Source organism: Macrosteles quadrilineatus, unplaced genomic scaffold (genome assembly GCF_028750875.1).
Source record: "Macrosteles quadrilineatus isolate MER2022 unplaced genomic scaffold, UCM_ALF_1.0 Scaffold_2__2_contigs__length_208266976, whole genome shotgun sequence".
NCBI classification, from domain to species: domain Eukaryota; kingdom Metazoa; phylum Arthropoda; class Insecta; order Hemiptera; family Cicadellidae; genus Macrosteles; species Macrosteles quadrilineatus.
This window is the reverse complement of record NW_026542595.1, coordinates 20,333,153-21,486,585: the sequence shown is the minus strand read 5'-3', so window position 1 is coordinate 21,486,585 and position 1,153,433 is coordinate 20,333,153. Positions and strand designations below refer to the sequence as shown.

Genomic DNA, 1,153,433 nt, shown 5'->3' with positions numbered 1-1,153,433 from the left:
TTTTGCCAAACCAACTGTTATTATCCACCTGGTTTATTTCATATACTATCCTATTATACATTGAACTTTTAACCAAAAATTCTTTTAGCCATTGCTGTCGATAAAGTATTTATCAAATTACTACGTGGTTAACTGAAATCGATCAAATAGTTAAAAATAACTATATATTATCTCCTGTAGTTTGGTAGAGAGATGAAGTGGTATACGAGGCGAGACAACACAAGGGAACAGTCTGCAATCAACTGTGCTGCTATCAATATACAGTACAATACTGGCTGATTACACTTACATATCATTATACAGATCAATATCACCTCTATATCATAACATCCCAAGTTCTTGTATGTAGATATACAATGTATATACTTTGCACGAAGAGGCAAATTGAAATTAACTTTAGTAAATGCCAATAAAGTATAATTATGACGACAGAGTTGATTTTGAAAAGCATAGTTTAAGATGAGCTGAACATCTGTTTATCTAGATGCAATCCATACGTTTTATCAGACCAATTTATTTCATAAAGTAATTTATGTCATAACTCCATCCTTCTTAATTTAAAATTTAAGACTATAGACTCCTATTAAATGAATTTTTTTTTGTTTTGGTAAAGAATATTTGTTACAGACGATATAGAATGTGACAGTTTATATTGAGAAAACTGACTGATATTGAGTTTCTGTTGGTTTAAGAGGTAGAAACTCTTTTATAAATTTAGTACTTGAGTAGTTAAGTCTTGGCAGGTATTATTAAAACTTCAGTTACGTGACCGTTCTTTTTAATCATCTATTACCATTTCGTGTTCTTATGTCAACTTCAGTTGTCAAATTCAGATGTTGTGGTGGGTTGAGAAATAGCCCTCCATGCAGAAGTTAAATACTAGTTGACGTTATCGTGTGACCTGTTTCTGTATGTCTCATCGCATGAAAATCATATTGATAATACGATTGTTCAACGGAAATACAGTATCAACTAGGTTGGTATACTACTCATTGATTGTTTACATATTATAAGTGATTTGGAAATGATTTTTGTTTGAAATGTTTAACGTAAAAAAAATTATGTTTATTGATTGTTCCTAATTTACAAAAAAAATTGCCTCCCTGATAAACAAAATGATGTAATTAGACCAAATATAAAACCTTCAGATCGTAGCCATTATATTTATTGGTCGCGAAATGGTTACTTTTGTCAACGATGGTTCAAAATCTCATGAGATAAATAGAAACGAAGCTGCCTACATATTTTATATATTCTCAACTTATGTTTGAGTATTGCAGAAGTATAAAATAATGAAAATGACAAAAATGATCATCTTCATGGATTACAAGATTACTAGATAAGAAACATAAAATTATATTGTCATCCTAGTCTCATCTTACTTTTCTGTAGTGTAGCATTAAACACAAAGTTTATCTACAGGATCACCCAGTATAACAGGTAGACTTTAGGTCACTTTATTTACTTGGGAATGCAAAGGTCAATCCAATATAATTATTAAATTCAAACCTATAAATATAGTAAATATAGTAAACATTTATTTTTTATTCTTTCACTCATTAAAATAAATTGTACCTTTTTCGTTCACATGTTCGTGTTCGTGTTCGTGTCCATGACCATGTTCGTGTATGAATGTATAATTTGTGTATTGACGACCTTTTGATGAAGCGATTTGACAATCCTGCACGCCCTAAGATGACTTGGTGAAGATTCGGAACTAGTTGCGTCATAGCAACAACATTTTTTTATTACAAGAAGCGGGTATTCACACCAATTTTCATAAATTATAATTTTAAGCGTTTGAAATTCATTAGATATACCTATTTTAAACAAGTGAGTAAAGTTTTAATTTTATCCTAGTATATATTTACTAGGTGTAGGCCTACAATGCAGTTGTCTGTTTGAAATATTGAGCGGAGCTAGCATTATAATCTAATGCAACGTCTGATTAACGTAACTGGAATGTATACTCACATTCCACATATATATATATATATACTATGTCAATTCTAAATCCAGTTCTCGTAAATGAGATCTTTACTTGCAGTATACAAAGTCAATTATCTGGTTCACATAAATGAGAAAGCTTTCTTGCAGTATCCGCTCAATATTATATTTGGTTCAAATAAATAAAAGTCTACTTGCAGTATCATAAGTCAATGGATTACTTGGTTCAAATAAATGGAATGGGTGTTTGGAGCATCCAAAGTCAATAATAAATTAGCCTAATTCCGGCAACCTTAATTAGTTATTCATCTTGTAGTAAACTATTATGCTCAACGGTATAAATCAGACTGTTCTTCCCTTTTGTTCTGTATTTGTATTGTGCTAGTTTAGATGATTCGTTGATTAACGTATGCTACGACTCTATTGTTTACCTTTTTATTTTTATCTTGCAAATAATGTCTTACTGCCCACAAGGTCCTTGTTAAATTTCTAAACATTTCAACTCACGGAGTGATAAGTCCTTTAGTCTGATGTGTACCATTTCATATTTATACCTTCCCATAGTTGGTTACTATGATTGTGTTAAATATCATGTGGATAGCTTCAGCCGTTCAGGAGGAGGAGTATATGGGAATCAAAAGCAGGAGTGTAGTATAAGAGCATCGCTCGGTTTGCTCGTTCCTTTCAATAAGACTCGTATAAAATAATCGCCATGTTAAAATATAAATCCATTTATTGATTAATGTCATATAAAATTACAATTTTAAAAGCAAATTTTTTGGTAAATTATAATGAGTGTCTTTAAACAATTTAATTTGTTCTATGGGGCATGTTAACCAAATTTCACTATTTGAATATCAATAATTACTCTTGTTTGATAGACAAAACTATCGAAACTATGTTAAGATATTGTATTTTTACTTTATCTTGAAAGAAACTGGTTGAAAGTGTCTATGGACGTCAATGGGCTGGAGTGTATCACATGTGGGATACAGAAAGACCTCTTCAGCTCACAACATCAAAGCGTGGTTTCAAAAGCACTTCACCCTCACTTTTGTTTTACCGACTTTACACTAGACGTCACGTTTAGATGCACGGGTCTTGTTGCTTGCACATTTACTGAGCTTTAATCTTTTTTATTTCGTCTTTTTAGTATCACATGAGTTGGAATTCTACTATTACTAAATTCTACGTTGTTTATAGTGAGTCCCTTTAACAAATGAGGTTTATTTAAACACCTTGTCAGAACTGTTTTTAGGGGATATTTACCGATATATTTACTAACTAAAAGTCTGTTTTTGTTCCAAGCTAGTAAAATTTCATGTCCAAATAAAATCTTACTAAATTTGCACTCTTAAGGTTGAAGGTTATATCAATAATATGTGACTGTTTTTATTTCAATATGTTGGATATTACATTTCACTCAAATATCAAGCATTGTGTTATGATATAAAGAATTATAATAATTAATAATTATGCTTGTCAGTGAACAACTTTTTTCAGCGAATTTTTGTCTCAATTTTAAACACTTTCATTTTCCATATAAGAGAGTTTTTTTACTTCTTTTGATGATCGAAAGGGACAAGGTTGATCCCTTCATAATTAGGTATAGACTGTAGATCACATGATACGAAAATCCAGTGTACAATAACTACTAACCAGAGAGAGGCTATTAAGCAATGCATCTGTGACGAGATTGAATTCGCATTAATTTCAAAATACAGATAAAGGCCAACTTCTTTCGTAAACGCCACCTAAACATCAGCTAGGTAAAAATGTTAGAAATAATAATACGGAAGCTCGCACAAATCTCTCTCTCTTTTATAAAAAAAAATATTTAAATTCTAATTTATTATTAAATAAAATACTATAGTCATATAGTTAAACTATAACTTTAACACCTAACTCTTTCAACTGGGATATTTTGAGAGTATGTTTCACGTATGGTACACATTGCTCTCCGAATATATCTTAACAATGCATCCATTCGGCCAAACGCGCACAATGCGCTGTTTAACAGTGAGGCGTATCGTCGGCGTCAGCACAAAGAAACACGCCGTTGCTTTGTGCGTGCGATGTTTGAATGCGGTTCCATGGAAAGCGGTGTGGCATTGCGGTGTGTGAGGGCTCTATACTGCCACACCCTCCCCCCACCCACCCCCACACAACTCATAACACTGACATTGTTGTCAGCCAGACAAGACTGTTCAACCTTCTAACCTCATTATAACATATTGTCAGATGCCCTTACCCTCCTTTGTTCCGTTTAACATCGTCATTTTTGAAAATTGTATCAGCCGACATTTTTAATGGTATTTAGAGATCATAATTCAATAAGCAACTTTTTGGGGGAAACGCAGCTATGATTTGGTCGCTCATTTAGGTTTGACGTTTTGCAAAATGTGGCATTGTGAAATTTTATCGTACAAGCATGTTTTGAGTCAGTTATGGTCAATCTTTGTTCATCACATTCATGTACTGTGTATATCATTGAGAATATATTAAGTGTCAGAATCCAACAACAAGGCTCTCATAAAATTAACCTTCATGCTTACGAAAAGGGCTTTCTTCTCATTGCCTTGAAAGTTATGACAGGAAAACGTCTGTTTACGCACCACTCAACTGATTTGAGGTTTTTCATTGCACCTGCATGGATTAGACTTGTTTCCTCATAACCATTAACATAAGACTGTGGATTCACTCCTAAATTTTTAATCATTTACTAAAATGTCAACTATGTATAGGGTGTCCATAAAAACATTTATTTTTTATTTATTTATTTCATATAAACAGTATTACGATTTAAAATACAGTAGAGGAATATATGTTAAAAGTAATAGATCAAGCAAATTATAGTGGTACAGTAGTACAATGATTAGTGTTTCAGGTTTTTTCCATTATTCTGTAGTTTTAGTAGTGGTTGTTTTTTTAAAAACTTATATCAAATACGAACGATTTAAACTTCAGTAACAAAAATCTAAAAGTACCTAAAAAACATTTCTTTTTAATCTTATATTTCAGCACTTACAGCCGGTTAATTGAAAATTTCTCAGGTTACCGTGGAAAAATTTAACAACCCCACCGCAGCAAATCTGCAGACTAAAGAAATTCCAATTTACCTGATTTTGTTTTCACTCAAATAGTTGTTATAAGTTGTTATTTTTTTGTAACATTAATATAACTTTTTTACATGCCTAATTTAACATTGACAAATTCGAGCAAATTATAACCAGAAACACCCAAAATAAAACATTTGATTTAATCTCCAAGAAAACTACGTAACAATTTGAAATTACATTTTTTTACTGCTCTTCGTTACTATTTGGAGTACAAGAATCCTTCAATATACTAAATTATTTTGTTTTTAATCTATAAAAAATGGGCTGGAAATAAATAAATAGTAAAGTTGTATGACTTGAGGGTCAAAATGGGAAAACCCATCTTTGATCCCGTAAACCCCCCCCCCCCCCCATTAAAACACATTACGATCATAATCTAATTATGCTGGTTTCGCGAACTCCTTCGATTAGCATTAGCTCCTCACATTAGTATGTGAATTTTGAACAGATGGTGTTTTTGGCCTCTGTGGTGATAACAAAAAAGTAAACCGGTCCCAGTTCTAGGTCTTACCATGAGACTTGCATCAAAACCTTATTCGTTATATGGGGAATCCACTAAAAGGCACAATTCCAATGTGCGTTTTGTAGTAACATGGGGTAGTATGAGCAACACTTACCCCAGCAGTCATTCCTCTTCCCCCATACGTCGATCCCAAGAGGGGTTGTATGATTTATGCTGCTTACAGAGCTGTCTATGCCATTCCTCCACTCAGGAAATATTCATGCAAGTATCTTTCTGAGAAAACTACAACATGAATGCTAAATTATTAATTGAATTTGATAAATAAATTAAAATAACTTTCAATATTAAGCTTGGCTGAAAATAAAATATATTGGGCACTGAAAGATTCACTAACTCTTCCGAATCATATTTTAGAGTTTTACTAATCATTAAATGTAATTCATAAAATTGAATTTTGATCCTGATTCTATGATTGCAACATAAGCTCTATTTAATCACTAAAACTAAATTACCTAGGTCCTATTTAATAAGCCAATAAATAAACGCGAACTTAAATAACAACATTCTCAACTTCATCTTAATTAAGTTTTTGGTGGAGAGGGCCATTTCCAAAATGGTATATAAAGATTTGTTAAAATGGTTAGATAATATGTTTTATGTCCTATTATTTTTTATTCATTTTTGTATTTAAAGCAGAGGATTTTGTATTTTAGTATTTTGTATTTTTGTATTTTTGGTGTATTTTGTAAAAAAAAATTGAAAAGTTAATTTTATTTAGTAACTAGCTGTACCCGCAGGCTTTGCCCCGTTTAACTTCATCAGTATTCACATGGCTCAATCACGTCCTGGTTGAAGTTCGTTCGCTACGCTCACTCACCTTTAGGTTGGAGCTCGTTTGCTGCGCTCACTTGCCCTCAGGTTAGCTCGTGCGCTACGCTAACTCACCTCCAGGTTGAAGTTCGTTCGCTAAGCTCACTCAACTTTTGGTTGCAAATTAGCTGTTGTCATAAATTTAGAAAAAAAATATTAGTGCTGCACCCTGTTGGTAATCCTTGTACCTTTAATGCTATTGAACATCATAGAACAGAACCAACTTGTTTAATTGAAACAGCTGTTAAGATCCATTATCTATTATATTATTAAAGTGATACAATAAAATTTTATGTAAACGGCTAAGGCCATTTACCAAATAAAAATCTATTATCTATTATATTATTAAAGTGATACAATCAAATTTTATGTAAACGGCTAATATAAGGCCATTTACCAAATAAAAATATAGGCATATGGCACATCAAAATGAAGCTTGGAGTGTGTAGATTTGCCGAGAAAGTATTGATATGGACGAATTTCCTAAGGGCTCTGCCCCACAGGCTGATTTCCAAAGGGCTACGCCTGGCATGCTTCCAAAGATTAAATGATTTAATTCAATTTAGTTAATGAAACAGCTGGTCAGTACAATGAAGTGGTGTTTGTTTATTTACTCGAAAAATTTGTTTGTGATGCTTGATGTAGTTTTAGGAGGGTTATGTTTGGTTTTAAAGAAAGGTTGTATACGTTTTGTAAAGTATTGCTCAAAGTTTCAATTTGTAATTTATATAGTAAGCTACATGTAAAAAGGCTTGACCAAAATTGAAGGGTTATGGTCAAACATGTCATTAATGAAACATCAATATAAAGCAATTGATGCTATTGCTACACTAAGGTATGTTGTCATATTCTTTTGGATCTATATTAACATTAAAAGTAGGTGTTTGAAAGTAAGTAGGTTAACACTTTATATCAGTTTATATTTTCAAACTAAATCATAGAGTTGTTGTATTTTAAAACACGCATCAGCACTACTTCAATAGCTCTCTAGATCACTTTCTCCCCGTTGCAAAGCACGGGTATAGCAGCTTGTTCCTTTTAAATATGAAAAATCTTAAGGTTAACATTGGAAACTCCAGAGCCACTGGGGCGGAGCCCGAAAGCCCGATCAGAATAAAAACTACTTAGTTTTCCTATTTATTGCCGACAGAATCGGTGTACCGAATTTCAGCCTCCTAGGTAAAGGTAAGTGGGAGAATTAGTGATGAGTGAGTGAGTCAGTAAGTCAGTCAAGGCTTTGCCTTTTATATATTTAGATTGAAAAAAAAAACTGTTTATTTTTACACAAAAAATAATAAAACATTATTTAGAACTTTTGACTCAAAAACATACTTTTTATCAAAATTGAAAGCTACAGTCTTTCTTAAGATAACCTTAACTGTCCTTTACCATTTATTTACCTACTGGTACATGTGCTAAGTACTGTTACGGTTAAGGAATGGACGAACTAGTATTGACTGAGGTGACAAGATCTTGAACCACCAGTGGCTTATCACTGATCTACGGTGTTTGGTTATGAAAAATAAAAATATATTATATTCGAGCTGTGCTGTGGGCCCGTCCTACGCACAGGGAAAACTTGTAATCATTTTTCTCACTTATTACACATACCTAAGGTATGTGTACATTATTACACATCCAAAGATTTTACAATAAATAGACAACTTCGTCGATGTGACAAGCTTTAAATTACTTTACTAGGAATTGTCTAATACAAAACCTGGTATCGAAGGATATTCATTAATTCCATGGTCAATGAAACCTTTAGACGCATTAAACCTTCAAAAGTTGTTCTTCTTTTCTTGTCTAACACCTGCATATTTTAATTTCAACTAACTTCGAAAATGTCTTTCATTACTTGGTCTTCCATGCATTCTTAAATATTTCAGTCACATACATATTCTCTAAACGGTTATTTGGTATTTTATAAAATGACAAATGTAGAAAACATAGGAGAAATGTGTCAAAGATCGCACAAAACAGCGTTTTTCAACGTCCATTAATTTATTTCCAAAGTAGTTAGGCCATGTTTTAATAGCTAATGACAGTTTTGTCAACCCAATGAATACAAGGAAATAATTTGAATCTTAGTGGTGACTCTAGTTTTCTTGGAGGAGGCTGCATTAATTGACATTTTGAGTGTCTCGAGAAAAAGAGACATAAATAACTGACATAAGATTCGTTTAGATTTTTTGAATTATTATTAACTATGAAACGTATAAACTCAATGCAATCTAATGTTATCTATATAGATTGGTATTTAACAAGTGTAAAACCCCTGGAATCCACTCTTTTTGTAGACATGTTCACGATATTTTGGAAGGGATATACTGTTTTGGACATAATGGTACATAAACTTCATTAGGTTCAAGCTTAAACATGTAGAGCTCTGCTTTAACTAAGCCACTATAATATACTGTATTATGATTTGGTCATTATAATTCACCAACAATACAAACAGCATCCCTGTACATTCGGGAAGAATACATTGGGAAGAATTCGGGAAGAACGTAATATTAAACAAAACCGATGATGTTTCTCCCCCTCATTGTAACTAAAGTGAAAAGGCGGGAGCGAGGGGTGACTGGGGGCGGGAAACCACAAACAGTTTAAGGCATTTCAGAGTTCTCAAACGACTATAACCCTCACTATAATCACACAATTTGTTTTTTATTTTTATTTTAATAAATCTCCTAAAATACATGTTATACCCTGAAAATAATATTGTAACCGTTTAAAACTAATCATTCTTATAATATAGCATAGTTTGAAAGAGATAATAAATTATCCTTTTTTATTACATTTTATTGTTTATACTTTTGTCACAGCGTAAAAACTGCATCGTGCTTAAAATGGTCCAAAATAAGTAATTATCGGCATTCTTCTTCTGAAATTAGAATACGGAGAGTTTCGTTTTTAAAGATTATCGTTAAAGGCAAAATTCAAACAATGGATTACTTATTAATTTATCCTATCAATTCGATTCTTTATAAACATGCTATAAGCATTGAATACAAATGTATTATTTAAAGAACACAAGCAAATGCAACTAAACAATTAATTAGCTAAGAATATATAATATTGAAATTGAACCGATAAGAAAAAATAAAGCCGGTTATGAACAGCCAAAAGGTTTTGTTAGATTTTTTTCCCTAAATAAATTCTCTTTTTTAGAAAGCTTGAAACTATTTTACAATTATTTAATTTTAAATATACGAAATTAGTTCCATCTTCTTACAAGTTTATCTTTTTTATTAGCTTTTCATTTTAGGATAACATTTTAGCGGCGAGCTATACCTATTTTTTTTCGAAAGCTACAAAATGAAGGAAGGATGATTTTTTACCTCATATGCCCAAATATATTTTTTACCGTTAAATATGTAAAGGTAATTTTTAGTGCAACAACTTTACAAGAGTGCCGTTGGAAAATCGCGAGTTTTGACCATACGGGGAAGTTGAATTGGCAGCGCAAATGGTGAAATAGCTTTGCATCATGTGCTTGAATATCCTTTTCATTGCTGATGACCGATAAATTAGAAAATAGCGCCCCGTGGTGGCGGCAATTGACTATTGAAGGATCAATCAGCCTAACGACTCGTTTACATTTCCCCAGGGGGAGGTTCGTAATGGTCTGGCTCCAACGTTGCTGTATCATATAGAGTTAAAGTTGGCATAAAAGCTTGAATGTTGTAAACTGTATATGAATGGCCTAGCACAACCAGTAATGTAAGTTTTTTGCGGGTTATATCTGAAAATTTACCGTCCTTGAAAGACCGATATACGTAAATTTACAATCGTTAGTAGATGACAGCTCATATAAGTTCTTTTATTAGATTTTTTTATGCTTTAATGTGGTATAAGAACAAATAAAAAAGTTAGTGTAAAAGAAATATCAACAACTAAAACTATGTTTTTATCTTGTTTAGTGAAACAGGCTGTCTCAAAACTGAAAGCCAGTTAACGTAAATTATATTTTTTGCCATAGCCTGTCAACATTTAATGCTATTTATAATCTTAATTAAAATGTAACATTTCATTATGACTTAATATAAGTAATGGTATATTTTCCCTAGGAATACTTAACAAGTAATATTTGCTACGTCAATAATGAGGCAAAGCTATCAAGTTAGAATGCTAAGGTTTGACGGTGTATCGTCTTCCACCCCCGTAAATGGTTGACAATTAATTTATAGTTTACTTTATAAATCTGAGAATTTTCATTAGTCTACTTTCTTTAAACACATTGCCATGTTATATTGAAGGCTCTCGGTTTTGGCTTGTCCCAAGTATATACATAAAATTAAAATAGACCTGACTGTTCAATATGTTTGGGAACAATATGCAAGTTCTTATACCATTTTAATTGACAAAAAATTGTGTTTAGGTAAATAGAGACATTTATTTTTGCCCAGGGATAAAGAAATAATAGTTTTTTTCAGGGAAGAAACAGTATGTGCAGCAAAGTCAGTGGTTAAAATGTAGGAAGTATTTTACAATTTGTACCAATCACCTCGGTTATTACAAAAAAACATGTTAAATAAATCAATCAATAGTAGTGCCTATTTTATCTAAGCTAATAGCTAAACAGATACTAAAGCAATAAGGATAAAAGGTTATATTGGCTGATTTAGGAGAGATTTTGCTCTACATGCATTTTATTATTTATACCGAGTGATATAATTTAATGTAGCAGAAGTGGCAGAGCTGGACGATCACCAGATATAGGTCCATTACGTTTACTCTACTATGTCACCAGTATAGCTCAGGCAACATTGAACTGAACATTCTTGGACTGTATCATTGAGTTTAAGATACTTGATGAGTTTTTCTATACTTTAGTTTTTTAGGCAAAGTATTAAAAAATAAAAACATTCACCAATTTTCTACTGTAACTGAGTCTCATAACGTCCTGACAAGTCGTTATTTCTGGCTTGTCAAATTAGCTGGACACCTAAATTAAGCTCAAGTTTTTATTGGGTGTATTTAATTCAAAATTTTGTTTAGAAAAAATTGCGATCAAAGTGTTAACATGATTGAAGATTCAATCACATTTAAGGTTTGATGATAAGTTTAGTAAAGTACAACAGGATCCCCCTTGCCGCTCTTACACAGATTGTATCAATATGCCCCTCACTTTGGCAAACAATGGCTTAAGAAACCGAGCGTTGCAATGTGCTAAACCCATCTCCTACTGAAGGAAGTAGAACTCGTTTCATTAACATTTCAGTTTTATGTTAACTTACAAATATAGTAACAGAAATAAACGTGATGTATGTTCTGTTTTCGGAAATTTTGAATAAACAAATTTAATCTGAAAGTATTTTTTAAACTATATTTCAACAATGAGTTGTTAAATTTTCATAAGTAACAGTTGTTTTTTTTTACTCAAGTTGATTACTCTAATTTCGTAATAAAATCCACTTTTCATGTACCCTTATATGACTTAGATATCTTTTTATCTAGCGTTAAGATTTTTTAATACTCGTAAAAAACGTGTTATACTGTATTATGAGATTGCCATTATGCTTACCTATTCATTAGGTCTATAATATTGCATTGGTGAATGTTTTTATTTTTTAATACTTTGCCTAAAAAACTAATCAAATTTTTGTGGCAATAATTAATTAAGTAACAATTTTTCAAGCACAATCTGATTAAACCATTACAATATCGAGGTGAAACCTAAAAGAATACACACAGAATAGTTTTAGTTAAATTGAAAAAAAAAATTCAAATAAGAAAATAAACCGTTGTACAGGATACAACAGCTTACATATAACAAACTACTTCCTAGCACGCTACTTGGTCAACAATTTATTGAATCGTAATTCTTGATGAGTCTATCAGCTGATACAAAAATTGTAATGCTGTGTGTAATATAAGGCCACGGAATCCTATACTATTCTTCTAAATAGCTAGTACTAAAAACAATGTCAAAACAAACAATACCAATATAAACAGCTAGTTAGATTTAATTTATACAAACATCTCCAGTTTATGTCACAAAACTCTGATGAGTAATCAATCCTGACACATCGTATATCAGAAGGGCGGAACATCAAAGATTATGGAGTAACGAGGAACGGGGAGAGTGGTCGGCCGCTTCCCGACCGGTAACAATGTTGAGTCTTTGACACCATTCCCTGCGGTTATACCACCATACCACGAGCAACACTAGTGTGTACACTGAGATACACTGTTTGTTGCTTGCTTCTAGTCGCTTGGTACGTCTTTTTTGTATCAGTGAGGAGTTTGAAGAATGCGAATGGCCAAACAGCGTGATATACTTGAGCAATTTAAATTGTACCAAAAATTTGTTAACATTTTAGTTTATGTCAAAAAATTGAACAGTTAATCTGATTTGATAATATTTTACAGTGTCATTGTTAGGGGTTTTCGCAAATACTGTATTTTTTCTATTTTTTGTGTGTGATGTATGGTCAATTTTGGACTTTGGATGGCAGTAAAAACCAAACTCACGCCCGCTTAAGTTGCAACTTCTCTGTTAGAATAATGCATTGTGCACTAAAAATCGGGTGATAGACAAACCAAATGTATAGGGTGTTGTAAACCTTAGATACCGCATAAACTAGTTTTATAGGCTCTAAAGGACGGAGAATACGTTATCTCAATGTGGGCGATGATGACTGCATAGGTCGGATAACACCAATTTGGTGTACAGAAAAATGAGACTTGATTCTCCTTCAAAGTAAGGTATTTAAACCTTGGCCTATCTTGGGAAATATGTTAGCCCTTGCAGTATTTTATTTTTTACAAAGGTGTCCATTAAAATTTTTTAAGATAACACGGGTTTTTTAGGATAACTCTGGATACCCCATATAAACCTTTCAATTGTTATTAGTGAATGTATATTAATATTCTTCTGCTTGCCATCCCTTACCACCTATATATTATGCGTCCCAAAATATTATTTGGAGACGATAACTTAAAAACTGGTCCACATCACCTCCAAAATACCTTATTTGGGGCTGTGGGTACTAAGTTAATTAATCTCTTATGACAGTGAGCTAAAATTAATTTCGTGTACAAGTAAACCTAATTTTACAGGGTGCTCACTCCTCTTTAAAAAGTTTTCTGAAGAAACCAACATATCAACATACTCTCTAATATATTTAGTGAACCGATGACACTTTTGTTTTTCAGTAATCAATAATAATTAATGATTTGTACATATAGACAACAATAACTAAATTTAACAGGTCATTCAAACTATTAAAATAAATTATATGCAATAAAGATTTGATATATAAAGCCTAATGCCTAGAGGTTGGAGGGGTTTGTTGTAGAAGCCTTAAAAGTAAGTGCCACGAGTTATTTATCCTAAAATTAATGATTGCATGAAGCCTGTGTTCCCAGGCGATTTATTAGCCACTAAGGGCGTCATTAATCATAAAACTCTAATTTAATGTTTTCAGAGGTTAAATACTCTCTTAATACCGTAGACTACTGTTAACCATTTGTAAACCATTAATTCTTTTAATGATTTAAAACATGAAATATTATAATGCCTACTGTGCTTAAATCTTTTATGAAGACTCTTGATATACTGTAAATTATATTTACAAACATTTGAACACGTTTATCTTTCGTTATTAGCTACAATAGTCATTTGTGTGGACAGTTTGCACTCGCGTTACACATTATATTTTTCCTACAGTCAACCGACAAAGTGGGCTTCCTGCACTGATTATAGTACAGAAAGTTGCTACTTCAGGGGTTGTCAAAAACTTCAGGGGCTGATAGTACTAATCAAAACCAAACAAAATAGTTTACATAAACATAGGTCGAAAAAATTATGTTTAGCCACTAGCCACCATTTTGTTTTATTTGTACAAAACAATTTATACTTCAAGAATTAATACGGAACCCCACTACGGAAACCATACTTTGTACATACATTTATTCTGTAAAGAGGCAATAATAAAAAAAAAACATTCTTATGTAATTTTCTTTTAATCTAACGAAATGGAGGCAATTTAATTTTTTTTTAACTTAAATTACTAAAATAAAGCTGTTTTTATGAAAGAATGTCAGGAAAGAATGTCATGCAACTTTTATTTAGCATTTTTAATTCCCCATAAAACGATATCAAGTAAAAAAAAAACACCAATAAAAATAGCTAAAATATCATGATTTTTTATTGTAAAATTAGGCAAACCTGACTAGCTTAGATTTATTCTACCCCATTTTACAACTAAAAATCACAATATCTCAGCTATTTTGTATTCGTTCTTTTTGAGCTTGGTATCGTTTGATAGGGAATTAAAAATGCCTAATAAATGTATATCTGACTTTTTTCATAAAATCAGCCATATTTTAGTAGTTTAAGTTAAAAAAAAGATTAAATGGCCACCATTTTGTTGATTTAAAAGAAAATTAAATAATAGTTTTTTTTTATTGTCTTTTGACACAATTCATGTATGTGCAAGGTTTGGTTTCCGTAGCTTAAATAATTCTGGAGATATAGACTGTTTTGTAAAAAATACAAAATGGTGGCTAGCGGCTAAACGAATCTTTTTCGACTATGTTTAAATGCATTTTTTTTATTAATTAGTACTCAGTCCCTGAGGTTTGTTACACCCCTTTATGGACACCCTGTATGTTTTCCTTTAAAATATTTCAAAACAATGTTAGGAATTACTGTGACTATAAATTTCGTTCAGTAAATAATAACAGTAAATACACAAATAGAATAACACATAAATTTATAGGGTATGGTGCTAAGGTTCATCATATCCAAAATGGCAAATTTAAACATTAAACACAGTTTGAATTTCTTAAAATATATGTTTTCATGTACGTTAACTTATATGTGAAAATATTTGAAAGTAATATTTTTAATTATTCCGCTCATGATGACAGGTTATATGTTGATGTACATTTTCGATTGAAATCAGTTACCTTCTTTTAAGAAAGTTGTTTGTATGTGGATTATAAATGAACTATAAAATATATATGTTTTGAAATGTTGTAGACACTCTCCGTCTAGGCATATAATCCACACAAATAATACAACGCGTATCATGCAAACAAGTAGTAATCTGTTTTACCAACTATAAACGAATGTAAATGTATTTATTTCATAGGGAATAACTGCTGTAAGAAACGTTTTGAAATTGTTTTGATATGAAAAATGATTATATCGGTGTTGTAATAATAAAACGGTGTGTCATGACTGTAATAGAAATATGAAGAAAACAAGACTATGGCGAAGGAATAAACTGCTTGTTGCTTGCAATAAAGTTACCAGGAGTGCCCAGAGCGTGCGGGGAAGTCGTTTCTTACAAATAAGCTATTGTTATGTAAAGCGTATAATGCTAGGCTCCTTCAATAATGGCTGAAAATCACACTACTTCCTTATAAGAATAAATCCTTTTATAAAGAGAACTTGTTTGCATCCCCCTTTCTCATTTTATTTAATTTTATCTCACTTTTGTACTTTTGTCATTACGCCGAACTGGAAACAAAGTTGAATCAAAACCTTGTGTTGTAAAATAATGCCATTCTGTTACTTATTTATAATAACATTGCTTTGATTATTTTGGTTCTCTCATCGTGTTATAGTTCTCATCAATAGAGTTGAATCAGTCTTCATAAATATTATGCAATCTAGTTCATTTGGTAGCCTATTAGTAACCCGAGTAAGATGACGTAAGTAAGAAACGTAAGTGACCTTCACTTTTCTAACATGGAGGCTGCTGCTTCGGTCCCAAGCGCGATAATTTCTGGACCTAGACGCCTTTTTTGTCGAGCTAGCATCAATGATGTTATCTAACAAAAGGTCACGAAATAGGTTTCACTAAAAAAAGTAAAAAATTACCATGAGCGTAAAGAACATGAACACAAAATGAGTTGGAAGCCATTTGATTCAAAAACTTTGAGTAGCAGAGATAGGATAGGTTTAGGAAATCATAGAACACTAGACGAGGAGGTAACTCTGAAATTTCGAAAGATTTTTCGATCAAGAATCTGTTTTGGAAGTTGGATAGGCATTAACCCGCTGTTTGACGGTGTGATGTTTGAACGGGATGCTAGATGAAGGGTGTTCTGCCACCTCTCACCCCCCTGTCATTGTTATCAAGCCGAGAGGGGCAGCCACCCCTATCCTCATTATAGTCTAATCTTTGATGTTCCCGCCCTCTTGATTTGGCAAGTTTTAGGGTTGATTCGACATTAAAGTTTATATAATCCACGCCTTCATTTATATTACATGCCAGAGTTGACCATCGACTTGCATATTCAGAAAACATTTTAAGCTTGAGTAAGCGAACACTAAAATAAAGATTAGCTCCTATACTGTATTCATTCTTTACTCGTTGTGCATTGAGATAGTGCAATACCTTAAACTTGGCTTGATTTATTCACTTCTTGTCGAGGGACGTTAAAGGTCAAAATTACCAGCCACTTAAATAATAGAAGTTGAAAACAGCTATGACAAATACAGGGTGTTGAACTAGTCTTAACACACCAAAAAATAAATTAAACTGCAAAAGGAAAAGTACAACTTCAACATATCATTTGTAATCTAGTGTAACACATTAAACACATCGCGACTCTTTCTACACTCAATTCTAGTCATACTTGGCATAAAATAGCTGCTTTCGTATGGTCACCATTTCAAAGTAAAGTATTAAAGAACTAGCAGAGTACCCGTTCTTCGTACGGGGTTGGCATATCAGTTTAAAATGCTTATTGCAGTTATACTCAAGCTTTGCGTTTGCAATGGGGGAGGACAAAGTTTGATAAAATTTGCTTCTCTAAATTGACGGTATACTTTGGTATTACACATCTACCATAGCCATAATGTTCTACCTCTTCACCTAAACAATAAAGAAAAATAAATTATTAAAAAATCGCAAATGAAATCATTATACATGATATAAAAAACATAAACATAGCTGTAAACAATCCTACTTTGACAGTTCTCATTGCGTATAACTGTTTTTTGTTGCTGCTTAGTTCAAATTAGCTGTTTTCATGAATGCAAAAAAAATATAGTGCTGCACCCTGTAGGTAAATCTTATTACTTTTTAATGCTTTTGTATACCATAGAACCAACTTTTTTAGTTGTAACAGCTGACTAAATTCTTTAACTCCCTTTAAATATGAATACTCATAAGGTTAACATTGTGAACTACAGAGCCACTGGGGCGGAGCCCGAAAGGATTTTTGAGATAAAAAATATGCCTATATGTTAATCGGGAATGTGAACTATCATCAAGCCAAATTTCACCCCAATCCGTCCAGTAGTTTATGCGTGATTGAACTTCAAACAAACAAACAAACACACAAACTTTCACATTTATAATATTAGTAAGATTAAAGATCAAGCTTAAAAACTTTAATGGTAAGGTGGACAGCAATTCGTCATTGGAATCTCAACCTAGTTAAACCACTAAAACTAAAAAAATATAATAAAAGCAATAATTGATTAAGAACAGCTGATTTATATATAGTTTTACAGTAACTCATTTTTAACACATTGCATTGTTGTTGGAAAAATTATTGTTGAATCTCTTTGGACAGACGTAGTAACTAATCATACTTTAAATAACTGGAGTTAAGGTTTAGGTTTTAGTATATTTTAGCCAAGAATAAAAAAAAAACAATCTGACCTTGCAGCTTTATTCGGCTTAAGAGCAACCTTATGGCAATAAGAGTTTAGATAACAGTGAAGTAAAACTTTAAACATTCACATCAACTTCTGCACAGCCTAAAACAAAACATGCTCGTATCTGCAATGGATGGTTTTAATTTTTATTTAAATTCATTTTTTAAGTGTTTTAGGCAGCCATTATGTATAGGTTGGTCGTAAAAGATTTTCAAACCTACTAAACGTTTTCTTTTAAAGAGACCTTTAAAATGAGGGGTCACAGTATGGGTCTTTACATTTGACAATTTTGAATTAACTCACTTTGTAGTTAAACAAATTCATTTGTCCATATGTAGCATTATGCTTAACCAAGGTTTTCGTTCGCCAAAATAATTGCTATGTTCACTTAAATTTTAGTGGCATATATAATATAGTCACATTTACCATACTAAAACAACCTATACAATTTTGAGGAATAACAACTTGTAAGTGGCCGCAACTGATAGTCACCGCAAATATAGTATAAGATAACTTTTATTAAATATAAATTGTGTGTTCTATTCCTTGGGCACCCCTCCCCCAAATTCTAACAAGTAATACTTATTTGTGCAGATATTCAAACATAACGTTAAACGTTCTGTTTGTCACGTTTCCGCAATCTATTTGTTGCGTTTACAAATAAACCACATTTGTGAGGCAATTTATGGACCCTTACAAGATCCGTTTTCTTTCTTTCAAACACACGAATGTAAATAATTACCCATGTTACATTCTCTTGATTCGTCACAGACTGAAATTGTGATCACTTTGGAATTCCAAGGGCAAGGGAACATCAATATAAATCAGATTCCACAAGGGTGAATCGAGGATGGAGCACAAGGGTAAGTCTGTACATCAGGGGGATGGTGGTGGTGGGGGATGGGGTGTAATACGAGGGGGGAGGATGTAGCAGCCGTGACACTATTAATATCTAACGCATACTAATTAGGCTCATGCATAAACATTGGACATTGGCTGATAACTAACTGAGAATCGGCTGGCAATTACCCTACCATGTTTTACTGGCAGATTCTAATACTTATACAAAGTGCAAATACAAAAATGTGGTTGATGATGTAATACAATTCTTTAAGATATGCGAATACGACTTACCTTTAGTTCTATGTTTTCATTTTAAGAATCTTTATAGAGATTATTAATAGAGATATGGGTTAACACAATAATATTTCATACATATAATATTGTAATCAAGAGTACGTAATATATGTATTTTATGACTGCTTACGCATTGCACACAAATATACTTCAGACAAGAGACCTAAAAACACGGAAGGCAACCAAGACATAAATCTTTATCAGGTTATTCAATTTCAGGATGTCAGTCCCTTGAGCACCGTTTGTCCTCTTTTGGCTCCACAAAGTAGAGTCTAAATAGCCTACCTTACGTGGTAAAATAAATGAAATTATACATATCAAACACAAGATAGTTGCTCATATGAGATTAATTAGTTTCATTAATTTAATATATACTAAAATATACTCATTGAAATAGTTAATCATAAAGTAATTGTTTGTATAAAAATATAGAACGTACAAATAGGCCCAGTCAAATCAATTTCAAAAATGATTTTAAAACTCTTGTGAGTTTTAAACCATTAACTAATTCAATATAGTTAGTTTTTACAATTTCTAGACACCTTTTGGATTACATTATACCTTTGTGTTGCAAATAACAGTCAATGCAATTTTGCATTATGTTGGCTTATTATATAGCTATGAGATGAAATAAGGATGATGTTACAGAAAATAAATTACATCCAAGCGGCACAACAGGGCTGACATCAGAGAATTGAATAGTCCGATCACGATTTATGGTCGGGATTTCTCTTACTTCAGTATAAATATTACATATTTCAACTCACAGGTTGTTGTGTATATTTCTGTCTTATATTGCTTGGAGTATGATATTTATAGAATACTTAACGTTATAATGTTTTTAACATGGTATAATCCATCAGTGAAACAAAAATTGTACTTCAATTCATCCGGGCGAAACATGAATTAATTAAACTTACTTATGGATGACGCATCATGTTGTATAATTGAGATAATAAAAATAACAATAAAAAGGTTTTTTTTTCAGATTATGTGATTATAAACCAAAATAGCTTAAAATCATTCTAGATAACGAGTTATCTTTGTGTAGTGAAATTCGTATATTTACATAAATACATTTATAAAATAGTTCATCAAGTAGACTTTAGAAAAACACGTATTAATTATTATACATATTATTAAAAATCAACACGTTTTAGTTTTGTTTTTATATGTTTTGGAAATGTGGACTTGTGTTTTAATCATGCTATGTGTTTTTAGTTTTTTAAGTTAAGAATGTTTAACATATGTATTTATACTTTTTTATGTTACATTTGTACGTCAGTTTTTATAAACTATTATGTAGGTCACATCTTGAAACTCATATGAGAGTGAAATACGTTATTTGATAAATAAGTCTCAATCACGTTGTTTGTCTCCTCTAACTAAAAGCGTTCTCGTGTAAACTTCGTTTTGGGATTTCTACTTCAAATTTTATCATTATGATTTGAGTGCTTAATATGGTTTGCAAATACTTTACTACAAAATATTTCATTTTTAATATTTATGTAACTATTTTCTACAGTTTTAAACATCATATGGGTTTGAAGTAAATTAAATCAAGTAGTCTGCATATAGATTATGTTAACAATTTCAAACTCTTTTCACAATTTTGAATTAAAACAAGTTTCTTTTTTTGTGGGCGAATTTTAAAATTTTTATAAGAAGGGGACGTAATGCATTCAAATAAGAATGGATTATGGGTGTTGGACGAGTGTTATATGTTTGATTAGTTGTCACTGACTTTCATCCTTAGTGACCATTATTTATACAAATACCAATTGTAAATTACAACCTTTTCCAGTACTGAACTGTCAAAAAACTTATATCATTATAACGACTTTACTCATTGTTTAATTTATTGGCCACCGTATCAAACGTTCATCCCTGAAGATATTTGCTATTTTCGTGCATTTCCTTTAGCTGCAGCATGGAATGTCCCCTCGGTGTGCCACGTGTTGTCGTTCTCTACTACGTGAACGTGAGGGAGACACAGAGTAAACACTACGGCAGTCCTCAACGTACATCAAAGACACAACGTACTTCACACGCGTGTAGGGATCAACTTCAAGCCTGTCATGCAGTACTGAGGAATCCAAAACAACATAAGGCCCATATATATTCGTTATATGCAACATTATTTCAATAAGTTCGTGTTGACGTTACTATTTCAATTTTGTTTGAATGCTCACCTGTAAAATTGTTTAGTCAAAACCTCTTAAGTTCTTCTTCCTTTGCAACATTGCTCTTTTACATATAATGCATGTAATACTACTGGAGAAACCTTATACCAGCTTAGTTGACCTGCAGCAATACCTACGAGAAAGGATTTCGAAAATTAATCTAGAAAATGCATCGATGTTAGTAAAGCTGAACTGTTTATTTTAGTAATAAATTATCACTTTTCCTGTATTCTAATCACAACGCAACTCTTTCATTATATCATAATTTAGGCCTACTCGGAAAATTGAGTTTTTCCAGAAATAGTTGTTATATTTTTATTGTAATCAATATTAAATTTTATATAACATACCAAAAACTATTATACTTTTCTAAGTTAATTTAGTTGAGTTTTCTATCTTTATTTTTCATATCCCACTTAATAAATATCTTCTATGAATTGGGCAAATCATCCAGTTTTGAATGCAGTTAAGATAAAGGAATAATGAAGTCGACCATTGAAATTTTCAGCTTTGACGTCGAATCTAAATTTAATAAAGATGTTACTCTAGATCAATCAGGGTGCTATCTAGATTACTCAGGGAAATGTAATCTTTGGCGTTCAGAACTAACTTTCCATTGACATATTTACCTATTTAACTTATAGGTTTTTTACTAATTCATTTGTACTATGTTTATATGTTTTTATTAACAATTTACCTTAACCTAACTAAACTTACCAAATACCTTATTTTCATTAACAATGGCCAGTAAAAATATCCATAAACCATATCTTGGATTCCATTATCTTGATCTTCATAACACTTTGATACAAGCCTTTTTTGCCACGGGAGTAAGATTCTGTTTTGTGTCTGCGTGGGTGGTCGGCAGCGGTGGAGCAAGCCAGCACCCTTTGACCCGGCTTATCAGTGCCGATAAGCCTGAGTATTCTGGATTTCCTGGACAGTCTAGTGGACACGGTGAGACAGTGAGCAGGTTGGTGTACTTTGCTGGATGTACGAGGTATTCAGCAGCGACAAGTGGTCAGGGAGTATGTTTAATCTATGGTGGTACATTTGTGCTACTGTGTCGAGATCTGGAGTTGGATTGTAACCACCAGTGGTAATTGTCATCAATTTTATCATTTCGGTAGAGGAATCATTTACAATATAATTAATTATATCAGGGAATATTTATTCACCGATTTTATTTTAAGAGGAATAAGTGTAGCCGTGCTGGTATTATCCTGGTACTATAGCCAGTATTTGCAAGTGTCAGGAATAATACGCAAGTTTATTCCTGACGTTTCTGGGAGTTTTAAAACGAGTTAATTATTATACTAATTGCTCTGAGGCCTGAAAAAAAATAGGTACAGAATTTAGAGTAAGTAGTTATTAAGTGGATGTGGCCAGTAGGCTAGTTGTTGACTTTGATTGGACGACCAAATAGAAAACCAGCTAGTACTTGGAAAGTATTTGATTCATCACCCTACCACGAGTTGTGCGATAAAATTATCAACAGTAAAACTAGTTGAAATTTAGTTTTAGCTTGGTTGGAGTTGCTTGGACCAACTACTAGGTGTTCTATACTTATATACTGTTCCTATACTTTAATTCTTATTTTAAATTATAGCGATTTAGTGAACTGCTGTTTGATTGTTTGTTTGGGCATAAATATTTTACATTGTTATTTTAGTGGCCGAGTAGACTGTGTCTGGTGATAACGTGCGTTGACGGTATTATTGGCATGCAATCGTGTCCCTCAAATTGTTGTTTTATCGTGTCAGTAGTTTATAGTGTGAACATGCAATGGCCATGTTAGTTGGGAAATTACAGTTTTGACCCAGTGTATAAAGTGTGTATAGTTGCAAGAGGCAGTGGTTATCTATGGTCAGTTGGTTATAGTGTGAACATACAATGGCCATGTTAGTTGGGAAATTACAGTTTTGACCCAGTGTATAAAGTTTGTATAGTTGCAAGAGGCAGTGGTTATCTATGGTCAGTTGGTTATAGTGTGAACATACAATGGCCATGTTAGTTGGGAAATTACAGTTTTGACCCAGTGTATAAAGTTTGTATAGTTGCAAGAGGCAGTGGTTATCTATGGTCAGTTGGTTATAGTGTGAACATACAATGGCCATGTTAGTTGGGAAATTACAGTTTTGACCCAGTGTATAAAGTTTGTATAGTCGCAAGAGGCAGTGGTTATCTATGGTCATCCGACTGGCTGCTCGCCAACTCTGCTTCCAACTTTGCCACTTCTGCTACATTAGATAAAATATTAGCTGCTGCTGGATTAATGAACCACTAAACATTGGATTACACGGTTACCCCAAGCAAACTATCATCGTCTTATCATATTGAATGTTAAATCATATTATCGAGGTTCTTATGGAAAAATGGATGGTTGGAATAAATGGAAACTGAGACCGTCGGGGTATATTTTACGCTTTCCTGATTACTAGCGCTTAAATCCCGTTAGGTCACGTATCTATTAATGGTAATATGAAGTTAAAGAGAACCAGTATAAGTTAGAAGTCTAGTAGTAGACGTTATATCGTTATTTTATCATTAGATTAGATAATTTTTAATTACTCGGTTTAGTTTACAAGTATACTGCTGCTGATAATCTAATTGTGGAATAGAGTGTCACCACATTAATAATTCGGAATCACTGCATTCTACAATTATATATTCGTTTTAGTTTTATACTGTCAGCATATTTTATACGAATCCTAACATTTTGGATATCACTTGTTCTACCCATGCTTTACAGCCGGGTTTCTTTACAGAGAAAACAGAACCAATATATAAGCAGTTGAAAAACTTTGAAAAGGTTTGAATGAAAAACTAATATAAGTTACAGAGTGTTCAAAAAAGGTGGGACATAATTTATTTTGTGATTTTTGGGGTTGAAATAAAGAGAAAATCAAGAATAACAATTTTTCCTAAATCGTTTCGTTAACCAGATATCCGCCATTTTTTATTTTTTTCATAATCATTTTTATCATTGATTTTTTTTTACCGATCTTTATGAAACTTGGTATGTATGTTAAGGTTGAAGAGACCCATGTTAGAAAAAAAACTCAACTTGATTCAACAAAATATTTCAAAATGGCGGCCATTTTAATTTTTTAACTTAAATTACTCATAAATGACTGATTTTATGAAATATGTCAAGAACACTTTTATTTAAATTTTTTTAATTACTAACAAACGATACTAAGTTAAAAAAGGTCAAATAAAAAATAGCTGAAATATTACGATTTTTAGTTGTAAAATGAGGTAGAATAAGGCTAAGAAAGTCAGGTTTGCCCCATTTTACAACTTAAAATCGTAATATTTCAACTATTTCTTACTCAGTATTGTTTAACTTGGTATCGTTTGACAAGTAATTTAACAGTACTAAATAAAAGTGTTCTTGACATGTTTCCTATCTCTACCTTAACATGCATAACAAGTTTTATAAAGATCGGTTAAAACAATTAAAGATAAAAATATTTATGTTAAAAATAGAAAATGGCGGATATCTGGTTAACAAAGTGATTTTGGGAAAAAAATATTCTTGATTTTCTCTTTATTTTTGACCAAGGTATTAGTACGTAAATTGTGTCCCCTCCTTTTTTGAACACCCTGTATTATAATACATCGTACAAACATAAACACGTATCGTGCATCTTTCAACTTTGTATTTTTCCGTACATATTAGGCAAGTGCCGTGCTTGCAACGTATCCAGCAAAGCAAGAGTTTGCACGGTTACAGTACTAGAAGGGAACTGTACTGATACAACTTCGTGGAAAACACTATCGCCCGACCCACGTCATCGATGCCATGGGCCAAGATGTATGGAGTAAACGTTTAATTCCATACATCTTGGCCATGGACTAGTACTTCATCAAGATTACATGCTTCTGACCAAGCAAAAAGTAACTTATAGATCGTGAAACAAACAAACTAAACAAAAAATAATAACCAAGAATAGAAAGGGTCTATGTTACAGACGTTTATAAATAACAACTATTTTTTACATTAGAAAATATTTTTACTAGTGTCCCATCACAATGTGGTGAGGTGAACCTATGTTTTGCAATTATATTGATTTTGTCGAGCTATCGACGACTTTAAGCTTAATATGTGTTCGCATTACTTCACAAAACCTATGTGTGGTCTCTAGTGTACTTTACTATGTTTGTTAGACTTTATATGTAACAATTGCCATCATTGTGCTTAACTTTAAAATTTTCTCATTAAAAAATGTTGGTCAGTTTAAATTAAGAATAATACACTTTGTAAAATTATTACTCAAAATAGTGAATGAGGCTACATAGTGAAGAACCTTCTCATCCCGTTCTTCATTTTTCATATAGATTTGTCGTATTATGATGCATTACATTTATAAACACAATTCAATATTTTAATCCTCTATAGAAATATTTTCAACATCTAACTACATCTTGACAAATGAGAAAATCTTGGGATATGCTGATGTGTAATTTTAGGGTGCAAAGTCTACATTTTTAAATTACATTGGGAAAGTAATTTTAAGCTTGGCGGAGCAAAGTAACAGATTAAAGGGTCAAAGTGTCACATGGAAGGGCTGCGGTGACGAAGGGGTGGCTGATGTTATCAGCTGATACTGCTAATACCACAGTAACGATCAGGTCATGAATAAACATGAACTAACGCAACGCGTGCGAGTTGTGACAGACAGGTAAAAAAGGTAAACTTCAGCATGAAACTTCAGAAAGGTCGTTCATTGTTACGTCCATCTTAAATGCTGCTGTAGGGTGTAGACATAAAAATTTGGAAACCAGTTTGGAATCGTTTAGATTATCGTATACGTTACCTATCTAAAATAATGATTTAAAACTTAAATGTGTACGTTTTGTCTGAACATATAATCTAAGATCCTAATAAAGAGGCCTAAAGAATTTTACTTCTATACTATATCCAACCGACAAAGTTTTCTTCAGTGATCCTTCTTATTAATGCAAACAATGTCAAAAGTTTATTTCCGTGGGCAATGCAGAGGGTTTCTTTTATTAGTAGTGTGATTGATTCAGCATTCTCCAACTACAATCTGGCCATCTGTTTGCGTGAGGACATTTTTCCGCCTTCACAAAAAAAAAAAAAAAAACACTCTTGTGCATTTATGTGAGAAGTAGACGATCAAAAATAACTGACAACTAAGAAACATACCAAGTAAGCTTAGGTTATGCTATGCAGAGTGTCAACAAATTAAAACAAACCGTTTGTATTATTTCATATATTCGGATATGACGGAAGATTTCAAGCCTGCAGTATGAATTACCTTTATTTATTACATATTCATCCTTGACAGACTAAATCTTTCACGTCACGGCCTATGATATGTTTATTGCAAATAACCTATAATGTAGCATGTCATAAATTGGCCATATTGACAACTAATTATGCTAAATAATAAAAGCTTCGGAATATTATCCTAACACAAATGCAATTGGAGCAGTTCTATATGAATGGATAAATTTGAAATCGTAGCAAACTTAAGAATTTCGGTAGCAATTGCAACATCTTTTAAATAAATTAAAATAAAAAGAATAACTAATGGTTTCGAAACTATATTAATTTCAAGCCAGTCACGATGTGTCACTGGACAATCAGATTGTCGTTTGTTGCATGTGTTTCGTTATTATTCCAATTTAGGCAGTCACGCCATTATTGTATTTCACCTTACATAATAACTCCATTTAACTTTTGCAGTCTTTTTGATGAAAAAGTAATTGTTTTCCAGTAATTTTAATTGATTGATAATGGTGATTGTAATTGCCCACTATAGTAGCTTGAAATCATTTATTGTTCCCCTACAGTAATTGCTATTCAGGAAACGGTATTACTTCTTTAATTACGATTATCAAATGATGTACCATTGTAAGCCTAGATGAATGGGCAAACTGAATAGACCAGGGTGACCATTTTTAACGACAATTTGTTAGGGTTTCTTTTAAACTTAAGGCTTAAAGCATATTACATTATGGAGTTGATACATGATTACATACTATGACATTAATCCAGAAGAGCCAGACATATTTAAGACATGTTAAATCCATAGAGACTTGACTATATACTCTATAGACTCTATGACAACTGTAAACATGATTTTATTAAAATGTATATATATAAATACTGCTATGATTCTGTAGAAGAATACCGTTCGGAAAGAAATTCATATTTTCAGGGTGGACAACCAAAGCTGTGAACAATCGATGAGACGTTTGGACAAGTTGGCTTCTGTCCAGCAACAATTTACAACCTACCACTTCTGGACGGTATTTTATATCATTTTACTTCCCAACACTTTTGTCATAAAAGTTAAATATTAATCATTTTCTGTCGAATAAGTAGGTTAATCATTCTGTTTTCCAGCCAACATTTAAATTAAAGGGTTATTTTATTCGTTTTGTGATAATTAGTAAGAGGATACAAATTCAAATAGATGAAGACACCATTGCTAAGCAAAGAACAAAAACCATTTGGCATAACCTCAAATGTGGTGTTTACTATTGCAGCAATAAGCTGGACCATTAAATCTGTGCATAAGGCTTAGTACATAGTCTAAAGGGAAATGTTGTCTCTTATTGTACGCTCAAAACCGTTTACACCTTCATGTAAACTCAAGAGAATCATTACTTATAAATACTAACGCTTTATAAATTTATATGTATAATAATGAAATATTTTGATTTCAAATTAAAGTCTTAATCAGCAAGGTGTCCAAAAACTGTTGATTATAAACAGTATTGGTTAAGACCTAATATTTAGGTTATATAGTACACCAATCGAGAAGGTTAGTCAAAATCGATCTGTTTGGATGAAAAAGAACCATGTTCGTGTCATACACACGTATAAACCTCAACTGATTATTAGAATTGTCCGACGATACTAAATACATTATCAATGTAAAAGCTCCTTTGTAAATGTTTAGTTTCAAAAGATCGATCGTAAAATGTGTTAGGTAGAGTTTAAAGGATACAAAAATAGGAGCACCAATTTTAAGTCATTTTGTAAAACTACTAACAATCCTTTTGTTAATTTAAGGTGAAAGGTATGAAAGATGCGTATATAAATTCTCGTTACCTAAAGTGCTTGATAGTGACAAGCATAATGTTTTTATGAATATAGAATAACATGAGATATGATCAGTGGATGTTTGGAGTGTATGATGTTAAAAGAATCTTCAACATGATGATGGCATGCAGTGTTTATAACCAGAGTATATAAGCATGCATTGGGGGTAGAAAAGTGTAGTGCGAGGGTTTGATGTTGTGGACAATATGCTGTGTTCGGACGACAGAGAGTATAAACACGTTGTGTACAGGGAACTGAGACAGCTGGTGGGAGCCTTTGATGTTGAGGATCGTGTCAAGTGTTTGACATTATCGAGCTCTCTTTATCCCTTGATTGTCTATCGTGAGTTTTTGAGTATACAGAGGGAAAAAACACCTACGTACGGTTATTTTTCATATCTGAGTTTATGCAATTTCAGAACTAAGATTGTAAATATAAAAAAAAATACTACAATTATCTCAGTTAAACCATTGATACTAAGCATTTCAGCTGAAGGTCATTTATACGATACAAAATCTAGACGATATGTTTAACAACATTGGACAATTTAATGAAGTTTTTAACACCAAACTAATCAGAAGTGACAAAGTTCTCAACAGACTTGGCAGTAAACCAGAAGTCATTGATTACATGTTAACTTTATCAAAACTCAACATTTTTCCTCGAAGTTTTCTTCCAAAGTTCTATAACTTTATTACATATCTTGTTAAAACTACCGGGTGAAAATCATTATTGTAATGTTTGTAACGTAGCATTATGAAGTAAAAACCTTTAATTGGTCCTAATAATAAATAATCGATATATTATAAATCTTTGCTTAGTACATAACATTTAATTAGAGGTTCAAGTTAAAAGCTTATTAGTAAAACGGGGATTTACACTTAAGGATTATGGTTTCCAAACAATCACAAAACAATTTAACGAATTTGGATATACCAGAGGTGCTAGTACACAATGTGTTTCAGTTAATAACCGAGGCTAACCTTTTTTATGTACTTACTAGCAAAAATAACATTTAGTAGCTACTCCTGATGTTTGGTCCTCTCAAATGTATATTAATTTCTAGACCAATTCTAAGAGAATAGTTTTGCTATATATTTCAAATTAGAACCACTCAATACGACCTAGTTGATCCTCGTTGGGCGAGTAAAGCAGACATATCACGTGATCTTATTGACGAATCGGAGACATGCGATATTGGAGCTGTATAAACACGTGAACTGAAAACTTCTCTTCGTTTATTTTGTAACTGAAACTAATATAATATCCATTTTGACTGTTCCATAGAACTTTTTATACCTATATGCTTTCGTTGAAGGCCCCTTGTATTTCACAGCAGACTGTTAGCACTATTGCAGTATACTTAATATGGGCTAGCTTACATCTTACATCTTCAAACCTTGCTGCATTCCTCTTATGAGCTTTAACTTGATGTAAAACTGTATCTCAAGATTATAGTGAGTTCGAAATAGTATAATTATACAGTGTGATTGTTAATTTGTTACGTAACTGTGTAATGTAAATTTTACCATCATTATACTCTATATAAAGTAATAAGACTTAGTATAACAATAGTAGCCATAATTAAACTATTTTTAAGCTTTTATTACTTTCTATGCCTTAAGGAGGTCCATGAGGAGTCAGGCAAAATTCTTAAATTGCAGCATAGGTTGATTTATGGTATCAAAGGCCCAAGTTAGTATAACACGTTTCTGCAAACCCGAACTCAAACTGACAACCGAATCAAAAATTGCAGCCGTTGAAATATTTCTTGAATCTGCAGTTTTTTTGTGAATTGCTTCCGACTTCTAGGCAGACGTCTCACAGAGGAGGGGCACATAATAGCTTTACAAATTCAATAAATCTTTGAACAGCTGTAATCATAATAATAATAATTCTGCTTAATATAATTCTTACTCGGTTGTGGGTTTGCGGCAATCTATTCCACTAAGATATTGAATTTTATATCAAACTCGACCTGTGCTGTTGTTAAGGAATTTTGTCTGACACCTCGTGAACCACCCTCCCTTAAGGGATAAAAAAAGTTATAAAAGCTTAAAAGAGGACCCATTTATGGCTATTATTGATATACCAAGTCTCATTACTTCATCTATAATACAAACAATATTTGAAAGTACAAAATATACGTAAACTAACACTTGTAATAATATTTTTACTTTTAGGCTATACTTTTTACTTACAAGACGGTAAATACTATAACAGAATGGTAAGTGGTGATTGATTTCGATTGGACACTCCAATCATCATCAGACCCACTTACGATCATCGATCCCCACTTACCATCCTTTATACAGAATTTATATAAAGTCCCGCACTGGCTTAATATGTTCTGAACGAAAAAAGATCAATCAGTTAGATTAAATACATCAACAAAAAACCTAAAAATCTACTTTTTAAGGAACCCTAAGTTTTCTGCCATATCATGGGGACGTCCCGCAAGGAGTCAAAAGGAAATTTTTAAAAGAAAGGTTGATATGTACATCGAGCTAAAGACGTTTATTAGCAGAATATTATACCACAAATTTTAACTGAAACGGACAACCGAGTAAGAAATGACAGCAGTTCAAAGATTCATTGAATTTGCAATGCTACCTCCTCAGGGGGGCAGCCGCTAGGAATCGGAAGTTAATCGTAAACGTAATCATAAAACGACATGAACCTCAAATTAAAAGTCTTTATTAGTAGATTACAATTCCGCAAATTCTAGCTCAAAAGAACAACTGTGTAAAAATTGGCAGCCGTTTAAAGATTCAAAATGTCAGATTCAAGAAATCTTTGAACAGCTACCATATTTGGCTTTGTTGTCCGTATGAGTTAAATTTGCAGCATTGTATACTGCTTTTAAAGCCCTTTAGTTCGATGTACATATCAACCTATGCTCCAATTTAAGGTTTCCTTCTTACTCCTTGCGGGACGTCCCCGTAATATGGCAGAAAACTGACAGTTCCTTCAACAATTTTATTTTTAGGTGTGGTGTTGATGTACCAAATCTAATTGATTTATCTCTGGTCGTTTATAAAATATTAAGCCTATGTGGGACCTTATATACGCCATGGTATTTACCGCATTGTGAGTAAAAAGTATAAGTGTAAACATAGTTTTACATGTCTTATTTGAAGCATTTTGATGTATTTTCAAGTAATTTCATAACACCTACGATGCTGATGAAGGAGTTATTTTAAAATATATTTCGGGATTTTAAATCACATCGCAATACTTATTACATGGCAAATTAATATGACGTTTGTGATAATTTAAATAGTTGAAAATTATGTTCCTTTTAAATTCATGCTTTTGTTACTAAACACAATAAGAATATGATTTACATTATATTATTTATGGTGAAATTAGTTTTATAAGGCCTTAATTCCATAAGAAAATTAAGGTAGTTAGGTTCCTTTTGTAACCATTTAAATCTTAAGTCTTTTGGACGGACCTGTAAAGTGAACATGATCACCATGGAAGGGCACCGCCTGTCAAGAACTTTTGAAAGTGTTAAACTTTCAGATTGAAGGCCGTCAGTTGGATCTCGAAGTAAGATTATTTGAATCCGTCCCAAAGGCTAAATAGCTTTGCAACAAAGTTTAGTCACGGTGATTAACGAAATTGCTCTAAACGATTGCAGTGTAGTCGGAAGACGAGAAGAAAACCTTCTAGTTAACCCTTTATAACAGGAAGCTAGTTCAATCCTACCCCCTTCTATTGTTTTGTTGTGTAAGCTAATTAAAACAATATGTTTTATGTTAAAGGTAATGAACCAATTGGTGAGATTAATACTGAGGTCAATATATTGATTAAATTAATTAATAGGCTATTTTAAGTTTGGTTCTGTTTCTTTTATTTACTGTTTATATGATGCGTTTAAAGGATACATGTACATATATCTTAGACACTATTATGACAATCATGTTCAGCATTTAATTTACCTTCATTTGCGTATTCAACCACAAGAACAAATCATAGGTTTTCAGTGAGACGTCATTCTGGGCTATGTTTAATCGTCTGGCAAATTTGTGGGTTAATTGTTTTATTCTATCACACAGCCTGTAGTTATATTCGGAGTGTAATACATCTTCATACGAAGCTTTTCTTGGCAAATAAAACAAACATCAAAGAGACTCGAAGATAAGGATCTCTGAATGCTGAGAGAAAAGACACGTGCTAATGGCAAGACGAAAACTAATTGCTAAGGTCTTCTCTTGGCCCTTAACCTTCAGAGCAGTTTTTATCACCGTGCTTTCAAAAAATGTGTTTTCAAACTAATCTACAACAACTGTAATGTTGTGTATGAGGAGTTAACATTAAAATCGTAGGCCTATATATGGATTCGTTCTTTGACATAAAAATCCTTTTGGTAAATATTTTAATGAGGACTTCCTAGTAGAAAATATATCGTATTAAAATGCACATTTTCTTTCTAAAACTATAAAACAAATGAGCGTGTAATTTTTCCAATTTGAATTATAGCTTGCAATTGAAATCATAGTTCATGAATTTTCAAACAAAACATCAAATTATCAATTTACGTATACTAATAGGCTTACTTTATCCTTTGTAAACACATTGCGTAGGCTACATTTTATTTCCCTGGAATATTCAAAGTCCATTATTATTATTATTATTATTATTATTATTATTATTATTATTATTAATTAATAATAATAATGGATACTTGAGTGTGATACTCGCTCTCACTCAAGTATCAACTACTAGCGATAAACTAATTGTATATGTATACGAGAAGCTCACACTTAATCAGGTGGAGAAATGTTCAATTTTAACTGAGCTGATTTACGACAGAAACCCAGTTTTAATGTTAATTAACAGCATCCATTTTAAGTAGCATCGTTCTTTTGCATTTTAACCAATTCTATAGTTAGTTCTGACGTTGCAAAGAATGAATAATATATATAAGCTCCTGTATATTTTTGGGCGTCCTATATTAATCAAAATATGAAAAGTCAATTTTCGTCATACTGCAGCAAATCAGCTATTTTAAACATGTGTTGTGGGTCTGGAGTGTTTTTTTTTACTTCCTAGAGAGTAAAAAGCCTTTTCTGTCAATAGGTAGTAAACGCCAGCTCTATAAAGCTTGCAAACTCGGTTGTAAACTTCGATTGTAAGTAATAGCTGTATAGACATTATGTATCGATTGATTCAAACTGTTGTAGCTAATTGTTGGCAGTGGTTCGTCATTGATAGATTTACCGTAGTCGTAATGGATGAAATTATTGAACCACCTACTAAACAGCTGCTTATTTGCATTAGCTAAATTGAAAAAAATTTGGAAGTTATTTTGATTGGTTGTCATTAAAACTATTTTTGTTCGTAACTTAGTCTGCTTAAATAGTTGTGCAATATAAGAATGAAACGAGGTGTGCTGAAAATTCCAAAACAATTCCATTAGTGTTCTTGACAAACTATTATCATGTTATCTTATTTAAAAAAAATAATATAATCTTCTAACTAAAATGTATTTCAGAAGATATTGCTTTTGCATAAAATAACATAATATAATTTGTCGCTTAAAAACGCTGTAGAATATGGTATACTTAAACTTTGCCTTCCACAAAAGTATTTCGTAAAAACCTAAGTTCAATAATTATATTTATTCATATTTGATATTCATATATTATATATTCATACATATTTGATCTTTGGTAGTATCTAGTCTTCAAAAAAGAACATCTAAGAAGTTATGCTTGATGTAAGAGAGATGATTTATGACTTTCAACGATATTATGGGACATGTTTGAATAACTTGAAGCACAGGGCTGAAATCTCTGTTTGTGATTTGACCTTTCCAATAATAGGCTAGAGGAAGAAGCGGATGATTGCAATCTGTTCCGAATGTGTGGGCAAAGTTCCAACCTTGGTACCAGCTTCAGACATAACAGCTTATCATATTCGTTCTTTATACTTATTATGTCTTTCGGGGTGGTTGCTGAAAATATTCATTACGTATATAATTTCTAACGATGAACAAAGACAATGTTTCAGGACGTAAGATTAGGCTATTTATTAATTGAAACTGGTAAAAGCAAATGATTTCTTACATTTTCTTTCTATGCACATTGGCAATTATTTTATGTCATATCCTATTTATTTATTTAGGTGTATAAATACTTTTTACGATAATAAGTACAAAAATACACTTGAGTCGACAGTATAAATTTATTTATTTCTAAAATATACATATTATCACAAACATAATTATATATTTTATGTACAACAAGCTGACCTAACGCCTCGAGGCTGGTAATTTTGGCATAAGATATAAGTGTAAACAGTATATTACAAAGCTTAATAAACGATGGTAATAATGATAACTGTCCATTTTAAATCCAAATACATACAGTAATTAAGTTATATTATTTATAAAAGTATAAATTTACACAGCATCCGAGAAATGTCCGATATCATTTGTGAAAGAGCCAGTCTAGTCCGGAGACTTTCCGGACTGTGGTTTGCAAGAACACTTGAACTAATTCGGTAAGTGGGGCCAGACTGTTGGTAATGATGTCTCAGTGGTAGTGATGTAGTTGTAGCGAACATAGAAGAGACGACCACAAGACGACCGCAGCGACTCGTATTGGCGATGACCCGCTGTCTGTGAACAGAACTGACGTCACTGCGTGAACCCACAAACTATTCTTACATTCATCTCAGCTGCATGTACACAAGTTTTTAGATACAATCAAACTGTAGTGTATAGATGGGTGCCAATTTACGTAAACAAACATATATTAGAATAATAGCTATTGAAAAAAGTAAGATAGAAATTTTTTATGGATGTTTCAGTAATAAAAATACAAATATCTAACGTACTATCCGTAAACAAATTTTACATTGACTTATTTGGCTCAATGATTATAAGCAAAATAAGATATTTGCTAAACAAACGGAGTTTAATTAGGGTCCATAAATTGACTTCAATTTAAAATCATAAGGAACCTTTACATGGTTTTAAAATCATTTCATTCTCATTAAAGTTTCAAAGGACTGTGGATTACTTGAAGAGTATAATAATGTGGAGAAGCTGTGCAGATAAAGTATACATTAGAACTTAGGTGTATACTTAGATTGTAGGCTACGGAGGATTAAATCATAATGTATACTATTTAATTTGTCATCGTACCTTGCCTATTAAACCGTTATTGATGGATCCAATTTCATCCCGTTTTTATAAATCACATTTTCGCAAACACTGACGGATATCTTTTTTTTTTGTAAGACAGCACAATTGACTTTTTGAAATTGTATTGAGGGTATCTATCAAACATAAATAGTTATTGTAAATGTTTGGTTGAAGCGATTAGTTTAGTTTTATAATAAGGTTTGTTTATATGTCGTCTTTGCAAAGCAAATGCAACTTAGATTCAAATACAAAGCTAATAAATTGAACTTTTTTCTTAAATAGACATTTTAAATAAGATATTATCCGTTACGTGCCTGTCAGAGATTATAAACATTTTCCTTATCATATATTTGACAGTATGAGCGTACCATGGAATAAACAGGTCGATATGGGTTTGTTTAAGTAGCAAAATTACGAGGTTTCTTAAGATTCTTGAGAGTGTATTTACAGCGTGCACAAAGAAAACAACAATTGGAACTAAAAGCTAATGGGAGCAGGGAATGGCTGTAAGAGCTTAACTAAGGGGAAGTGGAAATCCCTACCTTCCTCTCCAATCCAAGGGAGAGCCCGTCCTGAAATAATAACACAAGTAAAGATATGTCCTACCTCAGTGAAAAACTTTACTTCTGGTGTTTTATATAAAAACATATCATTTCACCGTCTAACCACTGTTATATAATTTTCATGTGTAGAATCTAAAGATATTTTAGACTATGAGAATGCGTATGTATATTATTATTTTCGCGTATCTTGGTGATATTAATGTTTGATAAACAATTAACCATGCTGGTCCACATTCCAACATGATTTCATGACTTAAGTGAATATTCTACCTAACTTAAATCAATCTTGAAACAACTATAAATTGCAATCAATGAAGTGATTGGTTTTATAAAGAAATGGCTAGACATTTAATGTGCTTTCCAAGCGGTTCTTACCTGTCAAATATATAAACCCATAGAAATATAAGGTGCTACAAATAGAGGCATGATATAACTTTCAGTAGTCTTGATTAATTAAATCCGTATAACTGTGTTGAATCGTAAACAAATCATTTTCTTATTCAAAGTTCTCTAAAACTCAATACATTTAGTTCAAACCTTTATCATAGAAACAGCATATGTAATTCCTATGTTCGTATCATGTGTTGGTCACCATAATTATTTTGATATTTAATATTACTGTCTTTTCTGCTCTATGTACAGTATCACGTTAATAGATTGTGTATGGCTCACTACAAGGTCTACTAAGCAAATGTTTCCTATGGAGCTCACCCGGGTAGTAATGCAGAGTCTTCTGTCTGCGGTAGGAGGTGGAGGGTATCCAGAGCTCGCAGTTCACTACGAGTGATCCTCTCAACTCGGAGTCAGAGAGGAGCACAGAGGCGACCACGTCGTACGACTCCTCTCTAGGCAGAGTCCGCACCGACACTCCCTCCATCTCTTCACTACAACACGTACGTCGTACATGATGATTGTGCACATGATAAGAGAGTTGGAAAGCACTGGATGTAATTTCAATATTTAAGTCCAGGTAAACTAAAACTAGGTTAAGCAATTGCATTACATACCCTTTAGAACCATGTAGTTCAATTGCTTAGAATTAGCACTATATATGATATTCGGTACTCACAGAGACTTGAGGTCAGTGCCCTTGTGTATAGTCATCCTTGGCTCCGGGTAGAGTCCGAGGGCTCGACATGTGATGTTGACATTGTGAAGGTCATGCTTGCTGTGACCAAGGTCAACCTTTCTCTCGGGAGCTACACATAAATATTCCTTTTACCATGGATTAATATTAACAAAACTTCTTCCCTTCATTTTCTAAATGGGTACTAGAAATAACTGTGTATGACATGAAGAACGATTTTTGTTGTAAGATTGAGAAAGATTTCAGTGTCAGGGGTAATGACTGTTATTGACTGTTGAGTTCGTAATCCAAACTGACAAATCCCAACTAACTGCCTTAACTAGCTGTGAAGTCCAAAATAGCTGCCTTAAGAATACCTTGGTTACACTATGTTCTATTAAGACTTAAAGTTCACATAAAAACTACTTTTTCTTATTATAATTTACTTATCCTTAATCTGTTTTTTATCCTTTTGGGTTACAAATAATTTTTGTTACAATATTTAAATTCTGGAAGGGATTCAAAGGAATATGACAGTTTTGGCCAATTTCTGACAATTATCCACACATGATAACGAGTTACGGAAGTTATCAACGTTTTTACACGTTGTAAAGGAAATTATTCTCAGGAACATTTTCAATTAATAAAACATGGGGATATTGACCTTTTAGTAATTTACCTAGTTTTGGCTTGGAACATGGATTATAATCTTTTATCTTGATTTCCATGAAGTCACGATGACGTATTTTTGTTATGAAAAATTGTACTATTTCCAATTAGTACAATTGGTCCAATTAGTAGTACCTACACATCAGGACGTGTAAACATTTTTCCATACTTCAATTCAAAAAGTTACCTTGTTGTTTAGTAAACAATTTAACGGCCACAAATACGCAATCTTACTTACAACTAATAGTAATGGATTTCACAAAGTTGAACAGTACAGCTCAGACGAACTTAAGTTAAATGATTGTTCAACAACCCTTTAAGTATTTCAATAAAAGTATTCATTAAAAGTTTTAAACAGTTGAAAATCCCCAAAGTTTAGATTGAAGCCTGAGGATTTGAGAAGACGATTTAGTTTATTCTTAAAAATGGGATAACAGATCAGAAGCTTCCGACAAGGAAATTCTTTCACATTTTATAGTCATTTATTTCAGAAACAAGAATTCATTGTAAAAATATTTAGAAATATCTTTTTCATGCATGGTTCAAAAACTTGTAATACCTATGTAAAAGTCAATACAACTAAATAGCGCAGATTATATTAAACTTATTCTTACCATAGACGATCATCTTCTTTATCATGAAGTCCTCGTCCGTGAAGGTAGATACCGAACACTTGTACTCCCCAGACAGCTCAGTGGTGGGGTTGTTGATGTAGAGAGCTCTGTGCATGGTGTACGGGTGTCTACTCGCCCTAAAGCCAACGTTAAGTTACAACGTCTTGAATTTTTGGGTTTTTTGGATCGTTTCATGACGAATAGATAAAAATATGACTTAACCAGAAAACCCTTGATTTGAATTTTAAATTATATGCTCAAAGACATGTATTTTCATTATATATAAATTACAATTAATTAAGTATAGAAACTTACTTGTAATCGAGTTTGAGGCGGCCCTTGAGCACGCCCAGGTCCTGAGGCCTCTGTCCTGGGATCCACTGGTACACGGGAGCTGGCGAGTTGTTCCAGAACCACTTGACGACCAGACCAGACTCTGGGCCCAGCTCGGACTGTCGCAGAGTGTACTCGCAGTCCAGGATGGCTCCGTCCGACCCGTTACGGACCTCTTCTGGCACTCGGAGTGCCGTGATCTGGACTGCGGCCACATCTGTAACATATCATGTTTTGGTAACATTTTAATCTTACAAAAGTATACCATGATTACTGGCTTATCAGGCTCTTATTGAAGGGGTGGCATTTGCTCGACAAGTTTCTTGATACGAAAGCCGGCTTTGTCGTCAAATTACTTGCTCAGCAATCCAGTTGACAAGTTTTTAAATTACAGTAAACTGGCTTGATGACTAAATAACATGCGTTCAACTAGTAGGCACCCTTTATTTTATGGTTATGACTATTAAAAACAGTTTTTTTTTTCGGAATAAGTCTTAAATATATACATTAAAATCTTATATACACTTTAAGGTCTTCCTTCTTTTATATTCACCTTAAAATACGTTTTTCAAAAGTATTAATAAAGCAACATATTTATTTTTGCATATAAAGACCAACCCCAAAGTCCAAAACTAACCACAACCTTTTGTGTAAGAGGCTTTTAGCTACAAAACCCCTAGTGCATAAGAAGGAATCAGAATTAGGCAAAATAAAAACATAAAAGTACTTTTTGGTCGTGTGTGGATTCTGTAACCCCCTACCTAACAGTTGATCATGGAACTACTACAGATATTATGTATATCAAACGACATTGGCCTACGTAGTATTGATCGCAAGAGGAACTTTATTTCCGATTGCTATTATTACTACCACGTAACTAGATATCTGTTTCCTGATGTAATAAACAGCTCGGTAAATTTTATCCTTCTGAAAGGTACATCCACATTTATATTCTACTTTGTTACCAGCTTTCATAATTTTTTTGTAAACAAAAACACAGATATTTATAAAAATACATAAACTATTTTGTATACACCATGAAATGTATTTCTCAGATTTAAGCTTATTATAAATAAAGCTCAAGGTGCATGGTGGGAGTTACATAGCTCCACTACAGTTTTGGGAATATTGGGTGGTTAAACAACTCCAACCATTTCTTTTGCTAGATAATGTGACACGGCTTTATTATTACTGGAAAAACATTAATACTGTGACGTGACTCATAACGATCTCAAACAAATTCTTTACGTTTCTCTATAGGTATCCATATATAAAATCAATATTCCTATTAAGCAATTGGTAAACCTCGTAGGAATACCTCCTCGTCCTTGTACGATTGACTAAATCCTGAACAATTGTGTCTCTTTACTTTTTAGCTTAATGTTTCTAAAGAAAACACAAGAAACAAAATACTACTTCTACTTTGCCTCGCGAGAGGAGGGGGTATGATTTATTTAGCCTGTTTCCCACCCCAACCACTTTTAAACACTGTATCAGATAACCGCAGAAACTTTACACTTTTAGGGTTCAGTTCAAACAACATCTGCTTCTCTTTGGCTATTACCAGGAGGAATTGTTTATTTTGTTCTTAGCCCTCATAATTTAGATTTTAATATAAAATATAAATTGGTGAGTTTGAGGGACCATAGTAAATTGGTTTCCTGTCTGTTTTTAAAGGGGCTATCATTAACTTTAGGGATTTCATCTTTGATCAATTAATGGTAATTCGGCATTTTGGTGACTTATTTATTCACATGAAAAAGGTAAGAAAATACAATTATTTGATGTAAACCTTTTAATTAAAATGCAAAAATGTTTCACACTATAAAAGCCAATCTATGACATAATAAACCCATCAATCATTTTAGCCTCTGGATTGCTTATATATTAATTGATATTATAAGGCCTTACCTTAGCAATCCTGTTTTTTGATCCGAAATTAATTTCGGGCCCGAAGGTCCATCATCAGTCGGGATCTAGTAGACCAAATTTTCTAAAATAGAATCCACCCGTTGGGTTTCGTAGAAAGTTTCGCAACATTTAAGACAATACAAGTCATAGTCAATGCGAAAAGAGTAAAACAATTAGGGTTAAAAACCATGGTTTTAGCGAATTTAAGTAGCTATTACGGTAGGTCTCATGGTAAGACTTAGGCCCGGGACCGATTTACTTTTTCATTTTAATGTCCCCAGAGGCCAAAAACACCATTCGTTCAAATTTTTATATATGTATATATATATATATATATATATATATATATATATATATATATATAGATTTATATATATATATATGTGTGTCCGTGAACACGATAACTTGAGTAATTTTTATCCGTTTTTGATGAAATTTGGTTTGTAGGTGTAAGGCGGGATAAACTTGAATGAGTTCGCGATCCAGCATGATCGGACCATGGGAACAGGGTTTTATGGGGGGTTTTATGGGGTAAAAATTGGTTTTTCTCACTTCTTACCCTCAAAACACAAAATTTCCCAATTTTTCTCCAAACCTTCTTAAAGAGCTTAAAAAAACAAACAATTCAGTATATCAAAGTGTTTTTGGACGATTATTGGTTACGGAGAAAACTAAAAAAATGATAAATTTAAAATTCCCATGTTATTCTTATGGAGAATATTGTAAAATGTTGTAGTTTGCTTGTTTATGGATATATTTTGATCAAACTTGGCAAATTTATTTATTTTATAGTAAGCTATCAATATTTTACTAAAAACACACTACTTTATTAGTTTCCTTGTAGCAGCAAACCTAGGTACTCGTTAAACCTAATGTTATTTAAATACAGTAGATCAATTGAAAATCTATTCGGCCAAATGGAAATTCGCTTAGACGGCAGGTTTGCTGCGGCGGGGGTATTTATAATGTCAGATAACCTCACTTTGGTTAGAGAACCTGTTGCTGGCAACTGTCAAAATCAACAGGATTGTACTTGTTGTAGGTTATGTTGACTACGGATTGAAAAGATTCTGGTCTTAATTGGATCGAAGTGGACAGGTGTATGATTGATTATTTATTTTCAGCAATGTGTCAAAAATTATGTTTGCTGAAAAATTGCGTTGGTCATTGAGGATTTCAGATGGGAGGATTTCTTAAATGTTGTGAAACTTTCTACGAAACCCAACGGGTGGATTCTATTTTAGAAAATTTGGTCTACTAGATCCCGACTGATGATGGACCTTCGGGCCCGAAATTAATTTCGGATCAAAAAACAGGATTGCTAAGGTAAGGCCTTATAATATCAATTAATAATAAACACACTGTACAATTTGCATGGTTATATCTATTACATTGAACTGTAACATTAATATTATTACTATGAACTATATTACTTATGTGTCATCCATATTATAATTCTGAACTACCTTCACATTATTTGGTGAGGATTTAATAATAAATTTAATATTTTTGAACACTTTATTTAACTCAGTTACACTTATTAGTGTTGCAAATTATAAGACAAACTAGTAAAGCTTAAGTGAGGGTAAGAGACAATAAACGAACATAAGTTAGAGAATGTGTAATTTCACTAGACCCGGGGCATCATTAAAAGCCGAAAACGTAGAGAAAGTTTGAAACTGTAATCACTGAGCAGTGAGCAGCCCGCGGTTGTCCGGAACACTTTTGTCCTTTAATCGCCCACTGACAAATGTTCCTCTAGATAACTGTTTGTACCTGTATCAAACCAGTATACGAATCAATTGTTGTTAAATGGTTTGAAAATGTAAAAAAAGTATAGTAAAACTGACCATTTGTTCAATATTGTTGTGTATTACATAATTAGAGTTGTGTTTTAGGTTATTAGAATCCTCAGTAATCATGTCCGTGATTTCACTCTTTTTTAATGGAAACAAGAGTTCATGTTTGATGTTAAGGCCAACCTCAAAAGTTCTTAAATAGTAAATGTTTCTCAAATAATGTAATAGCCTAGGCATTAACCAAACAAAAATAGTTAATGTCTTTACAATATATATTATTACACTCGACTTTAACCAAAGGCCTTTGCAGAGAAAATATTATTTATCGTAAAAATTAAGTAAAACACTCTTCTCAGGTCATGGTTAAAGGTTATCTGTAAATCTGTCTTTTATTATATCTTTTTTTTTGTCCTTATGCATGCATGACACTTGATGTCGTGGTTATCAGTGTTGTGCTTGTAATAGGTATAAGTTAGTAATTATAATACTACGTATTACTTAAGTTCTTGTTCAAATATGTACTCTGGGAACTTTCCTGTTAAAGGGAACATTCATTATTATCGACATTTTTTTCGATATATCGATACTTTGTTTTTCATTTACGATCCATAGGCTATCACCTCTGTTTCATTATCTTTAAACGAATTTAAATTACAAATTGACAACTGATTTTATTTAGGCAAAAATAATATAGGTGCCTATTTGGAATAAGAAATTAAACTGTTATAAACTAACGAAACATGTTGTACCATTTCAAAATTCCATAACAGAAAATGCATATGGGGAATAATCAAACGGAATTTTGATATATTACAGCGATTTTGGTTGGCTAGGTTATTTAATTTAACAGTATCATTTAAATAAAATATTTTTTTAATTGTTTTTTGATACTGAGAATATTTATTTATCGTGGTTATCAGCGGATATTATTTAATTTGTTGGTATTGGATCGAAATATAATACATCGATATATCGAAAAACAATCATCAATAATAATGAATGTTCCCTATTCAGGAAAGTACCGTATTCAGTACCAACAAGATTATTGTCCATTTGTTTTTTGTACAATCATCAGATAAAAGATTAAAATATCCAGTTACACAAAAAAAAAACATTTTAAACTATATCATTCAACTGAGCATCGCATAAAAAAAAAAAACATTTCATTGCATATGAAATAAGTATACTACGATGTCTGTGTAAACGGTGTGCTGTGAAAGATTCTTCGGTATAACAGTTCACAAAATGTTCGGGAAAACATTTAAATAAACCTGGCGGTTGTCAGAACATCATTTGATCACCAAAAGCTGAGCCAAATGGGTTTAAGAGTACATCCAGTCAGATGGGCCGAAATAAGAAATTATGGCATGTCCAATGGTTACCACGGTTAAAAACATGGTTTCTTATTGTTGAAGATTAAAATAGAATATAAAAACATCTATCACATTAAATTGGTTATGGAAATGTAGGCTGGTTAGTGGTTATTGTTAAAACAATTTTTAAATGTATTTTTTACCATTACAGTGGTATTTCTTGGACAGTGTGTGGAAGGAGGGGACGGCGGGGTCGCTCGGACTGTTATAACAGCAGCGTCGGGTGACGTTATCTCAAGACTTAACAGACCGGAAATATTTGCCATCAGGATATCGCTCCAACAATTCGGTCAAGAAATGATGTTATTTCTTCTTTCTCTCATTTCCTCATTTTTATCTTTTCACTAGTATGTTTTATAACCAATCATTTCTGAGTGTGATCTTTGGCTATCAACCTTTAATAAGAAATAAACCATTGGAAACGTGCATGCTGTTTGTTTGTTTGTTAATTTCAATTCTAAGTAATGAATGGATTAATACTTTCGTAAAACTGTGATGAAAACCCGATTAATTATAACTGATTCATATCTTTACTTTACTTTTTTATTTTGTGAACATATTTTAAAGGTGATTTAGTAGCTGTAGCTACACACCGGCTAAAAATTTATGCTTACTTATTTTATGTAATATCTAATTATCTAAATAAAATTTCGTAAATTGTTTACGTCCAGAGCCCGAAAACATCCATTAAATTGGTCTGCGGGTGTTTTTGGAATCCGTAACACAGAGCACAGAAAACGTACTACTATCACAGAGGAAACAGCGTTCTGCTGTGGTTTGCTTCGGTCAGTACATACACATCACTCCCGTAGTGCATTTCTAGGTCTACTACTTTTATCATCATGACGCGATGTTCCCCAACTTAGGCATTGTAGGGCCATGTGTGTAGTAAGTTAACCAAGTCATACAGTGATTGACAGTCAGGTAGAGAACAGACTAATATTAATCAGATTGGTTTAGGATTAGGCTACCCTAACGTGAAAGTTAGTCTGTTACCTAACCTAATCCTATCTAGCAAAATCTAAACTTAAATTAGGCTGTCTGGTGTTATTCTACTCAGCACCCACAATACGGTATTCAGTTCCTCCCCTCATTTGAGACATTTGATACCTTTTGACAGTCGACATACAAACGAAAACCTAATGATATAGTTAACCGATTTTAAACATATCAGCTTATGCGCTGTAGAAAAAACTACACCGGCTCGATTACTATTTCAGTATTTATTTTTTCCTTTGTATTTTTTAATTTGGGTCAAATTTTATACAGGTCTGTAAAATTGGCAACGGTGGTAAGAAGTTTTCTAGAGACAGAATAAGAGACAGCGGGAGGGAAAACATTATTACTAGCCGAGTCACCCTAACGTGGGGGGCGGGTGATTTACTTAGACCGCAGTCGTTCCCCCCCCCCCCCCCCCACCATCCTGACACAGTGTATCGGGTAACATGGGCTGGCATGGCTGGCAAATACTTACAATTCCTTATACACTACCCTATGTGCTTCATTTGCTGTTTTTACAATTTCAGAGTATTTTGTTTCTCTTAAAATTACATCACTTTGTAAGAAGCCAAAGTGCAGTGTCACATTTCCAGGTTATGTAAGTGGTTTGTTGGTATGACCAATGTTAAAATAATTATTATAAGTAAAAATTGTTATCTTGATTTGACCAAAGACTATCAATTGTTTTGATCTGAATAAAGTTTTGCCTATGACATTATGTCACTAACCCCGTATAGGTCATTTAGACAACCATGCCAATGTTCATCTTACTTAATCGGTTAAACTCATTCATTAACAGTGCGCATCACCTACAGATTAAAGTGGTTCAATAGGTTTTATACTATTACTTTGGCTGTTTTACTTTTAGAATATGTGCATTATTTAGTTGTTACTTGTATTGAGCTACGTGGTCTCGCCAATGTTATAGACTTTGGTAAACATACTGTTAAATTTATAATATAACCTTATTTGTATAATTGTTAACATCAATTTCTTTAGTAAACAAAGATATAAATATTTACCATAAGAACAAAGTATACGTCCAAATAAAAAAATACATTGCAGGAGTTGGATGGTTGAATGGCGTTAGATTCATTAGGGCCTGTAAAGACACAGCAGACTTACCCAACTGTAATTACAAATCTCCCCAGGCGTCCATTGGCACGCTCTGTTTTGTTCCTTCAAATCGCTTTCTGCCATTTGAACAATAACCCTTTAGTCTTTAGCTTTATACAAATCCTCAGCAATACCGAGTGTTTCAAACAGCAATAGACTTGATTGTTTCCTATTCCGATAAAGGACGTTGAAACCAATAATTCTTAAACTTTAGATATAAAAATATTTAGTTCCATTGTTAGTAGAGTAATAATTATTAATTATTATTATGGGGGTTTGAACCCCCATTACAAAATTATGGAAAAAACAAATTTGTATGCTCCCTAATACAAATAGTTTACCATACCAATGTGACATATTTATTTAAAGAAGTACAGACAACATAGTATTTGGTTCACTAGTGCCAGTTTGGTAACAAGAGTTTTATTTTTCTTTTTGAAATCCACCGAAAAAGGATAAGTAATTAAAATGTTTCTTCAGGGCGAACGTTTAAAAGTGTATTAACCTAAAACAATTATTTGCACCCTCAGGCGAGGAAACCACGTTGAGTGACTTTCCCAGCAAAATCTATCCCACGTTTTAACGCTCAGCTTCGTGTAGTGTATGAAAAAAATATAATGAATAAATGATTTCTAAAAACTAATGGTTTTGGGAGGATTTATCCCCCCAAATTTATATTTTTGTTTTTTTGTATTTATTGTACTATATCTATTTTTTTATTTAGTTGAAGGTAAAATCTATGGAAATTGTTTATTTTCCATGAATATTAACGTAACCTTTAAGTATAAATCGTCATAAGGACCAAGGAAACAACATAAAGATAAGATAGTATGTATCTCTGTCTATTAAAACCAAGGTATTCAAAGCTAATAACACATCAACATATTTTTAAACTTACTCGACATAATTGGCTGATGTATGTTCTAAAATCTACAAGGTAGTATTAAAATCGGAAACCTAGTGGAACTAGTCAATAAGGGGTCACGTTCCACTTCTGAGAACGTTATATAATCATTAAAACTAACAATACCCAAGGGATATCTGTGGGACTGAAGTTAATATTTTGGTGTTAGTTTTAGTTCAGAAGAACAGTATTAGCGAAAACCTCATAGAAACGTTCCTCGAAGGTTCAGACACTCCATTTCCATCATAAAGAATTGGGACGTCATCAGCATGCATACTTGTCTTATTTTAAACATCCAAAGGCAGATTTCATCTTCTGTATATTTAATATGTCAGCATGATTAGCCTAATTGATTTGAAGCGGTCACGCTACCGATCACCTCGTCCAAGGTGTCGTTGGATAGGTCGTAGCACAAACATTTTTTTTTAATAAGGCTAATACCTCGGGTATCTACCCAGTAGCCTTTAAAGTTCCCATGCTGTCCTTATGGAGAAAACATTTGTTTACTTAATGATCAGATGACAAATTTGTCATCATTTAATTTTTTAAATTGTATTGAATAGTATAATTTGTACAGATCTAATAATGACTTTGTTAAAAATACATGGCGTCCACCTTCAACCAGGACAAACTTCGGAAAATGGTTCTATTGGTCAAAATAAAAAGGAAATTAAGGACCAATCTTTTTTCACAATCGCTTCGCTAACCAGATATACGTAATTTTATCGTTTTCACATAGACACTTTTATCTTTGCAATGTTAACTACTATATGCAATATTAACTGATCGTTATGTAACTTGGTATGTATGTTAAGATAAAAGAGGCCCATGTTAGAAAAAAAACCTTACCTTAATCCAGTTAGTTCAAAATCTTAAAATGCAGATTTAAAAAAAAAATGACTGATTAGATGAAAAAATACTCTTTTATTTAGCAGTTTATAAAGTCCAATTAAACGAAACCAAGTTTTAAACGTTCAGATTAAAGATTCCTAAAATATCATGATTTTTTGTTTTACAACTAGGCACCCCTGACTAACTTAGTCTTATTCTACATAATTTTACAATATAACATTTTGATCTCAACTATTTTTACTCGATCTGTTTTAATTTCCTGTCGTTTGATATGTCATTTAGAATGCAAAATAAAAGTTTTTCTTGAAATGTTGTCATAATACTATCCATATATTGTAATTTAATAAAAATGTCCACCATTTTAAGATTTTAAATTGGACAATGTTATTTTTTTCTGACATGGGTTTCTTCATTCCTAACATACACCAAGTTGAATTACAATCGGTAGGAACAATAGAGAAATAAATATGTTTATGTAAATAATACATAAAATATTTGGTTTTACATTACCTTCTATCCGTTCCAAAAGTAACCTTCATCAACGTGTTACATGTTCCGGCAAGCTGCCATTGTCAAACACTTAATTACAGAAATATTTAAATACAATGAATTTCAATAAATAATACAAAATGGCGGATATGTGGTTAAGGAAGTAATTTTTGAAAGAGTGATTCTTAATATTTTCAATTCATTTTGACCCATAAAACCATTTTCCGGAATTTGTTCTGGTTAAAGCTAGACATCCTGTATATGCTTCAATTGAATTTGAGCTGGGTTTTCCTAGGCGCGGTAGCGGAGAGCGGAAAAAATTTACATGGAGTTCCACTCCGCTTCTAGGAAAACATTAACATTAAATTACCTAAGACAAGTGGAGTCCGCTCTCCGCGTTCCTCTCTCCGCTCTCCGTTTCCGCACCTAGGAAAACCCGGCTTTACTCGAAATTGAGCAATATTTTATATATTAATAATTTTGAACTATAATATCTACTTTTAAGAAAATAGGACCAAAGCAAAGCCATGTGGGAGCCACACATCAACTGCATGTAGAACCACTTGTCCGTCTTGTTTCTCCTAGGCGAGAACTGAAAACTTTTGTTAGGCAGCGTTTTGTCACTAACACAGTTCCTTACTTTGATCAATTCGTATGGCCCAAGGATGAATATTGACTTCCAAATCACGAAGAAAATAATTGACTATGCCATAAATGGTAGCAATAGTTCTGAAACCACTCTACAAATCAAGTGCAAATTTTAATTAAATGAACACAATTACATGTAAAGGAATTCGCTAAGGTGCTTGATGGCTATGTATGATATTGAGTATCTCTGAGTTGAGACGGTGTGAATGAAAAATTAGGTACGTCCATATTGGCTGATTGTTTCTAATATCAATACCAATATGTATATATGATTTTTCAATTGTTATTCTTTGCATGATGAAAGGGTACAAGTTGTTTATGTACTAATTTATTGGGCATTAATTCACTTTAATTTAAGAATATCATTAATGTAGGTACATTAAATTTTAGATCATTCATTTAATAATTACTTAGGCTTAAATAGCTTTCCATCTTATTGGAGTGTAATTAATATCTTCACTTTGTACTTCAAACTTCTATTGTAGGTTATTAGATAAAATCCTGTTTGATCTACCAAACACGGAAACACCTTAATGAGTTAATGTTTAAAGCTCGCTTGGGTTTGGATTTAATAAAGATCCTACAGGTGCTGGTTTGTAATTAAAAGTCTTCCTGACTGGTTCTTAAAGGAGGAATTAATGTGAAACAATTATGTCTGAGTCGCTGCGGCTTAGAGGTAAGTTTATTGCCTCCTGTCGTAGACTCGTTTCTCAGCTGAGTTTCAAAATTAATACTTTTTCCTTAAATGACTGTGTTGCTTTTGGATGTGTCCAACGTACAATACAAGACTCATAATTAAAATGAACAAAGCAAGATTAGAACTAACGCATATTCCAGACCTCTTACACTTAAATCAATATATTTTTGCACCTAATTTCAATCCAGACAAAGTATAAAATCGATTGCTTACTGTAATATCCTAAAAATTATCTTTTCTCTCCTTGACGAAAATTTGGCGAAGTATCAGGTCAGTATCAGGACCCCGGCACACGGTAAGTCGTTGCATTAGTGATATCTATCATGCGGTATGTTGTAAAATGAGCTTGTCCACTGTCTGGTCAGTAGCAGGACCCCAGCACATGGTAAGTCGTTGCATTAGTGATATCTATCATGTAGTATGTTGTAAAATGAGCTTGTCCACTGTCTGGTCAGTAGCAGGACCCCAGCACACGGTAAGTCGTTGCATTAGTGATATCTATCATGTAGTATGTTGTAAAATGAGCTTGTCCACTGTCTGGTCAGTAGCAGGACCCCAGCACACGGTAAGTCGTCGCATTAGTGATATCTATCATGTAGTATGTTGTAAAATGAGCTTGTTCACTGTCTGGTCAGTAGCAGGATCCCAGCACGCGGTAAAACGTTGCATTAGTGATATCTATCATATAGTATGTTGGAAAATGGGCTTGTATACTGTCTGGTCAGTATCAGGACCCCAGCACACGGTAAGTCGTTGCATTAGTGATATCTATCATGTAGTATGTTGTAAAATGAGCTTGTATACTGTCTGGTCAGTAGCAGGACCCCAGCACACGGTAAGTCGTTGCATTAGTGATATATATCATGTAGTATGTTGTAAAATGAGCTTGTATACTGTCTGGTCATAAGCAGGACCACAGCACACGGTAAGTCGTTGCATTAGTGATATATATCATACAGTATGTTGTAAAATGAGCTTGTATACTGTCTGGTCAGTAGCAGGATCCCAGCACGCGGTAAAACGTTGCATTAGTGATATCTATCATATAGTATGTTGGAAAATGAGCTTGTATACTGTCTGGTTAGTAGCAGGGTCCCAGCAGACGGTAAGTCGTTGCATTGGTGATATCTATCATGTAGTATGTTGTAAAATGAGCTTGTATACTGTCTGGTCAGTAGCAGGACCCCAGCAATGGTAAGTCGTTGCATTAGTGATGTCTATCATGCAGAATGTTGTAAAATGAGCTTGTATACTGTCCAGTCAGTATCAGGACCCCAGCAACGGTAAGTCGTTGCATTAGTGATATCTATCATGCGGTATGTTGTAAAATGAGCTTGTATACTGTCCAGTCAGTATCAGGACCCCAGCAACGGTAAGTCGTTGCATTAGTGATATCTATCATGCGGTATGTTGTAAAATGAGCTTGTATACTGTCCGGTCAGTATCAGGACCCCAGCAACGGTAAGTCGTTGCATTAGTGATATCTATCATGCGGTATGTTGTAAAATGAGCTTGTATACTGTCCAGTCAGTATCAGGACCCCAGCAACGGTAAGTCGTTGCATTAGTGATATCTATCATGCGGTATGTTGTAAAATGAGCTTGTATACTGTCTGGTCAGTAGCAGGACCCCAGCAATGGTAAGTCGTTGCATTAGTGATGTCTATCATGCAGTATGTTGTAAAATGAGCTTGTATACTGTCCAGTCAGTATCAGGACCCCAGCAACGGTAAGTCGTTGCATTAGTGATATCTATCATGCGGTATGTTGTAAAATGAGCTTGTATACTGTCCAGTCAGTATCAAGACCCCAGCAACGGTAAGTCGTTGCATTAGTGATATCTATCATGCGGTATGTTGTAAAATGAGCTTGTATACTGTCCGGTCAGTATCAGGACCCCAGCAACGGTAAGTCGTTGCATTAGTGATATCTATCATGTAGTATGTTGTAAAATGAGCTTGTATACTGTCCGGTCAGTATCAGGACCCCAGCACATGGTAAGTCGTTGCATTAGTGATATCTATCATGCGGTATGTTGTAAAATGAGCTTGTATACTGTCCGGTCAGTATCAGGACCCCAGCAACGGTAAGTCGTTGCATTAGTGATATCTATCATGTAGTATGTTGTAAAATGAGCTTGTATACTGTCCGGTCAGTATCAGGACCCCAGCAACGGTAAGTCGTTGCATTAGTGATGTACGCCAGGTCACGTGGTTTGATCGTTACACTTTCTGACCTGGAAACATTGGCTCCTCTGAAACACTAGTTGCACTGCTGGCAGAATTAAAAGTAGTTCGTCACCTAATCCCGTTATTTTACAACTGTTTTATTAGTGTTGTGTATGCTTACAAAATTATTGTTTAGTGGTATTTTTATTAGTTTAGTCATAACCTTATCTTGATACAATCACAGATAATAGACCATACAATAGATTTAACAGTTTCTTTCTACTTTCTGTAAGGGTAAACCATCTAATTTCATTTCCACTCGAAGGAAGTTACACATGTCTTTAGAAGTAATCAAACATATTTTACCATATCAAGAATATCGGGGTCTAAATTTTACAGGTAGTTTTTAAATAACAAGACCAACGCCTGTATTTTAAAGATGGTCCAGTTAATATGCAATTTTAAAAACTATCTTGGAAATATTTTGATATTGCATTGTGTGTGCAGCTTATGGGAATATAATCTATCGCAATATGTCGCATTAAATTTGTGCCCTATAATACTATCGTCTTAGAAAACAAGCATACTAAGGCCCCTATTAGCCGTGAGCAACATGTGGCGCAGCTAGCGGCGCCGCCGGCGGAGCCGCCGGTGGCCCACAGTGTTTTGGAACCTGGAGACTAGTCGCGCGACACATTCGTAGCTCGCTCAAACAACGAAATTCACCACAACATTCTCGTGTCAAACATGTTCGTTGAGTGACTGCATCCACAATTTGCACGTCACTATTACCACTAGACATTGTTTATCTAAACTAAAGACAACTAAAAACGCTAATGACACAAAAAGGAAAGAATACACTGTTAAAAAGGTCACTGGTAAACAAAAGTGAACCGAAGTCACTAATGAATATAACAGCAATATGGCGAGGCACGTCTCAATCGACTCAAACCACGATGTAGACTGTGTGACAGGCTCCGTTTTCACGTTTATAACGCATGCGAGCGCAGTCAGTGGCGTCGCATGTTGCCCACGGCTAATAGGCTCCATATACTGCAATGCCCCCCGACTGCCTGGACACTAAAACAGTCGCGACGCATGTTGCCGGGCAAAATCACTCCCGGCAACACCTCGGGCAGCTTTTTCGGCGGCGCCGCTAGCTGCGCCACATGTTGCTCACGGCTAATAGGCACCATTTGACTCCATGCCCCTCTACACGTCCGACACCGGCGGCGCCGCTAGCTGCGCCACATGTTGCTCACGGCTAATAGGGTCCTAAGCTAATTTCAATGAGTGGAGTTAAACTACAATGATTCCATAAACAAATAAAATTGTACATGGGTAGGTTATGCATTTCACTAGGTTGGCTGATATAGGGAAAGTAAAAAGTGATTTTTTTCAAATGTTAATATTGATTATTATAGGATGAAAGGAATGAACTAGCTAAATGAGATAATTTTCAACTGTTTTTTGATCCTCCATAAGAACATCATGAACATATTACATTTATAACTTTTGGAATTTTCTCCTTAACCGTTAGGCATACAACAATGTTTTAATATAAATTTTTTTTCGCTCCACAAAATAGTGTGGAAATAAATAGAAAAATGAAAAATGTTATGTTTTAGGGTCAAAAAAGGAAAAACCAAAGTTTACCCCATAACCCCAACCCCCTCTCCCGATAACAGACTAATGTACTTCCACTTGTCTATGGAAATATTTTTATTGAATTTAGTTAATGTTTTATTTCATACAAATCTATCGACTTGCAATTATTGAATATACACAGTTTTTTACCTTCCCTGTACTAATTACTAACCAAGTTCTAAGCAAACCTAAGTACTAATTAAAATGAGTGTCATTCAAATAGGAAATAAATCTGACAATTTTAAGGGAATATTTTAGTGGAAATCTAGCCAATTAAATTGGAATTTGCTTAGTTAGCAGGTTTGCTGTGGTGGGGGTATTTCATAAAAAAATCTAAATAATTCGTCTATAAAGACATTTTAAGTACCGTATTTACCTTATTCCAAACGTAAGTATTATGTTGTGAAGAAATACATTATGTTTGGAATTAAGGAAACACTTAATATAGACGAAATTACGGAAATGTAAATATTAACTAAACATGTAGAATTGCTATTAAATAAAAAATAAGAGAGATATTCAAAATTTATACCAATGGATGAACTGCATTGAAAGAGATATAAATGTTTTGTGATTAGGTCATTTAAGTACATTAGTACACCTCAAGGAAACTTTAACAAGTTTACTGTCTTACTATTCACAACGTCACTAAATAAATCCTGAAATATTCTGTAATGCCATTACATGGTAAAAACCTTTTTACTATTGTATAAATAAATCGTAACTTTTTATTTTGAATAAATAAACCAGTGATGAACAAAGGTTAGCCACCATTTAATTTGTCAGATACGCTACTTTTAATAGGCTAGGAAGAAATAATGTCATTATTATTGAACCTCAGGAGGTAGTGAACCAACCAGTAAATAATATCGTGAAAATTAAACACGTTGAAAATATTAATCATAATCAATTATTGCAAGATGTTTTACAGTTTGTGTTAAGTAGCTTTAGTTATATTACGAGGCTATAAATGTGAACCTAGTCTGCATATGTCCGATCTCATGACAGGCTATCGCTACGATGTCGTATCACTGCGATTAAGTAAAGGAAAATAATTTGTTAAACAAGAGGAAAACTGAGGTACAAAATAAATGTACGCAAAGTTATGCAAAGAAACTCTGCAACATACAGTGTTGTAGTGACCACGCACGAGCGCGTTTTTCAAAAAAGCAGGCTGTTTCAGTAAAACAAGATATTGTAATGGAGACATAAATCTCGTGCGCCACATAGCTTACATGTCACTACAGTATTATGCAAACGTACATAACAACGACACCGCGTCCTCACGCCACGGACGGACGTATAAGACATGTAAACATATTCAGCAACTCTAACTGTGTTCTTATCTCGCACATTAACTCAGTTTGTATGTCTCTGTATTCGTTGCGAAACACACGCCGTCTGCTTTTATGACAACATTACAAACAGTGTTTTACTTTAACTGTATAAGTAGGTATACTTGTGTCCAGACACTGTTTGAATTTAATTTATCTACTACTTTATACATTATTGTTTGTATTTGTATTTTAATTGTGATAGTTTTTGTTGCATTCTGTCGTTTTAACATAGTTTATCGTAGTAAGATTATTGTAAGAAGGTAATATTTGTAAAATATACACAATCTTAAAGGATTACACTTACAGACTATGCTCTTATTTAATTAAAATTTAAGTTTAAGTACATATGATGAAAAGCTTTAGGTTTACAGATCTGCAGCTTTAAGAAACTCGTGAACTACGATAACGGGTGCATTAATATTTTATGAAAATGAGTTTTCAGCTAAAATTACTCAGTGTTTGTAACCATGCTATATTTGATATTGAGGTTACTACTGCATTGAAGTATCCTTTTATATTAAATATGTCAAAATCCCTACGAATTTTCATTAATATTAAATTAATAGTGTTCAATAGTAAACTGTATAAACGGATATATTCCAACAGTTACTTTAACATGTATAAATACATGTTTGTTTTCCAGGAATACGCTTAGTGATAAACTAGAAATAAAATACAGATAGAACTACTAAACATTTTGTAAAAATAGAGAAACTTCGTCTCCTTCGCTATTGTATTAATATTTTTAATTTATCTTAAACAGTACTAAATAAATATAAAATTAACTACATCAATTACACGTAAATATGCTAAGTCAGTTGAAGGTTATTCCCAAAATTATTCGACGCAAATGTTATCCAGGTATGACTTTATAGCATGTTATGTCACTGTACATAACGGCAATAAAGTAACTAATGTGAATGATTATATATTGATTCTTAGATACAGTATAGGCTTTGTTAACTTACAACACATATTCACAACGACATGAGTTACTGTGTCTACCTAGTGATTGACATTAGTACTCACATTGCGTAGTCAGTGCTAGAGAGAGAGCGAGTGTGAGTGTGTGAGAGACAGAGAGTTGCATGTCACAGGCTGGGTCGTGAACACATGACACGCTCACTGTGGTGGAGGTTGGCGATGACACCCTGTATACCGCTCATGGCACGAGCCACAGTCACACTGCCACTGACTGACAGAAGCGCTGCCACCCCTTCTCAACCCCACATTACCACCCACCACCACCACCCACCACTGGGGGAATATCGCATATTGGCGGTTAATTTACCACGTGCTCAACCTACAACTGTATCACATCTCCATTTTTCACTTTAAGTAATCGCAGCGTGTGGTAATTTTCTTAAACATCGATTTTTTTTATAAGAAAAGGTACTGAAAAGATGATTATTTGAAACCTAATCAAGCATACATTTTACTGTAAAAGCTACCGAGAAGTAAACAATACATAATAGAATCAAGTATTGTAAATTATCCCTGCCGCAGCAAACCTGTGGACTCAGCGAATTTCCATTAGCCTGATTGAAGTTTCACTTAAATAAAGAACACAATCTGACGTGTGTGAATCTTTGCATTATTGGTATGAAAACTACCTTCACAGCAGATATCAATATATCTAAGTAGATATTAAGTATTCCTCAATCCTTCCAGTTTCAGAATATGGAACAATCCAATTGGTCCATGGGGCTCTTACCACGTTGTTTATTGGTGTTATGGTCTAGATATTGTTTCTGTATATGACACATGACAACTGGGTATCACAACAAACTTTTCAAAATAAAATCAGTAACCTTCAAATATTAAATAATACTACATACAATATTTAAAAAATGAACTAACTTTGGTGTGATATTAATAACGATACTATTAATTCTTAGCTATGAGGGGCTCCAGAAAAAATGTAATAAAATGTAAAAGTGCGACAATGACCATGTGCACTTTGAGTGAATCTACGCCGGTAGCACTTTTTTTGTAAGGGATGTAGCAGTTAGCATTTGTACACATCCCCAAACCCTCCAAGTAAATTTAAGATAATTTTGTTAAACCAATATCCTCTAAAATGACAAATCCACTGCTAAACCCCGCCCCTACCTAGCGGCGCGCGCACTGTAGCGCCCTCTGTTCAAGCTTCTAATTATTACGCCTTTTACACTTCATCCCCATCATTACCACAGCTCGATCAAAGTACGCCCTGCGTGTAATTATATAGGTTGCCAACGCCGTCGGCTCGAAACAGTTGCCAGATTACATAATTATCCTACTTTTAAACCTGTCCACGTACTTCTCGGTCATTGTTTATTTTGTCAGATTAATTTTTTAGCTGCCATATGTTAGTAGGCACAGTGTTTGAAGAGTTAAGATTATTTTAATAGTTATTTCTATGTGGTTAGTGTATTCGTTCTATTGACAACGAATATTTTAATCACTTACTTAATTCAATGGGAGCAAACCTTTATGTGACTAGCTATAAATAGTGGGTGAGGTGGTCAGGTGTGTAAATTGAGAAACAATTTAGTGTAAACCAACGAATTTATTGCATTGATTGTGCGCACAAAATAAATTACAGGTGACAAAACTAAATTAGTGACTAGGCTAATTTAATATAATAATAATTTAATCTAATGGGATCATACTTGTGCGTTAACAAGGTCATTTCTAATTGTATTAATGTACAGTAGTTGTATTACAAGGTAAGATTTTCGCCTCTTTAGCTTTACCCCGCTCTTTACAATTTTGTTTAAAACGTCCATGTCGTCTTATATCTACTTATAGGTGTATTTTTCATACAAAAATGATACTTTATGGAAAAGTAAGAGCAACGATTCCAGTGTAACTACATGATTATATACTTAAAGTTCCAAAACAAAATAACTAAAGATTTACATGTACGTCTCGATTTCATTTGTAATACAACACCCATCTCTTTGTTTATCGAGCAATACAACATTCAAATAACGACATCGTCGAAATTGCAGCCATATAAGAAAACTCCCTAACACTGGGTTAATACATGCTTTCGTCGTTCTCAACAATAAAAATATATATTAGATCTCTTACAAAGCGCCACAATTCAATTTAGGGTTATTGGCTATAAAAGGGGATGTCAGCTAAATTGGGTTACATTGAGCTTTCACCCATAGCAACCCCCCCGCCCCCCAACCATGTCAAAACTAGCGCGGCATCATACCACGTTTGTAATTTTTTCTGATAGAACTAAAATAAAAAAAAATTAATTTTTGATTCAAATTTTTACTTTTAATTAATGTGGAGTTGATGAATCCAATATTGTTAAGAAAGTATAAAATACGTATAGGTTTTGTAAAGACAGAGATAAAGAAAATATAGACCAAATAACACGTTATACGTACAAGAATACTACTAGAAGGAATATACTAGAAAGATATGGTTTGTCACAGAGGTGCAAGTACATAACATAGCTCTCTGATTCTGTACCAGTGATTAACTAATCTGTTGAACTTTGCATTAAGGTTCATTTTCCAAGTTATGTCGCAATATACTTTTCCTACAGTCACCTGACAAAGTGGGCTTCCTTGCACAGATATATGAAGTTACGTACCGTGCCGTGTTGCGTCCTGTATAATTGTACCCTAATTATAAAAAATGTATTAATAAATTATAAATTTTTAGCATAAAATATCGTGGTTTGTCTGGTTTTGAGCACCACAAAACCATTTATAGTAAGCCCACCGAATCTGATAATTACAAAGTTAATGCATAATGTTCAGCAGTTACACAATAGAACCAGCCATTGAGTCATGTGACCAAACAATGACGTCACTGATGGCTGGTCACATGCACATACGAAACAATGACTTCACTTACACCTCGTTACAGCCCGTTGTTCCAGCTGATGACGTCGGCTGCTTCCACCCGTTGAATTAAATTAATCTTGTAATTAAAATCCACATAAATATTAAATCTTCAATTGAATTATTATTCTAAACTTATATGCATGGATTGGTTGATTAATTTCGCTACAATAGCCTACTTAAAAATAGGATTGGGTGTTATGTGCCCTTATTTAAGCTATTGTTTTAAATCAAATAAAACATTGAAAGTGGTAATTGGTGGTTAGTTTAACAGCTAATCAATCTGTTAATCTTAATATGTTTGTCAAGTGAAAGCTCTATTACTTTATTTGTTTATTTTCCTTTGTTAGAGAAAGAATTTCAAGTAAGTCGAAATTGGAATTTTAACATTCGATAAAATTCAAATCAAATCAAATCAAAGCTTAATTTTCCAAAAGCAAAGAAAAAGTTTTGTAGTGTATACTCACCTATAAGGTAAGCCAATGGGTCCAAAATCATATACTTAACCATTAAATGAATGACTAAAACAAATTATATAAAATAATAAATAAAGAGATCTATAAGTAAATAATTATATTATATCGGACTGTATTGTATTGTTTGACTCAGAGTCCAGCACATCAACCGAAGATTGTGCATGCCGCACTTGCCAATAACTAGATAAACCTATAGAAGTGTCCTTGAGCAGGGCCAGGATTTTGCCCAATCTTACCATGAGGTTCATAAACTGGCTGTTTTTCAAACAGGACCCTTCTCCTATCCAAGTCTGTCACAATCCAGAATAATGGTTGTCATTGATTATTACCTGAGTGTGAGAGTGTTTCATGAAATGGTCATGTCCAGTGATGAGGGCAAGTACCTGCTTGACCTGCCATCTGGTCTGTGGTAAATAGTTATCCAACAATTTTTTAAACCTATTTACAATACCCCTGTATTTACATTAGCATAACAAAATTGAATAATATCTTAGTATTGTGTGGTTAGTTTGAGCTGCATTAACATGCTGTATTTATATTTTTACTGCACCTATTGTACAAGAAGATTGAGAAGGATGGAGCGTCGGAGGGAAGGAGCGGAAAGTCTGATTGTAGCCGGAACCGGAAACTAGCATCCGCATCAGTCAGCGGCGCATCTCACAACCTTCGGAAACATGTTCTGTTGTATATATTTATTTTATTTATTTATGCACTCGAACAAATTGCATATCGTAAAATATTACCTATGCTGCTTACAGAATTTATTAAAGCTTTTGAATAAGGTATCATTGTTTACAAATTACTTATTTTTCATTTTAGTTCATTTCTCATTTGAGTTCTCAAAATGTATTATATATGTTACAGCATAAACACGATTTTTAATTATTACGTTATATAGGAAAGGGTCTAATAATTCCATTTAAGCTAAGTGGTATCATGTATGAATTCTGAAAAAAAACCTTGCCTAAATAACAAACACTGTACAAAATTAGCTTAAAAATCTATATATTAATTTGAAACTGTTTTTCTTTGTGACAGCTAATTTGAGAGAACGGCTGGGCGTAGAAACTCGGTAGAGGTGTCTAATGAAAGGTCTTGGACTGTAGATGAGCCATCAAAAGAGAAACATGGTAAATTCCCTTGGGGCTCTGCCCCAGTGGCCTTTCAATTCCCATCCCATGTTATTCTTACGGAGGAAAACGGGGTTTTTGTCACAGCTAATTTGAGAGAACGGCTGGGCGTAGAAACTTGGTAGAGGTCTCTAAAGAAAGGTCTTGGTCTGTAGTTGAGCCATCAAAAGAGGAACGAAGTAAATCCCTTGGGGCTCTACCCCAGAAGCCTTTAAAGTTGCCTCTTCAGATTTGTTTACATTACGACCATATGCATAATTCTACACTACTTTTTAATGAAACAGCTGTTAATATTTAAATTGTGATTTATTGAATTTGTCAAAATGAAGTACAGTATTTGCAATGGGTTTTTCTGATTTTAAAATGGATTTCCTTCTGCATCTTGTCATGTTTTGCAAAATAATGTTATATTACCAAATCAGTGGAAAATCCTAATATCACAGTAACTCTTAAAATTATTTATTTTGGAGTTAACTTATATCTATTGTATGGGTTGGTTTCTGCCTTTTTTACCACTTCTTGGAGATTGTACGTAGGTGATATTTGTTGGCATATTGCATCTGTAGACGAAACTTGGGTTGGTGTAATTATTACAATGGAAAAGAGCGAGAAATCCGGGACAATTTGATTTAGGCTAAAAATAAAACTGAATTAACACTGTTCTACATTTCTTGAGCAATCATTGAAATAACCGATTTGCAAACAATGGAAACATAGAAAAAGTCATAGAATACAACCAAGTAGAAGAAATAGAAACAATTTTTTTTTCATTTATAATCGTTATACGTCATAGACAACCTAATGCGGCTATGAGAGGGGAAAATTTGTAGAAAACACTAAAAAACAAGATCATCTTTTTGAAAAAAGATAAGATATTTACAAAAGATTTTGATTATTTCCAACTGTTGTGTACATCGTGAGTATTTCCATAATCTTTGAGTCGCCTGTAATGCTTCGCAATTGCTCGAATTCGAGCAACAGGTACACTAGTGTATTAAATGGAATCCAAAATCCGTTTACAAACCTACATTACGCTTATCTAAGGTTATTCGTTTCAATCTCGTGTGCCTATTACTTCTTTTAAGAGGAATTCTGCCGCGCTTTGTTGTAATGTTTTTTGTTCTTTTTAGCGGTTCTAAGCCACTCAAACAAAGAGATAGTAGAATAACATATACTAATAGTAGTCTAAAAGAACACCTCATTTCCTTACATTAAAGAAAGGTTTTTTATGGAGAAATTTGTGGATACTGCAAAAACATATATTTCTTGTTTCGTAAAATATCTCTTTAAACTTGCCAAAAAAATAAATCGAAGTACATTGTCAATATTGTTATAATAGGATGAAGGACATAAATCTTGCTAAGATGGCTTTTCCCGACACCTGTCGCTTCAGACTATCAATCATCAAAAGGTGAGATTCTCAAGTGATCTTCTTTCAAGGTAGGCTAGAAGACATTTTATAACAACTTATATAGTCAGTGATAACTTACTATAAAAAATAAACCTTATACGGTATTTTTTAACTAATGAATTTTTGATAATAACATAAACATAGTAAAATTTGAAGATAAAGGGTATAAAAGTTAGGCGTATATCTATAAATACTGTAAAGTAAACTGTTATCTTGTATCAACCTATAGCTTTTAACATTGATATTCTAAGTTGTTAACACGTATTTCATGTATATATTACAGGTCTCAACTTTATCAAAACTGTTAGTGAAATAATATCAGTACGAAGAAGATTAAATTAATGGTTCCATTGTGAATTCAATTGAAAGGTATACTTTATGAATCTTGAGATCCAACATATAAATTTTAGGAAAATATTTCACCTGTTATACGGAGTCAGCCTATCAACATGAAAGTGTATAGGGCTAAACCGTTTCAACATTTACCCAGAGTTTATACATGTGAAACATCATCCATTTAATTTGAATTAATGTCTTTCCAATAACTAAGCCGTGCAGTGCTTTAAAACAAAATGTTGAAGCGGTTAGTTATTTTCTCATTATAGTTCAGTATACTGTAGTAGTCACGCACGGTGTTCTTATAATACACATACTTCACGTAGGCAAACACTGTTAAGTTTCCGAACCACTTGCTCACCCCTCAGCTATGGCCCATACTACTTTAGGGTCCAGATAATGGTGGGTCTATTTAACGGCTGAGTGGTCTTATCAAAACATCATATATCTCTTATGTCGCCAAGGGAGCGACCCGAAGATTAGACATTCCGCGATCAACTTAGGGATCATTAAATCCCCACAGTCGTAATAGCAAAAGTTTTACTTAGAAGATCAATCAGTACTTACTGGGAGAGTGAACCGCATGTGTAATCAAATTTTATTAGTAGTAATAAGCTAGGATTGCTATCAAGTTAATTGAAGAAATTATTGTCAATAGTTTACACTAAGCGATGGTGGATCGCTTTCTGGGCCCTATTGCATAAAACTACAATTTTACAATTTTACAAGTTTACAGGCAAATTTCTGAAGAATTCTTCAGAAATTGTAATTACAGGTGTTGCAAGGACTACAAGTTACAGACTTGTAACAACTACTCAAAAACCCAAATTTACAGGCATTTTTTTACAATTTTACAGGTGTGTAAACTTGTATTTGCAATAAAGTTATTACAATTTTACATATACCTGTAAAAATGTAAGAATTTTTTACCTAGCTTCTTTGGCCTGTAAACCTTTGTTGCTATTGTACAAGTTATTCTTTTTTAAGACAAAGATGTGGAATAGTGATGATTCTTTTGATCCACAACGTCGAAGAAGGAACTTCAAACTGGAATTTAAAACTAAACAACTACATGTTGTAGATAACATAGTCAAATAAGGAATATATAATTGATGATCACTAAATTAATTAGTTAACTATTGATTAACATTAATTTAATAGACAATCTACTAACTATAAATGCCCCCACCGCAGCAACCCTGCCAACTTAGCAAATTTCCATTTGTCTGAATTGATTTTTAATTAACCTAAATCTATTTAAATAACATTAGGCTTAACGAGTACGTAGGTTTGCTGCTACAAGGCAACTAATAGTGTATTTTCAGTAAAATAATAATAGCTTAGTATAAAATAAATAAATTTGCAAAGTTTGATCAAAATATATCAATAACCAAGCAAACTACAACATTTTACAATATTCTCCATAAGAATAACATGGGAGTCAGACAAATTTAAAGTTTTTTTTTAACTTTCTCCGTTACCAATAACCGTACAAAAATACTTTGATTTACTAAATTATTTGTTTTTTAAACTCTTTAAAAAGGTCTGAAGAGAAATTGGGAAATTTTGTGTTTTGAGGGTCAAAAATTAGAAAATTATTTTTTACCCCATAAACCCCCCCCCCGCCGTAAAACCCCGTTCCCTTGGCCCGATCATGCTGGTTCACGAACTCGTACGAATAAACGTAGATTACACGTTTGTACCAAATTTCATCAAAATCAAATCATTTTTGCTCGAGTAATCGCGCTAACGGACACACACAAACACACAAATATATATGAATTTGGTCGGATGGTGTTTTTGGCGTCAAATCGAAAAAGTAAATCGTTCCCGGGTCTAGGTCTTACCATAAGACCTACGGTAATAGCTTATTCCCTATATGGGAAATTCGAAGACGTATCAGCTGTTAACATTTTTTGTACTTGTTCTTACAAGTATACAAATTATTCTAGCAACACCTGTAACTGATAAATTGTAATTACAGGGACCTGTAAACTGTAAATATGTAAACTTGTACTTGTAGTTTTATGCAATAGGCCCCTGGAGGCCTGTTTGTATATGATCAATGAAAACATATGTGATAATTTCTAAAATTGTCTTTTGTTTAAGCGCATCTCGTTTTTTATGTCAGTTCAAATTTTGAATAAATAATTAATTGTAATACTTGTATCAAATTATTTAAACGATTAACATTGGAAAATAGGAAAGTATACGATTTATTGACACGTAAAGATTCTTGGGAGAATTCTTTAACGCCATAAGTTTTTGCACTCACCGATAGGGTCTTTATCACCATGCAACATGATTTAAAAACGATTGCTTCAGCCGTCTAGAAGGATTTGATGTATGGTTAAATACACAATAGTCAACGTATAAGAGCCCCTCTACCCCCCTCTATTCAATAATGGTGAGGTATATTCCTATAGAACAAATACAACATCTGATGGTATTAATCAGTTAAAACGCTCGTCATATTAAAAGAATTAGATTGAGACCTTGTGTTTAAATGGCACTTAATTTCTAAACTTTTTCCGATAAGTGCTCGAGGGAGCTGGGGTTATTAAATGTTGATCAGTTAATTATTCCAATACGATTTCTCTTGGGAATTTTTAGTTTGGCATTACTGAGAATACTTTTATTTCTATTAACTGAACAATGGAATTTGTTAATTGAACAGCAAACATATCACCATAATATTTTGCCTCAATACGTGGATGACAAATTCAGTAGTTAATGCAACTATAATAAACAGAAAGAAAGGCTAGTGCAAACTAATACCTGAAGATGGATTTTGTGATTTGTAAAAAGGATTGTTATCCCAATGCATAAATCAGTACCAAATAGCCTACTTCACGGATATAGAAAGTTTTGACCGGCAAAATATTCAAATAAATAGTTATTTTTTATATGAGTATGAACAATATTACCCTAGGCCAATCAAATATTGGGGCTGCAAAGCTTATATTTCCACTAGCAGAGTACCCGTCCTTCGTAGGGGGTTGGCGTATAAGTATAAAATCCTTATTGCAGTTCTATTCGTGCTTTGCGTTTGCAATGGGAGAGGACACGGTTTAAGAGAATTTGGTTCTTTAAATTTTACTGGATGCTATTTTAGCACATCTACCATAGCCATATGTTCTACCACTGCACCTAGCACCTAAACAATAAAAAAGTGAAATTCTTATTTTTCACAGCTTTTTGTTGTTAGTTGGTTGAAATTAGATGACATGAATGCAAACAAAATTGTTAGTGCTGCACCTTGTTGGCAAACCTTATAACTTTTCAATGCTATTTAATATCATAGAACCAACTTGTGTAGTTGAAACAGCTGCTGACAAAGTTATTTTAATCATTTTAGATACGAATACTCATAAGGTTAACATGGGAAATTCCAGAGCCACTGGGGCGGAGCCCGAAGGGATTTTTGAGTTAAGAATGCGTCTATATGTTAATCGGAATGTGAGCTAACATTACGCCGAATTTCAGCCCAATCCGACCAGTATTTTTCGCGTTTCCTTGTCACAAACATCCATCCATACATCCAAACTTTTTCATTTATAATATACGTAGGACTTAACTAACACATTTGTTGAGGTCCAATATTTACTAACACGCATTTATAGATTTAAGTAGTCATACTTGGAAGTGGAAATACTTATCACACCTTAAATAGCTTTACTTTTAAATTTGTTTTATAATAATTTTCTGTTGATTTGTAGCAACATAAACAAATATTTAGTAATGGTAAATGCAAAATCTGTTGGATATTTTAAATTTAAATACTGCAACAACACTTATTATCTTCGCTTTCCTTTATTTATATAAGAAAAGAATTTCCTTAATTGTTCAGTTTAGGCAAAAAGGTAGTAAAAAAGGATAGTTTTTTATGTCTACTTGGGACCGTAGTGCTGATAGACATACTCACTTGGCTACTATGGTACAATTTTTTTTTTGTGTTTTAGTCCACGCTTCATCCTATATTTACACCTTCGCTTTCAAGTGTAACCCACTACTGTCCATATAAGTGTTGCATGCTACAGATGTAAGCCGCCCCTAGGAGTGAAGTAACCTGCCGCTGCATATCGTTACATCTACCCCGCCCAGTAAATATATAGTCATTACTGCCACACTGATAAATAAACAATCTCACTCGTTGACTTGGTGCTTAAACGCTATAATAAAGACTTGCTCATGAAAAGTAACAGTGAAATTCTTAGCTAAGTATTTGGTCAAATGTTGTGCATAATTTTATTCCCCATATATTTGCATAAAACATTACAATAACATTACTTTTGTTTTGTTTCTAAATAAATCATCTTACCTACATATAAAAACTTAATACGAGTAGGTTATTTTCAATAGCTTCACTAAACCATGAACAAAAGCTATATAGTTTTAATCCAAAAAATATTGTCACCATGTGATATTGTAAAGACAATAATTTGCGGCTATTCATTCAGCTGGGTTAAATATTATTGTTAGAAATAGTTTGTATTTGATAATCGTCGTATTCGGGCTATAAAGAAAACACCTTGTTAAGCAGCATTTGTTTAACTATACACATTGGGTATTTATTCATTTTACTTTTGAGAAAACATTCCAGATCTACCTACATCAAAGAATGTCTTAATCTGTTACGTTCTAAACGCGTTAGGCAATTTATGAATTCAAGCATATTGTGCATCTTTTGATGTATATTTCCTAATAACATTTTACAATACATAATCATAATAATTACAAAACACTTTGGTCAATGTGATATTTGCTTTTAACAAAAAATCATTGAAGCTTATAAAAGAGTTATATCGGGTCTTAATTCATAGGAAAAAATAGTTTCTTGTGGAAGGATTGTGACTTATGAAAATCTAGAGAACGCTCTACTCATGAAAATTTCAAATACATTATGTCAAATATAATTACCACAGTAAATACAATTAATTCAAATACATAAAACCAAATACACAATACTAATAAAGACATATCTAATACAACAATAGTCAAATACACAGTACAAATATTGAAAGGCTTTTGACAAACTAATTACAATAAACAGATAATAAAGGTGCAATTTATCGAAACGTTCTCCTTTAGGATCTTTCAAACGTTATAATTATTAATTTGATTAAATTGTTCACCGCAGACCGATAGCATTCATCAGCTGAACATAAAGGGTACTTAGAATAAATAGTAATTAAAACATAGACAGACAATTTATAGACTAAATGCCTGTCATTTAATAGTTACCTTATTTATGAACATCCATTCAATAGAGTGTATGCTATGTATTTAGAATTTGTTAATTTAGTTAATAGGTATTACTGTACATTGAATGCATATTATATTTCAAATTTCCACAGGATAAAATATTTTTGATTAAAATTTAGCCGTGTTCATATTTATATCACATTTAATATAACAATTTTAAGAAATCATTCTGTCTGTGTTATAAATCTTAAAAGGTTAGTTATCTTTGTATGATCAGAGATAAATAGTAGACTTAAAGGTCAATCTAAAATTTAAGGTAAGTTCGAAACACTCTTTAATCAGTAGTAAAATGTATAGTAAAATAAGGTTAATTAATTCTATTGTTTCAGTTAAATGAACTCGTGCTTGTATCACTAAAACAGGGCGTCACTCTCTTTGGGTGTGCCTTATCACTATCAGAGCGTCAGTTCTGCGTCAACAAGAATTGGGTGTTCCAGTTTTAATTAAAAACACAACACTTTGTTTAAAGACGTTCCGTTACGAAAACAAGGGTAAAAATGTATATGGTTCATAAAAAACATTTAAGGCACACTTTAATGCAATTTCTGCACAAAATGTGCACAGAAGGCGCATACACAGAATTACACTTTTTTTAGTTTTCGTTTAACTTTTTGTTTAGTCTGGTAATGAAGACCTTTAAAAAGCTATATTATAAAAAAAATCCATTCATTCTGTAAATTTCTTGATATCATTATAAAAAGAATACGAGTATGTTTAAACGCACTGAATCATTAGATAACTATTAGAAAAATCCTAAAGTAAAGTGATGCTCGCTCTACGTTTAACAACAGTCCTGTCATAAGAGACATACACGCCATCTGGTGATATGACAGCTTGCTTTATACCGTTGAGTATCACATACTGATATTGATGTATTGATGAATTATGCCATAGTTCATTCTAATTTAGCTTATGGAATCCGTATATATGGAGCAACTACATCAAAAAACTTAAAACGGATTTTATCGTAACAGAAAAGGGCAATTAGGGCAATGTTTAATTTGAAAAGGAAAGTTTCGGTAAAACATATTTTTACCGATCTTGGAATACTAAATGTTTATGGACTATATATCTTGAAAACTATTATTTATGCGAAAAATATTACAAAAACTCAGGTATCAAACACAATTAGTCATAATTATAACACTCGTTCTCAATCTCAAATTGATGGACACAATCTAGAATTTTATAAAAAGAAAACGAAATTCACAGGAAATAAATTTATGTCCCATCTTCCAAAAACACTTCTAACTGAAAATGATACAACAAAATTTAAAAATTGTCTGAAACAGTATTTGATTAAAACTGCCCCTTAATTCTTGAAGAGTTTTGGGAGAACAAATAAAATAAATATTATGTCTTATTTTTAGTTCAATGTAAAACATTTTATTTTGTAAGATCTGGCTCTATTCCTGAACAATTGTACTTAAATGAATAAAGGATATTTTGATTTGATTGATTTGATTTCATTTGAACCTGCATCCTTTCACACTGCATACAATAACAAAATAATTACTACTCGTTTATCTCATGTAATGGTAACAAATGTATAGTTTAGAAGTTTTTGTTTGTAGAAATAACAAGAATTTTTAACATTTAATCATAAGATATGAATTGATAAAATAATAGTAATCAATGGAAAACTGGTATTTTTTTATGTTGTAGTGTTAAAAGTTGCATATATATCACATCTGATTACCAAATCTATGTATCGACTATTTTTTGCTGATACTATGGTCTTATTCTAATTTTTATTAAGTAATGATCTATGAATATTCTAATAGAGGTAAACATTAAACAATAACCATGAAACTGCTCAAGGAAAGCACACTTTTATTATACTCAACAGAGTTTAATCATAATGTTAAGGAGATAAGCAATGAAAAAAATCCTTGATCAGTTTAAATATATAATACACACGGCCTCTTTTTGCCTGAATTTGTACATACATGGACAAAAAGGCTTATTTGTGGAACGTATATTTATTTATTTATTCAAACGGGAAACCCATTACATTGATACATTACAAAAAAAGTAGCAATAATAATCAAGGCAAGATGTGATACTACAAATAATCAACAACAGCAACAACGTATTAATACAATAAGTCTAAATTCTACAGCAAAAAATGTGTGCATTGAACATGTAACAATATGACATAACCATAACCATTTATCAAACAATTAACAACAAATAAATATTTTCAGATTGACAACAAAAATAAATAATTTTTTTAACGTAGAGGGCAAAGCAAGGGTTTGGAAAGTTTTCTTTAAAAAAATTAACCGTGCAAATGACTTTGATAAACACTAATAACATAAATTTTGTCCCTAAAATATATAAAATTATTTGACATTATTTTCCTTCGTTATTATATCAATTAAATCTTGAAATATATTAACTGCTATTTTCAACAAACATATTAATCAATTAAAGGGTGTACTAGCAATTATGGCATTTTAGTGCTATACATACAGATGTAGTGACGTCAGCGGAAGTGACTGGAGAACCGCAACAAGCAGCTGATTGATGTGGACGTCAGTTTCCGGCGCCGTCCTGCAATCAGCTGTTCAACCCCTCTACTGCATAACTTTGCTCTCTAATGAAATTACAGAAGACTGTATACACTTCTTAATGAGAGACAATGTTTTAACATCGGTATTGTGAGTGGCCAAGTAATCAGGACAGTTTTACGGACATGTAAATAAATGAATGTTAGCAAATGCTTATAACGAAAAACCATCTACCTATACCGGGTGTCCAAAACCACCCGTACACCCCTTTCAAAACGATGGAAACCATTTCTTACAAACAAAAAATAATAGAGAACTAGCTATATTGGGCACGGTCTACCAAATGGTGATAATTTCAAATCCAAAATCACACCGGAAGTGGCTTTTTCAGACCGGAAGTTGACTTTTTTAAATGTAAACTACCAATTTTGATTACAGAATTGGATTCTACGTAGAAAAAAACATAACTTTTGTCTAAAACATTTTTTGAAAAAAACTTGTTTTCTACCTCTAATGCCAAATTAAAGTCAATAATTTTTGGTCATTCATCTGTCAAAGTTACTCGAAACAATAATAGAGAAAAATACCCCCGCCGCAGCAAACCTGCCGACTAAGCGAATTTCCATTTGTCTGAATTGATTTTCAGTTAAATATATTTTAATAACATTAGGTTTAACGAGTACCTAGGTTTGCTGCTACAAGGAAACTAATAAAGTATGTTTTTAAGTAAAATATTGATAGCTTAGTACAAAATAAATAAATTTGCCAAGTTTGATCAAAATATATTCATAAACAAGCAAACTACAACATTTGACAATATTCTCCATAAGAATAACATGGGAATTTTAAATTTACAATTTTTTTAATTTTCTCCGTTACTAATAATCGAACAAAAATACTTTTATATACTAAATTATTTGTTTTTTTAAGCTCTTTAAAAAGGTCTAAAGAGAAATTGGGAAATTTTGTGTTTTGAGGGTCAAAAGTGAGAAAAACCAATTTTTACCCCATAAAACCCCCCGTAAAGCCCCGTTCCCATGGTCCGATCGTGCTGGTTCGCGAACTCATTCAAGTTTATCCCGCTTTACACCTTTAAACCAAATTTCATCAAAATCGGACAAAAATTACTCAAGTTATCGCGTTCACGGACGTATATATATATATATATATATATATATATAAGTCTATATATATATATATATATAAGTCTATATATATATATATATATATATACATATATAAAAATTTGAACGAATAGTGTTTTTGGCCTCTGGGGACATCAAAATGAAAAAGTAAATCGGTCCCGGGTCTAGGTCTTACCGTGCCACCTACGGTAATAGCTACTTCCCTATAGGGAAATTCGCTAAAAAAACAAATAACAAAGATTACATAAAGACATGTGATAAATAGAATCAGTCAGGCTGTTCATTGTGAACACCTTAGCAAATAACAGCTGGTCGACACATTGCTTAGTTATATTTAATTTTAAAATAAATTATTTGTTTTTACATTTAAGAGGTCAAATGTAAAAATAATTTATAAAAAAAATTAAACTTACCAATGTGTAGACCAGCTGTTACTTAATTGCTAAGGTGTTTAAAATAAACAGCTGATTCTATTCATCATATGTCTTTATGTAATCTTTGTTATTTGTTTTTTCTCTATTATTGTTTCAAGTAATTTTGACAGATGAATGACCAAAAATTATTGACTTTAATGGCGGATTAGATGTAGAAAACAAGTTTTTTCAAAAAATGTTTTAGACAAAAGTTAAGTATTTTTCAACGTAGAATCCGATTCTGTAATCAAAATTGGTAGTTTACTTTAAAAAAGTCAACTTCCGGTCTGAAAAAGCCACTTCCGGTGTGATTTTGGATTTGAAATTATCACCATTTGGTAGACCGTACCCAATTTAGCTAGTTCTGTATTATTTTTTGTTTTTAAGAAAAGGTTTCCATCGTTTTGAAAGGGGTGTACGGGTGGTTTTGGACACCCGGTATATTACCATGGACAAAAAGAACTAAACATAGACTGTCAGCCGTGCTGCTGTTTCCATGGTTACCATAGGTTCCGGTGCATGCCACTGGGAACGCCGTGTAATTACGCAGCGTTTCCGCCGTAACTACATGGCGCTCCCAGCGGCGTGCGCCAGAACCTATGGTAACCATGGAAACAGCAGCACGGCTGACGGTATATATTTAATTATTTTTGTCTATGATAATACACAAACATAAATACAACACATCTATACACCTATCGCACAATAGAACAATGTGTTGCACCTATTTTAATCCAAACATATAATAGATTAGTGCAGTAGCGAATTGCTAAATACTGTACAAAAGAAACGGACATTCCTATGAATACTATTGATCATTGTATATATTAATACACTTTGGGTGTATTACTAAGCAATGGGATGGTTGCGACTGTAAAAAAAACGCAATGTCTTTTACAGAAAAACAGTATGCACTTAATATTGAACTAAATGTCTCAAGGAAAAGCTAAGGACGTTTGTAGTTTTCGACGATGCGCCTCCGGAATGGGGACATTGTTTGACGATCGGTCCTTTGCCGAATACTTGAGTATGATAATGATAGTATGGTTTTATATAATTCTTTTTATTAAATGTTTTAGATAAGATTTTATAGTATTATTTTTATTTAAGAAAACTAAATGTGATTTATATTTTCTACATTCCAAACAAATTTACACCAACTTGCAATGCAATGCTCGGTCCCCTGGTACTGTACTATTATATTATTTGCTTATAAATATTATATTAGGCTATAGGAATAAACGGTTTTAAATAAGTGATTCCTTCTCTAAAAATTAGTAAAAAGAATTTGAATGCTGATTTATTGCTGTAAAAGATCAGTACATAATCTTCTGGTTATATAAATAAAACATACATTGAATAAATAACACTTCGATTATATTTTTTTATATTCGTATATTGTTTATGACATTCAAACCACATAGAATTAAAACCCTAATTAATTACATTATTCATGTTAGGTTTATGTTCCATATACATTTTTCTGAGTTATTTATTCTATTCCCAGGCTGTTTGCTATTTTTAATATGATCAAACTACAAATATATTACGCTGAAAGTTCAAACAATTTCAGAAAATTTATTCTTAGCAACACTAGTAGTACCTACTGTAAGTTTCTGCTATTAACTATTTACATTGGTAGTTGACGACAATATTACTTGACTGTAATGTGATCGCGTACAGAAAGCTTACGTTAGGCAGATCAGCTGCAGTGACATTATGTCATGATGGATGACGTCATTGACAGTTGACAAGCAAAGCCAAACACAGTTTTGATTGTAATGCTAACCAGGGAAAACAGTACACCAAGGACATTGTGAGTTTCAACTGAAGTGATGTTACATTAGTAATTACGTGAATGATAGGTGAGTGCAAATACACACTTGATTGTAATTTAATTCGGAAAGGAATGCTGGAAGGAGTGTGATGGCTTGAGGTGCAGTTACATTAAACTACTTATGGCGTCATTTAAGGTTGACCAACAGAACCAACCAGGGGTTTGACTTTAATTCAGGGTGTAGAATAACAGACAGGCTATATGATGTATTTCAGTTTTAATGCTATACAGGGTGTTTCCAAATTGTGTGGTATGGGTCTAAAGAGCCTAGATTTCTTTTTGTCGATCTGTTTGTTTATTTTAAGAATTATGATATATCTTGGGTATTTATCAAGATATGGGCCCTGAATTTCAAAATTGGTATACATGTGTATTGCAGTAGGTAAAAATAGTTTACATAGTTTCGTTCTATTATCTCAAGCCGTTTCAATATGGCGGACATTTAAAACTTTTAGTGCCAAATTTCATGAACACCGTAAATATTAAGAAATTCGTTCTTCGAATCAAAAAGATTGAGAATATAAATCAAAATCAAATAAGACCTTGTTTGTTAAAATCGGATGACAAACAACTTACCAAGTTAGCAGTTTATTTCTAAATTCAGTTATGCAATTTAATATGACTACCATAACTGCTCTGTAAAATAATAAATAAAAACAATATGGAAATCCTATTAAATTGATTATCCGAATGTAGAAAAAAAACTGATAACTCGGTTTATTATCATCTGATTTTAACAATCAAGGTCTCATTTGATTTGGATTTACATTCTCTTTCTTTTTGATCCTGAGAAACATATTCTTAATATTTACGGTGTTAATAGTTACGGAAACTTTATCAGTTTTTTTTTTTACCTACTAAAATACACATTTATACCAATTTTGAAATTTCTATCTCGAAAAATGCCGAAAAGATATAAAATAAATTTTTAAATTCACAACAAGACCGACGAACTGGAATCTACGCATTTTAGACCCATACCTCGTAGCATTTTATGTTTGTCTTAGCCCAAGGAACAGGTCCAGAATATATATCTAGACAATTTAGAAACACCCTGTATAGGAGAATACTGATGATTACGATATTATCCACTACTGATACCTTTCAACGCAGATAAGCAAAGTGATGCAGTGAACGGAGACCAATCATAGGCCTGCGTAGGCGTTTCCGGCACCACCCTACTAAAAGATGTTCAAATATAGGCCTTTTCTCTTACAGTTCATTAACATGGTATTATATGGAATCCTGACAAGCTACATCCCTAACTTTCAGGTAATGTTTAGTTAAATAATTGTACTTTTATAACTGTGTTCTTGCAAAAAGGACCGTTATCATAATCATCAATTTGTTTTAGAGGTAGGTCTATTTCAGATTTAAGTCAACTTAAAACAAATTTTCTTAAATATGACAGAAGATAGATTTCTGAACGTAAAATAACGTAAAACTCTCACATACACCACTATTTGGATGACAAAAAGATAACTACTAACCTATTATTTAGTGCCTGGGCAAGGGGCACCAACCAAAAATTGTAACACTTATTTAAGACATTTAAATTCTTATTTTAGACATTACATGTTAAACTGAACTCATTTCATAGCTCATCGTGTCCCGCCTGGCCAAGCTGTAGAAATTACTTTGCACCAAACCCATTTGAGATCTTTGAATGAAGTCAAAACAATGAAACTAAAGTAGCAATATTTACCTGAGCTCCAATGATAAAGTTCTTGTATGGATCTTGTGGGGTCTAGTTGGCTTTTATGTCTGTTAACCAATTAAATATGGCTATGTTCCTCATTGCGACAAACTCGACTAGAGTCCGGCCTGTATCAATATTTTCCATTTTTGTAGGCTACACTTACGATGTTATAAAAATGGTAATAACAATATCATCACAAATAGTTACTGAAGCAATAGTTTATTTCGTTACTAGCCTGGTAAGTGGTGTTTTACCGTACGCCTCGTGCGGGATTTTCGTGTGAGTACGAGCTTACCGGGCGAGTAACGTACGATACTTTACTTCATAATACAAAGATTAATTAGTACATTTTATACGCATAACACAATTTATTTAGGACTTAACATAGATTATAATAGTTTTATATTACAAAAAATAAAATAAGCAGTTAGTTGTTTATTTCATCAGCTCAGTAAAAAGTGTTTACCGTCCAGTATAACACATAGACCCCGTAAGAGCGTCAGCGCTTCAAAGTCTGCTAAGTTCTTATAATATTGTATTATTATTTTTTATTTGTATGGTTTGATTAACATAGCCTACTAGCAGCTTTGTAACTTACAAGGTATTTTTTGTAATGGGGCATTATTTGAAGTGTCCAGAAACGTAATTCAGTAAAATGTTTGTGTAAAATAATTTGCGTTATATTCATTACGAAACCAACCATCCTTTTTGCGCCACCCTGTACAAATAATACAAATATAGGAAAAAATATCAAACATTCAAAAGGTCAACACTTGAAGTGTATATATGGTAAATAAACTGTAAACTATTAACTTATGAATACACATAGTTTAAGAAATAAAACTGTTTTTGAACTTTCACCTTTCGTATAAAGATGTGGATATCATGTCAACATTCGTAACATTGAGGTAACTGATCATTGGCAGTTTTAATCTGTAATTTTTAGTGTTTGTAGTAATTTTATGTTATCTAATTCAACGAGTTTTCACACCAAAACTGATATCTTTTACAGATCTTTTTTGGTTCCTGCCACTAATTACGAGTTGGCAATATAAAGTATAAACTATGAAGCTAAAACAATTATCATTTTATATGCTACAAGTTTTTTTTTTATAAACCAATCAATTACTTTCGTTACATTTATAAACTCTTAAAAACTTAATAGTAAAAAATGTATCCCTTATAATTTTAAGGAAAGTATTGTGATTATAATTTTATAACATCGTAAGTGTACAACAAAGGCCAGATATTGATACAGGCCGGACTCTAATCAAGTTTGTCGCCATGAGGAACATTGTCACATATTGGATTGGTTAACAGTACATAAAAACCAACTGGACCTCACAAAATCGTTACACGGACTTTATTATTGGAACTCACCCCATCTTGTAAATCCTGCTATTTGACTTTCATTAGTAACTGCATTCAAATATCTCAAATAAGTATGGTCATATAAACACATTATTTCAAACAAGTGAATTTAAAACTGTGACACTTCTAAAACTTAGGATGGCAGATTATGACAACGACTCTTTTTACAAGAACGCAATTATACAAGTAAAATTATTTAGCCTACCAAAAAAAAATACTCAACAGCTAAGCATATAGCTTGTTAGGATACCATATACTAATGAAATACCATTTTAATGAACTGTGAGAAAAGGCCTATTTGAACATTTTACAGTACAGAGGTGCCGGAAAGTGGTCTCCTCATAATCAACGCCGTTTGTTGCAGCCCTATGATTGGTCTCCGTTTACAGCATCACTTTGCTTGACTGCGCTGAAAGGTATCGGCAGTGGATACTATCGTAATCATCAGTATTCTCCTACATAACAATTCAATTGAAATACATCATTTAGCCTATCTGTTATTCCATACCCTGACAACATTTAAGTAAAATCTTTAATAGAACAACTCAGACATAATATATGAAACATAAAACTTAACATAAATAAAGTAATTTAGTTTGTTAGTTTTGTTATGTTCAATGTTCGTTATATTTAAATAACCAGATGTTTTGATATTTACAGTGATTAATCAGTTTTCCAAGTTATTTTTGAAAATTTTTGGTGATGCAATCACTTAGTTAGGCAATGTTATTCTTATAGCCAAAAAAGCAAATAATATAACTTTTATAAATAATATAACGGTACCAGCGGACCGTGTTATAACACATCTCAAGTGTGTTAATATAGAAAATGTTCATTAGTGTATTCAAAGGAATCCTTTTCTTTTGTACTGTATTTAGTAATATGCTAATAAACTGTATATTTGTTAAAAGTATGTCAATTTATTAATCTAGCTATTTGTTGATATTGCATATTATGACACAGCACAGGCCGTGCGTGGTGTCGTTGCTTGTCTATGACTCTGATAAGGCAGCCACCCCGCCCTGGTATGAAATGTAGACATTAAATTACTACACGACCCTCGAGAAAAGGTGGGAGCTTATAACACACATTATTCCATAAATAAATAAACATAATGATAACACAACCAACTACAACACTGATACGAAAACATGTCGATATGATCTATTACATACGTAGGCCTAATGATGACAGTGAGAAATTATCATAAGTTAAATTTTAAATTAGTTAAATTTGCTGCAAGTTAAAATTAGAATTGAATTTAAATTGGTCAAGAGATAATGACTATAGATAAAAATAAATGTAGTTTAACAAAAAGTTTGGTAGGATTGCTTTTACATTTTATCCTATTGTAGTAGCTTACAAGTAAGTCGATACATGAGGATATTTACCTTGGCATTAATAAGCAATTATAAGCCAGCTTGTTTATAGTTTACTCAGATCAATCGTGCATGAATGCATTTCCCCAACTACTGCAAACTAGGCCTGTACAGTTACATTTGATTGGTTAAAAAAAACTACCAAATTGACTTTGCCAAAGATTGTTACGAATTTATAGCACCCTAAAAATCTTATAGCATTATCAAAATTATCCCCAAAGGCATTTTATTTATTTTTTATTGTATGGGAAATGCACCTGAATTTCATTTTTACTAAGAAATGTAACGCAAAGACTTTGTTGTAGCTTTTTCTTATCTTAATATCATGTTAATTTTATAAAGACTGTTGCATTATTTATAAATCAAGTAAATAACTACGAGTGCGAGTAATTTAATCACAGGTTATCGACGAAATGAGTGAAATGTGATCAATAATTTGAGGCAAGCCATAACAAGACTTACGATATTAGGCAAATGCTTGATTTTAAAACTAAATACTAATGATACTGACCATATACATATTAGATAATGTTTATAATTGTATTTAATTATTAGACAATTTATTAAATCAATCAAAGTAATGTCAAATTAGAGCAGCATTTATTGTACTTTATTACATGAACCATGTTAAATTCGTTTTATTATTTCATATACAGTAGCTTAGAACTTTAACAATGCTATTCGAACTCATTGACTTTTAATATTCGTGTTAGTATTTATGTTTTATATGTCAAAGCTAAATGTATGTAATATACCTATATAATTAATTATCAACCTTATAACTTTATAAAGTTCAAACTTTGGCTATCTTTTAGTATCTGATTAGAGACTCTAGTTGCCTTTACCGTTGTATTTTAATTAAAATTAAAGCTCTTTTTTCTAAACAAATCACACAATGCTAAGCTGTTGATCCTACAGAGATATTAGAATTAGCATATAAATTGCTGTAAACTCGGCGAAATGCCCCATCATCGTTTAAACCACGATTTTACTTTGCAACTATTGATAAAATATATTTTACATTACTCACAAAGCAAATGGAACAATAAAGCGGGTATGTAAGGGTGCATTACGTTTAAGGAATAAAAAGTTAAAAACTAATTAACTTACGATAGCAGATACTATAAATTTAATTGGTAGCTTAACTTCTCACTAAAATATTTACTTAACGTATATATAGATCTACCAAAAAATGTTTGATAAAAAATTTTCTGAATTAATTTGAAAGTTTGTGTAGTATTTTAAGTAAACGTTTTTCAAATATAATTTTAGCAGGGGATTTTAACATAAATGTGTTAAATAAAGATAGAACATACAAAGATTTTGTTAATATCTTAAAGATATATAATTTGTCATACTGGGTAAATTTTCCAACAAGGATAGATGTAAATTTAAATTCACAGAGTGCTATTGATAACATTATAAGTAATATAGAGAATAGAGATTGTATAATTACAGGTATTGTAACTTGTATTTCGGACCATGATGCTCAACTCTTTGAAGTTTCATGCTCAAACAAAAACAGTAAAAAATAACAAAAAAACTAATAAGGAAATTTTCAACAAATAATTATGATTTTTTTGAGAAAGAGTTATTGACAGAAACTTGGTTAGAAGTCTGTCAGGCGCCTGTAGGTAAGAAATATGATGTTTTTTTATAATATATTTAATCACAATGTTAATGTATTTTTCCCTAAAACTTTAACAGCGATAAATTGTTTAAAAAAAAGTAATTGGATTACTGAAGAAATAATATGCAAAAAAGGCAGATTAAATAATTAGAAATTTTATTTAGATTAAATAAGAATGAAAGTCTTAAGGTAACCTTTAAAAAGTTGAAAGCAGAACTAAAGCAATGCATTGACAAGGAAAAAAAAATTGTTGATAGAAAAGTAAATAATGCAAAGAATAAAGCAAAACAAACTTGGAAATTAATGAACTCAGAGGTAAACAACAAAAAGATTTCAAAATGTAACATTAATATTTTGAGAGATGGTATATTTATTACTGACCCTCTCCAGGTCAGTAATAGTTTCAATGATTTCTTTGTGTCTGTGGTTGATAATTCTGTTCTTGTGTGGTGAATTCTCAGCATTTAATTTCCATTAATAAATTCAAATTCAAGCAAATTGATGAGAAAGATCTTGAAAAATTAATATTATCTTTTGAAAACAAATATTCTACCGGCTATTATGATGTTTCAATTATTACTGTTAAAAAAGTTCTTCCTGCTATTTTAAAACCTTTTCTACATATGGTAAATTCTTCTCTCATTTCAGGCGTTTTTCCCAATAGACTCAAAATAGCCAAAATTATTCCAGTTTACAAAAAAGGGGAACCAAACGATGTTTCCTGTTACCGACCAATTTCACTTCTCCCAGTTTTTTTCAAAAATCTTAGAAAAAGTTGTTTTTATACAATTGATGGATTTTTTTAAATGAAAATAACTTAATGGATTCAGAACAACATGGATTTCAAGCAGGCAAATCGACAGTCACTGTAGTTATTGAATTTATTGAAAGTATAATAAATGCAGTGGATAAAGAAGAAAAAGTAATTGGCATTTTTCTTGATTTAACAAGGGCATTTGATAGTGTATCGCATGAAAATCTTATCGACACTTTATCAAAATTAGGTATTCATGACAAAGAATTAAATTGGTTTAGATCCTACCTCTTTCTTAGGCAACAATATGTTGAGATAGAACATTATAAATCAGATTTCTCAAGTAAATATAATTATATCCAAAATTTAATTCACAGATGCAGACGGTCCGCCATGGAGTTCCGCAGGGGTCGGTGTTGGGGCCCCTCTTGTTCCTAATATCATAGATAAAAGGTACTCCTTTTATCTATGCTAATATACTTGAGGGGTCTGCCGGACTTGATGCCTGTGGGCGGGGCGGCCTGTATGCATGCTGATGATACTAATATTACCATTCGTGGAAATTCAAAAGAAAGTATTGAAGCATCATCATTGGTCAGTCTCTCCATCATAAAAAAATTCTTAGATAGCAAAAACCTTCTTTTAAATCCTGAAAAATCTAATTTTGTATCATTTTCTACAAAACAAAACAAAAACAAATTAAATCCAGACATAATCATAGAGGATTATAAATTACAGCAGGTAGAACATACACAATTTCTTGGTTTAATAATTGATAAAAATCTAACCTGGGACAAACATGTTGATCATGTTATCAAAAAAATGTCTTCAGGAGTATCTGCTTTAAGACAAATGAATAAAGTTTGCAGCTTAAAAACATTAATATTAATATATTATGCCTTAGTTCATTCTAATTTAGCTTATGGAATCAGTATATATGGAGCAACTACATCATAAAACTTAAAACGGATTTTATCGTACGAGAAAAGGGCAATTAGGGCAAAGTTTAATTTGAAAAGGAAAGTTTCGGTAAAAACATATTTTTACCGATCTTGGAATACTAACTGTTCATGGACTATATATCTTGGAAACTATTATTTATGGGAAAAATATTACAAAAACTCAGGTATCAAACAAAATTAGTCATAATTATAACACTCGTTCTCAATCTCAAATTGATAGACACAATCTAGAGTTTTATAAAAAGAAAACGAAATTCACAGGAAATAAATTTATGTCCCATCTTCCAAAAACACTTCTAACTAAAAATGATACAAAAAAGTTTAAAAATCGTCTGAAATAGTATTTGATTAAAATTTCCCCTTATTCTCTTGAAGAGTTTTGGGAGAACAAGTAAAATAAATATTCTGTCTTTAATTTTAGTTCAATGTAAAACATTTTATTTTGTAAGATCTGACTCTATTCCTGTACAATTGTACTTAAATGAATAAAGGATATTTTGATTGATTGATTGATAACATTTAAGAGATTCAAGAGATTTTTTGTACCATTAAGTAATAAATACAATAGGTAACGTCAAAAACTATTCTAAAATAAACAAACCAATGCATATAAATAATGAAAAGTTCATCATTACAAATCATGCTGAATATTGAATCTTCACAGCAAACAAAACAGCAAACCATGCAGTTATGACAAAAACAAAATAAAATAAAAATTGTGACACATACCTGAGTATAAAAATAAAATTATAAATTAAAAACAATGGCCAGCCTTCAGAGCATTATACAATTTGATAGGTTCATAAAAAGGATTCGTTTCGAGCCAATCTTTTACAATTTTTGTAAATTTTGACTTCCGCTATGACCGAACACTTTCCGGGAGAGCATTGTAAAACTTTTTGCCTGTAACAGGAAAACAGTTATTAGTTTTACTCAATCTATTGCTACTTAAATGTACATTGTTTATATTTCTTGTGAAATATGAGTGGACATCCTTTGTTACAAACCAGATCTTCTTCCATGTCCTTAATAGCTAACAAAGATTGATAAATATAGACATTTACAACAGTCATAATGCGAAGTTCAGTGAACAAATGCCTACAATGCTCCAGATAGTGAACCTGACATATTACTCGGATAGCATTTTTTTATGGATCAGTACTTTCTGAGCATGCGGGTAGTGACCCCACAGGAGCGTGCCATATACAATATGGGACTGGAAAAAAGAAAAGAAAGCCAATCTCAGAAAGTTAAAAGGTAGTTCAAAGGTCAACTTCCTCAAAAGATATACAAACATCCCCACACACAAACTCTACAAACTCTACTTAATTTTACACAAAGTGCATCTATGTGGTCATCCCACGCAAGCTCCGAATCCAGGGTGAAACCCAGCAGTCTTACAGACTCATCACTGGAAACATTTTTATTAAGGCTAAACATGATTTCTTGAAAACAATACTTAGGATTAAGCTAAATTAAATATGAGTTTTTTGTTGTTCAAAACAGGATAAAAATGTGTCCAGTATTTTGTTTCGCTAGTGGTCCTTGCTAAATTATCCACTTATCTTACTCAGTAATAAAGCTAGACGATGCATCTCGTAGTGCGTAAACACTCATATAAAAAAAAAAAAAAACAACAACAACTGAAAGCTATTTTAGGCGTTAGACTAAAAGAGCTCATAATATTAGTGTTCATTACAGACGATTGACGACAACCTTTTACTTCACCTTTAACTCATCCTTCTCTGTATGTATTGTTATCCCAATATATGTCATCGTCAAGGCTGTGGTTGCTTGTGATTGACGTGCATCGATGAAGTCATCACTCATGTGACGTCACTACAACTCACGTCTTCACCTTCCTGTAAGTGGTAAGGTCCCGTTTATCATTATTGTTAAGTGTAAAAAGCCAGTTAAGATTACGAATTTGTTCAAAGTGCTTTTGATCATAGCAATATAAAGTAAGCAAAACATTAATATAAAAGAAGATGTTTACCTTTTACTGTAATATTAGGTTAAGTTATGGTTGGTACTATTTGATTTATTTTCCCGTAACCAAATAACTTGCTTTTTATTCAACATACAATGCTCGTCAACTATATTGAAAGGAAGTATTTTATCCTACAATCTATTTAAAGTCTGAAAACAAATTACGATCTTGCCTTAAACTTTATAACTAATTCTAAACATATCTATAACTTATTATCTTTTTTCCTGCAGGAGACGGTAATCAAAACGGTCATATTTTAAAATTATCTAAAAGTAGACTCATAAGCTTTTGCATATAAGATATAACGTTATGTTCCGTTCTTATCTTAACAACTCTGTTAAGCTTTGAGTTAAAACTTTGGTTGCCACAAGGTGTTTTCCTTAAACAATGTTTAACTTTCCTCACAATATCTATCAATCTCACTAGATTTTACGACTTATATTGTCTTGCTAATTATGCAGCTTTAAAAGGCACAGATTATAAGTTATAAAAACATTTAGTTCTGTCGTATTAGAATGCGTAACAGTCATACCTACATGTCCAGAATCGAAGATTAAAGACAATTAGCTGATCGATGATAACCGTTATTTTCAGAGTAGTACCTGTTTTATTTGTAAAAGTTGACTATTTTCCAATTGACTATTACCAATGGATTCGCAATATTAACTGTTTCCTTTTTTTCTGATTGACAACAATTAAGATTTTGTTATGACTAATAAGTTCACTAATATTTATGGCGTGTTTATCACGCATTTGAACAACTCAGGTTAATCAATGCTAAGACTAATCAGTATAATAAATTCGAATTCGCTGGTTCAGCAAGTTTAACTTGTTGTTAACAAGAAATAAGATCATGTATGTATATTATACTATCTCAATTTAGATAATACCCAATTGTAGTGGGTTTATAAAAAATAAGTGTAGTAAACAGTGAAATTGTTTTACTGAATTGTGTTTGGAGAGTAAAAACAAAACATAAATTTGAGTTAATAAACATAATATGGACGGGCAACTAGGTACAATTAGGAATTGTGAGCTAACGAAGGTTGAGCAGCTCTCCAATCGCACTGATTAGTGTACATCAGTCCACAGAGCACCACAGGGTGTTGACTACTCAAGCTGCTACATGTTGTAACGTCTCTCGGTGAACTTGATGTTTCAAGAGTCAACATCACACGATGGTCGATTAAGATGCTCTCCTATCACAATGATTCGTGTACACCACATACAAGAATATCACATTTGCCTTTTAAATGTATGCACCATTCTTAGAGAAAGCATCAAATGTACTCTAGAAAATATAGAATTTTATTTATTTGGCATGTCTATAACCCATCGATCTCTCGATGCTCTAACTCTACATTCAGGGGGAAATGTGACATTTTTGTTGTTATAAAGGAAGATTTATTTGTTTGAGTATTATTTTGGGCAAAGTAGCCATTCTTTAGTTGTAACAACCTGAAGGGAAAATCCGTTAATGTGTAAGACATAGAAGACAATAGAGACCAAAGCTACGCAGGACAAAGGTCAAGACAGGATACAATACGTGAGATAAGAGCGACCAGTCTTCAGCAGTCCACAGGTGAGGCACGATCATAGCTCGTTCGTTTCTGCCCACATTTATTATAAGTTTTGCCGTTTTTGCCTTAAGCATAGTTCACGGATTAAATATATGTTTTATTAATTTATCAAGTTACAAAATTTTTCATGAACTAAGATATATTTTCTCGCTTTTTCAGTTACAGATTTAGGCTTAAGACTAAACTGTTTCACTTTTAGCTCACACTAAAGGAATAAACAATCAACAAAATGCCATACCATCCACGTAACAAACAAGTAATATAAAATACCTCAATCTCTAGGTAATTCTAGAGGCGTCTAATGGTAACCGGTTTTTACACCTACGGTAGTATTTTCAGAGGGAAAATTTAAAATTCTTCACTACTTGTAGAATATTTTCATAATGTTTTAAAATGCTTAACACACACAAACAAACAAAGAAAAACTAAAAACTTCAAAGTCTTATAGCTCATTATCACGGCACAGTTGTTTAATTTTTATAGGCATTTCTGTAATCAATTGTTTTTTAAAGCTCGCAAATAAATCCATATCAATCTCATTACAATATGTAATTGTAGCATCTTTACTGTAATAATTATTTTCGAATCTCCAACGCTTGATAAGCTTATCCAAAATTTAGCGAGGTAAGCCTTGATATAATTGGGGTCCTTTTTGGTTTGCTAAACACGATTGTTTGACCTAAAATATGCTTACTGATGAGTGAATATGTATGATTGTTGACCTAACTTTATACTTTGTGTACCATATAAAAACTGCATTAACTATATACAAATTAAACCAATTAAAGCCCAACACTGATATGTATGGATAAAGGTTTTGTGAGACTTGTATACCGTTTATAATAAGATTTTGAAATTGTAAGACAGGCTAGTCGTTATCTATAGGTACTGTCTTTATACATAGCATTTCGATGTAGCTCTTGGCTAAATGGTCAATCATCACTTAGCCTGGGTCAGACTAACGGCTAGATTACTTATAGTTTCTCAAAAAATATATTTTAAGAATAATTTCATTGAAAGGATATTTTGGAAACTAAAACACTACAGGAATCATGATTTCTTCAATTAATACAAATAGGCTACTGAGCTTTTGGAATCATTGCAATAAGTTAGCAATTAATATCTCCAAAAAAATCTGCCATAATCTCTTTATCACAAAACCAGACATGCTTCAACTTTCACCCTTGCAATTCAAAAAGTAACACTCACAGAAAGAAATATTTTTTTCTTAAAGGAGCTGTGTACTTCAACCATCTTCTACAGATCCTCATGCAAAAGACCATTGAACTATCTTTGAAAAAAGGAACTTAACAGACTACTGCTGGAAAGACCCTTTACACAAAAGAAAGAACAAAGAAGTACAAACAAACATGACTTAAACATATGATCCGGTTTTGAACAGTGTAACCAACGGACCGACTGAAAATATCCTTTGACACTTTAAAGGCCTCTCGTCCACTATACGATTTCTGTCGTACGGCACTGTGTCGTACGGTATTCTTATCGTATACTCTATTAAAATCTAAATGGATTATATTGTCTGAATAAGAGATTGTGCAAAGGACAATATTATGAAAGGAACATTTACGCTTTTATAGAAAGGTTCTGAAATACTAAACTGATATTAATAACGTTTGTTTCTTACTACTATAATAAGTAAAACCTATTTTTTTTATTCCCTTTGTAATTTTTAACTAGCAATTCTTTTTTAGTCAGATACGGTGTATTTAAATTAACTACTATTATTCACTACCTATTACTTTCAACGGAATTATTCAACTCTAAGCAATTCATTGTGCCAGTTAAAAGATCGAGTAGTGAGGTTTGGGTTAAGATTTATGTGATTTATTTGAAAAACAAGATGAGAGAGTGCGCTAAGCCCCGGTATAAGATATCACAAGCAATATATTGGCTCTTGTGACGTGTAATCTGAACGTCTTCTCCTGCATTACCGCTAATTGTGAAACAGAAACCTATGTGTTATCACCTTGCATAGGATTTACATACGTTACTCAGATATTACATTGGAACTACTAGTGACATGTTGGTTTGCAGCGTTACTACAAGATCTCACCTTGTAGTAACGAAGCATGTTATATGTTTTGCATCTTTGTTTGTAAACCACCAGCGAAGACAATCTCATACCTTGTTGGCATTTGAAAAAACTCATGTCTTATCGTAATCAATCTCAAAATCAATAGTAGTAATCACCTCGCAAAGTTAAAACCATTATTCCATAAAGTGCTAGTCTCAATGTTTAAGACCAAAGCAATTAATATTCCCTCCTCATTGGTCTTAATTATGACATTTAAATACCCTTGAACGTCTGAGGTTCAATACTGAAAACATGAATATGACTAAACAAACATTTAACTGAAACTTTTTAAATACGCAGAAAAACTTCATTATATATATTTTATGCCCAAAACGAGGTAATCTTAACTTATTCTTCTGCTATCTTCCGCTACGTCATTAGGTTTCCTCATACAAATCATACGTTGAGTAGTCATTTTCCTAAAGGTCTCATTTAAATAAATTACTTCTTGATACACGATGTAGGAGAAGAAAAATAGTCATAGTGAATTTATGCATTATAGAGAATATTTTCTTTACAAACTTATATATAATTTTCTGTTTCTTACATACCAAGTCCGTTTAGATATCTAGGTCACAAACTAATCAGTATGCTATAAAAATCTTCCGCTGTACCTTAGATTATAGATTAGATGAAACTGAACCAGTTCCAAACACAGTACACTTGACGGTGCTGACTTCTTGTCTCAGGGGAAATCTATACTTTACATTCGCTCAAGATCTCTTCTTGCATAGGTCACGGACATATTTTGGGGAAAAATTACTATGGAAGCCAGTCAAGGAAGTTCTCTTTGGGTTGTTCTTGATTAACATAATATAATGTAGGATTGAGAATTAAAGATGAAAAACTCAATTGTATTAACTTCAAATGGAAGAACAATGCAGAAGAGTTTATAAACTTGTGAATTAAGGGTTGTGGGGTTTTAAGGACATATTGAGAAAAAACAAGAACTAAGGTGCCTTAGTGTACAAAGATCTAAAAGGTCATGCCTGAAAGGGGCCAGTAGTGAATGCTATATAAATTTATGTATCAAGTTTGAGACACATGTTGTGTCATGACAAATAACACTTCTTGCTTTCTCTCGTGTACATGACCGTGCAATATCGCGGTCCTAGGGGCATACAGCCGTGTACTCGGTGAATAATTATATTATAATGGGAATATATGGCAATTTGAAACATAGTCAGTTTGTGTTGCAACTGTACATAAAGCACCTATTGTTTTCATTTTATATCTAAAGAGTGTACTAGTTTGTTTTTATTTCGATCGGCTACAGAATGCAATTATGGAAAATTATTCAAAATTTAATATTCATAAGAAATGTAATTAATGTAAAAATAATGTCACAAATATTATTTCTTTTTAAACATATTGCAACTTAGAATAATGGCTTATTTTTAACAATGAAGCTATGACAGGAACCAATTCATTAACTTACTGATATTTTGAAGCTTTAACTGAAAATATTTCGACTGATTTCGTCACAACATTTCGTATTTATTCATAAAATAATATAATTTAATTTGCTGTAAGCTACTGTCTTCTGCTTAAATAAAAGCCTCAATTACGATCCATGAGTAGTAATAATGGTGCACTATAGATATGTTATATGAAATATCAAACGATCGTCGTAATACGATTGTTAATAGGTATTGAAAAGGTTTGGTTTGGGCATTTATAATAATAACTCACAAGTGTACTATCAAAACTTGTCGCAACAAGACAAATGACTTAGCAGAGAAACTTGACTTAGATAGGAACAGATTTGTCTTACGAATGACCATGCTTAGGGGACAAATCACTTTCTTTGACCACTGTGGTATCCCTAAGATAATTTCTAACAACGGTCCACATTTATAAACAGATGAAGAATATCTTTCTTTGGTTCATTTGGCTAAAATGGACCTACAAAATATTAAATAAGTGCCATATTTAAAACTAATTGATACCATGTCAGTAGAAACAACGTAGGATAACAACATTTTGCTTATTTTGTTTTATTTTCCTTTATTTAGAAAGTAATATTTTGCTTGAGTATTGATTCGTATACCATGAGTAAATGTATAAAATATACCTTTCAACATAATTAAGCTTCCATCAAGTTTAGCACACGTTATAACGTTGATGTCAGACTGGATGTTAGGGCTAATACAGTTTTAAGGACCGCAATCCAGTACCCTTGTTCTACAGCATTAGACTTGACACTTGAGGGTCTCGTCATAGTAGTATGTAGTTCCAGGCACCTCTATTTCCAAGAAGGGACATATCCCGGATGAGCCATGTGACCGTGGGGACTTTACAATCAATATGAAGCAGTGTTAGATGTTATTTAAATAGTTGTTGTATTAAATTTTATAAAACCGGGTGTCCTGTAAGTACAAAGAACCCAGGAATACGTTAGTTGGGCTAAAATAAAACAAAACTCACGAATAAAACTTTTTCCAAAAATGACTCGTTGCCAAGATATCCGCAATTTTTGTTTGTTTGATATTTTTGCTCCAAAATTATTTTTAGGTGTATGAATTTATGGAATTTGGTATACGCTTTTACAAATTCAAAACCTATTTTTCAAATAACAAAAAAATATATTTGTTTCCAAATTACGACCACTTAATTTTTATAACTTAAATTAGTAAAATGCGGCTGATTCTATGAAACATTTCAGTAACACTTTTTTTAGATTTTTCAAACTTTCCTATCAAACATCAAATTTAAAGATATTGAGTAATAAATAGCTGAGAGATCTTAATTATCGTTGTACAGAAGGCACGCAAAATAAGGCAAAAGAAGGCTATAAAATAAGGTGAATTCTCAACTATTTATTATTCTTTTTTATTACTTGGTGTTGCTATATAGGGAATTGAAAATGCTAAATAAAAGTGTTTTGACACTTTTGTATAAAACCATCCCTCTTCTATTCATTTACGTTATAAAAACAAAAATGGCCGCTATTTCAAAACCAACATTATCTATTGTATTTTCTATTTATTATTATTCCTGGAATAGATTATCACTCGATGAAAGGGTATTTAACAAGTTTCATAAAGATACCTTTTTGAGAAATAAATAAAAAAAAAAAATAGTGGATCTAACTAACAAAGCATAAAAAAATTCTGTCTATGATTTTAGATTTATTTTACCCTATAAACCTATCTCTGAATTGTTTTTACATACTTAAGTTACGCCGTCAGTAATTAAGCTGTCTGTACAACTAATCTTTGATTGTGGCTAACAATATTACAAAACTAAGATGTGTGATTAGCGGCTTATGCAAGTTTGGCCTCAGAGAGTAGAGCAATATGTTAACAAGTTGCGCTCCAGGGACTGAAAGTTGTCCAGAAACTTGCGGTGCTCTCATTACTTTTGTGTCAACAACTTTTCATTGGAATTTACGTCCCGCTCTTACTTTGAAGTTTTAGTTGATTTCAGTTACTGAAAACTTTGTTCTTTATGCACAGTTATCTAACTTCAAGGTCTTTGAGGACACGTATTTAATTGTAATATCTAAGTTGAAAGTGGACATGTTTACAGACGACAGTTAAATTTACGAACCTGTTTAAGTTACTATAATGTCAGCAGAATTCTAAATGGATTTAAAGAATTATATATGTTATGTATTATATACGTAAAGGAATACGATTATATATTACAATTTTTGCTGTGACTAAAAATATGATTAATTGCAAAAATACGTGTACTTATAATACAATCTTTTATATTTTAATTACTTTTGTTGAATCCGTATTGTATATATAGTTAACAAACACAAAGATACAGCCATCTTTTTGCTAAGAAAACGACAATTGTAATAACTTAATACTAATTATAACAATTTTAATCATAATAATTTTTTGTATTAACTCAATTTATGGAAGAACTGTGCAGAAGAATTTCAAAACTTGTGAGTTTAGGGTTGTGGGTTTCTAAGGACATATTGAAAACGAAACTAACTAAGAACTAAGGTCCCTTAGTGTACAAAGATCTAAAAAGTCATCCCTGAAACAATTATACGCGGCTCGTGCGTTTAAACATTGCTCTCGTGTGCAGCAATGTATATATACTGTATATGCTGCTAGAACAAAAAAGTGACGTTTAGCGTACTATTTAGAGAATAAAAAACTAGTGGAATATATATATAATTTATATTAACAAGATATAGAAATATTCTTTTATTTGAGTTGAAATTTGATATTTGTAGTTCATTTGTTATTTGTTATTTATTTTTGTTTTTAAATATTTCTTGTTGGTATGAATGATGTGTTGTTTGTTGATTTTTTTTGTTTTACTATATATAGTATACGTAACTGAAAAATGTACACAATTTTTCGTCATACATTTTTAATGAAGCCTAATAACCTGTAAATATTCATAAGTCTTTAAACTTCCAATTTAATATATGTCCCACTAAATTTAATATATTTTTTTAGTTAAAAGTAAAAAAGAGAATGGGTCTCGTATTTTTGTTACACAATGAATATCATAGCAAACAATAAATACAATTTAATAAAGTTAAAGCACCAGGACGTCCAAATTCCAAATTGGATCAAATGTTTCAGTAACCACTTGAGAATGCCATATATGGCGAAACATATGTAGTGGACTTCAAACACTATATTTGAACTGCAAGACGAGGTATGTAATAGTTTAGTCTTACTACGTAGTTCAGGGGCTACGAAATGGAATTGAATAATAATACCTTTTTCGTAAGAGACTTTATTATTCCTATATTTTTAATAGAAGGGACAGATATTAATAATTCCAATAATAGACGGCACTGATAATTCAGTTGTCTATGATAACTTATAAATGTTGCAAACAAAAGAATATTTCCGGTGGTTGTAAATTTTGATACTGAGATGTGATTGGGTTTTTACTTTTAAAAGATTCAAGAGTGTTTTTCCTTATACCGCGTTTTTATCACTATCTTACGTATAAATGTTAACTTCAACCCTTCAACCCAAACATTATTAATTGACTAGTTTTGGTTATATATCTTATTTTATTGCGAACCAAATATATTTTTAATAAAACACTACTACGTCAAATAATGTTGGAAATACATAACTACAATGATCAGTATTATTTAAAGTATATTTTATAGAACAGATTTTTGAAACAATTATTTGATAAAGTGATTTTACGAAACATCTACAGACGTTTATATAATATATTTTGTTTATATAAACGATAAAAAGAAAAGGTATTTATAGTAGTTGTACTTTTTATATGATTAAAGACAGCAAATCGTAACCAATGACAAAGAGTTGAATAGGTCACTTTGATACAATCGTTCTTATCGAATGAAACTCGTTAGTGCCATTCCGTGCATTAAACTATTTTAATACCGTACAGTTTGTTTCAACTGTAGTAAAATTAAATTACTCGTAAATCTGTTTACAGTTTTCCATTTGTTCTAACTTGATTGGTTTGGCTGCCTTGGAGTTGACGCCTCCACTTTCTTGTTGGAGAATATTGTTTGGTATAAATGGCAGAGTATCTTTGTTCCAATGAATACATGTTTTATTATTATAGCTCTATTGTAATCTTGAATTATTAAGGCAATTTATCTTATTAAATTGTTTTACAAATCAAAATCATCAATGAAAAAATTTTTTTGAGGATTTTAAAAAGTGTTATGACACTGTTGAAAAATAAATGGACAATGGACTTTTACTCCTAAGAAACGAAATTTTTGTTTAAAAATTTTAGTTTTACAGACTTTATATTTAAATTGTAAATGTTTTCTTCTTAAATGTACAATTTTTTAGCGGAAACGAAATGGGAATTTTTCGCTAAACCATGTACAGTCCAACAAAAATATGTTGATTTTAGTCACAATGAGACAAAGAATGTCAATTTAAGTAGCTTATCAGCTGAGCTTCCACGTTATGTGTCTGTTAGGCTTAACTACAACAAGCAATAGGCCTATTTTCATGTCCCGTAGTTGAATTTTTACTATCTTCTTCAGTACATTGGAATGTATTGTACCGCAGCTATAAGGAAGGTACTATGTAATTTATTAATCAGACCTATTTAAACAATTCTTGATTAACTCACAAAGAATTAGGCCTATTTGTTAGATATGAACATTATGTTGAACAGTTGAATATAATATTAAAAACAAAAACTCATTACCTGATTTCTTTTACGTTGTAGAATATAAATAATTTATTTAATTTGTGCAAATTTTTTTTAATTTCTTCACTAATATTTGGGCAAAAATACGCAAAGAGGTGGCGAATGTTCAGTATAACGCCAACTTACAGTTTTTGCAGTGTATGAGCCTCATCGGCCCATTCCAGTTTAGGGTGAAATGGGAAGCTATGATATACAATAGTTGTATACTGAAAAACATTCAATAGTCAATACAAAGGGGGTCTGTGCCCCATGTAGAAAATGTAATCAGACGTTTATTTGTCTTAAATTCCTCTTAAAACTATTCCTTACCCATGTATCATTTATAAATATAATATAAAAAACACGAAATCTTGTTTTCAATTAGATAAAAACATATTAAAAACAAATTTGCTATCCTCCTGAAATACGATTGACCATCTCATTAGCTACTCGGAGACTCACACGCTTGTAAGAATAAAGGAAATACGTGTTTAACTATAGAAACAATACAAAAGTTTGAGTAGGCAGTGTGCTTCGCAGATAAACCATTTAACCCATTTGAAAAGTACAAGGTGTAGATAAAAATGTTTCTGTTATAGTCAGAAATATTCTTCCATTAAAAAGCCAAATTTGGTATGCAGGCGCATTATAAGGAAAAATATAAAGATTAAATTACATAAAATTAAATTAAATTAAATAAAAAGATTGTCGCCTTGTGGTCCAAAGTTTGTCCTACTGGATTATGCACATATATGGCCAGTTCCGAGGATAACCCGCAATCGTGTCATGGTGTTAGCATTGACTATATATACCTGGTGTTATTCTGAGAGCTAGAGCACATGTTTAACTAACCAAAAATGATGCTACCAAAATGTTTATTAAATTACTCTAAAGTTAAAGAATGTCAAGAGTACCCTTGATATTTATTATTACCCGCAAGATAATAATCCATTGGCAATTTATAAACCATAATTCAAGACATTCTATAATTAAATATAACTTTTCCTACAGTCACCCGACAAAGTTGGCTTCCTTGTACTGTTTATAGTACAGAAAGCTGCTAATTGCTGCATATTTATACTTTGCCGTACGGTTTATACTTTGCCGTACGGTTTATACTTTGCCGCACATCAGGATTCCAACGAAACAACACAAAACAGCGTGGTTCTATTATGCACGTAATCCGTGTACGCTTGGAAATAGGTTGGCAACACTTAAAGATAATAATACTATGAGCAGCTGATTGACTTTTATAACTACGATTTAACCTGTCATTTCGTGTTTATAGTTAAGGCATTTCTGAACTTTCTGGACTTTTCATTTAAACGGTTTTTAAACATTCCTACGATCTTAATAAACAAGAAAATACCTTTAAAGCATTTTTTTAGGCGCGGAAACCACTTCAAATTACAAAAACATACGGAACTATATTCTCAAAACGCGGAACACATTTCTTGCCAAGTAAAAATAGCGGAGTGATACAGACCGCGGGTACTACTTTCTCTAGGACACCTATTTGTGTTGCCAGCTGAACCTAAAAACGTGTTGTATAGTGTTTGAAAGACTAATTATTTATATGCTTTATAGTGACTGTAGAAAAAATATAATGTGTAACACGAGTGAAAAAGGCCTTTGCTGCACTCGAGATCATTCCATTTGCTCTCGTGTGCAGCAAAGTGCCACTTTCACCACTAGTTACACAAATAACTATTTCATGACGACTATGAATGAACTAAATATTAAGTTAACAGTATGTTGTTGGCGGTACTATGACTACAGCTGCAAAGCTACATTTACGCTCGCATGTGGTTCGTCAAACCGTGCCCAGCCTTGCCGCGGGAGTTTATCAAATGACGCCTTTGGGACTGCGAGTCTCATACAACTACAAACATCCCATTACGCTAGCTTTAGCTAACATCTATTGAGACTTACGCGTTTCTTCGTTGTCATGGTTCCTTGACTGGAATACAGTTTACTTTTCGTCGTCCATTATATTTGCATTTAGTTTTGATTCATATATCACATCAATAACTGTTACCTCATAGAAAGCTCATAGGCAATGCCACAGCTGGATTCGTGCCCACAAAATCCTATTTAAATTAAGTTTTTCGTGTTCCTATACTAATTTAACTGTATTATACATCCATCCCTTAACAAATAACACTATGAATATACAAAAGAACCCTGCTTTATTCATTAATCCCAACACATACCTGATTTGATTTATATTTTCCTAAGTGTAATAATCGACGTTGACGTATGGATTTAGTAAATTCAAACCAAACTTTGAATAAAGGTCAGGAAATGATAGCGTTCGCAACGAATGACGTCGTTAAAGAGAACAATGTTTTCTGAGGGCGTCAGAAGATTAAGTTCGTTTCTTTTAGTATAGTTATAGTAATGTCTTATACTGTAAATGTAAATGAAATAACAGATGACAGATAATGACAGATGACAATCCATACAAAAGTGGTTACCAGTCTTATTCATAATAAGTTCAGATAATAATGGAACACAATAATGTGTGGTATTATTTTGTCACGTTTTAGCACCAACATATAACAACCATTACTTAAACCACTTTATTTAACCAATATCGTAACTACTTTCCTAAATTGCATCTAGAGAGTTGCGTTTGTGTATTGTTCATTACTTTGTCTGTGTTACATGGAAAATGAATAAAACCACTTTTGTTAATGAACCATACCTCACTAATGTGTAATGTATGTAATATACGTGTAACATTTATTTAATAATATTTCAATTAACTAAAGTTGGGTTAGTAGCTTGAAGTATTGTATTTTGTTGTGATAAATATTACCTACTTTGTATATTTGAGTAAAACAAAAAAAAAACTTTGGGCGAAGGCCCATGAAACTTCTTTAATTTTTACAGTCTAACTCATTTATAACTATGTACTTACGTTACAATATTGAAGACATTTTCAATTTAATCTTAAATTATTCCTGCTTTATCCTCATTATTATATACTGTTCTCTCCCCATTGATATGTGATTTATCACCGAATTCACGAACGGTGTTGTTTATCAACTTTGTTTAACCGTATCCTCTGGTGTGTAAATAGGTTTCACCAAAAACAATTTGTCCTCTTACTTGTAGTTTTGCTTGATTTCTAGAAAGATATATAAATATGTATTTAAATAAAAATATCCCTAACATGTTAAATGAGCCACGTAATCGGTCAGTCTAAGATAATAGTTTTTGGTATTACACGTGAATCGACGTACATGCAAACATGGCTAATTTATAATCTAGACTGAAAAAAATGTTTATAATGATTGAAATAAATCATTAACAATTAATTCAAGTTAAAAACTCAAATCATCTTTTAACACAGTTCTCTTCTTGTGATCCAATCAGAACAGGATCGATGTTTATTGGATGCACTACAACAATCCAGTCATGTGTTTATGACGTCATGATTGTTGTGTGACGCTGTTCCCGTAAACTTTATCTGTCATTGCTATGGTGTTATTGGTTTGTCATAAATGTATAGTTGTCCTACATTTTAGTTAAGTGCGGCAAAACTAACTAAATGTTCATTACATTTCCAGCATAGCTTAAAATCAAATATCATTGAATATGATATTTGATCCTTCTATTTTAATAACACACTCTAATTTCACATAATAGTAATATAGTTTTTTGTTTGGGGTCGTTTGTGGTTGTAATTATTTAAAATTGGCTTATTCCATCGTGTTAGAATTTAACGTAATAGAGTTTTGCAGTTTGATATTTGCATTTATATATTTATTGAAACAAAATGAAGGCCAAGCCAACTTTATGAAGTCAATAAGAGTTATTTAACTTTTATTTTATATCCCAACGGCATAGCCACTTTAATGAGAGAGTTTGTACAGTAGATGCAATGAATATTATACTAAGGTCTCAAAGTCTGTATGTTTATACAAAACAAACATTACAATCAACATATTTTAATTAAATAAGCTAGGGATTGACGCTTTTCACGAAAGGGGTAAACTTAATTTTATCTACGAGTTATTTTATTTCTCATAGAAAAATACCAATCTCTTAACACACACACACATTTATTGTGTTTATGTACAATTTTAAATTACTGTTAGGGTACTTGATTAATAGCTAAATTTATCTTATGATGTTTAAAATATTTACAATCGTTAAGCCGTTCCACTTATTTAAATTGGCCACTTTTTAAGTATTGTATGGATTTAAATATCTTATATAAATTAAATATTTAGAAAATACATTATTATTAAACTTGTGAATTAAGCATAACATTTTATATAGACTTGGCTTTTTAATTTTTTTTAAATACTGTACGCAAATACCAAACAAAGCCACAAAAGAGCCTACAGAGAGACTCAATTGTCCCCTACGCCCTAAAGTGGGCTTTGGGGAAATCACCTGCTTTACTAAAGTTTCTTTTCATTTAGGAAACTATGAACGTCTGTTGGTAAAATCTTACTATATACTAAACTCAAAGCTCATTCTTTTTAGTTACCACCAATGTACTTAGTGACGATACTTTTTACCCCTCTGTATTAGGAATATCTCTGTTTACAGTTTGCAGCCACAAACGTAAAGATTGGTATTTTACTGAATAGAAATCATGTAAAGGCCAGTACAGTATATCCAAATGCATTAGTTTTCACTTTTTTGTATACAGGGTGATTGATATAAGTGTGCCAGCCGATTTATTCGAAAACTATAAGAGATATCAAAAAAAGTTAAATGGTAAGTGCCTTGGATTTTTTATTTAAAAAATTATAGCCAAGTCCAAAAAATTATTTTAGCCACCATTTTTCCGATATGGCCGCCAACTTTTATTTTTCTTATAGAACACCCTATATTTTATAATGTATTCTGGTAGAAAAAGTAATTTTATGACGATTTTATTCTTGTCATTTTTTTAATAAACCTAACCGTTTCAAAGATAATAATGGTTAAAGTTTTGAAATTTCTGCCTGAGAAAGAGTTTCGATAAAGGCCTAAGCAAGCATACCAGCTGTTTGGTTCGAAAACCATTCAAAATTTCACAACTTAAACCATTATTATCTTTGAAACGGTTAGGTTTATTAAAAAAATGACACGAATAAAATCGTTTTAAAATTACTTTTTCTACCAGAATACATCATAAAATACAGGGTGTTCCATAAGAAAAATCAAAGTTGGTGGCCATATTGGAAAAATGGCGGCTAAAATATTTTTTTTGACTTTGACAACAATTTTTTAAATAAAAAATCCAAGGCACTTACCGTTTAACTTTTTTTGATATCTCTTATAGTTTTCGAATAAAACGGCTGGCACACTTATATCAATCACCCTGTATAGTGATATATCTTCTAGAAATATTTGATCGTGAGTATTATTTCTTTCGTAATTACACTTTTTGAAACAATAATCTACAGCTTCGATTACAAATTTGCTTTCAATTTATATCTATGGTGAGGGAACTTAGACAAATTGTTTCGGGTACTTTGGTTGGACATCTTCAACTTACATATTGGACCTCATAGAACCAACGATGATTAGGTGAAACTGCTGTCAAGGTTCTTTAATTCCTTTTAAATATCAAAAGCCTTAAGGTAAACATAGGAAATTCCAGAGCCACTGGGGACGAACCCGAAAGGATGTTTGAAATAAAATAGGCTTATATGTCAATTGGGAATATCAGCTATTATCATGCCTAATTCCAGTCAAATCCGACCAGTAGTTAGTGCGTGATTGAGCCCCAAACAAATAAACAAACTGACAATTAAACAAACACAGTATCTTTTATATTTTTAATCTATCTATACTATTATAAAGAAGAGGTGGTGTCTGTGTGTGTGTTTGTATGAGCTAATCTCAAAAACTACTGGTCGGATCAGGCTGAAATTTGGCATGATGATAGCTCACATTCCCGATTAACATATAGGCATATTTTTATCCCAAAAAATCCTTCGGGGCTCCGCCCCAGTGGCTCTGGAGTTTCCCATGTTAACCTTATGAGAAATGGAATTAATGAATCTTAACAGCTGTTTCAATTAAACAAGTTGGTTCTGTTCTATGATGTTCAATAGCATTAAAAGTTACAAGGATTACCAACAGGGTTCAGCACTAGCACTATTATTTCTTTTACATTTATGACAACAGCAAAAGGTGAGTGAGCGTAGCGAACGAACTTCAACCTGGAGGCGAGTGAGCGTAGCGAACGAACTTCAACCTGGAGGCGAGTGAGCGTAGCGAACGAGCTAACCTGAAGGAAAGTGAGCGCAGCGAACGAGCTAACCTGAAGGAAAGTGAGCGCAGCGAACGAGCTCCAACCTAAAGGTGAGTGAGCGTAGCGAACGAACTTCAAAAAGAACCGAAATTTCTTAAACCATGTCCTCACTCATAACTGCTATAAGCATTTGATACTTATATGCCAACCCCGTACGAAGGACGGGTACTCTGCTAGTATTATAAATAAATATGTTATATATAGTATGATTATAATATTTTAATATTAAGATAATGTTGATAAAAACAACCAACATACATGTGATCCAGGCAAAACTGATGGTGTTAATGGATTCGCTAAAATAATCCAATAATAAGATGTTTTTGGCGTCATGGTTTTCCTAGATGTCATCACTTCGGCCATGCTATACCAGATATTACTATACCGCATATCGTTTTACTGTTTATCAATTCAACCATATTGTACCAGTTACCTGCAATTTCAAAGTAACGTGGACAAAAATTATGCAATGTTTCACACTTGTAAAATGTTGTGCTACGTTCTATAAATCAGGAATAAATTGTTCACATGTGTATTTCAAATAGAAACTTGTCATTTCGGTTTGGAATGAGAGGTAAAATATAAATTAGTGCGTGGAAAACTGTTTTCTTAGTGCGAACGACAAACTGATAATACAATTGAAAACTCGTGATAAACTAAGGTAAAACTGCAGTCCCTATCCCACTCATGTTAAAATAGCAGTTTTTAGGTACACATAACTTGTACGAATATTAACCTATCAACTTGAAATGTTTGTACTAAGTTTTATTCATTATTACAAACTATAAAAAGAAGTAAACTTTTTTTTAACTTTACATTTTTTTTTAATTTTATAAAATATTTTGTAATTTTTTAACATAAAATAATTTGTTATTATAAGGTTTTTGGTTGTCATGGAAACTTATTCCTATTATTATTCCTAATGATATGAGGGACACACACACACCAATTTTTATTGAAACTGTTATAATATTGAGGAAGAAAAGTGTACCTGACTAAAAAAGCTCGACCTTCGGAAAACTACAATAATACCCCCTTCAATTAGGACCTTGGGCATGCTAAAGTAAGAGTTAATAATAGTCGCTGTTAAACTTAAATATAGTTTTTCCTTCCATATATCTATCTCCGTGTTCTACAAAACTAAATAATAAAAAATGTTTAGAAAATTTAAATATGTGAACCCTCTGGATTAGTAGTATTATCTTGGCTTGATAAAATAAGCTAAAAAAGGTAAAAGAAGTCGCTGTACATTTAGAAATATTTTTTTCTCCCTAATAGCAATTCAATATGACAGTATATTAACTACTATTTCCATTGATCTAGTGTTTAGAAAAGTCTGTTCTACAAAAATAAATAGGTGGTAAAATTATTTGTTTTTTTATTCAATATTTGGCTGCTCTTTACCGGATAATCACAAGGGATAACAGAAGTAATTCTTCAAGAACATAACCTTGATCTTGAACAAGTAATTTTAATTTTGTTATGGAGCTTTACTATGACCTTTTGCTTTTATTTGTACAGTCAAATATTTGTAATTGGCGAATATAATATTCCTACTTTTACTGATGCCTGTTATTCTGTACGTGAGTATTTTTGCGTAGAAATTAAAAGTATCGTTCATGACTTGTACAAATATATAATGTTTACACTTGTTCCAATTACTCCCGTCCTCGGCTCGCCTCCTGTGTGGACATCATAGATATATAACAACACGTGTTTTGTTATTAGCGAATTTCCCTATAGGGAAGTAGCTATTACCGTAGGTCTCATGGTAAGACTTAGGCCCGGGACCGATTTACTTTTTCATTTTAATGTCCCCAGAGGCCAAAAACACCATTCTTTCAAATTTTTATATATGTATATATATATATATATAGGTATATATATAGATTTATATATATATATATGTGTCCGTGAACACGATAACTTGAGTAATTTTTATCCGATTTTGACGAAATTTGGTTTGAAGGTGTAAGGCGGGATAAACTTGAATGAGTTCGCGATCCAGCATGATCGGACCATGGGAACAGGGTTTTATGGGGGGTTTTATGGGGTAAAAATTGGTTTTACTCACTTTTTACCCTCAAAACACAAAATTTCCCAATTTTTCTCTAAACCTTCTTAAAGAGCTTAAAAAAACAAACAATTCAGTATATCAAAGTGTTTTTGTACGGTTATTGGTTACGGAGAAAACTAAAAAAATTGTAAATTTAAAATTCCCATGTTATTCTTATGGAGAATATTGTAAAATGTTGTAGTTTGCTTGTTTATGGATATATATTTGATCAAACTTGGCAAATTTATTTATTTTATAGTAAGCTATCAATATTTTACTAAAAACACACTACTTTATTAGTTTCCTTGTAGCAGCAAACCTAGGTACTCGTTAAACCTAATGTTATTTAAATAGATCAATTGAAAATCAATTCGGCCAAATGGAAATTCGCTTAGACGGCAGGTTTGCTGCGGCGGGGGTATTATATATCTATGGTGGACATACATCTCACATGCTCGCCTTCACTTCGAATGTGAAATTTGGAGTTCCTGTCTGCGGCTTTGCCTTATGGAACTTGTGCATCCACTGGAAAATACAACTTTCAGCATTGTTAATGAAATATACTATTTGTGTATGTTATAAAACTTACTAAAAGGTTAGTTCTTACAGTTATTCCCGTTGTTCCAACCAAACAAGACTTTTATTTCTAAGCAGGGCGTCACTCTCTCCTCTGGGTGTACCTTATTACAACGTTGTGTCAACAATGTATTTTAAGTAAATTTTTAATTAAAATCACAATGTCAGATTAATTTTGTTTTGTGGCAAACAAAAAGGCTGTATACTTACAAACCTTCTGAGAGGAGGCTACATTAGGTATCCTGTAACCAATGAACAATTTAAGAATGTGCGTAGTACGGCAGTACACATCTATACTGTAAAAATGCTATTATTGGATCTTAAATTAAATTAATTGGATTTTAAGTGTTACTTTGACTGGCTGGGTAGCTGAGTGATTATAGTGCTCGCCTAGCTATCAAAAGGTCGCCGGTTCGATCCTGAGAAAAGTTCGTAGCTTTTTGATGGTTCGAAACTGGACCCAGCTGTTCCTGATCATTGGGATTTAAATAAATGATCCTGACTAATGAAACCGCTGATCTTAGTCAGTAACAAAGCTACACAGGTCATCACACACCATTCTACACTCATCCTTCACTCATATTTGGGTTAAAATACGCACCTAGGTAGCGTCCCCATCTCAATAATTGATTGATTGATTGATTTAATAGCGGGTTTTATATGCAACATGTTTTAGTAATACATTAATATTACATTGATTTAGGTTTAAATAGGTAACTAAAACTAGAAAAAGTTAAGTATGAAAATTCAATCCATTTTAAAACTTCTTGATAAATCATTATCAACAGCAAACGGTTTAGTGCGCTGAATCATGCTATGATAAGAAAATATCTGGATCTGACCAGCTCTATATCAGCAGTCCTGTCATAAGTGACATACATGCCACCTGATGACACGCCAGTTTGCGTTATACTGATATTGATGTTACTTTTTAGCTTTTAGAATGCAGACATTTAAAAAATATATTTTTTTCATATGTAAAAACTGTGTCAGAATATTTTTTAAAGGTGAAAGGAACCATTCTATTCTTTCTAAGAAATGTGGAAATAAATAATTATATGAATACGAATCAATTAACACTGCTGGAATTTAAAGCAGATTTACAAACTGTGTTTCCACATCTTGATCAAAATAAAAAGTAATAAAACTGTCATTTATCTATTAATCTAAAAACGCATTAAACTACGCAAGGAAATCTTATATTTATAACTTATCGTAATAATCTTGTATGGTGTAGTAAATAGATTACTAAAAAGAATATATCGTGTATCTATAAATCTCGCCTACTATTAATACATTGATGGACCTTTTGACCTTGAACTTACCTATACACTGGCCACAGAGGCATGCTCTTGACGCATTTAGCAAGGTTAGATCGGAATATAACCGAATTTGGACCATTCCCTTATAAAAAATGTAAAATATGCCAATGAGGGTTTTAAATCCAAAATACATAAATAATTGAAAAGTAAGATATCATCGAGTTCAGAATTATAGTTAGCTCTAATGTTAGATATTGTGTAGCAGCCCCAGAACGCAAACCCAATACATACCTAACAGTCTTAATGACGTAACAATCATTGAGTCACCAAAACTACACAACACGATGCAGGGCTGTTTAACTCTTAGAAAACAATCAATTATTTAATATCTTCTCTTAATTGATGCCAGGGAGACTCAGTATCAATTAAATATGACAGTATATTAACTTCTATTTCCATTGTTTGGATGTCCTATAGTATATTTTAATAAACACGTTTGGTTATCCGATTTAATTTTAATTTTATAGTACTAAAATGACTCATAGAGATATTGTGTAGTGACGTCAGTGGAAGTGACTGACGAGCAGCTGATTGATGAGAACGTCAGTTTCCGGTGCCATCCTGCAATCAGCTGTTCAACCAATCTACTGCCGGGCATTGGTCTCTAATAATATTAACATAGACACACTATCAATTTAAATAGATCAGTTAGCTTACCTGACCAGAAGTGGTTAAATTGTACCAGTGTTTGGGTAGCTAAGAATACTGAATTGTTATCACTAATAACAATTAAACAATAATCCCTAGATTTGTATTTTTTGCATTTGATCAGTCCAAAATTGGACACAAAGGTCGTTGAGAGCTTCAAATAAATATAATATTTTTACACACCCGATGTCTTGTTTGTGTGATTATAATATCAGTGAACTAATTGTATCCTATTGTTTCTATCACCCAAGGATTAATTAAATACAGTACATTTTGTGTGTTCTGAAAATTATCTATATAATTAATACGCGAACACGAAGTTTGTCGGCTGAACTCCCCCGCCATTTCTTAACCGATTTTATCCATTGACGTCTCATTGGAAAGAGCATGTCGCGAAGATTTGCAAACTGACCTTACTTTTTTGAAAAAGTCCCTTGGGCTCTGCCCCAGTGGCTTTAAAATTCCAATATTATTCTTATGAAGAACATAATTGTTTACATTCTGATCAGCTGTACAATTTAATTGCTGTTATTTATTTTTTAATTCAGCGATATTGGGTGCATTTACTGATTTTGTTGGAATTAAATATTTACTATTTTAATTTACATTCGTCCATATTACAAAGTAAAAAATCGAGAAAGCCAGGGCAATTTGATACATTTTACCAAAAAAGAAAAATGAATTGACAGGGTACTGTAATTCTTGAGCAATCATTGAAAGAACTGATTTGTTAACCATGGAAACATAGGCAAGTAATAGAACACCACCAAGTAGAAGAAATAGAGATAAAAAAAAAAAATACGATCGTTATCATCATATGTAATGAAGAACACCTACAATATGACGATTCTCACATACAATGAACAAGGATGTTAGCCAAAGTGCTACTATTTTATAGGAAACACGGACTTAACTTTATGGTGATTGGCAAAGGAAACCCCTCTGAGGTCGAATTAAACTGGTACGGCAGGCAAGGACATTAAATATATGTTTTCATAGAAGTTAAGTGATGTTAAAATAACATGACTACATCCAAGAAACCTTAATAAAACTTTCATTGAAGGATTCACATTATTATGCACATTCAAGAGAAACAAAAATCCATCTGAACAACATTAGGCCTTTCGATTCTACATTTTTCAGGTAAATAAAACTTACGTTATAACAGTAACTAGTCCAAATAATGCCAATTGAAGCAAACACAATTGTGACAGAGAGGTTATGCAGAAAATTAGGCAGTTCTTAAGTAATGTAAACAAAATTTTATCGCTATAAAAATGACTGAAAGGTAAACGTACTGGCGACAATGGGTAGTACCATGCTGACTACATTATCATTGACGAAGATCAACATGGACAACCTAATGCGGCTATAAGTGGAAAACATTTGTAGAATACACTAAAAACCAAATCAGCTTATGAAAAATTATAAAATTTTTACAAGAAATGTTTATTATATGCAACTGCACCTGCAACTGTGAATCTGTATTTTTGTACGTAATCTATGAGTTGAGTCTTTTATACTCATCGGAAATTATGAATTTTATTCGTTTTTAGATAAGATACTTGTTTTTAAATAACTACTTTACTTCTTTGCAATTGCTCGATTTCGAGCAACATGTACACTACCTAGTTATTATTATCATATGTTTTGTTAAAAAATGTTTTCTAGCATTAAATGTATTATTTTGTTCTTAATAAAACATAATGGCAATGAGGAAAAGCTGGTTAACATATTAGTAAACACATGACCCCATTTATAGCTAATTAAATTAATATTCGGGGGCATTTCAAAGGGAATATTTTGTATTACAAAATAATGACAGAAATTGGTGTTTATGAAAATCAAATTATGTACATTTAATCATGATTATGTCCATCACGATTTAAAACATAATTCCTTTGCATACTACCATGTTATTTATGTTACGAATTACACGCAGATGTTATAGGTACTAAATTTAGATCATACATTGTAGGGGAGGGGGTGGAGAAGGAAATTGAGAGATTGATACTTGGGGGATATTGGTGGAGTTTGGGAATTATGGAGGGAATAATTGAGTAATGCTATATCTGGACCAAACTTCAGTTATGCTTGCTGAATCTGCTACCAATAATTATAGAGAGACTTCTAGGAACCAGAGGGACGGAGATCTTTTACCCAGATCAGGCACTTGCCTAGCCAGCTTTGAAATAGACTAATTTAACTAACTACATAAAACCTTCTAAACACTAAGAACTGATCATGGTGAATTGGTTGCTAATACTGCTGAGTGAATGATTTTTTCTGGAGTTTGTCATCTCAATTGGCCATAATACCTGTATCTTGATCTAGATAGTAATCAGCAGATATCTCAAGTCACTTTTTTGTAGTATTTTTTTACAAAAATTAACTAACCCCTGGCCAATTATGATTTTTAGCTTGTAATAAAGTAAAGCCATACATCACGTAACGTTGCTTAAGCTCATGTTTTCTAAATCCTGGGAGTGTCTTTGACACAAATATATTGGGTACAACAACAGTCAAGTGTATATTTACGTCGTCATTAGTGATATTAATTCAGCTGATATTCTCAATCTCCTTTGTGTACTTTTCCCTGGTTTCCATTAAAGTCAAATCTGTGGTTGGCTTTGCTTGTCAACTGTCAACGACGTAATTCATTATGACGTAATACCACTACAGCTGATCTGTCCAACATGCTGTGAGTATTCTGTTAGCCATGAAGTTGCCTATTTGCATGGATCAATATTATTCGTCTAAAACATTTTGTCGTCATCAGCGCACTCCATTTCTAACATTAATAATTCTAGAAATCCAGACAATAAATATTTTCTGTAAATGGTAAAACTACATTTAAACATTCATATTACAGTATATACCATTGCTCAGTAGCTCAGTATTACATTGTAACGTCTAATTTCCACTTCAGTTTGGCTTAATATTAAGACTGATCATCTTAATCAATCAATTATTTCGGGAAGGAAGCGCGCGCCGGCCTGGCCGATAATATGGAAACATAGAAGTAACACAGATTGCCTAGCTTGCATTGAAGGTGCCCGGAAATGTCTAAAAGGACCCTAGTTAGCTCTTGAACCAAGTCAGTTGAAGCACTAGGCTGCCGTGCCTGCTCATTCAGGCATAGAGTACAAGGGTCGAAATCTAAGCTGACTCACTCACAGAGACCAGGACAACGTTAGAAGGAAGTGTTTGGACATCTTTGCTGCTGAAGACCCTCTGCTCTATTTTGAGGATTAATTGCATTTTGTGAAGAGGTAAGGCAGATGAAATAATTAAAAGTTTTACCAGCACCATTTTGTTTTTGGGAGAAAATCAATTTTAATTAGCTAAATAAATACATTTGAATATTTTAATGTTAACAAAATGTTAACTTTTTGAATATTCCTGCTTAGTCCCAGATAACATTTGTTTTAATTAAGTATTTTTGTATTTATATTAATAATTGTTTACAATTTCGTAAGCCTAGTTTCACACAGCTGTTTTAATATGTAAAGTGATGATTATTTAACCTCTGTAAAATTGTCTCAAAGGTTCTTTGCATGTAGACATCAGTTTTATTCTTGCAAGGAAAATATGTGCTCAACAATTTTCAAAATGTTTTTTGTATTAATTTTCCCTGATACTGATTGAGATTTGGTGTAAAATTGTGTTTTAATGGTAAAATAATTTTTATTGTGTAAATTTGTTGGTTAATTAGATTCTTTAAAAGCTATAGTGAATAAAATAACTTTTTGCTTTTATAAAATAATTTTAAGTATGCTAAAATATTTTAATTTGATTCTCAAATGATTTGTCCACGGTTTAACAGTATATTTTGACCTTAAACAAACAGTATAGTATACCTTATTGCATTTCTTTTATCAGTTAAATATACTAGATATTTATTTACACTTGTAAAATGTATCTAACTGTATCAAGACTGTGTTTTAATTATTTAATCTTAATGTTGTCCCTATGTTGAGTAATTTGTTTAATCTGTTTTATTAATACTGTACCCAGGTAATTGCTTTATTTTTATACATGCCATTATCAACTGCCAATTTAATTTGAACTGGAATTAGTGTAAAAGTTAAGGGGTTATGTATGAGCGTATTATGTTCAAGATAATTAACTGTCTCATGTCTTAGGTCTTGTTATCAATCATGATTATTTTTGTATAGCAATTCTTTTAATAATGAACAAGTCATAACTGTTATCCTGGAATAATTAGATCATTTTCAATCATTTAAATTTTAACTAGTTTTCTCAACCGAAATTAGTAATTAACTGGCTGTTAGGAGATTATAAATTAATTTTTAATATTTGCTGATTGTTTAAATGTTGTGGTATATTATGTTATCAACAGACCGAGTAATTACAGTACATAACTGTGCGTTGACGATTTCGTGAAACCTTTGCTTAGAGGCCATACTATTTATGATGAGTTTTGTAGGGTTTTATCCCTGGGCCTTCCAGACACTACATATCACCTCACTGCATATCTGAGTCTACTACATTACTACCTGGCTACTACTTCACCCTGGTGTTGTGATCTCAGCCAACCTGTACTTAAGGACTACGGACCTACCGACAAGCCTTCAACCCATAAGTCCCTATATTGTACATTACCTCATTTTTGGGAATTATAGACTTGTATGTATTCTTTGCTATTCAGTGTGGCTCTAGAGGACTTGGATTGAACTCTGAGAACATTGGTGTGTGATTGAGTCAGTGCTACTGAACCATCGACTCCATCGTCATAATATTATTTTCATGCTTTAGTATTCATCTCTGTTTATCGTATGTGTGTATATATTTCAGGGTAAATCTGTATTATTATCGTTCTAAGTTCTTTTGGTGGCCACCAGTTACTGATTTTTGATATTTGATATTGCTATACATATATATATATATATATATATATATATATATATATATATATATATATATATACTTGTTTAGAATAAAAGAACTATATCGCCATAGATTGTAATTGTTTGCATTACCCACACCAATTTTGAGACAAAAGAAGTTAATTGCTATATTTTGCTCAGCTTATCATTAAATTTATCAGATCAGTAAGAGTAATACTATTAATTTGCACTTTATGAATTTCTGATCTTTACATTAAAATGCATAAAGTAAACTCATTACCTCATAAATTGCTCAGATTTCTTGATTTATACTGCACAGTAGCTTAACTTATAAATATTTTCTCTTAGTGATCTTTTGTCTGTCTTTTATTTTAATATAAATTTGTTGTTGTTGTGTCATATTTAGACAAGGTATTAATGATTGTTGATCTGTACTTGGGTTCAGGCAGGAATTAAAAAATTAAAAATAACTTTCAAATACCATCTGCCTTACAAGTGAGGTACCACGGTTTGGGAGGAACAGGTCCCTTGTTGCTGTTTTCATTAATGAGATCCTGATAACAAGGTGGCGCCCTGAAGTCGGACATTTAAGCCAATCTCCAGTGAAGGTAGATTGGAACTAAGAAATTGTGAATTTTAGTCAGACCATAGTTAAGACCCACCCCCTTCTCCACTGAAATTAGCCTGGGAATCTAAGTAACGGAATTTGGAACGTTGTTACAACAACCACGGCCGCCTTCAACTCGGTGTCTGTGAATACATCCTAAGTAGTAAGCATTAGTAATCAAATGATCAATGGTATTAATTGGGCTCTTCTCTTTTGTACTGTATTTTGTAATTTGCTAGCTTACTGTAGATGGTTTATCATAACCAAATGTCATTAGTCTTTCTTTATTTGCATTTATGTTGTTATGTTAATTGGTACCCATCATAGCAACCCATAAGGCCAATGTTAAAAATTTTAGATTAGTTTAAGTTCATACAGACATTACCAAATCGAAATTTGTTTGTGTACAAACATGCTCACTGTTTGTCTACATAAAAAGTTAATACCATTAACTATAAACCAACGAAGACATGTATATTGTTGATTGTATGGGAGATTGAACTGAATTTAATCTATTTTGAGAGATGTAACGCAAAGATTTAATTGTAGAATTTCCAATCTTAATATCTTCTAGCAAGTATAAAACAACCATGTATAATGTACATCCATACAATTTGTAAATACTATAAAATAAACTATAAATTAAGGAACCTGCGATTAGACCTACAGATGGGAGTCGTTTCAACCAAGGTTGGTGAAGACTTAACAACAACTTATTGAGGGAAAATTATGCTAACAACAATTGAGGAAAACTACAACTTTTACCTGGAAAATGAGGTAGTGCTAAACTGTTAAACTAATAAACTGATGATACTGTATTAGTTTATGTTGATTTATAAAATCAAATTTAAGAAATTTTACATTACAGTTTGGCCCGATTTTTAAGGTCTCTTTTAGAGGGAACATGTGAGAGTGTTTTATATGTGATATAAATTTAATAGCCTGTGACTTAAAACTTAAGGATTTTTTACTCAACGCTTTGATTAATAACACGACTACTACTATTTCTGTTTAAAATTGTTGAAAGCTTTACGTGTATGTACTAACTTTGTCACCGTAATATTTTAGTTGAATTTGAAGCTTTTAAAGTAAATTTCCGAGGCTAAGCTGTTGATCCCACAGTGTTATTAGCATTAGCATATAAATTGATGTAAACCTCAGCGAAATGCCCGATCATCACTTACACCACGGTTATACTGTGAAACTATTATTGGTAAAATATATGTTACATAACTCACAAAGGTGCTGGAACCCAGAAGTGTTTTTGTAAATGATAAATACTTTTAAAGTATACAATTTACTAATTATTTAATTTACAATACAGTTGTAAGTATGAATTCCATTGGTTTAAGCCATATTTTTATGTATTTTAAGCTCATTCTAAAATACATAAAATCCTAAAATGTACAACAGACTTCTCTATAATGGATTTGAATCTTATATAATATGAATTAACATTAGTGAATGGATATAACATAACTTGGATAAAGTTTCTACTGGCCAATTACAAAGTCATACTAAGTAGTAGAGATTTACATCGAAATAATATGGACACTTTTGACACATTAAAACACAATTTCAACCCTTAGCAAATTTCTTAGCTGTTGCCATAACTGAGAATACAGTAAATTTAATTAAGAACTTAAATAAACAGTACTCGATTTTTTGCACAACCAATAGCAAATTGGCTGTCATTTTCCTCCTCGTAAGCTAATTGGCAAAATTCGGAATAAGAAGAAATGTTTATATTAATTTTCGTTGGCCATTGATAAGTTGCACCCGAGTAAGTTGTGTAGTTATAGAAAGAATCATTACTATAAGTAGGTAAGTACAATTGTAGAACAAAGATTTTCTTTTTGTATAACTCTAGGTTAATCAAAACTATAGAAATGGAAACTATTAATTTGAAACATAACAGTGGAATTAGCATGTACTAACTATAAAATTGCTGTACTAATAATACAAAAAAGCTATGAGATTGAATACTGAATACCATTTAAAACGAGATCCAAATAAACTTGTTCAGCGGTCTTTTCAATAATGGTCCTGGCTGGATAGTCAGCTTATTCTAGTCAGTAAGAAATCTACACAATGCGTCTCTTAAACACTCTAACTGAAGGGCATATTACAAAACGAGTCCACAATAGAAACGAGACAATATTGCTGTTCCTTATAGACATTAAAAAAAACATTTCTACTGAACATTTAACTCAACCTGCTGTGTATGTATTGTTGTACCCAATATACACGTCATCGTCAAAGCTGTGGCTGCTTGTGATTGACGAGCATCGATGACGTCATCACTCATGAGACGCAAATCCAACACGTCTTCACCTTCCTCTGAGTCGTGGTGGTGTAAAAAAAAAAATAAGTTTGTGAATATGTCCTGTACGATTTGATCATTGTAATGTGGGCATTTTAAGGTACACAAATAAAATAAAGAAAAATGTGTACCTTACTTTCTCATTACAGGGTGAGTAATGGCTTTGGTCCTAGTTTATTTTCCAAATTATTTTCTTATAAACACACGGCTTGCTTTTCTTACTCTTTTGGGTACTGTATTTAAATTGAATTGTCAACAATTTAATTACTAAAAACTTCTTTACCTTTGGTAAAAGAAAATGGTTTTTGATCATTCGATATTAGATTCAGCTGTACTTGATACCGTTTGGTTATCGTTTTGATGACCATTGTTAACCTCCCCACTATTTCCTAACAATATAACTCACAGACGTATTAAATTAAGAATTTACGGTTTATTTTTCTTTTCTGTCAACCATAATGTTTGAAAATATCCAATGCTCCTTAACGGCCGAGTAATTAGCTATGTACACACTACTGTTGTTACTGCATAGTGATGTGTGTGTGTGTGTGTGTGTGTGTGCGACTTGACTTGTCAAAGCCAAACATTGACTCAAGAGGTCAAGGGTAATCAACGATACCCAATCAGCTGATTGCCTCATATGTTTCATGAGCAATCAAAGGAGAAAATCTAATTAAATCGATCTAAGAAAAGCGTTTGTTTCTTAAATTTAAATAAAAACAATTTATTAAAATTTTAAATTAAGTTTTATTTACAAATTACTTATGGTAAAGATAAATTAATTTTATTTTATTAAATACTTTTAAATGATATATTAACCCCCTTATTTTATAGCTATTGTTTGTGTTATCACATCGCGGAAAGCATTTTAAGTACTACGTTACTGCAAATACAAACCTGTAATATGTAATCCCCCGTAACTGTACAAATATACAGTATGAACCTATTCCTACTTCACACAAAAAAACATACGAACAAAGGAATTATTTTTCTCATTATCATTGTCTTAAGACTTAAAACCTTTTTACATATTTAGAAGGATTATTAGTATATATTCACCTGTAGTAGACGTTACAAAACCACAATATAATAAATATATCTAAAAGTAGAAGTTTATTTTCAACAAGGCTTGACAATAAGCTAATCATTGACACACTGTTAATTTTTTGCTTAATCTTATTATTTTATTTGTAAAAGTGGACTGTATGTCACCTGACTAAAGGATGTGTAATATTAATTTTTTGTTCTTTTTCCAGATTTCCAGTAAATCACAATTTTACTGGGTCTACCCAGCTTCGAATGCCAAACCGTCATATTATCGTTGGTGTGCTTATCACGTCTTTGAACAATTTAGCTCTGTGTTGCACTAATTAGTCTGATGAACACTATTAAGCTGGGTACGTACAGTTTACTTTACTTTGTTTTTTGTTACTGTGCTCGTTGAGAATTGTTTGAGGGAAAACCAATATGTATATACTACTATCTCAATTGATGAGGGTTTATAAAGTTGCAAAATATAGTAGACTGTTAGTTTGTTTTGCTGAAATATATTTTATGTTGGCTAGTCAGCACTTCTGTTAAATAAGAAACTACGATGGTCACTCAACTAGGTACAAGGCTCCTCTGTGTGCTAAAAATAAATTCAAAAACAAATGGCATAACACAACACAAACTTTTATAGCCTATATTCAATAGTACCAAATGTCAAACGTAAAATTTTTACTCAAAATAAAATTATAACTACAAGAAACATTGCTAGACAAGAGATATAAATCTTGCTTACAATGTAGATCCTTCAAATTTAGTAATTTGGGAAACAGATTTCCTGAAATGAGGTAAGCAATAACTCGCAACCAATCAATAGTGTCCTTTACAATTTTTTTGTTTACAGAGGGCCAGGCTTACAAGTCACCATGGGATTGCATCGCAGCTAGAACAGCTTATTGTGCACCCTCGTTCACAGGTCCTCATTCTCCGTCAAATCCCAGGTCCTTGGTGAACCGTGAGAACCTTTTGACTATGGTAACCTGTTCTTCCCTTTGATCTCCCGTCAATAGGCAGAGGGATCTCATATGCAGATCTTTTAGAGCTGGGTACATAAATATACCTTCACAGCTTTCACATGGTCTCTGGCTGGGGCAAGCCGTAGCGAGATTTCCCTGAAAGGGCTCCTGAACTTGCTTGACCAGCCAATCCTTTGTGGCTGCGTCAGCACAGCCTCCACCTTCCTTCCTGGAGGCTTCATTAGAGTTAGCTTTGGGGGTACCACCCTTGCCCTGCTTTTACCCAGCATCCTAGTTCCGGGAGGAACTGGATTTGCAGGGAGCAGAGTTAGGGTGCTTGGCAGCCCACACCAGCCTCCTCTCACTTCTGGATAGCACCTTTTCGCCTTTGGCTAAAGCATCCGCTATCCTCCATCTTAGCAACTCGCCCCTGGAAAGTCGTTTTTCGATCCTTTCCGGTCTCTGCGAGCTTGTCTTCATCGTCATATTTCAGTAGACCTTCCTCCTCCATTTGGGTCAGATTGTCTACATTGTTCTCTCGAATACCGGGTATCTAATTCCACCTCCCCAGTGACCCGATTAGAGAGGTAAGGGGTGCGTACGACTAGGTTACCCCTGGTTCCCAGAAGGCTCCGTTAAGACACTGAATATTAGGCCCACAGTGCCACAAGACTCTTGGCTCGGATCGCATTACACCTTAGTCTAGGGCCCCCCTCACTTGGTTCTGTAGGTGGACCAACACCCAGTGGCAGAAGGTAGCTCTCCGCAGCTAACAAGTGAGAGTTGGGGTTAGGTTGTGGCCAATCTACAGAACCAACCCCGCATGCGAGGTTTGGCTGGAACTGCGCGAAACTTTCTTCCACTCACTAAACCCCCATACCTTCAGTGTCCTTTACCAATGATCTCTGCATTTAAAACTACTCGATGAAAATATATCATTAGTTAAGTACTCCTGAAGCTCCGCCAGGAGAGGGTGCGTATCGAAGACCCTAAAGTGTGAATTTTTATTCTATTAACTATAATATCGTCACTCTGTAGTTTAAAAGCTTTGTCCTTCTTTCAGGTATTTTGATAGAGCTTTCTAATTCGGGAAATGTGTTTTTAACGCACTATAAAGACGACTATCAGACGCATACTAGAATGAAAGACCTTTTTGTCAAGCTTTCCCAAAAATACCGATTTTTGATAAACCCCGCTCCTATGTATGGGTGTACATGGACCAGCGTATATGTATACCATGTATATGTATGGTGTACATGGGTGTGCACATGGACCAGGGTGTAATCCTCTTAATCACGGTCAGTGGACCTGTCAGTTCTAGGTTGGTGTCGAACGCTTCCGCATCATACCGTGCATAGCCAAACTGTTCGCGGCAAATTGTTAGCTCTATCACCGTCGCTGTCAAAACGTATCGTTTGTAGGTTAAATTTAAATTTAATTTAACTGTCATAACCTAACCAAATTAACCAAACTTGCTGATAATGAAAAATCAAATGAACGTTTACTAATCAAAAAAATTGTTCTGATCATAAATAAAATTACAATTACCTAAAATTCAATTTTATAATTTTTTAATTCAAAAATGTAACCATCATAACCTAACCAAACCAACCAAATTCGCTGATAATAAAAAAATCTAATAAAGGTTAACTAATAAAAAATAGTTCTGATAAAATTATTATTTCTAACATAAAAGTTAACGCCTCCGGTGGGCTTCAGAATTCTCGATTCCCCACCCCTCCTACGGTGACCACTACCCTCAGGCTATAAATCAGGGAATTGACCCAAACAAAGATCTGGGCCGTTGTCCCTCTACCCCTATGTACACATATTTCAATTAAAGGATTGTTTTTATCACATTTGTGATATAGAATATAAATAAGCTGTTACATTTGGTTTATATTTAGTTGTTAAATGTTCACCTTAGTTAACCTTGTGTACGTTTTCACTGTGAAACATGTATTAGTTTTGATTCTTTAACACATCTTATTGATACAATACATAAGATATCTTCATCTAAATAAATAATAAGTAGGATTGAGCTTTGCCTCTATGATTGAGTTGTAACTATTTCTTTAGAGTATATTCTAACAACCGCATTATTCTATTCAGTATTCTCGCCCCGTAGCGAAGCACGAGCAGGGCAACAAGCGAATATAAAATACACTATACCATACTAACTGTCAGTAACAGATGGTCACCAACTAAGACGCCTAAAGTTGTTTTATGATTCAGCGTAATTTTGTAATATAAAATCAATTTGATGAACTTACAATTATTATCTCTTGATCTAAAAGAGACCAATGCACATCACTAATTTACAAAATTCTAGTTCCTTTTGTCACGCAATGATCACTACGGTTATTCAAATACGTAATTGAATAGTTTACTCAGCCACAATTTGTTTCATAATGAAAAAAAAAAAACTAAAGTAAGCCTAGTTATTTTAATAAATTGAGATTATCATAACTGTGCATTACCACTATTCATGTTTCTCAATTATGTAACAAAGTGTATTGACCACAGAGTATCACAGTTGTCTTTACTTGTAATGTGTGTTGACTACTCGACTTGGTGCATGCTCCATCATCTCTCTGTGAGCTTGATGTTCCAAGAGTAAACATCACACTATGTTTAATGTTGTATCCCACACCACAGAGCATTACAATTTCCTTAATTGGTACATTCCTAACCATCTATATGTGTGGTGCATGCAGTAAACATGTCGTGTAGGTGGATGTTGAGGAACTCCCTCTCTAATCACACTGATTAGCTTACCGAACACTAAAGAGAATCACAGCAACGCCATTACATACATGCACCATTCTTAGAGAACGCATGAACTATGATCTAGATTATGCAGAACCTTTCCCCTGAACCCAGAAAAGCTGTTTTCGACGTGATGTGTGTTTATGTATGAGTGTCTGTATCTGTACAGAGCTACAGACCACACCTATGGTCTGGTTTTTATGAAATTTGGTATGCTGATTTTTCAATGGTAATCCATGGAATATCCAGGCAATTTTTAATTGTTTTTATATTTTAGTTTTAATGGAGTTTTTCCATATAAAAGCAATAAAATAAGAAACGCCTACTGTGAAATCAGGTGATTTTGTGATAAAGCGTGAGGGAATTGTCATTTCTACTCTGGAGTGGAAATGCACTATTTTGCGTACTGTTTACAGATTTGGCAATGTAATAATATCCATGCAGTGGTAGGAAAAATATATTATAGTTCACCGACTACCCATGATAAAGGGTGTTAACTATATAATGGGATAAAGTATGTGTCAGAATGCTGATACAGTTTATACCAATACTGTCATGAGAAAAGCATAATCATTATTCTACACGAGAGCTGGGTTCAATTTAAAATTTATGGTTATTACTATTCTCCCCCCATCTTTTGGTCTTAATAATTAAGTTTTAATAGCTTTTAACTCCTGAGGTTTGATATTGAAAAGTTAAATGTTGTAGAATTTTTAATTAATTATTCCAGACATAACCTATTTTTAATGCGTACACAACTTTCGTTTAATCTTTTTCACTAAAATATAAAAACTTAACTTTCTATCTTTAGTACCGTCCCTAAAGTTTCTCATAGAAATCATGCATTGAGCTATCTTTCACGTCTTATTTCAATTTATTACTTCTTAAAGCAATCTTCAAACTATAATAAAACGGTAAAGCAAAATAATTATAGTAAAATATACTTTATTAGTGAGTCGGTGGCTCAGTCGGTAGCGTCGCGGACTTCGGTCCCAAGGCAGCGATGTCGTGGGTTCGGATCCTGGTCACTGCCGATAACATTTTATCAGTACAGTTCACCTTTGTACTGTACCGGCTCACTCCTTGCTTTGCTGTTAACGATCCACGCACGGGCGCTTAGTCTATGTGGACGGGCAAATGCAAGGTTAAAAGGAAAAAAAAAAAAAAAAAAAAAAAAAAAAAAAAAAAAAAAACTTTATAGGCCTAGAGGGAATATTCTAGTTTCCAAAACCTGTTTATTGTTTCTTTTTTTGTACTTTACGTTTTCTAAGGCCTGTTTTAAATCGGGAGGACAAAGTTTATCAGTATGGTTGAAACGTCTAAATCTGTACCTTAGATTTCAAAACTCGTTGAATCCGAAGCAGTTGCAAACACAATACACTTGATGGCACTGACTTCTTATCTCGGGGGAAATCTACATTTTTACCTTTGTTCAAAATCTCTCAGTGCATAGGTCATAAAAGATGTTTTCAAACAATATGGAACAAAAAATAAATGTAGCCAAAGAAACTTCCCGTATCGGCTGTTTTGCCTAACAAATACTATTTAGAATTTAAATTTTAACGTAAAAAATATAATTTTATTAACGTTATCACAAATAACTATCCAGAAGACTGTAGGAACTTGCGTACCTATTTAGTGTTTCGATATTTTATAATAGACATATCGGTAACAACTAGAACCCTTAAAGAGCCTCACCGAGCTGCTCCCTGGGGCCAAAGATGAATGCTACACAAATTTATGTATCAAGTTTAAGACACATGTTGTGTCATGACAAATAACACTTCTTGCTTCCTCTCGTGTACATGACCATGCAATATCACAGTCCTAGGGGCATACAACTGTCCTACAGAATATAAAGATTACTATAAGCCGGTTTACTGTTTACCATTTGTCCCCTAAATTGATTGCCTCGGAGTTGCCTTCGCTTCGGCGTTCTCGTCTGAGATTATTGTACGGAAAGTGTTGTTGTTACAACGAATACATTTGATTAATTATAGCTCCATTTTTAACCTAAGAATACGATACAAGTTAGCTTTATTAATTTTTTTATGAAACACAAAACGGCAATGAATATAATTGTTTTTTGAATTATAAAAAACGGTTATGATCCTGTAGGAAAATAAATATACAATGGTCTTTGATTTTTAAAAAAGAAGATAAGTGAGTCCAAGGTCCCCAAGATTTTTTATTACGTAGAAATTTTAAATTTAAAGTCAACATTTTTAACATTGGCCTTATGGGTTGCCAAGTACCGTACCCATGTTGGTTGGACAAAATAACAAGGGAAAAGTAAACAATATACTTGTAACATCTGTTTACAACAAGCCGTCCACAGTATACTAGCAAATTACAAAATACAGTACAAACAAAGGGGGACATCAGTTGTTACTATTGAACAAAGATTTACACTGAAGATTACACGATATTAGGGTACAATGGAAATAAAGTATACTGAGCTATGGCTCGGTCCACAGGTAATGTAATTTAAAGTATTATATATTCCGACAAAGTTTGTGTCATTATATATGTGTGATTTTACAATTATTCTCCAGAACCTTTGATGGGTTTAAGATCTACGAATTCATACGACTAACGGATCTAATTCCAAGCTGCAGTATGCAATCCCTCCAATATTGTTGGCCAGACTGAGCATCGATGTTGCTCAACCGAGCAAGTAATTGACGTAAGTTTCCTCACAGTAGGCAGGTTAGCACAGCTATTCGCTTATTAATGTAATTAGGTTAGCTACTTATTGCTTTGTAACAATACATTGGTTTGGAAAATAAAGTATCCAGTGACGTATTAACATTTAAACAGTTAATTGAAATGTGTTCGTCCCTTGACAAGTATTTTATTATTGCAACTCTTATTGTCAGCTAACTGAAATTTGCGTACAGAACTGCGGTGAATGTGCAAACTTTAAATGTGAGCGTGGTCCTTCTTAGTTCAGGACAGGATGGAAAGTGTTCTAAGGTTGTGCACATATACAATTTTGATAGTCAATTCAACTTGTGCTTCCCCCCTGTTAAAATATGAAATCCAATATTTATTAATTTAAATAAATCCCATTGAGAGCATTATTTTTTCTTTATTCATATCAAAGACCTTTAAAAAATCTAAAATATTACAAAATTACTTCAATTTAGTATTTATTTTTATTGCAATAAATATAACTGACCCTTCTTAAAATATGTTGGATACGATTTACTTAGATTCCTGAGCACTCGACAGCCCAGGAGTAAGAATATTCTGTTCTTCTCACTTCTTTTCAAGTAAATAAACTGGTATATAATTTTAGTACGTCCAATGTAATTGGTAATAAGCCATTGAACTCATTCTAAAAGTATAAGCTGTTGAACACAATGTTTCTACTTTAGTATAAAATATTATTGGATTTAAGATGAAAGCTTTATATGAGACAACAAGTTTAATATGATGTATATTGCATATTTGCTGTGGATATTGTTGAGTCAGGACAATCTATTAGGCTTTGTATGCAGGATGGAATTCCACTGAAAAAGATTAAATCATGCGTACATACTTCGTAATTCATTCAATATATTGCCAGGAGAGAAGGTGTCCCGGGAGATAGTTGTACACTTAGTCTAGCAGTAATAGTTATCAATATCTCAAAATCATTCATGATTGTACAATAAACTACACTATGTTCAACATCTTTTAAAATAAACTAGGGATTGACATCCTTTTCTGTTCATGAAAGAGGAGCCCCATATTTATTCGTAAGTTTTTTTTATTTGGCATTAAAACATTATTCATTTAAAAGCAACTGCTTCAGTTTTTAAATAAGAGCTAGGCTACTTTATTAATTTTCAATTAATTGTGTCGTATAATATTTTAATGCTTAAGTTCATTTACCCGTTCGATTTTTTCAGATTAGCCATTTTTAAGCACAGTAAGAATTTAAAAATAGTGCAGTAATAAACTCACTGTTAAGACAAACACGTGATTGTTTACCGTTGAAAACTTTAGTTTTGCATTATGTAATAAATTTCAATTTTAATAGATTTTGTTAAGGTTTAGATACTGTAATGTACACAAAACAACAAAAATAAAGCAGCAAAGTAAGCCTACAGAGAGACTCAATTGTCCTCCACCCTAAAGTGGGCTTTGGGGAAATCACCTTCCCTACTAAAGACTCTTTTCATTTAGGAAAATATGAATGTCTGTTGGTGAAATCTAAATTGTACACTAAATTCAAAGCTTACACTAAATTATATCTTTAAGTTACCAAAAATGTAGGTACTTAGTGACAATACTTTTTACCCGGATGTACTATTAATCTCTCTGAATACAGTAGGCTACCACAAGCTTAAGTTATTATTTTGGGAATATTAGTACTGTATTGTTAAGGGATAATGTAAAAGCCAGTATATCAGCAAATAGTTTGATTCCATTACTTTATAATTCTTATTTATTAGCCTTACATTTTACAATGATAACTGACAATAATGATTACAAATTTGTTTTAAATTAACAATATTCATAATTGTATAAACGAAAATCGAATTTCAAATTGTTTTATCATGGTAAAATATAATAAGCTATAACCATGTTATACATTTAGAAATGTTAAAATAGTATGAAATAGCTACATCGCCTACAGTAACATAATCTCCTAATGGGCCACCTAAACTCGTAAATCATGTTTACACAAAGAGCTTTAAAATAGTATTTACTTCTAAAAACATGAGAAACAAGAAATAAGCCAAGGAAATAATCCGTAAAATAATGCATGCACCCCGTGGAAAAAAACTGATTCACTTTTGACTGCAAAATCATAAACATCGTAGCTTAACCAAAACGTTAAGATAAAATTCAAAACAGGATTATATCAGCCATCACTATACTGTATGCCCATATAAACAACCAACATACATGTGATCCAATCGAAACAGGTAATGTTGATAGTAATGGATGCACTGCAATAATCCAATCATATGTTTATGACGTCATGGTTTTCATATACGTCAATACTGTATACAATTTATCTGTATCATTTCAACAATCGACCAGTTACCTGTATTGTCAAAGCAACGTGAACAATTATTTTGCGATAAATCACATTATTTGTAAAATGTCTTGCTTCGTTTATTACCTACATATCTATAACAACAAGTTCACACGTGCATTCTAATTTAAGTTCTTTTGTTATAGATATGCATTGTATTGTATTAACCAATACATGAGTATTAAACCAAATAGTATTTACCAATAGAATAAAAAATTTGTATTAGAAAGCTTACTACTGTTTACTTTTAAATTACAAACAAACCGATAAAAAAACCAACTAAATGATGACGCAATAAAAAATTTGAATTAAACTGTTAAACGGCATAACCCGAGTAACACAAAAAGAAAATGTACAGCAATTTCAGAGGAGAAGTAAAAATTCTCGAAATTTGTTGGATTGTTTAGTACCTTCGATAAATTGAATAAGCGCCTCTATCATTCCAGAAGGATTTATTTAATATTGTCATTTTAACAGGAATAAAACAAAACCTACTTTATAAAAAAATTACCAAACTACTATTTGAGTTTATCCATTCGTTGAACTATCATTGTATTGGTTAACTATACCACTCCGATCATATCCTACTCATCCATTCAATGCTGTTTAAATTATGTTTAGTTTTCGCTATTTTTCAAGCCTTGGTTTCTAAATGCAAGAAAAAGTGTATTGAATTTTTGTGGTCTACGTCTTATTGTATTGTTTTATTTTAATTTTAGCATCTCCTCCACGTCACTCTTTCCTTAGAAATTTCATTTGTATCTCTGTTTTTAAATATCTACTTCCTCGGATAAACTTCTTAGTTCAAGTTCCTTACGTTTTTTTTCTGCAAAATTGTAATTTTGTCAAACATTCCCTTTTTTGGCATGAAGGTATTTGATTTCCAGGTTAGTAATTTGGATTATGGAGAATTTGTCCTATTTTTTTTAAGTATAAAGAGAATGGTTCTTGCTTGTAAAAGTCATTCCGAACAGTAAAAGTACAATTCCAATACGACATTTAACAAGACAGCCCAATTGTAACCAACAGGTAAGCACTCTTCGGGGAAATCACCTCTTGTACTAGCTATTTCATTTTTTCGCAAAAACACTGCCATTAATAAAAGTATTGCAGTTTGTTAAACATACATTCCCTCATTAATCTGTATAAATTATATGGTAAAATGTGTGTACCGGTAACGTATTTTGAGGAAGTATTTGTTTTTCTAATGATTTTTAATACTTATTTCACACTTTTACCAGTACTACATCTGAACCTCCTTTAGTTGGACTGTTTCTCATAGTTTAAATGGTTTAACGTTGATATAGAATTGACTAACGTTTTGGCTATCACGATTTTACAATAATTTCTGAAAGAATCTCTTGGCGATATCAGTTATTTTACAGGAATATATTCATAAAGTATGGAGATACAGGTTAGCCAAGGAGAGTAGGTGTGAGTCATATGTCCAATGTTTGTTGTGTCACGCCACGTGTTGTATTGCCTCTCTCAGGTTGTTGAGACAACGCGGCGCATACAATGAAGGGCACATGTCAACACATAGACACGGGCCTGCTGCTGCTCATATCGTGACGAACCTAATTTGTTTGGCCTTTTTAATTATACAAATTCTTAATTTATTACTCACATACTAGCTATGGATGACAATATGCTAATAATCTAAAATAAACAGATTGGGCATGATATTCTCAGCAAAGTTAAGAATGAGGTTATTTTGCATGGGCATAAAAAAGATATGTTCATGGACCCATCAAATGCCTCGGTATTCTTTCATTATTTCTTACTGCAACACTAAAGACAAGTTAAATGACAGTGTAATCTTACAAAGTCAACGCCATCCCAGCTCATAAAAACTATCATACTAATAGTATAAATGTGAAAGTTGTTTGTTTGTATGTTTGCTTGTTAATGTGTTTGTTTGTTTGAAGTTCAATCAACAATTCAACAATTAACTACTGGTCAGATTGGGCTGGAATTCGGTTTGGTGATTGCTCACATTCCCGATGAGCATTTAGACATACTCTTATCTCTAAAATCCTTTTGGGCTCCAACCCAGTAGCTCTGGAGTTCCCATGTTAGCCTTATTAGGAGTATTTATATTTAAAAGTAATTAACGAATTTTTTTAGCTGTTTCAACTACATAAGTTGGTTCTATGATATTAAATAGCATTAACAAAATTTAAGTTTTACCAACAGGATGAAGCACTATCATTTTTTTACATTTATGACAACAGCTAATTTGAACCAACTAGAAACAAAAAGCTGTGATATACATCGATAACTTTACTTTTTTCGATTGTTTAGGTGCAGTGGTAGAACATTGTGACTATGGTAGATATGCTACATTATAGAATAAAAGAACCGTAAATAAAAGAACCGAATTTTCTTAAACCGTGCTCTCACATTGCAAACGCAAAGCCAAGTATAACTGCAATAAGCATTTTATACTTACACGCCAACCCCGTACGAAGGACGGGTACTCTGCTAGTTAAGTATAATTTAAGAAACGCGTAGATAGCGTAGAAACATGAACTAGCCTTCACGTAATGAGATGTTTGTAAGTTGTGTGACTCTCGGTCCCAGAGGCATCATTTGGTACAAACTTGTGGCACGACGTGGAAAAACAAGGTTATTGAGCTTAAAATACATTTTAAGCATGCTCTTAGGGCAAATTAGATATACTAAAACAAAATGCACTTAATGAAGAACCTAAACCAGTTTATTTAATGGGAACAGGTCTGAATTCAAATAAATTAAAATGTAATGATTAATGCCAGTCAATCTACAAAGTACGCAGAAGCAGGTATGTCACAATTGATACGAATAGAATAAGAATACTTATTGTCATTAAACGTTATAAGTTGTCATTAGTCGTTAAACGTTAACGCCATTAAGTTGCCAAAGCTGTAACAAAATATAACTGGAGGAGTCATAAAATTATCACTGCCAACTTTATTTAACACAAATTAAACTAAGCCTTTAATTAAATCAACAATATAACTAGAATAATTTATTCAGTAGTGTTATAAATCGGAAGATTATTATTTATTTTATATTAAAACCGAATATATTTAGTTCATATTATAAAGTCAAGAAGTGGACATTTGGTTTTAAACATGTAGACTACATAATACAATAGCAAGAGGAAGCGCTCGGTAGAGACAATGAAGACGACCCTTGTACTTTGCCCTACGCTTCTGGAAAGGCCTAGAACGATCGGAGCTTCAGTCGAGTACGAGACACAGGTAAGCATGGACTCGCGTTTCTGCCTGTAGTTATAACCCGTAATTTGTAGAGTTTTAAGTTAACTGCTTAGGTACATTCTGGTTAAGTAACGTTTTAATAAGTAGATTACTCCAAACAAAAGTAGCCTTCAAATATTCGTATAACGTTTGAAATTCCGATAAGGAAAGAAAAAGTATTCCATATTTTGGGTCTATATTCGATAGTATTTACAATTTGATTAGCTAAATTTGTATTTAGCTTTCTTTAGGCTAAATATGAATTGATTGTTATTAGTGAATACAGTACCGTAATTCGTTAAACACAAAACCGGAACCAAGGAAGTTATCCTGGAAGCAGATAGAACCTCTCTAATTCCGGAACAGCGTAATATATTGTTTCTGACGATAATTTATACTAAATGAACGAGCTATAATAGTTACGTTACGTTTGTTTAACCAAATCCTGAACGCTAATTAAGCCAAAAACAGTGAACAGTGAATTTAAAAATGTAAACATATGTCATGTTATATACCATTTTAAAGGCATTAGGAAAGCGGGGCTATATCGTACACATGAGGGAGATTCGTAGTAACATAGCAAAATACGAAGTAAAAGTAATGTAAACACAAGCAATATATAATTTTATTATTTGGCTACTGATTGTATATAAAGATTTTGGAACTATTGCATGTTTTACATGTAAAGATTGGTCATTAAAAACAAGTTAACTTGTACAAAATAGCCCCGGGGGTGGGGCTATTCCATACAGTAGAAGGGGTTATACCGTGCAGTTCAAATATCATTTGTTTAGGTTAGTAATATAATAGTAATGCAACAAATTATTGTACAAACACTCTTTATTAGTGCATACAGATTGTAGATAAGAAACAGTGTATTACAATTTAAACATTTTACAAGAAATTACATTTCAAAAATCAACCTTCATGAAAAACATGAAGTTTATGAAAAAAGTTATAAAATTTCATCCCAAAATTAAAGTAAAGCAGAAAAAGTCCACAAACGAAGTTCTCTGTAGACTCCACAGCAATGCAAGCTGAATGGACCCTGAACATGAGCACTGAGCAGCACCAGAGTACCAGAGCTGTACGGTTTAGCCCCAATCTGTACCTCGTGGGAATTTATAAACATGAACTCAAATTCTATCACTTAACCAATCATTGCTAATAACCAAAAGAGAGCTTAGGAGATGTAGTTTATTATGATCTCACAGTTAATAAACTACGATAAAAAGCTACTTCACTAACTTGTTATTTAGTACTGGTCGAAAATTTGAAGCAAGTGAGTATAAACATGTTTTTTACTGAAACATTGAAACTAGCACACATAGCAAAACGATGCAGATACTGTAAACTTGCACTTTCTTCTGCTAGATAGCAGCACTTGTCAGAATCACCTAGCTTGAATTCTAGGCCAAAAAATGGGTGTACGGTTTAGCCCCGCTCTCCCCTAATAGACAAACCTTTTGGTGAAAACAGAAATAAAGTTTCAAAATTGCGGCAGTATTTTGTGAGGAATCAATATGTTTTAAATACTCTGTGTTTCCTATACCAATGCACTTATCTGTTCTTCGGTTGAATTTTCTTACTCGTTATGAAATTAGCTTTACTGTGATATGCTATGTAACGGTTTTTGAAATAAAAAAAAACTGATTTTTGAAAAATAGCAAATGCCCATTTTTTCAAAATTTTCCAATAGTAACATATGTCAAGTGGCACATCATTTTATTGATATTTTAATTCTTATCAACTTTGTATTTTAAACTTACTTTGTATCTCTTTCAGTTTTTGTGTAAATAACAAAAAAAACCTAATTTTCCTTTATCAAATGCATGTTGTTAGGGTTTAAAACTAATGGGCCCTACTTCATTTATTGTGAATATGACATATGTTTACAATTAAAAATTCTGAGAATCGAACTAGGCCTAGTGACCCTCAGTTTTTGGCACACCCAGTATAGGAAAAAATATTTAAAATATTTTTATGTTACTCGGGGTCAATTTGTAGTGGGAAATAATTTTATTTCATCTTTGTACGTTACGCCGTTATTCCGTAATCAATTTAAGACACCTTACGTGGGACACCCTGTATGTTTATAGATCGCCAAAATAAACACTTTAAATCCAAATTGTGTCGTTCTTTTTAATTTTTTTGTGGTAAAAATATTTAGGCAAACTGTAATATAGACACATTCTTTTATACATCAATAATGAGATTGCAGTTGTAGGTATCAATAATATAATTTCCTATAGTAAGCGGGCGGTATACTGTGAGGAACATAACCTTAATTGTCGCATTATTACTTGTAATGTCATTATTATTACTTGCTCGGTTATGCAGCATTCAATGCTCAAGTTAGCCAACAATATCGGGGAGATTGAATAGTGATATTACTGATTTAAATGGAAAAACATTATTTTCAATTAATTATACACCCGACTTAGCACAAACGTTATCAAAATATTAGTCCTTTAAAAGTGTAAAGTTCCCAATTTAATAACATTAATTGTCTTAATTTATTAATTTAGAATGTTTGATTAAGCTGGTGGCAAACAGCTGTTTTCTGGACTAAATCCTTGCTTGGGAAGATCGTTAAAACAGTGTAGTGTGGTCATTTTCAAACGACGTTTTTGTTTTACATGTTAAATAGGTTAATATTTTTGACTGATATTAGCATGGGTATACAAATTACCACAAATCAAGCATAAATCTGTATCTGTATTATGCATCAACGTTTTAGTTATCATCGACATGTAGGCTTGTCGTAAGACGCGCGGCCTCAGCTTCGGCTCGACAGATAAGCTACTTACTAGGACATTCGTCGTCTTATCGTGACTAGAGTATGATAAATGTTGGATTGAATGTAAGTCGTTGAAATATCGACATTTTCAAATATATTTTTTGATAAAAACTGAGCAATAAAACATGAGCATTCGAAATGTCTGCGAATGCCGCTACAAAATTAGTGTGTTTCAAGACAAATTCAATCACAGTTCTCATAGTTTAAAAAATAAACTGGAGGATCCATCCTGCTCCGCAGCATTGAAATACATATGTAATATCCAAAAAATAACCAAATTTATGATTTGATTATTATGATTGAATAATACAGTAACTTGACCTTAACTGATTCAAAAAATAAATAGCTCAAATTAAACCCTTTAATTTACTGATTATTTTGAGTCTAAAACGTATAAAAAACATAAACAATGCTGAAGCTATTGAGTTTTATTCATAGAAAAACCTTATGAAAAAATGTGCTTGTTCACCTTGCGTTTGCTTGAAACTCGTCCGATTAAAATAAATTAATAGGTTAAATTAAAGTCGGTATTTCACTCAAGGTTCTTGGAAAAAAATTTACAGGATTATGTAATTATAACTGGTGAAATGCGTCTTAAATTAAAGTAAGAATTCAAAAATGAGTCATATTATGTTTTTTGGCCAAGTAATACATTAGGTAAATATATGTCGATGATGCTTTATATGAAATCTGTGCGTGCATACCTTCAATTTGAGACGTCAATCATGAAAATCGGTCGGGAAGAAGAGCCAAACGAATTCGGAAAAGAAAAACCAATTTTTTTAAATATATAGGATTAAAAATGAATACTTATAAGCTAAATGAACTATTTTTAATGTTGTACTATTTAACATATTAAATACCAAAGTTCCATATTGAATAGTCTATACTAACAATAAACAAACATGAACCAATCACAACAAGTAGCCTTAATGGTAATTTTGTCTGGGTAACAGTCATGTTGATTGAAGTCATGAGTTTATGACATCAAGGTTGTTACCTGTGGTCCAGTTGCTGTTACCCTACATCCGTTATTGCTTTTCAGTTTACCATTATTTTATCATTTGACTTTGTCACCTAGTTTATAGGATAAACTTCAGTTGGTAACATTGTAGTTCTTGTTGTTACGATTTCATTACAACTTTATCGCACATTGGTAGTTTATGAAAAGACTGTATTTTATAACTATTTCAACAATGGATTTTCAAAAACAGCAATTTACCAAGACAGTTTGAATTTAGACACAATTCTGCAAATTCACTGCTACTCCCTTTTTTATAGCAAACCTCAACACGAAACTGCATAGGGAAACTCTGTACATACATTACTTACAACTCTGCACGCCGCTGGGGATGGTTATTTTTCAGCAAAGAAGGAACCTGGACACTGGCCCTGAAGGCGTAAAGGCGGTGACACACTATCGATCTTTTCCCCGAACAAGACCCCGAACCGAGCAGGGAGAAGGGAGAAGGGAGGTAAAAATCTGCAAATTGTCAATCCGAACATTTCCCCGAACAAGACCAAGACCAGACAAGATCTACCGAGCGCGGTAAAAGGGAGTTTATAGAGAGATGGAGAGCGTGTGTGAGTGAGAGCGCGTAGGCGGTAATAATAAAACAGTAATAAAACATGAGATAACATGTTACAGAATGCTAGTTTTGATTGCCTTTAAAAATGTTTATGTTTATATTAATTTTGAAAGAATTAAAGTATAACATCAATTACTTAATTCAAGTTAAACATCATTGGTATCATTGATTTAACGGTTTCAACTTGTAAAATACATTTTCAACCTTGACCAAACACACAACATAAATGTCCATAATATATAACGGCAAAATATTACCCAACATTTATTTATTTTAGCAATTAAAGAGTTTAACTGCCATATTAAATTAGAACTATCAACGCTAGCGCAGGCGGCCGCTCGGTGCGGCGCTCGCGACGATGTACAGCATAGCCCGACGATGTACGGGGCAAAAATATACCATGACACACTATCGTACATCACTCCGTACATCGGACCGATCTTTTCTTTGATCTTTCGCCAAAAAACCGCCTCCGGAGCGCTCGTCTCCCTGCTCGGCCTGATGTCTGGTTCGCCGTCTGGATCGGTGTACGGACCCGTGACACACTATCGAACATGCTCCCTTCGACCTCCCTTCAACCTTCTCCCTGCTCGGTTCGGGGTCTTGTTCGGGGAAATGATCGATAGTGTGTCACCGTCTTAATAGGCCAGCCACTGACTAGTTTAACTTTAAACAATGTAATTGGCGTTCCCATTATTTTTTCAAATTATTATCACGATAACTTAAAAAACCCCTGGTTTGTTACTTTTAAGGAGTTAACGGGGTTTTCAAATACAATGAAATTGTTGATAAAAATACACCAGACCAAAGGTTCAATGAATACAAACCAATAGAGGGATCATTCTACTTACTTTACATTATTTGGTATACATCTTATCAATGTGTTAATGAAAACTTTTAACAAATTAATCGTTTATATTTTAAAGTATAAAATGAAATTCCCCATTCAAAGCAACTAAGGGAAAGTGTATTATAAATGTACTAAACATTTACTTCAATTGTAAATATTATGCTGAGATAACTTTAATCTTAGCCTAGTATAATTAGAAACGAGTTAACTGCTAATAGTACCACAATTTAGCCTTCATCGCAACCTCTTATACTAGGCGTAGTGAATTGTTCGTTCCATGGACATTCGACGCCAACACGCTACTCGACCTACGACCAAGGGTGAGCACTAGACATTAATAGCCTCTCCTTAATTAATTATTCACATAAACCCTCCATTTGTATAAACTCTTTGTGTCCTCCTTTTCAATTTAATTTGTTGATTTGTGTAATTCGTGTTAGTTTTACATTCGTATTTTGTATTTAATTCTCTTTCGGTCATTCGAGTTTTTATTGTATTATTTATTAATAATTAATTTTTAATTCACAAATTTGGACATTTTACAATTACCTACCTTTATGCTCAACAAAATACTAAGGCATTTTTCCACCAAATTTGTCAAAATTGGCATTTTTCCAAAGTATTGTCCTAGTGGATTATGTACATTTCGGCGCGAGCGCCATCGTCGGATCCGTATAAATTAACTAAACTTCCCTGAAGAGGTGCGTAAAACGTTCACAATAGAATTTACAAATTTACAATAGAATTTGAAGAAAACGAAAAACTCAATTTCTAAGACCTAACACTAACAAAAATAAAAGATAAGACTGTATTCAGCATATACAGGAAACCTACAGCCGCTGATACCACCATTCATGAAACTTCCCATCACACCTTCCAACACAAGATAGCAGCATACAATAGTTTCATTCATAGTATGCTCACCGTCCCCCTAAACCCCGATGATTATAAAAAAGAGATAAACATAATTAAATACATCGCCGTCTCAAATGGATACAACCCTATATTGATCGATAATTTGATCAATAAACAAATAATAAAGAAAAAAGCCATTACTTGCACTGATAATAATAAAGAGCGAATGGAGTATGTATCAGTTAAATTTGGAACCAACCTCTCCCATACATTGAAAACCCAGATGAAAAATCATGGCAAAATTGTAGCCTTCAAAACATCTAACTAACAAACTCCAAAATCTCCTTTCCGTAAAAAAAAACAGGAGTTTATAAAATAACCTGTAATGACTGAGATAAGTTTTACATTGGCCAAACTGGAAGGCCCTTTGTAAAGAGGTTTAAAGAACATCTTCCAAAGAAAACCATCGTTCAAAAATCAAATTTCGCCGACCATTTGGTAGCCAGTAACCATAGTTATACCTCAGAGTATTACTCTGAGGTTATACTGACAAACAAATTACTGATAACACTGATATTACTGATAACAACAAATTTGCAGCCTTTCCATATTTGCCAAAAAGACCGAACAATGACGGCATTGGAACAGTTCGAAATTTACAGAGCGTCTAAAATTGAAACAAACAATCTGTTAAACGACAAAAACACCCTGCAATCCAACATTCTTTTTGAAACCTAATACAAATAAATAATAGCCGAAATAATGCTGCACTACAAAGGTCAGATCACGACCAACTACCGTCTTCAGTCGAGTCTCGACACACGTCTGGCGCGCCTCCATATCCTGCCCGTGCACGCGTAGCAAAAGTTAAAAACTATGTTAATTAACGCTCGACCGGTTTTTATGTGTGTTTTGTGTAGTGAACTTTTTACGCACCTCTTCAGGGAAGTTTAGTTCATAGTTCTTACACGGATCCAACTATGGCGCTCGCACCGAAATGTACATAATCCCTAGCACAATACTTTGGACCACAAGGCGACAAGCAAGTATTTTAACCTTTTATTTATTTTTCATAGAAAAGGCCCTGAATTAGAAGATCTTATCGAACTCCTTCTACACTGCGGAGCCCATTTGAGCTTTTATATCGAAGATACTTCTGACTATTCAGTAATTGTTGTGGATCATAATGAAATAGTTAATTTTAAAGCTCCTACATTTACAAAAGAATATTTAGAAACACGTTTGAGAGAAGCAAAACTATCGCAAATTTCAAATACAAAGTACAGACAAGCTACAACGAGCCATATAGCACGTGATGTTGACTGCATGAAAGTGGTTTTCTTCCGTCAGAGTCCTTGGGAAGATTTACTGTCGGAGGCCGATAAAACTTGTTTTGCTACAAACTTCAGTAAAAAAGGGACAGGAGAAGTTTTAAACCCACTAGATTCCTCTAGATGTATTAGTAATCCTATTCCACCAGCGGATTTAAGTCAACCTAGCACTGCTCCTAAATCAAGCAAGGCTAAAAAACCTCTTCACTTAACGAACAGGGCCACAACTTTAAACCGGTTGTCACACTTTCGGATGAGCACACCTCGCATTCTGATTCATAAGAACAAGATGAATAAATGCAAGTAGATGAAGATGATGAAAAAGAAAAATCATTCAAAAAGATATCTAACTTGTAGGACAAACAGGTCAAAAGAATATGAAGATAGACAAAACGATGGTAAAACTTACAATTCTGTAGCAGCGGAAGATAAGAGGAGGGAGGAAAAGGGAAGTAGTGGAGAAATAGTTGGAAACTCAACGAAGAACTTTACCTAAATCAAGCAAGGCTCTTCACTTAACAAAAAGATCAAATAGTACAAAAGAAGATGAAGATGAAACTTACAGTTCCGTAGCAGCGGAAGATGAGAGGAAGGAGGAAAGCGAAATAAAAAAGAAAAAGTTGGAAAGTTCTTTTAACTATGATTGTGACAAGAGCGATACAAAAAAACCAGCCAAGGATGCTACACACAACACTCAAGGATGCTATATTCATACAATGAACAAGCAAATATATTAAAATATATCACTGTTAATAGTGAACACTCAAGAACAAAAGACCGGGAATTATGGACTACAATGGAAAGACGAAAAATTTGCCCGAGACAAAAAATAGAACATGGCAGAGTATGAAAGAACATTTTATAAAGAAAATTATTACAAATTAAGAAGCATTTGACTTTTTAACCGAAAGTGATAAATCTAAATTGAGAAACTCTTTTTACTGAAGCAAAAAAATCATAATAATAGCAAAACAGTGTATTGTAACTTCTTAACAGAAAGTGATCGATGTAAATTGAGAAACTCTTTTTAATGAATCAAGAAAATCTTCATAATGACAAAACAGGGTATTGTGACTTTTTAACAGAAAGTGATAAATCTAAATTAAATTGAGATACTCTTCTTACTGAGCACGGACATCTTAATAATGACAAAACAGTGTATTGTGTTGTACAAAATTCTTAAATAATAATTTTTACTGAATTTACTACCAAAGCAATACATAATTTTCCATAAACATAAAAAAAATGGTCCGTTCGAAGCCGCATTATTTCAGATTCCCAGTCCGCTGGTTAAATAGTCCAAGTATAGTTTTGTAAATCAATCGTTGTAATCAATCATTTTTTTATCGTTCTAGTAAGTTGTCCACCATTTTTTAGTTCAGTTTAGGTTTCAGGTGATTTTTTGTTGCTAGGCAAAGCCACTGCTTTTTCGACCTTCGTTGCCGTGTTTTGGTGTTAACTGCCGGTAGAGTGGGTAGAGTTTTCAGCGCAGTTTTCAGTTTTCAATATTTGCCGCGCTGCAATCAGTCGTCATTGCAGACGATCACCTTGTGTTTATATTTTTTGCCAACCTCGCATAATCTATAACTGTTGTTTCAATTGTTATCATAGCTGTTAATAAGATGATTTAGCCTTTAGTATGTTACATACTAGTTAAAATATTAGAATCTAGTAAAGATTCATAAACTATGTCTATGATTATAGAAATATAAAAAAATATTTTTAAAGCGTTGCTGTATAAACTCATGCTCTGCTTTCGATTTTTAAAGTGTCTTCCCATACAGCACATATTATTCCCAGAACGATCTCAGAATGTTCTGAATGTGCTCTGATTGTGCTGGCACTGAGTGGCACATTCATAATATTCTCAGATTGTTCTATGTATTTTTACAGTGAATATTCCTTTTGGAAAGTCCTGTTAGAATTTTCTCAGAATATTCTAATTTAGAATATTTTGTACTACTTAGTTGAGGATATTCTAGGAATAGTCTGAGAATATTCTACAGAAACTACATCAGCGCTTATTCCGGGCAACTCATGAACTAAAGAAGCCATTTTGATTTTGTTTTTTGTTTAGTGCCAGTATCAGGGTCAGGTCAATACATTTTGTGTTTGTTGTTGTTTTGTAATGGATGGACGCCATTTGTTTACGTGCATCAAGATTCAAGTTACAGTTCCTAAATTGTTGGTTGTATAATGTTAAAACAGCAAGACAATGAATTATGGTAAGTAAAACAATAAGCAATAACTTATCTGTTATTATGCTATTGTATTACATTTACTTAGTTAGTAGCTCATAACTTTTATTGCTTTATCATCAGTTAGGACTACCGACATTTCCCATAAACATTGCAAAAGGTTGAATCTTATAATTATATAAGAACTTTGTCCAGGCTGTGTGGTAAAAGCCACGTACAAATTAAAACCCTTGGGTGAGTTGTTTAAAGGCCTAATTTTTTGGGTTGATACATTTAAACCTATAACACACATAGTAAACACACATTGATACATAGTAAACCATTATTTGTATGGAAAAAGTATATGCCGTAGGCTAAATATGGTCCTTAAGCCAATGAAATGTGTAGGCTAACTTACTAACATAAGTCTAAAATAACTTAGGCCTTGGCTAGGCTTTGCATTACCCTTGCGTCGGGCAAGGCTAGGTTCCACTATTGATAGACAGGCCTACGCTATATTAGCCTACTAGGTTACTATATTGTATTAGGTCTATAATTCTTTGGTAGTTTCCTGTTGAAGGGAACATTCATTACTATTGATGATTTCTTTTCGAGATAAGTTAAGCCTATATTTTTGTATTACTTCACGATCCGTTCGTATTTCTTCTGTTATCTTCAAACGCATTTAAATTACCTACAAATTTAGAAGTAGCCTAACCTTATTAAGGCAAACATTTAATAGCCTATAATTTACTGGATTAAAAAATCAAACTAAGCTGAGCTAACCTATAACATAACTAACCAAACATGCTGTGTAGGCTACGTTACCGTTTCAAAATTTCGTTTAATAACAGTAAAGGCATGGGGAATAGGTTGTCAAACGGAATTTTAAAACGTTAAAGCAAGTTTTGTTGGTTTAGAACAGTTTCAATTCAATAAGTTAATACGTAGGCTAATATTTGTTTAATTGTTTGTTGATAGGCTACCTACCGAACAATATTTATTTATACTTATCGAAGTTGTCTGCTGATATGTTTTAATTTGTTATTAGGCTATCAATATGAAGGACAGAAAAATATAATTTTGATATTCGAAAAGATATTATCGATAATATGAATTTTCTATTTAACAAAAAAATACCCATTCTTTACATTATACTTAGCCTTTATAAAGGCTACTCTACACACACATAGGCTTTAATAGCCTAACTTAAGTTATGAATGTTGTAACCTTTTGAAAGAGGCATTTCCTTGCGCTTTTGGAATAGTCAGAAAATTAAAACACATTTTGTTTAATTTAACCCTCCGAATGTTAAGCGTCGTAAAAGCGACTCATAACACACCCACCGTGGTGTTATGCAACGCTTTTGCGACTCACAAACACTGTTTACGGCGACGGCTCTGGGACTGACTGAATCGGATTGAACTTGATCGAGTTAGGTATAGTATATTTTTTCAGCAGATTCAGAGCTTTCTCCTGATGTCTGTTTCTATACGCTTTTCATTTTAGTTCCGAAAATATTGTAGCAGAGAGCTGACGTGCTTATTTGTAAACAGCTTGGTTAACCTCGCACCGATGACTGATGTGTTTTATTACGTTTATCTTTGTTTTAGTGTTAAAAATCAAAAGTAGTGATATACGTGGTGCATTTTAAGAAGATTTAAGTGATTTTGAAGGTCTGGTTGATGATCCTGGAGAAGTAAGTAGTGTATTGATGTAAATTATCAGCCAGATTCCTAGCTATGGTTAGGCTATGCATTCTTAGCTAAACGCTATGTACCGAAATCTGTTTTTTGCCCATAACCTATTTATTTGCAAACCTTCTTCCTTATACTATTATGTTTTTGGAATCCTCATAAAATTCTGAACAAAATGGCTATTAAAATATTTGTAGACCTATAAATTATACCAATTTATTGAGCGCAAACATAATTTTTTTCATTTATTTTATAATTTTTGAGAAATGTTAACCCCACAAAAATTTTTGAAATTTTTTTGTAATTTTTAATATGTTACATTGAAGCCCATAATTTTCCAAACAAAATTATATATAAAACAGTATAGGTACTTTACATTGTTTGATTGTTTTTAAGTTTCTAAGATACATTTTGATAAAACCCTGCAATGCGCAATAAATGGGCGAACATTAAGACCAAAACTAGAGACACTTGGATGGTTAAATGGCAATTTGTTTGAAATTATTTAGAGTAACATGCCCATGAGAAACAAGCTAGGCTATTTGAAACTCCCACGACAGTAAAATACACGTTAAGTTTAAAAACGATTAGTAAATTTGTAGTGCCCAAAAACTGTTGTGCCTTTACTTTTAAGAACAAACTCCACTTAGTGATGTAAAAATAATTATACGGGTTGTTATGGTCATGTTATTGTAAAGATCAAAATAAAATAACTAGGCCTACAATTTTTTCTTTAGTTGTTGTAATTTTTATGAAACAATACATTTACAGTCTTCATTTTATGCTAGAATGTTCGACTATAAACAATGTAGGCCATTAAGAACTATAGTAAAGTCCGTTAGAGAACCTGCAATCATTATTGGGTGAAATATCAGTTCGTTATACAATGTTTATACAAATCGTAGGCCCTACTTGATATTATTCCCTGCGATGATATGAATACCGATTTTTGTTTTGAGTACGGTAGGTATTAAAGGTATCGTGACATGAATAAGTATTTAAAGCCATAGGGTCTTTTCAAGTAGACTTTCACACTGTGGCGGTTAAACAAGGTTAGTTCAGTTTGGTTTAGTTTAAGTTAATGAAAACCAGGTAACACCTAAATAAATACAAATTGTTCTAATAGCATCATCATTGGGTAGGATTAGCGTTGTACAGTTTTGTATCAAAACTGAATGTCAAAAGCGCCAAATTATACCTAGTTGTGTCTTTTTCATGAGTAACTTAGCTTATAGAAAAAGCTACAAATTTTGTAAATGGTACCTTGTTAGTCTATAAACCATAGGCCTACCACTTTCAAAAGAACATGCGCAGAACCATGGCTGTCTCACGCTCGTAGGGGTGAAGGGTAATGGTGGGGAAGGGCCTGGAGCAGTGGTGGGGATAAGTCGTTGGGGCGAGGTGTCTTGGGTGAGGTTCATAATGTCCAAATTTCACAAACTCCAACGTCTAAAATATTAAATAAACAGTGTGTTTCATAACCTCCAAACTTCATAAACTCCAAAACTATAACTTTCAAATAAGCACAGTTTCACAATGTCCAAATTTCACAAACTCCAACTTTTAAATATCAAATAAACAGAGCGGTTCATAACCTCCAAGTTTCATAAGCTCCAACGGTACAGTCTCTGCCATAAGTCAATCGAATTGGCGGGATACTGAGGCGGACGGGCCGAATGAACCTCTCTGTTTTACACAAACATACATTCACTCAACCTGCTCTGCTACACTTATTTGTTAACATACAAATTTCAAATTGATATATTATTTTTCTGGAAAAACCAGTGCTCATTACTATGTAGCTAGTTTTTACCTTAACATAGTTTTTATAATTTATTTAGGCAAATTAAAACAGATGATTGTTTTTTAACACCATAAAAAACATGAAAAATGTAGTAAGCGAGGAACTTTTTTATTTTTTGGTCAGGAAAAAAATTCCTGCGGCAAAGTTTTAGATCAAAGTATGAATTTTATTTTTTATTTGAAGCTTTTTTTGATACGGAGCCTGCTTGTATCATTTTTAAGCGATTAAAAATAGGCATAAAATCGCTTGGCGCGGCATTGGCGCTAGGAGTTTGGCCGGCTCAGCATCAGTTTACGGGATATAGAAACTGAGTTTCTAGCATTTAATTATCATTATATTACATCAAATATGTCATTACATTACGAAGAATGGTAACTTAATTTACAGGCGTATGTTTGTGCATTTTAATGCTTACCGGTAGTCTATAGTTAACAAAATTCTTTGATATAAATGCTTCCCCGATTGTAATTTCGGAAATTGTCTTCGTGAAATATGAAAAGGCATATAAAGATGTGGAGATAATTTAAGTTCTTGGTAAAACCCACTGAATTAGCGACCTGGCCCAGTTATTATTTCTACTTTTTATCTCCTTTCGTTAAGGTAAACTAAATTAGTGTAAATGCATCCCTTTGACTAAACTTTACCCTAGATTTGGTTCTGGTCAAAATAATATAAACAAAAATAGAAACTACTCTTTTTGTAAGTTTATGTGGTGGAATTCCTGCTAAAAGTGCGATTGACTTTACATTCTATCGAAATAGGCCTATTTAAAACGTTCAGCGGGTTCATAGTTGAGACCATGGTTGAGACCACATACCTATTTATTTGCTTCTTCATCCTCTTTAGCCATTTATTAGTTAGATAGTATTACATGTTATATTCAATGGATATATTATGATTTTTTTTTAAAACATTTAACGAGTTTATATTCATCTATATTTGAAAAAGCTAATCAACGGCTCTCGTCTAACATTTTTGCCACTGCAGTGCATGGTTAGGGTTTGATTACCCATTTGTCGAAACCAATCACGAAATTACGTTTCTCCAGCATTGACAAGCATATAAAGAAAAGGAAACTACCTCAAAATAGTACTGTTATAGGTTTTCCCTGTACTTTATTCATACTATGCATGCTAGTCTATATGATGTTAACCCCTTTTCCTTTGAGAAACAGAATGTACCTAGTTAAAACCTTCTCCAAACAAAATTAATAAATCCCGCTCACTGAAACTTGTCATAGTAATTGCTTTAGTGAAAAAATATATTGTCTCTACGAACTTTTTTAGTTTAATTCTCAGGTTAGTTCCAGAGTAGCCGTTGAGGTCATTCCACTTTAAACAAAATATTGATTAAACTCTAAAGTAAGCGTCAAATGTTTACAGAAACGTTTAGAATATATCATCTCATTATAATGTTTTTGAAATAAAACCAAAGCAGGAGTTTTCCATCTTGAATCGTTAATTATTTAGTCAACGAGGTTATTTCATGTTAAACGTTAAAAATACACAAATTTGAAAAGTTTCACAGTAAAATAATTTACTTCAACATTCTATAACCCTAAAAAGTCTTAATTAATATAGGTAACCTTAACCCTGGTTTTATATAGTATACAGTATGTTGCAGAATTGACTGGCAAATGGAGTAATCCAAATGTCATTTTTCATTTTGTTAAAATTTTATTTGGCGTTTTCTGGTACGGTATCTTGGTTTTGTTGTTAAAGTTAGTGATGGTAAAATGCCTAATTGAGTTCGCAGTTTACATGCCAATTTTGCAGTTTTTTTTTTAAGTCAGTAAAAGATAAATTAATTTTTATTTTGTCCTTAGGTAATTAAACATTAGTCCATACGGCACGCGTACGATTGTAGTTTCTTTCTACACGTTGCAAAATGCTAAATTGCCCTACCTGTTTAAGCAATCTACAGAAACATTGTTTGTAAAAAATTAAAAAATACAGGCTATTTTATGCATTAAACTATTGGCTACAACTTAGCCACAGGCAGAACCTCTCTGACCAAAACAAAAAATAGGCCTATATATTTTTTTGCAAAGTATGGTGTATCCTCTTGACTGCAACGCCAGCAAGGCCGTGGTGCGAAGTTTTTGCTGGACTGTACTTTTTCTTATCCATCCTAAACCCCTAATCAATTCGAGCTAACATATAGTCACGAACAAGGGGATTTTAAAATTATAAACAATCCAAATATCGGAACATTCTTAAAGTTTTGTAGTCGCTGCTTCAACCTATAATACTATATAATACTAATCACCTAAAATATTTTTCCAAACTGCATTTTTATGCTTTTTATTTGTTTGTGTATTTTATGTTTTGTGTGTTATTTATGTAACTACGTTGAATATTTAAAAAAATGAGCAAACTGCGTATTATCTTAGCGATTCTTAAAAAATGTCATAGCAGTATAAAAAGTTGAATGGAACCGTAAAACCCTAGGCTAAATTACTACATTCAATGAAAGTTTATTTGTAGCAAAGTAACAAACACGCGCGCACTACTAACACCAGACGACTGACACTACTTGAAGACCGGACCAAGTAAGTGCGTTTGGCGCGCAAATAGCATACGGGTACCGGTTATTGACAGTGCTGGGGATATGTGTGAGTGAGGAGCAATACACAAATGGTTTCACAAATTGCCCTGGCCAACCCCTTCACCTATAACCCAACCAGATTTGGTCGCGCATAGGATCTTTGGCTACTGCCACCGGTATTGCAGCAGTTAGGATTGATAAACAAAATAGTATACTTACGATAAACAAGCTTAATTATAATAGAAGTAAAAAAAGATAAAATATTTTCTTTCGAAACATGTGTATAATGGTGGTGGTATACAGTATAAGCCGGGGGGTTTGTACTGTACCGGCTCACTCCTTGCTTTGCTGTATACGATCCACGAACGGGTGGTTAGTCTATGTGTGCAAATGCAAGGTTAAAAGAGGCCGTCAACCCTTAAAAAAAATAATAAAAAGTAACATACTTTAAAAAAAAAATTCAGGAAGAATTTTTCACCTCCTATATTTTCAAGAGGGTGTTGTACCTACACCACTGTGGTAAAGTATGAAATGTATTTAAGAATGTTGTTTGTAAAATTTTGCTAAACAACAATTTATACAATTTGTTTTAGTAGGGTGATCCTTAATCCGAGTAGTTTTTGCGTGGACTAAATAAGGATCGATATACGGTTTACTGTTAGTTTTTTATATGTCAAAGAGTCGTTTTCACCAAAACTGTTACTGTTAACACGCATAGATTTTTTACTAAACTCTGTACTACATTAACATTTCACTTCATGACGGTTACCCCTATTGTAATAAAAATACTGAACGGCCTAATCCACTGTCACCTTTCGTATGTTGTATAATACCGATAATACATGTAATACATGGGATGGAATACATGGGATGGATTGGGCCGTTTAGTATTTTTATTACAATAGGGGTAACCGTCATGAAGTGAAATGTTAATGTAGTACAGAGTTTAGTAAAAAATCTATGCGTGTTAACAGTAACAGTTTTGGTGAAAACGACTCTTTGACATATAAAAAACTAACAGTAAACCGTATATCGATCCTTATTTAGTCCACGCAAAAACTACTCGGATTAAGGATCACCCTAATAAAACAAAGGTTCTACTTACAATTTTATCATTTGTAATCGTTAGTGGTTATTGAAGAATATATTTCCCTCGGAAAAACATAATAGGCCCTATGTTACACCGAGTAGTAACTATGTTACATATACTTTTTATACATCGAGTTAAAAGTCGTCTAAAACCCGAAAGGTAAATCACAGAATAAATATATATTCACAGTAGGCCTATAAATAACTTGACGTTAATGATTAGTGTTACGTAACCATTAAACATAGATTATCCACTAGTACATGTATACATATTGTCATTTCTTGTGTAATTTTAAAACAGATTCTAAGCAATGCGTTCACCTACGATGAAACTTAGCAGCATTTAATTATTGCAATGGTTCTACGCATCATCGACTGTTTTTACTTATCCTAAAATCGACGCACGGCTCGAGTAAATACGGAGTGAGGAACTGCTACCAGTGCTACCCGGCCTCGAACGCCGGAAGTGGCGCGGAGGGGGGACGGTCGGTAGTGATATCACTGAATCTAAATATCAAGTAGCATTATCCCTCCGTACATCGTTATATATAAACATCGAAAAATAAACAATTCGATTTTAAGGAGTTTATTAACAATCTGTTTTCAATTAGCCAATTTGATATCTTGTCTAAATCTTTTCTTATTTTTAGTTTCAGCGACCTTTTATTGAAAGCTGAGCACACAAGAGCTGTGTCATCAGCATAGGCAAATATTTTTGAACATAAATCAAGCTCCAGCAAGTCGTTTATATATATCAAAAAATAATGTGGCCCAAAACCACTCCTTGAGGGTTGTCAAATTGCAAATCAAGCACTTCACTCAAAACATTATAATCAATCACGAGAAAATTTACAAAATGAATTTAATTTATTGTACCGTAAACACCCTTGTTTGTATAATTGTTCTTGCAGTTGTATTGAAGTAGTAGAATATGTTAAATATCTAGGATTGTTTGTTGATCATCATTTAAAGTGGGAGCAGCATGTAAAACAACTTTCAATTAAATTAAGGAAAATAAATTATGCTTTATATCACTTAAGAGACAACATTAGGAGTGAGCATTTAAAAAAGGTATACATCTCCTGGTTTGAAAGTGTGATGAGATATGGAATAGTACATTATGGGGGTACTTATCCTACCATATTACAACCTGTCATCACGAACCAAAGACATGCACTGAGGGCTGTTTTTGGATTTAAAAAATATGATAGAGTAAGTTATCTTTTTGAACATGAAGAGCTTTTAACCTTCAATCAATTGCACGTATACTGTTTGATTATGTTTGTTTTTTAATATCCGTACATGTTTAAAATGAAACCTGTCAATAGAATATCTCGATCAGCACAATATTACTTGTTAGCAGAAAGCTTTTTTAAAAAGGAAACTAGTAGGCATCAGTTTTGTTGTCTTGGTCCAAAATTTTTTAATGCGTTTGTAAAAATGTTCGGTAATGAAGTTTATAATGATAAAAGGTCTGTGATAAAGTCAAAAGCTTTGTTGTTTTCTATCAATCATAATATAGCATAACTAATCTGTAACTTATATTTAGCTTTGTTTTAGATAAATAACTATTTATATTTGCATGTAGAATTTATTGTCTTTCTAAAAACCGTGTTCTTATTAAATTATTCTAATTTGTCTAAGTGTTATTTATATGATTAAAACTGTTGCAATAGGAAATGTCTACTCACTGTTCTGTTAAAGTGACAAAGAAGGAAAAATGAGCTTTTTTCTGCCAGAAACAAGAAAATGAAATGTATTAATAAAAATATGTTTTTCATCCCGCGCGTGCTTTGCATGTCACAAGGGATTATGTATTTAATAAAAATATTGCATTAATTAAAATTGTTTGAATTGAATTGAATTGAATATATACATATATAAAAATTTTAACGAATGGTGTTTTTGGCCTCTGGGGACATCAAAATGAAAGAGTAAATCCATCCCGGGTCTAGGTCTTACCATGCCACCTACAGTAATAGCTTATTTCCCTATAAGGAAATTCGCTAAAAATGACACCAAAAGTGATTGAAGCAAAAATTATCAGTGGTAAGTTTAAAGGAGAAATAGTCATAATCCAAAGAATAATGATGATTTCATCCGAATTACCCTCTGAATTTAAGAAACTAAAATTTCCTTTTTGTCTTGCTTTCGCAATAACCATTTTAAGACACCAGGGCAATCCCTGACTGTCGTCGGTTTAAATTTAGAAAATGCATGCTTTCACACGGACAGCTGTACACATATATATACAAATATAACAATTTTAACGAATTGTGTTTTTGGCCTCTGGGGACATCAAAATCAAAAAGTAAATCGGTCCCGGGCCTAGGTCTTACCATGCCACCTACAGCTACTGTACTTTCTTATAGGGAAATTTGCTAAATAGAATCTAAAAACTATAAAAGTTACCTATCTAATAACTTGTTGAATTATTTACATTGAACACTATTTTTAAATAGAATACGCAATAATCGTTACAACAACAACAACTTCATACCTTAATATTTTATACGACAGTCAAAGACTCCACTGTTTGTGATTACGCATTTTTATTGGTAAATAAAATATATACAATGCTTAGCTCTCCACTGAAAAGGCAAATCAAAATATAAATTATCACCTTGTCAAAACTTTAACATTATTGAACTAGCCACATTAAGTTGCAAAGAGAAACGAGACTGCAATCTAGTAAAAAAGTGTAAATACTCGAGTATGAGCTTTTATTGAAACGTGACCAGTATACCTACAATATGATGATTAAGTTAAATCCTACTTATAAAAATGTATTTCTGCGTTTATGTATGTTAGTTCCTACCTTTTTATGTAGTTTAAACTCATCCTTTCAGTGGGTAGAATGAATAAAGTACAAGGTTTTCGGCACTTTTTTAACAAAGGGCTATTTTTACACATAACAAAAAAACAACTGATGTAATCATTATGAAATTTTAACAGCTATTAGAAAATATACTTATAAAACATATTTATATGTTTTAAAATTTGTCATCGGTAAAAAAATCTCTTACGATATTTGTAATGTAATAATTGGCTTTTTAATTGAGAGACGGAACAGTTAAGAAACTCAGCTGAAAGCTTGAATTAAAGGTATTAAAAATTTTAAAATGTAAATTTGATTTGCACATTGTGTGCTAACACATTATTTGAGTCACAGAGCTGAGTGTTCTTCAATCATAAAATGCACGTATAATCAGTAGTTGAGCGCTGGCGAACGGTGCCTGCTACTGTGGCAACCACTGTAGAGACTTCTGGCTCAGACTGTACCGTTGGAGGTTATGAAATTTGGACATTATGAACCGCACTGTTTATTTGGTATCTTAACGTTGGAGTTTGTGAAATTTGGACATTGTGAAACAGTGATTACTTGAATGTTATAGATTTGGAGCTTATGAAAATTGGAGGTTATGAACCGCTCTGTTTATTTAATATTTTAAGCGTTGGAGTTTGTGAAATTTGGAGTTTATGAAACGCTCCCGGTGTCTTTCCCCACCACTCTGACTCTCCTGCTGTCCTGCATGCACGGCTTAAACAGGTGCGTGGTTTTTTTCTAAGTGGTAAGCCTATAAACTAAAATAACTTAAACGCCGTAATGGTCTGTAAAAGATTGGCGGATGGCCCTCTTTTTAAAAAGACCTATAGGCCTACAGATTAATAAGCAGGCCTATTTATTTATAGAAACTGAAAATATGATAAGCTAAGTAAAATTGATTTTCCCTACTGCATAATAGTGGACATTATTACCATTTTTAAAATCCATGATAAGTTACAGTAGACTCCCTCTTATTTAACACGTACTTTTTAACTGGACATCGGTTAAACCAGACAACACTTGGTGGAAATTACATCTCTTTAAACGGGTAGTTTTTTATCAGCACATCGGTTTAACCGGACTAGATTGGCAGGAATTGGGAGGTAAGCGTTACTGAAACGACTGTTCTTGTGATAATAAAGATATGAGAACAGTGATTATGTGCCTAAATACAATGCTCTGCTACATTTTAATCAAATACTGTATGTATTTAAACGGTCCTTTTAACGAGTTTTGGGACTTCGGTTTAACCAGAAAAACCATTATCCGGACTGACCTCGGTCACGAGAGTCTGGATAAGAGGGAGTCTACTGTACTGTATATTTTACTATGTTATAGTGACACAAATATAAAAAACAGCCAAAACTTCATGCAATAACTCCATAGTACCACATACAATATGTTTACTAGTGTGAAATACGCTGTAGGCTTCACAAATGTGTTACCCAAGTTTATTAAATTAAAGCTAAAACACAGTTTTTGGTTACAGAGTCATTGATTGAGGTGCTGGTGAACTGATTGAAGACAAATGTTTTGCTATTAGTGTGAGGTGTGATAGTACGGACTGTTGTGATAAGTAGTTATAAAACACGGGTTCTGGCACAAAAGGGTTCCAAACAATGCTAGGTATGACATACCCAACAATGCTACCTATGACATACCTACCATGTTAGACATACCTAGCATGGTAGACATATGGAGCGGTGTACACCGCGCGAAGGACACCATGTAGTGTAACTCGGGAATGACTACACTACATAGTGTAACAATGCTAGGTGTGACGTACCCAACAATGCTAGGTGTGACATACCCAACAATGCTACGTATGACATACCTAGCATGATAGACATATGGAGCGGTGTACACCGCGGGAAGGACACCATGTAGTGTAACTCGGGAATGACACCATGTACTTTTGTCAAAAATGACACGGGTTCTGGCACAAAATCAATAATCAATAATCATTAATTGATAATCGATAATCAATCAATAATCTTTAATTGATAATCGATAATCAATCAATAATCTTTAATTGATAATCGATAATCAATCAATAATCTTTAATTGATAATCGATAATCAATCAATAATCTTTAATTGATAATCGATAATCAATCAATAGTTTTTTATATGATGAGCAAGTTTTGCTCAAAGAAATACCTTACCGTTATGTATGACATGTCTACTATAGTAAACCTATATGCAACATATGTCATATCAAACATGTTATATCACAGTATGCTTTGCTCCATCAATATGGACGTGAGTGCGAGAGAAATAATAAATATCTCAATGAAAAAGATATTTCAAAAAAATCGCAAGAAAATAGATCTACGCAAAATATTGTTAATTAGAATTGTTCTTGACCAAGCTAGAAAAACATTCTGTATCGAACAGTTTGGATGTATGATTTAAAGTGTAGTTTTAGTTTAGCACACAATACTGTGTGGTTAACAACATGATTCGGTTAAACATACCAAGACACGTTTTGCATTGGGACTCGAGCGAAGATGTTTATGTGTGTAGGAGTAGTATTTCAAGTGATACATTTATTTTACTGTTTCAATATATGGGCTGGTACGTGTATCAATATAAACATTATACAGGTGTAAGTCCTAATTTTACGTATGCGAATAAAATGATCAAAGATTTCATAGAAAACTTGGAAAAAATTCATTCGCCTACACCATTACTTCAAGGTTAAATCATTTAATCCCTATTGCGCAATCCTCTTAATTAATCCTGTCCGGTGATTAATTAATCTAGTATGACACAGCTTATACGAATAATCATTCATTACACAGCCGATCACCAACCTGTGCACATCTCAAGAATTCAGGTGGGTCTTTTAGTTTTATCATGGATTTTTTACTTAGTAAAACATTTGCAATTGATGATGAATTTAAAGTAGTGGTCAGTAGTTGGCAATTAAATTCATCAATATTTTTAGTAAATAAAGCCGATAAATTTGCCTATTTAGACGTTGATAAGTGGACAGAACTTAAAAAGAGCCTAAGCGATATAGATGATGAAGTTAATAAACGTGTTAACAGTCCATATCCCACGTTAGATTTATCAACAGGAAAAACATTGATTATTACTAATAATTTTAAAGCTGTTATCACTAACTGGAAATCAAATACCACCATATTCATGGTTAATAATAATGGAAAATACCATTCCGCTTTTATGACTGTAGATCATTGGAAGGAATTTAAGGAACTAGTTGAAGATATAGATACAGAGTTTAGGAAACGTTTTAACCATCAGTTACCCGTGGTTTGAACATAGACTTTTTCCAGATGTCTTACATACTTGACTTCCAAGGATTTAAAAATGTTCACAATGAGTTTGTGGTCAAGGAACTGGCAATCCTATCAACAGACGGTCAATTTTATCCCACGTTAGATTTATCAACAGGAAAAACATTGATTATTACTAATAATTTTAAAGCTGTTATCACTAACTGGAAATCAAATACCACCATATTCATGGTTAATAATAATGGAAAATACCATTCCGCTTTTATGACTGTAGATCATTGGAAGGAATTTAAGGAACTAGTTGAAGATATAGATACAGAGTTTAGGAAACGTTTTAACCATCAGTTACCCGTGGTTTGAACATAGACTTTTTCCAGATGTCTTACATACTTGACTTCCAAGGATTTAAAAATGTTCACAATGAGTTTGTGGTCAAGGAACTGGCAATCCTATCAACAGACGGTCAATTTTACGAGTTGCAACTGTTTCAACCACCGTGTGACTTTAACGAGCTACCTCAACACCTGCAGAAACAAGTGATGTGGCTTGAGAAACAATATCATGGACTTTATTGGGGTTCTGGTTGTAAGAATTATAGTAGCTTGAAAGATGTTCTTAGGGGTATAACTATAGATGGTGATATGTATGTAAAGGGGAGGGACAAACAAAAATTTATTTCAAAACTTCTTGAAGAATCTAGGGTTAATGTAGTGAATCTAGAAGACATGGGTTGTCCCAACTTGAACATACTAAAACAACAAAGTAATCTAAAAGTAATGAAACCTTGTTCGTTCAATCACAATGCCAAACATTGTGCATATGTTAACGTGCATGTGTTATTAGATTGGTGGAAATCAGAACAGGTATTTAAAAAAAGGTTTGAGCAAGTAAATCAAGCTATTGAGCAGTGTTTTTACAAAAATTACAGTCTCATGGACGAAACTTTGATGAACCACCTACCAAAATCATTTGTTGTCAATTACATTGACGATGTTGATGCAATTTTTGATAAATTGCCAGAATCCTTGAGAAACGATAAAGACATATTAAACAATCTGAAATGTTTGGATCACTATTTTTGCATGTCTGGCAACTTCAATCCTAAACGGAAGGATTGTTACTTTTGTAAATGTAAAATTGATTGATACCATAATTGTTTTTTGTTTTGTGCAGGAATATGTCCTCATCTTCAGAGACAAACAGTGAAACTCCTTGCTGTAATGTATTTAACTTTACAAAAAAAGATTTACTAAGATCAGGGTTTTATCAAACCAAATTGTTCGATAGTGTTTTGTGTTGCGGTTGTGGTTGGCAATCAAGCAACACAAAACTAACCTTAAAACATATTAATTTTCTCCATAAAATTCAGAATCCTAATTGTAAAATGAGTAAACAGATAGATTTTGATGTAAACAATTTTGTTAAATACGTTATGTATGTAAAAGAGATCAAACAGATGTTGAGGGACACATTTGTTAATTGGCCCAAGGTCAAACCATCTGTTGACGAGCTAATTGAATCAGGGTTTTACTATGTAGGGGAACATGATGCCACGACTTGCATGTCGTGTGGTTTAACACTTGATGATTGGAATGATTCGGATGTGCCGAATGTTGAACATGAAAAAGGAAATCCTAATTGTGAACTTTTAAACATTTTAATAAATTATTGATTGTTATCTAAGTTTTTGTTATCCTTAAATAATCCTTATTCCTTTCACGATGAGCAAGACAAGAGCACTTATTGCTAGTGAGCTCCACAAACAGGGGCGTGTAAATTATCCAAGAAGGTATGTTGAGCTTAAAGGTGTTTCTGATTTATATCAAGCAGATTTGGTGGAAATGATTCCTTATTCAAAAGTGAATAAAGGATTCAAATATATAATGACTGTGATTAATTGCTTCACTAAGTTTGCAATTGCAGTTCCTTTGAAATCAAAAACTGCAGATGAGATTTTGAAAAATCTTGAACCAATATTGAAATCGTTTCCAATGAAACATCTTCAGACAGACCAGGGTAAGGAATGGTTTAATTATAAGGTAAAAGCTCTGTTCAATAAATTCAATATCAATCATTATTTTACATTTTCAATTAAAAAAGCTTCAATTATTGAAAGGTTTAACCGCACGTTAAAAAATAAAATGTGGAGGTTATTTAGCTTACAAGGTAACTACAAATGGTTGGATCTCCTCCCAACACTTACTAACAATTACAACAACACAGTACATAGGACAACCGGGCTAAAGCCTGTTGATGTTAATGAGTCAAATGAAAAACAAGTTTTATTAAAAATTATTAACGATCGGAAAAAATATAGACTTAAAGAGAAATACCAAGTAGGTGATCGTGTAAGAATCAGCAGGTTGCCTAAGGAGTTCACTAAAGGCTATCTGCCTAGGTGGAGTAATGAAATATTTACAGTATACAGAGTACAGCCAACAAATCCGGTGACTTATTTATTGCAAGACACAAACGGGGAAGTGTTGAAAGGTGGGTTTTACCAACAAGAGTTGAGCAAAACAAAAGTCAATGACACTTATTTAATAGAGAGGGTAATTAGGAAAGTGGGAATAAGTTGTTGGTCCGTTGGTTGGGTTTTGATAAATCACATGATAGTTGGATCGATAAAAATCAGTTAGTATGAAATTCCTCAAACAAAATTCTAAATTGACAATTGTGAATTTAGACAAAATATTTAATAGTTCAAAAAAAGTGAAAAACAAACACAGCGATTTATTGCCAGATTCAATTCGATGTGTTATATGCGGTCCATCTGGCTGTGGTAAAACAAATTTGCTATTGAATCTTTTGTTTTCTCCAAGAGGATTATATTTTGAAAATATTTATATATTTTCTAAATCTCTATACCAAGATAAATACAAATTTCTTGGTTGTGTTCTAGAGAATGTAGCGGAAATAGGTTATTACCCTTTTTCAGACAATGATCAAATACCGTTTCCTAACGATATTAAGAATAATTCCGTTGTGATTTTTGATGACGTAGCCTGTGAATCACAGAGTAATATAAAAAACTACTTTTCAATGGGACGTCACAAGCATTTAGATGTGTTTTACATATGTCAAACATACAGTTTCGTTCCGAAACAACTTGTTAGGGACAATACAAATTTTTTAATTGTTTTCAAACAAGACGAACGAAATTTGTTTCACATATATAAGGATCATGTTGCATCTGACATGAGCTTTGAAAAATTTAAAGACATGTGCAAAAGAGTATGGGAACAGGGAAGGAGTAAGTTTATTGTTATTGACAAGGAAAGAGATGTGAATAGAGGTCGCTATCGGTTAGGTTTCGATGTTTTCATATCTTTGTAGATGGTGGGAGACATCCGGTTATTAAACGTATTAATTATCTGTGTGAGCTCATTTGACTATCGTACTTCCTGCGATAAACATGGACAACGTCAAAGGTGACTGGCTTGACACAGAAAGTAAGGAAGACATCATTCGACAAATCAGTGAACTACGTAAAAATATCAAGAAAAAACATAGAGCGTTAAAACGAGACATAGTCGAAGGTGAAGAGTTATTAGAAAAGACTTTCAAACCCATAGCGGATCCGCTAAAGAAATTAGTTGAAGAAACAAGTATAGCCAATGATGAGTTTGTTGAAAATATTGAAAATAAACGAAAGAGGAAGTTAACGGATAGTCCAATTACTGGAGAATTGTCTACTCCAATTAAACGTAAGATACTCAACCCACCTCAAGGTGTTAAAAGGAAGAAAAAAGTAAATTTACGTCAACAACTCAGCTACAACAGCAATTCCGATAGTGATGATGGTTTGAATATTGAAAATCAGAGCAATAAGAGGTTGACCGTTCCAATAGAAGTGGAAAACGTAGAAATGACGGAATCTCAAGCCGAAGAGATAACTCCTGATGTCGAGATTTTTGAGTCACAACCGACTGGTGAAGAACTATTGAGAACTCCTGAAGGAAGAAATCTGTCTAAGCTCTACATCAATCGTCATTTTACGGGAAAGTTGGCAAAGGAATATTTCTCAAAATTAATAAGCAGTCTCAAGAGTGTTGATCACAATTATGGAGTGACGGTTCAAGGAAATGATTGGAAAATTGGTGATAAACAATTGGAAGTTGACCATGATGATTTAATTATCGGTGATAAACGGTACACTGGAACTAGAGGACTTTACGAATTAATATTTATGAACAACCCCGATGAATATATTTACAGTGAAGAGGATCTTGATAACTATGCAAAAATCATATTCGATACTAATGTGTATCGAGTAAATTTCTCACCAACGGGTAAGATCAGATCAAATAGAGGCCGTAAGTATAAGAATATTATATCTCAAATATTGGTTAAAGGACCGCCGCAAGACGCCATGGATACATATACAGATCAACTGTCGATTAACAATCCAACTGGAAGCGGTATTTTGCTCACCGATGCCAAGCCGAATATTATCTACTATGACGACCCCAATGAAATCGTGAACAGACTTAGAGTGTTGATGGGATCAAAAGAAGCCGGTCACACAGGACACGAAAATGAAATCAACGCAATTTTAGAAGAGTTAAAAGAAATGGAATCTCAATTGTTGTAAGTCAAATAAAATAAAATAAATTTGTACATGTTTGTTATTTCATTCCTTAACCCCATAGTGTAAACATGCCTAAATATACTCATTATACAAAAAAAAACTGACTTAATTTATTCACCTTCTTTACATTATTTTCTTTACAATTCCCGAAAGGGGTGAATACTGAATCAATGCATCATAAATTATTAAACAATAAGCTGTGGTGTTTTCTGGGAAGGCTGTAGAGGTTTGCAATTCGAGTCTGACGTCCAGTGTACCAGTCTTCAAAGTGTCAACTTGCTTTGAACAATCGATTACAAACATTGGTGATTTATCAATGAATGTCTTTTTATCCAGACAGGGTTGGTCATCGCTCCCAACGTAGTAAGATGATTGGAATCTTGAATAAAAATCATACAACAAAGCCTGATTTCCATTGAGATTATCATAGGGATAGTATTTACTATTTAAATACAATTTAACATTGTCTAAAGCACATAAATCAAAGTGTGAAGCATTTTTAGCATTTTGATCCTTTCGTCCTGTTTGAAACGCCACAATAACATATCTCGGCTTTTCTATCATGCTAGACGTTTTTACAGTCCAAGTTTGAAATTTAGTCGTTGGGAGCGATGGATATTCATGTAATTGCCACCTTCTGAATGGAACTTGTAAATAATTGTCTGAATCAGTCATCTTTAATAGTGACAATCTCAATTCATCTTCAACTCTGATATATGGCATCTTCCAAATTAGTTTTTCAATTACAACTTTACAATCATGAATGGCAGCGCTAGCTTGGAATATTGCGTTTTTGTCTGTTGACGAGCGCAGCAAGACAAGTTCTTGTTTTACGTTTAAAAGAATCTTTGTGTAGTCTTCTGCAAAACCTAATAATAATTTAAGTGGAACACAAAATGAAAACTTTGACTTGTCCTCTTGGTTATCAAGACTTGTGATGTTCCAACCAGCGTTCTTCATCCAGTTGGCGTCTTCAGGACGAGACGTAAGTATGTTTTTTATGGTTGACGTTATACCTAGATTTTTTACACGATCAATTTCAGTACCACATAATTCGTATCTTATTTCTTCGAATAAAAATGCCGCGGCGTTATTTACCAATTCCGTTGTTGTGTCTTCGCCGTTATTTGATTTTACTACTTTACCCTCGATCAGGAGAAAACTCTTACAAGGCAATGTGTACACGTCTGTCTGATGAACCGGTATCCTAATTTCATCTCCATTGAAATAGGAATTTGAATTGTAAGGATTATGAGAATGCCACTCGTAATCGGTAATAGATTCGTCAAAATTGACTTCCCTTTTGATATCTAATATACCACTCATTGTTACACTTTTTTATTAAAAACTGGTAGGGAGCTTAAAAATATCCTATTTCTCAATGTTAACGGTTTGACCACTCGTCTCTGACTAATGCCACTTTCTTTCAATGGCAAACTTTTATTAGTAGGTTTGTAATTTGCACAATGAAATACAATACCCATTATTTACGTCTTAAATACACTCTTATATTTATTCGTTCTCCTCTAAAATTAATTAATTCTCCGTTCTGGTCTTCCAGTCTTATATAAAATTCGTCTAATGTATTTTGTTTGGTTATTGGGAGGTAATGAACAGTCGTGGGTTTCTCAATAATCTTGAACCCTGGACCAACGTCCGGATAAAATTCGTGCAAAACGTGGCCTTCTGCACCGTCTCTGTAAGATCCTTTTACTATGTTACAAGTGACTCGTATGATATCCACTTTGTTAATGGTTGCTTGATTCGGTGACACGTGAAATTTATTTGCAGCCAATTTCTCATTCTTGAAACCTAGAAGTTCTCTAATAGTGTTTTCACGTGTAAAGTCTATTTCTTCTGAACATTTTAGTTCACTCTTCAACGTATTATTATTGGCTGTTAATTTAAAATTGGTGTTAGGACTTTTAGTTTTCAATTCGTTTACTATATAATTGTTAATATCTTCGATTTCGTACGATCCTGTTGGTATGGTTAACTTAATATCGTTACCAAAATAAATATCACTGTTCACACCTTCCTCAATGTTTGGTATTGAGTTGTAAGTCATTAAATCCAATAAACCCATTTCCCACTCGGACGAAGGGCTCAAGTCTAAAGGAGGAAACAGTGTACACTTCAATGAAGATTTGTCGCCCGTAAGACATATCATTTTCGAGTGTTAAGAAAATCCAAACACAAATGACCGCAATTTACACTGTTACCTTTTTGTTTGGGGAAATAATTGTATTTCACAATGACTTGATATGGTGATGTATTGAAATAATGTATCAGTTCGTTTGGTGGTCTAAGATTGCCGTAACTATCGAAGTATTCGATTAGGGACTTGACTTTTGAATAACACACCCAATGAGTTCCCACACCTAATATACTGTCCAAGTTTACAATACCGGTCTCGACATCGTTTACAAAGCTTGGCAACAAATCTCTCATGAATACTCCTCTGAAATTTGGAATTTTCAATTGTTTTACTATTTTAAAAATCTCAGCTGCTGTCAAAGGTTTGCGTGGTAAATTGTCTATTATTTCTGACGAGTACATTGTTTTTTTTTATGTCCAGACCCTTGTTTGTATGGCCTCAAGTACAACCCGGATCCCTGATTGTATGGTCTCAAATATAATCCCTTGCCTTTCTTGTTTTGAGACTTGGGTTTTTTACTTACTCGTCGTACCGATTGTTTTTTCTTTGTGCTCAATTTATTTCGGATAGGGGCTTTCCTCTTCCCTCTCTTTTTACACACGCAACCTCCTCCACCCAACTTTGATTTCGCTTTCATAATATTGCTAATAGCCCAAGCTGTTGCTTTTTCCCCAATACTTGAATCACTCGCTTTAACTCTTTCCCAAGCTTTGTCTGCTAAAATCCTATCTGCCACCGCTCTACTTTTGGTATCTTTGCTCTTTGCGTAAGCTATATCGTGTTCTTTGCAATAAGAGTCTAATTTATTAATTCCCGGATCACCACGGGCCAGTCTCTCCCTCAAATGTGTCCCAGGTCCACAGTAGGAGTAAGAAGAATTAATACCTGTCGGCACGTGTAGTTCAAATGGTAATAAATCGACGGTCTTGTTAATGACAGTACCCGCTGCATTAGCTAGCGTACCAATTAATCCCGAACCTCTCTGTCGACTGAGTGAGCTATTTTGAGACCGTGTCATTTATGTTTGTTGCTCACTCAATCTATTCGTCACACTCAATAGACTTTCTGTTAACACTTTGAGAGCAGCGTTTGTCTGTTCTCTCGAAGAGCTTAACTCCGTCTGAAGACTCGACAAACTGTTGTCTATTTTACTAAACTTTGAGTTCAGCGCTGATACAGCAGCGTCTAATTCCTTTCTTATAATAACATCTTGAGTATTTATACTTGGATTCACACTTACAAGTCTCTTTTTACCTTTAAAACTAATATAATTCTTTTCCACATCGATAGCTTCTAAAAGCTTGGTTATATCTCTTAGAGACTTTATCTTTTCTTTTAAATCGAGTTTAAGTTTATTTAATCGCTCTTCAAAATAAACTAAAGTCACAACATCTTGCGAATCAGATGGATTGGCGACATTACACAATTTTTTATTTTCTAAATCAAAATTCTGTTTGTCTTCAGTTAATTTAAATCCAATCCCTGTTGGTCCTTGGAGTAATTTCGCTTTGACACCGCCCACTATTAACTGGGAGCGTCCAAATTTATCAATAGGCATGTTTACACTATGGGGTTAAGGAATGAAATAACAAACATGTACAAATTTATTTTATTTTATTTGACTTACAACAATTGAGATTCCATTTCTTTTAACTCTTCTAAAATTGCGTTGATTTCATTTTCGTGTCCTGTGTGACCGGCTTCTTTTGATCCCATCAACACTCTAAGTCTGTTCACGATTTCATTGGGGTCGTCATAGTAGATAATATTCGGCTTGGCATCGGTGAGCAAAATACCGCTTCCAGTTGGATTGTTAATCGACAGTTGATCTGTATATGTATCCATGGCGTCTTGCGGCGGTCCTTTAACCAATATTTGAGATATAATATTCTTATACTTACGGCCTCTATTTGATCTGATCTTACCCGTTGGTGAGAAATTTACTCGATACACATTAGTATCGAATATGATTTTTGCATAGTTATCAAGATCCTCTTCACTGTAAATATATTCATCGGGGTTGTTCATAAATATTAATTCGTAAAGTCCTCTAGTTCCAGTGTACCGTTTATCACCGATAATTAAATCATCATGGTCAACTTCCAATTGTTTATCACCAATTTTCCAATCATTTCCTTGAACCGTCACTCCATAATTGTGATCAACACTCTTGAGACTGCTTATTAATTTTGAGAAATATTCCTTTGCCAACTTTCCCGTAAAATGACGATTGATGTAGAGCTTAGACAGATTTCTTCCTTCAGGAGTTCTCAATAGTTCTTCACCAGTCGGTTGTGACTCAAAAATCTCGACATCAGGAGTTATCTCTTCGGCTTGAGATTCCGTCATTTCTACGTTTTCCACTTCTATTGGAACGGTCAACCTCTTATTGCTCTGATTTTCAATATTCAAACCATCATCACTATCGGAATTGCTGTTGTAGCTGAGTTGTTGACGTAAATTTACTTTTTTCTTCCTTTTAACACCTTGAGGTGGGTTGAGTATCTTACGTTTAATTGGAGTAGACAATTCTCCAGTAATTGGACTATCCGTTAACTTCCTCTTTCGTTTATTTTCAATATTTTCAACAAACTCATCATTGGCTATACTTGTTTCTTCAACTAATTTCTTTAGCGGATCCGCTATGGGTTTGAAAGTCTTTTCTAATAACTCTTCACCTTCGACTATGTCTCGTTTTAACGCTCTATGTTTTTTCTTGATATTTTTACGTAGTTCACTGATTTGTCGAATGATGTCTTCCTTACTTTCTGTGTCAAGCCAGTCACCTTTGACGTTGTCCATGTTTATCGCAGGAAGTACGATAGTCAAATGAGCTCACACAGATAATTAATACGTTTAATAACCGGATGTCTCCCACCATCTACAAAGATATGAAAACATCGAAACCTAACCGATAGCGACCTCTATTCACATCTCTTTCCTTGTCAATAACAATAAACTTACTCCTTCCCTGTTCCCATACTCTTTTGCACATGTCTTTAAATTTTTCAAAGCTCATGTCAGATGCAACATGATCCTTATATATGTGAAACAAATTTCGTTCGTCTTGTTTGAAAACAATTAAAAAATTTGTATTGTCCCTAACAAGTTGTTTCGGAACGAAACTGTATGTTTGACATATGTAAAACACATCTAAATGCTTGTGACGTCCCATTGAAAAGTAGTTTTTTATATTACTCTGTGATTCACAGGCTACGTCATCAAAAATCACAACGGAATTATTCTTAATATCGTTAGGAAACGGTATTTGATCATTGTCTGAAAAAGGGTAATAACCTATTTCCGCTACATTCTCTAGAACACAACCAAGAAATTTGTATTTATCTTGGTATAGAGATTTAGAAAATATATAAATATTTTCAAAATATAATCCTCTTGGAGAAAACAAAAGATTCAATAGCAAATTTGTTTTACCACAGCCAGATGGACCGCATATAACACATCGAATTGAATCTGGCAATAAATCGCTGTGTTTGTTTTTCACTTTTTTTGAACTATTAAATATTTTGTCTAAATTCACAATTGTCAATTTAGAATTTTGTTTGAGGAATTTCATACTAACTGATTTTTATCGATCCAACTATCATGTGATTTATCAAAACCCAACCAACGGACCAACAACTTATTCCCACTTTTCCTAATTACCCTCTCTATTAAATAAGTGTCATTGACTTTTGTTTTGCTCAACTCTTGTTGGTAAAACCCACCTTTCAACACTTCCCCGTTTGTGTCTTGCAATAAATAAGTCACCGGATTTGTTGGCTGTACTCTGTATACTGTAAATATTTCATTACTCCACCTAGGCAGATAGCCTTTAGTGAACTCCTTAGGCAACCTGCTGATTCTTACACGATCACCTACTTGGTATTTCTCTTTAAGTCTATATTTTTTCCGATCGTTAATAATTTTTAATAAAACTTGTTTTTCATTTGACTCATTAACATCAACAGGCTTTAGCCCGGTTGTCCTATGTACTGTGTTGTTGTAATTGTTAGTAAGTGTTGGGAGGAGATCCAACCATTTGTAGTTACCTTGTAAGCTAAATAACCTCCACATTTTATTTTTTAACGTGCGGTTAAACCTTTCAATAATTGAAGCTTTTTTAATTGAAAATGTAAAATAATGATTGATATTGAATTTATTGAACAGAGCTTTTACCTTATAATTAAACCATTCCTTACCCTGGTCTGTCTGAAGATGTTTCATTGGAAACGATTTCAATATTGGTTCAAGATTTTTCAAAATCTCATCTGCAGTTTTTGATTTCAAAGGAACTGCAATTGCAAACTTAGTGAAGCAATTAATCACAGTCATTATATATTTGAATCCTTTATTCACTTTTGAATAAGGAATCATTTCCACCAAATCTGCTTGATATAAATCAGAAACACCTTTAAGCTCAACATACCTTCTTGGATAATTTACACGCCCCTGTTTGTGGAGCTCACTAGCAATAAGTGCTCTTGTCTTGCTCATCGTGAAAGGAATAAGGATTATTTAAGGATAACAAAAACTTAGATAACAATCAATAATTTATTAAAATGTTTAAAAGTTCACAATTAGGATTTCCTTTTTCATGTTCAACATTCGGCACATCCGAATCATTCCAATCATCAAGTGTTAAACCACACGACATGCAAGTCGTGGCATCATGTTCCCCTACATAGTAAAACCCTGATTCAATTAGCTCGTCAACAGATGGTTTGACCTTGGGCCAATTAACAAATGTGTCCCTCAACATCTGTTTGATCTCTTTTACATACATAACGTATTTAACAAAATTGTTTACATCAAAATCTATCTGTTTACTCATTTTACAATTAGGATTCTGAATTTTATGGAGAAAATTAATATGTTTTAAGGTTAGTTTTGTGTTGCTTGATTGCCAACCACAACCGCAACACAAAACACTATCGAACAATTTGGTTTGATAAAACCCTGATCTTAGTAAATCTTTTTTTGTAAAGTTAAATACATTACAGCAAGGAGTTTCACTGTTTGTCTCTGAAGATGAGGACATATTCCTGCACAAAACAAAAAACAATTATGGTATCAATCAATTTTACATTTACAAAAGTAACAATCCTTCCGTTTAGGATTGAAGTTGCCAGACATGCAAAAATAGTGATCCAAACATTTCAGATTGTTTAATATGTCTTTATCGTTTCTCAAGGATTCTGGCAATTTATCAAAAATTGCATCAACATCGTCAATGTAATTGACAACAAATGATTTTGGTAGGTGGTTCATCAAAGTTTCGTCCATGAGACTGTAATTTTTGTAAAAACACTGCTCAATAGCTTGATTTACTTGCTCAAACCTTTTTTTAAATACCTGTTCTGATTTCCACCAATCTAATAACACATGCACGTTAACATATGCACAATGTTTGGCATTGTGATTGAACGAACAAGGTTTCATTACTTTTAGATTACTTTGTTGTTTTAGTATGTTCAAGTTGGGACAACCCATGTCTTCTAGATTCACTACATTAACCCTAGATTCTTCAAGAAGTTTTGAAATAAATTTTTGTTTGTCCCTCCCCTTTACATACATATCACCATCTATAGTTATACCCCTAAGAACATCTTTCAAGCTACTATAATTCTTACAACCAGAACCCCAATAAAGTCCATGATATTGTTTCTCAAGCCACATCACTTGTTTCTGCAGGTGTTGAGGTAGCTCGTTAAAGTCACACGGTGGTTGAAACAGTTGCAACTCGTAAAATTGACCGTCTGTTGATAGGATTGCCAGTTCCTTGACCACAAACTCATTGTGAACATTTTTAAATCCTTGGAAGTCAAGTATGTAAGACATCTGGAAAAAGTCTATGTTCAAACCACGGGTAACTGATGGTTAAAACGTTTCCTAAACTCTGTATCTATATCTTCAACTAGTTCCTTAAATTCCTTCCAATGATCTACAGTCATAAAAGCGGAATGGTATTTTCCATTATTATTAACCATGAATATGGTGGTATTTGATTTCCAGTTAGTGATAACAGCTTTAAAATTATTAGTAATAATCAATGTTTTTCCTGTTGATAAATCTAACGTGGGATATGGACTGTTAACACGTTTATTAACTTCATCATCTATATCGCTTAGGCTCTTTTTAAGTTCTGTCCACTTATCAACGTCTAAATAGGCAAATTTATCGGCTTTATTTACTAAAAATATTGATGAATTTAATTGCCAACTACTGACCACTACTTTAAATTCATCATCAATTGCAAATGTTTTACTAAGTAAAAAATCCATGATAAAACTAAAAGACCCACCTGAATTCTTGAGATGTGCACAGGTTGGTGATCGGCTGTGTAATGAATGATTATTCGTATAAGCTGTGTCATACTAGATTAATTAATCACCGGACAGGATTAATTAAGAGGATTGCGCAATAGGGATTAAATGATTTAACCTTGAAGTAATGGTGTAGGCGAATGAATTTTTTCCAAGTTTTCTATGAAATCTTTGATCATTTTATTCGCATACGTAAAATTAGGACTTACACCTGTATAATGTTTATATTGATACACGTACCAGCCCATATATTGAAACAGTAAAATAAATGTATCACTTGAAATACTACTCCTACACACATAAACATCTTCGCTCGAGTCCCAATGCAAAACGTGTCTTGGTATGTTTAACCGAATCATGTTGTTAACCACACAGTATTGTGTGCTAAACTAAAACTACACTTTAAATCGTACATCCAAACTGTTCGATACAGAATGTTTTTCTAGCTTGGTCAAGAACAATTCTAATTAACAATATTATTTATTATTTCTCTCGCACTCACGTCCATATTGATGGAGCAAAGCATACTGTGATATAACATGTTTGATATGACATATGTTGCATATAGGTTTACTATAGTAGACATGTCATACATAACGGTAAGGTATTTCTTTGAGCAAAACTTGCTCATCATATAAAAAACTATTGATTGATTATCGATTATCAATTAAAGATTATTGATTGATTATCGATTATCAATTAAAGATTATTGATTGATTATCGATTATCAATTAAAGATTATTGATTGATTATCGATTATCAATTAAAGATTATTGATTGATTATCGATTATCAATTAATGATTATTGATTATTGATTTTGTGCCAGAACCCGTGTCATTTTTGACAAAAGTACATGGTGTCATTCCCGAGTTACACTACATGGTGTCCTTCTCGCGGTGTACACCACTCCATATGTCTACCATGCTAGACATGTCATACCTAGCATTGTTGGCTATGTCACACCTAGCATTGTTGGGTACGTCACACCTAGCATTGTTACACTATGTAGTGTAGTCATTCCCGAGTTACACTACATGGTGTCCTTCCCGCGGTATACACCGCTCCTTATGTCTACCATGCTAGGCATGACATAGGTAGCATTGTTGGGTATGTCATACCTAGCATTGTTTGGAACCCTTTTGTGCCAGAACCCGTGTTTTATAACTACTGTGATAAATTACCACTGTTTATGATTTACTTTATATGTTTTAAAATAAATGTTCTACATAAACTACTAAAATTGAATGATCATTTACGATGCCTTTATTGCCAGCTGTAATAATTTTTTTTACACTTTGAATTGTTTTTTTTTTTACTTTGTTTCTGAGCATACAAGTTCTGATTTAGTCAATATTTGCATAATCCCAATGGGTAATCACTTGCACTTTCAAAAATATAAAATAGTAAACACAACAGCTTTTTATAGACCATTGTTATTATTTATTGGTGTTTTTGTATTGCAATCATTAAGTTGCATGCGTAGTTGCAGATGCAGACCTAAAAATTCTAGACCTACATAATAGATTATTCAAACAAAGGAGGTTGAAGTAATGTAAACAATTCCTAAAACTCAAATTTTTAATTTGGAAAGTTTAATTTGATACCAAATATTAACTGTTGACCTTATTTCCAATATTTTCTTTGGATGATATTCAATTTAATTTATGCTGTCAATTTATATTATAATTGCAATGATTCTGCTTAACTCAAATTCCAGGGTATTGACTGCAATCAACATCTGCCAACATCAAATTCGAGAAAATATAAAAATTTGTTAACTCACTTGTATACACTGTAGGCTACAACATGAAAAATAATAGGATTTCCTGAAATTTTCCAAAATGTTTTTGATCATTCTCAAAATCTCAGGCAACTTCCTTGAATATACCTCCTCAGTTCAGTCAACAAAAAAACTCTAAGAAAATGTTTATGTAGAAATCTGGAGAACTCAGAATATTCTGGAAAAGTACTCTGAAATATTCATAGTATATTCTGAACATCCTTAGAAACTCCTTGGAACATTCATAGAATGTTGAACAAGAACATTCTAGGAATATTCACAAATAGCACAAAAGGAATATTCTAGGACTATTCTGAATGTTCTGGGAATATTCTGAGAACATTCGACAGAATGTTCTTGGAACGTTCACAAATTAGCCGAAAGGAATATTCCTGTATTATTCTAGAATGTTCTTAGAATGTTTGCAAGGTCTGACATAGAATATTCTCTCATGGTCCTGAGAATGTTCTAGGTTTATTCCAGATTATTCGTGGTATATTCTCAATATCCTGAGTGAATATTCATGAAACCTTCTAAGATTATTCGTGTGCTGTGTGGGTTAATATGAAAATAATGTTATTGACATATTTTCATGGAAACAGTAAGAAAACTACAATGTATAAATGGTTTTGTATGAATTTGGAGGCTACTTTAAATAAATTCGAACTGCTTAACATTTGTTAGATTAACTTTACATAACTTGCATATCACATTGTTTTTTTATACGTATGTTTAGGTGAATTTATTTATCGTGTTTTGCTAAACCTATGTTTAAATTAAACTAAATAATATAATCGTATCTATAACTAAATCGTACGTCGATTTTTGTGTTCTAAAATTTGTCGTATATATTTAACTATATTTAATTATAAAATGGTAATACAAAATACTCTTATTTTATCTTAACATTGCTTTCAGTTCACATTTACTTTATTTGATATTATTATTATTCGTGTTTTGTCACACCACTGATTAAATTAATTAGATTAATTTAAATTAAACCAAGGAAAATATCATAAAACTAAGCAGGAGAGTGTTCTTTTGTTTCTAAAACCAATGAAATATCTGTTACTACGTTTACTTAATGGTAAGTGTGAAAATGTAAAGGCAATGGACGATGGAACTGATTAAAAGAACTGGTTTCTATATTAAGTTGTTAGTTGTTATTTTTATAGAGTAGAATACGAGATACAATGAAACATATACTGTATTTGCTATTACATTTTTTTCCTTGATGCTTTGATAATCATAATAGTTTTGTCTGCTGTCTTTAATGCTAAATTATTTGTTTACATTTTGTTATGATATAGTTTCTTTAATATTTCAAGAGACTATTGACAAGGCACAACAATATTTCTAAAGTCTATAACAGCTGACTTAGTTTTTTTTTTATTGTGAGTGAAAAAACTAAGGATGCAAAGATTTGTGATTTAAAAAATTAAGAAGAGTGGAATGAAAAAAATTTATTTAATTTTAATGTATTTTTGCCGTCTGAAATATAAAATGTCAAAAATAAAGACAAAATATATGTAGTTAAGGGAGATGAAGGTAAATCATGTATGTGAAAGATTTATTCCAGGATTTGGTCAGTTTTTTTCTCATATCAGCCTCCACAAGATTTAAAATTTATTAAAACCAAAATGGCGTGGTATCCACTACTTACCAGATTTAAAAGTCATAACTCAAACGTTTCTTTTAAGGTCATAAAAGATGAGTTTTGTTTCTAAAAGCGTTGGCGGATGTGTAACTATGCAACAGATGTAAAGAATAAAATTTTTCTATTTTGTATCCTCTTCCCGTTGCAAAGCACTGGTACAAAAGCTAGTAAACAAATAAATCAATAAAAATAAGGAAATAAGATATTATTGTTTTGGTTTTAATTTAAATTTTTGATATTTTTACACACATTATTCTCTCTTATTCTTATAATTTATTACCTTATAGTAAAAAAAACCTGTTAAGTTAGTTAGTCTTAAGAAATCAATAGGAATTTCAATTTTAGATTTTTATTTTTCATACTACATTTTGAAATTGACTTGTTTACCTAGATTTATGTAAACCGTGTTAGATTAGTCTTTCGTTTACATATATTTTAAGAAGTTAAAAATGTTAACACAAGGTGATCGTCTGCAGTGCCGGCTGATTGCAGCGCGGCGAATATTGAAAACTGAAAACTGCGCTGAAAACTCTACCCACTCTACCGGCAGTTAACACCAAAACACGGCAACGAAGGTCGAAAAAGCAGTGGCTTTGCTTAGCAACAAAGAATCACCTGAAACCTGAACTGAGCTATTAAAAGGTGGACAACTTACTAGAACGATGAAAAAATGATTGATTACAACGATCGATTTACAAAACTACACTTGGACTATTTAACCAGTGGACTGGGAATCTAAAATAATCCGGCTTCAAACGGACCATTTTTTTTTAGATGTTTATGGAAAACTATGAATTGCTTTAGTAGAAAATTCAGTAAAACATATTATTTAAGAAATTTTTACAGCACAATACACTGTTTTGTCATTATTAAGATGTCCGTGCTCAGTAAGAAGAGTTTCTCAATTTAATTTAGATTTATCACGTTCTGTTAAAAAGTCCCAATACACTGTTATGTCATTATGAAGATTTTCTTGCTTCAGTTAAAAGAGTTTCTCAATTTAGATTGACCACTTTCTGTTAAGAAGTCACAATACACTGTTTTGTCATTATGAAGATTTTCTTGCTTCAGTATAAAAGATTTTCTCAATTTAGATTTATCAATTTCGATGGAAAAGTCAAATGGTTCTAAATTTGTAATCATTTTCTTTATAAAATGTTCTTTCACACTCTGCCATGGGCAAAATTTTCGTCTTTCCATTGTAGTCCATAACTCCCGGCCTTTTGTTCTTGCCTATTCATTAGTAACAGTGATATATTTTAATATATTTGCTTGTTCACTGTATGAAAAAAGCATCCTTGAGTGTTTAGCATCCTTGGATGGTTTTTGTGTATCACTCTTGTCACAATCATAGTTAAAAGCCCATCCCAACTTTTCTTTTTTATTTCTCTTTCTTCCTTCCTCTCATCTTCCGCTGCTACGGAACTAGAAGTTTCATCTTCATCTTCTTTTGTACTATTTGACCAGTTTGTCTTGAAAGTTGGATCTCTTTTAGGATTATTTACTTTTTCATCGTCTTGATCTACTTGCATTGTTTTATCTTGTTCTGATAAATCGGAATGCGAAGTGTGCTCATCCGAAAGTGTGACAACCGGTTTAAGGTTGTGGCTCTATTTGTTAAGTGAAGAGGCTTTTTAGCCTTGCTTGATTTAGGAGCAGTGCTAGGTTGACTTGGATCCGCTGGTGGAATAGGATTACTAGAGGAATCTAAACTTCTCCTGTCCTGTTTTTACTGAAGTTCGTAGCAAAACGAGTTTTATCGGCCTCATACAGTAAATCTCCCCAAGAACTCCGACGGAAGAAAACCACTGCCATGCAGTCAACATCACGTGCTATATGGCTCGTTGTAGCTTGTCTGTACTTTGTATTTGAAATTTGCGATAGTTTTGCTTCTTTCAAACGTTCTTTCATCTTTATCTTCTTTTGTACTATTTGACCGGTTTGTCTTGAAAGTTAGATCTCTTTTAGAATGATTTAATTTTTCATCGTCTTGATCTACTTGCATTGTTTCATCTTGTTCTGATAAATCGGAATGCGAAGTGTGTTCATCCGAAAGTGTGACAACCGGTTTAAAATAATGGCTTTGTTTGTTAAGTGAAGAGGGTTTTTTTAGCCTTGCTTGATTTAGGTACAGTTCTTTGTTGAGTTTTCAAACTTTTTCTCTTTTACTTCCCTTTCCTCCTTCCTCTCATCTTCCGCTGCTACGGAACTGGTAGTTTCATCTTCATCTTCTTTTGTACTATTTGACCTGTTTGTCTTACAAGTTAGATCTTTTTTAGAATGATTTCCTTTTTCATCGTCTTGATCTACTTGCATTGTTTTATCTTGTTCTGATAAATCCGAATGCGATGTGTGCTCATCCGAAAGTGTGACAACCGGTTTAAAATAGTGGCTTTGTTTGTTAAGTGAAGAGGTTTTTTAGCCTTGCTTGATTTAGGTACAGTTCTTCTATGAGTTTCCAACTTTTTCTCTTTTACTTTCCTTTTCTCCCTCCTCTCATCTTCCGCTACTACGGAACTGGAAGTTTCATCTTCATCTTCTTTTGTACTATTTGACCTGTTTGTCTTACAAGTTAGATCTGTTTTAGAATGATTTCCTTTTTCATCGTCTTGATCTACTTGCATTGTTTCATCTTGTTCTGTTAAATCGGAATGCGAAGTGTGCTCATTCGAAAGTGTGACAACCGGTTTAAAAGAGTGGCTTTGTTTGTTAAGTGAAGAGGTTTTTTTTAACTAAAGATGCAAAGATTTGTGATTTAAAAAATGAAGAAGCGTGAAATAAAAAAATTTTCATTTAATTTTAATAATAGGTATTTTTGCAACCTGAAATATAAAATGTCAAGAATAAAGAAAAAAGATATGTAGTTAAGGGAGATTAAGGTAAAACATGTATGTGATAGATTTATTCGAGGATTTGGTCAGTTTTTTCTCATATCAGCCTCCAAAAGATTTAAAATTAATCAAAACAAAAATGGCGTGGTATCCACTACTTACCAGATTTAAAAGTCATAACCTAAACGTTTCTTTTAAGGTCATAAAAGATGAGTTTTGTTTCTAAAAGCGTTGGCGGATGTGTAACTATGCAACAGATGTAAAGAATAAAATTTTTCTATTTTGTATCCTCTTCCCGTTGCAAAGCACTGGTACAACAGCTAGTAAATAAATAAATCAATAAAAATAAGGAAATAAGATATTATTATTGTTTTGGTTTTAATTTCAACTTTTGATATTTTGTAACGCATTATTCTCTTTTATTCTTATAATTTATTACCTTATAGTTAAAAAAAAAAACTGTTAAGTTAATTAGTTTTAAGAAGTCAATAGGAATTTCAATTTTAGATTTTTATTTTTCATACTACATTTTGAAATTGATTTGTTTACCTAGATTTATGTAAACCGTGTTAGATTAGTCTTTCGTTTACATATATTTTAAGAAGTTAAAAATGTAAACACAAGGTGATCGTCTGCAGTGCCGGCTGATTGCAGCGCGGCGAATATTGAAAACTGAAAACTGCGCTGAAAACTCTACCCACTCTACCGGCAGTTAACACCAAAACACGGCAACGAAGGTCGAAAAAGCAGTGGCTTTGCTTAGCAACAAAGAATCACCTGAAACCTGAACTGAGCTATTAAAAGGTGGACAACTTACTAGAACGATGAAAAAATGATTGATTACAACGATCGATTTACAAAACTACCCTTGCACTATTTAACCAGCGGACTGGGAATCTAAAATAATCCGGCTTCGAACGGACCAATTTTTTATGTTTATGGAAAATTAAATATTGCTTTGGTAGTAAATTCAGTAAAAATTATTATTTAAGAATTTTGTACAACACAATACACTGTTTTGTCATTATTAAGATGTCCGTGCTCAGTAAGAAGAGTTTCTCAATTTAATTTAGATTTATCACTTTCTGTTAAAAGTCCCAATACACTGTTATGTCATTATGAAGATTGTCTTGCTTCAGTTATAAGAGTTTCTCAATTTAGATTGATCACTTTCTGTTAAGAAGTCACAATACACTGTTTTGTCATTATGAAGATTTTCTTGCTTCAGTAAAAAGATTTTCTCAATTTAGATTGATCACTTTCTGTTAAGAAGTCACAATGCACTGTTTTATCATTAACATGATTTTCTTGCTTTAGTAAAAAGAGTTTCTCAATTAATTTAGATTTATCAATTTCGGCTGTAAAGTCAAATGGTTCTAAATTTGTAATCATTTTCTTTATAACATGTTCTTTCACACTCTGCCATGTTCTATTTGGGAAAATCTTTCGTCTTTCCATTGTAGTCCATAACTCCCGGCCTTTTGTTCTTGCCTATTCATTAGTAACAGTGATATATTTTAATATATTTGCTTGTTCACTGTATGAATAAAGCATTCTTGAGTGTTTAGCATCCTTGGATGGTTTTTGTGTATCACTCTTGTCACAATCATAGTTAAAAGCCCATCCCAACTTTTCTTTTTTATTTCTCTTTCTTCCTTCCTCTCATCTTCCGCTGCTACGGAACTAGAAGTTTCATCTTCATCTTCTTTTGTACTATTTGACCGGTTTGTCTTGAAAGTTGGATCTCTTTTAGGATTATTTACTTTTTCATCGTCTTGATCTACTTGCATTGTTTTATCTTGTTCTGATAAATCGGAATGCGAAGTGTGCTCATCCGAAAGTGTGACAACCGGTTTAAGGTTGTGGCTCTATTTGTTAAGTGAAGAAGCTTTTTAGCCTTGCTTGATTTAGGAGCAGTGCTAGGTTGACTTGGATCCGCTGGTGGAATAGGATTACTAGAGGAATCTAGTGGGTTTAAAACTTCTCCTGTCCTGTTTTTACTGAAGGTCGTAGCAAAACGAGTTTTATCGGCCTCATACAGTAAATCTCTTCAAGAACTCCGACGGAAGAAAACCACTGCCATGCAGTCAACATCACGTGCTATATGGCTCGTTGTAGCTTGTCTGTACTTTGTATTTGAAATTTGCGATAGTTTTGCTTCTTTCAAACGTTCTTTCATCTTCATATTCTTTTGTACTATTTGACCGGTTTGTCTTGAAAGTTGGATCTCTTTTAGGATTATTTACTTTTTCATCGTCTTGATCTACTTGCATTGTTTTATCTTGTTCTGATAAATCGGAATGCGAAGTGTGCTCATCCGAAAGTGTGACAACCGGTTTAAGGTTGTGGCTCTATTTGTTAAGTGAAGAGGCTTTCTACAACGTGTTTCTAAATATTGTATTGTAATTGCAGGAGCTTTAAAATTAACAATTTCATTATGATCCACAATCTGAATAATCAGAAGTATCTTCGATAGTAAAGCTCAAATGGGCTCCCCTGTGTAGAAGGAGTTCGATAAGATCTTCTAATTCAGGGCCTTATTTATGCTCTAACGACAGTACAAAATGCAGGCAGTGGAGATTGTCAGGACAGGTTAACAAATTTTTTTTTGTGAAAATGCCTTTATATTTTTTTGAGCATCGAGGTAGGTTAAATGTCGGAATTTATGAATGAAAAATCAATTATTAATTAATTAATACAATAAAAAACTCGAAGGATCGAAAGAGAATGAAATACAAAATACGACTATAAACACGAATTACACAAATCAACAAATTAAATTATTGAAAAGGACACAAAGGGTTTATACAAATGGAGGGTTTATGTAATTAAGGAGAGGCTACCCATTCACTTATGATTTTTTTTTTACCCGCCTAGGCCAAAACAAACGAATTTGTTGTGGCTAGTTTCATTCATTTCTGATTTAATTTTTTTTCAGGCAACATTTACTATTTATATGCAAGATATTATTATTTTCTTATTCAAAATTAAATGTAGATTCAAAATATATAAATATTTCCCAAAAAAATATAACTATAATTTTGTATTATACCATATAAAAATAAAATAAAAAAATTAAAAAATTAAAAAAAACTTTTTTATTGGTAATTTTTAGCTACATAGGGCTCATATATGTTTTGGAACTAGTCTATAATACTGTATGACACTTATAAAAACTCACCAAATGTCAAGCAAAGTTCATTTTGGTGTGGTATGCCTTGAAACACTCTGGCATGTGAAGTGCGACAAGGCAGAGCTCACACTCCCATCGGCTGTCACTGCGCTTTCCCTGGGCACTACACACCTTACATCTTCTTGAAGGTGTTTGTTTGACTTCATTTGGAGGAATAGGCCTAGGAAAATGTCCCCAAGTTGCTGCCTGGAGCCTCAGAGGTGTTTCTGAGTTGGATGATCGTCCTCTTCGATTGTACGGTGGCAGTTGTCGCGACTCAAACATTTGCTTGACAAACCTCTCCTTGAACTCACTGAACCCCAATTTTTTTCTGGTTAATTTTTTGAACACTACATAAGAGTTAAAAAGGCCAATGTCCATTATGTAAAAGAAGATCTTCTTGTATCCCTTAGCATACCTCCTCATACTAGGAAACGACGCTAATTGCTGATCCTCGCGGTCAATTCCACCCATTGAACGATTATAGTAGATCACTGGTTCTGGCTTTGTTATAATTTCTTGGGTAACTCTGTCTTTCTTGCCAGTTGATCTTTTGTCAGCTTTTTGATGAAAGGTAGACAAAATGCAAACTTGCTTCTTGTCCTGCCACCTTACTGCTAACATATTGTGGCTATAGGCTGTCTCGTAGTCGCCCAACTTAAGTTTACCCTCTTTGAAGCTCTCTGGCATGTTTGATCTCCACCAGTTAGCTGTTCCAATTACATTGAAACCTATTTGCTTAAGTCTATAGAAGAGAAGAGGTGAGGAGTACCAATTATCAATTGTCAGAGTATGTCCTTTTCCTGCCAAATCTTTTGTCATTTCAACGACTATCGCCTCACTCGTTAACAGCTTTTCCTCCTGTGTAGAATCCCCACTTCCTTCTTCAACCGGTACATTTTCTTTGACTTCAGCTCCAGTATAGATCTTAAATTTAGAACAATAACCACTTCCAGATTCACAACACTTGTAAAACTTTATGCCAAATCTGGCTCTCTTCTTGGGATTAAATTGGACATAGCCCAACCTCCCTCGGAACTTCATAAGACTCTCATCGACAGCTATGTTTTCATCAGGTATGTACAGATGGGAAAACTTCCTGTTCATGTACTCAATAACGTACCTTAACTTCCACAGTTTATCATTCACAGGTTTCCTATTATTGTCTGTAAGGTGGAAAAATGTGGACAGTAGCAAAAAACGGCGGAATGGCATCACTTTACGAAAAAAAGGGGTCTCAGTTACAGCATTAGGCGACCAGTATGATTGTATGGTTTTTTTTTTTACAAGCGACATAAGGACACACAGTGTATAAAAACAAGCCATCTCATCTGCAGTTGTGTCAAACCATTCTGAGTATATAGTTTTTCCTACCCCGCCTGCTTCGTTCTTTTTCTTAATTGTTTCTTTGGCATAATTATTAGTCTCTGTTGCAACATGTTGCCAAAAGTCATTATCAAGAAACGCATTGAAAACATCTAATTCAGAGGGAGCTGAGCCTAAACTTCTAGCCAAACTTGCTCTAACACCAGGACAACCAGTAAAAGGGATTTTATTTATTATATTACTTTCTATGGTACTGGTCCACTGCCAACCCTCCTTTTTCTTCTTTTTTGGTGGAGCTGTATCGTTACTAGTTTGAGTTTTGGACCTTTTAGTAGGCTTAGATGGTTGTGAAATAGCTTTTTTTCCTATAGGCCTACCTCTTCCTCTAGACCTGCCCCTAACAGGTTTACTTTTAGGCCTAGGGTCAGGAAAGCTAGGGTCGTCAGCTTCCTCACTCGGTGTAGGTGAGAGGGCAGGCACGATTGAAGATGCAAGCTGGTCAAATAATTCAGGCCTAATAGGCAAATCTAAATCAGATTGGACATTTGGAGGGGTCATAGGCCTATGCCTGCCACTATCTATATCATTTATAGGCCTAGAGTCAGGGAAACCAGGGTCGTCAGCTTCCTCACTCGGTGTAGGCGAGAGAGAAGGCGCGCTCATACTACCGCGGTATAACCGATCAAGAAACTGGACTGATTTAGGCAATTCTTCATCACGTGATGGAGAAGATACATGCTGATCAAATATTTCAGGCCTACTAGACAAATCTGAATTATATTGGACAGTAAGGGCATCTGGAGGGGTCATAGGCCTAGCATAGCTGCAAGAAGGCTGTTCAAGCAACAACTGGTCACTTTCTAATGGCCTAGGCCTAACACAATTAGTATTATGTTCTGGGGAAACTGTGGTCTCATAATCAATAGGCGTATTAGACTTATTACTCACTTGAATTCTGCTCCCTTCCAAATCATCATCATCACTCCAACCACTCTCCTCAAACAAGTCACAATCACTGTCACTGTCACAATCCCCTATAAGTTTTATGATGTCACTTTCATCTAACTCTTTTCCACATTCATCCACGAATACCAAGTTATTTTGAAGACTCATCGTATTATACAAAAGCTTTTCAATTGAATAATATAGTAAAACAAGATACTGTAGCTCAATCTTTATCACGACGAAGTGAAACACGACATGATAGGCCTAATAACTCAGTCATTATAACGACGAAAAAGTAAAATACTGATAAAAACTTACACTAAGTAAATTCTATAACTTATTTTATAAGATAACTACACTTTTCAATAAAATAATAAAGTAAAACAAGGCTCTAACACAATGTTTACATCGTCGAAGTAAACACAACAACGTATCAGCTGTGAAACCAGAGTAGACGTCGTCAGCTGCTAAGTTGCACCATTTCAACTTCAGTTTTTTTGCCGATTGGACTGGACTGAGATGACGAAAATATAACCAAAAGAAAGCCTGGAAATCATAGAACAAGAAGCATATGCGATCTATTGGATTTCTGGGGAACTAACTCGGCACAAACAGGTTTTAATAGCGGACGGCGATTCGCCGTCGCTTCACACAATGGCTAACGGGAGCGCGACGGCGGATCGCCGTCGTTGTAAGCGAAGGGGTTAATGTCTAGTGCTCACCCTTGGTTGTAGGTCGAGTAGCGTGTTGGCGTCGAATGTCTATGGAACGAACAATTCACTACGCCTAGTATAAAAGGTTGCGATGAAGGCTAAATGACGCTACGAGAGCTTCAATTAATGAAGTTTAACAAATGAAAGTGGTCAAGGTACCGAGACCAATCAGAGGGCTGCCACAAGCGGCGTTGATTGATGTGGAGACCAGTGTCCGGCACCTCCGTACCATCAGAAGTCCACGCTCTTACTTGTCTACAAGTCGTTAAAACTATATTTAACGAATTGTCTTGGATTAAATTCAGCAGACGACATACATGTAGTATTCATGTAATATTCGCATGTCAGTTAGCTGAGGATTACAGAAGTAGTGCTTGAGTTCATCCAACCATGTAGCCGCTTAAGCAGCGAGACGCCGTATTTACATGTTTGGGAAGTTTATCCAAGTTTCATGTCATGAATTATGCTTTCAAAACTGATAATGACGTTAAAAATAAATACCCAATGTCAAGTCCTAATAATGTAACAATATTTCACTAAATACATGTTTAGAAATTTTAAAATTGTAATTGGATGAAAATGGTTTTGGTATAGGTAAAAAGTTCAAGAAGTAAACTTAATTTAACCACTAGTATATTTAAGATTTTTGGAGCTGGTTGAGATTAACAGTAAAACAAGTCTAAAACTGATGTACACAGTAATAACTGATGTAGGAAAGTTTTTTATAACATAAAACCAGCGAAACCATAAACATCTCAAAAATAATAATTTACACGAGATTAAAGTTATCTAAGCATAATATTTACTATTGAAGTAAATGTTTAGTACATTTTATAATACACTTTCGTTGCTTTGAATTATGAATTTCATTCCTTACTTTAAAGTATAAACGATTAATTTGTTAAAAGTTTTCATTAACACATTGATAAGATGTATACCAAATAATGTAAAGTAAGTAGAATGATCCCTCTATTGGTTTGTATTCATTGAACCTTTGGTCTCGTGTATTTTTATCAACAATTTCATTGTATTTGAAAACCTCGTTAACTCCTTAAAAGTAACCCACCAGGGGTTTTTACGTTATCGTGATAATCATTTGAACAAATAATGGGAACGCCATGTACATTGATTAATGATAAACTAGTCAGTGGCTGGCCTATTACGCCTTCAGGGCCAGTGTCCACAAAGTTCCTTCTTTGCTGAAAAATAACCATCCCCAGTGGCGTGCAGAGTTGTAAGTAATGTATGTACAGAGTTTCCCTATGCAGTTTAGTGTTTTACTGTATCTCACGTTTTATATCCTCAATTAATCGTAATAGATAAAATTATGTAATTTAAACTACCTTTTATTGTGATGGTTACAGAAATTAATCTAATGTTAAAAAGTCAAGATTGATAATTTAACGTTAAATTTTAAATTACTTACTTATTTTCTACTCCCCCAGAGTGTAACAGGTTGAAGGACAAACAAAAAACACAACAGACTCATTCATACTAATATTCACTCTCTCTTTCTCTTTAGTTGCTTGCCCTGACGTACGCTCAAAAATTACTCAGCAATCCAAATTAATTAACGTTAGGTTTGTTTATCATTCTGCAATAGTGCAGAATTGTGTCCAAATTCAAAACTGTCTTGGTAAATTGCTGTTTTTGAAAATCCATAGTTGAAATAGTTATAAAATAGAATATTTTCATAAATTACCAATGTGCGATACAGTTGTAATCAAATCGTAACAAAAAGAACTACAATGTTATTAACTGAAATTTATCTTATAAACTAGGTAACAAAGTCAGTTAATTAAATGATAAAATAATAGTAAACTGAAAAGCAATAACGGATGTAGGGTAACAGCAACTGGACCACAGGTTGATGTCAACAACCTTGATGTCATAAACTCATAACGTCAATCAACATGATTGTTACCCAGACAAATTGCCATTAAGGCTACTTGTTGTGATTGGTTCATGTTTGTTTATTGTTGGTATAGACTATTCAATATGGAACTTTGGTATTTAATATGATAAATAGTATAACATTAAAAATAATTCTTTTAGCTTATAAGTATTTATTTTCAATCTTATTTATTTAAAAAATTGGTTTTTCTTTTCCGAGTTCGTTTGGCTCTTCAACCCGACCGATTTATATGATTGAGTTCTTAAATTGAAGGTTTGCTCGTACAGATTTGCCATCAAGCATCGGAATACAATTATCTATAGTCTCACTCGGTTTATACGTAAACGAAATTTGCTCTCCATGTATTTCTTATTGGAGTTAAATTTTGTTTCTCTTTGCCGAGTTCGTTTGGCTCTTCTACCGGACAGATTTTCATGATTGAGGTCTCAAATTGAAGGTATGCACGCACAGATTTGACGTCAAGTACCGGCATATATTTATCTACAATCCCACTTGTGTTATACGTAAACTAAATTTGCTCCCCATGTATTTCTTATGGGAGTTAAATTTTGCTTCTCTTTTCCGAGTTCGTTTGAATCTTCTACCAGGCCGATTTTCACTATTGACGTCTTAAACTGAAGGTATGCACGCACAGATTTCATATCAAGCATCTGCAAACAGCCGTTCTTGGATGAAGAATAGCTTGTAGCATCATAAGAGACATCGACTTAACTATTTCTCGTCATATATTTTGGTCAGATTCTGTAACAGTTTTGCATTGGCTGAAATCCGACCTTAGACAATTCAAACAGTATGTTTCGTATAGAATTGGAGAAATTCAAGATTTGTCTAAACCTGAAGAATAGAGATGGGTTTCATCAAAAAAGAATCCGGCAGATGTTGCAACTGGAAGGAACAAAAAGTTTACATCAGCCATGCATTCTGAATGGATCCACGGACCCTCATTTCTAATGCGAGAATCGAGTGACTGGCCAATACAACCGTCCACACTACAAGTCAAGGAAAATGAAGAAACAAAGAAGAAATTTGTCGGAGTTGGGAACAGTGATGAAAACCCTCCTCTTCTGACTGTTGAAAACCTTTCTTCTTGGGAAAAAGTGTCACGTGTGTTAGCATGGGTACACAGATTTATTAGCACGCTAAGGTCCAATACTACCGCCACCACCAAAAAGAAACTGAAAACAGTCAACGTAGATTTTGGAAATATACCAGAACTTCAACCAGAGGAAATTCAAACAGCTGAACAGAACTTGTTGTCAATGTCTCAAAAGGCAAGCTTCAATGAAAAAAAATTTACTGCTGAAGAACAAACCGCTACCAAAGTGCAGTAGAATGTTATCTTTAAATCCCTTTATTGATCAGACTCTAATAAGAATGTCTAGTAGAATAAATAGTTCAGCAGAAATAATCGAAGAACAAAAGCATCCTATAGGAATAATTAATTTTAATTTATATGAACATAAAATGATTTGCATGTAGATATGAATCTGCTGCATAGGCCTCTTCACTAGCATCGACAAAAATATGGAGTTCAACTTCTTTAATTGTTTTGACGTCAAAATAGCATCTAGGTATGGTGAGGCTCTGCAGACATTTTACTTCTTGTAGCCAGTCTTGCCATTTTTACTAAGTTCTATTGAAAGAACCTCGTCCCACGTTATGTTTGTTCGCCAAATGTCTTGAACAAGCATTCTCCCTTTTATGGCTACAACTAACCTCAATGGATTGAAAATGGACATAGCTCCTCTTAAAACTTCACGTTTGGTCGGATACCTTGTTTCAACTAACTGTACCTTTTCGGCGTTCATGTGAAATGAAAAGTGGTCAGTTTCAGCATCCCACCACATTCCGAGGAGACGTTCTGTAGGTGGACGACTTTCAGGTTGCAGCTGTTTTGTAGAGTTTGCCTTCAAATCTTCCGATATTTCAAGTAAAATTTCTTTTGAATTTGACTACCAGTTACAGATTTTAAAACCTCCGGCTTTGTGAATTTCTGTTATCTGGTTATCTGTTGTATTCTAATTCTAGCTTCTTCTTCTGTATCAGTAGAGTCTAGTAGATCGTCCATGTATTCACTTGAGAGGATCGCTTTACTTGCTTCTAGGTAAATATGTAGAAACCTCTTGGTGTTGCTGTTTATTACATACAAGTCAGTACTCAGAGAACACGTTGATCCAAATATCATTGCTTCCATGATATAGGGATCTGGTTTGTTGTTTGGATCTTCTCTCCATAGAAACCTTTGCGAATCAACATATTCTTTTCTGACACGCACTTGATGAAACATTTCTTGTATGTCACCTGCGATTGCACATTTTCTTAATCTGAATTTGAGAAGTACTGTTGGCAGAGGGTTCAAAAAGTCAGGACCACTAAGCAAACCATCATAGAATGATACACCATTATTTGCTTTAGCAGCTGCGTCAAATACTAACCTCAGGTTGTCAGGTTTGTTTGTCAGGCTTATATCATTGAAAAAAAAAAAAAAAAAAAAAAAAAAAAACTGACGTCAAACCTTTTGACATTAATCGTCTCTTATTTTTTTACATTTGGTTTACATTACACTGACTATTAGCTTAATCACATAGGTTTCTTGTTCCCAGCTGTCTCATGCAAATACAGGACACGTTATAATTTGTACTACTAATTACAGTTTCATTTGAGTACCGGTAATTAAACCTTTTGGTTAAGTTTTATTTTCATAAAATGATTCATCTCCTCGTCAATTTTGAGACCACCTTTTCGTTTGGTTATAACTTTTTTTGGTACCAAGATATGAGCTATGTACAGAATGGATAAAAGTTTAAAGATAAAAAATTTTAAACTGGGTCACTGAATTTACTAGGAAAACTCAATTGTTTGGATTTATTGATATAACTTTTTTAGCTTACTGCAAACAGAGTGTGTTTTCCTAGGGAGAGGATATTTCGTCTTTCATTGTTCTCCATGGAACATTTCGTTTTTATGTTAGCAGGGGAGATCTTAGCTGAGCAAAACAAATCAAGTTTTATTGGTCAATTAAGTTTCAAAGGCAACACACTAAGTTTCACATAAAGTGAGAATAATTAGCGATTACAAGCTGCCTTATTAAAGATATCTAACGATTACAACATTACCTAAACATCATAACAATGTTTATGTTAATTTATAAAAGAAAAAGAAATATATTTTAACTATAAATTATAAAAATTATATGCTGGTGATTTGTGATATACTTGATATCCGTTATCGTTAGTTAAGTTCCGTCGAAATACAATATTTAGTATGATAAAGTGTTAGATAACTGTAAAGAGATTTTGCAACGCTAAATGCAAAAATATTATTTAACCCTTAACTTTCGTAGGACCTTTAAGCCTTAATTGTAAGAATCTCTTAATTAACTCTGATTGTTAGATCAATGCTTAGTTATTGTACTAATTTGATTATAACTAATAAAATATAATCAGAAAACCTAATGTGCTGAGCAATAATTTTTATTTCCTATTTCCTTTTGCTTAAGTCAAATAGTAATCTTACCTGTAAATTTATTTTCAAAATAGCTTTTATTGAATGAATTAACAAATAAATTTCCATCAAACCACATTTAAAATAATTGTATAGATAGAAATATTTCTTACAACTACAGCTCAGGCTCGATCAAAAGTATGTATTGTGCAATCTTCTCTATTTTCATCCCACGCTGTAAATAAAAAAGCATGCCATTGGCATTTCTTCCATTTGTTCAGCTTTTCTGTTTGTATGTTGTATTTATTTCGTCAGCAACATGGTAAAAATTAAGGACCGTGTAAATCGTTTTTTTAATTTTAAATTAATTTGTTGTACTTATTTTTTGTGTATTTTAATTTATAAAGGGATTCTGCACTTCTACAGGCAAATATATTTCCAACAGTATGCGTAGACTTTCCCTGCGATGCACAGGAGCTGAAATTTTTTTTCGATGAACCTGCTGGTCTATTAATTAAGTTGTATTCCATTTTTGACCCAATTAACATAAATATTATATAAATACGAATAGAACCTGCACATAAAAGACCGATAACTTTTCTTTCGGTACAACCTGCCTGTAATTTGGTCCAGTAGTATGGTCCGGATAGTTTTCATAAGTTTTGCAAAAGTTGTATATAAGATACTTTAAAACCTGAATTGACTAGCTTAATTTGGTAAACTATTTAGGAGTTTTATTAGGCCTACTAATATTGTCAATAGGCCTATAGATCATTTGTAAAAATATTGTCTTCATTTTTATGTTTAAAATTTTATTTATACATTTGTATCCTACCAGACAGTTATGCTAGTTATTTTACTGGGTTATCACCTTCCTTGTAAATAAATGTTTGTCAGAAACACACTTTATTATTTATACCTGTCAGAAACCAATTCATATGTACCTAATTGTTCACAACATTTGTTTAAAATAAGTGAAACGGTATAAGGAAATGTTGTTCAAATAAAGATCCAAAGCTTCACCAAGTGAGTTGAATAAAACGTCACTGCAGTAACTGTGAACACGTGAGCCCTAGAGCTGTCAGTTACTAACTCTGTTGTGAGTTTAATTGTGCGCTGCAAGTTTACCTGTAAGTTTGGCTGTGTTTCCGGGTGATGTCGCTAGAGTTTAGGTAAGTATCTGTATAAGCCTAAAGGGAGCAGCAAAAACAAACAATAGTTATAACTGATCAAACCTTTTTAAAAGCACTCCATTAGCCTCTTTATTGCTTATAGGCTTCACGATTGAAAGAGTAAGAAAAACGATTCTCTTCTTAATATAATTAATTTGAAAGTATTTTCAAGAATGATTAAGGTACTTTTAAATTGATCGACTATTGAATTCTTCGAACTTTTAAAATATACATACATATATAAATATATTGAAAACAACAAAGAACCTCAAGTGTACAATTAAAGAGCCTCGCCAAGCTGATCTCTTGGACCAAAGATGAATGCTACGCAAATTTATGTATCAAGTTTGAGACACATGTGTCGACAAATAACACTTCTTGCTTCCTCTCGTGTACATGACCGTGCAATATCACAGTCCTAGGGGCATACAGCCGCACTCCTCGGAGCCTACATACTAGTAATATCATGTAAATACATTACGCGTTTTATTTATAACGGTTACGAAGCTTAATTATTGCAACACACATGTTACGGCTCGTCGTCATTCAATTAATTTTCCTGTCAAATTATAAAACAGCATTATTATTTATTCATTCTGATATGTAAAATAAAACTACTGTCAATTAATTACCGCTGTCAATAACGAAGCATAAAAACGATAAAGTAACAATGCATTGCAACATATCAGTACAAATTCACAATACTTGGCGTAACAAAACAAATGAGTTAGCTGAGAAACTTGGCTGTAAGACAGAAACTGATTTGTCTTACAAACAGCTACCCTCGGAGGACAAATCACTTTCTTTGACCAATGTGGTATCCAGAGGGCGATTCCTAAATAACTGCCCACATCAGTCAAACTTCAAGTATAACTTTGCTTGGTTCAATTACCTACAACTGACTTACCTAATAAATGTGACCTTTTAAGACGTATAAATTATCGTGAGTTTAAAAATACCCCCGTCGCAGCAAACCTGCATACTAAGCGAATTTCCATTTACCCGGCTTGATTTCTTCTAAAATATTCCCTATAACTTTTCAGATTTATTTCCTATTTAAATAACATTAATTTTAGTGAGTAGGTTTGCTGCTACGGGGAAGATGTTGAGGTGTGTTTTTTCAATTGAAATATTGATAGCTTAGTATGAAATAAAGCAAATTGCCAAATTTGATTAAAATATATCCATAAACAAGCAAACTAAAACAGTTTATTTATTCTCCATAAGACTAACATGGGAATTTTAAATTTACAATTTTTTTAATTTTCTCCGTAGTCAATGAACATTCAAAAACACTTCAATATACTAAATTATTTGTTTTTTTAAGCTCTTCAAAATGGTCTAGAGAGAAATTTAGAAATTTAAAGTTTTTAGGGTCAAAAATGAGGAATTTGAACGGATGGTGTTTTTGGCCTCTGGGGACCTCAAAACGAAAAAGTAAATCGGTCCCGGGTCTAGGTATTACCATGAGACCTACGGTAATAGCTTATTCCCTATATGGGAAATTCGCTAATCCTAAATTGTTTAGAAATAAAATCTTTTACTTTAAGGTTGATAAGCTTAGAAAGTAATGTCAAGTTACAAAACTACTTTTGTATAACCAAGCAAACCGTTCATATAAATTTCCAAGTAAAAAACCTCTATCAACACATTGTATACGTTATAACTTTGATGCCAGCCTAGAGGTTAGTGTCTATACAGTTATTAATGACAGTAATGCAGAACCCTTGTACTATAGCTTGAGACTTGACACTTGAGGGTGTCATCATACAGCTCGGTAATTGCCACTTCGCCAGTGTAGAGGCAAACTTTGGTGATAACAGTTATAGCCTTATAACACAAGTGATCGGCAAATTAGAGCTCATATAACACTATACTACGGCGTATACCAATATTTTGTTTGTTTTAATTAGGTTGGTATTATTATCTATAGTAAAATTACCAGCACATAGATTAATAGTTGTATATCTTATTCTCCCTGAAAAATGTTTTTTAATTAAGTAAAAGTACGTGGGGACCGATCTTTGCACGCGTAAATCCATTAGTATACTCTGAGAGCAGTCTTGGGTCAATGTAATTTATCTACATCTTCTTTTGTACCCTATTTGACCTGTTAGACTAGTAATATCGTAGATTACTTGTTTATCTAAGCAACAGTAATGGTTCTTATGTACCGTACTACGTGTTTATGTTTTTTTTAGCTAACACACTTATTGGACAAATTTTAAAATAAATCCACTAATATACATTTGATAAACACAAAAATATATATAATAGGCCGTAATTTCTTTTTGTAAGCAAAGGAGTTGCCTTTTTTCTTGGAAAAGTCAAATTATGAAGGTCGTAACTAGTTTGCAACACCGCAGTTTCTCAAATGTTTACTCTACCTCTTACTGATTAGAGATATTTAAGTCTGGTCAGTATTGCTGGATTCCGTACATATAATGTATAGCTTGAAGTGCAGTGCTTAGCATACTAATCTTCAAGCCTAGATACACGGATCGATTCTCGCCAGAAGCAATGTATATTTTTTTCTGAGGATATTATTAAAACATTTGTCAGAGTTTGAGATATGTCCAGTTTTATTTAGTGATCACAGCTTTATTTTGTACATTTAATTTTGTTTTTATTTTATAATCATACTAGTGGCCTGTAGGGGCCATAGCCCTTAATTTAGACTACAATAAAAAAAACTATAGGAAAAAGACAAATACTTGAAATATGTTAACTTATTTTCCAGCGTTCTTCTGAAGGCAGGTTGTAAACCACCTTGTGGATTTCTTTCATAGTCAGGCCTGACATGACGTTCTCTTTCAGCATTTCTTGTGTCAGATTTATTCCCGGATACTCTTCCACGTCTTGCAGGTTTTTCCAATATTGAAGATTAATTCATTTAAACACTGGTACTTAATGTTTTTCCTTGTGAATCAGCTTTCACCTCAAATAATAGACATTTTAGCTTTGACGATTGGGGAACAGTTTCTCCATTCGATTATGTTCAGCAATGTAACCATGTAGCAATGTAACTTGTAATGGGGACACAGAGCAGTGTTAGATTGTATAAGATAGTCTGCACTATAACGTAGTAAAAATATAAAGTACTTAAACTGTTTATGAACTTTATCTTTGATTGTAGCAAACAATATGACAAAACAAGGATGTGTGATTAGGAATTAATGCAAGTTTGGCCTCGGAGAGTAGAGCAATATGTTAACAAGTTGCGCTCCAGGGACTGAAAGTTGTCCAGAAACTTGCGGTGCTCTCATTACTTTCGCGTCAACTACTTTTCATTGAAAATTATGTACTTTTCTTACTCTTATGCTTTAGTTAATTTACCTAACCAAATACTTTGTTCTTCGTGAACAGATGTTTAGCTTCAAAAGCTCTTGGAAACATGTCCTATGAAGACTAATTTTAGTATTTTTAAAATTAAAACTAAAGTAAGAAGGACATTTTGACTAACAAGAGTTTATTTCACGAATCTATGTTGATACAATTCTTGTAAAGTTAACTGCAGAGCTGGCTTATAGTTTATTAATTTGTAGTTTTCGCTATACAACGTGGTAGTGATGACTGAGTAGGACCTTGACAACATTTCAAAACAAAGATTACATTATTTTTCCATTGAAAATGTAAACTGACTATATCCAAAAATTCCGAATTCGATTGATTGTAGAACTATCAGAGTTATTATATATCTACTTTTGTTTCTACGGAGTACTATTTTTTCAGTACACCTTTAATTTTATTATGATTTATGTTGTGTCACATCATCAGATGTCGCCAATCTTTTTTTATTTTTCCCCAAACCTCTAGTTGTTTCTGTTTCTCAATTCGCAATGTAATATGATCAATCACATAACGTTACTGCAGTACATGGGTTAAAATTCATGTAAGCTTACCTTGCCGATTGTATTACATAGTGTGTGTTTCTTGTCAACTATCAAATAAGTCATAAATTATTTACTATGTTAAATCACTTCAGCTCCTTTCTTCACTTTTCTCTGGTTGTCGTATTTGTCAAACATAATGACGACATTCATTCGGACATAATGCCACTACAGCTGATCTGTCTACATGCTGTGAGCATTCTGTAAGCGATAAGGTTGCATTTAAATATGCGTTTATCGTAAACTATCTTAGTAAAATTATTAAGTAGGTTATTCATTCTCACTACCTGTGAAAACTAACTTTTCTGAAACTATAAAAACTAGTTTTGATCATATATATTTATAGCCATTGTAGTTATCTGCAATAACTTTATTCATTATAGTTATTTTTTAAATTGCATTTGATGACACAATACTGGTCATGCGTGTTGTTGTCGTTGCTTGTCTATGACTCTGATAAGGCAGCCACCCCGCCCTGGTATGAAATGTAGACATTAAATTACTACACGACCCTCGAGTTTATAACTCGATGGGAGTTTATAACTCGCATTTACTAAATGAATTAATATAATTACAATGATGATTTGACCAACTATAACATTGGCACTAAAACATGTCTATTTCATATTTTCTATTATATTCCATGCGTAATAAAGACAGTGACAGATGAAGATACAATCTTCAGACAATCAGTCGTAGTAAGTGATTGTGTTGCAAGTTCAAATCAGTATTGAATTGAACATGGTCAATATATAAAGCATGTAGAGAAAAATAAATATATTGTTTAGCAAACATTTAATTTTTGTAGGATTACTTTGACTGGTGTATAGCTTATAAGTGAGTAATTATGTGGGCATATTTACATAGATGTTAATGAGCAATTATACGCCACCTTGTTTATAGTCTACACAGAGAAATGTGGCATGAATGTATTTGTACAGCCAAACTACTGTAAATTTGTTCTGAAACTGCATTGTCAAATGTGTTACCTTAACCAAAACAACAAGTTTGTTAATAATGTTACCAACCTGTAAAAAAATTAATAGCATTAGCTATAAGCCACCAAAAGTATTACATCTGGGAGATAAACCTCAACTTTATTATTGTTTAAAAATGTAATAAAAAGATTTTTTCTTAGCTTTTTTCCTATTTAAATAGGTTTGCACGAATAATAAATGAACAAGGGTACCCCTTCGTGAATTGTGCGTTTTAATAGTGTTTAAAATTCGTTGTTTGCATTACTGAGAATACAGTTTAGATAATTGAGGAATTATATTGACAGTTTTTTTCATTTCATATTCAACTAGAAAAAAATTTGCTTCCCTTCAATAACTTCTCATAAATTAATCGGCCATAGATTAGTTAAAAGGTTATATGTTAATTAATAAGCTTTGTCATCCGATGATAAGTTTCGCCTGAATAAAATTTGTATTGTTACGAAGGGTCATGATTATAACTCGTTCCTATATTAATATTAATTATATTAATGTATTAATAAAATCTGTATGTTAATAGACGAGCATGATTCCTTAAAAACTTTTTTCACAGCTCGTATGCATCGCAGGGAAACTCTACGAATACTGATATTTTCCTGTAGATGTCCAGATTGCCTTTATAAATTAAAATATGCTTAAAAATAAGCACAACAAATGAATTTAAAATATGTATAAAAATAACATGGGCCTTATGGGTTTCCATGCTGTTTACGAAATACTAATGTAATATGAACAGAAAATCTAAGCAAATGGTAGAATTACAATCTCGTGTTTTTTGTTTTTTTTCAGCCTGGGGGAAAATAGTTTGTAGTCTGTACGTCTGTACATTACATATTTATGGTCGCGTTTTAGACCACTGGACGACCTCTAGTAAGTATAATTGTACAAACAAGATTTTCCATTTAAGTAAATAATTTATGTTTATCAAAGCTATAACACACGTATACGTATATTTTATATGGTACATTATTGGAGGCTTATGTGCTAACTATAGGATTGCCGTACCCATAAAATTGTGCAAAGCTATGAGCTTTTTGATTGTTTAAATATCCCAATGTTATTGATCACTAGTATTTTCGATATTGGTCCTGAAAAATAATCAGCTCATCTTAGTCAGTAACAAGGCCACACAACGGATCTCTCAAGAACAAAAAATAAACGGTATTTTACGCTTAAGACTAAAATAACCCATCATATCAATGATCCTTATAGATGTCAATGATAACATTATTAATTTACTCTTACCTGCTGTGTGTGTATTGTTGTACCTACCCAATGTACACGTCACCGTCAAGGCTGTGGCTCCTTGTGATTGACGAGAATCGATGACGTCATCACTCATGAGACGACATAGCAACACGTCTTCACCTTCCTGTGAGTGTTATGACTAGCATTCAACATTATCGTTAGGTCTTTGGTATTAAAATAGATAAAAGTTAAGTTCACTTTTATGTCGTATCTGTTTCTAAACTCATCTACAGCAAATTAAATGTTCTTTTAACGAATATGAACTTCGCAACCCATAGTTCATAGACATTTATTTGAAACATTGCTGTAGGTTTCATACAATCAATAATAAACAGAACACTGTTAATTAATTCATCTATCATTAGGTTGGGTACGATTAATCTATATTCCGACTTGCCTTTCATACATTTTTTTTGTTATTGAAATTTACTTAAAAACGACATTCAACAACATAAAATATTCAATCACCACAATTTTACATTTCATATCGAGAAAAACATATCTGTCTTGAGTTTACAGAGTGTACAGTCTTATGGAAAGAATTTTATAACACATTAGATTGTAGCTTAACGTAACAAAATTCTACGAGAATATATTTCAGTTAGTCTCATACTATGTTTGTGGATTCACATCGTTCCGGTGACTCCCAAACAGAATATGGTCAATAGTCTTTGTTGTAATATTTATAAATGTTTAAAACATTTATAAGGGTTTAAGTCGAGCATTTCATAAAAAAGTAAATTGTTGTAAGAAAAGATTCCACAAACACAAACGTTATTAATTGTAGTGACCTATTGAGAAAAGTTTTTTTTTCGTTTAATATGGATTTTCATTTTCCTAATTTTAACATATTTCTCAAAATGTGAGATTAAGAAAGATTTGTATTCAGATTAGTACATTATAGTACCTTAAAACTAAGGTATTACTTATTTTCAGCTCTTAAAATATTTAAAAAAAAGTGATTATCTGTGACAATCCTTATCAGGCTTGGAGTGGAAATTCTACTTCACCAGAATTTCTACCAAGCAATTAATATCAAATCTATTGAAATTATTATAATATGTAATCATATGAATAGTTAAATAAATATTTATACATCCGTGTCTTTCCGTTTCCAGCACTTCTAGATTTTAATCAGAAGATTAATAGTACAAAATAAACAGTATCAGCTGTCTGACACATACTTTCTCCCATTGTCATCGTCAATATGCGTGATTCGATCAACTCGATATCACGGACGATCAGTTATTATAACATATCAGAAATGACAAAAATAAATGTGAACAAAACCCCATCTTCTTTATTTCATTCCAACATCAAAAAACAACTAAACTATTTACTTGTTTTTAACCAAAAACAATTTAAAAACATCTGACTGTTAATTTATCTATATAAGAAAACAGTCTTTTGGCAAACAAATAAGAATATTATATTGAGGTGTTTTCTGTATCAATGATTAATCATCGTACGTCAAGCTTGTCAACAACCTTTATCATGGGTAAGTGGTGGGAGTAACTATGATATGTTATTGAAAAAAATCACAAAAGTTGCAATAACCTTTGAACCGTAATTGTTACAGCAATGGGGGTTGCACTATTTTGTTTGGAATTATAAGGACCGTAATACATGAATTTTAATCAAAACCAGCTTTTTGCGAAAATCTGATTTATTTCTTATTTTATGGGAGTTTTTATAGGAAAATAACATTTCAGAATAATTTTAGGACAGTAATTTTTACAGAAATTGGGTTTTTACTATATTTTCAGAATGTGAAGGACTATAACATACTTTTTTTTTTCAAAATCGTTTGGGCCATTTTTCCCTGCTTTTGTAAAAATAAAAAACACACCTGTAGATACTATGGATTTGTACATAAATACCAAATTTCATCTAAATCGGACTACAGGTGTGGTCTGTAGCTCTTTACACATACACACACAGACATCACTACAAAAACCACTTTTTTGGGTTCAGTGGGACCCAAACAGATATAGGCTATCCACTTAAAACTCAAACTTGAAAATTTTGATGAAAACAATAGCCTACTTTCTCTTTATACGATGGTATAGGGGGAGAAACTAAAAGTTCAATAGGGACTTGGAAAGCATCATAATTAATTAAATCAATTCATGCTCATTATTACTTTAATTTAGGGGTAAAAAATATAAATCGTTACCAAAACGGCTTGATTCCTATTCTAAAAACATGTATTCGTTATCTGTAAATTTATTCCTTCTGAGTGGGTTACTTTGATAGAGATTACACAGCATTATTACATAAACTCTTAAGAAACTCAGAGTGAAAAATCAGGTAATAATAAAGCTGAAATAGAAATATTTGTATTTGCAACCTTTTGAATTCGCCTTTTTTACACTAAACATTTCGGCAACTTCAAAAGTAAGTTTGTATAAGGATTTTTTATTCAAATGATAAACATAGAAACTGACTTTTACAGCCTCTATAATTACATACACGACGACCACCATCACTCAGTTCTGTTCTGATGATGTGATGTCGGCGGTCGCCTCGTTATCAATTGTTGAGAGCTCTTCACACACCAGGCAGGGGATGCACCCTTTCTAAAGTCCTTAAGCGCACATTTTAAATCTTGATTGAATGCCATAGCTCTTGAATACCCATTGCACTTTTGTCATTTACATTTTGAAAGAGATATCTTGTTACAACTGAAATAAAAATCAAACACGTATTTTCACCATGAGGTATTTGAAGGACGTTATTAGAAAGTAAAATTACTCTTGTACATAACTCTGAATGTTAATTGGAAAGTAAACTGCCTATCAAATATTTTTTAATTTAACAAACCCCTTTTGATTAAAATGTTTAGTGTCTTAATTACCGGTAGGCTTTGATAACATAGAAATCAATTTTAAAATGTGTACAATTACTCCCGAAAAAGTAATTTAACCTTAATCTGCGTATTGTATTTGGTAGAATTAAAAAAGAGATTAGGTTTATAATCCCTTTACATACTTTATTAGAGAACCATATCACAGACTGCAATAAATCCCGGTATAAGATATCACAAGCAATATATTGGCTCTTGTGACGTGTAATCTGAACGTCTACACTTGCATTACCGCTAATTGTGAAACAGAAACATATGTGTTATCACCTTGCATAGGATTTACATACGTTACTCAGTTGGTCTTACTATAATGTAACTACTTGTGACATTTGTTAGTTGGCTACGCTGTTTCCTGGTGAGATAATACAAATATTTGTCGTGCATTAGAATAACAATTTAGACGGTCTCAGACCCAGATATTTGTATTGCAAATTAAAATAGAATCGTCCCAATCGGTATACAATCAATCATAGTAATAGAGTAGGCGTTGAATAAGTTTTGAAATTCAGTTACACCCAATTCCTTTAAGTATTTGAAATTACGGATACATGGTATTCAATTATTTAATTTAAAATTACTTTAGATCATGGTCCTGGGCTAATACATTCGCGCTACTCAGTGGTTATATATTATAGAGTGAACACAAGACATGTGTGACATTTCTTATGCACTATTTTCTATAGTGCCAAATTAATAACAAAACAATATTTTACAAAAGTAGCCACAGATACAAAAATAAGTACAACGTCTATTACAACGGAAGGAAATTATTTAACAAATTACCAACTAATACTCAAAACTTAAAATTAAAAGAATAAAAAAAAGTTAAAACAAATCCTTACTGAAGATCTGATCTATTCTTTTGAAAACTTTAATGAAAAATGCATAAACATTTTTAAATGAATTTATAAAGAGTTTAATTTAACACTAAACCTAAGTTAAAAACTAATTAATTGTACTACCGATACAATGTCAAGACAATAAAGTATTTATTATTATTATTTATTATTTTGACATGTTTTGTCACAATATTTCGTAACTATTTAGAAAATTAAAATAAGTTATCGGTTGTAAGCTGACGTCCATACTTAATAATGGTTTTCGTATTAAGCATCCCCTTACGACAGCTGTATAAATGTGTTAGGTATATACTTTTTTATTTTTATGGAATACAGTAAACAATATAAAACGAATTGAAATTACTGGAGACGATTACAATTGATGATAGGCAATTGTGTACACGTGTAATATTTTAATGGTATGTGTAGTGTTCAATGGTAATGTGTAGTGACTGGCAAGGGCATTTTGATAATAAATTAGAAGAATATGATCAAAACTTGTCGCAACAAGACAAATGAGTTAGCTGTGAAACTTGACTGTAAGATAGAAACAGATTTATCTTACAAATGACCATGCTTAGGGGACAATTCAATTTCTTTGACCACTGTGGTATCCGTGGGATGATTTCTAACAACGGTCCACCCCTACCAACAGATAAAGAATTTCTTGGTTTGGTTCAATTGGCCAAAATTTTCCGCCAACCATCGTCACGTTTTGAAATTATCGACATCGTGTTTAATGGCAGCCAAACAACGTAGAATGACAATATTTATCTTGTTTTGTTTTGTTTCTTGTTTAATATTTAGAATTTAGTATTGCACTAAAGTCTTGATTTATGTGGCACAAGTTAAAGTATAATAAACAGATTAATGTAATGAAGCATCCATCAACACACTGTGTACGTTATAACGTTGATGTCAGCCTGGAGGTTAGTGTCTATACAGTTATTAATGACAGTAATGCAGAACCCTTGTACTATAGCATGAGACTTGACACTTGGGGGTGTCATCATACAGCTCGGTAATTGCCACTTCGCCAGTGTAGAGACAAACTTTGGTGATAACAGTTAGAGCCTTATAACACAAATGATCGGTAAATTGGAGATAAACAACCCCATTTTACTGTAAACAACCATGTCTTATTAGTTTTAGTTTGGACTGCATTTATCTTACTCCGAATTTACCGGAACATAGGCATATAGTGCATAAATATACAGGGTGGTAAAAAAGTCCCTGGACAGTTAAATATTTTACAAAATAATGCAGATAGAGCTACAATACTTGGTACAAAGTTACAGGGCATAGAACTCTATTTTAACACATATTCAGTGATCCAATAACTCTTCAGGGGGACGGCCCACAAGGAGTCAGAAGAAAATCTTAAATGGAAGCATAGGTCAGTATGCACGTCAAATTAAAGGCCTTTTTTAGTAGAATACAATGCCGAAAACCGCACTTCAAAAGGTTGATCCTGGGCAAAATGGCAGATGTTCAAAGATTTCTTGAATCCGCCATTTTGAATCTTTGAACGACTGCCATTTTTTACTCAGGCATTCTTTTGAGCTTGAATTTACGACATCGTAATCTACTAGTGAAGACCTTTAATTTGATGTGCATATCGACCTATGCTTACGTTAACAATTTTCTTCCGATTCTTAGGGCTGTGCCCCCTGAGGAGTAAGCGTATAATAGCAATGTAAATTAAATGAATCTTTGAACAACTATCATTTTGCGCAGGATCAACTTTTTGAAGTGCGGTTTACGGCATTGTATTCTACAAAAAAATACCTTTAATTTGATGTGCATATTGACCTATGCTTCCGTTTAAGATTTTCTTCCGACTCCTTATGGGCCGTCCCCCTGAAGAGTTATTGGATCACTGAATATGTGTTAAAATAGAGTTTTATGCCTTGTAACTTTGTACCAAGTATTGTAGCTCTATCTGCATTATTTTTTAAAATATTTAACTGTCCTGGGACTTTTTTACCACCCTGTATATGAGTACATTATAAACAATACTTTAAATAAATACCATAGGAAAAGGTAAATACAATAAAACCAATATATAAAAAAATTACAGACTTAAACAATTGGAAATGAATTAGTTTGTTCACTGGTAGATACCTAATATAATTTTTGGAAGAATCAGCACTCATCAAAAACAGTTGCAATATGTGGCTTAGACGATTTTGGGATAGTATACCTTTGTATACATACCTTAGCAGTGTATTAGTTATTACTCAGTCGAATCAATTTCATTATAACGTTATTATTTATGATTATTATAATTTCGATCGGTAATTGCAAGATATGGGCATTGGCCAGGGACACTTCCATTGTAATAAACAGTAATACTTAAACGCAGTAAGTCGTAATCAACTCAAACGTAGGAGGTTGGGCTCCGCGCAATTCTCATATTTGTAAATAATGACATCAGATCAACAATGTGACTGTGGCAACCCCACAATCCGTAGGAAGCAGTGTTAACTTGTATTGGAGAATCTAAACCGTTACGTGGTAAAGATATACCATAATTCATCTGTCTATGAAACTAATCTTCTGTTGTAGCAACATACAGTGTTACAAAACTAGGATATATGATTAGCAACTTAATCAAGTTTGGCCTCGGGGAGTGCAATATGTCTACGAATGAAGCTCCAGGGACTGAAAGTTGTCCAGAAACTTGCGGTGCTCTCATTACTTCTATGTCAACAACTTTTCATTGGAATTAACGTCCTGTTCTTACTTTAAAGCTTTAGTAGAATTTGGTGACTTAACTTTCTGTTCTTAATTCGCAGTTTTTTTTTGTTCAAGTCCTTTGAAGTTGCATTCTTTAAGGATCTATTTGAGTATTGCCAAGGTTGAAGGTAGAAATTTTAACTGACAACAGTTTAGTTTCCATATATATATATTGTTAATAAAGTAAGTACATAAAGTAAACGAAAATCTATTATGATTGCAAAAAGCCCTTCCAATCAATCTTTGTGTGTTGAATGGAAATATTACTTGTTATTTAAGTACGTTTAGTGCTAATATAGTCTCTAGTATTTCAATTACTTTGGTTGGGTCTTTAATTCTAAGAACCTAATCACATTTGCGATTAAAAATTTACCAAACTATTTACCCAAATTTGTCAATGTAACCTAGTGAAACACTCTAGGCGTTGTATCTCTCTTTGAAATTCCTCTTTAGTGGTTGGTATAAATAAGCAATAAAGTAGAATAACTATATTTTTGTAATTTTGGAGGTAAATATTGAATAGGTGTGTTAAAAGAAAGTCCCGGGACGGCTTATTATTCTTTTACCAACATAGATAAGGTGGTACAGTTTTGTATCTAGATATTTATCATAAAAACCTGCCTTTTTAAGCAATTATCAATTTTCCTCTCCTCCAGGGGAACGGCCCTAGGAGTAAGATTAAAGTCTTGCACATCAAATTAAAAGTCTTCACTAGTAAAATACAATACCGCTAATTTGAACTCAAACGGACAACCGAGTCAAAAATGACAGCTATTTAAAGATGCATTGCATTTGCATTGCTATTACAAGCTACCTCCTCAGGGAGGCGCCCGCTAAACGTCGGAAGAAAATCATAAACGTATGCATAGGTTGATATGCACATCAAATTAAAGGTCTTAGTTAGTATAATACAATGCCACAAATTTGAGCTCAAAATAACAACTGAGTAAAATATAGCAGCCGTTCAAAGATTAAACTAAGGTGTGATTGTGTTTCATATTTTTCATTACTTTGATCACAAAAAAATCAGTGTATTTTTTCTTTATAGCTTATAAATGCTGACTTTATCTGTTTTATGTTCCTTTACCCATTATTAATTAAGAAGATGTGATTGTAATATATCTCAACCTATTGAGAACTAAATAAAAAACCTAATTAAAACATTTTGAAATATATAATTGCAATGATGAAGTAAAGTAAAATATTTTTACGTCAGACGATGGGAACAAGTAGTAATTAATAAGTCATTTTATAAATCTATGTATGGCTACCTAGACATCTTCTATCACAGACGATAAACGGAAAATGTCTTTATAGTTGTCCTCTATGTCTTATTGAAGACAAAATCGGGTACTAGTGTCAAAATGATAAACATAGTCACTAAATGTTTGATGTATTTCGTTGATATAATTGTTCTTATAGAATGGAATAAAACTCGTTAATAACATTCCATACATGAACCTACTTTAGTCTTCATACAGTTTGTTTCAACTATAAAAAATTTAATTACTCATAAACCCGTTTATAGTTTTACATTTGTTCCTACTTGATTGGCTTGACTGCCTTGATGTTGACGCCTCCACCTTCTTGTCGGAGGATGATTGTTATAAATATCAATTCAAATCAATTTTTGTTGTAAAATGGAGATACATAAATTGAAAACATTGTTGTTCCAGTCAATACATTTTGCTCATTATAACTATATTGTTAAATTGAAAACCTTATGAGATTTGTCTTCTTTTGTATTGTTTCACAAATCACAAAACAGCAAAAAAACTATTGTTTTTTTATTCTGTATTATAAATAATTGGTCATAACCCTGTTGTAAAATAAATAGACAATTGACTTTTACTAAAAAAAATTAAATTGTTGTTCAAAATGCTGTGTCTTAGAGATTTTGTATTAAATTGAATTCTAAATATTCTTCTATCCAGATGTATTTATTAATTATATGCCGAATTGAAAAGGAAACTGTTTTCTGTAAGCCATTTTCTCACAATCCTACAGTATTATTATATTGAAGTCACGATAAGACGACGAATGTCCATAAGTAGCTTTACGACTGAGCTGCCACTACGCTGTGCGTCTGTTAGGCTTACTACAACAAGCAATAGGCATATTTTCTTGTCCTATAGTCGACTTTTAACTACCGTCTTTAGTACATTGGAAAGTCTTATTTTGCAGCTATAAGGAAGGTTCTTTGAAATTTTTTGTGTTCAGACCTATTTTAAAAACACTTAATTACTTTTACAGAGAATTAGTTGTTGGATTTGAAAAACATTTTTCATTCGTTTAATCTATGAAATGAAATAATGAAATGAAATGATGAAATGATATGATATTTATTCGTCTATAGACATTATACAGTGTGTAAATTTAGTATTGAAACAAATCTGTATTTTTAAAACCGAAATAGATAGAAATATTCTGTTTGTGGCAATAATTGTTAACAAAGGTTCCGCTGTTTTTTACATTAAAAATATTTTTAACACCCCTAACAGGGTAGTGGGTAGGGGGTGACTCATTTTTTTAAATATCAACCCCTATTGAGTGACCCCTCATTTTGAAGGGTTTATCAAGAGAAACACAATGAGGCAAACCCGAGGTGAATATCTCACCCCTAGCCAAAATGGCAGGCATTCCAAAATTCTATTTACTGTATGTGAAAAAGCACCAATTTCACAAATAATGGAAAGAAATCTGTATTTTTAAAATAGAAATAGATAGAAATATTCTGTTTGTGGAATTGATTGTTAACATAGTCTCCGCAATTTTTTACATCAACAATATTTTTACAACCCCTTTAACAGGGTAAGGGGTGGGGGCGACTTATTTTTTAAAATAACAACCCCTATTGAGTGACCCCTCAATTTGAAGTGTTTGTTAAAAGAAAAACAATGACGCAAATCCGAGGTAGATATTTCACCCCTAGCCTAAACGGCGGGTATTCCAAAATATAATTTTTGTAAAAAAGCACCCATTTTGGAATATCTGCCATTTTGGATAGGGGTGAGATATAAACCTCGGATTTGCGTCATTGCTTTTCTTTTGTCAAACCCTTCAAAATGAGGGGTCACTCAATAGGGGTTGTTATTGTAAAAAATAAGTCACCCCCACCCCTTACCCTGTTAGGGGGGTTAAAAAATATTTGTGATGTAAAAAATTGCGGAACCTTTGTTAAAAATTATTGCCACAAACAGAATATTACGATTTAATTCGGTTATAAAAATATAGATTTGTTTCAATACTTAATTTACACACTGTATAAATGCATGATACACAGTCAAATTATATAACTACATGCTGGTAGAGGTACAAGTCAAGTTCAGGCAACTAATAGTAATAGTAAACAATTAGTGTACAAGGATACCTAAACTTACACGTCATCATGCAAATAAATAATTGTACAAAAGCATATAAGCATAGACAGGCTGAAAATACATGCAAGGCTGGATTTAGACAATCATATGTGGTTATGTCATTGGTTGTAAAGCAAAAAAAAATCATCAATCTTATACAGGGGGTTTCTGACAAGCTATCCATAAATTGCATTCTTAAAACTATTGTAAGGGAGTTGAATTATTCTTGGCGATAGTTTATTCCACAACTTTCTACCCGTAATAATATGGATTCTTTTAATCTTTTCCAGTCTTGTAAAAGGAATGTCAAGGTTTTCTCTTTTCCTAGTGTCAAAGCAATGAAAATCACCCCTTAGAGCAAAGGTTTCATGCAACTTAAAACTAGATAACAACACATTATAAATATAAAGGTTTATCACAGTCAAAGCATTAAAGTTAATAAATAATGGTTTACAATGTCCATTTTGCTCTTTGTTGAATATAGTTCTGATATTCTCTTTTTGGGCTACAAGAACATCATTGATGGGGTAACTATTTCCCCAAAGGATTATCCCGTAGCTTAGAATTGACTGGACAAGTGCAAAATAAACATTTTTGAGATGATTTAGAGGCAGAAGGTTCCTTAATTTTCTAAATAAAAAAGTAAGCCTACTTAGTCTTGTGCATATATGTTGTACCTGGGAGTTCCAAGTTAGTTGGTGATCAACAATTACTCCAAGAATCTTGACATTTGAATTGTTTTTGAAAGTTTTCTCCTTTTGAGGTGTAGGCCGCAAGCTAAATAGCATAGACTGTGTATTGTCTTCGTTGACAAGGAATTTATTTGCTGCAAACCATTCAGAGAACAAACTTAGGCTACTTTCCACTGCAGCTACAAGCTGCGTTACATCTGCACCCTTACTTAGAATGGTGGTATCGTATGCATACAAATATGCATCACAGTTGAGGCTGAAGGGCAGGTCATTGATGGCAATGAGAAACAGGAGAGGACCCAATACTGAGCCCTGAGGCTACAGTTAGTCCACAGTTAGTGGATAGGACAGAGAACCACACAACAACACAATCAAAGACCTTGCTTGGGTCAATAAAAGTGGCCCAAGCAGCCTCTCGACTTTCAAAACAATTGAATACTGTGCGGACCATGACATTGATGGCCCCCGTAGTAGAGCGTCCAGCCCTGAAACCAAATTTTTGTTCGTTGAACAGAGCATGATACTCAAAAACATTTCTCGCCTGGTTATAGATCACATGTTCGGCTACCTTAGCCAAAGTAGGTACCAGACTGATAGGCCGATAGCTCTGAGGACTAGCTTTTTTTGAAAATCGGACAGATCTCTGACAATTTTAAAAATTCAGGAAAGTGTCCTTCCTGAAGACAGGCATTTATGCATACTGTGAGAGGGAAAACAACACAGTAGGAGTTCTCTTTGATGAGCCAGTTAGTAATATCATAAATATCTTTTGTATTTAAATTTTTCATTTTCCTAATTACCGATAGGACTTCATCACATGTTATATAACTTAACCTGAATGATGCATTTGTTTGAGGAGCATTCTTTAGAAAAACATCAAAAGAATTATTTACACTACTTATCTCAGATCTAATACTAACTACAGAGTCAATAAAACCTTTGTTTATATCATTGGGATGCAAGGGAATGTCAACTTTTTTTGTACTACTACCAGAGTTTTATTTTACAATTTTCCAAGCAGTTTTGCATTTGTTTTGCGAGTTCTCTATTATCTTGGCATTGTGTTTTAGCTTGACATCATTGATTGCTTTTCTATAGAAATTCTTAGAATTTTGATATTCCAACTTAAGGGTAGGACAATTATTACTAGACTTAAGGTTAAGGTATTTAAGATGAAGTTGTTCCTTGAGCCTGAGTAAATTATCATCAAACCAGCTATGTTTAAGTGTGTTCTTGTTATTCTGAGGCTTAGATCTAATCAGTGGAAAACACAAAGCAAACTCATGCATAAAAGAGTCAAAAAAGTGTTGAAAAATTTTACTTGGTTAGAGTGTTCCAGAGGGTAGTCAATTGTCCAATCAGTGTTGAGCATTTTTGATTTGAAAAGTGTGAGATTGTGTTCAGAGAAAGGCCTTATAAAGGCCTTCTAGTCTGTATTTACAGGCTCAAGGTTTTTACAAACAATTGCAAACAGAGCGAGTCCATCATGGTCCGAAAAGTGACAAGGAACAACATAGGTGGAGAGGTTGTCGCTGCCACAGTTTGTGAACACGTTGTCAAGGCAGGCGTTATATATTGTTGGTTCGTCGTTGTGTTGATACAGGTTATGTTGTACAGTTATAGGTTCAGGAGTCTGATGACCGGGGTACTTGGCTTGGTAACGTCGAACTGAACATTAACATCACCACCAATTATTATAATTTTGTAATTGGGCTGTTTTTAGATAAGGTGGAGGATTTTTACAGGTTTTCAAGAAATAGCCATACACTGCTATCTGGTGTGCGGTATATAGAGATAAGAATAAGCTTGTGCTTACTTATAACTACAGCACACGCTTCAATAGACTTTTCAATGCAAATGTCTGAAAGGTTAATTTCACAGCACTGAAATTCACTTTTGGAACAAATTAGAGTTCCACCTCTGCTAGAGCTATCACGGGCAAATTTACTGACTAGATTGTAGCCCTTAAGGGTGCAGAAGTCTTCATTTGTTTTAGATATCCAATGTTCAGAGAAATCATAGTCATGTTGCAGTGACATATCTTCTAACAAAGTTTGTTTATCACCATAACCTTGAATATTTAGAATCAGGAATCTTAGCACAAGCCTATTTTTGAAAAAGTCTTTATTAATGTTCGATATGATATTGAGTTCTAGGCCTAGGTCATGATCATTACCTAGGTTGTGGCAGGGAGACTGAGGCGCTCTTCGTTTAAAGAATTGCTAGTCTCATTCACAGACCTTGAGTCAATATAAGTCCTTCTTTTGCGTTGAACATAGTTAGATATGAGAGTACCTGCAGGCCAAAAATCACTCACTAACACTTTCTCAGCATCCACGGGATACAGACCGACTTTAAAAGACTTGTAGGACGTGTAACGTGTGGGTAGTTCTTCACAGTCAGCATTATGTATATTACTGTCCATTAAGTAGGTTTTGAGATCATCACAGCACACACCAGGAGACAGTCTTGAAACAAAAATCCATGTCTTCCTCTTAACGACTTTGAGGTTAAAAGAACCGCCCATTCCCTTGGTTCCGATGATAGGTTTATCTGGTTGAGACTGACCTCGAACTCTGGGCCTATAATTTTGATTCGGCCTGTAAAGCTCTGAAATGTCCGCATATGAGGGGCCATTTCCTCGAGATTCAAAAAAAAATTCATTGGTGTTAGAAAAAATGGGAGTAGGCCTAAGCCTAGGTTTGCTGATGGCAGTTGATCTATTCTCAGGGTTACTATTGTTAAATGTGTTACCAGTTATCTGACTAGTAGTTGGCTGAGGTAGGCTGGCTTTAGTAGGCTGTTTGTTTGCAATCATCGAAGTAGAAAAGGGTTTGTTGTTGTTAACTAGTTGATGATTAGAATGGCTAACCTCGAAATCACTGTTGACGCTTGACAGCTTGACAGACTCTTCTAACGCAGTTTGGGTAACGTTTGGCGACGAATTTAGTACGGCAGATTCAGAGGTACCAACCAACTTGTCCAAAGATTCGATGGTTTTCATCTCGTCAAAATTCGTGGTTACATCCGTAGTCACGGTGTTCTAAAATAAGGTTAATATTAGACTTGGTTTTGATACCATGATTCACTAGAACATTTAGTTTGTTTTTCATGCTCACTTGAGTTGAAGTTAGAGATGATATCATGACTTTGATATCCCGCAGCTCTGTTTCAAGCAAAACCTTTAAATCACGGTGATTATCGTTTTTCTGAACTTCAGATTGCACACGTAGATCACAGTCGGCACAATACCATCTAACTTTCTCAGAGAGTCGGCTTATTTGTTCGTAGTCTTTTTTATTAATGTGTACACATTTTGAATGGAACCAAAAACTACAATACCCATCAGATTTTAAAGCACAGTCATTGTCTTAAACTTTAGTTTTACAAATACCACAATCAGAGTTCACTTGGTCACCCACCATGTTGCAGACGCTCTATAGTATAATATGAGTAACGTTTGCGTACAATGATTTAAAAAACGGCCCCTATGATTTCCTCCAATTTGTAAGAAGTATCTTAGTTTTAGGCTAAAACAATATCCCTTCCAGCCTCTGTTCTGTAAATTTAGTTTTTCGTTAAAAACTTAAAATGAAATTTAAATATTTTAAACATTAGTCTTATGAATTGTAATATATGCTTGTAACAAATCATCCACAGTACAGAACGTGTTTCTTATTTAACTGAAAATTTATAAATTCTAAATCGAGATTCTCATTAAAAAAAGTACAATCTTACGTTTATCATGCTAGAACATTTTTAGTTCGTTTTTAGATATCTAATATTGTACGATTAATACATCTACATTTCCGGAATAGCAAGATGCGATCACTCCAATATTGTTGGCCTGACTGAGAATTGCATGATGCTTAGCCTAGCAAGTAATTGGCGTTAGGTTCCACAGTAGGTAGGCTAGCGGAGGTATTCGCTTATTAATATCATTAAACTGTATAGTCCTTTGCTACTCTTCAATAATGTAGAAAATAAGGTAGGCTATTCAGTTTTTTATTAAATAGAAAAAAATCTTGTATAAGGTATTAGGTGCCACATATTTGCATTTGCATTAGTACCCTTTTAGTACATTAGTATAGGACTTGTATTGTATAGGACTTGTAGAACAGAGACATTTCATAACGTAGGATAAAAGATAGTTCAATAGATAACTAATTTGTTACTATAAGCAGAGCTATGTTGAAAGTTGACTTTATAAAAAAAAAAAATTTTAATCAGAATCCTCAGCATACCGACAATTCACAAACAAAACACCTGTAAATTTTCAGTGTTAAAATATGAGCTTCGGTTCATTTTAGTTTAAAAAAAAGATGGACAGTTATTTATAAACTTTGATAGTCAATACAAGGAGTGTCCGTACAGCTGTAAAAATATAATCAGAGGTTTAATTTTCTTTTATCCACCTAAACACTACTTAATAGACAATGTATCGTTTTTAGCTAAAAAAATACACCAAAATCCAGTTCTCATTTGGATTTTGAAACATATTTTTTTCTCTTTGATATGAGTTTGGCCAACTCATTAGTTTCTTGGAGACTTAACGCCCTTTAAAGACAGAAGATAATTTAGTGTTTAAAATGTTCTAGTCAAAGAATCTATGGAATAGTTTGGGTAGGTTCTGTGTGCTTTGCAATAAGCTATCTGACAAAAAAGGGTACTTTCCTGTTAAAGGGAACATTCATTATTATCGATCATTTTTTCTCGATATATCGATATTTTTGTTTTCCTTTACGATACATTGCAAATTAACAGCTGATCTTAAGGCTTAAATATAGTCTATTGAAACTGTTCTAAGCTAACCTAATATAACCAACCCAACTTGCTGTACCATTTAAAAAATCCGTTTGATAACAGAATACCCCCGCCGCAGCAAACCTGCCGACTAAGCGAATTTCCATTTGTCTGAATTGATTTTCAGTTAAATATATATTTTAATAACATTAGGTTTAACGAGTACCTAGGTTTGCTGCTACAAGGAAACTAATAAAGTGTGTTTTTGAGTAAAATATTGATAGCTTATTACAAAATAAATAAATTTGCCAAGTTTGATCAAAATATATCCATAAACAAGCAAACTACAACATTTGACAATATTCTCCATAAGAATAACATGAGAATTTTAAATTTACAATTTTTTTTAATTTTCTCCGTTACTAATAATCGAACAAAAATACTTTTATATACTAAATTATTTGTTTTTTTAAGCTCTTTAAAAAAGTCTAAAGAAAAATCAGGAAATTTTGTGTTTTGAGGGTCAAAAGTGAGAAAAACCAATTTTTACCCCATAAAACCCCCCGTAAAGCCCCAATCCCATGGTCCGATCGTGCTGGTTCGCGAACTCATTCAAGTTTATCCCGCTTTACACCTTTAAACCAAATTTCATCAAAATCGGACAAAAATTACTCAAGTTATCGCGTTCACGGACGTATATATATATATATATATAAATACATATATAAAAATTTGAACGAATAGTGTTTTTGGCCTCTGGAGACATCAAAATGAAAAAGTAAATCGGTCCCGGGTCTAGGTCTTACCGTGCCACCTACGGTAATAGCTACTTCCCTATAGGGAAATTCGCTAAAAGGCGATTGGAGAATATTAAACGGAGTTTTTAAACGTTCAGCAAGTTTGGTTAGTTTTGTTAGGTTGGTTTAGAACAGTTTCATTTTAATATTTTTTTAAATTATTGATTGTTGATTCTGAATAATATTTATTTATCGTAGTTTGTCAGCTGATACGTTTCAATTTGTTAATATCGATATAATATGTTACTCGATTAGAAAAGTTCAGGATCAATATGTTTTCGCTAAGGTCTGAAAGATTATTTTATTTAAGTTGAAAGCCGGATTTAATATAAAAAGCCAAATTCAGTATGCCGTAAATTGCTTATTTTATGTTCTAAATAAGAAGTTCATTAACCTAAGCAACTTGGTATTAAGGGTGTAATCCAATAGTGCATACAGAAGTGAAATCATCTTGTACATAGTAATAATATATTTAAGTTAAAACCGGTAGTGGAAGTACCCCTAGATGCTGATAAAATCAATCGATTTCGTAGCCATGTGATTTCCTGGTCCGTTTCAACATACGGTTTACGGTTGTTGGCGTAATATTTGTAACCACATTCTTTAACCGTTAACCTGTTTTGCTCGTGTGACTTCCTACCTAAGCGATAGTTTTTATTTGATTTTATTTCCATATTTTAGTGAGTGAGGTTGTTTGAGACATTGCCATCTTTATTCTAAACTACATAAATGCTGTACATTATAGCAGTATTGGTATTACCTCATTTTATTTTAAATCCTACTTCGTCCCTGAATTTTAAAATCATCACTAAAAGTTAAATAATAATAATAATATAAAAAAATTTACATTAAAATTAATGATTTTTTATGTTATAAGGTATTGTACGTTTTTATGGGGGTCACAAATTATGACATTTTCTAGGCTTTCCAAATATAACAAATGTAACAAGGCGGGTGATTTTCTACTGCAGAATCTGAAGTGGAAATGTTGCCTCTAAACATACGAGAAAAATTGCAGAGGCCAGCTCTTATGATAAACCAAACTCTAGATATGGTGTGAGCCTGAGGGCTTAGGCTACCTGTTGATCTGAAAATACTGAATCAACATGTTTGATATATTTTTAATTACTCTAAAGTACGAGAATAGTTATATGGATAATAGTTTGTTTTTTATAGGATTCATTGATAGCACCCTTAATGCTGTCTTACAAATGTAATTTAAGATACATTAATATGAAAATTCATACAAAAGCTGTTGTTAATCTGTTTGATAATGAGTTAAGATAATTATGGAACATAAATAATTCAATCAAAGGTGTACTAAGTTGTCATGTTGTTATCACCAGCATGCAACAACCTTAACTAAATCACTTCATCCAACTAGTACTCTGACTAATTCATTTGCTGCAGCGATAGAGATTGTATCAAAGAATTATTGATTACTTTCTTGTCTTTGTGTTTAATGAATCATACCTCACTATTGTCATACGAACAGGCAGTATTATTTATTAAATAATACTATCTTGAACTTAATCTGGGTTAGATGCCCGAAGTACCACATTTTCAGTTATGAATATTACTTGCTTTGTATTTTTGAGTAAAAAAATAATGGGTGTTAACTATAAAATATTTATAAGTATTGCTAAAACTATTTAACTTTTATAATAGTAAAATATCTTATAACATGGACCTACGTAAAATGATTTAATAAATGTTCAATTCATTATTAAAATATTCCTATTTTAACTATTCTGCATGATTTTATACTGTTCTCACTTTCTCTTCCATCCATCACTTACTAGGCTACCAACCACAAATAGTGTTTGTTTATAATCAATTTTACTCAGCTGTAACTTGTAGTGGGTGTAGTACAATTATACTTAATAAACATAATTTCTTTGATATTTTAAGTTTCGCTGAATACCCAGAAATATTTAAATGTATTGATATAAACGTGACCCTTGAAACCTGTCGGATTTTATATTTTTGTTGTATACATGTATGGCAAACATGGGTTATTTATAGTTAGGACTGAGAAAAATGTATCTAGTTCAAAACTTAATAAGTCCTTTTAACACGGATGTGTTTGTACGATCCAATCACAACAGGTGATGTTGATGTTTATTGGATGCACTACAACAATCCAGTCATGTGTTTATGACGTCATGATTGTTGTGTGATTCTGTCCCTGTTACTCTATACCTCTTATTGCTTTGTTGCCAATGCATCATCGGTCAAAAATATTGGTTAAGCTTGATAAAGCCAATTATATATTTATGTCCTTTTAAGCATTGTTTGAAAATAAACATAACATAATGAGATATTTGAGCCTCCTTTGCAAATATAAAAATCAAAATCATCATCAACTCCTCCAAAAATGTTTTATAATAAAAATAGTAACCCAGAATATATGTTTTTCATTTGATTAATTCGCGGTCGTTAATATTAATTATTTGTATAGGGACTAGTTAATCGTGGTATGATTAAAATGTGTTGCAGTTTGTTATACAAATAACTATCTTTAACTAAACAAAAAAGAAGATCAAGCCAAGTTTGTAAATAAAATATTTTGCAGATACTGTACTCTATTTACTGAACTCACCTAGGCTACTTTATTTATGGTAAATTATATGTTTTTTTGTTTGAAATTTTCTAAGGTTATATTGCTTCAGTTAAAACTTTTTTCAAGTACAGTAAAGGTTTTAATATATTTGAAATAATTTACGTATTTAGTAAAAGGCTTGATTTTTTACTGTTGAAAACTAAACTTTTTTAATTCAGAAATACACGTAATATAGAATTTGCATTGTTAAGTTGGAAAATCAGTGAACATAAACCTCAAACAAATAATATGGGAAAGTAAGCCTACAGAGAGACTAAACCGTCCTCCACCCTAGAATGGGTCTCCGGAGAAATCACCTGTTTTACTAAAGACTCTTTTCATTTTGGTAAATACGAATGACCGTCAGCGGAATCTAACTTTAACGCTAAAATCTATACGTTTAATCTTTTTAGTTAGCAAAATTTTTCTTGATAAGGATACTTTTTCCATTTTGTGTAAATAATGTGTAAAAATAAAGAATTTGTAAATGACTACCACAAACTGAACTTTTTTTCTTATGTCAAAATTGGTAGGCCAATTGTACTGTATAGGGATCATGTAAAAAGCTATAAGCTCTTAAAAATTTTTCCATTATTTGCAAATTGATATTTTCATGTTGTTTTTTTAACACGACATTATTTTTCCTCTTAGTAGGAATTGCTCTTTGTACATAGAGTTTACAGTTATGATTAATTTTGGCTTTCAATTCATATTCGTAAAAATCTGTAAAAACTTATGTTCTATTTAGGTATGTTATGAACTAAAAGTAAAACACTCATACCATTCATTATTTAGAAACACTATGCCTACTCTTAAATAATCTCTAAGTGGAATGCCTGAACCATTAGCGTGTTTGACGCAGTAAGTAATAAAGCATAAAGAATATAAAAATAGAATGATCACAGCTTAAATATTAAACTAAAATAAAATACCACCATGAAAATATGCTGTAGTGTGATGCATTTATTCTGTGTATGAAATGGGTGATTTACATTTGATTGTAGTGATGTACTATAAACATTCTAGCCTAAAAACCCTCAAAACGTAGGTTTCAATCAGCCATGACAACATATCCATTATGAACAACCAACATAGCCGTGATCCAATCAAAACAGGTATTGTTCATAATAATAGATGCACTTCAATAATAAAATCGTTTATGACGTCATGGGTTTTTTTATAATACAGCACTTAGGTCCAACTATATCGGTTATTGCTTTACGTTATATCATCTGTCGGTTGTCATTTCAACAATCGTACTGGTTACATGTATTGTATTATCAAAGCCACGATGACATTCGTTATGCGAAATGTTACATATGTAAACTGTTGTGTGACATTCAAATAAGAAATAAAATCAAAACTACAAAGTTCACATGTGTATTTCTGTTTTTATTTACTTAAGCTGGCTTTGAATATGCAAAAAATGTGCGTTGGTACAACTATTAAAGTGCGTTTGAAAAAAAAAACAACAAATCGATGATTTAATTGAAAAATCGTTATTCTTATAGTAATAACCTCTTGTACCAGCTATTTCATATTTAACTCTTAAAAATAAGAGTTATTCTGTTAATTGTAAAAATATGTAACCACCATGTTTGCTGATCATGATGTTGTGAGGAGGTGTGAGTCACATGTCCAATGTTTGCTGTGTCACTCCACGTGTTGTATTGCCTCTCTCAGGTTGACGAGACAACGCGGCGCATACAATGAAGGGGACATGTCAACACATAGACTCGGGCCTGCTGCTGCTCATATCGTGACGAACCTAATTTGTTTTACTTGCGGAGTTTTAATTTTACCTCATAAATTCTGTAAGGTAAACTCTGTGCAAATATTAGTCAGTAAGCAAGTTGACTACAACATTATGTTTATGAGAAAAAAAAATGGTTGAGAGAATTAATGTTATTACAGATGTCTCAGCTTGCTAGGTTCCTTAATTTATTAAATCTATATACTACAACTAAAATAACACTTTACGCTGCAAAAAAAAAAATGGGATGAGTAATTTCAATGTAATTTCAAAAGATTATCAGCAACTTCATCAAGAAAGGGATCTATTCAGTTGTTTATTAAACTATTAAGTAGCCAACATAAATTGATAAAAATCTTAAAATTTCAACTTCACAAGGAATAGTAGTTCTCATCACTAGGAGTGAAAGTGGGATTTTAGTTCGCAATCGTGCTTTACAAACGAGGCACAGCCGAGCTTGGAAATACGATTAAGTCATGGTCACAGTATCAATAATCAAATTTCTTAAGTAGGCGGGATACAGTAACGGGAACAGGACGTAAATGACTCGCTCAGTTAAGCAACATATGATGCTCAAGTTAGCTGCCAATATCGGAGATATTGAATACTACTATTATTAAAGGCAAATCTTAGTTGTCACTCATATTACTTATAACACCTTCCAGAAATAAGTACAGTATCACAATCGAACGTGTCTATTAACGAAAACGAAAAATTTAAATATACCTTAAATGAGTATACTTGAGTATACATGAGTATACTCTTAAATCCAAGGTGTAAAACAACAACTTGAACATGTATTTAAAATTCAGAACCAATAATGCAGTATTACTGTACAATGTTATAACGCTCCTGAATTGTTTTGTAACTGCCTCAACCAAAAGTGTTCTTGGGCAATTCGTTTCAAACAAATAGTCAATATTGCAAGTAAGTTAAAAACATAAATCGTATGTGTTATTCATTCTTAATTTGATATCTTGTTAAAAAATTAGCTGATTTGTACATAACAGTGCAGATTACCACAAAAATTACTACATGGATCTAAAACAAAGCTGAATAGGTAATATCATTGACTGTTATACCATTTATGGTTTATATTGTCAATAGTAAGTTATTATATATCAACATTTTCGTGATCGTCAACAACGCAAGCCAACAGACGCGCGGCCTCGGCTACGGCTCGACTGATAAGCTACTTAACACGGACATTCGTCGTCTTATCGTGACTAGAGTATGATAAATGTTGGATTGAATGTAAGTCGTTGAAATATTGACATTTTCAAATATATTTCTGGATAAAAAATGAGCAATAAAACACAAGTATTTTAGGTTTCTGTAAGTGGAGTTTTAGAAACCATAGTATTTATTACGGTAGTTTTCTGTGTAATTTGAAATTATAAATAAATATAAATAACGTTCCATTAGGTATATTTTATTTACAAACAAGAATAATAATTGTGAGTGTAAGCCTTCTTATTTATTGCTTCGTTCTCTGCCTACTATTCTGAGTCAAGACATCAGGATGACCATTGAACGAATCAAAGCTGTAAACCATAGTGATAAGTAGCTTTATTCTAATTTTGTTAAAAGTTAACAAATCTGATTTGGTAATAGATGAACCTATTTTTGTTATATGGTTCAAAATTGATAAAAATTTAAATGATAAAAAACGCACATGTGTTCAGATTTAAGTACAGCGGTCATGTTCGACGGTTTATATCCATATTGGTATTAAGAGCAAATGGATATTTTTGGGATAAATAAATTAACGAGGCTCATATTAGATTCATTAGTACTTAATCATGAAATACACAACTCACAGTTTGTTGTGTACAAACAATAAACAAACATATGATCCAATCACGTCGTGGTAAATGGGTAACAATGTAATGATGAGTTTATGACGTCATGGTTCAGTTATGTGGTCCAGCTGTTGTCACACTACATCCGTTATTGCTTTCCAGTTTATCATTATTCCATCATTTAATCAACGTGGCTAGTTACCTAGTAAATAAGTTACGTTTAAACTATATAACTTCTTAATCAGCATATTAAGTGTTATTAATTTTACGGAGAGTATATAAAAATATGACTAAAAACATACATTTTCACAGTTTTATACCATTATAGGCCTGCCATCTTTTATACATCTTTACCTTCTTGTTTAAAACAGTATTATGTGTAAATATATGTTTTAAGAGATATTGTTATGTACTCTCCGATTAAATTAGAAAACATTATAGTTTAGTTATTATAATTAGGTGACGACTTTATAGTATATCATTATTGTACAGGGTGTCCCGGAACTCTCTACCAATATTTTAGGGCATTGCTCCTGGGTAAGAAACATACCTAAATATCATATTTAAATTGTCCGGAAGTCCTTAGTTACTCACACAGCCGCCATTTCGTTTTTTTAGTTATTATTTTTTTTTTCTAAAGAATGGTTAATATATGAAATTGAAACTTTGCACAAACATTTATGACAACTAGACAAAGCTACAAAAAAATTATGAAGATTTTTCAAATTCATAAAACAAAATGGCGGTCATTTAAAATTTTTATAAAATCAACGGTGTTTGAGCTATTTAAGAAACAAAATTTTAAATGGCCGCCATTTTGTTTTATGAATATGAAAAATCGTCATAATTTTTTTGTAGCTTTGTCTAGTTGTCATAAATGTTTGTGCAAAGTTTCCATTTTGTATGTTCAACCATTCCTTACAAAAAATTAATAACTGAAAAAACAAAATGGCGGCTGTGTGAGTAACTAAGGACTTCCGGACAATTTAAATATGATATTTAGGTATGTTTCTTACCCAGGAGCAATACCCTAAAATATTGGTAGAGAGTTCCGGGACACCCTGTATATCTAGAGACTTTTTTTAAGATTTATTTTAGAACTATTTAAATTGTATGTTATTAAAACAACAAGTTACCGTGACAGTTTAGAGTGTAACAGACTTCTGCACTTTAACGTATTCTTTTACGTAACCCGATGACAAACTGACTGAAACAAATTAAAACTATGGAGAACCACTAAAGAGAATCGCATACAAAGTAATGTTTGAGCAATACATCAGGACATGCAATTTAAAAGAACAAGCGAAAATGACAGCACAATTGCTGTCTGTCCATTAACCTGTTAAATCTATTCCCTCTACTCTAGTGGAGTATTATGTATTATATATTTACCTAAAATCTGGTAAATCTGGCTTAGGTCAAAATTTAAACACGCTATTAAAACGCATTTACTTTATCTAATTACAATTATCAATTACAATAAAAACTTAGTTTGATTTGCTTAAGTTTATAAAAAAAATAATTAAATTTATAAAATATAAAATGCAATAAAACCCAGTTCTGCGTAGTGCACAGCTAGTTTACTACTCATAACGCGGCTTGGGATGTTTATTTTTCACCAAAGGAGGGTTAATATCTCGTAATAGGCCTGTCACTGACTGCCTCACGAGTGTCTGCACATGGCGTTCTCATTATCTTTTTACATCATTTTTACTACAATGTTTGAAAACCCTGGTGTGCTGTTTTAAAAATGAAACATTATTTTCATTATTTGTCAAGTATAAACAAATTTATGACAACGATTTATCAACCCAAAGGATCGAATAACACCTAGCAAAATTGATCTTGTTATTTCCTTTTTTTAATTGTTTTATAATGCTGTATATTAACATTGGAAATGTATTAAATTCAATAAAAGCTTATACAGTATTGTATAAAATAAAATTCCGTTGTCAAAGCAACTACAGACTATGTGCATTTCCATGTGAAACATTTAACACTAGCAGAGTACCCGTCCTTCGTACGGGATTGGCGTAGGCCTATACAGTATGTATGAAATGCTTATTGCAGTTATACTCGTGCTTTGAGTTTGCAATATGGGAGGACAGTGTTTGAGAAAATCTGGTTATTTGAACTTACGGTATGCTATAGTATAACCCATAGCCATAAATAGCATATCGTAAATTTACAGAACCAAATTTTATCAAACTGTGTCCTACCCCATTGCAAACTAAAAACTCGAGTATAACTGCAATAAGCATTTTATACTTATCTGCTAACCCCGTACTCTGCTAGTTATTTATAAATCAAAGACATAAGCATAACCAAGTTAATAATCCTACTGTGTCAGTTCCCATTGTATTACAGCTTGTTGTTGCTGCTTCGTTCAAATTAGCTGTTGTCATGAATGCACATCAAATAATAGGACTGCACCCTGTTGGCAAGCCGTATAACTTTTGTATTGAATATTATAGAGCAAACTTGTGTAGTTGACACAACTGGCAATATTCATTTTCATTTCATTTTAAATATGAATACTGCTAAGGTTAACATGTGAATGTCCAGAGCCACGGGGGTGGAGCCCGAAAGGCTCTTTGAGATAAGCGTATGTAAGTCCAACAAAGTTTTAGCTCAATCCTACTAGTAGTTATTGCGTGATTGAACTGAAAACAAACAAGCACACACACACACACACACACACACACACACACACACACACACTTTCACATGTATAATATTAGTATAATATGATTTACTCCTACATGTACATCGCGATATTAAGTAAATGTTGTAAAAATGTGTAAACAAGTTCGCGAACCAGCATGATTGGACAATGGGAACAGCATTGTATGGGGATTAATGGAACACTTAATGTAAACACTTTAATCGAAACCTTTTTTGATCTAACATTAAGTTTACTACTGAAAGTAGCACTTAAAAAATCATATCTCCGTATCATATGTTCCACCGTTTACGATTTACGTGCTTTTGCAAGTTCTCTCTTTTTAATAAGTTTATAATATATTTTCTCTTAATAGTTTTATAGGGCGAGTTAATCGCCCTTACTTACTTTTACATCCCACCTATTGCACTGTTGCCTCCGAGTTGTAAAAATTAATTAAATAACTCAACTTTCGAGAAAAACACAACCATCGTGTTATAAAGCGAAACAATAACGTGACTAGCAGAGTTTTTCCCCAACCTTCTCCCCTCCTAGCAGTTTTTTCTGTAAATAAATTTAAAAGTTTAACTTTTTAACACATCACCGACATTTTATTAGCATTTAAATTGCATCAAATGAGGCTCAACATTGGTTATACGTTGTTTATTACACTTTGAAACGCTACCTTCGGCTCCCTAAATACGATGAAAGTTATAGCTAACTCATAATTATCCAAAATTATACTTAAAACAAAATATCTAAATACAACATTAATAACTTTTGAATATTTTGGGAAAACTTTGAACTCAAACGTATTTTAATAGTTGTGTGAATCAATGTAAGTTATAAAAACATAAAAGATTATTTGTAACTTCATTAGGTGTGGTATTCACTAGTTTTAACCTCTTAGTCATATTAATATAAGCAACCGTAGAAGAACGTCATAAAAATAGTAATAAACAAAGACGATATAGTCCTACGAACATGACAATGGTTACTAGAATCATTAAATGTCATTAGTCTCTTCATATTTTATGAAAAATGTTAAGGTACATTGCAACAAAACTTCTAAGAGCTTAAATACACGTTCAGTTTTACAGTTCGGCCAACAAATGGATAAGCTATATCGTACTTTGTTTAAGTTTTAATCTCAATTACTAGCAAAAAAAATGCAAACTACTATATTTAAATATTCATCTAACTGTGTTTGTAAATGGTTAATGTAACTTGTGAAATCCATCAATCACCAATCAAAATTATCAATTGGTGCTTGACAAACTTTTCTTCTGAATTTTCCTAAAATAAGATGATCGCAAACTTGAGCTCTTGAACGTACAACTAAAATCAATCTATTTCAGTCTTGATATCTTTAAATATCCTAAAACAAACATTCATATTAATTTACAGGCTTAATTTATGACGTGAAAGTTTGAGAAACTTGCTAAGCTAGTAAATACGAGTGGCAGGTTGAGTCGCTATAGTATTGTAGTTTATAGTTTATATACAACTAAGGTCGCTACGCGGTGGAATGAACACAAGATAGCCATCGAGCATGCGCATATTACATAGGGTAAACTACTTATAAGTCGTATAATAAATAGTTGGTTGAGGGAGTACATGGCTGTGTGTATGCGATGCGATATTAAGTAAATGTTGTAAAAATGTGTAAACAAGTTCGCGAAGCAGCATGATTGGACAATGGAAACAGCATTGTATGGGGTATAAATTGGATTTTCAAATTTTAGACCCCCAAAACATAAATTTTTAATTCTCTTTTAAACTATTAAGTAGATCTTAAAAAACCTATGATTCAATATACTGAAGCGTTGTTGTATGCCTAACGGTTACAGAGAAAATACAAAAAGATTTAAATGCAAAATCCTCATGTTATTCTTATGGAGAACTAGCTGTAACCCGCGGGCTTTGCCCCGTTTAACTTCTTAATTTTCAATATTATCTCGTTCGCATGGCTCAATCACGTCCTGGTTGAAGTTCCTTCGCTACGCTCACTCACCTTTGGGTTGGAGCTCGTTCGCTGCGCTCACTTGCCTTCAGGTTAGCTCGTTCGCTACGCTAACTCGCCTCCAGGTTGAAGTTCGTTCGCTACGCTCACTCACCTTTTGGTTGCAAATTAGCTGTTGTCATAAATGTAAAAGAAATAATAGTGCTGCACCCTGTTGGTAATCCTTGTAACTTTAATGCTATTGAACATCATAGAACAGAACCAACTTGTGTAATTGAAACAGCTGTTAAGATTCAATAATTCCATTTCTCATAAGGATCACATGGGAAACTCCAGAGCCACAGGGGCGGAGCCCAAAAGGATTTTTGAAATAAGAATATGCTTATATGTTAATCGGGAATGTGAGCTATCATCATGCCAAATTTCAGCCCAATCCGACCAGTATTTTTCGCGTTCACTTGTCACAAACATACATCCAAACTTTCTCATTTATAATAATAGTAGGATGAATAAACAGTTGTTGTTTGCTTGTTTATTTTAATAGAATTTAAGCTATCAACATGTTAATGGCATCAAACCTAAGTGCTCATTACAATTAATTAAGGTTATTTAAATAGGAAATACATCTGACAACTTTAAAGGGATTCTTTAGTGGAAATCTTGCCAGGGTAATGGAGAATCACCTAGTCTACAGGTTTACTGCGATGGGGGTATTTCAACTATAGAAGTATCTGTGGAGTTAATTGTTTATTATATATTTATTGTTCCAGATATTCATCGTTCACATAGATACAATGGATGTGCTGATTAATTTATATGTGTTAGTTGATGTGTTGATCAGTTGATGAGACGTCGTTAAATGTTACGCCGGTCAAGGTATGTGTTGGAATTGTGAGTCACATAACTCTCATTTAATAAAGTAACTCTCACTTGGCTGTTCTAGAGAGGTTGAACGGTGTAAGAGACATAAGGCTCTATATAAAGATATTAATAAACAAAAATAAATAATGAACAAAAATATAACTAAAAAATCCAAAGTATATACAAAGGGCGCAACTCTAAAGAGGAACTTAGAAAAACAATTATCAACAATAGCTAAGAAGATATACGTACAAGGTTAAGTTACACAGAAAAAAGTAGAAACTTCAAAGATTGAGTTGATTAGAAAATATAAGACTTGATTTTCTACATCTTTATAAATTTAGATGTATTTTTTACATACTAAACTGTACTGTTACAATGGTCCTTTGAAACACATGTACTCCGAACTTCCTCTCATCGCAGCCCGTGGTCTTCTCTCCTCATTTCTTTCCCAGGTCCTCTAAATCCAAAACTCGTCACCCCTCTATCTTCATCATTAGACCTTCTCATTGGCTGATTACTGATAGGGTGTGTGGCTTATAGCCGTTTTTAGGAAGCCAGCTCTACCGGTCATCGACTAGCTCACGTCAGCTGGGAAAAGTGTTTTAAAAATGTATGCTCATGGTACTGCTGATCTCTGTTCACACCAACTGGTCGACTAAGTGTAATAATAACAGGGTGTCAGCGTAGATGAGCACCGTAGGTGGGGAAGTCAAAACCCTTTCTTAAGCAACTCACATACAAATTTCAATATAAACACAGACTCATATACTCACACATTTTTGGAAACCACTTTTTAGTGAAAAGGGACCCAAAACTAATACATCCAACCCCAAGCCAAATGCGAAAATGTTGACGAAAACAATACTTTCTCAATAGGTTAAACCATAGACAAAAAGAATTAAATATACCGCGTCAGCTGTGCTGCGGTTACCATAGGTTCTGGCGCACACCACTGGGAGCGCCATGTAGTTTCGGCGTACGTGCTACGTAACTACACGGCGCTGCCAGCTGTGTGTGTTAGAACCTATGGTAACCATGGTAACCACAGCATGGCTGACAGTCTATATTTAATTCTTTTTGTCAATGGTAAAACATTATAGGATTTCTTTAATTTGTAAAGAAATAGCTTTGGGCGAGAAATGTATGCTTTGTCCATTTCATTAGAGTTAAAATGTAACTAACTGTAATCATAATAAGTTATTACTATTGTCTATTATTAGGTGTTTGCTAACAGTGTGTACCCTAAAAGCCGTAAATATTTTTATGGATACGACCTGAATCGTAACGTTTATAAAATAATGCAGGTAAAAACGTTTCTAAACCATCATAAGTAAAATATTACCCCCTATTTTCGTTCAAGTAGCAGTAAAATTTTAAGATATAATTCTTTTTGTTAACAGTGTGATTTGATGTTTAAAAGGTTGGCTAAGAAATCAGAGATTCGTCACAACAAAGGTAATATGAGAAAAGCTTCGGTAATATTTAGGTCAGATATTACTGCAACATAAAACATGATCGTGATTGTCTAGTGAACATTGATGTAGGTAGATTACTATGATTGCATTTGCACCGGATTGTTTGATGGTTTACACGCTATTGTTCTAAACTTTCAATCATTTCCAACAATTAGGCACCATTTCAATATTCAATGGCTTATCATCAGGAAGCTGTATATTTCATCGGTTGTGTGTCTATTTACAAGTTTAACGTCGCCATGTACTCGCACATGGTTTATCCTGAGCTAGTTAGTGATTTTATGAAGTTACTATTAAAAGGCACAGAAGTTGTAGACATATATACTATTTTACACATCTGATTTTTTTTGTATGAGTTTTACTCGATCACAAAAAAAAATAGTAAACCTACTGGGCTTAGATTCTACAGAAATTGAAGTAAATACCATAAATAGCTAAGGTCCATCAATAACCACTTTAATACTAACTGGCGACTCAGTCCCATTGGCTTTCAAAGTTCCTAGGCTGGGCTTTAAAAAGTATTACAAAAAATATTGATATGGCAGGATCGAAAAAAAAACTCACAATGTTTACATTTCATTAGGTATTATAAAGAAAACAAGCAGATCATATTTCATATTTCAATAATTATCCTTTTTCATAATTGGTTTACATCTTATTCAGGTTAAATGCATTTAATTTCACCATGTAACACAGCAGACAACAAATTTAATTACTCATAGCATTTTGCGCAAGCATGTTTTAGATTTATTTATTCACAAATGCGATGTATACAGTATATGAAGTATATATACAAACCATTGGACTCACAATGATGTAATGATTTTTTTCTGCCAAACCAACCTCAAGAAATATAAAATGTTTTGAATATTTTTTTAATACGGTGAATAAGTATGCGGTTAATAGGTATGCGACTTTATGGTTTTCCCAAACGTTTGTAAACCCTTATTACCTATGTAGGCCTAGATAACAATTCCAAACCGGTATCCCGTACAGCTTATGTAAGTAGGTTGTTAGGACAGCAGTTTTATTAATAACTGCTATAATAATTCAATAATAATTCAACTCATATTAAATTAACCATTTTGTAATGTAAAAATACAGTTTCAAATTCTTCCATGTTAATCTTCTACCAAAATCAATTTTATTTATTCTAGTGACCATTTTGTGCATCTTTAAAAATTAGGGTTTCTTAAAACCATTCCAATGTGTTACAACGTACAATGGTCGAACATATTTTAGTGGTACTAAATTAACTAATAAATTTCATTAAAATGGGCGTCATTCTCTTTGGGTGTGCCTTATCACCATCAGGGTGTCGTCAGTCTTTTGTCAACACAGTATTTTATGTTGAGTTTTAATTAGAACCACAATGTTCACCAAAGATGGGTTTGTGCTAAAATATTATGCTGGAATGGTTTTTTTTTAATAAAAAAATACACTGTGTTACGAAACCCTCTAATAAAATACGAAATACGTTCAATAAATAGTGTTTATATATGTTCAGTGTGTATTGACAGTTTCTTATTTAACTCTAAGCTTAAGCTCTCATTTACTTCAAGCAAAAAGATAGTATTTTTTGAATTTCTTTTTATGGAGATGATCTCATAATTCATAATGTTGACATGTAAAATTATATACATTCTGTAAACATCTTTGTAGTATTATTATTGACTAAAATGTGATAATGATGAAATATCTAAATTAATACCTTGTTTACCTATATCAGCAGTCCTGTCATAAGTGACATACACGCCACCTGATGACACGCCAGCTTGCGTTATACTGATATTGATGTAACTTTTTACCCGTTCGAAGGCATGGAACTGCAGTATCGTAGTTACTCGTACAGTACGTCTATAAGTTATTCTATAAATAATGGGTTAAAAAAAATTTTTTACTATTCAAAATATGACAATCAACACTTGTACTTTTTATAGTTAACAATACATAACAAACGTTGATATATTTATGTTGAGAGTCACACAAATAAATATTTAATAGCCTACCAATAGTCAATAGTTCAGAGGCGAACTAGTAAATGTACATTATAGGCCATTCACATGCATTTTTTTATTTAGAGTTAAAAAAAGTTTACATGTTTACAAAAGTTAAACAGATACCAAGCGATCCAAAATCACTACAGAACAAAAACGAATTTCTTCGTTTACTACAATGCGATTATTATATCGAATTGTCCACGTTACTCATTCTAATTTAAGACGTAACATTATGTATGTATAACGTCATTAGTCAGGCGAACAGAATGTAATTATGTGTAAACGCTGCATTGTGGCCTGATTGAGGCTACGTAATTGTTCAACTTCACGTCACAGATACAGTCTTATTGTACACAGGAAGTAAATTAACCGAATACATTATACTCAACCAACTTTACAGCATAGTTTTTTTTTTTTTTTACTTTACAACACTAGTAACGGACCAATGAGGTTCAAGGATTAAGAAAAAAAAAATTAAATTGTGATACTTCTAACGTCAACTTAACAGCCGTTTTAAACCCATTTTAATTGGTGGTTAGTACAATCTGACTTTGCATTATATCAGTGGCAATGAGAGGTTATAAACGAAAACATAACTTCACTTATAATAAAAGTTATGAGTAGTGATTGTTAGTAATTAAAACACGGTTGTGTAATAATTAGTCTTTACGTCATCGTTGCGTAAACTACTATTTCAGAATATCAATTAAACTATTTTGGCATAAACAAATCTCAGCACTGTCAAAGCATTGTTGATCCGTCAATTTTCTATAATCTCAATATTATGATAGGGCACAGTGCTAGACCTGGTAGAACGCTTATTGAAGGGTCTTATATCTGAGGTTAGAAGCATCTTTGATTCTTGCTTGGCTTATTGTATGCGTTCCCGTCACACCTAAAGGTTGAATGTTTGGAGAGATTTCGTTTAACAAGAGGTAAGAATATATAAAATTAAATTAAGTGTAGCAAAATATGGTTCACAATATTCAGTTTAAGGTCTACACTTTGTGTACCTTTTTGTGGCACCCAAAACCGTTTTGACAGATGGAGAGTTACCGCATAACGTTGGCCTAATTTCGTACCAAAAGTGGGTGGCAAAAACACTAGATACTATTTCCTAATCAAATCAAAACTACAGTAGTTTGATCAAAGTTTGTAAAATTTCAAAATTGTCAACAGAAAAATTACTGTAGCTAGTAATACCTACAATTAAGCTACAATAGCTAGAATGAGCTCAATGTATGGAAAGAGCTATGAACCAGTAGCCTTCAAGTTACCATGTTAACCTTATGGAGTAATGATATGGACTCATGGAAAAACATTAATGAACATGGTCAGCTGCCGAAAAGTTATAAAATATTTTACAATAGCCTAAATATTGTTTTAAAAGAGCTTTTATTAACAGACCGAGTACTGAGTAAGAACATTATTATTTGATAAGTCGAATTCAATAAATAAATCTAAATCTATTGTAAGGGATATCAATCTTTATTGGTCTCGAATTAACTCCTGTACTTAGCAATCGCTCAATTTCGATTAACGGGTATACTAGTTAGTGGTTAAAGTAGTTTTTTTGGAAGTAATATTTTAGGGTCATTTAGAACCACAAACAGGAAGATCAAGATAGCCATTTGAGAACGGAATCGTCTTTCCATAACATTATTACTTCCTGTCAGAGCCCAAGCGTTGTACTATTGGAGATAGTATAGATGTATTAGTTTATAACCATCATAATACATAGAACTAGGATTACTTACATTTACTAGATTGTTGATCATTATTGATGTCCATTAAGAAAGTTGGAAAGGTACATTAACGCAACTTATTATTTGCGGTATTATTAAACAATTATATGCAATTTTATAAGAAATATTTTGCAGAACACAATGGTTTTATTTTACTTTTCAAATTCATCCGTAAAATTGAAATGAAGTTAAAAAAAATATGATTTTTCACCGATAAAAAAATAACAAAGTGGAGGATAGATTGCCACCATTTTGGGCTCTTTTTCAGCGACTTTTTAAGAGCTGGGACAGTGCAACGCCTTCACTGTCGCGGTCTTCATGGAGGTGACCTAAACCCACATTAATTTCTTCTTCTCCTTTTAGGACAGAGGGTTTCCCACACAACTACAGAATAGGTGGTGCCTCAACCATGACTAAATATTTTAGGAACCTCCCTGAAGAAAGGTCGCAGGTTGCTATGGCAGTCGGTGCTTCGCTGGAGCAGCAACTACATCCAAGAAGCGTTCCTGCGTTTCAAAAGTATCTAGCGTCACTTTTATTATCTCCTCCTTGTCACGGAGTGGAATTTCGATCCTACTCTTTGCGTCAAACTCCCTGTCGCAAAAGCACCATCTCTGATTTCTCCAGCCACCACATCGTTGGTGTAATTGATTTCTCCGGCATTCCTTCACCAGACTTAATGGGGGAGGGGGAGGGATTTGCCCCCATCACTAACGTGGGGAACCAACGATGGATATTTTGACGTTGGAGGGGGTGACCTATATACTGTACACGCACTTTTCTTTGAAATGCCTTCTGTCTGATTGCCAAGAAAGCTCTCCGTGCTTCCTGAAATATTGAATTTCAGGTGTTCATGCACTCAAATTTTTGAGCGCATCGTGCGGCAAGGGTCGCTCACGGAATAACCATGAACGAGTGTCCGCAGGGACAACCCCCGTTACCCAGTTCCCCCAGTTCCGTAAACTACCCTAAGGTGAATATCAGTGTTAAATGAGAAAGATGAGAATTTTGTTACTGACTGAAATCAGTTCGTTCTTTAGTAAGGGTTTATTAAAAGCCCAATGATCAACATACAGTGGAATCCAAATGTTTTGACATATTTTTTAAGTACTTGCATACTTGGTAGAATAAATAAATCAACTAGATAAAATAAGTCGATTTTTATACGTAAAATGTTAACGAAGGTTTGGTAAACCAAAATATATCTATTTAAACATTTTGTACACACTTCGAGACTTAATTTAATTCCTGTTAGGTACTGGGAAGTTTAATAATAAACAAAAGCTTATAGTGTTACAAAAATTGGCAAATAATGTTGTTCAACTAAAGATCCAGAGCTTCGCCGAGTGAGTTAAATAAAACGTCACTGCAGTAACTTTGAACACGTGAGCCCTAGAGCTGTCAGTTACTAACTCTGTTGTGAGTTTAATTGTGCACTGCAAGTTTACCTGTAAGTTTGGCTGTGTTTCCGGGCGATGTCGCTAGGAGTTTAGGTAAGTATCTGTATAAGCCTAATGGGAGTGGCTAAAATAATTTTAAGTGATTATAACACTAATTAGCATTTTATTACAAACTATTTTTTTTAGTATATAAAGTTCGTTTAACTTCGTCTTAATTGGGAAAATTTAAGTAAATATATATTTTCCCCTACAGGATCACTGACATGAGAGTAGTGGTGAACCCAGAAAGATACCCACTTTAGACACGTTTTTCCCATGTTATTCTTATGGGGATTATTTTTGGCCACCAAATCTAAAATCCTGATCTTTGCCCAAATATCCCTATAAAATTGTCAAACCTTATTTCTTAGTTATTCCCCATAAATATATTCGATATTAAGCAAAAATAAAAATAAACTAATTATTTCATTTATTGACCCATGCATGTGTATATGTATAGTAGTGTAAAAACGCTATTCACTGGAGGATCAGGACGAGCAACCCCCAATTGTACCATAGCACCCCACCATGTGTACAGTTTATTGTGTATCTGTTTTGGTTTAAATATATATATTTCTATGTAATAACACTATTCAATGAACCAGGAGCACGTGCACCCCACCAACTGTCCCATAGTATAGTAGTGTAAAAACGCTATTCACTGCATGAGCAGGTGCAACCCCCAATTGTACCATAGAACCCCACCATGTGTACACGATATTTTACTCGATTGTTTTGGTTTTAATATATATATTTGATGGAGCAGGAGCAACACCGTGTTGAATTTCAATAATCAGGTTGTCGCCGCCGTTTTATTTGAGGTGCGGCATTTTTGGGCCAACTCCCCCCCCCTCCCTCCTCACCACTCACCCCCTCACCACTACCCCATGCACAATTGCTAGTACATCTACCATTCCCCTTTCCAGTTGATATATTATATTTCTATTTCAAAATCATGTATGTGCGTGGTTTGCACATGAACTCGGCTCATGGCGTGGGTGTGCTCCCTTGGACATCCTTAGTGGAAATCCATGAGTTCTGGCTACTTGGGAACCCAAGCCATTTGACATACAATAAATCACCTTTTCTCCTAATTACCTTTTCTACTAAATACATGTATTTATACTTGGTCTTTAACAACTCCTCTGTATAGAAGCCTCCTCTGATTATATTACCATTTTCATCTTTCAAGATATAAGTCACAGGCTTTGTATTCTTTACTTCTGCTATTGTAAATAGTTCCCCTGTCCAATTCGGAGTATAACCTTTACTAAAAACATGTTTATACTTGGAAGTTCTCACGCTATCACCTACCTTATATCTTGGCTTTTTAACTTGCACTACTTTAGAAGTCTTTTCATGCAACCTCTCATGCACATATTTACTATTCTTAATATTCACTTGGTTAGGCTTCATACCTATAGATCTATGCACTTTATTATTATATTTTCGAATTAACTTTGGAAGTAAATCCAACCATTTATAACTCCCCTTAGCACTAAATTCTCTATATAACCAATTCTTTAAAGTTCTCTGAAACCTCTCCACAATTGCAGCCTTAGTTGTAGAAAATGTGTGATAGTGATTAATATTTAATTTTTTCATAAGTTTGCTAAAATATTGATTAAAAAATTCTTTTCCATTGTCGGATTGAATGTTTTTAACCCCCTTTGGTAGAATGGTTTTAATGGCTTCTGTAACCACCAACCCTGTATTATTCTTTAGTGGAGCAGCATAAGCTTTTTTAGAAAATGTATCTATTAAAGTTAAAATATATTTATTGCCAGAATTCTCTCTAGCATAGTTTTGCATATCAATTAAATCTATTTGTATGGTTTCGTTTATACCCAATACTTTAAAAGACCTTCTAATGAAATTCTTTCTTGCAGGCTTATGAAGTTCGTATGCAATTTCATTCATTTTTTATAACATCATCCTTTCCTGTAACTCTAAATACATCACCATTAGCCCCAATCAATAGATTATCTTCCATTCTTTTAAATACATAGTTTTCTGGTATATATGGTCTATTATCTATATACTTAAATCCGCTCAAAGATGTGGGGTCAGCAACTAATAAATCAGGATTATATTCCATCAAATTAAAATTTTTCTCTCCATGTACAAATTTCGATCCATCGTAATGCATAGCTTGTGACATTAGACAAATATCATCCAAATGTTCCCCTTCTGGTAGATTTCTTATGAATTGATTTTTGGCATCCCAACGATGTAGTTTTTTATTATAAGTTATAGTCTGTTCTTTTGCAACACAGTCAGTGTCATCAATGGCTGGTTTAACACGTACTAACCTTTTATTATTAAAATTCCAATAGCCTACTTCCATTTTTGGAACTTGTGAAACATTCACAGCATCTTTACTATCTGTACCGTCTATCAAATTGCTAAGTTTCTGTTTCTTAGCATTCCAAACACCATTCTCTGATTCTAAAAATTCATAATTATTATCATCTTGTACAAATTTACCATCTTCTTTTCGTATTAAAGTCTGTTGTAAAGTGGGCACATCATTTAAACTTTCACCCTTTTCTACATTAGTAATTTTCCGTTTCTTAGCATTCCAAACACCATTCTCTGATTCTAAAAATTCATAATTTTTATTGTCTTGTACAAATGTACCACCATCTGTTCGTATTAAAGTCTGTTGTAAAGTGGGCACATCATCTAAACTTTCACCCTTTTCCACATTAGTAATTTTCTGTTTTTTAGCATTCCAATTTTTATTCTTAGATTCTAAAAACTCATATTTAGTTTTACCTTGTAAAAAGACATCACCTTTTCTAGTTAATGTCTGTCCCAAAGTTGATACATCATCTACAAACTCCCCATCTTTAACATTACCAATTTTACGGTTTAAACAATTCCAACTATCATCTTGTAAATTTAAAGTAGGTTCACTACTAACCCTGGGTTCTGCAGGCTTATTATATGGATTATATAAACGATAAAATTTATCTATAAACATATTTTTATTTAATAAATAATTCCACTTTCTCTCAATTCCTCAATAATGGAATCTATTTCATTATCCACTCCTGAGTTACCGGCTTGGCGACTTAGCCAAAGAAGTCTTAACCTATCTACAAGCTCATTAGGATCATCCCAATAAATATAGTCTATTTTATTACCAGTCACTTGTCTCAAACCTTCACCAACAGATTTAAATAGAGGTTTAATTATATTAAGATATTTAGTATGTCTATTACTTGAAATTGGTGCACCATCTTTGTAACTCTTTAAATGTCCATTTGTAGCTTCCAAAATCTCTTTATATTTTGCAAATCAGCCTGGGTATAGTTCTCAGGTTCTTTTAACGTTAACAATTCCCATAAACCTTTTGTCCCCTTGTAGGTTTTATTTGCAACTGTAACATCATCATTGGCAATATCAACTTCCTTATTTCCAATAAAAAATGTATTTGCTTCTCGTCTAATACCATATGTAGTGTCTGTCATACTACTTTTACTGAGGTAATTTCCTAATTAGTCTGATGCTAAAAGACCAAAATCTAATTTCTGTGGGGTGGATGGTTGTAATGGTTGTAATCTTGGTATCATTGATATTCTAGATGGAGTCATTGGGAGTATCTCCATTTGAGGCCTTTCTATTTTACCAATAGATGCGATTTTTTTTAATTCTTGTAATGGCTCTATTAATGGTTGGAATGTTTGGAACCTCTCTTCAGCCTCTAGAAACTTGCCACGTTTTAAAGCTCTATATTTTTCTCGTATTTGATTTGCAGAGTCAACCAATTCTTGTTGAATGTTTTTCATCTTTTATTTACATTTTATTTATCTCATTTGACAAAGGATTGTACTCAAACACTTTATCATGTATTATCAAACAATATGCAGATGTATTTGCTGGTACATTTTCTGCAGTTTCAATCTCTAATTTAATATCAACAATTCCTTCCTTCACTGTTTCGTTCTGTCTAGAACAGTCTATTACGATTAGTGGATATTTCTTCATAAACTCGGCCCTACTAATCATAGGATCTGGGATAGTATTATAGTAAGTCTCTCTAAACCTCATAAACATCTCATAAGCTTTAGAGACATCTCCATTTTCAAAGTCGAGATTTAAATCACTGTAAGGATAATATTCAGAGTTTAGAAATACTTTGAGATTTTTTAATTTACAGTGATCAAATTCATCAGTTCTTTTTCGTGCCCTATTATCCCTAGCTGTTTGGAAACCAAATATAATATACCTAGGCTTCTCCAAACTTGAAGACGTCTTTACTGACCATGTATGTCTTGTGGTATTAGGATATGATGGAAGTTCATGCAGCTCTAAACTTCTAAATGCAATTTGCAAATTTTTATTTTGCAATAACATCTTTTGTAATTGTAACTTCTCCCCATCTGATGGTATCACATGTGGCATCACCCATTGAATTGAGATAAGTGTAATTTTAGGAATCATATCAGCAGTGCCACTGGCTGGAGCACTAGCGGTTGTTAATATACAATTCAAATCATTTTTGGATCTTTTTAACACCAATTCTTGTTTGACATTTACTAATACCTTATTAAAATCCTCAAATACACCCATTAACAACTCTAATGGTAAACATGTACTAAACTTGCCACCTTTATGGAACTCTTTTAAATTTGTGTCAGAATCAAATGCTACATTTGTCAATTTAGTAGTTTTATTGTAAGAGCTCAATATTTTCATAAGACTAGAAATTCCTGGGTTTCTTACAATGTCTATTTCTTTACCTGCAACTTCATATCTAATTTCATCAAATAAGAACGCAAATGCATTATTTATAAAATGACCTTTATCATGATTTTCAATTTCTCCCTTAATATAAAGATAACTCCTACATGGGAGAGTTAGCAAATCTTGATTATTAATACATATTCGAATTTCATCAGAATTATTTATTGCTAAAGTGTTGTGGGGAACATAGGAGTGATTGGTAATTTTAACCACACTATCGTCGAATTGGGATTTCCCTGTAACGTCTAGAAAATCTTCCATTTTTATTAATAGAAAATTTTAACTTTAGTCCTATTGACTTTAGGAACCTAGCATTTTGTACACTTATGGATAAATTCTTATAAATTCTCATATCTTTTTTATATGACAAGTAATTGTAGTTTCTTCTCCGTTAAAGTCAATTGCCTTGTCATGCTGATCGTCAAATGTAATACTGACAACATCTAAACTTCTCTTATTTACAGGAAAATATATAATATTTCTTGGAACTTCAATAATTTTGTAGCCAGGAGGAGCTTCTGGATAAAAGCTATGTATGGTGTGTGATTTGTTGCCATTTAAATAGGACCCGTTTGCAATATTACATTTTACTCTAATCACATTTACATTATTAATGTTTATTTTATTTGTAGATTCAAACTGAACACCAGGAGTAGAAACACCTTTAAATCCCAATAAAACAGACCCTAAACATGGTTTTGTAAAATCAAACACGTGGCTAGAAAGTAGTGTAGCTTTCATAGTTTTATTATTAGCTGTAAGGAAAAAGTCTGGGACTTGCTTTTGAATTTCCTTTGCAAGCTCAACCACCTCATATAATCCTTCAGAAATTTCTATTGTAACTGGAGAATTGTGGTCATAATAGAAAACATCATCACCTTCACTAATGGTTAATTTTTTGCCTTTAAGTTGATTTAATTTTGGAATAAGGCCTTTGAATAAAAGTTTGGATTTAGTATTAATTAATGCTTCTCCATTTTTATCTATTATAACTTTAAGTTTGCCATTTAATAACTGGTTTAAATCATCAACTGAGATATCTCCTTTTGGTAATGTTATTTTCTCTACTTTGTAATATGTTAAAGTATTTAGAGGTTTTTTCACATTAAATATAGAATTATAACTTTGAAAATCTACTAATCCAATTACATAATCATCATTTAATTCTATGGGAGGAAAGAACACTGACTTTAGCTCTGGCTCTGTACCCGAAAATGTTATGGTAAATGAATCCATTTTTATAAAGAAATATTTTTTATGAATGATAAACATAAAATTCCACAAATAGAACTATTTAAATCTTGTATTTGATCGGTTGTATAGAATATTTTATATCCCTCAAAATATTTAATTACTTCTTTTGGAGGTTGGATTCCAAATGGGTCAAAATAAATTACAATATCTTTATTTTTACGATATGCTGTCCAATGTGTGCCAGATGAACTGTCTAAATTAACTATTCCGCACTCTTTTACTCTTGGTGTTAGATTTTTTAGCTCGCTTTTTAGGTACACCCCTCTGAAGTGAGGCACGTCTTTTGCAGCCTCTAACAGCTGGTAGTTGTCCATCTTTTTTATTAAATTTTAATCCCATTCCCATTTTTGCTTGAGCCTTCATCAAATTTGTCACGGCATAAGCAGCAGCTTTTTCAGCAAGACTTGCATCATTGGCCGTAACTCTAGTCCAAGCTAAGTCTGCTAATCTCATGTCTGCTTTGTTCCGAGCAGTGGTATCGGGATTATTCATGTAGAATATGTCATGCTCTTTACAATAAGAGTCTAGTTTATTTTTTGGAGGTACATTTTTAGCTAGATTTTCACGTATATTCGTTCCAGGTCCACAGTATCGATATGATGGTATGTGAAGTGGGAATGGAAGGTTATTTATAAGAGTATTCAATAACCCTCGACCCCTGTATGGCTTTAGGAATAAACCTTTGCCCTTTTTACATGTTTTCTTATTAACATTTTTTACCATTTTTATTATATAAAAAATGTCTTTTATTCAACAAAAACACAAATTTAAAATAGTACATACTAAGGAAAATATACCAAAGAAGTTGGGTCTATTTCCTACCAATATTCGATGTGTTATTTGCGGTCCAAGTGGAAGTGGGAAGACGGTTGTAATTTATAACTTAATTGTAAGAAAGGAAGGATTAAAATTTACAAACTTATATTTAATATCCAAATCGTTAGAACAAGAAAAATATAAAAAAATAATTTAAATATTTAGTTTGTGTGATGAAGTGAAATTACACACGTTTACTGACTGTGAAATCACACCAAATGATGTAAAAGCACAGTCAGTTGTTGTATCTGATGACATAAATAGTCCAAATATTACACAATTTTTCTCAATGGGTCGACATAAAAATATTAACTGTTTTTACTTGTGTCAATCTTACAGCAAAGTACACAAACATTTACGTGATAATGTAAATTTCCTGATATTATTTAAACAAGATGATTTAAATTTAAAACATGTATATCACAATCATGTTGGTAATGACTTTTCATTTGACCAATTTAAAAATCTCTGCCACCAATGTTGGGATAAAACTAAATATGGCTTTTTCGTAATAGACAAAGAAAGGTCAAAGAATAATGGCAAATATAGATTTATGTTTGACCAATTCTATCAAGAGGATGGTAAGGGTAAATAAATGAAAGATTTTTTTTAACATTTGCATTTATTATATATCTACACATTTTGAACATCGATTTTATAATGACCAAACGCGAGAGTATTGATGCCATCTTCTAGAATAAACCTCTTGTCATCGTCAAAGGATAGTACTTTTTTTATTCATGGTTAAGGTTTGAAGATGATGATTTATAGATTTAATTCTTGTCACATTCTCATAGTAATCTTGCCCAGTTGCAAGGCAGTTCAAATAATGTTGATGTGTGAGGAGATGTTTAACAGTGGCACCATCAGCTCCTTTAGCTTTCTTCACCTCTAAAGCTTGCTTGTCTTCTTCATATAACCATTTTAGAGGAATGTAAGAATATAACTTTGGTCTTAAACCACAATATTCATACATAATATGACCACCTTATTCATCTTTAAACTTTCCAGTGACTTTTTTATTTTTATCAGAGTATAAGAAATGGTCTTTACTATATCCAGAGGTATCAAAATAGTATAAGTCACATTCTATTTCCTTGTAAAAGTCCTCTGTAACTATAGCATACATTAATGAATCTGTATCTGTCATTAGAAATCTTTTATTCTTAAATTTTGACATATAATTATAGTGGAAATCATACATTATTACTTTACTGATATCCAAAATGGTCATTCCTAAATATATTGGTTTATTAAACTTTACAACTAATTTATTTAAATGTATAGCATGTAAATTGTTATCAAACTTTTTGCTACAGTCAAACCTTGGATTAGTGACATATTTTGTTAATAGTGACTCATCCTTGAGATATATATCACGAAACTTGCGTTGATTCATGATTGTTCGACCAAAGAGACTATTATTTAACAATTTATAAAAGTCTTTTTCGAAATCAGTTTTAGCACATTTGCGTTTTTCAATATTAAAATTAATATAGGGCGCAAGCCATTTAGACTGTCTAAATTTTAAAATTCTATGGTATTTTGTAACAATCAAACCCAATTCCTCATATTTTTGTAATGCTTTATAATGTAAAATATATTTAGTTTTGTCATTTAAATTTGGTATTAATTTGCCATTCATTTTCTCTGGTGCTAATGGATAGTCATTATGTAAATCATGTAAGCTTTTATCATATTTTAAATCAACTTCTAAAATGTATCCAAACTCATCATTTTGATTATATTTGTAGTCTATCTCATTCGACCAACAAAATCCATCCATAGGTAGCGGCTCGCACATCGCTGTTGAGTATAGCGAGTTACAATCTAAATATATTAAATAGACACTCTCTTGATTGGGATCATAGTGTTCACCCATATATCTATTATTTGCTTTAGCGTAACGTGTAGAAATCATACTGACTCCTCCTCGAATCGCACTTTCTATGAACAAATGCATGTCAATATCTTTGAATAATTGTAATTTTATTCCTGTCATTCTAAGACAGGCCTCCCATGTAAGTCCAGGAAGTGAATACATGTGTACAGGGTCTAGTTTGTAATCTTTTAAACACAGGTCTCTAAATGTCTCAAACACATCAGCCAGTAGCAATACATCTGTTTTAAGATATAAATCATGATATTCTTGTAAATTATTTATATTAAAATGGGTCCATACATTTTTAGCATGTTCATATTCATTGGGAGAGATATGTTCTTTAGTTATAGAACTGTAAAATGTTTCAATTGGGGGTAAAGACTCTTCAAACTTATCTGGTCCCGTCATATATTCATAGGGATATACACCTTTACGTTGTAGTAGTGGATTTTGTATGAATCTAAATGTGTTCAAATTGGAAGCCAATTTATATAATGGAAGGGACAGAAAGTTGTATGAATCTAAAAATACTAAATCATCTACAGAGAATGATATATATTTTTCCATATCTTTAGCTATACAATTTAATTTACGTTTATTAAACTTTCCCAAGTGTTGCATTATTATGTGACCATCATAATTTTTCAAGTTATGGAAGAATACTGGTATTTTCTTTGTTACTTTATAATTTAAATTACAATCATTGTGGGCAGCTCCACGGTATTGGCCAGAGGAATGGCAATGATCTCTCACCCTATCAAAATATAGGGGCTTTTCACAAATATGACAATGTGTTGAGTTTTGGAAAGATACCTCTTGCTCAGGGGTCATTTGAAGAGGAATATATATTGCCATTTGATTTTTAATATAATCATAAGTCTGAAATAATCTTTCAAAAAACACATCCATAACATTTGTGCCACTGTACAACTCTTCAGAAATAATTTTTGAATCTTTTACTACGACAAATGCAAATCCCGATGGAATATGTATATTAGAGTTTATAAAGCATTCAAAATCTGCATAAATTACATATGGGGCTTTAAGTTGATATTTATAATTTTTAAATTGTAATGTATCTTGTTTAGACATTTCCACTCGTTGAGCATCAAAGTTTTTACAATATGTTGTGTGACGTTCTAATATATCATTAGTGTAAAAATGTTGCAAACACAACTTGCAAAAATACTTCTTATTGTTATCTTTTGTAGACCGTAGCATTAACCTATCAAAATCACGAATTAAACAGTAATGTGATTTACGACCTTCTTGTAATAATAATAAATCTATATGAGTATTACTAGTATTTAGTTTAGTTGTTCTTAATGGATGTATAAATTTATCATATTCAACCCCAAATACATTAACACTTATATTATTCTGTGTTTCAAATTTATCTATATCAGATATTTTTACCGGATATTTTATATTTGCCATATTTAACTGACTTTCATAGGGTACATAATTAGAAATCCTTTCAGCATGTTCATTAGAGTTCCTTGGATGTAAAGCTGCTAAAATCGACCAAAGAAAGCATTTATTATCATAATTCTTTATATTTAAAACAGCATGTTTTGATTGAATACTTTTTGGTGTGGGGATATATGACTTTGGAGTTAGGGGTTTATACTTGTAAACGTGCAACTGAAAATATTTAGTATGGTCATATATCCATCCACTGCCTTGGGCTTGATATTTGTGTATGGAAGCATCAATCTTTAAAAGTGCATTTTCAATTTGAGGCTTTAAATCTCTCTTCTCAATAATTAAGATAGTAAGGCTTCTAAAATCCGCAATACATTCTTTTTCATTAACTAATTTACCATTTTGATCTATTGAATATTTTATAAATTTGATTCTCCTAACTAAAGTCCATTTTATCGGCAGAGGACAAGACTTGAGATTATTTTCAAGTTCAGCTCTAATTGATTCACCCACAAATTTAATCATTGTATATGGACACTTGTTGCAAGAATTGACATGTCTTCTAAAATGTCCAACAATATTTTTCTTACAAAAACTACAACTCTTGTGACTTTGTAATATATGTGATTTTAGAGCAATGTTACTATCACAGATTAAATTACAAACTTTACATACATTCATTTGATGAATTACCTTGTAGTGACGAATCATATTACTTTTGGTGGAGAGCGACACGGAGCAGTGTTGACAGGTGGGCCTCATTTTTATATATAACAAAAAAAATTTGTGTCACTTCTATTTATAGACTTTTCGAAAATTTCAAAATTTTGGAAATTTTAAAAATTTTCAGCTAGAAATTAAAAATTTGTAAAAATTACTTCAACAGATCCAAGACTAGCAAGGAGCAAGCCCAAGTGAGTGACGTTTTCACCACGTCACCACTAGAGGCAAGAAACAACCATGGGTCGGGAGCATGCCCGCGACCGGGAGCGCGCCGGCGCCATGAGCCGAGTTCGTGTGCAAACCACGCACATACATGATTTTGAAATAGAAATATAATATATCAACTGGAAAGGGGAATGGTAGATGTACTAGCAATTGTGCATGGGGTAGTGGTGAGGGGGTGAGTGGTGAGGAGGGAGGGGGGGGGGAGTTGGCCCAAAAATGCCGCACCTCAAATAAAACGGCGGCGACAACCTGATTATTGAAATTCAACACGGTGTTGCTCCTGCTCCATCAAATATATATTAAAACCAAAACAATCGAGTAAAATATCGTGTACACATGGTGGGGTTCTATGGTACAATTGGGGGTTGCACCTGCTCATGCAGTGAATAGCGTTTTTACACTACTATACTATGGGACAGTTGGAGGGGTGCACGTGCTCCTGGTTCATTGAATAGTGTTATTACATAGAAATATATATATTTAAACCAAAACAGATACACAATAAACTGTACACATGGTGGGGTGCTATGGTACAATTGGGGGTTGCTCGTCCTGATCCTCCAGTGAATAGCGTTTTTACACTACTATACATATACACATGCATGGGTCAATAAATGAAATAATTAGTTTATTTTTATTTTTGCTTAATATCGAATATATTTATGGGGAATAACTAAGAAATAAGGTTTGACAATTTTATAGGGATATTTGGGCAAAGATCAGGATTTTAGATTTGGTGGCCAAAAATAATCCCCATAAGAATAACATGGGAAAAACGTGTCTAAAGTGGGGTATCTTTCTGGGTTCACCACTACTCATGAGTGACTCAGTCAGACGTAAGTTGTTACAACGAAGGCTCGTTAAGACTAACCAACAGTTAAACGAAATTTACGCTGAACATTCTGTAAAACGCATTGAACTTAAGTTATCAACGGAAAAGGACACTCGGATGAGCAGTGGGATGAATGTGACTGTTAAAAATGTTGATTATTTAATCACAAAATATTTTGCACTAATTATTGAATTAAATGTCTCAAGGAAACTCCATGGAAGTTTAATTGTGTTCGACGTTGTGCCACCGGCGTGGGCGCGTTATTCCGAGATCCCAGTGACTAACACGTCTCAACAATGCTGGTCAACATGTGAAATATTGAGTTTATTGTTAAGGTTCATTGTAGAAATTCAATACACATTGCTTGTACATATGAAAATGTGTGTTAGGAAAATTAACAATGAAGTGGGATCGTTCACCGAATCAAAATCTGCTTTACAACTTAATTAAACGTAGCAAAACTGAAAATTAAAGTAAAATACAGGTAAAACCAATCAGTTATATTTTTGTTATATGTTCACTACGGTTCCAAATAATTGATTTTTTGGAATTATCTTGTTTGTTTTGTAATACTTATGTTACTTATGTTTCAGTTTGAGGACTAATGTCTTGACACTCGTGTAAACCATAACATGGTCATAACCTATAAAGGCATAAAATTAAGGTTTTAACCTTTTTTGTTTCGCGAACCCTAAAATTTAACCTTTGAAACTATTATCCATTCTAAAACCGCATCTTAGAGTATTCAGAGTGTAAGTGCAGTTTTTATTATTTATTTTACCCTTACGGAACATTTGAATATATTTCAGAGTAGATTTATTTGTGGAATTCGTTGACTTTAAAAAACAACATTTTCCGTTAATGTTTAATGTCCACAAAACTGTTTGGGGCAACAGGATTCTCTTTATTGTTGTACATTGTTTTCAAACGCAGATTTTTATTTTATTTTGGTATTTTATTTGATGTTTCAGTATGCGTGTTTATTTGTAAAGGGTTTAATGACTTCAGATGACAATATTGTGAACAAAATATTGTATATAAACAGCACCAATACTTGAGCATGATAAACTGTTATTAAAATATTCGTTTTATTACATATTTTATAATTAGTTATATCCTTGATATGTTGGCCTATGTTTTATTAATCTCTCAAACAAATTTAACACCACGAGCAATGCTTGGTTCCCTGGCACTATATATTATATCGTAATTCATCGAACTTAAAACCGGAAGGGAAGTTCTGCCGGGATGCTGATACCAACATTCGATTTCCGTAACCACGTGATACTCATTGTGTGTAATAGTATTTTGACTACATAGGCTTAATACATAAAGTAACATGTTCTATGATAATAGTTATACTGTTGCTTTCAATCGATCAATTGTTTGAGATGGGGACACTTCTATGTGCGTATATTTACCCAAATATGAGGGAAAGATGAGTGTGGGAAGAATGGTGCGATCTTGTAGTCTTGTTAGTGTTTAGGGCCTATTTTAAGATTAGGTCTGTTACGGATCAACATAATATTGCTTTAGATGTACCATCTTCTCTAAATTTACTTTTAAAATGAAGCTAACATTATTGAATGCAACCATCTTAACAAAAGATGATTTTCCTTTAAGAGGCTTTCTTAGCAACCTCCTTACAATTTCCATTTAAAAATTTACCTTAAAAATGTCATATAGTTTCCACGGTTAAAGGTGTCTCCTAATAATAAATATTCATACTTAGCTTTCAACAATTGTAGAGTGGAAATGAAAACCGGGTTAAGTGCCAAAAACATCTTTTTGAGTTATTGCAAAAAATATCAATAAAACCATTACTGTTAATTTTTTATACCAGATTATTTACAGTAGCTACAACAAAAGACGAGTAATCATAATTTGTTGAAACAACTCTTTTTAAAAGTCACTAATAGAATTTATAAATTTATAAAGTTACACATTTGAGACAAGGGGTATGTCCATAATCATAGTGGTGAAAAGCGAGTACCTATACTTCAAAACCATAAAACGGGGTATGTGCAGAGTTAGTAAACATAAAAGATTCTAAATATTTTAACATTTCAGACGGGTAAAATATAAATTAAACAAAATAATATTGAAATCAAGTTTTATTAACATAAAACATCATAAAACCCGTAAAAAAATATGAAAGGGTAAACGACAGATGTGTTGGTTTTAGGTATAAAAATTTAACAGTTAACTCTCTGTAACAGTTTTTAAATATTCTTCCTTCAGAAATGGTATCATATTCTTAAGTTCATATTTCTTCTCTTTTTTTCATTTTGTTTATAGCATTCAAGGACTGTGGTAGGTGTTTCAGAGCCTCTAGCTGCACATTTTCTTTAAAACTTTTTTTTTTACATGGCTCCAATGCACTGAATGTTTTTTTTAGGACGTCTCTTCTTAGGATTAACTTCTACTAACTCTGTATCACCCATTTTAAGTATAAAGTCACGTTTACACCTCTACCAAAACTGCCGGAACATTGCATAGCCTCAAAATGGGTTGTAAAGACGCTTGGCACATAGCCCGGTTTTCATTTCCTCAGCTGATGAAGTTGACCCATGCGCATTCTAGTGGCCACTGTTTAAACGTCTTGGAGCTATTGTTTTGCAGATAACCCGCTTTTTAACGTGGGTATTGGGCTTGGCAGATAGCACACATTATGACACTTGACTCATTTTTTTATTTTTTGGCACTTAGCCCGGTTTTCATTTCCACTCTACAATTAATCTCATTTTAATATTTGTAATCAGATACTTTAAAGTGTAACAGATAGCAATCATTAAATATGAGTTATTACATATTTTAGACCATATTTGAAGTGCGGGATTTATCATTTCCTAAAGAGAAAGCTCACTAAATCAATCCTTATCCGAACAATAATACATTACCATAATTCTATCTACCCTTGATATTTGATTTTGTACACGTTTAAAAAAGAGTAAAACAGCAGCTATAAATTACAATTATTGTTGAAAGCGTTTCATAATCAAATTAAATATTTCTAAATCTTGGAAATCACTAGGGAACCACGATAACGTCATGCTTCTCATACTCTCTATTTTTAACACGGTTCTGTTATTGTTGGTAAGTGGCAAGATAATCAATCTCTTGTTAACATGAAGAATTTGAGCTTGTTATCGGAAGATGCAGTAACACATTAAGTTTAACTCATCGCGCCGCGATAGAAGTGCTAGCTAACGTTTATTGAGATTTGCTCATTTCTACAATACAACAATATGGTTTTTGGACTAAGATGTCTAAGATATCAACACTACACGGCCCTGGTCATTTTAATGTTGGCAGTTACCTCTAACTTTAACTAACTTTTACCTCGATAAACATTTTTATTACGGAATAAGTAAATTTAAGCTCTAAACCCCCAAATGTCAGTATGAATGTAGCTTTGGATCATTGTCTTATATTGGTGATAAATCAATTGTCTAGACTTTATATCAATTAATTCTAGTAAATTAATATTTCTTTGGTTACTAATCATTAAAAAACTGCTTTACAACTGATAGTGAAGTAAATTTAACCCTTACTTTGAATAAAGATCAGGAAATGAGCGAGTTCTTAACTAACGACAGCATTGAAGGGGAAGATGTTTCCTGAGGTCGTTACAACTTTCAATTCATTTCCGTCTGGATCGTGTTGTCTTATAAATGTAAATTGTATTACTTGCAGATCGGCCATTGAAATTTTATGCTAGCAGGGGTTGCAAGTTATAATGTGTATAATATTGCTAGGTGTATAGTGAAAAAACGCATGTTATGCAACACAAACTACAGTATGCATAGTGACCGGGTTTGTTATTGCTAGTCTTATCCGATAAAAACTTAAATTGCAAACTACAGTTAGGTTGCTTTCACTGTTGGACAACTTAATGTTAAATTATATAGTTTAAGTCAATTAAGAATGTAATTAAATGGTTTAAAAACTGTTATTTATATTCAAATTTGCTGCCAAATAACATATTTAAATAGCCATTTGCATATCTCAATATGTACGAGTATGTTGAAACACTTCTTTCTGGAACTATATTTTATTATAATTAGTTTTAAACTGGTTTATTTATTAAGAACAGAGAACTGTTGTGGACAGTTAGAAGAAAACGATGAATCAGTTTAAAACATAGTCCTCTTTAAAAGGGTGAACAACAAAGATTAACTAATATGAAGCAAATGAAAACCAATGATAAAATATTAAACAGAGCAATTGGAGTAGTGACATTTAATTTAAGACACGAAGACAAATATCTAAGATTTGTCGCTTGCATGGCATAGTTTAAAATGGGTTTCCCCTCAATAGAAGTAATTCATTGAATCCCAGTATAAATATAATTTAATTAAAAAACAGATTATTGAAACAGACATTGCATGATGTCCGTCTCTGTGTGTGTGTGTATGTGTGTGTGTGTTACTCAATTACGTAAAAGCTACATAACCGATTGGTCTTAAATTTTACAAAAATATAGCTGCCATACCAAGGATTAATTTAGGACTAATCCCCTTAGATACTGACCCAGGGCTTTGCTCCTTTGGCCTTTAAAGTTCTGAGATGAGGATTTTAAATGTAAATACAGATTTATTTCCATGGGTGCAATGGGAATACTCAAAATGTTTACATTCTGCGATGACATTTTAATATAAACTAGCATAAATGTCATATGTACATCAATTCACAACAGCTGGTTAAAAATTAAATAGGTGTATAATATTCTGTACAACCATGTGTCAGGTTTTTATCCTTATATTTTGATGGGTTATCGATTATTGATTATAGGAAATAATTAAGACATACACCTTAAAAAGTAAAAAGTTTTTTTTTCGAAACAAAAGAGATGATTGTATATTTTTGCCAATTCAAGATAAGTAATGTTCACACCACTTGCTTTTTAATTTAATGGGCTTCCTCTCAACTTAACATGCTTTTGACATAAACATTGTTTAAATTTCCTAAAATTTAGTAGTTATAAGCTGATATACAAATATTTAAACTAAACAAACAACAATTAAAAAAAAAACTGTGTGCACTTGCCTTTGGTATCTGTAAATAGAAGGCCTAAGGTGTAACTGTTTTTCACCAACCCCGAACGAAGGTCAGGTACCCTGCTAGAATTGATATATAACAAAATAACAATTATTGGAAAGTAACGTGCATTATGGGTATGCGGTTGCTTGGATGCTTAATTGGTTATTACTATCTTTTTTTCTTGTGGGTACAATAAAATACCACTAACATGGTATATTATTCTATATTTTTAATTATTTAATATCTAACTTACTTGCTATATTCTTTTCTACTTTTAATTTTTTTGCTGGTCTATCCAGTTTGAGCTTTCGTATAATCTTCTGTTTTCTTATTTAATAGCTTGCCTGTTTAAAATGACTTTTACTGAGAAAATAGGTTTATAGGATCTTCTATTATTGCTTGTGTCCAAAACATTTGCTCGCATTAGTTAGTTTATAGTTGTTGTATTTACTGCGTTTACTGTATAATAATTATGTAAGCAATAGTCCCGAAATACCTGAACCGGCCAATATGGTAAGTTTTTCTCTCTTACTTTTCGTCGTCATTACTAATCGTATTGAAATGTTAGTTCTTATTACATGGCGCCATTTATAAATACAGCATAATAAGATTAATAATTTGTATAATATTCTGGAAGCATTTAACAACTGTGTGGAAAGAAAATGTTTGTTAGTCGTGAAAATCGTCCAGAACAACGGTGAAACTCAAAGTTTCAATACGACATTTAACAAGACAGCCCAATTGCAACCAACAGGTAAGCACTCTTCGGGGAAATCACCTTTTGTACTAGCTATTTCATTTTTGTATTTCTCACAAACTTGAAATAGTCAAGCTGCATTTTTTTGCTTGCAATAATCAAGATCAATATCACTATATTGTATACTGGTATACAAAAACACTTCCATGTACTAAGCTGTTTGTTTTTTAAAATTTACAAAATATATTCGAAAGAAATTAAAAATTTGTATGTTTCAGCGGTCAAAAAAGGAAAAGTCAATTTTTACCCCAACCTCCATGCCTTTCCCATTGTGCGATAATTTTAGTTCTCATTCGCATAGGTTTACTTGCTTGTACCGGTACTAAATTTCATAAAAATCATATAATTTTTCTCCATTTATCGTGCTAACGGTCATTTACCACTGAGACAAGACATTTACTACAATCCGATATAGATATGAATTTTAACGGGTGGTCTTTTGGTGCCTGGGGATATCAACACGAAAAAGTAAATCGGTTCCGGGTCGAGGTATTACCATAAGTCCTACAGTAAAAGTAGCTCATTTCCTGTATGGAAAATTCGCTAAAAGAGTTATATTTATTCTTAACTATTCAAAAACAAGTAAGTTCGGCCAATCTTTTTAATTTACAACTTTAACCTTGTATGTAGATACTAAGAGTGGCGAGTCACGAGTCACAGTATTTCCTGGGTCACTCCACGTGTTGTATTGCCTCTCTCAGGTTGACGAGACAACGCGGCGCATACAATGAAGGGGACATAGACACGGGCCTGCTGCTGCTCATATCGTGACGAACCTAATTTGTTTTACTTACGGAGTTTTAATCATACCAAGGATAATATGCAAATAATAATCAGTAAGCAGTTCAGTCACGACATGGGTCAAGGAGAAAAGGAAGAGTCGTTGAATATCAGATAATAAATACTAGTACAAATTCCTTAGCTGTGCAGGTGTCTTAATTTATAATACTTATTTTTTCACAAAATAAATTATAGTTTTATTAAACAGAATTTTGGTGACGCCACGCCGTTGACACATCTTTCACACGCTGGCGGTCCTGGGCTGAGGTGGCCGTGAGGATGAGTGAGAGGAGGGCGTCATGTTCATTTTGAACCCCTAGCTGATAACGGTAAGGAGCGTGTCTAGTAAGATATCATGGGTGTCATGAGTGACTGGCGTATGGGTGGTGAGGATTTTCAACAGGGTTGGTTGGTAGAGGGGAAAATTGGCCTCCATAAATAAAAAAAGATAAACGTGTAAAAGTAGGACGTGTAAAAGTTAATCAGGACATGGTAGCAAAATCAAGGAAATTTGCGAGTCATTATCCACTCAATAACCCTAGTATTGACAACTCCCAGACTGTTATTTATGAATCACCCTCTCGATAACACAGTGGTCAAAGAAAGTGATATTTATTCATTATTTTGCCTCAGAGTCGGGATCTATAGCCGGCCGGCACATGTACCTGTATAAATGTAATGAATTATGTGTTAGTGTTATGTGTTTTTAATGTTTAACAATTTTGACGAATCTGCAAGATGAATTGATAAATGTATCCACGGACCTGAAGATAAAACTTAAAAGCTCTGAACTGCGCATCGTCCTTTAGTGATGAATTCAAAACTGTTTTGACTGTATAAGGTACGTAACCTAGAATGTGATATATCCTCTGAGCATATCCGTTTGTAAGACAAATCAGTTTCTGTAGCCAAGTACCAGAGCTAACTCATGTGTTTTGTTGCGATAAGCATTGATATTAAATTTTGCAATCGATATTGTCAATACTATATTAAACAAAAATTACAGAATATTGGATAATATTATTTTAGATTCATACAAGATTTTATAAATTAATATGTAATAATAATAAACATAGAATTGTGTAATAAATAAAAGATAAGTTACATTGACTTAAGCCAATAAAGAAAAAAAGTAAAACAACGTATGAACGTAACAAGAAAATTAAATACGAAACAAGAAATGCAAGAAATAATGTGATCTCTTAATGGAACTAAAAAAAAAACTAAGGTTTGAATTCTATTCAAAAAGTTTCAGTCAATGTCTTGAATAATTAATTTGTGGTTCCATTATAATCAACTTTTCAGTATCAAACCTCAGAAGTTCAAAGCTATTGAAACTTCATAATTAAGACCGAAGATGGGGGAATATTAATTACCTTAGTCTCAAAAATGAAACCAGCACTCACGTGGAATAATGATTATTACGTGGCGAGGAAGTTACAAGGCTTAAAAACTGTTTGAGTGTCATTTTAGGTAGTTTCTTAAAGTGTTTTTTTTTTTTCATAACTCTTTTATTAGATTTGTATAAAACGAAAAAAATCCCCCCACCGCAGGAAAATTGTAGACTGAGAAGATTTGATGTTTACCTTATTGGATTTCATTTAATTTCGAATTAATAAATTATGAATAATGTGTAGGGTTATATAAATTTAACCTCTTTTAATTTATCAAAACCTTTAGTTTTATAATCATAAATATAAGTATTTTTACACCAATCTTTAAATTTAATAATTTCAATACCACATTAGGTTTTGTTTTTTAGATGTTTCTTTCAGTTATGTAGTTTGTTATGGTTTGTAGATTATAAATAATTATTACAGAGACATTTTATTAATTTACTACTTTGATTCCATTCATAAGGAGCAAATCGTTATTCATAAAAAAACAATTGTTACCGAGAAAATGTAAAATGTTATATGTTATTTCCTAACAAGTTGAAAATGTCAATAGTATTTTTTCAATGAAATAAAAAGTCAAAAAAATGCCATTCAGTTTAAAAGATAAATAATATCCATATATAAATCTTAAAGTGCCCATGGACTTTTGAGAAAACTAAAAGTCACACCCCCATAAACCACATACTTAATATGTTCCTCATGACGAGAAACCAAGGTTATCCATTCTTTAATAAATTGTCCTTTAAGGTCGTAATTCCTTTTTAAAGGGAACTTTCCATATTAGTCAAAAATACCTCAGTTGTACTTATTTGTTTGTTATTATTTAAATTTATTATCTTATTATAATAGACGTGATTATTTGTTTGTATTACTGTATTCTGTTTTATTTATTTCAGCTTAACTTAACCAATCAATAGTTTTATTAATAGGTACTTATGAAGTCGAACGGGTTTGAAGCATGTGGGTAACAGCTAGGTTTTAAATCAAATCAACTGTCCACCTTTTAGTGGTTGATTAAGTGGTTATTTTTTTAGTGGTTACTTTTTAAGTATTTTTCCTAAACCTTTATCAAGTAAATTGATGTAATTTATAATTAGAATATATTTAATGTATGTTTTCTAGTTGTTTTAAACCAAAATACGATAAATTGAGACTATTATATTTTTGTTTGGAACAAAATATATGGTATATCTATTTAGATGACAGAATACTAAAAACATTTGTGGAATTGAAAATAACTTTCTTTAAAAACTGCTTTGATTTATAACTATTATTTACCTAACACCAATTAGGTTTTTATTTTTATTTATTGTTTTCTTATATGCAAACATTGCGGTAAGAAACAGACTGCCTGGTAGTTCCATTGGTAAAAGCATACAATTTGTTTAATCTAATGACATTGCATCAAACCAACAAATGTCACAAAGTAATTCCATTGTAATAAAGACAGTTGTGTAACGTATGTAAATTATATGCAAAGTGGTAATTTGTTGGTTTCTGTTTCACAATTAGCGGTAATGCAGGTGTAGACGTTCAGATTACACGTCATTGGGACCAATATATTGCTTGTGATATCTTATACCGGCGGCTTAGCGCACTCTCTCATCTTGTTCTCTAATACATTATACTGAAACCCAATCTCATTTGATTTTAGAAGGGTAACTGTACAGCTGGTATCCGACGGTAAATGGTTAAAGAGTTGTTTAACCATTGAAATATTGATTTTAACTTGAAGCAATATCAAAAGCAATGTATAAAATAGTCATAAACTCTCGCTGCCAAAGGTGATGATAATGATGAGACTAAAATTTTTAAAATATGTTATACCAATTACTGATAAAATAGCAATAGCAACAATGTCAGTTTTTTCCTACCTAAACACCTAACCTAAAATAACACATACTTGTAGTCGGTTTAAAACACTTTATTTAAAGGATATCTTTGTATTAGACGTATTCCATTTGTAGGACAGCGTCTCTGACAAAATGTAAATGAGAAAGTGCAATGAAATGCAATTATATTTAATCGAGTTTTTTAATGTGCGCTTAAGGACTTTGAAAGGGCGCATCCCCTGACTGGTGTGTAAAGAGCTCTCACCAATTATTGATAACGAGGCGACCACTGGCTTCACATCATCAGAACAGAACTGTGATGGTGGTGTCGTGCCTTCTATTAAAAAAACGTGAACAGTAATTTCCCCTATTTAACTTTTTGTTTATGAAAATAGTTAAAGCCTACCTCAATGAAATAAATGGAATCCAAAGTCTAAAGCCATTTAGTCAGATTTTAATCTTTCCAAAAATAGGAAAGTTAAGAGACTAAACAAAATTTTTAAATTTGAGAAACCTTTTCTATATCCGGGATTGATATTCCAATATTTTTAAAAGTTTTTTAACACGTGCAGTTAAATTAAAAGTTGTCTACGCACTAAGGGATTAAAAATAACACTTTGGTCCATAATAAATTATGGAACAATCCTATGCTCTAATACGAGCTATGTCTGTTTGTCTGTCTGTCTGCCTGTAATATATATCTTGAAATCCAGCGGATGGATTTTGACTAAATTTTGGAATTAGGGACTTTTAGTTCTAAAAACGTGGTTGGTGACAGCCACTACCAGAGGAAAATTCGTATTTATAGACAGCTCATTTGAAAATAAAAAATTTAACATTGGTATATGGGTTGCCAAGTAGCTATGTTATTTGAACAAAATACTGTAACAAGGAAAAAGTACCTAAACAAAATAATTTTAACATGTGTTTATAACAAGCCATCCACAGTACACTAGCAAATTACAAAATACAGTACACAAAAATCCTCAGGTGTAACTATTGAGTTAAGATTGCACTGAAGATTATTCGATATAGGGGAAAACAGTGTCGATCAAATACCGGTTAGTTTACTTAGCTATATTCCCGAAGTACTGAGGCATTCCAACTATACTAATTACATCTGGGGATTTGAATTGGCATAAAACTATTACCATATGCTAAATCTCAATGAAAAAAAACAGACATAATAGGTAATCTCAATTTCTTCAGAAGTGGCCTAGTAAAGAAAAAGTGAAAAATATTTGTCACAAGCCATTTTGAAAATAATATGAGCGTAAAACCAAACAAAAGGTTTCAATTACTAAAGGGGAGAAAAATTCTGTGCTAGTAGCACTTGGGCAATATCATGAAATTGTGTTATTATTTTTTGTTTAATTGCATTTTTTACATTACAAAGTTGTTATTATTTCAGTGATCAAATGTCTATAGTTGTTAATACTGAAGAAATGTTTTCGTAAACTATGAAATGTCTGTTTATGATATTGTTTTAACGATTGATTTTTTTTAAAGTTATTTTAATAACAGATGTGATAAAGCAACTCGAATATTATTTTTATATATTTCTACTAAATAACTATCTTGATTTGAATTTAGTGAGAGACGATGTAAAGTGTTCTTCTTTTTCGCGTGTCTCACGAAAGACTATTTTGGTATGGTGTATATTTTATATCGTTGTCAAAAACATCAATTAATAATTGTACCTTGTCGTATTATGGCGAGTATACAAATCCAGTGCTCGCTGTAGATTTTGCTAGTTTTGCATGCCGACAGCTCACCTGTTACATATTATCAAATTTTTCACTTATTTCTTGTCAGGCGTTGCCCTTCCTCCTGTTGTCACGATGATTTAAATCAATAACTGTATCAAGAAAGGGATACTCCCTTGGCAATGGACCAGTGAGAATCCTAACTTGAATACCTTTGGTCCAATTTTGACAACAAATCGGCATGAGCGTGTAACGAGTTTATCTATTACTGTAAAAAAAGGCGATACTCATTAACTGCTTCACTTAAAAATTTGCTTACACTCAATTCACACACGAAGCTTGACATTGACAGTGTCTGAGCGGAACTTTAGTTTGCTTACGTATATAGTTTGACCAAATGTATCTATTCCATACTAAACTACTAACGTTTTTGCAACAAAGTTAAGTACTCGTTAAAACTAATTTTATCAAAATAATGAATAAATGTAATAACAGTTTTTAAGGTAATATTTGAATGACAATCCAATCAGGCAAATAAAAAAAATGTATGGTTTGCTTGCTTGTTGAGAAGGGGTTTTATATGTGTTAAAATCAATATTTCATATAACTGAGTAACAAACATACTTTTTTTAGAAAGACGGCCGTGTTTTTCGAGTAGCTTAATCTGTAACTCATCAGAAATGCAAATTGTTGCAAGGAATCAGCCATTAGCCTGACCCAGACTAAGTGATGATTGACCATTTCGCCGAGAGCTGCATCAATCTATATGCTAATCGTAATACCTCAGGATCAATCGTTTAGCACCAATAATAAATTTGTTTCGGTTATAAAACCGTTTAACTGTAGACAACAACCAGATTGTTTTATGTTTCAAGAATTATTCATTATTATAAAGTTAAATTCATCCGGCTTAATATCTGAAAAGGCTCTAACAGTTTATACTCGATTTCCTTCTTTTATGACGTTAATATACAAAGAAATGACACCACCAGTTGATATATGTTTAAAATACTGTTCAATAGGTTGTTGGACTAATAATAAATTACAAAACGTAATAGAAAAAATGGCATTGTTAATATCGCAAAACAGTCGGATTAAATATCGACCAGTCAATAAAACGAATTTCATTTTTTTATTTGGTTTTCTTTTCATGTGTCATTAACGTCATCTTATAAAAGTAATTGCGTCCAAATAAGTTAGAGTATCATAGCTGAAAAGAAGAAAATATGACCTTTCACTTATTTTATCCCTAATTTGTTCATCAAATATAATGTTAAGTAAACATTCAGACATTATTCGCTCGACGGTAAGCACATGTCAGAGTAAACAATGTTAAGCAAACCAAAGGATACCAATTAGAGCAAGGCTTACCTAGCCAAATACTCGATAAGCGTATCAATCACTAGAGATTAGTACATAATAGATCATTATGATGCAAACTCGATTTTCACATATTGCTATAAACTACATATTTATAAGCTTTGGTAAATATTGGTCACTCAAAGACACTGAACTACCAAAAAGCCAAACTGACATCTACATTTATCAGAGATAAATTAATAACCATCACCATCGTAAAAAAAGTTACATTTTGCTGAGAAAAAAAATCGAAAGCTTTAGGTAACTAACTGTTAGTTCGAGGACTAATGCAAGGTACTCTCTTCGTCGATTGTGCATTTTATGGGATCGGTGCATATGTCAAGACATGTTGACTCTTGAAACATCAAGTACACAGAGAGACGTTACAACATGTAGCAGCGAGTAGTCAACACACATTACAAGTTCAGGCAACTGTGATACTCTGTGGTGTTGTGTACAGTAATCAGTGTGATTGGAGAGCTGCTAAACATCAACCATCGTGTGATGTTTACTCTTGAAACATCAAGTACACAGAAGACGTTACAACATGTAGCAGCTTGAGTAGTCAACACACATTACAAGTTCAGGCAACTGTGATACTCTGTGGTGTTGTGTACAGTAATCAGTGTGATTGGAGAGCTGCTCAACATAAACCATCGTGTGATGTTTACTCTTGAAGCATCAAGTACACAGAGAGACGTTGCAAAATGTAGCAGCTTGAGTAGTCAACACACACTACAAGTTCAGACAACTGTGATACTCTGTAGTGTTATGTACAGTAATCAGTGTGATTGGAGAGCTGCTCAACATCAACCATCGTGTGATGTTTACTCTTGAAGCATCAAGTACACAGAGAGACGGTACAACATGTACCAGCTTGAGTAGTCAACACACATTACAAGTTCAGGCAACTGTGATACTCTGTAGTGTTATGTACAGTAATCAGTGTGATTGGAGAGCTGCTCAACATCAACCATCGTGTGATGTTGACTCTTGAAGCATCAAGTACACAGAGAGACGTTACAACATGTAGCAGCTTGAGTAGTCAACACACACTACAAGTTTATGCAACTGTGATACTCTGTAGTGTTATGTACAGTAATCAGTGTGATTGGAGAGCTGCTCAACATCGACCATCGTGTGATGTTGACTCTTGAAACATCAAGTACACAGAGAGATGTTACAGCATGTAGCAGCTTGAGTAGTCAACACACATTACAAGTTTAGGCAACTGTGATACTCTGTAGTGTTTTGTACAGTAATCAGTGTGATTGGAGAGCTGTTAAACATCGACCATCGTGTGATGTTTACTCTTGAAACATCAAGTACACAGAGAGACGGTACAACATGTACCAGCTTGAGTAGTCAACACACATTACAAGTTCAGGCAACTGTGATACTCTGTAGTGTTATGTACAGTAATCAGTGTGATTGGAGAGCTGCTCAACATCGACCATCGTGTGATGTTGACTCTTGAAGCATCAAGTACACAGAGAGACGTTACAACATGTAGCAGCTTGAGTAGTCAACACACACTACAAGTTTATGCAACTGTGATACTCTGTAGTGTTATGTACAGTAATCAGTGTGATTGGAGAGCTGCTCAACATCGACCATCGTGTGATGTTGACTCTTGAAACATCAAGTACACAGAGAGATGTTACAGCATGTAGCAGCTTGAGTAGTCAACACACATTACAAGTTTAGGCAACTGTGATACTCTGTAGTGTTTTGTACAGTAATCAGTGTGATTGGAGAGCTGTTAAACATCGACCATCGTGTGATGTTTACTCTTGAAACATCAAGTACACAGAGAGATGTTACAGCATGTAGCAGCTTGAGTAGTCAATACACACTACAAGTTCAGGCAACTGTGATACTCTGTGGTGTTGTGTACAGTAATCAGTGTGATTGGAGAACTGCTCAACATCGACCATCGTGTGATGTTTACTCTTGAAACATCAAGTACACAGAGAGACGTTACAACATGTAGTCACTAACAAACTACAAGATCGTGCCACTCATCTTACTCCATTCATACTTGGCTTAAAATAGGCTACCTACTTCGTATGATCACCATCTAAATAAAAAGTATTATTACAAGTGTTATTTGACGTATTTTTTTGACTTCCAGGTAAATACTAGCCGCACGGGTTTAGGCACCTCAACCCCATTGTACAGTTTAAAACACAAGCTAATCAATAAATAACAAAAAGGCGATGTTACAAAATCTATATTATTCATCTATAAGACTTAGTTTATTCAATTTCAGAACATCTTTGAATATAAATTCTAACAAAAAGTCAACATTAAATAATAGCATTGTAAGAAAGAAAGCTTTTAATAAATTATAATCTTAAACTGTAACCAAAACTTAGTTGAAGGGCAAGCACAGAGTCTCCATTACGCCAATGAAGTGTACAATCACGTAGTAAGCAACCCAAACAACGGCAATATGGCAGTTCAATGATTTCTGAATCACAGCAAACTTGTGATTATTAGCACTTGAGAAAAGATAAACAGAAAATATAGGTTTTTACTTAGTAGTAATGGGCCAAAGATATTTCCACATTTACGATCAAAACAATATCATGATTATCATGAAACGAAATAGTAAATCAGTGGTAATAATTGTTGGTTTATTGTTTCTTTCACGCTAAATTTAGAAACTTAAAGGCAATATAGAAGATAAGCCTTTAAATTTGTCGACCCTGATGAAAATTAAGACGAAAGTTAAGTGAGGAAAATACCTTGTGGCAACCAAACTTTAACCGAAGCATACAGGAGTTGTTAAGATAAGAAAGAAGCAACACAAATTCTTATTTTTAAAACTTTAACTTATAGATACGCTATATCTATAGTCGTTTTGGGGAATATCACCTTCAGGCAAAAGATAGTAAGTATTATTAGACATTTATGGTAATAAAGTATAAGGTTTTATACACGTATGGTATTCTTTTTTAGAACCTCACATGGTGTGTAGCCTAAGTCTAGTTTATAAGGTGGTAATGTACAACTATAACTGATGGAATATTTATGGGGAGATAAGTAGTTTCGTTTAAGCATAGAATAAATAAACACCATCTATATTTATATTACTTCATCTATGGTTTAAGTTTTGACAAATAGTTTTTTACAATTTACTTGGATAATGTAATCAACATGCGTGATGGCATATACAACAACGTAATGTGATAAAATATATTATAACTAACTTTATAAAACATTATTCATACAGTTATTAGCCATTGTTTTTGAGTGAAGAAATTTGTATATGGATGGCACACATATTCATTGAATTAAACCTTTGCATTAGCTGCAATGTATGAAGCCCGTTTTAGCTACGAAATTAAAGATTACTATGCTGATATTGTATCAAGAATATTACAACATGTCATTAGATATATCTTCACCATTATTTTGATAAATTAAGATTGTGTGTGGGTCAAAAACTCTTTGTTTGTTACATACACTATTTATAACTACTAAGAACCTATACTTATACTGCTATACTTATACTGTAAATAAAGCTATTAATAAACATCTCCAGTCAAATGCATTGTTTGTAAATCAATTAACTTAGAAATTCTCCTTTGATTGTTCATTCAAGAAGAAGCAAGGCAATCAACTGATTGGACATCGTTGATTACTCTTGGCCTTAAAGTCAATGTTTAGCTTTGCCAAGTCAGTCACACACATCAGTATAGTGTAGCAACGCGTGCACACTGCCCAATACTTATTAGTGTGCCATCTGGGGACATAGGGTACATTAATATTATATTTGAAAGATTCGTAAACAAATTTTGAGCTGCTCTTTTAATTTAAATTGGTACATTGTACCAAAAAACGAGGCGCTGTAAAAAATATAATGAAGAGTTTAAAAAGCATAGCGACACCCGTTAAGTGTTGGAGGAAAAGAGAGCAATTATTTACAAGTGAACAAATGTGTAATTACTTTTCATAGAGTTTTCATGTTGAAAGCAAACAAACGTAGTGAAAAGCCGACACTCTATTGGCAGGAGTTTGAAGGGTTCTTAACAGTTTATGATGAAGCAAAGTTTATCATTAGAGTAACATTTGAAAACAAGATTGAATGGGCCAATTTGCCAGAATTTCCCTTCTTTGGTACGAAGTCCTCTGCACAAATATGACCCTTCATACATTAACTTGTTTAATTCCATTCATAGTACTGTTTAAACACAATGTTTCAACGGTCCCAAGGCCCTTGAGAAACCACAGTATTTTTGAAACCTTTGTTCTTAACTCAGTAATAAAGATTGGAATACTAACCGTATGTTTTATGCGCTTTAAGGGGCTTACATGTTTCAAAAATTATGAACCAAGTAGATTGAAAATAGATCTGATGTAGAAAAAAAATCAAAAGAGTTATCAAAAAGGATATATCTCTAAATTGCTGACCAAGGCTGTTTTATCTCTACTAAAATTTTTGAGGAGTTAAATTATATTATAAGTGGCAAGTTACTTAAGTACGGCTTGTAAATACACGTGTCTCACCGAGGAATAAGGATGTAGGGAAGAAATTTTTACAATCTGTTGTTCTGCTGATTCAGAAAAATAAGAATAAAAACTAAACTCAGGATCTTTAACTCAAACGTTAAGTCTGTCCTCCTTTTTGGCTGTGAGACATGGAATGAGACAAACACGAGCACACGCAAACTGCAGACTTGGGTTAATAAATGTTTACGAACCATTCTCAGGGTGTGGTGGCCTGAAGTCATCTCTAATGAAGATTTGTGGGCTAGAACCAACCAGGAGCATATTGCTATTCAAATAAATAGGAGAAAATGTAGATGTATTGGGCAAACTCATCGGCAACCACAAGATACAGTAGCGAGACAAGCCCTGGAATGGAACCCACAGGGAAATAGAAGAAGAGGGAGACCAAGAACCACGTGGAGGCGGACTTTGGAGAAGGAGTTAAATAGTCAGGGCATGACATGGGCTAGGCAAAGGAGCTGGCCAACCAAAGGGACCGCTGGAGAGTGTTCGTCGAGGCCCTATGCTCCCCCTAGGAGCGCAAGGAAATAAGTCAATTTCTGCTGATTATAAAGAATTGAAGGCATGTGATTGTAATAAATGTTTGATATTAAATGTGGCTTGCATCTTAAACATACTTGAACTTTGTTATACCGAAGTAAGCTCTTCTCTGATGGAATTCGAAATGAAAATAACATATTGGTGCTTTGAAAATAATAGCATGCAGTCCTTAGTTTTCCAAACCATTCCATGTTAATTACATTGATCACCTTTGTGGAACATATATAAAATCCAATGTATGTTGGTTTGTATGTTTGTCCTTTATGGACTCCGAAACCGCTCGACAGATTGTAATGAAACTTTCAGGCATTATTAAGCATTATTCAATGATGGTTTGTGTAAAGTTTGGTGCAGATCCGTCAAAAGGGCTCCGCCCCAGTGGCTCTGGAGTTTCCCATGTTAACCTTATGAGTACTCATCTATATATATAAAATCCAATGTATGTTTGTATGTTTGTATATTTGTATGTTTGTATATTTGTATGTTTGTCCTTTATGGACTCCGAAACCGCTCGACAGATTGTAATGAAACTTTCAGGCATTATTAAGCATTATTCAAGGATGGTTTGTGTGAAGTTTGGTGCAGACCCGTCAAAAGCGCTCCGCCCAAGTGGCTCTGGAGTTTCCCATTATATTTAAATGGAATTAAAGAATCTTAACAGCTGGTTCAACTAAACTATCTGATTCTGTGATGTTCAATAGCATTAAAAAGTTAATAGGTTTACCAACAGGGTGCAGCACTATATATTTTTTTTAATTAATGATAACAGCTAACTTGCAACCAAAAGGTGAGTGAGCGTAGCGAACGAACTTCAACCTGGAGGCGAGTTAGCGTAGCGAACGAGCTAACCTGAAGGCAAGTGAGCGCAGCGAACGAGCTCCAACCTAAAGGTGAGTGAGCGTAGCGAACGAATTTCAACAGCTAATTAGCAACCAAATGGTGAGTGAGCGTAGCGAACGAACTTTAACCAGGACATGATTGAGCCATGCGAACGAACTCATCTTGAAAATGAATGAGCATTTGACATAAATCCACACTAGGACAGGACGACGTCTGTCGGGCCAGCTAGTATTTAATGGAATTAAAGAAAATTAACAGCTGGTTTAACTAAGCAATTTGATTCTGTGATGTTCAATGGCATTAAAAGTTAATAAGTTTACCAACAGGGTGCAGCACAATTAAATTTTTTAAATTTATGACAACAGCTAATTTGCAACCAAAAGGTGAGTGAGCGTAGCGAACGAACTTCAACCTGAAGGCAAGTGAGCACAGCGAACGAGCTCCAACCTAAAGGTGAGTGAGCGTAGCGAACGAATTTCAACCAGGATCTTGTTGATAAATATAAATTATAATGTGTAATCAAAACGATGCATTTATGGTCACCATATTTTCAATTGGTTCGTATTTTATATGTGAGATATAATATTATGTAGAAATCAGAAGCGAGTAAATGTTATTTCACCAGTGACAAAGCGATAATGAAGAATGCTTGCCATAATATTCTTAGGAAGATGAAGGCATGAAACGTAGTGCAAGGGTGCCCTTTTGTGTACATCGTAGTATTACACTTCAAGTGACCTCTTAAATGTACTTGAATGTAATTGAAAGAAACCTATAAAAATCACTTATGTGACGACGCTAAATGACACATTGCACCCTCTTATGTATATCGCAGCATTAATTCTGTAACCTCTTAAGTGTTTGTAAGGTTTATACCGACTAATGGTTGACGGACACCAATGTCATGTGGCATACTCTTTTCCATATCGTAGAATAAATTATGTAACCTATTAGGTGTTGGTCAGGCTTATAAAGGGTTGCGAATGACGAGAACCAAAGGCACCATTATTAATTTGACGTAATTACTGTAAATTCAATGTTTTAAAACCTTACCTATATAGTTGTTTTTAAATCTGGGATACAAGTAACAGCACGGGGAAAATATTATTAACAGTAGCCTAGGGGGTTACTGAGTTACTTACTTCCTAATTCTTCTACCTAATTAATTGAACACTTTCGAGTCTGAGAATAATAACATCATTCCCAAAATCACGATAAGCTTTAAAATAACCTCGAACCATTAACGGACAACTACAATCTGTGATCCAATATCCCATGGAATATTTCGTAGCTAATATTGTTTTTAGTTATAATAATTTTTAAGAAACGTGATAACGAAGAAACTGTTTAGAAAAGACACTTTGGTTTTAATGCTGCTTCATCAACTACATAAAAGCTTTTGTCCTTGGCCAACTTTACTTCTTTAGTAAACACGTATAATGAACACTTTTTTTGCATAAGCTGTAATAGACGGGTCTTTTAACTTCATTGAAGTGACCTAGAAATAGCTTTTTTCCTCTCTTTACAATTAAAAATTATAAATTTAAAACTAAATATACAAATATTTAACATATACCCCTACCATGTAGCCAATTAGGTAGTATACTTCAATTTAGGATGAATCTAATTCAAGCTGGTAGTAGAAGTGAGATAAATTAAAAGACAAAGTAGGCCAAAGATACATTTATTTTGTGGATGTATCTTTGGCCTACTTTGTCTTTTAATTTATCTCACTTCTACTACCAGCTTGAATTAGATTCATCCTAAATTGAAGTATACTACCTAATTGGCTACATGGTAGGGGTATACAAGTGCGCAACTCTGCTAATGAATCATTTAAAATTAGAAGCTGGTAAAAGTGAGAAATACATAGGCCTACATGATTATTGAGGATTATGCTTATGTTAGAAGAATTACAGCAAACAAGTAGAGGCTGAAAAATTTCAACATGTCAAAATACAATTTAAATTATCTAAACAAAGAAGAACTTCTGTACGAGATAAGAATAAGAGGGGAAGAAACTAGTGATGGGGACGTAGATTCCTTAAGAAAAATATTAAGAACTTGTATTAACCTAGATACCAATTTGGGAAATTTAAAAGGTTCATACACTTTATCTGGGGAAATAACTATAATTGGGGAAAAGTGTGAACAAATTGATTCTCTAATTGAACAGTGTAGGGAAAATGTGACTAAACTCAAAATAGCTAAAATCAAGGCAAAACTAGTGCATGTACAAAACCGGACTACTAATCTATTACAATGTAAGCTTGAACCAGATAAGAAAGTTAGTTTAGACAAATGAAATCAGCAAATCTTAAATAGTTTTGAGCAATTTAAAACAATGCATACCTTCTCAGACCAGGAGATGGGGGATTTTGAAGAGGAGCTGAATAACTCTATAGTTGAGCATGAAATAATTGGGGACAAATTAAATCAGTCTAAATCTGTAGTTCCACCAACTGAAAACTTCACTTCATCAACACCTCAAAAAGTAGAAATGGATTGTTTTCAACAAAATGTTCCGGGTCAAGTCATAAATAATCAACCAAACTCATGTACAGTTGTAAATAGTAGCCTAAGTCCTAGTAGCCTTTTTACAAAGTTGTCAAACCCATTGGAAATTTATTTAAAAAATTTTCCTGTGTGTAATGGTTTAGAAACAAACACATTGTTGCAGTTTTTGAGAAACCTAGTTACTGTCCGAAATGAAACTTCTTTATCTGAGCAAGATTTGTATGAGATTCTACCAATTTATTCTACAGCACCATTAGTGAATAAAATATTAGAATTCAAGAGGGAATCAAAATCAATTGATTTGTTGCATGCTAATATAATCACCACATTTTTGCCAATCACCTTAAGGGAAAAGCTGAAAGAAGATTTAATTTTTCGACCTCAAAAACACCTTGAACCTTTGTCTATATATGTGCATGAAATAAAAATAAACCACCAGGTATTAAAGTGTGATTTAACTGAGAGTCAACTTGTTAGTTTTATTAAGAATGGAATACATCCTGATTTGCGCAACAAACTAATATTTGAGAAGAACCCTGAAACATTTTTAGACTTAGATCATCTTTGTATAAGTTTAAATAATGTAACATACAATGATTACCTCAGAAATCAAGGTTTTCCAGTTAGTAGTAGTAGTGTTAGCAAACCTTATCTATCAACCGATGATAAGCCTAGGATGGATAAACCTAACCCAGGAGTTCAACGACCTAAAAGTCACTACTCAAATCGTAACAATGAGAGGCCTGTTTGTTTCAAATGTCAAAGAGTAGGTCATATTGCTCGTAATTGTTACAGACCAGATCCAAAAAACTAGTTAAGCCAGGAAAAACACGTAGCCTAGACTACAAATCTGTTTTTCCGGACGGCAAGAAAGAATTCGGAAATAATAAACCTGTATATAGTTCTCATAGTCCCAATTTTAAGTCTGAACTGAGAAGAGTTGTTAGGATTTTAATAAAATAAATTCACCTGGATTAAAGAAAGTAAGAGCTAAAACTGTAACACATTTACCCTGTATTTCTGTGAATTTAGGAAACAAATTAAGTGTGGGAGCTTTGTTAGACACTGGAGCTAGTCAAAACTTTATAAGCTTGGATTTATACAACAGATTATTGGGAAATAAATTAACCATGAGTGAAAATACTTGGCAGGGAACCATAGTAGCTGCAAACAATGAACCTTTGAACATAAATAAGCAATGTGAAATTTTGATTACGATAAAATCATTTACCTGGAAACAAACATTTTTAGTGGTTGAGTTCAAATATTTTGACATGATTTTAGGATACCCTTTTATGTGTGCAAGCAAGTTAAACCTAAATATGGATCAACAAATGGGTTATTTTACATTTAAACCTGAAGATGAAATTAAGTTAATTCCAAGTACTAACCTGAGTGAATTAAGCTTAAGTAGTATTAAAGTAGGAGATGTTGAAATGTGTGAAGAAGCTGAGAAGTTAATTAAGAATTTTCCTACGGTATTTACAGATAAGATAGGATCAGCACTTGATTTGTAAATTGAGCTTAAAGTGACGGATGATAAACCTGTTAGTATCCGCCCTTATTTTTTAAGTCCACCCAAAGTAGAGAAGATGAAAGCTATAATTGATGACTGGATAAAACAAGATGTCGCGGAAGTTTCCACTCGTCCGTATAGCGCCCCAGCATTTTTAACTCAAGATGACAGACTTGTAATTAACTACTCTGAACTCAATAAGAAGTTAATCAATGTAGATTACCCGCTAGGAGATATGCAGAATATGTATCAGCATCTAAAAGGAGCTAGATATTTTACAGTCATAGATTTAAACAAAGCATTTTTACAATGTCCAATCGCTTTAAAATCCAGAGATTTAACATCATTTAGTACAATTTTTGGTAAATTCCGTATGAAGAGAATTCCATTTGGATTGAAAATAGGCAGTAGTGTACTATCACATTATTTGGACAAAATATTTAATGACATCAAATTTCAGTATATGATTAACTTTTGTGACGATATAGTTGTATATAGCCCTGATAAGAGAAACCATATTGAGCATGTTACAGAAGTGATTAAGAGATTAGCAAAACATGGACTTACAGTAAATCCACAAAAAGTCAAATTCTTTTGTAAGGAAATAAGTTTTTTAGGACATATTATTAAACAAGATAGCATCACAATAGATCCCGAGCGAACTAACTCATTAATGAAATTTCCTGCTCCAAAAACTGTGAGGCAAGTGCGAAGGGTTTATAGGAATGTGTGGTTATTGGTCTCGATATATTCCAAAGTATGCTGAGATATGTTTACCTCTGTTTGCGCTGAAAAAGAAAGGTGTAAAATTTAAGTGGAATGAGGAGTGTCAAAATGCATTTGAAACCTTAAAGAGTAAGATAGCAAATCCGCCTATACTACAAATGGCCGATTTTTCTAAAGAATTTGAATTGCATACCGACGCAAGCGACCTAGCAGCTGCTGGTGTTTTATTGCAAAGAAATGAGGAGGGGAATTTAATGCCTATTGCTTACTATTCGAAGAAATTCACACCTACTGAGATGCGTTATAGCACTTACGAAAAGGAAGCTTACAGTGTAATATTGTGTGTAGAGAAATGGCATCAATTCTTAGAAGTAAGAAGTTTTAAATTGGTTACTGATTGTCAAGGTCTTAGTTTCATGCTCAAATCTCGAAAAAGCCGTGGAAGATTGTCTAGATGGTTTGAAAGGTTGTTTAGTCTTCCATTCACAGTTGAACATGTAAAAGGTTCGGAGAATATAATAGCTGATGCGTTATCACGTATGTTTAGTGGAGAGAAAGAGAGTGAGACGGAAATTCACGAAACAAATCTGTTAAGCAATATCAACAATGAAGTCTATTTTTGTAATGTGTTAAATGAAATACCATTGGATCTTAAGGACATTAAAGTACATCAAGAGAGCGATGAAGAGTGTAAGAAAATCATTGAAAGCATCAAGAATAAGACTAATAATGAAAATTATACCCTGAAAAATGAAGTTTTATTGTTTAAAAAGAAGATTTATTTGCCCAAGAAACTGTTTAGTGTAATATTCGCATTCTATCACAACTCATTAATTGGTGGTCATATGGGAATTTTTAGGACTCAAAGTAAAGTAAATGAAAGTTTTCACCATCCTGAATTAAATGAATTCGTAAAAGGTAAAGTCCGTGAATGTAAGATCTGTCTGATGTCTAAGTCGGAACAACGTAAGTTTGAAGGTCGACTGATATCTGTTCCTGTAACTCAAGCTCTAAACACAGTGTTTATTGACCTAGCTGGACCATTTCCTCGATCAAATAAACTCAATCAGTACATTTTAATTGTGGTCGATGCATTTACCCGTTTTGTATGGTTGTACCCTCTGAAGGATTGCAAGACAAAATTCATCATAGAAAAATTGAAGATAATTTTTGATAGTTTCTCAGTACCCCGAATACTTGTGTCTGATAATGCCAGTTATTTTACATCCAAGGAATTTAAGAAATTCATGTTCAATAACTATGTGGAACACAGAAAGCTAGCTGCGTACAGAGCAAACGGAAATTTGTCGGAACGATATTTGAGGGAGACTAATAATGCTTTACGGAGTTTTTATGGTAATCAACATGATAAATGGGATTCAAATCTGGGACTGATTGCCACAAGTTTGAATACTGCTGTAAATAGTTCGACTAAATCAACTGCTTTTGGTTTAATGTTTGCCCATCCTTGTAACAATGCACTGACAAACTTATGGAATGTTAATGACATTATTTCGGAGAAGTTAACTCCTGATCAAAGGAGGGAAAATTTGGAAAACGCCATTAATAACGTCAGAAGAAGCATTGCCAGAAATCAAAGAAGGGAGAGATATAGCTATCCTCGGAGAAACCATCCATTTAAGTTGAATATGGAAGTATACATCAAGACACATTATTTAAGTAATGCAGCGAATAAATTCAGCAAGAAGTTAGCACCTAGATACGTTGGACCTTACGTAATACGCTATTTTCTGAGTGATTCAACAGTACTAGTACAAAATCCTAGCAAGTTAGAAGACGTGAAGAAAATTCATATAATTGATTTAAAGAAGAGTTAAGTAGTGAAGAGGACCAAAAGTAACCAATGTATTGATGGAAGAGGAAATATGAAAAATGGAATTAAATGGAAGATTACGGAAGACTGAAGCTAAATTGGTCTTTATGAAATGTCTGTAAAGTAGAAGTTAGATTTGTTTAGTTGAAATATTAATTAGTTAAGGGATTTTAGCAAGCTAAGAGGGAATTTGAAATTTTGTAAATTAGTACTGTGGGAGTTATTTTAGGTTCTTAAGAATTTTTCAAAGTTTTAAAGTGTTTTTAGTAAGAGAGTGTATAAATGTGTATGTATTGGTGAATGTGTGAGTATTTGTGGCAGCAAAAGGTAGTATGAATCTGTATGAATCTAAAATGGAGTCTGAACGTAGCGTATGAGTGGGATTTTTACTAAATGGACGCACAAGAACATTTTGATTAATTTTGCACTTGTAAACAGGGAAAATAACACAGAACACAAAACACTTCACACGAAACACACGAGGGAACATAAAAACAGGGAATATAACACACTGGGATAAATAAATTAAGGGAAAACTAAAGAAAAACACAGCACATGCAAACGACATAACTAAACTAAACTGGAGAAGGAGAAGTGAAAGTTTGTTTGTCTGGAGTTGATGTTGGGAGGGGTCAGTGAACTGTGAGCGGATGTGAAGAGTTCAAATGAGAATTAAATAGGCTTGTTTAAGATCGCTTAAGTAATTGGGGGTTTTAAAGAAAGGTTTTATTTTAAGGTATAATTTTTGTAAATAGGATTGATAATATTTGAATTGTCATAGGAAAATGAAATGGTTCAAAATGAAAAATTGTGTAAATAGAAGTTGTTGTTTTGAGTAGAAGGTTCTATAAGGTGCTGTAAACATGTGGAGGCTATTTGAACTAGGAGTTAGTGGTTGTAGAATTTGTTGATAGGTAGCGCTAGTTGAAATGTCAAACGGAGATAGGGTTTTATGATTTGTTTTGAAAGGTTTGTTTATGTTCTTTTGTAGAGTTGTTGTTTTAAAAGGAAATGTAAATATTAATTTTGAGAAAGAGTGTATAATTTTGTTTATGTAATTTCAAGTTAAGGAGGGGAAATTCTGTACCGATGGTAGTTAGTTTTTATTTGAAATAACAAAACAAAATCAATATTATTTAATCATTGGCTAGAAAGATTAAGAAAGAGTGACCAGCAGTTTAGAAGTTTTAGTTTTGTAGGGTTGGTAGTGGTTAGTGATAACCAGGTTCAACTTTGTCAGTTTTAAGTTCACTGGAAATATGGTCATCTAAGTTGTGGTTGCTGTAGAAAATTGTAAGTAGTTTTAATATTGTTTAGTAATAAGATTTTAGCTGATTTATTGTATATAGCTTTGTAGAAATCACTTTTGGAAAAAGATGAAAAGGAATGAATAGTTTTCAAATCAATTTTAATGCATTTCACAAGAAAAGAAAACAAGTAAAGTTTATACAGACCTGTCGAGTTTTGTTCTAGGAGAAGCACATTTTCACAAGGAGTTGTAAGGATCTTAAATCCACTTTAAATTATTAGAATTTGTAGAGAATAGTTTTTATTGGGTTTGTGTGATGTTTTCAGACAGAAATCAACCACATTGATATTGAGATTGACTTCTTGTTCATCTTCTTAGGATTGGTCCAGTAGCTTTTGCACCACTTCTAGTTTGCATGGTATCTGCTAGTGCCTGTTCTGACCATTAAACCAGTGTCTCTGTTTAAAGTAAGATCTTTCCACTATTTTATTATTTAGTATAATTTTTGGAAGTAACAACTGCATATTTAATTTCATTTGGAAAGTGTATTTTGAGAAATTTGACGTCCATAAAATAAATGTATCTTTGGCCTACTTTGTCTTTTAATTTATCTCACTTCTACTACCAGCTTAAATTAGATTCATCCTAAATTAAAGTATACTACCTAATTGGCTACAAGGTAGGGGTATAAACATGAACATACAATTACTTCTCGATAAACGTTGTTTGTTTTGTCCTTCCTGCACTTCCTAGGACGCTTGGCAATTTACATTAAAATATATATAAGGTTACATTACTTTAATCGCCAAGTGATCCATGTAAGTCAAAAAAATAGGGATACGCGCGTTTCGACGTCAAAGCGTCATTGTCAAATAATACAAAAACTTTCTAAACCATATGGTCACGTCACAGTCTTTCCGACACAAACAAAAAACACATTACCGGTACAAAAATACTTTTAAAAGTAGGCCTACTAACAAATTCGTGGTAAACGCGACAGGTCTGCTCGCATGCCGAGACTCGACAATGAGTCAATGAGACAATGAGTATAAATGGCCTTATGGGTTGCCATTACTGTAGCAAAATAACGATGTAAATTAAAAAAAAAACAAACAAAGAATCCTACCATATGTTTAAAATCAAGCCAATGGACTTGTTTATAATAGATTTTCCCTTATAATAATTAGGAATAAAATGACAACACACGTATGGTTTCTAAAGTCCATAGTAGAAGGAAGATTATGTTTACAACAAATAATAAACATAGCAAACACATGACATACAACATCATACATGACAGCTGTACTTAAGACCAAGAAGGCAAAAAGGAACAAGTTGCAAACTCCAACAAATGCTACCACCTAAACACAGTCCAAAGGATAAACATTCGGATGATGACCAATGATCAAATATAGAGAAATTTCATTACGCGCCATTTGGAAACTACCTCTGATCAAAGAGGTAAAGTATTTTACAGATGTTATTTATGTAATCTGAATTAGTTTATAACAAATATTATTTATCTTATAACATGAAGTAAAAATGAAGTGAAAAGACAAGAAGAAACCCACTGAAGCAATAATATTATAAGTGCATGAACTGCTTCAATGTAAATGGTCTTTAAACTGTATTGAAGCATGTAAATAAAAAAAAATAAAAAAAAAAATAAAAAAACATTAAAAAAATATAAAAAACAACGACGTGAATCAGCAGTTTTAAATAACTAGGTATTTTCAAATCAATAATTTGAAATAAATAATATGATAATATGAACATGCGGACATGTGGTCGTATTATTTCCTTTAAACAGTTTACTTATCCTATTATGTATGTAAAATTTAAACCTTATTTACTGCTTGTTGCGTGTGGAAACGTTTGAGTGTGCCAATGTCGACTAAATATAAATTAACCACATGTGTTTGATAGTAAAGATATAATATTGATCTTATGTAAATGAGCTTTAACAAACAATTTTAATAAGCTGTTTTAACTAAGAAAGCATATGTTTAAATTAATGCTTAAGTAAGTTGGCTATTATCGACAAAACACGTGGTCTACCACTGAGTTTAAACAACGCGTGCTATACTTCCTAACCTATTGTAAAAATTGGTTACCTGTGTTGGAAAATATTTTATTTAAGTAAGATACCAGAAACCGTAGATTATTTAGATATATTATAATACTACGAAAGTTTAAATGCAATCTGAAGAGTATTACGCGAAATAAAATAACAAGATTAGTATTACTGATTGCACTTTTATTCGGCAAAGCATAGCTTAACTGTGATCGACAATATTCACACCAGATGTGCTCCTCCATCAAGATGAAACATTTCCAACAACAATCAGAACACTATCCGTCTAATTCCTCACTTAGCTGTTCAGATGTGGCTATTGAAAACGTTCATTTTACGTAAAAAATAGTAGCTTGAAACCTTTTATCACTATCATATTGCCTCATTTATGACTTGTTTAAATTATGAGCTACGTTTATGAATACGTTTATAATTCGAGTGCGTTTATCATGCACATCTTTCACTATTCCTTTCAAAATTCATTGGTGTAGGCCCGGAACTGTTTCTCTTTTGATCTTTTAATTTTTATTTAAATAATAAATAGAACATGGCGCAGTCGAATGAAGAACCCGTATCCCTAAACATTAAGCCTCCTGAAGCCTTTTCCTTCAACCCTCAGGACTGGAAGACATGGAAGACTCGTTTTGAGAGGTATTATTCCCTTAGTAATTTAGCTCTACATTCTGGAAAGCATCAGATTGACATGCTTATCTACTGTATGGGGGAAAAGGGAGAGGACATAAATTCATTCAGTTTAAATGACAATGACAAATCTAATTTCAAAGCTGTTATACAGAAGTTTGACGATCATTTCCTTCCTAAAAAGAACTTAATTTTTGAACGGGCTAGGTTTCTAAAACTTACACAAGGTTCCATGCCGATTGAGAACTTTATCACAGACCTTCACAATCATGCAAAAAACTGTGATTGGGGTCAAATTGAAGAGGAGATGATTCTCATGGTTTTGATTATTGGTATGCGGGACGAAACACTAAGTGATCGTCTTCAACTTGAACCCGAATTAAAACTAAACACAGCTATAAACACTATCCGTAGATCTGAAGACCTATCAAGACAGAAACAAACTCTTAACTTGACTGACATAGCATTAATAAATAAAAATACTCAACATTTAATTAAGACAAACATTATTCCAAATAAATCAAACAATGATCAAAATTTTAAGCGGATTAATGACAATAAAAGCCTGTCCCATGTCGAAAAGAGATGTTTTTGGTGTGGTTCGACAGTTTTACACAAAAGATTCAACTGTCCAGCTAAACAATACAAATGTGGGTTTTGTAAAAAAGTTGGTCATTTTCCAAATGTTTGCAAATCAAACAAAGTCAGTCAAATTGAATATGATGATACTGACCTTGAAACACCCATTGAAAATGTTTGCTCGCAGTACATAGACCCTCAAACATTCATTGGCATTGTAGGAAAAAACTTGCGTGATGATCCATGGTCTGTAGTGTTAAATATGAATGACAGTGATGATGTTCTTTTCAAAATTGATACAGGAGCAGACGTAACGATTTTGTCTTCCGACATTAAACTGAATAAGAAAATCAGGCTCACTCCCACATCCAAAACATTTAGTGGCGCAAATGGTCAAGCTCTGTCAATTTTAGGAACTGCTACTGTAAAATTATCACATAATCACAAAACATGTTATGAGACTATATATGTTTCTAAGGGCACTTCCCAGCCACTTCTAGGTAAACCTGCAATAACAAGTTTGCAGTTACTTATTCGAATCAACGAAATACAGCCATCCAGTAATGACTGGTATGACAGACACCCCAAACTGTTTGAAGGCTTAGGTTCCATTGATGTCAAATACAAAGTAGAACTGAAAAATAACGCCAATCCATTTGCAATCAACACGCCTCGTCGGATTCCTCTTCCTCTTTGGGAATCTACTAAAGAAGAGCTTGAAAGAATGGTGTCAATGGGGGTGATCGCTGAGGTACACCATGCCACAGACTGGTGCTCTCCAATGGTTGTTGTGCCAAAGAAGGACTCTAACAAAGTTCGCATTTGTGTAGATCTTACTAAATTAAACAGATGCGTCAAACGTATTGCTTAGAGGAGAACGTCTCATAATCCCGACAACTCTTACACAAGAAATGTTGACAAGAATACATACAGGCCACCTAGGCATAACGAAATGTCGACTTAGAGCCAACAATAGTATGTGGTGGCCAGGAATGTCACTTGATATTGAGAAATTTGTTAATGATTGTCCCAAATGTACTGAACATAGAACACAACATCATGAACCCCTTTTGCCCAGTGAGCTTCCATCTCGTCCTTGGGAAAAGGCAGCGATTGATCTCTTTAAACTTGAAGGAACATGGTTCGTAGTAATCACTGACTGTTTTTCACGTTATTTTGAAATAGCTACATTAAAGAACCTGTCAACTGCTGAAATAATCGAAAAATGCAAATCTGTATTCTGCCGTCACGGTATACCAATTGAGCTACGATCTGATTGTGGTACACAGTTTGCTACCAGATACACTGGTCTTGAAAACTCTGAATTCAAAAAGTTTGCTCAAAGCTATAACTTTAAACTTGTGACAAGCAGTCCAAGCTACCACCAAAGTAACGGTGCAGCTGAAGCTGCAGTCAAAATAGCGAAGAGTGTACTAAAGAAAAACAAAGACGACCCATATTTAGCCCTCCTAACCTACCGCAATACACCTCTATCCACAAGTGGATACAGTCCTGCTCAGCTAATATACAACAGATCACTGCGAGATAACCTGCCTGTTTTACCTACTAGGTGGCGTTCGCAGATGCATCCACAAAATTGAGCGGAGTCATCAAGGGTTCATATTATATTAAACCTAGAAATGTGTTATTTTTATAACACATTATAAATACAAAATTAAAATAACATAGGGCCCTACTTGATGAAATCCATAACTACGGAAATAATAGTATACCAACATTGAATAACAAGATCTAATTATATTCATTTTAAGTTTTGACTCTTGATATGTGATATTTATTTGACTTGCTTGTGTAATTAGACCTTGCATCTTTTAGTTTTAGTTGTGAACACAAAGTGATTATTTATTATTATATATTATTTATTTATTGTAGAAATTTTGAGAGTTTTGTAGAAGCATGATGTTGATTGTTATTGAATTTGCCTTGTGATTATTATGACGATTCCAAATGCATGTATTTGTCTAAAGGAAAATAAATATTCTTATTCTTATTCTTATTGTTTTTGTCATACTGCAGTAAAAACAGTCGTCATTGATGCATGCGTTGCGGGTCTAAAGTAGCATTTTTACTCTGTAAGGAATAAAATTCGTTCGTCATCGTCGCTTTTGTCAACTTAGTTGTAAATTTATATTGTAAACTATTGAATACGTATCGAAATATGTAACGATTCGTGCTTCATAATCATTTTAACCAGTCTCATCCCATAGCATTTTAGCATTGCAGATACATTAATCCATTCCCACACTCAACACTCCGCAATGCCCACCTTTACTACTTCCTTTACCACCCCCTACGTCGTGGACCTGTTTCCCTCTCTTCCCATAGCATTTTAGGATTGCAGATACATTAATGTAATTGCCAAATACAGTTCCCACACTCTGCACTGCTAGCCTTACTACTTCCTTCACCATTTCCTACGTCATAGACCTGTTTCCTTTCCTTCTCATAGCATTTTAAGTATTAGATACATTTATCTAACTGCCCAACGGTTCAATCAATCTGCACTGCCAGCCTTTACTACTTCCTTCACCAATTCCTACGTCGTGGGGCCTGTTTCCTTCCCTTCTCATAGTATTTTAGGATTGAAGATACATTATTCTAAATGCCACAGACGGTTCTCAAAATATGTTCATACTTTATTACTACCTAAGCCACTTCCTACATCGTGGACCTGTTTTCATCACTTTCCATAGCATTTTAGTATTTTAGAAAAGTTAATCAAATTGCCACAAATATTGCCCACACTCCGCACTGCTAGCCTTTACTACTTCTTTCTCCGTTTTCTATGTCGTGGGAATGCTTCCATCCCTTCTCATAGCATTTTATCATTGCAGATACATTAATCTAACTGCTACAAACGGTTTCCAGTTCCCAAACTCCACACTGCTCACCTTACTACTTCCTTCACCTCTTCTTACGTCGCAGACCTGTTTCCCTCTCTTCCCATAGAATTTTAAGATTGCAGATACCTTAATCTAATCGTCATAAACAGTTCCCACACTCCGAAAAAATCGCCATTACTACTTCCTTCATCTCTTCCTACGTCACGGACCTGCTTACCTCCCTTCCCTTAGCATTATTGGATTGCAAATACCTTAATCTATTGGTCATAAACAGATCCCACACTCCGGACAACTCGCATGTACTACTTCCTTCACCACTTCCTAAGTCACGGACCTGTTTACCTCCCTTCCCTTAGCATTATTGGATTGAAAATACCTTAATCTATTGGTCATAAACAGATCCAACACTCTGGAAAACTCACCTTTACTACTTCCTTCACCCCTTCCTACGTCACGGACCTGATTCCCTCCCATTCCATAGGATTTAAGGATTGCAGAGACCTTAATCAAATCGTCATAAACAGTTCCCACACTCCGGACAGCTCGCCTTGACTACTTCCTTCACCACTTCGTACATCGCAGACCTATTTTCCTCCCTTTCCATAGCATTTTAGGATTGTAGATACCTTAATCTAATAGTCATAAACAGTTTCCACACTCCGGACAGCTCACCTTTACTATTTCCTTCACCACTTCCTACGTCGTGGACCTGTTTTCCTCCCTTTCCATAGCATTTTAGGATTGCAAATACCTTAATCTAATGATCATAAACAGATCCCATACCCCGAACAGCTCGCCTTTACTACTTCCTTCACCACTTCCTACGTCGCGGACCTGTTTCCCTCACTTCCCATAGAATTTAAGGATTGCAGATACTTTAATATAATCGTCATAAACAGTTCCCACACTCCGAACAGCTCGCCTTGACTACTTCCTTCACCACTTCGTACTTCGCAGACCTATTTTCCTCCCTATCCATAGCATTTTAGGATTGTAGATACCTTAATCTACCTAGTCATAAACAGTTTCCACACTCCGGACAGCTCACCTTGACTACTTCCTTCACCACTTCCTACGTCGCGGACCCATTTCCCTCCCTTCCCATAGAATTTGAGGAATGCAGATACCTACCTAAATCTATTCGTCTTAAACAGTTTCCACACTCCAGACTGCTCACCTTTACTATTTCCTTCACCACTTCCTACGTCACGGACCTCAAGCTAGTGTCGTCATTTGATTATATTTATGATCCATACTACCGTTTCTGTCCTAATATCTGTGGAATAATGCTATCAGCTATTTTTTTATCTACTGCATTCAAAAGTCAACAGCTGATCATATGTCTTTGTTTATGTGTCAAATACTGCTTCCATAAGGATTACATTGAAACTTTGAGACCCAGTGGGGCGGATTCCTGAGAGACTTTTTTAACGCCATATAGATGTTGGCACTCACCGGTATGGTCTTTATCACCATGCAAAATTTGAAAACAATTGAATCAGCCGTCTAGGAGGAGTTTGCGTATTACGAAATGCATAAAAGTCGACGTATAAGAGCTTCACTCGCTTCGCTCGCTCCGCTCAAAAAAACTTGAAATCAAACCCGATCTCTCTCAACTAAAGGAAAAAGAAGATACTTACAAAGCATCTTACAAGAGAAACTACGATAGGCGCTACGCTACAAAAGAACTTCCATCGCTGCCTGTAGGTAAAAAAGTATGGATCCAAGACCTAAAAAGAGATAGTATTATTATCAGCTTAGGACAAGAGCCAAGGTCATTCTGGGTTAAGACAGGAAACACTACGTTGAAAAGGAATCGACACCACCTTTTGCCTTACAAAGGTAATACAACCAAACCGAACAATCCTATTCCTTTATCCATCAAAGATACAACGTCAGATCCTCTGCCATTTACTACTGTTACTCAAAACAACTCTTCCCTATCAAATACTGCTGAAAGAACAACTACTACACCATCTAGATTAACTCAAGATAAAAGTAAACCTTTTTCACGATCAACTACTCCCAATCAAGAAGCTGCAATAAAACAATCATCAAGAGGCAGAATTATAAGACCTACGAAACGTTTTCCTGACTAAACTCTGAAAAGAAACTCAAAGGGAAAGATGTTTAACCTCTATGCTTATTTAACTAATATTTAACCATATGATTTTATTTACTTTTCTTTAATAATATTGTCTGGTATTAGTGTCTTGATTAAAACAGTTTTCTTTTGATCTTTTAATTTTTATTTAAATAAGAAATAGAACAGTTTCATATAGTAATAGGTTTCACATTACCTTCTTCTTAACTAATTCCAAAATTTGTTTTACCCCTTCCTATACCCCTTCCTATACTTGTAGTGTCACACCCACTGAAAGCATGTACCATTAGAGTGTAGTTACTAGTTACTAGTTACTAATAGTTGGCATACTGCTGCTGAATACGAGAAGAGGTAAACATATTTTTCTGAAATTGTCCAATTTTTTTAACATCAAAATCGTTTTTTCATCTTCAGCCAAGGCAATCATGATATCTAAAACATCGACATCTTGAGTCACAATAGTTGGTACGCATCCCTGAGACTTTTCCATTGCTGCTTGGACAATCATTACATCTGCGTCCCCAGTAGCTTGTCTTACTTTATGATTATTAGTTCCAAGATGAATTTTCAGCATCTCAATTAACTGCTTTTTGTTTTTAGAGTTAGCTAAGAAGTTATCTTGAGTGCTGTAAACTGAGGATTTCTTATCTATTTGAAATTCAGGACAGATATTCTTGTACCGACGATGCTGCTCACATGTCCAAGTACTTCCCTGGTCGTCGTAACCATAAAATACAACCGTACTTGATGTGTTTGTTTTTTGATAATGGTTTTGCAAGAACTTAACATACAAGTTGAAAACATCAGTATTTGTATGACAAGTGTTTTGCACCACTTTACAGCATGTAACAAGTAACCACCATCAATGATGACAGGCAGAGACTATATTACACAGAGTATTAAAGATATGTGTTTGTATTTTGCATTGATGAAAGCCCTTCTAGGGAAAGATTGACAGTTATTTTCAATAATCTTGTTCCTAATTTTATTAACTTATGAATAAATGTTTAAAGATCGTAAAAAGGTAATAGTATAGGTGGTGTAGTAATAGTATAGTGTTGAACACCCTGTATGGAGTGGTTTAATACACTTAAAACTAGTCCAGGGGAATCGTTTTAAAATAACGAAAACCATCGAAAACCATACCTCACTCGACCTTAAACGTAAAAACAAAATTATTTAGAAATCACCCCCGACCACAATTTATTTTGAGCCGACTCTTTCTAAGTCCTCGGAAATTATGTCTGTTATTCGTTTTAAATTAACGCCTGTGATACTTTGCTATTACTAGAATTCGAGCAACAGGTACACTAGTAGTTATTAAAAGAGGACTGTTAAAAATTGTAAAAAAAATTTCATTTGCTGAGTAGAGGCTAGCCTACGCCTGCTAGTATAACAAACAAATTTGCTATGGACAAAAAATAGGCATGACCCCCCTTTCTTGTAAGAAAAATTTAAGTTTGAAAAACTATTAGTATTTAAAACTATATGATTCTAATTACTTAGTGAACCTTTGCGAAGTTGTTGATTTAAAATGTTTCAATCCCTAAGCTTTAACCATGACTAGGCCACCAATTTAGTTTTAACAATTCGATTAGGACTTTAAAGCAACCTTGATTACTTAAACTGATGTGTAACTTAAAAGAAGCTACAATACATAGCAAAATATGTAGCATTATTGGCATGAAATAGGAGGTTGCAGTACCCACTTTTACATGGGGATCTAATAAACGCGAGCAAACACTTTGATTGCGCTAACATTTAAGTGTAATGTAAGAAAATTATTATTCTAAAAGATATTGGTTTTAAAGCATTTTAAAAGGGTTAGCATCAAACCCCTTATATTTAATTTAATGAATACATTCCCAAACTAGTATTATTCTATATAGGCAGGGTACAAAACGTTTCCACAGATGATTTTTTTCTGATTCATAGTAGGTCTGACTCATGTATGCTTTTTTAATCGTGCATTATATAAGTAAGTACCTATATCTTTTTGGGTCATGATTTTTTTTCTCGATAAATGTGAAGTTCTGGGATGTGGTTGCCGTTATTGTTGTGAATGGTGATAATACAATTCTTGAAAATGTTTAAACTGTTAGTGAGTTTTGATTTTGTTTTGTGTATTTATCATTCTTATTATTTTTTTTTTTTTTGGTTTTACAATATTTAGGAGGTTGAAGCATTTAATTCATAAACGTGGTGGTGGAAATGATATATCGATTCCAAGTTAAAGTTTGTACTTTTTATGTGAAGAGGACGAACTATTATTATAAGTACTATTTTTTGTAATAATATATTCAATGATAATTCATATATCTGGGAAATAGTATAAATGTTATAGTAGGATATAAATACTATGCACGCTAAATCTTGATGGTGAAAGTTGGGTCCTAGAGCAACCACTGCCCTTTTTTTTATGTAAGAAATGGTATTCCTAAAATAAAAAAATGCATATAATAAAACAGTATTACCTGAAGGAATATTACCTTGAGCGGATGGCCGTGGCTTGGCGGGGTGGCGTGTGATAGGCCTAGATGCAGCAGAGGGTGTATGTGTGTGTGACTGTATGTTAAGGGAGATGAATAGATTTATGCTATTTTATTACTAGCTATGTTACAAACTTTATTGTATTTTTTGTTATTATTTTAATGTTATTATTAGTTTTTTATAGGTTAACTGTTCAATAAAGAAGCATTTTCATTTCATTTCATTTCATTTTCAGTATTGTTTACTTTGAAATAGCTTTTTTCATTTTCTACTAATCTTTAACCCACGATATATTTTTAAGAAAGCTTTAAAATAGAGTTTCAACGTTTATCTCTACCCACATATTGGGTGAAAAATAAAATAACAAACACAATTTTGTAATTCGAATAAATCAACCACAAAACATTCTTCACTTCACTATGAAATCGTCTTTTCATCAGAATCTAACATTTTAACGGTATATTAGGTTAAAGTTATCAACAGAAATATGGACAGGTCAAAATGCATAAGAAATGTGAATTAATAATGGATACCACAGGCAAATTGTCGTGCCTTTTATCAACAGAATTGGTGAATCATATTATTTATCAAAAAAGAATATCCTGATTTTATTAAGATTGTCTAAATTGCCTTTTAGCGAATTTCCCTATAGGGAAGTAGCTATTACCGTAGGTCTCGTGGTAAGACCTAGGCCCGGGACCGATTTACTTTTTCATTTTGATGTCCCCAGAGGCCAAAAGCACCATTCGTTTAAATTTGAATATATGTCCATCTGCACGATAACTTGAGTAATTTTTGTCCGATTTTGATAAAATTTTGTTTTAAGGAGTAAGGCGGGATAAACGTGAATGGGTTCGCAAACCAGCATTATCGGACTATGGAAACGGGGTTTAATGGGGGGTTTTGTGGGGTAAAAATGGGATTTTCTCATTTTTTACCTTTAAAACACAAAATTTACCAATTTTTCTCCAGACTTTTTCAAAGAGCTTAAAAAACAAATAATTTAGTATATTAAAGTGTTTTTTTACGGTGATTGGTTACAGTGAAAATTCCAAAAATGTTTACTTTAAAATTCCCATGTTATTCTTATGGAGAATATTATAACATGTTGTAGGTGGCTTGTTTATGGATATATTTTGATCAAACTTGACCGAATTATTTATTTCTTACTAAGCTATTTATGTTTTCATAAAAAAACACACTTTATTAGTTTCCCTGTAGCAGCTAACCTAGGTACTCGTTAAACATAAATGTTAATTTAATAGATTAATTGAAAATCAATCCAGGGAAATGGAAATTCGCTAAGTCGGCAGGTTTGCTGCAGCGAGGGTATTTGTAATTATAATGGCAACCGATAAACTTTGTTTGCTACCTTTAAGCTTTACTATGTATGATAAAATAAATGGGTTTCAATTACAATAAATATTAAATGGTACCATTAAATGAAGTGAAGCAAAGTGGTCAAGTTATCAAGACCAATCATAGGGCTGCAACAAGTGGTGAGGATTAATGTGGAGACTAGTTTCCGGCCCCGCTGTACCATCAGATGTTGAACTCTTCTATTACTTCTCTGCAGATAGTTTAAAGATGAATTCCATCCTAACAAACTGAATAAATATCTTTAATTGAATCATAATCATCTTTAATTAAACCCTATAAAAATATATCTGCAACAAACTTTTCTTTTAAAAATAATATGCTGAAAATAGGCAATTCCTTGACTTGAGCCGAAGTTATTGGAGTTCTGACTGCAATCACCTATACTCTGCTATCATTGTAACGAAACAAGTCTCTTATCTGTGCTGTTATTTATCACCAAATAAAGAAATTCTTAATGAGATTGAGAATAAGAAGTGTTGTATTGTGCATTTATTTTAAATTGTTCTCCTGCAGTTCATTATATTAAGAAAAGATAATCGTTATATCATTATTGAGGGACAATAATTGCTAAGAGGAGCTACATTTGAGAAACCCTTAAACTTATTTGAGCTAAATGTAAATGTTTACTTTAGACTAAAATAACTATATTTATGTGTAAATACATCAAGCTATGGTCCAATATTGAATATTACTTTGCTTACTAATGTGAGGAGGCTGAATGAGGTAAAATATAATGATAGTAGAATAGCAGGATTTACAAGATGGGGTGAGTTCCAATAATAAAGTCCGTGTAACGATCTTGTGAGGTCCAGTTGGTTTTTATGTATTGTTAACCAATCCAATATGTGACAATGTTCCTCATGGCGACTAACTTGATTAGAGTCTGGCCTGTATCAATACAGTCTGGCCTTTGTTGTACACTTACGATTGTAAAATAGTTTAATTTAAACGTCATTTACAAACTTAAAGTTATAATATAACAATATAGAAATACTACAGTTATAATATTATTCTTCAATGCTTTTTGAAACCCTTACAGTCATTATAAGAACAATTTATCCCAAAATAAAATCAGTTATTATATGATTGGTAGACAAGGATATATATGTTTTTCATATTTTACAATTAATTATAGTTATATGTTTATATACAGTATAACGAATTTAATCTAGTATATTTCTTTAATACGTGTTTGATAAAATCTCGAACCAGTATCACCAGTCTTAAACTGTTGAAACATGTGTTAAGATTTTTATTAAAATTTTATGAAATTGACGCCTCAATTCAGACATAATAAGAGTGTCCTATACCCTCTGCAATGCGCATTGAGCTTATGAACTTTCTCATAAAGACTAGGAACCAACGCAAAGTTACGGAACGTCAGTAGTGTAGTCGTAATGAGGTCATTGTAGTCATTTTGAGCAATGCATTTTGAAACATTTGTAAAATAAACGTCTCTTTAGTTTTAACAATTTTTTTTCTACAAATGGTCGATTTCAAAGGGTGTAAGAACTATGCTTCGGAATTTATAGTAGCCTAACTCTTAGTGTCGATGGATGATATTCTGTCTACAAATCGTAAGTATCAATCAAGACACTTTCTTGAGTCTGTCAATCAAGTCCTGGAGCCTAGACGTTCTAACTCATAAAACAATAAAAACTACAAAGACAATTTGTAATCGCACAGGTAAATAACACAGGAAAACTAACGAAATTAACATTTCTCTTATGGTGGACAAATCCAAGATGGCCGTTGGCTTCCATGGACTCCCTTGGAAAACAATTCAAAACTCCAAATAAAATTTCTAACCCCACAGTGTCCTAGAAATTTAAATTATGATCACTTTCATGTCGGAATAAATATTTTTCAATGATAATTAACTCTTCAGCGGATGTTTATTATCCAATATTGTAGCTAGCCTCTAAGGACTCTTAACTAACTGTTGTGTTACAATTTTAACAGGTTTCATGTTCAAATCCCCAAGCTGTATGATTTCATCCCACGCTCCATCCTCTATTTGCTTCCTTGCTTACAAGTGTACAAGTGTAACCCACAGTGTAGTGTTCATATAAATGTTGCATGCTACAGATGTAAGCCGCCCCTAGTAGTGTAGTAACCTGTCACTGCATATCGTTACATCTACCCCGCCCAGTAAATATATAGTCATTACTGCCACACTGATAATTAAACAATCTCACTCGTTGACTTTGTTCTAAAACGCCATACTAAAGACGCTAATATAAATGAACAATTCGTTTCTTTACTTGATCATAAATCTAACTTATTCCATTGATTGTCCTGTTTTGCTCTTTTAATATTGCAAGTGACAAGAATATTGCTAGTCCTCCGACAAATTTATAAGCCAAGCTTGGGCTTTCCTTTGGCAATGCAAACCAAACTGTGATCAGATATACATCCAAAACGACAAACCGATCAGGTTTAAACATTTGACATTTTATAATAAAAATCAGCAGATGATTATCATGATTACAGGTAACATTTCTCCTTTTTTGTTTTTGAACTGATTGAGGAGTTTTTGAAAGGTTGCCTATGATAAAACACTTTTTATGTGGTATTTCAACACTGAGAAGAACACAAACATGAGTTGAATTTTCCTCATACTTTACTTAATAATATTATTTCTTAATGATTAAATACAGTTAGTAGTTTATTAATGGATCAAATAAAAAAATAGCTGTTTTTTTCTAGACCAACAGACAAATAAAGCAGGATTTGTTTTTCAGTCGTACACTTTTCCTACCAACATAAACACGAAATGTACCTTGGAGAACAATGAATAGTCGTAACACTCTCCGTCTAACACACTTTCGCTGAAAAAGATTTTATTTTATGAAATTAAAACTATTATAATAATAATCCGGCCGCAGCAAGCCTGCAGACTAAGCAAAATTAAATTTTCCTGATTTGTCCACTTAGATACATAAAATTGCATTAGGTTTATCTAGTACCTAGATTTGTTGCTACAGGGAGCGTAAAAAAGCGTGTTTTCGGTAAAATAATAATAGGTTGGTATAAAATAAATAAATTTGCCAAGTTTGATCGAAACATATCCATAAACAAGCAAACTAAAACAGTTTACTTATTCTCCATAAGAATAACACGAGATTTATAAATTTCTTTTTTTTTTGTTATCTGTAACCAATAACCGTGCGATAACAAACACTTCAATATACTAAATAAAACAGGTGTATTGACTTATACAAGATGAATAGTTAGAACTAGCAAAACATATTACACTAAGGTAATCAAATATTTAAATTTTATCTACAATATTTATACATGTTATTAGTCTGCCTCGCTGTTTCCAAAGGTATGTATATAATCAGGTATGAAAGTTAAGCAGTGAAGATATCTGTCTCTTAGCAACAAATGGGTGATTATTTGAATGCAAAGTTCGTTACTGTACCGTACTTTTAATTTGGCCGTGCATGTCTCGTAGTGTGTGATGCACAAAGATAAAAAAAACACCACAGAGTTAGTGTCCATATGCAATATACTGTATGAGCTTAAATGGTCTGAAGATTCCAACACATTCCACAGCGTTGTATTACAAACAATTAACTGTTCTGTAAATCTGCACCATTGTCGGCAAAACATTACTGAATAAATCCACAAACAAAGACAAGGAATGAAAAGATTTACAACCTGGGATGAGTTCCAATACTAAAGCCTGAGTAACAACATTGGGAGGTCCAGTTGGTGTTTATGTCCCATGAACTGAGATCCAATATGTGGCAATGTACCTCAGCTTCGGACTTGGTTATAGTCTGGCCTAAAGTAATATTGGCCAATGAAGACTCTACACTATATAATACTAACCAATCATTATTTCTGTTAAATTATGTAGTGCACTGTCACTTCAAATAGGCCTGCGTGTGTAATGAAAGTTATTTTTGCACAAACTATGTTTAACTATTAAAAAAAAAACTTAATCTAATTTTGTGGTTAGTTTAAGAAAAGTTTGTTTATATCGGAATATTATATGTAAGCCAGAGTAAAAAGCACAGAATGTAACACAAACTGTTCGTAAAAGCATTCTAATATTAGATGTGTAAAGGGCATTTGAATCCATCCAAATTCAGGCTTACACTATGTCAGTATATTGGCATGTAATCACGTTCTTTTAGCCAGGCTGATGACAACATACATGATAAGAGTACGACCTACAGTTAGTATGGATACCACAGACAATTTTCAATATAAACTACATTTTATTGCGGTAAACAAAGAAATATGGGATTTAATCGTGGTGATATTAAACCACGCTCCATTTTAGCAAATTAGGTCCAGGTCCAGGTCTTGTTGAATAGGGAATAAGCTATTACCGTAGTACTCATGGTAAGACTTGGACCCAGGACCGATTTACTTTCGAACGAGTTTATAAACCAGCATTATCAGACTATGGGAACGGGGGATTTTGGGGGGTTTATTGGGTAAAAATAGGGTTTTCCCATTTATCAACCTGAAAACACAAAATTTCACAATTTCTTTCCTAACCATTTAGTAGAACTTAAAAAAACAAATAATTTATTATAGTGAAGCGTTATTATGCGCTTAATTGTTACGGTTAAAATTCCAAAAACATTTAAATTTCAATTTCCGTGTTATTCTTATGGAGAATAAGTCAACTGTTGCAATTTGCTTGTTTATGAACATATTTTGAGTCAATTTGGAAAATAGATTCATTTCTTACTAAACTACAATATTAACATTTTACAACAAAAACACTTATTTTGACATCCATGTTGCAGCAAACCTAAGTACTCGTCAAACTAATTATATTTAAATAGGGAATACATTTGATATTTTTAAGGAGACATTTTAGTGTAAATCCAATCAGGCAAATGGAAATTCACTAAGTCTGAAGGTTTGCTGTGGTGGGGGTATTTTTATAATTTACCTATATTGTATCCATAACCAATAATTTGTTATCTTTACGTTCTACCACTGTATGTATTTGATTTTAAAAGCCCAACTTTATGTTGATGAATGGAATGATGTTTATTAGCGTTCCCTTTTATCTACGATGTGTAAAAAAAATGCCTCGAGGACCTAAATAAGTACAATTTAGTGCAAAAGACATACGAAAACTATGATATTTAATTTTTTACAGAGTATAAAAATTCAGAAATTAGTTGTAATTGTTTGTATACATACAAACGTAATTTGGTTTTATGGGTATGTTTGTTACGTTATTTCATTGTAATAATTTATGTGCAACTATTTCACAAACACAACTCTTAATAACTTATGGGCATTTACCTTAAAGTCTAAACGGGAATAAAGAAAACAAAGAATACCCAGTGCAATTCTAATATGCTTATTTTTACTCGTAATATACTTATTCTCACTTCTTATTGCGCTTACCTGTGTAAACGCTGGCATTTAAATCATATCATATATATATCACAAATAATAATTTTAAACTCAGTGTTTTAAATTAAGCTAGTTGATTTAACATTGGAAGTAGTTGGAAATGCAGCTTCTTTTATTGAGAACCAGCAGAGTACCCGTCCTTTGTACGGGGTTGGCATATAAGTATAAAAGGCTTAATGCAGTTATAAACGATCTTTGCGTTTGCAATGTGAGAAGACACGATTTGAAAAAATTTGCTTCCTAAAATTTACGGTGTGCTATAGAATTACAAAAGTATTACACATATACCATAGCCATTATGTTCTACCACTTCACCTACACAATGGAAAAAAGATAGATTATTAAAAATTCGCAAAATATCACAAATTATTCATGAAATAACAAAAACAAACTGTAAAAACTGTAAACAATCCTACTTTGACAGTTCTCATTGCGTATCACAGTTTTTTGTTGCTGCTTAGTTCAAATTAGCTATGTTTATAAATAATGAAAAAAATAATAGTGTTGCACCCTGTTGGTAAATCTTATAACTTTTTAATGCTTTTGCGTATCATAGAACAAACTCTTTTAGTTGAAACAGATGGCTAAGTTTCTTTAATTTCCTTTATATATGAATACTCATAAGGTTATCATGGGAAACTGCAGAGCCACTGGGGCGGAGCCCGAAAGGATTTTTGAAATAAGAATATGCCTATATGTTAGTCGGGAATGTAAGCTATCATCATGCTAAATTTCAGCCCAATCCGACCAGTATTTTTTGCGTTTACTTGTCACAAACATACATACATCCATACATCCATACGTCCAAACTTTCTTATTTATAATACAGGGTGGGGCAGAGTGGACTCCCTGATTTGATCGGTTAACTGTATAAAAACCATACAAGATTATTACAAAAGCTTTTTATTTCTGAAATCTAAATACAATGCCATTTATTTTTCATTAAGTTTTAAAAATGATATCGTCCAGGTGAATACCTTGACGAGCAATGCACATATTCAGCCGTTCAATGAAGTTTTCAAAAACTCTACGCAGCATATCTGGCATTATTCCAGTGATAACATCAACAATTGCTTCCTTAAGGGCTTCCAAGGTCCTTGGTCGAACTTTGTAAACCTTTAGTTGCAGATTCGGTCACCCGTACACTTGTAATCCATTTCCTTAAGATTTTAGCATCGGGAACACTATCATGACAATTCAAACCAAACCTTCTACGAAATGCACGCTGGGTCGCCACCACAATATCCTTATTTTTAAAGAACGTTTTGACTACAAAACCACGATGCTCGCCAGTTTATGGCATGGTGACTACTAACAATGGCGTCTTTCCCCCCACCACATGAAACCTCTCCCACTCCGCTAACTCGCGCGCACGCTCTTCAGTGACTGATTGAAACTAGGGAGTCCTCTCTGCCCCACCCTGTACTAGCTGGCCCGACAGACGTCGTCCTGTCCTAATGTGGTTTTATGTCAAATGCTCGTTCATTTTAAGATTAGCTTGTTCGCATGGCTCAATTACGTCTTGGTTGAAGTTCGTTCGCTACGCTCACTCACCTTTAGGTTGGAGCTCGTTCGCTGCGCTCACTTGCCTTCAGGTTAGCTCGTTCGCTACGCTAACTCACCTTCTGGTTGCAAATTAGCTGTTGTCATAAATTGAAAAAAATAATAGTGCTGCACCCCGTTGGTAAACCTATTAACTTTTTAATGCTATTGAACATCATAGAATTAAATTCTTTAGTTGAACCAGCTGTTAAGAATCTTTAATTCCATTTAAATATGAGTACTCATAAGGTTAACATGGGAAACTCCAGAGCCACTGGGGTGGAGCCTTTTTGACGGATCTTCACCAAACTTCACACAAACCATCCTTGAATAATGCTTAATAATACCTGAAAGTTTCATTACAATCTGTCGAGCGGTTTCGGAGTCCATAAAGGACAAACAAACATTCATACATACAAACATACATACATTAGATTTTATATATATAGATTAGAAGGATTATGTTTCTTTTTTAATATATCAGAGAAGAAATCAGGAAGTAGAAGAGTTCAACAGCTGATTGCAGGACGGCACCGGAAAATGAAAATGACGTCCACAACAATCAGCTGCTAAGTGTGGCTCTCCAGTCACTTCCGTTGACGTCACTTTTTCTGTATTTCATTTAAGTTTTATATGAAAATCTAACATTTTATTAATGGAATAAAAATAATGAATATTGGTGGTAAGCAATATGCTTTTATTGAGGAAACAGCTTGAATATTATAAGGCAATAATTGATACTAGTGTCCCTGTTGCTCGAATTCGAGCAATTGCTAAGTATTACAGGCGATATTTTAAAACCAATAACATTCATAATTTCTGTTGACTTTAACATACTCGACCCAACGATTATGGAAATAATCAAGATGTACATGACAGATGGATATAATCAACATTTTATGCAATCATTTTTCAAAAGCTGATAATAATCTTGTTTTTTAGTGTTTTCTATAAGACATTGTTTTCTACAAATAGCCTTACTCATAGCCGAATTAGGTTGTCCATAATAACAATAATAAATTTTAAAAAGACTTAATATAAACTAAAAATTATTTCTATTTCTTCTCCTAGTTTGTGTTCTATGACTTTCCTAAATGGTTCCATGAAATCGGCTCTTTCAATGATTAGTAAGAAATAAAGCACAGTGTTAATTCAGTTTTCTTTTTAGTACATCAATTTATCCAGGCTCTCTCGCTTTTTCCATTGTAATATTTACACCAACCCAAATTCAAATAGCAAATATTTCATTTCAACCAAGTCAGTAAATGTTTGTAGCAAACTGTTAAATTAGCAAACTTATTGACTTCTTCTTCTCACTTTTAATTTCTGACAACAGCTGGAGTTTCATAACAATTTTTGTTTCCCATGTTAATCTTATGGAGAAATACGAAACTTTAAAGGGCCCCAGGGCCTCACTCTCTCATTATTTCCCTAAAAAGAAAGTTTCCTTCAACTTCACGTTACGCTCTTTCCAATGACACCGAAAACATGTCAATCGGTTCTGTAGTTTCGGAGGAGTAATTGTCACAAAAACCTGCTTGCGTATTAAATAAGTATAGATTCCACAATGTAAGGAAATCGGGTGCGAAGAGAAGAAAGAAGAACATCACAGCTTTGTGGCAAAGATCAGCATTTTTTCAACTAGGATAATTATTACGTTTGATAATTAATGACAACTTGGTACAGTTTCTTGCCATGGAACAATGGCGACCTCTTGATTTACTAGAATCTGTTAATGGTTAACTTCACAGCCACGAGTCAGTTAAATACACAAAAAGTTGCATCATAATACATAACTGGTTGGTGGCAGTGCTTGCCTTAAAATTATAAGGTTGTTGAATTAATTCTTGAAGTCAGTAGGTTGTTTTAATGGTTCGTGAATAATCTGCTTTCTACACTACAGATTCGAATGCTAACAGTGCAATTTGGTTAGTATTCAAGTGGGTATTTAGTTCAAAATTTTTTTTCTTCAAAAAATTTTAATTATTTTAGTTATTACTTTTAAAAACAAAATAAAATATTGTGTATGTGTAAGACATGAGCCATACGAGTAGATACAATAATGTATTTGCTTGCGTTGTAACGTAGAAACAAGTAACGTCAATATCAGTATAACGCGAGCTGGCGTGTCATCAGATGGTGTGTGTCACTTATGACAGGACCTCTGATATACGTATAGAAGGTATCAATTTGTAGTCATTACATAACCGTAAATATCAATAAAATTGTGATTAATGCATCTATTTATAGAATGCATACTTCAAACGTTTAACTACATTGAGTTCCTTATTATCTTGACTCCACCAAAAATAACACAGCAGCAATTAATCCTAAAAGCGTGTTTTATAAGCCCTCCAAGTAATTAAGATATTAAACTCAAAATAAGATAATGAATCCGTATATAAACTGGTCTTTAATTATTAACAAAATAGATGTCTATTATACGTAATTTAATTACTTTGAGCGTTAGCTCTGCAATCCTAATGCAGTAGTCAAACTTATATATTAAACATATACATTTACAGCATAAAACTATAAACGTTGTGGATTTTAATTAAAATTTAACATAAAATACTTTGTTGCCACAACACTGACGGTCTGACGATGATAAGGCACACCCAAAGAGACGCTCTGTTTTGAGATAAAATGAGTTTATTTAGTTGAAACAACAGCATTAATTAACTGTTGACTAATTAAAATTATGGAAAGGAATAATTTATTATCAGAAATTACCTTTTAATAATAGTTCTATGAATCAACAAGTATAATTAAACTTAATATTAGACTATTACGTATACAAACAAAAATATGAATGTAAATTGATTCCTCCCTTTGCAAAATGGGTAGTTAAAATAAGATTGATACTAAAGCATATTAACTTCATTGGGACATCCTTCATTCATTCCAAAAGCTATACTAGAATTATGTTTATAATTAGGATAATTATGAAAAGGGGCTTGTATGAATGTTTTTTTTTTTATCTCTTCAATAACTATTTATTCTAAGCCATCTTCATGTTTTAGCTTATGAATGGCGTTTATACAATTGCGTTTAACAATTGATTCCAATGAATGATCATAACATTTTGAAATAACTCTATAGAGATTATTTTTTTTTCATTATAATAGCACTTGATTACTGCTTGTTCATTACAGTTAGTTTGACAAAGACCTTATTACAAGATAGAATATAATCCATTGATAATTAATTGCTTCCTATCTCTTTGAAAGAAGTGAATTTACCGTATTAACTATGTTCGAAGTAACGATTTGAAGCTCAATTTAACTTAAATGTTACAAATAATTTTAGCGTCTTGCGTTTATAACTGATAAGTGTCATTACTTGCTAAACATGTCATAGGAAGTTAATTCTATATTATTCTTTAACATTATTATTATTGTTATTTTTATATATAAAAGAATGAAATAAAATCAAATAATTATAGCAACGAGTGAAAAGATTGCAAGCAGCTTATATAAACAAGTAACAGATGCTTAAATTAAATATTGAAAACCATTTCATTCTCCAAGTTAAATAAGGTCTTGATCGTTCTATAAAATAACGACCCAACGTAAGAGTTACTGGAACAAGACTTTGTAGGAACTCTTTCAACCGTAACTTCGTTGCATTGGAAAATTAAATGCATCAAAAAGTAATTCCAAGAACAATTTAATTTTACTGGTCTATTATAGAGAGCTAAAACTGGAACTCGTATAAACCGTCCAGTGTCGAGCAGCTGCGTTGTCGTTGCTTGCAAGTTGCTCGATTGGTCTCGGTGTTATTGGAACTTTGTCTGTAAAATAATGAGCTTTAAGTCCTGTTTGGGCTGAAAGTTTTTTTTATAGCATCGATTTAAACTCTTCTACTGCAAGAAAGATTTTGTAGCAAACACGTATGTTTTAAAATAATTTATCTTAATTTATTTTCATAATGTTGCATCCAGCGTTTATGTTAGACAAGAGTTTGAATAAATACGACTCATCATTTATGATAGTTTAAATTTATTGAATAGTCATTATGAGGCAAAGCATAATTTTATAAACACCTCATTAGATAGTTTCCAAACCCGTTTTAGTTTTCATAATACTAAAATGTTTTCTTTGGCCAAGATAATGGCTTCTTTTTCAATAGACTGTTAAGAAATGCGTTACAATGTCGTAACCTCGTTGTTTTAATCATTATAGAAATGGTTGTATACACATATTACTGATCATAAATCGTAATAATGAAATGTTTACCTTTTAATTGATTCGGTTGAGCCAAACGTTAACGAGCCATTGTGTTAACCATAAAACAATCCAGTCTTAACTTCTATCGAATTAATCTTTATTGATCACTGACAATCTGACAACGTTCGTACTGGCCCTTACCATTTGATAGCATTTTAATTAGGTACTTAAAACAAACATGTAGTTTCCCCCAGTAATAAGTGCATGTCGGTTAGCTGAGGATTACATATGTAGCGATTGTGTTCAGCCAACCATGAAGTCACTCAACCAGCTATTATACGACTTGTTATTAGTTTCCCACATGTTAGATGGCTTTCGATTACATAAGATGCGAATGTGATCATCCAACCATGTAACCGCTCAACCAGTGAGAAGGCTTAGCAAGTTTTTCCAAGGCTCATGTTATGAATCGTGCCATTGACATAGGTTTACCAATTCCAAAGTATTTCCTTTACTGGTCCAAATTACTCTTATACGCTAAAAACGGAATGTATAACACAGTTTATATATATATATATATATATATATATATATATATATATATATATATATATATATATTACATTATGGTTCATATAAAAGACAACTGTGTAAACCCCGAAATATATGCGGGTTTTTAAAATTAAATATTATTAGGTAGGCATATATTATGTCATGTATCGAGAAAAACGTCAATATGTTCCTCTGCTGCAATTTGAGACAAGGAATAATACTTCGCATATAAACACTATCCTACCTTCGAATTTACTCTACAGTCAAATGTTTATACAGACAGGTATGGGTGAAAGTTTTCAAGTATCACATTACAAGATCTGCGAGTTAACAAAACTAATCATTAAGACTTGGGCTAGGAGTGTATTGCCATCAATCATAAACCTGCCCAATGATTAATTACTTGTTTTTGCACCTGAATAAGCTTAGAATTTTCTTTATTACTAGTAATTGATGATATATTTTTTGTTAGTTGTGTGGCAAGGCTTGTGGGATCACTTGGTTGTTATTTAAAGTATTAAAAATGGGATAATAGATAAAATAACTAAATATGTTTGTACTTTTTATGCATCTTTAACAAATAGGAAGTAAGATCCAACGATTTCACCAGCCAAGGACCGATTGATCTCAGTAAAAATGAAGAACAGAAGACTTGCAACAAATATAGTCCAGTGCAATTAGACAAAAAATGACCTTGACCCGGACAAAATTGATAACAGGCTGAAAATTGGTGGAAACGTTCAGAACAATGTCCTGAGTGGCCCACACAAAGTCCCAAGAAATCCCAGTTGGGGAACGGCCGCCATCTTGAAAAAACTGCCGCCATCTTGGAAATTTAGATTTTTTTGCTGTATCTTTTGAAGTAATAGTCCGAAAGGCATTATTTATGTCTCAAATTAAGCGTTTTGAACTCATGTATGAGTGTAGTATATAATTAAAGAGTTTAATACGTTCTAAGCATAAATATTATTTATATTAACCTAAAAATATATCCATAAAATGATATAAATTTACAAAATGAAGCTTTTTTTCTTTCGCTCTTAATGGACTTGTTAAAGCCATTAACCCTTTTGGCATTTCATGCAATTCACTATGTTTAGTCTTTGGAATTGGTTAAATAAGGGGTGAATAAAAAGTCAAGACCCCCCCCTCAAATATTTTTCTAAGTAAGTATACAGAAATATCCTTTTGGTGGTGTTGCAATCTTAGTAGGAAGTTTCATTTGATGATTTTACAATTTTTGAGTGTCCCCCAAAAAGAGGGAATTTTAAGGGCAACTCAAAAGTTTTAAAGTAAATCGTATTCAAGTGACACCTCATCTTGAAGTGTTTACAAAAACTTAAAGAATGGTAAAAACCAGAGTTCCCTATATCTTCTCTATCCAAAATGGTAGCCCGTCAAAAGTTTAATGACGATAGTGTTACATTAATTTTTCTGTGTAGTAAAAAGTAATTCCCCCCCCCCCTTTAATTTGTTCCTAAGTAAATATTATAGAGTAATCCTTTTGGTGGTGATGCAACCTTAGCAGGAAGTTTCATTTTATGATTTTAAAATCTTTGAGTATTCTCCTCTGTCCAAAATGGTAGCCAATATTACAATTACGAACCAATATTACCATTGATTTTCCATAACGTTTGACGGGCTACCATTTTTTGATAAAGATGAAATAGCAAACTCTGGTTTTCACCATTCATAAAGTTATTGTAAACTCATTAAAATGAGATGTCATTTGAAGGGGGTTTACGTTTAAAATTTTTGAGTTGCCCCCAAAATCCCCCCTTTTTGGGGAACATTTAAAAATTTCAAATTCATAAAATGAAACTCCCTGCTAAGATTGGACGACCACCGAAAAGGACATCTCTGTATATTCACTTAGAAAGTATTAGAGAAGGGGGGTATTGACTTTTTATTCACCTAAATGCTGTAATTTGTTATTTATTTATTCCAACGGCAAGATCACCAATTTACAATGTGGATTCAAGAAGCCTAAAACTAACTTAAATCTATGGCAGGAGCAGAGCAACATCGGTAACAGGAAATTATAATCTTGACTAGGAAAGCATCAATTTAACAATGAAGTACAAAATAAATTATGAAAAAGCAATTAATAATTTCGTTTGTTCCGGTCTTAAAATAGAATCATCTAGATATAGTTGCTATAATTGATTACCATTATATTTTAATATTGCATATAAACTTATAATGTAACTACTCGCTGTTTAATGTTATGTCGGTAATGTCATCTTCGTTGTAACTATCGCGGTTGGCACATCCGTGTCCAGTGCAGTATCCATGCATCGTGGTGCATTTAAGACCATAAGGGTAGTTGTACTGTATCCATGAATCCATTCCAACCTGGACTTGGTTTGTCACTCAGTTGGTAGTTAATGAGCCATAGGGTGTCAGCAAGACAAGCATCTACAACCATTTTTGGTTCGGAAAGGGCTGTACTGACATCTCCCAATACTACTAAAGATGGCCCAGGCTTAGGCGGACGTTGGTAAGGTGTCACTGACTGAAAGCTATGAGATAGAAGGACACATTTTGTTTTGGGATTGTAGATCGTGGTACAGGAGCACTTGACACATTTCGGCTGGTGTTATGCACTCAATGTCACCCATGGCGTGAAGAGAACCATGTCCATCAAGTGTTTTAAACGTTGTAATCCGCGTTGTCGAAAACATAATGAACGTTCATCTATTGAAGGTGAGACATTATCAGCTATCGAAGTCTCATAATTGACCTTCTTGTATGTCGAGGAAACTCCGAGCTACGATAGAATGTCTAACAGTAAGTACGAGCCATACCGTTTGTGAAGGCCGAGCAGCAGGGGCGATATGAAAGATCGTGGTCGAGCTGCAGCAATAATTGCATGAGCTGTATTAGTTGTCTCCTCTTTAAAGCTTCATCATAGTTAAATGGATATTATATTTATATTTAACCAATTCCAAAGACTAAGCATTGTGGGGTGCAAGAAATGTCAATAGGGTTAATAGCTTAACAAATCCATTACAAGAAAAGAGAAAAAGCTTAATTTGTATATATTTTGTATATTTATATCAATTATTTTAGATGAGGACGCCACTATGTGCGTATTTTAACAAAATATGAGTGAAGGATGAGTGGCGCGATCTTGTAGTCTCGTTAGTGACTAAGGACGACATGTTCCTTAGACACAAATGTTAATTAATAGCCCATACAGCTAATGGCAACTAAGGGACCTACAGTTTATAGTGGAATCCGAACCACATTTTTTCCTTGTAATTAACGAATTGATCTAATTATCAGGATAGTACTGCGGATAGTCATAGTACTCACTTGTGCGGACGTTAATCCACACCAGGGAGCATCGCGTCCACCTTGCATGCCTATAAATATCCACAATTCGTATAAAAGGGGGGGCATAACCGTATCTATATCGTTATTATAGATATTTTTTAGCTTAATATAATTAAAATATATGCTTAGAACATAATAAACTTTTAAACTATATATTACCCTCATACATGAGCCCAAAACGTTTAATTTGAGACATAAATAAGGTCTTTCGGACAATTACTTCAAAAGATACAGCAAGAAATCTAAATTTCCAAAATGGCGGCAGTTTTTTCAAAATGGCGGCCGTTCCCCAACTGGGATTTCTTGGGACTTTGTGTGGGCCACTCAGGACATTGTTTTGAACATTTCCACCAATTTTCAGCCTGTTATCAATTTTGTCCGGGTCATAACCTAATTGCACTGGACTAATAAAGAAGAAACTGGAATCGTTGTGAAACAGACAAAAGTAACGCCATCGTAATCCTCGGAAAATAAGAATATCTAAGAAAGAGTGAAGATTTTTTCAAATAAAATAACTTCAAATAGCTAATCAAGCATCCGACGCAGAGGTACCAAAAAGAGCTGTCGATGTTGTGAGAGATGCGCCAGAGTGATTACCGGAGAATGTCGGCAAAAGGTGAACATCCTAAATTCCAAAGCGCCAGTGAAGAAATGTATCCCGATAGTACACAAGAAGAATTAGACCCAACTTTAATGTGCTCCTATCTACAATGTTTTGAAAGTTTTAGCAAGTAAGCTCATCAATGATTTAGAATTAGAATATACAGGGTGTCCCGTAACTCTCTGGACACGTATATCGTTATTGCTTCGGTAATAGTAAAGACAAACGCATTTTACCATAGGAACATGGGTCTGTGGTGCCTAGTTTCCGCCTGTCTGTATTTGTTGTTTTTGCAAAACTATTAATAAATACTAAATGGTTTGAAATACAGCGTTGAGATTTCGCAAAAATGTTTATCTTATTAAGACCTATTTTCGAAATCGATCACCGATTACCAACTGTTATATATATTCACCGGCTTGTGAGTCAACAGTTTAAGTGTAAATATATTATTACAAGTAAGTGTTATTAGATGTATGTAATTTAATAACACGAACGATGTTGATCAAGAAGTTATTCAAAACAATGTAGTAGCCGAGGGACGTTAAAGCAAAGAAGATCAATTTTTACAAACCACCCAACTACTAAATTCCCATACGAACACATTAAACAAACGTATGAACCAATCACAACAGGAAATGGACATGTTGAATGAGTAATAATCCGATGATGAGTTTATGACTTTATGGTTGTTTTATGTAACCTACCATTTGTTAAACTACTTCCGTTATTTCTTTCATATAACTATCAATACATAATTAAATGAATATGTTTCAAAGCTAGGTAGCGTTTCAAATTCATGTATACGCCATCGTATGTCACTACTAGTATAACAATTATTTAGGAGTAGTGGAGTAGATTGTTTCAAAATTCATTTATGCAAAGGCGATTTACCTTGTCAGTTTTAAATGTAGACTAAATGCTGCACATTTACTGCTGCTCCCTGTTTAAAGAACGGACCTCAATGATTAACTAACGGAACAAATGAAGCCACTAGATAAACTATTAAACAGAACAGCAATCAGCCCACAGAGTAATATTCGAGCAATGCATCAGGAAGTGCAATTTAAGAGACAGAGTGAAAATGACCACAATTTGTTGTTTTTGTTGACTGTCCTCCAACCTGTTGAAATAAATCTTTTTCCCCTCAAGGGAAAATATATTTTACTTTTCTTATTCACAATATACTTTAACATTATGAACGCTTTTTTATTCGTGAATTAATACGTTTGGTTTATACTAAATAATTAATCAGTTAATATTAACAAGTTTCATTAACTATAGCTCTTTTATTTTTTAAGTGTTTTGTTAAATATGCAAAGTACGATCATGCTGATAAATGAATAAGGATTCTTCGTAAAAAAATTTTCCCCATTGTAAAATGTGTTAAAAGTTCACTTAAATTCTGACATATCAAAATGTTATACATGTTTTTTATTCGATTCAACCATAATATTTTAATTATTTACTAACAACCTAATTAATAATAATAAATGTATGAAGCCTAAACAAGACAGTGCATGATTAGTTAAATGGTTGTTTTATTTAATTTGTTAAAAATGTATGAATAAAGTACAACAAGATTTAGTTATTTTATCTAATATGCCGTATTTTCCTTTTTTAATAACAATCAAACGATCCTGCAAGTCACACAACTAACAAAAATACCCCCGCCGCAGCAAACCTGCAGACTAAGCGAATTTCAACTTGTCTGATTACATTTTTACTCAAATATTTCCATAAATAAGACATATTTATTCCCTATTTAAATAGCATTAGATTTAACAAGTGCTTAGGTTTGCTGCTACGGGGAAAATAAAAAGTGTTTTTGACCATACGTCAATAGTATAGGATGAAATAAATAAATTTGTCAAATTTTATCGATATATATCCATAAACAAGTAAACTACAACAATTTTCATTTTCTCCATAAGAATAACATGGGAATTTTAAATTACACTATTTTTGAATTTTCTCCGTGACTGTTAGACATACAACAGTGCTTCAATATACAAAATTATTTCTTTATATATACTTTTAGGGTATATATAAGTGTACCTATATATTTACTTCTTCTATACTTCTTCTAGCAAGTTACCTATTGTAACACTTTAGGTGAATCACTTTAGGTGTAGTATAAGTTATACATATATAATATTTTGAACGGATGGTGTTTTGGCCTCTCGGGCATCAAAATAAAAAAGTAAATCGGTCCCGGGCCTAGGTCTTACCATGAGACCTAAGGTAATAGATACTTCCCTATAGGGAAATTCGCTAAAAGAGTATAAAATGCAGTAAAATATTTATTATAACACCCCATAAGTACAATAGCTTAGTAATCACGCAATTGTGTATACATTAACGTTGTTTCTTGTCAAAAATTGTGCTCCTCTAAATGTTTTAATTGATTTAACCCAAACTCCTGATTACGATACATTTATTAATTACAAAAGCTGAAATAAATAAACAAATACTTTATTGTCTTGACAGTATACATTGTATCGACAGTACAATTCATTAATTTTTAACTTAGGTTTGATATTTAAATTAAACTATTTATAATTTCATTTTAATTTTAATGAATTTCCCAATAAAGTCTTTAATAGAATAAATCGGACCTTCAGAAAGGATTTTTTTAATTTTTTTTTGTATTCATTTAATTTTTAATTTTTAATATTAGTTGGTAATTTGTTAGCTTAGTTAAATTTTTTTTGCCTTCACAATAATTTCAAATGAAGATTGTTAAAGACTGGAAGACCTTTTCCTCACTGAGCAATAGAAGTAGATATTCCGGATTTTCGTAGTAAGGTTTTTAATTAAGGATGATAAAAATTATATATTGAAATAGTTGAATCTATCAGTAAAGAGTTTTTGCTGCCTCACTCTTGATCAAAGTTATAACCAGTTTGGAATGTATTTGTAGGGGTAATTAATATTCCCGCAGCTCACTGCTTAATTATGAAGTTTTGCTAAGTTTCAAATTGTGAGATTTGAGGCTTGTGAAAAGTTGGACATAATACAACCACTAATTACTTATTCAGGGCGCGACGGTAACCGAACCCTTCAGAATAAGATTAACCTTTTATAATTCAAGCTGGAACATTAAGACACAGGAATAATATTGCTACTAAAACGTAACTTCAAACGCACCATTTGGTAGTATTTTCATTACTCAATACAAACATGTAGTTTTCCCTGTAATATGCGCATTGTGCATGTCAGTTAGCTGAGAATTACATTAGTAGATAAAACCTTTGGGAACGTTTTGTCATATTTATGCATTGGTTTGACCGTTGATATAAATAAATAAATAAGTAGCGATTGTGTTCAGCCAACCATGCAGTCACTCAACCCAACTATTATACGACTTGTAAGTAGTTTCCTCATTTACTATGTGCATGTCAGTTAGCTCAGGATACATATGTAGCGACTGTGTTCAACCAACCATGCAGTCACTCAACCCAACTATTATACCACTTGTAAGTAGTTTCCTCATTTACTATGTGCATGTCAGTTAGCTCAGGATACATATGTAGCGACTGTGTTCAACCAACCATGCAGTCACTCAACCCAACTATTATACCACTTGTAAGTAGTTTCCTCATTTACTATGTGCATGTCAGTTAGCTCAGGATACATATGTAGCGACTGTGTTCAACCAACCATGCAGTCACTCAACCCAACTATTATACCACTTGTAAGTAGTTTCCTCATTTACTATGTGCATGTCAGTGAGCTCAGGATTACATATGTAGCGATTGTGTTCAACCAACCATGCAGTCACTCAACCCAACTATTATACGACTTGTAAGTAGTTTCCTCATTTACTATGTGCATGTCAGTTAGCTCAGGATACATATGTAGCGATTGTGTTCAACCAACCATGCAGTCACTCAACCCAACTATTATACCACTTGTAAGTAGTTTCCTCATTTACTGTGTGCATGTCAGTGAGCTCAGGATTACATATGTAGCGATTGTGTTCAACCAACCATGCAGTCACTCAACAAACTATTATACCACTTGTAAGTAGTTTCCTCATTTACTATGTGCATGTCAGTGAGCTCAGGATTACATATGTAGCGATTGTGTTCAGCCAACCATGCAGTCACTCAACCCAACTATTATACCACTTGTAAGTAGTTTCCTCATTTACTGTGTGCATGTCAGTGAGCTCAGGATTACATATGTAGCGATTGTGTTCAACCAACCATGCAGTCACTCAACCCAACTATTATACCACTTGTAAGTAGTTTCCTCATTTACTGTGTGCATGTCAGTGAGCTCAGGATTACATATGTAGCGATTGTGTTCAACCAACCATGCAGTCACTCAACCAACTATTATACCACTTGTAAGTAGTTTCCTCATTTACTATGTGCATGTCAGTGAGCTCAGGATTACATATGTAGCGATTGTGTTCAACCAACCATGCAGTCACTCAACCAACTATTATACCACTTGTAAGTAGTTTCCTCATTTACTATGTGCATGTCAGTGAGCTCAGGATTACATATGTAGCGATTGTGTTCAACCAACCACGCAGTCACTCAACCCAACTATTATACCACTTGTAAGTAGTTTCCTCATTTACTGTGTGCATGTCAGTGAGCTCAGGATTACATATGAAGCGATTGTGTTCAACCAACCATGCAGTCACTCAACCGCACTATTATACCACTTGTAAGTAGTTTCCTCATTTACTACGTGCATGTCAGTGAGCTCAGGATTACATATGTAGCGATTGTGTTCAACCAACCATGCAGTCACTCAACCCAACTATTATACAACTTGTAAGTAGTTTCCTCATTTACTATGTACATGTCAGTGAGCTCAGGATTACATATGTAGCGATTGGGTTCAGCCAACCATGCAGTCACTTAACCCAACTATTATACCACTTGTAAGTAGTTTCCTCATTTACTATGTGCATGTCAGTGAGCTCAGGATTACATATGTAGCGATTGTGTTCAACCAACCATGCAGTCACTCAACCCAACTATTATACCACTTGTAAGTAGTTTCCTCATTTACTATGTGCATGTCAGTGAGCTCAGGATTACATATGTAGCGATTGTGTTCAACCAACCATGCAGTCACTCAACCAACTATTATACGACTTGTAAATAGTTTCCTCATTTACTATGTGCATGTCAGTTAGCTCAGGATTACATATGTAGCGATTGTGTTCAACCAACCATGCAGTCACTCAACCCAACTATTATACGACTTGTAAGTAGTTTCTTCATTTACTATGTGCATGTCAGTGAGCTCAGGATTACATATGTAGCGATTGTGTTCAACCAACCATGCAGTCACTCAACCCAACTATTATACCACTTGTAAGTAGTTTCCTCATTTACTATGTGCATGTCAGTGAGCTCAGGATTACATATGTAGCGATTGTGTTCAACCAACCATGCAGTCACTCAACCCAACTATTATACGACTTGTAAGTAGTTTCCTCATTTACTATGTGCATGTCAGTTAGCTCAGGATACATATGTAGCGATTGTGTTCAGCCAACCATGCAGTCACTCAACCAACTATTATACGACTTGTAAATAGTTTCCTGGTTCCTCATGTACTATGCGCATGTCAGTCCAACAGATCCGCCATTTTGAAATGTGATAAATTATTTTAAATATGAATGTGGTGTTGTGACTTAAAGAGTAATCATTTTGAATCACTTTTTTATGCTGAACTTAATACCGCAATCATTTTTGTTATCAAGCTTTCATGATGATATATTACAATTATTTTATTTAAAATGTCAGTATTTCAAAAACAAAATATGAAAATGAAAAACAAATACATTAAGTCGTATTTACGTACTTGGTACCCATTGGCATTATAGTATGCGCAGTGTATTGGTGTTGTTTGAGTGAATTTGGAGCATTACAAAATACAGTGATTTTCCTCAAAACATTATACTGTCAACAATTAAAATGTTGAAGTTCTAATTTATACATGTCTGAAAAACATTTAATATATTTGTAAAACACGTTTATCAAACATTAATGACTTAAAACTCATTTGAGAAAGAAGATTATTTCAGCAAAGGAGGGTCCTGGTGGCATAATAGGCCTGTCACTGACTGGTTCATGAGTAAACCCTGCACATGGCGTGCTCATTATCTTTTTACGTTATACTTTCTACATTAACCGTCAATCCTGGTGTGTTACTTTTAGAAATTTTTATATTGTTTTTCAAACCTTTTTGAATATGTAAACCTTTATAACATGTAATGAATTGGTGTTCAATAACGGTGGTTTGCATGACCCGATCTTGCTGGTTCGCAAAGTCATTCAGGTGTATCCAGATCTATAAGTGCATGCCAAATTTCATCAAAATTGGACCAAAATTACTCATGATATTGTGTCTATGGTCACATACAGGATGTTTGGTAGTCAGTGCCAATAATTATTTTAAGGCACTGTTATGCCAGCGATATGCGATAAAAGTACGTTATTTGGATTTGTTTATCCCACTCCTCCTTCCGAAAAAAGCCATTTTAGTTTCAAAAGGTATGAACATTGCCAAATTAAATATCATTTTTCAGCTTTTTGTCCATATGTTCTCAATGGTTTTTAGAATCTGCGTTTAATATTGTATCAGCAAAGGTAGAAAAGGTACCAGCAGATAGGTACCTAGTAGGCAGGTAGGGTAGGTGGGGTACAGTTGAAGCTTAGTAGAAAATGGTGTTTTATAATGTTTAGTACCAGAAATGTATAGTAAAAACCGCCCCCCGTAAAACCCCTTTCCCATGGCCCGATCATGCTGGTTCGCAAACTCTTTCAAGTTTACCCCACTTTACGCCTTTAAACCAAATTTAATCAAAACCGGACAAAAATTCCACAAGTTATCGCGTTTACAGACGTTTGTAGTTTTTGGCCTATGGAGACATGAAAATGAAAAATTAAATTGGCCCCTGGCCCATGTCTTACCGTGCCGCCTACGCTAATAACTACTTCCATATAGAGAAATGCGCTAATAAGTTCCGCGTGAGGTTTTATTTCGATTAAAAGTTATCCTTTGATTGGGAATAATCAGTTCAAACTCACGAACGTTTTTAACTAATAAAATCTTAACCAGTTCAGGATATGTAGTATTGTTACTTTTGTAACTCTTAAGCAAAAATTAAGTAGAAAATGTTTTTTTTTACTGGTCTTACATACAAACATCACAACTCCCGCTTGTAAAGGAGTAAACACAAGTAAAAGATAGCAACAATTAAATTAATAGTAAAACACATTAGATAGCAGTAATTAAAAGAGATATTTAACTTTTCCAGATATCGAAGTGAGTAATTAGAGACTAGGTTTATGGTTAATGGTAAACAATACACCCCTAGCTAGCTCAAGTCTTAATTATAAAGTTGAATTAACTTGCAGCTCCAGAAATGTGATACTTAATTGAAAACTTTCACCCTAACATGGCTGTATGAACATTTACCCGACTGTAAAGTGAATTGTGGAGGGGAGTGTTTATTTGCTATATATTATTTCACGTCCCAAAATACAACCAAGGAAGATTTTAAAATATTCTCTAAAACGTATTCTACCACTACTGCAATTTTTTTAAATCACGAGCCGTCCATAAACCTTCGGGGTTCCTCAAAGTTAATTTTTGCTTATTTCATGGATATTAAAATATTTAGGCTACTTTTAAACTCAGTAAGGCTTATTATTTTTTATGAGGCTTTAAAGAGAAAATGTGAATATAAACGTATTTTAGGAAGACTAACAAGGAATATACTCTGTGACGTACTTTCGGAATGGAACGGATTTTCAGCTTGCACACTTGTCCTTGATAGCAAAGTCGTAGCTGGTTTTTTTATTCAAAGGGTCGATGTTTAAAAGGGTTTGGAATTGGCTCAGAATATTGGCAATGAATCACAAGATTCCCAAATAAATGGCCCTAACTCATCACAGATAAAGGATAAGCTTGGATTGCTGGGTTTACTCAACATGGGGGACGGGTTGCTCGGATTGCTCTAGCACTTAGGGCAGATTGCTCAGATTGTTTATTAGGTAAGTTATTGACATTATTAATTTATTTGTTGACGTTATTATAATTCTTATATTGTAAATTGAAGATCACCCCCGTCTAGCAATAGGGACGGATTGCTCTGATTTCTCTAGCAGTAGGGACGGGTTGCTTGGATTTCTCTAGCACTTAGGGCAGATTGCTCAGATTGCTCTAGCAATAGGGACGGATTGCTCTGATTTCTCTAGCAGTAGGGACGGGTTGCTCGGATTTCTCTAGCAATAGGAACGGATTGCTTGGATTTCTCTTGCACTATGGACAGATTGTTCGGATTTCTCTAGCAAAAGGAACGGATTGCTTGGATTGCTCTAGCAATAGGGATGGATTGCTCGGATTTCTCTAGCAATGGGAACGGATTGCTCTAGCAACAGGGACAGATTGCTCATATTTCTCTAGCAATAGGAATGGATTGCTTGGATTGCTCGGATTTCTCTAGCAATGGGGACGGGTTGCTCGGATTTTCCTAGCAATATTAGCTCCGAGGATGTTTCCTTGTCGACTGCCCGGGAGCGACTGAGAGTGAGGTCCCGAGCTGCCGTGGTTTTATGCGAAAATCTGGTCCACCTGGAGGGGGAAAGTCGCGCATACGCAGAAGTGCTTTTTTTGTTCAGTTGCAACCCAGCTGCCATGGAGAGTTGATCTGTTCCTAAGTTAACATAGAAACAAATGGTGATTGAAATTGAGGTTATGTTCGGCGGATAGGGTCAGGAACTGGCATAATGGTATCGAAGGTGTCGGGTGGCGGAAGGACATGTGGAGCGGCGGAAGGTGACTGGGGGTGGCGGAAAGGAGTCGTGAGGTAAGGAGATGGGCGGAGGTCGTGGCGGAAGGATAGTTAGGGCAGCGGAAGGCGATGTGAGGCGGCGGAAGTTGACTGGGGGGCGGCGGAAACGAGACGTAAGGTAAGGAGATGGGCGGAGGTCGTGGCGGAAGGAGAGGTAGGGCAGCGGAAGGCGATGTGGGGTGGCGGAAGTTGACTGTAAGGGTGGCGGAAAGGAGAGGTAAGGGTATGGGCGGAGGTCACGGCGGAAGGACAGTTAGGGTAGCGGAAGACGATGTGGGGTGGCGGAAGTTGACTGTAAGGGTGGCGGAAAGGAGACATAAGGTAAGGAGATGGGCGGAGGTCGTGGCGGAAGGAGAGGTAGGGTTGCGGAAGGCAATATGGGGTGGCGGAAGTTGACTGGGGGCGGCGGAAAGAAGACGTAAGGTAAGGGGATGGGCGGAGGTCGTGGCGGAAGGACAGTTAGGGTAGCGGAAGACGATTTGTGGCGGCGAAGGACAGTTAGGGTAGCGGAAGACGATGTGTGGCGGCGAAGGACAGTTAGGGTAGCGGAAGACGATGTGGGGCGGCGGAAGTTGACTGGGGGTGGCGGAAATGAGTCTTAAGGTAAGGAGATGAGGAAAAAGGTGTCTTGAAAAATTGGCTCGTTACACTCACCACTTTCTTCACGAAAATCAAATAAAACAATTTTAGAACAACTTAAATGATTAATTTGTCAAACAAAAACATATTTTCTCTTAACAAAACCAAAAACTTATAAAAAATTCTGGTTGAACAAGAGAATAACAAACATAAAATCACAACCTTGAGTAGTTAGGGCCGGCACTTTGGGTGTAACATGGGCTCTTATGGGGAATAGATTTACAGCTTTACCTAATGTAAATAAACTGCTATTTTTGTTCCTGAGTAAATTTTAATTTAATAACCGTATATTGACACTGTACTGTATAATATGTGTAACTGTATAAATCATAATATAGCTTTTAATGTTTATGTCTTTTAATTAATGTATACAATATTAATATAACCTCTAGAGTAGTCAGGCCAGCGATTGGGCCAAAATTTGACCTTGAGATGATTTAGGTGTAGATAGAGTACTCTCAGCTGATCAACCGGATGTAACCTAACCACAGCTGATTAGCTGCAGTAGGTGTTTATATTAAATAAATTATTAAATTATGGATAAAAAGTGTTGGCTTGACCGAGGATCGAACTCGGTTCTTTTAATTGGTTGTCGGGATCGTTACCATTCAGCTACAACAGTAGTTATGGGTATAAGTTTTTTTAGCCGTAAATGATATTTTATACATATATAGGGTGTGTATTGGAGGTTTGATTTTAATATGGTTTAGAGGTTTAATTTTAACCAATTATTTAGAGGTTCATGGGTTCAATCTTAACCTATCATTTGGAGGTCTATGGGTTCAATCCTAACGCTGGATGTAATCTAACCACAGCTGTTTATTTCAGCTGATTAGCTGATCACGTGATGTCACCTGGTCTAGAGGTTCACGGGTTTAATCCTAACATATTATTGGAGGTTCACGGGTTCGACTCTAATCTAACAAAAAAACATGTCATTTCTGGTTATCGGGTTTAATCCTAATATAGTCAAGGGTCTATGGGTTTGATCCTAACCTATCACTTCTGGTAAGGTTCATGGGTTCAACTCTACCTAATGAGAAAACATGTTATTAGAGGTTCATGGGTTCAATTCTAACCTATCATTTGTAGGTCTATGGGTTTGAATCTAACCTATGTTAGAGGTTCACGGGTTCAACTCTAACCAACCACAAAACATGTTATTTCTGGTTATCGGGTTTAATCCTATCCCAGTAGGATTTGTAAAAAAAAACACTTAATTTTATATAGTGTATAATGCTTAAGCGGAACTTTACCGTTGATCATAAAAGACTATTATACTAAATGTGTAGTAGCATTGGAGGATGGCATGCTGTAGTGTATAATTAATATAAAACAGCTGAAAGAAGGCTTAACTTTACCATTAAAGATCACTAAATATTATATGTTAAATGAGTTACTTAAGGTTGGGTTGTTTTTTTTGTATTGGAGGTTTATGGTTTAATCCTTTTAAATAAAAACATTTTATTTTATTTTATATTATATTACATATATATGCTATAGTCTATAATAAATGTGAAACAAATGTTAATTCATTTATCCAGTGCTAAAAACAGCTGAAAGAGGGCTTAAGTGGAACTTTACCATAAAGTATAAAAAATGGCCTTTGTAAAGGCCACCAAATGTTGGATGAAAAGTTTATATTTCATAGATGTTATGTACTCTTGGGATGATGGGAGGTTTGAATTTATGTTTCTTTTTAATGGTTGGTTGTGTATGAAGCTGTGGATGAGTCAGAGGTTCATGGGTTCGATCCTTACTAATCACCAAACTTGTCATTTCCGGTTGGGGTGTTTTCTTTTGTTGGTATGGTGCTGTATTATAGTTAACCGCTTGTATATGAACTTATGGCCCTAGAGGTTCACAGGTTCATTCCTTACCAATCACCAAACGTTTTATTTTTGGTTTGGGTGTTTTTTGTATGGTGTTGTGTTGTAGTGGGAGTAGTGTGAGTTCTTGATTCTAGAGGTTTGAGGGTATAATTCTTACCAATCACTGACTGTTGTGTTAGAGTAATATTTTCAGTTTTAGAATTTTGTTGTTCTGTAGTTAAATGTGTGACTATAAAACCCTGAGGTTATAGGTTTGAATCCTAACAGCTGCTAATGGTTTTATATTTGTCACTCTGAGTTTTAGTATGTGGGAGTAGTTAACTGTTTGAATGTGATCCCAGGTGTTTGCGGGTTTGAAACTGTTGAGCATTAAATTTGCTGGTTGGGGTTAGCGCTGTAGGTTTATGGGTTTAATTTTAACCTGATTGAGCTCAATTCTAACACATTTGAGTTCAATTTTAACCTAATTGAGTTCAATTCTAACACATTTGAGTTTAATTCTAACACGTTTGAGTTTAATTCTTACATGTTTGAGTTCAATTATAACCCATTTCAGTTTAATTCTAACACAATTGAGTTCAATTCTAACACGTTTGAGTTTAATTCTAACACATTTGAGCTTAATTCTAACCCAACTGAGTTTAATTCTAACATGTTTGAGTTCAATTCTAACACATTTGAGTTCAATTCTGTTCAACCCAACTGTTTATACCTGGTATTTTCTGTGTAATTTGTTCCGCTAAACTGTGATATAACCTTAACTTTGGACCTTAGTTATGTATACAGTCTAAAACAAGTCTTTTTTTTGGAGTTAACTTAGTGTTGACGAAGTTTTATTTAGTGTTTATTTTTATTGATGTGTTGAATAACAAGAAATAAATCGGGTAGTTTATCAAGTTTATAGTAATGAATGTAACTGATTTCAATGACTTACCTGTATCTTTGGTACTTGAAACCGGTATAGTATTACACATCTACCGCGTTGTATTAAGCTTGTACTATATTGTACCTATTACATTGTACTACACTAGTACTGTACTGTATTACACTTGTATTGTACTGTATTATACTTGTACTATACTGTATTACACTTGTACTGCAATGTATTATACTTGTACTGTTTTAATATGTCATTATTTTTATAGAGATGTATATCTGACAGCTAATACTGATATGTGTTGACTTTATCACCACCGATTGCGGTTTCTGGTGTGAATTTCTATTGACAACTACTTTTTATGGATCAACAAACACATTTATGCAACACCTCAAGTGTTTATTGTATACCTTGTTGCTACCTGCATTAAAACATGTTCTAATCATTGTGTATTGATAGTTTTTGTTTAGCTAACCACATTATATCAAGGTTTTGTTAACTGTTTAAATTTACTGTCTATGTCTTTTTTTGTTGTAACTGTAAACATGTTTTTGTAACTACCTGATGAGTGTTATCTGTGTATTTCTATTTACTATGTTTCTTCATCTTGTCATATCCTAACAATGGAGAGCTTAGAATGTATGCTGACTTAAGTTTCTGATTCTAATGTACTGATAATAGATCTATGTTTAGATTTTTCAGCATACAACCTCTAATGTATCCTTTTTATACTGATGTGTGTATTATTTCTGGTTAATAGTGTATACATATAGTCATTTCTGTATGGTGCTAATGATTATTTTCTATGGATACAGTCTACAGTCCTGATTATATATTGTCAATGTCTAAGCTTAATTGTCTAGATGAATGCTATAGTCAAAGGATAGAGTATAGATGAGAATTAGTTAATATGGTTGTTTAAATTTATAGTAAAAAGGTTATATACCTACCAGGGATTATAGAGGAACAATTTAATTGTACTGCTTATTTTAATGAGTTTGTCTTTTATTGTAATTAGTTTTATAACAATGAAAACTAATAACTTTATTGACAACATAGAACACCTATGATAAGGATAAATAAATATCAGAGGAGAAAAACCAAAAAAGTTGTTGTATACTTAATAACAAAACATGTATTTAAATATACTTTACTTGAAGGAGCAGAGGAGAAGGAGGATGAAAAATAGGAGGGGCAGGAGGAGAAAGAAGAGGATGAGAGGAAGAAGGAAGGAGGAGGAGAGAAGGAGGAGGAGTATGTTACCTAAATATATAATCAAACTATAGCTGTAACCTTTTTAATTTAATTTCAACTGTATGTAACTGTCTAATCTTAAAAGAGCTTAGATGACCCAAATTTCCACACCACGGTAAGCCTTTAGGCTTGGCCGTACGGGTCTTGGCGCGTTTTTGATTTAAGTGAGTTTCCCTGGAGGCCTATTCTCACTATTATGGTAGTAGTTATTCTATAACAGATTTACTATCAACAATATTTTATGTTAACCTGTTTATCTTTAAAATGATATTTCATTCTTGTTGTCTTTATTTTAAAATTTATGAAGCTGATTATAGGGTGTATTGTTTATTTTAGTTTATGATTTATTAGGAATGAAGGAATATTGTTATTAGATTAGGGTCCTGAAGGAAAGGGGTTAGGGTTGGTTGACATGGAGGGTAACACAACATGGTTTTATGGTTTTTTAGGCCAACCCCCAGTCTTTAGACCAAAAGCCTGATGGCAAACATACTCATGGAGGGTAACACAACATGGTTTTATGGTTTTTTAGGCCAACCCCTAGTATGTTGAGTACACACACACACACACACACATTCACACAAGTACAAGGAGTAGCACAGGTTTTTTCCAATCTGAACGCCTCAATGTACAAACACATTCACACAAGTACAAGGAGTAGCACAGGTTCTTTTTAATCTGAACGCCTCAATGTACATACACACATACACACAGGGAATGGACCCATAATCTGTTTATGTATTATTATATATTTATTGTCCTAATTTACTTTAATTTGATATATATTTCAACATTTTAATTGGTAGCTATTGTCTGGAGAAAAAGTTGGAGGAATTTTTTATCTTAATAGAAGGATTATACTCATTTTTAGGTTAAACGAATTAGGGTTTTATGTATCAACAATACCTGCTTGGTATGGAAATGGTTGTCACTTCAATTTTTAAAACACCAGTCATTGATTCTATTTTGGCAAATATACTGTCAAAGTAATTAGAGAATGATGTAGGTGTAAGTGTTGTGATAGGAATAAATGGTATATTACCAGATGTGTCTTTATATGTTAATAACAACCCAATAGAAGAACATGAGGGAAGTATGTCTTCTGTAATTGTTTCTATAATGTACTCTGAAAAAGTTGTAGGCCAGTCCAGCACATCTATTGAATCAGTAAGAAAAAACTGAAACTCTGAAGTTTTAATACCAAACCTCTTGTTTTCAATTATATCTTTTTTAGACAGAAATCTGAGAAATACAGCCATTACAAGTTAGGAGAGCACAAGTGATATGTCTGTTCTCGTTGACTGTTAATGGTAAAGTGATTAAAAACATACCATGACATCCACCTATATAAGGGTTAATGCTTCTGTCTTTTGTACCCATAGGGTAGAGTGTCATGATCTCCTTCGTACTTTCTCTTTGGACCAGTTACCTTAAACTGTTTAACCTCCTCTGTTGTTACAATATCTCTATATTTTGTTCGTCTAATTCTGTGCTCATCAATTTCAATGATTTTAGAAGCTTCGCCTAAAACCATTTCTTTTAGTTTCTCGAAATTCAAGATTTTTGATGTTTTAATATTGAGAGTAAGCCCATTGATTTTACAAACCGGGATAAATTTCTATTGATTTGTCGACCAGACAAGGTACGCGTATGTTTTAGGCCCACCAGAGACAAGCTCAGTAATGTATGAACCAGGTCCATACTCTACCAATTCATCGGTCATTTCGCCGAGGTAATCTCCTGTAGGCACCCTATACAACCCTTCGCGGTAGTAATATATAATACTATCTGTATCCCAATATAGTACTTGATCTCCTAAGGCATCAAGGTGTTCATACAACTTTAGTCTAGCGTGAGCAGTAGTGAAGGCTGCCATAACTACATTTACAGTTCTTAAAGACTCACTAGCCTCTTCAATATTTTGCCAATTTACTAGCACAACATCTTGGTTAATAGCCTGAAAGTATTTTAACTTACCCTCAGGATTGGTTAACAGTCGAAAGAACTCTTTAGAATCTCGGATGATTGATGTTTTCATCATATTTTCCCTTTGCCCAAATTTACCCCAAAAACTGTTTAGCATCAATTTTGCTACTGATCTTAAGCCCCCATTTTTAACAATATGCTCCTTTGTCATTTCTATACCTTCACGCTCAAGAAATTTTGCAATGTACTGTTTCTTATCCTCATCTGTTTTACACCACCCAGGGTATCCAGATGCCTCCTGTTTTAGTTTTAAAAATTTATCAATAAACTCAGTGAATAGCCCTCCTTTTTCATATGTGGCTACCTCATACTCCCACAGCTCATACATATCCTGTATAATGTAGCCTTTCTCTACAGCCTTCCTAATCTCATCCATTGTCCATGTCCCAACCAATGCTCTATCTTCACTCTCATGAAAACAATCCCCCTGGTACATCATTTCCCCACATGTTCTGCATAGAACAAACATCAATTTATCATGAACACGTGTCGGTAAAACTGGATGATACAAGTTGAAAGGAGGTAAGATCTTGCATTTTAACAGTCCATCTACTTCCATACCTCTCTTTCTACATTCCTTATTACCGACATATATAGATGGATGACCTATAGGATATTTACAGTATTTATTTACAAAAGGATATAGTGAACATACATCGACGTATTGTATGGTTTCTCCCGGACCACATTTGTAGTAGGTTTTCGCGTTTCCTGTCCTACCTCCAAAGAATGCGTCTCTAGGATTTAATGGAAGTGTACTTAAAATTGGCAATTTGTCTAGATGGTTAAGTTTTTGATCCTTTTTCATCTTATGGAATTCACATTCCCACATCTGTACCACATCTCCGAGCTTTTCAATTTTAGCTTTGGTTCTCTCGTAACGGAGATGAAGTGAATCAGAAGGGTCCTCTTTTAATGGGGTATCACGATTATAGGGGAAGCATTTAGGGCACCCGTGCCAGTAACATCCATGGAACTCGTATATGTTTATACCATCGAAACCGTCTACTTTCATTCCCTTTATAACAACCTCTTTACTACGTCCAGCATGATTAATTGTCACCCCACGTCTTTCCTCTTCCCAGGTAAGCCACTGTAGTGCAACAGCTGATTGGGTAGAAGACCGGTAACCATTTTTAGGGATTAGACCAATTGTATTTGGTTTTAGAAAGTTACGGCGAAAGGCTAGATTGCAAGCGCTAGCAATTGTTACTGACTCAAGAAATGGATCAACATTACATTGTTCAAGTAGTAACGATCTAAATTTGATACACGCTTGAGCTAAAATGTCAACGTCTGACATACAATATTCTAATAATTCCTTTTTAAAATTAAATTCATACTTGTTTGCAATCTGCTCACTATACCATTTGTCAAAGTCGTTGTGGGATTTCTCAAACATGGATTCTGGGCAATAGTACTTTTTATCAGGCATAGGGCCTACATAGTTTTGATTTGCCACTGTATTGAACAAATGTGGGAAGTAACCTTTCTTCTTTTCAGGTGGTAAGTCAAAAGCTTTCGGTAAGGCAGATAAGGACATGGGGAAGTAGCTAAGTGAGTCAATAAATCTAACGTTAGCCACCTCCATCAAAATAATTTTAGTTCCTCTTGGGATGATGTTTGGTGTGAATTTTGTTTCTTCGAGGATATACCTAAGTATAAACTGAAAGTCAAACCCTTGTCCGTTGTGTGCAATTACACAGACGTTTTTAAACTGTTTCCTCACTGACATGACATAGTTCATGAACTGTCTAACAGGATTGCTATCAAATATTTTATAACGTTCCGAACAAGATTCACATTCACCCCCATTGATGCATTTGAAACAAAACTGTTGAGAAACACATAAATTCACTTTATGTAACTTAGTCTCGGGATCTGAGGGTAGGGACTCATCTTGGCGTGTTTCCAGATCAAAGAAAATAAATAGGTAGTCACGGTCTTTTGGGCTTTTTTTGTCTAACTGAATGTAGCATTTTCATAAATGCTAATCATTTAGGATCTTTAAATGTACCACAAGGGTGACAATATACCTCTCCACACACATGAGCCGATTTACGTTTAGTTGGGAATATCATTTTTTCACACCCTCGGCAGAACTTAATTGTTTTACAAATTTGTCTTTGGTGGGTAATAAAACACCGTTCATTTTTGAAAAATCTGTTACAATAGCGGCAAGATATACCGCCATCTTCCTCTACACAAGGAGGTGAGAAGGTGTGACAAGATGGACAGATGTTCGAGCAGCGGTGCTCACCTTTATGATCATAGGGTATGTGACATGCGTCACAAAAGTAACTGCAGGCAAAAGCGGCTGTTAAGTTTGTAATTACATTATAATGGTTATCATGGTACAATAAGTTGATTTTAAACTTTGCTTCACTATTACCGCCAGAGAAATATACATTCCGGCCTTTGCTATCGTAATTATACACAGTTATTTTATATTTCTTTAAGTGTGCCTGGAACTTTTCAAGTTCAGGGATACCTGCTCCCTCTTCAGGCATTTCAACTCTTGCTTTAGCTATAAGTTTCTTAGCCCTAATTGTCTGACGCAAGCACTCGTCTTTACGAATTCCAACAATCTGAGGATCCATTTTTACATATGCTTTACCTACTACTATTGCTCTAGCTAGACATAAGTTGTCAGTGTTATTTATAACTACTATCCCCTTTCTTGCTTTACATTCTTCATTAAATGAATTATACATTCCCGGACGCACTCTACCCTTGCCTACAGGAACATTAACTCTAGAAACACCTACTGTAAACGTATCACTACTAGTAATTGATTCTGAGTTACTTTGAATGATACCTCCAAAAATAGCCCATAATGAATCAGCTGTAACCTCGGAGGCTAGTTGTGGAACAACATACCCAGGTTCTTTAGATTTCAAATTAATAGAGGTAAGAGTAAACCCTAAGTAGTCAGTTGGTGAACAATCGTGTTTAGATTGTTCTACTATTTGCTCAAGGCCCTTGCGTATCCACTCTAATTCAGATACACCTTCCGGAGGTTCAGTAAATTTAAAGGTAGTTTTCCACCCATAAAGCCTAAACTTTGGCACAAATGTTCTGTTTTCGTCGATAAAAGTAATGGGGCCGGAAAATTTATGAGAACCTTTTTGGCAAACTCCGTCACAGGACTCCATAATACAAATGTCTAAGGATAAGTTAAGAGCTCAAAACACGTCTAACCCCCGCAAAGACAGATGATAGTCTAAAGTAGCTGGTTTATTCACGCTATATATATACGGTACTGTAAGCGACGGTGCTGCCTCCAGTGGCAAAACATCAAACTACAACGCCACTCAAACTAGCGACTCTAGTGGTAATAATGGTGACAACACCACCATTGTTTGATTTTATTATTTTAGTTTGTTACCAGTTGGTACATTTAAAGATCCTAAATGATTAGCATTTATGAAAATGCTACATTCAGTTAGACAAAAAAAGCCCAAAAGACCGTGACTACCTATTTATTTTCTTTGATCTGGAAACACGCCAAGATGAGTCCCTACCCTCAGATCCCGAGACTAAGTTACATAAAGTGAATTTATGTGTTTCTCAACAGTTTTGTTTCAAATGCATCAATGGGGGTGAATGTGAATCTTGTTCGGAACGTTATAAAATATTTGATAGCAATCCTGTTAGACAGTTCATGAACTATGTCATGTCAGTGAGGAAACAGTTTAAAAACGTCTGTGTAATTGCACACAACGGACAAGGGTTTGACTTTCAGTTTATACTTAGGTATATCCTCGAAGAAACAAAATTCACACCAAACATCATCCCAAGAGGAACTAAAATTATTTTGATGGAGGTGGCTAACGTTAGATTTATTGACTCACTTAGCTACTTCCCCATGTCCTTATCTGCCTTACCGAAAGCTTTTGACTTACCACCTGAAAAGAAGAAAGGTTACTTCCCACATTTGTTCAATACAGTGGCAAATCAAAACTATGTAGGCCCTATGCCTGATAAAAAGTACTATTGCCCAGAATCCATGTTTGAGAAATCCCACAACGACTTTGACAAATGGTATAGTGAGCAGATTGCAAACAAGTATGAATTTAATTTTAAAAAGGAATTATTAGAATATTGTATGTCAGACGTTGACATTTTAGCTCAAGCGTGTATCAAATTTAGATCTTTACTACTTGAACAATGTAATGTTGATCCATTTCTTGAGTCAGTAACAATTGCTAGCGCTTGCAATCTAGCCTTTCGCCGTAACTTTCTAAAACCAAATACAATTGGTCTAATCCCTAAAAATGGTTACCGGTCTTCTACCCAATCAGCTGTTGCACTACAGTGGCTTACCTGGGAAGAGGAAAGACGTGGGGTGACAATTAATCATGCTGGACGTAGTAAAGAGGTTGTTATAAAGGGAATGAAAGTAGACGGTTTCGATGGTATAAACATATACGAGTTCCATGGATGTTACTGGCACGGGTGCCCTAAATGCTTCCCCTATAATCGTGATACCCCATTAAAAGAGGACCCTTCTGATTCACTTCATCTCCGTTACGAGAGAACCAAAGCTAAAATTGAAAAGCTCGGAGATGTGGTACAGATGTGGGAATGTGAATTCCATAAGATGAAAAAGGATCAAAAACTTAACCATCTAGACAAATTGCCAATTTTAAGTACACTTCCATTAAATCCTAGAGACGCATTCTTTGGAGGTAGGACAGGAAACGCGAAAACCTACTACAAATGTGGTCCGGGAGAAACCATACAATACGTCGATGTATGTTCACTATATCCTTTTGTAAATAAATACTGTAAATATCCTATAGGTCATCCATCTATATATGTCGGTAATAAGGAATGTAGAAAGAGAGGTATGGAAGTAGATGGACTGTTAAAATGCAAGATCTTACCTCCTTTCAACTTGTATCATCCAGTTTTACCAACACGTGTTCATGATAAATTGATGTTTGTTCTATGCAGAACATGTACCAGGGGGATTGTTTTCATGAGAGTGAAGATAGAGCATTGGTTGGGACATGGACAATGGATGAGATTAGGAAGGCTGTAGAGAAAGGCTACATTATACAGGATATGTATGAGCTGTGGGAGTATGAGGTAGCCACATATGAAAAAGGAGGGCTATTCACTGAGTTTATTGATAAATTTTTAAAACTAAAACAGGAGGCATCTGGATACCCTGGGTGGTGTAAAACAGATGAGGATAAGAAACAGTACATTGCAAAATTTCTTGAGCGTGAAGGTATAGAAATGACAAAGGAGCATATTGTTAAAAATGGGGGCTTAAGATCAGTAGCAAAATTGATGCTAAACAGTTTTTGGGGTAAATTTGGGCAAAGGGAAAATATGATGAAAACATCAATCATCCGAGATTCTAAAGAGTTCTTTCGACTGTTAACCAATCCTGAGGGTAAGTTAAAATACTTTCAGGCTATTAACCAAGATGTTGTGCTAGTAAATTGGCAAAATATTGAAGAGGCTAGTGAGTCTTTAAGAACTGTAAATGTAGTTATGGCAGCCTTCACTACTGCTCACGCTAGACTAAAGTTGTATGAACACCTTGATGCCTTAGGAGATCAAGTACTATATTGGGATACAGATAGTATTATATATTACTACCGCGAAGGGTTGTATAGGGTGCCTACAGGAGATTACCTCGGCGAAATGACCGATGAATTGGTAGAGTATGGACCTGGTTCATACATTACTGAGCTTGTCTCTGGTGGGCCTAAAACATACGCGTACCTTGTCTGGTCGACAAATCAATAGAAATTTATCCCGGTTTGTAAAATCAAAGGGCTTACTCTCAATATTAAAACATCAAAAATCTTGAATTTCGAGAAACTAAAAGAAATGGTTTTAGGCGAAGCTTCTAAAATCATTGAAATTGATGAGCACAGAATTAGACGAACAAAATATAGAGATATTGTAACAACAGAGGAGGTTAAACAGTTTAAGGTAACTGGTCCAAAGAGAAAGTACGAAGGAGATCATGACACTCTACCCTATGGGTACAAAAGACAGAAGCATTAACCCTTATATAGGTGGATGTCATGGTATGTTTTTAATCACTTTACCATTAACAGTCAACGAGAACAAACATATCACTTGTGCTCTCCTAACTTGTAATGGCTGTATTTCTCAGATTTCTGTCTAAAAAAGATATAATTGAAAACAAGAGGTTTGGTATTAAAACTTCAGAGTTTCAGTTTTTTCTTACTGATTCAATAGATGTGCTGGACTGGCCTACAACTTTTTCAGAGTACATTATAGAAACAATTACAGAAGACATACTTCCCTCATGTTCTTCTATTGGGTTGTTATTAACATATAAAGACACATCTGGTAATATACCATTTATTCCTATCACAACACTTACACCTACATCATTCTCTAATTACTTTGACAGTATATTTGCCAAAATAGAATCAATGACTGGTGTTTTAAAAATTGAAGTGACAACCATTTCCATACCAAGCAGGTATTGTTGATACATAAAACCCTAATTCGTTTAACCTAAAAATGAGTATAATCCTTCTATTAAGATAAAAAATTCCTCCAACTTTTTCTCCAGACAATAGCTACCAATTAAAATGTTGAAATATATATCAAATTAAAGTAAATTAGGACAATAAATATATAATAATACATAAACAGATTATGGGTCCATTCCCTGTGTGTATGTGTGTATGTACATTGAGGCGTTCAGATTAAAAAGAACCTGTGCTACTCCTTGTACTTGTGTGAATGTGTTTGTACATTGAGGCGTTCAGATTGGAAAAAACCTGTGCTACTCCTTGTACTTGTGTGAATGTGTGTGTGTGTGTGTGTGTACTCAACATACTAGGGGTTGGCCTAAAAAACCATAAAACCATGTTGTGTTACCCTCCATGAGTATGTTTGCCATCAGGCTTTTGGTCTAAAGACTGGGGGTTGGCCTAAAAAACCATAAAACCATGTTGTGTTACCCTCCATGTCAACCAACCCTAACCCCTTTCCTTCAGGACCCTAATCTAATAACAATATTCCTTCATTCCTAATAAATCATAAACTAAAATAAACAATACACCCTATAATCAGCTTCATAAATTTTAAAATAAAGACAACAAGAATGAAATATCATTTTAAAGATAAACAGGTTAACATAAAATATTGTTGATAGTAAATCTGTTATAGAATAACTACTACCATAATAGTGAGAATAGGCCTCCAGGGAAACTCACTTAAATCAAAAACGCGCCAAGACCCGTACGGCCAAGCCTAAAGGCTTACCGTGGTGTGGAAATTTGGGTCATCTAAGCTCTTTTAAGATTAGACAGTTACATACAGTTGAAATTAAATTAAAAAGGTTACAGCTATAGTTTGATTATATATTTAGGTAACATACTCCTCCTCCTTCTCTCCTCCTCCTTCCTTCTTCCTCTCATCCTCTTCTTTCTCCTCCTGCCCCTCCTATTTTTCATCCTCCTTCTCCTCTGCTCCTTCAAGTAAAGTATATTTAAATACATGTTTTGTTATTAAGTATACAACAACTTTTTTGGTTTTTCTCCTCTGATATTTATTTATCCTTATCATAGGTGTTCTATGTTGTCAATAAAGTTATTAGTTTTCATTGTTATAAAACTAATTACAATAAAAGACAAACTCATTAAAATAAGCAGTACAATTAAATTGTTCCTCTATAATCCCTGGTAGGTATATAACCTTTTTACTATAAATTTAAACAACCATATTAACTAATTCTCATCTATACTCTATCCTTTGACTATAGCATTCATCTAGACAATTAAGCTTAGACATTGACAATATATAATCAGGACTGTAGACTGTATCCATAGAAAATAATCATTAGCACCATACAGAAATGACTATATGTATACACTATTAACCAGAAATAATACACACATCAGTATAAAAAGGATACATTAGAGGTTGTATGCTGAAAAATCTAAACATAGATCTATTATCAGTACATTAGAATCAGAAACTTAAGTCAGCATACATTCTAAGCTCTCCATTGTTAGGATATGACAAGATGAAGAAACATAGTAAATAGAAATACACAGATAACACTCATCAGGTAGTTACAAAAACATGTTTACAGTTACAACAAAAAAAGACATAGACAGTAAATTTAAACAGTTAACAAAACCTTGATATAATGTGGTTAGCTAAACAAAAACTATCAATACACAATGATTAGAACATGTTTTAATGCAGGTAGCAACAAGGTATACAATAAACACTTGAGGTGTTGCATAAATGTGTTTGTTGATCCATAAAAAGTAGTTGTCAATAGAAATTCACACCAGAAACCGCAATCGGTGGTGATAAAGTCAACACATATCAGTATTAGCTGTCAGATATACATCTCTATAAAAATAATGACATATTAAAACAGTACAAGTATAATACATTGCAGTACAAGTGTAATACAGTATAGTACAAGTATAATACAGTACAATACAAGTGTAATACAGTACAGTACTAGTGTAGTACAATGTAATAGGTACAATATAGTACAAGCTTAATACAACGCGGTAGATGTGTAATACTATACCGGTTTCAAGTACCAAAGATACAGGTAAGTCATTGAAATCAGTTACATTCATTACTATAAACTTGATAAACTACCCGATTTATTTCTTGTTATTCAACACATCAATAAAAATAAACACTAAATAAAACTTCGTCAACACTAAGTTAACTCCAAAAAAAAGACTTGTTTTAGACTGTATACATAACTAAGGTCCAAAGTTAAGGTTATATCACAGTTTAGCGGAACAAATTACACAGAAAATACCAGGTATAAACAGTTGGGTTGAACAGAATTGAACTCAAATGTGTTAGAATTGAACTCAAACATGTTAGAATTAAACTCAGTTGGGTTAGAATTAAGCTCAAATGTGTTAGAATTAAACTCAAACGTGTTAGAATTGAACTCAATTGTGTTAGAATTAAACTGAAATGGGTTATAATTGAACTCAAACATGTAAGAATTAAACTCATACGTGTTAGAATTAAACTCAAATGTGTTAGAATTGAACTCAATTAGGTTAAAATTGAACTCAAATGTGTTAGAATTGAGCTCAATCAGGTTAAAATTAAACCCATAAACCTACAGCGCTAACCCCAACCAGCAAATTTAATGCTCAACAGTTTCAAACCCGCAAACACCTGGGATCACATTCAAACAGTTAACTACTCCCACATACTAAAACTCAGAGTGACAAATATAAAACCATTAGCAGCTGTTAGGATTCAAACCTATAACCTCAGGGTTTTATAGTCACACATTTAACTACAGAACAACAAAATTCTAAAACTGAAAATATTACTCTAACACAACAGTCAGTGATTGGTAAGAATTATACCCTCAAACCTCTAGAATCAAGAACTCACACTACTCCCACTACAACACAACACCATACAAAAAACACCCAAACCAAAAATAAAACGTTTGGTGATTGGTAAGGAATGAACCTGTGAACCTCTAGGGCCATAAGTTCATATACAAGCGGTTAACTATAATACAGCACCATACCAACAAAAGAAAACACCCCAACCGGAAATGACAAGTTTGGTGATTAGTAAGGATCGAACCCATGAACCTCTGACTCATCCACAGCTTCATACACAACCAACCATTAAAAAGAAACATAAATTCAAACCTCCCATCATCCCAAGAGTACATAACATCTATGAAATATAAACTTTTCATCCAACATTTGGTGGCCTTTACAAAGGCCATTTTTTATACTTTATGGTAAAGTTCCACTTAAGCCCTCTTTCAGCTGTTTTTAGCACTGGATAAATGAATTAACATTTGTTTCACATTTATTATAGACTATAGCATATATATGTAATATAATATAAAATAAAATAAAATGTTTTTATTTAAAAGGATTAAACCATGAACCTCCAATACAAAAAAAACAACCCAACCTTAAGTAACTCATTTAACATATAATATTTAGTGATCTTTAATGGTAAAGTTAAGCCTTCTTTCAGCTGTTTTATATTAATTATACACTACAGCATGCCATCCTCCAATGCTACTACACATTTAGTATAATAGTCTTTTATGATCAACGGTAAAGTTCCGCTTAAGCATTATACACTATATAAAATTAAGTGTTTTTTTTTACAAATCCTACTGGGATAGGATTAAACCCGATAACCAGAAATAACATGTTTTGTGGTTGGTTAGAGTTGAACCCGTGAACCTCTAACATAGGTTAGATTCAAACCCATAGACCTACAAATGATAGGTTAGAATTGAACCCATGAACCTCTAATAACATGTTTTCTCATTAGGTAGAGTTGAACCCATGAACCTTACCAGAAGTGATAGGTTAGGATCAAACCCATAGACCCTTGACTATATTAGGATTAAACCCGATAACCAGAAATGACATGTTTTTTTGTTAGATTAGAGTCGAACCCGTGAACCTCCAATAATATGTTAGGATTAAACCCGTGAACCTCTAGACCAGGTGACATCACGTGATCAGCTAATCAGCTGAAATAAACAGCTGTGGTTAGATTACATCCAGCGTTAGGATTGAACCCATAGACCTCCAAATGATAGGTTAAGATTGAACCCATGAACCTCTAAATAATTGGTTAAAATTAAACCTCTAAACCATATTAAAATCAAACCTCCAATACACACCCTATATATGTATAAAATATCATTTACGGCTAAAAAAACTTATACCCATAACTACTGTTGTAGCTGAATGGTAACGATCCCGACAACCAATTAAAAGAACCGAGTTCGATCCTCGGTCAAGCCAACACTTTTTATCCATAATTTAATAATTTATTTAATATAAACACCTACTGCAGCTAATCAGCTGTGGTTAGGTTACATCCGGTTGATCAGCTGAGAGTACTCTATCTACACCTAAATCATCTCAAGGTCAAATTTTGGCCCAATCGCTGGCCTGACTACTCTAGAGGTTATATTAATATTGTATACATTAATTAAAAGACATAAACATTAAAAGCTATATTATGATTTATACAGTTACACATATTATACAGTACAGTGTCAATATACGGTTATTAAATTAAAATTTACTCAGGAACAAAAATAGCAGTTTATTTACATTAGGTAAAGCTGTAAATCTATTCCCCATAAGAGCCCATGTTACACCCAAAGTGCCGGCCCTAACTACTACCTTGTATTACATTGATCACAATAATAACTTTCAACTTTAAAAAATCCTACATCTAAATACCGATACAAATACATTTTGGTTTTTTACAAAAGCAAAACTTTAGACTTTTCTTAACTAAACAGGATTTTTTGTATAAAACTAAATACTAATTTTTTTTGTATATCACAATACCTCTATCACTTTGGCTTAGCGAAAACAAAATTAGAAAAAATCATATCACAGACTTTTCATTTACACAACAAGGAACCTTTAAGAAAACCCTAATACTACGAGTACTCTATAACAATTCAGTCTTTTCGTTTAATAAGTCTTAGAAAATCCATTTGCGGTCATTTAAACGTCAATTCACTTCTGTAGGGACTGTAGGGACTTCTGGGGCAGTCGAAATCGGGGTTCCTAACGAGAGCTTGAATCTTCCTTTTATTTTTTCTGATGAATTTCCCGTTGACAAAAACTCTCTGCCTGAGGGTTCGGCCTCTCTTACGGTGTTGCTGGCGTGTGTTCCCGGTTGCGGACCCAATGTCTTTTCTTGAAACTACCATGTTGGTAGTTCCAGGTTTTGGTCTTTCCAAGAAGACTAGGGGATTTTCTGGTTCCTCAGGCGTTGATTTCCCCACACAGAGGGGGCCATCTGAAGCTGCCGGGGCGCTGTCACATCTGACGGTAGGGGAAATGTGGGGCGAACATATTCCCATCCGTGACACCATTTCGGAGACCGAGGACAGTCTTGAGGGTGGTTGGGGAAAGAGGCCTTCATCAATTTCTTCGTCCCCCAGAAACTCGTTCATTTCTTCCATTAGGAGGTCGGTTGATGCGGCGATTTCTGATACAGGACTTAAAACAATTTCCAAAAACCGGGTAGCGTCCAACGTCTCGACGGTTGCTTCCTCAACCAAAAACATTCCCTCTCGGTTGCTGCCTACCATTGGAGACTTCTGGATACTAGGTCTTTCGGATGCCTAAATGACCAGCTGTAGGTGCGTCATGAGTTTCTCTTAACACTGAAAATCTATCCTTCCTTGGGATACAAGGTTTCCATAGGGTGGCGGGATCACAAAGCTTTCCTTTGCGTGCAATTCTTTTGAAGATGTTATCGTCCTGAATACGATAGTTTTCAAGCTGTGCTTTCCCAATTTTTTCCGACAGTGCGTCATACCACTTATCCACTATATTGCCGGAGAGCTCTACGGGTTGGACGAAGGCTCAATAATCCCATCCTCCAGCATCTGATCGACTTCAGTTTTCATTATTCCTTGCATCGTGGAGTTACGTGGATAATATCTTTGCTTATTAACAGGATGTCGGGTTTTCAACCTAATTTCATGTTGGACAATTTTAGTTTGACCCGGGACGCTATCAAACTTTGAGAGTTCTTCGTCCAAAAAAGCTTTCAAGATGTCTTCTTCGGTGTTGGTAAGAGTGCTTATTTCTGCCAGGATTGGTTGGACTGGTTGTATGTTTTGGGTTCGATTTACCATAGGTAGGTTGACTGGTTGACTGATATCAGGTCCACTTGGAGGGGAAAATTCGCGCATGCGCAGAAGTACTTTTTTCCCAGCTGCCATGGAGTGCTGATCTGTTCCTAAGTTAACATAGAAACAAATGGTGATTTATATTGAGGTTATGTTCGGCGGATAGGATCAGGAACTGGCATAATGGTATCGATGGTGTCGGGCGGCGGAAGGACATGTGGAGCGGCGGAAGGTGACTGGGGGTGGCGGAAAAAGTCATGAGGAAAGGAGATGGGTGAAGGTCGTGGCGGAAGGATGGGTGTAGGCTTTCTGGCCATACGATAATCCTATTAGTGACGCTCGGCTGACCTGTCAGCGCTACCCGTCCCTGCGTTGGGGTTGAAGATGAATAAGCGTAGGACAGTGGAGGGGGTGAGACGCCAATGTAGGGGAAGTCAGTGCGAGTTGGAGAGAGTGAATGTGATGTAGGGTGAAGAGAAGGAAAGAGGTAAAAATTCAGCCATAAGGATCGAACTGATCAACAACTCACCCCATTACATTGTGATCCAATGGTGTTTATAATTTTTTATGTGTTCATTGGCTTCATTCGCCTATTAGGCGGCCTGATGATTGGAGTGTTCAATCTAAATCAATAACCACTTGCCTCCATTTATGTAGGCAAATAGTACCTAACATCCACTGTAAAAGGAAAAAAAGAACTGTTGCGGAGGACCTTTGCGGTAATATTTATTTACCGTATTGTGAGTTAACAGTATATTGTGTAAATAGCCTAAATGTATCAATAGTGTTTTAGACCTCTCAGTACATACATTCTGTGCTTTAAGTAAACTGTTGATTCTTTATGAACAAATTATTACTAATATAATGGTTAAATTATGGTCAAATTTGAAAAAAGAAGTATTTTATTCATAAAAAAGCCAAATATTTTATTATTTAATACGAACTTTTGTTTAAATGGTTACGTTTGTAAATCTTATAAAACAACTAACATAATATATATATTGAAGTGTTTTTGTAGGGTTATTAGTGAAGATTTGTAAATTTAAAATTGCTATTTTATTTGTATGGAGAATAATACAGTAGACTCATAGTTGGCTTGCCTTGATGATGGTTGTTAATTGATAGTTTAATTAATATTGGCAAATTTGTTACATTTATACTAAACAATTAATATTTCACAAAAAATCTATACATTAATTTGAAACTGTTTTTCTTTGTGACAGCTATTTTGAGAGAACCGCTGGGCGTAGAAACCCGGTAGAGGTGTCTAAAGAAAGGTCCTGGTCTGTAGATGAGCCATCAAAAGAGAAACATGGAGAATTCCCTCGGGGCTCTGCCCCAGTGGCCTTTAAATTCCCATCCCATGTTATTCTTATGGAGGAAAACGAGGTTTTTGTCACAGCTAATTTGAGAACACGGCTGGGCGTAGAAACTTGGTATGGGTGTCTAAAGAAAGGTATTAGTCTGTAGGTGAGCCCTCAAAAGAGAAACGATGTAAATTTCCTTGGGGCTCTGCCCCAGAGGCCTTTAAAGTTCACTCTGCAATTTTGTTTACATTTCAACCATATGGATAATTTTACACTACTTTTAATGAACCACCTGTTAATATTAAAATTGTATTCAAAGGTCTACTGAAACTGTCAAAATTAAATGTTTACATTACTATTTATGATTTTAAATGGATTCTCCACTGCATGGCAAGTTTTTTATAGCTTCAACAAAATGATGAATTTATGATACGTTTGAAATGTTTTGTTCAAAAATCAATGCTTTATTGCTCTTAGAAAATTTTAAATTATGAAATAAGTGTGACTTATAAATTTCAAAGGAACATATAACTATTCCTTATCGGGTTAGCTTATACATATTGTAAGGTTTGCACTTGCCTTTTTTTCCTAATTTCAATCACCATTTATTTTTAAATTCAAGAAAGAACGCCTGAGATTTATTTATTGGTATAACAGTTTTTGATAATCGGGTTGAAAATTGTATCATAGATGAGTACGATGAGGATGAGAGCTGTGATCAAGTTTTGGAATAGACTAACTACTGAGTCTATGGTTTTGATAAAGTAGATGAACTATGTCAATTTAGGTATAAAAAAAATGTGTACACAGTTTTTACTTTGATGTACACATGTAGCTAGGTTGAACAACGCATCTAAACCTCACTACATACAAAACATTCGGAAACACGACAGTGTCATCACATCTCATCGCATTTGCATAATGTGTTACCAATGCTGGACTAGGTTATGGATTTAGTTCCGCAAATGTTCAAGATTTGTGATAAAATTTCTTACAATTATGGTTCATTCGTATCCACGAAATACATGCACAGCTTTATGTGATCTATATGGCCAAGGCAAAACTACCCCATAAGCTAATGAACTATCAAGTAAGAACTGGATAATTAAATACATAGGTCGATGTGGCAAGAGAAGGATTTAAAATTGCTGAGATCGAAGTAAGAATGTTACTGCTTTCTGGAGAATCAGATATTTTTATAAAAAAAAAGTGATGAAGATTTACTTATAAATCCGGATACAATCTGAATGATTTTCCTAAAGCAGACTGAATTAATGGTCAGTAATAAATATTGACTCTTTCCGTAACATGATAGACTAATTATATGAACTCATTCTCCCATATAGTGAAAGTGGCTTTGGTATGAAACAAACTCATGAAGAAACAATTATAAGACTCCTAAAAAACCTTTTAGGCAACCTAAAGCCGATAAAAAGAAAGGTAAGAAATATTGTGTTAAACGAATTCATCAATCACGTTTTTTAGGGAACACAATCGTCATACTTATTATTGCTTATCGTCCCTTCATATAACTAAGATTTTAATGACTTCACTCTATCCAACGCAGTTAGCTGAATTTACATAAAACCTTAAGATTAACCGTCGATTTCGACGGGGTTTCACTAGTACCTTATTACCTTCAAGACAAACGCAATAACATATAAAGATAGAAAACCTGATAAAAAATAACACTGGTATGACTGTTTTTGTGTCGCGTAGTATATATTTAGTTCTTATGATTCTATCATATTGGTTTGTTGGTCACATAGTTGCAGACAAGTACTTATACCACACGCACTATCATAGTTTTTTAGACACAGACCACAAAAATGCCATATCTCGGTCATTTTTAATTGGATTTTCTACGTCGATGTGTCATTACGTTTGTGTCATAATTTACAGTAAAAAGCATTCTTGTGTTTATTTTAAGATTTACTGGTATAACGTTACTACTGTTAAAAATGTTTAAATGGCTGCCATATTAAATTTTAAATTTATAAATTGTAATATATTCTTGCAAAACTAATTAAACTAGCATTAAAATTTATTTACAATTTAAAATTTTAAGTAACATGGATATAAAAAAACCAAAATGGTGGCTCTGTGTGTAACCATTGATTTACAGGTGCTTTAAATGTGATACTGTATTTATACATTCGTTATTAACACAGAAATTATATTCTAAACGGTTGGTACAGAGTTACTTAACCCCTTATAGTTCGACAGAATTGTTATAACAAACTCACTACTAGATCATAAATGACCAGAAATATATTTTCATCAACATCATTAGGAGTACTGGTTAGATGACGTATTTTCTCGTCACACAATTGGTATTTGGAATGTGATGTTTGCAGTAAAGATTTGAATAAAACTTGTTCAATATCGTACAAAACTGTGATTTTATTATTTTGTATAAACAAATCTTTCAATAAGTCTTAATTTACGACTCAACGAAATAAACTATGACCAATGGTTGTATCACCAGCGTTGCCTTAGTTTTTGTGTTAAAGATGTTCGCTTATGAGGCTACCACGTAAAATCAAAACAATTGTTAGGTTGCAATTGAGGTCAATCACACTCTCGCAGTTACTTCCCTGCAAAGTGACCCGAGTGACCCTACGTAAGGAATATCTAAGAAATAGCAAATTAAATCCTTGTACGCTAATCACTTATATTTCCTTTACCTTTCCTAGTACTAAACACTGATTCCCTTCATTGCATTATTTGTTAACGGAAGTCCATTCAAATTCTTGCGTCGAATTGTTGTAATGTCAACCCTATCCTTCTGGGAACGTCAGACGTCCGGTGTCGCTGGAGGCAACAAACTCCATCTTCTGTCTCGCTCAACCCCCACTCTAGCGCTTGCTACCCCTCAACTGCCAGGAAAGGCCATAAATCAGGCGATTAACTTCAACAATACCCGGGTAGGATTATGGGACGACCTCCGTCTCCCCGGAAGGATAGTTAGGGCAGTGGAAGGCGATGTGGGGTGGCGGAAGTTGACTGGGGGCGGCGGAAAGGAGACCTAAGGTAAGGGGATGGGCGGAGATCGTGGCGGAAGGATAGTTAGGGTAGCGGAAGGCGATGTGGGGTGGCGGAAGTTGACTGGGGGCGGTGGAAATGAGTCGTAAGGTAAGGAGATGAGGAAAAAACTGCTATGAAAAATTGGCTCGTTACAACTCTAACAGCTTTTTGGGTAAAAACAAAGTAAAAAAGTAAAAACCGTATAAGGAAGATAAACAATACCCCCACCACACCAAACCTGCAGACTAAGCGTATTTCCATTTGTCTGGCTGGATTTTTTTTACTAAAATATTCTCTTTTTATTGTCAGATTTATTTCCTATTTAAATAGCATATTTTGTTTGTAATAAGTACTTAGGTTTGCAGCTAAAGGGAAGGTAATGAGGTCTGTTTTTTTATTGAAATGTTGATAGCTTAGTTAAAATATCTTCGTAACCATTAGGCGTACAACAACGATTTGATACACTAAATTATTTCTTTTTTAATCTCTACAAAATGGTTTGGGAAGAAATTCTGAAATTTAATGTTCTTAGGGTCAAAAATGGGAAAATCCCATTGTTACCCCTTTAGGCCCTCTTCCCATAATCCGATCAAGCTGGTTCGCAAACTCGTTCAAATAAATGTGGATTTACTCGTAGGTCTTACCATATGAGACCTACGGTAATAGCTTATTCTTCTTATAGGAGATTTGCTAAAAAAATTAAAAGTTGGCCTATTTCGATCTTTTATGTAATAAAACATACGTCTCCCAAAAGATGAAGCCTCGTTTTAATTTCCTGGGTAATTTTTAGCAATATTTCACATTCGAACATTATACAGAACTACCATGAACTAAATAAATACATTCGCTCATTAATTACACTACATGCCTAGTATTACCAAACTGGTAATCGTCATCTCCAAACAAATCACATAAACAATGGAACATAGCCGAGGATATAACATAAACTAACTTTTATACTAGTATTTCCTGTTAAGTGTAAACATTTTATTTCATTTCTTGTCAATATCAACATTTTGAAACTTCATAGAAGAAACAACAACACTTATGAACGTGTTATTTCCTAAACACATTTATAGGCCTATTTATTTGTGATTTTATTGTTATTGTATTTACAGATAAATTTTCGCTCCAAACAACTTTTCAAACAAACACTATTGTAAATAATTACATTTACACATAAATAAATAAATTAGGTTTTTATTATCAAGCGTTCATCAACGTACAAATTGTTTTCCATGACAACTTTTGTGAAATTAGGTAAATACACTAAATCAATACAAGAATCTATACATAAAATAAAAATTCGAAGTATCTATACAGTTTAGGTAAACATTTCTTTTACACGTTATTTTCTTAAGCCCATTATAACTGTACTCTTTTTATAAATGTATCAAACCCAATTCAAAATATTGATACATTACAATTCACATCCAAGGAACAGTCAACAAGCAGAAAGACGGTTGTATAAATTCTTATAATAAATTTCTCAGTTAGATTCTTTTACTATTTCAAGTTATTGACAAAAATTAGTTTTTTATGTTACAACTGGCCAACGAATTTGATTAATAAAGCAATAACCAACCTATTTCAGGATTGATATTTATAATTTTGATCTTGTTAGATAACATCATTAAAGTTTGAGTGGTTGGATGAACACAAATCCCTCTTATGTAATCCTCAGCTAACTGACTGACGTGCAAATTATTTGGCGAACTACAGAAAAATAGCTCTGAGGTTGATGGTCTCACGTGAATGGCTATAACTATAGCCTTTCTGATCATTTTTATTTGAACTGATACAACAGAGTGTTGCTTTATCCATAGAACATCTCAACACATAGAGCTAAGTTATTAGATCAAAATAATTTACCAAATTATAACAGATCAATCAAAAATCCTTCTATTTTATTAGATTAAAAATGAACACCTAAAGCCTACAATTAGTGTTTCATGTGATTCAGATCCATCGTTAAATCAACTTACAAAGCTCCCGTACGTAAAAAAAAAAAACTAAAATGAAATACCATACCATAAATAAATGTTGCTTACCAGGGTTTTATATTTCCAGTGCTAAATTATTAAGTTATTCGTTCAAGTCCCAATTTTAGTTGCAATATTATTCCTCCGTCGAACGTTCCCGCTCGAGTTATGAAAGGTTAATCTTATTCTGGAGGGTTCGGTTACCGTCGCCTCCTGAATAATTAATTAGTGGTTGTATTATGTCCAACTTTTTCACAAGTATCAAATCTCACAAGTTGAAACTTATTGAAACTTCATAATTAAGAAGCGAGCAGCGAGAATATTAATTACCTCTACCTTTACAAAAACATTCCAAACTGGCAAACTGGTTCAAACTTTTATGAAGCGGGGGACCACAGTAACTTGAACGGATTAATTTAACTATGTTAAACATATTGAGACTGAAGTGTAAAGGGAATTTAAACTCTTCACAAATAACTAGGATTGCTTTCATAGCAGTAAAAGTCAGTTTTTGAGCGGAGCGATCGTGATTCATGGATTTTAATAAAGCAATAAATAACAAAATTATTATAGATATAATACAAAATATACAACTATTTCATAAATTTAACTTATCAGTTTCGCTCGGAACTGTCAACGTCTATCACAAGTTTCATGTGTAAAAATGTGAACCTACATACATATCCTTTGTATTGGTATTATGCCTGTGTTTGCTTGCTAATGTCATCTGGTGAATCCACAGTTCTGGTTGAACCCGTCCTTGAACCTAAAACAATCGACATTTTTCAATCTTGGCCAGATTTTGCAATTCAGGCAGAAATAATCTCTGCATGGATCCATATGATCAGCAGATGAAACTTTTTAAAGACTCACCTGCTTTAAAAGAATTGCACAAATAGTTGGATTATGAGGGTTTTTTTTGTACATTTAACATAGTTAAGAAAAGCATGGGTTTGAAGCAAGTGTTTTACATTCAACTATCTCAAAACGTTGCCAGAAGTAGTTGTTCGTGCGTTTCGGGCATTTATTCCTCGTCTTCATTTTCTATAAATATCAGGTAGATTTTGAGAATGCATTCAGAAATTTTCCTTAATATGGCACTCTTGTGCGAATTAGGTATTATCTTGTAAAACGAAAACGCAAAAAAATACTTAATCCTTCTTGGGCAATTATATACCTCAAGTCGTTGCCAACACAACAATCAATACAACAAATGTGTTGCAAACACGATGATATCATAAAAATTATTTCAAAGTATGTTTCCAATTGCGACTTAAACGTAAATTTAAGACTTTCTATGTATTATTTGATCAGTGGTCATCTAAATTTTTCCTTTGTACTGTGCTTAGGTCGTGGCTTGATTTGAACATATTCTATGATTCTTATTTTTTTTACATTTACGTCGTTATTTTGTAACCATCATGGAAACCCATAAGGCTAATGTTAAAATTTAAAAACTTTGAGTTACTTTTAAATTACAAAGGCATCATCAAAAATTGAAATTGGTTTCGTCTAAACCTTCCAAACATTTTTCAAAGCAACCTTAGCAAGTTTGGCTAAAATATGTTCAGCCGTTACTGAGTAATGTGTTAGAAAGTTTGTATTGAAGTCGATCCCAAAGAGCTTCGCTTCGCTCCGTTCAATTATTACATTTACAAAACAACATTAAATAAATGTCCACATTCATGGAAGAATGCCGTAAAAAATAATTTTTCTGTCAACAGAGTGTGAAAATCAGATAGCCTGTAAATGTTCTAAAATGGAAACCAAGCTATAATATACTGATTGATGAATTTATGACCAGAGTAGTTAGGAGAAACACAAATTGATGTAAGTGTAGGCTAAATGAGCTTCCTAATTTTTACCCAGATAAATTGTTCAAACACATATTACGCTAGAAGGTCTATAATGATCTAAAACTAGACGTGATTCTGGCAAAAGTACAAGCTTTCAGCATTTAACACTAAATAATGTTGAACTAAACACGACCCAAAAATACAATATAATTACTTAGGGTCGAGGTAGTTTAATTTTTTTATCTTAGCGTTTAAAACGTGCTTAGTGCAATTCAGGAGCATTCAAACGTGAATAATAGTTTTAATAATATAATAAAACTGCATATTTTTACATAATTATAGTAAATATTTACTAAAAGTGAATACAATGTGCGTTAGGCTGGCTACATATTGTAATTTCGTAATTGCTATGGAACTGTTCATTATGTAGCCTAATTTAAGGAGCTTTATTTATAAAGCGCAAAATAGAGATGACGTAGAGCAGTCTCCTTATTCTACTCTGTGATACAATCCTTTACATTTTAGAAGTTGTGCTCAGCTGTTAAATGATCATTCTATTTTGTTCACGTCGTATTGCGTTGTAAAACTATTTATCCATGAAACAGGAGATGTATTTAAACAAGGGTAGTGGCATAAAAGCTACGGTGAAATTCAGGTAAAATGTTACTGTGACATAAAGCAGTGATCGAGATTGCTCGTGTAAACATCAATGTGGATCATTTTGATTGCAGATGCGTCGTACTGTTTTATGGTTAACACGTCACTGTTCTAAACGTTAAGGTTTTACCGTTTCCATTAATTTGTCAGTATTTCAATGTCCAATGATTTAGGCCTATCATCAGCCACATTATGCGTACTCAGCCGGTTCCATGACGACTTATAAAAGTTAACCGTCAGTATGTCCGACACTATGCTCGTCAATTATGTACTTATATTGGTACGAGCAAGCTTAAAACATGTTAAATCACGTTCATGTGCGTCATCAGTATATTTGCAGTTATATAAATATAATGTATACACTTATATAATGTGTTTTAATTCACAATATATATGATTCAATTTATTTAATTAAAGATATATTAGCACTCCGTATACATAATCTTGTTCATGTTTATGTTTTTAGCCATATATAAAAGTATAACATATCATTAGCAGTGAATGTGTTAAGTACGTCACATCGTCTTTCAACATGACAACACAGTTCCTTCACAGGAATTAAACTCCACGCAGGTTTGCGATATTAGAATGACCCTATCTAATTGATTGCCCAACAAATTAATGGGCACGGGATTATGGAAATACATCGTATAAACTTTTATGTGTTCTAGTGTTCATAACCCCCTTCTTATAGGAAATAGTTAATGACCATTCTATTTTGTTCACGTCGTATTGCGTTGTAAAACTATTTATCCATGAAACAGGAGATGTATTTAAATAAGGGTAGTGGCATAAAAGCTACGGTGAAATTCAAGTAAAATGTTACTGTGACATAAAGCAGTGTATTATCTTTGTATGTGTATGTGTATTATCTTTAAGTGTTGCCAGCCTATTTCCAAGCGTACACGGATTACGTGCATAATAGAACCACGCTGTTTTGTGTTGTTTCGTTGGAATCCTGATGTGCGTCAAAGTATAAACCATACGACAAAGTATAAACCGTACGGCAAAGTATAAATATGCAGCAATTAGCAGCTTTATGTACTATAAACAGTACAAGGAAGCCAACTTTGTCGGGTGACTGTAGGAAAAAGTATCTAAGCATAGGTTGCATGCACATAAAAAAAGAAGCAATTAAAGGTCTTTACTAGTAAAACACAAGAAGGCCGCAAATTTGAACTCAAACGGACTACGGAGTCAAAAAGATATTTTTTATGATAAATATCTAGATACAAAACAGTTGTACCACCGTATCTATGTTGGTTACAAAAATATTATGCCGTTTCGGGACTTTTGGAACGCCGATAGTTGAGTTGACTAATTCGTTCACAAATCTCTGCTTTATTATAAAACAGGTTTAAGATTTTATAGTTATACCCAGTTTGAAGAATTTATTAAATCAATTTACAGCTTGTTATTGTTGGTTGCTGCAAATTGATTTTTTTTTCTTGATGTTTTTGTCCAGTAATCACTAATGCACTATCGCCTATTTGAGTCATCTTCGTCGTAGATAATCGAAAGATGAACATCAGTTAGGTAAAATGCGAAACGGCCAACAGTTTCTACTGAACAACAACAACAAGAACAATAATGCAAATATCAAATGTAACAAGGTAACTTAATTAATTAAACACGTTTTATCGAGGTGTAACACGGGATTCAGCTGTCCCTGATCATCATGGCTTTAAATAAATTACTTTTCCTACAGTTACCTAACAATGTACATGTTCTCTCACTGATTTGAGAAAGCAAAGTGGCCAATTCGCTCATCAGTGAGACAATGTTAACATTGTCTCACTCGAATTACTTTGTCTCACTCCAGATTTGCAACGTGAAGGCACGAAATAGTGAGCGCGTAACATGCAGGCAACGTCGTATGCGCGCGAAATACGTTGGCAGCACTGGCTGTAAATCAGCTGGTCAGCTGTTGTACTGTTGTATTTGTCACTTCACATTAAATGTTATATTAAAAGTTCACTTCTGTGTAAAAATAGGTTATGTTTCTTCACAAATTTATTTGTTTTATGGTAACTGTAGGAAAAGTATAATGTGCAACTCGAGTTCAAAGTACAATTGCCTCACTCGAGAAACCATTCCTCACTCGCCTACGGCTCGTGAGTAAGGATTTCTCTCGAGTGAGTCAATTGCTCACTTTTCTCACTAGTTGCACAAATAACTATTAACTGATGAAACAGCTGATCTTAGCCAGTAACAATGTTACACAGATCATCTCACACCATTCTACACTCATCCTTCACTCTTAATTGAAAATTATGATAAAAAAAACCTTCCAAACAGGACTTAAAGTTCCTTATTTTACAGACACAGTTCCAATAACACCGAGACCAATCGAGCAACTTGCAAGCAACGACAACGCAGCTGCTCGACACTGTTTTATAGGAGTTCCAGTTTTAGCTCTCTATAATAGACCAGTAAAATTGAACTGTTCTTGGAATTACTTTTTGATGCATTTAATTTTCCAACGCAAAGGAAAGGTTTGAATGAGTTTCCCGAGTCTTCTTGTTGCAGTAACTCTCCTGCATTTTCATCAATAACCAAAATTTAATTTTTTTTCCACCGCAGCAAACCTCTAGACTAGGCGAATTTCCATTTGCCTCATTTGATTTTCACTCAAATATTTCCTTAAAATGTAAGCCTCATATAAAATTTAAAAAATTAATAAATTAGGTTAAATGGAATAATTAGGTTTGCCGCTACAGGGATGGTAAAAAAGTGCGTTTTTATTAAAATGTCAAAAGAATAGTATGAAAAGAAAAATTCCCCTGCCGCAGCAAAAGTGCAGACAAAAGCGAATTTCTATTTATTTGCCTAATTGGATTTTCACTTAAATCTATTTAAATAACATAGGTTTATGAAAATCTATAGGTTTATACTACAGGGAGGTAACAAAGTGTGTTTTTTTGTGTAAAATATTAATAGCCTATTATACAATTAATAAACTTGCCAAGTTTGATCAAAATGTATTAATAAACAAGCAAACTACCACAGTATACTTTTTCTCAATTATATACCTCAAGTCGTTGCCAACACAACAATCAATACAACAAATGTGTTGCAAACACGATGATATCATAAAAATTATTTCAAAGTATGTTTCCAATTGCGACTTAAACGTAAATTTAAGACTTTCTATGTATTATTTGATCAGTGGTCATCTAAATTTTTCCTTTGTACTGTGCTTAGGTCGTGGCTTGATTTGAACATATTCTATGATTCTTATTTTTTTTACATTTACGTCGTTATTTTGTAACCATCATGGAAACCCATAAGGCTAATGTTAAAATTTAAAAACTTTGAGTTACTTTTAAATTACAAAGGCATCATCAAAAATTGAAATTGGTTTCGTCTAAACCTTCCAAACATTTTTCAAAGCAACCTTAGCAAGTTTGGCTAAAATATGTTCAGCCGTTACTGAGTAATGTGTTAGAAAGTTTGTATTGAAGTCGATCCCAAAGAGCTTCGCTTCGCTCCGTTCAATTATTACGTTTACAAAACAACATTAAATAAATGTCCACATTCATGGAAGAATGCCGTAAAAAATAATTTTTCTGTCAACAGAGTGTGAAAATCAGATAGCCTGTAAATGTTCTAAAATGGAAACCAAGCTATAATATACTGATTGATGAATTTATGACCAGAGTAGTTAGGAGAAACACAAATTGATGTAAGTGTAGGCTAAATGAGCTTCCTAATTTTTACCCAGATAAATTGTTCAAACACATATTACGCTAGAAGGTCTATAATGATCTAAAACTAGACGTGATTCTGGCAAAAGTACAAGCTTTCAGCATTTAACACTAAATAATGTTGAACTAAACACGACCCAAAAATACAATATAATTACTTAGGGTCGAGGTAGTTTAATTTTTTTATCTTAGCGTTTAAAACGTGCTTAGTGCAATTCAGGAGCATTCAAACGTGAATAATAGTTTTAATAATATAATAAAACTGCATATTTTTACATAATTATAGTAAATATTTACTAAAAGTGAATACAATGTGCGTTAGGCTGGCTACATATTGTAATTTCGTAATTGCTATGGAACTGTTCATTATGTAGCCTAATTTAAGGAGCTTTATTTATAAAGCGCAAAATAGAGATGACGTAGAGCAGTCTCCTTATTCTACTCTGTGATACAATCCTTTACATTTTAGAAGTTGTGCTCAGCTGTTAAATGATCATTCTATTTTGTTCACGTCGTATTGCGTTGTAAAACTATTTATCCATGAAACAGGAGATGTATTTAAACAAGGGTAGTGGCATAAAAGCTACGGTGAAATTCAGGTAAAATGTTACTGTGACATAAAGCAGTGATCGAGATTGCTCGTGTAAACATCAATGTGGATCATTTTGATTGCAGATGCGTCGTACTGTTTTATGGTTAACACGTCACTGTTCTAAACGTTAAGGTTTTACCGTTTCCATTAATTTGTCAGTATTTCAATGTCCAATGATTTAGGCCTATTATCAGCCACATTATGCGTACTCAGCCGGTTCCATGACGACTTATAAAAGTTAACCGTCAGTATGTCCGACACTATGCTCGTCAATTATGTACTTATATTGGTACGAGCAAGCTTAAAACATGTTAAATCACGTTCATGTGCGTCATCAGTATATTTGCAGTTATATAAATATAATGTATACACTTATATAATGTGTTTTAATTCACAATATATATGATTCAATTTATTTAATTAAAGATATATTAGCACTCCGTATACATAATCTTGTTCATGTTTATGTTTTTTAGCCATATATAAAAGTATAACATATCATTAGCAGTGAATGTGTTAAGTACGTCACATCGTCTTTCAACATGACAACACAGTTCCTTCACAGGAATTAAACTCCACGCAGGTTTGCGATATTAGAATGACCCTATCTAATTGATTGCCCAACAAATTAATGGGCACGGGATTATGGAAATACATCGTATAAACTTTTATGTGTTCTAGTGTTCATAACCCCCTTCTTATAGGAAATAGTTAATGACCATTCTATTTTGTTCACGTCGTATTGCGTTGTAAAACTATTTATCCATGAAACAGGAGATGTATTTAAATAAGGGTAGTGGCATAAAAGCTACGGTGAAATTCAAGTAAAATGTTACTGTGACATAAAGCAGTGTATTATCTTTGTATGTGTATGTGTATTATCTTTAAGTGTTGCCAGCCTATTTCCAAGCGTACACGGATTACGTGCATAATAGAACCACGCTGTTTTGTGTTGTTTCGTTGGAATCCTGATGTGCGTCAAAGTATAAACCATACGACAAAGTATAAACCGTACGGCAAAGTATAAATATGCAGCAATTAGCAGCTTTATGTACTATAAACAGTACAAGGAAGCCAACTTTGTCGGGTGACTGTAGGAAAAAGTATCTAAGCATAGGTTGCATGCACATAAAAAAAGAAGCAATTAAAGGTCTTTACTAGTAAAACACAAGAAGGCCGCAAATTTGAACTCAAACGGACTACGGAGTCAAAAAGATATTTTTTATGATAAATATCTAGATACAAAACAGTTGTACCACCGTATCTATGTTGGTTACAAAAATATTATGCCGTTTCGGGACTTTTGGAACGCCGATAGTTGAGTTGACTAATTCGTTCACAAATCTCTGCTTTATTATAAAACAGGTTTAAGATTTTATAGTTATACCCAGTTTGAAGAATTTATTAAATCAATTTACAGCTTGTTATTGTTGGTTGCTGCAAATTGATTTTTTTTTCTTGATGTTTTTGTCCAGTAATCACTAATGCACTATCGCCTATTTGAGTCATCTTCGTCGTAGATAATCGAAAGATGAACATCAGTTAGGTAAAATGCGAAACGGCCAACAGTTTCTACTGAACAACAACAACAAGAACAATAATGCAAATATCAAATGTAACAAGGTAACTTAATTAATTAAACACGTTTTATCGAGGTGTAACACGGGATTCAGCTGTCCCTGATCATCATGGCTTTAAATAAATTACTTTTCCTACAGTTACCTAACAATGTACATGTTCTCTCACTGATTTGAGAAAGCAAAGTGGCCAATTCGCTCATCAGTGAGACAATGTTAACATTGTCTCACTCGAATTACTTTGTCTCACTCCAGATTTGCAACGTGAAGGCACGAAATAGTGAGCGCGTAACATGCAGGCAACGTCGTATGCGCGCGAAATACGTTGGCAGCACTGGCTGTAAATCAGCTGGTCAGCTGTTGTACTGTTGTATTTGTCACTTCACATTAAATGTTATATTAAAAGTTCACTTCTGTGTAAAAATAGGTTATGTTTCTTCACAAATTTATTTGTTTTATGGTAACTGTAGGAAAAGTATAATGTGCAACTCGAGTTCAAAGTACAATTGCCTCACTCGAGAAACCATTCCTCACTCGCCTACGGCTCGTGAGTAAGGATTTCTCTCGAGTGAGTCAATTGCTCACTTTTCTCACTAGTTGCACAAATAACTATTAACTGATGAAACAGCTGATCTTAGCCAGTAACAATGTTACACAGATCATCTCACACCATTCTACACTCATCCTTCACTCTTAATTGAAAATTATGATAAAAAACCTTCCAAACAGGACTTAAAGTTCCTTATTTTACAGACACAGTTCCAATAACACCGAGACCAATCGAGCAACTTGCAAGCAACGACAACGCAGCTGCTCGACACTGTTTTATAGGAGTTCCAGTTTTAGCTCTCTATAATAGACCAGTAAAATTGAACTGTTCTTGGAATTACTTTTTGATGCATTTAATTTTCCAACGCAAAGGAAAGGTTTGAATGAGTTTCCCGAGTCTTCTTGTTGCAGTAACTCTCCTGCATTTTCATCAATAACCAAAATTTAATTTTTTTCCACCGCAGCAAACCTCTAGACTAGGCGAATTTCCATTTGCCTCATTTGATTTTCACTCAAATATTTCCTTAAAATGTAAGCCTCATATAAAATTTAAAAAATTAATAAATTAGGTTAAATGGAATAATTAGGTTTGCCGCTACAGGGATGGTAAAAAAGTGCGTTTTTATTAAAATGTCAAAAGAATAGTATGAAAAGAAAAATTCCCCTGCCGCAGCAAAAGTGCAGACAAAAGCGAATTTCTATTTATTTGCCTAATTGGATTTTCACTTAAATCTATTTAAATAACATAGGTTTATGAAAATCTATAGGTTTATACTACAGGGAGGTAACAAAGTGTGTTTTTTGTGTAAAATATTAATAGCCTATTATACAATTAATAAACTTGCCAAGTTTGATCAAAATGTATTAATAAACAAGCAAACTACCACAGTATACTTTTTCTCTATAAGAATAAGATGAGAATTATAAATTAATTTTTTTTCTCCAAATACTGTACAAAACACTTCAATTTGCTAAATTATTTAGTTTTTAACCTCTTCAAAATAGTTGAGGGGGATAATTTGAAAATTGTAAGTTTTCAGGGTTCCCAACCTGTTCCCAACGTCAGATCATGCTGGTTCACAAACTCAGTTATCGCGTTCACAGACACACACATACACGGGTCTCTGCCGAATACTCGCAAACACCAAATTGTGGCGTCTTTCAAACTGCGGCCACCAGTGGATGAAGGAAAGTGGCAAAACCTTGCGTACATCGAGCAAAACTTTGCGTTGTAGTGTAGTGCTTGAGCAGTGTGTTTGCCCCTCCCTCCCCCTTAATTCTCGCGTGTGCTGCAACGAAGTATATACTTCGAAGGCTGATAGTAATGATGAACAAAATGCAAGTCCTGTACATAGAAGCTTTTGTAAATGTAAGAAATCCAACTGCTAGTTCTAAGGAGAATTGTGTAGGATTAACAGATGTTTGTGATGAGGGAGAAGTTGTAAAAAAACTTTGACGGTTATGTAACTTCTAGAAGTAGAGTAGTCATGAATCCTAAATGTTTGACTTTTAGTCCAAAGAAGTCAAAGTATTTTTCATTGTTTTGTTCTATTCTAAATGAGGGACATGTTATATACAGGGTGTTTCAGAATCCGTGTCGGATATTTTGTGGTAGTGTTCCTGGGTAAGAAACAAATCTAAATATCATATTTAAATTGACCGAAGTCCTTAGTTACTCACACAGCCGCCATTTTGTTTTTTTTATTAGTTGTTTTCTAAAAAATGGTAAGAGATGCGAAATTGAAACTTTGCAAAAACACTTATGATGACTAGACAAAGCTAAAAAAAATTATGAACATGTTTTAAATTCATGAAAAAATGGCGGCCATTAAAATTTTGTTTCTTAAATTACTCAAAAACCGCTGAGTTTACACAAAGTTTACAAGGCTAACATTTTTAAGATAATTTAATTACAAATCGATTGACACCTTAATCTTTAAGATTGGATGAATATTAACTGGGTTATAGCAGCTTTAGTAATATGTGACCGTTGGAGGTTAGATGTATTGCATGCCGAGGCATGCGGCCTAAGTCTGCCATAACAATGCAACAGTCTCTGTCCGCTTTGAAAGTTATTTTTAAACGATTTTAGATTATTTTAAACAACAATAAAATACTATATAACCCCAAAATGTGTCTTTTTTATTAATTATCAATCATTGGGATGGCTTAAAATTCACACTAAACACCCAAACTTTTTAAATCAGCTATGGTGAAATTCAACGTACTTGTTTACAAACTAATCAGCTGATTTTATTTTGTCTGAAGATGTTATTGTTTATTCAATGTAGTCAGTACCTCTAACCTTATACTGTACAGTGAGAGTAAACTTTAAAAGTAAGTGTAAAAAGTTAGAGGAACTGACTACATTTACTACAGCCCGAGTCTGGCACTACTGAGAGGACTTTAAGCCTCTCAGTTTGTAATAAATTTTAGAACAAAATTCCAGGATACTGTAACAAAGCCCACCTTCACTACCCTTCATTCATATTTAGGTTAAAATATAAATCTAGATGGCGCCCATCTCAAATGAATATGATTGCCTATGAGTAAGAGGATGTGCATGGCTCAATTATTCTTAAACCCGATATGCACTATGAACTGTAGGTCACTTAGTTGCCAGTAGCTGCATGGGCTATTAATTAACAGCTGTGTCTAAGGAATATTTCGGCCTTAAGTCACTAACAAGACTACAAGATCGCGCCACTCATCCTACAATCATCTCCATTCATACTTGGCAAAATACCTACTTTGTGTATGGTCGCCATTTCATAGAAAAGTAGTGGTATTAGAGTTTAGAAGATGCTTTGGACGATTTTAGATTATAACACTCCTACTTATGAATACCAAAAGATAAAGCCACATGGCCTATTAAATTATATTTGTATGATCATGTCATGTTTATATCTTCTTTAGCTTTAACAATGATTTCACGTTACTTACTTTTATTATAGGCCTAATAATTTAACTAAATTATAAGATTTAATAAGCTAGATATAAGATTTTACAATAATTAACTGTTTCTTGATTAAATCATTTATAATAAAAAAAAGAATACCATCTTCTAGGTATAGGTATCTATATATATATAAAAGGCAAAGCCCTCACTGACTGACTGACTCGCTCACTCATCACTAATTCTCCCACTTCCCACTTACCTAGGAGGCTGAAATTTGGTACACTGATTCTTTAGGCATTAAATAGGAAAACTAAGTAGTTTTTATTCTGATCGGACTCTCGGGCTCCACCCCAGTGGCTCTGGAGTTTCCCATGTTAACCTAATGAGTACTCATATTTAAATGGAATTAATGAATATGAGAATTAATATAATAATTAATATTCATGATGAATATGGATATGAATATTTGTTTGATATGAATCATAACAGCTGTTTCAATTAAACAAGTTGGTTCTGTTCTATGATGTTCAATAGCATTTAAGTTACAAGGATTACCAACAGAGTGCAGCACTATTATTTTTTTTATATTTGACAACAGCTAATTTGAAACCAAAAGGTGAGTGAGCGTAGCGAACGAACTTCAACCCGGAGGCGAGGTAGCGTAGCGAACGAGCTAACCTGAAGGCAAGTGAGCGCAGCGAACGAGCTCCAACCTAAAGGTGAGTGAGCGTAGCGAACGAACTTCAACCAGGACGTGATTGAGCCATGCGAACGAGCTCACATATGAAGTTAAACGGGGCAAAGCCCGCGGGTACAGCTAGTAGGTATATATATATATATATACGAAGATTCATAGGAAGCTACATAGTCCAAGATTTTACCTGCCGCAATAGTGTGTTTAGTGTTTTTATCGGCTGATTATTAAATTTTGGTTATTGTTGTCGTCTGATTCAATTTACATTTTCATTTTCAAGTTGTCTAATCATTTCTTGTTGAAAGGTTATAGAAGAAATTTAACAACTCCTATTTACCGTGCGTGATCCATTTTTTTATCATGCTGATAATGTAAGCTGCTAAAGAGGCTATTACAAAGATAAACATAAGTAGGTGTATTCAATAGTTGTACTAGGATAAGTATTTATATTCTTCCTTCAGTAAACATGATATCACCTGAGATAAGTTAGCTTTAGGTTATTAGTGGGTTAAAATGTGTAAGTTAACTAATATAGGATCATTTTCTTTTAGTGCTAGCTACACTATTTATTGTCACTTATAATGATGGCTTAGTTTGTCATAATTTTTTTACTGGAAGTGTTTGAGTTAACTTAGCCTAGCAGTAAGGTCTGATTGATGGCTAAGTGAAATATCAAGCAGAACAGAGTGGCTGGTGCTGTAAAATCTTAGGGGGAAATCTCTATACTCTACTAACTTTAAAGCCATATATTTTTATCAAATAAGTTAATTCCATTCACCATAAAAGCAATGTGATGTTGGCCAATACTTAGTTTTTGGGCAAAACTTTGATATCAGACTTCATTCTGAACAATAAACAACTGAACAATCAATTTGACTGATAACCAAACTCTTGGCCGAGAACCAAAATCCAAACTTTCTACTTAAGCTAGGTCTGAAGCCTTTTGATTGTAACACAGTAATGGATATTCATTTATACAAATAAGTAATACCGTACCGTATACAAGTGTTTAACTTAATTTTAAGTCTTATAGTACAATGAAGTTGGATATTAAAGTTTTGGCATAAGTTAGGCCTACCGGTAGTTTTGTTGTGCACTTTCTGTACTAAAACTTGTCCCTGAATTAAAACAGCAAAGAAGGGTAAGCCTAGGGTAAACAAAGCAATGTGATGGCAAGACCTCCCGGACGACAAAACCTAACAAAATATTGACATCACAGTCGCCACCCCTCTCTCTGAGTGATCCAATGGTTTGCTTCCTTACCAGACATCAGAACTTTTGAATTTGAAAAATTGGAAAACCTTGTTAAACTTATGTACCGTAACTTAAAGTTATTAGCCTAGCCTTGTCGACTGCCATTTTTCAAATCAAATCATTTGTTTACTTCCCTGTTCCCTCCCACTAAATTAGCAATATATTTTTAATCAGATTTGTACAAAAGGTATGTCATAGACGTAAACTTAGGCCTACATTTCCGATTTGAAATAACTTATATTGATTCCGATTAAAATAACTTATTAAATTATTAAAACCTAGTGTTGTACCAGTACACAATGTGTTAAAGGGCTTAAACTAATTTCAATTCAAGCTGCCTCTAACTAAGTTATTCTTAATTAAAAATATATTATTGTGAAAGTTTGTGAGTTACAGTAGACTCCCTCTTATCCGGACTCCTCGGGACCGAGGCCAGTCCGGATAACGGGTTTTCCAGTTAAACAGACATCCCCAAAAGCTTGTTAAAACGGGCTGCACTTTACTTGACGTCCTACACTCATTCGAATGAAAATATCGATCGATATATCGATTAATCGATTGCTTCATTCGATATATCGTTTGGTTAGTTAGGTAAGGTTAACCTAACCTAACTAACCAAACGATATATCGAATGAAAAGGTTAACCTAACCTAACTAACCAAACGATATATCGAATGAAAGAATCAAATGAAAATATCGAATCGAAAAAACCAATCGAATGAGTGTAGGACGTCAAGTAAAGTGAAGCCTTAAAACGGACCGTTTACTGTGATATTCAAATTAAATTTAGGAGGGCATTGTATTTAGTCACGTGATCACTGGTCTCAAATCTTTCCCACGAGAAAAGTTGTTTCAGTACCACCCACTTTCTACCGATCTAGTCCGGTTAAACCGATGTGCTTATAAAAATTGTCCGGTTAAAGAAATGTAATTTCCGCCGAGTGTAGTCCGGTTAAACAGATGTCTGGTTAAAAGGTGTCCGGATAAGAGGGAGTCTACTGTAGTAAGTATGAAATCACGTATAAACTAACTTGTATGGTAAATTAGAAATTATATAAAATATAGGCTAGCCTATTGCTAATTTAGTGGGAATTAACTAAGTAGCCTACAACATAAGACTTGCAGGTGAAAAGGCTGAGACCTTTTAGCTAGTAGGCTACTGAAGTTGAAGCGACTCGGTGGTCAGCCTTTAAATAAACATTTTGGTAGGTTTTGTCGTATGGAGGACAAGCTGTCGGCTGGACTAGGGGTGTTGCCAGGACGACTCTCCCCACTCCTCTAAGAGTGGGAGGTGGGGGCTGTGACGTCAAATTTCGGTGGATTTTGTCGTCCGAAGGCCTTGGCACGTTCCCAACAAAACTAAAAATACCTATCACTATTGGTATCATCTTACCTGTAAGTTAGAGGGTAAATGTTTGTAAATTACCAAGCTGCTTTAAACTGAGTGGTTATAGTGCTTCCCTAAGGTTGCTGGTTCGATCCTGAGAAAGTCCAAGTCTTTTTAATGGTCTACCAACTGGACCCTGAGCTGTCTTTGATGTTAGGCTTTCAGTAAATAATCCAAAAAAATAAATAGGCCTTAACTAGTTTATTGGTTAAGTGAATTTAAATATTTTATCATCTATTATTAATATGCATTTTTTTTAGGTAAAATGACTCTCCCACGGCTACAAACAAGTTGCCAATCTCAAGAAGATGATCAAATAGAACCTTTGGACCTCAGAGTGCAGAAGAGCAATACCTTGACTGCATCTCCTCTTTTTCACAACAAGCCTCGTTGTAGGTTTCATCATGAACCTCTGGATCTGAGAGTCAAGAAACATGAAGTCCACTTACAAGCAAAGAGTTCTGGAACTGAACATTCTGACCCTGCAATAGACATACAGAGTAGACAGTTTGTACCGTTTTGTGAAGTGGCTTGTGATCACCTATTAGAAGAAACCCCCTCAGAAGATCTAATTCCCCGAAATGAAATTGTTACACGCAAACATTTGTCACACAAATTTAACATTCCAGATGTGCATAATACAACAACATTTCATGGCAGTAACAATGAAGATGTTTCTGTTAATATCAAAGACTTCAGTACATTTGAAGGCTCAAGTGTGTTACAATCGAGAGAGACTGAAATAAAAACTCAGAGAGGAACCCAATCTTTAGAAAAATCAATTATTTGCTTTCCTGAAACCCAAACTGAAAATGGCCCACTTTTCTTGAACAGTGACATTTTATTAGATAATACTTCAAAATCTGTTTATAATATTTTGATTGGCGATGATGTACGTAACCAACAACAAAGTACCGGTAGGCCTGACAGTAATACAGGTTATGAAGACAAAATTGAAATTATCACATTCAGTGAAGAATGTCTGGATCAAGGTAAATAGCTGACCTTTACAGTGTATATTTGTTTATCGTCTATGGTAATGTTCTTGGTCGCCTGCTTACCAATGCAATAGGTTAAAACCATTATCAGCACCACATAAAAAATGTGGTTCATGCAAAACAATTTTACTTTGTTCAAACCAGAGTAGATTTAGGTACATCAGGGCTATTAAAAAATAATGGTGCAAAACTAAACGGTTGGTGTTGGTAAGTCTGTTTCCCTGATTTCAAATTGGTGATTGTTACACCAAATGGAAATGGCATGTTTATGAGTTTTTTTTTTACAAGGATATGTTTTGTCTCAGTTGCTTAGTTGAATAACACAAAGACTGTCAACAAAATCAAAGTATATGAACAAGAATTGAACATTTTTAAATACAGTATATTAGATTAAACCTTTCTTCCAGTGTTCTTGAATAAAATGCTTTATGTGTCGCCCTGTGTATTTCGCCAGCTTGTGTGGCATCTTCAGAGGGTCCTCTTAAACTACCTACCAACTATCTTCTCATCACTAACGCTTTAGTCTATATATTTTCAAAAATATGTACACACATCTACATCGCGTCACTGCAATTGCAGTCAGGTTGGGCAAACAACGAGATGACGGACACGCAGTGGAGTGATAAGATTTAAAATATTAGGAAAAATAAGGCTTTTTAAAACAGTTTTGATTTTTAGGTATTGAGTTACTTTAAAATATGCTAGACTGCAAAACTGTGGTTTCTTCTTTTCTAGATCAGTCCATAAATTTTAAACAGAAGGAACCAAAAAATCCAAATGAGGGTTTCATTCAACGCGCAAGATGTTTTGAAGCTGCTCCAAAGCTACGCAGGTGCAGAGAATGCAGTTTGTCACTGAACAACGCTACCAAGGGATCACAACCGCGTTCTGAAAATGTTCTATGTAGATTTGAAGCTTTTCGGAAACTAAGGTAAATAATTTTAGTTCGATATTTTCTATTGACCTATTGTGTCTATCCCATGCTAAATTCATTTGATTACTAACATAAAGGTATAAATGTTGTAAGACCAAGACATATAAAATAACTAAAAAATAAAAATGGAGTTACGTATAATTAGTTGTAGATAAGTTCTAAAATAATTATAATTATTGTTGATTCGTGATTCAGCAATGTGCTTCATGTATGTCTGAACTTAATAATCAATAGCTCAAACAAAAGCTTGTAATCAATAGCTCAAACAAAAGCTTGTATTTCACTGAAGGTTCATTGACCAAAACATTTAGGATTAGAACTGGTGAAATACCGTACATCTTTAATTGAAGATACAAAAGAATTAAATTTATGTCTTTTGGTTGAGTAATAATAGAGCAGATAAATGAATGATGATGCTTGATGGCAAATCTGTTAGTGCATACCTTTCAAGATTATAAAAATCGGTCACGGTAGAAGAGCTAAATGAATTGGAAAAGGAAAACCAAATTTAACTCCTATAAGAAATGTACAGGAAGGAAGTTGCTTTTGTGCATAACTCAAAATATACGTCAGATAAACAAATGCCGATGCTTGATGTCAAATCTGTGCGTGCATACCTACAATTTAATTTGGAGATAGCCACTGGCTTTAGATTTTAACAATGTTCAATAACGTGAACATTGTTAAAATCTTAAGCCAGTGGCGTAAAAAGGCTCCCAGGGCCCGCAATACAAAGAGCCTGAGAGCCTTTTGAAACCTGAGAGCCTGTGAGTTGAGTTGGTATTAATATTATTTGTGAACATTTGTTGTTTATTATTGAATAACAACAAATAATTCTCATTCTTCTCATAACATGGGCTTTGTTAAATTAAATAAAACTAATTTCTTTATCCAACTTTTATTGTTTTTAGCGAATTTCCCTATAGGGAAGTAGCTATTACCGTAGGTGGCACGGTAAGACCTAGACCCGGGACCGATTTACTTTTTCATTTTGATATCGCCAGAGGCCAAAAACACCATTCGTTCAAATTTTTATATATGTATATATATATAGACATATATATATATATATATATATATACGTCCATGAACGCGATAACTTGAGTAATTTTTGTCCGATTTTGATGAAATTTGGTTTAAAGGTGTAAAGCGGGATAAACTTGAATGAGTTCGCGAACCAGCATAATCGGACCATGGCAACGGGGCTTTACGGGGGGTTTTATGGGGTAAAAATTGGTTTTTCTCACTTTTGACCCTCAAAACACAAAATTTCCCAATTTCTCTTTAGACCTTTTTAAAGAGCTTAAAAAAAAAACAATTGATTTAGTATATAAAAGTATTTTTGTTCGGTTAATAGTAACGGAGAAAATTTAAAAAATTGTAAATTAAAAATTCCCATGTTATTCTTATGGAGAAAATTGTCAAATGTTGTAGTTTACTTGTTTATGGATATATTTTGTATTTTGATCAAATTTATTTATTTTGTACTAAGCTATCAATATTTTACAAAAAAACACACTTTATTAGTTTCCTTTTAGCAGCAAACCTAGGTACTCGTTAAACCTAATGTTATCAAAATATATTTAATTGAAAATCAAGTAAGACAAATGGAAATTCGCTTAGTCGGCAGGTTTGCTGCGGCGGGGTTATTATTCGGTTATGGGCTACAGAAAATATTAAAAGAATGGATTTAAGAGTGAATGTTGAAAAACTAAGTAATTCTCAATCATGGAGAAGGTGGAAACGCCAGATGGAATTAGTTTTGAGACATCATGGAATTAGTGATCTGATTACTGGTGAAAGGACAAGGCCTGAAGAAACAGAGGAGCAGAAGCTTAAGGATTTTAAGAAAGGTGACACCTTAGCTCAGGTACTTATTGTAAATGCTCTAGACGATTCACATGTAGAATTAATGGCTACTTGTGATAGTGCACATGAAATGTGGCAGAAGCTGTTGAGCATATATGAACAATCATCAATTCAGAGACTAGATAGAACAATGGGACAGTTCTTTACATCTATTATAACTGATGGAGAGAAGATTTGATCAAATATATCTTAAGATTGCAGTTAAACTTCATAGAAGTGAATGATGAACTTAACATGCATAAAGCTTCAGAACTGCCAGAACTTGTGTTGATGTCAAGGATTATGAGTACACTACCTAAAGAATTCTTTGAGTTCAAGAGTGTGTGGGAAAGCATACCAGTGAAAGACAGAAGTGTTGATTTGCTAATAGAGAGAATTCGTCTGATTGAGTCCAGGCTACCTAGGTTCTGATAATGGACAAGCCTTACAGGTTAGTAGAAATAACACAAGTCCATTCTCAGAAGGCAAAAGACATTCTGTAAAGAAGGAAATAAAGTGTTTTATTTGTAAGGGACCACACTATGCTAGTCATTGACCAAAGAAATCAGGAAAATAAGACAAAAAAAGACAGAGCCTAGAAAAGGTAACAGTGGTCCATTCTTGTGTTTTGTAGCAAAGGAGCACAGGAAAAAACAGCTTTATTGCAGACTCTGGAGCATCGCAGCATACGTGTTTCCGGAGGGACTTCTTTCACACATATCAGAGGTTTACTTCACCAATTAATGTCACTGTGGGAAATTGTGATGATATTGAGGCAGTTGGAGAGGGAAGTATTCGAGTAAGTGTGAATATTGGTAAGAACCGATACATCACAACTTTAGAGAATGTATGGTAGCCTACGTTCCCAAGCTAGGAAGGAACCTGATGTCAGTCAGCACAACAGTAAAGAAAGGATTTAGTTTCAAAGTAACTAAAGAAAAATGTGTCTTCATGAAGAATAACGTTGCACAGCTGTATGGACATTGTGTAAATGGACTCTATAAAGTTGAAATGGATGTTCTGTTGCCGCATGCAGAAGCTAAAACAGCGTATAGTAGTAAACTGAAAACTGTCCAAGAGTGGCATGAATCTCTGGCTCTCATCAAAATAAGACACATGTGTTAAAAACTCTTAAAAGCAGGGGAATACATGTCAAGGAAGAAGATGAATTTTGTGAAGGTTGCGTACTAGGCAAGCAACACAGAGCTACATACCATTCTCGAACTGTAAAGCCAACAATTGCAGGAGAAATAGTAAGTGGAGATCTCTGTGGTCCTATGGAAAACATTTCTCTAGGAGGAAGTCGCTACTGGCTGGTTTACAAAGACTACTTTACTAAATTTAGAAGAGTATTTTTCATCAAAAATAAGACGGAGGTTACAGACTGTATTGAGACATACTTGAATGAATGTCAAACTGCTGGACATGTGGTAAAAACGTTTATGAGTGATGGTGGGACTGAGTTTAATAATTTTGCAGTGAAGAAATTGCTCGCTAAACAAGGCATCACTATGAGAACTGTTATGCCTTATACACCAGAAGAAAATGGTTCTATTGAACGGGAAATGTTACACTGATGTAGACGTCGCAGATGATGAAAACAGCAGAAAGTCACGTTCAGGATGTCTATGTTTGTTTGCTGGCGGAGCCATTAGTTGGTTTTCAAAGAAACAAAATTGTATTTCATTATCAACTACTGAAGCGGAATATGTTGCTGCTAGTGAAGCTGCTATTCAAGTAATATGGCTTAACGTTGTGCTAGGGCGATTTATGCCAAACTATTCCGCCTAGATCGCAGCACTAGTACTGGCAGCGCTCAACTCTCCCCCTCCGCCGTCTGTTCCCCTCAACATCCCCTCCCCACCACGCCGAACCATCTAATGAATACAAAAACCTAACGCGCAGATAGCTGCTGCTATTGTTTGCGTTATCTCCTTATCTGAATTCTGAGATGTCTTGTCTTCTTGTGTCGCCTTACTAACGCTAGTCGCTGGTATCCCGGGCTCAGGTCATGGGCTGGGGGAAGTCTGTGATTCATCTTCAACTTAATTAATTGTAACATAAAATAATAATTCAAATTACAACCTTAGTATTAACATAAGAATATATGCACAATATAATGTGTCTTACATTCACAATGATTTTTAAAACCTGTTAGAATATCAGTATGATGTATTTTGTGTAATGTAGGCAAATTTAACATTATATTTATAGTCAAAATATTTTTATGTACGATTTTATAATTTGGTATAAGTGTACTGTATAAAAAAACCAACCACATGCCTCATTAGGAGGCACCTTCAAAATTATTTTGCCATACTACATTAAACTGTAAGATCCTTTTGCAACTACGAAAATAAAAATAAAGTCAAAATAGAAGTAAAATAGCACATAAGGATTATTACAAATTTAATTTTCATTGTAATACGTACTGTACTCTATTTGGGGCTTGATTGAAACACACACACACAAAAATAAGTAACATTTAAATATAATAAAGGTACTGTAAATAAGTGAGAAAACACAAACTGTGAATGCTTTGATTTGTCTATAACTGTACAATTTCTTTATTTATTTAGCTATAGTGAACCAAGTGTTGGAACCGTGTTTAGTTTCAAACGTTTCGGTCTCTCAATTTCGAGGTCGTGGTCTGTGTCTTGAACAACTTTTTTCCCTCTTTTAGGTCGGTTTTTCAATCGTTGCTGGGCCTCAATGATGGAGGGGGGATTCCTTATCCTCAAATTTCTTATGAGGCGACTGTCGATGATTTCCGGCAAAATGCATTCGTGGTAGAACTGTACTAATTTAGGTAGTACTTTTGCCCAGAATTCCTCATCAATAACAATCCTCTCAACAAACAACTCTCCTTTTCTGGTGAAAACTACGAAGTCACACCACTTTCTTTTGGCAATGTTCAACTGACCTTGAATTTGAAAATAGTAGTCGTGACTTTTTTTTAGTCGAAGCTTTCCGCTGACAAGTTCAAGACATGTGGTTTTGTTGTTTTGCAAGTGGTCTTCGATAGAAGTGTCCTTAATTGAATATAGACATTTGACTTCTATCAGGCCGTCGCTTTCCACTAATCCATCTGGGCTAGCCCCTAAAAATGGGTAAGTTTCATCTATGAATAGGCCACACCGGTCGACCTTTAGTCCAGTTCTTCCTTCATACATTTGAACAACTCGCTCTTCATTGTCTCGGCCTGTAACAATGGGTAAATCTTAGGGATTTGACTAGTAGCATTATCGGTCATCGTCAACATTATACAATTTTTTGGTTTTTATCATTAATATGAGTAATATTAGTATGTATCAGTGATTGAATATACTTGGCATATAACGTACTGACATACAATTTTAATATCATGCCATAATTTATTTCTTTGTCGTCTTATGGTATGTCTATGTATATACAAATAAACTTACTTAGTTTTTGAAAACTCGTTAAAGCTAAAAGTTCTATAGTATTGCTTGAATTTATAAATATTATAAATTTGTTGTTATCTTTAAATTTAAATATGGAATATGTGATTATTTGTAAGATAATATTTCTGTTTGTGTAAAAGTAGAGAATGGACAATGGAATGGATTTGCAATGGAAGTGGAATGGTGTAATGTTGGTTATTTGTTGAACATTGTTTTGTAATTGTTATTTATTAGTTATACAGGAGATGCTACGGAATTAATGTATTCATACCGTATGCGACAGCGTCAGTATTTAGTTGTCTTTGTATGAGGATCGATTTAACCATGTTGTGGCAATCTGTATGGGGTTTCCTTTTTGCCACAGATCCAAACCGGGAAGCTGTGAGCCGGTTTATCCTCTTCTCTCTCCAAAGCGGATTTGTGTGTTGGCCTATGGTGGAGCGCTCAATTGAATTATTTCCAGAATGAACATCTTTCCGAAGTTCGTCAAGGAAGGTTGAGCATTTTGAGACCATCTCACACTCCTCGATGTCGGGGTTTACAGCCAAAGGTCCATACTCGCTGTCATACTCACCACCACCTGAAGCAACAACCGGAATATTATGTCAGAAGGAGAACCCCTAAAGTTTCTTCTGACAAACATTGTTTAAAATATCAGGGAACAATTTTAAATTCACTTTTATTTCCTCCTACTACAAAAAACCACACTACTGCAAAAATTACGGGTCAAACTTTATTGTAACTTGTGGGCTTTCCCCATTAAAAATCATAAAATAAAAATAAAATCGTATGTTTGATTAGAAGTTTAAGTGATTTTTATTCATGTTTAGTATTTTTTCGTAGTTACAGTCCTAGCTATAATAGTACTACCCCAATTGCTGTGACAATTAGAGTTCTATATTTATTGCAGCTTTTGTGGTTTTAACGAAAAATATACCATAAATTCTCCCACCGCTTTCCCATCATAAGGGGTTTTAGCAAGGCAATGGGAGAAAGTATTTGTCAGATTGCTGATATAGTTTTAATGTACAAATATACCGTAAGTGTGTGTGTATAATCACACCTAAAGACTTTATCATGTACAAACAATGATATTAGTACCTTATAAGAAAATAACTTTGTGCTTTTTATCAACATACCTTGACGGCGTTTTCGTTTAGGTGGGTTTTTTTCCAGGTACAAGCGTCTCCTATAGTTTCTCTTTTCTCTCATCAGTATTTTCCTCTTGAAGTAAGAACCTGGACTTCTAGATGAAAACTTCCTCCAGGGACTAAGGTGCCAGCTCGGCCCTGAAGAGTGTGCCAAGGCTGCACCCATACATCTCCGCTGGTAGGAACCACCTGTGGTTAGATTCAGTCTTTTGCCCCCAGTAAACTTTGCAACATACCCCATATACCGCTCGGCAAGATTGGTGGTTTCATTGAAAACAAGACTTTGACATTTGCTCGCAACATTCCCAATGACGGTCCTTAATTTGTTTAGAAAATCACGATCTAGTTGCATTATTACATTTTCTTCCCCTGATTCCTTTCTTACGCAAAATTCTTCACATCGTTCATGGTTTCCAAACACATGGTCCAGTGAGTTTGTGATGGCCTGTCTAAGTTTTGGCACATTTGTCGTACTTGTACTGGATCCGCATGTTTTTATTGCGGTCCTGACCCCTTTTACAATCCGCTCAAGTCTTGTAATGGATTCGTTTGGAGCCGGCTTGCTTAGAAGTTGCCGAGATTGTAGAGGGTACTGCGTATTTTCGGCTACCTTGTGCAAATTGTCACTCAAAGCTCGTGTGACATGATTCGCGCATTCAATTTTTTGCACAAATCTTCCGTATTGGCATCCTTCTTGAATTCGAGCAAAAACGCTAGAATCACCGTCTCCAATGTAGTACTTGTATATGAGACCGTAGTCCTCTTCACTTCTCTTGAAACCTTCAACGATGACGCTGCTCTCCATACCCGTACTAGGACCGGTATAGTTTTTGTAACAGATATGATCTTGCCTCTTTTTCCTGGAGTTACTACATGTGAAGCAAAATTTGTTCTTTACTCCTAGGAACAGTATCTTTTTTGTTTCAGCCCCAATGATTATGCCCTGTAATGTAAGCATTCGATAATTATACATGTACAATATACAGTAGCAGTAAAAACTGGCGTGACCTGGGCAAAAAACAAGGCATATTAAAATGTTAAAAGTGTACGTTTTCAATTACCACGTTATTCTTATGTGGAATAAATTAAAAATTCTGTAATGTGAAAGTAGCATTATTAAATCAGAAACAACATTATAAAACAAAAAGTAATCTCCTTAAAAATGAACACAAACAGCCTTAAAGAATTTTTAACCAAAGAATTACTTATATTGCGACAGCAAAACCACCTTCAATGTAAACAAATGGCAAATCAATGAAATGGTGGCTTCTGCCGTGACCGGAAGGGTTGTGACAAATACGTACAACAACTGACCAGCTGATTTACAGCCAGTGCTGCAAACATATTTCGCGCGCATACGACCTTGTCTGCATGTTACGCGATCACTATTTCGTGCCTTCAAGTTGCAAATCTGGAGTGAGACAATGTTAACATGAACTTTTTTTACTTTCGTGATGGAAAATGTCCGCAATAAACCTTTGAACAACATTAACTCACCATCACCAACAATGAACTTCAAACAAAGAATAGACACATACTTTCTCCCATAAGCTAGTAAACAACCTTTATCATGGGTAAGCGGTGGGAGTAGCTATGGTATTCTATAGGGATGGAATTTCTACCATTTTGTTCAGAATTTAAAGGACTATAACATAGCAATGTTTTTATTGAAATCGTTCGGGTCGTTTAAAAAAAAAACGATTTTCCGTTTTTTATGGGGTTTTATGGGAAAATCACAATTAAAAATAAAACTTTTGAAAACAAATCACCAAAAAATTACTCAAAATGGACATATACACTCAAAACCCAAACTCGAAAATGTTTAGGAAAACAATACTTTCTCCATATACTATGTATAGGGGGATAGAATATAAAAGTAAACAACACGGTATCGAACTTAAATGGAAAGTTAAATTACAGAGTTAAATTTTAGCTTACCACTCCACTTTTAGAGCTCATTCCATGGCCATAGGATCGTTTTGCCCATCCTCCATCTCCAATCACTGTGATATACGGCTTGCCTTGAAATATATTACCCTTTTCCAGTGCGATCTTTTTTTCTTCCTCAGCATTGCGTTGCATTTTGTGAACCAGAATAGTCTCCCACGCCTGCAATAATTCATTCCCTTATAGATGAACTCATAACATACTCAAAAGATACTTAGTACTATATAGAGTTTTGCTGCAGTATGACGGAATAATGTTTAGATTCCGGCAAATGATAATTGCTTTAGGCTATCTGTAATATGAGTTTAGTACAAACTTATAGCTAGTATACTTACATCTCCAACCTTTTTTTCGTGGTGTATATATTTTTCCTGTGACATTACAGGAACGTCCAAAAGGCTGAAAAGTTCCTCTAATTGAGCGAAGCCGATTCCAATAGACATTGCTCCCCATACCAAAGCATCATTGACGTTCTGTTTTTCATCAACAGGCAATGAGGTAACTACATAGGTCTTTTCACAGTTGTCACAGTAAAAACTCCAGGTGCAGAACAATCCACTTCTAATTTCCTTTTTCAGTTCATACTTCCCCATTGTACATTTCATAGGGTGGGAAGCGATAACTTGTAGTTGCCGAAAAATGTGGCCAACATCAACCATTCTCCTACCGCTCATTACATTTTCCCTTAGTTTTTTCAATTCTTCCGACGAATAAGGCTCCACAATGAGGGGTTGTAGTAGACTTGACGGATCATCTTTGCTGCAGTCTGGTTCCGGGTCTGATTCAATATCATGTTCTAAGATATCTTCATTGTAATTCAAAATTGGTTGATTATCTTCAGTCCTATAGAACAATAAATTCAATTACTAGTTTATAATCTGTGTTCAAAAACACTAATACAAAGCTACTGATATAGCCTCTTTTTAATATCCCCTATTATTATTCTGACACTTTTACGCTTTTTATTATATTTAATTTATTTTTCATATTGTTAATAGCCTAATTGAAATATATGTTATAATTAGTTAATATACAGTATAGAATAATTAATTTTATACACCAATTTTATAGGTACGAATATTCTATGCCAATTACACATTTCAACGAAACATAGACAATAAAAGTTGTTGTGTTGCACCACAGTAATAATTATAAGTGTCATGATATTTAGTAAAAATAATATTTCCTAGAAAAAAATATTCTGGATTCACCCCCAGTTTTTCGACAGCGAAGGCTAGTGAATAAGCAATCAATTAGTGGTAACGTTAGTCAATTGTTGTACAAGTGCTAACCAGGTACGCCAGCCGCAACAGGCGGGCTTTTTGTCCATTGTTGTATTTAGTGCAAAATAGTATATTACGTTACTAGTCCCGAAAATAAGTGTTTGCCGGACGAGTGTGGTCGTTCCCGTGCGAGACAAAGTCGAGTACGGGATTACCATACGAGTCCGGTACACACATTTTGGACGAGTTACGTACGACAGTTTACGCCATACTACTTATTACGTACAAATCCTTATTTATTTCCACCAACTAAAGGACAAAAAATCACTAATCATAACCTCTGAGAGAGGTTTTTGTTTATAACCACTAATTGCCACGCAAATGCAGTGTAATCAGCTGATTGGTGTCCGGTAAAACTCATTGCAGAACAGTATTACGCAATGAAACCCCATTTGAATAAGCTGGCGGGAAACAGCTGTTTTCTGGACTAAATCCTTGCGTGGGAAGTTCGTCAAAATAATGTAGTGTGGCGTAAATAATGTTGTGTGGCGTAAAAGTTATTGTTGTACATTTATTTGTAAATAAAAGCACTTTTTCATGTCATTTCATTTCATTTGTTTCAATCAATTAGTGAGTAAACATATTTGCAGTGAGTGCGAATAAAAAACTGTATAATTCCCTATTATACAAAGGCAAATATTTATAATTATAGATTAAATAGACATAAATTATATGAAATTGGATCATACCTGGTCTCAAGGAGCAATCTGTCAAAAATGTCATCATTGGTGTCTTCTTGGATCGTAGTTGTGGCTTCTGTCTCTGCTACGGAGGTTGCAGTAGGCATGGAATTTCTAATATTAGCTAAATATCTCCTTGCACCTATTGAGCGTTTGTTTCGTTTATGTGGCCTCGGCTTTCTAGGCATTATTCTGGGTATACGGATAAAAAACGAGCTGTCCTAAGTAAAATAACTTACACAGTGTTACAGAGCTATAGAACTAAAGACACAGTGAAAAAAGATTATGGTGTGTACCGCACGTGCCACTTGTGTGTGACAGTCACTCGTCACTCGTCACTGAGATGATGGAAAAGCGCGCGAAAACAAAAAGCAACATCTGCACTGCAGGTGTATGGTGGTGGTAGTGGGGGAATTCCGAGCGCGGACTGCGTAGCGGGTTAGTATCCCAAAAATACAGGGGTTAACTCTATTCACATGTACCACAATTTAAGAAAAGCCGTTAATAATAAAAAAAAGATTTTTTGGGAACATTTTATAGAAGTTGTTTAAAAGAGATTGACGTGTTTATATTTTTCCTAAAGCAAATAGAGCTCAGATAAAAAATGTTTTTCAAAACCAAAATATATTTTTTTTTACAATATGAAATTTGTACTATGCTCATGACTTTAAGCATATCTAACAGCGTAAGAAACATTTAACATATTTACAAAATACGAAACAATGATCCAGTAATTCCGGTCCGAAGTTCGCTATTTTTAACATCTAAAAACCACTAAAAACTGGTCAAAAATTTTTTTTTTAATTTTTTTCCCGTTTATTATTACACTTAAAGTAATATCTGACTTAATTTCAGTATCAAAACAAAAATTGTAAAAGCCAAAGCACAACCTTAAAGGCTTGTTAGAAGAAATCAGCAGTTCATCGATAGAAGCAACCATGTACATTGACAATGCTGGTGCAGTACAATTACCACACAATCCTTCAACGCATGGAAGAACGAAACACATCAGTTTTCAATTCCACTTTGTTAGAGAGCACTTCAACAAAGGATGTTACAAAATGGACATGTACCTGGAAGACTTCAGTTGGCAGACTTGACGAAGAGTTTACCTTCTAGTCGACTGAAGGAACTTTTGAACCTCTCAGGTTTGAGGGCAAATAAAAAAAAAATTTTAAACCTGAGAGCCTGTGAGTTGAGTTGGGATTAATATTTTTTAAGAACATGTGTTGTTTATTATTGAATAACAACAAATAATTCTCATTCTTCTCATAACATGGGCTTTGTTAAATAAAATAAAACTAATTTCTTTATCCAACTTTTATTGTTTTTATTTCTTACCTAACAATCCAATTTATTTTGGATGATAAATAATAAAAAATACAAAAATAAAAACCTATGTCTCCACTAATAAATAAATTGGATCGTAATGTAAGCCGTAGATTTAAACAACTTTAATTTAAGTCCAAAATTATGAAAATCAGTCGTGTAGAAGAGCCAAACCGACTCGGAAAAGAATACCCAATAATTTTTAATACTTTAGGGCCTATATATACCTATATATATTTGAGAAATCTTCACCATCAATCCCTAAAAAAGGAGAGTTGGTGGATTGTGCCTCGAGCAAAACATTTTTTAAATTTTAGAATTGTTGGTCAGTTTGAGCTACACCTGAAATTACCCCACAAGCTACTGATATAGCCCAGAGTCAACTGTTTGATGACCACTGTTCTCATTCTGGCTTACTTGTAGTGCATACCACTACCAGCCAATCCTTCACAAAAGTTGTGAGGTGTCACTCACCACTCCAAAGTATAAGACTCCACTGCACATATTTGCTGCTAACTTCTGATTGGTATTAATAACTTTGTCCTCTTATTAAAGAGTTTAAAGATTAAAGAATTGAGTTGTGTGTGGCAACAAAAACTTCCAAAATGCTTAGCCTACTTGACAAAATGTTGTTGTTTGGGTATTGTTATTTCTATGCACTAACACGGCAAATGAGCTAGCTATAAGAGAGTATATTTATCCTACAAGTGTCCTGTAATTTTTCTTCTCTAATACATAACTAACACACCTAAAGATGGAAACTATGTTTCATTTATTTTAGGTACTCCGCCAAGGGTTTCTTGTCTACAGCGGGGTTCTTGGACCCTCACTCAGACCCAACTCAGGATGACCTCGCACTGTGGCAGCCCTTGTTAAACAAACCATACCCTCAACTGGACATGAAAAGTGCCAAATACATTCTAGATAATGTAGGCAGCCAGTTCTTGGACTTGTGCAAACAAGAAAAGGAGGCTGTCTCTTTACATATGTCACAAGGTATTAAAAACACTATTTTTCCTACAGTTACCTAACAATGTACATGTTCTCTCACTGATTTGAGAAAGCAAAGTGGCCAGTTCGCTCATCAGTGAGACAATGTTAACATTGTCTCACTCTAATTACTTTGTCTCACTCCAGATTTGCAACGTGAAGGCACGAAATAGTGAGCGCGTAACATCCAGGCAACGTCGTATGCGCGCGAAATACGTTGGCAGCACTGGCTGTAAATCAGCTGGTCAGCTGTTGTACTGTTGTATTTGTCACTTCACATTAAATGTTATATTAAAAGTTCACTTCTGTGTAAAAATAGGTTATGTTTCTTCACAAATTTATTTGTTTTATGGTAACTGTAGGAAAAGTATAATGTGCAACTCGAGTTCAAAGTACAATTGCCTCACTTGAGAAACCATTCCTCACTCGCCTACGGCTCGTGAGTAAGGATTTCTCTCGAGTAAGTCAATTGCTCACTTTTCTTACTAGTTGCACAAATAACCATTGTCATGCTGCAGCAAAAGTGTCTGTTTTCAGTTCAGTAGAACTCTAATCCCGGATCCACTGGGACCGGCCCCATTTAGATGATGAAAAATCTATATAGACAATAGACAAACCCTTTATTCCTTCAACAATAAACACATATTTTAGTGGACATTGTCTAACTTAAATAACAATTTGGGAAAAACCTGTGACTGCAGCAGTGTCCGGCGGGAGTTAAAAAATCTTCTTGCTCCTGCGCTCGTGAAGATGCAGCGATATGAACTCTATGTCGTGCCGTGCGTGTGTACATATAATATGTACTGTAAATAACTTCTCCCTGAAGATGCCACACACTGTGGCGAAATATATTGGAGGAAACTTTTAAAATCCTGCAAGAACAAAGGCAAAATCTTGTTTTAAAGGGATAAATGTATATTTAAAAACACTGTTGTGGTTACAAATTAAAAAAAAAATAGGGTAAATTAGAGATTTATAAAACACCTAAACAAACATTCTAAAGACTAATTCTTGAGCTTCTATTTTATCTCTAAGCAAATTGTGTATCCCCGATCATGTTTAAATATGTAGTTTTGAGTGGTGCATACATTCCTCTATCCCTTTAGCAGATGAAACATGATGTGACTCAGCCTCTTCTGTGGTAAAATACAGCCCCTGGAGACTACATACTGGTCAATTCTAAGTAGCTCTTAGTGTACAGTTAGTTCCTACCAGGGACGTAACTAGGCTATTCAGTACCCGGGGTAAACACCTATTTTGGCGCCCCCCGCCCCCCTTCAATTGGACTGAAACCAATTCCTTACAAATCTTCTTAAAAAATGTGTGGTCTGTCCATCGGTACAATACATTAATACTACAGTATTTAGATCTTAAAATGCTTAACCTCAAGTTCAATGTACTAAGGCCTAGATATGTGGTAAATAATTTAATACAGTACGGTACGTATTTTCAAAGACAAATAGTTTATTTGAAAACGAAATCATTCACGAAAATAATATTGCTAGTAACACGCAAAGAAACTGCACCGCAACCACATTTTGTGTCCTGAACCACTGATTACAAATAGAATGAAGTATTTTTTATTTATTTGTTAATTACATGCATGGCAAATGCCATTTTACAAGAGAGTGGTTTTTACATTGATTGTCAACTGACATTGAGTATGAACTGTTGTCAACTACACTAGTGCACAACATACGCAGTTAGTCAAGGTCAGACGTGTTGTATATCGATGGGTCAGACCAGCGAGCGTCGATGTGTTAGTGTTGTGTTTGTAGTATGTGTGTGTGTGTGGTGACTGGTGTGAGGGATGGTGTGCGGAGGTGGTTGCCGGGAGGGGGTTGAAAGTGTTCTGACACCGCGCCGGCGTCATCCTAGTGACTCATCGACGACAGACAGACAACGCAGTAGGCTCATCCTCATACTCGCTCCGTACAAGTTCATACGGATCGTTAACATTATTCATAAACAGTATAATAACAGTCAGATAGCATTCATCATTTCACTTTGTACTTCTTAGACTTAAAAATATAATATAATGATTTTTTGGTATTTATTCCGTATAGGTGCCTCCAAACGAATTTTTAATTTTGATATCTTACTTTATAGTTTTTTACCTCCTGAATCCAAATATAGCCTACCATTATTTTTCACCGCTGATGAATATTTCTCAAGATATCGCCGTAAAAACATACAACATTACAATAAACAAGGTAGTGATTACAATAACATTTCAAGTGATTCTGTAGTCAATAATGTTTTCTATAATAGGAATTTCGTCACATTATGAAGATCTAGATGGACTGGTGGACTAATTACATGTAGTTCTTATTTAAAGGCATGTCAGGGTGGTAGGTCGTGCTGTATGTGAATTGGTGACTGCGTTAAGTGTTTTGAAGTTAGGTTAGATTAGGAAGGTAAAGTTAAGGTTATAATGTATCAAGTTGTTAGTTTATGTTGCCTGCAGTAATTCGTAATTTGAAGTGTTTTTTTCTGGATTTTAATTTTACAAAAACAGTCTGCAGGCGACATAAACTAACAACTTGATACATTATAACCTAAACTTTAACTTACCTACCTAATCTAACCTACCTTCAAAGGACTTAATGCAGTCACCAAATTCACATAAAGCACGACCTATCACCCTGACATGCCTTTTCTGACATCAAAAGGAGTTTGCTTATATTCTAGAGGTTTGGTTAGGTTAGGTTATGTTAGAATAGCACCATTTTATTATGTAATTTCTAAACGGCGAAATATAGGCCTAAATCATTAATAATGATAAAATACTGGTAACAATAATACATTACTAGATGACCCGTGCTGCTCCGCAGCATTGAAATTAATAATAAAAAAATAAAATACTAAACTTAATAAGGGCGGTACAACTTTAATTAAACTCTTATAGGGCTGCTGGATTAATTTCGCCTTATGACCAAATTAAAGTATAACACATTCCATATAACACAGAGAAAATCGTCCCGATGTATTTTTTTCCGTTTTGAAAATCAATTAATCCAGAACAATATCCACACTTCCTAAAAGCACCTACAGAGAAAGCACGTACATTTGTTAACTCATATGTAACACAGCGTGAATGAGGCTTTATTAAGAATGTTTTATTAACAACAATATTTCTTGTAAAATAGACATCTCTGTCGGTAGAATTGCATGTACGCATATTCTCAGGAGTAGTTCCCTCCATCTGGTAATCTTTATTAATATTACGACTTTTATAATACTTCCTTCCAAACAATGTTTGCTGTTCGTCCACCTTTTGATTTAGTTTCTACTTTTACAGTATCGAAACATTTCCCTCTCGATAAGGCGACGTACAACTGACCGTGAGTAAATACTGGTTCAGGCAAGTACACACCAACTCGATCAATCGTTTGGCCCTGCGCCTTGTTGATGGTCATGCAGAACGCAACCTTTATGGGGAATTGTCTTCGTTTGAAAGAAAATGGTACTGTAGAATCTGATGGAGAGAGATCAATGCGGGGTAATAGTGCACGTTGTCCAATATTTGTGCCAGTTATGATTTCTAAGTCTAAACTGTTTTCATACATTTTCTTGACAATAAGTCTTGTTCCGTTTAGAAGACCTGCTGTGTAGTTTAAATTTCTTAATAACATCACAATGGCACCTTCCTTTAAGACTAATTTGTGAGAAGGCAAACCAGTCATCTCAAGGCTGTTGAGGAATTCAATAGGGAATTGCAATAGTTCACTGTCATCATCTGTAATTAGTTTATTCACACTTATATATGTTTTGCTTGAGCCTGGGATGAGGTCTAAAACTCTTTTATTGATTTCCTCACAATGCTCATTCTTTGGTGCTAAAATGGCACATTTTGATAAGTACGATGAGTCCATAGGCGTTTGTAGGTTTTTTCCATAAATTTCTGAAACTATGTCTGAATCAGAGATAAGTGGTGGGGGTAAGTCCACAGATTTGTCATCAATTGTTGGGTATTCCCCATTGCCAATTTCGAGCAAAAAGTTAGCAAAATCTAACTCATTAGTTTTAGCCCTCATATTTTTTGTTAATTTAAAAATTTTGAATAGTGGCCATAGGTATGAAAACTTAATTGAATTCTGAACAGTAGAGGCTCTAGATGAATGAGGCACAACCGGCAACACTTGCCGGAAATCTCCACCTAAGATAATGATTTTCCCACCAAATGGCACATCGTTATCCATTATATCTTTCAGTAGCCGATTGACACACATTAGAGCATATTTGTTGGCCATAGGTGCTTCATCCCAAATTATTAATTTTGCAGAACGAATGATAGAAGCCTCTTTACTGTTGACTTTTAAGCCGGAGACAGAATGTTCATTCAAATTCAGTGGTAATTTAAATCGGCTATGAACTGTGCGGCCAAAGGGAAGTAACATAGCAGCAATCCCAGTCCATGCAACGGATATGATTGGCATTCCAATATTAATGCAGCTCTGGATTAAGCATTTATATACAAATGTTTTTCCGGTGCCACCAGGTCCATCTATGAAGTATGCCTTAACACTTGCAGACTCATCATTGTTTAGAAGTAATTTTAGAATTTCATCAATCACAACACGTTGTTCTTCATTTGATGAAGCGATCATTTTCGCTAGTTCATCATGTTGGATTTCATCTATAGTTTCCTCTATACATGTATTTTGAGGCAATTCATCAATAGATGGTAAATCAAATGACTTCAGAGAGAAACCATGTAATTTTAACGTTTCTGAAGTATCTTTCAGAGCTAATTGGTAAGCTACTTCGGTCGGGTATGATCTAAGGAAATCTTCAGACATTGAGTCCTTAAAGAGATTCCACAAATTCAGAACATTTGATGGACACTGAAATATACAGATGTAGGCAAACAACTGTCGAAGCTGGTATGGTATTTGAAAAGAAGAGGCCTCTTGTAAGGCTCGCTGCCATTCCATATCATCCAATATTAATCCTCGTGCTGTTGCTGCTGCCTTAAATGTAGGATGTGTGAAATTTTCATACGTTTTCAAATCTTCAAAACTGGTAGCACCAATTACATGTAGTAATAATATACGTAAATGATATCGCTCGGAATCCGCAGGTGAAACATTATACATTCGGCCAATCGTTCTAGAATAGTGTTTACGTTTATGCCATTCATTTTTCTTCCATACATAGTGAACTGGTGTTTCGGGATATACATAAGGACTTCTAGTTGAAGGATTTCTGTTCAACTTGAACCATGCTACTAATTGGGTAGTTTTTAACTGTGCTTGGATTAAACCTTCCTCCGGGGCATCGTTTCTGAAGTAAACATTCTGAGAATCAGGTAAATGGACTGGCAATCTAACCACAGTGTGAGATTGATCGTGCATGCAATATGCAAACATTCTCCAAGCAGCTTCACTTGGTCCAACATATCGAGCATTCAGGAATAAATTAATTTCATCGTGATCAAGTACATCGTTTTCCCTTGCTACCTCTATATTGCAACAATCGTGACCTTTATATACATACTTATGGATGTACTTTATAGATCGTACACTGGAGCAGATCTCTACATTAATATGTGCACGGAAATATAGAAGAAGAAATGGATTGTATGGTACAATGAACTGATTTGTAACATTTACATCGTCTCCAGTTGCACGTTTAGTTATGGTTCTCCCATTATTTCTAAGCTTGTAAATCGGATAGCCATTAACATTATCTTGCGTTTCCTCAATAAAGGATTTAGGGAAATCTTTTTTGCATTTTCCATCCTTCATACATACACAGGAAGGATTTAATATACCACACGGCCCATGCACCATGTGCTTACTAACTAAGTCATACAAATCTTGGTTTATGGGATCGGGAATTTCGGCCGAAACAACTTTGTCAATGTCCTCTGGACCCCTAAACTTACAATCATCATCTAACGTTAGAAGCAAATGAACATGGGGCAATCCACGCTTTTGGAACTCCACTGTATACAAAAATGCTTTTATTGCTCCAAATATCCCAACTGTACACAGTAGACGTATTAGTTCCTGAACCTTAGTATGAAATACCCTTACAACAATGTCTGGTCTGTTATTTGGCGTCTCCCAAGTATGAATACTCCCTGTTATTTCAGGCCATGCCGGATTGCAGGTAAATGTTATGAATAGGTCAGGTTTCCCAAACTTCCTGACTAATGCCATAGCGTCTTGATAATTCTGCATCATATTCCTGGGGCTACCAATAAAGGACGATGGCAAAACTACGATCCGACCTACTCTTAACTTATCCTGTTCAGCCCTTATACGTAAAGCATCGGACAAACCAACATAAGTGTCTACACGTAATTTTGTTTGTTCTCTTCGAATGTATTTTAGTCTATCTCCTTCAATACGACAATAATAGTCTACAAAAAGCTGTTGAGTAAGTTTTCCAGCGCTTACTATAGGATTAAAGTTTCCAGCACAACCATTTCCCCTAACTGAAATTCTGTATAGAATATACTCTCGCATGGTAACAGTTTTCCGTATTTTTGTTTCACGCGTTCCTTCAATAGGCAAATTTATATGCCAACCAGTTTCACCGCAGGGCCAAATTAAAGTATAACACATGGGGTCACAGTGCATACTATCATAATTGATTTTCTTTAAACCTCCTTCCTTTTCATACACTGTAATATGTCTATGTGAAGGTGGCGCACCATCCTCCGTCTCGAAAACAGCCGCAATTTCAGAGGCAGCTGGGTCATTGTAACGACGCTGATCTGCAAATGGCTCATGATAGAACCTCATAACAAAATTAAGAGGAACACGGTTCTCATTCTGTGCATGAAGTTTTTCCTCTTCTACTTTCTGGTGCATGGTTTTGTAAGATCGAACATAGGGGTTACATTTGTCTAACAAATTACTTAAATCATTTAGTGTATTTTTGTCTAAATTTAGGTTAGCATTGTGAGAAATCCTAATTTCATTAGATTTGGCGAAGTCAAGAATATATAACTGGCCCTAAGAAGCACTTTGTGAATCCTTGGGATATAAAGGCGAAATTAAGTGGTGGACCATGCCATGGATTCTGAAGGTATAAGGACCATAACTCGGAGGTAGGTCTACATTAGCACCAAAAGAAACAAACGACATTGCATTATTGTACTGCCTTAAATTTTCTCGGAAGTTTTTGGATTTTTCATCATTTCCAGTATATAGTTTTTTTATCTCCTCAGGAATTTTATTGGGTGGTAACTTAATTTTCCCATCATAGCAACACAAGGAAAAGATCCCCGATGTATTTTTTTCCGCTTTAAAATACAATGCAGAGCAATGTCTACACACTTCCTGAAGGCTCCCTACAGAGAAAGCACGTACATTTGGGATCTCTTCAGAAACGGCACATCGTGAAGACGGCTTTAAGAATGGTTTTTCAACGACAGTCTTTCTAGTAACATCGTCATCCCTCTCACGCCTCCCCGTTAAAGTTGAATTGCTCGTAGGCCTACGCTTCTTTGCAGGAACTGTGACCTCAATCTGATCCCCTTTATAATGGGATTGGGAAGGTATAACATTTTTGTCAGTACACCCAAGACTGTGCATTGGTGTTACGCATGAAGAACTGTCACTTTTATGTTTAAGGACGCTATAGTGTCCATCATCTAAATTACCTGTGAAGAGTAGGTTGTGAATTATACTACCAGAACCAAATTCAAGTATTGATTTAGTATGTTCAATGTGCACCTTAAATTTACACTCGTGAAATAATTCACCAGCACTGTTAAGTTCAACATGCCCTGCTTTTGTCCATTGGCGGACATCACAGTTTCGTAATCACTAACGTTCTTAATATAATGTCCATAAGAAGTGTCCCCAACTATGAAATATCTATATAAATTCCACTTTCTTATTACATCATCAACAATAACTGATCTTATTTCAGAGTGTCTATTTTCACTACCATGCAAACAGTAAGATATAGCACGAAATAAACAGTTTCCGTCACCAACAATAGGAATCATATCAAAAGTAGGAAAATTAGTCTTAAAAGAATTATTACTCACGGTAAGTTGCCCTATCTTTGATGAAGTAGCGTTGTGTGACATCGGTACTACATTAGACTCATTTGGAATCTTGTCTAAAAAGGCACAGCTTGAAGACGGCTTTAAGAATGGTTTTTCAACTAAAGTCTTTCTTGTAAAATTGACACCTCTCTCACGCCTTCCTGTTAAAGTCGAATTGCGCCTTCGCTTCTTTGCATGAACTGTGACCTCAATCTGATCAGCTTTACTATGGGATTGGGAAGGTACATTAGACTCATTTGGAATCTTGTCTGAAAAGGTACAGCTTGAAGACATCTTTAAGAATGGTTTTTCAACTAAAGTCTTTCTTGTGAAATTGACACCTCTCTCACGCCTTCCTGTTAAAGTCGAATTGCGCCTACGCTTCTTTGCAGGAACTGTGACCACAATCTGATCAGCTTTACTATGGGATTGGGAAGGTACATTAGACTCATTTGTAATTTTGTCTGAAAAGGCACTGATTGAAGACGTCTTCAAGAATGGTTTTTCAACTAAAGTCTTTCTTGTGAAATTGACACCTCTCTCACGCCTCCCTGTTAAAGTCGAATTGCGCCTACGCTTCTTTGCAGGAACTGTGACCACAATCTGATCCCCTTTATTATGGTATTGGGAAGGTATAACATTTTTATCAGTACACCCAAGACTGTGCATTGGTGTTACGCAAGAAGAACTGTCACTTTTATGTTCAAGGACGCTGTAGTGCCCATCATCTAAATTACTCATCGTAGATACAAATAAATTTGAGTAAACACACAAAAAGCAATAACTGGAAAAAAATAATATAACGAACAATAATAATCGACTCATTTACGTAATTCGCAGTTTCATCATAAATGCCACAGATAAAATCGTAAACGTGTTAGTAAACAAAACGAAAATGCATTTAAAATGTAAACACCTTATCGGTATTAAATAAATATTCAATCATATGTTCGAAAGACAGATGTAAATATTTTTTGAAGGAATCACAAATTTTGTCTAAGATAAGATATTGGAAAATGTTTTGAAACTAAAGTTCAGAGTCAGCTCAACTCAACATACCCTCCGCCCGAATAAAAGTATATAGCCCGATATTATACCGATAGCCCAAATAAAAGTAGATTATTTAGACAAAAACAAAACAAAAAACTAAACGAAACGAAAAAACGAAAGTTGATATCTATACTCAATTCTAATTACGTTATCCTATTTATTTTCATATAAGAACCTTCGGTAAAATTCCGGCATCATTTGTGTAATTAATTATGATTATTAAGATTGGCATAGTGCTGAATCACAAACAAACCAAATGGTTCCAAAATAGAATTACCTCAACAGTACCTGTTGATTTCGGCGGGTTTAACCTTGTATTTTTATTTTTTTTTTGTATTTTGTATATTGTATCTTAAACCGATGCTAGTTGTGAAATCTGGACATGCATAACTTCAATTTGAAAATTCAACCATGAAAATTGGTCGAGTAGAAGAGCCAAACGAACTGGGAAATGAAAAACTAAATTTAACTACCAATAGAGCAAATTTATTTTACGTATAATTGGGGGTTTGGACTGTAGCTACATATATTCCAATGCTTGATGGGACATCTGTGCGTACATACCCTCAATTTGAGACCTCAATCTTGAAAATCGGTCGGTTAGAAGAGCCAAACGAACTCGGAAAAGAGAAACAAAATTTAACTTCTATAAGAAATACATGGAGAGGAAATTTTTTTTACGTATAAACCAAGTGGGGTTATAGATAAATATTTGCCGATGCTTGATGGAAAATCTGTGCGTGCATACCTTCAATTCGAGACCTCAATCATGAAAATCGGTCGGGTAGATGAGCCAAACGAACTCGGCAAAGAGAAACAAAATTTAACTCCCATAAGAAATACATGGGGAGCAAACTTCGTTTACGTAGAAATCGCGTGGAATTATAGATACATTGATGCCAATGCTTGATGGCAAATCTGTACGTGCATACCTTCAATTAGAGACCTCAATAATGAAAATCGGTCGGGTAGAAGAGCCAAACGAACTCGGCAAAGAAACCCCAAATTTAACTCCCATAAGAAATACATGGGGAACAAATTTCGTTTACGTATAATCCGCGTGGGATTATAGATACATTTATGCCGATGCTTGATGGCAAATCTGTGCGTGCATAACTTCAATTTGAGACCTCAATCATGAAAATCGGTCGGGTAGAAGAGCCAATCGAACTCGGCAAAGATAAACCAAATTTAACACCCATAAGAATAACATGGGGAGCAAATTTCTTTTACGTATAAGCCGAGTAGGATTATAGATAACTATATTCCGATGCTTGATGGCAAATCTGTGCGTGCATACCTTCAATTTGAGACCTCAATCATGAAAATCGGTCGGGTAGAAGAGCCAATCGAACTCGGCAAAGATAAACCAAATTTAAATCCCATAAGAATAACATGGGGAGCAAATTTCTTTTACTTATAAGCCGAGTAGGATTATAGATAAATATACCCCGATGCTTGATGGCAAATCTGTGCGTGCATACCTTCAATTTGAGACCTCAATCATGAAAATCGGTCGGGTAGAAGAGCCAATCGAACTCGGCAAAGATAAACCAAATTTAACACCCATAAGAATAACATGGGGAGCAAATTTCTTTTACGTATAAGCCGAGTAGGATTATAGATAACTATATTCCGATGCTTGATGGCAAATCTGTGCGTGCATACCTTCAATTTGAGACCTCAATCATGAAAATCGGTCGGGTAGAAGAGCCAATCGAACTCGGCAAAGATAAACCAAATTTAACTCCCATAAGAATAACATGGGGAGCAAACTTCTTTTACGTATAAGCCGAGTAGGATTATAGATAAATATATGCCGATGCTTGATGGCAAATCTGAGCGTGCATACCTTCAATTTGAGACCTCAATCATGAAAATCGGTCGGGTAGAAGAGCCAAACGAACTCGGAAAAGAAAAACCAATTTTTTTTAATATATAAGATTAACTTAGTGGTCTTAGAAAGTGAAAAGTGTAACTTAATCAGGTGATTTTCATATTGCAGAATCAGAGTTAGCTAATTAAAGTTGTCCCTTCCATTTGCTTGACTATGATTGAAAACAATCAGCTGTTGGCTTACTTAACCCATAGTTCATTCCACTTGTAAATGTCATCCATCCTACCTTGTTTATTGTAATGTTGTATATTAATACGGCGATATCTTGAGAAATTATCATCAGCTGTGAAAAATAATGGTATATTTGGATTCAGGAGGTAAAAAACTATAAAGTAAGATATCAAAATTAAAAATTTGTTTGGAGGCACCTATACGGAATAATTACCGATTTTTTTTGCAACACAAGACAGATTAAAAATATTTCAACAATTTTTGTTTGAAAAAATCTGTGCCCGTGTTGGCGCCCCTAACAACTGGCGCCCGGGGCTCATGCCCCGCGTGCCCCCCCCCCCCCTAGTTACGTCCCTGGTTCCTACTCTTCTTGTGAGTGAAATGTTTGTGTATTATCACAGTTATTAATCCCTGGAACTGATTTGAATTGTCACTCTTCATTGCAGAGAAAGTAGTGGCATGGAAAAGACCTATATCTGGTTGCAGAGAAATGTGTGATGTGTGCAATACAACCTTGTTCAACTTCCACTGGACCTGTAAATCATGTGGATTTTCTGTGTGCATTGACTGCTACAAGGTAATCCATCTCTTTTAACTTTTTTTGTAACAAGAAAACTCTCAAATTTAAAAATGTCCTAATTCAATATCAAAGTTTTCAGTAAAGGTTAGTTAAACAAAATTTTTTGTATCCACCCATTTTCAACAATGGGTAGTGAACGTGTGGGAACCCACAGCTATTTTCAATAAACCTATACATTAATAAAAACATGCAAGTAATTTTTCAGGCATTGGTGATATTTACACACTAGAAAATTTACAACAACCCTGTTGCTTATTGGATTTTGTAAAACTTGGATAAAGCTTTTTCTAAAAATACCTCTAAAAATCTTGGTGTTTGAAAGATTGGAAAGATTTATGTTAAAATCCTTGAATTAAGCTATTTAATTTTTTTAATGGTGTAAAAACCAATAAAGTGGCAAAATGTATTGAACAAACATTTTTTAGCAAATTTAAGTTATAATCAGTCAAACAAATCTAATAATTAATTAACAAACAATAATTGATTCATTTCAAGGCAAGAAAAGGCGTCACATCTGACTGGATGAAAGTCGAAAGACCTTGGTTGATTTGTGTCAATAAAAAACCTCACGACCAGGATAAGCTCATGTTAACACAAATAATTCCATCAGATGCTTTGAGAGATCTCAAGGAAAAAGTTCAAAAGATTATGCCATGTTTGGAGTTTTCTTCAGACATTTCTGATCAGCCATCATCCAATGCCAAGATGTCAAGGGATTACCAACATGCTGACCTTGAGGTATTCACCTTACATTACATCTTACATAAAATACAATAAAACCTTAATGTAATTCCGTTTGCTATGATTGTGTGCCTTAATAGATCTCCTACTAATACCTACTTATATTCTTTGCCAATCAACTGTGTGAATAAACTAGTCAGAAATTTGTTGTGTATTTCAAGACCATGGGTGATAAACACACACCCATCAACCTATTAACCCACTGGCATACGGACCCTGTTGCTAATGCGCTCTGGCATTTCTAGATGGAACTGTTCTGTCCTGGGACATTGCTACCAGTTCAACCTTATTCCGAGGGAGCCCAGCACTTAATGGGACAATATTTTTTCTGTCTATCTGCAATAGTTATTCTGTGTATTTTTAGTTTCATTGGTTGCCTAACCTGGTTTGAGGTTATGTTTTGCATCAAAATGCCGCAACTGTCTTGTTTACCATTGAGTGAAACAGACTGATGAATAGATAATTGTGAATTAATTGTCTTCCAATCTTTTTGAGGAGGAAGATAATAATAAAAAAAATAAATACAAAAGAGGTTTGATAATAATGCCCTAGTGCCTACAAGCTCTGAAAAACCTAATACAAAACTGCCTATATAACTGTATCTAATATACAGATCTAAAGCAATATTTTAATTTTCACACATCAAATTACTTAGTGTAAGGCAAGTTTTTGTGAGTTAGTGGCTCAGATGGATGTGCCTTTAAATCCAAGGCAGCAAAATCGTGGCTTTGGGTCTTGCTGCCATTAACATTTATCAGTCAATTCAATTCACTTTATTTATTCAATACAACACAATGACAAAAGGGCATTATAACACTACATAAGCCTTATAAAATGCTTGTCCGTAGCATTTCTTGATTTCACTTAAATGTCTTTTACATGCATCTCGTTGAGTCAGCCATAATTTAATAGTTTTCTCTTCCTTAACAGTAACAAAGCTTGAACCAACAAATTTTACAACTAAATAACATGAGTAGAGTTCGTGCGTTTCTTCGTGAAGCCTGGGTGTGAGGCACCCCCAGGCCCACTTGGCTGTAGTGGCAAGTGGGGAGCCGAGTGCAAGAGGGGAAGTTGACGTCGTCATCCTATTCTGATACTAGTCTGACTAAAGACATTTTTCGGAGTTCGTATCGCGGTGCGGAGGCGGTTCAGGTTGCTCGCACGACAGTTGTGTGATGAGTATTTTCAACAAATATCTAATTTTTTACCTAATTAAGAGGAATGAGTGAAAATTTAAAAACGTACGTTTTCAGGAAAAGCACTTTGCAAATTTTTTCCCCCTTTTTTCAAAATTTTTATTATTATTTTTATTTCATTAACATTTTAAGTTTCATAAAATGTCCATGGTAACGCAATAGCTTTGGTAGTTTTCTTTTTAAAGAGCATCTTTAGTAGAAAAACACAAAATCCTGTCACGACCATAACGGACGTTTAAATGAATATTAAAAATAGTTAATATTATTTTTATAACTATGTTTTACTATAAACTAATTTACTTTTATGACCATTATACAATAAAATGGTCACTGAGCTTTTGGTATATTTGGTCTTTCTAGAAAAAAATTTAAAAAACTCAAAAAATAGAAAAAAGCCAATAAAATCTTTTTAAGTTTGTATAATTCAGAAAAAACTTACCTGAGACCCGAAAAATCGTTATGTATGTATAGAGGTGTGCTTCTTTTGTGTATAAAACACTGAAATATGACGATATTTTAATTTTTGAAATTTTTATGATAGAAATCATAAACGTGATGGTCAGGGACAAGCGGTACGGTCGTGAATTGTCTGGAAAAATCTAAATCTTTCCAAACAATCCTTCAATTATACTGTTAGTTATAATAAAACTATGTGTTTCAATATAAGTTTTTTCAATATAAGTGTTTCAAGTTATTGTCACGACCAAACACATTATAATCCATAAGGCTGGATTGGTCGTGAAAAAAACCGCGATGGTCGTGAAACTTTGGTCGTGAAATTACGTGTTATTTGGCTCTGTTCTGGCGGTAGCCCTGCACCTCATGTTCGAGGATACAAAGTGGACTTCTAGGTTGATCTAGCAATTGAAATATCTTATAAACAAAAATTAACACCATGTCTACTTCATCGAATGACTACGTACGGTCATGGACACACCAAAATTACAAAAAACACAATCTTTCCTTTATTAATCTTGTAATTCCTCCTTTAAACTCAAAACGACCGGCACTACAATCCTGACGTACACCCCGAACTAGTCTCTAAAACCAACTGACTCCATCGACGCCAGGCTTGCCACTGTCGTGCTCCAAAGTTGAAAATTTTTCCCAAATGGTCATGACGCCAAATCGAGGGACAGACTTATTTTGTCACGGTAGTCAGTCTGCAATGACAATAAAATTATAATATGCTCCTTTTTTGTATGTTTAATAACCATTGATCACATAAAAATATGGCTTTATATATTTCGGCATGAATAATTAGTCTAAAAACAGCGTGAAAGTTGGAAAATGTACCCTAGGGACACGTCATGGTCGTGAATTTAGAGACTTTAAAAATACGAAAAAAATACCTAGAACCTATTTAAAACTAAATAAATGTGTGTAACATGTTGCCGCCGTCCCAAAAAATATTAAAACACATAATAATAAACTACAAATCCAGTATCTACGAAGTAAAAGGCCAGGGACATGAAAACGTACAATTTTAAATTTTCACTCGAATATGAAAATGTTTATGAACGGAGGACAGCATATTTTATAAAATTCTCTATATTAAAATTTAGAGTAGGCTATTTTTTTTTAATACTCCAAAATGTACTGGTTAATGAGCCAGAGATTTTTCGTGGGCAAAAGCAAGTACAAATAATGCATTAGTATTATACGGAACTATGGCTTAAACGAAAATAAAAAAAAAATTGTATTTTCATACCACTATAAACTTAAAAATAAACCAAATAAGTTTTAAGATAATCGAACTGGCATCCCGAATGTTTTTGAAAAAGAGTGTATCTGCGATGTTGCTCGGACAGGTTGAGAGTGCAGACTGATTTTCGGCGTACCCCCACCCCTACAAAACCGGTTCAGAGCCACTCTAACCACCGACCCCCAGGCTTCACCAAGAAACGCACGAGCTTTATAAGTATAAACATATATAAAATTGAAACATAAAAATAGTTGGGCAAAGAAAAACAGGAACAAAATCGATATAAGTAATACTGTAATATTTTACCTAAAACTACTTAACTTAACATGACTATAACAAGTTTTAAAATTTAATATCAACAGTAACAAGTAATTAGAATCAACAGTAACAAGCTCATTCTTGTACCGATGTCGCACACCTCTTCATACATTCCATGCCCAGGCAAAAGGTCTATGTGGACAGGCTTGTGCAAGGTTAAAAGATACTGCCAACCTCTTTTGAGACTATAATAAATTATGTGATATATTTATTTGTTATTGTTACCAAACGGAGCGAGCTGGTCTAGTGGTGTGAGTGCGGGGCTTCGGTCCCTATGAGGTCCCGGGTTCAAATCCCGCCAAGTCACCAATGGATTTTTTTCTCAGTGGTATTGCCACAACCCCTAGGTCTAGCCTTAAGTAATGTGGAAAAACAATCCTGGGCTCGTGCCTAGCCTCCTAGGAGAAAAAAATTGTTAATAAAAGGCCAATTCTGGCTCCAGTTTTAAAATCTTTTTGTGTATGCAATGAAAGTTTTATACTGTCAGAATGACAACCTAATACAGCATCTTAACTACCATGTAGCAACAAAAATATTTTAACAACTTATTACAATGTGTCTTTCATTATTAGATAGCCTACTTTAATTATTAACTAACTCACATACTGGTATTTATTTCAAAGGCTTCCACAACCAATACAGAAGACTATTTAGGAACATTTTATGAGAGCTTAAGAAAGAAACTACGCATAACACATCTTGATAATCCATCTCCTGAAGTAGTTTCTTGCAATAGTGAAGTGAAAGAAGTGAAGCAATTGGACCCAGCTCTGCCGAGAGTAATGACCCACACAGTGAGCAGCTTGATGTATCCTGATAGTCCTCACACCTGGTTGTGTCAGGGCAGTTTACTCCTGCTGACGGATCCCAGTGCTGATACCAACTATCCCATCTTCCAGGTAACCATCAATGTATAAGGGATCATCACAACACACTAATCCGACACTCATCTTTCATTCACATGTGGTTTTAAATGTGCCTAGTATTTTTCTATCTGAATAAATAGCCATCACTGAGTGTGACTGTACTATTTTATCTCTTAAATCTAATAAGACTTTCTTCAAAGGTAATTTGTAAAGAGAGACATTACTTTTAGAAATGAGTTAACTAGATAAATCCGTAGAGCTACAACTAAAACCTAATAAAACCCTCTAGTTCACCTCTTTTGTTGCCAATTCGTTTCTTTGAGTTTTCATAAGCGAATTAGCCTTTTTTCATTTCCTTTCAGATTAATATATTTAATAAATTGTTATTAACTCTCCCTTCATTAAATAAATTGATTGATTCACAACCTGAGCGGTAAATTAACAAACCTATGAGTAATGAATTAGCGTTTTTCTTGTTTTAAGCCATATTTACACCAAACCAGTTAACCTGTCTGCCTATTGGCCTTGTGTAAACATGATTTAATTTATATGTTACTGTATAAATAATTGAGCGGAGCGAGCGAAGCGAGCGAAGCGAGCGAAGCTCTTTGGGATCAACTTCAATGCAAACAATATAACACCATCACTCAATAACGGCTGAACACATTTCAGCCAAACTTAACAAGACTACTTAGACTAATAATGAGATGGTTTGTAAACAAACAAATTTCAATTAGATAATGCTAATGCAATTTAAAACGAACTTAAATTTTTAAATTTTTAACATTAGGCTTATGGGACTAAAGTAGCTATGACAGTTTTTTTGTTTACAAGAAAAATGTAAACAAGAGAATCATAAGGTATTTCTGAACTTTCTATACTTTTCTTTTAAACGTTTTTAAACCATTCCTATGATTTTAATAAACAAGAAAATGCCATTATAACATTTTTTTAAGGCGTGGAATTCACTGAAAATCGAGAAAATATACGGAACTACTTTCTCAATGCGCGGAGCATAAACAAGGAGCGGAGGGATACGGACCAGTGACTACTTTCTTGGGAACCTATTTGTGTTGCCAGCTGATTAGAAACAGCCAATGTTAGAAATCAGGATTTAATAAGCGATATATCGAACCACATCGAAATCGGTATTTAATCCGATAATACATCACAGATTATATTATGTTGAATTACATCGACGGTGCAGTAAGTTATTACACTTATTAATAAAACGCAGATTGAACACTGATCTAATTTAGGCATGTGGGGAAGGTAGGTCGGGGTTTATGAGTACTCGTGACTACATTAAATGTTTTGAAGTAAGGTTAGATTAGGAAGGTAAAGTGTAGGTTATAGGTAGGTGATCGAGTTGTTTATTTGTGTTGCACCATATAATTTTAATCTTTTGGAATAGTTGGTTAAATGGGGAAACGATTTCAAAAATGTTTGCATATGGTCTTAACAAAAGAACATTTGGATTTGGACCTTTGCCCATAGCAAAACTAACATATAATTTATGAAATGTGAAAAGTTGTAGTCTACATCATTAAATACTATTCTGTAATATTAATAATTGTTCGGCAAATCCTCATTTTAATGGCTCGGCTGAAATGGAATCTGCATTTTGTGAAACAGTAATTTGGTAACAATTCAGTAATTTCAAATGTTGATAACAGTAGCCTATCCTATATAAATACTGTTATTTGATTGCCAAGCCACGGACTATACATACGTCCAGTTATAACCGTAATAAGTAAATAATTAATTACCTGGACTTATAGAAGTACACTTTTAACCACGGTTATCTTTGACTATCAATACAACTAGACATTCCATCCCCATGTTAAATTTATAGCCAGCTTTTTCATCAAAATCTTCTGTATCCAATGGTCAATGGTTTTATTAAGGCCAGTATTAAAATGCCGTCTCTAAATCGTCCCAATAATGGTGGAAGACCTACATTCCAGTTACATTACAATCATATCAAGAATACTTGGTATTAACAATCATAAATTATTTTCAGCAAAGAAAGCTGATTTTAACCGATTGCAAGGGTTGAAATGAAGACCAATGTTTATGTTGCACAGTTGAATTTAAATGTCAAATTTTCCCTCCTGATGTTATACTTTAATACTCACGTGTTTTTTAAATAGTTACTGTTTTTTATACTTAAATACTTTAAACCGATTGTAAGGGTGAAAAATGAACACCAATGTTTTTGTTGTAGGCTAAAGTTGAATTTGAATGTTAAATTTCCTTTCTCTTTTTTATACTTTAATGCCCTTTTTGGATGTTAATATCAGATTCCAACTACCGTAATATTTTCCTGGTCAAAACTACCAATGCACTTCTGGAAGAGGTGTCTGAATAACAAGATGTAGTAAAAACAAATTTGAATTATTACAATTATAATCAATAAAACAAGCATTAATACATCTATTGACTTTTTTACATTTAGTTACTTATACAAATATCAAATCACGTTTGTTCCGCTCAACTGGCTTTCACCTCTCTGAAAGCAACCCTAGTAAATATAAATACTTGTCAGGATCAATGGAGGCGAGGACAGCCTGTGTTGGTGAGTGGTTTGTTGAAGTATCTCAATGAAGATCTGTGGAAACCAGACTCATTCATAAAAGATTTTGGAAGTAAGAAGAACGACTTAGTGAATTGCTTAACAGGTCAAGTAATACCTGGCCAGTACATGAGCAAGTTTTGGGAAGGTTTTCAAGAAGTAAATAAAATGCTTAAAGACGACCAAGGCGAAGCAATGCTATTGAAGCTGAAAGACTGGCCTCCTGGAGAAGATTTTGCAGAAATGTTGCCATCAAGGTATTGAATAATTGATCTGTACTTAATATTTATTTTGCTAAGTTGTCTTGTTAAACCAACATCCAATCAAATGTTATTCTCCCATCTTAAAATAGAGTTGAGTTAATAATTAAACAGTGGTTGGGTGGGTGTTAGATTATTAAGGGTCAGATTATTAATTTCACACAAGCTACTGATGCTCTAAAGATTTTTTTAGTTAGAAAAATACCCTATGTGATATCGAAGAAAACTGTAGTAAAATTATATTCATTTTTGTTGTTTTGCTACAGGATTGAGTGAAAGGGATTTATGTACCAGTTCTTCTTCGGCTGCAAAAGTAACTCATGTTCTATGGGTGGACTCAGCATTTTAAAAGGGGGCGGCTACTTTCAAATAATTTCATTTGGGGTACTTAAGATAACCGGGGATAGTTTGAGCGTTATAACTGGAAAATGCATTTTAAGGCAATCTCGAGACTCACCATCATGTAAAATTCTTACCTCACAAAGCCTACTTCTTAATTTATTATCTACATTATTTATATATATACATATATATATATATATATATATATCACCCCAAAGGGATCCGCCTATATCATGCACATACTAACACGTTTTTGGCCTGAAAAATTTACAGAGAAATCAATCCACAGGACATTGTTTTAATCTTGTAAATGTTACATATAATGCTCAGGCACATTTTACCCATGAAAACTTGGAAGACACACAGATATAAACTTGTACTTAAATTTACAAGTGAACTCCAGTGACTGGAAACGGTCCTCAAGGAGGGGCTGGGTGTGATGGAAAATGTGTATGGAAATCAAGGTAACTGGGTGAGTTACATCTGAAATTGAAGAGAATGGGGTACGTTAACTACTTCTAAAACTTTATATTACTACACAGTAAAACACCTCATTTCAATATCAATATTGGAACCAGAGCCTTTTCAAGTAATCAAAAGCTCGGTTTGTTAAACTTTTTTTAGTAGGCTACGTAATGACGTGTTATGAATAGCTGGGTGGTTTTTGTGCTCACCCTCAAATTTTAAGTTTGATCTTGAGCGGGTTTGATTCTGGCCTTGGATGCCATTGGACATTGTGCTATCAATCAATTAGCAAAAGCCTACGGTGGCTCAAATACAAGTGCTATTCAGAAAGTAGATTGTGTTTATGTCTGTATTCCCAAAGGGGCGAGGCTAGCACGGCCATCTTGGTGTCAATTCGTTAAACAGCTCAGTCGGCATCTAGTGGTGCTAGTGAGAGGGTGCTGCTGTACTCCATTGAGTGACTGTGATAGTTTAAAATGTCTGTGTGGATGGAAAATGCAGCAAACTGTGAAGTTTGTGGAGGAATAAGGTTTCTGACTGCAAAAATACTGTAAACCAATAGAAATCTATCGGCAACTGTGTGAAGGGTATGGGGAAAACATAACCACTGAGGGTGGAATGCGTCATTGGGTCTTACAATTTTTTAAATGGCCAAACTAATAATCATGAAGAAGAGCGAAGTGGAAGACCCAACATAGTGACTGCAGAAAGTGTCGAAAAAGTCAATGCCGAAGTCCATAAAATTTGAAAAATCACAATAACGGTATTCTCTATGGGTTTTCCACAAATTTGGCGAAATTTGTTGCACGTGATCATTATGGAAAAGCTTGATTACCACAAGTTTTGTGCAAAATGGGTACCAAAAATCTTGACAGAGAGACATAAAATAATATGTGAATGGCTGCAGCACTAACGTTTCTGGACACTTACGATAAAGATGGTGACTTACTTCTTGATTGCATCGTTACTGGTTCAACAAAACATGGTTCAAACATGTGAACTGCGAGACAAAATTGCAGTCAATGCAGTGGGGGCACACAAATTCCCCCCAACCCAAGAAAAGCATGCAAATGATGTGGGCAAGGAAGGTGATGGCGACTGTTTTTTTGGATAGGGAATGTGTTATTTTGTGAACTTCCTAGAATGAGGCACAACAATAAACTCTCAAAGGTATTGCCAAACTCTGCAAAACCTTAGAAGAGCGATACAAAACAAGCGCAGGGGAAAGCTAAACTCAAAGATCCTGCTGATTCACGACAACTCCCGGCCTCTTGGCAAATGTCACTCGCGAAGTTTTTGAATCTTTTAAGTGGCATTTTTTCCTCATCCGCTGTACAGCTACATCCTTTCACTTACTCCCAGCTATTAAGTGGCTTGGTTATGTAGCGTTTTGATGACGAGAGAGGGGGAGGGTGTTTTCAAGATCATCAGGTAGTGCACTAACAAATATTTTTCCAAATTACCAAAACTATAAAACTATTAAAAAAAACAGCATTTTTGATGGAAATATTTTAAATGCCAGTTTCCATTTTTTATTTTTTTTTTTTTTTTGTCAGGAACTGATTCTAGTTCTAAAACCCCTGACCAACTCCTAACTCTGATCTTCCAGTTGTAGAGGACATGAGAGAATGGATTTCGGTCACACTGGGTTGAATGCGATGGCAAATATGATAAATTTGAATATTGTACTATTAATAAATTACCTTAATGTAAATTTTGTAAACCGTTAAAAGACATTAGAAAACAAGAGAAGTGTTAAGTATACAATTGCTAATTTTTTAAAATATGTTTATTGTAAATGTTGGTCTGTTTTATTGATGAGTGAAAATTTAAGTACGTTTTCAGGAAGAGCACTTTGCAAATTTTTTTCCCCTTTTATCAAAACTTTTATTATTTTTTTATTTTATTAACATTTGAAGTTTCATAAAATGTCCATGGTAACGCAATATCTTTGGTAGTTTTTTTTTAAAGAGCATCTTTAGTGGAAAAACACAAAATCCTGTCACGACCATAACGGACGTTTAAATTAATATTAAAAATGGTTAATATTATTTTTATAACTATGTTTTGCTATAAACTAATTTACTTTTATGACCATTATACAATAAAAAGGTCACTGAGCTTTTGGTATATTTGGTCTTTCTAGAAAAAAAGAAAAAAACTCAAAAAATTGAAAAAAAGCCAATAAAATCTGTTTAAGTTTGTATAACTCCGAAAAAACTTACCAGAGACCCGAAAAATCGTTATGTTTGTATAGAGGTGTGTTTCTTTTGTGTATAAAACATTGAAATATGACGATATTTTAATTTTTGAATTTTTTTTTTAGAAATCATAAACGTGATGGTCAGGGACAAGCGGTACGGTCGTGAATTGTCTGGAATAATCTAAATCTTTCTAAACAATCCTTCAATTATACTGTTAGATATAATAAAATTATGTGTTTCAATTGAACTAAACTGTTCAATTTACAATTATATTAAAGTTATTGTCACGACCAAACACACTATAATCCATAAGGCTGGATTGGTCGTGAAAAAAACCGCGATGGTCGTGAAACTTTGGTCGTGAAATTACGTGTTATTTGGCTCTGTTCTGGTGGTAGCCCTGCACCTCATGTTCGAGGATAGAAAGTGGACTTCTAGGTTAATCTAGCAATTGAAATATCTTATAAACAAAAAATAACACCATGTCTACTTCATCGAATGACTACGTACGGTCATGGACACACCAAAATTACAAAAAACACAATCTTTCCTTTATTAATCTTGTAATTCCTCCTTTAAACTCAAAACGACCGGCACTACAATCCTGACGTACACCCCGAACTAGTCTCTAAAACCAACTGACTCCATCGACGCCAGGCTTGCCACTGTCGTGCTCCAAAGTTGAAAATTTTTCCCAAATGGTCGTGACGCCAAATCGAGGGACAGACTTATTTTGTCATGGTAGTCAGTTTGCAATGACAATAAAATTATAATATGCTCCTTTTTTGTAAGTTTAATAACCATTGATGACGTAAAAATATGGCTTTATATATTTCGGCATGAATAATTAGTCTAAAAACAGCGTGAAAGTTGGAAAATGTACCCTAGGCACACGTCATGGTCGTGAATTTCGAGACTTTAAAAATACGAAAAAAATACCTAGAACCTATTTAAAACCAAATAAATGTGTGTAACATGTTGCCCCCGTCCCAAAAAATAATAAAACACATAATAATAAACTACAAATCCAGTATCTACGAAGTAAAAGGCCAGGGACATGAAAACGTACGTTTTTAAATTTTCACTCTGATAAGATTACTTCAAAATAATTAAAAACATTTTTTTTTACTTTAGGAAAAATGTTTACCTAGATTTTATACAAGAACAAGAAAAGAAGCAAAAAAGTAGTGAATGCTACATTTACTGCCATTACAAATATAACTTGCCTTTGCTACAGTTTAACAAAAGTAGCAATGCTACATTTACTGCTACTACCCAACACTGCAAGGCAATGTGCCAAGATGAAGCTTTGATCATACTGCAGCTGGGCAATCTACCAGGAAGACCAATGAAACCATGAAAGAACAATCATTGACTATGTGATTCAAACTTCATTCACATCACAGATATAAGACAGATTGTCTGTGATTCTCCATTTTAACATCCAGTAGTAACATCAATCTACCTCATAGCAAAATCACTAGCATAATAGTGGTGTTATCTTTGAACTTTATGAGTAGAATAGAAACATTGTGACTTGTGGTGCTCGTTACTTGCACATTGCTTTTCCAATGTCCATAATAATGAATCTGTAAGAAGTTTGTTGCATTATTGTTGGATCTTACTTAATATTTCAAGAGTGATTTTTAATTATAAGATCAAATAAGAACCAATTTATTAATAACTAACAATTTCTCAAATGAGAGGTGAATGGGTGTAATATAAATTTTTTACGTAATTTAGGTTTGAAGACTTGATGGCAGCACTTCCAGTTGGAGAATACACCAAACGCACAGGACAGTTGAACCTACCTGCCAGACTGCCAAAATATTTTGCAAGACCAGATTTAGGACCAAAGATGTACATAGCATATGGATCTGCTATACATCCCACTAAAGGAACTACAAACCTTCATCTAGATATATCTGACGCAGTTAACGTCATGGTATACGTTGGAATCCCAAAAGACATCAATAGAGATAAATTCATCAAAGGTAAGGTAACATTTTTATAGTTTTCTGTAAAAAAATGATATTGCTTTCTGGTTCAATGTTACACATATAATTTATTCTCTAAGTAAAAATAAAACTATCATACACAAACTAATATGTTTACATCATTGTATTCAAAAGATTTATTTAATAATAGCATTGTTATTGAGTTTATTTTTGCATTTAGAGGCATATCAAGCCATAGATGAGGCTTGTGTGGAGGTGCAGATGAGACGAAGAGTGAGAGTAGAAATGCCTGGTGCTATATGGCACATCTACTCAGCAAGAGATGCAAACAAGATACGCCACCTACTGTCTAGAGTGGCTAAAGAGCGCAAGATCAAGCTGGGTCGTCACCAGGACCCCATACATGACCAGAACTGGTACCTGGACGCAGACCTTCGTGACAGGCTGTACAGAGAGTACCAAGTGAAGGGCTACGCCATCGTGCAGTGCCTGGGCGATGCTGTCTTTATCCCAGCGGGAGCCCCACATCAGGTGCATTGTTTTATTGAGTTTCTTAGAGGAATATCCTTAAAAATAATTTCTAAAAATAGTTTTTAACAATTACAATACATAGACACACTTTAAAATCTTTATTTTCAAAATATTATAGTAAAATGACGATAAAAAAATATTCAAAAAGAATTATGGTAAGATACCTAGACTTTATCTGAAAGCAAGTAACAGATTTCGACTTTGAGGGAAATTTCTCAAAAAAAAATGAGCGCCTACAAAGGTGGGTATTAATTCACTACGTTCTGTAAGGTTTTAAACAGTTTGTAGCGACACATAAATATGTTTTAAGATTTTCCTCTGACCCCTAGAACAAGATAACTTAGCTCCCACCTTAGAAATTTCTTGCAAGTGCTTAAGTTACAGTTTATACGGAAAAAGGTTTTTTCTAACATTGTTTTGAACAAGTGAAGGATGTATTTAAATATTGAAAATAAAGGTCAATTCCTCATTCCTAAAACAGAAAATGATTCTGTGTTTGAAGTTTTTATTTTATAATTCCTTCAAGGATTTTTAGTAACTTGATTTTTCAACAGTACATTTCTCTGTGTGTTTTGGTTGTTTTTGTGATTTTTCAACTTTGGCTGGGTTTGTGTACTGATCTTATATTTTAGGACTTTAGGTAAGTTACTTAGTAGATTCCAAATCACAAAATGTTGTTAAACAACTTTTTTTGCAAATATGTGATGGTGATGGAACTTGTCTGCAAAAAACTCTTTAATCGATGGTGGTTCCAAGGGTGAGGTGTATAGGTGTTAATCTCCCCTCCCTCCATTGGATCCTGGAAAAATCAATTTAAACATATATTTCTTCTTAAAAACATAGGTGATGGAGGTTTTTGGACACAGTTTTAGAAACATAAAAATGACTTTAGAAAGCCATCAAACGGCTTTTAAAATATCAAGCCGCAGGCGAGTGTGGAAAGTTCCTTGACTGCTGCCACAGAAAACGTACTATTATACCCAGAATGCCAACCGCATGGTAAAAAGCATTAAGCGGTTTGAGAGAGCTTTGCCTGTCAATCCGTAGGCAGCGCCACCAGCGTTGCAATGCTATTGCATGGCAACGCTGGTGGCGCTGCCTACGGATTGACAGGCAAAGCTCTCTCAAACCGCTTAATGCTTTTTACCATGCGGTTGGCATTCTGGGTTATAGTAGTACGTTTTCTGTGCTGCTGCAAAGGCACTTTGCACTTGCATTACACATTATATTTTTCCTACAGTTACTAAAAACAAATAATTAGTTTTTCAAACCCTATGCAACACATTTTAGGTCAGGTTAAATCCAAACATTAAACAAAATGGGAAATGCTGCATCAGTTGATCATAGTCAATGTATCTTTAAGTGTTGCTAATTTATTTTCAAGCCTACACATATTACTTGCCAAGTAAAAGTACACTATTTTATGTTTTTGGATGAAATACTGGAGTGCAGCAAAAAATAAGTGCGGCAAAAAACAAATAACTATGATAGTGGTTTAAATACCTTATTCTTGCAATCCAATTGTTGTCTTCACAACTAGTTTCAACCTGCTAGGAGGTCATCATCAGGTGAGTACAAGGATGATATTACTTCATATGAAGGTCGTCAGTAGCAGTTTTATCACATTCACACAAACACACGACGAATAAACACATAGTGCGCACACATATACGGCCGATAAAAACATTAAACTCGACAAGCGGACCCGTGTTGATAATGCGGAAGTTGCGTCTAGACTGTAGGGTAAACAGCTGGTCAAGCATCACGCGCATTTTCTTATCGCTCGTCGGTTCCATTCCCATTGTCTCTGCCCTCCCCTTCCCTCTCCAGTATTTCTATTGCAGTGTTGTATATGACGTTTGAATTAAAATAAAGTTGGTCGTTTAAAACATTATCCATGTCTGATTTGACGGCTCTATATATCTCGAATTCTTCCAGGGTGTTAATTTTAAACTTGTCCTGTGACGTATGTAAAATTTTTATGTTTTCATTAATGCTGCTGTAATTATGCTGATGAGTAATTAAATGTTCGGCAAAGGTTGAAGTTTGTTTTGAGGTGGTCTTCTTTGGTACGTGCTCCTTAAAGCGTTTGGAGAAAGAGCGGGAAGTTTGGCCTATGTAATACTTACTACAATCTGAACAGTTGATTTTGTAAACACCACTTTTTTCATATTTAAGTTTAGTTGTATTTGGTCTTTCTTTCAGAAGTGGTCCCAGATTGTTTTTTGTTCTAAAGGATACTGTTATGTTATTTTTCCCCATTAATGATTTGAATTTATTACTAAGACATGAATTATAGTCAGCTGATAAGAACTTTTTATTTTGGTTCACTCTTTCTGTTTTGTTTTGGTGTTTCAAAATTAATTTATCTATTAACGTGGTCGTGTATCCATTGGAGACGGCAATGTGTTTTATGATGTTTATCTCTTCGTTGTAATCGTCCGTGCTCATTGGAATTGATAACAATCTATTTACAAAACAATGATATGCGGCTAATTTCTGTGAAAATGGATGGTGTGAGTCTGAATGTATTGTTTGGTCGGAGCAGGTGGGTTTTCGGTAGATTTTAAACTGTAAGCTGTCATTATGTTTTGATATGGTAAGGTCCAGAAAATTAATGGAATTATTTTTCTCCTCTTCTAATGTGAACTTAATATTATTGTGAATATGGCATAAATAAGCATTTAGAAGGGATAGCTGTCTGTTGTTACCATTGAACAGGACAATGGTATCGTCTTCATATCGATAGTAGAAAATTATTTTGTTCTTATATCGGTTGGAGTCAGTAAACAAGTGCTGGTTCTCGATGTGGTTTAAGAATACTTCAGAAAGAATGCTGGAGAGGGGGGAGCCCATGGCTAGGCCGTCATTTTGTAAGTAGAACTTATCTTGAAACTGGAAGTAGTTTTGTTTTAATATCGTATTTAACAGTGAAATTAATTCATTGATGGCGTTGGGTGACAATTTGGAATTTTTTTGAAGGTTTTGTTCAAGAATCTGCACGGTTTCTTTGACGGGTACATTCGTGTATAAATTAACAATATCAAAAGATGCCAACTTATAATTTCCGCTAATTTGTTGATTTTTTATTTTTTCAACGAGTTCAATACTGTTCTTAACACTGTGATTATTTTCCAGCACAATTTCTTTCCTTATAATTTTATCTAATCTCTTAGCTACTTTATATGCTGGAGAAGGCATGAAATTTACTAAAGGTCGAATTGGGACATCTGGTTTGTGAATTTTCGGAAGGCCCCTGAGGACCGGTGCTGAGGAAGAATTCGAGATATATAGAGCCGTCAAATCAGACATGGATAATGTTTTAAACGACCAACTTTATTTTAATTCAAACGTCATATACAACACTGCAATAGAAATACTGGAGAGGGAAGGGGAGGGCAGAGACAATGGGAATGGAACCGACGAGCGATAAGAAAATGCGCGTGATGCTTGACCAGCTGTTTACCCTACAGTCTAGACGCAACTTCCGCATTATCAACACGGGTCCGCTTGTCGAGTTTAATGTTTTTATCGGCCGTATATGTGTGCGCACTATGTGTTTATTCGTCGTGTGTTTGTGTGAATGTGATAAAACTGCTACTGACGACCTTCATATGAAGTAATATCATCCTTGTACTCACCTGATGATGACCTCCTAGCAGGTTGAAACTAGTTGTGAAGACAACAATTGGATTGCAAGAATAAGGTATTTAAACCACTATCATAGTTATTATTCGCAATCCGGAGGCTACTCACACAACAATGAAAAAAAAAAACAAATGACCGCGGCAAAATTAAGTAAATGCAGCAATTACCGTAGCTACTTTGCGTCCTATAATCAGTATATGGAAACCCACTTTGTCAGGTAACTGTTGGAAATAGTTATTTGTGTAACTAGTGGGTGAAGTGGTACTTTGCTGCACACAAGAGAAATGTATACGCACAAGCCGTAGGCAAGTGTGGAAAGTTTCTCGAGTGCAACAAAGGCAGTTTGCACTCGTGTTACGCATTATATTTTCTCCACAGTTACTTTAAATTATATAAATAATTAGTCTTTCAAACACTGAACGCCTAGTTTTTAGGTTAGGCTAAATCCAAACATTGAACACAATGGGAAATGCTGCACCAGCTGATCATGGCGTTGTAATATCTTTAAGTGTAAACACCTATTTCCAAGCGTACACGGATTACGTGCTTTATAAAAGCACGCTGTTTTGTGTTGTTTGGTTGGAATAATGGTATGCGACAAAGTAATTAATTAAGTAAATGCAGCAATTAGGAGCTTTCTGTACAATAATCTGTGCAAGGAAGCCCACTTTGTTGGGTGACTATAGGAAAACTAAATTTGTCTATTGTTTACAGGTTCAGAACCTGCTTAATTGTGTAAAAGTGGCTGAAGATTTTGTCTCCCCAGAGAATGTGTCACAGTGCTTACACCTAACCCAAGAGTTCAGAATACTCTCAGATTTGCATACAAACCATGAAGACAAACTTCAAATCAAAAATATAATATACCATTCTGTGAAGGATGCTATATCAGTGTTGTCTCATTTTCCCATGTCAAGTTAGATGAATTTCTAATAGCAGAACTTATAATTTTAAAATGTAAATATTTTAAGAAAGAAAACATTATTAAATCACATTTAGTAGAAATTCAGATTTGTAATTTTTAATTAAAAGTAGGTATTTACCTTCGTCTACAGCTCAATCTGTTGTAACTTGAGTTACGGCCGTTTCGGCATTATAATGCCATCGTCAGACGTTGAACATTCAGCTGAAGTAGCGTCGTCATAGTGTAAATATGACATCGAGCTATGAAAACCAAGCTCGAAGGTAAATACCTACTTTTAATTAATATCACAGCTCAGGGGCTAAAAATGGATTTTAATTGTAATTTTTATATGAAGCTTGGTTCTTCTGTTTATATTGATGATGAGCTTAATCTTCCAAAAAATGTCATTTCACTCAAATTGGGGTCGGTGAACACGAAACATAAAACACCGATGGACATTGTGCAAAAATTTATAACTGGCCAGTACAGGACACTTAATACACCGCACGGGTGGATGCGTTGTCATGACTGAGGTGTCCTCGCTCCTTTCCCATATTTTAGTAATGGTAAGCTTTTTCCATCACCTTCCCCTAATGTTTTCAAACTAAGAATCAACAAATTTATCTTCAATCTTGATATAGTAGAGGCTGACTATCATCACAGCTAGTGATGTAAAATTCCCAGGAATTGAAAATCCAAGAAATCTTCTCAAAATTCTTAAATTCCCAGGATATTTTAGACTAACTAGCAAGGTAGGTTTAAAAACTGTGACTAAATAAGTAAGAGCCGTAATTATATAGTCAAACCGTGCACAAAAACTGAAATATATTACAAAAATGTTATTGAAATAAATAAATGGAAATTTATAATTTTTTAAGCTAAATTGTTCAAACCAATATGTCACTTTGTAAGTTGTCTGATTTAACAAAACACAAACACTCTTATATGTTCAAAAAGTATTTAATACATACATCAGAAAAATAACCTAGTAAATACCCTGGAAAAAATGTTATTTGAACAAATTTGTTGATTTAACATATTAAATTAAGACTACATATTGAAAACAAAAAGGTTTGATGGTAAATATTTATATGACATATTTGCTTTCCGTATTATTTATTTAAGTTTCCTGGTCATTGTCACTCTCTTATGTCCATTACATTTAATTCTTTCATTCTTCTCTTCTTCTACGTCACCAAATAAAATAAGATCGTCTTCATTGTTACTTGCTGTTGACTTGATCTCAGCCTCATCACTTAACTTTTCTTCGATCTCAAGGATATCTTCATTTTCTTCCTGTACTCCTGTTTCCTCTGAGTTGCCTTCTGCTTACTTACTTGTCCTATTCTCTCTTGGAGGTTGAGCATTCATGAGCTTCCAGTTGTGAGAAAGAATTGTGAGTTTTGCTGCTTGCTCAGATGAAAGTCGGTCTCTTTTCTTGGAATGCATCCAAGGAAATGTACTACATGTACGCTCTGTGGCAGCCTAAGTTACTACTGATGCCCCTAATATTCTTATGGCTACAGCTACCAAGTCGCAGGTACCTCTCAACCCCCTCCACCACCGTGACAGAGGCTTGATAATTTTATCCTCATTTTCGATCCTACGAACGAGTCTACTGCAGTTGGTTAGTCATTAGTAGTTGGTAGCTAATGTGTTAACACCTTCCCTACCGACCGTCACACTCCCCTGTAAACTGAGGGATGAGTATAGTTGGTAGCCTATGTGTTAATATCCCTTTTGTTTGTTAAAACTGTAATGTAGGCTACTCTAGCATGCAATGTTGATAGTTGTAGGCCTAACTCCTTAACACTAACACTAATACCGAAACACCGGTCTGACAGGCCCACGGGAATTTTCAAAAACGCATGTTGGCAACACTGTTTACTTGGTAGATTCCATTCCCCCAATACCTTCCCCCCTTTTCCTCCCCTACCTATTGATCATTTGTTCATTTTGCATGGGTGCCGTGACCTTGACAGGTCGTCTGTTCATAACATGTCCGTCTCAGAAGCCCAGCGTTGGTGTATTTTAAAGCGGGGTCTCACAGACCGAGGGTTTCGGTTTGTGTGTTTCTAAGCGGAGTCCATTATTTTTCAAATGGGGTCTCACAGACCGGTGGTTTCGGTTAACGTCAGCCAAGGTGGGGTTTCGGTATTAGTGTTAACAATACCAAGTTGTTAAGCTGGAAAACATAAAGAAGCAGGGAATTTTAAAATGTGGATTGTTATAAATATGTTAGGCCAAAGGATGTTTTAAAACATGAGTTCTAAACAAAGTGCTTCATATATAAATACCTCAAGTTTTTTAATTTTTTTTTATATAGTTTAAGAATTTAAATACATTCAGATCCATAAATTCTAACCTTTTTTATACAGGAAATCAATGCATGGAGTGACAACTATTAGATAAAAAATGTATGAATTTACTTAGGTAACATAGTTTTAAGGTTTTCTAACTGTCAGTATATGTTAAAACGTTCAAAATTTTAAAATGTTCATAAGTTCCCAATATTTGGGAATTTTTCCAGTCCTGGGCTTAAGTCCCGGCAATATTCCCATTTTAGAAGTTCCCTAAATTGTTGTTTTGAAGTTCCCACTGGGAATGTCCCCGACTCACATCATGGTGTACCCACATCACTAATCACAGCTGATTATCTGTGCGTTTGACCCGACCCTCGCCCCTTCCATCCTGGGCCTGCATGAATCCAGTAGATAGTCCCCACCTGATCAAAACTGTATTTTGTTTAACTTTTCTTATTTTAAACCCTAGTGAAAATTTCATCTATAGGCCTTTTGTTGGTTTTTTATTTTTTATTACAAGTTGCAGTTTTGCTCGATTTCGAGCAACAGCTAGGTTATCTAGTATTACTTAAATACTAAAATACTATTTACACTGTGGCAATGGCTAAAAAAAGGCTCGTTGCCTAGTTCTTCGAGGCTGTAAAGAGGCCTATTAACCAGCTTTCTCTTTAAAATCATGAAAAATCAGGGCCGTCTTAAAATCATCTAAGTCCAGATTGCGCACATGAACCGGCAAGGAATTAAACAGCCTTAACGCCGACCGAGGATAACTCTTCAGTGAGCGTGCTAATTAAACGGCATCTCGGCAGATCAACATCACAAGCTTGGCGGGTATGGTGGCTATGTACATTGTCTCTGACTACAAAATGGTGAATGTTTACCTTCAGCAGGGTTAAGATGTTAAGGACATACTGGCTGTAGACAGCCAACACACCCAACTCCAGGAAGATAGGCCGACAGTGTGCTTTGTAGCCAGAAGATGTTATTATTCTCATCGCCCTCTTTTGTAGTAGGAGTAATTCCTGTGTCGATGGAGAATGACCCCACAGAAACAGGCCATACGTGAGGTGACTGTGAAACAGTGCGTGGTACACCGCTAGCAAATACGGTCTGGTAATGGTGGTCCTAAGCCTCCTTAAAAGGTGAAGAACACTTGAGAGCTTCAATATGGTGGTGCCAACTTAGCTTAGAATCCATCCAGAACCCAAGCAGCTTCACGCTGTTGTCCTCAATGCCGATCTTCTAGGAACACATAAGGGTCTGAGTCTTCTCCTCGTTGATCTTGAGTTTGTTGGCTATAAACCAGTCCTTGGCCAGCCTTAGGGAGTTGTTTGCCTCCTCCAGCAGCGGATTGATGTTCTTACCCTTTGTGACTAAGGTGGCATCATCTGCAAACAGGAGGGCGTGACTGGTAGTAGCAAGGTCATTGATCATGATTGTGAAAAGGAGAGGGCCCAGAACCAATCCCTGCGGAACTCCATGGGGAAGAGAGCCCATAGTAGATGAAGCTCCGATGATTGTCACTATTTGTTTGCGGTTACCAAGGTAGTCCACAAGAGAGCCGAAAACTGCACCGCCAATTCCGTATTTTCTCAGCTTGGCCAGAAGAATGTCATTTGACACAACGTCAAAAGCCTTGCTGAGGTCACAAAGGCTGACGTGGACCGATTCATTTTCCTCGACAGTGGCGGCGGAACCAGGGGGTCAGGGGGGTCAGTTGACCCCCCTGAAATTTTAGGAAGGGTCAGGGGGGTCAATGGTCAGGGGTTCATATAAAAAATTTAAAGATATAAAGCATTCCGTACTGTATACGTTTATTTTTTCGGCCCAAGAAGAAAAGTATAAGTAGGCCTAATAACAGTTACTGAAGATAAGTACAAAGACAAACGTTCCACGATGACGCAGAAGAGATTGAACCATCTTGCCATCTTATCCGTCCATAGGGACATTACTAAATCTATTGATGATAAGCACATTGCAAGAATGTTTGTCAATAGAGTTGAAAGTCGCTGTGCGGTTTTCGGGAATTTCAAAGATTGGAGTTCAAGTTAGGGCCTACTGAAGTTTCATCAGCAGAAGTTTAAAAATCTAGTAAACTTGTAGTAGGCTAATATCTTGAGATTCTCGTGTGGGGTTTTACTTATTTTAGCAATAATTCATCAAAAAGGTTTTGTATTTCTTAGTAATTTTATGTTGTGCCAATACAATGTTTGTCATGTTTTTTGTGTAAACCATTTTTTATCCCCAGTGGACACACTTACTTGGTTATACCCTACCGTCTTACTTTTGTGATTAACTATAATCAAGCAGCCAATTTTAATTTAACTTATTATTAATTCAGTTTTGAGGGGGAGGGGCAGAGCTTGCCGAAATTACGCGAACACATAAATCCCTAGGGCCTAGAGCTTGTTTACTCTTCTCTGTCGTCTGCAGCAACTCATTGCTGACAGCTTTAGTAAAATCTGGGCACCAGTACTTCATTTTATGTTTGTTTGAGATGTATGTGTATTATTTATTAATGTTTTTACAATGAACAGAGTAGCGTCTTTGTTAAATTGTAAATTTTCTTTGTTACTGCTTAAAGAAAAATGTTCTTCAGGTAGCCTAAAAACACGTTTTAAGGCTTTTATTTTTCAACATTTTCCCGGGGGGGGACCCCCGGACCCCCCTTGGCCCCTGGGGGGTATTCCATACCCCCCAGACCCCCCGGATGTGGACCTCCACCATAGGTTTCTGACCCCCTAACAAAAATTTGCTTCCGCCGCCCCTGTTCCTCGAAGGCCTGGGATATGGTGTCGACCAGGCTTAGGAGTAAGGAGGTGGTAGATCGACCGCTACGAAAACCGTGTTGTGAGTCCACCAGTAGGACATTCTTTTCAAAATATGAGAGGAGTTGCTTCTTCATCACCTTAGAAAAAATAGGGAGGATAGAGATGGGGCGGAAATTTTCCATGAGTGCAGGGTTCCCTTTCTTGAAAATGGGCACAGTCCGGGCCTTTTTTAAAGAGTCCGGAAAAGATCCATAAGCCAGGCACAAGTTGACCAGATGCGTGAGAGGAACGGCCACAAGATCTGCAACAGCCCTGAGAACGTGCAGAAAGGCCATAGACATCTTGGCTCTTAGAGTCTTTAAAATTCTTAATAGTTTGAGAGATCTCTCTTACACTCGCAGTATTACAGCAGGTATATGAATGGACGGAGGAGAAGTCCGGCATAGAATCCAGAGCGTCCGTCTGCAACACAGGTAGATCAGAGATGATGCTTCTAGCCACACTTGTAAAATACACATTAAACTCATCAGGGGATGCTAGGATTTTAGGCCCTGGACCTGGTGCTCTTTCCTCATTGATTATGTCCCACGCAGCTTTACATGGGTTAGGGGCACTAAGGATGAATTCAGCATTGAACGATTTCTTGGCCACATTTACTCTAACCCTATAATTCCTGTTGATCTGCAAATAAAGAGAATAGAGCTGCCCTTTCCTACACATATCATTGGAACCCAGGACTTAAACAAAAGACATATAATTTCTGATCCTCCTCAATTATTCAGTTGTGTACCAACAATTTGCTGATTCGTTAGGCCTTGAACCAGGGCCGTCAGGACAGACCTTACGCTTGAGGTTAGTACCCCTAACCCATAAAGTCACTTACCCACGACGCGTCGCTGATCCCAGGGCGGCTTCGCGCATTAAGCTCCCCCAAACCCTCACGACGCCCTAGTGTACCAACCTGAAACTTTCCCTAACCTAAACACCCTTCATAAATTCCACCGCCTCAAAAAGCTCTCCAAACCACCCGCCATAGAGCCCAGCGTCGCCAACGAGGACAGGCGGTCCAGTCCAGACATGCCGGGTCGAGGAGAAGAGGCGACGACGCCACCTAACCTCAAAACCGGTAAGTTTTGCCACAGCCCCTTTGCAACGATGCAGAAACCAAGAGCTATGTGGACCCGACGATGGCTGGACGAGGACGACAACTATAACGCAAAACTCCCCTACTGTGCATGCGCGGCCTGGAGCGCATAAATACGGAGCCACTACAGCCCACTGTCAGCCTAGCTGGAGCAGCCGAACTGGACACATCGACCAGAGCAGTCCACGGGTTTGTAAGTATTCTACGAGTTGCCCGTCCTGCTAGAGCAATCCAAGCACGACACCCGTCCTGCAAAAGCAATCCAAACGCAACCCCGTCCTGGGGCCCATTTCATAATAAGCTACAAGTTATAAGTTACAACTTGTAACTTGTAATTTCCATTAGATTTGCATTGGGTAATCAGCTGATTTACTAATAATATTAGTTTGTACTGTATTATGAAATGGGCCCCTGATAGAGCAAAATCAGAGCACGATACCCGTCCTGCTAGAGCAATCCAAGCACGACACCCGTCATGATAGAGCAATCCGAGCACGACACCCGTCATGATAGAGCAATCCGAGCACGACACCCGTCATGATAGAGCAATCCGAGCACGACACCCGTCCTGCTAGAGCAATCCAAGTACGACACCCATCCTGCTAGAGCAATTCAAGCACGACCCAGAGTCCTGTTAGAGAAATCCGAGCACGACCCCGTCCTGCTGGAGTAATCCATAGAATTAGATATACCGATATCCTGCTAGTGAAAACCCAGCATTCCCGGTGGCTTTGATGGGTGTGGCCCTATTGTAGACGACTCGAAACACTGTCTAGTATCTTAGGCACCGTTCGAACCATTCGTTTCTGACCCCTGGAACAAAACCCAGCAACGACTGAGCGGATCCTGGCATCAAGTGATTAAAACTATACGACTTACTCTGAAGTACATTATATCTTCAGTTAAAGGCTGCCGTGGATCTGTACTATTTTTGTTCCAAATGTTAAGGGCCATAACAACATACTAATTTTAATCAAAACCGGCCTTTTTTCTAAAATCCAATTATTCGACTTTTAGCAGTAGTGGACTAAATTGAACTCAGCTGACCCGACGGCACAATTTGTTTTTCAGGATTAATTTTGCCAACAGTGTCATTTAGAGGCTTCCGATTGACTATAACGAAGGTTTATTAATTGAAAAATTATTTTTTCCTACAGTTACCCAACAATGTACATGTTCTCTCACTGATTTGAGAAAGCAAAGTTGCCGATTCGCTCATCAGTGAGACAATGTTAACATTGTCTCACTCTAATTACTTTGTCTCACTCCAGATTTGCAACGAGAAGGCACGAAATAGTGAGCGCGTAACATGCAGGCAACGTTGTATGCGCGCGAAATACGTTGGCAGCACTGGCTGTAAATCAGCTGGTCAGCTGTTGTACTGTTGTATTTGTCACTTCACATTAAATGTTATATTAAAAGTTCACTTCTGTGTAAAAATAGGTTATGTTTCTTCACCATTTTATTTGTTTTATGGTAACTGTAGGAAAAGTATAATGTGCAACTCGAGTTCAAAGTACAATTGCCTCACTCGAGAAACCATTCCTCACTCGCCTACGGCTCGTGAGTAAGGATTTCTCTTGAGTGAGTCAATTGCTCACTTTTCTCACTAGTTGCACAAATAACTATTGTTCATAGAATAAAATTATAAATGCTTCAAATTCAATTTTATATTTTTTATTATGAAATTAAACCGTCATAGCCTAACCATCGACATATAAAACTAACTGGATCGGCTGCTAGGCTCCGCGACCCGAGCCAATGACCGGGGTTGCGTTTTAGATTTTGCAGGCGTCATGTGGGATTAAGCGTCTCGCTGCGCCACATCTTAGCATTGTCGCGGCCAGGACGATGCACTTTATACAGCCCTTTACTCTCTACTAAAACGATGTAGGGCATTTTAATAATCAATTTTCATGAACTTTTTACAAGTAATAAAAGTGTAAAAGTAACGCTGTGAGTAACCGAGTTCGGGTACCACAATTAATAAATATTAACTGACGGCGGATATTTCACACTGAGGTTTCTGATCAAATATAATTTAAATTCCGATTTTAATTTTTTTGATGATGGAATAAAAGTAATAAAATAGTACAATTAAGAAACCTTTATGACTTGGTTCTTTCTTCACTTACTAACGAAACCAATTATGTTTCAATGTTACAATACAAAATAGTTCATGTTAAAATGGGGTTTATCAGTTTCTCGTAAAATACAAAATATTCGGGGGTAAGGTATTAGTAAGAACAAGGATAGATTATATAAGAAACATTTTATTTAGGAAACTTTGTAAAACAAAGAAACAAATTTAGCCTAAACATTGCTAAAAAGAATAAGCTTATTTAACTTCTGCCGCATACCAAGCTTTGACAGAGAAGCTTCTGCTGTTTTACGCTTAGAAATGCTGTGGCATATAATTTTGTAAAACATAATACCAATTAATTTGATTAATTTCATGTCATGGCTTTCCTCGCCAAATTCATTATTACCTTTATGATTAAGAAAAACGTTACCAGCAAAGGTTCTACATGCTAATGAAATATTTTTTGAGGCATCAACTTTTGCCAATCCTTGGAATATGCAACAATTTGATTGTACATGAACTTAACAATTTTTAGTACATCTGGGCAAGCCCTGATTAATTTTCCTTTTGATAGAAAATCAGTAAAATTAGTGCAAGGGCTTGGATTTGAATCGCCAGTTACTAAAAGATTACTACATTCTTCACATTTCAGTTTAGGATCCAACTTTCGAATAACATAACCACAAATATAATATAGTACATTATCTTTATAGTAAGACGACTTTTCTATGCCTTCTAAATGTATGACATACATTCTATATCATCAGCATCATCGGCTTCATCACTATGTCCAACTACTTGGGATAATTCGTTGAAGCTCATTACAGAACTTTGTTGATTGAAGTCAAATGATAAGCAATTGCCTTTATCAGATGGCTGGACACTATTGCGAAACTTAAGTTTTCTCAAAGCCCACTGGAACTGTTTCACATTTGGATTATTGTTATTTCCTCCTCGAGATCTTATACAGGAAAATAACAATTCCAGGTGGCCTTGAGAAAACTTGTACGTTAATATGTACTTAAATTCATGCTCCTCTAATAAACTTTTTATCAAAATATTTATCGTGTGGATGTTGGTGATGAAGCCGAGAGCAAACGGTTTCCTGGCATGATTAATAATAGGAAATTTTTCAATTTTCAAACAGGTAAAATAGTTCAAAGATTTCTGTAGCATACCATTTATATACTCTAAATTGTCCTTCCGTATCGGTGCTTTGACATTTTTCCCAAATGGATCCCTGCTGTTAAAAAAATCAAACAATTGATCAATAATCCTCAAAAACTCAATTGTTGCCTCACAACCTATGAAATCAGGATGGTCATTCCTTAGTAAAAATTCTAGCGCGTCGGTAACGCTTGAACTTAAAGTCTGTGCAGCAAGTTTGACATTCATTTTCCTATTTCTGAAAAATATAATGCAATGAAAACAGCTATTATAAATACGAATTTACAGTTAAATATTGATATTCATAGCCGTTACAGTATTCAAATTTTACCAAAGAAGTAGACATTTTGTAGACGTAGACTGAGGGAGGTTTATTGTAACACGCACATGCGCCCAAGGTCAGGTGTAGACAACATGGTTTCGCGCGCTATATCCCACATGCTGCCTTCAATTTGCCCATGCGGCAACCCCGATACACACCTGTATTGGCTCGGAAAGCTCTACACGAGCCTTACGGCCTGCGCGCAATCCAGTTAGTTTTATATGTCGATGAGCCTAACCAAACCAACCAAACGTGCTGACAATGAAAAAGTCTAATGAAGGTTTATTAATCGAAAAAAATAGTTCTGTTCATAAAATAAAATTATAAATGCCTCAAATCCTATTTTATAATTTTTTATTCTAAAATTTAAACCTAACCAAACTAACCAGACTTGCTAATAATGAAAAATCAAATGAAGGTTTAACCAAAAAAAATATTTCTGTTCATAAAATAAAACTATAAATGGGTCAAATTCAATATCATAATAAAATTCAACCATCATAACCTAACCAAACCAACCAAACTTGTTGATAGTGAAAAAACCCAATACAAAAAAATAGTGCTATGGATGGGATTCGAACCCGGGTCCTTCGAAACATCAGCCCAGCACTACAACCACTACACCACCGAGGCCGTTAAGCACGAGTCACACTAGGCTGGCATCAGCGGCGAATTGAAAGAAGTCGCGACTGTCAGCTTAATGTGACCACAAAATTCGCAGCTGACACTGAGCTGACTCAGCCTGGATTGGTGAACCGGTGATGCTGGTGCCAGCTGCTGATCACCAGCGGCTGGCGAACAGCCTAGTGTGACCCGTGCTTTAGCAACAACCGTATCGTTGCGGTAATGATGTTCCCTCAGCCAATCAGAAGCCTCAAAATAATACTGTAGGCAACACTAATCCTGAAATAAAAATTCAGCGACCCGACGCTCGAGACTTGAGTGACCGAAGTGACTCAACGACAACGAACGATGGATTGGGAATGGATTGATTTTTGATTCGCCGCCGCTTCCCTCCCCGCTTGGCGCTATGTTTTTGTTTATTAGGTTAGGTTATGTTATGGTTGTGGAGTAAGTTTGTTTTGTTTTGCATTTTCTGTTTCTGAATGAAATTATGATCAAGAAAGTTTACTAATTACTAATGATCGTAAGAAGTCGGTAGTGATCGAATTTTATATTCGTAGCCTACCTCTTCCCTAGCTGTATACAACCATACAACAGTTAGTAGGCTTAACAAACTTAAATAAATAGTCCTTGTGCATAACTTAAACTTGACTTGCCTACTTTAGCTTGTTTGTTTTGATATTAGGTGGCTTGTTCAGTGAGAAAAATGAATTCAGCAAGCAAAGTAAGTATTAGGCTACACATAGCAAAATAATTATTTATAGGCAATAAAAGCCTCCGGTTTCCCAAGTCACCTCATTTGTTGGAGAACATATTAAGACTTTAATGTTAGGTAGTAAATAGGTCTAGGCCTATCTGCATAAAGTTGGATAACAAAGTTTCACCCAGGGTATAAGTTAGTACTACACAGTATTTTATGACATAGGCTATAGATAGTCCTAGGAGAAGTTAACTGGGCTATGCTAATATCGATTGAAACTAAGTAATCGAATTGAAAATATTGATTATTAATCAATATTTTTAAATATAGCCTACTTAGGGTACCGGTATCTATAATTATATACGTAGGTGAAACTGTCATAACCTAACCTAACTAACCAGACTTAGCCTAGGCCTAGGCTACTAGAGACATCGAGATTTTTTTGGCCTAGGTAGCAGTGTTTCTACACGACCAAAAAAATAATCCTGCTAACTGTGTTGAGAAATCCCGTTTAGGCCTCTAAACTTAATCCCGCTTTTGAATTATGAAAAATCCAGTACCTACCGGTAGTTCAAGTTGACCAGTTGGAGTAGCCTAGGCCTATTTTTCTCTAAAATGAAGTAGAACAATATTAAAATAGGCCTAACTTAGTCGTTATAGCCAAAAATCCTGTATCATCCCACATTCTGTTTTAATCCTGCTCATTGTCTAACAGCGCCGTTTTCGGGATAATAATCTTGGAAACACTGCTAGGTAACTTAGGCTAAGTTAGGCCCAATAACTTATTTAAAACAGCCAATTTTTGACTCGGTTGTCTGTTTGTGTTCAAATTTGTGGCATTGTAGGCCCATTCTAATAAAAAGAACCTTTTCTTATTTAGGCCTTACCTAGGCTAAGATTTTCTTCTGGCTCCTCCTGGCGGGCCGTACCCCTGAGGAAGTAGCGGATCACTGAATAATGTGTTAAATAATTGTTTATGTGCAAGGTTTTGTAGCTATATTTTAAATATTAAAAAAATATTCGACAGACCCGGGCCCTTTTGGATACTCTGTAAGTTACATATGGCAGATCTAGGCCCCCTAATGTCACAATACCCTATAAAACATTTAAAGTGCTGGAATAAAACATTGATTCTCGATTCTCACCACTATTCTTTCCACACCTCCTCTCACCCCAGCATCAGCAACTTGGCTTAAGTAAAGCTGTGTGATCAGTGTCAACATCATTAGGAGGCGCCATGATAAAAGACATTAAGTTAGTCAGAATACTGGAATTAACACTGTATCCGGTCCTTGTTACATTTTCAAGAAATCCTTGCCATCCTGGAAATCCTTTCACATTCCACTAGGCTACTTAAGTTACCTAGTATCCACACAACATCACGTCATGCGGAGGGAGAGTGTACAAGCGTGAATACGAATTAAGGTCTGGCCTAAACCTGGGATCATTTGAAAGTCTACCACTAAAGTTTTTAGTTATTATACAGCTCAGGGGCTAAAACATGGATTTTAATGAAAGTCTGTCAGCTTCACTAGTGAAATTCCTTTTTTCTCAGTCAACTGGAAATGCCTTAGTCGTGTTTCTTTAGGGAACCGATCTTTGGCATTTACAATGCAGTCTGGTGGTGTCACACATTTAATTCCTGCAATGTTTTGGAACGTGCTGCATCCATAATTGTAGGCCTATTCACATTATTAAAGTCACAGTTATTACATGTGAACTATAAAAAAACCCAGTTTTAAATTCAGATTCCCTGGAGCCATTAACTTACCACCAGCACAATGACAGCATGGCATGAAGAGCATAGTCCCAAGTTTATTTTAATAACAAGTTTATAAAAGCGTGTCATCTACTGTATATTCTGATGATGGAGCTTATGTCTAACATGATTGGAGAAATGAAAGATTTCGGCTCCACAAGGGATATGGGGTAAAAGTTGGTTTTTCTCATTTTTGGCCCCCAAAACATAAAATTTCCCAATTTCTCTCAAAAACATTTTAAAAAGCGTAAAAATAAAATCTCGGGTTATTTAGTATCCAGGCTATTGAGGCGTTTTTTACAATTATTGGCTAGGGAGAAAATTAAAAAAATTGCAGGCCTAAATTTAAAATTCCCACATTCTTATAGAGAATAAGTAGGCCTAAACTGTTGTAGTTTGCTTGTTTATGTAGGCCTATACTGTATCTTATGATCAAGGTTTGCTGTAGCGGCGGGGTATTTATTGTTGTTTAATATACCGTACTAAGTTATATATGCTGTAAATATTTTTTCCACTAGACCCAAGGAGTTTTTTTTTTGTGTCTGGCTACCTTTTGTATGCCAATTAAGATTAATTAGAATAAGTTAGAAATTTTCACTTAAAAACAGGAGTAGATCCCCCTCCAGAAACGTTGTGTAGTACATATTAAACACAAGAAACGTCGGAAAAGTCTAATATTATTAACATTTAAAAACCAACTTCATGATGAATTTTAAAAACTGTGTAGTATATAGAACTCATTCTACGCCTGATCAGTACTACAGTAAAATTGGTTGTGGTGTAAATAAAGGGAAACAAAAACTACTGCTACTTTAACACTTGTCACCAAAACAGTGGTTCTACCACTGTCATAACACAATACAATACAGTAGTGCTTTGGTTGAGTTGAGATATAATTTTGGCTGGAGCTGGAAAATCTATACTATTATAAAAAAGAGGTGGTTGCTGTATGTGTGTATGGGAAAAGTAAACTCGAAAAATACTGGTCGGATTGGGCTGAAATTTGGCATGATGATAGCCCACATTCCCGATTAACATATAGGCATATTCTTATTTCAAAAATCCTTTCGGGCTCCGCCCCAGTGGCTCTGGAATTTCCCATGTTAACCTTATGAGAAATGGAATTATTGAATCTTAACAGCTGTTTCAATTAAACAAGTTGGTTCTGTTCTATGATGTTCAATAGCATTAAAGTTACAAGGATTACCAACAGGGTGCAGCACTATTATTTCTTTTACATTTATGACAACAGCTAATTTGCAACCAAAAGGTGAGTGAGCGTAGCGAACGAACTTCAACCTGGAGGCGAGTTAGCGTAGCGAACGAGCTAACCTGAAGGCAAGTGAGCGCAGCGAACGAGCTCCAACCTAAAGGTGAGTGAGCGTAGCGAACGAGCTCCAACCTAAAGGTGAGTGAGCGTAGCGAACAAACTTCAACCAGGACGTGATTGAGCCATGAAAGCCGTGATAATCTTGAAAATTAAGAAGTTAAACGGGGCAAAGCCCGCGGGTTACAGCTAGTAAGTTAATATGGGTAGGGTAGGCCTTACTCATTATAAATACTCTTTCAAGTTCTGTAACTGAGAAGGATTTTAATAAATCTACTTTTGTTGTAAGTAAAATAGCTTAAATTTCAATTTTTTTTAAATACTCAATTCATACAGGTTGGTGAGATATTTACTGCAGCAGGGACTGCTTTCAACAAACTTGGGGAGTTGACTCTTCAGTTGCACCCCACAGCGGACTCTCCTGCAGGGTAAGATAGTGATGGGTTACCCCTCTGTTACCTAAGTTAAGTAATTTACTTAGGCCTAATTTATTATAAGCCACACAGATGTTAATCCTGATTCACCAAATGAAACGCAAAAGACATTAGGTTTAGTTTGCATTAGGTTTAGTTTGACATGGTGCGTTAATAATATAATAGGTTACGGGCGTTCTAGTTAAATTAACTGTTGAAACGATTCACTTCTAATGTGCATGTAAATAGTTAAACTTATATCTTTATTTTAGAAAGCATGAATTCAAAAACGTACGGTATTTGTTAACTTTAGACAACATAACAATAAGGTTATTTTATTTTATAAAACCGTCCCTTATAACTCAAGGCTTTAGACAATTGTACTCGTAGTGACAGGTTTTGAATTTGTATCACATTAATAATCTCAGTAATCCTACATATTCCTGATTTAGAATGCACACTATTCAGGACATCTTAGAAGAATAAAGCTGGTCGCTTTGACGTCAATTAGTTTTAACCAAATACAGCATTTTCCAAGTTTTCTTTAGAAACAGTTTTCCAGTGTACAATTTGTTTTATGTCTCTTCTTCAGTAAAGTTTGTATTTGATTACCTACTCGTGTTCCATTTCCTGAGCAGAGAAACCAATTTCTTTAATAATAATAATACCAAATAAAAATGTAAACGGAAGTGGTAATAAATAAGCAATAAAATTAAATGAGAAAACTACTTAAAAACTAAACAATCCAAAAATTATTCTGAACTGAACTAAAGCCATAGACAAAAATAGTTAAATATAGACCGTCAGCCATGCTGCGGTTACCATAGGTTCTGGCGCACACCGCTGGGAGCGCCATGTAGCTACGGCGTAAGTTATGCGCTACGTAACTACACGGCGCTCCCAGTGGTGTGCGTCTGAACCTATGGTAACCGTGGTAACTGTAGCTTGGCTGACAGTCTATATTAAATTATTTTTGTCTATGCTAAAGCTTAACAATCAGTCAATAATTAAAGATTTCGATATTGGACAAACCGATATCATCCTTGCTGGCACTAGGAAAATGTCCTCACCAAACTGAGTCTGCCAGCTGTTCTGCCATCTGCCTGCGCAAGCGCACAAGCATCTTTTGCTACTGCACATATTTTGGTTTAGTTTTTCACTCACAAAACAAATTATAGTTTCTTTATTGATGGAGTTTAAACACTTTTCTGAAATTATTTACCAGCTTACATAGTGTGTCAGCTGCTAGACATTTAAAAATTGGAAAATTTGTGTAAAAAATGTGTGAATAGTTATTCATGAGTCAAAGCATGACTATCATAATTGGGAAGGCTTCTTATTTATTAGAGGATTTTTGGAATATACAGTAAATGTTTTTTACTCTCAGGCCTTTTTACAATAAATATTGTTATTATTTTCTAATTAATTTTTTTTATTGGGAGTTCCTACAATAGATTTTGTGTAAATTCCAAGTTTCTTTTTTTAAATAAATGTTATAAAAGTTAAAAATTTGGGAGTTAAAACCCCCTATTTTTATGACCACATAGTGAAGGTATAGTTAACGCAATTAACGCCGTTCTGCAGTAGCCTATTGTTTAAAAGAATTACAGTTAAACTAATAAAATGTCACCTGTAGTGAACATGTAAAAAATTGTAAGCTCTTTGTTTTACTTGTTTGCAATCAGTAAATGGTCTGAAGAAGAGATAGAAATGCTGAGGCAAGCAGTAAAAAGATTTGGAGATGACCTTAATCAGATCAGTGAACACATCAAAGGCAGGACTGTGTAAGTGTGTTTCCATGTTTAAATGTAGATCTTACTTTCCATAACTTATCCAACTCCTACGTTTTTAAATTTTTATACAAGCCATAATAAAATAGGCGAGCCTACTATATTAATGTTAAGAAGGGCTGCAGTCAATACCTCAGAACTTAGATATCTAGCACTCTTGTTCTCCAGACTTTTCACCAGCCATAGGTCCAGAGCAAATATTCTCCCATTAACTACAGTGTTGACTTGTTTTTAGTGAATTTCGCTATAGGGAAGAAGCTTTTACTGTAGGCGACAAAGAAAGACCTAGACCCGGGACTGATTTACCTTTTCATCTTGATGTCCCCAGAGACCAAACACAAAATTTGTTCAAAATGTTTATATATGTAAATATATATAAATATTATATGTGTGTGTGTCCGTCAACACATTAACTTTAGTCATTTTGTTCCGATTTTCATGAATTTTGGGTCGAAGTTGTAGGTCAGGATAGACTTGAATGAGATCGTGAACCAGCATGATCCGACCATGGGAACAGCAGAGTTTTATGGGATAAAAATTGGGTTTTCCCATCTTTGACCTTCAAAAACATAACATTTTCCAACTTCTTTTTAATCCATTCTGAAGAGCTTAAAAACAAATGATTTAGTATAGGTATTGAAAATATTTTGTACGGTTATTAAAATTAATCACAGAAAATTTCAAAAAATGGTAAATTTAAATTTCCCATGTTATTCTTATGGAAATAAGGTAAACTGTTGTATTTTGCTTGTTTATGGATATATTTGGGTTCAATTTGGCAAAATTTATTTATTTTCCCCTATACTATTAACATTTGGTAAAAAAAATCATTTTACCTTCCCCATTGCGGCAAACCTAAGTACCCGTTAAAAGTTTTGAAATAAGTAGGCCTATGTCTTGTTTTTAAAAATATTTTAGTTTGAATCCAATTAGACAAATTGAAATTAACTTTTTCTGCAGGTTTTCTGTGGCTGGGGTATTTTATTTGTATGCCTAGAGGTGTTCATTGAATCTTACTTAAAATTTCTATATATTAGTCCAATAATAGTTGTCACAATCAACGCACTTAATTTTGTATTTTTTTTAGGTAACTATCAAATAATTTTATATTTAGACAGTTCTTAACTCAGTTCTTAAAATTTATAACCTATTTCATATGTAGCCCTATGAACTCTTAAATGAGTTTGCAAACCAGCATGATCAGGTTTTGAGGTTTTTCAAAAATTGTTTTTTAGCGAATTTCCCTATAGGGAAGTAGCTATTACCGTAGGTCTCATGGTAAGACCTAGGCCCGGGACCGATTTACTTATTAATTTTGATGTCCCCAGAGGCCAAAAACACCAATCGTTCAAATTTTTATATATCTATATATATATATATATATATATATGTGTCCATCCGCACGATAACTTGAGTAATTTTTGTCCGATTTTGATAAAATTTGGTATGAAGGTGTAAGGCGGGATAAACTTGAACCAGTTCGCGAACCAGCATGATCGGACTATGGGAACAGGGGTTTACGGGGGGTTTTATGGGGTAAAAATAGGTTTTTCCCATTTTTGACTCAAAAAACATAAAATTTAGCAATTTCTTTCCAAACCATTTTGTAGAGCTTAAAAAAAACAAATAATTTAGTATATTGAAGCGTTATTATACGCCTAATGGTTACGGAGAAAATAAAAAAAAAATTTAAATTTAAAATTCCCATAAGTAAACTGTTGTAGTTTGCTTGTTTATGAACATATTTTGATAAAATTTGGAAAATGTTTTTATTTTTTTACTAACTATTAACATTTTACAAAAAAAAAAAAGTTTTACCCTCCCTGATGCAGCAATCCTAAGTACTTGTTAAACTAATTCTATTTAAATAGGAAATAAATGTTTTTTAAGTAGACATTTTAGTGTAAATCCAATCAGGCAAATGGAAATTCGCTTAGTCTGCAGGTTTGCTGCGGCGGGGGTATTTTCATAGATTAAACATACTCCCTTAGGTATTTTGTTTACCGCGCATCTAAATATTCTCCTCTGCCATATCAAAGTTCATCTTGTCATTTTCTAAATTTACCTTACATTCCTCAATCATCAGATGTTTAATAAATCATGATTCTGGAAAAGAATCTGCATATTTTAGTTAGCAAACAGGTTATCATCTCATTCAACACTAATTTCTGCCTTTTAGTGTGCACGTTGGTGTATTGGTGTCATCAAAATTTAATCTTTTTACGCTTGATGATTACAGGTCTCAGATCAGGACCACACTTAAAAAGAAGGCATTTGAGGATGCAGGGTTGCCAGTGCGACAGATTCAACTTTCTCAGCCTCAGTCCCAGTCACAGCAAGGCATGCTGACCAAGACAGCCCAGGAGGTAACTAAAATTAGGTGGATAATGTGTAAATATTACAGTCTTGACCAACTAAGTGCAACGTGGGGCGAAAGAGTGCTAGGTTAAAGAGAGGTCCCAAAGTAAAACTACATGATATAATACATTTTCATTTTATTTCTCATGTAGGCTTTAGACTTTATTCACAATACCATAACATTAAATACATAAATTTAATGCCCAAGGCTTGTTGAGTACGGGATTTCATAGGATCTTAATCTTTACAGTTTTACCTAGAAGTCCAGACTACCTGGTTACCGAGTGCCTTGCTGTATCCTTAATTACCTGTGACATTGCCAAGTGTTATTGCTACGAAGGATTAATTTTAAAACTGATATTGATAAATGATGTTAGCTGTATATGTGAAAGACATAAAGAAGTAGAGTAATTGTTTATTTTAATTTGACATTATTTGGAAAATAATTGCAAACCCAGTGATCATTACACTATACTAAAGCTCACGTGACAATATGACAATATCCCAATCCCAGGCATTTTAATCTTATTACTAGCTGACCTGGCAGACAGAATTGTGTGCAATCTGGATACAGGGGCAAATCTTGCAAGTGCAAAAGGGAGGTGAGAGAATTAAATAGCTGCAGTTTGATCCTAGGAATCAGTATTTACTTGCCAGACGATGAGCCCCGATAGTGTTAAATCCCGATTATGACCATGATGTCATGATGACTGATGAGTCCCGACTACCTCACACTCGACACATTCCTTTAACATGCATACACACCCTTTAATCAAGCCTGACAACATATCAAGATTTCTCATAAACATAACAATGCTTTTTTTCTTAAGCTTGAGTAGGCCTATATGAAGTTGTAGACCGCTAACAGAGTGGATGTTTCAAAATTCGGTAGGATAACTATTTTTCCCAGTGTTGTTTTCTGTAAGTACCTTATCGCTTTTTAAATTTGATTTTTGTTGGCACTAGCCGGGAATAATGTTCATGATTGCGCTACAGTATTAATTAAGTAGGCCTATCATTCTTGATTTTTTAACACCAAATGGCGCGGTCCTTGCTCTTAAGGATTGCATACACGTTCTCATAAATATTAGCAACAGGATTGTCCGAAACATTTAGATTTTGTGGTATCTCAATTACATTGTATCCACCAGTTTTCTTTCTTTAAATCATAATGGATGATAATTAAGTATGTGGCGATTCTCGATACCACCTATTCTTGGACATTGGTATCAGTATCAAGAATTGATTGTGATAAGTCAATTTCAATAGCCTACTAATACTCGAAACCTCTGCAAAGATTGTGTAAAAAAAAATACGCTTTTGCCGCGACCGCAGATGTCGATGATGACGTTCCCGTGACGGCGAAAGAAGATGATAATGTCAACGTCACTGCAGGAGATGACAACGCTTATGCTGCCATCGCAGAAAAAATTTAGCTTCAGCTGGTCTATATAGATAGATTCTTTACTTCAATATCAAAAAGAAAAGTCAATGGTAAAAGTAAAGCAAGTTATAGTTACGCTTGCTTAAAGGTACACTTAGTGTGTCTAGTAGTAGAGCTCCACAGAGAAGAAGGAATGGTTGTAAAAGTGTGAAATCCAGATAAATAGTCAATAGTCAAAATTTTATTATTCTTTGTGTTATTTATAAACACAAGTTGGTATTGTTTGATAAACTCTGATCCATACAATGTGTGGTGTGACTCAGGTAACTCTCAACATGCTGAACGCTCCAGAACATGAGGTAGACGTGGAGGGCCTTCATGAAGCTGTCAAGGTAGAGTTTGACGGAGCCATGGAAGAGGTGACATCGTAGCAGTGATCTTGGCTGTGAACACTACGAGTGATATACCATATGAATAAATGGACTGTTTATAAGGCAAAAAGGATTAGGACATATGTTTTCTAAACTTTTCAAATCTGAAAAACATTACCTTAAATGTACCTAAAATTAAATGTAAGCCCTACCTTTAACTTTACTTTTATATTTATTTAGTTTTTTTTTATATTTAAGGTTAAATAAAGAAAACAAACACAGCATGGAAATTGTAGTATTAAAAGTAAAACTTAAATCAATTTAATAATGTTTATTTAATTGTTGTAGTTTATAATTATTGAACAATATTAAATATTGAACATGTCACATGTCACATGTAATGCATGTTTATTTATTTTTAAAGTCTACTGTTGTACTGCATTATTGTTAAGGCAGGTTTTTAACAATTTTTTTAAAACCTTAATGTTCAGTTAAACGTTACAAATTATCAGAAATATATTATACCTGTAAGAGAAAAAGCCTTTTTGTAATTATACTCATTGGTTTTGTAGTTATTTAAATTCTGGTACCCTCTCTAAACAAGTAAAATATGTTTGTAATTACTTCACCTTTGTATGAATAAAATGAATGGATATGTAGTATTTTTCTTAAAGCTTTTTTCACCCTTCAAAATTGCAAGATGAGCTGTTTTAGGGTATTTTATTAGTATAAAATTACATGACACCTGCACATTTTCAATAATTAATCTAAAAATACTTTTTTAACCAACTCCTAACTGATATAGTTGTAATTTTTATTGACCTGACAATATGTATTTATACAACCAATCTCTGTTTTCACAATCTCTAAAAAATACCTTCAGGCTGTAAATACAGCATTAATTGCTATTTGCTAATTAACTAAAACTCAATAGCAATAGCCGAACAAAGTATAAAATGTATTTTATTTATGTCAACAATAATCTGTTAACTTCAGCATAATATATTATTAATTTTATGAAAAGTAAATAAAATTACATCTAATAACACTTGAAACATATATTTACATTTATTACTGTTTTAACAAGTTAAAAGATGGTATTGGTGATCGATTTTGATTCTCCACTTATCAGCCTCGTCAGCCGAATCACCTATTCTGTCACCACTTTATTTGCTTCAACTGGCCTTGAGTCGTAGTAAAAACTCTCTTTGTTACTCTCCCTATAGCAGCAAACCTAGGTACTCAGGAAACCTAATATTATTGAAATTTATTTAATTGAAAATCAAATCAGAGTAATGGAAACTCACTTAGTCTGCAGGTTTGCTGTGGTGGGGGTATTTTGCCTATTCTATGAAATGCAGGGACGACATCACAACCTGTGATTGCAAGGAAAATTAATAGGTTGCTGCAGATCTCTGGAGGGAGTTAAGAACAATACACTGAAACATTTGTATTATTTGAGTTATTAGCGGCAACCATTTTGAAACGACTTGATCCAAACTCGACCATTGACAACCTGGGCTGATATAATGTATTCAAGTACTTGTATGCCAAATTTCATTAGAATCGGTTCACATATTTGGGCGTTAAAACCAATTTATGGCAACCCAGCATCCCCTTACAGCTGCCATCTTGATGACGTCATTACGGATGACTGAGGTCCTTAAAAATTGGGGTCTGAGCGGTTTTAAATTCTTCGGCTCATATATTATCACAACCCCAAGTTATATGCTCCCCGCCAGAACTGAAATATTTTCCTGCTACTCATCCCCACTATTAAGGAAATAAGTGAAAAATCCAATCAAGCAAATGGTAATTCTCTTAGTCTGCAGACCAGGTGCGGCGGGAAGTTGAGTTAACACATCAGTTTGAGCCTAGTTGGCACCTACAAGCCAGGGAGTGGCGTGGAGGATAGGTGAGGCACCTGTTGATGATATTGACTTGCCACTTTCCTAGGCAACCTGCCACAACACAACACATTACACTAGAGGATGTTCCTACTACACCCCACCCCCACACCTACAACTGTGCATTTATATGTGAGGTAAGTGACTCTATCTACAAGAATTATTATTATCAGGGTTCAAGCAGAATTGACATGGTTTAAGGGTTTATTATCTCATCTAAATATACCACCTTTTATACAACATTTTTATATTAACTGAAACAAGCAGTAATCTACCTACTGATTTCCTGTAGCTCAGTTTTAATTTCATTAGACTAGACCACTAGACCATTGTACCTCCAGGGGTTATTTTTTTCATTTTTCGAAATATTGATTTATTTTAAAATGCGATTTACCCATAATACCCAATAAAATAACGGAAAATAGAATTTTCTCAAAAACTGCTCAAATGATTTAACTGGAAAAAGTATGTGTCAATTTGCTTTATATTTTTTAATAATAATGTACTAAAACCATGATTACCATTGCTGAAAATATTAATGCACAAGGTAATTTTTTTTTCTTGGATCTTATCTTCTTGTAAAATTGCATGTTTTTGCATTATAACAATATTTTAGTTAAGTACAAGTGAAGTAACCAGTAATCATTGATCATTTATAAAAAAATAATGAGGCTTGGTTTATCAAACTCTAAAAAATCGATATTTAAACTTAAATGCTGCTGCTAGTCAAATATTATTTTTTTAATTACTATATTGAGCGAAGCGAGGAAAGCTCTTATACAACACTCCTGCTTTTGTTTTACAAGTACAGTACTCCTGAACGGTTGAAGTAATCTTCATGAAATTTAGCACAGTCATAGTGACCAATCATGGGAAGGTATAAATCTGAAATGGTACAAATCAGACCACAAAGCTTTTCGCTAGATGAATTTAAACTTTTAGAAATTTAACATGGGCCTTATGGGTTAATTGGTCGCCATGACATTATTTGCAAGATAACAATAAAAGGTAAACAACAGTTGCAACATGTTAGACAACGAATCATCTAAAATAGCACATTACAATTTACAAATACCGAACAGAGAAAAAGGGAAGAACAATCGGATTAATATCATTGGGCATAATTTACAATTAAATTAATAAACCAATAACTAGGGTCGCAGGAATTAGGCTGATGCACCATTGACTTTAAATACTCCATATAGGTAGCCATTCCATTTATGTAAACCAAATATAGACCTGCCATTGGGTTTGGCTACTGCAAGTAGACTTTCCATTTACGTGAATAGACTATCAGACTTTGAATAGGTACTACTGTAATAGGAATTACATTAATGTGAACCAAAGATACCATTGAGTTTGGATACTGCAACTGCAAGTAAACATTACATTAACGTGAACCAGAGGTACCACTGACTTTGGATACTGCGAGTTATATAATTAAGCTTATTGCAGGATTCTGGATTAATAAAGTAGTTCCTCTCAATGATGCAAGCAGACAACAGCATTGTACACTTACTGTTATTGTGTACTAATGTATGAATAGTAAGTGCCAAAGTGATATTTTGATAAATCTCACAAAACAAAATTATGGACATTGTTGAACTTTTAAGTGACAACATAGCAATGAGAATAACACATCTGTCGATATTTATTTAATGTACCTAAAACATGTAACGGTAATCAGTTTGTAAATTGGTGCACTGACAGTGATTCACTTATTGAAGACAATAAATGATACAAAAGAATCATAATTTGAGATTGTCAATGTTGACAATGGTCAGTGGTCCGGTGGCCTGTTGATCGATTGACACAACATGACATCTATTTACTTATTCAAGATTAGCTTCCTGGCCCTATATTCAGACTACCAGACTTTCAAATAGCATTTAACTACCTAAATGCTCACCCGTTTTGTAATTTTTAGCTGCTTTCCATCTCTTTATTTAATACGTGAAGGCAATTTCTTGTAAACACTAATCCATTTAAAATCGACGGATTCAACTGATGTGTGAATACGAAATGCTTCTTATATAGACTTTTAAGTAAAAAGTACTCAGACTTTGCCCAACTGCCACTTTGGCCTTCAAAGTTGAAGTACATTCCGTATGGAGAAAGCTTTTGTTTACTTATACAGACAGATTATTATTAATCGCATACGGTATAACCTACTAAAAGCAGCTGTTAACGTTAAAACACATGATAACGTAGAGTTTTTATATGTTGTTGGCTGTGTAAATAAATAAATAAAAATGCCTTTATTTATCAAGCGTTTCTCAGAACAACTACTGCTTCTCAGAACAACTTTAATCAATAACAATATTAAACTAACAACAAATAAATGATGTGAATGAGAAAACCTAATGAGGTAAGATAGAATGACGACATCATCAGCCTTATATACAATTAGCTGTTTTTGTGAACGAAACCCCCTTATTTCTTGATTAATTTTAACATTTATACAGTATAAAGAATTTTCCTCAGTTTTGTAGTATTATATATAATAAGGTTTCTCCACAGTAATACAGTACTATACAGTAAGTTTCTCCAAAAGGCACGAGTAGCCCTTAATGTTTGCTTTTGAGCATAAGATCGTAAGATCGACATGAGGAATCTTTAAACTACCACTGCTTTTAATAGTAAAACATATCAAACAGAAGAAGAGATGTTAAAAAGTTGAATAGAAATAGACTATTCATTGGAGACAAGGAATACACCGCGAACACATAAATATCTGAAATGCAAAATTAATATTTATGAAACTATACGATGAAACTACTAGAGAATGAGACACTACAAAGTTTGGGTTTGACAAAGGTACTTGAGGTAAAACCTTAAGCCCAAGCTTCCAAAATAGTGGGAGAAGTTCTAAGTAAAGATCCTAGAGATTCAACAACAAAAAATCTCTATGGTTTTACCATTACGGTTTTACTGACGGGAACAGGGACAAAAGGTGGTATAACTTACCGCTTGTTGATATAGAGAGTTTTCAAGTGGTGAAAGAGTAGACCCGACAGTTGCAATGGTCGCAGTAAGTTACTTAAAACATTTTTGATATTACAGTATATAATATGATTCTGTTAATGAGTGAAAGTTTAAAAACGTACGTTTTCAGGAAAAGCACTTTTAAAATTTTTTGTTCCGTTTTTTGAAACTTTTTTTATTTTTTTTTTATTTCATTGACATTTGAAGTTTTATTAAATGTCCATGGTAACGCAATATCTTTGGTGATTTTTTATTAATAGAGCATCTTTGATGGAAAAACACGAAATTTTGTCACGACCATCACGGACATAAAACTGAATAAACTATGTTTTGCTATAAATTAATTTACTTTTATGACCATTATACAATAAACAGCTCACTAAGCTTTTGGTATATTTGGTCTTTCTAGAAAAAAAAAAAAAAAATAAAAAAATTGAAAAAAGCCAATAAAATCTTTAAGTTTGTATAACTCCGAAAAAAACTAACCTGAGACCCGAAAAATCTTTATGTTTTTATCTAGAGGTGTGCTTCTTTTGTGTATAAAACATTTAAATATGATGATATTTTAATTTTTTAAATTTTTATGATAGAAATCATCAACGTGATGGTCAGGGACAAGCGGTACGGTCGTGAATTGTCTGGAATAATCTAAATCTTTCTAAACAATCTCTCAGTTATACTGTTAGTTATAATAAAAATATGTGTTTCAATTGAACTAAACTGTTCAATTTACAATGATATTTAAGTTATTGTCACGACCAAACACAGTATAATCCATAAGGCTGGATTGGTCGTGAAAAAACCCGCGATGGTCGTGAAACTTTTGTCGTGACATTACGTATTATTTGGCTCTGCTCTGGCGGTAGCCTTGCACCTCATGTTCGAGGATACAAAGTGGACTTCTAGGTTAATGTAGCAATTGAAATATCATATCAACAAAAATTAAAACCAAGTCTACTTCATCAAATGACTACGTACGGTCATGGACACACCAGAATTACAAAAAACACAAACTTGCCTTTATTAACCTTCTAACTACTTCTTTCAACACAAAACAACCGGCACAACAAACTTGACGTACACCTCGAACTAGTATCTAAAACGATCTGACGCAATCGACGCCAGGCTTGCCACTGTCGTGCTCCAAAGTTGCAAATTTTTTCCAAATGGTCGTGACGCCAAATCGAGGGACAGACTTATTTTGTCATGGTAGACAGTTTGCAATGACAATAAAACTATAATATGCTCCTTTTTTGTAAGTTTAATAACTATTGATGACATAAAAATATGGCTTTATATATTTCGGCATGAATAATTAGTCTAAAAACAGCGTGAAAGTTGGAAAATGTACCCTAGGGACACGTCATGGTCGTGAATTTCGAGACTTTAAAAATACGAAAAAAATACCTAGAACCTATTTAAAACCAAATAAATGTGTATAACATGTTGCCCCCGTCCCAAAAAATATTAAAACACATAATAATAAACTACAAATCCAGTATCTACAAAGTAAAAGGCCAGGGACATGAAAACGTACGTTTTTAAATTTTCACTCTAATCTGTTTAGGCATCAAGTAGTTGAATTGTTTTTTTTTAGAGTTGGAGAGGATACTGGTATTTAAATATATATTAGTTAATTACCGTTAGATTATTAATGTTATTATAATAGACTATTATATGATTAATTAATCTTCCCCCTTAAATTGCTGCAAATAAGTTAAAGAATATTAATATAAAAAAATATTTGCAATATTATAATTATGTTGTAAAAGCTAGATCCAGAGAATGAAAGTCGTGTAAACTCAACTATGGACCATCGTTGGTCCAACAAAAGTATCTTTTGTTGGTTCAACGGAGTGAAAAACGGTTGGACAACGGTTGGCTTGATGTATGTAACCCAGCAATGCATATTAATGTATTTAATTAACAATGAATTATTTATTTAGTTGCATTATTTATTTATTTATTAAATAAATAAATAAATAAATGAACCAATGTTGGTCCACAGTTAATATTGGTTGGCCTAACTACGAGATGCACGGTTGGACAACGGTTGGTTGGTTGTGGAAGCTCCAACCAACCATCGACCAACTGTCCCACAATTGGCCAACGTTGGCCCAACCATCTGTGCTACATGGGTTGTAACTGTTCAAAGATTCAAAATTGCAAATTCTTACCTAATCTTTGAACGGCTACCATGTTGAGTGGGATATCCGTTTGAGTTCCGAGTGGGGCATTGTATTTGACTAACAAAGACCTTTGATTTGGTGTGCGTATCAACCTCTTACATTTAAGATTTTCTTCTGACTCCTAGCGGTCCGTCCCCTGAAGTGGTAGCGTATCACTGAATAAAAGTTAAATGATTTTCTTTTTGCTCGTATCCACGCCAGTGAAATTTTTGTAATGAAGTAAACAAAAAAATGCATTACAAACCCTGTTATGGATTGTTTGAGAATTTAATTAGTTACGTAATTTAATTAGTGGACTGTATTGTATTATGACGTTTGAATAAATTGAGCAGTAAAATGACACATCTGAAACTTGAAAGAAAATAATTAATGAAGTCTTATCTAATAGTAAAATTGAAGTATCACTCACGACCGATCCTTTCTTCTCTGTACGAAGCGTGGTCGGCGGCCTGGAGTGTGGAGTGTAGAATTCTCAGGGGCCCCTTGGTCCAGCGAAGATCATCCTGCCGTAGTGGGGTTGTGGATAACGTCGTTCACGGACACAAAGAGAATCCCGGAGGCGAGACACGATAATTATTTGAATTCAAAACCGATCACGGTATTAAGAAAGTTCAAGGCACTAACTGGTGCGTGATAAGCGGTAGCGGGCGGGAATGTAGATTGACATTGACATGAAGAAGAGATAAGAGGAAAAAGGAGTAGGTAATGCTACGTCACTGGCAGGATTGCCAACTAGGAAAAGAGGAATGACAAAAATGAGTCTGTTTTTATGTATGTACTAGTGTACATGTTGCTCGAATTCGAGCAATTGAAAAGTAATACAGGATTTGCAAACCAATAACAATCATACTTAGCTATCAACATTTCAACAAAAACACACCTACCTGCCCTGTAGCAGCAAACATAAGTACTCATATTAAAATTAACTTAATGTTATTTAAGTAGGAAAAATGACCATTTTAAGGGAATAATTAATCTTTGTATTAATTAAGCCAGGTAAATGGAAATTCGCTTAGTCTGAAGGTTTGCTGCGGATACATAATAACAGCAAAGATTGAAGAATCTGAATTAGGTATTACTTATATCCATGAATTTATCTAACAATTATTTCCTGTAAAATATTACTACAGCAGTTCAAAAATATCGAAACAATCTCGATCAACAAATAATGTTGAAAGAATTCCATACTAATGACATTAACATATAGTTTGACAGTTCCATTTAATCAATGTTAAATGTTTACATTCGGGCATAGACAAAAATTATTCGGGTGAGTGACATATTTGATTAATGTTTATGATCCCTACCGTTCCTGTTCTAATAATCATGCAGTATTTAATATGTTTGAACCAGCTGTGTGGAATTGTGAAATCAAAATTAATTTGACAGTTAGTCCTGCTTGTTTACATGTTTTAATTTTGTGGGTTTGTTCTTTGTTACCATGGATACCATCAATAAATATTTCGATCTTAATTTCTCACAACAGCTGGAGTTCCATAACAAATTTTGTTTCCCATGTTAATCTTATGGATAAATATGAAACTTTTAAAGGCCCAAGGGCCTCACTCTCTAATTATTTCCTTAAAAAGAAAGTTTCCTGCACAACTTCACGTTACGCTCTTTCCAATGACACCAAAAACATGTCAATTGGTTCAGTAGTTTCGGAGGAGTAATTGTCACAAAAATCCTGCTTGCGTATTAAATAAGTATAGATGCCAAAATGGGCTGAACTTTAATTAAACTTGATTTTGTCCTTTTTATTTATTATTTACACAACAAACCCATTAAATGTTTTGTAGATGTGCCAGGAATCAAACCCGTCTCTCCCGCACCGAAGTCCAAGACGCTAAACCTCTAGGTTATCAACACACCCAAATGTTTTAAATGGTGAAAATGCCCAGTAACTTTGTGCCAAGTTTTGTAGCGCTTTCTGTATTATTTTTCAAAATATTCAACTGTTCCGCTACTTTTTTCTACCTGTATCATAGATACTTCATCTATGCCTGTATATATAAATTTCAGTTGCATTACTATTACAGTGATACAACCAGGCTTATAAGTGGGTTTTTTTAGGGTTCAGTTTTAACCAATGACTAAAGCCGGGTTTTCTTAGACGCGGAAGAGGAGGGCGGAGAGCGGAAAAGCGATTAACACATGGTATTCCACTCCGCTTCTAGGAAAACATTAACATTAAATTACCTAAGACAAGAGGAGTCCGCTCTCCGCATTTCTCTCTCCGCGCTCCGCATCCGCGTCTAGGAAAACCCAGTTTCGTCACAAACGTCTCATTTACCAAGCTCGTTATCTTAAAAGTCTCTGGAAGTGTTACCAGTAAACTGCTGACCTGTGTTTCAGATGGAGAGGACCTCACTCCTATATCACCACAACGGCACTCCTCAGGTAGTCAACATAGAGTCCTCTTCTCCAGTGGCTGAGGCTGTTATCATCATCATCTGCTACCTGTTTGGTGTGGGATACAACCTTATCATCATCATCACAATTCTCCACACACACAGTCTCAGGACTTGCTCCTTCTACATCATGTTGTTACAAGTGTGCATCTCGTGCTTGCTAGACTGTCTAACCACAGAGAGCATCGCTTTCTCATTCCTCCTCAGTGAAGCTCCTTCATGTAGCTTTTCCGCAATTGTCTTCCACTTGTTCCTCTTAGTTCATTCCTCCAGTATTGGCCTTGTAGTGCTAGATAGGACTTTATCACTAAAGATACAACCATTGCCTGGCAAGGCTGCTCTTGGGGGCATTCTTGTGTCATCAGTATTCAGCTTTGTTTTTGTTTCTCCTTCATTATGGATGGCTGAAGTTCACTATTTTCCAAACAGGTACCAACTTATTACAGTCAATTTTTGTCAAAACAAACTTATAAACCAATTAATTAGTGTTTACCCAAGTTCAGCTCCTCAATTGTTGGAATAGTTTTGTGGGTGGAAATATCCATTTTAGGTCACCCTGAAACTAAAAAAGTGGTTTTTGAATTGATTTGTATGTGTGTTGATGTGTACTACCAATGAGTACAAACTTTATAAGAAGCAAAAGACTTATGGGGAATAATTGTCAGACTGGATTTTCCGCCGAAATGAGCTTTGTGCAGCCGCCACTAGGTAAGCGCTAGCATTTTACCTCTCTCTGTCTACGCCAATCATCTGTCTCACTTAAACAGCTGTGGGGTCCCGATAGCAGCACCTTTCCTACCGAGCGGAAGCCACAGGAACTTGCCAAAATTCAAAAATCTCAGGTTGAATTGTTAACATGGGCATTTTGTTTCTTATAAGGTTTATTCATTGGTACTACCATATCGAGTAACCAATACAATTCTTATCCCATTGTAAATTTTGAAGCTCGTTTTTCATGTCTAGTTTAATGTCCAGTGACACTATGATCGTTAGTGTCAACAAAATTTAGTTTCTATTATTTTTAGGGTTAATTTAATGATTTGTGCTTTACTGTTTGGTTATATAACTTGGGAAGGAGTTATTGTTTATGATTAGATTGTTTATTTGGTTAAACGAGGTTTTTAATGACTGAAATAACAAGAAACATATTGTAAACAAAACTCGACCTCTACAGTGCACCAGAGACCGAACTAACAATAAATGGCTTCAGCTGATCCATAAGGATGAGGGGGTATGTTCAAGGCCCCACTAGAAACACAGGCCATGCAGCAGCGTGGGCAGCGCAACACTACGTCACAGTTATTCTTGTGGGGCCTTGGTATGTTTTATTTTGGTACTTTAGAGCTTCAAACTCCGCTTGTGGTCCAATTTTGACGAAATTTGATATGAGTGAACTATTTTATGGCATCTCAGGTGGGTTTAAATTTTTTTTTTTTAATTTTATTTTTTACTTTCTGAAACTAGTATAATTATGGATAAAGTATTATTTTGTCAAAACTTTTGAGTTTGAGTTTTTGGTGTATCCGTTTTGGGCCCCCCTGAACCCAAAAAAGTTGTTTTCGAAGTGATGTCTGTGATGTGTGTCCATGTGTGTAAGTGCACAGCTACAGATCACACCTGTGGTCCGATTTTGATAAATTTTTTATGTATGTACAAATCCATGGTATCTCTGGGTTTTTTTCATTTTTGGAAATTTTGATAATTTTCTTATAAAATAACAAAAAAAACTATTAAAAAAACGGCTAGACTAGTTTTGATAAAAATTGTGTACGTTATAGTAATTTTAACTCTAAACAAAATGACAATTGCTGTTAAAATTACGATTAAAAAGTTTTTGCAAGTTTTGTTATTTTTCTCATAAAAGTCATAGTTACTCCCATCATCGCTGAAAGATAAGAGTTGTTAGCAAGATAATGTGAAAAAGTATGATGTCAAATTCAAATTGCTGTACTGTTTATTATGTTCAAGTTTGCTGTGATTTCTAATTTATCTTACTGTACTTAAAGCAATCTATAATGCAAATAGGTAAAAAACTAAATGACATCTATGACAAAGTAGCAGTGGTAATTTATAATGGCAGTTACAGTAGTTATAAGAGTTTATTTAATTGTATTTAGTTTTTTTCTTTTTTCAGAAACGCATGCAGTGCTGTCAAAACTAACATGTGGTTTTCAATGCTGTCCCTCATAGGGTTCATACTACTATGGGGACTGATGGTGATATGTGTAGTAGAACTTGTGTCTCATCTCAAGAAACATCTCAACCAAAGAAACCAGCTAGACATTCTCTCAGTCTTCCCATCGTCTAGCAATGAAATTTTGAATAACGTATCTACAGTAGTATACTGCACCAAGGACAAAACGACATGCATGGTTTTGTTTCTTTACAGTGTTTTACTACTGCCATTGACAATTTCATTCAGCACAACACTACTTTTGACACCAATGTTTGAACCTAATCCTTGGATCGATCCGAGATCTCAAAGTAATAAAACTCGTTCAGCAATGACCAATTCATTGGAGCCACTATTTGTTTATTCTCGTTATATGTACAACGCTTTGGTACCTATAATAGTGCTTTCCTCTGACAGAGAAGTTAGGATCCAAAGTAATCAGATTTTTTGTTCTAAAAGAAATGTAATCTCAAGCTTTGATCAAGGCATTATCAGTAATCAAACGATGGCTCAGGAGACACAGTCGGAACCAGTATCTTTGTGTAGCTTGAAAACACCTGTTTTGTTTGCAACCTCAAGAGGTATTCATTTGAGAAGTCAATATGTTCAAAACAGATTGAGGGAAAGTGTGAGTGATTCAAAGTCTAGAGTAAGGCTGGTCAGAACATTCTGTGACGTGACAATCAACTCTACCGTGGGCGTGGAGGAGAGAGAGGCAGGCAGCTCCTGCTACAATGAGAGCCGTCCAAGAGACAGGAGATGTGTCAGATTCTCCTCGCAGGTGGACGCCATCTCTGCACCTGACAGTATATTGTCTGGCTACACCAGAACACTCACAACACCACTATATGTAAAAGGACACGACCAGTGTACAGACCCGGGGAACACATACACCAAAATGTAATCAGGATATTGTTCATAAACTCATGTATTGTCGAAATTGTACCCTTTTATACTGCGAGTTTTAGTAAAAAGTTGAACTTACCTACCATGTAGTTTTCATATAGTTGTTACATTCTCTCCAGATCACTTTTTAGGATGGTCTTATTCAAAAAGTAAAAATGCATCATCATGAAAACTACCATGGACTATTGATACTAGTACTATTACTATACCTATCCTCATATTAAAGTTGTCCTGTATTAAAGTTGCTATAGTTAATGAATCAATATAGTTGAAGTTAAGCACTGACTGTGTCAGAGTGTGCTGATGATGTTAATTTACTAATTTCTGTCAAATATGTTAACTTTTCAAACAAGTCAAAACTAGCAGAAAATAGAATTTGAGACACTGTAGTATACTCTTCTACTAAAATAGCCTAATCTGGATGGGGCGTTGACTTCAGTATCTAAAAGTTTAATGGATAAAAACTATTAAAACTCACAGGCTTGGAAATATATAATTTTGTATGAAACCTAAAGTTTGGCATAGCTTCTGGTACCGTATTGAAAATGTACTCTAATTGGAGTTGTTTTCCAAGTTTATAGTAGAGGTTGGTATCTTATGAATTCAGAGATACTATGGTTACCGCTAGAACTAATGAAGAACTAACAATTGTTATATAGATGTAAGCATCTTTCTTCATCAGAAAACTGTGCCCGCTGGAAATTCCTTAGGTGTCATGTTGGCGTAACAACGTTTAATGCCTTTAACTTTTTTATTTTTGTAGAACTATAAAACAACAACATTGGAGAACTATCGAGAACTAACAATTAGATGTTAGCTTTTTTCACCAGAAAATGGTGCCCGCTATAAACCGGAAGCATGAAGTTAGCGTACCCGTTTATTATTGGCTTCATGAGGTTAGCCTCCGAATCACTTTAGTTAATCAATAGATGGTTTAAATACCGCAACTGTCAGGTGATCCTTGGAGTACTTATAACCCCCTGAGGGCTGAAACTGCAGTAATGTAATACTACTCCAAGGATCACCTGACAATTAAAAATAAGGTATTCAAGCCATTTGTTATACTAGCAACAGTGCCCAACCACAACGGTCTCTAGTAAAATAATGGTTATGAAATCCATACACCACTTTACTCACTAATATTAATGGTACAGTTTAAGCACATAACATTAGAATCACACACTTAACAATTAACACACTTTAAATACAAATGCAAATTGTTAACAACAACATTTAATCAAGGATAAATTAATTAGATAACAATAAGCTGTTGAATTATTAACACATGTTTCGTATGATTAGATTGTGCATACTGGTAAACCAATTATTACCATCTATAAAAATAATTGGTTTTTCTTTTCTGAGTTGGGTTAGCTCTTCTATCCGAGCAATTTTCATAATTTTAGCCTTAAACTAAAGGTATGGACATACCACAGATTTGCCATCAAGCATCGGCATTCATTTGACGTATATTTCGAGTTATGCACAAACTGCCTCACTGTACATTTCTTACGGGAGTTAAATTTTTTTTTTTTTTAGTTCATTGTTTCACAGGCGGACGATGGTTTACAGGAGGGCTCTTATACCCACCCGATTTTTATAATTTTGGTCTTAAAATAAAGATATGCAAGCACATATTTGTCATCAAGCATCATCATTAATTTATCTAATGTATTACTCGACGAAAGAATTTTTTTCACTTCAATTAAAGATGTATTCCAGCAGTTCTAAAATACATTATACATTTATTTGGTCTAAAAACCTTAAGTGAAATACCAGCTTTCATTTGAGCTAATGATTATTAAGATCAGACTACCTAAAGCACACTGCTGAATCACGAATCAACAATAATTACAATCGTTTTTAGTAGGTACCTATCTGCAATCAATGATATGTAACTAAATTTTTATTTAAGTTATTTTACATGTCTTGGTCTTAAAACACTTCAAAGGCTTTCACTTGAAATATTGATAGTTTAAATCAGTTAAGTTCAAGATACTGTATCGCTCAATCAGAAAATGAAAATTTGATTATATCTTGGATATGGAATTTAGTTTTAGATATATTTACTTAATTCTAATTACGATATTCTATTTGTTTTGACCTAACAACCTTCATTGAAATACCAGCTTCCATTTCATTAAAGCACGCAGCTAAATCACGACCAACACAAATTATTGTTCAAAAAATGGAGTATTTATAATCGATTTATAGCCAAACGATCTTGCTTGCAACCTCAACAGTACTTTCATAATTATTTGAAAATCTTCACAAATTAGGCTATCCAATGACATATTAATTAATAAACTAGATTTAATTGTACAAAGCTTAACAACATCTTTAATTCAGTATTTTCTCTATACATTTGGAGGTTGCTTAACGTTTTTGCAAATCACTTTGAAATGGTGAGGAAATCGACCAAAGTGGAAGGTGATATTCTGAAAGAGAATTAAATTTTCTATAAATTACTATAATCTATTTCTTGAAAATACTCGATATAGACAGCCCAAAGTTAGCTACAAATATAAAATTTGAAATATAAACTTGGAAAAAAGGAGTTTTAAATGTATTATTTTTTTATTTTTATTTTTTTCACCTCAAATATTTAATAAAATCAAACTTTCATAATTATTTGCAAATCTGCACAAATTAGGCTTTCCAACGACCCATTAATTAACAAAGTCGGTCCGGTAGAAGCCTAGATTTAGTTGTACAAAGTTTAACAAAAATATATATAATTCAGTATTTTCTCACCACTATAAATTTGGAAATCACTTAGATTATTGCCAATATCTTGTAAATGGAGGGGAAATCGGCCAAAGTGAATGGGATATTCTGAAATAGAATAAAATTTACTACAAACAACTACTATGCATTTCTTGAAAATACTTAATAAAGGTAGCCAAAAGCTGGCTACAAATAGAAACTTGAAAAAGCAGTTATTAATGTATTTTTGTAATTTTTACTTTTTCACCACAAATATTTAATAAAATCACAATTTTATAATTATTTGCAAATCTACATGAGTTATGCTTTCTAATGACCCAATAATTAACAAAATCGGTATAGTAGAAGTCTAGATTTAGTTGTACAAAGTTTAACAAAAATATCCCAAACTCAATATTTTCTCATTACTGTACTATAAATTCGGAGGTTGCTTAGCAATGCAAATAACTTTTAAATGGTGAGGAAATCGACCAAAGTGGAAGGTGATATTCTGAAAGAGAATAAAATTTCCTACAAATTGATGCCATGCACTTCTTGTAAATATTAAAAAATACTAGCGTCTAGACTGCCAGTGCAAGTCCGAGGATCGGACTCAGATCAGGATCGTGGATCAGATCAGTGGATCACCCCCCACCACCGCACCATGTCGTACGCTTCCGAATCATACCGGCGCATCAGCATAGCTTATCTAACTGTTCGTGGAAAATTGTTATCTGTATCACTGTCGCTGTCAAAACGTATAATTTGTAGATTAAATTTGAATTAAATATAATTAAACTATCATAACCTAACCAAACTAACCAAACTTGCTGATAATGATAAACTCGAATGAAGGTTTACTAATCGAAAAATAGCTCTGTTCTAAAAATAAAATGATAAATGTCTCAAATTCATATTTACAATCTTTTAATTATAAAATTAATCTGTCATAACCTAACCAAACCAACCAAACTTGCTGATATGAAAAAAATTGTTGACAAAAAGTTAGTGCTCCCGGTGGGATTCGAACCCGTTACCTCCAGATTATCAGCCCGACACGCTATCCACATCACCACGAAGGCTCATGACTTAGTTCCGTATCGTTGCAGTAATGGTTGACGTCACGCCATCGGCACTGAGCGGTGGTGGGGGGTTTTTCGATCTGATCCACGATCCTACCGAGTACCGATCCTAGGAGTTGCACTGGCAGTCTAGATGCTTATTTAAAAAATGGCAGCTAAAAGTCGCACCCAAATAAAAAGTGTGAAAAACACCGTTTTCAATGTATTTCTTATGGAAAACATGTTTCTTTTTCATTTTCCCCATAAATCATAACAAAAACAAACTTTCATAATCATTTGCAAATCTACACGACCTAAGATTTCCAACTACCCATTATTAATTAATAAAATCGGTCCAGTAGAACTCCAGATTTAGTTGTACTGTACAAAGATTTTTAAAACTGAATTATGGAATAGATTATCAGCTATATTTTTTTATATTTTTTTTAGAACTAACGAAAATATTAGGGAACTATCGAGATAACGAAGAACTAACGCTTGGTATGAACAAAAGTAAAATACGCAAACCACCAAAAACAAAACAAAAATACCAATGAAAACACACAAAAATAAAATAAATAAAAAATGAAAATACCAATAAAGTAGGGCCTATTGTTTTTGTGTGCTATAAAAACACCAAAAAACAAACAAAATAAATAAAAAATTTAAATACTAATAAAGTATTATAACTAACAGTATGCTAACTTCGAAGCAGATAACAATGGGTATGCAAACTACGCGGGCCTTTTGTATCTATGGGACACAGTGACCGAAAGGGTTGAGGTTGGTAGATAGGTCATGGACACCCTGTATTGTTGAGATATTTTATTGATAATGTTGAAATAACGAAAACTATGCAGTGTTCAATGCTGCAATACTGTAATTTTGATACACCCACATCTATAAACTGTCAAACGCTTGATTCGTTTTACCGGTTTTACCACGAAGTCGGTAATGCAGTATTGTGTTGTGGTTTGGACAATTACCTCCAGGAGCGCTATATGTCACGTAGCGGCCGGCTAGTGCTGCTGTTATGGTGAGTACTTGGCGAACTACTTCAATCAATCTATAAAACAACCATTACCTACAACATTATTACATTTTATTTTATTCTAGTTAGTGTTAATAACGTTGTTGAAACAAAAATGTCTTAAAACCAGCATGAGTAAAATGGCTATTTTACTTTTTTTTTTCTTAAATCTTACTCTCCTAATCCAATGTTCACTCCATAATAATGTTTTTCTCATTATCTAAGAAGCATTTTAATGTCTATTATCTTATTCTAACACTATACTATTTTTATTGGTTATTTATTTCTCTTTTACATAAACTGCATCTCGCATAGTGATACATGACGCATTTTTGTACTATAACTGCATTATCTACTTAATGTACGGTATCTGGAAACAATTAGAAAGAACTTTTACAACAGTACTTTCTATAATTGGAAAGTAGGAAAATATTCCTAAAACTTATGATTTTACGTAGCATTACGAATATCGCAATAAATAGGAAGATGTATAAAAAATATAGTTTTTGGTAACCGACAATAGTTTGCTGAGATCAAAAAATTACCAGTGCCGTGACCAGGATTCGAACCTGGGTTATTGCGGCCACAACGCAATGTCCTAACCACTAGACGATCACGGCTATGCTGGCTTGACGAAATGGGAACGGGTGTAGGGTCTTGGCCCATTTAGAGTAGTCGCAGTTACTAACCGTCCCTAAACACTTGTGAATTGTGAATAAAAATACATATGTTAAATACCACCCTAAAGCAATTGTGTGAAATGGTGAGGTATGTAATATTTAAATACTTTAAACGAGTGTATAATTAGCTTTAAATTTTACCTTTAGGGCTATGGTTCAAAGATCTATAAAGCTGCTGTGTTATTTTGGTCATCAGATTCAGATGTCAACCTAGATGTAGCACAAAAACGACTATATTATTTTCTGTTTATATTTCGTTGTTGTCACCAGCATGGCAACCCATAAGACCCATGTTAACTTAGTTTTTTTTTTTAATTCGCAAGTTGTGCTTTTTTTTAGTCTATTTTAATTTATAAATGGATCCTGGACATCTGCAGGAAAAGAGCTTTCCAACAGTATGCGAGAGCTTTCCAACAGTATGCGTAGATTTTCCCTGCTATGCACACGAGCTGAGAAAAAAGGTTTTAAAGAAACATGCTTGCCTATTAATATATAGATTATAATAGGCTTGTTAGATCTATACAGGGGTGACAAAAAAGTCTGGAAACGGCTTGATATCTTTTTAACTAAATTCGTTAGAAAAGTGAAAACATGAAAACGCTTGGAAAAAGTAGTTTTTATACATGTAAGTTGATGTGAAAGGTTTATTTATACGTTATTCCTTGGGGTCCATTTTTATTTCATCCTTTTTTCCGTAATCAATTTGAGACACCTCTCGTTGGACACCCTGTATTTTATATTCTTATATATATACTAGCTGTACCCGCGGGCTTTGCCCCGTTTAACTTCATAAGTATTCGCATGGCTCATTCACGTCCTGGTTGAAGTTCGTTCGCTACGCTCACTCACCTTTAGGTTGGAGCTCGTTCGCTGCGCTCACTTGCCTTCAGGTTAGCTCGTTCGCTACGCTAACTCGCCTCCAGGTTGAAGTTCGTTCGCTACGCTCACTCACCTTTTGGTTGGAAATTAGCTATTGTCATAAATAAAAAAATAATAATAGTGCTGCACCCTGTTGGCAATCCTTGTAACTTTTATGCTATTGAACATCATAGAACAGAACCAACTTGTTTAATTGAAACAGCTGTTAAGATTCATTAATTCCTTTTAAATATGAAAAATCATAAGGTTAACATGCGGAACTACAGAGCCACTGGGGCGGAGCCCGAAAGGATTTTTGAGATAAGAATATGCTTTAATGTTAATCGGGAATGTAAGCTATCATCATGCCAAATTTCAGCCCAATCCGTCCAGTAGTTTAGCCTATGCGTGATTGAGCAACAAACACACACACAAACTCACAAACTTTCAGATTTATAATATTAGTAAGATAAGATAAGATTGAGTGAATCTGTTATATGACTGCCACCATAGAAGACGTACATTTTTCCCTTGTTGTATTTAATTCTATATTGTAACATTTTTTTGCATGATTAATGCTATAAAGTAATTTGCATGTGCTGTTTTGCAGCATTAGAAAATAAAATAAAACAAATAAACATAGATTACCACCTGTTAATCACACTCTAAATTCTTTGTAGATTTTACATACTGTATTGTTAGGAGGTTAAATAGTTTATTAAAATAAATAATATAAAACCAATATCAATATTTTTATTTACAAATTTACGAATCATTAGACAAACAAGTTAAAGGTTAAATTAAAACTATACATAATACTTTCACCTTTTTCAATTAATGTGTATTCTTATCAGAAAATTGTATCTTACAAAAAATAAATATAAACTCAATATGTATTGGACTACATGATTTTGTTATATCCGAGTCAGTATTCATTTCACATACTTTTTGATTTAAGATGGAACCACATTTTCACTCGGGCAGCTTTTCTTTTACTACATTAATAGAACCTTAATAACAAGACTCTCATGGGGATTGTAAAATAAGACCTGTTATCAAGGTTGACTTCTTATCGAGGTTTTAGGTTTGTAATTAGGGGTAAAATAATTTTAAGAGGATTTGAAAATGACACTTGTCATCAAGAGCGACTTGTTATTGAGGGTCTTCTTATCAAGGTTCCACTGTAAATAGTTTGTTCCCTTTATAATTTTTTCTACTGTAAAAATGTGTGAATATTTAATAAAACCCTCAGCCAGGAAACTACTCCTATGCGCTGATGTTAAATTGCATGCCATTCAGCATGAAAAAATTACTTAAGTCTTACACTAATAGCTGTTCATCTGATTTCACGAAACATCTTAAAATAAATTAATTTTCTTCTACAAATTAAATTCATTTGACATGGGTTTCATGATTATTTTAAGTATCAATACAAAACTCATTAACCAACTTAACTCTTCAACAGATTACCTACTTGTACTATTGTTAGGCTAATCGGGAAGCGAGCTGTTCTAGTGGTATGGCGCGGGGCTTCGGAGCCCAAGGTCCTGCCAATCGCCAATGGATTTTATCCATGTGATAATGCCGCAACCATCTAGAACTAAGAACTATAGCCTGAAGTAATGTGTACAACAGTTCCAGGCTAGAACCTCATTACCTAACTTAGATTATTAAACAAATTGTTTCTTGTTATCCAAGTTACACTAGCCCAATAATTATTCAATGATATGTATACATACAACTCTTATAATTTTAGTATATAAAGTGTGTATCAGTACTGATCAATAGGCTTAGCCCATTCGTGTGGGATGCGTCCGTACTGAATGTCCAGGATGGTTCGTAAACATCGTTGGAAAAAAGGATCCTTTTGCTCAGCCGTGGGGAGGTGAATGGTGTTGTTCTGGTATTGAATGAGTCCTACAGGGCAAACTACACATGCTGTGCCTGCACCAAATACTTCTAACAGCTGAAACATCATCATAATAGGCTACATGTTCAATCAGAAAAAGAATAGTTACATTATTGTTATTTTAATCCAATGAAGGTATGTTTGGATTTTTAAAGGCTACCATTTAAAGATATATATAAATTCTACAATTCCCCCTTTATTTGAGTACCATTGAAATCTAGAGTAGTGCAGTAAATAACTCAATTTTATTGCAAGCCTATGTCGATAGTCCAAACCTTGGGTAGTCAAATTAATTGAAATAATCTTTTTTGATCTGATACTGGCAGTAACTTTACCATGATAATGGAATGCCTGCAACTTTAAAGTGTATCTATTATCAAAGCTATAGCAATGTTAATTTTTAAAATGGTAATTCTTGACTTTATACTTCAGCATTACATGGGAGACCACAGGGGGCGTATCCCAAATAAATACAATCGAACCTCTATAAGACGAATTTCAAGGTGTATGGGGAACATTCGTATAAACGAGGTATTCTTAAAGAGGTTCGGTTTATCGTTTAATACTGCCGTTATTCGTCTGATAGAAGTTTCTACGCACTCTGAGACAATGACTGACAACGGAATAGGGATGGGCGGGGGTCTCATGTTGAGACAAAAGCTTCTTTTTGTTTTGAGAACTATGTACTACAGAGGTTAATATAATGATAAATTAGTCTTTCAGAGGTCGAATTCGTCTTGTACAGGTTTTGCGCAAATAATATTCCGTGTATATAAAATTGTATATGAGTACCATTTGGTAAATAAATTAAACGGTTCCATTTGTATGTCAATGTATTGTAAAATAATATCATTGTTGGTAATGGTTACAAACTCCATGCATTAATGGTGTAACTTTATTGTTTTAATATGTTTATTTCTCAAAAAAACTGCTTGAGATACAACAAATGGTTAAATTTAGGTACACTATGTTGGTTCCAACTAAAAAATTAAGGATTATTAAGGATAATTATTAAGGAAAATAATAAAAGGTTACTCTGAGTAAACATGAAAAAGTAAGTAAGAGAGGATTTTTAAAATTGTCTATCAGAGAAAAACTTTCAGTGGGAAAAGTATAGATGATTAGATGTTCCTCAATTTTTGTTTCAAACATTTTTTTCATATAGTTTGTCATCGCTGGGGATCAGGAGCATGCCCGCGGCCGGGAGCGCGCCCGAGTTCTCGTGCAAACCTCGCACTGTCAAGACGGTGATTTTGAAAATATACATGGGAATAAAAATGTGGATTTTAAATGTTAATGTAGTTATACAATGGTATTGCTCATTTGTATGGGCCTGTATAGGCCGAGAGCCGGGTATTTAAAAAAGTGGTCAAAAAAGAGCCATAAGAATAACATGGGGAAAACGTGCCGAAAGTGGGGTCATATTCTTATATTGCCCCTACTCGTAAGTATAATTATCATTATAAAAGCTAGTCAGCATACTTGTTGAGAGTTGTGCCAGTTGATCAGTTCACTCATGGTGATGACTCGTTCCTCCACCCTTACATCCCCCCACTCTCTAGCCAGGTCCAGGACACTCTGCCTCGTGATACCTGGGAGTATCAGACCATTCAGCTCTGGAGTGACCAGGACCTTCTCTGTAACAAACATGAGGTGCACTCTTCAGTTATTATTGCTGAGACGTATTCTTGCGATTGTTTATCAATTATCTCCAGTTCAGTTCAAACATGGTCTGCTAACAACCCTGCGACGCGCCGTACTTATTCAGTATTATGATAGCACTATCTAATTGTTTGAGTATTTGTACTATTTTTATGTTCGTGTTATCTAGGTTTTAAATGTGTTTTTGGATATTTGCAAGCTTTGATAATGTTGTTTTTGCATAGAAATGTGTAAGCCAAAACCTATTTTTGTCTTAACAAAATAGTCCAGGGGTCTTATCATTCATTTGTAATTGTGTCTAATATAGTTATACTGCCCATACAATATTTTTAGCTGTGCCTCTATGGTTTGGTTAAATAATCGTAGTTTACTCAACAAAGATCACTACTTATAGCTTCTGAGGGAGGTAATGTTTTTTTTTCTTTTTATTATAACCTCTCATTCCCTCTGATATTGATGCAAAGACTCATTGTACCAACCACTCATTGTACCACTCATTGACAATTAAATTGGTCTCAACAGCTGATAAGTTGACGTTCGAAGCATTACAATTTTACTCATTTCTTCTCAATCCTTGAACCTCATTAATCCGTTACCAGTGCTGTAAAGAAAAAAATACGACCCAATACTACAGTACATAATTTACTCCATTTCAAGCAGGATATGATTCTTTCAGCTCAAGATATATACTACTGTATTATGAAAATAATTGAGCTAGTTCATTAAAATTATTTTTACCTCCATTATCAGCTAGATGAAGAATAAAAAGATTCATCAAGCCAACTTCTGTGATCTGATGATCCTCCCCATACAGCCAGAGAACTTGATTGTATCCTTTGGATTCAGCCATTTTCTAAACAGTAATCCATTATTTAAATATAGCTTATATTCATGATAGTGCACAATATTATAGCTGAGACACTGATAAATTTAACTTTCTATTGCTTACGTCTAACACCATTGAGTATACCTTTGTAAAGAGAGTTTTTTCAAACCAATTATTTCAGGTTTAACGTAATTATATTTTTTAGTTTTAGGGGGATACACATGGCTTGGTTTTCCAAATCTGTTTTCATTGGCTAGTTTTCAGATTCATATTTACTTCAATCATCATTTTTTTTTCATCAGTTGATTAAGAGTGTAGAAATAATGTCAGAATATTACGCATAAAAAAGGACTGTATTTGCAATTTAATAAAGAAAAGACAAAAGTAAAAAACAATAACTGGAATTAATGAGGAAAACATATGGCAATAAATAAATACAAAGAACATAAAACACTAGGGGAAACCCGTCGAAATCGATGGTTACTTTCAAGGCTTACGTTAACTGCGATAAATTGGGTGAAATACAGTATACATATTTTGAGCATTTAGCATAGTTTAAAGAGTAATAAGTGTAAAAACAATAATAATATTAATTGCGTTAGTTGCCAAATTTGTTGATCATTCAATGAATAAAATATTCCCCATACCGTACGTCATAGGAGTTATTATTAGTAGGCTATGTTATATGGTAGGCTATCTCTTCCTTTAGAAGAACCTTTAAATAGTATTAAAATCGTATTGGTGGATCTTTTGTAGTTAAACACTTCCGTGATTTCATCAGTGTAATATGATTTTATTTGAAAAGAAAATATTTTTGGGAAGACATATTCTAACTTCAAAGGGAGGTATATCCGTTACAGTGTAAGATTGATTTTTCCTTCGTCACGTCGCGTCAGTTCATATCGTACTTCTGTGCCAATGAATGAGTGAACCCTCTAGCATAGTTTTGGGAAATTGATTGTGGGGTTACTGTTAAAGCTGGGATTCCTTGACATGGGGGATGTCAGTTAGTTGTCTCAGCCTTATCAATAACATAACGTTGTCAATATAATCTCTCTACGGAATGTTAGGTGTAGTGGAATACTTGAAGTGAAGGGGTGGCTTTTATTCTTGAACTGTTAGGGGCCTCCTAGTTCATATGGTCTTGCAGCTTCATGGCAACAAATAATGCAAATGACATAGCAATGGGACATTTCCAAAAAGCAAAGATACTGTAAATTGGCTGTTACGTATGTATTGACGTTTACATATTGTTAATCAACGATTTTATTAGACACAATAAGAGCAGATATTTCTACATAAATATTTGATATGTGTATTTAATATGATAAAATGTAGTCAAAAAAAGGTGAAAAAGGCAGACACCAACCCGTACAATAGATATAAGATAGTTCAATAAGAAATAATTTAAGAATTGCTGTGATAAAAGGATTTTCCACTGATTTCGTAATGGAACGTTATATTGCAAAACATGACATGATAAAGAAGAAATTCAATTTTAAAATCAGAAAATAACATTGCAAATACTTATCTATATATATAATTCCGTAAGTCAAATTTTTGTAAAGAAATTGTGAGTGACTGGATGGCCGTAGAAGGATGGGAAGGGTCTTATTTTAAAGGCCTTGACGTAAATTTTGAGGGAAAACTATTCATTTTTCTTATTTTTTTACCATAAATTCGCAACAGAATAAAACTTTTCCCATTAAAACAACATGGGGTTTAATTTGTTTACATCTTTTGAAATTAAAACAGCTGTGCCACAGATTTGAAAACAGTGATCAATACACGCATTTGGTTTACTTTTAGCCAGTCAACTATGAAATGTATACTATAATAAAACTGAAATATTGAAGATTAGTCGGAAAAACGTCTGCATTCTTTGTTTATATTTAAATCATATACTCAAGTTTCATTTTTTCATGCTTTTACGTTATTGTCGTGTTAAAGGAATAAACGAGATAGAATAAATATTCTGTATAAATAATCAAAGAGTCGAAATTAAATCTAACTTCTGAAGTGAAAGGCAAAACTCACACCACAGTTAAACATAGATACTTTATTAGCCAAGATCCCAAAAGTAAGTCTCCAAGCTCAAAACAACAATACAATAAAAACAAACATCAAATATGCAACATATGATAACAATTATAAAAATACCAAACAGCACATCTTCTCTTTTCTCTTTTTTTTAGTTTATTTATAAAAATCTGAATCACTGTATCTAAGAGGTGGTTTTACACTTCTTTTAGGTCTGTCATTTTCATTGCTATTGTAATTATGTCCAGCATCAGTTTCAGTTCCTTGGTCTTCTTGGTATTGGTGTTCAAATCTATTTTCACCATTTTCAATAGGCCTATGCACAGCTATTATATGTCTCCTGTTCCTTCTGATCTTCCCTGCCTGTGTATTTATCAGGTAGGACCGAGGATGGTTTGATTTATTCTCAACATGTCCATAACGTTTTAAATCTAGAATCCAAACTTTGTCATTTTGATCAAGCTGTGAGAGATCTCTTACACCTTTCCTTACATCGTAGTTTCTCTTATTTCTTTCCTTGATTGAAAAATCCTTCTCTTTAAACTTTTGCAATCTTTCCCTTGTTACCTGTCTGAAGTTATTTATTGACGGTAATGTTGATCGGAGCTTCCGTGAATAAAGTAACTCTGCAGGTGAAAGACCAGACTCTAAGGGTGTATTTCTATATTCTAACAATCCAAGATTTGGATCACTACATTTTGTTAGAATCCGCTTCGCTATGTCAACTGCTTTTTCTGCTTCTCCGTTTGATTGTGGATACCTTGGGCTTGATGTCACTATACGGAAACCATATTCTTCAGCAAAATTTTTAAAATCCTGAGAAGTAAACTGCGGACCTCCATCAGCTCTTACCACATATGGTACTCCATGTCGAGCAAATATATTTTTCAATCTAGCAACCACAGCTCCGGTAGTCAATGCATCCACATAAACCAGTTCAAGAAATCTAGAATAGTAGTCTTGCACAACTAAATACCATTTTGCATTACATTTCAAAAGGTCAATACCTAAAGACTCCCAGGGATTTTTTGGTAGTTCAGTCAACAGTAAAGGTTCTGATTTGTTACTTCTTTGCTCCAAGCAAACTGGACAATTTGTTACAAGTGTAGCAATATCTGTTGAGCAGCCAGGCCACCACACCGATTCATACACTCGCCTTCGACATTTGACAATTCCCATGTGACCTTCATGTATTTTACTCAGTATATCCTTTCTCAACGATTTTGGAATAAACAGTCTTGTGCCTAAAAGGAGGAATCCTTTACTGATGTTTAGATCAGTCCTGTACTTCCAATACACCGAATTTTTATTCCAATTGTTATTCACAATCCAGGATTTAATTCTTCCGCATTCCTCATCAGTATCCTGAGCTTCTTTGATTTCCTTGAGCCTTTTGTCAGAACAAGGAATAGCATCCAAAATACTCTGAACAAACAAATCTTGTTCCAATATGTCTTCATGTTCGTCATTTGACTTAATGGGGTTCCTAGACAAAACATCTGGTACATAAAATTCCTTTCCTTTCACATATGTTACTTTATATCTAAAACAAGCCATTCTCATTCTTAACCGCTGAAGTCTTGCCGATAAACTAGCGATTTGTTTACTTCCAAGCACCTGAACTAAAGGTTTATGGTCAGTCATAAGTTCAAACTCGGTTCCTAAAACATACTGTGAAAATCTCTCACATGCCCAAGTCAGTGCCAGTGCCTCCTTTTCTATCTGAGCATAACGCATCTCTGTCGGTGATAAAGATCTCGATGCATAGGTGATTGGTTTCCACTTTCCATCCACAAATTGTTCAATCACCCCTCCTAGGCCAAATGACGAGGCATCAGCTGCAACTCTGGTTTTACGATTTTTGTTGTAAGACACCAGAAATGGATTTGAAGAAATTAGGGATTTAATTTTATCCCAAGCACTCTTTTGAACGTCAGACCAAACCCACTGATAACCTTTCTTAAGTAAAATTCGCAATGGAGCTGTAACTTCAGCCAAGTTAGGGATAAACTTCATCAAATAATTAACCATGCCAAGAAATTGCCAAAGTTCGTTAACATTATTTGGGGTTTGCATTTTCATAATGGCCTCCACTTTCTCAGGATCAGGCTTTATCAATCCATTTTCAATCAAATGTCCTAGAAATTTAACTCTGTTCACATTAATGTTACATTTATCTTTATTAAGTGTAACATTGTGTTCTCTCAATCTTTGTAATACATTTGCTAGTCGATGGTCATGTTCTTCCTGTGTTCTACCGACCACAAGTATATCATCTGCTTGGTTTACTACCCCATCCAGTCCATCCAAAACTTGGTATATCCTCTTCTGGTAAACCTCTGGGCCAGAATTAATACCGAATGGTAACCTCTTGAAAAAGAATCGCCCAAAAGGAGTTATAAAAGTCGTAAGCTTGTAACTTTCATGATGTAAAGGAACTTGAAGAAATCCATTTGTAGCGTCTAGTAATGAAAATATTTGTCCGCCTTCTAATTTACTTAGACTTTCTTCTACAGTTGGTAGTTGCCACCTTTCTCTCTGAATGCTTTTGTTGAGTTCGGTATAATCAACACATAGCCTCACTCTATCACCTGTCTTACGTGGTACAACAACAATTGGTGCACACCAGTCTGTTGGTTCTACCACTGGCTCAATTATTCCCTCAGAATGCAGTCGATCCAATTCTTCTTTGACTTTGCTCAATAATGGAGCGGACACTCTACGAGGGGCTGCCACAGCAAAGGGACGAGCATTTTGTGTTAGTGCAATTCTGTAGTTTTCCCCTTTCATTTCACCAATAGAACCAAAAACATCAGAAAACTGAGAAAATATTTGGTTAGAGAAAATAGAATCTATGTTGAACTGAATTAGGTTTAATTTCAACATTGCATTTCTACTTAAAAGTGGAGTAGGTTGTTGCTCAATGACGTAAATATCTTCTACAATAGATTTATTTCTAAACACTAAAGTAGCAACGATCTTACCAACCACTTTCAACCTAGTTTTCCCCGGACCAAATAATATTTTACTTGTTTCACTCGTTTCCAGTTTTAACTCCTTGCAAAGATCATATCCAATTATAGAAACATCTGCTCCAGTGTCTAACTTAAAATAAATATCATGCCCCTTAACATTAAGTTTTACTTTACAAGGATTTTGTCCTCCAACCTCTTCTATGGTCAATTCCCCTAAATAGGTTTTAGGTTTTTCTAATGGTTCATTACTTTTATTAATTTCTCTCACTTCAAATCCTTTGGTACAACATCTCACATAGTGTCCCTTTATTCCACATCTGAAACATGTAGACTGATTGGCAGGACAATCATTGCTATTGTGATGTCCAACAAATCCACATTTATTACATTTACCTTTCTTTGAAATGCTTTGATCTTGACTTTTATTGCAAGAACTGTCCCTAAACCGATGTTTAGTGGATTGATTAATCCCCTTATTGACAAACTCAATTTCTGGTGATTCCCTCACTACTTTTTGTTGTTGTTTTAAACTCTCTGCTTGTCTTGCTTTCAAAATTGCTGTACTTAAGGTTAATTTTTCATCCAACTGTAAATTTTGAGAAAGTTTATCATCATTTACCCCAATTACTATCAAATCTCTAATTAGTTCATCTTTTAATTCCCCAAGTTTACATCGCTCTGCCAGTTTGTGTAAACTATTTATAAAAGAATCAACAGGTTCCCCCTCAGACTGACGTCTTTTTAGAAATTTAGCTCTCTCATATACAATATTGATTTTGAAACCTAAGTAAGACTCAAATCTACCCTTGACAGTGTCATAACTCTGTAATTCTTCATCTTTTAATCCGAAAGATGTTAGAAGGTCTTCTCCTTCATCTCCTAGACAGTATAAAAGCATATTAACTTGATTTTCCCCACTCTTACTGTCTAATCCTGAAGCTAATCTAAACCTTTCAAATTTTCTTATCCATCTAGGCCATTCAGAAGGTTCCCTGAAATTGAAAGGTTCAGGTGTGACAAGTTGGTATTGAACTGTACTAATTGTACTACTCACTGCTTCAGCCATGCTTAGTTCTTTCTTCTCCACAAAAGTTTAAGTTATTTAACCTGACACCATGAAGTGAAAGGCAAAACTCACACCACAGTTAAACATAGATACTTTATTAGCCAAGATCCCAAAAGTAAGTCTCCAAGCTCAAAACAACAATACAATAAAAACAAACATCAAATATGCAACATATGATAACAATTATAAAAATACCAAACAGCACAACTTCTGTTTTGTTTTTATTTTTAAATCATATGTTCAAGTTTATTTTAAACGATGTTGTTTTCTTTATATTTCTACACATTTTAAGGTTAAGGTTGTGTGAATATATACAACTAAAATAACCTATAAATGTTATTGGTTCTAAAATGGTGTATTTGCATTCCTTCGTGAGTAAATTTTTTTAGTGCAGTGAATATACAACGTAGAGTAATCATATTCGATCATACTTTTATAAAATCACCAGGGATTCAAGATGTTTTGGTATGGAGGCTGCTGGATATATATTCTTTTCATTTTAAGTAGCCTACTGTAATTAATATGAACGCCAGGGGAATACCACAAAGGCGGGGAACTGTTCATAGGAATGACAGTGCGCGTAGGAGAGCAAGAGTAGATAATGACGAACTTAATCAAGATATGTTACAACCCCTTTTTAGGAGACCCATGGTAGACGAGAGAAATGTAAATATTCATGATGCAGGATTATTGGACCAAGAGTGCATTCAATGTAGTGCTCTTCATTTTAGAGAAGAACTAACGAATAATCATTTTATGACATGTTGCCATAACGGACTTATTAACCTTCCTCAGTCAAAAACTAATGTAGAACTTAAAAGTTTGTTTGAAGAGAGCCCACAACTGTATAAATTCATTCGACAATGCAACAGTGCGATGGCTTTTGCTTATTTTTCAGCCAGTAAGAAAGATATTCCAGGAAAAGGACCATACTGTTTCAAAATTCAAGGACAGATTTATCGTTCAATCTCAGATTTGCTGCCTCAACATGATGAAGACCCCGTGTATGGCCAATTGTACATTATTGACACATCAATAGCAACAGAAATTCGTCAAAGGCGTCGAGAAAATAGTGACTTAAAACCTGAAATATTGTCCAAAACTAGCTGAAATATTAGAAAATCCATTTGCACAAATTTACAAAAGAGCTTCGGAAGAAATGGTTGTACAAGGTGACAGTGAATTAGAACTTAGGTTTGTAGACAGGATAAATATGGATCGTCGTAGGTATAATAAGCCTACTGCAGATGAAATTGCAGGCGTCTTCAATTCATCTGAAGGCGAACCTCCAATGATTTTTTAAAATTCCAAACAGGGAAGCTTTTATTTATCCTCATTAACCACAAGACCAAAGCTACCTTAGTAAACCAGTATTTATTCACAAACAATGATATGTTTGCTGCCTTTTCATGTTAAACCACTGGAGTGATTCAAATTATTTATTGAAAATGACATCAACAAAAGCAAACAAAGAAGAACAACAAACTGGTTTTTACACAAAAGATATGGTGTAGGGATGCCTATTCTGACACATAGATAATGTTATTCTGAGTTTGTTTAAATACCGGTATTGCAAAATGTTGTTTTACATTTGAGCTTTTTAGGGACTTATGTCCCTACAAGCCACTAGTTTGGTAGAATTCAGTAACTACCAATAAATGTGTGTTGTTTGAAATACAATTTAAAAACGAACAACTGTTTCATTTAAAAGTATTATTCACATGGCCAAAATGTAAACAACTCTGTGGAGGGATCTTTAAAGGTTTCTGGGGCGGAGTCTTACGGGATTTTTCTAAGTTTTTGTTTTGATATCTCATCTATAGACCAAGACCTTTCTTTGGACACCTCTACCGAGTTTCTACGCCCAGCCGTTCTCTCAAATTAGTGGGGACAAAGTTTCCAATTAAATATTTAGATTCCCCCATGTTAATCTTATGGGAGAAACTCCAACTTTGATGGCCAACTTTGTGGGGCAAAGCCCGAGGATTTTTATTACAGGAATTGGTGAAAGGGGGTGTCTACACAAAAAATACTTTATTTTGACACGTCGTTTGTAAAAATCCGTCCATTATTAACGGAGGAGTAGTGTTTTGTAGAAATCGCCTTCACGTATTATATATATAATATATATAATAAGGATTGTGTCAATATTAGCATATTACAAAGAGATTTTGTATTTTTCTAACTCTTGTTTAGATTCTCCGTCTGTAAATGACTCATGTATGGAGTAGTTATAACGGAAAAATTAAAGGTATATTTTCCTCTACTCTGGCCAGTTCCTGAGAAGATTTTAATGAGATGGAATCTCCCTTTTCGTTTTGTTTTTCCCTAGTTTTACCAATGTTTTTGTGCTCTTTTACAACAAAGCTTTTCTGATAATTTTTGTTATTTTAACGAATTTCCCTTTAGGGATCAGTAGCTGAACCCATCTGAAGAACCATCCTGAAAGCCCCTTGGTATGTATCCAACGTCACCATTCACAATCATTGCAAAATTCCATTTGTTACTGAAGAAGTTACGAGCTGCAGTAAAAAATACATCTCAAAGCTTGAGTATCATCCGAACCATTTGGCCCTCAACCTCCTAGACAACAGTCAACATGTCTACAGACTAAAAAGAGAAAATGTTTTAGACCTTTTCGACTCGATTTGTACAGCAGCTCTGAAATTTATTTTCTTTCTTTTTTTTAGTGCTAAAGCTGTTTAGCTGCTAACTCATGCATTCCAATTTTTATTTTATCGTTAAAAATGCCATCATATTTACTTATTGTTTAATGCAAAACAGATTGTAAATAAAACTATGTAAAAAAAGGATCAGTAGCTATTACCGTAGATAGATCAGTAAAACCTAGACCCATAACCGTAAATTTATCATTTCGATGTCCCCAGAGGCTAAAAACACTATTTGTTCAAATTTGTATATATGTATATATGAGTGTATGTGTGTGTCCGTGAACGCAATAACTCGATTAATTTTCGTCTGTAGGTGTTTGGATGGATAAACTTGAGTGAGTTTGCGAGCAGCAAGATTGGGTATGTAGTATGGCAACTACTTAAGGTAATTTCAGTACCGGTACATTATGTGAAAGTGTGTTTTTTTTATATATGAACTTCAATAAATATGAATGTTAAGATTGAGATAATGTCATTAATTTTTATCTAGATAATTTTCTTCAAACCAGCTAATTACCTGTATGTAGAGGGTAGGTCCATAGTTGGAGCCGAGCTTTTTGTCTCCATAACCGCCTGGCCACGCCCTCACGAAGCTAGGGTCTGCCAGCAGAGAGATAGGCTTCAAACTAGGCCCACTGAAGTATGAACCGACAGGAGACAGGATGGTGTAGAGCAGTGCAGACTCAGACATAGCAACACCCAGAGTCGGCTGCAATCACAATATGGTCTGTTTTAAATAAAACTGAAAGATGTGACAAAACATGTTAAATTCAAACACCAGGTTATTCGAAACAAGTGCAATAGCAGAGGTTTATGTTGTTGACCAACATGTTTCCCAGAAAATGAGAGCTGAACTTTTTTTAGAAACTGAAATACAAGTGAGTATTAGCCATGCGTTCTTCGGTAATCCAATCTTTCCTGTTATTCATATATATATATATATATTACCCTCCTTGCGGACGATCGAGAGTTGCTGTTTCCCTGTTGTATCACTGTACACCGTAGCAGGCCTAGTTGGAGTCCTACATTGTGCCTATATTTAGTTACCATACCATTAGTTACCTCCTCTAGGTTATAAGCTCTAAAATTACACCTCAATCATAAAACTTGGTTTAGTAGGACGCCTTAAAAAGGGCTGGCATAGAGGAAACCCTTATTGTGTTAATTATATAGAATTGTATATTATTTTAAAATTGCTTACTGAAGTTCTTCAGGGAACAAAGTCTCTCTTGCACTCTAAATACACGATTATTGTTTGTGTAGTTTGGAACCAAAGTGTTTACTTTTCCAAATGTCACTATAGAGTCTTAACATTTATATATTTTAACCTTATGTATTCAGGCGTACCAAAATCCAATTACACCAAAGATGGGCGATTGTTTTGAGTCTTACTTCAACATTTAAAAATCTATAAGTATAAAAGAGGATGTTTGTATATATATATATATACACACAAGCTGCTATACCCGTGCTTTGCAACGGGAAGAAAATGTGACCTGGAGAGCTATTAAAGTAATTCTGATATGTGTTTTGAAATACGGCAACTCTATGATTTAGTTTGAAAATATAAACTGATTTAAAAGTGTAAACTTACTTACTTTCAACCCCTACTTCTTATGTTAATAGATCCAAAAGAATATGACAACATACCTTAGTGTAGCAATAAACATGAATTGCTTCATATTGATGCTTCACGAATGACATGTTTTACCATAATGTATTCTTCAACTTTAGTCAAGCCTCTTTACATGTAGCTTACTATATAAATTACAGAATGAAACTTTGAGCAATACTTTACAAAACGTATACAACCTTTCTTTTAAACCAAACATAACCCTCCTAAATCTACATAAAGCGTCACAAACATATTTTTCGAGTAAATAAACAAACACCACTTCATTGTACTGACCAGCTGTTTCATTACTGAATCTATATATATAATTCCGTAAGTCAAATTTTTGTAAAGAAATTGTGAGTGACTGGATGGCCGTAGAAGGATGGGAGGGGTCTTATTTTAAAGGTCTTGACGTGAATTTTGAGGGAAAACTATTCATTTTTCTTATTTTTTTACCATAAATTCGCAACATAATAAAACTTTTCCCATTAAAACAACATGGGGTTTAATTTGTTTACATCTTTTGAAATTAAAACAGCTGTGCCACAGATTTGAAAACAGTGATCAATACACGCATTTGGTTTACTTTTAGCCAGTCAACTATGAAATGTATACTATAATAAAACTGAAATATTGAAGATTAGTCGGAAAAACGTCTGCATTCTTTGTTTATATTTAAATCATATAGCCTACTCAAGTTTTATTTTTTCATGCTTTTACGTTATTGTCGTGTTAAAGGAATAAACGACATAGAATAACTGTATAAATAATCAAAGAGTCGAAATTAAATCTAACTTCTGTTTTGTTTTTATTTTTAAATCATATGTACAACTAAAATAACCTATAAATTGTATTGGTTCTAAAATGGTGTATTTGCATTCCTTCGTAAGTAAATTTTTTCAGTGCAGTGAATATACAACGTAGAGTAATCATATTCGATCATACTTTTATAAAATCACCAGGGATTCAAGATGTTTTGGTATGTAGGCTGCTGGATATACAGGGTGTTGAAAATGTCTGGAACCAACATTATATCTCGTGAGTGGTTAAAGAAAAACAACTGATATTTTGTGTACGGATATACTATGGTTTTACCTATCTTTTAGTGCCTTATGAAAATTTTTACCACTTATAGGGAACGTCCTGCGGAGGATGCAGTAAAAAGTTTTAATGGAAGCCTATGGTAAATGATACATCATTTTAAAGGCCATTTTTTTCTGAGTAAGGAGCCACAAGTTTCATCTCAAAAGGACCACCCTAGCAAAAATGGCGACTGTTTGAAATTTAAAAAACCACTTATAGGGAACGGAATTTTTAAATTTCAAACAGTCACCATTTTCGCTAGGGTGGTCCTTTTGAGATGAAACTTGTGGCTCCTTACTCAGAAAAAAATGGCCTTTAAAATGATGTATCATTTACCATAGGCTTCAATGAAAACTTTTTACTGCATCCTCCACAGAACGTTCCCTATAAGTGGTTATTTAAATTTCAAACAGTCGTCATTTTTGCTAGGGTGGTCCTTTTGAGATGAAACTTGTGGCTCCTTACTCAGACAAAAAGGGCCTTTAAAATGATGTATCATTTACCATAGGCTTCCATTTAAACTTATTACTGCATCCTCCACAGGACGTTCCCTATAAGTGGTAAAAATTTTCATAAGGCACCAAAAGATAGGTAAAACCATAGTATATCCGTACACAAAATATCATTTGTTTTTCTTTAACCACTCACCAGATATAATGTTGGTTCCAGACATTTTCAACACCCTGTATATTCTTTTCATTATAAGTACTGTAATTAATATGAACGCCAGGGGAATACCACAAAGGCGGGGAACTGTTCATAGGAATGACAGTGCGCGTAGGAGAGCAAGAGTAGATAATGACGAACTTAATCAAGATATGTTACAACCCCTTTTTAGGAGACCCATGGTAGACGAGAGAAATGTAAAGATCCATGATGCAGGATTATTGGACCAAGAGTGCATTCAATGTAGTGCTCTTCATTTTAGAGAAGAACTAACGAATAATCATTTTATGACATGTTGCCATAACGGACTTATTAACCTTCCTCAGTCAAAAACTAATGTAGAACTTAAAAGTTTGTTTGAAGAGAGCCCACAACTGTATAAATTCATTCGACAATGCAACAGTGCGATGGCTTTTGCTTATTTTTCAGCCAGTAAGAAAGATATTCCAGGAAAAGGACCATACTGTTTCAAAATTCAAGGACAGATTTATCGTTCAATCTCAGATTTGCTGCCTCAACATGATGAAGACCCCGTGTATGGCCAATTGTACATTATTGACACATCAACAGCAACAGAAATTCGTCAAAGGCGTTGAGAAAATAGTGACTTAAAACCTGAAATATTGTCAAAACTAGCTGAAATTCTATTAGAAAATCCATTTGCACAAATTTACAAAAGAGCTTCGGAAGAAATTGTTGTACAAGGTGACAGTGAATTAGAACTTAGGTTTGTAGACAGGATAAATATGGATCGTCGTAGGTATAATAAGCCTACTGCAGATGAAATTGCAGGCGTCTTCAATTCATCTGAAGGCGAACCTCCAATGAATTTTTAAAATTCCAAACAGGGAAGCTTTTATTTATCCTCATTAACCACAAGACCAAAGCTACCTTAGTAAACCAGTATTTATTCACAAACAATTATATGTTTGCTGCCTTTTCATGTTAAACCACTGGAGTGATTCAAATTATTTATTGAAAATGACATCAACAAAAGCAAACAAAGAAGAACAACAAACTGGTTTTTACACAAAAGATATGGTGTAAGGATGCCTATTCTGACACATAGATAATGTTATTATGAGTTTGTTTAAATACCGGTATTGCAAAAAGTTGTTTTACATTTGAGCTTTTTAGGGACTTATGTCCCTACAAGCCACTTGTTAAATTAAATCATGTAAACTTTGGAAGCATGCCAGGCGTAGCCCTTTGGAAATCAGCCTGTGGGGCAGAGCCCTTAGGAAGTTTGTCCATATAAATACTTTTCGGCAAATCTAAACACTCTAAGGTTCATTTTGATGTGCCATATGCCTATATTTTTATTTGGTAAATGGTCTTAACCGTTTACATAAAATTTGATTGTATCACTTTAATCAGACACCGCTGAACCGATTGCCACGAAACTTGGAACATACGTGTAGAATTTCATGGAATAGGTTTATACACCCTCAATTTCGTGATCCGTCCAATCGGCTCCGCCCCAGTGGCTCTGGAGTTTCCCATGTTAACCTTATGAGAAATGGAATTAATGAATCTTAACAGCTGTTTCAATTAAACAAGTTGGTTCTGTTCTATGATGTTCAATAGCATTAAAGTTACAAGGATTACCAACAGGGTGCAGCACTATTATTTCTTTTACATTTATGACAACAGCTAATTTGCAACCAAAAGGTGAGTGAGCGTAGCGAACGAACTTCAACATGTAGGCGACTTAGCGTAGCGAACGAGCTAACCTGAAGGCAAGTAAGCGCAGCGAACGAGCTCCAACCTAAAGGTGAGTGAGCGTAGCGAACGAACTTCAACCAGGACGTGATTGAGCCATGCGAACGAGATCATCTTGAAAATTAAGAAGTTAAACGGGGCAAAGCCCGCGGGTTACTGCTAGTATATCTATAAAAATATAATCAATATTTTAATATTTTAACCCCATATATGTTCACACTCCTCAACAATATTGACTAAATTCCCACGAAAATAGTTCACAAAGATCAGCAATATTTCCCCCTCATTTATGGCTTCCAATTCACTTCATGTAGTCAAGCATAGTATGTCACCAATTACAAAAAAACTTAAAAGATTACACCGAATATGCAGCGAAGGGCACACGAATAACAAACGCAATAGACCCAAGAGAGGATAAAATAAATTGTAAAAACAAGTTGTTGGAGGTGATTAACGACGTAATGGAGCTGAACGAGGTGACTGGAGATCACATCGCAAGGGCTCATCGTCTTGGCCATCGAAAAGGGAAACGTCCGATTATTGTCAAGTTTATTCACTACGGCATTATAGAAAAGATTCTCGAGGCTAGAAGCAAATTAAAGGACACCGACATTTTTATAAACGAAGATTTTAGTCAAAAAGTAAGGGAGGAAAGGAAGCATCTGCTGGCAGTGATGAAGGAGGCTAAGGGAAAAGGTGCAAAAGCTAAGGTAATATTCAACAAGCTTAAAGTAGACGGACAATTGTATAAATATGATTGGGAGGTAAAGAAAGTTGTGCCGATAGAGTATTCAGATGAGAGCAGTGATGAAAAGGATAGAGAAGGTACTGAGGATACACAACTGATTGCAAGTAGAGTAACGAGGCAGAAGGTGAAAAAGGCGCAAGAAGAGACGAGTTGCACCCCAGGACGAGGACGTATCGATGGCTGGCTTCGACCCAAAGTTGGCAGTGGACGCGGACGCAACGACGGGGGCGGCGGCAGCAACGAGGGCGGCGGCAGTCAACGAGCGAACACTCAGCGAGGGGGAGGAAAAGTTAAATAGGACACAGGAAGTGATAGTAGCAGAGGGTGCCATATACTCAAGGACGAATTTCAGAGTGTTAAAGGTAACAAATTGTCTGTTTTTTATTGGAATGTAGAGGGAATAAAACGTTTATTGCATGATGTAGAACTGTTTAATTTGTTAAAAGAGCATGATATAATAGCGTTAGTAGAAACATGGTCATTTAGTAAAGAAGTCTTAAAATTAGATGGTTATGTAAGTTATGAAAAAGTTAAAGTTAGGTTGGGAAATAGAGGACGTTTTCCAGGTGGTATAGCAGTGTATGTAAAATCAAAATTCAAAGTTGTTTTATTAGATAATTTAATGGAAGATGTAATTTGGTTTTTACTAGAAGGTGACAAAATTATTGTTGGTGTTGTTTATAACCACCCGGTAACGTCCAAGTATAGAAATGTAAACTTTTATGACGACATAGCAACTGAGATGGAGAAATTCGAGGAAAGGTATAACAATTTTGATTTTTTATTAATAGGAGATTGGAATTCTAGAATAGGGAATATGAATGAATTTAGTACAGATGTAGAAAGTGAATATTTGCCTGAATTTCTTCAAGATAATAACTATGAGAGTATAAGTAGTTTAGAGCCTAGGCTAAGTAGTGATGTTGTTGTCAATGAGCAAGGTAAACAGCTGATAGGGATGTGTAAGTCGCAATCATTAGTGATTATGAATGGGAGACGAAATGATAAGCCTGGGAAATTTACTTATGTTTCTGAAAACGGGTGCTCTGTTATAGATTATTGTGTTTTGTCATATTCACTGTTATGTAAAGTTTATAGTTTTAATGTTGTAGATTTTCTGGATTCTAGTCATTTTCCTTTAACGCTTAAAATAGTACTTGAGGGTGAGCCAATGTTCAGAAATATGATTAATGTTACGGGTGATGATGTTGGTTGTAACAATATCAGCATTTATAGGTGGAGAGAGGAGAGGGGGGAGAGTTTTGTGAATGACATACACTCCAGCCAGACTGTAGATATGCTGTTGATAGGTGTAAATGAGGCTTTAGTTAGGAATAATATAGAGCAAGCGAACAGTTTGATAAATACTGTGTTTTATATAACTGGTAAATTATTTAAAGTAGAAAAACCTGAAAACAAGAATCATAAGATAAAGACAAATAATTGGTTCGATAGTCAATGTAGAACACTGCGTAGAGAGGCAATTAAGAACTTAAGAACTTTTCGCAGAAATAAAACGCATGGAAATTTGTGTAAATATCTGGATTCGAAACGTATTTATAAAGCATTATGTAAGGAAAAAAAGACTGAATGGGGTAAGAAATGGAGTCTGAGGTTAGAACAGTTGATGATGGGAAACAATGTTAAAGAGGCCTGGAAAATGATTAAAATTATGAGAGGTAAAGGTGTTAATAGAGAGATAAATATTGTACCAGTTAGAGCCCTCCTAGATCACTATAAGGAACTGTTTGATAGTACAGATAAGTGGGAGCCACGTGACATTGGCAGGATGACAGTTGTAGAAACCGTGCCAGTGTTGGACAAACAAATAGACAGAGGAGAGCTGGTTAAGGCATTTAAAGAATTAAAAAATGGGAAAGCTTGTGGAGTTGACGGAATATGTCCAGAGTTTATAAAAAGTATTTTGCAGAACGAAGTGTTTTTAAATACAACTTTAAGGATGTTTGAATTAATATTTAATGGCGGGAAAGTACCAAATGTATGGGGCAAGGGTATGATATACAGTTTATACAAAGGCAGTGGAGACAGACAAGATCCCAACTCGTATAGAGCCATTACATTGCTCCCAGTGTTAGGCAAGTGCTATGCAAAACTGTTAAATAACCGAATTAGGGCTTGGGCAAACAAATACGAAAAGATATCATGTTTTCAGTGTGGTTTTAAGCAGGGCTATTCAACGATAGATAATGTATTTGTATTAAGGACACTTATAGATAGAGAACTATCAAAAAAAGGGGGCAAGCTGTATTGTTGTTTTGTGGACCTTAATAAAGCTTTCGATTCAATATCAAGAGAGGCCTTATGGTATAAAATGCAACGTAAAGGAATAAGCTCAAAAATGTTAAAGAGAATTCAAACTATTTACGATGAAGTAAGTTTTTGTGTCAAAGCGGAATACAATAAAGTATCTGAAAGTGTAAAGTCCCACACAGGTGTAAGGCAAGGCTGCCAGTTGTCCCCTACTTTATTCAACTTATATATAGACGATGTTATAGAATATTTGGAAAATGTAGAATCACACCCGTCTTATCTAGGTAATATCCCGATACATGCTTTACTTTACGCAGACGATATGGTTATCCTAAGCCTCTCACCTATTGGCCTTCAGAGAGCCCTCAACGCCTTTGAGAATTATTGTGTTGAGTGGAAACTTAGAGTCAATGTGAATAAAACTAAAGTCATGGTATTGAAAAAAGGGCATAAAGTTAGTAAGAAATTTAGTTGGCAAATAATGAAAAAGCGACTAGAAATTGTGAAAGAGTACAAATACTTAGGAGTAGAGTTAAATCATAACGGAACTTGGATTAAGCATCAAAAAACAATGTCAAACAAAGCGGAAGTAGCTGCCTCGACTGTCAGAAAGACTTATTATGAAAATAAAGAAATTTCAATAAAACTTATAAATAGAATGTTTGATGCGTTAGTAGAACCAATTTCTTTGTATGGAGCAGAAATATGGGGAGCAAGATGTAATGAAAGAATTGTAAACAGAGTAGGCATAGCACATTGTAAAAGATTATTGGGAGTAAGTAATAATACAGCCAATAGTGGAGCGATTTTGGAAGCTGGCAGGTTATTAACGTCATTTAAAGCTAAAGAAAGAGCGATAATATATTTTGTAAGAATAAAGACATCATTAGATAAGAAATTACAAAGAGCTTGTTTAAAAGTTAATGAAAATCATAGAAACAACAGTTCATGGTCAGGCGAAATAAAGCAGTTGTTAGAAAATATTAATTTAATTGAGATCTGGCAAAGTGATACTCTTAGCTTAAAAAATATTAAACAAATTAAAGATGTTTTAAAGAATGCATGTTACTCTTATTTGTGGACTGAGGCGATGGCAAAGAAAAGTTTAAGTTATAAGGATGATTGGAGTGCCAAGGTCAGGAGCAGAGTATGTTTGTTTACTTAAACCAAATCAGAGGTCACTGATAGCGAGATATAGATTAGGAACCTGGCTGTGGATGTGCAGGAAAGATGAGACAGGAAATAGAATATGCGTACTGTGTGGGGAAATAGAGAATGGATGGCATGCATTTATTGAATATAGGTACAATGGAATGGGCAAATCTGGAATGGACAGTATGTTTATGGAAAATAATATGTCAACATTGCGTGAGTTTGCGGATCATTTGAAAATATTTTTTGATATATTAGAAAATGAATGGAAAATAAGGTCCGCAGGCAAAATACAGCTGCCCTCCCCCCCTCTTGACTCAAATCCCCATTAAATGTATGGTTTAAAGATTCAATGCGGATCTCTTTCTTTTAATGTTTTTTGAATATAATTAATTTTGAATGTTGGCTCAGCTATCAGTTTAAATATTTATTGTTCTTCTACTGGTATTCTATGTTTATACAGTATTTATTTATAAGATATTTATTGGTTATTTATTGAATTATTTATTGCATGTTAATATTTATATGATTATTTATTTGCCTAGTTATTAGTAAAACTTATTTAGCAACCTTGGTTATTTTGCATGTAATTGAATTTTTGTAAATGTATTTTTTGATGTACCCCTTGAGGGAAATCAATAAATGATGATGATGATGATGATGATGATGATGATGATGATAAACCAAACATAACCCTCCTAAATCTACATAAAGCGTCACAAACGTATTTTTCGAGTAAATAAACAAACACCACTTCATTGTACTGACCAGCTGTTTCATTACTGAATTAAATTAAATCATGTAAACTTTGGAAGCATGCCAGGCGTAGCCCTTTGGAAATCAGCCTGTGGGGCAGAGCCCTTAGGAAGTTTGTCCATATAAATACTTTTCGGCAAATCTAAACACTCTAAGGTTCATTTTGATGTGCCATATGCCTATATTTTTATTTGGTAAATGGTCTTAACCGTTTACATAAAATTTGATTGTATCGCTTTAATAATACTAGTTAACCGCCCGTGCTCCGCCACGGGAATATTGTCAACAATAAGAGACATAATAATATTAACAAATACTGTTTATCTTTGTATTTTCTTAGGGGCTGCTTATTTTTTTTACACGAAATAGAACTGATAATTGGCCTGTATAAACTATTTATGTTAATCAAACCCATTTATTAGTTTAGCCAAATGTTAAGAGGTTATTAACGTTCCAATCCGATGGTAAAAGTAGTCCCGAATCTTATAATTATATAAAGTACCAAAATGATGTTGATTCATCTAAGTGAGAGTTAGAACTCGCCATTGCAATAAATGTACTATTCAAATATTTGTTGATAAGGAGCTAATTTTACCTTCACATTATGACAACATTAGGAGAATATATTTGTGTCCCTGTTAGTCTGTTCTGACTCGAAATTCATAGATTTGCAGTTGTGACAAATCTAATTAAACGATCCCAATACAAAAGAATCGGTGTTTTTTGTAGTGACTTCCAGAGCACATTTAACTGCAATTTACTCCTTTAGTTCGATGGTTCTCCACGTGTTTTTTTTCGTTCTGGCTGTCTTTTTACGCAGAGTTAGTGACTTTTTACCTTTTCTTTTTATTTTTGTTGTTTTCACACCCAGGGAATTATGACAAAGTTTTATAACGCTGTAATGACCCGAGTCAACATTGCAATTAAAAATTCAGTCATGCAACCGAATTTGTAAGTCACTGTTTCTCAATCAACTACCCTGTGTACTCGAAAAAAATGTTTGGGTATAGTTCACTGATAAATTGTAGTTCCATTTATCCAGAGTACTTGCCATCTTGAAAGGGAAATTTTGGAACTGCTAAACGTCTAACTTGAGTAAGATTCATCACCTATGATAAAATGGGTTTTTACGTTTCCCACTCATTAGCAATTATCTGTACAACTTGCAAGCGGATTTCCCTATGATTGTTTGGTGGCCGTAGAGAATAAATTATATTGATCGAAACAATAAGTTTTAGTCCCCTACTATATGTATTATTTTACATTCCATACTCAAACTTAAACTCATTAATTACCACTTTCCTTCAGATCACTTTGCAGGATAACTAACACATTATTCGAAAATACAAAATTCATTTCAAAACATAGGCTACAAATAATGTTCAAATACATTTATAAATAACACATTGTGGTATAAAAAGTTAACAAATAAACTTTTCCTTTTACAAAATCGGGTGTTTTTTTACAGGAACACCTAGATTAATAACTACTTACTGAAAGTGAGGTTATAAAAATAATAACACATATCTGACAAACATTAAACAGCTGACGAATAATTTTATAAACTGTGTATTATTTTCTTCAAAAAGAATTGTATTGACTCAACCTTTGAAGAGCTGTAGGTCTTAACGCTTAGAGAAAACGTGAATTCTAATGAAGTTCGGCAAATCTATGCATTATCCCCTTTAATTTGACACATAGATCTTGTGGATCGGTCCAGTAATTATTGAGAAAACAGTGTTACAACTGCGTATTAAATATATAGATAATAGATATTTGTTTAGCAGTGATAAACTCAGACACCGCTGAACCGATTGCCACGAAACTTGGAACATACGTGTAGAATTTCATGGAATAGGTTTATACACCCTCAATTTCGTGATCCGTCCAATCGGCTCCGCCCCAGTGGCTCTGGAGTTTCCCATGTTAACCTTATGAGAAATGGAATTAATGAATCTTAACAGCTGTTTCAATTAAACAAGTTGGTTCTGTTCTATGATGTTCAATAGCATTAAAGTTACAAGGATTACCAACAGGGTGCAGCACTATTATTTCTTTTACATTTATGACAACAGCTAATTTGCAACCAAAAGGTGAGTGAGCGTAGCGAACGAACTTCAACATGTAGGCGACTTAGCGTAGCGAACGAGCTAACCTGAAGGCAAGTAAGCGCAGCGAACGAGCTCCAACCTAAAGGTGAGTGAGCGTAGCGAACGAACTTCAACCAGGACGTGATTGAGCCATGCGAACGAGATCATCTTGAAAATTAAGAAGTTAAACGGGGCAAAGCCCGCGGGTTACTGCTAGTATATCTATAAAAATATAATCAATATTTTAATATTTTAACCCCATATATGTTCACACTCCTCAACAATTGACTAAATTCCCACGAAAATAGTTCACAAAGATCAGCAATATTTCCCCCTCATTTATGGCTTCCAATTCACTTCATGTAGTCAAGCATAGTATGTCACCAATTACAAAAAAACTTAAAAGATTACACCGAATATGCAGCGAAGGGCACACGAATAACAAACGCAATAGACCCAAGAGAGGATAAATCAATTCAAAATCAGCTGATTAGATTATGAATATTATGAAACACTAAAACACAAACGACTGTTGTCAAAAGTTGGATTGTTTTTTTTTTTTTTTTTTTAGATATTCCGATAACCCCACGGGTACGGTCATCTGCGTTTAATGGTTTTAAAACCCTAAAATGTAACGTCATACGTGGATGTGTGTTCAATAGAAAAAAACAATTGGTTGAATATCAAAAATTAAAAGTAATTTATCTCATAAGAAAATTACTGATACATATTTTCTTGTTATTGGATTGGAGCAGGGGTTTTTCTTCACATTTTTTTTATAAATTAAGTTAGGAAGAAAAAAGAGAAAAAAGAAAAAAACCAAAAAAAACACATAGCCTACCATAAACTGTCTTGAAATATATCTTATGGAATGTTTTAAATGTGTTAAGTTCCAAAAGTCAATACTGTAGCTACCTCAAAGAAAAAGAAGGCGTTGTGTATTTGTAAGTTTGCATAAACCCCACTACCATTGCTGGACTTTACACCTTTGGTTTATACTCTTGGAGTTTATCAAAAACACAGTTTGCTATCTACCAAATCCTCTGTATCTGCAATATATAAAAAATAAACGGTGCAATCCGTGTCACAGGTATATTTCAAAAATGTATAAGTGGAATAGAAACACTTAAATATTTACAGATTTTTTAAAACCTTAAAGACAGCTCTTGTAAAATATCAAGTGCCGGCATTTTAGTAATAAGTATACAGAATATGGCTCAAATTAATGCCTAGAATACTGATCCATTTTTGATTTCCCACAATACATATTTTATGTTACAAAATTATTTTGCAAAATAGATGTAAGTAGAAGACAATATCCGTGACGTAAATATATATACGAAGGTCACTACAATCATCCTGAAAAACTGCAAGATAATACGTGTTCATAACCTTTCTATATCACTTTAAACTGACACCTCATGACCTCTGGCCCGGTCTATTATCAACCTTCACCAGATATTATCATTAATATGTTTGTATCGCTGACATCACATTAATTTTGCATCATGTATTTTCCTAGAATTAAAAAAAACAATTGTAGACAAGGTGTGCAAATAGTAAAATAAATTGATTTGTAAGACATATTATGTACCATAATTATGTTCTTTTTGTCATATTGATATAGGAATATTTCTATTAACTTATTGAAACTTGAAAAACGCTAGTGTTGAAAATAACAAGAAAACATTTCTTTAATAAATTATGTTTTATAATAAAACAGATTCTAATGTAAAAAAATCATCCATCCCAAAATGTCCTTTGTGATTGTCCCTCCTTAATAACAATATTCCACCATCGACCCCTTTTTGGCTAATTTCAGCGAGACACATACCTCAGTTCCAATGAGTGCTGGTCGAATGTAAATACTAGCAGCTTCAGAGTAAGGGACCCACTCCTGGTCTATGTTGATGAGTCGACAGATGCATCGGATCAGCTCTTCACCATCGAACTGTGGCAGTCCGGCCCGCAGAGCCGTCAGGTTCATCCTCTTCATGTTCAGCTCTGGGCGGAATATTCTTATCTGGCCATCTACTCCTCGATATGCCTTAAAGCCTTCAAATAACTGGGAACACGTTACGTATGTAGGGTGAACTCATTAAAGAAAAATGATATTTTTGTAACATAACTACTAAAATCATTCAAAGCTGGTATCCATACAGCATAGACAGGATCTATACTTTAGTCGTAGTATTTTTTATTTATTTATTTATTTTTATTTATTATGTGTTTGAAGAGACTTTACAGCTTGTGTTGTTTATATTGAAAATTGGAAGTTTTATTTAATTATTGTTCAGTTGCTGCAAAGAAGAAGACACATGAGGACAATTTTATGATGACGATTGGCAGTTGGAACTAAGTTCTACTGATCCAACTAGTTTAACATTCTCTGTCTAGTTTGTGCAACACATTTTATGAGGTCTTCCTGCGTTAGTTGAAAAAAATTACTCAGTATACAATTGATTGAAATCCAGGGACATTTTCATGTGTTCAAGTTGCATTCATTCAAGCTCCACAGCAATCATCGAATGGGTAAAATACCCCCGCCGCAGCAAACCTGCAGACTAAGCGAATTTCCATTTGACTGATTGGATTTACACTGAAATGTCTACTTAAAAATATAACATTTATTCCCGATTTAAATAGAATTAGTTTAACAAGTACTTAGGTTTGCTGCATCAGGGAGGGTAAAATTGTTTTTTTTTTTTTTTGTAAAATGTTAATAGTTAGTAAGAAATAAAAACATTTTCCAAATTTGATCAAAATATGTTCATAAACAAGCAAACTACAACAGTTTACTTATTCTCCATAAGAATAAATGGGAATTTTAAATTAACAATTTTTTGGAATTTTCTCCGTAACCGTTAGGCACATAATAACGCTTCAATATACTAAATTATTTGTTTTTTTAAGCTCTACAAAATGGTTTGGAAATAAATTGCAAAATTTTAAGTTTTTTGGGTCAAAAATGGGAAAAACCTATTTTTACCCCATAAAACCCCCCGTAAACACCCGTTCCCATGGTCCGATCATGCTGGATCGCGAACTCGTTCGAATAAACGTAGGTTTACACGTTTGTACCAAATTTCATCAAAATCGGATCATTTTTGCTTGAGTTATCGTGCTGACGGACACATATATATATATATAAATATATATAAATATATATATATATATATATATATATATTTATATATATATGAATTTGAACGGATGGTGTTTTTGGCCTCTAGGGACCTCAAAACGAAGCTTATTCCCTATATGGGAAATTCGCTAAAATAAATCTCTTGCTAAAAGAGCACTCCTCTCAAGTCCACTGACTGCATTATGACAACTGAACAGCTGATGAAAACACACATTCTATTGCTCACAAGCAAAATTAGTAGCAAAATTAGTAGCAAGTAGTTAGTTTGATTCAAATAAGGCTTTAAGATTTTAAGTTATAAATGAAGACAGGGCATAAAATAACATGTTAACTGGTTAACTGAGATTTTGTCACCCAGTGGATAAGGGTGGTGCTAGCATATGTTTTTCATAATTCTCATTTTGTAGCAGAATTAAAAAAGTATTTCAAAAATAACATTGTGTAACTATTTTAGTATATTATCAGCGTCCATTGAGTAAACAAGTGATTACAATGAAACTGTAATTTATGACTTTGAATGAGTCAGAGAGAGAGCGAGAGAGAGAGTGTGTGACACATTATGTCATAACATATATGACAAATGACAAATTCTTTTTAACCTGCCCTGAGTTAGACCAAAGGTCCGTTCTTCCCCCAGGACAGGGCAGACAGTGAGAGACTGAGATCAGACAAAATGGGGAGTTGGTTGGCAGATTGGCAGCAGGAAGTACGTGTGGATTGCATGTTTTCAGTTACTCTTTCTCTACACTTGACACAGTATTGTGTGCACAGTGTATTTTCTATATGTTATTTGGCCTACCTACACTTTCACGGTAAGCTAGCTGCTATCCTCATTTTTCTACAATAAAAAATCCTGGCCTAGAGTCTTTCCTTGAACAAAACTAACCTATTTAGATACCAGGGAGGTTTATTCTTCCCTTGTCTATTCAATATGTAGCCTACCTCAACAGCGTAATGCAGCACTTTAGCCGCAGGATGTAGTGAGAGGTCCTCGAGAGGTGTGATGCAAGGTTGCTGCCAACCGCCACCACTCTTGTGGTACTCGATCTTCAGCATGTGGTCTGTGAAGAACTTTCCAAACTGGAACTGAAGTGACGACACTTCCGGTTTCTGTTGCAATCGGTCTGGTGGACATAACCTTACAGAGATGTCAGAACTTTTCTGGAAGAAAAGCTACATTATTCTCACTAAAAACAACTGGTTTGGAACAATATCATGTTTTAACATTATGTTGTACGGATACTTTACAAAATGTACCTAATCAACTAATTGCATGATGAGTTTGTTAAAGGTTTTCTTAAAATAACGTTTATCTGCATGACATTTCAAATTTTACCAGCTACAAACAGACAATCGAGATCATTTTTGCAACATAACACAATCTTACTGATTATTAATGTACGTAATATGGTAACATCTTCCTCAAAAAACTATATATTAAATACCGCATTTTTTATTTCTAACTTAAATTGTAGAACCAAAAAATGTGTTTAAATCATATAAAAATGTTAACTAATTTACTCTGTTTCTAATGTGAATGTTTGAAAATTTATTTTTAGGTTTAACACGTTCACTGCGTTACGAGAACCCGTATCGCTCCTATCTCGTAGTGCGGGACCGATAAATACAGTATTCCTATACAGTAATAATTTTGCCAGCAAATCTGGAAAAATGCACACTAAATATGCAAACCAACTCCTGTTCTGAATATAAGGTTTCAACATACTACAAGATTCCCGTACGTAGAACGGGCAAACAGCTTAGTGTCTTAAATTGAAAACTTAGTACAAAATTATCAAGGCCAGTTTTTTTACCAAGAAAATTTGGTGAAATATGTTTTATTGAAACTTTGAAAACAATCTACTACTCATGTTTTAATTCCAATTTAACGTACTGTATGAAATATGGGAATACACTACCAAAACAAACATAGATAAACTTCTAGTCCTTCAAACAGAAAACATTGAGGTGTATGGCGGGACTGAGCGTTGGGGAATCTTGTGAGGAAACTTTAAAAAAATCTTGAGATTCGTACCGTTCCTTGCATAATCATTTACCGAGTTTTAATATATTTTAAAGCTAACATCTTTAAAACAACAAATGGACAATTTTACTCATATGACACTAGAGGTAAAAGTAATGTCTATTGTCCATATCAGTAGGCATGACATAAGGGGACAAACATTGGCAAGTCTTTTTTTTTTGTTCCAAGACTTTGGAAATATCTACCAAATCAATTTAAAAATCATGATCTTAATTTATTTAAAAAGAAGTTGAAGGAAGTTTTAACTAAGCTCTGTTTGTTCACAATAGATGAATTTTGGCTAGTGACTAAAGATGAATTTAATTTACTAATTATAGAATGTTTAGAATATGTTATAAGGTAAATAAGTTAAATTATGTTTATGTTTAGGTTTAGGATTAATTGACGAGCTAGGAGATACTTTGTACCAATAGCAATAAAGTTCTTGTATCTTGTGTATTCTGCGGGGAGGAGGGGCCGACCCGATTTTCCATAACCAAATGTAGCAACTGCACATGCACAACCTATTTTGTTTGGTGTTATAGGCAATTATTTCAGTACACATAGCTAGTATAAAATCTACCTTAAGAAGAGGAAAAAAAACTTATTGTCAAAATATACCATAACTCATTTCAAACAGTTTTTTTTTTCTTTGAAACAAGATGAGATAATGGTTTTATATTATTTTCCATGATAACTAAATGTAATTTTTCAAATAAAAAATGTAATTATATTTTTTACTCTTAAATAATACTGAGGAGTAACCATACCTATTGGTACGGTACTATTGTTTGATTCATATCTATTTTCAATTAAATCATTTAAAGACTTCAACAATATGAGCTTTGATTTTAAAATGGTATATATATACATATACAGTATATCCCCAATACTGGAACTTAATGTTATATGCCGTGTATTATTTACTAATAGAATATACATACTAGCCCTGTAGATCTGTTGCTCATCTTCTAAACCTTTTAAACAACTGCGAAAGTTCTTCTAAACTCAGTGAGTATCCGAACATTTCTCTATCTTAATGGATCTTGTTATTGCTAATTACGAGTTGAAAACCGCATTGAGGTTAGCATTGAAAGTCATATGATTGCTGTGTAAAGTATCATAACAACTTAATATAAGTAATCAAAGTAGTTGAATTCCATTCACTCTCCAAATGTTGGTAAAATAGGTAAACTTTTCATCTTGGCAACCCAGCTAGCACACACACAGACATCGGCCCGTTTCATTACTTCAAAAGTTATTTGAAATCGAGTAGTTTAATTGAAAGCCCTGACTTTGGCATAGAATGTCAAAGAGATTTACTAAAAATATCTGTAGCTATTTTGAGGAATAAAAGTTATTATTTAGTAGATAAACGATTTAATAACATTATAAACATGTGGTCTTCAAAGTTGGACCTTGTGACAGAACTAAACTTATAACTAAACGCTGACGTTTTGGCTTCATTGCCATGGTTGGAGCACTCCAATGATGCTATTGAGTTTTACAGGACTACTCGGTCTGTAGTAGTGCCATCGAAATGTCAGAATCCAGTTATAAGTTTTGGTTTTTCACACAGTCGGACCCTGGAGACCAAGTTTGAAGTGTTAAAGTGGGGTGACTATGAAAACCTTAGTTCCTAAAACTATTTACTGTTTAAATTCACACATTTTATATATAACTGGGTGAAACCCGTCTACATCAACGGTTACTTTCAAGGTTTACGCTATTTCATATAACTGCGATAAATTGAGTTAAATTATACATATTTTGAGCATTTAGCATTGTTTAAAGAGTAATAAGTGTAAAAACAATAATGATATTAATTAATTGCTTTAGTTACCAAATATGGTTGATCATTCAATGAATAAAATATTTCTCATACCGTACGTCATCGAAATTATTATTAGTATGTTAACTGGTATCTCTTCTTTTGGAAGAATCTTGAAACAGTATTAACATCGTATTGGCGGATCTTTTGTAGTCAAACGCTTCCACGATTTCATCAGTGTAATGCAGATTAATGTATAATTTTATTTAAGAAAAAATATCTGTTAAGTAGACACGTTCTAACTTCAAAGGGAGTTATATCCGTTACAGTGTAAGTTTGATTTTTCCTTCGTCACGTCGCGTCAGTTCTTATCCTACTTCTGTGCCAATGACTCTCTAGAATAGTTTTGAGAAATTGGTTGTAGGGTTACTGTGAATGCTGAAATTCCTTGAGATGGGGGATGTCAGTTAGTTGTCTCAGCCTTATCAATTACCTAAAGTTGTCAATTTAACCTCTCTACGGAATGTTAGGTGTAGTGGAATATACTTGAAGTGAAGTTGGTTTTTATTCTTGAACTGTAAGGGGCCTCATAGTTTATATGGTCGTGCGGCTTCTTTGGCAACAAATAATGTAAATAATATAGCAAAGTGACATTTACAAAGAACAAAAATACTGTAAATTGGCTGTTACCATTTACTATTGTATTAATAGTCAAAGCTGTTACGTAAATATTGACGTTTACATGCATTTTCAATCAACGAATCTTATAAAGGATGTTGTGATCTAGTTTAAAAGGAATATGACCTTTCTGTCATGACAGTAGCGTAGTAATTATCAACTCAGTTGTAAATTTTTATTGTAAACAACCACATGCATCAAAAGTATGCATTAATTGTTTAATCGATTGCATCAGACAAGCTGTTTAGTAAGTGATACCATCGATAAGTCGAACTATTAAAAAAGAATGCTACAGTAAGCTACAACCGATTAAATCAATCTATACATGACTTCAATACATTCTATTGCTTACAATCTAAGTTAGCAACTGAGTTTACAACAGCTGATATTTACTCCCTAGGGACCAAAAAGGCTTTTACACTCCCTCGGAAGTAAAAGAGATAATTTAAGACTTTCAATGCATGTAAAACGGCTGTTTTGCTGCATGACGAAAGATGCACTACACACTTTGTTGTCATTTTGATTTGATAAATGTTAATGGTATGGATAACAGTTGCTTTGCATTTTACTTAATGCATCTTTTTAAAATTTGAAAAGTGTAATTTGCCAGGATATTCCTTGCTGTGTCCCCCTAAAGTTAGTTACTAACGTCAATGTGAGCAACCTTATGTAAAAACTGTGCAAAGATAACACACTAAAATGTTACAAAGATAAACTGAGCAATATATGAGTAAGTTTATATATATAATTATCGAACCATGGTGGAAGAACCACGAAGCTATGGACTTCTGGTAAATAACTGAGGAACCAACAGTGTTAACAAAATAGTAGTTTACGTCAGTTTTTCCGCAACAAAATGACTGATTTAGATGTGAGGCTAGATTCATAACAACATCAGTATGTATTGATATTTACTTTATAGTACCATTGATTGTTGGATATTGGGTGCCAAAGTTTTATTAATAGTCAAAGATAGTACTAAGCAGGTACTACCATTCAAAACGATATTAATATTGAACTTTTGCATTTGCCTCTTTATAATTAGTACCTACAAGTTTTACCCAAGTTTTTTGAAGTACTACAAGATTTTTAGTTGATGAGTTGTTTCAGGATCTGGAAACTGGCAGCATTAGTGCTCAAACGGGCTGTGACACTGGGAAACACAATAACTGGAAATAATTAATATTTAGAGTTACTAAACGAATAGAGGGAAACAAAAATGAAAAAGAGAAATTAAAAAAATAATCATCATTTGATGAGGTTGTGTTGGTGGTTAATTTTGTGTTGTATTAATCAGTGATGGAAAATATCGACACTTAGAATTTTGACTTGAATCAACTAAAACTTACAACCGTCAACCACGCACTTCAAGCAAAGGATATACAGTAGTTTTCTCTCTCCCCCAATGTAATAATACCGAATGTCTAGAACGTCCAACAGAAGAAATCCACAGAATGCAAATTCGTGGTCTAATAAATAAGCATGACGCCAGACTTATATCCAAGTAGAGGTTGTTACGAGCTAAACAGCAACAACCAACAACTTCCAATTACCAGTGAGCGTCATTCAAGGGGCAGAATTTCATTGCGACTTTTGTGGTTTCCAATTCGTAAAGGGTTTCACACTAATTTTACTTTTCATCAAAACATCCTGATGAGCTGTTGAAAAGCTTAAAGTGTCTTGGATTGATGGAAAACCGCTGGAGGTCATTGTGATCTTTGCACAAGATTGACAATACTTGAATTTAGTGTAGGCCTAAATACGTATGTTGTCAATGATGTCTTTCTAACGCCTCAAGAAGCATTTTCCATAAGTTAAATATTCTTTAGGGGAACTTGCAAACCTTGCCTTTGTCTCGAAGATTTGCCATTCACAAAATATATTTACATTATAAAAACGTTCGTTGGTGTCGTTTGATAATGTACAAGTAAAGCCAAGCTTCTAGTTTAATATTGTTTTTTTCTTATTGTTTCTTAAAATACTCATAGTAAAATTCATAGCTTTCAATATAAAATTTTGATTCTTAGCTTGCATGTAGCCTTAAACACAGCAAGCAATTGATACAGGAAATTATTTAATTCGTCTGGATTTTATTTCAAGCAAAAATTTGTCAGTAAAATCTGTACAGTCTTGAAAATGGACAGGTGCTGTGTACAGATTTGTCCATACACGAACAGATATTCTGTACAGATCTGTTCATGCACGCAAACAGTTTTCGCAACTGTAAATATGCCTACTTGAATTTCTGTCCATCAGATCTTCTCAACAAGGAATTGTGTCTAAAGAATAGTTGACCAGTTAATTAAGGCAATAAAACTTTGCAGGGTTCACTAAAATGTCAGTGTTAAGATCGGTTTCTGCTAAATTAGTATATGGTCACTAAATTCGCGAAAACAACGCAATATGAGAGGTTCGCTCGCTCCGCTCAATTGGTCATGAATTTTAAACTGGCTAGTACATTATTAAACTTGTTTAGTGGACATATCTTTACGAGCTCATGATGGTTTCGAAACGAATCTCCAGCTATCATAGCGATATAGATAACAATTTGATAACGATTTAAGGTAAAGTCAGTCTAATTTGAGTTTTTATTTTATTTACCTAGCTTATCTTATCTTACTAATATTATAAAATTTATAAACAATAAACAATAACAATAAACAACACAATAAACAATAACAATAACAATAAACAATAAAATTTATAAACAAACAAACAAACACACAAACTTTCATATTTAATGTGAAAGTTTGTGTGTTTGTTTGTTTGTTTGTTTGTTTGAAGTTCAATCACGCATAAACTACTGGACTGATTGGGCTGAAATTTGGCATGATGATAGCTCACATTCCCGATTAACATATAGGCATATTATTATCTCAAAAATCCTTTCGGGCTCCGCCCCAGTGGCTCTGTAGTTCCCCATGTTAACCTTATGAGTATTCATATTAAAAGGGAATTAAAGAATTTAGTCAGCTGTTTCAACTAAAAAAGTTGGTTCTATGAATACAAAAGCATTAACAAGTTATAACATTTACCAACAGGGTGCTGCACTATAATTTTTTTTGCATTTATGTAAACAGCTAATTTGAACTAAGCAGCAACAAAAAAACTGTGATACACAATGAGAACTGTCAAAAGTAGGATTGTTTACAGTTATGTTTAAGTTTTTAATGCCATGAATAATTTGTGAATTCGTAATAATTTATTTTTCTTTATTAATTGTTAAGGTGAAGTATTAGAACATTAGGTAGCCTATAAGATGTATTATAGTATACCGTCAATTTAAGGAAGCAAATTTTATCAACTTTGTCCTCCCCCATTGCAAACGCAAAGCTTGAGTATAACTGCAATAAGCATTTTAAACTCAAATGCTAACCCCGTACGAAGGACGGGTACTCTGCTAGTATTATGGAATAAGTAAAAACGTTTGTTAATAATATTGGCTGTCCATGTTTGTCTTAAATTCTTCAAGCATGAGCTCAACAGCTCAAGAACTGTTATCGTACCGTTCATATCACAATGTTGCATCACCTTCAAATATATGCCAATAATACAGCAATATCAGTGATAATTCCTAGTGTGGGTGATGAAGTAGATCACATGAGCAATAAGATCACAGGTTCACTGATATATGTTCAATAATGCTGGCAAGCCACAGCGGGAGCGCGCTACCGCTACGTCTCCTATATTAGGTGTGGTAACCCCAGAACCTATAACATTACATACCATCGGTATCTTTAATGTTTCAAAATTAAATGTTCAATTACGTACAAAGAGATATGGAAAAGCTGGCACTTATGGGCAATCATTTTAAACAAATTAAAGTAAAATTGTCAAGTTAAAGTTAAATAAATCACACGCTAGGGAAGACCTAAAGGAAACGACCTTTAAAGTTGTTATTCCTCCTTCCAATGGGATGGCAGAAAAAGGGTTATTACAGTGAAAACCTCGATTGTATAGAGTATATAGATGGATATGTAGACATATTCATACGGACCTATTCGTGTAGATTATAATTCAATTAAAATACTTTTAGCCTCAAAGTCGTTTTGTTCCGTTGTCATTCGAAATGAGCAAAGTAAAATGTTGAGAAGTCAGCATGTTTTGTCATACTGCACCATTATTTGAACAAACTACGTTACAAAACTGAAATAGTTGTCATTTAAAGATGGGTAACCTCTCAAAACTACTTCTAGCCTGTTTTCAATGCTAATGGAAACAAGCAGCTGTTTATTCGTTTCATCTATTACGATTGTATTAGTGTACATTATACCACCGATATGTCGAACTATTTACAATAAGGCAACAATTAACTACAATCGGTACAAACTTTCGATACATGCAATTGTTTACAATCTAAATTTACAATTAAGTTGACAACAGCTGATTATTACACCCTAGGGTTAAACACGATTTTTACTCCCTATACATATAGTGAAAATGCTACTTTAGATCTGCAACACATGCATTAAAAACGGATTAAATTGTTTTAATCCTATACTAGAGGACCCATGCTGCTCCGCAGCGTTAAAATACATTTAATATCTGATAAATAATCAAATTAATGATTTTTTATTGAGTAATACAGTACCGGTATCTTGAGCTTAACAATAGCCAAAATTAAAGCCTATAATTTATTGATTATTTTGAGTCTAAAACATATAAAAAACGTGAACAATACTGGAGCTATTGATTTGTAATCATAGAAAACCCTTATGAAAAAGAATTATGTTGGTTGTTCGCCTTGCGTCTCCTTGAAACTCGTCCGATTTGAATAACTAATAGATTAAAAGAAAGCCAGTATTTCACTGAAGATTCTTAGACCGAAAATATATAGGATAATATAATTATAACTGGTGAACTACATCTTAATCTGAAGTAATCGTAAAATAATAAATGACTCAAATTATGCCTTGAGACCTCAATCATGAAAATTGGTCGGGTAGAATAGCTAAACGAACTCTGCAAAGAGAAACCAAATTTACCTCCCATAAGAAATACATAGAGAGCAAAGATCGTTTACATGAGGTATGGTCAAAAAACAGTTTTTACCTTCCCCGTAGCAGCAAACTTAAGCGCTCATTAAATCTAATGTTATTTAAATAGGGAATAAATATGTCTTATGTAAATATTTTGGTAATAATGTAATCATACAAGTTGAAATTCGCTCAGTATGCAGGTTTGCAGCGGCGGGGGTATTTATATATAAGATCATTAACTTTTGATAAACAAAATGAGTTCACTTTCCCATAGCAGCAAACCTAATTACTCGTTTCTAAGTACACATTTAAAAATAAATATGCCTTGTTTATGGACTTTTATTTGAGCTAAAATCAAGTCAGACAAATTTAAATTTGCTGAGTGCTTCAGTTTTTCTTAATATTATGTTACAGTAGGTGTAGCCTGGTTAGACGTTTTAATTAATCAGATGCTTTATACTTTTAAAATGATTTAGTAGTCTAATCCATACTTTAAATTGTAAACTCCTTTTACTCACGATTACACACCTAGTAAACGACTTGTGAAGGTTACGGGAGGAATTATGTGAAGTGAAGGATGTAAGTCTATCTAAAGAAATAATAAATATTGTGTCATCAGTTTTAGTTTTAAATATTTCCTTCAATTCGTGTTCAAGACCCGGAGCCCACGCCATCGGTCCGTAGTCCGTAGTCCGTAGTCCGTAGTCCGTAGTCCTTAGTCCTTAGTCCGTAGTCCGTAGTCCGTAGTCCGTAGTCCATAGTCCGTAGTCCGTAGTCCGTAGTCCGTAGTCCGTAGTCCGTAGTCCGTAGTCCGTAGTCCGTAGTCCGTTGTCCGTTGTCCGTTGTCCGTTGTCCGTAGTCCGTCCGTATACAGTTAGTTGTGAACCTGTCAACTCTCCCCAGAGTACCGTGTCTTGATGAGATCAGAGACCTGATTGAACCTTTTGTTGTGTGTCGATCCCTTCAAACGAACTACCCGACTACCAGTAAACATCATTCGACCATTGTTGAAGGGTTGTTCAAACAATAGGAATACGAGAACACCTTATAGCTTAACTTATATACAGTAGTTAAATTATACATGAGTAAATTAAATTCAATATCAAACTTTAAATCAATTTTTATACATATTAGTAGGAACCAGAATGATTCTTGTAGTAACTGAAAATATGTTCCTACATTTGAAAATTGTAATCCCTTGAATACCGTACCTACTGAATAAATTAGTTTATATATCCTGTTGCTATTCTAACATCATTATCTATGGTTTATCCTATCCTATCCTATACTCTAATACGAGCAATGTTTGCTTGTATGTATGTATGTATGTATGTATGCTTGCTTGCACAAAGATCTCGAAAACGGTTCCGACGATTTTCTTCAAATGTTGTAAACAGTTTAATTCTGGCCTAAAAACGAGTTTACTGCAGTTAGAACTGCCAACAAAAATCTAATAACGTAGAAAAATGAAACTGAAAATCACATTTTTTTAACATTAGTCTTATGGGTTGCTAGGTAACCTTGTTGGCTGAATTAAATAACAAGGAAAAAGTAAACAAAAGACTTGAAGTTGTAGCATGTGTTCATAATAAGCCAACTACCCACAGTATACTAGCAAATTACAAATACAGTACAAAAGGAAAAACATCATTTAGCAAAGATTATACTGAAGATTACTCGATACATTGTAGTCAAGGGTAGCAGTGAGAGGTCTGGGATCTGTTTATGACGATTAGATAAGGGTATGGGCAATCCTAAAATGCTATGGGAAGGGAGGGAAACAGGTCCGTGACGTAGGAAGTGGTGAAGGAAGTAGTCAAGGCGAGCTGTCCGGAGTGTGGGAACTGTTTATGACGATTAGATAAGGGTATGGGCAATCCTAAAATGCTATGGGAAGGGAGGGAAACAGGTCCGTGACGTAGGAAGTGATGAAGGAAGTAGTAAAGGCGAGCAGTCCGGAGTGTGGGGACTGTTTATTAAGATAAGATCAGGGTATCTGCAATCCTAAAATGCTATGGGAAGGGAGGGAAACAGGTCCGCGACGTAGGAAGTGGTGAAGGAAGTAGTCAAGGCGAGTAGTCCGGAGTGTGGGAACTGTTTATGACGATTAGATTAAGGTATCTGCAATCCTAAAATGCTATGGGGAGGAAGGAAAACAGGTCCGTGACGTAGGAAGGTGTTGAGGAAGTAGTTAAGGCGAGCTGTCCGGAGTGTAGGAACTGTTTATGACGATTAGATTAAGGTTTCTACAATCCTAAAATGCTATGGGAAGGGAGGAAAACAGGTCCGCGACGTAGGAAGTGGTGAAGGAAGTAGTCAAGGCGAGTAGTCCGGAGCGTGGGAACTGTTTATGACGATTAGATAAGGGTATGGGCAATCCTAAAATGCTATGGGAAGGGAGAGAAACAGGTCCGTGACGAAGGAAGTGGTGAAGGAAGTAGTCAAGGTGAGCTGTCTGGAGCGTGGGAACTGTTTATGATGATTGGATTAAGGTATTTGCAATCCAAAAATGCTATGGAAAGGGAGGAAAACAGGTCCGCGACGTAGGAAGTGGTGAAGGAAGTAGTCAAGGCGAGTAGCCGGAGTGTTGGAACGGTTTATGATGATTAGATTAAAGTATTTGCAATCCAAAAATGCCATGGAATGGGAGGAAAACAGGTCCGCGACGTAGGAAGTGGTGAAGGAAGTAGTCAAGGCGAGTAGTCCGGACTGTGGGAACTGTTAATGATGATTAGATTAAGGTTTCTACAATCCTAAAATGCTATGGGAAGGGAGGAAAACAGGTCCGCGATGTAGGAAGTGGTGAAGGATGTAGTCAAAGGCGAGCTGTCCGGAGTGTGGGAACTGTTTATGACGATTAGATTAAGGTATCTATAATCCTAAAATGCTATGGGAAGGGAGGAAAACAGGTCCGCGACGTAGGAAGTGGCGAAGGAAGTAGTCAAGGCGAGCTGTCTGTAGTTTGGGAACTGTTTATGATGATTGGATAAGGGTATGGGCAATCCTAAAATGCTATGGGAAGGGAGGGAAACAGGTTCGTGACGTAGGAAGTGATGAAGGAAGTAGTAAATGCGAGCAGTCCGGAGTGTGGGGACTGTTTATTACGATAAGATCAGGGTATCTTCAATCCTAAAATGCTATGGGAAGGGAGGGAAACAGGTCCGCGACTTAGGAAGTGGTGAAGGAAGTAGTCAAGGCGAGTAGTCCGGAGTGTGGGAACTGTTTATGACGATTAGATTAAGGTTTCTACAATCCTAAAATGCTATGGGAAGGGAGTAAATCAGGTCCGCGACGTAGGAAGTGGTGAAGGAAGTAGTCAAGGCGAGTAGTCCGGAGCGTGGGAACTGTTTATGACGATTAGATAAGGGTATGGGCAATCCTAAAATGCTATGGGAAGGGAGGGAAACAGGTCCGTGACGAAGGAAGTGGTGAAGGAAGTAGTCAATGTGAGCTGTCTGGAGCGTGGGAACTGTTTATGATGATTGGATTAAGGTATTTGCAATCCAAAAATGCTATGGAAAGGGAGGAAAACAGGTCCGCGACGTAGGAAGTGGTGAAGGAAGTAGTCAAGGCGAGTAGCCGGAGTGTTGGAACTGTTTATGATGATTAGATTTAAGTATTTGCAATCCAAAAATGCTATGGAAAGGGAGGAAAACAGGTCCGCGACGTAGGAAGTGGTGAAGGAAGTAGTCAAGGCGAGTAGTCCGGAGTGTGGGAACTGTTTATGACGATTAGATTAAGGTTTCTACAATCCTAAAATGCTATGGGAAGGGAGTAAATCAGGTCCGCGACGTAGGAAGTGGCGAAGGAAGTAGTCAAGGCGAGCTGTCCGTAGTGTGGGAACTGTTTATGACGATTAGATTAAGGTATCTGCAATTCTGAAATGCTATAGGAAGGGAGGGAAACAGGTCAATGACGTAGGAAATGGTGTAGGACGTAGTAAAGACGAGCTGTCCGGAGTGTGGGAATTGTTAATAACGATTAGATTAAGGTATCTACAATCCTAAAGTGCTATGGAAATGGAGGGAAACAGGTCCATGACGTAGGAAATGGTGTAGGACGTAGTAAAGGCGAGCCGTGTGGAGTTTGGGAATGGATCTATGTGTCTCCAATACAGTACTAAGACTGCTTTCAGAGTGGACTAATGATTTTCCCCGAGCAAAGCTCGGTCCCCAGGTACTAGTATCTTAACCTGATGAACCTGGTTGAACAACAAAAACTTGTAAATAAATGTATACTTTATCATTAAAAGTATTTAAGAAAGAGGATACATTGTTGTATGTATTGCACAAGCAAAGCCTCATCACTCTCAATGCGGGCAAAAAGAAGATTCAAAATTTAGAATTTTTCAAGATCCACAAATTTGTATTTTGTTCGCAGTGACTAACTGTATTTGGGTCAAAAATGAATCCTTCGCCTAGGCTGTAGACCAAGCAAGCGTCCAGATGCTAGAGTTAGAGTTTTTCACGACACCAACAGACATATGTGCGTATTTAAGGCAAAGATGAATTAACTGTGAAGGTTCAAGTCGTGAGTTGACCAGGTTGTCGGCGAGGGAAGGGTAAGCGACCCATGGTGGAATATCCGTTCGATTTTAAAGAAATCATATTCTGACATTGTATTGTATTGACATTGTATTGTGACATTTTCCAAGAGTATTTTTTTTTTATTTCACTGTCTATATAAGGCTGGGACCAGCCCGTTGACATTGGGGAGTAGTTCCGCGGCAGATTTCCAATATAGGCTCACTTTAAAAGATGTCTACTCAGTTCTCATGAACCACATGAACCCGGTTTAGGCCACACCACCACCCACAAGTCAAAACATACCTGTCCAATCCAAGACCTTTTGTTAGTAAAAGTTAAACCAAATTCTAAAAAACGGGAGTTCTACATAGGCTATTAAATTTGACAATAGAAATCAGTTTTAAAAAACATAATGAGTTTAATAACATCACAAACGCTAATCTGAGAATACTAATACAGTAGGTAATATTATTATTTATGTCTTTAGTTGGAGTTGAAATTTAGTTATACCAATGAATACAACCCCCCCCCCCTCCCCCCCAGATGAATAAGTTTTGTATTCATTGGTCATACTGACATTAAGTACATAAAAGCGTGAAACAGTTTACGCGTGTGTTGCTTACAATGTGCTATGTTTTACTAACGTTTACGAATTTGTGTGACTGCTTGTGTAAGTTTTCACACTTTTACACACTAAACACTTATATTACTGTGAAAGTGTTACCAACCCTGCATACCAAACCACACTGGGGGGTTTGTACTCCGTGGGCTGCAGATGTTAATTTACCAAGGACATTCACAACAATTACGAGTGTTTCCACCCCTCGCACCTCCAATGTTGCTTCCCTTTGTTCATTGAGGATCGGGATTGATCTAGTGATTTATTTTATTCACCCTGAAGTACAATAAGTTGTCGTGATTTTAGAAATAAATTGTTTGCTAAACATGGTTTTGAATTAATGATGGGTCAGTAACTAGACTGATTGTTCTTATTCAATCGCGGAGATTCGTAGCAGATTTGAGGTAGTGCACATTTATTTACATTGCAATATTATTTAGAATAAATAATATTGGACGTAAGAATTGAGATTTCTGTGAGACACATCAGAGTCTCAGCTAGTATAAATCCCAGCAATTTTCAGTTGTGAGATAGTCTGTGGTTCCAAGCCCCACTCTAGGCTTTTGATAAACTAAAGAAAACAAAAATGATAGGATCCCAGGCCAGGTGGAATATTGCTAGACTGTCTTTGAAAGCTCGCTAAACCAACCTATAGACAAAAATAACACATTACTTAACATTAACAACTTGGTTTATCTTTGGTGTTGTTTTAGTGGTAAAAAATTACGTTTCTATACTCCCTATTTCTCCAAAACTAGACGCAAAAATGGGGTAAGCCACTTTTAACTCCGAACTTTTTTACATGTATCTGTAACTATGTGTCTGTCCCTATCGTCTAAAATGTAAATTTGTGTACCATATTGATTATAATAACTTACTATTTAAAATATTTGGACATATAAAATTGTAACAAAATTACCACATACACCAATATAAGATAGAATTTATATTATTTAAAGAATTTGTTGGATTTTGTGTGCAGCAAATTGACCCCTAAATATTTATTTTATAGGCATATTGGGTATCAATTTAAAGCTCTTATCCTGTAAATGTGCCTTTTGCTGGTTTGGACGATACAAAAATTGTTTGGTATTTTTCTCTCATATTCTACAGTACATAAGTGTTCGACAAAAATTTCATTCATGTAACGTTGAATGCGTAGAATTATTTACCAGTTAGGATTTGACTTTTGGCCGAAGCCCCGTGGGCGACCGGGCGGTATAAGAAGCGCCGCGGCGCCGCGTCCTCACACATTGCCACCCGACGCCGACGTCTACACGCGCTACAGCCACATCCGCGTCCCCGCACACACGAGGTACGTATATTTACACGCATCACACTACCAACCCAACTAACTTCCTATGTGGGGTTGGGTACACATCAGGTACGTACTACCATAACATAACAGACGTTAAGGCAGTCCCAAAACATACCCTTAACGACTTAGTACCACTGCGAACTGGTTACTTCACAAGTACTAAGTACAGTACATACAAAAATATGAACTTAAAAAACTCACGAAAGATCGTTAGGAAAGTCGTAAAACTATTCCACAATCACAATGTAATTAGTTTAATGTATATATTTGACAAGTTGCTATTTCAAACCTATTCAACATTGTTCGCAGTTTAACCTATTAACAGTAGGTATAGTTTTTCTCAGTTACATTTTCCATGCTTTAACACTATTTATAAAAGGATACTTGAAGTAGGTAGTTGCCAGTTTAAAGAGTTAAACAGAAATGTTAAATTGTATTGTAATTCCAAACTTTAATTATTGTTACAAACTTATTTGATGTCCTGGATACTAAAATTTGGTAAAAACCTTATATCTAATTGGGATTATAGGCATTCTATGAAGTGAAGCATTCTAACAGTTTATGTCAGACACAATTATCAAGACGCGTCAGGTTGCGGCATAAAGTTAGTCCATAAACCGCATATTTCTGCATCACCTTGGTTGTTACCCAATTATTTTAATGAACAAATGCATTTGTAAATGCTTACAACATAAACATTTGGCAATTGATTACAGTGTACTATCGATTAAGAATAGTTAGCTGTCCATTCGACAAAAAGATTTAATTATAAACTAAACTAATTTGTAAAATAGCCGATAATACAACGTACAGGATGGTTACGTAATCTCTAACACATTCTTGTATTGACGAATAATTTTCATCACTAGGGCGTTAAGTGACTCTTTTTAGGGTTGAAAGACACGTTTTGCCCGAGTGATGAACTATATATTTCGTCATATCGCATTAAGTAACCAACTAAGCTAGAAAATGAAAATGCTTTTCAGGTAAAGACAACTTCTCAAAACTACTTCCAGCTTGTTTTCAAATCTGCTAATGTAAATAAGCAGCTGTTCAGTAAGTAATTCAATAATTGCATCTATTACGATTGTGTAAATTAATAACATGTACGATGCTGATCAAGAAGTTATTTACCATCAAGATGTGGAACTATTGACAAGAATGCAAGAATTAGTCAAAACCTAACCTAATAAATCAATTGATAAATAATTTTGATCCATGCGATTGCTTATAATCGAAATTTTTAACTGGTAACAACAGCTGACTTTAAATCCCTAGCGCCTAAAGAGGCTTTTTACTCACTTGGAAGTCAAAATACTACTTTAGACCCGAACCGCATATTAAAAACTTGACAAACAACAAACTTGACAAACAACATGACAAAACACAGTTTATGAATAGACAGCAAACAAAGTTAACGGTAATCAACTATTCATGTAGCTTACAGTAATTTTTGTATATAATGCCAGAAAGTCCTAAAGTTAGTGGAACCGTTTCAAAGGTGGTAGGCTACCTAAACTACTGCAAAATTGACTGATAACCTTAAGATGCACAGGTGGCGAAAGATATACTACGCTGCATAGGAAAATTTCGTGTCCTTTACTTCAGTACATCATTTTCCAGCCAATTAACAAAATAGTAAGTAGTCTAACAAATGTATGTCTAACAATGTAAAAATCATGCAAGCTCTTTACTTCATTTAAATTACGTGAAAATAATAACTAAACTCTCTTAAATATTGAAACGACATAGTAACAATATACAGTAATTACACGTCTTGTATACACCTCAACACTCACTTGTAGGTATGCTATACTTGTAGTGGCATACATACAGTCTTGCGAAATTAAAATTCTTCTCAAATTTGAGTTTCGGGATACTAAATCATAATGTATAGCAGTAAACATTTGGTAATAAAAAAACATATATACTTAAAATTTAAAAAAAAAATGCTAAACCTTACTACGGTTAAAAATTTTACCGTAGTGTTCGATTAAACTTACAGATGTATTTTGTGTATCAAAAATGTTCTTTTGGTGAAACTCTTAGTCAAAGTGCTTGATGTTTAATTACCGATGAAAAGTTTAACCATTTTAAAAGAGCATACTTCAATTTATCCTTTTTGTGTTCAATTTCAATGAAACTCAGATCCTTTCTCTTTCATCATAGGTTTTATGATCTTAAATAGTTACGATTGTAAAGCGATTGAACAAACATTATATTCAACAAACCTGCGTATGCCTTTTGGTAACATAAATAAATTGTCGAATCTTCCAATAATGATGAAAGTGAAGTAGTTATAAAATCACATCCGGCAACTCTAGCGCTACAGAGCTCGCAATGCAACTACTAAAACATATTACGATTTTATATTTCGGTTTTGAAGATAGTCTACCAGTAAAGACAATGTAAAACCGAGTTTGTTATACGAATTAAAACATTTTAAACTTCAAGTCTATAAGGCCAACATAATATTAAAATAATTCTAGATATTTATAAGTTATATTAGGGATATAGCTTATAAATAAGTCTAGATATTGAAGGATATAGCTTATACTGTATACCTGTGATTGCCGTGCATATTCAAATCTATTGAACTATCTCTATAATAAAGTAGCTTATGTAATGTATTGTATGTAGCATATGAATGTTAGTAGTATATGTGTATCAATTCTATGAATCTTACTACCACTTCGACGCTATAACCGCAAGTAAAATACAGAGATGCCAAGCGGCGCTGCTGATGATAACTGTATTCAGATCGTTACTATGGCTTGTTCATGTGACTGAGGGGCACAATTAACACATCAATACATGGAAACTAGGCCAATCAAACAACAAGAATTTTTTGAACGGTAAAATAATTTGCCTGTGTTTAAGTGACCCATGTTTGTTATTGTGCTTGGACTTTTACAAGTTCAGTGTTTTTTGTTTTAGTATAATGTAAATGCTTAAGTCAGGAGTTTCGTCTAGTTAAAAATGAATCTGTGTCATGCTGAAGTTTACTGGGCTTAATCTTGAAGGAAGGGTAAAAATGGTTCTAATAACAGTTGAAACATATATCTGCACTTGTACTGTTTTTACAAGATACTTTAATACCTTACTTTGAAATGGCGACCATTCAAATGTAGGTATTGTAAGCCAAGTATGAATGGAGATGATAGTAGGATGATTGGCACAATGGTAATGGTACTGGATAAACTAATACATACACAGTAATCTACTGGATAAAGATGGTACCATTACAATCTTTTATATATAGATACTTTCTGTCTTCATAAAACAGTATTTTAGTGTAAATACCGAGTGTAGGCCGAGATGACATTGAACGAGAGTTTCTTTGAAATTATTAAATTAAATTAATTATATTTTATAAGTATAGATGACTAATCTACTCCTTAAACAGTAAATCAATGTAGTTGTATAGTTGCAAACATTTTATAATAGGGAAACTGTGTCAGTAATTATTGACACATACTTTCTCCTATTAGCTAGTCAATAAACCTTATCATGGGTAAACGATGGTAGTAACCGTAATATTTTGGGGAGCGAGCTGGTTTTGTTTATTTATTGTTTATTTTGATATTACAAAAATTTTTTTTCATTAAAATAAAATGTTAAACATTATTAAATTAAATAAATTTTACCTATGTTAAATTAATTAACATATAATTAACCATTGAACATTACAAGATGGTCTTAAACATTATAAAAACATCATTGCATTAGTCCTAAAACAACAACAAAATACTTAAGTAACTGAACGTACATAAGGTACTGAAGGTACATAAGGTCTTGTTTTTATTTTAGTTACTCATCCTTAATTTTGATTTTTTACAAAATGGGTATTGTTTATTACTGCATTGTTAAATCCTCATGAAAACGTATGAGCTCATTTGATACGTATGGTTCCTTTCAATGTCCACGAATGCATTTCTAATTAAAATATTTAAATAACCAACCTTTGAAATTTGAAATCTGAATAGCAAAACACATTTTGAATCTAATAAAACGATAACAAAATGTTAAAAATACATTTACTGCCACCAAAATAAAAAATAATCTGTTGAAATTACAATGTTGCGTTTAAAAGTACAATGTTCCGTTTAAAAGTATACATTGTTGTGTTAATTAAGTGAAACAAAGTGGTTCTCACACTACTATCTACCATAAACCATAGAGTTTATAGTCAGTGCTAGTGTAGGTAGGACGTTGGCCATGCTTCTAAAATACTTTTGAGCATCTCAAGTTCTCAACTGATTTTTTTAATGCAAATAAAAAAACAAAATTGTTCAAATAGAGTAATAATTAGAATAGATTAGTAATTTTTAATAAAAAGTAAATATTAACTAAGAGAGCTCACCCCCTGGGCGAAAACTCGACCAAAAGTATGTATTGTGGAAACTTCTCTATTTTCACCCCACGCTGAAAATAAAACATGTGATTGGAATGTCTGCGATTTGTTTTGATTTTCTGTTTATATTTTGTTGTTATTTTGTCACCAGAATGGCAACCCATAAGACCCTGTTATTTTTTTAATTTCAAATTCATTTTTCCGCTTATTTTGGAGCCTATTTTAATTTATAAAAGGATTTTGCACATCAACAGGAAAATATCTTTAATTTGGTACCAACCACGTGTAATTCGGTCTAGTATGGTCTAGCTGTCACAAGTTTTGCAAAAGTTTCTTAGTATATAAGATATACAAGATTTACTACTCTTCAAGTATTTGTTTTAAATACTGCAGTGAACGGTGGATAAAACATTGATAATATTGACTATATTGCGAAAAATTTATTAAATTAGAATAACTTTTTTTAATGACATTCTCTACTCACAAAAAAGAAATCCTAACATTTTGCCGAAAAGAACATTATCCAATGTGCATTAATAGCCCAAGATGCATGGAGTAAGTGCCTTTTACTCCACACATATTGTTAATAGCCCAGCCACTGAGTGTTTTAATATTGTTTGTATGTGTAAGCATAGATGAAGTAATATATCTATGGTGTAGGGATACCTTTCAGATCATTATAAAAGATGTTGATCATTCTGGAAATAAATATTTTCCTCCGAAGCAGCTGGCGGATGGAGACACGAGTTTCTGTTTGGGCAGTTCACTTATTTAATTAGTCGCGTATGGGAAACCATTTTTAACAATGTCAATTCCGACGATGCGTTAGTTGGTCCAATTTGCCTTTTTATTGACAGACATGTCGTTTGTAAATTATGAAGTGAACCAAATCATTTTAATAATCAGTACGGCATGGTCAAGTTGTAGGCATCGTAGATATGTTTTCATTGTTCAACACGAGTCACGTCAAAAAGACCCAACAACTCGGCTGAGAGATGATTGCTTCAGTAGATAACTGTTATTAAAATCTTTATGTAACTATCAAGAATACTTATACAACTAACTTGCTAATCCAAGAACAGCTATAAATGTCAAAAGTACTGTATTTCTCTCACCCCTCTAAAAACAAAATATAGATAAAATAAAACATAATGAAAATATAAGTATTCCTAACTCATTTTCCTATAGTAGAACTAAATTCTCTAAGCTTAGGTTGTTCCTTTCTTTTATAATCTAAAAGCTTATTGGTTTAGGTACCTTCTTTCGTCCAGTTAAAATAAGGTCGTTTTTCTGCGACTTAGGTTTTCTCTAATTGCTGTGCTATTGTATAAATACCGTGCAAATAGTATAAATACAAATAAATAAACATTAAACGATCGGTATTTACAAAACAAAGATGCCCATACGTGACTTTACTGGCCGCGACGGGTGACATCCGAGCCACAACTCAATCGTATTCGTGTTTTTGTGATGTGGACAATTTCGCACTGCAGACTGAGTTCCTAATCAGTTTAGAGGTATTTCTTCATCGCATGATAAAAAAAAAATAATGACACTTCTTTTATTTTTAATATTTTTTAAATAGAATTATTATAAAGTCTCTGCTATAGAAAGCACAGACAAGGGAACAGCTATCTGGAATAACAATGACTTTCCTTTTCTGTGGTTTTAAATATAAGCTTTAGTGCTCACTGCTTTACACAAAACCAAAGTTTATAAAACAATAAATCAACAAGACTATTGCTCACATAGGTGATTATAACTTTTAGCACCTAACATTAGCACAAACAAGCAATTTACATGGCAAGTCAATGAGAAGATGAGGTACAGGTCTGTTCGGAGATGAGTGGAGCTGAGTGAATAATTAGCCAAGTTGTAGTCTCACTATCACCCACTCCCAGGGTAATGGATGGTATGGAAAACAAATGATGTTTCTCTTATAGATAAGTAACTTTTGACAAATTGTCATTTTATTTTGCATATTATGATAAAACTATTCTCAACTTTGACACATTTCGATGCAGTATTGCAATTTTATTATATCTTTACAAACTTCAGATTCAAAAGGTAATATGTGCTACATTTTAAAAAAGCAGTTCAAATAAATTATGTGTGTAGATATGATCAACACAACCAATAGGATTAAGGGTTTTGTTCTTCCCAGCCCTCCTTTAGAAGATGACTCTGAGAAAGCTTTGTCTGTTTGTATACACACCTCGGACTAAACTTGAGCTAACTTTGATGCACTTAAACAAACTTTAGTCCAGGTTTGAACTAGTTACTCGTGATATGAATTGATAAGAACATAATTGAGTAGTTCATTATTTGCTACCCATTTATTTCTAAAGTTTATAAAAATCAAACTACTGCAAGTATAAACAAAAATGTAAATATATTTTTTGTATTTTTGAGGGCTTTGGCAGTTTTCTATTGATCTACTAGCAATCATTTTTTAATGAATATTTTAAATGTTTACTAAAACGTGTTCTGAAATCTATATATTAATTTGAAACTGTTTTTCTTTGTGACAGCTATTTTGAGAGAACGGGTGGGTGTAGAAATTCGGTAGAGGTGTCCAAAGAAAGGTCTTGGTCTGTAGATGAGCCATCAAAAGAGAAACATGGTGAATTCCCTCGGGGCTCTGCCCCAGTGGCCTTTAAATTCCCATCCCATGTTATTCTTATGGAGGAAAACGGGGTTTTTGTCACAGCTAATTTGAGAGAACGGCTGTGCGTAAAAACTTGGTAGGGGTGTCTAAAGAAAGGTATTGGTCTGTAGGTGAGCCCTCAAAAGAGAAACGAGGTAAATTTCCTTGGGGCTCTGCCCCAGAGGCCTTTAAAGTTCACTCTGCAATTTTGTTTACATTACGACCATATGGATAATTTTACACTACTTTTAATGAACCAGCTGTTAATATTAAAATTGTATTCAAAGGTCTACTGAAACTGTCAAAAATAAATGTTTACATTATTATTTATGATTTAAATTGATTCTCCACTGCATGGCAAGTTTTTTTATAGTTTCAACAAAATGATGAATTTATTATACGTTTTAAATGTTTTGTTCAAAAATCTATGCTTTATTGCTCTTAGAAAATTTTAAATTATGAAATAAGTGTGGCATATCAATTTCGAAGGAATATATCATTATTCCTTATCGGGTTAGCTTATATATATTGTAAGGTTGGCACTTGCCTTTTTTTGCCTACTTTCAATCACCATTTATTTTTTAATTCAAGAAAGAACACCAGAAATTCATTTATTGGTATAAAAGTTTTCGATAATCGGGTTGAAAATTGTTTCATAGATGAGTACGTTGAGGATGAGAGCTGTGTTCAAGTTTTGTAATAGACTAACTATGATGATTTTCCTAAAGCAGATGGAATTAGTTGTTAGTAATAAATATTGACTCTTTCCATAACATGATAGACTAATTATATGAACTCATTCTCCCATATAGTGAAAGTGGCTTTGACATGAAATAAACTCATGAACAAACAATTATAAGACTCCTAAAAAACCTTTTGGGCAACCTAAAGCCGATAAAAAGGTAAGAAATATTGTGTTAAATGAATTCATCAATAACGTTTTTAGGGAATACAATCGTCATACTTATTATTATGCTTATCCCCCCTTCATTTAACTAAGATTTTAATGACTTCACTCTATCTATCGCAGTTAGCTGAATTTACATAAAACCTCAAGATTGACCGTCGATTTCGACGGGGTTCCACTAGTAATAAAATAATAAAAAAATAATAATAAAAAACAGTATGAGTTCAAGACCGTAAAAAAGTCACCGTCTACAACCATAATAGGTATTATTTAACACTTAAACCAACCACGTGTATCAATGTGTGGATGCTACGATGAACGTTTTCTGTCCAGTAGAATATTTAGCTCATCAAACACCTCAACACGTTTTAATTTATTTGCATAGCTAACAAACCGTTTAGTACATTTACAAGTGTTATAGAATGCATCGTACAGTGTCTACATGAGTGCTAAGATACAAGTGTTCTATAAGTGTTTTTTTTTTTATTCAAGTGTTTTTGTAATGCAATTTCCCAACCTAGTTTCTACAGTATGTATCTCCATCTAGTTGATGTTTTCATATCGGCTCGGGGTAATGTTTTGCTATCACTTTGGCATAACACTAGCAACGTTTTACTTTCAGGTGATATTTTCAGAACTCTGATACATGTCTTGGGAACAAGAACACTATAAACTTAACGTTATTTGAATAGGGAATAAAAATATGTCATGTTTATGGAAATATATGAGTAATAATACCACCAGACAAATTGAAATTGACTTAGCTGGTTTGCTGCGACGGGGGTATTTTATTTGTATTTAATAACGACAAAAAATGAGCTGTACGTGGATAAAACTAATTTTTACATGTAAAATGTTAAAAATAAAAAACTTGTTTTTATCAAATCTAGGTGGTTATCAATTCATGAAAAAGATTAACAGTATAAGATTGTAAATGCAGAGTATATTTCGTTTGTCCAACGTTCAGGTACGCATGTCATTATTTATCCCGTTGCCACAATAATACAGCTTGGCAAAATATACTCCCACTAACTTTAATTGACTTGTTGCCAGGACATTTTTTGAGTATATGATTATTTTTTAGCTGTCACATACCAGAACATAATATAGCACAACAACAACAACAAAAACAACAAAAAACAATAAATATGGACAAAATATAAATTGCAACTACTAATCAAAATTAAGGTGTCTTTTATAAAACTCCATAAAATTTACCGACGCTCTAGTAAGCCTCGTGCGTCAATATTTTTTCTATAGTTTAAAAAGTGCCACTTCTTCTAACTAAGTTATTATAGTTCCAGAAATAACTGTTACGTTTTTTAGACTACTTAGTATTAATATAATCAACTGGTAGTATATCACATTGCTCACTATATGACAAATTACGTCTTTTTAAATGAATAAGTGTTTTTACAAATATGTCTTCAAGAATCATTATTACCTCCATCAAAATATCCGGTGCACTGATTTCGAGCAAACACTGAAGCGGCAGTAATGGGATCGCTAATCCTGTGGTGATTTTGAGCATGGAACCTATAGGTCTGGGAGGACAATACATCATTGATGAAACAGTTATAGTCTATAACCGTTTCCGTATCAACCTAGGCTGTTATCCTGAGTTTTATGAGAATTATTTTAAATATATTTTTGCGGAAACACGAATAAGATAAAATACCCCCGTTGCAGCAAACCTGCAGACTAAGCGAATTTCGATTTGCCTGATTATATTTCCACTGAAATGTCTTCTTAAAAATGTTAGAAGATTACACTATTGAACGGTTTGGAATTTTGTGATGGCTTTTCACTTACAGTAAAACTACTCAACATGTTATTTCATTATACCTTAAAATCTATCATTGAGTTTGGATCCTAGGTAAGTTTTCACAGACTGAGTTAACATAAACGTACTATTATAAGTTAAGTAGGCCAGTAGGCCTAATCAGTTCAATTTAGTTTCTGAATTAAATGGTGGGTGTGAAACCATTTTTAATGCATTTAAAAACACCCAACATTGTCTCTTTTGCATACTGACCCCGTTGGCTGTTGCAAGGCGGGTATAGTGGCTAGATTGGTATCAATGTCTAAACCAAAATTTATTCGAACGAGTTCGTGAACCAGCATGATCGGGCCATAAGAATGGGGAATTATGGTAGTTTATGGGGTAAAATTGAAACCCATTTTTGACCCTCAAAACTTATAGTTTCCCAATTATTTCTCTCTTCACAATTTTCTCATAAAACAAATAATTTAGTATAATGGAAGTGTTTTTGTACAGTTAAAAATTTAAATTTTTCAAATTTATAATGGATTCAAATATTTCAATTCGTACGATGAAAATTCAAAACACCGTAAATCTAAAACTGCCAAGTTATTCATATGCAGAATAAGTCAACTGTTGTAGTTTGCTTGTTTATGGATATATTAGAACACATTTGGAAAGTTGGTTTATTTCATCCTAAGGTATTAGTATTTAACAAAAAAATTTCCACATTACCTTTCCCGTGCAAATGAAAGAAGGTCAAAGCAAAGGAAGGACACCCTTGTACGGAAAAAGTGTATTGATGTGAAACTGAAACAACTGAGGGACTCAGAAATTAGTTTGTTAACTTTTGTCAAGTGTGTAGGCAACAAGACCAGGAAATAAATGTGGTAGTTCGATTTGAATGTTTTCTCATCTTCCCCTGTTTAATCATCCTTAAAAGTTCTAGGAAGGTCAAATGCTCGAAATCACCAAAGGACTAGGGAACCCATTATTGCCGCTTCAGTGCAATGCTCAGTTTCACAATTTTTTGGGGTTTCGTGCTCGAAATCAGTGCGCCCAAAATATCATAACTCACAATTTTTTTTAAGAGGTTGGCGGCCTCTTTTAACCTTGCATTTGCCCGTCCACATAGACTACATACAGATCTGTGCGTGGAACGTATCCAGCAAAGCAAGCGGTGAGCCGGTACAGTACAAAGGTGAACTGTACTGATAAAAGTTAGTGGCAGTGACCGGGATCCGAACCCACGACACTTCTGCCTTGGACCCAAAGTCCGCGACGCTACCGACTGAACCACCGACTCACCTCATTAGATTAATAAAATTAGATCAAAATTAAATTAATCAAATTAGATCATCTCTCATTAAACTGAGCCACTGAGCCACCGACTCACCTCATTAAATTAATAAAATTATATCAAAATAAAATTAACCAAATTAGATCATTCATTAAATTAATTAAATTAGAAATTTAATTTTACCTATGTAGGGTTTTTTTCGTCCTCAAGATTCGTGTTTCGCTCATCCGGTCATTATTATTATTAGTCCAGTCAATGAATGATCCGAAAGTAGGTGTAGAGTGCGTGAGCAGGTAACTAAGCGATTCCATCAGAAACTTGTTCAGGGGGCTTAGGGTGTTAACATACCAAAAGTCCTGACTCCTAGGTGGTGAGCCAGGGGGTGGAGGGGGGAAAAAGGGGGGGAAAAAGGTACGCATTTTGGGTTTTTTGATTATATCTCAAAAACTATCAACTTTTTGTATACTATAGTAAATTATAAAATTGAAGAAGATTAAATTTTCTACAAGAAAAGTATATAATGTGTTTATTTTGGTTCAACAGATTACGAGTTATAACTTATTTAATTGATATCTTATTAAATTACTCCTTCCATAAGAAATACATGTAAATTAGTATGTGAAATGGGGCGAATCCTATCCGCCCAAAGGAAATATAACTGATATTCTGGAAATCTTGACAAAATTTCCAGTAATTTGACACTTTAATCATGAAATTTTGTCAAAAATTAAAGCGAGGGTGAGCGTTTAAAAATGGGATGATTTAAGGTTTTTTTTATATTTCCAATAAAAAAACACCAAAACTCGACATTTTGTTACCTCGCCCTCGCCTTAATTTTGGATCAATTTTAATGATTAAAGTGTCAAATTACTGGAAATTTTGTCAAGATTTCCAGAATATCAGTTATATTTCCTTTGGGCGGATAGGATTCGCCCCATTTCGCATACTAATTTACATGTATTTCTTATGGAAGGAGTATTTTAATAAGATATCAATTAAATAAGTTATAACTCGTAATCTGTTGAACCAAAATAAACACATTATATACTTTTCTTGTAGAAAATTTAATCTTCTTCAATTTTATAATTTACTATAGTATACAAAAAGTTGATAGTTTTCGAGATATAATCAAAAAACCCAAAATGCGTACCTTTTTCCCCCCTCCACCCCGTGGCTCACCACCTAGGAGTCAGGACTTTTGGTATGTTAACACCCTAAGCCCCCTGAACAAGTTTCTGAAGGAATCGCTTAGTTACCTGCTCACGCACTCTACACCTCATTCCTTGACTGGACTATATTGTTAAGTATTGTTATAAATATCATCATCATTATTGTTATTACTATTATACCTTTGTCATCCCTATAAGGCTAGCTTACTTGTCCAATATCCTACTAAAGGTGCCAAGTAATCATGGTAATCCTATTTAACACATCGCAGGGCTATACTAGGGCTAGAGGCTAATACACTCGGTTTAAACTATGTTCAGGGCAATACCTAATCTGTTCAAACTATCGTCACTTCATAAAAGCACAAAAATGAGATTTTGGTGTTTTTTATTTGAAAATCATTAATGTACAAGATTTTTAATTAGTTATCATATAAGTCCTTGCAAATTGGATACCTAATGTATCACATACAATTTCCAAAAATGTTTTAAAAATCTATGAAAATACTTTAAAAAAAACAGGCTTTTTGTCAATTAATTGTTTTAATCTCACGGAAAACTTCCGCTGTCACCAGGTTCCTATGTTGTGGTTCTAAAGATGATGCATAATCTGTGAATAATTAAACTCTTTCACCTGATGTTGCTGATGTGCTTTGGTGCGGTGCAGTCGTAAATTTTCTAGTACGAAATGTTCACCAGGGTTGCGGAAAAATACGTGTCTCTTAACTATATATATTCTTTGGGAAAAACAGGGTGGAACGCCGTCCCTGCCCCACTACACCACTGGTGTTTATTCCTTTTGACCAAATATAAAAACAAGCTGTACTACAGTAATTTGCATTACAACTTAATTAATTTGTATCTCTTAAAGTTGAAGGGATAGTAAAACACAATCAAAGTTGTAATACAAATTATCACGAATACTAGAAAAATACCGGTCATTTCTAGTATTTGTGAAAAATCATATTAAATAAAGATTGCGACAAAAAATAAAATAGTTACTAAAAAGTAAAATAAAAAACAATATTTTGTTAAAAAAGTAAATACATATTTTTGAATATTGAATTTTTAAGTTTAAAAAAGGGCACCAGTTTTAATGGATGCTGATTACTCCCTTTATAAAACCTTCAAAATGCCTAAGACCTCAATTTAAAACTACATTAAAATTTGCTAATGTCTTTGTTAATCCTCGTGTTTGCAAGAGTAAATCAAAATCATCATACAATGGGTCCTGGGTTATGATAGTCACGAGCTATGGAGCACTGTACACTGTACCGGATTTCGAGCCAAGAACACTTAAATGCTACAGACAGCCATCCCCTTGAGCCAAGTCACAACAATACAATACAGAAAACTCATTGTTCTTATAGCATAACAATATCTAATATGTAGAACATACGATAGCTTAAAATTTTTAACTTGTTTTCAACTTTTCCATCACATATCTAACAGTTTTCATGTTATTTAATCTGATTTTCTTTACAATTTTGGTTCATAGATATTCTAAACAAAGATAATTTTAATTTTGAATATTTAATTCTATAATTTTAATTAGCAATTCTCGTTTTTATTGAAAATTGACTTTCGGCTGTTCAACGGTACAGTAATACATTTTATTACCATTATGTTCAGGAAAATCATAAACATTTTCTTAAAATAACATCAATTACGTTTTTTTACCCTAGACCCAAACGGATGAATGTTATATAGGCATATCCAATGTTCAATTTCAGTGATATTGTGATATGCCAAGAAAATTCAAAATACTTTCGCTTAAGTTTCTAAAGGATATTCTAAGTCAATCCCTTTAAAGTTAACCTAAGAAAAAAAACCTTTTTGCTATTGTACCCATAAGAGAATAATTTCTCTTTAAAAAATCAGTAATTATTACTGATTTTTTTAACCTGGCATGATATTAATATTTAAATAGCTTTCATACTTAAACACAAAACTATATTATTTAAAGAATTTCTTGGATTTTTGTGTGCAGAAAATCCACCCCTAGTAAATATATTTTTTAATAGGCATATTGGGCATCAATTTAAAGCTCTTATCCTCTAGATTTGCCTTTTGGGGGGTTTGGATGATATCCCGGAAAACCCCTTCGTCCTATAGGTTTTTAAAATTTCATAGTTTGTGCTGAATTCTGTTGTCAATCATCTGAGCTTTTTCGAGTTTACATTTCTATACACCAATACAGATGGCCATGATACAATTTTGCTTACATCCATACGAAAATGGGGTTAACCGTAGTTGGTGATGATTTAGTGAATTCAAGTAAAATGTTGTAACGTTATTTGTATAAAATGCAAATAATAAAATGACTCAGTTAGATTTTGTGTTTTCATTGTAGTAGTTATCAACTTTATCAACCTTTATCAACTACTGTATATATCAAACATATAACGAATTTTGAGGTCACGAAGTTACTCATCTGGCTGCTAGTATTAGTATAAAGTGTGTTTTAAATAGCGTATGCGTTGAGCCGTGACTATTTCCACCGGGCGAATGTCACGACTCATGATCAATGGTTCTCATTTGTTAAGTAAAGTTTTGTGAGCCGTTCCTCGGGCCTGCGCATGGATCACGCTTCCTTTTCGTTAGTCTGGGTGCAGGCACGAAGGCATGGTTCATCTGGTAGCAGAGCGTGGTTAGTGGGTTGCGTCCTGGGTGCCTTGTCGTGAAACTTGGTTTCACGACTCGGATACTTAGAGATGCGATCACTGTCCGCGTTCTGTTTTTTGTTTTGTTTTGAAGAGCCGTGGATGGATTGGTTTCTTGGAAATGTTCTGGCCTGGCAGTTTTGGAAAAAGGTCTTGTTGTTGTTGTGGTGGGGCGTAAACACATTTTTATTAGGAGCTCGCCCTTTGGCCGAGGCACCGGGTGGAATCGGTGGTAATGACTTGCATCCTTCGGGAGCAAGAGTGTCAAAAGCATGGTCATGTGTCAAAAAAAAAAAAAAAAAAGGTTTGTGTGTACCCCCCATCACACAAGTGTTAGGTGTTGTCTAGTGTATGTATCGGTGTATGTTTGTGTGTGTGTACGTTCGTGGGTCATTTGTTGTTGTTTTTTCTTGCGGTACTTGCGGTATGAATGGGCAGGTTCTTCTTTTGGGCCCCATCAGGTGCGTAGGCATCAACGTCCAGAAGCCTTAGGAATTAAATTTCTGTGTTTGTTTTGTGAAAAAATTTTGTTGGCTGTTATTTTGAGTCAAGTGCTGGTTGAGACTCGGTATGGCGTCAATTGTGCCGGAATATTTGAGGAAGCCGGAGCTGGTGTACGAGGTGCGGTCCCGGGGGGAGACTCCTGGAACTGATGTACGCACTTTGCGTACACAGTTCAGACAAATTGCTAGCATGCCTCAAGCTTGGGTTGAGTCGCTCAGTTTGGATGAGGAACTGGAGGCATGTAAAGAGAGGATGGAAGAGCTAAGTGGGGAAATTGATAGTTGGAGTAGTTTGCCTATGGGCTCAGCTAAGAGTTCGGCTATCACACAGCTGACGCACTGGCGTAAGCGTCTGCTCTTGGTTTCAGGGCAACCTGAAATCCAAGATGAGGACAAGAGCTGGGTGGAAGCCAGAATTCTTGAGCTGGAAGGAATTTTGGAGAGTATTAAGGCAGGAAAGTCTGTCAAGGAGAAAGTTGAAATTTTTGAAGACAACCGTTCTTCGGAAACTTCAAACGAAGTGCCAAAGTCTGTTGTTGAAGTTGTGGCTCCAGTGGGTACCCCCCAGGCTCCGCCTACGCCAAGTGCACTGCTCCAGTTGCCTGCAAATGTTCAAATGTCAAATGCAAATGTCACACCGTCCCCCTCTCACACGTCCACCTTGGCTGCGGCTACGCTGAATGTCCAGTCCCCATCTCCCTTTCCTTCTCAAGTTCATAGTTCCCCTTCCATCTCTAACTCCTTTGGCAAACTTCCCCATCCCCTTGCCTCTGTCCTGAGTGGTTTCCGGCCGGTGGACGGGTTAGATGTGAATGGTCTTTGTTTTTTTCTGGAGAGTGTTTTGCGCATGCGTGAATACCCTGGCATGTCAGACGCAACTTTGATGGAACTCATTGCTCCATACTGTCTGAAACCGTTGGGGGACAGATTGCTTGATTGTTTGCGCAGAGGCGTCACCTTTGATGTTTTCCATAAAGAAGTTTTGGAGCTTTTCATGCCCCGTCGGGTCATGGAGAAGCTGAAAGTTGAGAGAGTTTTTCGTCCTCAGCAGCCAGCCGAGTCTCTCAGCCAGTACGTGGGGGACATTCGCACGGTGGAAAGGGTCTTGCGTTTGGGGATCAGTGAGCTTGAGCTCATTGACATTGTGCTTCAGGGGTTGAAGCCTGAGGAACGCTCCCGTCTGGTTTTTGCACCACGGCCTTCTTCGTTTGCGGATCTGGACAGACTTTCCATCCTTTCGAGATCTGTCCAGGACGCTGATTTTCAGAGAGACCAAGCGGCGGGGCATCTTCCCCTAGCTGGTCATCATGCTGTCGTAGCACCCGTGGGAGTGTTGGGTCCTGAACCGCCGCAGTGGCAGAGGCAACCTGTTGTTTGTTTTGGTTGTGGGCAACCAGGTCACATTCGGCGGCATTGCCGTCAAGGTGGAAATTTTGGACGTGGTCCAAAAAACTAGTTTGCTCACAGGAGGAAAAATTGCCCAATCCTTCCTGTGAGGTTGTTGGTGATAATGTAAAGGGCAATAATTTGAATGTTTTTTCAAGTAAGTCAAAGTCTAAGTTAAAGTCAGTTAATGTTTCTGTTGCCTCCCCTTCTGGGAGTGTTGTGCCTGTGACCGAGCCTCTGCTGCGGGGGATTGCGGGCCTTGCTACCATGGGCGTGAAAGCGGCGCGCTCAACTTGCCCACGTCTCAACATCTTCATAGGTTCCACGGTGCAGAAGGCCCTAGTGGATTCTGGGTCAGCCCGTTGCCTCATTTCCTTGTCCCTTTTTGAAAACCTTGAATCGTCTGGGCTTATCAAGCAAGTTGAGCGAAAAACCCCTATCTGCTGGACTGCGTCAAATTCACCCCTTCCCATCATCTATGAAGCCCGTTTCAAGTTCAAAATTGAACATTTTTCTTGGGTTTGGAGTTTTTGGGTGGCTAAGGACCTTTGTTTCCCTGTCATTTTGGGAGCGGATTTTATCAAGCACACTGGCCTAATTTTGGATTTAGGCAGAGGTCAGTGTTTTTTCCGATTTGCGAGGCGGGTATTAATATCTTTTGCTGATGAAATTGGTGGTGGTGCTGCGGTAGTCGAGCCTGAGATACCCAGCAAGCCAACAATTGATCCGTTAGGGCATCTGACTACTTGCGAGGCTGAAGCCATCAGAACCTTGTGTTCTCGTTTCCCAGATGTGCTGACGCCAAAGCTTGGAGTCACTAACCTGTTGGAGTACGAGATTCGTCTAACAGATACCCGTCCCGTTCGCTCTCACCCATACAAATTAGCTCCACCCAAAATGGAAACTCTCAGAAAAATCATTGACGAACTTCTGGAAAATGGTGTCATTGAACCTTCCCGTTCGAGCTACGCTAGTCCAGCCTTTCTCGTCCCAAAACCCAATGGCAAGTCCCGAATGGTTTTGGACTATCGCAAATTGAATGCGCAAATTGAAATCGACTCTGTGCCTCTCCCCGATTTGCATTCTGCGTTTGATTGGTTCGGTAAGGCCAAGTATTTTTCTGTTTTTGATCTGAATCAGGCCTATCATCAGATTCCTTTGAAACCTGAGTCTCGACCTCTCACTGCTTTCTGCGTTCCGTGGAATTTGTATCAGTTCACAAGAGTTCCGATGGGTCTTGCTGTGGGGGCCCAGACTCTCACCAGACTCCTTGATTCCATCTTTCATGATGTCAAGTTCAAGTTTGTGTTCAATTACCTCGACGATCTCTTGGTGTACAGTGAGAGCTTCGAAGATCACCTGATTCATCTTGAAGAAGTCATGAGTAGATTGAATAGGGCTGGCCTTACCGTGAATCCTGACAAGGTTAGTTTTGCAAAGCCGGAAATTTCGTTCCTTGGTCATCTTATCTCTCATAGAGGCGTCTGCATCGACCCCGCTAGAACCCAGGCTATCAGGGAGTTTCCTCCTCCCAGAGATGTCAAGGGTATTGCTAGGTTCATCGGCATGGTAGGTTTTTACCGACGCTTCATACCCAATGTTGCTGAATTGGCGGCTCCTCTCAATGAGCTTCGGAAGAAGGGCGCCAAGTTTGTCTGGGGTGAAGCGCAGCAGACGTCTTTTGATCTTCTCAAGGAGGCTATCATGCAGCCCCCTGTTTTGGCGATGCCGGATTTCAATCAAAACTTTGTCTTGCAAACAGATGCTTCCTCCGTCGCAATTGCGGCTGTGTTGTCACAAGAGGTGGATGGTGTTAGGCAGCCAATTGCGTACGCCTCACGCACTTTGAGTCCCTGCGAAAGGAAAAGCTCTTCTGTGTATGAACTCGAGTGTTTGGCTGTCGTGTTTGGAGTCAATAAATTCAGACGCTTTTTGGAGCACAAGGAGTTTTTATTGGAAACCGACAACCAGGCACTCTCGTGGCTTCTTGCACATCCACGCCAGCTTGGGAAAATTGGTCGTTGGGTTGTCCAAATATCGTCCCTTAAGTTCCAAGTGCAACACGTTCGAGGCACTCAGAATGTGATTGCTGACACACTATCTAGGATGTACCATTCACCCGACGATCATCCTTCTGACCAAGAGCAACCGGGTTGTGCCGTGCTCTTGGAGTTTCCACTCGCCTTTTCTGATTTCATTCCCCATCAGCTGAAGGATCCTGAGCTGGCAAAGATCATTGGTGAGCTTCAAAATGGGGGAGCCCACCCCCCATATTTTCTGTCCCAGGGTGCCCTTTGCTGTCGCGCTCGGCAGCGAGGTAAACCTAAAGTTGTGCTGCCTAGTCTTCTAATCCCTATGGTCTTTGAGTATTTTCATTCGTCTCCTGTGGGTGGGCATCTAGGTATCCACAAGACCATTGCGAAGGTTAGGGAAATGTTCATCTGGAAGGGTATGGATCGGGATCTTGCTGCTAGGGTGCGTTCTTGTCAAACGTGCTCACTGAGCAAGCCCGCTCAAAACTCTAAGTTTGGTTTGTTGTCATCTGAGGTGGCGGAAAGACCTTTGGAGAAGGTTTTCATTGACTATGTAGGGCCTCTCCCGCGTAGCAAGTCAGGAAATAAGTTCCTACTTGTTTGTGTGGATGCCTTCTCCAAGTTTTGTTGGCTTTTCCCCTTAAGGAATGCCACTGCACAGCTCACCGTGCAGGTACTTCGAACTCACCTCTTCCAACATTTTGGAATACCCGCCACCATTGTTTCCGACAACGGAACACAGTTTGTTTCCCATCTGTTCAAAAGAATGTGCTTTGGGCACGGAATCCGCCATGTGACTACTTCCCCTTACTATCCACAGCCTTCTCATGCTGAAAGGTTCAATCGCAATCTTCGTTCCGCTCTCATAGCTTTCCATGCTGACAAGCAGACCACCTGGGATCAGGAACTCCCTTGGCTTCAGTTTGCTTTCAATACTGCTCACCATGAGAGTCACAAGGCGGTCCCTTTCGAGCTGTTTCTAGGCTATCCGCCTAACAACCCGTTAGCGAATGTGTGGGGAATTGGCGACCTTCTGCCACCTCCTGGTGCGGCTGATGTCAAGGCAACTTGGCAAGCGGCCAGGAGAAACTTGATCAGAGCTAGGGAATTGGTCCGGAGGAAGCACAATCGTGGTAGAGTAGACAACCCTTTCCAGGTGGGGGATTTGGTGTTTTGTAAAGCTCAACCAGCCAGTTCGGCTGTGGACAAGAGAGCTGCAAAGTTGTGTCATCGGTGGTCAGGTCCCCACCGCATCCTGAGGTTTTTGACGCCTGTCACGGCGGAGCTTGGAGATCCGCGGACTGGAAAAGTTTTCCGGAGGGCGCACATTTCTCATCTCAAGCCCTTCCGCGGAACTCTTCCGTAGGCAATTTTCTTTCCTCTTGTGTCTGGGTGGGAAGTGCACTGGGCCAGAGAACCTGATCACTTCTCCTGTCCCCTGTGTTCTGCGAAGGAATTTCCCTCACAAAATTTTCCAGCTCTGGCCAGAGCAAACCCTGGGGGTGAGTTTTCCCCTCAGTTTGGAAGTCCCTTGGCGTTCCCCACCACAGACACTTGAGTTGTCTTTCAGGTCATTCTCTTTTCAGGAAGTGGGGGAGAGGCTTGTTTGTTTGTCCCTTTTGGAGAGGAGTGTCCTCTTTTGGGGAGGGAGGTTGAGCCGTGACTATTTCCACCGGGCGAATGTCACGACTCATGATCAATGGTTCTCATTTGTTAAGTAAAGTTTTGTGAGCCGTTCCTCGGGCCTGCGCATGGATCACGCTTCCTTTTCGTTAGTCTGGGTGCAGGCACGAAGGCATGGTTCAGCGTATTAGGATTTAGTAGTTTTGCATTCAGGCTATTTTAAATTTAAATACTTTGTTGCAGCTTATCAAGAAATAGCTGTCGTACCTATTGTATACTCACTATTTGCCTTGTCTCGTGTAAGTTACCTTAAGTAACAGTAGGTGCGTGACTGACTGAAAGTTTATGACTTGAAGTTTTAAATGACAAAATAATAATTAAGAACCTGATAGAAAACACAAATCTCTCATTTCTCATATATAATCGATGATTATCACTCCCTGTATATGTGGATGGTTAAAACAAACACTTATGTCTTGCTAGGAATCTATTTAAGTTATACAGGTAAATCCACTTGAATAGAAACTGAAATGTTGTCTTGTTGATCTTTATAACAAAACAATTGAATTAATACCCCCGCCGTAGCAAACCTGAAGACTAAGCGTATTTATATTTACCTGGCTGGGTTTCTACTAAAATATTCCCTGAAAATTGTTACATTTTATTTCCTATTTAAATAATTTTAATTTTAATGAGTACTTAAGTTTGTTGCTAAAGGGAAGGTATTGAGGTGTGTTTTTGATTGAAATGTTGATAGCTTAGTATGAAATAAACATAATTGCCTAATCTGATTAAAATATGTCCATAAACAAGCAAACTACAACAGTTTATTAATTCTCCATACATGGAAATTTTAAATTTAAAGTTTTTTTTCATTACCTACGTAACCACGCTTCAATATACAAAACTATTTTTAAGCTCTACAAAATGGTATGTGAAGAAATCGTAAAGTTTTATGATTTTAGAGTCAAAAATGGTAAATCCCAATTTTTACCCTATGAAACCCCCCATAAACCCCCGTTCCCATAGTCCGATTATGCTGGTTCGCAAACTCGTTCGAATAAACGTAGGATTACACGTTTGTACCAAAATTAATCAAATCGGAATATATATATAATCACAAGACCAGCAATCTTATGATACAATATCATATGTAATAAATTGTTATGGGTATGATTTCTTATATTTTGACTAGTGTTGGGGAAGAATCTGTCAGGTGTGAGTAACAGTTTTTTTACGTGTTAGTACATGAACTCGCCTGGGGTTTTTTGGCCTCTGGGGAACTCAAAATGAAAAAGTAAATCGGTCCCGGGTCTAGGTCTTACCATGAGACCTATGGCAATAGCTTATTCCCTTTTTAGTCCAGTCAAACTAAGCCAAATTACCCCTAAACCTGGGCAAAATTGCTTCACAAGCGATTGAAGTGGTATTCAACACAGAAAATGATGCTTTATAACATATCAAAAATCCGACAAAATCCGACCATGGGAAATTACAAAAAAATCAAATTCAAAATGGTGGCAAAATCTCAAATTTTTGTGATATTTGTTTTAAGACTTTTGGCGAAATGGGATAATGGGAAAGCACATATACATAAATTAAATATCAGATTGGATGTTGAAATATCAAATAACTACAAGAATAGACGTTATTAAAATGATAAGGAGAGCATATTTGTACATATGTACATTTTAGTTTCCATAGTTACAAAAAAATAACTAAATTTAATAAGTTTTCTTGGACAAACTATTCATTTGAATAACTGTTATCATTTTGTTTCAATGATCTTACATTCATTGATCTGGCACTCCTCTCAAGAAGCAGAACCAGACAGTCCGTTCTGTTTACACCACAGTTGCGCAATGGGTCATAAAAGAAGAATGGACCATTTTCAATAATCACTCTAGGGTTGGCGGTATGTCAGATACTGTAGGGTAGTACGAGTTTTTCACCAAGAAGGACATTATTCTCAGACGTTTGAACAAATATGTGAAAAAATTATTACTATAGGAATCAGTAAACATGAATAATATAGTATGAAGCAGTAAACATATCAAAACAGGCAATACAAAAAGACTACAAAACAAAAAGTCGTCCTTTCGTAGTTTGAACATTTTTTTAGATAATTTTTCTTTTATCTCCAGTTTTTACTAACGCTTGCAGTTCATTCTAGCCTTAAAATATTCTGTGATAAAAGGGTTTAGATTTGAGTTATTGATCATTAAAATCGGATGATTTAGAAACGAGCTACGAACCCTATCACAATATTAAATTTAACTTTTTAGATATAAGTTTTTATTAAAAGATGTATATCTCGGGTTGTTAATATGTCACCAAGTTCATTCTGGTCTCAAATTACTCAGGAAATCTTTGGCTTCAATTTTATTAACCATTTAATAAAATCTGATGAATTTTAATTCAGTCATAAATCTTTATTTAACAGTAGATTATTTGTCTTTCAAAATTTGTCTTTAGTTTTATACATATATCCCCAATTCTAAATAACTCACAAAAATCTTTACAGTCTTAAATAAATAGTAACATTATTGACTTTTGTTTTAGCTATGGATTATTTTTTTGGGGTTATTAGAATTGGGGATAAATGCCCTAAACTAAAGACAAAATTTGTAAAAGAAATAATTTACTGTTAAATAAAGATTCATGACTCAATTTAAATTTGTCTGATTTTATTAAGTGATACATAAAATTAAAGCCAAACATCCACTGAGTAATTTGAGACAAGAAAAAACTTGGTGACATATTAGCAACCCGAGATATACATCTTTTAATAAAAACTTATTTCTAAAAAGTTAAATTTAATATTGTGTTAGGGTTTGTAGCTCGTCTATAACACGTCCGATTTTAATTATCAATAGCTCAAATGAAAACACTTTTATCACCGAATATTTTAAGGCTAGAACAAACTACAAGCGTTAGTAAAAACTTAAGATATAAGAAAAATTATCTTAAAAAATCTTCAAACTACGTAACGTCCATAAGAAATTTATGAGGAAGAATTTTCGTTTGAATATATCTTCAAAACGAAAAAATATATTTAAAAACTGATTTTAGTATTGAATTCAGCGTGAAAATGTAATTTATAATGACGTGTCACAACACTATCATTACGTTTAAAAATTTATATTTATATCCAATATGGCAGATCCAATATGGCGGATCCAATATGGCAGATCCAAGATGGCGGCCAAAATGCGTTCCCTATCAAAATAAAGGACTAACCACACAATAAATATCCGTGATAATCTTAAGTGAATATCTCAAAAATATGCATAAAAATAAAAATTCATGTGATATATTTTTTAATGTGTCCAATGTTGGGGAAAACCGCCATTTTTAATCGTCATTTGAGGGGGTTTCCTGTAGACTGATCTTTGGCAACTTTTAGTACGTCACTCTGCACACCCAAAACTATACCAAATAAAACCATACAATGTTTTCTTGTATTGTTTTAAGGCCATATCCCATATTTATCTGACTATTGGTGTTTTAACATAAATGGCTCTTAAGAAAAATAGCCGCCATTTTAAAATGCATTTTTAGACACTTTCCCATAGTCGGATTTTGTCGGATTTTGGATATGTTGTAAAGTAACATTTGTTGAGTCGAATACCACTTCAATGGCTTATGAAGCAATTTTGCCCAGGTCAAATCATAATTTTACTAGACTATTTAGAAAATTCGCTTAAAAAGGGAAAACGTTTGTAGAATATAAATTACTTCTCTTGCTAAAAGGATAACATTTTTGTTCTATAATTATTCTGCAGCATTAAAATGCATTGTAACATGGAATATTAACTAAGTAAGTAGTTAATCAAATATATTAGACATTCAGTATTCGGGATCTTGGGCAGCCAGTTTTATTCTGTCTGCCATATCCAACAATATAGATTGTTGCCGGTGAAATATGTTGCAGGGTTCTCATGAATAATAAGCTGTATATAGAGTGGTTGATGAGCTATTCACAGAAGCAACAGGCTTACATTATCCATTATCCTGCCTGTAAACTAAACGGTTTACACATATCATCATTCTTAATACCTTCCTAAAAATAATATAAAACTTAACTTGTAGTTGCTAATATAAAGATTTTTTTAATACTGTGCAATACAAGAAGATACAATACATCACAGGTATACATTTTTGGATAGAAATGTTATAGCCATTCTTATAAAATAATACTATAATGACTTATGGCATATATTATTGGGCCTAATAATACAAGGAGATTGATTGATCTACTAAGTTACTGTTGTAAAGTAGCAATACTGGATAAGTTATATATTTTTTATATTGTATGACTTGGTTTTCCCTTATGGATGTCTTTTAATTTTGTTTGCATGATTTTGTTCCTTTCTTGTTCTTCTCCCTTTTTCTGGTCGCTGTTTGTTGTAAATGCGAGCAATGATTCTTTGCATCGTTCTTATTGCCAGATAGTTGTATCTCAATTTAATAAATTGGCTTTATACCGTACAAAAATTTGATTTCTTATTTAAGAACCTGACATGGCGACGAGGATGGGATGAGAACAAGAAAAGATCAGGCTCATAGTAGCATAAAAAACAAAAACATCCACAAAGGCATACCATAGAAAATAACTAGTGTACAGTATTACTTTACTTTACAATAGGTACATTACAGATGTAAGTTTTTGTAAGATTTACTCACTCTCCCGATACATAAGATATGGAGAAAGTATTGTTTTCATCAACGTTTGGGAGTTAGAGTTTTGGGTGGATATTTCGGTTTCCCCTGGACCCAAAAAGTGGTTTTCGAGGTCATGTCAGTGTGTGTGTGACTCCATAACACACGTGAAAGATAACTGTGAGGGACTAATCTGTACGCTCAAAATATATCTCAAATGTATGGCAAGTGTAGAATTAACTCTCTTAAAATCATGGCCAAGTCAAGGACGGCGTTTGAAGATTTATTCATATCTTTGTCGTTTTCCATAGTAGCACTTGACACCCGAAATGATGACTGTAGCTATTGCGATGGTGTTGTTGCAGAATGTACAAGACTATGCTGACTGTGCTGTGTGCCATAGTACTGGTGACTGCTTGTGTGGGCCAAGTCAACTTTTCACCCTCCTGGGGCAAGAGAGGCGCCCCCCAAGACGGCTGCAAGGCATCCATGGACTCCCTCATGTACCTATACAAGCTGGTCCAGGTGATACACCAACTTGTAGCTATACTTACAAATCACTGCAATAAAGTGTTTTAAAATAGTTTTTTCACCACACTATGATGTTTTTAGCTGTTTTAATACGTCAATTGGTGGCTGAAAGTTACGTGTTGCAGGCCATGCCAGCTGTCATCGTCATTTGGGGACCGAGTAGGTTTTTACATCCCTAGGGCCACAAAATCAGCTGCCCGCTTACTTTCTTAAAACATGAATGCATATTAAATATACAATCAGTATCCATAGAATTGCAATAGATTTGTTTCATTGTCACCGCTGACTAGCAACTATTTATTATAACAAGTGGTCGTCCAGTGGTCGAAACTCGACCAAAAATATGTAGGCCTTTTTTGGATTTTTAGATAGAAGTGGTTGAGGTATGTTGGAATATCTTTAAGGATGTACCTTTTTGGCTGTAGTGAGTGTGATCATGTGTTCAATATTCACATATAAATTTTTTAGGTTAAATAAAAACAGACAAACTCGCATGTTGTCAATTAGGGACAATTGTTGTATTACTTACGAAAGAAGATTCATTTAAGATCAAATAAATTAATTTAGTATATGTCTCTGTCTGATTTAGAAAACATTCAGTATTTTGGCTACTGCATTTTATAAACCAAACTCGAATCTTGCTTCCTTGGCCTATCGTATGACGTTTTCCTGTTGGGTACTTGGTAAACGTATTGCATAAGTGAATTATTAACAATATGATTTAGCCGTTAATTAATTATAATTTAAATGGGTCAAAACTTAAAACGTTAGTCCATAAAGGCTTATCTCGTCAGCTCAAGAGTATATAATTCTGACCCCTAACTTGAAACCCTTAAAAGGTGGGTCTGGCCATTTCTAGTCATCATCAAGAATTTCCAGACGAAACGTAAATCATCATTATGTCCCAACAGTTTATCATGTGTATCCCAGTCAAAGCAATTACATTATTCTATTAATATTATGATCAAAATGAATGTTGCAAGAAGATACAATATTTTAATATTTGCTCATGTTAAATAATTTTTTTTTAAGTAACCATAACTTAATTTGAGGACAATAATTGAATAACAATATATTCTTTAGTTGATTTGGAATTAGGAATCACGTCTTTATTTCACAGTAAATATCCTCAAATGACCAAGTGATTGATTTAAAGTAGAGTAAGTATATTTAAATATTTTTAATTAAAAGAATATATTATGCCAGTTTGTGTATTTTGATTTAACCTAAAAATTTGACACGTATGTACACATGATTGCACTAAAAAGGTTAATCTTCAAAGATATTCCACCACACCTTAACCGCTTTTAGCTAAAAAATCCAACTGCACTGTACAGACTCTATTTTTCACCCCATACTGTAAATAAAACATGTGATTGGCATTTCTACTATTGGTTTAGATTTTCTGTTTATATTTCGTTGTTATTTCGTCACCAGCATGGAAACCCATAAAGCCCATGTTAAATTTTTTTTTAATTTCAAATTCATTTTTTGTGCTTATTTCTGAGCCTATTTTAATTTTTAAAGGGATTCTACACACCTACAGAAAAATATCTTTCTAACAGTATGCGTAGATTTTCCCTGCGATGCACACGAGCTGAGAAAAAAATGTTTTAAAGAAACATGCTTGCCTATTAATGTATATGGATAGATTATTGCAGATTCCTCAAATTATTTCTTCACATAATCTTAAAGTTGTAGTTGCGTTGACTATCAGTGTGCATTATTATTGTGGTGAATAGTGGTAATAGGGTATAGTGTGGTGAAAAATAGCGTTCGTACCACGGACCGAAATGGTTTTGCAGCTCTCGATCGTTTTAAGTCCTAGACTTTGTCTCGAACTTAAAAAACTATCTCGAGCCGGCAAAACCTCATTTTCTGCCATAGGTACGAAATATACTATTTTGTTTAGTAAAATAATACTTGCTGGGTATGAAATAAATAAATTTACAATATGTAATCCTAATATTCCAAAAACTAGCAGAAAGTAAATAAAAGAAACGCTTATAATGTTACTCACAAGACGGTAAAAGATATTAAGTGGTGATCGATTTCGATTGGAAACTCCAATCATCATCCAATAGGCGAATGGCAGAAGTTATAAACTAGCAAGACAATTACAACAATTTATTTATTGGTGTTATTGCCTTTGAAGGCATCATAATATCAAAATTTGGAAGTAAATCAGTCCTGGGCCTATGTCCTAAAAGGAGAAATTTGCTTAAAGTTAATTTCTTTAAAGAAACAATAAATGATGTTTTTGTAAGATTTCTAGTAGGTTTTTTTTTAATATAATTAGGATTGATTTGATACATATTTTGTTTATAAACAACAATAAATGAATAACCTTTATATACCGATTATTTGTTTGAGAGATTAAATATCTAGCCTATATTTTGCTTGTTTTAGAGTGAAGCACAGAAGATCGTGGATTGTGAAAAGTTCTCAAATTGAAGCCATCACGCATCGTTTCTAAACTTGTTGCACACATTTTGGGCAGGAGCGCATACGCTTAGTTTTGTATAGCACTGTGTACTATAGGTTGTATTAAATGGTTATTATTTATTTGAGTGTATTACTTTCACCAATTAAAAGTTGTACTTGCTTTTAAAAACCAACATTTTATGTACACTTCGAAACAATTCAAATTTAATTATTACTAAACTCTGAAATTGCCATATTGATATTCTTCTTAGATAGGCTCAAGTTAATCTGTAAATTGAAATTCTAAAATTGCATGAAAGTATTTGTCTGTCCAGATTGTTCCTTTGTTGTTGTTGGGACGGGTGGCGTCGTCCTGTAATCCAGCTACTAGGAGGTCACGAATTGTGGATATTTATAGGCATGCACTGTGGATGCGATACTCCCTGGTGTGGATTAACGTCCGCACGAGTGAGTACTATGACTACCCGCAGTGCTATCCTGATAATTAGACCAATTCATATATAGTGCAGGAAAAAAATTTAAAATGTAGCCTAATGCTGGAATTTTAATTTATCAGGCTGAAAATTGGTGGAGATGCCGTACGTACAGCTGGGAACATCATACTAAAATTCCCAAAAAATCCCACTTGGGCAACATGCCGCCATCTTGGAATAATGGCCGCCATCATGGATTTCGCCCTTGTGTCATATATTCAAGCATAAAACCACTCCTAATTGTGATAAAAGCGTGCGGTTTGTTTCTAATCATTTGTCAGGATGTAATTCAAATATATAAACTAATTATATATAGTTAAGTATGGAAATTTAACATTTTATGCTTAAATTTAACAAAAAAATTGCAGGTTTTATGGGATAAAAATTGGTTTTCTCATTTTTGACCCTCGAAACACAAAATTTCCCAATTTCTCTCTAGACATTGTTAAAGAGCATAAAAAAACAAACAATATAGTATATTAAAGAATTTTATATAGTTTTTAGTTACGGAAGAAATTCAAAAAGTTGTAAGTTTAAAATTCTTAAGTTATTCTTATGGAGAATATTGTAAAATGTAGTTTACTTGTTTATGGATACATTTTGAACAAACTTGGCAAATATATTTTTTTTTACTAAGCTCTTGGTATTTTATTATAAACCGCACTTTATTAGTTTCCTTGTAACTTAGCAGCAAACATAGGTACTCGTTAAACCTAAAGTTGTTTAAATAGATTTAATTTAAAATCGATTCAGGCCAATGGAAATTCGCTTAGTCGGCAGGTTGGCTGCGGCAGGGGTATTAAATTATACGTTTTGTTCCAAGAAAAATATAATATATTTTTATATTTTTTACTCATGAACTATATTGGCAGTACTGTATTTCTATTTCAATGTTGTGTTTATTCAATCAGCTGATTTAAATTGTGGCTTGTCACGGAGTGTTTGATTGTTGGTATTTACTCAGGGGAGGTACGGAAGAGGCTACGATGACAGCTGTGGGCTTCTTATTAGCTGAGGGAACGCTATTACCGTAACAATACGGTATGTGGACAACGGCTTCGGTGGTCTAGTGGTTAGCGTGCCGGGCTGGCATGTCAAAGGTCCCGGGTTCGAATCTCGCTGGTTGCTTTAACTTTTTGTCTCAGATTTTTTCATTATCAGCAAGTTTGGTTGGTTTGGTTCGGTTATGACAGTTTAATTTTATTATTAAGTCATTATAAAATTTTAATTGAGCAATTTCTAGTTTTATTTAATAAACATAATTATTTTTTTCTATTACTAATCTTTTTTATATGATTTAATTATCAGCAAGTTTGGTTAGTTCGGTTAGGTTATGATAGTTTAATTTTATAATTAAAAAATTGTAAAATTGAATTTGAGGCATTTATAATTTTATTTTATGAACAGAACTATTTTTGCGAATAGTAAACCTTCATTGACAAAGTGCTCTCTACCACAGCGCTGTTCGCGGAGGAATTTTGAACTAAATGCCTCATTCGTACCTCCCCTAAGTCAGACCCTTGATTGTTAATTGTTTTGTTTATATTAGTAATGTTTTGCTTAGCATTAGTAATGAACTTAGCTTTTAATAGTGGTTGTTTTTTTTTTTTTTAGTTTTATAAAGCATTTTGAATAAATGTATATGGGTTTTCTAAACATTTGAAGGATGGAGTTGGTTGAGGAGGAGTTGTGTGTGTTTTGCAAAAAGGGGATTTCTGATAATGATAATATCAATAGAGTTTCAAAAGGGCTAAAGACAATTCGGGATATAAGCATAGCTCGTGGCGATGACTTGTACAGGGTTTTAGAGAATACACAAAGTGTGACCGTGCATGAGAAATGTAGGAAGGATTATACCCGACGTGGAAACATAAACAGTGTTCTCTGTCCAATTGATAATAATCAATCAATTGTTACATTGAGAAGAAGTGTAGACCATTTTGATTTTAAACACGACTGCTTATTTTGTGGTAAGGTGGCTCAGTATGAAAATTGAAAGAAACATCCTGATCGATACGATTCAATTTGCTATGTGACAACATTAACTTTTTCCGAGACAATAATGGCAAGAGCAAGCATAAGAAATGACGAATGGGGACAATCAGTGCAGCTTAGAGTTGGTGGAGTAATTGATCTCGTTGCTGCTAAGGCCAAGTACCACAGAAATTGCTTGTCTACGTTTATGGGCGAGACAAGGGGCCTACCGGGTATAGGGTTTCAAGGCAGAGAACTAGATACAGGTAAGTATGGGGCATTTTTGAAACTTACTGAATTTATGGAAAATGACGACGAATGCCAATACCTTTTGAGTGATCTTCACCAGCACATGCAAGAACTCTCACCCGGTGACGAAATATTCTGTGAAAAGATGTTAAAAATAAAGCTTGAAGAACATTTTGGTTCCAAGATAATATGCACGAGCAGAGGAAAACTAGGAACTATAGTAACTTTTCGGAGTGTGGCATCTAGGATAATGGTGGACGAATTTTTTAAAAGTCGAAAAGGTAATCCTCAAGATGAAAGGATAAGGATTGTTATGATGGCAGCAGAAATCATCAAAGAGGACATCAACTCTATTGTATACACGCCTGAGTATTATCCGCCAGTTGATAAAGTGAAGTCGGGGGGTCAAGACATGGTTCCAGAGAGTTTAAAAATATTTTTGGAGAAAGTAACAATTTCAAGAACTGGAATAATTAATTCCCAGAAGACTCTAACTCTTGCTCATGCTGTTATTTCAGCTGTACGATCTTCGTCCTTTGTGTCTCCAATCCAGCTGGGCACATCTGTTTATTTACACCGAAAGTATCGGTCTCGAGCGCTTCTTGATATTTTCAACGCCATGGGATTATGCGCCTCGTATAAAGAAACCCTGAAGTATGAAGCGTCGATAACAGAACATGCACAAGTATCGATAGATGAAAATGCTTTCGTTCAATACGTGTTCGACAACGCTGACCATAATGTGTGCACTATCGACGGTAATGGAAGTTTCCATGTGATGGGAGGCATCGTTTGCGCTACACCAGGTATTTTAGTGAATTCAGACCTACCAGTACCACGTCCATGTGAAATGCCTTCATCAGCAACCATAGGTAAGTTTGGTTGTATCGATAAAAAGATGTACAATAAACATTACAAAACTGGACTGAAAAATATCAGACTAAAAGATATTTCACAAATGAATATTTCCAGCAACAGCATTGACGTTTCTAAATATGTTGACCTTTTATGGATGGCCGGTCCAGTATGTAAGATGGACAACCACGTGGGATGGAGTGGCTATATGGAAACCATCACGAAGTCGGAGGTGCTTTACGAAACCTCAAAAGTGCTACCTCTTCCTATAGTCAACTTGGAACCTAGCAATCAGTCAACAATTTACACTTGTCTACAATTTGCTGTTGAGCAGTGTAAGAAACAGAAGCAGTCATCGTGCATAGTCACATTCGACCAGCCATTGTATGTTAAGGCTATGGATATCGTTCTGGCTGCAGAAGAAGATAATCCTCTTTCATCTGTAATAGTGCGACTTGAAGGTTTCCATTTACTTATGTCCTACATGGGTGCAGTAGGGAAGATAATGGAAGGCAGTGGCTTAGAAGAACTTTGGCAAACTGTTTTTGCGAAGAATTCTGTTGGACACATGCTAAAGGGGCACGCTTATGCTAGGGCTTTAAGGGCACATTTCCTTGCTCAGAGTGCAGTCTGTTCTATAATTGTAGAAAGATGTAAGGCGGGAGGTTTATTGCCAGACGCTACTGTGGTTGAAGTAAAAGAAAATTACGAGCTGCTTTTTAAAGGAGAGAAATCTGTGTCCGATGTCTTATCTACAGAGAGTGTAAATAGATATATTGATGCAATCAGCAATCAGATACAAGATGAAGCTGAAAGAGGCAGAACTTCAAAACTGTGGGTACAGTATATGGAGCAGGTGGAAATAATGCGTCTTTTTGTTCGTGCCGAGCGTTCTGGTGATTGGCATCTGCATTTACTTTGCGTTAAAAGGATGCTGCCGTATTTGCACGCTGGTGGTCATATGAACTATGCCAAATCAGCTCATATGTACCTTCAACAAATGGTTGAGCTTGAATTGACCATGTCTAAGAGTGACTATGAGGAGTTTGTGGAAAAGGGATACTTTACTGTGCGAAGATCATCAAAGTTTTGGAGTGGAATTTGGTCTGACATGACCATCGAGCAAGTTTTGATGAAAAATTTCAAAACCACAGGAGGTCTAACTCGAGGACATGGCATATCTGACGTGATACTGGCAAGATGGATTCATTCGATGTCAGCGTCAATGAACATGGTGGATGCGTTGGAATCATTTGCAGGTGTCAGCACAGCCACGTCTCAGCAGCATATAGAGCTTGGCAAATCTTGTCAAAAACGAGATTCTAAGCATCTCGAAATATTTACCGATTGGCTGCATCTACACTCGCCTTTTGACAAACCCTCCAACCTCTTGGTTTCGCTTTCAACTGGCCTGATTGGTGACGCATCAGTGAACTGCGACTTAGCTCTAGAAGTTGGAACATCAGCAATGAGACAAGTTCAAGGAAAAACCTTTGCAGAAGTCAAACTCAGGAGATCAGACAAGGTACAGCCACTTTCAGCCATGGGAAACGTGGTCGTTGTGCGAGGTGAAACTATTCCCATTAGTCAAAACAAGCTATTCCATCGAATCATGTGTGTTGTCCGCAATGATTTAGAGTTGAAATCATGTTTTGAATACGAGTTGGCACCATTACCACCAGCATTATTTAACGATGTGACCATTAGAAAATCCAACAAGGCTGCATTAAGGACCATGATAGAGAAATTGTGTCCTCCAACAGATTGTCTTCCACTAGCTCCAAACTTTGTGATTGATGGTGGGCATCTTCTTCATAGGGTAGTCTGGCCAAAACCGGCTATTTTCTCTGAAATTTGTAATGCGTACCAGACATACGTAATAAAACATTACGGTAATCAAGTCACTGTTGTTTTTGACGGATACTCGGGAAGTACGACGAAAGATGTAGAACACGCTAGGCGAACGTTTAAAGCGTCATCTGCCGAGGTTCTTGTTGATTCTGATGTGCAAGTGGTATCCCAGCAGCATCCATTCTTAGCCAACTCAACCAACAAAACAAGGCTTATTGCTCTATTAGGAAGCCACTTAAACAAAAACGGAATAAAAACGCTCCATGCAGAAGCTGATGCAGACCGTCTAATTGTCCAAACAGCCATCCAAATAGCCAAAGAAGGACAAAATGCTGTCATTGTTGGGGAGGACACTGACGTATTCGTCCTGTTATCGACCCTTACTGACCCTGACAAAAATGTCTTAATGCTCATTCCACTATCAAAAGCTCATCCGCAAAAGATATTTTCATCCATGGCACTGCAAAAAAGTATGGGCAATGTCAACGAGCATCTACTTTTCCTGCATGCTATGTCCGGTTGTGATACCACGTCAGCACCCTACAGAAAAGGGAAGATACAAGCCTTCAATGTACTGAAGAAATCTCCACATCTTCGCCAATCAGTGAATGTGTTCAATCGGGCAGAAGCTACACAGATGGAAATTGTCAAAGCTGGAGAAGAATTTCTAGTAGCCCTATATGGAGGAAAAAGTGGTGAGGGACTCAACACAACTCGATACAAACAGTACCTAAAAGCAATATCGAAACAACGTCTAGACGTTGAATTTGACATTTCAACACTTCCACCGACGTCTGAGGCTGCTAGAGAGCACAGCCTTAGAGTGTACCACCAAGTTCAAGAATGGCGAGGGGTTTCTCTTCCACCTACAGATTGGGGATGGAAAAGGAACGAAACTGGTACACTTACTCCAATTCCTACTTCATTGCCCCCTTTACCTGAAAACCTCCTTAACTTGATAAGTTGTGCATGTAAGACTGGATGTAACAGGTATTGTCGATGTCGGAAAAATGGATTATCTTGTTCAAGATTGTGTATCTACTGCACCGACGGTTGTGGTAACAGGACCACATCAGTACTGAATGAAGAAGGGGACAATAATAGACCTGATTCACCAACCCAAACCAGTTCTGACCTCGAAATTAACACTACCGACATGCAAATGAGGCCACTGCGCAGCAAGAGAAAAAAGCCACACCAAAGAAAATAGTTGTATTAACTCACAAACTTATTAATAGTCAAACAGAATGTATTTAGTCTTTTTTTTAGTTTATAAAGACAAAAATAATAAGTATTAAATAAAATGTAAGTTTTTAAAGTAAACCGAACACAACTGTTTTTACTATTATTAATATAATACGATAGATAAAACATGCTCCATAATACCATTAACAACATTTTCTATTAGTCACCACCACGACGCAGTCCAAAACATAGGCTGCAATCACATGTTCCACGTCAATATGATGGATTAATTATTACCCAAAAATAAATATAATTACATATTCTTGTGCGTCTTGACTTGACCTACAAGATTTATTCAGGTACGTCTTTCCCCAATTACTAAAAAATGTCTTAAATCAATTTTGAATGCAAGGTCTGTATTACTCTGTAATGATTTTTTGTTAAATTTAAGCATAAAATGTTAAATTGCCATACTCAACTATATATAATTAGTTTATATATTTGAATTACATCCCGACAAATAATTAGAAACAAACCGCACGCTTTTATCACAATTAGGAGTGGTTTTATGCTTGAATATATGACACAAGGGCGAAATCCATGATGGCGGCCATTATTCCAAGATGGCGGCATGTTGCCCAAGTGGGATTTTTTGGGAATTTTAATATGATGTTTCCAGCTGTACGTACGACATCTCCACCAATTTTCAGCCTGATAAATTAAAATTCTGGAATCCAACACTATTTTCCTGCACTAATATACCAAGGCAAAAAATGTGGTTCGGATTCCACTATAAACTGTAGGTCCCTAAATTGCCATTAGCTGTATGGACAATTAATTAACAGCTGTGTCTAAGGAATGTCGGCCTTAGTCACTAACAAGACTACAAGATCGCACCACTCATCCTATACCTGGCTTGAAATATCTACTATGTATTGCTGTACAATAGCCTCCCTCTGGGGTTGAAGACCGAGTAGGATCACCAAACGTTTAAAAGAGCAGTGAAGAGATTGCTCTTGAATGGGATTTACTACAGCAGGATTTTGGCTGGTAGTCATTACAGATTGTAAATAGTTTTACAAAGGTACTACAAAGAAGTTTCGTATTTTAGTTTATTTTGACATGGCTAACGCTGATAGTATTTGGTTATTTTGGTTAAATAAATTTCTTATGAATAGTCATTTTTCATAATTTAAAATAGGAAAATCAAAATGGCCACCATTTTGGAATTTTGAATAGGATCAAGGTAATTTTTTCCATCATCCTTTACTTTCTTTCTTATTAAATGACGACCATACAAAGTAGGCATTTTAAGCCAAGTATGAATGGAGATGAGTGTAGGATGGGTGGCGCTCATGGGTCATACCTTAACATACATACTAAAGATTTCATAAAGATTGTTTGAAACAATCTAAAGATAAAAGTGTTTGTGTAAAATATACAAAATGGGAGATCTCGTTTACGAAGCTATTTTGAAAAAGGTTTTATTTTCGATTTTCTCTTTATTTTGAACCATGAAATCACTATGTAATGTCCCCATCCCCACCTTTTTTGAACACCATGTATTTTAGTCACACACTCACTGTATGAGAATTTATCATTATATGAGTGAAGAGATGGATAAGAACTCGTTGAGATAAGATACCTGACCAGACTATAAGCCGGGATAGGGCGTTCTTCGATAACAAATAATCATTTTAATGAGGCCTAAACTGACTTTACAGTAGGTCTGGTTGTCATTGCTTTGCTAAATATCTGTACATATAAATTTAAACAAGTTTTCAATCTATGAAATGTTTAAGAACTGTTAAAGGAAATTTACATCCTCCATTTTGCTGAAATGGAATGTAAGTGTTATGATTTCTTGTTAAAATTGTGTTCTTACTCTACTATGAGGGTGTTTCAATAATTTATTATCTAAATTACTTTTTTCATTCAGTATATCTATATAAGGCTCAATCAAGCCTTAATCATATTTATCAATCACGACTAAAAATATACCTTATAATCTTTATATCACATTTCAAAAACCGCATGTTTATTAGGTTAAAATAATCCTTAACTCCCTAAAAAATGTCTATACATTATACATGTTTTATAGTAGATGAAACAATCAAACTCACAGAAATGGTTTAGTGGGTAAAAATAAAGACAAAATCAAGAGAAATATTTTCAAAAATCCCTTCATAAGCCAGATATCCAACATTTTGTATTTTAGCGAATTTCCCTATAGGGAAGTCCCGGGACCAAAGGGAGTAAATAAATAAGTAGGTAAGAGTTGCAATTGCATGATTCAATAATGTTCATATGAATATGCTTCAATATGAATATGCAGATAGATGTTATTTATACTAATATACAGGGTGTTTTGAAACTCTCCCGAAACTCCATGGACATGTTCCTTAGGGGAAAAACAAAAAAATAAGCAACCTTTATCATGGGTAAGCGGTGAAAGTAAATATAATATCTTATTGTTAAAAATCACAAAAGTTGCAATAACTTTTGAACCGTAAAATTGTTACAGCATTTGGTATAGGCATTGACTATTGGAAACAGAAGATAGGGTATCATGGTTTAATTTTAGGCTTTGGGTGTTGTACTTTTTTTAGAATCATAAGGACCATAACATATTAATTTTGATCAAAACCAGCTTTTCACCAAAAATCTGATTTGTTTGTTATTTTATGTTTTTTTTTTTTTTTTTTTTGTGGGAAAATAACATAAGTTACAATAATTTTTTAACCGTAAATCTTACGTAAATGGGATTTGTACCATTTTGTTCAGAACTTTAAGGGCTACAACATACTAAATGTTTATCAAAATCGTTCGGGCCATTTTCGAGAAAATTCGATTTTTCCGTTATTTTTCCATGTGGGTTTTTATGAAAAAATTAACATTAAATATCAAAATTTCAAAAATTTAAAAACCGCCTGCAGATAAGTTACCATGGTTGTGAACCTAAAAACCAAATTTCATCGAAATCGTACCACAAGTGTAGTTCCTAGCTTTGCACACATCCAGACACACAGACGTCACTTCAAAAACCGCTTTTTGGGGTCCAGGGGGGCCAAAAATGGATATATCCACTCAAAACTCAAACTCAAAAATTTTGACGAAAACAATAGGCCTACTTTCTCCATATACCAACAAACCAAGCTAAAACTGACCAACCGCATCGTAAGACAAGACTTCACAACACACTTTGGGTGGTTGGTGCAAATAGTGGGGGGTATAAGGTATAGGGGTAGAAAGTATTATCGTATAAACATATAAGCTGCTATACCCGTGCTTTGCAACGGGAAGAAAATGTGACCCAGAGAGCTATTAAAGTGGTGCTGATGTGTGTTTTAAAATACAACTCTATGATTTAGTATGAAAATATAAACTGATTTAAAAGTGTAAACCTACTTACTTTCAAACCCCTACTTTTAATGTTAATGGATCCAAAAGAATATGACAACAGACCTTAGTGTAGCAATAGCATCAATTGCTTCATATTGATGCTTCATGAATGACATTTTACCATAATTCTTCAATTTTAGTCAAGCCTCTTTATACTTAGCTTACTAATTACAAAATGAAACTTTGAGCAATACTTAACAAATCGTATACAACCTTTCGTTAAAACCAAACATAACCCTCAATCTACATTTTTTTTTATCACAATTTTATTTACAATCTGTTCATTTTTAGAACATTTAGCAAATACAATCACAAATTTTAATAAAACGTTAGTTAATCTCTGTCCATTGACAGAGCTAACTTAAAAATATTTCAATGAAAACATAAATATGTAAATAAACAAGGGAAAATTAAATTGTTCAAACAAAACGTGTGCTTGGATCCAAAACATGAATCCTTTTTAGCCTGTATATACTGGTGCTGTTGTCCAAGAGGTTTAGAGCCAGGTGATTAGGGTGACTTTCAAGTTTCTTTAGATACTTTGCACTAAATTTGGTTATTTCCTCTTCAACCGTAGGAATTCCACTGTCCTTGTGAAGGATATTGTTATTAACATACCACGGGGCTTGCAGAATGAACCTTAAAACTTTTGACTGAAATCGTTGGATAATGTTTATGTTCGACATACTGGACGTTCCCCACAGTTGGATTCCATAAGTCCAAATTGGCTTCAGTATTACTTTGTATAGTAATAATTTATTTGCAATGGTCAATTTTGATTTACTATTTAGGAGCCAGGAAAGATTTTTAAATTTTAAATTTAGGTACATTCTTTTATTCCAGATATGGGTTTTCCAGGTTAATCTTTTGTCAATCGTCATGCCGAGATATTTCACATCGTGGGATTGCGGAATTTGGACATTATTTAAGGTTACAGGAGGACAAGTACCTAATCTGGTAGTGAAGGTCACATGAGTAGATTTGCTCTCATTCACTTTTATTTTCCAAGTTTGCAACCATTCTTCTAAGTCATCTAGGGAATTTTGAAGATTAAGGGAAGCTACCACTGGATCAGGATGGGACGCTAAAATAGCTGTATCGTCAGCAAAAGTGGCCACAGAAGTATTCACATTTTCAGGTAGATCGGCTGTAAACAGAGTATATAGTACAGGTCCGAGAACACTTCCTTGGGGAACGCCAGCTTGAATTGGGTACAATTTTGTAATGCTATCTCCAAATTTAACTCTGAAATATCTGTCGGTTAGGTATGATTTAATTGTCATATAAAATGTATGAGGAAGATTCAGTTTGAGTTTATAAAGTAGGCCTGTGTGCCAAACTTTGTCAAAGGCTTGACTTACATCGATAAAGACAGCTGTACAATAGTTCTTTTTCTCAAGGTCTTCTTTAATTGTATTAACCAATCTATGTACTTGTTCAACTGTGGAATGCTCCCGTCGAAACCCAAACTGATGATTTGGAATCAAGTTTCTGTCCTCTACTTCTTCAAGTAGACGATTCAAGAAGAGCCTCTCAAACAATTTGGATGTTATTGGAAGTAGACTGATAGGTCGATATGAACTTGCTTGTTGGGGTGGTTTTCCTGGCTTTGCTATCATGATTATTTCTGAAACTTTCCATTGTGACGGGAAATACTCAGTCCGTATAATTGAATTAAAAATGAGTGTCAGGTATATGAATGCTTTTCTAGGAAGCTCTTTCATTACTTTTCCCGTGATTAAGTCGTATCCAGGGGCTTTAAACAGTTTTAATTTGTTTACAAGTTTACAGACTTCTGAGGGAGTAAATCTACATGAAGCTCCACAAACATCTTTTTCGAGTAAATAAACAAACACCAGTTCATTGTACGGACCAGCTGTTTCATCAACTAAATTAAATTAAATCATCTAAACTTTAGAAGCATGCCAGGCGTAGCCCTTCGGAAATCAGCCTGTGGGGCAGAGCTCTTATAGTCCAGTAAAATAAGACATTTTGGTATGCAAAAGGTCGGGTAGTTCTGATTTTTGGATATGTTGTTAGTATTGGGCCCATAACATAAAATCCAAGTTATCCACCTCGAGATACTGCCGCTCGCCGCGGGGCACGCCACTTGTTATCGAAATATCAAAAATCTGACCATTCCTGTGGGGTTTCACTCGATCTCGCGAACAGTTGATTTTACCGAAAGTATTACTTTATATAATTAAACGAGGATAAATTTGTGACAGTTTAAGCCCAACAGCAAGTATGTAGCGTAAATAATGGTCACAATACAGACCATCAAAATAAATAAATTTTGCAAATACCTATAAAAATTGTGGTTTTTTCAATATGTCCACAATATAGTTAATTGAAGCAAACACCGTATTGATTTAGAGAGTATGCCAGTTTATTTGTTATTAATAGAAAATAAATGAAAGTATGAATGAAAATATCCCCACCTCAGCAAACCTGCAGACTAAGCAAATTTCTATTTGCTTGATTTGATTTTCACAAACCTATTTAAATAACATTAGGTTTAACTGGTATGTACCTAGGTTTGCTGCTATAGGGAGGGTAATATAGTATATAAAATAATAATAGTATGATAAGAAACAAATAAATTTACCCAATTTTATAAAAATGTGTCTATAAATAAGGAAAAAACAATAATTAAAATCTTTGCTATTGGAATAACTTGAGGTTGTTTAATTTTCTCCGTAACCAATAACTGTAAAAACATTTTAATGTACTAAATTATTTGTTTTTAAACCCTACAAAATGGTTTAGAGACTCATTGTAAAATTGTATGTTTTGAGGGCCAAAAATACGAAAAACCCGTTCTTAACAAAAACCCCATAAAGCAACCGTTCCCATGGCCTGATCATGCTTCGCGAACTCGTTTTAATAAATGTAGGTTTACATGCCGAAAAACAGACCTTCAAATATACCTTCAACGGCAAAACTACTCTTTCCAAAGCTGTCAAATGTTTATACATAAACATTTAAGCTAAGCTTTGGGTACAATACTTTCACATAAAAACAAAAAAAATACAGTGTAACATAGTTAACAGTTTATTGAGGCTTAAAGATCAGGCAAATGAGATCTTCCAATCACAATCACTCTACAGATCTTCCATGCAGCGGGTAATTTTTCCACGCCAAGTGCGCCCATCTATACAGGGCATGCTGAATATGAATTAATTGAAATACATGATTGATATTGAAGAACACAACAAATTCACAAATATCGGAAATTTCACTACAAGACGTACAGACGAGTTCTGGTGTGATACTGGTCTGATACTATTGTTCAAATGGATGAGTAATAATCATTTCGTGCTGTGTAGAGTATACTTCAACGTTTTAGTTTCGTACGTTGGCAATAAGTTGCGTACACCTATTTGACCTTGAACATAGTTTTGGTAATAAATTATAATACGAATAATAAAATATTAATGATAAAAATGAGTAAAAATAGCTTGCATGTCTGCAGGGCTACAAATGGTTCGCATATTGAGGTGTGGTCGTGTTAAAATAACTTTTATTTTATTACCTTTCATTTAATGTATTAGCATAGCCTTCTCTATGGTATCAGTCGTTAAACAGTAGTTTGTATCTAGTACAATAAATAAATAAATTTTCTAACTAGGTAAGTTTTTTGCAGACCCTGTATAAAAAAAAAAAACTAAAGATTTTACTAAACTGTATCCAAAAAAGTTATTATCGTCCGTTAGCACGATGATTCCCAAAAATCATCCGATTTAATGGAATTTGGTACAAACATTACTTTTATTTGTGAATCAAGAGATGGACTATTTATCATTTAGTTTGTATTGTAAGTGACTTAGCCTATTGCTTTTGCTTAATGGCTTAATGAATCATTGAATCATCTAAACGTACATTTATTTATTAAAACGAGTTATTAAAAGCATGATCGGCATGATAAGGCCGGCCATAGGAACGGTTGCTTTATAGGTATTTTGCCGGTAAGAATATTTTTTTTTTTTCATTTTTAACCCTCAAAACATACAATTTTACAATTGTATCATTAAAGAATTTTGTAGAGCTTAAAAACTAATAATTTAGTACATTAAAATGTTTTTTACAGTTATTGGTTACGGAGAAAATTAAAAAATGTAAATTAAAAAACCTCAAGTTATTCCAATAGCGAAGATGTTTAATTATTGTTTTTACCTTATTTATAGACACATTTTTATAAAATTGGGTAAATTGATTTGTTTCTTATCATACTATTATTATTTTATATACTATATTACCCTCCCTGTAGCAGAAAACCTAGGTACCAGTTAAACCTAATGTTATTTGAATAGGTTTGTGAAAATCAAATCAAGCTACTGGAAATTCGCTTAGTCTGCAGGTTTGCTGAGGTGGGGATATTTTCATTCATACTTTCATTTATTTTCTATTAATAACAAATAAACTGGCATACTCTCTAATTCAATACGGTGTTTGCTTCAAACAACTATATTGTGGACATATTGAAAAAACCACAATTTTTATACGTCTTTGGAAAATTTATTTATTTTGATGGTCTGTATTATGACTATTATTTACGCTACATACTTGCTGTTGGGCTTAAACTGCCACAAATTTATTCTTCTTTAATGTAATAATATAAAATTTCCGGTAAAATCAACGGTTCGCAAGATTGAGTGAAAAACAATAGGAATTGCCATATTTTTTTATAATTCGATAACAAGTGGCGCGCCCCGCGGCGAGCGGCAGTATCTCGAGGTGGATAACTTGGATTTTATGTTATGGGCCCAATACTAACAACATATCCAAAAATCAGAACTACCCGACCTTTTGCACAGCAACCCCATTTTTTCTGACAGATTTACTGGACTATTAGGAAATTCATCCATATCAATATTTTTCGGCAAATCTACATACTCTAAGCATCATTTTGATGTGCTATATGCCTATATTTTTATTCGGTAAATGGCGTTAACCGTTTACATAAAATTTGATTGTATCACTTTAATAGATGCCCTATCTCGCTTCGTTTTCCGGTTGTCAGCGTGTATGTATGTTTTAACCATAGGATTTATAAAATACCCCCCGCCGCAGCAAACCTGCAGACTAAGCGAATTTCCATTAGCCTGGTAGGATTTACACTAAAATGCCTTCTTAAAAATATCATATTTATTCCCTATTTAAATAGAATTAGTTTAACGAGTACTTAGGTTTGCTGAAACAAGGAGGGTAAAAAGGTGTTTTTTAATGTTAATAGTTTAGTAAGAAATAAATGTATTTTCCAAATTCGATCAAAATATGTTCATAATCAAGCAAACTACAACAGTTGACTTATTCTCCATAAGAATAATAAGAATGAGGATTTTAAATTTACAGTTTTTTGGAATTTTCTCCGTAACCATTAGGCGCACAATAACGCTTCAATATACAAAATTATTTGTTTTTTTACGCTCTACAAAATGGTTTGAAAAGAAATTGTAAAATTGTGTGTTTTTAGGGTCAAAAATGGGAAAAACCTATTTTTACCCCATAAAACCCCCGTTCCCATAGTCCGATCATGCTGGTTCGCAAACTCGTTCGAATAAATGTAGGTTTACACGTTTGTACCAAATTTCATCAAAATCGGATCATTTTTGCTCGAGTTATCAGGAGCGCAGCGAACGCGCTCCAACCTAAAGGCGAGTGAGCGTAGCGAACAAACTTCAACCAGGACGTGATTGAGCCATGCGAACGAGATAATCTTGAAAATTAAGAAGTTAAACGGGGCAAAGCCCGCGGGTTACAGCTAGTATAAATATAAATATCAATGAAGACAATATTATGTTACAAGTTAGAAAAGTTTTATAATGTCATATGTTATTTATTTATTTACATATTTTATTTTGATTTTTCTTTACTTTGAAAATGGCCTTAGAGCCGAAACTATAGTCAGTAAATATTTTAATAAATTATTTTACTTGGGTACTATAATAGGTATAACTTATAGCCTAACTACGGTTAAACTTTTAAGACACACCAACTTAACGTTTAGCAAGTTCAGCAGCAATATTGTTGTGCCTTATCAATAGTTTTTGGAAATAGGTACTGTAGAATAGGTATCCTACACCGTATTAAATTGGAAATTGTTAATTTACCAAGTACAAGTATTAATGCCAATTACGATTTTTTTATTAAGTAAAAATTATATTTTCATCTTTGTATCTTTAGTACACATTATTTAATTGAATAATCAAATTGGGCATTGAATGGTGCAAACACAAACAACCACATGTAAGACAACAAACAAAAGAATTGGTTATCAAGTCACCAAGGACTAAAAGATTCAGTAGTAAACACATGTTTCAATTGCTATATATTATTAGGCAAGCATGTTTCTTTAAAACCTTTTTTCTCAGCTCGTGTGCATCGCAGGGAAAATCTACTCAAACTGATAGAAAGATATTTTCATGTAGATGTGCAGAATCCCTAAATAGGCTATAAAAATAAGCACAAAAAATTAATTAAAAACAAATCTATTACATTACTTGTTTACATTAATGTATTACATTAATGTACAAGACTTAAGAAAATGTTAGAACTCGCGTGAAATAAAGAACTTTTACAAAATATTATCTAATAAAAAACTGATTTAATTCTGATAAATAACAATATTTAAAACATTTTCTCTGTATTGTTATGTTCTTGATCACTTTCTAATTCTTACCACAACTTTTCTCAATTGTTTAAATAAATTAAAACATAAAACATCTGTTCATAAAAACAAAGACTAACAAATTATTATATTTGATGTAGATTATTATTGAATTTGTACTATATAAAAAATAACTCAATTTCCAACATCCTCCCCACCTTGGAATTTTGCTTTACGTCATCAAAATTTCAAACATAACTATTTACATATTTCTTTTAAGTTGACGATTCCATTTTCCTAGGGATTTTTATCTTCTTCCCTCTTCTTGTTTCTGTAGGAGTTGATGAATTATCTTCTGTTTCAATATGTACATCCTGTTTCCTTGACATGTCTTATGAATTTATTTTCATAGAGTCAAGAAATATGAATCCTCTTCCTTTTTAGCGAATTTCCCATATAGGGAATAAGCTATTACCGTAGTACTCATGGTAAGACCTGGACGCGGGACCAATTTTTTTTTTCGTTTTGAGGTCCCTAGAGGCCAAAAACACCATCCGTTCAAATTCATATATATATATATATATTTATATATATATATATATATGTGTCCGTCAGCACGATAACTCGAGCAAAAATGAAACGATTTTGATGAAATTTGGTACAAACGTGTAAACGTACGTTTATTCGAACGAGTTCGCGATCCAGCATGATCGGACCATGGGAACGGGGGTTTACGGGGGGTTTTATGGGGTAAAAAAAGGTTTTTCCCATTTTTGACCCAAAAAACATAAAATTTAGCAATTTCTTTCCAAACCATTTTGTAGAGCTTAAAAAAACAAATAATTTAGTATATTGAAGCGTTGTTATGCGCCTAATGGTTACGGAGAAAATTCCAAAAAATTGTAAATTTAAAATTCCCATGTTATTCTTATGGAGAATAAGTAAACTGTTGTAGTTTGCTTGTTTGTGAACATATTTTGATCAAATTTGGAAAATGTTTTTATTTCTTACTAACTTAACTATTCACATTTTACAAAAAAAAAAAACAGTTTTACCCTCCCTGATGCAGCAAACCTAAGTACTTGTTAAACTAATTCTATTTAAATCAAGAATAAGTTAAATGTTATATTTTTAAGTAGACATTTCAGTGTAAATCCAATCAGTCAAATGGAAATTCGCTTAGTCTGCAGGTTTGCTGCGGCGGGGGTATTTTTCAATATATACAAGCACTGCATGATACCTTTTCTTAAATCTTGATCTCTTTGATGATGTTTTCATCCTTCTCACATGTTGTATCCACATATCTCCCCACCATAGGACACTCGGAGGATCGAACTTCCAAGTTATTTGATGGATTTCAAATTTCTGTTTCATGGTTTTCCAATCCAGCGGCTTCCTGAATGTCATTACACGGGATGGTATTAAATTTAAGAAATTTGAACCTCTTGCAAAACATTTGTCTAAAGAATTACCTCTTTTGTTCTTTGTAGACCAATCAAACACTGGCTTTATTTTTGTAGTTAAGCTACTGTCTTTTGTCACTGGGCGATGGCATCGCCGCGATGCAGCAATTGATGAACCGTTGTCGACTCTGCTGGATCTGAAACAATTTCTCTAACACAGTCACTTAATTTGTTAGGAGTATTTAGTCTTTTGCTTGATGACAAATTGACTTCATATCTGTTTTCAACGTTCACCGCTACATTTTCTTTAAAAAGTTGAAACACTTCTGCATCAATGGAGTCTCTCTGTTTCACCCCAATAGGATCCCTTCTTCTGATTGTCTCCCAGCTCCCTAGATCTCTGAATTCTGGTTTACTCTGGCAAAATAAAGTTAGAAGAGACGTATTACGACTTCCACTGCGTGGTTGTTTTCCCATCACGGTCCATCCAAGGTACGTTTCAATAGCAACTAATTTGTCGTCAATCCTCTGGATAGTTCCTGTATACAAATCCACTAACACATCTGCACCAAGTATCATTTTTACATCTGGTACATTTTCACCTACATCAGTTAAAATAATGTTCTTTTCTTTCAAGATGTCGAAATACTCTTCACTCTTAAGCCTAGGTACATGGTTGCTAATTGTTTCTTGATCTGTCACAGGAATAGAGATCTTGAAAGAGTTATTTACATTCTGAAGAGTCACTAGGTAATTTTTATGAGATTTTTGTTTTAGATTTACCCCGCCAAACAAACTATGATTAATGACTTCACTACCTGTTTCTTTTAGACCCAATTTAGTGACACAGTCCTTAGTAATGTAGGACCTCTGTGAACCTGGATCTAAAAGTACTCTTCCCAAATACTCTTTACCTTTCTCGTCTGCAACCTTAACTAATAGAGTTTGTAATAGAGTTTCTCCTGTACCATTTCCTAAATTACTGAGTATCTCTGACTTAGGCTTAGTTATACTCTGCTGCAGTAAGACTGGTTTGTCAACATCAATTTTAGATCGAGGTCTACTTTCATATAAGTCCCTACACATGATCCCATAATGCCTTTTACCACAGAAGAGACATTTGACAAACACCTTGCACTTTTTTGCTGAGTGACCTTGCTTCAAGCACACAAAGCAGCAATTTTTCTTTTTCAGATGCTCCTTTCTTCCATCTAAAGTTAATTTTTGAAAATATGAACAATCTTGAGCATTGTGCCCTCCTTTAGAACAATAAGTGCAGTTACTCACCAACCTTCTAGGACCCTCTGTACCAGTTGTCAATAGAGCTGCTACCGTAGGTTCATTCTGACGAGTTTCATGTACAGTTGACATTTTCTTTTGGCTGCTGCATTTGCTGTTGTTGTCTCCTGGAGTGGCAGATTTAAAACTCGAACGAGCAAGCGCCAGCCTCTCTTCACTCTCCACCTCAGCCTTTAGAAAATCAAGAAGTTCTTCTAGAAAATTACTAGAAATTACTAGATCTGACGATGTAGAAGTTGAAGGTGTGTGTAGTAACCTACTTGAACGATGCCGCTCCCAGGCTCGTAATATTTCTTCGGGCAAAGCAGATTCTACCAGAGGATACAGCATTGAAGCGTACTTGTCTGAAGTGACTCCTAAAGTTTCAAGTGCCCTTAACTGTGTTTCTAGTTTGTCATACAGTCGGCACAGTTTAGTATTAGGACCTAGCGTTGCTTGTTGGAGCATTAAACTGAGCAGTTCCCTCACATATACTTCTATTAAAAAGTCATCCCTACCAAATCTTGCTTTTAATTGTTCTAGGGCCTTAACATAATTAGTTCTGGATGGGGGGAAACTTTCTACTAATTCCCTAGGGGATGATCCTGGTTTTAAAGATTGGATGAGGTATTGGAACTTATCCTCAGGTTCTAGATCAGGATCCTCATGGACCTTCTTAAACTGCCCCCAAAACCCTATCCAATTTTTTACATCTCCATCAAACTGGTTTAATTGTAATTTAGGTAGACTTGAGCCCTTCTTAGATACTAATTTAAGACTGTGAACGGTATCCCCGACTTCACTTCTTGACTGTTGGCTTAGGCCAACCTGAATAATGAAATGGCCATAAGCTCTCATTGAAGATAACATGTCTCTGTAAGATTCTGTAGTATCAAACTCATCTTCTAAGTCTTCTTCTTTTGTTGCAAGATTTTCAAACAAGGCTTCCTTGATGTCTTCATCTTGCTTAAAAAGCCTTTCAGCTTTATCTTGCAACTTGTTTAGATTACTTTTAATTGTTACTTCATCTTTAATATCTTCAGCCAGTAATTTGTCCATTTCATTTCTGCACTTTGTAAAAGTTCTTCTTAGTTGAGTCCTTTCAGTCTTTATTGACCTTAGCTTATCCATTGTAAGTAAAATATAAGCTTGGTCCTACTCTGAATTTTAATTATAAAAGTCCTGTCACGGTCGCCACTATGTTAGAACTCGCGTGAAATAAAGAACTTTTACAAAATATTATCTCAAATCAAATCATTTATTTAGCCAAAAATTTAACAAAACGAGTTGCATTAGCTAAGTCACATTATTTTTAAAAGATGCCTTACATAGATCTACAATATATACAGGTATTTACAAAATGGCTTACATTATACTACAAATTACATCAAAGACTTATAAATCAACATTTACAATCGAATTCCTAGAGCTGATATGAGTTAAGAATTCCTGGACGCTGTAAGAGGTAAAATTTATCAAAAGAGATTTTAATCGTTTTTTAAATTTTGGAAGGTTTGGTTCTATCTTAAGAGAAAGTGGAAGAGAATTGAAAAGTTTTATTCCATTGTACTGTAAGTGTCTTTTACAGACACTTCATCTAATAAAGAACTGATTTAATTCTGATAAATAACAATATTTAAAACATTTTCTCTGTATTGTTATGTTCTTGATCACTTTCTAATTCTTACCACAACTCTTCTCAATTGTTTAAATAAATTAAAACATAAAACATCTGTTCATAAAAACAAAGACTAACAAATTATTATATTTGATGTAGATTATTATTGAATTTGTACTATATAAAAAATAACTCAATTTCCAACATATGGGGCTTTTTATGTGTTGACATGCTGGTGACAACGAATAAATAACAACAAATAACAACGAAATATAAACAGGAAATTGAAACAAAAATGGAAGAAATCCCAATCACATGTTTTATTTACATCGAGGGGTGAAAATATAAAACTCTGTACATTAGATATTTTGGTCGAGTTGTCAACCATTGGACGACCTCCAGTCTATATAGGCCTATCAAGCATGTTTCTTAAAAACCTTTTTTCTCAGCTTGTGTGCATCGAAGGGAAAATCTACGCATCATACTCTTTGAAAGATATTTTCCTGTAGTCATGCAGAATCCATTTAAATTAAAATAGGCTAAAAAATAAGCACAAAAAATGAATTTGAAACTAAGATTACAAAAATTAACATTGGCCTTATGGGTTGCTAACTTATGCTGGTGACAAAATAACAACAAAATATAAACAGAAAATCAAAACAAATGAAAGAAATTACAATCACATGTTTTATTTACAGCAAAATAAAGAGAAGCCTCGTGGGGGATGGGAAAAGTCTGTACATTACATATTTTTGGTAGAGTTTTCGACCACTGGCCGACCTCTATAGTATCTTTAGTTATACAACATATTGTAAAAACCAGCTAGATATGTATTTCAAAGCCTTCATATTAAGAATTGTTGTTATTTTTATTTAGCAAATTGACCCCTATTTTTATAGGCATATAAATTTAAAGCTCTTATCTTCTAGATGTGGAGTGAACATTTAAAAACGTACGTTTTCATGTCCCTGGCCTTTTACATCGTAGATACTGGATTTGTAGTTTATTATTATGCGTTTCAATATTTTTTGGGACGGGGGCAACATGTTACACACATTTATTTGGTTTTAAATAGGTTCTAGGTATTTTTTTCGTATTTTTAAAGTCTCGAAATTCACGACCATGACGTGTCTCTAGGGTGCATTTTCCAACTTTCACGCTGTTTTTAGACTAATTATTCATGCCGAAATATATAAAGCCATATTTTTATGTCATCAATGGTTATTAAACTTACAAAAAAGGAGCATATTATAATTTTCTTGTCATTGCAAACTGACTACCATGACAAAATAAGTCTGTCCCTCGATTTGGCGTCACGACCATTTGGGAAAAATTTTCAACTTTGGAGCACGACAGTGGCAAGCCTGGCGTCGATGGAGTCAGTTGGTTTTAGAGACTAGTTCGGGGTGTATGTCAGGATTGTAGTGCCGGTCGTTTCGAGTTGAAAGGAGGAATTACAAGATTAATAAAGGAAAGATTGTGTTTTTTGTAATTTTGGTGTGTCCATGACCGTACGTAGTCATTCGATGAAGTAGACATGGTGTTAATTTTTGTTTATAAGATATTTCAATTGCTAGATTAACCTAGAAGTCCACTTTGTATCCTCGAACATGAGGTGCAGGGCTACCGCCAGAACAGAGCCAAATAACACGTAATTTCACGACCAAAGTTTCACGACCATCGCGGGTTTTTTCACGACCAATCCAGCCTTATGGATTATAGTGTGTTTGGTCGTGACAATAACTTTAATATAATTGTAAATTGAACAGTTTAGTTCAATTGAAACACATATTTTTACTATAAATAACAGGATAATTGAAGGATTGTTTAGAAAGATTTAGATTATTCCAGACAATTCACGACCGTACCGCTTGTCCCTGACCATCACGTTTATGATTTCTATCATAAAAATTTCAAAAATTAAAATATCGTCATATTTCAATGTTTTATACACAAAAGAAGCACACCTCTATACAAACATAACGATTTTTCGGGTCTCAGGTAAGGTTTTTCGGAGTTATACAAACTTAAAAAGATTTTATTGGCTTTTTTCATTTTTTTGAGTTTTTTATTTTTTTCTAGAAATACCAAATATACCAAAAGCTCAGTGACCTTTTTATTGTATAATGGTCATAAAAGTAAATAAGTTTATAGCAAAACATAGTTATAAAAATAATATTAACTATTTTTAATATTCATTTAAACGTCCGTTATGGTCGTGACAGGATTTTGTGTTTTTCCACTAAAGATGCTCTTTTAAAAAGAAACTACCAAAGATATTGCGTTACCATGGACATTTTATGAAACTTCAAATGTTAATGAAAATAAAATAATAATAAAAGTTTTGAAAAAAGGGGAAAAGAATTTGCAAAGTGCTTTTCCTGAAAACGTACGTTTTTAAATTTTCACTCTGGGTGACTTTTGCAGGTTTGGATGATATCCTGCGAAAGCCCTTCAACCTATAGACCTTTAAAATTTAAGAGTTTGTGCTGAATTCTATTGTCAATAATCTGAAATTCTTTAAGTTTCCTTTTTATTTTATATCAAAACAGCTGGCCATGATACACTTTTGGATACTTTCCTGTTAAAGGGAACATTCATTATTATCGATGATTTTTAATCGATATATCGATATTTTTGTTTCCCTTTACGATCCATTACAGATTGACAACTGATCTTGTTCAGGCTAAAATCTAGTCTATTATGGATTTAAACTGTTCTAAGCTAACCTAACATTTTTTTTAACTTTATTTAATTTACAATCTGTTCAAGTTGAACAATAAGCAAATGATATAAATAGTAATACAAAAATAACTTGAAGAACATGAGCTAGTGATTGACCACCGTCAACACTAGCTAACAAAGAGAATTTTGATAACACTTTGCCGAATCTGAATCGTAGGTCCAATATCGTATGTCGCTTCAGTCTGTAAATGGTGTTGTGATTGTCCAATAAATTAAGTGCAAGATGATTTGAATGATTTTCAAATTTTATAATGTATTTTTCACTAGATTTTGTAATTTCTTCTTTTACTGTTCGAATTTGAAGATCATTGTGAAGTGTTCTGTTGATGGTAACAAACCAAGGAGCGTTGACAATTTTACGTAATAATTTTGATTGGTAACGTTGAATAATTTCAATGTTTGAGGTACTTGCTGATCCCCAAAGCTGATTTTTTTTTTTTTTTTTTTGTCCTAGGACGCTAGGCACGAGTCTGGGATTGTTTTTCACATTACTTCAGGCTAGACCTAGGCGTTGCGGCATTATCACTTGAATACCATAAGTCCAAATTGGTTTTAGAACTGCTTTGTACAGTAACAATTTATTTTGTGTACTGAGTTGTGATTTAGATCCGAGAAGCCAAGTTTAGTTGTTTTTAAATTTAGATGTTGTCTTTTAGTCCAGATATGTGCCTTCCAATTAAGCTTTGCTTTAACCTAACATGACCAACCAAATGTGCTGTACCATTTTAAAAATTCCGTTTGATTACAGAAAAGGTATATGGGGAATACTAAACGGAATTTTTAAATATTACAGCAAGTTTGGTTAAGTTTTGTTAGGTTGGTTTGGAGCAGTTTCATTTCAATTTTTTTTTTTATACTGAACAATATTTTATTTATCGTAGTTGTCAGCTGATAAGTTTCAATTCGTTAATATCAATATATCGATTGAAAATCATCGATAATAATGAATGTCCCCTTTAAAGGAAAGTACCCAATTTTGTTTACATCCATACGAAAATGAGGTTATCGTTACAGTTGGTGACGTGCAGTGAATTCAAGTAAAATATTGTAATTTTATATGTTAAAAAAAGAAGAAAACTACTTAAGTTAGATTTTGTGTTTTCATTATAATGTTTTATTAGAATTTGTAATTTTTGTGAGATGCCTCGAAGAGATCGCGCATGGAATACAAATAAAAGGGATATGAGAAATAATAATTTTCCCACTTGCTTATCAACTGCCCTTAGTCATGGACAATTCAGTAAACCCCCCTCTTTTTGAACTTGGACTAATGAATCAATGAATTTAGTTCAAGTTAACTCAGAGCAATAGAAAATTGTAAATTAATTCAGGTATATCACGGGTTTTAATGATGTTACAAAGTGATGCTGGGAGTGTCAACACTATTTACGCTAGTTGCGTACACTACTTTACCTACGACCAGTTTTTAATTACTTATAATCACTACTGGACACTTCTAAGAGAAGTTATAAGAGATTACTTGTTTTTTTTTATACTGGTATGTTTTCGTTTATAACTCCTCATTGCCACTGACATTGATGCAACGACTCATTGTGTCAATCACTAATTGCACCAATATAACAATTAAATTGGTAAACTCTGATTAGCTGAAGTTCGAAGCATTACAATTTTACTTCTTCTTTCTCAATCCTTGAACCTCATTGGTCCGTTACCCGTGTTGTTAAGTAAATTATTGCTGTAGCAAAGCACATGTACAGCAGCTAGCATAGGATAAAAGCTGATAGGCTACGGTACTATAACAATTTTCAAATTCTAGTATTCAATTAAGGAACGCGGCAGCGTTCCGCCCCGCCAAGTCCCCCAGCGGTACACAGCTGCTGCAGTGTATATATACATGACGTGACAAAGTGGCTTTTTTACTCGTCTATAGCTCTGAAGAAACAAAAGCTATTAAAATAATTGTTCATCTACTGGATAGGGGCAATCATTCTCAACAAAATAAAAAAAAAGAATTTAAAAAACGGTTGTGTTTGAGCCAAGAAAAACTAGTTTGAAAATTCACAAATTTTCCGTGTTCTCCTTCTTCTCCTTAAATGTTGACGGACCTACAGCCCAAACCACTGGCTCAATTTTAATGTTTTTTATGTTGTTTGAAAGCCCTTAGCGTGTAGATGTGCCTTTTGAGGGTCTCAAGTCGGTGCGTTGACCCATAAACCCTTGGCAAGCCCTCAAAGTACGAGTTTGGCCCATTTAAATAACATGGGATTAAAATCAAAACAAAAGAAGGACCAGCTGCGATTAAATCTTAATTAATTAAATGTTAGAGAAATTCATAGGAACAGCTGAAAAATTATTTTAATCCTACTAATATTATAAATGAGAAAGTTTGGATGTATGGATGTATGGATGTATGTTTGTGACAAGTGAACGCGAAAAATACTGGTCGGATTGGGTTGAAATTTGGCATGATGATAGCTCACATTCCCGATTAACATATAGGCATATTCTTATTTCAAAAATCCTTTTGGGCTCCACCCCAGTGGCTCTGGAGTTTCCCATGTTAACCTTATGAGAAATGAAATTATTGAATCTTAACAGCTGTTTCAATTAAACAAGTTGGTTCTGTTCTGTGATGTTCAATAGCATTAAAGTTACAAAAATTACCAACAGGGTGCAGCACTATTATTTCTTTTACAATTTATGACAACAGCTAATTTGCAACCAAAAGGTGAGTGAGCGTAGCGAACGAACTTCAACCTGGAGGCGAGTTAGCGTAGCGAACGAGCTAACCTGAAGGCAAGTGAGCGCAGCGAACGAGCTCCAACCTAAAGGTGAGTGAGCGTAGCGAACGAGCTCCAACCTAAAGGTGAGTGAGCGTAGCGAACAAACTTCAACCAGGACGTGATTGAGCCATGCGAACGAGATAATCTTGAAAATTAAGAAGTTAAACGGGGCAAAGCCCGCGGGTTACAGCTAGTACTTTTATAAAGTATTTTTTTCAGGTATACTGAATGATTTGAACTACTTACTATATAAAATTACTTAGAGCAGTGATATTCCCCGATACTTTCCATTGAAAAATGCAGTGTACCGATGGTACACTGGTACAGCAGCTCGTCATTTTTAACAGTTTAATACTACTTATCAAAATATATGAAACCTAGGAACTTGAAACTTAGAACTAGTACGCTAGTACTAAGGTTTGTTCTATGTTTTGATACACTAAAACAAATAAAACGATCGGGAAAATCACTCGACATATGTTAAACAAGCAATTAAAAAGTGATATGTAAATTTAGGATAAATGAGTTATTCAATATTTGTTTTGCCTTATGCTATTTCTAACAAACCTAATTAGTTTGATTACATTTTTACATCTCTAATAAGGGCTCAATTTACACTAGTCTTTAGATATACGGGTTTAATTATTAGAACACTTATGTAACATCAACACATTTTATGTTGTTCAAGATGAGCATTGATGAAATTTGAAACTGAGTTTAAGCCCAGTGGGTTTGTTAAATAGTAATTTTGGTACGTGTGTCAAAAAGTTTTTAATCTGTTTAAAGCAGATAAGACCAAAAATGTAGAATTTAGTTCTACATTAACAATATTATTGAAATTAATTGAGATGTAGTTGTGGTCTATATATCAGAGAAAAGAGGATTTTTATTTTAACTGTTAATTTTCTACAAAAATAAATAAAATCTAACAAAAAACCACTAAGTGGTAACACTTTCCCCGCCAAGTCAGCAATCCAAAAAAGTTAATAAATCATTACTTTTTCCGCCAAGAAAAACAATGTAATGTATGTAAGTTTGGCAACTTGGCGGCAGACTTTTGCTCGATCCCTTTAAAAAATACCATAAAACTAGTTTCATTGAGCAAGTATCCCTCCCATTGGTACATTGCTAGGTGAGAGCTTATTTTACAAAATTTGACCTTATTTGTGCCACATTTCATAAATTATACTTAGTTGGACTAATTAATTAGAGAAGTTGATTTGTGAAATTATCCACGAACGTAACTTAAATGAAAAAAACCAAGCAAAAGTCTGCCGCCAAGTTGCCAAACTTACATACATTACATTGTTTTTCTTGGCGGAAAAAGTAATGATTTATTAACTTTTTTGGATTGCTGACTTGGCGGGGAAAGTGTTACCACTTAGTGGTTTTTTGTTAGATTCATATTTACAGGAAAACATACAAGATAAAGTGAAGCAGCTGGCACATGAGCTGCAAGAGGTTTTGGAATGCCCAGTGTGCTCTGAGACGATGGATTCCACCTTAAGACAATGCATGAAAGGACATGGAGTATGCAGACCATGTGCAAGAAAGATAGACAAATGTCCAACTTGTAAGCAAGAGTTAGCCTTGGCACTTCATAAGAACACCTTGTTGAACCAATTACTAGATCTCATTCCTAAGCTTTGCCCTTATGCTGAGGAAGGCTGTGTCTCAGTGATCGTGAACCATGAGCATCAGACCTACTGTGAATATCGACCAACTGAGTGTAAGGTGTGGTCGTGTAAGTGGAGTGGGTGTGTCAAAGACTTACTCCAACACTTGAAAAACGTAATGAAACCCCATTCGATTAAGCTTGCGGCAATCAGTTGTTTTCTGAGCAAGTTTGTTAAAACATAGTGTGGCATAAAATAATCTTATTTGATTGTACTGTGTAAGGTATAAGAAAATCATACACTTATCTAAAAAGTCCTGTATTTTAAATATCAAACTAAACCTATGACAGTGAATGCATTGGGCATACAATTATTTTTAACTCAAGAATATGCTTCCACAAGACTACTTGCACGACACTCTACATACAATAGGTAAAATTATTATAAATTTTGTTTATTTTGTACAAAATTATACATGGCAACTAAAAAAAAATTAAATAATAAACAACTTCAAAGACTTTACATTATTCCAGTTAAGAAAATTATATACAAAATTTGATATAATATTTTACATTGTGCAAATAATAACAATGAGATCGTACATTAAATAACATATACAATAATAATAATTACTCCTTACAGTTGGCCCCCAGCAATTACAACACTATCCTGGCTGCCTAAATCTTGAGTGATAACTCATGTTTCTCATGCATATTTCTGTATAAAAAATATAAAATTAGAAATACTTTATTTTAACAACATGCAAATAAGTTACATTAAAAACAAAATAATACAACTTACTTAAAATTAAAAAAAATAAATAATTAAAATTTTTGTTTGGTTGTTTACCAATATTGATATTCCCTATTAATTAAAACTATTATAACTTAACTATATTTATAATTTATTAAATTGTTCAGTTTTATTCAAAGACAATGGCAACAATTGATTTAGGTGTGCTGTGCAGATAACGACAACACTTTAGCACCAACACGTATACAGTATATCATTTGTCAGACAGCCTTAGTCACTTGCAATGCTCAAAAGAGTGACTTTCATTTAAAGCCTGTACTCTTAAAAGCTCAAATTATTTTTAATATGATCACTTTGGAACCATATCGATTTATTAACTAACTTAAGACTGAATATGAGGTGAACAATTTAGAATTAATATTAGAAAGGTAATAAATAACTAAAATAATCGACTAGATTCTTAGTGTAAAACTTGTATCATGACTATAACACTAACACTTCATAGTAAACATCCCTCCTCGATATCAAGCACAGTTAAATACTGGGTTAAATTCAGAAATCTACATCTGGTTAGAGTAGTAAGCTACATAGAGGCAAACAAACACCAAGCAATCTCCATCATTAGTTTCCCTGGAACCAAGTTAAAATTTAATTAATAGGCCCACACCATCAATGGTAAAGTCATATTTTATGAATACTCATTCTAAAGGGCTATATAGTGTATAGATTTGTTCATATAGAAAATAATGATAAACTTTTTAAAACATAACATGAAGAAATAAGAATGATATATATATATATATTGTATAAAGCAAATATTAAAAATAAATTGTTCACCAAATATGTTAATATAATACAAATGCAATCTGAATCAAAGTCTCCTTGTTGTATTTTAATACATTGAAATTAAGATAAATAAAGAAAATAAGCATGCGTTATGTCTATACAATCAGAAATGCCAACACTTTTCTTTGGAAAAAAAGAAAATTCACCTTACTTTATAGTTTTTATGTATTTGGGTCAGATTAACACTTTTTAACACGCTCACTGCAGCATACATCATACAGGCGCTTGCCAATGGGCCGGAAAGGCCGAATCAGCGAATGCAATTGGCATTCAAATATTTCAGTCTGAAAAATCACAAAAGGGGGGGGGGTTATTGTGCTGCATTACCCCCAGAGTGGACGTAGTTCACTGAAACACCCAAGGGTAGCAGCACTGGCTGGATCCGTAGCCTGGTTTCTTTGTAATGTGGCTCGAAGAGAGAAAATATTCGAAACCAGGACAAAAGCATTGCAAGATGGGATTTTACGGGAAATTTTAGTACCAACCTACACCTATATAAAGCTTGCATTCAAAGCTAATGGCTGGCAACGATCATAACGTTCCGCGTAAATGGCTGAGCTCACTAAGTTAAATCATAGATAAAACATACTCCCTTAGTAGATTTCTCATCCTTATGGAACAGCTGAAGACAATTTTATTGTTAGTTCTGTACGGTTTATGTAGAGGTCGTGTTTTGTTTACAATTTGTTTCCCGTTATTACAGCCATTTAAAACCTCGTTTAACCAAATAATACCATCTAATCATAAACAATAATTTGTCCCCTAGTTATATAACCAAACAGTAAAGCACAAATCAAGAAATTAACACTAAAATAATAGAAACAAAGTTTCGTCGACACTAGCGCCTTTGTGTCACGTACATGAACTAGACACGAAAAACGTGCTTCAAAATTTACAATGGGATGAGAAGTCTACTTGTGTTGGTTAGTCTATGGTTAAATCATGGGAACGGCTGATTACAACCACGCAGCAGCGAACGTGTTAAATCAGTATTTTGTTAACTTAGTAAAAACTAGGATACACTTGGAGATTAGTCATAGAGGCTAGATCTAAATTTGGTATCAAAACGAAAGATGTATGTTCGAGAGACTTTGACACATTCACAAACAAACAAGTTATTATCATTTCCCTTTTGTAATTGCACTTAGATAAAACTAAAATTCTGAAGTTACGGGTTGAATCTACAAATAAACTGTTATTATAGAGATAAAACAAAAAAAAAATTGTTTACTTAAACACTACTACTTAGTCCGAAGGTCTATTTACATTTTTACAATCTTTAAATTGAGTAGGGTCTAAAAAGCATATCACTTTCAATTTAATCTAATATTTTCTTTCATGAAACAATAATGGTTTTTGACATGTAGGAACATATGTGACAATATAAATCTAACATTAATCAGTCACATTTCAGATATAAATTTTAGAAAAGGTAAAACAACAATTATAACTCCCCATTTATACAGTAGTTTAACAAAAATAATTATTATAACCATCAAAACTAAGAAAATATATGATGAAGTAATGTACATAATTAATCAAGTAACAGAAATACGGTAGTAATGAATACTAAATACTTTCTTATATTTAACACTAGAGTGATAACAACATCACTTCTCAGCTCTTAACTCAGTTCTGAGAGCTCAAAGATCGCAATAAAAACATCAGTCACATAGTTTCTACATTTAATCACAGAGTTATGTTCATTAAAAAGAACATAATCGAGAAAGTGACTTTACCAAAAAATATCTTTGGTATTTCATTAGAAATCCACATATATAATAAAAATATTGCCTTAAAAACTCTAGACGCGTTCAAGTCACATCAAATAAAAAAGGAATGTGTTTTCGTCGAACTGCATCATAAAGCACATTAAGTACATGATCGAACTCCGGGTAACAGAGGAATGTTTAATTAATAAGTACACATAAACGACCGTAATGAACACTTGGGAAAACGCGTTTTCGATGTTTGTGCACAGTTTATAAAAAATATCGCCTAAGAGCCACACGGTGGCTGGAGGGAAATGGCACGCGAGGCCGAAGCCTAACCTCAACACCACGACTCTGATGCTGCGTTGTGAAAGTTGTCTTCCTCTTCATCACTAGGATCTTCCCCGTACATGTCTGCCAACTTGCGGAACCTTGGGCCGAAGTTGGACAAGTAGTCAAAGTTGAGGTCACCTTCGTCTGTACCTGCAATACACAGATGTCCTCATAAATGTCATACTAATACTGAAAAAATCATAGGTACGCTCACAACAATTGGACATCACAACATTAAAGGATAGTTGTACTAAAATCTTACCGTTAAAATCTGACAAACAGCAAGCTTATTTACCTAAAACATATGGGATATGGCAGTGAATCTTTCCACAAGTGTGACGTCATGGATCCTGCTGCATGGCCTATTTTTATTGTGGAGCCTTGGTCTTAGCAGTAAGACCTAAAAGTAATAGCTTATTCCCTATATAAGAAATTCGCTAACAGCTGGTCGATGCAATTAACAACTGTTAGTTTATTAAACATGATTGAAATAAACAAAAAGGTAGTCTAACATTTGAATAAACATATTGCCAATAATAGGTAGTATATTACAGATTACATTTAACGACAATTTAATCTATTTTTTGACAGGCTAACATTGATAAGACACAGAGTATTTATATCTATGAGGATATTTTATGATACTATGGGAGTATGTTCTTCTACACTGAATTAAATTCCCGTTGTGAAGCACGGGTAGAACAACTTCTATATTATTAAGCCTGTTATAAACTAAACCTAAGTTAACCTCATTACTTTGATTGCCCAGACGTACCTGATGCTAATGATGAAAGTGACCCTGTCGTGTTACCATCTCCTTCGTACGCATAGTGTCTAACATCGTCGAAAGGATTTGTTTCAGGGTCGTTATCCACGGACTGCTTCTTGCCATCAAGGAATCCACAGATGTCTGGGACATCATCTGGACCTATTGAAAAGTTAAAATAATTGTCATTTTTAACAAGACTTGCACACACAGGACATTACAGACACATGTACTAAAAACTTAATAATTCCTTGGATTGGATTAAGCTCTTGAATTGTAATCTGACTTATAAAACATTGTGCTCAGCAGGAGAAATTGAAATCAATAATAATAAAATTAAAGACACCTACACCTAAATTTGAAAGTAAAATACAAATAAATGAATGAAAGAAATTTGTAACTGACAACTAACCTCCTCTACGTATGAGATGTGTGTCTGTAGGCAACTGTTTCTCACTGTAAGGATGGTCATACTGGAGACGCAGCACATTCAGGTCATAACCTGTCATGTCTCCTTCACCACCTCCTTCTTCCTCATAGTTGATGATGTTCTCTCTAGTGTCATCATGTTCCTTAAGCAGATCGTCAGTATTCCTGCGGTGGACCACGACTGCTAGCAGCAGAACTATAAAACATTTATTTGGTAAACAAACTGTACTTGTCAGTTAACACTAATCTGGAGTTTAGACGAGACATTCTTATCGGGATGTTTGGATAAAACAAACCACAGTTCCCTGAAATAGCAATATGGCTTACCTCAGTGAGGATGGACGAAAGAAGTCATGATATAAATATGGTTATTGTTATTATAACCGGTTGAGATAGGGACGCCAACTAGGTGTTGGTAATTACATTTTTAACCCAAATATGAGTGACAGATGAAAAGTATAGAATGGAGTGAGATGCCTTGTGTAGCTTTGTTACCTTGTTGCTTGTAATACAACCCCAAAAGTCAAGGACAGTTGGTTCCAGTTTCGAACCATCAAAAATCTACTAATTTTCTCAGGACCGAAATGGCGATCTTATGATTACTTAGGCAAGCGATAAAAACACTTAGCTACCCAGATAGTCGAGCCAATGAGTTGTTAAGGTAGCAGAAGAGAAAAACATTGTGTTGGTCAAAGATATAGTAGAAAAGTAGGAGGTCAAAATAAAATATATAGTCCCTAAACTAAAAATATGTTTTACAAAAAATAGATAGTTCCTAAACTAAGAATATTTTTAACTTTGAGAAAAGGAACTCTGAGTCCACATTAGTTAGGAATTGTTTCATACTTACTTGTAAGAACAGCTAGACAAATTAATATGGCTAAGAGGAAACTTCTATCTATGCCAAAAGTAATTGCCATTGAGTTTGCACTGTTGCAACCGATGTCTGTGTTCTTTGAGAGGCTTGGGTCTCCCAGGTTGTACAGCTGAAAAACAAGAAATGCTTTATTTAGTATTAATAATACATAGTGATGTGTCTGTTGCAATTTCTATTGGTTCTGTTTTGGTTTGGGCAAGTGTGAACAATGTTACTTATTTTTAGTACAATAGATCAAACTACTACCCTCTTATATCAAAAAACCTAAGCTATACGATGATTTTAACTTTGTAAGGTATATTGTTAGTCATAGTAGGTTCGTAGTTAAATAGGTTATTGAAGGAAAAAGTTAAGTTTGTTTACATTTATTTAAACTATGAAAAATATATGCAATACATAATTACAATAATATAACAAAAATAAATATGAATTATTATTTACACTCATTAAAACTATTTAGTGTTTCGACACATGACATACATGACTTTTATGGTTCCAGTAGAAAATCAGCAAATTTAGTCATACAATTAAAGTAGTGTGCATTTTATCACGTCATCGTGACTGTAATCCCTGATTGCGGCACAATCGTGATCATCTACCGCTGTTGGGGCTACATTTATAACCTCCCCTGCAATTGCAAGGACATGGCCGTCTTCTCTAGCGATCACGGCAAAATCTAAAATATATTTCGTAATGCTGAAACATCATGACATTCCCGAATCACAAAGAAATTTAGAGCTTTTCCCACGATTGTAGAGACATCATCATCTCCTGCGATGACAGAAAAATCTTGAACATCCCCTGTGATTTAGAAGATATCATCATTGTATCACCTAATTGTGGTGAAATTGAGAGCATCTCCTAAGATTACGGAAAAATTGTAAACATCCCCCGTCATGGAGAATACATTATTATCATATTCAACAAACATAGCAAAATTTAAATTTTTACTAGCGATTGCAAAGACATACTCATTGTCTTCTGTGATCTCTGCAAAATCATGAACATTCCCTGCAATCCCAAGAACATCATTATCACCACCCACAACCCCAACAATAGGCCTAAATGAAAACACCCCCCCTACGATTGCAAAAACATCATGATCTTGGAACACTACAATAATGTTACCGTGAAACAGTAGTAGATGATCACAATTATTGTATCTTAATACGGGGAGATTTGGAAATTAATTGAATCATAAGTCACAACGTATCAAGAATGGAAGATTACTTTTGTTGCCACTGATGTTGAACAGTTTTTAGATATTGAGAACTAGAATCTCTGGGATCTTAAGTTAACAATAAAACACTATAGCTTATCTAAGTACTTAGATTATCTTAGTGCAAATTATCAGCATGTTGAATTTTCTTGTTCACTGAAAAAAGAGAAAGACATACAGAAAGCTCAATTTCATTTAAGAAAAGTATAGATAAAAAAATTGTATTTAAATTACTACTAGGCCAACTTCTGTTGAGTTTGCAACTAACCTTGCCGTTAAAGGTGAGGTTGTACACGCAGCCACTGAAGCCCTCGTCATGAGGTTTGTAGTTCCAGTTCATGCCTTCAGCCACAGCAGCCAGCTTCATGAAGGTACCTCCCACCTGTAGTGGCCCGTTGACATTGAGCAGCTCATTGGGAGGTATGGGAGGTCCCATCGCTAGACATGACTGTAGCTTGCAGTTATCCACCTGTAGCTCGATCGACTGTTGGCACATTAACATTACTATAATAATGTCCTAAAGGAATGCCAAGTGACTAATTGGAATATTTCTTAACCCTAATAAAATTTGAGCCCACAGGCTATTATTCACAGTAAAAAGTCATAACAACATTTCTTCTGCCAGAAATAGTTTTTATATGGAGTGATGTGATACAACTGTCCTGATAAATTTAATCTAATTTAAATAATGCTATACCACATTTTTCTTTGTTTGGATGTAGATTACAATTATCTAACTGCAATAGAAACACACAACAACAAAACACAATTCTTTTTAATAAAAAAATATATAAATAAAAAAAAAAGTTGTTATAATGTCCAGACTGAATGACTGGTATTTACTAACATAATACGAATCTCTTTTCTCTTAAACACTTAGTTAGGATGGATATTAATTGTTCTTTAAAGTTGGATCCAATTTTTTTTTATTAAAGAGTATGATCTTACAGATTTGCTCCAGTAAATGTCAATTCGGTGAGTGTTATCGTCGGACAGTTTGAACTGGCGCTGCTCTTGTTTAACAGTCCCAGAGCCAAAGTCTACCAGCAATACAGGGTAGCCATCCCTCAACTCCAGAGACATGAAATCTGTACAACAACAAACAAATTATAAGTATATTGCCAACTAATCAAATCATAACAATCATGCCTGATTTTTAATATTTTCTGGTTTATCTAAAAACATAAAATATTGCTATTCCTATATATATTAATTAATACTTAGGATGTTTCTTGGATATCTTTTTTTCAGCTTGTGTGCATTGCAGGTAAAATCTACACATCGCATACAGTTAGAAGGATATTTGATATTGTAGATGTGCAGAATCTCTTTATAAATTGAAATAAGCTCAAAAATAAGCATAAAAAATTAATTTAAAATAGCCTAGGCCTTATGGGTTGCCATGCTGGTGACGAAATAACAACAAAATATAAACGGAAAATCAAAACAAATGGAAGATATTCTAATCATAAGTTTTATTTACAGCGGGGGGTGAAAATAGAGAAGTTTTCCCAGTAAATATTTTTGGTCGAGTTTTCTACCATGGGGTGCACTCTAGTAAACTAACTATTAATATTGTACTGTATTCAAAAGATCAAAACAATTTTTTTTTAATACAGCTTCTGACTTTACATTTCCATTACACTACGTGCATGAAGTACTTTCCGTTAATGCCCAAAGTCTAATTGTACAATCCCTTCTCTTGTGTGGACAACCTTACAACTTTTTCACAATTATTCATGGACTTAGATTTTACTGAAAAATGAACAAATGTTTTAGAATAAGTTTGATGATTTCCTGATCATTGATAAACTAAATTACAAATAATAACTTGAAGGGATATAGGCTGAATTTTAAAGGAAAGCCAATTGGATAGTAAAGTAAAGAATATTTTTTTGAAAAGGAATATAATTCAGCTAGCTTATCTGAGAAAACTAGTGTCCAGGGGGTAAAGATAATAGATGCACAATAAAAGAACACAAAACATAGCAGCACTGATATTTCATCCTGATTTAGGACTACAGTACTTTAGAGAGTTGTTCTGAAGTTACTCAGAAGGTGTCTTCAGAGAAGCTGTACAAAACTGAATTTAAATTAGAACAAATTTGTTTGTACCATAATGACGTTTTGAATTCTTTGCAGAGCCCCTAAAAAAACTTCAATCAAACGCAATAGGCTAGATGATTATTTTCTTGATAGGCCTAAACAGAACTGACCTTGTACACCAAGCATTCTCAAGGAGTCGGAGTTGGTGGGTCCGATGTAGAAAACCAGACCCTCGGGTTTGTGGGTCCGGAGATGCAGAGAGAGGTGAGAGTCCACACAAGAGGCGAAGGGAGGATACAACGCCCAGCCATCACCCTTGAAGCCGATCCCCACAGTCTCACAGTGAGGTCCTTCAAACCCTTTGGCACACTCACACCTGCAAAATCAACCAACATTACCTGCCAACCTGACACACCCCAACCTTACTACTATTTTTATTTGTTTGTTTGCTGAATTGTTAAAAAGAAATAAGTCCAAACGCTGGTAATACTTAATTACTACCTAATCTACTATCTATTGTGCCATTTTGTTATTTAGGATCACTAATTACCCAAAGACAATTATGGCATTTTGGTCTGAAAACAATCTCGCTTGGAATTGAACCAGCGACCTTCAGATATAAAGACAAGCAAAATAAACTCTCACCTTACCAGAAAATTCAAGTTATTAATAGGTTTGCATTAAATATGTATTGTATAAGTTAGCGAATACCAAACGTTTTGTCAATTTCCCTTTATTAATGGATAAAGAACAGAACAGCTATATTTTTAGAGACTTATACCCGTACTATTATAAATAAGTTAACATGGAGAGAAAGGAAAAGCAATAACTGTGGGATTTAGCACTAACTCATAACAGAGCAGGTTTTTGAATGTAATCTAACTAGATTGGTAGAGGGTTGTGCAATACCAACCTGTCTCCAACTGGAGTGCCACCGTTGTAGCAGACCATCTTCTGTGTCACATCACATATACAGAGAGGATCCACCACAGCCCTGACTCCAACAAAGGAGGTGGTGTTGGTGTACACTGCACTCGGCACCTTGCTCTTGTTGAGGAAGTTGGTACACGACGGCTCTGTGCAGTACAGCTTCTCTACCAGACACTCGTCTATGTTCACCATCAACATGCTGACTCCCAGGGCCTTCTCTAACTCTCTCCTATGTTCGTCAATTGCCGCATTGATCTTCTCAGGAGAGTAGTAGGGAGAGCCGTGAGCTGAGAATCTGACGTCCAGCTGTGTCTGGTTAGTATTGTGAGGAGAGTGCAGCACAGTAAACACATCTACGTTGTCTAAGCTGGTGTTGAGCAGATGGGCCAGTTTAGCCTGAAGTATCATCTTCTTGCTCATGTCATGCTGTAAACAATCATTTTACAGAGTTAATTTGATTGTCAAAACGGTTAATGTAGCTCTTTAATGACAATAGAAGTTTAATGCTTAAAACCAGGCACATCTTGAAGTATCTATATATATAATACGCTAAGCCGATTTTTGTGAACAGAACTCCTCCCTCATTTTTGGACCGATTTTGATGATTAAAGTGTCAAAAGAATTGCCCTGATCAGTAGTTTTGCAAAGTATTTTTAGTTTTTTGATATCTTCATTATTTTGGGCAGGATCTTCCATCAAAGTTGGATTTTATCCCATAAGATTAACATGGGGGAATCGAAAAATTTAATTGGAAACTTTGTCACCACTAATTTGGGAGAACGGCTGGGCGTAGAAACTTGGCAGGGGTGTCAAAAGAAAGGTCTTAGTCTCTAGATGAGTTATCAAAAGAAAAACGAAGTAAATTCCCTTAGGGCTCTGCCCCATGTTACAAGTCAGGAGCCCCGCGCAACAATAGCCAGGCGCCGTCTCAGAAGGGTTGTTTGTTTACACGGGTTTCTCCTAGCGCACCACTGATAGACAATAGACCCATGTCAACGTACTACCTCAATAGGGGCCCTAGAACCTTCTACACTTCTACGGCGTAAACACCTTTGTCTAGGCTACCAGGGGTCTCCAGAATGTTCCACGGCAAACTTATATAAGGGACCGTCTTCCGGCACACGGCAGTTGAGTTGAGTTGAGCCTTCCGAGAATCGTCGCGGCAAGCGCCCGTCGGTGTTAGTGACCAGTGCTAGTGCTAGTGACAGTGACAGTGTAGTGACGGTGTAGATACAGTGTAGTGACAGTAGTGACAGTGTTGTAACAGAAGTAGTGATAAATCCTGTAGAGGCTAACTGTAAGTAGAACCATTGTAAATTAGAATAGGCATTAGCTAGGTTTAGATAGGGTTAGTTAGGCGTTAGGTAATTGTAATATTTGTAAATAGATAATAATTAGTGTAAATAAATAGTTATTAAAAATCGCCAAGTTTTATTGTATAGAACCTGCTAATCCCGCAACACCCAGAAGCCTTTAAAGATCCCTCTACTGATTAAGATTTGTTTACATTTTGGCCATGTGGATAATACTTTCTAATGAAACAGCTGTTAATTTGTAAATTGTATTTTAAACAAGACACATTAATTAATTGGGAGTTACTGAATTGTCCAAAAGAAGAATTTGCAAAGTTATTTTCTGATTTTAAAATTAATTTTCTTCTGTATCATGTCATGTTTTGCAATATATAACGTTCCATGACGAAATCAGTGGAACATCCTTTTATCACAGTAACTCTTAAAATTATTTCTCATTGACCTTATATCTATTATACGGGTTGGTGACTGACCTTTTCATCATTTTAGCGAATTTCCCATATAGGGAATAAGCTATTACCGTAGTACTCATGGTAAGACCTGGACCCGGGACCGATTTTTTTTTTCGTTTTGAGGTCCCTAGAGGCCAAAAACACCATCCGTTCAAATTCATATATATATATATATATAGGCTATTTATATATATATATATATAGGCTATTTATATATATATATATATTTATATATATATTTATATATATATATATTTATATATGTGTCCGTTAGCGCGATAACTCGAGCAAAAACGATCCGATTTTGATGAAATTCGGTACAAACGTGTAAACCTACGTTTATTCGAACGAGTTCGCTAACCAGCATGATCGGACCGTGGGATCGGGGGTTTATGGGGGGTTTTATGGGGTAAAAATGGGTTTTTCCCATTTTTGACTCAAAATACATAAAATTTTGCAATTTCTTTCTAAACTATTTTGTAGAGCTTAAAAAAATAAATAATTTAGTATATTGAAGCGTTATAATGCACCTAATCGTTACGGAGAAAATTCCAAAAAATTGTAAATTTAAAATTCCCATGTTATTCTTATGGAGAATAAGTAAACTGTTGTAGTTTGCTTGTTTATTAACATATTTTGCCCAAATTTGGAAAATGTTTTTATTTCTTACTAACTATTAGCATTTTACATAAAAAAAAAACACTTTTACCCTCCCTGTTGCAGCAAACCTAAGTATGTGTTAAACTGATTCTATTTAAATAAGGAATGTGATATATTTTTAAGGAGACGTTTTAGTGTAAATCCAATCAGGCAAATGGAAATTCGCTTAGTCTGCAGGTTTGCTGCGGCGGGGGTATTTGTCTTTATTTTTATCATATTGTTCTAGACAGATCATCATAGGTAAGATTATTTGCATACATGTTTTCAATCATTGGAAAAATATTCAATTGTGTAATACGATACAAAATAATAGCCTACAAGTGCAGAAGGGCACGGTGCCCATTTGAGCCATATCCATATTTTGTTAAATTAATAGTAGTTTACAGCAACTGGATAATACATTTTACGATATTCATGTAGAAATATTTGCATTATAAAGAAAGTCATTAAGCTGGAAAACTGCAATATACTGCAGACTTTTCAGAGAGGTTACTTCGATGTATTTATTCAGCTTAGTGAAAACATAATATAGATATGTATACAAATAAGAACTTGAATTCTTAGAGAGCCTTTGAATGTTATTAGACTAACGAAAAGGGTTCTGCTACCGCTACTCTGCAACAAAAACCATTTAATTTGTCTCCAAAATATATATTCTTAAAGTAGGGATGGACGAGATTGGATTTTTAGTTCGAGACGAGACGAGACAAGATTTTTCATTTCTCATAAAATTTCGAGACGAGATCGAGACGAGATTTCTCTTCTCATACACAACGGGAAATGCACGTTCAAAATTTTTACCTGATTTTGTAACATTGTTAGATGACTGTGTAAATACTATAATAATGATAATAGGCAAGAATATTTACAATCTTTCATTAAATAACATCAGCATAACATTTTTTTATTAATCACGCCTATCTTATTAAAGATGCTTACGATTAGGAAACATGGTGATATCAGTTAGGATAGAGTTCAACTTATCCTAAAATAAAAAAAATCATAAAATAAAAGCAATATTAATTTTTATAAAATAGTTACTTGTTTTGACTTTTTTTATAGTAATAAAACATTCCTCACACTGCTTACACTTAACAAAACTTCTCAAATGTTATTAAAGTAATATTATTAAAATAATGAAAGTAATATTTACATTAAAATAATTAATTAAATAAGAACGCCTTCGAAAAGGAAACGCAACTACAACACGCTCCTGTATTGCGGGTATTGCATTGACTTTCTGCAGGCGTTTTTAAATTTTTTTTTTTTTTTTTTTTCTCGTCTTGATAAAAATCTCGGCCAAAAAGTAATCTCGTCTCGTGTAACGAGATTGAAAATTTCCCGAAAATTTCCCGAAATTTCGAGACTTGACCATCCCTATCTTAAAGTGCACTGATCAGCAGCAAATAAAAAACTATGTAACTTACCCATATGTTATTGAAAATAACACAACATTTTGGCTGTAAATATGGCCCAGTGAGTAATAGCTATTTACATTACAAGTGTAGTAAGAGCGTTTTTACATCACGCAGGTGAATGTTGTGCAACGAGCGGAAGCGAGTTGCATAATTTACCTAAGTGATGTAAACACGCTCTTGCGTAACGTGTAACGTACAAGATTTTACCTGACCCGACAATATACATGGGTTTACGTACAATATTTTTCACTACCCATTTCACTCATCTTCTATCAGTAACGTTCTTTTACTAACAAAATTGCAAAAGCTAGGTTAGGAAAATACTTTAAAGCATAACAATAACATTCAAGCGCACAGCTGATTTCTAGCGTTGAACGTCGTTGGCTCCATAGAGTTATATTTTTTAAGTTAAGCACTCAATGTTATTTAAATGGGTTTCTTTACATCACCGAGTGAGTTTTTGATACTTTACATCACTCGAGAAGTAAGGAAGTTGTATACATCACGTTTGGGATAGGGAAGTTGAACATGGCGGGTTAGGTAAATAATATTTAAGCAGCTACTGTCATGACAGAAAGGTCATATTCATTTTAAACTAGATCACATAATCCTTTATAAGATACGTTGATTAACAATGCATGTAAACGTGAATATTTACGTGACAGCCAATTTACATTATTTTTACTTTTTGGAAATGCCTCATTGCTATGTCATTTGCATTATTTGTTGCCAATGAAGCCGCATATAAATGAGGAGGCCCCTAATAGTTTAAGAATAAAAGCCAACTTCACTTCAAGTATATTCCACTACACCTATCATTCCGTAGAGAGATTATAATGACAACTTTATGTAATTGATATGGCTGAGACAACTAACTGACATCCCCCATGTCAAGGAATTCCAGCTTTAACAGTAACCCCACAACAAATTTCTCAAAACTGTGATAGAGGGTTATTCATTTTAGCACAGAAGTACGATATGAACTGACGCGACGTAACGAAGGAAAAATCAAACTTACACTGTAATGGATATCTTCCTTTGAAGCTAGACCGTGTCTTCCCAACAAACAGATTTTTTTTTTTTTAATAAAATCATAGATTAATCTGCATTACACTGATGAAATCACGGAAGTGTTTAACTACAAAAGATCCACCAATATGATTTAATACTATTTAAAGGTTCTTCCAAACGATGAGATACCAGATAGTATACTAATAACACCGATGACGTACAGTATGGGAGATATTTTATTCATTGAATGATAAACCATATTAGGTAACTAATGCAATTAATATCAATATCATTATTGTTTTTACACTTATTAATCTTTAAACAATGCTAAATGCTCACGATATGTACAATTTCACTCAATTTATCGCAGTCAGATGAATTAGCGTAAGCCTTGAAAATAACCGTCGATTTCGACGGGTTTCACCTAGTATTGTATATTAGCGTGTGGTAATAACAAATTGTAAAAACATATCCGATTTCTGTGATGTTATTCTTCAAAGCTGGATACTATATAGCTGTAGCTCTGAAGTTTTAAACCATCCAAAAGCAACTGATTTTTCTCAGGATCTAATCAGCAAACTTCTGATTGCTAGGCGAACACTATAACCACTCAGCTGCCCAGTTATAATTACATATTTTATTCTTAGTATCAATTTCATTCCTAAACTTGTGTTCAAACAAAGTTTCTAAAACGCTTTTTTAGTTCAAAAACTAACTTCTACATGATGTTAAATGACAGAAGTAACATTCAGAGCAAATTTAACAACTTGTCAAACTGCGGATTGTTACTTACTGAGTCAGGGGTGATGAACTCCTCAGCAGTGATGCCAGCAAACCTGATGGAGCCAGACTTATCCACAGCCTCCTCGGGTATCTCCTTGACTGTCACATTCACTGTGGCAGTGACTGTGTGTCTGGGGATCTTTTTGGCTTCTTCTGTTACCTATCAACAAACATTATGTGAGTCACTACTATGTACTACCAGTAGACATACAGATTTTAGTTTATAAAATTCAGTTCTTACAAATTCTCCTGCATCCACGTCGAATCATGGAATTATCGTGGCCTTTCCTTAAATGTGATTTAGGCGACAAGAGGATATGAAAAGAGAACAAAATAGTCAATTGTGGCAGATTTTCTTGGTCATTGTTTAGCATTTAAATAATCCGGTCTCATAACAAATTTACATACAATTCACCAACTTTTTACCAGAACATAAAAATTCAAGTACACTTCTTAGCTTTTTAAGAAGGCTAGACAACCAGGTGCTAGCTGCATTTGCTGGAGGTTAGGACATACAAATTTGGTTTTACATATGGATTGTTCATTTTGCCTTTACTACACAGTCTCTGACTATAGGTCGGCCGCTTAGAAAGCGTCCTCCTCGTAGCATTGGTGCGAGAGAGAGATACCGAGCTGTGGGAGTGAGACAGAATATGGCTCTTCCCCCACTCCACTACCACCCCACCGTCACCCATTATTTTATTTTAACAAATCATATGTTTTCTTGTAATTTTCCAAAGACTTTCGAATGACAATCATTAGGAATCAGCATTGAATATATAACACTATTTAGTTTTATATATCCAATATAGCGTTGTATTCAACATTGAATGAATATACTGTAGTAGTGTTATACAATATAACACTACTACAGTTAGTTATATTGTACAGTTATATGGTACCATTTAACCGAAAAACAGTAAAGCAGTAAATACTTGATTGGCTGATTGGAGGGGTGGGGGATGTGCGTGCACACACCTTCTTTTATACGCCTAGCCATCCTGGGTCCAGAGGTATTACCATGAGTACTACGGTATTAGCTTATACCCTTTATAGGAAATTCACTAAAAGGCCGTCACTAAGATGTGTGATCGTTGGTGGCAACGCCATTTTTTGCAATCACGTTATATGCGTCTTACACAATCGTGGCAACATCAGCGATAATCTCCTTCGATTATCTCAGCTTTCATGACTCTTTGTGATTGCGGCCGTATCTTAATCGCGGCGAGATTCGTGATGATTGTCCCTATCGCGGCAACAGCCATTGCGGTGGGTCCTGTATTCGTGATTGTTTGCTGTGGTCATGATTTTCCACTTCTTAAAACAAGAGAAGCCATTCGGTAAGCGTCTAGTAAATCTTTGAAGTTATTAAGAAAAACCATAGTCCGAGGGGATCCTACGGGTTTAGTAGTTTATGCTTGGGTTTAGTGTATGTCATTTTAGTGTAATAAAATCTCGACAACTTACGCTATATGTCGTTTTGTGCTGTTTTTGTTAAATATATGTAAAAAGAATCTTGTCAATTTATTTGTAACTATTTATTTTCCACTAAGGCTACTTAAATGAGAGATTTTCAATTATATAAAACATAAGTAGGAGCTGCAAAAAAGGTTCCGTCGTGATTATCTGTATGGATAACACCATTAAACAGATTATTATTCTAACTAATCTGTAGGGATGAAAATTAACCTTAAAATTCGTGTAACTGAGCAGTCAGACATTTTCGGCAAAGCCTCTTGTTTTCGGGCGGGCCTGCGAGGGACTGTTTTCCACAGTAGTACGAACTCTGTCGAATGTTCATTGTCTGGCATCCGATCTGACTTTGGTCGGCCTTTCAACTTCCTTTCAACGCAGAAGCCGTTGTTCTAAAGTTAGAAACCCACCGCATTATTGTTATACGCAACGGAACTTCTCCATGTCGCCTTACGTTCCCTACCGACCGTCACACTACTCTGTTACTGAGGGATGAGTATAGTTGGTATACTAGTGTATAGTAGTGTTAATTGAAAGAACGCACGAAACTGCTTATGCTGCTGAGTTGCAATGAATGAATTCAATACTTTTTTAAAACAACTCCATAACAACCTCACGTAGCTCAGGCGACCACTGCTCTGTGACTAGAAAAAATGGCATTGTGTAGACTTTCCAACGAGCTTACTCCCACCACTTTCAGACAACCTGTCGCTGAACAGTGCTCTGCAGAAAATGGATCGGTTTTTTGCCACACCCTGTACTTTATAACACTATGACTATATTCAATATTGAATACAACACTATATTGGATATAAAACGCTAAATAGTGTTATATATTCAATGCTAATTCGTAATGATTGTCATTCGAAAGTCTTTGGGAAACTACAAGAAAACATATGATTTGGTAAAATAAAACACGTTCAGCTAGCACGTGACGTCACTATGCACACATTTTGTGAAAACAGCAATTGGCGGAGAGGGGGAACGTACCCTCCCTCGCCGTTACCTCCCCTACATGCGCTAAAAATTTCGCGCAGGTCGTTTTCTAAACGGCCGACCTATAATAACATTTCTTAAGTTTACAAAGAAAACATAATAATAGGTAAACTGATTGCCCAACCCTTTCTTCCCTTTGCCTTACAATAAACTGCTAATTGGTGTGGTAAGTCTTAAATAAGAAAGCCTTATCGGGAATAAAGTTGGCATGTAGTGTATTAAATATATACTAGAGGTCGTCCAGTGGTGGAAACTCGACCAAAAATATTTAATGTACAGACTTCTTTATTTTCATTCCACACTTTGAATAGAACATGTGATTGGAGTTTCTTCCATTTGTTTTGATTTTCTGTTTATATTTCGTTGTTATTTCGTCACCAGCATGGCAACTCATAATATCCATGTTAAATTTTTCAAAATTTTAAATTCATTTTTTGTGCTTATTTTTGAGCCTTTTTTAATTTATAAAGGGATTCTGCACACCTACAGGAAAATAGCTTTCTAACAGTATGCGTAGATTTCCCCTACAATGCACACGAGCTGAGAAAAAAGGTTTTAAAGAAACATGCTTGCCTATTAATATATAGATAGATGGATTTTAGAAAGTTATTTAAAATGACTAAAAAATAGTTGACAAAAGTAGAGCAGTGAGTACTTAGTGATTGTTTAGCTTACCAGGAAGGTGAGCAGGTAGGAGTCAGCCGGTGTGCCTTGCAACATCGTGATCATGCCTGTGGCATCGTTGAGGTCGAAGTAGTTGGTGTGGTTTTTGTCTTCCCACTGGAAGCTCTTGTCTGGCAAGTCCCAGTCATCCAGGTCCTCCACATACACTCTGCCTATCTCAGTGTCTGGTGCTTCTCCCTGCAAACACAAACATTACTAAACCTTGTAAGCTCCTTGTTCAAATTTCAACAATCAACATTCAACATTGTTTTTTAACATTCAAATTTGCACTACCAATTATTTAAATGAATTTTACAATGATATTGTTTGAAATTTGATGTCTTACCTTTTACACAGTTCTGTTTTAATATTATAAAAATATTTTATATTAACAATGTGTAATGAAGTGTTTTTAAATTTATGTAAAAACAAGTCAAGGATAACAGGTTTATTACAAATTAATACTTGTGTTCTAGAGAAGAAACTAATTATAGTTGCAAATGTTTTATACCTACAGTGAGCTTAGTATGATTTTCATAAAAATGGTTAAACAAATATGAAAAATTATAGTTACACTGTTAACAATGTTTCTCTACTCAGTTGAAGTAAAACAAATCTCACCAGTAATAGCTTACACAAGTTTTTAGATAAAATGTCTTTGATAAAAAAGTATAAAATGCTTAGGCAGGTTAATATATCTAGTAATATAGTAGGCTAATTGAATTTTACTCAAGTCACTCTTAGTGAACGTCAGAAGTTTGTATTGAAAAATGTGGTGACAGGCTAATACTTGCACATACTTTGTAATTGTAAACAAAGATGTCACTAGACCCCTTCTTCATAGGGTTGTCGTTTTCATCCCCAATGACAACGGTCAGTGTGCTTGTGCCTGTCTGGGTTGGCTGTCCACTGTCTGTTATAGCGATCTGAACTTGGTAACTCTTCTTTTCTTCTCGATCAAAAGTCACTAGAGCTGATAGTTGGTTTCCTGTACACCAATAAAGAGTCAAATTATACTGACAGTTCTCACAGTCCGATGGGAAATTTAATCATATTTGTCAAATAAAATATCACTCCTTTATGTTTATGAATACTCAAAAACGTGGGTATCAACACAGTCATGATGTTATATAGAATGTAAAATGGGATATTAAATTAAATTTATTCAAACCTGTAGTGTTTAAGCTCTCTAAATTTGTAAACTTATAGCCTACCTACAAATAACAAACTAAAAAAATATAAAATTATTTATAAACAGGACCTGTATTGTACAATCTTTGCATTAGGGACATTGTTTTATAAATGTAGTTTAATAGCACATGTTAAATTTGATTACACTTTCCTGCTATGATCAATCCAATAACACAGTAGTGCAGTACACAAGTAGACATGCGATGCCAACAGCAATTTAACTTACCAGACACGCCAAACTTTGATCGTATCTCTGAGTTAGCGGAGTTGGCTATGGTGTATTTGAAGGGAGGCCCGTTGTCAGGCCCGTCGTTGTCCTTGGCAGAGAGGGTGGTGATGGTGCCGGGGAGTTGGTTCTCCTTCCACACCACTGGGCCAGGCTGTAACACCACAGTGCGAGTGTGAGAGCTCACTGTCTGATTCACTACTACAGTCCTACCCTCCAACAAGGCTCGTGCCGTGTCATTCCTCGACAGTATTGTTTGCAAAACTGAGTTCACAGTTTGATTGAAAAGTGAATAGTCCTGACCGGAGGATGTGTTTTCGTAAACAGACAAAGATACGTCCAGCACTTTTCCCCCAGGCTCATTTGCTTCCTTTGAGCCAGTATCATTTAAAAAACCAATCAACAACACCAACTGGAAAGAAACTGTTAGGATGAACATTTCTTAATGGTGCCAAAAGTGTATTACAAGCCAACATATGTAACACATAGCTGTAGCTGAGTAGGCCTACTGATCAGTGAGTAACATCTGTGTGAGTTGAGTGGCTCGGTAACACACCTGTGTTGTGCAACAGACCTCGACATTGTCACTTGAGGTTCTGCATCTACATATTCATACACGTCTGTTATAATTACATCTATTGTGTAGTTACAACTGAAGGTAGAAAACATAGAATTGTGTTATTTTAGTAGTGATTTGTTCAACAATAAAAAAGCACAAATAATGTTCAATTTAGATACAATAAATTTCTTAGTAGTCTAGTGTTTAGTAGGCCTACCATGTCCAAGTAGGGCTCATTGTCATTGATGTCCTCTAGGGTGATGATCACTTCTGTAGTCTCCTGCAATGATGACTGCCGAGTGCCGTCCTCGTCATTGGCCCTTATACGGACTTGCCAGACTGCAAACCCATTGGGTGGGTCTCTGTCCAAGGGCTAAAACAAAAAAAATATGTTTGTAAGATTTCTTTATCATTTAGCCATTACTAAGCTGATATTAAATTTGGTCTAATACATAGTCATTGGCTAGGCCTACCTAGTAATAACATTTAATAATAGGCCTAATTACATATTGAATTCACCATATAAAAAAACTAACCACTTAATTGAAATACTACAATTGGATAAGAGTGAGAAAGTCTGTTTTAGTTTTGTCTGACATAATTCAATACAATGGGCCATTATATGCATATTATGAACAAAAAATTTTCAACTCCCTTTAATTTATGATTTTGTAGATATGGGCCTCACTAAATTAAGGTGTATATTTAACATTTTTATTAATGAGGGTTGGTACTAAATTTGAAAAATAAAATTCCCTGACTTTTCCAGGTTTTCCAGACTGATATTATACTTTTTCCAGTTACCTTTTCCAGGTATTCCGTAAGCCGATTTTAACTAATCAAAATCAAGAAATATTAGAACAAAATGTAAATATGTAACTTATTCTTATTGTGTGATTATTTTATTTAATCACTCTTAAATTTTAAAACTTGTTTCAAACTATATTTATATCGATTCCTCCCCTGTCCCGATAACTTACTATCGATATAAAAATGTGCATCAGTGCTTAAATTGTTCTTTTTGCCATTAGTCATCACCCTGACAAAAACATGTAGCATATCTGTAAAAAGGCAGTCATTCAGGAGAAATTACAGAATTTTGTCATAATTCCTTGACTTTTCCAGGTTTTCTCTGACCGTACCAACCCTGTTAATTATATTTGTTACCAACCACAGTACAACTTAACGATAATTGTGTCCATAACAATTGTGGTACGCTACATGAATTAATCTTCTTGACATTGAAGAAGCAATAAAGCCATTTTTATTTTTATTTACAATCTTTGCAATATGGCTTCACTGGATGATTTTACTGTCATCTTCTTATCATCCATTGTTAGCTAGTTACCCGGTGTTTTTACCTTCCAAACAAATATAAAATCCAAAGTTCTTGATTCAAGACAAAGAATCACTTGGATTACCAAATGTTCCATTGAGTAAATTTACATATAATTAATATTTAACCAAAATTTTCATCGCCAATTGTTATTTCAGAATTGTTCAGAACTGAGAAAACCCACAAGGCATTGGAATTGCCTTTACAGCTATCCATTAATTAATTTACTGAAACCTGAAACAAAAGATTATTTGTAGTTAGTATTTTAGGGAAGCTAAAGATGTTTGTGTGGGCCAACAGGAACTGAATAGACAGTTTTAAATTGTAGGGTAGGTACTATTATTTTAAGTTTACAGTAAAAAGTTAGACAAAAGTGCTGTAACAAGTCAGCTAGAATGTAATTAGTCTGCATACTGTACCTTCAACAGAGAGAGACAGCCATTGTTGTTGATAGTTAGGTAGTTTTGTTGGTCCTGCTTATTGACAACATTGTAGACAATGTGTTGAGGAGCGTCCCTGTCTGGTATATCAGGGTCATAGGCTTTGAGCTGTAAACAATCTCACATAAGGCAACAGCAATCATGTACAAGTAAAAATAACTTATATGTGACTGATCATGCATTTCATTTAACGAGCCCTTATAATCAGTAAAAAATGCAAGTGAAGCCAATAGAATTGAATAGCTGTTTATGGAAGTAGAATCAGCTCTATTGCCAATACTTAAACCTAAACAAATAAATTAATTAAACAACTTACAGTCATTATGCACCCTTCCTTCATCTTCTCCTCCTCTATAGTGATATTGTTAACGTAAGGTAGAAACTTTGGAGGGTTGTCATTGACGTTCTCAATCTTGATATCAACATAGGCTTGATCCTCATAAACTCCATCAAACGCTCGAACCTTCAGTGTATACTGAAAAAGTAGAAAAATATAAAGATTTGTTAAATGTACTAAGTAATATTGTAAATTAAACATGGTCTATTCACTGTTACTGTTACTGTTATTTATTATCTATTGGTTGACTAAAGACAAGATATGTTTCTGCCCTGTACAAGTTGACTTTGTTTTTAATGTTTATTATGAACTTGTTTAAAACTAATTTTTTTTTAACTATTGCTTGTTCACTGGTTAGTAAAAAAAGACATTCGGTTTCTTCAGCACACTGAAACATTACCACCCATGAAAAATACATAAAAAGAGGCATAAATTGTGCAACAGGGTGAGAAATCTACTGGCAGTATTTAAAATTCTTATGGTAATGGTCATTCTCACAATGAGTGAACTACAGGAGTTTGAACGTTGTATACTACATGAGAGAAGCTACTTACACTAGTGGTATTTTCATAATCCAGAGGGCTGTTGACTCTTATTTTACCAGTCTTAGGCTCAATCAAGAAAGCATTGCCAGTGTTACCATCAATAATGCTGTATGTGACAGAAGATTCTGAAAAAAATTTAAACATTATTTGAAAAATCTGTAGCATTATTCTAGAAAAACTCAAAATGAAACTTCTGAAATCACTCTTGTCTGTCATCTATTGAGGACTAAATAATCCACAATCATGGCAAAAAAGATAAAATTACCTGTGGTCACAAGGAAATTGTTAACTTTTAACCACATATGTTCCCAGATACTTTCTGAGATCACATAAAATAAAAGCTCGGCACAGTTCAACCCAACCCGAGTTTTTGTCTAAAATTATTTTTGGCCCAAACCAATCCCAAACTAAGCTTGGTCCAACAGTTTGACCGGACCTAACCGGATGGCGGGTTACAGTGCGCGGGGTGATGGCGGGCTCTGCCTGTCAGGGATTGGATAGGTCCCGAGTGTTGCTTGCACTAAATGCGTCAGGGCATTCCATTATGGTCCTTCTGGGTTTTGTACCTGGGGGAACCCAGGTGGAGTGACGCTTATGATGTGCCAAAGGTTGGTGCATTAGCTTCGGCCTACATCATGGGGCTCGGGTATGGTTAATTATAGGTACCGGGCTTGCAGTCAGGGAGCTTCATGCTCTCATGACAAAACAAATTGGAAAATGGAAATGGAAAATGGAAATGGACTTAACCGGAAAATATCAGGGACTTGCAGACACACAACCTGTGTACATTACAACCTTGAAATACTAATTCTATTTTGCACTTTCATGTGAATGCAATAGATAGGTTAGCCGAAGGTCTCTGCACTGTAACTAGGATGAGACTGATACCAGATAGTTATGCAGGTATGAGGAGTTTTGAAAAAATGTGGTGTTGTGCAGGTACTTAAGAGTATAGAGTAACACCTATTTACAAGTATAGTCTGGGTGACAAGGGGTAGTCTCGACGAACTTGCTATTAACTATATATCTTCATGGTCATCCTACACAAATATAGTAAATAAATTAATAGCACTTGATTTCATCTTACTGTCTGGAGGATCGAATAACTTGGGAAATCAGATAACCAAAGATTTGATAATTGAGACTACCATACTGTTAAGTGTACAGACATTAACTTACAGTGCAGTATCAGAGTGTCCAGCGTCCTATCAAAATAAAATATAAGGACGATTCCAGGTTTAAAATTCAAAATTTCCAGGAAAAAACTTACAACTCTAAATAAACAAAACTGATTTATTTACCTGAAACCTGAAAGTACATTAAAACCATTCACCGAATAATGTGATTATTTTCTAGATGACAGCCACGTCAGTGGTCATATCTTTCGATCAAAATTTGTGATTATTTCCTGCGATCGTGGCAACATCCGTTTATCTTCCCGGCGATCGTGTCAACACCTTTGATTGTTTCTCACAATCCAACCAAAAACTGGGTTAATATACCACAATTTTGACAACACCAGTGATGATTTCACACGATCGCGGCAACATATGTGATGATTTCACACGATCGCAGCAACATTTGTGATGATTTCCCGCGATCGCAGCACCATCTGTCATGATTTCCCACGATCGCAGCAAAAGCTTTTCATCATCCCTGAGATCGTGTCAATACCTTTTGATTATTTTTCATGATAACAGTGATGATAATAGCAACCGTGAACACACGTGTAATGATTTCACGCAATAGTGGCATCATCTGTGATGATCCAAACACCCATGGCTTTTTATTGTGATCCTGACAACACCAGAATTGTTATGTTGTAAGCGTCTCATACGATCACGGCCAAATCAGTGAGTATCTCATGATCACGGCAACACACGTGATGATTTCTTGCTATCATCTCAACAACCATGAATATTTTTTGCAATCGTGAATATGGTCGTGATATTTTCTGCGATCACTGGAATTTCTGTTATTCATGACAGTTTCTTGCAATCGGGATTTTCAACCACACGAAAAAATTGGAAAATAGGCAACTTTGTGCAGATTTTTTGACTATTACTCACACATAAAAATTTTTTCTCAAGTTCTTGACAAAACTCAAACAGATTTTTTTTTAATTCACATACAATTCCCGGTTTCTAGGTAGGCTGGACACCCTTAGTATATCAATATTCTGTGATATGATAAATATTAAATCAACAACAGATTGTGAAACACATACCAGAGTCTTTGTCTTGAGCCTCAACCTGTGTGACTAGGTGATTGATGTTGGCATCCTCAGGCATGGCCTCCGCAACATATCTCTCCTTGTTGAACTTGGGCGCATGATCATTCTTGTCAGCTATCTCTATCCTGAATGTTTGCTGGCCTAAAACATCGCCACATCCGCATTGAAAATACATGTGCAGTACACTCTTGGATGGAGTACATAAACGTACTGTATGACATTGAGTACAAGCATCCATAAATTGTATGATTTTATTTTATAAGTATGATGCCACCAGGAGATGCACATTGTGATCATACTTCAGCTCCATGGCGAGTCTATCACCAACACAACACTGGGAATGAGAAGTTGTAGATATATTAGTGTCACAGATATGAAAAATGAGAATTCACTGAACCATTCTCCAGTCAGTGTACCAAGGAAATGCCTAGCACTTAATATATAATCTAAGAGCATTGACCTTGGCAGTCTATATGAAACATTACTAGTGGGAACATGAACACTTTCAATAGTTAAAACATTATTTCAAGTTGTGTTACTATTGTATGACTGTTGGTTACCTTTGTTTGGTTCTCCATTAACTTTGTTGGCCGAGGGAGAGTTGTCAATAGCGATCACCTTGACATTGTATGAGGCTCGCTCCTCCCTGTCAAACGTGACCAGAGTGGTGATGTTTCCAGTATACGGGTCAATCGTAAACACATCCGTGTTGTCCACTAGCTCGTACATAACCTGAATATTCATCAAATAGATTTAGCCAAAATATTCAACTAAACTAATACTTAACACTTACCTGTAGACTATTTTTATGACAATATCACTAAGAGGCGTCATACAGTAACACATTTTTAGTACTTAAAGGATTAAGTTTTGTTTGAGAATAATCATTAAAAATCTCCTTCCATTTGATCAGTAGCATTTCCCAATGGTCAGTAAAATCATGGCATGGGTGAGGTTCATAAAGGCCAAATTTCACAGAATCCAAAAGTAAAATATTTAATAAATATTCACGACCTTCCAAATTTCACTAAGTGAAAAAACCTACATGTTAAATAAACCTTGTTGTCCAAATTTCACTAACTCCAAAGGTATAATATTTAAATAAGCAGAGCGTTTCACTAAGTCCAAAGAACAGTCCGGGCCAGAAGTGCTGCAGGGGTTGCCATGGTCAGTTTGCAGGAGTTGCTGAGACTGTACTTTAGGACTAATGAAATTTGGATTTAATGAATCGCTCTGTTTATTAAATATTTTTAATTATGGGCTTTGTAAAATTTGGAGTTAGTGAAACGGTGATTATTTACAAGTTATACTTTTGAACTTAGTGAAATTTGGACTTAATGAAACGCTCTGTTTATTCAATATATTTACTTTTGGACTTTGTGAAATGCTCCTGTATAGATGGCTTGTTAAAAGCATATCTTATGATTATTTTTTACATTTTCCAGGTTAATCAGTAACCAGTATTGTTATAAGCCGAATGTTTAACAAAATTTAACTGACAGTTTCAACAAAAGAAGAAAATGTTACTCAAAAAGAGCCCAGCATAAATATTATTTATATTCTAAAACCAAGACATTACCAACAGCTTGCAGATAGTTTTACATACCTGGTTGTTGGCTGAGGTTCCATCACCATCGATGGCTCGCACCTGCATGACCGGTGTACCTGGAGGTTCATTCTCAGATACACTTCCACTGACAACCTCCGTGAATGTTGGAGTCCGATCATTCACATCCTCTAGTTGTATATTAATAACTGTTTCTGAGGCCAAGTTGTACTTGTTCTGGAAACATCAACAGAATATAGTGTGAAATTATGTTGCAATACTTTAAATACTAAATTTAAAATATAAAATATCTTCTCTGGTTTGCAAGACATAAATTTCAAACTAGAATTTTTTTTATGTTAGTAAATTTGTTAAAAGCTATATTTGTAGATATGCAAAAAACTATATTATTCTGTAATTGCTCTTGTTTTAACTATACACTATAATAATTCTAGTTCCAATACTTTTAAAAATTTACTTTAAAACTGTGACCATTTTAAAGTAGGTATTTTAAGCCATGTATGAATGGAGATGAGTGTAGGATTAGTGGCACGATCTTGTAGTCTTGTTAGTAACTAAGGTCGACATATTCCTTAGACACAGCTGTTAATTAAAAGCCCATACAGCCAATGGCAACTAAGGGACCTACAGTTTATAGATGAATTCTAAACACATTTTTGCCTTGTAATTAACGAATTGGTTTAATTATTAGGATAGGTAGTAAATAACCAGTGGACAATCATAAATACAAAGCAGCAAAATTTCCAGAAGGAATGTTCGCCTTAAATAAACTCTTCTCTGTACACACTTAAGTTAACATTTATTTTAACAACAATAATACAACCAATACATCAAAGGTCCTGTATGGGTGCAAAGAAAAAGTAAACCAGAATACTCAGAAAAGTCAATTATCAAATTATGAATTATTTGAGAGGGGGACACCTCCTCAAATAAACCTGTCAGGTGGAAGATCCCTTGGACTTCAAAATTAGAGGTGGAAACATAAATTTAAGTAACTGAAGACATGGAAGATACTGTGATGTTATGTTTTAGGCCTACCTGTATTCTAACAGTGAGAGTGTACTCAGTAATGCTCTCATAGTCCAGGTTCTTGCCCAATCTGATGTAGGCTGTGGTGCCGTCCCCAGCTGTCTCTAGCAGAAAGGTGCTGTCCTTGTTGGTCTGGTCTGTGCGGCCGTGAACCAACTCAAACACTGGCGCTTTCTCATCTGTGTTGGATCTGTAATCATTGCCTCCGTCAGATATTGTTATGACTAAAAAATAGTATGTTGATAGCTTAGTGAGTGTCTCAGTCTTTGGCGTGAGAGGTACAGGACCGTTCCCAGACTTAACAAGAATTTTGGGGTTGTACAGCCAATCAACTTCTCTAAACTGCACCAGGGTTAGCTGCAACCATAATATAAATCCAAATCAACAGGAAAATTTGCTAGGTAATGGGACTCATTCACCATGGTATGGATTGGCTAGTTGACCTGGCTTCGCCAACAGAACGTAATGATTTTGTTGATACATAAATCAAATGTAATAGAGGTAAAGTTTGGTTAGGAAAGTTTGAAGAAATATATTTTACATGCAGTTGTTGACAGTAGGTTAAATAACCTTAAAACCCATTAAATTCTAGCCATTATTATCTGAAAACTAGATTATTGGGAACAGCCTTGCTCCTTTTACTTCAGTTAATCATGGTTTACTGTAAATTGCTTTCTCTTTAAAGTGTTGGATATTTTTAAGACTCATTTGATAGCATATTATCAATTTGTATTTTACAATTGTTAAAAAGGAGAAACAGTTGAGAAATTTCAAAGGAGTAGTGTGATAACCTTGGTAACTGTACCACATAATGAAAAGGTTCAATCAAAAGTGCTGTGAATCACTCATTATTTTAAGAGCCCATTTAATTTATTACTGCCTTGGTAAATATCGAAAAGATGAACAATAAATTGGATAAACAACCATACATTTGAGGATCTTTGTTAAAGTTCAAGCTTCACCTTTGTAACGTACCAGTATACTACTAATGATGCACCAATGTCAGGCACCAGTTTCGGTGGACTCTACGTCACACCACTTATAATCATATGTGAACCTTGGTTACCTAAGTTTAATAATTGGACAGATTTATTTACTTCTTCACCATTTAATTGGTATAAATAAATTTCTTTATTTTTATTCTTGCAACCATCTCTTCCTTGAACTTTATGTTAATCTATCTTAAATATTATGGTCTGATTTGAAACGCCACTCTTCATAACAGCTTCCAACTGACCTCAACTCTTCGCGGGTATGCAGCAAAAACACTGAACTTCAATGACAATATTATCAGTGTTGTCGATCGATACTTTAGTGCAGCAATATTTTTTTAATCATAAATTAATAAAGTCTGTCCTACTACTTACATATTTATATATTTACTAAAAAAAATCATGAATAATAACCATTACAGATAAGGAATAATCACAAGCCAATGTAACAGGTCTCAGGACATCAATCATATAAACATAAACGGAGTGAATCGTTAACTGATGTATCCGATACACATATCAATCTGCCCTGTCTGGTACAACAATCATCATGGGACAATAGTCTAGTGACAGTCACGACCATTTAATAATCATAAATAAATCAACATGTTTACCAAGAAAGATTACTATACTACTTATGTACCATTGCAGTAGACATTCATAAGTGACATTTGCAATAAAAAGATCAAAATATCACACAATAAAATTTATTTTTATTTGCAGGCAGTTTAAAAGTTATGATTTTAGTATAAAATAGACCTAATATTAATAAACTACTTTTGATGAAGGATTAAACAGGACAATTGGTCAAAATTTCAGTATGCTTGATTCAACCCTGATTAAATTAAGATGTTAAAATAATATAAACAACAACAGAGTACCCAACTAAGCTTAAACCCTGCCAGATCAAACAGTAGGACACCTGTTAAAAAAAGGCAATGATTAATAATAACTCTGCGTTTTGAAATATTGACCAAAGTGTCTAGCCGACATGGAAATTGGGAAAAACATAAATAACTGCACATTAATTTTGCATGAAACCTACAGATGTGGAATGATCGCCAAGAGCCTATGGCTGAGCACCTAATAACAGCGTTCGGTTGATTCTTTTTTGAAGTCAGCGAGATATAAGAAAAATTTGATAGCCATAATCATGGATGTTACTACGGCAGATCAACGTGTATTAGTAATTGCAGAAGACGATCACGATACTGCCATGATCCCCAGGCCAATTAAATGTGTTTACACTTTTCCTGCATTCCTGGAGAGAACTACAACTCATAATAAATACCGTACTCATTCATATCCTAGCTGAACTGGAAGAAACGTTGTTCTAAGAAAACTGTTCAGTTGTAAGATAACAGTTTCTAAGAGCTAACTATTATTTGCTCTCTCATTTTAAATGGGCATACCTATACAATAAACTTTTAGTGTTCTGTTATAAATTTGTTTATATTCCCAGTAAATACCAGAAATTTTAATTTTTCTGAACAAACAAAAGATTTATAAAGCATTGTAACCATGACAGTAACAAGGCCAGATTAACAATAATCCATTGGCATTGACAAAATGATGCATTTACCAAGGGTATAACCAACCCATTTCATCATACAAATGGCTACAAGGCACTTTGATATTATGCCCCACTATTGTAATGGGTATGATTGCAATCCATTGACAGGCAATCACTATATTTATCCTGAACCAGACCACACGCAAGTGGGAATTGAATTTTTTAGCTTTACTATACATAAAATATTCTTTATAGTAACGTTAGTCAACTAAAAACTGTAGTACGCTATGATAATACGTCACTAATATAAAATGAAACACTAGTAGAGTACCTGTCCTTCGTACGGGGTTGGCATATAAGTATAAAATGCTTATTGCAGTTATGGGAGAGGACTAAATATATATTTACATGAGTGGTTACTCTGTTTTGGAATAATGGGCAGTTGATTTCACTAAAGGATATTGAACAGTATACCATACACTAACCAACACAAGTACTGTACAATTCTCATCCCATGGTAAATTTTGAAGCTAGTTTTTCGTGCTTAGTTTATGTCCGGTCACACTGATCGGTAGTGTCGACAAAATTTATTTTTTATTATTTTAGGGTTAATTTCATGATTTGTGCTTTACTGTTTGGCTATAAAAGCTAGGGGCAGAGTTAATAACAAGAAACAAATTGTAAACAAAACACGACCTCTAACAGTGCACTGGACAGAACGAGCAACAAAATTGTCTTCAGCTGATCTTTAAGCATTATAGAAATCTAATAAGGGAGTATGTTTATCCATAGCAATACTTTACTGAATAATATTTATATACAAGAAAAAAAGTTTTTACAAAAAGAAAATTTAAAAAAAATGTTAACTAAATTAACACTTATAATACATTATCTTTGACTGAATTGATAGAACTAGACACTAGACAGTCCATCCTAAATGCTATAGACCTCGCCATTTTTAAAATAAAAATTATGTAGTTCAATTGAATCACCAACAGAAGAATGCACCGATGTAAATTGATGATTCCCAGTCAAATACGCCAACTTTTTAAATAAGTCAAACTGATAGAGTACTTATTTTTTAAAGCTATTAGGGGTGTGCGAAGCAGCAAAAACTTTCGATTCAAAGCAACGATTTGATTCAAAAGATTTTCAATTCAAATCGATGAAACTCGATTCGAAGCAATACCACATTTTTCTATTCGTACTTGTCAATGGAGTGAAATTACAATAGGCTAATTAAGCTTTACCACTTGTTAATGAAAATTTACGTTGATGTGGTATTAGGCCTATTCAAACATATGGTATACATGAATTTTGGGTGAAAAAATATTTATTTTTTATCATGTATTAGGAGAACCTGTATTGCTTTTGCTTGAAATATCAGTGAGCTGCTTTACTAGCCTATTTCATAATTTTTACTTGCAGAATAATATTTTTAAGCATGTTACCTATTTTATTGTATTGATTTTACAAATAAAGATATATTTTGGTGTATACAAAGTAAAACATTTGCAAGATTTATACTGAAACTTTCAAATGGTTTACATAAGCGGACCTACAAAAATACCAAAGTTATTGGTCTGGTTGGTGACTAGTTTTGGCTTTGTTTACAGTAGGCCTAGTAAAACATATCTCACACTGGTTACACTTAAAAATACTACTCATAATTTACAATGTCTAAACAAAATATTATAATACAATTAAAGCAATATTTACAAACAAAAAATTAATTAAATTGAATGCCTTCACAAAGGAAACGCAACAACAACGCGCTCCTGTATTACGGGTATTGCGTTGACTTTCGGAAGGCGTTTTGTATATGGATACTGACTCCCTCATGAATTGAATAGTTTTTTGATCACCACCTGAATCGAATCGTGATTCTATGCATTGAATCAAATCAGAATTTTGATGCATTTTCGATGCATCGCACACCTTTAAAAGCTATAACATCATATAATCTCATATGATATTTCAGTAGCCTAAATAATACTAGGCCTAGGCCTAGGTAACATACAGTTTTAGACTGTACTCTGCATGACACTCTTTCAACTATGTTTTTTTAATGAAAAATAAACAACAGCTCTATGAAAATGAAATGTCGAATTTAGTATCCAAAACCAATGGTATAATCAATCGCAAGTATACTAACTTGGCCTGGAGCTTGGCAATGTTGTAGCTGAAGTCGGAGATGTTCTCTTTGAGTATAATGGGAGACTGAGGAGTGTAGGTGAACTGTGGAGCTTTCTTGTGGGACTCTACCACAGAGATCTCTAGGTCTATAGTGGCGGAGTTGGGGATCTCTCCTTGATCTGTGGCAGTGGCTCTCATCAGGAAATGGTACCCGGGGTCTTTCTGTGAAATCACATAAAACACAATACAATAATGACAATGTACAAGTATAGCTTTCTTGTGGGACTCTACCACAGAGATCTCTAGGTCTATAGTGGCAGAGTTGGGGATCTCTCCTTGATCTGTGGCAGTGGCTCTCATCAGGAAATGGTACCCAGGGTCTTTCTGTGAAATCACATAAAACACAATACAATAATGACAATGTACAAGTATAGCTTTCTTGTGGGACTCTACCACAGAGATCTCTAGGTCTATAGTGGCAGAGTTGGGGATCTCTCCTTGATCTGTGGCAGTGGCTCTCATCAGGAAATGGTACCCGGGGTCTTTCTGTGAAATCACATAAAACACAATACAATAATGACAATGTACAAGTATAGCTTTCTTGTGGGACTCTACCACAGAGATCTCTAGGTCTATAGTGGCGGAGTTGGGGATCTCTCCTTGATCTGTGGCAGTGGCTCTCATCAGGAAATGGTACCCGGGGTCTTTCTGTGAAATCACATAAAACACAATACAATAATGACAATGTACAAGTATAGCTTTCTTGTGGGACTCTACCACAGAGATCTCTAAGTCTATAGTGGCAGAGTTGGGGATCTCTCCTTGATCTGTGGCAGTGGCTCTCATCAGGAAATGGTACCCGGGGTCTTTCTGTGAAATCACATAAAACACAATACAATAATGAGAAAGTATGAATGAATATGCAAGTCTCATAAAATGCAGAATCTAGGACTGAGTCTAGAATATAGAATGGAAAGTTTAAAGATATACACCATGAAGGAAGTTGTGAAAAAAATGCTCAAGAAATAGAAGTAAAAATTCAAGTCATTAAAAAAATTAATTATTTGCTTGAAACTGAAAGTGATTCTGTTTTATTTACAGAATAATTGCAGAAGGATTTGTGATTCTGGTTTTTTCTTACTAGTAGTGGATAAGCATAATATAAATAGTTGTACTATTTATAAGTCCTGTTAGTATTTGTTTTCATCTTTCACTGTCACACAAACAATGGGTTGTCAGGTTAAAAAAAATTTCCACAGTACACAGCGTTCAATTCACAGACATAGGCCTACTGTATCAAGATTTCATTCTTAACTCACATCAATATCTCGGTTGAGAATTATGACTCCAGTGTTGTTCTCAATATGAAAATAATTTGCTTCCTCGGGCTTCTTGGCTTGCAGATCGTAAAAGACCTTGCTGTTGTTGCCGTCGTCAATGTCTGTGGCTGATATCTTCATCACCACATGACCAGGCACCAGATCCTTAGGCACTGACTCTACGTAGTTCTGTAACCACAGATATAAACAATAAGCATGATGCTCAGTGCTTACCAACATCATTTACCTTAAACAAAAATTATGGTTATTTGAAGTATTGATTTGGTCAGGCTTCAACTGATTAATAGTGTTAGTGCGGGGGAGGGGTGAGAACAAAAATATAACATACTCCGTTGTGTCACCTCTTAACCCTTTTGTTGCTTTGTTTCCCAAAAAATGCAAAACAATATAGGTATCGTTGTTGGTATTTTTTTTTTTTTTTATTTGGACAAAGGACCATGAAATATGCCAGAAAGTGATTTTTAATGTCTTAGGACATGTGATTTTAAACTTGTACATATCGTACAAGCTTAATACGGCCCAAGGCAGGTTGGTGAGGGCCGACTTTAAGCGAAACGCGATTGAGGACTGTCAAATGAATGGCAACAAAATGTGTTCCACCAAATTATACGGGTGGGGGAGATGCCCCTCAAAAAGGATTTGGCCTAAGGAAGTTGCCAGAGGAAAAAAGAAAAAGGATGTAAAGCCTGCTCTGGCAACAACCACCCTGAGGGGAAGTCAAGAAGTTAACAAACAGTGTGTGTATGCTGCAGAACTGGCGTGCACCCTGAGTGCATGGGAAAGCACATTTGGTAGTAAGAAACAAAGTTGTAAATAGTGTATATATGTTTTTAAATTAACATTTGTGACAGTAATTATCTTTCCAAGACTTTAAGTATTTTTAAGACAACGGTGTTTCGGTTCGGTTTAAGCTATACTACAAACTCGCGGCAAAAATGTAAGTAATTTTCTTTTTACTTATAACTTTTATGAAAATTGTCCAATGAACTTTCAGGATTTACTCCAAATAACACATACTCTTTGATAGTAATAGATTTTATATTACTGAGTTTGACCTTGGATATGTTTTTTTTATGTCAAAGTACAAAAAAAAATATATATATATATATATATATTTATATAATTATACAATACCTATTATTTTTTATTTTTTCACTCTGTCTGTTATATTTGATATTATAAAACATACTATACCCTAAAAGATTAAAAAATGCCATGCCTATATCTTTCGTCTTAAGAGAGTTTTGATTATTTAAGTAAACCTCTGGAATAGGTCTATAGCCATATCGACTCTTAACACTCTTGGGATACAACCTGTACAAAATGCCAGCCCCCAGCACTTTTCAGAAGAAATTCAAAAAAACCAGTAGCACTGAAAGGGTTCAAGCAAATCTTACAGTGTTAATATATAGTAACTTGTTTAAAAACTCTGTAAGGCAAAATAAGTTCTGTCCCGACTTTACGAGGTTAACCAAATATTTGTTAGAGGAAATATAAACTAATGTACATATTTTTTTTAGTTAAAAAGTATAGAGGAGTAGCCTACTTTAAAAGGTATGAAGTATACAATTTAGATCAAATTTGTGCAAATCTACATTGAACACATTCCACTACTTGGTTTCTATTAAATAATTCCAATGCTCAACATAAATTAAAGTAAAAATACCCCCGCCGCAGCAAACCTGCAGACTAAGCGAATTTCCATTTGACTGATTGGATTTACACTGAAATGTCTACTTAAAAATATAACATTTATTCTCTATTTAAATAGAATTAGTTTAACTAGTACTTAGGTTTGCTGCATCAGGGAGGGTAAAACTTTTTTTTTGTAAAACGTTAATAGTTAGTAAGAAATAAAAACATTTTCCTAATTTGATCAAAATATGTTCATAAACAAGCAAACTACAACAATTTACTTATTCTCCATAAGAATAACATGGGAATTTTAAATTTATAATTTTTTTGAATTTTCTCCGTAACCATTAGGCGCATAATAACGCTTCAATATACTAAATTATTTGTTTTTTTAAGCTCTACAAAATGGTTTGGAAAGAAATTGCTAAATTTTATGTTTTTTGGGTCAAAAATGGGAAAAACCTATTTTTACCCCATAAAACCCCCCGTAAACCCCCGTTCCCATGGTCCGATCATGCTGGATCGCGAACTCGTTCGAATAAACGTAGGTTTACACGTTTGTACCAAATTTCATCAAAATCGGATCATTTTTGCTCGAGTTATCGTGCTAACGGACACATATATATATATATATAAATATATATATATATATATATATATGAATTTGAACGGATGGTGTTTTTGGCCTCTAGGGACCTCAAAATGAAAAAAAAAATCGGTCCCGCGTCCAGGTCTTACCATGAGTACTACGGTAATAGCTTATTCCCTATATGGGAAATTCGCTAAAAAAACTTTTACTGCAAAAAACAATCCCAATATGGACTAAGAATTATCTAAAATTTAAAAGAAAGCCCCATGGCAAGATGCCAACGATCAAGAACCACTTAAAGATAATAAGTTGTTGAGAGGTCAATTTACTAAGTAGAGACATGGCTGCTTAAAAAAATCCTCTCACTACCACTTTATCTTAGCACCAGAAAATGCTTGAAGGTTGACATCATATCTTCTAAATGATAAGACAACATTGGTAGGGCTTGTATCGAACGTGTTGATTCAAAACTACAATTTCATTCTACATCCATGAGTACAGTTAAAAATTAATTAGAGCCAAGGCAAGTAAATTAATTGTTATCAGTTTATATCTTAACATATTCAATTAATCACATTATCAAAGAAGACTTTATGCTTTTTAAACAACAAAACGATTTCCTGCTGTCATCAGCATCATTGTAAAACAGTATATGCAAATAGCTTCATCAATGTATTATTTCTTGTTCAGTTAGTTTTCATTTAGAAAAGATAAATACAATTAAACCACTAATGTTTTTTTTTACTCAAGAGTCAAGCTGAACTACTGCCATTTTGCTAGTGTTTGTTATTTCACTGCCTGATGCCTTCTCATTTATATTTTACTGCCATCTCTGGTATCAGATGTTCTGCCTTTGTCTAACATGGCTTTTATTGCTCCTACACCATAAAAATCTCATCATGGGTTTATCTGCTCCATTCCCATTCCACCTGATGGCTCTTCTCAGCACATTCACCTTTCTCTGATATTGATATATTGACTGGCATACAATATCCCACAACCACATAATCAATAGGATTAAAAAATGTTATTCATAAATAAATTAGTACAAACAACCATTGTGTGTTAAGGTTTCAATAAAACGACCAAACAAACTGAAATCACACAATGAAACTGTGATTAACAATTAAAACACAGGTGACTTGACTGCATTGTGCAAACGCTTTGTGTATTTAGGCCACTGTAAATTGTTTGGAAACCTGTGTATTTCTTTGACAACCAATGACATAAATTATTATGCACAAAAAAGACTAAGGCTTTGCTAAATATACGTAGATACATTCCCTATTTATTTACCAATACGGTGCACAATAACTTGCAAACATATAAAACAATATCTACACATTAATTCATGCTTTTGATTACCTTCCACACATATCCACGAAAGACCTGCATTGTGGTAGACGATTAAAAAATATACAAACTTGTACCAAAGAAAGTAACAAAAATACATTTTGCATTGGACAAAAATACATTTTGTAATCCACATAATCGATAGTATTATGCATTTTCATAGAACTGTTCATGATTTTTACAAGTTAAGGTCCAAATAAGAAAGCTCTTAGGTCTTCTAAGATAAAAATGGAAAAAGAGACTTAGGCATCTAAGAACTCCTAAAAATAATGCAATTCGCATTCATGCATTTAAACATTTAAAGCAAATTACATGGTAGAGGAAGGCTTCAAAAATATATTATATGAATACAATAATAGCTAAACCTCACTGACATGCTAAAGTAAACTAAAAACCCCATAAAGATAAATGATTAACATTAGGCGGCTTTAACATTTGTTGCGGTGAGCAAAATTACGATTAAAAATCATGGCTTGGAGTAATCAATTGTCAATCAACGATAACAAATATGACATGCCCATCTGGAAATCATTAGTGATGATTTTAATGCCAAACAACAACATTCAAATTTGCATAATACTTGCATCAAGCTTTTATCATCATCGGGTCTTTTTATTAATTAGCAGTTTGTGATTTTCAAGTTATAGTTGGGACTGCATATAGAGGATGAAAATGTTAAACAAATCGGGATCAATAGCTAATAATACTTCTGATAATAGTAGGCCTACTGATATTAATTTGAACTTTAGGTAAAAAATTCAGATAATCTAATGGCAATACATAAAAAACTTCTTTGAGTTGCTAAAATTAGCCTAAAAGTATAACAAAGGTGTTAAAATAAAGAAAACAATTTCTCAGATGAGAAAATATCTCAATCCCTACAAGTGCTACATAAGCCTTGAAATAGATTATAAGAAAATTAATTATTTACTTAATTTTATACATTTTCCACAGACCGGGAAGTGCTGGTTTCGCTGTAGGGAAATCTACTTAACAATTAAACGTGACAACATCTTTCATATCCTTTGGTAGCTAATTGGTTCAACAAACAGATCAAATCCATTGTTGCCAGACAGAAAATGGAATATCACAATGGATAGAAATAGTACTCTATGGATTTGTAGGTCAGTTTGGAATAGGCCTAACAGTCATACATACCACTTTATCAAAGACTGGTGGATTGTCATTGATGTCTTCTATGGTGACTTTAATGGTGCAGACATCATCCAGTTCTGGTCGGCCGTTGTCCGTAGCCCTCACACTCAGGTAAACCTCTTTCTCTCTAGACGGTTCATCTCTGTCTAACATCTGGCACAACAAATATGTAATCAGCAACAACTGAACATGTCCAATATATTAAGAGTCCTTGGAGGCAAGCGGTCATCTTGAATAATTTCAAACAGCTGATGAAGAGTTATTAATCGTCCAAAATGTTGGTACAAACACCAAAGTGATTGTAATTTAAACATCTTGTAAACAGTGGGATTAGAAATTTTCTTTGTAGTTTTTAAAATGCTTTGCGAGTTAGAACGTTTAGGTTCGAAGGTCTCTTAAGGAATGGAATATATAAATTTAAAATTAGATCATATTGTAGAAGAGAAAAAAATAAAACATAGAAAGCTAATTTAGAACTTTTCATGAATAACAAATACATAAACCTAGATAAATTGTAAATTAATGTTTTAGTAATCAAAGGCTGAGACCCCCAAATGCATGTTTCATCCCATAAATTCACTGATTGGACCCATTATAAGGGTTGATAAAAATGTTAACTACTGATAAGCCTATGTTTATTATCTTTAATGAGTAGATAAATAAAAGAAATAGGCTACCTTATACAGCCTAATTGTTTGATCAAGTATCTGAACTAAAAAATGTATAGAAAATTGTTGCCCCAGAGAGGAATATTCTGCACAGAAGGTGAGTCGATAAAATTATGAAATGATTAGAACATTGAATTTATTTTTTTATTGGCTATTTTGGTAGGCTTCTAAGAATAATACATTCTTAAATGATCAATTTTTTTCACTTCACCCACCATTATCTATTTAAAATTTTTAGTGTAAGTTACAAACTAAATCCACATTTGATAATGAAATTGATTAACAAAACAATCAGATTTCACCAAAATCTGAATAAACAACCTCCTCCTAATGGCTGCAAGTTTCTCACCACATACTTCTAGCGGTTTAAGTTTATAAAGTTAAATATAGGTAGTTTACTTACCACTGCCGTGCTAATTTCTCCTGTTACGGGATTGATTTTAAACTTGTTTTGTCCAACAGATGTTGATATTAACGTGTAGGTAATGTTACCTCCACTTTCTGGTGGATCTCTGTCTTTTGCTTTCACCTGCCAAATAATTGTTAAGTTAGAGATTGTATGAATTTAATACTGTAGGCTGTAAGTATAGATAAGATGTACGGTACTCATGAATACAATATTTTTGCTTTGATTTCAGAGCTATAGGTCAATCGTTAAAAATTTCATTACTAATACTGTGGTAATAATTTCCTCATTGGCTATTAAAAGTGTGATTGCAAGGAAATGTTTTGAGCTAACTATCCCAACTTAAGATAAGTTAACTCTTCTAGCACAGAAAACCGAATTGGAATATGTTCTATGGTAACTTTACAAATTTTGTTTGGGCTAAATTAACAATTCCACGAGTGAACAATTCAAACATTATATTTATTCAAATTCAATCACAATATCAACCAAAAAGAAAATCAATTCGGCAAATAACTGATCTAGGTTAGTATATACAATGTATAACAATTGGGTTAAAATATTAAATATTTAATGAATATTTTAAGTTGGCACAATTTTGAAAAAATAAACATTAAGTGGTGTGATTAATTTAAATTCAAAAGTTTAATATGTCTTTCAAGTTACAAATTATTCTCTTAAACGGGCAATTAATTTCAAACAATAACATGTTTATCTTGTGGCTGATTTTAATAGGAATACCTTCTTCAGTTACCTCTAGAATAAACTTGACATTAAATTAAATTTACTGATAAAACACTAATAAACCCTTGTATTGTAATAACTATTTAAGTATGTAGGTACCACTGCCCAAAAGTTAGTCATATTATTTTGTATTTTTTAATTTATTTGAAGAGAAATAAGTACCTATCCTATAATAAGTATGGTATGTAAGTAAATATACCTACTGACCAATAAGTTAGTAACATTAAGTTATATAATTTGGTATTTTCAAATTTACTTTGAGAAATGTAGTCTAGTGTTGGCAAAACGGGAATGCCGATGGAGACCAGGTCAAGTCCCTTCAAATGCACACACCCCCACAGGTCTCCATCGGCACTCCCGTTTTGCTTAAACTATAGAAAGTAGGTACCGATGCTAAAAACTACTAAGCCAAGAAAATTGTTTAAATTACTTATGGAGGTTTAGGCTTTAGTAACGTTATCATTAAGTCAGGATCACATGTCATGAAAAAATCATTTTATGTATTGACACGTATCTTATTGTATTCTAGGGCCTACATGAAATCAAGTTAAAACGTTATAGAACATGACACAACTTACCGTAAGCACAGGAGTCCCCGTTGGCTCTTCTTCTTTGACAGAGGGTTGATATTCTAAACAGTTTGTGAACACAGGTTTGTGGTTGTCTACTTGCACACCGCTTCCTCCCATGCTGTACTGTTAACAAAATAACAGAATTGTTAACAAAATACTATGCAGATTAAGCATCAATATTCCTTCTTGCAAAATGTGAAAGATTGGTTGATGGAAACCCATTACCCCTAGCAGGAGTTTTGGAATTCAGATTGCCACACAATGAAAAAAAAAAAATTGTTCAAGGAAAAAACAGAATCAAACCCTGCCTATGGAAATGAGTGTGGTTTTTTAAGTTTTCTCCGTCTTGCTTTTTTCCATGCTTTATTTAATTCAACAATAATTTTCTCCCCTGCCGCAGGTTTTACAATTTTAGTTAGGCTATTATTTATTTTGCATGGTGTGCTCTTTGGATTTTTTTATGTGTTCTTTAAAGACATTTTGTTGGCGAGTCGAGAGAAAATGCTTCTCAGTCTGTATTGTTATTTTAGTTTTTTTTTTTTTTTTTTTATTAGTTTTAGTGACTTCCAAGGTCAATTGTTAAAAGCCGAACGGCTGAATAAATCTTGTTTGAATCTATGTAGCCTATGTACAGACAAGGAAGAATACTCTGAATCTTCTGATTCACTGCAGTGGTATTAAAACAGTGAATAGGTACCTATTTAATGACATGTTTAAATACTATTTGAATTTGGGTGGGCGTAAATATTACAATGGACAAGCGAGAAAGCCTGGACAATTTTATACACTAAAAAGAAAACTGAATTAACACTGTGCTGCATTTCTTGAGCAATCATTGAAAGAGCCTATTTGCAAGCTATGGAAACAGGAAAGTCATAGAACGGTAGAACGCCACCAAGGAGAAGAAATAGAAATAGTGTTTTTTTAGAATTTATAGTCGTTAGGCTATTAACTTATGGACAACCTAATGCGGCTATGAATAAGGCTAGGAAAACAAGATCAGGTTTTGAAAAATGATAAGATATTAGGCTACAAGAAAAATGTTGATTATATCGACTGTTCTTGAGTATTTTCATAATCTTTGAGTCAAATCTTTTGAAAATTATCAGAAATTATGACTGTTATTCGTTTTAAAATAACGCCTGTAATACTTAGCAATTGCTCTTTTAAACAGGTAGCCTATACCGGTACAATAGTGTGAATAAATGTAGGAGATTAACTAAAGTGCAGGCATTTATTTAATACCGGTACCGTACTAAGCTATTAATATTTTGCAAAAACACATTTTAATAACCCCCCCCCCCCCAACAACAAACCTAGTTCATGTAATAGTTAAACATGAGTAGGTAACGGTAACTTTCCAATCAGCACTTTTAAGTTACCGGTACCTAAAATGGAAAACCGCTAGAAGTTAAAAAAGTCTGCAAGTTTGCTGTGGTGGGGGTATTTTGTCCACAGAGGCCTAACTTAGCAAAATTTAAGTGCCTATATCGGTAACTTACGGTAAGTTAGGAACATGGGTTTTAATTTGTTCAAAAGGTGTATTTTTAGAGAATTTCCCTAAAAACAAAGGTAAGTACCGTAGCATTACTGTACCGTAGGTCTAGCCTAATGGTACGGTACCTAAGTAAAGACTTGGCACTTGCGCCCAGGACCAATTTACTTTTTCATATTGATGTCTCCGGAGGCCAAAAACACTGAATTATTCGTTCAAAATGTATATAAGTTATATTAGGGTGTGTGTGTTCGTAGACGCGATAAGCTTAACTTAACTTGAGTAATTTTTTTTAATTTCGATGAAATTTGGTTTGGAGGTAGGCCTATAACTTAAGGCGGGATAGATACCTACCGGTACCTACTTGAATGCGTTCGTGAACCAGCATTATCGGACGATGGGAACGGGGTTTTAGGAAGGGTTTTATGGGGTAAAAATTGTTTTTTTCTAATTTTTGACCCGCAAGCAGCTTATTTTTGAGTCCTTGTATTGTTATTTCAAAACACAAAAGTTTCCTTGGCCTAGCCTCGACTTGGGAAAAAAAACTTTCTTAGGAGTTCACAACCACCACAACTGCCAAATTCCCTAAGTTAGCCTACTTGAAAAGTTAACTTAATTGCACAAGAAGTACGGTAAACACAATGCTCTCTAGCCTTTAACTTAGCAAAACAAATGATAAGTTAATACTCTTTATGATACCCATATTGAACGTAAAAATTGTTAATAACTAAGTTAAATAACTTATATAGGCACAGCTTAACTTGTAGGCCTATGCTAAGTTACGCCTACCAGCAAAACGGCAATCCAAATCTGTTGCACTCGCATTGTTATTTGAAAAGTTCGGCTCCACTAAGAAACAGTCCACAACGTTCACTATATCACTTGACAGCGCACAACACATCATGAGACGACTAGAAGATAATAAAAACTATACATTTTCAGTATTAAACTCGTGAATCAACTAACTACGTACCACGTGTACACAAACTAACTGTAAACAACGTCTAGAACAAAACAACGTTGACAACGAGCGAAACGGGAAACAAAATACGAATTTTGCAAACAGCGAACCTAGCGGCAAGAATCTCAACTAAAAAGGACGACGCGACGAACGCCAGGTGCCAGGTGTTCGGATCAGTGTTTCCATCCGCAAGAAAAAAATATCCCTGGGCCAACGTCAAAAAATCCCTAGTTATCCCTAGTCCGTGTTCTAATAATCCCTCCAATTATCCCTCTTCATTAAATCTAGATAACTTATTATTTTTGCAGCAATACCAATGGATATCATGTATAGCCACCTAAAATATGGTAACTGGTGGTATTATTCTTTAATATCCCATAATATTTATAAAGTAATACTATATAAAAAACATTTTTGCACCATTAAAACCACGGCCATCTTTAACTCCAGGCAGGCCGCGGCCTGGTAGAATTGGCAACGTTGCAAGTACCGTAGTATTGTTTAGCGCCAGACGTCCCATACCCATAAGTTAACATGGAAATAAAACATAATGTAGAATCGAAAACCAAAACAATATAAATTGAAAATCTATTTCTATACATTCAATGTGGAGTCAATATTTTCATAGCCCAGTAACCAAGCTTTCGTATTTATTATAAAAAATACATAAATATCATTATAGCTTATAGCGTTCTCCAAACAATCACCTTTTACAACACTATACTTGCAACGTTGCCACTTCGAAGGCCGCGGCCTCCGGCCTGGAATTAAAGGTAGCCGTGATTAAAAACTGCCTATGTGGTACAAAACAAGATAAATTAACTAAAAAAAATGAAACAAATAGTTATTTTTAAAATTTTATAAACTTATAATTTTCATTTACAAGTAATTACAATTGTTTCAAAAATGTTACTCAAGTGTCCAAATTTCAAACTTATAGTCTTTTTCAAACATGGCCACCATGCATTGGTGAAAAGGTTATACCAAGTTACTTTAACCAAAAAACATCATAGAAATCACCGGCAAACAAAATTAAAACGAAAACAAACATTCGACATACAGGGCACAGAGCTACTAAGAAACAAATACAGTAATCTAGATCCGCCATTACATTCCACCGACCGACTTCAGTCCTTCGCTTGTTTCGTGCAGTGTTGGCTGTTACTCTTCCCCTTGTGTGTTCCGACTTTGAAACACTACGTCACTACCACTACCTACAACCATAGATAAAACATACTCCTTGAGGAGTATCTTCTACAATCGATTTGTTACCAAAATCTGGGGGAAAAGTAGTACAATCAATGCGTTACGGTGTCAATACCTTGCAAAATTAGCCAAAATACAAAAAAAATTAGGTCCTTGACGTTGTTGAAATACAGCCAAAATGTATTATTTGATCAATATTTCAATTTTATAAAGTCAAAGGCCTGAAATCCCTAGAAAATCTAAAAAATCCTTCTATTTCGCTGATTATCCCTAGTTATCCCTCAATCCCTTTTCAATCCCTCGAAGGCCCTAAATATCCCTAGAAAGGGATTTTTATCCCTCAAATGGAAACACTGGTTCGGATTGCTAGCTGCTGGACTGGAGTGAGTTGCTAGGACTGGGACTGGACTGGAAAGTAGCAGACGACCTTCGAGAAACAAACTACTGTAAGCAGTCGAGTTATAGAAGCCTGTTGAAGAATTGAAGAAATCGAATCAAACACGATTACTGACTGAATCACAGTAGGATTAGTACGGGATGATGATAGCACCAACAGATTTTATATGTACATAAAAAAATTATAAATGTTTTGAAATTAAAGGTCTATGTGGTGCAAAATCTACAACTTCTTTGTCATGTAGCCTAATTCATCGTCTTTTTTTAAATACCTGATGTGTTCGGCGTCGTAGAAACACAGAGCAAAGAATTAAATAAAAAATTGAATTTACATCATCTTATGGGGGACACCTGTACATTATTATGGGTTTACAACTTTTACAATTTTTTTAGGCTAACCGTTAAATATTTTATTTATCTCTCTATTAAAAACATCATACGTATTAAATTGAAATATTAAATTTAAATATTAAATATTAAATTTGAAAATTAGTGACCAAAGCTAATATGTATCACGGTAACAGGGGCTAATCAGTATTGTTTTCCTTATCGTATTATTATAACATACATTACATACACAATCATATAGTTACTGTTCCTCAATTCACTTAAGTTTTTGCCTTTGCTAAAAATCTAAGTCTAGATGTTTAAACTTTGTGCGATTTAATATGGACATATTTACGTATTAAATTTATGTATTGTCTGCAGGATAGTTAAAATAAATATTTAATAAATAGAGTGCTAAGGTAGTAGTAGTCAAATTCCAGATAATTTGGTTTACTCTGGGCGCACATTTTCTCTAAAGAATACATTTTCTCTAAAGAATACATTTTCTGCCAATTTATTTTTGATTATGCACTTCATAATATCTTTGACTATTGATACAACGTCAATAATATATTATAACATACTCCTTTTATCTATGATATAACTCACTAAATAAGTTTACTGGACGTGTTCCAAATAGTAGAATAAACATATATTACCAGAATAAAAATCAATGCGAATGAACGTAATCCCATTATTTGAACTTTGGCCAGTATAAAGTCACACATCGTGCACTGATATCACAGAACTTTACCACAGTCACTACACTGATATCACAGCAACAAGCACACAGCGCCGCGACCACTACACACTACACTTCAACTCTCAACTGAGCTGAGTGAGACTGAGAGTCATGAATGAACTGAGTCATCGCGCGACAGTGGCGTGAATCAGAGATAACGTAACGCCACCTCGCTTCTCTTGAAACAGTCAACGAGTCAACGTAGACCCACATCCTACTACTGTACCACCGCCACCGCCACACCCCCGCACCTGGACGACGTGACTTGGCACCTCCCGCAGGACTTAGGACGAGAAACTCCTATTGTAACGTGTAGGGTGTCATTGATAAACATTTCCAACATTCTTCGTTGGTGTGAAATGCTGTTTGAATCAATGAAGGTCACTACAACATAGTTACCCAAAAACAGGCTTGAAACAAAAAGGATGACAAATTCATGCAGTTTATCTAAGGTTTCATAACTTACTGTATCTTGTAAACAATATAATTGAAGGTGTGATTCTAATGAACTCTATCAGCTAAAAATGAAGTGTGTTCAGGCACATTATAGTAGTATGTTTTCTGTGGTTAAGGTTATTAACACTTGAACGATCGTTATAACACTCTAAACTTTGGTCTTGTTACTATATAACGTCGGGCTACCTATTGTTAGATAGAATGACTAATTGACAGGAAAATGGAATCCGGTTGCATAATCGGTTTCACTTTGGATCCACAAGTAAGCTTCGGATTTGAAGGCGAGCACTACATTCAATAACCTGAATAAGTGAAACATTGAATAGGTACTCACAGGTTCTAAACATCACTATATTCGCAAAGAGAAAAGGACGAATTCTGATTTAAAATTTATGAAATTACAAACCAACAAATAAGCCATCAAGTCATTGGACTAACAAGATGAAAACGTGTTCATTTAACAATTTGAAACTATTCGCAATTAAGAAAGAAGCGAGCCTCAATAAAGTAGACTGTTCCGAATTTCACCCCCAGAGAGAACCATTTGGAAGCAATAAGAACTCTAATTGAATTGTTGAGTCGCTGAAAGGGTTCGTAGATAAAACACTCAACAAGTATAGCAGCTACGCCCCCGCCTCGGTTCACCCTCACTCACCCTGCAGGTGCTTCAACCACCGGAACTACGCCGCTGGATCACTACTTCCGGTCCGGGCTACTCGGCCGTCAAACATAAACAAAATTCTCCGTGGGAACTACCATAATACGAGATTTGTAACTAGTTATCATTACTGTGGGTAGAGCCTCTCCTGTTTCAATCAAGTTAGTCGACCTAGAAACATCAGGAGTTGCGAAACGCTCCTTACTTTTTAATTTTTAATTCTATTTGTTTATTACAGTTACAGTTCTGCTTTAAAAATAGCAAAGTATAAATCAATAAGCCCAGCTATGTTTCCACAACACGCCATCTATGTGTAATACTCCAACACGCATAAATCAACAGAAATCAGTTAATCAACCAAAGTCTTCACAGGGTCAACAACTGTTCGTTGATGCTGTACATGCCAATTAAATAAACATAATGTTTATTTAACCTAACCTAGCCCAACTGCCTCCTATAAAACCTGCACTGCACGGCACACATACAGAGTAGATTTCTGTATTTAATTGTTGAAAAACAAGTAGCCTATGGTTATACTGTAGCTACAATTAAGTTATAGCTACAGTAGTAGACTAGAGGAGGTAGATACTTAGTCCGTCCATCTGCACAGTACTTGTATTATAGTATTAACATTTAAATTTTACGGAAAAAATCGGAAAAAATGTATAAATAGTTATACCTTATGAACATGATTAATTTTATTTACGAAATAAATAAAATAGTACACGAGTGTGGTAGACTCAGCGATCACATTTCGACCTGTGCATTGATATTTAAAAATGCACGCCGTTACGGTAAAATAATACACTACTGAATAATAGTATAATTGTTAGTCAATTAAAGTTTACTATAATGTGTTAACTTTGCTTTCTATACGACAGTTTAACCATTTAGATACACAAACATAAATGCAAGAACACGTGTAGGAAGTTGAAGATTGCATTCCAAGACGGAATGTCATTAAACAATCAATGAATCATGTTTATGATAAACAGTGTATGTACAGAACTTTACTTACTTTAATACTTTACAATGAAATGGCGACCATACAATTGTAATTTAAGTAACACCAGTAAAGGCACAATAAGACGTACACGAAACTGTTGAAACTTATTAACGTTAGAAAAAGAAGGAATAAAAAGATAGAAAACAACTCGGTGAAAACAATAAAGAGTCATTACTTTCAACGGGACAGTGAAACATTCGCAAACAAAAATAATACGAAAGAAGTAAATTAAAAGGTGAATTTGCCGGCAGTGGCGGCAGTGTTCAGTGTTCTAATCAATGGGACACATGCAGTGTGGTTTGTCATTAGCTGTTGTTTGATGTGCCGCTGCCACTGCCGCTCACTCATTAGACTCGGGTAACACGATATATTGCTGTGTTTGCTAACAATCTGTTGCGGCTCACTCAAGTACAAGTTTAACTCCCATTGTATTGTTGTAAATCAAGTAAGCTAAGTAATTAAACGTTTATGTCTGGGGAGCGTAGTGAGTAAAATTCTCTCTTGGCAATCAGGTCTTCTCCTGAGAAAGTCGGAAGATTTTTGATGATTTGAAAATATAACTGAACCCCCCAGCTGTCGTAAACATTGCGATAAAATAATCATATTGGCTAGTAAGCCAGCCGATTTAAAAGCTATAATCATTCATTCAACTACTCTTTCTCTTATCCTCGACATAAGATAGACTAGACCTGATGCGTCGGCGGCGTAGGCATTCAATCCTCTGACGATAATTAAGCCTATGTCATGTTTGTTATTTGTTGCAAAGCCATTAATAGTAATTTGAGTGTTTTCGCCGCTTGAAACAAAACACGAAGTGGAAATATTAAAATGCGCACGGTTTTGTGGGTTATTGCTTGTTTACAGTCTCCGAGTAACTTGAGGTTATAGCTTAACCATTATCGGTCTCCATACAATGATTTACAGCTGTTGTAATGTTTAGTACGGGCTTTACGTGGGTAGAAAAGTCTGTTAGGAAACGTAAACTTGAGTCTAATGGTTTGCTCTACGCATACTTAATGAACAATGCGGGTAGCGTGAACGAATCAGCCAGCGATTAATGTGAAGGGATTATTGTTTATCAATCGATATTGCGATAGTGCGAACGTTTAATATATTTTTTAATTCCAGGATTTACAAATTGCATATACAAATTGCAATTAGTATTATATTGGACAGACTGGTAGAAACTTTAACTGTAGATTCCAAGAACATACAAGATTAAAATCTAAAAACCCTACAAGTGTATAAAATCAAACTACATGGAACATCTATTGAAAATAAACCAAATTTATCAAAAATTCTAAATATAGCCACCGTAAAAGGATCCAGACAAATATACTTAACACGGTGAAAATAAATAGAGTAAAACCAAATATATGAACAAAATCTTATAAATGAAATAAATAAAAAAGAAAGAAAAAACCATCTTATCCTACCTATGATGCAAGGCAAATTTTTGAAAATCATATTAAAATGCAATTATAAATAATTTATATTTCTGTTTATTTGAATCATCAACTAATAATTGGCGTTTTAAAGGAACTAATCTATTGTGCGATTGCAATGGGTCGTTTCCAGGAAATAACAAAGTAATCATGATGGCGTTTAAACGTTATAACATATGTGTTGTTGTGGTATTACATTAATGAGATTAATGTATGATTAATGAGTGATTTCAGAAACTGTGTGGAATTTTATCAGATTAGCAGCAGGAAGTTTTACTTTAGATTGGGCTGCAATTGACAAGAACGTTATTTGTTGAACCACGTATTATTATTTTTGTTCGATCACACACTACGTTTTCTGAAATAATGTGGTAATAATCACTTGCATTAAGTATATTAAAAATTTCCCGTTTCCGAAAAAAAACATTTTTATAGTAGATTGCTTTAAATAATACAGTGCAACAACCCGAAAATGTTTACAGTTTGCTTGAAATAATGTTTCGTGCGATCGAGTCCGTCCTAAGAATTTAAATAAGAATTATTCTGTCTGTACCATAACTCAGGATGAAGTGTTTAAACTCAAGCTGCAACTTCTCACTCAAAGATTCCTCAGATATTATTTCTTCGTCGATATTATACATTTCGCTCTGATTTCCTCGATGAAAATAGTTTCACGATGTTTTTTTAAATGCAAACATATTTATAAGTCGTGTAGAATTTGCAAGCACTGTATAGCTTTTTTACTTAAGTCTTAGTATATTTTTAAGGCCTTAGCTATCTTTTTATCCATCCCTATCAGTAAAAGCTTTTAAAAGGCACTCATTTTAGCATTTATGTTGAGAAATGGTACTAATAGGATGGATTTTTAAGGAGATTAATTTGAACCAGATTATTTTATAGATACTGTTAACTAATAGCATATACTCTGAAGTGTTGTATAGTGCAATTTTTTTTTCAACAAGAAATTGATTAGTTATAAAACTTATTTTGAAAATTAAATGCAGCTTTAACTGGTAAATGAATTAGACAAATTGTGGAGTTTGAATGTAAGACATCATCACAAGCAGCTCGTGACAGGCGACGAATCCTTTCAATATAATTAGTTTCCAACTCAGTTCTGAGCATTTATTACAAACAATATTTCTTCGATATTAACTTCTGTCAAAAGATTACAAACATTGTTGAAGATAAAAGCGGCCTTAATAATGAGAAAACTTATTCCGTTTGAATTTCCAATTTTCTTTTTTATATTTGGAACAATTGTTAGGATTGTTAACTTTTTGAACTTCTAAGAAACGTTTGACTGTCATGATTTTTATTCAAATTCAAATTAATATTGTTTTTAGTCAAACAGCGTATGAAAAGGGATGTCAAGTATAATGATGCCACGCTACAGTAGCACTTATATTGTCAAACTACAAGCTAATGTAGTGATAGACAAACATGAAGGTCTGTTTTCTATTCAAATAGCATGGTTACTACAGTAATCAATAATTAGGTTTGCTGCTACTGGGAAGGTAAAAAAATGGGATTTATATTGAAATATTAATACTGAACCTTGTAAATAAACATTTGTGCCAAATTTGATCAAGTATATCCCTTAACAGGCAAATTACAAGTATTTATTTATTCTAAGTAAGAATTTAAAATTACAGTTTGTTTGGAGTTTTCTCCGTAACCATTTTAGGCATACAACCACACTTAAACATACTAAAATTAATTAAATTAATAAATTAAATTATTTGTTGTTTTAAGCTCCACAAAATAGTGTGTAAATAAATTGTGAAATTGCTTGTGTTGATGTTAAACTAAACCCCCAATTTTCCCCCATAACACCCTTACCTCATAGTTCAGCCATGCTGATTCGCGAAGTCGTTCAAATTAATGTAGATAGACACGTGTCAACTAATTTCATACAAATTGAATGAGTTACTCGAGTTATCGCGCTAATGGACATACTTATATACAATATACATACGGGGCTACAAACGCAACCCAAATATTAAAAGTAGGCCTACTGTGAGACACATTTTAATGACAAAACAAGCTAATGTGTTGGTAACACTGTTTTCTTCACATTATTGCTTAATTTTCTGTTTTATTCACTAAAATAAATCATTGGCTTAAAGCTAAGAAAGGTTTAAAATTAAGTTTCCAGGTGTAATTACCTAATAAATAAACTATTATTGATATGTAAATTGAGGGAAACCAGATCTGTTGCAAACGAAAAAATCATACACCCACAATATATACTCTACTTGAGTTTCTAAAACACCACGTTGGGCCTTATTTACAATAAATTCCCAATAACACTAAAATTCATAGTGACTAACTATGCAACAATGCATAGCAGCTGATTGGCAATGATAACAGGGATACCAACACATAAGCTTGTTTTCTCATCAAACAGCGCCTCACAGTACTTGTAGACCCCTAATATTTTTGTTAAGTAAAAATCCCCCTATATTTACATACAAGGATTTGAACGGATAGTGTTTTTGGCCCTTGGGAACATCAATTCAACCAATATGTTACAGACAAATAATAAAGTAATTATGAGTTTTATTTGCACAACCAAACGTTAGCAATATGTATATGTTTTCATTATTATAACGTTTTGAGTGCTGTTGAGAGACAGCAGACACCTAAAATGTTATTAATTCATTAGTTTTGACCGGGTGGAAAGGTGGAGGGGATGGGGTAAAACCCCATATAAAGTACACCTACTACTGTTATAGCTAAATCCTACTCCTCATATATTGCAGTCTGCAAATAGGTCAAATTAATAGTTGGAACTTGTGTTGTTACATCTACAATAATATGTCAGTTAGCTATAGTGTTGTAGCAGGATAATCGCAAACAATCTAGGGTATATTTCCCCGATTATATATAGATAGTGCTATATCATCGTATTTGTTCGTGATAACAATATCCATTCCTAGTTTCACAGTGACACAGAAATCTTGGCAAAGATAAAGAAGATACTGTATCACCAATTATAATATTAATGTCTTAAAACTAGTATATCGCTAGACTAGCAACACACCGTACAGAGACAAAGTAGATACTGTATCAACATTCCTCAGACCAGTATGACACCAGCGTCCAGTCTAGTCAGCTCAACTGCACGTGTGATGTGGGTAGGTGGCTGGCTGATACCGCACGTTCCCTACACGAGTGACTACTAGTAGCTTGTTGAATGAGGTCCATATAGCAATGCTTACATTTGTCCAGTGGATAGTGTGTATAGTATAAACTCGAGAATCGGTTGAGCAGTATTAAACTTTTAGTAAAATTTTTATTCGTAATTGTATTATAAGCTGACTACTACGAGGTTAGTAACTTCACTCTTTCGAGATTAGGTAGATTTTAGCCCCGACTGTCTGACCTAGTTAGGACGTCTCTACTTATAGATAGCTATGGCTGTGTACGATATTAATAATGTTTGGGTAATTCCTATTTTATTAGGTCTACAATTAGTAAGCTAGGAGTTGGTAAGTAGGAGAAAGACAGTGTTTGGGTAGCGAGCCAAAAATGTAGTCTTACATGTTACTGCAATACTGAACTTATGGCTACAAAAAATGTTAGTGTATATAGTTTAACCTGGAGGAGAGTGAATGAGGAGTGTAGGATAAATAAGGCGAACTTGCTACCTACTTACTTATCCAACCATGATTTTTTTACTGATAACCCCTATGTTTCATATATAATATATATTTTTATTTTCTATCCCAGTTTAAAGAACTCGAACGTGCTGTACAACTGCTCCGTTGAAAGCATCTGTGTCTGTTATCACGTTAGAAAGACTTGCTTGGTCGTCCGGGTGTGTAATCATATCATGGTGAAGCTGACAAATTGTTGTTCCCAGTACACGTTCATGGAAGAGCCTTTTCTAACCCTTCCATCGTTAAAAATAACATTTTGTCCAGTTCTTACTCAATCGTTCTTGCCTCACTCAATATACTAATCACACTTGCTCCTCACCATATAGAGTAGCCTACCTACAACTGCTCTATCATCAATACAGTAGTCGACCTAGCGTTGTATGGGCAAATCCTTCATGCAACTGTTTCATCAGCAACTATCAGAAGCCTTTTGAATTGTAACTCGTGCGTTCTATGCATCAAACACATTTTAGTATGTATACATTATTTTCATAGTAGTCAAAAATAACTAGTTACATTACTACCGTGTAAAATTCGAAACGTAATTTCTAATGGCTAAGGTTTCCTTGACAAACAATTTGTATGAGGTGTTCATATTTTACTGCATTTTAATTTAATCTTCCATTCGTCGCCCTCTTAGTTTCCGGTATTTCCACCAAAAGCTGCCACCCGCCTATCTATTATACTTCGAACGTTGGTTTCAACAGGAAATATATTTAACAACCACTTTCAAAGTAAAGATTCTATAGAGTTGCAGCATTTTGATGTTATGCGAACCTAAAAATGTATGTGACAATGCTATTTCCTAAACTTCTAAATATTACAGCGCACTGTATACAGGGTGTCCCACGAGAGGTGTCTCAAATTGATTACGGGATAACAGCTAAACGTACAAGGATGAAATAAAATTATTTCCCACTAAATCAACCCCAAGGAAAAACGTAAAAATATTTTTAACTTTTTTCAAATACAGGGTGTGCCAAAAACTGAGGGTCACTAGTTCGAATCTCGGAATTTTCAAATGTAAACATATGTCATGTTATACATCATTTTAAAGGTATCAAATAGACAAACATTTTGGTGAAAACAGAAATTAATTATCTTTTTCCGTTTCAAAATGTCGGCAGTTTTTTTTAAAGAAATCTATATTTTTTTAATACTCTGTATTTCCTATACCAATGCATTTAGCACTTCTCCGGTTGCATTTTCTTACTCGTTATGAAATTAGCTTTACTGTGATATGCAACAAGTAACGGTTTTTTGAAATAATAAAAAATCCAAAAAAATCTATTTTTGAAAATTTACAAATGCTCATTGTTCAAAATTTTCAAATAGCAACATATGTCAAGTGGCACATCATTTTATAGGTTTTTCAATTCCTAACAACTTTGTAGTTTACACTTACTTCGTATCTCTTTTAGTTTTTGTGTAAATAACAAAAAACCTAATTTTCCTATATCAAATGCATGTTATTTGGGTTTGACATGGTTCAACACTAAATGAAATGAAGCCTTTAGTGTCAAACCCAAATAACATGCATTTGATATAGGAAAATTAGGTTTTTTGTTATTTACACAAAAACTAAAAGAGATACGAAGTAAGTGTAAACTACAAAGTTGTTAGGAATTGAAAAACCTATAAAATGATGTGCCACTTGACATATGTTGCTATTTGAAAATTTTGAACAATGAGCATTTGTAAATTTTCAAAAATAAATTTTTTTGGAATTTTTATTATTTCAAAAAACCGTTACTTGTTGCATATCACAGTAAAGCTAATTTCATAACAAGTAAGAAAATGCAACCGGAGAAGTGCTAAATGCATTGGTATAGGAAATACAGAGTATTAAAAAAATATAGATTTCTTTCAAAAAAACTGCCGCCATTTTGAAACGGAAAAAGATAACTAATTTTGGTTTTCGTAAAAATGTTTGTCTATCAATTACCTTTAAAATGATGTATAACGTGACATATGTTTACATTTGAAAATTTCAAGATTCGAACTAGTGACCCTCAGTTTTTGGCACACCCTGTATTTGAAAAAAGTTAAAAATATTTTTACGTTATTCCTTGGGGTCGATTTAGTTGGAAATAATTTTATTTCATCCTTGTACGTTAAGCCGTTTTCCAGTAATCGATTTGAGACACCTCTCGAGGGACACCCTGTATTATTCAGCACATTATTCTTATTTAAATACTAACATTGACTTCGTAATATTCCAGACAAATACCGATACAAACCATTATATTGATTAGAGAATGAAAAGTAATTGAGAAACATCCAGCCAATATAAAAAAAAAGTACCTGCACCAATAGTTTTACCTAACAATAAGTTTATGTACAACTTAAAATATTCCGCGGATAAATGTAAAGTATAACCGCGTATTAATCGTTATACATCCCTTCTTTGAGCTGAAAGAGGGTTTTTGTAGACGTAATATATCGGGTAAAGTTGATGCGGAAAGCGATTGTTGCTGAAAGTAGAGAATGTTCGCCACAAAGAGATTAAGCGCATAGAAGAAAGGATATTACGGCTTGGCCGTCTACTCGGGGCTTTGAACAATGCATGAGTTTGCCCTTGAATTGGAGACTACAAGAAGTGCATACTTGTGTAGCAAACCATGTATAGTTTCGCGAACTTACACGAGGATATTTGCACATATTATCTATATAAGCTACGGTTATTTCCTTCTTAGGATAAAGCTGCGTTGTTTACAAGTCGTTAGAAGTTAGGGTTTAAATTTGCATTGAAATAGTGGAAGCTAAAACAAATTAAATATAGTATAGTAGGCTACTTCGTATTGAATGGTGTTTTGTATTCCCTTTTTCGAGGAAACAGTCTGAACTTTGGTTGTCTACAGTTATTTGGCTCGATAGCACATTTCTTAAGCAACACATTAGGCCTGTAGCGTCAACATATTACTAGAAATAATCTGACAATTCTTCACGTCGGCTGATAAAATAATCTGGTAAAGTCAAAACCAAGTCACTGTAGTATCTTCTCGGTGGCGGCGTTGTGAATTGGTTATGATAACACTGTCTAAACAGTTTAAGAGTAAAGTTAGCGATTCTACGGCAGAGTTGAGGCAATGGAGTTAATGTGGTGAATAGATAACACAGCTCGCTCCACCAGAGACGACACGGGGGCGACACATAGAGTATAGAATAGAGAATTGAGGATATATGTGATTGAGTATAGAGTACACAGCATATAGTACAGAACATAAAAACACATTTGATAGTAGAGATTATATAGCGGAGTATATGTGACAATAGCATATCATATAGAGCTTAGACTACAGAGCATTGAGCAGAGAGTAGATAGCACGAATTAGAGAGCTAGATAGAGAATAGAGGACAAATTATAAAATATACGAAAAGTTTACTCATACCTCACTACATACAACATTAATTCCTAAGCCAATCATTACGCACCGTAAATAATACTGTACAACTGGAAATATAGAAAACATTAATATCTAAAGTAAAAGAGAAGTAAATAATACCAAACGTTAAATAAAATAGGCCGACATAAATAAATCAGGACATGACACTTCAAGTTGTTTACCGCCCTGTTCTTTGCAAATCGCAATCCATGTTTCATATTTTATGTTCGACATGAAGCACTTTTATTGCAGGTTCACAGTCTTATAGAATGGTGTTTATTAGTTGTTTGTTCTTGTTTGCTCTTGGAAGTACAGTACATAGTATGGTATGCAATAAGTAATAAGTTCTTGTTACTCATATTCATATTCATTTGAGATGGAGACGCCACCTAAGTGAGTATTTTACCCCAAATGAATTTCCTCAATTAAATATAAAATTTTTAACGATGGTATTGCAATTGCTACTAATAATATAGCTATACTAATAATATATAATATATGAGTGAAGGACGAGTGATGAATGGAGTGTGAGGGCTTGTGTAGCTTTGTTAATTAATTGGCATAAGGTAATTGCCACAGCATAACGGTACTCTTTACAGTGGTGACTTTAGGGGGCGGTTTGGGAGCTCGGTATTAGCGCTAGTCCGCGACTAAATCCGGATATTTCCGGTATTTTAGGCTGCCGCCTCGAAAACGGGTTTGTGAGCTCGGGATCAGTTAGGCGTGCGCCTAACTTGTGCAGGGATAATCTCGCGCCTAAATATTGTTGGTTTGGGAGTCAAGTAGACTTAGGCGCCAGCCCAAGAGATAGTCTCGGTGGGTTTGGGAGACCAATTTCGGGACTAAGAGATATGTTTTCGTCATAAAAATCAGTGAGTTTAGTCCCCAACTTTAGTCCTGCCAGGGGGCAGGTCTAAGTCGACATCATGCCGGTATTAGCTCATTAGCAAGTTAATTGTTTACATATTAAGTAAAAGAATGTTATATTGGAATTCGTTATTAAATTCCGAACAATTTCATTACCCTCAAAGTATATTTGATAAAAGTTTTTTTTTAGGTTTCTGTTGTTCAAAATAATAAAAAAATCTTGCGGGAAGTAATTTAACGAAATATTATTTTGTTTTTGTCTTAACTGTTAACTTCAATAAAAATATGGAGCCTGAATATAATTTATTTCAACTGATAGTTTGGTTATAAGCACCCGTACCTTACCTTAATTATAAATATTATATTAGCTTGGGAAAAATTAGCAACCGCATACATGCCCCCCCCCCCCCCCCCCACTCACCTCCTACGAAAGAGTGAAGAGATAATAAACAAAACATAAAAAAACTGCAAATAGCTCACAGTTATAATCGTTTTATTTTTATTGCGTATCAATAATCCCGCCACAGAAAACCTACAGACTACGCGAATATCCAATAACCTAATAGGACTTTCAATTAAATTTATTTAAATAGCTTTAGGTTTAACAAGTAACTAGAACTACCTACGTGTAAGTATACTACTACAGGGAGGGCAATAAAGTGTGTTTTTACTAAAATATTAACAGCTTTATATAAAATAAATAAATTTGCCAAGTTTCATCAAAATATATCCATAAACTACAAAACTACAACAGTTAACTTCTCCATGAGAATCACATGGAAGTTTTAAATTTAAGATTTTTTGAATAGTCTCTGTAGCCATTAACCGTACAAAACATTTTAAGATACTAATTTGTTTTTTATACTCTTTAAAATATTTTAAAGATAAAGATTTATGTTTTAGGGGGTTAAAATTGAGGTAAAAAAACTATTTTTATCCCATAAAACCCCGGGTTCCCATGGTCTGATCATGCTGGTTCGTGAACTCATTAAGGTTTATCGCGCCTTACACTTTCATGCAAAATGTTATCAAAATCAGACAAAAATTACTCAAGTTGGCACGTTCATGGACGTGTATATAATCTATGGGCTATACATATATAAACATTAGAACGAATAGGGACGAACGAATAGGGGATGTTTTTGGCCTCTAGGGACATCAAAATGGAAAAGTATATCGGTCCCGGAACTAAGTGCTACCTACGGTAATAGCTACTTCCCTATAGGAAAGTTAGATAAAAGAGTGTCATGTTTAAAAATTTTTTAATTGACAAAAATGTTTTTGTAAGTATTATCAGATAGGTATACATTTGCTTCACACTATCATAACCTCCGCAATTACTTAAAATACTCTTTATTTTATTTCCGTCAATACCCATATATTATACAGGGCAATTGCTGTTTAATTTTGAAGCTTTTTATTGCATGAAACCGAGTTTCAGATGTTACCGTTCCACACACAGGGTAATCTTTGTTAAATGATTAGGCTACCTAATGTTTTTGATCTCTGAAAGAAATCATATTGATTTTCAGAAGCCTATGTTGCTCTGTACGTATTTATAAGGTGTAGTACCAGAAATAAAACATAGCCGTCATTGAGATGTAAATAAACGATCTTACAAAACTAAATTTTTGCAATGGTACAATGCAGAAACTTAAACCATAGTCTACTAATTATCCACCGTTGATATACCATGATAAAATTGTATCCATCTTCAATTGTTCATCGTTTGTTGTTGTCAACGGTAACGTGCTCTGCAGTGGCCGTTGCCAACGTCAAAACATGAATTCCCCGCGATTCCCTGTCCATCTAGCTGCGCTGCAACTTAGGCGCGACTATACTTGATCTACGACCATTTCAACTTAGGCGCGAGCTCCCAAGCCTGGTTTCTTGTCCGACTAAAGTTAGGCGCGTCTAACACTAGGCGCGTACTAGCTGGGCTCGAGCTCCCAAACCGCCCCTAAGTGGTTGAAATGAAATTTACTCATATTTTAATGTCTTTTTTGCAGAAATGAATAGTTAAAAACTTATTAAAAAAATAGTACAAAAACGAAATGATACATTAGTAATAACACATTGTTTGAAAAAAAAAATAATTGAACTGCCTTAAAATATTTATGCAGTAGGATAGTATCCAAATGTGGTGCAGAGCTATTGTTAGTTTATTTAAAGTTTTAATGCCCCATCCGAAGCAAACTTAGGAATTTTTGGTTGTTTCATACGATTTTAACTGAATTATATTCACAATAAAATTTACCAAGATTAACAATTGGTGCCAAATAATCAAAAGGCCGCTGGTTTGGTCATGTGACTGTCTTTTTGATGGTTTGAAACTGGACCCAACTGTCCTTTGTCACTAACAATGGGTAACAAAGATACACAAGGCATCTCCCTTCTACATTTCTACATCCTTCACTCATAATTGGGTTAAAATATGCACAGCTGCACCCTATCATTATTTGTAATTAGATATTGATATTAATAATATCGGAAACCGATTATCATGGACAGCTACGAATCGAACCTGGAAAAGCAGAAACAGTAAATAACATACGGAGATCTGAGGGCTCAGCCACGGTATGTACACTGAATATAGACCAGTAAATCTTTATTTATTGCCTCCTATATCCTTACTCGTTGTCTATCTCCGACTGCGGGAAATTACATTGCATTTTCTTATTTAGGTCGTTATTTCCTCAGTCTCTGTCCTTGCCTAGCAAAGCGCATACTTCAATTATAAATGATGAAAGAATGAAGCTGATCAAGAAGCTATATATTTTATGTACCGAAATCCATGGTTAAACGTGTTAATTATGGATGAAGTAGGCGGAAATAAATTACAGAAAATTTAGCTTTCACAAGAATTTCATTTGATTACTAAGGGATTAAATGGTGTAATTTTTTGAGTGTCTAGTAGCTAACGTAGAAGGTATCCAGCCGAAGCTAATTCCTGCCTTAAACACCACTAAACTACAAGAAGCTAGGCAATAAATCAAGCACAAAGTAAGGGTTAACTGCGCGTTTCCTGAGAGGCAAAACCATAAAGTTAAAAGTAAAAAAAGGTATAAACTGTGGTCTTGAGGTAACGTAGTGCAGTGAGTACGTTAGTTGAAAGGCGTTCTAATGGCGTAATAAATCTTGCAGTGACCGGCAGCAGAGCATGGCTGAGCTGCAGCAGTAGCTGCATACAGTACGGTACGTTGGTAGGAAGTCCCATTTTGATTTGAATATTAGAAATCAGCTGTGCAGATTGTAAACTTTTGGGGAAAACATTGTTGAAAATGTGTTTTTTATGTGACTGGAAAGATAGGGCTCATTAAGCCAACGACATTGATACCTTTAATACATTAATTTATAAAAACTTACTTCATGGTACATCATTTGAGTAATATATTATATATTATGTAAATAACATTGATTTTCTCTCAACAAAGGTAACAAAGTCAAAGTATTTCTTATCTGTGTTCTCACGATAAACTGCTATAATGTTTACACCCCTACTGATAAGATAGCTTCATTCTGAGTTGATCACTTAAATATCTGATCTTATCGCTCAGTAACAACAACGATACAGTCGATATCACGGTCGACAGTACATTACGTCGTGTCATAGAAGTTTACACCCCTACCGATAAGATAGCTTCATTCTGAGTCGATCAGTTAAATATCTGATCTTATCGCTCAGTAACAACAACGAGACAGTCGATATCACGGTCGACAGTACATTACGTTGTGTCCTAAAAAGTTTACACCCCTACTGATAAGATAACTTCATTCTGAGTTGATCAGTTAAATATCGGTTCTTGTCGCTCAGTAACAACAACGAGACAGTCGATATCACGGTCGACAGTACATTACGTCGTGTCCTAAAAGTTTACACCCCTACCGATAAGATAGCTTCATTCTGAGTTGATCAGTTAAATATCGGTTGTTGTCGCTCAGTAACAACAACGAGACAGTCGATATCACGGTCGACAGTACATTACGTCGTGTCCTAAAAGTTTACACCCCTACTGATAAGATAGCTTCATTCTGAGTTGATCAGTTAAATATCTGATCTTATCGCTCAGTAACAACAACGATACAGTCGATATCATGGTCGACAGTACATTACGTCGTGTCATAGAAGTTTACACCCCTACCGATAAGATAGCTTCATTCTGAGTTGATCAGTTAAATATCTGATCTTATCGCTCAGTAACAACAACGAGACAGTCGATATCACGGTCGACAGTACATTACGTTGTGTCCTAAAAAGTTTACACCCCTACTGATAAGATAGCTTCATTCTGAGTTGATCAGTTAAATATCGGTTCTTGTCGCTCAGTAACAACAACGAGACAGTCGATATCACGGTCGACAGTACATTACGTCGTGTCCTAAAAGTTTACACCCCTACTGATAAGATAGCTTCATTCTGAGTTGATCAGTTAAATATCGGTTGTTGTTGCTCAGGACTCCAACAACGCGACATGTCGACTGCAGATTACGTCATATCTTAAAATTTTCATCGTATTGTTCTAATTTACATTAAAATTTTCTAAGTTTACTTGGAATATGCATTACAGTACTGATGTTAGACATTAACTTATCTTATCGACCAATAGCTCCAAAGGAATCATGTTAGTAATCGGTTCATAATCCAAAAGTTAATTTATATTTAAAAAAATGTATCATGTAAACCAAAACAACCCTGAATAACCGTACTGATGTACTGTATAAAGACTGTACCTTGAATAACAAAAATGTCTAATTGCATGGTGAATTACAGAAATTAATTGCCACATTTCTCCAGTAAATATAAATACTTTCTTTGCTTAATAATTTTAAATGTATTATTTTATTAACTTTTTAAAACTTAAAAAGTTAATAAATGTAAATGTAATAAAGGTTAGAAAAACATTTTGATGGATTGTGAAAAAACTTTTTTACTTAAATGAATTAAGTATTGTTAAATCACAGCGTCGAATACACATATACAGTTAATTATAGTACCTTGATCAGCCAAATCTATTGACATACTGCATGCTCGGTTGATGCCAGATGTGAAAATCTAAGGTATACACTCAATTTACAGATTCATTGTTTCGATAATAATGCTATCGATCTCGCTCGCAATCAAATTCCGCAACTTTTAATTAGTGGCGGAAAATGAAAATTTAGTAATGTGTCTGTTAATTAATTATCGGCGTTACGGGTAAATCATAATTAAAATAATTTATTCATGGTTTCAATCTGTATTGGCAGCCCGAAGGTCGGCGAGTAATCGAATCCGTACAGTTTGCTGAATCGAAATATTTCTATATACGTCATCGATTGTCTGCCGTTATCTGAATGAGATTCAACAATGTCCAAGTGTTGTCATTTTCTGTTCCCAAACGACGGTTTATGGGATTGATAAATAAAACATTGAATTATTCACTAGCTAAAGTATTGTTCAATGGTCCTTTATATCCGAATATTGTCTTATGACACTAATTCTATCACACCGTCATTGTCAAACTCTGACGTTTGTAAGTAGGCTACAGTTATAAATTGTAATCATGCTTAAAACGATAAATGGGAAAACAGTATGAAGTGTTGACATGTTAATTCTTGGCATGAAGAAAGTTACCAGAGTTCCTTACTGTGTACAACTTTTTCTGAAATTGACATTTATGTTGTACAATTGTGTAGGCTACAAAGCTTTAATAATGTGTTTTTATTCATTTATTTACGACTCGCTATTAACATTAAGTTTGACGTAATCGTAAACATACTTTGAATGCATCGTGGATGCAGGCCTCCGGATTGCCGAATAATATTGGAAAATGTTTACAAAATTTGTTATCAGAGAATCTGCACTGAATTTGTTATCTGTTGGCTGTCTGATAGCAAGTATTTAAACATTTTTTCTATATAGCCCTACATAAAGTTAATAATCACTTATTAATATAAAATTATCTACAGACTGGACCGACAGAGTTCTTTCATCGGCTACACCTCAATATAGTGACACGTCTAATATAATACATGGTGGGATATTTTTCACGGTGAGAAGAACCTCTAAGTTGAGTCAATGGGACGTCTTGTTATCCCGATATACCGAGTAATAAATTTGACCAGCCCCTGAATCCCCCCCTCGTCATGGGTCGGGTTCTTCCCAATATTTATTTATGACTGGCTCATATTGCCTAAAAACCTTTTCTTCTATATTGCAACATCAAAATCTATATTTTATTCATCTGAAAGACGATTTACATTATTGTAGTGTACATCAAAGTTGTTGTCTATATTAGTTCAAAATTCACTAATCTAGAATCAATAATACTATCAATGGATGGTGTATCAATAGTCAGAGATATTACTTAAACAGTTTTGGGGTAAATATTTGTGTCACAAAATAGAATTTAAACTAGCGCCTTGTAGGGGCAATAGCCCCTATATTCTAGTAATTATTTTGTACAAATTATTAGTCTCATGAATTACCCCACCTTGAATTATCATTTAACATTTTTGCATATTATGACATGTATAATAGTTATTACATACCTGCATAATGCATTTTGATGTCTGCTCTGTTGAAAATAAAAATTCCAAGGACATGCGTTGTGTTTATAATATGAACTTACTAATCATAATACAACCAAGGAATATGTAATCTTTGATAGTATTCATTTTGGTTGGGGTTGATTCCTTGGTCTTTATCTGGTTCTAGTACTATTTTAACATCATCTGATTGCTTTACCCATCTAAAAGCAACATAAAGTTGACCATTGGTAAACACTGGGGTTTTCAAATAAATGCCAACTTTTGTGAAGGTTCGGTCTTGCGCCACAATTTCACCAAATCAAATTGCGCAATGCACCACAATGAATGCACCCATCGTTCATTGGTCCCTACGCTGTGTAATGCAATCTCATTTAAAAGTGGTAATCTATACACAGGAATAAGTTCATGTTCATCCGATGCTCATTTATTCTTCTTCCATTAATATCGTACCAAATCTGGCGCCTGTTGTTCTCATTTCGAAGAACGATACCTCTGCGTGGTAGTCTTCCGACATTATACATTATTACTGTGCAAAAGAACAACCCATTGTAAACTAATTAAGTTTAAAAGTATCAAATTGTTTGTTCAAAAGAATTTATCTAATTTTCACTTTGTGTTGTTTACTACTTCACTAACAATTTTACAATAACAAAATAATGCACACTCATAAGTGGTTATAATTTTTTCAATTTATTTAATCACAGCTGTGTTAACACTAAATAAAAAGACATAAAATTTGATTCCCATGCTATTTAAATGTGAATTATTTAATTCCGTAACAACCTCTTGGTTCATAAATAAGAAAAAAGAATAATTTTCCCCAGAATTTCATGCCCAGACCTTTAAAATGAGACCTCGTCCAGCTTTCCACGGCCTCCCGTTCGCTCACAATTTCATTGTAAAATTTTGGGCTTACGGAATTAGATATATAGACTAGTGGCTTGTAGGGGCAATATATATATTCTATTAATTATTTTGTACAAATTATTAGTCTCATTGGTCCCAAACCTCATTCCCCAATTCATTGGTCAAAGGTCATTACCCTACCTTGAATTACCGTTTAACATTTTTGTATATTATACCGGTAATATGTTTAATAGTTAACTTATTACATACCTGCATAATGCATTTTTATGTCTGCTCTGTTTAAAATTAAAATTCCAAGGGACTGTTCATGCGAGGTGTTTATAATACCTATAAACTTTCTAATCATAATACAACTAAAGAGCATTTTCCATAATAATTGTCATGTCTATTAATTAAATATGTATAAATTTCTTTGAATATAGACAAATTCACTTAGATAAAACACATAGAGATAATGTCATCCTCCAAATTTAGAATGCTAATTCTATAACAAAATCTCTCTGTAAACAAAATTTGTTATATAGTATCCATTTTGGTTGATTCTTTGGTCTTTATTTGGTTCTAGTACTATTTTATCATCATCTGACCGCTTTACCCATCTAAAAGCAACATAAAGTTGACCATGAGTAAACACTGGGGTTTTTGAAATAAATGCCAACTTTTGTGAAGGTTTGGCCTTGCGCTTTATTTATAGTAATAGAGGAAGCTAATCGCAATGGGAATTGAATCATTGTAAAACTTAAACGGCATATTAGGATCCGTAGATTGTTTTATTTTTGGCATGACAAATATGTTCCCATTGCCTACTCCAGTAATTACTTCTAACTTCACACTTCTTTCAGACATACCTAAAAAAACAATCGTATTCCATTAACTAATCCAGACCCTTAAAATTGGGAAAAGTCTATTTTAGCGAATTTCCCATATAGGGAATAAGCTATTACCGTAGGTCTCATGGTAAGACCTGGACCCGGGACCGATTTAGTTTTTCGTTTTGAGGTCCCCAGAGGCCAAAAACACCATCCGTTCAAATTCATATATATATATATATATATATATATATATATATATATATATATATGTCCGTTAGCGCGATAACTCGAGCAAAAATGATCCGATTTTGATGAAATTTGGTATAAACGTGTAAACCTACATTTATTCGAACGAGATCGCGAACCAGCATGATCGGACTATGGGAACAGGGGTTTATAGGGGGTTTTATGGGGTAAAAATGGGTTTTTCTAATTTTTCACCCTGAAAAAAAAAATTTTGCAATTTCTTTCTAAACCATTTTATAGAGCTCAAAAAAACAAATAATTTAGTATATTGAAGCATTGTTGCATGCCTAACGGTTACGGAAAAATCGCAAAATAATATAAATTTAAAATTACCATGTTATCCTTATGGAGAATAAATACAGTGTTGTAGCTTGCTTGTGTATGGACATATATTAATGGAATTTTGAAATTTTGTTTACTTCATACTGAGCTATTAATATTTCAATAAAACCCCCCTATTTTCTTCCCTGTAGCAGCAAACCTAAGTACTCATTAATATTAATGATGTTTAAATAGGAAATAAATCTGACAATTTTGAGAGAACAATTTAGTGGAATTCCAGCTGTGTATATGGAAATTCGCTTAGTCTGCAGGTTTGCTGCGGCGGGGGTATTTAGCTTTATAATAGTCATATTACATCATGGTGGAAGGAAAAAACATAGGTGTGCTATTCCCGTCATTACAATCATCATTACAATCAGGTGATCTTTTGTTTGCAATCCGAGTGACGTCAGAATATGATGGGAATATCACACCTATGTTTTTCCTTCCACCATGATATTACATATTATTATGTTATTATGTTATTATTATGTTATGATATTACATATGTTAGTGTCTGTGGCTTTAAATAAAGTTAAACCACATGTTATAAAGTAAACAAAGCAGACATGACCTAGATTCCCATGCTATTTAAATGGGAATTATTTTATTCCGTAACAACCTTTTGGTGCAATATTAAGAAAAATGAATAGTTTTCCCTCAAATAGTTTTTAAAATAAGACCCCTCCCATCCTTCTACGGCCATCCAGTCACTCACAATTTCTTTACAAAAATTTGACTTACGGAATTATAGGCTATATATATTGATGTCTGTGGTAACACGCATAAATTAAAATAAAACACCGTGATTTTAAGAAACCATAATTTATGTAAACAACACCTTGTTTAGGTCACAGGGTATAACTGATTGATGGAAGCAATAATACGTAGAATGAAACCTCCTATATTTTAAAAGTCTTCATATTATTACGCAGTTTGAATAATTAAGTAAACTTTTACATTGAATCCATAACAGTTACCTTTCTATCTAAATATTGATCACAAGTAATCAACGTTTGTATCTACATCCCGAGGGCAGCTAACCTACTTTCCTGGAGATCTAAACGAAATATTCTTGTTGAAAATTCCATGGCATGTACTTACATATTGACGTACAGTCAATGGTATTTACAAAACAATGTATCAAAGCAGAGTCATTATTATTCTAGACGACATCCTCGAGGCGTCCTGCCGCTCCTGACATTGTTGCGCTTCCGTTCTCCAATCAGAACCTTTGTCCTGCAGTTGTTGGGGGGGGGAGGGGGGTAATGAGCGGCACAGGACAGGACGAGGACAACGTCGGTACTCACGGCCGGGGCCACACTTGTAATTTTTAACCAGCGAGACTGTTTTTTCCGTTTTCACGTGCGACGCACGTGAAACAGTTTTACCGTGGCCACACTCGTCTAACGAGATAGGTTTTTCGGGCAAACCAGTGAGACTGATAGAGCATGCCACACTGGCAATAAAAATCGTCCGTGTCCGTGTTCCGCCCCCTCCCCTCCACGCTCACTGTACAGTATAGAAACGTCCGTGGAAAAAATTCAGCGAGATAAGATGAGTGTGTTCACTCCCATAAGCCGCAATGCCCCGCGACTAGTTTTACGTGCAACGCCCGTGGGATGTTAGTAGAGAATACACGTGCAATTCCGTTTGTCAGTCTCGCTGGTAAAACCAGCGAGACTGACAAACGCGTTCACGGACGTTTTTACTCTAGTGTGGCCTGCCCCATATACCGTAATATATCTCTCAAACCCACGGATAACGCCCGTGGAAAAAATTCAGCGAGATAAGGTGAGTGTGGCCCCGGCCGTAGTCGGACGTGAAGAAAGTAGACGACAAGAAAAACAAATACTTTCTCTTAGGTAGGTACTACCACTACGTAATACTTTGGATTTAATTATTGTAGACCTTCCAACGTGACACTAGTTTTGGTTACAAACGTGTGCGTTTTCTTGAATATATTCTAATATGAAGCACAATAGCATATAATTAATGCTAATGCATGATGGTAGGCGTTAACCATAATAAACTCCGATAATGAGTAGACGAATTTTCATCAATTATAAACCAGTTACCACATTAATAAAAGATAAGTGGCGCAAAAACAACGGCCCTCTCGAATATTTGTACATTTTACTATTAACTAAGTTAGCACAACTAAGTATTATTTATTGTCAAAAATCTAATGGATGCCTGTTCTACATCGATAATGAAGAATCAACCCCAAACACGCATAAATAATGTCTATTGACAAAGATCAACAACACTTCTGTTCTGTATAAAACTGAAACGTAAATGACGAAGGAAGAATCTATGTCTGACTCAATCAAGAAATATCTATAGATTACATGTGTTGTATGTTGTCTGGTGACGTCCACGACAAGAAGCCTTGTATATCTGAGGGGAACCATAAACACATTATGTTGTATACAGCTCAAACATGTGGCTTCAAGTCATACACGCAAGCCAAGTTGATGACAAAAACGCCCAATACAGCGTGAACTGTTACAATATGTTTCCATATAAACTAATCCATCTCAACTCATTCGGTGCTGCCATGTCAAACATTGTTCTGTTAATATATACAATTTAATTTGTTACTAACTACATCATCCTCCTAACTGTTTCTATTTTATCAACTTATTTGTTTTAATCACTTTTTACTGTGTTCATTATGGTTTACATATTAGACCAACTGTCATTTATCTTTAGATAATGAAACAACTAATTTGTTTAAAGTATTTTTGAGTCTTGTAACAGAATTACTGAAACTCTGACACTAAAATAGATTGTATGAAACACTTGTAAGAAATACAATGCCTACTCACAAGAATGCGTATTTTGGGTGAAGAATGGGTGTTGAATGAATTACGAGATAGCTTTGTCAATCAAATCAGTTGGTTCCTTTATCATTTAATCATTTATTAAAGCCCATTAATTGAACATAATTCGCTTTTCAGTTTTATTAAATATTGTAGATTTTCCTCATTGTCAATCCAAGTAGGCCTATTATACGAACTCAGACCATTCCGCTACCTATACAGTATACAATCTACCGTACATTGGCTACTTAATGTGATTAGAGGTCAAGTATTAAAGTAAAAAAATTGAGGACAGATACAATTTTAACAACTTAAAAATAAGACACATTTTTATAAAACTGCTACAACGTGTAGCATCTTAGTACATTGATATTGTGACAAACCGTATCGACTGGAAAACGAGATGTTACGATAAAATGAGCAAGTAATGTCCGCGCTAAGTGTTGATGAATACTTAATTAACACATAAGCATGACGAGTGCAGCATACTCCAGTGTAATGTGCGACACGACACCGCATATGCTCAGGGCATGATCGCATGAGCTGTAATTGCATTAAGCTGTTTATTACACATTACACAGTCATAGCCCGTTAACAGGCAAGATAGCACTTAACTCGTGAACACGTACGGGAACTAGGTACAGAAAATATATTTGGTATATTCTTCCGGTGAAATAGACGCCATGCATAAATTAGATTGATATAAATTGCTCTTTTAGTTATGAAATAGGATTTTGCGAATTAATCTCTGAGGAAAGAATTGGATTTTACCGGGTTTTCATGGTACATCTGCACTTAAAACTAAACACTTTACGTTCAAACTACTTATTAGGCTTTATATTATTCAGATGGCATAGCTGTCTTAAAGATTGTCCGATTTTGATGAAATTTTATTTTAAACTTGACAAATATACAATATCAACCATCTTAACTCAATTTTATTCATACTGAAACTATTTAATATCAAAGTTTTTTTTTATTAACCTGATTAAATAACGATTTAACAACACTTAAGACGCTTGGTTAGTCAGCAGGTATAAGACGAGGGTATTTTGACTTGAGGGTTTGATTTTGATGATGTAAACTTATAGTTATCAAAATATTAATTTGGCATATACCTACCATTTACCTTTCTTAACCAATATAAAATAATGCATATGTCAAAAGTAAATAAACGTAATATAATATGAAATATATTTTATTAAACATTTGCTTCTTAATTGGAGGATCTAACAAAATCAAAGTGAGACAAACTCTTCGAGATTTTTATAGTAAACTGTATGTTGTTAGGGTGAAAGTTACTGGCTAGAGAGTAGGACGACTTTTTACGTGGAAGGACTCAAACGTCATAAACCAGCCATAAATATCGGTTCAAGCTAAGATATGTAACAGAAGGGGCGGGAGGGGGTGACTCGGACCCGAATTTACGACCCCATACTGGAGCAACAACCCTTGCTCGACGTCTGTATATGACCAGATGATACCAATCATCATGTCACTGGCGTATGGTTTCGTGATCTGAATTTTGAAATTATTGTATATTTTTAGGGGAAAAATATTAACCCTAACAAGTGCACATTTTACTCTCTTGCTATACTCACAGTTCATACAGAAGTGAAGTGAATCCTCTCCAGTTCTTGGTCTTCAGCCTTTGACCTTTGAGCTTTAGCATGTATTTCCTGTTTCTTTCTTAGTAAGCATTAAGCATTGAATATAACTTGCAGTGACTTCGTATTGATAATTATTATTTATGATTTAATATACAACACTCCTTTCCCCTTAAAAAAAAACTTAAACTCTTCTTGAAAATAAAATAAAATAACTCTTCTTTTATAAATGTTCGCAGCATCTTCATTTCAACATAAAATTCATTGTTTGTCAAATGTAAAATAAAATTAACTTATTCTTGCTGCGAACTTGTTCTCTTGTCTACTAAAGATTAAGTTTCTGCGGGGCCGTTATCATCCTTTTGGACCTCCGCAGGGGTTCTTGTTCGTGAGTTATACTTCCTTTAGGTAATGGAGATTTCCGAGGTGATGGAGATTTCTGAGGTGGTAAAGATTTCCGAGGTGGTGGTGATCTCGTGGGACTCTGTGATTGATCAACATGTATAGGAGGTTCGACCAGACTTTTGCTTGGTGATAGCACTGGTAAGGGTCGTGGAGGAGTGATTTCTGGTTCTTCTCTTCTCATAATGGGCAATTCACCTTCCAACTCTTTCAAATGATCGGCATGTACAAACCGTTTCTGTCCCCTTACGCTAACAATGTAAGTCACAGGACTGATACACTTGATAATAACTCCCGGCATCCATCTTGTTTCTTCGTTACGGATACTTTTGACCCAGACTTCCTGTCCTAGTGTGAACGACCTCCATTTTCCTCTATGTTGGTCACTGGATTCTTTTATTTTCTGTTGCTTGCTCTCCATGTTGCTTTTGAAATCTGGTTTTAGCAGAGTGAATCTGGTTCTAGGCTGAAAACCCAAAAATAGTTCCGAAGGTGTTCTACCAGTGATTGAGTGAGGTGTGTTTCGGTAAGCGAACATGAAACAATCCAGTTTGTGCTGCAAAGTCCGATTTTGGCCCTTGAGGTTGTCTTGGAGTACTTGCTTTAAGAGAGATGTTTTAAAAGTACCCACCATAGACTCTGCTTGGCCGTTACTCGCCGGATGATATGGAGGGGAGAAAATGTGATTTATTCCATTGAATCTCAAAAAACTTTCAAATTCTTCTGACCTAAAAGGCGGTCCTCCGTCTGTGATGATGTTCTCCGGAACTCCATATGCGGCAAAGCATGTACGTAATTTTTCAATAGTTTTTGAGGCGTTGGTACCATTCATTTGGTATACTTCGACCCATTTAGAGAAACTGTCCACTAGTATCAGAAAATAAACACCATCCTTCTGAGCGAAATCTAGGTGCACACGCTGCCATTTCTTTGAAGGCCACTGCCACGGCTGTAGAGGCAGCTTAGGGGCAGATTTACGGGTCATTTGACAAATCTCACAAGTTTTAACAACATTTTCAATTTGGTCATCAATTTTAGGCCACCACACAAAACTTCTGGCCAAAGCTTTCATTTTGCAAACACCAGGATGTTCTTCATGTAACATGTCTAAGAGGTGTTTTTGAAATTTAGTAGGAATGAGGACTCGATTTCCCCAAAGAATACAACCATTTTCAACTGAAAGTTCGTTCTTTCTCAGAAAGAAAGCTCTTAATGGCTCATCCTTATCTAAATGTGTAGGCCAGCCTTGAAGTGTCATATCTAAGACTTTAGAAAACAACGGATCTCTTCGGGTTGCAAGACTTATTTCTTTTGCTGTGAGAGGTAGTTCTGGAAATGGAGCAAAAAACTGAATAACTGAAATATCTTCAGAGTTTGGGTCGAGTTTCTTAGGAAGACGTGAAAGAGCGCCAGCTTCTACTATTTCAGAACCTTTTCGATAGATGATGTGGTAGTCATACGCAGACAAAATTATTGCCCAACGTTGCATGCGGGCAGCTGCAAGAACTGGGATACCCTTTTTCTCTCCTAGGAGTGCTGTTAAAGGGGCATGATCCGTAATCAATGTGAATGATCGACCAAAAATATATTTGTGAAATTTCTTTACTCCGAATATGATAGCAAGGGCTTCTTTATCTAACTGAGCATAGTTCATTTCGGATTTTGTAAGACTTCGAGAAGCATACGCAACTGGTCGGACAGATCCGTCCGGCATAGTGTGAGACATAACACTGGCGATCCCATAAGGGCTTGCATCGCATGTCACTTGGATTTTCAACTTTGGATCATAAGGTACCAAAACATTACTTTGAGTTAAAAGCAGTTTACTCTCATTAAAAGCTTTTGAACATTCTGAATTCCATTGCCAGGGTTTGGCTTTATGAAGCAACTGATGCAACGGGTATAACACCGTGGATAGGTTAGGGAGAAAACGCCCATAAAAATTCAATAGGCCTAGATAGGCTCTTAGCTGGGTAACATCGGTAGGTTCGGGTGCATCCAAAATAGCTTTAACTAGTTTATCGGTAGGGTGTATTCCGAACTCATCAATCCTATGTCCAAGGAAATTCAAACTGGGTTTAAGGAACTCACTTTTCTGGTAGTTAGCCTTGATACCGAATTCTTTAAGTCGCACTAGAAGAGCTTCGGTTTTGTTTACTGCATCTTGCATGTTGTGGCCTACAATCAAAATATCATCGAGAAAACAGTATGTACTATTTAATCCTTTTAGGATCCGGTCCATGACCGCTTGGAACTGAAAAGGTGCACTCGTAATCCCAAAGGGTAGTCTTTTGTACCTGAAAAGACCTTTGTGGGTGTTTACCGTTAAGAATGGTTGCGATTTTTCGCCTACACCTAACTGCAAATAGGCTAAAGTCAAATCAATTTTTGAAAATATTTTCCCACCTGAAAGTTTTGTGAAAATATCTTCTGATGTAGGGAGTGGATAATGCTCCGAATTTTTCAAGACTCGGTTTAAGGTTACTTTGAAATCCCCACACAGTCGCACTGATTTTCCGTCAGGTTTTAAAACACAAACCAAGGGTGTACTCCACTGGCTATCTTTGACTGGATAAATAACATCAGATTTAACAAGATTATCAAGTTCTTTTTCGACTGATTCTCTTAAAGCATATGGAACAGGTCTAGCCTTACAAAAAATTGGAGTCGCCTCTTCATCTACAGCAATCTCCGTTGTGATACCTTTAATTAGACCCATTTGCCCTTCAAAAACATCCATAAATTTACTTTTCAAGTCATTTTCTACAGAAGCGGTAGAAGTAGAAACATTATGGCTAGACTTGCCTGCATTATTTCCAGATCCAACCTGTAATATCCTGTTCCAGTCCAACTTCAACTGATGTAGCCAATTACGTCCCAACAGTGCTGGCTGTCGATGATCGGTGATTCCTACAACCACTACAGGTAGATGGTAGTCCTTTCCTTCGTGCGAAACTGCGGCTTTGAACTCTCCCAAAACATCCAATGGGTGTCCAGTGTACGACTTCAGCTGCAACTCAGTAGGCCTTAAATTTATATGACTAAATTTATCATCATAAATATGTTTAGGTAAAACAGTCATAATAGCACCGGTGTCAATAACCATATCCAATGGTTTGTCTTCGACCATCAAGGTGGTTCGATAATTGTTATCAAAAGAAACTTCATTTATCAAAGAAACACACTGTAAATCATAGCAAGTATTTACATCTTCATCTGGACTATCAGTTACAAAATTTACTCTTAACCTATTACTAGTAGGTTTAGGCTTTCCATGTTTTTGCTTACAAACACTCGACAAATGGCCTATTTTACCACAAGAGTGACATCGTGCTCCTTTGAAGAAACACATATTACAATTATGACCAGTTTTGCCACACCTGTAGCATTTATAGTCTTTCTTATTTTCCATGAGGTTATTACCTTTGACATAACCTAGTTTTGGCTTTTGGAAATTGTTTTTACCCCCACTAGGCTTAGAACTGTGTCTGTACGATTTTACAAAATCTATTTCACCCACTTCTCCCTGTGAATGAAATCCTTTGACTTCCTTCCTTGCAGCCTCTAGCCTACAAGCAAGTTCAAAGAGTTGCGAAAAATTTGAATCGGTCTCTGTCATCAACCGTTGTTGAATATCCTCGTTTTTAATCCCACTAACAAAGCGGTCCCTCATGGCATCGTTTAAGAAATTACCAAAATCACAAGAAGCAGCTAAATGTTTAATCTCCACTGCGTACTGAGCTAACGTTTCCCCATCTTTTTGGAACCTTTTGTGAAATTTACACCTTTCAGAAATAATTGACTTTTCCGGTGTGAAATGACCCTTTAAAGCCTTAATTAAATTGTCATAAGTTTCATCAGCAAGCTTTTTGGGAAGCAATAAGTTTTTCAAAACTCCAAAAACTTTAGGCCCTATAACAGTAAGGAATAATGGAACTTTTTCTGTTTCCTTCACAGAATTAGCTTTTATGTACAACTCAAATCTTTCCAAATAATTACTAAGATCTTCCACTTCTTCATTAAATTCAGAGAATTTACCAGTAACTGACATTTTTCTATGCAAATGTTTGTTTTAGGCATGAACAGTACAGTGAAAAACTTTCCAAAGTCAGGACTAGCCTAGGCCTATTCCAAGAAACATAAGTCCATTCATTGCATTTGACTGATTTAATTTTACTTTTAATCTTTAAGAAGATTATATATTACTAAAGTAGATCCATTTGCTTCAAAAGTTGCAAAAAGTTGCAAATGATTTTCCAAATTTATAATATTTCCACTTGGGATTTCCTGCAAAATGCTTTGTCTGAACAGGTTTCTGCAAAGTTCTGTACTAACATGAAAATTGATGACAAGTCCTATATTTTACATAAATACCTTGCCTTTGTGTGTTTTTGAAATAAAATATTCCTTTTTCCAGATATCAATAAAAACTCAGTTTTAAAATTTAATCAACTTATAAACTTGCAATAGTTGACTTGTAACTTTTTGTGAAAACTGAACATGTGACTTGTCTCCTCTTGATGCAGATTTTACTAATATTTCACTTTTATTTGTAGAATTTGTACTAGAAAACACTGTTTTAATAACTTTTAAACTAATATTTAAGACTTCCACAAGCTCGTCGCCAAATTATTGTATATTTTTAGGGGAAAAATATTAACCCTAACAAGTGCACATTTTACTCTCTTGCTATACTCACAGTTCATACAGAAGTGAAGTGAATCCTCTCCAGTTCTTGGTCTTCAGCCTTTGACCTTTGAGCTTTAGCATGTATTTCCTGTTTCTTTCTTAGTAAGCATTAAGCATTGAATATAACTTGCAGTGACTTCGTATTGATAATTATTATTTATGATTTAATATACAACAGAAATGAAAAATTAAATATTTATAGCGATTGAATTAAGTTAGAAAACACGATGAATAGTACACATTGGTAATTGGAATTTGTCAATATAATTTATTGTGTCTATCCAACAGTAGTTGTGATTGCACAAGATTTCAATTAAAATTTGTATTAACATATATACTAGGCTATTAAAAGGTAGAAAGTATAATTGCTCGTTCACCGGTACAAAAATAGTGCCAACTCTTGGCTGTGTATACATGATATTATGTATAATGAGTTTTGTTTGTTATTTTAGAGTAATATTAACTCGTAGGAGATTGCCAATACTTTCGTGTTTCCGATTTACTTATTTAATATCATATGTGAATACAAACCGTGTAATCCGTTGCATCGATCCGCGCGATGCAAGGAACTGCAGGACAATTTATAGAGGATAGTATTCCAGACCAAGTTACTTCTCAAGTTTATTTCGTAAATATTTTAAGTACCCCTATCTTCCGAGATTCCCTTTAAGGTCATTATTTGATTACTTTAAAATTATTGGGAAGTAAACTATAATTTAACTGTATGACTTAATTGACTAAGCAGTCGATCTAATGTACTTCCATATTTTTATAAACGATCCTAAAATCCACAAGAAAGTTTCCTACGTAGCCAAAAAGGTATATAGTTGTGTATGTGACAGGGATAACACTGTCACATAAACACATACGTTTAATTAATAAAAGAAATTGGTGCCCACAACAAGTGAAATGTATAATTGCTAAAAACCTGATACATATAATTGGCAGGCAGAATCATCTTCAATTAATAAAAAATAACTAGATTAAATTCATAAACTATAGGACGGTGGGCCTCGCAAAATTTCAACATTGATATCAGTGATCAAATAAGGATAATAACAATACAGTATATTTTTAGAGTAAACGTTTTCACAATAACACGTGTTTATAACGGGGGACGGTTTTAAGGTTTATACGGTAAATGTTCCAAACATCCGCTGGATTACTGGGTATTGCACGGTATCCGCTTTACTATCTTCTGTTCTAACCAAACAAACTGTGTTCTTTCACGAGAATCACAAAAACTTATTGCTATGCCCCTTTCTTATGTTTATTTCAGTTATAAACTTTACAACGCAAGCAAACAGAGCCTTTATTTTACAGTCTGACTTAAAGACTCAATTCTTGAACAGGGAGCATAAGCTAACTTTTGCACGAAGAGAATTTGATGTACAATAAAGTGTTCTGAGAATATGAACATGACTGTGTTTTAGCGAATTAATTTTATTGTAACCATAAAAAGGTACATATAAGAAGTAAGAACTTTAATTTTAAAATGCATATTTATTTTAATATGAAAGTTGCATTATAAGCGATTGTAGTTTGAAGTTTCGTGATATCATTGATAAGAAGAAGAATGAATACTTAAAATAAAAGTCTTTGATATATATAATGAGAAAATATAATATAAATATTTAATAGATTTGACAGGATTTGATTCTATGAGGCCCAAGTTATACAGAATATGTTGAACAAACATACGATTATTTATTTTAAAACTTAATCCGCGTAAAAGTTTTAGTACATCCGAACGTTTTTTTTACGTGTAGGGTTGCTAAACACAAGTAAAAAAGACACAATTTAAAACATTCAATAATAAAATTTCGATATTTGACGAGTGACGATATTTGATAAGTGAAGCCAAGAGTGACAAAACTGAGTCACTGAGTAAGACGAATACACCTGACAATATGTCCGAGATGAGCCCGTTACACTCTAGGGGGGAGAGGGGGGGGGGGGTGAATTGCACCTTCATAAATCCCCCCAATCCTTATCACTCTTGTATGGACAGATTTATGCCCCTTCGTACACCGGACACCTACAAATGTATTCTATATCCGAACACGCCACACACATCTTCATCTCAACAGGGTCGAACAATGATTCGCAACATTTTAAAATTTGTAACCATAAAAAAGGATTCTAGTAATATTTTCTAAAATAGCCAGGTATTAGTTAATACAGTACTTAAGTATTGTAGTTAGGTATCTGTGTGGTTACAGAGCCCACGTAGCAATCATAAGTCGCTGACCGGTTCGATTTTCTTCTTGATAGATTAAAGTAAAACTGTACTCGATCATTGGGATTTGAATAAACAATTCTGAGTAAAGAATTGATCCTTGTTAAAAAAAAAAAAAAAAACTTTTAACAGTACTAAACCTATTACTATTATGGCATAATATACCGAGTGCTCAAAAAGTCCCGGTTCGGCTTCGTATTTTTTATAAATCTTCAATATTGACAAAATCCCGTTTCGATTGACCGATCATGCTAGTTTCCGAACTCATTTGAATAAATGTAGGCTTACACGTTTGTAAGAAAATCATCAAGACTGGATGATTTTTATGAATTTGAATGGATGGTGTTTTAACCATCGATGTATAATAACTCCCTGCAGAGTATTATAACTGAAGATAAAAAAAAAATAACTGTAGAGTATTTTACATCGATGGTTTTAACTTCTGCAGACATCAAAATGAAAAAGTAAATCGGTCCCGGAGTAATTGCTTATTCCCAATATGGAAAATGTTGCTAAAACATAGTTAAATGTGATGCAAGATAATAACCGGATAGCATTGGTTTCATTACTTAAAGTGTGCTACCGAAATGCAGTACAGTATATTTGTATGCTATAGATTCTGGTGTTTAAATACTATAGCCGTATCAAAATAAAACAATTTATTTAGGTTTTTATATCAAAATTCCTTGCAGTGGTGGAACGGTGAATGCATATTTAAACTAAACGTAACAAGTTATAAACGGTTTATATTTGATTATGCAAATTTCCCTCGAATGCAATTTATGCATTCAATCGTCACATGAGATAGCGGACGATTTGAATCACTATTCTCGAATCCTTTTACATGTTATCACATTAAATGTGGTTTAAATTGATTGCTGGTTATGAGAAATGATCGAGTGTGCACATGCGAACACGTTAACAGGATTAATGCCATCACTGTATCTAAGCCTACGCTTACAAACATGGATAATTTCAATGGTTCCATAAATACAGTATAACGATTTAACTACTAACATCTTTTCTTACATTACAAACGACAAAAACTTGGTCAGGATTTTATTAGTGGGAAGAGACCATCCTGGATATGATACATAAGACACATGAGGTGACTGAAGATAGCGGGAGGTGGTTTAAACTGGAGTGTAATTTACACAGTACAGTATATACATTTGACTAACTAAATTTTACCTATGTAAATTAGTAGATTAGCCGAACAGTTTGCGAACCAAACTTACCAAACAGTAAAATAAAAATAAAAGTACTGTAGTTGAATAATTTATCTAAACGTAACTTGAATTTGTGTAAAATATTGCTTGTAGAATGCTCCCTTAAGCCTTTAAAACCTTTTAGAAATAACGACAGTATATAAATACTTTTGGTACAATGATTTCCTCTTTATTTATTATTTTATTAAGTATCATTGAAATAGTGGTAACCACCAGAATTGTCTAATGCATGAAAAACGCAAATTTAGATTGAGGAAGATCAATGTAGGTTATGTCCAACACTAGCAAGGTAAACATGATAACAATTCTTTGACATTTATGTTTTTATAAAAATATTTCGAACAATAAAATAGTTAAACTAGCAAAATCATATAAAGTCAACATGAACGAAATACTCGGCCATCATTACCAAAAACACAAACGAATGTTCGTATTGGTTTAAATAGGTTTACTTCTGCTCCAAGCCGATGTAAGACCAAATAAATAGTTACAATACATCCGTTCCGTAAACACTATTTATAAACGAAATCCATTTATCAACTGACTTGTATTTTATACAACTCTCATTTCGAAATGCAGGCAATGTCAACAGCATTATCGTATGCAAGAGAAAAAGTTTACACCAAAAAAGTCTAATCCGTTCACAAAATTAGTTCATTACGAGACATCTGCAGCAAACAGAAACATCGGAGTAAAAATGATGGTCATGTCGGTCTAAGTTTAACTATTTCGTCGATGTATTTGACTCGTATGTGCTAAAAATAAACCAGCAAGTAATAAATGTTACTGATAAAATAATTAAAAATATTTGTCATCAACTTAATTTAAACAACTAATCCTGAAGAATGAAGGTATCTTTTTAAACATTCAGAATATCCTATATACAACTTTTTCTCTATACAACACTTTCTTTGTTTGGAGGCATCACTGTGAGGTTCAGTCAATGTTATAAGGAATAGTTTAGGCAAATTTCTAAATGATTTGTCTCTAACCAGATACATTATTGGTCCGTTAGTTAGTTCTTGGTGCATGTTTCTGCCATGTATGGTATTATAACGTCACACATGTCTGCCACCAGATGACGTCACGGTGATGACGTGGGTGGCACAGTTAATGGCTACCACTCAATGTTGTATGGAAGATAAGCAGCTATCAGACACCACGAGCTAGAAACTGTCGTGACTACCAATCTAAGCACCTCCCTAATGGATTTCTACTTTCGAAAATATGTATAGGCCTCTCTTACGGGGCCAGACATTAGGAGAGAAGTAAAGGAACATAATGTATTTTATGCGAGGAAGTCTGTTTATGTATTGGAGATCATCTACTTATAGCCATGTCATCTAAAATAGTATAGACTGAAATAGTTGTTTAAGTTCCTCTGATCTTCCGTATGGACGTAAACATATGAGATTTACTCTAGATTGTATAATATTTACAACTCTTAGCTGCAAACTCTAAATAGGTTGTACTTCTTCGACGCCAATTAGAGAGAACTACGAATGGCTTAGTTTGAAATTAAATCGAACATACCTACATTTTTAGTTAAAGGTGACTATTTTTATGAAACAAACCAAACATAAATGAGCTGCAGGCTCATTCATGTAAATGAGGTGCAGTCATGAGAAGTTAAATTACAAATTTTTCGCAACAACTATTTTGAACAACCCTTATATACATGAAGGGTTTGAAATTTTTATGTTATAAGCAATTGACTAGATTATTGAAACAAATTGTATGGAGTAGCTGGAAGATTTAGCTTGGCCATATGATTTGACCACATGTTGGGTTGCTGGGTGACAGGTGGCTTATACTCACGATGCTTGTGCCTGAGAGGTCGGCGAAGGGGCTGCCGAGGAGAGCCTCTGGGGTGGGCAGGTGGGGAGCGCCTCGGCCCAGCAGGTGTCTGGAGTGTCGTAGTCTCGCAGAGCTCCGCCCCACTGGCCCTGTCAGAGGGTTGGTCTTCCATGAGCGACCTGTCAGTGATGTGGGATCTGCAACAGAAACCCATGTAATGTACGGGTGGGTACGTTGGAGCTAAGTTCCAGTTCAAGTAGTCAAGGTGCAAGATCCGTGGAGCATCGCGTTTGCCGTAGATCATCCACAAAAAACAATGAATCTATTATTACAGTTCACAATAGTGTTTAAATTCCAAACACGTCTGTTACAAACAGAATTCTATATTTCAATAAAGGGTTTTTTTATCACAACTCAATAAGTTATTTTCGGGAAACTACAAGTGTCTTAAAGCAGTAGGTCGTCTTCGTACATTGAATACATGCGTGAATACATCGCAAATGTTCAAAATGTGACATTAAATATAGTAACGGATTAACGGATAACGGTAACGGTTATCAAAGAAGGTCTTAAATAACTTCAGGTGTTAAGATAAGTATTGTCTCTAAATAAAAATTAAATTAGTAAAATAAGTAGTGAGAGATAAGTACAATCTAAATTGAGATATAAATATATCCAACGTGTAAGACTTAACTAGTGCCACAAATACAGTTCCTCTCCGAGTACATAATATCCCCCAACTTCAAATATCTGGCTTACCCTCGGATCCATTACAGTGATGAGGTGAACCACCCTTTCCTTGAACACGGCACTTTTAAGTGATTCTGTCACGAACCGCGTTTAGTAAATGATAGACAGGAGCCAGGCCAGGCTTATAACCGGACACAACTTTTCAAGTGGCGCATTGCGTGAAATGAGTAGTTGTACAACTTAAATCGGTACCTTTGGTTCAGCTGATGACAAATAATTGATATTTATGTTTTGGAAAACTCGCCACTCGACATTTCATTTAATAATGAATGCTTCCCACAAGCAATCATTTGTATGATGGAAGCACTGTAGATGCAAAGGAATGAGCACCTCTTCCTTTGAGGGTTTACCTGTTCGGGTTTCAGGCTGATTACAGTGCTTAAAACCCAATTAATCAAATTCTATTGCAGTAAAAGATATTTAATTTATTATCAACTTAAATAGTTTTAGTTCGACTATAGGCACACGTCGATATTGTGTGCAGTTTGCAGTTAAAACAAAAACAGTTTAGTAAAAGCACACATTACCCTTCACTCAACAAAAAAACAAAAATAACATTTAAAACCTATTTATAAACCCCCCTCAACGGTGGTTTACGGTGGTAAGCTTTTACAATAGGTGAATGTCATATTTAATTTCCTCTTTGTATGTAAACTATCTTCGGCAGCTCAAAATACTTCACTATTAGTGGTTTTAAATAACGTTCTTTGCAAATACACTTTTGTTTAACACCGCTATTAATGTGATTTTTTTTATAAGACATGTTCTGTTAGACAATAATAGATAAAGTGACAGTGTGGATAGTTCGTAGCTAAAACCAGTGCAACGGTTTGTAAATACACATATAGTTTTACGAGCTGGAGCTGAAAGGTTCTGATAGCATCTGGAGGTTTCAAGATAACAGTTGGACCAATTACAGCAGGTTAATGGAGCCATTAGCTCAACTTGGCTTCCAAGTCTCGCGTCTCACGTGACACATGTCCGCAGCGCAATACAACTTTTTGACGTTTAAAAACTTTCTACTACTTCCTCTCTTGTAATTTCTTCTTCATTTTTTCATTTAACTAGGTCGCCATAGTGTAGAGTTAACGATATAAATTTAAATCACTTGTAATTTGGACTGCTGATCGTCATTTAGAATAGTAAAAAAATTAAACAATTTATTATTGAATTATTAAAAATTAATGTTATCTTTAATATTAAAAAAATCAATACGTCTATGTGTTTAATGAATATAATGCTTATACGTTTGGTAAAATAATTTGTTTCGGGTACTATTTTACAATTACTGTGTAAACGTATTGGACACCAGAAGCCTGTAGACAGAGGGAACTATTCAAATCACACTGTACGAGTATCTGCTATGATGGTCTGTTGTTTGTTGTGATGTGATTTAGCAGATAATGCCCAGCTGCATGCTTTGTCCCGGTATGCTGGTGCCGTCATGGGCTTTGTGTGAGAACAACCCCTGTGGGACACCTGCTACTGCCACCACCGCAGCCCCTACACTGCCCGCGATACTCGACACTACGACACTGGCAGCAACAAGTAGCTGGGGTGGCTGCTACATCTACATCACTACAGTACCACCAACACAATAAAAACCACAGGTGTTGCATGCTCATTGACAAATAACCACACTCGGCTATATAAATAATTTTGGTAAGTTTGACTTGAAACTGATGAGGAGTATCTTTTATCCAGTAGACCTTGGTGTACAATATTTTGTATACTGTATCCGTTTCTAGGCTTCACATTAGGTTTCTGAGAATGAAAACATGTTTGGGTAACTATGATTTAGTTTCGTCTTTTATAAGTATGAAAATTGCAAATTAAATAAACATATTTCTATTTATTTGAAAGTTTTTTTAACGATATAATAATTGAACATATTATTTACATGAACATGTTTTATAAGGATTTTGTATTCCTATTCAAATATTCATTATTATTTTCATGGTACTAGAATGAATATTATATAATGAAATATTAATTAATACATCATCTTAACATAAACTGAATTAAAACAAAACTTATCATATTTTATATTTTCCAAACTGTTATAAAATTTTTCGGTGAGTATGACGCTTGAACTTTGTCAGTTGTTGTAGGCTATGCGGAGTGTGTTATCCAATTCCGAGAAATTGAGGTTATAATTTTCTGGGCCTTTCTTATGAATCCAAGGCACAACATGTGGCTGAATAGTTTTTGACGAATAAAAAGACCCAAATCGAATAAAAACAATATGAGTGCCGGGCCGAGAGATCATTGTTAAAGTTGTTGTCAAATAATATAAATTGATACTTAGCACAGTTCGTAGCCAAGGACAGAAACATGGGCGTGAAAACGCGAATACAAATACCCAACAAAATAATTCTTTAAAGATGCATTTCCAAAGTAAAGTTGGTATGTGAAGTATTCTCACTACAATATTTGCTACACAATAAGCCAACCGACTGCTTGTCATATTTTTACTTCCAATCTCCGAACTCAGTGTGTATTTTACACACAAGCCGCACCTGTTAAACATGTAAGTGTTCGACGGCGTGCTGTGTATTTATTAATTTTACCAGCGCCTTTTAGGGATGATTTACATCACAATAACGAACCAAGACGAGGGCTTTAATGTGCCCCATCTGTGGCAAAATGCCGAAACGCTAAAACCACAGCCTCGTCACTACATTTACTAACTTTTCCATCGTCTGAACCAAGCAGCCAGGGAACAAGCCGTTGTATGCCCAGGTGCAATACTGTATGTAAACTCGTACGAGTATGAATTTATAGTTCATCATGTACATTGAGGATGCAAACGCTATAAAATGTGTGTACTTTTAAAGGAATTTACTGTAATGACTGCAGAATTAAGAATGTTAGATTTCTGCAATAGTTATTGTTTATCTTCCAACTGCTGAATGAGTATAAACTACAATATCTATAAAATTTATTATTTTGAAATGTTAAACATAGCCTATTTTCTGGGCATAATTTCTTTTAAGTATTAGTTTCTATACTTTCATATTATTTATTTGAATCTTTAAAAGAAACTGCGGTATAGTCTTTCTGATAACTATCGTAATTATACCAATAACTTTAGTTTCATATATAATGGATCAACTATAACAATTTTACTACGAGTATTATAGTAGACGGGTCTTAAAATGTGTTTTAGTTCACAATAACTAACCTTTGAGTTATTTTTATGGTAATATGGTGTGCTTTGTACACCTAATTGAACTAAACTATTTGTTTTTTACTGGCTACAACTTTTAGGCTAGAAAGGAGTTTCTACTTTACGTAGATTACATGTAACCAACATTAGATGAATTATCTAACTGATTTATAAATCACCGGAGCTCCACCAGATGCAAGGCTAAATTGACAGTCCGTCCACTCAACTACAAGTGGTAGTGTATAGACAGGGAGCGAGCGGTCTGCACTTCTCCCTTGGCCAATCCAATATGCATCATGAGCGACCATTTGTCGATATGTATTCCAACAACCCACCTGAGGCTTATCTAATTTGTGGCCGTGGCTCTACCACTTTGCCGAAACCCATCGCTGTCCACTTGTGTAAGAAATGCATCTACGAGTATAGGCAACTTTAGAACAGTTCATTTATTTGTCAATAACTTTTGAATGGTGGTTGTGGTAGTTGTAGATCACTACAAGACAGTAAATATACATTAAGTGGTGATCGAATTCGATATGACGCTTCAATTAATCATATTAACCAATTGTGTGTGTGATGATGACTGGAGCGTCCAATTGTAATTGATCACCTTAAGAGTAAGTACATATTTAAGTACATTTTTTTTTTTTTGACAAGTGTGAGTATTGCTAGATGTTTTTTTAAATTTTTCGTTACTTAATGATGAATCACAACAGGCATTACTTGAACAGTCAATTACTAAGATGTTATGTACAAGAAAGGTTTATCAAATCAACACAATATTATTTTGTTAGTTTTGTTGAGTCGTTTCATCAATGAGGTGTCAAGTTATTTGTTTATTAAGCTTTAAAATATGTTTTAAACACAGTTGTACAACCTTAAAACTATTTAATAAAATTACTCATATCAATTCGTGATCAGAGGTAGCAATAATATTTCAAGAAAGTTAATTTCGTTCCTTTGCATTTGCTAACAGTGGTCACCGACAAGTCATCAGTTTTGGCGGCAAAGTATGGTGTCAGTGGTATAAAGGCGGCAATGGAAGGCATTAAGAAGTGGAATTTGGCCGGTGAGATTACGGGCGTCCATCAGTCAGGCGGACTTAGAGCAGAGTTGGAGGATTATAACTTGCCACCAATGCGCGAGGACAGCCCTACAACGTCTCCCCGCCTCTGTTAACGATAGTTAACTTTGTAAGGCTAGTAGTTAACTTTCTCCAACAACCATCCCCCCCGCCCCTTCACACCACCAACGTTAACACACGTTAACACGTTAACATCAGCGAATATAGATCATAATAGAGTAAATAATTATTAATTAGACTGGTAAGATGGTTAACAACTCATGATTTTTTTGGTTTAGGGATTAACAATAAAAACATTTTGTTTTACTGGTCAAAAGTGCGTGGGATTGGACGTATATTTTAAAGTTGTGCTTACTGCTTAGGCCCACTAAAACATTATTTAGTTGAGAGCAACCTAAAAATGACTAATTGTAGCAGTTCAGGTGGTAGCCGAGTTTACGTGCTGCTATATTTCTTTGGTCCGAAACTTTTGACTGTATGGACAAATTACATAACACCAAATAGTATACCAAATAGTAAATGTAGTGGGTGAACCACAGCGACTTCAAACATGCCACCAAGGAACAAGCTTGGCTAACATTTGACACCAAGTATTAATATATGCTTTGCATATATTAATACGCATTAAGTAGTTTAACTTGTGTTTGGATCAGCTGCAGCTGTTATCAGTTGATGAAATAGTAACGTTTTTAAAAGTAATGAGTAAATCACTATTTATGATGGGACAGCCACTAAGACAATCATTGATAACAGCCCTAATTATTATAGTTACGAGAAAACAATTTTCATAGTTACAGTTACGAAAAAGGGAGCATAACTAACCATGTATTCACTTTGTAGGAATAAAAAGGATAACGGTTTAAATTTGTGGGCGTATCATAGAAATAATTCTACAATCATGTATTTGTTACCAACGCAATATTTCTTTATATAATATTTCTATTTTATCAAGTCCTAAAGCTACGTTACCTAGCTAAAGCATTGTCCGTCAGCTACAAAAATTTTAAAAATACTCAATGTTTCAAGGTGACAGCATTACAACAACACTGGGGTTTTTTATAAATACATTTCATTGTATCAGAATGTAGTCAAAGTTTAACAATAGTTTATTGGCAACCCTAAAAAAAATATATTTCTTTTTTAACCATAGACAAAATAATTCAATATATTTATTCATAGACGAAAGAATTAATAAATATAGTGTGAGGGTCTCCAATTCAGCATGAGTATACGCTATACGCAACAAGTCTATTTGTAGTCAATTTTTAACAAAATGAATGTTATTTTCAATATAAATTTATCAATCGTAAGACTTAAACTTTATGGTTGATTCTAAATATTTAGAAAGATATAGTAAATGTCCTTATGTATACCTTGAAATTACCTATTTTAATTATAAATATGTTGTATAAAAAGTTTTTTATCAGTTATTCTAATACCTTCACAGTTAGATATTTATGTATTGCCTGAGTAATTATGGTAATATAATTTAAAAAAGATCACTAGTAAGCTTTTATCAATTTAAATATTTACTATGAATCACTTGTCTCAGTTTTATCTTATGAAACCAAACAAACTGCAACATAGTAACTTTGACTATTAATAAATAGTCAATGATAGTAGGTTCAAAGTCTGGTCACGGTCAGCGATGTATAATACTGTCCGCGAGAGTTAAGAAGTCCTCTGAGTCCTGGCCTATTCTAAAAATGCAGGCGCTTGCTACTCGACGTCTAGGCGCGCCGGGCGGGTTAACTCATGTTCACGCGGCAGTCAGGGCTCACATCCACTGTGTTAAAACCAAAAGAACACCTGCAAATACCGCGCGGCAACATACAAACATTGCTGCGTTCGCTTTGGCTCAGAGGACTTCTTAACTCTCGCCTACAGTAACTCCCTTACACATCGATGGTTGCTGTAAACCGATAGTTTTATTTGTTAAATCTGCCATATTCGAGCAAGCGGAAGGTCGTAAAATAAAGGCCATTAGGCGGTCGTTGTCCTACTCCACTGGTGGTCGCAGACCTGTGGACATTTACCCAACTTTGAAATGACTTCCGTCCCCCAACCCCCAACCCCAACCCATCGCAGCACAGCGTACCAATCATATGGTACTGGTATTGCCTGTGTCATAGATATATTTACACAACACGGTTTGCCTATTGTCATTACTATAATTCTCACATATAACAATGTAATCAATGTATGTATAAATCTATTCGACATTAGCTCAACTATTAAAAGGGCGAAACAAAGGATTGTAAATGGCCGAGGATAGAAAACACATTTCCCCCCGAATTATGAACTAATTATTACTTTTCTCTAAAGTTATCAGTTCAAAATACTAAAATATCGTCAATTGTTTACATCAAAATTATTTTGCTAATGTTCCCGATACTAAATAATACGAACAGTATTGCCCTTAATAAGGTGCATTTAGTATTACTCCGCCAATACAATGAAACATCCAATTTACTACTTTTGAAATATTTACATTTTTTAATTTGTCAAAAGTCTATTTAGTGGAATTTGTTGTTGTAAAACATAAAATTACAAACAAAGTACTATGATATAATATTTTAATTAATAGAAAATATTTTTATGGTGAATTCAGTGAAGAAATCTATTATTGAAAAATTATAGCTTACGTCCTCTTCTGTAGCTGAGATTTATTGACCTTGGGATAAGAGAACTTTAGGCCTCATAACGCATGTATTGAAAAAAGCAGTTTTACTGCATTGTAACCATAAGATCGCAATGATGTAACGAACACTATATTGAATATTCTTTAACTAAGTACTTTTAAAATTACATTACCGTATAGAGGAATTAACTCTTAATATTTATAGCTCCGTGGTGCAAAACTAAAAATATATCCCACACTTCAATTATATTATTAATAATAAATTATAAAGCAAGTTATGTCAGATTTTTAAAGGCGTATGAAGCACACAACTGTCTATACTACTTGAAAAACCCCTAATATGTAATCTAAAATACAGTTAAGAAACCAAACAAAATATTGCCTTAATTCCAAGCCGTCTCAAACAAATATTTTAAAACAATGTTTCCAGAGCTAAAATGCAAAACGTTGCTGACAACCATCAAATTACGCCTCCATATTGAAATCAATGTGTGTTTTCAATAATTTAAAGCAAATAAAGCTGTAGTCTTGCCTACGGTGAAAAGTATATCCATCCAATCATTGAAGATAAATTTCCAGAATGAGAATAAAGCGCCCCAGAGAGGGGATTAAAATCACTGCTCAGTGCCCCCCCCCCCCCTACCAAGACTGAAGTTTATTTGCAACCTGCCTTCCGTACACGGCGTCGTTATTCCATCGTTATTCGCAAATAAAATTACTTCAGAGGTAAATTTCTAAATTCAATTTTTAAGTTTTCACTTTACGGAGGAAATTGAAATAAAACATGATAGCTACATTATTCTTAATCTTTTTACTCGTATATTGTACTAAAACAACATTTTCAATTTGGATTAATTAATAAAAATAACTATAAACAAAGAATTTAAAAAAAAACTTGTTTATTAGTTGCAGTATAAGCAACACTACAAAAAATATATTACACCATTCTTGAATGACTGATTTTTATAAATTACCTATATATGCTTGGTTTAAGGAAGTAACCTTGTGGTGCTTACAGGACTCATGATAAACACTAAGTACTAAATAAAACTAATTGCATACTCAAATAATTTTTACTAAACATTTGAAAAGGAAAGTAATTGTGGTTTGGTTTCAAAATTGGAGGAATGACATGCTTAAATTAAGTTACAACAGTTGTGATGTGTTTGAAGATAAGTTAAACTTGATTAGCTTTGTTGTACGAGGGTTCAACGTATCCTAAAACACTGATGTGCTTGACTTCAGAGTAAATCAGCAACGTATGCCTGGCTTCACAGTAATCAAACAATCTTTTAAGACAAATCCTCACATTTGGGTCGGCTGAAAATGAGTACAGGGCGAGCGTAAAAATGAGTGGATGGTCTGTGCAGCTTTGTTACTGAATAAGACCAGCTCTGGTATGTATTAATGTAGTTTATATAGTAAATCAACAGTGACACGGGTACTTTCAAGGTAACCCAGAGTATGCTTGACTCCAACTCCAAGTGTTTCACGAAGTAATAAGCTCGACTTAAATGCATTGCAGATATGATATACGTGATTTAACATAATGTAATTTCTAAATCGGTAGTTATGGCATGCCATTCGTTTAGTCAAACTAAGAAATTTTTTAAACCACATTACATTTTCGAAACCTGTCAAAATCTATACGTCACTTAACAAGTAGGCCTAATATTCTACAAGATAGTTTCGACATGTAGCGATGTCACGCGTGTCGACAGCTGGTTACAATCAGACAAGAGACACGAGACAGGACCACGTGACTGACTAATCACTGGCAGCGCAGGCGTACACTTGTGATGGGTTGGGATCTACCCGCCGCCCGCCGCACATCTGTCACGCGTAAAAACACAACTGAAGAAACTGTCGTTAGCATACATGCTATCGATTGACATAAAAATAATTTAGTAATTTGAATTATTGGTCTTAGATTCTATTGTTCTGGATAGATTTGCTACTGTAAGGAAAATAATATAGGCTACCTGATCAATTGGAAATAGTCTAAACAAATGTGCATAGGGAAAGAACATGCTCACACATTTTTTTATTTGAAGATTGGTTACAAAAAATTAATTTGTGTACAGTGTTGTATGGTCATCTATAAATATAATAATACTTGTAGTAATTATTATTGTTTATGTTGGCAATAATTCAGTGTTGTCTTAAACACGTTTATTCAGTTGATGAGTTGTAAACATGCATCATTATTGACAACAATTGAGGCACTGTTATGTAAAAAAAAAAAAAAAAAAAAAAAATGGTAAGGAACTTTTTATTATATTTGAAATACATGTAGTATATTAAAAATAAATTGAATGTTCTACAAGCACGGACTATTTAATAGCGTAATTGGACGAAAGTAAAAATAATAATCAACGAAAAATAAACTAAATAAAGAACATTTTAGGTACATTGTTTATTTTATTTTATTGATAGTTTTTTGGCTGGACTGTGTACTGCATAGACGAACCATAACGCAGCGGTGATAAGAAGCCTGATGACGTGTTCAAGGTGTTCAGGAATGATGCCTAAACTACACAAGCCGGATATGAGGCGTGTGTGAGTCAACTATGGTTGTGAAAGATTAACAAACATTCCTTAAGAATTGTTTTCAGTACGGTTTCAACAGCCAACCTGAATAAAACATAACTCTTATTCGGTTCAGCATATAAAACAAAAAACAAATAAAAACTGAGTAAGAGCAAACAAAAATACCAAAGTAAAACTTCCACATTAAAATTATATGGCATGATATGCGTGAAAAGGTTTGTTTATATTATATTACTACAGACCACAGGTTAACCTAAACTGAAATGTCGGAAGGATGCGACTAAACCTGGGGCCAAACGCTATACAACTGTAACCGTGGTCCCCGTTTTACACGTGAATTACTTATTTAAGTTCCTCGCTTCGAAATTCAAAATTATAATTCGCTTTAAAAGTAAAAATTCTAAATAAAAACTAATTATTGTGGTAAAATAACACGCTTGCTTACAAAAAAGAGTCTTTATTCCTTATAAAGCTTTGTGTTGATGGAAATGAACAAAACATAAGCAATTGAAATAATGTAAAGATTATCATTTTAGCAAAGGGTACCATTTTATGAATAAATTGTGTTAATGTATTAGCATTTCACTTCGGTTCACTTGAAGCAGTTGAAGCATACTAAGTATACTTAAGTACATCTTGCATCTATTTGTTCCTTACAAAACTATTTCATATATGTAAACTGTTTTCCACATCAATAACCAGTTGTATGTATTAAGTAATGGTTATTAAAATATAATTTGAAAATTTCTCATAGAAAATCAAAACTTTTGATTCATACAATTTATTTTGAAATTGGAAAAACCAAGAGGCGTGAATGAATGAATGGTGCAATCAGAGGAAAGATTAGCTCATGAAAACAACTTCTATGTCTCATTCAACTTTCCTAATCCAAACCTTATCTTCAGCTTTCTTATAAAAGGTAAAATTTATCGTAATTAAATTTTACTTTCAAATTTAATAACAACTAAGTTTTAGTGTCTAAACGGGATTTTTTTTTAGCTTGAATATTATTATATTATAAAAGACATCTTGAAAATTAATTATTATTTAAATCTTACTAATATTATAAATCTGAAAGTTTGTGAGTTTGTGTGTGTGTTTGTGTGTGTGTGTGTGTATGTTGCTCAATCACGCATAAACTAATGGACGGATTGGGCTGAAATTTGGCATGATGATAGCTCACATTCCCGATTAACATTAAAGCATATTATTATCAATATTAGTAGGGATGAAGTAAAAAAATACGATTTAATAATAACAAATTATGTATGTAAACAAAAGAATAAGTTATAGAACAGTACGATCCTCAATCTCAATTAGTAGTTCATAATGTTTTGCAGGAAAACTGTTAAGAAAATAAAACATATTCATAAATAAGGGAACTGTATCAGCGGTTGCATCTTAGTTTAGCTGATCATAGTAATGCTTCATTAAATGAAAACCCAGATTACTTTATAAAAATAAACATTCACATTTTCCTAAGCCAAAACAGTTGTAGTTCGTGAAAACAACAAATAGTTTATTGCAAACAGGCAGTTTTCATTATTGTCATACTATTAATTGAGTAACAAAATGTTAAAACCCTAAGGTTTGATTTGGTATGTACTTTTGTTTTAATTTACCTTGAAAATATTTTTGATCCGTACGAACGACAACGAAAAAAACACCCTCACCGTCTCAATTTGTGCTCTCCCACTGCTCTACATCTATTAAATTGTAATATTTATTCCCAGTCATTGGATTTCAACACTTAATAACAGTGAACATTTTCTATGTTTGTAATTTTTCAGATTATTTTTTTCCTTCAACACAATACGATTTATACCTAGCAAATAATAACTAAACATATTCTTAATAAAACATTACAGCTTACTTATGCATAAATGTTATGCAAATCTAGAAATTTGTGTCTCAAACCATTATTTAAATTATTTTTGATTCCATTAATATTTCCGGAATGTCTTTCAATAAAACATTTAGTATAGCTACCGCTCTACTGCACTGGATATTACTTTGCTCTTTTATGGTTTATTGCTGAAAAAATTTCGCAATATCAGCTAATCTTCAACACTATATCAGCTATAATATATCACAATTGATGACTAAATTACTTGATATATATCAACAGTTTTACTACTTGTTCACATGTTTACCTATGAACCTAATATTACATGTACCGTCTACAAACAATTCCAATTAACAAGTTCTAGTCCTGCAAGATGTACCATAATGGCACTCAAACATGTTGTCAGATACGTTACCAAAATTATTGTCAAACTGAGACTGTTCATACTTGTAATAGTTAAGTTTTCTATAATTTATGTTTTACTGTTAAGTTTTTGAATTGTTATATTTTCCTTTTCAATCTAGGCTGATAATGTTAAATTCAAATTCAAGTACATAGCTTTTTTGCTTGCCGATTTTTTGTATCCACCATAAACAATTTTTCATCATTTCAATATCAATCACAGCCAAATTTGTTACCAGTTGCAAATCCAATCAGTGTTAGCATGTATTTATAAAGCACTATATAGCACAACGTGAAAGTTGTATATAGTATCATGAACAAATTGTTATGCATGTAATTGATTGTAAAAATGGAGATTTTGCCATGAATCAATAAAACAAAGTATTTTGATAACAAGTAAACAGCCTCATTAAAACTTTAGCTTTAAAATGTAATTACATTTTGTTAAACCTTTTCCTGTTTATCTTGTGAAAACGTGGGTTGCTTTACCGAAACTTGTGTGAATATGAAAGTTTCATTCGTGTTATTTTATTCGTTGAAAGTGGTTCATTGAAAATAAATAAATGACAAGTAAATAATTGCATTTATATAACGTCTGTGAACTGCTTGTTAGCCAAGTGGAATCAAAGTGAAGCCCTGCGGGGCGACATGACTTGTCGAGTCGGACCCCCCAGCTACACGACTTTCATCCCGTTGTTACATTTTTAATATCTCCTCACTTATTTGTATTTTACTTTTAAAGACAAAGAGAACTGCCATTGTATGTAAGAAGTTGGTTATGTTTTATTTAGCTTGTTGTTTCGTTTGTGCCTACGGGGATATATAGCTTCAGTATTGTATTGTGCGAGGCTGGTTCACACGTAGAACATAATGTTTCTTAATAGTTATTGAAATCGCTATTTACGACAGGAGTAGGCAACATTTAGATACAGTGATTAAAATTCCCATACCACATAAATATGAACTAAATAAATCATGATAAATGAAGTTTTCTATGAGGAAAAAGTTATTTGTGCAACTAGTGAGAAAAGTGAGCAATTGACTCACTCGAGAGAAATCCTTACTCACGAGCCGTAGGCGAGTGAGGAATGGTTTCTCGAATGAGGCAAATGCACTTTGAACTCGAGTTGCACATTATATTTTTCCTACAGTTACCATAAAACAAATAAATTGGTGATGAAACATAACCTATTTTTACACAGAAGTGAACTTTTAATATAACATTTAATGTAAAGTGACAAATACAACAGTACAACAGCTGACCAGCTGATTTACAGCCAGTGCTGCCAACGTATTTCGCTCGCATGTTACGCGCTCACTATTTCGTGCCTTTACGTTGCAAATCTAGAGTGAGACAATGTTAACATTGTCTCACTGATGAGCGAATTGGCCACTTTGCTTTCTCAAATCAGTGAGAGAACATGTACATTGTTAGGTAACTGTAGGAAAAATATATTTATAAACTACTGAACTAAACTACTGAATAAATTAATTATTTAAAATATTTGGTAACTTTTACTGCGATTTAAGAAATGTAAACATATTTCTAGTAATGTGTGATTGTTCATCACATTATAATTCAAACCCCCGCTGCAGCAAACGTGATCAAATATCCATTTCCATGATCCGTTCTCACTAAAAATATCTCCTTAAACATGTCAGATTTATTCCATTCTGAAATAACACAAGGGTTTAATAAGTACTTAGGTTTGTTCTTGCAAGGACGGATATGAAGAGTATTTTTTAGCTAAATATTAACAGCTTGGTAGGAAATAAAAAATAAATTTAGCAAATTTAGTCAAAATAAATCCGTAAAAAAGCACACAATAATGAACATTTTATTTATTCCTCGACACGAATAACATGGTGATTTTAAATTTACAGTTTACTGGAATATTCTCCGTAATCAAACGGTGCAAACGGACACAGTCAAATACAGTACATTATTTTTAAATTTGTACGGATGGTATTTTACGAAAACGTAATTCGCTCCCGTGTCTAGGTCTCACCACAAGACCTGCGGTTATAGCTTATTCCCTAAATGGGTAATTCTATAAAACACCTTTGTAGTTATAAATAGGATCCGATGTCTACCCAGATCCAGTAATCTGATTATGTGGCTGATGTTAATGTATAATAGCCATATCATACAATTTGAATCATTTAGGTGGATTTATAAAACGTTGCAAAGTACTGTAATACCAGTAATAAATACAAATGTTGAGCATCTCGAATGTCAGTAATCAAACATCCCTGTGTAGTAAGGATTATAAATACGATCGAAAACCATGGTATTCATAGGAATATGTTTTTCCAACCACATTCTTCATTGTTACAAAAACAAACTTTATGCACTGTTTATTTTCGTAACCGAACCAAACATTGTTGGATAGGTTCCCTCGCCGCAGGTGGCTCGTATATCTAGGAACCGAGTCACCTTTGACCCCGACACCGAGGGCCACTTACAATCTTTATTGGCACATTTAGGACAAACGGCTCAGCCTAACCTTTTGGGTGCCGATTTTGTTTAACTATCACATTCTTAACTGTTTCAGGTAATAAGTACTGTGCAATATTAATGTCTCGTCCCAAAATATGTAACGGTCTGTTATGTTGGGATACATTAATCAACCGATATCATTAAAGTAAGTAAGTATTCAGTAGGTAGTAATTTATTAGTAAGTATTAAGTTAGCAGTAGTTTTTTTTTTCTAGGATGTTAGGCACGAGCCCGGAATTTTTTTCACTTCAGGCTAGACCTAGGGGTTACGGCATTATCACTTAGATAAAATCCATTGGTAATTTGGCGGGATTTGAACCCGGGACCCCAGGAACCGGAGTCCCGTGCTCTAACCACTATACCAGCTCGCTGCCCCAAGTTAGGAGTAGTAGGAGTAAGCAAACTTTGAAATCAGTTAAAATTTCACTTGACATTTTATTTTCTTTATTTGTGTGTAGTTTTGAATCACTTTAACGTAAAACAAAAATATTTGATTACCTTTAACACTTGAAAAAATTATTGTAAATAACCTTACAATTTTTGATGATATTCATTGTTTAATTTTTAAGTCCAATCCGATATACTATTCCAGCTCACAATGTTAAATATGTATTGTATTATGTAAATGCTAATATTGGACTTTTACACGTTTTTGTTCACACAGCAACAGTTAAATAATTTTGATTGCTAAATGTATGGTAAACAATCGAGGATTTTGATTACAAAAAATTATTCATGTAAAAAAAATAAAAAGCCCAGAAATTTGCAAATCGTACAAAACGCCATACAAAAGCCTAACTAAAAAAAAAAAATAAAATAAAATAAAAAAGACAGTAAGGAGCCGTGTATTGTTTATTATCTTTCACATTTAAATATTAATTATGTTACAGTCAACAAGTAATAACATTTTAAAATCGCAACATATAAGACAAAAGTATATGAATAGTTTACACTTAACACAATGTTACCTTTGGAAATAACATGAAAAATGGCAGACAGTAGACTCCCAATGAAATGTGTTTTCAATAAAACGTGTCCACTAAATCAGCTAATTAAAGAGAAACTAACAACGAACAATATTTACTGAAAGTGAAATACAGTCGGAGCAAGTAAGTGTGCCTCGTAAGGAAGATTGGCAGATTTAACGGAGCCCGGGGCTGGTGAAGTGTACTTTCGGATAACAGTTTCCTAAAACCTAAACCAAGTTGAAACGTCAGCGGAACGCGTTTACCCTCAGGAGTATCCTTTACTGCAACTCGAGATTGGCTACAACCGTACAACCTAGTCATAACTATACCACTCGTCACTTCTTATACTACTTCATACATTTAATTTGTCAATATGCGTATCAAACGTCTAATTAAATGGCTCATATCAATTCCAAAAATAATCTTGCGCACAGTTTTCACAGACTGACAACTTTGAAATCAAGAATGTTATCAATGAAGTAATACTGTAGTTAGTTTGAGATTGGCTACAGCCTTAAAAGTCAAAACTATAAATAGTTTATATTATTTAACTATAAACTGCCCTTTCATATTATCAGATAAAAAAAAATTGTACCAATACCTAATGATAGGTTGATTTTAATGTAATACTTTACTTAAGAATGGTATATCAGTAAGATGGTTTGCTTATATACGATACACAATTCACTATTTATTGAAAGTAAAAATAAAGTAAGTTTATTGTTTTTTAACTGATTTTAACTTATTTCAGTGAAATAAAAAAAAAATGCTTTGATTTTCTCTATAGGGGCGTGCAAAGTATCAAGGGCATTCAACACTGTATTTTGATAAATAAGGATAAACTGATTTAAAATAAAATTACAAAAAAACACACAAACGTGACACATCATTCTTTCCTGAAAATCGTCCTTAACTGGACCAATTCCAATATGTAAAACTCATAATTTAAGTAAAAACTCAAACAATACCGGTTATTTCTAAATTAAAGTCCAATACGAATTAAATTATATCTTAATTTTAGTATACAAGAAGGGTTTATTTAGCCGTTTGTTAAACGTAAATACTCCAAAGCTTACCATTTTAAGCGGCAGACTTGTAAGCCTCAAGATAACTACTCAAGCCTAAACCAACAGTAGTAAGTGCGTCATCGAAGCACCAAGTTACCCTAATTAAATATGGCCGCCATTATTTAAGTATCCTACTAAACGGAGCGCTGCCTCACACAGTCCCATTAGATTTATATTATGATCAAATGGATCCGGTTTACGTTATCCCAAATTACAACTATTGCAAATTTTGTTAATCCATATAAATTGTGGATCTTGGTTAATTTATTTAGCCACTGCGTCGATTCATATATTTAGCATGCATTTTATGCAATACGCACGGCATACGTGCAGATTTTGTTTCAGTGAATGGTTGGGTATCAGAAATTAAGTTAAAAAGTAAAATTAATGTTTAAGAGTTGGCTGAAACGCCTGAATTGACTTAACAAATAAGCCACAAGGATCTTCGAGTACAATTTCTATGTTCGCATTTAAGTATTGCACGGTTAAACCACAGTTTGGTTTCTTAATTAATTGCTGCATACAATTATGTGCTGTTAATGTTAAGCCTTGTAAATTATACATTACTAAAAATATAAAATAACGGATTGGTTATGATGATACGTGGTTTAGTTGATTGATAAATAAGGCAAGTATGTAGGCCTACAAATGAATTACGCCTTAGGCCGGGGCCACACGACGCGGATCATCCGCGCGGACAACACATTGAATCAAATGAGAGTGGCCACACGGGGCGATCCTAAGCCGCCTGGGCGGATTGTCCGCGCCATGTCGCGGATTGTCCGCGCGATCATAAGCCGCGTTGGAGGGGATGACACACGTAGTCTTATGAGAGTGGCCACACGATACGGATTGTCCGCGCGGTTGGAGCTCATTTTCAAGCATTTGTAGTTGTTTTTTTTTAGTTTGTGCGTGTGCGTTTCGGTTTATAGGTGTAAAATGTTCAATACAGACAAATCAATAGAACTTGTTAAAGACAATGTGGGATTTCTCATGTTGTACATTTCTCATGAGTATATCTCCCTTAGTTATATGCGGTCAAAGCAATTGAAGTAGCTCGTCAAACGATGCTATCTACATGCGATAGTAACAAAAAAAGACTCCGAACTATGGTTTCGCATGTGCTCGTAAAGGTTTTGGAACACAAATCGTTTATCGGTTATGAAATGATGGACCCAATGATTTCGGTTTGCCTTAGGCTCTAGCTCACCACTTGCTTCTAATGCACAAACTAACATACGTGTTTCTTCCATGACTACAACGAGAACGAGTGAATTAAACCATAGAATCTCAGTACGTAGGCTGGGAAACCTCAACCGGAAGCGGTTCATCCGCTCCGTGTGGCCGGGACATCGTCGCGCGGCTTATGATCGTACGATCAAAAGCCGCGCGGACGATCCGCCACGTGTGGCCCCGGCCTTAGAGAAGTAACTTCCGATCAGACTGTATAGGCATCTATCTGTTCATTGGCATATTAGCGACGAAGCAATAACAATTCTACACTATGACTGACAATAACAATGGTGTAAGCTGAGGAAACAATGACAGTAACGGCTACATAGCGTAAACTGAGAGTGAAATTCAACTCGGGATCAATGCACTACTTGTGGTGAACTCCAGTAAAAATACTTATATTAGCATCATCTGGCGGGAGTGCTGCATTTTACTGGTCGTTCGCTGACATCGCTGTGAATGATTTTAATTTAGGTGCAGTAAATAAAAATTACATGGGGATTATGTCGACCAAAAATTGTGACAACGGTTTATTGTTAACTTCCTGGCAAATAAAAAAAATATAATCTGATATAATTACACTCGTAGCATTAAACAGTGAGTTATCTTTCACTGACTTGAAACGTCACTTTTCTTCAAAACAGATTATAACCTCACTCTAGCAAATCTAACTGAGTTACAATGAAGTTGTCTCTACATTCATAAAACATAAACATGGTTCATAACTTACTGGAGTCAGTGACTATTTGCAAGTTGCTTAGCCGACCAACACGACTGGTACCTAAAACAAATAAACATTTCTTAATATATATTGTATCAGTATTGCTTGATGTCAGCAATGTACAACCAATATAAAAACATTATTAGTACTTTGCTCTTTAACACGTTGATTACACGCATGAACTAATAAAACTGTGTATTTAATACTTTTCTCACATTTCTTCAGCGTAATGATTTTATTTCGTTGAGGTGTTAATAGAATATTACCGTTGTGCAGTTCGGTAACAGGGTAGTAAAGTACACTTTCCAATTTGAATTTATCCCCGGAAATTTTAAGGACTTCTGAATATATATGAGTATATTATTATAGCAATTAAGTCTGCGCCCCAGATGGCGAATATATGCAAATAAAGCAACAGCGGTCCTCCTCCATACACACAACAAAAGTAAATCGGTCTATGAAACGTTGGCTTCATTGAAAGTTATTTGCTACCATACTACAGCTGTATGAAGTCTAGTTAAGACGTAGTGTTCGTGCTGTTGCAGCGGTGGGAAGGTAGCACTATTGCTGACGCGCACCAAGTTTCTACAAGTTGCTCCCAACGTTATCTCCAAGTACAAGTTGTGACCCTTGTCACTACACTACACAACTGTATCAAGTCTAGTTAAGACGTAGTGTTCGTGCTGGTGCAGCAGTGGGAAGGTAGCACTATTGCTGACACGCACCAAGTTTCTCCAAGTTGCTCCCAACGTTATCTCCAAGTACAAGTTGTACCCTCGTCGCTACACTACACAACTGTATCAAGTCTAGTTAAGACGTAGTGTTCGTGCTGGTGCAGCGGTGGGAAGGTAGCACTATTGCTGACACGCACCAAGTTTCTCCAAGTTGCTCCCAACGTTATCTCCAAGTACAAGTTGTGACCCTCGTCACTACACTACACAACTGTATCAAGTCTAGTTAAGACGTAGTGTTCGTGCTGGTGCTGCAGTGGGAAGGTAGCACTATTGCTGACACGCACCAAGTTTCTCCAAGTTGCTCCCAACGTTATCTCCAAGTACAAGTTGTGACCCTCGTCACTACACTACACAACTGTATCAAGTCTAGTTAAGACGTAGTGTTCGTGCTGGTGCAGCGGTGGGAAGGTAGCACTATTGCTGACACGCACCAAGTTTCTCCAAGTTGCTCCCAACGTTATCTCCAAGTACAAGTTGTGACCCTCGTCACTACACTACACAACTGTATCAAGTCTAGTTAAGACGTAGTGTTCGTGCTGGTGCAGCGGTGGGAAGGTAGCACTATTGCTGACACGCACTAAGTTTCTCCAAGTTGCTCCCAACGTTATCTCCAAGTACAAGTTGTACCCTCGTCGCTACACTACACAACTGTATCAAGTCTAGTTAAGACGTAGTGTTCGTGCTGGTGCTGCAGTGGGAAGGTAGCACTATTGCTGACACGCACCAAGTTTCTCCAAGTTGCTCCCAACGTTATCTCCAAGTACAAGTTGTACCCTCGTCGCTACACTACACAACTGTATCAAGTCTAGTTAAGACGTAGTGTTCGTGCTGGTGCAGCGGTGGGAAGGTAGCACTATTGCTGACACGCACCAAGTTTCTCCAAGTTGCTCCCAACGTTATCTCCAAGTACAAGTTGTACCCTCGTCGCTACACTACACAACTGTATCAAGTCTAGTTAAGACGTAGTTAAGTGTTCGTGCTGGCGCAGCGGTGGGAAGGTAGCACTATTGCTGACACGCACCAAGTTTCTCCAAGTTGCTCCCAACGTTATCTCCAAGTACAAGTTGTACCCTCGTCGCTACACTACACAACTGTATCAAGTCTAGTTAAGACGTAGTGTTCGTGCTGGTGCAGCGGTGGGAAGGTAGCACTATTGCTGACACGCACCAAGTTTCTCCAAGTTGCTCCCAACGTTATCTCCAAGTACAAGTTGTACCCTCGTCGCTACACTACACAACTGTATCAAGTCTAGTTAAGACGTAGTGTTCGTGCTGGTGCAGCGGTGGGAAGGTAGCACTATTGCTGACACGCACCAAGTTTCTCTAAGTTGCTCCCAACGTTATCTCCAAGTACAAGTTGTGACCCTCGTCGCTAAACTACACAACTTTATCACTTTCTAGACAATTTAACATTAAACAAACGTGATTCATAGAAATCAACTATTCTCTAACTTGCTTTCATAGTATTTTCAAGTATTTTTCAAGTATCAAAGTATTTTCCCACGTAATAAATGTATTTGTCTTTAATTTGATAAAGGCTCCTCTTGAATACTTGTGATACCTCAAATAATCACAAGAACAAGTTAGCAGTTTTTCCTTTAAATTTGTTGAGTGTTCTGCATAACTAACTGTGGTAAACTATTTTGTAAAAAAAGATAAAACGAAGGACACAATTTATTAGGGGAATCTTTTTTCAGATTGGCAAAACTATATTTTTAGTTGTTTTAAGCTTGGATATCTTTGAACTGTTTATAAAACATTATTGAAAATCTATGGTTTGAGATTTTTTCAATTCGCTAATAAAATTCATAAATATCTGACGATTGATAATGTTTCAAGAATGTCACCAGTCCATTATCTTTCACTATTGCTCGTAATATTGTATTTTGTTTATCACATTACTGCAGAGATTGTTTTCAGTTGGCCGATAAATAAAGCAGATAATTTTTCCCCAAAGTGATATTAAAGCCCGATGGTAAATGACTCCACGATATTTCAATCTCGCCAATCCCGGCGCGATGAGCGCAGCTGCACGCGTTCTCTTGCTCTTTTGTTTTCCCGGATTCACTTTACTTTTCCATTGACTATTTACAAAAATCCGATTGTTTACAGATATAAAATTTATAGATTTACTTTAAGCCAATTATTTTTATAGATTAATCGATTAGTAGTTTCCACGTAAAATGGTAAGTGGAAAATAACGACGTGGAAAATAATAATTATTTGAATAATTTTAGCAGTAGGTGTATCTATCTATATATATAAAAGGCAAAGCCCTCACTGACTCACTGACTGACTCACTCACTCATCACTAATTCTCTTACTTCCCATTTACGTAGGAGGCTGAAATTTGGTACACTGATTCTTTAGGCATTAAATAGGAAAACTAAGCTGTTTTTATTCTGATCGGACTCTCGGGCTCCGCCCCAGTGGCTCTGGAGTTTCCCATGTTAACCTTATGAGTACTCATATTTAAATGGGATTAATGAATCTTAACAGCTGTTTCAATTAAACAAGTTGGTTCTGTTCTATGATGTTTAATAGCCTTAAAGTTACAAGGATTACCAACAGCACTATTATTTGCCATTATTAGGGTGCAGCACTATTATTTCTTTTACATTTATGACAACAGCTAATTTGCAACCAAAAGGTGAGTGAGCGTGGCGAACGAACTTCAACCTGGAGGCGAGTTAGCGTAGCGAACGAGCTAACCTGAAGGCAAGTGAGCGCAGCGAACGAGCTCCAACCTAAAAGTGAGTGAGCGTAGCGAACGAACTTCAACCAGGACGTGATTGAGCCATGCGAACGAGCTCACTTATAAAGTTAAACGGGGCAAAGCCCGCGGGTACAGCTAGTTTATTATATAAATAAATATTGTATGCACGGAATTAAAAGAAAACCAAAAAGTTTATACACAAGTATATTCAATAATAGTATGTACTAAATTAATTTGTTTTCAACCTTTTAGTCATTCGTAAGCTTAACTTAAATATTGTTGCTTATATGATAAATGATAATTATTCAAACGTTGCTTACATGGTTTAGGCTCCCATTTGTAAAAGTTTTAATAAAGCGTTAAACCAAGTCCAAGTGTAAAGATTTCGAATTACTCCATTGTGCAGGAGTGTGCAACACGCGAATGCCTACAACGATTGTAAAAACATATTTGTAAAGTTGTATAACAATACTAGATAAATTAAATATACATAATGTTAGTTTCTTATATACAAAACCTTGGTGTTATAAATATAATCGATGTAAATAGTGTATCTTTTTCATTTGCAACTATATTGAGGTGACTATTCAAAATATGTAGAGCGTCTATGAGAGACCATGAAGGCTTGTGAGCTGTTTTTGATGATGAAGCCGAGATCAAGGACCTGCCGAGATTACGGTGACTCAAAGAGATGACAAGCAAAACAGGTCACTTTGATCCGTGACGAAGACACGGCGAGGAGAAGTCGTCTTGAGAGTATAATCTTGAGAAGTATAAACCGACCGAATAAAATATTTTATATTTAAATTAAAAAAATCTGTAGGAGTGAGTGAATTACATGTCCAGCGTTTTATCATGGAAATCGGAGTGGAAAGGTACATATAAAAACAATATTATGATCAAGGATTTCTAGTGGGCAAAAAATAAAAATCCTTCATTAACAAATCTTTTCTTCCGCAAAAATGTATTGTTGGAAATAATAAGTTTGGTTTTATAATTACAGAGGGAAGAGTGAGATATAGACAACACTACAAATCCTATTGAAGCGTTTGGACAGTAATTATTTTATTTTTATATTTTATATAATACGTTTTCTAGGACATACAGATTGGCAAGTTATACAGAGTGTATAGCTCTGAGTACATTTTCCGCAGTAACTAAGTTGTTAATGATTTGATTTTGACTGATACGATCTAATCTTTCTACGCTACAAACAAAAGTTACCTCTTTTATCTGACGCAATAGCTCGCCTCAGGTGGTCTGTAAAGTGAGAAACCGATCTCACCTTTGGCAGCGCTGCGTGGCGTGAGAAGTTGTGCAACTCACCGAAACACGACAGTGATGTTGTAGGTTCACTGGTGTAGTCGGATATCACACGTCTTCATGTTTAGAGTTCATTTTATGAGTTAACCCGATTATAAATATCAAATAGTAGAAAGTAACCAGCAAAACAATTATGTCAATTATTGTTGTAATTGCAAAATCAAGTGGCCGATTGGGAAATTAACTTAAATGATAGAAAGAGTTGTATAAAGTATCACTTAGGACGTTGTGTCTGAGATTGCAGAATAGATGAATGGTGTAATCAGCGAGGAGGTTGGCCCTTAGCGAACCTTAACTCTGTTTCAACGAAACTTCTTTGGCGTGATTACCTAATACCAGTGATATTGCTCGACTCAACAAACATTTTGATGGGGAATTATATAATTTCCTCTATTCATAGAGACAATAACCAGATAATTGTTATATGATTTGCTTTTGATTCGCGGAGAAAGCAAAGTGGTTTATTTCTGTGTACTGTATATCATTTAATGCAATAAATGATCATATCCTTTATACAAAAAGGGCCACTGTTACAGTTTGAGCAAACAGAGGCTCTTATAAGAGTAGGAACATTAGGAAATGCTGATTAAAATCTTGTCCGTCAAGGGTCATAGCACAAGTATTGAAAACAATAATTAGATCAAAAGAAGATACGATGATCAATGGAGGCTAGTTGAACATTTACTGTTAGAATATGGGAAATATTATGGATCCTATAATGGTAAAGTCACAACAAAATTTAAGGCGTAACTTGTAGAGTTAGAAGTAGAGATCCAATATCTGTAATGGAGAATCAGAATGTAAACATGGCAACGCTGAATATTGTACAAACCAATGTGGGTGGGGATTTCTTGGGTCGAATTGAGCAAACTGATGTCAGTAAAAGGTCAGAAATCAATACGCTGTTATACAGTTTGGCTAAGTTGTGATGTATAGTCCCTACAAATAAACCTATGCGTGTGTATTTGTGGGTCAAGTTTGGTAAACTGATCATGGTAAAAGGTAGGGAATCAATACACGCCAACCTCAACCCAGATATTTATGTTTCTTGTGGAAGCCCCGGAATTTTGTTCGGAAAAAGAAATGTTTTAAATTAATTGAAATAATAAAACTGTACCAACAGTGCTCTGGGACTTGGCAATATATGTGTTCTGTGTTTATGAATTAAGTTTTTTTATATACTTCTTTAGTTTTCTTTTATAATGCTAAGGAGGAAAATAAAAGGGGACTTCCTTTTACAAAAGTAAATTAAAGGCATTGATTTTAAATTGAAACCTATATTCATACTTTAAGGGCATGGCTGTTCATACCACACAAAATCGTATACGGAAATCCTCACCACAATAGCTTCATGACGAATCTGCTGTGATTCCTACATCTGCCCACAGCGAGGGATCGAACAGCGGCCACTGCGTCCATGGACCTCACCCACCTCACCTTATCTATCATGACGACATTAGGGACACACAGTGTTCACAGATTAGAATAGAAAAAGGGACAAACAATTGGATCTATCTATTAACGGTTGTAATAACTTGAGATATAACACTAGGCTTAAATTATAAATGGTTACAAAATGACTTGTAAACATGCATTTGTGAGTAATATTTTAACATAATTAGTAAAAATAAATCATAAAACTAATAGAGTAAATATACTATCTGTTAGTAATGTGCCATGGAAAAAATAGTCTCAGATACTATTTTTTCTTGTGAATGTTCATTGTTGAGATATTTGCTAAGAGATATCGTCTCATCTGTAATTTCTTATAAATTAAGGTAGTGAGAAATAGTCTCAAACACAATTACCTGAGAATGCATATCTCTGAATGTATCATGTAGATGCACACTAATCTACACTGACCCATTGATTGTCAATGCTATTAATATTTGATCAGAATAGTCTCAGATAATGTATAGAATAAGCGGTAAACCTCCTAGTGGATATACAGTCATTATTGTTTGGGTGTTGTGTTTTCTTATGAATACTTTAAGACGAGGCTCATAATATCAATCATATCTATTGAACGAATCAAAAGTATTTGGACACTATATTTTGTAAGTCAAGCGTACATGTTTAACGAATATGTTCCCAAATTTATCGTTGAATTGTGTTACAACTTCTCAATGTTATTATATCGATTAACTATAATATACCAACTTTGAAACGAACCCTTAACAAAATATATGTTCCTACAGTGCGATAAAAGTGTTTTTCTTTTCTAAGAAACTAGGCACAAGCCTGGGACTGTTTTTCACAAGACTTCAAGCTAGACCTAGGAGTTGCGGAATTATCACTCTTATCATAACCCATTGGTGATTGGGCAGGATTTGAACCCGGAACCAGGAACTGAAGTCCCGAACTCTAACCACTAGACCAGCCCGCTTCCCCCAGGGGTATAACAAAAAGTCTAATATTCGTTCAAATCAAAGTCCATATTTTTTCCTGTGTGTCGTAGGTTATGTTATATTTTTGTTGTGACATTGGTAGTGAATCGTCCAATAAAAAAATAATGACAAATTAGAGTTAGATCTTCGATTAGGATTGTTGATTCCGTATAATAACGGGGCACCCAGCAACAGTGTACAATTAGTATAGAACGGGTAGAAACAAGATAAACTACAATTAATAGGTAAGGGACTATAATGGCATGGCTAACTATTTAATAAACAAGGTCATGGCTCCGGATGTTGTAGTAATAGGTTGGGTAAACTAATATCGGTTTTGGGGCTGGGATCATTTGCCGTTGCACAGTTACAGTGCTATAATCTTCTAATGTGATCGGTAGCTTATCCCGACCAACAACTATCATGACAGTAAAGATGTAAGACTATTTGTATTCTTGATTTATCAAACAAATTGAGTAGTGGCGTCTACAATACTCATTTTTCAAACTGATCAAAATAAACAAGTACAACTTGAAAACAATTTTTAAATAAGTAATACAGTAGGTATGTGAATATTTCCTGAACTTAAAACCTGTTTGTCCTTAAACAACTCTGTTTTTTAATACATTGAAAATAATAAAGTACCGTACATAGTTGTATGACAAATCAAAACTTGGAAATTGCGTAGAAAATAAGGAAGTGGCCATTTTGTTTTCAAACAAGTTTCATGTACAATAGACTCACAAGACTATACTATCAAACGGTTCGTTGTTAGTGGCAGGCAGAGCATTATATTATACACGTTTTTATTTTCACAATGACAATGATTACACATTTCAGGTTGAACAATTGGAATTTCTAGCAAAACAATTTAAATAATTAATTAGAGTAATTATATTAGATACAAAACCAACAACCTGTTATTTGAATTAAATTTGCAGCAAATCACAACGTGTTATGTCCGCTATTTGCGCTGATATTGTTAAACATGTCAAGCTTATTTTCCGCCTGAACTCTTATCATCACTGTTGATAATGTTTATCTGTTAACGCTCTTACTTACATTCTAATTAAATTGATAGTCATGCAAAATAAAGCGTGAAATTATTCTATCTGAACCGTTATTAATTTCTTAAAAATAATATTATAGGTACTGGCACTTTTATACATGTTGTTTTAAGGTTACATGTGTTTTACTTTTTATGGTTATGAAACTTATTACCGGTACAATATTTTATCAAACACAAATAAACAGTTTGACTGAAACCATTCAATACTGGGTCACATGGCAAAAACCTTAGCATTCATAGCATATTTTCACAATATGATCTAATTAAAATTTCCGCATATATATATATATATATATATATATATATATATATATATATATGACGTTGTGATTGTTGAATACCCACGCTACGTGGAAATTACGACACCTCACTAAAACCAGTCAAACCACATCCACCACGACACGGAAATGGCAACTTCTAAAATCTAGGAATTGAATATAAATACAATATGTTACATTTCGTCATTTTAATAATGCAATCTACAATCGAATTTTCAGTTAACATCCAAACGATTTCAAATTACTGAGAAGATTAATGGCAATACTCTATATTCAGTTAGAAGAGTGGATAGATTTGATATGTTTTGAATTAATAAGGATTTGTTTGTATTAGTCAATGATTCTGATTGTTTCAAACCACTAACATGTCAAAGTGCGATGATTAGAAAATAATGTTTTAACATTATTAGCGTTGAAGTATTTCAATCTTGACACATTAGTTCTGCAGATCTAAGCCCTGCGATGTTTTGTTGTATTTTTACACGGAGTCACAAGAATCGCTCGGGCTCAGGCAGTGAGGGTGATTTTCTACGGTAACGCACAAGTAACTACACAAATTGGAACATTGTGAATCCGTGACGAATAGACCGTGACATGACAACAGTGCTGTTGCTGTTGCTGTATCGACGTTCATGGTCTAGGGCCAAGGTCACGTGCTGCTGTGTCTAAGACAAGGGATAGAAACAAGTGGAATATACGTTGAATTGGGAACAATGCAATAAAACACGATACATTATTAGGCTATAGTAGGTGTGCTTAAGTCATACGGATTCAGTTGTAAAGGCAGAAAAAGGATGAAAAAGCTGGAGGAATTACCAAACATCAAAACAAATCATCATGATATATACGATAGTTACATCTATACCTAACTACTTACGTTGGTTAAACCTGAACACTAATAAATCGTCAGAACAAATGCATCATAAAATCATAATTTTGTACAAATATAACAATCAAACAAAGGATGTACCTAATAAGCAAAAAGTAAGATATCTTGCAATTCGCCAAGTTTTAATCAGCGGAGGGAGCGATTCCCTCCGGAAAGACATCTCGGTCTAAAAGACTGAACAATAATTTATTTACGACCCTGTGACACAGAGTTAATTGAGTTCTAACTCTTCGCTGATGATAAGTGGCAAGGTTTATCCCTAGGATTATAAAGCAGACTACTTCCTTACATTCCTTTTCCCGTTCTTATATTATTTGCATTTTTTATATATTGGTTGGATCCTTCTTTTGTAGCTGAAGTACTGTGGATTTCCTCTTTTCACATGCTTTCTATTGCTAGTAATTTAGCTAATGTGTGTTTGGCTATGGTTGAGCTGCTCATTTTAATTTACAACATATTTTTTTGTAGATATAGGGAAATTAATAACACAGCGTTAAAGAAACTACGACGTGTTGTTATCAAAAATATAAATGATCACAATAAAGTTAAATTCTGAGTAATACATGGTAAATATATAAGATATACAGTATTGAGAATCAAATTATTTTCAGAATCAGTACAGTTTTCTCATCTCAGTACGTAAGGTAATTAGACATTTACAAATTGGAAACAACAGATAACAGATTAGTTAACTCCGTGAAAAGCAGTTACATGTTTACACAATTACAAAACGTTAGTAAACAACTGTATGCGCAATGCGCATCGAATGTGGAGCGGTCGTCGATAAATGTGTGGCAAACGAAGTGAATCAGAAGGTCGTGGTTTCCGGTGACGGCTGCTGTAGGTCTCGGAGATGGTATTTCCGGATGACATCCGACATTCCGGACAAGTAGTAGGGTACAGGTAAAGGAGCCTAGTGGACCAGGGCTAGAGATATACAACACTGACTGTGTGGTGTCTAGGCCAACCAAACATCAAGTCTGTTTAAGGTGGTTGCTAAGCCCAGTTAATTGATTTCATGAGTATTGATGTTTAAAACACACTAAAAACTTGAAATTTTTATTCAATTCGAATTTATAAATATTTAGCTAATTTTGAAAATGAAGAGTCGTCAACACATTTTAGAGCTTTTAATTTTTTCATAATTCATTTGTAGTATAATAACTCGTGGCCTTTGCGTTTTGGCTGGCGTTTTGACTTAAGTCGCAATACAATTATGGCATTTAAAAATATTGTTAAATTTAACCAATGATGAAATCCTTTAAGTTTAGTAGAATTTATCTAGTTTTAAACGCCTTAAGTTGTGAATTGAGTGATGATATTGTTTGGGACCAGTTCATCTTAAGATAATTAATGCAGAAACAAAGAAAAATACAGCAAAACTCCTAAATCCCAGATGAATATTTTATTCAACGTTATAAATTTGGCCTATGTTTACACTGAAATCTTCATGATAAAATATATCGATTAGTGCTTAATTATGCAAACACACATCGTTACAAATAGATAAAGTGCTTTCACTTATTGCTGTAGAGGACTGTCAGTTGAAAATAAACATTAAAGCAACGCAAAATGTTTAAAGAGGTGATATGAAGTGTTGATGTTGTTCAACAGAAACAGCTGTAATCGTAAACAACCGCTCCAGACATGCCACCAAAAACCATTAAACAACCAGACATAACAGAAGTCTACTCTTCAAATTAAGTTAGGAAGCGTTCTGGCAAATTCGCTTTGGCTAGATACTTTGTTGCCTCTGGACTGAGCGCATTCCGAACTTCTACATTGTCAACTCTATTGGACTTCAACAAAACAGAGCAATGAAACACTGTAGAAACATTAGTTTGTACAATTACTGGCTTTTGTTTGCATCCAACATTTAAAGTTGAAAATTAGGTGGAGTTAAATAACTAATATATAGGTTAAATAAATGAGTTCAATTATTGTGTCTATGTACCATTCCTATCACAAGCATAGATTAATGCAAACTTACTTATCTAAATTTATCAGTTTTGAACAATATTGTTAATGAAGACCTTATTTTCGATTTGTTAGCGTTATTGTGAAATGTATTGTAACAACTACAGTACATAATGCATTTATTGCAACGAAAGTAAAATGCTGAAAAGTCGGTTAGAGAGCAAACAAAGTACTGTTACAATTACAGAACATCATCACATTCAACAAACAGAAAATAAACACAGTAATGTGTTTGCTTTACAAATGATCACATTACTGTTGCTACGTAATTAATTTCTGCAACGTAAGAGTAATTGGGTTCATTAAACTAGTGGGAAACCTTTTGGTTGAATTGACTAACAAATACTGTAAATTCATAATTTATTCTAAATACGTCAAATTAACGTTCTATTACTCCATCGAAATATTTAGAAAACTTTCTTATTCGGTCACGTGATCAGGTATAAACAATTGGTTGCATGTTTTACCATTGACTATACACCTCTACTTATATAGAGGCGTGTCAATGGTTTCACTTGCATTGTAACTTGTACTTCTATTCTGTGTCAAGATTCCAAAGATAAAAAGATTTGTTGTAAAATATTGTTAATGTCAACGGTATACAAACGAAGTAGAATGGTTTAACATCGAGAAATGCTTTTCCAAAGAGTGTGGTGCGAGTGTTTGGTGGCGTCTGAAGCAAAACAAACTGAGCCTTTATCTGGTGTCGGTTTTGATAAGACTTATCGCATCATCGATCCCATCACATTGCGCTCGACAAGTTAGACTCAGCAGACGTCTCTATATTATATCTTCTAGATATAAATGAATACTGATATGTATGATAGGTATATGTGCTATGTGTTTATCCAACAATGAGTGGAGCAGGGCAGGTAGCTGGTAGCCTGGCTGGTCGCTTACTCGCTTAACCGCTGGTTACCTGGATGGTAGCTGGGACATACACACAGTGGCGCTCAGTACAGTCGCTTGTCAGCCGCCGTGTCGAGATGGCGAGTTCTAGTGACGAAGAGTTATTGCTCGATAGTACAGGATCTAAGTGGTTTTTACTAACTCAAGTAAGTGAACGCGAGTGTCAGGTTCATCCTGTCAACAAGGAAAGAAAGCAGCATTTTTGAACATGAGCTAAATAACATGTCCCAATACATTTGTCTTCAAATAAATATGCTTTACTATACATATAATTGATTTTCTACCTCATCATTGCTGGTCACCATTATCTATTGAACATTATCTCTATAGTCTGTTAATATCACATCCATCCACATAAATACCTAGTTTTATTTGCATAAATTCAATGACAAGCTTTTTTAATATTTTTTAATTATTATTCATCAGAATACATAGTGGGATGGGCTTGGTTCCACAAAGGCACACGAATAAAAACCTCCGATATTAATTTGTCTACGTCCATTATTTTATTTCTTGTAAACAAAACAACAACCAAATAAATCGATTAAAACAAACAACACTCCGTATACAGAGAATGCGCAGTGAAAGATCCGACGTGGAACTAGCGAACTCGAGAACACGTGGCTGTCAAGTTCTGCTATTTGCGCATGCCCCAGTCGAGCCATCCCCGCTTGCAGCTCCCAAACAATCGACTTGGCAATTCTTCTAGCTTGCCGCCTAGCTTACTGCTACCATCTCGGCTACCTGCTAGGCGCGACTGTGTGCGTACCCATAACAACGCGTGCGTTAAATTCTACATAGCAGTAAGCGAGTAAGCGACCTGCTAGGCTACCAGCTACCTGCCCTGCTCCACTGTGTTTTTACCCTAACAAAGGTGGTCTGATAAGACTTATCGCATCTTCGACCCCATCACATTCCGCTCGTCAGACATGTCTGTATTGTATCTTCTAGATAATACAATAATACTGATATGTATATGTACTATGTGTATATCCAACAATGATGTCTAACAAAGGTGGTCCGATAAGACTTATCGCATCATCGATCCCATCACATTGCGCTCGACAAGTTCAACTCAGCAGACGTAACTCAGGCATGCGTCTTCTAGATATACATTAATACTTATACAGGGTGATTGATATAAGTGTGCCAGCCGTTTTATTCGAAAACTATAAGAGATATCAAAAAAAGTTAAATGGTAAGTGCCTTGTATTTTTTATTAAAAAAATTATAGTCAAGTCAAAAAAATTATTTTAGCCGCCATTTTTCCAATATGGCCGCCAACTTTGATTTTTCTTATGGAACACCCTGTATTTTATGATGTATTCTGGTAGAAAAAGTAATTTTAAGACGATTTTATTCTTGTGATTTTTTTCATAAACCTAACCGTTTTAGAGATAATAATGGTTAAAGTTTTGAAATTTCTGCATGAGAAAGAGTTTTGATAAAGGCCTAAGCAAGCGTGCCAGCTGTTTTGCTCGAAAACCATCAAAATTTCACAACTTAAGCCATTATTATCTTTGAAACGGTTAGGTTTATGAAAAAAATCACAAGAATAAAATCGTCTTAAAATTACTTTTTCTACCAAAATACATCATAAAATACAGGGTGTTCCATAAGAAAAATCAAAGTTGGCGGCCATATTGGAAAAATGGTGGCTAAAATAATTTTTTTGACTTGACTATAATTTTTTTAATAAAAAATACAAGGCACTTACCATTTAACTTTTTTTGATATCTCTTATATTTTTCGAATAAAACGGCTGGCACACTTATATCAATCACCCTGTATGTATGACATGTATGTGTACTATGTGTATATCCAACAATGATGTCTAACAAAGGTGGTCTAATAAGACTTACCGCATCTTCGATTCCATTACATTCTGCTCGTCAGACATGTCTCTATTGTATCTTCTAGATAATACAATAATACTCATATGTATATGTACTATGTCCAACAATGATGTCTAACAAAGGTCTAATAAGACTTATCGCATCTTCGATCCCATCACATTCTGCTCGTCAGACATGTCTCTATTGTATCTTCTAGATAATACAATAATACTCATATGTATATGTACTATGTCCAACAATGATGTCTAACAAAGGTCTAATAAGACTTATCGCATCTTCGATCCCATCACATTCTGCTCGTCAGACATGTCTCTATTGTATCTTCTAGATAATACAATAATACTCATATGTATATGTACTATGTCCAACAATGATGTCTAAAAAAGGTGGTCTGATAAGACTTATCGCATCTTCGATCCCATCACATTCCGCTCGTCAGACATGTCTCTATTGTGTCTTCTAGATAATACAATAATACTGACATGTATATGTACTATGTTTTAACAGTACAGAGTTCACAGTTCACCCTTGTACTGTACCGGCTCACCCCTTTTTTTTTTTTTTTTTTTTTTTAATAGAGGGCCAGGCTTACAAGTTACCTTGGGATTGCATCGCAGCTAGAACAGCTTATTGTGCACCCTCGTTCACAGGTCCTCATTCTCCGTCAAATCCCAGGTCCTTGGTGAACCGTGAGAGCCTCTTGACTATGGTGACCTGTTCTTCCCTTTGGTCTCCCATCAATAGGCCAAGGGATCTCATACGCAGACCTTGTAGGGCTGGGCACCTAAATATACCTTCACAGCTTTCACAAGGTCTCTGGCTGGGGCAAGCCGTAGCGAGATTTCCCTGAAAGGACTCAGCTCCTGAACTTGCTTGACCAGCCAATCCTTTGTGGCTGCGTCAGCACAGCCTCCACCTTTCTTCCTGGAGGCCTCATTAGAGTCAGCTTTGGGGGTACCACCCTTGACCTGCTTTTTCCCAGCATCCTAGTTCCCGGAGGAACTGGCTTTACAGGCAGCAGAGTTAGGGTGCTTGGCAGCCCACACCAGCCTCCTCTCACTTCTGGATAGCACCTTTTCGCCTTTGGCTAAAGCATCCGCTATCCTCCGTCTTTGCAACTCACCCCTGGAAAGTCGATTTTCGTACGAGGGATCTCATACGCAGACCTTGTAGGGCTGGGCACATAAATATACCTTCACAGCTTTCACAAGGTCTCTGGCTGGGGCAAGCCGTAGCGAGATTTCCCTGAAAGGTCTCAGCTCCTGAACTTGCTTGACCAGCCAATCCTTTGTGGCTGCGTCAGCACAGCCTCCACCTTTCTTCCTGGAGGCTTCATTAGAGTCAGCTTTGGGGGTACCACCCTTGCTCTGCTTTTTCCCAGCATCCTAGTTCCCGGAGGAACTGGCTTTGCAGGCAGCAGAGTTAGGGTGCTTGGCAGCCCACACCAGCCTCCTCTCACTTCTGGATAGCACCTTTTCGCCTTTGGCTAAAGCATCCGCTATCCTCCATCTTTGCAACTCGCCCCTGGAAAGTCGTTTTTCGTTCCTTTCCGGTTTCTGCGAGCTTGTCGTCATCGTCAGATTTCAGTAGACCTTCCTCCTCCATTTGGGTCAGACTGTCTACATTGTTCTCACGAATACCAGGTATTTAAGTCCACCTCCCCAGTGACCCGATTAGAGAGGTAAGGGGTGTGTACGACTGGGTTACCCCTGGTTCCCAGAAGGCTCCGTTAAGACACTGAATATTAGGCCCCCAGTGCCACAAGACTCTTGGCACGGATCGCATTACACCTTAGTCTAGGGCCCCCCTCACTTGGTTCTGTAGGTGGACCAACACCCAGTGGCAGAAGGTAGCTCTCCGCAGCTAACAAGTGAGAGTTGGGGTTTAGGTTGTGGCCAATCTGCCGAACCAACCCCGCATGCGAGGTTTGGCCGGAACGGCGCGAAATTTTCTCCCACTCACTAAACCCCCATACCTTCCGGCTCACCCCTTGCTTCGCGGAAACGTTCCATGCACAGGTCCATAGCCTATGTGGACGGGCAAATGCGAGGTTGAAAGAGGCCACCAACCTCTTGAAAAAAATTGTTAAAGACCAGAAATGCATTGAGAATCGTTTTTAAAAGGGAATAATCGAGTTTTTAGGACTTTAAAATGTTAAGGTGCAGCCGATCTGTGCACGATGTGGCAACGTTGCAGTGCTACGTCATCGGTCAAGGCTGCTTGACTGCATCAAGGTTTGCACTGCAGCTATTGCATCGTCAAAGCCACAGAGTACTTGATGAGCGACGTCAATATAGTGTCAAAATACTTCGACATAATAAGAATAAGAAAGGAAATAAAAAACTAAATGCAGCTTAAAATCCTCATTTCGCCTTCTATATTTATGACATTGCTTGTTCAAACAAATATAGGCTATTGATATTCTCTATTGCAGATCTTATTTGATTTTAAACTTTTATTTCTAGCTTTTGCTTTTGAATTTCGATTACTGCTAGGATTGATGAGGACAATAACCTTTCATTTCACTTTTGCAATTCTTTTCCATTATTGAAAAAGGTTTCAGGTCTGGAAATTGCTACTTGTTAAGCAAATCGGTAGAGTTAGCAGTTGCACTTATTGGAAAGCTATTCCTAAGGTACTACATAAGCGATTCCGAACACGACACCAATGTAGTGTGAATGTACCAAGATAATGGCAGAACAAAGTGGCTCAGAACTACATTATGCATGTTGACGTCAACAACGTAGACAGCTCAGTGTGTGCTGCAAGTTGCAACTACTTGGCCGCAACGACAACTAAACAACCGAAAATTTAGTAGTTATTACATTCCAAAATCTATCCGCAACAACGGCTAATAAGCTAACTACTGTGGTTGTTACAATTCACCAATCGATAAGTTGATTATTAAACAATGTTCAATTAAAACATACCAATTCTGACCACACAATCAAGTCAACATTTCATACGTTGTACAGTAACGTTCTTCTAGTAACTTTCCCATAAATCTCCAGATAATTTTATACCTGTGGCATGGTCGACTACTGGGCTATATCAGTTTGGGAATGGTTCAGTTGATGTAGTATATTGAACAAATGCAGTTGTACTTAGTATTTAAAAAAAGTACAAATAAACAGCAAACTAAAAAAATGTACTGCATTAGGCATGTAGGTAATATTATGATTTGCCTTCTCCTGACATAATTTTTATTGTATTTAGTCCGATAAAAATGATTATATGATGTTCTTTAATTTAAACTAGTGGTCGCATCGTGGTCGAAAAATGCCCAAAAATTATGTACAAACTTCTCTATTTTCACCCCACGCTGTAAATAAAACATTGGATAGGAATTTCTTCCATTTGTTTTGATTTTCTGTTTATATTTAGTTGTTATTTCATACAGATAAATGGCGTAAAAATATTAACACTTGCACATCAGCCCGTTTTAAGTGAGATTTAATTTAGATCCTGAACTCTGGTGCATTTATTTGCACTTTGGTGTTTAACATCACAGTTTCAAGGATTTTTTTTTAAGAAATCGTCAGCAAATAAAAATATAATATTGAATTGGACGTCTATGTAAGCTATTTAACTGACCTTAAACTTTACGTCGGTATGATTTTGTCGGTAACCTGCTCTTTCAGAGAGGCACAGACACTTGACGGAAAACAAACCCCTCGCCGATAACAATTTTCTGAGAAAAGTCAAGGCGCACAGACACCGACAATATGTCCGGTTTACTGCGACTTGTTCCATAGAATGTGTTTCTGTCGCTGATGCAGCAACGTCGCAGTTCCCAGCAACAGTTGCAGCCATGACGATGACACAACCCCAGCATGTTCCCAGCATTCAAGTGCCAGCTTGGTGTCGCGTCAGCAACTACCATGTCCACACGTTGTACTGTACTCACTGTACTCTGTACTGCGTCACACTCTACCTCTACAGTCTACAGTACCATCTGACGGATAAATACAACACCGTCACGACAACTGCTGATACACAGCGGATTAGAATCTTTTTTATAGGACGCTAGGCACGAGCCCGGGATAGTTTTTCACATTACTTCAGGCTAGACCTGGGGGTTTCGGCAATATCGGTGATTTGGTAGGACTTGAACCCGGTACCCCATGGACCGAAGTCTCGCACTCTAACCACTAGACTATAGACAAATAATTTATAAAATGGCCTAATTGTGATATGCGTTGCCTAACTGTTGCCTAACTTTTGGCAAAAGCAACACTACTGTTGAACCGATAAACAACCACTCACTCAGTGTTTATAAATCTGAACTAGCGTTTGGCTCTATGGAATCTATGAAAAATAAAGAACTAAATTAACACGTTTATGTACCTAGACGATTATATGTGTGAACAGTTCAATAAGTGGTGGTGAAACTCACAACCCCAGGTGACTAACATATATAAGTTAACATATGAGTTAACTTATTGAAATGGTGACGTAAGGAATGTTCCTATAATAGTCTATCAAACAGTTCAGGGGCTACCGTAGGCTACACAATGAATTTATATTTACGTTTAAGTAGTTGGTATTCAGATTCCTGTAATTTTTCACCTGGTCGGAATGTTTTTTCCAAATCCATTATATATCTAAAATATATTATAAACTGTAGTAAAGAAAGTTTATCATGATAACCGGTCGTATGATGAACTTTTACGGTACAGTTTAAAACAGTAGTGGGATAAAACTTTTAATCCAATATACAGTATGAACATAATGAGGATGGTAGTAGGGACAAAATTACAATCTTTAGCTGCTTACAAAATGTATAAGTACAGAATTATGTTTCTCGAACAAGTGTATTGAATTCTTAGATTTTAAACGTTTTAATCAAATGGAGCAAACCACTTTAAACCGCCTTCACAAATTCCAATTACTGAGATCGACCCGACAGAAGACTTGACAGGTTATTTTCGTCTTGAACTGCAGTGATGTAATCTTTTGAGGCACTTGAGTAAGTTAATTTAGCAGAAGTGCTCGTTAAGTACTGAACATAGAGCAACGATCGTTCACATCGTCATCGTGATCAAACCAAACCATCCTGTGCAGCGAATCAATATTGAAAAGCGTACTTTCATTTAAGAGAGCTAAATCATAACTGACCTTGGATACGGTTTGATTTGTTGGATCTGTTTGACCTTGTATACTGAAGTACTTATTCCATCTATATACACCAGCTGTAACCAATTTTGACTCGTTGACAACAAGGTAGAACTCTCATTAGAAGTTCTATTTTGTTCTTACTTTCCTATTGTATGATTAGTTTGATAAGGGTGCTTTAGTTTAAAGTACTGCAATTTTTCAACGGGCAAATAATAATTTTACATTAGGACACTCTGTCGTCGGTCAAATTAAACTAAGATCGTTGTAATTCTATAATTATTACATACAACTAATATGGGGATTGAATAACAACTTCACTGTAGTGGGTTCATAGTCAAGAGATTAACCTCAAACTATTTGATCTTTTCATTACTTAGAATGATCTGTTGACTGTTATTAACAATACACAGGCAGATGTCAATACATTAGATACGGGCAGTATTCTTACTTACAAAGTAAACTATAACTATTGAACCGATTATATTACTCGTAGAAATAGATACTGTATAAGTGAAGTCATGGATTGATTGAAATAAAAAATATTTCCAGATTGTGAACACTACATTACATAACATACATGACACACACATTGCTCCTAAACCTACTTTGTATTTTCTTCATGTCGTTTCTACTTTGTATGATAAATACTGCAAAAGATAGTAATCATAAAACACACATATCTACCTATTTTTTAATAAAATGGATGAGATTGATGAAAAGTGACCGCAAGTGAGCAGTAGAAGTGTAGTGAATGGTAAACTGCAACAGCAACTCCATAAGAGCTGGAGATTGGAGAATGACATGATAGCTCGGTCCTTAACCGATATACTTAGCCAATTGGGCACACAATACAGTAATGTTAGCAAGTTCACGGGATTTTTTTATTTTGACCAATTCTTACGACTGGTGTCATTCAAATTCTTAAAGTTTTTAGAAGTATTTACCCGCATAGAAAGTTGCATATCGCCTTGATGTTGGGAAGTAGAACGACACAGAGTCAAATCTGACCTAGTGAAAGATTTTGTTTTTAGTTTTGTCCACAGTGAGTCATTTCAACCTGGCAACTATAACAAATTAACGTTATGTGACTTATTCTAATAATATTGCGGTATTTGGCATGGTACACTTCTACAATTTAATAAGTGAATCTTCTTAACTTTTTGATGTAAAATATATTCGTTAAACGTGAAGTATAAATCACGCTCAATAGAAACATTCGATGCGATGTTGCAAAGAGAAAAGTAGAGTTGACAAAGCAATCAATTCGAAACAATAAAAACAAGTTGAATTCAGAGGGAAAAGGTAGAGAAAATATGTCTGAATGTAGTAATTTAGTTAGTGAATATCGAGCGCGGCAGTGACTAAGTAAATAAACGAACCATAACAGAGCTGAATCGCTGGCGACTTTAATGGCTATTTGCCGTACATACGATATACGAGTAGGTAGCGACAAACAAAGCGTCCACTTGCCAAAGTAGCTTTGATTTAAACTCGTTGTGAAACTCAAATAAGAGGTATCCTGAATCGAATTCCATGAACCTTTACATATGGTGAATTTATGCTCAGTTTTACTCAACTTTACCTAGAGGATAAAAGGCGAATGCGTTTTTTTACTGTAAAATAATTACCTGGTATTAACTACTGTATTATTTCATTTTGATAAACTTGTGGACAGACTTAAATGAATGTGCAAAAATAATTATGGGATCTTGAGAGAATTGAGCACAGTGTGTCAAGTTTTGAGAGATGATGGTTGTTCTGCAATTAAAATGTTCATTACTCGTTGCTCCATATTTCGTTTGTATAATTAATTATTGTAGACGTAGACCTGAACATTATTGAAGTTTATTAAAGTATTATTAAGTTGGTCTTTGTGTTTAAAAAAATACCCAGTGGTATAAAGGAGAAACACAAATGAACCCTTAAAACTGTGAGATGATATCTATAAATAAATTGAGACTAAGTTATCATTTATAAGTAGGTCTAGGTTATCAGTTAATCTGCTTCGATTAGTAATTTCAAAATAAAGTATATTTTTCTAGTTAGTTGGGACTGAAGAGAAAAAAGTCCGTTCTCTTGAAATAATGAGTTAATTCATTGAGAGCATTGGACAGGAAATAAAACCTTAGCACAAGTTTATTAGTAATTTGTAATTAATTTATATCAAGGTCATAATAAATTACTAGTGATTTTACATGTTACAAACATTGATGATACTTTTAGCTTAATTAATTTACCGAGAGACGAACGCAGCACATAACGAGATTGTAGAATTAGTTTCGCGATACAGTATAAGTAATTCCCCGAATGAGCTTATCTACTAAACCACAATCGAAACCAATTAGTGAAACTTCTCTCTTCTACAGACATGATATGATCGTCGGTACTGTATTTGCATCTATGCAATAATATGCATTCTAGATAAGATTTTTTTTTGCCAAACTAAACAATGGACAAATAAATAAGTTAATTACCTTTATTATCATGTCCTGGTTGGTTTACAAGATATTTTCAAAATATCATGACAAAAATCAAACATAGTTGATTAACGTAAGGTTAATAGAATCAAAGAATTGAGTATAGTCTATCATGACAACCCTCAATGGCTTAATCTCTCCGCCCCATACAGGTACAACGACCTGCAGTACCTTAGCTATTATAATATTTTAAGTCTAAGATTAAATTGCCATTGCACAAGTCTAGAGTTATTAAGAACCAGAGTACTTGCATGATATAAACACGACTTGCAGTACCTTAGCTATTATAATATTATTGCAAAAATATTCATAAAAATTTAAAATTTGTGTTTGCCACCCTGTTATTAGATATTTTTATATTAGATAATTAGTATTCAGCAAATTGTTGCTTGTCTCCAAGTCCAAGGCAAATCGACAGCGATCACCTGGTCCGTAGTGTTGAATTGAGGTCTCTTGTAGTGATTAACTCCCAATCCAACTTTGACGATTAGACTAAGATTGACGCTCACTCTAGTTCCTACCCAGAACCAAGCCTTTCAACTGTGTAAGTATCGTGCCAAAAGGTTTGTAACATGTTATCCCAACACATTTGGTTTAGTGATAAAAATATATTTAAAATTTTCCGTAATACTATATAGAATGTTTATTTATTTGTACAAACTACTTTTATTTTTTACGAATTATTTACGTTTTACTGATACCATTTCCACATCTTTAATATATTATTCCTCATAGCATATCGGAAAATTGACATCAGAAAGAGAACAATGATGACCATTTTCATATGGGTTTGATATTCTTTATTAAATCTTTATTTAATCGGATAAAAGCATATATACTTTTACTAGGGCAAACATTAGAATGTCGTGGTTCGTTCTTGCATTTTTTAACCACCTAAATAAAATAATAACGTTTTGACGGTTCGAAACTAGGACCCAGCTGACTTTTACATGGGCTTTAAATAGATAGTCTTGGCTAATGTCTTGGCTGGTCTTCGTCAGTACAAAGCTACATAAGGCATATCACTCACTGACGCATTGACAGTGTGAGAGTGATATTTGTCAAAATCCGTTCTTTACGTATATGCAGATTGTCAAGCATGTTGACCATCAAGTTTTATCAAACCACAGGCAATAGAAAATAACCTTTTCTTATGTTTGAGACTATCACTATCACTATATCTATTCGCTGTAGATGTTAATACATACAGTTTCTATTTTCAATTATATTTAATTCATCATAAAAAAAAATAAATAAAAAAACTATAAATGCTATCTATCATCAAGACCAAACGTTTTACAATTATTTATAATACTCTTTGTCAGTAATTTGTAGACTAATCTATTTTCTCCTCTAACCATACCAACAAGTAGCAAACTAGTATTCGATATACATTCGTGATAATCCAAACACAGCGCCAATATAATTGCTGATTAACCAATAACACTTCACTGAACATTCCAATAATTACAGATTCTCCATTCTTGAGTGGAGGCGGATTGAATTTATGGTTTGTTGTAACTGTTCAATTACTGTAAACCACTATGAAAACATTACATCCGACATAACACTTTTGTAATCTACTGATCTACTTTAATAGCTCCGAGGATTTTAAGCCATGGACTATAGAGTAACGCACTAAACTTAGAGTAAGGCACTATAGCAATGAGCAACCTGTCTCTTAGCCCTATGTCTACCTGAGGACTGGCCAATGGTTTCAGGTCTCTACCAGTCCTGAAGTAGCTAGGCGTACAGGAGGCAGGTTCCATCATACACACTATAGTGCCTTGAGTATGGACTACTGCATCGTGTCCGAAACGTCGGCAAATACTTCATCGTCGTCTACAATGTGCATCGACGCGGCCTCAATCGAAGACCAGGATTCATCTCATGATGTATTTCGGTTAATGTTTAGTGTGACCTAGTTTTATATTAACGTTTAAATATGAAAGCTAGAATTGAAGTTTTATTACATCCGATTTGTAGGAAACACAGATATACAAGCGTAGACATTCATTTGATTTACCTACCTTCTGGTAATCATAAAGGTAAATATTGTCCAATTTGCTCACCTGAAAAAAAAACAAACAGAGTAAATTTAATTCATTTTTGGTAAACTTCCCGCCGTTGTAAGTTCCCTACTATTCGTATTCTATACGAATTAACTTCAACTGTAAGACTTACAATTATTACAGAATTGTTGGATATTTTATTGTTTAAAACTCAGTTAACGTACTAAACTAAAAAAAAATAATCGTAAAGTATCCTTTGTAACTAATAGATCCTGAACTATTTTTTTTAGCAATTTATGATTTTTTTACCCCGTTTAGAAAGTGTAATAACAAGTTTCATAATAGCAATAAAAAAATTTTAATAAATAAAGCTACAACTCATAAGTTATAAGCAGTAAGCTATAAGCTATAAGGAAGTTATAAGCTATAAGCAACTAATAAGTCATGCTCAAAGCAATAACGTAGCCTACAAAGGTAATGCAAAAGGTCGTGTCAGAGATGAAATATCAAAAGTGCACATGCAAATGTAGTCCTGTCTTGGTCGAGGTATAGTTGAGTTGTCTCGTTTTGTATACAACAGCAAACCGATGTCTTGTCATTGCTATCAAATCCCAATCAAACTTTGGCGATTAGACTGAACGTGGCTGCCCAGACTTGCAACTAACTTGTACTGTCTACAGTCGTTGTGTAGTGGTGAAATAATACTACAAACACAGTCAATACTTGCAACTAACTTGTACTGTCTACAGTCGTTGGGTCGTGGTGAAATAACATTACAGAGTCAATACTTGCAACTAACTTGTAGGCCTACTGTCTACAGTCGTTGTGTGGTGGTGGAATAATACTACAAACACAGTCAATACTTGCAACTAACTTGTACTGTCTACAGTCGTTGGGTCGTGGTGAAATAACACTACAAACACAGTCAATACTTGTAACTAACTTGTACTGTCTACAGTCGTTGGGTCGTATTGAAATAATACTACAAACACAGTCAATACTTGCAACTAACTTGTACTGTCTACAGTCGTTGGGTCGTGGTGAAATAACACTACAAACACAGTCAATACTTGCAACTAACTTGCACTGTCTACAGTCGTTGGGTCGTGGTGAAATAATACTACAAACACAGTCAATACTTGCAACTAACTTGTACTGTCTACAGTCGTTGTGTAGTGGTGAAATAATACTACAAACACAGTCAATACTTGCAACTAGCACTGTCTACAGTCGTTGGGTCGTGGTGAAATAATACTACAAACACAGTCAATACTTGCAACTACTTTGCACTGTCTACAGTCGTTGTGTAGTGGTGAAATAATACTACAAACACAGTCAATACCTACAAACACAGTCAATACTTGCAACTAAATTGTACTGTCTACAGTCATTGTGTAGTGGTGAAATAATACTACAAACACAGTCAATACTTGCAACTAACTTGCACTGTCCACAGTCGTTGGGTCGTGGTGAAATAACACTACAAACACAGTCAATACTTGTAACTAACTTGTACTGTCTACAGTCGTTGGGTCGTATTGAAATAATACTACAAACACAGTCAATACTTGCAACTAACTTGTACTGTCTACAGTCGTTGGGTCGTGGTGAAATAACACTACAAACACAGTCAATACTTGCAACTAACTTGCACTGTCTACAGTCGTTGGGTCGTGGTGAAATAATACTACAAACACAGTCAATACTTGCAACTAACTTGTACTGTCTACAGTCGTTGTGTAGTGGTGAAATAATACTACAAACACAGTCAATACTTGCAACTAGCACTGTCTACAGTCGTTGGGTCGTGGTGAAATAATACTACAAACACAGTCAATACTTGCAACTACTTTGCACTGTCTACAGTCGTTGTGTAGTGGTGAAATAATACTACAAACACAGTCAATACCTAAAAACACAGTCAATACTTGCAACTAACTTGTACTGTCTACAGTCGTTGTGTAGTGGTGAAATAGTACTACAAACACAGTCAATACTTGCAACTAACTTGCACTGTCCACAGTCGTTGGGTCGTGGTGAAATAATACTACAAACACAGTCAATACTTGCAACTACTTTGCACTGTCTACAGTCGTTGTGTAGTGGTGAAATAATACTACAAACACAGTCAATACCTACAAACACAGTCAATACCTACAAACACAGTCAATACTTGCAACTAAATTGTACTGTCTACAGTCATTGTGTAGTGGTGAAATAATACTACAAACACAGTCAATACTTGCAACTAACTTGCACTGTCTACAGTCGTTGGGTCGTGGTGAAATAATACTACAAACACAGTCAATACTTGCAACTACTTTGCACTGTCTACAGTCGTTGTGTAGTGGTGAAATAATACTACAAACACAGTCAATACCTACAAACACAGTCAATACTTGCAACTAAATTGTACTGTCTACAGTCGTTGTGTAGTGGTGAAATAATACTACAAACACAGTCAATATTTGCAACTAACTTGTACTGTTTACAGCAGTTTTGTCGTGGTTAAACAATATTAAAACATAGTTGGCGAATATACATGAGGGTATATCCGTCGTGGGTTTCTCGTTAGATATTAGCTGATAAGATCATAACTTTACTTTATACACTTCTTAGTTAATTTGTAATTTAATTTTCATCCTACTGTCAAGATTAGTAAGATGTACTGGAAGTGACCGAAGGGCCTACCGGAACGAAAGCACCCAATAGGAGGACCAAAATTAAGATGGATTGGCCTATTGCTGGGGAAGGATAAATTGAGTAGTCTTTAAGGAGAATTTGACATTCGGAGGACTGAGTCTGGAGTGTTTTGTCGTTAAGCTAGAAAATCTACTTGGGTTCGAGTATCCAATGATGTAAAAAAAGTAGTTATAACAGCAAACAACACGCTACAGCTTCTCACATCACTTCGTCGATATGAAATATATTTTTAAGTTTGTATAAGTTTGTATATTTTTACAATTAGACAACTAGTTGTGTGGAATAGTGTGATTTCTTTACTAAAAATTAGTAATTACTAATAATCTCTGATAATTACTAATGTCTCTCTGATTGTAATTGTATTTTAAGGTCAATTATTGTGCAGACATATATTTTATTTTAATAAAAAATCTAAAAAAGTCACGAAACAAGGACGTGAGCCGTATACACGATTACAACCGCTGTATAGTATTTAGATAAAGTATTTACCTGCAGGTAGAATATCATTGACTACGAATTGTCTTTGTCAGTTGATAAATATTTAGCAAACGGCGGAAGTGGTTATATCTGAGGCAAATTTGTCAATTCCAGTCACATTGGAGGAAGTGGAGGCATGCACTCGGAGTCAACACTGCATAATGCACTAGCGCCGTCACACACACTCATACAGTATACATTACTTGCTAATAGACTGTAAAATCAACTCAGTAGACCTTCAAGCTTATGTGCACTGCCTTCATAACGTTGGAAAAATTATGGTGACATGAGAGGAGACATCTGTGACGCATCTGTAATGCTTAACTAAAATGATTTATTTATACAAATTTGTTACTTTGTTTTATAGAGATGCAAATAGTCTACCTAATGTATGTAATGTTGACGACACGTCATTATTTGACTCATTAATGATACGTTCATTCGTAATAACACAGTACTAGTATCAATTTCAGGTATCAGAACATGAAATGAAATTTTCCCTTAGGTTAGCTAAGCATCTTCACTGTAGAACAATACTGACTGTTATCTAGAGGCTTAGCATTTATATACTAGTCTCGATTATGAGAAAGTATATTTATGATGTATTTTCAAACTAATAAAAATAATAATTGCTTTCTTAAGGTACACTAATTTGACAATACAATTCCAAAACTCGATCCTTCAACTTATATTTTAAAGATTTAAGTTTCAACAGTATATTACAATAAAGAGTGTTCATTACTACTGTTTACTAAATTCTATACACCGTTGGTAAACATAACAAATAGTTTAAGGAGACAACATTAAGCATCAATACAGTTAGGAAGATAACAGAAATCGCGGTCAGTTGTGAGTGTAGAACTCGCGAGTCTGGTCACGTTGCTCATAAAGATGACCACATGTCCTGTAGAATGCCACTGTTGTTCACCCTTTACACCACATTGCTGTGCCACTGCCACTGTACTGCCCTATCAGATTGTAAGCAGGGTTAACTGTTTTGATTAACAATGTTGTATTTACAATCTTCTCATTTGTTTTATGTAGAACCTTGTTTTATGAAGAACAAAACCTTAGTAATGTTTATAGTTTATGTGTTGATATGTAAATAAGAACATGAACAACAATAATTGCTGAAAAGAGTGTTAGTTGACAATGTTCAGTTTTAAGTTATTTATGCTGAAAATTTGTTTTAATATCTGATAACATTGACTATTATGTATATCAATCTTAAATTAGAAATTAATTATTTGAACTATATGGGCTATTAAACATGAAAAACTGGTTCCTAATCACAGTTTTTCCACCATTCAGATTAGAAATGAAGGTTTATTAACCTCATATAAGCTATTTCATAGTTCTAAATAGTTTAGGGTTGAATTTACAATATTATTATAGCTTAGAGAGATTTATCCTTTATAGATATTGTAACCAATAAAGGTTAATATTTTACACTTTTTAACATATTTATAAAAGCGTCATGATAACGCGATAAACGCATATGTTTGGTAATTATTAATTAAGTCATTAATATCAGGGTAATCATACACCATGAATAACATTATGCTAAGGTGAATGATGTAATAAAAGATGTTTTGTTCTCTTGCATATTTTTGTAATCAGCAAACGACATCGCAGAGTTCCCAACAATAAACTACAACTGCCACTGATGCAGGAAAACAAATAAAGTCAGCTCTGTTCAAAAATTTTCTCCTTCTCTATTTGTTTTCCTAACTCGTGACATGTTAGCTTAAAACTAACGGAGCGAAGCTGTTTGAATGCAGGCCCTAAATCTATGGAATTGCACGGTATTTCTCCGTACAGCCAAATAAACAGGGCATAGTGTTAAGACGAAACAGTTATACAATACGTATTTATAAATGCAATTACTTAGTAGTAAGTGTTAGTAATATGTTAATATTTTCGCATGGTAATATGTTTTATATACTTAATATGGTAAAACGTATCTCTGTAACATCTAATTTCCAGCCGTCCTACTTAACCAATATTAACAAATGATGTGTCATATTAAAGTGTATTAACCAGAGGAGTGACGAACCGATCACGAATAGTAGTAGTAGTAAGTAATTTCATAAGATAATTGTTCCCATTTGCGTTTTATTTATTTCTATAGATCACTTTAAAGCATCCAGTGATGTTGAGCAATTTTATTTATAACGGCTTGGGTGTATAATTGTAATATAAAAGCTGATCCTCCGGTTGAATTTTTAACCGCCACATTGTTAAAAGAGATGCAACATTTTTTTTGAAAATGGATTTTAAATAGTTGCTAACTCTTTGATAGTTGCAACCTGGTTATCAAACAACTATTTTTTATTCATACTTTATTCACTAACTGCCTTAAACAATCATGATCTTTGATAAGATAAAAGGGTACTGTATTTCATATGATTTCTTTGTCTCGGAACAAATGTTGAACCCTAGAAAAATGCGTAATAATTTCGAAAAACTTAAAATAATTCTTTGGGAAGCTAATTTTTTTACTTTGAACCTCTTATATGCATCATCACACTTCATTTACTTAGTAATTGCACCAAAACAATTTGTCACACTAACTACCAATCACCCTGTATAATCATGCATTCTGTAACAGTACCGTAGATAGATTAATAAGATACGTTGAAGAGACATTGTTTTGTCTTTAAGAAAAGAAAAAAAAATACATTTTTTTTCACATACTTATGATTTATAGTCCTATAAAGTTTAATTAACAATATATGAAGATACAAACAGATAAAAACATTACACAAAGGACGGGAAACATACTTTAAAACACATATTTATTTAAGTTGTAATAAATAAACGTTTATAAGATCAGAAGAGAAAAGAAACACGAAAACTGAAAAAAGAGAGGTGAGAATATAAAATGTAACCTGCAACGAAGTGTGAACAGATAAGATGCGATGCTCCTTGTTATTTACAAATGCAGAGTGTAACCGTGCAGAAGTAGACATAAAGAACCGACCTTTGGTTACTTGTATTTCCGGTGACTTGACGAACAATATACCTTGTTAACCCTGCAGAAGAATAGGCATACATGATGAACCGATCTTTGGTTACTTGTATTTTTGGTGATTTGGTGAACAATATAACTATAACAAAAGTTAACCGTAGAGATGTATAGGCCTACATAAACAACCGAACTATAGCTATAACTACATTGACCCGATGCGCGGCATTGATCTAAAATAGGCCAGCCACTCTTCCATAGATATTGCTGTTTCAAAAAGAATAAGGGACTTTGGTAGGTACTGGGAAATAATACAGACTGTCACAGTATGAGAAGTAAGTACATTAGGAAAACCAATTCAAGCCAAGTAATGCCGATATACGCAGCAGTACGGTAATGCCGACGATTTCTTGTTCATCTCTTCAAGTGAAAATACGTCCTTTGTGCCTTTAAACTTGCAACGAAGTTTTAGTTCGACCTCAAGACACTCACAATTCCGTATATTCTCAAGCTGACATACTCGGCGTATAAGTGATAAATTACAAATTCGATCTTTTAATAGTTTGTCTAAAAAAACAATAACTAGAGGAATATTGTATTGGCTAAAAGTCCTACATCTTTTTAACTTGTAATTTGTCCAAACATATTGTCGGAAGATTTCAGAGTATCTTTATCAGATTTCCTAGAACTGTGAAAACTTTTTTATTAATTAAGTAATTATTAGACATTCTACAACAAAATACAGTGTACAGAAAACTGTGCGTTTATTAAATACTATCCTCATTCATAGTAAGTATATCTTTGAGGTGTCATTTCTCGTTTTGTGACTTATTACACGAGTATAGTGCTAGTTAACAAGTGTTTCTAATTATTAGCACGTAATAGTGAAACATATCACATCAATACGACGTCACATTAATAAGATAACCTCAGATAATAAGATAAGTAACTCATGGAGTAGATCAATAATTAAAGTTACCAAAGGGCAACACTCCCTATAGTATCAAGTAAGATCAGGTTTGCTGACGTACAAACCAATAGATGGAGCACAAATTAGTCGGAAAGTTCCAAATAATTATGTATGCCTAAGAACGTTTGTCTAAACTTCGTACCCCCGAGTTATAGATTACCGGGGTTTGTTGTTATTGCGATCAAACGCCAATCAAACTTTGGTGATTAGACTAAAAGCATCTAAACCTTCTCTCAATCGGAATCTTCTTGTATCAAAGGATAATCAGACTTTGAGTAATGGAATAATCAAAATCGACTAATAGACTTGCTCATTGTTTACATACATAAATTTCAAATACAGAAAATATATCAAGACTTTGGCTATTGAAGTATAAATGTTGAGTAATTTTGTTCGAAATCATGAATATTATGTCTACGTATAAAGCCACATGCCTATGAGGCTTGGATTAGTATCGAGGTATTATTAATTTAATTGTGTAAATTAACCACAGCAAAACATAATACGTGTTTGAACCTGTCTAATTGTATAATGAGAAATGCAATTGAAAACTTGTTACAAGAACCGTTGGTGTTTATTAAATTTGCATACAATCAAATGTAATGAAATTATAGCTCAAAGGAATCGATGATTATTCAAAGATCGTTACAATATTGTCTACATTAACAAAAGTAAGTGTAACTCATGGGTTTCCATTGACAACGATAGTTACTTTAAACCGTTATAGACTATTGCGATAACACTGATATTTTATACTAGTAGTACTAGGAATCAATGAGCGTATCGCGAAACAAGAAAGTAGGCGTGGTTGGAGTAGACGAGGAACGGAAATATAAAGTACATGCCTCCTGAGTGTGGCAGAGGTCAGCCGAGGTTAACTGAGGCTCAGTTCAGGTTACCTAACTAGACTAGAGTGACGTCACACATCGCCTAGGTTTGTATCCTAGTGCTACATGGTCGGAGTAGACGAGGAACGGAAATATAAAGTACATGCCTCCTGAGTGTGGCAGAGGTCAGCCGAGGTTAACTGAGGCTCAGTTCAGGTTACCTAACTAGACTAGAGTGACGTCACACATCGCCTAGGTTTGTATCCTAGTGCTACATGGTCGGAGTAGACGAGGAACGGAAATATAAAGTACATGCCTCCTGAGTGTGGCAGAGGTCAGCCGAGGTTAACTGAGGCTCAGTTCAGGTTACCTAACTAGACTAGAGTGACGTCACACATCGCCTAGGTTTGTATCCTAGTGCTACATGGTCGGAGTAGACGAGGAACGGAAATATAAAGTACATGCCTCCTGAGTGTGGCAGAGGTCAGCCGAGGTTAACTGAGGCTCAGTTCAGGTTACCTAACTAGACTAGAGTGACGTCACACATCGCCTAGGTTTGTATCCTAGTGCTACATGGTCGGAGTAGACGAGGAACGGAAATATAAAGTACATGCCTCCTGAGTGTGGCAGAGGTCAGCCGAGGTTAACTGAGGCTCAGTTCAGGTTACCTAACTAGACTAGAGTGACGTCACACATCGCCTAGGTTTGTATCCTAGTGCTACATGGTCGGAGTAGACGAGGAACGGAAATATAAAGTACATGCCTCCTGAGTGTGGCAGAGGTCAGCCGAGGTTAACTGAGGCTCAGTTCAGGTTACCTAACTAGACTAGAGTGACGTCACACATCGCCTAGGTTTGTATCCTAGTGCTACATGGTCGGAGTAGACGAGGAACGGAAATATAAAGTACATGCCTCCTGAGTGTGGCAGAGGTCAGCCGAGGTTAACTGAGGCTCAGTTCAGGTTACCTAACTAGACTAGAGTGACGTCACACATCGCCTAGGTTTGTATCCTAGTGCTACATGGTCGGAGTAGACGAGGAACGGAAATATAAAGTACATGCCTCCTGAGTGTGGCAGAGGTCAGCCGAGGTTAACTGAGGCTCAGTTCAGGTTACCTAACTAGACTAGAGTGACGTCACACATCGCCTAGGATTGTATCCTAGTGCTACATGGTCGGAGTAGACGAGGAACGGAAATATAAAGTACATGCCTCCTGAGTGTGGCAGAGGTCAGCCGAGGTTAACTGAGGCTCAGTTCAGGTTACCTAACTAGACTAAAGTGACTACACATCGCCTAGGATTGTATCCTAGTGCTACATGGTCGGAGTAGACGAGGAACGGAAATATAAAGTACATGCCTCCTGAGTGTGGCAGAGGTCAGCCGAGGTTAACTGAGGCTCAGTTCAGGTTATCTAACTAGACTAGAGTGACGTCACACATCGCCTAGGTTTGTATCCTAGTGCTACATGGTTGGAGTAGACGAGGAACGGAAATATAAAGTACATGCCTCCTGAGTGTGGCAGAGGTCAGCCGAAGTTAACTGAGGCTCAGTTCAGGTTACCTAACTAGACTAGAGTGACGTCACACATCGCCTAGGTTTGTATCCTAGTGCTACATGGTCGGAGTAGACGAGGAACGGAAATATAAAGTACATGCCTCCTGAGTGTGGCAGAGGTCAGCCGAGGTTACTGAGGCTCAGTTCAGGTTACCTAACTAGACTAGAGTGACGTCACACATCGCCTAGGTTTGTATCCTAGTGCTACATGGTCGGAGTAGACGAGGAACGGAAATATAAAGTACATGCCTCCTGAGTGTGGCAGAGGTCAGCCGAGGTTAACTGAGGCTCAGTTCAGGTTATCTAACTAGACTAGAGTGACGTCACACATCGCCTTGGTTTGTATCCTAGTGCTACATGGTTGGAGTAGACGAGGAACGGAAATATAAAGTACATGCCTCCTGAGTGTGGCAGAGGTCAGCCGAAGTTAACTGAGGCTCAGTTCAGGTTACCTAACTAGACTAGAGCGACGTCACACATCGCCTAGGTTTGTATCCTAGTGCTACATGGTCGGAGTAGACGAGGAACGGAAATATAAAGTACATGCCTCCTGAGTGTGGCAGAGGTCAGCCGAGGTTACTGAGGCTCAGTTCAGGTTACCTAACTAGACTAGAGTGACGTCACACATCGCCTAGGTTTGTATCCTAGTGCTACATGGTCGGAGTAGACGAGGAACGGAAATATAAAGTACATGCCTCCTGAGTGTGGCAGAGGTCAGCCGAGGTTAACTGAGGCTCAGTTCAGGTTACCTAACTAGACTAAAGTGACTACACATCGCCTAGGTTTGTATCCTAGTACTACATGGTTGGAGTAGACGAGGAACGGAAATATAAAGTACATGCCTCCTGAGTGTGGCAGAGGTCAGCCGAGGTTACTGAGGCTCAGTTCAGGTTATCTAACTAGACTAGAGTGACGTCACACATCGCCTAGGTTTGTATCCTAGTGCTACATGGTCGGAGTAGACGAGGAACGGAAATATAAAGTACATGCCTCCTGAGTGTGGCAGAGGTCAGCCGAGGTTAACTGAGGCTCAGTTCAGGTTACCTAACTAGACTAGAGTGACGTCACACATCGCCTAGGTTTGTATCCTAGTGCTACATGGTCGGAGTAGACGAGGAACGGAAATATAAAGTACATGCCTCCTGAGTGTGGCAGAGGTCAGCCGAGGTTACTGAGGCTCAGTTCAGGTTACCTAACTAGACTAGAGTGACGTCACACAGTGCCTAGGTTTGCATCCTATTATTAGATACATTCAGTGTCTTTTGTCTCTACTAGAGGTCATTTTTAATGCCAACTGAGGCTCATATTAGGCTTTTCCTAGTGGAAAATATCGCTATTTATATTTTTTCACCAAGGTTTCTGTACACTTCGTCGTACCAAAGATAAGAGAGAGAGGGGGAGGGGTACAGGGGAGAACTCGGGTGTTGTTAATCCGACCTACAATAACATCCTATTTGAGGGATTACTAGCCTGAAGGGAATATCCACACGATGTATTATTTACCACAAGGTATGCTAGTGTATTTGATGGTTCAAGCGGACATGAAAACCATATAACATTGAGGGTTGTGAAATCAATTACACAGGTTTGGGTTGTATACCAAACGTAGTAAGATACTATATACCCAAACATACCTAAGAGAAATATCACATTGTGATGGATCACCTACAACCAATAATAGATGTGACACATAAGTGCCTCCATAGCCATCAAGTCAATAAGCGGGCGCTTGGAGGGTGCAAATAAACTACTTGTGTAATTAAAGACCTTATTAACGGAGGGGCGGCTTCAAACGCTCGCTATTGAAATTTACGAGCTTTAAATTGTCAATCCTTTTCGATGAGGGTACTTCCGCTGTCTTCTTTTCTACATCACAAAAAAAGGCGAACCATATATTGTGATTTTTCTACAGGAAAAATATTTGAAACCTAGTTATGCACCTTAAAGTGTAATTATTTGTTTAACATGTAGCCTACAAAACCGAGTTCACTGTATTAATGTTTATTCATTATTCTTAAACTACTTGGGTACGTTATGCATCCACATTATTGAGACAGTTCAACTAAGAAAGAAACAGCAGAATGAATAGATTGCGGAATAATAATAAGTTCTATATTGCCTAAAAGACGTATGCCTTATCTACAGGTCCTAGGTGATATGGAAAGCATTATTTTAAAATTTTAGATTCTTAAAAAAGTAACTAATGAAAGATGTTAAGATCCACCGCTTTCTTTTTCGTCGTTCCTTTAGATTTTAAAATGTTTTTAGCACAAGCCTAACGTTTAATTGTTTTAAAAGGAAGGCTTTCAGTCACATCACAATGTACAAGTAAATTGATACGAAACGGGTAAAAGTAACTAAAACACTTCGCACAGTATTGTTCGTTTAATAGAGCGAGTTGAAGAAAGATTTTATGGTTGGATTGCGTTATTTTGTTGCCAGGCAACAATTGAATAAATAAACGAACCATAACAGAGAATTGGATCAGTGGACAAATGCAATAGTTTTGGGACAGCACGTCTCGGCGCTGTACGGCGCGGCGGCGGCGTGAGCTGAAAAACATTCTCTCTCTAGTGTTGTGAACGACTTGAGACTCAGTTAAGAGTCTTCCGTAGTGGAAGCCATGTTGGATTTCTTCCCCATAAGAACAATGTTAGAACATTACATCATTTGTGGACACGTAACGGCGTTATTTGTTAAGATATAGCTTTGAAATTTATAATTTGTATTTTTAACATAATAGACTCGTGACTGAGGTTTTTGAATTTCGAAAATCCATTTTCATTTCCTTTCAATAATTCGCTTAATTTTAAGCTAATTAATAATCAATTATTCATTATAAAAATTAAAAATTGTGAAATAAAAAACTCCAATCTCTAGAGGACCGCAATTCCTTAAATTTAACTCCTTATCCATAATTATATGACAATTTGCTGATGAGATATTTGGACCCAAAGTTAACATTGTTCTTATGGGGAAGAAATCCAACATGGCTTCCACTACGGAAGACTCTTAACGTCTGAAACCAGTTGCTTACGAGCAAGACAAATAACAAAGGAAACGTGTCTTTTTCAAAAACAATGTCAGTTGAAATATTAGGCATGCAAACTGATTTGCCATTATATATTTTTAATTCTTATTTCCCATTCTGTAACCTTAACCGTAAGATAAACAATCAGATTGGTGGTTGATAGCCAAATAAAAATGGCAAAATATGGGTTTAGAACCTAAAACATTAAAAATAGCATCAGTAGGCCTACCGTTACCAGCAACGATTAACATAAGGTTTAATTGATGTTTGTATTCTCATGTGTGCAAGGAGACGTGTTCTCACGCAGCACCACGCTGTGCATGAAGCGAAATATTACGTAGATAAATACGTTGTTTATTAGAATAAGATGAGGGGCACATAACAATTCATCGACAACCTTTATAGTAAACTGAATGTAAATCGGGGAAAACACATTGGCTAATGATTTCTTTTGTTAAATTGTACTGCATTTAGCAAAAAATAGTACGCTTTATCTCAAATAAAAGTTAAAACTATTAGAGTAACAAGTTAGTACTTGCCTTGCGTTAGCAGGTATTAAAATAATTGTCATTATAATTTTATGCTTACCAATTTTTATTGGATCATAACCAAAAATCATTAAACAAAAACTCGACGCATGGCGATACAGATTTTTAATTAAACCATTGATTAAGGAAATAAAAGTGATTTCCAGCTTTTGTTTCCCTTGTCTGTGATTAAACAAACCATTCAAAAATGAATTTTTTAGATGGTCCCAAGTATGGGAATATTGGCAATATGTGTTGTGAGAAAAGAGTAGGCCTACTGCCATGGGCAACGTATTTATATTTAAGTAAATTGCTATATTTATTTTATAACATAATTTTCTTCTATGCAAAAAAATCGCTAGAAGTAAAATATGAAGGTTCGTCGAAGTAGCGCCATCTACTGTTTGTCCGGTGCTGTGACGAATGTTTAGCTGCCTCGGGCTATATAACTACAGTGGGTGTGTGCAGTGTAGAGAAAACAGTGGCAACTTCATAACATCTCGACTCAACAACCTCGCTAGAAGTAAAATATGAAGGTTCGTCGAAGTAGCGCCATCTACTGTTTGTCCGGTGCTGTGACGAATGTTTAGCTGCCTCGGGCTATAAAACTACAGTGTGTGTGTGCAGCGTAGAGAAAACAGTGGCAACTTCATAACATCTCAACTCAACAACCTCGCTAGAAGTAAAATATGAAGGTTCGTCGAAGTAGCGCCATCTACTGTTTGTCCGGTGCTGTGACGAATGTTTAGCTGCCTCGGGCTATATAACTACAGTGTGTGTGTGCAGCGCAGAGAAAACAGTGGCAACTTCATAACATCTCAACTCAACAACCTCGCTAGAAGTAAAATATGAAGGTTCGTCGAAGTAGCGCCGTCTACTGTTTGTCCGGTGCTGTGACGAATGTTTAGCTGCCTCGGGCTATATAACTACAGTGTGTGTGTGCAGTGTAGAGAAAACAGTGGCAACTTCATAACATCTCAACTCAACAACCTCGCTAGAAGTAAAATATGAAGGTTCGTCGAAGTAGCGCCATCTACTGTTTGTCCGGTGCTGTGACGAATGTTTAGCTGCCTCGGGCTATATAACTACAGTGTGTGTGTGTGCAGCGTAGAGAAAACAGTGGCAACTTCATAACATCTCAACTCAACAACCTCGCTAGAAGTAAAATATGAAGGTTCGTCGAAGTAGCGCCGTCTACTGTTTGTCCGGTGCTGTGACGAATGTTTAGCTGCCTCGGGCTATATAACTACAGTGTGTGTGTGCAGTGTAGAGAAAACAGTGGCAACTTCATAACATCTCAACTCAACAACCTCGCTAGAAGTAAAATATGTAGCTTCGTCGAAGTAGCGCCATCTACTGTTTGTCCGGTGCTGTGACGAATGTTTAGCTGCCTCGGGCTATATAACTACAGTGTGTGTGTGCAGCGTAGAGAAAACAGTGGCAACTTCATAACATCTCAACTCAACAACCTCGCTAGAAGTAAAATATGAAGGTTCGTCGAAGTAGCGCCATCTACTGTTTGTCCGGTGCTGTGACGAATGTTTAGCTGCCTCGGGCTATATAACAACAGTGTGTGTGTGCAGCGTAGAGAAAACAGTGGCAACTTCATAACATCTCGACTCAACAACCTCGCTAGAAGTAAAATATGAAGGTTCGTCGAAGTAGCGCCATCTACTGTTTGTCCGGTGCTGTGACGAATGTTTAGCTGCCTCGGGCTATATAACTACAGTGTGTGTGTGCAGCGTAGAGAAAACAGTGGCAACTTCATAACATCTCAACTCAACAACCTCGCTAGAAGTAAAATATGAAGGTTCGTCGAAGTAGCGCCATCTACTGTTTGTCCGGTGCTGTGACGAATGTTTAGCTGCCTCGGGCTATATAACTACAGTGTGTGTGTGCAGCGTAGAGAAAACAGTGGCAACTTCATACATCTCGACTCAACAACCTCGCTAGAAGTAAAATATGAAGGTTCGTCGAAGTAGCGCCATCTACTGTTTGTCCGGTGCTGTGACGAATGTTTAGCTGCCTCGGGCTATATAACTACAGTGTGTGTGTGTGCAGCGTAGAGAAAACAGTGGCAACTTCATAACATCTCAACTCAACAACCTCGCTAGAAGTAAAATATGAAGGTTCGTCGAAGTAGCGCCGTCTACTGTTTGTCCGGTGCTGTGACGAATGTTTAGCTGCCTCGGGCTATATAACTACAGTGTGTGTGTGCAGCGTAGAGAAAACAGTGGCAATTTCATAACATCTTAACTCAACAACCTCGCTAGAAGTAAAATATGAAGGTTCGTCGAAGTAGCGCCATCTACTGTTTGTTCGGTGCTGTGACGAATGTTTAGCTGCCTCGGGCTATATAACTACAGTGTGTGTGTGCAGCGTAGAGAAAACAGTGGCAACTTCATACATCTCGACTCAACAACCTCGCTAGAAGTAAAATATGAAGGTTCGTCGAAGTAGCGCCATCTACTGTTTGTCCGGTGCTGTGACGAATGTTTAGCTGCCTCGGGCTATATAACTACAGTGTGTGTGTGTGTGCAGTGTAGAGAAAACAGTGGCAACTTCATAACATCTCAACTCAACAACCTCGCTTGCTTGTCTTTCGCACCTTTTATTCACAAGTTGTCTAAAGTAAACATTACTTATTGGCGTCGCTTGTTTACGTTATGTGATTTGATTACGATAAATTCGTTGTTAAAACACATAAAAATCAAAGATGTTTTTATATTTACTTGCATGAACTTAAAAAATATCTCTTTTTCGGTAACAATTGCCTTGCACATATCTATCCATTATTTCATAAATTGCCTTTAAAGGTCGTAATTCCTTTCTAAAGGGACTTTCCATACACCTAATGTTAAAAATACCTCAGCTGTACTTATTTGTATGTTATTCTTTCAATTTATTACCTTATTATAATGTAATTATTTGTTTGTATTACTGTATTCCGTTTTGTTTATTTCAGCTTAATTTAACCAATCAATAGTTTTATTAATACTTATGGAGTCAAACGGGGTGAAGCCCGTGGGTAACAGCTATTTATATAATATTCTAGAAGGTGAACTGTCCAAACCCTGATCTGACCCTACGTTGCGTCTTCTATTGTTGATAAACATAATTGACACTTAACTGCAAAGGATAGCTAAGTAAGTTTTGAAATATATCTCTGGAAACTATCTGCCCCAGCATAGGATTATCAGCCTATGCCTAACGTTCCTAATGCAATATTCCTAATAGGTGCAGATCAATTGTAATCTATGCGATCTGTATTTACTACCTATATACAAGTATTATTTTGTAAAATAAAAGTTATAGTTTGTATACATTTACAACGTATGGAATAACACTTAAATATTTTCTGGCAGACCACAGAAGCCTAGTAGATCTGAGAATGAAACAGTGATTGGTAAGAAAGGAGGATCTCGGAAGTGCTTTGTCCGATGTTGACAACAATACTGAGGCTTGACAATGACAGTGTCCAGACCAAACACAATCCGTGTTAAATATCTATTGTGAGGTCGGTTAAGATGTTACCTAACGCTAATTGGAGCCGGTTTACATTGATACCTTCAAAACAGAGGCAGAAAAATACACCCAGTGTAACAGGAAAACTTGAGAGCAATCCTTGTTTTCAGTTGGAAAATACTGAGTAGAATTTAATATAACAGCATATCACAGGTAAGTTTTCATATCAACAGTATTCTAAAATTTAGTTTCTAAAGGTAGCCTAAATGGATTTTTAAATAAAACTCACTATTCAGTAAGAATTAAGTAATGAGTCAACCTTCTCTTAACTTATAACAAATTCTCCAGTCCATAAGATTTTTTTACTAATCACACATGAAAAAATCTGTAAAAACCAAACTGATCCGAGCACCAAAGATGAGGTTCACTGGTTCAAAACTCAAGACAGTTTCGTGTTGATTATAATCTAATAACCATGCGTAGTTTTGAAGATATGTCACAATGTTATCTTTAAGTTTGTATGTAATGAATTATGAGCAATTTCAATTATGTTATCTAACACAAAACGTTGAAATTAAAAGATCGTTAACCTACGAAAAATGACAAAACTGATACAGCATAAAACACACAAAATAAAATACAAAGAACACTCTTGGTCAAAACAGAATTAGCTTAGCCATGTTTCAAAATAATTTTCGATATTTAGGTTGAAAAAATAAATAAGCTTAATTTGCAGAAATTTACTGAAATACGTAAAGAATAATATCAAAGCATATGAAATTGTTATAACTGTGGAACTGCTACGAAATGACGAAAAACTGCCAAATAAAAGCATTGTTCCCTTAGCTTCAGTTGCATATTAAGCTCCATATCATTACTAGTAACATTTAATCATTTAATTAGTTATTGATCCAAGTGTATCAGAGGCTATTTATCTAAATGTACACACCGCTGGGTATTTATAATATATATTATAAGGTAAGTCTTAAAACTAATGGAAAAGGACGAGTAAGATGCCTGGACACATTTGTTTCAATGAAAGAATCGTCTGCTATTACAATTTATTACTTACAATATCCAAGTGAAGCACCAATACAGTGAATTATTCTTACCTGCAACAATAAAATCAATAATTATAATAAAAACCAACAACGCACAGAATTATTAATCAAACGTAAGTGTTTACACTTAGGCCTACAATTTGGTGTAAAACCTGTTGTTCAATTCCTGAATAAATTACATTATGTGGTTTTTGATTAGCCTTAAACCTACCTTACATTACGTAGGTTTACAGGTGAACGACATAAAACATTTACTAAGCATATACAATATATGATAAAATGTCTGGCTTTCGTAATATATGTTAACTACTACACATGAAGGTAAATAATGTAAAGGTAATTAATAGCTCGTTGTGCAATTAAGACTTTGAATGGTTAAGTCGACTGTGAAGATACAAACACACCTTCACATTGTTATATTGCAAACTCAAAATGCAAATGGAAGTGAAATCAGATTGATAAAGTTGATATTCCGACCAAAATCATATCAATCCGAGGCGATATTAAATTATGGAACCGAGACAGGTCAATATTCCAACTAACTCCCTGCACGGTTGGGTTTAACTTGGGGAAATTGTTTTTAAATCATTCATGGATGATAAATTGGTCCAATTTGTTTATATGCGAGCGGCAAACTTAGCATTTAACTTACAGTTTATGGCAATATGTAAAAAAACTATGTATCATACCACAACATTCGTAAGCCGTTATATGAATTAAGCCTAGATGTTATAGCTTAAATACATATCTAGGATACAATATTATCTCCGCAGGCACAATGACTGTACTAACAAATTTCTTACTATGCTTAAAAGGTTTGTAAAAATATTATGAACGAAATGCAATATTACCTGTAAAAATGTATAAATGTTTGAATGATAAATAACTAAAATTACTAAGTGAGAATGATTTTTTCCTCCTGTGGACTGCGAGTCCGAGCTCGAGAAGCAGAACCCATCCGCTGAAATGTCTCGTTTTGTAATAACAGTTGTAGTAACTATAGTTTGAATCTCTATAGTTGGGAATATATTATACTAGCTGAGTACCCGTCCTTCGTACGGGGTTGGTATACAATGCTTATTGTAGTTAAATACTCGTGTTTTGCATTTGCTATGAGACGGGACAAATTTTGAGAAAATTTGGTTTACTATAATCTACGGTATACTATAGTATATAGAACATCTACCATAGCCATAATGTTCTACCACTTCACCTAAACAATAGAAAGAAGTTAAGTTCTGACACTCAGGTTTTTGTTGCTGCTTGGTTCAAATTAGCTGTTATCATAAATGTATAAAGAACTAATGGTGCTGCACCCTGTTGGTAAACCGTATAACCTTTTAATGCTATTGAATATCATAGAAACAAATTGTGTATAGTGGTAGCAAAACGGGAGTGCCGATGGAGACCTGTGGGGGTGCGTGCATTTAAAGGGACTTGACCTGGTCTCCATCGGCACTCGCGTTTTGCTACCACTATAGTTAAAACAGCTGGCAAAATTATTTAATTCCTTTTAAATATGAATACTCATAAGATTAACATGGGAAATTCTACAGCCACTGGGGCGGAACCCTAAAGGATGTTTGAGGTAAGAATATATCTATACGTTAATCGGGAATGTGAGCTATCATCATACCAAATTTCAACACAATCCGACCAGTACTTAATGCGTGATTGAACTTCAAACAAACAAACAAACACACAAACTTTCACATTTATAATATTAGTATGATACTTATATACTAATATACACTTCTCCGTGGTGAAATACACAAACAAAGTACAATCAAACTTCCAATTAGCATAAATTATATAGAATAGCTGTCTTGGGTTGGAGGATTCAGAACAAACAAAGTATTAATGAGAAGAGCTCTTCTACAACTTTACTTTAATTAAATGGAAATTTAAATAACTAATCCAACTACTACTCCTAACCAACCTAACTACTCCTTATATTTGAATAAATAATAGTTAATTCATATTCGTAAAGGTAAAGGTAAGCAACATAAGCAACAATGCACTGTAAGTGAATTTCCAGTTAAATTTCTAAAGTACACCATCAGAATAACACACAAAAGCTATTTGTTTCTCCAGAATTGTATATCAATCATAATGTGTGACTAACCTATACAAACCAATGTCCGGTGCGATGTGGCTATTCGCTATTGTAAACAAACCGCTGTTATTGGCCAAATTATTTTGTACCGAGCTGCTCGCGGCGGAGTAATGGACGAATGATTACACTTGTAACGCGAACATGTTGACGATCGGTTGTTTTTATTGCAGTTTACGAATGTAATTCTGCCGTTGTTTGGCTCTCGCCCAGAAGTTAAGTTATTGTCTTAATGTGCAAAACTCCCATCTCGATGTAAAACCACAGTTCGTGTTTACTCGGAGATCATAATGCTATCCTATACTCTAATACGAGCAATGTTTGCTTGTATGTATGTATGCTTGCTTGCACAAAGATCTCGAAAACGGTTCCGACGATTTTCTTCAAATGTTGTAAATAGTTTAATTCTGGCCTAAAAACGAGCTTACTGCAGTTAGAACTGCCAACAAAAATCTAATTACGTAGAAAAATGAAACTGAAAATCACATTTTTTTAACATTAGCCTTATGGGTTGCTAGGTAACCTTGTTGGCTGAATTAAATAACAAGGAAAAGTAAACAAAAGACTTGAAGTTGTAGCATGTGTTCATAATAAGCCAACTGCCCACAGTATACTAGCAAATTACAAATACAGTACAAAAGGAAAAACATCATTCATTTAGCAAAGATTATACTGAAGATTGCTCGATACATTGTAGTCAAGGGTAGCAGTGAGAAGTCTGGGATCTGTTTATGACGATTAGATAAGGGTATGGGCAATCCTAAAATGCTATGGGAAGGGAGGGAAACAGGTCCGTGACGTAGGAAGTGGTGAAGGAAGTAGTCAAAGCGAGCTGTCGGGAGTGTGGGAACTGTTTATGACGATTAGATAAGGGTATGGGCAATCCTAAAATGCTATGGGAAGGGAGGGAAACAGGTCCGTGACGTAGGAAGTGGTGAAGGAAGTAGTCAAGGCGAGTAGTCCGGAGCGTGGGAACTGTTCATGACGATTAGATAAGGGTATGGGCAATCCTAAAATGCTATGGGAAGGGAGGGAAACAGGTCCGTGACGAAGGAAGGTGTTAAGGAAGTAGTCAAGGCGAGCTGTCCGGAGTGTGGGAACTGTTTATGATGATTGGATAAGGGTATGGGCAATCCTAAAATGCTATGGGAAGGGAGGAAAACAGGTCCGTGACGTATGAAGTGATGAAGGTAGTAGTAAAGGCGAACAGTCCGGAGTGTGGGGACTGTTTATTACGATAAGATCAGGGTATCTGCAATCCTAAAATGCTATGGGAAGGGAGGGAAACAGGTCCACGACGTAGGAAGTGGTGAAGGAAATAGTAAAGGCGAGTAGTCCGGAGTGTGGGAACTGTTTATGACGATTAGATTAAGGTATCTGCAATCCTAAAATGCTATGGGAAGGAAGGAAAACAGGTCCGCGACGTAGGAAGGTGTTAAAGAAGTAGTCAAGGCGAGTTGTCCGGAGTGTGGGAACTGTTGATGACGATTAGATAAAGGTATGGGCAATCCTAAAATGCTATGGGAAGGGAGGGAAACAGGTCCGTGACGTAGAAAGTGGTGAAGGAAGTAGTCAAGGCGAGCTGTCCGGAGTGTGGGAACTGTTTATGACGATTAGATAAGGGTATGGGCAATCCTAAAATGCTATGGGAATGGAGGGAAACAGGTCCGTGACGTAGGAAGTGGTGAAGGAAGTAGTCAAGGCGAGCTGTCCGGAGCGTGGGAACTGTTCATGACGATTAGATAAGGGTATGGGCAATCCAAAAATGCTATGGGAAGGGAGGGAAACAGGTCCGTGACGAAGGAAGGTGTTAAGGAAGTAGTCAAGGCGAGTAGCCGGAGTGTTGGAACTGTTTATGATGATTAGATTAAAGTATTTGCAATCCAAAAATGCTATGGAAAGGGAGGAAAACAGGTCCGCGACGTAGGAAGTGGCGAAGGAAGTAGTCAAGGCGAGTAGTTCGGAGTGTGGGGACTGTTTATGACGATTAGATAAGGGTATGGGCAATCCTAAAATGCTATGGGAAGGGAGGAAAACAGGTCCGCGACGTAGGAAGTGGTGAAGGATGTAGTCAAAGGCGAGCTGTCTGGAGTGTGGGAATTGTTTATGACGATTAGATTAAGGTATCTATAATCCTAAAATGCTATGGGAAGGGAGGAAAACAGGTCCGCGACGTAGGAAGTGGCGAAGGAAGTAGTCAAGGCGAGCTGTCCGTAGTGTGGGAACTGTTTATGACGATTACATTAAGGTATCTGCAATTCTGAAATGCTATGGGAAGGGAGGGAAACAGGTCAATGACGTAGGAAATGGTGTAGGACGTAGTAAAGACGAGCTGTCCGGAGTGTGGGAACTGTTAATAACGATGAGATTAAGGTATTTACAATCCTAAAGTGCTATGGAAATGGAGGGAAAAAGGTCCATGACGTAGGAAATGGTGTAGGACGTAGTAAAGGCGAGCCGTGTGGAGTTTGGGAATGGATCTATGTGTCTCCAATACAGTACTAAGACTGCTTTCAGAGTGGACTAATGATTTTCCCCGATCAAAGCTCGGTCCCCAGGTACTCAGTTTTTAACTGGAAAGAATAATGTGTTTTAGAGCTTTCCTAAATTAAAATATAATACGTTTACCGTTAGATAGAAAAATGGCCGTAAAAGGCGTAAGTGTAAATTTAACTAGTGAAATAAACCCGTAAGCAAATTTTAATGGAACGAGACTCTTAGCTGGCTTTAAATTAAGTGCGGCGCTATAAAACAACTGAAATAGATAAAGGAAATGTTCGAAGTAATTTATAATATTTTATTGATAGAAGGAAAGTAAACATCAAAACAGTAAACATAATAAAGACAGAGTACAGTTGTAAGATGCTACACAATATCCTAGTTTCAATGAGCCTTTTGTATCGATGGGTTAGTACCGACTATGATAATATTATCATAAGTCAATAATATTATAAACATGTAGCAGTGCAATATAAGCCGCCGACTGGTACATGTTGGTTCAATTACTGTGTTTATATTCAAACAAATTTGAACTATTATTGCTATTTCGCAAGCTGTATTCAACTTACAGCCTGGTAACTGAATGTGTTTGCTTATAATGGTTAACAAGACGTCTACATATTCACCTTAACAGGTTGCATCACTAATGTTGACCTACTATATTTTGTACTCCCTTTTCTTTTTTAATTTTGTTACAAAACGGAAAAGATTGATTTAATTTTTTTTAACACATTTAGACTACCACTAATAGTATACATTTTAGAATCCAGTGAATACATCAAAATTACTTGGATCGTGATAGGTACTCTCGTTTTCCTGGAGAAGATTGCGTAAAATGGCGTCTTGAGTGTTACAGAAAGACAGACAGACAGAAATTTAGATGAGACTTGTTTCGGCTTCATTAATGTATAAAACGTAAAAATAACCTAAAACTTTATGATTCTGAGCAATGTACAGACAAATCTCTAATTTTATTTATATAGAAGATTAAAAACGGTTCTCTGCTCTAACTAATTCAAATTACCCAATTACTTTCACATCCAATAAGCGTGTGGTCTCTATTGTCATGCAAGTTTATACTCTCATTTTCTTTTCTACGAAGCAGCACAAAGGGGAAATGTTCTTTTAGTTGTATTGAAGATGTGACAATGACAATGAAGCAGTGATTCATAAGAAGGCCAAAATCTTAACAAGAGCCATGTCTTTGTCGTGGCAACAATGGCGACTGCCGGACAATGGCTCGCCTACTGATTAAGATATTACGCCTTGATACTGTCAATGGAACGTAAAATGGCAAGATATACTGTCTTAGATGGGACCGCGTCTCGTTGTCCCTCCGTCTAGTTGTACCTACGTCTACTTGTACCTCGAGGCCTAGGGACAACTAGTCGTAGGTACAACTAGACGTAGGTACAAGTAGACGGTGGCTCACCCGACTAGTTGTACCTGCAGATTTTTAGGAGGTACAACTAGACGTAGGTACAAGTAGACGTAGGTACAACTAGACGTGTATCCCACCGACAAGTAGTATCACCTAGCTTGTACGGATGCGACCAGTTGTCCCTACGACTAGTAGTCCCTACGACTAGTGGTCCCTCCGTCTAGTAGTCCCTAAGTCTAGTTGTACCTACGCGTATTTTGCGTCCTTATAGTCTAGTTGTATCTATCCTTCAATTCGTTACCCTGTTTAATTGATTACTGCACGAGTACTTTTTAATAATACCCTTAAATAAATCAGGAACTGCAGTGTTCCGAGTCGATTGAGTATGATTGGCAAATATTTTTCACCGCAATACTATATTTTAGTAGTTTTACAGACGTTAATTGGAGGCTGAAAGCTACGCATTGCTGTCCAGGGTCGAAATGCCAGCTATAGTTGTTATTAAAATTTTCCAGCCCTAGTACCGAAAATCGCTTATTTAATTAAAACATTTATATATATCATTAAATATACTAGCAGTATATCCCTAATGAATTGCAATAGACCGCTGCCCAGCAATTATTACTATTTTTGCTGATTCCTTTAAATATTTTTTCACATAACCTTAAAGTATTTGCATTGATTAGTGTGCATTTCTTATAGTTTACAATGGATTTCCCAGTGATCAATGAACAATGAAGTGTACAATGAAGTTGAGGTCCAGCGGTTGAAAACTCTACAAAAACTATGCAATGTACTACACATACTTCTCCATTTAACATACACTGTAAATAAATTCAAATTCAAATTCAAATTCAAATTGTTTATTTGGCCATTAAACATTACATAATAGGCTATGTCAATACATAATTCAGTAAATAAAAATAAACCATCATCAGAGATTGGTTAACAATCAAATCAAACCATGCTTAGTTTAAGTCAAATAGCATACAAAATAAAAAGTTAAATAAATCAGATTAAAACCATGCACATTTGGAGAAAATAAAATCAAAAAGCAGTTAAAAAAAAGCACACACCATGCATTACCTAATTACAGGTGGACCTCTGTCTTAAGAAACTCACTAGAGTCAAATAAAGGTGTTTCTAGGAGCCAATTATTTAGAAAGGCTTTGAATTTTTGTAAAGGCAAACGCCTCACTTCAAGAGGCAGATGGTTAAAATACTTGCAACCTGTAACAGGAAAACAATTAATTGATTTACTCAGTCTGTGCCTTACAGTGAAAATATCAAACCTATTTCTAGTGTTATGGCTATGTACATGCTGATTTCTAGGTAGGTATATTTCATTGGACTTAATTTCTAGGAGACATTGAAAAATATATACATTATATACAGTCATGACTTTGTTTTGGAGAAACAGTGGTTTGGAGTGCGCGAGATCCTGGGCTCCACTAAGTACCCTCATCGCTTTCTTTTGCAGAACCAGAATTTTGTTGACTTTAGGCGAGTGACCCCAGAGTCTCGTTCCGTAGACAATAATAGAGTGAAAAAAAGCAAAGTAAGCGACACGAATAAAATCTTTTGGCAGGTAAAAACTCAGTCTTCTCAATAAAAATATAACCCTGTTAAGCCTACAGCACAGCGACTCAATATGATCTCCCCAGTCAAGGTGAGGGTCCAGAGTAAAGCCCAGCAGCTTTACATGGTCAGTGCACTCAGCAGACTTTCCCAAGCTAAAGGTGATTGCCTGAGTCTTGGATTCATTGAGGATCAGTTTGTTAACATTGAACCAGGCAGTAGCAGTAGAAAGAAAACCCTCAACTTTGGTTTTTGAGAGCTTCAAGTCAGGATCTTTGGCAAACAAGGTAGTGTCATCTGCATAAATAATAACGTTACCTGACACTTCATAGTAGAGGTCATTAATGGCCACCAAAAACAAGAAAGGGCCCAATATGGAGCCCTGAGGGACACCATGATTTACTGCCAAAGGGGTGGAATTTCTACCATTCCAACATACTATCTGCTGTCTATTGCTAAGGTAAGATCTGAGTACGTCGAGTGCACCACTCTGCAGGCCATATCTTTCAAGTTTCATAAGAAGAATTTGGTGAGAGACACAGTCAAAAGCTCGTGAAAGATCACAGAGCAAGACAGAAGTGTTTTGTTTGGTTTCAAAGCAATCAAGCACTACCTGAAGAAGGGAGTCCACTGCCGAAACAGTGGATCTGCCCTTCCTAAAGCCGTACTGCCCAGGCACAAGCAGGTGATGCACTTCAAAGTACTCATACAGTTGTTCCAGCATAACAGCCTCAAACACCTTTGCTAGAATGGGAATTATAGCTATAGGTCTATAACTTGACAAGTTATCATGAGATCCCTTTTTAAAAACTGGTACCACTCTGGAGATTTTCAAGGCGTCAGGAAATACCCCCTCATACAAACAGGTGTTTATGATGGTAGCCATGGGAGAAGCAATTACATTAATTATACCCTTAAGCAGTTCAATCGTCATGTCAAAACAATCTTTACTCTTTGACAGTTTAAAGCTATGGACAATGTTAATGATAGCAGTTGGCGTCACAGGCCTCCAAGAAAAGTTAAAAGGTACAATTGGGACTGATTTAAGACTATTTTCTACATTATCGGTACTAGTACTTGGTGTTAGGGATGTGCTACAACCCCCTATGAGTTCCTCTACAGAATTTACAAAATATTGATTAAATTCTTCAGCTTGGGCAAAGGTTTTGCTACTGACAGTGGGCTTTGATTTGGTGGCTTTAATAAAATCCCAAGCTGCTTTACAAGGATTTGCTGCATTGGAGATAGAAGCAGCCACTGAAGCCTGCTTAGCCTCTTTTACTTTTGTTTTGTAATTTGTTCTTAAATTCTTTAAATAAGGAATTAGAGTAGGGTTGTTCTTTGACAGATCACTTACAAATATAACAAAATTCCTTAACCTAGATAGTTCAGGACCAAACCAGTCAGAGGAGTGTGTTTTTCTATTGCTATTTACAACACCTGCCTGAGAAGTTTTCTTCTTAAGAGGAATGCACAAGTCAAAGGCATGTTTTATGTTGTCAAATAAACAATGAAAGGCCTCATTAGCAGTAAGGTAGGGCAAAGTCTCGCACCATAAGTCAATATGCGTTGATACCATATCATTGAAATACTGGACATTAGAGGGGTTGAATACTCTAAAACTAACCTCAGGGCTAGAATTGGTGTCTAATAGTCTGTTTTCAGCAATAGTACCACTGGATTCAGTTTCAATGGAAAGGAAGACATGCTGGTGATCTGCAATCTGTTCCCGGCTGACAGCTGCTTTGTAGTTCCAGCGATCAAAATTAGAGATAAATGTATCCAACGAAGCTTTCTCTCTTGTAGGTTCAATTATGGTACAGTAGAGGTTATAACTACGGAGTAAATTTAAAAAAATCGGTGACCTCGCTTGAATGTCTTAACAAGTTTATGTTATGGTCTGTGCCGATAATCACAAATAGACCTAATGTCAGAAGATATTCGAGACACAGTTCTAATAAGTTAAAAAAAGTGACCACATTGCCACTTGGTGATCTATACATGGTAACTACAACAGTTGAGAGTTCATTAATCACCACACCAGCAAATTCCCCATGCATTTCTACAGAGAATTTTTCCAGATCAAGAGGTTTACAGTTGAGTTTATTGTTAACATATAGAGCTACACCACCCCAGGGACGGGAGCGGCAGAAGTAGGCTACCAGGTTTAGATTGGAAATAGTATTATAGAGACCTATTTCCTCATGAACCATCCAATGTTCCTGAATGCAGAGCACATCAATACCGTTCTCATCACACAAGTTCTCAAGTAAGGCTATTTTACTTCTTAGGCTTTGAATATTTACAGTGCAAAAATTTGAAAGTTTTCTAGAGGATGATAACACAGTCTCTTTAGTTAGTTCATCTTCCCTAAAAAAACACGGGAAGGAACAAAACTGCTGTCGAGTCGCGGTTTAAACATGAACTCCTTAACTAAAGTACCGACAGGCCAGAAATTTGAGTCAAGCAGTTTGGGAAACTCTGAAGGAGTCACACCAAGTTTGAAAGAGCTATAGGAATGATGCTTAGTTTTAAGTTTAACACACTCACCATTAATGCCGCTATCGTTTAGGTAGGCTACAACTTCATCAGTTGTAACCTCACTAGATAATAATAATAATAAATGTGATTGGAATATGTTCCATTTGTTTTGATTTTATTTTCATAATTAGTTGTTATTTCGTCACCAGCATAGCAACCCGTTAAACCCATGTTAGTTTTAAAAATTTGTAATTCTTTTTTATGTCTTTTTAGCCTATTTTAATTTATAAAGGCATTCTGTAGATCGACAGGAAAATACATTTCCACCGATATGCGGATATTTTCTCTGTGATGTTCACGAGCTGATAAAAAGGTTGTAAAGAAACATGCTTGCCTACATTATTGATATATTTTCTCAGTTTTGTATAGTTTGGTTTGGTGAAAAACAGCAATCGTACCACGGACCGATTTCATCTTCGTCTCGAACTTAAAAATGATCACGAGCTGAAAAAAAGTCATTTTCGGCCATAGGTACGAAATATACTCTTAAACTATCATAGGATCGGTGAATACTAAACTCTATCTTGGAATTGCATACACTCGTTTACGTTGTTGTCCTACAATAAATGTATAAATAAACACAAAAATTCACAAGTTTTGTTGTAAGTACCTATACCATGTATAAATAAAAACATACAATAGCATCATGTGTAAGTGTATTCTGTAAAACTTTAAACAAATATTAGTAAAATAGTTTTCAGGCAAACTATTGTTGAATGAATTAGTTTTAAGTTGTTAAATTAACCTCGACCCGTGCTATATGTTTAATGGATTTTGTCCGGCAAAATACCATAGTAAAATTAAATCAAGATGTATGTTAATGAAGATCCAGTATAAACTTTACGGATACATAATATTCAATGCCGGGTGTCATCCTTTGATTATTATTCAGAATACTTTTGTTTAGACTTTAGTTATCTTTGATATTACATTTTTCCTGTTAAAATGGTCATTATCATTAATAATAGTTTTACATATCTTTGATTATGTAAACCATATCTATGTTATCTTTATGTTTTGTGATTACATTTTTTAAGCATTTATTTCTGGTTCAATGATGACATTATTCACAGTAGTGTTAACAAAATAAACAAGAAATTAACAATAATAACATCGTGGGTTCGCCCAGACCTGAGACAACCTGTAACATAATTAATTTAGAGAAATATATTTAATCTTCTTTAGGCTTAATTCATCCAATAGATCTTGAGGGAGCCTTCGACGTAGCCTCCTGTTCTCAGTTGCTTCGCCAAGATAAAAAGTTAATGCACCAGGAACATTGTTTAAAGATTTCAGAAATTTTGAGGTGGTTTTTTCAATTAAATGCCGATATATACTCCACTCCTAGATCTTCATGTATATACCTGTTTCGAACAAACCAGGGAGCATTCACCGCTATTCTTAGAATTTTGTTTTGAATCACTTGAATTTTGAAGAGTTTGTTTTTTGATATAGCTAATCCCCAGATAGGAGATGCATATGTAATCAAAGGCCGAATTATTGATTTGTAGATTAGAACTGTACAGGGTTCTAGGGGTTCTAGGGTTCAGGACATTTACAGTAACAGCTCGTAGTGATTAAACTTAACTGAATTTCAATTTCTATTATACAGTAGTATATTTTCCCCTTTGAATACATGTTCATGTTAAATTCAATTATATGTAAATTATTTTTTACATTCATAATTATTTTGTTCTTTTCATATATTTCTTCATTACATTTAAACTATATAAACAAAATTTTATACTGAGCTAGGTATGTGTACACTGGCTATGTAGTCTGCAACTAAACCAAGATTAGTTTTACTAAGAACTAATAAGCGCGCGCAAAAAAAGTCATATCTGGGTAATTTTTTCAATGGTATTTCAATACTGAGCTTTAATTACGTTTGCGTAGAAGGTAATTAAGATGTGTTTTTGAGAAAAGTTAGTAGTTAAGTGTGAAATAAACTAATTTGTCAAAGTATATGCATAAACTACCAAACTACGCCAGTTTACGTAATATCCATAAGAATAACATATACATTTTTAATTTGAACTTGTTGTAATATTCTCCGTGACTAATACCGTACAAAAACACTTTATTATACTCAATTACTTGTTTTTGTAAACTCTGAATTTATTTATTTAAGATAATTGTTTAGAGTTGTTGTTTAAGCTAGTTAATGTTAGTTTTCTATAGAAAGGTAGAGTTTAAGTGGGAAAAACAATGATAGCAGATCTTGACAAGAAATAAGGAAAACTAAAGTGTAATATGGATAAGGACTGACCAAGGGACACAAGTACGTTGTTATCAAGAACAGGGGTTTCTCAATGAGCTGCAGACAAGCCAAATTTTCCTGGCTTTTGTAGCAAGTTGTTTATAATAAATTGTTGTAAGATTGTATGATTTTTAAAGAAATTAAATAAATCTCTTAAACTGGTGACAAGTTGAAGGGGAGATACAACTAGCCGCAGGTACAACTAGACGTAGGTACAAGTAGGCGTAGGTACAACTAGTCGTAGGTACAAGTAGTCGTAGGTACAAGTAGTCGTAGGTACAAGTAGTTGTAGGTACAAGTAGTCGAAGGTACAAGTAGTCGTAGGTACAAGTAGACGCAGACGTATGAGGTACAAGTAGACAGTGGCGTTCACGACTAGTTGTACCTTTAGATTTTTAAGAGGTACAACTAGACGTAGAGACAACTAGACGTAGGTACAACTAGACGTCCGCACCATCGTCAAGTTGTCCCTACAGCTTTGGACGGGGTACAACTAGACGCCTGTCACCAAAATGCAGCAGGTACAACTAGACGCCGGTACAAGTAGACATCGCCCCTCTTAGATGGATCAATCGTTCAAGGAAGATTAGTAAATAATCGTATTTTATATATTTTAGAACCAAATATTTACAACGAAAACCCACTATATTGTTAGATTTACGCTGTAGCGTTTTCTAAAATAAAAGTGTTGACAGTGTAAAAAATTATGGGTTTAAAAATGTAAAAATACCCCTGCCACAGCAAACTTGCAGACTAAGGCAATTTAGATTTGTCTGATTCGGTTTGTATTTACATACACATTTAGTACTAACAACAATTATCTTCTATTCTAACGCATTGTATAAACATTCCAGGCTTATAGAAAATAATTTTAATATTTTTTATCTGTTACTAATTAATACAAATCAAACAAAAACCAACTTACTGAAACAATAAAGTTTTGCTACGGATTGATAACTACAGTCAAAACAAAACAACTTTTGCAATAAAAGTTCATAAATTATAATCATAATTTTTGGTGGCAAATAACTAAATATTGCATACAAGTGAGCAATATTTGGCCCGATGGGATTGAAAACAAGCGGAATAAATAACTAGCTTATGTCTCGATTCCCACTAGAGTTGATGGTATTATGGTGTTTTATATGCACACATTGCCTTTTATACTCTTTGTTTATAAACAATGTAATGCTACTTTTGTTTCAACAGATAAATGTAAAATGTTCACGTTTGTTGGAGGGGAAAGTAATAACATTGTTTGTATTAAAATAACAACAACTATCATTGTCGGAATATATTGCAGAGCTACAATTAACCTCACGCTACAACATGCATTTGTGTATTGGTGCAATTTAATCACAAATCATGTATAATGGAGTCTACCAGACGTAGCAGATTCAAAATGAAAAGTAATACAGCATTTGACGGCTGAAGAGCAGCTGGTAATGTAAACACGATGATGTACTCGCGAGGGTGATACGCCCCTGACATAATGTCGCCAATCGGTTTATGACACATAACCAAGACGCGAACTAGGTCATATATCTTTATTCCTTTATAATCTGTGATGTCTGTAGACTTTATGTCACGTGAACACAAATTTTGTAAACATGAGTATCTATACGTGAGTAAATATATTTCTCAATGCAATTCCTTGAACACAGTCATCTATAATAATCCAATAATGCCTTGCATTGAATGATTAGCAAAACACTAGGTAGATTCCTTATTTACAATTGATATAAAACCATGAGTTATGTCACCTATAGCCACAGAAATTGTCATCACTAAACCAAACAGCATGATCGTGCTAAGGGATTGTAAAGGCAGGAAATATTGACACGATAATCCAAGTAGTTAGAATTGAACAATGGTTTGTTCGATATAAATGGTCAGTTAAAGATTGGGCCATCGGCGAGAGAAACGATGAAATATGGGGCCATGTATTGGACCGCAAGAAGATTAATACCAGTCCGAGCGAGCTGGCTAACTCAACACCAGCTAAATATTACCGATCAACTATATACTGTACAGTGCAGTTTAGTTATCGTGGCGTTTAACATGTTTATAGACTACTAAACTGTGTTATTAGACTATATTATATATCACTGTAATACCTTGCGAGTTGAGTAGTACATTTGAGTTGCGTTATTATTGCGGACATTTTCCATCACGATATGTTTTCAAAGTTTATTTTGTGGATGTGCTGATGAGAAGTTGATGTATTGTAAGATGGACAGAGTTACATTGTGAGTGTGTAAACAGTTTGTGGTGTTAAATATTGTTTAAAATAAAATATATTGTTTAAAATTGTTATTGTTGTAAATATTGTTTGTGTTGTGGAAGAAACAAAATATTGGCTTTACAATGAATAAATAGAAGGTTAGCATATCTTCATTGAATTATCTAAACAACTCAATGTATTACAGAATGGCAACAAAATCAACATATAGTTAGTTGGGTATTAAAATAAGTATATCAATCCGTTTCCAACTACATAAGGCAAACACAGTACAGAAGGTCCATCCATACCATTGATACATTTACACTATATTTTACTTTTAGATGTAAACATGGCCGTTAAGTCTCCATTAACAATTTAAAGGGTAGTTTTGTAGGAGTAAGATATTCATAGAAATCGATCAACCATGTTTCACGAGGCAAACAACAGGTGGGAAGCGTCACAAATGCTCCGAGTTTCGTAAATACTTTGCAAAAACGTATAAGCTTGCAGAATACCGGCTTACAGTTTTTAACCTGTGTTTATCCAAAGCAGGTTTTATATCTTTGTACTGTTGAAATACTAAAAATAGCACGACATGTAATTACAAAAGTCCAAACAAACAAGGTCGAATATTACGGGTCTCGTGCGTATATTTCGGACAAGTCTCCTACAATATTAATTCAATCATTCGAACAAATCTCAATAATTTCTATGTTCAAAAGGTTTTTTAATCATACAGTACCAAGAAATAAAAACTTTTCCATATCTTATTTGATAAAATATTCAACTCATTAAGTTAATAATAATATATTTCTAATGTTTTGATTTTCAGTCGTTATCAGGCAGCCGATGAGGAAGGAGCTCGCTATCTGATCGTCCTTTGCCCGGTCCTGAGCGTCGCATACACCGTGACTACTTGCTAGAATATCGTTACAAACTGATATTCCGAGTTTTCTGATATACCTTACTTAAAAATATTGCTTAAACTATGGCCGAGAAGTGTGTGAAGTGCAATGTGGAGTGCAATGTGGACGGGTCTGACGCTGTGAAGTGCTCGGAGTGCGGCGATGTGCTACACGTGGCCTGTGCGGGACTGAACGTGCAGAGGAAGACGCGAAAAAATAATCAGTTCAAGTGCGACAAATGTAAAGAGTCGGCGGTATCCATTTCAAGTGCTAGTGACAGTGAGGAGTCGTCGCTACTTAAAGCAATAAATAGTTTGCGCGCCGATTTCACTGATACACTTGGTAAAAAACTCTCAGAAATGGAGAAGAAGATAAATGAATCGATCCATGGTAAGCTTAACGAAATAAATGATAAAATTAATTCGTGGCAAGAGACAGTAGTAATGTCAATAACAGATCTTAAATCTGAAAACGAACTGTTAAGAGAGGAGTGTGGCGTGCTCAAATCACGGTGTGATGACCTGTCCAAGCAGGTCGGCACTTTGACGGGAGACCTTCAGGATCTGCAACAATATAGCAGAATAGACAATCTAGAGATAGTCGGAGTCCCCCTGACTAAGGACGAGGATGTCTACGCAGTGCTGCAAGCAGTCGCCAACGCTATAAAGACGCCCTGGAGGCGTGATGACATCTCTATCGCGCACCGAGTACCTTCGAGTCGCCAGCGCTTCCCCAACATCATCGTGCGCTTCATCAGACGGACTGCCAAGCATGCATGGATCAGCGCAGCCAAAGATCTACCAGAGAACCTGACAGCCTTCATGGTCCACCGAAGCTTCCCCAACTCACCTGTATTCATAAACGAACACCTGTCAGCTCACAGTAAGGCAACTTTAAGCCACGCCAAGACATTAGTTAAAGAAAAACGTTTAGCATATGCATGGGCGAAGGAGGGTAAAATCCTTGTGAAGAAGACACCGAACGAGAAAGCAAAGCGAGTGAAGAACGTCGAGGAGGTGGAGGCGGCAGCGGTGGCGGCAGCGGGGGCGGCAGTGGGGGCGGCGGCTCAGCAGCAGACCAGCGACAAAGACAATGGTGAAGCAAAGGGACCAGTGTGAAGATCGCCAGGAAGTTTAAAAACAATATCATGCTGTAAATATCTTAAGGTATATATCAGCCACATTAACAATATTAACTTATTATATTTTTGCATGCACCAAGTTTTATTTATATTCTAGGTATCTGTTTATTTATTTATATAAATTATTTTCAATCTAAATTTTTTTACTAAGATCATTGCCTGTTCATATATTTCTTGTTTACTAATTTATAAGCTAGGGCAAAAGAGAAATATTTTTGGCATTTTAACCATTTAATTCTGAAAGTTTTAATAATGTAATACCTTAACTCAATCAATTTAATAATGTAAATTAATTGTTAATGATTTCAATTCAGGAAAATATATACAATTATTTTGCAAGGGCATGAAACAATTATTTATAAAAACAATTCATTAAATTTAAATTCATATTTAGTTTTATACAACAAAAGAAAAATGAATTGCACTTATTTATTATATAAATTGCTTTATTATATTAATATTAATATTTTATGACCTATTATATTTTTTGTATTATATTTATTATATTAAATTTGCAAGTGATGAAGAATGCAGCTGATAGGTAACTTTTATTTGTGATTGATATTTAAAAACAGACATTATGGGACGGAGGGACTGGGTGGGGGTTTTTCAGGGGCGAATAGGGTTTTGTTTTGTTTCAATCTTAAATAGCACACAAGTAATTTGTTTATATTTTTCCCATAAGGAGACATGGATGATTCCAATTTGTTTTTCGATCAATATAGGCAGATAGACTGTACAATAGTAGATAGGTTTAAGGACATAAGTTCTGTTTTTAAAAGTAGTCCATTCAAATTTTTATACATGAATGTTCGTAGTTATAATAAAAATTTTGATACACTTTTATTAATGTTACAGTCAATCGATGTAAGGTTTGATTTCATAGCGCTTGGGGAGACATGGCTGGGTAGGGATGGGGGTTCGGGGTTGGACATAGAGGGGTATAAATTGTATTGTACAACTAGGGGGAAAAATAAAAATGATGGGGTCTTGATGTATGTGAGTGAGAGAGTGAATGTGTGTGAATGCAAGGAACTGGAGCTGGGTGACGTGCATGGACTGACTTTGGACTTTGTCCATCAAGGAACTAGATCTAACGTTCTGACTGTGTACCGTACACATGACAGTGACTTAGACAACTTTACTAACGCTCTTAGACATTACTATGAGAACAAAAATGACTGTAACACATACGTCTTCATGGGTGACACTAACGCCAACTTACTAGAAACTGACTACAAAACTGAACGCTACTTGGACGTTTTTTACGAACGTGGTTTTATATGTGGCATAAATACACCTACTAGAGTAGTAGGAAATAGTCAAACAAATATTGACCACATATTTGTAAACCACAATGATTATACTGCCTTACAAACTGCTGTGGTGAGGACGGACATAACTGATCACTACAGTATCTGCCTACAAATAAGTCACAACCCCTACACTAAGGACACGTCACACAACACAAACACTTACATTGACAAAACATCTTTGAGCTTAAACATTAAAGAGTGTGATTGGTCAGATGTCACGCACACGTGTGACGTTAACACATCTACAGACATTCTTTTTGGCAAAATTAAAGATTGTGTAAACAAATCCACAAAACAAAGATCTGTTCTCAAACCGAGGCTGAGGCCTCTCAAACCATGGATTACCCATGACTTAGTACGAAAAATAAGGGATAGGGACAAATTGAGCAAGTTAGTTAGGAGACAACCTTTTAATATGGAATTGATTTCAAAATTTCAAAGAGTAAAAAATGAGTTAAATCAAGATACAAAACTAGCCAAATACAATTACTTCAGAGAAAAACTTTCACATTCAAAAAATAATCCAAAAACATTCTGGAGTACTTTAAACGAATTAGCGGGTAGAGGTAATAAAAAGGACATTTTCCCACTTACACAATTTACAGGAAACAGACTGAATGTTGAAAACGACTGTAGATTACAGGTAGCCGACGAATTTAATGAGTACTTCGCCAACGTTGGTCCCAACTTGGCAGCAAGTGTGGATTCGGGCGGTTTACCTGTGGTCGATGACACTGACCACGCTGTTGACTCCATCCTCACGCTTCACACTGTCACTGAACAGGAACTGTACACTTACGTCACTAGACTGCGAGGTGGCTCAGCTCCAGGGTATGATTGTGTATCAGCTGAACTACTCAAAGACAACTGGGAGACACTTAAACAACCACTGCTACATATAACTAACACAAGTATCCAAAATGGTATATTTCCTAATGCCTACAAAATTGCCAAGGTAATTCCCCTCTTCAAGTCTGGTGACGTCACCAATATCTCAAATTTTAGGCCAATTTCTTTGCTAAGTGTGTTCACTAAGATTTTAGAAAAAATTATCAAAGATCAAGTTTGTCATTACCTTAATCAGCACGATATTTTGACACCCCGCCAGTTTGGTTTCAGAAAATCAAAAAACATCACAGATGCATTGTTTGAGGTTAATAAAGATATAAATTTGGCCATCAGTAGAGGCAGACGTGTTATTCTGGTATTTTTTGACTTGGCCAAGGCTTTTGACTCAGTTGAGAGATCATTTCTTTTAAAAAAATTAGAACTGGTAGGTGTTAAAGGTGTGGCTCTAAAATGGTTCCGATCTTATTTTGATGATAGAAAACAGTTTGTAAATATAAATGGAATCGATGGGAATCTTGGTAATGTAGATTTTGGTGTGGTCCAAGGTAGCACGTTAGGGCCTTTACAATTCTTGATATACATTAATAATCTTGTGAAATTGGACATTGAAGGTGAATTTTACCTCTTCGCCGATGACACCTTAGTTTTATTCCAAGGAGAAACTTGGGACTCAGCTTTTGCCAATGCCGAAAGAGGTGTATCGAAAATTAAAAAATGGTTTGATCAGAATATTTTAACGCTAAACGTCACCAAAACAAAATTCATTCCAATTTCCTTAAGAGCTCGAAGTGACACACTTCGCAACGAAATCAAAATTCATTCATGTGGTCAAGAAACCGGAAATAACTGTATTTGTCCAGTAATAAATAGAGTTCAAAATTATAAATATCTTGGAGTTGTATTTGATTCGAAATTGTCATGGACAGATCACGTGTCATATTTAAACAAAAAGTTAAGAAAGTTGATATTTGCTTTTCGTCAACTACACCAATTCCTTGAAAAAGATGAAATTAAAAATGCATATTTTGCTTATGTACAGTCGCTGCTTGAGGGGGGGATAATTGCCTGGGGTGGTGCTTACAGCAACATTCTACAACCTCTCGTTGTAACACAAAAGGCAATCATAAAAGCGGCACTCGGCAGGTGTAGGCAATACCCTTCTGAAACTCTGTTCACTGAAATGAATGTGCTTGATGTAAGACAACTTTTCATCAGAACAGTTTCACTGTTTATTTACAAACACCATGAGACGCTCTTTGACCGTCCACAACATGACCATAATACTCGACGTGCACTAGGCCAAGGTATACGCTTACCCAGACTTACAAAGACATTTTCTACCACTAACTGTTATTATGTTGCACACATCATTTTTTCTAACCTTCCACTAGACTTACGAGAATACGGCAGACACTCAATTTCAACGTACAAAAAACACATTGTTCACTGGCTTAATCTCATTGGTAGGGATGGAGCTAATAGTTTATTAGTTTCTATATACAGACAATAGGTTGACAGCTGATACAGGTGTGCGTGACATTGCTGTGTGTGTGTGTGTGGGTGTGCGTGTGTGTGTGTATGTGTGTGCAGTTCTCGATTCTGTGCCACAGGGACAGAGCATTGACGGCCCTAGTACCCTAGGGCTACCAGCCGCTTGTTGGTGTTGGGACCGAGGACAGCTGAGTGTATCAGTGTGTGGTAGTGTGTGTGTGTGTGTGTGTGTGTGTGTGTGTATGTGGGGGGAGGGTGGGGGGGGGGGTGATCGGGTTGGTTAGGGATGGGGTAGGTCATCATGACACTGATAGTTGTTATCTACATGGTAGATTAAAAGTACATAGTGGGCCTAATCTACTATGTCATGACTCCGCTGGCGCTTTGGAGTCTTGCCCGCACTTTAATTATTAGAAGTACCTGTTTTTTGTTATCAAACCTTTTTAATTCTTTCTAATCAAACATCATACGACTCACTCCCACGCACGGGTTATCCCATGTGGGATTAATTTCGTTTATTTTAGTTATACATTTAAAACCTATTTCTATTGCATGTATTACATTTTGTAAATATTGTCTATTTTATACGAAATAAAGGATTTTGATTTGATTTGATTTGATTTGATTAGAGGAATGTGGAATAGTATTACTGTACAAGTCAAAGAAGAAGGTAGATCGTTTACAAATTATTTCACTAAAATACTTGTTATATACTATGTAGTTCTGTATCTCTTGATATGACTCCTACAGTTCCACAACTGTTAGTTTAGTTAAAATACTGAAATTATAACCGTAGCCTAAACCACCACAAATTGATTTAAACGCATTAATTGCAATATATCCAACAAGATTAAATAAAATTTAAATGACTACAAACCAAAAATAGAATTAACAAACATTTCTACTCCTATACAGTCTTAAGTAAATTAGTAAAGAATATGAAGCTATACGGGGGGGAGGGGGGGGGGGAATATCTCACAAATTTGTGAACCGATTTTCAATTTTTTTTCCTCAAACATTTTCTTTTTTCATGCTCTTTCATTTGATGTGTCACAAGGGGTACCTTGCTATTTAAAAAAATTAAGTTGGTGGCTGGGGGGAAAGGGGGGGAATGTCAATGTAACGTTGAATTCAAAACAATTGGGCCCCATACGTCAATAGATGATTCCCGCAAACTGCATATTTTTATCTATTGCGGTTTTTACATAAATAAAGATGCAAGTTTAAAAAAAAAACACCCTGTATAGCTTGTGACCTTATAAAGTTGACGGATAGAATAATGACAATAGCGAGCTATTAAATTAAGCAACGATCGCCAAAACAGTTCTATAAAGTAAATTTATCTTATAAGGACTATGCGAATAATGCTGTAATTAAATAATAGACACACTGTTGTATGAACTAACTAGTAATATATTTCTTCCTGCAATTATAAACCAGTTTTAAATGGTTTATAATTGCAGGAAAAAATTGTAATAGCCATCCAGAAACCAAAGTCTGTATATAACTACTGTCGAGCGTCCGCCCAATAATCCCGATAGATAATCCTATGATCAGCTGGTGTAACAACATGGCCGCCGTTATCAGCTAAATATAGTCACCTAGCAATGTATTGCCGTAGATAACAATGCTCTTTGGTACAGTGTAACATCAGCTGGTGTAACAACATGGCCGCCGTTATCAGCTAAATATAGTCACCTAGCAATGTATTGCCGTAGATAACAATGCTCTTTGGTACAGTGTAACATCAGCTGGTGTAACCACATGGCCGCTGTTATCAGCTAAATATAGTCACCTAGCAATGTATTGCCGTAGATAACAATGCTCTTTGGTACAGTGTAACATCAGCTGGTGTGATAACATGGCTAATGTCATTAGTTATGGTCAGACGGACTACTTCGTCTTTTGGTTAATGCAACTTAGGGTTATTAGCCGTGGTTCTGTGTTCCCAATTGCATTTTAGTGTTTCCTAAAGTCATGTTCTGTAAGATATTATATACTTCTTAGCATGATCATGGAGACTAGGTCACAGGTACATTAAGCGAAATGATCACCGAATGTTCCTTGCAGTAAGACTATTGTTTCGCGTGCTATATGGCAAGTAGTGATATCATCCTCTCAAGGTGTTCCAACTCATTAGATAAGTGGGGAAGGAAAAATATAGCTTTATATCGCTCTCATTCGCAGTTAGTTACTTTATGACCAGCATCATCCTTGAAATAATATGGATCAATGATCCCACTCCCCTCACAATGCACACCAAACAGTGACTTAGAAATAATACAACTACTTGTCAACAAATATTCTTGGATCTCCTTAATTCCGAATTCAGAAGTTTTGTGGGGATGCGTAGTTTTTGTCTGATAAACCTAACGCACGACACCTGATTGTTATACAGTACCGTCATCTGATCGAAAGCTAGACTTCCAGATTGTGCATCATTCGAGGCGGCACCTACATGCCCGAAATAATTATAACACTTAACAGGCTAAAAGTTATATGAAATAAACGAATGAATAATATCCAACACTTAATCAGTACAGGCCGTCTTTTCTAAAACGTTTATTATAATCTTGTCTACTAGATTTGGATAATGAGTAGTCTTGATAAATGATTGAATTTAATATATGCAATTTTTACCCCCGCAAGAAATGGAAACGAGTAAATCAACAAACCGTTTCGAAAAACATGTAACTTTAGTACTGATTAAGTAATTTTACATATAAGCCCCGCTTTAATTTAGTGGCTTGAACTTTTAGCACTGTATATCGATATGAATATAAAATGATGACTGAATATCCTGACAAACAACATTCATAACATGTTCTGACAGGCTCATCGTTAGTCTTCATTTGCTCTCTATGTTTTATACCATCATGTTTAATGTGACAGTGGTCTTGGTTATTATTATCCTTTAAAACCAACAACTTATCTACTATACTTAATGTAAGTAATGTTAACAGTCACACATATCGAAAGATTATTTGAACCACGATTTAGACTTGTATACTATAAATTCTTACAGGACTACTTAAATTGTTTCCGAGGGTTCCATTACTCTTATGGGAGAACTAACAGTCGAATTAAGAGTTTTGTTGTCAACTTTACAACGCAACAAATATTTAATCCCCGCTCCATTTTGACAGAAACACAAAGAGACTAAAACTAAGCGGCTTCCAACACTTTAAATAACACAGGAATGCATGTAACAGATGTGTAAAGATTTAAAATGGGAACTAATATTTTAGAACTATTTTAGATATCATTCATATAACAGTGTTATTTTTAACGTATTAAACTGGGTGAATTCAAACAAAGAATGATAAGGAAAATGCTTTAAAGTGATAAACTATTTTTGACTGCCATATTACTGGATTGGTGGAATTGTATATTGCATGTTATCAGTTTTATTGCAACAAAATTACATTAACGCTACCTTGAACAAGGAACATGCGCCCATTCGTCAATACAACAGGAATAGTGTTGTGAAATGCAGTACATCCAATGGGAATGGACAGATGGTTATATTAAATAGAGTTCGAGGATAAGACGGACACGCACCATCAATTATTATATACAAGCTCATAAACCATCCCAACATTTTACCATCCACTGTATCATGCTAAAAGGAAAATGAAATTAATGTCATAAAATAATACCCTTGTTTTCCGATCATAAAATATGAAACCGTTGTTAATCCGAGAGACGTTTCAGCCTAATTCGATTTCCACCGTAAAACGCAATCGGCGTGGACAGGATTTGCGATGAAATAAAATAAATTAAATGAAAACAACACCGTGTGGAATAATGTGTTTGGCCGATAGATAATGGAATTAGCTGAAACATGTGGTGTGATAAACCGTGATAAGAGGTAATGATAACAGCCCCTGGGAGTGTGGGGGGGAGGGTTTGGGGGGGGGGTAGAGGGTAAAAGCGTGGACTGAAGCACTGTTTGCCAATCAATTGTTATCTATCTAGACTCACTACTGATAATGGCCATCTTGAAAAAGGAAAATTTTAAAACTTGGAATTGAACGCTCATTTGCATGTTTTCTTATACAAATAACCTTTTTTTTAATTTTAACTATAAGAGACGGAATATTCTATACTGTATATATTTAATACCATTTGTCGTAAATATTAAAATAGGTGGAAAGTAATGTTTAATATTTTCTTTGTGTGCAGTTATTATTTGCTCGTAACCAAATTTCAAAATTCCACTTTTCAAAACATTATTGTTAAGTTAATTTGAAACATTATTATTCATTACATACTATTAATTTTGGGTTAAGGTCTGCCTCAGTGTCGACTTGCAGGTACGAGGTCAATGCCAGGTCTCTTGGGGATTAATTGGAAACGAAACTTGGAACGGGGCGCCCTTACTGCGCCAGAGGGTCTAGGTAGAAGACCCTCACTGCGCCAGCACTTAAATCTACCCCCTAAAATCAGAACTGTACTGCGCCAGAGCGGAGTTTTCGTACAGGCTGTCATTGCATCCACGACTGCGAAGCCCCGTGGATGGACGATTTAATGAAAAATTTAACCCGTGGGTTAGGTTTGGTTAGGTCTGGTTAGGTTAGGTTAGGTTAGGTTAGGTTAGGTTAGGTTTGGACGGAAAGTCTTAACGCATGAAGTAACCGAGGATTATATGGGTCACTCTGAAATTCGGAGGTAGCGGTACACGGAGGTGGCGGGACGCGGAGATAGCGGGAGGTAACCAGAAGGCGCCCCCTCGCCTACCAGGACTAGTGCTGGCGCAGTAAGGGCGTTTGCTAGAGAGGGATTATTTAGTCCTGGCGCAGTAAGGGTCTACCCACTTGGAAGACATGGCTGAATAGACTGTCTATGTCGTAAAACCAGGTGATCTTAGGAAGTAACAAAGCTCATAATCTCATTCTTTGAACTATTCTCTTCGCCTGAAAGTGCTCATCCTGGTGTGTTGGTGTAGTAAACAAGTTAATAAATCAATGTATTGGGCTCCCTATAATGAAATGTGGATTGTAAAGAGCGAAACAAAATTTCCTTAGTAAAAGGTTAAACGTGTGTTTTTTTTTTATAAATCTGTCAAATTAGCCTCCTTCCCTGGAAAAGTCAGGTGTCAACACTTGGGAGCAGCGTTGCGGTTTTCTAGTTTTACAAAATTTATTCTTGATATACAATTCAACGTTTAAAGATTTGACACTAAAGCATTATTGTCTTTTTATTGAGTTAATGCCATTTTATTTCTACATAAGTCACAATAATAACGAGAAATATTGCCACTTAATAAGTTTAGATGAATTTATCTGATGTAGCTAATTACGAGGAGCTGAAGTTTTATTAGTTTTATAAAAGCATAATGACTTTATTGACTAACTATTGCAAAGGTTTACTTACAAACCAACAGGGAGGTATTGTTTCGTAGAGTGATTCTGTAATATGTGAAAGCCTCTGGGAAATTATAATTCTTCCTGTAACGCTAACTGTCCAGTTTGCTCCCGTAGGTAATTAACTAGTAAAACATGGCAGAGAGAACTCCTTTGTTTCGCGTTTTCTGAACTTTTAGAGTAGTTAGGGTTAAATGGTAGATACGAATACTCGCAGGTATACTAAGGAAAAACTACGAATAGAAAACTAATAAACTGCCAATTTATCCCACATAATAAGAATACAAGGAGGGGAGGTAATCCCATAAAATAAATCAAGTATTTAACGTGTCAATAATTAATTGCGAGTTTGATTAGTTCAAGTTTAATAATTAGTAAATCTTTACTCATCTTTTTAATATTTAGTAAAACTATAGCCCCAATCCAACAAACTGTTCGGTATTTCTACATTATTGATTTTTACAAAGTCACTATAACTAATAAATAGTGTTAATCCCATATACAAGGTATAATTTTAATTAAGTTCCCATAATGCGTTAGATCATAGGACAGTTAACAGCAAACAAAACACAATCATTAAAGATAAATGCATAAGTGATTGCTGTGGGGTTAAACGGGAGTTCACAAACAAGACTATCATTACAGAGATCAGCTAAAGTAATATGAGTGGGTTGGTGGGGTGTTCACACAGAAGTCTTGGGACCGAATGGGTTGGGTGGTACGTTTAAAATTTGGCTATTATTAGAGTTATGTGCGATTTGCGGTCATGAGACCGAGTGGGTTGGGTGGGACGTTTAGAATAAGACCATTATCAGAATTATCTGCAGAAGTCATGAGAGTGGGTTGGGCGGGGTGTTTACAAACAAGACCATTACAAGAGCCGAGAAGATTGAACACCGCCATTGTTAGATAAATTGATTCTCTCTTCAGAAGATTAAAATTTGTTTGTTGATAAATTATTCCCTTTTTTGTAATATTGTTCAAAAATGAGGTTCGTTACAATTAAAGTAATTAGAGAAAACAACAGTTAAAGTAATGAATGCACATTATAAAACGTTTCATTAAATGATACCCTATGTTACTTTTTTAAATATTTAAGGTAATTGCAGCTTAACAAGATATATATCTTGTTGAACATACTTTGCTGTGAGATGAAATGCGGTTGTTGTGTTCGGAGTGCGTATATCCGCTGTCTATGGACACGCTGCGGGCCTCAATATCCTCATCCTCACCCTCAGTTCACCAATAAGAGTTTCTATGTGCGTCGTGTACTTTTTCCCTCCGTCATTCTTTTGTCCCTCAGTGACTATGTGGTTGTGTCTGGCACAAAGGTACCATAAAAGTATAATACTCGTATACCTACCATAAATACTGCATAGATAAAACAAAGCATACCGGTAGCCAAAACGTTTCACGTATTTAAGTAATATTTATCTACAATTGATTCTTTAAGGAATACGAAATATCACCAGTAACACAATCCGTGATATTAATTTGGGAGAGCAATAACATTAAAATTCATTGACGAGTAACATCTCAACTGTGAGTTGATTAAGACTACCTCGGAACCGCACGAATTTTGTAGTATGCCTACGGATATGAATCGATATTTTTAAACAATTAGATTTATTGAAATAACTACATATTCAACCGCAAATTTATAAATATTTAATAGTTTTTATTACAACAAGAATTATAAATAGTTTATTGCTGGATACCTATGCAAAAAAATACATTATTGTAACAAATTATTGTTTAGACTTGTCTACGTTTAGTTGACTGTCGTATTGGCTAGTCTGGAGGCTTAACATAATCACTGATCACTGATCATCGCACATTATGCCTACATACATATACATATACCTATTCAATTAACCATACTGTTGCTTTAGTGTTGTACATACAATCAATTTGATACAGTCTATACTATTATATAATCATTATGAAGTTATTTTGTTTATGTTTCGATTGTTTTACGTAGTTGGTAATTATTTTAGACTTGGTTTAGGCATCTATCTCTATTATTACTACAGCTAATTATTATTACAGTTGTTTGTAGTAATAGAGATCGATGAGTTTAGGCACAGAAAACGTACTACTATAACCCAGAATGCCAACCGCATGGTAAAAAGCATTAAGCGTTTTGAGAGAGCTTTGCCTGTCAATCCATAGCACAGAAAACGTACTACCATAACCCAGAATGCCAACCGCATGGTAAAAAGCATTAAGCGGTTTGAGAGAGCTTTGCCTGTCAATCCGTAGGCAGCGCCACCAGCGCTGCCTATGGACACAGCACAGAAAACGTACTACCATGTTTTCTGTGGTTTAGGTCGGTTTCAATGGCAGTTACTGCTACAGTCTTAACCGTGTAGGGGTGAATGTACATTTTAAAACGGTGCCTAAAAATATATATATATTCTATTTTTAGGAATTAATATGCCGTTTTAGTTGTATCTGTTGGACTTACAAGATTTTTATCAAGTTAAAGAGGGACAGTTCTATTAGAAATCATTATCCAAAATAAACATCTGCTGTAAGGACGTTGACCCAAGGCTGATAAAGACCTTGATAGCTTTATAAAAGACGAACTAATCTAGCAACAACGATCTTAAAATAAGTCATGTAAAGTACATAGTTATCAATTAATTTTGTTGGAAGGATTTATTGACATTCCAATTGTCATTGAGTAATTGGGTAGATGTTCATATTACACTGAACACTATTTTTCATTCAGACGAGATCGAAAAAAACGTTACTTAAATTACTAAGCTAAACGCATCCTCATAATAAATAAATGTTTCATACTTGGTAGATTTTATTATATTAGGTAAGTGTATGTGAATACGCGCTCACTTATAAAGGAGTGTGAAACTCTAAAGACATAACTGACAATGTAAATGCGGAACCGACTAGTATACAGGTTTTTATTATATGAGTAAAAGTTTGCAGTAGATCAATGCGACTTTGGCTAGGATACATAAACATGACATTTTTATCTACAACGCATCCCATGGGCGAAACTTTACAAATCTTATTCAAACGTATATCCCTCGGTGGTAAATACACATTTTCATGAAATGAGCATTCATTTGAATAATTATAATACAAGCTCTTGAGGATCTAGTTTGCTCTCTAAGGCAGTTAAACAGTTAAGTGGAGGATCTTTAAATTTTTAATGCTACTCATAAACCTCTATTAAAACATTAAAGGCAGTTGATATCCATAAACGTCGTCTCTTAAGTCTTTGCTGTTAAAATGTTATCCTAAACAAGTGTTGTAAATATATTATGATTTGTATCATACAAAATAATAATGAATTACGAGAGTGAAGTGTTACTGTATTTACTATAAAATAATATAAGCTACTTAATTATTTCCCCCGCCATATGTCTATACTGTACAATGTAATGAACGTAGCTCGTGCAATTACTGGACGTATGTCGGGTTTCTGTATTATGGAAATTTTCCCGAAACAAAAGCGACTCTGGGTAAATGAGGTCACAAGAAGAATGTTAACAATGCCAGTACAATAACGTCAACACTGTTGTCCACTCACCCGCTCAGGATATTGTTGTTATCAACTTTATCTCGCTGCATCTACACTCTACACTCTACACTGTATTGTACTCTTGTACTCCACCAGACACCAGACTGCATGCTAAACAGTTGTGCGAGGAGGGTGATATCTGTTGTGTAAAACTAAATGCATAATACTTTGTATTGTATAGTGTGTTTAACTTTAGTGTGGTAAGTTTAACAAAAAATAGTTGTCTGGGTAGGTGAGTGGTTATGATTATCAGCCTATTAGAAAGCATAAACAAATACAGGGTGAATAAAATGTCAAGACCCCGCCATCTAATATTTTTTAAGTAAATATACAGAGAAATCCTTTTGGTGGTCGAGCAATCTTATCAGGAAGTTTCACTATTGTTGAGTGTACCCCAAAGATTAGTAATTTTAGGGGCAGCCAATAAAAACAATTAAACCCCTTCAAAGACACCTCTTTTTGAAGTGTTAACAAAATTTTTAAAAAATTCATTAAATGAAACTTCCTGTCAAGATTGCATGACCACCAAAAAGACATTTCTGTATATTTACTTAGAGAAATATTAGATACAGGGAGTCTTGACCTTTTATTCACCCTGTATAAACTATCGCAATAATTTTTTATTGCTAACTGCACATGATAATTATTTAGAGATAATCCTAAAATTAAAGGACGCTGAGGAGGTATTTCTGATACTTCTTGATTGTGTCATTCTTGTTCCTTATATTTGCCAAACAGGTGTTCATTCTAGATGAGGATTCCGCCTTACAATTTTAATTTCACTTTGTTTCAAACATTAGAGCTTTGGCTTTGGGTTTAACTTTTCATTTTAGTGAATTTCCCATAAAGGGAATAATCTATTACCGCAAGTCTCAAGGTAGGACCTGGACCAGAGACCGATTTAATTTTTCGTTTTGAAGTCACCAAAGGCCAAAAACACTTTTAGTTAAAATACTTAAATGTATTTAAATATTGTTGTAGAATCATTTATGGTATAACAACCTTTATTACCAATATTTAGGAATTCTAGTGGTTGAATTATTTTTTCATTCTACCTCGTTAGCTGGTGATTACCATTAGTATTACATAAACTGTACTACCACAGAGCACGGCCATCTATGTGATTAAGTAATAAGGATTGGTAGTCTTACACGGTGGATAGACCTACTATTTCAGTAATACATTACATAAGCTACGCACTGATATATACGTATCCAGAAGGAGGAACACATTTAGGCCTAATCTTCCACACTAATTGCTTCAGTAAGCTTAAGTTCTCCGCGGCTGTGTACATGTATCAGCAACTCAAGCTCTGGTGAACTATATCATATAGACAGTTTTGGAATCACTATAGTTTAATTCATTTACAACGAAGAAACAAATATTGCAAGGTCAATCTCAGTTCGCACATTAATCGTCCTACAAAAATTGGCCTAATTTGAATGAACCGTAAACATTTTCAGGTAACCGTTTGTAATTAATTTTGCCGTAATGAACGGCGCAATAAGGGCGGCAATTCGTGAGGTAATGGAAAACATAATCTTAAATGCAAAACTCAGAATAGCCAATAACAAAATAACGTGCAGGTGTAAAGGGACAATAAACCAAGCGTCGTGCGACTCGTAAAGCCACTAAGTGCTAATTGTATATACTGTATGGAATATTTTGCTTTAATTTGCAGTTTCAGTCTATATTAAAGTAATTGGAGTAATGGAAATTTATATTTTACCATGTTCTTTCTTTAATGGATTGTTAATGACAGATATACAAAAACTAGAATTGCTTTGTAATATTTTCAATTTTATAACGGACAAACGTATCTGATGCCAAATAAAATTATTAATCTATTCAATTTATAATGGGTATAATATTTCGTGCATTAAGATTCAAAGAATTCATGTAAAGACGATTTTAGTACCAAGATTCACCTATCTCACTCGAATGGTGCAGTAAAATTCAAATTCAACAAAAGGGTTTACACTAAAACAAAACAATGGAAAGCATTCATAACACTGTTTTTGATTTCCCATGTGTTTAACAGTTAGTTTTTTATATCCAAACAATTATGCAAATTATACGTTTGCATTTTGTGACAAGCCTACATTTATATTTCAATGTTGTGAAATAATTTGTTTTGTTTAGTGAAAATACGTGATATAAATTAGACAATACAATAAAGAGAGGTCGTTTGATTTCTACAAAACGCAAACCAGCTAAACAAATCCCGGCTTAGTAATGGACGTTAGCGGCTGGATAGCTGCCCATAAATAACCTTTCCACACTAACTCACGCTCAGAACGCCGACCTAGGACATCTTAGGGGTCTGAATATGTTACAAAATGTATTATTTATTGCAGAATAAACAAGTGTATTTGTAGATAATACAAGCCGTTGGTGTAGGTAAATCTAAAATAATAGAGTCCAACTTTATACTATCATGAGTTTCAAATCGATACACCAGTTGTAGCTCTAGAATCGAAATAAAGCCTATTGTTTATTCTAGGAGAAGCTAGTTGAACGAGCCAAGTTTGCACAACTACATTTCCCACTAAGTTTTATTACCCCGATGCTTGATGTGTTATACATAACGCTACAGTTTGTAACTTACCTAGTTATCATTCCAGTTTGGCCTATTCATTCGAAATTTGTAATATATTATGCCTATACCAGTGCACTCTGTCGGTCACTCAAATCGACTACTTAAATTTTAATATTAAAACTGGCTACAAATTTGACATGGAAATGAAATGTCCATCGTGAAAGCCAGTCGACTTTTGACAGGATAAAGAATGATACGGACCAATGTTTCTAGGCATTACGAAAGTAACGGAAGTTAAACTGCAAAATTAACTGTTAGATGCCAAAGGGTATGCTGTGAAATTAATGCAAGTACGTTGATGAAGTCCGGAGCATGGGAAGGTGAAGAGGTGTAATCAGGTAGGCAGAGGTGTCAAGTGAGCCACTCTGCTGAGCGTTCCATTCGTGTTAAAGAGCTCCACAGTGTTACGCGCACTAAACACGGAAAAGCGATTAAAGAACGACACTGAGTGTACCACTTGGAGCGTCCCTGTCGCAGTGTGAATGACGTCATAGGCGAATGATGTCAGGTAATACTTGCATGAAACAATGTCATGATTGAGCGTTTCTCGATAGTAAACCGAATTAATCAAAATAGGTAAAACTGCTGTAGCAACGAAAAATTGGGCTGATTGACGTATGCAGTTTCACTGCTCTACAAATTGCTTGAAATTTATATTCAAGACTAAAGCCATTTTAAACTTTGCATGTTACTAAACATAAAAAGGGTCCTTATGCTCCATGTCAAAGCGTATACTTTAACAGACACTTAAAAAACGAATGTATGACGCTCAACAGTACATAACAGAGCGTACTTACAAATAAATTACAGAATTGTTGTAGTAAATAATGCTCTAAAGGAGGATTTGTACTTGAGCAAGGAACATAGTAAGAAGTGTAGGTTGCATACGTAACCACAAGCATACATTAGACGGTTCATCTCCAGCATGAAGTGATCATCGTATAGCTACGGACTTCGGACACTGATAGACAGATGCTAGATTGTGTGACGTATCCCTGCAGTGACCCTGTCATACTAACATCAGCTGATAATTGGTCCTATCACCGTGCCATGTCCCACCGAGGTCAAACAAATCATGTGTCAACTACCAATACTTATATGGAACTAAGTAGTTCCATACAAGTTTACAAGTTTATTCATTATAATTGTTAAAATGATGAGTACGGACTACCATCGATCACTAATGACTCTATAATTGTTTATTCTAACGTTATTCCGACATAGTTAAAATAATAATTGTTACCACTTCAATGCATAAAATTAGGACAGACTTTTTTAACGCCTTTTGTGCTTTCACTACGTGAGAGAGCTTTCTAAGCTTAGTTATCAATTTTGGGGCAAATATATTTCTTACTCCATAATGTACGTTTTGTGGGACGGCAAAGTCTTAACCTAGCTAGTGCTTGACCTATCTATAATTCAAATTTTCTATCTAAAGGTAACGGAATTATAATTTTATATTAGAAAAAATGAGTTTACAAGTATGATGGAAACTACAAAAATTGTATGTATAATGTTCAATCCTCCTAGGTATGTGCTTGTAAACTAGCACTAAGTGGATTTGATATTTAAAATAATAAATTTATTTGAATTTTTATTAAAATTTAAAAGTATACAGACTTAATTGTTTAAATACGTCAATATTGTTGACACGGCACGCGGCACGGCGGGCGAGAGCAATCTTGAAGCCTGCCGTGCGCTCCCACGTCACATATCATGTTTTGACACAGGCCCATCATTCTTCATACATCTTGAGACACTCCATATCTCTGTACTTCATAGTTGTTTCTATCAGCGTTCTGCACTAAGATATCTAAGCTAAATAGGGACATTTTCTAGTTAGTGATAGACTCAATATATTGTATTTAAAATGAAAGAAATCTATTGTATTATTTAATTCATCAGCATAATCTATGAAAGATCATGCATACCCATAATCATAAATCATACCATGGTTTATGGTTGAACTGTAAGAAGAAAATCGCAGAAGCGATAAAAGTTGGCATTAAACATGACGAGGTGTAACAACTTGACAAGTGCAAATAAAACTGTACGATATACCGTGTACGACATTTTTTCTTGTGAGTTTTCTTGGAAAAGCAATTGAAACGTTTGCTTAGTCATGCAGATGTCTAGAAGAAATACTTTATTGCATAATAAAACGTAAATTATAATATTAAAGTGTTAATCTATATTTTTTTGTTTACTGATACATACGCTGTTTTTGGAAAAGAGCTGGATTAAAGTTGTTAAATATTACGTATTTAGATTTCCACACAACGTTACATGTAAAAAAAAATTAATTTTCCAAGGTTTGTATTTTACAATAAAAGAGAGAGGCAACGAAGGACTAATTTGAATTTTTTAGCCCAGCGATAACGATTGGTTACAATTATATGGTTATACAACAACATATAGACACCTTTTTCAAAGAAATCGTTTACTAAATTAGGACAATAAGAGATAATAGGAAACTGTAGCGACTAACCTGGTCGGGGAAATCGACATTAGTTGTTTACAAATTTAACTTCAGCATTTGAAAAATTAATGTTGATCAACCCTTCAGAGAAGTGCAGTGAGAAACAAACTTGTTATTTGTTTAATGCTTAGTTAAATAGAGATGCTTTTAAATCGTGTCCCGCTGAAAACAATCCCGTGAGTGTAAAAAGTACTGAGAAATAGTATTTAAGTTAGTTGTTTCTGAGTAACATTGCAATCTTACAAACAATGCAATCAGAAGAATGCGATCAGTATTGTCTCTGTGTGTGTTGTACCTGTGTGTGTCTGTGTGTCTCTGTGTGTGTTGTACCTGATAAAAAGTATTGTGCTTTCTAGGGGGGGAAAACAAAAAAAAAAACTTATCATTTGAGCTTTGCTTGGTTTGCAACAATTTTATCTGCATGATCTTTATACATCTATTCTCAAAGAAGCTTATTTATATATTTTATTATACAACTAGGAGTACGCTCCGAAGTCGCGTATGAGAATGAACGAAGACAATTCCATGTAGGTGCTCCTTAACCCTGCCTCTGCGGCCCGCCGCAAGTTCGTGCGGCGATAGTGGCAGTGATGACCAGCGTTGCCAACACAATTTGCTCATTTTACCCGCAAAATCCGGTGGTAATCCCCGGAATTAGCCGGAATCAAGTCTTGATTACCCACCAAATCCCCTGAATTCAAATTTTAAAGATTTCGGCAAACTTTTCGGTAAAAACCTCGTTGTAACCACGTTGTTACGGTGCATTGAGAGAATTATTAATATTTATACCATTCTTTCTTATATTCAGCAAACCGTTCATCATTCATTTCAAGTTTTTTTTAAGGCTACCTTTTTAAACTGAAGTCAAATGAAATATCTATTTATGTAGGTAACTATTTATGCAAATATTTTTATCTTTCTGAAAGAGAGGTACCGGAACTCCGTTCCACTGCATTCCCCCCAAATCGAGCACTGAATAACAGTAAGCCTCTATCCCCTATATCAACCATAAAAGTTTAAAAAAAAACATAACATTTACAAGACTTTAAACCTTATGTGATGGCCCCTGGCCCTATCATAAATTGAAGAAATAATGTTAATTATAAAAGCTAGAGCAAGTAATGCAAGAGTACCCTAGGTCTATCGCGAATGGCAATTTGAGTACTGTGGTTAATTCGGAATTCTTATGAATAATATTCAATAGTTTGATGCCATAAAATGGTGTGAGTAACCCTTATGGGAAAGTGGACTGGTCCCAGATCTGGATTCTATATCTGGCCAGATTTGGGATGACTGGACATATTCCAGATCTGGCACCCATATCTAACCAGATATGGAATTAGTTCAGATCTGGCATCACAGATCTGATCGTATCTGGCATCCAGATCTGACCAGATATGGAATATGAAATTGGTAAAATTTGTGTTTTAAGAGACAAACTAACATTTTATGTTATCCACACTTTATTCTCATAAAATCCAAGCCTAAAAAAGATAGTAACCATTGACAGAGAAAATGAAAAAACTTTAACTAAATTAACGCATGAGTAAAAAAAATAGTTTTAATTTGTTTGGTTTGTAGAGTGTTGTTTATTGTAGGCCTTTCACAATCAATGTTGTTTTTGTGTCATATGGTTGCCAACCATTTGTTTTAGCATAAGTAAAGGACCATTAAAAAAAAATATTAAAGTACTTAAGTTAGCCTACGATAACATTGTGTGTAGGCCTAACTTATCTATGGCTTACTTTTTTTATTATTAATTAACTGGTGAACCCCTCTTGACATTTTCTTTAAAATATTCCAATTTTTCACTTCATTGATAGATAGGCCTATGAGATCAATAAATGATTAAATCTGTAGGAACTGTTGTAGTCAGTCGAATTTCGTTTGGTAAAAGTTCTACCGAGCAAGACAATTTTTGGGAAATGTTCTTACAATTACGAGACCTAGATTCTCGTATTCGTAATGGCTTTCGTTACAATAAGTGATTAGAAGTGGCCGTGGTGTAGTGGCCAAGTGATCGGAGTTCAATGCTAGAGTCCCTGGTTCAAATCCCGGTCGGGCAAGTTCAACCCCTGTGTTTTACTAACAGTTTTTTCACTTTTTAATTTTTATTGAATTTTTAATGCATAGTTCATTAGGTTTTAATGTTAAAACATCTTATATTCTTTTTTATTTTATAAAAATAATTTTCTTTATAAGTAATCTGGAACTCCTTCTTAAGGGAAGATGCAAAACAATGTTACTATTTAAAATGCATAACAATGTTATTATTTAAGTATTTTAACCTGTAGGACCATGTTACCAGAAGAATAGAAGCCTGTATATAGAAACAAATCAAGTACTGTAGGCCTACCTATGGAAATTGAATTTAAGGTAAAAATAACAAGATAAATAGAGTATTTCAATTTGTTTTATTTGCAAGCATTTTTTATATTGTTATTTCATTGTGTTTCAACCACTATTTCAATTGTGCAAAGACAGTCTGGAGGTAGCATAAATTAATGAGCCGGTTCGTTATAGCCTAAACTTTACCTTCCTAATCGAACCTAACTTCAAAACACTTAATACAGTCACAAATTCACATAAAACCCAACCTACCTTCCCCACATGCCTATCTAAGAGCTGATTATTTAGTTTCAAAACAATTTGATTTAATTCCGCATTGAGTCAAGTATAAACAGCGGTTTGCTTTGTTCACACAGTCCTCAGCCCACATTCGGACCCGTCCAGACCACGCCATATTACCATCCGAACCGCGAAATGAACCTTAGATTCGTAATTTTAGCCTTCGTTTTACATCCACTTAGGAATCTTTCCGACCAAAACGGATTGCATTTTTGGAATCAGCGTGAAAAATACTGTAAGGAAACATCTAAAATTTACATCATTTCTCAATGTAGACATACTAAATAATTGCCAAATATTTAATCGGATGAGTAAGTTAAATACATTTAATCTTAACAATGAATATCAATATTTATCCGATTCAATTTTTCGATTAAAAAAAATTCTTTTTTTCCAATGTATGTCGCTAAACATCAAATTGATTTATGGTTGGTACGGTTTTTGTTCATACCTATTTAAGAAATTAGGCTAAACTACTGTCTAGGACTAACTTACAATTCGACCAATAATAAATAATAAGTTAGGCCTATTAAAAAGAAAGGGTACAGTTTCATATCTTTGGCACAAACAACCGAATGAGTAATATTAATTATTCGATTGTTTAATTCGATATATCGATCTATATTACTCATTCGGTTGTTTGTGCCAACAGATATGGAAGTGTACCCAAAAGAAACAAAACAAATAGGCCTAGGCCTACCTAATAACAAAACAACCAAGGATAAAACAATAAAATGCTTCTTTAATGTTTGGTTACCTCGGTAGGTGTACCTATGGCTCTGGGAAGTGGGATTTTTTAAACGTTATTTTTTTATTTATAACTTATCATAGCCTATGGTAAATGTATGATGAACTTAAATTCAATAGGCCTAGGCCTACGATATTGAGTTAAGTTAAAATCAAACCGATAAGTAGTTATTCATCTGGTAATAGCTATTTACATTACAAGTGTAGTAAGAGCGTTTTTACATCACGCAGGTGAATGTTGTGCAACGAGCGGAAGCGAGTTGCATAATCACCTAAGAGATGTAAACACGCTCTTGCGTAACGTGTAACGTACAAGATTTTACCTGACCCGACAATTTAAAAATGGGTTTACGTACAATATTTTTCATTATCCATTTCACTCATCGTCTAACAGTAACGTTCTTTTACAAACAAAAGCTAGGTTAGGAAAATACTTTAAAGCATAACAATAACATTCAAGGGCACAGCTGATTTCTAGCGTTGAACGTCGATGCCTCCATAGAGGTATATTTTTTAAGTTAAGCACTCAATGTTATTTAAATGGGTTTCATTACATCACCGAGTGAGTTTTTTTCAACTTTACATCACTCGAGAAGTAAGGAAGTTGTATACATCACGCTTGGGATAGGGAAGTTTAACATGGCGGGTTAGGTAAAATAATTAAGTTATTGTTGGTTCTCTGCGAAACTGTAACTTACCCAGTAGGTAACAGGTAAGGAAAATAGCCTACATTTTTATAAACTCATGAAAAAGATCAAAGTTAACTTACCGTAGCCTAACTTGTGTATTTAAAAATTTATCTCTTTAACAAAACATACACACAAGATTCATGTTGATTTTTAGAAATGTTACCTTTGTTATTAGGCCTATTATAAACTAAAAAGTAGGCTACACAGTGTAAAGAGTCTCCTTAAAAAAAGATCTTAGGCATAAATTGTTCAATATTGAAATAGGCCTTGGCCTACATGATAAATAGGTACGGTAAGTTGTATCGCCTAAAAGTGAACCGATTACGATAAGTTATCGCATATAGGGTATATTAAGTTAAACAAAAATATTTCATCTGATAAATTATCGTAGGCTAGGTTCTCTGCGAAACTGTTCCCCTGAAGATGGGTAACTTAATCTAAGTAGGCCTACTATTAGGACACAGATATATAGTAGCTAAAAGAAAGTTATAGGATACATTACTTTTTTAGGTCTATTTAGGTAAGTTAGGGTTATATTAAGGCCTACCTTTCTTAGTTTAAACTTTCTACCGTAGGCCTACATTCTTTGACGGTGAAAAACACATTAAACACAGATTGTTGTATGAACAAATAAACATAGTAAATGACATCATTAGACACAGATTTTTAACAAAACACTTGACAGGCCATACCTAGGCTAGGCAACACGGCCGTCTAGGCAATTAATGTAATAGACACACTTCACACAAAACAACGTTACATGACACAGCACTTCCTCGCTTCACCGCCTTCCTTCAAAAGTTTATACTGTTTAGGCTATATTTTGAAGTTAAGATTATCTACCTCAGCATTCTGATTGTCTGTCTCACCATTCTTCCACTGCCTTGGTACAATCGATGAAGACCTGTGAGCCCAATTTCATGTCTGCTCGTACCGTACGTCTTGATCTTCACTTCTTGGTTATCTGCGTAGTCCTTTTGTTATGGGCCCTTAGCAGCATTATTTTATGTGGGCTAAGTTAGCTCTTTGAAGCAGTAGGTTCCCACTTATTGACCTACAGTATTTAGTGTTCAATACTTGATGAAGGGTCCAGAAGCTCAGTTTACACATAGTCGACTGAGAGTTCAATATTAAACTCACTAAAATTTGTCACTTATTCAGACCAAAGTCAAAGTCGGGAAAGCTCCTTCCTATTGCCTATTCTTGTGTCCATTGGCTGAGTTTCATCCACTCTTCATCAGAACTGGGTCTACTTGTTTTAGGTTAACCTTAACTTAATGAATTAGGTTTGAGTTGAATCTAAAATGCAGTTTGATTGCATTACTTACCTACGTAATTTAAATGGATAGGATTTTATTCACAAACTTTTGAAACCTACTTAGGTTGCCGTCTTATTATCAATTAGCAGAATGCACTAAACCTTGAGGAGTATGTTCTAAGACTAAACTTAACTTAAGGCAGCATTTCTGATTCTGTCTTAGTTAGCGAGTGAACTGCAGACGACCGATGAAAAAAAAGATATATTAAATGAAAAAAACCTTATTTGATAAAAAAAGTCTTAGTACTTATGTTATATCACTATACATATATATATGAAAGTACAGTAACTTATCTAAATATTTTGGGGCAACATTTGAATGACTGACTGAATAGATAAAGCCACCGACGCGAGAACTGAAATTTAATTTAGAACAAGAACGAAAATAACTAAAACCATTGATTATTAGATAGTGAAATCTTATCTAATATTAATTAGTCAAAGATAACACTTAACTTTTAGCAAGTTAGGAAACAATAAGTTAGTAGACTTTCACCCACGGCATCGTTTACCGTCGCGTCGTACTTATTATATAGCATTGCCTACTGAAGAAACGTAGCTTGTAGAATAAACATGTAAATATTTATTTTTCAATCAATTGCGATACATTTTAGTAGATAATTTGTTAACTCCTGCCAGTATTTTCGTAAAAACATTATTATCCTAGAAATTGTAGAGTTATAATGTGAATACGGTTTGACTGTTACTCTATGGATGAACGAGTAGTCGTTCTCTTTGTCTCAAGTAAACGACAAAATTGTAGGTCGTAAAATGTAAACAAATAAAAAGAAGAAGAAGGTAGCTCATAATGTTAATCTTATGGGACAAAATTAAAAATGTTTTTTTAAGATTTTATAATAATTACGGAACAAATATTTTTCAACAACTAATGGTCGCAAGATAAAGTGGTATAGAATCTTTGTGCAACACATCAAGTTTATAACTTTAGGCATTCTCGAGATTTCGATCAACATAAAGATGCATTTCACCCCAGTATGAGAATTCACTTCGTTCATTCAATTATAAAATATGACATTACCATATAAACTGCTCTACTCGACAACGACCCAGAAACAACTTAATACATTCAGTTTCAAGATTGTAAAATATAAATGACAAATTAAAAATGTCCTTACAATCAAAACGTTCTTTGTTTAAAGTTCTTGTGATTTCCGCAATAAACTATTGAATTATGTAATCTACTTGTATTATTTAAAATTGTTAGCCACAAAATTACGATAAACTATTTTAGCGCAGCAAGTGCCTAATTACGACTATTTTCGAGCAGATACCCATAACAATGAAAAACTACATTAAACACTGGCATCCTTCGTTAAATTTAACAAACGTTTAATTTAACCCACTATATCTTCAACAAAATAAATAGTGAGTAAAATTCATGTACGAGTGATAATATTGTGTACGGAAGTAGAACAGTGCTAAGATGTGTACACGCGTTTGTACAAAAACGTCAAAACGTCAAACACTCGAGATCGGAAGTGGTGTTTACAAACAAGGTTACCGAAGAAGCTTTCGAGGTGTTCCTGAAATACCATCACTAAACTAGGACAAAGGTAAAATGTACTACCATGACTATATAACTCAGAACTGTACCGTAATAACGCAATGAACATATATTTGATTATAAATTGTGAATTATAAATGCTCATAACTAATATAAAAGGCCATTTTTGTCGTTCCTGAAAAGTTTACTTGAGTTGGTTAAGCGACAATAAAAGGGCAAGAAAACAAGTCCCACATAAGAATAGCGAATAATAACGGGGCTTGTAACCGTTTAATGTAATTTGGTAAGCTGTACTTATAACAACTGTGGGGGCTGGAAAAAGCTGAAATAGCTGGCAAACTTAATTACGTTAATCTGTTTAAAGTGGTTGCTAGATGTAATTTGGAAACTCTCAAAACATACAAAATGCTAATTTTCTTCCCTTGCATTGTTTATTCAAAAATTCTTGGCATGGGTCTTCTGAATAAGGACTCTCTCGATCCGACGAAAAAAGATATGACAATACATTTGTATTTTAACAATGCATAATAATATGTGTTATATAAATCAGTGTGTGGCAGATTAAATTCTTAGTTAGGCCTATATAATTTTACAACAATCATCATTTATATAATACGGGTTGGATAGAATATTTTACTTTCTAACATAAACATCGTTATTCTTATTACAATTACTCAATTACACGTTTAAACTCTTATGAAGATTACTATTAAGTGGCAGAAAATTTTCTATAAAAAACATTGATCAGATTATGTATCTAGGCACTTGAGACTTAATTTAAATCCCACATTTCCCATATAAATTTATACCATAAAACTAAGAGCAACGAATGTAGAGATAATGTTACTGGTCTAGCGTGTATTTGTATTTCCATGTTACTAACATTTCAATTGGCATCTTGTGTTCCCTGTCTAAAAGGGTCGACTATTTGTTCTTATTTTCCTTCGATAGTGTTAAGATGTTCACACACCACACGACTGGAGAGGGGAGAAAGATTTGATTTAACAGACGTTTGAAAATAATACGGTGAATCTATAATAATGTATAGAGTTTCAACAGCAAATGTTAAGAGTAGAAAGTCCTAAAACAGCCTCAGTCCAGTAGGGTTTCAGCTCACTAGACTCGAACATCACGACGAACGAACGAACAGCAAATTGGTATATGACTATACGAATAGTGACGAGCAGTGATACCTCGCGACGAAACTTCACATGTAGACCATGATCTCAATAACTCAATCCCTGCCCCTCTAGATGTGATTCATACTCATTACATCTTCAATGGTGGTAATGTTTCAATGCTATCAATAGCATAGAAACAATGTTTAAAGAGAATCAATATCCAATTATCTTAATTGACTACATTCGTAGACAAATTACATAATATCCTAAATGGATTTATTATGATATGAAACCAAAGTCCGCTGTATTTGTATAGCCTGTGAGGGGCTGCGCTTCGAAGAGCGCGCCATCCACACAGCTGGGTCAACATGGCACTGGCTATCAGCTGTGTAGTGTGTACCTTGCTCAGATATCAGTCTGCAACCAAAGCCACGAGAACAAAAGTATTTAGAAACATTTTATTCAGCATTGCCTCCAGGATTGATTTAAGACAATATAAAATAGGTTACGTACCTTTACGTCGTCAATCCTAGGTTAGTCTTTTTAGCGACTAGTTTCGAAACTGACGTTTCATTTTCAAGCCTTGTCAAACATAAAATTACTTGAACATAATGTCGTCGTCAAAGTACACAAATATAACATTTAACACGCACAAATACATTAATATACATAAAGACGCGTGGCCGTGTGGCCGGCCACGCGTCTTTATGTATATTAATGTATTTGTGCGTGTTAAATGTTATATTTGTGTACTTTGACGACGACATTATGTTCAAGTAATTTTATGTTTGACAAGGCTTGAAAATGAAACGTCAGTTTCGAAACTAGTCGCTAAAAAGACTAACCTAGGATTGACGACGTAAAGGTACGTAACCTATTTTATATTTTAGAAACATATTAACTCTGATTTAATATCAATAATTTAAAATTAGTTAGGGTATTAACCTTTGGCTCTTTGGATGCTGATTATATCCAATCTATGTGGAGTACCTGCTGCAAATATTTTATTCAAATGGAACATAATTAAACAACAATCCAGAGAGACATTTTCTGTTAAGCCCACAATCTACCTACGTATAAAGTAATTGTTTTCCAAAGTTTTTACAACTTGTCACTCCCATCTCGGAGGAAGGGTTAGCTGCTAATCCTCGCCCTAATTGCTTTACCAGTCTAAGCCTCTTAATCGCGGCCTCGGCTCTCAACTTTAAAATCCGCTAACATAAACAACACTTGTATTGTAAATAAGTTGAATAACAATAACATGACCCGTATCCCGTATAAATAATGTAAATATTGTATGAATAACTTAAATATGATTTTCCATCAGGTAACTAAAAACAATTTAAACGTAACTATATTCCTAAAAATTTGGCAACTTCTTAATTATAATGTTTATGATTAAAACTTTATAATTATTATAATTATTATTTTTTTTATGTTACGATAAAATGCATTAATGCTTATCAGGATGTCTTATCAGACCTAATTGTTGAGTGTTTTGTATTAGACTGTTGTTAATCTGAGATGTTTACAGAACATTTTTTTTTACGCTTGTAGACAATTATAAATTGTATTTGTAGAACAAAAGTAGAACAAACAGGAAATCACATCCTGCTTCTGATCACACACTAGAGACCATCGATATAAATCGTTGCTAGAGACCAATAGTCGAGGCTTTAGCTACAGCTGTATGCAAAAATGCACTGATAAAGAGCCTATGGCGATAACAGTAATGACGCACTAAATTATCCAAGTTAGAACTGAAACTTAAATAAAATCAACAATACTCCGCCGCAGCAAACCTGCAGACTGAGCGAATTCCCATTTGCCTAAACGGATTTCCACTAAAAAGATTTATTCCCTATTGAAATAACAATTAATAAGTTTAATGGGTACTAACGTTTGCTGCTATAAGGAATGTTTTCAAGTCTGTTTTCATCAAAATGTTACAAAATTTCGCCAAAATATATGCATACGAAAAAAGCTGCAACAGTTGTCTTATTCTCCATAAGGATGAAACAAATTAAAATTCCTATTTTTTTTTATTTCTCCATAACTATATTATAACAACCTAATATAACTATACCATAGATGAAGTAATATAATTAAATTAGGTACTTCATCTATGACTATACTATAACATTTTGTTATTTTGGCGTACAACAACGTTTTAATATACAAAATAATTTGTTTTTAAGCTCTACAAACCGGTTTAGAAAGAATTTGTGAGTTTTAAGTTTTGAGGGTCGAACATTGGAAACAAAATTTTCACCCTAACCTCGCAAGCCCCCGCTCGCATAGTCCGATCATACTGGTTCGCGAACTTGTTAGATTAAATGTAAATAAAATCATTTTAAAACAAAAAATAATCGTTCGAACGTATTAATCCAAACATCAATCGTACAATACAAGGTTGATGCTCTAGCAGGAACGACTGCTAGGGAACGACATAAACGGACATATCAAGTTACCACTGATATTATGTGATTAAAATCTATTAAATATACCTAGTCATGTGTTTATAGGAACTGTGTAGACAGAATGTATTCGCAGCTGATGCAGGTCTTGATAGTAATAATTTGTACAAAACAGCTAACGTTAATGTTTGAAACAACATCATCGCTTCTCGACATTAGCAGATTCAGTGAAGACATTCTTACATTTCCTTAAATGTATCCACAACTGGGAATTGTTCATACATTATTAAATGTGAATGCTTATACCACTACTTATATTACTGTATGCAGGGTATTAAAACCAGAAAGGTGTAAAGACACCAGTGTATATTGTGGAGGGCAGTTTACCACCATATTTTCGAGTTATGACAGGTCTATTAAGAGATGCTACAAGAAGAGCGAGTGTACAAGTAACAGATACAGATAGAGGGCGAGAACATTGCAGTAGGTTGTGTGTAACGCACCCATTCATAAGCCATTTTGACAGCCAAGCCATCATTCTCCATTTATCATATAAAATTGCCAGACGTACGAGACAATAATTTATCTCTGTATGAAACGAGAGAGTTTTATTGAAAACAATATTGTATCATTTAATGAAATTCAGATATATCATAAACGGCACTACTATGGGCTGTATTTAGTTTCATTATGGACATATATTGTAATGTCTCAAGAATAATAATGTATGGGATTTTCAATTAATTTTAAGAACTTGTTTCCTTAAAAGAGCAAAACTTGCTTTAGGTTCGAATGAAAAATTAAGAATTTCTCGTAGAGTTAGTTTTATTTGTTGGAGGTTGAAAATTTACCTGTTACTTATTTAAGATTCATGTAGAAATATTTTGAACACAATTTCTAGGGTGCCATATTTTTTATTAGCTTTGAAGTTTCGGGACAATCAGTAAAGAGTATATGTAGTTAACGATTGTAGTGTCGTGTTTATTGGCGGATGAGAGCCAAGTTCATTATAAGTAAAATCGATGGGCTTAATTTATAGTCCCCAGATGTTAATTCATACAAGTGGTGATTATTAATTTACCATTATGCACAGTTCTCATAAACACTTGCAAACAAAATCCTGCCTGATGACATAAAAGAGTTGACTGAAATGAAAAAGTATGAAAAATGTGCTCAGTGTGGCGGGCTGACGATTAGCGGGATAGGACATCACACCTGAGGTTTGTTGTAATGAGTCATGTTTTACACCATATCTCTTCACGCTCGCTTTCACACAGGGCCGCGTTAAGGGTCAGTGGAGCCCTGGGCAAACCCAAAAGCAGTGCCCCCATTTTTTCCTAGTGCGGGCAGACGGTGGTTGAGGGGTACCCGATGGGCGCCCCCAAACCTTCAACGCCCCTGGGCATATGCCCAGTCTGCCCGTTTATAAAAGTGGGCCTGCTTTCACAACTACTGATGAAAATATGAAAAACCTTACACAGTCCGCTGGAAAAACACGGTCAATTTAATCTGCCTTTTTGCATAAATTACCAAAATTCCTTAACAGAATGAAGTGCGATTAATTCTATTGTTAATCTTTGTTTAACCTTACGAGTCCTTGGAGGCTAGCGGCTAACTAGGATAATTTCAAACAGCTGCTGAAGAGTTGATTATCACACAGAAATAGTTTTCCAAACACCAAAGTGAATGAAAATTGTCTTTAGTGTTTTGAATTGATTTCCAAGGGATTTCATGTAAGCTGATTTTATTTTGCCCGGCATAAGGGCAATGTTAATTTCGTTATTTTTTTACAGCCCACTGAAGAGTTATTTACCATCTCAAAATATTTGTTCGAATAGGTAATCGTAATTTAAATATCTAGTATACTGTGGGATAAAACATTTTCTATGTATTGTTGAATGGTTTTATGTGTTAGAACGTCTAGGCTCCAAGGACTCTTGGCTGGCAAGGGATAATGATACGTTTTTCTATAACTTAAAAATAATAAATAATGTAATTTCAATACATGTTTGAATACAGTTTATTTTTATACTACATATTTTATGTTGCGTAAAGAAGATATACAGCAAATGACTATATTTGATATAAAAGTCATACTAGGAGTAGTACCATAGCTACAGTCCACAGTAGTATAATAGTTCATACACGAGTAAGTAGTACAATGTGGGTCTGTAGCTTTTTCTAATTTTAGAAATCTTGAAACGTTGAGTTTATTTTCTTATACGTTTTCAATACCTTCAGGTTTATTTGCGTTTGTTGCAAGGGAACGTTTGAAACACTAGCCTTGTTACTATCATCTGACGCCGATTATATAGCATAATTAATGATAGCGTAATGACAACTGATATTTGTGTCCAGAATCACCCTTACTTGAGCAGCAACATTCATTAGGCGTTAACTATAACCACTTGGCTAGCCAGACAAATAATTAACTGTTATACAAAAAAAGTATTGAATCGCATTTATTCTCAATGCATAAACTATTTTTCCAAAATATAGTTTTTGTAAGTTCACTTAACATTTAGTGGTACTTTTTACGCTGAGTAGATAAACTAAAAACCAATACAATTACCGCTTACTGCAAACAAGTTACGTGAGTCTTGGCCAAAATCAATTTTTGGCAAATATATTTGTTATACCTTTAAGAATAATATAAGCTTCTAGCATTTGTACTTGTGTACCGGAGTGGGTGGACGATGTGGACTTGTTCCACAGTACAGTCCCGCTCCGGCGAGATCCGTTCCTTGTACACTTCATCATCCGTCTTCGTCCCAACACAACACACGGCCATTCCAATATTAAACTTGATCTTACAGTCAGTAGCTAAACTCATAAAAAACAATTTTATATTGTAAATCTTAGTGGTTTGTATAAATGATACTTAACAAATGTCTTTGGAGGAATGTATTGCGTTGGATATTGCAGATAGAATACAAGTAAATATTGAAAATTATTTCAAAATCGATTCAATATGAATAATTATAAACCCATTTTTGTATAAATGATACCTAATAAATTATCATTGATTAGCATGTGTTGAGCCGCCTAAAGGAATAAGTGCAGGAAGAATATACTTCTTCCCTACACTAGCCAAATTTACAATTATACAGTGCTGTAAACATTTCAGTATAGGTGTAAGTTTATCTAGTAGTGTAGAAAGAGGCATACTCCATACATTTCTAAAACTAGACGTAATAAAGCAATGCAAATTTATTGGTTGAAATTCATATTACTTCTTGTTTAACCAGAATCAAACGGCACATTGAACCTTTTATTCAAATATATATTTATCTTTTATCTGCCTTTTTATATTATTGATCATGGGAATTAACCTTTAGCGAGACTCATATAGTCTAGTAGAGGATTGGATACTGAAATATAATCCTTCAACAACGTAACCTAACTACAATTATAACTAAAATCTTTTTTATCCCATTACAAACATAAAATTATCGGAAATCAACTAATAAAATAAAACAGTATTGTTTAGCAAAGCTTTGTAAAACTTGTGTGATAGCCTGTAGTGACATAACAGTAGTTGATGTAGTCTGTTGTGGTCAATGCACCGTATTATCAGTTGATTGTTTGAGAGGTATTATCCTCTGACAGACGTCGCTGAGTGCTGGACTGGTATGTCACCGGCTTGAGACAATCACTGAGTGCTGGACTGGTATGTCACCGGCTTGAGACAATCGCTGAGTGCTGGACTGGTATGTCACCGGCTTGAGACAATCGCTGAGTGCTGGACTGGTATGTCACCGGCTTGAGACAATCGCTGAGTGCTGGACTGGTATGTCACCGGCTTGAGACAATCGCTGAGTGCTGGACTGGTATGTCACCGGCTTGAGACAATCGCTGAGTGCTGGACTGGTATGTCACCGGCTTGAGACAATCGCTGGAGGACGTTGACACATTCTATTGCCTGATACCCCGTATCAAACATTCGATGTAGGCTTCACGTAGACACAAGAGTAGACCAACTTTCTAACAAGAGTAACTCAGTAACTGTAACAATTGTTGGATAGCTTTCAGTGTGAAAATTTCCCCAGTACAGAGATAGTTCACATAGTCTGATGGACATGTCCTTTTTAAATAGCATACTGTAGCTAAAATCCATTGATTGACGGCATATAAACCTGGGCCTCGCAGTCATAAACTTAGCGCTCTCACCACAGGTCCGAAGTTTATTTTTTACATGACGTAATACCGTGCAAACACAATTATCATTGCAGAAGCAACTAACATGTAAAACTCTATTCAACTAAGGGCGTTGTCATGTTTTATCATTTTATAATATAGACTATAAAAGTGTCGGGGAGCGAGCTGGTCTAGTGGTTAGATCGCGGGACTCCGGTTCCTGGGGTCCTGGGTTCAAACCCCACCAAATCACCAATGGATTTTATCTAAGTGATATTGCCGTAACCCCTAGCCTGAAGTAATGTGAAAAACAATTCCGGGCTCGTGCTAGCGTCTTAGGACAAAAAATATAGACTGTACTCCATTGGCTAAGCAATCTACTGTCTCTAGAGAACTCTATAATAATGTCGAATGACTACGAAATTATTAGCTAAGTATTTTGAATAGATCCAAGCCTGGGGGTTGGAGACCCATCACAGCTTTATCAAAGTCTTGGACTAAAACATAACTTGTCAGTGTTTAATTAACTATGCAGTTAATATTGCATTCCTAGATTTAATAGAACCTTAATGTCTATCTAAGTTTAGGGCAAGTATTTAACACATTACATTACGTTGTACACTATGGTGTTGACTAAGCTATTATTCACATTTAAACCAAGTTATGATCTCCCTAGGTTATGACACAGTAAAATACATCTTTCTATTAATCAAATTTAGGCTATTTGAAGAACAAAGTTTGTATCAAAGACTGGATAAGCTGGAAGATATATTTAGTTTTCCTACCACGGTGGGTCAATACATTGTAATTACATTGGAAAGTAAATGAGTTACAGTAGCAGGGATGTGGTATCGGTGACCGGCGTCCAAACCTGGTTATTCCATGCACATCCGGTGTACGAGCGAAATACACTACGCCAAGCTTACATTATTTATCTACCTTATAGCAGAGATGTATTATATGAATAAACCTGTTTAGTAGAAAATACATTAACTATTGAACATTTAGCACTAAAAGTGGACGAACAATAATCTAAATTATGAACAAATCTTAAAATACAATAGGACCTATATACCTACTACACCTAAAACAAAATTTTAACCAAACATAAACACATCATAAACTAGTAAATCTTTTTAAAATGGGGAATCAATAACAGGGCAATCATTTTTTTTTCAAAGTCGAAGGAATTAATATAAGTTCTTTACGTGGAAATAACTGTTTTTTTTTTTAAATAATCACATAGCTTGTTAATTAATAAATACTGTATTATTATCATCTGTGAAAAAGTTTGTATATAAGCATAGATAAAAGGAGTATACTGTCTACTTCTTTCAATCTGTGATATAAGTATCAATGCAAATGTCAATCTACAATCCGTATTCATAGCTATTGCAGAAATAACATTACTAAAATTCACATCTAGTATGTTTACAAAATGGAAAACAGGTTCGCTCTATTTTGCCCTCCACTGTTTTATATTCTTACTCGCTCTCGTAAAGCGATGGTTACTGAACTCTAATTTAGTCCAGAGATAATTGCAAATAATTTTGCAGAGCCACACGTTGAACTTTGACCTATGGGCTCAAACCTACTTCAAAACCATACTCATTAAACATATTTCATATTTGTGATTATTATAACTGCTAAGTATATGAGGAGTCGGTGGTTGTTCTTTACTCATTAAATAGTGACTAGGTAAAAATAAAACAAGCTATTTTTATAATAATTTAGATCTGAAATACTATGCTGTTACACTGAATACTTAGTCAACTATGGTTGGCTTCTATTGCGTTCAAAAGTGTTATTACCAAAGCGGATTTTTAGCTGTATATTATTTATCATACAGTACAGATCAATGTTTAAAGCGAGAATTGAAAATTATATTTTATTTTTGCTTGACCTCAATGATTCCACTAATAAAGCTGTTAAATCTTTCCGGATTATTAATATAATAACAAAAGTAATGCAACTACAATATTCAAATTTCCTCACATCTGGTCCCGAGTTTTGCAGTTTTCCTCATTGAAACATCTAGGCCGCAATGTTCTATCCCCCACAGGAGTTGGTGTAATGAGGTACTGTTTTACAGAATATTTAAACACTGTGATTCTGTAAAATGCAAAACCCTAAGGGAAATCATAATTTCGTGCTTCCTGTTAAGAGCTGTTGGGCGTTTCCCGCCGGACCTAAGTACTTTTACTAATAACTAATAGGATTAAGTGCACACAACAAAAGTAACCTTTTGTTTTATTTTAAGACAATTTAAAAAATCTACAATGTTTTAAGGAATAGTGCCTATAGTTCAAACATCGGTTTGAACAATTTAAAATTAATCCTATAAAAAGTAATTTTGGAGCCCTTCTTAAACTGCTATGGTGCATTTGACGTAGAGTTGACAAAGTTTGACTTTGACTCATCCTTCATCAGTGACTGCTATTGACACCTCTAGGCAAAATGACTTAAAAAGTACTAAAAAATTAAAGATGGTGAAGAAATAAATTGTATATCCACAAACGGCAACTTTGGTGCACTACTTAAACTGGTTTTAGTTAAAAGATAATAAAAATAAAAATTTTATACAATTTGCAGTGTTAAGAAATATGTTTTCGAAATTCGTACATTTCAAGCTTAAAAGGACTGTTAACTTAAAATAATTATTATATTTTACAAATCTAATATCAATCGCGTTGAGTGGCACATCTGACAGGTATGAAACGTGTATACATTGTTATTATGTACTAAGTGTAAAATATGTGTTCGTAGTATATTGCCAATCGATAGCGTGTTGACAGGCCTACACCTGTCTGGTATATTACCCCACCTCACTGATTATGCATCATCAAACAGTTGTGGACTTGGTAGTAATGGATAGTAAACAACTGAGAATCATGCAGCACTGTAAAATATGCATGCCTGCAGTTGTGTTTATAAAATGATCAATTGAAATTACTGTGCGTGTCTGTGTCGCAATGTTATTTCAGGGTATATATGATTATACAAACCAATCATTATCCGGACAATAATTTGCTGATTTGTATCGTGGTTAATGATAGACTGAAGACGTATGATGGTTAAAAATGCGTTCTACATTTTGCTTTACATTTTTGCTGGTATTAATTTGGTACTACAGTATACAACTATTATTCGGGTCTAAGTTGGCAACAATGTTGAGCACAATGGCTGAGCTCGCTGCAGGGGTATAGTAAGTGGGACACACATGTTATGATGGCCTTACCCCGGGGGATCGTTGTGGCCAAACCATAGAGTAGGACACTCCGACACTCGGCCACAGCCACTATCTCACTACACACAACAATGTTAAGCACAATGGCTGAGCTCGCTGCAGGGGTATAGTAAGTGGGACACACATGTTATGATGGCCTTACCCCGGGGGATCGTTGTGGCCAAACCATAGAGTAGGACACTCCGACACTCGGCCACAGCCACTATCTCACTACACACAACAATGTTGAGCACAATGGCTGAGCTCGCTGCATGGGTATAGTAAGTGGGACACACATGTTATGATGGCCTTACCCCGGGGGATCGTTGTGGCCAAACCATAGAGTAGGACACTCCGACAATCGGCCACAGCCACTATCTCACTACACACAACAATGTTGAGCACAATGGCTGAGCTCGCTGCAGGGGTATAGTAAGTGGGACACACATGTTATGATGGCCTTACCCCGGGGGATCGTTGTGGCCAAACCATAGAGTAGGACACTCCGACACTCGGCCACAGCCACTATCTCACTTCACACAACAATGTGGAGCACAAGGCTGAGCTCGCTGCAGGGGTATAGTAAGTGGGACACACATGTTATGATGGCCCTACCCCGGGGGATCGTTGTGGCCAAACCATAGAGTAGGACACTCCGACACTCGGCCACAGCCACTATCTCACTACACACAACAATGTTGAGCACAATGGCTGAGCTCGCTGCAGGGGTATAGTAAGTGGGACACACATGTTATGATGGCCCTACCCCGGGGGATCGTTGTGGCCAAACCATAGAGTAGGACACTCCGACACTCGGCCACAGCCACTATCTCACTACACACAACAATGTTGAGCACAATGGCTGAGCTCGCTGCAGGGGTATAGTAAGTGGGACAAACATGTTATGATGGCCCTACCCCGGGGGATCGTTGTGGCCAAACCATAGAGTAGGACACTCCGACACTCGGCCACAGCCACTATCTCACTACACACAACAATGTTGAGCACAATGGCTGAGCTCGCTGCAGGGGTATAGTAAGTGGGACAAACATGTTATGATGGCCCTACCCCGGGGGATCGTTGTGGCCAAACCATAAAGTAGGACACTCCGACACTCGGCCACAGCCACTATCTCACTACACACAACAATGTTGAGCACAATGGCTGAGCTCGCTGCAGGGGTATAGTAAGTGGGACAAACATGTTATGATGGCCCTACCCCGGGGGATCGTTGTGGCCAAACCATAAAGTAGGACACTCCGACACTCGGCCACAGCCACTATCTCACTACACACAACAATGTTGAGCACAATGGCTGAGCTCGCTGCAGGGGTATAGTAAGTGGGACAAACATGTTATGATGGCCCTACCCCGGGGGATCGTTGTGGCCAAACCATAGAGTGGGACACTCCGACACTCGGTCACAGCCACTATCTCACTACACACAACAATGTTAAGCACAATGGCTGAGCTCGCTGCAGGGGTATAGTAAGTGGGACAAACATGTTATGATGGCCCTACCCCGGGGGATCGTTGTGGCCAAACCATAGAGTAGGACACTCCGACACTCGGCCACAGCCACTATCTCACTACACACAACAATGTTGAGCACAATGGCTGAGCTCGCTGCAGGGGTATAGTAAGTGGGACACACATGTTATGATGGCCTTACCCCGGGGGATCGTTGTGGCCAAACCATAGAGTGGGACACTCCGACACTCGGTCACAGCCACTATCTCACTACACACAACAATGTTGAGCACAATGGCTGAGCTCGCTGCAGGGGTATAGTAAGTGGGACACACATGTTATGATGGCCCTACCCCGGGGGATCGTTGTGGCCAAACCATAGAGTGGGACACTCCGACACTCGGTCACAGCCACTATCTCACTTCACACATAAATGCTGAGAAATATTTTCATTTCGAAAAATTAAAATACAAGAATGAGGCAGAGTGAATATATAACAAATTACGAGTACGATAACTATCATTCTGGTTGGGTTGTAGATACAAATTTAGGTACAGGACTAAAACTAAAACTTAATAATTTAGGGAACAGAATTGGCTTTAAACTAAGTTACTAAGTGTTCTCCTTTATTTTTTGGGGTAAAGAAAATGTCGCTTCGCCCTACTCTTGCACGACGTTTGGCTGAACTACGTAACGTGTGTTTGGCTTGACTCTGTATTTTAGGTAGGCCTAGGTAAATAAAATATGTATATACTTAATTTGCACTGTTTTAGATTGAACTACAAAACGAAAATATTGAGTTATTTTCACTAAAATAGCTTAGGCTACATTTACAGAGTGTTAAAATAACCTTACTACAAAGTACTGTAAAATAGAGTGTTACAGTAATGTACCTTGAATAAACAGTATTAGTATTTTGTGTTTGAAGATTATTAACAAAATTAGTATTTTACCCTTAATTAAAGCAGATAAGAAATAAACTACGTAGAATGTATAATAAAGGTAATTATACATTTTTATTTCAATGAATCTATTTAATTATTGTTTATTAAATTACTAACATATTATATTATTGTTTAGGTTAAAATAATTTAATTCGCGTTATTTATTTGAGTATTGTCATCTAAAGGAATTCATTAAAGCTTATTTAATATTGTTTTATTTAAAATTATTTTATTATTTGTTATTTATTTAGTTATGTATTGTTGTAGGCTATTGTTATTTCAATTTATCCATTTTAAATCTGATTGAATATTGTAGTCTAAATTACTCATTATATTATTGTTAAAGTTAAGAAGTATTGAGTGTATGTTATTTATTGTTATTTATTAAATTATTTAAGATAATTGTTTCAAGTTGTTGTTAAAGCTAGTTAATGTTATAGTCTTCTATAGAAAGGTAGAGTATAAGTGGAAACAACAATGATAGCAGTTCTTGACAAGAAACAAGGAAACCGAAGTGTAGGTAATGCGGACAACGACTGACCAAGGGACAAAGTAGATAGTTATCAAGAACCAGTTTTCCCTACGAGCTGCAGACAAGCCAAATTTTCTTGGATTTTGCAGCAAGTTGTTTATAAAATTTTGTAGGATTTTGTGATTTTTCAAATAAAAATAAAATTATTTGATTTGAAAAAAAAAACAATTTTGTTAGCTACCTCTGCAAGATTTGGATCGAACAAAATTGGTAACGTAAATTTAGATGTATTAAATATTGTGTTGAAAATATTGTTGAAAGGTATTATAAAGTAGAATCTCAGCACAATGATGTCAAGGGAATGTATAAAGCGTAAACTGAGTTAAGTAACGTTGCTGGCACAGTGGCACCGCTGCGAGGGAGGGGGGGTGTTGCGCTGCTATTGATAACAAATCACCCCTTATCAGCTGATACTGTATCACCACGTTAAAATCACTCCTACCCTGGGACCACTTCTTTACTTCTACTGGACATGGCTGTCATTGTGCACTTATCGGGTGCCGTACGTTTAATGAATTACTCTTAGGCTTTTATTTGTTAAATATTTCTCCGGGAAAGAGGTTTTAAGTAATTTCCCCTATACTGGAATGATTTGGAGTGTGTGAATATAACCCAGGACTATCTGGAGATCTAGTTAAAATTCAAGACGTTACGCAACGGGTCGCTTTAAACCATTTTCCTCTAATAAATTGAGATGGGAGCGAGCTAGTCTTGTGGTAGAGAGCGCGGAATGTCGGTGCCCTAGGTTTGACTAAAGCCAATCACCAATGTATTTGATCTAAATAATAATGCCACGGCCTCTAGCTTAACCTAAAATAATGTGAAAAACACTCCTGGGGTTGAACCTAGTTTAAAATCCCGGGGACCACAATATATACCATTGTATGACCCTGACCCCTACGTTTTGAGGGCTACGTACCTGAATGCATTCGAACGATAGCAGTTAGCAATGCCTCAATATGATTTAACTATCGCGCTGACTTTGGTTTCTTATATATCTTAAACGTTTTCGATATCCTATAAAATCGTAATTCTTTATATTTGTTTCAAAATGTAGAGTTTTTGGATAAAAAAGTAGTTTAGTTGTTTCAAATGCCGTCAACGTCAATCTAGTCGATAAAAGTACGAAGCAAAAGGGTGTTGAGCCTTTTTAATTAATTATTTATTTTATTAGAATTTGAAAAAAAAAAAATTAGTTTAGAACGCAAACATTATACTCGCTATAAACTGTTTTCTCATTAAGATTTCGCACTTTATCATTATTAATGAAAATAACTTTATATTTCTAATTTGCATTAAATTTAGTCTTTTCCGGAGAATACTATATCAAAATACAGGACAGGAATTTTAATTCCTTAATTTAAAAATTATTAGGGGCGTACTTCCAAAATACTCAATTGATGTAAAATGTAATGTAAGGTCGCTATTTGATTTAATACGACTATGAAGGGGTGTGCAAGATGTAACAACAGTCATTATAAAATTCAATAAAGAGCAATATCAATATGTTCATATGAAAGGAATCATAACGGTTATCGAAACAATATGTTTTTTTGTTGTCTCGCTTGATTGCGGTAACTGACCGATATAGAACTACAATCTTGCTTCACATACCAAACAATCATATGTTGTGGTTTAATGTATAAATATGTTATGTAGCTATATTCAGTATTATTTGTTTGTATTCAAGGGGGTGTTTTAATTGAACTGGCGAAATCAGAACTGTATTTTTTTTATTTTTTTTATTTTTCTTTTTAAAGAGGTTGGCGGCCTCTTTTAACCTTGCATTTGCCCGTCCACATAGGGTGCGTTCACAAAGAAAGCTGGTTACAAGTAACTTACTTTCAGCGCTTGTTCCAAGCGCTTGAGAATGCTGTTGTGTGTTCACAACAAACGCTTGCATTTCAAGCTCAATGTAGTCTCAGCTCTGGTTGAGACAATATCTTCCTCAAGTGATGAAGAGTTATTTTTGATTGAAAATGTAGAATTAAAAATTTCTAGATGGAAAGTAGGTGTTCATGCAATTAACCGCGGAAGAGGTAGGTTCGGGGAATACCACCATCTATTCCTAAATTGAAATTAGACAAAGTGAGGTTTTTTTCTTATATGAGAATGGAGTTAACCACGTTTAATTACATCCTCAAGAAAATTGGAAGTGTTTTAGTGAAGTTTTGGGGGAATAGGCATAAGCAACATATCCATGCACCAGAACTAATTTCGGACCAATAATAAAACCTAAAAAATACTCGAAGGGACTATATAGCTGTTCAATTGTGATTCAAATAATATTGTGAGATATATTCAAATGTTTTAATTTCCTAGGTAAATGAAGTAAAAGTGTATACGTATCATGTAAAAAAATCCAACACTTAATTAATATTGAATTAAATTGTGTTTGTCTATCATCTTAATACATTCCTACATTCCTACATACGTCCTATTGGTTACGTTATTGAACATTCTAGGGAAAACCACAATACGTGGGTTTTATATCATTTTGGAAATTGGAAGCTCTAAATACTTGAGCTATCAACTCATCGAAATCCATACTGCACTGTTAGTAGTTTCTGTCTGGTTCGGTCAACAAGCGCCGGAAAACAAGTACGAAACGTTCTTGCGTGCTTGTCAGAGCTTGTAACAAGCGCTTGCTAGCCGGCACAAGCGTTGTCTGTGAACGCACACGTTTGATACTATGTTGACTTTTCTCACGCCGGTTCGAGCTTGCAAGCGCTTGTCAACAAGCGCTTGTAACCAGCTTTCTTTGTGAACGCACCCATAGACTAAGCGCCCGTGCGTGGATCGTTTGCAGCAAAGCAAGGAGTGAGCCGGTACAGTACAAAGGTGAACTGTACTGATAAAATGTTATCGGCAGTGACCAGAATCCGAACCCACGACATCGCTGCCTTGGGCCCGAAGTCCGCGACGCTACCGACTGAGCCACCGACTCCCTAAATTTCAATATTTGTTGTTGTGTTATATTAGTTTACCTTGTACTGAACGTATCTTTGTAGACTGAAGACTACGATTTTGACAAGTACCTGAAAACAAAGATAAATATTAGTGTACAGGTCGGTAAACGATAAGTCAGATTTTAATATATACGAATCTTTTCAGTTTCATATTTATTAAGAACAGTGCAGAGTTAAAGTAATTTTTTGCAAACAAAATCTAAGCGGGGAAAAAATCATTGTATGTTTTGGGGTGAAAATAACCTGTTTACTTTAATTCATAGAAGTACGTTGTTAAAGTACGAGTACAAATCAATTTCACTACGAAGTTTGACATTATGTCTAATACGTCTATGGTTTATGCAAAAGTTGATCGTGCCAACTATTTAGTAGTATCCTTTAAATTGTCTGATGATTTGTGAAAAAATCAAACAATGCAAAACAAAGTGTAAGTCAATGTAAGTCAATAGTCAATGAATGAAGTTTCTGACTCCCAAAGAAGTCGAATAGACAAGCAACTGAACCTAGATAAAAGTGACAAGTTATTCCAAGCCGTTTGAAATGAACGAAGAATCAAGACGTGAGCCAGTGGACCGAGCAATGTTAGCGATTTTTAACCTTTCGTCCGCTCCACTGAGGAATTATGGAATATCAAACTTTTTATTTCATTGCTCTGATGAATATTTCATCGTCTTATTTATAAAATTTTCCAAGTAAAACGATTTTAAAATTCCTTTGTAATTCCTTCACTCTTTCGGTAAAATATTCCTCAGTGACGTTGACTTGGCTTTTATTTAATCGAAAACATTGGATTTTCAAAGTGATTTTGAAACATATCATTTTAGATTTATATGACGCCATCACACAAGGATGGGCATTTTACGGGAATGATTGAATTACACGAGTGTTGTATGGATCAGAGATTAGTTACGGACCAAGATCAGCTGGTGCTTTAGCCAAGGTCCAATGATCGATTATAACACAAACCATCAAGAAGGTACTGATTTATAACAGAATCGAACAAGGAATCTTTTAGTTGTTAGGTCAAACACTGGACGATTTAGCCACTCAGTTTATCAATAGTTTCTTTTATCAAAGTTTTGTTTAAGTTTAAACAAATTCTGGCTAAACAGAGGAAGTATTTCTTGCCAGTTAGTGTTTGTTATGGTACGTGCTGGGTAGCAGCAACGTGTTGTTATGGGGACTGAGGACCTGAGGGCAAGAAGGCGCGGCGGCCAAATATCACCATACCAATATAAACCTGACCCCTCGTATGTCGCCCCATCGGTTGTCTTGTTTCCAATAATCATCCTCCTGCAGTATTGGTGTAAAATAACCTTCTCACCTTCTAAGTTCTGAGCATTACCTTAGTTTTCCTTTGGCGCCAACCAATTTCTAGAATGTAAAATTGTTATGAGCGATTCTTAAATATTTGCTATACAGCCAACAATATAGTATTGCAAGCTTATTAAACTCTTTTTAAATCAAAAATAAACCTGTTAAAGGTAGTGGACCAACATTTTGGCCTGAAAAAAGTACATAATTTGACATAATTTTCTTCTTGAACATAAACAGTTTCTAGCTAATTCATGATTTATAACAATAAGATTGTTATCAGTAAATTGGCTAACAATAAACGATTCAGATCTTGTGCAGGAAGGGGAAGGACGGAAGGAAACAATTCCTTTTGCCCGCTCCCGGCCTGCTTCTACCCGTTCTACTTTAATTTCCGACTCGTATTTTAAATATTTCTCTTTTTAACTCCATACTTGCTGGTACCATCAGCCCTAAGGAAATATGCATACGAGTAAAAAAGTAAATATTGTTTTAGTAAAATAAATACAAATCATACTCTCTGGACAAAAATAGTCGTATCTGCAAGGGATGTTTTGGAATCAGTCTTGCTAATACGGTTTTATCACAAGGCAACATGTGTTACTAACTATGAAAAACATCATATGTACAAAACAACTAGAATACATGTTTAATGATAACTAACATTTTTAATCGTTACTTACTTAATTAATTTTTATTTTTGATAATTCAAAAGTATAGAACATGTCTCGCAATCTCCCAAACTTCAGGATTCGATTGATGCCATAGAACATAAATTAATTGTATAACAATCTTTATGTTGCTTTTTATCAGTCATCATCATTACAATTTATATTCCAGTCATGGATTTATGTAAAAATATACACTAATGACAAAAATAATAAGTGATAAAGAAATAAACCGTAACTTTGATACCACATTTTATAGAAAATTGTTATGAGTTTAACCTTTAAGTAGGAGAAAAGGATTGGAGGCTAGATAGAACAGATTTGTTGCTTTGATGTCCACTCGTACGTGGACTTAAAATCGATAATGACATGACACAAGTGACGTTTAAATAGACATCCACAAACTAGGGATTATATATTTCCATCATTAAAATGACTTCAAAATAACCATATTTAGTTCTTTGAGATAAATAAAAACTATTTTTAGCATACTACAAACCACACCATTGGTGCTTTACGAATGTACAGTAACGAATAATCCTTAATGATTAAACACTGAAGAGTTTCATACAAATTTCCTACATCTTATGCAAATCAGGGTTGACTGTTCCTCAGCGAGAAATGATAGGTCGAGAGCCTCAGGATAACAGCCTTCAGTTCACAGACTATGAAACCTCCCCCCTCCCCACACAGTCTCTCTATACGATCAATTTTAATTACATCTTTTAACGTAGTTAAAAATTATTCACGCATTAAAACTTGGTTTTCCAGATTTTGAAAGACCAAAATTTACGTTTTCCTAAACTTTTTATAACTTTGGTAATAGTTGCCTTAATATTTTACAGAAAAGTAACAATCGCAGAGAAAACTATATGACTAAATGTTGTAAACTTGTGTTTTTTGTTTACGGACTGAATAAAAATAGATAAAACACGATTATTGAAACACAGGTGAGTTAAATTAATTCTGCAAAGTTGGCGCATAAAAGGACGTACAGTGTGGAAGGCAAGTCGCCCTGAAGATGGGACTCCACAACGAGGGCAAGACGTTGGTATAGAGCAGAGAGGTGTTTAGTCCTTTTTTTACAGTTGTCATCCGAAAACCACGATCCTACCATAATTTTTGGTAGAGGCTTACGCATGAGAATAAAATTCCTTATTCTTCCTCCATGGCAAGTAAAGATTAGATTAGGAACAACAATGTACTGTATAACTGGTAGATCAATCCATGTAAACGTGTTTCTCAACTGTTAGAGTTCCTAAGCGGAATACTCAAAATAAATACTGTAGTATGAAACAGATAATCAATATTAATAATTGCATATAACAAAACATGAAAAGTTTTGTGGAATGTACAGTTATCTCTGACAGAATAGAAGATCATAAGAGCCACCTGTGGATTATGGAGTGGAGACAGATTACTGGTAATTAGTGTGTAGACCGCCAAATCTGATACGGCTCGCCACAACACACCCTTGTGATGCAAGAGTTAGGCTGCGGTTGTTGGTTACCCCTCCTCTACCACCAGATGTGTCAAAAACATTACATGTACTGAGCGAGTACACTGTGCAACCCTGCCGAGGAAATATTCAATGTCGTTGGACAACACCGACACATCAGCGTATTTGAAGACAAAGCTGAGTTAGTTACTGACTGAGATCATCTTGTCATTTTGCCAAGGAAGTTTTTAGGACACATAAAAATAGTATAACACAGAAGAGAAAAATCTATATAAATAAAATTAGAGTTTTGTCTGTACATTGCTTAGAATAATGAACTTTTTGGTTATTTTTACATTTCATAGGTCAGAGAAACCGAATCAAACCTTATCTCAATTTCTGTCTGTCTGTCTGTCTGTCTGTCTGTCTGTCTATCTGTCATTCTCTTGGTAACGCTAAAATACGCACTTTATTACAACTACTCCTCAATAACTATAGCACTGTCCCGCCTGAAACTTATTTTCCAAATACTATACATATATGAGATGGTTTTAGACGTATTTCATCGAATATGAGACAGTTAGATATTTAACAGTAAACCCTTGAAAATCAAGTTTTTGTCGATTTTTGACGTGGAATTTCTGGAAGCCCATGTTAACCTTATGAGAAATGAAATTATTGAATCTTAACAGCTGTTTCAATTAAACAAGTTGGTTCTGTTCTGTGATGTTCAATAGCATTAAAGTTACAAGGATTACCAACAGGGTGCAGCACTAGCACTATTATTTCTTTTACATTTATGACAACAGCTAATTTGCAACCTGGAGGCGAGTGAGCGTAGCGAACGAGCTAACCTGAAGGCAAGTGAGCGTAGCGAACGAGCTAACCTGAAGGAAAGTGAGCGCAGCGAACGAGCTCCAACATACAGGTGAGTGAGCGTAGCGAACGAACTTCAACCAGGACGTGATTGAGCCATGCAAACGAGATCAGATAGTAAAAATAAAAGTAAGCCTACCGTTATAGGATCGACCGGCAGACACAGAGGTAATTTAACCTTTTATTGATTGTCATACCGATCCGGAACAACAAAAAACAACATAAAATGAAGCTATGTATAATAGTTTGGCCAGCATATCTTAAAATATGCAAACCAACTGCTGTTCTTTATATAAGAAGGTTTCAACTGAATATTATAAGATCCCCGTGCGAAGAACGGGTACACAGCTAGTTAGTTTATAAACTACATTCAACCCATACATAACTTATTACTTTATAAATACTTATTGCTATTGCATACATGTTTATCGTGAGTAGGAGTTTGTTATTAAGAAACTAATCGAAATTTATTGTTATTTTTAATTCCATAATTAATCGAAGTGAGGGGTTGCTTGCAGTTAATCAAATAATTTAGTGAGGTCCCTAAATAATATTTTCCAGTTGGCAGTCGCATATTTGAACCTTTGAATAACCATAGAGAGAATGATAATGATGATGATGAGATTTGATCAAGTGTTTGATGATGGAGGCTGAGGTATGAGATTAAACAATGACAAGAATGGAACTCAACTGGAAGGCGTAATGAGGAAGACAAAATACGTGGCGTTCAACGAAAAATCACTAGGAGCACCTGGGGTTTTGGGGAAAGTGGAGATTTGGTAAAGTTTTTCAATATCACTGATGTTTTAGTTGCGAAATAAACGAGATACCATGTTGATCAACACAAACGTTTCAACAAAAATACAATAATACTTTTATTGTCGGGGCTATATAGTTTTTTTTGTTTGTAAAATCACTCACAAACTTTAAAGGCCGCTAAATATACAGTTAACGACGTCCTCGGACCTGCTGGTCATTTTTTCCAGGGGAGAACTACTTTTTTGTGAAACGTATGCAATTGCCATTGCAATATATTTTTACTGGCGAACTTCTGATACATAGTTTGTTCAATTGCGCGGTGCGCCTCATGTGATGGCGATGGTATCTTGAGTAAACACAGATATCACGAGGTCTGATGGGGATCTCGCGTGAGTGAGGGTCACAGGTTCAAACCTGTCGACGTGGACGCTGTTGTGTAATTATCTGTAGTTTACCGGTGACAGGCCATCACGCAACGTGTATCTGTCAGGGGACCTACACCTGATAATGCGGCGAGTTGTCAATCTAGTGATAGCGATGGCGCCACATAACCACCCTGGAGCTGAATAATAGACAACTAAACGTCGATCAAGCAACACGCACGAGGCAGCGCGATTTATTTCACCTTTCTAGTGTTTCGGACTGTTTTGTCAGATATTAAATATCACTTCTACTGTGTGATATTAAATAGTGGCTATTACCAAAGAATAAAGACGGAGGGTGACACTGTTTTTATGTTTATAATTTACCAATACATACTTGTTAGTAAAATTTGGTGCCAAATGTAGAAAACACATAACAGTCACGTCTAAAACACCCCCTTTATATACAGGATTTTTTTGGCATGGTAAAACGTAATTATGACTCTGCCCTATAAAATAAACATAAAACAAATGGTTGAATGTTATAAACAATGAAAAAAGTTGTATGATAATTTCATCAAAGTAAACATGCATTAAATCAATGACACGATGTGAATAATACATATATATATATATATATATATAATTGACATTATGGACTACATTATGTCTTAAGTTGTCATTAGTTCTTTTTTTTTTAAAGTTGGGATATTACATGTTAAAATATATTAAGTCTTTTCTAAATATATATTCTATGAGAAATAATAAAATAACAAGCGCTGCTGTTATAATAATAACCTTCATGCTAACTAGTTTCTTGATAAATTTTCCTGTGTAATCCATATTGGGTTCAATCACACAATATAATGGTTCGTTTATATCTAACTAACAAAAACAACAGTCAACAGTTTGTCAGCACGGTGTTTGAGACTTCAGAGGACACTAAAAAAGCAGCAATACTCCAGGTTGTTCTAGGTGAACTATAGTTACAACCATTATGACTACGGTGTCCACTTCCTTTGGTAAAATTCAATGAAATGTCCCGATTTTTATTTATTTTCACGCACGTTTGAATACATTTTATAGACAACTACAGGATCTTCTATGGCAAACATAATTTTAAATAGATTTCCAGAACAATACGATGGGACTACTTTACTAGTTTATTACTGGGATTCTATATTTTTGAATTACCTAAGTCACGTCGAAACTTTTGTTTTACAGTTTTATAAAGATCGAATTGAGGCAACTTGCTGATGTCACAGGTTGTTAGGTTTTAGCTGGAAAATACGATCCCGTAAACTCGATTATGTAACGGCTGATAGAGGTGTTGGGTAAGGGGAGGGAGGTAGGAGGGGTGAGAGGAAGTATTGATAACAAATCACTTGATATCAGTGATATTGTATTGGACAACCTCTCGACCACTTAACCCAACACTTTCGTGACCGGAGTATTTACTATTTTGCGGAGAGAAGAATAACAGTTGTTTACTTAATAATACTGCCCTACAATGCAACCTACTGAAATAATCTTTTACCACAATATTACTTAGTAATCACAATGTAAATCGATATCTATCAACTCCAAGCTTACCCTGCGATTATGGACTATTCAGTCTGCCAAACAGATGGATGAAAAATAATGACGACTATATAGACAGTGACAATTATACCCATGAAACTATAAACCTCTGAACTTATGTTGTGTAATAGTTTCAAAATGTATTATTAGATGAATATTTAGTCATGTTCATGGACGCAGATTGATTGATAATGCGTGGGTGTAAGTTATCGTTGCCAGGTGTCTTGAACATTAGTCGGACATGATGTATGACTAGGCCTAACTACATAAGCGGCCCATCGGCCCAGGGACTATACCACTTACTACTTCAACACAACACAAATGTAAATGAATCGCATACAGGTTTGTCAATATAGTAACAATAATAAACCACCAAACTAGGGTTTGTTACGTACCAACTGGGTTATAAGATTAGGGTCGGAACCAAACGATCTTTTTAAGTTTTCCATTGCACCAAAAGAAGGTTATGATAAACTTCGTGCATTCAATCCAAATTATATTTAATTTTCAGTAACTTACATAAGCGATGAATGTATTTCACATCTCTCCGCTAAAATAAAATACCCCCGCCACAGCAATTCTGCAGACTAAGCGGATTTCAACTTGTATGATTACATTTTTACTAAAATATTTCCATAAATAAGACATATTTATTCCCTATTTAAAAACATTAGATTTAACGAGTGCTTATGTTTGTAGGTTTGCTGCTACGGGGAAGGTAAAAAGTGTTTTTGACCATACGTCAATTCTATAGGATGTAGTAAATAAATTTGCCAAATTTTATCAATGTATATCCATAAACAAGTTAACTACAACAATTTTCATTTTCTCCATAAGAATAACATGGAAACTTTAAATTACACTATTTTTGAATTTTATCCTTGACCATTAGTCATATAACAGCGCTCCAATATACTAAATTATTCCTTTTTTAGGCTCTACAAAACGGTTTGATAAAAAATTGCAAAATCTTTTGTTTTTAAGGTCAAAATTGGGAAAACCTTATTTTATCCCATACAACCCCCCATAAACCCCCGTTCCCATGGTCCGATTATGCTGGATCGCGAACTCGTTCGAATAAACGTAGGTCTACACGTTTGTACCAAATTTCACCACAATCGGATCATTTTTCCTCGAGTTATCGCGCTACACACACACACACACACACACATATCTATGGAATTAAAAATGAAAAATTAAATCGGTCCCGGGTCCAGGTCTTACCAAGACCTGCTAAGACCTACTACGGTAATAGCTTATTCCCTAAATGGGAATAAAAAAGACATACAATTCGCTAAAAAAGACTTAAACATTATTTAAGATGTTTTTACTTCATACCACACCTTAAACCTATGATTACATAAGAGCATAAACAGCCCTTAAACGTTTGAAGATAGAAATTGAGCGAAGTGGAAAAAGAAGAAAAATAAAACTGTAGTCACGTTTGTGCCAAGAGGCGTATCCATTTTTACTCTCAACAAAAACCTTATGATTTCTCTGTTACGTATTGAAGATTTACGTCAAATTCACAAACAAATTATGGTACCGAGAGAGGCACAAAGAGGAGGGGGAGGGGGGGTGGTTGTTCACAAAAAGAAGGAAAGTATGAAAACTTACTACTATAAAGTCTTATAAAGAAATACAAGGACGCTATGCTTAAACTGTCAAAGCCCTAGACAAAATGTTGGTCGGATAAAACGACAGAACTAATAATGCCAATACAGGAAAGCGGGTCAGCGCATGTTATGCTGCGGAGCCACTCCCTGGGGGGTATGCAGGTTCTGCTATACACTTCTATAACCCTTGACAGTTAATGGCGTTACTACTATACTGTGTATATGCATACAGTAGTAGTCTACTACCAGCCACTCCCTGGGGGGTATGCAGGTTCTGCTATACACTTCTATAACCCTTGACAGTTCATGGCGTTACTACCATCCTGTGTATATGCATACAGTAGTAGTCTACTACCAGCCACTCCCTGGGGGGTATGCAGGTTCTGCTATACACTTCTATAACCCTTGACAGTTAATGGCGTTACTACTATACTGTGTATATGCATACAGTAGTAGTCTACTACCAGCCACTCCCTGGGGGGTATGCAGGTTCTGCTATACACTTCTATAACCCTTGACAGTTAATGGCGTTACTACCATCCTGTGTATATGCATACAGTAGTAGTCTACTACCAGCCACTCCCTGGGGGGTATGCAGGTTCTGCTATACACTTCTATAACCCTTGACAGTTAATGGCGTTACTACCATCCTGTGTATATGCATACAGTAGTAGTCTACTACCAGCCACTCCCTGGGGGGTATGCAGGTTCTGCTATACACTTCTATAACCCTTGACAGTTAATGGCGTTACTACCATCCTGTGTATATGCATATAGTAGTAGTCTACTACCAGCCACTCCCTGGGGGGTATGCAGGTTCTGCTATACACTTCTATAACCCTTGACAGTTAATGGCGTTACTACCATCCTGTGTATATGCATACAGTAGTAGTCTACTACCAGCCACTCCCTGGGGGGTATGCAGGTTCTGCTATACACTTCTATAACCCTTGACAGTTAATGGCGTTACTACTATACTGTGTATATGCATACAGTAGTAGTCTACTACCAGCCACTCCCTGGGGGGTATGCAGGTTCTGCTATACACTTCTATAACCCTTGACAGTTAATGGCGTTACTACTATACTGTGTATATGCATACAGTAGTAGTCTACTACCAGCCACTCCCTGGGGGGTATGCAGGTTCTGCTATACACTTCTATAACCCTTGACAGTTAATGGCGTTACTACTATACTGTGTATATGCATACAGTAGTAGTCTACTACCAGCCACTCCCTGGGGGGTATGCAGGTTCTGCTATACACTTCTATAACCCTTGACAGTTAATGGCGTTACTACTATACTGTGTATATGCATACAGTAGTAGTCTACTACCAGCCACTCCCTGGGGGGTATGCAGGTTCTGCTATAATAACCTTCTATAAACCCTTGACAGTTAATGGCGTTACTACTATACTGTGTATATGCATATAGTAGTAACAAAGAGTCTGCAGCTTGCGCGGCGAAACATGGACGTGCGTAATTTAATTAACACACAATTTAATATCCTCTACCCAAGCGTAAATTGATCTTCGGTTAGGAATGTGTTAATCTCCCAATCATTAACTCTCTAATGGTTGAAAACAAAAATCCATTTTTTTTTCACAATCGCATTAGAAAAATTAACAAAACACACGAGGAAACCCTTTAATCCGGCACTAATCTATCGGCGTATTCGGTAAAATCCGCTTTACTGAGAGTTTTAGCGATACAAATGTTTAGGTAAAATTTGTCTCACTTTACTTTAATGTAATATTGCAAAAAATAAGTTTTATTAATTACAAAAAAAAATGCCATGGAAAGTCACTGTTCACTACGTAAAACTATAACGTTTTATGATAGGCAATGTTTAATTTTAAATGATTTGATAAAAATATTACGATATGAAAGCTTTTCTACTGTTTTAAGGTAAAATAATACGAATTTACACAGCACCAATTTACACAATTGAAAAAATTGCCAATACCATCTCGTCTTAGTTTATGGAAATCATGTGTAAAATCTACTCTATGGAGCTAAGCTTTCCCATTTGATCTAACAATATCATATTTACTTTTGCTTAATTGTTTATAGGACACATATGAAATTGTAAGATAAAATTGTATTCCGTAAATTCACATTTAATTCATCTTTGCATGGACCAGAACATAGAGGGCGTGTATTCGTGTTCGTGAAGTGAATGAAGAGCTGCTTTCTCTAGAACATCCATCCTGCCAGTGTGACGCATCACGCAATAATGTTCAGTCGGAGGTTGGCGGACATCTTTTGACCTTGGATTCACCTGTCCTACAACTGTTTGTGGACCGTAAGCAAATCAAAGAAAGGAATCGATATTATGTGAAGGAAAATACGGAAGGAAAATAACTTCCAATACACGGTGAACAGACATTATAATTTTACGAAGCTGTACATGTACACCAGTACGTACTTTAAGCTACGAGTAAGGAGACTATCCATCGGTATCTAAATGTCTTACAACCGGTAATTAAGTATGGTTTGAATACAAATATATAGTATTAGTTGTTAACCGTAAGATTATTCTTAGTTTGAAAAAACCCCGTTTTTACATTTTTACCTGTAGCTAGTTGTGTTGGTGGTCGTATCAGGTGACTCCAGTGTGATGTTGCCACTACAGCTGAGGTGTCCAATTAAACATGTGACATCGTCGACGTCGGAGTGTCGAATGAAGAGTGCCTGATGAAGGCATTGTGTTGGTCTCGTTAGGTTACATTGTCTGTTTCCGGACAACACTTTATCCTACCGAAGAGTGAAAATCTCCTACTGAGGAATGCAACGAGCGACACACGCAAGTGACAAAGTGGGTTCACTTGTTGCTTTAGTAATTGAAAAAAAACCTTAACATGGAAATAATAAAACTAGAAGTGTATAAGGTTAAGTGTAACATATTCGTACTTTTATAAGTGAGATTTTAATTTACACAATTGCATGTAAGCTTGTAAGATTGTCAGGAATCGGAATTTATATTTCGAGAGCAATATTCTTAATTGTAAGGCGTAGCTCGGATGATGTATTAATTAATAACTTTAGAGTCGTGCAGGGTCATTATAATTAAAGTGGCGCAGAAGGCACCTGACATTGGCGCTAACTGAACGTCATCACGCAATCACGCGACGTACAGTTTTGCCAGAAACTAATACAATACCAATACAGTATGCCTAGCAACTTTTTTTAATACAACCTATCACTAACATTGTACAAGTACTATAAAAAAGGTACCTATCAAGCAATTTATTTCTACGTAAAATTGAAAAAAAAATCATAAAATAGTCGGCTTACTCTCAGCAATCTTTCACCAATTATTTTCTTCCATTTATTAAAATGTAGTATTTTTCCCATAGAGTGTATAAATGAATATCATTTCTGTAAGGTATTCAATGAGTTCTGACAAAACAAATAGTGATCCAACGGATTCTTAGATTATAATAAATGTGACGTTTCAAAGATAAAAACAAAATGTAATACTGTAGATAATTAAGATTTAAGAACGTATCTGTAAATAAAAGTTATTACCAAAGATATGCGTTTTAGGATGTTTAATAGTATAAAATACGTAATCCAACTTTAATTATATATCAATGGACTTTTTTGCTAACATTATACGTGTAATTATAGCAAAACATAAGAGGTATAAAATGAGACAGGAAAACTAGAATTAATCATAGACACGCGTCTTTTCCCCTATAAGGGGATCAAACAACAATACAGGAGATACCACACGAAATATCCACCTGTAAGGGCATGTAATGAGGGAGTTAAGATTCTGAGCTGCTAGATGCTGTTATCTGTTCCACGTCACTTGGCCCTGTGCAGGTTATGTTACTGGTGTAATTACTTAACTGTCATTGTTAGCATAATTTCACTACGCTACTTACATTGTTACTTAGGTACGTAGTGTGATTATATTATTAGAAAACATGGTATAACCAAGAACTGAGCTTTAACATAAGATCAATAATACACTTGTTTCTAATGTTTCCATTATTTCCAATTTTAATTGACCTTTTATGTTACCACTCATAGGCCCCCATAAGAGTCGGTTGCTGGCGTTATATCATTGACTATATAACACTACTGTAGTGTTATATAATCAATGGTTGTATGCTCCAAATCGATCCTCTTGGAGTTGTTATCTAGGTGGGTTCGTATATGATTCGTAGGCAATATCTAGATGATTTGTAAGATTTGTAATGATTCGTTAACCTGAAGGCAAGTGAGCGTAGCGAACGAGCTAACCTGAAGGAAAGTGAGCGCAGCGAACGAGCTCCAACCTAAAGGTGAGTGAGCGTAGCGAACGAACTTCAAAAAGAACCGAAATTTCTTAAACCATGTCCTCACTCATAACTGCTATAAGCATTTGATACTTATATGCCAACCCCGTACGAAGGACGGGTACTCTGCTAGTTAATTAATATTTATTTCCTATAGTACGCTAACTCTATGATCCCTAAAATATATACACTCAAATAAAATCAAACATACGCATTTATGGCTAAAACATTTATCATGAGTTAAATAAAAGTGCGATTAATGATATTTCACGTTGTTAAACTCAAGCATAATGAGTTTTGTAGTGTGTTTTCTCCTTTGTTAATAAGGAATTTGGGGCACTGAACATTTTTGAAGATTTTGTCAGCTTAGTTTACATAGTCATTGTTAAGGTAATAGTGTAATAAAAATTTAATATAAATATGTAGGTTAATAGAAATATGCTACATGTACAGTGTATGAATATTTAATAAAAATATATGTAAAAATATTTAACCTAGAGTACTGTTTAAATTTGTAAACATAATTAATACATAATAAGGCTAGTTTTAGGGTTAGGAGGAGATTATGTAAAGGCTATTTCCAAAAGGAACGTTAAGAATTAATGTTTAATTAAGGTTTGTGTAGTTTACAGAGGCCCACAGTGAGCTCTTTGCAAGCATTAAACAGGGAGACGTATTGCTTTTTTACTCTGTTGGTAATTAATTATGTCTTTCTCGGAATTTTTAATAATGGAAACACAGCGTGATTATTTGATTTTTTACAGTAACGTTAAATTTACTTTTGCACAACAACGATGCTTAAGCAGTGTTGAACAATACAAATTCTACTTCATTTTCTATTAGGCACACAAATAACAAATACACAATTAGAGTGAATGTAGTTTCAGCAGTTTGGAACAAAGTTTGGTGTTTTAATTTTAAGATATAACATTAATATATTTAAGCCTTTGATTTTAGTACTCAATATAACAATGGTACTCAATAAGATGTTTAAGGTTTAAATACACAGTTTCTGTAAATTTGAAACAAAATGTTTTAAAAGCGTTTCAAGGTTTAATGCGATTATAGTGAAGGGCAATAATCGGGTTAAGCCAAAGCCTGAATAATCCGCTTCTCATAATTCAGTTTACCAAAAAAATAACATGACAAACGAACCACGTAGGGTATCACTGCCTTGAAGATAAACTCTCTAAATATTACATACACCATCGTGGTGTTTATAACATCTCATAAAAAATCCATATTGTAAAATATAAACAATTACTGTTTATTTGGAATATTTATAGTTGATTTAGATAAAATAATATCTTTATAATGCATAAAATACATATCTATAGAATGACCTCCAGTGTAACCATATCATTTTAAGAAAGGTTAATTTTTACACTTTAAAATTAATTACATTTACAACTAAGGCTATCTCGTTTAAACAGTGGCGAATAAACTAAAACTTATTTATAGATTGATTTCACGTCCTTAAACAATTTTTAGAAATGGGTCATGGTATTATACATTAGCATAGGATTAAGTATTCATTTATTTTTTAAGAGTTTTTATTTATGTATCTAATAATATGCATACATTTATGGTAACTTGTAAAATAGCTTTAAGCTAAAGAGTTGTAGTGAAAATCACAACAAGTTATGTAGGTATTTGTGCGCCACATAGGTGAAAGAGCCAATCATTAATTGGCATACAGTACCAAAGTAACAGTAGAGGGCAGCAGAGCTGTGTTCAGTCCTTGCGTCCCGTTGAGGTTCAACACTCATACTCAAGTAGCGAAACAACATTTTCTCAATATTGGGACTGCAATTTGCGTAAAGACTTCATCGTTGTTTTAACAGTATTGGCTCAAAATTGGTAAGTTAGTAAATATAATAAAAACATCGATGAAGACTACAGTTTGCTTAGACATACAACAATTTTACTGACAAGTGATTTGTCCAATTGCAATAACATTGAAAGATTCCTTTTTAATATTGAGAAAACGACGATACAATAAACGTCGTGACAATAAAATAAAATATGTTGAACTGTTGTTGCCTGCAAACACATTGTGACAAAATAATTAAATATTAATGACCGATACTTCCATTTATAAATTTTGAACAATTATTAATGCAAAATGTAGACAATATTTCACTTACAATACGCATAGCCTTTATATATTTTCTCAAAATGAGACACTTTATCGTGATGCTACTTGGTGATGACATGCACTCCACATCTCACTCGGGTAAACGCTGCTTTATCTCTATCAATGGTCGATACTCGGCTCTACAATCCTAATTTACCTAATGTCTTATGAGATCGTATGTGTTAACTCATTATACAATAGACACTTTCTTAATTCCCACGATTTAGTTTAAAAAGGGAGTGTTTAATTACGTCAAACCCTATTGACTCAAAATGAGAAATTACGAAAAAGCTTTACGTCAACAATAAGTCGCTGTCGCTAATTTTAAAAGTAATATTTTACAGGTACTGTAATAATAAAAGTATGGTCAGGGCTGAAAACTAAGGTAATCTCCTTATCAAAAGTAAGATTTTTGAATCAGTAATGCTTTGTTAACCTGGTGAATTTTTTAACACTTTCTTCCCTAATACATAGAGATGGAAATATGAAAAAATTGAAAAAATTGTAATTTTAATAATAGGAAAATTAACCTTTGTGTTATAGGTTGGGAATGGACGTGTCAAGAATGGTGACTAGAGATCTTTTTATATAAAACAAACTATTGTCATTTTAAATTATACTTCTTATCGATCGATTGTTTTAAAATTGACTAGCTAGTTTATAATATGCATATTAGGTAACAAAATTTCATTTTTAAATCACGAGATGAAACGGAAACGTCAACAGGCTGCATCCTTACACAAAAAATAAAAAAGAGCTAAAGAGAGAAATTCACAGAATACCTGACATACGTGGCCATGACAATGGCATTTGTCACAAATACAACGCGGCGTTTCACACGTATTTACATGTCTGTCCAGTAAACTTGGTACCTATGGCAAGCATAGCTCAACTTACATGTATGCCTATGTTTAATTGCGGGTGCCAACAAAATGTTGAATTAAACATTTAAATTTTTTTACTGGGTAAATGCCATGGTTTTAATAAAAAAAACCTTGTCCTCCTTTCATTACACGTATCCCAAACGCTTGTGGAGTGGACTTGATCACAAAGAGGCATTTAAGGGTTAGGCGGGTAAAGAACATTCCATCTCAAGAGGCTTCTACGACCCTCCCTCCCCTTCCTTCAACAGCTTGCAACAGCACTTCGTTGAAAACATTCAGCCCTCTTGATCAGTTTTGTTATTCGATGGCTTTGAAGAAACAATACCAGTTTTACCCCAGGGGGGATTCTTATTGCCGCCAAACCTCTTTGATTCAGGAAAGTTCGAATTTTCCTTCCAATAAATTATGGTAACTTCATTCGTATACCGGCTTTAGATACATCAAATTAAAAAATAAATTAAAATAAAATATTTTACAAAAAAATAACACATAGGGCCTATAATTAAATAAACTGTGTTATTTAGTATATTCAAAATTATTAAATAAGGTATATTAAAGAAAAATTTTAAAGTTTTCAACACGCGTTTTGAAATCATAAACCACGGACACAAGGCTAAAAACAATTTTTTACACAGGGTCTTATATAACTTAATGTAACCAAAGAGAGAATGAGGAAGAGAGTCAAGGGCTAGTGGAATATAATACAGTGGATGCGGACAATGTACGGTAGCGTCAGTAATACATTATACTGGCAATAAACCTACTGCTACACACTTACACTCAACACACGTAGTTATTCATAGCCTTCCTCTCTTCATCATGTAAAACGTGACGTTAGTGTTAATTAAACAGCTCTATAAGTATGGACGACCGTCAGAATATAACATAACTAATGGATATCATAGCAGACTCATTGCGTACAACAGCTATTTTAGGGCCCTAAGAGTTTACAACAAAAAAGTTACTAGCCACAACAGATGACGATACGAAATTAACTAACTATTATATGTTTGCATCAAAAGATAAAAAACCAACTGTAGACTATATTATACATAAGACCACAATGTAATACGTTATCACAACCGCTAAAAAAATTTACACGTGCCAAGGTACGTGGAACAGATAACGCCACCTAGCAGTACACTTGCAATGTCTGTAACGTAATTACAGCAGTAACACAACCTGCACATTGTGATGTGATGTGGAACAGATAACACCACCTAGCAGTACACTTGCAATGTCTGTAACGTAATTACAGCATTAACACAATCTGCACATTGTGATGTGATGTGGAACAGATAACGCCACCTAGCAATAGTAGGATCACACTTGCAACGTCTGTGACGTTTATGTTACGAAATAACACAGACTGCACATTGTGATGTGACATGAAAAAAGATAACACCTCCTAGCAGTACACTTGCAATGTCTGTACGGTAGCGTTTAAAGCAGTGACAGAACCTGCAAATTGTGATGTGACGTGGAACAGATAACGCCACCTAGCAGTACTCTTGCAATGTCTGTGACGTAATTACAGCAGTAACACAACCCACACATTGTGATGTGACGTGGAACTGATAACGCCACCTAGCAGTACACTTGCAATGTCTGTGACGTAATTACAGCAGTAACACAACCTGCACATTGTGATGTGACGTGGAACAGATAACGCCACCTAGCAGTACACTTGCAATGTCTGTCCCGTAATTACAGCAGTAACACATCCTGCACATTGTGATGTGACGTGGAATAGATAACGCCACCTAGCAGTACACTTGCAATGTATGTAACGTAATTACAGCAAAAACACAACCTGCACATTGTGATGTGACGTGGAATAGATAACGCCACCTAGCAGTACACTTGCAATGTATGTAACGTAATTACAGCAGTAACACAACCTGCACATTGTGATGTGACGTGGAACAGATAACGCCACCTAGCAGTACACTTGCAATGTCTGTAACGTAATTACAGCAGTAACACAACCTGCACATTGTGATGTGACGTGGAACAGATAACGCCACCTAGCAGTATACTTGCAATGTATGTAACGTAATTACAGTAGTAACACAACCTGCACATTGTGATGTGACGTGGAATAGATAACGCCACCTAGCAGTACACTTGCAATGTATGTAACGTAATTACAGCAGTAACACATCCTGCACATTGTGATGTGACGTGGAACAGATAACGCCACCTAGCAGTACACTTGCAATGTATGTAACGTAATTACAGCAGTAACACAACCTGCACATTGTGATGTGACGTGGAATAGATAACGCCACCTAGCAGTACACTTGCAATGTATGTAACGTAATTACAGCAGTAACACATCCTGCACATTGTGATGTGACGTGGAACAGATAACGCCACCTAGCAGTACACTTGCAATGTATGTAACTTAATTACAGCAGTAACACAACCTGCACATTGTGATGTGACGTGGAATAGATAACGCCACCTAGCAGTACACTTGCAATGTATGTAACGTAATTACAGCAGTAACAACCTGCACATTGTGATGTGACGTGGAACAGATAACGCCACCTAGCAGTACACTTGCAATGTATGTAACGTAATTACAGCAGTAACACAACCTGCACATTGTGATGTGACATGGAATAGATAACGCCACCTAGCAGTACACTTGCAATGTATGTAACGTAATTACAGCAGTAACAACCTGCACATTGTGATGTGACGTGGAATAGATAACGCCACCTAGCAGTACACTTGCAATGTATGTAACGTAATTACAGCAGTAACACAACCTGCACATTGTGATGTGACGTGGAACAGATAACGCCACCTAGCAATACACTTGCAATGTCTGTGACGTAATTACAGCAGTAACACAACCTGCACATTGTGATGTGACGTGGAACAGATAACGCCACCTAGCAGTGTTGAAAGTTAATATTCTTAATACTCCCCCTTACAATCTTATTCTCGTATAGATTTTATTTTTGTGACTTTGCTATAAACGTAAGCATGTGTTAATTTATACAGTATATTATTTGTGTTATGTGATTTTTCAGTTATTTTCCTTACAGTACGTTATTTAATGTGTAATCTTGTATCTTTTTGTGTATTATTACTTAAACAAAGCAATTTAACTTTTAAATAATAATTTAAACGTTTTACCATGTTGATCATACCTAGCAGCACATAGCATTTATTTACAAATACTACAGTCATCCATTGATCTTTTATTGTTATCGTTCATAATGTGGTATTCAGTTCTGTTTGAATTTTTAATTAGGCCTACTGTGTGTTTGTGTTTTTATACTTTATAGCCATATCATTAAAGTGATAATTTCATAATAAATTGTTCGACCACATTTCATGAAGGAGTAACACCGAAATAATATACCTATTAAAATGCCGCTTGTTCTCCCTAAATATAGGAGGAAGTAGGTATATTGATCATTCCTCAACCGCTTGAAAAGAACGCAAAATATGATTAAGACTGATTGAACAAACAGATACAGAACGAACGACAATCAAAAGAAAACTCGCTAAGCTGAATTGAATTTACTGCAAATGTCTTTTGACAATTAGACCCAGATTCGTGTTATTACAAACTTTAGAGTTTTTGTCTGTGTTGTAAGTGTTCTTGGTTGGGTGGGTTGGTTATTTTATAGAACTACATACACTTCCTATGTTACTTTTGATTCTATAACCCTCAGCTGGCCCCGGACTATCAGAAATGTGTCATTTAACACTTATGGATGATGATGACAGTGTGCGGGCCTCATCTGCACACAACGCAGCGACTAATGCGAACATTGAGATTCTAGCTCCGCGCGGGGGAGAGCCAGGAAATGGTAATGACTGCCTTACAAGTGAGAGCCAAGGAGAGTCGCTTGTAGGCGAAATGGCGACATTTATCTACACGTATAAGGCAACCAGGAGACACAAATAACGCCTTGAACGGTCTTCTATGCACAGACACATGAGTGAACAGCAACAAAACTGCGATGATAGCTATTTGTGTAATAAGAGCGCAAAGTAAGTAATTGCCGCTTGAGAACTGTAGATGACTTCATGAAGCTTTAGCTGAGGGCGGCCATACATTTCAAAAGTGGCAATGACTGTTTATTCTCCTAATACACACAAAGATAACTTAAAACAAAGAATAACTTTTGTATAAAAAATGTCAATTAGGTTTTGTTATTTGCTTACCAAATGTAAGCGTTTTATAGAAACGCTACCCAACTGATTTAGTGATTTAGCGAGCATTTCTAGAGCTGAAATGAGCTTTCTTTGCGTAGCGTTTACAGATTTGACAATGTGATCATTCCCATGCAGTACTAGGAAACAGAGTTATTGTGTACGTGTGAAGAGTACTCTTCGCTACTAAAAGGTTGATTGTATCATATGGGAGTTTGACGTTAGAAAGAAGTTATAAACCAAAGTCAAGGGGGTTGTGGATGTGATTTTTTGGAGAGCATCTAGGCAAGGCGTTGAAGACTGTTAAGGGAAGGGCGTATCAGAGGATAAATGTAGAGGAGGTTTACTACAGTATATGTAGGCGAAGGTCGTAGGCCCAATAGGGTAGCACAACAGTAGCAATAGCATGCGCCACACCAGCCACACCGAGCACTTCGCCTCTCGTGACAGAGCCACAATAAAGCAGTCTTAATCCAATCACCACCGCACCACCGACACCAACTGTGCGTGTCATCTCAACCCCAATCAAGCCCAACTCTCGTGACAGAGCCACAATAAAGCAGTCTTAATCCAATCACCACCGCACCACCGACACCAACTGTGCGTGTCATCTCAACCCCAATCAAGCCCAACTCTCGTGACAGAGCCACAATAAAGCAGTCTTAATCCAATCACCACCGCACCACCGACACCAACTGTGCTTGTCATCTCAACCCCAATCAAGCCCAACTCTCGTGACAGAGCCACTAATAAAGCAGTCTTAATCCAATCACCACCGCACCACCGACACCAACTGTGCGTGTCATCTCAACCCCAATCAAGCCCAACTCTCGTGACAGAGCCACAATAAAGCAGTCTTAATCCAATCACCACCGCACCACCGACACCAACTGTGCGTGTCATCTCAACCCCAATCAAGCCCAACTCTCGTGACAGAGCCACTAATAAAGCAGTCTTAATCCAATCACCACCGCACCACCGACACCAACTGTGCGTGTCATCTCAACCCCAATCAAGCCCAACTCTCGTGACAGAGCCACTAATAAAGCAGTCTTAATACCACCGCACCACCGACACCAACTGTGCGTGTCATCTCAACCCCAATCAAGCCCAACTCTCGTGACAGAGCCACAATAAAGCAGTCTTAATCCAATCACCACCGCACCACCGACACCAACTGTGCGTGTCATTTCAACCCCAATCAAGCCCAACTCTCGTGACAGAGCCACTAATAAAGCAGTCTTAATCCAATCACCACCGCACCACCGACACCAACTGTGCGTGTCATTTCAACCCCAATCAAGCCCAACTCTCGTGACAGAGCCACTAATAAAGCAGTCTTAATCCAATCACCACCGCACCACCGACACCAACTGTGCGTGTCATTTCAACCCCAATCAAGCCCAACTCTCGTGACAGAGCCACTAATAAAGCAGTCTTAATCCAATCACCACCGCACCACCGACACCAACTGTGCGTGTCATCTCAACCCCAATCAAGCCCAACTCTCGTGACAGAGCCACTAATAAAGCAGTCTTAATCCAATCACCACCGCACCACCGACACCAACTGTGCGTGTCATTTCAACCCCAATCAAGCCCAACTCTCGTGACAGAGCCACTAATAAAGCAGTCTTAATCCAATCACCACCGCACCACCGACACCAACTGTGCGTGTCATCTCAACCCCAATCAAGCCCAACTCTCGTGACAGAGCCACTAATAAAGCAGTCTTAATCCAATCACCACCGCACCACCGACACCAACTGTGCGTGTCATTTCAACCCCAATCAAGCCCAACTCTCGTGACAGAGCCACTAATAAAGCAGTCTTAATCCAATCACCACCGCACCACCGACACCAACTGTGCGTGTCATCTCAACCCCAATCAAGCCCAACTCTCGTGACAGAGCCACTAATAAAGCAGTCTTAATCCAATCACCACCGCACCACCGACACCAACTGTGCGTGTCATTTCAACCCCAATCAAGCCCAACTCTCGTGACAGAGCCACTAATAAAGCAGTCTTAATCCAATCACCACCGCACCACCGACACCAACTGTGCGTGTCATTTCAACCCCAATCAAGCCCAACTCTCGTGACAGAGCCACTAATAAAGCAGTCTTAATCCAATCACCACCGCACCACCGACACCAACTGTGCGTGTCATATCAACCCCAATCAAGCCCAACTCTCGTGACAGAGCCACTAATAAAGCAGTCTTAATCCAATCACCACCGCACCACCGACACCAACTGTGCGTGTCATCTCAACCCCAATCAAGCCCAACTCTCGTGACAGAGCCACTAATAAAGCAGTCTTAATCCAATCACCACCGCACCACCGACACCAACTGTGCGTGTCATCTCAACCCCAATCAAGCCCAACTCTCGTGACAGAGCCACTAATAAAGCAGTCTTAATCCAATCACCACCGCACCACCGACACCAACTGTGCGTGTCATCTCAACCCCAATCAAGCCCAACTCTCGTGACAGAGCCACTAATAAAGCAGTCTTAATCCAATCACCACCGCACCACCGACACCAACTGTGCGTGTCATTTCAACCCCAATCAAGCCCAACTCTCGTGACAGAGCCACTAATAAAGCAGTCTTAATCCAATCACCACCGCACCACCGACACCAACTGTGCGTGTCATCTCAACCCCAATCAAGCCCAACTCTCGTGACAGAGCCACAATAAAGCAGTCTTAATCCAATCACCACCGCACCACCGACACCAACTGTGCGTGTCATCTCAACCCCAATCAAGCCCAACTCTCGTGACAGAGGCACAATAAAGCAGTCTTAATCCAATCACCACCGCACCACCGACACCAACTGTGCGTGTCATCTCAACCCCAATCAAGCCCAACTCTCGTGACAGAGGCACAATAAAGCAGTCTTAATCCAATCACCACCGCACCACCGACACCAACTGTGCGTGTCATCTCAACCCCAATCAAGCCCAACTCTCGTGACAGAGCCACTAATAAAGCAGTCTTAATCCAATCACCACCGCACCACCGACACCAACTGTGCGTGTCATCTCAACCCCAATCAAGCCCAACTCTCGTGACAGAGGCACAATAAAGCAGTCTTAATCCAATCACCACCGCACCACCGACACCAACTGTGCGTGTCATCTCAACCCCAATCAAGCCCAACTCTCGTGACAGAGCCACAATAAAGCAGTCTTAATCCAATCACCACCGCACCACCGACACCAACTGTGCGTGTCATCTCAACCCCAATCAAGCCCAACTCTCGTGACAGAGCCACAATAAAGCAGTCTTAATCCAATCACCACCGCACCACCGACACCAACTGTGCGTGTCATCTCAACCCCAATCAAGCCCAACTCTCGTTAGTTCATTCCCGTAATGTAAATAAGAACATGAGCTGACAAGCCACGTGAGTACAAGCTGCTCGTTAACGACCATTATATGATACATTGTTGAATTGTAATGAGATATGTAAAATGACGGAAATATATTCATATCTTTAAGTAATACCATTACGATATAAGGGCGATTTTAAATGCTTGCACCGATCGAAAAATTTTAAAACATTGCACACAATAAGTTATAATATAATTTCATGTATTACATTAGTTTACCTTTATTACTGCCAAAAGAGAAGTACGCCGTTCTTACATACCTGAAACATAACAAATACTTGTTATTAAGTTCTGACTTTTTACCCTGAAAAATGAAGATAGTTAACAAACAGTACACAAAATGTTTCCTTACGATTGGTTGACAAAAAACGATCATTCTTCCCATTATTATCAAAATCTGTTTCTTCTTGTGAACATAATTTGAGTATCAATTTCAAGCGTCTGGTCACGTAAATCATTGCAGAGCAAATGTCAATTAGAATTAGCCCTCTATAATAACATTCCTTTCAATAAAACCAAATAAGGGCCTATCCCGCAGTTGGCCACTTGTAATTTGAGTGGCGGAGGGCAGCTGGCCCTTTGTGACATCATGAATAGCCCTCAAATTGGGCTCGGGGCTCGCGCTGGGGCGGTGCCGGAGCGTAGACAGATGTTTCCGTATTCAGCAGCACTATTATTCTCACAGATGCAGTATCGCCAACATCCCGGACAAATGGTCGGTGAAACGATTTATTAACGTTCTCGTTCGTTTATATAAAAGCCTGAGTGTTTAGTCGATTGCGTGCTACTAATACATCACATCTGTTAAAACTGAAACTCTGATGCTGTAGGCTAAATCTGGTACATACGCTAATTATACCGATATAAACAGAAACATGGTCGGCCTATGTGCATAATAATATGACATATTTATAATATGTTTTTATATATATTCTTTAATACATTACTTTGAAATGGCGACCACACGAATATAGGTATATTTAACCCCAGTATGAAAAGATATATGAATATAACATTTACGTTGTGTGAACGTTACGAATCTGTGGTCAGCAAGATTATTTATTTGCTTAACCATACCTGTCTAAATACTCGTATTCTTAGAAAATGCTAAGGGAGAATCAATTCACGTGACAGCAGCGCACCTTGCAACTATGTAGAATTACTGATTTGCAAGTCAGACGTTTCGTGATTCTCAAAAGAAAGCTAGAAATAATGGTCACGATTGTGTATGTCAAGCTAAATTTACATTCACAGAATAACGCAAATGTAACCACGGGCGTCATGGAATCGACAAATAAAGATGTCAGTTAAAAATCGCTCCGTCACGTCACGACACGAAAATCTGCTCCGTGCCGGGGACAGCCACCTGATATGCTAATTGCCTGTTTATATCGGCTTGACAAATTGGAACATTGTTACATTCGAGTCTTTGTAATTCTGTTTCTCTTAATCTTAACATGATCTTTGTTTTTTGTTGAATATTGTAATTTTATGGGTCGGGCTACAACAAAGTGATTGTTTGCGTGGTCGTAAAATTAAAACAGAGACGTGTCCCGGGGTAATGCCACATTAACACGGTACACGAATTAACTGTTGTTGTATAAAACGATATCTTTATTGTTAATATAAATGCTAATCAGCTTCTTAATGTTGGGATTAATAACCGTAAGCCACAAAATATATCTGTTGCAAATTTTTAAAACTTCTTACTTTCAACAGAAGACGATATAGTACCGATGTAACTACAATAACCTCTTTAGTTAATAAACCAATAGATAAAAAAAAAGATGTTAAAACTATAAGCTCGCAAAAATTCAATACAAACATAAATAAGTTTTAAATTTAAATTTTGTCCTTTTGGTACAAGATTCTGTATAAAAAGCTCGTTCTGCGTTCGCCTTTTTAAGAAGCGGCAGAGTAAATTATTATAGAACTAACACGATTATAAAGAGAGCTGAGATAGAAATAGAAGTGTGCATTGCAGATTGCAGGGAATGCGGAGCTCTTCAGCTTGAGCGAGTAGTCGCCATCGCTATCGTCTGTACCATCAGTGTGAATATTTATATCCGATTCTCACTTGTCTGAATTAATAATCGATGCGACCGTGGCGATGCAATTTAAACAACTAGTTTGACGCGCTACGCAATTCCATGTTGTGGATAACCCTTGATTACGATGGGTGATCCTATTGTGAATCGCGAGCACATAAAAACTGTAAGACTTTTGAATTATTTTACAAATAATTTCGATGCAGTCAAATTATTTAAGTGTGCTATTATTTAGAATTTCGTACAGCATTCAGCTGTTGCAAAATCGCTACGAAGACACAAGTTTGATTTTGTAAACTAGACTAGACCTACTTGAGTTTAGTGGGGTTCTTTATTTCTACAATTAAATATCTACTGGAGAATAATAGAGTGAGGAGAAATTACAAAGTATAAATTCAAATTGAAATAGTTCATATATATTTTTAAATTTTTTTCGTTAACTCGTAAAAATTTTAGGAATCAGCAAAAAAATCCAAAACCAGATCTCTCTGCATGTAGAGCAGGTCAAGTTCGCGACAGGTCGACATGTCGAACGGTTGCGTGACTATCCCGACAATGTCACACAGACATCTTTATTTTACACTACTTTTACTGCGGCTGTTTACATGAGTATGCACATTTCTGTGTTTGCTCTAGAACATTATGTGTACTTTCATTAGTATATGTGATGGAATGTTCACATTCTCGTACAATATGGGTGTTTCGTGGTGTATGTTGATTTACTTTTACTGTGTTATGTAATTTATGTGACCTTAAACGGTAAACAATTCAAATTTGTTCCGAGGTTTATTTAAACGATCATTACAAGATAAAGCAATATATAAAGTCGCTAGAGACATTTTTGACAATAGTTTGTGGAAGTTGACAACGAGAATTACTCGGTGAAGTTTCTCACCGCAAATCCTGAGCCATTGTTGGGGTTGTTCGTCACCGCCACTCAGTCGCTATATTTCCTCGCGAGATGGCGCTGTCACAGACACTCATGACGTCATCACATGAGTTTGTGGCAAAACTGCAAAATGTAATCTACTTCATCAAATTTATTTCCAGTTCATACGTTACATCTGCGTTGATTTATTTGTTGAGCCTTTTTAGGCACCTATCCGACGAATTACGTCGAACAACTTAGTCATTTGAGTGGTCTACGTTATTTTATATATTAGGCCTACGTATTAGGCCTACATAGATAACGATAGATAATTTATCAATTAGTGGAACAGTTAGTATTGGTCGGATCAGAGTATATTTACTCTTATCTCACGTACAAACATCATTCAAAAGAACAAAAGTTAGATAGGTGAAAATTACAAGAAAGACTAAGCTAGAAATTGTTTTTAATACTTTATTGAATTTACGAGTAATTACTTTCTAATTTAATACCAACATGAGCCAATAAGAAAGTTTGAAGATTACGATTTATAAGAACAGTGTTAATGTACAGTAGGTAACAATAAGCCAATTTATTTTATTTACGGTGTGCGATCTATTCTTTTAGATATTGTAAACACTCTAAACAAAACCATTACAGTATATTGTAAAAAAAATCTTTAGCTAATAAAACAAGTATTATTTATTGATCATAACCATAGATATGCGAATTAACTTGAAAATGTTGATTTAGACTTATTCATTTAATATACTAAACAGTATTTTTACTACTAAAAGATGTTAGTTACAAAAGCCAGCCAAAAAATATGTGAACAGATTCTAACTCAAAAATTAAATTTCCATAAACGTCCATTCCACATGCATTGGTAACTAAGTGACACAATAAAAAAATCATATTTCCATTGCCCACATGATACCCGTCATTATCAGTAACTAGCTTCTTGAAGTTTTTAGTCAGTGCGGGTTGGGTTTGGATAAGAACCTAGTACTACCTAGTACGGCATTGGTTAGTATTGGGGTTCACCAGACACGCCACATTCACTAGCATCTACAACCGCAGCAGCTGTACTCTGTAGAGATAGAGCAAAACAATTGTATTGCAGCAGCAGGTTATCAGAACTGTTGCATTGTGTTCCTGGGACGGCTGCCATATCTACTCCCACCATTTCCTCTACTTGTGCGCGTGTGAATCAGAGTAATTGCTAACATCGCTACGTGTCTGAACTGTGTTTTCAACTCGTGTCTAGAAATACGAGTATTAAAAATAACATGAACAATGATTTGGAATCGGAGTTGTATAGCCTAAAAAGGTGTAGAAGTGCTTTCACTTTCAACAAACCCATATTGAATTGAATTCGAGTATGTGTTGTAAGTAATATACGATATGAAAAGACGAGTTTTTACAATACAGGTTTAGGTATTTCAATTATAGTAACACAACTGCATCGATATATCACAACTGTCGCGTAAAGATTTACGAGTAGAGAGGTACAAGCCTTGGCGAGTGTCAAAACTTCTACGAGGGCACGCGAGTTGCGTACACTGCTTTACCTACGACTGTATTTTAATTACTAACAATCACTACTCATAACACCTAGGGGAGGTTATGTTTTCGATTATAACCTCTCATTTCCACCTATTGTGATGCAAAGACTCAAAGTCCCAACCACTCACTCATTGTATAATCAATTAAATTGGCTTTAAACAGCTGACAAGTTGCCTTTCGAAGCTTTACATTTTTTTTTCTCTCGAACCTCATTGGTTCAAGCTTGTTCAGTAAAAAGTAACAAACAATGCTGTAAAGTAAGTAAACAATAGTGTAAAGTGAATCTTTTCAATTCTAAGAACTAAATTGAAAAGACTAGTATAAACACTGGCGTAGGGAAAACTTTTGAAGGATTCTCTTTAAAAATGTAAAAATGCCACGAGCGTTCTGTACAACGAAATGAAATGAGTTGTATCATATATTACAAATTCCATTTTTTATGAAACTCGAATGAACTTTTTTTAAATAGGCCTATATTACCTATATTAGATTCGAGTAAGCGCCAACACGTCAAAATTCTGATAAAAAATTATTTCCAATATTAGTTTTACATTAAAATCTCTCTAAATTACAACTTTTTTAAAGTTTATGATTCTTTTCTCTCGAAACAAAGGACACTGCCCGCATCCCTTATAACATGCGGGCTAGAATTTTAAAAATGAGATTTTTGCATTGTTTCAAACGGTTTTTTTACGAACAAGTTATGTAATAAAGCATGGTTATAATGGATTTTAATTAAACTTTTAAAGAAAAGAAGAGTAACTTTAGTGCAATGCTTGTTATAAAATCTTGTATTCAAATAAGATACGCTTATCTTTTTAAATCATAGAGTGAATTATATTCTATTTCGAAAAAAAACTGAAAGAATTTGCACCCAACTCAACATAATTCTAATACCTAAAGTTCTGAAATAGGGACAAACTGTCCTCAAATCGATTACTATCTCTTAGAAAATGCTCTATAATAAACAGAATCAACTAAAAATATAAGCTATGTTTTTCTGTGATCAGGGAAAATAAAATGACTAAATCCTGACTAAAATAATGAGGGAAGAGTGTAAACCTGTAGAGGTCCTGGATCGTATTGTTAGATGAAGGGGATGGTAAGGGGAGGGGAACTGTCCCAAAAAGAGTGTAAACCAGTAGAGGTCCTGTAGGATATTGTGTTAGATGAAGGAGATGGTAAGGGGGGGATAGAACTGTCCAAAAAAGAATGTAAACCTCCTCAGTTCCTGAAGCGTATGTGTTAGATAAGAAGGGATGGTGAGGGGGAAGAGATTTGTCTCAAAAGCGTGTAAACCTGTAGATGTCCTGGAGGATATTGTGTTAGATGGAGGGGATGGTGAGGGGGGGATAGAACTGTCCAAAAAAGAATGTAAACCTGTAGAGTTCCTGAAGCGTATTGTGTTAGATAAGAAGGGATGGTGAGGGGGAAGAGATTTGACTCAAAAGGGTGTAAACCTATAGATGTCCTGGAGGATATTGTGTTAGATGAAGAAGATGGTAAGGGAGGATAGAACTGTCCAAAAAAGAATGTAAACCTGTAGAGTTCCTGAAGCGTATGTGTTAGATAAGAAGGGATGGTGAGGGGGAAGAGATTTGTCTCAAAAGGGTGTAAACCTGTAGATGTCCTATAGGATATTGTGTTAGATGAAGGAGATGGTAAGGGGGGATAGAACTGTCCAAAAAAGAATGTAAACCTGTAGATTTCCTGAAGCGTATTGTGTTAGATAAGAAGGGATGGTGAGGGGGAAGAGATTTGTCTCAAAAGGGTGTAAACCTGTAGATGTCCTGGAGGATATTGTGTTAGATGAAGGAGATGGTAAGGGGGGGGATAGAACTGTCCAAAAAAGAATGTAAACCTGTAGAGTTCCTGAAGCGTATTGTGTTAGATAAGAAGGGATGGTGAGGGGGAAGAGATTTGTCTCAAAAGGGTGTAAACCTGTAGATGTCCTGGAGGATATTGTGTTAGATGAAGGAGATGGTAAGGGGGGATAGAACTGTCCAAAAAAGAATGTAAACCTGTAGAGTTCCTGAAGCGTATTGTGTTAGATAAGAAGGGATGGTGAGGGGGAAGAGATTTGTCTCAAAAGGGTGTAAACTTGTAGATGTCCTGAAGCGTATTGTGTTAGATGGAGGGGATGGTGAGGGGGAAGAGAACTGTCCCATAAGGGTGTAAACCTGTAGAGGTCCTGGAGGGCATTGTGTTAGACGGACGGGATGGTGAGGGGGAAGAGAACTGTCCCATAGGGTGTAAACCTGTAGAGGTCCTGGAGGGCATTGTGTTAGAAGGACGGGATGGTGAGGGGGGAGAGAACTGTCCTATAAGGGTGTAAACCTGTAGAGGTCCTGAAGGGTATTGTGTTAGACGGACGGGATGGTGAAGGGGGAGAGAATTATCCCATAAGACTGTAACCTGTAGAGGTCCTGGAGGGCATTGTGTTAGACGGACGGGATGGTGAGGGGGGAGAGAACTGCCCCGAGAAGTGTACGGACTTGACACTTGACATTCACCCGTCAACTACACAAGTCTCTACTTAAGCAAACTTTGACTACTTTTAAACAACGAGTATTAATCTCTTGACCTTATTTCTGATTTATACTGTTGAGCGTGTCGGTGGACTGTTGTGTTAGTTTCAGTTATCATTAGTAAAATGTGATTATTGAAAATTGTACATTCATTTTAGAAATTTGTGAATAAAATAACCAACAAATTAAAATTTTCAGATGATACCTTTGTAACTACGTTTTGTACATGCATAAATAATAATAATGAATATTATTTATGCATGTACAAAACGTAGTTACAAATGCAAAAAATGTGGTGTCTGAATGTGCTTGGACCTTAAACAGTGTACAAAGAAATTCCTAAGGAGGGTTTCTCTTTAAAAGTGATAAATCTTTCACAAGACGTATTATTGTAAGATTTGACAGTATTTAAAGAAAAAAAATCCACAATAACAATAAACCATAGAGATATTACTATGTAAAATTATAATAGTTTTGTATTTCATGTTGTTCATTCACGATATAACGCGATACCGATACTTATTAGTTAAAAATATAAAAAAAATCCAACACAAATTAATAAATGGAAAATAATACTAACATTAGGACAGTCGTTTCCTTTCGTAGTAATTGTTGTTATATCCTGATTACAGTTTAATATTCAATATTTTTACACATGAGTGATGTTCAAGCCGATGGTAATTTTTATAATATTTCATGGAGTTATACATTGTTTAGAGTACATAACGTATGGATTTAATTACTACGGAATTATTTGAAAGTCAAAAGTGAATTTAACTGTTTTGTTAAGTAAGACTAAGTGTACACAGTTTCTCAAAACACTGTAGACTACAAGATATAAGGTAAATGTAGGGAAAAAGAAAAAGAACAATCAAAGGAAAAGCCTTTGTAATTTTTACAGAAAAATCGTGCTGGTTTTACTTTCGAGATAAGCCTAAGCTTCTTAATAAGAGTCTCACTTCTGCTTTCAATCTTAACAATACTTTTCGCAAAGAATTAAACTACCTTTTGAAGAATAATTAGTTTTTGTTCTAAGAAGTTTACAAAATGAATATTTCCGTAAGTAAAATCAATTATTTTATTTGCCAGATATTTTTTTCATCTTACTTCACATTGTCATAATAACATAGATGAAGTATTGTAATGGTGTTTATTTATTCTATGATAAAAAAATGTTTTTCAGTATTTTATGGAAATCAAGTATTTTTTTTAAGCAGCGAATAATTTTAAATACAAAACAACAGCGAGACTTCTCCCTTTTCAGATATTTATGGAAAAAGGCAAAAACAATCAGCACCTTATTATTTAAAGTAAAAACGTAAATTAACTCGTATATTACGACATGGTACTTAGTTAATGTTTTAAGTAAAACTGAGTAGCTTTGATTTTGTTATAAGATTATTGTCAATCAGAGTGAAGAACATACAATAATAAATTATTCGTAGAGTTAAGACTATCTAAATTACAGATTAATATTGTGTAATCCATTTGACTTAATCAGACTGATATCAGAGAGACGAGAGATATCCCCCGGAGAACGGATGTAGCCTGTATTGGCTCGATATTCAGCCTTCGACACATAACAACTTCACCTCTTCTGTTGTGTTCTTAATAATTATGATAGTTCTATACTCGTGGCAACCGAAATAAAATATAAATAATTTTATATGACGGGTTTTCGTAAAGAGAGATCTCAAAAGTAGAGCAAAATTCTCATCGCAAATAAAAGTACTTATCTACCTGTTGTAGTTATAATACTTCAGTAAATCAATATATCACAACTCCTTTGTTAAGTAACTACTTACGTTATGCTAGTTAATAGACATAACAAATCATCACTAGCACAGCTTCGTGCGCACAATTTAATATTTCGCGTGCATTTATGACCAAGTGTTTGTTCAGTTGTGTTATAGTTTGTCTAATTAAATTAATGCTTGCATATGTTTAGGTAAACGGCAGTATGTAGTTCCATCTAGGACGTGGTGGGCGTTGAAACAAATACATGTTTATCTATGTGATGGAAGTTTAGTGGTTATGTTTGTAAATTGGATTGAAATATTTAGCTGTCTAAATATTTCTCTTAAAAATGACTTTTCGTAAGGGTTTTGAATATTATTATAGTGGTCAGGTAATTAAATAAAAAGAGTGTACAACTTTATGTCTTATGGATCTTGACCAGGAAGAAAAATATGGTAGTATTTTGCAGTAGTCACTCAACATAAATGATAAAAATCAATTAGTTGTACTAAAATGTACTAACAATGGTATATAGGTGAACGAACAACATATTTTATTAATATTTTAAAATTAACGTTCGTTATTTGTATTAACAACAGTGATGTTTACTGATCAATTTAAGACCGCGAAGAAATATACATTTAAGTATTTAGCAATGGAATTACTTTTGACTGCAGTAATAACAGTCAGTTGTGGTGATGGGAATGACCAGATACAAACATAAGAATTTATTGATAAACCTTTGCAGACAACCACAACAAAGTTAACAAGAGCTTTCTATGTTGTAGCAATTGAATGATGGCACAGGTCACAGGCCAGTTTGTTTGGATGACTTGCGATAAGACAGTTTGGTTGACATTATGTTGTCTGCAGATGTCTAGACAGAAGAGTCCCGTCTGGTCTAATAGTTCTGACTAGGCGTTGTCTGTGAGACGGACGTGACCAAGAGTTCTAGCTAGTTAAGAGCATTGCTAGATAGTGGAGTACTCAGCTAAGTTTTAGTTTTTTTGGAAAGAACTGTTTAAAACCTGGTCTTAGCTGGTATAACTTTGACGTTTTTGTTGGAACTAATTGTGAATTAAAATTAATAGCCCAATGATAAATGGTCACTAGCATCCGAGATCAGAACCAACCCTTTAGTTTTAGAGGTGAGCACTATATCCACTTGAGATCCACCTTGAGACCAATACTGGTGTTTATTTATTCTATGCCAATACAAAGATACTGTAAATAAAGATAGAAAATTAGGCAAAACACTTCCGTTATATATTACATGATATGATTAATTATAAGTTAATTTTGAACAATGCAAATACTTGATAAATGATTATTACAAATATGAATTAACACACAATTTTACACTATTAGTTTACTAGACTTGCAGCTATATATATGTGATATTTCCCCGGTCAAGAGATTGCACTACGTTTGGTTTGGTTAGCCGCTCTTGTTAGATCCGGTAACTTGTGGCCATTTTGCTGATTAATGAGGCTTACCTTAGCAACCTTCTCCTCTCCTACCCTGCCTCCCTCCACAGCCCCTCAGTGGCCTACAAAGTGTTGTGGAAACCCTTAAATCAATAGTCAATACGACTGACTTGGCAACAGTAATAAATTGTTTAATGAGTAAATATGTTGAAAATCCATTCACATAACTTACGAATGTGAATGACAAAATGAGCAGTTTTCACATAAAACAGGGAACCAACCCATAATGCACTTCTATTTCAATTGGGGGAAAATGGCGCAAACTTTTGTTTAATTCATATGGAAGTTCAGCACACTTATGAAATGGAAGAAATATAACTAGTAATTTCTATTATATCATCTAAACGTAGATTATCAGAACAACAAAGATGTATGTAACCAAGTAAATCCATACTTACTGGTCATTGCTGGGGCTAAGAGTTGGGATTTTTGCTCCATAATAACAAAACTAACGAATTCGATGCACTTAGGGCGTTAAGTAAAGTGTCCAATATATATTTATGAATTATTATTCCAAACCCCGGAACATAATGTAGCGATATGGAACACAGTGTAAACACCATACATACCAAACTATATACAATACAATACATCTCCCAAACAAACATGTTTTGCATATCGGGCGGCCCGCCAACAATGCATAACACTATGCAAAGCATATTGCAAATCAGACAACGTAATGCATATAAATACCGTGCAAGAAACATTAAACTGCTACTAAACTACTGTCTAATTGCTCATTTAATAAAACGAATTCCATTAATGGATATTAAAAGACCAAATATTCAATTTAAAGAAAAAACTACTTTACGTTTGAGTTTAGGTTAATAATTTAAAACCCCCAATGGCTGTATGTGTGTTTTACAACTAAGGTCATTGTTTTGTTGTATCAGACGACCATTATTGCTATTTTTGTACAAAACCTGTTTCCTTTATAACCCCGAAGTCTTTACGCTATAATTTGTATTTGTTTAACAAAGAGTCCAGTTTACATGTATTTTATCCAAAATGTTGTATGATATACATGGTAAATTATGATTACATATACCATTGTAAGTCTTGGAAGTCTTGCAGTGATTTATTAGAAAATAAGTAAACGTGAAATCCATTAATAGTGAAATAAGTAAACAAACCTTAACAATTGCCAAACATAAATTATTCACACATTAATGTTTATTATAGATTATACACAAAATATTTAACAAACTAAAAAACAATCAAAAAATGTTGCGTCAATGGAATAAAATTAAATTTAAAAGGAAAAATATACAGGAAGAGCCATGAAATTACAAACATTTTATTTTAAAAAGCAGAGGAAGATTTTAAATGATAAAGTGAAAACACTCAGTTTATATTGGGTCGGTCCTGAAACGCATTGGACCAAAGGGAGCGCTGATGCTTCGCAGTAACCATACGAGAGTATATTGGGCATGAGACAGTATTGTAACAGTTAGCTGTCGACCTCAATGGCTTCTGCTATTCGTATCCCGCATCTCGCAAGATATGACGCGAAATAGGCCTTTTATTTGGTTGTTTCAATCCTGTGTAAACAGTCAAACTTACACGAGTAAAATCCTAATGTTATCCTTTAGTACTTTGTGGTCTAGTTTTTCAGTATTCTAGATTTTCTAACACATACTACAATAGGGGTGTACTAATCAAATATCCCGTATTTTTTATTTATCCATTATTTATGGAAGTAGTTATTTCCTAAATTACTTTCACAAAACAATGTAGAGCTGATAATCAGCTGTAAATCTTGTAAAACTAAATTGTGATTGTAACTATATGAGGAGTCGTTATATGAAAAATAACTAAAATTTCATTTTTACTTAACGGGTATTTCCGCTTACAACTAAAACTAGGAAATTATGTTAATGACCGAACGGTATTCATTTTAAGTAGTTCTTTTTTAAGTAGTTAATCCTTTAACTGATAAAACACTTAATAAGTCCGAGCTGAGAATACTTTCTTGTAAGGATTTTTTAAAGGTTGAATCACTTTTTAAGTTCATATGCATTAAGGACTTTCACTGTAAAAACTATCGAGATAATCGAACTGCACTTCCGTTTTCGTAACTCTTCATCAGCATGTCAGGCAGATGATGTAGTACTAACCGACAAGAATACACTAATTAAGTATCCAGTTGAACAACCAAACCAAACTTTATCTCCAGTGTTATACTCTTCACTGTTAAGAGATTAGGTAGAAGGCAAGTTTCTCATAAATCCACCAACTTTGACTGATTTAAAGTGATTTTTTTTCTTATAGTTGAAATAAAAGGTTGTACACAATAGATTAAGAGGATGTGTAGCTATATCAATGTATGATTGACTACGTATTTTAAAGTGGTCGGTGAGGATGGAATTAGGAAGTGACACACAGAAGATGACATACTGCAGGTACGCAACACAGTTTCTCAGACCAAACTTGGTAACAGATGCGTCTCTGGGGCGTGGGGGGAACTGAACTGATTATCAGGCTTCCCTATGATACTTATAGGTTGAACGGAAGTGACACACAGAAGATGACATACTGCAGGTACGCAACACAGTTTCTCAGACCAAACTTGGTAACAGATGCGTCTCTGGGGCTTGGGGGGAACTGAACTGATTATCAGGCTTCCCTATGATACATATAGGTTGAACGGATGAGACCACAGACGGATTAAAACGAAAAGCAGCTTATTTATTATATGGAAAATTAGCTTAAAAGTAAGAGAAATACAGTATTACAACACACAATTAAAAGCATAACACACAATTAAAGGCATAACACACGTGTTTAAGATATTTAAAATGCGCAAGACTCGTAGCAAGGATGGTGAGTGTTTATAATACTCCAAACATCTAGCTGATACCTCAGAGAGAAGAAACTCCTGACCGTACTAGTTCACATTGTACTAAACAGGACTTGAGCGAATGAACTATGAATGTTGCCGACCGACTTCGACACATTATCTGGGCAAAATGTCCGCCCACACCAATACAACTCTTGCGTTGTTGTAGTTTAGTTTTTATAAACTAAAAATAAAAAATAAATAAATAAACATAATAGAGAAAATACGAACGATAGGTGCATTAAGGTCAGTTAAAAGAATATGGCTTGTAATTATTTTAATTCTGTTCTGCTTTGTCATAACTAATCTAGCTTATCGAGAAATAAAATGGCAAATAATTCATAGCTGGGTTATTTTTTATTAAATAGGTTAATATATAATAAATGGGTTAGTATATTTGTCAAAGTTAAAAAGGCAGTTTTGAAAACATTTTTATACTAACTACTGGGATGAAAATACATTACCTGGAACGGAAATCACTAAACGAGGGAATTTAAATTGCCAATTTATCGTAATTTGCTATTTGTATTGGAGGTTGCTATCATATTAATAACTTCTTCATTACTTACAACATTGACTGTATCAACTAAGTTTGTTAAACGCTGTTTAAAAATATATGGTAAAATAACAATATTCAACAAATTTAATTAAAACGTATCTCAATGTCTTAATCTATATTTATAATTAAACTTTCAGTTTTAATCCCTAATTGACGAACAATTTAATGATTTCTTACACGAGTTTGATTTCCTATATAGCTTATGTTAAAACCGCTATAATTAGAAATGCTGTATTCGTATCTTAAAATAAACGAGATTTCCTTGGGTCGCCGGAATTGTACAGACCTAGAATTTGTACTCTCTACCAAAACCAACGTCACACAAAGGGGAGGGTTAAATCCCTGCCCTAACACAGTTTATAACTGCATTTAATGTATTTAATGTAGGCCAGATACCAGAAAACTGGATTATTAAATTATAAACTAAAAATATACGTATATGGTTCGGAATTGTACCCCTCCTGGTTGTACCCCTTTGAAATGTACCTTCGAATTGTGATTCATGTGTATGTAGAACAACTTCCCAAAGTTGCATGGCTATCGGATGGGGGGTTTTGTAATGCCAACAGGACAAAGAGAGACAGACAGATGACATATCGATTTAAGTTCGAATTTAGTTCGTATTCAGCAATAGATCATATAAGCCTTGCTAACACGTTCATATCAGTTTCAGTGCATCGATGGAGGTCTGTGTTGGAGAAGGGAGTATGCCATTCCAGGGAGGTACAATTCCGGGTCGGACATCTTCTGCGTTGACGAGAAGGTATAATACCGATTGTTAAAGGAAGACTGCACTGACAAAGGGGTACAAATCATTACACGGCCAAATTAGCGCTTGAGGTTTGTAAACTCAAAGATAAGAATGCTTATATAGATACTTAGTTATAAGACGGCCTGTTAGGCTTTCTCCGGAAACTTGGGACGATTTTCGTAATTAATAGCCAACCTAACACCAGGGCCGGCCCTTCGGAGACCTTTAATCAAGAATTAACACTGTCTTAGCTGAATATCACCTTCATCCGATTAGGTACACACCCTCCAACTTAACTCTGTAATCTTATAACAATGTTTACGGTACTAAACCCAAATAGTAAAAGGAGCACGTCTTATAGCTCTTTCTAAAATAATTTTGAGTTTTATTACATTAAAAACAAAGAAACACAAATAACCCTGAAATATACTGTATTTCAAAGCACTAACTAGTTGCCCCTTAGTATGCTATACGTTTATCTTTAGGCTATAAGTTCTAATTGTAAACACGCGAGGTAGAAGAGACAGACTAGAGCACGAGGTCGTCTTGTGACTTGATTGTTGACAAAGAGCAACCGTCTCCAGTCTCAGACGAGTCGCTTGATTAATAGACAAGCTGAGATTCAAATGTTTACTCAAACAATGTTGTTACTACTGCGAAATTTGCTTATGCTTGTCGCTTAATCTATTTGAAGGAAAATGTAATAAATACTCTAGTACTATAATGTTTCTTTTGCAGCTTATACCCGACCACTTGGTACAAAACAAGGCAGTATAGTATTCCGAAAGATAGTTTTCATTGTATTTGCAGAATTAAGTTTTAAATTAAAAAAATATTACTACAATTTGGTTTTTTTATTGGGCCTTGCATTAGGGGTCCAGGGCATGCAGTTCCATTAGGAGCTGGTCTAAAACCCCTACAAAACCTAGGGTGAGGATACATAACTTGGTTTTACCAGGAGGTTGGTGTGGAAGTCACACATTTGTGTTGGGTAGCAATAATTAGAGATGTATCAGGTGCACACAAGTAGCAACAACTGAAAGAATCGTTGTAACGGATGCGTCTCTGGGGTGAGGATACATAACTTGGTTTTACCATGAGATTGGTGTGGAAGTCACACATTTGTGTTGGGTAGCATTAATGAGAGATGTATCAGGTGCACACAAGTTAATAACAACTGAAGGAATCGTTGTAACAGATCCGTCTCTAGGGTGAAGATACATAACTTGGTTTTACCATGGGTTTGGTGTGGAAGTCACACATTTGTGTTGGGCAGCATTAATGAGAGCTGTATCAGGTGCACACAAGTTAGCAACAACTGAAGGAATCGTTGTAACAGATGTGTCTCTAGGGTGAGGATACATAACTTGGTTTTACCTGGAATTTGGTGTGGAAGTCACACATTTGTGTTGTGTGGCATTAATGAGAGCTGTATCAGGTGCACACAAGTTAGCAACAACTGAAGGAATCGTTGTAACAGATGTGTCTCTAGGGTGAGGATACATAACTTGGTTTTACCTGGAATTTGGTGTGGAAGTCACACATTTGTGTTGTGTGGCATTAATGAGAGATGTATCAGGTGCACACAAGTAAGCAACAACTGAAGGCATCGTTGTAACAGATGTGTCTCTAGGGTGAGGATACATAACTTGGTTTTACCTGGAATTTGGTGTGGAAGTCACACATTTGTGTTGTGTGGCATTAATGAGAGATGTATCAGGTGCACACAAGTAAGCAACAACTGAAGGAATCGTTGTAACAGATGTGTCTCTAGGGTGAGGATACATAACTTGGTTTTACCTGGAATTTGGTGTGGAAGTCACACATTTGTGTTGTGTGGCATTAATGAGAGCTGTATCAGGTGTACACAAATAAGCAACAACTGAAGGAATCGTTGTAACAGATGTGTCTCTAGGGTGAGGATACATAACTTGGTTTTACCTGGAATTTGGTGTGGAAGTCACACATTTGTGTTGCGTAGCATTAATGAGAGATGTATCAGGTGCACACAAGTAAGCAACAACTGAAAGAATCGTTGTAATAGATGCGTCTCTAGGGTGAGGATACATAACTTGTCAACTGAAGGTGTCAAATCAGACAGGCACTGATTTCTGTTGTGAAAATCATAATCAGAGCGGAATTTGATATTTTTTAAGATTTTTTATTTACGATTGTATTAAGATTTTGTATAAGCACAAATACTGGTAGCAAATACACAGTATTATTTTGGAGTTCTTTTAACATAAACAATTACCCCTTTTGCAAAAAACTAGAAATAAAGTAGCAATAAATTATAATGGATCAATGTATGGGACAGGAAATAACAGGTTCTACGACACACTTGTGACATGAAACTACTCGATCATTTATTAATCCTGAAAAACGAAAGGGATTCCAGCTAGCGTCGCAGTGTAGCGTCGGGAGTGGCAACATGCAGCATGTTTTATTTATACCATTAAAGTTGCATAGCGAGTCTATCACGAGGTGTTTATTGACTTATTGGCATTTTCTCACAAGAGACCTTCCTTTACTTTTGTAAACGATCCAGTAGCAGTTTTCTCCGAGATCCTTTTCTCGATAACGACGCGAAGAAAATGGATGTTTTAGAGGTAAAGAGTGAAAAGTGTAGGTTGCTAAGAAAAACTCTGCTCAAGTTCCCCGCTGGCCGTCGCACGACAGTTGACTCAGGGACAAAGGACTGCTGTCTAAGGGCTTGGACAAGTTGCTTAATTAATGGTTAAACTGGAGACTCGAGTTTTCCCTCTAATACAATGACAACGCCACTTGCTTTGTCGCCCGGGGACTCTCTAATCTCTCGGTGTCTTGGCTCTTTACTCTCTGTAGCTTAGTCTAGTGTAGCCGCGGAAAATAACCATGTTTTAGAAATTACGGAACTTCGGCTCGGGTACCGTTAACCACAATCAAAGTCTGCAAAATAACCAGTAATCGTAATTGATCATGGTTACTAATTAGTTTAGTTACCAATACAGTACCACACTTTCTTTATATAGCCTAGTTCATATAATTTTGGCAATATATTATGGATATTCATTTTTAGAATAAATTACGACTTAAAAATAATTTAGAAGAGGTGTGCGCAAATTGCTTGCTTTAATAGCGATTTAATGCAGAAAAAATCACTTCGTTCATTTCAAATACATGCAAATTACCAGTGCAAATAAAGTACAAAAAGCCATATTTATATTTTTGAAGGTGTCCAAGGATCTAGAATGTTAAGCAACACTTGCAACAACAACTACAACAACTAATACTCCAATCAACTACAACTCAAGAATAGAGGCAACGACAAAAAATGTCATAAGAACTGTACTTAAATATAAAAACAGTCTTCATAGATTGTAAGACCAAAACTGTGAAACGTAAAGTGAAATAACCAAAATAGAAATTTTACGACAGCAGCAGCAGATAAGCTGGTTCCAAGAGCCACAGAGAGGCCAGGGATAACATGATCTCGTCGACATTACCATCGCCGTGCGTAGGTTATGTGGTGACAGTGGCAGTGGCAGTGGCATGGCGGGGTCGGTGATATTGGCACAGTGTTATGTCGGGCCTCGTCCCTTTATTGAAGGGTTCAATTGGTAACGGATGTCCTTTCTATATCTTTCCACGTATTCAACGGTATCTGTGGATTTAAGATTGTGAATAAAAAACAATAATTCATTCTGCTTCATAATTATATGTTAAATACACATATGACATAATATGTAAATATTCTTATATCATCAAATTGGTGTTAAAAGGCCCATGCTAAACAAAGCACATTAGTCTAGTAATACTGAGTTTATATACAGACTAAGTTTACAAACAAAAACAAACTGTGTTGTTGTGTTATATACAAACTAAGTTTATATACAAAATCAGAAAATCAGTTACGAAAAAGTGACGGAAAGTGAAAAACAGAGTATTGTAAATTTGAAAATGGTATTTCTAGATGTGACTTTCGCCGAAGGAGGTGGTCGGATTAACTATGTAGCGTCAAAGGTTTACACCACTTGTAGGTGCGATTGCCAGCTAATACTACGTAATGCGCAGGAACATGTGTTTGAGCTGATAGTGGATTGTGTTAATTACATGTCATTAACGTCAATTACATGGAGTCAGTTTACTCGGTGCCGTGGTTCGTTCATTTAATTTACAAGATTGCATTCAATCGCGACTACCCAATATTAAATTCCAATATCAGCGACTGTTTGCCTGCTCGTTGTATTGAGTTCCGTAAAAATAATAAGATTACTGGCAAGTAAAATTGTTCAATTTTTTACTTTACAGGATCCCTTAATCTGGGATGCAGGCTAAACGAGCATCATGTCTTATACTTTATCTTATCGATGACATACTAATAAGGTATTGCATTTTAAACTATAAATAGAGAGTCTGTGTGGTTGATCCAGTTTTTAGATTACCAGAAAGTTTTTTTTAAATATAGCATTCATACATTTAATAGCATCTTGATCAGCATTGTGCGTGTTATTACATTTATACATTTCTATGCAAAACATTTTAAATTTTACTGGATTTAATTGCAAGTATTTGGTATCCTTGCAAAATGTAATATCAATGAAATAACTACTTCAGAAATGTTTTCAAGTACGTATGCATAGGTTCGTTTAAAGTCAAACAACATAAAACATAAAAAATACAGTGAAAGTATAATTTTTTTTAAATCTCAACTCGTTACCATACTATTCAAAATGTGCCCTACGAAGATTATTTTATGCGCTCCTACCTGGTTCATTAAATAATTTTTTTTGTTCCAGAAAGAATAACTAAGTTAACCATATTCCGCATAAATTGAGTTCAGGATTAATTGCAGGTTAGAAATAGAGTAGACTAGGTAAGAAAACTCAAGCATGTCGACTGATTGGCCATGAAAATTATACTCTGCATAATTATACTCTGCCCCATCCTGTGTAGTCTGGTCAACGCTCTTCTATTAGTTAATTCACTGCTGAACCAGCTTCTAATTTACAGCTAACAATGGCAGTTTGATAATCGATTGCATTATAGATATAGATAGAAAGTTGCGAATTTGTCAGATTAGGTTTATTTTTTATGTTAAACTACAGATGTGATAATCTATAATTTCTATAAACAGAATTATGCTTGTTTTATAACATTGAGCTATCTCACTTATAGAAAAAAAACTAGGAAAACTAAAAAGGTAACGACTAATATATTTCCAGCTGTTTCACTCCTAGTAAATGTAAATGGTTCCTGTAGCCCGGAGATATTTTAAGGTCAACATGTATTGAGTCCTCAAACAATCTTAATCCGGATTTTAATAAATGAATTGCGTTAGCAAAAAAGAGAGGCACACTGGACTGTAAATATGGTGATGTGTAGACTAATCTAACAGCTGATCTATGGTTGTGTAGACCCTGAACACATGCATGAGGTTATGTGAGAGGCATACAGCGCGTAGTCAATGGGTGGTCTACAACCACATGACGTAACTTTTCTAAGTAGGCGGGAGCTTACACTGAGCTCAGCAATTCCGTTGCGCATAAACTATATACACTTATGGAACTACACATGCTTGGTGGAATACATACATTTATTTCAAATACTCAGAGGTATAAAACGCGTTAAATATTTTATTGACGTAATTTGGAGATCTTTATTTAAATAATTTTAATACGATTAAGTTAAAAGACTCAGCTGCTCAAAAACAAGTATAATAAAAACATTTTAATAATGTATTAAACAGATTTAAAAAACATTATTTTCAGTAATGTTTTTTTTTATAAACATTGTGTTTTAATAAACACTTGCAACCAAAAGTTCAAAATAATTAATGAGGTGTATTTTCAAGCAAATTGCATTATGTAATCCAAGAGCAAACATACTAACGAAATAGAAACAACGGAGTGACTATTTTATTGTTGAGACTAGCTTTTAGGCAGAACAGTAATTAAATTATACTGCATGTAATGAAATAAGCAAGTAAATCCAAATTATAACACAGCGTTGTGATGAAAACCAAACATCGCGGATTCTCTCTCACAATATTATGTGGATATACTCCAATAAAACATGCAAGTTTCATTACACTTACCCTCGTTTAGTTATCTTAATTTAATATAATTTCTATCATTTTATTATATTTAAATATAATCAATATTTCTTTTTAGTGGGACAATGATCATGTGGAATCATTGGAATCAAAACGTATAAATTTAAAGACTTGTAAATAATTTAAGTTATTATTTTTAAATCCAAATCTGGAAAAAAACTATAGGTTTAAAGCATTAATTGATTGTTATAAATTAGTGTTCAGTGGAGTTAATCTTAGCGAAGAAAGAATATGTACAACAGAGTATACAATGCAACTAGCCGTGTAGGTAGGCTGTGTACCAGTAAAATAAACAAGAACAGATACATGCAACACTATTAGTCTACCTCACAGCCTATCTAGGATGTTTAGTATCGAGGTGGACAACATTAGAGTAGTGAGGTAGACAAGAACAGTTACATAGGCCTACTACACAACAGAGTGTTTACTGCTGTTGCTAGTCGGTCATGTAGGTAGTGTGTGTTAGAGTGAGGTAGACAAAGACAAATGGACCCAGTTCTAGGCCTACACGATGGATGTGAGATTTAAACATTTGAGTTTGTTAATTACGTCTCGCTTACATATAATCTGGTAAGTGGATTGTTGACGATAAAAAGTGCATAAAATGCAGAACTATGAATGATTTTATATTAAAGAAAATTATTACAAAGTCTTGTATATAGCTTTTGTTCACTGTATTTATACTTCGTGACGCTAATCAAATAAGAGGACACACAAACTAAGAATGATTCCTATCACTTCCCTAAACACAATTTAGACCAGTTAATCGTAAAAAATGTTGGGAAAATGGAACATTTCGTTGATAAGATTGAACGTTAATTAAGTAACTACAACTTTATAACCGGTTAAAATTTCAAAAACTAGTAGAGGTAATTTCAAATTATTAGAAAAAGGTATTTTTATTTAAAAATGAATTTCTGATCAAACAGTCTTAGTTGATTTTATACCATTTATACTGTTCGTGTCAGCGAAAGAGTTTGGAACTACGAAAGTTTCAAGATTCAAGATTTCAACCACTTACTTGGGGTTTTCCCTGAAAAACATGGACAAAATTAACTATGATACCCACAATTAAACGAAGATTAGTATTATGGAGAAAGTATTGTTAAATTACAATTTACATGATAAATAGATATCAGATTACATTGCCGTGATTGTAATTCACTAGAGAATGAACAGCTGATCATTGAGTTTGTCAGTGTGACTCATGTTTGACAGTAAGGTCCGAGTCACCAGCTGCGGCTGTAAGACGACACCGAGGATCTGATGTCCGAGGGTCCGCGACACAGGAAGTGGTCATGTGAAGCTTGTTTACTTGACTCCTAGACACTCTACCTTGTCACTTAGCCTACTGTGAGGCTCAAAGTTCTTAAACAACCAAAACGTACTTGTTAATTTGTGTTAAAATTAAAAATAGTTGTAAATACTACTTGAAAAACCTTGTTCCATCTCCTACTTGTTGGCAAATCTCATTAATCGTAAATCAGATATATGGTCATTTAGTCGGTAGCGCTACGAACTAATAATCCATACATGGTAAAACATGTCGTGGATTCGCGTCTAAGTTCCCGACATTCAACCTTATTCCTTGACATTCCTGTACTGTACAACCTCATCCCTTGCTTTAGTGTAAACGTGCGTAGATATGACACATACATTAATTTCTAAAATACAATGGTTGGTTCTATACGTTATTGTACATTTACAAAAACAAACACGATATAATCTTCACAACTTCAGCATTCTGGTTAAGTACTACGGTAAAATTAATTACGTGTTAGTAGGAGTAGTGTTAAGTAGAACCGAAAAAGAACCAAAGACAAAACAGTAATGCTGTACTGGTAAATTGTACTCAACTCTACCAAGGAATAGAGTTCCTCTTTGTCTGTGGTAGAGCATTCGTACGTGGAACCTCGATAACAAGTCACTCTTGATAGCAAGTGTATTTTTCAAATACCCTTGAATTTATTTTACATCTAACACATGTTATTGCAAACCTCAATAAGAAGTCAACCTTGATAACCATACTTATTTTATAATCTCCATGAGAGTCTTGTTATCAAGGCTCTACTGCTTGCTTCGATCACCGAATTATGTTTAGCAAAACACCGCGGCGCTTAAACTAAATAATCTCTTAAACTACTATGCATGTAAAATGACTTGAGCAGTGGATTTTTTCTACAAGGTAGGCGAAGGGAAAAAAACTTGATTCAAATACAAAACATTTGTTTTATAGCTTTGTCAAAACTATAAACAACATTCAATTTAAACTGACAACTAAATTACGAAGTATTACAAGGAGGTTTAAACAGTTAGATTGGTCGACTTATGTCACAATTAGTTCTAATTAGGCAATTAGTCTCAAGGTGTATGGAAGCACCTCCACTGGCGTCAAGGTGGTGGTATTCCTTGCTAATGGTGGCAAGGGGTGGGGGTTTGTACACCGTACAGGGATGGTGTGTTAGGTGACTGATAATTTGTGCAATATATCAGAACACCAAAGTAACATCATATTGAAACTGGGGCAACTCATAAGACGAAAAAATAACAACATCTATTTAGTACGGATAAGTCAAATATTTAAACACGGAGACACATATTTAAACAAAATTGAATAGCTGGCATTATTTTTATTACTTAAATGTAATTATTATTAATTCCGTCGAATTTTCCTTTTTACGTCCCACCATTATCTTATTTTTTTATTCCAGAGTGATTATTTTGCCTTTGGGTAGCGACGTGCCTATTACAGACTTTTCCCCTGAAAATTAACATATAATAACAATTTTTTTATTGATAAGTATCAATATATATGTTTAACCATTTGACTATTCGTAATTTTTACTATTGTACATAATAAAAATAAGCTTATAGTGCCATGTATGCTGGCAGGTGTATTGACTTTAACCTGTACTATCGTTTTAATAAGATGAATACAATAATTTTGTTACCTAATTTATTTATTCAGGAATGATTGGATAAAAACTGCTTAAGAGTAAATTACTGTAAAAAAAATTGAATAAATTATTTGATGCGGACAATGTTGACCTTAGAGACTCTTAGTGCTTATGTAACTGAATTGCTAACATCGAACATTCTTAACTATATTTATGTCTGTGCCTTCCGCCTTGCCTCATTCCTCAAATTGCTCATTTCACTAATTTAGCCTCAGAATAGTTTTGAAATTATATTTGTTTTTAAGATTCTCTGAATATTTATGAATATTATTGTTTTCCAACAAATACGAGGTCACTGATAGCGACTGAGCCTACGCACAGGCTTCCAGCCCATGTAGGCTTATTTCCTTAATGTATATGTTTAACATGGCTTCTCTGAGACCTTACATCCTTTGTTGTTATTATTAAGTTTACATGTATTTTTATATTTAATTATTTTTATCTATGCAATAGCAAGTAAGGTGTCTGTTCACTGGAAGTTATGTTTATAATTTATATTCTGCAATATTTTTGGAAATAAAGTATGTTTTGATTTGATTTGATTTGATATGTTTATTGTGTAAAGCATAATCAAGATCTGAAAAAAATAATAGAAAAAATATGTATTTTATAAATAATATTAAACTGTACATATTCGGCGTGGAAAACTAAACAAATTGCCACTGAGTACAACATTGGGATGATGAGTGGAATAGAGGTGAAAACGAGATTTATTAGTTAGAGTTAAACGATGCTGAAGTGGTTTATAGGGTTTGGAGTTATTTAATTAAACAGTCAAACTCAAAGGGAAACAGAGACAGTCGACAAAGCACTCGACAAAAGCATGGGACCGAACAGTCAAATTAGGAACAATTATTTGTGGCCTACAGCGTCTAATGGATGGTGTATATTTGATTGGATTAAACAAGCACCATTGATTAACTTGTTATAAGTCTGTAATACAGTTTGACCTTGATCAATTTGTACTATTACTGAACAAATCTGTAAATACGGAGACCTCGGTGCCATAATAGCTGTAAAAAGCTTCTGTTGAGTTTTTGCATAAGTTGAACAAACACAGTTTCATTTTGAATGGTAGCCTATGTTAACTGAGTTCATTAAATATAAATGGCCTAAATCGGCAAGAGCTTACTGGTAAATAATTCTAGAAACATCCTCACAATTGGTTATTACGTTTACATACTTCATAACTCTTACCCCAATAAGGGTGCTTGGTACTTGTCAGCAAGGGTCGGGGTAAAAGTTCTCACAAACCCCAAGTGGTTCTATTACGGAATAACAATAACCATGCATTAGTTTTGGCACGGTTTGATACTAAACGGAAACATTTTCCCAATAGAAATTCCCTGAACGACACAAAATAGTAATTTTGTACTGGCAAACAAAAACGTCAAGTCAGCCAGAAGTTTCGACTCCTCACACGAACTCATCAAAAGGTGGATAAAAAGGGTTTCTTATATATTTCTTGAGTTTTATACAGTCAAAATATATTGAATTCAAAAGAGTATGGGCCATATAAAATGTGTTTCAATATATAACTGTGTGCCTGATATACACCACACCTTGTAAGTTTGATGACTTATTGATATAAAATATATTATTCTATACTGTATTTTATTTTTCGTAGATATTCAACACAGTCAATCGAGTCATAAATCTCTCATCACATATGGGATACGATAAACATAAACTTAAACTATACAAAATACAAAAGATATTGTTTTAACACCAATTTAATATCTGACTACTAAGTAGGTTATTTGTTGGTGCCTCACGTCACCAGAGCAGTGTGAGTTGAATGTAGCCGACCTACATTCTTTGTGTGTTAGTAAATAACAATGTATTGCGCAAGACACAGTAAAATAACACTTGACCAAGTCACACTTACTACTACAAGTTTGACATACTTATTCGCCGACTCAGAGTAAACACAGAACAGTAATCACAATTAGCGTACAAGGGACTTACAAAAACAAACTTAAACTAGATCTATTTAAAAACATCGTAGAGAAATATTTGTATTTATATAATTATTTTATTCTAATCCATGCGATTTCTTAAAAACTCTTAGATCTATGGACATTTCACATCGGGAAGAAAAAGGTCGTACATCTCAGGTGATGACGTAGAAAGAGCAACAGTTTATGTTAATGCTGCCTTTTCTCAGACCCTAATTGATTAAGCGCATCGGTCTTGTTTTATTTAACTCCTCCCAGAGGGGAACTTTTTATTTTTCTGTTGTGTAAAAGAATCAAAATAAGATCAAGTGACCTACATTTTATTAGTTGTTTAAACCAATTTGTACTATAAATTTATTTAGACCAGCGCATAGTCACGTCTTGTTTTACATGGTTAAACCATTGACTATTGGATACATAAGGTTAAACTATGTTTAAAACACCATACTATCTAAAATTTCTTTAGTAAATAAATTGCATGTATTTTTAAGAAACGTTTCTAATACTGTAAACACAAAGATCTTGAAATTACGATCTTAAAATATTGGCTATAATTCTTATACAATCTACCAGTAAAAATGTAATTTGGCAAAGATGTGGGCAATCTTAAAAGTTAGAGTCATGACGTTTGTCTCACAACAAAAGCTACAGACACTTAACGAGTTGATGGGCAATAAAACAACACAATCTTTAAATGAGCTCATTTCTTACTGTCTATTTACAACATGTCTTCTTAACCACTGAAGTTGAAGACGGTGTATTTGCTTATGTGACTTGTAATGTAGGGTGAATGCGTCCAGGATTTGTGTGGGACCATCACATTTTGTAGTATAAAACCATCATACGGTTCTTACATGTTTTGAATATACTACTAAATCAACTCGAATATGGTAGTGAACAGTACTACAACTATAATAACTACCCAATAACGCCTGTCACATAGTTCGATGTATCAGTAATGGTTTTATAAAGTATCGGAGTTAAACTGAGGAAAAGCGAAAGTAGAGGCGCAAATTGTTACAGTAAGCAGATTGATTGGATACGAAGTTCCGCCAACGTTCTTTTAATTTAACTGGGTTTCCTTTGGTTGGAACTGGCGAGAATTACAGCCAACTGACAGCCTACAATAGTGATTTCGATTCATAAAGGGATTTCAACACAATAAAATGGCTTATAATATCGCTGTAAATGTAGCATATTACAGTTAAAACTATTTATTGCAGAATAATAAACTTATTGTATTGGTTTTGTTTTTACCAAGATATATTTTTGTTATAAAACATTATATCTGTAGCAATTAAGTCTTCTAGCATAAGAAACATTCCTATTGCTCGCATAAAAGTGAGTTTTTTTATAACTTAATTTATGATGACGAGGCTGAATTTGAAGTGACAAACCAAATATTTCAGAGTGTAATTATTGCCTCTTGACCATGACATTCACAAACCTCCTACCCACTATGACACTATACCCACTAGCACCTTCGCTCATAGAATGCCACGGAACCTCTAAGTGACATTTTTATGCCCTGGTTAAATTAATTGCAAGAAAAAATGGTACACAACGTATTACAAATCATACAGTTTCATTACAAGTATTATCAGTGTTAAACAAAGTAAAATCATTTTGAAACACAATTTTAAAGTTATCTTAAGTAAGCAATCGTGAAACTGTAAGTGGTTCCCTCTCAACATAACAATGCCTTTTGTGATGCTCATTTAAACGAAAAACCAAACTTAACTCGTAAGGGCAATACAATCATAATAAAAAGGCAATGTCGCCTTACAGGTAGAAGGCATTCACAGTTTATCGGTGATAAAACTTGTGTTTTGTCTCAAGATGAGTTCATCTGCTCGAGTGTAAAGTGTAATACACCTGTATTGTTGTATTGTCAGACTTTGCAGTTCCAGCTTTGTGCTGAATATACAGTCAGCAATGTTTGTCCTAGAAAAACTCTTTCAACAACTTAAGACTTTTCTTCGAGTTAATCGTATTCATGCTGTGTTCGATTTACTCTTTGTCGTTGTGTTTACCTTCTTCTCTACCATATTCCACTGAGCGGAAAGTCGACCACGGCTTTAGTACTTTGTAGTTATTCCCGCTACCTAAACTACGTCTTTCTGCTGACTAATCCATCTTGTAGTTTCCTTTCTTTACCTTACCACGAGCTTGTGCTTATGGTCATGACATAGTCACTTGATAGTCACATAGAGCCTTGCGATTGGATTGAGTGTGTTGGATATATTTTTCTTCCACGCAATTATCTTTCTTATTTTTTTCGAAAGAAATATTAATCGGAAAACAAAACAATACGCATTTCAATTTTTCATTACAGCGTCCTCCTAGTTAAGCAACAATCTGTCTCTCCATCCTTTGTAATTTCACGGTCAAGACAAAGACGCCTTTCTTCCTCGACAAGATTCTGGTTACACTACCACGATCCTAGAAATCGGATATCAGTATGCTTCGGCAGAAGTATTAATAAGTATTGTTAATATTTACTGTTATATTTAATGGCAAGTTAAATTATTCGCCCAAGTTGTATATTGAAAATACAAGTTCTAGCAAAAGCCCCATCGTGTTTTTATGTTTTAGTATTTTGCCAAGGAATATAATGATAGTTGTAAAGTATTAATTAGTGTTAGCGAATTTCCCATATAGGGAATAAGCTATTTAATATTTACTGGTAAGTTAAATTATTCGCCCAAGTTATATATATTTTGAAAATGCAAGTTCTAGCAAAATCACCATCGAGTTTTTATGTTTTAGTGTTTTGAAAAGGAATATAATGATAGTTGTAAAGTATATCTCAGTAGGTGTTTTGTAGTTTTCAAAGTGCATCACAGTAAAAAGCAACGTCTCATGACTCACAACATCGATGTTGTCATGTGAGAGCTTGATATGCAAATCAGCAGACAAGCACATAGCGGGTCTGTAGTCTAGTCTGTATGGCGAGTGCTGCTGCTGAGCAGACATTAATATGCGGAGCCGAGACCGTCTCCCGAGAGGCGTCTTTGGCACTACCCTCGTCTTGGAGCCGGTGAAAATCTAATAAGTCAAATTACTTTTACTTCTACAGCAACTACCAAAGTTACTCAGGTCCCCTGACTGGGGATAGTGACATAATACACTGAACTTTAGTAAAGTAACTAGTTTTCACGAATGTATATTCCCCATCTGTAATGTGGCCCCCTGGCGCGTTCAAAATTTGTTAGCAAAATTGAAAAAAAAAAATGGGATTTGTTATGTTACAAACAATTTCTAGTAAATTCCATATAAACTTTTCAGCAAAATACGGTATAATGACACTTTGGAACATATAAACATTATAGTTCTTGCGTGTCAGCGCAGAAGGTGCCCTATCTGGATTTTCCCTTCGCCAAAAATAATTCTGGCTGCGTGCTCCCCTTATGGGATCTCAACAAATTAAGGGCAGTAAAAGTAAGTTTTCGCATTTAAAATGGAACATTTTCAACACATGCGTTGGTTACATTATCCAAACAGAGGAAGCTATAAACTAAAGAGTTTGTGTAGCAAGTGCATCATTGTTCAATCTACAGCGGTGGACACGACGGTTCCGTGGGGGTGCGAGGAAGGGGTAGAACGGCTGCGAGCTGTGTTTAGAGCCTGTTTAACATATCGCTGACTTGAGAAATACAGGAAACGTGCGCCAGTTGTTTGTTCTTGTTTTGCAACTTTTGTATGTCTTTAGAGCTTACGAGTTGTTAAACTATTTGGGAACCAAGCTTCCTTGTTTTGATATTTTCCACAAAGCTAAACTTAAGAATTGGGGATGCTTTTGCATCCTAAATTTCAGTTGAATATTAACGTTTTTAAAAAAAAACTTTTGTATACGATACACCTCTTAGTGAACTGTAATGTTTTACTACCATATACAAACGAATGTAGCTCAGCGAATCATTATAGATATATTTTTTAAGTTTGTTTGTTTGCTATAACAAATTATAAATGTTTTGTAACGGATATTAAGTGAAAACAGCAATAAGGCCGTCACTGTGAAACTGTCTGCACAAGCTAGTCCCTCAACAGTTACTGTACGATATTCCATCATGAGCACATTAACTTACTGTGTTTGGCCACAGATAGTGATGACCAAGAAGCTACCCTTAACAGGCAACAATAAGGGCGTCACTGTGAATCTGTCTACACAAGCTAGTCCCTCAACAGTTACTGTACGATATTCCATCATGAACACATTAACCTACCGTGTTTGGCCACAGATAGTGATGATCAAGCAGTTACCCTTAACTGGTAGCAATAAGGGCGTCACTGTGAATCTGTCTACACAAGCTAGTCCCTCAACAGTTACTGTACGATATTCCATCATGAACACATTAACCTACTGTGTTTGGCCACAGATAGTGATGATCAAGCAGTTACCCTTAACTGGTAGCAGTAAGGGCGTCACTGTGAATCTGTCTGCACAAGCTAGACCCTCAACAGTTACTGTACGATATTCCATCATGAACACATTAACCTACCGTGTTTGGCCACAGATAGTGATGAGCAAGCAGCTACCCTTAACTGGTAGCAATAAGGGCGTCACTGTGAATCTGTCTACACAAGCTAGTTCCTCAACAGTAACGATATTCCATCATGAGCATATTAACCTACTGTGTTTGGCCACAGATAGTGATGATCAAGCAGTTACCCTTAACTGGTAGCAATAAGGGCGTCACTGTGAATCTGTCTACACAAGCTAGTCCCTCAACAGTTACGATATGCTATCAAAGTAGAGTGAGCACATTAACCTACTGTGTTTGGCCACAGATAGTGATGACCAAGCAGCTACCCTTAACTGGTAGCAATAAGGGCGTCACTGTGAATGTGTCTACACAAGCTAGTCCCTCAACAGTAACGATATTCCATCATGAGCATATTAACCTACTGTGTTTGGCCACAGATAGTGATGATCAAGCAGTTACCCTTAACTGGTAGCAATAAGGGCGTCACTGTGAATCTGTCTACACAAGCTAGTCGCTCAACAGTTACGATATGATATCAAAGTAGAGTGAGCACATTAACCTACTGTGTTTGGCCACAGATAGTGATGATCAAGCAGTTACCCTTAACTGGTAGCAATAAGGGCGTCACTGTGAATCTGTCTACACAAGCTAGTTCCTCAACAGTAACGATATTCCATCATGAGCATATTAACCTACTGTGTTTGGCCACAGATAGTGATGATCAAGCAGTTACCCTTAACTGGTAGCAATAAGGGCGTCACTGTGAATCTGTCTACAAAAGCTAGTCCCTCAACAGTTTACGATATGCCATCAAGTAGAGTGAGCACATTAACCTACTGTGTTTGGCCACAGATGGTGATGATCAAGCAGTTACCCTTAACTGGTAGCAATAAGGGCGTCACTGTGAATCTGTCTACACAAGCTAGTTCCTCAACAGTAACGATATTCCATCATGAGCATATTAACCTACTGTGTTTGGCCACAGATAGTGATGATCAAGCAGTTACCCTTAACTGGTAGCAATAAGGGCGTCACTGTGAATCTGTCTACACAAGCTAGTCCCTCAACAGTTTACGATATGCCATCAAGTAGAGTGAGCACATTAACTTACTGTGTTTGGCCACAGATGGAGACGGCGCTGATCGTGTCACATTCCAACAATTGAGTCTTTGATGGCCTCGTTAACACCAATTGAATCACCACTGCATCTTTGGTTCGCCTTGACCATTAACGTTGATTGCGAGTATATGATGATAGAATATTTTCTTTATCCCTTCATGTGCACGAAGGAGCCCTTGATATAGCTTAATATCATATAAGATCTGTTTGGGCGTTTTCAAACTATGGCACTACTAAGGCACTTATAATGGATATTAGAGGTTTAACAATATTAACTTATATACATTAAAACTATTTGATCAAAACTCTGTGTAACGAGATGCGAAAATACCTAACTTTTCATCGATCTAATTTCACAACATTTAAAATATAAGTTGTAAATAAAACTAATTCAAAGAGTTGTCTTTAATGATAAAGTAGTTATGATCGATGCCATCTTAAATAAAATAATTATGTCCTTAGCTATAACTTATATCTAATATTGACACAACTAGTGTTCCATAATGGAATAATTGTTCTCAAGAGTCGCTCAAATTCGGAGAATAGTCTGGGTCGGTTGTTTGGGTCTATTTAATTTACAACTAACCCGGAGAGACAGCTGACAAAGGACCGCCGGCTTGGGCACCGCAAAGTCAAATTAGCAACGATTAATTTTGGAGCAAACCACTCGGAACACTGTAATTAAGTAGTTTATGAAACGAGAGATAAGCAGAGCTCAGCTGTTTAGTGGTTTATACTCCAGGCTGAGAGAGAGGGAGAGAGAGAGAGAGAGAGAGAGAGAGAGAGAGAGAGAGAGAGAGAGAGAGAGGGAGAGAGAGAGAGAGAGAGAGCGTCAGTCTGTCTATTATGTCGAAGCGTTCATTGATGTAAAAATTAAATTACTCTTGACGAGTTTCCGCCCCGGCAAATGAGATAATTCCAACTTAGAAGTACTTAACAGAAAGTGTTAAACTATTTTCTCATCTGTGCTTTAGAAGTCTAAACTTGACATTGAATATTTGCTTATCCCTGTTATAAAATTTACGCCCTTCAGGTATTTTTTTCAGTGTACAGTATTTAAATATTTATACAGGATAACAATTAAAGGCTATATTTCTCACGCCAGGTTACACTGCAGCGTATTTCACTATGACCTGAAGATTACGTAGGCCTACAACTTTTTTAATTTATAAAAACTGATAGCCATTTACTAAACTAAATTAGGTACTCACCTTAAAACTATCCGTTTTTAAAACTCAAATTCGCCATGACAACAAATCTAACAATGGTTTTATATAACCTAACATACGAAGCATTACACGTTACGCACTTACATGATCATATCGGTAGTATAAACGTAGAGTAGGCCTATATAACTTCATCCGGCTAAATAAAGGGAGTAATAAAGTACGGCTTGAGCCTCTTGAGAAAGATTAAAAGCCGGTTGTTACAATAAGAGGGGGGTTGTTTGTTTGGTGGTGTTTGACTGCGAGAAAGACAAAGACAAAGTCACTGAAACAACGAGTACGACCCACGCCCGCTGCAGCCCTTATAGTAGGGGCTGATTTTGTGAACATTTAACAAGTCAACTGCTGCTTTGTTGGGCTTCTGAATGTCAAAGCAATTTTGCTTGTTGTCTCGTGTAAAATTAATGCCCAAAAAACACATTTAATTAGGGAATACGTTTTTATGTAGGTGCCATACACGTACGTTCATTTCAAAATATAGCTTAGACTCTCCTAAATTCTGATCTAGTTTTACCAATATTAATATCGCGAGTATTTATTGATAAACACTGGATGGTTTCAACTTAAACTTTGGTAATGAATACGTTTCATTAAATTTATTAACTGTATTAAAAGATATTTAAGAGGTCTAAAGATAAATTTACATTACATTCAATTTCTTAGTGTTAGTGAAATTACTAACATCATTATGAGTCATTATGAGTGCAATATTCACATGATAGTGTGATTTTTTTATTTTCACTTGAAATTCCAAATAGGTATGCAATATAAATTCTGAAATGTTCAATAACATTAAAGAATGAACAGATAATTAGATGAGCAACATATTAATAGTTTTATTTATTTCATTTATGAATATATTTTTAATACCACAACAATGCAATCAATCAAATACAAGCCTTTAAAACAAGAGAGACTGAGGGTAGTCCAAATGGTGCTTAGCGATAACTTGAAAAAAAAATTCTGAAACATTGAAGGTAAAATTGTAGAGACAAAATTACCCTCTTGAAAACAGGTAAATCAAATAATCCAACCACTAATGATGCACATACCATGTGGTTCGAGCCATTTCCAACACTACAATGGGAGATTGTCCCTAACAAATGGTCCCTATTAGCTCCAAGTGTATGAGTGTCAGAGTGTCTAGAGTGTCCCTGATGACGTGACTGGTGAATAGACGCCAGAGACACATTCTCTTCCCCAACTTAAGCATATTCTTTTAACAAATCGTTCGTCATTTTTCACGATTCTCAGGAGACGGTCGGCCAGATGGAACTGGCAGTATAAAATATTCACATCTGTAAGCTCCTTTAATCATAAACGAAAAATGACTACGGTAGAAACAGTCGACTTTTCAAACACTGGTTTTCATATTTATATGCACTGACAAGGCAAGGTATATTTCGCTGTGTGTTCCTAATTGTAAATATATTTCTATAAAATTCGAGTTATTAGTTAAGTTTTAACGTATAGTTAGGCAATTAAAGCACAAACATAACTTTTCCAAGCGATATCCATCAAATTGTAAAATCACATAAATGAATATCCCTCAATTTTCTAAAAAGACATACACAGCACAAATTTATATTCCACAGGGAATGATTATGGAAACCACTAATACTCTTAGATTAGGCCTAGTACATAAAATAATCTGTATTACTGAGAGAATTGCCCTTCTAAATTGTTACTACGCGTTCTATTACAAGGGAGATACCAAAGAGGATTTCACTCCATCAAATATTGTTGATAGTTAGATTTAATGGAATCCAACAAGACAACCTGTTTGAACAGTAAAAAAAAGTTATTTATGAAAAGCTATGACGTTTTGTAAACAATATTTTCATTTATTTTATAAAACAGTTACATATCAGTTGTCAATTACAATTTCTGTAACAAAATGGAATTAATATTGATGAGTAAAGCGTTGGATTGATTTTGGTTGTTCAATAAAATCCAATATTGATTCCAGGTTAAATATTTTAGTGTCTAGATTTCAAGCAGATTACAAAACATATTGATCCAAAAATATTAATTCGTTGAACTGAACGTATTCCACGAATACTACATATATTACGACTATTTATAAGTTATTAACTAACAGTTTAAAGTGTTTTATGTCTCCAAAAGGATAGTCCAAACAGTCTGTATAAACGAGGTAATGACGCTGCAGATAAAAACATTTAGATAAGAAAGATTGATTGAAGGCAAGGCTTACATTATCGGGCTTTCAGGGTAGCGGACCAGCTTAGGCTCAGCTGTCAAACTGAATGGAGCATGTCCCTGTATTGCGAAAAATACGGCGTCTTAGACTATGACACAGAACAATGTTCAGTGAATAATTATTTAGTTTTAAACGTTTTTTTGTCTTTTTTTGTATACAAATACAAGACAATTAGGCAGAGGATTAAAATATTAAAAATTTACATGACTTCTACAATTTATTTTAAATTTTTGAAAAATCTAACTTTCCATTCATTAGTTATAGTTAAAAATACTTCCATAGCACGTAAACAGGTTGTAAAAGGTTATTTAGGGTAGTATAATACATGCACAACCACATCGTTGGAGGTGTGCTACTACACAGGACATCTTCTTCAATCTTAAAGGAATCAGTTATATAAAAATAAATACGAAATCACGGAGAGTGAAGATCAAATAAATCGTAAAATAACAGGGAATGCGAATTTAACAATTTTACATTTTCTGGTAGTATAATTTTATTTGAAATTATTTTACATAGTTCTTACAAAAACGCTATATGCCGATGGATATGTAAATATTGTAATATAAGAACAATCTTAATAGTTTGGTTGTAAACATCAGTCAAATACTCGTAAGAGACTTAAAAAACATATGACACAGCTAGAGCTACTTAACCATATCACATGAATAAACTTATATTTGTTTAAAAAAAACTAGGCATTTACAGTCCAAATTAAAGAGGTTTAAGTTTGTTCGTAAAACTTGTGATGGCGAAATGTTTGTATTTTCTCAATAACGGAGCGTGAGAAATTGGGGTAAAAGTGTTAACTGAAAAATCAGTAAGAAAATAAAAACATTCTACTTAAAGGTGTGTTGAATTTGGACCACATAAATTATTCTAAGCAAACCAATTGCCACAAGGTACAAAGCATGACAGTTCTACTTCTGAATATTACAGAGCTCCAAAAAAGTAGTTTGGATTATTTAAACTGATGTTATGTTTTTAATATTTAAATCAATTACGTCTTTCTACATCATTTAAAAGTGCACAAGTGATCACTCGTATCAATTGATAGTTTCTAGAAACATTTTACAGAAATTCACAAAGAAACTATGACTGGATTACATAGTTCTGAACTCACAAAAATCATATCGTGAGTATGAAGTAACTCAACGTTGCAAAGCGGTGAATATAAAATGTATTCTTTGAAAAATAGGTACATAAAGCACGGAGCAAGAGTAGCTGGGGAGGACAAAACGGCACCGAGAGACATATTTGTTCTGTACAATTTGAGCAGAGTTTAGGGCAGTCCCAGCTCGTGACTGACTGTTTCCTTTAGACAAATAGTTTAATTTATTAAAAAGTTAATATTAAAAAAAGTTAAAAGTTAATATTAAAAAAAGTTAAAAGTTAAATTAAAAAATTTATTCCCGCAAACTCTGCTTGAAAGTCCAAGTTGAAAAATGGTAAACATATCGTCATCTTGAAATGTAAAAATGATTAAAACTCACCGGCCTCATTGTTCTTCGTCTATAAGAATCGGCATTTTGGTTATCTACTGGGCATAATTTTAATTTTAAGAAGGCGGAACTGTAATGTGAATTAAACTTCTTTACATGGTTTACCCTACTCTTAGGCGATATAATAAAATTATTGAAGTCTTAATGAGTTGTTTGAGTGATTGTATTCTTCAAATTGTTTTCTTAGGAAAAAAGATAATTTAGAAAAAAATAAACAATAGCATAGATTTAAATCGATAAAACAACAATGTGTACCTTTGTTGTAGACTGTTACGTCATCAACGGACAGTTCAGCATATTCATTTTTCCGTGAGAACACACCTGTAAAAAATATAACTATCAATACACGTTACACGTACAAAATGTAAATTGTACATAGGAAAAGATAAAATTGTAAATTGTAGACACGATCTACTAACTAGCTCACAATAAATGTTTGTCGAACAATGTACACCTACTTATGGCAATTGAAGTGCAATAAAAGGTCTAAACGTGCAGGGACCAGGGCTAATGTAGGCCTTGTGTTGGTTTCAATATGCAAACAAGCGGCTCAAAAGCACACATCACTGTGTAGTGTGTAGCGTGTACAGGTCTTAGTGCTGGGCGAGATTTAATGTGGGGCATTAGCACAATACTACAGAGACTCTTCTACAGCAACACACGCATATCAACGTGAACGACGATAGACATATTACAACTGAAAACAAATAGAGGACAGTTATTACCACAGTCGTATCTTAGACCCTTCGTTTAAGATTATACACTTATCAGGAAAATCTTCTTTTTATACGACTCAAATAAAAGTTTGAGGTGAGTGTCAATAAAACGGCTGTAACAAAAGATCGTGTTTTGTGTATCGGTCGCGAATCCTGTTTTACATAATGCTGACGCGAGAAGCCGCCCTTCGTAATACAGTTTAGTTTAGATACATTGGTTGGGTAGTAAATAGAGAGCGATTTATACTATAGAGTTTCGTAAAGTGTTTAGCATATATTTGTCGTTTGACCAATAATAACTAGCAGAGCAATAATAATATTTATAATTCTACTGTTTCAACTCATTTAATAGCTACCATATCCTGTAGACAAACGATTTCGGACAAATTTTAAATACGCTGAAACACACACGGCCTGCGGCCCTACAAATTTTATCATTTTCCTAGATAACTCTATTAATTGATTTTTTGAATAGAAGCACCAAGACCCACAATTATTCCATTGTTCCTTTGATAAGAGGAACCTTTGCTCGCGGCTTCTTTCTGACGGTCTGCATTCAATCACAACCCAGACGTCGTTGTCACCCAAGGATCTGCATTTGATTGTGAAAGACATTCCAATGTGCATCGCAGCTGGCGCACGCTCCAACGAACACGCCATTATTGCAACAACGCAGGGGCGGATCTTACGCTGTGGTGGGCTCCAAAAATTTTTCATCAGTTTCTATTATTCAAAACCTCTCCAAAGTGATGGAGAACGTATGTGTTGTAGGGTGAATATGCAAACAAAGACATTTCAGACGCAGACTTACGAGTTTCCATGTTCGAGGCAGTTCGTTGCAGAAAAGCTGTTGGTATGGTCATATATGATTCATACTCAGAACTAGGGGTAGACATTTGATCGAGTAGCATTGTAGACATGCTACAGATGTGGAGATGTACTTGGATTTGGCATACACAATCGGAGTCCACAAGATGCCTGTGTTTTGGTTAAGTTATCGGTAGTGGGTTTTCTTGAATATTTTATGATTAGTTTTGTAAATGCTGAAAACTTCATTGTGGTTCGTAACCAAAAGTTTCGACTAGTATGGTAGGTCTATCTTTTTAAATAACTATAGAAAAAAACCTTATAAAAGAACATAATGTGGTAAAACAATATTCAAGATACAAGTACAATAGAACGGAGACAATTCATTCCCCATAGCGTTCAGAACAATTATTTATTTTAATAATAATAACTCATTTTAGAGGTTCAAGGTAATTTGATGTACATGCTCACCGTTGATATGAATATTCATAAACTAATGTCATTGTTATTTTTCCCAATTGAAATATTCCAAAACCTACAGACCCGTGGACCGTGCTGTGACATTAATGTTAAGCTCCATAACCTTCTACTTTTTATTGGACTCTGATCTCATCTGATTCCTGCTCGGAGGATTTCATTCCTTTGTCGTCCAACGGGATTCCAATACTCGGATCAAGCTTTGACAGACGCTCTTCTAAATAATGAAAACGGCACCGAGCAAAACGAATTTGAGACATAGCTTCATTTTTATTTCTACATACATACTGATCTATAGTTGGTAAAAAAGTTAATATATTATACAATGGGGTGTAGCATATTTAAAAAAGTAGTCATAATACTGTACATTTTACAGATTTTTAGTGTAGAAAATTACTGTACACTATCATGTTATTAGATTTACAAATATAAGTTATAGTAAACTAGTAATCAAATAAGTGCATTATTCAAACTTTATTGCACCAAACTAAGTAGTCTAAATTGTGCCTTTAAATTTAATACAGTTATCGTATCAGTAAGATATGGAGGTAATGAATTCTGTCAAACATACTTTTCGCTAGTTTAATATTATTCTCCCCAATTAATTCATTTAAAATGCTGTATCGCATCATGTCTGAAGGTTTGATGGCTCCCACTCATTCATGGATTTTGTACATGATTTAAAATGTACAGGATGACTTTAAGGCTTTGAATTTGCAATAAAGTATTTGCAAAAAATTATAAATCTCAAATTTTGTAACTTTAGTTTAGGGAAATATCTAATTAACAAACGATTTTCAAGAACAATTTTATTTATCCCTTAAGCGTAATTGAGGGATTAAAGATTACGGAAAAAACTCTTATTCAAAACTATGGAGACAAATAAACTAATGTAGTTTGCTTGTTTATGGAATTTTTATAAAAATTGGCACATTTATTTATTAAATGCCGTGCAATCAACATTTTAATTTTTTTACCTCCCTGTGGCAGGAAACCTAGGTACTCAGTAACTCTAATTGTATTAAAATATGGAATAATTCATATTTTAGTAAAACAATATTTAAATCTGCAGGTTTTGGTGGGTTTGTTTAAATAATTTAATAAAAACCAAAACTACCGCCATTTTAAACAAAAACATCTTTGCAATAATCATTTTTCGCAAATGGCTTATCGATACTGTAAAACGTATACCAAATTTCATAAAGTGCTAAAAACTAAATGGCAAATATCTCGAAAATAAGAAGTTTTAAAAATATTTCTATTCTAGATTTTTGTAATATTTCGACCTTTGTAAGTAGACATCCATATACTGTAACAATCAGCCCTATATTGTAAAATAAGCATATGAAATAATTGAAAGTTAAACAGTTTTAGTGTGGAAATAGTACATGTTATCTCAAATCCAAACCGGTGTGATAAACATGGTATCCGCTGGCAAGGTGAAACTGTGGCAGTTAAATATTTTTTCAATTTCGTTGGTGGTGCATACCTCTGCAAGGGGTATTTGGTGGCTGAAAGGACATAACATTTACAAGTTAGCTTTCCGTTAAATTTAGCAACCAATATTGCGGCGATAAATCAATAACCCTATACTAATATCGGCAGCGGTTGCCGCTAAAAGATATTTGATGTCATTCTCTCTTAAATCAAATTCCGATGTGTCGAGCCTAAGTGACGTCCGATGTGTTCCATTCGTTTTCCGAGTTCAAAATCGTGTAGCATTATTCTATTTCAATCGATTTACTAAACCTTAAGGCGCGGTTTTGTTTTTGTGGATATAGATTTTATAAAACAATATTAGAATAAAAATTCAGTGTTTTTTTTAGATTAAATAAGAGAAGGGTCTCCCGTAATTTATTTTATTTAAAAATATATACCTTATATGCGTGCAACTCAATTTTAAATGAGCCAAATAGGATTTCATAATGCAGTCTTCAAGAAAACAGAAAATTGAGAACAGAAACAAAATTTTAGACCCCAAAACCTGTGTGAATTTTATATTTTTTTAAGTTTGTGTCACCAACACCTCCATGTATACCGATGGTTAGGAACATTCGATGTATTGTATTGATGATGTATTGTATTGATGATGTATTGTATTGGTGTGTTACATTGGTGATGTTAGGGCCAGAGTCCTCTGTTAGACCCTGAAGGCTACAACTTGGGATCAACATGTCCAGGTAGACCGATACACGGACATGGCGATTAACAAACCCGGTAGAACACACGGCTAATGGAATTAAACTGTTACACCCCTGTTAAACTCAAACAACGCCTAGCAATTAATTGCGAATCACGTTTTTAGGTTTACACAGGAATGGATGTTTGTTGTATACTATATTAGAGCATTGTCATTAACACTAAGTGTTATGTTAGATACTCTCTAGGTAGATAGTAGTGGCACTTAAGATTAATGATGTACAGCTATTTACGAGTCGTATGTATTTTGATAACATGTCAATTTAGATTGGATAAATGTTACTAGGTATGTAATAAATTATAGTTTATTTTTTATTTTATTTCACAACCATGTCTTATGGTGAAATTGGAATTATTTTTATGAATCATCTAAAATTAAAACTGTAGCTACCTTTTACGGTGTTGATTTCCCTAATTTAATAAATAAAAGTTCACATTTTGTGAAGAAAATAGAAATAAGTTCATTCCCAACAAGTAAACATTATAACAATTAAAACACACGTTAGAAATAAATTTAAACATGTGTTAACATAGGGAATGAATTTCTTGATTACTATGAAGTCTAGTTTTATTACCAAATACCTACAACTGCCATGCGGTTTATGGCGGAACTCTTCCTTTATTTGTGAACGAGTTGGTGACTCTTTTTAACAAGCAGTCCTAAAAAATTTTATTTTTCTAGTGTTCTAGATGTACACTAGAATATTAAGTCATTTATTTTGAGAACATATTATGCCTAAAACGGTGGCTCGCCTGCACCAGTTTAGTAGCAAAGTTGCAGCAAATGTAGACTATTTCGGTGTTTCAACAACTTACGTCTTAAGATTGAAGATCAGTCACCTCCTTGTTTGACTAAATATTCTTATATCTGTCTAGTCATTAGCAACAGTCATTTGTGAAATTTCAATATTTTCCCTTGTTGTTGTTGCTGTTATTTAGTTATCCTTATTATTATATTATTAGCTTGTTATGATTCGTCAATGTGGTCAGGCATTTATATCGACCATCCAATGTTATTAAACCATTTATTTGGTTTTCTATTTTTAATATTATTAGAGATTGTAACGTTAATAACTTATACAATATTTGTATTGCTATACATTACTGTTATTACGTTTAAATCCCGTATAGTTATATTAGCTTAGCACTCTTATTTTCTTTCTGTGATGTATTAGATATTTACCCATGCCATACATATATTTTATGTATTATTGTAAAATAGTGTAAACCGTTGAGAGAAACAAAGAAACTACGGCGGGAACATGGAAACGTCTGATTTGAGCGCGAAGTTGTATCTGTTCAGAAACCTCCGAGGTTTAAGTGCCATAAGATTGTTTTGAACAACCAACTTTAGCTGTAACCTTCAATTGGGTTTGCATTTGATAAAAAAGCTCATGATGCAAGCTGCATGATGAAATGTATAATTACCAACTCATTCACGAGTTAATCAAAACTGTTTTAAAACTCTTCAGAGCAAATTAAATGCTGCCTCTTTTATAATTGTTCTGAATGCGTTTAATTTAGTGCTATTAAGACTATTTTTAGTCAGTTTTAACAACCATTGATGCATGGTTTTGATATGCAGATCCCTTATGTTATACTTTTTACTCTAATTCTACATATTTCAATAATTAACAATTAATAAAATCACGTCTAAAAAAAAAAACTTTTAGTTCATAGTCTTTTGTAAATCCGTAAAAGTTATGACCGCTCTTTTGAATTGTTACAAAAAATATTGAAACAATAATACACTTTTAGATTGACAAAAAAATTATCCGTCATATGGGTTGGTAATGTATTGCCGGATGTAAATTTTGACATTTATTAAGTTGCATACTGAAGTAATTTGATGGTGAGATTATTACAGAACTATAATAATTAAATCACTTACATATATTGACTATCATTACAAAATAATAAGTGAGACACGAAGCCCCACGAAATTCTTGATGGATCTTCAGTTCATAGATTGTGTTAGAAACGTCGATTGAGCTGGTCCGCTCTTCATTAATTAGGCCTACTGCATTTACTTTACCATTAATTTACTGGGAGTTTTGTAACCTATCGCTTTATGATACAGATTAAATATTAGAAGGAATTCGAATGCGAAACTTAGGTTTTGAATATTTTCATTAGAAAGTTTCGCTGAAGTTATCTTACGGGAATTTAAACACAGGAGTGATTAAATTACCGGATGCACACCATTTACAATCAAACAAGAGATTAACATCTTCACATCGAACAATGTGGAGTGAGTACCCTGACATTCACTAAACACTTATCTTGTATGATTTTGAATATTAGTGATTCTAACGCGGGAATCGCTATATTTCGCATCTGCCAAAGCTCCTTAACATTGATATATAGCGTCATATTGTTGTTCATAAGTATTGTTCTATTATCATTCTTTTAACATGTTAGGTGGCCTAAATAAAATACAGACAAAGTTATCAAAATAGTATTTTAATTATATTATTTTTGCATTGTATTGACTAAAATGGTTCTACATTATACTGTCCAGTACACGACCAGTAAGTCTTTTTTAATATGTACTATATTGGCATTGTTTTATCCTTTAAAAATTTGTTAACCGAATTCAACTACAATTGGTGAGCGAACTATAAGTTAACATACTTCTACATAGATTTTCTTCCTAATGAATCAGCCAAAGACCGTTTCTTGGTGGTAGGTCAAAGGCGCGATTTTATGACTACCATTTTTTTGGTGAACTTGAAATCTATTTAACCAAACCAAACGGTCTAACGTTACTTTTCCTCTGGGATTGAAATTCAGTAGTTAAATACAACAATGTGAAATTCACCCTAAAAACAAACATAGGTTATATCCTGATATTTGCTGTCAAGCGGACATCTTGATTGGACATTGAACATTTTACATCCTTGATCATATTTTACAAGGGGGTGAGAAGTCAACGACGACAACACTGATAACTTACGTAAGCTATCCACAGTGAGGACGGTGACTACCAGCCACACGTACACACACCACATCACTGTCACTACACTACACACTCTACACTCCACAGTCCACACACTACCGCTGCTAGACTAACACTGACGACACTCACTGGGGTCCTGGTCCTGGCCTCTGGGGTTCTATCCCCTCCACCTCCACCCCAGGACACCACCGTGACGTCACTCAAGCAACCTGAGACTCTCGTCACCCTGACGTGTTAGGAACACTCATCAAACAGCAATAAAGAAGGGGAGTGTCATTCATTCTCATGAGTACAACTTTCATATCATTGCTTCTACAAATGTAAGTTTGGTTCCGGTACTAAACTGTAGATTTTACACGCCACCTTAAATTACCTACCAAAGTACAGTAAGTTGTTAAAACGACTTTCAACCAATTTGAGATAAATAAACTTTCCGAGACGAAATATTCGGAGATGTTGGAATATGTGCTCCCACAACCTAAAGTATTTTAAAATTATGTTTATTTAATCCATCCATCTAGTACCAAAATCAATATCTCTGACTTCAACACTCAACAATAAAACAACATACACATGATATTAACAACTGTCAAACTGTTCATGTGTGTAATAGAGAAACTTGGAACACATAGTAATAACGTAATAGTATTAAATGCACGTCAAGTTGTACAACAAACAAAACAATCCTAACAATTTGATTTAGTACAAAGTGTTGGATACACATTCGCGACTTTAAGGAGTTGATGCGCTTCATTACAAAGTTTGTACAAAACTTGCAATGAAGTGACATGTGGGATGGTCGTCTGTATCACTGAGACTTCAGTAATGAAGTTGCCAACTTTCCTTGAACGAGACATGTGCCAGATTTCTCGAACATGTTCTTAACACGATTGCAATACAATACCTAACACTAGTGTGTACAAGTTGAATAATTATCCGAAGTGCACAAGATTAGTAAGTCTATAGCCATAGCAGAATAGTTTGAAATTTGTTTCGCAAATATTTTTTGCTTGAAGATCAATGCTCAATTTTACTTGAATAATTATAGAGCAAGTGTTGCAAGTAGATCTCGCTATCGTCTAGTACTGTAACTGGAGGTGGAGATTCCACTGCGATTATGGGGTAATCGTCTTAACTGCCAACTGCGAGAGCATCGCCTTATGTTTCTAGGGTGGGACGGTAACGATGATGAGCCGTAGTGAGTGAGATCTTCAACTAAGATACGCTTATAAATTACCTTAAACATCTCAAAAATAAGTACAGAAGAGAGATTAACGTAAGTACTAAGCAATTGCAGCATTACTAGTCAAATTGGCATACATGCACCACGATAAGACGTACTAATAAAATAAAACCACATATTTGGACACACAAAAATAAAGAACGCCACAGATTTGTAAAAGGTTTTGGAGGCGGTAATAGTGACAACAATCAAATAATTGCATATTTTATTGCCACACACTAATCACAATTGATTGATAGATGAATCATTTAAACACATACATTCACAAATAATGCTAAGAAATATTCATTAAAAATAAAATTTTACTTTTAGGATGATTGTGTGACAATGTAACAACACTTGGTTTCATTGCAGACATCCATAAAAAAATCTCCCACGGTTATTGCATTGGTAATAAAGGGACATTAAGATTGCAATCTACCACTATTCGGAAATTGCATGCTTTCAATGCTCAAAAATTTGTCACGGTCCATAAAACAGAGGGGTGGAAAATATAAATCAAAGTGGGCAACAATATCCTGTCGTAACGCCCCAGCTGATCGCGACGATGTTGGGGCATGCGACCCTCCGCCACTGCCATCAACATCACATCTACAAATGAGGCTACATGTACAACACAAGGCACCTGTATTGACCATTGACTCAGTTAACAACACCATTTACTTGTGTTACCCGGGAACACATGGCAGACTTTCGCTTTACCTATACACTACGGACTACAAGGTAAATAAATGTTTCTTGCAACTCGCAACAATTCCACATTTTAACCACAGTAAATAAAACACCTAAAACAAAGTCTTCAATGATCTATGAATAAGCTAAAAGACACTGTATATTTTCTGGGTCGCACTAAAAAACGATCTCACGTTTAAATACCGAATGACTAGTGGATTTTACGTTATATTTAAGGATTTTGGCTTTTGTGTGTTGTATCATTCGTTAATTATTATTTTTTTTTTTAGTTTCAAGTATTTTAAAAACCAAAATTTTGCTCACTTTTGACTCACTCCGTAATAATACTTGTTACAAAATTATTAACATTCTTTGTCAATGGTTTGACAATTTTACCAAAAAAAACTTTCAAATTGAAAACTTGAACTCGACAAAAGATTTTGGCACTACATACAACAGTTGTAATTCGGAAACAAGACATAATATTAACTCATTAAAAAAAAATTAATTAACTATGATTTTTACGGGCAAAAGGACAAGGAAAGTTGATACTCTATTTTAATGTATAACACAATAAAAAGTAATGCCACGTATTGGATGTCAATTTAGGTGGATGCATTGGAATTTGATTTAGAACGAAATGACATCAAACTCCTTTCAACGGAGCTACGACTTCTATTGGCTTAAGTTTACTGATTTATGTCCGCAATACCGGCAGTTAAAGCACAGAGGACATCTCAGGAACATAAAGACTTACATAGATGTTTAAAATTTATCTTTTAACGGTTATTTCCATTGTTCTGCCGGTTATTTTTGTTGTTTCATAACTACCTTGAAATTTAGAAAACCACAATTAGTATTAATCTAATAAAAACTGGGAATACATATACTTTGAAATGTATCTGCCATTAAGAGTTAAAGGGTAAACTATTACAGTTTTAGAATAAAAATACTATTTCCAAAAATCTTATCGACTATTGATATTGTTTTATAACAACGAGCGACAAGGTGGGAAGGGATCTAAAAGTTAATTACAGAATTTCCATCATGCAGATAACGAAGCAGCAAGGCGCGGTAACACGTCCGTCTTGCTTTTATCATGTACCTTATAACCATATACTGGCGAAGTGACGTAGTCCTAACATGTGCGTCAAACGTGTAAGTATCCATGCATGACTCGGTCTTGAAGTTAAATTACACGGTAATGAGTTGAGTATTCCAATTTCAACTTGCTTCAGTGTAAGCTTATTACACTCACGGCTGTGTATTATGATTTTGTGTTTTGTATTATATGTTGTATTCACACCAACTATTGCTGAGATTGATAAGATTCGAGCAATATAATCAGTTTTTCTTGGACAGCAGTAGAGGTTAGGGAACATAATTCACCTAACAGATATACAAAGCGTATGTTCTTATATCCATCCTAATGCTGATGTGGTTTCATCACTAGCATGTATTTAGCTGGGCGCAATTTAAAAGTTATCGATAAGTCACAACAAGCAATAATCGACTAAATTGAACTAATGTGTAATAGTTAGCAATATGTGGGGAGTGAAACAAATATAACAGAAATAAAAATTAATTTAGGGAATAAATACAGTAGACAGTTGACGGTAGATAATAGTTGGATTTTTACGTTTCAATGTTCAGAACACTAGAATATTGATAGATGACTTTTTGACATGATTTATTCAATACAGTATTTATTTCATGTTCTAAACATTCACTCATTTTTATGCAAGACTGACTCATTTCAAAATTTTTGTCGGAAATGAGAATATAATAAATTTGATGACTAGAAACAACATTTTACGCCATCATTGCAGTAAAGATTCTTGACCTAAATACTGATAAACAAAAATTCGAGCAAGTCTAGGGAAATGTAAAATATTTGATCAAAAACCAATTTCAATTACTGCACCCTCAATATTTCTCAACTGTTGCTGATGGGGGGGGGGGGGGGAGCGGGTCTGATTGTACATACAATCTCAGGGTTGCAGAATTGTGATCTGCAAAAACTGTGAAAACACATTTGTTCCGCAAAAATTACCTTCTATTGTTGGTATTTTATAAGTTCGTTCGACTAATCTTATTTAAGAAACATACTGGGGGTAGCATTTCAGATAAGTACGGAATGTTCAGATAAAATACGTCTAAAACCACTCTCGTAAATATTACACTTCATATTTTCATTGCAATGTGGTAAATCTATCGATAAGATGGTGAGGGTGAATATAAATCTACATTGACCACTTATGTATATACTTACCTGTCTTGTAGTGGACAATATATAAATACGTAAATATATATTCTTGAATGTGGTAATATATGATTTGATTAAATTATGTTTAATTAGACATACTGTTATTTTATTCCGTAAATACAACAACACGTGCCATGCTGGTTAATAATTGATTTTTATAAAATCAAAATATACAAGTTTTTGAACAATATTAAAAAGTAAAAAGAAAATATAATATTTTGACGAGTAAAAAGTAATATGCAAATAAAAATAAGTAATTTAGATAACAGTTTATCACGATCGAGAGAATTATTTGCGTACACTTAAAAGACAAGTTTAGTAAAGTCTCACTGTTATGGTCAAGTAATACATTTTATGAACGTAATTAAATATTACAATAAAACTAAATAGAAAATATTTCATAGACTTCTTATTTACAATAATTTACATACAAATATACCGCGGTCAATTGATCAAGGGCCAAAAGGTAAAGCTACAGGCCTACGATGGTACAGGGTTATCAATTTAGCCAGTGAGGAGAGTTGTGTGGTGTTATCAGGAGAGTTTTATTGACCATAAACCTGTCATATATGAAGTGTGAACTGGAAACACCTACCCATGTAACCATCAGCATTTCTCTTACTTGTTGTATCAACTTTGTCCAATCTATCCACAGACTCAATCTGTAAAGTCTCGTTGTAAGGGACGCGGACGTTCGCCTTTCCTAAATTAACTTTTAGTATTTAGCAAGTAGTTTGTTTTTGAACTAATCTTTTGTTCTCGTTGCGAATACTGTTCTCTTATGGTATATTTAAGGTGCAAAGGTTAACCGTAAATTCGTGTCCTTTTTAAAACATAGTGCTTATGTTACTTGGGTCTTATAAAGATACTACAGTCTTATAGCTTTGAGAAATGCACTGTTTGGTCAACTTGTAAATAACGGATAAATATGTTTTTTTTTCTTTACAAAGTAAATTTATGTAGTTAGCCTATGAAGGAATATGGATTTTCAATAGACAAACCTGCCTAACTGCAAAAAAAAATTGTAACCGGAGATTTAGCAACAGTATTAGAATAAGCCTTGGTAAAAGTTTTTGACTATCTGTAAAGACCAATAAACTTAATTTGAACCTAACTTGTAAAATAATTTTCATAACATTGGATAAATATAACTACTGTCTTTAACTTTATTTAAGCATTTTATAATTTAAATACCAATCAGTTGGAACGAACATAAACAAGTATAATCTAATTATAATTTATATCAATAAGTATTATATATTTAAAAACAATTTATTACATTTTAGAAAAGCTTCAACGCTGTGAGGATGAAAAATGAAATTCGACTGAGATGGTGAGATATACTTGAAGGTACTCAATTAGATTTTGACGGCTTGGAATTTGGATTTGGATGGAATGATAACCAAGGTCTCTCGGTGGAGGTTGAATAGTAATGGATTGAGGTTTATAGCTCTACAGCCGCAATAATGTTAAATGAATGGAATCTGGACACTAGCATAATCCTTGCTTAGGACCATCCTTACCACAGCGCATTAAGTTAATTGCAAGAATTGGAGGATTACTTGCAAAATTATTATTACATTTTTTTGTTTTAGTAGTTAAGTTTGAAAAACTTTGTTAAACGAAATATCAATGATTAAGACGATATAAATATACAAAACAATATTTTTACCATCGTGATTTGTGACAAAAATACAATTTATAAAATGTTTCCTAACCAATTTTTCAAAGTATACAGACTTTGAAAGTAATTATAAAAGATTTTTGTTGATCATGTTTTTCCCCTAGGGAAAATTGCATGGATAAACTATATTTTAAGCCTAGTATTTTTTCCAGATTATAATATTTTATTGTGATATTTAGTCAGACAAAGTGGCAGAGGCAAATGTACAATATATAAGGAGTAAATACAAGGGATGGTCGGGGATAGCGAATAATTTGTCGAGGTTGTTGATTTCTTAGTACATAGCTGTAGAGAAGACCAGGTCCTTTTAACCATGGTAATATGTATGCTGTATATACCTTAAGTTACTACAACGAGCCATATACTTTCGTAACTGATAATAAATTAGAAGTTATGATTTATAAAAAAATAATATATTGATTAGAATGTTAATATTAAGCTTTTGATAAAAAAAAGTGTCTTACATCGGGAGAAATAACAATTTTTTAGCAACACGATAGTTAAAAAGTAATTACTAAAAAATGCACAATGTACAACGTAATCGAATATTCAACGAGTAGAGGGGCAAAAAGCTATCAAGTGGCTTCGCTTTTAGATTGGGAGGACCCAATATCGCGGCATTTATGGAACAATTACGTTTGGGATTTTGGAAAATGGGGTTTCTAAGCCAACTAAACTTGGAAATCGCTGGATTGAGTATTAGAAACTATTAACGATACTTATTATGCAACAAAACACTAATAGTAACAACAATATGAATTTAACTGAGCGAATTGTTAAACCTAAAAGCAATTGTACTGCTGTAAAAAAAAACAGTACACTAATACTTAAAATCAAAGAAACTAACAGTTTTAAAATAATTATGTAGCGAATACAATCTGGTAGAAAGTATAGGACTTGACTAGAGAGTTTTGATAGTCAAAACACAAACACAGCGAAATTGTTGCATCAGGCAATCATAAGTTTTAAACTCGATATAAAACAGCGAAGTTTTACATTTCTCTCTATACGTTCAAATAAAGAATAGTATTAATTGGGAATAGGATTTTGAGGTTGAGTTTGCGGAAATTTCTTAACATAAAAAAACATTTTTAAGCGTTGCCCTGCGATGGTATTTCAGAATTTCATCTGATTCATTACAATCCGATCCTCCAATATATAATTATAATTATTATTTATATTATACAAAAGATGTGTTGTTTAATGTGTTTTGTAGTGTTCAAGAGTTATTATCCTATTTCGAAAGTATTTCTAGAGCGGTGTATGTATTTAAAGAGAAAACAGACTTAGGGTAGACCCGTTTACAGTACTACTTTAATATTTCACTACTGTATTGTGTTCTACATAGTAGTGTAGTAACCGAAACTCATCCTTTCAAATTTCAATTCATCGCTAAACATGTTTACTGTAACTAATACTCATTGTAACTGAGCCTCATTAATTATACCACAAAAATGCCCAAAGAGCCCCACTCGGATCAGTTTACAAACATCCTCATTAGACTAAGGCAGTAAAGTTAAGGGGGCCATTCACGGCAAGCTAGGGTTATAGCTTCAATCTGTGATTCAAATTACGAAAGCAAACCTGACATCTGCATAGGCTTCTGATAGGCTAGAGTGCTGGCTTTGACAATTAATTAATTGGTAATGCAGCCTTTTATAAGTTAAAAACGAAACGTATACACACAAAAGTAAAATAATTAGCTATTAAAGCATCTAATTATAACAGGCGAGTGTTAACGTTAATAACAATACCACAGACGAGAAATTCCAATCACATACGCCAGATATTGTCCCACATTAATGGTTTTACTGTAACTGTTATAATGTTATTATAGGTCGAATGAGGACCTCACTATGTGGATTCCCGGAATCGTCCCAGTTTGTTGTTATCTTTATTTCCATATTGCTATTTAAAAAGGATTATACTATAAAGATCAAATGTTTACCACAGTGAAAAACAAATTACAACTGGTTAAAATACTTATGAAAATCTGTAAAAAATTAAATTCATTCTAAATTGTTCAATGAATTATTCTGTTACTCTAAATTTTTACACATTTTGTTGTTACTTATTTAAGTTGGTTTTTTATTTAGCCACAATACTTACAAAATATATGCATACAGTAAAAAAAAAACGAAAATAAAAAAAGTTACGCGTTACCCCCATCGGTATATACGGTTACCCCACGGTTTATATGATGAATATCCTCACGAACGAGAGAATGCTAATTCAATTTCACACATACTTTAAGGCGTAGTAACCGTAAAATTACACTGAAGCGGTTCGATATTGAGGAACAATGACGTATTGAAGATAATCCGTAATAGTCAGAGGGTAGATGAATCTATCTGCCACAGAGGGGTGGTGATGGATAGAGGGGGGGGGGGGCTGGTGCGGTGGTCCGGCCACCTGGTACCTCACACGCTCGGTGTGTAGATAGTAGGGGACATTATACACAGCGACCATCTAGTGGGATATATGATAGTGTACGTTTATAATAGATATCTAGAAACACTGTACAACTAATATTTGTCAAGTAACTCGTTGATGTTCAAGAAAAACTAAACTAACATAATCCTTTCCTAAAATCAATCAAATTGTGTTTACTGGAATAGTTTATGTACGGTTATCACCAATTTTATATTCGAATCGGGTTGAGAATCATAGGAAACTTCAGAGCATAAAAATTATTGGTTACCACATTAATTAATTCTTATGTATAGTTAGACTAACTTTCTGATGTGTATTGGGATAAATAAGGTCATATTTTGGTGGTAATTTGACAGATTGTGTTTTACATTTTAACTATAACGAGTTTATGTACTAACCCGACCTTAACGCAGGAAATGAGACATTTCCCACGTAATATCTAACTGCAGACTAGACACCAACCAATCTAGAGTTGTAAAACTATTACTACTAGGGTATTTGACTGATGTAAGTAATTTGCTTGATTACGAGTTAAAATACAGTAAAAGTATTTAGCTCGACGTACGTTTATATTCGCAACTAATACAGCGGCAAAATGTTAAATCACCACCGCAATGAGAAAAAATAAATTACAACTTAAGTACACCGGGTGTACACAAATATTTCTGATAAAACAACAAATGGGACAGCCTGATAGGGGTTTAAGCTAAAATATTGCATCAATTTGCACGAACCGTCACGTGTATCGGATGAGACTGTTCGCGCGGTAAATAGATCGGAGGCGAGCAGAAATGAGTTTACTTTCAGAAGATTAACACCGGATAATTTAAATTAATCGAATCCAATAGGGTTTTATTAGTGTGGCTTACGTTTGATTTAATTACTAGGAATGAATATAATCGTAGATTATGTAATACAAGTTATATTGGTAACAAATTTTGTAGGATTATGTTAAAAACTTTATATTTATTTTATAAATACAATTATTTTGTTGTAAATGAGAATATAATAAATTTGATGACTAGAAACAACATTTTACGCCATCATTGCAGTAAAGATTCTTGACCTAAATACTGATAAACAAAAATTCGAGCAAGTCTAGGGAAATGTAAAATATTTGATCAAAAACCAATTTCAATTACTGCACCCTCAATATTTCTCAACTGTTGCTGATGGGGGAGGGGGGGAGCGGGTCTGATTGTACATACAATCTCAGGGTTGCAGAATTGTGATCTGCAAAAACTGTGAAAACACATTTGTTCCGCAAAAATTACCTTCTATTGTTGGTATTTTATAAGTTCGTTCGACTAATCTTATTTAAGAAACATACTGGGGGTAGCATTTCAGATAAGTACGGAATGTTCAGATAAAATACGTCTAAAACCACTCTCGTAAATATTACACTTCATATTTTCATTGCAATGTGGTAAATCTATCGATAAGATGGTGAGGGTGAATATAAATCTACATTGACCACTTATGTATATACTTACCTGTCTTGTAGTGGACAATATATAAATACGTAAATATATATTCTTGAATGTGGTAATATATGATTTGATTAAATTATGTTTAATTAGACATACTGTTATTTTATTCCGTAAATACAACAACACGTGCCATGCTGGTTAATAATTGATTTTTATAAAATCAAAATATACAAGTTTTTGAACAATATTAAAAAGTAAAAAGAAAATATAATATTTTGACGAGTAAAAAGTAATATGCAAATAAAAATAAGTAATTTAGATAACAGTTTATCACGATCGAGAGAATTATTTGCGTACACTTAAAAGACAAGTTTAGTAAAGTCTCACTGTTATGGTCAAGTAATACATTTTATGAACGTAATTAAATATTACAATAAAACTAAATAGAAAATATTTCATAGACTTCTTATTTACAATAATTTACATACAAATATACCGCGGTCAATTGATCAAGGGCCAAAAGGTAAAGCTACAGGCCTACGATGGTACAGGGTTATCAATTTAGCCAGTGAGGAGAGTTGTGTGGTGTTATCAGGAGAGTTTTATTGACCATAAACCTGTCATATATGAAGTGTGAACTGGAAACACCTACCCATGTAACCATCAGCATTTCTCTTACTTGTTGTATCAACTTTGTCCAATCTATCCACAGACTCAATCTGTAAAGTCTCGTTGTAAGGGACGCGGACGTTCGCCTTTCCTAAATTAACTTTTAGTATTTAGCAAGTAGTTTGTTTTTGAACTAATCTTTTGTTCTCGTTGCGAATACTGTTCTCTTATGGTATATTTAAGGTGCAAAGGTTAACCGTAAATTCGTGTCCTTTTTAAAACATAGTGCTTATGTTACTTGGGTCTTATAAAGATACTACAGTCTTATAGCTTTGAGAAATGCACTGTTTGGTCAACTTGTAAATAACGGATAAATATGTTTTTTTTTCTTTACAAAGTAAATTTATGTAGTTAGCCTATGAAGGAATATGGATTTTCAATAGACAAACCTGCCTAACTGCAAAAAAAAATTGTAACCGGAGATTTAGCAACAGTATTAGAATAAGCCTTGGTAAAAGTTTTTGACTATCTGTAAAGACCAATAAACTTAATTTGAACCTAACTTGTAAAATAATTTTCATAACATTGGATAAATATAACTACTGTCTTTAACTTTATTTAAGCATTTTATAATTTAAATACCAATCAGTTGGAACGAACATAAACAAGTATAATCTAATTATAATTTATATCAATAAGTATTATATATTTAAAAACAATTTATTACATTTTAGAAAAGCTTCAACGCTGTGAGGATGAAAAATGAAATTCGACTGAGATGGTGAGATATACTTGAAGGTACTCAATTAGATTTTGACGGCTTGGAATTTGGATTTGGATGGAATGATAACCAAGGTCTCTCGGTGGAGGTTGAATAGTAATGGATTGAGGTTTATAGCTCTACAGCCGCAATAATGTTAAATGAATGGAATCTGGACACTAGCATAATCCTTGCTTAGGACCATCCTTACCACAGCGCATTAAGTTAATTGCAAGAATTGGAGGATTACTTGCAAAATTATTATTACATTTTTTTGTTTTAGTAGTTAAGTTTGAAAAACTTTGTTAAACGAAATATCAATGATTAAGACGATATAAATATACAAAACAATATTTTTACCATCGTGATTTGTGACAAAAATACAATTTATAAAATGTTTCCTAACCAATTTTTCAAAGTATACAGACTTTGAAAGTAATTATAAAAGATTTTTGTTGATCATGTTTTTCCCCTAGGGAAAATTGCATGGATAAACTATATTTTAAGCCTAGTATTTTTTCCAGATTATAATATTTTATTGTGATATTTAGTCAGACAAAGTGGCAGAGGCAAATGTACAATATATAAGGAGTAAATACAAGGGATGGTCGGGGATAGCGAATAATTTGTCGAGGTTGTTGATTTCTTAGTACATAGCTGTAGAGAAGACCAGGTCCTTTTAACCATGGTAATATGTATGCTGTATATACCTTAAGTTACTACAACGAGCCATATACTTTCGTAACTGATAATAAATTAGAAGTTATGATTTATAAAAAAATAATATATTGATTAGAATGTTAATATTAAGCTTTTGATAAAAAAAAGTGTCTTACATCGGGAGAAATAACAATTTTTTAGCAACACGATAGTTAAAAAGTAATTACTAAAAAATGCACAATGTACAACGTAATCGAATATTCAACGAGTAGAGGGGCAAAAAGCTATCAAGTGGCTTCGCTTTTAGATTGGGAGGACCCAATATCGCGGCATTTATGGAACAATTACGTTTGGGATTTTGGAAAATGGGGTTTCTAAGCCAACTAAACTTGGAAATCGCTGGATTGAGTATTAGAAACTATTAACGATACTTATTATGCAACAAAACACTAATAGTAACAACAATATGAATTTAACTGAGCGAATTGTTAAACCTAAAAGCAATTGTACTGCTGTAAAAAAAAACAGTACACTAATACTTAAAATCAAAGAAACTAACAGTTTTAAAATAATTATGTAGCGAATACAATCTGGTAGAAAGTATAGGACTTGACTAGAGAGTTTTGATAGTCAAAACACAAACACAGCGAAATTGTTGCATCAGGCCTGTTGCTATACTATTTTGTATAGGCCTATATCGATAAATAGTAGACGAAAGTTATTAATCCAGTAAAAAAATCTGCCTGGGGTATTTTACTATAAGAAATATACAAAGTGTAAAATTTCCTTTGAATAATTTTAAAGAGTAAAATTACCAACCAAGTAACATGGCCTAAAGTAATAGCTCACCTCAAAGGTTTGACCCTTAAAACTCGTTTATTGGATAAAAATGTTTTATATGCAATATTTAAAAATCAGCATGATAGTTAAAAATTCAGTATTAAATCATTCCTATGTCAACCATATACCTTACATGGATAAATATTTATATTGCACCCCATATCCAGTAATACTTAAAAGAAATCACAACAACATAAAAATTGAACACTTACAAAAAAGTATTAACAAATTGTGTTGTTCAATAATCACTGTATGACGTTAATGTTATTTCCTCGCGAAATTAAATCAGAGAAAGTTTGCATCGAAAGGGCTGAAAACCCAATCTCACTCTATTTGATTAAATGATTTTATTCAGTTCTTTACAAAGCCAATTTCAATTTCTTTAAAAATACATATCAGAAGCGGTGCGGCGGCTGGGGGAGACAGAGTCTGATTAAAACAGCTGTGGTGTGCAGCGTGCGGCATTGTGAGCGGGATTATAGAACGGCGCTGTCAAAACATACTCGGGCTGGAATTGAGATAACTTCAATTAACTTTGGAGAAATAAACACCAACATTCTTATGTGTAATATGTAACTACGGTATTGTGTGAAAAGTTATAGCTTCGAAACAATGTTTTCTTATGAAATATGATTTAAATAACGACTACCGATCTTTGTATACTAACTAACTAAACAATTATTTGACATATCACTTAAGTAATCAGTAGTGTTTCATAAAATCTACTTTTTTGATTCTGGTACAACGCTGTAAGTTTATACTCAAACGATTTGATTATTGGTTTTGGTTTACCGCATTCCAGACTGTAATCTCTTTTAGAAAATGGGAAACCTTTAAAGTAAATAATAGTACTAGGGACAATAAAATAAAACGTAGCAAAGTCTTGTACAGTATTTACCAATCGGATATTTTGATTCTGGTACAACGCTGTAAGTTTACACCCGAACGATTTGGTTATTGTTTTTGGTTTACCGCATTCCACACTGTTCGTAATATCTTTCAGAAAATGAGAAACCTTTTAAGTAAATAATAGTACTAGGGACAATAACACAAAACGTAGCAAAGTCATGTACAGTATTTACCTTTGATTGGAATGTTAATGCAATTTACCACACTACTGTTTCAACTTGCTGTGTTGAACTATTGTAGTGTAAATGATATTGTCAGTTAGTAAAATGATAATATATTTTCAAATAAAGACATTTCAGACTATGCATAACCACAACATATCGAGCGTAGCCATTAGGAGCGGAGTGAGGTTGAGACTTGAGCGTCAATCTGTAATTCAAATTTCGTAACCAATCCTGACATCTGCATAAGACCGCTTTCAAACTGAGGTCAAACCATGAGGCGATAACACAGTTAAGACCCGGAGGTGCACAATCCACCACACAAAATACTAACGCTAGTCAAACAATAATTACAATATTTGTAAGAATGCATTGCATATTCTTTTTCTTCATATATATATATATATATATATATATATATATATATATATATATATATATTGACACAAAGTATTTATTACAAAATGCGCAATAGTTGGCACTTTGCGCTCATGTTATAGATTATATTTTTCCTACAGTTACTATAAAACATAAATAATAGGTAGTTGTATGTATTTGCAGGTTTAATTTTACTATGAATTTTCACAAATCAACAAATTCAAAACTAAATAAAATCGTCTTACAAACAAATCAAAACCAAAATAATATTATTTCACAAATTAGCAAATACAAATCTGAATGATATTTCACAAACATAATGAATCAAAATCTCAAATAAAATTGTTGGTTTGTAATGTTTATTTTAACACGCAAAACAGGATTAGCACACTACTTTGTGTTGTTTGGTTGGAATAATGGAGTGCGGGAAAGTGAAATGAGTGCGGGATAGTAAGTGCAAAAATCAACTACTTTGTGTGTTATATCAGTGCAAGAAAGCCCGCTTTGTTAGGCAACTGTAGGCAAATTAGTTTGTTTCGTATTTATTAAATTACATCAGAAATAAAATGAAGAAGTTGGGAAGCTAATTATTAGAGATCACGGGAAGTAACTAAAAACATTGACTGTATACTAGGGTTATTTGTTCGATAAGTGTTGCCTAAGTGGCACAGTTAGCCCAAATCTTTCCGATTGGCAAAAATGAACAATAGGTAAAATAGCCCTGTTGGTCCTAGCAACTAAAATTGCTCCTCCCAAATTTCAAACTCACTGATCTTGTACCAATGTCTTGGGCCAAGGAACCACCGTAAACCACTGAGCTGAATTGTCCCTTTTTGAATAATAATATTATTTTTATTCTAATGGCTATTAAAACTAGGATTAAGTATACGCTAAAATAAAATAAAATTATTTATTAAAAACACTTTGAAATAAAATAGACAGGCTATTTTTTTGCAAGGCAATATATTTTGTAGCATTTCGTAAAACATTAGTTTGGGTACGAAATTTATATTTGATCACATAAAGATGAGACCCAAAATGTGGAGGCAGTAGGGGTGATAACAGGGGTGGTTTATGGTCTATAAACCTGCCGGGAAATGAAGTGTAAAAGGTGGTCCAGGGACAGGGGCAGCTCACACGGACCCATCATCTTGTGTGTCCCAGGGCACGATTATCGTACCTTCCACTACAACACACATAAGATATACTCACTAGCATTCAACTGTAGTTTCAACAGAATCATAAAATTGAATTTTTGCATTTATTGACCATTAAATGTACACACTGTCACTACTACCTCCAACTACCATAGAACAAATAAACATATATTATGGTGTTTGTTTATTCTATGCAACTTAAGTTTGAATAGTGTGGTATGGTTTCAAATTGTATGACAGTTGACAATTTGTATCTCTTGTATGTACATTTAGTGTATAATCTATAAGCAAAACAATTAACTAGGCAATTGTTAGTGCTTTATCAGGAAGACATACAAAACTGAAGAAATTGAACACAAAACAATCATAAGTTTTAAACTCGATATAAAACAGCGAAGTTTTACATTTCTCTCTATACGTTCAAATAAAGAATAGTATTAATTGGGAATAGGATTTTGAGGTTGAGTTTGCGGAAATTTCTTAACATAAAAAAACATTTTTAAGCGTTGCCCTGCGATGGTATTTCAGAATTTCATCTGATTCATTACAATCCGATCCTCCAATATATAATTATAATTATTATTTATATTATACAAAAGATGTGTTGTTTAATGTGTTTTGTAGTGTTCAAGAGTTATTATCCTATTTCGAAAGTATTTCTAGAGCGGTGTATGTATTTAAAGAGAAAACAGACTTAGGGTAGACCCGTTTACAGTACTACTTTAATATTTCACTACTGTATTGTGTTCTACATAGTAGTGTAGTAACCGAAACTCATCCTTTCAAATTTCAATTCATCGCTAAACATGTTTACTGTAACTAATACTCATTGTAACTGAGCCTCATTAATTATACCACAAAAATGCCCAAAGAGCCCCACTCGGATCAGTTTACAAACATCCTCATTAGACTAAGGCAGTAAAGTTAAGGGGGCCATTCACGGCAAGCTAGGGTTATAGCTTCAATCTGTGATTCAAATTACGAAAGCAAACCTGACATCTGCATAGGCTTCTGATAGGCTAGAGTGCTGGCTTTGACAATTAATTAATTGGTAATGCAGCCTTTTATAAGTTAAAAACGAAACGTATACACACAAAAGTAAAATAATTAGCTATTAAAGCATCTAATTATAACAGGCGAGTGTTAACGTTAATAACAATACCACAGACGAGAAATTCCAATCACATACGCCAGATATTGTCCCACATTAATGGTTTTACTGTAACTGTTATAATGTTATTATAGGTCGAATGAGGACCTCACTATGTGGATTCCCGGAATCGTCCCAGTTTGTTGTTATCTTTATTTCCATATTGCTATTTAAAAAGGATTATACTATAAAGATCAAATGTTTACCACAGTGAAAAACAAATTACAACTGGTTAAAATACTTATGAAAATCTGTAAAAAATTAAATTCATTCTAAATTGTTCAATGAATTATTCTGTTACTCTAAATTTTTACACATTTTGTTGTTACTTATTTAAGTTGGTTTTTTATTTAGCCACAATACTTACAAAATATATGCATACAGTAAAAAAAAACGAAAATAAAAAAAGTTACGCGTTACCCCCATCGGTATATACGGTTACCCCACGGTTTATATGATGAATATCCTCACGAACGAGAGAATGCTAATTCAATTTCACACATACTTTAAGGCGTAGTAACCGTAAAATTACACTGAAGCGGTTCGATATTGAGGAACAATGACGTATTGAAGATAATCCGTAATAGTCAGAGGGTAGATGAATCTATCTGCCACAGAGGGGTGGTGATGGATAGAGGGGGGGGGGGGGGCTGGTGCGGTGGTCCGGCCACCTGGTACCTCACACGCTCGGTGTGTAGATAGTAGGGGACATTATACACAGCGACCATCTAGTGGGATATATGATAGTGTACGTTTATAATAGATATCTAGAAACACTGTACAACTAATATTTGTCAAGTAACTCGTTGATGTTCAAGAAAAACTAAACTAACATAATCCTTTCCTAAAATCAATCAAATTGTGTTTACTGGAATAGTTTATGTACGGTTATCACCAATTTTATATTCGAATCGGGTTGAGAATCATAGGAAACTTCAGAGCATAAAAATTATTGGTTACCACATTAATTAATTCTTATGTATAGTTAGACTAACTTTCTGATGTGTATTGGGATAAATAAGGTCATATTTTGGTGGTAATTTGACAGATTGTGTTTTACATTTTAACTATAACGAGTTTATGTACTAACCCGACCTTAACGCAGGAAATGAGACATTTCCCACGTAATATCTAACTGCAGACTAGACACCAACCAATCTAGAGTTGTAAAACTATTACTACTAGGGTATTTGACTGATGTAAGTAATTTGCTTGATTACGAGTTAAAATACAGTAAAAGTATTTAGCTCGACGTACGTTTATATTCGCAACTAATACAGCGGCAAAATGTTAAATCACCACCGCAATGAGAAAAAATAAATTACAACTTAAGTACACCGGGTGTACACAAATATTTCTGATAAAACAACAAATGGGACAGCCTGATAGGGGTTTAAGCTAAAATATTGCATCAATTTGCACGAACCGTCACGTGTATCGGATGAGACTGTTCGCGCGGTAAATAGATCGGAGGCGAGCAGAAATGAGTTTACTTTCAGAAGATTAACACCGGATAATTTAAATTAATCGAATCCAATAGGGTTTTATTAGTGTGGCTTACGTTTGATTTAATTACTAGGAATGAATATAATCGTAGATTATGTAATACAAGTTATATTGGTAACAAATTTTGTAGGATTATGTTAAAAACTTTATATTTATTTTATAAATACAATTATTTTGTTGTAAAACAGCATTGGATTACAATAAACTAAGTAAGTTCCCTAGCAAAAAAAATATAAAATAAAATTTAAATTACCGGTACTTCAAAATATTAAATAAAATATTGTATAGTATTGAGAAAACGATACGTGGTAAAATTTTGTTGATTGTCATCATCAAAGCCATGCAGAAAATAAAAGATTTTTCAAAATAATCCGGAAAAATGTATCATTTTCCATAAAAAAAAAACTACATTGTTCTTCGGAATATTCAGATATGAAATAATAAACTGAAGCCAACACACAAACTTGGGAGCCCCTATTTTATAATGTATAGCCTATTAGGAGATCTTTCAATGTGTGGAAAATAAAGTTGATATACTGTGAACGGATAAACGATATGCGTAAATCCAGGAGAGGACATAAATAATCTTACTTGATCGTCGGCTTCACACAGTTCAAATGTTACCTGCAACACAGAGATTGATATTACTACTTTTGTCAAAAAATATATATACATGAATATTATTATTTAAACTGTGGTGGTCAAGACTAATAAGTCCATTTTGATGACATGAACAGTTTATGAATAAATATGGTGGACGTGCCTAGTTAAAAAAAATATTAGTAGAAGACATTGTATATTTGTGTAGTACGTATTCCAAATCTCAAGAACAATTGATTTAATATGTAGGTTGTATATTGTATAGGTTGCTAGGTTCTCGAAGTATGTTGATATCAGACCGATACACATTTCACCCCATGTATCAGGAGCAAAGTTTATATCTACATAAAACATAAAAACACCAATAATAATGTTTATTTTCATTAGTTGGTAGTCGGGTTTCTACGCCCTGGTCGTAAATTGTCCGCGGACCAGTTAATGTATAAATAGTACAGAACAGTGTTTCAAGTGATACAAATCTCCTGATAATTCCATACATGTGGCGAAACGTGCATCGGACTAACAAGAATCTGACATCCATGAGGCAAACCCACATACACAATACTGTACATGTATTGTAAACTAATTGGAATTCGTGTTATTGAACGGGACATTATCACTACAACCCATTGTACGATTCATTTGTAATTTAATATTGGAACATTCTGGACTGTTCAAATATAAACTGTAATTCTTTTTAACCCAATTCTTTCAAGCGACAAGAATTGACACTTTCAGTTAAACAAAATGGAACATATATTTTATTATTGACAATACACCTCTACGTAGAGGTATATACAATGATTTTATACATTTTGTATTTAAATAGACAAGAATGTGATTAAACAAGTAATGGGTGGAGGGGGTGTGAGGGATATATACACCACTATAGATATACCACGAACAAAACAACCTGCGCAGAAACGAAAAGATCACGTGGTTCGCGCAGGTAGGTGGGCCGTACCATTCAAACCTGCGCGGCTCGAATCGGCCGAGGGTTCTTTTGTTTCTGGTATTACACTATAGTTGCTGCTGTGAGACGGAGGGTGAGGGCCATATAGACAACATATGAGCTGTTACCGCCAACACAGCTGGGAATTCTCAGTCCCAGGTCGGGAACAAATCGCCGTCCAACGTCCAACGCCCAAGCCTATCATACAATTGTCCAGCTATACGAATGTAGCACCGGGACAGGAGTTTGGCCTACATGTTTCATAGAATTACAATTAACAAACTAGGCGTAAAACACTACGATGACAATATAAGCTGCCCCCAAGTAGACCAGTGTTTTATTTTTATTAAAATAATTTATGGAAGTATAACACTTTTTAAACGATAGCCTACAAGTCTCTTAATAAGGGTTTTAAACCTAGAACTAAATTCCTAACCTATATAGCCTAATTTCCTAATGTGTAGACCTATAAAAAAGCCTGAACTAACTATTAAGGCGTTGTTTGACTATTTTTATGTACATGTATCTCAATTTATTGATAAGGAAATTAAATTAACAATTCATTTCTTTATATTTTTTTATTTGTTTATTACAGCCACATCTTGCTGACACAAGTATAACGATTTTTTTACCCACTCCAAAAAAACAAAGTACTTTAGTAATACAATGCCAGTAAAAAAACTAGATTACAAAATTTAACAATCATAATTACAACAAAAAATACTAACTGATATTTTCTATAATATTTTTACTTATAAATCAAAAAGTTTGTATACAAACTGCAATGTAATGAAAACAATATAGAGGAATTTGAGGATACAAAAATTAAAATTGTGCAAAATACGGATGTATATCATCATAGATTAAAGGAGTGGTATCTACTCTTTAATCTATAATCATATTAAATGGAGAAAATATTTACTAGTGAAACAACCCGATTTAGTAAAAGACGTAGAAGCACACAACAAAAACCCGAAGCAGGGCGAAGTGATGTTTCATTGCATGTACAAAAACCCTTACATAGTTTCGTGATAAATAGCTGCCGTGTTATAGGTTATAGGGCGCAGAGTGAGGCATTCTGGTGATATATAATATAGGGGGATTATCAATTTGGGCTGGGGGCGGGGTGGGGGGTTGTGGGGGGCTCTTATCAGACGCGTTTTTATGGTCTATAAACCTGAAGGGTAATGAAGTGTTAACGTAGTCTTCCTTCCATCACACGCCGTCGTCGGTCACATTTGCCGCCAACCCAACTACTGCGCAATGTCTAGTGTCTAACCACCTGTTGACATTTAAAAAAAACCTTTAATTTTTGAGAATCTCAACATGCAATTTGCTTCTTTTTGAGTTTTAGTTGGAACGTTTTGTTTGAAACTTTAGACAGCAACTGGTCCGAAAATAAACATGTTTTAATTTTAAAGGAATTATAAAGATAGTCCAAACCAGTTGGTAATGTTATTAGGATGGGATTCAGGCCAGTGACGTAATTTGTTTATGTTTATGCTCCAAAACGTTTCTGTTGTTAATATCCGTGGTACAACCCTATGCGTTGCCTAGCTTGCAAACCTTACGCCAGCATCGTAAAATTGGCACATTTTCGGTTTGCGAGTATTATCATCAACCGAGTCCACTGACTCAGACACTTCTAAATAGTTCTGGTTGGTTGTAGGCTACGCTAACAGTTCTCACCTCTTTATCTTTATATTTTTCAAACCAATTGAAGACACACATAATACGTTTTATGTCCGAGCTAATCTGCAATGATGCCACACCACATCATCACAACAAAATCTAATCAAATCTAAACAAAGTATGGTATATTTTTACGATTAATTACTGACTTAACGAGTAATTTATTGTTTAACTCACACACAAAGATTTTAATTTTGATAGTCTGTAACATGATATTAACTGTGGTAATAAAATGTGGTCATCTGGATATGTGATTTAGATGGTCGAATGCTGGTAAGGAGATATTTCATCTTGCCAACAAGGTGCCAAGACTTTGACCCACTTTTGGTGTTTTGATGAGACAGCAATAATAAAAAGACACAACTGTCACTAATGGGATTGCTTGCAAGGAGGTGATGATGGAGTGGGGGGTGAGAGGTGTCTTGTAGGGTGGAGGGGGAGAGGGGTTGTCTTCTGTGTTGTGACAACTCAAGTGTTTAAAGAATCAGACAAACAGCTGTAGAGGTCAATGCTTTGATACATGTCATTGTTTGTTTTTTACAACGGTCAACGGTCATACAGACAAGAGGTAAAATACAGAGCTACAGCATAGAACAAATAAACACCATTCTATGGTTGCGACGATGTAATACAAATTATATCGTAAAACAGATACAGACAAGAGAATGGTGGGAGCTGAAAACTGTTCGTGACATTATTTTGATATCATGGTTTTATCTTAAACTTGGAATTGAGTGTAATCCAACGATATAAACAACTCAGGTGTAATCTCAGCTTAAACTACTTATATTATAATTTTGAGTTTCGTTATAATGAACAATTTGTCCAGTATTTTTACGCTATCATCATTTATCTGATGTCCCGTGTTCGCTATGAGGTCTAAAATGTTACTTTTAATGGAAATAAAACTAATTAAATAACACCTTTTCAACTTATATCAGAACATATACAAACCTACGTCTAATTTATATGCATAAAAATATAGTTGACAACCATGTGCAAAGAGTTAAAAATCTTCTCAGTTTACTCAGTTTAAAATTTATTATGTCTACAAAGAGTGGTGTAGCATTATAATTATTGCAAGGGTTGCTGTTTTTATATGTTGAACAAATAAAGGTCAATTGAGTACCTAATGTTAGAGAAGTAATATTTCTCATCTTGTCTTTACATCATCACCTGATCAAATATTAATTGTCTTGTTTACCTTTTGTATGTTATGGTTTTGGTTTTGGGGTAATTGTTAAAAAAGATGTATCAATAATTTGTTCAGTATAAAAACGTTTTCCATTATATTTCTGGGCTATTTATTACATTAAATTACCTAATACATCGAAAAATTAAGTAAAAAGGTCTATCACAAAAACGGAATGAACGCAGGTTAGGTCAATCCAGTTGTGCATGTCTTTTGTATGCGTAGTTACGATACTGGAGCGGCAATAGCACAACACTATTACATCCATCTATGAACCGTATCAAAATGGAGAGCAAATTTGTATCAACATTGTGAAATGAACCTATCCTTTGGCAACGGCTCTGCATCAACTGTTGTTTGTAGATCATCACCAAACATAATGGTGGAAACGACCATTGGTCGATTTATTACGACTATATAAGAACGAGATATGGTCAACATATGGCCGCTGGAGGTACTGCACAATAAACATATTGCAGCAAGTTGCACTTTACAAAATTACTTCTTCTGATGTAGTGTCCAGTTCAGACTAATATTTTTATTAAAATGAAAACCATAAACATCGACCAAGTAATGTTTTTCCCACCAAAACGTTAAAACAATCGTAAACCAAAGTTCTGCTAAATTGCGCGTACCGTACTTTTAGGTTCAATTATTCGGTAGTAAACAAATTTAGGCACGAAACGGCTACAAGGAAGTAACGCAAATAGTCGATACCTTCCTAAATACTTAATGTACTGAAAATATCAAACAATCCTTCGTGGACAGCAGCTTTCCAAGGCTTTACGTTAACAGATTCTATCATTTTCGGAATCAGGTAATGTCGAGAGATTTGGAAACACAATGCTAAAAACTTTTTATTCGTTATATATCATTGACAGTTAACCGTAGCTATGATTGGCTGTAGTTACTGTATTTGATCATTGAACACTATTTACATATTCAAGAGTGGTGTATCATTGTAATTTGAAACATAATTATAAACCTGCACGTCTTAGGACTCTTGTACCTGTACATAGTGTTCACTGATCAAATACATTAACTACAACCATTCCTAGCGATAGTCGAGGATATGTAATAAATAACATCGGTAAAAAGTAGACAACTGGTCCAATTGCAATATATTTGAATGACAAAGCTTTTTGATAGAAGGAAATATCAAAGGTTCGCAATCAGTGGGGTCGCCAGCTGCTTGTTTCACAGACTGTGGCGAGTGTTTCAGGACATACACACAGACTCAACAACCTGTTTTTATCCACCCTGTTTTTATCCACTCTGTATGTTTAAATTGGATGCCGGATCACTAGTAACAATAAACCAGAAAGAAATAACCATATGAGATAATGTGAAAGACAACGAGGTGGGGTACTTGCTTAACTACTGTACTCTTGCATCCTTCAATTCCCATAGTTCATCTGTTGGTCTACTTATAATACTACTTATCTTATCATGGAAAAATTGAACTTCTAAAACACTAATTGTGAGATAAACAACAATTTTACAACAACCCAACAATCCCGTGTTGTTTATGGGTCATGATTTGTGATGAAATGAAAGCAATAATTAAAATTGTGCAACACTCACTACACTGTATGTTTGGAGAGATAAATCTAAATCAATCAGAATAGTTACCTAAGTGCATGAGGAGCATCCTTACATTTGGGTTAAACCTGTGACTTGTATATTTATACAAATAACAATTTTGTGCGCCCCTTTTTTAGTTGACTTGTTCATTTCTCAAATGGGAGCAGTTACTAGTTTACAGTTTACTAGTTACAGTTAATCCAATTATTTAATGTAAGGCGAATTTAAAAATTTCACTCTAAGGTAAGTCACGGCGGAAGAGTTTGAGGACTTATCTTGCTGGAAGTCTTATCCAAGTTTTCAATTAAAACTTGACAGCAAGAATGATTTAAGCACCGAGCACTCGGATTCCCCAAAGCCCAGTTAACACGAGGATTTAATAGGCCGCACAATTTACAGCTGCATAAAAACTTATTGGTAGTTTGAGAAAACTTGCGCCATAAAAATTTTTCTCATCACAGTAATTCCAGCAAAGCATAAACCGAATGAAAAAAGTAGACTACATTAAAATGAATTAGGTAAAATTTAGATATTTTTTGTCTTATGTAAGGATGAATCAGTTTTAAACGACAACTTTTTAGGGATTTGAGAAACTTTTAGCCGATCTTTATATGCCAGGTGTCAAAGTTTACAGCCCAAATATTAAAAGTTCACAATCAGTAAAGTTAGCCAGCTGATTGTTTCACAGACTCAAAATCATAACTGTTTGGTTACATTCATTCGACAATTAATATTACAGCAACGCAGAAATGCTATTCTTTAAATTGTTCACTGAAGGTTTAACACCACAACTAGAACTCGTAGCAGAGGAAACAAATAACAAAACAATCACATTACACAGTATTTTAAGGAAGTAGTAAAGAAAAGAAAGTGGCTGGATGAACTGTGTGACGCCATTAACAAGATAAAAACCCCATCAAGGAACTCTCTCGGGGTGATTAGAGTCGTAAAGATAAGGTTAACAGCAGTCGATGGACGAGGGGCACAACATCATGTTACTGTTACTGTACTCTAATGTAACTGCAACACTGAGCACTAGCAGATGTTCTTTTACCACCAACTCTGCCTCAACCTACATTACACCTCTTAGTGCTTAAGTAGCGATGGAATTACACTCCCTAATGATAACCAAACCCACCAACAACGTGCTTATTTCAAACCCTCTACACTTAGTTCGGTTTAAATTAATAGTTTACTTCACCATACCGTGGTTAATTTGATTTAATTTGGAAAACATGTAGGGTTTAATTGTTACAACATTGGTAAATCATGAGTAAACGATTGTACAAAAATAATTATTTTGTATCAATAACAGTGTCGCATTGGTAACGGTGTTCAATAACGGTGTTGAATTGTCGTCCTCTTAAAAATATGAAGCTTGGTGATATATTTATTTACATTATTTCTACTCGTAAATAATGGCTGTTATAAAAGCGCCGTCGGAAGGGTATGGCTAGTGGTGGCACACAGAGATATGTACCCATTCTGTGATTTATACATGTCTGAGGGAACTACATAAATCAAACATACGTGTTCTGTACATGCTAACCTAGAAAATTAGTGTTCTACTAGCTGGAGATATTACTGCGCAAACAGATAGGAAAAATACACTGGTAAACATGGCGTAATTGACGTGTTGGTGATACATACATTTAATGGTTAGAGCTTAGAGGCAAGGGTTAAAGTCAAATCATATTATACTATGATTTGGTTTAGTCATGAACAGTTTACGTATACTAAAATCATTATATGATTTTACATTATAGGTATGTATGACGAAATAACTCCTCTATTTCAAATCCACAAGAACAGACAATGATGATGATATACAAGCAAAATTATTTCCAAATAAAACATTCTTTACAGGCTATGTTGTGTTATTAATTGTTCAACCAAGGCGGTTCCCTAAACGTGATTTCACTGAAATTATACGAAACGCAACTCTGCAACTGATTATGCAACTCTAGACAAGTTTAATTCATACTGAATAATGTTAACTTGAAGGAAAGTCATTGACCGTGAGCAGTGGGAAGGGAAGCCGTGGTGTGAAATCTCATTGTCGCTGTCGTGGGAACAGCCATGCAAATGCCCAGGGGCAAGGCCTCACGTGCAGAGTGCAGACCTCACGGACTGCCACTGCAACAACCTTCAACTTCCGGATTTTTCAAAGTTATCACTTTCTCTATAAATAATGCGTTTATTTCATTAACATCGAACGAACATGTTAACTTGGGCTATTAAAACTACGCAATTTTAAGTGACAATTTAGTATGATCAATAGTCAATATAGAATAAAAAAAAATATAGGTATAAAAAATTAGGTTTTCAAGAACGATTATTTGCTTCCCTTCAAACATACGTTTGAGCATTTTCTTATAAAATTTAGAATTGTGAAACAACAATTTGGCCGTGTGTGTGGTATTTATTGTGCTGCTTCAAACCTCCATTCAACAGCGGCTATTAGGGATATCTTTGATCAAAGGTTGTGACCCATCGTAGCTTCCTGTGCTCAGACCAGTGCTAAATGACAATACAGTAGTAGTTACAACTTCTAAATGTACAAGTTATCTTTTTAAAAATGCGTGTCTTATACCAAATTATTTGATATTACGTTAAACTTCGCAGTATTAAATAAAACATGTATTAAGTATAAGTATGGTGACAAACAAATTGATATAATAGCTAAGAACACAGGCTATAGAACAAATTATGGTATATTGTTATTATAATTATGGTATATTGTCTGTGCTAAGAAGGACTAATTTTTGTTTTGGGTCACGTCGGCGTTGTTCTACCAACTGCACTCACTGGGTTTTCAGTATGGAAAGATAGTTGTCTATCATTATTGTGGACGATTGACTACCTAATGCATCTCAAATAGTGTTGTTCTCCATTTGAACAGTTAAAAACATTTGATTACGCAGCAACAAATTCGAACCCTTCCAGTTAGGTAAAAACGATTTGTAGATAATCAACGATAACCCGTTAATATGGTTCGCGGATAGATTATTAACTATAATTACTATGAGAGATAGAACTTACTTAACTGTCGAGTAATCCAGTAGTCCAAACTTTCAAAATAAACCATTCTTGAAAGAAGGAAACCGCTTCCGTGAACGCAGAAGCGCTAATTCCGTGATGTAAAATTAACAAACCGCCGCGGTGCGGATCCACCGAGTTATCGTGTAATACTTTCCTTTACTTTGAGCACGGTTATTACTTTTCATCGAAATTGACAAGTTATTACGCTTTTAAGTAGATTCGTTTCATGTTGCTAGTCCTTTATTTTGTTTAATTAGTCTTAATTATTTCCTTTCCAAACATTCCTAAAAAAAAAACAAAAAAAAAACAAGTATATTAAGAACGGAATTAATTATGAAGAATTGTACACAACAGTCTTAAAAACAATATAAGAACTATACATTAAATCGGTTGAAACGCACACACTTGAAGTGAACAATATCATGCCACACATGTAAACTGCATTAGGTGGAAGGTAAAATTCAACAAAATAAAATTCAGTATATCATCGTTAACACATAGCCAACACCTAAAGGCTTTTTTAAAATATGTCGAAACATTAGAAAAAACTTAATGGTAATTTCAATATGATAAAACCTTTTATACAAAGGAGTATTTAGAACAAATGAACGTTTAGTACTATGAACGTAAAAATTAAATACGAAACCTCAATTTAGTTCAAATATCTTTAATACAACAAACGATACGACTTCGGTACGAGTTAATTTGGCCTTTTTTGGACTTTAGAACGCAATAAAGATCAGCTGGATATTCCCAGACTTGTCACTGCTCAGCGCTGAGCTCAGATCTAATGAGATGTCCACAGCCCGTGACAGATACTTTGGTGACGAGATCAATAAAAGAGTTGGATACATGTTGGATATCTACAACAGAGGAGGTGCGGGACAGCTGGATATTCCCAGACTTGTCACTGCTCAGCGCTGAGCTCAGATCTAATGAGATGTCCACAGCCAGTGACAGATACTTTGGTGACGCGATCAATAAAAGAGTTGGATACATGTTGGATATCTACAACAGAGGAGGTGCGGGACAGCTGGATATTCCCAGACTTGTCACTGCTCAGCGCTGAGCTCAGATCTAATGAGATGTCCACAGCCAGTGACAGATACTTTGGTGACGAGATCAATAAAAGAGTTGGATACATGTTGGATATCTACAACAGAGGAGGTGCGGGACAGCTGGATATTCCCAGACTTGTCACTGCTCAGCGCTGAGCTCAGATCTAATGAGATGTCCACAGCCAGTGACAGATACTTTGGTGACGAGATCAATAAAAGAGTTGGATACATGTTGGATATCTACAACCATCACAGAGGAGGTGCGGGACAGCTGGATATTCCCAGACTTGTCACTGCTCAGCGCTGAGCTCAGATCTAATGAGATGTCCACAGCCAGTGACAGATACTTTGGTGACGAGATCAATAAAAGAGTAGGATACATGTTGGATATCTACAACCATCACAGAGGAGGTGCGGGACAGCTGGATATTCCCAGACTTGTCACTGCTCAGCGCTGAGCTAAGATCTAATGAGATGTCCACAGCCAGTGACAGTTACTTTGGTGACGAGATCAATAAAAGTGTTGGATACATGTTGGATATCTACAACCATCACAGAGGAGGTGCGGGACAGCTGGATATTCCCAGACTTGTCACTGCTCAGCGCTGAGCTCAGATCTAATGAGATGTCCACAGCCAGTGACAGATACTTTGGTGACGAGATCAATAAAAGAGTTGGATACATGTTGGATATCTACAACCGAGGACGTGCGGGACAGCTGGATATTCCCAGACTTGTCACTGCTCAGCGCTGAGCTCAGATCTAATGAGATGTCCACAGCCAGTGACAGATACTTTGGTGACGAGATCAATAAAAGAGTTGGATACATGTTGAATATCTTCAACAGAGGACGTGCGGGACAGCTGGATATTCCCAGACTTGTCACTGCTCAGAGCTGAGCTCAGATCTAATGAGATGTCCACAGCCAGTGACAGTTACTTTGGTGACGAGATCAATAAAAGAGTTGGATACATGTTGAATATCTTCAACAGAGGACGTGCGGGACAGCTGGATATTCCCAGACTTGTCACTGCTCAGAGCTGAGCTCAGATCTAATGAGATGTCCACAGCCAGTGACAGTTACTTTGGTGACGAGATCAATAAAAGAGTTGGATACATGTTGAATATCTTCAACAGAGGACGTGCGGGACAGCTGGATATTCCCAGACTTGTCACTGCTCAGCGCTGAGCTCAGATCTAATGAGATGTCCACAATCAGTGACATATTCTATACCATGGGGTAACTTCAGCAGAGAGGGTGAAGTTTGGATGAATTTTATTTGATTTTAAACGATTTTGTTCAGAACACTTATACAACTTACATATTGACAAATTTAACATATTCAGTAACTGTATAATTTGAGAGAAATTACCTATTTCATGTTTGTATTTTTTAATCCAAACCCCTAAATCTTTCCTTATACAGTTTTTTTTTTTTTTTTACGGAAAGTAAATAAAAGAAACGTCTTATAAAACTTAGCACATATATTTACGCTTGTACTGTTACACACAAGACGGTAAATATACAAAAAAGATGGTAAGTGGTGATCGATTTGGATTGGACACTCTAATCATTATCAGACTCAATAGGCGAATGACAAGAATCTTGAATGGCATCCATACTTACATTTTTTATAATTTAAAATATAGGCACTAGATAATAATAAGTAATTATGAATGTCAATAACTATATTGAGATCCAAACTCACACCGCATTTGATCCTATAACAGTTACCACCGCCATACCGATTGTTAGGGTATTCTCATCGTTGCAAAACTATATATGTTAAATAGCAATTTCGACTTTTCGACACCAGTATAACAACAATTGAAGCTATTAGTACACTGGTATCTAAATTCCTATAAATACTTATACATTTATTTCTGTCAACAGATTATTGCCTATTCCCATCTACGGCAATTTAAATTCACTGTGTATGGCAAAGAGTTATTCACTACGCATGCACTATCAGACAGTATATTTCGTTACAACAATTGTTCGCTTGTCACACATACTGTAACGTAGATGCAAAGTAGGCTACTCGTACAGTCTACCACAGTATAAGCGAGCCAGGCTCGTTACTTGAAATGCCTTTATAAAGAGGTTGGAAAAGGAAATTGGGCTTCTTCAGCCGGTCTTGTGTAGATTCCATCAGCGAGGTTGTATTCAGCTAAGCCTTGCTAACAGATCCTCGCCGTATCTGCCCACAATCTACCTCCTTTCATTATCCCATCCCGGCATTTTCTTATAGTAACATTCTGTTGCATCAATGCTTTGCGTTGCTTATTTATGGAACATACTTGATTTAAGAGATTATTGATTCGACTTCATATAAAAAATGTGTATTAAATAAAAACTATCGATTAAAAGCAACAGAGCGATTATTTATGTATTAAGGTGTTAGTTAAATAAAACAAATTTTGTATAATCACTATAATACGAGACCTCTACAGTATTTTTAATCACAACAAAAGCGATTTCTTTCTCCCAACCTCCAGTACAGTTGAGAATCTGATGAAAAGGTTGTGTGTTCGGGATTGTTCACCTCTAACAGTTCAATAGTTGTTTGATCCTCATATCAACCGTAACTAGCAGCTAGCAGTATCAACTGGGTCAATAGTAGTGAAATAGTTATTCAAGGTTGTTTCCCCATTCAGTGTTTAAAAATATTATCCAGTGTTAGATTATTACGTTAAACGTTAAAAATGGAAAGACAAATATCAGTGTAGAGTTATTAAATATCCCCCAAATCTAAAAGTTTAACAAACCTTTTTTTCCTGTAAAGGCGTACAACTTTGTAATTACAATAATAGTTTGTAGTACAATAATAACACCTTCAACGCCATCACTTTTAATACTGTAAACTAAACAGATATGTTGTTATCGAAAGCAATGCTTCATCATCCGTCACGTCGGGACACACGCGGCATTACGAATCTGCGATATATTATGCTGTGAAATATAATATAGAAGTTCATTCTTCATGAAACACACATACATATACACACACACACTACACATACACATACATATACTAGTTAATAGATTTGTCTACTTTAAAACTGACGATTCGCAAACTCATTAAAGTTTATCCCGCCCGTTTAATAAAATGTCATCAAAATCGGAAAAAAATTACTCAAGCTATCGCGTTTACTCGCTATAATCATACGAAAGTATTTAATTATGTAAGTATGTGTGAACTGGATTACTGTATAACAGTGTAACATATGCACATTTATCAGAATTGCACCCCTAATTTAAATTACAGCATTATACAAGTATTTAAAAGTAATTAATTATTTGGAAAATAAATAGTGTCTTGAAAATATATAGGTAAGTAGCCGGCTTGGGCTTAATATAAAGAAACATAAACCAGGTCCTGCTTTATACGACGTTATGACGTGCGATAAATGTAGGTTATAAGGTCATAGTCTTTATAGTTGCAGCGGATAAGCCTTAGGTGGCTAAGTAGAAGCGAGGTTAAGTGGGGTTGTAATATCCAATGAAACCGTTATAATCATACAACGTACTTAGTACTTAGTCTGCATTACAATACCAAACAATAAGTTATATTGGGATCTTCAACAAGTTCTACCAATTAGACTTAATAATCGTGAACCTTATTGCCAATATACTATGTACACGATGGTGACGTGTGATGCAAGTGGTGCCGGCAATGAGAGTGATTTGGTCGTAACCACACCGCGGATATTTGCGGCTGTGGTGCTGCGGTTGCGGCTGCGGGTGTGGTCCTGCGGTCGCGGCTTGGCTGTCCCATTGAGGCGTGGACAACCTAGTTTGCCTCATATTGCCTCATCATCTGCTTGTTGTACCGTACCTGATATTGCATACCCGCGGTTTATACGGGACGGAAATATCACACATTTAATATAACTGGAACTTCTTGATTCACACACTAACTACTGAATGTAAGGATATTTTATATACCTGGATATTTACGTACGAAGAAAGCTAGCTGTAAAGTAATCAGCATTTGGGTTGTGGAACATACAGTAGAAACGTTCTAACAATAGCTGGGACAACAGTCGCAGTACACTCTGGAAAAACTCAAATACAAAAGTAATGTTAAATGTTTACATTAGTTTACCGAGAAACGCTTTACGAAACTTATATTTTTGTCTATTTTTATTTATTGTGAAACCTTTACGATTACTCTGGAAGGTTTACAACACGTAACTCGTAAACTATACCAGTGTACTCGCCACACTCGCTCGATATCTGCCATTAAACAACACTTTGGAAAAAGTTAACTTTGCCGGATACTGTACACACCATTCTCTGAATTTTGAGCCAAGCAACAAGTAGGATTAGTCTTGAAAATGTCGTTGGGATTCGATTGTGTCAAAGATGGAGTTTGGAGTGGTATGTCGTACTCCCTGACTGTTGACAAGGCTGTTTCTATTTACTTCGCTAACTACTAGCGTGTAAACTGTGTATAACAATCGATATGACAAATTGATAACACATTTACACTGACAAGCACATGTATGAAATCGCGGTAGAAGCTAGTTCATTGTTCTGGTGGTGACCTTGGATGGTTGAGTGATTGTGATAAGCGTTATCACACTCTTGACTGGGAGAAGTGTGACTCACGACTGGGCGTGTCTGAGAGGCGCCATCCAGTCACAATGGGTCTCGGTTACCAGTGTTTGTGTCTCATTAGAAATAATCTTTTTAAAAAGTGAAAATGCCAACCAATTGTTTAATGGAAAAATGTTTTTAAAATTTGTACAAATGGAAGTGGCTATAGTGACTGCAGGTTGCCAAGCTCGCGCGCAGGCACATGCTTACCAGAGTTCAATTCTTCATTCTGGTTTCAGATTTTGAGATTCAGATAATATTGGTCGTACGAATACTATTTAATTAAATACATTTCGTTTTTAAAGTAGAATATTGCATTTTCCCCCTTACTTATAGGGTCACCACTAAACGCTTTTCAGAAAAGACTCTTTGTTTATGTAGGTTACACCAGTTTCTATTTAGTAATTTAGTTTCGGGCTCCATTCAACAATATAGAAAGAACCGTGCTGTATCATTTCTAGCTATGGGAAAAGAGACATCTATAAACGAAGATTACGGTCAACTTTGTTCTATTAGCAATTTTGTTTAAACATTCGTTATCTCAATTTGGAAAACTTAGCTCTTCAGGTTTTACATTTTAAGACCGCCCAACAAATACCTCTTGACACAAATTTTGTAGCGAACGAAAAATTTTGGTTTTTATCAGAGGATATAAGGTAGTGAAGACTGAGTGATGCAGCCAAGTCAATAGTTGTCAATAAGTGTGACAGCCAATGATGCTGCAACCGGAAATAACGCGTGACGCGTGACATGTGAGCACGCTCGTGCCACAGCCGCGGTCAATTGAGCAATCACCTCCGCCTCCGCCTACATCAGCTGATCTCAGAGTGACCACACTGTAACTGGACCAGGGAGGATTGTAGCAGAGGATGCACGCCATTCTCCACTAAACAGTGTGTTTTACTTACGATATAAAAGCCAAAAGCAAGTCATACGATCAGTCATAATTTAAAATTGTGTATTTCGCTCGACGTTCAAAAATACCTATACTACGAGAGATTAGAAAAACGTCCTTCATCCAAATCGTCTAATGCCAATCATTTTCTCTTGACATACGGTTTTGTGCAATATTGCTCCCCTTCACATAAGAAGCACAATTTGTTAGATAAGTAAATAATCTGTTAGCAAAGAAATATTTCCATTAAGTATTTTTGTATGTCAGTTAAACAATTTTTATATTTCTTCATAATATCATTTAATTAAGTAATCCGGTTGTTATTGTAGTAATGTGCTTCAATATATTTTGGGTAACACAGTAAGAGGTATCCGTTTCCCAATGAAAAAACTACAAGTTTTGAGGAACCAGAGTAAAAGATAACCACTAAATCCTACCAATATAAAAAGCTCCTGCGTTGTACAAATTGATTCAATTTTAATAAAGTTAAAACACTGTACGCTCGTTCGAAACAAGAGGATATTCCACCAAATAAAACAGTTTATTGTAAACCTGCTTTATAGTAAAACCTTACATAAAGCTCTGTTAACAGTTTAGATCGTCAACCATAAAAATGTTATGAAGTGCAATATGTGAGGTTATAAAACTCTAAAGCAGGTTTATAGGTATCGAATCGAAAACAGTAACCGTAAGCGAGCGTTATACAGGGTTAATGTTACGTATCTTTAGTTTATTACAAAACAGCTATATTGTATATTGAAACAGAATGTAATGTAAATGTGGAAAGAAGCATAAATTATAAGTTTAATCATAGAAAAATATCTGACAGTGACAATAGAACTACAAGAAATCTGCTACCAAAATAAAAATTGGAGTGTTTGAAATGGTAAAATTACACAATGGACCAATTAAGTGGTGTATATTGGGACAAATATAATTTAATCGTTGGTTTACGTAAAATTTATGGACTAAACTAAAACATACCTAGTCTTGCAAGCTCAAATAGTGTGTTTTAATCCACTACATATGTTACACCATATTTGGCATTTTTCAGTGGTATACAGAAACATTATAATATCCGAATTGGACTCGTCAAGTCGTAGAATTTTACAATAAAACATCAAAATGTACAACTTTTAACAGGTACGAACAAAAACATGTACAAGTAGACGTACAACACTTAACCCGATCACAGCACTGACAGAGACAGAATCGTTATCGATGAAAAATCATTTTGAGTAAATAGATAATTTTTAAACCCTGTCTAATACTTGTAAATAACGGTATCAATATTTTATGATGCTTGTTTTTTACATAACCTACAAGGGTTAAAATCTACAAACACAATGACAATCGAACCCAAATTATAGGGAAACAAAAGAGAGGAAACCCTAGAACCAACAACAATTGAAGCGAACAATGATAAAGGTGTTGACCCTTGATAGTTTTGGGTCAAAAGAAGCAATCTAAAACCAGAAAAATTCCAGGCAAGGAATACCATCGTATCTAGGTCGGAATAATACAAGGATGGCAAGAACGATAACTACAGTGCGGTATGATCGAACTATAAAGAACTTAAAACCTCTTCTACTCTTACATCGAGTAAAAATAACAAACTTTCGTAATTTACATTTTATGAAACTAGTAAGTTGTTATATAACATAAAAAAACTTCCTCATGTTATTTTTGTGCTTAAAGGTTACATGCACAGATTTGACTAAAAATATTGCCATAAAACGTCACGACTAGGATGGCAGCGACACCTGACAGGCGCCCACTGGCGACACTGTCATGTCCAACTCTGTAGAAGTGGTATTTGAGAAAATCCACTGTCTGGGGCTGTATTTGAACTATTTTTATTTTTTATATGTTGAACAAATAAACCCAAGTTAGAATAGGAATTGACTACGTTTTGAGCATAGAAGACATAAATTTGTGTTTGTTGTTGCTCAAACAATGAAATAAGAAGATTTATATACAAGAGGTGCTAGTTTTCATCAATGGTATAACAGGATAAAGTTATTCAAGCTTGACTATTTTTATTGAGATATATAAATTGTGAATTAATGTTGGTCGAGAGGAAGATCTATGTAGGAGGTACACTCGTAGACAACATTGAGTCTACACAAATTCATAGGCATTAAAAGACCAAATCAGCTGTGATCGGTTGGCAATGAAGTAGTAACAAATGTGTGTGGAACGGTGTTGATGATTAATGTCATCATAATATGTTTCTCAAATGGTTCACTTCGTAGCTATAACCTCAGCGTGAAGGGCGACTACGCCAGATGTAATGCTCGTGGTAAATAGCATCAGTAACTTGTAGGACCAAATATTTTATTTCTAACAATTATTAACAATAGATAGTTTTATAACAATTAACAACAATAATGTTTACATATCAAGTAACAACACTGCCATTAATTAAGAACTTATCACTTGTTAAAAATGAGCGTATTCTGTGGAGAGTTTAAATTTAGAGGAAATCACAAAAGATCAATTGAGGTAAGGATCGCGTGCCACAACAACTTTGGCTGTTACATGAAAATGCAAATGTCTGGAGGTTGATCGGTTCACCCAACAACGGAGGATCGACCAGATTTGACACCAGCTGCGGCTCGACGAGGCATTATCACTAATGAACTGTGTGTGTTTATAAATTCAAACCGACTAAATTACAACCAGCCACGTAATCTCGGCATCAGTCTTTCAACAATTTTTGTAATCCGAGTGATGGATGGACGGCGTGGCCAGCCAGGACTTTACAACATTCAAACACATAACCGCGTGTTGTATTCTATGTAGCTTTGATATCTGAGTTCACATCATAATCTTTCTGCTGAATTAAATATTTTATATTTCCAGCAGATTTCGGCACCAGTTATGTTGGTTTCCAGTACAGTTAATAGGAACAGTGGATTGTAGAAGTATTAAAACTCTGCTGTTTATCAACAGTTTAATTGTAAATTATATGTGAAGTCAGCTCTTTTATAGTATAGCTATCTTTTTTTTAATTCTTTGAATGAACCTTGATAATTTTGTAAAAATTGATCCACGCCAGTGAGATAAAAGAAGTTCCTACGTAACACCCCAAGTTACACCCCATTTTAACTTGAAAAAAATACTATAGGAGGAAATAAGAAAATTAATTGTATGCTACATAGCTTCTAAAAGAAACACTTAGCCTACATACCTAATGGATTATTACTGGGCCCCTTGAACGTCTTAATTATCTAGTATATTTCACTGCATTATACTAGGGCTACGTTGTAAGGTAACTTAAGAAATACATAGATCCACGTGAAAAACATAATGGCTTGATCTAACTAAATATCTACTTACTATTTGATTGAAACTCAATTTAGACTAGCCAGCGACATTTACCTGAAAGACAAGAATGAATTTAGACCCGCACATCACTATTATATGGCATGGTTATAACAAAGTACTTAGCTAGAATAATCCCCTTGATAACGTGCATTTGCACTATTGCAGGTTAATACTATCTGAAACGTATGAGTTTTTTATTCAACTTTATAACAATATTTTATATTTGAACAAGAGGTTAATTTTTTTTCTGAAAATTATAAGTTTGTAGCTACTGATAACCTGTGTCTACTCTACATCCTATTATGCATATTATGCATGGAATCTCGATGAACAGTAAAATACATACAAGTGAGACACAGTGACGCATTGTACTCTGCTCTGATTTGTCGTAAGAGAGCCGTCAAGCGTTAGTAAACTTAACAACTTGAACTCGAATAGTTTAAACGAGACAAAAGACAGACGCTCGTTGTCCCAAGTGACACGACAGAAATGCTCCAGTAACGATGATTTGTGTTCGGTCATAAACATTAATTTGCCAGCAGCTTTATGCAAATAAACCAACAAACCTGAGGTCATCCTCAGCAAATACCACCTTAATGTAATTGGGATTTGATTTTAGAGTTTTGGTATAAGGTAATATGCTTCATTATCTTACATCGAGGATAATAGCATTTACAATATATTGGTACCAGCCACCTACAATAATTGTAATTTTATTATAACTTTCAGTACGCTTTGGTACCGCCTGTAAAAAATTGAGTACCTGTATAATCTCAAACATAAATACAAATAATTTAACTATATTTTTTAAATAAAACCTAAAAACCTTTGTACTATTCGATAGATTGCACTACAATTACTTTATCAGTTAAACTCATTACTCTGCGGTTTAACTAGTAATGTTGATTTAGTTGTTACTATTTAACCTGTAAAATATAGGTAAAACACTAAAAATCGTTCGCATTCATATCTTGTACATTAAGGAACTATCAACAATGTTATTCGTGAGTGTAGGACATTTGTGATGGAGGGGGGGGGAGGGGGGGTGAGAGGGAGCGGATATTGTGCGGTCAAAGTTAGTGCGGACACTGCGTTTGTAGCCCCAAATGACTGTTATTGTCACGTCCCGAAATAGCCTTTATAGTCAGTAATTGTTCAATTGTCGATTCAAGAGTGCAGAAATAATTAACTTTTACCTCATCTATTTTGTAGCAAGTTGTATGAGGGAAACCCCTCGCAGCTTTCTATAAACGAAGTTGGTCGAGAACAAGAATTAGAGTGCAACCTCAATCCTATTCTAAATGTTGGTTTATCATTTCGGAGGGAAAAAAGAAAGAATTTAGATTTGTGTCTAGCGTGGTTACACTAAGATCAATTACATAGACTCACATTCACTGTTTCTGTGCATATAGTATTGCATTACTGCTATGTTGATTATATCAGACCGAGTAAGAGAAAGGTGGATGTCGTTAGCCTTATCACTGCCTCTCTAGACACTCGAGCACGATACTGTATACAGCGACTGTTGTGTCGTGGGTGTGAATGTTTTACTGGCATTTGATAAAGGATTATCGTGATGGCATTATGAGCAACGCTACACTTTGCAAGGCAGATACGTTGACGCAAATGTCATCATCAGGATTAAAATCTTTGTCTGAAAATAGTTCTTAGCCCTCTACAAAACAATCGATAGACCATTACTGTACTGAAAGATGTTCTTTCTAAGCTTATCTCTGTTTACACGTCAATCCAGGTAGAAGCTGTAACGTTTCCGTCTTTTATTTACGATACGGTGTTTGTAAAGTCATTCTCAGAATAGCCAGCTGTTACTGAGATGCATCTAAACAACTTGGGAGGAATGCTCAGAATGCTATGTCCGGGTTATACTATAAAATACTTGCACATATAGCAAGGCGTGTTGTATTAACAAATGCGAATACTGCAAAGCTTTTATCTGCCTCGCAAGAGTCGGTGTTATGAATAATAATCTAACTGTTACTTTTGAAAATGTATATTGACAAAGTCACATCAAACAGATCACAGGATTAGTGTATGTGGTTTTGCAATACATAGGTAGCCACGATGTGTGAAATAACACATATAAATACCATGAAATGAACAGCTAATTGACCAACAATACTGTTACGAAAATCCCACAATGGCCTCCAAACCAAAGATAATGTATTGGGAATTCAGATTAACTTCTTAAAGTAATCAATAATCAATTGCACGTGAAAATGGTTTCTGCACCGTATTGGCTTCCATCTCAGGTTTGATGTGGAAATTTCTTTTGATACTTAACATTATACTAAAGTATAATAAAGTGTATAACGAGTGGAAAACACGATTTTTTAAAAGCCCCGTTCTACGGTTGTATCACCTCAGTCAATAGTCTTTCAAATCAAATAAAATTCATCAAAAAAGATCATCTTTCAAAAAATTACTCCTTCAGTTACTTTTCATGAACTGTTTCTAACAGCACTGCTGAGTTTTTAGCTGTTGCAATAAGACGGAATGTACTCGTATAAAACTACATCAAGGGTGCTCTGAAGATTAGGAGAAATTATAGAGAGAATACTTTAATTCGTTATGCATAGCGTTTTCATTTAAGACTGAAAATTATGTTTCATTGTGGTTGTTAAAATAATTTTGGGAATTTACAATTACCAACCTTCTACTCTTTGTGTATAATGGTGTAGTGGATGAAATGGAGGAATAAAATAACATTTATAGATTATCTTTAAAAAGGATTGACTATATCCATAAACATTTGGATCTAGATTAAGGTTAACTATTCTTAAAATTAATTCAAAAAAATTCAAAACATATACCATAATAAGGGAAAGCAATAAAATATTAGTTTTTGGTTAGAAATAATCAAAATGTACGATACAACGACCAAGCAGCAACAATCACATTGATAATGATTACATTGTCCTCTGATTATGAGCGGGTTTAAATATTGACGTGGAACAAATACTAAACGAGAATTAAAACCGCACTCGACATGTTTTAATCAGGCGACCTCAAATTATTTGTTCATCACCAACAAGTTTGTACAACACGCAGAAAATAATGAATCTCGGTGTGTTAAGCTTTTGTACGGATTACATTTTGATTACATATCATCTGCATTGTTCACAAATAGATGTTTACTTTGCCGGAGGGGCTTTCACGAGTGTTGTTGTCCTTCCCGTCTGTTCGTCCATACAACACCGATACAAGATGATTGCACTATGAGGGAACATTCCACAGTCGTTGAATTCCACTTACTTAACAAAATATTATTCGTATGTATGACCAGTTTGCTCGTATATGTATAATCAAGGGCTTTTACATTAACGGGAGAGCTTTCACTATTAATTCATCAGTGTAATTTTATTCTATTTCCCTTTGCCTTCAATTTAACACGGCAAGTGTTCATTATTAATGCACTCCGATATCATAAAAACAACAATTGTAGGGTTGTTTTGCTAGTGTATTCAATAGTCTAAGCGTCTCGGACCAAATGGACGGGTTCGACCCCCCGAAAAAACTCCCATGGTAATATAATTCCCTATAACTGAACCTTTTGTTTATTAATTATTCGATAACAAATTAATAAATATACAGGAAAAATGGGATTACGGTAAAGTTGATAGCAGTTAAAATTAAACAATCAGTTTCGACCAATTTACTTCTGAAACTGAAAACTCACAAAACTTGAATTTCAAGTGAGCGCAAAATAATTAGTGCTGAGAGTGGAAACAAGCAGAATCTGGGGCAGAGTTTGATAAAATCAATGCGAGTGGTGAAGGTCGCTCACTTATGATATCAATGTCCATCTCTTGCACCCCTACAGTGGCGCGGCTTGGCGGAGAGTTTGTAAAATGCTGTTCACTAAACATGATTCTTTAACAGATTGGCCAAAACAATAATTATAAATTACAAGTGATTGAATTAGTTTTGGACAAATGTTTGGGTAAAAATGTACAATTTGAACTAAAAAATTAATAAATAGCAAACTGACCCAATATCGTTTAAGATTATCATTATAATTGTGAACAGCCAATTACTTTAGAAAATAATAAAGCTTTTACAGTATCAAAAGAGTAAAAACATAACGTTTAAATTGTTAACAAAGGAATACATGATTTAGTTTTACTATTTTTTTTTTATTATATATAAACACCTATAGCTCTGTTTCTGAACTTATATTTTGTGTTTTAGGGTCTTTATTGTAAACTAAAAATATTAAATAATGAAGCCATATTTAATAACATTTAAGCAAAAAGTAGTCTTCCAAGGGATACAAACAATAAATGGTAGTAACTAAATTTGCCAACGATATGCACAGTTCGCGGAATAAGCCTTGTGTAATCCTTCCTTACAATGCGTGGTTTGCTTATTCTAGGATGCGGCGATGAATCATTCGCTACATAAACTGAACATGTTCAACACATTAACATTAACGGCATATTAACGTTTACCATCCGATAGTATCGGCTATTGAATGTCATGCAGCGGTTAATGTATTGCAAACGGTCTTAAATTGTGCATTACTCATTATCATTAAAACGTCTACGTTCTGTTGGGATAGAAACAATAATATTGTCTGTACAAATAAAAGTGATTAAAAGAGCTTACACACGTCAAAGGCATTAATTAAAATGGCATTAAGTATCCATAAGTTAAAAAAGTAGTGGATCAGAGGATATTATAACAAATGGGAATTAATGGTTAAACATGACTAGGAACGATTAGACTAACCTTATTTAAAACCTAATGTTGGGTAATTTGTACATTATTTCTAATACTTGTGTGCTATATCTAACAGAAGTAGTTTGGAGTTCATTTGCGAGTTGAGAATCACAGAACCAGAGGGACGAGGGTCAAGATCAAAACTTGTTCAGCGCGATCGATAGTCAAGGGTAGGCTTACAGCAGTACAGCCCTGACCTACCCTTCTATCACTGAACCCTTCATTTCCCAGCAATCGGAATGTGATGCAACAGAAAATAACACATTTGAATTTAGATTTCGCTTTCATATAAACAAATTAAACGTCTAGTATATTATTGAAATTGTAAGAGTTAATTAACAGTAGACCTACTGTATATTTATGTACCACGTATCAATGTGTGGTTGGAAATTTGGGTTGGCTAGATACATTTTTCCTATGTAAATAACAATACGAAATGCTCTTCTGGCCCAGTAGTCGGATCGCTTTTTACCCTCGTCCTTTATAAAGCTGTTACGTGTTGATTTGCCCCCCACCCCCCCCCTTTAGCAGAAAACTACCAAACTACCTGTGTATAAAATACATAAAAGCGAGCATAAATGTTATTGTTTTCAATTAATCTCTTCTTCTGTTTAAAGTCATACCGCAATTTAATTTTAAACATGAGTTACAGGAAGTAACGTTCATTTTGTCATATTTTATAATCCACCCCTTTTAGACCTAGTAGGCTATACATGATTTATTCCTTAATTTTACTTTGTGATAAAAGACTATTTACATTGAACTGTAAATCTTCGCTCATTGTACAATTGAGTCGACAGTAATTGAACTTGGAGCGTAACCAGGATAGATGCATTGCGAACAAGATGTGTGTTTGATTTATGAATATTTCCTCTCACCGAACGTCCAACAAAAATTCCCTTTCCATTTCCAGATGAAATAAATCCAAAGATATAAACATTTCCTTGCATGTAAAGCACGTGTAGTTTGCCAATATGCGGAAAAACCTGCATAAAAATATGTTATGTATAATACTCGTTCTCCAATTGAAAACCTGAAAAAGCTGTATACGAATAAGAGAGCAATACATTGTTTCCAGGAGTTATTTGTATGTTTAAAATTTCAAAGAAGTTACTTTTAACTTGTTCAGCGTTAATTCTTCCATGAAGATTAGATTGCCACCGCTTGGAATAACCCACAAATTTGCATTCTCCCAAGCGTCCGAAAAATGTCACCGTAAGTATGATTTGTCGCTACCCAACTGCAGAAAATATAACGCCTTTTTAGATTATTCGCAAATGTAACTGGTAGTTCTTAATAATAAATAAGCCTATATACAAACTACAATTGAGTTATTTTAAAATCAAAGAGCAACAATTAGAAAGACTCAATCTAGTAGATGCATCTGAAGAGAAATATTCTTTACGTAGGAGTAACATTTTAATAAATGCAGTATTTTATTTATTTCTTTTATAAGATGTGTTCCAACTTAAATAAAAAGTAAAAACAAGTCGTACGGATAAAATATTTATAATAACAAAAATATTTGTAATAACGAAAGCAGATGGTACACAATTAATTAGTTGAAGGACACTACTACACTACTTGGTATACACTACTATGAGAGTGACTGCGACAAACTAAGGCAAGATTTGTGACAATTGTGTGCAATTCAAATATAAATTTAAAGAATCGAATTAATGAAACCAAAATTTAATAGTTAATCCAATATTTATAAAATATAATATTAGCGTTAATATTAATATTGGTTAAAATTTAAAATACAGTTCAATAAATTGGTTTCTATGCATCCTTTTCATCTTGTACAGTTACTTTAGCTTGGATATGGTTGGTACCATCTTTTATCTTTTATTTTTACTCTGTCGATGGTCATACAGACATAATCAACACCAGCGTCATGTAATTATTTTGATGATTAATTCTAAAGTAGGACTTTACTTATGATTGATTATACCTGAATAAGCTGACTGTTAAGTACGCAAGAGGTTAGTAAAACAACTGACGACTGGATGAAGGAAATACAGGGTGGCGCAGATGGATCGGGTGGTTTTAAAATATTTGTCAAACTGCCAATTTTAAAGGTATTGGATTGAAATAAAGTGTAAAACGTGTAGTTACAATGGAAGTTTATTGAAAAAAAAATTAGTTAAGTTTTTAAAAATTATATCCATCAAATGCCTTCCTTCTCGAGCGACGCATTCTTGGAGTCGGACCTAGAGGTTCCGCATTGCTCGCTCAAGCACATCACCAGGAATTGATGTGATTTCGTTGTGAATTGCAGCCTTCAACTCCTGAAGCAAGGGTCTACATTAACAAACCCCGGACCATTCAGGAGTTGAAGGCTGCAATTTACAACGAAATCACATCAATTCCTGGTGATGTGCTTGAGCGAGAAATGCGGAACCTCGAAGACCGACTCCAAGAATGCGTCGCTCGAGAAGGAAGGCATTTAATTGATATAATTTTTAAAAACTAACTTAACTAATTTTTTGTCAATAAATTTCCATTGTAACTACACGTTTTACACTTTATTTCAATCCAATACCTTTAAAATTGACAGTTTGACAAGTATTTTAAAACCACCCAATCCATCTGCGCCACCCTGTACATGGAATATTAGCCTACATCTATGTGAAACAAAGTATATTATTCAACAACACATTTGTGAAAGATTATTTATTATTTGGACATGTCACACGACCTGTCATGGCGTTAGCTAACACCAACAGTTTCAATAAAACGTCAACGTAGTGTATTTCTAATTTCGTAAATGAAAGTCAAAGTGAGGACCGGCTGGAGAGACACAATATTTGGCAGGGTATATATATGAGGAACGAGAGGAGTTTGTTAGTTATTAACTTTGCCTCAACCGCTTCATAAAGACTCCTCTCCTTGTGATAATATCTCTCATTCGTTTTGTCTTTGGAGAAAGAATTTATGGTTTGGAAAGAACTAGGTGTTATACGTTGGCATTGGTAAAATAAAATAAAATGTCGCATGGGTTTAGGTAGAGAGGGTACTCTAGGATAGAGAAGGTTCTCATTACTAGAGATAACTACTTTTTCAGGTATGTAGACCTACATCAGTACGGTGGACAGAGGTCAATATGTCGTAGCTAAATTTCATTGGTAAATGAAGGGATTTGTACGGTACCCGAGCTTTTAAGACAGAGGTTTCATGATCGAACCACTATGAAGACCTCATCAATTGAATAATAACAAAACCATATACGTACGACGTACGATGAAATTTCAGTTGCAAACCCATACCCAGACAGATTATATGTCAGTGTACACTTGGAAGATGCCGGTGGTCTACATAGAACTACAGTATTAGAACTTTATTAGTTATTCGTAAAGTTTTAAGCATGTTTTTAAATTACACTTAGATACACATCGCTAAAAGATAAAATGTTTGAATATATTGGTTTCCTTCATATTTTTATTTCATTTTGGCAGAATATACAGGGTGTCCCGTAACTCTCTGGACACTTGTACATAGCGTTATTCCTTAGGTCAAGACAAACACATTTCACCATAGGAACATGGGTCTGTGGTGTCTAGTTTACCGACTGTCGGCAATTATGTGTATTTTACATAAACATTAATAACTCCTAAACGGTTTGAGATACAGCTTTGATATTTTGCAAAAATGTTTATCTTATTAAGACCTATTATTGTTAGAAATTATACTAAAAAATCATTAACCGTTTCAAAATGGCGGCCATTTAAAATATTTGATGCCAAATTTCACGAAAACCGTTAACTTTACACAAAAATTGCAAGAGACAAAAAAGTTTGTAAATTTCATGTAGTTTTTAATGATACCTTATTTGTTAAGATGGGATAAATAATAACAGAGAAAAGTGTTGTTTTCGTAATGTATAACCACTTTTCTCCATTTAAACAATGCTAAACAACGTAAAAGGGGTATTAGCATTGTTTAAATGGAGAAAAGTGGTTATACATTACGAAAACAACACGTTTCTCTGTTATTATTTATCCCATCTTAACAAATAAGGTATCATTGAAAACTACATGAAATATACAAACTTTTTTGTCTCTTGCAATTTTTGTGTAAAGTTAACGGTTTTCGTGCAATTTGGCATCAAATATTTTAAATGGCCGCCATTTTGAAACGGATATCGATTTTTTGGTATAATTTCTAACGAGTATAGGTCTTAATAAGGTTAACATTTTTGCAAAATATCAAAGCTGTATCTCAAACCGTTTAGGAGTTATTAATGTTTATGTAAAAAACACATAAATGCCGACAGTCGGTAAACTAGACACCAGAGACCCATGTTCCTATGGTGAAATGTGTTTGTCTTGACCTAAGGAATATCGCTATATACAAGTGTCCAGAGAGTTACGGGACACCCTGTATATGTTCCAAGATTTTTTATACCGAATTAATTCTAGATTACATTTTCCACCACGATTAGTAAATATTAAAATTCGTACAACGAAAATAGCATCCAACAAATTAATATAACGAAAAGTATATGTAAGTTTACTTAGAAAATTTTAAAACTAAATGTTTAAATAACGTGTATCAAACAAGTGTTAACACAAGGGACTCTTTTACCATTGGAATGCAGATAGTGAACAATAATTAAGCAAGAGGTTTATGGTAATCCGGCAACAATACCGTTGTCATCCTGGCTTGGTTTGGTGATGGGAGCAAATAATGTAATGTCTGCGCTGTGACAATGTTAGGGTAGCTTAATCCTTGCACGGTGCCGGTATACCTACTGTGAGATTCTGCCTTTATACAACGACTAACAAATAAACATTGTCTTCTGATGACGTTTTCATACCAAATAATGTCAAACTGTTTTAAATGCATAAGCCAATTAATTTAGAATAATAATCAACCAAATTGTTTACGTTAGCTCTGACACTTTTAACATTTTGCCACAGAACTTTTGCAATCCTCATTAATATGATAAACTGTTTAAACCTACTACAACAAAATATTACACAAGTAGAGGCAATATGCCGGTTTAAAGTCACTTGGGGCACGTTTTCCCATAAGAAATAACATGGGATCATTTTTTGGCCACTAAAACCAAAAATCCTGATCTTTGCCTAAATATCCCTATATAATTGTCAAACCTTATTTCTTACTTATTCCCCATAAATATATTCGATATTAAGCTAAAAAAGCTATTTCTTACATTTATTGACCCTTACAAGTGTAAATGTAGAGTAGAGGCAATATGCCGGTTTAACATCACTTTAGGCACGTTTTCCCCAAAAGAATAACATGGTGAGCTTTTTTTGACCACTTTTTTAAAAATCCAGCTCTCGGCCTATACAAGCCTATATAAATGTTCAATACCATTGTACAACACTATTACTATTTCAAATCCATATCCATTCACATGTATATTCTCAAAATCATCAACTTGACAGTGCGAGGTTTGTACGCGAACTCGTGCGCGCTCCCGGCTCATGATGTATGCGCGCTCCCGACTTATGGTCAGGCTTCTCGCTCCCGACTCATGGTCGGTTTTCTCGTCTCTAGTGGTAGCTCTTGATTAAGCCTTGGGTGGGTGACCTCCCGTTGAAATAATTTCTAGTTAAATTGTTTAAAAGTTTTTTAATTTCTAGCTAAAAATTTTGAAAATTTCACAATTTCTGGTTAAAATTTTTTGAAATTTTCGAAAAGTCTATAAATAGAAGTGACATTCGGGTGATATTTCATTCTGGACCATGAGGCCCACCTGTCAACACTGCTCCGTGTCGCTCTCCACCAAAAGTAACCTGATTCGCCACTACAAGGTAATTCATCAAATGAAGGTGAAACTGTGCAAGGTTTGCAATTTAATCTGTGATAATAATGTGGCTCTAAAGTCGCATATATTACAAAGACACAAGAGTTGTAATTGTTGTAAAAGAAATGTTGTTGGACATTTTAAAAGACACGCCAATTCTTGCATGAAATGTCCATACACAATGATAAAATTTGTTGGTGAATCGATTAGAGCTGACCTTGAAAGTACTCTGAAGTCTTGTCCTCTGCCAATAAAATGGACTTTAGTTAGGAGAATCAAATTTATAAAATATTCAATGGATCAAAATGGAAAATTAGTTAATGAAAAAGAATGTATTGCAGATTTTAGAAGCCTTACTACCTTAACTATTGAGAAGAGAGATTTAAAGTCTCAAATTGAAAATGCACTTTTAATGATTGATGCTTCTATACACAAATACCAAGCCCAAGGTAGTGGATGGATATATGACTATACTAAGTATTGGCAGTTGCACGTTTACAAGTATAAGCCCTTAACTCCAAAGTCATATATTCCCACACCAAAAACTATTCAATCGAAACATGCAGTTTTAAATATAAAAAATTCAGATAATAAATGCTTCCTTTGGTCAATTTTAGCAGCTTTATATCCAAGGAATTGTATCAATGAAAGTGCTAATAGGGTATCTAACTATACACCCTATGAAACACAGTTAAATATGACAAATATAAAATATCCCGTAAAAATATCTGATATAGATAAATTTGAAAGACAAAATAATATAAGTGTTATTGTTTTTGGAGTTGAAGACCAGAAATTAATATATCCATTAAGAACAACTAAACTGAATAGTAATACTCATGTAGATTTATTATTATTACAAGAAGGTCGTAAATCACATTATTGTTTAATTCGTGATTTTGATAGGTTAATGTTCCACTCTACAAAACATGGCCATAAGCAGCATTTTTGCAAGTTGTGTTTGCAACATTTTTACACTAGTGATAAATTAGAACGTCATATAACATATTGTAAAAACTTTGATGCCCAACGAGTGGAAATGTCTAAACAAGATACATTAGAATTTAAAAATTATAAATATCAACTTAAAGCCCCATTTGTGATTTATGCAGATTTTGAATGCTTTATAAACTCTAACAGCCATACTCCATCTGGATTTGCATTTGTTGTAGTAAAAGATTCTACAATTATTTATGAAGAGTTATATAGTGGTGAAAATGTTATGGACGTGTTTTTCAAAAGATTATTTGAGACTTATGACTTCATTAAACGTCAAATGTCGATATATATTCCTCTTGTAATGACTCCTGAACAAGAGGCATCTTTCCAAAACTCAACGCATTGTCACATTTGTGAAAAACCCCTATATTTTGATAGGGTGCGAGATCATTGTCATTCATCTGGCCGATACCGTGGAGCTGCCCACAATGATTGTAATTTAAACTATAAAGTAACAAAGAAAATCCCAGTATTCTTCCATAACTTGAAAAATTATGATGGACATTTAATAATGAAACACTTGGGAAAATATGATCGTAAATTAAATTGCATAGCCAAAGATATGGAAAAGTACATTTCATTCTCTTTTGATGATTTAATATTTTTAGATTCCTATAACTTTCTGTCACTTCCATTATATAAATTGGCTTCCAATTTAAATACATTTAGATTCATAGACAATCCTCTACTACAGCGTAAAGGCGTATTTCCCTATGAATATATGACGGGACCAGATAAGTTTGCAGAGTCTCTACCCCCAATTGAAGCATTTTACAGTACTCTAACTAAAGAACATATCTCTCCCATTGAATATGAACATGCTAAAAATGTCTGGACCCATTTTAATATAAATAATTTACAAGAATATCATGATTTATATCTTAAAACAGATGTATTGCTACTGGCTGATGTCTTTGAGACTTTTAGAGACCTGTGTGTAAAGGATTATAAACTTGACCCCGTACATATGTATTCACTTCCTGGATTAACATGGGAGGCCTGTCTTAGAATGACTGGTATAAAATTACAATTATTTCAAGATATTGACATGCATTTGTTCATAGAAAGTGCAATCAGAGGAGGAGTCAGTATGATTTCCACACGTTATGCTAAAGCCAATAATAGATATATGGGTGAACACTATGATCCCAATCAAGAGAGTGTGTATTTAATATATTTAGATTGTAACTCGCTATACTCTACAGCAATGTGCGAGCCACTGCCTGTGGATGAATTCCGTTGGACTAATGAGATAGACTACAAATACAATCAAAATTATGAGTTTGGTTACATTTTAGAAGTTGATTTAAAATGTGATAAAAGCTTACATGATTTACATAATGACTATCCATTGGCACCAGAGAAAATGAATGGGAAATTAATACCAAATTTAAATGACAAAACTAAATATATTTTACATTATAAAGCATTACAAAAATATGAGGAATTGGGGTTGGTTGTTACAAAATACCATAGAATTTTAAAATTTAGACAATCAAACTGGCTTGCACCCTATATTAATTTTAATATTGAAAAACGAAAAAGTGCTAATAATGATTTCGAAAAAGACTTTTACAAATTGTTAAATAATAGTCTCTTTGGTCGAACAATTATGAATCAACGAAAGTTCCGTGACATATATCTCAAGGATGAGTCACTATTAACAAAATATGTCACTAATCCAAGGTTTGACTGTAGCAAAAAGTTCGATAACAATTTACATGCTATACATTTAAATAAATTAGTTGTAAAGTTTAATAAACCAATATATTTAGGAATGACAATTTTGGATATTAGTAAAGTAATAATGTATGATTTCCACTATAATTATATGTCAAAATTTAAGAACAAAAAATTTCTTATGACAGATACAGATTCTTTAATGTATTCTATAGTTACAGAGGACTTTTACAAGGAAATAGAATGTGACTTGCACTATTTTGATACCTCTGGATATAGTAAAGACCATTTCTTATACTCTGATAAAAATAAAAAAAGTCACTGGAAAGTTTAAAGATGAATTAGGTGGTCATATTATGTATGAATATTGTGGTTTAAGACCAAAGTTATATTCTTACATTCCTCTAAAATGGTTATATGAAGAAGACAAGCAAGCTTTAGAGGTGAAGAAAGCTAAAGGAGCTGATGGTGCCACTGTTAAACATCTCCTCAGACATCAACATTATTTGAACTGCCTTGCAACTGGGCAAGATTACTTTGAGAATGTGACAAGAATTAAATCTACAAATCATCATCTTCAAACCTTGACCATGAATAAGAAAGTACTATCCTTTGACGATGACAAGAGGTTTATTCTGGAAGATGGTATCAATACTCTTGCGCTTGGTCATTATAAAATTGATCAAACAAAGTTATGTTCAAATGTATGTAGATATATTTAATGTTGTAAAATAAATACAAATGTTAAAAAACTCCAGTCTTTTATTTATTTACCCTTACTATCCTCTTGATAGAATTGGTCAAACATAAATCTATATTTGCCATTATTCTTTGACCTTTCTTTGTCTATTACGAAAAAGCCATATTTAGTTTTATCCCAACATTGATGACAGAGATTTTTAAATTGGTCAAATGAAAAGTCATTACCAACATGATTGTGATATACATGTTTTAAATTTAAATCATCTTGTTTGAATAATATTAGGAAATTTACCTTATCACGTAAATGTTTGTGTACTTTGCTGTAAGATTGACACAAGTAAAAACAGTTAATATTTTTGTGTCGACCCATTGAGAAAAATTGTGTAACATTTGGACTATTTATGTCATCAAATACAACAACTGACTGTTGTCAGAGATTAAATATTAAAATATTAATCTAATAATAATTTAATAATCTAATAATTTAATATTTTATTTTACATCATTTGGTGTGATTTCACAGTCAGTAAACGTGTGTAATTTCACTTCGTCACACAAACTAAATATTTCAATTATTTTTTTATATTTTTCTTGTTCTAAAGATTTAGATATTAAATATAAGTTTGTAAATTTTAATCCTTCCTTTCTTACAATTAAATTGTAAATTACAACCGTCTTCCCACTTCCACTTGGACCACAAATAACACATCGAATATTGGTAGGAAATAGACCCAACTTCTTTGGTATATTTTCCTTAGTATGTACTATTTTAAATTTATGATTTTGTTGAATAAAAGACATTTTTTATATAATAAAAATGGTAAAAAATGATAAGAAAACATGTAAAAAGGGCAAAGGTTTATTCCTAAAGTCTTACAGGGGTCGAGGGTTATTGAATACTCTTATAAATAACCTTCCATTCCCACTTCACATACCATCATATCAGTACTGTGGACCTGGAACGAATATACGTGGGAATCTAGCCAAAAATGAACCTCCAAAAAATAAACTAGACTCTTATTGTAAAGAGCATGACATATTCTACATGAATAATCCTGATACCGCTGCTCGGAACAAAGCAGACATGAGATTAGCAGACTTAGCTTGGACTAGAGTTACGGCCAAGGACGCAAGTCTTGCTGAAAAAGCTGCTGCTTATGCCGTGACAAATTTGATGAAGGCAAAAGCAAAAATGGGAATGGGATTAAAATTTAATAAAAAAGATGGACAACTACCAGCTGTTAGAGGCCGCAAAAGACGTGCCTCACTTCAGGGGGGTGTACCTAAAAAACGAGCTAAAAAATCTAAAACCAAGAGTAAAAGAGTGCGGAATAGTTAATTTGGATAGCTCATCTGGCACACATTGGACAGCATATCGTAAAAATAAAGATATTGTAATTTATTTTGACCCATTTGGAATCCAACCTCCAAAAGAAGTAATTAAATATTTTGAGGGATATAAAATCTTCTATACAACCGATCAAATACAAGATTTAAATAGTTCTATTTGTGGAATTTTATGTTTATCATTCATAAAAAATTTTTGTTTATAAAAATGGATTCATTTACTATAACATTTTCGGGTACAGAGCCAGAGCTTAAGTCAGTGTTCTTTCCTCCCATAGAATTAAATGATGATTATGTAATTGGATTAGTAGATTTTCAAAGTTATAATTCTATATTTAATGTTAAAAAAACCTCTAAATACTTTAACATATTATAAAGTAGAGAAAAAAACATTACCAAAAGGAGATATCTCAGTTGATGATTTAAACCAGTTATTAGATGGTAAACTTAAAGTTATAATAGATAAAAATGGAGACGCATTAATTAATACTAAATCCAAACTTTTATTCAAAGGGCTTATTCCAAAATTAAATCAACTTAAAGGCAACAAATTAACCATTGGAGAAGGTGATGATGTTTTCTATTATGATCACAATGCTCCAGTTACAATAGAAATTTCTGAAGGAACATATGAGGTGGTTGAGCTTGCAAAGGAAATTCAAAAGCAAATCCCAGACTTTTTCCTTACAGCTAATAATAAAACTATGAAAGCGACATTACTTTCTAGCCATGTGTTTGATTTTACAAAACCATGTTTAGGGTCTGTCTTATTGGGATTTAAAGGTGTTTCTACTCCTGGTGTTCAGTTTGAATCTACAAATAAAATAAACATTAATAATGTAAATGTGATTAGAGTAAAATGTAATATTGCAAACGGGTCCTATTTAAATGGCAACAAATCACACACCATACATAGCTTTTATCCAGAAGCTCCTCCTGGCTACAAAATTATTGAAGTTCCAAGAAATATTATATATTTTCCTGTAAATAAGAGAAGTTTAGATGTTGTCAGTATTACATTTGCCGATCAACACGACAAGGCAATTGACTTTAACGGAGAAGAAACTACAATTACTTGTCATATAAAAAAGATATGAGAATTTATAAGAATTTATCTATAAGTGTACAAAATGCTAGGTTCCTAAAGTCAATAGGACTAAAGTTAAAATTTTCTATTAATAAAAATGGAAGATTTTCTAGACGTTACAGGGAAATCCCAATTCGACGATAGTGTGGTTAAAATTACAAATCACTCCTATGTTCCCCACAACACTTTGGCAATAAATAATTCTGATGAAATTCGAATATGTATTAATAATCAAGATTTGCTAACTCTCCCATGTAGGAGTTATCTGTATATTAAGGGAGAAATTGAAAATCATGATAAAGGTCATTTTATAAATAATACATTTGCGTTCTTATTTGATGAAATTAGATACGAAGTTGCAGGTAAAGAAATAGACATTGTAAGAAACCCAGGAATTTCTAGTCTTATGAAAATATTGAGCTCTTACAATAAAACTACTAAATTGTCAAATGTAGCATTTGATTCTGACACGAATTTAAAAGAGTTCCATAAAGGTGGCAAGTTCAGTACTTGTTTGCCATTAGAGCTGTTAATGGGTGTATTCGAGGATTTTAATAAGGTTTTAGTAAATGTCAAACAAGAATTGGTTTTGAAAAGATCCAAAAATGATTTGAATTGTATATTAACAACCACTAGTGCTCCAGCCAGTGGCACTGCTGATACAATTCCCAAAATTACACTTAACTCTATTCAATGGGTCATGCCACATGTGATACCATCAGATGGGGAGAAGTTACAATTACAAAAGATGTTATTGCAAAATAAAAATTTGCAAATTGCATTTAGAAGTTTAGAGTTGCATGAACTTCCATCATATCCCAATACCACAAGACATACATGGTCAGTAAAGACATCTTCAAGTTTGGAGGAGCCTAGGTATATTATATTTGGTTTCCAAACAGCTAGGGATAATAGTGCACGAAAAAGAACTGATGAATTTGATCACTGTAAATTAAAAAATCTCAAAGTATTTCTAAACTCTGAATATTATCCTTATAGTGATTTAAATCTTGACTTTGAAAATGGAGATGTCTCTAAAGCTTATGAGATGTTTATGAGGTTTAGAGAGACTTACTATAATACTATCCCAGATCCTATGATTAGTAGGGCTGAGTTTATGAAGAAATATCCACTAATTATAATAGACTGTTCTAGACAGAATGAAACAGTGAAGGAAGGAATTGTTGATATTAAATTAGAGATTGAAACTGCAGACAATGTACCAGCAAATACATCTGCATATTGTTTGATAATACATGATAAAGTGTTTGAGTACAATCCTTTGTCAAATGACATAAATAAAATGTAAATAAAAGATGAAAAACATTCAACAAGAATTGGTTGACTCTGCAAATCAAATACGAGAGAAATATAGAGCTTTAAAACGTGGCAAGTTTCTAGAGGCTGAAGAGAGGTTCCAAACATTCCAACCTTTAATAGAGCCATTACAAGAATTAAAAAAAATCACATCAGAGAGGCCTCAAATGGAGATACTCCCAATGACTCCATCTAGAATATCAATGATACCAAGATTACAACCATTACAACCATTACAGCAATCCACTCCACAGAAATTAGATTTTGGTCTTTTAGCATCAGACTATTTAGGAAATTACCTTAGTAAAAGTAGTATGACAGACACTACATATGGTATTAGACGAGAAGCAAATAAATTCTTTATTGGAAATAAGGAAGTTGATATTGCCAATGATGATGTCACAGTTGCAAATAAAACCTACAAGGGGACAAAAGGCTTGTGGCAGTTGTTAACTTTAAAAGAACCTGAGGATTATACTCAGGTTGATTTGCAAAATTATAAAGAGATTTTGGAAGCCACAAATGGACATTTAAAGAGTTACAAAGATGGTGCACCAATTTCAAGTAATAGACATACTAAATATCTTAATATAATTAAACCTCTTTTTAAATCTGTTGGTGAAGGTTTGAGACAAGTGACTGGTAATAAAATAGACTATATTTATTGGGATGATCCTAATGAGCTTGTAGATAGGTTAAGACTTCTTTGGCTAAGTCGCCAAGCCGGTAACTCAGGAGTGGATAATGAAATAGATTCCATTATTGAGGAATTAAGAGAAAGTGGAATTATTTATTAAATAAAAATATGTTTATAGATAAATTTTATCGTTTATATAATCCATATAATAAGCCTACAGAACCCAGGGCTAGTAATGAACCTACTTTAAATTTACAAGACGATAGTTGGAATTGTTTAAACCGTAAAATTGGTAATGTTAAAGATGGGGAGTTTGTAGATGATGTATCAACTTTGGGTCAGACATTAACTAGAAAAGGTGATGTATTTTTACAAGGTAAAACTAAATATGAGTTTTTAGAATCTAAGAATAAAAATTGGAATGCTAAAAAACAGAAAATTACTAATGTGGAAAAGGGTGAAAGTTTAGATGATGTGCCCACTTTACAACAGACTTTAATACGAACAGATGGTGGTACATTTGTACAAGACAATAAAAATTATGAATTTTTAGAATCAGAGAATGGTGTTTGGAATGCTAAGAAACGGAAAATTACTAATGTAGAAAAGGGTGAAAGTTTAAATGATGTGCCCACTTTACAACAGACTTTAATACGAAAAGAAGATGGTAAATTTGTACAAGACGATAATAATTATGAATTTTTAGAATCAGAGAATGGTGTTTGGAATGCTAAGAAACAGAAACTTAGCAATTTGATAGAAGGTACAGATAGTAAGGATGCTGTGAATGTTTCACAAGTTCCAAAAATGGAAGCAGGCTATTGGGATTTTAATAATAAAAGGTTAGTACGTGTTAAACCTGCCGTTGATGACACTGACTGTGTTACAAAAGAACAGACTATAACTTTTGATAAAAAAGAAAAATGTTGGGATGCCAAAAAACAGTATATAAGAAATCTGCCAATGGGGGAATATTTAGATGATATTTGTTTAATGTCACAAGCTATGTATTATGATGGATCAAAATTTGTATATGGAGGAAGAAAATTTAATTTGATGGAATACAATCCTGATTTATTAGTTGCCGACCCCACATCTTTGAGTGGATTTAAGTATATAGATAATAGACCATATATACCAGAAAACTATTTATTTAAAAGAATGGAAGATAATCTATTGATTGGGGCTAATGGTAATATATTTACAGTACAAGGAAAGAGTGATGTTATAAAAAATGAATGAAATTGCATACGAACTTCATAAGCCTGCAAGAAAGAATTTCATTAGAAGGTCTTTTAAAGTATTAGGTATAAACGAAACTGTACAAATAGATTTAATTGATATGCAAAACTATGCTAGAGAGAATTCTGGCAATAAATATAATTTAACTTTAATAGATACATTTTCTAAAAAAGCTTATGCTGCTCCGCTAAAGAATAAGACGGGTTTGGTGGTTACAGAAGCCATTAAAACCATTCTACCAAAGGGGGTTAAAAACATTCAATCTGACAATGGAAAAGAATTTTTTAATCAATATTTTAGCAAACTAATGAAACAATTAAATATTAATCACTATCACACATTTTCTACAACTAAGGCTGCAATTGTGGAGAGGTTTCAGAGAACTTTAAAGAATTGGTTATATAGGGAATTTAGTGCTCAGGGGAGTTGTAAATGGTTGGATTTACTTCCAAAGTTAATTCGAAAATATAATAATAAGGTGCATAGATCTATAGGAATGAAGCCTAACCAAGTGAATATTAAGAACTGTAAATATGTGCATGAGAGGTTGACTTCTAAAGTAGTGCAAGTTAAAAAGCCAAGATATAAGGTAGGTGATAGTGTGAGAATTTCCAAGTATAAACATGTTTTTAGTAAAGGATATACCCCGAATTGGACAGGGGAGCTATTTACAATAGCAGAAGTAAAGAATACAAAGCCTGTGACTTATATCTTGAAAGATGAAAATGGTAATATAATCAGGGGAGGCTTCTATACAGAGGAATTGTTAAAGACCAAATATAAAGACATGTATTTGATAGAAAAGGTTATTAGGAGAAAAGGTGATTTATTATATGTCAAATGGCTTGGGTTCCCAAGTAGCCAGAACTCGTGGATTTCCACTAAGGATGTCCAAGGGAGCGCGCCATGAGCCGGGAGCGCGCACGAGTTCGCGTACAAACCTCGCACTGTCAAGTTGATGATTTTGAGAATATACATGTGAATGGATATGGATTTGAAATAGTAATAGTGTTGTACAATGGTATTGAACATTTATATAGGCTTGTATAGGCCGAGAGCTGGATTTTTAAAAAAGTGGTCAAAAAAAGCTCACCATGTTATTCTTATGGGGAAAACGTGCCTAAAGTGATGTTAAACCGGCATATTGCCTCTACTCTACATTTACACTTGTAAGGGTCAATAAATGTAAGAAATAGCTTTTTTAGCTTAATATCGAATATATTTATGGGGAATAAGTAAGAAATAAGGTTTGACAATTATATAGGGATATTTAGGCAAAGATCAGGATTTTTGGTTTTAGTGGCCAAAAAATGATCCCATGTTATTTCTTATGGGAAAACGTGCCCCAAGTGACTTTAAACCGGCATATTGCCTCTACTTACACATCGTTACGACGATCGCAAGAAGTACCATCATAGATAAAACATATATAGGCCTACACACAAGGGTGTCAGAATTACATGTTATTAAGTTATGTTATTCTACTCAAACTCACCAGCATTTAATACAACATTGTTATACACTTGAGAATAATTCAAGAAAACGTTGTTCAAGAACTTGCCCTTGGTTTTGCGTAAGCTTCTAAAATTGGAGCAGCGTTGCTTTTCCTGGGGACATCTGGATTTCAAAATATCCTTGCAATTGCAAACTACTTGTTCTGTATGAAAACAATTAGTTTTAAAATCTTAAACGTTTAAAAAAAATATTTAATTTATGGCATGTAATATTTAATTGGACTCTTTAATTTGACTCTCTTTGACTTTAATTTAACTCTTTATTATGATAATAAGGAAAAATAATTTATTGTTTTTTTATAAGTACTAGTAGCTTACTTAAGCAGTCAAATGGCAAGTGTTTCTTTGTTTTTAAATTTTAGATTTCAACAAACGTCAGAATAAAAACCATTCGTGAAGGTTAATCTCTTAAAAATATGTTTGTATTTAAATATGTTTGGTGTTTTCAATCCAATTACTACTTTTAGTGAAAGGGAAGTGTATAGGCTTGGGCTCTAAAGAACGACTGCGTTCCTCGCGGTTGAAATCTCATTTCAAACAAATTGTAATTGAAAGGATTCTTACTGCGAAGCAGTGGTGACAGCATTTACGGACAAAAAACATTAAATTATACTCTCCGTCACAAGGGCTTTGCATAACATTTAATTTGCCATGTTTATGCGAGGGTCTTGTGCTTTCGATCTAAGCTAAATACTCTTGCCTTATAAAAACTATGTCAAAATTAAAAGATTGGGAAGCAAACATGTAACGTAAATAAACGCACTTGTAGGACAAACTTTAATTTTCATAACGTATTTTCAATGTTTTTTTTATAAATTACGTCAATTATAGGAACTTAATATTTAAACACATTTTACTTTTTTTAGAGGGTATGCTTTGATGGAATATATCATTCAAAAGGAATGTCATAACTGTTGTCTTATGATCTGTTTTAACGAGTAATTCTATAAGCCAATACTTTATTTATATTACAATGACAAACTTATGCGAAATGAACCAAGAGTTGATGAATTTTTGTATTATTCCATATAAATAATAAGCAGATTTAGAAGAATATATTTTTGTATTTCTCTATTACCAAAGTAGTTTTTATAGGATAAAAACTAAAAAAAAAAAACACACATAAAAGTATTTATGACAACGTTATTTAAGTTTTTAAGCTAATTTTCTAAACCATCCAAAGTTAAAGTTTCGCATGTGTAAGAAAGTATTTGACTGAGCGGGATGGATATGAGGTTCTGATGAAGTTCGTTGGTTATTAAATTTCACATCAGCCTTGATGTAATATCTTCATTCTGTTAACATGCTCTTGGTTTATTGGCTGCATTAACTCCAGGCCTTAACCGCATTAACGAGCGCACAAAACATCGCCTCTAAAATAACATGTTTCGTTTAGCGAGCAGACAACTTATTATAATCTGTCTTAAACCTGCCGTATAATTAACTTCAAGTTTAATTTTCTCAGACAGCTTCATCAACATTTTGTACTAATTATCTTTTGAGTTACAAATACCAACGGTTAGTTAGGCATGCATATTCTGTAGCATACTAACCTTTCAAATCTTCGCAAAACACATTCAAAATAGTACAAACTGCTTTGTAATACTATTTCATTTGACTCTCGTTTTTGATTGATAATGATATTTTTGTATGATAACTAACAACCAGAAATAATTGGAAAGCCCTTGTTATCATTCAAAATATGATGTTCACTTGAGACTAATCTTTTTAACTATCAATGAAATGAGACCATAACATTAATTTCAAATTACCAAATATTATTTATCTAACATAAACAGAGCATCCATCGACTACAATTCATCCTCATTGAGAATCAGGAGTCTCAGTCTAGTGACCAGACTCAACAGAGGCAGTGACTAGTGAGGAAGCAGGCATCCGAGGAGAGAGCTTTGTAACAGTAAGCAATCAACCAGAAAACAGACCACTACTCTTACACACAGCTACGGTGACAACCAGACTATTGACTACAGACACGGCCGAGGCCACAGTACGTAGAGGCCACAGTTCAAAAAGGCCACAGTTCGAAGAGGCCACAGTTCGAAGAGGCCACAGTACAAAGAGGCCACAGTTCGAAGAGGCCATAGTACGAAGAGGCCACAGTACAAAGAGGCCACAGTTCGAAGAGGCCATTGTTCGAAGAGGCCACAGTACAAAGAGGCCACAGTACGAAGAGGCCACAGTTCGAAGAGGCCATTGTTTGAAGAGGCCATAGTACGAAGAGGCCACAGTACAAAGAGGTCACAGTACAAAGAGGCCACAGTACGAAGAGGCCACAGTTCGAAGAGGCCATTGTTTGAAGAGGCCATAGTACGAAGAGGTCACAGTACGAAGAGGCCACAGTACGAAGAGGTCACAGTACGAAGAGGCCACAGTTCGAAGATGCCACCGATATTTATTTCTAAACACGAATAGTAGGCCTATACTTATTCAGCAACAGAGGCAGTAGTATACAGGGATGGAGCTGGGCCTAAGGGTGGATCCATGTACTAATCTCCAGGCAGCCCAACTTATCCGTTAATAGGCCAGCCATTTCCATAAATTACCATAGCTGAATGTTGTACAATACTACGGGGAATTTCAGTATTGCTTGAGGGACGAGATTGACACTATGTTTGTATTCAGTTGCTCGTAACTTTTACATTCCTCGACCAAAGTTATTTACAATTGTTTGGTTTTTTAATAAAGCTTTATGATGATAATATTTCCATACATTTCTTTGTCAATTAAATTTAACAACAATTATCGTTGAGCTTATACAATGTCATATTTTAATTTTTTAGCAAAGGCTGTTGTACCGGATCCATAACTGTACAGGTTGAAGAGAATTGTAGTAAATTTGAAGGAAAATAAACCAAACCCTCTATTTGAAGTTCAAAATGATAATTAGTGGATGAAAATACCCTACTAGATTTTTTTTTTAAATTTAATGGGTAGTAAGTTTGTTACATGGAATTCTAAAATCTTTCTATCTTTAGTCAGCTAGCTGCTTTGTCGCTGACTATAATTAAGAGTCCATTGCAACCAACCTCATAAGGTTAGTAGAACTTTGTGAAGAGGAATATAAAGTTAAAAAAGGAAACTATAATATTCATTCAAATAAATCCCACAAAAGATTGCTTGCTATTAGCTGCTTTTAAGCTGTACCGACACACATCTCCAATAAGCGCAACAAGAGGTTTGAAGTGGCATAACGAACGCCTCTCGAGAACAGCTGATGCAGTGTGTGCGGCCCCTACAGACACCCGCCCCTGCCGTCGACACTCCCAATTTGCTCCGGATTTATTTAACGCTACAAGGATTAATTTGACTCCGTCAAACTTGTCGAGCCCACTAAATCTCCGGGTCGTTCCGTGTTATTAATGGGGCGTCTGGACAAATGGGTGGAGTGACTCGCGACAAAAAGCGCAGCTGAGCCGACGCGACGACAGGCCTCGGTGCTGCGGCCTCGGTGACGCGTTCGCGGCGCAAGAAATTTTATTTACGGCTAGACATAAACGCGACCGACAACACCTCGAGTGCACGTGCGAGAGTAAAAACTGTAAACGAAGAAACGTGCGGAGCGATATTGCGGCCATTCGCCGCGGTGACGACTCACAATTATTGCGCTGTGATTGAAATCTTTCTACGAATAATAAAAACGATTAATTTATATAGACTATTTAATTATATCTTACCCAATTGTATTTTTAAATCTATTTTAAAGTATTTAATTTGTATTCCTTATGTAACCACAGGGTTTTTAATGACACAAGAGGGTTATGCAATCTCGGAGTTTTATGTAAAGAAAACGCTTTTTGTTAGCTATCACGAGATAATTTAACTTTTAAATAGGACAAGTTTAAAAACACCTTACACTAGTCACTTTTTACTTTCAAACAAAGTTGTGGTAGAAATAAATATAGTTATACACAATAAAAATGTAAGCATTCACAAATAACTTTTATAAAAATACATAATAATTAAGGCAAAAGTAAAATTTCCAAAGAAAATGGTTACAAACTCCAAAATTAGGCGTATGATTATTATTCTAACGGTAAAATTCGTTAAAAATATTGTGAAAAAGCCATAAAAACACCACATCACGGTCCCCTTGAACGGGATCATCTCTAGGGAACATTCCTAACTTGGTTACGGCACTCTCTCCGCGTCTAAGTGGTAAACATTCGACACTGAATATACTTTATAGGTACATGCTATTGAAGATATTCACTGCCTACCACTGATCTAATTCAGTTTTCTATGATCATCAAAAACTACAGATTGATTTTTTTTAAATCTGTTGAACTGAGGCAACTCATGATTTGACGAAAATGCAAAAATTCCCTGCATAAATTAAAAATAACAAATGCGTAAGTGAGTAAACAAGCTCAAAATAAAACAACAAAAGAGGATGGCGGTATTAGCGGGAATATCATGTAATACAGATTGTAGCGACAGCGACTGTTATGCAGTGTGGTGTCGTTACATTAGCATCACAATGGTGGTTTAAATGCGTCGTATGTGGGTCCTGGACAATTGTATCTGAGGCCAGATAAATCTGCATTTCCACAGGACCCTCACGTGAAGCTGAGGCGTTGGATTGCCTCTCTCATACAACTTGCATGATGCCTCTGCAATGGATGGAGGCTTCGACCATATCTCCCTCTCCAAGTAGAGTTAAGTTAGATTTTAGGGATTCAAAGCCGAACATGATATGAGTAAGATAATACAACTGGGTTATCTTTTTTTAGATAGTGAAAAAATCACATGAAGGTTTACTTATCGAATCGATAGTTTCAATCGATATTAGCATAGCCCAGTTAAGAAACTGTACCCGAAAATACCTTTAAAGCATTTTTTTAGGCACGGAAACCACTGCAAATTGCAAGTCGCGGAGCAGATTGCTTGCCAAAGAAAAAATAGCGGAGTGATACGGACCGGGGACTACTTTCTCTAGGGCACCTATTTGTGTTGCCAGCTGAACCTAAAAACGTGTTGAATAGTTTTTTAAAGACTAATTATTTATATACTTTATAGTGACTGTAGGAAAAATATATGTAATGTGTAACACGAGTGCAAAAGGCCTTTGCTGCACTTGAGATCAATCCGTAAACGTTGCTCCTGTGTGTAGCAAAGTGCCACTTTGCTCACTAGTTACACAAATAACTATTTTTCAAACCCTTTCCAAAGTGACGAAACTTGTTATAATAAGGAAATTTAAATTGTATTCATTTTTTTATAAAACTTTTGAGTTTAGTTATCATTATATTCCATAAAACTCTGCATTTTTGCATATTGCGTACACAATACTTTAGAATTTAATGGAGTAAATTAATTTCGCTCTCCAAGAATATTTAACTAGGCGTTTAGAGAATCTTATCAAGGCTGAGCTTCAAAATAGTGTTGTGTACCTTTCAAAGAATGCTGTCTGGTGATCAGGATCAGCACGCGTTTTAGAATGTAATTTTTACGAGCGATCACCTTTAATAATTGTGACTTTCTGATCTGCGAACTTTCAAGTATGCTATCAAAGTTATCAGCAACCTTTTCCAAATGTTGTTAATGCAAAATTCAAACAATATTTGCTAGGTTATTGGAAACAATATTTTAATCTAGTATACGTTATCAACATCAATTTTAGGAATATTGTTTAGCTGGTCGGACCGGTTTTCAGATTGTGGACAAATTAGCAGCACACTTTCAAGGCAAGAACTTGACATGAATTTAATAATTGCAAACATATGAAGACACACATAATAAACATAATAAAAGATTTAGATGTAATTTCAAATTATGCCTATCAAAACTAGATATTACCTTTTTTATCCTATGGAAAAATATATTTAACGCGGATTTTAAATCGTTCACTGAATATGTTTGTGCGGCAAGTTGCAATATGTGATGTGCTGGCAGAGTTTGGCCCATTATTTATGCACGACTACAAGAAGCCCCGGGGACACATCGTCAGTGTCAGGACAGCCACAATCAAACCACCTCATAAATCATGAATTAAAATATTGCAATAAATCTTAACGTTGGTTGTGGACTAATCAAAGTAAAACAAGAAAAACTATGCTCCAAAGTAATCAACTTTGAAAAGCAAGGGTTCTTTTTTACGCAAACTAAAACAGTAATCAAAGAATACAAATTCAACTTTGTTTGAATACATTGGAATGTAACTTCAGTAAAAAGCGCATGACACGTCGTATCGTCGTGCAAACATGTGGTTCACACACACACAGTCGTCTGTCCACACATGTAAACGCCTCATACACGTGTTACAAATGCACACTGCCGCGTGTCCAGTATTTACATGAAACCTGAACAATATTGCAAACTGGTTCAAACAGTAATCTCTATATTTAACAAAACTTAATTTTTGTTAGTTGGTCATAAATTAGCCTTGATAAATAGATAAACAGTGCTTTTCCTAAGATAAATATTTAGTTAAATATTTGTTCTTCTTGCTGGTATATTATTACAATTAAATAATTAAATAAGGATTATTTCGATTAAACCACTGACTATATACCATATACCATTTCGGATATAGTCAATGATTAAGCACAAACCTCTATGTTATCTGTGTCATATAATTACCATTCAAACTTAGTCTTTTCAATGGAATATACACGTATTTATGGTAAGTTCTACTTTTGAAAACAAACCTGCATTAAAATATGGATATTGAAAGTGTTTTTGAATCGAAAATTAATATGCGAGCATCTACTGACGAGCGTTTAAATACTGGTAGTATAAGCAACAAGATTGTTTACTGACATTGATAAGTGATGGAACTACTTGTGTTACACAGAGAGAGGGAGATGGATAATTGATAGGCCCATCAGTTAGAGAGGAACACTAGACTACTGACTACCGACACGTGCTCGGCGGATTGACAAAAACATCACATAATCAAAACTAATCGTTTGAATTTGTTCATATGACAGTAACGTTCTACCAAATGTGACTTTTCGGGAATAACTCTATACGGTGAATAAGATTTTGGCATAACATTTTTATGGCGTTCACAAATCGTATTTTGAGGCTATTACAACATTTGGTGCAGCTAAAAAACAAATAGCCTACAATAGCACAGATCCCAATTCGTCTTTGATGCATGTTATTGAGAAAGGCTGAAATTCAACCTTAATAAAAGAGTGATATTTTACCTAAACTGCAACGAAAAAAAGTATTGTTACTACCTTTAAACATCCGCTACGCGTTCAACTAAAGAACACGATAAATACAGGTTGTCCAAAAACACTGGGACATTTTATATAGAACTGTTCTTTAAGTCCATACAAACTTATTTTACAATATAAACACGGTTCTCCAATCCTTATAAACCTTTCCGTCCGTCTGTCGGTCTGTATGGGTTTTTATGAACTATTTTATAACTCAAGATTTAATAAAGTCAGAACTTCAAATTTACTATAAATGTGTACCTTAATAGGTAAAGTTATTCTATAAAATGTCGTTGATATAACTAAATTCATTTCGAAACAGCTGCTGTTTAAAATTGTTAATGTCTAATTATATAAAAACTGTTATAGGTATAAAATATTATTAAAATAGGTAGACAATGCACAGTTGAATGTTAAATCAAACAACGCCTTATTTACTAAAATCAAATAATAAGTAACCAAATAGTAATAATCCTAGCAAATCAATGTAATTTACATAATACCAAAATACACATTTAAATGATTGTTTTTCAGCTCATATCACATGTTTCTCAGAACACTGGAGAACCACGTTTAAATTCTAAAATGTGTTTGTCTCGACCTACAAACACCACAACAACAATGGAACAATGGTGGTAGAATGGTACGGAACAATTGTATATAAAATGTTTCAGAAAGTTCGAGGACACCCTGTATGGTAAGTAGACACATTTGTATAAATATATATATTTGTACATTTCAACCATTTTGTATTGTACTTACAACATTCCCGGTACTGTATAAGGTTGCAAATCGACTGATGACAACGAAGGGACAAACAATATTGAAGTGTTCAGTGTTCTGTAACTGGAGATTTAAACTTCATTTCCTAGAGCTTACAAGAATCATGTGAGAGCTGTACGGAATAGTTTTACCGAACTCATCAGATTTCTACACGCTTTACTCTTATATAGAAATTGAACATTTAACAGTAAAAAGAAGGTAAGGTTATATAAAAAAGTAATGCCCATAGCTTAACTTGTATCATACGCAGTGTAATTTTAATTAAATAGGCTAATAAAGTATTTGATTTTTCCCCTTAAAACTATTTTGAGATTTTCTAGTATACGAAGCATGGTTACTTCGTAATAACTGAAAACCTTTTAAAATGCATGTTATGTCTGCTATTGCAAATTGACTCACCTAAGAGTAAGCTTCAAAATAAGCGTCATCTTTTTTATGTATTCTTCTTCATAATTCTACATTATCTTAGATAAGTTTTGAACCTTAAATGTTACCGAGGAGTATAATTACATGCAAAACTTAAGTACTTTGACAAATTAAACTCGTATCCAGAAAACATCTACACATCACACGTCAAGCACAAATTTAGCATAAACAGTCGTTAAGTGAGTAAACGACTGTCGAGCAGAAGAAGTGGTTGGGATGGGGGAGGGGGGGCTGCACCGCTTATTCAATTTACAAACATGTGACGTAAAGTGCTTTTATGTATAATCTGAGAGGTGGATATAAACGAATAAGTACTTCGAATTGCATCACATGTCAATTTCAAATTTCCGTTTTCAAGTCCATCGTCCCTATATACGGATCTAGTGAAGGATTACATTCTTTTAATATTGGATTTTCAAACTGCAGAGCAAATAAATATAGAATTTTGTAAAGGGTTATGGTTGCAGTAGCTCAATATGACATAAACTTTGACTGCAGATAAAATACATTTTATTCCCACGTCAAATCTGTTGTCAGTAAAAAAAACTACGCTGTTTAATTGAGCCATCGACTGAGTTGATGTTGACAATATTAACAATATTGCCTACTATTATCAGTGCCAAAGTGGAGAGACAACTTTCTACAAGCTATACAAACTAATGTCACGAATATTAAAATGTAACTTTGGCTCATCTAACAATGTTATACTTCAAAGAGGAATCAATTGACTACAGCTAGTCTATACTACTTAAATAACTTCTTAATCGGCAAATTCAGTGTTATTAATATTCTAAGGAAGGTGAAAGACAAAAGGTCTAATAAAATTTAAAATTTATATTTAGCTTCAGTCTTAATGTTTTAACAAGACAATAAAATTCCTATGAAAGATGACCACCACCATTATAATCTTTTATATAAATATTCCGTCTAGTTAAATTAGTTTGAGTTTAAATATATGTTTCAAGTGTTATTAGTTGATTTTTATTTACTTTCCGTGTATATTATTGACTACAGTAAGTGTAGAGTGGTATTTAAAAGTAAATTATCCAACACACTAATGTTTTAGAGCAGGTTAACGTAGGGCTTAAGGAGCCAAATATAAATATTACAACAAAGACGCGATTGAATATAAAAGCTGACATTGATCGTACATAGCAACAGCAACCAGCCCCTCAGCAATGTCACAGGGATCGGTGATCAGTGATCAGTGATGCCAGGAGACAGCACGAGACACGAGACACTCTGAACACCTTCTCGTGTTGGATTATAGCGTTCGTGTTGTCTGATCACAGAAAAAGCGCACGTCAAACCGGTGTCAGATCTCGAAATAAATCCACATTTCGCGTGCACGTCACTCACCCTCCTCGTAGCATCATGAAAAGGCCATCACTCTCTAGCGTGCGGCGGACAACGAGTCAATCCCGGCCTCAACTGTAAAACACCCAACCACAACACCGCAACAACAACCAACATGAACGTAAATGATCATGAAATACTTATGTTTAATATTTCAACCAAGGCCACAGTGACGTTTACCCGAATGGCTATAGCGCTCAGTGATCGCCTATGATTGTAAGACGGTTGCTGGAACAATCTCAAGTGGGCCCGATTCTGGACGCAGATGCTATATGTCATTGCACTGTCATTAGTTATTCTATCCATCTAAAGGTAGAGTTAGGTAGTAACTAGACCAGGGTATGGTGCTCACTTAAAAACTGTCAATGGCGTTGTAAGTCACAAAACTCCAACGGTAGTTCTTCATACATACCTATCTTGGGGATTCAACTTTTACCTTCCAGGTTCAACAATTATTGTTCAAAATGAATACTTGTGTTTTACAGAAGATAATCCTTGCAACAGAATTAGCACTGATGTGTCAATAGGTTTCCTAATGCAATACAGCAATAGCCTGCTGTATCTAGCACAGTTTGGAAACGTAGTTAACTATTCTATTACCTCAGTCCCTGATAACATCAAAGAGTTAGAGGTTCATTGCGGACCGACTAAGCCGTCGTTGATGGCGGGTGAACTCCCAAGAGAAACCACTACAATCAGCGCTATTGTTTACACGACCTTTTATTTTAATCGTGAATTATAATCTCAAATAATGGCCTTATAAATAATTAGAACAAGACTATAAAATGAGCATTAACAAATTGTAATTTTTAAGCTTTGAAAAACGTCTCTTATATATTTTTTCTAAGAAAATGGAATGTAATAAATAAAACCGGGAAAATACAATGGATAACAAACCTAGTATTTTAATAGTACCTATATTTCATTACTAAGACCGAAAGTGCCATTTTCCGTCGCGCGCCCAAGTTTTTGTGTGAGGCGAAGCCGAACACAGGGAACCCCAATTTCACGTACGAGGCGAAGCCGAGGACGGGAATAATGGAGCAAGTGCCGGATAATAACTTTCGGTACGAGTTATGAACGATACTTTTCATCACGACGCAAAAATACACAAACACAGAATAGCAGACCTCACTATATTAAAACAATTTGATTTCTCAATTAATTTGATTGAACATCAAAATAAAATAAAATCTTCTAAAAAGAAACCTACGTATATTTCTCAATAAATTTTGTTTGAACATCAAAATAAAAGAATAACACAACTTTTAAAAATACATACAGCTGATTAAAATCATTAAATTAAACCGTAACAAAACACTGGCGCGCGTAGTGAATAAATGGAGAACTAATTGAGAGCGAGGGAAAGTAAATTTAGAGCGAGGGAAAATCAGCTGATCGATTTTCCCTCGCCCTAAATTAGAGCTTGGGAAACGACTACTTTCATTGATATCAGCTGGGATTTATTTTTATCCCATGGGAGCTGTAAATAGTTAATCAAACTGATAATTTTAAATATTTATTTTTCCTATTAGTTGAGCAAAAACCCATTTTTTAAGTATTTCTAAATTCTCAACTGCTGATTTGCTATATTCCTGCACCAATGTTTGGCGTTACAAGTTTGACAAATAAGTATTAATATTAACTAGTCCGTAAACGATAATAATTTCGCATAGTTGGTAGTTACATACTCAAACGTCAGAATATCATGTTGTATCAGTTTTTTTGCAAATTAACATCGCACTTTTCAAAGAAACCCCATTTAACTAGTTTCATAATTTCGTGAAACTATAACAACAACAATATGCAGTAACAGAAAATGTTTGAAATTGATCAAAAATATTCAAAATTGGACAAATATTCAAATTTGTGCTTTTTAAATAAATAAAATGATACTTTCACTTATATAGATATCAATTTAAAAAAAAATTGATCGAGAGTACATATATTTAAAATGATCAACAGAAATCTTATTTGCCGACCTTCAATATACAGTACAATCTTACAAATATATACAGTATTTTAAAAACAAAACATTTCGCGCAATATTAAAATGACAATAAGTTTTGAAATGCGACTCACTTATGTATGATTGCCATGGTATGCAGATTGCGTTAGTGTGTAAATCAGCGATGTCGAGTTGTGGATGGCGAAAGCAAATGTGTTTCTGTCGTTACTTATTGAATTTGTGAACACACTCGTCGCGCATCATACGGTAGCAGTGTAGCACAGTCCGTATTCTCCTCAATGACGACGCCGCGCCGACGTAGACATGCCACGGTTTAATTTCCTCTCTCACTAAACATGCCTCCCGTTACTTTATTTCGGAATAGCATGTTTGCTGATACCAGAATTCCATCTACAAAAAATATATTTTTTTCCGAACCCACTAAAATGTGTAAGTTATGAAATGAAATGGAACTATATTAATTCGAAGCACAATCTTTAAACTTTGAATTTTATAGTAAATTCTTTCAAAGTAACTAAAGACAAATTTTCCTAACATCATTAAGTTGGTTCCCAAGATGTTGCGTTAAACATGAACCATAATGTGTTTTTCTAAATTTTATCAGCAAAAATAAAAGAAGGAAAACTATTCGATTTCGGAGCTAAACCTTTATATCCGATGATCCAAATCCACAAAAACAGCGCTTTAAACTAAAGCATTCTTCTTGTTATAGCAATAAACTTGGTCGATTCCTATACCCCTAAACTGGCTATCACTTCGAATCAATCCATTCGACAATAACAATAATTTTTCAAAACAATTTTCGGAAAAAGGAGTGACTAAAAGTTGGTAAAAAACTAGGTTATCCATGAAAGTGGCTTGAGAGACACTTAGAAGTCCTTAGAGGGACTTTTTATTACAGTTCTCTTTGTTCTCTAGACTTTATTGTAACTTTTATTCTTAAAGTCGTTAGTAGAGAAGTGAAAAGTTTGTTCAACGTCGACAAGAAATTAAATTCTCACTCGAACAAGATTTCCTCTTAAATGTATAATTAAAACTGTGGTAGGTTGGAAGGAGTGGTTTTTAGAATACTCCAATACACAGTTGTGAGTAACTAAATGTTAAGCATGTGAAAAAGAAAACAAATAAAAATTATATCATTTTACGGACTGGACATGCAAAAGAAGTAGTGAAAAGTAATTTTTGGTAAGATATTTTACGAAGATCTTTGTTAAGATCTTATCTAATAATTTACCGAATTATTTGTTTACAAATCTCCGTTTTCATTTTAAGCTTTTTAATGAAGATTACTTGTGTGTAATTATGTATGCCTACTATTGATTATTACTGAGTTGTTAAAAATTTGACATCTTGTATTCTACAAAAATAATACTGCTCAGATATTCATACATTACTGTATGTTTCCCAGCTGAGGATTGGACTAACGGAACGCCCTGTATGTTGAATATCGAGCACTTAGTTGCACCTGGGAGAGTCCTAGGTGTGTCAATTATATCTACTGAGCATAACAGGCACATCTCTCTATAGGAACTCAGCTATTAGCACTTCAGTAACTTTATTCATAGTTGAATAACCAATTATTACTATAAAGTATAGTTAAATTACTAAGATAATTATATTTTACGGATTACAAAATACAAAAAGGAATGTAACACATATATTTTTATTTGAACGACACTATAAAATATTTGAAATATTTTACTTGTTTCCTAATTAACATTATTTGAAGTCTACCAACGATTATTTAGTTAATTTGATTTTGGTAACTCAAAAAAGTTTTATAAAAGGGTTGAGTACAATTTTTTAATATTGCTGGGTCATCTCAAAACATCTAACTCCATATTAACTCCCTAAAAATATTAACTACAGATATTTTCAACCACGACAACAGCTTGCGATTATGTACAATTCTAAATGTGTTAATTTTTTGTCAGGTTTGTTGAATAAAAGTAATATGTTTATTTTTATCCATTGTGTAAATTGTCATATACTGTGTGTAAAATATATATTTTAAATATGCTTGTTCTGCAATTTATACTGGTTATGTTTTAAGAAAAGGCCAGTGGCCCTAGGTTTATATATACAAAAATTATTAATTGAATTTCACCTTTAAAAAATTACTTAAAAAATTACTTATTTAAAAAATGACTCTTTTAAAAGCAGTCATATATTTTTGTACAAAATTTTTTTTTTACAAAACAGAAATCACGAGTACTGTGGTCAGTGAAGCTATGGTATCCCTGTCTTCTTTACTTTATTGCCGATTAAATTGTACCATTGTTGCAGGATTATTTATAAGGTTTAGTGTTATTGGAAATTTATTGTTTTTTTGCGTTTTCGCAAGTTAAAATAGAGTATGTATTGCTTATCAATCTTTCTTTTGTTCTACCAATCCGGGTTTCTTAAATTTTTTACAAGACTATAAACAGTTCATTTAGAAGGTTCTAGAATCACAAGAAATCTGAATCTGAAAACTTAACTTCAAACATTTCTCGGTAAATAATCAATGATTTACTTTAAAAGCAATCTTCTACATTAAATACGTTTAAGAATACGTTAAAATCAACTCATTGGTTTTATTGCAAGAAAGGATTGAAATTAGTTTTCATTTGTGATTCCAGTACCTAATAACCCAACTACTTATTGAATTGTAAAAACTTTTTGGAAACCGGATTTATAGAAAACAAAAATAAACATAAACATACAATAGGCTATATGCAATCTTATTTACAATTAACTCCTAATAACTCTAAATCTCATAGATCTTATTTGCAATTAACTCCTAATAACTCTAAATCTCATAGATAACTGCATCTGCTGATCAGCAATGAAGTGAAGAAACGGGTATATAAACATATAAGTTTCTTCTGTCGTTAAAACGTGTCTCCCGGTTCTTATAATTCAAATTGCGTTTTAAAAATCTGTCTGCATAAGAGCCAGTAATTAAAACAAATTCAATGTGAGTAATGTGACCCTTCAATAAACTGCGACTGGGACATGTGTTTCTATCCTCTCCTCAAACTTTGTTTATGCTAATGTAAACATGTTTTGGTGGTTTACTGGTTAGTTTAGAACAAACGCTGTGTTCAATTTGTTTATTCAATAACTTTTTAATATTTTTTCCCAATTATCTTTAGAAACGTAAAGTTAAACATTATTTTATTTTTATTTGCAAATAATTGTAAATAAAGGAAAAAATAATTGTTGGTTCAGGTGTTGAGAGAACAATCATTCAAGAAAGATCACGAGTGAAACCAAAATGAGAACAGAATTCGCCAAACGAGGAGTAGAATCAAGACCGTACTTTGCCTAAGACACAGAAATCACATTACGTAATGGCAATATAGCTGTTAAGAGCATCGCCAACAGGGCAGAAAGTTGGCAAAGGGGTAGAATAGGCTTAGAACTTTGTACACTTCCCCTGTAAAGGTATTATGAATCCTGTTGGGGCTTACTTGTAATGTAAACCCATCCAGCTTCGCCACAAACATGCTGCTTCTTGGAAACTCGATCCTATTACGTGACTAAAATACATATTTGGAAGGCAATTGAGTAATAATCTATGTAATTAATACCTCCTATATATACTTAATACAAGGGGGTTTCTCTCTAACATCCCTTTTTCAACCTTCCTACTTAATAGATTTTTATGATTAAGGTTTTATTTCAAAGATATTATGATCTAGCGGATAAACGAATGGTATTAAAAAGGTTTTCCTCCAGAGCTTCACCCCTATTGAGTTTAGTCTATTTCTAGGGTTCACTTTCAAAGGTTCAATGACGTTGACCAAGTTTCCTTTTACGGTTAAAATAAGAATTGTAATCTAACAGCTGATTCTTCAGTTTAATGTTTAACCGCAGTCAGATTATTACAAGAGGAGAAACAGTTTAAGATTATGAAAACTAATTTTAAATATGCTAATTTTTTCAGTGTGAATTAGTAGTTACATTAATTTATTTACTGTTTTAAACAATTAATATTTGAAAGGTAAAAGGCTGTATTGCACTAGAATATTTCTTAAAAACAAGATTTCAACCCTCTTAAAATGTGTTATTTATGCATGGGTCCCCTCAGTTATTAGATCACATCATCATAAGATTAATTTCAATATATTAAAATGTATTTTTTATTAATCCACCCTCACAATAATGGCTTCTTGTTCTTTACTACATTTAATATTTCTTAAGTTTTGTTTTAATAAGGAAACGGATTAAATACTCGTCTCATTACTACCATCCATTGACATCCCCAAGACGAAGAGTATTTAGGTTTAACTATTTCCGCTTGGGATCGTACCAACAACCTTCAGATGTAAAGGCGAGCACTATTATGAACGTTTGGCTGTCCGCACACTTTTGTAAATCTACGTGTTATTTAAATATATTTAAATGCCATCTTAAAAAAAAAAAAATCGCTGGTTATACTGTACTTTACAGGTTAAGTTCGGAACATTAAAAAAGTCCTATCGTCAGTTTATAAATGTCTAGAAAATAAAATAACAATTATATAGCTACTATATTAAATTTATAAATAATTCATTAGGGCTTCTTCGCTAGCAAAATAAAATTAATGTCTATAAAACTAATTAAAAAAAATAATTTTACTCTGAGGGTGTCTACTGATATCTGGCCTAGTCACAATACCTTGCAACTTTGATTACGATAACATCAAAGCGCAAACTTTCGTTCCAAACGCAGCTTTCTGGATAATAGAAAGGATTACTGTAGACATTGTTCTAGCCGTCTCAAGTTTCACAATACTTGTTACCTTCTACTACAAAGCTCTACTACCTTAATTTCCTATCACGTATAATATTAGTTTACGCCAATTCCAGTTAGAGGTAATCATTACCTCTTTAATAGTTTACAAAATACCACTCTCAGCGTCAACATTTCTGAATGTTTGACACGATTTTCAAGCAATCAAGGAAATGTAAGAAGTTAAGAAAAATACACTAACAGGACTAAATTACTGAAGATTGATGGTGAAGAAGGGGTCGTGTGTATGGAGTTGTTACCGGTTCTAGGAGGGAGACTAAATTGTTTCCTGAGCCAATCGTTCAATCTTCATCCCCTTGGATGCCCCCTGGAGGCCAATTAAAGAACGATGCATGTTTTATGGGAAGGGTACCAACGAGGTTCATGCATCACAGCATATTACGGTGAGTAAGCGGCACTCCCCGACTCGCTTCCTTTACTGAAGTCCTGCATTCAATCACCTAGTAGTAATTTTAATCGATTGCTTGCTGTTTTTCAACATGGTCAAACGTACTAGAAAAAAAGCTCTGCCAAACTATTAATTTTCGCGAATATTCCATATAGATAATAAGCTATAACCGTAGGTTTTATTGTAGGACTTGGACCCGGGACCCATCTCCTTTTTCGTTTTGAGGCCCCCAATGGCCAAACAACCCCTCCGTTCGAATTCATATAGATGTATATATGTGTCCATTAGCACTTATAACTTGAGAAAAAATGATCCGATTTTGATGGAATTTTGTAAAAACGGTGACCTATGTTTATTCGAACAAGTTCGCGAACCAGCATGATCGAACTATGAAAAAAGGGGGTTAATGGGGGGGGGGGGGGGTGTTATGGGCTAGTTAAGTAAAAAGAACTATGGTATACTAAATTTTAATCAAATCCGTCGGAAACTTAAAAACAAATGTTTCCTACATGACAAAGTGAGCTTCCTTGGACTGATTATAGCACGCAAAGTAGCTAATTGAAACTTTTACTTGTTTTTGCTGCCCTTTTCCTTTTTTTTTGCCAAACTCATTTTTTCCCACACTCCAGTATTTAAATTACCCAACACAAAACAGAACGACTTCGATCAGTTGGTGCAGCGTTTCCCATTTCGTTCAACGCTTGAATTTACCCTTACCTAAAAACGTGTTGTAGAGTGTTTAAAATACTAATTTATAGTATTATAGTATTATATTAGTAGTATAATGTTTATGTGAATTATTGTAACTGTAAGAAAAATATAATGTGTAACGCGAGTGCAAAGTGTCTTTGCTGCACTCAAGAAACTTCCCAATTTGCAGCAAAGTGCTACTTCGCACACTAGTTACACAAATAATGACAGAGTTAAGTGAAAATCAGCTGGTCATTGTTCTTGTGATTTAAAATAGAACTTGGGAAACAAACATTTTCTTTTACATCAGCTTTTATCTAAACCAGCTATTTTCTGTACAGAGTGATGAAAGTCTTTTTGGCAGTGGAGGAGGATTATCTAAAACTTTTAATAAAAAATGTATAAATATTTTTTTAGTTCAAAAGGTGTGCAAACGAAACAACAGATTCATGGAGAAGGAATGGCATTGAACTATTTCATTTACACTAGAAAACAAGGGTTTATTTAAATAAGTTGCCAGCAAGAGGAGATGCATAAACTTGATATCCCAGAGCAGCACAAGGAATGCTTCAACTTCAGCTAAGTAAAACGTGAAGAGAGTATTAAAATGTCCTATGTAGATCGTTTCTTTGAATAATTTATTGCATTAGGTAACCTACTTTAGTAATTAACATCCCTAGTAGGTGTTTCTAAACAGAATTTATTTTTTTTTTTTTTTACTTTTGTACCATAAATATAATTATACAAAAATATAATGTGGTAGGTTTATGCATAGAACCACAGCTTGCAAAGTCAATATAAATCACACCCTGAACATAAAAATCAAACCGTCAAAACTATTGTTGTAACACAGTGAAATAAGGAGTTAATAGAATTTGTAAAAACTTACCTTTAAATTTATTATATCTGAGTGAATGAGAATGCAAAATTCAAAAGGTTTTTAGTTTTATATTAACATTTATTTTTTCTATATTTATGTTGCTACAAGGGTCTGAGGATGCGTAGGCCAGGTAAACAAAGGGAGCACTCTATAGACGTAAATGTTTATATTGTGGACATATGTCCAAGCACTAGGTAAGAGAGATATGTAAAATACAAAGATAGTATATATTGCTTCAATCTCAAAACACGGGTCTAGGTATTTATAAGTTGGATAAACATAGATCAGGTACACCTCCTTTCAGGTACACCTCTCACTTATAAACATGTGGTCAAACACTCTGCGAGAGAGATAGCGTAAGAGAGACAAAGGTACATTATGTTTGGTCAATCTTTAATCATGAATCTGGGGAGTTATACGCTGGGCCTCAGGCCATCTCTATAAAAGGTATTAGAGGGTATTAGAGGGGCCATCTCTATACACGTTTATATTGAGAACATTTTGCCAAACACTCAATACAAATACTCTCTATACATGGACTGGAGTGTGAGTGTGTAAGCTGGGTAAACATAGGGGGCCTCAGGTACACCTCTATACACGTTTATATTGTGGACATTTGGCCGAACACTCAGTGTGAGAGACAGTTTAAAAATACGTCGGTAGTTTCCGTTGCGTCAATCTCTATACATGGACTGGGAGTGTGAGTGTGTAAGCTGGGTAAACATAGTGGTGCCTCAGGTACACCTCGATACACGTTTATATTGTAGACATTTGGCCGAACACTCAGTGTGAGAGACAGTTTAAAGATACGTCGGTAGTTTACGTTGCGTCAATCTCTATACATGGACTGGAGTGTGAGTGTGTAAGCTGGGTAAACATAGGGGGCCTCAGGTACACCTCTATACACGTTTATATTGTAGACATTTGGCCGAACACTCAGTGTGAGAGACAGTTTAAAAATACGTCGGTAGTTTACGTTGCGTCAATCTCTATACATGGACTGGAGTGTGAGTGTGTTAGCTGGGTAAACATAGGGGCCTCAGGAACACCTCTATGAACGTTTATATTGTAGACATTTGGCCGAACACTCAGTGTGAGAGACAGTTTAAAAATACGTCGGTAGTTTACGTTGCGTCAATCTCTATACATGGACTGGAGTGTGAGTGTGTAAGCTGGGTAAACATTGGGGGCCTCAGGTACACATCTATACACGTTTATATTGTAGACATTTGGCCGAACACTCAGTGTGAGAGACAGTTTAAAGATACGTCGGTAGTTTACGTTGCGTCAATCTCTATACATGGACTGGAGTGTGAGTGTGTAAGCTGGGTAAACATAGGGGGCCTCAGGTACACCTCTATACACGTTTATATTGTAGACATTTGGCCGAACACTCAGTGTGAGAGACAGTTTAAAAATACGTCGGTAGTTTACGTTGCGTCAATCTCAATACATGGTCTGGAGTGTGAGTGTGTTAGCTAAGTAAACATAGGGGCCTCAAGAACACCTCTATGAACGTTTATATTGTAGACATTTGGCCGAACACTCAGTGTGAGAGACAGTTTAAAAATACGTCGGTAGTTTACGTTGCGTCAATCTCTATACATGGACCGGAGTGTGAGTGTGTAAGCTGGGTAAACATAGGGGGCCTCAGGTACACCTCTATACACGTTTATATTGTAGACATTTGGCCGAACACTCAGTGTGAGAGACAGTTTAAAGATACGTCGGTAGTTTACGTTGCGTCAATCTCTATACATGGACTGGAGTGTGAGTGTGTAAGCTGGGTAAACATAGGGGGCCTCAGGTACACCTCTATACACGTTTATATTGTAGACATTTGGCCGAACACTCAGTGTGAGAGACAGTTTAAAAATACGTCGGTAGTTTACGTTGCGTCAATCTCAATACATGGTCTGGAGTGTGAGTGTGTTAGCTAAGTAAACATAGGGGGCCTCAGGAACACCTCTATAAACGTTTATATTGTGGACATTTGGCCGAACACTCAGTGTGAGAGACAGTTTAAAAAGACGTCGGTAGTTTACGTTGCGTCAATCTCTATACATGGACTGGGAGTGTGAGTGTGTTAGCTGAGTAAATATAGGGGGCCTCAGGTACACCTCTATGAACGTTTATATTGTGGACATTTTGCCAAACACTCAGTACAAGAGACAGTTTAAAAAGACTTCAGTAGTTTTCGTTGCGTCAATCTCTATACATGGTCTGGAGTGTGAGTGTGTAAGCTGAGTAAACAAATGGGGCCTCAGGTACACCTCTATACACGTTTATATTGTGGACAATTGGCCAGGTAATGACTTTGCACTTTTGCTTAACATTTTTGCAAACATACAATCTAAAAAATTGCTAATTTATTTATAATCTAAGTAATTATTTAGATCTTTATAACACCTTGTTTTTACCCTTGGGTTTTGATTCATCGTTTAATAAGTATTTTTGGAAAATGTGAAGCCCTACTCTCTTAATAATTAAGTGTTATTAATAGAGTAGTGGTTTTTTTATTAAAAAGCAAGTATACATTTTAAAGTTTAACATTTTAAATATTGAAAATGTATACTTGTTTTTTCCTCCATGTTCTTTTTACAAGGCAACGTAGCTTAAACGTACTTTAAGGTTTAAAAAGTGTGATTTGAGTGAGGTATTTTAAAAAGGTATTACTAATATATGTAATATGTACTGATGTATAATATGTACTAATGTAGATATCTATAATATCAGTTTATATATTTTACAATGAATGTGAAACATTGTTTTTCAGACTTGGCTAATTATTAATAAAACTAAGCTAATTATTATTTGTGTTCAATGAACCAAATTATAACTTTAAAAAACTATGTAATTCAATATGAAAGCACAAAAACATAATGAAACAATTGTGAGTGTGGGAAATGGAAAACTGTTTTTGCGGAGCCGGGCTGCTGCATACATAACTTCAGCAAGAATAAGTTTTCACCAGAATAGACCGCAGCATCAAACACTGGTGTCCTATTTAAAATAACAGATTTAAAGTCCATGCATTTATATTACGGACACCTTAATTTAACTTTATCGCACATCTAAAATATCTAGGATGCGAATACGTTGTTGTGCGAATTATTTGTTTGTTTGTAAGTATACAGTTACGTCAATAATGGTAACACAAAGAACGATGACTCGAATTAGAAGTAATTAATTATTTATAACTAGAAGATGTTTCATTGATCCAGAGAAATACAAAAATATTTTAAGGTTAAGTTATGACCAAGTCATTATACTTTTTTTTAGCAATTATTCGTTTATTTCATTTCAACAAACAAAAATTGAAATTAGATTAAGACAAAATATTAGTTTGTACTAACTCGTTAATAAACATTATAGTGCCTCTTAAAAGAAAGGGGGGGTCAAAGTCGAAGCACATAAAAGTAAATATTATTTGGTGAAACTCACTCATACAATGTCCTATATTTTGCGCACGTCAATTACATATACATTTTATTGAATAATGAAAGTAAAATTAAAATACATACTGTGTCAATATAATTTTAAATTATTAAATATAAGTAAAAAGCATGTATAAAATAAAGTCTAGCTGTATGTTCTGCATAAAGCATAATAGAAGGCCATTTATATTGGTTAAAACGAAGCCAGGGAGATTAAAACTGTAGTTAAAAATAATGAGAAGGGATGTCGAAAGCTAAGCTGCGTCCGCGCTGCAAAAATAATGATAATGTTTTAGTTTGGTAAGCATGCATTATAACATTAAATTACCCCGTTGCAGCGAACCTGCGAGCTATTGGGATTTCCAGGAATGGCATTGAACTATTTCATTTACACTATAAAACAAGGGTTTATTTAAATAAGTTGCCAGCAAGAGGAGATGCATAAACTTGATATCCCAGAGCAGCACAAGGAATGCTTCAACTTCAGCTAAGTAAAATGTGAAGAGAGTATTAAAATGTCCTATGTAGATCGTTTCTTTGAATAATTTATTGCATTAGGTAACCTACTTTAGTAATTAACATCCCTAGTAGGTGTTTCTAAACAGAATTTAAAATTATTTATTTTTAAGTTTTATACCATAAATATAACTATACAAAAACATAATGTACTATCCAAACTCGGATTTGTTAAGTGGTATGTTCATGCATAGAATACTTTAGTACTTGATAAAGTAAATATAAACCACACCATAACCTGGAACATGAAAATCAAACCGTCAAAACTATTGTTTTAATATAGAGAAATAAGGGCTTAAAGAATTTTGAAACATCTATCATTAAATTTATTATGTCTGAGTGAATGAGAATGCAAAAGTGAGAAGGTTTTTAGTGTTATATTAACATTTATTTTTGTTATATTTATGTTGCTACAAGGGTCTGAGGATGCGTAGGCCAGGTAAACAAAGGGATCACTCTATAAACGTAAATGTTTATATTGTGGACATATGTCCAAGCACTAGGTGAGAAAGATAGTATGTAAGAGACAACGATAGTTTATATTGCTTCAATCTAAAAACACGGGTCTGAGGATGCGTAGGCCAGGTAAACAAAGAGAGCACTCTATAGACGTAAATGTTTATATTGTGGACATATGTCCAAGCACTAGGTGAGAGAGATAGTATGTATGAGACAAAGATAGTTTATATTGCTTCAATCTCAAAACACGGGTCTGAGGATCCGTAGGCCAGGTACACAAAGGGATCACTCTATAGACGTAAATGTTTATATTGTGGACATGTGTCCAAGCACTAGGTGAGAGAGATAGTATGTAAGAGACAAAGATAGTTTATATTGCTTCAATCTCAAAACACGGGTCTGAGGATCCGTAGGCCAGGTAAACAAAGATATCACTCTATAGACGTAAATTTTTATATTGTGGACATGTGTCCAAGCACTAGGTGAGAGAGATAGTATGTATGAGACAAAGATAGTTTATATTGCTTCAATCTCAAAACACGGGTCTGAGGATCCGTAGGCCAGGTAAACAAAGGGATCACTCTATAGACGTAAATGTTTATATTGTGGACATATGTCCAAGCACTAGGTGAGAGAGATAGTATGTAAGAGACAAAGATAGTTTATATTGCTTCAATCTCAAAACACGGGTCTGAGGATCCGTAGGCCAGGTAAACAAAGGGATCACTCTATAGACGTAAATGTTTATATTGTGGACATATGTCCAAGCACTAGGTAAGAGAGATATGTAAAATACAAATTTAAATTCATTGTTAAGCCCCTGAGCTGTGAATATTATTGTAAGAATATATTACTTACGTCAATCAGCTCATTGAGTCGTGAGTTTCACCTCAGTACATGTTTCGACACATTGTCATCATCAGCTGAGTTAGTACTTGTGAAGGTTTTATTCACCAGATGGCTTCGTCATGTTGAATAAATTAACACGTAACATGTAACACGAATACGACACGACACATATACATTTGTAACACGTAAAACTTGAAGACATGCAGGCCTGCTTGAACAAAACATACGGTCACGCCGCGGGTCGGGGACAGACTGACTATTTGTTTATCCAGGCTTATCATTGTTATCTCGGAGGCAGTGGACAGCTGTTTCTTTGGTAGGAATGATAGAGTTGAATATTGAGTTGGAGCTGAAATTTAGTTTTTCGTTTAGAACAACTTCCTTTGCGTCATTATTTTTATGAGCTCTGTAGATTTCATATTCTTCTAACGTGTCCAATTTTCTGCCTTTTTCACAAATGTGGAGTATTTCTAGACTGTTTTCTATTGTTCCGAATGAGTGGTTGTAGTCGATTATATGTTGGCTGAATGCTGACTTCTGTTTGTTCGTCCTAGGGTTGGGTCTGTGTTCTTTAAACCGTGTGTTAAACCCGCGACCAGTTTGGCCTATATATATGCTCGGGCAGTCAGCACATTTTAGTTTATAGACACCAGTTTTGTTATTAGTATTCGTTTCTACATTTGGCGTTTTGCAATTCAGCAAGTTTTTTGTTTTATTCTTAGTGTTGAATACTAGGCTTAAGTTGTTATCTTTCATAGATTTGTTCAACGTGTGTTGTATGGTGTCACTGTATTCAATACATACATATTTGGCCTTATTTTCACGGTTTAGTTGACAAGTTTCAATGTTATTTTCTCGTTTGTTCTTATGTTTGGTGATAAGTCTGTCCACTAAACTGTCAACATAACCATTTGCCCTAGCGATATGTTTTATTATTGTACCTCTGATTCAAAATCGGATTTATTTAATGGTATACTTCGTAAACGATGTATTATTGAGTTGTAGGCACCCATTTTTTGTGAATGTGGATGGTATGAGCTGGCATGGATTGTTTGATCAGTTGTGGTCGGTTTTCTGTAAATGCTGAATTCAAGTTTCGTGTCCTTCTTTTTCAGGGTTAAATCGAGAAAGTTGAGTTGGTTATTATTTTCTATTTCAATGGTGAATTTCAGTTTTGGGGCTATTTTGTTGAGGTAGTTGTGGAGGAGATTCAGTTGTCTATTGTTTCCATTGAATAACAGTATTGTGTCGTCTACATATCTATAGTAGAATAATATTTTGTCTTTATATTTGTTTTTATTTGAAAAGATGTGTTCATTTTCAATATGATCGAGGTAGATATTGGCTAGAAACCCTGATAGTGGTCAGCCCATGGCTAGACCGTCAGTTTGTTGGTAAAATCTGTCTTCAAACATAAAATAATTTTGTTTTAATATCTCAGCTAGAAGTTCCATTAACTCATTTATTGCTTGAGGTTCTAGGGTATTTGATGAATTTAGGTGGTTATTCACAATCGTCAGAGTTTCATCTATAGGTACATTTGTGTATAGGTTTACTATGTCAAATAAAGTCAATAGTTGATGGGGTTTGATGTTAAAATTCTTGATATTGTCTATGAGTTCATACGTATTTTTCAAGCTGTGATTATTTTCAAGAATAATATGAGTTTTTAGAATACTTTCAAGATGTTTTGCAGCTTTGTAAGTTGGTGCTGAAGTGTAATTAACTAAAGGGCGGATTGGGGTGCCTTCTTTGTGGAGTTTAGGCAACCCACGTAGCGTTGGTGCATGAGGGTTCATCTCTTTTAGGCGTTTAATAATGTCAGGAGATAGAAGTGTTTTACTTTTATTTATAAGACCTTTGATTCTCTCTTGATATATAGGAGTCGGATCTTTGTTCAAAGCTGTGATATTATTGTTATCTATAAAATGTTTAACCTTGTTTACATACTCATCTTTGTACATTATGACTGCAGTATTACCTTTGTCTGCTTTGCATAGAATGGCTTTGTTTTCGATTAATTTACTCTTTATATTGTTTAACGCTAAATATTCACGTTTTTGTGTAGCTGATATGTAAGAATTATTTTTATATTTATTGTTTATTTTCTTTGAAATGATATGTCGAGTGACAGTTTTTTAATCCTCATCAGGAATGGCTTTAATGGCGCATTCTGCATTGATCAATTCATCAAAATAACCAGGGCAAATGGTTATGTTGACAGTTTAGTGGACAGACTTATCACCAAACATAAGAACAGACGAGAAAATAACATTAAAACTTGTCATCTAAGCCGTGAAAATAAGGCCAAATATGTATGTATTGAATACATTCACACCATACAACACACGTTGAACAAATCTAAGAAAAGTAAAAAACTTAAGCCTAGTATTCAACACTAAGAATAAAACAAAAAACTTGCTGAATTACAAAACACCAAATGTAGAAACGAATACTAATAACAGAACTGGTGTCTATAAACTAAAATGTGCTGACTGCCCGAGCATATATATAGGCCAAACTGGTCGCGGGTTTAACACACGGTTTAAAGAACACAGACCCAACCCTAGGACGAACAAACAGAAGTCAGCATTCAGCCAACATATAATCGACTACAACTACTCATTCGGAACAATAGAAAACAGTCTAGAAATACTCCACATTTGTGAAAAAGGCAGAAAATTGGACACGTTAGAAGAATATGAAATCTACAGAGCTCATAAAAATAATGACGCAAAGGAAGTTGTTCTAAACGAAAAACTAAATTTCAGCTTCAACTCAATATTCAACTCTATCATTCCTACCAAAGAAACAGCTGTCCACTGCCTCCGAGATAACAATGATAAGCCTGGATAAACAAATAGTCAGTCTGTCCCCGACCCGCGGCGTGACCGTATGTTTTGTTCAAGCAGGCCTGCATGTCTTCAAGTTTTACGTGTTATAAATGTATATGTGTCGTGTCGTATTCGTGTTACATGTTACGTGTTAATTTATTCAACATGACGAAGCCATCTGGTGAATAAAACCTTCACAAGTACTAACTCAGCTGATGATGACAATGTGTCGAAACATGTACTGAGGTGAAACTCACGACTCAATGAGCTGATTGACGTAAGTAATATATTCTTCCAATAAAATACAAAGATAGTATATATTGCTTCAATCTCAAAACACGGGTCTAGGTATTTATAAGTTGGATAAACATAGATCAGGTACACCTCCTTTCAGGTACACCTCTCACTTATAAACATGTGGTCAAACACTCTGCGAGAGAGATAGCGTGAGAGAGACAAAGGTTCATTATGTTTGGTCAATCTTTAATCATGAATCTGGGGAGTTATAAGCTGGGTAAACATAAGGGGCCTCAGGCCATCTCTATAAAAGGTTTTAGAGGGTATTAGAGGGGCCATCTCTATACACGTTTATATTGTGGACATTTTGCCAAACACTCAGTGTGAGAGACAGTTTAAAAAGACGTCGGTAGTTTACGTTGCGTCAATCTCAATACATGGTCTGGAGTGTGAGTGTGTTAGCTGAGTAAACATAGGGGGCCTCAGGAACACCTCTATGAACGTTTATATTGTAGACATTTGGCCGAACACTCAGTGTGAGAGACAGTTTAAAAATACGTCGGTAGTTTACGTTGCGTCAATCTCTATACATGGTCTGGGAGTGTGAGTGTGTTAGCTGGGTAAACATAGGGGGCCTCAGGTACACCTCTATACACGTTTATATTGTAGACATTTTGCCAAACACTCAGTGTGAGAGACAGTTTAAAAAGACGTCGGTAGTTTAAGTTGCGTCAATCTCAATACATGGTCTGGAGTGTGAGTGTGTTAGCTGGGTAAACATAGGGGCCTCAGGAACACCTCTATGAACGTTTATATTGTAGACATTTGGCCGAACACTCAGTGTGAGAGACAGTTTAAAAATACGTCGGTAGTTTACGTTGCGTCAATCTCAATACATGGTCTGGAGTGTGAGTGTGTTAGCTGAGTAAACATAGGGGGCCTCAGGAACACCTCTATAAACGTTTATATTGTGGACATTTGGCCGAACACTCAGTGTGAGTGACAGTTTAAAAAGACGTCGGTAGTTTACGTTGCGTCAATCTCAATACATGGACTGGAGTGTGAGTGTGTTAGCTGAGTAAACATAGGGGGCCTCAGGAACACCTCTATGAACGTTTATATTGTAGACATTTGGCCGAACACTCAGTGTGAGAGACAGTTTAAAAATACGTCGGTAGTTTACGTTGCGTTAATCTCAATACATGGTCTGGAGTGTGAGTGTGTTAGCTGGGTAAATATATAAGGGGTCTCATGTACACCTCTATACACGTTTATATTGTGGACAATTGGCCAGGTAATGACCGTGCACTTTTGCTTAACATTTTTGCAAACATGCAATCTAAAAAATCGCTGATTTATTTATTATCTAAGTAATTATTTAGATCTTTATAACACTTTGTTGTACCCTTTGGTTTTGGTTCATCGTTTAATAAGTATTATTGGAAAATGTGAAGCCCCACTCTCTTAATAATTAAGTGTTATTAATAGAGTAGTTGTTTTTCTAATAAAAAGCAAGTATAAATTTTTAAGTTTAACATTTTAAATATTGAAAATGTATACTTGTTTTTTCATCCATGTTCTCTTTTACAAGGCAACGTAGCTTAAACGTACTTTTTGTTTTAAAAAGTATGATTTGAGTAAGGTATTTTAAAAAGTTATTACTAATATGTGTAATATGTACTGATGTATAATATGTACTAATGTAGATATCTATAAGATCAGTTTATATATTTTACAATGAATGTGAAACATTGTTTTTCAGACTTAGCTAATTATTAATAAAACTAAGCTAATTATTATTTGTGTTCAATGAACCAATTTATAACTTTAAAAACCTGTGTAATTCAATATGAAAGCACAGAAACATAATGAAACAACTGTGAGTGTGGGAAATGGAAAACTGGTTTTGCGGAGCCGGGCTGCTGCATACATAACTTCAGCAATAATTAGTTTTCGCCAAAATATACCGCAGGATCGAACACTGGTGTCCTATTTAAAATAAAAGATTTAAATTTCTTGTATTTATATTACGGACACCTTAATTTAAGTTTTTCGCACATCTAATATATCTAGGATGCGAATACGTTGTGCGAATTATTTGTTTGTTTGTAAGTATACAGTTACGTCAATAATGGTAACACAAAGAACGATGACTAGAATGAGAAGTAATTAATTATTTTTGAAACTAGAAGATGTTTCATTTATCCAGAGAAATACAAAAATATTTTAAGGTTAAGTTATGGCCAAGTCAATATCCTTTTTTTTAGCAATTATTCGTTTATTTCATTTTAACAAACAAAGGTTGAAATTAGATTAAGACAAAATATTAGTTTGTACTAACTCGTTAATAAACATTATAGTGCCTCTTAAAAGGAGCAGGGTTCAAAGCACATAAAAGTAAATATTATTCGGCCAAATTCACTCATACAATGTCCTGTATTTTGCGCACGTCAATTACATATACATTATATTGAATCATGAAATTAAAATTTAAAATGCATACTGTGTCAATATAATTTTTAATTTATTAAATATAAGTAAAAAGCATGTATAAGATAAAGTCTAGTTGTATGTTCTGCATAAAGCATAATAGAAGGCCATTTATATTGGTTAAAACGAAGCCAGGGAGATTAAAACTGTAGTTAATAAACGGTATCAGCATTCTGACACATACTTTCTCCCATAAGTTTGTCAACAACCATGTGTAAGCGGTGAGAGTAAATATACGGAAATGGGATTTGTACAATTTTGTTCAGAATTTAATGGACTATAACATACTAAATTTTTATCAAAATCGTTCGGGCCATTTTTGGGAAAATCTGATTTTCCCGTTATTTTATGGGGTTTTATGGGAAAATAACATAATTTACAATAACTTTTGTACCATAATTTTTACAGAAATGGGATTTGTACCATTTTGTTCAGAATATAAAGGACCATAACATACTAAATTTTTATCAAAATCGTTCGGGCCATTTTTTAGAAAATCCGATTTTTCCGTTATTTTATGGGGTTTTATGGGAAAATCCCCATTAAAAATCAAAATTTCTAAAAAATGAAAAAAACTATCATAGTTTTAAGGACCATAACATACTATGTTAAATCAAAACCGAATTTTCTTCTAAAATCCAATTTTTCGTTATTTTATGGGGTTTTTATGGGAAAATAACATAATTTACAATAACTTTTGAACCGTAATTTTTACAGAAATGGGACTTGTACCATTTTGTTCAGAATTTAAACGGCTACAACATACTAAATTTGTATAGAAATCGTTCGGGCCATTTTTGAGAAAATCCGATTTTTCCGGTTTTTTATGGGTTTTTATGGAAAAATCCCCATTAAAAATCGAAATTTCAAAAAAATGAAAAAAACGCCTGGAGATACCATAGATTAGAACCTACATACCAAATTTCATCGAAATCGGACCACAGGTGTAGTCCCTAGCTCTGTACACATCCAGACACACAGACACACGCACACACACACACACACACACACACACACACACACAGACATCACTTCGAAAACCACTTTTTTGGGTCCAGGGGGACCCAAAACGAAAATATCCACTCAAAACTCAAACTCGAAAATTTTGACGAAAACAATACTTTCTCCATATACTATGGTATAGGGGGAGAAAGTAAAAATAATGAGAAGGGATGTCGAAAGCTAAGCTGCGTCCGCGCTGCAAAAATAATGATAATGTTTTAGTTTGGAAAGCATGCAACATCACATTAAATTACCCCGTTGCAGCGAACCTGCGAGTTATTGGGATTTCCAGTAGAAATATTTCATGTTTTCAACTCAACAGGTTCTTGAAAGGAAAAGACATGGACCCATATGAAATCCGGAATAATTATAACGCCAAGTTGAATTACTTGGCTACTAAAGTTTTTAGGCGATCAGAAATTGGTGAACCTCAGCGTGGTGCCCTAAACAAACTTGGAAGCTTAAGATAAATCCCTTACTGTTTATTTTGTTCAGAGATAAACTTCTAACACAAATTCAGATGTTAACACCAATGGTTTTTGTAAAAAGAAATGGAACAAAGGTGATTGAGTACAAAGGTAATGTTAACAACGAATGGGCCAAACCTTTGATCTAACATCAAAACTTTATTAAATGCATCATTAATTTAATCCAATAAAAATGGCACATGGTTCCAGAGTCGACCTCACTTGGACGAACAAAACCTTCATAGAACAGCGCTATAACCACTCGGCTACAGAGAAAATTAGTAAGCCTAAACGTAAATTGGAAAAAGCTGATTATTATTACGTAGCAGTATGGTTGTGTAGTATGTATTGCTTTGTTTTAAGCATCTGAAGTCTCTGCATTAAAGATTTAAATGGTACACTATACTAAAATTGATATTCAAAAAACTAAAACTTATAATTCGATTCCTACATAACGTAGCGGCATGTTTGTATTCCAATATTATTTTATCTTACTAATATTATAAATCTGAAAGTTTGTGAGTTTGTGTGTATGTTTGTGTGTGTGTTTGTGTGTGTGTTTGTTGCTCAATCACGCATAAACTACGGGACGGATTGGGCTGAAATTTGGTATGATGATAGCTCACATTCCCGATTAACATTAAAGCATATTCTTATCTCAAAAACCCTTTCGGGCTCCGCCCCAGTGGCTCTGTAGTTCCCCATGTTAATCTTATGATTTTTCATATTTAAAAGGAATTAATGAATCTTAACAGCTGTTTCAATTAAACAAGTTGGTTCTGTTCTATGATGTTCAATAGCATAAAAGTTACAAGGATTGCCAACAGGGTGCAGCACTATTATTATTTTTTTTTATTTATGACAACAGCTAATTTCCAACCAAAAGGTGAGTGAGCGTAGCGAACGAACTTCAACCTGGAGGCGAGTTAGCGTAGCGAACGAGCTAACCTGAAGGCAAGTGAGCGCAGCGAACGAGCTCCAACCTAAAGGTGAGTGAGCTTAGCGGACGAACTTCAACCAGGACGTGAATGAGTCATGCGAATACTTATGAAGTTAAACGGGGCGAAGCCCGCGGGTACAGCTAGTAATTTATAAATATGAGGATTTTTTTTTTAAGAATTACAAACATATCACAATTATCGTACTTATACTTCTACACGTTTTCCATTATTCAATTTATATTATAATATGGTACTCGTACATTGTTTTCAATTATTTAAAATGTAAAGTAAAGTATTTTATAATGTTCCTTGTCGTCCAATGACACCTTAACGACATTAAGGTATTCATCTGATACACAGATAGTGTTTTTCTACAAAACTAAACATAAAAATGTCGTGTTTCAATAAACGCTCATCCTAAAACTGTTATTGAATTTATAAACACGCGACGTAAAATGCTTAGCGCCTGGTAATCTTTTAAGTGCACTTTGAACACGTCGAAAAAGTTCAGTCAATATCTATACATATTATTTTTAACATAACAAGAAAAAACAAATAGGGTCTCGAAGAGGGCTGCCACTATTTCAACTGTGGAAACCCACAGTTTCGGTTAGGTTAGGTTAGGTTAGTTAGCTTTACTCAAAAGTTTTTTTTTTTATTTACTGAATAGAAATAATCACAAAAAATCACCTAGCTTAATCTGTGGGTTTTTCACAGTTTAAATAGTTGCGGCCTTCTTCTGAAAAAGACCCGACATATAAACAAAACTGAACAAATACCGTGCACTATAGAATACCTTATATATGTGATAACATAAGGCAATGTATTGTTTCTTCTGTTAGAAAATCAATTGAAACAAGCTATTTGATTTTCATTTCATAAATACATGCTAGGTTAAGTAAAAATACATATCCCAATAAAAAAACAAACAAGTTTCTAAACAAAGTAAAGGTCAGATGAAATATAACAGGGGAGTACTCCCTACTGAAAAACCGCAAATACATTAACTGACGAAACCCGATCACACAAGAAATGGACTCCGAGGTTAACCCTCAGACACGAAGGAATCGATTGCACCAAATTGAGCAAAGATACCTCTAAGCCACAGGATAGGCTTGTAGCCTCCCTGACACAAACAAACCTCACATTCGTGGAAACTAATAGAGAAACTTGAAACTATTCAAACTACCGGTAATGTAAATTTACTTGCAGTCACTAATTTAAAACAGATTTTAAATACCACCTAAATTAATTATTATATTTTGTCTTTACTATACATTTGCCATAAAACATCAATTTATAATATCTAAAATAAGTAATCATTGCTTAATAACACTTTCTAAACACCCGTTGTTAGCCAAGCGTTTTTAATTTCTTACATACAAGTTTATATAATAGATGTTTGCAATATAATGTATTAAGACGGTAAAATACACATTGTCTGAAAAGTGGAAAGATTTTGGTGCTTGCCTCTCTATCTGAAGACAGCTGGTTCGATTCCGATCAGAAACAGTTTTGGACCCAGATGTCAATGATGCTATCTAACAAACAGTCGATATTAGGTAGTAACAAGGCTATGGTTTGGACCGTTCCCTGAAAAATATAACACACCTTATAATTTATTAAATGTATTTCCCTGTAGCATTCTTTTGTAATTTTTTTTATCGCTATGTTTATCGCTAATCATTGTCTTTTTGTGTTGATTATGCTTGCATTTATAGAATTCTTTTTGTTATGTTTTTTCATATATTAATAGTAAAACTTTAGCTAACCATAATCATAATGTACTACAGTTCTTACTATATTGATGTACTTGTAATATACAATGCAAAGTGGTTTTCCCATTCATACATATATTGATTAATTAAATTTGTTTATAAATTTATTAATTATCAAAAGAACAAAATCAAACACAACAAAATCCACAATATTTAGCTTTTCTGATAAAATAGTTAACACGAAATAATTTTGTCCATAGGCTAACTTGATATTCTATTTCTAGTTAAACATGTGCCAGAGGCAGACATATCACAGCAACCTGGGTCAATCGTTTTACATAGCATTTCCATCAGTTCAAAATATCTAAAATATAGGTATGAAACAAACAATCGTGAGAGAAAATTAATCATAAGGACCCGTTTAAGTGATAGATGTATTAGGTAAATGGTTAATGCAACTGTAATTTAATTTGTTGTGCTGATAGTCATACTGATAGAATGATATAAGTTATTAGTTATAAGTACGAATCACAGTTATTAATTGAACTCATCCTCAAATCTAACAGTGTAGAGACAAGTAGGTTTAATGACTTGTAGAATCCACACAGGCCATTACAAGTTTCCTGTCACCAGAGCCCCATAATGCCTCACTCTACCTCGGTTAAACTTTTCCACTTTCTTTTGAATATTGAATGAGGGAATATTAAATAACTGAGATGAGGAGTTTAGAAGAAAATTATCACGTTGAATAATGATTTTAAAGGTTATTGCGGCATAGGGTTTCATAGTTAGTATTCAAATTGAAATTCAATATTTGATTTTGTTTTTACGTCAAAGAAAATTGTTTTATAAAGGTAGGCGAATACTTATCACCTCACATTTGTTCGTTCACGTAGATCCTATGTGCGGATTGCATCAACCAAAGTGAGAGGTTCTACGATTCCCGATACAGTATAAAATATACTGTGGTGGTAAGTATAAGTGGATTCAGTGGGACGTGAACCCACGAAATCAGTAGGCATACTTCAGCTAAGTTAGTCTATTGCGCTAAACACTGAGCCACAGTTTATTGCGACAAATGTCTGGTTAATAATGCGCTTGAACTGATTATTTGTGGGGAGTCAGTTTATTCAAACGGCAAGTGAAGTGTACTCTTATTAAACTTATACTCGTAATTCATACTACATCACACGACATATTATGAGTACTGTATACGGTACACAGGGTGAGGTTGTGCATTAAGAAGGTTTGAGTCACGGACCTCTATAATCACCAGATTCGTTTGTATAAAACGACACGTGATGAATTAACAATGCTGACTGATTAATCGGATGGAGGTGAGGCCCAATCAAGCAGCCGGAGTCCGCAATCAGCTGATCGCATTAGCATCAGCTGTGGCCGGCAGCAGGACTGCTACCACACGATCACTTAATGTATATAGCGTATACCGTATACGCTATATACGGTATTGCACAGTAATGGTGACGTCACTTGCTTTTCATCATAGGTTAAACTATTAATCTATGGTCTCATACGGTATGTAATGAAATGCCACATCGTATGGTAGAAGAAAATCTAGTCATTTCCTAAACTGACATTGTTAAAAATTGGTATAAATAATCACTGCGCTGAAGTAAATTGTGATTTTTGAGTTCATTAGTAGGCGAAGATTGGTGACTTGCAAACTTGTTTACGAAACACTGATTCCGTATGATCTAAAATCATGAATGAATGAATCGATAAGTTTTTGTTATTTTTAAAGGACACATTGCAGCCGATGTATTATTCATATTTGTAAAAACAGTTGCGAAACAACAACAAGCTTTTCTAATAACCAAGCTTTTCTACCCTGAAGAAGCGGGACGACTTTTCAGTTCCGCGAAACGTCGGACTTCATCTCCAGGACGATTGAGTGTGATTTGTGTCTGTGTATGACGAAGCCTGGATATTACCAGACAATAAAGGTGAGTACAGGTTTCATCAATAGTGTATGGATTCTAGCATACATTCTTGTTATAATCTGGGATCCTCCCATGGGATATTTATTTAGGAAAAATAAAAACAAAAACCAACAGAAATTTTAAAATTTAATCTAATAGAAAATACTGAATAAATGATACAGAACAGGAGATGTCCCTCTGCCTTTACTAAGCAACAATTTATCTTTCTGTTGCTGACAAATCCTATCTGATTAATGGTGGTTGACCCAATCTTGACCCGCGCCACTTTCGCTGCCAGCGCCATGTTGTGACTGTTGTGTTGCAAGCGGGAGGTCACCGATCCCATGTCTACAGTCTATACACACACACAACCGTACACACAGACCAGCTGACCGAACTGACGTCAGTGTTTACTCAGAGCTTGCACATGTACCTATATGGATTATACTGCACAATATAAAGTGCAAATATCCCTAAAAACTTAGTCCGGCCAAGAATGTTTTTGAGAAGAAATATTTATAAACCAATTGGAAACGTTATACCAGGGTTCCGACGAAAAAGTTTAGACCTTACACTGGAAAATAATTATGTCAATAAAAAAACAATTGAAATTATCTGGTGCTAAGAATTTTTTTTCCGAAGAGATAGTTATGACCCCATTGAAAGAAACGCCGTAACGAGTGTATAACAGCCAGTTAACTATACGGTTGTATTTTGACAAGGTCTTCCGAGGAGGTGTCGCCTTATTGTACATGTACTCAACCAAAAATTATATAGACCCGCATGTTATCTACAAGTTTACAGTAAATTTGATTAATAATTAATTGTAATTATGAGATTAGATTTTTTTTATGAGAAAATTTGCTCATGTATAATAATGCTTTTTGAATAGTTTTCCCTTAGAATTACTTCATAGACTTCTAAAGCGACTTATTCGAAACATAATTTGTATGTTCTTCTGAGCAGCAAAACTAGTAATAATCAAGGTATTTTTAATTAAAACGGATTTCAATAAATCAAAACATCTCCTTGGTTTGATTGTTTGCGGCAACGACTCGATATATTATTAATTTAAAAATTGGGGCAGTATGATAGAGCCAATAGAGATGTATCTATCTGGTGTGCAGCCTGATAGGGTATGACGGAGCAGAAACAGCTCCACATGACTCCAGCTCCAGCTGACATTGATAAGTGATGGAGCGACTGGAATGTCGGATGGAGAAAGATGGATAATTGAAAGAGCTGTCAGAGCGAGCGCAACAGCCAGCAGCCATCAGATGGAGGGATTTACTCTCTATATGGAAACATAATCTTGTACAGCTATATCTGAACAATTGCCTGCAGACTAAATATTTTTGAAAAATTCCACATATTTATTTTTTCCGTAATACATCATTGGATTTTTTTAGATGATCTATATTTTCTTAGATCATACGAATCAGTTAAAATTGTTTAGTGATTGTGGATTAGTTCAGAATATTCTAGACTACATCCGAACTACAGTAAGAGGTTCTTTAAATATATGATACGTTTAGCACTATTATTAAACATAAAATATTCATTTACACTCGGATGCTTTAGGCCTAACCAAAAATTAAAGTGTCCTCTTATTACAACAGTAAAACTCAACCGAGTTATTATTAAGTACAAAAACCTATTAGGCAAGGACATTATAGAATAGGCTATTCAATATCAAACATAAATTGACCTCTATCCACGAAGAACAACAAATTTGCTAATACAATAAATCAGTTCTGAAATATTCTGAAATTACTCAATGAAATCAATGTCTCAATGTCTACATTTCTAATTTGGTTTTGGCTTTCGGGTAGCCTAAAACGATACTTACCATGATTTTATACCTAAGTCTCGCCATAATAGACTATAATAGACCATAATGACATAAGAATAAAAATTTAAAAAATACTTATCCGTGAGTAAATTTTCCAAAATTTAACAAGTAGTTCCGGTTAAAATGAGTATTTATTGGATGGTATGATAATTTCAAATCATTGATATCATTTATAATACCAATAATAATTTATATAGTTCGATGTTTAAGAAGATGTTTAAGAAATCATAGGGTTTGGCATTTGAAGCAGGTTTGCTGCAACGGGCAAAATAAATTGTAGCTTTAATAAGCTTTATTGCAAATGAGCAATTGGTAAATGAAATTAAAACAAAACTGAATACAAACTTTTTTTAAAAATTTCAAGAAATATAAAAATCTTTAGATACATTGCTACTTATCCCCATTAGAAATTCTTTTGCGCGAGAAGTATTCCATAGTGTCCACAATAAAATGCTTTTAGCAATAAAAAGCTGTTTATTTTATTTTTATTTTTTTAATTTTTTTTATAAACTTGCTGCGCAACAACGAATCCTAATGCCACATTAAAAAACAACAGAAGCCTTATAATTAAAGGACAATACTAAAAAAAAATAATTTGATCTTAAATACATGCATAAATGAATCATACAAAATTCAATATCCTACCTCGATTCCAAATTCTAATCTGCTAACAAAGCTCACCTGTAACAGAGCAATATATTAATATTTCGGTGTCAAACGAGAACACTTTATACTATATTATCGACACATATTTTAGAGCATTATCAAAACATTATGCCCTTTAGCGGCATTTCCATTTGCATTGTTACTCTCGATTAAGCCGTTAACAACGGAAACAGTTTAGTGTCGTTGAATAGTTATGGAAGGTAATGGCATATAACTGCGTCTTGGCATCTTTTTCAAACTTGTTGTTACAATCAATGTACTTGTAATATAATAAGGAATTTGGACTTTTTTCTCGTCGTGCAGCTGAGAAAACGTCAATTTTCAATACATGTGTTAAGTTTAATGTAACATATGTGTGGTCTAAAGTAACACGCCTTCCTTGGTGAAAAAGATGATCAGATGGAGTCGAGGACATCAGCTGTAAATGTTAAGTCGCTGTAAACCTAATTTAAAAGTTATCTGATGTTTTGAAAGTAAGTGATACTGTATAACGTTGTATTTCTATTGTAGCTCTTTGTTTCATTGTTGTCAACTGGATTGCAATCTGTTTTACTTTGAAACTCACGAGATAGTCGATACGTAAATACAGGTTACGTCGCAAGAGCACTAGACTGCACCTGACAGTAAATCATTTTCGAAGACGAATTAATCAAATCTAGCATTTGATCAAATAACAACAAACAAATACTTAACTCTATATTTTATATTGAAAAGGTTCATGATACCTGTTTCGTCAGTTGATCCGGTTAGCGAATTCTTTAGATATTACAGTATAAATAATTATATTTTATGTATAAATATTCACATAGGTATGAATAAATAAAGTTGTATCAATCTATTGTTAAAATCGTCTGAAATTATGAGAGTCAGGCTAGTGAAAAATAAAAACATCGTGTTGAGGCGTGTCGTGACGTGTTGTGGCATGTTGTGGGATGTTGAGGTGTGTTGTGGCGAGTTGTGACGATGTGACGTGTTGTGACGTTTTGAAGTGTGTTGTAGCATGTAGTGACGTGTTGTGGCGTGTTGTGGGATGTTGAGGTGTGTTGTGGCGAGTTGTGACGTTGTGATGTGTTGTGGCGTGTTGTGACGTTGTGACGTGTTGTGGCGTGTTGTGGGATGTTGAGGTGTGTTGTGGCGAGTTGTGACGTTGTGACGTGTTGTGACGTTTTGAAGTGTGTTGTAGCATGTAGTGACGTGTTGTGGCGTGTTGTGGGGTGTTGAGGTGTGTTGTGGCGAGTTGTGACGTTGTGACGTGTTGTGGCGTGTTGTGACGTTGTGACGTGTTGTGGCGTGTTGTGGGGTGTTGAGGTGTGTTGTGGCGAGTTGTGACGTTGTGATGAGTTGTGGCGAGTTGTGACGTTGTGACGTGTTGTGGCGTGTTGTGGGGTGTTGAGGTGTGTTGTGGCGAGTTGTTACGTTGTGATGAGTTGTGGCGAGTTGTGACGTTGTGACGTGTTGTGACGTTTTGAAGTGTGTTGTAGCATGTAGTGACGTGTTGTGGCGTGTTGTGGGGTGTTGAGGTGTGTTGTGGCGAGTTGTGACGTTGTGACGTGTTGTGGCGTGTTGTGACGTTGTGACGTGTTGTGGCGTGTTGTGGGGTGTTGAGGTGTGTTGTGGCGAGTTGTGACGTTGTGATGAGTTGTGGCGAGTTGTGACGTTGTGACGTGTTGTGGCGTGTTGTGGGGTGTTGAGGTGTGTTGTGGCGAGTTGTTACGTTGTGATGAGTTGTGGCGAGTTGTGACGTTGTGACGTGTTGTGGCGTGTTGTGGGATGTTGAGGTGTGTTGTGGCGAGTTGTTACGTTGTGATGAGTTGTGGCGAGTTGTGACGTTGTGGCGTGTTGAGGTGTGTTGTGGCGAGTTGTGACGTGTTGTGGCGAGTTGTGACGTGTTGTGACGTGTTGTGGCATTTTGATGTGTGTTGTTGTGGAGTGTGTTGTAACGTGTTGTGACGTGTCATGGCGTGTTGTGTCATGCTGAGGTGTGTTGTGGCATGTTGTGGCGTGTCGAGGCTTGCACCGAGAGCCGCTTGGTAATGATGGCTCAAAGGCGGCTTTGTCAACGCAGTAATGATCATCGAGACAAGTCTGTGTAGGAAGATGCTCTCCAAACACACCTGTTACCCTGGCAATGCTATGCCACTATACCTACAGCAGGTATATCAACTGTAGACAAGATGTATGATGCATTCATGATCAATGTATTATAGACTATTAAACAGTAGTAATTTCAAAAATCTAAATGAACCATTTGAATAAATCTTGCTCATAAAATATTAAAGTTTGTAACCTCCCTTTACAATAATGTTTACAGTATAAAACAATCTATTAATCATTGCCCATTGTGAAATCAGTATGACATGTGATCAAAGCAATACAAGTTGTTGTAGATAACTGGATAAATATTGTGGAGATGAATCAATAAAGGCTTTTGTATTGGTCTGTGTAAACTATCGGTTTACCATTCACTGCAGTTAAAACAATGTTTGACAGATATAATCATTTCATTTATTCTATTTCAATAAAGGTTCTTACAGTCTTCGCATGTTATTAGTGAGATGCATGGTATATCATACATTAGGTAAAATCCACAGAGCACCGCGTTTGAATTTCACTTTTGCAAACAAAGACACAGAAATATAAACGGACTTAAAATTGAGTCGGTAAGTAAATTACTCTCGTACATTTGATTTAGTAGGGTGAATAATGTATGCATTTGTATTATTATATTCCTCTTTCACGACATTAATTTACTAATAAAAATTTTACATAATAAAAAACAAATATTGAAAAATTAGTCACTATATTAAGTATCAAGTTTATATCTTTCCAATCGCCAATCGACTTTTATCCTTGTGGTAATTAATCTCCTACCCTCTTCTACAACTACCCTGGAGTAATAAATATATTTACGTAACGGTTGTAGCATCCTAGGATGTGAAAGGTGGATATAAGCAACAAAACCTTTACAGTGAACAAATTATACATAAATGGCAAAAAATATAGTGTACTATTGACATGGATTATAGACTTCTATGGATTATAGTATTCTGCAGCATATCACTAACACCTGTCAAACAAAGTATCAAATAAGCATCGTACGCTGAACATTGGCCTATTTAATTCATAAACCAAACAGATCCATGATGGTTGTTGTTATTATATTAAACTTTATGTCCAAGAGGTTCTTAAGAATTCGATACGTAATAAGATTATGTGCAAAACTCGTGTAGTACTGACAACTAAGACGCGTTAAACGAATGAAGGACAAATTTAACTGTTAAATTGTAAAAGAAAATATTCGATTAGAAATGATATGATATAAAACTCCATTTGGAACAGAATTAAACGAGTCGAACAATGAATTGCTGCCTCTGCCATATTTCTAACCAAGGACAATAATGAACGTTTTTGTGTTGGTAATTGTACAATTGTTTTCATAGCGACTGCTTTTGCTGGAAATAGCTTTGAAAAGTAAAATAGAAGTAAGTCAATGATTGAAATTTACTTCCCCGTTTAGAATTTATGCCTTTTGATAACGTGAGTTAATATAGATCTTAGTAGATCATTATTCCTTGAATATAGAACAATTATTTTGTATTTTAACTCTAACACGGTTAGTTAAGAATTTATTCAAGCAAAATTTACTTTCTATCCTTTTTTAATATATTCCTCGAGGAAGTTTCTAATAATTGTTATTGGGTTTCATTTTCTCAAGTAAGATGCATTTAAATAGTTATATTACGTTATATTAAACTGAAGGCTTATATAATTTGTATGTATGGCGTTACTATACATATACGCAAACACAATTATTAATAAGTGTTTTAAAAGCTTGTCACACCATAATCGAACATTTTGTCTTTGATTTATAACAATTTAATGTGGAGTTACAGTGATAGAAAATCTGAACAAAATAGTTTTGTTTAAGACCAAAATTGTCGTTTTAAGAGTTGTTATAATATGTAGTGTTATATTAAATTTCAAAAAGCAAGATGCAATGCATTCACAATAGATTATTTAAAAACGTCTTACAGCTTGCTGTGTACATTCAAGTTAATACAAACATTTTTTTTACAACAAATTAATTAGGTTTGTGATAGAACTGATTAGTGAACATAAATGGAGGGAAAAGAAGAAAATATGGACCAAAGCCGCCTTTGACATCATCTTGCACTCTAATGGGAACAAGTGAAGACCACAAACATGAATGAGTCCAGGCCGCACACTGAATAACGAGGACTTCTCTACACTCTCACCTCCACACAGACCTATACTTACACTGTAGTTAGTGGCATGTGAACATCGTATACGTATAAGGTATTAAAAAAAGGTAGGGACGTAATTTGCTAGCTATCCGCAATTTTGTATTTTTACATAAACATTTTTATCTTTAGATTGCTTCAAACACTCTTTCTGATGGTATGTATACAGGCTACAGATATTAATTTATGTATGAAAAAATACTTTGATCCTTTTCAATTTGAAATGGCGGCCATTTAAAATCATGTAATTTGATTTACAAAAAAATCCTAGTTTTATGACAAAATGTAATAATTTTATTTAGCAATTTAAATATCCTATCAAATGACACCAAGGTAAAAAATATCTAATAACAAACTGAAATATCTCGATTTTAAGTTGTAAAATGGTATTGAATAAGGCTAAGGTAGTCAGAATTCGTTGCTTAACTAAAAATCATGATATTTAAGCTATTTCTTTTGAACTTGGCGTCGTTTGATAGGTAATATTAAATTCTAAATAAAAGTACCTTGACTTTTGTCATAAAATCGGCCATATTTTTGTAATTTAATCTTAAATTTTAATGACCGGCAATTTGAAGCTTTAAATTGAATAAAAGTAATCCTTTTTTCAAAATGGGTCACTTTTACTTATGCCTTTTGATACTGGTGCTAAGCTCTCAAATATCATATAGCTAAAAAGTAAGTTGTCTTCCATGTTATCTCTCCGGAAAATAAATACATTACTATTATTTAGGAATATACAAAATCACTACATAAAACGTGGCGTATTTAATTTAATTATCTTTAAGTTTATCTAAAGCCAGTTTGTTTGTGGCAGCAAACTAAAGTTCTCGTTGGGGCAGTTTTGATACTGGGCGTCGAGTCGAGTGCACCATAACATATTTATTTCTATGATCTTTTTAAATAGGTACTGTAAACAGCCAATTAAGAAACAGGAAAATAAAATACACTGCAGTTGGAGCATCTACTATACTTTCAATCCTAAAATTGAATAGCTTTACAAATAATATTACCTTATAAAGTACTATTTTAAATATAATTTAGCAGAAACGTTCGCAGCACGTAAACACTTTTATTAACAAGTAAACAGTCTTTAATGTTAAATACATAAATATCTCAAAGAAATAAACAGTGTTCAAACAGTCGTATTTACCTGTTCCAGCAAATACTGACTTGATTGTTTACCGTTCAGCGTATAAAGGATATTCAGAAAACAATTGAAGCATGTAGTAGAATGTTTAGTCGTTATGAATTCAGTTTTTCAACTAGTAATTACATTTCTGTACAATTGTTGTGTTATAGATATAATAGTTAAAATTTTATGATGATTTTTATTTACCTGCATAAAGTTATGTTGTCAAATCAGAAAACCTGATTCGTGATGGGTGATTACTATAGTTTTAGAAGTAATCAACATCACCGAAAATTAGATTCACAGACAAGCTTCAGTCTTCAATGCTCAGTAATTTTGTAGAAACCTCTCCGCTACACAGAGGAAACACCGCTACACAGTTATGGCGATTGTGATTGTGCTGGCCATGTGATAGAGGAACACAACACACAATTAATCCGTGTGTGTGCTTGCGATTGTCAAACCCCATTTCAATACACCTGCAATTTCCCATGCACTCTTTCACCATCTGAACCGTGTGTTCCACCATCATCAATGCTATGGGAGATTTTGATAAATATTAAATTATCGTTAACAGTGTTAATTTTATCACTGAAGGTTTTGAATGGCTCCATATTGTTTAAATAATGTATTTTCTTTATATTACTCAAAAAAGAAAATTATAAATTATCCCTATAATCATAGTAGGAACTAAAATAAAATTGGACGACACAACTTATATTGAAATGTTAAGCTAATGGTTTAAAGTTAAACTAACATTTACGTGATGTGCGTCCAATTGAACGAGATAATTACATTTCAACGACACAGCGTTTATGCTGATAGGAATTACCATTGGAACGATTAAGGAATTTATCATACAAACTAACTCTATACAATAAGCGTAATGCAAGGACTTGAATAAATTGGTACCATTTTAATGTAATAATTTAAGAATCAGGTTCGTATCCATATAACATTATGGCCAAAAGTATATGATTAGTAGGATAGTTATTGATTATGTAGTAGGGCTTAAAATTAAGGTAATACAAATTTAAAGACAATTAATCTGAACCTAACATTTTTCATGGCAAATATGAGAGCTAAAATATTAGGATTTTCTATCGGATGACTCAGAACGTTTGACGACTTTGAAGCAACACTGTTGTGAAGCCTTTCACAAAATCAACATTTCAATGATCGAACTATAAATTTGTTATTCAAAAAGTTGTGTCTGTGATATTTTACGACTTGCCCTACTTTTCTACGATGTAAAACATATAACTGATATCTACTTGATTTTTGCCTGGACACGTATTGCATTTATTTTCTCAATAAAGTCAGTTTTTTACTTTATATGTACTATAAAACCATTAACGTAAAACTCGGGATGCTATATTTTGAAAGGTCTTTTTTGGTAGCTGTCTAAAAGAAATAACATGTATTTATTTTATACCTGTTACACCCCAGTAGTGGGTAAGTAATATCGCGCTTGAGATTCACAATTAAGTAGCTACAATTGATTACGCATGATAATCAAGCCGGGTAGGACTGCAGGTGCAGTTGATTACAAGTCAACCAATTAGTGCACTAGTAGCCCGGCAATCGGCCGCTCCCAGACCACCAATCGTATTACGGTGTAGTGATAAAGTCATAAGTAATTGGCCACGAACATGAATTTTTGAATACTGTACAAGCTGTTTACCAATATTTCAATTCGCACAATACAACTTGTTTTAGAGCAATATGCTTTGATCACTTGTTCAATATATTGACACACAGGTAATAGTAATTCTATAAAATAAACTGCTACGAACGTATCCATTATCGATTTTTTAAACGATAAATAAGTGTAAGATATGATATAGGTAAGTGTTGTCCCATTTTAAAATTTCTAAGGCTCAATACGTGATACTCGTGCATAAAGATATGTTTATAATTATATATTAGCCTTCTAATTCAATCATTAGTGGTATGCAATTCCATTTGATTATAGATTCAGTATAGGAGACTGATGAAATTGGTTAATGAGTTTAAATCTGTGATATTTTTAATTGTTATTTAATTAGTTTTTTTAATTATTACATTAAATAATTACATTAAATAATTACGGTTGGGAACTGATTGCGATTTATAAATAATTTGACAATACTACCATTACGTATTAGCTAAATAAAGGAATAACCGTTTCCATTTTTTTAGGGCCAGGCTTACAAGTGACCATGGTATTTTATCGCAGCTGGGACAGCCTATTGTGCACGAACCTTTTCAGCTTGATCCAACAGTCCAACAATGATCAGCACAATATTAATAATTATAAACATCCGATAATACTCTAATTCAGTCCTTTCAATTGTTTTGAGTTTACACTGGACACACTAGGATATATGCAATTTTGTGTCGCTTAAAAGAATATATTCAAGCAATAAAATAAATGTAGTAATAAATAGCAATAAATATAATATTTTAAATACAACACAATACAACAACGCACCTGAAATTCAAACAAAATAGACAAAGATCCAAAGTAAAATAATAAAATGAAATTTAATACAAAGTATATATTTTACTTGGCGTTTTAAACTATTAATTAAAACTCAAAGATACATTCCTCGGCAGAACTGGATATTAATTAAGACCGATAACTCGTGCTAATTGCGTGACAGTGTTTACCGGGCATGCGACGTGGTTAGCATCAGCAGTCACGGCACGCCAAACAGTAGTAACATCACAGCCACAAGTCTCTACATCTAAAACGTTTCAAAATTATACAAAATACAAATATAATCCGCACAGACGGCTGCGATGGTGCAACGGTGTTTAATTGAAATACGGAAGGGTTTGATAAGATAACGAGAACGTAATGAAAGTTGCAAATCCCTCCCGAGCTCTCGTGATGGCGGTTCAATTTCGGCGTGAAAACGAGATTGAAAGTTGTTGGAAATAAATCTAAGAGGTTCCGATCCAAACCTTAGTAAAGACTCTCAACTGATAAGTTTACAATATTGTCTAGTTGTCTGCATTTGACGAACTAAATTAAAACAGTAACGTAATGACGATTGCCAATGTGTCTATATTTTTTCCGTACTCTATGTTAACTCAACTTGAATCCAACCTAATGTTTTCAGCAGAATGTTAGGCAATTTATTAAACACTTGATCCGAGAAACCCCTGTTGTTACACCCTGAATGATCACACAGCGATGAGGGTTGCGCCAACTAGTTAGCATTGACAGTAGTGTGGCAGAAAGGTATCGATATGCATCCATATGTAGGCGGTAACGTGTTTGCCATAAGTAACACCATGACGGACGCGACTCGCGAGCTGACAGTTGTTTGCTTGTACAACACATCTTGACAAGACTCGTGCCTAGAGTTCACAACAGTCGGCTGTAGAAGAGTGCAGATTGTATGTATTGGTCATACTCAATGTGTATTGTGATGTCACGTAAATTAAAATTGTTTTTTTTTTCAAATATAAAATGCATTCCAGGTTTATAAATCAAATAAACTAACGTGTATTTTGTTCATTGTTTCCAAGTTATACTCGGTATGAATAAGTAAAACCACGTAAATAAAAAAGAAAATTGTGTACTAACTAAAAAATTAAGCCTGCAATATTTTCAAAACATCATTGTTTGTTAAATAGGAGTGTTTAAAACTTAATTTCAAAACAGCTATAAGCTGGAAAATTTAGTTTCAAATTCAAATACGCATATTCATTAACAGATTACAACAGCTTGGCCTCACCAAGTAAAAAAAAAAAAAAAACAATTTATGCATAATGCACTTTGAACTATTATTTAAAAACTTAATTTTAAGATTGATAAAATAATGTACTTTTGGTGACGGATTATAAAAAAGACTGACAGAAATATGAATAGTCGAGATAAAATATAGTAATACACAATTAAGAACTATGCCATCGGGTTGAGGTGAAGAAGGCGTCACTCCACTACGATACAATAGCGAAGACAGAAATGTATAGGGTATAGCAATGATAAGTGTGATGTCAAGAAATGGTAGAAAATCATCATTCAGCAAATATGCCGACTAAGTTGAGACAAGGAGTAGAATAACACTTAGGTTAAGATGACGAAAACAAGGATGTCATAAGTGGTTAGAAATACCAGATCGGATCTAGACCAAGAAGAGGATTATTCGGTGTGGGAGGGTAGAGTTATGGTCTGACCAACATTGATAACAATGATGAGTGCGGGGTGTGGGGTTGAGATAACGTCTTGAGAATCATTTATCAGTACTGATATCTGCTCAACAAGGGCAAGAGGTAATAGAGTGCTTCACCTCTCGTATAAACAAAAAACACCTCTGGTAAATAAAATAATAGAGAGGCGTAAATCGACAATGTTAATAGAATATGATACTACTCTGTTATTTTGACAATACTTAAACTGTGATTACTTGTTTTTTCTTTGTTTATTTTTTAATTTTTGAGAGTTTAATTAAGTTATAATCAGCCGTAATAATAAGTAATAATAAGCCGATAAATCTTTAATGAACTGATTACGTCACAGTATAATTGACCTTAAAATAAAATTAGCTGATTAAGTTATAATCAGCAATAATAATTTAATAATCAACCGATTAAGTTATAAACAATGACTCAATTGCATGTACATGGACATGTATATGGGAACTAGGGAACTAGTATGAGTGTCATGTTATATTTATGTTGTATTTAGTGTAAAATCTTTTTACCCAGATATGCAGGTTACAGTTAGAAGGGTCAATTGTTTCAATGATGAAGATAAATTTTACTAAAAAAAACAAAAAAAAAAACATTGATTTGGACTATCTGTACCTACATATTAATATTTAGGCTATATGGTCTATGTATGAAAATTAAGGCTAACGTGATCCGTAGTTCTGATATTGGCAGGCTCCGAATTTTACAACATACATATAGCGTTTAGAACCATTTTCATTTCACTTAAAACTAATTAAAAGCGGTAAAACTGCCATAACTTTTAAAAATTTTCGTTTCACTAATTTTTTCGGAATTTCGATTTCACAACTTTGCCCAGATTGTAATTTTAGTTAATTAAAATCAATTTATACTCAGCCTTAAACTGTTTTAGAACATAGCTGTAATTGAAATATGGTGAAACATGTTTACATTTTTTGCTGTTCGGTCTCACGTTGTGAACTTTGCCCCATAAATTGTAACGAGGTTATCCACATGCCGCTGAAAGTAAAGTTAATTGCCCGTGGAAGGGTGCTTATTTACATAACACTTAGGCTGGACCCTGTTGTTGCTTTAAACGCAGACCCTTTGACGATCCCATGGGACACAAAGAGTGCGTTAGCTCGTATATTCTTTGAAGACAAAATATGTTTTTAATATGAACCAAAATGGATAGCAAAATCTCCTTTAAAAACTAACATTGTGTATTACAGTATCAACAATAAATTAAACGATACAATGAACCACTAAGGTACTGACTGAGTGTATTGTCGCGTATGACCCAGGTTTAGAACACACAGGTAAGTGTACAACTGAAGAGGCGGCATATCACTCCTGTTGTCTCAAGTCAATGGATTGTTCTCGTGTATTATACCAGTGTAATCGACCGATGTAATCAACTAATTGAGCAGTCTGCTGCTTTCTGATTGCGCAGTCGACTGAGCTATCAATTAATTGGTCGTTACCTTACGTTCGGCATAAGCTGTTGAGTAATAGTTAATTGCGAATGACATTTGACACTTTAGATAGCGATTAGATAGAGATACTAATCTAATTAATTCAGGCGTATCATGTTTACACAATTAATTATAGTAAACAAATTATGTTCTTTCAAATTATAAACTTTCAATTTTATGACAGGGTCCTGAGACGTGGATATTTACTTTATAAGTCAATAACTTTACAACATGTATACTATTTTACAGCGTACACTTGATAAACCTAATTAGAACTGAGCAAGATTTAAATCAAAAAACTTAACCAGCACACAGACGGTTGCTGCAAATGCACTGTTTGTGAATAATAATCTCTGTAACAGAACATATTCTTCCTGCCTTCACTACAAAAGCAAAGTTATGCCTTTGCTACAAAGCAAAGTTACCGCTATGCCTTCCTATAAAGCAAAAATATATTCCATGGTATTTTGTAACACAAACCAAATTATAGTTTACAAAGCTCAAATAATTAAACACAAGGTAAAATTATCAACACAATTGACCATTAAAATCTATGACAACTAAGTTTGAATTGCAAAACTAGAACCTAAAATCAGCATGGACATTTGTTATTTCATCGCTTAGATAAAATCATATCAACATCTAGCTGTCACCATCACCATGGCGTGATGTCCGTTGCCGGTAACGCAAGTGAAGGTCCGGGGGTGCTGTGGGAGGGGGCGGGATCCAATTATCCCCATAATTACAAACCTGTCATAACACTGTCATAATATACACCTCGTGCCACTGGCTTTGTTCCAGACACCAAGTGCATGCTGGATTAACTGGATTAAAGTTGATTTACAGACTAAAAATACGTTTACAAAGGCGAGATACTATTTGTGTACTACCAGGGAATGGATTCACTTAATTCAGTGAGTTTTAGTTACGTCTTTGTTTTTCTTCCAACTGTGTATACAATAGTTTTTAGTTTTACAAAATATCTGACATTTTATTTTATAGGATTGAATATTTTAATATGAATTGCATTTGTTTTTTTTTTATATTTCATCGAATGTAAAACACTTGTACAATCTTAACCATCGGTATACTGTTGACAAGTACGTATGTATTACGTTTTGTACACGCCTGACAGAATTCCTTCAAGAATTCGGCATTATTATGCTCGTTTGGGGACCGTTCACAGACTAATAGATTTATATTCGATGCCGCTTGGTGGTATAAGATTTTCAAGAGGAAATACTTTGGCCATGTGGCGTTGGCGACAAGTTGTCAAAATGTACTAATCCCCCTGCCGAGTTGATAGCTATAACACAGATAACGCTATCAAGGTAAACACTTGAATGGAGATAAACAAACGAGGTCAGCTGTAGAGAGGAGAGTGCTATGGAAGGGTGAGCGGGGAACATGGTTGCTACAGCCAGTACAGCGCTAATACAACGCTATAACTAATCTACGACGAACAATGAATAAGCGTGATCGAAAATGATTTACCTCTCCAGTGTTGATAGTGCATTTACAAAAGAAATAATTATTGGACCTAAATCTCAGGAATCTGTAAGAAAATATATCAAGTTACCTCAAATAACTTGTTGTTCAATGTGTGATACGATGATCTGCATAAAATTATATTTCACTTTATCCTTTGTAATATGTTATAACAACATCGCAAAACATTAAAATAACTCATTAACTCATTACGAGCAATGGATGTGCTTAATACTGTGATGTCAACGTTTGGTACTTAGTTACCAAACTATCAGTCAGGAGTCATCAGTACATAGTCAGGCGGGGCCTACCGTGTAAGTCATTGAATATTGACATGTGTAGGGTAGTAGCTACCTCCTCAGTTACCAAACTATCAGTCAGGAGTCATCAGTACATAGTCAGGCGGGGCCTACCGTGTAAGTCATTGAATATTGACATGTGTAGGGTAGTAGCTACCTCCTCAGTTACCAAACTATCAGTCAGGAGTCATCAGTACATAGTCAGGCGGGGCCTACCGTGTAAGTCATTGAATATTGACATGTGTAGGGTAGTAGCTACCTCCTCAGTTACCAAACTATCAGTCAGGAGTCATCAGCACATATCCAGGCGGGGCTCGCCGTGTGGTCATCGGCAATTGACATGTGCGGGATAGTAGCTGCCTCCTCAGTTAAGCTACGCGCGCACTACGGCGGCACGGCACGGACGGGCGGTACGGCACGGCCGGCATTTTTAAGAGGGGGTGCGCGCACTAGGGCGGCACGGCACGGACGGACGGGACGGGACATCCGCACATCCGCAATTTAGGACAGTTGACAGTCTGCGAGCTAAAAATTGTGAGTAAAGATGGATGTAGATAAAGTGGTGATAGAAGGTTTAGTTTTAGCAGAGGAAGAGGAGACAAGAAGGTGCAAGCAAAGATTTTATATACACCACATAAACAGGAAAAGACTAAGTTTTGGAGAGTTCCACACCTTGTTTCCTGATCTTGTAGAAGGATTATGTGTAAAACTTACCTGATTGTTTCATAATAGATCATATTTCTGCCTATATATTGTCACGCCGGACGTTATAAAAATATTCCGGATGTCGCATGTTCTCAACGAGAAAAATCAACTTACTAACATCTATGTTTACAACACACGAAAACACTACTACTTTGACAGAGATCAGTTGAGAATGGCGGATGTCCCGTGCCGCCCGCCCGGTCGGTGTGCAGTGCTCCCGGTCGGTACGGGCGGTACGGGCGTCACGGCAGCTCGGAAATGTCCTGGAGTTCTGTCTCCCGGACTTTTTAACAAACGGCGGAAGCTGCCGAACGTCCGTTGCCGGCCGTACCGCCGTAGTGGGCGCACTCATATGACATTCAATGTTATTAACTTTTAAAAATTGCCGTGCCGCCCGCCCGTCCGTGCCGTGCCGCCGTAGTGCGCGCGCAGCTTACCGAACTATCACTCAGGAGTCATCAGCACATAGTCTAGCGTGGCTTAACGTGTAAGTCATTGATGATTGACATGTGTAAGGTAGTAGCTACCTCCTCAGTTACCAAACTATCAGCCAGGACATAGTCAGGCGGGGCTCGTCGTGTTGCGTGTGGGGTAATGTAAATGTATGATGAGCGAGATGAGTAAAGTAGTAATTACTAGCTGTAATGGTGCCGTCAGTCAGAAGGCGTACTGCGGTGGGCGCGGCCGGCCCAGGACCGCTACCTGCTAGTCTCCTCTACTGCAGTAATCTATCATCAACGAAATAAGGGAACACTCTAGAATTATACATTTCCTACTCGGTTTAGTGACGGAAAATTTCATGGTAATTTTTTTGATGATCCAAAGTAAGTTTGTTAGATTCTCTGCAAAGAAGGTGCGGTTACTTTTTTGTATGTCATGTTATCTTAACCTTTAATGATAGGTTTTCTGTTTAGTAATTAAATAATTGTTGTAGAACTTCATGGAAATTTTAAATCAAATATTAGGCCTATTGAGTGCTATATGTCTTTTAACGACATCTAATCAATTAAATCATACTATGGAATGCACAGATATTTCAAGGATGAATGAAGTAACAAGTGAAAAGTTGTCTAAAGGAGAAACTCGGGAAACTTTGAAACTTCATACTGATCTCTTTTCGTGACAACTACTTAGCTCCAAGTTATTCTGTCTTTCCGACTCGTGGAAATTTTCATTTTTAACTACCCAACTTTTGCATAAATTTTTAGACAAATGGAGTACCTGCTTTCAGCTTTAAACTTATTACAACAATTTTATAAATAACTTCTTGATCAGCATTGTACGTGTTATTAAATTTACGGAAAGTAAATAAAGATACGTCTTATAACACTTAAAAATTTCTCCCTCTCCTCATTTTTAAGTGTTATAAGACGTATCTTTATTTACTTTCCGTAACAATTTTATAAATAAACATGGCTACAATAATATCTTCAACAAATATTCACTGGAAACCCCCTCACTTACAACCTTTACAGGATAAATGCTCATTTTAATGGCAGAGATTCAGCTAAATGTCGCTACTATTATTACATTTCCATAGTAAAACCCCTAAAAGCAGAAATATCTTTAAAAAGTCTAAATTAAAGAATCCTATAGAAAAGACATGTTAAGGTGTTTTTAAGTATTCAGAAAATCGCTTTCCGGATCCAGAAAATGTACTCTTAAGGCAGTAACACATGTCCATACAACTCTTAAACGATAGTACTAAGTGCGAATTACATGTGCTGGCCAAATTATTAGACTAATGCATTTTTTTCGTGTTTTTTTATATTTTTCGTACATAAAAATTGCATAAAAAATTATTGTATTGCCTATTTAAGTATAAAATGTCTTTTGTATGTTACTTAAGTATAGTATAAGCTGAAAACTTCATTATTTAATTTTGCAGTTGGCACCCCTGCCTTTGGTGTAAAAACAGCAAAAATAAAGAAATAATTCAGGGCTACCACCTGTGAAAATAAAAAAAACAGAATTTTTAGCTTATAATATTTAAAAATAACACACAAATAAGAATATGTACTTTAACCAGTAATAAAATAGTTTTTTGGCTGAAAAAAAAAACCAAATAACTATAAAAATGAGTTTAGTCTAATAATTTGGCCAGCACTGTAGTTATTTGTAATACTAAAATTATTCAATAGTGAATACTTTGGTGTGTGTGCATGTTAATTGAATGGAAATATATTATTGAAATACCGTATAAGTTATGTTGTTTAGGTTTACTTTGCTCCCCTCTCCTCAATACACGGTTCAAGTGACGAAGAGTGTTCTTGAATTTTTCTAATGTTCTTCTAGTAATAATATGTTTGTAGCCAAAAGATATGCAATGTTTACTAATAAATAAATACTATAGGTACTTGCTTATCGTACTAGACCTAAATCCAAAAGTTTATTGACAGAATTTAATTTTAGATTCTACTAGGTTTATGACAACTAGGTCTATATGGTTCTGGTGGTTAAGCCTAATAAGTAAAACTCAACAATGAAAGACTGGAGATAAGGAGAGGTGATGATAAGTGGCCATCTCCTGTCAGGATCGGTTTGCTGGAGTCACTCAATCTCTAGAAATTGTTTCGACTCGCTTACAATCCCTTCGCCGTCAAGATTTATTCAAGAAGTACTCACTCTTATTCTATTCTTAAAGCTTTAATGTTCACTAATTCTAACTAATTCAAAATCACTATAAGACTAATGCAAATCTATACAAATCTATAAGCTTTTTTTAGAAGATGAGGGAAACGCTTTTACGCACACAGGTAAACTAGACAAATGTATCAACACTGGTCATGTTAGAAAAGTAAGCTATTTCAATATTTCTTATAAATTCTACCTAACGAAAAGTATAAAATAGATTACCTAAACGTGAGTTGGCAAGAGTTTGTACAAAATAAAATGTGTTTCTATTATCAATTACGGAACGTAGCTACGATCCTCTAAACAGCGTATGGTAACAAAAACCTCAATTCCACCTGTGGTTACAAAATGTCAGTCTTTATTATGTCTAATGGAACGTGTTGAAGATTCTAGCTCTAACCAGCAACTCTACAAGCTAAATTCATATAGAGCGATACAGAATATGTAGCAAAACAATATGTTTAGTGATATCGCTTTAAATCTCAATCAACTATTGCACTAGTTTGGACAAGTGATCATGGCTTTACAATAAAATAATGCATTTATGATACCCAAATTGAGAAAACGTTTCTTTGTAGAGCATGTTTAATATTTCAGACACGAACATGGTGCCCTGGGCGAAACTACTGTGGCGGTGTTACTAACCCAACACCTCGCTCTCAGCAGTGGCTACTACTTGGCTACTTGGTCTGCTCCTAACTAGATACAACAATTCTCACACATGTCTTGTAGAGCATGTTTAGTATTGCAGACACGGACATGGTGCCCTGGGCGAAACTGCTGTGGAGGTGTAACTAACCCAACACTTCGCTCTCAGCAGTGGCTACTACTTGGCTACTTGGTCTGCTCCTAACTAGATACAACAATTCTCACACATGTCTTGTAGAGCATGTTTAGTATTGCAGACACGGACATGGTGCCCTGGGCGAAACTGCTGTGGAGGTGTTACTAACCGGACGCGTTGCAGAAAGTCAACAGTCCCGGAAGGTCAAATAATTTATACCTGTGCCACTAGGTCAAAAACTACAATGTTTGCAGTGTCTGTAGATAAAAAATCCCAGTAAGTCAAATAGTACAGTCCGGGCTAAAAACGTAGTCTATGTTAAAGCAATTGACTTATTGGGAATTTGACCTAATGCAACAGCAGTTTTAATAAAACGAAATAAGATAAAATATAAGTTCAGTTTCGCTGAGTCAACAGTGCCGGAAGGTCAAAAGTATAATCTGTTAAAAACAACGATAGTCCTCTCGACGCATGACTTCAATAATTTCGTGTTTTGGTGTACTTAAAGTTGTGCTAAGATTTTGAAAATTGGCACAGAGCTTCTTGGTTAGTCCTACTCAATGACTATTTTGTTGGAACTTTAAACTATTTACCGATCTTATAATAAAAATTGATATGTATGGTGAAATAGTTTTAAATCGTGATTTCTAACATGAAAAAGTTAGCATGCGAGATTTTTGTTTGTTTTGGGTTAGAGAGGTTTTGTCTGTGGCAAAGTTGTAGCCAAAAGTGTGATGCGTAAAAAATATTTTTTTGAATTTTTTACAATCAGTGGTTCAATAGATAACTTGGGTTGAAGAGGACGGCAAATTTAGCATTTCGCAACGCATGGAAAGAACTACATCGTACGATGCGACTGCTGAGTGGACTTTTAATTTACAGTTCTAAGGACAAGAAAAAGATGAATATACAGATTACCAGTACATTCATATTATTTATAAAACATCTTTCTGTATTACCAGCTTACATTTTTCACTTATATTAATAAGAATACATCACAAACAAGGTATTAAAAATAAGCGGAGAGACACTTTACCTAGTAATTCCTTGGGTCAAAATAAACAGAAAATGAACGATAACATTTTTTCCATAATAGTTTCGTTAACCAGATATCCGCCATTTTGTATTTTTTACATACAAATATTTATCTTTACACTTTTCCAACCGATGTTTATGAAACTTGGTATGTACGTTAAGGTAGGAGAGACCCATGTTATAAAAAAAGATTCATCTCGATTCACCCTAACATTTCGAAATTTAACACTTAACTACAATATAATATACTTTACTATTCCACAATATTTACGTATCGCCATAAATCTTAAATAAAATAAAACGTCCACTTTTTAAAATCCAAAGTAAATCAATTTAATCTTCCTTTTTTGAAAAATATAGTAAAAAAAATCAAGCGATGTTAAAATAACGACAGGCGAGTTTCGATCTGGGTGTTTAAGGTTTGAACCTAGGAGGATTTAACATTAATTAACATTAATGTTTAATCCTCCTAGGTTTGAAGTGATTGAGAGGAATACATGAAACCGAAGGGGGGAGGTAGCAACAAGTGCACTGGTACTTACTAGTGTCCAATTACAATTTCAATTGTAATTGGGATATCGGATACGGTAAGAATTAGAGAAAACTTTAAATGGGGGACATTCCTTTATTTCTTGTGGCAGTTAAAAATATGATTTCAGTTTTTTGAAATTCAGCCGCCATTTTCCAAAATGGCGGCCAAATTTGAAATTTCTTATGGAACACCCTATATTTTATCATGTTTTCGGATAGAATATGCAATTTAAAAACTTTTTTATAATTGAAATCTTTTCGATAAACCGACTCGTTTAGGAGTTATAGCCTATGGAAAAATGACTTCCGGTGTACATTTTACATCATGTACAGTAGCTCCTAAACAAGTAAGTTTATAGCAAAAATGGGAGGAGTAAAAAAGTCTTACAATTGCATCCACATTCCAAAAAGACCATAAAATTCATTAAAAATATGAATTATATTATTAAAAAAAATGGCGGCAAACTTGAAAAGTGGAAAACTTTTTATTTTATAGTCTTAAAGGAATGTAGATGCAATTCTAAGACTGATTTACTTTTTGCAATTTTGCTCTAAACTTACTCGTTTAGGAGCTACATGATGTAAAGTGTACACCGGAAGTCATTTTTCCATAGGCTGTACTCCTAAACGAGTGGGTTTATCGAAAAAGTGTCAAGGCTAAAAAAGTTTTTAAATTGCATATTCTATCCGAAAACATGATAAAAAAACTAAAATCATATTTTTAACTGCCACAAAAAATAAAGGAATGTCCCCCATTTAATGTTTTCTCTAATTCTTACCGTTTCCGACTTCCCAATGGTGGCCTCCTCGAGTTGATCACTCTGTATATATGAATTTGAACGGATGGTGTTTTTGGCCTCTAGGGACCTCAAAACGAAAAATTAAATCGGTCCTGGGTCCAGGTGTACTAATAATAACTACTACTAATATACTAATACTAATAAGTACTACGGTAATAGCTTATTCCCTATGGGAAATTCGCCAAAAACCTAATAGTTATATAGAACAATATTACATTCAACCAGCTGTTAGTTAAAACAAATTATATGCATTACACATAGTATAAATAAATCAACTCTAAATATGTCGTTAAATTTGTTTCCAAATGCTGAATTTGTGTCACAAATGCTTAATGTTTACAGCTGTTATGCTAAGCAAATTATATTGTACTAAAAGCTGGCTTAGAAGGTTAGCGTCGGCTGCTAGACTTTAAACAAATTAAAACTTAATTTCTAAAAAACTGGGACCCTTAATTATAATTATGGCTTTGACATTCCCTAGTTCTCAAAATTATCTTTCTTTCAACACAAAAATAATGAAAATCCGTCGACTGGTTGATTCAGAATGTGAAAAAAACCATATTTACGTTTTAATAATATATATGATAGTTTGGACAGGTTTCAACCCTTCCGAGGCGTAATACATTTACACAGTTTATGTGTAGACTACATTATAACTTATAAAATAGTTCCAAAATTAAATGGATCTCCTTTTACAAACGTATATAATAACCAGAAATTTTTAGATCGTCCTTGCGTGTATTTTATGCCACAAATTTTGACGAAAGGCTTTTCATTACATAAACTATACCTATTTACAGTGTTGACCAAACAGTTGGCAAGAAGCATTAATAGATAAGCTATGTACCAAATATGATAATTTTAGCTCTATTCTAATTATGACAAAACACGAAGTAACTAAAAGCAAGTTTTGTTGGTGTAGTAAGCGGTGCAGGAGGTCTACTTTACACTGAATCGACGTTCACTTTTATTGCTTTTGATCTTCCGGCACTGTTGACTCAGCGAAACTGAACTTGTATTTTACCGTATTTCGTTATATTAAAACTGCTGTTGCATTAGGTCAAATTCCCAATAAGTCAATTGCTTTAACATAGACCACGTTTTTAGCTCGGACTGTACTATTTGACTTACTGGGACTTTTGATCTACAGACACTGCAAACATTGTAGTTTTTGACCTAGCGGCACAGGTATAAATTATTTGATCTTCCGGGACTGTTGACTTTCAGCAACATTCCCTTACTAACCCAACACCTCGCTCTCAACCGTGGCTACTACTTGGCTACTTGGTCTGCTCCTAACTAGATACAACAATTCTCACACATGTCTTGTAGAGCATGTTTAGTATTGCAGACACGGACATGGTGCCCTGGGCGAAACTGCTGTGGAGGTGTAACTAACCCAACACTTCGCTCTCAGCAGTGGCTACTACTTGGCTACTTGGTCTGCTCCTAACTAGATACAACAATTCTCACACATGTCTTGTAGAGCATGTTTAGTATTGCAGACACGGACATGTTGCCCTGGGCGAAACTGCTGTGGAGGTGTAACTAACCCCACACCTCTCTCTCAACAGTGGCTACTACTTGGCTACTTGGTCTGCTCCTAACTAGATACAACAATTCTCACACATGTCTTGTAGAGCATGTTTAGCATTGCAGACACGGACATGTTGCCCTGGGCGAAACTGCTGTGGAGGTGTAACTAACCCCACACCTCTCTCTCAACAGTGGCTACTACTTGGCTACTTGGTCTGCTCCTAACTAGATACAACAATTCTCACACATGTCTTGTAGAGCATGTTTAGCATTGCAGACACGGACATGGTGCCCTGGGTGTAACCAAATATCCATTCCAACGTAATTAGTGTTTTATTGAAGACTAATAGGCAAAATATGACCTACTTGTAAAAGTTTTACCCCACTAAGTAACAGTAATGGCACTAGCGATGGAGTTATCCTTACCTGTAACATTTACGAAAATAGATTAAATATATTTACACACTTGATGCTATAAAATGCACGGTAGAACTACTTATTTAAAACGTATGCAAAACATTGAAAATTACATATTGCGATATAAATTATAAAATAGATGTTTTACAGAAATAATTGTTGACGTGGATGGAAGGATGGAGTTGGATCTAAAGTTGTTCTTGTTTAGGAGACTTTGCAAATGAGCCGCAAACAGGAGGACAGTTCCACACAATTACACTGAGCCGGGGTTCCTCCCCCAACAATTGGCTCTTGATAGTCGATTACGTCGTCTTACAACCCGTTTAACTATACCCAAGACAATTTCAAATATATTTATTCAAGATATTACAAGCATGGCCTCGCTAATTTTACAAAATTTGTCGGCGAGTACCAATACAGTATTTTTTAGTTTTTTTTTCTTCTAAGTACAAAGAACATTTGATAAGATGACGGCTAAATCATTTTAAAGCATTTTTACCACGACCCTAGGAAAAAAAACTGTTGGCAAGACGTGTCAATTTTGTCCACAAAATATATGATTTTATATCGGGGTTTTTCTAACTGATTGAGGATGTGCCACGAGTGTTCTTAAGTTCGTAGTTGGGAGGAAATAATTTTAAACCGTTTAGTCCCCGCGTGGAGAGCATTTTCTGAGAGATTGGATCATTTAGAACTTGGAAAATGAACGATGTTTATACTTTAAAAAATATTCTAACTAGGTAAGACGAGAAATGTTTGCAATTCTTTGGTTGTAAGAGAGCCCAAACAGTTTATAAGCGAATTCTAGTGAAGAATGTATATAAGACGTCTTGTTTCCTATACAAAAAAATGGTGATTTGTTCTCACAACATTTTGTAAGGGGAAAACTCTATAACTTGTTTCATATAATGCCGTCCCTTATATCACAGAAAACATACTACTATAACCTATAGGTTATAGTAGTATGTTTTCTGTGCTTATATGTATAACGCCGTCCATTGTTAGCTCAATGACGAATACAACCTAGGTTCAGAATATTTTTTTTTTTTTTTTTGGTTCGTCACCCAAACTTGGACACTTACCGTAAAACGTATGCATCGTAACACTGCTACAAATTACATACCATAAACAATTGTATGTGATGCTACACATATGTTCGTTACATGTATTTTAAGTATAACCATTGAATATACTGGGTGGCGCATAAAGAACGCATGGATTTGAGTTGAGTGGTGAGAGCAATAAAATCGTCCGTGGAGGGACTGGGCCTGGTTGTTTTGTAGGTTAGGGCGTCCAGTTTTAGTAGTAATGGTGCAATCGACCTGGCGCATCGCGTTTTTGCTGTAGAACATTTATTCAAAAATAATGAATCTGATATAACTGTACAATGGCTTCTCCGTGCACAGTTCAATGGTTCAAAACAAAACCCGATCGCAACACAATACTTTGTTGGATAGCTTCTTTTCGCACAACTGAATCAGTTATGAAGCAGAAGTGGTTTGGTTGTCCTTGCACGGCGCGAACAACACAAAATGTCGACAGAGTTAAGGGTGTCTGTTTTTATAGGCGATGCGCTCCAACTGTGTGCTTGTCTTGACGCTCGTTGCAGGGCAACCTGAAAGATGAGTTAAAATTTCATCCTTACAAAATTATGATCGTACAGAAGATTTATGAACGTGATTACGAAAATGGAAACTGTTTTGAGAGAATGGTTGATGTTCTTGCCACTGATGGCGTTTTGTGTATGATGTTAATGATGGAGCGCAGTTTCATTTGGATAGTTATGTCAATAAGCAAAACTGGCACTATTTGGCAGCAGAAGACCCAAAAGAATTGCATCAAAAACCACTGCACGATTTGAAACTTAACGTTTGGTGTAACTTTCGTTATTTTTGGGCCTTACCGTACTTTTTTCAGGACTCGCGGAACATTGAACTTTGTGCAGAAAAGCCGTTGAACAGTTTTAACAGATTTAATTACTTTTGAATAAATGTTCTACCAAAAATGTGATGTACCACGGACCACTGCACCATTGCTACTAAAACTGGACACCCTAACATACAAAACAACCAGGCCTAGGCCCTCCACTACGCTCCTATCGCTCTCACCACTCAACTCAAATCCATGCGTTCTTTATGCGCCACCCAGTATAACACTATAGAGTTGTGTATATTCAATGGTATTACGAAATGTTGTGTACTTTAGTTACGCGTGACGTGATGCCACTACCGAAGATTTGGCGGTGTAGCTAAGCGGGTTGAGCGCTGTGATAAACTACGGGCGCGGCCCACAGCTATAAATATCAGCGATGATAAGGCATTAACGATAACAGGAAGTGATAAGCGCTGAATGCTGAGGTTGGGTACGTCGCAGCCAAAACTTAACCCGACTACACCGTCAGACCGTGGTCACAATGAGTACGAATACAGCAGAGAGATAGATAGAGAGAGAGAGCTCACGGTGAGAAGGTATAGATAGGAGAATAGTGTGAACAACTCTCCCACTCACTACAATAATTGAACATTATAACTGGGGAGTACCTAGAGAGTTCTGTGCTCCGTTGTACAGGTTTTCGTATTTATAGAAAAAAGGAAATATTGTTATCGAAAAGAAGCATATCCATAATATTGTGTTTAATACTAAGATGGAAAATGCATAAATACTACTAAGGGTAAAACAAGTTAACCAAAAATAAATGAATGAGACGTAATTTATTTTAAAAACAAAATCTTTACAGAAGAATACACATTCATCAACACCTATGTTTTGTACACGAACTTGAGAATGAATTATCAATCAAGTTTGTCTGTTTAGTATTATATACTTTTGATATGAAACCCTAAACATCTTTAAGCTAACAATAAACGAACCGTTAAAACTAAAATAAATCAATATATAAAGCTAGTATTTCATCATCAGTTCCAATTAAAAGTTCCTATTTGTTCTCTCTCATCGACGAGACAGATTTAGCTAACGACATGTTTCACTCTATACGCCCAAAATAGTCCAAATACTGTTTAGACTATTTAGCAAATCAGACTAAACATTTACAGCATTTAAAGTCCCCCGCACCCCTCACTCCATCACAGGACGAAGACAATGAAATGCAGGACTGAGCCACTGAGCCGGAGAGGTTACAACGGTAGTTTCGTCTCCTGATTTTCAGTATCAGTTGCCCGAGGCTATTCAGCCCCTAACAGATTGTACCAGTTTAATTAGGCGTTCCACAAAGATTCAAATCAACTACGACTTTCCAACTCGATTCCTTTCCAGAGGATTTCCTTTATTGTAGTTTTAAAGTCAGTTACGGGAACTTGGGTCGTGGTTATTTTATAACTTCACTACAGAAAAGAAAGTTTATTTAAGTTATCACCTAGGAATAACGGTTATATCGTTTGTAAAGAACATTAAACTAATTAAGGTGTAAGTTTACGAAACTGCACAATAGTTGACTGTGTCTTTATGTAGCCTAATATACGAGTAAGTAGCTATTGGGTCAGTTGTACATGAATACTGCCATTTTATCAATAGTTGCATACATGTTTGTAGTCTATTTTGTCGGAATAAAGATACAATTCATTTATTTATTCAATTAAAAGTTTAATAAAATAGTCAGCTAACATCTGGCCTTTAAAACTTACCCAAATAATACACAACAGGAAATAATCAAGAAATGCTTCAATGGGAAGTACATTTGCAGTATTTCAAGTAAATAAAGTTACGAACTTAGTGATTGAAACAACCTTTAAAACAACTTTAACATTAAATTCAAGTCAGTAGCCGATTAAAAGTACTGTACAACACGATATTGTAGGCAATTAATTTTTTTTCCAGCCAAGCGTTAATGAACGGCGCGAACTACAAATCTTGAGTTAGGCTCCAAGTAAGAGAAATGGCGACGTTTAAAACGTTTACGGAGCGTTCACATTCTTTGCAGCGGTGATTCTATTTAAGATTACAAGCTCCCTTTGTTGGTTGTGCCATTGTCTAAGCAATTACGGTACGTACTGTTCATTCAATTATTTGTGTTTGCTTGGCATTTACAATGGAATTAAATTTTTAAAATAGAATGCTGATAAATGTACATCCCAATCACAACATTTGATACAAGGACAAAACATTGGGATTATGTTAGTTTCAAAATAAGAATGACATTGTTATCACAGACATGCATAACATTAATTTTAATTAATTTAATTTTAATAACTATAATACCAGGGTTGTTAATACTTTTTAAATGCATTCTGATGACTGCGTGGACGTTTTTTATTTTAGGGGTCAGCAGCACTGTTTAAAAGAAAAACTACAAAACTCATCAGTATTTACTGAAGTGATGGAAATATTCCGGGATTTTTATATAAAAAAGAAAGGAAAATTACATTAAATTACAATATCACCATCGACCTACATGAACTTCAAAGAAAGTATTGTCATAAAAAAAATAATATACTACTTAAAGCTTCTGTGCAATATATTTTTAAGGGTTACTTAAAACAAAAACAATGAAAGTATAGAACGATATTTGATTTTCACAAAACTTGTAATAAAATATAAACAAACACGTACATTAAAAATGTTTAGACGTGATACTCTGAACGCATTTAGAATTACAAGAACCTTGTCAAGAAAGTTGTAGCAACATTTTCACTTAACTAACAAGCCTGCATCACTATTCACTGTTGAGTCTGCCGAAGGGGGAAAAAGCTGAACACAGAATAGTAACAAAACTCTTCGGTATCCCTCTTGAATTACAAAACATTTAGTATATTTTAGGATAACTCACGGCCATAATATTCTATTAAAACCAAACCAACAAAATGATAATAATCATAACGTCTGCATACAATTCCGTCCATTTTACATAACTTTATTTCCGTTCATAGTCCTGTATGGCATGTTGTAACAATTACTATAATTTTCATACGAATGAGAATAGGTTTTAGTGAATAAAATTATATCTATTTTTTGCACTGTAAAGTGTTTTGCACGTACTGTACTGGTTAAAAGGATCCACATTCAATAACAATTTTTGCTATGATTTCAAGGAAGAAAAATTTGTTGTTAATCGGCAATAAATAAACGTGTTTTTCAGTGTGGTAGATTGCGTGTGTATAAATAAATATTAGTTAGTGTACTTACTGTCTTCCGCGATCCTTATTGGTTATGACACTATATACTATCGGCCCTTTCGGAGATTACTCCATCGTTGGGTGTACACTAAACTAAAATACTGTTATATTAAAATTTTTCACGAGATTTATTCATTTTCATTGCGTGCTATTTATTAATTGGCGCAATGAAAATGAAGAAATCCCGTGAAAAATTTAAATTTGACAGTATTTTAGTTTAGTGTACGACTACACCCAACGATGGAGTAATCTCCGAAACGGCCGATAGTACATAGTGTCATAACCAATAAGGATTGCGAAGACAGTAAGTACATAATATTTATAGTCAATAAACATACATAAGCCTTACATGATTTTATTCGCCTACGTTTGTGCATGCCGGTTAATGGAAAGTTAAGCAAATACGAAACATTCGGCAATGTAACACTTTTCATCACGTGTTGCAACATTTTTCAACGAAAACATTGAATTACGTTTTTATATTGAAAATCCGAATACAATTCAAGCTGATATTTCAATTGTTTTTCCCTCCAAATGGAAACTGATCGTTAATTCCAACTCCATTTGACACGAGCGCCAATAACTAGCGCTCGTATCATTCTGTAATCAGCGCTTGTATCAGCTGTACGATTTCATAAAAGTTATGGAATAAATTGACGACTCCAATCACTTAGTTCTTCAACAAACCATGATTGGAATTGGATCACAATCTGTAAAGTAAAACATTTATCTTCGCACTAAATCTTTCATATTGACATTTTCCGGCATTTAGCTTTTATTGTCAAATAAAATCTATTTGGCGATACAAATCCTAAATAAAGCGAAATTCTTTATAGTGCCAAGTAATCAAGTAAAAGAGTCTTTTGGTTTCAGTAGTATAAACAAACGTATACATTAAAATTCCGATGGTCATATTAATGAATCTATACTTTTATTTTGTAACGTGGATTATAAAATGACCGTAAGATGTATTTTTTCAATTTACGCCTAGCAATTGACTTGTACAAGCTATAAGGATTTATTATATGATTTATTATTTATTTATATCATAAATCATTTACATATCATCACAGGGACTATTGTGTAACATTTGTACAGTTAACAACCTTATCTAGTGAAGTTATGATTGTATTTAGAGATCGACACCTCTTATTTATAGGCTATGGTTTTAAATCAAATATCTAAAAGTTAAGAAAACGTGTATAAATTTTATATCAGAATCAGTTTTCTTGTATTTTACCACCAAAGTCACTAAGTTTATTTAAGGGGTATATGACTTTATGCTGGACAGATAAACTACTAATTAACTTTTCTTTAAACTACGGGACTTGAAAAATAATGAATATATTAAATCTTTGTAAATACGAATACGATTTAAAAATAAAGGGGTATATGACTTTATGCTAGACAGATAAACTACTAATTAACTTTTCTTTAAACTACGGGACTTGAAAAATAATGAATATATTAAATCTTTGTAAATACGATTACGATTGAAAACTATCACCCAAAAAAGGACTCCGCGCAAAGTACAGCGCAATAAAACAAATAAATACTCAACGATGCCCTAGCCTAGAAGGCTATCTATGACGTAACATTTGACTACCGATAGAAATTCAGTATCCAATAGCCAATGGTTGTGGTTATGAGTTTCGACAAGTTTAGCGATTTTCATTTTGCTTTGATTGGTTCTAAAAATAGTGCAACACATTTATCAGTGGAATTACGATGAAATAAGAATAAACCCATATTTTAATCCGTAAGCTACGTCCTACAATAGGTTCGAATTGAAATATACGATGCAGACCCTATTTAAACAGAAGGATCTGCAAAAGTGATTGTTCTCTTGATTTATGTTTGGCCTTGCAATGGAGAACAGATAGCGGGCTACAATAGTAATTATACGCAATAAATTGACGAAACCGTCTCTAACATGAATACAAGTCCAATACTTTTGAATGACGACCCAGCTTTGCAATTCATGCATTGTGATTTTGGTAGTATTACAATATCGAGGTTGTTAACAGGACTTAATATTAATATTAATATAACAGGACTGTTGAAATTAATGTTGCAAAACTGGAAGAACAAAAAAGTTCTAGCAAATCTTTTATTCGAAAACAGAATACGGGCGAACCTATATTTAAAATTTAAAATGGACTATATTTTATCGTTTACTTATTAGTAAACATACCCTGAATAGTTTTGTTTCGTTATAAAGATAATCACACTGTAGTCCATTTAACAGTTTACTCTATGGCAAAAAAATTATTGTAAAAAAGACTTATGTCTCAATAACTTGGTATGCGGTAATTGTAAATAACAATATATCCTAAGGTGTATGGCGTAAATTAGACCACGACTTCTATACAGATTCAGTGGTAGAAGAGGATCAAATATCTCGTAATAATTTAGTCTCACGCTAAATCAAAATAAACCCAAGAAAACCCAACACCTGAGAAAAAAGAAACTGTGAAATTGAATGATGTAAACAGTGTTGTGCCCCAGGCTTGGGGGCACGCTGTGTTGAATATCGATGTTGCTTCGATGAGACCTCTTCTTTTATAAATTGAAGGTTATTACAACGTATTAATGTTGATGGTACAAAAATAGTATTGCTTCTGCATTAAATTTGCTAGTTTGAATATTAAAAAATAAAACACTTTACCAAATGTTCGTACTAAAATGAAAATGTAAAAATGCATCGCATAATATTTTATCGAATAAAACAAATTTTTGATTGTTTTAGGATTTTATTGAATATTTAAGTAAATCTGATTCTAAACTGCCAACACAAAAGTGGATGTTTTAATTTGTTATTTAACTAACAACAATTCAGAACTAATATTAGTAATTGTTTCATTAAAACCATCTGTAAAGTTTGTTTGCCTGTAGAAACTATTGCTTTATCGATACTATTGTCTTCAGTTATGCAAATTGTTGATGATGGTACGCTAAACATTAAACGTCTTTGGTGCTATATTATATTAGTGCTTTTTGATATATAATTAAAATACTAAAAAAGACATTTTTATAGTAAGTCTTATCTATCCATTTTATGCGCCTTTCCTTATGTTTAAACCGTACATAAGATTACATATATTCGATATCAAACAGAATTCACCGAGCAACTGTTTCCCATCAAACTATATCTGTAAAAATGAAATTGAATTAATAAATACCAACAAATGATCACCTAAATGACAACTATGAACTTATAAATTGTATGCCACCAATTTACACTCATCGTGTTAAGTAACGGATTTTTAAAAAATTTCCAAAGTTTCAGAACCCGTTATAAAAGTATTAGCCACGTCATTAGAAATATTACCAAATAGGCAATGTTTATTGTTATTTACCTAGTATAATCCCCAGATTATGATTAAACCACTCAATAAAACAACTAGATAACAAAATTCTGATTGACGATGATCAACTGAAGGCGAAACGAATGTTAATTGAGTAAACTAATATTGGCTAACAATAATAGGCTAGAGGATACCATGTGCTAGGGGTGATATAGATGTATACAGAAGTGGACAGATTCTGAGATGAACATTTCAAACTTCAGTACTCAAGTGAAAGACATCAATTTAGATTAGATCGATTGTAAAATCTAATTATATAACTAGTCTTATTTACTACCTGAAACAATAAAAGATCTTTGACATGTTATGGGCAGTTGCTTATGAAATTTAGAACATATCTGAACTGACGCAGCCTCAGGGTTTAAATACCGCTGTACGCTAACTGCAACTATTGCAATTATCTCTCTGTATGCTGCATTACATCGCATTTACAGTTTTTACATTTTTGACAACGTACTTACACCAAGGAAATTGATTGGAGAACAGAAAGAATATAAAATCCAAAATAAAGAGCGAGTCCTGAAAGGCAGATGCAGTCGTCTAATGTTTTAATAAAAATGATTAAACTGCCAAATCAACCATTTGACGAAGAAAGCATTATACAGGGTGACAAAAAAGTCTGGAAACGGCTTGATATCTTTTTAACTAAATTCGTTAGAAAACTCAAACCTTTCACATCAACTTATATGTATAAAACTACTTTTTGCAAGCATTACCATTTTTGTACCTTCACCAGGGGACGGCCCATGAGGAGTAGGTACATAATCTTTAATGTAAGCGTAGGTTGATATGCACATAGTTTAAAAGGTCTGGTCAAGTGGAGTTCATTGCCGGAAACCGCGTCAAAAAAGGTTCATCCGTTACAAAATGGCAGCATTTCAAAGTTCTTGCGGAATATGCCTGCACAGGCCTTAGTTATGGTAAATACTCATAGTCAAAATTAGCCAGGAAATCTGAAACCCAGTTAAATTTGTTTTGAAGATTGAATAAACTTAGTCTATGAGCTAGTTGACTTTAAAATACAATTTCAGCTCTCAAGATAATGTTTAATACTAGTATTGACCAATACTAAGGCCCGTAAAGGTATATTCCACAATAACTTTGAACAGCCGCCATTTTGTAACGGACGAACCTTTTGAGACGCGGTTTCCGGCAATGAACTCCACTTGACCAGAACTTAAAAATGATGTGCATATCAACCTATGCTTACATTAAAGATTATGTACCAACTCCTCATGGGTCGTCCCCTGGTAGAGGTAAAAACACGAAAATGCTTGGAAAAAGTTGTTGAAATACATGTAAGTTGATATGAAAGGTTTGACTTTTCTAACGGATTTAGTTAAAAAGATATCAAGCCGTTTCCAGACTTTTTTGTCACCCTGTATATTCTATGTGGAGAAGTAAGCAAAGTGCGACATCTAACTACACACTAGCTAACTAACCAGCAATACCTCATTATATTGATAAAATATTTATAGTCAAAGATCACGATCACAGACTGACTCTCTCTCGCACAATATGATATGCAATTAATAGCTGTCTGATAACACCAGGACATGCGAGACTAGAAGCTCTTTGCAGCTATGTGGAACTGTCACGTGGATTTCTCCAATCACAGTCAATAACAATTTCAACATTTAATTACAACTAGTAAAATAGCAGAACACCCACAATGTTAAAGGAGTCTATCAATACTTGCACATACTTCTGGAAAGAAAGAGAATAACGGTATTTTTGTGCTAGGGTTTTTGTAAATATACAATACTCTGTAATAAATTAATATCACGATAGTAAAACATTTGTATTTGTATGTAACGGAGTTTTGAAAGTTGACCATTACAAATATTAATTAGCATTTGTATTCTTTCATTAATTATTGATGATAATTTTCGTATACTTGATTACTAAAGTGTTCAGTTACTGAGTAGCATCTAAATAGGCTACATTCAGATACTGTACAATGGGCGCATCGTTATCACAAATAGGAATCGCAAAAACTAATAAAAGTGTCTTGTTCACACTGTCACGTGTGCTGTCCTCTTTTTTTAATGTAATCATTTAATATATAAAGTACTGCAGGTTACTGCAAAATTGAATTTTTTTTTAAACTACTATTTTCTCAAAATTAACTAAGTAATTGATATTAAAACAATTACAATTTATGTTAATTTGAAGAAAAGATAACCAAAATGATAAAAGTTACATACACTGTCGATTTATATTGTGTCATAGTGTTGGTGGCGTAATTATGTTGACAGGAACAAAACTATTGCATAGATAATTGAATGGCTCCCCGGAAAAACGTTCCAAGCGCCAGAATTAGAGTTTGCAGGTTTTTGATAGAAAAACGTTCCTTGTGCTTTTGTCTATCAAGTAGTGTCATCTTTTGGCCGATTTTATAACTAAAACATTGAATTATGGGTAGGGGAATTTGGCACTCCCTGGAAGAACGTTCCTTGTGCAGCGTATTGGGCAGACAAGACCATGTCTTCACCGGTGTCAGGCCTTACTAAACAATTAAATAGAGGCAAAAAGCGAAAGTTAAACATAGATTTTTGGGAGAAGGAAGTTAAGAAGAGTCATAGAAATAGCGGGAAAGAGTAAAAAAACTACAAAAATGAAGTAGTGCCTGAAAAAGTACCTATTTCTGATTTAAGTGAAAAAACGTTACTTGTGCTACAACGCACACTACAGTTGAACACTATAACCTTTGTGATCCAGAATATTTACCAGGACATAGGAATTTAATTTCCATTTATAAATACTTATTTAGTAAATTACAACCTAGCTGTTGTCAATTTACTATTTACTGTCTTATATGTTATTTTTGTTAAGTGAATCGGCTGATTTATTTAAGGATTTCGTTCCAAACGCCAGTATTGTGGAGTGCTATGTTTCAGTAGAAAAACGTTGCTTGTGCATATCAACTACGCCCAAGCAACGTTTTTCCACTACATTTACACTTAAAATGTCAAAAGCTTAATAAATTTGGATTTTTACTTGAAAGAAAATCCTAATAACATTGTTTTGACTAGACCTATCAAGTACAATCTAAAAAAATCCAAAAATAATCTTTAAAAAATTACTCTCTAAACGTTTTTTTTTTTTTAGTTTCTGTAAAGTTTACAAAACGGCGCATGGAACGTTTTTCCAGGGAGCCATTCAATTAGTATATTGTCGGTGAATGGTAACACTTCAAGGTCAGTCTAGGAGAGATAATAATATACATGGATAAACAGTAAATCTACTATCTCTATTAAAGTCTATTACCAGTCTCTTTCTTAATCAAAGGTAAAATATGGCCAATCATCTTGAACAGCTATTTAAAATCACTTGAAAATAATTATTCGTATATATGTATGTAGTCTATGAAGCACAAGCAATATATCCGTCACTCTTTTCTCAACTAAGTTCCCAAAGTATTCGGAAATCTTGAAGATACATGCCGTAAGTAATCATGCCTCTTCCCGGAGAAACCGACAATGTCGTCATTATGTAAATGTACTCTTGCAAAGAGGAAACAGGGCATGTCAAAAACGGAAGTGGAGGCGGGGTTGGTGAGAAGGGGTGGTATAACTGCGCTCGCAAGAGGTTAACGCTAGTGCTAGTGTTAGTGTAAGTGTTACTGCACTGTTGAGATGCCGGCGACCTACGTCTGCTTACTTTAAACAATTACGTCTTTAACCGATACCGGGTTAAAAATAATTCTGGTTTTAAATTATAAAGCGTGTAAGTGTTGAATACCACCGATGGAGAGAAAATGCTTGTGACCATTGAGGGATTCCCACCTAACTAACTAGTAAATATTTAATTTTACACATGAATTTTGTTCCAATAATATACGGGTTTAATTCAGCGAGCACATAATAATAATAATAATAGAGAGGACACGGCGTTTAACCAAATGCACTGAAAGTGTGGCCAAATCCGCCATCTTGGTCCGTCATACAGCCTGAATCCAAGACCCGCGAGCTCAGTTCGCATTAAAAACCCCGCGACAAATACACGATCATAAACAACATTAATAGTTGACAAAAAATTCTGAAATTTTGCACACTTGTAGATATGATACTGAGGAAAACGATGGTGTTAATATAAAATTATTAGTTATGATAGTAATTGAGTTATAAATATGTTTAATACTTATGTAGTTTAATTTTTCAGATTCAGACATGAAAAAGTTGTATTGCGAGGAAATTTTTTATTTTTTGGTCAGAGAAATTTCGTCAGCGGGAAAGTTGTGGATAAATAACCAAATTTAACTATCCGATTCACCAAAAAATTTTATCATGTTCGGTTTTCTAAAAAATCAGGTACAAAAGGGATCCATTGCCGCTGCTCCCCGCCACGCCCGCTGCGCCGCCGGGCCGTCGTTTATACAGCGTGCAGTGTTTTTAATGTTTTATACTGTTGTACCGTAATATTGTATATATTAAAGAAATTTTCAAATATATTGTCTATGTAGAATTTTCAACAGTTTAGCACAACTTTTTAAGGACTAATTAGCTTTCAATATCATCCAAGATAAACTAAAGATAATTCTGTAAGTTAAATTAAACTTCCCAAATATATTTGTAAAATTACACTCAATTTATTGTCCCAGAAAAATTACAGTTTTATTGAGATGTTGCCTGATTTTATTTCTGTTAAGACTTTCGTTACTTATTTAACAGTAGTAGCGAACTCTAGCATTGAAATATTTTTGAGCAATAATTTTAATTATGTACTAAACAAAAATGATTTTTGTCCATATTGTTTCATATCCTGAGAAATATGTACTATTTGGGAACAAATTTACTCCTACACATTGTCCAAGTACTTTGTTCGTCAAGTCCTCAATTACATTGTTTTCCTTTACACTAATATCATTAACTTTATATCTACTTTATTCTCATCAAGCATAGCAGACGACTAGCGCGCTGCACACGCCGGGACTACTGTCGGGGAAATAAATATGTGCTTGAGTTTGAGCCTAAATATCTCTTGAGGTTAATTAACCGATTTTGTTAAGACAAAAATTTAATATAAACTGGTTTAAATACATTTTACGTGGTAACAATTTAAAAAATTTCCGTTTACCAGAAAAATGTTTATAGTTGAAAGATTCTAAAAAGTACCGGTTTTTAAGAAACTCTGCACTAACACTGAAGTTTAAAACTTTATTGTAAACAAACCACTAAGCCAATCTTTCTGAAATTTGTATGGCTTATTGGTAGATTTATTGTTAACAGTTCCGAGCATTTTAAAATTTTTACTCACGATAGTTTTTATGCTGATGTTTATTTTTAAAACATATGCTAACATCGTTAATAAGACGCTAAAAATTTCGTTCAAAATATCATCGTGTTTGTCGTGACACAAGAAATAACACCAATATGACAGATTTATAATGCGAACAAAGGTGTTTTTTAAACAGATATATATTTGTAAACAAAAATTTCTCCCGCAACTGGCAGGCCGATTGGCTCAGTGGTTTGTTTACAATTAAATTTTAAACTTCAGTGTTAGTGCAGAGTTTCTTAAAACCCGGTACTTTTTAGGATCTTTCAACAATATACATTTTTCTGATAAACGGATTTTTTTATTGCTACCACGTAAAATATATTTAAACCAGCTTATATTTAATTTTTGTTTCAACAAAATTGGATTATTCATCTCTGAGATATTTAGGCTCAAACTCGAGTGCACATATTTATTTCCTCGTCAGGTAGGCTAGCGCCGCCATCTTTGTCCGTTTCGCCGGCTAGTAAGACTGCCACGCTCCTGCGCTCCGAGTAGCGCTTCTATTTTGTTATGTGTTCGCTGGGTTTAATTAAACCGTGTACTGTAATTTGAACAAGGTAGTCAAAGAGTGCGCGAATGACTTTAACAATTGTGGCAATAATTAAATTGTAGGATTGAAAAAAGGTAGTTAATAATATTAGTTGATTTAAAATAGTCAGTTGTTGAACGCTCATATTTCTACTAAAATGTCTTAAACTGACCAATTTGATAACATTTACAGAAGTAGTACAATAGTTTGCATTAGTAGAAGGAAATGGTACACACAAGATCACGAATTGAGACTAACATCTATTGTGTAAGTACTTGTATGTTATTTGGTATTAACAGCTTATTTTGCATCTTGTGTCTACTTATAATCCTGTGTAGGAGATTAATACACACGCCATGTATGCAGGGGTCGCAGTTCCCCTCCAAAGGTTCATTTAGAAGCCCCATCAACACCTAATCGCCTTATCCAATATAGTTGCTTTTCCCGCCTTATGGCTTCCCTCGCGAATTCGCTAATAATAAACATACTTAATATCTCATTGATAGATTCGTTTATAGTTATGTTGGCCTTTACTGGTGGTTAGCGCATACAATCACTCAGTCGTTGCTTCTAAGGTTTTGATTGGCTTTCTTCTTCTCCTCCAGCCAAATGAACAGGATTACTACAAGGAAACCTTTAAAATAGTTTTTTTAATATTTATTTTGCTTCTAATTATACATTTTCCAAGTTATGTTTGACAAAATGTATTTAATAAAAATATGAACATTTGAAGCTTGAAATTCCTGAAAATGACAGAAAATGAATTGGGTTTGTTGGTAAACTGTGTCGTTTCTGTTTGTAATACAATATAGACGACCGATGATGGTAATGGAGGGAGGAGATACACTAACGATATTTGTAAATTTCCACAGCCGCCGTGCATGAGCAGCGCAATCGTGTTTGTTGGTAAACTGTGTCGTTTCTGTTTGTAATACAATATAGACGACCGATGATGGTAATGGAGGGAGGAGATACACTAACGATATTTGTAAATTTCCACAGCCGCCGTGCATGAGCAGCGCAATCGTGTTTGTTGGTAAACTGTGTCGTTTCTGTTTGTAATACAATATAGACGACCGATGATGGTAGTGGAGGGAGGAGATACACTAACGATATTTGTAAATCTCCACAGCCGCCGTGCATGAGTAGCGCAATCGTGTTTGTTGGTAAACTGTGTCGTTTCTGTTTGTAATACAATATAGACGACCGATGATGGTAGTGGAGGGAGGAGATACACTAACGATATTTGTAAATTTCCACAGCCGCCGTGCATGAGCAGCGCAATCGTGTTTGTTGGTAAACTGTGTCGTTTCTGTTTGTAATACAATATAGACGACCGATGATGGTAGTGGAGGGAGGAGATACACTAACGATATTTGTAAATTTCCACAGCCGCCGTGCATGAGCAGCGCAATCGTGTTTGTTGGTAAACTGTGTCGTTTCTGTTTGTAATACAATATAGACGACCGATGATGGTAGTGGAGGGAGGAGATACACTAACGATATTTGTAAATCTCCACAGCCGCCGTGCATGAGTAGCGCAATCGTGTTTGTTGGTAAACTGTGTCGTTTCTGTTTGTAATACAATATAGACGACCGATGATGGTAGTGGAGGGAGGAGATACACTAACGATATTTGTAAATTTCCACAGCCGCCGTGCATGAGCAGCGCAATCGTGTTTGTTGGTAAACTGTGTCGTTTCTGTTTGTAATACAATATAGACGACCGATGATGGTAGTGGAGGGAGGAGATACACTAACGATATTTGTAAATCTCCACAGCCGCCGTGCATGAGTAGCGCAATCGTGTTTGTTGGTAAACTGTGTCGTTTCTGTTTGTAATACAATATAGACGACCGATGATGGTAGTGGAGGGAGGAGATACACTAACGATATTTGTAAATTTCCACAGCCGCCGTGCATGAGCAGCGCAATCGTGTTTGTTGGTAAACTGTGTCGTTTCTGTTTGTAATACAATATAGACGACCGATGATGGTAGTGGAGGGAGGAGATACACTAACGATATTTGTAAATTTCCACAGCCGCCGTGCATGAGCAGCGCAATCGTGTTTGTTGGTAAACTGTGTCGTTTCTGTTTGTAATACAATATAGACGACCGATGATGGTAGTGGAGGGAGGAGATACACTAACGATATTTGTAAATTTCCACAGCCGCCGTGCATGAGCAGCGCAATCGTGTTTGTTGGTAAACTGTGTCGTTTCTGTTTGTAATACAATATAGACGACCGATGATGGTAGTGGAGGGAGGAGATACACTAACGATATTTGTAAATTTCCACAGCCGCCGTGCATGAGCAGCGCAATCGTGTTTGTTGGTAAACTGTGTCGTTTCTGTTTGTAATACAATATAGACGACCGATGATGGTAATGGAGGGAGGAGATACACTAACGATATTTGTAAATTTCCACAGCCGCCGTGCATGAGCAGCGCAATCGTGTTTGTTGGTAAACTGTGTCGTTTCTGTTTGTAATACAATATAGACGACCGATGATGGTAATGGAGGAGGGAGGAGATACACTAACGATATTTGTAAATCTCCACAGCCGCCGTGCATGAGCAGCGTAATTGTGTTTCGGTATAATCCTTGGAATATTAAAATACCATTTACCAAAGCCCCCAAGGGAAAGGAGCTTTTGGAACGTTGTCTGTGTTTTTAGATCCTCGTTCGTCCAATCATCTGTTATTTCGATAATCTTTACATCAAATAAAATGTATGTCCGTAAGTCCTTAATGAGTTACCCTAAACTTATCATAGGTAGGTAAAAGTTTTATCCGATCTTCGTAAAACTTTAAAAACTGATTTCTTTATTTATTTCTGAGTAGATTTTTGTATTTTTCACATCTTGAAACCCCTCATGCTCTCCCTACGGGTCTTCATATTTTAAGCTGGTAATTGTTGATCTATTGACAGTTTTTCATAGAGCAACAATATGATAGTTAGTACGTTACAACTATACAAATCAAAAAGTGCCTTTTGTACAACTATGTGGCAAGTGTATTCATTCTATAATGATGGGATTATAGCAGATATAAATTACCTATATTTGCAACGTTAGGTCATGCGTCGTTGCAAAGCAAGGATAACACTACTAGTGTATAGGTACTGTAATTAATTAATACGTTGAATACAGTTAAACCAGCGTTTACCATTTCTGATTTACAGCATTCATTTTGAATACTGATATAGGCACCCTATCTAAGGGCCTACATTAGTCGTATTGTTGCTAGTCTTTTATTCAGACTGAAAATAGTTAAATCAACCATTACTAGAGTACATAATTTGTAAAATATATTCTTGTTTCCAGTTTTTGATAATATAACTTAATCTCGCGTAAAATGTGCTGTCTTACATTAATTTATACTATTATAACAATAAATAATTCATCCACATAAACGCAATATGACACTGGTTCATGTCAAACTACTGCTTACACATTGGAAGTGGGTGTGTATCTATAGTCAAGGCCTACACGTGTGTTGCATGGATCAATACAAATACGAGTTACATAAAAGTTATCACAAAGTACATTATGACGACTTGTGTGAGTGATTTCCCAGATTCAATTTCCTGGCCAGTGTTTTTACCCCAGCTGTTCGTCGTAGAGTCAAGCGTCACCCTCCTCGCCCTATAATTACAGACACTACGTGTTGCCGCTAATATTTATGCGAGGGAGACTACGCTGTACATGTGTCGCGGGATTTACGTTCCAAAGTAGACATGTAAGTAGCTTGTTAGCTCTCTAAATTGGGAGAGACAAAGCCCCTCGGTCGGAGGTGACGAGGCACACGAGGTCTGTTTAAGGCGGTGACACACTATCGATCTTTTCCCCGATCAAGACCCCGAACCGAGCAGGGAGAAGGGAGAAGGGAGATAAATATCAGCAAAATTTTACTCCGAACATTTTCCCGAACATGACCAAAACCAGACGAATTCTACCGAGCGCGGCAAAAGGAAGTTTGGAGAGAGATAGAGAGTGTGTGCGAGTGAGAGCGCGGAACTATCAATGCTAGCGCAGGTGGCCGCTCGGTGCGGCGCTCGCGACGATGTACGGGGCAAAAATGTACCGTGACACACTATCGTACATCGGACCGTACATCGGACCGATCTTTTCTTTGATCTTTCGCCAAAAAACCGCCTCCAGAGCGCTCGTCTCCCTGCTCGGCCTGATGTCTTGTTCGGCGTCTTGATCGGTGTACGGACCCGTGACACACTATCGAACATCCTCCCTTCGACCTCCCTTCTCCCTTCTCCCTGCTCGGTTCGGGGTCTTGTTCGGGGAAAAGATCGATAGTGTGTCACCGTCTTTAGAACAGACAAATACCGGCCTGGGCGAACATGTTGATTTGCTGTTTTGTTTCGTCCAGTGACATTAACACTTTTGTTAATTGCTTACATGTTTTTCATCACCACTTGACGAAATTGATAACTCGACTACACGGTGTAGCTGATACGGCTAAATAATGTGGTTCGTATAATCCCATCAGTTACGTGAGATTTTCAAGTAATAATATATAATAAATCTTAGGCAAACCAAAACAATTATCCACCCTAAACTTTAATAGAGTGGACAGTTGTTTTTAATTTTGTTTAATCAATAAACTGTTAATTAACTGGGGCTAAATATTGATTATACAAAATCTAATAGCGCGACACAGATAGTCAGTTAATTAGATCATTCAAAGGAAATCAGCCAATAACGGTTCAAACAAGTTATTAGCAGACACAATCATGCACAGACTTATACTTTCCCCCTTAATCAACTTTTCAAAGTGTCTTTCGAAAAAAAGTTGTTGGATGTGTCTTCAGACTATGACTAAGAATTCTGTTTTAAAAAATATAAAAAATGCGTTGATTGTTTTAAAAGCGGGTGAAATGGAGATAAAAAACTATAAGGAATTTATTAAATGTGTATAGTTTATTTCACGAATCTCGATATCTACTGTACGGAAGATAATGTCTGTCTCTATGACTGTGGCATCGGAAGACAAGCGTTCCACAACGGAAGAGGAAGGGTGGACAAGTTTAACCACTTCAGCGGGACCCTTACGACTTAAACTCAGTACTATTATGTTACGTAAAGCTAGGACAAAGTAAACTCAAGCCACTGTCATTGTGGATTTTTACAAATTTACAGTTTATTTAAAAAATTTTAACACGTATTTCAATTTGCTTTTTTAAATCATATTTAATTACCTTTTGTAATGAAACGAAATTGTGTTGACCAAATATGAAATATTCACACGATTAAAAATTAAAATTACTAATTAAATAGATGCAATGAATTTAAAGTCATTTGAGCCAACATTCTTGACGAAGATAAATTTTCTGATTATCTTGAAATTTGCAAAATTGTATATAAATTGTAATACACGTTAAGGCTGCACTCCAAGCATTGCTCGTCAAGGCGTTACACAGATTATGAGGTAGTTAAGGCAACCTCAAGAGCCGGCATATTTTCTCTGGTTCACTTCTGTTGTTAGCGCGATCTACAAGTGGTTCATGCAAATCTGAGCCTCCGCCAAACAAAACCACTCCTGTAAGCAATCATGCGCCCCATTTCTTCTTCTTTCAAATTTGCTCGGTCTGTCTAATCTTGCTTAAAATCGCTGTTCAATGGCTCACGGACATTGAGGTATTCTCTATTCTTACAGAACACTACGTGTTTTTGAAAAGTCAAGGTTTGTAACAAGAAAAAAATATTCAGTTATCGTAGTTGTTTTAATAGAACGTCTGATATTAAATTTGCTACTACAAGTGTAAACAAATAACTCGATTTTAATATTTGTAAAGTAGTTATCTTAACTATTAACAGGAATTTCATGATGGTATACAAGATATTTTAAAACTATATGTTATGAGTTTGTAACCCAAAAAAATCTTCACCCAAAATACAAAATCAAACTGTGTTATTTTTTTTTCTTCTGGTGAAATTTTCTGTGTTAAAATAAAAGTAAAGCATTATAACCACGGCGATTAATTGATATAAAGTAAAGTACTTAGTAACACGAAATAAGAGCTGCAAATTTAATGATAGAACGATAAGAGAGAAAAGTAACTGTAAGAGGAAAAGTAGCAGTGTTTAAATGATTAAATGAATGTTCGTATTCTTTGTCCAACGTTGAGATTCTATTTAAGATAAACCAGGCCTTGCTTTGTTTTGTAATTCCATTGCTATAGGGACATTTAGTCTCATTTCCACAGTTAACTTTCATCACGCCATGAAATATATCTCAAAATAAATTACTTAAAACGTACATGTATACAAGATTTGTCCTAACAGTTTTTTCGCCGTACTGCAGCAAAAACAGCAGTTTTTAATACATGCGTTGTGGCACAGAAACCTGTGGTTGTGGGTCAAAAGTAACTCTTTTAGTCCCTAGGGTTTAAAAAGCCTTTGTAGACCCTAGGGAGTAAAGTTGGCTGTTGAAAACAACTGTAAACTTCAATTGTAAGCAATCGTACATATAGAAATTGTTTACCATTTTATTTAATCGGCTCTAGCGTATTGTTGCATTGTTAATAGTTTGACATATCGATGGTACAGCAACACAATCATATATAATAGGCGAAATTATTGAATTACATAGCTAAACATCTGCTTATTTGTGCTAGCAAAATTTCAAACAATGTGGAAGTCGTTTTGATAGGTTATCTTTACACGAAAAGTATTTTAGTTTTCTGGCTTAGTTATAAGTATGCAATATGACAAAAAATGTAATTCACCACACAGGAAAAAATGTTTTTATCAAACCCTCGCCTACTTTCCGATCTCGGCTTTGCCTCTGTCGTGAAACTTGAGCTCGGATCGAAAAGTCACTTTACACCCTAGTGATGAAATATAATATTACGTATATTATGTTAGTGTTTTATTTATACTTTATGCAACGTTGCCGATTTATATCCTTATCCAAGTTACTGATCAGGATCCAGGTGGTGATAAAACTCGTAAACGTAGTTAGTCAAAAGTTAGCAAAGAATTTTCACAGAAGTCAACAGTTTGTGAAGTTTCGACTTCCGGCCTAACTATTTTAACACAATTTACCGAATTTCATTCATATATACAACGGTGTCTGTTAAATGTACTACTATATTACTCTTTCAACACTAACATATTTTGGTCATTCTAATGACTTACTTAATTTCGTGAAAGAGTTACGAATGTAGTGACTCCTACAACGTATTACCTGTAACAAAGAAAACAAGTTAATAACCTTTTAAAATATTTAAATGGTTGACAATAACAATAAGTTGTAACAGAAAACTCGGCTACACGTTATACAGTATTTAAACAACAAATCAATACAGTTAGTATGATTGTAAAGACTTAATGTTAATGTTCAAGTGTTGAGTGTAATAAAACTAGTACAGTATATTCCTTTGCAATGTAGGTTAAAATCGTATCTACAAAATAAAGTACGATTTTACATTATAATATATATATATATATGATTATTACATTTCAACGTAGGTGCAGTAATATTGAGTAATAAAACTATAAAGCTTTGGGGTACTAAAATTTAATGAATTTTAGCATATTGAAATATTCAATACCGGATTATGATCAAGTTTCACTTAAATACATTTAAGCTGTTAAAATGGAATGACAAGTAGTTTAAAAGCCTCACAATTAAAAACTTTGTGAAGTAATAGGCAGTAATCTAATTACCAACGATAATAAGTTGCAGATAAGGCTTTGGAAATGGATCACAATAAATGTCAAATCGTATTTTAATAAGACTTTGATCGATCTTATCTGTTGTTTCAAAACATTCAAGCTTCAGCTTAAAGTCGTGATGCCAGGAAATTACGTTCGATAATCCTTATCGCAGATTGAGGAAATGTTTTCACGTATTGCGTCATACCAATTAATTTGATTAGGTAAAACACGTGAAGATGTTTTTTTGGTATTTACACCCTTAGCCAAAAAGACGTGTGATTTACAATGCCAATAAAATTAAAAACCCAAGCAGAATAACCTTCGTTGCACCGTCGCATTAAAAAAATCTTCAAATCTGCATAATATCGTTACATGTGTTTCGGGAATTTTAGGATTAGGAACTATGTTTATGTCATTAACAATATAATTTTCCAACCTAAATTACCTAGCTCAGTTTTAATATACATTTGTTTCATTATCCAATGAAATAATGATAAAGAATTATTGATTATTAGTTTGTTTATGTTGGTCCTTCAAGTTGATAAACATTAAGCCCTTAATCAACTTTTTTTCAAAACCACTTTCAATTTACAAATAATATTAAATAGCTAATTTTATTTAATAATACGTTTAGTTGCCGTCTTTTATTTGATCAACTGCTTAAACCTTATTAACAATTGAACATACTATAAATCATGTTCTACATGACAATAAAGATCAAACATTAAACTCGGAGAAGACTGAGATATTTTAGCAAATTGAAGGTTTTGAAGGAGCGAGGTCTGCAAATCTTATAACGCGGCGGCTACTGGGTGAGAAATGTAGCTGCGTTTAAAAGATTAAAAGAATGTTCGTATTCTTTGTGCAGGGTTGCGATTCTATTAAATACAAACCAGGACTCTCTTTGTTTTGTAATTCTATTGTGTAAAAACGTTTACTCCTGTTCCATTATTTATTTCCCTCCCTCGTACATTTTGGCTTACGGTGACAAAACTAAAATCTTGTTGTTTCTACAAAATGTTTACGGTTTGTCACACGAACGACTGGGTTAACCTTTGTGTCGTAAAATATAGATGGAAACGAATGAAATTTTCCCTTTACATCATAATAAATCGATTTAAATCTTGCATTATTCTGTAACTGAAATTAAAATACTCTTATAAGTCTAAAAGTTAGGTTAACTGCATAAAAAGGTACGTACATAGCTATAATATACAGTATTTCTTTTATTGATGGTGCTACGTACAACATTTATTAGGTAGACAAAACTGTTTTAAGACGACGCCGACCTACGTTTCACCAGTCTAGTGTTCAATGGCAAGAAACCTGGAAATTGTAGTAAACCCTTTCCATTGTGATATTAAAACATTTGTATGCCTTTATAAAAAAAATCTAAATAGAATTGTACAATGAGCACTTTGAACCCTCAAGTTTATCTTCCTACACAGTAATAGGACAAAGGTTTTCATTTTTTCACAACTCTTTAAGTAAATCTTTTTTTTACCCTCTGGATCAAATAAAATTGCACATTAATTAAATAAACCTCATACAAAAACGTTGAAATTAAATTTAGTTTACATTTGGAAAAGTAGTTTTGACAAAAAACGCGCTTTGCCAAGTTAAACATAGAGAAGAATTGGTAGTTACATTAGTTTAATTACATGAGTAAACGTAGTGTGTTTGTTCAATAGATCCATTATAGCACCCAATTGCAGTACGATTACAAATATAACAGTCGGGGTTAGCAGCGTCATAGAACGCCGCGACCAATACAACACATTCACATTACATGCACAATTTCAACCCAACGACGCATGTGGCTCACCCGCAAGCCTTACGTTTCTAAATACAATACATAAGTATCAGCTGTTTCCTATCGCAATCCAAATACAACACTATCATAAGGAATTCAATACTTGTACATGTAGTCATTGTTCCACATGTGCTATCCTTTATCCTGTCTCTTAGGTTCAAGCAAAAAAAAAAAAAAAAAAAAAAAAAAAAAACAGTTTGATGGTGTAATGTATACTGATATACCTAATATACTGATTTATTATACTAGTATACCTCTTATTTATTTATTTCGCAAAATATATTGTAAACAATGGAAAGTGGCATTAATCAAATATTAAAAATGTATCCTTTTCAATGCTTTAATAAAGTGAAAATAAATTTTAAATATTTTAAAGAAACAACTTAGCTGCATGGTAAATATGTAAAAAGTAGTAAAATGTCTGTACTGTACTTGGCATAGAAAAAATATAGGATTCTCTGTAATCCTTCTAATATTATATTCAATAAAATAAACGTAAACGTCTTAAGAAATGTCTTAAAATTCTTAATTGAACGAACAAAAGGTGATAAAAATTAAAGGGGATCCTTCATTATCAAGATGCTTCAGGAAAATGCTTATCATATTTTTTTAGTTTTAGTTTCTTCTTAACAAAACGCATAAATATATTACCCTGGATTTTAGGGACACCGTGTGTCTTACAAAACTGGTATACGATTGACAATTTAATACCAAATGTAAGTGAGCTGAGTATTATTGTGGGTTTAACAGTCCAAGCATATTTACTGTAGTCACATTTAATTCAAATCAAATCGTAACTTTGTTCAAAAATAATCATCTACATCTCGCTCCCTCCGAGTGTCACGCGTCATAAAAACGACGCACAACACACTTTGTGTAGGGTCACGCGTCGCTTTTAAGACGCACAAACATCGTTTACGGCGAAGGCTCTATGACTGACTGAATCGGATTGAACTGGATCGAGTTAGGTATCGTTCTTTCCGTAATATTCTAAGCTTTCTGCAGAGGTCTGTCTCTAAGCGCTATTCATTTTAGTTCCGAAAATATTGTAGCAGACAGCTGACGTGCGTGTATTTGTAAACAGCTAGGTTCCCCCGGACCGATGACTGATGTGTTTTATTACGTTTATCATTGTTTTAGTGTTAAAAATCAAAAGTAGTGATATACGTGGTGCATTATAAGAAGATTTAAGTGGTTTTGAAGTGCTGGTTGATGATCCTGAAGAAGTAGGTAGTGATATTGATTTAAATTATCAGCCAGATTCCTAGCTATGGTTAGGCTATGCATTCTTAGCTAAACGCTATGTACTGAAATCCGTTTTTCGCTCATAACTTATTTATAACTTACCTCGCTATATGATTATATATTTGTAATCCTCATTAAATTTAGAACAAAGTGGCTATTTTCAAATATTTATAGGCCTATAATTTATACAATTTCATTGAGCGCGAACTTATTTTTTTTTTGAAAATTTTCAAAATTATATTTTTTTTTACCTAAAAATTTTTTTTTTGAAAAAATGTTCCTTATGTTTTATATATAATATTGAAGCCCATGATTTTCCAAACAAAATGGTATATAGAACATTAGAATTAACATTGTTTTAAGCTTCTCAGATCCGTTTTAATAAAACCTTGCAAAGGGGCCAAAAATAGGTGGACATTAAGGCCTAAACTATGGACACTCGGAGGGCTAAAGAATGTATTGAAAACTTTATACCACGTTTTTGTGTAGTATGTTGAACAATATTCAGCTTTCTGGCCTAATACTGTTAACTGCATGGCGCATATTATTGATCGACAAATACATCTTTATTTCTTATATAGAAAAGGAAATTTACATTTAATCTAACTTCAAAATGAGGACTAATCATTGGTTGAAATTTTGATTTTCGCTAAGAAACTCACAAGCAACTTTTAGTTAAGATTAATCCAAGTAGTTTTGATAAGGCTCAGGTGGCGAACTACGACATGCTACTTAGTCAAGAGTTGAGATTTAAGTTTGCAACTCTGGTACTGTTTTACCTATCAAATCTGAGACTAAAAATATTTCTAGGTAAATGTAACTGTAATAAATATTTCTAAAATCGATAAAGGGAGTTCAGAGTGTCAGACGACAGAAAACATTTAAAGGCCCGTTTTGCCAGAAGCGTCTCGTGCGTCTATCGCTCAGCGATTATCGCTCCGCGTCTATCGCTGCCCACTGCTTTGCATTGTTTTAGGTTAGTCTATTTTGCCAGAAGCGTCTATCGCTACAGCCGCCAGCGTCTGTAACTGAGACGCTAGCGTCTGACGCGGACCACTGCTCCTGGAGCAGACGGAGACGCAGTCGCTAGCGATTATTACTGGAAAAAGCACGTGTTTAGTTGTTGACATAACTTTGTTTCCTTAAATAAGTTGTGTTAACAAGTTTAATGACATCTCACAATCAAAGGTAGGATTCAATAGTGCAGAAGATTAAAAAACTAAAAAAAGTGAAAAATTAGACGAAACTAGTTAAACTTGGTCTCATCAGAGTGGAGGTGATTTTCAATTAACGATTTAAAATATCCCTCTTCAGGTCTCTTAAAATATATTAAGCACTTCTTCCCTAGGTTTGCACCACATTTCTAATATCTCTTCATCGTCTAATTCCTAAGCTAACAAATACTTTACTATTTGCTTATTTACAGCTCATTTTCCCACTCACTGATCGAATAATCGCAAGGAACAGGCGCTCCTGGCAAAATAGACCCGAGCGATAGACGCTGAGCGATTATCGCTCTAGCGATCATCGCTGAGCGTTAGACGCACCAGACGCTTCTGGCAAAACAGGCCTTTAGTAAGCAAAACATATCCAAGTTAACAGTAATAAATGTTTATTGATCAAAGCCTACAAATTCTCAATTTATTAACACATGCAAAGATATTTTCGACAGCTTGAGTCCCATAAGTAATATACAACTACCTAAATCATCTTGAATCCGCCTTATACTAAAACTCCTTTGGAGAAGATTTATTGAACACATTGTAGGCTTGGGCTCAAACTTGTGACATTAATGTTTAATTTCAAGTACATAAGTTTTAATTAAAATTACCATCTACTGAATATTTGCACGTGTAATACGCGTCCTGAGTAGTGGTAGTCGCATCAATATTGGTTTTATATGGGTTGACCAATATAAAAAATTACTACACGGGTTGACCAATAAAAAAAAATATTATACGGGTTGACCAATATAAAAAATTACTATACGGGTTGACCAGTATAAAAAATTATTATACGGGTTGACCAATATAAACAAATTACTATACGGGTTGGCCAATATAAAAAAATTATTATATGGGTTTACCGATATAAAAGAAATAGAAAAAAAATATTTTTAATGATTAAAGTGGTCTAATTCTATAAAATTTAAAATGTCAAGTAGGTGATAATTATCGACCTCTTATAACATACATATCATTTTACACATTGAGGCAAAGGAATAACAGTTTTACAAGATTTAATCTCTATTTAATACATCTTGCCAATTATTACCGTTTGTAGTTTATCATAAAACTCTTGAATCATTTAGTACACGTTATAGGTTTACTATGCTAAGATAATGATAATAAATTACGCCGTCAATTATCACACCTGAGGCAAATTCCAGTTTTCAAAGGAAGAACATTTACAACGAACTTTCAAAGTGATATTTAAATTTCGCATCCCCTTCAGGCAATATTTCCTTACTTTTAGATGTTCATTTCTACAAAGCCTTTTATAACATTTAAAATATTCTTACGGATCTTCTTATAATTATTACCAATGTTGAATTTACTGAGAAAAATGGTAATAGGATATTAGAAACTTTGCTTTTCATACAGATTAGCATTTATGTAAATGTAATAGGGCTATCACTTTTATAATAAAACAAATATAAAAAAATATTACGATTTGATATTTGACAAATCAACTATTTTAAACTTAATTTGAATAATTATTATTTAAGCGTGTGTTTTATCGTCATAATACCACTCCAAACACAATCATTATTAAACGTTTAAAAATACATGTTCTGTGAATGTTATTAAAAATTATTGGTTAATTGGTAAATTGATTTACAAAAAATCGCAGAACTTAGATGTTTGCTTGTTCATCAATATCACATGACTAAAAGATGAAAAGCACACACCTCATTGGCATTAATAAACTTACTTTAGGAAATTAAATACTCTAGAAAATTATCATTATAGCTTTACAAATAGCATAGGCATATGTTTTACGTTATAGTCCATCATAACTAAATGTCACAAAACGAACAAAAGTAGTGTGTTTGTTTTTGTTTTTGTTTAAATAGTGGTATGGAGGAAATCAGTACTACAAACCGATTGAATGTTTTCATAAAGTCACTTCTACATGTGGCTCCCACAGTAACTTTGGTTTTTGAAAAAGTCATTAAATTATATTATGCCTTTTAGCTTTTAGTAATTATTCATCATTCTGAACAGATTGTAAAATGAAATCAAGTTAAAAAATGTTATTCTGTTTGTTGCCATTATAAGGTTATATATCTCAAATCCAAATTAAAACCAACCCTGTATACACCAAAGGCCAAACAGGAAAAGCTGCAGTTTAACAAACAGCCAATGAGGAATGTGCGGTGCAGAGCCAGTACAGTAATGACAAAAGTTGTCGTTGTTTACCTGTTAGTGACAAGCCACGTGTTCACAGACTAATGCTTCCCTCAGTGTTAAGGAGAGTGGATCGTCGAAAACATTGGTATGATGATGTCCTAACCCGCGACTGTATTTTACTTTTTATAAATCAATCGTAGGCAAAAGAACCCAAAAATAATTCACTAGTAACTGATTTAAAATATGAAATAAAAAATATTGCTTTATCGGGACTATAGATATGTGAATGAAAGCATTTACTTCTGATATCCCATGTGTTTTTAAACTCACCAATATTTAAAACTCAAATCGGTTAAAACTTGTGTTTATAACAAAAAGTGAATGATAGTTCTCATGACATCAGTTTACCCTAGATTGTGTGTTGTAACACTTAAGTACGAATTAGTAAAAAAATAACATATACAACTAAACTTTCAATTTGTTCTCAATAGTATCTACTATTTAGCTATTCTTAACTACAAGATTTTAAATAATTGATTGATCATGTCAAAAAATAAGAGGTAGAACTATATGGTTAAGTCTTTTTTAATAGGTCTGCGTTATGTACATAATAATAACAATTATACAATATTATGAATGTTACTATTGAAACATTATGTGTCATTAAAATGATAAAGTGACTTTAACAGAACGTTAACCAAGATAAAAAATTTAAAAAGTAAATTAAAAATGTTCTCTAAAACAGTATTCACTATTAGAAGAGGTAGGAACAAGCAGCCGAGTCAGATTTTATGAATTATGTTTCTAGAAACTTATTGTTGATGTTCCGGAGAGCATAAAACTAGAACATGTCCTGGACGTGTCCCGATGTATGTGTGTGTGTGTGAAGGCCAGTATGAGCAAAGCTGCTCAGTACAGCACTGTGTGTGAAGTATCTCGGAGCATCTCGTTATAGAATCAATCATTGACACATTTATAGAACAGTTTTCTTTTTACATAAAGATTGTTTTTAAAAGAAAGAAATTCTTATATAATTGTCCATGCGGTGCAAAGAGCAAATCTCAAATATATTCTCAATACTTATCAAAGGACAGTCATGCTTTAATCCAACCTTGCGTTTGGAAATGTAAGTTGCACTTGACATGAAAATAGAAAGGTCAATCGGCCTTCCTTCCATTCACCCCATCTTTGAATGTTTAATGAGATTTTGCTTACTATAACAGTTATAAAGTTGTCTCTACTATCGGTATTTGCATCATCTCGGCAAATTGAATCCATAAACGTTGCTCAGGTAGGTACTGTATTACACCGCAGCACCAACAAACACATTTTGCGTTTGACTGTACCACCTGCGGCATTCTACAAGGGCCTGTACCGCTTGAAGCCGTCTCAAACCGGTTATTGGGTAACCGCTCCGTCTTGAGGCTTCAAAGCTACAAGACTAATTATAACTACCGTACCTGTCCGATAGAGCCAATCCACGGCCAATCCTGCCTAGAGGCTATATTCAACATACAGAGACAGGGCTACCAACGACAGACACTGCACCACTGTGTCCTATAACCACCAAGCTTTGCCTAGAGTACCTGTCCGATAGAGCCAATCCACGGCCAATCCTGCCTAGAGGCTATCTTCAACATACAGAGACAGGGCTACCAACGACAGACACTGCACCACTGTGTCCTATAACCACCAAGCTTTGCCTAGAGTACCTGTCCGATAGAGCCAATCCACGGCCAATCCTGCCTAGAGGCTATATTCAACATACAGAGACAGGGCTACCAACGTCAGACACTGCACCACTATGTACCATAACCACCAAGGATTGCCTATCGTACCTGTCCGATAGAGCCAATCCACGGCCAATCCTGCCTAGAGGCTATATTCAACATACAGAGACAGGGCTACCAACGACAGACACTGCACCACTGTGTCCCATAACCACCAAGGATTGCCTATCGTACCTGTCCGATAGAGCCAATCCACGGCCAATCCTGCCTAGAGGCACAGAAAACGTACTACTCAGAATGCCAACCGCATGGTAAAAAGCATTAAGCGTTTTGAGAGAGCTTTGCCTGTCAATCCATAGGCAGCGCCACCAGCGTTGCCATGCAATAGCATAGCAACGCTAGGGGCCCTGCCTATGGATTGACAGGCAAAGCTCTCTCAAAACACTTAATGCTTTTTACCATGCGGTTGGCATTCTGGGTTATAGTAGTACGTTTCCTGTGCTAGAGGCTATCTTCAACATACAGAGACAGGGCTACCAACGACAGACACTGCGCCACTGTGTCCCATAACCACCAAGGTTTGCCTATCGTACCTGTCCGATAGAGCCAATCCACGGCCAATCCTGCCTAGAGGCTATCTTCAACATACAGAGACAGGGCTACCAACGACAGACACTGCGCCACTGTGTCCCATAACCACCAAGGTTTGCCTATCGTACCTGTCCGATAGAGCCAATCCACGGCCAATCCTGCCTAGAGGCTATCTTCAACATACAGAGACAGGGCTACCAACGACAGACACTGCGCCACTGTGTCCCATAACCACCAAGGTTTGCCTATCGTACCTGTCCGATAGAGCCAATCCACGGCCAATCCTGCCTAGAGGCTATCTTCAACATACAGAGACAGGGCTACCAACGACAGACACTGCGCCACTGTGTCCCATAACCACCAAGGTTTGCCTATCGTACCTGTCCGATAGAGCCAATCCACGGCCAATCCTGCCTAGAGGCTATCTTCAACATACAGATACAGGGCTATAAACTACAGACACTTGTGGTAGATCTATCATTTTACAGAACATTTTGTAAAATAATAGATAGCTATTTGTTTACCGGTTTTGTCAAACACGTCTTTTTGTGTACCTACTGATTTATATTTACAACTATAAAAATTAATAAACAGAACATTCTATCCAACCCATTTTCCCTGTTGGCAAAAAGTCATCTTTCATGATTTATTGATCTAGGAAGTTTAATTATCAATGTCCAATATGTATTAACTTTTACTTATAAAATTTAAATATGTTTATTTAACAATGAGGAACGTTATTGCATATTAGAGGACTATTATTTGATTAAAAAAATATAAGAACACATGTATATAGGGCTAAGTGATGTTTAATCATGTTATATAATGATCCATATTTTAGGAAAATTTCAAAAGTGCGCGCTCGACCAAAGGTCAAAAGGGGTTTCATGGGATTAAGATTATTTAGAGTGTCAGCCAACGTCAACACCTACGGCGGCCGGCGCCTTGTTAATCCAATCCTCCAATCCTACAACATCACCTGGCGTGGCGATCCTCACCCCTAGCTGTGGGCCTTCATCTGCATACATCACATCAGGACTTCCAATCAATACATACAGACTCAAATTCCTTACAAGTTCGTTCCTAATGTTTTATTTCTGTTTCCCAAATAAATAATTGAATATTGAAGGCAGTGCAGAGCGAACATTGATGGGCATAGCAATCTAAATTGCTAATAGAATAATTTCATAACGATACAGAGTATATGCATTTTCCCTGAAACACAACACTTAACTTACCTTACAATATTTTAATAAAAGAAAAATTCAAACCTGTAACAGTTGTTGTTCATTCTTTTATACAATTTACTTTATAAGTAAATATTGTAGTTATTTCAATAAATAACTATTTATGCAATAGTCGATAAGAGATTACATGATTAGCTATACATAATATAACTTTAAAAAAAATAATTTACCAACGGAAATTTCAGTCTGGCTTTAAAGCCTATTTAATCAGAAGCGATTGAAGGGCATGCGAGGGAGTTTTTGCTGGGGGGGGGGGGGCGATGGGGTGATAAATTTGCCGACCTGGCCGCTCCGATGGGCGCCGCCGGAAGAAAACTTTTCAATTAGCGCCGTGATTCACCACAAGCGGTTTATTTTCACAACCCCATTCCCAGAAACAACAGGTTTAAGTGTATTTACTCTGAGACCCAGTTTTCGCCACTTTCCGTCTGCTCACTTGTCGTTCCACATTCTACCGAGAACGTGTGTCACTGTACAGTAGGCCTACTGTAGTGGCGAATCTAGATCAATAATTGGTTTTGATTTGAATGTTGAAACTCATATTCTAGTGTGGTCTCAATAACTACTCCAAAATTAACAGAATGCAAAATGTAAAAAAACATCCGTTTTCAATAACGACTTTGTGTACAATTAATTTTTTTTTTTAAATCACCGTTTACTGTCGTGTCCAAATCATAAGTAATAGACAGACGTCGGATTAGACGAATACAAATACTTAACTGTGGTCATAAAGTGTTTCATCGCCGTTCGTAGCTATTGTTCTAATTGCGATAGTGTGTTTCTTCACCTCATTTCCTGATCTAGGGCGACTGGCGAGGGCGGAGAGAGAAAGCTCGGGTTACGCGGGAAGATATACGACTGTGGAGCATGGAGGGGCACGACAGCCAACTAGCAGCAGAGAGTGAAGAGCGGCGTTCTCGCACAGACTGTGTCTGCTACTGTGTTGGCTACGGTCTGATGACTGTGGAGCATGGAGGGGCACGACAGCCAACCAGCAGCATAGAGTGATGAGTGGTGTCCTCGCACAGACTGTGTCTGCTACTGTGTTGGCTACGGTCTGATGACTGTGGAGCATGGAGGGGCACGACAGCCAACCAGCAGCATAGAGTGATGAGCGGTGTCCTCGCCTAGACTGTGTCTGCTACTGTGTTGGCTACGGTCTGATGACTGTGGAGCATGGAGGGGCACGACAGCCAACTAGCAGCGTAGAGTGATGAGTAGTGTCCTCGCCTAGACTGTGTCTGCTACTGTGTTGGCTACGGTCTGATGACTGTGGAGCATGGAGGGGCACGACAGCCAACCAGCAGCATAGAGTGATGAGCGGTGTCCTCGCACAGACTGTGTCTGCTACTGTGTTGGCTACGGTCTGATGACTGTGGAGCATGGAGGGGCACGACAGCCAACCAGCAGCATAGAGTGATGAGTGGTGTCCTCGCACAGACTGTGTCTGCTACTGTGTTGGCTACGGTCTGATGACTGTGGAGCATGGAGGGGCACGACAGCCAACCAGCAGCATAGAGTGATGAGTGGTGTCCTCGCACAGACTGTGTCTGCTACTGTGTTGGCTACGGTCTGATGACTGTGGAGCATGGAGGGGCACGACAGCCAACCAGCAGCATAGAGTGATGAGCGGTGTCCTCGCCTAGACTGCGTCTGCTACTGTGTTGGCTACGGTCTGATAACTGTGGAGCATGGAGGGGCACGACAGCCAACTAGCAGCGTAGAGTGATGAGTAGTGTCCTCGCCTTGACTGTGTCTGCTACTGTGTTGGCTACGGTCTGATGACTGTTGAGCATGGAGGGGCACGACAGCCAACTATCAGGATATAGTGGTGATTAGTGTCCTCGCCTAGACTGTGTCTGCTACTGTGTTGGCTACGGTCTGATGACTGTTGAGCATTGAGGGACACCATAGCCAACTATCAGCATAGATTGACGACTGACGAGTCGTTACCTCGTCGACACTTTGTCTGCTACTGTGTTGGCCTCGGTCTGATGACTGTTGAGCATTGAGGGACACCATAGCCAACTATCAGCATAGATTGACGACTGACGAGTCGTTACCTCGTCGACACTTTGTCTGCTACTGGGTTGGCCTCGGTCTGATGACTGTCGAGCTGGTGACCTCCCCTGAATGAGATGCATTATTTTCATTTACCCTTTACCATCCGAATGTTAATTAGATATATTTTTACAACACTGGCAATCTACTTATTTAATCATCTCACAAAAACTTTAATAAACGCTTTTAATAAACTTTAATAAAAAAATTTCAATAAACGCCCCTTATATCATCCTCATGAGCTTAGTTTAGATAAGTACAGGCATACTATATAATTGCACACGGTACTGACACACAGTGGGATGCCAAATAGTTTTACATCAAGTGCACCACCCAGCAATTTAAAAGTGTATCGGTTATTATTGTTTAATAAGAATAACTTAACATTGGAACAACGGTCGCAAAGCTTAAGGAATCTATTCATTAATGAGTTTCTAGTTTCTAGTAATATTGGCAAAGGTACCTTACCATGATACCTTACCTTACCTTAAATTAATAACTATAAGGTAAATTATAACCTATTTATTCATTTTCCTCCCAGTAACACGTGGTTGGTTTATTCCATAAACAACTAACAATTTCCAATGTTTATGAAACAAATGACATTTTCCATTTCGGAGGCTCTAACGAAAAGTTTCTTTGGAGACAAATGTTGAGGCAAAGTTGCTGGCGTTTTGATTCTTTCGGTTCCCTGGCCAACATTTCTCAACTTGATACAAGAATCGGTCTGTAATTTATGATGTTTTTATCTCCTATGTTCACAACTGCAAAGTGCTCAAACTAATAAATCGTGCATGAGATAAATTGTATAATCGGATCAGAATACAAAACAGTTATTTATTGCCAAATACAGGGAAATTGGAAACTTGACGAAGGAAAGGAACTTGAAAAACTTTTACTCTGGGGTAAAAAACTGTTTCGGTGATCTAAAAATATAAGAGCAAATATTTATATTTTCAAATGTATAATAGTGTAAAATCTGTAAAGAAATGTTAGGCGTAAATGAGATGATTGAATTATTTTTTTACAGTTATGATTTCTCAAAAGCTGATTTTGACAGTTTAGAAATTTGTGTTACCTGCCATAGTAATCAAGTTTTTGGTAATCACAGGAGAACTGCAGTTAGGAAATTCTTAACTTCCGTCATGATTTTAAATTTAAGTGATAACAGAGGCCTTAAAGTTATACAAAAATACCCTGTCTCTGCAAACCGACACTACTTTGGAAGCTTATATTTCCAAAAATTCAGTTTTCCTGTGAAAACTAAAAAGCATAAGTATTCTATAACTACCTTTTATATTTAGTTATTTTATTTTACAAAGACGGTGTGCGAACTAGTACATAGGCAGATTAGAAATTTAAAATAGAAGATTATGAATAAAGAAATTTTACTCAAAACAAAAATTTTTGCTGGTGAAAATAACACAGACATGTAATTGTAGAAGGAGTGCACTGTATGCATAGTTTGGTCCATTCCCCACACTCTTGGTGTTTTTATCAAAGCATGGCTGGCTGTCGGAGTGGACAGATCGAGTGGCGAGTAGCCTAGGACCTCAAGTGACTCAAGTGGCTGACGATTGACGACGCTGGGATTACACACTTTGTATTTAACAGCTCATGTTTATATCCAAAATGAGACCATAGTCAATTTGCGCCTATGATCAGCGTAGTATGTTTATTAAATCAAACTAAAATATTAAGTTCGCTGTATCTTTACCCACAACAGAAAATAACGGTTTTGATAAAGATATTACGTGTTGGACGTTGGTGCGAAAGTAACACAACCCGTAGGCTAAAGCTTGTTTGAACAATCTAAACTTACGATACAGTTTACCAAATACAAATATGATACAATAGCGATCGATTTCAACAACGATAAGGTTGAGAAAATTAAATTCACCAGACATTTCAGGAACAGTTTCGTATTATTTTTCAGGCAAATTTGTAAACTTAAAGAACGCGAAATACAGTATATTCCTAGACTAGGAGTGAAATAATACGTATTTCATTTTTGCATATTGACAAATAAAGGAAAGATCGTGTGCTAAGTAAAATTTTGGGTTATTATTATTAATAATAATGTTGTATTGAAATTAACAAGAAATCTGAGACAACCGTCGAACATGATAGAGTATGGGGATGAGCCATGAGCTGGCAGGATGCTGAGGCAGCCCCGAGCATGAGGCGGGAAGGAGGCTGCGATCCTGTGATTGAGGACAAGATTAATGAATCTCAGCTCTATAACACAAGACGAAAGGAAGGTAAAAACAGTGTGGTGAATGTGCCTCTATAGTCTATAGCCTGCTACTGGATGACTGGCTGCTGCCAGGGGTCTGGTGCGTCGTAGAGAGGTCGACTAATCTCCTCAGTAAAAACTCCTACTCTGATCAAAATAGTTTGAGTCTGCGTGTTTTTCTATCTAACTAGCTGTGAGTGTCTTACACACTGGAATCAAGTACTCGATTAAAACTGTTTTTTATTCAGAATATCGGGTTTAGATTTTGTACGATATTGTAAATCCTTAACTCCTTTTGGAAAGAACGGTCATACAAAGTCGAATTTTTGTTAGATATCACCAATAAATTATTGTTAGCCTGATGACAAAATACATCTGGGTCTGTGACGATCTCAGTAGGATTTGAACCAGCGACCTTCAGATTTTAGGTCGTGCTCACTTTGATACCTTTCATTAAACAGAAGAATCATGAAAATCCTCTAGTGGTTGATTCTTTTGAATGTTCTTTGAAAAAACCCCGAACGTATTGCTATTATGATATTAATACATTTAAGGTCACCTACAAATTTGGCATTAGCCTTAAAAGAATGTATATTACATTCAAATCTAAAACACATATTTCTATCGGCGTCTTTCTAACATGCACTAGCATTTAATTTCTTTCGTCAACTGTCAAGTGTTTGAGATTTTATGATTATTTATTAATGCATTATTTATAAATACATAATTGCAGAAACACATTTTGGTTAGTTTGACAATCGTAGTACTCAATGTTAACCATCATGGGTATAGACTACATCCGAACATTAAATGTTCATAATACCTTGTTATTCTACTCTTGCGTCAAATATTTACCACACATATTGCTTGCCGATGCCTCTTAAATGTCTTAACATTTTAGTTACTTTTCATTTCTTTAAGAATGAAATGTTAAATCCAATAACATAAGTAGGCCTAAATACGTTTAAAATCATTTGTAAATCGACTGAATAAAACCAAAGTTATTACGTTACAAACCATCATTGCACATCATTTGTACGATTTAAGTACACTTAAGATGGAATTGAAACTATTCATACGACGGGAGCTATGTTTTTAAAACTATTTTTATCAAGTAAAAGAGTGAGCAACGCCAATGACTTGCAGACCTCTTTACTTCATGGTCTAAACAACAGCAGTTTATCTTGACAATTAGTCAACTACTGTGAATTAATTGTCAAAGTAACGTTAAGATCTCACAAGGAGAACGCACTGCAACCCTCGTACATAAATTACATTTGCTTCGCTTCGCTAACGCGTCTTCATATAGTTAATTCTGCTTGTCACCCGGGACAGACACACATTCAAACCTGAAAGTCCCACATTAAGTATAAGACACACGGATAATGTACACGTATGGAAAACATGCTCCAAAACATTTTTCTTCTATACTAATTGTGATTTTTTTTCTTGCCCCCTTCAGTATATTGGGATGATTTAATCAAAACGTTGTACCATTGACTATACACCTCTACGTGGTGGTGTACGTCTACTCTACTCTTTGTGTACGTAGAGGTGTATAGTCAATGGTTGTACTTCAGATTTGAAGTAAACGTTCTCTTCGTGTTAGGAAATACAAAATCATTTATTATTGTTTTGCAATTTTAAATATAAGGAATTGGTGAATATCTCATAGGTTTAAATTACAGAAATCATAATACCAAACAAACGTTGAGAGATGTCTTATATTACCTAATACTGAATGTTTTATAAGACCGATGCCACTAGCAATTTTTTCATACAATACACGAGTTATTGTCAAATATTATGAGATTAGATGGTATGTAAGTAAATGACGACGTAGTGGTGCAACGTGGCGAGCTCGTTGGAAATCTTTGATTGTTAATACAATGCCAGGGGCGAGTTGACATAGCGACCGGGACAAACCCTCCAATTAAACAAACAAGCGGCTTTGTATTGGTGAAAATATAATGAAAACTGAAACTGACTGTTTGATCACTGGCCCTGCTAGCGCCGCTAAATGCGTGGAAAAGGTTCGGGTGGTCTCACCTGTGCAAGCTCAATCACTTAGAAAATATCAAATTGTTTGCAAGCTATTCATTTCATCTACAACATGAAAACATATCATATTCGTCGATTTACAAGGTGGAGTTTAGTAACTAGTCCAACTTAGATAGTAAGTGCGTTTAAATGGCACTATTTATTTATTATTTTGAACAAATAATCTAGACTCCAGGATCAAACTACAATTTATTACTTTAGCAGAACATAAAAAGGGTTACTCGAGATGTATATCGGTATGTGATTGAGAAATTGTTTTCTTACCTATGACAATTTCTAAAAATACATTGTTTATAGACGACAGCTTTGGTAATACTCAATGCGAGATTACAAAATCAAAACTCTAACAAACTTAACAGCTTTTAATGCAAAGTATATATTTAAAAATACTATAGGTCATCCAGTGGTCGAAAACTCGACCAAAAATATGTAATGTACATACTTCCTCTATTTTCACCCCAAGATGTAAATCAAACATGTGATTGAAGTTTCTTCCATTTGTTTTGATACTATGTTTAGGCCTATATGTTAATGTTATTTTGCCACCAGCATAGCAACTCATAAGGCCCATGTAAAAAAATACGTTTATTTTCGTGCTTATTTTTTAGCCAATTTTAATGTATAAAGGTATTCTGACATCAAAAGGCAAATATCTTTCTAACAGTACTGTATGCGTAGATTATCCCTGCGATGCAAACGAGCTGAGGAAAAAGGTTTTAAAGAAGTATGTTTGCCAATAATGTATAGATAAGATCATGACTAAGGAGAAAGAGATTTTAAATTCGTTTTATTACCTCTCTTGTACTTCGTAAATCCATTAAGGTACTTTTCTACACGGCATTATTCATTTAGGAGGTTCGGATGGACAACTATTAGTGGTATGTATATCAGGGCCACTGATGTACTGGGAGGAAGACGATCAAATGAACCCTATTTTTCTCACACGATATAAACCTTACTGAATGTTGAATCTGATAAGCCATTCGTTGTTGAAGCTACATTGTGCAGGTGGGAAAGACAGAACATTGGCCGGAAGTCCTCCACAAAGTCTCCACTCTGCAGTCACATCACGGAGGAGGGGACTGGGGAGGGCAGTCACTACAGTCAGTGGGAGTAGGCAGTGAGAGAGTACAGACTGCACCAAGGTCATAGCACAGGCACTCAGTCAGGCAGGTGATAGGTGCGTGTCACTGGCCTCTGTAGTCTACATAGTTTACATGTACTGAGACTGTCCAAACAAAAGTCCATGTGAAGTTATATTCAGCCTTTGATTCAAAGTTTAATCAATAAGTGCGCTGATTGCGATTACTGATTCCTTATAACAAAACCCATAGCATATTTGAAATGTCTTTTAAAATCATAAGGGTAGTATGAAAAAGAGAGCAAAAGTAATTTTTAGAACCATTGTCTATAACGAAATTAAATTTATAACGTAAGATAGCAGGCTCATTCACCTACTATTTTAACAAGAAAATTTGCTTAACCGGGTTTATATTAACGAAATATCTATAGTAACCTGGAAACATAAAGTCAATGGTACAAACTCAACCTGGTAATATAATACTTGTTAGTAAGTATCATTAAATACATAAAGGCTAAAAAAATATCAAAACACATCAAACAATCGTAAAATGACTATAAAGACAACATGAAGACTGTATCTAACTCTAATAAAAACTAAAATTACAGAATACTTAAATTATCTGTGGATTTCAATCCAAAGTTTTCTTTTGCCTTAATAGATAAAAACTACTTGCATAAATATGTCTAGTTGCTTACACAAACTATATTTTTTATTAAATGGTAATGACTGTGACAATTCCATAAACATAAGTTAAAAAATAAATTTATAGGAAATACGAGTACAAGCAAGTTATAATGTGGTAATCTCAGTATAAGAGAATGGAAATTATAATACTTGAGGATTCCCTAGCCGAGAAACATACGGCATTCACAATCAAACTGTTTCAAACTTTAAACTGTCTGAGCCATTCCGCTTCGATAATTTATACAACATATAAAATAGGACATTATATCAATAATGTTTTGTGTTACTTGTGTAGTACAATTTCTAGTTTATTATTAATAAACTAGTTCTTTTGTATCAATTGCAACATGCGTTTTTAAAATAACCTGATTTAGTTATATACAATAATGAATTACCTAACTAAATAATGGTGCCACGAGCATTTAAGACGCCATAGTCTTCCTTAGCTCTTAGTTAATACCTTGTTGAGTAATCTTCGCACTAAGATGTAATCAGCTTACGCTTTTACAGTATTTTATTATATGCATCGGACTAACACAATTAATATATTCACACGGAATAAAGGAGTAAGGTCGAACAAAGTTATATTCTAGATCTAGATCCTCCTTTGTGGTCCATACAAGAGCGAAATCACAATCTAATATCTGTTTGAAGTTAACAGAATTGTTTCCTGGAACAAAGAGCTAACAATCTGGCGGAAATAACAGCCAAGTTGCTCTTTGTGTTGTGGAGTGGAGACCGTAGAACTTGGAACATCGCGGAGACACACACACACACATACACAAACTCACACATAGACACGTCAACAATGTCATAGTGGACGCGGACGGGTAGTGATACTCCAACTACATCTCCGCTTTGATTCTCCAACTTTCTGTCAGCTAACACCATACTGTGTTACTTGATATAATACCTACTTTATATGAAAGTGTTCAGCATGCCAACTTTTTCATTGGTTTGTGAAACTAATGACCCAATTTAGATTTATTTGTGATAGAATTACATTTTTTGAGTTGCTCCAGACAGTTAAAATAATTATTCTATCAGTTTTTTTTACTAAAATTTTCAAAAGAATCCAAATTGACCTCTTATTACAGATTGAAGCATACAGATTGAACAGAGACATCCAATAAAATTCACATCTATCGATTTACCGTCGTCAATTTTATACAATGTCCTTTCTACAGATAGTTTTAATGTGTACTTCTTATTTGTTGTTCCTATTCTACTTAAAACCATATAATAAATGGACAATCTGATCAATGTCCTGCGATAGTAGTAAGTTATAGCACACAAGATTAAACTACCCAGTTACCAGTCGTATGTAGTTACATTACTACCCTTGATAAAAATATAGAAATACAAGAGTAATCAGTCATTAAAACAAAATGATCACAATAAATAAGTAGAAAGTAGACCAACACGTAGACGACGTTGCAATTGCTGTTTACCGCAAAGATAACGCGAGGCTGAGGTGTTTAGAACAACTCCGTGGGTTGAATGTTGAATCCCGAAATCGCGAGTCTGGTACAAGAGACGCAGATTGCTAAAAGCTCATGTTTATTAAACGTCATCGACAAGCGTTCTGCTCTACACTCTACACTCTCTCGGCGACGATCGGAGCTCTTTACACTGATTCATCTCATCTGTCAGAGTGACCCTACTGAACGTCATCCACTACTTACACTAGGCTGATAATGAGTTGCATGTTATTCAGTAAAATTAAATTCCACTGACTATCATATACAGCAATTAAATAATATCCGAACTAAATCTACATATATGAAGTAAGAATTTTCACTTTAAACATCTTGTTTAAGGTCTAGTTTGTATATTTCAATTCTTGTTTAAACAATTGCGAACATACGAGTGGTAGTGTAGGTAAAATAACAAAAGTAAACTAAAATTATATTAAATTGCAAAGGGCGGATTATTTTTAACAAGTTGAAGTCCATAATGAGATTCATCTCTTAAATTACTTCAGATTTTAATTCCTTTCAAACAATAAGACTGTTATTTGGATTATATCAATAGACTTTTGCTCGTTCGACATGTTTGGATAAAAACACCCTATGATATTTAAATAGATTTAATTTAAAATCAATTAAGACAAATGGAAATTCGCTTAGTGGGCAGGTTTGCTGCGGCGAGGGTATTTTTTATATGCACGTCGATTGCATCATATTTGTGAATGAAACAAAAACAAAGAATTTTAAAGTAGTTGCATTTCCTGACGAAATAGTAAGAAAAATACCCCCGCCGCAGCAAACCTGCCGACTACGCGAATTTCTATTTCTCTGAAAGATTTTCAATTGAATCTATTTAGGTTTAACGAGTACCTAGGTTTGCTGCTACAAGGAAACTGAAACTAATAAAGTATGTTTTAGTAAAATATTAATAGCTTAGTATAAAATAAATAAATGTGCCTAGTTTGATCAAAATATATCCATTAACAAACAAACCACAACATTTTCAATATTCTCCATCAGAATAACATGGGAATTTTTAATTTAAATTTTTTTTGAATTTTCCCCGTTGCCAATAACCGTACAAAAACACTTTGATATACTAAATTATTTGTTTTTTAAAGCTCTTTAATATGGTCTAGAGATAAATTGGGAAATTTTGTGTTTTGGGGGTCAAAAATTAGAAAACCCAATTTTTACCCCATAAAACCCACCGGGAAACCCCGTTCCCATGGTCCGATCATGCTGGTTCGCGAACTCAATCAAGTTTATCTTGCCTTACACCTTTAAACCAAATTTCATCAAAATCGGAAAAGAATTACTCAAGTTATCGCGTTCGCGGACACATATATATATAAAGATTTGAACAAATGGTGTTTTTGGCCTCTGGGGACATCAAAATGAAAAAGCAAATCGGTCCCGGGCCTAGGTTTTACCGTGCCACCTACGGTAATAGCTACTTCCCTATAGGGAAATTCGCTAAAACTAAACAGACTTTTACAACTGTATATTAATCTCGTATGCTAACTTTAAATTAATTAGTATAGCCAACCGGAAATGGTAAGTTATTAGTTCGACAATCTACCAAGAAACAACTTTGATATACCATAAGGAACAGTTGATAAATCGTTACTCCAAAGATCTCTCTCTCATAACATAAATAAAAGTGGGCTCGAATACATTTTATTAAAAAGTCGTCATAAAACTACTTTGTGGGAAAAGATATGTCTGAAAAATTAACTAAACAAGTCGGATAGTAATCTTAAATGAGTAATTAAAACCTGCGGTTGACAAAACAAACGATTTTATCTGACAAAAAAGAAGAAAGGAACGCCACGTAGGTTCCGATAAACTCTTTGTGAACGACTTTAATAAATTAAACAGGAGCAAAGATAAGCCTAATTAAAAAATATATTACGTTGACATTTAAAGCTTTGAGTGGACGAAATATTTCCCCATCGTAGTAAGAAAATTGGGAAATATCACAAAAATACCAAGAGTTCTTAGTCGTGATGGTACAAGGAAATCAGGGAACCTCTTGATAATTTGATAAAGGCTACTTACAAGTGAATTCGCTAAGAAATTTTTGAAGTTAGCCGGTCTTAAAACATAAATTGTTAATTTTTCTTAACCAGTATGATTTTCATAATTATTATTTGTTTAAGTTGCATAATACAAAATTACAGGATATATTAATCATCATACCAAAATAGTAATATTTTAAGACTACTTTATGGCGGAAAGCAGTAACCACCTTACAGCTTGATTTTAATAATAGTCAAACCAATGTCCAATTTACCAATGTACATAATACGAGTAATTCCACATATTAGAATTTAAATTAAAATGTTTTCCCTTGTGCATTAACAGACGAAGAAAGTTGCGTTGCCTGATAGACGAAATACACTAATGTCTAGACGAATATTACACAACACGATTTCACTTAAAACCCACTTTATTACCTCCCCTGTGGCAGCAAACCTAAGTAAACTTGAAACTAAAGGCAATAAATCTGACATTTTTAAAGATATATTTTCAAAATCCCTTCTACTAATTGTCAATATAACCGTGGAAGGTTTGGCTGCAATGTGTCCTGCCGTTATTGCGTGACGATGTAACACAGTTTGCATTGAAGCAGATTGAAGTCGGCCCTGAGTGCGCTTCGCTCCGCTCAAAACTATAATTGAGCGGAGCGAGCGAAGCGAGCGAAGCTCTTTGGGACCAACTTCAATGCAACAAATAGAGAAACATCACTCAATAACGGCTGAACGCATTTCAGCCAAACTTAACAAAATTACTTAGACTAATAGTGAGATGGTTTTTAAACAAACAAATTTCAATTAGATAATGCTATTGCAATTTAAAACGAACTTAAAATTTCCAATTTTTAACATTAGGCTTATGGGACTAAAGTAGCCATATGACAGTTTTTTTGTTTACAAGAAAAATGTAAACAAGAGAATCATAAGGTATTTCTGAACTTTCTAGACTTTTCTTTTAAACGTTTTTAAATCATTCCTGTGATCTTAATAAACAAGAAACAAGAAAATACCGTTAAAACATTTTTTAAGGCACGGAATTCACTACAAACTGCGAAAATAGACGGAACTACTTTCTCAATGCGCGGAGCATATCGCAGTGACTACTTACTCTTGGGCACCTTATTTGTGTTGCCAGCTGATTAGAAACAGTCAATGTTAGAAATAAGGATTTAATAAGCGATATATCGAACCGCATCGAAATCGATATTTAATCCGATAATACCTCACAGGTTATATTATGTTGAATTACATCGACGATACAGTAAGTTATTACACTTATTAATAAAACGCAGATTAAACAGTGAAAATGCTGTCTCTAAATCGTCCCAATAATGGTAGAAGACCTACATTCCAGTTACATTACAATCATATCCTCCATCAAGAATACTTGGTATTAACAATCATAAACTATTTCCAGCAAAGAAAGCTGAGTTTAACCGATTGCAATGGTTGAAATGAAGACCAATGTTTATGTTGCACAGTTGAATTTAAATGTCAAATTTCCCCTCCTGATGTTATACTTTAATACTCGTTTTTTTAAATAGTTACTGTATTTTTATATACTTGAATACTTTAACCGATTGTAAGGTAAAAATTAAGTCCACTGTTTTTGTTGTAGGCTACAGTTGAATTTGAATGTTAAATTTCCTTTCTCTTTTTTATACTTGAATGCCCTTTTTGGATGTTAATATCAAACTCCAACTACTGTAATATTTTTCTGGTCAAAACTACCATAATGCACTTCTGGAAGAGGTATCTGAATAACAAGATGTAGTTAAAAAAATTAGAATTATTGTAATTTTTATCAATAAAACAAGCATTAGTATATCTATTGACTTCTTTACATTTAGTTACTTATACAAATATCAAATCACGTTTGTTCCGCTCAACTGGCTTTCACCTCTCTGAAAGCAACCCTAGTTAAAGAAATGATATTTCTGATGATTATGTGTCAAGAGTTATTATTGCTATGCAGTAATATTAAAGTGATATTAAAAAAAAAAAAATAGTTTGAAATTAACAGATAAGTACAGGGAAAGTAAACACACGACCCCCCCCCCCCTCTTGATAAGTAATCACCCCATCATTAAACAGTTTGTGATTCGTTCGAAAAAAAGTAAGGGGCGGAATTCGACATCTTAGCTAACCTGAGTTTATATTTTTTAAATTAGTTGTTTATTATAATTTGCGTTCAATGCAAAATTTCTTTTTTTGTGAGAGTGGCGCTTTTGATTCTTATGTATCAAGCTTACATGTATTGTAATTATTAATCGCTTCAAAGTTTAATTTTCTAAAGTAAAAGTTAAATCCCACTAGGCATGAAATAACAAAGCGGCAGGCCTACCGGTTTAGTTTCGGACGAAAGCATGTTGTAATCTAACTACTGTACCAGAGCGTATTACATAGCACGTAACTGGAAGCACTGGTAATTGGTTGGCAAATGCATCCAAGATAAACCAAAGAGAATTGGTTATCGTTATCTTTTAATATTCTCGTGACAGGTGCGAGATGAAAAACAAACAACGGGAAAATTAATTAAAATGGAACAAGATTGAGCCCTGCCGCTGACGTTCAAACGGAATCGCTACAAAGGCCTGAATCCGCGTTATAAACATCACACTGTGAAAAATTAATTGGCTGTAAGGAACAAACAATATAATTAAAACTCCACTTGCATAAACGTTGTTAAAAATTAGGGAGCTTTTACTTGAAAGGCAAGTTGTATTATGAAGTTCCTTTGCTAAACTTTTATCAAACAACAGACTCTTTAAGAAGGTTTATGAAACAGGTAAAATTTTCTTTAAAAACTGTTACTTGGGTCTGTATTTGCAAGAGACCTTAAGTATTTGATATACTGCTATACAGTTTGAAGAATAGTAGTTAAAGTAAGTAAGTAAGTAAATAGTAAGCTGTTAATGTTACTTCACCTAATATAAGATTCAATCTATTAGGCAAAACACCTTATAATTCAGGATGTGATTCGTGTCAGCTTCGCTCTATTATAATTTCTATTTATCTGTACTATCCAGATTCGTAAATGTCAACTAAAACACTATAGTAAACTAAAAAGGTTTGTTGGAAATACGCCACTATTCCATCATTAACTACCCTAACATACTCTAAAAGCACGATTATGTTATTCGCAGTAAATGTATTTACCGAAAACTTTAATTTCCCATTCTCAACTTAAAACTTATATAATGCTGTAATGTTTTCTTTTTTTGAAGTTTTTTTTTAAACTTCCATATTTTATATTTCTTTACATTTTCATCTCCTATTTCCATTTTTGGAATGGATAGTTGCTACATACTTAATAATAATTATCAGTAATTAGAATCAAACTGTATTTTTTCACCACACTAAGATGTTTTTAGTCGTTTTACAAACGTTTATTGGAGGCCGAAGCCTACGTATTGCTGTCTATGAAAGCTGTCATCGCCATTAGGGGACCGAGAAGGTTTTTACATCCCTAGGGCCGAAAATCAGTTGTTCGCTTACTTTCTTAAAACAAAAATGCATATTTAATACACAATCAGTATGCATACCATTGCAATAGACTTTTTTATTGTCACCGCTGCCTCAAATTATTTATTCACATAATTTTTAAGAGTTGTGTTGACTGTTAGTGCGCATTATCATTGTGATAAATAGTGGTAATAGAGGTTTGTGTGGTGAAAAATAGCGTTCGTACCACGGTCCGAAATGGTTTTCTCACGATCGTATTAAGTTCTCGACTTTGCCTTGGACTTAAAAACTATTTTGAGCCTGCAAAACCTCATTTTCGGCCCTAGGTACGATATATACTGCTATACCATGCCAAAAGTCAAATTTACCTGTATGAGAATCGCTTCAGGTTGTCAGGAAAATTTACCCTAGCAATTTTATTTACTTACTCTAGCAAATATTTTTTTCACTTCCTCGGTAAAGTTTATATTTTTACCAGTAACTGCAATTTTTGGGTCGTATAACTATTAATTAGATTACACCTGAATTTAATCCTTCATTTATACACAGTCTGCAGCATCAAATAAATACACAATACCTTTCATTGAGTGGTACAATTTATACGACTGAACCAAAAACACAGTGGGGGAATAGTTCGATTATGTTAACCTCAAGGGGAGAGTGAACACGCGCGCATTTGTAATAGCAAAATAGCATAATCCAAATTTGGTCGGTGATAATCATTCCGGAAGATCGTAAACAGTAAGCAGTAGGCCTGCGCACGAGTCAGTCGTTCGACAAAGCACGCGCAGACGGCCAAGGCTGAGCGCGCACGCGCATAAGTAAGGTCATGACCGCGCCTGGGGCCATAGCGGTGAGAGGGGAGGGGGCAACGGTACACCGGCACCGCCCTAACTGCGCCAACACGGCTCCTATTTCGCATACAGATATAACTCAAAGACGCATTTTTCAGAAAGGGATATTGCTTAAAATGCACTTAGTTGAATAGAGATAAATTTGCATTGTATTTGATACATAAAGCTATCCATCCATTCAATAATCTAATATATTATATAATCAATTAAGGTAATTTTAAATGACAACTCACCTATATTATCTGAGTCAACTTTTTGGTGACTTAAAGAAATGTGCAATATAGTAATGAGTAGGAGAAATCTTACACTAAAGACGATACTGTATTAGTTAACTTTTATACTGTATATCTTAGCAATCTACTCAAAGCACAAATAAATAAGCAATTAATTAGTAAAACAGTCCATGTCATATATACAAATTAACCAACTTAATGTGTTTATGGCCCTAATATATTGTTATATAGGTTCTTAAAGTACTATCTTATTACACTAGTATAGTTATTATCTGTAATCTGTAGTTATATTATCTTTAAAGTAATGTTAGGTGTTATGTACTCACTGTAACTGGAGAAACATTCTCATATTTTACATACCTGAAACATAAAATACGAACATAATATTTTGTCATTTACTTGCGTAAATACTTATACTTGGTGTTGGAAACAATCGTCAAAGGTAAGTATCAAGTTTCAGTGTTGAAACACAAACTTAACGAATCCTCCATTAAAAAGACTTCTTCTTAGATTAAACGAAATTTCCGAGTAAGATGAAAGTAAGTTTGGTGAAACAATACTTTGTTTCCAGTGATAAGGCGTTACGCGAATGTACAGCTTATTTGCATCCGAGATAAGTTTTCTCATGCAAATCCGACAGACATTACACAGTGGGGAACTAACCGCTGTTGAATAAAGCGTGCATTATGAATATCCGTCAAGGAATTACATCCGTTGCGCTCCTTTAGTAAATAATAGTTTAATTAATTACTTATAGTAGTATGTGCAATTTAAACTGTAGTTCAAACTGTCAACAAAAGTCAGGTTGTAGACAAGACAATACCTACGATTAAATTAAATAGGTATAGTTCCTCATACATTCACACATGAGTTCTAGGATCCAATCTAAGTTAGACCCACACTAACCAATAGGGCTAACTGTCTTAAGTCAACTGCAGGTAATGGAGGTAGGGTTATGTGGTTGATTATATTCAATCTGATAGTCATACAATCAACACAATGCCACTTCAACATCTAGTAATGTAGGATGCATTGTTACTCATATTTTAGAGCGAGACGGTGTCATCTCAACCGCCATAATCTATATATATAATACGCTAAGCCGATTTTTGTAAACAGAACTCCTCCCACATTTTTTGACCGATTTTGATGATTAAAGTGTTAAAACAATGGCCCTGATCTGTAGTTTTGCAAAGTGTTTTTCGTTTTTCGATATCTTTATAAGTTTGGGCAGGATCTTCCGTCAAAGTTGGTTTTTCTCCCATAAGATTAACATGTGGGAATCTAAATATTTAATTGGAAACTTTGTCTCCACTAATTTGAGAGAACGGCCGGGCGTAGAAACTTGATAGAGGTGTCCAAAGAAAGGTCTTGGTCTGTAGATGAGTTATGAAAAGATAAACGAAGTAAATTCGCTTAGGGCTCTGCCCCAGAAGCCTTTAAAGATCCCTCGACAGCTTTGTTTACATTTTGGCCTTACTGTATAATACTTTTTAATGAAACAGCTGTTAATTTTTAAATTGTGTTTTAAACAACACACATTTATTGGGAGTTACTGAGTTGTCCAGAAGAAGTATTTGCAATGTTATTTTCTGATTTTAAAATTTATTTTCTTCTGTATCATGTCATATTTTGCAATATAACGTTTCATTACGAAATCAGTGTAAATTCCTTTTATCACAGAACTCTTACAATAATTTCTCATTGAACTATCTAATATCTGTTGTACGGGTTGTTGTCTGCCTTTTTCACCACTTTTTCCTATATTTTATCATATTATTCTACAGATCATCAGAGGTACATGCGATTATTGTCATACATGTTTTCAGTCATTGAAAAAATAGTCGAATGTGTAATACAATACAAAATAATACAAGTGCAGAAGGGCACGTTGTTCATTTGAAATATGGCAAAATATGGCACGTGTCCATATTTTGTTAAATTAATAGTAGTTTACAGCAACTCGATGAAACATTTTACAATATTTATGTAGAAATATGTGCAAGATTTAGAAAGTCGTTAAGCTGTAAATCTGCAATTTACTACAGACTTTTCAGAGAGGTTGCTATTCATTCGTCATAGTGAACACATAATATGGATATGTATACAAATAAGAATTTGAACTCTTAGAGAGCCTTTTAATGTTATTAGAATAACAAAATGGGTTGTACATGTTTACTAGCAATACTCAGCAACAAAAACCATTTTATTTATCTCTAAAATATATATTCTTAAAGTGCACTGAGCAGCAGCCTAAAAAATACTATGTAACTTACCCATAAGTTACAAAATGCTTGAACTCGCATTGTAACATTTATAATTCGGCTTATATTTCTCCAGCAGATTATTTATCTGCAGAAGAAGTTTATTGTGCTCTTATCATGTCTAATAACTTCCAAAGATAGAAACCTTGCCTAAAATGGTACCTATCTTATGTGTGTCAATAGAACTACGCCAACTTACTGTGCACGAACTAAAACCTGCGAAGAACCAATTATCAAGTCAATTCAAGTCCAACGACCAGCAATGTAATATACACATAGACACGTCCACACTCAGGGTTGGTTATCTGCACCTGAAGGGGTGAGCGGTTCCTAACTATAGTGGTTATCCGTTAATCAAGACATTTCTCACTGAATGAAACTAGCATCAACTGCACGAATGGCTCTATTTGATCCCGGGAAAGTTATGCTGTATTATATTTATTGCATAATAAAGTAACAATATAATTTATGCAACAAATCACGTTTAAAACTTTACACTTTAGTCGAAATGCACTGTTATTGAGAGAAATATCGTGCATCATATTTTTATACTTCAACTATTTTGCGAGCAGTAGCAAACTCGCAACAAACTAGGTTGCCAGCTAAAATGGTATTCATAAAATACATCCGAAATAATCTTTTAGGCCTTACGCAGATGTTTTCGTAATCTTCTACAATCTACTATAGCCAATCTATACAGGGTGACAAAAAAGTCTGGAAACGGCTTGATATCTTTTTAACTAAATTCGTTTGAAAATTCAAACTTTTCACATCAACTTATATGTATGATAACTACTTTTTGCAAGCATTACCATTTTTTGACCTCTACCAGGGGACGACCCATGAGGAGTAGGTACATAATCTTTAATGTAAGCATAGGTTGATATGCACATTATTTAAAACGTCTGGTCAAGTGGAGTTGATTGCCGGAAGCCGCGTCAAAAAAGGTTCATCCGTTACAAAATGGCGGCTGTCCAAAGTTCTTGCGGAATATACCTGCAGAGGCCTTAGTATTGGTAAATACTCATATTCAACATTAGCCGGGAAATCTGAAACCCGGTTGAATTTGTTTTGAAGATTTTATAATATAAGTCTATGAGCTAGTTGACTTTAAAATACAGTTTCAGCTCTCAAGCTAATGCTTAATACGAGTATTTACCAATACTAAGGCCTGTGCGGGTATATTCCACAAGAACTTTGGACAGCCGCCATTTTGTAACGGATGAACCTTTTTTGACGCGGTTTCCGGCAATGAACTCCACTTGACCAGACCTTTAAAATGATGTGCATATCAACCTATGCTTACATTAAAGATTATGTACCTACTCCTCATGGGTCGTCCCCTGGTAGAGGTAAAAAAATGATAATGCTTGGAAAAAGTAGTTTTCATACATGTAAGTTGATGTGAAAGGTTTGAATTTTCTAACGGATTTATTTAAAAAGATATTAAACCGTTTCCAGACTTTTTTGTCACCCTGTATATTAATAGGCAAGCATGTTTCTCTAAAACCTTTTTTCTCAGGGAAAATCTGCGCATACTGTTAGAAATATATCAGCCTGTAGATGTGCAGAATCCCTTCATAAATTAAAATTACCAAAAAAATAAACACCACAATTGAATTTAAATAAAATAAAAACTAACATGGGTCTTATGTGTTGCCATGCTGGCGACGAAATAAAAACGAAATATAAACAGAAAATTAATTAAAAGTATTATTAACAAAACAAATGGTAGAAATTCCTATCACATGTTTTTTACGGCGTCGGCGTGGGGTGAAAATAGAGTATGAAGATTGCACAATACATATATTGTTGGTAGGGTTTTCGACCACGAGGCTACAACTAGTGTTTATAATTATATCCACATATCAACGCACTGAAGATGGTATAGCTTTTGGTGCCAAATCTACTCGTATTTTTCAAATGAAATCTGTAGATTACTGATAAACAGATTGTTATACTAATTACAATATATTCTCAATCCATATCCATACATTCATAATATACCTTCACATAATATTGTAGACGGCAGAACCGTTGTATAGTTCGTGTAAATAGAGTATAGTATCAATATCCTCAGTCTGATGTGCCAGTTTTAAAATTAAATCTGTTTTTGTCCCACTTTAAAACAGTTAAATCAAGTAATGTAGTTTCAGAGTGCGTATGTTTAATATAGCTTATCTCGATAAAGGTTTTTGAAATGCAACAATTCATTTGCCTCCATACAACATCAGAAGCAATGCCGCCGCACGACTATTGGACTACAAAGTGATCGGGTAAAAAGGTCGGCTTGTGCACAGTTGTTGATTGAAGAGGCTCATTTGTGCGGATCTGATCGTCGCAGTTCGCAGTGATACTCCAATTACATGAAGGGTGCTGCAGTGCTGTTGCTGTACAAGCTGTAAACATAAACCAATACAACAAGATAAACGGTTCTGTCTCTACAGCATAATAACATTACCTCGCTTTCGTAAACGGTTTGCTTTGACATTCGTATCATAACCACTGTACGGCATGTTAGAGAGCAAGTATAGGAGGATCCTTCATTGAATTTGCTTTTATTACGAAACGCATTGGATGCATTGCACGACGTCCAAGTGCCACGTCGTCCAATAACATTATTCAGTGTCATGACGTCCAAAATATAATTTTTGAGCTGTTGCACGACGGTCTAATATAAAATATTTGACTGTGGCACGATGTCCAAGTGCCACAACGTCTAAACGTACAATAACTGAAACAACTCAGCAGTTATGATTTGGACGTCGTGGCACTGAATAATATCATTGGATGTCGTGGCACTTGGACATGCAACACTCCCAACGCATGTAGTACGTATTGTCATGAAACCTATGAATGTTTAATGGATTTTTTATGAATTTTCGAATAATCAAAATAAAGATGTATTTATCACGATTTCTTAGGAAAAATTTATGTTGACGAACACTTTAGAATAAAAATAGTTTCAAGCGTTTGTAACAAATTGTATAGTAATCGGATCATTTTTACTAGATTTAAAATATACATTTATATGGATTTTATGGTGTTTTAGTCTCTGGTTACATCAAAATAAAATACCCCCACCGCAGCAAACCTGCAGACTAAGCGAATATCAACTTGCCTGATTACATTTTTACTAAAACATTTCCTTAAATAAGACATATTTATTCCCAATTTAAATAACATTAGATTTAATGAGTGCGTACATAGTTTCTCTCAGAACGTCTCCTATTATTCTGGAATCTTAGGCATAATGATTCTCCTTACTAACTATGTAAGGCTTCTCCTTATAGTGATATCACAACTCATACTTTGTAGTGCGTCGTGTCTCATTTTGGCTGTTTGTCCAGTGTCTAAAATTATATGTGGGCATTTCGTATATTTTTGTGGTAGTGGTTAAGTCTACGATGGACTTGACAATTAACCAATAACACAATTTAAGTTGACCAATAACACATACGATCACCACTCTTTGTTAAAGTTACAAATTGTGCTTACCATAGCCAAGGCATTATTGTTCCTGACAATCGTTTTGAAATGTCTTGCTATCCTGTATGACCAGTAATTCACATTTCTTCCAGAACTTCATTTGTTCTGACATGTGACATTTGACAATACATTTTACCCTCGTGAAAACATGATATGTATGTCAACTTCACTTTTACTATTTACTCTCCAAGTAAAAGGTGGCAAAAAAATACTCACCACAACAAAATGTATAGATACATGTATTCCTATTTATAAAGCCAGGCTATCACCTATTATCTCCTCCTCCCTGTTTTCACTATTTATAGTTTAAAGCTGCGGACATTTTTATTCTCTCAAACTTACTCTATCGTTGTTTGATTTGCACAAAAACTACAAAAAATGTTTACGCATGAGTCTTAAACAAACACCAGGCGGGTTGCGATTTCATTAGCTTGTTTGTTTTCAACCTTTAACATCTCTTCTTCTGTTAACAGTGTTTTAGCGAATTTCCCTATAGGGAAGGAGCTATTACTGAAGTATGAAATTTATTGATTCCATGCCGTACTAATACATTTTGCGAACAACAACAAAAACACCCTTTCCTCCCCTGTAGCAGTAACCCTCAGTACTCGTTGAATCTAATGTTATTTTAATAGGGAATAAATCCGACAGTTTTAAGGTAATATTTAATTAAAATACAACCAGACAGATCGGAATGAGTGTTTAGGTTTGCTGCGACTGGGGTATTTTTTATTCGGCTAACAACATATAAGCTCTTATGTCATGTATGTTATAGAATGTAAAACAGAAAAAAATAATACCTTCAAAAGAAATACACTGTATCTTTGAAAGCCTGTAGGGCCAAGTGCAAAACCTTTTATTACATTAGGAAATTTTTTTTGCGAAAGGGGAGTAAAAATGTAAAAAAAAACCCTACATATATTAACATATTATTTGTAATAATCCGTCGACTTTTGATTGAGGAGTAGTGTTTCGTAGAAATCGCCTTAACATATTAAAAATAACTCGACAAAACAATGATAATATCATCCTACATTAAGTAGGAGATACGAGTGTTTTTCACACAGCTTGAATCAGATACAACTATTGAATCGTCCGAGAAAATGGAGCAGTTAAGTCAGTATCGCGACACGAGACCAACATCATCGTTGATTCTTTAAATACACAAATTACATAAAATCTCTCTCACTTCCACGAGTACATTTAATGTTTGTGAAGATAACTACAAGGACACAACATTGAAAATTCATTTGTTACGTCAATAGTATCATATACAAAGTTAGTTAGCTGCAGTATATAAACTGAAGTTAATACAAAAGCCAAATGATCATGACCAAATAAACTCTACTAATTACCTGAGTTAATAAGGTTTACGACAACTGTCGTAGTTTCAATGAAACAAAGTTTGTTTTGTTTACCTTTTGAAAACTATTAAATAGCAATCGTAACTAAGTTAAATTATTAAACTTATTCATTACTCATAGTAAGGATGTTAAACACGACTTTATAAATTAAGACTAAATAAAGTTTGGATTTCAAGGAACTAGAGATCACTTGGGAGGTGACGATGAACAAACTTTTTACGTTAATGGGTTGCAAATAGCTATACAATCCGGTGTTATATTTTAATGATGTATAAAAATAAAATGTTTTATAGCTGTTAAATTTGTTTAGTCCAAAATAAACTAAGAAAAAAAGGTTTTGGAAGCACGACACAATAATTTTATCTTTAATAAAAATATTAATTTAGTCTCACAAGTTACAATATCAGCATTCTAAACTTGGCAAGGAACAAAATTGAACCGTAAGTTACCATAACGTTAAAATGTCTATTTGTGTGCACGACGAATACTTCTGTTCGAGTATTCATGGTGTTGTACTGTAAGTAGTACCATTGACTATTGGATACTGAAAGGTACTACCATTGACTATAGTCAATGGTAGTACTCACAACGTAACGTCCAGCAAACAATCCAATGTTTAATGGCGGTCCTTTATCAACCTTACAATTCATTAAATTATATCACCAATTCCTGCTCTTCTTTGTGTTGGCTTTCAGTCTGCTAAGAAGTATTTTCCCACTTATCTGATCAATTCGTTGAATTAGTAATATATATCCACCTGCAGCATTCCACAATGCTTCACCAATCTTTCACGTCGATCCTTGCTGAATCGTCCAAGCAAATTTGTTTATTTAATTGAGTAAAAGAATTGGTATATGAAACTTACTAAAATAGTTAAGGTTAAAAGTTATGCATTGCAATCTAAAAGTTACACATCGTTTAATTTCATATTATGATTGTAAAAGGTAGAAATCGCCTTTCAAACATATTTGGAAAAGATATCTATTGTAGGGACAAAATGGTATGAATATGGTTGTTATATCTGTAATACGAATATACTTGTGTCTCATACATTAAATATACATTTAAATTTTATTTGAGCTCGTTTTACACAAACCTTACACACGCGAGTTTATTAGCCTATGTAAAAAACTAGATTTACTTAACTCTTATAAAACTATAATGCCAAAAAACTAGCACAATATGTATTGAAAATATGTCTTTATCAAAATGTATAAACGATAAACCAGTTATCGGTATAACCCTGTAAATCTATCGTCGAGTAAAGGAGAATATGTATACAAGAGAACAGCCGCAGTGACGTCAGCTCCGGAAGATCGGTTAATGAGAGCCCCAGGATACAAATCAAAGTTGGGCTCATCAAATAAAAGTAGTTCCAAACTGGGTTTGAATAATTCCGTAGTTGGCCCCTAGACACCACTGCTGCTCTAGCTACTGTAGCAGACCTGTGCGGCGCGCCGCGCTGCGGAAAAATACCGTTAGAAAACTCGCAACACAACACAATTATTTTAAATTGCGGAATAGTAATGTTACAAGTATGTTTAGAATTTTATAGCTATTTTATTATTTATTTTTTTATACTACATAAAGGAGTAAAACCATTTTACTTGTAATCCAAACAATAATTGGTATGAACAACGCCTTGCAACTAAAAATTGATTAAATATATAAGCTATAGTAATGATTATTTGCTATTATATAGGCCTATACAGTATATATTTCAAAATATTACGGATATTAAAATTGTTTAAAGGAATCGATACTCATCATAAATCTCTTCTGCAAGCAATACTCGCGAGATCGCGTCCAAGTAGAATAACTTGAAAGGTTGGTCAAAACTAGCAACAATGTAAAAACCTTTTGAGATCATAATAAATCATTGACATTTATGAATAAAAATCAGCTGCGTATATCAAGGCTTAGGGTTTCAGTATTTTCTTATAAAATATACTTTTATTCAGAACAATAAAGGAAACAAAGTGATTGTTTTGGTGACGAAACAGTACAAATTGACTGTAAAAGGCTCCAGATTCTCGAAGAGAAATTATCTGTATATTCTATACTACACTAACGCACAATTTGTTACTCTTTAAGGTGACTTTCTTAGATAAATGTATGCAACGTTTAGCTTTAACCAGGCTGATAATCAATACTAAATATTTATTAATACACGCAAATAGTTAATGATCAAGAATCATGCTCTAAAATTACCTGATAAGTGAAGATTGTAACAAAACAGACCTGAATGGGCGTGATTATATTTCACTGATGCGATTACCTTAAGTTCCGAAATCTTTAGATTAATTTAATAGATTCTAAATTTATAAGACGGATATTATGATGGGCTTATGACTGGATACAGGTGGTTAGAAAACTATAATGCTGAGTTCTCCCTCCTTGTAATATGTCAACAAAACCTGACCGAAACGCTGTCTTTTAAGGCGAGAGGAATTGACTTTCTTCAGCCAATTTAATTACTCAGGTATTCGTCTTTAGAAAAACCAACAAAGAAAGAGCGAGGCGGATCTGTTGTAGCTGATACTCGCGATACCGTTACAGTTCTGGAAGCGGTGAGTCACCGTCACCGTCACCAGGCCATGGTCGCGTCACGTCGCTGTACCAGTTCACTACAGTGTACAGAGTTTGTTAAGTACGCCTCACCACAATACGGTTACGGAAACACAAGGTTCCTAAAGATAATTCTTAAAATAACGGGGCGAAACTACCTAAAATAATCGTTTGGCTTTCCATTAATGATTCAATGTAACAAGATACGCCATCAAGTAACCAGGGTATGTGCGGTATCCCTTTCAAAAAATTGTAAACTAATGGAGTTGATGAAAAACATAAAACTTTCAATTTGAGGGGGGGGGGGATTAATAGAAACAACTGGTTTCCTTGCAGATTAGAAGTAGAAGGTTTTTACATCATATTCTAACAACTACTACAAGGAACTACTACAAGGGAACTACTACAAGGGGGGTCGTGGTGTGCATTAGATATGACCGTAACAATGCCTCCTCAGATAATACGAAGGCACTTGAGTGTATATTATTTGTATGAGACTTGAAACAATGTTACATTAGATAGTACTTGATTGTCCTATATCTACAGCACAATGCTGATTTACCCATTTACAGTATTATTAGTTTATTGAAAAGTAAAGACAAACATTTACAAGTGTTTTCTTAACTATTAATGTTTGTTGTAGAACGTGTCATTATTTCTTCAGTATTCTATTCTATTCTTCAGTATTCAGTATTCAGTAGCTAAATTTAGGATAGCAATGTTTCTTTTAAATGTTATTGTAACTTGTGCAGTTTGTGTAATTTAAAATGCTGCATAAAACATGTTATTCATGTCTATGAACGTACTGTATGAATAAAACCTAAGATTTGAACTCTAGGTACTATATGAACAGAACGAAAGGTTTAAGCTAGGTAATCAATCCCATGTATACTAGATAATGAATGGCTTAATCCAGTGGTCTGCTGATATTATAGCATTCTGATTCTGGATTAAATTTCCTATATTAGGCCGTAGAGTTGCACAAAATACACAATCGACGATCCAAGTTATCCAACAGGTAGGAGAATACTGGATTTAAATCCAAATATAAATCAGCAATGAAAAGTCAAACAATCCCGTAATGTCCAATAATCCACGTAATCAATGTTTAATCAGCAGCCAATGGCTGAGCGGTTCCAATAATAACGTGACTCAACACACTTTTCAATTATCCCTCTGAATGTCCAACTTCGCTCCCTTGTGTTACGTCATTATTTTCTATAATTAATTATATTAAAGGAGAAATAATTGCTGAAAAAATGATTATTTTAATTGCAACTTAATTAGGGAAAAAATCATTATGTGATGTTACAAATCGAATAATAGTAATCCAATTGATATTTTACGCAAAAGTATTTCTGCGGGCAGCCAATCCCAATGATACTTCTAGTTACTAATAAATAACCTTAGTCAGTAAGCTGGACGATGTGACTCCGGCAATTGCCAGATCCAGACCGACACACGCAGTAAGCCGCAAGATTAACTATCTGTATATCTATTAATATAGATGCAAGCATGTTTTTTTTTTAAAACTTTTTTCTCAGCTCGTACACATCGCAGGAAAAATCTACGCATATTGTTAAAAACATATTTTCCTGTTACGTACAGAACCCCTTTGTAAATTAAAATATCCAAAAAATAAGCACAAGAAATTAATTTCAATAAAAAAAAATTACTTGGGACTTATGGGCTGCCATGCTGATAACGAAATATAAACAGAAAAGCGAAACAAATGGAAGAAATTCCTATCACATGTTTTATTTACAGTGTGGAGTGAAAATATAGATGTCTGTTACATATTTTTCGTCGAGCTTTCGACCACTGGACGACCTCAAGTTTATATTGTACCGTAGAAGTAATAGCACAGACAATGGAGTAAACGTTAACATTAAAGTAATTGTCTGTGGTAATAGTATTGATATGTTGGTGATATTTCAACACTTTGTGTAGGAAGCGAATCACAATGCCACCTAAACTAGGCACTACAGTAGTCAGTAATCACAATGCCACCTAAACTAGGCACTATAGTAGTCAGTAATCACAGAGTCAGTAAGCCGGACGATGACTGAGGTAATTGCCAGCACCGACACACGCAGTAAGCCGTTAGATTAATTGCAACATTCCAAACATAGTTTTAAACACTTGATCATTCATAGGCCAAAGGGATTGCACGATGTATCGGTGTTTACAAATAAATAACAAGGTAGTATATGTGTTATTTTCCGAAGCCGACCTTTACTCTTAAAGGAAATATACAAATTGCAGTAATGATAAATCCACGAAATCATGTTAATTGACTAAAGTAGTAATTGTTACATTTGTGTTTTAATTTGTATAATTGTATGTATACCTGAAACAATAATACTCTTGATTTATCCATGGTGAACGTGACTGTAAAAAAGTACCTACAGAAATTCTACATTAAGTCAAAGTCTTCATTTGAAATCGTAGGTGAAATTAAGCAAAAATATAAAATTAGACTACCAAATATTGTTGAAGCTGTGTCGAAAAATGAAGGCATCCTCCTAAGACATTAAAAAAGTGATTTTAATAAGTCGTTGTTACTTTATCAACAACGCAATGGAAATATATTGGAAAAAGGCTATATCACTTATTTAACCTCTATTTAACCCTGTAGAGATAGATTTTTACCAATATTATCATATCCATTCCATGGTCGATATAAAAGAATTGGAGTATAAACATATATTTTAGTACGCAAGAATAAATCCCGGTAGCTATTCCTTTTCCCCAGAACATGGAAAAAACATGTTTCTCTTTGCTGTAAGTACGATGTTTTACTAAAAATCACGTAGATTCCCTAAAAAATATAGTCATTTTTACTTTATTTTAACTTCACATTTAAATTGAAAAGCGAAAAAGACGTCTTCTGAGAATGTTAAATTGTAAATATGTTAAACATTGCATCGCAAGAGAGTAAACATTTCGAGTTCGTTTGATATTTCTTGATAAAGTGAAATATTATGCGTTCCAAGTCGTTGGTAACAAATGACAATTTTACTTGGTCCATCAACTAAATTATTTTTATGAAGACTTAGCCTACTTTTAAGCTTTTAATTATTACAGTTAATTGTGTTCAGATTTAAAATAGAAGTTAAAATTTATTATAAGTATTTATAAACATATTACTTGGATTCACATGAAAGCCCAAATATATGAAAAACCAACGTACAAACAAAGATAAAAACTACCAATTAGGGACACTAAAAACTATAGCAGATTCTATAGGCTACGTACGTGTCGTTGTTTTATCGAAGGAAACGTACAAAACTATGCTTTGTTACTAGAGAGGTCTTGAATGGATATTGCAAAATCTAGGGAGGAAAAGTACTGTTATCATATATAATCAATCAGTATGCACAAACATTTAACTAGGGGTGTGCGAATAGTGATTTTTAGGTTCGAGCCGAGCCGAGCCGAACTTAAGCAAAAAGTTCCGAGCTTCGAGCTTTTTCGAGCCGAACCTTAACCTTCTAAAGTTTGTGGTATATTCCTGTTTTTACGCAAAAATAAAGATACAAAATACATGTAATTGTTTAAACTTACTCAAATAGGGGTTTAATAAGTAAGTATTTTACCAAGTCCCTATATATTCAATGAGTTTGCTTATCCTACTAGGCCTATTTATTAAAGGTTTAATGGGAAATACAAGATAACATTCTTAATAAAAATGCAAATTTATTTTATACAAGTAAATAATATATCAATACAAAACAATAGATTTATCTTGGAAATATAGCCTATTTGAAAATTAACCAAACATTGGAAACTGAGATCAAGTTGATAATGCCAAAACTAGGAGATGAAAAAATAACGGTAACAATAACACATGAATAGATAATGTAACAAATAAAAATCCATACTAAAGATTAGGATACACACTTTACCCTGACACTACATTTTAATTTCCTAAAAAGGAAGTATTTTGTTGAAATTAATACAACTCCTTAAATCATCTTAACAAATTACCTAAATCAACAGCTACCTACTATAAAATAAACAACATAAAACCGAGATCAAAATGAAAATGACTAGGCTATATTATTTAAGGAATATCGATGAAAACAATTAACAGTGTAATAAATAAAAAACTATACAACAAACTGTTGTATGGTATCTTGCATACTCGAAAATGAAACGAACTTTGAAAGTGATATCCAATTAAAAATGCCAAAACTAAGAGATGAAATAATTTTTTTTAATAATAACTGGTAGCAATATTACATAAATAAATAATGTAACCAAAAAGATACACTTCAAAACCCTGCATCAACATTTTACCAGGCAAAAAAAGGCAGTGGTTATTGAAATTATAGGCCTACAAAATGTTAAATCATCTTAAACATTTAATCATAAGATAATACTAGAAAATTAGGAACATGAAACTGAGATCAAGATGAAAATGTTCAGCCCATGTTATTTTAGGCAAGTAATAAAAACATTAACAGCTAAACAAATAAAAAATACATAAGAAACCGTTGTGAATATAAAAATATTTTTAAGCCTACGTACCTACAGTAAATAGATAACTCAACCAGGAAACTACTTCCTTACGCAAAAGATATAGCCTAACTTAGAACTTTAGCATTTTTTATCTGCTATATTAGGCTATATTTCAAATGAGTACTAGGCAGTGCCTTGTTTCAGGTGTGTAAGCCTATTTTGTAAAATTGAATTGGCTATAACTAACCCAAAAGTATGGTAATCGAAAGCCACTTGGCCTATGGTAAAGATAGTTACTGAGATCAAGAGAAAGTTACAGCAGTAAAACATGAACACTCAAAAACTATCTAAATTTAACAAAAATTATTGAATGGATAACATAACCACGCATGTAGAAAATAATTATATTATAGCCTACTATAAAAATATAAATATACCAAACAAACACTCAACATCTTGAATATAAAAATATAACCTAGACCTAAACAGATAACTCAACCTGTAACCAGATAACAACAAAACTAATTGAATGGATAACTTAACCATGTATGTAGAAAATAATTATATTGCACTATAAAAATATAGGCCTACCAAACACTCAACATTTTGTATTTCCAGAGTTCATGAAAAAGTGTGGTTATGTTTATAATGTTTCATGTAACATGAAAATGAACGCCAATGACAATGGCAGTTAGTTAGCTTAGTTAGCGTTTGTACTTTGTATCATAAAATGATATTGATTTGAGATTGTGAGGGTGCATAACCATGACCCAAACGTCCCTTGTGCATTTTCGAAATATCTTAAATATCTATATTATGGTGCAAAAAAACCAATTCACTAATGTGTTCCTGGGTTAAACACCTGCGCCTTTCATTCACCACATTTCCGGCACTCGAGAAGATTCTCTCACTTGCTACTTCAGTGGCAGGAATCCCCAGATAACGCTTTGCAACTGAAGCGATTGGTCCATATAATTGAGAATGCTGTTTCCACCATGAACATGGATTTTCTTGCATTGGTATGCAAGGAGAATTTATGTAGGCCTGGACATGTTGTTTCACTGCATCTTCTTTTGAACTCGGTCTGGTTCTTTGTGAGAGAGACTGGAGGTGACCCCATAATGACATCTCTGGTAGACCCTCTGAAAAGAGTACAGAAGGTTGATACTTGTTATTGTTCAACTTGATAGGTTTTCATGAGTAAAAGTTGTAAAATGCCAATAGGCCTACAACAATAAAGACAATATTGACAAAAAGAAAATGCCCTCTTAAATCCTTCCAAAATTCCCGCCTTTTGGCTAACGCAATAAGAAAACATTTTTTTTTACTCAGTAAACTAATCAAGCTGTTACTACATCCAGTACTCTCATAGAACATTACATTCAGTGTAATTGTCAAAGCCTCAACAAACTCTTGTGTAGAGCATTATAAAATTAATGTTTTCATTTTTTATATAAACTAGTAGGGCAAAGATTTGGCCCTAACTTTATAATTTTAGCCATTCTGCTGACTAAAAATATACTAGGCCTAAATACAACTAGGTCTTACCCTAAAGCTTGTACTGACCTTTTGGACCACCAGAAGTAGAAGAACCTATGGATGCTGGTGGGTTATCTTCAGCGTAGAAACTCATTGCTTCCCTCTCCAATAAGTCAATTGCAAGCTTCTTGTTGATTTCATCTAGGATTAGTGCCTTATACCTCGGATCAACCAGCATTGCCAATTGATAATGTTTGCTAAGTAGATATTCATCTGGCGGAAATCTTGCATTGATTGCCTTGTCAAGGGCCCTAGCGAACATTGTGCCTCTTGCCCCAGATGTAATGAATTGTCTAATGACAGTTCTTATTCCATCAATCAGAGGTAGTACTGTTGATAACGTTGGAAGATAGCCACTGGAAGATAATTTTGTGGCATCATCAAGTGGTTTCAATATATGTATATAGCCTTCAGCCAAGTCCCATTCGGTAGAAGTGAGGTTGTTAGGTTTTATTGATGTCGATAGTTCAGCTGAAATTGCCTGCTTTAGAGTAACAAGACGAGAAAGCATGTTGTATTCAGAATTCCATCTTGTCTCGCAGTCTTGAACAAGTTGGAGGGGAGTTTTGCCTAATTGTTGTTGTAATTTGTTTAGTCTGGTATTTGCGGAAGAACTATGCTTGTAGTGGCTGACAATAGCCCTAGCTTTGGCCAGCATGTGTAGCATACCAGGAACATCTTTTTTAGCATCGCTGAGTGCTAACTGAAGGGTGTGCGCAAAACACCGTATATGCGTCCATGGTGTCATCGACGCTGCACTGACCATATTGGCAGCGTTGTCTGTTACACAAAAAACTGGAATAGTACAATCTGTTCCTTGTTGATGATTCCAATCATTTAGTAATTCCATCAATTTAGAAGAAATATTTACAGCATTATGTTCTTCGGGGAAATGAGAATTACTCAAGCAATAAGATTTTATATTGAAATCTAGATCAACAAAGTGGCCTGTCAGGGAGATAAATGAATCGTTTGCTGCGGATGTCCAGATATCAGAGGTCAGAGATAAGGATTTTAAATCCTGCATTGTATTTTTAAAATCATTTGATATTTTTACTTTTGTCTCTTTGAAAAGATCCGGTATAACACTGCGAGAAAAGGTCGTTCTTGAAGGTATTTGATATCTGGGTTCCACAATACCCATTAGGTTTCTGAAACCATCTTCCTCAACCAAAGTATATGGATGGAAACTTTTGGCCATCCACTTTCCAATTGCCTTGGTTATCAGTTGCGATCTGGGATGGTTGGAAGATAATTTCTCAGTTGTTCTAAAATGCTCATCTATTTTAATTTGCTTAGGGGCTGTAGGCCTAGGCATTTTAGACCTTTTTTGTTCAGCTTTTAAACTTAAAAATCCCTTCTGTTCTGTGTCATATTGTTTATATATGTTAGCATGTTTATTTTCCAAATGTCTTATTATAGACGATGTAGTCCCTGTAGGAGTTTTGAAGGTTTTTTTGCAACTATTACATTTTGCTTCTTTGGAGCTTGTCTTGGTAAAATATTTCCAAATAATGGCCTGACCAACTGGTTGTGTAATACTAGAACTAGGCCTAGGACTAACTGGGTTGATCGCTTCAACAGAAGTACTTGTAGAAGGTCCAGCTGGTGGGTCATCAATGCATTGTTCATCTTCACTATCCATCTTGTAATTTGAACGAAACTCAGTAAACTAAACAAAAGGTCAGGCCTTAAAAACTACAAATACAATCGAAATTAATTAAACTCGCTACGTCCAAACTGTTCTAATTGTACTTTCATTACACGACGTGACTAGAGAAATACACGCACTTACTACATTTTGGGCGAAACTATTTTTGTAACAAACTACTTTATAAAATAACAAATAAATTATAACAATGTTACGACTAGAGAAAGATAAAAAATTTTAAAAGTAAACAAACACTAAACAGAGATAACAGCCAAGAAGTAAAACCAAAAACAATAACAACAAACAACGATTCAGAAACGAAACGGCAACACGCAATATGATTTTTTCACATTCGTGCAGTACAAAGTAAAACCAAATGCAATCTTTAACCATTGATTATAGTACCTTTATAATATAATAAGCGTAACGTCAACAATTATATGATTAAAATCATTGACGAAGCAATTGCTTTATACGAAGTTGGTCAATCATAACGATTTTAATGGAATAAAAAATCCACAAATATTATTATATACTAATATGGTTGTACCGTCAACCAAGCACGAAGGCACTAACGTGCCACCCCGACAATCCGCCACCACACGGAAGAGGTGCCACCACGACAACGTGCACCACATCAACCCGCAACCATTGATTATACTTCTTCCCCAAGATGTATAATCAATGATGCAACCCCAAACTGCTTCTTCTTGTTGGTGGTTGGTTGATGTGGTGTCATCTTGACGCGTTCCCGCTTTGTCAATGCTAATACCACGAATATTAAAACCACGGCCGCCTCTAACTACAGGCCGCGGCCTTCGAACTGGCAACGTCGCAAGTGGTGTTGTAACAGCTGTTTTTGTTTGGAAGCAGCTAATGGTATTTGTGTATTTACGAACGAATGGTTACTGGACTATGACATTATTGACTCCGCTTAAAAATCTACAGATAAATTCATATTGTTTCGGTTTTCAATTTTGTATGTTTTATTTTCAATATTTTAATAAATTTATATTAATAAATTTAAATCAATAAAGTGCGATTTAATGAGCTAATGTCACATGTCTGCCATGTTATCTTATCGGACGTCTGTCACTGAACAACACCACTTGCGATGTGTTGCCAATTCGACCAGACCGCGGCCTGTAGTTAAAGGCGGCCGTGATTAAAACAGACACGGTATTGTTCATAAACATAAACAAATGTGTTACTGGCTGGAAAGTGCAAATTTAAAATAGCTTAAAATGATTTGTCCAAACCATGTTGTTATTAGCACTCGATCCGGACCATTTACGTCATTTGTTTACATTGTCGATTTTATAACAAAGTCGCCGTTCCAGTGCTTCTCAATCCAGTATTCTTTCTCACTCAGTCTCAGTTTAGTGTCCAATCCAAACATTGCAGCAAAAATGATGTGCAGTGTCGACGGCAGTGGCATTGGCTAGTTGATTTAGTCAGCTGATTTCGTCTTGTCATTGCGTAATTCTTTCGTTGGTTGGTTCTTCTGTTCTTCAGTTCAGTTCAGTATTTAATTTACTGAGCAAACATCGTGTAATGATGTAGGCTATGCTTATCGAATTACATATTGACACAATTATGAAACGGAGATTAAATTTAAATGAAAGTTAGTTCCTTATTTCCTATTTTAAGTTTTATTTGCTAGTTCAAAAAGTATTCGGCTCGAACATTTCGAACTTTTTGAAAATCACGAGCCGAGCCGAATAGGACGCTATTCGGCTCGAAAAAGCTCGATGTTCGAATACTCGCACACCCCTACATTTAACTATAAATAACACCAGAAAAATCCAGAGAGGAAGTTTGTAATGTAAACATATAAAAGTATTTCAAAAAAGTTATTTCTAACTTTTTTTATATCTGGTATAGCTGGTGGATACTAAAAACCCAGAAAATGTTAGTGTAGCTACATGATTAGATTTCCCGAGCTACAGAAGTCTCTCAGCATGACCTATAAAATAAACCTGAACTGCGCTTCCACTAATGGCAGGCTCTCCAATCCCTATTCACTAGCTCATTACTTTATTCCTATTCAGATTCAGGATTGAAAGTAGTGGAAGATCTAGTATATTGAAACGTATTTTACCAAAATTAAGTATAGGGGGCTTTAGGGCTCTATTTAACTCCACGTAGAGAAAGATTTATTTACGTTAGCATATCCGTTTGGTTTCATGGTCGACATCCAAGAATTAGAGTATGAAAGTATATTTTCGTTTGAGCGAATGAAAAGAGGCCAATTCTAAACGATTTTATTTTTTTGAAATATATACTTTTAGGCTTACTTAAACAATTACGTTACAAGATTTCGTCAGTGTGAAAATATATACAACACTTTAAGATACTTCTTCAAAATAAAAGAAATTTCCTAGGAAATTAACTAATAAAACAGTTCTTTACCTTGCAAACCAGAAGCAGCAGGTTTACATAAGGTATTACCAATCACTTAGTCTAATGGTATTCTTCGTGACATTGATTTTAATTTATCTAGCGTTTATCAACTAGTGTGATAGAAATGCACAATTTTCAAAGTGTATCATGAATGATGTGTAGAGCGAGAGTGCCGGCGTTGCCGCCATTTCCGGGAGAGCGGCCTACTCCGGGACGCAAATCAAAGTTGAGCTCATCAAATAATCGTAGTTTGAAACTGTCTATGAATCATTATCTTTCGCACTGCAGTAGATCCCAGGTAGGACATAGCTCATACATCTAGATGTTAACGGTATAGTGTTGTATAAACACAAATAATGTACAGTTTATTCTTAACTTGTTCTTTAATTAAATGTTCATTTAAATATTAACTTTGAGATTTTGTTGCAATTTCGCGTAAATTTAAATAAACAAATATGGCCCGTTTTGATGTCGTTTCACAATATTTGAGACTACTATGACGAAATAGATACTGTATATATTTAACAGTTGGACAGCCAAAATGCCTAGTTGGAGGATCTCGCATTGCCAACTTGTAACGGAAGGTTAGCTCTCGGAGTGGCGGTGATGTCATTGTGTGTGTTGCAAGTCAGCTGTTGCAGTTGCCGGAGTGGTTCACCTTGGTATTGTCTGCAGCTGCTGGTCTGGCTATGGTTGTCAATGCCACTCTGCATGATATACACACGTTATTTCCGCCCGGAGACAAATCTGAAGGGTGAAGGCCCCAACACAGTATTCACAACTATGGATTAAGTACAATAAGCCCATCGACGATTCTTCCAACACAATATGACTAAGTAGCTTTCTCAAAATAGGTAAAACCTTTTTATACGTTATAATCGTTTAGCTGCTCACAAATCCTTTATATGCAAGCTGGGACCTGTTGGGACAGGTTAAGTGAGAGTGGATTACTCATTTCCCCCATAAAGTAATAATTTGTTCTATACATAAACCACTTGAAATAACTATCCTAGCCTAATCCAACTTGGTTTTAAAAGAGTATGAGGCATCAAATGGATTTGAGCTGGATTTCTGTTGTTTAATCTAACCATTTTAAATGCGTTATTTAAATCGGACAGTACTCTCTGGAATCTGGATAACATTAACTGGGTGACCACAAAAGCAAATGAAGGACTATTAAAAAAAATTAAAACAGACAAGATTGTGTCACTATATTGAAAAGCACGCAAGTTATAGGTGAGAAGAAAACCTTTGTGTTGATCCTGCAAACAGAGGCAAAACTGAATCTTTCACCACATGAGTGTTAACAAATTATATGGAGTGGAACCAAGTATCAAAATAAAACCTCTTGCACTTGTAAAGTATTAAAAAGGAATAAATGTTTTATTGGTATAAACAAATTATACACAACTATACATAAATTACAGGCGATACAATTGACCTTAACCATGATATTCGGTCAATAATATGACTAATGAATAACCTACTAGTACTAGGTATAGCGCTCCGGTGGTATACATTATTTTCTGAAACTTTTAGATTCACTCAAAAGCACCACAAACACTAAAACTGCACCGGCATCTAATTTGTACTTGGCTGCACAAAGACATTCGGTTGATTAAATTAGACGACTGCACTATATTCCTTAATCAACTCAAAACAAGACAAGTTTTTAAACCGCTGCTTGATAATTGGGCCGAGTGTAGGCTACATTCGTTATTCGACGAACTATGCATAGTATTAAGTAATGTATACATCAGTAAATGTGTATGATTATCGATTTAATTTCAATACAACTTTAGTTAACAACTACGTCTTGCATATAAAAATATTTATGTGGTCAGATTTCATCTACAGGTGAAAACATGTACTAACCAAATAAAGGTCAACCTATAAAACATTATCCACGACACAAGCATAAAATTAGGTATATAGTAACGCTTTTACGATAGGCTATGTATTTTAGAAACTAAACTAAACATAATGAGTGAAAAGCAATAGAATGTACAAACTGTTTTCTGAAGATATTATTAAATAGTATTAACTATTGAACTGTATAAGCTACCATGATCATCTCACGACGTATAATAACAAACCCACAAGAAGTAAATACCTGAGAAAACAAATAAGTATAAGTAAGTATATGTGTAAGAGGAGTAGGGCTCAAGCTTACCTCATCTTCTAAAGAAGTTTGGATTTGGTTAGGTAATCTCCGAGAAGTTTATTAAAAATGTATAGAGAGATTTCCTGTAACTTGAGTGAACATTGTTTCTTTTCAACCCATTACCTGGCTAAATATACGGTTATCTATACTGTATGAGGTTACTTTAATTGGATGTTAAACTAAAAATAAATTGTTTATAATGTTTTAATGTTAGACATTCCCAAAGACATGTCGCATAAAAATCTTACTAATATTATAAATGTGAAAGTTTGTGTGTTTGTTTGTTTGTTCGTTTGTTTGTTTGTTTGAAGTTCAATCACGCATAAACCACTGGACGGATTGGGCTGAAATTTGGCATGATGATAGCTCACATTCCCGATTAACATATAGGCATATTCTTATCTCAAAAATCCTTTCGGGCTCCACCCCAGTGGCTCTGTAGTTCCTCATGTTAACCTTATGAGTATTCATATTTAAAGGGAATTAAAGAATTTAGTCAGCTGTTTCAACTAACAAAGTTGGTTCTGTGATATTCAAAAGCATTAAAGTTATAAGATTTACTAACAGGGTGCAGCACTATATTTTTTTGCATTTATGTAATGAGAACTGTCAGAGTAGGATTGTTTACAGTTATGTTTATGTTTTTAATGTCATGAATACTTTGTTATTTTTTGAGAATTTTTAATAATTTATTGTTCTTACTTTTTAGATGAAGTGGTAGAAAATTAATGGCTGTAGTAGATGTGTAATACCATAGTATTCCGTCAATTTAAAGAAGCAAATTTTATCAAACTTTCTCCTCCCCCATTACAAACGCATAACTGCAATAAGCATTTTAGGTTACTTATTAGGTTACTTTTAGGTTTTAGGTTATTTTTGTTTTAGGTTACTTATATGCCAACCCCGTACGAAGGACGGGTACTCTGCTAGTAAATCATAATTTTAAACTATTATTTTGATACAAACGTAGTTAGTTAGAGAACCATCAGACATATTATAAGTAAGCTATAAGGATGGAATATATTGAATCGTGCTAATATTGTGATTTCCTTTCAGACACTATAAACCAAATGAGGATGTTGGTGTAATGTAGCAAAGTAACTGATTTCTGAGAAGAGTCCAGAAGTGCACACATGTACATAACCATTTGTATAATGGGATCGTTGAGTACATAGTTAGTAATAACTTATAAAATAACGCAATTTGTTGGTTAAGTAGCTACTAAAAACACAAAAATCTGTATAATATGTTACACCTATTAGAGTAATCTGTTTAGTCAATCTTTAAATCACAGTATGCAACCACAGTGGTTTAAAGTAATATTCTTGGTTTTAAAAGCTAAACAAATTCTTGTAGGATCTCTGTACCACTTAATCTTTGAATAAGCAAAGACTGTCTATTATTAAAACTTTGTCTTTAAAATAAATCTGTATAATGTGGCTCTTTTTAGTCCTGTATTTCAATGTAGCTTAAAGAGAGGGTCCTAAATTTGTACCTAATCACAGAGAAGTAAGGTGCTTTACTTTTCTGTGGCCTTATGAAATATTATAGTAAATGCTCAGGAGTAGTAGTAACTCGTGTAGTGTATTCAAAACGCCATTCCCAACAAGGTCGTTAAACAAATCGCGCATAGCAGGCCGTTCCCAAAATCACTGTCTTCGGTCCCGAGGGTCAAATGTTTATTAATATTCTGAAAACATTAACAGCTCTTTCTCGCTACTAAATATTCAATATATTTCAACCTTAGATAACTGGAAATTTCATTATCTGCATTGTTGTCGTTACTTAACAACTGTATCTACGAAATTTAATATTGTGTATCGATATTTTGTTTATTGGTTTACTGATTTTGATTTTATTTCTCTGTATCTGTAACTGATATTTCTCTGTAGATTTTATTTTTCTTATTTTGAACTTTGAAAATTAATGTTAGTGTTGAGAGCTAAAAAAAAGCGTTCGCACCTCGGGTGAAAGCGTTTTTGTCTTTTTAGGTTCTCGACTACTCAACTCGCGCTGGCAAAACCTCAACTACGCTGGTCCATGGACCCTTATACGATAAACGCAATATTTTTACCAACTAATATTGAAAAAGGGTACTTTTATTACATAAATATGTTTCAAATTGTGTTTCTATATACTGTACTAAATGGGTTATTTGAGCAGAAAAAGCCTTACTTTTGAGGACGTAGCTACAGTTAGCATGTATTTAAACACATATTGGGTCTAAGGCTTAGCTGCAGGGATGATCTTAACAAGTACCAAATTCCATTTATTTCACAAGAAGTTAAAGAAAAAGTGAAGATCCAGCTTGAACTTAATCAACACCCTGTTTGGCTTCCACCACATGCATTCTTCTTCTCCGTGATTTGCACAGACTTCATGCATAACTTATTTAAACGAGATTATGCTTCTTCAAAATTCAGAGACAGATCTTGTTGGTTTTACAACACATTTATGTACGACCTAAAAGTGACATTTAAATCACTCAAATACAAGCAATACTCTATTACGTAACTAATACAGTAATTTTCCTCTCATGGACTTTAACTCTAATGTTATTAATTCATGAAGAAAATTATAAGTACATAGCTTATGTTACCTACAAAGTACAGTAGAACCCCTCATATCCGGCCTTGGTTTTACCGGTCCTCTGTTTATCCGGCCCCTTCCAGGAAGCCAATATCAAAATTTTTTTCTCACACCTTACAGACGTTTAGATACAAGCACTAGTCTTTGTGACTGCTTAAGTCATAAAATAAATTGTTCTCATTATTTATCTGTTTGTTTATACATTTATTTGCTGAGTCACTATACTCAGTTGAGCTAGTAGGCCTAACCTCTGATCAGTTGGCTGATTATTTCCAAAGTGGGTTTAGTACAGTACAGTACTAGTACATTAATTTTTGTATTTCACAAAATGGTTAAGAATGTTGAGTAGAAATGCAATGTACCATTTAAGTACTAATGATCTTTAAGTACAATTTATTGTCATTTTTACCTCCATTTAATATGTTTTGTTACCTGGAATCATAATATTTGTAGCCTACATTCATTACTTACAGTAATGACTTTAACCTACAAATATTTTTTTCCTTTTTACAAACATGTTTATTTTTCTAAAAATGATCCCAGAACAGAATTAAATGATACTTTTTATTGCATATATTGATTACCTATTATTATTAGGTATGAATTGTCATTTTCATAGTAGGTTGGTTTATCCGGCCAAATCGTTATCCGGCCAGGGGCTTGGTCCCGTGGTGGCCGGATATGAGGGGTTCTACTGTATGTTAAATGCAGACATCCTATGGAATAATACGTGAAGGCGATTTCTACGAAACACTTCTCCTCCGTTAATAATGTCCGAATTTTTACAAACAATGTGTCAAAATGACGTATTTTTGTAATATAATATATAAGACTTACCGTCTTGAAGCAATCCAGTTTTTGTACTCAGTGTACAACTGTTTCGGCTTTATAAAGCCATCTTCAGCACATTCTTCTAGAAACAGCTGGACACTGAGTACAAAAACTGGATTGCTTCAAGACGGTGAGTCTTATATATTATATTATTTAAAAAGCAAATCCTGGTCAGCCAACCACAAAGTATGTATTTTTTGTGTAGAAAGTCCTCGGGCATTGCCCCAAAGACCATCAAAATCCCAATGTATTTCTTATGTAGAACAGATTTTGTTTACTACTTAAACAGATTATTAATTTGTATTAATTATAACTACCCATATTAACACATGATACAAACAATAGCATTATTCTTCAGAGTGAGTTTTTTTTCAGTTTGGATGGAGTGAAGTGATTGATAACATTACCTTTGATTCGACTCTTTTAAGTAATCGGATATTATGACTGTTATTCGACGCCTGTAATACTTTGAAATTGCTCGATTCGAGAAACAGGTGCACTAGTTCTATAGAACGCCTGATTATATACTTTTCCAGTAACATATGTGCAGTACTGATATGGATTTTGTCATATGAGTTTTGATTTTGCGAGATATTCCGTCGCTACCGGACATTGGCGCGGGGGAGCAATTTGTTGGAATGCGGGCAGACGATAATCACACAAACACAACCTAGCTATTAGCAATTAATGCCGTGTTAATTGGACCACTGCTTATTCATGACAAAGCGTGGCAATCGATCCAATTAGTTTTTACATGATCATCTGTCTTCAATCCTCTTGTGACGACAAAGTGATTTAAAGCCCTTTGAATAGTCTTGCCTTATGTGCAAGGCTAGCTAACAGCTTGCATAATCATGAGGTTGCGTTGTAAAGCACATTCTCATTACTTGTGAGACCGATCTTAGTTAAGGTACGTGTATTTTAAGCCGAACACGAGTGTGGAACGTGGTGAGATGACATAGGTTTTCGTTACTCAGGTTCATTTATTAAATGTCCGATGGCCAAAGGAAAAGGTAATAATTGGAACACCAAATAAATGTATTGAGAGAAACTATTTGGGAAATTGAGAAAATTCCAGATTATACTTAACGTGTCGTTTGACTTGTAGTGTTAGCCAAAGTGAGAGGAGTGTTAAAGAAAGTGAGTTTACCGTTTTACAGGTTTACTGGAGGGCTCTAAGCTTATTTATGATTCACACAGAGAACCTGATAATGCAAATGTCGCCAAGCCTGTGTTGCTGCCCTTCTATACGTTCCGTCGTCGACATATCCGACGTGTTGTAAATAAAATATTAACGTTCAGTCATATCACATTCTGTCTGAGAAAACTACTTTGGACACTTAGTGAAGCGTTGCATTTAGATTACACGTTGATGTAGAATAACTTCTGTCACATTCGTACATATTGTCTTCATTAATAGGCCTACCACTACCGTATGGTCACATTTCAGACGCAACTCTTATGTAACCTGTCTATTAAAATTATGTCTCAACTGAATTTATAGAAAACACTCAAAGCAAGGCCGTGAGCAGCCCTTGTATCTACTTCATTAAACATCGTCAATAAGCTATGCTAGTAACCATACTGCATTATAATCTTTGCAAAACAGTTTATGTCCAATAATTAAGGAGGCATTCATGATGCTGCATATCTGAATCTTTGAAATAAGTTGTATCGAATTGTACGGAACAAATTTTGATATAAAACCTCCAGCTAGGCCCGTATAGCTTAAGCAATCTTTCAATCGTACTCAAACATTGTAATTTATTAAGCTTCCAACTAACTAAAAGTTTTAAAGTTATACATGTACATATAAATGTAGCTTTGCTCTTTTATATACATAGAGAGAAATAAAAAAGGTAAATAGAGTGAAATGATAAGATAAAGTTAAAGAGCGTCAAATAACATAGTGCGGTAGTGGGAGTTAACTAATTAACTTAATTGCTTAGCCAACGCCATAACTTACACAATTGTTATTTTGGACATTTCCCAAAATGTTCAAAGATATGTTTGTTTAATTGACCAAGGCAATATATACTATTTTCGCAACAAGTATAATAATAATAAAGTCAATTAAAATAACGACTGTTACTTATAAATTTTATTAGTAAAGTAAATAAAGAATCAGTAATGTGTATTAATGTTTATTTTATCTTGGACGGTAACTAAAAATAGCCAACAATGAAAAATAAAGCAACTGCAGGTAAAATTTAAATAACTAACTTTTCCTATTGTGAGTTTTAGAATTTGGGAAATCATAAATACTATGAAAATTTGACGAGTTGGAAAACCCAGATGTAGAGGCTATTCGCAGAGGTTTAGCCTGCATACGATGGAGCTCTAGTCTCAAGCTCACTTGATGAGATTTACTGATCTTATGAGAGCTGTGTTAAAACTATGCCTGTTACACCACTTACAATCTCTCCTTCTCCTCAAGCCTCTCTCACCTGAAACATACCATACAATGTTAGACACATTTCTCTCATAGTAAAATCGATAAAGAGTAACAAATTCGTTGCGTTTTGGTAGTCGTAGTTTTAGTGGTAAAGCCGCAACTGTGTTAGTAATTCAAATATAGTTTTAATGAAAGCTGTGCCAAAAAGAGAGATATGGTTTGCTTATTAGACCATTTATAATTATTATGAAAACTTACAAACACATTTAAATACTAAAAGATCTAAATTAAATACTACACACTAACAGACTGCAACATTATTGATTCAGCATTTTCTATTAGTGTAGCGGTCAGAAAATCTTAGCACTTTGTGATAAAAACAGTAGACATGGTTGAATGTAGTATGCATAGGTACATTTTAGAGATATAAAACCGCCGATTGATATCGATACAACATCATACAATAAGTTTTTTTTCAGCAGCATAGAGAAACATTTAAAAGTTATTAAAACTAAAATAACTTATTTATACAATCCCATGTTTACACACAGCCTGACAACCTGTTTTTACAGGTTGGGAGGTAGGAGATGTTTGAGGTGTCTCGTGCATCGGTAACTATAACTACCTAAGTAGACATTCTATCGAAGGCAGTTACAAGATTTAAAACACCCAAACTTTTTACCTTTAACAGTGTGTTCTGAAATAAAATATCGATTTACCTTTTACATAATTATGACTATTCCAAACTGGACGAGCAACATCTTTAGTCTTAGACGTCCCATATGAACCAGCTGTAACAAATTCTTTGTTAAAAAATAACTTAGTAGTGTGAGCCAGACACAGAATGCGCTAGTGGCTAAAACTCTATTTTCTACCTTATTTTTTGGTGCTAGCCAAGTTGATGGGTCATAATATTTGCTATAGCTCACAATAAGACCTTCCATTATTTTTAATTAGTAAAAAAGATTGTGTATTTGACAGAAATCAGCAATTTAGACCAGCACAATCTGTCGGTGGCTCACATCAACTACGACAATTTTGGTTAAAAAACTGGCTACAAATTTAACGTGGGGATGGAATATTCGTGGGACCCCATCAACTATATAAGTATGAAAACCAACGAAGGAAGAGGAAAATACTTAAATAGTACTACACTCGATAGAGACTCACTGACACTGCATCAGAGAGAAATATCTACAACTGGTCCATATTATGTGACTACTTCATCTTCACACGGACAATGTAAGATATTGCGAGTGTCAGCTACATCTATGCCAAATAACAGAGGGTTTGCGCCTATGTATTTGATGACAGTCAGCACTGCCCCAGTTACCTACTGTACTCAGATTTGCAACACAAACTAGTTTGTTGATCGGAAATTGTTGTGGAATGTCCGTGTCACTCACTGATGTTGAAGTCTCTCTGATGTTGACTCTACCATTTATTTAGAGGTAAATATGTGGAAACCTTTTGTCCAAGTAACGAAAACGTAATTTAGGTTAATATAAATAAACCTACATATAGAGATTTAGGTAAGTACTCTATGGATGAGATTACAGCTTTGTTACTAGCCAAGAATAGTTGGTTCTGTAGTTAGGATCATTCATTGAAATTAATAGCAATGATCGAAGACGGCTGGGTCCAGTTTCAAACCATCAAAAATCTACAGAATTTTAGGATTTAATTGGAGACCTTATTATTGCAAGGGATATGACGATTTACCTTTAATGTACTGTAATTTCTTTCTCTCTGATTTTCCTTCAATAGCTTCTTAGGTTGTAATATTGTTATTCCATCTATATGAATTCAAAAATTTCGTTTAAAATACAATAGTACATTTGTTTACAAATATTAATCTATATATTAATAGGCAAGCATGTTTCTTTAAAACCTATTTTCTCTGATCGTGTGCATCGCAGGGAAAATCTAACCATAGTGTTAGAAAGATATTTTCCTGTAGATGAGCAGAATCCTTTCATAAATTAAAACTGGCTAAAAAATAAGCACAAAAGAATTATTAAAAAAAAAACTATGGGCCTAATGGGTTGCCATGCTGGTGACGAAATAACAATATATCAAAAACAAAAACAATATAACAAAGAAACAAAAAAAAAATGGACGATTGCTACACAATTATCACATGTTTTTTTTACAGCGTGGCGTAAAAATAGAGAAGTCTGTACATTACATTATTTTTGTTCGAGTTTTCGACCACTGGACGACCTCTAGTAAGAAGAAAAGGGTAATTATAGAGTCTAGCGTTCTGTCTATGTATATTATTTTCTACCTTAACATTTTAACTGATGTCTTTCAGAGTAACACATCAAAGGAAATGAAACTGTTAAGAAGGAAATAGCCTCGGTCCCTCAAAGTGGAAGTTTACCAAACCGTTTGGTAATGGAGCAGACTAGATGAAACGACGACCGGTAAGTTCTGGGAAGGGAAGTTGAGGGAATTCAAAGACACCGACAGTCGGCACCGTCGTGTTAACACGGAGTATATATGTGTGTGGTGGCTTCCTGCATGATATCTATGTGTGGCTGCAATGACTATGGTCAATGGCGACTGAAACTCTTCCTACACATCCATACAATTTAAATGAGTGTTGGAGTTGGTAATTACTAACTAGTAAGCGAAACTATATGTGTTTTCAAATTCAAAAGGTCGCTTTTAAAAAAGAGTAAAATCTGAAAAAAAGGTTCTCTTTGGTTACATATAATAATGCCTGCACACCATTGCACACTAGCTGAATCTTTAATATTTATATTTATATTTAGTATTATTATTATGTAAATAATAATAATAATTGACACAGTTTTTCGACAGCATTGCTAAAATTCTGCAATACAGCAATGTTCATGTAAAAACAATGAGAATGTAAGTACGAATAGTAATATTGGATTATAAAACGCAGAATTTGTTGAATTGATAAAATATTTACAATAAAATGTATAACAAGGACAATTTATTAAACCCGTTTTAGAACATCGGACCAAGTCCTGAGGCGGAGTTGGTCGTATCGTTAATGCGAGAGTTTGCAGGTCCATAAAATATTGCTTTACTTCTGTGCGACGAAATCTAACTTTCTAATATGTAGGCCTACGACGAGTTAAAGTAAAAACTTTTTGCTTTAAATTTTACAAAACTTACGTTCCGTTATTTTCCAAATACAATCTTAAAAACTCGTTTGATTTTTTATGATATATCAACCGTGCATGGTTTAAATAAATAAATTTATCTTAAAATATTGAAAATTTTGTTTCTGATATTTCTATCTACTGTAACTTCTTTTTACAGCACCAATATTGATCCATCTTCCGTTATAACGTTGATATATAATATTTAACCTTGTTACTTAGATAAATGAAGATTAATCAGTAATATTTATTATACATGGTGAATAAAACAACAACAAACAATTTCTTTTGAGGATATTTACATAAATATCCTTTTAGTGGTTGTGTAAACTTAGCAGGAAGTATCATTTTATGTTTTTGAAAGATTTGAGTGTTTCCTTAAAAACGGGGGATTTAGGGGGCAACTCGAAATTTCTAGAGAAGAGATAGCGAATTCTGGGGTTCACCATTCTTTAAGATTTTGTAAACTCTTCAAAATGAGGTGTCACTTGAAGGGGGATACATTGAAAAAGATTTAAATTTCCCCCAAAATCACCCATTTTCAACCCACTCAAAAAAATCCAAATCATAAAATAAAACTTCCTGCTAAGATTGCACGACCACCAAAAGGATATCTATTGTATATTTAGTAAGAAAAATATTAGATGGAGGCTCTTGGATTTTCCCTGTATAATCAAACACATTATACAAATTTTTCGGAGAATTGTAAATGGGGGCTTATGCGTAGTCTGTTAGTTTGTCGAAAAAATATCCAATCAATCAAAGTTAAAATCATCAAATTACTCATGTGCAGACAATTAGATTTACGAATTTACGACTCTTGATCAGTATCCGATAGTCAAAGGTATTCTTCAACAAATTAGTTGAAAGTAGCAAATTTATATGCACTCAAACTTAGTTTTAAATACAATACTATTTTGTATACAGGGTGAATAAAAAGTCAAGACCCCCCCCCCTCTATTATTTTTCCAAGTAAATATACAGAGATATCCTTTTGGCGGTCAAGCAATCTTAGCAGGAAGTTTCATTTTATCATTTTGAAATTTTTGAGTGCCCCCCAAAAGGGGGGATTTGGGGGGCAACTCAAATATTTTAAATGTAAACCCCCTTCAAGTGACACCTCATTTTGAAGAGTTTACAAAAACTTAAAGAATGGTGAAAACTAGAGGTCGCTATCTCTTCTCTATCCAAAATGGTAGCCCGTCAAATGTTGTGGAAAATCAACGGTAAAATTGTTAATATTGGCTGCCATTTTGGATAGAGAAGAGATAGCGAGCTCTGGTTTTCACCATTCTTTAAGTTTTTATAAACACTTCAAAATGAGGTGTCCCTTGAAGGGGGTTTCTATTGAAACATTTTTAGTTGTCCCCCGAATTTTAAGTCTTTTGGGGGACACTCAAAAATTTTAAATTTAAACCCCCTTCAAGTGACATCTCATTTTGAAGTGTTTACAAAAACTTAAAGAATGGTGAAAACTAGAGGTCGCTATCTCTTCTCTATCCAAAATGGTAGCCCGTCAAATGTTGTGGAAAATCAACGGTAAAATTGTTAATATTGGCTGCCATTTTGGATAGAGAAGAGATAGCGAGCTCTGGTTTTCACCATTCTTTAAGTTTTTATAAACACTTCAAAATGAGGTGTCCCTTGAAGGGGGTTTCTATTGAAACATTTTTAGTTGTCCCCCGAATTTTAAGTCTTTTGGGGGACACTCAAAAATTTTAAATTTAAACCCCCTTCAAGTGACATCTCATTTTGAAGTGTTTACAAAAACTTAAAGAATGGTGAAAACCAGAGCTCGCTATCTCTTCTCTATCCAAAATGGCAGCCAATATTAACAATTTTACCGTTGATTTTCCACAACATTTGACGGTCTACCATTTTGGATAGAGAAGAGATAGAAACCTCTAGTTTTCACCATTCTTTAAGTTTTTGTAAACTCTTCAAAATGAGGTGTCACTTGAAGGGGGTTTACATTTAAAATATTTGAGTTGCCCCCCAAATCCCCGCTTTTGGGGGGGCACTCAAAAATTTCAAAATGATAAAATGAAACTTCCTGCTAAGATTGCTTGACCGCCAAAAGGATATCTCTGTATATTTACTTGGAAAAATATTAGAGGGGGGGGGTCTTGACTTTTTATTCACCCTGTATAACTGGAAAATGATTCGTAATTGAAAATTTTACAAACAATCAAAGTGGTTTAAAAATGTAAATCTAAATCAAACGCTTAAATTTAATTTTATTTCTTTTATTTTACATTTTAACGGACAACTCCATTTTTACAGTTTTGAACAATATGAATGAATTCAAGACACTGTCGAACTTGCGTAAATGTATAAACCAAAATAAATATGCGTGAGGTATATAGATGGCAATGACAAATGATAAATGAATTTTAGTGCGTGCAGTTGATGATAAATTTTGCAATGTGTGAATTGTGGGGTCCCCTTCTACCCTTTTATTTAGTTTTTTTTTATAATTTTTTAGTTTTTATAGCAATATTTATTAAAGGGCAGATAAGGGGATTACATTGGTCTCTATGGGTTACATGCAGTTTAGAATGATGTTGACATAGAGATACATTAACAAATGTTGTATAGTAATATTAACAATTGAAACAGATTTATGGATCAATAAACCGTTTTCAATATAATGCAAGCCTACTAATATTCCATTAACGACGACGTTAGTCAGATACACATCAGGCGAGTGGCGAGGTGCTAAAGGGGACTTGATACCCTCGGTTACAGACGACATAAAGGTCCTGATTGCTACACTTAATACTCCAATACTGACTCAATAACCATTACCGCTCCTTAGTGGCCACTGCAGCACTACTATTGAATACGTCGTCAAAGTCAACCATTAGGGTGCTGAGCTTCGCAGCATGTTAAATAATAACTCTATATACAATCGTATTAAATTATCATTGAAAATTGAAAAACAAAAACAGACTGCTTTACTAACTGCCTTGTTTGAAATCCGTTATTAGTTGGTAAATAATAATTGGTCTTTTATTAGTCAACAATGGTCAGTGCTATATTTAAAATTCATAATCATTAAGCTGTGGTTCATAACTTCATCGTCTAATGGTGTAAATTTACATTGGAGAGCAAATAAAAGGAGGGACTTTTACAACTAAACCTATTTTTACGCAGTCTATTATAGACTACCACTGGTACAGAGGTATTGATCAAGTAATTGTGTGTTTTATCGGGCCTCTACATTTCCTATTCATTCATAATCTTGCACATGGTTCATATTGACATATCGATCTTCATGTATTGAAATACGTGGTAAAATGTATCTGCAGGTGAGGCAGCCCTATTGCTCAGCAAGATGGTTGTATCGATACATCGATTGTCGAATTTGCATGCATGAAATGTCTTTATGTTGAAGAATTCACTATATTTAGCACAATGTAATTCGCTTCATATTATCGATATCTAGATATATTAACCCTCCCTCCCTCACTTTACTGCGAAGTAGGGCAAATAAAACATACTGCCTTAAGTGTCAGTTTATTTTATTAAAATCTAAAAGCACTCATGAGGATATAAGTTGAGTTTTCAAGTTTCTCTTCCTGTCGTGTCGTAATGAATGTAACAACGCCTGAGGCGAGACTCCAGGCTGACATTTAATTAGGCCCCATACCTCTAGTGCACATAAACAGTCTTAGTGCCGCTCTTCTGCTAAATGCCACCGACTAAACTCCATTCATATAGCCATTATGTTACGGCAATGTCATTTGGTATTATATTAATCGTTATCATAAAGCTATATGGCTGGAATACAACCAGCTTTGCAGACAGTAATTGGAATACTATATGTGATATCTAAAGAGAACATGTTTTCGAAAATAAACGATAGGTGCAACTTTCTGTCTTGTAGATGGTTTGTAGACAAGTAGATGTTTTTTTACTAATCATATCTAATAATTCTAGTTATTCATTAATCTTTTTATTAGCATACTATTTAATTGTATGTACTTTATATAATATGTTTATATGGTTCGTGTCTGTAATCAGTTTACCAACAAATAAATAAAAGGCGTTTCTAGCTAACTATAGGCCTACTTGAGTTCACCAGCTATGTTTCGTATTAGGCAAACATTTGTACGAACAAAACATTATTTTCTACAGTACGTAGAATTATTTTTAGTGTTTGAGGTACCGTAGCTACAGGATTTCATGCAATGGCAGTCAACACTATATAATGTAGGTTCATGCCCCATCATGTCATAGAAAATCCGTTTGTAATAAACAATTACTATTATAAACACATTTGTACGTAAAAGATCGTACAAATCGTATCGTACAAAAAGTATCCATTCTAGGATTGCGATAAGATGCAAAGTACAGTAAAATAGGCCGTACATTATTGTAAAGCATAGATTACTAATTGCCAACATGCACTGACAATTCAAAGATATGTGTATTAACCTGCATTAGTGCAATCCACAGTTTTGCAATATTCGAGTCAATAACTCGTTTTGACTGAACAATAGCCATCCTCTAGCCAGCATAAGTCTCCAGTAAGCTACTAGACGACTACTTACGAAGTAAATACTACTTGACCTTTTACAACATTTTGAATTGCATAAATACAGGATTATACACAAATCGGAAGTATTTAAATGAAATCAGAAGGATAAAAATATAGTACATTATAACTATAGCTGGCCTCGTAGTCGAAAACTCGACCAAAAGTATATGTATAAAAGTGTGTATTGTGCAAACTTCTCTATTTTCACCCCACGCTGTAAATAAAACTTGTGATTATAATTTCTTCCATTTGTTTTGATTCTTCGTTTATATTTTGTTGTTATTTCGTCACCAACATGGCAACCCATAGAGCCCATGTAATTGTTTAATTTAGTCAATTTTAATTTATAAAGGGAGTCTGCACATCTACAGGCAAATAGGTATCTTTCTAACAGTATGCGTAGATTTTCCCTGCGATGCACATGAACTGAGAAAAAATATTTTAATAAACATGCTTGTCTGTCAATATAGAGTTAGCCCCATGTTAAATCTCTATAAGTAAAGTTAAATTTTTCATTTTTGTCCCAATTAACATAAATATTCTCAAAATACAAATAAAACCTGCACATGTAGGACCGATAACCTTTCTCTTGGTACAACCCGCGTGTGATTCGGTCCAGTAGTATAGACAGGCTAGCAGTCATAAGTTTTGCAAAAGTTTTTTAATATACTGTACGATTGATTACGTATGTACTAGCTGTAGACAAAAAGATGTTTTTAATCCATAGCACCGCTGTACTTCTACCATCGTCGGCCGCTGTAGGCTGTAGTGTACAGTACGGTACTCAGCCCGCTATACCGCTACCAAAGCTGCTTTGCGATTTAGTGTTTCCAATTGCCGCTAGCTGTAAGCCGCGCGTCTCACACATGCTTGTGCATACTGCGAGAGTAATTCCTAATAGGCTTCTGCGAAACAATATGGCATTAGAGAACATCGCTCCAAGGTACACGTGCATTACTGTAACTGTAACATGCAATCGTTCAACTGGCGGTTGATTGACACTTTGTTACGCTTAAATCTATTTAATTAGTCTTGAAACATTTAAGTCATTTTTCTAAACATATTTTATTTATTTATATCAATCATTATAAAAGGCGTATTATTTTTGTATTCCTTGTTATAACAAAACTGAATACAGTAGCTCAAATCTCTGGTAATTTTAGTGTAATCCACTGTGATTATTTGAGCCATCAATAATAGCATCATTACTGAATCGTAAACACTTCCATCAGCATTTTGAATTGAAAACAAGAACATTTGTTATCAATTAACAAAACAATGTTATATTATTATATCCGCTACACAAGGCATAGGTTTAAAAGCGTACACTAAATTGGCCATAATAGTAGATATAAATTAACTATAGGCCTACGTACAATTATGTTCAAAAGATGAACAAAATGTGACGCAGCAGAATAAAACTATTTCAGGAAAGTAAAAGACCATGTAAGTACTTAGAAAAGTGCGATACTTTAAACCACAACACAAAGTAATTAGATCACCCTGATAATACGACGTTATGCAGATATATTGCCAGGTTTTTGCTGTTAAAATGTAGTTTTTGTTTACTCATTTGGCTACAATGTTATTGTCTGCATCTACAATGAAATTCTTTAAATGTTGACAGTTATATTAAATTAATTTAAGCCCATCTAATTTATATGGAGTTTAGTGTGATGTATTTTAGGTTGATTTGTTACTTTTACATGCAAAATGTTCAGAAGGTAGAAGGTGCGATTGGTCTCATCGATAAACCACTTCTATTCTCGTGACGGAAGCCTACAATACGTCGATAGAAAGTCACTCGTCAAGGTACTAGACAGGGGAAGCTCGGGAAGCTATCCTATGAAAAGCTGGAAGTCTTTTCATTCCAAAGAAAATAAAAAGATGATCAAGCAAATGACAAAAGAATGAGAGAGTGAGAAAGAGATGCACGTGAGGGAATGTGGCATCCTCAGCTATAGGCATTGTTATGGAGGTCGAGGCATAAGTCTGTAGTGAGAAGTATGACGATTTTTATAGTGGTTGGAATAAGGTTGGCCAACGGGCAATAGCGTCTTATAAGCGTTGAATATTAGGATAACATATTTTTATCGACTTTCTAATGTACTGTACTGAGTGATGATGCTGCCGAAGATCTCATCAGATTCCAGTACAGGACATAAGAAGGTCGATAACAAATTCTAAAACTGAATTAGACTAAACAATAGCAGCTTACTTCAGTACTGTGGTACTGGCACCCTAATTCAAGTTTTCTTAGTTTTATATTATAATAGATCTGTTCAACTCATTCTACAGAGTGTATATAAATTCCCAAACCAGCTTAATATTTTCTAAACGACAACAGATAAATCAATAAGATTTGGTACATCAACAACACACCTTTAAAGTCTACTTTGTTAAGGCACTATGAATTTTCTGTCACATCATGGGGACGTCCCGCAAGGAGTCAGAATGAAATCTTAAATAGAAGTATAGGTTGATATGTACATCAAATTAAAGACCTTTACTAGCAGAATATAATGCCGCAAATTTGAACTCCGACAGATAACTGAGTAAAAGATGGCAGTCGTTCAAAGAGTTCAAATTTGCAGCATTATATTCTGCTAGTAAAGGTGTAAATAATTTGATGTAAATATAAACCAATGCTTCTAGATTTAATTCTGACTCCTTGCGGGACGTCCCCATGATATGACAGAAAATTTATTTAAAAAAGTAGATTTTTAGGTGTGGTGAACAGTTGTACCAAATCTTATTGATTTATCTGTCGTCGTTTAGAAAATATAAGGCCGGTGCGGGACTTTACATACACCCTGTATAGTAATTGTATATGTTCATTTTAGTCTTTTTTTACCAACGTTGAGGCGTTTCTTTTTAATTGTTGGTTTATTTTGTTATTAGCCTATGTCCGTGAAGTGGTGAGCGACAAAGAAGACTCTCCCCACACGCAGATGTACAGTCTTTGTGGGGATTTTTTTCCTTTGTACATTTGTTTTAAGCCCCAATTAAAATGATACTTCATTTTTGAAATAAATACCGTATATTCTTATCTTATCTTCTTACTTATAAATTTTGGCTGGTGCAGGACGTTTACAGAAAAAAATCAATTAAAAGTCATTCTACATAGCAAAAATACAACAAATAATTGCATTACCTTTGGCATGACAGTGCACTAATTTAAGGAAGTACAACGCAAAATGTTCTTAGGCAAGGCAAAATGTGCATTCTCAAACTTATTCGCACATAATGATTCATTTTACCATAGAATAAAGGGTAGACAATTATACTATATTAAGTCTTCAATTTTTCCCCCAATGCAAGATAAATTTTGTATTAATATGCAAAATAGGGGAAATTAGCTAAAGGCAACAATGAACAAAAGTGCTTGAGGCTTGGAACCTGCATGAGTGACATTTTGAACATTGAACAATTACTTAGTATAAAACATCATACGAGGATATCTAGTGAGAAAAAATACAAAGTACCTGTTTATGAAACTATTTCAAAGAATAAGAAATCACGCAGATAATCATCAGGCCTATCAAGTAAACTGTGCAATACCATCAAGATACAATGTATAAAAGAACACAAGCATAAAAAAACTGTTTCCTTCTGAGTGGAATTAGGTTAATTTATTATGCTCATTATTGCATCCTGTAAATCGTATAAAACTTTGATCACGACTTAAAAACGAATACTGCACTACACACATATAAAGACTAAAATAAATCACCTTTAAACTATAATCGTCAAGTTATTACCAGCTGTTATGTCAGGTCAGCTGGACGGTTTATTGTTATCGCGCAAAAACGTCGCAGGCAATAACATAAACGGAACGACTGTGATAACGGCAACGGGCGATTTAATTAACATCCGAGGGCAGTGATAAGGAGAGGTTACGGGTTAGGACACGCACAGTGCTGGTATAAGAAATAATAACTGTATAAAACCACCACTCGGCGTGGATACGTCGTAAACACCAACATTAGCACTGCCCCTGCACGAGTTACGACAATAGACTGTACACATTGCCTAAGCAGCTATATACACTTACTAACTTCATCCCTTACTAGACGTATGTAAAGTGTCAAACCACCACTCGGCGTGGATACGTCGTAAACACCGATATTAGCACTGCCACTGCACGAGTTACGACAATAGACTGTACACATTGCCTAAGCAGCTATATACACTTACTAACTTCATCCCTTACTAGACGTATGTAAAGTGTCAAACCACCACTCGGCGTGGATACGTCGTAAACACTGACATTAGCACTACCCCTGCATGAGTTACGACAATAGACTGTACACATTGCCTAAGCAGCTATATACACTTACTAACTTCATCCCTTACTAGACGTATGTAAAGTGTCAAACCACCACTCGGCGTGGATACGTCGTAAACACTGACATTAGCACTACCCCTGCATGAGTTACGACAATAGACTGTACACATTGCCTAAGCAGCTATATACACTTACTAACTTCATCCCTTACTAGACGTATGTAAAGTGTCAAACCACCACTCGGCGTGGATACGTCGTAAACACCAACATTAGCACTGCCACTGCACGAGTTACGACAATAGACTGTACACATTGCCACAGCAGCTATATATACACTTGGGGGATGCTACGTAACATGAAGGAATGCAATATGGATTGGACGAAACCATAAATTACATATAATACTCCTTTAAAGATTAATTATCTGAACACAGCTTGATATTGGTTCTAATAAGTTTCTGTTCATGGCTTTAAATGTTATCCAATTGTTCCTTGTTATTGATCATATTTTTATTTGTCATACTGCTGCAAATGGGCTACACAACAGCAAGAAACCCGAACCCTATATGACACAAAAGTACACCTTTATGTCGCTATTCCAATTTTGTTCGGAAATTCATAATGGAGTATTTTGGGGGCAGCTCAAAAATTTTAGATTTAAAGGCCCATCAACAGCCTCTGTTAAAAGCACCTAATTTCAAATGCTAAATGGGCGAACATGGGCGAAACTAGAGGTCTTTATCTAACCTCATAAAACTCATTAGGCTTACCGACAGACATTGTTTTTGTTCCATCGGCCTAAGAGGCCAAAACTAAAAATTGACATCAATATCCCTGTATTTTTTATTGATTTGTAACTGGAAAACTAAATTCAGTTTAACCAAACTATTTCTAGAGGCCGGGATGACACTTTTGTCCGGAACATTTCGGGTTCCAGACAAAATTGGGATACCAACAAAAAAAGTATTTTTATGCCGGATAGATTCCCTGGTGGAATTCAATAAAAAGTTAATATAGGGTGTCCATACATTAAAACTATCTGGCTTCTGCTGTAATATTTAAACAAAAGAGTAACGCCTAAATCATTGAATCTATCGTAAAGTTATGAAGATAGAACAAGTCATGCAGTGAAAACTTAAGCTTTTACAATAAGATGATATTTCTTCTTCTACAAATCTAAATCAATGAGGAAACTTGTAGCAGCTGCGATTAAAACGCAGGGTTCGAACACTAGATTTTGATAATAACATTCTAAGGAATTGTAAAACAAAATATAACAATTAAATTTGTGATAACAATATCAATGTCGATTAAGTGCTTGAAGTTTTTTACTGATAAATAATAAGTTACTCATATACAGTTACGATAACATAGCTTCCGCAAGCATTTATAACGTTAATTATTTGATAACAGAGCCAAAGGTTATCTAAACATCCGTTAAAACAGTAGGATTTCATTTCGTTAAATCGGCGCCCGCAGTATTAGAACGTTAACATTTAAAGCAAACAACTCGTGTAAACAAATAGCTGTGATTTTTAGAATTATGTGGCACAGGTTGAAAAATACGGTCGTATTATGTGGATTTATACTGCAACAGTTGGAAATAGTGCTGAGCGCATGCGAGCGTAGCGCATTCTCATTGTTCATTGTGCTAATGTCGCAATGGCCAGTGACTAACGGGCTGAGCGTGTGGTCTGATTACGTGGAAATTAACACACTTGGTGTCGTGAAGAGTGGGAGGGGGGGGGGGTAAACACTAGCGATGCTGCGCCACACCGCGGACACCGGACATTCTACCACCTACCAGGGCCCAGGGCCCAAATATGGTACAGAACAGAGTGGCCCAACCTTGAACGTGAATCGCCGGAAATACTTGGGCACCTCTTTTTTTTATTTCTGGGTAGAATGAAAAATTAACTACAGTAAACTCCAGTCGAATTAAAATGTAGGAGCTGCAATGGAGATTGTGTACAATCTTGATCTTGAATCCCATTCAAAAAAGGATTGGCCCACCCAGGGGACTTATTTAAAGGGCTACAAGTACCAAAAGAATTAATTCTGTAGAAAGGTAATAACCTATATAACTAAAAAAAACCCCTCTATAAAAACTTCTAAATCAGTGCACTGTAGCTTAATCTTGACATTATGTGATGGCTGACTGTTTATTTAATTTTAAAACGTTTGTGTACGATGTAAACGGTTTCTACGAAAAATGGGTTACCTAAAACAGTGTTTACAGATAACACTTTATTTTTGGTCGTAAACTACACATTAGTTCAGTTATCGGTGAAGATACCTATATACATATTCACGAATTTGTTTAATCTTTACATTAATAAATGAATCTTTAAAATTGAAACTGCCATCTAACCACTAGACAGTAGGCTAATTTATTCAAGTTTTGATATTATGAAATAAATCCCGAGCTTAAGGAAAGTACATACGTGTAGGTGTGACAAAGCGTTTATCTCCTGACTTTATAGTTAAACAATGAAACTCAATTTACCGCGAATTCTCAATGGCAGTATGAATAAATCGGCATAGAGAATAGGTAATGCAATGAATAAATAAAAACCCTGTGCTGCACTTGTAAATAAATAGAGCTCGGCGAGCGACGATGGTGGATGGTGGTGCGCCATCGCACAATAACATGTTTATCGGGCTTTGTCGGTGGCGCGCCACGCTATTGTTCTCTTTCTATCAACAACGTTCAATTGTATGGATCGCACGGTGAAAACAATGATGTCACAAAGCAATTAAAGTGACTTAACAAACCTTTAAAGATCAAAAGGTTAATTGCTTGAGGAAGGAGTCGGTGTTAAATGTGTCACTTAGAACAACTTACACGGCTGCTTTCGAATTGTTCAGGGTAGATTACTGAAATAAACTTAGGGCTAATGCTATTTTAATTTAAAATACAATAGTCATTTATTTATTTATTTATAGGGTAGTTGCTTGAACCGTAACGTTGGATTGCGATGAGATTGTGTGCAGGGGATTCCAGTTTATGTTTACTTGGTTTCAAGGTGACAAACATGTCAAAAGTAATTGCTGTGTTTAGACTTTATTACGATTCATTATTCTTGGACCCTGGTGGTTATAAAATTTACTGAACGTACTTGCAGTCAACAACTAGTTGAACTAATAATATATCCTGCATTTTTTAACACTTTTTTGCCCACAAAAAAAATCAAACTCGACTCATAAACTCATGGTGTTCATTATGAGAAGGAATGTGGCGAACAATAGAAAACCGGATTAATATACGAACCAGATAATATAGGCCTACGAATGATTCCAATTTGAATTCATTATCCTTCAATTTGACAAACTCTAAAAACAATACTTTTACACGCTTTTTCGTTTTGTGTTTTGGCCAATCAGTGTTAATTAAATGTTTCGTGTAAGTGTATGTGTTATTTTTTTGTGAACTTTAAACCTTATGACGACCATAAATCAAATAAATCAATAAAATAAATGCAACAATTTGACCTGAAGATTTGTTAATATTAACATGAAACAGCTGTAGTCAACCAATTACAAACCAGGATCACTTGACGGATACAGGTACCCTAATTTAAAACCTTTTATTGTAAAAATCAGTGATCCAGAGTTTATACTATAAAACAATTGAGTTGAAAATTTTCTGTTTTGTTTGGTAGAAAATTTCATTGCCCACGGAAATTATATTAGGCTACTGTAGGCTAGTGTGCATCAACAGGAAAGTACATGGCAAATCTACTGTGAAAGAAAATACTGTATGACTCTTTACTTAACATTTTTACTCTTTATTTTATGACTCTTTTGAAGTTTTGTGTACAAAACCTGGCATGGCTAATTATTGTGAATTCTTCAATCATAACAAACAAGACTTCTGGCCACAGAAGTTAAATAAACCATCTGTATATTGACCCGAATTACGTTAGATATACTGTGCAAATGTTTGTTAGAGAAAAGTGCTAATCGAAGTTGAAAAATAGACCAAGTCTCTCCTAATGCCACTGGCCATTGATTGGCAAGTAGACTACTTACATTGACTAGGTAACAAACGGGGTTTAGATTATATAAGACTAACATGTTTTTTTTTTTTTTATTAAATATCAGTTTTCTTTTGGTAAGAGTACAAAGCTATCATTATTACCGATGTTGGCTTTAAAATACAAAGGCTAGAGTGAAATGTAGGCTATTCAACATATTACCATAGAATAAATAAACACCATGTATTACTTCCTATCTTATGTAATATATTTATATTACTTCATCTATGATATTACAAGCATTGCATAGGAGGCAACAAATGAACATGCCTTACCATACCACGTGATATCATAAAATTTAGATTGATTTTTACCACGTCGTAGGAAATAATTTGTGTTCATCTTATTCATAGTTTCTTCTTTGTAAATAAATTTCTAATAATTATAAACACCAACAAATTCCAAATAAAAAGTAGGGGCTGGGGTTGTTCCTATTTTTGGTATTTAATATTGAGTCAGTTCATCTTTCTGATAGCAAGACGGAGTAGCAAGGATTTTTGTCAGGACTAGCAGTAGACTTGCAAACAGTTTCCGTTGACGTCTCCCAATGCAAATATAAACGCAGACAAACTCATAATAGGCTAGGTTAATCTTACGTTATGTACCATAGCATACATTCTGGATATGCTGTCTTCTCTAGTTACACGGCTAATATAAAACAATTTGCTGAATTACTTAATCCCAAAATAAAAAGAACGTCCATGAAGCAAATTCTATTGTACCGTTGTACAATAGTGAAGTTAAATATCTATGCCTATGCCTAGTATAAACGGGTAAAATAAAAATAGGGGGTTTTGTTGATTCTGGATGTTGAAAACACTTCCGATATTGAATATGTTATGTGTTATATTATAATAAATATTATATTAAATTATATTATATAATATATTATATAAATATTATTATTAATATTAATATTAATAATAATTATTAATATTATAATTATATTATTATTATAATTATTAATATTAATAATTAATATTAATATTATATCATATTGTTATATAATATATTATTATATTATATTATACAGTATGTTATATGTTATATTATTATGTTAGGTTATATGTTATATATTTGATGTGTAACCTTATAGTGGTACCTTTATTGATGTATATTAATTCATAACACCATTAAATATAAATGGTAACTTTTTTCGTGATATCTAAGTTACCTATATTGGCTTCGTGATATACTGAACTATCGTAGCAAATATTTAACAAATTCTATTTTTTATCAAATATTTAATAAATCAATTTCTAAACTAAAATCGTTAACGGTACAATGTTAAACTATTTTAAATGTACCGGTACTTTTATTACCAGGTTCTGAAGACCAAATACCAGCAAATCTGCCAACTTTTATCCTCCAGGTTGGATTTACACTCAAATCTCCCTTGTTATTTATTATGTTATTTATTTCAATAGGCCTAGGCTATAAATAGGCTAGAACAATAATTTTAATGATAAAAACTTATCATTTACATAACTTATTATTTACTTAGGTTCACTGCTACAGTTGCAATTTTCCAATACCCCTGCCGCAGCAAACCCGCAGACTAAATGAATTTCCATTTTCCTGAATTAATTTTAGAATCTATTTAAATAACATTAGGTTTAACCATAGATAAAAGGAGTATGGTTTAACGAGTACCTAGATTTGCTGCTACAGGGAACAAAGTGTTTTTAGTAAAATATTAATAATACATAGGCCTATCTTAGTATAAAATTAATAAATTTCTCAGGTTTGATCAAAATACAAACAAGCAATCTACAACATTTTACAATATTCTCCTTAAGAATAGCGTGGGAATTAAAATTTAAACAACTGTTTGAATTTTATCTGTAACAAATAACCGTACAAAAAACCCTTTGATATAGGTTACTAAAGTATCTGTTTTTTTATGGTTCAGAGAGAAATCTGGACATTTTGTGATTTCAGAGTCAAAAATGAGAAAAAAAATTTACCCCATAAATCCCCCCCCCCCATAATAATTGAATTAAATCATTAAACATTAGTAGGCCTATATATATAACATTACAATATTACCAACATATTATAATAATATTTTGAACGGATGGTGTTTTTGGTCTCTGCTCTGGGGACATAAATGAAAAGGAAATTCGGTTCCGCCTATGAGACCTACGGTAATTGTATCTACTTCCTAGGAAAATTCGCTAAAATGATAAAAGCTGAGTAAGTAACTTAGTCCTAATTTAAAAATATTTGCCAAATTTGATGAGAATGTATTAGACTTTACTAAAAAAGCAAACTACAAGTTTATTTATTTCCCATGAGAATAACATGGGAATTTTTTACATGTACAATTCTTTAAAATTGTACCCCTATTGGCCACAACAGACTTTAATCATCATAAAATAACCCAGAGAGTTTTTAGTTTTCTAAGTAAAAGTTTCACTTTTATTTTTAGTGGGAAATATGATAGGGTAAACAACGCGGAAAAATGTAATACAAATCTTAAATAGCTCAATAAATACAGTATAGCGATTCCACACGTACACTCTATCCATGTTTAGAGCGCTGCCGGCTAAAATACCTTTATTTGCGACATTGAATGTTTGAATATAATGCTTGTTTCAAATATACCTCAGGAAACATACCAATACGTTCATGTAGAGTTTTTTGTTCATGTAAAAGAATGCTATAAAGTACAAATTATGGACCACAACCAGGAACCGACCTGGTCCTAATACATATTTTATTAGTTCTATTTTATTTATTTGTTGAACATATTGGTTTTTTGCATTTTACCAATGTATTTGGTTTTAAAATTGTGTACCAGTGTTGGTAAACAAAGTTACACCTAAATCTGAGATAATAAAAATAGAATATTGCACTACAAGCAAGAAGAAGCGATGTTGCACGAAATCGGCGTACACAGCCAATTATTACTAGTTTTATATTAGACCATAAACTGAAAATATTGCGAGGATTGTGATAAACATACATAACGTTGATTGTGTCTGGAAACCCCGGTCATGATACCAAAGTTCTATGACATTGACAAGTGAAAATGATATAAATGTGTCAAGAGGTCACGATTGGGATTGACCGATTGACTTTCCTTTGTCACAAACATAGATGATGTACGTGGCCTAGAGTCATTACAGCAAAATAATGCAACCGTTTACATAACTAAGTGTAAAGTTGTGATCTTTGTCACCTTTATCTCGGTTATCCAAGGAGTTGTCGACGGCTACGATGTCGCTAGTCCTCTCCAAATGTTCAGAACCACTCACAGATACACACACAAGGGCGTAAGTCAGTGAAACAAACAGTAAATCAACAGCACACCACATCATCACTGCACTTTGAACCACGACCAACTAAAAACTAACGTCAAGACAAGATGGCCCACGATCACGACAAGTTCATCGCTTTACCGAGGTCGGCTCAAGACTGAGCGAGAGCGACGCGGCGCGCTCAACAGTTGGTGGGGGAGGGGGCGGCAACAATGAGCGTCGCGCGCTACCTAGGTACAGTCACCGACCGTCCAGTGTTGCAGTGTACAGTCTGGTCAGCTGGCTACTGACAACTGACACCGTCTTCCTCCAAGTGACAAACGTCACCACGAACAAGAAGTCTTTGTCTCATCGACAACGCCTAGTCAAGGACTTTGCTAGGAGATAAGATAGATAAATATAAATATTTGGTAACAGATTAGACAATATACACAGATAAGTGGTCGGGTTAGGCTTTCTGAACACGATAAACGGATAAACAAAGACGATGATTGAAACAGTTTTGTAAGGTTAGTTAAAGACATTTTAGCTGGTAAGCGTACTCTATGAGCTTGAAATATTCTTAACCGGTAATACTATAAAACTACCGTATATTATAATGTGAATAGTGATTGTGTTTTGCTAGGCTATTTTGAAAGTTGTACAGTGAGATAAATAATAACTATTAACAAGCTTTAATTCATTAATATCAAACAATATGATTTCAAACAGGTTATAGGTTTTTTTTTTTCCTATTGTTCTTTATGTTGTTGTTCAGAGGTCAATCAATGATCATGAGGTATATCTACAATGGTAATACTGTCAGTGTGTACAATGATTGTGAAGCGTGTGTGGTGTAACCGTTTAGTGAGTAGTGATATAAATAAACAACATAGTGATTAACAAACATTGTACATAGGCCTAGTGACATTTTGATTTTATATTGTAGATAATCTGAAGATACATCACAGAGAAGTAATTTATATTACTTCTCTGTGGATACATCAATAAACAAGTTAGGGTCTACTAAATAATAATATAAGGTCTTAAACTGGGTGACAATTTAAAATATGATTCTACACTACATAGCATGCATTCTTATAAAAGAATCATTGTGACACCTTCGCAACACAGCAGCAAATCATGTTATCTTATATAGTTTCTATAATTAGGGGAATTTATTATTTCAATATCTTTTAAAATAAATTTTCAATCCAAAAGGCGACAGATAATTCTATTTCGTCTACGTCTATTCCAAAAGGAATTTTAAAAGTGGTTTTAAATGGAAAAGGTAAAATAATAAAGGTTTTTAATAACGTACAATCTAACAGCAACATTAACTGTAGTAACACCTACTCAGCATGTTAAAATTAACACGTTGGGTGCTGATGACGGGAATTCCCGCAATTGCTTAACATTGAAATAAATGCAACTTTTATGTTCAAACATGTCGACAGCACGAATAGTGTTAAAGGTACATCTTTGACACTAGAGTAGTAGTTCTCAGAACCTCCGCACCGTGAGTCAGCAGCACTTGTCACTCATCTGTCTTTGTCATGACTATAACCACAGAAAACATACTACAATAATAGTATGTTTTCTGTGTTATAACTGACCTGAAATAAACTTATTTAATTTTATGTTTTATGAACATTCAGCTAGGTACGTAATTCCCGAGTACGACAACTGTTAGTCCCCCATTGTCAAACTCTAAACTAAAGTAAATATTAAACCAATGTATCATGACAACCTAGCAAATATAGCGGTATTGCCACGCTGAGTTGAACCTTCATTCACAGTATGAAAGATGTAATATATATATGTAGAATACATTAGTTGCGAACACGCTGTATGTGAGCTGGTGAATCAGATATAAATTACAAAATGACTTGTGGCCAGTACAATATCCTTAACTGTCCTAGGCATATTAAAAAGGCAAACTATTATTAATTTGTTTGTATATGAAATTAGTTAAGAGATACATGAAAATTAGTAAGCTATCGGTAAAATTTTACATTCATCATTGTAAATAAATGATAAAAATCAATAAAAAAACTTTCTTGATTACAATTTAGTATGTTATGGCCCTTTTTACTCTAAAGAAAATGGTACAACTCCTAACGCTGTAAATTACGGTTCTAAAGTTATTGCTACTTTTATGTTTTTTTCCATAAAATACAACCACAGTTACTCACACCTTATCCACCATAAGGGATTGTTAACAAGCTAATGGGAGAAAGTATGTGCCAGTTTACTGATATGGTTTATTTTAGATTACTGTAGTGAACTATACTCCTTTACCATTCTATCACATATCGCACTGAACCCTCACCGTATTTAGAACACTTTGCAAGTTTTGAGCATCTAGAAGCTATTGTTGCGCACTTGAGAAACAGCATAACTTGAAAGTGTTTATTTATGTTTCCAATAGCATGGAACGCGAGTATGCCGTATAAGAAGCTTGCGAGAGAAGGGCAAGTTTAATATTGCGACTCAAGTGCACAAATTACTTGGGAAGCAATTAAACATGTATTTAACGCTCGAAGCTCCAAGTTGTTGCGATTTATTACCTTGAAGCCAAGTCTACGAATAACACAGGATTTGATCTCAAGTCTGCAACATTGTTGAGTTTACTTTGTTTATACAGTGTTATAAGCTTAAATTCGTGTTCTAGCGGATTGTCGGTTAGGATTGAAAACGTGATCAGTATAAAAGGGAAAAGTAAAACGTAATACCCAATTCAAAAAATATTATACACATAAACCTTATTGATGCTGGGATATTAACATTCAATACAACATTCACACTAAAAGATAAATCTGTGAAAATTACTATTATTAGATAGTTATTTTGTAGACCTACTGAATTATACTAGGTGCGTGATAGTTTGAAAGAGCGGTCACTACTATCGTTGACATGGTATTGATAATTACCTTCACTTTTAAATGTTTATTAGAACACATTTGTGGGATGACTGTTAGTTTTTTTACGTCATTGCTGTGTAATCGTATTATTTGAGACTACTACCTACAATAACTCCAGGAACTGATCCAGAGACGAAGGTTGGGGGGCCTTCCAGGGGGACTCGGGGTTATGGAAAACCCCAGGCAGAGAGGGTGTATGGGGGTCTCCCCCGATTTAAAAAAAATTTGAAACATTGAATCAAGCATTTTAAGCTATGATGAAACTTAATGGAAATGACGTTGACCCCAGAATGTTAATTCCAAGCAAACTAATCCAAATCCATTAAATTTTGTTTGTTTTATATAGGTTTTGACTGGGTATATACAAAAATCAAAGCATCTTGGCGCAAGCGTGACCCAACGATAGTTTCAACTCTTTAAGTGATTTTTTTAAAATTCCAAACTTAAAAATAATTTTGTAAAAAATCTCACACTTCACTTTGGACAAGTAATTTAATAATTAGAATCATTTGCTTTATGTTTATATTGAATTCTGTATCTGACAGAGTGAAACACAGTAGCCGTGCCTGAACACTTGAACAAGTTATATAGGTTGGGTTGTTTAACTTGCGTTTGCTATTTTCACGCAGCCACTAGTTTCAGCTTTCGATTATGAAATAATAGTATTCGTGTATTATGTTATTTAGGCAGGCATTTTTTGGTAAAAAATATATTAATTAGAAAATGATACCAAGATTACGTTGAATATTCACATGTAACATGAATGCACATCCAAACAAACATAGCATGGTGATCAAAACGACGGATGGGGAACCAGAAGGTGAATAGACACAGTGTCTCCCAGAATAAAGAAATTCCATTTCCATTTTTATTACTAAGCTATCTCATTGCCATTACATATAAACATTAAATATTCTAATAATAATATTTTAATCGTGATATTGAAAAATTCATGTTAATTGAAAGCAACTTCATTTGTTTGAAATTATAAATTACGTATAAAAAAATTCGTTGTTGAAACGCCCCTGGTATCTCCGTGGTTCTTTTAGCATGGACTACACAGTGATGACATCAAGAGGTATTCAGCTATTTTCCTTCTCCTTTGCCACAACAGCATACTGTTTGACAACACTAATGTATACACCATTGCATTACGATCTTCTCACGGCGCCTAGCGTTTAGAAGTACAACAGCTTCGTGATTACTGTATTTAGAAAATAATTCTAAAGTTAGTTAAACGTAGTTAGGCCTAGTAACAAATTTAAAGGGTCAATATCAATTTTGTGTTTCTATATTTATCTATGTTATGAAATTAAACTGTAGACTATAAACTGATTATTATACTTCCTCTACAAATAAAAAGACAAACTATAAAATACAAAACTATAAAATATAAAACTATAAAATAGTTTGTCATATCTAAAAGCATCACATTTTTACATTAGATCATACATTCATACATATCATACAGATCATACATATGTCATTGTAGTCGTGAAAACATACAACTACTTGAACCACTTGCTAAGCTCAGCCATAAAAAAAGTAAATCAAGGTTTTCATAGTGGTTAAATGGTGAGTGTACAACTCGACGAAATAATGACTAGGTTAGAAGTCCAGGTTAGAAAGATAACTTTTTGCTGTTCTGGTGAACCACTTGATAATATTTAATTTGTTATCGAACTGCTTACTAGATCTGTTGGTAGGTTACAACGACTTTGAAATAACAATTGGTTTTAGGTGTGTTGCTTCCTGCTATTCTAGTGGAGCGTCCTAGTCTTCTGTACGACAGGGATATATTCAATACCCGGCATAACAACCGTAATTGAATAGTTTAGACCGCTTCCTATTAATAAACGTGTGGTTCTTAAACGTCTAAGAAAGCGTAGGGATCAAAAACATTTATTTATTTCAAGTTATCCCTTTTTTTAAATGTTTATACATTTACCTATCAATTTATATTATTTTACAAAAGAATTATCATACTGTAATTGAATTTAGTTTTAACACTGTACCATGATGATAACCATGAAAAACTGTAAACCCCAATAACTAGTTTTAGAGGCTGTAACCATTAAGGGAAAGGTGTTTTATGTTGGTAATAATTGGTGTCAGTTTTCCCTCTAGCCACTCTAGTAGATGAGATTAGAGTCGAGCCAACTTGGCCTCAAAACATCCGCTACAACTACAACCAAGAGAGCTGTTTTATAAATAATTCATTTAAAGCTATCAATTTTTAATATACCTACCACCATTCAAAAATACAGTAATAAAATTATGGTTTTAATTAATTCAAACAAGAACCAACATTAAGATATTTTTGTAATAATTAAAAAAAAACTATTCAGTTCAGAGCAAAGACATTTTTTCAGAAGAATCGTACCAGATTTTTCTCTTTGTGTTAGTAAGATAACGATATTAAATATTTTTTACAGTGAGGCTTTTCCAACATTGCAATAAAGTACGTTTTTATATTATTTAAAGTGGTTTCATCCAATTTGGATCATTTTTGGCTTTTCAACATTTTTTAGTAACATAGTATCGTGTAAAAATCTTAGATTTAATGATAATAAATTTAATTTATTGCATTTCTATTATTTTTATTAAAATATCCTTAATTTTCGTCATCATTACTATCAAGTTAGTTAGTTTGTATGATTTCCGTAAAGTGTAAAAAATATATGCCATTGGTTAGTTATTAAAGTAGATTAATACACGGATCCATCCGCAGAATTGTAATTAGTTATTTCGAGTCGACAGTTCAATGAAACGTGTCGTAACACTTCGGCCCAAGTAACACTTCGGCCCAGTAACATTTCGGCCCGAAACCCTCAGATGTGGCCTACGGTCCAACTCTCTACCTGCCCACTAGTAACACTTCGTCCCAACAAAATATTTGACAGGTTAGGTTAGGTTAGGTTAGGTTAGGTTAGGTTAGGTTAGGTTAGGTTAAGTTAGGTAAGATTCCACCGATTCTCCGTCATGTGAGGTCAGAGGATGCAAGGGGTGGCGGTTGGGCGACATTCCACCAGAGGGTGGTTGCAAAGTATACAGGTCATGTACCTCTTACTACCTGAACTGCGTTCCTCAACCCTTGTAAATTTTTCGTCGGGCCGAAATGTTACTCCATTAGCGTATTTAATCATCTGTAAAAGCGAGTGGGACGAAGTGATACTGTTTTTCTAAGAAATTTGAGTTTGGCCGCCCTATTTTGATACAAACAGGCGGATTCCTTTGATTGAGTTAAACTAGTACTACTCTTCATAACTGATTAAAGGGAATAAAATAAAAACTAATCTGGTTTCAAGAAAATAGTGGATTTAGTTTTAGTTTTAATAACAATGTTTTAACCATGATAAACTACATAAATTTGTTAGCAATTAGTTTAACAACAGCATTTGATTTCCGATTCGAAAATCCTTCGTCTCCTCTTCTTATAAGATTTTTGAAATTTGTAACATTGTCTTTGACAGTATTTGGTTAATGATTTGTGACATTGGCTGAGGTAACTTTTTAATGCCACATAAATAAGCCACATTACGTTTAATGGTTCTTACTGAACAAATCCTTTACTTGCTCCATAGTAAAAGAACTATAGCCACAATTGTAAAATAGCGTACTAAACAAAGCGATTTTATGGAAATCTATCCCCGCCGGGCTGAAGGCCATGTTTAACTTTAAAAGGACTTTTAACGCAATTTCAGCTTTCTTTGACTCATGAGACCTAACCCATTTCTTAATTGTTTAAAGTTGCTCTTTGTTCGTTTCCTTAAAGACCCAGGGTTTCTAAACCGCTGTGCAAATTATGTTTCCTCAATCAAGTATAGAATTCTCACTAACAGCTTTCAAAGTTGCGAATCATACAATTTATAATCACATAGATGTTTTTGTGAAACATAATGATAGAAAACAAGGTATCATAGCGTTGTAAAAAAATTAAAATAGAGAGTCGTATTATCCAATAACACGGAAAATGTATGGAATGAGTTTGTTTAGCATCCATCACGCAGGTTGTTAGAATGACAGATATTTATTAATCAATACTCGAGTTACAAGCTCGGATCGTAGAACTCACGCTATGTGATTACTGATTACTAGTCACGTGATGACCGATAGAGGAAAATAACTATAAATGATTACTTGTGATTGAACTTAGACGTCGAAATGAAAATTACACTTATAAAGGCACAACATGGACTTCAGGTACGGTGACAGCAGCTATTACAGCCGTTACAAGGAACAAGCTCTTGTCAAAGGTCTAATTTTATGACCCCTGCACTCTCTAATAACTATCCATAATACTCGATCTTTAACATCAAAACTAACCTATAGGAAGCCCACTACTATTCTTTCGAACAAATGACCTAATTCAAGATACAACATGTAAATTATATCACTAAAACTGCCACATACTTTCTCCCACAATTTTTTGGGTAAAATAACCATTATTTCAATAACTTTTGAACCATTTACAAGCAGATGCTATTAAATATGAGTAATAATCATTATAGCAGTTTTTGTGAAAATCCGATTTTTCAATTTTGTATGGGTTTGTATGACAAAACCACCTTTGAAAACTAAAATAAAAATAATAAAGCCTGAAAATATTATAGATAAGTACCCGTACATCAAATTTAATCCTAATCGGGGCACAGGTGTAGTCTGTAGCTCTGTACACGTCCACGAAAACGCATACACAAACACACCAACACACACACAAACAACACATTTTTGGATTCAGGAGAACCCAAACGCATATTCCACCCATAACCCAAACCCGAATGTTTTTTAGAAAACAATAGTTTCTTGTTATATTATGTGGAGGGGGAGGAAGTGAAAACTATCAGCAAACATTGCCCTAAGATCCTGAATGTGTTAAAAAAAATTAGTTCTTGGTAAAAATCTTATTAAAACTGTTATTTAGTCATTTCCACATAATAGTTAGGTACTTAGTCCCATGAATCTTATGTTTAATCTTGAAGGAATTATACACAAATTTTTTTCAATTGTTTAGACCCTTTTTGATTATAAATATTTTAGGAAACACTCTTATAATCATGTTATAAATAGGAATAAAAAAAACCTAAAGTGCTTTTAAAAGTTAGAATAGTAGCAGGAATTTTAATAATTTATAATTTAGAAATTTAAGGAGCCCAAACGCAGAAGACACGGACGGAGCAGCAGTGGAGGAATATAGAAGCAATCCCAAAAATAAATCATAGCAGACTAAGCAAATTTAGAAATATTTCCCGAAACAAATCATACTTGTTACCTTTTTAAATAGAATTAGATTTAATCAGGAATTATGTTTGCTGCTACGGAGAAGGGGGAAATGTTTTTCTATATAAAATGGCTTTTAGAAGTTTTTGGGATTTAAACAAAATATATATCCTACACAAACAAGCAAACTACAGCAGTTTTATATTTCTAGAAACTTTAAATGTAGTCTAAATTTATTAAAATTTTCTTCCGTCGCCAAAAATTGAAAGAGATAGACATAAATACGGGGGGGGGGGGGTAATACCCCGTCGAAATTACCCCATCTTGCTGGTTCATGAACTCAATCATGTTTATCTAGCTCTCCACAATTTTCATCTTAAATTTTATCAAAATCGAAACACAATTTGTAGAGTTATTGTTTTTAAGGTCACACGCTTATATAATAATTTGAACAAGTGGTGTTTTGGCATCTGGGGGACAATAAAATGAAAAAGTAAATTGGTCCCGGGTCTAGGTCTTATCGTGCCACCCACAATGATAGCTTCTTCCCTAATAGAAATTAGCTATAACGAGGCAACTTTCCATATAGTGATATAAATGTCCAATAAAACATTTATTTTGATGGTTTAGCTCAAAGTTATCAATGAGAAAATTTATTATGAAGTTTTTGAACGAAGCAAATTACAATTATTAAGATTCTAATGTGCATACTTTAAAAATTTTTTTAAAATAACTGTCTTAGTAGGTATAGTAAATTAAAATTGGTTCCACGAAATCAAATTTTATAACGACTGTGAAAAGGTTATTTTATATTTTCCATGACTCCAAGTCTCTATAATTGGTTAAATTAACTCCCGGTACATTCTCAATGTATTAATGAAAGTAAACTAAACTTTAACTAGAAACCACAACCCAGGCTTCACATATAACATTCTGTAGTAGGCCATAATCCAAAATGTTTATATTGTGCCACACTAAGAAATACAAATCATTACCTCATTTTACAACTATATACTTGGGTATTATGCAATTGCCAATTACTGATTGTTATCAAATAACACTATCAGAAATTCTGTCAAATCAATATTTTACATAAATCAGGATTTGTTTGAATTGAACTTTATTATGATTGGAGTTCTTACTGTATTATAATTCGGATGCTGCGAAGGTAACGTTTGAAAAGGTTAATTTGACTCCAGAATACCAATCAGAGCGACGAGCGGCAGTTAGAGTAAGTGGACAACGAACCCCAGTCACGATTTGGCTTTTTGTATCGGGAAATAGTTAGCTTTGCGAGTTATCCCGAATGTGCAAGTCTTAATGCGTTTATTGATAAAATATGCTCGGATTAATAAAATGATAGGTAGATAAATAAATCTAATAGTTATTTGTGCAACTAGTGAGCAAAGTGAGCAATTGACTCACTCGAGAGAAATACTAACTCAAGAGCCGTAGGCGAGTGAGGAATGGTTTCTCGAGTGAGGCAATTGCACTTTGCACTCGAGTTGCACATTATATTTTTCCTACAGATACCATAAAACAAATAAATTGGTAGAGAAACGTCACATATTTTTACACAGAAATCAACTTTTAATATGACATTTAATGATACAACAGTACACCAGCTGACCAGCTGATTTACAGCCAGTGCTGCCAACGTATTTCGCGCGCATACGTCTTTGTCTGCATAAAGGAAAAACCTTACGCACTCACTATTTCGTGCCTTCACGTTGCAAATCTGGAGTGAGACAATGTTAACATTGTTTCACTGATGAGCGAATTGGCCACTTTGCTTTCTCAAATCAGTGAGAGAACATGTACATTGTTATGTAACTGTAGGAAAAAAGATTAACTGCTTCAGAAGTGACGTATAGAATGACGCAAGATTCAATTTGTACCTAAAGCTGCATGTTTAACCACAATTCACAACGTTTTAGGATATCGCCATTACATTTTATTCGTACTAGTACACTTTTTCTGTGTTAATTACGAAGCACGTCATGGCGTTTTTCACGTGAATTACGCTTTAATGCGCCTTTTAAATGTTCCATTGATGGTAGATTTAGGATGTTTTCTTTACTTTTTGACTATATGAAAAGAGAATATGCAACAGATCACAGATATGATGTATTTATTAAACAGATTTTAATTTGGTCGAATAACAAGAAACCACTAGTAAACAATAGACAAAAATCTACATAACTTGAACAGAATTATTAATCAACTCTGTCTTTAGCTTACAATAAGAAGAATAATCGTTTACTGATCCTCCTATGTTTAGTCTATTATAACATACTTTTAATTCAGGTCAAGCTATATATTTTCTTTCACCACAAGCTCCACAGCGATGTATAATGCACGTCTCTGGCAGTTACATATTCCAGCCACAATCGACATTTGGCATGTGTGAGGCCAGTAATCATCAAACACACATTTACTCAGCACTCTGTATATGCGGAATGTTAATAGTTTAATGGTAAATAACACGCACCTGGCTTCCGTCACTATCAATGTCCGCGACAACGTGAAATGTGATTTATGCATCGACACTTCGCATGGCTTGTCACAGTTCGTTATTAAATCAATATTTAGAGAGAATTAGCCATATCCTGATTAGTGCAATAAAACGGTTTAAAGCGTTGTGTTACCATTATCAACATTAAAAAAACGTTATCTTCAAACTTAACCATTTTGGCTGGCTAGTTTAAATAATATTTTTTGAATTGATATTTTGATATGGTTGATGAAATGCTGTAAAACGAAAAATGTTTAAACTTATTGCTTTGACTTGTTTAGGGTACGTACCCCCTGACCCTGATACAACTTTACAGTAGGTGTTTCGAAACATGTGTACAGTCTTGAAATCATTGTGCTAACAACGTAATGCTGTTACAGTAGTATTTATCTGATTAAAAGTAAAAATATATACACAAATTAAGTTCAATCATATTTATAATTGTTTTAAAAATCTAAGTTTGAGCTGTTTATAAATAGTACTTTTAAATTATGAGGAAATTTATTTACTCAATGAAATTTCTGGGGGTAAATCCGTCATATGTTTGACGTATTTTATTGAGATGAAACATTTTAATATTGTAGTTTTTTGTGATATAAACAACACTTACAAAGAAATCCGCCAAGACTATTTAGCATGCAGGAGACAAACACATGCATCCAACTATTAGCTATTGACATAGGCCTAAATGTATTCGATAAATTTATACAACTGATGATTAAACATAGAAAAGAATAGCCTTTAACTTTGTTTTTTTTTCACGAGAAGGCGTCCACGACGGCTGTGAAGTATGAAGAGTGATAACGGCCAAAAACAAGGGAAAACAATTATCTTTTTTTAGCAATCTAACTTACAGGATGCAGCTATATTTTCTCGTAGCAGCGTTGTTACTCCGGAAAACTGCCAGTTAGAATTATGATATTTTATTCTCTATATCTCCTGGCATTATCTAAATGAAAGTGACGTGCGTGATGACTATCTACTAACTGAGATCTAGCGTGACCAGGCCCACGGGTTCGAGCCTGTTCACGCCCCCGCCTTTTCAATTATTGCTCAACAATAAATGACGTTATATGACTTGTTTATTCTTATTTTCAGCGTCCCTGGCATTGATTCAAATCATGGATTGGTGGTCCAACCGACAATTGTTTGCACTGTAATTGTTTATTTAGCAGAAACAAACTGTATTTTATTATTGTGATAGGTCGTTTTGACTTATTCAACATGATTCCATAATTGCTTAAAACTACGTTGTAATTTCAGTTTTTCGCTATCGTCTCCGATGAAACTTGCTCAGTATACTTTGTTCCATAGACTGGCAACATTTTTTTTGTAAGCCAGAAGGTCAGCTTAGTTTGCTAATATCTGTTTATGTAAAATACATAGGCAAATGGGGTTCACTCGGATCAGTTTTTGTAAGATATATAAACTGGCTAAATAGATTAGGGTCAGTTCATGTAAGCTATACGGACTGTGTTGACAGATTTTTTAAAATTTATATATAGGCTCAGTTGTCTCAGTTATATAAGTTACATAGACAGCCTCAGTTAACGAGGATCGGTTTATGTAAGTTACATAACAAAAGCTAAGTTGACAGGGATCGGTTTATTTAAGCTATATATATATATATAAAGGCTCAGTTGACGGGGATCGGTTTATTTAAGTTATATATAAAGGCTCAGTTGACGGGGATCGGTTTATTTAAGTTATATATAAAGGCTCAGTTGACGGGAGATCGGTTTATTTAAGTTACATATAAAGGCTCAGTTGATGGGAGATCGGTTTATTTAAGGTATATATAAAAGCTCAGTTGACGGGGATCAGTTTATTTAAGTTATATATATATTCTCAGTTGACGGGGATCGGTTTATTTAAGTTACATATAAAGGCTCAGTTGACGGGGATCGGTTTATGTAAGTTACATAGACAGGCTGAACGATACAAGATGAGATTGTGAACTCACACGTGTCACAAGAAAGATCATTTCTCATGTTTGCCCCGGGGCCTCAAGAGTTATTGAAGGTTCCTTTCAATGGTTGATTTCCTTTCAAGACGAATTTAGTCAGCAAATATCCTATATTACTTTGTATCTTCTTTACTTGCAATACAAATTCAAAGAAAACTATTTATATTTAAATATATTATTGAAGCTTTTTTTAAATTTAGTATGTCGTTTTTATGTATTTTGTATGTTCAATGGAACACAGATTATTTTATTATTAATATTTTAAAATTATTCATAGTTAATTAATAAGTTCCAACTTGTAATGACTAGTTTTATTCAGAGGTCCTACTCTGTTATTGTAAATAGTAAAAGTATTTGGGAAAGTTCTACTAGCGGTATTGATAAGTGTTTATAAGCACGGTAAAAAACACTAAGCTTTAAAAATATTTCGTTCAAAAATAATGTAGCCTAAAATAGAGTAATAATATTATTTTAAAATAACATTTATTCAATAAATCGTGTTACAAATTAAACTACAAACTTACACAGAAAAATTGTTGGTGCATAGAGATTATCATGTAATTAACTGAACATGATTTCAAAGTAAGTCTAATTGCATGGTAAAATCCATTATAAAAGGCTTATTCTGTATTAATTTATTTTTTTATATTATGAGTGTTAGGTGTTAGGCAAATATCTGATAGCTAAGATAATCTGAAGAATGTTAAACACTAACGTCTTTTCTGTCTCAAATTAGATTCTCTAGCATCGACTGCGCAACCTTAATTGTGTGTTCATAATTGGTAAGTAATGTGACGTAATGTGTACGCAAATTGTTAAGTTAGGTGGGTAAATGCTCACATTATAACTTTAGTAAGACTCTAGTGATCCGTTAACCAAGGAAAGTAAAAATATTATATTTACCTCTAAATCAAACAGTAATGTAAATAGAATTTAATATGAAAGTAAAATAACAGTTTGTAGAATTAGTTATAAATAAAAACAACCCTGTGATAAAAGTGTACAAGGCTACTTATCCTACATGCAAAAAGTGGTGACAGTCGCATAACGGGGCCATGCAAGAAGATAATTTATTTTACCAGCCCAAGGGAAAGAAAGATTTATGGTTTATAAAGGTCTCTGGACAATCAAATGAATCGGAACGATATTTTGTTGTGGTGCGGTTTGTACACATTCAGCGATATTGTGACGGAAAAACTGTTTTCAAAGTAATCATCTGTAATACTATGGGGGAACTTTATTCTACTTGTTAACAACAATCACCCTCACTGAAGTACTTTGTCAGAAAAACGTTACGGCGTTACATGTTTATGTAAATTATTTCCCAAGCTTATATTATTTTTCTTCTAGTTAAATGTTCAGTTATTTTTACAAAGAAGGCTTGAAGATTTTAGGATGATCTACCCGTGATAAAAAAACAGTTGATCTGAGCCCATGGAAAAATACGACATATGTAACCTTAACCATCCAAACTCATCTTAAGTAGGCCCTAACATTTTATATTGAAACGCTTCTTGATTTATCCCCCTCTAAAAAGTATATAATTATGAATTCAATTAGTGAAATATAAAGTATATTGAAACAAATGTGCATGCAATATAGTAGTGTACTAAAGGTTAATTACACGAGTTGAGTACACTACTGAACCTACGACCGTTCCTACTAAAAATCACTACTCATAACATCCAAGAGAGGTTATGCTGTCGTTTATAACCTCTAATAGCAACTGATTGTGATGCAATGACTCCTAACCACTCACTCACTGTTCAATGAGTTCAATTGGTCTTAACAGCTAATAAGTTGACGTTTGAAGTATTACAATTTTACTTATTTTCTCTCAATCTTCATTGGTAATTCTTTTGGACACTGTATCCTTATAAATAGTTAAAGACTTTTTCAAATATTTTATATCTTATTTTCATTTCTAATTTACAGATTTAGACGAGACCTAATACAACTTTCCATCCTGTCTAATTGACTGTTAAAACCTACTTCATTGACTCATAGTCTTCTACATCCCGTACACTAGGAATACTCATGCAAGAAATCCAACCCCTCCGAGCCCACTGTGCTCGCACGCAACAGTCGGAGATTTGGATTTGATTCTAAAATATCATAGTTTTAAATATAATGCGTGTGGGATGTTACCAATTAAAAAATATGAATAAACAAAACAGAGTATAAGCTCTTGAAGGGCAAATGTAAATCACTCGTAACGTAAATGTTAAATAATTCGTTGATTCAGTTGAGGATTACTGTAAATTTGTCACATGATTACGCCTTTGATGTAGAGTAGAGCAGCAGATTGTGCTTGATTATGTGTTAAGCTGCCGCACAGATTAACTGCTATCATTTGTGAATACCTACACTCGTTCCTAAATTATGTAGTTATTACATGGCAGCATTCATATTCATCACCAAGAATAGGAAATAATAATACATTATGATTTCTCAACCCACAGAGGTGTCGATTAAAAATCATATATCACCATGTAATTGTACTAAATAGTACAGTAAATAGTAGATAGGCTAAACTCCTGTAACTGATAACTAACAGCTTCTGCTTCTGCACTTCTATTTAGTCGGTATGTTAATTAAAAATCTAATTATTTTCTATAGACACCAATACATGATGATATTTTCAATTTGTACAGTATATCCTATAGTACTATAATACGAGTTAAGTTTGTGCGCACAGTGATTTCAATATTTTTATATTTTTATATTTTCATATGTTTAATTTTTTTATCTGATGTGTATGTATGGTTGGTTTGGAGTATATGTTCGCTTATGAGGAATTTTGCGTTGTCGTGTTATTTGATCGTATCGTCTGTATATGTTCTTTGTATCTGACTTCGAAGGCTCGACCTGTTTGACCTATATAGTACTTCTCACAGTCGTTACAGGATAATTTGTAAATTCCTAATTTCTTATATAAACTTATGGGGTTAGGTCTAGGATTTGTTTGTCTTTGAATTATATCAAACGCATTGTTCCTGGTTTTATAACTTGGATTAAATGTTTATTTCTAATTTTCGTAGTTAATTTTATTCTGGCTATTTTAAAAGTACTCCATTGGTTGGTAACTTAAAATTTAAAATAAACCCGATTTTGTTGACCTTACAAAACAGCAATAAGTTTGTTATATTTTTAACATATCTTTAGATAGTTTAACTATTGTTTTTTGTTGATATTGTAAAGAAAATGAACTCAGTAGTTCTCTAAACTGAATAAACGTACGTACTTGTTTGCTCTTTATTTATAAACTCGCGTTATATGTACAATAAAGTACAATATAAAATATATATATTGAGAAAACTTAGTTTCGTTCAAAAGTTCAAGGACACTCCAAATAAACGTAATTATAACTATCTATTGTCTTTAAACTATTGAGGTATAGCTATTGGGACTTTATACTACTCAAATAGCCTACGGTATTAGGATTTACTACCAAATTTAACATTCTATCTTAAACAAATTTCATTATAGAATTTTTTATATTTAAAAAATTACCAAAAGATTCTTGATTTTTTAAAGAAAGAAGTTGTAACAACTTATTAACAAGAGGGCCTGCATTATTGAATTTTGGTATGTGTAAAGAGTATTAATAGACACATCTTAGGATATTTATAAAAACATTATTAGAAGCTTGTCACCAGCTTAAACATACATTTTAATTCATGTTTTTACTGATTGTTAAAAAATTATAAACGGCTATTTTGTTAATAAAAATTTATGTTGAAGCCCGTCACCATCCACTAATATTTATTTTTTTAATGGAAATAAAAATTTCCTAAGATGCGTCTTCTTAATAGCATTTACACATACCAAAATGCATTACTGTAGGCCCTCTTGTTATTAGGTTATTATAATTTTTTCTTAAAAAAACAAGCATTTTTTTGGTTATTTTTTATACAGGAAAAGAATTCTATAAAGAACATTGTTTTAACATACAATATTCAATTTGGCATTAAATTAATGACACAACGTAGGCTTTGAATAATATACAGCAACTCATGCAGAAAAACTGTATATAAACAGTTTCCTTATACCTCAAAGGTTTAAGGACAGTAGACAATAATAATGATGTTTATTTGGCCTGTCCTTAAACTTTTGACATAAAGTATATTTAAACGTATAATGAATAAAATTATAATTTTTATATAGATACAGTATATCGAATTTGTTATTAAAACCATGAAAGCTAAGCGGTTACGAGAAATTGACCATTAATTACTACTCTGAATTGTGTTTTATTTAATTGTTCACACCTAATTTTCATTTCACCAGTAATTGTGCCGTCATATTTAAAGAAAACATGACACAACAAACATCATACTAATGAGGCTATTAGGTACAGCAAACAGTATTAACTCTATTTGTGATCATCTGTTTAGTACGTTTAGGGAGATGGGCATTTGACAATGGACCTACAACACTTAACTTGCTCTTTTAATGAGCAAATTGTACGGACAATTTGTAAGTAAATAATTTATGTTTATTAACTAAAAAATGTTAAATCGAACTTATTAATTACAATTAGTAATCAAAATTTATAGTAAATGTGAAAATGATTTAAAAAACAAATATGATCTAAATTCTATATCGGTAATTGGCATAATAATTGGTGCAAGAGGGACTATTACAAAGTTTTTTGTCGAATAGAAAATATATAATTTTCCATCAAAATTAAAAAATGAAAATAGTCATTAAGGAGTTAAAAGGATCATGTAAAATCATTTATATGGACAACATTATTAATCTAAGCTACTTATTATTTAGGTCATAAATTTTAGTTTATTGTTACTGTGTTTAATAGGCAAAGTTTATTATAAGAAACTCAGTTTTTAAAATAAATAAAGGACATGATCGATTAAGGTGATTAGTATATTTGCAAAATGTAAATTATTAAGAGTACAGTAAACCTGTTTAACAAATACTTATGTTGATAGGTTTCTTTGTATGTTTTTATATAGTAGGATTTTAGTAAAAGTATCGCAACTACTCGGGATTTATATATATGAATAAATATATATATATATATATATATATATATATATATATATATATATTATTTAATATGTTTTTTTAACTTCTCATAAGCATAGTTTACACACAGTTATCACGCTGTTATATGAGATTAAAAACTCAACAAATATTTTGCAACTCTAAATACATTTTTAGCTAAAATTAAACTTAACTAAACACATAGACATGTTTGGCTCCAGTTACCAAACCACCGTCGTTGTTTGAAGTTGTCTTGTTAGCTTCTCAACTGCTTACATTGTCGTGTGTTTTCTTGTTTGTCTTTCTCTTGTATTTTGTCAAGAAGCTGAGTTGAAAGTTGAGTCGTAATTATTTTGATATATTCGTCAGACCGATGCTGAGTGAGGATCGTCCTCGCCAGCGTCGCAGCTCTTCAGCATCTCTGACTCAGCTCTGCAGTTCTGGACGAGTAGCCCTCGATTCTCTAATACGAGATATTTCTGTTTATTGATTTCGCCTGCTCTAAGAAAATGAGATGTCATTAATACTGTTTTGTAAGTTAGATAGTAGGCCTACACTTGGTAAAAGATTTAAAGTGACCTTTCTGTCTAAACTTCTAGACTACAATGCTAATTGGCACTGATTCCTCTAACTAAACTTTATGAAGTCTTATTTTACTATTTCTTCCATTAGAGGTATACTTTACCAATGAATTTTTATGGATAATGTTAATTGTTATATCCAGTCAGAGTTAGTAAACCAACAGTTAATTTAGAATGAAAAACACTTCCGTAAAAAGACCATCCACTGAAAGTAAAGTGATTTCTTTTCTAAAAGCTGTATATTAAGGTTACATAAGGTTACATAGCGGTGCCCTTGTCGTTTAAGATTTTCGTGTTTATGTAGTTCGTCGATTCAGCATTATTTAAGGAAACCCAATTAAAGGGTAATGCCATATTTTGTAACTTTTCAAAATCCTTTAGCTGTTATGTGGGACCGATCTTCATCGTTTATCAACGAAACTAAAAAAAAATTTATTAAAAGAAAACTAGTATTCTTTAACCGATTTCTGATTTAATCTTAGAATTTCAATGAAGCCTCAAACATTGAACTTGTAACAATTCACATACTATTCCAGAGTCTCTATCAGTATGATTTAATTTCATAATTTTAGTTTTTAAGAATAAACAAACCCATAAAATATATAAAAAATGCATAAACCATCTAAAATCCTATGGCTATAAAATAGGAATTGATAAAAATGCCTAAAGTGGAATCAGTGGTATATTTGAACTACTCTTATTTGTTATATGTTATACACTGGTACTTGTAGATACGTATAAATAACATATTTTCAACTACATAAAGATTATGCAATTACCTAAATCCATGAGAACACAACAAAACTAAGCAAAATCAAAGAACGAAACCCTTGCAGCAAGAGTACTCTACTACTCAATATTCTACACTTGTAACGGTACCATTGGTCGGCAGGTAGCACCCAATTGAAAAAATCGAAAGTTTTTCGAGATTTTTAAACTATTTCCACTGTGAATAATTTTAAAGACAGGTAACTCAACTAAAACCAATCCACGCCAGACTAACGGTTGTATTTGACGAGGAATGACGTCACTTTGAGATCAGAGCGAAGGCAAGACACGTCTGCTAGAGTAGCGTCTTACAACTTTATTAGATTCTCTTTCAAAAATCACACGAGACTTTCTCTACTCCTTATACGTTTTTGACTAGAATATGATGTATAAAAAAAGTGGAATTGAATAACTCATATAATAGTAACTTGAATTAGGCAAGTTTTACAATTATATTATGAACTTACATGGAAGGTTCCTTTTTTTACTAAATAAATTTAGGGTTTGGTGACTAAATAAATAAATAAATGTAGGTGGTTTGGGCACATTATAAGAAGGTTAAAGATTTAGTTAAGCCCCCTAAAATATTTTTACACTCGTTGTACAGCTCTAAAAGTAACATTAGAAATATTATAAACATTTCAGTAAAGTGATTACAAATTTTAGACAACAGCCCCTTACTGTCAAATTAACAGTTCAGTATTACAACCACTAAACAGGTACATCTCCCCTAATTAAGCGAGTGTTGGGGTTCATCGTTCCCTTAAACATTAATTATTTTTGGAAATACATATAAATTATACACCGTATGAATGTATTCAAAACTTGACTGATTGTATGAACATTGAAATCATTGAAATAACTGGTTCCAATGTGTGCAAGAAGATATTCATCACTTGGATTTTTTCTTAATTTTAAATTACTCATGTTTTTTGTATTTGTGGAAGTTATCTTCGTTTTTTTTTCTAATTATTAGTACCTCTATATATTAATATATATTGAGTTTTATAAGAAGTAACCTCAGGACAATCTAAGCTAAGAGTAAGAAATTAATTAACAAATCAATGTGGGTGCTTTGCTTAATATAAACTTATGGTAAATTATAACTATTACGGCTAGTTTATAACCTTACCTCATGCACAAATTAAAACGGGGAAATTAATAATAAACGGGTTTACCATGGACTATTCTATGTCCGTAATCCAAATAAGCTAGAACCAAATTATTGCAGTTAATCTGTGTGAGCGGTCTATCGAGTAATCACGTGCAATCTGCTGCCAGATCAAAGGCATAATTATGTGACAAAATAGCATTAATCCCCAAAAGCTAATGTGTCATTTAAAACACTAATAACATTTGTACTTATTGACAAATCTTCATAAGTAACAGTGAAATAAAAACCCATTTATAGTGATGCAATTAAGATAAAATAAAAATAAGGCGATAATACATCAATTAAATTGACACTCATTCATAGACTCCAATAATAAATTAATGCTTTTCAATCAGAACAATTATATTGTTTATAGAAAATCTACCAAGCTGTACGTAACGTTTGTTTATTTCCACAACAATAGTTTAATCTGACTCTAGTTGCCGTCCACTTCTGACTGGTGTTTGTTATCTTGTTAGCTCACTGCGAGTTTGCTTTGCTGTATGTATAAAGGTATCCTCTTGTTTTGTCATTGCACTAGCTGGTAATCTGCGGGTACCAATGAATAGAAATTACTTAATAGTTTTACCAAAACATAAGTTGATAGTGTTTATTTATTGAGTTAATGAGCTTAATTATTATAACAAACTGTTTATTAGTGTATAATAATTAATACTTTAGTTCACATGTAACATATGTATGGTTTCCAAAGTATCGTAAACTTGTATATACCCATTGTAACTTATTGTACGTTGTCTCTAGACTCTAACTTCAAGTGGTTGGTATCCATTAGATGCTTCCACGTTAGGACCGTTATTTTTAATTGGTGTACGTGTTTTATATTTGTTTTTAATTGTTTTATATATGGGAATAACAATTATTTGTTAAAAATAACTAACTCACCATTCATTTATAGGGGTTGGGAGCAATCAAGTAATCAATATTTATTATCAAAAGTAATATCCCCATTACAATATTACTATATTACAATATTTATATTATATTATATTATATTATATTATATTACAATATTACAATATTAATATGAAAAAATTATCACGTGGGCTTATCTGCCTGTGCGTGATAAAGGTTCCACACAAGCTGCTTAATGATTATCTTCATAGCTGGATCATCAAGGAAAAAACACATTTACATTTCCTTGTCTGTTATTAGCTAAATACATCGGCTTAGGATAGTTTAGGAAATTCTATAGGATTTTATCCATTTAATATTTTGGATTCCAATTTGTTTCATAAGATGTTCTACACGATTTGAATGAAAAACGTGTTTTTGTTTTCCGTATTTTTCTTGAAGACAGACATTTATCCTAACACTATCCCTATTGGATGAATAAGTTCAGTTACCTTTTACTGTCCTCAATCTTTTAGTTTTTTCCCTATGACCATATGATTTTCTACTGAAAGAAGGCAGTCAATATATTGTAGGCCCTAGTTAGTATTGTGGCAACCTAAGCCTTGAAACTATAATTATTGGGAAACATTTATGGGAATGATTATAATAAAAGGAAATGTTCATAATCTTACTTAGCAAAGATTTTTAATCCGGAGGGCTAAATGGTATGAATAAAAATTATTGTTCCTTATACGGAAGGTCCATATATATTAAACTGAACCGAACTGGAAACAATAAAAACTTTAATAGGGTAGTTAGTTGTAAGAAGGGAAAGATTCCACCTATCTTCCTACTTTGTTGAAATATCATATATATATATATATATATATATATATATATATATATCAAATCAAATCTTATATATTTAGAAGGAAGTGGTATTACATTTTTGGATACAAAAACACTACTCTGACATTGGGCCCCTACAAAACATTTCGCTTGAATATGCTGCCAATGTTTGGAGTAGTACTATTTATCGAAATGACTTTTTATTGCATATATCCTGTAAATTGGGTTGCTGTTGCGGTTTTCAGGATCAAATGTAGGACCTGTTTGACGTAGGAACGATAACACACGTCGACAGTGAGATTTGAGTGAAGACATCGACAGTAAAGGCACGTCTGCTAGAGTAGCGTCTCTTACAACTTAATTAGATTTAACTCCTAGAAACGACAGAGGATTTTATAATACATAACATTAATAATTATTTTTTTTTAGTTTATCAGTGTTACTAGTTGATCCAAAATACAGTAATTACATATACTGCCGTAACTTGAACTTATGTTTTTTTATAAAAGTTTGGATTGAAAATAAAAACACAAAATGTATTCTTTGAGCATATTACTATTTATTACTTATTATTATTTTATTATTATTTAGCACAAATGATATTTTTTCAATTCTATACTTTATAATTAGTACAAGAAAAAACCTACTAAAAAATCATTCCGTTTAAAATTAGGCCCAAGTGCGACATAATTATTAGTTTAATATTTTTGTGTTATCAACGATATGTTAGATAGGTATATCAAGTATATAATTATCATACACATAAAATAGACTAAGAGTGCTTTTTAAAATTGAAGTAGTATTACCAATCAAATCTTTATCAATTATAAAATAACAAGCGTGTAACACATAGATTTCGTCAAAATAGAAAAAGAATCACCATAACAATAATTCAAAAACCTGAATAGGCCTACAGCATGAATGGTAACAAACACATTTTTTTATGTTTCCATACAGTAATAAATAATCAGTTCAAACAATCACACTTGGCAACGAATTAATTTGATAACCAAGGAAACTTATTAAATAAATAAATGAAAACTGGGTATAATTTTGAAGAAGCAGGTACGGTATATAAATATTAAGATTATCACAGTGACTCAACATTCAAGAAAAATACTAAACTATTTAAATTTTAAATTGAATATTAACTGTGAAATAAAATGATAAAATTTGTTTAGTACAATATCTAGAACATTTCAAAAGTAAAAGTTATTTTTAATTAAGTTTAGAAAACAGAAAGGAACACCACGTGCCTTTATAAAAGAAAAACCAATCAAATCGTCCAACTGGATGTGAAATACTCCTGTGGTGATTATTCGATATTTTTTAAATATTATAATTAATACCTACAATTAATCAGTTTATACGTTTGAAATAGGTGCATTACAAGGTATTTAGGCTGGCTATTATAGATTGGTTTAAAATTAATTCCGTACTTTTGAATCGAATACTTGGAAAATTTGTATTAAATTATTTGCACCTGCTTTTTATAGCAAAACACAGTTGAAAATTCAAGGAATATTTTTCTGGAGATTGTACTTGTTATGTTTGCAGGATTAAAAATACATTGAACATTTTAAGTTTTGATTTATGAATGATCACACCAATTGCACATTACTAGATACTTAGCCTAAGTCACCCTTTAATACATCAACAGTCGCCGAGGTTCTACCGGAAGTAAGAAACCTAGCCTACTAAACTGGCTGTGTAGCCAACCTTATAAATTCAAATCACCAATAACTTTATAAGGCATGTGAGTATGGTATAACAATACTTGACTGGAGTTATTGAACAGTTTTAAACGAGATATGTTTCAAATATCACGTATACTTGAACACCTCTTTGTTCTAGACTCTAAACTGATATGTTTAATAAAGTGTGAAGTGTGATTGATGAAGCATATTTAAAAATTTCATTTAACACCGAATTTGAAAACTTTTAATTGTTATTAAAATTTGAAACAATTTATCAAAATGCTTCATTATCTACAAAAACCTTAGAGTTAGTGAAGAAAAAACCCGGTTCTTTATAAATTCAGTTTTTTTTAAGTCTTCATACACATATACGTGTATTTTAATATTTGGTTGATATAATTTATAGTTCTCGAATGTATCTACAAAACCTTAGAGTTAAAGAAGAAACCCCCGGTTTCTTTATAAAGTTATATTTATTATGTATTTATCCACATATACGTGTATTTTAATAATGATACGTTTCTACCAAACCAAAAGACTGTTCCATAAAATGAATAGAGGATTCATTATCTGCCATTGTTTATTATCTCTCATCGGCTGCGCTCCGCTCAAAGTGTTCCCTTAGGCTAACAAGGCCTTCTCAACTCTTCGATCCTCCATTTTTACATGAAACATAATTTTAACGTTATAATGACCTAGACATATTTTAAAATAACACTGTATTTTATTTCGACCCGTTAAATACAACTTTCTTTAGAAACATAACTAATACTTAATACTTTTCTTTAAATATTTTATAGATTTACTACACGATTTGGTTAAGAAAAAAAAAACACAAATGTTGAATAGGCCTAAGTAAAAAAAATTATTAAAATAAAATCTAATATTTATTTGAGTAGGCCTATTCTATTTTTGAGGTAGTTGTTTGTAGGAAAATGGTAAGTCTGTACTAAGTTTAGTCTCGTCTAAAGAGAATTATGTTAGGTCTTTATTTTATGTCAAGATATGTACTTCACCAAATAAGTTCAATATTGGGGGAGTAATTACTTAGTCAATGAACCGCTACTTAAGTTTTAAAGGTGTTCCACTACCTAAGGAGTAGCATATATCGTGATCGAATGGTTTGCACCCCCCACAAGAAATAACATGCAAACATATAATCACATTATTAGCCTTACTAAAATGAATATGAGTAGACTTTCGAAACAATCAATCTTTGATTTCTTTGAAAAACGATTAATTATAATATGCGTATTATTTATTTATAATATTAGTGTCGTCAATAACTAATTAAGGTTTACTATAAATCACCTTTCGCTAAAAATTAAAATTGCGTATAAATAAAATCATCTGTGCTGTAGTAAAATAATGCGGAGGTAAAAATATCAGGGCAATGTTTAGGAAAATGTTTGTGGCAGAAGATTGATGTAATGATGATGCAGCTGCCAATTGCAGGCGCTAACCTCTTAACTGGTTTAGAAATATCCAGGTTAGTAGTTATTTGTAATAATATTATGCCTATATATGTATTGGTATAAAGAAGTATCCTACAAAGGCATCCTTTTCTTAATCAAGCACTTAGCATACATGGCGTCATATATTGTACGTCACATAGCCTATTGTATTGTATTTTCTATCTTTATTGGTATGTATTTCAAGACATAATATGGTAAATAATGTCCCAAAATCCTGAAAACTCTTACACCAAACACTTATACTAAAATATACACGTAATAAACCAAATTGTATCCACTAAGTAAGGAAGTAAGGGAAATACCTTAAAACTTACTTAAATTGCCATTAAGGCAGTAATTAAACTTCATATTGAGGGAATAAAATTAATTAGATTTAGATTTTATAACATCGGTTCGAAACATTACATTAAACAATGCCAATATTTACGAGAACATGGATGCAATAATTAAGAGTAATGACACAATTGACCGCACCTTTTAGTGTTCAAAATAAGAGACTGCTACGAAATGAATACACTGTAGCGCAATCATGGAAAATATTTCGGGACAGTACCAACAATATTTTAGCAGTTCTAAGATAGTTACGGAAAACGAATTTGGGCAAAATAGTTAACCGACCGAATTTTGTAACAGCCTCTCTGTTTAGCGGTCTACCACCTCATATACTCAAGCATATACTCAAGGAAAACACCATTGTTATGTTAAACAGGGATCTTGATACGTCGTCAAGCTTGATTAAAGCAACGCGAAGTCTATGCTTTTTAGAAGAATGTATCGCAACAATGTCAAGTGTGAGGTGTTAACGGGCTCATCGTCTGGTAGGTAAATACTGATTGATTCCTAGGATATCTCCTTTCTTTTGCTCTTGAAAGAGCTCAGTTCCCAGTTATTCCTTTGTTTGCAATGAAAATCAGTAAACCTCAGGGATAGTCTCTAGGTTTCGTCGGAGTAGGCCTAGTGCTAAAAAAACCAAGCTTGGTCATGGAATATTGATGCACTCCTGGCACACGTGCATGTCAATACACATGTGGTGCACGCATGATATTATTTTCAAATAAACCAAAATTAACATTTTATTTTATAAAACATAAAATTTAATCCGAAAGAATTATTTAGGTTAAGATTGATTAATCGAAAAAGAGTCTTCTACCGACTTAGAAAAACAGCAAAGATTGTACAATATAATTCTAGAAATTAACAAGAGTGAAAACTTAAAATAAGTTGTTATTTCTATTATTTGTTTCCAAGCGGCAATAAAAATGAAACTTGTCAAATGTCAATACTGGTGCTACGACAAACTACTAACCAACTGGGCCTTCCACCATTTTGACCAACTAATCAAAATACCCTAAACGCAAAAAAAAAAGATAAATAAAAAGTTCTTCTTCTCCTGTATTTAGATTGCGCGCGGTTCTGTGCGCCAGGTTTGCTAGTGTGGAATTACTCTATCAATCGGAATTTTACAAAAATTATCAACACACAGATTTCTTGCACATCTTAGTTAACAAACACGAAAAACATCTATTTACAGGTATATAAACCTAGTACGGTCATTAGGTGTAGAACTGTTGACATAGTTAATAGAGTGGCTTAAGTAAAAGCAAACACAAACATACTAACCTATTTTAGTAGGTAAAAGTTAACCTTTTATATCATCACAGCGCATATCTTGTTGGCTGACATCAAGACTTTAAACTTAGGTCCCATCGTACATTAATAGCGAATCAGGATTAGAGAGAGGACATTGACAACAGAGACACGTCCAGCAAGCAGCGTCTCTTACAACTTTATTAGATTTTCCTTGGAGAAATAACTTTTAGAAGTAAGCAATGTTGTTTCTGTTGTCAATTTCCATATATAACTGAAAAAATGTTTCACCGCAATTGGTAGAAATTAATTAAAGATGATTTTTCATTTTATTCACATAAACCATTATAGGGACTTCATAGTATTACCACAATGAACGGGACAACAGCCATGTTGTTTTCAGGGGTGCTAAAACACATAAATATAACGATGTTAATTGCAATGTATTTTCTTTTCTCTCATAGACTAAGAGAACATGATAACAATAACATTAATATTATTGAAGTACAATAATTATCTACTTCTAAATATTTTGTTTATTGAAAATGTATTTTTATTTCGTTTCACCACATATAACCTTGCGGTAACAATGTTTTCACAGTTCTAAAAGTGGAAGAAACAAACAATAATAAGAACTGCCTATAAAAACACATCTCAACTCAAGTTGTTTATTGACATTAGTGGCATATAAATTGACACAAAATTAAGGGACGAGTCAAATCTAGATATTTCAGATGTACCCGACGACCTCTTGGTATGTTATTTTGATCATAACTCTTAAACTAATCATTTTTGAGCAAAGTAGTAATAAATTACTTTTTATTTTGAATTAGGTCTCTTAGATTATTTAGAAAATTCAAAATTTAAAGCATTAGAATATTAACACTAGCACATTAAAGTGGAAATAAAGTGGAGGGGCTCTCTAAAATCTGACGCGGTGTCGTATGAAGCCTTTCACGACAAATCAACCCAAGGGTAGCACTTTGAATAAATTACAAACATTTTCTGCCGTCCAATTTCATATCGTCTGAATTTTTTATCCAGAGAGAACATTTTCTGCACCTAAAAAATATATATTACGGACTGCTGCTAAAATTTGTTGACTAACAAATGTCCCTTTAAGAAACTTTACATTAGACTTTGTTATCCATTAAGATCAACTAACTGTCCTCAATATTAAATTTACTCTCAACACGTTTCGGTAAAAAAAAACCGGTGCAAACATAGTTAGATGAGAACGATTTGCGTAAATTTTACTGTTCAGGACATAACTGTGCACAACTCATTTCTTATCAAATGCAGGTTATACTACTAACACTACATCACTGTATCAAATGTATCCTTGTGGTTGTACACTGAGGGTTAATACAAATGACAACGTTTGCTGTAGCTGAGGATGGGTGTTCAGCATTCTGTCAGTCGAGGCTTTGACAAACTGAGCCCTCGTTAGTCGTTTACCACAACACACTAAACACTACACAGTCTTTGGGCTGACAAATACAACCCAAACTACGCCAACAACCATGCATTTTGTCTAAAAAATGATACTCTATTTAATCCATTACATCAATAGTCAAGATATACTTAGTAGATTCATTAAATACAGTTGTTCTCTTGTGTACTTAAAAAACTAATAAGACATGTGTCTGAGTTGTGGGATCAGGAAATCAATTATAACCTCAACAAAGTCCCTTTGACAAGGCAAACTAAGAAGATCATGAAAACTAAAATATATTAAAAAATACCTTAATATTAAAAACTGAAATTAAACTGATGTATGAAATAGTAATACTGGTAATAACATGGTAATAAGTCTGTGTATAAGCACACCCCTTAAATACAAATATAAAGTCGAGTTTAACAGTTCAAACTAATGAATGATTTCATAACCATGCATTCAAAGGTTTTAGTTTGTTTTGGTTTTATTTAACAAAAATAATGTCTTGTTTTGGACGAAAGTATTATTTTACATAGGCTATAAGGACTCAGTTCAAAACTTCAACTTCTAAGACATGTCGATTACTAAATTTGTTTTATTGAGAAAAAAAACCCTGTTTGATATTTAATGTTTTCCCCATCTTTATTTCTTGTAAAAAAAATTATCTCTTAACGGTTAGGGCAATAAGTAAATAGGTTAAAGCCTATTTCACAGAAAACTCATATGTATAAATTATTAAGATTTTTCTATTGATTTACAAAAATGTTTTTAAAAAGTACAACAATACTCTCATTGTAGAACAGTTTTGAGCTGATACTGCACGAAACAATAGCTTAATTTTCCTTTCACTAGAAAGCCTCTGCGGCATTGATATTATCACGGAGAATCTTGACGTCTCACTGCATTCTGATTTGTAATAGTCGTCGACTGGGAAATCTTTTAACAAAAGAGCGCAGCAGGAATGGGAAATAAGCCCAGCACCATAATGTCTTACACCATCAACACACACTCTTTGGGGGTTTTAATCATACTTGAGCAGAATTTCTTACCTTACTGCACAACTAATCAGTACTCAGTAACTAGCTACCGCTCAGTAAAATGATTTGTTTTTGTAATGTTATGAAATTGGTCGTTTCGTTTAGGTGCATAGTAGCATCATCATTGTACATAAATACATAGTATCATGTAAATTAAAATACCATGTATGGTTAACATTTAGTTTTAGCTACCGTTAGTAACATAATAGTCAAATAATTCCACGGTACTTAAGAATTAGTACTGTTTGAATATTATTTACTATAGGTTTTCATTTTATAGTAATCTATGCAGAAAACGGGCCATCAGACAGTCCTGATCTATTTTTTTAAAGGCATGATAAGCCATCTTTCTCAATTACGAATCATCGATGTTAGTTTAGTATCGACCTCTTAAATATTGATTAGATGGTAGCATAGAGAATAGACCATTAGACCATTGGAAAAGGAAAGCCACGAATTCAAAAGGAAAACCAAATATTTATTTTTGTGGTAATTTTATACTTAGCCTCACTTTTCATACATTTTCTATTGTTATTTAACTTATAAAGGAACGCTTTCTTAGGTCTCTAAGAATCAGTTAAATATTTTAAGTATTTTTTACTGTTTGTTAGTCCATCTCTTACTGATATTTTTACATTCTGGATAATTTAGGCAAGAACAGCTAAATTCCTTTGCATGTCTCGCACTTTGGCATGTAATGTAGTGTATCATATAACACACATTAGCAGTTTAGAGCCTTAAGCAGATGGTATGAGTAGACAGCTGATCCGGGATGTAATAGATGTGTCGTAGAATCAGCTGCAGGGTTAAATACTGACACTGCAGTTTGTCTCCAAGGGTTAAACATTATTTTGGCGTCATGTTTGATAACGCTAGGTTCATGTTCAATGATGATCCTAGACCACATCCGGTTGAGACGCCAGGTAGACTGGATGTCTTCTCCTTCCGGTAGGTTGTCTGGGCTGATGGAGGAACAGTGGAGCCATGAAGATAGTCCCAGGAAACCTCAGCGGGGTGGGCAGTAATCACTCGGTTGCCATTCAGATCTCCAGTCCGAGACGAATTCGATCAAGCAGATCCTTGTTATACTCGTGTCGGCCGTGAGCCGACATCGGGCGTTTTGCAATCGTATCACATGGTGGCTAAAAAAAAAATTAAAAAAAAAATATAAAAAAAATATTTATTTTTTTATTATCATTGTAATTGGACGTTAAAATACTGGTAGGCTTAATGACTTGCGTAATAAATTAAACTTAGGACATAAGACATAGGCCCTTATAATGAGAGTGGTAAGGGTCTTAAGGTCATAGAAAATTAGTTAAAATTTCCGTCGGAACTACTGTCATGTTGTTTTGCTTTCTTCATTTACGTTTCGGCGACTTCTTCTAACATGTTAGAAGGGGGCGGAGGCAGGAGTAAACGTTCACATTGGTTTTGACTTCTCTGATTGGTTGTGTGGTTCTTGTGCTTCTAAACGGTAGGTAGTAAAAATCTCAATGCAGCTGTTTATTAATATCGCTGGAGTTATCAGTCCCAGTAAAATTTGAATACGAGGTATTTTTGAAACGTTAAAATAGAACCAGACGTTAGCTAAATCTCGAGAGTTGTATGAAATGTAATTTAGTCAGTGAAATGTTTAATGTTTTGCGAGACTAAGAACTGTGAATAAATTTAACCACTATTAAGTTTTTATGGACAATAAAATTGCTATAGAGGTTTAAGGGATCCCGCTTAGCAAAGATAATTAATAACTGTTAACAGACTGCTACCTGAAGTGCAAGCAAACTGGACTGGATCAACAAACTACAAGTGTTTATTGGGTGAGTCAACTGTTTTATCTTTCCCCAACAAAGTTTTAACTAAACGTGTTAATTGTTCCCCAGGATAGGTATTTTTATGATCCAATAAAGGTAATAAGTTCATTTTTCTCTACTTTATTCAAACATCGAAACAATTTGATTTACAGTAACGTTTTTATAATTTTTACTAGCTGCTGTCTCCGTCCGGGGAGATGTACTATTAATACCGCCTAATCCAAACACTTGTTAAGTAGGTCGAATTTATAAAAAAAAACACCAAATTTATACAAAAAAGTATAACCTACATTGTAGCTGTCCTACTTATTACATGAAAACATATCAATCGATAGTAGAGAGCCTGGGTTTTATACAGCAAAGGTTATAGATTTTTTTGAAACTAACTAACTAATTATTTAGATAGGCCTAAATATATCATAAACAATACAAGTCTTGGCGTCATGCCAATTAGAAATTTCTTAATCATAAGTTGTAGTATATTTCATCACTAGTGTCTAATTCAGGCAATAGTGATGAAATATACTATTAATCAACTTATGATTAAGTAATTTCTAATTGGTATAACGCCAAGACTTGTAGACTTGTATTGTTTCTGATATATTTAGGCCTATCTAAATAATTAGTTAGTTAGTTTTGTTTCATATAACACAAGATTAAGAAGAAAACAGCCTAAACAATTGCCTATCTCACATTTGAGTGCATAACCAATATTACCGATCTGGCAGTCATGGTCCGGCAGTCATTCAGCCAGCATGCACCACAAGACAAGTTGACTCATTAAGTGTTTAGTCAAGAATAATGACGATACTTTGTGGGAAGTCTCTTCATTAGCAATGGATCGAGATAGCCGTAACACGGTCCCTAGTGTGAGGAGCTATAGTAAGTCACACCTATACAGTGTACATGTAGCCGGGCACTTGCTTGGCACACACATCACATGAGAACGACTTAGCTGCGAAGAAACATTTGGGTTTTTTTCAACAAGCGGGGTTGATTCTGGCCTGAAATGTTATTTGCCATTGGTCTGTCAATTAATAACGTGCTAGTTACGAGACAAGATTGGGCATTCCTTTACAAAACGCCTAAAAAATAAAAACTTTATAAACTTGAAAACAGATAGGTACCGCAATTACTAAAGGTCGATTCACACAATATGCTCAGTCACAGTTCCGTTACAGTCCAGTTACAGTTCAATCTCAGTTGCATCCGCAATTTCTCAGCCAACTGTCCGTCAGTTGGTTTCAGTCAGTCTTCCGTCTCTAATATTTACAATAATTTACAGTCAACAATTTTAAATTATAAACCTATATTCTATCAAATTTTCACTGTCCATCTTGTTGATTGTTACAAACAGTACTCTAAATATAAACACAACTTTTTAAATAACAATAAGGCTATTTCCTAACCTCAAACAGGTCCGTCAGGCATCCGAACAATCCAAAAATATCAGTGGAAAGAAACCTGAAATTGACTGACGGATGCCGGCAGAGCGACTGACGGGACTGCAACCGATGAGTGTAGATAGCGCAATAGAAAATCCATTAAATAATATTTTTGCTAACTGTGACGTGCCGTAACCGATGTGTGTGAATCCACCTTAAAGAAGTTAAACCGGAACAGTGAACCTGCAAACTATTAGAATGTTTATTTGCCTGATTGTATTTTCATTTAAATATTTCCTTACAGTTGTAAAATTTATTACTCAATTTAAAATAACATTAAGTTCAATGTGTATTAAGTTTACTGCTTCACGGGGGTTGATAAAGTTAGTTTTTTAGTGAAATAAAGAAATTTTCCAAATAGGCCATTATCAAACTATATCTGTAAACTAGCAAACAGTTGACTTGTTCTCCATAAGAGTGGCATAGGAATATTATGCATAGTTATTAACGGATGGGGTTTTTGGCCTCAATGTGCCTCGAAACGAAGAAGGTAAGCGGTCTAGGGATGGGTCTTACCATGAGACCTGCGGTAATATCTTATCCCCTATATGGGAAATTTGCTAAAACAGTGTAAGAAGCATTGAAATTACAGGTTTATGAGTATTTCAATAGCAAAACCTACCGGGAAATGTCTGTATGATCATGAAAACGGTTATTTTCTGCGATAAAAGATATCTAGTTTGTATGAAGAATAATTCAACCCCTCAAATATGTGTATTTAACTTTCGTAGGTCTGTGATTACAGCGATGTTGACGTATTAGTTTACGAGAAGACGATGAGCTCTTCCCGACTGGGAAACATGCCTGCTTTAGTTTGTACTGCACATTGATTTACTCAATAACTATTTAAGTAAATTGAAATAGCTCAACGAAATTTTTTTAGTCCTGACAGACACAAACCAGGTGTAAACCCATCAAGTAGCATGGTATTGGTACAGCCTAGTGAGCAGAAACAGTTACCCACAGAACCCAGCTGGTTTCTACGACTGCACATAATCTCATAACATATACTGAAATTTTATGTTTTAATGTTTCATCCACTAAAAATGTTTTTTACAAAATATCGTTATTTTACTTTCAAAATAACATTGCCATATGTTTGGAGATCTGAAGTTGTTTAAGTAAATGTTTTTTTTATTTAGACGTGGGATTTATTTTAAGTTACTTTTTGGTCAGTGGTATTTATATTGGGCTTTGATGCTTCATTCTACATATTTGAAAAAATAGGTAAAGAAAATAAGTGTTATTTGTTTAAAATTTTTTTTAAACCTGTTAACCATTTCATAATGTTTTTGTCCACCTAATATTAAAGAACTCATAAGTGATATCAAATTAACGTGCTGCCGAATAATTCAGTGAAACATTCCATATTATGGAATACGTATGAATTTTCATACACAATTTTGATTAAATATCTCACAGACGATTCGAATTCATTTGTAAGTAATAAATTGTAATTTGGTGTAACTGATTGCTATTATTTCATAATTTTAGTACTAATGACCGAAAGGATACTAGTTTGTATTTATCATTGCAGGCAATCTGTTTGTTACGATTTGTTGATACTGTATCGGATTTTTTTATTTAAGGAACCAAGCATTAATATTTGCTTTGCAGGGAAGATCAATTAACTGATCTCGGAGCTGTCCGATGCACGTAAGCTGCCAATAGGAAACCTTAAAAGCAAAAATATTTCCCATTAAAGCTTTAAAAATATTACTAAACTAAATAAATATTCGCCGACAAATTGTTTTGAAATGCTATAAAAGACAAAAAGTTTATACCTTTTTAAGTCCCACATTCTCAATCCCTCACGTATTCAAATTGTCTTGACATGAGGAAATTACAAACATAAGTAAGGAAGATACAGTTCTGAAGACGTACTACTACTGAGAAAGAATCTGAAACCCTAAGTGTGATTTCCCCATTATTTGACCCATTTCTGTGTATTCACCAAAATCGACCATTCAGTTTAAATGACACACATCTTTTACGTTAAATAGAGGACCCATGCTGCTCCGCAGCGTTGAAAGAAATATCATATCCAAGAAATTATCAAATTTATGATTTTTGATTGAGTAATACAGTATCTTTAACATAACTGATTCAAACGATCTATAGCTCAAATTAAAACCTATCATTTACTGATTATTTTGAGTCTAAAACATATAAAAAAACATAAAACAATAGTGGAGCTATTTATTTTTAATCATAGAAAAACCTTATAAAATAATTTTTATGTTGGTTGTTCACCTTGCGTTTGCTCGAAACACGTCTGATTTGAATAACGATTAGCTTAAATGAAAGCCAGTATTTTCCTTAAGGTTCTAAAGAACAAAATATATAGGATTAAATGATTATAACTGGTGAAATACATCTTAAATTGAAATAAGAATTCGAAAATAAATCAAATTTATGTTTTTTGGTCGAGTAATACAGTAAATAAATATATGCTGATGCTCTATGTGAAATCTGTGCGTGCATACCTTTAATTTGACACCTCAAACATGAAAATCGGTTGGGTAGAAAATAAATCATACCCGTTAACTAAACCACGTTGACCATGAAAATGACTATAGATCGCTTCAAATAAATTATTATATTTGTGATTGCAGCGTAGAACTAGATAACTGAATATTGAAGTATAAAGTAGGTAATGCATTAACTCGTGAATACCTGCATAAGTAAAGCAGTCTATCAGGAATACGATTACGATCTGCATACATCGTTATTGTGATTACCGTAAGGGAAATTAGTGGTTATTCTGATTACCTTCCCTAATCACCTCTGGCCATTGTAGTATTTACTTTTAATCTCGTTAAAAGAAAAAAACCATCCATCCACATTCGTTTACAAAATGACTAACGCGAGTATAACTTAGTAATTCCTCGTGTAAAAGTAATTAATTTAGGATTTTTTACTGCTTTTCAAATAATTTACAGTCTCAGTAAGCATGTGGTAAACTGTAACCACCCACCATTGAATGGGTTTTATAGTAAACAAAAATATATGAAAAACATATTGTATCAGTGTATACATTAAATCCTAGATCGGTATCATATCTGTTTGTTATTGATCACATTTATCAAACGAGAAAGCAACATCTGTCACCTTTGGTTGGACTAATTATGTCACAGTAAATATATACTACTGGAGTATAACCTGAAAATAGAACATGACAATTTAAAACAAAGGTTTAAGGATCCTCTATGTATTATTTACAAACCTGTATGTATCTTTATTGTTTAAATTGACGACACCCAATTTGCATAACATCTTAAACTCTGTGGACCAAACAGCCAGCCCTCTCGAAGGCTGACAACCACTAGCTCTAGCTCGCGGTCAACTCAGCCAATGTTTCTCGCCCCATGCAATCTGTCAGTTGCTTACAAACAGCCAGCCCTCTCGAAGGCTGACAACCACTAGCTCGCGGTCAACTCAGCCAATGTTTCTCACCCCATGCAATCTGTCAGTTGCTTACAAACAGCAGCCCTCTCGTAGGCTGACAACCACTAGCTCGCGGTCAACTCAGCCAATGTTTCTCGCCCCATGCAATCTGTCAGTTGCTTACAAACAGCAGCCCTCTCGAAGGCTGACAACCACTAGCTCGCGGTCAACTCAGCCAATGTTTCTCGCCCCATGCAATCTGTCAGTTGCTTACAAACAGCCAGCCCTCTCGAAGGCTGACAACCACTAGCTCGCGGTCAACTCAGCCAATGTTTCTCGCCCCATGCAATCTGTCAGTTGCTTACAAACAGCAGCCCTCTCGTAGGCTGACAACCACTAGCTCGCGGTCAACTCAGCCAATGTTTCTCGCCCCATGCAATCTGTCAGTTGCTTACAAACAGCAGCCCTCTCGAAGGCTGACAACCACTAGCTCGCGGTCAACTCAGCCAATGTTTCTCGCCCCATGCAATCTGTCAGTTGCTTACAAACAGCAATTTTTCATTACTGCCAAACTGCCTCCGTTGATGCAAACCCCACACCAACTTTAACATTTGTCTTCAAAAACACATTCATCACTACAACTTCTGTTCCCCTTTCCAATCACAAGTCCCTTCTTGCAAACATCTTTGCCAAAATTGATAGTAAACAAATGAATACGAAGCTTGTAAAACTGAACACTTAGGTAGCCAACGATAAAATGTTCCTTACCAATTAATGATAAGTATGATGTAATAATCCAAACATTGTAAAGCAGTTTTAAAATAATATGCAGCTTGAATATCTTTGCTATCTGTGTGTGTGTAAAATAAAAGAACCACTGTCAGTCCAATGAATGTTTATAGTAAAATATTGAAATATGTGAAACCATGTTTTATCATGGTGTTCAACTTAAAAAATACTGAGACCTACTTAAATAATTGGTTTATGAATCTAACAATTTTGCTAACTAAAACTTTGAAGTTAACCAATTTTTTTTTTTTATATATACCGTATAGCATATTTCTGTACATACTAAATTTGCTAAAAGTGTATATTTTCAGGATTTTAAGAAACTACTGACATGGTTATGTCAACATCATAACACTAAAAACTATCAATCCCTATTACTATACATAAATACTAGGCTAATTTGGTAAAAGCAAACTAATAAATGTATATATTTCATAAAGAGTCAGAAATTATTAATTGAAATTTTACTAAAATATTTCCAGAGACATTTTCAACTTCGATACTTATTGGATTTTTACTGCTGAAGAAGCATGTCTAAGCTGTAGTCGGTAAGATGAGCATCGAAAGCAAATGGTATACGATATAGTCTGTTGATGTTTATGGACGAAGACTGACGATCTAGCGCATCAATCAGACCAATGGAGACTGGATTGACAGAATCCTCTACTTTATCCTGAAACCCCGTCTCAAATCTTTCTGTTTTTAAAACACCCTAGAAAAAAAAAACAATTGGACGAATAATAAAATTACATACTTTGAATAACATACATTAAAAATACATTAACATTAACAAACATTAAAGTAATTCAATACAACATTACTTGTTTTATAAAATAACAAGATTTTATGATACCTTCATTATAAAAGTGTCCCATATTTACGTCATATTAAAGTATAGTGTCTAAACATTTTAGATGCAAAGTATTTTTTTTATCAAACTACAAACGTCAAAGTAAAAACATTATTAGGGAGTATGCTATCAAAATACTATCAACGTAAGACATCGATATATTGTCTGTTATCGGAGTTAAAACTTGCATTTAAACAGTCCAAAGAATTCCATAAATAGGTTAGGGGACTGTCATACTACAGAATGGTTTTATTTAAAATTACCACGATTATTAGTAGGGAGATTTGTTTGACTCGGTTTACGAGCGTATAAAATATGCAGAACTTTTTAATATATAGTAAACAAACGATAAATCTGCCCCTTCTCCAGGTCAATACAAAGGTACCCATATTTGTTAAACGCTAATCTAGATCAGGGACGCTTCCACCCCACACATGATTCCATCTGGTCTTGTCACTTTCACCCCTGTTTGCCAGCCGCAGCTGATCAAACTAGGCTACTATAGACCTTGATTACTAGACCCATAAACCATATGAAATTTAAATGCGAGTATTTTAGGTTGATAGAACAGTGATGAAATAAAATAATAGTATATTGCACTAGTCCCGCAAATCACCCAGTGGTTTACGAGCGAGGTGGAGCCGAGCGGAACGACATCGAATAGGGGGACTTGAGACTTGAGAACGATAACAACTGCTATTCAGCAGGACGCACAATATTATACAAAGCATCTTAGTTTTAAATCGTTAGTAAAATATTGATCCATAGCCTAGTAGGCCTATTTATATTTAAAGTTGTCATAAGCATTGGTTTGCAATTCATTTAAAAGTCTGTGTTTAACAAATATTTCTTGTAATAAAATGCATACATCATTGCTCCCACTATGTTACGGGGAAACTTTGTTTGTTTGAGCAAAGACAAACTTTTAAAAAAGGCAAAAGTTTGTTATGGTAAAGAAAAGTAATGTTAGGGAAAGGCAAAATCCTGTAAGCTTTGCTAGATTAGAAATCGACAGCTTTCGGATAGCTCAGCTGTACGGCATGAACTATTATTTCATATACAGATTGATGAAATGTTATATTTCGTACATAGGGCAGAAAACGAGGTTTTACCGTCTCGAGATCGTTTTTTTTTTTAAGTTGGAGACGAAGTCGAGACCCTAAGGCCGTAAAGACCGTCCCGGCCCCCCAATGACGATGACAGCTGGCATTTCGACCCTTGACAACAATACGTAGCTTTCGGCCTCCAATAAACGTTCCAAAGTTCGTAAAACGCCTAAAACATCGCATTGTAGTAAAAACATTTTATAATATTCTCTTTTTCACGTGATAGGTTGTTTTCGAAACTTCATTATTTGGAAATCGAAATGTAGCGTTTAGTCGCTTCTAAACTAGCACTATTTGTTGATTAAAGAGGTCATAGTATTGAAGAATTACAATTATGTATTCACAGATAGTGTTTCCACGTACGTTGATGCAGGTAAATGGCGTTTTCCTGTAATCCACTGACGGATCTGCAATGTTAACGACCCCTCCCTTAGCTAATAAACTGTGTCACAAGAGTTAACCATAGGTGAAATGTAACCCTTTCAGGCTGACTTTCATTTCCATTATTGCTGTCCTTGAATAGTAATTCGTCGAGAATCTACAGTTTATTCACATTAGTGTACGTTCAACTGTGAATGTTTACTATTCTTTGGTGTGTTATGCAGTAAATGATTGCTGATTCTTGGAAATGTCATGAATGATAGACCACTTTTATTTTATAATATAAAATGATACTTCTCAAACTTTTAAACACAAAACTGATAAAGATAAATACTGCAGGAACTGGGTGGCGGGGAGCGAAGTATGGCTAATGCCGTAAGATGGAGAGGGAACGTTGCGATTGAGTGTAACAGAGACCTGAAAACGCTCGCGGGTCGCTGGTCACTGACTGCGGCCGTCTTTATCCAAGTTAACGTTGTAACCCATTTTTTTTACTCTTTCTGGGCAACCTATTCAGCAAGTGTGACTATAGCCTAAGGGGGGGGTTCTTGATAATAACATATGGTTCTGATTCAAAATAATTTTAATACCACTTTTATAATAAGTTTATAATAAGGCCGAAGCTATGCAATATGACAGAAAATTTTATTTCTTCACAATTCCTCATTAATTTTCCAAAGTTAACTACATCAAAGAGAAAATAGCCCCACTTCAGCAAACCTGCGAATTTTCATTCACCCGATTGAATTCCTATTCCAAAAATGTCCTTAAACAAGATATTCCCCTTTTTAAAAAAACTTAAGATTTAATGAGTACAGGATTCTGCTATGGGGAAGGTAAAAAAGTCTTTTATTTTTACCCAAATTTAATAGTATAGGATAAAATTAATACATTTGATCAACATACATCCATAAACAAGTAAACTACAACAATTTTCTACTCCTCCAAAAGAATAACATAAGAGATATAAATGTAAAGGTTTTTTTTTCTATTTCGCTCCCTAACATTTTATTAAACAACTTCAGTGAAAAAGTATTTTGTTTCTTTAAGCTATTTGCTTCTCTACACGATGGCTGTAATACAAATCTGGCATTTCCATGTTTTAAGAGTATAGGCCAACTATAAAAATAAACCTAATTTTTCTACATTTAAAACCCCCATAACATTTCATATAGACTGATCTTTCTAGCTTGCAAACTCATTCACGTTTATCTGGTCCTACACATCAATGTCGAATTAAATCAAACAAAAATATAGTAGTATGTATCTCTTTGAACATTGTGATAGAATGTATTTAACAACTAACATGCGTTTTATGTGGGGAAATCGTGTTTTAGTTGATAACTCGAAAGGTAAAACGGTTCGACGTACGATGTAATATTTTAGTTTTGATTACTGAAATATCTTTTTAAAATAACTATGTTTAATTTCTTTTTATTTGTAAAATTATTGTAATGATGCATATTAAAGTAAAATTTAGCTCATAAGGAATGTAAAACTTTAATCAGGGTAGAGATATCTGGATTTTCAAGAAAAGTATAGGGCATTCAGTATAGTACAAAATCTTCCACATGAAGATACGCCATCTTTAAACGAATTTAATTGTATAATTCTTAAACCAATATATTTGTATTAACAAGGGAGCTTTAAAACTATGTATAATATGACATAAGTTTGTACTTGATAATTAATGCTAGATTTTAACTAGTTTTGGATGGGATTTATTTCATTTCACCATTATAGGCCCAACGGTTTGTTTTGAAATCAATAACTATTGTGGAAACCTTACGAGATTTACCCTGTATAGGCCTAGTAAATCTGTTTAAACTCTATTCCTAAGTTTTAATTGAGCTTCCTGAAACATTTGGGTTATTTAAAGTGTTCTATCTTGTAAATAACTCACGAAAATAAAAAAAATCACGTGTTTTGAACCCTCGATTTGTACAGTATTTATTTGATATGTAAAGTATCAATTGCAATGTTTGGCAGAGAGAACTACTTTAAAGTGTTCCAAATACTCACTGAAGACAGTTGGACAACTGTGAAATATTGTCTGCAGTAACTAGGTGACATATCTGCCAAATAAGCGAACATTGGCTGCAGACTGGTGTCTGTTAATTTCTGACGACATTATGTTTGTGTGCGTACTAAAATATAATGCGTTGATATACTTTTCACATTTTTGTATTAAGTCAATATTTTTACAGGTTTAATTCCTGTCAGGTGGTTTCTACAATCAGAATTTTAAGTTTTAACGCTACCTTCCACACACATTCAGACACTTTTTACTCGTTACTTCAGATCAGCCATAGAGGATCGCGGCATTCTCACACGGTTCAACACTATTGGTCATTAGCGGTATTTTAACCAGAAATCTTGAGGACCAAAGCCCCGCGCATTGCAAGTATTTTGGCTTGCTCATCTCCCTCGAAAATTAAAAGGCTGAGTTGAAATCCGATAATAGTATGCTTATTATAATACATCTTGACTTAAATGTTATCAACTAACATTATAACAGGCCAAAACATACCATATTCTATTTTTTTATGTTTTACTATTATAACCTTTTATCATACGTGGGTAAGAAATTTTGATGAATATCAACCAAAGAACCAAAGCAATCACACAATGAACACAACATTAAGCTAACAGCAATGGAGATATTTCTCCAATAGAAATACAGCTATTCAATACCTTAAAAAGATTCATATCCAAAAGGTATAATAGTATCATCACTATATGGCATCCATCTAACTTAACCACAAGACCTAACCTGCTCTTTTATCAATGCTTTTCAAACCAGGAATAAACGTAATAAGATTTATATGTTCGTTCATTGAAGTAAATTTAACTAGTAAATTTAAGTAAACTTTTAACTATTGTATGTTTTATCCAGGATTGATGAGGTTTTTAACAGAATATCTCTCGTTTATGGATTGCAGTTTTCTGTAAATATTAATCTAGTAGGCAGATCTCTTTTTTTTCTTTTAAAATATATATTAAAAAAATATTAGGAATAATTTTAAAAGGATTTTAAAGTAAAATGAAGATCTAAGTGGTAATGAATAATTCAAACTCATTAAACTAAAGACTGAGAAGTTAGAAAAGTTCAACTAAATGTACATTTTAAGTGCATGAATTTTAGCCCTTTGCTTTAGTTTTATCTAATAAATAAATTTGTGTAGTCGCAAAGAGGAATTTCAAACACGAACTTCCTAATTATATAAGTGGGGTTGATCAAGTAACAGTTTTAACATTTCTACGCATTTACGTTTAAAGAAAAATACAACTGTACTTGCATGTTTTACTTGTATAGTGCAAATCAAGAATTATAATTCAGGATTAATTAGTTTTATACTTTATGAAATATTATAGACTTGTCGTTTGGTTCAACCCTTTTTAAATCGTTAAACCCTCTTTCTATGAAAAATTATATTTGCAAATATTTTTTAGTTATTAGTTAAATGTGTGTTAAAATGATATAACTGTTAGTAATTAATCATTATGTTTTTATTGATTTGTATTAGATTACTTTTTCAAAACGATCATGCAATTAGATTAAAATTCAACAGTAGGCCTAAGAACCAATGGTTAATGTTTTAATGCCAAACAGAATAAAAATAAAATAAATCAATCGTTGGCTTCGCAATCACTTTAAAAGCTGATATAAAGGGAAATCGGCCAAATGAGAGTCTTGAGTTAGCTGCAACAATCAAATCAACCTGAGCTAAGGGCGACGCTACGGTGTGTCTGACGTGCTTTAAGGCGATTTCCTTTTCCGTCTTGACATGATCAAACCTCTTGAATAGTGCGGGAGTCGTGTAATATGAGAAGGATTATTGAGAAAAAGAGAGTGCTAAAACAAGTTCATTTGGGAAAGTAGCGAAGAAATCATAATTTGTTGTAGTAGTAACTAAATAGAATTTTCATAATACTGTTTATAAGAAAAAATAAAAGATTTTAATAAATATTCATATTGGTTTGATAAACATACTTTTCAACAAAAAGTTAATCAGGAAAATATCTTAAACACTATATGTCAAAATACTCATAATTAATGAACAAGGATAAAAACAATTTCTCAACTTATCTTACGATTATAATATTTACTGTATGGCGGGCGACTTCTTCTGTTGTTAGCAGTGTACAATTTCCCATTTTTTTAATTTATTTACAACGTAGAATGAAATTACGGTGACATGGCTTTATCCATACGATTTTTTTGCCTGATAAAATTAAAACTTACGAGCTTTCACTCACATGTTTATTATCACTAAGATTCAAGATGTAAGCTCAATAAAGACTAAAAGACTAAACAGCTTAATCGGGTCCTTGACGTGAATCGCTCGCTGAAGTGAATATGATTTTGGAAGGGGATTGAAAATTAGCTTACACACAGGCCAATGAATGGCTGGATTATTGTGTCTGGGTGTTGGGGCGTCTCCCTTTTCCTATTGTCATCAATGACCTGCCCCTATAAAACACGCATAGGGCTATTTACAACGAGGTTTGAAAATTAGATTTCATATTCAAATGGTGTCGGGGATTATGATTCATCGGTGTTCTCTATAAGTTATGCATACACATATGGGATTTTGTTTTTACTCTCTCAAAAGCAGAATTCTGTTGGTAGATGTATTATATCGAGCAGACAATCTCTGTCAATTGTCAGTTACATCTGAAAGCACATTAAAAATGTTTGATCTCGATGTCTATTTCAACATCAGTTAAAAATACTTGTTAAGTTATTCTATAATAATAATGCAATCTTTTTTCAGTACATCCCAGTGAGTGCCATACTCTAATATGATAACATTAAAATACAAACCGATTAGAAGCTTATACATGAAATGTTGCGTTTCCAACAGTCTTGTGAGGTACCTAGATAGAGCTTTGATCTGTAAATCACATTTGGCCTCCAATCTCTTGTAAGGAGAGATCAAGTTAATGGAGGTGAGTAATTAGTGACGAGAATTGAGTTACTGAGACCAAGAAGCTCCAAACCATCACAAGACTCCGGATTGTCTCAATCTGTGCCAATCAGGTTAAATAAAAGTAATTAATGAGTGTTATTTTTATTTTTGGCTGTAATTATTTTTATTTTTGTAAGTATGTGGACTGTTATTATTGTTGATAAAATTAATAACACAAATATCTTTTAATATCCTTTAACAATATGTCTGCAGTATTAATATTAACACTTTTAGTTTGCAATAATCACTATAATGTGCTTAAGTAATGTAATGTGCTTCAGTAAAATATTATCCAATGTTACGTAAGGGCTTTTAAGTAATACATGTTGATATTGCGGTGATTCTTATTTTAAATCAAATTAAATTTTGTCTTTTGATACAAAGCTTACATTAGTAGAAGCGATGTATAATATGAATAAAATGCCTCATCATTTGCGCAAGGGAACGCTGCTGATGTTTTGTTTGAATCGGGGTCGTACTCCAATTACCCTAGTTAGGCATGAGGTTAGAGCTTGTCACACTAGCATAACGTGAGTCTTTTGTATTTACCTCGATCAATACACGTATAATATCTCATATTTTAAAAACTGCATTTTATCATTGTGAATGGCTGTGGAGGACTTTTATAATAATTGGTTGGTTTGAGACCATGATGGACCTTACATCAAAAAGTTAATTATATTTCAATCTTGCAAACTTCACTCAAATGAAAATCAAAATCATCAGAATCAAAATACATAAAAGACGAAATACATATGATGGAGCAGCCAAAAGAGCTGATGTTCTGGTGGACGCTGGTTTATAAAATAATTAATTATGTCGATTATTTTATAAGTAAAGTAACTGTAATTCCAGGTAAGTAAAGCACTTAATATCAATGTACAATCTTAACTACTCAACAATACCTACTTACTACTATGAATAATAACATGGACTAACCAACACAGGCAAAACTTAAATAAGCACAGAAGGTGATCAGCCAACTAGAAACATAATCATGGTGATTTCATTTTGTTACAGGTGTTCATTTTGTTTAACAATAACCAGGTAAATAAAAAACAGTGGTTATTAAAATACAGTTATAGTTTTAAATTACAAAGTAATTAATTATTCGTAAACCTTTTCACCCATTCTCGTATAAAAAACTAATGAAAGTAATAATAATGAAAGTAACAATAATGAAGGCAAGTGTTACATTCATTATTGTGATTCATATAAAATTAAATTTGTTAAATACAGTATCAACAACCATCCACGGTATTAATCTAATCTTCAGATTCTCAACAGCTGAAAATTGAAAACATTTGTGTTAACTACGGCAAGTTTTGTAACTATAGTACGAAATCATCAAGTAATATTATGCAAGCATAACAACTAAAATTGAATAAAGTGAAGATAAAGCAAACATGTTTACGTTTATGAAACTAAACAGACTACAGAATTATGTTAGGACAAGACCGATGTCTTCAAATCATCATTTTAAACATGAGACTTTTATATGGAGTACTTGAATTGCATAGTCATACATAATGGATGAAGGTCATTAGTTCTCAAGCGATCGCAGCTCAGTACCTACTTATTCATCAATGCACGCTTTATGATACTGTCCTATGTTTCAACGTTTATGTAGACATAAGTGATTTTATTTTGTAAATTTTAAATTTAAACTGTTAAAACTATGTCCACGTTGACCTCTTTTAAAGGCAGATTTTAAAGTTAAGTAAAACACAAATAACAATGGATGGTGGCGTACAAACTTACTCTGACAATGTCCTGGGTTATAATCTAAAATATCCCAAATAAAATATCTCAGAAGTATATGTTAAAACTGATAATATAATCCACATTTTCATTAGCACTTACGTTGAACGTTTGTCAGCGCTCAGCGCATGCCAGCAATTCTTTCAAACCTAGTCTCATATTCTTAATGGTAATTTTGGTTTGTATGTACACATTTGGCTATGTAATCATTTACAACCGTGAGTAATATCATAAAAAAAACTAGTATTAGAGTTATTTATAGAGTGACATGCTCACGATCTAGACTCTAGAGAACAGCCGGCTTATACCGACAAGTGATTTAATTATCCTGCAAAACTCATTGATGTTTAGCATCATGCATCCTTAATGCTAATATGTGCCGATAACAAGAAATAGATATTTTATCAATGAGTGTGATATTTTGCTCCCCACAAAACTCTAAAATTATACATTTCGTTAAAATTATGAGCACGTTTACGACAATAGTTTTACTAATTACAAAATATGTTCTTACTTTAATGAATTACCTCAATAGAAGGATCGTGCTTTAATAACTCCCACTATTCTATATTATTATAGTCAAATTATGACCCTACGGAGATTATTTTCAAATTGTTTGAGTTTTGAATCAGCTCTAGAAATAATGTAAAATTCTCGTCTTTATTTGACGTCACACTGAAAGTTCAGTGATCCTCAGTGGAAGCTGCAGATATCGGGATTACATGAGACTGCAGAACAATAACGATATATTGATAGCCAATGGTGTCAGAGCTAGGGACGCGATGTCGATACAATGGCAGGCTTAGATCGACCAGGATGGCTAATACTGAGATACCAAACAGAACTGTTACTGGGGAAATGAATGTTGTTTGGACATACTAAATATAGAATATGTCCTAGAATAACGTTAAAACAAAAGATTATGAGCTTTTATGGATATTTAATCATATTGCTAATATTTTCACTTGTTATAACTAACAATTAAGCGTGCAATCAGTGTATGACATATAGATTATTGCTATTAAACTTACACAAATTCTCAATAATACACATAGTACACAAACAATATTATAATCACTCATACCGGTACAAGGGGATTACATAAGACTGCATGACAATTCTGATGAATCGTTAACTAGTTTTGTAGACGCAAATGGAATATAATATTTTGATGGCATTGATGAGAAAAACTTATTCACAGATTCCTATTATGCATTAATTGGCAAGTTTAAATTTAAAGGCTACTACGGTAGATCATATAATATGTTCCTGATGGTTTCTTTCATGATTATTCTAAATGTCTACAAAGGGCAAATTTAATTAATCTGATGTTTTCAAATCAAAAAGATTTTATTAGAGACCAACTGAACTTCAAAATGTTCGTTGTCCTGAAGTATTCTCAAATTAACTAAAATACTTTTATTTTCAAAATGCAATCAAACCTTTGAATCTGCCAGTCGATATGGATGTTTTTTGTTCACAAAACAATTTATATATATAGTTAGAAAATAATTTTGTTGAATTAGATCACTACGTTTGAATAAATGCTTAAGTAGTCATTATTAACTAAAACACACAAGCCAGTCACCTAAATCGATGGTTATGTGTATTGTTCTGTTCTCTGATTTTTCAATTAAGTCGTTAGAAGGTTCCCGCTTATTTTCCAGTATGTGTTAGCTGATCACATTCATCTGGCTGTTCTGTCTCCACAACCAATCTATGAGCACAAATACTATTATAGGGTGAAACTTATATTCTGACCCAGGAGCAATTAAAACAGGCTTAACCTCGATTGTAAAAAATGTATATCTAATATGTTTAGTCAATTGAATGATTGGATATTACAACCTGTTGGGATTATAACGGTGCATTCTAATATTAGCAACAAATAGGTGTTTAATGAGTTTAACCACACTCAACTACAGTAGACTCCCTCTTATCCGGACCCTCGGGACCGAGGCCAGTCCGGATAACGGGTTTTCCGATTAAACCGATGTCCCCAAAATCTCGTTAAAACGGACCGTTTAAATGCATTCTCTATATAGTATTTTACTTAAAATTAGGAGAGCATTGTACTTAGACACGTAATCGCTGGTCTCAAATCTTTCCCATGAGAACAGTCGTTTCAGTACCGCCCACTTCCTGCCGCTCTAGTCCGGTTAAACCATGTGCTAATAAAAAATATCCGGATAAAGAGATGTCTCTTCTACCAAGTGTAGTCCAGATAAACCGATGTCCGGTTAAAAGGTGTCCGGATACGAGGGAGTATACTGTACATAATTCTCATTTCTTGCACGTAAATAGTCATGATAAAAGTAGTAGCATATGAGATTTGAGGGGAGGCAATTTCTTACATCTTGTGATTTCTTACCTCCTTATGATCGATCATTGGCTCACGGGGCAGAGGCCCGCAGGGAATCGCATTTCCGGACAACAAACCTAATAACAACAAATGGAAAACTCCTGTCTTAACTGGCAACCCTCCTGAACCCGGCCTTAGGCGGGCACAGCTGGGCTCAGGGGGAGAAGTTGGAGGGTACTGTCTGGGATTGTATTGTTGCTGAACTGTTGAACAAACAATAGGTGTGGTTGTTCATAGCATGCAACAATTTTACACAATTGCATTTCCCAGAGAGCTTCAAGGCTTTCAATTCAAAGGGTAGAAAATACTTAACAACGAATTTTCAATTCGATTCAAGAATGTTGAGTTCAAAATAAACCTAAAGACATTGAGGATGTAAAAGTTAGCTTCATTGGCATATTAGATGTGCGGTCTTTGGCCAAGGCCCCACTGCTCTGGTCCACCCATTTTGGGCGCAGCAAACAAAATAGTAAACAAATAATATATTTTCCTAGAAATTTTAATAAAAAAATTTACTATAACATAACAACTTAAGAAAACGTTTAATGATCAATACCATTTACTGTTTTTGTACTCAATCGACACGGTTTATTACAAGATTTGGTTATGAAATTGGATCTTTAACATTCTTTTAAGTTTATGTCAGTCAATGAAAAAAAAAAACGGATCATAACTGAATGTAGAGCAGAACGGGTAGAATCATAAATTTGCCTAGTGCCAAAAATTATAGACAATTTTAAAGAAACGTAATGTCTTACATTTAAGACGACTAGTACACCTGTTGCTCGAATTCAAGCAATTGCAAAGTAAAAAACGGAATAACCCTAAAACTCATATAATTTCCGATGTAAAAGGGTCAGCTCCAAGATAATGTAATAAATAACTCCACTCCAGTTATAGAAAATAAAAACGAACTCACTCCGAAAACAAACGTTTTTGAGTGTATCATGTATTTACTATGAACAGCTGTAATTAATACAAATTATCCATCTGTTTAAGTAAACAAAATCTTTTCTTCACAAGAAATACATTGGGATTTTGATGGCCTGTGGGGCAAAGCCCGAGGTCTTTTATTACAGGAATTGGTAAAAGGGGGCATCTATACAAAACACACTTTATTTTGACACATCGTTTGTAAAAATCCGTTCATTATTAACGGAGGAGTAATGTTTCGTAGAAATCGCCTTCACGTAGGCCTATTATATATAAGGATTTGAAGCGTATGCCTACCTAAATCTTTAAAAGACATATTTCAATAGGTTCCGCATACAGTATCAGGCCGTTCTTTAACACTTGACAGCAAATTTTAAGTAGTTTTGGTTAATTAAGATAAAATATGAGTCCTACTTACAATAGTTTTGAATCTCTTATGCAGTGACAGGATTCTTTTTATAGTGATTTGTGTTTTAGTGTGAAGTGCAGCAGCAGCCCTCCCTCTCCTCAAGGGACGGAGTATTCAATCACACATTCGAATGATGAAATGTTTCAGTCACACATCCACGCAACAAACCTAATAAAAGAAAATGAATAACATGCATAGTGATTAGGCCACCCTCGATGTAGCCTGAAGCTAAGCCCGGAACAACCTTAGGGAACTACTGTAAGTGGCCACAAAGGGCCAATGAGTCGAAATATACAGTACAATCAATATCTTAAATGTTAACACCTCCACAACACAGAACCTGTCAATATTACGTAGCCAAGATAGTACCACTTGTAGTAACATAATACATTACTAACATTCTATATTACCAGTTAATGTACTAATGTACATTAGTCGTATCCTGTACATTATCTTAGGTTTAAAGTACCCAAATAGATGTTTAAAACCCTCGGGTTGGGCAAACAGATTTAAAGACAAATGTATTTATACGGTAAAATACTCCTTATTCTTAAATCTTTCGTCAAAATAACGATACTCGTAATTACGATACTTGTCAAAATTGATTTTCCAGCTCTAATTTTGAAAGGACCAAATGAATAAATTTATTGACTATTTTAAACTAGGAATAAAATTATTGAACATGTACTACACTAAACTAACTGCGATGATTTCCTGAGACCCTTTGTATAAAGCTGATTACCCAGGTCCGTCTGATTTCCAAACATAACGAACAAACACCCGATAACGAGTGCGCCGATTGTGTCGTGTGTTTGGTCATATGTTTGTATTAAAATCTTCATCAATTATCAGAAGCTTCATCTCTGGTCCACATTGGTTTTAGAAAAATGTCTTCATCGTATGTTTTGAAAGAGTATTTAACAATTCATTGTTTTAATTTATGAGTTTTATAGTATAGCTACAATATGGAGATGGATATTTTGAAGGCCTTGTAAATATGAAAGACACAGTTCTGTATATTTTTCAAACGCTATGTAACTTCTGCGTTAATAAAAGTCTTCATGGAAAAAATGATTGTATCTATTTTTAAGCAAAGTGTAATATAACTGACAAATATTATTGTTTTAAAGCTTCATTATGTGTTCATAAATAAAATGTATAGTATATGAAACCCACTTAAGCTTAAATTTTTCTTGTATGTGCTTGTAGTAAACATGGATTGCTTGCTTGGTCATCCTAGCAAAGATAAACAGGTGTTTTAGCTGATAACATCTGCTATCATCTCCTCGCTTAGATAACAAATCTGTTGACGAGATGCTAAAATATTGATGACTGGGGTGATAAGAATCTTTTATGTTGAAACGTGTCTGATCCAAAGTTATGTCAGAATGTATGCTTAAACTTCAATGGAAATTAGTTCGTACATAGTATTTGTGATAGTAGTAATTAGATTTAGCGTGAGAATATTAGGAATTTACATTAGACAATCTTTATTCATCAATTATATACCTATAAAATGCACATCTCAATCGCCAAAGGAAATACATACAGCCCGATTGACAGTACCTACCTTCACTACTGGTTTTCATTCGCTCAAAAGTAGTTCAATAATGATAACTCATATTTTAAAAGAATTATCCACAATTATGTGAATTTGTTTACAAATATCGCTGGATCATACAGTATAATCGAATCTGCATATATAATGTATTTTATTTAATTGGTGTTTATGTCGTTGATGATTTGATTAATAATGAGTTTAGATTAACAGTAATTTTTAAGTCTGAAAATCTTTAAATTTGTTTTCGACTAATGTGTAAATAATATGCATTATACTATTGTTCACGATCGGCTATACTGAAAACTACACTATCAATAGTATATAATTTGTTTCTATTGCATTTTTTTGTATGTAGAACTTTTGTTTACCTTCCAAATTGCATTTCAGTTTAAAAAGGATATTATCGAGTTATGCTACCAGTCATTCTGACAACATATAATTATTTTCCTCGTGGCACTAATCACCTATGAAGGACATTGCAAGGCTGTAAAAATATGAAGAAATACGATTTTAAAAGTTAAATGAGCTATTCATGAACTTAGAACTGTGAAGGCTACTCTATATTTCTAAGGTTTTTAAAAAAAGAAAAAAATATACGAAATATTCGGTGTTTTTGATTAGGGTTCGTGCACTTATGCTATTTACTTCACAGAATAATGTACAAACTAAGGAGAAGTATTATTTCTTTGTCATTTTAAGTGTATAACACCACAACATTCAAATGAAACAAATTTATTTTTAGATTCAATGAAACTGTATTAAATCATTATCTTGATGAGTTGAAAGTCAAGAGCCTGGTGTGTGATAGCTTTGCATGTAGATGAGCTCCTCCCATGTTACCGTAGAAGCCGTTAGTCGTACACGAAACATCGTACTTAATATGTATTACCTTATAGTAGTCTTTGAATATAAAGATACATAGATATTTTTAACGCTAGACATTACACGTGATTTTTTACATGATATTTGAAGTGCTAATGGTTCTATTTCTATATTAAACCAAATTTATTTATACCGTTAAAGCCATGTTTATTACTGAAATTTCTTGGATTGAAGTATTTTTTCTGATGACTGGTAAAACTTCGTCATTAGGCACTTTGGACTTCAACACTTAGCTTTTTTTTTTTTTTTTTTACAAAAACAAGTTGACTTTTTTGTTACTTGTTTTCCTCGGTAAAAAATTAACTTCCAGCTAAAATATTAGTTTATCTTCTAAAATAGCTAAGCTTTATCGCAACAGTATTATGTTTTATTGATATTGTAGTGAGGCTGGAAATATATTCATCAAAGAAAAGCTCATTATGATAACCCTTAAGAAAAAAGCCCGTTATGTCTTAACAAGTAGTTTAGTTGTTATTAATATTTGTCTTGATATAAATACATTACTTGTATGATTAGTAGAGTTTTCAGTAATTTTTCAACACTAATTCACCGTTAAGTAGTTTTTTGTGAAAAGTTTATACACATATAAACCCGTCAATTTATGTAAATGACAAGAACTTAAAATATAACCTGTGTTTAGTATGTAAAATCTTGTATTTTTCTGAGCAGTGTCAGGTAACTTTGTATGTGGTATGCTGATTAGAAATGATTCCTGAACTCCAATATTCGTCTCCCATGCCTATCTTCAATTGTGTACTTAATTTTTAATATCGATCTAGACCTAGGTTTGGAGTTTGCTTTACAAATCGCTAACAATAGAAAAGTGTCCGGGTTATTAAACTTAATTTAAGACGGGTTGCCACATCAGTGATATTTTCACAGGTTGGACAGTCGCCACACATCAGCCTTGTGTCACACACAGGTGGTCAGGACGGTGACACACGGCTGTCACCCACGCGTCATGTGTCACAAAGCCTAACCACCTCACACATACGATAAAAAAGTTATTCAACAATTAAAATCCAGAACTTTAAATTTATCGAATAATTTCTAAATTGCTATTTAGCGTTTATAAAACCTTTACCCTAAGACCTAAATTATAACCCTTAAAATAAGTATAACAATTAAATCAATATACAGGGTGTCCCAGACCACCCGGACTGCGTCTATAGCTCTATAAACTCTAGAAACTTTAAACACAAATTGTTTAGCTAATTTTAAGGGCTAAATTTAGTTTGTAATGAAACCCATGTTGCCATTTGAAATTTTTCAGATAACAGCTTATGAAACTTCAAAAAGTTTAAAAATGCGTAACGTAGTAAAATGTTAGGAAAAGGGTTGAATCAGAGTTTTTTTGAAAGCTCATTTAGCAGTTAAGGTCTTATCAGCATTTAAACCCCCCACGAAATTCCCCCTTTTGCAGGGAAAAGTAGTTCAAAGGTATATTATTTTATAGTTTTCCAACACCCTTTAAATAGGGAGAAAATAATTTAAAACTTTTTCCACTTTAATACTCAGGACTCAAAGACCTTTAAAATGAGGTATAACATGACCCCCCCTTTAAATTTGAAAATTTCCCAAAAACCACCCCCACCCTCCAATATCTTCCCTTTGGGGTGCTTTTTTGGGTTTAAAAATAATTTAGCTGAATTCCTTGTGGTCAAAATAGGGCGTTCCAGCTGCAAATTAGGTTTCTATCTGCTTACATATTGGAGCTATAGAAGCCGGCCGGGTGATCTGGGACACTCTGTATATGGCAAGAAACATGTAACAGCATAAGATTATACAACCAAATTATAAATATAAAAAGTGTATGTGACGAATTTTGTGTCGTACATGAGCACTGACAGACTTTTGATCAGCTAAACATCAGAGCAACCGATACTACTTTGATTGCCAAATTGAACGCATTGAAGTAAAACCATATGATTTGACATGATAGTGAAAATTAAGGTACGATAACAGGGATACAGGGTGCCCTGTAAGCTAGTACAAAATATTTAGAAATTTGTTTAAGGGTCAAAATAAATCCAGAAATAGTTCAGCAAAACAAGAAATATACCACGTGTTTTTTGTTTATAAGGCAGGGTGCGCCTAATTTTACCTTATTTTACAAATAAGCCTAAACAGTTCCATTTCAACTGTTTGTTATTTGATATTTTTTAACTTGATGTCGTGTGATAAGGAATTTTAAATATTAAATAAAAAGTTCCTGGAATTTTTTTCTTTTAATCAACTTTTTTATGAATTTAAGCTATGTAAATGTATTTTGTAACTAAAATTATTGTTAGGGTATTTTTCCGAAATATAGTGTTTTGCTACTTTAAATCGAACGAATAAGGTCATCAACGCATTGTTATTGGTTTTATAAATTTTTAATTTTAAATAGGAAAACAGCGAAAATCTTAACAACCATGAGTTTTTTATGTTATAGGACCTTGATTTTAGTTTTTTATCATTAAAACCTGTTTCTGAGTTGTTTGTTTACGGGATACTCTGTATACAAACAATATGTTAATATCGTAATGATTGGTGCAGATACTTTTTGTAAAGTAACCAGTATTTAACATAACTACATACCTCATTACATGTTTTGCCTAGGTTTAACTGCTTATATATTTGTTATTAAAGCATAGAAAAAATCATGATGCAGCCATTTTCATAATATTTTGTAGCGAGTAATTTGTTCAAAGCTTATAAATCATCCTCTTTACTTATACAAGATTTCCTAAGCATTAACTATGACTATTCATCGGCTGTATAATTATCGAAAGTTATTCATCGGCTCGGCCTCAATGAAGGCAGGTAATGATCTCGGGCTGCCGTGTTTATCGAAAACCTCTACAAACTCTCAGACTTTGTAATGAACTCGTTAGCCGCCGTTTTAGCAGTTCCTATAACCTGAAATAGAGAGAACTAAATCGAGAAAGGAATACAGTTTTGCTGTAAGTGAGTAAACATCCAAATTGTTCTTTTATATACTATTGAAAATGTATAATAAATATAATTGGATAATTAGGTAGTTTTTTGCTGAATGGTTACCATTGTTTGAACTTGGAAACATTGAATAATAACTTTACCACGCATTGTATATTGTGTAGATCACTTTAAGATTGTCCTAGAATAAAAGAATTACCAAAACATAAAAACCCTTTTGTTTGACTGTTTTAATTGTTTAGATTCTAACCATTCAATTATAATACTTTTACCAAGTTTACCGGTGACCATTTGAATGTAAATCACATAGGGCTTCAATGTTTGGAAATTGGTTAATTTTAGTTATATTGCCTCAACGGAGTCTTTTAATTGGGGCTATCAGATGAAAGTATTGGTTTGAATACAAACTAGTTGTGAGCACTATTGGCTAGCTTATAATCTCAGACATTAAAAAAACTTTCGTTTGTCGATAATCGTTCATCTTGGGTCGAAAATTGTCATTTACATGAAACGCGCAAAAGCCAATCTGCATGCAAAACAGCTGGTCTTCATGCAGACCAGATTCATTTTAATAATAATAAACACGCTTACGCTTGCATTGGAATTGAGCATGATTCTTTTTTTTGAACTTTGACATATCCTCAGTCTTAATACATTTAAATAAGCTCAACATGATATAATGATTGACTGGGACCGTGACATCGTCCTGTAATCCAGCAACAGGTCACGAATTGTGGATATTTATAGGCTTGATCTGTTGAGGTGATAGGACTACTCCCTGGTATGACAGTATTCCTATACTCATTTCATTTTGATTTCTACATAGTTAAATGGTCAAATACTACCTTTCCAATCTTCCTGATTATCTCAAAGTTGAGCCGTTCAGGTTTTTTATTAGATGAAAATATTTTTCTCTCTCTTTTGAAGGGGGGAAATTATACTATCTAGAAAACTGATATATTAATTTAAAAACCTTTAAATCATAAGTGTACGGTTATAGCAGATGGTTATACCATGTAAAAATTGAGAAATTGGGATAGGTATTTGAATTGCAACTAATTGCGTATTGATTTAAGATATTGCCTAAAGTCGATGATTTAACATACATCGTATACACTTATTAATTGAGTCGAAATATTAAACTGATTTTCTCAATGCAAACTATAAACACAAACTATAAAACACAAAACTATACAAACTATAAAAATAATGTATTTTTATATCTGTTTTACTTTATGTGATATTGTAAAATAAAGTATATAAATCGCATATACTAGTAATTAAGAAGGGTACTAATGTTTTCCTTTAAATTACTATGACTTTTGAAAAAGTAAAAATGCTCATTCATCACAACACTGTATGATATAAAAACGTAAGTTAATGCTCAAATAGTTAGTCAATATTTATGTATATTACATGTTGTTATTTATGCAGGGATTTTGTGTAACTTGTACAACTGATTCAAACACCGGTCCAAACCAAACATAGTGATTTTATCCAGTAAAGACAAACGCTAAACACTAGTGTAGTGCTGTGTAAAGCGTGGATAGCCGTAGGATATTGTTGGTGTATCACTCGCCTTAACTCAATATTGGCATACTGCAAGCAATAATTAAAAAGTAAGCTTCCATACTCTTCAAATATACAGGGTTAGTAAAAAGTGTGGAGACCCCCTGTTATTTTTTGAACGGCCCATACTAGAAAAACTAAACTCGGCACACCTTTATGGCATGTTATGAATTATTTTTTGGGCATAACCGCCACTTGGTGTACATCCCCAAAATGGGGGATTTTGGGGGAAAGTCAAAAGTTTCAAAAGGAAAGACCCGTCGTATCATTTTGAAGGTCCTGGTAAAAGAAAACCAACAACGCAAATTATAGGTCTCTATCTCAATCCAGTAAAATATGGCAGCCAATTGAAATTCTCAGAAGTTAAATTTAACTTACAGCTTTCCAAGTCTGGAGACCCCCTGTAAGTTTTGTAACGGCTCACACTAGGAAAACTATATTCTACACACCTTTTTGACATGTTATGAAGTATTTTTTAAGCCTAATAGCCACTTGGTTCCCAAACCCAAAATGGGGGATTTTGGGGGAAACTTAAAAATCTTAAGCGTAAAGCCCCATCGAACCCCTCATTTGAAGGTCATAATAAAAGAAAACTAACAACGCAAACTAGAGGTCTCTATCTTCACACAGTAAAATATGGCAGCCAATTGAATATAAAATTGAAAGTTATTTCTGATTTCTAAAGATTTCAATCAGCTTCCATTTTTTACTGCATTGAGATAGAAACCTCTAGTTTGCGTTGTTAGTTTTCTTTTACGAGGACCTTCAAAAGGAGGGGTCACTCGATTGGGCTTATCATTAAAAATGTTTGAGTTTCCCCCAAAATCCCCCATTTTGGGTTTGGGAACCAAGTGGCTTTTTGGCTTAAAAAGTACTTCATAATATGCCAAAAAGGTGTGTAGAGTTTAGTTTTCCTAGTGTGAGCTGTTACAAAATTTACAGGGGGTCTCCAGACTTGGAAAGCTGTAAGTTTAATTTAACTTCTGAGAATTTCAATTGGCCCCCACTTTTTACTGGATTGAGATAAAGACCTCTAATTCACGTTGTTGGTTTTCTTTTACCAGGACCTTCAAAATTAGGGATCACTCGATGGGTCTTTGTGTTTGAAATTTGTGAGTTTCCCCCAAAATCCCCCATTTTGGGGATGTACACCAAGTGGCGGTTATGTCCAAAAAGTACTTCATAACATGCCATAAAGGTGTGCCGAGTTTAGTTTTTCTAGTATGGGTCGTTAAAAATATAACAGGGGGTCTCCACACTTTTTACTAACCCTGTATAATCTATAAATATAAAAGAGGATGTTTGTATATATATTTGTTTGGCAGTGATAAACTCAGACACCGCTGAACCGATTGCCACGAAACTTGGTACATACGTGTAGAATGTCATGGAATAGGTTTATACACCATCAATTTCGCGATCCGTCCAATCGGCTCCGCCCCAGTGGCTCTGGAGTTTCCCATGTTAACCTTACGAGAAATGGAATTAATGAATCTTAACAGCTGTTTAATTAAACAAGTTGGTTCCGTTCTATGATGTTCAATAGCATTATTAAAGTTACAATGATTACCAACAGGGTGCAGCACTATTATTTCTTTTACACTTATGACAACTTGCAACCAAAAGGTGAGTGAGCGTAGCGAACGAACTTCAACCTGGAGGCGAGTTAGCGTAGAGATCGAGCTAACCTGAAGGCAAGTGAGCGCAGCGAACGAGCTCCAACTTAGGTGAGTGAGCGTAGCGAACGAGCTCCAACCTAAAGGTGAGTGAGTGTAGCGAACGAACTTCAACCAGGACGTGATTGAGCCATGCGAACGAGATCATCTTGAAAATTAAGAAGTTAAACGGGGCAAAGCCCGCGGGTTACAGCTAGTATCAACTAAATATATACTAAAATTAACTACGATGTAACAACCAAATTGATATCAACAATCGACCAACTAAGTTCTTTAGCTATTCTCAATTTTAAAGGCTGAGTTTATGCTTTATTTGCTGTTTATGAAATTAACGTTATTGATTTGTAATAAAGTACCAAATGTTGATAAATTAGTGCACATGTAGTTTCGTTGTTGGCGTTATTTGTTAACGTTTATTAAAATGTAGGTTTATTCTTATATTGTTTTTCTTCTGAGCTCTATTTTAAAAGCTAATCAACTGATATTATTGACAATATAAGTGGCGTTAATTTCACCACCTTACCTCCCTGCGGTAAACAATAGATCCTGCTTAAAATTAGTTCTGTTTTGTAATTACTTTCTATATTTTGATTCACAATATGCATAAATAGCAAATTAAGAATCAAATTAAATAGTTGAATCACATAAATCAGTTTTTATAGAAAACAATTTATTTGATATTTTTGTTTATAACAATAACTCAATAGCCATAACTTATATTATATTGTAATTAATTTATCTTTTAGTTGTGTTCTCAATATGTAATAGAGACTTTTTGGTAAATATCATTGGTAAAATTAAGTAGTCCAACGGCTAATATTTATTATTTAAATTAAACCACCACAACTATTATTTTTTTCATAAAACACACAATATTCTTTGAGTGAATCTCCCGTGTTAACGAATGAGCCATTACCGTTGGTTCTATGGTAGGACCTAGACCCGGGTCCGATTTACTTTTAAAATTTGATTAAACTTGGTAAAAATGTGTATTCTTACATTCATTCGAACGAGTTAACGAATTATCACTATCGCACTAACGGAACAGGGTTTTATGGGTTCAAAACAATATTTCCCTTTTTTGACCTCCAACGTGTATAAGATTTTGCAATTTATTTCAAACTATCTTGGAGAGCTTAAAACAAATAATTCGGTAAAGTAGTAAATTTAAAGCGCTGTGCACCAAGAAGTTAATATAGTTTATTGAAGTAGAATTTTTCGGAAATTAGACCGACTAACTACTTTTAAATGATCCGATTAACTAATTTAATGTCCACAAACTCAGATAGGCCCCAACATAGGAATTCTCAAAAGCTGCTAACAATAATCATATTTGTAATATCAAACAGTAAACACCTCTTAAATCAAGAAATAATACAATTGAAGATAATTAGTCCTAAAGTTCCAATTTAACAGGGATAGCCCCTAAAATCCACAAAACTGATATACCCGTGAGATCTATAGTAAATTACAGATCATTCACAAACGCGTTTAAACTTCGTACCTAATAAAACTAAAGATAATCTTAAATGGGATAAGAAATATAGTGTGTAAAACAACATTGAACTACAAAAACAAAAATTAAAAAACAAAAGACTACATTGAAACGAAATTAAAATTCAAGAAATACCTACAAATTGGGGATTTATATCTGTTGATATCAAGGACATGTATAAAAAAAGCTACATTAAAACATGTGTTGGAAAAGAAAAACACCGTATCCAAACAAGGGATTAAAGAAATAAAATTCACAGATGCTTAAAACAATATTATTTTATCGATCAGTCTTCTAAGAATGTTTGGAAATGGGATCACCATTATATTGTGAATGGAAAACATGTACATACATATTTTAGAAGGTACGTATAATTTGAACTAGATACTCAACTAAGAGACAGAGATAGTAATAATTTATAAGCTGTCATAAGTTAGTAGCCTAGCTACTAATAATAGTTTAATATAAATAGTTTAAAGATACATATTACCTGACAGGTTACTTTTGTAAATTTATCGGTTTATAAAATACAGTTTTTTCTACGCTGAAATGCATTTTAATGTGATACACGTACGTTTAGGTTCAAATATACACTTGATATACAGTATACAGTAACAGCCACAGTGGTATTTCACTAATCCACTATCAAGAGTTAGACGGATGGAGGCGACAGACGACGAGGTTAGAAGTTGTCTCACGTTCTTTAGAGGTAATTACCTCAGAGCAGACACGTTGATGGCATAATGTCGTCTTAGAGAATAAAAGAACACGAAGTAGTAGACTATTGGACTTTCAATAGGTTCTTAAATTGTTCTAATAATGAACTACGTACATTACACATGAAATATCTATGTAAAGATGTATCGTATTGTTTCTTACTTCAATAATCTATTAAACGTTCAATGATGGTAGACTAATTCCTTTCCTGTTAGATCTTTCCAGAATTTAATGAATTCTGGAAATACATATGATAAAATACCAAATATACCAAATACAAATAATCATTTTTACTGCCGAATCCCACTTTTTGACAACTCAAGAGATTCAAGAGATTTATTGTACCATTAAGTAATAAATTCAATAGGTAACGTCAAAAAGTAGGCTAATATAAACAAACCAATGCATATAAATAATGAAATGATTCACTATTACAAACCATGCTGAAATTGGTTAATTAATTTTCACAGCAAACAAAACAGCAAACCATGCAGTTATGGCAAAAAACAAAAGAAAATGAAAATTGTGACACATACCTGAGTATAAAAATAAAATTACAAATTAAAACAATGGTCAGCCTTCAGAGCATCATAAATTTCAATAGGTTCATAAAAAGGATTCGTTTCGAGCCAATCTTTTACAATTTTTGTAAATTTTGACATCCGCAATGACCGTACACTTTCCGGGAGAGCATTGTAAAACTTTTTGCCTGTAACAGGAAAACAGTTATTAGTTTTACTCAATCTATTGCTACTTAAATGTACATTGTTTCTATTTCTTGTGAAATATGAGTGGACATCCTTGTTACAAACCAGATATTCTTCCATGTCCTTAATAGCTAACAACGATTGATAAATATAGACATTTACAAAAGTCATAATGCGAAGTTCAGCGAACAAATGTCTACAATGCTCCAGATAGTGAACCTGACGTATTATAGTACTCGGATAGCCTTTTTTTGATGGAGCAGTACTTTCTGAGCATGCGGGGAGTGACCCCACAGGAGTGTGCCATATACAATATGAGACTGGAAAAAAGAAAAGAAAGCCAGTCTCAGAAAGTTAAAAGGTAGTTCAGAGGTCAACTTCCTCTAAAGATGTTTTACTCTACTTAATTTTACACAAAGTGCATCTATGTGGTCATCCCACGCAAGCTCCAAATCCAGGGTGAAACCCAACAGTCTTACAGACTCATCACTGGAAACATATTTATTAAGGCTAAACATGATTTCTTGAGTTTTGGCTGCATTCAAGGCCAATTTATTTTCATCAAACCATTGAGACATTTCATTTAACAATGAACTGGTAGTTTCACCACTAAATTTTTGTCAATAATTATAAAGTAATAAACATGATTTCTAGTAATATTTAGTAATAGGAATTTATCATATCTATATCCTTTTAATTATATGTTTTTTGCATACTATCAGTTAAGTAATGAACAAAAACATCCAATTATATCTCGTCACGATTCTCTATAACATTAAAAATACATTACAGATGTAATGTCACACATAACAGTGAGGTTTTACATTAGACCATGAATGTGATGTAATTGTGGCACTAAAGCCAAACTACATGCTGTTAAATCTGTCAGTAATGGACTTAAAAAATAGAAAAGTAGACTAATTAGCTTGTAAAAACATTATTAATTAAATAGTGTCCAAGGAATGATTATTTAATTTATTTTTGGTTATGAATAAGTTATTCTCAAAAAATGTATTTCTGTACGTTTTTAAAACTTGAGACTGTTTGACAGTGTAATTAAAGATTTGTCTGTAATACACGATTATGTATTACACTAAATAATAAATTTTGGTTGTTAAATTGTAATAAAACTCCCCGTTAATCTTCCAATAATTGTTAATGAAGTGTAAAATATTATTTTATCTATTTGAAGTTTTAGTAAATTAAAATGTTATAACTTTTGTTGCAAACTTGTTTATAGACAGTAATTTTACCTCATATAGCTGAATTTGAATTTCTTTAGTTAATAGCCAATCTAGTGTTTTTTTATTCTTTACTATTTTTGTACGCGTAATTAAATAACATTTTTACACAAGTGCCCTTTACCAGCATTGTGATAAAAGGTAGCCTACATGATAACATCATTTAATCGATGTGGGGTAAAGCAAATATAAACCAATTTCAAGATTCTTGCTGTAAACAGATTTCCTGTAATTACCAATGACAATGAGTGAAAGTGCTACAGTAGCGCACAATGTGGATTACCAAGTGAAGGCAGTCTGTGATGAGGGTGACGACGTCGTATAAATAAACCAGCGACGTAATTGTAGCAACGGATTTACAATTAACTCTGTAACTAGTGTCTCCCCAAGACATTTTGTTTGGTGCATGAAACAAATCTCTTTTTAGCGAATTTCCCTATAGGGAAGTAGCTATTACCGTAGGTGGCATGGTAAGACCTAGCCCGGGACCGATATACTTTTCCATTTTGGTGTCCCTAAAGGCCAAAAACACTATTCGTTCAAATTTTTATATATGTATATATATATATATTAAAATTAAAACATATATAACAAAGTACCCTTTTAGTAATTATTTTATTTTTCATGACGACATGTTTCGGAACTAAGTCCATTGTCAAGTCATTTTTACCATAACCTCATTCTTTAAACTAACAAAATTAAAAATATAATCATATGTAAAAATAATAAAATATGTTAACTAAATCTTAATACATTTTGGTATTATTTTTTTTTCATTATACTATATGAATGTTTTTCTATCTTTCCTTAGTTTTTCAATTTTATCGTAGATAGGTTGGTTTAATTTTGGAATCATTGTGTTGAGTATGTTGTTGGGGTCCTTTTTGTTGTGTATATAAATATTTAGCTCTTCTTTTACATTAAGTTTCTCACGTTCTTTTTCAAATTCTAAAATTGTTAGATTTTCTTTCATGTTTTTATAACTGTGGTCTGTGTTCATTATATGGTCGGCGAAGTTCGACTTCATTGATGTTTGATTTTTTGATTTCAATGCTTGTAGATGTTCCTTGAATCTTGTTTTAAAACTTCGAGATGTTTGACCTATATAATAATTGCTACAGTCACTACAGTTTATCTTATAGATTCCTGATTTGTTGTACTTTTCGTCTTCATTATCTTCTGTGTGTTTGATTTTTTTGATTAATTGGAATATATTGTTCTTAGTTCTGTAACCTACCCTTATATCCGAATTTTTAAATGTATTTCTTACTGCTTTAGTCATATATTTGTTATAAGGTATACAAATATATTTCTTTTTCTCTTCATTTTCCTTCATATTCATGATAACCAATTCAACAATGCAGTTCAAAGCCTCACTAACATTCAATTTACACAAGAAGAAACTAATTTATTAGGTAAGTCTTTAAAATGTAATCTTTCTTTAGATCATAAGAACAGAAGCATAGAAAATGATTTAATTGATATGGAGGTAGCCATAAGAAAAACAGATACGCAAATCAGAGATCCAATCAGATTTAGTTTTACACATGAATTAAACAAAAATAAAAAGAATATAACTAACCCAAATACACTAAAAGAAACCAATAAAGACTTACATCTTATCAAATCTTTTTCTAATAAATTAAAAGATGATAATTCAATGATAACAAAAGCGGATAAAAGTAATGCTGTTGTAATAATCAACAGAAATGATTATGAAACAAAAGTAGACACTTTTTTGAAAGATAACAAATTTAAAGTCCTAACCAAAGATCCAACCATTGAATATTCAAAAACAATTAATAGTAAAATAATGAAATGTAAAAGTCTAACGAAACTAGAACAAAACATGCTAAAATCAAATAACTCAAAAGCCCCAATACTAAGAGGACAACCAAAAACACACAAAACTAATATACCTATCCGACCTGTAGTAAATTTTCAAAATGCTCCTTCCTATAAACTATCAAAATTTTTGGACAACAAAATAAAAAATAGTATCAATATGGATAATGGGTATAATATTAAAAATACGTACGATTTCATTGAAAGAATAAAAGATATAGACATTCCAGAGAACTCTTTACTGATCTCATTTGATGTTTGTAACATGTACACAAATATCCCAACAAAGGAAACATTAAATATTCTAAGAAAAGAACTAATTGGGAAAAATATATTAAACAAAAAAAGAAATTGAAGATATTATTCAGCTTACACAATTGACACTGAAACAAAACTATTTCAGCTACAATTCCTCTTTCTATTTGCAAGAAGATGGTGTACCAATGGGTTCCCCTCTATCTGGAATAATGGCAGATATATTCATGAAAGAAATGGAAACTACCAAAATAATGAATGATTGTAACCCATATAAAGATAAAATCCAATACTGGTACAGATATGTAGACGATATAATTTGTTTATTCAAAGGAAATGAAAATGAAGCTAATAATCTACTAAAATATATTAATAGCCTATCTCCAAAAATACAATTTACAGGAGAGATTCAAAAAGAACAAATAAATTTTCTAGATATTACAATCTCAAAAAATAACAACAGACATACATTTAACATATTTAGAAAACCTACGACCACAGACATCATTATTCCATACTATTCCAATCATCCTTGGAGTCATAAAATCGCTACTTTCCATTCACTTATCCACAGACTTATTAATATTCCCTTGAATAAAGAAAACTTCAAAAAAGAGAAAAATACCATTAAATACTTAGCAGAGAAAAATGGCTACAGGGCAAAAATGATAGACAATATGATAAAAAAGAAATTGAAAAACAAAATACAAAAGCAAAATAAAACAACGGAAAATGAAGAGAAAAAGAAATATATATGTATACCTTATAACAAATATATGACTAAAGCAGTAAGAAATACATTTAAAAATTCGGATATAAGGGTAAGTTACAGAACTAAGAACAATATATTCCAATTAATCAATAAAAAAATCAAACACACAGAAGATAATGAAGACGAAAAGTACAACAAATCAGGAATCTATAAGATAAACTGTAGTGACTGTAGCAATTATTATATAGGTCAAACATCTCGAAGTTTTAAAACAAGATTCAAGGAACATCTACAAGCATTGAAATCAAAAAATCAAACATCAATGAAGTCGAACTTCGCCGACCATATAATGAACACAGACCACAGTTATAAAAACATGAAAGAAAATCTAACAATTTTAGAATTTGAAAAAGAACGTGAGAAACTTAATGTAAAAGAAGAGCTAAATATTTATATACACAACAAAAAGGACCCCAACAACATACTCAACACAATGATTCCAAAATTAAACCAACCTATCTACGATAAAATTGAAAAACTAAGGAAAGATAGAAAAACATTCATATAGTATAATGAAAAAAAAATAATACCAAAATGTATTAAGATTTAGTTAACATATTTAATTATTTTTACATATGATTATATTTTTAATTTTGTTAGTTTAAAGAATGAGGCTATGGTAAAAATGACTTGACAATGGACTTAGTTTCGAAACATGTCGTCATGAAAAATAAAATAATTACTAAAAGGGTACTTTGTTATATATGTTTTAATTTTATTATATTAGTAGCCCTAAAAATGCAAGAAAATAATATATATATATATATATATACGTCCGTGAACGCGATAACTTGAGTAATTTTTGTCCGATTTTGATGAAATTCGGTTTAAAGGTGTAAAGCGGGATAAACTTGAATGAGTTCGCGAACCAGCACGATCGGACCATGGGAACGGGGCTTTACGGGGGGTTTTATGGGGTGAAAATTGGTTTTTCTCACTTTTGACCCTCAAAACACAAGATTTCCCGATTTCTCTCTAGACCTTTTTAAAGAGCTTAAAAAAACAAATAATTTAGTATATAAAAGTATTTTTGTTCGATTATTAGTAACGGAGAAAATTTAAAAAATTGTAAATTTAAAATTCCCATGTTATTCTTATGGAGAATATTGTCAAATGTTGTAGTTTGCTTGTTTATGGATATATTTTGATCAAACTTGGCAAATTTATTTATTTTGTACTAAGCTATCAATATTTCACTCAAAAACACACTTTATTAGTTTCCTTGTAGCAGCAAACCTAGGTACTCCTTAAACCTAATGTTATTAAAATATATTTAACTGAAAATCAATTCAGACAAATGGAAATTCGCTTAGTCGGCAGGTTTGCTGCGGCGGGGGTATTTTTTTGTATCGGAGGACAGTCTGTTATGCTTTCTAGCCCAAATGGTTTTTTAATTTGAGTCATGGTCTTTCCCAAAACTTTCTTTAGACCTCCTAGCTAGGTCATCCGGACCTCAAAAATAGTGGCCTCGAACTTTCTATTTTATTCATAAAGTGTTTGTGCAAATTCTTTGTTTGATTATTTTTTTGACAAATGTTTTTTCGTATTTCAATTACTAAATAACATTTCGCTATAAATTCCAAAACACAATAATATTTCTAAAGATTTGTCGTTTTTATAATTACGAGGCTATAAAAAAAACAGTTTGTGCTAAAAATAATGACAGGCAAACAGTTGATACGAAAACAGAACTCCACATTTTGTTCTATCCAATGGTGTATGTTGTATACATCACTTGGTACATTGATAATGTTCAACAAAATTTTAAAACGACCAGTAGTTGTAAGGAAAATTGACTACTTTATAGAACTCGTTCCTTACAAATCCTGAAATGATTAATAAAACGAATTCAACAAAACTGAAAACTTTACTTAATCAAAAATGTAATCTTAAATAAAGCTTATTGAATCGTGAATTGATGGAGACAAAATTCTAAGCAATCTATTAATCACAGCAACAACTAAGAGTCTCTATAATATAATCTTGCATATACTCACTTATTGCACTGGTAGGCCTACAGTGCAATGTGGTGTGAGTATTCAAAACTCAAACGTTTTATATTTACACAAGGAAAGATACTACAATGTTACCTAATGCTGCAATCTTAGCTTCGTTTTTGATATAACATTTAATGTGCAGGTATGATACTTTTTCAGTTTATGAATTTAAAACATCTCGCTTATTTAAGCTTCAAATTCCAACAAAACATTTATCCCCCTGATAGTGTCAACACCTACCGTGGACCGCCAAACTGCTGCTGTGTTGCTGAGTGTAGCCACAACACTGTCAGTGACAACCACAGCTCGTCGTACGGTTAACGTGTAAACATGATCATCGCCAAACTCGATATTGGCTGGGTATGCCACGTATATGTATACCCAAAATCGTATTTATGCTTAAACTAAAAATTCTAAATATTTTTCCCCACTTTTGGAACTTAGGACATGTATGAAAGACAACTGATTGTTTGAGTATCTAGATTCGCGATCTTTGGAAATTAAATTCAAACTTTTACAAAATAAGAGTTTTCAAATAGTTACAAAATCTAATTTATGTAAAGATGTTTTGAAGTAATGAAACAACAACTGAACGAACATACTTCAAAGAATCATAAATGACAATAAATTTAAAATTTGTTGACGAAGTAGAGCTATGAAACGTGTAAGCTGTAAACCAGAAAATGCTGAGTATTCATTTTTTTTTTAGGGTGAGGAGGGAAAATGCTTTTACGCACACAGGTAGCCAGCCTGTAGTGTGAGACTCCTGAGTTTATCACAGACTACTCACTAAAAAACCCCCTCTACTCTGTTGGACACAGACCTGGAATTGTTTGTCACATTACTTCAAGTCAGGCCAACATGTGACCTAAGCCCACAGGGCTCGCACCGTTTCTGGCATTATTTATGTTTTTGACCTACACCGCATCCCGGTCGAGGTCAAGCTTCTTGGCGCGGAGAACACCCTGGATGTAAAGTGACACACAGGTCCAATTGTCCTCACCCTCCATCATCATCGGTATGACCGTGTCCACCGACAGCAGTCCTACGAACTGTTGAGCCTCTAGGCGGGGCCTTTCCCAATGCTGGCAGTGGAAGAAAGTGTGTTCCACGTCATCGGGAATGCCTGGGCAGTATATGCAATCGGGTGACACGGCTTTGCCCATCCTGAACAAGTACGACCGGAAAAAGCCCTGACCCGTCAGAAATTGGGTGAGGTAGAAGTTCACCTCTCCGCACCGCCGATTAACCCAAGGTTGGACCTGTTGTATCAGTCGCCTGGTCCAGAGCCCCCTTGTCTCCTGTTCCCAGCTTTCCTGCCACAGCTGGAAGGTCCGGGCGCGTTCCTCAATTCTTGCCTGGTCCTCCCCATGGCGCTGATAAATTGCCTTCCTCTCCGCCGCCAAAAGTTTGACGGGGATGACTCCAGCAACCACCAGGACGGCGGGTTCGGACACTGTTCGATAGGCAGATGCTACCCTTAGTGCTGCCTGACGCTGCACTCGGGCGAGCCGCATCCTATATATCTCCGTATTGAGAGCGTCTGCCCAGACTTCCGCACCGTACAGGAGCACGGACTGGACCGCAGACATCAACAGCCTTCTGCGGCTGGACCGCGGACCTCCGACATTGGCCATTAACCGACTAAGGGAAGAAACCATTTTAGCGGCCATGTCCACCGTATGGGTGATCTGGTCTCGCCAGCTGAGCTTGCTGTCCACCATGACCCCAAGGTACTTTGCGGCACGAGTGGTTTGGACTTCAACGTTCCCCACCATCAAAGGCACGATGGTGTCAATCCTCTTTTTAGTCAGAATCACAATCTAAGTTTTGCTAAGAGCGAGCGAGAGACCATGTTCTGCCATCCATGCGTTAATGGTTCGCATGACTCGATTTAGTTTCAGCTAGGCAAGCTCAATGCTACGTGCAGCTATTAAAGCCGCAACGTCATCTGCATTCCCAACTAGGACAGTTTCCTCAGGCATCTCGGATCTCAAGAGGCTGTCGTAGGCGACGTTCCAGAGGTCCGGGCCCAGTATGGATCCTTGAGCAGCACCACAAGTTACATCCATCGTCCTGGAGCCTTCTGTAGTGTCGTAGATGATGAGGCGGTACCGGAGGTAGTCCTCTATCATGCGCATGAGATATGCCGGGACGTGGAAAGTGTTCTCCAGTGCGTCCAGCATATCGCACCACCTCGCGGAATTAAATGCGTTTCGCACATCAAGTGTTACAAGCAGCACAACCCGACGAGAATAGTTGTTAAACTCCTCAGCTCTCATTACGGCTCGCTTTACCTCCTCAATAGCGTCAACCGTTGACCGTCCCTTCCTGAAGCCGTACTGACGAGGGGATAGATTTCCTGCAGCAACCACGGCTGAATTCAGTCGGGAACGGATCAACTTTTCCAAGACTTTCCCAGCAGTGTCCAACATACAGAGAGGTCTGTAAGAGGAGGGTAGGTCTGGGTTTCCTTTTCCCTTCCCCAAGAGCACAAGCCTAAGTGCTACAGGTTAAGTGTAAGAAAGGGCCATGTGGCCCTAACTTTGCCTGTATAAATAAATGATTTTTCATTTCATTTTTCATTTCATTTCAAGCCTAGCTGTTTTCCAGCAGAAGGGAAACTTCCCCTCGGCCAGACAGGCATTGTACGTGCTCAAAAGGATTTGTGGATTTATTGAAAAGACTTTCTTCAGGGCCTCACCAGGTACCCCATCCGGTCCAGGAGTCTTGTTGTTCTTCAGGGATAGAACGGCCGCCTCCAACTCCTCGAGACTGAACAGCGGTACGTCGTCCACCCTTCCGAACTCCCGCAATGGGCGCAGTGTGTGAGTCGGGAAAAGGGACTTTACGATCCTCTCCATAGAGGCCCCGTCCATAACGGAAGGTGGAGAGCGGGTGCCAAGCTTCTTGGTTACTATCTTGTAACCCAGGCCCCACGGATCGGAATCGACATCGTCCCTTAATCATCAAAGATCCAAAATTTTCTCATTAATAAGTATTGATTTTGAAGGTACAGGTTTTTTATTTTCTTCCGAGCTTTAATCGTACTACAACTGTTCAATTTATAAACTCATTGGTATTTAAAACATTGGTACACATTCATGCCAAATGTAAGAAGCAAACCAAAATTACTCAAGTTATCATGCTGACGGACAAGGGGAAATTCACCAGTAAAAGTTATTTTCCGTTTGATTAGGCCTAGTAGTTTGTTTTGACCAATATACCATTTAAACTAAATATTTCTAGACATTCGGTAACCGATTTAATGGATTTATCCGTGGATTTATCGACTTGTTCCAACAACGTGTCCAGTTTATGTCCACTACCTTTTTAGTACTCAAGACCAACATGGTGTTTTCGAGACACCAGCAGTTTACTGTTTGCACAGTTTGTCCTTTTTTGTACAGAATTGGCTTGTCAGATGTCAAATTACAGCTGTGCTCAGTTGGGGAATCGACATTTGATTGATGTTAATTGGTCTCCCTCGTGATTACTTGTCCACTGGCAAATAAAAATACAAATTGGTACACAGACCTGCCTCATACTGACTGGCAGTTCTGAATACAAGATGTGTATTTTTGTAATTTAAGTAAAATGCAATTTTCCCATTTACCAATTAAATCAACTCGTATTTGATAAGTCATTCTTGATTGATCAAATATATCATAGGCTATCGATAAATATCCACCCAACCATTCAGTATAGGTTAAATCATCAGTTATGGACATAGGTTGCATGCAATAAACCTGTAGGATAAAGTTCCTAGAAGACAGAGATTTTTGATTCTGAGTACGTATTAGTAAACTCCTTCAAAAAGGCTTTAGCAATAAGCGTAACTTTTCAATTTCATAATAATAACACCCTCGAAATTAATAAAACTAAAATATTAATCAACAAACAAAAAACATTTACGGTCTGTACAAACCATTGCAAATATAACTGTGGGGATGATTGGCGATACTTAATTTACAAGGCCTAATTACTAAGGTTCTGCGCAATATGTTCATTTATGGAATTAGCAGATAGGTCTCAGAAAGCAATTTAAAAATGTATTAGCACTATTTTACAATAACTTTTTACTGAGTCAAATGAAACGATCCTTTTAATGAAAGAATGATCATACCAATTATTCAATCATTGGTGTAGTATGTTATTTTAATGAATTAATAGCCTTTTATATTATGTAGTAATCAGATAAATTATTGTTTTGTAATTGTTAGTTAGTATTTTTTATTTTTAAGCTATTGAGATTGCTTGTGTATCACCGTCCCAAACTGAGGTTCCAGTAGGTCTAGGATAATTAATGCAGGACTTAGCTAATACATTACTCTCTGCCTAGAGGATTAGTAGTACCAGCTCACATCATGGACAGATACTGTGTGGTCTAGTACAATGTCAGGGTGTTTGTTCATAATAATGTCACATACAGTAATTTTTTGCAAGTGTTATACTGCTGAAAGTTTCAAGAAAAAAGCACTGGAAAGTCTAAAAATTATTTAATTTTTATAAAAAAAACTACTTCAAGTGTCCTATACTCCAACTGCCAAGACAATTTTATGTATCGCTTTGAACTTTGAGTGAGATTTGTTCAACAAAAGTATTATCTGAAAGCCACCCCCTTTTAAATCCCTTAATTTATTTGTCTCTATGTAAGTCATCTTTATCATCCCTTGCCATTCAACAATGCCCCCTGTTGACTAATCCCATCCCTTCACTCTCCAGGGATTGAATAGTCCACACATTGAACACACATTGAACATTTTTTCATTTCAATTTCCAATTTTTAAGTACTTTACATTCTCTAAAAAGTCAAACAATAGAGGTACACTATGCTGGATCGTACTACAATACACAGAATTATAAAAATGTATCGTAATATTAGTCAGATTAGTCAAAATATCATTCTTAAGTCAGAAATAGAGGATTGGTTCATTTCCATTAATATATAAGTCTACAAAACAATTCTGGACAAACTCAAAAATACTTTTTCATAACTCCTTACAGAAAGTAACTATTTTCGATAACATCTGATATGAAAGAAAGTTGATGTTTCCCTAGCTCTAATTTAGAGCGAGGGAAAACGATCAAAATTTAGCTGATTTTCACTCGCTCTCAATTAGTTCTGCATTCATCCACTATGCGTACTAGTGATTTGTTAGTTTAATTTAATGATTAGAATCAGCAGTTTTTTTTTATTTTTATTTTTTTTTAGTTGTTCTATTCTTTTATTTTGATGTTTAAACAAAATTTATTGAGAAATATACGTAGGTTATTTCGTTATAGGCTAGAATATTTTTTTTTTATTTTGATGTTCAATTAAATTCATTGAGCAATAAAATATTAGGCCTACTGAGGTCTACTATTCTGTGTTTGTGTATTTTTGCGTCGTGATGAAAAGTATCGTTCATAAGTCGTACCGAAAGTTAGTATCCGGCACTTGCTCCATTATTCCCGTCCTCGGCTTTGCCTCCTACGTGAAAAGAGCTCTCACATACTCACTCGGCTTCGCCTCGCACGTAAAAATAGCTTTCACATACTCGGCTTCGCCTCGCACGTAAAAATAGCTCTCACATACTCGGCTTCGCCTCGCAAGTGAAATTAGGATTCCCTGTGTTCGACTTTGCCTCACACAAAAACTTGACGGAAAATGCCACTTTCGGTCCTGGTAATGAAATATTCTATTGTTAATACATTTAATATTAGACCAACAGCGACATCAGTGATATTTTCACACATCAGCCTTGTGTCACACACAGGTGGTCAGAACTGTGACACACAGCTGATATCGTTGACATCCAGTCAGGCCATCTCATACACAATATGATTGTAATGCGAATTCCAACAATTAAATAATGTTCTTAATTAATTTTAATGACGCTAAAATGATATTATAGGAACATTATATGAAATCAAAATTTATGATAAAAATTAAATTTACAAATTAATAATACATTTCAAAGTGAAAAATAATACACTATTTGGGTACACTTTTCACAAAAACGACACGACAACATTTTAAAAATACCATAAATATTGTACTGACTGCATCATCCCTGCATTTAATCATGATTTAGGATATGTTATCAGACCACCAATCAATAAAACTAAATTAACAAAACTAGTTTTACAATGAATTATAATATTATTTGGGCGCAGGTATATTGAATATAAGCTCATTATTAGAATTGAGTAACCAAATATTTTTGGAGACAGAGTGAATCATTTAAAGTAGGTGATTAATTTGTTTTTAAGTACGGATGACTAATGTGCTTCCTCTTTTAGTGCGGAATTTATGGGTAATGTAACATGAATTTTACACACTAAAATTGCATTATTAATGTACCCTACAGCAGTTTCTGTTGGAGGAATCGAGGTTAAAAGGACCACGACGAATTGAAAGCCCGCATTTGTATGAATATCGGCAACTAGAGCTAATTTTTTTAAACCTACTGCCAATTTAAATTTTTAATCAATGCAAAGAATAATGTAATAGAAAAAGTTTATTTTATCTGTTTGAATACTTTGAGTTATCATTCTAAGTTCATGTAGCGAACTTCCACAACTAAAGTGTCGGAATAATAGTATAATAAATTATCCTCTTTATTCATAAAAGATTTCCTAAGCATTAACCATGACTATTCATCGGCTGTATAATTATCGAAAGTTATTCATCGGCTCGGCCTCAATGAAGGCAGGTAATGATCTTGGACTGCCGTGTTTATCGAAAACCTCTACAAACTCTCAGACTTTGTAATGAACTCGTTAGTCGCCGTTTTAGCAGTTCCTATAACCTGAAATAGAGAGAACTAAACCTAATAATAAACCTTGGTTCTCCTGTAAAGGTCTTTTTGGCAAATAATATGTAAACCTCAAATAAGTATTATAATTGCTACAAATAAGTATTCTTGTTGGTAAAATCTTCATGGCATAAGAACCATGTATATACTCCTCGACTGATAACATTACAAAACCAAATTATCATATAAAGATTTTTGTATGAAGAAAGTATTATCTGCAAAGGGATATCAATTCAATTTTCATTTGTTTACTTCACGTAATGATACAGAGTGTTTGGTCAAAAATATTAAAGAAATTATGTGTCAAACTTAATGTTTATAATAATTGAATAGGAATTTGAGGCTCTTAACTTAAAAATTAAGTACCTATGTAAAAGATAAATTGCTATTTTTATTAAACTATTGTTGGTTATTGTTTAGAATAAACTCATACCTCTTAAAAAAACATTTATTGTTGTTTTAAACATAATTTAAAAACATTAATAACATTTTAAATTACAAGAACACATAAACACTGAGATATGATAGAGTTTGTATAACAAAGTTTCATCGTAAAGGTTAAAACTTTTAACTGAAACCAAAATTCAATTAGTATTTGGTGCTTTGTATATAGGTTTCAGAGTTGTACTGAAGGCATGATCAAAATCGTCGTTGATAAATAAGCTTTAAATTAACCTTTAAATAATGCCACGTTTCCTTATGAAACATTTATGCGTCATTGTTAAACCCGTGATAAGGATAAAACTGGCATTTTAAATAATAGTGAATTTAACATACTATTTTAAGTCGAGACAAGTAATAGTAAGTTTATCTTTTACGTATTGGTACTGTGAGTTTGCTAGAAAGTGATAAAAGATTCTTCGTAACTTTTTCAATTTCTCTTTTCTTCAAAAGTTTTAAAGTGTAACGCAAAAAGTATTTTCAAAACTTTTGCATACATATTAAGAATATTATTTTGATAAACTTAAATTGGGTAGTAAGGTAATTTATTAGATTATTAGACTTGTTTCTATTAAACACAGAAATTTATTAAAAACTACATTTGGCCTTAAAAAAAGTATGTAGCTTAGTTTTCATTCACATATGGAATTCCATTGTAACTATAATAAGTTTGGACTCTGAATCCTAACTAATGTTGGTTTGCAGGCTGTTAGTTATGCAAGGATTTGTCTAACTTGTACAACTGATTCAAACATCGGTCCAAGCCAAACAAAGGTTTTCATCCAGTAAAGACAAACGCTAAACACTAGTGTAGTGCTGTGTAAAGCGTGGATAGCCGTAGGGTATTGTTGGTGTATCACTCGCCTTAACTAAATAGCTATAACTAAATTGCCTTAACTTAATATTGGCATAGGGTACAGCAAGTAATTTCAATTTATAAAGCCATAGCTTAAGCTTACCGATCTAGATAAAAGTAGTTTTACAGTTTCTTTTAGTTATACTGTTGTGTTACAGTATTGTGATTTGTTGACGAATTCCGATATCATACTATTATTACCTTTGCTTCAATGGCTTATAGAAATGTGTAACATCAAGTAGAGTTAATGTTATGGATTTAAGACATTAGATTTACAGTATTACGGATAGACTCTGAATTAACTTATTTGAATCTCTTTTACTTAAACACAAAATTAATCGTCAGGTTATTAAAACCAACTTTAAATTCAGAATAAGAATGACAAGAGTTACAATAATTTATAAGTATTTCATAGTTTACAAGAAACATGTTATTCATATAATTCAATCCAGGTTACATTCAAGCCAAGGGTAGGGTTACAGCCAAGGGTGGTTTTATTACTTTTCCAAACCTTGTTAATTTTGGGATATTTTTACGATTTTAATGAAAACAAATCTATATATCTAATTCCGTAAGCCCAAAATTTTACAATGAAATTGTGAGCGAACTGGAGGCCGTAGAAAGCTGGGAGGGGTCTCATTTTAAAGGTCTGGGCATGAAGTTTTGGGGAAAAATACTCATTTTTCTTACTTATGCACCAATAGGTTATTACAGGATAAAATAAATCACATTTAAATAGCATGGGAATCCAGGTCATGTCCGATTTGTTTACTTTAAAACATGTGGTTTAGATTTATTTAAAGCATATGGTAATATCATTGACTATTGGCTACAAAAGTTGTATTAATAGTGTTAAAGGTAGTATGTAATATATGTATTGTATGTAACTATAGTGCATTTGAAAGTAAACATGCGTGCAAATGAAAATGAAACAGCATTTTGTGATTGGCTTCTACGCTTATATTAGGTAATTGAATCTTAGAGAGCAATAGGGCAACACCGGCAATTGACATTCCAGATAACTTTGTTCTCTCTGATTGTGCAATTGTTTATGGCAACTCAATAAATCCAGAAAATATTCAAAACTACTCCAATCAAATAATTGTATGTCCTTTAAATGAACATTGTGATAATTTAAATGAAGAAGTATTAAAAATCTACTACAGTAATTATGAAGTAGTTTCAGAAGACCCTACAGAGAGGTTGAACATACCAATTGAGTTTATAAATTCAATTACACCATCTGGAATGCCACTACACAAATTAGTTTTAAAAGTTGGTTCAATAGTGATGCTCATAAGAAATAGGGTCTGGATTAGTTAATGGAGTACGATTGGTTGTGTTGGGTATGTCTGAAAAAAGTGTAAAGTTAGTAGTAATTACTGGAGTAGGGAAAGGGAACATATTTTTCATGCCAAAAATAAAACTAATATCTACAGATCCTAATATGCCCTTTAAATTTACAAAGGATTCAATTCCCATTGCGATTATCTTTCACCATTACTATAAATAAAGCGCAAGGCCAAACCTTCCCAAAAGTTGGAATTTATTTGGAAAAAAAAACAGTGTTTACCCATGGTCAACTTTATGTTGCTTTTAGCCGGGTAAAGCGGCCAGATGACGTTAAAATAGAAATAGAAACAAATAAAGACCAAGGAATGGACCAAAATGGATACTACACAACAAATGTTGTTTTCAGAGAGATTTTGTTACAGAATTAGTATTTTACAATTTGGAAGATGACATTATCTCTATGTGTTGTGTTTTTCTAAGTGAATTTGTCTATATTAAAAAAAAATGTATATATATTTAATTAATAGTGAAGATTATTGAAAATGTTCTTTTGCTGTATTATGATTAGAAAATTTATGTTACAAACCCACCACATGAAGAGTCCTTTTGAATTTTTATCCTAAACAGAGCAGACATAAAAATGAATTATGCAGGTATGTGATAACTGTTATACATTATTATAATATACAAAAAATTTAAACGATAATTCAAGGTAGGGTACGGTAACCCATGAGACAAATAATTTGTACAAAATAATTATTAGAATATATTACATATACTGTATATAGGGGCTATTGCCCCTACAAGCCACTAGTATACTGTAATTCAAATTTGCTAAATTTCTAAAGGAATTCGGCTAATTATTATTTATATTTATTTTCAAGGGTCACTCAAGAATTTACGCACATGTTATTTTTATGTAAAAACGTTCCCTGATTGGAAAAAATAATCAACATTCAATCAGTTAAACTGAAAAATTTGACAGAGCAGTTCCTGAAAAGTAAAGATATGCAGTTGCTGAAAATGGTTGATTTGATGAAAAAAATTCCAAGAACACTAAATAATTTCAAAGTCCATATCAAACAACTTTACTGTAATTTAAAATACATGGATTGCTTAAGGTACAAATTAATCAAGATTTTTTTTGTTGCAAAGACCAGGCAAAACTATTCCAAGCAGTTTTACATATAAATTATACTCTTAAACTATTAGCTATTTCATCTTGTTAGCTTTGTGTTGTTTGATAGAGAATCTTTGATGCTAATTAAAAGTGTCCTTGTCATATTTTTATAAAATAGGTTTTATAGCTATACAAATTAAAATTGCCGCCATTTAGAAACAAAAAAGAATCAATGATTTTTTTCTTAAATGAATTGTTAACTAAAATGTAGAATGACATTTCATACTAAATGTCATAATATTATTTTTAACAGTTTTTTAGATATAAGTTTAAACTCAAAAACAAAATGGTGGATTCCTCACTATTGAGGCTTTATTGAAACAATGTCGTTCTTGACTTTCGTTTAATTTTTACCTCTAAGACCTGTTTCTAAATTCTGTGTACTTTTTTACGGAACACCCTCTATATACTTCTAAAAAATATTTCTGATAGTGGCGTTTGATGTCTACCAGAAATTAATATATTGTAGATAAATAGCTTAAATAGGGCAACAGGTTTGGTTATAAGCTAAGAAAAAGTAGTTATCAGAATAGAGTTAATATGTATACGCAATAGTTTTTCCTTTGTGGGCCTATATAGGTAAAGTGTTTCTCTTTCAAAAGGAACACCCTCAGGCATTTGGTTTGAGTTGTTCTGCAATTTGTATGTATTGTTTCGTAACAGAGTTAAGCTAACTTTCTTATATGTACAACATGCCAAAGTGTGTTTCCTTGAACATGGGATCGTATTCCCTACAGAAAACTATTATTGTTTGACTGTATGAATTACTTTTGACGGCAATCACTTATATCTTTTGTTTTACTTGTATGAAAACATTATTTATTGCAATCAAAACTTTAGGTTGCCTACCACTATTATAATGATTCATTCAAACAAATCTTTGAAAAAAAAAATAAAAAAATAAATAGTACTGATATTAATTTCTATATGCTTAGAAAAGTATGCCTACATTCAAAAAGTATTTAATATTTACTTATGTATTCAAATTTTGATGTTATTTAAAATAGTACTAGTAGACCTAGATCCTCCAAAGACAGACGAAACATGAAATAATTTTGTATCTAGTGACCTGTATTGGAAATCTGGAATGCTTAATAACTATTTACAAATAAGTAAATTGATTTGTAAAATAGTTGAGATAACTTGTGTTTAGGAATTTTCCACGTACAAATTCCCAGGAATGTGCCATATTAGTTTTTATATCACGCACTTGATATACGGTATACAGCCACAAGACTATTTCACTAATCCGCTATCAAGAGTTAGACGGATGGAGGCTTTCTTTAGAGGTAATTACCTCAGAGTAGACACGTTGATGGCATAATGTCGTCTTGGAGAATAAAAGAACACGAAGTAGTAGAATATTGGACCTCTAATAATTTGCATTTCTCTAATTATATTCAGTCCACAATTAAATCGGTCATAAAGATAATTGATTGAACGTATAGGTCATACTGTTCAAATTAATAGACAATAATAAATTATAATTGAGAAAAATATATTTAAAATACAAGTTTAATGGCTAAGACGCATCGAGTAACTATAAACCATTACTATGTTTTATGCTCTTTACAGGGGGAGGGGTGTAATAAATAGGAAAGGGGGAGTACAGTAATTCTGAAGTTAATGTTATTACAAAAGCTTTTTATTATGTTAAGCCTTTTTTCGAGTAAATATGTAGTTGTTCCATGTTACCAGTTAGGTAATAAAAAATAACTACCAATTATATCTCGTCACGATCTTCTATAGCATTAAAAACACATTACAGAAGTAATGCCAAACAAAACAGCGAGTTTTTATATAGGACATTTGAATGTGATGTTGTAATTGTGTTTCTGAGGACAAACTACGTGCTATTAAAACTGTCAGTTCTATCGTAGCTACACGGGAATTGACGTATATCTGACCAACTCAATTAACAGTCGCTATCAAGCGCCTCATCTTCTTAGGTATATTTTTACAGTGATACAATTTCACTTCAACTATATTGCCAATAACATGTACATGAGTAGTACTGTATATTAGGCTTTCTATGAGATTTATATCATAGTAAGTTGAATAAAATATTATAAAGTTGTTTGTGAAATGTCAAATTGAAAGCACTTAATACTTGATGTGGTACAAGTTTAATTAATCAAAAGCAAAATCCTTGCTGTAAACAGAATTCCTAAAATGTAATTACCAATGACAATGAGTGAAAGTGCTACAGTAGCGCACAATGTGGATTACCAAGTGAAGTCAGTCTGTGATGAGGGTGACGACGTCGTATAAATAAACCAGCGACGTAATTGTAGCAACGGATTTAACAATTAACTCCGTAACCAGTGTATTCCTACCACCGATGCATATAGTCTAGTTCAGACTATATGCAATAGACATAACAATTTATAAATATCCCATAATTACATCAATGCTCTCTACCATAACCCACACTGAGCCGGTGAAATATGGTAGGTAGGCTAAGAGTGCCCTTAACACTTTATTATGCTTTGGTAGGAACACGAATTGCCTGGTCAGCCAGGTTAGTAAAAGGTTTCGTGGGCTGTTCATTTGGTTCCTTTAATGACATATTTTGTTTTCTGCTCCATAAACTTTAACAGAAACGTACTTAAAATTACTATATGCAATTTGGTCCCTCACGGTAACGTATTTTTTAATGTCATATTTATTACGTACTAATAAGCAAGGAAATAATTTATTCTTTTATTTCATTTGTAGTGATAACAATATATTTTTTTTTTATAAATATAGTATTAATTAACAAATTACAGGACTATGGGTCATTCATTATATGACTAAAGCAATTTACTCAATTGATAATGATGAGATCTTGGGACAGTCTTATTATGTGGTCAAAATGAGATGTTGCGAGGAAAAGATCATTAGCTCTGTTTCCTAATATAATGTAAGCTATTTTTGGATTATCACCTTGTAACCTTAATTGAGTGATATCTCGGTATTATTATCCCCAAAGAAGAAACACAGTAATAAATTAGAGATCTCCAAGCAATCCCAGCACAAAATTGCATTCGACTGCTTGTAAAAAAGAATGCAATAAAGAAACGAAAAATTCCCTTATTGCACTGTACCGGATATAAACTTTAATTACAGATAGATCCCGTTCAGCTTACTAAGATGTATGCCGCAGCAATTCATAAATATTTTTACAAACCTGAACATTATTATGTATACTTATATAACAATGTACAAACACTCCTTCAACAATCTTAAACCCCTTATTTAAACTAGTAATAGAATTATAGTTAAGCAATTTTTATCAATTATATATGTATAACTCCAAATGCGTACAGTCTAAAAGATTTGCAACTCCAACTTGGATAAGTTACTGTAAAATAGAATTAACATCCAATCAAAGTATTTTGATTTCATATACTTGTTATTAACCCAAAAAAGTGTCTTGGAAAAATAGACCACGAAATACTTGTTTGAGAAAAATGTACTTTACATTGCTAGGTTGCTGATCTGCATTTTCATGAAGCAACGAGCAATTAATATCTGACCATTCGTTTGATAACGCGAAACATTTATTTTGTTCACCTTCATGTCAGATTAAACACTATTGTGATAAGAGAGACCAAAACAACTGTTTGTAATCCTAGAACCACTCAAGAGAATATAATACAAATATGTTTTTCTATAATTATTTCATGTTAGTTACATAGGAATAGAAGTATAGGCTACTGCATTAAAAAAATGTCTAACTATATTCAAGAGATGGTATTTTAAGTATACATTTATTACTGGTTTTGATTTACTTTGTTAAACAAGCATTAGATTATTTCTTTACACGTAGTTTTTTGTTAGAGGTTTATAGAAAAATAATTTAATAATTAGGTAAAGTTTTGCATAAAAATAGTTTTCAAGGTTAGGTAAATGCGTCATGTTGGTTCAGTTTTTCCTTATGACATTTTTTAAATTAATTTGACAGTATTTACAAAAGGTAGTTGAGTTTAACATGTTCAAGACAACAAAATCATTGAATTAAAGTACCTCATAGAATAACAATGACTAACATATGCAGGGTGGTCTTGACCTAATGTTAAAGATTTTTTAAGTTGTTTGACTAACCTAAATGTGACTCAAATACACAATTATAAAAAATTCTAAATCATACACCCACTCAAAGAAAATTTGTTTTGAATATTTAAAAAAAAAACTGTTTATTAAGCTAAAAACTCCAAATTTGGGGGTTTAAAAATTTATTTTTTGACCTCAATACTGTCATTGCATTCTACATTAAATTTTGAGTAAGAATTTAAGAGTTTAGATGAACCTGAAGCAGGAAACATTATTATCAGGAACATTATCAGGAACATTATTTAAACGGATTAAAACTAAAAAATTAAAATTTTCTAAAAAAAAGAAAAAAGAAGCTTAGATACAAATCAAAAAATTTTTTAAGTAGCTAATGCTATAAAAACTGCTCAAAACTGCAAAATTTCCAAAAATGTAATACATATTTCTATTTGTTACTACAATGATTGATCGGGATGCGGTCTAGGTAATAAAATAACATAATGCCGGAACCAGTGGGAGCCCTAGGGCTTAGGTGCCTTGTTGGCCTGACTTGATGAAATATGACAAACAATGTATGGGTCAACAGAGTAGAGGGGGTTTAGTAAGTAGTCTGATCCTCTCAGGAGTCTCCTCACACTACAGGCTGACCACCTGTGTGCGTGAATGCATTTTCCCTCCAGTCAAAAAAAAAAATCATATATTATAATTTATTACAACTACAAATCCAATATTATTACATAACTAATAACATTTGTGATTGAAGGCGCTTTTGGCCTGACATTTCATAAATTTGATTGAAGTCTTTAAATGTTGACAACTATAACATCTATGTTTAGAATAGAAGTGCAGTGAGCTAGTAAAGTACAGTATATTTATGCAATCAAAATGGGGGAAAATATTTAGTACTCACGACCAACATGGTGTTTTCGAGACACCAGCTATTTGCTGTTTGCACGGTTTGTCCTTTTTTGTACAGAATTGGCTTGTCAGATGTCAAATTACAGCTGTGCTCAGTTGGGGAATCGACATTTGATTGATGTTAATTGGTCTCCCTCGTGATTACGTGTCCACTGGCAAATAAAAATACAAATTGGTACACAGACCTGCCTCATACTGACTGGCAGTTCTGAATACAAGATGTGTATTTTTTTAATAACAAAAAAAATTTTTTCCACTAACGACTCCATTCAATTTGAAATTAACTTATATCTACTTCCATATTTAAAAACGTTATACTTAGAAACACAATATTATCAAATCTAATGGGATTTTAAATAATAATGTTTGACATTTCATAAATGTTGTTACCTGAAGAGTAAACAGTAATACCATTTACGGTCTGTATACATCATTATCATGATTACTGTCGTGTAGATTAGTGGTTGTTTTGTTTACAATGCCTAATGACTTCGGTTCTGCCTAATATTTCACGTTGCTTTATGAGATAAACAAATGTATGTAAATAACACACAAACATAATAAAGCTATGAATATTTCCCTAAATAAACATAACTTTTTAAAACTTTTGACGAATTGTTCATACGATTTTCCCTTATAGTAAGAAAATAATACACTCTTAAAACTAACCTAGAAATAGATTCTTTCAAATTTGTATTATTGATAGGGAACATATGGCTGCAAAAAGACATTCTAATAAATGAGGCCTTTTAAAAGTCAACATATTCTCGGCAAATCTAGTTATGGATTAAACCATTAGAGGTGGCTATGATTAAACTCAATTGGCTGCCGGTAATCAATACATGTCCATTGATTGGTTTTTTATTGGAATAATCTTTAATCAAGGGGCTTAAATATGTAATTATAGATACTCTGTCAAAAAAACTTTAAATATCACACGATCATATAGGTAATATTAAGAGCGATACGTTACTGTCATACATGTTTCCTTGTTGACGTGAGTTATTTGTGATCCATAAAGGATCCATACATTTTACCATTTTACGTAGACTTCAACTTTGGACACTCCATCCACATTCCTTCAAGTGAGCATGAGAAAACGACTCAAGGCTACAGTAAATAGCACACTTGTCGAACGTTGAAATTGTCTTTACTGCTTACACATGTTGTTCTATAGAATACTACTCGCCTTTTTGCTCGCTGGGGGCTCCACCGCCCCCAGGCCCCCTAGTTGTCAGTAGTAGATTAGAGTTTAGCTCCCAGGCCCCCATTGTGGGGTGGTGTTTTATTGAATTACTTAATACATCCTTGGAAAATTTAAAATCTCTAGCAATAGATCAGCATACCAAAGTGAGCCACTTTTGAGCTTATTTTCCATCAAAGAACATAGGGGGGAATTCGAAATTTGGGTGAAAGGCCAAGACCAAGAGGCGTCAAGAAGTCAAGAAGCCAACACAGATATAACTTTAAGATTTAAAGATTTTTTACGTTGAAACTTTGGGGTGACAATCCTGCTACATGTAATTATTTTGTCTGTCTATAAGGGGGGGGGGGGGGTTAAACATTTTATACTTACACCTGTTGTTGTATAGAATACTATTTTGGATTTTAGAACTGTTGTTGTAATCTAGGTAATATTTTAGTTCAATTTTTATTGATTAACAATGCTGTATGATATGACTCGCCTTGCAAATAATGTTTTTAAATTGTCTTAAATAATGTTCTTAAATTGCAAAATGTGTCTGTTGACTTGTTCAAACACGAAGACAAGTGGTATACGGTAATCGTGGATGACTACTCAAGATACTTTGAAGTCGAGGAAATACATCGAATGAGGGCTTCATATGTGATTCGGGTTTGCAAAGCCACATTTTCACGATTTGGAATTCCTCAACGTGTTTATTTAGATAGTGGGACACAGTTTCACCATATTGACTCAAGTGAATTTAAAATGTTTGCAAAGGAGTGGGGGTTCTCCACATTCAGAAGTAGTCCCCACCACCATCAGGGGAATGGGGTAGCTGAAGCAGCTGTGAAAGTAGCAAAAGGGCTAATGAAGAAAAACAAGGATTAATTTGAACGTGCCCTACTTTCTTACCGGACCTCACTTCTTGAAACCGGTTTTTCTCCATCTGAACTTATGTTTGGAAGGAAATTAAGAGACAATCTTCCATCTACTTTGGTTGGAAATCCTGTGGAAAACAAGGATTTTTTAGAGGGAGAATAAGTACCAGAATAAGTACAAGATACAATTTGATAAACGACATGGAGCGAGTGGTTTAAGTGAATTAGAAGTTGGAAGCATGGTATGGATGACAGATCTATGTCGACACGGTAAGGTAGTCAGGAAATTGAACGAACCACGTTCCTACCTTGTGGAAACTGACAAGAGAACCATTCGCCGAAACCAGAAGTTCTCAGTGCCTGCACCGTACTGCGGAGGAGATGGTATTCTTTCAAACTGTTCATCCATGGTCCATGCAACTCACGTGATCGTCCAGGAGCTGGCACAGTAACCCGTTACGGAAGGTCCATTAAGAAACCGAGGCAGTACTGAGGTTCATAAAGATGTGGACATCTTGAGGTGGGATGTTGTATTAAGTCTGTTCTTTTTATCATATGATTTATTTGTGTTTAAATATGTTTACTTTTTTATTTGTATGTTTTATGTTTACTAGTTTAAAGTTGTATTAGTGTAGTTATTGGAAAATGGTAAACCATATTGTTGATTTCCAATCAGATCTATTAGTGGAAATGTGAGACTAGAGGTAGATTCCACAACAACCGCGAGTGACGTCTAGTTGACGACTTGTCTGTGTAATTACACGCCTTTCAATCATTAATTGAGGTTTATCCTCTCGTCCTTAGATTGCTTATCCTAAACATGTTCGGAAACCAAAATTATAAATCAATCTTCAATTAAGTTCCTTATAATTCCTTGTTTATATGTTGTTCTTCAGCTTTAGGCCTATATGAAACATATTTAGACAACATATATTTTATAGTGTATATTTATGTATTTATTTAGGCAACCAGAGAATAGTTACTGTATCTATTTCAATGTAAATCTTATCCACATTATCGGCGTATCATAAATGTATATTGTACAGGTGGCGGATAAGTTAGCAACAGATAACAACAATAAAAGTGGAATAAATCGTGTTTTCAACTCGTCTACATGCAAACAGTTATTGACCCTTGATAGTCCGTGATAACAGTCGTAAAGTTTGTACCTGAGGATCGATGATGTGGTTTATAAAAACTTTGCAATAGTTATGGTGTGCACTATTTTTGCCTTATTTTATCTGAGTGATAGTTTAAAAGTATCTATTTTGTTCATACTGTAATAAGTTGACAAACTTAATATACAGACAAAGTAATACACTTTACCAATTAAATAGTTTTCTTGAAAATATTCCTCGTGCAGTTTGAATACAAAATAAACAATCGAAATTATTTTTCCAAGGATAATTAACAAATTTACGTTTGTTTCCCCTGGATGTTAAATGTACTTATCATTTGCTACCACAAATGAAATAATAATTTACTAGTCAATACTTTTTAGTGTTATTGTCCTATCAAATCATACACACACTGACGTTATGGAAGGTCCAATTTAATTAGTGCAGAATTAAGAAAATGAATTACTCTCTGCCATGAGGATCAGTATTTGTCACAGCGAATATGCTGAATGGCCATTTGCTGTGTGGTCTAGTGGACGGGTAAGATCTTAGTACTCTATGTCTAAGATGGTAATGCCAACAGACAGGCTTATATTTGTGGTTTGTACCGTTATACGCACAATTATATATCTAGTAGCTTACTAGCTGTTTTTTTAAACTGGTGATTGGTGTCACAGCAGCTTAACTCACCTCCGTTCTATAAATACACTGTAACTTTATCTGTAAATCACATTTAGCCTTTGATCTGATGCAAGGAGAGATCAAGTTAATGGAGGTGAGTAATTACTGACGAGAATTGAGTTACTGAGACCAAGAAGCTCCGAGTGATTAGAAGACCGTGAGTTGTCTCAATCTAGTGTGTCAAGACCGGTCAAGACAACAGTATTAAATTAAATAGTTTTTTCGTGCTACTAAAATGTTAGTGAATTTAAAAATTTGAAAAATATTTTAACTGAACTCCCCCCTTAAATAGAATCAATTGAAAATCAAATCTGGGAAATGGAAATTCGCTTAGTCTGTAGGTTTGCTGCAGCGGGGGTATTTACCCTAGTGGTCCAGCAATAAACCTTATACAGGACGAATAAAAAGTCAAGACCCCCCCTGTAATATTCGTCTAAGTATATATACAGACATATCATTGTGGTGGTCGTGCAATCTTAGCAGGAATTTTCATTTTATGAAATTTGTGAGTGTCCCCTTAAAAAGAGGGATTTGGGGGCAACTCAAAAGGTTTAAATGTAAACCCCCATCAAGTTACACCTCATTTTTAAGTGTTTACAAAAACTTAAAGAATGGTGAAAACAAAAGTCCACTATCTCTTCTCTATCCAAAATGGTAGCCCGTCAAAAGTTTCATGACGTTTTTGTTAAATTTATTTTCTTGTGTAATAAAAAGTAATTTCCCTCCCTCTTATTTGTTCCTAAGTAAATATTACAGAGTTATCCTTTGGATAGTCATGCAGCCTTGGCAGGAAGTTTCATTTTATGATTTTGAAAATTTTGAGTGTCACCCAAAAAAGGGGGACTTAAGGGGCAAATTAAAAAACTTTAATGTAACCCCTCTTCGAGTGACAACTCATTTTGAATTGTTTACAAAAACTTAAAGAAAGGGGGAAAACCAGAGTTTGCTATCTCTTCTCTATCCAAAATGGTAGCCAATATTACCATTACGAACCAACATTACCATTGATTTTCCATAAAATTTGACGGACTACCATTTTGGATGGAGCAGAGATAGCGAACTCTGGTTTCACCATTCTTTAAGTTTTTTAAACACTTCAAAATGAGGTGTCACTTGATGGGGGTTTACATTTCAATTTTTTGAGTTGCCCTCCAAATCTAGGTGGCTTTGGCACACAAAAAATTTCAAAATCATAAAATGAAACGTCATTCTATGATTTCACGACCACCAAAAGGATATCTTTGTATATTTACTTAGAAAAATATTAGACGGGGGGGGGGGGATGTTTGACTTTTTATTCAACCTGCATAATTACTGTTATACAGGTTGGAACGAAGTTAGTGTTAAAATTTTTTATGTGTTAAACTACTTCGTATTGGTGATGAGATGGCACTAATTAGGTTTCCATACCCTCACAGGTAGGGAATAACGGACAAATTAAGCTTTTTTCAAAATATTCTTATTTTCTTACATAAAATCGCTATTAGTGCATAAGAAATTGTTTTTATTTAGAATGTAATGTAATTTTCAGAATCCTCATTACATTTCCAATAGTATTAGTACATATTCCCTGAGATGAAACAACTGTATAAGCATTTATTCTGCAATGGAAGTTTAACTTTGTGATTTTTGAAAAAAAAAATGCAATAACATTTACATAAGCTTTTATATGTTAAAAGAGAGAGTGTCAAATATTACTAAAAACTTTTTCAATTTATAAACCCATAGAATGATGTATAAAAATTTACTATTTCTTTGCCTTTTTTCTGAAATTAAAGAGTTTCTTTTGAATAAAACACGGAACGGCTAAAGTCCAATTTCGTGTATAAAAACATGTAGGCCTACTGTATTTGCTTACATGATATGGCAACAGCTGCACTAAAAATAATGTTTAAATGGAGTTTATTATAGTTTCAAAATCCTTGTAAAATTCCTGATAAGAATATTGTGGATTTGTTAGGATTGACAAGTTTATGAACCTATGATTTTGTGATAAATCTTCAATTAAGGATTATTTTTTTTCATTATTCAGAACAATTAAATATCGTTTACGGTGTTAGTTTTATGGTACATTCAAAGATGTACAAGATTGACTTAATGCAAAATACACAACTTGGACGATAATAATGATAATGATAGGTCATATGACGTGGCTACGTGGATTACTTGGTCTACTCATCTTTAGTGGACGGTAATCAGGAAATTCACAGCCGGATAATGAACACAGATGTGCTATAATCAGAGGAACTTTGTCTTTTAAATTTACTGTCGGTGGCACGTACAAACAAGCTTGGCTGTGTATCAGGGAAAATGGCGGACATTTTGATGAAAATAAAATAAACTTAAGTAATTGGCATCAAGTACCTACTCGTAGAAGGCAACTTTTGAAACGTTAAGGAACAGTGATTTAAGTTTCGTTTGGTATTTTGTGTTTTACAATTAACTTTTAGTTTGTGTTTGAATAACTTAAAATAAGTATTTTTGATGTGTTAAAAATTATTTTAGAAATCAAAGATGATTTTAGATATACGTAACAGATTAAACAGTACAAAAACAAAATATAAAATGTTTTTCAAACTTGTTGCGTTAGCTCGGGATAATGAGTTGTTACATATTTTTATGTGATGATAATCCTTTAATCATTAAAATCATTAAATGTTTCAGAAGGAATGACAATAATTCTAACATTATTTTGCTAATCCTTTGGGTTCAAGTCATTTAGAAATGTATGTGTAAATATACAAGGGTTTGGTTTTAAAACTAAAATTTATTTGCAGTACTGTAATATATAAAATCATCATTTGCAAAATTATTAATAATTTTTTTGTATATTTTAAAAATTCAGAATTTTTATGACAATGCCTAATCATTAGCAAGGTAGTATAAAAATAATAGGGTATTATCATTTCAAACTTTACCTAGTTTGTTATAAATGTTTAACAAGTCTCTCAAAGATATCATACAAATCTACATGTTATCAACCCAAACATTGTTGAACCCATGTTTTCAATGATTTAATTAGTATCAAAACTCTTCTACATGACCAGTTTGTGCACATAATACAATCATTTGCTATTTTTAGTATGTTATTCACATTGTTAAACAAAATATTGAACCTAAAAGACTTACATGGTGGTGGTATGAAGACTAAAAGAACAAATAAGCAAGTTTAGGAGCAATTTGATATAAATAATCTATGTCAAGTTTATTCAATTTTAACCAACTCTGGACTCACACCTTTTTTTGTACAACATTATAAGAAAGATTTAGTGTTATCCAACCTGATTGTCTCGGAGTATTCTATCGGAGCTTCTTGGTCTCAGTAACTCAATTCTCGTCAGTAATTACTCTCCTCCATTAACTTGATCTCTCGTTACAAGAGATTGGAGGCCACATGTGATTTACAGATCAAAGCTCTATTTGAGACTTTGTATTGGCCTACCCGTTTTGTGCACAATGTTGTGTGTAAGCATTCAATCTTGTTTAGGGCATAGCAATCATCAAGATATATTGATTTGTTTCAAACATTATTCACAACTAGGAGACCTGCAAGCTCAATGAGCCACATAGTAAGAAACACAACGTTGAGGAAAAATTGTTGCTTGAATTCACGATAATTAATTGTAGTAGGATTATTATATTTGTCCGAAAACAAGATAGATGTGAGTTTAAATATTTCTAACTGCGTCGTGGAGGTTTCAGTACATTTCAAACTTCTGTTCTCAGAGTTGACTGATTGAATTCCAACGTCCTCCTTCAAATGAAGACGTCTGTATATTGCAACAGAGCTTTTACAGCATGAAGAGCTAAAGACAATTAATTGTGTTGCTCTACTGATAATTTATGTGAAGCAAATTGAAGTTGTGTCATTAAATTTGTTTGAGCAGTAGTATTTCTTCGATTTGAGGCATCCTTCTAAACAAACAATCTTTCTCCGCACGGGAAAAGTAAATGATAGGCCATCGGACACAATCGTGAACAGTGGGGTGCTATCAACCATGTCAGGAGTTCCATTTGTTAGGTAGGCCTATGTCACAAACTCTGGGTTACCAACTGGGAAGCCATCATCCGCTTTGAAAATAGCAGCAACATCATTGAAAGTTGGTCAATTATAACGTCTTTTATCTTGTTGACTGTCAGAGTAAATGCCCAGCATCCGCACGTTATCACGTTGTTCAGGTGAAGGTTTCTAATACCTGTCTCAATATTTTGAAAGCTTGAAAGTATGGATCTCTTCGTTAAACAGGTTAGATAACTCTCGCAATGAAATTGCACAACAGTTTTTATTTTCTCTTATTAAACTGCGTACATTACTTGTACTACTTGTTTTTGACTTGAAATGTCTTGACTATTAGGGAATTCCAGTCAATAAAATTTTATTTCGATTGTTTGTGGAACTGGCAACGCAATCTTGACGTTATGGCAGCAAGAATTATACAATACATTTGCTCTTTTCTAAATTTATGTAGAGCTAATAATAAAGACTACATACATTTTTCATAAATTTTACAATTGGCCTACTGCTATAATTATCTGGGTTAATATAACGTTGGCCTATTAAATTATTTTCATCATTATTAGGTTCTTCCAGTTCTAAAAACAACTGATTAACTGTTTGGTCTGTAACCTCCTGAATATTACAAACATTGATTTATCTTCAAAAAGGCTGCGGAGTATCTTTTTATAAACAGCTGTTATTTGTTTTTAAATTTATTGCTATTACTACTGTTTTTAGAGCTTAGTTTTGACGTTGATGAAATAAATAACCTCCGTTCCGTTCCCTTTAAATTAACACCGTCCTAGAAACGATTCCCTATTGCGTGGATTTAATACGACTAACTATCCTTTATGAGTTATTAGACTAATACATTTTATTAACATTTACAAAGAATTTGTTTATAGTAGATCTACACTACTTATAAAGGTGATTTACCTAGGTCTCAGTTGTGAAAAAAACTGCCTATTTCAAACACATTTTCATGACATGTTTCATCCCTTGTTTACAATCTAACTGTGGTCAAACATTCAACCAAAGTAACAGATTTAGATTACAATTCACATTTGAACAGGTTATAGACTGGTTATTGCACATTATTCTAGGACATATTTTATTTATTTAGTATGTCTTACCAAATCTTTTCCAATAACAGTTCTGTTTGGTATCACAGTATTAGCCGTCCTGCTCGCTCTAAGCCTGCCATTGTATCGCCATCGCGTCCCTAGCTCTGACACATTGGCTATCAATACATCGTTATTGTTCTGCAGTCTCATGTAATCCCGATATCTGCAGCTTCCACTGAGGATCACCTAGCTGTCGGCGTATGGTGACGGGGATTTTCTTTTTATTTACTGATTTGCAATTCGTGCAATTGGAAAATTTTGAGAGGACATGTTTTAGGAGTTGGTGGTTTGTGATGGGTATAAAGTACAAACCCAACAGAATACATTTTAACTTAAAAGGAACTTCTATCGATGTGTAAAATAAAAGTAACAAGATCTGGATCGTAAAATTGATGTGTAAAATAAGAGTGTTATTAAGATCATGTTATTAAACTGTGAATTATTCTTCCCCTACAAAATGTTCTCCGATCCGCGGAGTTTGTCCGTATTGAGGTGGGTGAAAGTGCATGAAAGTCATTTTCCGCCCGTTTTCACTGTCGACGTCATTATCGGTGGTTGAGAACCAACGAGTGCTAGGCTGTGGGATCACTCCGAGGACCTTCTAATATGCATGATAGGATTTAAAAATTATTCATTGGTTACAATTATATTTTTACTTAGGCCTAAGTTAATAAATTTTTCTTTAACTGCATTGTATGTGGCACAAAGAGGAAGAGTTATTTAATATAAAAAAATACTTTAAAACTATCAATTGGCCTATTTCAACATTACCGTTTTAACAACTCAACTTATATTTAATGGAACAATGGAACGAGCTGTTGTATAACCCTTCGGTAAAGGCTTGCATTCAATACATGCATATATATTTTACATTATAATTTCGTATTTATATAACTATTTCTATTACTAATTAAGACGTCGCAAATTTATCACCAAGCAGGATTCACTGGTATGTATAACGAATTTAATACTTGATAGAAAACTAATATTAATAATATAGAAAACTTGTGCATTCACCCGATATTTCCGGGATATTTCTCTAGGAAAATAGTTCGGAAGCCCATAAGTACGTTAGGCCAACTCTCTGACTATTACTAACCCTTATGTACACGTATGCGCGGTTAATCTTCATACATAATGGGATTGTTTCGAAATAAACGACTAACTATGGAGAAATAAATGAACATAATGTGTTCAGTTAAAGAAAAGAGCATAGCACAACATATCTAAGTCTAACAATCCAGCAACAAACAAATAAAGTATTTATTGAAAAAAAAAATGAATTATAACTTATAATTTAATTATGAAAATATTATCAACGCCACTTTCATATTTTAGCGAATTTCCCATATAGGGAATAAGCTATTACCGTAGGTCTCATGGTAAGACCTGGACCCGGGACCGATTTAGTTTTTCGTTTTGAGGTCCCCAGAGATCAAAAACACCATCCGTTCAAATTTATATATATATATATATATATATATATATATTTATATATATGTGTCCGTTAGCGCGATAACTCGAGCAAAAATGATCCGATTTTGATGAAATTTGGCATAAACGTGTAAACCTACATTTATTTGAACGAGTTCGCGAACCAGCATGATCGGACTATGGGAACAGGGGTTTATGGGGGGTTTTATGGGGTAAAAATGGGTTTTTCTAATTTTTTACCCTGAAAACATAAAGTTTTGCAATTTCTTTCTAAACCATTTTGTAGAGCTCAAAAAAACAAATAATTTAGTATATTGAAGCATTGTTGCATGCCTAACAGTTAGGGAAAAATCGCAAAATAATGTAAATTTAAAATTACCATGTTATTCTTATGGAGAATAAATACAGTGTTGTAGCTTGCTTGTGTATGGACATATATTAATGAAATGTTGAAATTTTGTTTGATTCATACTGAGCTATAATTATTTCAATAAAACCCCCCTATTTTGTTCCCTGTAGCAGCAAACCTAAGTACTCATTAATATTAATGATGTTTAAATAGGAAATAAATCTAACAATTTTAAGGGAACAATTTAGTGGAATTCCAGCTGTGTATATGGAAATTCGCTTAGTCTGCAGGTTTGCTGCGGCGGGGGTATTTTCATATTTTGGAAGTTTTGTCACCATCCAAGAGTTGAATTAAAATCGATACATCGTCAAGACCACTGTATCGGTCAGTTGTTACTCCTTCACGTTATATGACTATTGTGTATGACTATGTGAGCTCCAACAGCTGTGGCTTATACATGTAGCTTATCTAGTAGTACCGGTAATGCAATTACAGATACTCCAGTGAAGGCTCTGTACTGTACTGACATATAACACACCTCAAAGCTCTATGAATGTCAATCATAGTTGATCTACCAGTTCCGTACAATCTTCTTCAATAGCAGTAATTTAAGAGAGGGTGTTCCTTTATCTCGTTATCTTTTAATTGTGGTTTTCAGTGAAAAGACGATATAAATAAGTATTTGTCAAAAACGCCACTGTGACCCTTATTATATTAATTACCAATCTCTCAAGACGTTCGTCGACGTTCTAAATGACATTAACATTAAATTCAAATATTTCATTCACTCAAAAACTCCAGCATACCTCAGTTAAGTTTCTAAAGCTTTTCTGTGAAGTCCAATTAATACACAGGACAAAATAATTCTGCTTGTAGAAAAGAATGTCAGATTATTACAAATAAAAATGACTGTATTTGCAATTGAATTCAAACAAGACAAAAGGTAAACAAATCACAATTATTGAAATTAATAACAAAATATATGGCAATAAATGCAAATACAAACAACATAAAACGTTGTGTCAATATGAAACATATTGCATCTTTTCCCCTCCAACAGAAAGGACTGCAGCTTTAGTCAGAGGCCGGCGATAAGTTCCTTTTGATGTTGTGATGTCTACTATTCGTGTTTGGCCATCGTGACCTGAGTACTGGGTAGACAGCCAAGGTTCGGCCAAGGGGCCATGTATTTCTTGGGTAGGTTTCGTCAATTTAGCTAGATCGTCAATATTCGTTGGGTCCAATTTATTGTGCCATTTGCACCGTCTTGAAAGGCACGCATGGAAGGTACTCGTGCACCCATCTCTTCCATAATGTTTAACTATGTCTATGTTATTGAGCAGTTATAATTATTGATGGTTATCAAACAGACTGTATTTTACAGCTTAGGTTTTTTAAAAAATAACCCGTATGACAACGTATCATTCTTTTATTAGTATAAATTTAAAGCCTAACATAATTAGTCCAGGTAAGAAAAACAACAAATAAAGTACACATTTTAATCGGGTTTAATGTTTAAAACAATATTTAACTAATTAATAAGGTTCTAAGGTTCTGGTTAAGTTACATTCAAAACAACTACTCATCCTCTAGTAATATTAATTCTAGATTGTTAGTCAATATTCATGTGTTAAAATTATCTACATTTATTCTAGATTCTAGGTGAAGACTGTCATAGGTGTTGGCTACAAAAAATAAATAACTCAGTTGTATAATCTGACCCCGGGGAGATAAAAGTACTTAAGCAGTTTTAGTTACTAAATTGTAAAACCCTAAATGAATAATAAGGCCTGTTTAACAAAAATACCCTGTTTAATGTTTAAAAAATACTTAAAATCTCGTATTAAAAGATTTTAAAACCTATTCATGGAGTCCAACTATTTCGTTATCTAGATAATCTTGCACAAATAAACTGTATTACATGGTCTTGCTTCTGTGACAAGAATAAACTTGATCTATATTTTTTTGTAATTGGCTGGTTAAGGATCGTATAAAAAAATCTAGTATTGGAACTTTTAGATTACTGGCATGCTAGGTAATTTAGTGGATAAAAAATTCATACAAATCCGGTTTGAAAATACCGTTAAAAAAAGCAGCATCGCGGAATATTCTTAGAACTGTTTGCTCGAATATAGTTGATTGTGTAATAATGTGTGTACTGTGGCATAAGAAGAGGTTTCTTCTTCTTGCATTTTTTCAATTAATATTCAACAACGAAAAGCTTGATTAAATTCAAAACTATTTTTGTTCAAAAATGTTGGTTGGTTTTTAAACTTAGACTTTACTTTTATGTGGCTAATGATTTCTGACGATTTCTAATGATTTCCGAATTATTTATGCAAAAAATTAGGAATAAATATACAAGTAGAATTATGAACAAATACTAGTTAATTTAACGCTGTTGTATTGTCTCAAATTGAGACAACTCAAGGTTTTCTAATCACTCGAGATTCTTGGCTTCTTGGTCTCAGTAACTCAATTCTCGTCAGTAATTACTCACCTCCATTAACTTGATCTCTCCTTACAAGAGATTAGGGCCCAATGTGATTTACAGATTTGTGTAGTATTCCCAGTTTCAAGATCGTACACTTTCCGCCGACCGAGTGTAAATAGTGACTAGTTTAGTGTAATATAAAGAAATTGGATTAAAATAAACTGTGCTCCTGAAGATGCCACACGTTGGGGCAAAACGTGCATCGAACTTCAATAATAAACATTCCTTAAGAACCTGGCAAACATAAGGTGATTTACAGATTAGGTTCCTATGTAGTATTGAGTTATGCTGCTATAGCACAAACCAAAAGGTTTAAAAAGTGTTTGTAAATTACGAAATACATGTTGTATGGTATCTCCCCCAAACAATTTTGCCCGTTCAATATTTTGTTTTCATCTTTTGGTTAAGGTACCATAGAAGTCAACAGAATACAATTATTTTAAATAGGGTTAACCTATAATAAAATAATTGGGAAATAGTTATTTCGTTACAAATTATTGTAGTGACACTTATAGGCTTAAAACCTTATTAGTACCGGGGGACTGAGATAAATTCGGTGTCATATATTTTGTTTGAGTTACAAAAATGTATTTTAAAAAACACATAAATATTTTAAAACAACTTTTTGCGGATATTAACAAATTGTTATTGATTGTACAATATGCACTTAGTTCTCAAAGACGTCAGACGTACAAATCTCCAGTTATCGTTTCAGTACACACTTTGTACTCATGCTCTGACACCATTATACATTATCCTCTGAGCCAATAAGCTGCATAAACACATTTCCAGGCCTAAGCTACAGTAGTCAATGTCACATTTTTCTAGTCTTCCTAAACATATCAATTTATGAATCACACTTATTCCAGTAAAACACCTTTTCCAAGTCTACATTGCAGTTTTCGATGGCACAGTCTCTGAAAACATTCAGCATTATCTATCTTATTTAACTGCTTGTTTTACCTTTACTGAAGTAAATACTGACTACATTAAAAATTACTGTATGAGAAATTGCATGTCTAAACACAGTGACCTTCCCACTAGGTACTAGACCACACAGCATCTGTCCATGATGTGTGCTGTGACATCTACTAATCCTCTCGGCAGAGAGTAATTCATTTGCTAAGTCCTGCATTAATTATCTTGGACCTACTGTAACATCAGTGTGGGACGGTGATACACAAGCAATCTCAATAGCTTAACAGAATCAAAAATTACTAACTAACAATTACAAAGCAATAAATTATCTGATCACTACATAATATAACAGGCTATTAATTCCTTAAAATAACATACTACGTCAATGATTAAATCATTTTTATGAACATTCTCTCATTAAAAGGATCGGTTCACTTGACTCGGTAAAAAATAAATGTAAAATAGTGCAAATACATTTTTTTAATTTGTTTCTGTTACCTATCTGCTCATTCTATAAATGAACATTGCGTAGAATCAGTTTGGGGTCTTGATACAAACGGAATTTTTATGACTTTAATAAGAGAAAAAATACTAATTAACTATTACAAAGCAATAAGTTTTCTACATAATGAAAAAGACTGTTGATTTCTTCAAATAACATACTACAATAGTGTATTTTAATTTTTAGTATTTTTTTTCAACGACCTCCTTATGAATAAAGAATTGGTGTGCATGAATTCAACTTGCCAAATTGATTGTAATAGGGTGTTTAAACATTTTTCAGATTATTTTATTTAATTCGTTTACTATTATTTCTGGCCAATACTTGTATTTTGGTCAATACTAGGAAATGCAGTGATTTGTCATGTTAAAAAAGGCCTGGAACACAATTTCTAAATAAGTCCATAATATTTATCGGAGACAAAGGAACAGAATATATTTATACTAAAAAAAGGTTCGAAATTATCAGATCACGAGTCATAGCTAGAAACAAACTTTAATTTAATTATCGAAGCAGTAAATTTAAAAACAAATTCTTCCCATCCCTCAGCTGTATTACAAATTGTGTCTTTCAATTTAAAGACAAGAGGATAAACCCCAATTAATGATTGAATGGCGTGTAATTACCCAGACAGGTCCTGAACTAGACGTCACTCGCGGCTGCGGCTGTCAGTGATGTCGTGGCTCCTTGCTCTGTACTCTCACATCTCCATAGTATATAAAATGGTTGAAACTGCTAAATGTTAAGTAACGTTAATGATAAACTTGGCGAAATGTTATATGATTACATATTATATTGGCATAAACAGATACAAAAGGAAAAATCCATAGGTTTTTTGCATGATAAAATAATCAAATGGGTATCAAAATATTTAGATACCCTGAATACCATTGATTTCTTTGACACTAGTAGGATCAATTACAAGAACGGAATTACAGAATTACCAGTAGTGTCAATTACAGAGCATTTCCTCCTTTCGAAATTCAGTATTACATCAATTTCGAATGTTTGATAGACGAATGGAAACACTATGCAACATGTTAAGTCATTTAAAGTATCAATAAAATATTTTATGTTTATTTACTTAAACTTTAATACAAGTTTTATAAAAGTTGTATAATTATCTATTTAAATAATCTGATGTATGGTTATCTATTGATATATGACGAAATATATTTCTATATCAATCATAGAAGGGATTTTAAGCTTTGTAAAACTGTCACGTTCCGATTTGAAGGGAAAGTCGGTGAGTTCTGTCGTTTGGTTGCCTTTCAATCTACTGAGCATTGTATGCGAGTTATTTGTCCGCTTTACTATTTCATGAATGTGGTTATAGACTAGTCTTTAATACATAAATTATAAAACACCCTTTTAACAAAAGTAACAAGACACTAAAAAGACAGATACAATTTTAACTATTCTGTATTGCAAAGTTTCCTTAATTAAGGACATTTCTCATCAAATTATTAAATAACGGTATTAGTTAACTGTCTTATAAATAACTCGAGGAAAATTATTCTGGAAAACCATATTTTTATTAAAAATACCAGTGTTGTAAAGATGTTCAAATACATTCGTTACAACTAATCTCGATGAATAAAATATTCACTAGGTTCAGTAATAACAATACACAGCCGGCGGCAGACGTGTTAGTTGCATCGATATATAACTGTTAGTTGTTGTCAAGCAATAATGTATGCTATGCCACCCGACATCACATGTCATATTAGAAGCCGTAATCCCCCGGCGTCGTTGTTATACCGCGATCTGCAATTATGCAACAAAATAGTGAGTGACTTGATATATTTCTACCAGTCTTGAAAGACACGTAACTAAGGTAATGTAAAGTAGTTTTTGGCGGTATTTTGAAATCCACCCCACCGCCAAAAACCCTCACTGCCAAATAGGAGTTGCTGGTGGTAGCTTAAAATTTGTAAATAGCAACCCCTTTCAAGTAGCACATTATTTTGATTGACCAAATAGTTTTGTTATGGACAAAAAATAGACTATATTGATCTTATGTAAATGAAAGTGAAAAGAATTTAAATTAGCTAATTTTTACCAATCATCAAATTCTCAAAACATTATCAACATTATCTGTTTTTTGTAAACAGTCTATTAGGAACACTAAACAGTTTTTAATAGGCTATATAAAATGAAACTAACATTATGTTACATAGTTTTTACTTCCATTTCAAAATCATGAACAACACAAAAATAAAAACAAACAAACAATTAAGTCAGCTGAAAACTATTTAAATTAATATATCTGTTTTAAGACAGTACAAACTCTTCCCCCATGAAATAATTAAAAGGATACTGTAGATGCTATATCTTCCGAAGTTGATTTATGTGCCGTCTCCATAGCATGTCATCAACAGCAACGGAGTACATCACTTTTCCAATTCTTTTCTTTATTTCGCCTTTTCTCCAAACAATTTTGCCATTTTTCACCATTTCTCTTACCAAAACATATTCACCTTCTTTGAATTCTCTTATGGTTCCTTTGAAAGATGTACATCCTTGTTGGGCTGTGCGAAAGGTAGGTTTCAACGTTGACTCTAATGAAGGTCTCAACACATCTAACGAATTCCGCAGTTTTCTTCCAAACATCAACTCTGCCGGACTTTTTGTTGTTGTTGATGTCGGTGTTCGTCTGTGAGATGAAAGAACTTTAAGAAGTTTTTCTTTTAGGTTTCCATTTGTGTCCACTTCTTTTCTTAAGTACCTTTTCACTTCTTGAACATAGCGTTCTGCTTGACCATTGCTCTGCGGATTATAGGGTGCAATGGTTCTGTGAATAATACCATTATGTTTTAAGTAATTACTAAACTCTTCTGATTTAAATATTGAAGCATTGTCACTCACCAATGTATAAGGTAGGCCGAATCTTGCAAAGATATCTTCCAAAAACTCTATGGTTTTCTTTGATGTTGCTTTTGTCATGGGACAGGCTTCTAACCATTTAGAGAATGAATCTACAACCAGTAAAACGTATTGATTTGATACAGGTCCTAAGAAATCAACATGTATTCTTTTCCACGGTGCATTTTCTGGTTCCCATGGATGCCACACTTTTAGCAGGATTCTTCTGATTTCTTTGGCAGGGTGTACACTGTTTCACAAATTGTTCTATATCGAGATCCATGTCTGGCCACCAGACATAACTTCTTGCAAGGGCCTTCATTCTAACAATTCCTGTATGAGACGAATGTAGATCATTCAAAACACGTTTTCTCAGAGTGCGTGGTATAATAACTCGATCGCCTCTCATTATACAGCCGTCCACTATACTCAATTCATCCAAGTGTTTTTTATACACCTTATGACCCAATGGTTTACCTCTTAGTAAGCAATCGTAAATATCTTTCATTACAATTTCCTTCTGAGTTTCCTCTTGAATTTCGTCCAGCTTCACAGGCAATACATCATTGAATTGCCTAATTTGGTATAAACACGCTCTGTTTATGTCATCTATGAAATTTTCATCCTCTTTTCCTTTTATCGGTGCTCTCGAAAGGGCATCAGACTAGACATTCTCCTCAGAAGTTATATGTTGAACCTCGTAGTCAAAACCTTGCAGGAATATGGCATACCTTAGAAGTCTTTGTGCAGTCATTCGTGGTAATTCCTTTGCGGGTTTGAAGATAGAAACAAGTGGTTTATTATCTGTTCTTAAAATAAACCTTTTGGAAAACACATATTGAAAAAACTTATTTACACCCCAAAAGATTGCTGTAGCTTCTTTATCGATTTGAGAATACGACCGTTCCGTGAGCGTAAGAGTGCGAGAAGCGAAACATATTGGTCTTTCCGATCCATCCGGGAGAGCGTGTGAAAGAGTAGCTCCAAGCCCTACTGGACTGGCATCAACTGACAGAATAATTGGTAATTTAGGGTCATATGGAACTAAAACTCTATCTGAAGCAATTTCCTTTTTTGTTTTAAGCCAAGATTTCTCACATTCTGAGGTCCAGGTAAACTTTCTACCACCTCTGGTCAGTTCATACAACGGGTGCAACAAGCTTGAGAGATGATTGACAAACCTTCCATAATAGTTGATGAGACCCAACCAACTTTTAAGCTCATTTTTATTGGTCGGTCGGGGAGCATTTACTACCGCCTCTACTTTGTCTTTACATTTGTGAATACCCTTTTCTGATATTTCATGCCCTAAATACACAATCTTAGCTTTAAATAAATTACATTTCTTACTATTGACTCGCAAGTTATTATTGGATAACCTTCTGAAAACTTCTTTTAGCCGATCTTTGTGCTCCTCTAACGTTTTACTCACTACTCTAATGTCATCGTAAAACACCGGAACACCTGGAATGTTGTCTAGAGCTTGAGATATGAATCTTTGCCACTCAGCTGGAGAATTTTTGATTCCGAACATGAGTCTATTGACAGCATATACACCCTTATATGTGCTAATGGCCTGTACTCTGGCACTCTCGTTGTCCATGGGAATGTTTAAATACGCTTGAGAAATATCAATAGTCGAAAAATACTTACAGCCACTCATGCTCGCAAGTATGTCATCCAATGTTGGAATTGGATAATGATCAGGTTCCAAGTTCTTATTGACTGATACTTTGTAATCAGCACAAAGCCGAATATCCCCGTTTGGTTTAACTATCGGTACTATAGGTGTACCCCATTGACTGTAGGTCAACTTTGAGAGAATTCCCTCCTTTTCTAACCTGTCAATTTCATCATTGACTTTATCCTTTAAAGCAAAAGGAACAGGGCGGGGTGGCAGGTAAACCGGCTTAGAGTTTGGTTTCAAACTCAAATGAGCTTCATAGTTCGGTACTTTACCCACTCCTGGTAAGAAAACATTAGGAAATTCGCTTTTTAGATTCTCTATAAACTGGTCTTTTTTATGATCTGTATGATCTTCTGATACCTGGCTTAATGAAAGAAGCTCAATTTTGAACAACTTTAACCACTCCCTTCCAAAAATACTGTCTACGTTCCCCCGAATAACATACAGGTTGCCCACAGATATTTGATTTTCATAGCAAATTTCGACAGTCGCAAACCCTACCGGGCGAATTATTTCTCCTGTATAGGTTCTTAACGGCATTCTTGTTCTATTTAGAATCTTACCTGGAAATAATTTCTTAAACAGATGCAGCGGTATAGTACTGACCGCAGCACCAGTATCTAACTCAAAAGAGTTACGCTTATCGTCAATGGTGCAGTCTAACATAATCTTTCCCGGCCTGTTTACCATTTCGGGTTGATATGCATCATCCGAGAGCTTAGACAATTTAGTACATTTTTTCTTTCTATCCACAATGGATAACATTGACATAAAAGGTGGATTTTGACACTCACCTTCCTCTTCATACTCATTTCCTGTCGAAGCGTCATCAGCTTGTCGCATGTTTTGTTTCTTTCTCCGACAAACTTTGCTGAGATGTCCTTTCCTCTCACAATTCCAACATTTAATGTCTGCTGGAATTTCGCACGCACTTATGTGATGGTGTCCCCCACACCTGAAACATGATATTTTACTACCTTTTTCCTTGCAAATATCCAACGCTTTTCTTCCCTCGAATCTGAAATTGTTCTCCAACTTTTGATTGCAAATTTGATTCTTGGATTTTCGTTGTTTCACTTTTGATTTGCTCAAAGTTACTTGCTATTTCAAGACATTGGTTAAACGTTTTATCTTCGTGAATTTCAATTAATCTAGACAGCAATTTTCCATCATGAATGCCCGAAATAAACTGTTGCCGCAGATGAACGTCAGATGTTGATGCATTACATTTTGGACATTTAAAATCACATTTACTGGCTAAGGTTTTCAGATCTTTGGCGAAGCTGCCTACAGATTCACTCGGATTCTGGATTCGTTTAGTGAACTTATGTTGTTCTGCAATAATACTTCCCTTAGGTTCAAGTAATAATTGTAAAGCTTGTAACGGTAAAAATTTCACGAGATAAGAAAACGAGCGTTCGTACGAACTCAAATGGACCGCGCAGAGTCATTAGTTCTCCGAGCGGCCACGCACTGTGCTGGGCGTCGCGACCCCTATAAAAGCCGCGCAGGACAAGGCTCAGTCGGACTTGAGTGCTGGGCGAATAGCTAGCAACATCTCCCTGGTAGGGCGAGGGCGGAATAGCCCGGTTAATAAACCAGTGGTGAAATAAATAACCCTGGTAGCGTCGAATACTAGGTGTTAGGCCGAGGGCGGAATAGCTCTCGGATCCGCGCATATACATCGCGAAACCGTAGGTCGAGGGCGGAATAGCCCGGTAATTAGCCAGTGGTGAAATAACTCTGGTATCGTCGAATAGTAGGTGTTAGGCCAGGGCGAAATAGCCCGTGGACCCGCGACAATCGATTCGGTTAATTGTAAGTATAACTGGTTTTAATTCCAAAAGTGAAACACGGTATATCCATTAAGTAGAGGTTTTATTTTATTTTCGAAGTTAAGATTTTAGTTAATTACGACCAGTGTTTCACTCACGGAATTAACGCCAAATTACTAATTTGTTTAAATTAAGGCCTAACCCGGGCAGTGATGAATGTGTCATTACTGAAAGCTGATGCTTAAACGACCATATCTGAGCCCATAAACTAAATACTATTATTATTACTACTAACCCTGGACATACTCAATTAGATTAGCTATCCGAGACCGACAGTACAATTTTGTCCCAGGACGAAGTTGCACCGTCACAAATGGCGCTGCGAACAGGGACTTGGTAATTATATAGTTATCGATCGTTAATTTTTGCCATTTTGGCTGGCGCCCGAACGATTTGTTTTTCAGCGAGATAGAACGTTAAATATCGAAAATGCGAGTTTTACGATTAGTACCTGGGGACCGAGCTTTGCTCGGGGAAAATCATTAGTTTACTCTGAAAGCAGTTTAGTATTGCAGATACATTAATCCACTCCCAAACTCCACACTGCTCACCTTTGTCCTTTACTACTTCCTTCACCACGTTGTGGACCTGTTTGTCCTCCTTCCCTATACCATTTTAGAATTGCAGATACATAAATGCCACAGATAGTTCTCACACTCTGCACTGCTAGCCTTACTACTCCCCTCACTACTTTCTACGTCGCCGACCTGTTTCCTTCCCTTCCCACGGCATTTTAGGTTTGCAGATACCTTAATCTAATCGTCATAAACAGTTCCCACACTCCGGAATGCTTGCCTTTACTACTTCCTTCACCACTTTCTACGTCGTGGATTAGTTTCCCTCCCTTCCCATAGCATTTTAGGATTGTAGATACCTTAATCTAATCCTTATTAACAGTTCCCACAGTCCGGACAGCTCGCCTTTACTACTTCCTTTACCACTTTCTCGTCGTGGACCTCTTTTCTTCCCTTCCCATTGCATTTTAAGATTGCAGACCCTAGTGAAAAAAACAATAGAAAATCATTAGACATTTAAAATAGATACATAGATACATAGATACATCAATGTAGATACATAGATACATTAGATACATAGTGATGTCAATAGATGTCTAATGATATCAAGTGGTATCATTAGAGAATCTAGTGACTAATCACTAGACATCAGTGAACTTGAAGTGATGTCTAGTGATCTCTGTTCGTCTAGTGACTTTAGTATTGATATCATTAGGTGATTTAATGATATCATTTGGTTACTTAATGATATTATTTGGTTACTTAATGATACAATTAAATGTGTAATGATATTAGTTTGAATCAGTGACTAGTGATCATCTGCTACTTAATTTTGCCAAACACGAAAAAAATTGTTTTAATAGTTTACCTAAAATTAAGAACTCAGTTAATTTTTAATTATGTATGAGCTAGGAAAAAAGTAAGATTACTATGAAAATTCAAGATTTTCTTTGGATTTTTTTCAATAATACTGGTCCTGTAAGTTTTAATTTACTACATATTTTTTAAATATTTTACTTTTAAAATTGAAAAGTAATCTCTGCTTGGAAATTTTAATAATATAACACCATAATTTTAGTCTGGGAGGCAGTGTAGAGTGTAGGTTGTAGTTGTAGCATTTTGTATTTTTCTGAATGTAGGCTTAGGCTATACAGTACTACACATTTCAAGCAGGGGACATATGCATTTTAAAGTTGAGTTTATTTTAAAAGTAAAACTCTGAGGGTTGGCAAATAATTTATTATTACTAGTAAATACAAATACAACGTAAATTTAATTTTTTTTAAGAGTAATAAAACACTAAAAATATGTTAAGTCTCTAACTTGGACTACTGGAGTCAGACCGTCAGACGACAACATTCAAATTCAACTTCAACTGTCAACTGTCAAGTCAACGTCGGGTGGACTCAGGTCAGGCAGGACTGGAGAGGGAGACTGGACACAATCATCCAAAGGATCCAAGGCAACCGTAGCCGTCCTCGGCGAGTTTATTTATTTCGGTATTTATTTGCAATCAGATTCAAAACCATTAGAGGAAAAATACCTATGTGTGACAACTACCTAGTTCGTTATAGTTGAGTACGTTAGTGAAACAACTATGGAAGCTACATAAACATCAAGACTACAGTTGTTAGTACACAAGAAAGATAACCTCAAATTACAGTTCTGTGTCAGTTTCAACTATGTTATTAGTTGTTATTTCGTGACTGAGTATTGACATAGCCTACATCTTTTCACGTTTTAATCCTTAGAGCATGTAAGTATAAAAGTGATTATAAGTTAGTATTTTAGGACATTAGGCCTAAACCTTGCAAATAATTAAATACAAGAAACATCAAAACAGGTTTTAAGGATAAGTTAGTTACAGTTTTTTACTTATGTACACCTGACCAAATGTATAGGCCTAATGTTGTATACAATCTACAATTATAGGCTAAACTTAACTTACTTAGTCTAGGCCTATATCAAATGTATGTTGTAGGCCCATTTTGGGGTGAATCATTAAACTGCAGAACTGCTTTAACACGTTCGCTACTGCAATAGTACGAAATTTTCCATTCACATGGACCAGCGACGCACATACGCGACGGCCGGTTTCCACCCATAGACTGCCGTCGCATAGACGGCTAGTCACATTAAAATAGGCTGCCGACGCATATTTGCGTCGGGCTTCTAATGTTATCAAAATGCGTATATCTTTGTAGTGGTCTATTTGAACACACTGAATTCCCTGCAGTGGTCTACAGAGATGTCTGACGCACAACTGCGTCGCTTGGTCTGTGTGGATATGATGATTGATGACGTCATATAATAGTTGGAAAAACTGGTCTTTACTTTTCTGCATCACTGTATGTATGTATGCAGTATGTATGCTGCATTATCCTATGTAGCTTTTATATTTATTCAGTTATAAACTGTTCTTGAATAATCTGTTTATTTTTTTTACTTACTTTCACCTTAAAACACAAAAAACGAACTGTCGCATATATGCGACGTTTAGTCTATTTCAAGAAAACTATGATAATTTTCACTATTGTCTTCGCTGTAGACCGGGCGTCGCAAATATGCGACATTACAAAAAGTTATAAAAAATACAAAAAAACAAGAATAATTTATTTATAAACACGATTGTAGCGTATTACAATGTAAATGATCACTGTTTTACAGGTTTTCGCCCGTGGTCTATGTGTAGGCCTACTGTTAAAATCCAAGTGACAGCCGGTCTATGTGTAAGATTCAAATGTATACCTCGGTCTGTGGCAATGACCGCGGCGTCGCATATATGCGACGCTCAGTAGCGAACGTGTTAATATAAATAACTTAGAGAAAAAAATTATTCGCTCATGAATTAGGCGTTTTTAAGAGGCAAAATGAATGCATTTACATATAATTTACAAAACCTCCTTATTGTTTTAGACAAGATACCTGTGCAGTTTTGGTGGAAGTAACTGTTTGGGCGCAGTGAAGACGACTAAAAATCCTCCTGACTCCTGACTAAATAGCTCTCCAGTAGGCCTACATAAGTTGGCTGGGGGAAGGATATAAGTTATTTTATCTTTTGCAATCTGCATGAAGTCAGCTAACTTGCGTAAGTTACTTTAGCAAATTTCTCCATAGGGAATAAGTTATTACCGTATACACGGAAAGGCCTAGGGATCAATTTACTTTTTCATTGTGTTGTCTCCAGTTGCCATAGCCTATTGTTCTTTGAGTTTTTATACAACCTATCCATGGCAGTATTAAGAATGAATTTTTTTTTGCTATGTAGGCCTAAGTTATGTGTGTGTGTCCGTAACTCGAGTAGTTTTGATACAATTTTGATGAAATTTGGTATGAGTGTCTAAAGATGACAATAGACTTGAATGAGTTTGTGAACCAGAAACGTCAGGTTATGGGAACGGGTTGTAATAGCGATTATAAGTTTTTAGTCAAGATGGTAAAGTAAAATTAAAATTAGATTTAGGCCTACTGTACCATATCGATTAAAATTCAAATTCAAAATAAAAGGGCTTAGGCTATGCTACGTTTGATTGTTGAGCAAAAATCAGAACGGTGTAGGCCAAGAATTACCTGCACCACTAGTAAATATTAATGGAGGCCTAAATAACTCTGATTACTAAAAATACATTTTGGCTAACGAATAAACTGTATTAGACCCGGTGGCCACGTCTTTTAGTTCTGGGCCAAAATTAATTTGTGTGCGTACATGGAATGGGCCACGCCTACAACAATGGGTCTTACCTGTTATTTGTTAAATGTATTTTTGGGTAAATTCTATCTAGTGACAGTTTTATTTTAATATTTATGACAAAGCTATTGTGGATGCCTGAAGATATCTGATGTGTTGACAAAAACGCATCGCAAATCAGCAGTGAATGGGATTGTCAGAAAGTAGTAGGTATACAATTAATTTTTATTTATATTTGACATTCCAGTAGTAGTAAATGAATGACCACTAGGCAAACTTTAAACTTTTGAGTTAAAATTTTGATATAAATTGCTGCCCAAAACTCTTATTTAATAGCGTGGATTTCTTATTCACTCTGTAATAAATGGTTTAGCCGAATTTTTGTTCTGGTGCGTTGACAATACAGGAATCCCGCAAACTCGGCACTCGATAAACCGGAAGTATGGAAAACTCTGCCATCACCTGGCTAAGATAATTAGTGATTTTGTGTGTCCGAGTTAAACATTGACTCAAGCCAAGTCAAGTCATATAATTCACAACTCTGTACCAAGGATTCGTTGTACTATATCTGATCACTTAATACTGGCTTGTTATACTGTATAAAAAAGGCGGTTAATAAGATTTAAAATTGTATTGGTCTTATTTTTAACCCTAGTTCCCAATAATCCGGCTATTCACAAACTTGGCACCCTTCCAATTCACATTACGCCGAGTTTGCGGGACTCTACTGTAGGCCTATATATATTTAAAATATTTTTGATTGGTCATTTTTTATTTTATCGGTGTATGCCTTTTCAGGACTTTTCTGTGAACGTTTTAGAGAGGAGTGGAGGAGTGGAGTGGTGTTGGTCCTCCACCAACAGAAAACAAGGTGGTCCTGCGTTGTGCTGCAGTGAAAAGTTATATCTAAAAAAAATGTCACAATCACAAAAAAATCCCAACCCTAATAGGCCTAGTTAAACACTAATTGTTAAAAACAAAAGTAAACTTTATTCTGATTCTTAAATCAACATATTTTATTAAGCTTGGTTTCATTTTAAAGATATAATTTTTATATTGAGCAAATTCCTGCTAAACTGAAATTATGGGGACAGAACTGTCATGTACCGTGTCTGTAACTAATCTTCCGAATAGTCAGGGTTTGGTGTTTTTTGTTATTGAAACCCATTTGTTTGTTTTATGAATCAAAATACGTAATTACTATAGGCCCTAACTGTGCAATCTTAGTCACATATTTAACTTTTTGCTACCTTTGTTACTATTTTACTGATAAACGTTTAGAAATTTGTCTCTAGAAACTTTTTTCTGCCTATTTCATCACAAGTTTATGTCTGTGTAAGGGTCAACATGTTATCCTACATGACACTGATTGTGGTAAGTGTTACTTAAGAGCAACATGTTATCTTCTTGACTATCTTAGGGTGAGTAAGACAATAAGTAAGTGATGTCTGACGAGATTTGATTACATCATTTGTCACCACCATGCCAAAATCATTAGACATCACTATGCAAAAGATCACTCAACATTACCTAGTGATACGTAGTGGTAATTGGGCCAACTAGACATCTCTACGTTACCTAATGATCATACATTACCTAGTGATACGTAGTTGTAATTGGGCCAACTAGACATCACTACGTTACCTAATGATCATACATCACTACGTTACCTAATGATATCACTACGTACGTAGTGATGTCTAGTTGGCCCAATTACAACTACGTATCACTACGTATTTTTTTAATGATTCTCTAATGTTTTTTTCACTAGGGGATACCTTAATCTCATCATCATAAACAGTTCCCACAATCCACACTGCTAGCCTTTACTATTTCCTTCACGACTTCCTTCGTCGCGCACCTATTTCCCTCCCTTCCCATAGCATTTTAGGTTTGCAGATACCTTAATCTAATCGTCATAAAAAGTTCCCACACTCCGGACTGCTTGCCTTTACTACTTCCTTCAACACTTCCTACGTCACGGACCTGTTTCGCTCCCTTCTTATAGCATTTTAGGATTGTACATAACTCCAATTAAGTGGAATTGGCACCTTACGTTCCAAACCTTAATGTAATCTTCATTAATAGATCCCAAACTCCGGCCAGCTTGCCTTGACCACTTCCTTCACCACTTCCTACGTCGTGGACCTGTTTTCCTCCCTTCCCATAGCATTTTAGGATTGCAGATACATTAATCTAATCATCATAAACAGTTCCCACACTCCGGACAGCACGCCTTGACTACTTCCCTCACTACTTCCTACGTTGCCGACCTGTTTCCCTCCCTTCCCACGGCATTTTAGGTTTGCAGATACCTTAATCTAATCGTCATAAACAGTTCCCACACTCCGGAATGCTTGCCTTTACTACTTCCGTCGCCACTTCCTACGTTGTGGACCAGTTTCCCTCCCTTACCATAGCATTTTAGGATTGTAGATACCTTAATCTAATCCTTATTAACAGTTCCCACACTCCGGACAGCTTGCCTTTACTACTTCCTTTACCACTTCCTACGTCGTGGACCTGTTTTCCTCCCTTCCCATTGCATTTAAGATTGCAAATACCTTAATCTAATCGTCATACAGTTCCCACACTCCGGACTGTTTGCTTTTACTACTTCCTTCACCACTTTCTACGTCGCGGACCTGTTTCCCTACCTTTCCATCGCATTTTAGGATTGCAGATACCTTAATCTAATCGTCATAAACAGTTCCCACACTCCACACTGCTAGCCTTTATTACAATCATAGATAAAAAAAGTCCTGCTACAATGTATCGAGTAATCTTCAGTATAATCTTTGCTTAATAGTAACAGCTGATGTTTTTCCTTTTGTACTGTATTTTGTAATTTCTAAAATACTGTGGATAGACTACTTACAAGTCTTTTGTTTACTTTTTCCCTGTTATTCAATTCAACCAACATGGTTACTAAGCAACCCATAAGACTAATGTTAAAAAAATGTGACTTTCAGTTTCATTTTTCTACGTAATTAGATTTTTGTTGGCAGTTCTAAGTGCAGTAAACTCGTTTTTAGGCCAAAAATAAGCTATTTACAAGATTTGAAGAAAACCGTCGGAGCCGTTTTCGAGATCTTTCTGCAAGCAAGCAAGCAAGCATACATACAAGCAAACATTGCTCGTATTAGAGTATAGGATTCTTAATCGTTTGGTCTTATCTTCTCTGGCCCGTATACTACGTAGTTACTCCGGGTAGAACTATTGCGGATAAGAGTGATAAAACTCTTAAGACTACATCGAGCACCGCGAGTACTGCTACAAGTACGGGTGCAATATCGAAAACGACCAAATCGATCGAAACGACTAATACTTTTACGATTACTACTACTCCGAGTACTGGGGCAATATCGAAATCGACCAAACCGATCGAAACGACTGGTACTTCGACGATTACTGCTACTACAAGTACTGGCGCGATATCTAAAACGACCACGAGCGAGGTTAATAAAATCAAAGAAATTTTAGGAATGCCAGAAAATGTACCGTTCGAGGAATTGTGTATATCAATTTCAAATTTAACACGACGATCGAATACTTACGATACTAACGAGCCAACACAGCCAATGCGAGGCACGGACGGATTAGCTTACAGCTCGTTGCCTATTATGAGTACGCAAACAGTTACGTCAAATAGGCCTACTGTTAGCAAAATGCGACATTTGACGGACGAATATAATACTACGCCATCAGTTTGTAGTATTGTTAGAAAATGGAATGTGAAGTTTGACGGACATAAAGATCCCATATCATTCCTCGAACGACTTGACGAGTTAATCGAAGCATACGGGATTAACGAGGACGAGATACTTAAAGCACTTCCCGAATTGCTTACCGGTACTGCACTTTTGTGGTACAGAAATGGAAAAGATTTCTGGCCAACATTCGCGACATTTAGAGATAGTTTCACGCTACAATTTCTGCCACAGGGTTATCAGCGAAACCTTGATGAGGAGATAAGGCGGCGAACACAGGGCGAAAAGGAGCCTTTTAGGGACTTTGTAGTTGCGATAACGACGTTAATGAGAAGGAAAGGCGGGCTTTCGTTACAACAAAAGCTTGACATTATTTTTACCAATATGCGACCGGACTACAAGTTAACGATGAGGAGAGGAGAAATATTCTCTCTTGAGGAGATGATTACGCAGGCGACGCATGTTGAAAGTTATATGCGCGACAAAGCGTTATATCGTCCGCCACCTCCGCCGTCAATGGCGCTGGTACCGGAAACAGCTTATCAGCCACGAAAGCAAATGGAAAAACATTTTGCCCAATCCGTCGTTAATGTATCAGAAATAAATACACACGAACGCGAGAGTGAGAGAATGCGGGATGAGGTAAATAAACCATTACATCAATTAGAGAATAAAGCTTCTCATCGAAAATACGATTTTAACCAGCGGTGGAATAACCGCATGGTTAATCAAAATAGCGATAACTACAATACATGTAGGTCGAATGTCGCGCATACCGCAAATATCGCGAGTATAGGAGAATGTAGGCAGGTGAAACAAACCGCACGACGATCGATCATATGCTGGAATTGCGATAAAATAGGGCATTTATACCGTGATTGCCGACGACCAAAAGTTTTAAAATGTTTTAACTGTAAAACTGTGGGTATTAAAACAGTAAATTGTAGGTGCAATCTGGGAAACGAAACTCGGACTCTGGTGGTAGGAGCTCATTCCCAGGTTACACAAAAACCCTCTAGTTGGAACGATTGGTTGGAGCGTATTAAAGTATTTCCGACGGGTTTTGGGTCAGTCAAAGAGCTCACGGATAATCGACCGTACGTTGCGATTTCTATTCATGGGAAAAACTATTTGGCTCTTTTGGATTCTGGGGCAGCTGTAAGCCTGATTAGTTCCAAAGTGGCGAAACATTTGGTAAGTTGTGAAATTATGCCTAAGCCAGTTTCTATTGAGACTCGATTTGCGGACGGTACTACAGCGAAACAAACTGAGCTTTTCGAGTTTGAGGCTACGATTGACGATAAGAAAAAGGTTTTAAATGCAGTCCATCTACCTTCGCTGACTAGCGATGCTGTTTTGGGGGTAGATACGCTACATAAACTAGGCTTGATCACGTACAACGTTAAAACTTGTCATTTGAAACAAGATGACGAATTTGAGGTCACGAATCGTAAAGAGACTGATAACAGAGTTGCCGATGTTTTGTCACAAAACCCCGTTAAGCAGCCACTGGCTGAAGATGTACGAGTAACAATCTGTCCCGTAGTCGCACATTTCAAGCCTTCGCTACAAATCTCAAAGGTTACCGAGCAACCAAACCCAGATCGTGGGTATCATACTTCGTTTGCGAAAGTAAGCAAATGTCCGTCCTCATACGACAAATATACTTCGGAATTAGGAGAGCCAGAGCATGAGGTAAAACATGCCAAACGGATACGGCGTTGTACGAAATTGTACGATGACACCCAAAAGAACCTCCGAACTGCCTTAAATAGACAGGCTAACCTACGGAGGAGGGATGTGCGGTACAATGTTGGTCAGTCCGTTGTAAAGCAAACTCACGTGCTCTCGTCGAAAACCGAAGCTATTGCGAGTCGATTGGTGCCGAAATATGAGGGACCCTGTTATTGTCATAGGTCGGTACAAAGTAAACCCCCCGAATAGAGATAGAAAAAAGTTTTAACATCAAAATAATATTGTTTTCTTTTATACAAGAGTTTTTTTTCAGTTACGTGAGACGATGGAACCCATTGTTGATTTCTCTGAAGTAAGAGAATTTTTTTTCGTGCGTTTTTTTTCTCACCCCGAACTAAAGAGGGGGTGTAACGGTAAAAATTTCACGAGATAAGAAAACGAGCGTTCGTACGAACTCAAGTGGACCGCGCAGAGTCATTAGTTCTCCCAGCGGCCACGCACTGCGCTAGCGTCGCGACCCCTATAAAAGCCGCGCAGGACAATAGTCCAGTAAATAGAGACAGAAATAGGGGGGTTAACTTACAAACGGTCCGGTAAGTCTAAATTTTGTATATGTTGTCTAGGATGGTAAGTAGGTGTTAAAACCGCAAAATGCACAATTCTACCCCCTCCGCGCCCGCCGCCATATTGAAAAATCGAAAAAATCGGTACTTTCTAGAGATTTTCGCCTATATCTCTGTTTTGGTGCGTTTTAGCGAAAAATATGTAATTGCAATGTTGTAGACAATTAAATTTCCTATAATATAAGTATAACAATTTGGTTCTAAGACTTATGGATACGAAAATATTCAAATTGTTTTACAATAAAACGTAAATGGTTTTTGTTATTTTGCCAAATCTCTTTCTTTAGATCGCTGTAATTCAGTAATGAAATATTCTAGGGTAACAAGTATCCCAATCACATGTATAGAGCATTTAATTACCTACAAAATGCTTCAATTCTTTAGGCCAACCGTTTGATGTGGGGCTGAAAAACAAACAAAACAAATTAAAAGAATGGGTCTATTTTTTCGCTTTTGTGACCTAAAAATTAACAAATTAACTTTAAGTGTTCGGTTTAATTTTCAGTTAATGAAACCATACTTACTGCACTTACTACATGTAACAGTGCAATGCTCATGATGCAGGTACTATATTCCTCCCTTACAAATATACACTGGTGAGAGGAGGTGTTAAATTTAAAACAACCCACCAACACAGCAAGTAAATTTTTAAAGAAATTTATTTAAACAAAATAAGATCAAAATAAGATAAATACACGTAATGTCAATGTTGTAGACGGTTAAATATCCTAACAGATTATGTATGTAACTTTCTGTTATTTTGCAAAATTTCTTGCATCAAGGGTGAACATCAAATCGATTCAAGAACAATTAAATCCCACCTACTGGAGAAGTACGGTGAAGATATCCTAATTGTTGATACTCACAAAAAAAACTACAATGTTCCAAAAATACAGGATATAAAATACTCACCGACAACTGGTACAGTACAATGAAATCCACAGATCGAGAAGGAGAGAGACTAAGAGTAGTGAAAGCAGCAGCAGACATAGTTTTGGAAGATATTAGTTGTCAGGTGTACAATACTGTAGTGTATACAATAATAATGTACCATAATGTTGCCATTTTTACGATATTTAGATTTGTTTTATAATGAGTTGGCAATATGTTTTGCATTTGTGTCCTGACTGCGATCAGGCGACTGTGACGTCATATCGTATGATTTCAATAAAGCTCCCGGATTGGCTACAACCCATCACGCCACTATTCTCTCCACGTTTAACCGCCGTTCCAAAAGTTTCCTTGCTGACCAGTCCTCAAGATTCCAACAAACCGTAAACATGTAGTCGGCCGGGTTTTATTTAATTCCCCAAATGGTGTTTTTATTTCAAGTCATTACACCCCAAACGTTCCACAGAACACCTACCCACTGACCAGTTTTTGAATGATGTTGCAACAGTTATTCCACAATCTTTGCTCATTCTCCTGACATCCGTTATAACAAAGAACAAGAAAATATCTCTGGAGAAATTGAAAAAGAAATGTGTGGCCTTATCGCACGCTGTCATAGCTGCTGCAAGACCAAGGTCCTTTGTGTCACCCCTTCTGACTGGACTAAGTGTATTCATGTACAAAAAGTTTGGTTCAAAGCTTCTGGTAGATTTGTCATCTTTTGGATTTTCTTCCTCTTATCACGAAGCACAATTACTTGAAGTGTCTACCATCATGCAACAACAACTACCTCTGGTGAAACCCAACCGTGGCGATGCTTTCTGCCAACTGGTTTTTGATAACGCCGACTTCAACGTCAATACTCTAGATGGTCGAGGGACTTTTCATGCCATGGGTGGAATAATATGCATAACCACATAAGATGCCTACTAAACGAGCAAAGCTCCAGTAATAAATTTTCTAATATGTTAGTTATTTAGTTTATTTTAATTCTATTAACCATTAGTTTACTTATTTATTAAACGTTTATTATTACGGTATTTGATCTTATTTAGTTTAAATAAATGAATCTTTAAAAATTTACTTGCTGTGTTGGTGGGTTGTTTTAAATTTAACACCTCCTCTCACCAGTGTATATTTGTAAGGGAGGAATATAGTACCTGCATCATGAGCATTGCACTGTTACATGTTGTAAGTACAGTAAGTATGGTTTCATTAACTGAAAATTAAACCGAAAACTTAAAGTTAATTTGTTAATTTTTAGGTCACAAAAGCGAAAAAATAGACCCATTCTTTTAATTTGTTTTGTTTGTTTTTCAGCCCCACATCAAACGGTTGGCCTAAAGAATAGAAGCATTTTGTAGGTAATTAAATGCTCTATACATGTGATTGGGATACTTGTTACCCTAGAATATTTCATTACTGAATTACAGCGATCTAAAGAAAGAGATTTGGCAAAATAACAAAAACCATTTACGTTTTATTGTAAAACAATTTGAATATTTTCGTATCCATAAGTCTTAGAACCAAATTGTTATACTTATATTATAGGAAATTTAATTGTCTACAACATTGCAATTACATATTTTTCGCTAAAACGCACCAAAACAGAGATATAGGCGAAAATCTCTAGAAAGTACCGATTTTTTCGATTTTTCAATATGGCGGCGGGCGCGGAGGGGGTAGAATTGTGCATTTTGCGGTTTTAACACCTACTTACCATCCTAGACAACATATACAAAATTTAGACTTACCGGACCGTTTGTAAGTTAACATACCTCTATTCACTGGACTACAAGGCTCAGTCGGACTTGAGTGCTGGGCGAATAGCTAGCAACATCTCCCTGGTAGGGCGAGGGCGGAATAGCCCGGTTAATAAACCAGTGGTGAAATAAATAACCCTGGTAGCGTCGAATACTAGGTGTTAGGCCGAGGGCGGAATAGCTCTCGGATCCGCGCATATACATCGCGAAACCGTAGGTCGAGGGCGGAATAGCCCGGTAATTAGCCAGTGGTGAAATAACTCTGGTATCGTCGAATAGTAGGTGTTAGGCCAGGGCGAAATAGCCCGTGGACCCGCGACAATCGATTCGGTTAATTGTAAGTATAACTGGTTTTAATTCCAAAAGTGAAACACGATATATCCATTAAGTAGAGGTTTTATTTTATTTTCGAAGTTAAGATTTTAGTTAATTACGACCAGTGTTTCACTCACGGAATTAACGCCAAATTACTAATTTGTTTAAATTAAGGCCTAACCCGGGCAGTGATGAATGTGTCATTACTGAAAGCTGATGCTTTAACGACCATATCTGAGCCCATATTTTAAAAACTAAATACTATTATTATTACTACTAACCCTGGACATACTTAATTAGATTAGCTATCCGAGGCCGACAGTACAATTTTGTCCCAGGACGAAGTTGCACCGTCACAAGCTTCACATATTTCGTCATAACTTTTATCCTCAATGTCACATGGGCTCAGATTAATTCTCAGGTCGTGAAATACTTTAGGTGTCAACAAATTGATCAAATATTGCTTTTTCTTTAATTCTGACGTGATTCCATTTAGGTCAAAAAAGTTGTCTAGCCTTACCATGTATGAACTCCATGTCTCAAAGTCCTCATCAAATTTGTCAAAATTAGAACAGAAAATAGGTTGACTGGGTGTTAATATACCTTCTTCTACTAGCTCCTGGTGTCTCTCACCCTTCCTTCTCCTCATCCTCGTCGCCATTAAACAGTTTTTAATATATAAAATGAAACTAACATTATGTTACATAGTTTTTACTTCCATTTTAAAATCATGAACAACACAAAAACAAAAACAAACAAACAATTAAGTCAGCTGAAAACTATTTAAATTAATATATCTGTTTTAAGACAGTACAAACACGTGGTTGTACTATTGGCTTAAAACATGCCAAGTATACTTGTAATCCTCACCAAACTCATAATATAGTTTTACTAGCAGCTATATCCCTATATCCGTGCCTTGCAACGGGGTCAGTATGCAAAAGAGACAATGTTGGTCCTTTGAAAATGCCTTAAAAATGGTTTCACTATTATCATTTAGTTTTGAAACGAAATTGAACTGTAAAACTTAACTTCGTAATAGTACGGTTTTGTTAACTGCGACTGTGAAAGCGCATTTAGGACACAAAATCAATAATCAATGATAGAATCCTAATTGAGCGGAGCGAGCGAAGCGAGCGAAGCTCTTATACGTCGACTTTTATGCATTTCGTAATACGCAAACTCCTCCTAGACGGCTGAATCAATAGTTTTCAAATTTTGCATGGTGATAAAGACCATATCGGTGAGTGCCAACATCTATATGGCGTTAAAAAAGTCTCTCAGGAATCCGCCCCACTGGGTCTCAAAGTTTCAATGTAATCCTTATGGAAGCAGTATTTGACACATAAACAAAGACATATGATCAGCTGTTGACTTTTGAATGCAGTAGATAAATAAATAGCTGATAGCATTATTTCACAGATATTAGAACATAAACGGTGGTATGGATCATAAATATAATCAAATGACGACACTAGCTTGAGGTCCGTGACGTAGGAAGTGGTGAAGGAAGTAGTAAAGGTGAGCAGTCAGGAGTGTGGACACTGTTTTTAGATTTAGGTAGGTATCTGCATTCCTAATATTCTATCGGATGGGAGGAAAACGGGTCCGCGACGTAGGAAGTGGTGAAGGAAGTAGTCAAGGCGAGCTGTCCGGAGTGTGGGAACTGTTTATGACATTTAGATTAAGGTATCTGCAATCTTAAAATGCTATTGGAAGGGAAGGAAACAGGTCCGCGATGTACGAAAGTGGTGAAGGAAGTAGTCAAGGCGAGCTGTCCGGAGTGTGGGATCTGTTTATGACCAATATATTGAAGTATTTGCATTCCAATAATGCTAAGGGAAGGGAGGTAAACAGGTCCTTGACGTAGGATGTGATAAAGGAAGCAGTAAAGGCGAGTTTTTCGGAGTGTGGGAACTGTTCATGACTATTAGATTAAGGTATCTGCAATCCTACAATGCTATGGAAAGGGAGGGAGCCCGCGACGTAGGAAGTGGTGAAGGAAGTAGTAAAGGCGAGCTGTTTGGGGTATGTGATCTGTTTATGACCATTCGATTAAGATATTTGCAATCCTAAAATGCTATGGGAAGGGAGGAAAACAGGTCCGCGACGTAGGAAGAGGTAAAGGAAATAGTCAAGGCGAGCTGTCCGGAGTGTGGAAACTATTTATGACTATGAGATTAAGGTATCTGCAATCCTAAAATGCTATGGAAAGGGAGGGAGCCCGCGACGTAGGAAGTGGTGAAGGAAGTAGTAAAGGCGAGCTGTTTGGGGTATGTGATCCGTTTATGACCATTCGATTAAGGTATTTGCAATCCTAAAAAGCTATGGGACGGGAGGAAAACAGGTCCGGGATGTACGAAGTGGTGAAGGAAGTAGTCAAGACGAGCTGTCCGGAGTGTGGGATCTGTTTATGACAAATAGATTAAGGTATTTGCATTCCAATAATGCTAAGGGATGGGAGGTAAACAGGTCCGTGACGTAGGAAGTGATGAAGGAAGCAGTAAAGGCGAGTTTTTCGAAGTGTGGGAACTGTTTATGACGATTAGATTAAGGTATCTGCAATCCTAAAATGCTATGGAGAGGGAGGGAAACAGGTCCCACAGGGAAACAGGAGGGAAGTAGGAAGTGGTGAAGGAAGTAGTAAAGACGAGTTGTCCGGACTGTGGGAACTGTCTATGATGATTAGATTAAGGTATCTTGGTATCTACAATCTTAAAATTCTATTGGAAGAGAGGGAAACAGGTCTGCGACGTAAGAAGAGGTGAAGGAAGTAGTAAGGTGAGCAGTGTGGAGTTTGGGAATTGGAAACCGTTTGTAGCAGTTGGATTAATGTATCTGCGATGCTGAAATGCTATGAGAAGGGATGGAAGCATGCCCACGACATAAAAAATTGTGAAAGAAGTAGTAAAGGCTAGCAGTGCGGAGTGTGGGCAATGTTTGTGGCAATTAGATTAACGTATCTAAAATACTAAAATGCTATGGAAAATGATGAAAACAGGTCCACGATGTAGGAAGTGGCTTAGGAAGTAGTAAAGTATGAACATATTGTGAGAACTGTCAGTGGCAGTTAGATAAATGTATCCTTAATCCTAAAATGCTATGAGAAGAGAAGGAAACAGGCCCCACGACGTAGGAAGTGGTGAAGGAAGTAGTAAAGGCTGGCAGTGCAGAGTGAGGGAACCGTTTGGGCAGTTGGATAAATGTAGGTATCTAATACTTAAATGCTATGAGAAGGGAAAGAAACAGGTCTATGACGTAGGAAATGGTGAAGGAAGTAGTAATGCTTGCAGTGCAGAGTGTGGGAACTGTCCTTGGCAATTACATTAATGTATCTGCAATTTTAAAATGCTATTGGAAGAGAGGGAAACAGGTCCACGACGTAGGGGGTGGTGAAGGAAGTAGTAAAGGTGGGCAGTGTTGAGTGTGGGAATGGATTGATGTATCTGCAATGCTAAAATGCTATGGGAAGAGACTGTAGACTGTAGGTTAAAATGAATATGAAGCACAAATCGTTACATATTTCGATACGTATTCGATCGTTTACAATAGAAATTTACAACTGAGTTGACAACAGCTGATTTTTACTCCATAGAGGCTAAAAACGAATTTTATTCCCTCAAGATTAAAATGCTACTTTAGACCCGCAACGCATGCATCAATGACGACTGTTTTTACTGCAGTATGACAAAAACAATATAATATGAACCCTTGATGACTCCGCTCACTTTGTGGATGCATCTGCGAAAGCCACCTAGTGATTTCCAACGTCCATGAATAATTTCCATTACAATGACTTATTCCCTGTAAAATAGTATTACAGTACAGTATTTCATAAATATTAGAACATACTCAGTATATATCATAAACATAAACAAAATGGCGTAACTGAAAGAATCATATACTAATGACGTTTGGCAGTTCCATATTTGAGTAATGTTTAATAATGTTTACATTCGGGCGAGTGACCTCATTTTTTATGTTTATGATCCATACCATTTCTGTTCTAATATTCGTGCAGTATTTAATCTTTTTGATCCAGCTGTGTGGAAATGTGAAATCCAAATTCATTCGACAGTTCTACTTAAACTTGGTGGGTATGTTCTTTGTTACCATGGAGACCAATCAATATTTACTTTTAAAACTCTCGTCTCAACTTTGAAAGCCTACAGGGCAGATTCCTAGAACAATAACGAAGCGGGAATAGTTATATATGTAATATGTATCCTCGAAGCTGTAGCTTTATTTTTGTCCATTTGAGCCCAGTCGACTCCGTAGTTTTTTAGTTTAGCTCATACAAACACACAGACAGACAGACCCCACTTCTTCTTTATAATAGTTTGGATATCTTTTATCGTCATAGTTTAAATATCCCACCTCGTACAAAAAATCATTAAACATGATCGGTCCACTCAGATGACTTTCACTACTCTCAAATCAATCATAGTTTTATTTATTTTTCAAATACATATTACGAGATCACATTACCATTAGGATAATAATTGTTACAATGACATCCAGGCTTCCCGGATTGTTATCTTGAGCTCTTTGTGATCCATAAATTTAACAGGAACGTCAACTCTGGACACTCCATCCACATCCATTAAAGTGAACATGTGAAAACGACGCGAGGCGCCCGTTAATATTTTACACTTGTCACAGGTCGAAATTAGCCAACTTTACACTAGCGTTGATAGACTTTAATGGGATATTTAATAACTCTTTTGATACTGATTATACTGAACTTTGTTTTTTTTTAGATATATACTGTATAAACAATTCTGTTTTGTTTTAGTGAATAACAAATTGAAACAAATAAAAAACAATGAGTTTTCGCATGATTCCAATCATTAGTTACATCAATTTTGCCACATTGACCATTCGTATTTGAAATGAAAATTAATTCAATGTAAACAGAATTTAAAAGCAACAATAAGCACTTTGAAGGTAAGAACTATAATTTATCAGCTATTCTGGTGTAAGTAGCTGCTTATTAGATTATCAGCATTGTGCAGTTCGTATACTATTTATTTTTCAAATGAAACTCGAATTAATGTAAAACGTTCATTTGGCTAAACTAATATATCGGTTTGATTAACATAAAATAGTTTATACAGGCCAACTATCAGTTCTATTTCATGTAAAAAATTAAGCAGCCCCTAAATAACATACAAAGATAAACTCAGTATGACTGAGTTTATTACGATAAACTCAGCAAACAGTATTTGCTAATTATTATGTCTTTTATTGCTGATAATATTCCCGTGGCGGAGCATGGGCGGTCAACTAGTCGGGATTAAATTTACAAAAGATTTTAAATGAGGTTATCGTGTAAAATCTATTTTAAAATATTACGTTTTGGCAACAAATGCGTTTAATGAACCTTGAAGGTACTTGAACGTAATCGTAGTTTGAAATTTCTCTTAACACCATTTCAAGCATAAAATAAACACTATTTTAACATACCATTTGACAAAATAAATTGTTTTTGTCGAATCTTCAAAATGTGTTAAAGTTAGTTTTTAAGAGTCAAATGATAACTCTTTAATTTCTTCAACAAATTGAACAATTCCTTTTCAACGCTTCCTATAATACAAAATTTAATATTTTATTGGTTATTTTCATATCGTATTTTAAATGTTGAAAATTTGTCTTTAAATGGCATCGATTTTGTTTATTGTCCGAGACGTATGTCACGTATGAGTCAGTCAATGTCACTAGTATGCTGTATGTGGTTTGTTATGGCCATGTGTAAAGATTCTTTTGTTTACTTTTCCCTTGTTAATTCTTAAACTGTCAAAAAGTGTATATACCACCCAACAGGTTTAAAATTAAATATGAATTCAGGTCTCTGAAAAAGACGTACAATGAAATCACTGTAACTTCCATTCAATAGCAAACAATATTTTACTATTTTAATCACCCCAATAGTTCAAATCCACACAACTATTTAAAATTGTAAATAGAAATAGTTTTGTGAGAGTCAATGACAATATAATGCTCTTCACCGCTCGATTTTGCGAAAGCCTCGTCAACGCCACCTAGTCTATTAGTATTCTGACACTAAAAATGTAATTTTAATAATTTGTTTACATTATAAGAGCCAAACGGATCATAGACTGAAGACTTTAACAGATTTAATCGCATGAAATCTGACGTAAAAATAAAAGAAATAAATGTTTCCCGATATCAAAGGACATATTCATTGCTGGTTACTTCATGAGAGTGCAGACAGGTTAACAACCTGACAATGTGAATTTTTCTAAAAAGATTTTTTGAAGTTTTATGTTTATTTTCTAGATGTTTATTTTTATACAATATATAAACATCAAATAGCATTCATAGGATATAATTGATATTGTATTACCACCCACCAACGGTGTATTGTTAACAAATGTAAATTGGAATTACAAATATTTTACCCATTCTTTGTTGAGGTGTATACATTTTATGGGTTCTTCTTATTCTACACCTCTAGCGGAGTAGATTGACGAAACGTGCTTTCGGATTATACACGTAGTATAAAGACTATGCAAAATCAGAATTAATAAAAAATTCTAAGATATACAATATTTGACCAGTTTCGTGCGTTAACAGTGGGGAGACACTGGGTACAGAGTTAATTGTTAAATCCGTTGCTACAATTACATCACTGGTTTATTTATACGACGACGTCACCCTCATCACAGACTGTCTTCACTTGGTAATCCACATTGTGCGCTACTGTTACACTTTCACTCATTGTCATTGCTAATTACATCTTAGGAATTCTGTTTACAGCAATGATTTGGCTTTTGATTAATTAAACTTGTACCACATCGACTATTACATGCTCTCAATTTGAATTTTTGTACATGCAGTTTTAAAACATTTGAACTTTACTGATGATAATAAGCAACATATTATAAAAAAATTAATGTGCTATTGTCATATTTTATTACCAATAGTAGGTGTTAAATCATATTACAGTATTGAAAACATAACCCCAACTTGACCCAAACTAAAATTTAAAAGTTCTTCAGGCTATCAATGATACGTAAAATTCTGGATATTTTCTTTGTTTGATACTTTAGACTAAAGCTATACACCTATCTTCATTCTTCATGACTACCATTGTTCGAGCACTCTTTGCATTTACATAATCATTGAAACTTTGATATTTAGCAAAACTGTTGATTTTATTATTCTTATGACACAACACAATAGTGGACAACACTCATATTTGTTTTGCATGCATGTACTTGCATGTGTTTTCATGTACCACTGTTAAGCTGTTAAAATTTCCAAAACCAAAATAATATAATTTATCATAAAAACGAAATAAAGTTTATTCTTATTATTTTGGCTATAAAACAAACTATTCATAAAACTCTAAAGCTGCACCTAAGCAATTTTTAAACTCCATAATCGCCATGATTGAACTGACAGTTGTAACGGCATGTAGTTTGGCCTCAGTGCCACAATTACATCACATTCACGGTCCGATGTAAAACCTCACTGTTATGTGTGACATTACATCTGTAATGTATTTTTAATGGTAGAGAGAATCGTGACTAGATAGAATTGGGTTTTTCTTTCTTACTTAACTGATAACATGCAAAACGAATATAGTACGCACAACGATAAAGATTATTAATCTAAATACAATACAGTTTACTTCTAAATAATGTTTAGCATCAGATCTATTATTAATTTACGAATATTGGCGGTTTTGGTGATAACGTTAAACAGTCCTTGTTGAAATGTAGGATGAGGCTGAAAAATAAATTTATCATTACAACAATGCAAGTCCAATGGTCTACCTCATCGTGTTATTTTTTTCTCGAAGGCGACATTATGCTATCAACGTGTCTACTCTGAGGTAATTACCTCTAAAGAACGTGAGACAACTTCTAACCTGGGCTTGTGTCTCCTCCATCCGTCTATTGATGGCGGATTACAGTGTTAGCAAAACGGGAGTGCCGATGGAGACCAGGTCAAGTCCCTTCAAACGCACGCACCCCCACAGGTCTATTGGCACTCCCGTTTTGCTAACACTAGTGATATATAGTGATATACTCTTTTGCTGTACCCTGTATATGAAGAGAACCTAACACTAAATTGACTGTCAATTTTGAAAGTGACTCCGGCATTATAATTAACAAGGTCATTTGATAGTAATTCATACTAACAATCAATATTTAAGAACGCGTTCCCACAGGGAATATCTTTTTACTCAAAGTAAATATTTTTGACATGTTACATATCTAAGAAATTTATGTAACTCTGTTACGAAGCAATACATACAAATTGCAGAACAACTCAAACCAAATGCCTGAGGGTGTTCCTTTTGGAAGAAAAATGTATAAACAAAGACCAAAACTGTGGTTGTATACAACAATGTTTTAGAGAATACATTAAACTGTTGTCGTTTGCTTATTTATGAATATATTTTGATGAAATTTCTCCATGTCAAACTAATACATCTATCTATCTATCTATAATATTAAAACGAAACAGTGTTTTTTTATTTCACGATTCTGAATCAACCACTCAACGGATTTTCATGATTTTTGTGTTGAAAGAAAGATAATTTTGAGAACTAGGGAATGTCGAAGCCATAATTTTAGTTTAGGGTCCCAGTTATTCAGAAATTAAGTTTTAATTTTTGAAAAGTCTAGCAGCCGACGCTAAGATTCTAAACTAGCTTTTGGTATAATATAATTTGTTTAACATAACAGCTGTAAACATTCAGCGTTTGTAACACAAATTCAGCATTTGGATAAAATTAAAATACATACTAGAGGTTGACTTATTTATACTATGTGTAATGCTAATCATTTATACGTTCAATCCTTCGATAAAAGGATGACAGATTATTTAAATATACATAGTAAAATACTAGGATGTTCAAAGGATTTTTTTAAATAAATCTTTGTAATCTTCGGTTTGTTTAAGTTCAATATAATTTTCTTTTAACTAACAGCTGGTTAAATACAAATGCTCAATAGAACTATGAGGTTATTTTATTTACTCTGATTTTGTCATTGATTATAGGAAATAAGTAAGATCAGTAGACCACCGAGATAAGTAAACCATCGATGTATACAAGTCGAGGCTCTGTACAAGAGTCTTAAAAAAAGGATATGCACATTATTTTACTGCTCAACTTTTTTAGGGAAGAGTAGGAAAATCAATTTTTTACAAGTTTTAATTCATCTTGGTAGCTTTTTGTTTACAATTAATGTTTTTGAATGCTTAAACTTTGTTTGAATTAGGCCCGGAAATATTGATGTCATAAAGATGGAGATCAAGAATCCTCAGAATACGATTTTAAATTACCACCACAACCTCAGACGGGTGTATCCAAAGATATACAGATGAATGACATAGATTGAGCACAACGTCATCATTGACCTAGGATACTGCAATTAGACAACCCATCCTTTTATGAAATCTAAAAAATGTTGTTTGGCGTGTGTTTAGTTGTTTTAAAGTTTGGAGGCTCTGAATATTTTATAGTTTAGATAAATGAATATGGGGAATTACGGTGTACATTGATTCAATGAGGGTGGTTTAATTATTAAGGATATTAGAACTGATAACGGAATGGATAATAAACATAGCCAATTAATTACGTCACTAGCTTTACTAGCGTGTTTACGATTTAAATTTCTTCAACATGTGACCAGTTATTTTGTTCAAATGAATATTATTTTATTTTTGACTCAGCCGTTTACCAAAACAAACTATATGTTGTTGTTTTTACTTTTCTTTTTTTACACTTATTTATTTAGCAATTGATGCAGTGAAATTGATATAAAGGATATGTGTGGACGATTCGTTTAATAATGTCAGGACACCAACGTTATAATTAACTGTCCTACTGTGAATTTGATTGGATGTTTTAGTTTTATTTTTGGGAGTTTCTATTCAGGCCTACTGGAAATTGTGTATAGTATGAGTAATTGCATTGTGGTGATATTTATTATGGAAGAGGCAGGTATGCGATGGAATTGGAAGGTGATATCGTTGACTAGGCCTATACACTTCTCAATTGAAAATTACTCTTTCTACTGTAGGCTACAATAAAAATTGTCTTTGTACGTGTAAGCTGTTCTGAATTATTCACAGTTTTAACTGACTACTCCCGTACGTAGGACGGGCTAACACCTCGTTAATATTTAACTAAAAACACACTTTATTACCTCGCTGTAGCAGGAAACCTAAGTATCCGGCCATTACACTTAATGATATTTAAAAAAAGGGGTTAAATCTGGTAACTTTAGGGACATATTTGAGTTGTAATTGGAAATTCTGTCAATCTACAGATTTGCTGCGGCGGGGGAATTTTTGAATAGGAAATAAATGTGACAAGTTGAAGGAAATATTTTAGCTAAAAGCCATTTAGGCGAATGCAAAACTCCTTAGCGTGCAGGTTTGCCGTGGCAGGGGTTAGGTGGCAGGTGTGATGAGGGGAACCTTATCGGGTCTCACTATTAAATCTACAATACATATGTTTATAAAGTATTATGATTCTACTGAAAAATTATGTTCGAACAAAGTAGTTTTCACAAGGTCTATCGTCCAAAACTATTAATTGCTGAACGTAAGCCAGTTTTGTTTTAGTTCTCTCTATTTCAGGTTATAGGAGCTGCTAAAACGGCGACTAACGAGTTCATTACAAAGTCTGAGAGTTTGTAGAGGTTTTCGATAAACACGGTACCGGTAGCCTGAGATCATTACCTGCCTTCATTGAGGCCGAGCCGATGAATAACTTTCGATAATTATACAGCCGATGAAAAGACATGGTTAATGCTTAGGAAATCTTGTATAAGTAAGAACGATAATTTATTATATTATTATTAACAAATTACTCAAGCACAGGTTTACAAATGAAAATTTAGACTGAATCGTATAATACAGCTTATTTACAAAAAAAACAGCAACAATTTTTTTTCAAATTTACAACTAAAAAACAAAGAAACTATTGTAGTGAGTTAATTCTAAATCTAAATTTTCCCAGTGAGCCTAAATGTGCGTTATATTTGAAGTGTAATATTTAGCTGGGTAGATATGTTTAATAAGTAGATATGAAGCTGCCCAACATATCTACACTAGGAACTGCAATATTAACAAAAAAATTTATCAAGACCTGGAAGCTTATTTCCGTTAACAGTGTCATGACCAATCGGATGGTTATATTCAATACATTCAATTTGTCCCCAAATAGCATCGGTTAACCTGATAGTTAGCTCAACTCAGATAAGATTGGAAACTAGATGTCAAAATAATCTTTTGGTAGCATTTGGTTGTATCATTGACTTTATATCTACATGTGTACATGTGTAGATATAAAGTCAAAGGTTGTATGTCACCTAAACCACATTGTCAGTTATAGCTCTCATTATATCTAAGGATTAGGATTTTTTATAAAAACCACTGTTTTACCTTACAAATAGCAAATATTAAGTAATGTTTTGAAATGTTATGTCTTGGTTTAGCTTAGATGTGTTAGAAAACACAATTTACTTAGACCTAAATAAATCACAATAAAAATAATAAATAGTAGTTTACGCAACGATTGCGTAAAGATAGTGTTAATGACAGGAGTAGAAAATTTAAGATACGAGCTTTGGCGAGTGCCTTTAAAATTTGTACGAGTGTCGTTTACACTATTTACTCGAGTAGCGTACACTACTACAGTAAATCAAAATCCGTTACGTGCCCACAGCTCTATTTTTTACAATTATTACACTTAATCGAGAAGTTCGAGGAGTTTGGTTGGTTAGAGTAGATGACATTGTTCTAACCTAACCTAACCTAACCAACCAAAGATCTCGAACAGCCATTTCCGATGGCATATAAGTATTTTTGTAAAAATTGAGTTGTGGGCATGTAACGGATTTTCACCCGACAGTGTTTTAATTACTTAAAATCACTATTCATAACTTCTAAGAGAGGTTTATAACCTTTCATTGCCACTGACAGGGATGCAACGAAACATTGACCAAATACTAATTGCACCATTCAACAATTAAATTGACCTGAACAGCTGATTACTTGAAGTTCGAATCATTACAATTTTACTTCGTTCCTCTCTCAATCCTTGAACCTCATTGGCCCGTTACCCGTGTCAGTAAAACTATGCTGTTATGTGATCATTTTTAATTCTAAGACTTGAACTGAATCGGTTACTTTAAAAAACGGTAAAAAACATAACGAAATTAAAAATTTACTACAACATTATTACAGTAATTAATTATGCTTCATGACACCATTGAGTAGGCCTATACACGTGACATGCACCTTATTCGCAGCAACCTCGGCAGCTCCAGACAGTCATTTACAAGTTTTTTTAGTCGTCCGCTTTGGAAATTCCATGGTCATATAGCCTATCAGTCTCAAACTAATCACAGATTACATTCTCGTTTTATACAGAAATGGAAAATATGTTTTTCGAAAATGTATAATCGTTCCTCAGAAACTGCTTCAAAGTATAATATATCATGTTTTTCAATAGCATTGAAGATGTCTATGTTTATATTTAACTGACCTCAAGTAATACATATTAAGTACGATGTTTCGTGTGCGACTAACGGCTTCTACCCTGTAACATGGGAGGAGCTCATCTACATGCAAAGCTATCAGACACCAAGCTCTTGACTTTCAGCTCATCAAGGTATAATATAATTAATTTTTAATGGTTATACCAAACAAAGTAGTATATCAAAAGTGGTAGATAGATATAAAGAAAGATAAATAGGGTTTCCTGAGTTTGTGCAGTATGTTAGTGAACTAAGTAAGTGAAAAGACGTTTGATCAGCAACCATTGTTATACTTTAGGATTTCTTTCTATTAACCAACCTCAAATAGTTAAATACCAGAATAAATCATTCCCCTTCACAGCTTGAATAATATTTTTTAACTCTATTTAAAAGTGAAGGTTAACCGTCTATTTTGGTCTAGTTTGCAAGTTTCAGATATTGTTTTTCGTAGAACCTACTGTATGATAAAAAACATACAAATAAAATATCAATAATTGAAACAAAACATGTACATATTTTCAAACCTGTTTAATTGGCTTGTTAATTGCATAAAACTTGAAAAGGATCATTCATCCCTTAGATAATTTTGATATCTTATGTAATTTTATTTATGAACAATGTTTATTGAACCATTTACAACTTTCATTTTATTTTTTTACAATTGTTAAACTGAGTAGATTTTAATTCAAATGTACAAAATAGAAAAAAGTACTTTTGCAAGAAAAATCTTGCATTGCTTTTATTAAAGATACAATAAACGATGTACAATAGCTATATTTCCGTTTAGTTTTAGTATACTCTTCTGACATAACTGTTAATCAGACACGTTTCAACATAAAAGATTCTTATCACCCCAGTCATCAATATTTTAGCATCTCGTCAACAGATGTGTTATCAAAGCGAGGAGATGTTAGCAGATCTTATCAGTTAAAACACCTGTTTATCTTTGCTGCGGGATGACCAAGCAACCAGTCCATGTTCACTACAAGCACATACAAGAAACATTTCAACTTAATTGGTTCTAATAGTATACATTTCCTTATCAACTCACGTTGAAGCTTTAAATATTCGTAATCTAAGTTTAGTTGTTTGACATTATTATTTACTTCAAAACTGATCTTACTTCTTACTAATGTTATAAATCTGAACGTTTGTGTTTGTTTATTTGTTTGTTTGTTTCAAGTTCAATTACGCAATAACTACTGAAAGGATTGGGCTGAAATTTGGCATGATGATAGCTCAAATTCTCGATTAACATATAGGCCATTCTTATCTCAAAAATCATATCGGTCTTCACCCCAGTGGCTCTCTAGTTCATGTTAACCTTATGAGTATTCATATTGAAAAGGAATCAAAGAATTTAGTCAGCTATTTCAACCTAACAAGTTGGTTCTATGATATGCAATAGCATTAACAAGTCGTGTTTATGTTTTTAATTAAATGAATAATTTGTGATATTGTACGAATGTTTGTGGCTATGGCAGATGTGTTACAATAGCATACCGTAAATTTAAAAAACCCAAATTTTATCAATCTGTGTCCTCCCTCGTTGCAAACGCAGAGCTTGAGTATAACTGCACTAAACATTTTATACCTATCTGCCAACCCATTACGAAGGACTGGTACTCTGGTATTAATTATAAAGATATTTATAGCCAGCTTCTATTAATGCATTAAAACCGGAGCTGCATTGATAAATATTATCATGAACCATAATAATTCCTGCCATTTTCAGGAAACTCTTTCCAACAAATTATTTTCTAACTAAGTAAGATTTTGACACTGGCATCTCTGTTGTGATACAGTCAGTGCTCTGGTTGTTGGGTGTTTGGTCGTTATGTTTGAAAACCAGAGGGTCCTGAATGATCACTTTCTTCATTACACAAGTTCCTAGGAAATAATTTTAATTAGTTATCATTTTTGTTAAAATAGGTTTATTTTAAATCAAAAGAATCATTGGACAAAATGTTTTTCGTTGGATTAATTTTAAACACATCATTCAAAGAACTATGGCCAAATATTGTAGGAAAGAGAGTTTATAGTTTAGAGTTTTAGTTATTCGTATCCGTGAAATTACCCACGCCTGTAAATCCGTTTGCTCGAGTAAGTTTACAATAACGGTTGTAAACTTACTCGAGCAAACGCTGTGTGTTGTATCCTAGTGGCCACTTACAACAATTCCCTAGGATTGTTCCGGGCTCTGCTGCAGGCTACAAAGAGGGTGGCCTAATCACTACTTACGTTATCCATTTTCTTTTATTAGGTTTATTGTGGAAATGTGTCGACATTTCATCATTCGACTGTGTGATTGAATACGCTTCATCTCTGAGGGAGGGAGGGCTGCTGCACTTCACACTACAACACAAATCACTTTCAAGAATCCTCTCATTGCATTAGAAATCATGTCATCAATCTTATAGCTTCACAATTTATCATTGGTGTGAACTGAACAAATATTTACTTATTAGTGAGTTAGGTCTTTAGGTTTTACTTAAGGGTTTCCATCGGATATGCGTATTAAAATTGAGAAATAAAAATTACAATTTTAAGAGTGTACTTGTGTCTAATCTAACATATTACTAAATCGTTGCAATATCAAAGAATATATGTTTTTCGTTTTATTGTATTTCTCTCGACTACGATCATTATGTTTTACTTAAACGTCATGCAAATCTAAATGTAGAAAAAGTAAAGTTTAGTAAAATGACAGCAAATTGAATCAGCAGCTCCACATACACAGATTGTCGATCTGGTGCCTCAATTAAACACTCGTAAGCTGGACAGATGTTGGGGACCTCTTCCTGATTTCATCAATACATTTTACTCGATCAAGTTATATTTACATATGAGATATTTTGAAGCTTTAAGTCTCCCTCTGACGTATGAATACATACAAACTAGCAACCTGCGTCCCTTCGTGACTTCAAATCCGTGATATATTTGATCACGGAAATAATCTTTTAATAATATAGATACTACTATGTTCATCGAAACATAAACATTATCAATATCACAATATATTTCTTAGACAAATTCCTGAAATGTATACAATCTTGTGTAACTTTCGGAATCTAAATCGCATCAACTTAAGGGGGTGCTCTACCCCAAAAAACTAGGAATTAAAAACAAATGTATCAAATTTCAGTTATTTACCAAAAAGTGTTCTACAATTCTATCTGAAAATTTTGATGTATGACACACAATACAAAAAAATTTTGTGCGGTGTTATTTTCCAAAATAAGTAAGTGCTACACTGGCCCCAAATCATCGTAATATTTGATAGTTGATAGTAGTATTTGATATTTGATAGCAATTTGATAGTTTGTGGAACGTAAACTATCCCCCTCGTCACCCCTGCGTGGCATACTTTGACATAATCACAGCTGTTTGCTCTGTATATTAATGTTTCGCACGTATGTCCACTCTACTTGTCTGTCTAATTTTTTATAAAACAGCCAATACTGTCCAGCCATAATAAAATCATAAGACAAGTTATACAATCCCAGACAGTACACTCCAACTTCTCCCCCTGAGCCCAGCTGTGCCCGCCCAAGGCCGGGTTCAGGAGGGTTGCCAGTCAAGACAGGAGTTTTCCATTTGTTGTTATTAGGTTTGTTGTCCGGAAATGCGATTCCCTGCGGGCCTCTGCCCCGCGAGCCAATGATCGATCATAAGGAGGGATGAGAAATTGACTCCCCTCAAATCTCATATGCTACTATTTTTATCATTATAATTTACGATTTGTGTAAGAATGTCTTAACTACACATTGAGTTACCGTTAGCATTAGCAGTTAAGGTTGCTACAACAGGAGAACAAGTCTTCGTTATACAGTAACACTGAAAACGATAACAGGGTGCTATTGCTCTATTACTGTTATACTTCACTTTTATTTCCTTAAGAGGGCCTCATAATGAATACAAACTAAAAAGGCTTAACAAATGGGTTTCGTTAGATATGCACAAATTGGAATGAATACCGAATATTGTAATTAATTATTTAATAACTTGTTGTGGCAAAACAATCCTTAATGTTCTTTAGTATTCTTTTAATTGTGGTTTATTTACAGTTTAATTTAAATGGACCCTGCATTCAGTACCAATGGGGCATAATAAAAATAAGTTGTTAAGAAGACCAAATATATACACAACTAATATCGTAATGGTGAACTTAAGTTGCGCTGATTTATTGAAGCCGCTTCAAGTTCCAAGTATACCTCGCACTTTCGATATCGGTCCGATGTTAATTAATTATAAATTATTTATGGATATTTACCAAATCTTGCTCAACAACCGGCAGTGCTCAGATCGAGTGGAAATACTCTCACTTTCCGCCCATTTTCACTGTCGTCGTCGTTATCGGCTGTTTATGTAGTAGGTTATGTGCAAAATATTAGATTGCTGTGACTATACATTATAATAAGTTGAAATGAAATGAAATACAATTTAAAATGACTTTATTTAAGAGGTGAATTTAGGACTTGCAAGTCTTCTCTACCACTTACCTGTAAAACATAAATAAAACTATTCCCTTATATAAATAAAATGAAATAATCTAAAGTACTATATTAAATAGGTAAACATGAACAAATCATTTGAGTTGGTGAATGACTCAAGGACTGTTATGATATAAATATTAAACAAATTTTATTGTTCAGCAGTCTTAATCAAACTAATTTACACTACTGCACATTTCAATACTCACTCTTACAAAACGTTTTTCTTTTTTTTTAAATAAACTTTTCACATTTAAAGATTTTCAACACAAATATATAACTATTATATAGGTTTATAGAGTAATTTGATAATTAATTTAAATTAGGTAAAATTTACATACTACTTTTACAACCTTCCAAAGTATCAAGTCAATAGGTATAGTCAATTTTGGGAAGGATGGCAACTATGGTCATACTTGATGGTGGTGATCAAATTAGAATTTTTCTAGCGACATTATCTATTGAATCAAATAGCATCCTTTAAATTTTACAAAATATTCTTTGTTAGTGTTTATTATTGTTGTGTGATGTAAACTATATTGGAACCATAATTTAGGGTGTTAAACATCAAATATTTGCTACAACAATAACTATCGTATTAACAACTATTGTATTAAGAAAAGCAATAATGATTCTGGGCAAAAACCGTTTAAACTCGCGCATTTGTACATAACAACGACAAATATGAGGAATGATTTGTTGCGTGTCCTTTCACAGTCTTTGTATCATCGTCAGCTGTTCGACGTGTCACCGAGGCCTATCTATGCTGAAGTACTCTGTAAACATTCATCACTCACTCGTCCATCAGGCTGACTAAATGTGTGGTTTATGTTGTACCAGCTACAACGCCTACGTTTACGATACGGTATAGTAAAGTTTTTTTGCAAGTTTGTATGCCGTCATCAATAATTGTTCACCGTTCTGAGTTACTTTTTGGTTAACTCGACTGGTGTAGTCATAACAGTCCTAAAGAAAAATAATCGAACGACACTTTGAGTATATGACTTTCTCGAACACCTACCCCTATTAATCACTCCAGTGTTCTGACAAAAAAAAAAAAAACTTTCATAGTGGTGGCCTACTTACATTTACCTTAACTATTATTATAGTATTAGCCAAAATAAACAGATCTGAAATGGTAACAATTGATTCAGTTTCAGTACTGTTTATTTTTACTCTTACATTTGCTTATGTTATTTGTTAATCCTTTGATTTGAATTTTCTGCCTACCATGATATTATCACAAACCAAAGTGCTTAAGATTTGTTTAAAGAGATATACTAAATTGTCAAACTGAGTTTAATCAATAAAATGTTAAAAGTTTCTCGAGTGTAGCAAAGGAAGTTTGCACTTGTGTTACACATTATATTTTTCCTACAGTTACTATAAATCATATAAATAATTAGTCTTTCAAACGATGTACAACACGTTTTTAGGTTAGGTTGAATCCAAACGTTGAACGGAATGGGAAACGCAGTACCAACTAGCTGATCAAAGTCGTAGTATCTTTAAGTGTTGTTAATCTATATTGCCAAGCGTACACGGATTACGTGCATAATAAAAGCACGCTGTTTTGTGTTGTTTGGTTGGAATCCTTGTGTGGGACAAAGTAAAAAGTGTGCGGCAAAGTAAGTAAATGCAACAATTATCTGCTGTCTGTAATCAGTGCAAAGAAGCCCACTTTGTCGGGCGACTGTAGGAAAAACAATTTCTGAAAGTAGATTTTAAATAGGCCTAGATAGGCTTAAGTGTAGATCTGATAAAACCAAATTCAATTTATCGAAAATTAGTAATTTTATTTTTTAAATGATTATGTCAAACAAATGCAATCTTTAAAAAGTAAAAGATTATTGCATTATTCATTTTGCTTTATATAACAAGCTACACACCTTATTAATATACGCAATTTGCGCTAGGGTCTTCTTCTAAAAAAATTTCATAATTAATTATAAGGAAGACTGGGTGAACTGAACCGTTTTAATAGAATATTGTCTAGTCCTAAATGCTTTTTTCACATTGAAACAACGTAACAGTAGTTGGATATCCTTACATAAATAAACAATTCAAATTATTTTAGGTATCACAATACTTGCATTGTTTATTTATGTAGTTTTGGAATATATTAAAGAAAATCTCCATGTGTGTCGTATCTAAAATTTAATGTCAACAGAACAATGTTTTCCTGAATATTGTAGTTATGCAGGGTTTTTTTCATAAATATTACTCCACAATAATTTCATTTAAGTTTGTTGACAACGTTTGGATGGATACTTTTTAGGTATTTTTTTTAACCAGCATTAGCTATGATTGAGATAAACTTGAATATTTTTAACTGATGATGAGTATCAACATTATAAAACGTAATATTATATAGCTATAACAAATATTGGTATAAAAAGGCAAATAATTGACAGTAGTGCCATATTCAAATCATGCCATATAATAATTTAATATTATACAATAAATTTTTATATGGGTGGTGATATTAACTTTGTAATCACTATTTGTATCTGTTTTGGAAGTATGGTTGTGATTTCCCTGGACACCTTTGAATAGCGTGAACATTCGCAAAGAAAAACAGTGTAAATCAGTTTCTAGTTGGCTTGTCATCCTCAGTGATTTGGGCAAGGTTTCCTCAACTTTCAAATACATGTTTGAAACATCGTATGTAAGACTATAAGATTATTTTCCTTTCGGAAATCACTCCGAACTTCAACAAACTAAGAAATCCCGGAGAAGAATATAGTTTCAATTGTACATAACAAGTTTCAAGTCTATTTGTTATCGTTCCTGTATCAGCACAAATCATAACCTCAGCTACTTTAGCACTGCTTATCTCACAGGAAGCCCCCGTGAGAATTATTGGGTATAAGCTCGAGTCGACTTAACATTTTTCAAACGTTACTTTTTGTAACAATAGCAATTACCTTTGGATACACTCGTACACTATCCATCGTGTTTTCAGAATCTTAATACACAGCCTATTTCTTTTTAAATCCTACTGTCTCAGACACTTGAAGTCGTCTAATCACTCAGAGCTTCTAGGTCTCAGTAACTCAATTCTCGTCAGTAATTACTCACCTTGATCTCTAGTTACAAGAGATTGGAGGCCAAATGTGATTTACAATGAAAAGCTCTATTCAGAACTCCGTACAGATGGGAAAACACACAATTTGAGAATGCAGCAATTGTTAAAGACATTGTATAAAGATGTTACATATTGAAAATCATTTGATATATTTATGCTGTGTCAATAATATTAGTAACAGAGAGAAATTATGTTGGATTTACTTTTAATTCACGAGTCAGTATATGATGAATTCAAACTGACATTTTTTGTACACATTTTAAATACACTTGAAGATCCGCCTAAAACAAAAGTGAAAAAAATAATTTACAATAAGTCTCAAACACTAGCAGAATTCTACTTGCGAAGCAGCACAAAAGTAGTGCATATGCTATTTAACATTAACTTCCATTTGAATTGACCAATCCGTCAAATTATGGAAGACACTAGTGATTCAATACAGTGGCTCAAATTGAATATAAAATCCCTATTAAAAAGTAGTACTTTGCATATTTTGTAGGGGAAGGTCAATAATAACAATGGGAAACAAGGGAAACGCCCCAACACCCAGGCGCAATATCCCCACCATTCAATGGTCTGTGTGTACGCTGATTTCTAACCCCCTCGCAAGATCATATTTGCTTCAACGTGCGATGTACAGAGAGGATACCCGACTACCAGAGCTGTCAATCTATATCATGAGTTAATGATAAGGATGTTCTGTACTATCCTCTAAAACATTTTAATGAATAACAAATGGAAAAATAACTGGTCAAAGCAACCAGAGATTTTTAAACTAATGATTTTGTCAGTAGAACAAAATATGTTCAAATAGAATAAAATGTGATAAGGTAGGTAACATGCAAAGGGGGTTTTAGTGGTATGATTTAAAAAGTTAAGTAAATGAAAAAAAAACTATTATTGTAATACCCCAAGCTATTGGAGAATGTTTTCGAAAATTATAATTTCATATTGCAAAAGTGCAATCCTGTAGAAAGCTACGAGCACAAGCACCCCTGTCCCCACGTGCTCGAAATTATGTTCAAACACGAATGGCATAACTCTGTTGTATAAATAAACTAAATATCAAGGTAATAGAAGTTTATTTCTCAATATTTCATCTAATTTTAAAATCAATTCACAAAAGAACACTATGAATAATAAAATAAAGATATCGGTAAAATATATGTATAATTTTAGTATTATATTTTTAGAAATCTTAAAAGTATGTCAAGTTAATTGATTTCTTAACACTTTAAACAGTTAAAAATTATTAGTCATGAAGTCTATATGAACTGATTAGTTATTCATGTAATACTAATGATTAATTTTGAGCCAGTATCATAAAAGAAAATGGCATATATTTTATGCACTTAAAATGTACATTTAGTTGAACTTTTATAACTTCTTGATCTTTAGTTTAATGAGTTTGAATTATTTATTACCACTTAGGTCTTAATTTTACTTAAAATTACTTGACAAATTGGAGATACTGTTTTGTTATAGTGCATATCTAAATAATGAATAATTGAATCCATTAAATCTGTGAATCTTTTTTATAACTGGATTACAAATTACAGAACACAGTTACCAGGGAGTATGTTTAATCTATGGTTATACATACAGTTATAAACATGTCCAGTTTTAAATATGTTTTTTTGTAGTCTATTATCTACATCAATATAAATAATAGTTTCATTTATAATAATATATTGGTAGTAAAACAACTGTTTGGGTCACGAGCAGTGGAGCAGATATTTAATAAAAAAAAACATAAACTAAGCTAGATTTAAGCATTTCTAAGTAGTTAAACACCGTACTGAGTTCATGTATGTAAAATGTAGACAAAATCTAAATGCAACTGATAGGTTGTGATTTGCCGGCTTATTAAGCAGTGATGGTGTCAATTAAACTGTGTAAACTGTCCCTTTAGAATGCACTCTCATGGATTGGCACGCTTGTAAATCTCTTTTACATTTTTAATTATTATAAGTATGCGCAAGCAATTAATTATTCCTTTGATTCTTAAATATAGGAAATTATAAATAAAAGTGAACTTATAACCTCATCCAAAGCTTTTGGCATGTACGCACACAAACGTGATGTCCGTCAGAAATGAAAGACACCAGTCTGCAGCCAATGTTCGCTTATTTGGCAGATCTGTCACCTAGTTACTGCAGACAATATTTCACAGCTGTCCAACTGTCTTCAGTGAGTATTTGGAACACTTTAAAGTAGTTCTCTCTGCCAAACATTGCAATTGATACTTTACATATAAAATAAATAGGTTACTGTTTGCATCGGTTAGTAACTTCTCTAAACTTAGTTTATTTTACTTATATTAAAGATTTCAAAATATAAATGATATATACACCCGCCGACGCCAACCTGGTCAAATTTCCATTTACTGTACCTGGTTCTACGCTATAGCCCATTAGCTGTATGGGCTATTAATTAACAGCTGTGTCTACGAATATGTCGGCTTTAGTCACTAACAAGACTACAAGATCGTGCCATTCATCATACACTTATCTCCATTCAAACTTGGCTTAAAATACCTACTTTGTATGGTTGCCATTTCAATGAAAAGTATTAAAACGACATTGGGTTAGTTTTTTTGTGAATGAAGAGTTTAATCCCTGGGCCTGTTATTATGAAACGTCAACCTTTTTCAGAGTCATTAATTAATTGATAGTCGGATTACAAAAATGCCATCTTGGTCTACAAGCGTTCTCGCTTGAAATCAAACACGCGATCTCCATATCTGAAGGTTAGCACTATTATAACAATGGCAGATCATATCTTTCAGGGACCTATAGGGTACGTCCAATGCCATTCCAATACATTCTCCCTTGTATGTAATTTAGTTTGCTGCGTCAATTATAACTTTTACACGGAGGTTTGTAATTTACAGGGACGTCACCCCTTTATTGCTGTAATTGCGAACTTCGGCCGCTGCTGGGAATGTATACAAATATGGGTGCTTAATACTTTGTAGGGGGATTTTGATTTACGCCACTTGGAAACTATCTGTAAACAGTTAAATGAGAGGGTGCAAACTGCGCTGGTAAATTTCCTACTATTTAGTTTCCTAACTATGATTATCTAATAGCAATGTAAACACTTGTACATACATACTGTATTTTGTTGAATTCACATTTGGAATGAAACAACGAATATGTCTTCATCATTATTAAATTCATTATACACTTATTTTTATACCCGTTAAAAATCGAGACTAGCTATTGAGCAGTCTCAATTTCCTTACCCTCGTGTGTTTAAGTTAAAGAAGCCTCGTGTACCACGATTATCACAGCGACACGGGGTCGTTGCCGTCAGATTGCTGTGATCACATTATGGCCTCTGATCATCATATATCTGTTCTGTTAATACTGTTAAGTACCTGGGGACCGAGCTTTGCTCGGGGAAAATCATTCCCCCACTCTGCGATGCCAGCATTTACATTTCTTCACCATTTCCTACGTCATGGACCTGTTTACTTCCCTTAACTAGCATTTAAGAATTACAGATACATTAATCTATCTGCCACAAACGGTTCCCAGTTCCCACAATCTGCGATGCTAAACTTTACTACTTCCTACGCCGTGGAACTATTTTCATCTCTTTCCATAGCATTTTAGTATTTTAAATACATTAATCTGATTGCCACAAACATTTCCCACACTCCGCACTGCTAGCATTTACTACTTCTTTCACCATTTCCTATGTCTTGGACATGTTTCCATCCCTTCTCATAGCATTTCAGTATTTCAATTTCAGATACATAAATCTAACTGTTACAATGGTTTCCAGTTCCCACACTCCGGACTGCTCGCCTTCACTACTTCCTTCACCACTTCCTACGTCTCAGACCTGTTTTCCTCCCTTCCCATAGCATTTTAAGATTGTAGATACCTTAATCTAATTGTCATTAACAGTTCCCACACTCCGGACTGCTCACATTTACTACTTCCTTCACCACTTCCTACGTCTCAGACCTGTTTTCCTCCCTTCCCATAGCATTTTAAGATTGTAGATACCTTAATCTAATTGTCATTAACAGTTCCCAAACTCCGGACTGCTCGTCTTTACTACTTCCTTCACCACTTCCTACGTCTCAGACCTGTTTCCCTCCCATCTCATAGCATTTTAGGATTGTAGATACCTTAATATAATCGTCATAAACAGTTCCCACACTCCGGACCGCTCACCTTTACTACTTACTGCCTTCACCACTTCCTTCGTCGCGGACCTGTTTCCCTCCCTTCCCATAGCATTTAGGATTGCAGATACCTTAATCTAATCGTCATAAACAGTTACCACACTCTGGACTACTCGCCTTTACTAATTCCTTCACCACTTCCTACGTCGCGGACCTCTGTTTCCCTCCCTTCCCATAGCATTTTAGGATTGGGTATACCTTAATCTAATCGTCATAAACAGTTCCCACACTCCGTCCCGCTCACCTTTACTATTTCCTTTACCACTTCCTACGTCACGGGCCTGTTTCCTTACCTTCCCTTAGCATTTTATAATTGCAGATACTTTAATCTAATCGTCATAAACAGTTCCCGCACTCAGGATAGCTTGCATTGACTACTTCCTTCACCACTTCCTATGTCGCGGACCTGTTTCCTTACCTTCCCATAGCATTTTAGGATTGCAGATATCTTACCATCCTTATGGAACAGCTGAAGCCACTTTTATTGTTAGTTCTGTCTGGTTTTCTGTAGATGTCGTGTTTTGTTTACAATTTGTTTATATTAGGTATTTTTTGGTTAGTTTCTCATTATTTGTGTCTCACTGTTTGGTTATATAGCCAACGATAGTAATATAGTAATATAGTACGGTAAGATAGTGAACGAGTTATCGTTTATGATTAAATATCTTTATTTGGTTAAGCGAGGTTTTAAATTACTGAAATAACAAGAAACAAATTGTAAACAAAGCACGACATCTACAGAAGACGGACAGAACTAACAATAAAATTGGATTCAGCTGTTCCATAAGGATGGGAAATCTAGGCCTTAATCTAATCGTAATAATAGATCCCACACTCCGCACTGCTAAGTTAACATTTCCTACAATGTATCGAATAAGCTTCAGTATAATCATTGCTCAATAGTAACAAGTGATGTTTTTGCTTTTGTACTGTATTTTATAATTTCTACTACACTGTGGGTAGATGCCTTTATGAACACATGTGTTACAACTTACAAGTCTTTTGTTTACTTTTTCCTTGTTATTTCATTCAACCAACATGGTTACTTAGCAACCCATTAGACTAATGTTAAAAAAATGTGACTTTCAGTTTCATTTTTCCACGTAATTAGATTTTTGTTGGCAGTTATAACTGCAGTAAACTTGTTTTTAGGCCAAAAATAAACTATTTACAAAATTTGAAGAAAATCGTCGGAGCCGTTTTCGAGATCTTTGTGCAAGCAAGCATACATACATACAAGCAAACATTGCTCGTATTAGAGTATAGGATACTGTTCAATGAAATGGCAACCATACATAGTAGGTATTTTAAGCCAAGTATGAATGGAGATGAGTGTAGGATATGTGGCGCACCTGACCTCCGTGTCTGTGTGTGTGTGTGTGCGAGTGTGTGTGTGTGTGTGTGTGTGTGTGTGTGTGTGAGTGTGTGTGTGTGTGAGCCATGGCCAACTTGTTGTGTGGCTTGTTAACTCGTGCGTTGACTGCCATTGGACTGAGTAACAACAGATTAACACAATTATTTGGTAGCTCTTTGCCAATTTACAGTCGTGTTTCTTGAATGTCGGCTATTTCGTTTGTCCAACTGTGATTTATATTGTATTTATATTTATTTATGTTAGTACAAATTAATATTATTACCTGTGTGCGTACGCGCATTACCCTTGCAAAAATATATTTCATTTTCATCGGTGTGCTAAGTAATAAAGAAAATACTTTTTTGTTCACTCTGAATAGACTCTATTCAAAATGTAAGGAAACATTTAGAGTCCTCCCTCATCTTTCAAACCCACTACGTCCGAATACAGCGCAGGGCAGATTGTTGTGTAGCAAGGAGGTTAGCTCAGCTTTGACTCACATTAATCAAGTGTGACCAACAATCTGTCAACAGCTGGTGGATGAGTGACCGCTGCTCGCTGGTAATTTGGTCCTCACCACCACCTCAGTCCCAACACAACCACAACATGCCACCCTCCCCTCCACTGATGTAAAATAGCGTGGGAGGTATCTATGTATGCCGGAAATGATGCAGCTAAGCATCTAATATTTTTGAAACTCCCATAAATGGCCTCTATTTATTTGCTAAGTTTGCTTTTCACATGTTAAGTAAGGATAAACATTAGGCCTATCTTACATTCACTTGAATGAAGAAAGATTTTGACGGTCCAGAAGTGAAATAAACAAATTATAAACATTCCTACGTAGCCACCGATTATGTACATTTTAAATCAAATGATTTTATAATAAAACTGAAATCTTTCGCTAACCTGGTATCCACACTGGCCTTGAGTAGTTACATACCACATTACATTGCATGCTATTACCACAGATGAACTAATATTATTATAATTTCATCTATGCTATAACTTACTTATAAAGTCATTTCACTATACCTCTATGGTCACTGAGACCTAAGAGGATTTTGTCCTCGCCAACAATCCGCATACACATCTTCTATCCCAAGTCTGGAGATTAATTATCTTTTATTACTTGGTCCTTCCACCTCATTGTTCATCCAAGTTGTAGCCTACCTTGCGTAACTTCTTGGAATACTATTTTAACAAATTATCTCATATCTTCACACAAGGTTTAACCGTCTTTTCTTTTTACTTTTGACCAGTGACTTATGATAGTAAGTGTATCAAACCCAATTGGAAGATAAGATCAGAAGAACTATCAGATATAACATACCACAATGCAACACCATATGATATGTACAATCCACATAACAAGGGAGTAGTCGAATACATGTTAGAACAAAGAAAGCTAATTAAACCTGCATTATTGAGAGTTCAGTAATGTAAACAATTGTGGATTGTGTGTTAACTATGGTTTCTGATAATATTTGTTGGATGTATGAGATTATTATGTCTGTACTGTAGGTATATCGGAGGTGTAGTTGGGAAGGGGGGGAGCCAGAGTGTATGATTTAGTGAGATGGGTTCTCTCACTGTCTGATCGTGATTAGAGACCTTATTGGAGGTGTACATACATTTCTCTTAGCTCTCTGATATTTCTTATCCTCCAACCTTCGATATATTGTACTGGTCCATGTATACTTCTCTGTACTCTGTTCCCGAACACATTATAGCTTTTTTCTGATTCTCTGGTCGGTGCACAGATTTAATATCCATACCGTAGTACTGGCTGGTTATGGTACGGAATAAATAGATGTTTTTTCTTTTTTACTGCCGTTTGGGAGCACCAGTTTTTTAGAGACCGAAATTGCATACTTTTTTTAGGGTGAGGAGGGAAAATGCTTTTACGTACACAGGTAGCCAGCCTGTAGTGTGAGACTCCTGAATTTATCAGACTACTCACTAAAAAACCCCCTCTGCTATGTTGGACACAGACCTGGAATTGTTTGTCACATTACTTCAAGTCAGGCCAACATGTGACCTAAGCCCACAGGGCTCGCACCGTTTCTGGCATTATTTTTTTATTTTATTTTTTACCTACACCGCATCCCGGTCGAGGTCAAGCTTCTTGGCGCGGAGAACACCCTGGATGTAAAGTGACACACAGGTCCAATTGTCCTTACCCTCCATCATCATTGGTATGACCGTGTCCACCGACAGCAGTCCTACAAACTGTTGAGCCTGTTGAGCACAGAATAGAAATAGAGAGGGCATCGGACGAGTGAAGTGAAGCCGGTGAAGCCACCTAAAAATCGGCGTTGCCCGTGTAAATGGTGGGGAGACCGGAGAGCGATGAGTCATCCTAGTTCCGCGCGTCTCTGCGAGTTGCTACTATCCTACTATGCAACATTCATAGACTGATGTATGCAATGTGATGCATTTAACTGGATTCAGGAACAGTACAAAACTACGTTTTTAGAATATTAACAAGTGTTGGAAACCAAGCATGTAGTTTATTTTCCAAATTATTTATATGAACGTGTTTATGTCGTAAAAATACTTGTAAAATATTAAATTAAAATTAAATGATTAAAATTAAACTAAAACAAACACATAACGATATTTTTGTTTCTAAGTTAGCCTACATGAAAGTCGATTTAGGCACCATCTAACAAAGGTTGTACTATTTTTTGGGACGGTAAAAGTATTTTTGAACAGATTTATGAACAGCATTTTGTTGTCAAATGTTTTATGTTCAAAGTATTATTGTTAAAACATGTAATTTACCGTGAAAAATTATGTATTATTGTTATGTGTAATTGGTTTATTGCCATTTATACATAATTTGTAGTTGTTTGAGCAAAGTTAAACTTACCCAACAAAATAAATTTGTTTCAATATCGGTTTGTAAACAGACTTCAATGTATTGTTCAATATAGGACCGATTTAGTCATCATTTAGTTATTAATTACACAAAATAATAATTAAATTAACGTGAATAGCAATTGTATGTAAACAAATGTTACTGTGCTTATATTATAAATGTATATAAATTAGAATGAATATTGAATGCATCAATCAATGTGTGCGTAGTAGAGTAGTATAGAGAGACGTGTGTGCAAGGCAGCGCCCGAGCGTCGGCGGGTCCCAAATTTTGCTTCCTCTTCTACCTGATTTATTTCCAAAACTGCTCATCATTAATTTAAAAAAAATATATGTTATGATTCAACTCAAGCTCTCAAACTTTGCCGCTGACGAAACTTTCCTGACCAAAAAATAACAAAAATTCTAGATCACTTACTTTTTCATGTTCTAATTCATAATTTAATAATTTCTTTGGGTTTTAACGGCTGTTAAAATTACAATAAAATTATTTTTTATATTCCAACCTTACTTTCAGTGAGAAGCACTAATTTATAGTAGCTGTGCCAAATTTGGTAGTTTTAGGTCTACTCTAAGTGTGTCTAATCATCGTACGTTTGGAAAAGGTGATCTACCGCTGTTCAAGACTTTTCCCCCTTGATCTGCATTTAACATGTGTATATTTATTTATCATATGTTATTATTTCTTTCTGTTTACTTTTTCATTACATTGTTTTTATTGCTCAAGTTAACATGGTTTCTTTTTTATAATTTTAATTTTACCATTTCCCAATCCAACATTTGGTCCTAATTCGCAGCCGGATGAAAACCTGGTAACTATATTCATTCCTTGTTAACATTACCCCATTTATAATCTAAATGTTCTACTTAGTTCCCTTACAGTCCACTATTAATTTATTGTTTTTGAAGTTTACCCGATTATAATCTTTTTGGACTCAGATCACGATATGAAATGAACTCTTTACTTACTTTAATACTATATTTTTGGTGCCAATCAATCAAACAAGCTCAAGTTTATTAATTTTTTGTGCACTTAATAGACTATACATTCCTCCTTTTAGTAAAAGACTTTATTGAAAGAAACTTATTATCTGTGTCTTTGGTGTACAATTCATTGTTTTGACTTCAAACTGAGATTTTGTGTTTACTCAAGACCTTTTTATATTGTGTGTGCTGCTGGTAAATTTTGTGTTCTACTACTACAATGGCTCCTAAAACTTATGATTTTAAGTCATCTACATACACTCGCTCAACATCTCTAATTAAAACTCGTTTTAATAAGCTTAAAGATACTGTTGATGAATACTATACCTCAAAGGAACAACTCACCCCTATTCAAATTAACCAACTTAATGCTCATTTAAATGAAATTCGTAAAAGAAAAGAAGAATTCGACAACAATGTGCAACGGGTTTTAATCTTAGAAGAGGATCCTATCTCTGACGAGACATTGTCTTAAGACCTGGATGAAATTGAAAGTTTATTTTCTCATATCGAGGCTACTATTGAGATCTTAATGTCCCATCCTGAACCTGCAAATTCTGCTATCTTAAGTGACTCTTCTTCCGATACTCTTCACCAACTCGCTGACGACGAAGGTGACTACTTTCCCGAGGCAGCGCAAGTACTTAGAACGCAAACCTACGTTGACGACATCATCACTGGTGCGGATACTGAGGAAACGGCCTTGAAACTTCAAGATCAATTGGTCAACCTGTTACGAAGAGGAGGATTTGAATTGAGTAAATGGGTCTCCAACTCTGATCGTCTTCTACAAGCTTTCCCCAAGGAGCATCTTGAGACTCCCGTCTTTCTCCAAGATTCTGAACAGCCACACTTCACAATACTTGGCCTACATTGGTCTCCCCACTCTGACTGCTTCACTTACAACCTTAACTTCCCTATGGACCCTCATCCATCAAAACGTTCGATCTTGAGCATCATAGCAAAAATCTACGATCCTTGTGGATTTCTCGCTCTCTGCATCATGCAAGCAAAATGTTTTATGCAGTTACTATGGACCACAGGCTTATCCTGGGATGATCCCCTGCCCACTAACCTCGCCGAAAAATGGCATTCATTCCTAATCGATACTCAATATTTATCTCAAATTTCTATTCCTCGAGCGTTACAGTTTTCCCTGTCATGCACCGTAGAATTACATGGCTTCGCAGATGCGTCAGAGAGTGGCTACGCTGCTGTCGTATATTTCCGCTGTCAGATGTCTAATGGTGAAACCATCATTCACCCAATAATCTCAAAGACTCGTGTCTCTCCTCTCAAAAGAGTAACTCTTCCTCGCCTTGAGCTTTGTGCTGCTCATCTTCTCGCGCAATTAATAGCACATTGTCATTCTCTCTTCTCAGATAAAATTGCCATCAAAAATATCTATCTATGGAGTGACTCCTCGATAGTCTTGACATGGTTACGGACTCCACCCTACAAACTCAAGACATATGTAGCCAACAGGGTTTCTCAAACTCAAGAACTTGTTCCCATCGACTCTTGGCGACACATATCAAGTACTGATAATCCTGCAGACTGTGCGTCAAGAGGAATTTCTGTTTCCCTACTTGTCAATCATCCGCTCTGGTGGACAGGCCCTCCTTGGCTTAAGCTCCCCACTTGTTATTGGCCTACCTCGCACTTCACTCCTGAGGACCTATCTTCGTCAGAAGAAATCAAGAAGACACCTTTGGTTGTTCTTACATCGGCTCCTCAAAAGGAATTGGAACTCCTTTCTGCCTACTCATCGTGGAACAAACTCCAACGCATTGTCACTCTTCTTAACCGCTTCATTCACAATTGTCGTAATCAAAATAACCGTCTCAGTGGTCCTCTCTCATCGTCTGAAATCTACAAAGTTCGTCTCAAGATCTTTCATCATGTTCAACAATCCACCTTTGCAGAAGAAATTTCATCTCTCCAAAAGAAGCGTGACTGTTCCACTCGACTACCACGTGTGACACCATTTCTTGACTCTGGTTAAAGCACTTCGTTGCTTTAAGGCGGGCAGTATGTTCAAGACTTTTCCCCTTTGATCTGCATTTAACATGTGTATATTTATTTATCATATGTTATTATTTCTTTCTGTTTACTTTTTCATTAGGCTACATTGTTTTTATTGCTCAAGTTAACATGGTTTCTTTTTTATCTATACTTATTTAATACGCAAGCAGGTTTTTTGTGACAATTACTCCTCCGAAACTACTGAACCGATTGACATGTTTTTGGTGTCATTGTAAAGAGCTTAACGTGAAGTTGTGCAGGAAACTTTCTTTTTAGGGAAATAATTAGAGAGTGAGGCCCTAGGGCCTTTTAAAGTTTCGTATTTATCCATAAGGATAACATGGGAGATAATTTTTATTTACTGAAACATATGTTTGTTACTTGAAAATAGTCAAAGTCTACTACATAATAATTGCTGTGTATTATGACTCTAAATGTATACTAAATTTCAATCAAGGATTGTGTACCTTAAAGTTTACCCATAATGGATCTTACTACTCTAATTATTTCCCTAAAAAGAAAGTTTCCTGCACAACTTCACGTTAAGCTCTTTACAATGACACCAAAAACATGTCAATCGGTTCAGTAGTTTCGGAGGAGTAATTGTCACAAAAAACCTGCTTGCGTATTAAATAAGTATAGATGCTGGGAATAGTCAAATTTAGTTGAGATACCATGATCTAGAAAACTTAACTATAATAATTTATGTATTAAAAATCACAAATCTTTGACATTAATTATTCATTTGAAACTAAACAGCTGATCGACAAATCAAACAAACCATCTACTTCATATGAATAATGATATTACACAAAAATAGTTAAAAAGGGGGAGTGGTTTTATTGATGAGGAATATTAATACATCAAAAAGGGCCTCATTAATGGCACAAGGTTCATGTGATCGGAATGGTTAACAACTTAATAGAATGTAAAGTCTTAACTGGAACAAGTGAGTGGGGACATATTTTGATTTCGAGGATAAAAATGTGCCCGTCTGAAACAAACTTAGGCTACCTTTTAAAATGGTAAGATGCTAATTTATGTTATCTTTTGCATTTGCAGCACAAGCACTGTAATTAAAGAGCAGCATGGTTCTACCCAGACCAATTTCAGTCATGAGCAACAATATTAACTTATATGTTGTTTTAAGTAAGGCTACATCTTTTAATAAATTACGCATATTCGTTACAGTAACTCTGACCAGGGTAATCATCCTGAACGTAACTTTAAGACTAAAATCTTAGTATTCATAGAAGTGCTTTTGAAATAAAAATATTGTTTTTTAGTGTTTATTTTTAAAAGCGTGTTTCTTCAAGCAGCATTTTTATGACCCTCAAAATATTCTACATAGGCCTATTGGTTGGATATAATAAAATGTTTTGTTAATGTCTTTTAGAAATCTTTAAAAAATAACTAAGTTTACCCTATAACCTTGCTCGCTGCCTATAACATACTTGAACTTGAACACTTATTAATTTACTAAATATAATACACATACAGCCAGAAAATGGCTGGACTGCTTCTTTTCTAAGGCTTTATTATTACTGTATTTAATTTTCGACGTCGAGTCAATATATAACACGATGAATTTGTTTTCTAAATTCCTATGTTATTTTGCGGGGCATTGAGCCGCACAGGTTCACTAGTAATTTTAATTTTACCATTTCCCAATCCAACAACCGCTATATGCAGCAGTTGCCGCCACTTGCCCGTATAAGTGGTGGGGGATTGGCTACACTGCCCGCAATGCTTGCTGGATATACGTAGCTCCTCTATTTCTATTCTGTGCTCTCTGCTATTAGCCTACATTATGGTATGACGACTGACAAATATTTAAAGATAAAGGAGAACGGAATAGCAACATGTAAACCACTTACACAATTTAAAATATACAGTTTAGCAATAATAACCAGAAAAAAATATCTCCCTAACATAAATTCAATGTTTAACATCGAAAACTTATATTCACATTGATTGTATTTTTGACAACACTTAATTAAACTTACGCTTTTGGGATGTATAACTCAAAATTACATATTATTTTAATACTTAATCCATTTACGACAAGAAAAAACTAGCTGCATTTATTACGACCATAAAATGTGAAGAGGCTTTGTAAACAAATTTCCGTTAGTTTAACCATTGAATTTTTTGTCAAAGGTTTAACCAAATTATATATTGCTCTGAAAATACTTAAATTGATAGCGTCAGCTGCTCGACAAAAAAAAATTAAAACTCAATTTCTAAAAAAAAAAAAAACTGAAAACCCAAAATAAGAATAGGTTTTGACAATCCCTTCCCTTTATAAATATTTTTCTTCCAACAGAAGAATCATCATACTTACCAAGTTTGATTGATTGAGGCGTTGCTAAAATTATTTCCGACTAATCTTCAGCTAAATGATTTCCCACGATTAAAACAGTTCAATTGAGTAGTATATATTATTATTCTCATATTTATTCGGTGTCGTCATTAAATTAATACTTTTGACTGAGCTGTTCCTTCCTCCCCCCCCCCCCAACTCAATGCACCCGAGGTAGGTTTCCGCTCATTTCCCTGTTATCGTTATCCCCAGCTGATTGCACTTCACGTCTGCCTGCTCTGCCTCTTCAATGGTTCAGGATAATGGTTCTCCACCTGGTGTAAATTCTCCAGTAGTTCTTCATTACTGGGCAGTTCTGCAAATTTGACTAAGCCTTATTTCTTGAGATTAATAAAATATCTCAAGAATGAACCAAACAACTATTTTAATGAGCCGTATTTAAACGAAGGGGTCTATGATTCAACTTAAAAAGCTCAACATAGTTATCATACTACATTGAGAACCCCCCCTGGGAGAAATGTTAGATAGTTTTTATTATAGTGTGTTATAGTGGGCTGAATGCAGATTTAGTAGACATTGGAACAATGATTTGGTATAATTTTATATTAATATTGATCAGCTGGATTATTGGTTTAAAAATAAATGTAATGAAAAGAACATGAGTTTTATTAGCTAAATAATTTAATCTATTAATTTTGAGCATTGGTTGTATTTCTTTAGTTAGTTAATAACGTAGTGTAATTGTAAATATTAGCATAGCCAATTAAAACCCCCAAACTTGCATTTAAAATGTTATTCCGATTATTTTTTTACTTCACCAGAAAAGTTCACAGGGTGATTGGTAGTCAGTGTCAAAGATTTTAAGGCATTATTATTCACGCAAGTTGTGAATAAAATACGTAATTTTGATGGTTATTTCGCACTTTTTCTTCCGGCAACAGCCGTTTGAGGTTTTTCTAAATTGCTTGACAGTGCCTGATAAAATCTAATTTTTCTCAACTTTTCAAAGATATTTTTGATTTTTTTTAATTTTCAAAAAATAATATATCGGAAAAAATTAATTTGCTTACAGTAAGGTCCAGATAAAACCTTGTGAATTCGACTTGAATAACAAATTTGGTAAAGTACCCTCGCCGCAGCAAACCTGCCGAATAAGCGAATTTCCATACGTCTGAATTGTTTTTCAATTAAGTAAATTTAAATAACATTAGGCTTAACGAGTACCAGGGTTTCTGCCACGAGAAAACTAATAAAATTGTGTTTTTAGTAAAATACTAATATTTTAGTATAAAATCAATAAATTTGCCAGGTTTGATCAAAATATATACATAAAAAAGCAAACTACAACATTTTACTATATTCTCACGCTCTGGCTACTCCAGCTGCTGTACTGTATCAGTCTCCTGCGTGATTGATAAGCAGTGCACTACACTGTCAGTCTAGTGACCGAGCCTCCAAACTAATGATTGTGTCTGTCATGCATTATGTAGGGCTGTTCTCTCCGAGGAACTACGTATTGATATGTATGTACCACACTGGCCCCTACAGCTGCTGTACTGTATCAGTCTCCTGCGTGATTGATAAGCAGTGCACTACACTGTCAGTCTAGTGACCGAGCCTCCAAACTAATGATTGTGTCTGTCATGCATTATGTAGGGCTGTTCTCTCCGAGGAACTACGTATTGATATGTATGTACCACACTGGCCCCTACAGCTGCTGTACTGTATCAGTCTCCTGCGTGATTGATAAGCAGTGCACTACACTGTCAGTCTAGTGACCGACCCTCCAAACTAATGAGTGTCTGTCATGCATTATGTAGGGCTGTTCTCTCAGAGGAACTACGTATTGATATGTATGTACCACACTGGCCCCTACAGCTGCTGTACTGTATCAGTCTCCTGCGTGATTGATAAGCAGTGCACTACACTGTCTGTCTAGTGACCGAGCCTCCAAACTAATGATTGTGTCTGTCATGCATTATGTAGGGCTGTTCTCTCCGAGGAACTACGTATTGATATGTAAGTACCACACTGGCCACTACAGTTGCTGTACTGTATCAGTCTCCTGTGTGATTGATAACGCAGTGCTCTACACTGTCTGTCTAGTGACCGACCCTCCAAACTAATGAGTGTCTGTCATGCATTATGTAGGGCTGTTCTCTCAGAGGAACTACGTATTGATATGTATGTACCACACTGGCCCCTACAGCTGCTGTACTGTATCAGTCTCCTGCGTGATTCATAAGCAGTGCACTACACTGTCTGTCTAGTGACCGACCCTCCAAACTAATGAGTGTCTGTCATGCATTATGTAGGGCTGTTCTCTCAGAGGAACTACGTATTGATATGTATGTACCACACTGGCCCCTACAGCTGCTGTACTGTATCAGTCTCCTGCGTGATTGATAAGCAGTGCACTACACTGTCTGTCTAGTGACCGACCCTCCAAACTAATGATTGTGTCTGTCATGCATTATGTAGGACTGTTCTCTCCGAGGAACTACGTATTGATATGTATGTACCACACTGGCCCCTACAGCTGCTGTACTGTATCAGTCTCCTGCGTGATTGATAAGCAGTGCACTACACTGTCAGTCTAGTGACCGAGCCTCCAAACTAATGATTGTGTCTGTCATGCATTATGTAGGGCTGTTCTCTCCGAGGAACTACGTATTGATATGTATGTACCACACTGGCCCCTACAGCTGCTGTACTGTATCAGTCTCCTGCGTGATTGATAAGCAGTGCACTACACTGTCTGTCTAGTGACCGACCCTCCAAACTAATGATTGTGTCTGTCATGCATTATGTAGGGCTGTTCTCTCCGAGGAACTACGTATTGATATGTATGTACCACACTGGCCCCTACAGCTGCTGTACTGTATCAGTCTCCTGCGTGATTGATAAGCAGTGCACTACACTGTCAGTCTAGTGACCGAGCCTCCAAACTAATGATTGTGTCTGTCATGCATTATGTAGGGCTGTTCTCTCAGAGGAACTACGTATTGATATGTATGTACCACACTGGCCCCTACAGCTGCTGTACTGTATCAGTCTCCTGCGTGATTGATAAGCAGTGCACTACACTGTCTGTCTAGTGACCGACCCTCCAAACTAATGATTGTGTCTGTCATGCATTATGTAGGACTGTTCTCTCCGAGGAACTACGTATTGATATGTATGTACCACACTGGCCCCTACAGCTGCTGTACTGTATCAGTCTCCTGCGTGATTGATAAGCAGTGCACTACACTGTCAGTCTAGTGACCGACCCTCCAAACTAATGAGTGTCTGTCATGCATTATGTAGGGCTGTTCTCTCAGAGGAACTACGTATTGATATGTATGTACCACACTGGCCCCTACAGCTGCTGTACTGTATCAGTCTCCTGTGTGATTGATAACGCAGTGCTCTACACTGTCTGTCTAGTGACCGACCCTCCAAACTAATAAGTGTCTGTCATGCATTATGTAGGGCTGTTCTCTCAGAGGAACTACGTATTGATATGTATGTACCACACTGGCCCCTACAGCTGCTGTACTGTATCAGTCTCCTGCGTGATTGATAAGCAGTGCACTACACTGTCAGTCTAGTGACCGAGCCTCCAAACTAATGATTGTGTCTGTCATGCATTATGTAGGGCCGTTCTCTCCGAGGAACTACGTATTGATATGTATGTACCACACTGGCCCCTACAGCTGCTGTACTGTATCAGTCTCCTGCGTGATTGATAAGCAGTGCTCTACACTGTCTGTCTAGTGACCGACCCGCCAAACTAATGAGTGTCTGCCATGCATTATGTAGGACTGTTCTCTCCGAGGAACTACGTATTGATATGTATGTACCACACTGGCCCCTACAGCTGCTGTACTGTATCAGTCTCCTGCGTGATTGATAAGCAGTGCACTACACTGTCTGTCTAGTGACCGACCCTCCAAACTAATGATTGTGTCTGTCATGCATTATGTAGGACAGTTCTCTCCGAGGAACTACGTATTGATATGTATGTACTACACTGGCCCCTACAGCTGCTGTACTGTATCAGTCTCCTGCGTGATTGATAAGCAGTGCACTACACTGTCAGTCTAGTGACCGACCCTCCAAACTAATGAGTGTCTGTCATGCATTATGTAGGGCTGTTCTCTCCGAGGAACTACGTATTGATATGTATGTACCACACTGGCCCCTACAGCTGCTGTACTGTATCAGTCTCCTGCGTGATTGATAAGCAGTGCACTACACTGTCAGTCTAGTGACCGACCCTCCAAACTAATGAGTGTCTGTCATGCATTATGTAGGGCTGTTCTCTCAGAGGAACTACGTATTGATATGTATGTACCACACTGGCCCCTACAGCTGCTGTACTGTATCAGTCTCCTGCGTGATTGATAAGCAGTGCACTACACTGTCTGTCTAGTGACCGAGCCTCCAAACTAATGATTGTGTCTGTCATGCATTATGTAGGGCTGTTCTCTCCGAGGAACTACGTATTGATATGTAAGTACCACACTGGCCACTACAGTTGCTGTACTGTATCAGTCTCCTGTGTGATTGATAACGCAGTGCTCTACACTGTCTGTCTAGTGACCGACCCTCCAAACTAATGAGTGTCTGTCATGCATTATGTAGGGCTGTTCTCTCAGAGGAACTACGTATTGATATGTATGTACCACACTGGCCCCTACAGCTGCTGTACTGTATCAGTCTCCTGCGTGATTCATAAGCAGTGCACTACACTGTCTGTCTAGTGACCGACCCTCCAAACTAATGAGTGTCTGTCATGCATTATGTAGGGCTGTTCTCTCAGAGGAACTACGTATTGATATGTATGTACCACACTGGCCCCTACAGCTGCTGTACTGTATCAGTCTCCTGCGTGATTGATAAGCAGTGCACTACACTGTCTGTCTAGTGACCGACCCTCCAAACTAATGATTGTGTCTGTCATGCATTATGTAGGACTGTTCTCTCCGAGGAACTACGTATTGATATGTATGTACCACACTGGCCCCTACAGCTGCTGTACTGTATCAGTCTCCTGCGTGATTGATAAGCAGTGCACTACACTGTCAGTCTAGTGACCGAGCCTCCAAACTAATGATTGTGTCTGTCATGCATTATGTAGGGCTGTTCTCTCCGAGGAACTACGTATTGATATGTATGTA

General features: G+C 34.3%; 11 protein-coding genes and 1 non-coding gene across 13 annotated transcripts; 5 read left to right on the top strand and 7 right to left on the bottom strand.

The window, feature by feature from the left end:
- Positions 1 to 34,628: 34,628 nt before the first annotated feature.
- On the bottom strand, positions 34,629 to 55,937 carry LOC128987299 (uncharacterized). 2 transcript variants are annotated; one of them, XM_054408071.1, is made up of 7 exons: positions 55,808 to 55,937; positions 38,822 to 39,056; positions 38,507 to 38,643; positions 37,227 to 37,356; positions 36,869 to 37,041; positions 36,137 to 36,166; positions 34,629 to 35,066 (listed from the first exon to the last, which is right to left on the bottom strand). In XM_054408071.1, exons 1-7 carry the CDS (start codon positions 55,866 to 55,868, stop codon positions 34,981 to 34,983), a joined length of 852 nt encoding a protein of 283 aa, XP_054264046.1. In that variant the 5' UTR covers positions 55,869 to 55,937; the 3' UTR covers positions 34,629 to 34,980. The 2 variants fall into 2 exon arrangements, with proteins under 2 accessions (XP_054264046.1, XP_054264047.1); XM_054408072.1 differs by lacking the exon at positions 36,137 to 36,166.
- A 113,868-nt stretch (positions 55,938 to 169,805) lies between these two features.
- Positions 169,806 to 172,229, bottom strand: LOC128983989 (piggyBac transposable element-derived protein 4-like). Its single transcript, XM_054403271.1, has 3 exons — positions 172,065 to 172,229; positions 171,494 to 171,611; positions 169,806 to 170,956 (listed from the first exon to the last, which is right to left on the bottom strand). Exons 1-3 carry the CDS (start codon positions 172,227 to 172,229, stop codon positions 169,806 to 169,808), a joined length of 1,434 nt encoding a protein of 477 aa, XP_054259246.1.
- Positions 172,230 to 305,131: 132,902 nt separating this feature from the next.
- Positions 305,132 to 307,485, top strand: LOC128983988 (uncharacterized). The gene is made up of 3 exons (XM_054403270.1): positions 305,132 to 306,211; positions 306,415 to 306,694; positions 307,316 to 307,485. The coding sequence occupies exons 1-3, from the start codon at positions 305,132 to 305,134 to the stop codon at positions 307,483 to 307,485; spliced, it is 1,530 nt and encodes a 509-aa protein (XP_054259245.1).
- Positions 307,486 to 333,194: 25,709 nt separating this feature from the next.
- Positions 333,195 to 379,608, top strand: LOC128985523 (lysine-specific demethylase 3A-like). The gene is made up of 11 exons (XM_054405108.1): positions 333,195 to 333,306; positions 335,799 to 336,530; positions 337,272 to 337,467; positions 349,915 to 350,129; positions 361,699 to 361,829; positions 362,328 to 362,570; positions 366,416 to 366,691; positions 369,207 to 369,490; positions 374,248 to 374,498; positions 374,683 to 374,993; positions 379,356 to 379,608. Exons 2-11 carry the CDS (start codon positions 335,804 to 335,806, stop codon positions 379,560 to 379,562), a joined length of 2,841 nt encoding a protein of 946 aa, XP_054261083.1. The 5' UTR covers positions 333,195 to 333,306; positions 335,799 to 335,803; the 3' UTR covers positions 379,563 to 379,608.
- Positions 379,609 to 390,363: 10,755 nt separating this feature from the next.
- LOC128985525 (chromatin complexes subunit BAP18-like) lies at positions 390,364 to 400,723 on the top strand. The gene is made up of 5 exons (XM_054405110.1): positions 390,364 to 390,683; positions 394,082 to 394,173; positions 395,844 to 395,942; positions 398,188 to 398,314; positions 400,014 to 400,723. Exons 1-5 carry the CDS (start codon positions 390,666 to 390,668, stop codon positions 400,119 to 400,121), a joined length of 444 nt encoding a protein of 147 aa, XP_054261085.1. The 5' UTR covers positions 390,364 to 390,665; the 3' UTR covers positions 400,122 to 400,723.
- Positions 400,724 to 417,977: 17,254 nt separating this feature from the next.
- On the bottom strand, positions 417,978 to 418,049 carry Trnah-gug (transfer RNA histidin (anticodon GUG)). Its single transcript has one exon. It is a non-coding gene; the product is annotated as a tRNA-His (tRNA).
- Positions 418,050 to 419,718: 1,669 nt separating this feature from the next.
- Positions 419,719 to 450,413, bottom strand: LOC128985524 (branched-chain-amino-acid aminotransferase, cytosolic-like). The gene is made up of 7 exons (XM_054405109.1): positions 450,333 to 450,413; positions 448,308 to 448,526; positions 446,055 to 446,285; positions 432,635 to 432,826; positions 423,277 to 423,391; positions 422,359 to 422,513; positions 419,719 to 420,933 (listed from the first exon to the last, which is right to left on the bottom strand). Exons 1-7 carry the CDS (start codon positions 450,354 to 450,356, stop codon positions 420,739 to 420,741), a joined length of 1,131 nt encoding a protein of 376 aa, XP_054261084.1. The 5' UTR covers positions 450,357 to 450,413; the 3' UTR covers positions 419,719 to 420,738.
- A 58,985-nt stretch (positions 450,414 to 509,398) lies between these two features.
- Positions 509,399 to 511,672, bottom strand: LOC128983987 (uncharacterized). The gene has a single exon (XM_054403269.1). It carries the CDS (start codon positions 511,670 to 511,672, stop codon positions 509,399 to 509,401), a length of 2,274 nt encoding a protein of 757 aa, XP_054259244.1.
- Positions 511,673 to 511,860: 188 nt separating this feature from the next.
- Positions 511,861 to 519,945, top strand: LOC128983986 (E3 ubiquitin-protein ligase SIAH2-like). The gene is made up of 3 exons (XM_054403267.1): positions 511,861 to 511,890; positions 519,062 to 519,382; positions 519,907 to 519,945. Exons 1-3 carry the CDS (start codon positions 511,861 to 511,863, stop codon positions 519,943 to 519,945), a joined length of 390 nt encoding a protein of 129 aa, XP_054259242.1.
- Positions 519,567 to 997,824, bottom strand: LOC128986792 (DE-cadherin-like). Its single transcript, XM_054407314.1, has 27 exons — positions 997,606 to 997,824; positions 600,707 to 600,882; positions 560,517 to 560,633; positions 559,192 to 559,317; positions 558,124 to 558,273; positions 553,368 to 553,556; positions 552,068 to 552,270; positions 547,417 to 547,597; positions 546,418 to 546,594; positions 545,372 to 545,543; positions 544,806 to 544,952; positions 542,588 to 542,703; positions 542,013 to 542,171; positions 541,676 to 541,804; positions 540,138 to 540,293; positions 539,362 to 539,515; positions 538,745 to 538,932; positions 537,957 to 538,142; positions 534,823 to 534,972; positions 529,159 to 529,601; positions 528,416 to 528,621; positions 527,148 to 527,287; positions 526,468 to 526,683; positions 524,954 to 525,089; positions 524,087 to 524,299; positions 523,684 to 523,836; positions 519,567 to 523,058 (listed from the first exon to the last, which is right to left on the bottom strand). The coding sequence occupies exons 1-27, from the start codon at positions 997,742 to 997,744 to the stop codon at positions 522,916 to 522,918; spliced, it is 4,665 nt and encodes a 1,554-aa protein (XP_054263289.1). The 5' UTR covers positions 997,745 to 997,824; the 3' UTR covers positions 519,567 to 522,915.
- On the bottom strand, positions 965,626 to 966,505 carry LOC128986791 (E3 SUMO-protein ligase ZBED1-like). The gene is made up of 2 exons (XM_054407312.1): positions 966,411 to 966,505; positions 965,626 to 965,986 (listed from the first exon to the last, which is right to left on the bottom strand). Exons 1-2 carry the CDS (start codon positions 966,475 to 966,477, stop codon positions 965,646 to 965,648), a joined length of 408 nt encoding a protein of 135 aa, XP_054263287.1. The 5' UTR covers positions 966,478 to 966,505; the 3' UTR covers positions 965,626 to 965,645.
- Positions 997,825 to 1,144,452: 146,628 nt separating the features above from the next.
- LOC128983985 (uncharacterized) lies at positions 1,144,453 to 1,145,925 on the top strand. The gene has a single exon (XM_054403266.1). It carries the CDS (start codon positions 1,144,453 to 1,144,455, stop codon positions 1,145,923 to 1,145,925), a length of 1,473 nt encoding a protein of 490 aa, XP_054259241.1.
- Positions 1,145,926 to 1,153,433: the final 7,508 nt, after the last annotated feature.

Bases quoted from the DNA above. Each gene is read 5' to 3' on its own strand.
- LOC128985524 (XM_054405109.1), bottom strand. From the start codon at position 450,356: ATGAGCAACAGATCTACAGGGCTA. The intron at 423,392-432,634 runs GTAATTAGCTGG...ATTACTGTTTAG, and splicing joins GACCTACCCTCTACATACAG to AAAATGGCTGAATCCAAAGG. The intron at 420,934-422,358 runs GTATGCTGACTA...ATGATGTTTCAG, and splicing joins ACTGGCACAACTCTCAACAA to CTGTTAGAAGTATTTGGTGC.
- LOC128985523 (XM_054405108.1), top strand. From the start codon at position 335,804: ATGACTCTCCCACGGCTACAAACAAGTTGCCAATCTCAAGAAGATGAT. The intron at 366,692-369,206 runs GTAACCATCAAT...AATACTTGTCAG, and splicing joins CCAACTATCCCATCTTCCAG to GATCAATGGAGGCGAGGACA. The intron at 374,499-374,682 runs GTAAGGTAACAT...TTTTGCATTTAG, and splicing joins TAGAGATAAATTCATCAAAG to AGGCATATCAAGCCATAGAT.
- LOC128983986 (XM_054403267.1), top strand. From the start codon at position 511,861: ATGCCTTACATAGATCTACAATATATACAG. The intron at 511,891-519,061 runs GTATTTACAAAA...TCATATTTACAG, and splicing joins TAGATCTACAATATATACAG to GAAAACATACAAGATAAAGT. The intron at 519,383-519,906 runs GTGTGGTCGTGT...TACTCCTTACAG, and splicing joins ATCGACCAACTGAGTGTAAG to TTGGCCCCCAGCAATTACAA.
- LOC128983987 (XM_054403269.1), bottom strand. From the start codon at position 511,672: ATGGATAAGCTAAGGTCAATAAAGACTGAAAGGACTCAACTAAGAAGA.
- LOC128986792 (XM_054407314.1), bottom strand. From the start codon at position 997,744: ATGATGTGGTGTGCTGTTGATTTACTGTTTGTTTCACTGACTTACGCC. The intron at 552,271-553,367 runs GTGAGTTAAGAA...GTGATTTCACAG, and splicing joins TTCTCAACCGAGATATTGAT to AAAGACCCCGGGTACCATTT. The intron at 545,544-546,417 runs GTATGTAAAACT...ATGAATATTCAG, and splicing joins GAACCTCAGCCAACAACCAG to GTTATGTACGAGCTAGTGGA.
- LOC128983988 (XM_054403270.1), top strand. From the start codon at position 305,132: ATGTCAGTGAGGAAACAGTTTAAAAACGTCTGTGTAATTGCACACAAC. The intron at 306,212-306,414 runs GTATGTTCACTA...TGTTCTATGCAG, and splicing joins AAACCATACAATACGTCGAT to AACATGTACCAGGGGGATTG. The intron at 306,695-307,315 runs GTATAGAAATGA...AAATGGTTTTAG, and splicing joins AAAATTTCTTGAGCGTGAAG to GCGAAGCTTCTAAAATCATT.
- LOC128987299 (XM_054408071.1), bottom strand. From the start codon at position 55,868: ATGCAACTCTCTGTCTCTCACACACTCACACTCGCTCTCTCTCTAGCA. The intron at 37,357-38,506 runs GTAAGAATAAGT...ATTTATGTGTAG, and splicing joins AAAGAAGATGATCGTCTATG to CTCCCGAGAGAAAGGTTGAC. The intron at 35,067-36,136 runs GTAGGGATTTCC...TTCTGTTCACAG, and splicing joins CCCTTGGATTGGAGAGGAAG to ACAGCGGGTCATCGCCAATA.
- LOC128986791 (XM_054407312.1), bottom strand. From the start codon at position 966,477: ATGAGTTTCTACGCTGAAGATAACCCACCAGCATCCATAGGTTCTTCT. The intron at 965,987-966,410 runs GTCAGTACAAGC...TACTCTTTTCAG, and splicing joins TACTTCTGGTGGTCCAAAAG to AGGGTCTACCAGAGATGTCA.
- LOC128983989 (XM_054403271.1), bottom strand. From the start codon at position 172,229: ATGAGTCTTCAAAATAACTTGGTATTCGTGGATGAATGTGGAAAAGAG. The intron at 171,612-172,064 runs GTGAGTAATAAG...TTATTTGACCAG, and splicing joins TGGAAGGGAGCAGAATTCAA to CTTGCATCTTCAATCGTGCC. The intron at 170,957-171,493 runs GTAGGCCTATAG...TCCACCTTACAG, and splicing joins GGGCAGGTCTAGAGGAAGAG to ACAATAATAGGAAACCTGTG.
- LOC128983985 (XM_054403266.1), top strand. From the start codon at position 1,144,453: ATGTCCCATCCTGAACCTGCAAATTCTGCTATCTTAAGTGACTCTTCT.
- LOC128985525 (XM_054405110.1), top strand. The intron at 395,943-398,187 runs GTAAGTGTGTTT...TGATGATTACAG, and splicing joins CACATCAAAGGCAGGACTGT to GTCTCAGATCAGGACCACAC. The intron at 398,315-400,013 runs GTAACTAAAATT...GGTGTGACTCAG, and splicing joins TGACCAAGACAGCCCAGGAG to GTAACTCTCAACATGCTGAA.